The sequence below is a fragment of the Bufo gargarizans genome, chromosome 1 (assembly GCF_014858855.1).
Source record: "Bufo gargarizans isolate SCDJY-AF-19 chromosome 1, ASM1485885v1, whole genome shotgun sequence".
NCBI classification, from domain to species: Eukaryota; Metazoa; Chordata; class Amphibia; order Anura; family Bufonidae; genus Bufo; species Bufo gargarizans.
The window spans coordinates 730,170,135-730,994,242 of NC_058080.1; the positions used below are offsets into that span (position 1 = coordinate 730,170,135).

The 824,108-nt window shown below is 44.7% G+C and overlaps 3 protein-coding genes across 4 annotated transcripts; 2 read left to right on the top strand and 1 right to left on the bottom strand.

Moving 5' to 3' along the window:
• The first annotated feature begins 43,522 nt into the window (after positions 1 to 43,522).
• TARS1 (threonyl-tRNA synthetase 1) lies at positions 43,523 to 78,516 on the top strand. Its single transcript, XM_044276410.1, has 19 exons — positions 43,523 to 43,644; positions 50,999 to 51,079; positions 55,249 to 55,439; positions 55,666 to 55,789; positions 58,364 to 58,485; positions 61,342 to 61,459; positions 63,775 to 63,839; positions 64,434 to 64,512; positions 66,584 to 66,730; positions 67,597 to 67,695; positions 69,206 to 69,372; positions 70,166 to 70,328; positions 71,392 to 71,529; positions 71,675 to 71,752; positions 74,455 to 74,555; positions 74,644 to 74,748; positions 75,741 to 75,813; positions 76,484 to 76,598; positions 77,973 to 78,516. The coding sequence occupies exons 1-19, from the start codon at positions 43,597 to 43,599 to the stop codon at positions 78,119 to 78,121; spliced, it is 2,163 nt and encodes a 720-aa protein (XP_044132345.1). The 5' UTR covers positions 43,523 to 43,596; the 3' UTR covers positions 78,122 to 78,516.
• Positions 71,724 to 656,271, bottom strand: ADAMTS12 (ADAM metallopeptidase with thrombospondin type 1 motif 12). 2 transcript variants are annotated; one of them, XM_044276409.1, is made up of 24 exons: positions 655,880 to 656,271; positions 634,829 to 635,187; positions 469,127 to 469,298; positions 371,828 to 372,024; positions 356,857 to 356,940; positions 338,828 to 338,952; positions 329,347 to 329,496; positions 327,816 to 327,959; positions 326,444 to 326,588; positions 314,039 to 314,131; positions 301,562 to 301,707; positions 292,994 to 293,163; positions 284,152 to 284,285; positions 268,160 to 268,280; positions 266,633 to 266,877; positions 258,131 to 258,269; positions 232,345 to 232,471; positions 212,976 to 213,186; positions 210,641 to 211,717; positions 204,109 to 204,261; positions 200,567 to 200,740; positions 186,433 to 186,579; positions 177,246 to 177,399; positions 71,724 to 71,823 (listed from the first exon to the last, which is right to left on the bottom strand). In XM_044276409.1, exons 1-24 carry the CDS (start codon positions 656,010 to 656,012, stop codon positions 71,777 to 71,779), a joined length of 4,647 nt encoding a protein of 1,548 aa, XP_044132344.1. In that variant the 5' UTR covers positions 656,013 to 656,271; the 3' UTR covers positions 71,724 to 71,776. The 2 variants fall into 2 exon arrangements, with proteins under 2 accessions (XP_044132344.1, XP_044132343.1); XM_044276408.1 differs by lacking the exon at positions 71,724 to 71,823 and adding an exon at positions 150,883 to 155,190.
• A 71,157-nt stretch (positions 656,272 to 727,428) lies between these two features.
• On the top strand, positions 727,429 to 728,676 carry RXFP3 (relaxin family peptide receptor 3). Its single transcript, XM_044283485.1, has one exon. The coding sequence runs from the start codon at positions 727,429 to 727,431 to the stop codon at positions 728,674 to 728,676; it is 1,248 nt and encodes a 415-aa protein (XP_044139420.1).
• The last annotated feature ends 95,432 nt before the right edge of the window (positions 728,677 to 824,108 follow it).

The following is an 824,108-nucleotide window of genomic DNA, read 5'->3' on the forward strand; positions in this document are numbered from 1 at the left end:
TACAGCACCAGAACCAAGCTCATTACATAAATACAGCACCAGAACCAAGCTCATTACATAAATACAGCACCAGAACCAAGCACATACATAAATACAGCACCAGAACCAAGCTCATTACATAAATACAGCACCAGAACCAAGCTCATTACATAAATACAGCACCAGAACCAAGCTCATTACATAAATACAGCACCAGAACCAAGCTCATTACATAAATACAGCACCAGAACCAAGCTCATTACATAAATACAGCACCAGAACCAAGCTCATTACATAAATACAGCACCAGAACCAAGCTCATTACATAAATACAGCACCAGAACCAAGCTCATTACATAAATACAGCACCAGAACCAAGCTCATTACATAAATACAGCACCAGAACCAAGCTCATTACATAAATACAGCACCAGAACCAAGCTCATTACATAAATACAGCACCAGAACCAAGCTCATTACATAAATACAGCACCAGAACCAAGCTCATTACATAAATACAGCACCAGAACCAAGCTCATTACATAAATACAGCACCAGAACCAAGCTCATTACATAAATACAGCACCAGAACTAAGCGCATTACATAAATACAGCACCAGAACCAAGCTCATTACATAAATACAGCACCAGAACCAAGCTCATTACATAAATACAGCACCAGAACCAAGCTCATTACATAAATACAGCACCAGAACCAAGCTCATTACATAAATACAGCACCAGAACCAAGCTCATTACATAAATACAGCACCAGAACCAAGCACATTACATAAATACAGCACCAGAACCAAGCTCATTACATAAATACAGCACCAGAACCAAGCTCATTACATAAATACAGCACCAGAACCAAGCTCATTACATAAATACAGCACCAGAACCAAGCTCATTACATAAATACAGCACCAGAACCAAGCTCATTACATAAATACAGCACCAGAACCAAGCTCATTACATAAATACAGCACCAGAACCAAGCTCTACATAAATACAGCACCAGAACCAAGCTCATTACATAAATACAGCACCAGAACCAAGCTCAACATAAATACAGCACCAGAACCAAGCTCATTACATAAATACAGCACCAGAACCAAGCTCATTACATAAATACAGCACCTAGAACCAAGCTCATTACATACAATACTGCACCAGAACCAAGCTCATTACATAAATACAGCCCCAGAACCAAAGCTCATTACATAAATACAGGCACCAGAACCAAGTTCATTACATAAATACAGCACCAGAACCAAGCATAGTACATAAATACTGCACCATAACCAAGCTCATTACATAAATACAGCACAGAACCAAGCTCATTACATAAATACAGCACCAGAACCAAGTTCATTACATAAATACAGCACCAGAACCAAGCTCAGTACATAAATACTGCACCAGAACCAAGCTCAGTACATAAATACGCACCCAGAACCAAGCTCATTGCATAAAAAAGCACCACAACCAAGTCATACATAAATACAGCACCAGAACCAAGCTTATTACATAATACAGCACCAGAACCAAACTCATACATAAATACAGCACCAGAACCAAGCTCAATACCTAAATACAGCACCAGAACTCAAGGCTCAATACATTAAATTACCAGCTACCCCAGAACCAAGCTCAGTACATAAATACCGCACCAGAACCAAGCACAGTACATAAATACTGCACCAGAACCCAAGCTCATTACATAAATACAGCACCGAAACACAAGATCATTACATAAATACAGCACCAGAACCAAGCTCATTACATAAATACAGCACCAGAACCAAGCTCCTTACTAAATACAGCACCAGAACCAAGCTCATTACATAAATACAGCACCAGAACCAAGCTCAATACATGAATACAGCACCAGAACCAATGCATTACATAAATACAGCACCAGACCAAGCTAATTACATAAATACTGCACCAGAACCAAGCTCATTACATAAATACAGCACCAGAACCAAGCTCATTACATACATAATGCACCAGAACCAAGCTCATTACCTAAATACTGCAACCAAGCTCATTACATAAATACAGCACCAGAACCAAGCTCATTACATAAATACAGCACCAGAACCAAGCTCATTACATAAATACAGCACCAGAACCAAGCTCATTACATAAATACAGCACCAGAACCAAGCTCATTACATAAATACAGCACCAGAACCAAGCTCATTACATAAATACAGCACCAGAACCAAGCTCATTACATAAATACAGCACCAGAACCAAGCTCATTACATAAATACAGCACCAGAACCAAGCTCATTACATAAATACAGCACCAGAACCAAGCTCATTACATAAATACAGCACCAGAACCAAGCTCATTACATAAATACAGCACCAGAACCAAGCTCATTACATAAATACAGCACCAGAACCAAGCATTACATAAATACAGCACCAGAACCAAGCTCTACATAAATACAGCACCAGAACCAAGCTCATTACATAAATACAGCACCAGAACCAAGCTCATTACATAAATACAGCACCAGAACCAAGTGCATTACATAAATACAGCACCAGAACCAAGCTCATTACATAAAATACAGCACCAGAACCAAGCTCATTACATAAATACAGCACCAGGAACCAAGCTCATACATAAATACAGCACCAGAACCAAGGCCATTACATAAATACAGCACCAGAACCAAGCTCATTACATAAATACATGCACAGAACCAAGCTCATTACATAATACAGCACCAGAACCAAGCTACATTACATAATACAGCACCAGAACCAAGCTACATTACATAAATACAGCACCAGAACAAGCTTGCATTACTATAAATACAGCACCGAACCAAGCTCCTTACATAAATACAGAACCAGAACCAAGCTCATTACATAAATACCTGCACCAGAACCAAGCTCATTACATAAATACAGCACCAGAACCAAGCTCATTACATAAATACAGCACCAGAACCAAGCTCATTACATAAATACAGCACCAGAACCAAGCTCATTACATAAATACAGCACCAGAACCAAGATCATTACATAAATACAGCACCAGAACCAAGCTCATTACATAAATACAGCACCAGAACCAAGCTCATTACATAAATACAGCACCAGAACCAAGCTCATTACATAAATACTGCACCAGAACCAAGCTCATTACATAAATACTGCACCAGAACCAAGCTCATTACATAAATACAGCACCAGAACCAAGCCTTACATAAATACAGCACCAGAACCAAGCTCTATTAAATACAGCACCAGAACCAAGCTCATTACATAAATACAGCACCAGAACCAAGCTCATTACATAAATACAGCACCAGAACCAAGTCATTACATAAATACAGCACCAGAACCAAGCCTTACATAAATACAGCACCAGAACCAAGCTCATTACATAAATACAGCACCAGAACCAAGCTCATTACATAAATACAGCACCAGAACCAAGCTCATTACATAAATACAGCACCAGAACCAAGCTCATTACATAAATACAGCACCAGAACCAAGCTCATTACATAAAAACAGCACCAGAACCAAGCTCATTACATAAATACAGCACCAGAACCAAGCTCATTACATAAATACAGCACCAGAACCAAGCTCATTACATAAATACAGCACCAGAACCAACACGTTACATAAATACTGCACCAGAACCAAGCTCATTACATAAATACAGCACCAGAACCAAGCTCCCTACATAAATACAGCACCAGAACCAAGCTCCTTACATAAATACAGAACCAGAACCAAGCATTACATAAATACAGCACCAGAACCAAGCTCATTACATAAATACAGCACCAGAACCAAGCTCTACATAAATACAGCACCAGAACCAAGCTCATTACATAAATACAGCACCAGAACCAAGCTCATTACATAAATACAGCACCAGAACCAAGCTCATTACATAAATACAGCACCAGAACCAAGCGCACTACATAAATACAGCACCAGAACCAAGCTCATTACATAAATACAGCACCAGTGCCAAGCTCATTACATAAATACAGCACCAGAACCAAGCTCATTACATAAATACAGCACCAGAACCAAGTCATTACATAAATACAGCACCAGAACCAAGCATTACATAAATACAGCACCAGAACCAAGCTCATTACATAAATACAGCACCAGAACCAAGCTCATACATAAATACAGCACCAGAACCAAGCTTACATAAATACAGCACCAGAGAACCAAGCTCCATTACATAACTAACAGCACCAGAACCAAGCTCATTACATAAATACAGCACCAGAACCAAGCTCCTTACATAAATACGCATCAGCAGAACCAAGCTCATTACATAAATACAAGCACCAGAACCAAGCTCATTACATAAATACAGCACCAGAACCAAGCCATTACATAAATACAGCACCAGAACCAAGCTCATTACATAAATACAGCATCCAGAACCAAGCTCATTACATAAATACAGCACCAGAACCAAGCTTCATTACATAAATACAGCACCAGAAACCAAGCCATTACATAAATACAGCACCAGAACCAAGTCAATTACATAAATACAGCACCAGAACAAGCTCATACATAAATACAGCACCAGAACCAAGCTATTACATAAATACAGCACCAGAACCAAGCTCATTACTATAATACTGCACCAGAACCAAGCTCATTACATAAATACTGCACCAGAACCAAGTTCACTTACTAAATACAGCACCAGAACCAATCACGTTACATAAATACTGCACAGAACCAAGCTCATTAATAAATACAGCACCAGAACCAAGCTCATTCCATAAATACGCACCAGAACCAAGCTCATTACATAAAATACAGCACCAGAACCAGCACATTACATAAATACAGCACCAGAACCAAGCTCATTACATAAATACAGCACCCAGAACCAAGCTCCCTACATAATACAGCACCAGAACCAAGCTCCTTACATAAATACAGCACCAGAACCAAGCTCATTACATAAATACAGCACCAGAACCAAGCTCATTACATAAATACAGCACCAGAACCAAGTGCATTACATAAATACAGCACCAGAACCAAGCACATTACATAAATACAGCACCAGAACCAAGCTCATTACATAAATACAGCACCAGAACCAAGCTCATTACATAAATACAGCACCAGAACCAAGCTCTACATAAATACAGCACCAGAACCAAGCTCATTACAAATACAGCACCAGAACCAAGCTCATTACATAAATACAGCACCAGAACCAAGCTCATTACATAAATACAGCACCAGAACCAAGCTCATTACATAAATACAGCACCAGAACCAAGTGCATTACATAAATACAGCACCAGAACCAAGCTCATTACATAAATACAGCACCAGAACCAAGCTCATTACATAAATACAGCACCAGAACCAAGCCTACATAAATACAGCACCAGAACCAAGCTCATTACATAAATACAGCACCAGAACCAAGCTCTTACATAAATACAGCACCAGAACCAAGCATTACATAAATACAGCACCAGAACCAAGCTCTACATAAATACAGCACCAGAACCAAGCTTACATAAATACAGCACCAGAACCAAGCTCATTACATAAATACAGCACCAGAACCAAGCTCATTACATAAATACAGCACCAGAACCAAGCATTACATAAATACAGCACCAGAACCAAGCATTACATAAATACAGCACCAGAACCAAGCATTACATAAATACAGCACCAGAACCAAGCTCATTACATAAATACAGCCAGAACCAAGCATTCATAAATACAGCACCAGAACCAAGCTCATTACATAAATACAGCACCAGAACCAAGCTCATTACATAAATACAGCACCAGAACCAAGCTCATTACATAAATACAGCACCAGAACCAAGCTCATTACATAAATACAGCACCAGAACCAAGCTCATTACATAAATACAGCACCAGAACCAAGCTCATTACATAAATACAGCACCAGAACCAAGCTCACTACATAAATACAGCACCAGAACCAAGCTCATTACATAAATACAGCACCAGAACCAAGCTCATTACATAAATACAGCACCAGAACCAAGCTCATTACATAAATACAGCACCAGAACCAAGCTCATTACATAAATACAGCACCAGAACCAAGTCATTACATAATACAGCACCAGAACCAAGCATTACATAAATACAGCACCAGAACCAAGCATACATAAATACAGCACCAGAACCAAGCTCATTACATAAATACAGCACCAGAACCAAGCTCATTACATAAATACAGCACCAGAACCAAGCTCATTACATAAATACAGCACCAGAACCAAGCTCATTACATAAATACAGCACCAGAACCAAGCTCATTACATAAATACAGCACCAGAACCAAGCTCATTACATAAATACAGCACCAGAACCAAGCTCATTAATAATACAGCACCAGAACCAAGCTCATTACATAAATACAGCACCAGAACCAAGCTCATTACATAAATACAGCACCAGAACCGAGCTCATTACATAAATACATGCACCAGCACCGAAGCTCATTACTAAATACTGCACCAGAAACCAAGCTCATTACAGTAAATACTGCACAAGAAACCAAGCATCATTACATAAATACGCACCAGAAACCAAGCTCATTCACATGAATACAGCATCCAGAACCAGCTCATTACATAAATACAGCACCAGAACCAAGCTCATTACATAAATACTAGCACCAGAACCAAGCTCATTACATAAATACAGCACCAGAACCAAGCTCATTACATAAATACAGCACCAGAACCAAGCACATTAAATAAATACAGCACCAGAACCAAGCTCATTGCATAAATACCGCACCAGAACCAAGCCATTACATAAATACAGCACCAGAACCAAGCTATTACATAATACTGCACCAGAACCAAGCTCATTACATAAATACTGCACCAGAACCAAGCTCATTACATAAAATACCGCACCCGAACCAAGCACATTACATAAATACAAGCACCAGAACCAAGCACATTACATAAAATACTGCACCAGAACCCAGCTCATTTACATAAAATACAGCACCAGAACCAGCTCATTACATAATACAGCACCAGAACCAAGCACATTACATAAATACAGCACCAGAACCAAGCTCATTACATAATACAGCACCAGAACCAAGCTCATTACATAAATACAGCACCAGAACCAAGCACCATTACATAATTACAGCACCATACCAGCTCATTACATAAATACAGCACCAGAACCAAGCACATTACATAAATACAGCACCAGAACCAAGCTCATTACATAAATACTGCACCAGAACCAAGCTCGCTACGATTTGGACCGCACAGCCACAGTGGAAAAGGACAGGGGAGGGGAGTAAACGGGCGGGCAGAGGCGCACGGAGGGCGGGGTTATCAGCCGTTTAGGAGGTGCCTGCCTGGGGCTCCGAGGATTGAGAGACCGCCCTGGGCACTTGAGAGGGCTCAGAACATAATCTTATAACTTCATTTTTGGCAAAAAGAAAAGTCAGTTTTCTACCACAAAGGTACCGTTTTTATGTTCTGGCTGGATCACATAACCCTATTTTAACGGTCTAACATGCTAAAATGTGGTGACAGACTCCCTTTAATAGTATAATGTCTGCACTGTGGCCCTGAATAATATAATGTCTACCCTTTGCCCTATAATAACATAATGCCCACACTGACAAATTTATTGTTCATTTTAGATAAATTATATTATTTATTATTATCATTATTATACAAACCGGATTCCAAAAAAGTTGGGACACTAAACAAATTGTGAATAAAAACTGAATGCAATGATGTGGAGATGGCAAATGTCAATATTTTATTTGTAACAGAACGTAGATGACAGATCAAACGCTTAATCCGAGTAAATGTATCATTTTAAAGGAAAAATACGTTGATTCAAATTTTCACGGTGTCAACAAATCCCCAAAAAGTTGGGACAAGTAGCAATAAGAGGCTGGAAAAAGTAAATTTGAGCATAACGAAGAGCTGGAAGACCAATTAACACTAATTAGGTCAATTGGCAACATGATTGGGTATAAAAAGAGCTTCTCAGAGTGGCAGTGTCTCTCAGAAGCCAAGATGGGTAGAGGATCACCAATTCCCACAATGTTGTGCAGAAAGATAGTGGAGCAATATCAGAAAGGTGTTACCCAGCGAAAAAGTGCAAAGACTTTGCATCTATCATCATCAACTGTGCATAACATCATCCGAAGATTCAGAGACTCTGGAACAGGGGTCCTCAAACTTTTTAAACAGGGGGCCAGTTCACTGTCCCTCAGACCGTTGGAGGGCCGGACTATAGTTTAAAGGGGTATTCCCATCTTGGACAATGGGTGCATATAGTTAGGTGCGGGTCCCACCGCTGGGACCCGCACCTATATAGAGAACAGAGCCCCGAAAGTTAATGGGAGCGTACCGCGCATGCACTGCCCATGCTCCCATTCATTTCTATGAGGCCGACGGAAATAGCCAAGCCAGCGCTCGGCTATTTTTGGCAGCCCCATAGAAATGAATAGAGGGCAGCTGCGCATGCGTAGTGCGCCCTCCTTCACTTTCGGGGCTCTGTTCTCTATATAGGTGCGGGTCCCAGCGGTGGGACCCGCACCTATAGGACAATGGGGGCATATCCTAGCGATATGCCCCCATTGTCCAAGATGGGAAAACCCCTTTAACTATGAACAAATTCCTATGCACACTGCACATATCTTATTTTGAAGTGAAAAAACACATTTCCCTACCCCTGAACGTCTCCTTCTCCTTTCTTCTTCTCCGGACTTCCTGTGACGCAGCTGCACATGAGGTTCACAGGTCTGGAAGGAGGTGCGCCTGCGCGGCAAGACGAATAGAACCAGTGGCGGATCCAGAGCTCCCCAATACTATACTGCAGAAACAGATAATACCACTGATAATATTAGTGCCACACAGAGCCCCCCATATAAAATACCCCTTCTTTCTGGCCTCAGTAAATGCCCCCATAGTGCCCCCCAATAATGTGCCAGTAAGAGGTGCCCCCATAGATGCCTCCCAATCAAGTGCTAGTAAAAAAGTGCCTCTCCCCGCCACTCATGTACCAGTAATAAGTGCTACTCTCCTCTCCCCCCCCCCACTCATGTGCCAGTCTCCTCTATGCTGCCAGCCCCCCATGTGCCAGTAAAAAGTGCCAATTCTCCCCCCCCCCACCCATCATGTGCCAGTCTCATCTCTGCTGCCACCCCCCCATGTGCCAATAATAAGTGTCAATTCTCCCCCCCATCATGTGCCAGTCTCCTTGCCACCCCCCATGTGCCGGTAATAAATGCCAATCCCCCCCTCCATCATGTGCCAGTCTCCTCTCTGCTGCCACCCCCCATGTGCCAGTAATAAGTGCCCATTCTCCCCCCCATCATGTGCAAATCTCCGCTATGCTGCCACCCCCTCCCATGTGCCAGTAATACATGCCAATTCTCCCTCCATCATGTGCCAGTCTCCTCTCTGCTGCCAGCCCCCCCATGTGCCAGTAATAAGTGCCAATTGCTCCCCCCCCCCCATGTGCCAGTAATAAGTGTGGCAGAAAAATTGGCCGTTTTAATAAAATAAAAAAACCACTCATACTTACCATCTGCGATGCGGTGCGATGCAGGCCTCTTCTGGCCTGTGTCCCGCTCTGTACTGCTCAAGCGGCGCGATGACGTCATCGCGCCGCCTGCACTGGCCTCTGATAGGCTGCCGGCACAAGGCCCGCAGCCTATCAGAAGAACAGGGAACGGAGACACATCTCCCTCCCCTGCCACAGCACAGCAATCTGTATCGCTGTCCGGAGGACGGCGATGCAGATCACTATGGAGATGAGCGCAATGGAAGCGCAGCGCTCATCTCCTGCTGTGCCCTGGCAGAATTGGTGAAGCGGCCAAAACACCCGGCGGGCCGGATCAGTGTCCTCGGAGGGCCGCATGTGGCCCGCGGGCCGTAGTTTGAGGACCCCTGATCTGGAACAATCTCTGTGCGTAAGGGTCAAGGCCGTAAAACCATACTGGATGCCCGTGATCTCCGGGCCCTTAAACGACACTGCACCACAAACAGGAATGCTACTGTAAAGGAAATCACAGAATGGGCTCAGGAATACTTCCAGAAACCATTGTCAGTGAACACAATCCACCGTGCCATCCGCCGTTGCCAGCTGAAACTCTACAGTGCAAAGAAGAAGCCATTTCTAAGCAAGATCCACAAGCTCAGGCGTTTTCACTGGGCCAGGGATCATTTAAAATGGAGTGTGGCAAAATGGAAGACTGTTCTGTGGTCAGACGAGTCACGATTCGAAGTTCTTTTTGGAAATCTGGGACGCCATGTCATCCGGACCAAAGAGGACAAGGACAACCCAAGTTGTTATCAACGCTCAGTTCAGAAGCCTGCATCTCTGATGGTATGGGGTGGCATGAGTGCGTGTGGCATGGGCAGCTTGCATGTCTGGAAAGGCACCATCAATGCAGAAAAATATATTCATGTTCTAGAACAACATATGCTCCATCCAGACGTCATCTCTTTCAGGGAAGACCCTGCATTTTTCAACAAGATAATGCCAGACCACATTCTGCATCAATCACAACATCATGGCTGCGTAGGAGAAGGATCCGGGTACTGAAATGGCCAGTCTGCAGTCCAGATCTTTCACCTATAGAGAACATTTGGCGCATCATAAAGAGGAAGGTGTAACAAAGAAGGCCCAAGACGATGGAACAGTTAGAGGCCTGTATTAGACAAGAATGGGAGAGCATTCCTATTTCTAAACTTCAGAAACTGGTCTCCTCGGTCCCCAGACGTCTGTTGAGTGTTGTAAGAAGAAGGGGAGATGCCACACAGTGGTGAAAATGGCCTTGTCCCAACTTTTTGGGGATTTGTTGACACCATGAAATTCTGATTCAACATATTTTTCCCTTAAAATTGTACATTTTCTCAGTTTAAACTTTTGTTCTGTGATTTATGTTCTATTCTGAATAAAATATTAGAAGTTGGCACCTCCACATCATTGCATTCAGTTTTTATTCACGATTTGTATAGTGTCCCAACTTTTTTGGAATCCGGTTTGTAAGTGGATCTTCTTATTTTTATTGTTATTATTATTAATTAGAGCATAGATATCATTTTTATGTCTATTAGACAAAAATACATTTGGCGCATTGTGCTTGAGCAGAGTGTGGTATAAGCCCGGTGTAAGGAATGGTAATATTAAAGGGAACCTGTCACCAGTTTTATGCTGTTAGGTTCTAGCAGCTCCAGCGCATGCCAATGAGTCCCCATATTCATGAACTCATGCTGTCCCCGCCCACCTGTCTCTGATTGACAGTTTTGACAGCAGGTGGGCGGGGAGATCCAGGAGCTCATGAATATCAGGACTCACTGGCATGTGCTGGAGCTGTTTAGCATAAGAATTTAGCAAAACCTCTGGGTCAATTAAAGAACGTTAAAGAAAGACGATCTGTCAGCAGCTTATGTTGTCTTTAGGCTACTTTCACACTAGCGGTTTACTGGATCTGGCAGGGCTCAGCAAAAACGCTTCCGTTACTGATAATACAACCATCTGCATCCGTTATGAACGGATCCGGTTGTATTATCTTTAACATAGCCAAGACGGATCCGTCATGAACTCCATTAAAAGTCAATGGGGGACAGATCCGTTTTCTATTGTGTCAGAATGAAATGGATCTGTCCCCATTGACTTGCATTGTGGGGCATGACGGATCCGCTTCCTGCGGTTTGCTCTCCGGTATGAGAACGCAACTAAACGGAACAAATGCATTTGGAGCACTCCGTTCTTTCAGTTACGTTTTTTTCCCCATTGAAAATGAATGGAGACAAAATGGAAGCGTTTTTCTCCGGTATTGAGCCCCTATGACGGATCTCAAAACCGGAAAATAGAAACGCTAGTGTGAAAGTAAAGGTAACCTTAGTTCGGACACCATAAAACTGATTCCTCATCAATTTTCCCCATGACTTTATAGCTCACACCATATTATACAGGTTGTGCTGCATGGAAGGCGTCACATTAGGTGCCTGACAACCTGCTGCCATCTAGTGGACAAAAACAAAAGTGTTCTATCACACTCATCTAAGGCCCCTTTCACACGAGTTGAACGCATTGCACCCGCACTAAATCAGGACCCATTCACTTCTATGGGGCTGTTCACATAAGCAGTGATTTTCACGCATCACTTGTGCGTTGCGTGAAAATCGCAGCAAGCTCTATTTTGTGCGTTTTTCACGCAACGCAGGCCCCATAGAAGTGAATGGGGCTGCGAGAAAATCGCAATCATCCGCAAGCAAGTGCGGATGCGGTGCGATTTTCACATACGGTTGCTAGGTGACGATCGTGATGGGGACCCGATCTTTATTATTTTTCCTTATAACATGGTTATAAGGGAAAATAATAGCATTCTGAATACAGAATGCATAGTACAATAGCGCTGGAGGGGTTAAAAAATAAATAAAAATATTTAACTCACCTTAATCCACTTGCTCACGCAGCCGGCAGCTCTTCTGTCTTCTTCTTTGCTGTGTACAGGAAAAGGACCTGTGGTGACGTCACTCCGGTCATCACATGATCCATCACCATAGTAAAAGATCATGTGATGGACCATGTGATGACCGGAGTGACGTCTTCCTTACTCTATATTATTTGCACGGCAGCGGAACGGACCTACGGCCCTATTGAAATGAATAGGTCCGCCCTCGATGCGGACTCGTACATACGGTCGCCTGAATGAGCCCATAGAGTTAATTATTAAAATAGACTTGCCTGCAGCCACCACTAGGGGGAGCTCATTGCGTTTAGATTGCTTCCAGTGAGTTCTATGGAAGTTTTGCAAATGAATATGCAGTGCGCTCCCCCTAGTGGTCGTTGCAGTTAGGTCAAAACTACACTGTAGAATATATAGGTTTATATTATTATTTTTTTATGTCCATGATGCATCTGGCATTTTTAAAACCTCACCTTGGCCTTAGTTGTCACATGACCGTGTGCACCTGACACCTGTTTGGTGAAAGGCAGTTAAAGTAGCGCTCCAGGCAACGTTGATACATTGCATTATACAGAGTTCAGGGCCCTTGGGGGAGGAAGTCTACCTTTAGTATTCTTCGAATTCCTGTGCCATGCTCTGCCCCTCAGACACTGTCCTAGGGACATACCAGGGTATGAGTTGTACTATGAGTATTCCTCTGGTGCTTTTCCTAGTGAAAGGTAATATGTGTGATGAAAATACCCGCCGTAGGTTGCCACAATGGGGAAACCATACTGTGACATCGGGAGCCCAAAGTCTTTACATACAGGGTATTGGTTCATGCACATGAACGTGTGTGCCCCGTGCTGCGGACTGCAAATAGTGGTCGTTTGCGGATGCGAACCCATTCATTTGAATGGGTCTGCGATCCGCAAGATTTAATCCGCACCGCAAAAAATTTGGAGCATGTTCTATTTTTTTGCGGTGTGGAGGTACGGACTGAAATCTTCCTCTCCGAGCCTCCGCTCCCTATCTTGCGGATTGTGTACCCAGACAAGTGAATGGGTCTGCATCCGTAAAATAGGGAGCGCACACGGCCGGCGTCTGTATATTGTGGACCCACTGTTAGCGGGCCGCACAGTCAGTTTTTCTTTCAGGGTTCTCTCATTTGTGCAGATTTTCATTGGAGGCTTCATTTTGACTACATTTCTTACAATTTGTGTTTTACTGCTAAAAAGTGACTGCATTTAACTGGAGAAGCTTGTGAAGGTAAAGATCGCCCTCTAGTGGTGATCTGAGGGAACTGCAAGTGCACACATGTAAGACAGTGCAGCAGGGCACTCAAGGTTTTGGGCAAAAGAATCCAGACGGGTATGGGTCAGTCAAGGTGCAGAGAAGTGGAGTTCGGAGACGACACAGAATACATGCACCCTCAAGACAGCCAATGCCCGGTGCCTGCTGTATGCTTCTTCAGCCGCTCATACATGCTCAGCACAGCAAAGTGAGAGGGCAACGCCCAGTGGACAAAGCTCACATTGAAGGGGTGGGTATGTGCTTGGCGCAGGGGTCCTATTGGTCTGTGCAGAAGAATATACACATATACAGTTGCAAGAAAAATAGGTGAACCCTTTGGAATGATCTGGATTTCTGCACAAATTGGTCATAAAATGTGATCTGATCTTCATCTAAGTCACAACAATAGACAATCACAGTCTGCTTAACCTAATAACACACAAAGAATTAAATGGAACCAACACCTCCAATCTCATCTCATCGATTGGACTCCAGGTGGCTGACACCTCACTACTATTAGCTCTTGGAGATGTCATTAGTCTAGGGGTTCACATACTTTTTCCACCTGCTCTGTGAATGTTTACATGGTGGGTTCAATAACATGGTAACATGTAATTCTTTGTGTGTTATTAGTTTAAGCAGACTGTGATTGTCTATTGTTGTGACTTAGATGAAGATCCGATCACATTTTATGACCAATTTGTGCAGAAATCCATATCATTCCAAAGGGTTCACATACTTTTTCTTGCAACGGTATATTCTCGAATACACCTGCACATACAAACGTGTACACCCAAACATCTGTACACAATCACGGATACACACGTGCACAAAACTATACACATACTGTATGTACACACATTTATACGCATGCGTAAACCAGAAATGTACATCTCTTATATCTCTTATATATATAAAAACGAGTTTCTGTCTATCTGTCTGTCTGTCTAAACGTCTGTCTGAACGTTCTTTATGAGCGACCAAACAACTGTACCGATCTTTACCAAATTTGGCACACAGGTACATCAGGTGTTCGGGAAGGTTTTAGACCGGGTCTCAGCTCTCTAGGACGTACCGTTCCCTAGATATTCCCAAAAAATTACCCAGATTAGCCAATACAAGCCTAGAAGTCTTTCTCTTCAAACCCTAACTGCCATAATCACTGTTAAAGGGGCTTTCACTGTAAAAGTCACTGTTAAAGGGGCGGTTATTGTAAAAGTCGCTGTTAAAGGGGCAGTCACTGTGAAAGTCACTTTTAAAGGGGCGGGCACTGTGGAGGTCTCTGTGGAGGTCTCTGTTAAAGTGGCGGGCACTGTGAAAGTCACTGTTTAAGGGGTCGTCAATGCTAAAGGGGCAATCACTATTAAAGGGGCGGGCACTGTGGAGGTCAATGTTAAAGGGGCGGCCACTGTGGAGGTCAATGTTAAAGGGGCGGGCACTGTGGTGCTCATTGTTAAAGGGGCAGGTGCTGTAGAGGTCACTGTTATGGGGGAAACTGTCGATATCTTTTAACGACACATAGAAACTTTAAATGAAATATGAAGCTATATACCCGTGCAAAGCCGGGTCCTTCTGCTAGTCTCTTATATATATATACTCACCTAAAGAATTATTAGGAACACCTGTTCTATTTCTCATTAATGCGATTATCTAGTCAACCAATCACATGGCAGTTGCTTCAATGCATGTAGGGTTGTGGTCCTGGTCAAGACAATCTCCTGAACTCCAAAGTGAATGTCAGAATGGGAAAGAAAGGTGGGCTACAACAGCAGAAGACCCCACCGGGTACCACTCATCTCCACTACAAATAGGAAAAAGAGGCTACAATTTGCACGAGCTCACCAAAATTGGACTGTTGAAGACTGGAAAAATGTTGCCTGGTCTGACGAGTCTCGATTTCTGTTGAGACATTCAAATGGTAGAGTCTGAATTTGGCGTAAACAGAATGAGAACATGTATCCATCATGCCTTGTTACCACTGTGCAGGCTGGTGGTGGTGGTGTAATGGTGTGGGGGATGTTTTCTGGGCACACTTTAGGCCCCTTAGTGCCAATTGACCATCGTTTAAATGCCACGGGCTACCTGAGCATTGTTTCTGACCATGTCCATCCCTTCATGACCACCATGTACCCATCCTCTGATGGCTACTTCCAGCAGGATAATGCACCATGTCACAAAGCTCGAATCATTTCAAATTGGTTTCTTGAACATGACAATGAGTTCACTGCACTAAAATGGCCCCAACAGTCACCAGATCTCAACCCAATAGAGCATCTTTGGGATGTGGTGGAACGGGAGCTTCGTGCCCTGGATGTGCATCCCTCAAATCTCCATCAACTTCAAGATGCTATCCTATCAATATGGGCCAACATTTCTAAAGAATGCTATCAGCACCTTGTTTCAATGCCAAGTAGAATTAAGGCAGTTCTGAAGGCAAAAGGGGGTCCAACACCGTATTAGTATGGTGTTCCTAATAATTCTTTAGGTGAGTGTATATATATAAAAATGAGTTTCTGTCTGTCTGTCTAGAAGTCTGTCCGGACGTTACTTATGCGCGACCAAACGACTGGACCGATCTTCACCAAATTTGGCACACAGGTACATCAGGTGTCCGGGAAGGTTTCAGATCGGGTGTCAGCTCTCTAGGACGTACCGTTCCTGAGATATTCCCAAAAAATAACCTGCATTAGCCAATACAAGCCTGCAAGTCTTACACTCATATCCCAACTGCTCTAAACACGGTCACATGTCCCTTATCGGCCAATAGAAGCTCACAGGTCCTACTCCAGGTTGCCATAACAACTGATCACAGGTTTCAGCAGGTCATTAAATATTCAGTCATATGACGTATGACGGCACAACTACACTGCTACATGCATGGGGGGCAGGGGCTGCTATTAAACGAACGGGCTCTATGGAGTTCACTGTTAAAGGGACGGGTGCTGTGGAAGTCACTGTTAAAGGGGTGGTCAATGATAAAGGGGCAGGCACTGTGGAGGTCATTGTTAAAGGGGCGGGCACTGTGGAGGTCACTGTTAAAGGGACGGGTGCTGTGGAAGTCACTGTTAAAGGGGCGGGCACTGTGGAGGTCACTGTTAAAGGGGCTGGCACTGTGGAGGTCTCTGTTAATGGGGCGGGCGCTGTGGAAGTCACTGTTTAAAGGGCTGGCAGTGTGAAGGTTACTGTTAAAGGGACAGCAACTATGAAGGTCACTGTTAAAGGAGGGGGCATTGTGAAGGTCACTGTTAAAGGGGCGGGCGCTGTGGAAGTCACCGTTTAAAGGGCGGGCACTGTGAAGGGTACTGTTAAAGGGGTGGTCAATGTTAAAGGGGGGAGGCACTGTGGAGGTCACTGTTAAAGGGGCAGGCAGTGCATATGTCACTGTTAAAGGGGCGGGAACTGTGGAATTCACTGTTAAAGGGGCGGGAACTGTGAAGGTCACTGTTAAAGGGGCGGGCACTGTGCCCGTTACTGTTAAAGGGACAGCCACCATGAAGGTCACTGTTAAAGGGGTGGTCAATGTTAAAGGGGGAGGCACTGAGGAGGTCACTGTTAAAGGGGCAGGCAGTGCAGATGTCACTGTTAAAGGGGCGGGAACTTTGGAATTCACTGCTAAAGGGGCGGGCACTGCGGAGGTCACTGTTAAAGGGACAGGCACTGTGAAGGTCACTGTTAAAGGGGCGGGCACTGTGAAGGTCACTGTTAAAGGGGCTGCGAATATGAAAGTCACTGTTAAAGGGGGTGGTCAATGTTAAAAGGGCGGGCACTGTGGAGGTTACTGTTAAAGGGGCAGGCACTGTGCAGGTCACTGTTAAACATACGGTCATTGCTAAAGTGGCGGGCACTGTGAAGGTCAATGTTAAAAGAGCGGGCACTGTGGAGGTCAATGTTAAACAGGCGGCCACTGTGAAGGTCACTGTTAATGGCCAGGCACTGTGGAGATCACTGTTAAAGGGGCAGCCACTATGCAGGTCACTGTTAAAGGGGTGGTCAATGTTAAAGGGGCGGGCACTGTGGAGGTCAATGTTAAAGGGGGGGCCACTGTAAAGGTCACTGTTAAAGGGGCGGGCACTGTGGAGATCATTGTTAAAGGGGCGGGCACTGTGGAGATCATTGTTAAAGGGGCGGGCACTGTGGAGGTCATTGTTAAAGGGGCAGGTACTGTAGAGGTCACTGTTATTGGGGAAAACTGTTGATATCTTTTTACGACACACGGAAACATACAATGAAATCATTGAAATATACCTGTGCGACGCCGGGTCCTTCTGCTAGTCTCTTATTTATATAAAAATTAGTTTCTGTCTGTCTGTCTGGACGTTCTTTATGCACCACCAAACGACTGGACCGTTCTTCACCAAATTTGGCACACAGGTACATTAGGTGTCCGGGAAGGTTTTAGACCGGGTCTCAGTTTTCTAGGACTTACCGTTCCTGAGATATTCCCAAAATATGACCTGCATTAGACAATAGAAGCCAGCAAGCCTTTTTTTTAAAATCCGAACTGCCATTTACACGGTCACATGTCCTTTATTAGCCAATAGAAGCTCGCAAGGTCCTACTCTAGGTTGCCAAAACAACTGATCACAGGTTTTAGCAGTTCGCAGGTCATATGATGTATGACGGCACAACTACACTGCTACATGCATGGGGGGCAGGGGCTGCTATTAAACGGACAGGTGCTATGGAGTTCACTGTTAAAGGAGCAGGCACTGATGAGGTCATTGTTAAAGGGGCAGGCACTGTGAAAGTCGCTGTTAAAGGGGCGGGCACTGTGGAGGTCACTGTTAAAGGAGCAGGCACTGAGGAGGTCATTGTTAAAGGGGCAAGCACTGTGAAAGTCGCTGTTAAAGGGACGGGCACTGTGGAGGTCACTGTTAAAGGGGTGGTCAATGTTAAAAGGGCAGGCACTGTGGAGGTCACTTTTGAAGGGGTGTGCACTGTGGAAGTCACTGTTAAAGGGGTGATCAATGTTAAAGGGACGAGGACTGTGGAGTTCACTGTTAAAGGGGCGAGCACTGTGGAGGTCACTGTTAAAGGGGCATGCACTGTGGAAGTCACTTTTATAAGGTCGGGCACTGTGAAGGTCACTGTTAAAACGGCGGCCACTATGAAGGTCACTGTTAAAGGCGTGATCAATGTTAACCACTTCAGCCCCGCTAGGTGAAACCCCCTTCATGACCAGAGCACTTTTTACACTTCGGCACTACACTCCTTTCACCGTTTATCGCTCGGTCATGCAACTTACCACCGAAATGAATTTTACCTCCTTTTCTTCTCACTAATGGAGCTTTCATTTGGTGGTATTTTATTGCTGCTGACATTTTTACTTTTTTTGTTATTAATCAAAATGTAACGATTTTTTTGCAAAAAAATGACATTTTTCACTTTCAGCTGTAAAATTTTGCAAAAAAAACGACATCCATATATAAATTTTTCGCCAAATTTATTGTTCTACATGTCTTTGATAAAAAAAAAATGTTTGGGCAAAAAAAAATGGTTTGGGTAAAAGTTATAGCGTTTACAAACTATGGTACAAAAATGTGAATTTCCGCTTTTTGAAACAGCTCTGACTTTCTGAGCACCTGTCATGATTCCTGAGGTTCTACAATGCCCAACAGTAGAAAAACCCCACAAATGACCCCATTTCGGAAAGTAGACACCCTAAGGTATTCGCTGATGGGCATAGTGAGTTCATAGAACTTTTTATTTTTTGTCACAAGTTAGCGGAAAATGATGATGATTTTATTTTTTTTATTTTTTCTTACAAAGTCTCATATTCCACTAACTTGCGACAAAAAATAAAAAATTCTAGGAACTCACCATGCCCCTCACAGAATACCTTGGGGTGTCTTCTTTCCAAAATGGGGTCACTTGTGGGGTAGTTATACTGCCCTGGCAATTTAGGGGCCCAAATGTGTGAGAAGAACTTTGCAATCAAAATGTGTAAAAAATGACCGGTGAAATCCAAAAGGTGCACTTTGGAATATGTGCCCCTTTGCCCACCTTGGCAGCAAAAAAGTGTCACACATCTGGTATCGCCGTACTCAGGAGAAGTTGGGGAATGTGTTTTGGGGAGTCATTTTACATATACCCATGCTGGGTGAGAGAAATATCTTGGTCAAATGCCAACTTTGTATAAAAAAATGGGAAAAGTTGTCTTTTGCCAAGATATTTTTCTCACCCAGCATGGGTATATATAAAATGACACCCCAAAACACATTCCCCAACTTCTCCTGAGTACGGCGATACCAGATGTGTCACACTTTTTTGCTGCCAAGGTGGGCAAAGGGGCACATATTCCAAAGTGCACCTTTCAGATTTCGCAGGCCATTTTTTACACATTTTGATTGCAAGGTACTTCTCACACATTTGGGCCCCTAAATTGCCAGGGCAGTATAACTACGCCACAAGTGACCCCATTTTGGAAAGAAGACACCCCAAGGTATTCCGTGAGGGGCATGGCGAGTTCCTAGAATTTTTTATTTTTTGTCACAAGTTAGCGGAAAATTATGATTTATTTTTTTTTCTCTTTTTTCCTTACAAAGTCTCATATTCCACTAACTTGCGACAAAAAATAAAAAAATTCTAGGAACTCGCCATGCCCCTCACGGAATACCTTGGGGTGTCTTCTTTCCAAAATGGGGTCACTTGTGGCGTAGTTATACTGCCCTGGCAATTTAGGGGCCCAAATGTGTGAGAAGTACTTTGCAATCAAAATCTGTAAAAAAATGACCGGTGAAATCCGATAGGTGCACTTTGGAATATGTGCCCCTTTGCCCACCTTGGCATCAAAAAAGTGTCACACATCTGGTATCACCGTACTCAGGAGAAGTTGGGGAATGTGTTTTGGGGTGTCATTTTACATATACCCATGCTGGGTGAGAGAAATATCTTGGCAAAAGACAACTTTTCCCATTTTTTTATACAAAGTTGGCATTTGACCAAGATATTTTTCTCACCCAGCATGGGTATATGTAAAATGACACCCCAAAACACATTGCCCCAACTTCTCCTGAGTACGGCGATACCAGATGTGTCACACTTTTTTGCTGCCAAGGTGGGCAAAGGGGCACATATTCCAAACTGCACCTTTCGGATTTCACCGGTCATTTTTTACACATTTTGATTGCAAGGTTCTTCTCACACATTTGGGCCCCTAAATTGCCAGGGCAGTATAACTACGCCACAAGTGACCCCATTTTGGAAAGAAGACACCCTAAGGTATTCCGTGAGGGGCATGGCGAGTTCCTAGAATTTTTTATTTTTTGTCGCAAGTTAGTGGAATATGAGACTTTGTAAGGAAAAAAGAAAAAAAAAGAAAAATCATCATTTTCCGCTAACTTGTGACAAAAAATAAAAAATTCTAGGAACTCGCCGTGCCCCTCACGGAATACCTTGGGGTGTCTTCTTTCCAAAATGGGGTCACTTGTGGCGTAGTTATACTGCCCTGGCAATTTAGGGGCCCAAATGTGTGAGTAAGTACCTTGCAATCAAAATGTGTAAAAAATGGCCTGCGTAATCCGAAAGGTGCACTTTGGAATATGTGCCCCTTTGCCCACCTTGGCTGCAAAAAAGTGTCACACATGTGGTATCGCCGTACTCAGGAGAAGTTGGGCAATGTGTTTTGGGGGGTCATTTTACATATACCCATGCTGGGTGAGAGAAATATCTTGGCAAAAGACAACTTTTCCCATTTTTTTATACAAAGTTGGCATTTGACCAAGATATTTCTCTCACCCAGCATGGGTATATGTAAAATGACACCCCAAAACACATTCCCCAACTTCTCCTGAGTACGGCGATACCACATGTGTGACACTTTTTGCAGCCTAGATGCGCAAAGGTGCCCAAATTCCTTTTAGGAGGGCATTTTTAGACATTTGGATCCCAGACTTCTTCTCACACTTTCGGGCCCCTAAAAAGCCAGGGCAGTATAAATACCCCACATGTGACCCCACTTTGGAAAGAAGACACCCCAAGGTATTCAATGAGGGGCCTGGCGAGTTCCTAGAAATTATTTTTTTTTTGCATAAGTTAGCGGATATTGATTTTTTTTGTTTTTTTCTCACAAAGTCTCACTTTCCGCTAACTTAGGACAAAAATTTCAATCTTTCATGGACTCAATATGCCCCTCACGGAATACCTCGGGGTGTCTTCTTTCCGAAATGGGGTCACATGTGGGGTATTTATACTGCCCTGGCTTTTTAGGAGCCCTAAAGCGTGAGAAGAAGTCTGGAATATAAATGTCTAAAAATGTTTACGCATTTGGATTCCGTGAGGGGTATGGTGCGTCCATGTGAGATTTTATTTTTTGACACAAGTTAGTGGAATATGAGACTTAGTAAGAAAAAACAAAACAAAACAAACAAAAAATTTCCGCTAACTTGTGCCAAAAAAAATGTCTGAATGGAGCCTTACCAGGGGGGGAGTGATCAATGACAGGGGGTGATCAATGACAGGGGGGTGATCACCCATATAGACTCCCTGATCACCCCCCTGTCATTGATCACCCCCCCTGTAAGGCTCCATTCAGACATCCGCATGATTTTTTACGGATCCATGGATACATGGATCGGATCCACAAACGCATGCGGACGTCTGAATGGAGCCTTACAGGGGGGTTATCAATGACAGGGGGTGATCAGGGTAATCAGGGTGATCACCCCCCTGTCACTGATCACCCCCCCCTGTAAGGCTCCATTCAGACATCCGCATGATTTTTTACGGATCCATGGATACATGGATCGGATCCACAAAACGCATGTGGACGTCTGAATGGAGCCTTACAGGGGGGTTATCAATGACAGGGGGTGATCAGGGTAATCAGGGTGATCACCCCCCTGTCACTGATCACCCCCCCTGTAAGGCTCCATTCAGACATCCGCATGATTTTTTACGGATCCATGGATACATGGATCGGATCCACAAAACGCATGCGGACGTCTGAATGGAGCCTTACAGGGGGGTTATCAATGACAGGGGGTGATCAGGGTAATCAGGGTGATCACCCCCCTGTCACTGATCACCCCCCCTGTAAGGCTCCATTCAGACATCCGCATGATTTTTTACGGATCCATGGATACATGGATCGGATCCACAAAACGCATGCGGACGTCTGAATGGAGCCTTACAGGGGGGTTATCAATGACAGGGGGTGATCAGGGTAATCAGGGTGATCACCCCCCTGTCACTGATCACCCCCCCTGTAAGGCTCTATTCAGACATCCGCATGATTTTTTACGGATCCATGGATACATGGATCGGATCCACAAAACGCATGTGGACGTCTGAATGGAGCCTTACAGGGGGGTTATCAATGACAGGGGGTAATCAGGGTGATCACCCCCCTGTCACTGATCACCCCCCCCTGTAAGGCTCCATTCAGACATCCGCATGATTTTTTACGGATCCATGGATACATGGATCGGATCCACAAAACGCATGTGGACGTCTGAATGGAGCCTTACAGGGGGGTTATCAATGACAGGGGGTGATCAGGGTAATCAGGGTGATCACCCCCCTGTCACTGATCACCCCCCCTGTAAGGCTCCATTCAGACATCCGCATGATTTTTTACGGATCCATGGATCCATGGATCGGATCCACAAAACGCATGCGAACGTCTGAATGGAGCCTTACAGGGGGGTTATCAATGACAGGGGGGTGATCAGGGAGTGTATATGGGTGATCACCCGCCTGTCATTGATCACCCCCTGTAAGGCTCCATTCAGACGTCCGCATGTGTTTTGCGGATCCGATCCATGTATCCATGGATCCGTAAAAATCATGCGGACGTCTGAATGGAGCCTTACAGGGGAGTGATTAATGACAGGGGGGTGATCAATGACAGGGGGTGATCAGGGAGTGTATATGGGTGATCACCCGCCTGTCATTGATCACCCCCCTGTAAGGCTCCATTCAGACGTCCGTATGCTTTTTGCGGATCCGATCCATGTATCCGTGGATCCGTAAAAATCATACGGACGTCTGAACGGAGCCTGACAGGGGGGGTGATCAATGACAGGGCGGTGATCAATGACAGGGGGGTGATCAGGGAGTTTATATGGGGTGATCATGGGTGATCAGGGGTTTATAAGGGGTTAATAAGTGACGGGGGGGGGGTGTAGTGTAGTGTGGTGTTTGGTGCGACTGTACTGACCTACCTGAGTCCTCTGGTGGTCGATCCTAACAAAAGGGACCACCAGAGGACCAGGTAGGAGGTATATTAGACGCTGTTATGAAAACAGCGTCTAATATACCTGTTAGGGGTTAAAAAATTCGGATCTCCAGCCTGCCAGCGAACGATCGCCGCTGGCATGCTGGAGATCCACTCGCTTACCTTCCGTTCCTGTGAGCGCGCGCGCCTGTGTGCGCGCGTTCACAGGAAATCCCGGCCCTTGCGAGATGACGCGTATATGCGTGACTCTGCGCAGGGCTGCCACCTCCAGACCGCACATCTGCGTTAGGCGGTCCGGAGGTGGTTAAAGGGGTGGGCACTGTGGAGGTCACTGTTAAAGGGGTGGTCAATGTTAAAGGGGCAGGCACTGTGGAGGTCACTGTTAAAAGGGCAGGTACTGTGGAGGTCACTGTTAAAGGGGCGGGAACTGTGGAGATCACTGTTAAAGGGGCAGGCACTGTGGAGGTCACTGTTAAAGGGGCGGACACTATTAAAGGGACGAGCACTGTGGAGGTCACTGCTAAAGAGTGGCACTGTTTAGGTCACTGTTAAAGGGCGGTCACTGTTAAAGGGGTGATCAGTGTTAAAGAGGCGGGCACTGTGGAGTTCACTGTTAAGGGGGCGGGGTGCTTTAGTGGTCACTGTTATAGTGGATACTGTCGATATCTTTTAACGACACACACAAACATTAAATTAAATAGATGAAATATACCCTGTGCGAAGCCGAGTCCTTCTGCTAGTATATGGATATATTCGGATGCATACACACAAATACAGTCATACACATGCTTACAGATTCATACACTTAGGGCTCATTCTTCAGACAGCCATATGCTGTCAAGAAAAATGCGGATCTGTTTTTTTGCGGACAGTTCAGCATGTCCGCAAAAAGCGGATTGTATTCCGCATTTTTGCAGACCCATAGACTTCAATGGGGCCACGTCCTGATTTTCACTGACAAATATAAGACATGTTTTACTTGTTTTGCAGAGCTGTAGAACAGGAATAAAAGGGCCCCATAGAAGTGAATAGGTCCGCATCTAATCCGTAAAAAAACGGATCCGTCTGAATGAGCCCTTATGCCGATACTGTCACATATCTATACACAAGTACACGCAGATAATACCACAGACGTGCGCAGTACATGTGCGCACAGTTACGCGCACATCTCCTGTGTCTCGCGCACTAGTGATGCTGCTCTTAGCGGGGAGCTCATTAGAAGGCCCCCTACACACGACTGTAACTGTTTTGCGGTCTGCAAACCGCGGATCCTGGCCGTGTACGCCCTGCACTCTCCTGTTTTGCACGTCAAGCACTATTAAAGAAATGCCTATTCTTGTTCACAATACGGACAAAAAATAAGACATGTTCTACTTTTTTTTTTTGCGGGGTCCCGGAAACGGACATATGGATGCGGACAGTCCGCATGTTTTGCAGCCCCACTGAAATGAATGGGTCTGCAGAAAATATGGATTGGATGTAGACAAAAAATATGTTTGTGTGTATGAGGCCTTAGGATGCGACCACACGGCATGGTTGTTTGTGATGCGGCAGCGCTTGCGGTCGAGTACTGCGCGGCCGTACTGGCTGGTGCTGGCCCTAGCTCAGTCGGTCTGCATTGTAAATGGCCGCGCAGTATTGAAGGTGTTGTACGGCCATTAACAATACAGACCGGCTGAACAATTCCAGTCTTTATTAGTCAACAGTGCTGCTGCGTCACAACCGTCCGCGCCATTTGGTCGTACCCTTAGGCCTCTCCCACACGTGGCCGCGTGCTCGCCGTGGTTTCCACGTACCGCTCACATAATTGACTTTAATATCTGCATTAACACATCAGTGGATTGACACCACGGGACCACGCCTTATTTTTGTCCGTGATTACGGATCCTTCACGCACATTATAGTCTATGGATCCGTAAGAATCCACAGACACAATACAGATGGCATGCGTGTTCTGTCAATGGAGATGCTCTGGACATAACTTTTCAGCCTAGCAGTGGAATATGGATGACACAAAGAGGGCAAAAAGTGGACACGTGGACCAAACAAGTATCCTTCATGGATGAACCACTGACCATCTTGTCACTAATGTCCTCGCAGACACGGACATGTCAATGAGGCCTTACGATGGCGTGCAATAAGTAGAAGACAAACTTTACATCTAATACGTTTAGGACAAGAAGTGATTTGTGTGACGAGTCAAAGCTTCGGATATCTGCTCCACCGAGGACCGCGGGTGTGTAACAGGTCCCACCGTCCATCACTGCTCCCAGCATCATCTGCAATAAAAGGAGCCGGAGTGTATGGAACTGGTGAATAATAGCCACAGCCAGGAGGAAGATACAGGGTTAATATCTAAAATCTTCTGTGAACTTTCCAGTAGGTATGGGCACATGGGGCTTTCACACTGGGACTCCTCACCCATCTGTAGCCCACAAGGGGATGGAGAGGACATGCAATGTGAGCTGCCCTCTCTATAGAAGTATAGGGAGTCGCTGGCTCGGCTGTCTACACATCTCTCTTAGTGTTTCGTGTAGAGGGCCTTGAACACACTTGGTCACCTCTTCTGAACCTGCCTGGAATAGTTGATGGAGTTGTGTCTGGGCCTCACCAGCCTTTTAGTCTAGTTTCTTGAGGCACAGATGTGAATATGAAAAGCAGGGGTGTAGCTCTAGGGGTGCAGAGCTGTAGCAGTTGCACCCAGGCCCTGGTGCCTTAGGGAACCCATAATCTACTTAATCAGCCCAGGTTAGGTAGGGATTTTGTGTTGGGGCTCAGGAGCTTCTGGTGACGGCGCGGTGAGAAGCAGAGATGCCATCACAAGGACGTATTCCATCTTGGCATATCTTGTCCGCATGGAAGAGACCTGAAAGGTTAGAATAATTGAAAACTGTTATGGGACAGGAGGAAGCCGAGGAAAGTATTTACAAGCCTCCTACGGGAGCATTTGTCTTGCCTGACATTTTGGCAATTGCCGTTCTTAGAGGAAGGGGCGTTGGACCAGCCAGTTGTTGCCTTCTCTAGGAAACTGTGCAGCGTGAAGGAGAGATTTCTTCTGAGGAGCATTCCTCTGGAAAGGCGAAACCCACTGCGGTTAGTGAAAGATGTCTGGAAAGGGAGTAGGTGTTTTCTGGGATCACCCTTCCTTCTGGCAGGGAGTTCTAAAAAGTTTACGGGTTATTAAGGACACAACAAACTGCTAGAGAACTTCAAAGTAAAGAAAATCCACAGAAAGCGAACAGAAACCATTAACCGTTCAGTGAAGCCCACCGCAGTCAGTATTAACCCATTCATTTAGTAATAGGTTTCCCATCATAGTAAGTAGGACATATCACCATTATCATGGACGTGCTGTCACTTGGCGTCAGTTGTTCCCTGCACAGCAGGTGGCCGGGAGACATGCTGCTTTACATAGTAGACAGACAACAACGCAGATCGTGGACTTTTAGCCCCTCAGACGCCTTGTTCGATTGGGACCATGGAATCTAAGCAGCCAGATACCCAGAGCGCTGTGCTCCCGGGCCTAAATGGCTCCCTAGTGGAGAGATTGTGTGAGCCATTCAATTGTTATGGCAGCCTCTGGCCTTCTGAAGGCTCCTGAGGCCAGTCATAGAAAACTTCCTATCAAGCCCTGCCTGTGGCAGATAGGAATGTAGTCATTCTCCCATAGACTGCAGTGGTAGATCATTGCAGTGTATGGGAGAAGCAATGAGAGGACTGCATGTTAAATTCCCCTAGGAGGACTTAAAGTACATGCAAAAAGGTGAAAATAATTTAAAAAATATAGAAAAATCATTAAAAGATTTAAAAATTCAAATCACACCTTTTAAAAATAAATATAAACAATCAAAATGAAGATCAAAGGTATCGCTACATTCCAAAATGCCTGTACTGTTAAAATCTAAAAGTATTTATCCTGTAAGATGAACTGCGTAATGGGGGAAAAAAATCTAAATAGCCAATTTGCCATTTTTTGGTTGCTTCACCTTCATTCAATAAAAAAGTGATCAACTAGTCATACACACTGCAGTAAATCTCCAGTATATCAATGAAACTACAGATAGTCCTGCAAAAAATTAGCCATCAAATATAAAAAAAGTTCTGGCGGTGTAAAGAAAAAAAAATTATTATTATTTTCAAATTGTTACATTTTTTAAGTACTAAAGCACAAAAAAGGTTGTAATTGTACTGACCCAGAGAACGAAACTAACAGGTAAAAAAATGACAACCATAAAACTATGGCTTTTTCTTTCCTCCCCATTTAGAGATTTATAAGATAAGTGGGGGGTCCAAAATCCGCTACTTCCACAATCAGCTTTTTGGGCTGCTGTGTTCCAGAACAGGCACCAGGACAGCGCCATCTGCAGAGTAGTGGCCATGCATGGTATTGCAGCCCGGTTTCTATTTATGGAGGACCAGTCACGCCTTCATGGAGGTTCAACAGGCTCCATAGCTTTCCAGTTGAACTGTTACCCTCCATCCCTTATAGATACCCACCGTAATGAGGTGGAGGCGCAGATGAAGAAGGCAGTGCAGGTATAGGGCACACAGTTAGAGGTTCTGAGGTGTCTGAGCAGAGTCTGCCTTTGAAATTACCTCTCAACTTCAGACCCAGACGTTCTCCTAAAAATATGTGCTCCTCATTGCCAGAGTAAATGTGCACTTCGTCTTCATAGGTGGTCCGCTTTATATGACTGCGGTCTAGACAAGCTTATCATATATTTATTGTATTATACCAAAAATATGCAAATCAGCGTCAATTCCAGCCCTGGAATTGTTTCCGTCTATGTTGATATTACGCTAATAAAAGGCGCAGCTACCATCGGAAACCCGGTCAGACACAGCATTTCCCCATTGAGTTTGGTTAGTAAGGGGAAACCACTGCATAGAAATGGCATATAATGGGGCGTAACCGCCCCAAAAACCCACCGCGCCGATACAACCCAGTCACAGAGACTTCCGTTTAGCACCAATTATTCTTTAAAAAAATGTAGCTTAGACTCAAAAATCTCCTTGAAGGAACACTTACATACTGTGTTATGCCTAGTGGTCCTAGGGGGCGGAGCATGACACACAGATTCTCTCTTTGCTGTTCTTTGAATTCCTGTCATGCTCCGCCCCCTAGGGTCCTGCACAAGGCACAACATATGTCTTGTCTAGAGTGTTCCTTTAACCCATTCCTGCACTAGCCCTTCCTGCATCTCGACAGGCATCAGCTTCCCGAGCAATCTATCGCTGGTGGGTGGCTGTGATTGACAGCTGCCCTCCAGTACTAATGGCCGGGATCGGAGAAAACTCAGATCCTGGCCATTTAACCCTTTCTGCACCGTGACCAATGCAGATCATGGTGCTAACAAAAAAAATACAGCTCCCTTTGTCTTGTCCCGTTCAGCCACAGTAACACACATACCACGTCTGACTAGAACATTGCTGCAGTCCTCAGTCTAACACAGGCATCCAGTGCCCAAAAGTGAGTGTTTTCAGGGTGTTTCCGGGGACAGGAATTACATTTCCCAAATTTTGAATCTTTTAATGTTGGTAAGTATCCCAAGATATGACCTAAAATGTCCAAGTGCTCCTACCTCTAGAATGGGGCCCCATCTAGGGCCACAATGGATTGGTCACATGCAGATCCATGGTATGTACAACTTAAAATCTGCAGCTGAAATCCACCATGTGAACAAATCTGTAGCATAAAGGAGCAGTAAAGCTAGTGGAGCGCTACTGATGCTTCGTCAGAGAATTTCACTGCTGAGCTAGTGGAGCGCTGCTTCTTCTTTACAGATTTTCCCTTTAGAACTAGGGGAGTGCTGCTGCTGCTGCTCAGATATTTCCTGCAAGCTAGTGGAGCACTGCTACTTCGCCACAGATTTTCCTGCAGAGCTAGTGGAGTGCTGCTGATGCCTAACAGGTTTTTTCTGCAGAGCTACTGGAGTTCTGCTGCTTCTTCACAGAATGTCCCGCACAACTAGTGGGGCACTGCTGCTTTTTCACTGATTTTCCCTGAAGAGCTAGTGGAGTGCTGCTGATTCTTCACAGAATTTCCCTGCAGAGCTAGTGGAGCGCTGCTACTGCTGCTTCTTCACACATTTTCCCTGTGGAGCTAGTGGAGTGCTGCTGCCTCTGAGAGTTTGCCTGACAAGCTAGTGAAGCGCTGCTGTTTCTTCGCACATTTTCCCTGCAGAGCTAGTGGAGTGCTGCTGCCTCACAGGTTTCCCCTGCAAAGCAAGTAGAGTGCTGCTGATTCTTCACAGAATTTCCCTGCAGAGCTAGTGGATCGCTGCTGTTTCTTCGCACATTTTCCCTGCAGAGTTAGTGGAGTGCTGCTGCCTCACAGGTTTTCCCTACAGAGCTAGTGGAGTGCTGCTGATTCTTCACAGAATTTCCCTGCAGAGCTAGTGCAGTGCTGCTGCTTTTTTAGAGAATTTCCCTGAAGAGCTAGTGGATCGCTGCTGTTTCTTCGCACATTTTCCCTGCAGAGTTAGTGGAGTGCTGCTGCCTCACAGGTTTTCCCTACAGAGCTAGTGGAGTGCTGCTGATTCTTCACAGAATTTCCCTGCAGAGCTAGTGGAGTGCTGCTGCTTTTTTAGAGAATTTCCCTGCAGAGCTAGTGGAGTGCTGCTGATTCTTAACAGATTTTTTCTGCAGAGCTAGTGGAGTGCTGCTGCTTTTTCAGAGAATTTCCCTACAGAGCTAGTGGAGCGCTGCTGATTCTTCACAGAATTTCCCTGCAGAGCTAGTGGAGTGCTGCTGATTCTTCACAGATTTTCCAGGGAGAGCTAGTGGAGTGCTGCTGCTTTTTCAGCTGGTGGCTGGGAGCAGAGATATGAATGGAAAATATGTTTACTTAAACCGGGCTGTGTCAGGGTCTTTTTACACGGGGCAAGTGCAGCCCAAAATGAAGTGGCTTTTCCCACGACATGATGCAAAATGACTAGAGGATGAACAATCATTATTATGATCATTTGTCCCCTATCCACTTTGCATATTGTCGGCAGCACATATTCAGGGCGATGTGCTGGGTGATGGGCAGCCAAGTATACAAACAGTGGACCAGGTGGACCTTCATGATGGACCAGGATCCCTTCATCCTTGAGATTAGTAAGGGTTGTGCTCAGAAATCCAATGGAATTATTAGCAAATGATTTGCCTCGTTCCACTAAAAGTCATTTCGGAACGAACCTGATGGGTTAGATATAAACATTAGAGAGACGATGAAGGAATGTTCTCCCCGGGTGAGCGCGCAATCTGGTTTCAGCAGCTTTTATGCAGTTCTTCTTGGCTTTACCTCCTCGCTATGTTCTTTAGCAGAAACTCTTGGACTTTCTTCAAGGAATGTCATTAAAGTCTTTTCATGGAACTATCATCATCATATCAGAAACATTAGGGCTCCTCCCGGCGGAGTTCTTATGTATAAAAGAAAAACTGATTTATTTTACCATAAATATAGATAATATGGAGAAGAAAATGGAGTACAAATAACAGAGTAGATGATGACCAGACTTAGCGACTTCTAAGAGAATTTCTCAGGGAGATGTGACATATCTCAAAATGTATAGAGTGTATAAAATAGTTTCAGTAGAGTTCCTCCAAAAACAATGACAGCAGAGTGCCTCCTGATAGTCCACATGAACAATGGAGCCACCATACAGACAGCTCCAGGGCAAGCATGACCCTTGTCCTTAGCCCTAGGAATAAATATATATGTATACAGTGATTCCACCAGCAGAATAGTGAGTGCAGCTCTGGAGTATAATACAGGATGTAACTCAGGATCAGTACAGGATAAGTAATGTAATGTATGTACACAGTGACTTCACCAGTAGAATAGTGAGTGCAGCTCTGGGGTATAATACAGTATGTAACTCAGGATCAGTACAGGATAAGTAATGTATGTACACAGTGACTCCGCCAGCAGAATAGTGAGTAAAGCTCTGGAGTATAATACAGGATGTAACTCAGGATCAGTACAGGATAAGTAATGTAATGTATGTACACAATGACTGCACCAGCAGAATAGTGAGTGCAGCTCTGGAGTATAATACAGGATGTAACTCAGGATCAGTACAGGATAAGTAATGTATGTACACAGTGACTGCACCAGCAGAATAGTGAGTGCAGCTCTGGAGTATAATACAGGATGTAACTCAGGATCAGTACAGGATAAGTAATGTATGTACACAGTGACTCCACTAGCAGAATAGTGAGTGCAGCTCTGGAGTATAATACAGGATGTAACTCAGGATCAGTACAGGATAAGTAATGTATGTACACAGTGACTGCACCAGCAGAATAGTGAGTGCAGCTCTGGAGTATAATACAGGATGTAACTCAGGATCAGTACAGGATAAGTAATGTATGTACACAGTGACTCCACTAGCAGAATAGTGAGTGCAGCTCTGGAGTTTAATACAGGATGTAACTCAGGATCAGTACAGGATAAGTAATGTAATGTATGTACACAGTGACTCCACCAGCAGAATAGTGAGTGCAGCTCTGGAGTATAATACAGGACAGGGCTGGTGCAAGGATTTTTGCTGCCCTAGCAATAAAGCACCCTATTAAGAATGGTGGAGAATAACTACCATAACTGAAGCCATAGCTAAAGAAACAAGTCTGGGGCGAATAACAATAAGGCCCCCCCCCCATGACACTTGATGACTTTTACAGATGAAACTGTATATTATGTGGCACAGTGTAGGCTATATGTGTATAACATAAACATATTTCATATGAAAACTTACAATTACTTGGCTTGGCCCTTGGGGATCTCGGACGCCACTTCCACACTTTGGCCGGGGGCTCGGCGGAGCTGATGTTGTGTTTTATCCTAATGAGAAAGATTTCATAATAAGGATTTGGAGAAGGGGCAGAGGGGTAGCAGAGCAGGGAGAGGCTGGTGCTGCTACTAGGGGGTCATACCATGGGGGACTAATAAAGCCCACCATAATGCCCCCCCCCCCGTAGAAATAATTCTCCTTAGGCCTCATGCACACGACCGTTGTGTGCATCCGTGGCCGTTGTGCCGTTTTCCGTTTTTTTTCACGGACCCATTGACTTTCAATGGGTCCGTGGAAAAATCGGAAAATGCACCGTTTGGCAGCCGCATCCGTGATCCGTGTTTCCTGGCCGTGAAAAAATATGACCTGTCCTATTTTTTTCACGGCCAACGGTTCACGGACCCATTCAAGTCAATGGGTCCGTGAAAAATCACGGATGCACACAAGATTGTCATCCGCGTCCGTGATCCGTGTCCGTGATCCGTGTCCGTTTTTTCCCTTTCATTTCAATGGCAAACTTGACTTAGATTTTTTTTTTATTTTTCATGTCCGTGGATCCTCCAAAAATCAAGGAAGACCCACGGACAAAAAAACGGTCACGGATCACGGACCAACGGAACCCCGTTTTGCGGACCGTGAAAAAATACTGTCGTGTGCATGAGGCCTTATAATGTGACAGTGCAAAAAATACCCCCTTGTAATGCCCCCAGGTGAGCTAATGTCCCCATAATGTGCCAGTAAAAAATACCCCTATATAGTGCCCCCAGTAAATGCCCCCATAGTGCTCCTCTCCCCCCTCCCTCCTAGTGCCCCCCATAATGTACCAGTATAAAATGCCCCATATATAGTGCCCCAGTAGATGCCCTCAGTGTCCCCCATAATTTGTAAGTATATAATACCCCTTCTCAGTGCCCCCGTAGATGACCCCATAGTAGTCCTCTCCCCCCTTCCCCATAGTACCCACCATAATGTGTCCCAGTATAAAATGCCCCTATACAGAGCCCCCTAATAAAATAGCCGTTCTTTGTGGCCTCAGTAGATGCCCCTATAGTGCCCACCAATAATGTGCCAGTAATAAGTGCCCCCATTGATGTCCCCCAATAATGTGCCAGTAAAATGTGCCCTCATAGATGCCCCCCAATCATGTGTCAGTAACAAGAGCCCCCCCCCATATCATGTGCCAGTAGCCAGAGCCCCGCTATATCATGTGCCAGTAGCCTGAGCCCCCCCATCAACATGTGCCAGTAGCCATAGACCCCTCCATCATGTGCCAGTAGCGATAGGGCCTGCCCTATCATGTGCCAGTAGCCATAGGCCCCTCCATCATGTGCCAGTAGCGATAGGGCCTGCCCTATCATGTGCCAGTAGCCATAGGGCCCCCCCTATCATGTCCCAGTAGGCAGCCATAGGCCCCCCTATCCCTATCATTTCCCAGTAGCTGTAGGCCCCCCGATCATGTGCCCCCTCTAGTAAGCAGGAAGCGCTGGCCCTGCTTACTAGAGCCTCCCAACGCTTTTTTTTTTTAAACCGCATGGTACCGGCCCCCCTGCTAAATTGCACCCTAGGCAGCTGCCTAGGTCGCCTTACAGGTGGCGCTGGCCCTGATACAGGATGTAACTCAGTATCAGAACAGGATAAAGCCTTATTCAGACATCAGTGAATCACAGAGTGTGTTGTACATGTTCTCCATGGACAGCACATGTAACGATATTATTCACACATCCGTGATTTTCCAAGGTCCGTGGATCCACGGTTACTTCACGGAAGCATGCTCAATTTTTGTCCCTTACGCCCATGATAGACAATGGGTCCATGAAAACTACGGACACAATATGGATGCCATCGTGTTTCATGGACCTTTGCTAGGATACACTAGGGAATACCTGTCATGTTACACACGCATGGTTTGCCTTTTTATCCTGTGTGTCCCTTCTCTCTTCCCCTCCTGCTGTGCTCTCTGTAAAGTCTCCTCCCCTCTCTCCCTTGCATTCTGGCTTCACTCTTCAGCTCAGCCACATGTATCCTGTTAGCTGCTCACACCATGATTTTTTGACCTATCCATTTGTTGATCGGTGTACGATCTGCGCAGTTTGGAATAAACGTCTTCACGATCTACAAGGAGCCTTTTGGGTGGAGTCACTTCAATTCAACCAAGATTGATGGTTTCCGCTATCTCAGCACAACTGTAAGTTACAGAGATCACACTTTCAATGCTTAGATTGGAGAGGCAGAACAGGGGTGTTGTTTCTAAAATGGGGTGATTTATGGGTGGTTTCTAATATGTAAGCCCCACAAAGTGACTTCATAACTGAACTGGTCCTTAAAAAATTGGGTTTTTGAAATTTTCTTAAAAATTGTAAGATTTGCTTCTAAACTTCTAAGCCTTCTAACTCCCCCCCCCCCCCCCCCAAAAAAAAAAATTAATTTTTAAAATGATCCAAACATGAAGTAGACATATGGGAAATGTGAAGTAATAACTATTTTGGAGGTATTACTATCTATTATAAAAGTAGAGAAATTGAAATTTGGTAATTTGCAAATTCTTTCAAATTTTGGTAAATTTGGTATGTTTTTTTATAAATAAAAGTGAAATATTTTGACTCAAATTTACCACTGTCATGAAGTACAATATGTGACGAGAAAACAGCCTTAAGAATGGCCTGGATAAGTAAAAGCGTTTTAAAGTTATCACCACATAAAGTGACACTGGTCAGATTTGCTAAAAATGGCCGGGTCCTGAAGGTGTTAAACTAAAAATAAATAAACGTATATATTTAACACGCAAAAGATAGGCGGCACAGCCCATGTCCCGTTTCCGTACATCCGCATCAAGCAGTATTGCGGTGCTCCAGCCTCAAAAGTGATCAGTAGTTCATGTATACATAAGAAGTATAATAGGCGGCACTCACCACTGTGAGAAAAATGAAGTCTTTTATTCCTCCAAAGACACAAAAAAATACAAGGCCGGGGCAGGACAGCTTACACCAGGGGCGTTGCTAGGGTCTCAAAAGATCCAGGGCACAAGCCCCAATAAATATGTCCCCCCCCCCGCACTATGCTGTACTTGCTATACAGCGGCACTTACCTGTCACATCCAGGGCCTCCAGGTGACGTCTCCTTTCTGTCATCATCTTCTCCACTTGGTCTGGACAACTTCTCTCAGCCGCCTCGTCTCTGCAGAGTGTGACACACAGACATCTTAGCTTCCTCACATTCTATCATTATCCCCCACAGTGTTCTCCTGCTGCTTGCTGTGCCAAAACCTCAACCCCCCCCCAATACCCCCAAATACTATCCTAAAGAAACATTACTGCCCCCCATAGTAATAGTGCTCCTCATAGTCCCACCAATAGTAATTCCCTTCTAGAATGCCCTCGTTAGTAACACTGCCCCAACCGTGATAATGCTCCTCAACAATGCCCCCATTATTAGAAGAGCCCTCCCATATTAATAATAACCTCACAGAGTCCCCAGTAGAAATAAGGCCCCCTATTATTCCCCCAGTGGTAATAAAGCTCCCTACAGACCCCTCAGTAGTAATAAGACCCCCATAGTGCTCTTAGTAGAAATAAGGCGGATCTATAAGACCCTCCTATAGAGCCCCCAGTAGTATCAAGAACGCCTATAATGTCCCCTGGATCTGCAGTGCCCCCTGCAGTTATAATCCTCCCTCCACCATACAGTCCCATGTAAATAACATCACCTCCTCCCCAGCTGCCTCCAACGCACAATCCCATGTAAACATCACCCCCTAAGGCTACTTTCACACTTGCGTTCGTGCGGATCTGTCCTGTACTTGTACAGGACGGATCCGCACCGATATAATACAAACAAATGCATCCGTTCAGGACCGATCCGTTTGTATTAGATTTGAATTTCTAAGTCCCAATACGGATCCGTCCTGACTTACATTAAAAGTCAATGGGGGACGGATCCGTTTACAATTGCACCATTTTGTGTCAATGCAAAGGGATCCGTCCCCATTTACTTACATTGTAAGTCAGGACGGATCCGTTTGGCTCTGCAAGGCCATGCGGACACAAAAACGCTGCTTGCAGCATTTTGGGGTCCGCCTCCAAAATGGAACGGGGGGCCGTACGGAGCCGAACGAATGCAGTCGCATCCATTCAGAATGCATTGGGGTTAAACTGATGCATTTGTGGCTGCTTGTGAGAGACCTGAAACGGATCTCACAAGCGAATGTAATTGAATATGTGACGCACCGGAATGGTGAAGCTTTGGAGAAGGTGCTCTCAGTAGAGAGGATTCGCCCTTCCTCTAGACAAGAAAACAATCAAAATAAAGGTATACTGGGCACTCTAGTTCATGGACTACCATATGTTTATTATAATATTGATAAAATAGCTTAAATCACTAAAAGATAATTTAAGTCACTAAAAAATAATTGATATAATGCACATTTCTAAAGTCAGACGATCAAATACAATAGTAAAACAGCAGGTAATATCTTGACTAAAATCACTATATCCCATAAATACTAAAAAAGAATCTCTAAAATTTACATATGCTGTGGGAAGTGTAGAGATAGAAGTGCTAGGTGACTGTCCGCTCCTGTGAAGGTAATTCCTGAGTACAGGGACAGTTCAGATAATCCTTAGGTGAGCGTGATTGCGGCGTCCCGCTTTACTCACTTATAACAGCGCTGTTTTTTTCGGTCCTGGTGAGGTCAGCTTCTTTGTAGCTGGTTGCCGGTTCTGTGTGTTGGTGCTGCTGCACAATCAAATACAAGAGGACTCTGCCTTCCGGAGGGAAAGCTCTGGACACCGCTCCACTGAGTAATAGAGCCGGTATCCTACGAGCTCAGCGTACCCTCTTCCACGCTCTCACAGCTAGACGCTCGTCTAGTCTCAGCTGTGTTCCTGTTGAATAGTGCGGATCAGCGTGTCAGGTCGTATATCTCCGCCGTAGTTGTTAACAGAGTCCTTCTCAGTCAGTCAGCTGGCATATCCTTAGGGGGGTCTTGAGCCAAACCAGACGCGTTTCGGGGGATAATATCGCCCCTTCCTCAGTGGTACTCCAACCCCCATAAGTTCCCCCTTTATATAGCACTTCCAGGTCTAAGTTCGTGAGTCAGGTGTGGGCTGTATTTTTTCACAAAACCCGACATGGATTTCCTTGCTTCCCACTTTGTTAGCAGTGGCACTATTCACTGTTTGTAGTGGACATATGTATTTTGGTCTATTAGCTGGCATATCTTTCAATTCTTAACTTGGATTTATTCGTTTCATTCCGGACGGCAAAATACCGCATACCTCCATTCTGCGGTAGTCGTGCGTTTATTTCTAAAATGTCATTATTTCTTTGAAAACATGTATTATATTTTAAGTCCGTCCGAAATGAAACGAAATTAATTGACTTGGCATTCATTCAAATTAAAACAAGGTTTATCATAATTTATTCAAGTTAAAATGTAACTTATCATAAAATATAACTTATCATAAAATCATAAGCCTGCTATCCTCCATGATATCTTCCAATTCCAATTCTATCTAGTCATTATTCATACAATTTTTTTGTGATTATTCATGTTTTTTTACTAGTATATTTATATACCTCCTAAAGTCCATTCCTATTTCTTTATGTGTATTGAGATTTATCCTTGATTCTATCTGGTGGATATATAGTTGCAAAGGTTGGGAAAAACAAGGGGGGACGTGGATGAGCTGGTTTGGGGGAGGCCCTCCACAAAGGGCCGAACCCCGCCAGTACTGAATACTCTGGACGAGGTTTTGCCATCTGTGGGGGGCGCCCCCCTACTTATAGGAATCCGAAAAGTTCGAATTCCGCGTTCAATCCACCGGGAACCAATGTATTTAATTCGTAAATCCTCTGAGTCTCCAACCTTGACATTTTACCTATGTGGTTCCCCCCCCTCCATTCTTTATTTACTTTATCAATTGCCGCAAATACCATGCCAACAGGGTTTTTGTCATGTGCTATTTTAAAATGTTTGGAAAGAGCGTGCGTGTCTAAACCTTTTTTTATATTCGCCACATGTTCAGCTATGCGTTTTTTCAGGGTCCTCTTCGTTCTCCCTACATATTGTTTGCCGCATGGGCACTCTATTATGTATATCACATTTTCTGAGTTACATGATAAGAAATCCCTAATCTTATGTTTATGTTCGTTTGTTTTTGATATTATTTCTGCTGTCTTGCGTGGGAACTTTGTGATCTTGCAGTTCCCACATTGTCCACATCTGTGGAATCCCTCCATATTCATCCACTTCTGTAAAGAATGGATGTCTTTTTTCTTTCTTTTAATTGTTGGGGCCACTATGTTTCCCAAGTTCGGTGCTTTAGTGAACGTAATGCGGGGCATTGTTGGTATCATGGGCCCTATAATTTTGTCTTTTTTTAGAAGATGCCAATGGCTACGTATTATTTTTTGGATTTTTCTATATTCATTATTGAACGGCAATATGATTCTTATCTCATCTTTATCTTCTTCTCTGTCCTTTATTTGATCTATAAAAAATTCCTCCCTTTTCATTCTTCTCACTTTATTAAGTGATTCTTCTATTAATTCTCTAGGATAGTTTTTTTCTAAAAAGGCCTCCTTCATCTTACTGGCTTCTTCTTCAAATTGCCCCTCAATTGTACAATTACGTTTCAATCTTTGAAATTGGCCTTGCGGGATATTTATCAGCCAACTTGGTAAGTGGCAACTATTGTATAAAATGTAACTATTTCTCATGGTGGGTTTAATATAGGTTCGGCTCTTTATTGTGTGTTCTTCCACATAAATTTGTAAATCTAAAAATTCTACATGTTCTTTACTAATATTATGGGTAAAATTAAGGTTAAAATTGTTAAAATTAATTTCTCGTAAAAAGGTGTCCAAATTGTCCCTACCGGATTTCCAAATAAAAAACACATCATCTATATATCTCCTCCAGAGCACCAAACGCAAGTGTTAACGTAGCCTAAAAACATTAAGTCCCATGTACATAAACATCATTCCCCCCCACCATCCACTTTCAACATACAGTCCTATGTAAATAACATCACTCCCTCCCCCAGCCACCTCAAGCACACAGTTCCATGTCAATAACATCCCTCCCTTCAGCCCTAACATACATCCTAGTTAAATAACTACAACTCCCAGCATTGCTCTGCCTCTCCCTTCACTTACCTCTCCTGTACAGACATCAGCATTAGGCCTCATGCACACGACCGTTGTGTGCATCCGTGGCCGTTGTGCCGTTTTCCGTTTTTTTTCGCGGACCCATTGACTTTCAATGGGTACGTGGAAAAATCGGAAAATGCACCGTTTTGCAGCCGAGGCCGTGATCCGTGTATCCTGTCCGTCAAAAAAATTTGACCTGTCCTATTTTTTTGACGGACAACGGTTCACGGACCCATTCAAGTCAATGGGTCCGTGAAAGAACACGGATGCACACAAGATTGGCATCCGTGTCCGTGATCCGTGGCCGTAGGTTGCTTTCATACAGACGGATCCGAAGATCCGTCTGCATAAAAGCTTTTTCTGATCTAAGTTTTCACTTCGTGAAAACTCATTTCCGACAGTATATTCTAACACAGAAGCGTTCCCATGGTGATGGGGACGCTTCTAGTTAGAATACACTGCAAACTTTGTACAAGACTGCCCCCTGCTGCCTGGCAGCACCCGATCTCTTACAGGGGAATATGATAGCACAATTAACCCTTTCAGGTGCGGCACCTAAAGGGGTTAATTGTACTATCATATTCCCCTGTAAGAGATCAGGGCTGCCAGGCAGCAGGGGGCAGACCACCCCCCCCTCCCCAGTTTGAATATCGTTGGTGGCACAGTGTGCCAACCACCATCGGCCCCCCTCCCTCCCTCTATTGTATTAAATCGTTGGTGGCACAGTGTGCCAACCACCATCGGCCCCCCCTCCCTCCCTCTATTGTATTAAATCGTTGGTGGCACAGTGTGCCAACCACCATCGGCCCCCCTCCCTCCCTCTATTGTATTAAATCGTTGGTGGCACAGTGTGCCAACCACCATCGCCCCCCCCCCCCTCTATAGCAGTAACATTGGTGGCAGTGTGCGGTCTCAACAGTAGAAGATTCATACTTACCTGCTTGCTGCTGCGATGTCTGTGAACGGCCGGGAGCTCCTCCTACCGTTTCGCGCTCGTGCGCTTCCTCGGGCCACTATTGTCATCACGCACAAGGGTGGTGACGCATAAATGTGTGGAGTTTGAAACATATTTTAATGAAATCAAGGATATGAATTAGTGTTGATCGAGCACCAAAGTGCTCCTGTGCTCGGGCAGAACACTGCTATGCTCGGGTGCTCTACCGAACACCTGAGCACAATGGAAGTCAATGGGAGAACCCTGCTCTGAAGAGGGGAGGGTGTCGGGACTTAGGAGTCCCTGCTCTGACTCCATATATAGCAATGTCCATACATGGAGTCAGTGCTTGGGGACACCCTCTATTTCAGAAAAGTTTCTGCCGGGATTCAAACTCACAACCTTCTGTATTAGAGGCAAGGCACTTAACCACTCAGCTATAATTCACTTTGAATTATGGAGGTACTACTGTAGAATTTTTGGATGTGGCTGTTGTGGTTAGTGGCAACGACTTGGTCACGAAGGGATATCGAAAGCTCACGGCGACCAACTCTTTGCTGCACTACAACAGCTTTCATCCCCAGAGTGTAAAAAAATCGGTCCCCTAAGGTTAATTCATCAGACTAAGGCCTCTTTCAAGCGACCGTGTGTCCCCCGTGGCTGTATTGCGGGCCGCATACTGCGGGTCTGCAATACACGGGACACCGGCCGTGTGCATTCCGCATCACGGATGCGGACCCATTTACTTGAATCGGTCCGCAAATCCGGAGAAGCGGTGCGGAATGGAACGGAACAACGGAACGGAAGCACTTCGGAGTGCTTTCGTGGGGTTCCATTCCGTGCTTCCGTTCTGCAAAAAGATAGACAAAGTTCTATCTTTTTGCGGAATGGACGGATCGGGGACCTCCGCAATCTGCATGCGGCTGGCTCACGGTCGGTACCTGTGCGTTGCGGACCGCAGCACGGGCACGGCCATCACACATTTGTGTGAAAGAGGCCTAAAAAAGATGAATAAAAAAAAAGACACAGGCCCTGGAATTAAAGAAACGTCTCCTTGATAGGGATTTCCCTGAATAAATTCTTGAAGCAGCTGTATGGCTTTTTCAGTGTTTTGCGGTCCGTTTTTCACGTTTTGTTTTTTGTTTCCGTTGTGTTTCTGTTCCATTTTTCCGTTCGGCATATACAGTATACAGTAATTACATAGAAAAGGGGCTAGGCATAACATTTTCAATAGATGGTTAAAAAAAAAAAATGCAACGAATACGAAAGACACATGGATGCATTTTCGCGTGTGTTCCGCAGGTTGTGCATCCCTGCCTTAGGGGGTAGAAAAAATAAAAAGGCAGCAAGCAGCGTCTTTGGTGTCGGCCTCCAGAGCGGAACGGAGACTGATCGGAGGCAAACTGATGCATTCTGAGCGGATCCTTTTCCATTCAGAATGTATTAGGGCAAAACTGATCCGTTTTGGACCGCGTCTGAGAACCCTGAACAGATCTCACAAACGGAAAGCCAAAACGCAAGTGTGAAAGTAGCCTAATACATGAACTAAAAATAAATAAAAAGTAATCCTAGGCATTGCCACTTCTCAAAGTGCCAGGCTATAAAAATATAGAAAGATTTAACCCACACAGCGAATGGCGCAATGGAACAAAAATCTAATTGTCTGATACTCCTTTTTTCATTGATTCCCCCCCCCCCAAGATATTGAATAAAAAGGTGATTAAAAATTAACAATAGGAATATGGCAATAAAAAGAAAAAATTATTGTTTTCTAATTATTTTTATTTATTTTGCAGTGCTAAAAGACAAGAAAAACGTATACATGCGGTATCGCTGTAATTGTACTGACCCGGAGAATGAAGGGTCACAGGTCACTTTTACTGTACAGAACACGCTGTAAAATCAAAACCCATAAAACTGGCAAATTTTTTATTTTTTTTTCCAATTTCACCCCATTTGTCTCGTTTTTCCAGCTTCCTACTACATCGTATGCAATATCAAATAACGCCGTTAGAAAATACACAACTTGTGAACTCATGTGAACGGAAAAATAAAAAAAGTTACGGCTCCGAGAGAGCAGGAAGTAAAAAAACACAAAAAAAACGGAAACGCAAAAACAGAAAATCACAGGGCACTGAAAGGGTTAAAGAGATAGAAAGTTGGTCGGGAAGCGAGAGCGCTCACTCCATGTGTCCGCCGGGTGCCATAGTCAGGTCACGCCCCCGCCGTTACATATATGGTCGCAACCATAACCACCTTGATGGGAGTAACTGGGTAGAGGCAGTAAAATGTGGGCAATCCCCCCCCCCCCCCTATTACATTGACAAATTAGTGGCATACAAAAAAAAATCTCATTTCTAAAGAAAAAGCTGCTAGCTACTGGTACCTTCTGCTTAGTAAAGCAGCAATTAATAAAAAAAAAACAAAAAAAAACGATATTGATCATTTATTGCTACTTTGATTTATTTCAATAATAACGCGCCACCTAGTGTCCACCATGCAGATTGCCTGCCACTGTCTCAAAGCGCCCCCTAGGTCACATGACCGGTGACGTCACACGTCCCACGTCGTCAGCGGAATGCGTGTGAGAAGCCAGCAGGAGTTCTAGTGCTGACGCAACCAGACTTGCTAGTACTGTTTTTTTCCCCATTGGTTCTCCACGGACAAGCCCCCCTGTGTTTGTGGGCGTGGCTAGGCCTGTGGTTGCCTCCGATTGGTTCGTTGCCTGCGTGTCCGGTTAGGGTGTCTCCTCTGGGTTTTCGCCGGTTGCATCAGCTGCTGCAGTTGCCGGGAAGTGACAGGCATGGCGGAGAACGTGGCGGCCACAATGGAGAACCTGAACCTTAGTAAGGTAAAGCGGGGAGCGGGGGAGGTAGTCTATAGATGGGGGAGGGGCGGGGACGTATGGGAATTCCCTAGACAGACCTCTTTTTATTTTATATATTTTTTTAACCCAAATTCGTTTTTATTTTATGAGTTTTAGTGTTCAGATAGAATACGGGGTGTATTCTGAACCCAGAGGGCGACCACAGGGAGATGGAGGCGAGTTACTAGAGTTCCCCTTTAATTAAAGGCACCCATCGTATTGGAGGAGCGCGAGCGGATCTAATAAATTGCCCCTCCCCCGTCAGATAATGGGGGGTCCGCTCAGTGTGTGCCCCTCAGAGGGTATTTTCCATACAGGGGTTTCAGTCGCTCGTTCCCACAATGAACATACAGTACAGCGCTGCCAGACGTGACAGTCCGATGGTGGGATGAGCGGCTGCCATATTGAATTGTATAGGCTTTTTAAAGGGGTTTTTCCACCATGGACCGAGCCTCTGGAAACCGGACGGAGGGGGAATCACAATTGCAGATCGCGCCCCGCTATAGAGCGGCGTATGTATGTATATGGCGATGATTGCATCACATGTAGACGTCCGTGGACCAGTAACACAGGATTCCACCCGGTATAGCTTCACTTGTAGTTCTTCGTGGCGCACGCGTATATTTCCACCCCAGATGAAACGCGTCCCGTTGATTTTAATGGGTATTAGGCACGGTATACCGCCCATAATACGGAAATCTGCGGGGGAGGGGAAGAAAGCAACATTTCATCTTGGGATGCTTGTTCTGCACGGATAATTGGTCCCGGTGACTGGACGCGGAATCCGCAGAATGAGAACTGGAGAAATCCGGGGGTCAGCGTCTGATATACGTCCGCTGGGTTCAGCACATGCGCTTTCTAAGGTCTCCTGCGTCCGGTGCACTCTCCTGTATCATTCTGCACCGGAGTGAAAACAGAGTGCGCTGGACGCAGGAGGGAGATTAGACTGCGCATGCACAGAATGCTTCATCAGGAGTCTGTGTAGTCAGACATAAGCTGAGCATGGGGTAGACTGTGCAGTCAGAAATATATAGAAGCGGAGCAGGGGTAGACTGCGCATGCACAGGACGCATCATCAGGGACATGTGCAGTCAGAAATATATAGAAGCGGAGCAGGGGTAGACTGCGCATGCACAGGACGCATCATCAGGAGTCTGTGCAGTCAGAAATATATAGAAGCGGAGCAGGGGTAGACTGCGCATGCACAGGACGCATCATCAGGGGTAGTGTGACCACGTGTCCCGGTTTGCCCGGGATCGTCCCGTAATTTACGTTTTTGTCCCGTGTCCTGGGAGCCCTCAAACCGGGACAATAGAGAGTCCCAGAATCAACTGCCTGCCAGTCTGCAACATTCACTGCCGCTGCTGCCGCAGTGCTGTTGTAATTAATTCATCCTAAATCACTGGTTGCTACGGCTGCCCCGCTTGGCGTGTAGCAACCAGTGACGTCACCATGTCCCGCTCTCTCTGCGGCTCCGACTCCACCCCCACCTCCTCCTCCTCCAGCTGCCGCCGCGGTTCTTGCAGCAGAGAGAGCCAGCGCAGCAGCATCGATTCGTACAGGGCAGGCAGTGAGTCACTCACCGTCACCTACCAGTACCGCGGCAGTGGCACAGACCAAGACCTCCTCCTCCTCTGAGTCCTCCTGACCTCGGCTCCCGCTAGTAAGTCCGGGCTAAGACAACAGTAATGAAGGTGACACAGGGAACAGAGGGGACGCTAATAAAGGTGACACACATGGAACTGAGAGGACATTGATGAAGGAGACAGAGACACCTGAGGGGACACTAATAAAGGAGACACACAGAGAACTGAGGGGACACTAATAAAGGGGACACACAGAGAACTGAGGGGACACTAATAAAGGAGACACACAGAGAACTGAGGGGACACTAATAAAGGAGACACACAGAGAACTGAGGGGACACTAAACAGGGTGAATTTGTTTTAAATCAAATCAAATTTAAATTCAAATACCAAGCATGACAATGCAGGGCACAATCACAAATTACTGAACAATGCACAGGCAGTTATGTTTATAGCAATCTCAAGCATAACTTCGATGCAATGAACTTGCCAGCGTAAGTACAAAGTACGCCGCTGTCACTAAGTGACTTAATTTTTTTAAAAAAAGTATCAAAAATCATATTTTTTGGGGAGTGGACATGGGTGCGGGGGGGGCCGGGGCGGGTGTCCCTGAATGGCAGTTTGGAAATGTGGTCACCCTAATCAGGGGTCTGCGCAGTCAGAAATATATAGAAGCGGAGCAGGGGTAGACTGCGCATGCACAGGACGCATCATCAGGGACATGTGCAGTCAGAAATATATAGAAGCGGAGCAGGGGTAGACTGCGCATGCACAGGACGCATCATCAGGAGTCTGTGCAGTCAGAAATATATAGAAGCGGAGCAGGGGTAGACTGCGCATGCACAGGACGCATCATCAGGGACATGTGCAGTCAGAAATATATAGAAGCGGAGCAGGGGTAGACTGCGCATGCACAGGACGCATCATCAGGAGTCTGTGCAGTCAGAAATATATAGAAGCGGAGCAGGGGTAGACTGCGCATGCACAGGACGCATCATCAGGGGTCTGTGCAGTCAGAAATATATAGAAGCGGAGCAGGGGTAGACTGCGCATGCACAGGACGCATCATCAGGAGTCTGTGCAGTCAGAAATATATAGAAGCGGAGCAGGGGTAGACTGTGCATGCACAGGACGCTTCATTGGGAGCCTGTGCAGTCAGACATATGAAGAAGGGGAATATGGGGTAGAGTGTGCATACGCGGGACAATTCATGGGGAAGTCTGAGCAGTCTGTACATATCAAGTAGCGGAGCAGGGGTAGACTGTGTATGCGCAGGACGCATCAGCGGGAGTCTGCGCAGTCAGACATGCGGAGCAGGGTAAACAGCGCAGGACGCTTTATCGGGAGGCTCTGTAGTTAGTGAGACATATGAACAAGTGAAGCAGGGTAGACTTGACATGCGCAGGACGCCTCCGCCAGCGTCTGCGCAGTACAAGTGATGGCACAATGCGAGACAGGAGAGAGTGGAGCTGAATTGTGCACGTAGGATGTTTCCAGAGAGTCTTCGCTTTATAATGAAGGACGGGAGCGCGCAGGTGGGTGAAGCTGGGCGTCCGCTGTATGATGTCATATGAACGTGCACCTGCTTACAGCTGGGGAAGTCAGCAAAACAGGAATCAGGGAAAAAGGGAGTTACCATGGAAACCTTAGACTGTGTACAGTAAGGCCGACTCCTTTACATCGGCGGGACGCAGTTTTCCTGCCTGTGACTCATCGCCATCTTACTGGTCAGCTCTCCTGCTTGACTACAAGGCGAGCGATGACAAACGGAGTGAACAAAGGACAGGCGTAGCACAGCGGTTGTCGGTGACTGTGAACTCCCTATTAAAGGGGACATGTATCAGTCCGGAGGGTAAACTTCAGAGAATCCCTTGGTCTGGGTGTAACTGTGTTAGGGTTACTGGAATGTTCTCATTCTCTGACAGCAAGCAGAGATGGTGATGAACTGAAACATAAAGTCTGTGAGAAAGTTGTAGATCGTTTCATTTCTACCAAGGTTATCTACCTAAATCTGGAAGTGTGACCCCCCCCCCCCCATCTCACTGCTGCCGCCTCTCAGGTATCGTACGCCTTGTTCCGCGGTCAGAGGCTTCCTGCGTCTTGCCCGTACCTCCCTTGTGTCACTGTTTCTTGTCTCGATGTCACAATCGTTATTTGCTTTTCTTTTTTCCATTTGTTTAAGATAAGACGTAGGAGGTTCTCACCCTGTTGGTCGGTTTCATTAAGGCTCGGGCTACACGGCAACCTGAAGATCGCGCTGTCGCATTTTGGCGCTGTCACTAGGGTTCGCATACGACATGCGACCTACTATGACCTGAGCACTGTGGGATTTTTGGTTACAGGTTGCTTGTCATAATCACGACAGTAAAAAGCACAGCAATGTATATAAAGCCCCTCTTAGTGCCCCCGAGTATACAGGGAGTGCAGAATTATTAGGCAAGTTGTATTTTTGAGGATTAAACAATGTTCTCAATGAACCCAAAAACTCATTAATATCAAAGCTGAATATTTTTGGAAGTAGTTTTTAGTTTGTTTTTAGTTTTAGCTATTTTAGGGGGATATCTGTGTGTGCAGGTGACTATTACTGTGCATAATTATTAGGCAACTTAACAAAAAACAAATATATACCCATTTCAATTATTTATTTTTACCAGTGAAACCAATATAACATCTCAACATTCACAAATATACATTTCTGACATTCAAAAACAAAACAAAAACAAATCAGTGACCAATATAGCCACCTTTCTTTGCAAGGACACTCAAAAGCCTGCCATCCATGGATTCTGTCAGTGTTTTGATCTGTTCACCATCAACATTGCGTGCAGCAGCAACCACAGCCTCCCAGACACTGTTCAGAGAGGTGTACTGTTTTCCCTCCTTGTAAATCTCACATTTGATGATGGACCACAGGTTCTCAATGGGGTTCAGATCAGGTGAACAAGGAGGCCATGTCATTAGATTTTCTTCTTTTATACTCTTTCTTGCCAGCCACGCTGTGGAGTACTTGGACGCGTGTGATGGAGCATTGTCCTGCATGAAAATCATGTTTTTCTTGAAGGATGCAGACTTCTTCCTGTACCACTGCTTGAAGAAGGTGTCTTCCAGAAACTGGCAGTAGGACTGGGAGTTGAGCTTGACTCCATCCTCAACCCAAAAAGGCCCCACAAGCTCATCTTTGATGATACCAGCCCAAACCAGTACTCCACCTCCACCTTGCTGGCGTCTGAGTCGGACTGGAGCTCTCTGCCCTTTACCAATCCAGCCATCTGGCCCATCAAGACTCACTCTCATTTCATCAGTCCATAAAACCTTAGAAAAATCAGTCTTGAGATATTTCTTGGCCCATTCTTGACGTTTCAGCTTGTGTGTCTTGTTCAGTGGTGGTCGTCTTTCAGCCTTTCTTACCTTGGCCATGTCTCTGAGTATTGCACACCTTGTGCTTTTGGGCACTCCAGTGATGTTGCAGCTCTGAAATATGGCCAAACTGGTGGCAAGTGGCATCTTGGCAGCTGCACGCTTGACTTTTCTCAGTTCATGGGCAGTTATTTTGCGCCTTGGTTTTTCCACACGCTTCTTGCGACCCTGTTGACTATTTTGAATGAAACGCTTGATTGTTCGATGATCACGCTTCAGAAGCTTTGCAATTTTAAGAGTGCTGCATCCCTCTGCAAGATATCTCACTATTTTAGACTTTTCTGAGCCTGTCAAGTCCTTCTTTTGACCCATTTTGCCAAAGGAAAGGAAGTTGCCTAATAATTATGCACACCTGATATAGGGTGTTGATGTCATTAGACCACACCCCTTCTCATTACAGAGATGCACATCACCTAATATGCTTAATTGGTAGTAGGCTTTCGAGCCTATACAGCTTGGAGTCAGACAACTTGCATAAAGAGGATGATGTGGTCAAAATACTCATTTGCCTAATAATTCTGCACTCCCTGTATGTAAGGCCCCTCTTAGTGCCCCCCTGTATATATATATAAGGCCCCTCTTAGTGCCCCCCTGTATATATATATAAGGCCCCTCTTAGTGCCCCCCAGTATATATATATAAGGCCCCTCTTAGTGCCCCCCAGTATATGTAAGGCCCCTCTTAGTGCCCCCCTGTATATATATAAGGCCCCTCTTAGTGCCCCCCGGGTGTATATATATATATATATATATATAAGGCCCCTCTTAGTGCCCCCCGGTATATATATAAGGCCCCTCTTAGTGCCCCCCAGTATATAAGGCCCCTCTTAGTGCCCCCCAGTGTATATATAAGGCCCTTCTTAATGTGGCCCCCAGTATAGTGGCAACATAAAAAAAACACGACTGGCACTTGCAGGGACACTGGCCCCTCACTGGATGCTGCAGGACCTGCGCACCCAGTGTGATCCTGTGACGTCATCACGCTGAGAACGCAGTGGTTGCTGCTTCCAGTGAGGGACGAGTGCCCCCATGCGTTGAGGTGGATGGGGTCAGGACTTCTTTGATTTTAGCCGCTGAATGTCCTCCTTATAGCCGTTTTTGACGGCGATAGACGTGTGCGCTCCTGTCTACACGGCTGTTAAAACCGGGCTCATTGATTTCAGTGGGGTCAGTCTGGCTGTGAAAACGGCCAAAAATGGGACATTTGCTATTTTTTTGACGGCTGCTATTCACTGGCCATTAAAAAAGACGCCAGTGTGAATCGCCCCCATAGACTTTAACTAGTTCCGAACGCAGCCGTGTGAATGAGGCCTTATCTGCAATTTGCATGTGTTTTTACAGTCAAATCACAGCCCTAAAATAGTCACCCGCAGGCAGATCGCATGACTTTTCGGAGACTCTCTGTGGCGCTGTGTAGGCCCAGCCTCGTGCGTGGACCGGTCTTACTATCTGTGTGCTGGTTCGGTCCGGGCAGAGCGGGGATGATCCTGCTGCTGCCACTTGTACAGCCAGGCACGGGATAGTGAGGAGGAGGAGGGTGGACACGGCTCAGCTCCTGAGACATGAAATAACTCCTGACTGTCAAGGCGACCCATTAAGCCGCACATGAACAGTCAGTTCTTGATCTCTGATTTGTTGCAAGCGGGAAAAATGAGCAAGTCAAATAGCGGTGTCTTTTGGGGCGTTCCCGGTATGTAGGGGTTAATACCTACCAAATGTGGTCCAAGGAAGGACAACCGGTGACGGGGTCAAGGACCCCCAAGGCTGTCAGGACATACCGGACATTGCAGTTTTCTGTGTTTACTGTTCCTTTACAATTGTCTAGAATCAGTCAGTTCGTTGTTCACCTTCCATAAGTTCACAGGTGGGCGGATTTAGCCTTGTAGATCCCTGGTCTGACCTGTCCTGTCTTGTTCTCCTCCTGGCGTGGTCATCTCCACCCCGTCCCCCTCACCTCCCTGGGCGTTCCCTTCATATTTGCGCTTTGCTGTCCCTAATGCAACGTTCCCGTGCAGATTCCGCAGACGGATCCAGACACATTCAACTTGAATGGGTCCGTTGTCCGTCCACAAAAAAGTAGGGTATGCACTACTTTTTTGCGGTGCAGAGGCACAGATAAGATTGCAAGTGAATGAATGGGTCCCATCTGTGATGCGGGGTGCACACCGCCGGTGCCCGTATATTGCAGACCCGCTGTTTTACGGGCCGCAATACGGGCAACGGCCGTGTGCATGAGGCCTAAAAATGTAGGAACCAATGAGATTTGGTGTAATGGAAGGTGCGTAATTCTCTATTACATGTAATTATTATAACATTTTATCATTTTTTATTTTTCAGCCAAATTCAGAAGGCGGAAAACAGAAAGAGGGAGGTAAAAAGAAGACTAAAGAAGGATCCGGAGGTGGGGGACGACCTGAAGTAAGGATTTATGGCAATCGCCTTCTTAGTAGTGGTATCTTTTGTTTAAAGGGGTTGTCCAGAATTAGACAAACATTGCTTTTGCTGAAAAAAATAAAAGAAAGAAAACAGCGCCACACCTTGGAATTGAGCTGCAATACCAGATACAACCCATGGACGGGTGTGGCGCTGTTTCTGGCAGAAAGCAGCCATGTTTTACTAATTGTGCTGTAGGCATCTCTTCCTGACAACCAGGGGGGTCTGCAGCTCTGGGGGTCTCTAGCTTTTTGTGGGAGGTATTTCCTCATCATGGTGACTGCGTAATACAGAGTTTTGTCTGCAGCACCCCTGCTTTCGAAATAAGCTGCCTGCTGCTGCCCCCTGGGGGTTGTGGTAGGTGGATCTTTGACCCTCATTGTCACATATGTTCTCTCGCTGACGGCAGCCAGGATTGTAATCCCCTGGTAAACATTGGCGCTGACTGTACCCCCCGCGAAGCGGCTGCCAGGCTGGAGGTGGGCGTTATCCCTGTAATCTCTGAGTCACTGTGACAACATCCATCTTTGCCAGGTTTGCAGCTCCGTTACAGTTTAACCCTTCTGCTACCACAGGGGTACAGAATGGAGACTGTATACCAAACGGTCCTGCCCACTAAACTGTAGTGACCGGCGGAGAAGAGGTGGCTGGAACTCTGGCAGGCCTCTGTCAGTCTGTCCAGTTGGTCCCATTTGAATAAGGCCGCACTCACGACCGTGGGGCAGCTGTGCCTATGTTGCAGATCCCCCAACCTGGGGTCTGCAAAACATGGGCACCGGCCGTGTGCGCTCCTCATCGCAGTGCAGACCCATTGACTTCAATGGGTCCGCCATCCGCAAGATGCGGTGATAGGACTTTTGCCGCATCTTGCAGATCGCTGATCCATTGAAGTCAGTGGATTCGCACTGCGATGTGGAGAGCACACGGCCGCTGCCCGTATTTTGCAGACCAGCAGCTTGCTTTCTGCAACACTGGCACAAACATCCCACGGGCATGTGAATGCCCCCGGAATCTGAGGGATGCAGAGCGCCATTTGCCGCTTTTCGGAGTCTCGTTCAGCTTGGTGGAGAGGGACCACGGTCTAATGTGATCCGTTTGGTGTAAATCTAACCACATGTTGGTGGGAAGGCGCTGGGAGAGTGCAAAGGAACGAGTGTCCAGCAGCCAGGCATGTAACCGATCCCTTACAGGCATTCCCCTGGAGATAAGAGGCGTCAGATGGGCCTTGTAGCTGCTTGTCGTCTGCCCCAGTTAGGCCAGGGCTTCCTTCCAGGTGGTTTCCACTCAGAATAGGCCATAAATATCTCATCGGTGGGAGTCAGACACCTTACACCCCCACCGATCGGCCGTTTCAGGGTATCTCCGGCGCGAGAAGCCAGAGCTGTACTACGAAGCTCCATCCATGGATAGGAGCAGCGCCGCAGTTACAGGCTCCATTCACTGGATGGAGCTGCGTCGTTCCTTCATCAGAGGGTCCCTGGTTGGCAGCGGTGTGGGGTGTGAAAAGGAGTGGACAGCCCCTTTAAGGCCAGCGCTGCGCGATTGCAGTGCAACAGAGTGACACTTGACCTAGTGACTATTGTGTCAGATTGTTGTTTTTTTCGCAATAGTCTGGATTTTTCTGCACAATTCCATCTCTGTCCAAGTTTTTCCAGGGTGATGGCTGTTTTCTATATGGTCTGTGGTCATTTTTGATTCCCAGCATGCTCCACTTTTTCACAGTACCATATTTTTTGGTTCGCATCCGATCGGCATTCATTCATTTCAGTGGCAAAAACCGCGTGCTGTCCATATCCCCGTTCCACAGTCCCACAAAAAAGCTGTATAATGTCTCGGGGGGAGCTGAAAAAAGACATCTGTCCATCCAGTTCGGCCTGTCATCCTGCAAGTTGATCCAGAGGAAGGCAAAAAAACCCAATGAGGTAGAAGCCAATTTTCCTCACTTTAGGGGAATAAAAAATTCCTTCCCGACTCCAATCAGGCATCAGAATAACTCCCTGGATCAGCGACCCCTCTCTAGTAGCTATAGCCTGTAATATTATTACACTCCAGAAATACATCCAGGCCCCTCCTGAATTCCTTTATTGTACTCCCCATCACCACCTCCTCAGGCAGAGAGCTCCATAGTCTCACTGCTCTTACCGTAAAGAATCCTCTTCTATGTTTGTGTACAAACCTTCTTTCCTCCAGACGCAGAGGATGTCCCCTCGTCACAGTCCTGGGGATAAATAGATGATGGGATAGATCTCTGTACTGACCCCCCGATATATTTATACATAGTAATTAGTAGGGATCGACCGATATAGATTTTTTTTTAGAGCCAATACCGATAATCTGCTAACTTTCAGGCCGATGGCTGATAATTTATACCAATATTCTGTGCATTTTTTATTTTGAAAAAACAAAAAATTCCTACACAAATCTGCTGAACATGAACATGTTTATTGTTAACCTGTATTTTTTTTTTTTGGTAAATCTTTCTTTCTCATTTATACTTAATATTTTGGTGTTCATGTCGTTTTGTTTTTTTTATTTTTTTTTTTACAAACTTTTAGCCCCTTAGGGGCTAGAACCCTTGTCCTATTCAGCCTGATAGATCTCTATTAGGGTGACTGGGACTTCACACTCTCCCTGCTGCCCTGTGCATAGTACACACAGCAGCAGGGAGGTTACCATGGCAGCCTCAGTAGCTTTCTGCCATGGTAACCGATCAGAGTCCCGCGATTACACTGCTGGGGCTCTGATTAGAAGCTGCCACTACCACCAATGAGGAGGAGGGGATCCTGTGGCCACTACCACCAATGTTTTTAATACTGGGGTTTGAGGGGGCGCACTGTTCCACCAATGAAGATAACTCGCCATTAATTCATATTCAGGAGGCGGGAGCTGGCTGCAGAATCATATAGCCGCACCTGACCTCTATGACAAGTAGCTGCGATCCACGGCAGTTAACCCCTCCGGTGCGGCAGGGGTTAACTGCCGCGCATTGCAGCTACTTGTCAAAGAGGTCGCCGTCGGGTGCGGCTATATAATTTTGCAGCCAGCTCCCGCCTCCTGTTGAATTTGAATGAATGAGTGAGTTAATTTCATTGGTGGCACAGTGACTACAGCCCCTCCCCTCCTCTCTCCTCCCATTGGTGGCAGTGGCGGCACAGGGGGGAGGAAGACACTGCTTCCTTCTCCCCTGTGCTGCTGAGGGAACACTGATCGCGCTGACAACAGTGCGATCCTTGTTCCCAATTTGTTATCGGCAAAATAGATGCCGATACCAATAACTTTGAAAATCCTGAATATCGGCCGATAATATCGGTAAAACCGATAATCGGTCGATCCCTAGTAATTAGATCTCCCCTCAGTCGTCTTTTTTCTAAAGTGAATAACCCTAATGTTGATAATCTTCTGAGTCCTGTAGTCCCCCCATTCCAGTTATTACTTTAGTTGCCCTCCTCTGGACCCTCTCCAGCTCTGCTATGTCTGCCTTGTTCACAGGAGCCCAGAACTGTACACAGTCCTCCATGTGTGGTCTGACCAGTGATTTGTAAAGTGGTAGGACTATGTTCTCATCACCATGGGCATCTATGCCCCTTTTGATGCAACCCATTATCTTATTGGCCTTGGCAGCAGCTGCATGACACTGGTTTCTACAGCTTAGGGTCCATTCACACGTCCGTGGTGTATTGCGGATCCGCAATACACCCGGCTGGCACCCCCATAGAACTGCCTATTCTTGTCCGCAATTGCGGACAAGAATAGGACATGTTCTATTTTTTTTGCGGAGCTGAGGCCTGGAAGTCCGGGGCCCCATTCTGCCCCATTGAGAATGAATGGGTCCACACCCGTTCCCGATATTGTGGAACGGATGCGGACCCATTTGCGGACGAATGGAGCCTTAGTTTGCTGTTCACTAAAATTCCTAGGTCCTTTTCCATGTCTGTGTTACCCAGTGTTTTACCATTTAGTATGTACGGGTGACTTGCATTATTCCTTCCCATGTGCATAACCTTACATTTGTCAGTGTTAAACCTCATCTGCCATATTCTACATGGATGTTGTATATTATCCTGGGGTGCTGGATATTGTGCATATTATAGGAATATTGTATATTGTACCGGGGTGCTATATCATGTAAACTACCATTTATTTTCTGTCTGCAGCTCAGTCCGTTGCCCGAGTACATCAACCAGAGGCTGGAAGTATACAATAAGCTGAAAGCCGAGCACGATGCCCTCCTCGCTGAGAAAGCCACAAAGGAAAGCAAACCGATCAAGGTGACCCTGCCGGATGGGAAACAAGTGGACGCTGAGTCTTGGAAGACCACCCCATACCAGATAGCTGCTGGGATCAGGTGAGGAGGAGACACTGGACATGACGCTGGGACACGGTTCCTCTGACACTTTATGAATGGGTTGAAGTCTGACCCCCAAGAGGGCGGCTGGTGGTCACCCCAAAAGTACAGATGACAAAAGCGTAATCTATGAGGACATTAGGGTTAGTGTCCCTTTAATCCCATGAGGATGGGGGTCATTTCCGCTTCCTCCTCATCTTCATGCTGGTTCTTTTGTCTCCTGCAGTCAGGGGTTAGCGGATAATACAGTGATCGCGAAGGTGAATAATGTGGTGTGGGACCTTGACCGCCCCCTGGAGGCAGACTGCACACTGGCGCTGCTGAAATTAGATGATGAAGAAGCTCAAGCAGTAAGTGTTCGGATTGCTTAAAAATGTTATTCCTGTGTTGATTTACAGAAGCTTCCCGATCGGGGCTGAACACGGCACAAATGCAGATACTTAAAGGGGACCTGTCACCGAGAAGCTGATAGAACAGGCACAATGCCTTGTAGGCCTAGCTCAGCTCAATGTAAAAATCTGTTGCTTCATTCTGGAGAGAGGGGATTTTTTTTATCCCTATGCAAATGAGCATTTAAGTGCACTGAGGGCGGGCCCAAGCACTATGTGCACTCTTGTTTCTCCCGCTTCCTTCTTTTGCCAGCCCCTCCCTCTCCTTCTTGATTGGATGGGTCTTTTTCCAGCATAGTCATCTCGCCTTGTCCTGTCAATCAAGAAGGAGAGGAAGGGGAAGGAGCAAGGGTGCACAGAGTGGAGTGCCTGCCCTTGGTCCACCTAACCGCTCATACAGATTAAAAGTCCTTTTTCTCCCAACAGATCGCTGTCGTGAAATATATTGTTACATTTAGCTGAGCTAGCCCTACACAACATTGTGCCTGGGTTATCTGTCAATTTCCCAGTGACAGACTCCCTTTACGATGCCTCAGTTACAGGGGTCCTCCACTTTGCACAATCCCTCCAGCAATCACCTGGCAGTAGGTGTTCAGTTTCCCTGCAGCACCACCACAGGGGAAAATGAGCATTACGCAGCGTCCATTCACATCAATGTGCTGCCTATGTAATGCAGGACGAGACAGGTCCTCCAGAGAGAGGGAGACACTCTATGTAACCGCTCTCCTCTATGACCAAGTGATACAAGTATTAACTCAGAATACACCAATAGGGTGTACGGAAATGGGTTTGCCAAACTGGACACCCCTTGAAATTGAACTTATATGCACCCTTTACCCATTATAATTTTGGTTCGCGTCATGTACAGTACAGACCAAAAGTTTGGACACACCTTCTCATTCAAAGAGTTTTCTTTATTTTCATGACTATGAAAATTGTAGATTCACACTGAAGGCATCAAAACTATGAATTAACACATGTGGAATTATATACATAACAAAAAAGTGTGAATCAACTGAAAATATGTCATATTCTAGGTTCTTCAAAGTAGCCACCTTTTGCTTTGATTACTGCTTTGCACACTCTTGGCATTCTCTTGATGAGCTTCAAGAGGTAGTCACCTGAAATGGTTTTCACTTCACAGGTGTGACCTGTCAGGTTTAATAAGTGGGATTTCTTGCCTTATAAATGGGGTTGGGACCATCAGTTGCGTTGTGGAGAAGTCAGGTGGATACACAGCTGATAGTCCTACTGAATAGACTGTTAGAATTTGTATTATGGCAAGAAAAAAGCAGCTAAGTAAAAGTGCAGTCACAAAAACCATCAAGCGCTACAAAGAAACTGGCTCACATGCGGACCGCCCCAGGAAAGGAAGACCAAGAGTCACCTCTGCTGCGGAGGATAAGTTCATCCGAGTCACCAGCCTCAGAAATCGCAGGTTAACAGCAGCTCAGATTAGAGACCAGGTCAATGCCACACAGAGTTCTAGCAGCAGACACATCTCTAGAACAACTGTTAAGAGGAGACTGTGTGAATCAGGCCTTCATGGTAGAATATCTGCTAGGAAACCACTGCTAAGGACAGGCAACAAGCAGAAGAGACTTGTTTGGGCTAAAGAACACAAGGAATGGACATTAGACCAGTGGAAATCTGTGCTTTGGTCTGATGAGTCCAAATTTGAGATCTTTGGTTCCAACCACAGTGTCTTTGTGCGACGCAGAAAAGGTGAACGGATGGACTCTACATGCCTGGTTCCCACCGTGAAGCATGGAGGAGGAGGTGTGATGGTGTGGGGGTGCTTTGGTGGTGACACTGTTGGGAATTTATTCAAAATTGAAGGCATACTGAACCAGCATGGCTACCACAGCATCTTGCAGCGGCATGCTATTCCATCTGGTTTGCGTTTAGTTGGACCATCATTTATTTTTCAACAGGACAATGACCCCAAACACACCTCCAGGCTGTGTAAGGGCTATTTGACCATGAAGGAGAGTGATGGGGTGCTGCGCCAGATGACCTGGCCTCCACAGTCACTGGACCTGAACCCAATCGAGATGGTTTGGGGTGAGCTGGACTGCAGAGTGAAGGCAAAAGGGCCAACAAGTGCTAAGCATCTCTGGGAACTCCTTCAAGACTGTTGGAAGACCTTTCAGGTGACTACCTCTTGAAGCTCATCAAGAGAATGCCAAGAGTGTGCAAAGCAGTAATCAAAGAAAAAGGTGGCTACTTTGAAGAACCTAGAATATGACATATTTTCAGTTGTTTCACACTTTATGTATATAATTCCACATGTGTTAATTCATAGTTTTGATGCCTTCAGTGTGAATCTACAATTTTCATAGTCATGAAAATAAAGAAAACTCTTTGAATGAGAAGGTGTGTCCAAACTTTTGGTCTGTACTGTACATTCTTAGTAAATCTTCTCAGACTTTGTCCCTGATTTAGTTGCTTCTTCCAGATTTCATGCGGTGGGAGAAGGAATCGCTCTTGTACGTTACTGCGTTTAGTGACTTTCTTGCTTTGTTCCCGTGACAGGTGTACTGGCACTCGAGCGCACACATTATGGGTGAGGCCATGGAGCGAGTGTACGGTGGATGCCTGTGCTACGGCCCTCCTATCGAAAACGGCTTTTATTACGACATGTTTCTTGAAGACGGGTGAGCCTCTCCTAAGTGGTTGAGTGTTGTGATCGCAGCAGTGGCTAGAAGGCTGTTCTGTCTAAGGGTACTTTCACACTAGCGCTTTTCTTTTCCGCCGCTGAGTTCCGTCCTAGGGGCTCAATACCGGAAAATAACTGATCAGTTTTATCCCCATGCATTCTGAATAAAGCGCAATCAGTTCAGGATGCATCAGGATGTCTTCAGTTCAGTGTTTTTTACTGATCAGGCTTTTCAGAAAACCGTAGCATGTTGTATTTTTACCTCCGGCCGGATTCAAACAACGCTAGTGTGAAAGTACCCTTACACCGATCACCTTGTCGTCCTGCGTTTTCCACTGCTGGCCATACACATTAGATACACGCCGGCCGCATCTGCTGATTGTGACCATGTAATGTGTGTTGGGTTCTCCAGACTCCTTCCCCCCCAGTGGTAGATGTTGGGGAAGATCAGGATCGAGCAGCTGGTTTTCTTCTGCCCTGTCCTTTTGCTCTTGGTGAGATAATCCTCTGACGGAGGAGTTCGGCAGCTGCTTTCTCCCCTCTCTTGGTCCAGGGCACTTGCATGCTCGGACAAGCTCAGCATGGAGGTTTATCGAGGAGCACTTGGATGTGTAGGACCAGCCTGAGAGGCATTTCTCACTTGTATGATCTCTCCATTCATTAACATCTTGGTGAGCTTCAGCTAGTTTCTGAAAGGCAGAGATGGAGTAGGAGGGAGCAGCAGACTACCCGAGGACCCCTGTAGACACGGATCGCAGCCCTGTCCTAATAGGGCTGAGCTACAAAGCAGCCCAGGAGTCATGATAGGAGGAAAATAGCAGGTGATTATCACCGAGCTCAGGGGTAGGCAACCTCCAGCACTCCAGCTGTCGTGAAACTACAACTCCCATCATGCATACCCGCTCTGCTCTTCTAAGAATTGAGATAGAAATGCAGAAGCGGTAAAGGGAACTTCATATTTACCGTAAGAGGTGAGTGCAGTTCCATATCGGAGTGTATATCACTGCGGTTAGAGGTACAAGCTGCAACCAAAGAGGAAGTGCTCAAAAGGTGGTCTCCTTCAGCATAAGAGGCATGTTTTGGTATTTTTTATTTTTTGGTCACTACTGATCAGCTGTTCCACGGAGCGAGCTCGCTCACTGCGGACCACCACCACCAACTCGCCAAGCACAGCGCTGTCGATAGTCTAGTGGCTGTGCTTGGTATTGCAGCCCAGCCCCTATCCCTTCTAGGCCATGTGACCGATGTATGACGACATCACACGGCCTAGGAAGAGGCCACAGAGCGCCAGACCTCTTCTAACAGCTGATCGACTGGGGTCCGGACCGCCGCCGATCTTGTATTGATGACATATCCAGACGATGGGTCATGAATATTATTTCCAGGATAACCCCATTTAAGATATTTTCAGCAGCAACTTGTACCAGTAAATAACGTTTCCCTAGTTTCATCTGATTCTAGAAAAGCAGGGTGGCATGCAGAATAGCCGCAGGACTGATGTGGTCTGAAGGAAGCTGTCCCCTAAATTAATTTCTAATCTGGGTGTTTGCCCCCTGTCCTTGTGTCACTGATAAGAAGCTGGACGGGGTTGTAGTATCTAGAGCAGGCATGCTCAACCTGCGGCCGTCCAGCTGTTGTAAAACTACAACTCCCACCATGCCCTTCTGTAGGCTATCCGGGAATGATGGGACCTGTAGTTTTGCCACAGGTTGAGCATGCCTGATCTAGAGACTTCTCTCTCTTCATGGAAGAATCCTGCACACAATCCCCATAACAGCCTCCTGCACCATGGGAGCGTAGGGCAATGAGGTTAACCTCCTGAATTTTTGATGCTTGCGTCAGATCCATATTACAAGTTATACTGGTACCACGGGGTGTCACTAAGGGTGGCTTCACATCACGTTTTCCCCATCTATTAACGTATATATAAAAAAACGTATAAGGCTACTTTCACACTAGCGTTTTTGCTGGATCCAGCAGGGCTTCCGTTACTGATAATACAATCGTCTGCATCCGTTATGAACGGATCCGGTTGTATTATCTTTAACGTAGCCAAGACGGATCCGTCATGAACTCTATTGAAAGTCAATGGGGGGGCGGATCCGTTTTCTATTGTGTCTAAGAAAATGGTTCCGTCCCCATTGACTCTGGTATGGGAACGCAACCGAACGGAACGGAATGCATTCTGGTGCACTCAGTTCTGTTCAATTACGTTTTGTCCCCATTGACAATGAATGCGGACAAAACGGAAGTGCTTTTCTCCGGTATTGAGATCCCATGACGGATCTCAATACCGGAAAATAAAAAACGCTGGTGTGAAAGAAGCCTAATTAAAACGGATGCCTCAGACTAATGCCATACAATCACATTCGTTCACCATAGAGTCCCATTGTAAAAAAAAAAAAAAATTAGGATTTATATATATATATATATATATATATATATATATATATATATATATATATATATATATATAATATGTATACTTATTTTTTTACCAGACTGTGCAGGATACAAGAACGTGGTGTGCTGCATTTTTGTATCTTTTTATTCTTCTTTTTTTTTAAACGTATAAGTCAAACGGAGGCATAAAACGTGATGCGAACCCTCCCTAACAGGTATCCTCTCACTGTCCCGGAAGTTGCTTCGATAGGAACATGTCCTTGCAGTCTTTAAAAGTCGGACTGGGTAGATGAATGAATCTTAAAGGGGTTGTAAGGCAGGTGACCTAGCACGTGGTACCCCTCTGACTTTTGTGGCATGCATTTAGTAAATTGGTCACTAGGGGGCAGCATTCTGCTTGTGTATGATTTGCGGTTGTTGTGTTGGTAATGGTAGAAATCTTCTCTGCCAGGGGGGTGTCCAGCAACGACTTCACCAGCCTGGAAAACCTGTGCAAAAAGATTATGAAGGAGAAACAACCATTTGAAAGGCTTGAAGTGTCCAAAGAGACTCTGCTGGAAATGTTTAAGGTAACGCCCGACGCGTATATATCACCGAATGGAGCGAATTCTATACAGCCGCCGGTGCACGAGGTCCGGGCTTACACGGACTCTTATGGTGCGGTTTTCTAGTTTCAATCATTGAGCTGCAGTTTAGGGAACTACTTTGTTACTTCTGTGAACTGCAGCTAGAAAAATATGAAAAAAGTGCACGACCTCGATCAAGCCACACAGTAGGTTCACTGTTACATTATCCTGCATTCACACTGGGCAATTACCTGGAAAAAAAGCACAGCTGGAATGTAACATGGCCTGTTCCCAGGATAGGTCATCAGTATCAGATCGGTGGGGGTCCGACACCTGGCACGCCACAGATCAGCTTTTTCAGGCAGCTGTCAGAAACCACCGTGGAGGGAAGGCCCAGTCCACTGTGTAGTCTCCTGTGCTGATGTACTGCAGCTCCCCTCCATTCCACCCCAGCATGGCCACTGCACAGGGGATGGAGCCTTCTGCTTCCGACTCCATCCACCGTATGGTTTCTGGCGCCATTAAATGCCCGAAACATCCAGCACCCCACTGATGTGATACTGATGATCTATCCTGAGGGTAGGCTGTCAGTATCTAAGTCCTGTCCTAGGAGAGACATTGACGGGATGCCTCTAGGACAGGGGTCAGCAACTTTTGGTACGGCGCCCAGCATGCACACTCCGGTCTGGCGCCCAGCATGCACACTCCGGTCTGGCGCCCAGCATGCACACTCCGGTCTGGCGCCCAGCATGCACACTCCGGTCTGGCGCCCAGCATGCACACTCCGGTCTGGCGCCCAGCATGCACACTCCGGTCTGGCGCCCAGCATGCACACTCCGGTCTGGCGCCCAGCATGCACACTCCGGTCTGGCGCCCAGCATGCACACTCCGGTCTGGCGCCCAGCATGCACACTCCGGTCTGGCGCCCAGCATGCACACTCCGGTCTGGCGCCCAGCATGCACACTCCGGTCTGGCGCCCAGCATGCACACTTGCTCGGCTATTCTCACATAAAAGTGAATAGAGCATGCTGGAAGTTGTAGTTTCACAACAGCTGGAGCGCCAGAGGCTGCTCTAGGATGTAGCATCAGTTTCTGATTTGCGAGTTGATGGCTGTTACCCCCACTAATTGCTTGGAAAGTGCTGTGCCCGTCACGTACTGTCAGCTCCACTGGGGACAATAATCAGACATGTTGACATTTAGCATGCCTGATCCTTCCCCCAAACCAGCATTGAGCGAGAATGATAAGGTCCTAGAAACCACAGGGCACCTTTAGGCTTGCTCTACATGGCGATTCATGGTAAAATCACAGGAATACTTCATCCACAGTGTGGTGACTTAGCAATGGACATTAAAAAAAATATATATTGCATTCCTACCTAAGGCAGTGATTGTGGTTACACCAATATTACAGTTTTACCGCAACATGTCACCGAGTATATACAGTATATCTATAACAAACTACGCATTAAAAAATATAACGCACTAAGAAGAAGTTAGAATGAAACTTTGTGTGTGACTGTAAGGATGATATAAGTAAGTGATTAAAATATTAGAGGAAACTGAAAGCTTTTTGAGGAAAACTGTACAATTGAAAGGAGGCTCTAGGACCCTGCGACGCTCATCATCTGGGGAGAGGTCATAGAGGTGGGACCCGCACCCATCTGATATTGATGGCATATCCTAGCGATATGCCATTGATAGTTCAGATGGGATTACCCCTTTAAGGATAAATAAGGAAAAGAACAAACAGCAGGTGGCGCTATACAGATACACATTGGTTCAATACATTTTTAATTACATGCAATTACAAAAGTATTCAGATCCAGAAGCTGGTTTGAAAAATGTAGAATATGTTTCTTGACACATCTCCTTTAAGTAGTTCTTAGAAGCACGCATGTATAATCTACATGGAAAGCGGGAAGGAACAAAATGACTTTTATGTAATCCGATATTGAAAGCACCAGGGGGGCGGTGTGTTGACCTTGTGACGGGCAGTGACCTTTGACTTTGAGAACTGTAACGGCATACTAATACATTTGGCAATTACAGTCTATTTAGAAATTACAAATCCATAATGAAGCTACACTTTACATTATTTCCTTTATCCAATCAGATGATGACAGCAGCAGGGGAGCAGTGTGCTGATCTTGTGGGAGTCAGTGACCAGGCTGGGCAGGGTTTGGGGGTCCCCCATTCTGGATATGGATGTCAATCTTGGGACACATATCTGTCAGTCATGTATGGCGGAGCCTGTGGATATTTAATTCCTGATGATTTCTTCCACTAATTCATCCTGTTTTTTTTTTTTCCTTTAGTACAACAAGTTTAAGTGCAGAATCCTGAATGAAAAAGTGGATACTCCAACCACCACAGTGTACAGGTAAAATGACCATCCCATTCTTCTGGTTCCATAAGGGAACCAAGAGCCAGGCACCCGGCGGCCCTGCAGCACCTCCACAGGAGAAATGGAGTATTACACAGTTTTCATTGATATCAGTCGGTTGTCTGTATGATGCACAGATTTACCGGGTCCTGTAGGGCCATAGATGCTTTGCAGTTGCTCTCCTCCTTAAAATATATATTTTTTAGATATTATATCTGATGGCCTATCCTCTGATCAGTGGGAGTCCTACACCAGGGAACCCCCAACGATTAGCTCATTTAGAAGGCACCGTCGGCCCCCCACCAATCAGATACTGATGACCTATCCAGAGAACACGTCATCAGTTGAAATATCTCGGAAAAAACCCTTTAAAGGAATTGCAGAAACCTAAGAATTGCTCGTAACTAGACATTATAGACGTTCATGGGGAGACCTTGTAGTCAGTGGTATAATGTACTGACAGTGCAGGTTTACCTGACATGACCTTAAATGAATGACGCAGCAGAACAAGCAGTGGCCACAATATGGAGATTCTGCATTCGCTCTGTTTGCTCTTCATTAATGTATTCTTGGTGGTGTTTTAATTTGTAGATGCGGCCCCTTAATCGATCTTTGCAGAGGACCCCATGTCAGACATACTGGAAAGATTAAAGCACTCAAAATTCACAAGGTAATGTGTATGTATGTAGTAAAGGGTTATGCTATCTGAAATTCTGTAATATAGGAGAGCCGACAGATCCTCTATACTACACCACACAGCAGAGCTGACAGATTCTCTATACTACACAGGAGAGCCGACAGATCCTCTATACTACACCACACAGCAGAGCTGACAGATCCTCTGTACTACACCACACAGGAGAGCCGACAGATCCTCTATACTACACCACACAGGAGAGCCGACAGATCCTCTATACTACACCACACAGGAGAGCTGACAGATCCTCTATACTACACCGCACAGGAGAGCCGACAGATCCTCTATACTACACCACACAGGAGAGCTGACAGATCCTCTATACTACACCGCACAGGAGAGCCGACAGATCCTCTATACTACTCTGCACAGGAGAGCCGACAGATCCTCTATACTACACCACACAGGAGAGCCGACAGATCCTCTATACTACACCACACAGGAGAGCCGACAGATCCTCTATACTACACCGCACAGGAGAGCTGACAGATCCTCTATACTACACCACACAGGAGAGCCGACAGATCCTCTATACTACACCACACAGGAGAGCTGACAGATCCTCTATACTACACCACACAGGAGAGCTGACAGATCCTCTATACTACACCACACAGGAGAGCTGACAGATCCTCTATACTACACCACACAGGAGGGCTGACAGATCCTCTATACTACACCACACAGGAGAGCTGACAGATCCTCTATACTACACCACACAGGAGAGCTGACAGATCCTCTATACTACACCACACAGGAGAGCTGACAGATCCTCTATACTACACCACACAGGAGAGCTGACAGATCCTCTATACTACACCACACCGGAGAGCCGACAGATCCTCTATACTACACCACACAGGAGAGCCGACAGATCCTCTATACTACACCACACAGGAGAGCCGACAGATCCTCTATACTTCACCACACAGGAGACCTGACAGATCCTCTATACTACACCACACAGGAGAGCTGACAGATCCTCTATACTACACCACACAGGAGGGCTGACAGATCCTCTATACTACACCACACAGGAGAGCTGACAGATCCTCTATACTACACCACACAGGAGAGCTGACAGATCCTCTATACTACACCACACAGGAGAGCTGACAGATCCTCTATACTACACCACACAGGAGAGCTGACAGATCTTCTATACTACACCACACAGGAGAGCTGACAGATCCTCTATACTACACCACACAGGAGAGCTGACAGATCCTCTATACTACACCACACAGGAGAGCTGACAGATCCTCTATACTACACCACACAGGAGAGCCGACAGATCCTCTATACTACACCACACAGGAGAGCTGACAGATCCTCTATACTACACCGCACAGGAGAGCCGACAGATCCTCTATACTACACCACACAGGAGAGCCGACAGATCCTCTATACTACAATACACAGGAGAGCTGACAGATCCTCTGTACTACACCACACAGGAGAGCTGACAGATCCTCTATACTACACCACACAGGAGAGCTGACAGATCCTCTATACTACACCACACAGGAGAGCTGACAGATCCTCTATACTACACCACACAGGAGAGCCGACAGATCCTCTATACTACACCGCACAGGAGAGCTGACAGATCCTCTATACTACACCACACAGGGGAGCCGACAGATCCTCTATACTACACCACACAGGAGAGCTGACAGATCCTCTATACTACACCACACAGGAGAGCTGACAGATCCTCTATACTACACCACACAGGAGAGCCGACAGATCCTCTATACTACACCACACAGGGGAGCCGACAGATCCTCTATACTACACCACACAGGAGAGCCGACAGATCCTCTATACTACACCACACAGCAGAGCCGACAGATCCTCTATACTACACCACACAGGAGAGCTGACAGATCCTCTATACTACACCACACAGGAGAGCCGACAGATCCTCTATACTACACCACACAGGGGAGCCGACAGATCCTCTATACTACACCGCACAGCAGAGCTGACAGATCCAGAATACATTAGTAAAATGCTGATTTTGTTGCTTTGTGATTTACAGAACTCCTCCACTTACTGGGAAGGGAAAGCTGATATGGAAACCCTACAAAGAATATATGGAATATCTTTTCCTGATCCAAAAATGCTGAAAGAATGGGAGAAATTCCAAGAAGAAGCCAAGAATCGAGATCACAGAAAGATTGGAAGGGTGAGCTCCGTTGAATGAGATGTGACATTCCAACATTGGGGGAAGAATTAACCTATTTGCATCCACTACATTCATTTTTCTCCTGTTTGCAGTGCCTGCGGATAGGTCCTGTCCTCAGAATAGGTCATCAGTATGAGATCGTCAGGGGTCCCACTCCTTGGATGTCTGCCAGTCAGCTGTATGAAGAGGATGCGTCGCTCTGTGAGCACTTACACCTCTTCCTAGGCCAGCGATGTCACATTCATCGTTCACATGGCCTAGGCGCAGCTCAGTCCTATTCAAGTGAATGGGGCTGAGCTGTGATACCAACTACAGCCACTATCCAGTGGATGGCACTGTGCTTGTTAAGCAGCGAGGAGGCTGCAGCGCTCACTGGAATGTCTCGGTCTCCTCAAACAGCTGAACGGTGGGCGTCCCCAGACCCCCGCCAATGTTGTATTGATTACCTATCCTAAGGATAGGTCATCATTGTGATAATCCCAGAAAACCTCTTCAAGGCCGACATTAGGCTTGCCCTTAAAGCAGGCATGCTCAACCTGCGGCCCTCCAGCTGTTGTAAAACTACAACTCCCACAATGCCCTGCTGTAGGCTGGGTGTTGTAGTTTTGCAACAGCTGGAGGGCCGCAGGTTGAGCATGCCTGCCCTTAAAGGGTTGCCTCTGATCTTGGCCGCCAGTTACGACCAATACCTTTTGAGCTCCTGTATGACACTGTGTGGCCAATACTTCCCGCCTGTGCCCTTATGGGTTAAACTCGCATATACTGAAAACTATTGAATAAATTGTCCGCCAGAGCCCACAATAGCCGGGAGCGTGGAATTGTCGACCATTGTAGCACTAATTATCTTTGTGTCTGCTCTAACATAGGAGCAAGAACTCTTCTTCTTCCATGAACTGAGTCCCGGGAGCTGCTTTTTCCTGCCCAAAGGAGCGTTCATCTATAACCAGCTGATCGGCTTCATCAGGGTAAGGAGCAGAAGAGGGTGAACCACGTAGGTGCAATGTCTCCAGAGCTTACAGAAGTGCAGGGGACACAGTGTTGATTACACCTATGTACTTCAGTGTCTCCGTGTGTCTCCCTATTGAATAGCACTGCAATCAGCTGCTCCCTCCAGAAGTTGCCGCAGGGATAGAGGAGCTATCCCCATCTTAGAAAATGATTGCATAACTCTTTACTGAGCAATCCGAAGAATGAAGGCGCCGCAGCATGTTTTTAGAAATGCATCCCCTTTCAACGGTTTTCCGTGCAGTTCGGCATCGCAGATGCCCGCTGTGTGCATAACTGCAGCGCAGGGACATTCAGTTCCCTGCGGAGCCTGATGGGCAGGAGGGCGCCACTGTGCAGGGAACACCTATAAGGTGACACAATGCTAAAATCTCTGCAGGCATGGTGCGCTCTTTCACTGGGGCCTCCATTCTGGAGATAGGAGCCGGTCTTAAAGGTGGGACCCGCACCTGTCTGACATTGGAATACCCCTTTAAGTTGCTGTTACACAAGAACAAGGTTGTCTGAACCTGACATTTTGGAGAGGGAAGGCATCAGACAACCATCTCTTAGACATAGTGATTTCCCGACTCTCACTGGATGATGGGGGGAAAAGAAGGATCAAGGATGCAGAATTTTAACATGTCCAGTCCTCCCCTCCCGCATAGGACGAGTCTGGTAACAGGTTATTCCACTCTCCCCATTGAAGCCGAGCATGCATGTGTATGTGGAAATCAGGCCAAATTCTACTCAAGCTGTATAGTAGCAGAAAGATGTGGTCTGCAGAGCTGCCATTTCTCATCCATTCCCAGCTCTTCCTCCCTTTATCTCCTCCTTACCATTGATCCTGTTTGGTTTCATATTACAATAAAACTGAGAAATATAGAAATAAATGTTCTCTTCGTCCTCGGAGCTCAGCCATGTGCTGACGAGTGACTGCAGCAGGACCTGCGCCCTCTACCCTTTCTGCATTCTGACTCCTGGGGCTCCCGCCTATCACAAGAACGGGTCCTGTGCTCCCGTATGAATAGAGCGACATGCCCGCCTGTGTGCTGCCGCTGCTTTCTGCTCTATGGGGCCCTTCCATAGATTTGAATAAAGTGGTGGACATGCATGCCTGTCTGTTGCCCCGTTCAAACGCTTAGGACGGGCCCTTGCAATCTGTGGGGTCCCTGCGGTCACGCCCCAGCTGCTCAGACACTTATACCCCGTCCTTGTCCTAATAAGACAACCCCCTTTAGTTTCTCAAAAGTGAGAAAATCCTTTTAAGTTCCCACATATTCAAACATACCCAGCTCTGATCCGGACCACCGTTCTCTGTCCCCACTGCTCTTAATGCCCATAACGAGCTCACGTCACGTAACCCCCGGGGGTAATGCTGCATCCAGTGTTGGGTAGCCGTGGCAGAGGGGGTGCAGGTAACCTGGCGGTATCATTGTGCTCGCAACTATTAACATTCATTTTATTTCTTCTTTTTGATTCCTCTTTCAGCAAGAGTACAGGAAGCGTGGGTTCCAGGAGGTGGTCACCCCCAATGTCTACAACAGCAAATTGTGGCAGACGTCCGGTCACTGGCAGCACTACAGCGAGAACATGTTCTCTTTCGAAGTGGAGAAGGAGATTTTTGCCTTGAAACCGATGAACTGCCCTGGGCACTGGTACGAGACACCCGGTCACTTCTACATATGACAGATGGCAGAATGCAAAGGCTTTAACCTAAAGTATTCACATCACCACCTGTGCCGCCATACGATCTGGGCACCACAGATGGGATCTGTTACTGTGCGTCAGCTTTGCCAGGCTGGTTAAGTGGATACATCTGTATTACACAACTCTTAAGATGCCAAGACCACTTGATATCTGTCCTCATTTTGTGACCGTGCCATTTGCCTAGACATGTACCAGTGGCATGGTTAAAGGGGTTATCCAAGATCTATAATGGCCCCCCCCCTCCCAATATGCCCGGGCCCCTCACAGAGGTTGTACTTAACTCGCTCCCCAGCACCCGCATCACTTCTGCTGCTGGCACGGCTACCGCTGCATCTCCCTAGCGTCACCCACGATACTAGGGAGGCTCGTCCCCGTCACAGCCTGCTATTGGCATCCCCTAAGTCTACACCGCCATCCCCTCATTGATGCCGGATGTTTTCATCTGCGCGACAGGGAGATGCAGTGGCAGCCTTCCCGGCATCAGAAACAACGCGGGTGTCGGGAAGCGAGGTAAGTGCAACCTCTGTGAGGGGCCTGGGCATATGGGGGGGGCATTATAGATCTTGGATAACCCCTTAAAGATGTTTTCACTGGATATGCCACGTCTTGCTGACTCCACCAGTCGTCCTTTCTAGTCCCTTCGTTCTGTCTCTAGCCAGCTATACATACCTTCTGTACCTTATATTTGACTTCTGAAACTACTTTAAAGTCACAAGGTGTATCCCTAAATCTTTTGCGCAGTTTGATGTTTGACCACCGCCCGCGTTCCTGGAGGGAGCTGCCTCTGAGGATGGCCGATTTTGGAGTCCTACACCGCAACGAGCTGTCCGGTGCCCTCACGGGGCTGACAAGAGTCCGACGCTTCCAGCAGGACGATGCCCACATATTCTGTGCCATGGAGCAGGTACGTGCATGCACTTAGGTGATGGCCCTAGCGCTTTGGTTTTTCGTTCCTGCATGCCTGAATAGCGGAATGGGTTGTCTGAGATCAGAAAATTGGTGCCAATAAGGCTGGAGCAATATGGCCACAGCATACGTCATGCGGCCAAAGATTGCAATGAAATAGTGAATGGGGGTGCTACACGACGACAGGAAATCCCTGCGACTCCCGCTTACTCCCTATGGAGGAAAAGGTTGCAAGAGCTCTGTCCACGTGTAGCCACAACAGGGATGGTCAGTGGGTCTCCCAATAGCTGAGAAAGTAGCAACCAGTTTTCGACTATAATTTATGCAATGGGCCCCCTTAAAACCTCCTCCAGTATTTCCCTGTGCAGAAGCTTTGAGAACTCTCCACCATTGTCTTCAATTAGCCAGAAATGTCCGTTAAAGGGGTTGTTCCAAGATATAAATATTAATTTCTATGGAGCCGTTGAAAATAGCCGAGCACTGGCTTCAGCTATTTCCGTCGGCCCCATAGAAATAAATGGGAGCGGTGGCCGCGCATGCGCGGTGCGCTCCCATTCACTTCAATGGTAGAGGCGGGGAGCTGCGCCTGGTGGTGAACGGACCCCGGGAAACCCGGAGTCCTCCAGCCACAACTCTCCCCGGCTCCGTTCTCCTTGTAGGTGAGGGTCCCAGAGGTGGGACCTGCACCTATCAGACAATGGGGGCATATCCTAGCGATATGCCCCCATTGTCTAAGATGGGATAACCCCTTTAATGGAGCAGCAGTGCACGTGCCCCACCATCACTTCAAATATTCAGGGGGTCATTGGAGCCCCAGTTCTTGTGATCAGTGGGAGTCCCCACGGTCAGACCTCCATCAATCAGATACCTACCGGTATTTCCTATGCACAGGATAGGGTGTACTTTTATATTTTGGGGCCAAGCCTTTTAAGCTTTGCTGGAGGTTCCCTGGTAATGAGATAAAATATGCAGATTTCTGATGATATTTAATGAGATGGTATAAGCCACGGAGGAAGAGACAATTACCGGGCCGTGATCAGCGCTCTATTTTATAATTGCAGATTGAAGAAGAGATAAAGAGCTGCCTGGACTTCCTGCGTGCCGTCTACGACGTCTTTGGTTTTACCTTCAAGCTGAACCTCTCCACACGGCCAGAGAAGTTCCTGGGTGACATTGAAGTGTGGAATCAAGCTGAGAAGGTGAGAAGTGGTCTGCCCAGCCAAGGATTTACATACATGTCAATGGGAGTTGTATATAGCAGCGCCCCCTGTTGATAGGTTGTTGGAAGGTCCTTTTCTCTAGTACAGATTTTCCCATCTGACCTGTGTATCAATCTTCTTGCAGCAACTTGAAAACAGTCTCAATGAATTTGGAGAGAAGTGGGTGTTGAATCCAGGCGATGGCGCCTTCTATGGTCCAAAGGTTGGTGTATTTACATCCCCAAAATCAATCAGTGAGGGAACATGGACTGGTCTCTAGTACATTGCGAAATCCTAAACAGATGATAAATAAAGCTTTACCAATTGCGCATACATTTTTTGGGGTTATATAAAATTAAAATAATATATATAAAATAAAAAAATTAAAAATTAAAAGAATACAATCAGGATCATGTAGTTGCCAGAACCAAAAGCCTGTTAAAAAATAAAAAATAAAGGCTTTGCTTTTTTTTTTTTCCATGAAAATGCTTAATTATAACCCAAACTATAAGATTATTGTTATTTATTATGCTCTTTGGGAAAGTCATAAAAAATACTGAAAAACAATGCCAGAACTGCTGGTTTTTGTTCTTCCTGCCTTCCAAAAAAAACAATGAAAAGTATAATTTGTCTCAGAAAACAAGCCTTGCATGGAGAAAAAGTCCTGGCTTTTGGAATGTGGAGATTTAAAAAATAAAAAAACTGTTTCCTTAAAGGGGTTTTCCGGGAATTAAGAAAATGAAAATACTTAAATATTGCTTTATTATAAATATATTCCCAAATACTTTTTTATTAGTTAGAATGGCTCGTTTTGTCTGGGCAGCAATCATTAGGAGAAATAAAATGGCCGCCGTCCTATTAGTTCACACAAAACCTGTCCTAATCACACAGCAGGACTAGTTACTTCAATAAAATGAGCCATAGTGCTGCCTCATCCTTCTCTCTGCTTGTCAGGAATCATGATCCTGAATACAGGTGAATCTCTGTGGGAATGGAGGAGATGATGAGACATGAGAGGAGGGTGAGGTGAGGCTGATGAGCAGCAGCACTTGTCTCCATTACCACAGTCTGTCCTGTCCGTCCTCTCTGTACTTTATGTCTCCTCATGAACTAAATTCCCCAGAGATTCAGCTAAAGTTCTTATCTGTATTCAGGATCCTAATCCCTGACAAGCAGAGAGGAGGAGGAGGCAGCTCTTTACCTCAGTGTTGTAAAGTAACTTGTCCTCATGTGTGATCAGGACAGGTTTTGCGTGAACTAATGGGACAGCGGCCATTTTGTTTCATCTGATGATTTCTCCCCGGACAAATCGAGCCATTATAACTAATGAAAGGTATTTGAGAATATATTTATGATAAAGTAATATTTAAGTATTTTAATTTTCTTAATTCCCGGAGAACCCGTTTAGTCTTCAGCAGGATACGGTAGCGTCTGCTTTTCACGTTTTGTACTGTGAATTTACAGCAGATACCAAGGACTGATGTAGTTCCATAAAGTACCAGTAGGGGTCACACTTTGCCTGTAAAACCAGCAATCTGGGCAGCTCAGACAGAAACGGCACAAGCATCCTTGTAGCGCGCATACCGGCTCTAATATAGGAATCGGTAGAACGCAGAACCATATATACTGAGGGAGGATACATAAAGGAACCAGGGGGGTACCAACTGCCACCATTGACGCTTAACTGCCGTACCTATCTCCAGAACAGGACCCCCGAAGTGAGTAGTGATCAGCCGCCGCTGGGTGGCCGCCCTCTATTCATTTGTATGGGAGTTTTGAAAATAGCTGAGTGGCTCGGCTATCTCCGGCAGTCCATAGAAGTGAAAGGACTGGCTGCCACCCTTGCACAGTGCGCTCTCCATTGATTCCCGTGCATTCTCTGCTATTTTCGGAACTCCCATATAAATGAATGGAGAGCATGCAGCGCATGCATGATGCGCTGTCTTTCACTTTTCCTGAGCCTATTCTTAAGATAGGTGGGTGACCTGCACCTATCGGATATTGGTGGCATATCCTAGCGATATGCCACCAATGTCTCAGATGAGAACCCCTTTAAAGTGTCTGATTTGGTTGGTCAGGCAAGATGAGCTGCCACCAGATGTGCCTGGTACTCCCCATAGAGAACACATGCATGCCCGACTGACCGAAGCATGCATACGTGGGGTGTTGGGAGAGCTAACCGTCTGCCAAGTGAGTGTTTGGCCGGCTGCTATCTCGCATATATGGCCAGTTTTATATACATGGCAGACCTGGGGTTTTTGTTAGGTCCTCAGCTGCATATTGACCACCCCCCCCACACTATTGTGTCGGTGACAGCAGCTCTTTCCTAAAATGACATTTAGTCGGTGTTTGAGGAGTTAAATGACCATTGCAGCAGGATGTCTGCTGCAGGTGGCACAGCTCCCGTGCCCACACCATCCTGCGTTTGCCCTCACAAAAGTCCAGTTCTTGTACTTTTTCTTAATACATTGTTCCATCTAGACGAGCGCGACAGCAGAGCGAACATCCTCCTGGGAGGTGTCGCTGGCCGTCCCTCATCTACAGAGCTTGGAGAAGAGGGATTTTGGAGAAACGGTTTTACGACAACATAAGAGGCGCAGTGCGACTATTATCTACACGACATGTACATGTGTGCCCAGCCGCACGTTGCCCGGGGATGAGAAATCCAGATTTTTCCATTATCCTGTGTCTGACCTGCTGGTTCTATCTTTATTAAAAGTGGATGGAGGTGGTAATGGGGGTGGGGAGGCTGCTTGTGTTTCCCCCCCCCCCCCCCCTCCTATAACAGCCGGAGATGAGAAATCCTGCAGAGCGCAGAACCAGTAATATCCATACATTATATGTTCATGTGCCGTTCATTGTGTGACTACAACCCCCAGCGTGCCCTCTGATATCCATTAACCAGTATCTTCTGTTGTTTTCCAGATTGACATCCAGATTAAAGACGCCATTGGCCGTTACCACCAGTGCGCCACCATACAGCTAGACTTCCAGCTCCCTATTAGATTCAACCTCACCTACGTCAGGTCAGTAGGGGCTGTGTATGGGAGGGTTACGGATAAGCGTCCCACCTTCTCCCGTCCTCATGCGGCCTCCTGTGATTTATTCCCGCAGCCCGGACGGTGACGACAAGAAGAGGCCGGTTATCATTCACCGCGCCATACTGGGATCTGTAGAGCGGATGATCGCCATTTTGACCGAGAACTATGGAGGCAGATGGTAAATCTTTGTATCTGTATGCGTATGTCTAGGCTGCCATTTATCTCATAGAGGGGAAAATCGGTACTAAGGCCGATTGATGACCTGTCCTAAGGATAGGCAATCAGTGTATGACTGGCAAGGGCCAACCACAAGGCCTAAGATGCTCTTGCTCCTACAGGTTGTCTGAGAGCTATTTCTTAAATTTGCCCCCCAGCCAGCCGTACCTGTGGAGAAATCCATACTTGATTGTTCCAGAGGTTTGTGGCTCTTCCCATTCTTCACAATGAGGTCACATGCTCTGCTGCAGCCAATGACAGTGATGTATGCCCAAGCGGTACATCACTGCTGGGTCGTCACTTGCCACTTGGGAGTGTATCCCCACAGAGATCAGTCATTGGCTGCAGCGACACATGTGACCCTGTCCATGCAGAAGTCAACAGATAGGGACCTCGACAACCGGACAGGATTGACAGGGAGCAGGGAAGCATGGATTTCTTCACAGGCATTGCTGACGGGGGGAAGCAAAAAATATTCTGTAAACCCCTTTAAGCTTTAACAATGTAAACTTGCTGCAGGAACCCAGCGGGTGGACCCCACGATTGTGAGATTGGGGATTGTGTCTTCTCCAGTATAGGTGGAGCAGCAGCACACCCTATTCTTACAATGGTAATAGGGGGTAATTCTGTGTCTTCTTCAGTGTTGATTGAGCATTTACACTGCCCCTCCAGAGATGTCCAAGAGCTATACATACAAGGGTGGCTCGCCCAGTACTGCAGCTCAACCCCGTTCAGTTGGGGTACCCCTCTTACATTTGAAAGTCCTGGACCCCCTTACCTTTAAGGGCCGTCTACACAATTTTTCATAGCATCCACAAATGATCAGTAATATAAGTTCTTCAGACATTGAGAGTTGTGCGGCGTGTAGACGCCCATCATTCCATAGAATATATGGAGGCAAATACGCCCAGAAATCCATCCTCCCTGCCTGATGTTTGTGTATTCCTCCCACAGGCCTCTCTGGATTTCTCCTCAGCAAGTGATGGTGGTGCCCGTAGGACCAACATGTGACGACTATGCCCAAAAGGTCAGAACAGGCAATGAACAGATGACTGGGCTAGGGTTGGGAGGCCAGAAGTGGGTATCTACATAGAGGGGGTAAAGGGATCACATAACTGGAAGGTCGAGCCTGGAATCATTATATAAAGGGGCTATATCTGTAGCTCAGGTTGAACAAATGAGTAAGGCCGGGCACTGGAACATTACATGGAGGGATACGTGGGTTAGAAGAGATTTGGCACCAGATTAGGCAGTAGGGTTGCACCGGGTATCGAACTTTAAATACCAAATCGATACCTTTGCACCTGGATCGATACGATACCCGGATTTCCTGTTTTCCGATACTAGGCTGCACTACTACTAGTATATTTAAGAGAACATGGTGCGTGCTGCCCTCGGCGAGCACCATGTTCTCATCAGCTGGCACAGTGGAGAAGGAGGGAGTCCCTAAATACAAATGTGTGCTGCAGGTGTCGGCAAGTATCACCCAGCCTCAGTGACTGGGAATGGCGACCCGCCGAACCCCAATTAACCCCTCACGTTCCATAAAATGCGGAATGCACACAGCTTTTTTTGGTGTGTGTTTTTTTTTTTTTTTTTTTGGCGTGGTATCGGGTATCGCAATACTTGGGGTTTGTAAATGACCGGGAGCGGTGACGTCTGGGTCTTGGATCCATATTCTGTATTGTACATCGCAGGTGAGGGAGCAGTTCCACCACGCCGGGCTCATGGCCGATGTAGATCTCGATCACGGTTCTACCCTCAATAAGAAGATCAGGAACGCACAGCTTACCCAGTACAACTTCATCCTCGGTAAGATCCCTTCTTCTCTGGTTTATGTTTTGACTTCTTAAAGGGGCAGATTGTATGGCTTGTATGAAGCCTAGCATCAATGAAATCCCTCCTGTTACCCCAATATCGTGCAGTAGCTTAGACCCTTAGATCTGTAGCTGTGTATACAGTAGGTCCTGTTATATCACGGTCAGATTGCCCCCTGGTGGCTGTAACGGGTAGCCCTCTAAATCATTTATGCTGGATTTTTATTTATTTTTTTGTACAAAACCTGCGGTAACTCCTCCGAATATTGCAAGCAAGACTCGATAGTGTTTCTCAAAGCCGTCCTCGGGGGACACTAATCTTGAAGATTTCCTATAGAGGAAATAAATGTGCTTATTATTGATCTACAAAAGACAGTTTAATCAGTTGCAGAGTATTGAGGAAATCTTCAGTACATGACCTGGTGGGTTCCCGGAGGACTGGATTTGAGGAACCCTGACCTGTTTTAATAATTCATAAGCCCTGGTCTGTGATTTCGGGCATAGACTGGGGCACAATTATCAATAGGATCTGAAAGTGAAGATTCACTTTGACAACCATTTTTTTCTTTCTTCTATCGCTTTAATGCATCAGCAATGAAAAACGATGCAGCTTTGAAATAGCCAATCGGTTTGCCTACAGACCTGTGTGTCTCCATGGTAACAGACAACAAACAAAACCCAGTGTAGTCAGATCTTGCTGTCTCCTACTTCTTGCAAAGCTAATGAATGCATTTCACGAAGATGTAAGGGATTGACGGGAGTATGACTGCAAGATCCGACTACAGAGGGGTAGGTTCGTAGTCTGAAACCATGACCACAGATCGGCCTAGGATCGGTAGAAAAAAGTATTACATTCGGCACATCATTGTTATGTTCTTTGCTTGCATTTTTAAAAACCTTTTGTACATTCAAAATAAATGTTGTAAATGTGGCGTACATCTCTTCTGCCATTTTTCAAATTTCATAGTCTCATAAGCGTTATTCCCATTTTCCTTCCTCCAGCAGACCCCCTAGTTTGTAGCCTGTGGTAGAACTACAACTCTCAGTATGCCCTGACAGCTGCAAGCATGGAAGATTTTGCAACAGCTGGAGAGCCACAGGAAGGGACACCGCAGTAGTCCCTAGGGGGCACAACTTGTAGACTCATATCTGCACCCCTTTATACATTGAGTAATAGTAGACCACTGATTTGTGTCTGGTGCAACTGCAGCTGTTCCAACCCCCAGGTCATACTGGGAGTTGTAGTTCTGCAGCCATTGGAAAGTACTGTATTAGTGTATAATAATGATGGCTGTACTACCGCACACTGGCCCCTAGGGGGCACAGATTCTAGACACTCTTATTAAACTCTTCCTCCACCTTATTTCAGTGATCGGAGAAAAGGAAAAAGCCAGCAACACGGTAAACATCCGCACCAGGGACAACAAGGTGCACGGCGAGCGCACGGTGGAGGAGACCATCGCAAGGCTCCTCCAGCTCAAGGACTCCCGATGCAAGAATTCAGAAGAAGAGTTTTAAGGCCTGACTTTCTTAAAGGGCCAACACCACTAATGCCACGCGCAGTTGTTTTGCACTGCGCTGGAATGAAATGATCATCCAAGAGCCAAAAACAAAACAAAAAAAACTCTGAAGGTTCGTCCGCACTGGTTCTCTCTGGGAACGAGGGAATTTTGATTCTCAGGTCCCAGTTTCCGGGACGGTTTTATATTATTAGATTGTCCTTTTGTCTTCTCTATCTGTTAGGTATTTTTGCATATAGTTGCCACGAGCGTAGCCTCCCCGTAGATTCCGCTTTAATGAAAGTGAACAGAAAGCTGCACGAACAATGTTCTGGTCATGTTACGTAGGTTAGAACAAATCTTGACGAGGGTCCGAGTGATGCTACAGACGCAATAAATCGAAGAAGCTTTGTATCCTTGTGTTCTGATTTAATGATTACTTTCTCAGTGTCCTTGAGTCGTCCTTTGGTGGCATTTAGTCCTGGGTAACAACCAATATGGCCGTAAAATAGGTGGGTTTTATATATGGACAGAATGAGCACCTGACTGGCTGAGCTGTCATCTTCTGTATGTCCAGAGGGTCCAGGGAGTAAACACTGGCAGGAAGAATGAAAAGTGGGGGATCGGTGAAGTATGATTTAAATTTATATATTTTTTTAAGTGACCTTTTGGTCCAAGAAGAAACATTTGCAGTAACTGGGGAATGATTGGGACACTTAAACGGTGCCATCCTTTTTATCTGCAGATCCACCGATTGCCAGGCTCCTCTTCTGTCCTCCAAGTCGGTGGCACCACTTTGCAGATTACCTGGTGCCTACTGTGCATTTGTTAGGGCGACACTAACTGCTGCCCTTGGATTGGTCAGCACTGATCACGTGGACAGTGCTGGACAAGTAGGAAGTGTCTTGGACTACCGATGGACAGTATGCTCCAGGTAGTCTTGTAATCCAGTCAGCATCGCTTCTCGGAAGAGGAGCCCAGGAATTGGCGGGTATGCAACCATGTAATTGTTCTGTTCAATTTTAGACAATGTGAATTTAAGCCTATACTAAACAATTTTTATTTCTGGAAAACCCCTTTAATCTTGTTCACAGTACTAACAAATAGAGTAAGTTCTATTGGTCAAATTTTGAAGGCAGGACTGACCCATGCATTTTTTTTTTTTTTTTTTTGGAGCCAAGCACAGACGTGGATAAAAATAGAGGAGTCTCAGTGTCCAATTGTAGCTAAAAAAAAAATGGTTCAAAAACTGCAGGTTTGAAGCCAACTCGAGCCCACAGGGCTGTCTTGTAGTAGTGTCTGTTAGGGATTATTAGAGGCACCAGTGCTCTTATAACAGCCAACCAGCACCAGTGCTCTTATAACAGCCAACCAGCACCAGTGCTCTTATAACAGAGCAACCCTGCACCATTTCCCTAATTCCTGAGCCAACCCGCACCAGTGCTCTTATAACAGAGCAACCCTGCACCATTTCCCTAATTCCTGAGCCAACCCGCACCAGTGCTCTTATAACAGAGCAACCCTGCACCATTTCCCTAATTCCTTAGCCAACCCGCACCAGTGACCCAGTAACGGAGCCAGGTTGCACCCTTGTCCCAATAACACAGCCAGTCACCACCAGTGTACAACCTATGACAAAGCTACATCTCCCCACCAGAGTCTACACCACATCTTTTTCAAATGTTCGTAAAGGGGTTGTCCCAGAGTGACATAGTATCACACTTCACACAGGATACGTGTCTGATCAGTGAGAATTTATCCGTGAGAACTCGCCCCAGGATTTCTTGTCTCCCATTTGAAAGGGGGTACCACTACCCCTTCATTCACCTCTATGGGACTGACTGAGATATTGGAGCACAGCGCTCAGCTACAGTAATGTCGGTCGTCCCTTAGAATTGCATAGAGGTGCGGCGTGTATGCTCCACCTCGGCTCCATTCAAACTGGGGGACACGAGACACTCTCTTCTGGCTGTCAGAGCCTGCTGGGAGTTGTAGTTTCACAACCACTGGAGCCACCTGTTGAAGACCACTCGCCTACAGAATAATAGAAATGAAGGGTTGGGGGAGGGGACACATATAAAAACCCCCTTTAACAAGAGAGCGTACGATCGTGAGATCCCCATCTGTTGTGTTTGTACATTCATGGAATAGCGGTACAGAGGAACCGGTGATCATAGGGAGAAAATCCATAATGCAAAGAACGCTAAGCAGAAAATAATACACGTCTAAGGTTATTACAATTATAAGTAAATGGTCGCCGCCGCCACCTGCACTAAAAGCCCCATTATGATTTTCTTTGATGTGTTTTTTGTGAAAGCCTTCCGTAAGTGGTATAAAGTAGTCACCCACGTGTCAGCGGCTGCGGATACATCAGCCGAGGTGATTATGAAGAGGAAAATCTATAGAAACCAGTGTACGACATTGTCATTAGTCGCGTTCCTTCACACTCAGCGGGGAGGGTCCTCTCCGGTATTTGGAAGGTACAGTTGTGTTAAAAAAAAACTGCAGTCAGACATCACTAACCTGATCAATCACTGTTTTTAGTGGAAATGATATTTCTACATGGCAAATAATTTACTAGCCGGTGTTGTAGAGTAATAGAAATCCAAAAACTCAGAAGAATGCCATGCATGCTGCTGATTCTCTGCAACTCAATCACTTATTGAAAGGGGCATGTTCAAATTAATAGCAGTGTGGAGTTCAATGAGTGAGGTCATTCATTCTTTGAAAAACAGGTGGCAATTATTGCCCTTATTTAAGGAAGGAAGGCAGCAAATGTTGTACATGGTGGTTACAGTGCATTTCTCTCTGAAATTCTGAGGAAAATGGGTCGTTCCAGACATTGTTCAGAAGAACAGCGTACCTTGATTAAAAAGTGGATTGGAGAGGGGAAAACATATAAAGAAGTGCAGAAAATGATAGGCTGCTCAGCTACAATGATCGCAAATGCTTTAAAATGGCAACCAAAACCTGAAAGACGTGGAAGAAAGCGAAAAACTACCATTCGAATGGATAGAAGAATAGCCAAAATGGCAAGGACTCAGCCAACAATCAGCTCCAGGAAGATCAAAGAAGGTCTAGAGTTCCCTGTGAGGACTGTTACAATTAGAAGACGTCTCTGTGAAGCCAAGCTATCTGCAAGAAGCCCCCGCAAAGTCCCACTGCTGAAAAAAAGACGTGCTGAAGAGGTTACAATTTTCCAAAGAGCACATTGACGGCCTAAAGAGACATTCTGTGGACTGATGGAAGTAAGATTGTTCTTTTTGGGTCTAGTGGCCGGAGACAGTTTGTCAGACGACCCCCAAACACTGAATCCAAGCCACAGTGAAGACAGCGAAGCATGGTGGACAAGCATCATGATATGGGGATGTTTCTCATACTACGGTGTTGGGCCTATTTATCGCAGACCAGGGATCATGGATCAGTCTGAATACATCAGGATACCTGAAGAGGTCATGCTGCCTTATGCTGAAGAGGAAATGCCCTTGAAATGGGTGTTCCAACAAGACAACGACCCCAAACACACCAGTAAAGGTGCAACATCTTGGTTCCAGACCAACAAGATTGACGTTATGGAGCGGCCGGCCCAATCCCCGGATCTTAATCCAATAGAAAACTTGTGGGTGACATCAAAAATGCAGTTTCTGAGGGAAAACCAAGAAATAGAGAAGAACTGTGGAATGTAGTCCAATCATCCTGGGCTGGAGAACCTGGTCACAGGGGCCAGAAGGTGGTGACTCCGAGCAGCACAGACGTCCAGCAGTTCTCAGAAACAGCGGTTACACAACTAAATATTAGTGAAGATATTCAAAGGAAAGCAAAATCTTCAAACATTTTACAGTTTATATAGTGAATGTTTGAGTTTGTAAAGAAGAATACACTTTTTTTTGATGAGGAACGACACAAATTTGATATATTTTTCTTCATATTTTGATTTGGAATAGAATGTGTAGTGTTCCCAATGCATTTGTGTGTATGGAAATAAAAGCTATTAGAAGGATTTTAAACTTTATTCACTTTTTTAAACGCACTGCTATTATTTTGAACACAACTGTAGATAATATTAGTGCTGGCTCATTAGAGCACCTCCTTCTATAATAAATTTAAAGGGGTTGTGTCACCAACCACATTAATGGCATGTTGCTAGGATGGGACTCCCAAAGTAAACGAGCGCAACATGCATGCGCAACCGCCCTCCATTCATTTCTATGGGAAATTAAATTTTAAAAAAAGCCCAAAGTGCTGCGTCGGCCTAATGTATGGACAGGTGTAAAGAATGGACTGTTATAGAGAAGTGAAAAATCACAAAGCAAGAAAAAATACATCCCTCCACCAATGTCACAGCTGCCCCTGAACCTTGAGACCCTATTCAGGAGCCTAGGTTGGTTTGTCATTGCTGGTTTGTCCTGTAAAACTAATAGAAGATGATGGTTTATGGCGAGAAAATGTCTGTTCTTACGGAATCCTCTCCATCTGTCAGATAGTGATGGTCGTCATTACTATAGCACATAATGGGTATCTCTAGAGAAGCGCTTCTGCAGGTTTTATGCTACAGATCCAGTATAGAGAGGAGGAAAGCGTAACGTGGAGACTTTACTGATGTCTGTGTGTTTGGTGCAACTAATCTATGATTCTATGGCTAAGGGTGCAAAGAGGACACACCCAAAACGCGTCAGATAGATGAACACTGTTATGTCTGTGTCCATCTGGATGTGGCTAATTTTAAAGATGACTGAATAAATATTTGATGTTTTTACCATTACCGGAGGCTCAACCTTTTTACTTAATCTGATGCTGTGATCCAGACGCGGGTAAACACCTGGGTCATGACATCAATAAAACTGACTATTAAGGCGCAGAGTGGATTAGATGGGTGAGTGATCGTCTTCTCGCTGATTTATTGCAAAAAAAAATAGACCCTTGTTCCGTACCAGCTATGGTTTTCAACTAGAATTTATTGTATTCAATGTTATTTTGTTATCCACTCTACTTAGTGTACTTTACTGCCACCTAGGGGCCACTGTCATATATCGTTTTATGAAGTTATCTATAGTTGTATTTCATTATGTCATTTCTTTTGTTAAAACCACCCTAAATTAGGGCATTTAAGATACACTCTGGTGTTCCAAATCAATGTACCCCCCCCAGGGGTTAATATCCACGCGTGGCTGAGAGACTAGACACTGACACAGAAGTTGGTCAAAGCAATCTCTAACTTTAATTACATGGGGGTAAGCGTATATACATCTTCAGAAGAGGGCAGTCCTCATTGAGGCTAAAACATTGTTGCGTTGGTCAAAAAGGAAGAAGAGATAAGAGAGAGGAGATAGCACCCTGGCTTCTGCGCACTGGGTCCTACTTTGGAATGTGAACTAATGTAAACATTTGGTTACCATCGCCATTTTGTAATGGAGTTTATTCTAACAAGAATACTGTCTACGTCATATGTGACACTTCAAAGAGGTGCTTCTCTATAGGCAGTGAATAATATACACATATCATCAAGCCATATGATTGGCTTACGCATTCCACCACACTCTATGGGACACCTGTAGAAAGATGGGAAATCAGACACTTCTCACAGCACAGCTCTTTGCCCCCCTCTCTCTCCTCTCCAGTCTTGAAACAAAGAGGGGGGTGGGTGGGCACTTGGAAGTAGAAAAAGTTAACTCATTACAATCCTAGATATACAAAATATAGAATAAAATTCACACATCTTTAACACTTTTTTAACTCCTCCCCCTCTGCAACCTCACATCCTGTTTCCTGCAGTCTTTTCCTGGTTGTCCGACATGCATTACAGAGCTGGAGATAGTATTTTCCTTTGACCTCTATCAGCATTTCTCAAGGTACATTAAATAACTTGTCTAACGGCATCACCATTGCTTCTCCCTAACTGGAATTCTGCATGCAACTGGTGTTGTTTGGGGAATGATTATAGCGAGTTCACTATCTTCTATTGCATGTAAAAAGGATAAAAAGGCGGCAACATAAAATGGCGCCGCTTCCCGCCACTGAGGTAGAAGACGACACGAGGAGCATGGAGGCTGCTACAGGAGACCATGAGACGATCACTAAAGCTTTCCTGAAAAAGACCATATTACAAGCCCTAAATCCAGTGATCCAGGACCGTTTAGAGATTAAAAGTGAACTGAAAACAATAGGTCACCGGATCGACCACATAGAATCGGTAATGTCAGACTCGCTTATTACCTGTGATTTGGCGGGACACGTGATTAGAGCCCAAGAAACTCAACTGAATAAGGCTTTTACTTTAATTGAAGATATGGAAAACAGTAGATGCAAGAACATTAGAATCAAAGGACTCCCTGAGCTGTATGGCGCCAAAACCCTGAACGGAGTGGCGCAGCAGATATTTACTTTATTACTCAGGGCTGAGCTTCTAAAATAGTAGTGAAGCAAATCCACAGAGCATTGCACCCTCCCCTGCATAACGGAAACGGAAAGGATCCGTTTTGCAGCCCATAGACTTCTATTATGATGGAATGAATAACGGAATGTCTCTAAAGGCATTCCATTATGCATTCCGTCATAGAATTGCGTTATGGTCCGTGGTAATAGAATCCATAACGCAATTCTCCTTTTACCACTAAACAAAGTGTGAACGAATTTCATAAGTGGAAATTCACTCATCTCTAATAATGACCACGCTTGGAAATACCACTTTCATGTTCAAAAACACTGACTCCATATATACAGTCAGGTCCATAAATAAATGGTTTACATCTTGTGGTGAACCCTCTGTATTCACTCTGGTGAAGTCTTCTCTTGATTGTTGACTTTGACACACATACACCTACCTCCTGGAGAGTGTTCTTGATCTGGCCAACTGTTGAGAAGGGTGTTTTCTTCACCAGGGAAAGAATTCTTCGCTCATCCACCACAGCTGTATTCCGTGGTCTTCCGGGTCTCTTGGTGTTGCTGAGCTCACCGGTGCGTTCCTTCTTTTTAAGAATGTTCCAAACAGTTGTTTTGGCCACGCCTAATGGTTTTTGCTATCTCTCTGATGTTTTTTTTTTTTTTTTTAGCCTAATGATGGCTTGCTTCACTGATAGTGACAGCTCTTTGGATCTCATCTTGAGAGTTGACAGCAACAGATTCCAAATGCAAATAGCAGACTGGAAATGAACTCTGGACCTTTTATCTGCTCATTGTAATTGGGATAATGAGGGAATAACACACACCTGGCCATGGAACAGCTGAGAAGCCACTTGTCCTCTTACTTTTGGTCCCTCAACAAGTGGAAGGCACATATGCAAACTGTTGTAATTCCTACACCGTTCACCTGATTTGGATGTCAATGCCCTCAAATTAAAGCTGACAGTCTGCAGGTAAAGCATATCTTGTTTGTTTTATATACACATACAGTACAGACCAAAAGTTTGGACGCACCTTCTCATTCAAAGAGTTTTCTTTATTTTCATGACTATGAAAATTGTAGATTCACACCGAAGGCATCAAAACTATGAATTAACACATGTGGAATTATATACATAACAAAAAAGTGTGAAACAACTGAAAATATGTCATATTCTAGGTTCTTCAAAGTAGCCACCTTTTGCTTTGATTACTGCTTTGCACACTCTTGGCATTCTCTTGATGAGCTTCAAGAGGTAGTCACCTGAAATGGTCTTCCAACAGTCTTGAAGGAGTTCCCAGAGATGCTTAGCACTTGTTGGCCCTTTTGCCTTCACTCTGCGGTCCAGCTCACCCCAAACCATCTCGATTCGGTTCAGGTCCGGAGACTGTGGAGGCCAGGTCATCTGGCGCAGCACCCCATCACTCTCCTTCATGGTCAAATAGCCCTTACACAGCCTGGAGGTGTGTTTGGGGTCATTGTCCTGTTGAAAAATAAATGATGGTCCAACTAAACGCAAACCAGATGGAATAGCATGCTGCTGCAAGATGCTGTGGTAGCCATGCTGGTTCAGTATGCCTTCAATTTTGAATAAATCCCCAACAGTGTCACCAGCAAAGCATCCCCACACCATCACACCTCCTCCTCCATGCTTCACGGTGGGAACCAGGCATGTAGAGTCCATCCGTTCACCTTTTCTGCGTCACACAAAGACACGGTGGTTGGAACCAAAGATCTCAAATTTGGACTCATCAGACCAAAGCACAGATTTCCACTGGTCCAATGTCCATTCCTTGTGTTCTTTAGCCCAAACAAGTCTCTTCTGCTTGTTGCCTGTCCTTAGCAGTGGTTTCCTAGCAGATATTCTACCATGAAGGCCTGATTCACACAGTTTCCTCTTAACAGTTGTTCTAGAGATGTGTCTGCTGCTAGAAATCTTTGTGGCATTGACCATGTCTCTAATCTGAGCTGCTGTTAACCTGCGATTTTTGAGGCTGGTGACTCGGATGAACTTATCCTCCGCTCCGAGGTGACTCTTGGTCTTCCTTTCCTCGGGCGGTCCGCATGTGAGCCAGTTTTCTTTGTAGCACTTGATGGTTTTTATGACTGCACTTGGGGACACTTTCAAAGTTTTCCCAATTTTTCGGACTGACTGACCTTCATTTCTTAAAGTAATGATGGCCACTCGTTTTTATTTACTTAGCTGCTTTTTTCTTGCCATAATACAAAGTCCTACTAAATAGACTGTTAGAATATCAGCTGTGTATCCACCTGACTTCTCCACAACGCAACTGATGGTCCCAACCCCATTTATAAGGCAAGAAATCCCACTTATTAAACCTGACAGGGCACACCTGTGAAGTGAAAAGCATTTCAGGTGACTACCTCTTGAAGCTCATCAAGAGAATGCCAAGAGTGTGCAAAGCAGTAATTAAAGCAAAAGGTGGCTACTTTGAAGAACCTAGAATATGAAATTTTTTCAGTTGTTTCACACTTTTTTGTTATGTATATAATTCCACATGTGTTAATTCATAGTTTTGATGCCTTCAGTGTGAATGTACAATTTTCATAGTCATGAAAATAAAGAAAACTGTTTGAATAAGAAGGTGTGTCCAAACTTTTGGTCTGTACTGTATGTCAAAGCAGGGACTCCTAAGCTGGTAAATTCCCAACTCTGGAGTCTCTACTGTTCAACTTTCTGCAATCTGTGGACTAAAGCAGGGGGCCCCTTAGAAGATCGGGGGCCTGGGCATTTGCCCAGTTTGCCACCCCCCCGCCCTAAAGCGGGCCCTGCATATATGATAGCCTCCTCCCTGTGCTAACTTAGCCTATGCCCCTCCACTTTCTCAGATCATTTTCTAGTGTTTATACATCTGCGATTACAGGACCTGCCCAGAAAGGACCTGGCGACTCAATGAGACGCTCTTGGACAACCCAGATGATGTTCGGTCTCTCTCGCAGCAGCTTCAATACTTTTTTGATACCAACTTGACTCCAGGTATGTCGGAGGCTGTTGTGTTGGAGACACATAAGTCCTTTATGAGAGGACTTTTGATATCTCTAGGCGCCTGAACATAAAGAAAGAGGTAACGGGAAGTTCTAGCTATCCTGGCTCAGATCAGGTCCTTAGAAACCTAACATAAGCGGACTCGGAGTCAAACTGAACAAAACGAGCTACAATCTCTGCGCACTCACCTTAAAAAATATTCTGAACCAGAAGCTAAAACTATGATGTGATATAAACACAGAGTCTATGCACATGGTGATAAGGGAGGGAAATTAATGTCAGCATTGATAAAAAAAAGAGACAAGAGAAGTCCCTTGTTTCCCGTATAAATACCTCAGGGGGTTGGGTCGCTCACTCGCACCTTGGACATAGCAAGAGAATTCAGTACCTTCTACTCCTCACTGTATAATATAACAACCTCTGAATCCGATAGGAAATTAAACATATTGAGATTTCTTGAAGACCTAAAGCTGCCTTCTTTTGCTGTGGATGAGGCCACTGAACTGACCACACCTATTACCATTCAAGAAGCGAAGGATACATTGGTTTCTTTCCCTTCAGAGAAGACCCCAGGCCTGGACAGGTTTTCCTTAATGTCTTATAGGAAGTTTCAAGACCGGTTACATCCGAGACACACCCTTTTATGGCCTCTTGCATATGACCGTATGCCCTCCGTGAGTGGGCCATACGTCCCGGAGCGGCAAATTTGTTTCCCCTGCACCATTTAGTGAAGCAATTTTTACACTATACACCACACCTACTGCGAGAGTTAAAGTTAATGGAACCTTGTCGCCCCCTTGAGATTACATATGGGGACGCGACAGGGCTGCCTACTATCTCCCTCATTGTTTATACTAACTATAGAAAAGCTTCTGCAAAAACTTAGACAGGACGACTCAATAGAAGGTTTCATTCCCAACTCCAATTCCCATTTTCTAATAACCCAGATATACCACCTTTCCTAGTCTCATGGGAAAAGGAAACACATTTATCCTTATCGCCAGAGGAGAGGTCCTTTGTTTTAACCCACTCACATGGTTTTTCCCCCTACATTAAAATCCAGGAAAACCGCTACAGACTATTGTCGAGATGGTAAAAAACCTCAGATCTTATGTATCAACAAGAACTTGCATCTAACAGATTGTGTTGGAGATGTCACACTTGATGTCAAGATAGGCACACTTAGCCACATCTGGTGGAATTGCCCTGTGGTCGGCTCCTTTTGGACAAAAATAGAGAGACATATACATCCTAGGGGCAACTCCGACTTTTCTCTTACAGCTGGTTTAGTCCTCCTGGCATTACCAACCTCTAAATTTAAAAACACAAATGCAATGGCACTCTGCAACCAGCACTCTGCCCTGCCTCTATGCTGGATGTTGAATGAGGCATTGGTGTACATTTTGGCCAAAGCGTAATAAGCATGCTGAGCCCACTGTATACTTCTCCTGGAGCCAAATGGCTACTGGTAGATGCTATATAAGCAGACTCAGTTTTATACTGACTTTAAAACCAGCCTCCAGGGCAGACTAACTGGTCAGGTGTGCATGACTGCATGGAGATCGCCACGCCTCCAATATATACTACAAAGAAAAAAATGTGGGGGGTTCAGTCAGCACAACCCTGTATGCAGGTGCACATTTCTATGGCGAAATACAGATACAAACGCAAAAACACAAATGCAATCGCACTCTGCAACCAGCACTCTGCCCTGCCTCTATGCTGGATGTTGAATGAGGCATTGGTTTACATTTTGGCCAAAGAGTAATAAGCCACTCACCATGTCAAGGTCGCCTTAATGAGTGGTCCCTAACACTAGTTCCTACCTGTTATGGGCCATGACAGCCACACAAAGTCCAGGGAGCGCAGGTACAGCATGCACGCCAAGCACACTCTGCTTTTAACCCCGTCCGGTGCCATTACAGCTTTCATCGGATCCAGGGATGCAAGTACCAACATGCATGCTGAGCCCACTGACGTGGTGAGTGGCTTATTACGCTTTGGCCAAAATGTACACCAATGCCTCATTCAACATCCAGCATAGAGGCAGGGCAGAGTGCTGGTTGCAGAGTGCGATTGCATTTGTGTTTTTGCGTTTGTATCTGTATTTTGCCATAGCAATGTGCACCTGCATACAGGGTTGTGCGGGCTGAACCCCCCACATTTTTTTCTTTGTAGTATATCTTGGAGGCGTGGCGATCTCCATGCAGTCATGCACACCTGACCAGTTAGTCTGCCCTGGAGGCTGGTTTTAAAGTCAGTATAAAACTGAGTCTGCTTATATAGCACCTACCAGTAGCGATTTGGCTCCAGGAGAAGTATATAGTGGGCTCAGCATGCATGTTGGTACTCGCATCCCTGGATCCGATGAAAGCTGTAATGGCACCGGACGGGGTTAAAAGCAGAGTGTGCCTGGCGTGCATGCTGTACCTGCGCTCCCTGGACTTTGTGTCTGTGTCATGGCCTATAACAGGTAGGAACTAGTGTTAGGGACCACTCATGGAGACGACCTTGACGTGGTGAGTGGCTTATTACGCTTTGGCCAAAATGTACACCAATACCTCATTCAACATCCAGCATAGAGGCAGGGCCGAGTGCTGGTTGCAGTGTGCGATTGCATTTGTGTTTTTGCGTTTGTATCTGTATTTCGCCATAGCAATCTGCACCTGCTAGGGGTTGTGCAGGCTGAACCCCCCACATTTTTAACCTCTAAATTTAGACCACCTAAGAGCTCACAATTAATTAACGCACCTCATAGCTGCAGCTAAGTGTCTAATACCAGTAATGTGGTTGCAAATCCTTACCACCATCAGAACATCAATGGGTCGAGAAGGTAAACCAGATATGTAGGATGGAGGAGTTGACCAGCTGGCAAACTCACAGGCATGATCAGTTAATGAAAATATGGGAACCCTGGTTGCAATTTGCAATACTCAAAAAAATGGCGGCCATAATTAGAAATCCGATGTTTAGCTTGGACAGCACAGTCTCTCGATATACAGGTCCTTTTCAAAAAATTAGCATATTGTGATAAAGTTCATTATTTTCTGTAATGTACTGATAAACATTAGACTTTCATATATTTTAGATTCATTACACACCAACTGAAGTAGTTCAAGCCTTTTATTGTTTTAATATTGATGATTTTGGCATACAGCTCATGAAAACCCAAATTTCCTATCTCAAAAAATTAGCATATTTCATCCGACCAATAAAAGAAAAGTGTTTTTAATACAAAAAAAGTCAACCTTCAAATAATTATGTTCAGTTATGCACTCAATACTTGGTCGGGAATCCTTTTGCAGAAATGACTGCTTCAATGCGGCGTGGCATGGAGGCAATCAGCCTGTGGCACTGCTGAGGTGTTATGGAGGCCCAGGAGGCTTCACTGCGGCGTGGCATGGAGGCCATCCGCCTGTGGCACTGCTGAGGTGTTATGGAGGCCCAGGATGCTTCGATAGCGGCCTTAAGCTCATCCAGAGTGTTGGGTCTTGTGTCTCTCAACTTTCTCTTCCCAATATCCCACAGATTCTCTATGGGGTTCAGGTCAGGAGAGTTGGCAGGCCAATTGAGCACAGTAATACCATGGTCAGTAAACCATTTACCAGTGGTTTTGGCACTGTGAGCAGGTGCCAGGTCGTGCTGAAAAATGAAATCTTCATCTCCATAAAGCTTTTCAGCAGATGGAAGCATGAAGTGCTCCAAAATCTCCTGATAGCGGCTGCATTGACCCTGCCCTTGATAAAACACAGTGGACCAACACCAGCAGCTGACATGGCACCCCAGACCATCACTGACTGTGGGTACTTGACACTGGACTTCAGGCATTTTGGCATTTCCCTCTCCCCAGTCTTCCTCCAGACTCTGGCACCTTGATTTCCGAATGACATGCAACAGTCCAGTGCTGCTTCTCTGTAGCCCAGGTCAGGCGCTTCTGCCGCTGTTTCTGGTTCAAAAGTGGCTTGACCTGGGGAATGCGGCACCTGTAGCCCATTTCCTGCACACGCCTGTACACGGTGGCTCTGGATGTTTCTACTCCAGACTCAGTCCACTGCTTCCGCAGGTCCCCCAAGGTCTGGAATCGGTCCTTCTCCACAATCTTCCTCAGGGTCCGGTCACCTCTTCTCGTTGTGCAGCGTTTTCTGCCACACTTTTTCCTTCCCACAGACTTCCCACTGAGGTGCCTTGATACAGCACTCTGGGAACAGCCTATTCGCTCAGACATTTCTTTCTGTGTCTTACCCTCTTGCTTGAGGGTGTCAATGATGGCCTTCTGGACAGCAGTCAGGTCGGCAGTCTTACCCATGATTGCGGTTTTGAGTAATGAACCAGGCTGGGAGTTTTTAAAAGCCTCAGGAATCTTTTGCAGGTGTTTAGAGTTAATTAGTTGATTCAGATGATTAGGTTAATAGCTCGTTTAGAGAACCTTTTCATGATATGCTAATTTTTTGAGATAGGAATTTTGGGTTTTCATGAGCTGTATGCCAAAATCATCAATATTAAAACAATAAAAGGCTTGAACTACTTCAGTTGGTGTGTAATGAATCTAAAATATATGAAAGTCTAATGTTTATCAGTACATTACAGAAAATAATGAACTTTATCACAATATGCTAATTTTTTTAAAAGGACCTGTATATGTGTGATACATGTCTCTTCCCAATATCCAATATACTCCCCCACCTCCAAACCGCCTTATACTCTAGATAGAATAATGTCACAAGAGAAAAAGCGGCTGTACATCTTTTTTGTTACTATATGTTGATTATGTTATTTATATCAATTGTTCTTCCGTTTTACATACAGTGGGAGCTCCGCGTAGCCCCACAATGTTTTCTGCAACATGTAATATAATGCATACTTGAAGAAAAACTGATTTGACCTTGACAGAAGTGCATGTTTGGCTTCATTTCTTATCTGCATCAGGAGCCTCCATTGCAAATTCTGTCAAAAAAGGGGAAAAAATAAAGCAGCATTCAGACCCCAGATTCAAAAATAAATTCAGATCCAACAAACAGAATTCAGAGCCAAAAAGTAAATTCGGACCCAGATCAGTTGTAAAATACAGAAACCAGAGCCCCAGATCAAACCCAATATACAGAACAGAGATCCTAAAATAAATTCAGACCCTCAGATCAGTGCCAAAATACAGAACACAAACCCCAAAGTAAATTCAGACCCCTGATTGGCCCCAAAATACAGACCCCAGACCCCAAAGTAGATTCAGACCCAGATCAGCCACAAAATACAGAAACTGAGACTTCAAAGTAAATTCTAACCCTAGATCAGACCCTAAATACAAAGCTCAGATCCCAAAGTAAATTTAGACCCCAGATCAGATCCTAAATACAAAGCTCAGACCCCAAAGTAAATTTAGACCCCAGATCAGACACTAAATACAGAATTCAGTACACAAAGTAAATTCAGACACAAAATACAGAAACCAGACCCCAAAGTAAATTTACACCCCACATTGTGGTGGGTCCAATATGGGGCATCATCAGGGCCGGACTGGGACAAAAAATAGGCCCGGGCATTTTTGACTGAGCAGCCCTATCACATGACCCACAACAGGCCCCACCCCCTTGCAGTCTAGGGGCGGTGCAAAAACCGGAAGCACAATTGAGAGGCAGGGCCAGCCACCAGTAAGATAGGAAGGCTTCAGCCAACACACAAGGTTCTTTGGGGGTCCCCAGGTGACATTAGGGGTCTTAGTACGATCCGGCCACCTAATCCGGCAGAAAATGCAAGGAATCGACTGGACACAAAGCACAGCTTGCAGCGGTTTATGTCCCGCTGATTCTCTGCATTTTTCCCAGATTGTGGCCTGATCTCTGCCGTACCCCATTATAGTGACGTCTCCTCTGATGTAGATGTTCTCTTTCTTCATCTTCTCCATTCAGACCAGACCACCGTGATCATTTATTTCAGCCATCTCACGTCTCTGCAGAGTTTGACAGACATCTTAGTTTCTTACTTTTCCATCATCCTCCAATTAACATCCCATCATGCACCCCCAATAATGAGAAGCTGTGCTCCCCAAAACTATACTGCAAAACAGAACTGTGCTAAACTGATGCTGTGCCAGGGTGCCCCCAAAGTAATGGTGCTCCCAAAGTCAGTAATGTGTCCCACAAGTAATAATGCTCCCATAATCCCCCAGTTGTAATAAAGCCCACCATAATGCCCCGATAGTAATAATTATCTTTATAATGTGTGACAGTAGAACCCCCCCCCCCTTATAATGTGCACTAGTACAAAAAATGCTCAGTCGTGTGGCAGTAAAAAAAGAAACACCTCCTCTTAGTGCCCCCAGTAGAGCCAATGTCCCCAGAGTGCCCTCATGTGTTCCAATGACCTGCACTGTGTGCCACTACAAAAAACACTTAGTGCCCAGTTGAGCTTAGGTGCCCATAGTGACCTAATAATTTGTGCCTGTATAAAATACTCCTATATAGTCCCCCCAGAAGATGCCCCCATAGTGCTCCTTCCCCGTCTCCATAGTGCCCTCCATAATGTGGCACTATAAAATGCCCCCCATAGATACCCCCATAATGCTCCTTTCCTCCCTTCCCCATAGTGGCATCAAAATGGGTGCCAGTATTAAATGCCCCTATATAATGCCCTCATAGTGCTCTTGTCCCCCACATAATGCGTGCCAGTATATAGGGCCCCCAGTAGATGCCCCCATAGTGTAGTCATACACGCACTCTCCACATACATGGACGCAGTCATACACGCACTCTCCACATACATGGATGCACTCAGTCTCTCCACATACATGGACGCAGTCATACACGCACTCTCCACATACATGGACGCAGTCATACACACACTCTCCACACACATGGACGCAGTCATACACGCACTCTCCACACACATGGACGCACTCAGTCTCTCCACATACATGGACGCAGTCATACACGCACTCTCCACATACATGGACGCAGTCATACACACACTCTCCACACACATGGACGCAGTCATACGCGCACTCTCCACACACATGGACGCAGTCATACACACACTCTCCACACACATGGACGCAGTCATACACACACTCTCCACATACATGGACGCACACATACACGCACTCTCCACATACATGGACGCAGTCTCCACATACACGGACGCAGTCATACACGCACTCTCCACATACATGGACGCAGTCTCCACATACACGGACGCAGTCATACACGCACTCTCCACATACATGGACGCACTCTCCACATACACGGACGCAGTCATACACGCACTCTCCACATACATGGACGCACTCTCCACATACATGGACGCACTCATACACGCACTCTCCACATACATGGACGCAGTCATACACGCACGCTCCACATACATGGACGCAGTCATACACGCACTCTCCACATACATGGACGCAGTCATACACGCACTCTCCACATACATGGACGCAGTCATACACGCACTCTCCACATACATGGACGCAGTCATACACGCACTCTCCACATACATAGACGCAGTCATACACGCACTCTCCACATACATGGACGCAGTCATACACGCACTCTCCACATACATGGACGCAGTCATACACGCACTCTCCACATACATGGACGCAGTCATACACGCACTCTCCACATACATGGACGCACTCTCCACATACATGGACGCAGTCATACACGCACTCTCCACATACATGGACGCAGACATACACGCACGCTCCACATACATGGACGCAGTCATACACGCACTCTCCACATACATGGACGCAGTCATACACGCACTCTCCACATACATGGACGCAGTCATACACGCACTCTCCACATACATGGACGCAGTCATACACTCACTCTCCACATACATGGACGCAGTCATACACGCACTCTCCACATACATGGACGCAGTCATACACGCACTCTCCACATACATGGACGCAGTCATACACGCACTCTCCACATACATGGACGCAGTCATACACTCACTCTCCACATACATGGACGCAGTCATACACGCACTCTCCACATACATGGACGCAGTCTCCACATACAAGGACGCAGTCATACACACACTCTCCACATACATGGACGCACTCTCCACATACATGGACGCAGTCATACACACACTCTCCACATCCATGGACGCACACATACACACACTCTCCACATACATGGACGCAGTCATACACGCACTCTCCACATCCATGGACGCACACATGCACACACTCTCCACATACATGGACGCACACATATACCATACACATATATAGACACCCAGCTTTCCTGCTGTGCCTCTCCCCCATACTCTAATGCCTCTGCACTTGTGCCATGCAGGATAGCAGGGAAGCTGGATGACATTTCATGATATAATTCGCCCAGCTTTCCTACTGTACTGCAGGTCACATGTGCACAGTCTGGGAAAGCTGAATATAACCCCAGTTCCCCTGCCACTCACATCACTGGTGCAGTTAACTGGTGACAATCCAACTGATGTTCAGCTTGCTGCTGGGCAGGAAAGGTTCAGGCTGCAGGAATCGCTTCGGGGGTAGAAAAGGGGCGGGGCTATGATAGCTCCTCCCACATCGGCCGAACTGAGGAGTTGGAGAGGTGGAGCAATGTCACAGATGTCAGGTCAGTGATAGAGTGCAAGTGCAGGAGAAGTCAGCTGCTCTGACGGGCCCGGCGTGACGAAGTACAGCGACTGCTCTCGGGCCCCGAAGCAGCTGCTTCCCTGATAGGTACGCAGCCGCCACTGGGAAGCGCTCATCTCCACTCCTGCCCGGCTGCTGCCTGCCACATTAATAAAAAATAAAAAAAATGGCTGATTGTGTTCGGCCCGGCCCACCAGGCGGCCCGGCCCACCGGGCAAATGCCCGGTCTGCCCTATGGCCAGTCCGGCCCTGGGCATCATCCAACATAAGGCCGGACCTGGCTATGGATATGTAGAGAGAACTTAATAATGTCATAGCCAGACCCTTATTTCTGATATTTGCGGACTGTATACTGACAGGGAATGTCCCACAGGATTGGCGCATGGCAAATGTGGTGCCAATATTCAAAAAGGGTCCAAAAACAGAACCTGGAAACTATAGGCCGGTAAGTCGTGGGTAAACTGTTTGAAGGTTTTCTGAGAGATGCTATGTTAGAGCATCTCAACGGAAATAAGCAAATAACGCCATATCAGCATGGCTTCGTGAGGGATCGATCATGTCAAACAAATTTAATCAGTTTCTATGAGGAGGTAAGTTCTAGACTTGACAGCGGCGAATTAATGGATGTCGTATATCTGGACTTCTCCAAAGCATTTGACACTGTACCACATAAAAGGTTAGTATATAAAATGAGAATGCTCGGACTGGGAGAAAACGTCTGTAAGTGGGTAAGTAACTGGCTGAGGGATAGAAAACAGAGGGTGGTTATTAACGGTACACACTCAGATTGGGTCACTGTCACTAGTGGGGTACCTCAGGGGTCAGTATTAGAGGGGTCTCTATCATTAGTGGGGTACCAGTACATACTAGATAGTAACACACTGAGTAACACTGACATGGAAAAGGATCTAGGAATTTTAGTGAACAGCAAACTAAGCTGTATAAACCAGTGTCGGGCAGCTGCTGCCAAGGCCAATAAGATAATGGGTTGCATAGATGCGGGTGATGAGAACATAGTCCTACCACTTTACATATCATTAGTCAGACCACACATGGAGTACTGTGTACAGTTGTCACGGCCACGGTTATGGCCGTGACTCCTTGGGAGCCACATACAGTTGCCCGCGGTTTGGGTAGTTGTTTCAACCGCAGCTTGAGGCATGATGTTGATTGCCTCAAGTGCGGTTGCCGCGGACAACAATGATGTGTGCGGTTCCCTTGGAGTTGTGTGCGTGTGTGTATGCACCTTTGTGTATGTCTGGTGTGCACTTTGTGTTGTCGGGTGTGCACTTTGACACTGTCCCTTCACTGTGGCTGCCCGTGGCAACGTTTGGTCTGTTGTACATGTGGTGGCAGGGTCCCAGCCTTCGGGCTGTCTCCCAGGACGGCTGCCACCCACGTCGTTGCCTGCGGCAACAGCCACAGTGTGATCTTAGTTTGGTCACTTCCCCTTTATGTGTGTTTCCCTTCTGTGGTGCTGGAAGGGTTAACTCCCTCCCCAGTGTGTGTGTGATGTCACTGGGTGTGTCCGACTGTGGGGTGTGGCTTCTTGGCCTATATAGCCTTGGTGTTTGGCATGGCTCAATAGGTTGCTTCAGTCATGCTTGGCTGGAGCAGCCTCCTGTGCATATGACCTGCCAGTGAGAGCCACCCCTGTTTAGAAAAAGAAAAAGATAATGTCGTTATGTTTATGTCTTTATGTGTGTGATGTTGTATGTGATGCTCTGTTGGGACCTTCCTTGTTCCTTTGGTGCAGTTTACGGTTCTGGATTCCTGTTTGCTCAGGGATCCAGTCAGCAAGGCTGTGGCAGGTTGGTGGAACTATTAGTTCGCCTGCCATACCCGTAAAGCTGTTTGTGTTCCCCTTGTCCCAGCAGCTTGGCCATGGAGACTCCTGCTCCTCCGTACTTTGGAGGAGTAGGTCGTCTTACCCAGCTCCTAGCTCAGGGATCTGCGGAGGGTAAGTCAGGGCTCCGAGGTTCCTGCGCATGGGTCCTCCTACCTTAAAGGTTGGCCCATGCAGGTAGGAGTTAGGGTCAGGTTAGGGATGCTTGAGGAGGTGACCTGCTCCCTATCCTGTTCTCCTGGCCGAGCAGCCACAACATCATCTGGCATCACACGGCTGAGGGTTTCCCCCATCCTCAGCCGTGACAACAGTTCTGGGCTCCTGTGAACAAGGCAGACATAGCAGAGCTGGAGAGGGTTCAGAGGAGGGCAACTAAAGTAATAACTGGAATGGGGCAACTACAGGACCCTGAAAGATTATCAACATTAGGGTTATTCAGTTTAGAAAAAAGACGACTGAGGGGAGATCTAATTACTATGTATAAATAGGGGTCGGTACAGAGATCTATCACATCATCTATTTATCCCCAGGACTGTGACTGTGACAAGGGGACATCCTCTGCGTCTGGAGGAAAGAAGGTTCCTACACAAACATAGAAGAGGATTCTTTACGGTAAGAGCAGTGAGACTATGGAGCTCTCTGCCTGAGGAGGTGGTGATGGGGAGTACAATAAAGGAATTCAAGAGGGGCCTGGATGTATTTCTGGAGTGTAATAATATTACAGGCTATAGCTACTAGAGAGGGGTCGCTGATCCAGGGAGTTATTCTGATGCCTGATTGGAGTCGGGAAGGAATTTAATTTTCCCCTAAAATGAGGAAAAATGGCTTCTGCCTCATGAGGGTGGTTTTTCTTCCTTTGGGCCAAATTTGCAGGATAATAGGCTGAACTGGATGGACAGAGGGCTTTCTTCAGCCCCTATGTTACTATGTTACTATTTCACTGTTACTATGTTGCTATGCTACTATGTTACTCTGTCAGAACTAAAAGGCCGGCGCTAATGAAATACTGTATTTGTGTCAATGAATGTAATGGGATTTTGCTGCAGGTGGCTTTTCTGTGGTTATTAGGTATTCAGGAGATCCAATATAAATTTAAACGAAGCAATAATACAATTAACTGGGAAGATTAGTATGAAATATTTAGCGTGACGCCTTCCATGGCGATTAATTATTAACGGACGGTCCTCGGTAATGACAACTCTGATTTATAATGGAGGACATTGCAATGATTGATTCCTTAAGAACGTGCCCTCCGGTCACTGGAAATTTAGATGTTAAGCAGAGAAAGAGCAACAAAAATATATAAATAAGAAACGTTCTTTGAGGCAATTTGTCTTTTTTCTTTAATAATTAAAGGGGTATTCTACAGCCCCACCCCTACAAATCCATCAATTTCAAGCGGCTTTCCCTTTCAAACGGCAACAAGACAAACTCAAATACTTAGGAATATTCCTAACAAACAAACCCTCCAAACTATACACCACAAATTATTAGACTCTTCTAAAACACATTAAAGAACAACTACAATCCCTATCATTACCCTACGTCTCCTGGATGGGAAAGAAAAAATTGTTCCAAACCTACATAATGCCCAAATTATTGTACCTGCTCCAAATGGATTATGGGGCATTGGGGGAACTTCACCTCCTCCCATAAACAGCCTAACCAAAGGTGTCCACTATGTCATCAACTCCTTACAGGATAATAATAAACCTTTTTCTGACCCTCCGAGACACCTATCCTCATCTCTGCTTCCATACCAAAAACAACTGACTTTCTGGCATCTTTTCAGAAACATGAGCATCACTGAGCTCACACTAAAACACCATCAGACTTAGAACGATTATGCTCTCAACACATAAACAAACCCTACTTCCTAGATCAGATGGATTTCAGGAACTCATGCCAGACCCTACAAGCCAGGCATGGAGGGGCACAGGAAGCGACGTGGTTCGGGAAAATAGCATCCAGCCCCACCATCCCTAAACACACAATCTCATTACTGTACAGGAACCTGCAGTCCATGGTTGCTACAGGTACTCCCGCTTATATCAGGCAATGGGAAAAGGATCTGGAAAGAACCTTCTCAAAAGTAGAAATAGACCAAATACACTTAAGATCACATGGTTTCTCACGGTGTGTCAGACTTCAAGAACACTCTTATAAAACCATGACCAGGTGGTACAATGACCCTAGCGAACTATACAAAATAGAACTACGAGAGACAGATAGTTGCTGGAGATGTTCTGAGAAAAGAGGCACATTGGGACATATATTTTGGTCGTGCCCGTGAATAAAAAGATTTTGGGAACAAATAGAACACAAATTAAACCAAATGTGTGACACTTCTATCCGGCTCACACCTACGTCTGTCCTTCTGTGGATCCCATCAGAAACTTGGACTCCTAAAGCTTCTGACTTGCCTACATGGTTAATCCATCTATCATTTCTGCAATTTCAACACAATATCCCATCATTCCCCAGGCGGCGACCTCAGACCTCAGGTCTCTTGTTGCGACCTCAGATCTAATGTTGACATCAGATCTCTCTTTAGTTTATCTGCTCAATTGTTATCACTTGTTCTTAGACTTGTTCTTCTTATTACAACAAAAGATGTACTTGACTGTTACGGTAGCTGATTTTTTTCTGAGCCTCAAAAATAAGCTTGCATATGTAACATCCTGAAGTATGTCACTAAACTACTGTCACCCTGCTTCATAATGTTAAGTGTATATTTATTATTATCCTGTGTAATCTTGCTTTGCATTTTCTATTATATGTATTTGCCATGCCTGTTTTATATTGCTGCTGTAATTTTCCATGTACACCAGCAGGTGGCAGCAGCATGTAGCAGGTCATAGTTAGTTTCAGTATTAGCATACCTAGCCTGGAATAGTCCATTCCAGGTTAGCTCCCCCCTTTCTGAGGAGGAGTGGAATGTTCCCACTTCCTACCTCATGGGGAGGAAGGAAAGTTCTAGTAGTGTACCAGCCACCCCTGCTGGGGTAGGTTGTGTTAGTAGGAGCTCCCAGAATCAGGGATCCCAACCCTGGATTCTGCCTTGGCTGAGGCAGGGATCCATCTTCCCAGCCTTAGCTATCAGCCTCAGCTGGTCGACCAGAGAAGCAGTCATCCACAGAACTATAGATCTCCAGGAAGAGGACATCATACCCTGCGAGCAGTCCTGTGAGTACAGATCCCAAGACCAGGAGAAGCTAAATACCTCTTCAGCTAGTCAGGCCCAAACTAAGCAGACTAAAGACAGAGCAGAAGATAGATACCTGCCAGATTCTACTAGGCGTATGTACAAGAAGCAGAATAGATAAATTCCTGCCACATATTGCCAAAACCTGCTGGGACCCAAGACTTATGCTGTAACTTGTATGGATCAAAGCTGCCATTCAGTAAACTCAAGTTGGACTTTATTATCCGTCTGTATCTCAATTATTTCATCAAAACTCCTGCTAACCACACTCAATTTTATTGCAAGTGAGCCAAGATTTAGGACTCCAGCCGTACCAAGGTAGGAGACACCGTTGACACTACACAGAGACATTATTCCCCCTCTGGCATTCCTCACCTGGTGTATGAGCTATAACATCTTAAAGGGCCCTGCTATAGTACCTGTGCAAGCTGCAATTGGCGTCAACGAACTCTTACACATATATACTGACCCACTGCATAGCAACCCCACTGACCCAGTGTCCTGCTCATTGCATTAAAGTGGCGTCACGAACAGGATCGGATTGAATTGTGTGTCCATCCCTAACAACAGAACCTAATCTAATTGTGCGCAAAAAAAAACTGACTTAAATCGCATGTTTCATAGTATAATAATAAGGGCTGAAGATTGTGCCAAGAAAACTGTTGAAAATGGGCTTTCTTACTTTTATTGCTGGACCAGAAAAAGCTGCATTGTACACGTCGGCACTACAAGGGTTAATCGGCCATGTTTCCCTCATGGCACAGCAGCTCATACAGGCTTTCCAAGATGGCGAAGATGGCAAATACACGCCTCCTCAAGAGCACGAAAATAACGAATACGCCCCCCAGAAGCGGGAAAACACAGTAACACCCCCTCAAAGGCGCGAATATAGCGAATACGCCCCTTCAGGACCGGGAAAAATAGAGACTGCCCACTGTGAACCTCCTATTGTGGACCGAGGAGATAAAGACTTCGCCCTCTGGGTTACGCCCTTAGAACTTGCTGCCCGCTGGATTGAGGAGGTCGTGAGGATGGCGTCCCCTTAGCCTAAGTGGAACCAAATGACGATCGGAGGCGAACCTGTGTATGAGGATCGCGCTCCAGAGATTCAAGTATCCCAGATCATGAAGAAGACTGGACCCTCTGTTTTTGCGACTATGCGGAGGCAGTGGATTCCTCCCTAGGTAAGAAAGCTGCACCACCTACCTTGTCCAGTATACCGGAGGTGATAGAAAAGGCTGCTGATGAAGTCCCAGTTCCTGCTGTAAAGAGCCCGGACCTGATGATCGAGTTCCCGGAGGCTGTGGATCCCTCCGCCTCATTCGGTGCACCCGCGGAAAAAGACGTGCCTGCCGGAATGGAGCCAGTACCCGCGGAGGACGTCGCTGACGTCGCTACCTCAGCTAGCACCCAGTCTGCGGCGCAGATGAAGATGGCGCCCCCAGATCGTGACCAGGAGACTCCGGTACCGGCCGCCCGGCCGCAACAACAGGTAGGAGCTACCCTGCTCCCTGAGGCCCAGGCCCGGTCCGAGTCCATTCCTCCACGACGTCTAGAAACCCCAGCACCTGCCATCAGCCTTAGGCCTGCAACGCCACTACCACCTACTGGTGCGGTGGAGACGGCTGGTGATTCCACTCCGCCGCCAAGCTCCGCAGTCTGAACTCTGACGTGCCCCACGAAATTACAGCATTCGCCCAGACTGCATGGGAGTATAAGTCGGCCATGGAAGAGTGGGTCAAACAGGTTATTGACAACCCCCAGCCCGGAGACCCCAAACTGACCCGGCGTACTGGAACTGTATTGTGGTTCTCTGTGGAGAGGGGTGTAGGGTTCCTCCAGGACAATTATTCTGGGACCGAAGTCTTTGTGGGCCGCCGCTCAGTGAAACGGCACTATCTGCCCCAAGAAAGGCACAACCTTTATGTGGGAGACCAGGTGGAATACCCCCTCATGCGGTCTATGCAAGGACTGTTCGCGGCTGGAGTCACCTTGTTACATAAGCCACTCTCCCCTGCCGTCACCCCAGAGACCTGGCAGGAGGATCCAGGCTCTGCGGGCAGGACCAGATGCCTACAAGAAGCCTCGGATGGCCGTTTGCTATTTAAAGAAAAGGCGCAACCTGCACCTGCACCTTTGATTCCGGACCTGTCACCACCACCAACCCTGAGGGTAGGACAAATCAATAACAGCGTGCTGACCTTTAACCCCAAGGTCCAGCCATGTTTTCTGCCACCCTACGTGCTACCCTGGAAGCAGCCCCAGGTAGCTGCTCCAGCTCTCCCTGAGCCCCTGCAACCAGAAGTTCTGCCCCTTCCTGCACCGGCTGTGGATCCCGGGCTACAGAGAGTCACTGCTGCATTTTCCAGGCTGTCGGCACAGCCAATCTCTACTGCCATCGGTAGAGGGCAGTGGCGCGCCACTACCAATGCCACTCTAAGCTATCAGCAGAGGATAGAACACCCTCTGATGAGGTTCAGCAGCTCCAGTAGCGACGAGGAGCTAGACACCTACCTGTAAGGTGTCCCCCCATAAAGAAAAATAAATATTCTACAGTGACATTTGGGAGCCACTCCATGGACTGATTGCTTGACGGGTGAGGACCTGTTTGGCGTTTGTGTGCTATGTTAACGTTTTATCTTTCAGGTTGCCAGTGTTTGTCCTCATCCAGATGGTCATGCTCAGTTAGGACTCCCCCCATCAGCACTTAACCCCCTCATGTCCAAGTTAACCGTTTTATCCCCTTTCTCAGGTTACTTGATAGCCTTTGCTGCTTTTATGACATTTTAACCTTTTGGATTACAATTTACTTCTTTGCCCTGTGGATTGCAAGGAACTTTTATCAGTTTCCAGAGGACTCTACAACTTTAAGCACTTTCAGAAAACAGGACTCAAGTTATTGTTGAGCCCATTCTTGCATTATAAAAAATGTGCACTATTTTATAAAATGTTTTATGGCAACGTAAAAGCTTGCACCCAAAGAAAGGACTCAAACGTGATACCTGAGCTCTTTGTGATTTTATACTGTAATATTTTGCACTAGTAACCAGTTCACCAATGTTATGCAACGTTCAAGATAACATGCCCATTGTGTGTATTATCCTTTCAGGTGCCACAATGTGAATTTATGCACTGTTCATCATGATTGCACTTACCATTGCACTTAACAAAAATTGTAGCAACTTACTTAAAGTGTGCCTTTTTACAGCTCTTGTTCTCTCCCCCCTTATACGGACTGTCATCATAGGGACGTTGAAAACGAATGGCCTACACCCGGTGATATATACCCATAGGTACCCAGGGTAGGACCAAGTGGTAAGTCCATACAGATCCAATTTCACAGGTACCCCTGCTGCTTCGGGAATCGTTAGAAGCCCTAGGCTGCTCCTTCCCGCTTGTTTTATGTTCCGGATTGTTCCCATCCGATGGTGTCTTATTTCCAGGAGCGCACGGGATTAAAGACCCTCCTCCTGTGACTAGCCAGAAGACATGGAGACGATAAATACCTCCCCTTCTGAGCCTTTTGCCTAAGGTAAGGCGCCTCAAACCTTAGAGCCATACTTAGCTTTGTGATCGTGCTACAAGCCAAATTTCTTCAGGCTATGGTGCAGGGAAGGGAATACAGGATAAAGCCACCCTTCTATTTGCGGGCTTTGCATTACACAATGGTGGGATTACGGAGTAAAGACACCCCCATGCTTTCTTTGTTGTTTAAAGGATCCAGAACATACAAAGTCAGTCAGTAATGTTTGCTTAGTGCAGTATTCGGTTACCTGGTTATACCAAGAGAAGGAAACTGTGTGTTGGACACCTTACTCTAGCGGGCAGGAACCTCGAGGAAACCGTTATATGTTTTGTCTTTGTTTTTCATTTTATGTAGAGTCACGCAGCACTTTGTATTGTATTGGGTACCCAGAGCTGAATTCCTCCACCCTCTTAGCATACGCCGAGGATGGCTTCACTTAAAGTAAGCGGGTATGTAACATCCTGAAGTATGTCACTAAACTACTGTCACCCTGCTTCATAATGTTAAGTGTATATTTATTATTATCCTGTGTAATCTTGCTTTGCATTTTCTATTATATGTATTTGCCATGCCTGTTTTATATTACTGCTGTAATTTTCCATGTACACCAGCAGGTGGCAGCAGCATGTAGCAGGTCATAGTTAGTTTCAGTATTAGCATACCTAGCCTGGAATAGTCCATTCCAGGTTAGCTCCCCCCTTTCTGAGGAGGAGTGGAATGTTCCCACTTCCTACCTCATGGGGAGGAAGGAAAGTTCTAGTAATGTACCAGCCACCCCTGCTGGGGTAGGTTGTGTTAGTAGGAGCTCCCAGAATCAGGGATCCCAACCCTGGATTCTGCCTCGGCTGAGGCAGGGATCCATCTTCCCAGCCTGAGCTATCAGCCTCAGCTGGTCGACCAGAGAAGCAGTCATCCACAGAACTATAGATCTCCAGGAAGAGGACATCATACCCTGCGAGCAGTCCTGTGAGTACAGATCCCAAGACCAGGAGAAGCTAAATACCTCCTCAAACTAAGCAGACTAAAGACAGAGCAGAAGATAGATACCTGCCAGATTCTACTAGGCGTATGTACAAGAAGCAGAATAGATAAATTCCTGCCACATATTGCCAAAACCTGCTGGGACCCAAGACTTATGCTGTAACTTGTATGGATCAAAGCTGCCATTCAGTAAACTCAAGTTGGACTTTATTATCCGTCTGGATCTCAATTATTTCATCAAAACTCCTGCTAACCACACTCAATTTTATTGCAAGTGAGTCAGGATTCAGGAGTCCAGCTGTACCAAGGCAGGAGACACCGTTGACACTACACAGAGACATTATCCCCCTCTGGCATTCCTCACCTGGTGTATGAGCTATAACATCTTAAAGGGCCCTGCTACAGTACCTATGCAAGCTGCAACTGGCGTCACGAACTATTACACCTATATATTGACCCACTGCATAGCAACCCCACTGACCCAGTGTCCTGCTCATTGCACATAGTCCCTGTTTCTTTGCTAGAAGCTCAACTCATCGGGCCAATGTGCTACTTAATAATTACAATTTGCAATGTAATGTTACTATTGTGAGGAGTCTTGACGTCCTATTTCTAACTATGTATGTGTATGAAAAACCTTCAATAAAAAGATATTTGATAAAAGGCTCCTCTTGTTGTGTGGTGGCCGTGATGGGGTACTACAGCTGGGCCCCCATTGAAGTGAGTCTGCTTCAGACTCGGTCTATTATTTGGTTTCCAGGGTCAGTGGCTTATTGGCGGGGGTGCTCGGTGCCAGACCCCGCCACCCCAAACCCGTCCGTTATCTGATAACCTATCAATATCTAAAATCTGGAATAGCTCATTAATCTTCCTTGAAGCCACATGAAAGGCTGTCTCGTCCATCGTTTATGCTTGAGGGCATTAGGAGGCCATTACTTATGCTGGGGGCACTATGGGGGCCGTTATTTATACTGGGGTGGGAACTATGGGGGCCGTTATTTATACTGGGGTGGGAACTATGGGGGCCGTTATTTATACTGGGGTGGGAACTATGGGGGCCATTATTTATACTGGGGTGGGAACTATGGGGGCCATTATTTATACTGAGGGGGAACTAAGGGGGCTATTATTTAAACTGGGGTGGGAACTATGGGGGCCATTATTTATAGTGGGGGGAACTATGGGGGCTATTATTTATACTGGGGGAGGAACTATGGGGGCCGTTATTCATACTGAGGGGGAACTAAGGGGGCTATTATTTATACTGGGGTGGGAACTATGGGGGCCATTATTTATAGTGGGGGGAACTATGGGGGCTATTATTTATACCGGGGGAGGAACTATGGGGGCCATTATTTATACTGGGGGGGAACTATGGGGGTCATTATTTATACTGGAGTTGGGCACTATGGGGGCCATTGGATGTCCAGGGGGCACTATGGGGGCATTATATATACTGAGGGCACTGCAGGGGTTAAGATTTCAAAAAGCCTATGAAATTAATGTTTTTAATGGCCGTTTTTAACGGCCATTAAAAACAAATAAACAACCAGAAAATGGATTCACGCACTGATGCAAAATGGTTATCGAAAACTGACAGTTCATCCATTTTAATGGACCTTTTTTTTTTCACTGTCATGTGAATGTACCCTTACACCTACTTGCCTAGCGAAACAAGCTTAGTTTCCCTCCCACTTTCCAAAAGCCGCAAGATCGGCATAAAAATCACAAAAAGACTTAACGTTTAGCACAAAAATTGCATGCAATGAAGATTTTTCAGACCAAGAATATAACTCCTGCAGCGCCTCTACAGGGAAAATAAAGCATTACAAAGTGTCCATGGAAATCAATACACCATCTGGGTAATGCATGGACATGTTGGGTCCTCCAGACAGTGCATTACATGAAAGGAATTCTTGGAATCACTGCAGCGACCAAATACTCCAAACATGTTCATGTGAACGTACCCCAATTATTCTTATAACTGCAGGGTTTTGCCTAAATAAAATAGGCTCCACTTCCAAATCTTACCCATTGGAGGGATGCCCACATTTGCATAGCATTCTCTCCATTGAAGTCTAAGATGGCCAGAGCTCAGAAAGACCTCCATTCTAATAAGTGAGGGCCCCAAAGGAGGGACCTGCACCTGATGGGAAACCCCCTATGAAGAGTTCATACAGTATAATATATACCAGTGTTTCCCAACCAGTGTGCCTCCAGCTGTTGCAAAACTACAACTCCCAGCATGCCCGGACAGCCTTTGGCTGTGCGGGTATGCTGGGAGGTGTAGTTTTGCAACAGCTGGAGGCACACTGGTTGGGAAACACTGAATATACAAATCTGATACACTGAAACAGAAACTCTTTAATAATACTTTTCCAGTTATCAGCTCCTTTGAGTTTTTACTCATTTCAGAGATGTTGGACCTGATCTCATATTGATCTCGGTAGAAGTTTTGGAAGTCAGGAACGCTGCTTTACAAGCTCAGAAGAACTGGCCTCTTGAAATATTGCTGCACAAAGAAATCCTCATGATAAATGCTTATGAAAACATGATCTGACCCGGCCCCCGATCAATTGGTGTGAAATATAATACGAGCCTGAAATCGCTGCTTGGTGGAGAAATCCCACGGTAATGATGTTAGTAAGGCCGATAAATACACAACCAGGTGGATAAAAGTTCCTTTTTTTTTATGTAGGACTAATTGCGTATTTCTGCTCACTAACCTTTTCGCTTACAATGTATGTATATAATATTTCATGAACTACAATTAAAGTGTAAGGGTTAGACCTTGGATCAGGTGTCATGTTAAGCCCAGAATCTTAGCTTTCAAAGGACACCAGGATGATAAGTGAAATATTCAAGGTGTGACTCTCTTTGGAAGTTAGGAGCAGATGAAAATGTTTTCTTTCAAGTTCTTTGTGTTGGTGGAGGAGGGAGCTACAAGTGAGAGAACCTATTCTTCTGTATATACTGCGGTAACTCCAGGAAACATTCTTCATGTTATCACCCCTTTTACCAATCACAGCCTGTTAGGCCTATTCCAGACGGGCGTTGCGGGAAAATGTGCGGGTGCGCAATTTTTCCGCGCGAGTGCAAAACATTGTAATGTGTTTTGCACTCGCGTGAGAAAAATCGCGCATGTTTGGTAACCAAACCTGAACTTCTTCACAGAAGTTCGGGCTTGGGATCGGTGTTCTGTAGATTGTATTATTTTCCCTTATAACACGGGTATAAGGGAAAATAATAGCATTCTGAATACAGAATGCATAGTACAATAGCGCTGGAGGGGTTAGGGATGAGCGAACTCGAACTGTATAGTTCGGGTTCGTACCGAATTTTGGGGTGTCCGTGACACGGACCCGAACCCGGACATTTTCGTAAAAGTCCGGGTTCGGGTTCGGTGTTCGTCGCTTTCTTCGCGCTTTTGTGACGCTTTCTTGGCGCTTTTTGAAAGGCTGCAAAGCAGCCAATCAACAAGCGTCATACTACTTGCCCCAAGAGGCCATCACAGCCATGCCTACTATTGGCATGGCTGTGATTGGCCAGAGCACCATGTGACCCAGCCTCTATTTAAGCTGGAGTCACATAGCGCCGCCCGTCACTCTGCTCTGATTAGCGTAGGGAGAGGTTGCGGATGCGACAGTAGGGCGAGATTAGGCAGATTAACTCCTCCAAAGGACTTGATTAACTGATCGATCTGCAGCTGTGGATCATTGAGCTGCTGATCCTCAATTGCTCACTGTTTTTAGGCTGCACAGACCGTTTGTCAGTCACATTTTTCTGGGGTGATCGGCGGCCATTTTGTGTCTTGTGGTGCGCCAGCACAAGCTGCGACCAAGTGCATTTAACCCTCAATGGTGTGGTTGTTTTTTGGCTAAAGCCTACATCAGGGTGAAGCTGTCACACCAAGTGCATTTAACCAGCAATAGTCTGTTCATTTTTTGGCCATATACAAAATCAGGGGCAAGCTGCGCCTGTCACCAAGTGCATTTAACCCTCAATGGTGTGGTTGTTTTTTGGCTAAAGCCTACATCAGGGTGAAGCTGTCACACCAAGTGCATTTAACCAGCAATAGTCTGTTCATTTTTTGGCCATATACTAAATCAGGGGCAAGCTGCGCCTGTCACCAAGTGCATTTAACCCTCAATGGTGTGGTTGTTTTTTGGCTAAAGCCTACATCAGGGTGAAGCTGTCACACCAAGTGCATTTAACCAGCAATAGTCTGTTTATTTTTTGGCCATATCCCAGTCTAATTCTGTCACTAAATCCATACCGGTCACCCAGCGCCTAAATACTAGGCCTCAAATTTATATCCAGCTAAATCTGTCCCTAGTGCTGTAGCTGGGCGAGTTATTTAGTGTCCGTTCAAGCACATTTCTTGTTCTGGGTTGAAATACAATTCCCAATTTAGCAATTTCATAATTTAGTGGTTTCTGCTATATCAGAGCTATTTGAAATCTATCCCTAAAAGGGTATATAATATTCAAGGTGCACATTGGGTCATTCAGAATAACTTCACACACACCCGCTACTGTGCATTTCCAAGTCTAATTCTGTCACTAAACCCATACCTGTCACGCAGCGCCTAAATACTAGGCCTCAAATTTATATCCAGCTAAATCTGTCCCTAGTGCTGTAGCTGGGCGAGTTATTTAGTGTCCGTTCAAGCACATTTCTTGTTCTGGGTTGAAATACAATTCCCAATTTTGCAATTTCATAATTTAGTGGTTTCTGCTATATCAGAGCTATTTGAAATCTATCCCTAAAAGGGTATATAATATTCAAGGTGCACATTGGGTCATTCAGAATAACTTCACACACACCCGCTACTGTGTATTTCCAAGTCTAATTCTGGCACTAAACCCATACCTGTCACCCAGCGCCTAAATACTAGGCCTCAAATTTATATCCAGCTAAATCTGTCCTTAGTGCTGTAGCTGGGCGAGTTATTTAGTGTCCGTTCAAGCACATTTCTTGTTCTGGGTTGAAATACAATTCCCAATTTAGCAATTTCATAATTTAGTGGTTTCTGCTATATCAGAGCTATTTGAAATCTATCCCTAAAAGGGTATATAATATTCAAGGTGCACATTGGGTCATTCAGAATAACTTCACACACACCCGCTACTGTGTATTTCCAAGTCTAATTCTGGCACTAAACCCATACCTGTCACCCAGCGCCTAAATACTAGGCCTCAAATTTATATCCCGCTAAATCTGTCCCTAGTGCTGTAGCTGGGCGAGTTATTTAGTGTCCGTTCAAGCACATTTCTTGTTCTGGGTTGAAATACAATTCCCAATTTAGCAATTTCATAATTTAGTGGTTTCTGCTATATCAGAGCTATTTGAAATCTATCCCTAAAAGGGTATATAATATTCAAGGTGCACATAGGGTCATTCAGAATAACTTCACACACCCGCTACTGTGCATTTCCAAATCTAATTCTGTCACTAAACCCATACCTGTCACCCAGCGCCTAAATACTAGGCCTCAAATTTATATCCCGCTAAATCTCTCGTTACCGCTGTCCTGTTGTGGCTGGGAAAGTTATTTAGTGTCCGTCAAAGCACATTTTTTGTTCTGGGTTGAAATACAATTCCCAATTTAGCAATTTCATAATTTAGTCGTTTCTGCTATATCAGAGCTATTTGAAATCTATCCCTAAAAGGGTAGATCATATTGAAGGTGCACATAGGGTCATTCAGAATAACTTCACACACACGCTTCTGTGCATTTCCAAGTCTAATTCTGTCACTAAATCCATACCGGTCACCCAGCGCCTAAATACTAGGCCTCAAATTTATATCCCGCTGAATTTGAATACAATACATTGGGCCAAATAATATATTTGTTGTTGTGGTGAACCATAACAATGAGAAAAACATCTAGTAAGGGACGCGGACGTGGACATGGTCGTGGTGGTGTTAGTGGACCCTCTGGTGCTGGGAGAGGACGTGGCCGTTCTGCCACATCCACACGTCCTAGTGTACCAACTACCTCAGGTCCCAGTAGCCGCCAGAATTTACAGCGATATATGGTGGGGCCCAATGCCGTTCTAAGGATGGTAAGGCCTGAGCAGGTACAGGCATTAGTCAATTGGGTGGCCGACAGTGGATCCAGCACGTTCACATTATCTCCCACCCAGTCTTCTGCAGAAAGCGCACAGATGGCGCCTGAAAACCAACCCCATCAGTCTGTCACATCACCCCCATGCATACCAGGGAAACTGTCTCAGCCTCAAGTTATGCAGCAGTCTCTTATGCTGTTTGAAGACTCCGCTGGCAGGGTTTCCCAAGGGCATCCACCTAGCCCTTCCCCAGCGGTGAAAGACATAGAATGCACTGACGCACAACCACTTATGTTTCCTGATGATGAGGACATGGGAATACCACCTCAGCATGTCTCTGATGATGACGAAACACAGGTGCCAACTGCTGCGTCTTTCTGCAGTGTGCAGACTGAACAGGAGGTCAGGGATCAAGACTGGGTGGAAGACGATGCAGGGGACGATGAGGTCCTAGACCCCACATGGAATGAAGGTCGTGCCACTGACTTTCACAGTTCGGAGGAAGAGGCAGTGGTGAGACCGAGCCAACAGCGTAGCAAAAGAGGGAGCAGTGGGCAAAAGCAGAACACCCGCCGCCAAGAGACTCCGCCTGCTACTGACCGCCGCCATCTGGGACCGAGCACCCCAAAGGCAGCTTCAAGGAGTTCCCTGGCATGGCACTTCTTCAAACAATGTGCTGACGACAAGACCCGAGTGGTTTGCACGCTGTGCCATCAGAGCCTGAAGCGAGGCATTAACGTTCTGAACCTGAGCACAACCTGCATGACCAGGCACCTGCATGCAAAGCATGAACTGCAGTGGAGTAAACACCTTAAAACCAAGGAAGTCACTCAGGCTCCCCCTGCTACCTCTTCTGCTGCTGCCGCCTCGGCCTCTTCTGCTGCTGCCGCCTCGGCCTCTTCCTCCGCCTCTGGAGGAACGTTGGCACCTGCCGCCCAGCAAACAGGGGATGTACCACCAACACCACCACCACCACCTCCGTCACCAAGCGTCTCAACCATGTCACACGCCAGCGTTCAGCTCTCCATCTCACAAACATTTGATAGAAAGCGTAAATTCCCACCTAGCCACCCTCGATCCCTGGCCCTGAATGCCAGCATTTCTAAACTACTGGCCTATGAAATGCTGTCATTTAGGCTGGTGGACACAGACAGCTTCAAACAGCTCATGTCGCTTGCTGTCCCACAGTATGTTGTTCCCAGCCGGCACTACTTCTCCAAGAGAGCCGTGCCTTCCCTGCACAACCAAGTATCCGATAAAATCAAGTGTGCACTGCGCAACGCCATCTGTGGCAAGGTCCACCTAACCACAGATACGTGGACCAGTAAGCACGGCCAGGGACGCTATATCTCCCTAACTGCACACTGGGTAAATGTAGTGGCAGCTGGGCCCCAGGCGGAGAGCTGTTTGGCGCACGTCCTTCCGCCGCCAAGGATCGCAGGGCAACATTCTTTGCCTCCTGTTGCCACCTCCTCCTTCTCGGCTTCCTCCTCCTCTTCTTCCACCTGCTCATCCAGTCAGCCACACACCTTCACCACCAACTTCAGCACAGCCCGGGGTAAACGTCAGCAGGCCATTCTGAAACTCATATGTTTGGGGGACAGGCCCCACACCGCACAGGAGTTGTGGCGGGGTATAGAACAACAGACCGACGAGTGGTTGCTGCCGGTGAGCCTCAAGCCCGGCCTGGTGGTGTGTGATAATGGGCGAAATCTCGTTGCAGCTCTGGGACTAGCCAATTTGACGCACATCCCTTGCTTGGCGCATGTGCTGAATTTGGTGGTGCAGAAGTTCATTCACAACTACCCCGACATGTCAGAGCTGCTGCATAAAGTGCGGGCCGTCTGTTCGCGCTTCCGGCGTTCACATCCTGCTGCTGCTCGCCTGTCTGCGCTACAGCGTAACTTCGGCCTTCCCGCTCACCGCCTCATATGCGACGTGCCCACCAGGTGGAACTCCACCTTGCACATGCTGGACAGACTGTGCGAGCAGCAGCAGGCCATAGTGGAGTTTCAGCTGCAGCACGCACGGGTCAGTCGCACTACAGAACAGCACCACTTCACCACCAATGACTGGGCCTCCATGCGAGACCTGTGTGCCCTGTTGCGCTGTTTCGAGTACTCCACCAACATGGCCAGTGGCGATGACACCGTTATCAGCGTTACAATACCACTTCTATGTCTCCTTGAGAAAACACTTAGGGCGATGATGGAAGAGGAGGTGGCCCAGGAGGAGGAGGAGGAGGAGGAGGAAGAGGGGTCATTTTTAGCACTTTCAGGCCAGTCTCTTCGAAGTGACTCAGAGGGAGGTTTTTGGCAACAGCAGAGGCCAGGTACAAATGTGGCCAGCCAGGGCCCACTACTGGAGGACGAGGAGGACGAGGATGAGGAGGAGGTGGAGGAGGATGAGGATGAAGCATGGTCACAGCGGGGTGGCACCCAACGCAGCTCGGGTCCATCACTGGTGCGTGGCTGGGGGGAAAGGCAGGACGATGACGATACGCCTCCCACAGAGGACAGCTTGTCCTTACCCCTGGGCAGCCTGGCACACATGAGCGACTACATGCTGCAGTGCCTGCGCAACGACAGCAGAGTTGCCCACATTTTAACCTGTGCGGACTACTGGGTTGCCACCCTGCTGGATCCACGCTACAAAGACAATGTGCCCACCTTACTTCCTGCACTGGAGCGTGATAGGAAGATGCGCGAGTACAAGCGCACGTTGGTAGACGCGCTACTGAGAGCATTCCCAAATGTCACAGGGGAACAAGTGGAAGCCCAAGGCCAAGGCAGAGGAGGAGCAAGAGGTCGCCAAGGCAGCTGTGTCACGGCCAGCTCCTCTGAGGGCAGGGTTAGCATGGCAGAGATGTGGAAAACTTTTGTCAACACGCCACAGCTAACTGCACCACCACCTGATACGCAACGTGTTAGCAGGAGGCAACATTTCACTAACATGGTGGAACAGTACGTGTGCACACCCCTCCACGTACTGACTGATGGTTCGGCCCCATTCAACTTCTGGGTCTCTAAATTGTCCACGTGGCCAGAGCTAGCCTTTTATGCCTTGGAGGTGCTGGCCTGCCCGGCAGCCAGCGTTTTGTCTGAACGTGTATTCAGCACGGCAGGGGGCGTCATTACAGACAAACGCAGCCGCCTGTCTACAGCCAATGTGGACAAGCTGACGTTCATAAAAATGAACCAGGCATGGATCCCACAGGACCTGTCCGTCCCTTGTCCAGATTAGACATTAACTACCTCCCCATAACCATATATTATTGGACTCCAGGGCACTTCCTCATTCAATCCTATTTTTATTTTCATTTTACCATTATATTGCGAGGCTACCCAAAGTTGAATGAACCTCTCCTCTGCCTGTGTGCTAGGCCTAAATATATGCCAATGGACTGTTGCAGTGGTGGCTGACATGAAGCCTGATTCTCTGCTATGACATGCAGACTAATTCTCTGCTGACATGAAGCCAGATTGTCTGTTACGGGACCTCTCTCCTCTGCCTGGGTGCTGGGCCTAAATTTATGACAATGGACTGTTGCAGTGGTGGCTGACGTGAAGCCTCATTCTCTGCTATGACATGCAGACTGATTCTCTGCTGACATGAAGCCAGATCCTCTGTTACGGGACCTCTCTGCTCTGCCTGTGTGCTAGGCCTAAATATATGCCAATGGACTGTTGCAGTGGTGGCTGACGTGAAGCCTCATTCTCTGCTATGACATGCAGACTGATTCTCTGCTGTCATGAAGCCAGATTGTCTGTTACGGGACCTCTCTGCTCTGCCTGTGTGCTAGGCCTAAATATATGCCAATGGACTGTTGCAGTGGTGGGTGACGTGAAGCCTCATTCTCTGCTATGACATGCAGACTGATTCTCTGCTGACATGAAGCCAGATTGTCTGTTACGGGACCTCTCTCCTCTGCCTGTGTGCTAGGCCTAAATATATGCCAATGGACTGTTGCAGTGGTGGCTGACGTGAAGCCTGATTCTCTGCTATGACATGCAGACTGATTCTCTGCTGACATGAAGCCAGATTGTCTGTTACGGGACCTCTCTGCTCTGCCTGTGTGCTAGGCCTAAATATATGCCAATGGACTGTTGCAGTGGTGGGTGACGTGAAGCCTCATTCTCTGCTATGACATGCAGACTGATTCTCTGCTGACATGAAGCCAGATTGTCTGTTACGGGACCTCTCTCCTCTGCCTGTGTGCTAGGCCTAAATATATGCCAATGGACTGTTGCAGTGGTGGCTGACGTGAAGCCTGATTCTCTGCTATGACATGCAGACTGATTCTCTGCTGACATGAAGCCAGATTGTCTGTTACGGGACCTCTCTGCTCTGCCTGTGTGCTAGGCCTAAATATATGCCAATGGACTGTTGCAGTGGTGGGTGACGTGAAGCCTCATTCTCTGCTATGACATGCAGACTGATTCTCTGCTGTCATGAAGCCAGATTGTCTGTTACGGGACCTCTCTGCTCTGCCTGTGTGCTAGGCCTAAATATATGCCAATGGACTGTTGCAGTGGTGGGTGACGTGAAGCCTCATTCTCTGCTATGACATGCAGACTGATTCTCTGCTGACATGAAGCCAGATTGTCTGTTACGGGACCTCTCTCCTCTGCCTGTGTGCTAGGCCTAAATATATGCCAATGGACTGTTGCAGTGGTGGCTGACGTGAAGCCTCATTCTCTGCTATGACATGCAGACTAATTCTCTGCTGACATGAAGCCAGATTGTCTGTTACGGGACCTCTCTCCTCTGCCTGGGTGCTGGGCCTAAATTTATGACAATGGACTGTTGCAGTGGTGGCTGACGTGAAGCCTCATTCTCTGCTATGACATGCAGACTGATTCTCTGCTGACATGAAGCCAGATCCTCTGTTACGGGACCTCTCTCCTCTGCCTGGGTGCTGGGCCTAAATTTATGACAATGGACTGTTGCAGTGGTGGCTGACGTGAAGCCTCATTCTCTGCTATGACATGCAGACTGATTCTCTGCTGACATGAAGCCAGATCCTCTGTTACGGGACCTCTCTCCTCTGCCTGGGTGCTGGGCCTAAATTTATGACAATGGACTGTTGCAGTGGTGGCTGACGTGAAGCCTCATTCTCTGCTATGACATGCAGACTGATTCTCTGCTGACATGAAGCCAGATCCTCTTTTACGGGACCTCTCTCCTCTGCCTGGGTGCTGGGCCTAAATTTATGACAATGGACTGTTGCAGTGGTGGCTGACGTGAAGCCTCATTCTCTGCTATGACATGCAGACTGATTCTCTGCTGACATGAAGCCAGATCCTCTGTTACGGGACCTCTCTCCTCTGCCTGGGTGCTGGGCCTAAATTTATGACAATGGACTGTTGCAGTGGTGGCTGACGTGAAGCCTGATTCTCTGCTATGACATGCAGACTGATTCTCTGCTGTCATGAAGCCAGATTGTCTGTTACGGGACCTCTCTGCTCTGCCTGTGTGCTAGGCCTAAATATATGCCAATGGACTGTTGCAGTGGTGGGTGACGTGAAGCCTGATTCTCTGCTATGATATGAAGACTGATTCTCTGCTGACATGAAGCCAGATTGTCTGTTACGGGACCTTTCTCCTCTGCCTGGGTTCTGGGCCTAAATTTATGAAAATTGACTCTTACAGTGGTGGGTGACGTGAAGCCTGATTCTCTGCTATGATATGAAGACTGATTCTCTGCTGACATGAAGCCAGATTCTCTGTTACGGGACCTCTCTCCTCTGCCTGGGTGCTGGGCCTAAATTTATGACAATGGACTGTTGCAGTGGTGGCTGACGTGAAGCCTGATTCTCTGCTATGACATGCAGACTGATTCTCTGCTGACATGAAGCCAGATCCTCTGTTACGGGACCTCTCTCCTCTGCCTGTGTGTGTGCTGGGCCTAAATATATGCCAATGGACTGTTGCAGTGGTGGCTGACGTGAAGCCTCATTCTCTGCTATGACATGCAGACTGATTCTCTGCTGACATGAAGCCAGATCCTCTGTTACGGGACCTCTCTCCTCTGCCTGTGTGCTAGGCCTAAATATATGCCAATGGACTGTTGCAGTGGTGGCTGACGTGAAGCCTGATTCTCTGCTATGACATGCAGACTGATTCTCTGCTGACATGAAGCCAGATTGTCTGTTACGGGACCTCTCTGCTCTGCCTGTGTGCTAGGCCTAAATATATGCCAATGGACTGTTGCAGTGGTGGGTGACGTGAAGCCTCATTCTCTGCTATGACATGCAGACTGATTCTCTGCTGTCATGAAGCCAGATTGTCTGTTACGGGACCTCTCTGCTCTGCCTGTGTGCTAGGCCTAAATATATGCCAATGGACTGTTGCAGTGGTGGGTGACGTGAAGCCTCATTCTCTGCTATGACATGCAGACTGATTCTCTGCTGACATGAAGCCAGATTATCTGTTACGGGACCTCTCTCCTCTGCCTGGGTGCTGGGCCTAAATTTATGACAATGGACTGTTGCAGTGGTGGCTGACGTGAAGCCTCATTCTCTGCTATGACATGCAGACTGATTCTCTGCTGACATGAAGCCAGATCCTCTTTTACGGGACCTCTCTCCTCTGCCTGGGTGCTGGGCCTAAATTTATGACAATGGACTGTTGCAGTGGTGGCTGACGTGAAGCCTCATTCTCTGCTATGACATGCAGACTGATTCTCTGCTGACATGAAGCCAGATCCTCTGTTACGGGACCTCTCTCCTCTGCCTGGGTGCTGGGCCTAAATTTATGACAATGGACTGTTGCAGTGGTGGCTGACGTGAAGCCTGATTCTCTGCTATGACATGCAGACTGATTCTCTGCTGTCATGAAGCCAGATTGTCTGTTACGGGACCTCTCTGCTCTGCCTGTGTGCTAGGCCTAAATATATGCCAATGGACTGTTGCAGTGGTGGGTGACGTGAAGCCTGATTCTCTGCTATGATATGAAGACTGATTCTCTGCTGACATGAAGCCAGATTGTCTGTTACGGGACCTTTCTCCTCTGCCTGGGTTCTGGGCCTAAATTTATGAAAATTGACTCTTACAGTGGTGGGTGACGTGAAGCCTGATTCTCTGCTATGATATGAAGACTGATTCTCTGCTGACATGAAGCCAGATTCTCTGTTACGGGACCTCTCTCCTCTGCCTGGGTGCTGGGCCTAAATTTATGACAATGGACTGTTGCAGTGGTGGCTGACGTGAAGCCTGATTCTCTGCTATGACATGCAGACTGATTCTCTGCTGACATGAAGCCAGATCCTCTGTTACGGGACCTCTCTCCTCTGCCTGTGTGTGTGCTGGGCCTAAATATATGCCAATGGACTGTTGCAGTGGTGGCTGACGTGAAGCCTCATTCTCTGCTATGACATGCAGACTGATTCTCTGCTGACATGAAGCCAGATCCTCTGTTACGGGACCTCTCTGCTCTGCCTGTGTGCTAGGCCTAAATATATGCCAATGGACTGTTGCAGTGGTGGCTGACGTGAAGCCTCATTCTCTGCTATGACATGCAGACTGATTCTCTGCTGTCATGAAGCCAGATTGTCTGTTACGGGACCTCTCTGCTCTGCCTGTGTGCTAGGCCTAAATATATGCCAATGGACTGTTGCAGTGGTGGGTGACGTGAAGCCTCATTCTCTGCTATGACATGCAGACTGATTCTCTGCTGACATGAAGCCAGATTGTCTGTTACGGGACCTCTCTCCTCTGCCTGTGTGCTAGGCCTAAATATATGCCAATGGACTGTTGCAGTGGTGGCTGACGTGAAGCCTGATTCTCTGCTATGACATGCAGACTGATTCTCTGCTGACATGAAGCCAGATTGTCTGTTACGGGACCTCTCTGCTCTGCCTGTGTGCTAGGCCTAAATATATGCCAATGGACTGTTGCAGTGGTGGGTGACGTGAAGCCTCATTCTCTGCTATGACATGCAGACTGATTCTCTGCTGACATGAAGCCAGATTGTCTGTTACGGGACCTCTCTCCTCTGCCTGTGTGCTAGGCCTAAATATATGCCAATGGACTGTTGCAGTGGTGGCTGACGTGAAGCCTGATTCTCTGCTATGACATGCAGACTGATTCTCTGCTGACATGAAGCCAGATTGTCTGTTACGGGACCTCTCTGCTCTGCCTGTGTGCTAGGCCTAAATATATGCCAATGGACTGTTGCAGTGGTGGGTGACGTGAAGCCTCATTCTCTGCTATGACATGCAGACTGATTCTCTGCTGTCATGAAGCCAGATTGTCTGTTACGGGACCTCTCTGCTCTGCCTGTGTGCTAGGCCTAAATATATGCCAATGGACTGTTGCAGTGGTGGGTGACGTGAAGCCTCATTCTCTGCTATGACATGCAGACTGATTCTCTGCTGACATGAAGCCAGATTGTCTGTTACGGGACCTCTCTCCTCTGCCTGTGTGCTAGGCCTAAATATATGCCAATGGACTGTTGCAGTGGTGGCTGACGTGAAGCCTCATTCTCTGCTATGACATGCAGACTAATTCTCTGCTGACATGAAGCCAGATTGTCTGTTACGGGACCTCTCTCCTCTGCCTGGGTGCTGGGCCTAAATTTATGACAATGGACTGTTGCAGTGGTGGCTGACGTGAAGCCTCATTCTCTGCTATGACATGCAGACTGATTCTCTGCTGACATGAAGCCAGATCCTCTGTTACGGGACCTCTCTCCTCTGCCTGGGTGCTGGGCCTAAATTTATGACAATGGACTGTTGCAGTGGTGGCTGACGTGAAGCCTCATTCTCTGCTATGACATGCAGACTGATTCTCTGCTGACATGAAGCCAGATCCTCTGTTACGGGACCTCTCTCCTCTGCCTGGGTGCTGGGCCTAAATTTATGACAATGGACTGTTGCAGTGGTGGCTGACGTGAAGCCTCATTCTCTGCTATGACATGCAGACTGATTCTCTGCTGACATGAAGCCAGATCCTCTTTTACGGGACCTCTCTCCTCTGCCTGGGTGCTGGGCCTAAATTTATGACAATGGACTGTTGCAGTGGTGGCTGACGTGAAGCCTCATTCTCTGCTATGACATGCAGACTGATTCTCTGCTGACATGAAGCCAGATCCTCTGTTACGGGACCTCTCTCCTCTGCCTGGGTGCTGGGCCTAAATTTATGACAATGGACTGTTGCAGTGGTGGCTGACGTGAAGCCTGATTCTCTGCTATGACATGCAGACTGATTCTCTGCTGTCATGAAGCCAGATTGTCTGTTACGGGACCTCTCTGCTCTGCCTGTGTGCTAGGCCTAAATATATGCCAATGGACTGTTGCAGTGGTGGGTGACGTGAAGCCTGATTCTCTGCTATGATATGAAGACTGATTCTCTGCTGACATGAAGCCAGATTGTCTGTTACGGGACCTTTCTCCTCTGCCTGGGTTCTGGGCCTAAATTTATGAAAATTGACTCTTACAGTGGTGGGTGACGTGAAGCCTGATTCTCTGCTATGATATGAAGACTGATTCTCTGCTGACATGAAGCCAGATTCTCTGTTACGGGACCTCTCTCCTCTGCCTGGGTGCTGGGCCTAAATTTATGACAATGGACTGTTGCAGTGGTGGCTGACGTGAAGCCTGATTCTCTGCTATGACATGCAGACTGATTCTCTGCTGACATGAAGCCAGATCCTCTGTTACGGGACCTCTCTCCTCTGCCTGTGTGTGTGCTGGGCCTAAATATATGCCAATGGACTGTTGCAGTGGTGGCTGACGTGAAGCCTCATTCTCTGCTATGACATGCAGACTGATTCTCTGCTGACATGAAGCCAGATCCTCTGTTACGGGACCTCTCTCCTCTGCCTGTGTGTGTGCTGGGCCTAAATATATGCCAATGGACTGTTGCAGTGGTGGCTGACGTGAAGCCTCATTCTCTGCTATGACATGCAGACTGATTCTCTGCTGACATGAAGCCAGATTCTCTGTTACGGGACCTCTCTCCTCTGCCTGTGTGTGTGCTGGGCCTAAATATATGCCAATGGACTGTTGCAGTGGTGGCTGACGTGAAGCCTCATTCTCTGCTATGACATGCAGACTAATTCTCTGCTGACATGAAGACAGATTCTCTGTTACGGGACCTCCCTCCTCTGCCTGGGTGCTGGGCCTAAATATATGCCAATGGACTGTTGCAGTGGTGGCTGACGTGAAGCCTCATTCTCTGCTATGACATGCAGACTAATTCTCTGCTGACATGAAGACAGATTCTCTGTTACGGGACCTCCCTCCTCTGCCTGGGTGCTGGGCCTAAATATATGCCAATGGACTGTTGCAGTGGTGGCTGACGTGAAGCCTCATTCTCTGCTATGACATGCAGACTGATTCTCTGCTGACATGAAGACAGATTCTCTGTTACGGGACCTCCCTCCTCTGCCTGGGTGCTGGGCCTAAATATATGCCAATGGACTGTTGCAGTGGTGGCTGACGTGAAGCCTCATTCTCTGCTATGACATGCAGACTGATTCTCTGCTGACATGAAGCCAGATTCTCTGTTACGGGACCTCTCTCCTCTGCCTGTGTGTGTGCTGGGCCTAAATATATGCCAATGGACTGTTGCAGTGGTGGCTGACGTGAAGCCTCATTCTCTGCTATGACATGCAGACTAATTCTCTGCTGACATGAAGCCAGATTCTCTGTTACGGGACCTCTCTCCTCTGCCTGTGTGTGTGCTGGGCCTAAATATATGCCAATGGACTGTTGCAGTGGTGGCTGACGTGAAGCCTCATTCTCTGCTATGACATGCAGACTAATTCTCTGCTGACATGAAGACAGATTCTCTGTTACGGGACCTCCCTCCTCTGCCTGGGTGCTGGGCCTAAATATATGCCAATGGACTGTTGCAGTGGTGGCTGACGTGAAGCCTCATTCTCTGCTATGACATGCAGACTGATTCTCTGCTGACATGAAGCCAGATTGTCTGTTACGGGACCTCTCTCCTCTGCCTGGGTGCTGGGTAGTGTTGAGCGCGAATATTCGAAAAGCAAATTTTTTTCGCGAATATCGCAACTTCGCGATTTCGCGAATATTTCGAATATAGTGCTATATATTCGTAAAAACGAATATTCGTTTTTTGTTTTTTTCCCCCCCCCCCACAAAATTACAGTACACATATAATTGATTGTTTCCCAAAGGTCCAACAGCTCAGATCTTACTCACATTGCCTAGAAAGTGATTGAGGCGCGAATCTTCGTAAGGCGATTTTATTAGCGCACATGCGAATATCGGCACGTCCCAGAACAGAGGCAAAGGGCTTTGCATTCATACATTAGTGAATTGAGTTGCGAATCTTCGTAAGGCGATTTTATTAGCGCACATGCGAATATCTACACTTGTCCCAGAACAGAGGCAAAGGGCTTTGCATTCATACATTAGTGATTGAATTGAGCTGCGAATCTTCGTAAGGCGATTTTATTAACGCAAATGCAAATATCTACACTTGTCCCCAGAACAGAGAGGCAAAGGCCTGTGCATTCATATAGTATAGCACCATATTCGCGAATACGTAGAACTTCGTAAAATTCGATTAACGAAAATTCGTATTTTTTATTTTACTTTCCACCTTACAGATTACATTGATCTGTACTCTGTCAACTACTGTCATCACCCCCCACTGTATCTCGATTGATTCCCAAAAGTCTCACATTCCCTAGAAAGTGATTGAGGTGCGAATCTTCGTAAGGCGATTTTATTAGCGCACATGCGAATATCTACACTTGTCCCAGAACAGAGGCAAAGGGCATTGCATTCATACATTAGTGATTGAATTGAGTTGCGAATCTTCGTAAGGCGATTTCATTAGCGCACATGTGAATTTTGCATAGCATATGTATTATGCGATGCGAAAATTCGAATTATCGCATATGCGAAATAATAACGAATTTGAATAATCGCGAATATTTTACGAATATTCTTTCGAATATTCACAAAATTTCGCGAATTCGAATATGGGACATGCCGCTCAACACTAGTGCTGGGCCTAAATTTATGACAATGGACTGTTGCAGTGGTGGGTGACGTGAAGCCTGATTCTCTGCTATGACATGCAGACTGATTCTCTGCTGACATGAAGCCAGATTCTCTGTTACGGGACCTCTCTCCTCTGCCTGGGTGCTGGGCCTAAATATATGCCAATGGACTGTTGCAGTGGTGGCTGACGTGAAGCCTCATTCTCTGCTATGACATGCAGACTAATTCTCTGCTGACATGAAGACAGATTCTCTGTTACGGGACCTCTCTCCTCTGCCTGGGTGCCGGGGCCTAAATATCTGAGAATGGACTGTTCCAGTGGTGGGTGACGGGAAGCCAGATTCTCTGCTATGGAACCTCTCTCCAATTGATTTTGGTTAATTTTTATTTATTTAATTTTTATTTTAATTCATTTCCCTATCCACATTTGTTTGCAGGGGATTTACCTACATGTTGCTGCCTTTTGCAGCCCTCTAGCTCTTTCCTGGGCTGTTTTACAGCCTTTTTAGTGCCGAAAAGTTCGGGTCCCCATTGACTTCAATGGGGTTCGGGTTCGGGACGAAGTTCGGGTCGGGTTCGGATCCCGAACCCGAACATTTCCGGGATGTTCGGCCGAACTTCTCGAACCCGAACATCCAGGTGTTCGCTCAACTTTAGGAGGGGTTAAAAAATATATAAATTTAACTCACCTTAGTCCACTTGATCGCACGCAGCCGGCATCTCCTTCTGTCTCCTTTGCTGAACAGAACCTGTGGTGAGCATTCATTATAGGAACACCATGGTAAAAGATCATGTGATGGAACATGTGATGACCGAAGTGACGTCACCACAGGTCCTGTTCCTGTAATTAATGCTCACCACAGGTCCTGTTCAGCAAAGGAGACAGAAGGAGATGCCGGCTACGCGATGAAGTGTACTAAGGGGAGTTAAACTTTTTTTTTTAACCCCTCCAGCGCTATTGTGCTATGCATTCTATATTCAGAATGCTATTATTTTCCCTTATAACCATGTTATAAGGGAAAATAATAATTATCGGGTCTCCATCCCGATCGTCTCCTAGCAACCTGTGCGTGAAAATCGCACCGCATCCGCACTTGCTTGCGATTTTCACACAACCCCATTCACTTCTATGGGGCCTGCGTTGCGTTAAAAACGCACAAAGAGGAGCATGCTGCGATTTTTTACGCAACGCACAAGTGATGCGTGAAAATCACCGCTCATGTGAACAGCCCCATAGAAATGAATGGGTCGGTATTCAGTGCGGGTGCAATGCGTTCAACTCACGCATCGCATCCGCACGGAATACTCGCCCGTGGGAAAGGGGTCTTACTGTCATTTATCCTACTATGTCAGTCTCTTGAGATCATTGGAGGCTGTAAAGGAACTGGTCTTCATGTTATCACCCCGTTTACAAATCACAGCCTGTTGCAGCAAGCCCAGGAGGAGCCAGAGCAGAGGATGGGAGTGGTAGTGGCTCTGGCTGTTACATTCAATCACAGTGGCTACCCTCACAACTTTGCTCCTTAGACCCATTCAGTGATAGGAGGGTGCACCCTTTCTTCTCCCGGGCACACCCTGGTTCTGGGGCTCCTGTCTGATGGTAGTCGGGTGCCCGTGATGTTGGGTGTTTGTATGGGTGCGAGTCAGGGCGCGTAGAGTGAAATGGCCGGCATATGGTGCAGGAGTTAGTAATCAGGCCAGATTTAACTAAATAAACATCTCTTTACTTTAGGACAACATAGGAGTTGTAGTACTTCCAATGATAGCAAAACAGTGTTCCAACTACACACAGTGCAATTCCTCTTGCATAGAGATTTATGGATTTAGGCAAGATTATGTCCCTCTTCTCTCTCTGTCTGTCTCAGAATAGTACTCTTTCTATGGTGCTCGTAATGTCCACTGAGGGATACAGGGTTTTAGAGATACGACTGGCCAGGTCATGTCCAGGTGTGAAGGGTGCAGGGGCAGACTGACCATTCGGGCACTCGGGCATGGACCGAGGGCCTGCAGCCACTAGGGGGCCCTGTGAGCAGTGTTCCCTGTAAGCTGCGCGGCCACACAGCTTCCTTTATGCCTCCGCGTAGGCCCGCACTCCACCGCAGCACAGGGAACGCCACAAGCAGCGCAGCGATGCTGCCTGTGCCTGAACTAACCAATAGCCAAGCTCTATACAGTAAGGAGCTCTGCTATTGGTTAGTTTGGGCGCGCGCCGGAAGATACAGCGCTCTGCAGCAGGGGAAGCCGGCGGGAGCTGAAAGGTGGAGGGGCCAGCACCCAGATGTATCAGGAGAGCAGCCAGCATACATGGCATGGAGAATGGAGTGCTGGACCACTGCAGGGGAGCCCGGACATCCCGTCTGCACAACAAGGTAAAAGAGCAGCAATGTATCAATGTGTGTAATGTACAGTTGTGTGTTTAAAAAATGTCATTAAAGCTCAAAATCCTTCTAATAGCTTTTATTTCCATACACACAGATGCATTGGGAACACTACACATTCTATTCCAAATTAAAACATGAAGAAAAATATATCAAATTTGTGTTGTTCCTCTAAAAAAATTGAAAAAAAGTGAATATTAGACTGTTCAAAAAAATAGCAATGTTTGTGTTCTTCTTTACAAACTCATTCACTATATAAACTGAATTTTTTTTTGAAGATTTTGCTTTCTTTAACTAATATTTAGTTGTATAAACGCTGTTTCTGAGAACTGCTGGACATCTGTGCTGCTCGGAGTCACCACCTTCTGGCCCCTGTGACCAGGTTCTCCAGCCCAGGATGATTGGACTACATTCCACAGTTCTTCTCTATTTCTTGGGTTTGTCTCAGAAACTGCATTTTTGATGTCACCTCACAAGTTTTCTATTGGATTAAGATCCGGGGATTGGGCCGGCCGCTCCATAACGTCAATCTTGTTGGTCTGGATCCAAGATGTTGCACCTTTACTGGTGTGTTTGGGGTGGTTGTCTTGTTGGAACACCCATTTCAAGGGGATTTCCTCTTCAGCATAAGGCAGCATGACCTCTTCACGTATTCTGATGTATTCAGACTGATCCATGATCCCTGGTCTGCGATAAATAGGCCCAACACCGTAGTATGAGAAACATCCCCATATCATGATGCTTGTCCACCATGCTTCGCTGTCTTCACAGTGCACTGGGGCTGGAATTCAGTGTTTGGGGGTCGTCTGACAAACTGTCTCCGGCCACTAGACCCAAAAAGAACAATGTTACATCCAACAGTCCACAGAATGTCTCTTTAGGCCGTCAATGTGCTCTTCGGCAAATTGTAACCTCTTCAGCACATGTATTTTTTTCAGCAGTGGGACTTTGCGGGGGCTTCTTGCAGATATCTTGGCTTCACAGAGACGTCTTCTAATTGTAACAGGACTCACAGGGAACTTTAGACCTTCTTTGATCTTCCTGGAGCTGATTGTTGGCTGAGTCCTTGCCATTTTGGCTATTCTTCTATCCATCCGAATGGTAGTTTTTCGCTTTCTTCCACGTCTTTCAGGTTTTGGTTGCCATTTTAAAGCATTTGCAATCATTTTAGCTGAGCAGCCTATCATTTTCTGCACTTCTTTATATGTTTTCCCCTCTCCAATCAACTTTTTAATCAAGGTACGCTGCTCTTCTGAACAATGTCTGGAACGACCCATTTTCCTCCGAATTTCAGAGAGAAATGCACTGTAACCAGCATGTACAACATTTGCTGCCTTCCTTCCTTAAATAAGGGCAATAATTGCCACCTGTTATTCAAAGAATGAATGACCTCACTCATTGAAATCCACACTGCTATTATTTTGAACATGCCCCTTTCAATTAGTGATTCAATTACACAGAATCAGCAGCATGCATGTCATGACTGTTGGGTCTGTTGGATTTCTATTACTCTACAACACCTGCTAGTAAATTATTTGCCATGTAGAAATATCATTTCTACCAAAAACAGTGATTGATCAGGTTAGTGATGTCTGACTGCTATTATTTTGAACACAACTGTATGTAGTGCAGTGTGTGATCTACACACTGCACAACATACATCACACACTGCACACTGCCACCCACATAGTCCACAGCACTGTACAGAGAAGTCACTGCCTCGTGGCCACACATGTACCTTGTCCCTCAATCTGTTTCTTAGCATTTGTAACCTCAGATCCTGGAGGAAAGCCACATGAATGTGAGGAAAACATACAAAGTTCATGCAGATGTTAGTTTGCTGCAAGGTATTGAGCCACCGTGCAAACCCAGCAGTGAAGGGGTTAAGGGCACTTCTAGTATCCCGTGCTACTTCCCCCTCCAGCAGCATGTGCAAGAGAAAGAGAACCAAGGCCAGAAACGTACCTGCCTTCACCGGATGCCAAATTAGAGGATGACTTTCTCTTCCCACTCCCAAAAAGGATCGCACTGCTTCCCTTGTGAAGGATCTGCAGCTCCAAACACCCCGCAAGCTTCTTGTGCCCAAACTCCAGGCAGTCAGTGTGCACGGTGCTGTAGGGTGCGGGGCGTCGTTTGATCATGGTGAATTAAGGCTACTTTCACACTAGCTTTAAAGTTTTCCGGCGCTGAGTTCCGTCCTAGGGGCTCAATATCGGAAAAAAACTGATCAGTTCTATCCCCATGCATTCTGAATGGAGAGCAATCCGTTCAAGATGCATCAGGATGTCTTCAGTTCAGCCACTCTTACGGTATTTGGACGGAGAAAATATAATCACCATCACCATGCCCACAGTGTTCCTATGCCTTGACGCAGCTGCATCAGGACGTTCTGTGCGGGGCAAGAAGAAGATGGAAGACGAGGCAGCGCCGCCAGCATGGAGTCCGTGGGAGAGGCACAGGGAGGCACACTAAGGACGCAGGTAACACTACCACACGATCTACATTAGTGTTATCTGTGGTTTTACATAGGACTGCAGGTAACACTACTACATTTTCTGTACTCGGCCATCACTGTGTTATCTGTGTTACATAGGACTGCAGGGGATAGCTACTATATTATCTGCACTCAGAGAGTTATCACTGTATAGGGGGGCCCACTGAGACTTTATCGCCCAATGGCCCACTTGAGCCTGGAGCCAGCGCGGCGCGATATGTGGGTGGGGCTGTGTGTGGTTGTGGCTTGAGGGTGGGTGGGGACACAGGGGCCCCATAATCTCTTATTGCCCGGGGGCCCCATGAGTTGTCAGTCCACCCCTGGAATGGTGTCTTAACAGTGTCTCTCACTGCAGTAAACTCTCAACAGCTTTTGGAAGCAATTTACTTTACTGGCACCAATGCTCGGCCATGTAGGTTCTATGTTTTTTAGTTCTCTCCATTGCCTTCATCCTTCTGTAGGTCATGCAGAGATCGGTGAGTCTCTGAAGCTTTTTGGGCCTAAGAAGAGGGAGCACATGTCACAGCTTCCTCTTCCTTCCAAAATCTAGGCTAAACTGCCCTAAGATTACGAGTGGAGCCAGCCCACACCTAATCTCCTACAAGGACTGAGCCAGGATTTTAAACCCCCGGTTGTGCCATCCATACATAGCTATGCTGGGTGCAACACATAGCATGACAATACAAAACAAAAATATTATATTACAATTTGCAGATAGCCTCTCTTGGAGCTGGAGTATTTGGGACATGAGCACATAGTGACTGCTCCTTACCGCCTCACTCTCTACAGCTACACTGACAGGAATCTTCTGGAATCAGAGGGGGAGCTAGCCCACACCCTGAGCTCCAGAGAGGGCTGGGCCAGTATAGTTAACTCTGGCCTTCCCCGGCTTATGCTGGAATAACTGAGTGTGCAGCACATAGCATTACCAACCGTATATAACAAACAAAACATTGCAGATACCCCCAGGTGTGGGGTACTGCACATGGGGAACCAGGCAGGGAGAAGGTAGTGGGGACTCGGGAGCAGATGATTTTTCTCCCGTTTCCCGACTCATGATCAAACTATGTTTCCTCTAATACCAACAAGACATTGTACAGACTAATATGACTGGCTCATTTTCTGGCTACACATACTGCACATATCCCACGCTGTAGTCCAGATCTACACACAATTCCCAGGATGTAGAGCAAATTCCCCGAACACATCATCATATAGAAGCGGATGCGGCTAATCATAGAATTGTGTATAAACTCTGGTGGTATATATATATATATATTCACTAATGAGACAACACTTCACACAGCATGTGCCGTGGAAATCATGTCCTAAATAACACAAACTATTTATGGAGCAGAACGAATATGATAGATAGATAGGAGATAGATAATAGATAGATAGATAGATAGATAGATAGATAGATAGGAGATAGATAGATAGATAGATAGATAGATAGATAGATAGATAGAGAGGAGAATTCTACCTTGTTATATGGTAATTGATTCATGTTTGTTCTTCCCTTTTTTTACTTTGTTAACAAGCTGTAACAAAATTATATGAAACCATAATTACGACCAATTATACTATCATTATTATATTGTAACAAAACAGCAAGTAAATATTTATCAATGTTTGTAATAACATAAATCGAATTTTATGTTTTAAGTGTACTATACACTAAGAAAGTCTTAATAAAAACGATATTTGAAAGATAGATATGAGATAGATATGCTGCCATAGATACTGTCAAATAGAGTCCAAAAATACTGCCACATACAGCCCAAATACTACTGCCATATAAACCCAAATAATACTACCATATAATCCCAAATAGAGTCCAATTTATACTTCCAAAAAGAGTCCAAATAATAGTCAAACAAGCCAGTATTATATGGATGCTATATTGGGGTATCTTCAGCTACCCGCTACAGTACTTCATATTTGGCCCTGTTGAATCACAGCCATGCTTCACCGCTGGTACCACCTCTGTATCTCTCTGCCTTCCATTGACTTCTTCTGGACTAGGGTAATGGGGCGCTGTAAGAGAACGTGTGCCGCCTGGTCATTAGGCCGCCTTCACATGCGTCAGATTTTGCTGCAGAAAATTTCTAGTTCCATTCATCTGAGTGGGGCTTGGAGCGATCCATGTGCTTCCCGCCAAAACATCCCCATTCACATGAATAGAAGGGGTTTTCTGTCACAGAAATTTTTGACAAACCCCCCCCCCCCCCCCAAAAAAAAAAAACCCAACAAGATTGTCCCCATCTGCCAGATTTCTCCACCAGTTCTTGATGTTGACCTAGGGCTCCTGCACACGGCCATGTCGTGGCCCCATACATTCTCCAAGGTGTGTAACCGTAACGAGCACTCACTTTACCTCTAGAAATGTGGCGGGTTAGGCAGCAACTTCAGAGCAAATCTCTGACTGCTTTGTATGTGTGCAGAGCATTTCTTGTTCTGCTGCCTGCAGTGTGAGAATTACCGAGCTGGGAAAGGTAAAGCCAACCAGCAAAGTATTTCTGCAGACAAATACAGAGCTTCGGTGTGCAGAGTGGATTTGGCAAGATAAGTCATAGTCAGTGTTAAACACGCCCATCTACCTGGGACTTCTGAGCAGAGTATGTTTGTAGCTGGTTCCTCCACTGCCCTGAATATTGTAGGCTTAGGTAAGTCCAAAGAGGCAGTATCTTTAGTGTTAGTGACCCATCTGCGGAAGCCACCTCGACGCCTGGTAGATGGGCCCGACACACGTTTGATCAAATATGTGCGCTAAGAGCTTCCATTGACTCATTTATAGTAGGTATTATACCACTTTTATTTAGAATGATCCCCATTTCTTAGCTCTATTGTTTGTATGTGTAATGGTGTGCAGCCATTTTCTTTTTTATAATTATGTTTGCTTCATGGATATGCACCTGTGATTCTGAAGGTTCTAGTCTAAATTTTGTTGTAGAAACCCTTTAACTAATATTTAGTTGTGTAACCGCTGTTTCTGAGAACTGCTGGACGTCTGTGCTGCTCGGAGTCACCACCTTCTGGCCCCTGTGACCAGGTTCTCCAGCCCAGGATGATTGGACTACTTTCCACAGTTCTCTCTATTTCTTGGGTTTGTCTCAGAAACTGCATTTTTGATGTCACCCACAAGTTTTCTATTGGATTAAGATCCGGGGATTGGGCCGGCCGCTCCATAACGTCAATCTTGTTGGTCTGGAACCAAGATGTTGCACGTTTACTGGTGTGTTTGGGGTGGTTGTCTTGTTGGAACATCCATTTCAACTGCATTTCCTCTTCAGCATAAGGCAGCATGACCCCTTCAAGTATTCTGATGCATTCAGACTGATCCATGATCCCTGGTGTGCGATAAATAGGCCCAACACCGTAGTATGAGAAACATCCCCATATCATGATGCTTGTCCACCATGCTTCGCTGTCCTCACAGTGTACTGCGGCTGGAATTCAGTGTTTGGGGGTCGTCTGACAAACTGTCTCCGGCCACTAGACCCAAAAAGAACAATCTTACTTCCATCAGTCCACAGAATGTCTCTTTAGGCCGTCAATGTGCTCTTTGACAAATTGTAACCTCTTCAGCACGTGTCTTTTTTTAACAGGGACTTTGCGGGGGCTTCTTGCAGATAGCTTGGCTTCACATAGACGTCTTCTAATTGTAACAGGACTCACAGGGAACTCTAGACCTTCTTTGATCTTCCTGGAGCTGATTGTTGGCTGAGTCCTTGCCATTTTGGCTATTCTTCTATCCATTCGAAGGGTAGTTTTTCGCTTTCTTCCACGTCTTTCAGGTTTTGGTTGCCATTTTAAAGCATTTGCAATCATCTTAGCTGAGCAGCCTATCATTGTCTGCACTTCTTTATATGTTTTCCCCTCTCCAATCAACTTTTTAATTAAGGTACGCTGTTCTTCTGAACAATGTCTGGAACGACCCATTTTCCTCATGTACAACATTTGCTGCCTTCCTTCCTTAACCACCTCCCGTCCGCCCATAGACTATAAACGTCCGGGAGGTGGATCTCTATCTCCTAATGGACGTTTTAAAACGTCCTTTCAGAAATCGCAGCTGCACGCTAATCGTGCAGCTGCTGATCGGGTTGCCCGCTGTCAGTGACAGCAGGGCAACCCAGAGAGAAGGCAGGGACAGTTCCCAGGTGTCCCTGCCTTCTGATCGCTGCATACACAGCGCTCACCGAGCGCTGTGTATGCAGAGCAGGAAGCGCTATGCGCTTCCTGTTCCAGCCCGGCGGTCATGTGACCGCCGGGACCGGAGCGGGCAGGAGCTGTGTGAGGTCTTACAGAGACCTCTATCAGCCCTGCTCTGAGGCTGTACAGCGCAGTATTGCGCTGTACAGCCTCTCTGGGGGGTGTATTTCCACTGTAACTGGGGCTACTATGTCAGCCCCAGTTACAGGAGAAATCAACAGTGAAAAAAAAAAGAAAAAGTGAAGTAAATGTCCCCCAGAGGTCTTGTATGACCTTATGGGGGACGAAAAGTGTAAAATAAAAAAAATAAAAATAAAGGGTTGAAAAAATAAAATAAAAAAAAGTTTCACATGTAAAAAAAAAAAAAGTCCCCAAGTAAGGAATAAAAAAAATGTTAAAAATAGAAAAAGTAAAATAGACATATTTGGTATTGCCGCATCCGTAAAAACCAGCTCTATAAAAATATCACATGACCTAACCCCTCGGGTGAACACCGTAAAAAAAAAAAAAAAAATGTGTCAAAACAAGCAATTTTTGTCACCTTACATCACAAAAGGTGCAACACCAAGTGATCAAAAACGCGTATGTCCCACAAAATGGTACCAATAAAACCTTCACCTCATCCAGCACAAAATGAGCCCCTACATAAGAAAATAAAAAAACTATAGCTCTTAGAACATGGAGACACTAAAATATCATTTTTTTGGGTTTCAAAAATGCTATTATTGTGTAAAACTTTAATAAATCAGAAAAAGTATACATATTAGGTATCGCCACGTCCGTAACAATCTGCTCTATAAAAATGTCACTTGACTGAACCCCTCAGGTGAACGCTGCAAAAATAAATAAATAGAAACTGTGCTAAAACAACCAATTTTTTGGTCACCTTGCCCCATAAAGTGTTATAATGAATGATCAAAAAATCATATGTACCCAAAATTAGTACTAATAAAACTGGCACCTTATCCCCTAGTTTCCAAAATGGGGTCACTTCTTGGGAGTTTCTACTGTAAGGGTGCATCAGGGGGCTTCAAATGGGACATGGCATCTAAAAACCATGTGGAGTTCTTTTTCTTCTGCGCCCTGCCGTGTGCCCATACAGCAGTTTATGACCACATGTGGGGTGTTTCTGTAAACCGCAGAATCTGGGTAATAAATATTGAGTTTTGTTTGGCTGTTAACCATCGATGTGTTAAAGAAAAAATTGGATTAAAATGGAAAATCTGCCAAAAAAGTGAAATTTAAAGATTTGATCTCCATTTTCCTTTAATTCTTGTGGAACGCCTAAAGGGTTAACAAAGTTTGTAAAATCGGTTTTTAATACCTTGAGGGGTGTAGTTTCTACAATGGGGTCATTTATGGGGGTATCCACTATGTAGGCCCCACAAAGTGACTTCGGACCTGAACTGCTCCTTAAAAAGTGGGTTTTGGCAATTTTCTTAAAAATTTGAAGAATTGCTTCTAAACTTCTGAGCCTTCTAACGTCCTAAAAAATTAAAATGACATTTCCAAAATGATGCCAACATAAAGTAGACATATGGGGAATGTTAAGTAATAAATATTTTATGAGGTATCACTTTCTGTTTTAAAAGCAGAGAAATTGAAATTTAGAAAATTACGAATTTTTTAAATTTTTGGGTAAATTTGGGATTTTTTCATAAATAAATGTGAAATATTTTGACTAAAATTTATGACTATCATGAAGTACAATGTGTCACGAGAAAACAATCTCTGAATGACTTGGATAAATAAAGGCGTTCCAAAGTTATTACCACATAAAGTGAGATATGTCAGTTTTGCAAAATTAGGCCTGGTCAGGAAGGGGGCAAATGGCCCAGATGGCAAGTGGTTAAAAAGGGCAATAATTGCCACCTGTTTTTCAAAGAATGAATGACCTCACTCATTGAACTCCTCACTGCTATTATTTTGAACATTCACCTTTCAATTAGTGATTCAATTACACAGAATCAGCAGCATTCATGTCATGACTGTTGGATTTCTATTACTCTACTACACCTGCTAGTAAATTATTTGCCATATAGAAATATCATTTCTACCAAAAACAGTGATTGATCAGGTTAGTGATGTCTGACTGCTATTATTTTGAACACAACTGTATATAATACAGATAGTTGTTGGGAGATAGTCAGTGTAGGTTAGATCGTGATATAGTGTAGCTGATAGGTTCTGCTGTCCATACATACATGCTACAGACATAGTGCTGTGATGTCACAAGTTCACAACAATACTTAAAGGGAACCTGTCACCAGTTTTATGGTGTCCTAACTAAGGGCAACATAAATAAATGACTGATTCTCTTAGCGAAATGCTGGCTCACTTTCTTTAATTGACCCAATCAATCTGCCAACATCTTGTATTGAAAAGCTCCATCTCATAATGATGAGTCCTGAATATTCATGAGCTTCTGACTCTCCCCGCCCACCTGTTGCTGATTGACAGTTTATTTTCCATATGAATCAGCAGCAGGTGGGCAGGGGAGTGGCTATATCTCTAAATTAAATATACGCTGGACTCACTGACATCACGCTGGACTCAAATCAGCTCATTAGCATGCGGCATCTTTGTGTGTATATTATGAGGTAACCATCTGTCACACCAGTAAGTGAATACATCTAAGGCACTTTTTAGTAGTTAATGATTGTATATAATTAGTTAGATTATAATCAAATATCCACATGACAGGTTCCCTTTAATGCACCAATCAGTAATATATAGTCAGACCTGATAAAATGTAAAGTTGCATGTATTGCGCAAAAAATAATGACTGGAGATCACGAATTCTAGAATTTGCTAATTTATTGTGAATATCATGCGAAAAAATTTGCGAAATATTGCGAAAACGAGTATTGCCTATGCCGCTCATCACTAGTCATCTATCTATCTGTCTCATATCAGGACTTACAGTATAGTATCTGGTGATTTCTTCTTCTTACTAGATATCTGTCTTCTTCGATCACACATCCACTGTTATTCCAGTAAAGCCGCACACGTTCCCCGCACACAGTAACCATGTAACTTATGATAAACCGCTCCACTCCTGCGTCCCTCCTCTTCATTGACCTTTACTGGAATGTAAAATGTTGATTTATAGAGGACAAGGTTTTATTTTCTTCCTCATTTTCTGTATCCATGTGTCACCATGACACCCAGGAGAGCAGTGATCTGATTGGCTGCTCTGGACACTACTGATACTTTGTGTCAGCTATTGTATACAAGGCACTGTTATGTGAATACAGCGTGGGGATCCCACAGTACCCGTGACTGCTAGATGCCAAAACAGTCAGAAGGGTGCAACGGGCCAGCCCTTACTGTATGGGCCACCCCCAGATGCCATACATGTCAAGAACACAATGTACATGCATGAACCAACAAAATAAAGGTGCTATACTGAGGTTACACCCCATGACATAGCTACGGGGGTGCAGAGATGGCAATCTCACCCAGGTCAAGTCCCCAGAGATTTCTCTAATGCCCCTCTGTCCAATAAAACATCAACAGAATGATAAATGCCATCAGGTACTGTGGGTAGGGGCCCTGGTACATAATCTTTAAGTGGTCCACTTGGTGAGTTGAGCGGCCATCACCTACTTATCTTCACCGGCTTTGGACCATGAAGTACATGAATGTTCAGGGAGGGTTCTCCGCGCCTGGGCCGCACTGAGTCCTCTTGACCCTTGTTTGTAGCTCCACTCCTGCTATTTATGCTTTTCCTGCATCATGAATTTCCAAGAAGTGAATGTAACAGAAAACAAGAAAATCGCTTTGTCTTGTGAACCTCTGAATAAATGCAATATTGCAGAAACCCATTTATTAACCCTTAGGATACCAGAGGTTTTTTCGTTTTTCCGTTTTCATTTTTCTTCCCTATTTTTCTTGAGCCATAACTTTTTTTATATTTCTAGTCACATGGCTGGATGAGGGCTTATTTTTTGCGGGAGAAGTTGTACTTCCTAATTCCACCATTAACCACTTCCCGACCGCTGTACGCAGATATGCGTCCGGGAGGTGGTTGCTTTACTCCTCCTGGACGCATATACGCGTCATCTCGCGAGACGCGAGATTTCCTGTGAACGCGCGCACACAGGCGCGCGCGCTCACAGGAACGGAAGGTAAGCGAGTGGATCTCCAGCCTGCCAGCGGCGATTGCTCGCTGGCAGGCTGGAGATCCGAATTTTTTAACCCCTAACAGGTATATTAGACGCTGTTTTCATAACAGCGTCTAATATACCTCCTACCTGGTCCTCTGGTGGTCCCTTTTGTTAGGATCGACCACCAGAGGACTCAGGTAGGTCAGTACAGTCGCACCAAACACCACACTACACTACACCCCCCCCCCCCGTCACTTATAACTACGCCACAAGTGACCCCATTTTGGAAAGAAGACACCCCAAGGTATTCCGTGAGGGGCATGGCGAGTTCCTAGAATTTTTTTTTTTTTGTCGCAAGTTAGTGGAATATGAGACTTTGTAAGGAAAAAAGAGAAAAAAAAATCATCATTTTCCGCTAACTTGTGACAAAAAATAAAAAATTCTAGGAACTCGCCATGCTCCTCACGGAATACCTTGGGGTGTCTTCTTTCCAAAATGGTGTCACTTGTGGCGTAGTTATACTGCCCTGGCAATTTAGGGGCCCAAATATGTGAGAAGAAGTTTGCAATCAAAATGTGTAAAAAATGGCCTGCAAAATCCGAAAGGTGCACTTTGGAATATGTGCCCCTTTGCCCACCTTGGCAGCAAAAAAGTGTGACACATCTGGTATTGCCGTACTCAGGAGAAGTTGGGGAATGTGTTTTGGGGTGTCATTTTACATATACCCATGCTGGGTGAGAGAAATATCTTGGCAAAAGACAACTTTTCCCATTTTTTTATACAAAGTTGGCATTTGACCAAGATATTTTTCTCACCCAGCATGGGTATATGTAAAATGACACCCCAAAACACATTCCCCAACTTCTCCTGAGTACGGCGATACCAGATGTGTCACACTTTTTTGCTGCCAAGGTGGGCAAAGGGGCACATATTCCAAAGTGCACCTTTTGGATTTCACCGGTCATTTTTTACACATTTTGATTGCAAAGTTCTTCTCACACATATGGGCCCCTAAATTGCCAGGGCAGTATAACTACGCCACAAGTGACCCCATTTTGGAAAGAAGACACCCCAAGGTATTCTGTGAGGGGCATGGCGAGTTCCTAGAATTTTTTATTTTTTGTCGCAAGTTAGTGGAATATGAGACTTTGTAAGAAAAAAATAAAAATAAAAAATCATCATCATTTTCCGCTAACTTGTGACAAAAAATAAAAAGTTCTATGAACTCACTATGCCCATCAGCGAATACCTTAGGGTGTCTACTTTCCGAAATGGGGTCATTTGTGGGGGTTTTCTACTGTTTGGGCATTGTAGAACCTCAGGAATCATGACAGGTGCTCAGAAAGTCAGAGCTGTTTCAAAAAGCGGAAATTCACATTTTTGTACCATAGTTTGTAAATGCTATAACTTTTACCCAAACCATTTTTTTTTTGCCCAAACATTTTTTTTTATCAAAGACATGTAGAACAATAAATTTGGCGAAAAATGTATATATGGATGTGGTTTTTTTTTGCAAAATTTTACAGCTGAAAGTGAAAAATGACATTTTTTTGCAAAAAAATCGTTACATTTTGATTAATAACAAAAAAAGTAAAAATGCCAGCAGCAATGAAATACCACCAAATGAAAGCTCTATTAGTGAGAAGAAAAGGAGGTAAAATTCATTTGGGTGGTAAGTTGCATGACCGAGCGATAAACGGTGAAAGTAGTGTAGTGCCGAAGTGTAAAAAGTGCTCTGGTCATGAAGGGGGTTTCACCTAGCGGGGCTGAAGTGGTTAATTATGCCAAAAAATGTAGTGGGAAGCGTTAAAAAAATTACAAATGGGGTGGAAATAAAAAAAAAAAGGCAATTACTCCACCCATTCTCCGGGTCAGTACAATTACAACAATACCCCATATGTATAGGTTCTTTATGTCTAAATAGTGTAAAAATAAATTTTTACTTTGATAATTATATTTTTTTTATATCATCATATTCTGACCCCCATAACTTCTGTCTACTGGGCTGTTTAGGGGCTCATTTTTTGCGGAACAATCTGTAGTTTTTATTGATACCATTTTGGAGTGTGCTTGACTCTTTGATCCCATTTTATTAAAAAAATTTGAGTAAGAGAAGCAATGAAAAAATGGCAAATTGTCAATTTTGACCCGTTTTTCTGCTACGCCATTCGCCGTATTGGAATTATTTTTTCTATTTTAATAGTATGGACATTTTCGGTCGCAGTGATAACCATGATGTTTATATTTATTGTTATTTAGGTATTTCTTTTTTAATTATACAGAAAGGGGGGTGATTTTAACTTTTATATATTTTTTTATTTTTATATATTTTTTAACATTTTCTTTTACATTTTTTTGTGATGAATTTGTGGCTCATATATGAGCCTATAAATGATGATTTTTAATTTTTTATTTTGTTCTATCAGGGATTTTTAAAATGCCATTGAAACTCAATATTGCTTATTCCCTTACGTCCTACCAGCAGCACAGATGGGGTTAACTGCCCCTGTGGACTGGTAGGACCGGCGGAATTTTAATGAGCCCAAGAACCAATAAACGATCTTCAGCTCCCTGAAAGGGAGGAGATCACCCCCCAGCCCACCGTGTTTTTTTCTGTCCTTTGGACAGGTTGGACTGGCGTATCGCTCCCTTTCAGGGAGCTGAGAGTGTCAGGGGCTCCTTTCGTCTATATAGGATCGCCCCGTTTTTGTTTTTTGTTTTTTTAGCTCTCTTTCTTGCCTTTATTTTAGGCTGATTGCGGCGATTTTTTGTACCTGGGGACCGTCGGGGAGTGGGGTGTCCCCCTCCCCTCTCCTTTCAGTTTTTTTCTGAGGTGTCCGTTCCTTCCCATCGCCGCATGCATGCGGCGCTATGGGCGCCGCCATCTTCCGGAAGTGACGCTCACTTGGTGCGCTACGTCACTTCCGGTTTCTTCGCAGCGCGATCTGAGGTTTTATCCTCACCTCCCTGATTAAAGTTGCTCCCCTATATACATCCTGGGATCCAGGATGACCCAGGGGAGCTATCTACAGCAGGCTGAGCCAGTATTTGGCTCTCTTATATATCTGGGCTATTCCCGATCTGGGACCCGCCCATGGGGCGGGGCTTTCTCCTTTTAAGCGCCCAGAGCCTGTCATTCAGTGCTCTGGTTGCATCGCTTTGACAAGCTAGCTCCAGAGTTCCCTGCGCCTTGTGATATCCTTAGTAGTATTGCTTGACGTGGGTTTGTGTGTTCCTCTGCTGCAGCTCTATTTTTCTTCTAGTGCTGGTGGGCCCCCTTAAGGTCTTGTTTCTCCACCTCTAAATTTTTTAGGTGTTATGACCTGTCTTTTCTTTCCAATTACAGACTATGGCTTCCCCCAGGGATCCGGATCAGCGAAAGTCTGGGGCCAAGAGGAAGCATTTGGCGTGTTTTGATTGCAACACGCCCCTAGACGACGGCTGTCCCTATTCTAGGTGTGAGAGTTGTCGCACGACATCCACGGAACCCACGATGCAGGAGATGTTTCAGTGGACGAAGACATACGTGGATGATTCCATTAAGGGAGTGGTGCAGTTACTCAATGAGAGGTTACCAACACCCTCTCAGACTCCCATGGATGTGGTCGCTCCAGTCGCACCAGTCGAAAGACCTACCCCCTGGTCGGTGGGGTCTTCTTCTGAGGAAGAAGAAAATACTTCTTGCTTTTTCCCTCCAGAAAAGACGCAGAAGTTACTTAAGTCCATCAGGTCGGGGGACCAGGATGTTGACATTGGGGAGTCCTCCGATCCCGCCGTACAGACACAGCGTGTCTTCAGAGCGGATGAGACCCTTCTCTCTGTGATGCGCACAGAATGGCGCAAACCTGAGAAAGGCCCAGTTCTCACCAGAAAGTTTAAACTGATGTACCCGATGGCTAAACCCTTGGTGGAATCGTGGGGTTCCGTTCCCAAGGTGGACATGGCTATAGCCAAGTTGTCCCGGCGCACTCTAGTCCCTGCAGACGATGGGTCTAGTCTGCAGGACCCTCTTGATCGGAGGGCAGAGTGCACCCTTAGGAGGAGTTATGCGGCGGCCGCTGCCTCCGCGTCAACTTCAATCGCGGCCACTGAAGTGGCCACCTATTTACGCTCTAGGCTCAACCAGATCCAAACAGACGTGGACCAGAGCGTATCCAGGGATGATATCCTGGCAGCCTTCAAATCAGCCAACCTGGCTATGGACTTCCTAGTTGACTCCACCCAGATGCAGCTGAAGCTGGCCGCCAAAACTATGGCCTTAGTTTCGGCTGCCCGCAGACCACTTTGGCTGAAACCCTGGATCGCGGACAACGCGTCCAAATTCAACCTCTGTGGGCTCCCCTTTGAACCAAACAGGCTGTTTGGGTCCGAATTGGACAAGATAATGGAGGGGCTCTCCGACAAAAAGGGGAAGAGCCTCCCCCAGCAGCCCTTTCGGGGACGCCCCAGGCAGGGAAAGAGGCGCGAAGGACGCCCGGGGCAGCAATCTAGGCGCAGAGATTGGGGGGGACCGTCTCGTAAGTATTCGAGGCGCTCCCGTAAACCCGCCAAGGAGGCAAAACCCTCCTGACTATGGGCCTCCTCGAGGCTCTTGGATAAGCCCTGCTGCCCCTGCAGTGTCTCCTCTAGACTTTCCCATACCACTCCCCCAAATACCCGTGGGGGGCCGTCTCTCCTTTTTCAAAGACTCCTGGAGTCAGTTGATCGCAGACCCTTGGGTTCTGAACTTGGTCTCCGTCGGGTACCGGGTAGACTTTCTCTCTCTCCCACCAGAGAGATTCGTCGCTACACGAAACTTCGGGCCGGCCAAACAAGTGGTCCTGGAATCTTACATCCAGGACTATATCTCCAAGGGAGCCCTAGAGGAGGTGCCGGCAGGGGAGAGAGGCCTAGGCATTTATTCACCAGTGTTCCTGGTTCCCAAGAAGACGGGAGACCTCCGGATTATCATCGATTTGAGATTTCTCAATCGATTTATAAGGAAAACAAGGTTTCGTATGGAAACCATAAGGTCAGTCACCCATATCCTCAACCTCGGGGATGTCATGGCTACTCTGGACCTCAAAGATGCTTACCTTCACATCCCGATCCATTCCGCCTTCCGGAAATTTCTCAGGATCGCGGTCCAGATTTCAGGGGTTCGCAGGCACTTTCAGTTCACCGCGCTCCCCTTCGGAATCTCTTCTGCCCCCCTGATCTTCACCAAGGTGGTGGTATCGGTGGTGGCAGCATTGAGACTCCAAGGGCTGACTATCATTCCTTATCTGGACGATTGGCTTTTCATAGCCTCTTCAGTTCCGATCCTTACCCACCATCTTCAGATCGCAATCTCCTTTCTTCTCCGCCTAGGCTGGATCATCAACTGGCAGAAGTCGAATGTGAGCCCATCATCTTCAATCCAATATTTAGGATTCGTGGTCGACTCTGTGGAGATGTCCCTCCGGTTGACTCAAGAAAGGAAAGCGCGGATTCAGGACCTGGCAAAGGTCCTTCATGTCCCTCGTCGAGTCTCTATTCGGACTCTCATGAAGATGGTGGGGCTCATGTCAGCGGCTGCGGACGCAGTCCCTTGGGCGCTATGGCACCTCCGTCCTCTTCAGTCGGTGGTCTTACACTTATGGAACGGCAGCCCTGCGGGGCTAGATTCCCTGTGCTCCCTGTCCGGTCAAACCCGGAATTCCCTCAGATGGTGGTTTCGACTGCCAGCAGGGAAGTCTATGACCCAACCAGTTTGGGTCATATTGACTACAGACGCGTCCCTTGTAGGCTGGGGCGCTCACCTGGACGGATCCCAAGTGCAGGGATCTTGGTCCCCCCTGGAGCGGCATCTTTCTTCCAATCTTCGCGAGATGCGAGCTATCCGGCTAGCCCTCCTTCACTTCGCCCCTCAGATTCGGGGCAAAGCGGTGAAAGTCCAGTCAGACAATATGACTGCGGTTCTCTATATAAACAAGCAGGGAGGCACAAGGTCATTACCCCTTCTATCAGAGATCGGGGTGATTCTTCGGTGGGCAGAGCTGAACCTTTCCCATCTATCTGCCGTTCATATCCGAGGTTCCCTCAATATGATAGCAGACCGCTTAAGTCGAGGATTACCGACCATGGAGTGGTCTCTGCATCCAGAGGTCTTCAGGCAGCTAGTTCACAGTTGGGGTATGCCAGAGGTGGATCTCATGGCAACCAGGTTCAACGCCAAGGTGCTGAGGTTCTGTTCCCTGTACCGGGAAGACAACCCCCTGGCGATAGATGCTCTGTCGATACCGTGGAGGTTCAGGCTGGCTTACATCTTCCCTCCTTTTTCCATGATACCGAGGGTATTGATGAAAATCCGTCAGGATCAGGCCTCGGTAATAGCCATCATACCGTTTTGGCCCAAAAGATCCTGGTTTACCCAGCTCATTCAGATGAGTCGGGGACAATACTGGAGACTCCCCCCGGAGCAGACCCTGGTGTCGTGGGACACTCACCTCTGCCCAGATCTGCACAGGTTCAACCTGACAGCCTGGAGGTTGATCAGTCCCTTCCCAACATAGAAGGGCTTTCCGAGTCGGTCCTGAGAACTTTGTCGCATTCCCGAGCAGAGTCTACAAACAAGGCCTACTCCAGGATCATGAGAATCTTCGTGGCATGGTGTGATTCCAAACAGGTGGCGTCTGCAGATCCGCCCCTTCCTGCGATACTACATTTCCTTCAGGACGGATTAGATAGAGGCCTATCTCCAGCTACCTTGAAGGTACAAATGTGTGCCATCTCGGCCTGTCTCAACAGGCCATACTCTCGGGATCCACTCATCAAACGCTTCCTGAAAGGGGCGGAAAGACTAAAGCCTACTATACTGAAACCCATTCCCCAGTGGGATCTTTCAGTAGTGCTCAGGGGTCTAGCATCTTCCCCCTTCGAGCCTTTGGAGGAGGTTGATTTCAAATATTTGACTTTAAAGATGGTTTTTCTTCTGGCTATAGCCTCAGCCAAAAGAGTTTCTGAATTGCAGGCTTTCTCTGCAATTCATCCATATATTATTTTCCTACAGGACAGAGTACTCCTGAAGTTTCTACCATACTTCAGACCTAAGGTGCCTACTTTTCAGAATATCAACCAGGTAATCTCCTTACCAGTTTTGTTTACAGCCTCCTCCTCTGATACTCCAGCTAGAGATCCGCTGGATATTTCTAGATGCCTCCAGATCTATGTGGATAGATCCAGAGAGTTCAGGATAGATGAGAATCTCCTTATCCTGTTTGCCGGTAAGTCTAAAGGCCGTAAAGCGTCTAAAGCCACCATTAGTCGCTGGATCAAGGAGGCCATTAAGGAAGCTTTTGTCTCCCAAACCTTAGATCCTCCCGAGTTTGTGAGAGCCCATTCTACTAGGGCGGTCTCCACCTCGGTTGCGGAAAGAAGCCTTCTCCCCTTAGAGTTGATCTGTAAGGCGGCCTCCTGGAGCTCTGAGTCAACCTTCATCTCCCATTATAGGATAGATGCTAGGATGGCAGAGTTTTCGGCTTTCGGGCAGACAGTTCTTACTTCTGCCAGGCATGAGGACCCTCCCTAGGGGTTTTATCTTGCTATCTCCCCATCTGTGCTGCTGGTAGGACGTAAGGGAATCGTTAATTTCTAACGATAATTTGTTTTCCCTTAGTCCTAACAGCAGCACACAAATATCCCTCCCTAATTTACATCATACTTGTTAAAGACACGGTGGGCTGGGGGGTGATCTCCTCCCTTTCAGGGAGCTGAAGATCGTTTATTGGTTCTTGGGCTCATTAAAATTCCGCCGGTCCTACCAGTCCACAGGGGCAGTTAACCCCATCTGTGCTGCTGTTAGGACTAAGGGAAAACAAATTATCGTTAGAAATTAACGATTTCTTATCCTGGTCAGCCATCTGGTGGCCAAAATAAGAATTTCAGCATGAAAGTGTTCAGCGCAACTACCGATGCCCCATTTGGCCACATGCATTTGCGCATTTAGATGCTGTGATCACACTTGGTCACGGCATCTAAAGCATTTAATTACTGCATTCAGCATTATTGCTTGTCACGGTAATTAGCCACAGGTCTCTGCTATTTGAAGTAGCAGCGATTTGCCAGCCATGGCGCCCTCAGCACGTGCGAGCGGGCGCCATGTTTACACATCGCTGCAGCGCCATACATGTACGGCGCTGGTAGCGAAGGGGTTAATTCCTGACCTGCCATTTGCCTCTGCTTATGTACATGTCAAGTGCAGGATACTGGGTTGGTCCAACATTTGTGTGCTTGGATTTCTTAAGTGTAAAAATACTATAATATAGGAGTACTAGATTTCAATGAATTCAATGATTAGAGAATAAATAGGCTTAACAGGTTAAGTGACATAAATATTTACCAAGTATAATTAAATATAAGGTAAAATCATAGAAATATAGTGGTAAATATGGGGGAACTGCTCAAACCCCAAACACTGTAGCGTGTTTCTCATTGGGGGAGCAGTCCCACCGCAAGTGGACCGCAGCAAACAACCATCCCCAGCAACAAAATGCGTACACCGGAGGATGCCGTCGCGGTCCACATGCACCACAAAGGCATCCTACACAAAACGGAGCATTGTGCGGATGAAAATATAATTATATAAATCACAGAAAAAAATGCACCAAACGGATATGGCACTGACTATACTAGCTAGTCATACAAGCAGATATTAAAAGCTGAGACTTTTGCCAATATATTCCTGTCAGGAACACATCGGAGCCCATCATGTTTTATATGTATTGAATGTGCCTTTACCTGGCATTTAAACATTCTTTTGCACCTGGTAACCTCCATCACATGGTCTGATATGGCTGTGGCTTACAGTCTTGCTTTATTCACATTGCATTAGTTGTCCTGCTATGCGGTTGTGTGGAAGCTTGGCTGTGAGCTGGATTTCATCACCTCCATACTGTGTTCACACCATAGTTAGTGTAGTGGTAGGACCCTTGCCATGCTGAGAGACCGTGACATGGTGCATGATGGGCTCCGATGTGTTCCTGACAGGAATATATTGGCAAAAGTCTCAGCTTTTAATATCTGCTTGTATGACTAGCTAGTATAGTCAGTGGCATATCCGTTTGGTGCATTTTTCTGTGATTTAAATATAAGGTAAGACAGACAAATCACATACAGAATAACTAATAATAATCAATCACATGGCCTTCACAATACAATATGGGGGGTCTCTTGCTTTCATGCCGTAGCACATGGCTGACACCCTATGATGATGCAAGAGACAGACAGACAGACCTTACAACATCCTACCTGGTTGATGTTCTCTATGGAGTTCCAATTAACTGTCTTTGTGCATCAGGCTTATACCTTTCAGACCCTCCTCCAGCATGTCTAGTGTGCAGCACCCATGTCTTTCTCAGTACAATGGGGAGTTTGTTTATGGTATTGCATCTAACTGGGGTTTGCGTATGGTATCTGACTATCCCTAACTCAATCCAACCCCCTCCCCTTTCACCCCACACCTGCAGTGCTAATCTCAAATATGGATTTTGGATGGACATTACATACATTCAGCACTACCAAACATATAGGAGAATACGGCACTACATACCTATTACACTTAGTGACGTCTCCTCTTATTATACTAGTTCTATTTCCTCATATTCTCCATTTGGTCAAGACATACATAGCAACTTCTTTCAGTCAATCACATGGCCTTCACAATGGCCCGCAGTTTCTCTATGCGGGAGCGAATTTCCAGGAAATAAAAGCACACGGTTTCAGGTTAGTCAGAGAGGATGGGCCCTGAGATAGCGTAGCCCCAACACCTATCACAGAGGCGTCCACCTCTACTGAGGATCAGATCCTCAGATCCTGCTTCCTATGGCCTTAGGACCAGAAATCTGTGAGGAACCAGGAGGACAGAAGGTGGAAGGTCTGCAAAAGCCATCAAGCTACGAAATTTCAATCGACATGGTGACCAGCTACAATCAACTTTACAGACACTGCTGCCAGATGAGGGAGAATGAGTCAAGACACCCATCACCACAGATCGGGACAGGCAAACCTAAAAGCCTGCATTACACAGTGGACACCTACACCCACAGGTGCCAGCTTATAGCCATAGTCCAGGGGAATCAGGAGAAAGTGACTTTGTCTCCTGAGTGCCATTATCTGCCATGTAACCTGCCACCATACCTCATCTGGTGACAGAGACTGCACCTTGTACTTATTATTGCTGGATGTTTGGCAAATTAATGAAAGCAAGTTGTCTGATGTTCTCCTGATTCCTTCACACCACCTTTTCACTGCACAGAACTCCAGAGAGTGACAGCCTGAGGGAGTACACATGACAAAACACCTCATCAGGGCCACTACCACTCCCATCCTCTTCACCAGCTCCTCGGGGGATCACTTCCCTACCCCTAATACTATGCCCAATGTGCTCCCCAATGCCTACAAACACAATACTAAAGAATTAAGCATACTACACAGAGAGTCCCTTCATACTAATACTGCTCCCAAAAGCCCCACCAATCATTCTCTCCCAGAGTGCCTTCATTTCTAATAGTGCCACCAACAGTGATAATGCTCCTTGAGAAAGCCCCCATTAGTAGTAGTGTCTTCTATATTGTACTCCATAGTAATAATTCCCTATGTTGCTCACAGTAGTGATAAAGCTCCCCAAAGTGTATTAATAAGGCCTCTCTATGTCCTCAGTAGGCTTCATGCCATCTATAGTGACCCAGTACTTATAATGCCCCCTGTACTGCCCCCAGTACTTATAATGCCCCCTGTACTGCCCCAGTAGTCATAATGTGCCCCAGTAGTGCACTCAGTAGTTAAAATGTTGCCCCCCACCAACCCCGTAGTGTCCCTAGTAGTTATAATTTTCCCTGTATTGACCCATGACTTATGTCACCCTGTACTTATAATGCCCCCTATTGTAGTGTGGCCCGTTGTCCGTACTTGGGGACAGTACTTATAATGCCCCCTGTACTGCCCCCAGTAGTTATAATGCCCCCCAATAATTGTCCCATAAGTTATAATGTCCCCCTGTAGTGCCCTCAGTAGTTATAATGCCCCCCCCCCATAATGGCCCTAGTAGTTATAATGTCCCCCATAATGGCCCTAGTAGTTATAATGTCCCCCATAATGGCTCCAGTAGTGCACTCAGTAGTTAAAATATCACGCCCCACCCCCCCACCCCGTAGTGTCCCTAGTAGTTTTAATTTTCCCTCTATTGGCCCAGGACTTACATCGCCCTGTACTTGTAATGTTACAATGCCCCAAGTAGTTATAATGCCCCTATAATTGCCCCAGTAGTTATAATGTGCCCCAGTAGTGCCCTCAGTAGTTATAATGTGCCCCAGTAGTGCCCTCAGTAGTTATAATGTTCCCCCTCACCCCCAGCCCCGTAGTGTCCCTAGTAGTTTTTATTTTCCCTGTTATGGCCCAGGACTTACGTCGCCCTGTACTTATAATGCCCCCCCCCCCCCCCACTGTAGTGTGGCCCATTGTACTATTCAACTATATCACCATATTGAAAACTTCGATACAGTTGTATCTGGGGTGGCTACTACTTTCAGGGCTTGGACTAGGGACGCCCCTGCTAGCAACCCAAAGCAGCACGGTCCCATCAGCACGGTCCAGCCCTGTTTCTGGAGATGGGACGTTAATCCCAGGATATATTTGGAGTCTGGAGGAATTTTCCACCTAATATGGGGAAACTGGCAATGGCCTGAAAATTTTTTGTTTTTGCCTTCTTCTGGATCAACACTGTAGGGTTATAGGTTGAACTTGATGGACCTGCAGTCCTATGTAAAACCAAATATAACACTTCATAAAACTGCATCGGCTTTTCTACATCAGCATCATGTCTCAGCTCACAATAGACTAATAGTCCTAATGCTATTTTGGATGGTACTAATTGTCATGAGAATAAACCTTCTCGAAAAATGTAAGAATCTCACCAAATCTATGTCCCCATTATCTGCTCCGGCGGCGCACAATGCAGGTATTAGCGGACACGTGAAGCAGATGCTTTCCATTGTGATTCTCTGCATTGTACTGCGCGCTACAGACGCATTTCGGAATACATTTGAAATGGTGAGCAGCCGAGGTCCATTGTGTATACTCCTGTCCGGCAGAACATCTTGTAAGGATATTCGTTGCGGTCCCAGCATTAGAATGACAATAGATAATGAGCGATTGAATAGCAGGTGAGACGGAGAAGTCACCGCTCGGCGTGGTCCTGCATCTGGTTATCAGGCAGGAGGAAATGCGAAAATGGAGCCACAATGGCTGGTATACACAACAGAGGATGAGTATGATAGAGTATGATAGAGGGTGCTATTCTTGAACTACAGTTGCAAGAAAAAGTATGTGAACCCTTTGGAATGATATGGATTTCTGCACAAATTGGTCATAAAATGTGATCTGATCTTCATCTAAGTCACAACAATAGACAATCACAGTCTGCTTAAACTAATAACACACAAAGAATTACATGTTACCATGTTTTTATTGAACACACCATGTAAACATTCACAGTGCAGGTGGAAAAAGTATGTGAACCCCTAGACTAATGACATCTCCAAGAGCTAATTGGAGTGAGGTGTCAGCCAACTGGAGTCCAATCAATGAGATGAGATTGGAGGTGTTGGTTACAGCTGCCCTGCCCTATAAAAAACACACACCAGTTCTGGGTTTGCTTTTCACAGGAAGCATTGCCTTATGTGAATGATGCCTCGCACAAAAGAGCTCTCAGAAGACCTACGATTAAGAATCTGAGGAGTCTTAGGCAATGGCTGAAATACTTCAAGATGTTGCTCATCCCATGTGTTAACCACTTACAGTTTCTTATATAGCGCCAACATATTCCATAGCACTGTTCAGAGATTGTTGTCACCCTTCTCTTCAGTCCCCAATGTGATACATTCCCAATTGCCAGGGATTATAGGCATCTGGTCAATGTACCCTACCCTGAGCAAGTGCACCCTTCTCCACCTTCCAGGATTGCGAAGTACACAGCCCGAATGCTAATGAGTCCAAGCACCACCAGGTTACACAGGATCAATACTGAGACTTTAAAGTTAGAGAAAATCCTCTTGATGATAACAGTGGGCTCTGTTGGACTGTCCGTCTCACTTACAGAAGATCTTGGACTGAAGACCTAGCAGAGACAATCTGAAGGACACAATACCAATTAATCACTGTTAGAATGAAGAGGGTGCCCTCTTTATCATCATAGGAGTCAGGGCAGGGACCCCAGTAGACAGTCATACAGAGCTATTGCAGGAAGCTCCTGGGTCCCAGTGCAAAATTTGTTCTCCAAATATACTGCCTTCGGGGCCCCCTCGGTACTTGGGTGAAACGGCTTTCTTTGCATTCCCTATAGCAAGATGGCCAACCAAAGGCTCACCAGCTGTTGCAAAACTACAACTCCCAGCATGCCAAAACTACCTACATCAGCCTACAGCAGGGCATGGTGGGAGTTGTAGTTTTACAACAGCTAGAGAGCCACAGGTTGGCCATGCCTGACCTATAGCTGTGCCGCTGTAGCCACGGTTATGAGCCACAGGGCAAAACTATAGGGGGTGCAGAGGTAGCAGTTGCACCCAACCGCTGCCGTAGAAAGATGTTTGGCTATGTCCATCAGTCTCATAGAGATTAAAGAAGCACATGTTTGACTGCTGCTTCATTTATATGGGGAATTCAGGGCTGTCTCATAGATGATAAAAGGAAAGCATTGGCCTACCAATGGACAACTCAAGGCTCCTTTAGCTATCGAGGCATGGTGGGCTTCACAGACCATATGCAGGCTGCCCGGTGGAGGCAGTCCATGTTATGTGTGTGGTGCTGCAGTTTGTCTTCATTCACTTGAAAGGAAATGAACTGTAATACCAGAGATAGCCACTGGACAAGAGTGGCACTGTTTAAGGAGAAGAAAGCAAACCCCTCTTTTCTAATCCTTTTAATCAAGAAAAATGCAAAAACTTAATGAAACATAAAATGATCTTTATTTTATTTCACAGTTATGGTTTCATCAGTACATTTTACCTTGTTTTCTGAGATGCGGCGCCGAGTGTCAGCACGGTGACAATGTAATCATGGTTCCATGTAGACACAGCATGTATCCAAAAACAGCAATACTGGACCATTAGACAGAATGGACCTGGGTGTCATATTGTCCCAGCAGGGGATACTCTGAGGAGCTCAGGCTCCAGTATAATAATGGGCTCAAAGGTCCAGCAGAAGACAACCCTATCTGGAGGTGACCGGAGCAATCACTTACCACTAGGCTCTATTTTTTATGAGATATTCACAAATAACAACATCCAGGATTACAAGGCAGCTTTCTTGGAAAAATATCGCCTCACCTGGGCACAGTTTGTTCACGGTAATGCAGCACAGCTCCATTACCTTCAATGCAGCTGAGCTGCAATACCTGACACAACCTGAGGACTGGTGTAGAGCTGTTTTTGGAAGAAGGTGGCCATGTTTTTTCTAATCTAGAACATCCCCTTTGATAACTGTATAAAACTTGCATTATACATTCTCTTTGAACCTTCTTAACTTAAAAGGGTTGTCCAGCTTTTTTTTTAAAAACTTTTTTAAATGTCAACCCCAAGCCGTACTTGTAAATAAATCCCTACTCACCTGCTCCTCGTTCCTCTGTTTGGGTGCCCTTAGTTCTGGTCTTCCAGGCAATGTCCTATTAACTTCAAGATAGACAGAGTCACGTGGGCTGCAGCAGTGACCTATCTCCAAGCAGCATGTGACCCAATGGTGATTTGCAGTTTGGGGGTGCTCCATTCTGGCTCCCTGGCATTGGTCTTCTGGCCCCTGTCCTATCAACTTCAAGATGGATGGGGTCATGTGGGCTTCTGCACCCCATTACTGGTCCCAGTGGTGACTTGTCTCCAAGCAGAATGCGACCCAACAGTGATGTCACCACTTCAGTGGAGCACGTGACCTCCGTCCATCTGGAAGTTGACAGGAGAAGAACAGTCCAGTGGAAAGGACCTGGGAGCCGAGTGGAGCAGGGAGGTATGGATTTTTCAACAGGTACATCAGGCTTAGGTTGAAATAAAAAAAAAATGGACAACCCATTTAAGCAATCATGAGTCGCCACCTTGCGACTTCCTGTCTGCTTCATGTTGACCACAGGCATTGTGTCTGCTACATGTATGGACAACTTGGTCAAGGAAGAAGGAGGCGCCAGAAAATGGAGAAGGGAGGATGAGAGTGGAAAATGTGGAAAATAGTTTTGCGAGTAGAGCCAGCATGTAGGGCTGTGTCATCCAATCTTAAAGGGGTTGTCTCAATAAGCCCACCTCCTTCCATATGCCCTATTTCTATGAAGTACATGAAGCTTCCTAGATAGTCAAAGGCGTAGCTATAGGGGGTACAGAGGTAGCAGGTTGAGGTCGCCTGAGGGGGCCCCACTGCTAAATATAAAGACCCCAGTATTATAAATGGGCCCATGGTAGATGGGGAGGAGCCCAATTAAAGATTTTGGAACTTCAAAAAATGGCCACGGTGGTCAACAGGATGAGAAGACAAGTAGTTGCTAGGCAACGTGAAGCAACACAGTTCCAACCATAGACACGGAGCTGATACAGTTATGCAATGTGTATTCTGAGCTTTCTCATTCACATCAAGATTGTGAGATTTATCTCAGAAAATGGAGAAATTAGCACCATTTAATAATTAGCACAAAAACAATTAGATTAAGTAAATCTGTATGGAAACACGGAGCTAATGATGTGAAACTGTAGTAGTAGCACCTTCGGGCGTAGCACCATACGGTAATTAGCACCTACAGAAGAATATACTGGTGTATAATCTATTAGACAGAAATACATGTAAATGTTATATACGTATCCTGCTTGACTGAATTTACTTGGACGCAAGCAATATACGAGTGTAAACCAAGTCATGGCCACCATCTTTACCGTACCTTGGAGACATGCCCATAGTCATGAGGTTGTCTGGTCTTTCTTTATTGACCGTGGTGGTATTCAAAATCTTTCTCTCCCAGACCATTTCCTCTGCTGGCTGCAGCTGCAGGTGCACATTGCAGCCGCACCTCCACCTGTATATTGTACATGGCAGCTATGAGTGATGGAACTGAAGCTTTTGGATAAAGTGGGGATGTGACGAGGGCTATGTTCCATCGGTCAGGTAGGCGCCATGTCTGAGCTAAGGTGTAGCTATGATGTTTATACCGGGGAAAATAAAGAAAGAAGAATTTTTAAAGGTTTTTTTTTTTCCGGAGAATCTTTTTCGATTCCTCAGAGGCTGCCATTTCGACGCTGCTCTGGTCCACTTTCTGGTCCCAGCTCAATACACAGGAAATGACAGGAGCTGCGCCCTCAGCCGATGGCCGCAGAGGAGACCCACCTCAGCCACTAGAGCATTTCCAGCTATTTCCTGTGTGTTGAGCTGGGACCGGGATGTAGAGAGCAGCAGGACCAGCTCATCACAGGAACGGCAAAGACTGGGGATTGGTGAACAGAGTATGGCTTTTTGATCCTTAAAAAAAAATTAAAAATCCACCCCCTCCCTCCTGGAAAACCCTTTAATATTATGACACTGGGCGAGATAAGCGGCGTCAGAGCTCTCTGGTGAGATAAGCTTGGGGAATACAGTATAATAGAATATGAATGATAAAATCCAACCAGTTTGGAGTTTTGTAGCACCATTAAATGTTGGGAGAGCCTATGGCAACCCCATGGACATGATGGACCCTTTTTAAAGGGGTTTTCTGGAAGTACAATATAGATGACCTATCATCAATATCTGATTGGTGGGGGTCCAACATGCAGCAACCCCACCAGCTGTAGGCTTTGAAGATTTAAAGGGTTTGTCCAGGACTAGAGAAACATGGCTGCTTTCTTCTAAAACCGGTGCCTCACACATGGAGCAGAAGCAGAAGGCTCCGTACACGGTGTAGTTTTGGGTACTGGTGTACTGAAGCTCAGCTTCCATTCAAGTGCAGTACCCGGCATGGCCACTACACTGTCTATGGCGCTGTCTACCTCAGGCTCCATACAATGTATAGCCTCCAGCTCTGTGGCAGCCTAACGAGACTGATTGGTGGGTGCGCTGGTTGTTGAAAGCCCCCGTGATCTGATGCTGATGTTCTATCCAGATGATACGTTCTGAATATCTGCAGCCTTTAAAGCGCATGTCCACCTTAAAAAAAATATTGTCTCAATAAATTGAAAATTATTTTGGAATAGCTCTCAGTTAGAAATTTCCTAATGTTTTGTGTCTACAGCTCCTATGCAGACTATGCGTCTCTATGGCAACAGACTATGAGCAAACTCTGCATAGGGTGATCCTGCAGTTTAAAAATTTCCTCAATTTGTCCCCCTAACACTTTTGTGCTAACTTACATTTGGTATGTTAGCCAGAAGCTAGGGAGAGATAGAAGGGAACATGACTGCAGGATCAGACTACGCAAAGTCTGTTCGTAGTCTGTTACCATGGAGACGCAGTTCGTATAATAGCCGTGGAGACAAAATGGTAGGAGATTTTTAATTAAGACCTATTGCAAAGTTGCTTCATTTTTTCCCCCTGAGGTTTATTGGAAGGTGGGCATAGGTTTTACTCCTCAGAATGGAATGCTTTGCCTGGGTAACAATATAGTTTGATGGGCCAAATGGTTCTTATCTGCCGACACATTCTATGTTTCTATGTAATGTGAAGCTCATCAAAAGATCAGTTTTGATGCCTTTTTGGTTTGTTTTAGACATGTAAAAAATAGCTTAAATATCCTATTCCTGTGTCCCTATGACAACACTTCCTGTTCCCATGTCATCATTGAGCAGGCAGGGCAGTTATGGGGGCAGAAGTGGAGAAGTGGTTCTCGCAAGAGTACTGTAGCGTTAAATACTGTTAACTTGGCACCGAAATAAAATATTGGCATTTTTTTTTACAATTTTTTTAAAAACACACATAGATTGCAGCCATATTTCCCCTCTGTGCACCAACCATCGGGATGACATAAACAACAAGACCTCCTGGCAGTAAATGGAATTGTCCTCCAGTTAGAAGTAAATCCTTCTGTATCAGTTCCTGGGTGTCGTGTTGTGTTGCGGCACGTGAGGGTCACCATTAGATATCGCTGTACGCAGCATGTGAACGGGTTTGATCGAAACAATGACTTAGCCTCCTTGAAGAAAATCATCTTTTCTTGCACATGTGAAGCAGCACTGTGACTGAATGGCTTTCAAAGAACATTTCCCGACATTTTTCACAGTGTTGCAGAAATTAATTGACAGCTTGTCTTTTCTGCAGGATACATCTGTGTGAGGGAAGAAGAGAAGAAAAACATCACACAAGTCTTCTACAGAGGAGGACAACAGCAGAGACAATCAATGGACCACCAACTAGAGAACGCCCACGATATACAGTATACACACACACTGTATACACGGTATATTCTGAATTGCATCAACTTTACAAAGTGATCTGTTAGCGTTACATTCCATTTTTTTTATATTTAAACTACTATAAGAGGCTATAAGATAAAAAATTGCACCTGAATATAATGAAATAAAATTCATAATGTCATTTTTGGGGTTTTTAGCAGCATTTCATGGTGTGAGTAGTGCTTGGGTGCAGCTCTCTCTTCTCCTCTCCCAGTGGGAAGTCACAGCAAAAACCAAAGCAACTGAATTAACACAGCCAAACAGCTGCATGTAAAACAAGAAACTGCTTACATGAAACTCTCGCTTAGGCTACTTTCACACTAGCGGCAAGGAGCTCCGGCAGGCTGTTCCGGCGGGTGAACAGCCTGTTGGATCAGTGCTGCCGCTAGTACATGCATGCCCCCGGACTACCGCTCCGGCCCCGTTGACTATAATGGGGGCGGGCAGGAGTTCCGGCGGCAGCACGGCAGTGCATGCCGAGAGGCGGCCGAAATAAAACTACGACATACAAGCTCAGCTAAGGTTAGTGTATTTGACGATCACAATCCAAAAGTAGATTACAGCAATAAAGGGTATATATCAGCAGTGCTATATAGATATATGTACCATGATTACAAAAAAGATTAAAGTGGATTACTGAACAGGCAGGAGTCACACAGTTAGGGCCACTCTAAATCTATACTCTTAAAGGGATTTTCTAGGCCCTCAAGATCAAAGATTCTGGTTCAGGAAAGGCCCACCCAGCCAATCACTGGCTGAGACGGATCATCGTAAAACCCCCTTTAAGGAAAGCAGATTAACTGCCCGATCTGGAACCTATCTCTATCAATACTATCATATGCCACAAAAACAAATGCAGGATCACCATTGCCCCCGCATTACTATTTCATCAAGGACAATACAAAAATGGGCAAAAGCCATAAGAAGAAGGCAGACAGCCCCACCATGTCTGGTGCCGACCATTGGTGGCTGGACTGAGATCTATGCTATTAGTATGTGTCCGCTGCATGTTATTGAGGGTGGTGTTTAAACACATCCTCGCATGTTCCTTCATAGGCTACTGCATTGAATAACATTAGGACTTCACCATGCTATGCTCTCCGGTGGTTATGAGGAGTCCACTCTAGTCTTATAAAGTTTTGATTGGCCAAATAGCAGACTATTTCTGTGCTATTTAGGCTAATAGTTGAGCAGACCTGCTACCATACTATGCTGCCCTTAAAGGGTCCTCCGCCATGGACAATCCTGACTTGTTAGAAGAGTCCCTTGAGAATAATCTTATGAAAATGTGGCCCACAACTGAATCCCCAGAGATCACCAGTGATCTGTGGAGAAACCATGCAGTAAGTTTTCAGTTTCTCTGCAGCGCCACCACAGGGGAAATGAAGTATTACACAGTGTCCATTCACATCAGTGGGCTGTCTGTATAATACAGGACAGGATGAGTCCTCCAGAGACAGAGAGAGACACTCTTTTGACCAGTTCTGCACACCGACCAAGAGATGAGGCTCCTGAACAGAGGATCCCCTGAATGAGTGTATAAATTGAGGTTTTGAAACTAGACATCCCCTTTCCCTTTAAATTGATCACGCTATAATGCCAGCTCCGCTTTGTGTCACATTAACTTCAAAAGCTTCTTGGAACACAGATGAAGCCTCTTCTTATTTCCAGTGAAAAAAAAGTTCTTGTTCTTAAAGTTCTTGAAGAAGGAACTTTAAGAACATGAAAAGAAACATCAACGACTTAATAAAACTGGACATGATTTACAATATTGATCTGCGGCATCACAGGAATTCTGATTGATCAATGTCAAAGACGCTTGGCCCACAAGATAACATCAGGAAATTCAAAGCATGTTTCTTAAGTATGTAGAAAAAGCTCCAACCCCGTGGGAACTGAATAAAGAAACAAAACATGGTGGTAGAAGATTCTCTTCTAAGACAGACTGATAGGGACCTTAGATTGTGAGCCCCATTGGGGACAGTTGGATGATAATGTCTGTAAAGCGCTGCGGAATATAGTAGCGCTATATAAATACATTAAATTAAATAAATTAAAATACGTAAAAAATGAAGACTTGAGTGATACTTGTATTTTTGATGTACATTTATGATGTATTGTATTTTTTGTCTGAATATCCTCCTCCTCACACAGTGCTGGATACAGAATTACTGTTCAGCACATTTACTTGGACTCTGAATGGCAGTATGATATGATAACTGTAAGGCGGTATTATTCATATGCTACATGGCACTATTATTTGATTAGTATTATAGTGGTACACATTCTCTAAATTCATTGGAGCTATCCTCAAACGTGTTTTGGTTACGGGTCTTCACAGGCCTACAGCCGTTCCTCCCTTAAAGGGGTTTCCTAGGCTTAGAAAACATGGATTGCTTCTTCCACAAACTGCTCCACACCTGTCCAGAGGATATGTGTGGTATTGTAGCTCAGTTCCATTTACTTCAGGGGACCTCAGCTGCAATACTGGACACAACCTATGGATGGGTGTGCCACCATTACTGGAAGAAAGCAAGCATGTTTTTGTAATTTTGGACAATCCATTCAAAGGGATTATCCCAGAAAATGGCACAGGGTAGGTGATAAATATCTAATCACTTGGGGCCCCAACACTGGTTACCTCACTGGTGATCACAATGGCCACCGTCTTTCCATTTATTGCCTATAGGGCAGACAGAAACAGTGAAGCTATCTGCTCGGCTATTGCAGAAAATGTGCAGCTACTTTAAGGTTTGGGCTACACAAGATTGCAGATTAGCCCCAGCCTTATCCTGGAGGAGGTAGTTTCCCCATAGAAATTTGGGCCCCCCTATTTGGGTCTGCATATCAGACACTGGTCTTAGGCTAGGGCTACAAGGCGATCTTGGGCGTGACACTCGTTGCGTGACCAAGGATCACTGTACAAATAATGGGGTAGTAGTAGCGGCGGCTAAAATAAACGCCGACTGTCATTCTGCATGATATATTCAGTGAGGTAGCCTTATAATAAAACAAAATTTGCAACACCTTTTTTGGGGAAAAAATGCACAATTGGACACAGTTTGCAGCAAAAATATATGCTGACTGTGATGCTGCAAAATTGAAGAAAGTTGAAGAAACTTTGCATCAGCTTTTTTGAAAAACATGCAATTGGACAGTCTCCATTGTAACTATGATGCTTAAAAATGAGCAGTCAGTAAATATGAGTTTTTTTTAGATATACACTGGGCTGCTAGCTGGCTTCTGCACTTTAGAAAAAGGGAGTACTGTAGCTTTAAATAGCAACGCAAGCACATGATTATTTTCAATGGCTGGCACCAGCAGAGTAACACGGTATACTAAATGACCCTGTCTTTTCCTTAGCTAAAATTCACCGACCAGGGCCCGGTCTGAGCTCATGTGATCTTCACCTTCCCTGTTGTGCTCACTACTGTATTGTGATATGTGAAATGGTGTAGGTCATTTTCTGTGATGTGTGAGAATCGGATCTCAAAAAGTTTGACTTTGTTTGGAAACGCAATTTTTGGAAAAATTAATAACTAATTCATAACGGATTCATTTAGAATTTAATCCATAGGCAGACTGTGGCGGCATATATCTTGGGTAGGATGTAATGGGCATTGCAGAAATCACACCCTCTAACTGCCTATGTATTGTGCAGAAGGTACATGATGTATAATGTGCTGTATCATGGGAAAGGAAGCACTGAGGTTTGCCATCTACTGAGGGATTATATTATCACAGCCCGTGTTAGATAATACATGGGACAATGCAATAACTGACTTAGCAAAGATCATTTGCTGAAGTTATGTCTGGATTTGCTAATTCCTGGCAGATCCTTGATCTCACAACAGTAGCTGATGGCTGACATTCCATGTTCACACTGGGACACGTAAGAGTGAGCTGGTGGCTGCTGCTGGAGACAGATCCAATATATTCCTGTGGAAATAGTGGAAGTGGTTGCAACTGGAAACAAAAAAAAAGGTAAGGCAATTAAAGCTTCACACCACAAAGGTTTAGAGCTAGAGCCGAGGAGTAAAGAGAAGCCGCCAGATCCCTGCATCCTGAAAGCAGTAATGGCAGGGTGACAGAGACCAGCAGTCTGGAATATGGGTTCACTTCAAAATGTGAAAGTAGAGGGTTAATGTCCTGGCTCCTTAGAGACAGTCGCTGGGTGTGGGCTCGTGCTACACCTTTAACTAGGAGCTGTGGTCAGTGTGCAAGCAGAAATGTGTGGCTGGTGCCTGAGAGATAAGTACCTGACAGGAAAACAGCCAGAAAAGCTATTGTAAACCTGTGCCGGCTTCTGAGAGATAGAATCATTAAATTTTGCAGAAGGTTGAGGGCCATTACAAAAGGGACAGTGCATGGACAACACGTCAATGAAGGCAATGCATGTACTGTATGTAGGCTGTGGACTTCACTGTATTGGTTAAGGTTAAACTTCAGATACCCCATCATACTTTTGAGACCGACTGGCCAACAGTTAAAACATTACACCCCCCTGTTGGGCAATATAGTGCCATATTGAGAGTGAGCATTTATTGGTCAAATTGGGAAGTTTGTTTGGATTAACTTTAGAGAGACTCCGATAGTTACTTATTGTATGGCCTACTTCCCCATCTGCAGCCTTGGGAAAACTGTGCATGTAAGCTGGAAAGACTGAACTTATTTTTGTAGGTGCCTTAGGGTGCCTCAGCAAGTACAGTGGACTTGTTACCCCAAAACCTACCTGCACTGTCAAACCATTACCCCTTCCCTGCCCATTAAGAGAGCCATGCATGGCACATCCATACCCACTGACACCAAGGCCACCCCAACTGCCACCAGGAAGGAGAACCCTCTAAAAAGGGTATGCCCCGAGGTGAAAAATGGGTGCTCAGCTCCCATCACTGCACGGCCCAGGAAGAACCTGAGTGAGGACCGCCGCTGTGAGTACTATTACCACCATCATTGCCACTGCCGAAACTCCCTCTCTCTTGAGATAAGTGAGCATAATGCTTGTAAAGTGAGATACTTGCAATCGGGGACTATGTGTCTCGCGAGGCAGAGATAATGTAACGGATAAGAGTGGGTGCAGTGGTTGTGAAGTCAGACAGTGTAAAATGGTAGCATGTGAAGATCCATAAATCCATGTAAGGCCATCTACATTGCTGCCACTCTGAGGAGACCACAGCTGAATTGTTGATGCAGAGTAATTGCTTGCAACACAAGTCAGAGGGAGAGTGTTTTTGTAGTTTCCACCTAATTAAGTAGGGAGAACGGAAAAACCACCTAATTAAAAGTGGGGAGCCAGGAATGCCACCAATATTCGGTAATGGGACCTGACTACCACAATGACATATGGCACCCCCCCCCCCCCCTTCAAAGTTGACTGTTGCTCAGGCTCCAACTATATGCTCTCAGTGAGGGGAATAGATTTGCTTCCACCCAGTCAAAAAGCATCCTGTGATCTCTGAATGGCTTAGTAGATAAGTGCACTCTCTAAATTGCTTGTGCGTAGCTGAAAGAGTCAAGTCTTGTTCTAGACTGTGCGACTTATACCGCAGCCCCAGGCAGAGAATTCAATTTTCTATAAAATGTTACACATTCATCAACTCTCGCGGCGGGGGAAACGAACGGCTCCGTACGGAAAAGAAACTCGCAAACACTGTGAATAAAAGGCAGAAAAGACCTAAAATCTCAATATTCTGCTACTTTCCATGAGCTCCCACCGCCATTATTATTGTCAATTCAATTATTTTTGTAAAAAATCACTTTATGAATTTGTCTCGCCCGGGTTGTGACCTCCAGTGAACAGCAGGGCTTTTAGGGTCCATATGGGCTATGATGTGGATGCTACCACCTCAGAGTAGGCCTGCCTCCCCTTGTGTACATGCTGCTGAATTCTGGATTGGATGCGCTAAATTGACACCTTTCTATGGTTTTTTTTTTCCATATATATTACATTTTAAAAAAGTCCCTCACAACATATACATTTAGAAGTCTTATATAACCCTAACCAAAATTCACCCCCTTATTACCCCAAGAAGAGGGGAAAAAAGCAAAAGGGGGGAATATAGAAGAGAGACAGAAGACAAATACCGTATTATGACCACTCTGATGGCATGTAGCTACCTATCAAGGACTCCCTGTATGAGGTTTCCATCTATTTTAATAGATTGCTTTTTTGCGACTGCTGGTTCCCCAGTCTTGATTCATATTGGAGGTAGGTATTTACTCTGTTTGTCTGTACACTTCTCCAATTTTGGGCATGATATTCGTTTCCCAGTAGACAGCTCCCAGCGGAATACAGAATACGCATTGCTACCCATCTACCCTACCTTAGCAAGCTATCTATTCTCAAATTTTAAAGATCCGCCTTCTGCGAGGAAAGCGCCTCCCATCCCACAATTTTGGAGATCAGCCCAAATGTATCATCCCATAAACCCTAATCCTCACACAGGTCTGAAACATCTGGAACAAACCAGCGGACAATCGATAATCTTTTCAGCAGAGTGTGCAGTACCTCAGACCTGGGTATATCTGCTATTGTTTTATGTGTTATATTGTATCTGTTATGTTAAGTACACCAGCATGAAGAGTTATGGTTGGCAGGGACAGGGCTAACTACCTTGTTCCTCCCCTCTTTGTAGGAGTGGGCTGGTCCTGCTACCAGCAAGGAGAAAGAATTCTAGCTAGGACAGTGAGGAGTGTGGTAACACGTCAAATTGCTCCTACGCCAAGGGTCTAAGGGTCCAGCAAAAGATTCAACTCTCCCATGAGACCACTACTCCAGAGAGACTGCAAGAACACCAGAAAAACCTAAAAATCTACAGCATTAATAGTCAGTAGAGTGACCAGCAACTATAGCAATCCAGACCCTGCTGCAGGTGAGGGACTACGCTTCAGACAACCAAAACCTAGATAACAACCAGGTCACAACCAACTCAAAGCCTGCATTAGACAGTGGACACCTATATCCACAAGAGGGAGAGGAACTTCAGCAAGACAGCACCACAGAGATAACAATAAACTGCCACCTTTGTACCAACTACTGCTGCTGTATGTCCTACAATTTATCTATTGCACTGAGTAAAGAGAGACTTTTATTATTTTACTTTTGGCCTGAGTCCTTATCCCTTCATCACCCTTACACTGCACCGATCCCGAGGGAGCAATGGCCCGAGGGAGATCACTGTGACACATCATCTCATCAGGACCACTACCACTCCCATCTTTCTGCACCGGCTCTTAAGCAGTTCACTGCAAGTGATGTATACTGTGGGAAGATTTTACTCATCTTAAGGGTGACAAATATGTATTTTCTTAACTACTGCTATTTGATTTGAAGCCTTTGAACACCTTCGAGGGCAATTTTTTTATGATTGCCTTTTACTCATTTTGGTCTAAAAACATTTTTTTTTAATTGGTATTTATAAAAAAAAAAAAAAAAAAATTCAGCAGTTTTGGTCATAAAGGTTTAACTCTTTGCCTATCTGTGTTAGACACCAATAGTAAATGACTCACAAACGTGAGTGCACGTGCTAAGCCTACACGCCAAGTATAACACCAAAGGAGAGAGAGACTAGCACAAATAGCAATGAGTATAAACTTTATTATAATCTCCAAAAGGAGAAAGAAAATCCAATAAAAAACAATAAAAGACAATACAATGGTGAATAAAGAACAAACAGGATAAAAACAGAACACCACTAGGCAATGTATACACCAGTACTGACAAGGTCACAAAGATGCTATGTAGTAAGTAGATAACCCAAAATGGGCATATAATATATGGACCCGGTCAGAACCGTAAGCACAATACTAAAACCAAATACAATACATCCATATAAAGTGCAAAGTGCAAATTGGTCATAAAATGTCATCTGATCTTCATCTAAGTCACAACAATAGACATGCAATGAACGGTTACTGAAAAAACAATAACATGAATACCTAAGTGGTGAACCAGAGAGCCCCGACGCACGTGAGCTTCCTCAAGGGGTGTATATTGAGAAAACTTACGCGAAACGTGCGTCGGGGCTCTGGTTTACTACTTAGGTATTCATGTTATTGTTTTTTCAGTAACCGTTCATTGCATTATCCATGTACTTTGCACTTTGCACTTTATATGGATGTATTGTATTTGGTTTTAATTTGTTCTTTATTCACCATTGTATTGTCTTTTATTGTTTTTTATTGGATTTTCTGTCTCCTTTTGGGAGATTATAATAAGGTTTATACTCATTGCTATTTGTGCTAGTCTATCTTTGCCTAGCATCTTATTTTCACTTTCAGCCTTTATTTGCCGGCTATGTGTATCCCTTATCTTTGAACAGCTCAAAAAGACTTATTTAAGCCATATTCTTATCAGTAAGATAATAACTGAGCTTTAAGGGCTCTTTCACACCTGCATTCTTTTCTTCCGGCATAGAGTTCCGTCGTCGGGGCTCTATGCCGGAAGAATCCTGATCAGTTTTATCCTAATGCATTCTGAATGGAGAGAAATCCGTTCAGGATGCATCAGGATGTCTTCAGTTCCGGACCGAAACGTTTTTTGGCCGGAGAAAGAACCGCAGCATGCTGCGCTTTTTGCTCCGGCCAAAAATCCTGAAGACTTGCCGCAAGGCCGGATCCGGAATGAATGCCCATTGAAAGGCATTGATCCGGATCCGGCCTTAAGCTAAACGTCGTTTCGGCGCATTGCCGGATCCGACGTTTAGCTTTTTCTGAATGGTTACCATGGCTGCCGGGACGCTAAAGTCCTGGCAGCCATGGTAAAGTGTAGTGGGGAGCGGGGGAGCAGTAAACTTACCGTCCGTGCGGCTCCCGGGGCGCTCCAGAGTGACGTCAGGGCGCCCCCAAGTGCATGGATCACGTGATCACATGGCACGTCATCCATGCACATGGGTGCTCTGACGTCATTCTGGAGCGCCCCGGGAGCCGCACGGACGGTAAGTATACCGCTCCCCCGCTCCCCACTACTACTATGGCAACCAGGACTTTAATAGCGTCCTGGCTGCCATAGTAACACTGAACGCATTTTGAATACGGATCCGTCTTCAAATGCTTTCAGTTCACTTGCGTTTTTCCGGATCCGGCGTGTAATTCCGGCAAGTGGAGTACACGCCGGATCCGGACAACGCAAGTGTGAAAGAAGCCTAATGAATGTTTTTGAGGTCAGGAGATCAGACATAAGGAGCCGTCAGCTGAGATGCCTGATGGGAAACACAGAGTCGGTACTAGAGAATCTCAAGGCTGTACAGAGAAAGGGACTGCAAACTTTTAATAAAGACCAAATGAAAAAAAAAAAATTTTGCCAAACGTTTCCTGTAGTTGCAGATCAGACGTGCACAACGGTCAGGAGTAATTCTTGACCATTCTTCTTTACAGAACTGTTTCAGTTCAGCAATATTCTTGGGATGTCTGGTGTGAATCGCTTTCTTGAGGTCATGCCACATCATCTCAATCGGGTTGAGGTCAGGACACTGACTAGGCCACTCCAGAAGGCGTATTTTCTTCTGTTTAAGCCATTCTGTTGTTGATTTACTTCTATGCTTTGGGTCGTTGTCCTGTTGCAACACCCATCTTCTGTTGAGCTTCAGCTGGTGGACAGATGGCCTTAAGTTCTCCTGCAAAATGTCTTGATAAACTTGGAAATTCATTTTTCCTTCGATGATAGGAATCCGTCCAGGCCCTGACGCAGCAAAGCAGCCCCAAACCATGATGCCCCCACCACCATACTTCACAGTTGCAATGAGTTTTGATGTTGGTGTGCTGTGCCTCTTTTTCTCCACACATAGTGTTGTGTGTTTCTTCCAAACAACTCAACTTTGGTTTCATCTGTCCACAGAATATTTTGCCAGTACTGCTGTGGAACATCCAGGTGCTCTTGTGCAAACTGTAAACGGGCAGCAATGTTTTTTTTTTTGGACAGCAGTGGCTTCCTCTGTGGTATCCTCCCATGAAATCCATTCTTGTTTAGTGTTTTACGTATCGTAGATTCGCTAACGGGGATGTTAGCATATGCCAGAGACTTTTGTAAGTCTTTAGCTGACACTCTAGGATTCTTCTTCACCTCATTGAGCAGTCTGCGCTGTGCTCTTGCAGTCATCTTTACAGGACGGCCACTCCTAGGGAGAGTAGCAGCAGTGCTGAACTTTCTCCATTTATAGACAATTTGTCTTACCGTGGACTGATGAACAGCAAGGCTTTTGGAGATACTTTTATAACCCTTTCCAGCTTTATGTTGGCGCTATATAAGAAACTGTAAGTGCTTAACACATGGGATGAGCAACATCTTGAAGGATTTCAGCCATTGCCTGAGACTCCTCAGATTCTTAATCATAGGTCTTCTGAGAGTTCTTTTGTGCGAGGCATCATTCACATCAGGCAATGCTTCTTATGAAAAGCAAACCCAGAACTGGTGTGTGTTTTTTATATGGCAGGGCAGCTGTAACCAACACCTCCAATCTCATCTCACTGATTGGACTCCAGTTGGCTGACACCTCACTCCAATTAGCTCTTGGAGATGTCATTAGTCTAGGGGTTCACATACTTTTTCCACCTGCACTGTGAATGTTTACATGGTGTGTTCAATAAAAACATGGTAACATTTAATTATTTGTGTGTTATTAGTTTAAGCAGACTGTGATTGTCTATTGTTGTGACTTAGATGAAGATCAGATCACATTTTATGACAAATTTGTACAGAAATCCATATCATTCCAAAGGGTTCACTTACTTTTTCTTGCAACTGTATAGTAGATACTCTTCTCTTATCGTATAAAGAGCCTGACAAATAATTTGCAATTTTGGAGGGGGGATTATTGTACTTCTTTATCGTAGCAATTATATCATAATGTTCAGTTATTCTTTTCAACCTAAGTCAAAAAACCAAAGATCTCCTTCCAATATTTCTGCTGTATCATATTCAGTGAGAACCATGTATTCTGCTTATATACATCATCCAAAGAACCTTCTTTGACACCCGGTTGGTTATTTAACAACCACACATGAGCTAGAGCCTCAATAAACTGTAATTCAAAGGTGGTGAGCTATAAGGAGAACAACAGGATTTGTAATCTCTCCACCCACTGCAGCTTTCTCCAGTTTTTAATAGTTTACCTCTAACCACTTAGATGAATCTGTGGGACAGGCAAATCCACGACTGTAAATATCAATAACTGGCCCCTCGGTAATGCAACCCCCTCTATCTGGTACCATTTCCATGATCCACTAAGTCCTGAGCCTCATAATGTTTGCCATAATATAACCTTATATTAGGAAGGCCCATACCTCCCATCTGGAGTGGCAATTACTGCAAATATTTGGTTAGGGAATACCTAATAGATCATGGGAGTCTGATTAATGGGACCCTCACTGCTAAAAAGAACTAAGGTCCTGTTTCCTGCAATAAAGTGAGATTACTGCATACAGATATTCACACCCACCACTAGAGGGAGCTCAGCAGATTACTTCCTACAGATATATACAGCCACCACTAGAGGGAGCTCAGGAGATTACTACATACAGATATATACAGCCACCACTAGAGGAAGCTCAGTAGATTACTGCATACAGATATATACAGCCACCACTAGAGGGAGCTCAGGAGATTACTGCATACAGATATATACAGCCACCACTAGAGGGAGCTTAGGAGCTTAATCCATATAGATATACAGCTACCACTAGAGGGAGCTCTGGAGATTACTGCATACAGATATATACAGCAACCAGTAGAGGGAGTTCAGGAGATTACTGCATACAGATATATATACAGCCACCACTAGAGGGAGCTCAGGATCTTACTGCATACAGATATATGCAGCCACCAATAGAGGGATTTACTACATACTCAGGGGATTACTACATACAAATACATATAGCTACTATTAGGGAGCACTCAGGGGCTTACTGTGTACAGATATATACAGCCACCACTAGGGGCAGCACAGTGGATTACTACATTCACATATATACAGCCACCACTAGTGGGAACACAGTAGATTACTACATCTAGATATATATATAGCCATCCCTAGAGGGAGCTCAGGAGATTACTGCATACAGATATATACAGACACCCCTAGAGGGAGCTCAGGAGATTACTGCATACAGATATATACAGCTACCACTAGAGGGAGCTCAGGAGATTACTGCATACAGATATATAGAGTCACCTCTAGGGAGAGATTTAGGCCTCATGCACACGACCGTTGTGTGCATCCGTGGCCGTTGTGCCGTTTTCAGTTTTTTTTTCGCTGACCCATTGACTTTCAATGGGTCCGTGGAAAAATCGGAAAATGCACCGTTTTGCAGCCGAGACTGTGATCCGTGTATCCTGTCCGTCAAAAAAATAGGACCTGTCCTATTTTTTTGACGGACAACGGTTCACGGACCCATTCAAGTCAATGGGTCCGTGAAAGAACACGGATGCACACAAGATTGGCATCCGTGTCCGTGATCCGTGGCCGTAGGTTACTTTCATACAGACGGATCCGAAGATCCGTCTGCATAAAAGCTTTTTCAGAGCTGAGTTTTCACTTCGTGAAAACTCAGATCCGACAGTATATTCTAACACAGAGGCGTTCCCATAGTGATGGGGACGCTTCAGGTTAGAATATACTAAAAGAACTGTGTACATGACTGCCCTCTGCTGCAGAACCCCCCCCCTGTAGTTAACACATTGGTGGCCAGTGCGGCCGGCCCCCCCCCTCCCTCCCCTGTAGTTAACTCATTGGTAGCCAGCCCCCCTCCCTCCCCTGTAGTTAACTCGTTGGTAGCCAGTGGGCCCCCCCCTCCCTCCCCTGTAGTTAACTCGTTGGTGGCCAGCCCCCCCTCCCCTGTAGTTAACTCATTGGTGGCCAGTGGGCCCCCCCTCCCTCCGCTGTAGTTAACTCGTTGGTGGCCAGTGGGCCCTCTCCCCTCCCTCCCCCTCCTAATTAAAATCTCCCCCCCTATCATTGGTGGCAGTGGAGAGTACCGATCGGAGTCCCAGTTTAATCGCTGGGGCTCCGATCGGTAACCATGGCAACCGGGACGCTACTGCAGTCCCGATTGCCATGGTTACTTAGCAATTTGTAGAAGCATTATACTTACCTGCGAGCTGCGATGTCTGTGTCTGGCCGGGAGCTCCTCCTACTGGTAAGTGACAGGTCTGTGCGGTGCATTGCTTAATGATCTGTCACTTACCAGTAGGAGGAGCTCCCGGCCGGTCACAGACATCGCAGCTCGCAGGTAAGTATGATGCTTCTACAAATTGCTAAGTAACCATGCAGTAGCGTCCCGGTTGCCATGGTTACCGATTGGAGCACCAGCGATTAAACTGGGACTCTGATCGGGACTCTCCACTGCCACCAATGATAGTGGGGAGATTTTAATTAGGAGGGGGAGGGAGGGGAGAGGGCCCACTGGCCACCAACGAGTTAACTACAGGGGAGGGAGGGGGGGGCCCCACTGGCCACCAACGAGTTAATTACAGGGGAGTGTCGGGGGGGCCCACTGGCTACCAATGAGTTAACTACAAGGGAGGGAGGGGGGCCCACTGGCTACCAATGAGTTAACTACAGGGGAGGGAGGGGGGGCCCACTGGCTACCAATGAGTTAACTACAGGGGAGGGAGGGGGGGCCCACTGGCCACCAATGAGTTAACTACAGGGGAGGGGGGGGGCTGCCGCACTGGCCACCAATGAGTTAAAAACAGGGGGGGGGGGGGTTCTGCCCCCTGCTGCCTGGCAGCACCTGCCAGGCAGCAGGGGGTAGTCATGTACACAGTTTTTTAGTATATTCTAACCTGAAGCATCCCCATCACCATGGGAACGCCTCTGTGTTAGAATATACTGTCGGATCTGAGTTTCACGATCTAGCTCATATCCGACAGTATATTCTAACATAGAGGCGTTCCCATGGTGATGGGGACGCTTCAAGTTTAAATATACCATCGGATTGGAGAAAACTCTGATCTGATGGTATAAAAGGGACTCCTGACTTTACATTGAAAGTCAATGGGGACGGATCCGTTTGCAATTGCACCATATTGTGTCAACGTCAAATGGATCCGTCCCCATTGACTTGCATTTTAATTCAGGACGGATCCGTTTGGCTCCGCACGGCCAGGTGGACACCAAAACGACATTTTTTTCATGTCCGTGGATCCTCCAAAAATCAAGGAAGACCCACGGACGAAAAAACGGTCACGGATCACGGACCTACGGACCCCGTTTTTGCGGACCGTGAAAAAATACTGTCGTGTGCATGAGGCCTAAGAGATTAGTGCATTCAGATATATACAACCACTACTGGGGGGAGGCTCTGGAGATTACTAGATACTGCTATATACAGCCACCACTAGAGAGCGCTCAGGAGATTACACCGCGCAAGGCAATGCACTGCTACTTCTAGTTATTGTTTGCTTTTACATTTCAGAAATGGTAGTGTGCACCTGAACTTATTTTTCACATTTTTTGCAGGTGCTGGTCTAACTTTTTTTTTGCATACAGATATATATATAGCCACCACAAGAGGGAGTTTAGGAGATTACTACATACAGATATATACAGTCACCACTAGAGGGAGCTCAGGAGATTACTACATACAGATATATACAGCCACCACTAGAGGGAGCTCAGGAGATTACTGCATACAGATATATACAGCCATCACTAGAGGGAGCTTAGGAGATTACTGCATACAGATATATACAGCCATCACTAGAGGGAGCTCAGGAGATTACTGCATACAGATATATACAGCCACCACTAGAGGGAGCTTAGGAGATTACTGCATACAGATATATACAGCCACCACTAGAGGGAGTTTAGGAGATTACTACATACAGATATATACAGCCACCACTAGAGGGAGCTTAGGAGATTACTACATACAGATATAAACAGCCACCACTAGAGGGAGCTCAGGAGATTACTGCATACAGATATATACAGCCATCACTAGAGGGAGCTTATGAGATTACTACATACAGATATATACAGCCGCCACTAGAGGGAGCTCAGGGGATTACTGCATACAGATATATACAGCCATCACTAGAGGGAGCTTAGGAGATTACTACATACAGATATATACAGCCACCACTAGAGGGAGTTTAGGAGATTACTACATACAGATATATACAGCCACCACTAGAGGGAGTTTAGGAGATTACTACATACAGATATATACAGCCACCACTAGAGGGAGCTCAGGAGATTACTGCATACAGATATATACAGCCACCACTAGAGGGAGCTCAGGAGAATACTACATACAAATATATACAGCCACCACTAGAGGGCACTCAGGAGATTACTGCATACAGATATATACAGCCACCACTAGAGGGAGCTCAGGAGAATACTACATATAAATACATACAGCCACCACTAGAGGGAGCTCAGGAGATTACTGCATACAGATATATACAGCCACCACTAGAGGGAGCTCAGGAGAACACTACATACAGATATATACAGCCACCACTAGAGGGCACTCAGGAGATTACTGCATACAGATATATACAGCCACAACTAGAGGTAGCTGATAAGTTTACTGTATTATATAATTCAATGTATGCATTAAGCTCCTAAATTCCCCCTAATGGTGGGTGCAGTTAGACTAAATGTGAATCTTCAACTGCTAGATATATTATATATTACCTAATTAGGCTAGTTTCACACTTGCATTTATCGGATTCAGCAGCCTGCTCGAATTCTCCGGATCCGGCTTGGCTAGATACTGCCATTCACCATCAGACCCCATTGACTATATTAGCATCTGGTCAGTTTCTGGCATAAGTGCCGGGTTTTGGCCAGACAGAAACTGGTGCGTACAGCATTTTTTGTCTGCCAGAAACCCTGCACTCGATGCCAGAAACCGTCCAGCTCTCCGCAGGATCACATTATAGTCAAAGAGGTCCTGGGAATACGGCAGTATCCAGCCGGGCTGAATCCGGCGAACTCCGGCAGACTGTTCTCAGCCCGGAACAGCCTGCCAAATCCGATAAATGCAAGCGTGAAACTAGCCTTAATTAGCACAGCATCTACTAGATAAATACAACATAGTGCTCGATTATGCACATTGCCTTCAGAGACAAAATGAACACCCCCTCACAAATCTAACCTGTGACATTTCCGATAAATACATGGTCACTGCTTTGATTTCTGTGCAGATCACAGGAAGCGCGGTGATAGAAACGTCATCTTGCCGTACAGGACATCACCTACATAATGGTACGTCGCTCCATTTTCCTTCAGATTGAATGATGTGAGTGCATGCAGTCCACAGATATTTTGCAATTCCATAAGACAAGTGTGCCCCGATACTGTCCTTAGCATATCATCAATAACATTTTCAGAAAAATGACATTTCATTGACTGGTTGGTTACTTCAAAGGAATGTATCACCTGTAATTTTTTTCTAAGTTGTTTTTATTTTTCGATATAGATTTTTTAATTCTATTTTCTGTTCATAATTATATGGGTGTCAATCATTAACAGCACAAAAAATTGTTTTACAGCAGCCACAAGGATCATAGAAACCTGTAGCCTGGAGATAACTCTATGGGAGAGTGTTGTGGGCATGCTCTGTGACCTGTGCTAAGGTCATTGTGCAGGTGACCTCACCTGTTGTGAATGGTGGATCCTGTATTAGTGTTATTGTAATCCTGCCTGTGGTGATAATGAGATGACTGCTGAACAGTGATCTTTACAGAACAGGAAGTGTCAGCCTTAGGCCTCATGCACACGACCGTTTTTTTTTACGGTCCGCAAAAACGGGGTCTGTAGGTCCGTGAACAGTGACCGTTTTTCATCCGTGGGTCTTCCTTGATTTTTGGAGGATCCACGGACATGAAAAAAAAGTCATTTTGGTGTCCGCCTGGCCGTGCAGAGCCAAACGGATCCGTCCTGAATTACAATGCAAGTCAATGGGGACGGATCCGTTTGACGTTGACACAATATGGTGCCATTGCAAACGGATCCGTCCCCATTGACTTTCAATGTAAAGTCTGGAGTCTCTTTTATACCATCGGATCAGAGTTTTCTCCAATCCGATGGTATATTTTAACTTGAAGCGTCCCCATCACCATAGGAACGCCTCTATGTTAGAATATACTGTCGGATATGAGTTAGATCGTGAAACTCAAATCCGACAGTATATTCTAACACAGAGGCGTTCCCATGGTGATGGGGACGCTTCAGGTTAGAATATACCAAAAGAACTGTGTACATGACTGCCCCCTGCTGCCTGGCAGGTGCTGCCAGGCAGCAGACCCCCCCCCCTGTTTTTAACTCATTGGTGGCCAGTGTGGCCGGCCCCCCCCCTGTAGTTAACTCTTTGTTGTACAGTGCGGCTGGCCCCCCTCCCTCCCCTGTAGTTAACTCTTCGTTGTCCAGTGCGGCCGCCCCCCCCTCCCCCCTGTAGTTAACTCTTCGTTGTCCAGTGCGGCCGCCCCCCCTCCCCCCTGTAGTTAACTCTTCGTTGTCCAGTGCGGCCAGCCCCCCCTCCCCCCTGTAGTTAACTCTTCGTTGTCCAGTGCGGCCGGCCCCCCCTCCCTCCCCTGTAGTTAACTCTTCGTTGTCCAGTGCGGCCGGCCCCCCCTCCCTCCCCTGTAGTTAACTCTTCGTTGTCCAGTGCGGCCGGCCCCCCCTCCCTCCCCTGTAGTTAACTCTTCGTTGTCTAGTGCAGCCGGCCCCCCTCCCTCCCCTGTAGTTAACTCTTCGTTGTCCAGTGCGTACGGCCCCCCCTCCCTCCCCTGTAGTTAACTCTTCATTGTCCAGTGCGGCCGGCCACCCCTCCCTCCCCTGTAGTTAACTCGTTAGTGGCCAGTGGGCCCTCACCCCTCCCTCCCCTGTAGTTAACTCTTCGTTGTCCAGTGCGGCCGGCCCCCCCTCCCTCCCCTGTAGTTAACTCTTCGTTGTCCAGTGCGGCCGGCCCCTCCCTCCCCTGTAGTTAACTCTTCGTTGTCCAGTGCGGCCGGCCCCCCCTCCCTCCCCTGTAGTTAACTCTTCGTTGTCCAGTGCGGCCGGCCTCCCCTCCCTCCCCTGTAGTTAACTCTTCGTTGTCCAGTGCGGCCGGCCTCCCCTCCCTCCCCTGTAGTTAACTCTTCGTTGTCCAGTGCGGCCAGCCCCCCCTCCCTCCCCTGTAGTTAACTCGTTGGTGGCCAGTGGGCCCTCACCCCTCCCTCCCCCTCCTAATTAAAATCTCCCCTGCTATCATTGGTGGCAGCGGAGAGTACCGATCGGAGTCCCAGTTTAATCGCTGGGGCTCCGATCGGTAACCATGGCAACCAGGGCGCTACTGCAGTCCCGGTTGCCATGGTTACTTAGCAATTTGTAGAAGCATTATACTTACCTGCGAGCTGCGATGTCTGTGTCCGGCCGGGAGCTCCTCCTACTGGTAAGTGACAGGTCTGTGCGGCGCATTGCTTAATGATCTGTCACTTACCAGTAGGAGGAGCTCCCGGCCGGTCACAGACATCGCAGCTCGCAGGTAAGTATAATGCTTCTAAAAATTGCTAAGTAACCATGGTAACCGGGACTGCAGTAGCGTCCTGGTTGCCATGGTTACCGATCGGAGCCCCAGCGATTAAACTGGGACTCTGATCGGTACTCTCCACTGCCACCAATGATAGGGGGGAGATTTTAATCAGGAGGGGGAGGGAGGGGTGAGGGCCCACTGGCCACCAACGAGTTAACTACAGGGGAGGGAGGGGGGGCCGGCCGCACTGGACAACGAAGAGTTAACTACAGGGGAGGGAGGGAGGGGGCCCTCTGAACAACAAAGAGTTAACTACAGGGGAGGGGCCGGCCGCACTGGACAACAAAGAGTTAACTACAGGGGAGGGAGGGGGGGGGACCGGCCGCACTGGACAACAAAGAGTTAACTACAGGGGAGGGAGGGGGGCCCACTGAACAACAAAGAGTTAACTACAGGGGAGGGAGGGGGGGGGCCGGCCGCACTGGACAACAAAGAGTTAACTACAGGGGAGGGAGGGGGGGGCCGGCCGCACTGGACAACAAAGAGTTAACTACAGGGTGGGGGCCTGCCCCCTGCTGCCTGGCAGCACCTGCCAGGCAGCAGGGGGCAGTCATGTACACAGTTATTTTAGTATATTCTAACTAGAAGCGTCCCCATCACTATGGGAACGCCTCTGTGTTAGAATATACTGTCGGATCTGAGTTTTCACGAAGTGAAAACTCAGCTCTGAAAAAGCTTTTATGCAGACGGATCTTCGGATCCGTCTGTATGAAAGTAACCTACGGCCACGGATCACGGACACGGATGCCAATCTTGTGTGCATCCGTGTTCTTTCACGGACCCATTGACTTGAATGGGTCCGTGAACCGTTGTCCGTCAAAAAAATAGGACAGGTCATATTTTTTGACGGACAGGATACACGGATCACGGTCTCGGCTGCAAAACGGTGCATTTTCCGATTTTTCCACGGACCCATGGGACTCAGGGGAAAAAAGCATAAACAAAAAAACAATCAGAAAATATGTTTAGTTAAAAACCTTTAAATAACAGGCAATTCTAAAGGCCGATTCTTTACAATCTTCCTACAGTATGGACCCAGATGGACCCTCACACAACTCAAACTCCAAAAATATAAACCCCAAAAAACATGGCCCCCCTCTGACCACACAAACATTACAGTTGCAAAGGAACAGATAGCTTTTTTTTGTCCAGTGGTGGCATCATCTTTCTGAGTGGACCTGACGGTTGATGTATATGTTCTCCGTTCTGTTGGAAGGGGTGTAAGAAGCGGGCTCAGGAGCTGAGCCTGCTCCATGCACAGTGGATAGTGGCTGATACCTGACTGCAGTGGCTGAGATCAGGGACAACCCTGATCCTGGCTATGTAACCCCCTCAGATGCCATATTCAATAGTGACCATAGCATCTGAGGGGTTAGACAGATAGAACCTTTTGATTCACATGTAAGCAGATAGCAAGCAATGCCTACTGATATTTTTGAGGAATATTTGAATGATTATAATTAGTTTTAGCCTCCCCGCCCTTGAGGAGAGTCTTTAAATGTATATATTTCTGTCTACACTACAGTAACAATGGTGCTAAGGTGACATCCTTTCACTGGGGATTAGTGTTGAGCGCGAATATTCGAATTGCGAATTTTTTTCTCGAATATTGCAATTTCGAGATTTCGCGAATATTTAGAATATCATTGTATATATTCGCGAAATCGAATATTCTTATATTTTTTTTTTTAATTGTTATATTTTTTTCTTTCCCACTTCCCTAAAGTTGTTCTTACCTGTCCTTTGGATTCCTGGCTTCCTGGCTGCTCCTGTCAGTGCCCGTTGCTGCTTCTGCCGACTTCCGTGCTCATGGAGCGTCCCCATCCCCATGGGAACGTCTCCATATACTAGAATGTACTGTCGGATTTAAGAATTATGTTGAAATCGCAATTCGATTAATTCAAGTTCTAATAATCGAATTGCGATTTCAACTTAACACTGCTATATTCCATATTCGTTTTAACGAATATGGAATATAGCAGTAACCAGTAAGTTGAAATCGCAATTTGATTATTATAACTTGAAAAAATCGGATTGCGATTTCAACTTAACACTGCTATATTCCATATTAGCTAAATTACAATCTATATGGGTATTTTACGAAACTTCGTAATATTGCTCTAACTTCGTCTTTTAGAATATTCGTAATATTGCTCTAACTTCGTCTTTTAGAATATTCGTAATATTGCTCTAACTTCGTCTTTTAGAATATTCGTAATATTGCTCTAACTTCGTCTTTTAGAATATTACGAATATTCTAAAAGACGAAGTTAGAGCAATATTAAGAATATACGTAAAAAGTTGAAATCGCAATTCGATTATTATAACTTGAATTAATCGGATTGCGATTTCAACTTAAACACTTGCTATATTCCATATTCGTTAATTCTAGCCTAATATGGAATATAGCAGTGCTAAGTAGAAATCGCAATTCGATTAATTCAAGTTATAATAATCGAATTGCGATTTCAACTTAACACTGCTATATTCCATATTCGTTTTAACTAATATTCTAAAAGACGAAGTTAGAGCAATATTACGAATATTCTAAAAGACGAAGTTAGAGCAATATTACGAAATTTCGTAAAATACACATAGATTGTAATTTAGCTAATATACTGCTATAGTAATTTTTTTAATAGTGTACATATTTTACAAAACTTAAGTTCAGAAGAGGCAAAAAAATTAGAGAAAAAAAAAGGATTATAGCACTATATTAGCTAAATTACAATCTATATGTGTATTTTACGAAATTTCGTAATATTGCTCTAACTTCTTCTTTTAGAATATTCATAATATTCTAAAAGACGTAGTTAGAGCAATATTACGAAATTTCGTAAAATACACATATTAGCCTAGCCATAGTCAATTAGCATAGGAACGTTGCCTTATACTATCAAAAGAAAAAAATCGCAATACGCGATTAATTAAATCGCATATTATTCGCGATAATTGGAATAATTACGAATATTCGATTTCGACGAATATAACACGAATATTAATTCGAATATTCACGAAATATTGCGAAATCGAATATGGCACCTCCCGCTCATCACTACTGGGGATAAAGATTCAGTTTGACTCTGGTTCCCCTTCTTCCTCAACTAAAAGCTGGTACGGGCATATAAGCTCCTAGGGGGACTTGTTTTAGCTCACACTTCCTGTGGGCAGATCATAGTCCGTCCCCCTCGGAGCGCCTGTGTCTCTAAAGTAGTTGCACAGGAAGAAATATGTCCATCCATGTAATGGAGAGCTGGTTCTGTTTGTTACATTTACACTAGTGGCTCTGGACCTACAGGCCCCTAAGAGGTAGGTAAGACACATTCACCATTTGATGCTGTCAGAAAGTTGTAAGGAATGCATGCTGTTAATCTTTGCTTTGTATTTCTATATCAGTGTAACTTACCTGAGATTTTAGAGCATTCCTGGAGATGACACTCTTTAATTTCCTGAGGTTTTAGTTCTTTTTGGCAGAAACTGTGGTTCACATTCCGGTTATTATCAGTATCGAAACACTGCACGGTTCTTTGTTGGACGCCCTCCCCACATGATGCTGAACACTGAAACAAACATCATATGGGGTAAAATCTACTTTTCATATCTGATTAGGTTTCCTACAGTTAGTTTGAGATACAACATATATTCCACGTTATAATGCAATTCATTGTATATGAATTAAAGAGGTTTTCCAATGGGAAATAAATTGAAGGCAGCAGGCAGGCTCAGAGGGGGTTAAAAATAATCACCTTAAAGGGGTTGTCTCACCTCAATAATCAACATTAAACAGTTCCTTGTAGCCCTAGGATCCTTTCTTCCATGTAGTTTATTTTTCAATGATGCCTCTTTCACTTTGTCTTCTCCTTCAAACAGCTCCAAATTTCATGCTCGTTTCTAGGGGTTATGTCCACCACTGTAGTGTTCTCAGCAGTGGCTGCGCAGGCCGGCTGCTCTGGTGGTCGGGTTTCACAGGAGCAAGCCTCTCCAGGCTCTGACCACCTCGTCACTGCTGAAAGAGTGTACTACAAGCGCCTAGGGTCTTTCAGCTCCGCCCCCAGCAAGCAGGGAATCGAGGCCTTGAGAGCCGAAACAGAGCTTGGAAATAGTGAAGTGAGACAGCTCCTTTAAGGATCCCCTGTTGCTCCTGTTCTTGGGTCCCTGCTGCTTGGGTCCCTTCTGGTCTCTACTTTCTGGTCCTGTCTCGACACACAGGAAACGCCTGGACCGCCAATCACTGGCCACAGTGGTGACCCGCTTCAGCCAGTGATTGGTCAAGCAGGAATTTCCTGTGTGTCGCGACAGGACCAGGAAGTAGAGACAAGACCAGGAAGTAGAGATCAGAGGGGACCCAGACAGCATCGGAACTGGAGTGATGTGAATGTCCTTTATTTTTAGCCACCACGAGCTCCCAAAAAAACCTCAATTCTCATTAACACCCTGCATCGGAGGTCTTGGTCATGTTGAGTGAGGATATGTATTTTTGGCCATACATCTAGTAAAAGTAATACCTTAAAAATCCCCCACCGATCTATTCTGACATCGGTCTCAGAAATCTGACCACTTAGCCAACCTCTAGTTGTAGTTCTGACCTACCTTAGCCTTAGTAAACCTGAATAATTGGCTGAGTGGCCACATTTTCATTTCGAGAGGGAACTGGAAGTCGAGACAGTTTTGGGAGACCAGGAGGTGTTGGAACAGGAACAGGTATTACTTTTTGAAACTAAGTTATTACTTTTTTAAAAAGCTTTTGTAATTAATTCTTCTTTTTTTTTTTTATTACAAAAATTCTTGGCCAAGGAATTTGTTGGATTTTCAACACATCTGATTCTCTGCCAAAGCAACTGGGAATGTCTATGATGAGGGTTGTTCGTCAGCTGTCTATGGTCGGCTTGGCAAAGGTCAACACAAAACTCCAAGGTCACATATAAAATGACAGCTATAAAATATGTGTAAGTCAATAAAAAATTTGAAATCCACACAGGGCAGTAGAGCTTGAGAAGAGTATGAGGAGGATCTGAGCATGGCTCGAGGGAAAGGAGAAACGTTCCTCAACTTTAAGCCACACCCAGATCCCATAGATGGCGCAAAGGTCAATAAGTCAATAGGCTCTATCAGCATTATTCATAACTGTCATGGCTTCCTAAAATGGAATACCTCATGTATGCTATCTTAGTGTCTTTTATTAGATATAAGTCTCTGTATAAATGGTATCCTGGAGGTAGCCATATTGGAGGCACACCCTTCCTGAAAAGACAGTACAGACAGGTGCATGTGCTTTATGGCAGCTATAATGAATGAGAATCAATAGACAGAGAGATGTAACTGATCATTACAGTCTCAAGGAATTGATGGCATACAGGCCCTCCCCCAGAGACCAGGGAGTGACAGAGGAGTTTCAGGCAGAACCTTATCAGTGTCTATAGTGTTACTATCCTGCCTTATCTAGGCCCTTTTATAATAATGAGATGACTCTGCTCATTCTGTCCCAGTCTATACAGCAAATATGACAAGTGAGCTGCAGTAAAGATGAAACATCAGGCTATTACTACTGCCCTATTGGCCAGTGCAGTATTTCAAGAAGGTCCAAATTTAGTCTTAGGTTCTGCTCACCTCTGCCCTATGGCTTCCATTCATAATGTAAGCCACCATGCTAGGCCAGACCATATGATCGATCCAAAAATGACGGAACCTTCTCCACAGGCTCAGGGTGAACACAGCCGTATGCCCATACCCAGTCAGTGACATTTGACATGACATAATATTACTTGGAAGTCTTTTAAAGTGATCTGGTGCCATATATAGGCACATAGAAATTAGGGGTGATTGATCTTGGTCTAGTACACTGATTATATAAATCTTTGCCTTTAAAGATGTGTCATTTCAGGAAAGGCTAGATGAACATTTTACAATTTGCAAGTTGCAGAAATTATCATAACCCGATGTCCTGGTCACAGAGGAGTCAATTAAAGACCACTCCATAATAGACATGTTGGAAATACATGTTATCACACACATTAAGTCATATGCTGCGTGTCACTGATGAGTCCTATAAGTGGATATATATTACAGTAGACATCTTGTAAAAAAAAATATGGGATGATTTCAGTGCGGGTAATCACAGCTTGCAGTCCTGATAGATGATAATTACTCTGTCATAGAAGATCATCATATAAAAAATGGATAACCATCTAAAGAGGTCATCTGGTTTAGATCCATTTCTATGCACCCTGTTAGCGAATTCTAATAGTTAACAGAGAGGGTCTACTATTTAGGACTCTTATCTATTATGCAAAGTTGTTACAAAGAGCTTATCCCCCTCTGGAGGACTCTCTGTTATTTACACAGACAGACAATTCTAATGGTCACGGTGTAATATTTAGTTTCTCCTGTGGGGGAGCTGTTGGGGAAAATTGAGCATTTACTGTTCCACACAGATTACAGCACCAGAGGGCTGTTGTAAGAAAAAGTACAACACCTTTAACTGCTTAAATGGGTAATACCATCTTCTACAGGGATAGCATATCCTAGCGATACAACTGTATGAGATGAAACCTCTGGGATCATTATTATACTGAGAATGAAGAGGCTAAAGCAATAGTTTAGTGCTGTATCCTCTTCTAAGTTTTCCTTGCATATGGTATATTGGTAGCTAATGACAGTGATGCCTGCTTTACCCTGATCAAGTAATTTGTGTATCATATGAATGGCCATTCATCTGTTCGCCAAGTAATAGGATATTTCCTTTTCAGCTGTCTGCTGGGGGTCTCAAGAGCTTAAAGCGTACCTGAGTTTATTTTTTTATTGCATAATGGCTGTGCTTCTTTGTACAATCATAACTGTGAAGGAACAGTTATGTTTTGGTGTCCCAAATTTTTTTCAGCCATATTATTACTTGTTTCAGCTGCACAGTTAGATGCATTTCACTCAGAAGCAGGGGGATATCTACCTTCTGTATGCATTGACCTCACTTTTCTTACTACCCACTATGTTTGATTTCAGCTCTAGAGCTCACAGAACAGATACAGAGGGATAAATCACACTTCCAGAAAGCAGGAGGCTCCTGTAATGTTCAGTAGCAGTGTAGAAGCAGTTGTTTTATCAGGCTCAGGATCTCAGCTAGCTCTGACATGCCCCCTACCCTTCCTCTCAGCCATCTTCTGAGTCTCGGTCGGACAGATCTTGCCTGAGAACAGGCAATGGACTGCAAGTTAGATGGAAGTGACACCCTGAGTGGCCAGCTTTTTTCAGGTGGACGTAGGGTCCCTCCCCGGGAACCAATGACAGGCGAGGAAGGTGTGTACTGGGAACCTCCCCCAGCAAGGCTCACACCAGCCGGATAATGCAGGAACGCTATGCGCCCAGGAATGCGCGCGCAGCGTGCGTACTGCGCATGCGCACACGCCGCGCACCCGCACCTCGGGCACCAGGTGTTCTACCGAGCTGAAGGGGAACCCGTGCCCTGCACCGTGCCCGCGGTCCCCGAGTAGGGTTAACACCCCCTGCTTCCTGATAGAGCCCCCCACCAAGCAGCGGCCTCCGGACGCGACCCTGGGAAGGCCTTTCAGGGTGAGCCTGATGGAACGCCCGCACCTTGGTGGTCGCATGGACATTACCCAAGGGCTCCCAGGAACGCTCCTCGGGACCGTACCCCTTCCAGTGGATGAGATACTCCAGCGGCGGGAGTCTAGGATCTCCTTGACGTCGTACTCATCATCGTTATTCATCTGGATGGGAGGTGGTGGAGCAGGCGCCCGGTCCGGGAACGGGTTGGCACGGTGTGGTTTCAACAAGGACACGTGGAATACCGGGTGGATTCCCAGGGAAGTAGGCAACCAGAGCTTGGCTGCAACGTTATTGACCATACTCACAATCTCGAAGGGACCAAGGTAACGGGGTCCCAGTTTTCGGGAGGGACAGGACAGCTTGAGGCGCTGTGTGGAAAGCCACACCTTGTCCCCGTCTTTGTACCTGGGGAACTCTGTGCGTCTACGGTTTGCCTGTGTCTTGTGCCGCTGTTGAGCGGCCTAGGGTTGTTGTGTTAGGGTCCGCCTCAGTTCTTGTAGGAGCCAGAGCCGTTGAGCCACTTCAGGCACCGGGACATCGAGGGGGAGATCCGGGAGAGTTGAGGGATGATAGCCGTAGTTGGCATAGAATGGTGAGAGCCCGGTGGAGGAATGAAGCTGATTGTTGAAGGAAAATTCTGCGAAGGGGAGATGGCTCACCCAGTCGTCTTGTAGATGGGATGTGTAACAGCGAAGTAACTGCTCGAGGGTTTGGTTGGTCCTTTCGGTCTGCCCATTGGACTGGGGGTGATAGGCAGAAGACAGGGTGCGAGTGATATGAAAGCTACGGCAAAACTGGGTCCAAAAGCGGGAGGTGAATTGCGAACCCCGGTCTGAGACGATGGAATTAGGGAGCCTGTGCAACCGGAACATGTGTTGGAGGAACAACTTCGAGGCTTGTTGGGCCGTCGGGAGACCGGAGGACGGAATGAAGTGGGACATCTTGGTACATCTGTCCACCACCACCATGATAGTGGTACAGGCTTGTGAAGGCGGTAAGTCCACAATGAAATCCATGGCTATGTTGCGCCATGGAAGGGTTGGCACTGGCAGAGGCTGTAATAACCCAACGGGTTTTGAGGTGGGACGTTTGTAGAGTGCACATACGGAACAAGACTTGATGAAGGAGCATACGTCGGCTGCCAAAGAGGGCCACCAAAACCGACGTAGGATGCATTCCGTGGTGTTGCGCCTACCTCGGTGGCCTGCTGTGGGGTGGTCATGGTGATTCTGTAGTACAGATAGTCGCTGGGAGACTGGGACATAGATCCACTTTTGGTGGTAACGAAGCCCCTGCTTTATTGGCAGATTGGCTGCCTCCTCTGGAGCTGGCGTGCTGGCCCGTCGGATCCTCTCGATCAAGGAGTGTTGGGTGGCTAGAAAGTATGCGGCTGGCAGGATCGGTTCCGGAGGTGCAGGATTGGCCTCGGAGGAGCACATACGGGACAAGGCATCAGCCTTGCCGTTCTTGGATCCCGGTTGACAGGTAATCTGGAGGCGAAAACGGGAGAAAAAGAGAGCCCACCTGGCTTGTCGAGGACGCAGTCGCTTGGCACTGCGGAGATATTCGAGGTTGCGATGGTCGGTGTACACCACCACAGGGTTTTTGGCTCCCTCCAGCAAATGTCTCCATTCCTCCAGGGCATCCTTGATGGCGAGCAGCTCCCTCTCACCCACATCATAGTTGCGTTCGGCCCAGGTGAGTTTGCGGGAATAAAAGGCAACGGGATGGAGAAGCTGCTTCTCCTCTTGGACCTGGGAGAGAACAGCCCCGATAGCCCCCTCGGAGGCGTCGGTCTCCATAAAAAATGGGCAAGAGGCGTCTGGTTGTACCAGTATAGGTGCCTGTGTGAACAGCCTCTTGAGGTGCTGGAATGCCTGTTGGACCTTCGGGGTCCATTCAAACAGGGTGTTGCTCCTGGTCAGTGCAGTGATGGGAGCGCAGATCGCTGAAAAGTTCTGAATAAATCGGCGGTAAAAATTGGCAAAACCAATGAACTGCTGCACCATCCGCCGATTGCGAGGGACAGGCCAATACTGGACGGCCTGGATCTTCCTGGGGTACATCTCCACTCGGCCTGGGGATAGGATGTAGCCCAGGAACTCGATGGACGAGACTTCTAAGGTGCTTTTTTCAAGCTTGCCATAGAGACTGTGGGTCCGCAGACGCTGGAGCACCGATTTGACATGCTGTTCGTGTTGTGGCAGTGATCTGGAGAAGACAAGCATATCGTCCAGATATACCACAACATGGGTATCCAACAGGTCACAGAAGACGTCATTGATGAAGCACTGAAATGTGGCAGGGGCGTTACAGAGCCCGAAGGGCATGACAAGGTACTCGTAGTGCCCAAACCGTGAGCGGAATGCTGTCTTCCACTCATCCCCCTCCTTGACACGAATCAGATTGTAGGCCCTCCGGAGGTCGATCTTGGTGAAGAAACGGGCATCCTTGACTCTGTCCAGCAAGTCGGGAATGAGAGGGAGTGGGTACTTCTTGGTGATGTCGTTCAGGGCCCGGTAATCGACACAGGGCCGGAGACCCCCATCTTTTTTCCCCACGAAGAAGATGCCGTCCCCGACTGGAGAGGTCGAGGGACGGATGAACTCCTTCGCTAGGCTCTCCTCTATGTAGTCCTTCAGGGCCCTGGTCTCGGGTTCGGACAGATTGTACAAGCGCCCATACGGCAATGGGGCTCCAGGGAGCAGGTCAATGGGGCAATCATAGGGCCTGTGTGGCGGCAAGGCGTCTGCTCCTTTTTTTCAAAAACGTCTGCATAGTCCCGATATTTGTCGGGTAGTCTGTGTTCAACGGTGCCCAGAACCGAAGGAGGGCTCGGAACGGAGACGCATGAACAGTAGAACCAGAGGGGGGCGTGAAGGTGATGGAGCTAGAGGTCCAGTTGATCGTGGGGTTGTGTCTCCTAAGTCAGGGGATGCCTAGAATGACTGGAAATAAGGGGGAAGGCACGATGTCCCACAGGATCTTCTCGGAATGGTAATGGCCGATGCGGAGGAACAAGGGATGGGATTTTATGGCGATAGGTCCCCTCTTTAGGGTGCTGCCATCCACCAGATGCAGCTGGGATGGGTTCTTCTTAGGGCGCAACGGGATGCCTAGTTGGGAAGCCAGATCCTTGTCCATAAAACAGCTGCTTGCGCCCGAATCAATGATGGCAGAGAGATCAATATTGTTGTTGCCCAGCTGCAGGGAAACAGGGATGGTGAGATGAGATGAGTTGTTATACATAGGTAGGTTACTGCATACCGTGGGTGTCTCCAGCCTACCTGTGGGAGGTTTGATGGGACAGTCCTTTAGGAAATGGCCCGGTTTTGCGCAGTATAAACACAGATGCAGGGTTCTTCTCCTGGTTCTCTCCACCGTGGACAGGGGACCCCGAACAGCCCCGATCTGCATCGGCTCCTCCTGGTTACCGTCTGCCGCCACAGGAACAGGAACCGGAAGCCGGAAGGATTCTGACCGGCGCTCTGGTAGAGGCGGGGTCTGTTGTCGCTCCTGTCGTCTTTCCCGGAAGCGGCGATCCAGGTGGGTTACTGAGTCCATCAGGCCCCCCAAGGAGCCCGACACCCCAATGCGGGCGAGCTCATCCTTGAGCTGCTCAGACAAACCGATGCGGAACTGTTCAATCAAGGCCACCTCGTTCAAGCCTGTATCCGGGGCTACCTCACGGAGTTCCATGATGTAATCCTCCACTGGACGTCTGCCCTGGCAAAGGGTGTACAAGGTACCCCTGGCGGTTGAAGAACACAGGGGGTCATCATAAAATCTTTGCATAGCTGCAGCAAAGGACTTCCAAGATGCCTGGGTCATCGGCTAGTAGGAGTTTGTGCGCCCAGGTCTGGGAGGCCCTGAGAGCAAGGAAATTGCTGTGCGTACCTTGACGAAGTCCGTGGCATATGTACGAAGCTTCAGGGAAAACAACAGCTCGCAGGAGATGATGAATAAGCGGTACTTCCTCCGATCTCCTGCAAACTGCTCAGGGAGGCTGACTGACGCCTCGCTAGAGACCACTCCCAGGGTGCGCGCCGGCATAGGGGGAGGCGAGGGTGGTAGCGCGGTGCGCTCTGCGATGCGTTGCTCCTGTGTGGCAACCCTCTGCAGCAGGTGCTCATTACTGGCTTGCATCTCCTGGAAGGCTTGCGTCATGAGGTTAAATTGCTGGGTCATGGCCGTCATGGGATCCACTGCTTTTGCGGGTTCCATGGTGAAGTTATTCTGTCAACGTCCCAGGGAGCCAGTAGTGGGGTGAGGAACCCACTGGCAGTAAGCAGCTGACAGCCCAGAAACGCGGTACAAGCTTAGGGATAATCCAAGAGGGGTAGTCAATGTCCAATCCGGGTCGAGGCAGGCAGCGAAGGTTCAAGGCGGAAGACAGTCCAAGGGTCAGTAACCGGGAAGGATACAAAGAAACAACAGGCAAATAGGAGGATCCGCAGGGAGGCTAGGTGTTCACCATAAGGTGGAATAACTCAGCAATGAGCCAGAGCTCAGGCCAGGTCTTTATAGCCAGGGAAGGTAGGAACCACCCCCTGGTCCCCAAGGCGACCAGGAGGCTTCCCTCCCCGGGAACCAATGGCAGGCAAGGAAGGTGGAAGGTGTGTACTGGGAACCTCCCCCAGCAAGGCTCACACCTGACAGCCGGATAATGCAGGGACGCTATGCGCCCGGGAATGCGCGCGCAGCCTGCGTACTGCGCATGTGCACACACCACGCACCCACACCTCGGGCACCAGGTGTTCTACCGAGCTGAAGGGGAACCCGTGCCCTACGCCGTGCCCGCTGTCCCCGAGTAGGGGTAACACCCCCTGCTTCCTGACAAACATAAAGTACCTAAGGAAATACCACCATGCAGTGATCAAATAGTAGCTCTGTTAACCTAATAACAGTGCGATACAATGTCTGAATGGAACTGCTGAGTGCCAGTGTAACACCCCCGATCGAACACCTCGAAGGCACCCGTCGAAGTCATTTTTTCAATACTAAGCCACATACCAAATGTATAGCCATCGTACCTCTGTCCAATTGCTTGTTTCCCAGGAGACACATGGGTCCAGGCTACAGTTTAATGTAATGACTGGGCTCTTTTTCAGGTCGCATCGATTGTCCTTGGGGCAGAAGACTTCCCGTTGACGGATGCCGTTCCCACATGTCTTTGAACACTAAAACAAGCAAAAAATTGTTTCATTAAAGGGAAGCGGTCACTAGTCATATATAGTCCCTATCTGATGGCAGCATTTTTTTTTCTGCATAGGTCTGTTTTTTTTCTACTTTTTTACAGAAAGATTTGTTTTATTACTTTTTAAGTAAAATTGTACAAAAAATTTGAATGTACAGTTTTTTATTCTTTAAGTATATAAACTGACTATAACATAAATTATTAGGATAGGTTTCTTACTTTGCTTCAAGAGTGCCTGCCAGCAGGATTAACCCTACACTACCAAACACGCTTGTCTGATGGGGTTGACCCTGCTGATTACAATTACACTGGCTTTGTGAAAAGCGGTTGCAGTGTTCCTGAGAAATAAAGACTTTTATTCTTTATGCAAATTAGGGCTTCAGTGCTCCGGTGGGTGGTCCTGGGCACTCAGTGCTGGCCAAGTCCCTCAGTGCACAAAAGCTATTATTTGCATAAAGAATAAAAGTTTTTTGTTTGTTTTTTCTTGGTAACGCCGTAACCGATTTTCATCAGACAGATATACCCTAGGGTCAACCCTACCAGACAGTATACTTGGCTTAATAGGATTGTTCTGTTGACAAGTATTCTTCAAAGGGGTTTTCGGTGATAATTATTTTTTATTACGTGCCCGCAGCCTGCCCCCTGAAACCGAAGATTCGTACTTACCTGCTTATCTATCTATCAATCTCATATCTATCAATCTATGTATCTTCCTAAATATGATCCCCATGATTTCATAAAAGTCTGGACGACATTCACACAATCATTTTTTGTTTTTGTTTTCTGCAGTTTTCCGCATCCACCGGGGGTAATACTCCCCTCTAATTAGTCACTGGAGGGGTTGACCTGGATCTGCTAAAGGGTTAATCCTGTACTCCATCCTGCGGCATCATGGGAGTGAAACCTTCTTGCTTACAGTACATTGGAAGTAAATATCATTGAATCTAGTTGCTCTTTTTAGTTCACGGTTTAAAGACTGAATAAATGTATAAAAAAAAAATAGGTAAATTGCCCTTTTGATGGATGATGACATAAGTACACCGTAGCTGAAAGCTGCAATTACTCTTCCCTGACGGTAAAACATATCAAGCCAAACAGATGCGATACAGAGCGAATGCACCAGCCTAATCACAGATTTACAAAGTGAAAGTCGCCAGAATTCTTGCACAAATTGAGCAAAAAAAATATAAAAGTGTTGAACGTGGTGCATGGCCAATATATTATGGTGCCCAGCTAACAGATGCATCTGATACTGGTATAAAGAGCGCCAGCCCACATTTAGCCTTTGGCTGACCACACGTTGAGGGGTGTCCTGAGATTGTGTCTGAAATGACAGCATTCAAGTGAGGATAAGCTGCAATACCTGCCACAGCCACCAGAGAAAAAGGGGCGTCTCATATAACCGGGTGTGTAATCTGATCAGATGAATGAGACTACAGTATCTAGCCATTCATGTCCAATTTCAGAATATTCAGCAATTTTATTACATGTTGGTAAGGCTGATTAGTCAGCCTGCATTTGTGGGAGGGGCGGAGGCTCTTCATATACGAGCCACACCCTCACTCACAGGTGTGTGTTTTCAGGTGCCCCACTAACCTCCGACTCCCTACAACCACGTTGAATCGGATTTTGGACAAGGTCCAGCATTTTCTCACGGTAGAAGATTCAGATAGTAGGTCGGTCTTCACGTCTCAAGCGTAAAAACAATTCTCAGGGGCGCACAGTAGAACAACGCGCGGATAGCTGTTGTCTGGGTAACTATTCAAGGATTCTCTTCCTATCTACATGGTTCTTTTTGGCCCTCATTCCTGCATAGTCTAGGCAGTTAGGCTTTGGTCCCACGATCTCCTGACGCTAGGGCATTGCCAGTACTCGCACTAGAACCAAACTTTACAAGTTTCAGTTGGTTTTTATGATCCATTTCACAACGTATTCTCGGTCCTCCATTCCGATTTGGTGCAGTATCCGCAATATTGAGCATCATGTCTCTGGCCTTGTCATCCACAGGATGGGTTGTAGGTTTCCTACTGGTCTTGCCTCACACACCCCGAACTTTCGCTCTAGATCCTGGATGCCTTGCAGTTGGCTTGGGGATCAGTTGCCATTCAAATTCCTTTTCTACCCTACTTGGCTTGGTTTTTGCCCACTTATAGGCCTACCCACGATCATGGCTTAGGGCACACAACAAGCCATTTAGTCAGGTCAGCTAAGACACGCCTAGCTGAGTTAGGTTGTTCCCGTTGTTTTCTCCCTAGGGTTCTTCGGATACCTCTTGGCCGTAGCCATGACCACAAGTTGGTAAGGCTGATTAGTCAGCCTGCATTTGTGGGAGGGGCGGAGGCTCTTCATATACGAGCCACACCCTCACTCACAGGTGTGTGTTTTCAGGTGCCCCACCCTCCCTCCCTTATCTTCTCATTTCCACAGGGTATGCCCACTTATAGGCCTACCCACGATCATGGCTTAGGGCACACAACAAGCCATTTAGTCAGGTCAGCTAAGACACGCCTAGCTGAGTTAGGTTGTTCCCGTTGTTTTCTCCCTAGGGTTCTTTGGATACCTCTTGGCCGTAGCCATGACCACAAATGAATATAACAACCCTCACCAGTCACCTACTGTATATAAAGAGTAATGGTGTGAGAAGGATACGCGAGGAAAAATCAGAAGGGGAATAGATAGAGAGGAAGGAAGGAAGAGATGAAGAGGAGGGAGAGAGGTAAAAAAAAGGAGGAAGGAAGAGGGGGACACAGAGAAAGGATGAATGGTAGAAGAGCGAGAAAGAGAGAATGAAGAGGGAGGGTGAGAGGGAGAGAGACAGAGAGAGAGAGAGAAAAGGGAGAGAGAGAAATTAGAAGGGAAAAAGAAAGGAAAAGAGAAAGGAAGGAAGAGATGAAGAGGAGGGAGAGAGGTAAAAAAAGGAGGATTGAAGAGGGGGACACAGAGAGTGGATAAGTGGTAGAAAAGCGAGAAAAAGGGAGAGAGAAAGAAGAGGGAGGGTAAAAGGGAGAGAAAAGGGAGGAGAAATTAGAAGGGAAACAGAAAGGAAAAGAGGAAGGAAGGAAGAGAAGAGGAGCAGCAAGAAAGAGGGGAAAAAGTAGAGAGGAAGAGGGGGACATAGAGAGAGGATGAGAGGTAGAGGAGAGAAAAAGAGGGATTGTTCGAGGGATGAATAAGCAAGGAGAAATTAGAAGAGAAACAGATAGAGAGAGAGAGAGAGAGAGAGAGAAAGAGAGGTAAAAGAGCGAGAGAGAAGATGAGTGGTAGAAGAGCGAGTAAGAGGGAGAGGAAGGAAGATAATGGGGGAGAGAAAGCTGCACTCTTGAGGAGTCCGACTGCTATACATACCTTAGCCTAGATATAAACCAAACAGGAAGCTTCAAGCCAGCCATAGAGGCCCTGAGAGACAAGGCGTGTAGAACCTTCTATGCCATTAGGAGACAACTGTACAAAATAAAACCACCTGTGAGAGTCTGGCTTACAATCTTTGACAGCGTCATCATCACCCCAATCCTCCTCTATGGCAGCGAAGTATGGGGCCCCATCACCTATCCAGACCAAACCAAATGGGATTCCAGCCCAACAGAAACATTCCACCTGAAATTCTGCAAACACCTCCTCCAGGTTCATCTAAGCACTTCTAACAATGCTTGCCGGGCTGAGCTGGGCAGATTTCCTTTACTTCTTGCAGTACAGAAGAGGGCGCTATCATATTGGAACCACCTACAGAGCAGCAGCCCCAACTCATACCACCATAAAGCCCTACTGGCCAACAAGGACCACTACAAACCATATGGGCTGCAACAACTGATCTCCATCCTGTCCATCCAAAGCTCCCATACACACGGCCTAACAAAATACCAAATAAAGGATGTAATGGGGGCGTGGCCTGGACGTCTGAGGGAATGGCGGCGTAAGTCCCGAGCTCCGCTGCTTGCGCTTAATGTAGAGACCTACTTAGCCAGAGGAGACGCATCCCATGGGGAAAAAGTTGCCCCTCAAGAAGCCCAATACTCACCCGATCGCCAGAGTAAGTGCGACGCTGGATGCTTACCTCACTCGCGGCTCCCAGCTCGCTTCTTCTCAGTGCAGCCTACACCAGCCCTCTGCCTCTGAAGCTAGTACAGGTGCCGCAGTTCACGAGCCATCCCGAACGCAAGGTGAGGGTGAAGGGGTGATTTCTGCAGACTCCGCGTCCTCTCTGTCCCCATTAGCAGAGGGATCTGTGCCCTATAATTCAGAACCCACATCTGACCCAGGGGCGATTACATCTTTGGGCCTGTTCAACCTTGCATCTGCAGGCCCCATTATGCCACCTAAAGCGTCTCTCAAGCAGGCCAGAAATCAGGCGGCAACGCCATCTCAGCGCCGACGTGATTGGGGAGAAACCCATGATGATCCGCTGGACTCTTCTCAAACCCCTGAAGGTACTGAGGGGGGCACCGACAATTGGGAGCAGCTTTCTGTTCTAGGAGATGATGGGGATGACAGACCCATGCCAGCATCCCAAACTCCTGCGTCGCTCCAACAAACTCTGCTGCAATTACCCACTAAAGCCGATTTCAAGGCCATGGTCACCAAGGTGAGGAATGCCTGTAAAGTCAAGATCTCCTCCTTGCATCTGGACCTAAAACAAATGTCTTCCCGGGTGGATACCATTGAAACAGAACATGATGACACCCGTCCATATGTAGCCCAATTGAAATCCATTATCGCTTCCCATTCCCAAATCATTAAAGTTAACTGCAGGCACTTGGAAGATCTCGATAATAGGGGGTGACAAAATAATATCCGGGTTAGAGGAATACCTGAGTCGGACACCGAGGAAAATGTAGATGCTCTACTAGGAGAACTTTTCAACCTGATACTTGACTCTCAGACGCCTCAGATCATTAAGTTTGATCAGGGCTTTACGACCTAAAAATACTACTTCTCAACCCAGAGATGTGATATGTTGCCTTTACGACTTTCGATTGAAGGGAGACATTATGGCTAAAGCTCGCACACAACGATCTGTGGACTTTCGAGGATCTACAGTCTACCTTTACCAAAACCACTCCTGGCTGACGCTGCAAAAAACGGTGGTCGCTCCAACCTTTACTAGCTTGCCTGAAAGATCTGAAAATACCAAATCGATGGGGTTTCCCCTTTGCACTAATCGCCACAAAAAATGGCAAATCATCAGTTTTGCGTACCCACGCAGACCTACCAGCTTTTTGCTCTGCCTTGGGTATTGCCACTTCTCGCCTGGATGACTGGGAGGTTCCTGATCCCCCATTGTCTCCAGTCCCACTTTGGCACACAGTCCAGCGGAAGAGATACAGATCTCCTCAACAGAATGGACTACCTGGATCTCCCCAGCGGGACACACCTCTGTGAATGCTACCTAAGGGGTTGAACCCCATCATGGTCTTCGAGTTGATATATTATTGATGAGCAGCATCTCTATTGTTCATTTGAGACTGTCTCTCTATACTAGTTTAGCTTTATTCTTTCTAAGTATTGTTGCTGTTTTTCTCTCTACCGCTCTGCCTATGAAGGCATTCAGTCAAGTCCCTAACAACAGGGCTCTTTTCCTTGCCTTTTCTCTCTCCCTCGCTCTGGGTTCAGAGGGGGGACAGAAGCAGGCTTTTTTTTTACATCATAGCTAATATTGTACTGAGCTTCACCTGGGTGTTATCACTCATTGTTCAAAATACCTTGATGTATTGTCTTTTATGTTAGTTGTCTTTTGTGTTCCCTTTTCCCCCTATGTGTTCTCCCTTTTTGTTTTCTTGCTATAGGCTAATGGGACAACTACGGACGCCCGGGACGGTGGCTCTCCTGGAGGATTTCTTGGAGACACTAAGCAAGTATAGACCTTACACACTTCACAATGGTTAAATGTATCTCATTGACTGTAAAGGGCCTTAACTCCAATACTAAAAGGAGGCTGGCCCTCAATGAATGCCGATCTCAGAAGGTTGACATAGTTTTCCTGCAGGAGACCCATTTTGATCAGGAGGGTTCTTTTAAGTTTGCTGCCCGGACGTACCCGCGAGTTTCTTCTGCTAATGCAGGAAGGAAAGTAGAGGGAGTAGCCATCCTCTTATGCGCTAACTGCCCCGTGGAGGTGGAATCCTGTATATTTGATGTGCATGGTAGATATTTTATCCTCAAGGCATCCCTAAATGGCAACCCACTCATTTTATGTAAGGTATATGCCCCGAACTCAGCCCAAATCCCCTTTTTGAGGAAGGTATTCCTAAAGCTCAACGAATACCTACCTGAGGCTGTTATAGTAGGTGGAGATTTTAATGTTGGTTTTTCTGAGCATTGAGACAGACTCCCCCCTGGGGATTCTCCGCCCTCCAAATCACAACGTAGATTATCGTGTCTCTTTAGACGCCTTATCCAAAAGTTTGCACTATATGACTTATGGAGGGTCAATCATCCCTCATCCAGAACGTATACTTTTTATTCCCATCCCCATCGTACACACACCCGAATAGATTATTTTTTCGGAAATATTCCCCCATTTAGGCTACTTGGGGATGCTGACATAGGCAGTATTACGTGGTCAGACAACGCACCGGTTTCCATCACTCTTAAATCAAGAGACAGTCGAACAAAAGTGTGTCATTGGAGACTTTATGAAACCCTTTTATCTAAACTCCCGAGCAGGCAGGAATTACATGACACTCTCACAGATTATTTTTCCCTCAATCAATCCTCTGTCTCTTCTATTTCCACACTGTGGGAAGCCCACAAAGCGTTTTTTAGAGGTAACTGTATAGCCATAGGCACTCGATTAAAAAGAGACCGTAATTTGCAGCATGCTACCGTCCTGACTCTTGGAATCTCAGATGGGGTCACGCCGCTCCTGTCATTTGTTACGACGTATAGTGATATTGCGTGCCAGATTACGGGAGCTAGCATTTGAAAAACTGGCAAATTACTATTATATTCTAGACAACGCTTTTATATGTGGGGAAATAAGTTCCATACTATACTGGCCCGCCAATTGCAGGATTCTAATGTTACTGGTACCCCGGCAGCCTTGAGGATAAGTGACGGTAGCATGGTGTATGACCCTAAAGCTATCTCTGAGTTATTTCATGGATTTTATACTTCCCTTTACTCTCTACCTCAGCAGGTGACCTCTGACCCAGTGGAACGCCAGGACCTTTTTGCCTCCTTCTTGACCAGATGTAACCTTCCTAAGGTGTCAAGAGCGGCCATGTTTGCCCTTAATGCTCAGATTACGGCTGAGGAAATACAAGAGGTGATCTCTCAACTTCCTAATGGCAAGTCACCTGGGCCAGATACTCTACCTTACTCATATTACAAGACGTTTTTATCTGTTTTGGTACCGTGTATGTGTACTCTGTTCAACTCTTTTATGCTGGTTTCCCCGGTTCCTACGTCGTTTCTCTACTCCCACATTTCTCTTATCCCGAAACCGGACAAAGATCCCCTAGACCAGGGGTGGCCAACCTTACAGACACAAAGAGCCCCAAAAAACTAAACGCATTACTACCAGGAGCCACAAGCTATACATTTACACACAAGTCACCGTATTTTTCGCCCTACAAGATGCACCTAGCTTTTAACAAAAAAAATTAGATAAAAAAATATTTTTCTTCTGATCTGAGGTCTGCTAAAACTTTTTTTTCTTATTTTTCATAAGCACTCAGATCAGACTCCTAAATCAGATCCCCAATCCTCATCTGACCTACAATAAGATCCCCAAACCTCATCAGGCCTCCAAATCAGACCCTCAATGCTCGGATCTGACAACACAAATCAGACTCCCAGTGTCAGACCCTCAGTGCTCAGATCTCCCCTCTTCTCAGATCTGACCCCCCATGCTCAGACCTGACCAACCCATGCTCAAACAAGCCCCCCATGCTCAGATCTACCCCCATGCTCAAATCTGAACCCTCATGCTCAGATCTTCCCCTCATGCTCAGATCAGACCACCATTGCTCATATAATGATCCCCCCCATGCTCAGATCAGACCCCCATTGCCCAGATCAGGACCCCCCATGCTCAGATCATAACCTCCCATGCTAAGATCAGACCCCCATGCTCAGTTCTATCATTTAAAAAAATCTCTTCCCTCTCCTGATCAGGCACTGGGCTCCTGCTCGGGCACCTGCTACTCTGCAGGTCTGACACGCTCTCCACTGTGACCTGATGAGCACAACGTCAGGTCCTAGTCCGTGTCTCCACGTACTACGTTCTCACACTGTGTGCATCAGGACGTAGTGGAGAGTGAGCTGGAGCTGCAAAGTAGTAACACTTCCCGATCAGGAAAAGAGATCTGAGCCTGGGGTGGAGAGTGATCCGCCTGACTGCTTCCCGGCTCCACAGCTAGAGCCGCACTGGAAGAAGCAAAGAGCCGCATGTGGCTCAAGAGCCACGGGTTGGCCACCCCTGCCCTAGACTGTTCCAACTACCGCCCTATTGCTTTCCTTAATTCAGATTTGAAAATATCTACGAAATTGTTAGCTAACAGGCTCTCATATTGGCTCCCACAACTTGTACATACAGATCAGGTCGGCTTTGTAAAGGGCCGTCAAGGTGGAGATAATACAAGAAGAACCATTGATTTGATTGATATAGTTTATAAACAAAACCGACAGTCTCTACTGCTGAGTTTAGACGCCGTTCGATCGCTTAAGTTGGCCTTTCATGTTCTCCACCTTGCAATCATTTGGTTTTAACGGTCCTTTTATCACTGCCTTCCGATCGTTTTACAGTCACCCTACGGCCACTATTAAACTGCCATACGCTAACTCTGCCCCATTCCCTATCCGTAATGGCACCAGGCAGGGTTACCCGCTCTCCCCCCTCCTTTTTGTGTTATGCATTGAACCCTTAGCTGCAGCTATCCGATCCCATCCAGACGTACATGGGATTAAAGTAAATCAAATTGAATACAAGGTTTCCTTATTCGCAGACGATGTCCTTCTTACCTTGTCAGACCTGCTTATCACCTTGCCGAATCTTTTTGATTTGTTAGCACTGTATGGTAGACTTTCAGGGTATAAGATCAACGCTGCGAAGACGGAAGCCCTTCCCTTAAATCTCCCTGCTGATAGATTAGACTCGCTTAAGACTAATTTTCGTTTTAGAAGGGCAAATACGACCTTACGTTATTTAGGTGTGAATTTGACAGCATCATATCCTTCTCTAAATACGCACAACTTCCCAACTTTATTGCGTGACCTCAAGAGACAGATGGGCAAGTGGATGTCTCTTCCCATATCTTTATTTGGCCGTATAGCAGCTGTCAAAATGTCTATTCTACCAAAACTACTGTATCTGTTTGAAACTCTCCCTGTGTGGATTCCGAGAAGTGAACTCCGTGCTTTGCAATCGAGTATATTCAGATTTATATGGAATGGGAAGAGACATCGAATAGCTGGCAGTACCCTCACGGCTCTTAGAACTCAGGGAGGATTTGCGGTACCAGACATTGCTAGGTATTATTGGGCTACTCATCTTGGACGGCTCCCGGCATGGTCCAACCTGTATGCTTACTCTACGTGGATGGAGATAGAGAAGCTCTGGATAGCACCAATCCATCCTAACTCCTTACTGTAATCCCCTGTTCCACAGTCACAGATACCGGATTTATTAGGTCCCATGTCGCTTACGTATAAGGTATGGCAATACTGCTGCCGTAGATTCTCTTTAATCTCCGAGAGATCCTCCATGACATCCTTCTTATTTAATCCCTTATTTCAGATGGGGCTACAGACCACTTTTTTTAAGTCTTGGTTTTCCAAGAAGATTGTCAGGTTTGTAGATATGGTTGATTATAGGACTTTGCGATTGATCCCATTTGATACACTTAAAAACTCCATATCAACTAGATACCAGTATCTGCAAATTCAGCATCTGTTCAATACTCTATTTTATCCATTGCTACATCATTCGAAAAGGTATGCAAGCTTTCGGATTCGACTAGAGGCCTTATATCTGAAATCTATATAATCCTCTCGTCCCCACCCTCTTCCACATTCACTAGACACTCATATATGTCAAAATGGGAATCGCTCTTGCATCACACTATTCCATTGGAAGAGTGGAGGATGATTTGGAAAAGAGCTGCTATGACTTCTGCCTGTATCACCCACAGGGAGAACACATACAAAATGTTCTGGTATCACACCCCACAATTACTACATAAGCCTAATCCTAACATTTCTGATAGGTATTGGAGATGTGGAACAGGCGTGGGGTCCCATAGTCACATCTTTTGGGAATACCCTTTAATAAAGCCTTTTTGGATCATAACACAGGATATACTTTTTCACCTACTAGACGTTAGGTTCCCTTTGAAACCCATCACTTACTTATTAAACATTCCTCACATACCCTTGAAGAAGCATTTCTTACTTCTGATGCTCCATGTGCTGACGGCAGCTAGTTTTTGGAGGCGCACAAATTCCCCCTTACAAACTGATCTTATAGCCAGCATAATGGAAGTCAGGAGAATGGAATACCTTTCGGCTACCCTGCTTAACCAGATTGATAGATTTGACCATATTTGGAAAATCTGGTATTTGGTATTTGGTGCCCCAGCCTAAATTAGGCTTTGTTCTTCCTTATATACTTAAAGGGATTCTGTCACCTCCCCTCAGCCAAAAAACGATTTAAAAGCAGCCATGAAGCACAGCTTACCTGGATTAGGCAGTGCTCTTTTATCTTGAAATCCGTTCAGCAGTTACTTCAAAAAACGACTTTGATCAATAAGGAAATGCGTCCTGAAGGTGCCCAGAGGGGCGTTTTTTTCTTCCTAGTGAGCCCAGTACCGCCCCTCTTTCAGTGCCCAGCCCGCCTTCCTTGTATTTTCAAACCGCCGCCCCCAGCCTGCCACAGCCTCTCCTCCCTCTCCTCCCCCTCCCTCACGCCGAACGAACTCTCGCACAGGCGCAGTACCCACTGAGGGCTGCGCCTGTGCGATCATCAGGAGACTGAGGGCGGCAGCTTCATCTTCGTCACTGGGCATGCGCCGAGCCCAGTGACGTCCGATGCTCGCTCTTCCCTGCTGACTGAGGGAAGAGCGAGCATCGGACGTCACTGGGCTCGGCGCATGCCCAGTGACGAGGATGAAGCTGCCGCCCTCAGTCTCCTGATGATCGCACAGGCGCAGCCCTCAGTGGGTACTGCGCCTGTGCGAGACTTCGTTCGGCGTGAGGGAGGGGGAGGAGAGGCAGGAGAGGCTGTGGCAGGCTGGGGGCGGCGGTTAGAAAGTACAAGGAAGGCGGGCTGGGCACTGAAAGAGGGGCGGTACTGGGCTCACTAGGAAGAAAAAAACGCCCCTCTGGGCACCTTCAGGACGCATTTCCTTATTGATCAAAGTCGTTTTTTTAAGTAACTGCTGGACGGATTTCAAGATAAAAGAGCACAGCCTAATCCAGGTAAGCTGTGCTGCATGGCTGCTTTTAAATCGTTTTTTGGCTGAGGGGAGGTGACAGAATCCCTTTAATCTGGATGTATCCTGTCTTGTCTTGTCCCCTTGTCTTGTCCTTTCTGTTTTATACTGGCTGATACTATTGACGCCACCTTTCAGAAGTTACATATTTTTTTTTTTTAAGTTAACTTTTTCTTGTGCTCAACCTGAATATGTCTATTCAGCTTCCGCTCATCAGGGGCATGTACTCAGCTGATCTTACGATCATCGCTATCCTTATTTCTGTACCTTATCATTATGTTTTTGCAATGGATAAAAATACGGTCTAAACCACTGCTGTAATTCAATATGTGTCTGAAACTTTAATAAACAGACAATTGAAAAAAAAAATAATAATAAAGGATGTAATGAACAATTCTAAAGAAAACTATGTCAGAGAATGGAGAAATGACACAGCAAACTCCAAGAAACTCAGCGTCTTCCAATCACTGCAGAGAGAATACAAACTGGCCCCATACCTGGAGATACTAGAAGAGTCCAGAGACAGACAAGACCTGAGCCAGTACAGACTGAGCGCCCACAGCCTGGAAATGGAATCTGGGCGGCACAGACAGACCTACAAGCCCAAGGAGAGTAGACTGTGCCAGCAGTGTGACCAGGGGGCCCTGGAGGATGAGGGCCACTTCCTGCTACACTGCCCTAAGTGCTTAGCGCTGAGAGACTCTCCACTCTCGTCCCAGACTTCACCTCTATGGAAGAAAAGAGGAGACCACATTGTGCTGGGAGAAGAGGAGCCGATGGTAAGAAAAGCTGCACAATATGTCACAGGATGTCACCGACTGAGTGGAACATAAGAGACCCCGGACTGCTAAATCCCCAACATGGACTAACCCCCCCCCCCCTTCCCCGTTATATCATCCCTCAACCCTGAATCTGTCCCCAGGATTTACCCATCACCCCATATCACCCACCCGCCAATCCACCCCCAAAAATCCTTAAATGCTTTGGCAATGCTAAAATGTACTTGGTCCTGCCAATAAAGCTCATTTTGAATTTGAATTTGATAAATGAGATATAGAGAGAAAAGTAGAGAATTAGGAGAAAGAGGGAGAGAAAAAGAAAGGAAAAAGACAAGACAATAGAGGGGAAGGGGGAGAAAGGGGAGAGATACAGGAGGGAAAAAGATACAGAAAGATAGAGAAGAAAGTAAGGCGAGAGATAGATAAGAGAGAGAGGGAGAATAGATGATGAGGTAAAAGAGGTAGAAATAAAAAAGAAAATAAATAGAAGGGAGAGAGAGAGAGAGAGGAAGGGGAGAAAGGCAGAAAGAGGAAGGGGAGAAAGGCGGAAAGAGGAAGGAAACAAGAGAAATAAAGTACAGAGGGAAGGAGGGACAGAAAGGAAGAAGAGTGGCAAAAAGAAGAGACATGGATAGGAAGCAAAAAGAGAGAAAGATGGGGGGGGGGGTAAACTGACTCAGAAGAGGGAAAGAGTAGGGATAAAAGGAAGAGGAAAAAAAGAGGGAGAACCAGACAGAAGAAGGAGGGAGATAGGCAGAGGGTAAAGGGAGAGACAGAGGAGAGGAAGGGAAAAGAAGGACGAGGAAGGGAAAGAGAAGGACACCGGGAGTGTATAAAGTAAGAGCGACAAGTTAGAAAAAAAGAGAGAGAAGGAAGATCAGGGAGGTGATAGGAGGAAGATGGGAGGAAGATCGGGGAGGTGATAGGAGGAAGATCGGGGAGGTGATAGGAGGAAGATCAGGGAGGTGATAGGAGGAAGATCGGGGAGGAGAGAGGTGGAGGGCTGCACACACATTATTTTCCATGTGATCTTTATCGCTATGGCTATCATAGTAATGTTATGTGTTAACCTCCCAATTGTAAGGATCATTTGGTAGTACCAGTGCTCCTTCTTCTCTTTACCTGCTTTCTTTGGCCCTTAGAGGGAATATTTTCTGCGTTCATTACGGCTCCAATTACCAGTAGGAGATTGTTAAGCGGCTTTGCTGAGAAAATAAATATGGCAGTAATCTGGCTCCTGCTCTTTGTGAGTCCTGTCTCTTCATCTTCTTCTCAGCACGCTGCCATGTTACGGGAAATACTGATAATTACTCTGGACATGTGAGATGGAGATTACCTCACTCTAATCTCTGCAGAGGGCTCACGTGTGCCAGATAACTACTTGTGCGCGGCGTGGACAGCATCTCTGCATACACTGTGAATATTCACAGCAGACCAGGGATACCGTTCAAGTATGGCATAGATCTAAAGGTGAGACAATTCCCTTCGACCCATTGGAACACGAGAACATGGCTGTCAAGAAACAGCCGGATCTTTCTGATTCACAGCAGCTCTTTTTGTCTTCCCTGCATTAAAAGATGTGGCACAAAGAGGGAGCTCATAGGCATCTTCCAGCTCTTTTATTATACATTATTTTTTTTTATGTTTTTATTTAGATTTTAATTTTTTAACTATAATGTTCTGGCATAAATCTGATCTTCCAAAAACAGCACCATTCCTTGTGTCTGGCATGGCAGCTTGACTCAACATTTTTACGGAACATTACCTCACTCCATGGTTTGGCAAGCCACGACAAACACGACTCTGGATTACATGAAGTGTTCTGCAGCGGGCTGTGTCCGGGAGACTGGCAATGAAATGGTCGCAGAAGTCGATTTTCACGGACATCAATACACTGGATCTCCCTGGTCATGAATCCACCACCACAGTTAGTAGAGCACTGTGCGACAAATGGCATAAGATACTCAGGGCTTGTAGATATGTAGGTCCAGGCAATAAACACGTGCAATGGTTTTGAAGCTGGTCCTTGTCTATATGCAGTAATCTCTTGAGCTCCCTCTAGTGGTGGTTGTATATATCTGTATGCGGTATTCTCATGAGCTTCCTTTAGTGGTGACTGTATATATCTGTATGTAGTAATCTCCTGAGCCTCTTCTAGTGGTGTCTGTATATATCTGTATGCAGTAATCTCCTGAGCTCCCTCTAGTGGTGGCTTTATATATCTGTATGCAGTAATCTCCTGAGCTCATTCTAGTGGTGGCTTTATATATCTTTATGCAGTAATCTCCTGAGCTCCCTCTAGTGGTGGCTGTATATATCTGTATGCAGTAATCTCCTGAGCTCCCTCTAGTGATGGCTGTATATATCTGTATGCAGTAATCTCCTGAGCTCCCTCTAGTGGTGGCTGTATATATCTGTATGCAGTAATCTCCTGAGCTCCCTCTAGTGTTTGTTGTATATATCTGTATGCAGTAATCTCCTGAGTTCCTTCTAGTGGTGGCTGTATATACAGTACAGACCAAAAGTTTGGACACACCTTCTCATTCAAAGAGTTTTCTTTATTTTCATGACTATGAAAATTGTAGATTCACACTGAAGGCATCAAAACTATGAATTAACACATGTGGAATTATATACATAACAAAAAAGTATGAAACAACTGAAAATATGTCATATTCTAGGTTCTTCAAAGTAGCCACCTTTTGCTTTGATTACTGCTATGCACACTCTTGGCATTCTCTTGATGAGCTTCAAGAGGTAGTCACCTGAAATGGTCTTCCAACAGTCTTAAAGGAGTTCCCAGAGATGCTTAGCACTTGTTGGCCCTTTTGCCTTCACTCTGCGGTCCAGCTCACCCCAAACCATCTCGATTGGGTTCAGGTCCTGTGACTGTGGAGGCCAGGTCATCTGGCGCAGCACCCCATCATTCTCCTTCATGGTCAAATAGCCCTTACACAGCCTGGAGGTGTGTTTGGGGTCATTGTCCTGTTGAAAAATAAATGATGGTCCAACTAAACGCAAACCGGATGGAATAGCATGCCGCTGCAAGATGCTGTGGTAGCCATGCTGGTTCAGTATGCCTTCAATTTTAAATAAATCCCCAACAGTGTCACCAGCAAAGCACCCCCACACATCACACCTCCTCCTCCATGCTTCACGGTGGGAACCAGGCATGTAGAGTCCATCCGTTCACCTTTTCTGCGTCGCACAAAGACACGGTGGTTGGAACCAAAGATCTCAAATTTGGACTCGTCAGACCAAAGCACAGATTTCCACTGGTGTAATGTCCATTTCTTGTGTTCTTTAGCCCAAACAAGTCTCTTCTGCTTGTTGCCTGTCCTTAGCAGTGGTTTCCTAGCAGATATTCTACCATGAAGGCCTGATTCACACAGTCTCCTCTTAACAGTTGTTCTAGAGATGTGTCTGCTGCTAGAACTCTGTGTGGCATTGACCTGGTCTCTAATCTGAGCTGCTGTTAACCTGCGATTTCTGAGGCTGGTGACTCGGATGAACTTATCCTCCGCAGCAGAGGTGACTCTTGGTCTTCCTTTCCTGGGGCGGTCCGCATGTGAGCCAGTTTCTTTGTAGTGCTTGATGGTTTTTGTGACTGCACTTGGGGACACTTTCAAAGTTTTCCTAATTTTTCGGACTGACTGACCTTCATTTCTTAAAGTAATGATGGCCACTCGTTTTTCTTTACTTAGCTGCTTTTTTCTTGCCATAATACAAATTCTAACAGTCTATTCAGTAGGACTATCAGCTGTGTATCCACCTGACTACTCCACAACGCAACTGATGGTCCCAACCCCATTTATAAGGCAAGAAATCCCACTTATTAAACCTGACAGGGCACACCTGTGAAGTGAAAACCATTTCAGGTGACTACCTCTTGAAGCTCATCAAGAGAATGCCAAGAGTGTGCAAAGCAGTAATCAAAGCAAAAGGTGGCTACTTTGAAGAACCTAGAATATGACATATTTTCAGTTGTTTCACACTTTTTTGTTATGTATATAATTCCACATGTGTTAATTCATAGTTTTGATGCCTTCAGTGTGAATCTACAATTTTCATAGTCATGAAAATAAAGAAAACTCTTTGAATGAGAAGGTGTGTCCAAACTTTTGGTCTGTACTGTATATGTATGCAGTAATCTCCTGATCTCCCTCTAGTGATGGCTGTATATATCTGTATGCAGTAATCTCCTGAGCTCCCTCTAGTGGTGGCTGTATATATCTGTATGCAGTAATCTCCTGAGCTCCCTCTAGTGGTGGCTCTATATATCTGTATGCAGGAATCTCCTGAGCTCCCTCTAATGATTGCTGTATATATCTGTAAGCAACAATCTCCTTAGCTCCCTGTAGTAGTGCCTGAATATATCTGTATGCAGTAATCTCCTGAGCTCCCTCTAGTAGTAACTGTATATATTTGTATGCAGTAAGCTCCTGAGCTCGCTCTAGTGGTAGCTTTATATATCTGTATGCAGTAATCTTATGAGCTCCTTCTAGTGGTGGCTGTATATATTTGTATGCAGTAATCTCCTGAGCGCCCTCTAGTGGTTGTTTTATATATCTATATGCATTAATCTCCTGAGCTCCCTCTAGTATTGACTATATATATTTGTATGCAGTAATCTCCTGAGTTACCTCTAATGGTGACTGTATATATCTGTATGCAGTAATCTCCTGAGCGCCCTCTAGTGGTGGCTGTATATATCTGTATGTAGTAATCTCTAGAGTTCCCTCTAGTGGTGGCTGTGTATATCTGTATGCAGTAATCTCCTGAGCTCCCTCTAGTGGTGGTTGTATATATCTGTATGCAGTAATCTCCTGAGCTCCCTCAAGTGGTGGCTGCAGGTAGTTCAAATAACTTTTCCTATGCAGGGGATCAGGAGGTCTGTATCAGAAAAACTCAGCTCTGATTGCTGCAAAGATATAGTATGGAATTAATCAGTGCAACATTTTTTATATAAAAAACAGCGGTAGTAAACGGTGAAGATTTACTTTCAACAGGTCATCCCCACCTTAATCATTTATGGCATATCTATAAGATATGCTATATATGTGTAAAAGATGTTGGTCCCTGGCACCTATCGCTAAAATGGGGGTCGCTGATCCCCATTCAGCAACAGCATCCAAGCAGAAACTAAATGGAGATGCATTCAACTGTTTCCATGACTCTTATTGAAGTGAATGGAAAGAGTAGTGGACATGCGCAACCACCTCTGAATTCATTCTGCGCCTGGATGTGAAGAAGAAAACAGATAAAGTGTCAGATGTTGTGGGGCCACAGTGACGAGTGATTCATCACCTTGGACCAGTTCCCGGTTCTCCAGTGCGCACATGGACGGAGGTGACATCTTCTGGCAGGATCCGGTTTTTTAATGCGTCCACAGTCAGCTTCATTTCCTGTGCTACATTCCACATTTCTCCAGAACGCCCCGAGTCCGCATGTGGTGGAGCACTGTAAGAGAAGAGATCATGTCGGGGGAGGGGAGGGAATTAATAAAAAAATGGTGCAACAAAAAGAGGAGTAGCTACCCAGAGCAACCAGCCCGCCTGCTGCTTTTATTTCCCAAAATGTCTCCGAAAAATGAATCTGATAGGTTGCTATGGGCAACTGCCCTATTCTCCCTTCCACTGCATTCCATAACAGTCACATTAAAATTGTAAAAACCCTCCCACTTTTTTTTTTAATTATAGATTTTGAATATATGCCGGAAGTAAATCTAGTTGGCGCACAACTCGGGGGACACAAGTGCATTTTAACCCCTTAATGACATGACTAATTTTATCCTAAATTTTTTTTAATTTAATTTAGCTGTATAAGATCTTGAATTTTGCGGGACGAGTTGTAGTTTTTTGTAAGATTTAATAAAAATGCAATTTTCATGTTATTTTGTGGGATTTATTTTTACGGTGTTCATTGTGTGGTATAAGTAACAAGATAACTTTATTCTGTGGGTCAGTACGACTATGATGTTGCCAAATGTATCCATTTTTTTAAATATATTTTTCTCTTCTCCCTGCTGCCTGTCAGCTCTCTTACTGCTCCCCTCCTCCTCACAGCCTGCTGAAGGGAGGAGGCTTGCTTTAACTTCATATCTTGGGCTGGGTAGCGGCTAGAGATATAGCCTCATCTGTTTGAAACCTGACATTCTAAGTTTCAAAACAAGACCACAATCAAAGCATTATCTCCACTACATCAGGACATTTAGCTTTTACTATTTGGATCAGGAGTGAAAGCAGCTGAAACCTGCTTTCACTTTCAGCTACTGTCACTTCAGACCCAATTCCTAACAGCTATATTTCCCAATGTAGAAGAGATAATGTTCTAATTCTTGTCTTGTTTTAAACCCTAGACTGTCAGCTTTCAAACCAGACCAGTTGCTACTGATCCTGAGATATGAAGGGTTAAAGTAGCCCTCAGTTCTCTTCTCAAAGCCCAAGCATAGCTCAGGCAAAACTGTTAAGGGGTTCAGGACCTGGGTGCAATGTGCACCTGTTTGACAATGGTACCGCCCAGCGCGCAGCTGTGTCTCTCCATGTCTGACGACAGAATGGTGCAGGGAGTCCCACAGTTATATTTTACAGTTCTATGGGAAATATGCACATTTTTAAATTAGCATACTTTTTTTTTTTAAATGTTCCTATATCTAGCTATTGCTGTTCCATACTTGCTACCCTGCCACCTGTAGTTACACATACTTGCTGTAGTGCCCCCTTTCAGAATGTCCACCTAATGTGCCCAGGGTTCAGGGTCATACATGCTCAGTAGCTCACATCCATTGCTCAGATCCTCTTGTACATGGGTGGGAGAGTGATTACTGCCATTATACAGGCCAGGCATCTTCTCACCAGCAGTGGACACATTAACTGGATGTTCTGAACACCAGGAGGCATCATATCAAGTTTGTCAATGTAATATATGGACACAGAAGAGTGGTTTTTAAATTATTCCAACTGAAAGATTGCTATTTAGTGTCATCCAGCAGAGAACTCTATGTTTCCATAGGACAACCCCTTTAACACTACATTTCTTACTAGTAAATTATATTTACAAAAGGCATTGATGGCTCTCAAAGGAGATTAAACCGTGACGTACATGAGATCCTGGTTGTTAAATCTTGTTTTATTCCTCCAGTACATCTAAAAAAAATGGAAGCAACTTTGCAAGTAGTCCTGAAATGGATAAAAATCCATTACAAAATACAAGTGACAATCTAATGATTGTATGTTATAGCCACCTAGGGTGATGTAAACATACGTTGAAAAAAAAGTTTTTAAAATATAAAAAAAAAATATACACAAATTTTAAATCATTTTTCTTTACAGTAAGAATTTACCACATATTTCCCCTTTTCCCAGACAACATAACTTTCAAATAAAATTATTTTGTGAAATTCATGGAAGTTTTAACTGTCACCATTTTCTGTATCCAGACGAGGGAACATGCACCCCAGCCTGACAATATATTATACGACACCATTAACCGCCTCCATCATCAGTTGTGTAAAAGCCAGCGGCACCTTTGTATCCGGTCCAATGAACTTGCTCCTCACTTCTTCTCACCTCTCTCTTTCCTTGAGCATTTCTCTTGCAGCTTATAAAGCTTTCCTGACCTTGAAGACTCTTTTATATTTTATATTTTAAAATTGAGGAATTTTTCAGTGTCGTCTTCAAAGATTCACAGTAAATGTAATAGGATTATACTATGTGAACGGTGCAATTATGTATTAACCCTCATGTCCACCATGTAATAGTAGTTTTTCTTCTTAATCTTTGTAATCTTTTAATCTAATTCTTTATATATCTTTATAGCATCTTAAACTCAATTTCTCTGATACACAACTCTAAATCCCCTGTATAGACATAGACTTCAAAGATAACAATTGGGTTATCTGAACCTCCTGAGCTCCCTCCAGTGGTTGCTGTATATATCTGTGTGCAATGATCTCCGGATCTCCCTCTAGTGGTGGCTGTATATATCTGTATGCAGTAATCTCCTGAGCTCCCTCTAGTGGTGGCTGTATATATCTGTGTGCAATGATCTCTGGAGCTCCCTCTAGTGGTGGCTGTATATATCTGTATGCAGTAATCTCCTGAGCTCCCTCCAGTGGTGGCTGTATATATCTGTGTGCAATGATCTCTGGAGCTCCTTCTAGTGGTGGCTGTATATATCTGTATGCAGTAATCTCCTGAGCTCCCTCTAGTGGTGGCTGTATATATCTGTATGCAGTAATCTCCTGAGCTTCCTCTAGTGGTGGTTGTATATATATGTATGCAGTAATCTCTTGAGCTCCTTCTAGTGGTGGCTGTATATATCTGTGTGCAGTAATCTCCGGATCTCCCTCTAGTGGTGGCTGTATATATCTGTATATAGTAATCTCCTGAGCTCCCTTCTAGTGGTGGCTCTATACAGTATATCTGCATGCAAGAAGATCTTGAACTCCCTCTTTGAGTGACCGTATATATCTGTATGCAGTAATCTCCTGAGCTCCCTCTAGTGGAGACTGTATATATCTGTATGCAGTAATCTCCTGAGCTCCCTCTAGTGGTGGCTGTATATATCTGTATGCAGTAATCTCCTGAGCTCCCTCTAGTGGTGGCTGTATATATCTGTATGTGAGAAGCTCCGGAGCTCCCTCTAGTGGCAGCTGCAGGAATCCATCATGTCCTCTTTTAAAGGCTATGTCCATTTTTGCAACCACATTTTTAATTGTTCAAAACATTTCTAAATGAAACAACATAGCTACAGGGTTTTGATTAACAGGGTGTTCTTAGACTTAAGTATTAATGACCTTTTTTCAGGAATAGGTTATCAGTATCAGGATAGTGGGGGTCTGACTCATGACAACCCTAGCAATCACCTGTTAGAATGGCACACAATGCTCTGGCAAGTGCTGCGGCCTCTTCCCCAGCCTTGATGTCCCTTCTATTGGTCACTTGGCCTTTTTGCAGCTTATTCCTTTTTAAGAGATGGGATGGAGCTTCAATACCAAGTCACTATACAATATACAACCGTATGCTTGGTTTACTATGAAGAGACGAGTGTTGCAGCTTCTTCAAACAGCTGATTGATGGGTGTGCCGGGAATCAGACCCTTACTGATCTGATATTGATGATCAATATTGAATTCCTGGAAAAGCCCATTTTGTAATGTTTTGTTTCTACAGTGCCTTTGCAGGCCCATGTGTCTCCATGGTATGAAACAAGAAGCTGAGGACAGATGGAACTGAATGTAACTACCAAATCAGACTACATAGAGTTTGTTTGTTGTCTGTTACCATAGAGACACATGGGTCTGCAAAAATGCTGTAGACGCAAAAGGACATTTTGAATTTCCGTGGCCTTATTTTCAATTTTAGATGCATTAGGGGAATAATCGGAGAGTTTTTGTATTATGTTATTATATTATAAATCATTATATTAGATTTATTTATTTTTTGTCCTTTTGACAGGGTTAAAATTGAGTATAGCCAGCAGCAGAATTAGTTGTCGCCTCTGCCCATGGAATACGTTTCTATGTCCAGTGTGCAACACCAAAGTTTGTTCAGTTAAACAATTTGTTCTGGAAATGTAACATCTGTGAGCAGGAATGGAGGGATGATCATGAGAGTAGTAGATAAAAACCAGCAGCTGCACGGGGAATAAATTGAAAAATGATTTACAATCTCAGCGGGAAGTGGCCGGGAAAGAGCACAAATACTCAGCTTTTTAACTAGTTGACACATTTATATGGTTTATGAAACTGCACATTTAAAGGGGCACTCCGCACAAATCTAAAGATCCCCATGTGTGTCATTGCCATACTTGTTCTATCAGTAGATATCACATCCACTACACTGGGATCCCTGCATAACAATATAAATCAGGTGTTTCTTCATGAGTTAGTGGGGGTATAGACTTCTTGGACGGGGTCTTCTGCTTGGGACCTCTTTGTATGAAGCACTAGAGCAGCTCCTGCTCTTCCTGATAGCAACTAATGCTTGTATTCCCATTAAAATATCAATTCTGGAGTATATTTTTGCTACACTGTGCTGTTCCTTTTTTATTCTTCCAGAAAATGTGATTATTAGTGCCTCCTTAATCCGGACCAAGCCAACTATAACCTCTTCGGGACCTTGCAATGTTCCATTTTTAGTGTTTTACCACTTTTTTATTCTTCTGTTCACATAGCCGTATGACGGCTTGTTTTTATTTGAATGACAAGTTGTTCTTTTGATTGGCACCATTTACTGTTGCATACAATATAGTGTTGAAGCTGGAAAAAATTCCAAATGGGGTGGAGTTGGGAAAAAAACGCAATTCCGCCACAATTTTATGGGTTTTGTTTTTACAGCATTCCCTATGCGGTAAAATAGACCTGTTACCTTCATTCTCTGGCTCAGTACGATTACAACTATACCACATTTGTATAGTTTTTCTTGTGTTTTAATACTTAAAATAATAAAAACTTTGGGAAAAAAATATTTTTTTATTTTCATCGTCATATTCTGACCCCATAATTGTTTTTTATAGCTATGTCTTTGGAGCTGTGTGGGACTCGATTTTTGCATTACGATCGGCGGTTTTTATTGATACCATTTTAGATTGTGCGTGACTTTTTGATCACGTTTTATAAAAAAAAATTTGGGTGGTGAAGCGACAGTAAAATGTAAAATCAGTCATTTATATATTTTTTCCATTATGTTATTTGCCGTATGGTATAAATATCTTTTATATTTTAATAGTACGGGTGTTTTCAGACTTAGAGGTGATTTATTTTTTTATTGTTTATTTATTCTAGGAAAGGGGAATGATTTAAAATTTGTATATTTTTAAAAATATTTTAAAAACCTTTTTTTTAACGTATGTTTACATCACCCTAGGTGGCTATAACATACAATCATTAGATTGTCACTTGTATTTTGTAATGGATTTTTATCCATTTCAGAAAACAGGATTCAGTATATTCCCATGCCGCTAGCAATCGGCCTAGAAGCCTTGTACAGGCTAAGGCCTATTACTAGTATGGAACGACTTCCCCGATCTCAGCCAGGGGAAGGCATCCCGGGCCAGGAAGTGCACAGATTTTAGCGCTTTCAGATGTCATGGTCATATTTGACCATGACATATGAGGGGAAAAATGTCTGCGATCGGCATTATTGCCAATCGCAGACATTAACTCCCGACCTCTGCCAGTTAAAACATTAGAAACCTGGCATTTATGGTTTCTTGCTGCGCCAGCCAGCAGGTGCCATCTTTAAAGACTGCTCTGGGGCTAAGGGTTTAAACCACCGGAATCGCCAATTTATTTTCCAATTCTGGCAGCTAAATCTGGAGGGCAGCTGTCAGTCGCACCCATCCTCCAGAGGATGATCGCACAGGTATAGCTTCAGTGCCCTGTGTGATCGCCATCACATACATGATTGACATGACACAGTAAGTGGACACATCCTGCAATGTATGACTGGTGAATGGGTGTTACCTTTCCCCTTGTCACAGTCAGACCCTGCCCACTGCACATATTCTATTAACAAAGGGAATAGTACCACCCACTTGTCAATCTTTTTATTACAATTCCAGGAGAAATAACTGAGAATTAACCCCCTTTAAAGGAGTTGTTGAAGATTAGAGAAACATGGATACTTTCTTCCATTCATGATACCACTCTTCTCCATGGGCTGTGTCTATATTCACTTAAATGAGGCTAAGCTGCAATACCAGAAGCCACCCATGGACAAGAGTGGCACTGTTTCTGGAAAGCAAATGTCATCTCCATGCAACTGCTTTAAAATGGTGAATAATTTCAGCAAAAAGTATATTAGAAAGTTGTGGAAATTAAAAATAAATTGTCATACCTCGCTCCAGTCACCCACTATCCAGTACACGGGGCTCGTTTTATTCTCAGATGACTCTGTAATGTTTCCGCTGGTTGTAGAATTCAGTATACTCTGGTTATAGGACATATTTATGTCTGGAGATACCTCATGGGAGGTATTTAAGCTAGGTGTTGGCAGCTGATCATGGTTGGCCAAGTCTATCATTTCTGGATCCTGCTCATTAAAATCCTCATATGAAGAACTCTCAGGGAGACTTTCAGTTGTTGCCACCGGGCTGGGAGAGCTTGAAAATTCTGTTGAGACCATAACTAGAGTTGAAGATTGAGGTTGGTCTGTGGTGGTAGTGTGATTCTCCTGGTGAACCTTGACCTTACCCTTGTGTCTCTTACTTCTAGACTCGATGATATTATCATTTTCAGCATCATAGTAGATATCAGGCTCCTCTGTTGGTCCATCACTTTCCTCAAAGTGTGTCTGGGTTTCTGGTTCTTGAGTCAGAAAGTCGTATCTTGGTGTTACTTCTAGAGTAGGGTTGGGTGGAGAGCTGGTGGCATTGAATACCAAGTCAAGGCCTCTTTGTGTTACATTATCATTAGTTATTATGACACTCTCATTCAATTCTTTGGGGCTTGGTGGAATTTTTGTCACATTGGCGCCAACTTTCTTCCTATTACTGGACACAAGGACAAAGTTATATTTATAGACCACATTAAAATGGGTGGAGTTTGGAATGTCATAGATTTGAAAATCGTCTTCTAAAGAGTTTACAGGAGGGAGCTGTGAAGTTATAGCAGATGCTGGTGTGGTCTCCACACTTTTCGTAGGAGCTTTAGTAGAAGCAACAAATCTGGGATTTTTTTTGAGTAGAAAGAAGCGTTTCTTAGGTCCGTCTGAAATCTTGGGATAGATTTTGATGGTTGTTCTGAGATTCTTGTATTTCAGAGGAAGTTGGGCTGGCCTTTTCTGGATTGAGCATTGCTGAAGTCCACAGAGGGATTTCGAGTAGGGTTTCTTCGAAGGGTCACAGGATTCATTATTATATTTTGCACATGTCACATTACGGGTTCGTATACCACCTCCACATGTAGCAGAGCACTGAAATGTAAATGGAAATTATGAATTTTACAGTACAATCTAAGGGCAGTCACTCAAGACCTCAAGCAGAAGAGACATTGGATGATGCAACAAGTCAATGACCCAAAGCCCAAAAATAAATCAGCTAAAGAAAGTTTGTAAAAGATATATATTTTTGGAATGGCCAAGTCAGAGTGTTGACCTTAACGCTTTGTAGATGTTGTGGATGACCTGACGAGTACTGACTCCTGACCTTAACCTATGAGATGCTGCGAATGGTCTGAAGAGTCCTGGCTCCTTACTTTAACCCTATAAAATGCTGTGGATGACCTGAAAGTCCTGACTTCTGACATTAACCCTATACGATGCTGTGGATGATCTGAAAAGTCCTGACTCCTGTCCTTATCCCTATAAGATGCTGTGGCGTGTGGAAGACTCCTGACCTTAACCATATGAGATGCTGTGGATGACCTCAAGAGTCCAGACCTTATCCCTATGAGATGCTGTGGATGGCCTGAATGAATAGTCCTGACTCCTGACCTTATCCCATGAGCTGCAGTGGATGACCCAAAAAATTTGAAGTCCTTACTTTAACCCTATAAGATGCTGTGGAGTGTGGATGACTTCTGACCTTAACCATATGAGATGCTGTGGATGACCTGAAGAGACCTGACTCCTGACATTAACTCTATGGAATGCTGTGGATGACCTGAAGAGTCCTGACCTTATCCTTATGAGATGCTGTGAATGGCTTGAAGAGTCCTGATTCCTGACCCTAACCCTATGAGATGCTGTAGAAACCCACTGGATAGCAGCTGTGCTTGGAATTGCAGCCCAGGACCATTCACTTGAATGTGACTGAGCTGCGCCTTGGCCACAAAACCGATGGACGTGATGTCAATGGCCTAGAGTTTTCTGTAAGAAATATGGGCTCTCACTAGAGCGCCATGGCCACCTCAATAAGCAAACTTACATATAACCTTTATTAAAAATGTCCTACCCTTTTTGTGTATACAGCTCTTATGCAGACCTATGCATCTATGTGGTTACAGAATATAGACAAATTAAATATGTGGCTTGAACCTGCCATCATGTGCTACTCCCAATCATCCTGTAACCTAATCATATGAATGACTGCTGACCAGACTACACATGATGATTGTAGTCTTTAGCTATGAAGACATATGGGTCTGCATAGGAACTGTATACTCAAAACGAGTAGGAGATTTTTTAAATCCAGACTATTTGGAACTTTAGTAAAACTACTAAAAATGGTTACCTCTGTCCAGTTGCTCACGGACCAGTCAGATGGACATGCGATATCTCTGTTGCAGGATATATAGCTTTTGGGTCTGGTGAGATGGTGGCAGTCCTCAGATGGCAGAGCTTGCTCATCGGCTCCCACTGTCCTGATACATAGGACCGTTCTCTTCTTTTCACCGGTTGGGCCACAGGTAGCAGAGCATTCCTGCCATTCCCCTGTCCACCACCTAAAAACAAATGGCGTTACATTAATTAAGATGCCCCAAGACATAACCTCATGCTAGAATAAAGAAAACCGTATAGTAATAAACGATCTTCTGTGAAGTTCTCGTCAGCCATTTCTTAAAGAAGTAGTCCACTTTGGAAATACTTTTTTACAGAAGGGTCCTCAGATGGCAAGTTGACCACGGAGTATCTCCTAATATTTAGGGCTTTATTGTTAGTGGCTATGTAAATAACATTATCAGGACCTTATTAATTGGGTCGGTCGGCATTTGTTATAGTGGTTTTAATTAATATTAATCAAAGTGTTATTTTTAATAAGAACACGTAAAGGCTCTTTTTTTGGTGTCTGGATATCATCCCCTAGCTACACCTCTGTAGTGAATCTGATGTAATCTGGCTCACCTTTCATTGTGACGCCTGGACAAGGCTTCATGGGACATGTAGTTCACAGAACGACTGGTTACATTTTTCTAAAATCAACATGGTGGGCAGAAGTTTGAAGGGGTTGTCGAGAAGTAAAAAAACGTGGATATGTCCACTAGTGGTACAATCTATGCATTTTGAGCCATCATCCCTCCCTGCCGTTCCATTTCCCGTGCTCTCGATCTCCTTGATACTCCCTACCATGGTCTCTTACCCCTACGGAAATCTATAAGATGCTTTTGTTTTAAGAGGTTCGTCTGGTGGCAGATTCCTGCTTTTGCAGATGTTTTGGTCAATGATGTAAAAGATGGGACAATTTGTAAGAATAGAAAAAGAGGAGTGTAGCAGCTCTCACCTGCCCTTCCTTTGGTTGTGAGCACGGACAGCCCGTGTCAGGTGCGGGCGACAATGAAGAAAAGAAGTTGAGAAAATCCAGATCCACTTAAAAAGGAATAGGCGTTTATTCAGCTTGCGGTTAAAAACTCATCCGAGGATACAAAATAACAGTCTTGTCTTAAGCTTTTCGGGCTACTAGAAACAATTCCAGCCCTTCTTCATGACACAGAAAAACATTGAGAGTGAGACCTCTTATAGGGGAGGGTGCACCTGTGTTCACTAATGTTACCACAGGCCTGTAACCGCCCCCAGAAAGAGGTACCACACCTTCAAGTTAACTCTTCATATGAAAATCAATTTAAAGAAAAAAACGTAAATATATAACCATATGTATGCATAGAGAAAATATATATGGCTGATAGCTATGCACAAACTATGTCATACAAAGATGTACATATATAATGGATACATGAAATATAAACTGAATATGTAACAGTATTATGCCAGAATATGATGGAATATAATGGAGATCACATTATCAGAGAATTGAGTACCGTAATACTTCCAGAAAAAAGAGGAGTTCACATATCAGATCCCTGGTATGTGAGTTATTGCTGCATGATCAGATCTAGACGTTTATTGAGCCCCTCAGGTTGACGTGTGTTCAGCGAAAAAATCCTCGGATGAGTTTTTAACCGCAAGCTGAATAAACGCCTATTCCTTTTTAAGTGGAGCTGGATTTTCTCAACTTCTTTTCTTCAATTTGTAAGAATGTACTGTATTGTTCGCCATATTAATTACCGTAGTGGATTAACTGGCAAAATGTAAACCACGTCTACAATGCATTCGGAAAGTCTTCAGACCCTATCACTTTCTTTACTTTTTGTTATGTTACTCCTTGGGTTAAAATATAAAAAAAATTCCAGTTTTCTCCATTATTTTGCACACCGTAAAATGAGAACAGAATGTCAGAAATCTTTGCTAATTTATTGAAAAGGAAAAACTAAAATCCTGCACTGACATAAGTACTCAGACTCTTTACTCAGGACATAAGTATTCACACCCTTTACTCAGGACATAAGTATTCAGACCCTTTACTCAGGACATAAGTATTCACACCCTTTACTCAGGACATAAGTATTCACAGGCTTTACTCAGGACATAAGTATTCACACCCTTTACTCGGGACTTAGTTGAAGCCCCTTTGGCAGTGATTACCGCCTCTAGTCTTCTTGGAGATGATGCCACAAGGTTTTCACACCTGGTTTGGGGGATTTTACACCATTCTTCTCTGTAGATCTCCAGCTCTGTCAGGTTGGATGGGGACCGTCGGTGAAGAGACATTTTTAGATCTCTCAGAGATGTTCCACTGGGTTCAGGTCAGGGCTCTGACTGGGCCACTCAAGGACAGTCACAGAGTTATCTCTAAGCCGCTCCTGTGTTGTCTTGGCTGTGTCCTTAGGGTCATTGTCTTGTTGGAAGGTGAACCTTCCACCCAGTCTGAGGTCCAGAGCTCTGGATCAGGTTTTTATTCACTTTCTCATTATGGGGTATTGCGTGTGTTAGATGGGGAAACAGCTCTCCTTGTCTGAACACTGTTTGTGTGATTAAATTAAATGTTCTGGACTGATATTCTGCTGTTTGGCCACAAGATGCCACTGTTTCCTAACACAGCTACAGACTGCACATATATCTCCATATTCATGAGAGAGGCGGGCATTACACAAGGTCTTGAGAGGATGAGAAAGACAGAGGAGCCATCTTAGAGGGAGGTGAAGCTAAGCAGCTGTATTAGCAGAAAGTCTGACGGCATCCAGGTGTGAGAGCAACCCTCAGATACCAAGCTGCAGCTGAGTGAAGCTAATCCTGTCCTAGACCCTGATCCTGTCCAGAGGAAGGAAGATTGCAGCCAGAAACGCTGATGAGAGCAGAGGAACAAAGCAACATACACTGCGGTACCACATGCTTGTGTGAGCGGTGTTTGTTCTGTTCAGAGTCACCAGCGGATGCAAAGCAGACCCAGGTTGGTAAGATCGTGCACGCACCTCATCACAGTGTTGCCGCCTAGAGACTGAGACCAGACCTGTAGTTCGTTAGGGTTTTTGTTTGTGTCAGGCCACAAGTGTTACCCCTGTTCATTTCAAGGACGTCATAACTTTAAAGCTACATTTCACATTAAAGAGCTAATAAAATTCCCACAAACTCAAGCCAGACTGGCGTTTTGCTCAGAAGGAATACTCAGGCACGTACTACAACACCAATTATGGGAGGGGGAATTCTGTAGATCTGTGCAAGATTGTAGCTGTAGTGCTGCACCGCAGGCTAGCCCATACCACACACCCATACAGTGATTCTTGTTCTTTTATGGTAATAACAGGTAAGGTGTGGCAGTTTAGTTGTGCCCGCCAGTAGGTAAATTACCACGCTTTCCTCCTGCATCCATCGGAGGGCGCTGCACTGTGCAGCACAAGGGTCTTAGCCTTCGGGCTGGGTGTATGTAAATTTATTGTATGTTCCCAGCATTTATGGTTGTGTTTATTGCCACATTTAAGTAAAATTCTGTTTTGGAAAAAGCTGGTGTTCGGATTGCTTTCCTCTTTTGTGACTTCGGTACACGGCTTACAACTGCAGACTGGGGAAAACTTAAATTTTTTAGAACAAGGAGCAACATAACAAAATGAGAAAAAAGAGAAAGGGTCTGAAGACTTTTCAAATGCACTGTAGATAGATAGATAGATAATAGATAGATGATAAATATTAGGTAGATAGATAATAGATAGATAGATGATAGATATTAGGTAGATAGATAATAGATAGATAGATAGATAATAGATAGATAATAGATAGATAGATAGATAGATAATAGATAGATAGATAGATAGATAGATAATAGATAGATATGAGATAGATAGATAGATAGATAATAGATAGATATTACGTATATAGATAGATAGAGAGATGACATTGTGTGCCATCCAGTGTTGTTCTCCTCTGTCGTAGTGATGAGATCGGTGTATAAAATGTGTTCTCTTTTCCCTGTGACTTTTTACATGTGCAGAATGCAGATGATTCCTCGCCTCTACTCCACACACGTCCCAATAATCACACTTCTCTTATTCTCTTTCAAAGGCCAAAAAAGCAGAACGAGACATGGCGGGTAGATGCGATGTGCTGCGCGGCTGGAATTTGTATGCAGGAAAATCAGACACTACGGAGAACTTACATACATGAAAACCCACTATCAATGTCATACACATTTTATACACATGGGTGGCACCGTTCCAGCAGGCAACCACTAAACCCACAGACAGGAGGCTGCCGAACATCAAGCATACACTGGAAGTAAGGGACAGGTTCTCCATTAGGCACAGAAGGCTCATGCCTATGGACAGGCTGTGGGAAAGGGGCAACTGCTGCACAGACCAGACTACAGCGGTGAGCTCCCCCTAGTGGTGTCTTCAGGTAAAACTGCATAAGAAAGCAATAAAAGCAGATCAGTGTCTTGCCCCTCTTCCACCACAGGCCCCATAGCAGCCACATGCTCTGCATCCAGTACCTCTGCTTGCTGTTATTCAGGGGAAACCTTCATTGTTTACTCCCAGGGAAGTCCTGGTTATGTGATGGATACCCAGGTGCACGGCCACATGACCAGGCCAGATTTTTATAAAGGTTCCTACTAAATAACAGCAAGCAGAGTTCTTGAAATCGATACAGATATTGGAACTTTGCATTATACCAGGAATGACATGTATTTGCTGTGACTGCGATATCCCTTTAAGTGCTAATAAGCATTCTTTGACGGTAGGAGGCTGCTGTTTGTTCTACAGGTGACACCTGTGGCTGACGGGAAGCAGCCGCCTCCTGTGCATGTCAATGGGATTTTACGGCGCAGAGCTCGCAGCTGCTGAGAAGGTCTCTCATCGGAAAATCACTGTAATCAATCCAGACAAACCTCCACCGCTGCAGCGCTGAGCAGAGGACTGAGTGCCGCCAGATTGTGCTATCAGCACGCCAAACAGGTGGAAGGAGGTGGGAACCATTATCACAGCAGCCCGCGTCGCCAAATATTACGTAAAAAGTAATGAGCCCATCTTCTGTGCGTCTGTGCCTGTTACACATTCTTTCTGGTATTTGCTTTACTAAATCCATTTTCAGGCACAGAATTCGGAAATTCTGATTAAAGGGGTTTCCCGGGATGGCTTATCTTCAAGATGGTCAATCAGTATCAGATCGTCACTGTCGCTTCGTTCAAAACTTCGGAATAATACTGTATGGAGATTCTGTATAGTATTAGAATGTATGGGCTCCGATGAGCCGAAGTAAGTTTAGGCGCGAAGTCGCGCGTGACTTGGGTTGAATAACTTCGGTAGTTGTTTTTTAAAGTGGAAACCACTTTAAAACTTTAAACCGAACTGGGCTTCAGTTCCGACTAGTACGTCCTTTCCACTTTAAAAATCAACGACCAAAGTTATTCAACCAAGTCACGCGCGACTTCGTGAATAATTTACTTCGGCTCATCGGAGAGAGAGAAGAGACCGGGAGACGAGGTTGAAGTCCTCTTAATATACTGTACATACTGGTGACACATGCTGGTTTCCAGTCAACAGACATTACAATATCTGGAGGAAACAGAGAAGAAACAGACTCTGGTCAATTTTGGAGGCCTGAAGAACATTCGGAGCTGATTTTTGCATTTTTTAAATCTTTTTTCTATAAACATGAGCTGAGCACCATGAGAGGCATCTGCCGCAGAATAAACAGGAGCAGCCGCCAAATAATTCACAGACTCAGAGTTTTTCGGATTCCTAAATAACAGACGTCTCCTTCCTCGTGGAAGTAAAAACACTTTAACAGACTATATCTATATTGCAGACAATATCTAAGAACCTTGTTCCAAAATAGAGGGAAGTGCCACTTATCCGGGACTCATGGTGCCTCCCACCTAAAGCTTAAAGGAATCGTAGAGACTAGAAAAACACATTGGCTACTTTTTTCCAAAAACAGCGCCACTGTCTGTTCACAGGTTGTGCTTGGTATCACAGCTCAGCTCTATTCACTTCAATGTAGCTGAGCTGCAATACAAGACATTGGACAGGTTTGGCGCTGCTTCTGGAAGAAAGCAGCCATGTTTTTCTAAACGTCTCCTTTAATTGATGCATAAGAGAAAAGTGCTGTCAGTGAATGAGAACACTCTCGGTTCCATTCGAGGCAGGAAACCTGTCCATAACTAGTCCTCCTCTCAGCTAAGAAGTGGATACAATTGTATTCAGTCTAGAAACTACAACTCCTAGCATGTCCTAACAGCTGTAGGCTGTCCTGACATGCTGGGAGTTGTAGTATGGCAACAGCTGGTGTGCTACAGGTTGGGCATCCCTGGTCTAGACAATGCTCTGTGAGCTAAACAGCCTGGACTCCAGACTGATACATTGTAACAAACTAGCACAGTTGTATCCAGTCTAGACAATGCTCTGTGAGCTAAACCGCCCGGACTCCAGACTGATACATTGTAACAAACTAGTACAGTTGTATCCAGTCTAGACAATGCTCTGTGAGCTAAACAGCCTGGACCCCAGACTGATACATTGTAACAAACTAGCAGATTTGTATCCAGTCTAGACAATGCTCTGTGAGCTAAACAGCCTGGACTCCAGACTGATACATTGTAACAAACTAGCAGAGTTGTATCCAGTCTAGACAATGCTCTGTGAGCTAAACAGCCTGGACCCCAGACTGATACATTGTAACAAACTAGAAGATTTGTATCCAGTCTAGACAATGCTCTGTGAGCTAAACAGCCTGGACTCCAGACTGATACATTGTAGCAAACTAACAGAGATTTGTGCAGCTGCTGATGGGTTTAGCTCACAGAGCATTTTCCTTGCATAGGCCAGATGCCATATTTATGAAGCCCCACAAATGATCAACCTGGCCTTTTTGACTACAGCTGATTCGTCAGCAGGGAGTGCCCTGATGCACCGATGCCACGGGTTAGGGTAGAACATTTTTTTTGTGGATTAGATCAGCTAGTAGTATTCATACCAAGTACATAAAAGAGGGGTAAGAGACCATGGTAGGGAGATTCGAAGGGCAGTGAGAGAGTGGGAAATGGAAGGGTGGGGAGGGATGATGGCTCACAGGAGAAGCTGCGGACTGTGCACCTCACAGGCAGTGTGATAGATCCAGCTTACAGCAGGGCTGAGCAGAGACCAGAGGCGTAGCTAAGGGATGAACACGGGATGGGGCAAAAAACACATCCAACCCAGGTAATGTCACACCATGACCACTACTAAAGCCACTAAATAGTGACTGAATATTACCACTGTACTATTACTAAACAAAACACTGTACAAAGACCAGTATTACCACCACCAGTAGTAGATTCGTGTTACACGGCTGTACAAGTGATTACAGTGCAGTAAAATCCAGTGACTTAAATAGTTAACTTTTCCCATCTTTTCTTCTGTCCCAGACCAGCATGATGACTTCTTCCATCCATAACTTGTGTCTGCAGAGTTTGCAACAGAGATATCATTGGTTCCTCACTCCAGCATCCTCCCTACCATTTCCAAACCTATCCTGTTGATACGCCCAATTCTGTGCATGTTGCTGTCCCACCTGCATCTACTATGTGGCATGATGTCCCCAAATATTGTACTTTAGTTATGGTGTCATAACTATATAACCCCCCCCCCCCCTAAAATATCCCACTTAGACAGCACCTTTGAAAACGAGAGTGCCAGATACATAGTCACATCTCACCTGATAGTACCAAATACACAGCGCCCCATATTGTGCCCCAGCCAAATATAGTGCACAACATGGGTACAAAATGCCATCTTTTGTACCCCACAGTGTGTTACTGATCTTCTCAGTGTCCACAAAGTAATAATGCTCCTCATGTAGTATTCATGCCCTCTATGTACCTGTGAAACAGTAATAATGACCCTTTTTGTACCCCTTAGAAAGTAATTATGGCATCTGTGTGCCCCCTGGAAATTAATAGTGTCCCTTTTTTTCATCTTAGACAGTAATATGCCCCTTAAGGTAATGATCGCCCATCATTGCCCCCTAACAAGTAATAACGCCTTCTAAAGCCCATTACAAGTGAATAATGTCCACTAACAAAATGCCCGCTGTGACCCTTAAAAAAATTAATGCCCCATGTTCCCTCTTATTAAATAATAACTCCCCTTGCACCCTTAATGCCCGATACACAACTGCCACCAGAAAAAAAATATATATTATACTTACTCACCTGCCTACATCCCCGTAGAGAGTGACATGCCATCTTTGCACCGCTAGTGTCTGGGCTTAGGCGGTACGATGTGGTGATGTCATCATGAGCTGGGACACTGAAGTCCTATGCCCCACCATGCCACTGGGACCGAAGCCACTGCCCCCCCCCGACACCCCCAAAATATAGACGTCTTGCAGCACTTCCGTGAATTTTTGCTGTACAATATCTCTGAACAAAGGTAATGTCCGTTGGGTACCTTCAATGGAGGCAGCAACTGCTACGGTGCCTGGAGATGGGAGGAAAGGGAATGAACCCATCCTTCTTCTCCTGACAAGAAAACCCTGCATTTTCTCGCAGCCACCACTAGGGTGGTATGCAAAGAGTCTATTTCATCTTACAAGTTAGTAAATGGAAACTGTATACATTCCTTTGCACTGAGCTCCCCCTAGTGGTGGCTGCAGGCAGTCAGCTTTGTAATAGAAGAGAAGCAGATTTATCAATGTATTTTTGAGAAATAAAGTGGTCAGAATGAGCGCCATATCTATAGAGCAACTATTCCACTTTTTCCGGCATAGAAGTGAAGAGGTTGACTTTTTGTTACAATTTTTTAAAATTAAAATTTCTTAATAAAAAACAAACAAACAACAACACAAATTTATCATAAATGTGGAGCATTGCATAGTCTGGATTTCCTGGGAGTATGCACGTGTACAGAGAAACTTGCTGCAGCAGAGGGGCCCCCCCCTTTATGAGATCTGTGTACGCCCCTGGGTAACGTCTGGAATTGTCCAGAAAATTCTGTGTGTTCCTCATTGTAGAAGCAAAACAGAAGCAAAATTAAAGATAACTTTGTTTTGATGACACAAAACAGGTTTAGCATAAAAACCAGAACTAAGGCCAGTAATGGGTCCGCTGATCCCATGGGAGACGACATATTCAGTCTGAATTTTTCTAATTGACGCACAGACAAAAAGCAGACTCCGCGCTTAACCCAGATAATCCACATGTGTTTTTCTCGTCATGATTTGTAAATCCTAGTGTTTGTTCACAATGGAGATAACGTGACCATCAGAGAAGGGTTGGAGTGTTACCCCGGCCCTCATGATGTCTACGGCTCATGTTAGAAATCTGTATTAGAGCCTGATAAATATGGGATTGAATGGAGTCTGCCAGAGGACTACAGGGTACACAAATATACCCTTTTTACTTTGTCAGTGGTTCCGTGCCCCAGAAAAAGATGTTTGATCCGATATGCAAATGAAGCTCCAAGCGCCCAGTTGGACTGTCCATAACGTGGCAAGTGCCCAGACTCCCCTCCTCTAACCGACTTCTGATTGACCTCTCCTCCTGACGTCGTCACACATTCCGACTCTGTGCGAGGGCAGTGTACAGCCTGACCTTTTTCTGGGAGTCCTGTGCTGCACACACTTGTGACGCATGTGCCGCACATTCTATGCTGACGCTGTCCACAGTTTTACACCGCGCGTGTGAGATTTCAGAGAGAGGATGCACGATTTCGGGAGCAGGAGACGTCAATCGGGAGCTAGGCTTAGACCACCCAAATGGGCACTTGGCACTTAATTTCCATATTGGGCATAGAAGCACTGGCAAGGGGGAAAAAAGGGTATGCTTGGGTACTCTACGGTCCATGGGCAGTAGTTTTTTAGGTCAAAATGAGCTGATAGACTTACTTTTAAAGGGCTTTTCTGGGCGTTGTATACTAGGTCATCATCGGTATCTGATCGGTGGGGGTCCAACACCTAGGACCCCCTGCCGATCAGCTGTTTGAGAAGGCACTGGGGCTCAAAGTAGTGCTGCGGCTTTTGCTCAGTTCACCAAGCACAGCGCCGTACATTGTATACCGGCTATGGTATAGGGCATGTTCACACTGCCAAATTTGAAGCATATTGCAGTTTGTAGAACAGATTTTTAGCTGAGTAGAGCGGGCACAGGCAGGATTGTTACAGGGTACCCATGTGCTATGCCAGCTTTTAGTCAAGGTGAGGGGGCACAGGCAGGATTGTTACAGGGTACCCATGTGCTATGCCAGCTTTTAGTCAAGGTGAGGGGGCACAGGCAGGATTGTTACAGGGTACCCATGTGCTATGCCAGCATTTAGTCAAGGTGAGGGGGCACAGGCAGGATTGTTACAGGGTACCCATGTGCTATGCCAGCATTTAGTCAAGGTGAGGGGGCACAGGCAGGATTTTTACAGGGTACCCATGTGCTATGACAGCATTTAGTCAAGGTCAGGGGGCACAGGCAGGGGCAGCAATGTGTGCTCCTGCCCGTACACCGTTATCTGCGGACCCCATGGACACAGTGCAAGGAGTCCATACTCCGTAAACCGCTGAGAAGTCAGCGATGTGCGAGAAGAGTGAATTTAAAACGTGGTATAAAACAGGACTTTGGGTGTCAATTTCTTTATTAAAAAGGCAAAATCCATTAATAAAATATATTAGAAAAATTATTTTTTAGAAGCGTTTCCTGGAGAGATGTACAACACAAGTCTTTGGAGATAGCGGTTCCTGAGCGGGTTCTTCATGACGAGACTGAATACTGGTCTAGATCCCAATGGGAACCTGCCATCAGGACTCAGAGTTGCATTTGCCTCTGTAGCGCCCCATGTAACAGACACCCGGTTCCCAACCATAGGTGCCATAAAGCAAGGAACATTCCCAATGCTGAGGGATGGAGCAGGAGAGGTTCAGGAGATGACACAGATATGGATCAGTGGACTTGGACCATCACTAATTTCCAAACCAAAGGTGCAGTGATGGAGCCCGAACCCCCTTCTGGAGCTACTGGGAGGTTTCCTATGATGGAAATTTTTGAGAAGAGTGAAAGGGGTCGATAAATATCCAGAGAGTGCGGCAGGTGCAGCACAGATAGAGCAGATTCCGCTGTACGTATCTGCTTCCAGAGCATGCATGAAAGAGTATGAACCCCGGGCAGTGACCATGAGAGCAAATCATATGACTGTCATGGTTGCAGCGGGCGCCAGTGCCAACTTTTTGCAAACCGGATCTAGGGCAGCAGGGGACACTGAACCGGGACGCTCAGGGGGCTAGTACCCACAGGGTTAGGGCATTATAGAGATTATTTTTTCAAGTGGCCAGCCCCTTCAAAGATAATGCAGTAGATTTACAACTGAATGCAAATGACCAACCCAGCTCTGCTACATCTTTACACCTGCTTATTCTGGGTAACTCTGGCTCCCATGTTCGGTGACTAAACCACAGAGCTCGTGGCAATGGAGCTCAGTGCAAAGAGATTTTATGGCTTCCATTGAGTACAATGGCAACTGTATAAATCTGTATGAACTGATCTCCCCCTAGTGGTGGCTGCTGGCAGCCATGTTTCTAAAAAGGGCAAGCAGACGATGTAGAGGAGATTTATCAATGTATTTATGGCAGTTTTCTGGTGTAAATACATTGAGAAATATGGTGTTCAGAATGAGGTTGGGTAAAGTGGGTGAGAAAATTAAAAAAATTATTGTAAATTTGGCAGAAATTTTGCTGGGCAGGGGGCGTGTTGCTATGGGCCATATGATATTTGTGTATGCCCCTGATGCCCATATACACACAATACAGGAAGGGTGTGTCTCCAACATGGCTACCTCCAGGAAAGGATAAAAAATAATGTTAAAGTGGGTTTTCAGGACTCAAGATAGGTCATCAATATCAAATCAGCGGGGTCTGACACCTGACACCCCTACTGGTCAGTTGTTTTGGGCAGCCTCCAGTGGCAGACACTGTACAGTGGAATGAAATCTCCGTACACTGTGTGGTTTCCGGTGCCAGAGTACTGAAGCTTAGCTTTCATTCACTTGAAGGAGAACTAAACTGCAGTACCCGGCATGGCCACTACACAGTGTACGGCGCTGTCTGCTTCCGAATCCATCCACGGCATAGTTTCCAGCATCGGGGGACAAAACAGCTGATTAATGGGGGTGCTGGATGTCAGACCCCCAACGATCTGATACTGAGGAGAGGTCATTGATTATCTAAGGCCTCTTTCACACGGGCGTGAGTTTTTTTGCCCGGATAAGAGCCGGGTGCGTTGCGAGAAAAAGCGCGATTTTTTCTGCCCAAGTGCAAAACATTGTCATGCGTTGCACTCGCGTGAGAAAAATCGCGCATGTTTGGTACCCAAACCCGAACTTCTTCATAGAAGTTCGGGCTTGGGATTGATATTCTGAAGATTGTATTATTTTCCCTTATAACATGGTTATAAGGGAAAATAATAGCATTCTGAATACAGAACGCATAGTAAACCAGCGCTAGAGGGGTTAAAAAAAATAAAAAATAATTTAACTCACCTTAGTCCACTTGCTCGCGAAGCCCGGCATCTCCTTGTGTCTCCGCTGCTGATGAACAGGACCTGGGATGAGCTGCTCCATTAAATACAGGTTAAGGACCTTCGATGACGTCACTCCGGTCATCACATGGTACGTCACATGATCTTTTACCATGGTGATTCACCATGGTAAAAGATCATGTGATGACCGGAGTGACGTCATCGAAGGTCCTTAAGCTCTATTTAATGGAGTAGCTCACCCCAGGTCCTGTTCATCAGCAGAGGAGACACAAGGAGATGCCGGCTTCGCGAGCAAGTGGACTAAGGTGAGTTAAATTATTTTTTATTTTTTTTAACCCCTCTAGCGCTGGTTTACTGTGCATTCTGTATTCAGAATGCTATTATTTTCCCTTATAACCATGTTATAAGGGAAAATAATAATGATCGGGTCTCCATCCCGATGGTCTCCTAGCAACCATGCGTGCAAATCGCACGGCATCCGTACTTGCTTGCGGATGCCATCCGATTTTCACACACCCCATTCACTTCTATGGGGCCTGCGTCACGTCAAAATCGGAAAATATAGAGCATGCTGCGATTTCAACTGAACGCACAAGTGATGCGTTAAAAACATCGCTCATGTGCACAGCCCCATAGAAATGAATGGGTCAGGATTTAGTGCGGGTGCCATACGTTCGCCGCACGGATCGCACCCGCACGGAAAACTCGCCCGTGTGAAAGGGGCCTTAGTCCTGGAAGACCTACTTTCTATTAACTGCCAAGTTGTCACGATTTAATGAAACACCTTGAATATTACAGAATTTAAGCCATCACATTGTTTCTCGCTAGATAAGACGTTTGCTTAATTAGAAATATTCTGGAAAATCACACCCAGGAAACTTCTCTACGCAGCAGTAATTAATTCCTTTTGATTAATTTTATGGGTGTAAAGTATCTTTTGATGCTTTCGCTTCATTGATTCTGTCATTTATCAGGAATATTAATGCAGTCCAGAGAAAGCAGGGCCGAATTTATTGCTTAAAGGGAGTCTGTCACCAAAATATGACGTTATACGTGGTGTCTAGCACACCTATCCACGATTCAATCGCGCCGGCCTCCGGTCCTACTGTTTGCTTCTGGTCCGACCCTTAGTCACTGGTTTCATGCCGCTGCTGGCGCATGCGCACTACATGTAGCGATGCCGTGCCCACAATGGGCATCACAGTGCTGCGCATGCCCGCGCTGGCGGTGCACTGCGCGCGCGCGCCGGATATCGGCCGGTCCTGTGGATGACGCAAGGGACTTGCAGGGCGGGCCAAGGAAGAGGCTGGGGAGGAGTAATGTAAAAAGAAGGCAGAGCGGCCTGGGCTCCTACACACCGCACCCCGTCCCCGGGTACTTGCGAGCCCTCATTTGCATATTAATTAAACAGCGTTTCAAACTCCAAAGGTACAATTGAGCCATGTAAGTGGTGTATAACGTCATATTTTGGTGACAGACTCCCTTTAAAGGACACCTGTCGGCAAAATCGACCTTCTTAAAAAGACATACTTTGTGGTAGGGTTGATCCTGCTGATTAAATGATACCTGTCTTCTTGTGAAAATCCGTTGTTGCATTCCTGAGAAAAAAAGACTTTCATATTTTATAAAAATGAAGGCTTCAGTGCACCGTGGGGGCGGGGTCACAATGGCAGAAAGAATAAAAGTTTTTTTTCTCTCAGGAATGCCACAACCAATTTTCACAAGGTGTCATTTTAACAAGCAGGATCAACCTTAACCAGCAATATGCTTCATTTAATAGAGTTGATCCTGCTGACAGGTGCTCTTCAACTTGATGGACTCAATCACGGAGTGTAAACTATTATAATGCTGAGTTTTTATTTTATATCGGCATGCATATACAGTATTTTATCTGGAACAAGTTGCATTTTTTAATAACACCATTTAATTGTATTGAATAATGGCCAAAAAATTATTTGTGGGATAAAACAAAAAAAAAAAGCACAATTCAGCCATGTTTTTTGGGTCTTGTTTTTATGGCATTCGCAATATGAATATCACCTCATTCAGCTGGTCACAATGATTACGCCAATATTAAATTTTTAAAGCTTTTATTATGTTTAACTACTTTGAAAAAAAAATACAAAAATTTTCTTGCATCGTCATAAATGTTTTTTTATATTTCCGTTTACAAAGCACTGTGTGTTTTTTGTGGGGGCAAACTGTAGTTTCTATTAGTATCATTTTGGGGTACATGCAACTTTTTGATCACTTTTTTATTCAACTTTTTCACTTCACGAAGTGACAAAAAAACCCTGTTGATTTGGACAACTTTTAGTTATAGCCTTCAGTGTGCAGCATAAAAACTTTAATATTTAAATAGTCAGGCTTTTTGGGACATAGCGATACCAATGATGTTTTTTTTTTTATTGTTTAATCATTTTTAAAAAAATTGTCTCCCTAGCAGACTTGAACCTACAATCGTTCAGTCACTTCTACCATAGACTACAAAAGTATACTATTGTAGTCTATTGGGACTCTTGGCACTACCTATTAAGCCCTGCCACAGGCAAGGCTCAACAAGCAGGTCACTTAAGGTGAATTTAGATGGGAAGATTCTCCAGCGTTCCTTCCTGACAGTCGGCTGCTTGTTCAGTGAAGGAGACTGCTGCATGATCTCCTTCGCTGTATGGGGGGGGGGGGGGGGATCACTTTAGAGATTCCTCCGTCCTTATACAGAATCATGGTTTCTAGGCAGCAGATCACTGTTTAGGCCTCACGATCTGCTGCCCAGAAGCTATGATCGGTGGTGCCTGCATGAACGACAGGATGACCTGATGAAAGAGCATTTCACTCATTCACCTGGTCATCGGCGACACATCTACATTTTGTCGGGAGTCACAGTTCCCGATAATGTGCCCGATTCTCGAGCTGTCTAAATGGACCTTTAGGAGCTTTCACAATTTCCCAGGCTTCCATAAAAAGTGTTTGGCACCTTGCGATATCACTGTTGGAGGGGCTGATTGGAGGTCAGAGGGAGCCCCCTATCCACTCAGATGAAACGCGACCTCCGAGGAGTTAAATGACAGCGATTGGCATGATCTCCAATCGTGGTAATAGTGGTCAGGTATCATCTGTATCACATATGGAGCAGGCTCAACCAGTTAAAGGAGATTGTTACTGGGTACAAATTTCAGGCTTTCAGGGAGGGAACCACAGGTCGTACCTTCCAACTGGCATTGCGAGCAGACTGGAATTCCAAAGCACAATACCATGGAGACAGAAGCATGGTGGTGGTGAACTGAGGTCAGTGATGGCAGACTACGTGGCTAAATGTGTCATGAATAGCTACCAAGTAAGCGCCCAGTGTCCCGGTATACCGTACAGCTTCTGTACAGTTTATGTTAACTCGATAATCTGAGCTGCAGTCCTATGTAAAACCACAGATCATGGGCATAGCGAGGGGGCTGGTGAGCATGTGCCCTCGATGCTGGGGGTAAGGGGGCACTTCTATATGAGTAGTGCCAATGTAATGATATCAGGCCACTTCTGCACGACTCTTGCTCTACCTGGGCGCATAGAGAAAAAAAAGTCTTGCGGAGGAGGGGCAGCCAATTAAGTCCCACTAAAAAATAAAAAAGCCCAACTCAGCTTGCCAAGTGACAAATTCCTCACAACTACACGTACAGATACAGCTCGGTACAAGTTGGAAACATGATAATGTATCATTTACGAATGGTGAAGCGACAGGGAAATCGATGTAATGTGGCGCTCGACCTGGCTGGCTCGCCAACAGCTGCTTACATTGTTCAGCCCGTACTAAATGCAAAGTAATGGAAAGTTATTCAAGCTGTTGACTCCTGAAGAGATGATGAGCGCAGCCGCCGAGCAACGCAGCAGAAAGGTCATGCTGAAATCCAGCGCTCGTGAGATTAATCCCCATAACTGCAAGCTCCAACCTGACGGTAATGTGGCATTTCATCATACTCTGCGTCTAGAGGTTAGCCCGTCACCGCAGCAGTCGGAATGATTCCCTGGTGGAACAGAAGACTCGCGGGTTCAGCACGCTCCAACTACCGGGAACGAAATCCACAGCGAAATCTACGACAAATCCATTTGTAATAAATTCAGGATTTGCTGTGGACTTTTGTAGAGGTCCATGTCCGCTATAGAAGACACAACTTTTTCTGGTTTGTAAGTGTCCATATAATAAAACCAGTCACTCAGTGCCCACTTTAGTGTCAGCCACTACAGCCCCTATAATAATACCAGTCAGACAGTGCACTCTTTAGTATCAGCCCAGTGGCGTAACTACGTAGAAAAGCCTGGGCCCCATAGCAATTTTTGCAATGGGGCCCTCCTCCCATATAACCCTCACTCCTGCAGCTAATCAAGATCACTCTCTCAGATGAGGCCCGGCAGCCGCTCTGTCCGTATCCTACATGTATATACTGCATGTCATGTCACTGTATACAATGTCACTGTATAATACTGTTGAGGGGGCCCCCGACAGCAAAATCTTTCAGTCCTCCTTTCAGGCGGCCCCCTTTTGAATTTGGGCCCCATATCAGCTGCTTCCCCTGCTTCCACTATAGCTACACCTCTGTATCAGCCATGTAGAGTCACATAGTGCCCACTTTGGTGTCAGCCACATACAGTCCTATAATTATACCAGACAGTGCCCACTTTGGTGTCAACCACATACAGTCCTATAATTATACCAGTCAGACAGTGCCCACTTTGGTGTCAGCCACATACAGTCCTATAATACTGCCAGTCACATAGTGCCCACTTTGGTGTCAGCCACATACAGTCCTATAATTATACCAGACAGTGCCCACTTTGGTGTCAGCCACATACAGTCCTATAATTATACCAGACAGTGCCCACTTTGGTGTCAGCCACATACAGTCCTATAATTATACCAGACAGTGCCCACTTTGGTGTCAACCACATACAGTCCTATAATTATACCAGTCAGACAGTGCCCACTTTGGTGTCAGCCACATACAGTCCTATAATACTGCCAGTCACATAGTGCCCACTTTGGTGTCAGCCACATACAGTCCTATAATTATACCAGACAGTGCCCACTTTGGTGTCAGCCACATACAGTCCTATAATTATACCAGACAGTGCCCACTTTGGTGTCAGCCACATACAGTCCTATAATTATACCAGACAGTGCCCACTTTGGTGTCAGCCACATACAGTCCTATAATTATACCAGTCAGACAGTGCCAACTTTGGTGTCAGCCACATACAGTCCTATAATTATACCAGACAGTGCCCACTTTGGTGTCAGCCACATACAGTCCTATAATACTGCCAGTCACATAGTGCCCACTTTGGTGTCAGCCACATACAGTCCTATAATTATACCAGACAGTGCCCACTTTGGTGTCAGCCACATACAGTCCTATAATTATACCAGACAGTGCCCACTTTGGTGTCAGCCACATACAGTCCTATAATTATACCAGACAGTGCCCACTTTGGTGTCAGCCACATACAGTCCTATAATTATACCAGACAGTGCCCACTTTGGTGTCAGCCACATACAGTCCTATAATTATACCAGACAGTGCCCACTTTGGTGTCAGCCACATACAGTCCTATAATTAAACCACTCAGACAGTGCCCGCTTTGGTGTCAGCCACATACAGTCCTATAATACTGCCAGTCACATAGTGCCCACTTTGGTGTCAGCCACATACAGTCCTATAATTATACCAGTCAGACAGTGCCCACTTTGGTGTCAGCCACATACAGTCCTATAATACTGCCAGTCACATAGTGCCCACTTTGGTGTCAGCCGCATACAGTCCTATAATTATACCAGACAGTGCCCACTTTGGTGTCAGTCACATACAGTCCTATAATTATACCAGACAGTGCCCACTTTAGTGTCAGCCACATACAGTCCTATAATTATACCAGACAGTGCCCACTTTGGTGTCAGCCACATACAGTCCTATAATTAAACCACTCAGACAGTGCCCGCTTTGGTGTCAGCCACATACAGTCCTATAATACTGCCAGTCACATAGTGCCCACTTTGGTGTCAGCCACATACAGTCCTATAATTATACCAGTCAGACAGTGCCCACTTTGGTGTCAGCCACATACAGTCCTATAATACTGCCAGTCACATAGTGCCCACTTTGGTGTCAGCCACATACAGTCCTATAATTATACCAGACAGTGCCCACTTTGGTGTCAGTCACATACAGTCCTATAATTATACCAGACAGTGCCCACTTTAGTGTCAGCCACATACAGTCCTATAATTATACCAGACAGTGCCCACTTTGGTGTCAGCCACATACAGTCCTATAATTATACCAGACAGTGCCCACTTTGGTGTCAGCCACATACAGTCCTATAATTAAACCACTCAGACAGTCCCGCTTTGGTGTCAGCCACATACAGTCCTATAATACTGCCAGTCACATAGTGCCCACTTTGGTGTCAGCCACATACAGTCCTATAATTTTACCAGACAGTGCCCATTTTGGTGTCAGCCACATACAGTCCTATAATTATACCAGTCAGACAGTGCCCACTTTGGTGTCAGCCACATACAGTCCTATATTTATACCAGACAGTGCCCACTTTGGTGTCAGCCACATACAGCCCCTATAATAATGCCAGTCAGACAGTGCCCACTTTAGGGTCAGCCACATGCATCCCCTATAATAATGCCAGTCACACAGTGCCCCTATAATAATACCAGATGGGCAACGCACAATGCGAAAGTCAAAGCAATGAAGATGTTTTCTGAAGGAGAGCAAGCAGAGATCCTGAAAACTGGGAAGAATATAAAGTACATTGGAAAATGTCATAACTTTTCATCAGTACTTACCTTGCAGGGCAGTCCTGTAGGTTGCACTTCTTCTGCCTTGGCAATGGCTGCTCATTTGGGTCACAGAAGGTATTTTTCACCACTCCTTTTCCTTTGCTAATGCATCTGGCAACCTGGCGCTGAAGGCCTGCGAGGTAGAAGAAGACACCTGAACACCTGGGTAACACCTTTCTCTTCTAACATGATGCATTGGCTTCAGCAAGTACCTACTGTACAGTAAGTAACAGTTTACAGCCACCACTTCGGACAGAGTCGCTCAGGCTTGGTAGAAATGCGCAGTCCCTACCGTCGATATAACCTTGCACTTTATATCCCATTTCATGACTGCTGCAGTTTTAGATCACGTTTCAGTATGTTCACGCAATATTTACCCAAACCCGTATGAAAGAGATGTGGATTTGTTGAGGATTGCTGCAGATGTCTCTCTATGCTTTGCAAAGGCTGAAATCTGCGTCATGTTCTAGCTTAAAGGGGTTCTCCGGGGATAATCGTTTTTTAGGAAGTGCCCACAGCCTGCCTGAAGATTCAAACGTACTAACTCCCTGCCACTCCCGTCCTCTATGCTCCCTCCACTTTCCATGTTCTGGTCCCACCAGTGTTGACATCTGGCACAGCATGGACAAGGTCACATGCTCCTCTGTGGCCAATGACTGGCTTCAGCAGTGACGTGGCAACAAGCAGCACGTTACCTCTGAAGCCAGTCACTGGCTGCAGCAGAGCATGTGACCATGTCCATGGTCCTGTGGGGACCAGAACATGAACACAACGGAGGCAGCGAGGAGGACTGGAGTGGCAGGCAGCAGCTAAGTACGAACCTTCTGTTTATAGAGGCAGGCTGCGGGCACTTGCTAAAAACGTATTATTCCTGGAGAACCCCTTTAAGCAGTTTTCTTCCAAATAGACTTCAGATGTCATATACAAAAGGACATAAACATATAGAAGAAGGAAACCAGATCAGCTCACTGCTCTAAGAACAGAATGTAACTGTCCGAAATTCCTTTCATGAATGCTCCTGCTAAATGTATTCAAAGTTGGCTGCTCAGGGGCGAGTCCTTGTTCTGCAACCGTAACAGTAGATATGGCAGGTGGCAGTCAAAGGATGCAACTGAGCATGTGCGACCACCTCTGTAGGTGGACGGAGAAATTAAGAAAAAGAGCAAACAGCAGGTGGCGCTATACAGATACATCTTATTGAATAACTTTGTGGCTCTTACATGCAATTGCAAAAGTATTAAGATTCAGACACTGTTTTGAAATATGTCGAATATTTTTTCGTGGAGGGTTTTGACTCCTTCTGGATCAGTCAGGGTTAACCTGCTTGAACACGCCGGACCTGTGCTTTATTTCAGCCTCGCTCCCTTCGTAGCAGTGTTCCTCAGCAGAACATAATTATAGTCTAATGCACATAAAAATACCAATGCGTATCTGCCCGTCCGAGCCGCTGGTTTTGGATGAAGCTGTGATCGGCTGCCTTTCAACGTGACCCTTCCATTACCAATGACCACGAAAAATAGCAATAAAGTAAACATCAGAAAATCAAAGGGGAATCTAGGTAAAGGAAGAGATGTATATGTAGAGAGCACACAATCACAGCCGCATACCTCAGTAGATGCTGACCTTGGTGGAAAGTCAGACATTGTTTATTGGTCAATGTAACAGAACAGAAGTTTGAATTAATACAAATGTATGCATACAGGAATGTAATATCCTACAATAACTACAGTCAACATTCAAAGAAACCGGTAAGAGTCACCGCCACATCCAGACGTAAGGCCCCTTTCACACGGGCGAGATTTCCGCGTTGGTGCAATGCGTGAGGTGAACGCATTGCACCCGCACTGAATCCGGACCCATTCACTTCTATGGGGCTGTGCACATGAGCGGTGATTTTTCACGCATCACTTGTGCGTTGCGTGAAAATCGCACCATGTTCTATATTGTGCGTTTTTCACGTAACGCAGGCCCCATAGAAGTAAATGGGGCTGCGTGAAAATCGCAAGCAAGTGCGGATGCGGTGCGATTTTTACGCATGGTTGCTAGGAAATGATTGGGATGGGGACCCGATCATTATTATTTTCCCTTATAATATGGTTATAAGGGAAAATAATAGCATTCTTAATACAGAATGCATAGTACAATAGGGCTGGAGGGGTTAAAAAAAATATGCATAATTTAACTCACCTCATCCACTTGTTCGCGCTGCCCGGCTTCTCTTCTATCTTCTTCTTTGATGACCTGGAGTAAAAGGACCTTTGGTGACGTCACAGCGCTCATCACATGGTCCATCATATGATACATCATGTGTTGGACCATGTGATGAGCGCAGTGACGTCACCAAAGGTCCTTTTCCTCCCAGGTCATCAAAGAAGAAGACCAAAGACGAGTCGGGAAGCGCGAACAAGTGGATGAGGTGAGTTAAATTATTTTTGTATTTTTTTTTAACCCCTCCATCCCTATTGTACTATGCATTCTGTATTAAGAATGCTATTATTTTCCCTTATAACCATGTTATAAGGGAAAATAAAAAAATCTAATTCTGTGAAGAAGTCCAGGTTCGGGTCTAGGTACGAAACATGCCGATTTTTCTCATACGTGTGCAAAACGCATTAAAACGCTTTGCACTCAGGCGGCAAAATCGTGCGTTTTCCCGCGACACACCCGCATTCTATCCGGCCCTCACACGCGACGCCCATCTGAAAGAGGCCTAAGAAGAACATGCCTTCAGATCCTCCTGAACAGAAGATTAAAGTGGAGCTCTCAGGCTTCAATGCTAAATCCGTCACAAGCTCCCACCCACCAGGTACCATTTATAATAAAGGTGTCTTTTTATGTGATAGAGGGCCCTTACACCCCCTCAGCCACCAGGGCCTGGATACAGCTGCTACTTCTGCACCCCTTGCGGTTACACCTCTGCCCATGGGTCTCAGAGCTAATTTTGACCCCATTCCCCTGCAAACACATGATGCTTTGGATGCTGTAATGCAAATAAAATTGAAGTTCCTCATTCAGACCCCATAAATGATCTCAAATCCCAGATGGAAATCACTGGCATAGGTGCCCTCATAATTTGAGAAAATTTTAAAGGGTTTTCCAGGATTTTTTTTTACTGGTGACCTATCCCCAGGGTATCTGATCTGTGGAGGTCTGACACCTGAGATCCCCGCAGATCATCTGTTTGAGAAGGCATCGGAGTACCTGCGAGCGCCGCTGCCTTCTCTTTGCTCACGAGACACAGCGCCGTACATTGGATAGTGGCTGTGCTTGGTATTGCACTCAGTCACATTCACTTTAGTGATGGTTCCGTCTCGAATAGCTGATCGGCAGGGGTCCCGGGTGTCGGGCCTCCACCGATCAGATACTGATGTCCTATCCTGAGGATAGGTCATCAGTATAAAACTAAACCCCTTTAAAGGGGTTCTCCAGGCTACAGGTTTTGATGACCTATCCTTTTGACAGGACATCAGTATCAGATCAATGGTGGACAGTCAGTACCCCTGCCGACCAGCTGCTTGAAGGAGCCGAGCTCCCACACAACTTCTTTAAGTCCCATGTCCAGAACCGTTCCCAAATGCTGATGAAACTCTGACAAGCTGCCCACTTTAAAGTAAATTTGCAAAAAACCTACCCTCTTCCCACTCCGTGGGGTCATCCTGACACTTTCCCACCCAGAACCGTTGGTGATTATATTATAACTACTATGGTGGTGCTGGAACCACGTGATCCCACACACCTGTTCACCTTCTGCACATAATGATAATTGTCATGTAGACACAGAACACTGTAGAGTCCCTTCTCTGTCTGTAACATCACTGCGAAATAAGTAACAAAATAAATGTATATTTTAGGACATATTCCACTTTTTTTTTTTACTTCTGTGACAGATCAGATGAATGTAATTGTACAGATCAATATAAATTGTGTCCTACACCCTCTTGATGAATATTGTCATACAGTATTCAGATAATCTGTGTGTGCAGCACCCAGATAAACGGTGACACTAGGTGACCCTGTCATACTGTATACAAGGTCTAAAAAATAGTGAATTTAAAACCGAGAAAAACAGTGTCCAGATATGATTATACATCACCCAGATAAAAAGTGTCATACAGCACCCAGATAGTGTCATACAGTACCCAGATAAATAGTGTCATACAGCACCCAGATAGTTAGTGTCATACAGCACTCAGATAGTTAGTGTCATACAGCACTCAGATAGTTAGTGTCATACATCACACAGATAAATAGTGTCATACATCACCCAGATAGTGTCATACAGCACCCAGATAAATAGGTAGTGTCATACATCACCCAGATAAAAAGTGTCATACAGCACCCAGATAGTGTCATACAGCACCCAGATAAATAGGTAGTGTCATACATCACCCAGATAAAAAGTGTCATACAGCACCCAGATAGTGTCATACAGCACCCAGATAGTTAGTGTCATACATCACACAGATAAATAGTGTCATACATCACACAGATAAATAGGTAAATAGTGTCATACAGCACCCAGATAAATAGTGTCATACAGCACCCAGATAGTTAGTGTCATACATCACCCAGATAAATAGGTAAATAGTGTCATACATCACCCAGATAAATAGTCATACAGCACCCAGATAGTGTCATACATCACCCAGATAAATAGTGTCATACAGCACCCAGATAGTTAGTGTCATACATCACACAGATAAATAGGTAAATAGTGTCATACAGCACCCAGATAAATAGTGTCATACAGCACCCAGATAGTTAGTGTCATACGGGACCCAGATAGTTATTTTCATACGGCACCCAGATAGTGTCATACATCACCCAAATAAATAGTGTCTTACGGCACCCAGATAAATCGTGTAATACAGCATCCAGATAAATATTGCCATATGGCTCCCATGTAATGATGTCATGCTGGATACATGGTCTAAAAAAATAAAAATAGTGTCCAGTTGTATAAACAGATAATATCTAACAGGACCTAGATAACTAGTGTCCTATGGCACCCAGATAGTGTCATATGGCACCCAGATAAATAGTGTCATCCATATACAGTACACACACAGTATCTACCAGGACCCAGATAACTAGTGTCATACAGCACCCATCTTTAAGTGTCATATTGTCACACTTTGGTGTGGGAGGGAAACACCACACAAAGCATAAGAGGGAAGGGGGGGGGGGGCAGGGAATTAGGCCTGAGAACTAGGGAAGTAAGATGGACACCTCCTAGTAAAACCCTAACCCAAATCCTGAGAGACTACCAGTAAGAAGAGACCCCAGAGGTAGGTGAGTTCAAACGCAGGAATACCTAGAGTCCTATCTAGCCCTATAGGACCATGGTACTAATGACAGGGACGAGACTACCTGTTCCTCCAAAAGGAAGGACGAACAGGAGTATCCTTCAGGCCTAATACAAACAATAGGGAAATGCAACACACAGAACCCAAACAAAATACAAAAGGGAAAGGAAAGACTTAACTTCAAAGGGGTTATGGAAGCACCAGGAACTCCGCCGAGCTGTACACACAAGCAATCCACAACTGAAACTGAAGCTATTGACCACACAGCACTGTGGGAGAAGCAACAATAAATAAGGAAGGTAAAATGACCACATTAGCAACACCTGAGGCGAGAGGTGCGGCCATTACCAGAAACAACACAGAGGCCTATTGATCCATAAAGAAAACCTGTCAGATCAAACCACGTGTTGCCAGTCTCACCGATCTCCTGCCACCTGTCACGGGAACATCAGTGACACATATTGCATACAGATACTTACAAGAAAAAACTGTGGCCAGATAGGATGATACAGATAGAATCCAACAGGACCAGACACATAGTGTCATACAGCATTGTAATACATAGGGCATATGTAGTTCTTTCGCGATTTTTGCAAAAAAAAATAAAACTGGAATAGCAATACACATTTATTAATATTATATTATGTTATCACCTATCCACCGGATAGGGAATAACTATTGGTGGGAGTCCCACCACTGGGACCCACACTGATCACGAGAACCGCATTTCCAAACCTTGTGGAGCCAACCTGAAATGAACACAGCGGGTGGTCAGAAATGTGCTCGGCTGCTCTATTCATTTCGATGGGAGTTGGAGAAAAAGCCAAGTACTTCACTCAATTAGAACCCCCATAGAAATCAATGGAGCTGCTGTGCTCACCAACCCCCACTGATCTAATAGCTATCCCCTATCCTTTGTATAGGGGATAACTTGATATAAGTGGAGTACCCCTTTAAAACTTTTAGACACTTTTTGGGACTCATAGCTTAGCTAAAGGGCGTAGCTTCATGAGAAATAGGGTGAGGCGTAAAGTTGGTGTAAACTTAGATTAGACAGTGTGCCAGACAGGCTGCAATACACATCACAACCACTGGATGGCCACACATAGGATAGACATCTTGTGACAGAATATCACTAAATCATGCTTTCTTATTTCATAAAAAGCTGCCACGTATTTTGGAATATTTTGAACGGAGAGGAAAGGTAAGAAAGGAAATATCTGTATATTCATTCTGGTAAACATTTGTATCTGTGCCCAGTGCAACCAGTAAGCATTACTCAAGCTTTTAGATCAGGCCTAATTGTAACCCCACTGATGTACCTCGAAGGGACCTTTACCTTCATGCCATTCATCTCTACATAGAGTAACCATTTCTCCATTCTCATTCCTTGTTTCATTTAAACTAAGTGCCATAAGAAGTGGGGAATGAGCCGGCGTAATGAAGTGCAGCAAGGCTTGGATCTGGCCTCTACCGCAGGACCTTGTCATCATCTGGCATCTACCGCAGGACCTTGTCATGTGACAGGGGGGTTAATAACACTAAGTAGCAGCATTACTCAAGAATCCAACCGAAGATGGATGCTACATTGTACAGTTATCTACAGAGAGAATACATATGAGAACTTATAGCAAACCGTGGCAGGATGCATTAATCAGATATGGATGAGGGTCAAAGGCATTGGCCTTCTGTCATGTTGATCATTGGAAGGTAAGAAATATTTTTCTACTGATCAGACTACACAAGATTCATGACAGAAGCTTTCCCAGCCATTGAGTAAGTATCATGGTGGCAATTGATGCAGGTGCTGTGGGGCTCCTGGAGATCCTTTTTAAAAAAAATTTTTTTGTGTTCTTGACACAACATTAAGAAACAAAAACCATGTTGTGAAGGAGGTTGGGGATAAAGAAGGAACAGTTCCTCCACTTTAATGTGGTTACGTACGTGGTAGTGTCATCTACTACCAGATTGAGGCCCCAAATGAAAGAGGTTCTTCAGGACTACAATAGCTGTTTGAACCTGCTTGAGGCTTCCGGCTATTACCTTAAGGCAACAGGTCCCCGATCTCAGTCGGGGAACGCTGTTATGGGAGCAGGAGCGTGTGGCTCCCGCTTATGTACCACTCAGATGCCGTGGTCACATTTGTACCATGGCATCTGAGGGGTTAACTGTATGTACATCCGGCGTGGGTCTCTGCTTACTTCTGCCTTACATGTATGGCGGAGGTCGCAAAGGGGTTAAAAATCCCAAAATTAGAAAATCCTCTCTGCCTGAAGGCACCACTAGGAGGAGCTCATGAAATTATTGTATAAGTTTTATACACTATAAGGGGTTCTCCAGGCTTTTACTATTGATGACCTATCCTCGGGACAGGTCATCAATATCAGATCGGCGGGGGTCCGACACCCGGCACCCCCGCCGATCAGCTGTATGTGGAGAGGGTGCATGCAGTATGCATGTGCCGTCTCCCTTTTCTCTTCCTGTTCAGCGCTGCTGTGGTCATGGTCTTTGCAATAGACAGCAGCGGTGAACAGGAAGAGACAAGGCACGTGCGCACTGCGTGAGCCATTTTTTTCGTACAGCTGATACTCAGCTGTGCCGACTGTCGGACCCCCGCCGATCTGATATTGATGACTTATCCTTAGGACAACCCCTTGAACTCAATAATACAGTCTACGGGTAAGCTCCCCCTGTGGTGGCTGCAGGTAGCCAGAATTTTATCATTTTACTCTAGGCCTATTGCTGTTATTGACGGCCTGTGCCCGCTGGCGCTCCACTTTCTCGGGTGGGCACGGGCCACCACTTCACTCAACATCAAGGTTGTGACAGACCCGGCTGCTGGAGTCGTCTGTCTCGCCTCCCCTGACAGGCCACAGCCTACTCTTGCTGGCAAAGCCACCCCCTCAGCCCGTGATATGCATGCTCACACTCCCCCTCTGGCTTTTAAAGGGTCAGCAAGCAGACCCTTATTTGCGCCTGGCCAATTTTGGGGACCTAAGGCACCTTCCTTTATAGGATGGTCCCTGGTCAATAGGTTAGTTCTCTAAAAGGTTTGCTGTATTAGTTTATCTTCCCATGTACCAATTTCTGCTTGTTTTCCGGATTATGACCTTCCTCTGCCTGACCTGACCTGTTTCTGATCACTGTATTGACCCTTTGCTGCCTGCCCTGACATCGGACTGTTTATCGGATTGCTTGTACACTGCCTGCTCTGACCTCTCCCTGACAATGGTTTTGCCTGATCCCTCGGTGCTCCACACCGGCGTCTCTGACCCCTGTGGGTCAGCTGTCAGCCACACAGACTACTCCAGGAGGTAGCGGACTGGTGGTTCCCCTGCAGCGAAGTCCAGATCCCTGTACAAGGGACTACCAGAATAACACCCTCTGGATTAGCCTAAAGTTAATTCTGTTGGTTGATACAGCGTATCCACACCCACTGCCATAACTCATGTGCCGGGGATTCCAAGCTCTGTAACAAGGCACAAAATGAATTTTTACCACTATAAAGATACAGAATATATCAGTGCAGAATGTTGGACTTCTAATGGACACTGAGCATTCTCCTCAGGGACTATGAACGTATCAGAGAGTATGTGATTACTTTTTTACAATTATTAGGAACGCCCGAAGTCCAAAATCTGTGAAAAATCGAATCAAATGCGCTTTCTACATTGTATTTTCCAATCATTTTCAATATGTTCATATGCGGCAACAAAACTCCGTGGGCACGGTTTACTTTCCAAACATCTTAGCTTAGTTCTTGTATATTAGTTCTGACTTGATTTTTTTTTTTATATAATACATCCAAAAACCTTGTGATGTGCAAAAACAGGAAAATTATAGATGCAGAGCGCAGACTGTATACACAAAACTGCCTGCAGCAAGAACACTACATCAGGAACATAATCAAATCCCCTAAGTGTTATTATATTCTGATGTATGAAAGACAAAGAATACAAAATCAAGAAAAATATGAGTCTATCTATCTATCTCCTATCTATCTATCTCCTATCTATCTATCTCCTATCTATCTATCTATCTATTATCTACAGTGGGATGCGAAGGTTTGGGCAACCTTGTTAATCGTCATGATTTTCCTGTATAAATCGTTGGTTGTTACAATAGAAAATGTCAGTTAAATCTATCATATAGGAGACACACACAGTGATATCTGAGAAGTGAAATGAAGTTTATTGGATTTACAGAAAGTGTGCTATAATTGTTTAAACAACATTAGGCAGGTGCATACATGTGGTCGCTGTTGTTGTCATTTTATGGACTCCAAAACCTTTAGAACTAATTATTGGAACTCACATTGGCTTGGTAAGCTCAGTGACCCCTGACCTACATACACAGGTGAATCCAATTATGGGAAAGAGTATTTAACCACCTCCCGACCGCTGTACGCAGATATGCGTCCGGGAGGTGGTTGCTTTACTCCTCCTGGACGCATATATGCGTCATCTCGCGAGACGCGAGATTTCCTGTGAACGCGCGCACACAGGCGCGCGCGCTCACAGGAACGGAAGGTAAGCGAGTGGATCTCCAGCCTGCCAGCGGCGATCATTCGCTGGCATGCTGGAGATCCGAATTTTTTAACCCCTAACAGGTATATTAGACGCTGTTTTCATAACAGCGTCTAATATACCTCCTACCTGGTCCTCTGGTGGTCCCTTTTGTTAGGATCGACCACCAGAGGACACAGGTAGGTCAGTAAAGTCGCACCAAACACTACACTACACTACACCCCCCCCCGTCACTTATTAACCCTTTATGAACCCCTGATCACCCATAATCACCCCATATAAACTCCCTGATCACCCCCCTGTCATTGATCACCCCCCTGTCATTGATCACCCCCCTGTCAGGCTCCGTTCAGACGTCCGTATGATTTTTACGGATCCACGGATACATGGATCGGATCCGCAAAACGCATACGGACGTCTGAATCGAGCCTTACAGGGGGGTGATCAATGACAGGCGGGTGATCACCCATATACACTCCCTGATCACCCCCTGTCATTGATCACCCCCCGGTCATTGATCACCCCCCTGTAAGGCTCCATTCAGACGTCCGCATGTGTTTTGTGGATCCGATCCATGTATCCATGGATCCGTAAAAATCATGCGGACATCTGAATGGAGCCTTACAGGGGGGGTGATCAGTGATAGGGGGGTGATCACCCTGATCACCCCCTGTCATTGATCACCCCCCTGTAAGGCTCCATTCAGAAGTCCGCATGTGTTTTGTGGATCCGATCCATGTATCCATGGATCCGTAAAAATCATGCGGACATCTGAATGGAGCCTTACAGGGGGGGTGATCAGTGACAGGGGGGTGATCACCCTGATCACCCCCTGTCATTGATAACCCCCCTGTAAGGCTCCATTCAGACGTCCGCATGTGTTTTGTGGATCCGATCCATGTATCCATGGATCCGTAAAAATCATGCGGACATCTGAATGGAGCCTTACAGGGGGGGTGATCAGTGATAGGGGGGTGATCACCCTGATCACCCCCTGTCATTGATCACCCCCCTGTAAGGCTCCATTCAGACGTCCGCATGTGTTTTGTGGATCCGATCCATGTATCCATGGATCCGTAAAAATCATGCGGACGTCTGAATGGAGCCTTACAGGGGGGGTGATCAGTGATAGGGGGGTGATCACCCTGATCACCCCCTGTCATTGATAACCCCCCTGTAAGGCTCCATTCAGACGTCCGCATGTGTTTTGTGGATCCGATCCATGTATCCATGGATCCGTAAAAATCATGCGGACATCTGAATGGAGCCTTACAGGGGGGGTGATCAGTGACAGGGGGGTGATCACCCTGATCACCCCCTGTCATTGATCACCCCCCTGTAAGGCTCCATTCAGACGTCCGCATGTGTTTTGTGGATCCGATCCATGTATCCATGGATCCGTAAAAATCATGCGGACGTCTGAATGGAGCCTTACAGGGGGGGTGATCAGTGACAGGGGGGTGATCACCCTGATCACCCCCTGTCATTGATCACCCCCCTGTAAGGCTCCATTCAGACGTCCGCATGTGTTTTGTGGATCCGATCCATGTATCCATGGATCCGTAAAAATCATGCGGACGTCTGAATGGAGCCTTACAGGGGGGGTGATCAGTGACAGGGGGGTGATCAGGGAGTCTATATGGGTGATCACCCCCCTGTCATTGATCACCCCCCTGTCATTGATCACCCCCCTGTAAGGCTCCATTCAGACGTCCGCATGTGTTTTGCGGATCCGATCCATGGATCCGTAAAAATTATACGGACGTCTGAATGGAGCCTTACCAGGGGGGTGATCAATGACAGGGGGGTGATCAGGGAGTCTATATGGGTGATCACCCCCCTGTCATTGATCACCCCCCTGTCATTGATCACCCCCCCCTGTAAGGCTCCATTCAGACATTTTTTTGGCCCAAGTTAGCGAAAAATTTTTGTTTGTTTTTGTTTTTGTTTTTTCTTACAAAGTCTCATATTCCACTAACTTGTGTCAAAAAATAAAATCTCACATGAACTCACCATACCCCTCACGGAATCCAAATGCGTAAACATTTTTAGACATTTATATTCCAGACTTCTTCTCACGCTTTAGGGCCCCTAAAAAGCCAGGGCAGTATAAATACCCCACATGTGACCCCATTTCGGAAAGAAGATACCCCAAGGTATTCGCTGAGGGGCATATTGAGTCCATGAAAGATTGAAATTTTTGTCCTAAGTTAGCGGAAAGTGAGACTTTGTGAGAAAAAAACAAAAAAAATCAATATCCGCTAACTTATGCAAAAAAAAAAAAAATTCTAGGAACTCGCCAGGCCCCTCATTGAATACCTTGGGGTGTCTTCTTTCCAAAGTGGGGTCACATGTGGGGTATTTATACTGCCCTGGCTTTTTAGGGGCCCGAAAGTGTGAGAAGAAGTCTGGGATCCAAATGTCTAAAAATGCCCCCCTAAAAGGAATTTGGGCCCCTTTGCGCATCTAGGCTGCAAAAAAGTGTCACACATGTGGTATCGCCGTACTCAGGAGAAGTTGGGGAATGTGTTTTGGGGTGTCATTTTACATATACCCATGCTGGGTGAGAAAAATATCTTGGTCAAATGCCAACTTTGTATAAAAAAATTGGAAAAGTTGTCTTTTGCCAAGATATTTCTCTCACCCAGCATGGGTATATGTAAAATGACACCCCAAAACACATTCCCCAACTTCTCCTGAGTACGGCGATACCAGATGTGTGACACTTTTTTGCAGCCAAGGTGGGCAAAGGGGCACATATTCCAAAGTGCACCTTTCGGATTTCCCCGGCCATTTTTTACAGATTTTGATTGCAAGGTACTTCTCACACATATGGGCCCCTAAATTGCCAGGGCAGTATAACTACGCCACAAGTGACCCCATTTTGGAAAGAAGACACCCCAAGGTATTCCGTGAGGGGCACGGCGAGTTCCTAGAATTTTTCTATTTTTTGTCACAAGTTAGCGGAAAATTATGATTTTTCTTTTTTTTTCTTTTTTCCTTACAAAGTCTCATATTCCACTAACTTGCGACAAAAAATAAAAAAATCTAGGAACTCGCCGTACCCCTCACGGAATACCTTGGGGTGTCTTCTTTCCAAAATGGGGTCACTTGTGGGGTAGTTATACTGCCCTGGCAATTTAGGGGCCCAAATGTGTGAGAAGAACTTTGCAATCAAAATGTGTAAAAAATGGCCTGCGAAATCCGAAAGGTGCACTTTGGAATATGTGCCCCTTTGCCCACCTTGTCTGCAAAAAAGTGTCGCACATCTGGTATCGCCGTACTCAGGAGAAGTTGGGGAATGTGTTTTGGGGTGTCATTTTACATATACCCATGTTGGGTGAGAGAAATATCTTGGCAAAAGACAACTTTGTATAAAAAAATGGGAAAAGTTGTCTTTTGCCAAGATATTTTTCTCACCCAGCATGGGTATATGTAAAATGACACCCCAAAACACATTCCCCAACTTCTCCTGAGTACGGCGATACCAGATGTGTCACACTTTTTTGCAGCCTAGGTGGGCAAAGGGGCACATATTCCAAAGAGCACCTTTCGGATTTCGCAGGCCATTTTTCACACAAGTTCTTCTCACACATTTGGGCCCCTAAATTGCCAGGGCAGTATAACTACCCCACAAGTGACCCCATTTTGGAAAGAAGACACCCAAGGTATTCCGTGAGGGGCATGGCGAGTTCCTAGAATTTTTTTATTTTTTGTCGCAAGTTAGTGGAATATGAGACTTTGTAAGAAAGAAATAAAAATAAAAAATCATCATCATTTTCCGCTTACTTGTGACAAAAAATAAAAAGTTCTATGAACTCACTATGCCCATCAGCGAATACCTTAGGGTGTCTACTTTCCGAAATGGGGTCATTTGTGGGGTTTTTCTACTGTCTGGGCATTGTAGAACCTCAGGAATCATGACAGGTGCTCAGAAAGTCAGAGCTGCTTCAAAAAGCGGAAATTCACATTTTTGTACCATAGTTTGTAAACGCTATAACTTTTACCCAAACCATTTTTTTTTTTTGCCCAAACATTTTTTTTTTATCAAAGACATGTAGAACTATAAAGTTAGCCAAAAATTTATATATGGATGTCGTTTTTTTTGCAAAATTTTACAGCTGAAAGTGAAAAATGTCATTTTTTGGCAAAAAAATCGTTACATTTCGATTAATAACAAAAAAAGTAAAAATGTCAGCAGCAATAAAATACCACCCAATGAAAGCTCTATTAGTGAGAAGAAAAGGAGGTAAAATTCATTTGGGTGGTAAGTTGCATGACCGAGCGATAAACGGTGAAAGTTGTGTAGTGCCGAAGTGTAAAAAGTGCTCTGGTCATGAAGGGGGTTTCAGCTAGCGGGGTTGAAGTGGTTAGGGGGTCAATTGTAATTTTCCCTCCTCTTTTAATTTTCTCTGAAGAGTAGCAACATGGGGGTCTCAAAACAACTCTCAAATGACCTGAAGACAAAGATTGTTCACCATCATGGTTTAGGGGAAGGATACAGAAAGCTGTCTCAGAGATTTCCGCCGTCTGTTTCCACAGTTAGGAACATATTGAGGAAATGGAAGACCACAGGCTCAGTTCAAGTTAAGGCTCGAAGTGGCAGACCAAGAAAAATCTCGGATAGACAGAAGCGACGAATGGTGAGAACAGTCAGAGTCAACCCACAGACCAGCACCAAAGACCTACAACATCATCTTGCTGCAGATGGAGTCACTGTGCATCGTTCAGCCATTCGGCGCACTTTACACAAGGAGATGCTGTATGCGAGAGTGATGCAGAGGAAGCCTTTTCTACGCCCACAGCACAAAAAGTGCCGCTTGAGGTGGGCTAAAGCACATTTGGACAAGCCAGCTTCATTTTGGAATAAGATGCTGTGGACTGATGAAACTAAAATTGAGTTATTTGGCCATAACAAGGGGCGTTATGCATGGAGGAAAAAGAACACAGCATTCCAAGAAAAACACCTGCTACCTACAGTAAAATATGGTGGTGGTTCCATCATGCTGTGGGGCTGTGTGGCCAGTGCACGGACTGGGAATCTTGTCAAAGTTGAGGGACACATGGATTCCACTCAGTATCAGCAGATTCTGGAGACCAATGTCCAGGAATCAGTGACAAAGTGTCACGGCTGAGAATGGGGAAAATCCTCAGCCGTGCGATGCCCGGTGATGTTGTGGCTGCTCGGCCAGGAGAACAGGATAGGGAGCAGGTCACCTCCTCCAGCATCCCTAACCTGACCCTAACTCCTACCTGCATGGGCTGACCTTTAAGGTAGGAGGACCCATGCGCAGGAACCTCTGAGCCCTGACTTACCCTCCGCAGATCCCTGAGCTAGGAGCTGGGTAAGACGACCTACTCCTCCAAGGTACGGAGGAGCGGGAGTCTCAATGGCCAGGCTGTTGGGAAAAGGGGAACACAAACAGCTTTACGGGTATGGCAGGCGAACTAGAAGTTCCACCAACCTGCCACAGCCTTGCTGACTGGATCCCTGTGCAAACAGGAATCCAGAACCGTAAACTGCACAAAGTCACAAGGAAGGTCCCAACAGAACATCACATACAACATGACATACAAGAAGACATAAACATAACGACAATATCTTTATGACCACAGGGGTGGCTCTCACTAGCAGGTAATATGCACAGGAGGCTGCTCCAGCCCAGCATGACTGAAGCAACCTACTGAGCCATGCCAAACACCAAGGCTATATAGGCCAAGAAGCCACACCCCACAGTCGGACACACCCAGTGACATCACACACACACTGGGAAGGAAGTTAACCCTTCCAGCACCACAGAAGGGAAACACACATAAAGGGGAAGTGACCAAACTAAGATCACACTGTGGCTGTTGCCGCAGGCAATGACATGGGTGGCAGCCGTCCTGGGAGACAGCCTGAAGGCCGGGACACTGCCACCACATGTACAACATACCAAACGTTGCCACGGGCAGCCACAGTGAAAGGAAGAGTGTCAAAGTGCACACCAGACAACACAAAGTGCACACCAGACATACAAACGTGCATCCACACACGCACACAACTCCTAGGGAACCGCACACATAGCTGTTGTCCGCGGCAACCGCACTTGAGGCAAACAACATCATGCCTCAAGCTGCGGTTAATACAACTACCCAAACCGCGGGCAACTGTATGCGGCTCCCAAGGAGTCACGACCATAACCGTGGCCGTGACACAAAGCTGAAGCTGCTCTGGGGCTGGATCTTTCAACAAGACAACGACCCTAAACACTGCTCAAAATCCACTAAGGCATTTATGCAGAGGAGCAAGTACAACATTCTGGAATGGCCATCTCAGTCCCCAGACCTGAATATAATTGTAAATCTGTGGTGTGACTTAAAGAGAGCTGTCCATGCTCGGAAGCCATCAAACCGGAAAGAACTAAAGATGTTTTGTAAAGAGGAATGGTCCAAAATACCTTCAACCAGAATCCAGACTCTCATTGGAACCTACAGGAAGCGTTTAGAGGCTGTCATTTCTGCAAAAAGAGGATCTACTAAATATTGATTTCATTTCTTTTTGTGGTGCCCAAATTTATGCACCTGCCTAATTTTGTTTAAACAATGATAGCACTTTCTGTAAATCCAATAAACTTCATTTCACTTCTCAAATATCACTGTGTGTGGTAACTGACATTTTTTATCGTAACAACCAACAATTTATACAGGAAAATCATGACGATTAACAAGGTTGCCCAAACTTTCGCATCCCACTGTATCTATCTATCTATCTATCTATCTATCTATCTATCATATATCTATCTCCTATCTATTTATCTATCTATCTATATATCTATCTATCTACCTATCTCATATCTATCTACCTTCCTACCTCATATCTATCTATCTATCTATCTATCTATCTATCCATCCGAGCTACATTTCTTCATCATGATAACTGACTTTAAACAAGACGCTTACATGCTTAAAACAAATTGGGTTTGTTTACAAACTCATCTCTGCTACATCTGCATTTTCCAAAGCCCACCTACCAAAGATACAGCCCCTGCAGCGGCTATGCACCCCATAGAGGAGGGACCACTTTAGACTGGCCACATCCTTCTTCTAGATGTGTAACACCCCGGAGTGGTGTTACCATTCTTACGCCTTGTCTAGGCTAACATAAATGCCATACTGTGTATTTTTTTCCAGGTCCTTTACATTGAGCAGTCATATGATTGTTATGCAATTGTTATTACATTTCATATGCCTGGTTCACCAGCAGGTGGCAGTGTAAATGGCAGAGCTATATAGTTAGAGAGAATGAAACTCACCATTCCACCCCCCCCCCTTTCCTCAATCCTACCTTTGGGCAGAAGTGGGCAGCAGTTCTAGGGAGTTCTAGTCTGGACAGGAGAGGAATAAGGTGTGGCACGCTCACGGCCTGACCATGGAAGCAGATGTCTGGAAGCCATAGGGACCAGAAGAAATTGTTCTTCAGCTGGAAGTCAAGTTAAGTTATTTACTGAGTGTCAGGAGGGGGATAACAGCCAAAGACACCCCAATCCAAGGATACCGGAATCAAAATAAAGTTCAGTAACCAGACCTAAGCAGAGTTTAGTGCAGAACAGAGAAAGAAAGCAAAGTAATGCCTGTCAGACCAGCAAAGAAAGAAAGTAAAGCTATCAAGGTTGCCTGCCAGTTTGTGCCAAAGCCTGCTGGAACCAAGACAAAGCCTGAAAATTGTTTAGATGCAAGCTTACCCAAGTAAAACTGCTGTTAAACTTTATATCAAGGTCTGGACTCAAGTTATTCATTCTTCATCCCCTAACTCAACTACCCCCTTTTAATGCTTCAGAGCCTAAGCCTGGGGTCCAGCTGTATCTAGGTAGGAGAACCTTGACACATATAGGCCGCACCACACCACTCGGCATTCCGCTAGACCTGGGACGCGATAGAGCCTTGGGGTGCGGCACGTAGCAGATGGCAACAGGAACTTTGTTTAGGGTCCCCTATAACAGGCATCAATATAAATGTTAGCAAAAAGGGAAGAGAAACGACTTGAGAGTCACAATGTCCTATATCCACATATACCATCATCCCATGTACTCCGCCCGAACCATTTCGGGTAATGAGCCCCATGGAATATTGTTGATGGAATTATATCTAACAAGAAAATATATATGAGTTCCCTACGGAATACAATACCCGACAATCTTTTACAAATATTTTTTATATTTTTATATATTTATATTTTTATATTTTTATATTTTTATACCTTAGACCCTATACAGAAATTCCCTATTATTTAATACATTTTTAATATAAGATCATTAAAGATTTAGAAGTTGTATATTTATTTTATTTTATTTTTGTTTGATATGGAATGTTATTATTTACATTGGTCCTAACTGTAACTAGCTATTGTACAATTTGTTATGTATAATGATTCTGGTTGGTTTAGGAATACACAAAATAGAAAAGCGCATGTGCGCATAAAAACCGCAGATTTAACGCAGGATTATCGCACATAAAAAAATCGCATGTGAAAAAAAAAAAAAAAAAAAAAAAACAACGCAGGATTATCGCACATAAAAAATCGCATGTGCGCAAAAAAACCGCGAATTTTCACAGGATTATCGCAATATAAGGTAATTGGATCCGGATCTTTTAGGTCCATTTCAAGTTTACCAAAGAGCCCTTGGGAGGATAAATAGCCGGCAAGTTAGTCAGACCCAAATTAGCCACTGAGGAAGAAGGCAGGTAGCCTTTGAAACGCGTCTGGCAAGGAGCAATTGGATCTGACAACTCACCGGCAACAACTTTGTACGGGATTGGATTGAAAGCGCTTTCTAAAAGGACTATTATTATCGATCCAAAGAGGCAGAATATCCATCTACCTCAAGCAAAGACATTGGACGTGGATCTGCAGCCTGACACAGCCAGCATTTCTGCTCACAGCCGGGTGGATACAGCATCGTTAACAGCTAATTCAGCTGTGTTATCCAAAGGCAAGTCCTGTTTGCTTCTACACTACGTGGGACGCCACGGTGGGAATAGGACGATATGTGAGTAAGAGCCATACAGCTCCATAACACTGCTGGATATATGTATATTGCTGCCCAAACATCTTGATTTGCTGTTTGAATATTGCGCAACATTGCTGGACATATTTATAACATTGCCCAAGTATCCTGCTGCTTATATTGCGGTTGTTCAAACATACAGCCTATTCAGGCAGATATCTGCTCAGACTGAATATATTTGTGGACAATTGTACGGACCAAACCAGGATTTTAGGCCACATGTTCTACTACTAAAGAAACACTGCGGCATCAGTGGTATACAGCCACTTTATTGACTCTTCAGAAATATATTTATATATTTATCCATACACATTATCTCACTTATTGTTTTATAATTATATATTTTTGATCCAGTGGATTTTATGTAGCAGTTTATGCTGCATTTTACCCATTGGTCATTATTAGTCACTGTGCACTTATTATTCATCTATTTATTCACTCACTGATTTATTTATTTATTTTCTGGAGATATATTTGCTGTAAACCACTGTTGTAGATAATAGAAGACAAAAGTACTGTGTTACATCTACTAATGCCAGACTGGACCTATTAACACTGGATTGGACACTTGGATCTTTTATCAGCTATAACAGTGGACAGTTGTAATATTTATTTTATCAATTTTATAAGTTTTACCATTTTATGCTGATTTCGGGAAATAAGTTCTATTTAGGGTACATTATTATTGCTCATATAAATTTGTTCAACTTATCGCTATTAATAAACTAATATTTGAGTCACTTTGCCTACCTTGTGATCTAGATATATGAGTGCCCATTTTACTTCTTTTTAATACTATTGTTCTTGGTGATTGGGTACAACATCTATTTTGGTGCACCTTGCCATCCCAAACCAGAGGTGAGCCGTCCTTTATCCCTTTATTACTAATGTCCTATATTGGCCTGGGAAGGGTATGAGGTAGCAGGCGCAGTAAGTACGATGTAATTACTCATAATTAGAGATGAATGAATTTTTCAAAAATTCGATTCGGCCGGTTTGCAGAATTTTCTGAAAAAATGTGGTTCGATCTGAATATATTTGCGTCGAATCGTGTTAAAAAACTGTTATTTCCTGGCTGCAGAGAGCCTGTATAGTGGTGTAGAAAACTGTGCCTTGCAGTAACACGCATACGGAGTCTCCTGTGGTAGTGAAACAATACTGTGAGTCAGTATGACATGCAGATGACAGGCGTCGTTATTAGACTCACTGCACACGTCACTTATTTGGCAAGTCACGGGGCCAAAATAACCAAATAACTCAAGTATGAACTCAGCCTTACAGGTCGATGTTAGCGCCAAGAAGAAGCGCACTCCTCTCACACCGTCGTCAGCTTATTCCACATAGATGTCTACAGAACCTGTTCTATTAAACGCTTATACAAGTAGTTTGTGTTGACGTCACTGATTATTTTGCCCTTCCTCTGATCCGTCATAACAATAACCCCCCAAAAAACGGATCCTGTCTGTTGAGCATCCGCCTTAACTCCTGTGCATCCAAAACAGAGATGACACATGAATGGAATATTTGCATGTCTTCTGTGTTTTGTACCCACTCCCGCTTTTGGCTACCAAATCACAAGCCAATTCTGATGGGACCATAAAGACCTTACAGCTGCTACACAGACAGGATCCGTTTTGCGTCTCATTTTTCTTTCTGACAGATCAGAAGAGTCAAATAAATGATGAGGTCAACCAGGCCGAAAGGCAAAATAGTGGCCCAGTCATGAAGTGGAGAGGGTGGTAACAGCATGAGAAGTCCACAGAGTGGCCCTATGACATAGTGGTGAGGTGGAAGCAGCATGAGGAGGCTACAAAGTGGCACAATGACAGTGTGGAGGTGGCAGCAGCATCAGGAGGCCACAAAGGGGCAAGGTGACAGAGTATGGAGGTGGCAGCAGCATCAGGAGGCCACAGAGTGGCAAGGTGACATTAGTGTGGAAGTGGCAGCAGCATGAGGAAACGACAGAGTGGCAAGGTGACAGAGCGTGGAGGTGGCAGCAGTATCAGGAGGCCACAGAGTGGCAAGGTGACATAGTGTGGAGGTGGTAGAAGCATGAGGAGACCACAGAGTGGCAAGGTGACATAGTGTTGAGGTGGCAGCAGCATGAGAAGACTACAGAGTGGCAAGGTGACATAGTGAGGAGGTGGCAGCAACATGAGGAGACCACAGAGTGACCAGGTGACAGAGTGGGGAGGTGGGTGGCAATAACAGTACCCGCTGATGATGGTGGGTGTAAGAAGGAGCACATGGCATCAGATATGTGGCATCAGGTGGGTGGCAGCATCAGAATAGTAGCTGAGGCAGGTAGCCAGAAGAAACCGGTCTCTTTTGTCAAAGTGTTGGTGTGGCACCATGGATGATCTATTCTGATACATCAGGCATTGGTGGATGAAAATCCTGGCTGATCCATGCTTGATTGATCTTGACAAAGGTCAGTCTCTCCACATTTTGGGTGGACAGGCGGGTTCTTCTTGGGGTAACTAAGGCCCCCGCCACACTAAACACCCGCTCTGATGCCACACTACTGGCGGGCAGGAATGCTTTTCCAGGACAAACTCTGCAAGTTGCGGCCACAAATCCAGTTTGGCTGCCCAGGAGTCTAGCGGATCTTCAATGTGGGGTGGCAGGGTGCTGTCCAAGTATTCCACCACCTGCTGGTTCAGGTCCTGCTCTATGTCTAGCTGCTGTTGAGTAGTTTCTTCACTATGCGGGTAAAGAAAGCTGCTCATCAGCGACTCTAGACTCAGGCTGCTGCTGATGGAGCTGGTACTGCTCCTGCCACCCAACCCCTCCCCAGCAGCCATGGCAGTGGAACGTGAGCACAGAGGGCCCCCCTTCCCAGTCAGACTTGCGAGAGGATGGACAATGGCGCAGATAGGCAGTGGCCAACTGACTACATAGGATGTCTCTATAGTAGTTCAGTTTGCCCTCCCTCTCAGCGGGTATAAAAAAGACCCCCATTTTGGACCGGTAGCGAGGGTCCAACAAGGTGGAGAGCCAGAAGTCATCCCTCTGCCGAATGGTAACAATTTGGCTGTCACTACGGGCCATTTGTGCAAGTGACTCAGAGGGACTCCCTGCCTCCATCTCCACTGTATACTGCCACGGTGTGTCTGGGTCCTCTGCCTACTCTTCCTCATCGCCCTGGCTGCTCCAGCTCTTTCTCTCCTGTCACCTGTGTATAAAAACCACCAATTTCGCTACACATTGCTTGTGCTCCAAAGTCCTACTCCTCCTACAGTTCAGCCCCCACAGGGCTCATGTGGCCGTTAAATCTAGGCACCACATCTTCAGTCCCCTGACCAGCCACCATCTGTTCCAGGAAATGAAGCAGTGGAATTACATTGTTCATCCTGTAGTCCTGGTGACTGACAAATAACGTGGCCTTTTTAAAGGGCCTGAGCAAACGGCAGGTGTCATGCATGAGCTGCCACTGGCTGACATCAAAGTTACACAGGGGAGTGCTCCTGTCCGCTTGGATCATCTAGAAATCGTTTATGGCCTTTCTCTGTTCGTATAGTCGGTCCAACATATGGAGGGTGGAATTCCAACCGGTGGAAACGTTGTATATCAGCCTATGTTGGGGGATGCCGTTCTGCCGCTGCAGCTCAAGGAGGGTGTGCTTTGCGGTGTGAGAGTGGCTGAAGTGCATGCAAAGTTTCCTGGCCATTTTTAGGATGTCTTGCAGATGGGTGGAAGACTTAAGGAAACGCTTGACAACCAGATTGAACACGTGCGCCATGCAGGGCGCATGGCTCATCCCTCCTTGACACAGCGCCGACACCATGTTCTTCCCATTAATGGTCACCATGGTTCCGATTTTGAGTTGTCGCGGAGACTGCCAGGATTCGATTTCTTGATGAAGGACACGGAGCAGTTGCTCCCCTGTGTGACTCCGTTTGCCCAGGCAAACGAGGTGCAGAACAGCGTGACACCGCCGTGTCCTGCACATGTGGTATGCTGGAGGGGCCCTGTTAATTGTCCCTGCACTGGAGGATGAGGAGGCAGAGGCGGACATTGTCGCAGGACCAACGGCGTGAGAACGTGGAGGCGGAAGCGGCATCACCTGGCCAAGTTGCTGGTGTGGCTATGCAGGAACCACATTCACCCAGTGGGCCATAAGGGACATGTATTGTCCCTGACCGTAGTTACAGCTCCACACGTCGGCACTGCCGTGCAATTTGGCAGACACCGACAGGCTCACAGACTGGCCCACCTTCTGGTCTGGTCTTCTGACCCTGTGTGCAGGGATGGAACTGCCTTTTTGGCAAAGAAATTATGGCTTGGAACTCTCCACCTCGGCTAGGCACAAGCCATCAGTTGTCTGAAAGGTGCAGAGTCCACCACTTGGAAAGGAAGGGACTGCAGCACCAGCAACTTGTACTTGTAGCACAGAAGCATGTTCAGCTTCTGTGCCGTTGGATGAGTGCACGCATACTGCTTCGGTGATCGGTTGCTGACGGAATGACTGATGAGGAGTAGGAGGGCAAGGAGCATCAGGACCAGCAGATGATGGGAAGGACAGACTGCTCCCTTCGGCTGAGGTGGTGGAGCCTTGACTGCCTGAAATCGGCTGCATGCCACTGGGTGATGCAACGGTTGCTGCGGCAGGCTGGACCACCACATCGGAGCAACGGTTCTCCCAGGGCACTTTATGGTGACGCTGCATATGTTGATGCAGGGCCGTGGTGCCAACATTGACACCTTGGCCATGCTTCACCTTCTGCCCACAGATTCTACATATGGCCATGTTCATCTCCTCCAGTGGCTTAATAAAAAACCGAGTAGGTGATTTTACCCCCAACACTACACACTGACTGACCGCTACTGCTGCTGCCTCCGTGAACCGGTGCACAGCTACTTCCCGGGCAGGTAGGCTCCTGCGAAGCGGGTGGTCTACCCCGGGCACATTTGGCTCCCAACCTCCCACTGCTGCCACCCTGTTGACTCCCGGCCACACTAGTGACTTGCTGGCTCCTCTGATGCCTAACGGGCAAGCTGCCACCCTCTTCTCCCGATGATGAAGCCCTTTAGTCACCTGGCTCCCAAGTGCGATTAGCTACATCATCATCATTGAGTACTGTCCGCACGTCACTGATGTTCTCCTCAACCGTCTCTGGGTCAGGAGCCTGACCACTCGCAACACCAGCGCCCACGCCACTCTCCTCATCACTATTTGCCCACCTAGTGGACGAAGCAGCGGATGTCTCCTCCATATCTTGGCTGGCCAGTAGCTGCTGACTGTCTTCTATTAGCTCGTCCTCACTGTATAGTGGAGCTGAGCCCACTGCATACAATACTTCTCTGACTGAGGGAACAGAAAAGAGAGAGGCAGGTTGAGGACAGGTGAGGGCACAGGGCCTGCTCCCGGGCCATGCCAACTAAGGGTTGTGTCTGCCGAAACCACCGACTCTTGACTGGGGGTGTCTGATGTCACTTGCGACGAAGTCCAAGATCAACCATTCAAGAACCGCTGAGTTGCTGGTCAAGACACGACCTCTAGATGACACTGGGAGCTCAGACCTCTCGCTGTGACTCCTGCTGCCACGACCCCTTACTCTGCTGAGACTTCTGCCTGCGCCAGAAACATTTAGGCCTCTTCCCCTCCCCTGTGCAGGGCCTGGCGCTTCTCTGTCTGACATACTGTTAGATCAAATAAATATATAAAAAGGAAATTAAAACACCTTAAAAAAGTCTGTAATTTTCTCACTTCATCACACAACGGCTAATAATCCCTTTTTTCACACTAATACCCACAAAAAAGGGCTTTAGAACATATAACTGCACCGCTGAATGGCAACTATATTTTTATTTTGCCACTAATACACGACAAAAAGGGCTGTAATTTTATCACTTCACCACACAACGGCTAATAAGCCCTTTTTTTCCCACTAATTCAAGCCAGAAAATGCTTCAGAACATATAACACATATAATATTTCCTTGTAATAAACCCTGTTAATGGCTGTATCACACGGCATTTGCACCCCAATAACAAGAACGGTTTGCTGGAATTACAGAGCTGTATAATGGCAATTTAGTTCCCCAGTCAGTGCAGCAAGGTGTAATAGGATTGTTCCTATTACCCAGGCTGTAACCTCCCCTACTGAACCCTGTTCTACATAAATGCTGTGGAATGATTCCTCCCTATCCTTTCCTTACACCTTGAATAATCTTTCCCTGCACTTGTAAATAGTTTTTTGAGCACAATGAAGTCTTTCCTAGCACTGTCCCTAGCGCCTGCTGCGTCTCTCCCTGCACTAAGTGCACTGGAAAATGGCAGAATCCAGGATGGCTGAGGCTATTTATAGGGCTGTGACATCACAGGGCTGGCTGGCTGCTGATTGGCTGCATGCATGGCATTGTGGGTGATCCCGCCTTCCCAGAGTTCCTTGCTCCATGTCCTCATACGTGCAGTAGCCATTTTAGGAAACAATGCGATTTGTTACCCCGAAATGTGAGGAAATTCGGATTCGGTGCTAGTCGAATTTTTCCTGAAATTCGGATCGATTTCCACTTCATCAGCTTCGATTCGCTCATCTCTACTCATAATATACTGTACGTATATATACTGAATATATAATAGCTAATACCATACAAGCAAGAAGTGACTGTTTATGATGGTGCGAACAGCTTCAGTGAAAATCCATCAAAGGTTTCATGTACACGATTGTATTACAGGTGCCTAGTGTGGGGCCCATGCTGCACCCCTGTATGCTTCTAGTATCATACGGTGGATATTTACCAGGACTCACAGAATATACAGCAGGAGTAATAGCACATTTCAGCTTATGCCATATTACAGTGGTATTATATTGCACCATGGTGACAGCATATGGAGGCACACACAGTGAATGGAGGCATAGGGGCTCCACCATACAGAAGAATACACTGATAACACATCTAAGACTCACCAGCTCCACAAGTGGTGCTGCAATCTGACCAGCTTCCGTACCTCCAGGCATACACAACCTCAACCTCATTGTCCGAGGTGACATCTTTTTGGATGATGTATTCGTATTTAACCCCTGGGTTATTTTCCTGAAACAGAAGCTAAATGCACACAGATTGTCAAAGTTTGGTCTACAGGCTTATTTCCAGTATATAAAAGGTCCAGTTAATATCTAGGTTGAAAAAATCATAAAAAATCAAATTGGCATGAAACATTCTCTTCTGGCCATATACAGTTCACTGACACACTGAATCCATTTCACACAGAGCTATATGAACAAATTCTGTCTGCCTGCTGCCACCAATTGCGGGAGCTCATGAGCCTCGTGCATACTATGTTATTATTTTTGAGCTAAATGTATTCAGTAACCTCATGAGCTTCCCCTAGTGGTGGCTGCACATATCTGCATGCAATAATCTCCTGAGATCCCTCTAGTGTTAGCTGTATATATCTGTATGCACTAATCTATTGAGCTCCCTCTAGTGGTGGCTTTATATACAGTACAGACCAAAAGTTTGGACACACCTTCTCATTCAAAGAGTTTTCTTTATTTTCATGACTATGAAAATTGTAGATTCACACTGAAGGCATCAAAACTATGAATTAACACATGTGGAATTATATACACGTAACAAAAAAGTGTGAAACAACTGAAAATATGTCATATTCTAGGTTCTTCAAAGTAGCCACCTTTTGCTTTGATTACTGCTTTGCACACTCTTGGCATTCTCTTGATGAGCTTCAAGAGGTAGTCACCTGAAATGGTTTTCACTTCACAGGTGTGCCCTGTCAGGTTTAATAAGTGGGATTTCTTGCCTTATAAATGGGGTTGGGACCATCAGTTGCCTTGTGGAGAAGTCAGGTGGATACACAGCTGATAGTCCTACTGAATAGACTGTTAGAATTTGTATTATGTCAAGAAAAAAGCAGCTAAGTAAAGAAAAACGAGTGGCCATCAATACTTTAAGAAATGAAGGAGAGTGATGGGGTGCTGCGCCAGATGACCTGGCCTCCACAGTCACCGGACCTGAACCCAATCGAGATGGTTTGGGGTGAGCTGGACCGCGGAGTGAAGGCAAAAGGGCCAACAAGTGCTGAGCATCTCTGGGAACTCCTTCAAGACTGTTGGAAGACCATTTCAGGTGACTACCTCTTGAAGCTCAGCAAGAGAATGCCAAGAGTGTGCAAAGCAGTAATCAAAGCAAAAGGTGGGTACTTTGAAGAACCTAGAATATGACATATTTTCAGTTGTTTTTTTTGTCATGTATATAATTCCACATGTGTTAATTCATAGTTTTGATGCCTTCAGTGTGAATCTACAATTTTCATAGTCATGAAAATAAAGAAAACTCTTTGAATGAGAAGGTGTGTCCAAACTTTTGGTCTGTACTGTATCTGTATGCAGTAATCTCCTGATCTCCCTCTAGTGGTTGCTGTATATATCTGTATGCAGTAATCTCCTGAGCTCCCTCTAGTGGTGGCTGTATATATCTGTATGCAGTAATCTCCTGAGCTCCCTTTAGTGGTGGCTGTATATATCTGTATGCAGTAATCTCCTGAGCTCCCTCTAGTGGTGGCTGTATATATCTGTATGCAGTAATCTCCTGAGCTCCCTCTAGTGGTGGCTGTATATATCTGTATGCAGTATTCTCCTGGGCTCCCTCTAGTGGTGGCTGTATATATCTGTATGCAGTATTCTCCTGAGCGCCCTCTAGTGGTGTCTGTATATATCTGTATGTAGTAGTCTCCTGAGCTCTCTCTAGTAGTGACTATATACATCTGCATGCAATAATCTCATGAGATCCCTCTAGTGTTAACTTTATATATCTGTATGCACTAATCTTTTGAGCTCCCTCTAGCGGTAGCTGTATTTATCTGTATGCACTAATCTTTTGAGCTCCCTCTAGTGGTGGCTGCATATATCTGTATGCAGTAATCTCCTGAGCTCCCTCTAGTGGTGGCTGTATATACCTGTATGTAGTAATCTCCTGAGCTCCCTCTAGTGATGGCTGTATATATCTGTATGCAGTACTCTCCTGAGCTCCCTCTAGTGGTGGCTGAATATATCTGTATGCAGTAATCTCCTGAGCTCCCTCTGGGGGTGGCTGTATATATCTGTATGCAGTAATCTCCTGAGCTCCCTCTAGTGGTGGTTGTATATATCTGTATGCAGTATTCTCCTGAGCTCCCTCTGGGGGTGGCTGTATATATCTGTATGCAGTAATCTCCTGAGCTCCCTCTAGTGGTGGCTGTATATACACTGACAAGCAAAAGGGTAACAATGTTTTGAACTTTTGACTTTTAGGCTCCATATCTCACCATCCACTACAGCTTCAAACATGAGACTACCATAATTTTATAGATAACCATCTTGGCTATCTCATTCATAAATTGTACTTATTGACAACTATTTAGCATATGATTAGTTCTGCAGATTCTTGTCATGTAACTGTATTGTTACGGTTTTGCTCCTGGTGGTGGAACAATCTTTTTCTTCAGGTATACTAGATTTTACAACCTGTTGTTACAATCCCTAATCGCTCAGTGTTTTATTAGGTTGATTCCCAAGCGAAAAGTCACTGGTTCGAATCCAGGAACATCTTCCAGCTCATTGACAGCGATGTCTGGTTTTGGAATGGGAAGTCCATAGTTGTGATGGTCAGGGCCTAGGGACCATACACTCTATATTTAAGACAAGGCAGAGAGAGGGTACTTTGCGCTTGTCCTTCAGGGATCTATTGTCTTTAAATGTGGCCCCCGAGGACTGCAGTAAAAAAAAAATAAAAAAAAAATTTACTTGGTCTTTTGGACCTAGAGCGTGTGTCTGCAACCTCTCTGATAATGTAACTTAAACTTAGTCTTAAACTAAATCTTTATTAGAATCCTTAGATTACACAATTATATAATACTCTTAGGGACGAACATTTAAAACTATCAGGTATGGGTAGATTACAGGGTAAATGTAAATACTGCTAATGCATATTACACATGTGCATTCATGTATTCCCCAGGGGGAGGGGGACTGCACTCTGTTGCTTTAATACTCTAATATAAGCCTCTATCTACCCTTCCTGCCTAAAAACTATAGACCTGCTTCCCTACACGTTTCGCCGATTAATTTGGCTTCTTCAGGGGAAAACAGCACAGGTACTGAAAATTGGGGGCGGGGCTAGGGCATTTAAACCCTCGGATTGCTTTTTAGCCAGTCAGATCCCTTTCCACATTCTGTGTGTATACACGTCACCCGGAAGGACCTTCCTATTGGCTCAGGCTCTGCTCCCAAGGTGCATCTCGACCAAGGGCATCATCACGGTGCGTCGCGCATGCGTCATTCCGGCATATGCAGCCGTGCCCCATTGGTCACCGTACGCGCGCATGCGCCGTTTCTATACTACTGTGGGCGCTCCATCGGGCACTTCTGCGCATGCAAGGGACTCCGTCCTCTCCTGATCTCATTTACCTGCTATCGCGCATGCTCCGGATCGCTGCTCCTCAGTCACTGGGGTAAGCTGCGCCTGCGCCCGAGAATGGAATTTTGCATCGGGGGCCTAGGCTAATGTACAATATCAACATGTGTATAATTAAGTCATATTTTCGCCATGTTGCTGCATCCCAGCCTTGAATGTCCTAAAGGTACCCTCTATATTGATGAATCTCTGCATATATTGGTGTTATCTATACCTGTTAGTGGGTGCCCATCTCTAACTTGTATATACATACATGTGTGTGATAGATGCAGCTCACAACTCACAACATATATACATATATATGTGTGAATTTATACAGTTATCCTCAAAGATGTACTTTAATTTTTGGGCACTTCAAAAGTGATTTTAATTATTATTACTTGTGCATACTAATATGTCACTATCACTATTATTTTATTTAAATGGGATTTGCACCTCTCTACAGGTTTTAATGGTGATGACCTTCTACCCATGGATTCTATGGACCTACGGTTACGCCCCACACGCCGATGCCCTCAGCTATGGTCTGCGATATTCCCAGGTGAGTGAAACAAACCCATAAATGGCGGGACGACTGTCATTTTTCCATCTATGATTCACCCTCTTGTTAACATTTACTTTTGTCCCAATCCCTTATATTTTCAGATATAGCAGCTATACTCCTCCCATAGGTTATCTAGTAGATAATCAGTGTTCTTGATACTTTCCTTAATATTTTTTTTAAATTTTTTTTACACGTCGGTTCACTACAGTTGACAAAAGAATGGTTCACTACATTTTATAAGAAAGAGGTAAAAGTGAAGCCCTCATTCAGCCCATTAGGGGCCAGTGAATGGAGACGATATATCCACCTCGTCTCCTCTTGTTGCAGCTTACGGTCCACGCTGCCCTGCCTTGGAGAAATCTGCATCTTTTGTATCCCCCAGACCTTCAGGCCATTGGTCTTACCATCATGGCACTCCTGTAGATGTCTAGACAGTGGCGTCTCCTCTCTCGTATTGAGTATGCTAAAATGTTTCGACAGCCTTCTCCTCAATTCCTGAATAGTTTTCCCGATATACAGTTTGTCACACTCGCATTGTATACAATAGACTACCCCTGTGCTTTTGCAGTTTATGAATTCACGTATTTTAAATATTCGACCATCTAGTGGGTTCGCGAATTCCTTTTTGGGAATCATAAATTTGCAGGAGCTGCACGCCCCACATGGATAGGATCCCGTAGTTTTAAGCCATGTTCCTTTACTTCTCGATGTTCTCTGGAAGTGACTTCGGACCAGCAATTCTTTTAAGTTTGGGCCTCTTCTGTATGTGATACTGGGATTTTTCGGGAGTATCTGTCTGAGATCTTTATCCATCCTAAGGATATGCCAGTGTCTTTTAAGGACCTCGTACACCTTCCTATTTTGCACATCAAAAGTGCCAATGCATCTCACAACTTTCCCTTCTTCAGTTTTTTTCTTGTTCAGCAATTCATCTCTGTCAGCGTTACGAGCTCTATTATAGGCTCGGTGCAGGACCTTCTTAGGATAGCCTCTCATACGAAATCTGGAGTATAAGGTATTACTCTCATTTTGGAAAGCCTCGTCATCCGAGCAATTTCGTCGGGCTCTCAAATATTGGCCCACGGGGATGCCTCTTTTCAGCGGCAAAGGATGGTGGCTTTGCCAATGTAAGAGGCTGTTTGATGACGTGGGTTTCCTATATATTTCGGTTTTAGTACCTCCTTTCCCATCCAATGTTATTTTAAGATCTAGAAAGTTGATGCTTTCCATCTGGATCTCTGTTGTAAAAATGAGGCCTAGTTGATTATTATTCAAATTATCAGTAAATTCTTTAAACTCCTTGACCGTGCCATCCCAGAAAATTATAATGTCGTCTATGTAACGACCCCAAAAATAAATTAAATTTGTGAACTGTGTATTCTCGTCGGTGAAAACGTGTTGATCTTCCCACCACCCAAGGAACAGGTTAGCGAAAGTAGGTGCGCAAACCGTCCCCATTGCGGTGCCATGTGTCTGCAAATAATAAGTGCCGTCAAACATAAAATAATTGTGGGTGAGTAAAAAACAGAAAAAAGATTAATGACAAAATCATTGTGATTATAGAATTGTGTCCCTTTAGTATACAGATAGTGCTTAACCGCTCGTATCCCCTTTTCGTGTTCTATGCTTGTGTACAGGGCCTCGACATCAAGGCTGGCTATCAGGGTGTTGGGGCCTACTTCAATATCCTTTAGTTTTTTTACCAGATCCAGAGAATCTTTTATATAGGATGGGAGAGTTTCGACAAAGGGCCTTGTAATTAGGTCTACATACGTGCTGATTCCTTCGCACATACTCTCATTCCCAGACACGATCGGTCTGCCTGGTATAGGGTCCCGTTTTTTGTGCACCTTCGGTAACGCGTAGAAGGTAGGAGTTGTGGGATGTGCATTAAATAGGATCTTATATTCATCTTTAGAGATCAAGTTTGCATCTTTGGCTGTCTTTAAGAGAGTCTCAAGTTCTGATTTAAACTTGAATGTAGGATTAGACTCTAGTTTTTTATAGGTGTTTTGATCTTTTAACAGTCTCATGACCATATCTATATAGTCTTCTTGTTTCATTATAACAATGTTGCCCCCTTTGTCGGAGGGCTTTATCACTATTCCATCTTTTTTGGTCAGGTCTTCTAATACTCCCTTCTCTTCCAGAGTCAAATTATTGCCCACATCGCTTTTTTTTGTCTTAATTTTTTCAAGATCTCAAGTTACTGCATTAACGAAGGTCTCGACACTGGCATATCCCGAGAATGGAGGAGTGTATCTGGATTTCGGGCCCAGATCCGTTAGAGGGGCTGCCGGGGTACTGACTTCACCTCGGCCCTCTCTGGACAATTCTTCTAAGACAGACAGGGCTTTCCGTTCTTTCCTACCAGGGTCTTGTCTGTCCTTTTCTTTATATTCTTTGTGTAATGCCAGCTTCATGGCAAAAAGATTTACATCTTTAACCCAGGTAAAACAATTGAATCCTGGGGTCGGGGTAAAAGAGAGACCCTTACTTAACAGAGATTCATATTGGGGTCCTAGACTCACTCCGGATACATTAATGATTTGTAGCATATTTGTGTTCTCTATATTTTCTGCTGATTGTAGCCCCACTTGCCTCTGTCTCTTAATTGTATCCCCGGTGCTAAAAAAGGCGGTGGTATGGCAGTGACCCCTGGTGCCATCACTTGTGCCATGGCTCCATGTACCCCATAAAAAGAGGAAGACGAGGGCATAGAGGGTATCTGGGGGGCTGCCGGTTGTACATTTACATCCTGTGTATTGGCCGCCTGATTTACCTGCGGTAGGTTTTGCCATTTCTGATTAGGATTAAATCCCGTGGGTTGTCCTTGATTTTGTGGATATTTTTTATTTTGGTAGCCTCCTCTATAATATTTGTTCCTCTTTTTTTCTCCCGTTTTAGGGGGTCTCGTATTTCCCTCTGAGATCCGATTCGGAGATATCAGTATAATCTCTCGGGTCAGTCCTCCTGGGGTACAGAGGCCTATTGCTATTTGTGTTATTATAGATGTAGCCCGTCTCAAAATCTCTTCTATCTCTTAGATATTTTTTATGTTTCCTCTCTTTGATTTCGATTTGCAAATTCTCTATGTTTTTTTGGAGTCTATTCTCAAGTGTAGGGAATTCTGGCTGTGTCCGAAAAGTCTGTATATCTCCTATTTCCTTTTCAAGCTGTGAGGATAATTTTATTAACAGCTTTTTTTCATATTCACATATGTAGGACTGCATACGTAGCGAATTATCTGTAAGCAGATCCTCCTACCCTTTAACAAATTCTATATCCTCCTCATGTGCATTAGGGGTAATGCGTATACGCATACCCCTATACACAATTTTTTGTTGGAGGTATGTCTCCAAGCTGGTAATCTCCCATAAGGATCTAATATACCTTTTATATGTTTTATCAATCTCTTTAAAAGCTTGGGAGATATCTCGACAGTTGAGTGGGAGGTTGTCGCTAGAAAACACAATAGTCGCCTCAGATAAGAAAGTTTGACTGTTCAGTTGGTTAGAGAGAAACCCTGCCATATCAGTAGGGCTATATCTCAGACTGCACAAAGGTAAGTATATGTAGTGTCAGGATGTCATATGGAAATCTCCAAACTGCTCAGTGCAAACGCGTCAACCGGCATGTATAACGGATCCAATGTTAGATTGGGCGGATAAGCCCCTCTAAATAATATTTTTAACAAACAATAAGATCCTACAGGAGGTTACCACGCTATTTTTAGCAAACAAAAAAATTTAATTGGTCTCTTGGACCTAGAGCGTGTGTCTGCAACCTCTCTGATAATGTAACTTAATCTTAAACAAATCTTTATTAGAATCCTTAGATTACACAATTATATAATACTCTTAGGGACGAAAGAGTATTATATAATTGTGTAATCTAAGGATTCTAATAAAGATTTAGTTTAAGATTAAGTTTAAGTTACATTATCAGAGAGGTTGCAGACACACGCTCTAGGTCCAAGAGACCAATAAAAAATTTTTGTTTGCTAAAAATAGCGTGGTAACCTCCTGTAGGATCTTATTGTTTGTTAAAAATATTACGAGGACTGCAGTATGCACAAAGATCTCAGGATTCGTCAGTTTCCTTCTCTAATTTAGGCCTCACGTCCACATCTGATTGACGGCTTTTGTTTTTGAGGCCCGTCACGTACTGTGATATCATTCTATGCACGCCGTCTCGTGAATGGGGCAAAAAAACCTTGAACACATTTATGAAACCCTAAGCACATGGGAAAATTGTCTTCAACTACAGCGTCTTGCAGGAAGCCGTTCAAACACATTGTTTCTGTCTGGGGGAATATCAATGAGATCCGTCATGTAACGTGTTACCGGCCTGATAAAGGAGCAACCGAACATATGAATGCACGGAAAATCAATGTCATGCAACCCTGAGACTTCACCGGTCATTCATTATTCATGAGCTTTCTTCTAATTACCTGGATCCACACTGACTCGTTGGTGGGCCCCGGAGCTGTGAGGTTCTCCAGATCTCCGCTCCTCTCGTAATGAAACCTCGTCCCGGCCACCTTGTAGTCACCCATCCATTGTATGATGAATCCGCCGTTTAAGTAATATTTTTCAGGGTCTTCGCTTCTGAGCACCAGGAAATTTCCTGCAGCAGCAACCTCTTCTATTTTTATTGCCCTGGCGCCTTTGGGAATAATACCGATATCCACGTAACCTGGACAAGGCAAGGAGAAAAGAGGAACGGTGGAGCCATGTTATAAAACAACTAGGATGAGATATAACTCCGATGCTGGCCATTTAACCCTCTCAAGTTCCATGGCATCTGAGCGGTTAGACAAAGAGAGGGGCTCCCTCTGTTTCTTAACCGACCCCCGCCTTCAATCTACTTATTGGCAGTGTAGTCTGCTGGCAATTTATTCATACATTTCTAGTAGGAATAATAGAGGAATATCACAACATAGACCGTTGCATGCATCTGCCAAGTGTATGCATTTAGGACATACAGTACTACATTTCAGGGTGCTCCAACACTGCTGTCGTCCCTTCTAGCCTTTGTTTATTTTCCTGCAGCGATTGCATCACACATATCCATGTAACCGCTGAAGCCAATCACTGACCTCAGAGGTCTTGTCCCATTCATGCTAGCGCCTTGAAACACAGGCGGTTCATTGCCGTTTGCATCACCTCTCTCCAAGCAGCACGGCTGCCGATGTCAGTCCTCCCACCGATCTATACTTTAGGTCTCTTGCTGCCTTCCCTACCTCCTGATGCATGCTCTCATAGTGGGTGGGCACTCTTCTTTGCTATTAAAGGGCTAGCTTATGCACTGGCTAATCTGTCCTCAGCCAATGGCAGCGTTTCCTGGGGTGTAGATCCATCCGTTATGAGAAGTTGCCTGAGCAAAAGGTTCCTAGCTTATCTAGTCCTTCAAAGGTGTGCTATTGTATTTTCTGACATCCTGTGCCTGAGCTCTGCCTGTTTACCAGATTGACCCTCTGTCGCCTGTCCTGACCTACTGCAGGGTTACTGTATTACATGAACTCTGCCTGTCCTGACCTACTGCAGGGTTACTGTATTACATGAACTCGCCTGTCCTGACCTACTGCAGGGTTACTGTATTACATGAACTCTGCCTGTCCTGACCTACTGCAGGGTTACTGTATTACATGAACTCTGCCTGTCCTGACCTACTGCAGGGTTACTGTATTACATGAACTGCCTGTCCTGACCTTTGTTTATCCCCTGTACACCTTTCTGCCTGTCTATTTGGTGCCAAGCAACAGTGCCTCTTGACCTTCCGTGGGTCTATAGCCTCTGAACGAAGACTTCTCCTGGAGGTAGGTGTCTGATGGCCCCTGCAGCAGAGCAGCGTAGAGCACTGAAGCATTGGCGCTGAATTGGTGGTGATTTAACAGAAAAGTAATGGTTGTTTTCTAACATGACTTTCCTAAGCTCCCGGACTGTAAGTGCTACAAGCTTCAGCTTTAAACATTTACCAAATCCTTCACTTTGATTGAATGTTTTCCTGACTGTCTGGCAGCTAGATCCATCTCCCATGCATAGTCCACATCGGTCTTCAGTAGCATTGGAATTTATTTCATAGTCACAGCCCACGCTCTGCAAAAGTAGAAAAATTAAAAATGTTACCACCAGAGGCACATACTGTACATCCAAAACACAATTCTATAGATAATGGAAGACTCAGACAAGGCCATATGTTTCTGTCTGGCAGAACTTCCATTGAAAAGCCGGTATCAGGCCAATCCAGCAGGCTATGGGCTGTCCTCACCTACACCTATACGTCATGGTGCAGCAACTGAAAGCTGATGTATACATATTCATCATCATGGGTTGTAAAATGGATTCTCCAATGATTAATGTAAGATATGAAAATCAGATATCATATAGGACATGACAATCTCTAACACAGCTAGAACCAGCCCTGTACCTCACATGGATCTAGAGATTGACACATTCACTGCTCTGCTAGATTTATATCAAGCTGCAGCTCAGAGGGGCGTGTATTTTCTCAGGGTGTATGTCCTTTCTACTGCATCTCTCTCTTTCTTTCACAGCTCAGGGGTGGTGCACTTTCTACTGCAGCTCTCTCCCTAACACAGCTCAGGGGTGGTGCCCTTTCTGCTGCCTCTTTCTCTCTCTATCACAGCTCAGGGGTGGTGCCCTTTCTGCTGCCTCTTTCTCTCTCTATCACAGCTCAGGGGTGGTGCCCTTTCTGCTGCCTCTTTCTCTCTCTATCACAGCTCAGGGGTGGTGCCCTTTCTGCTGCCTCTTTCTCTCTCTATCACAGCTCAGGGGTGGTGCCCTTTCTGCTGCCTCTTTCTCTCTCTATCACAGCTCAGGGGTGGTGCCCTTTCTACTACAGCTCTCTCCCTATCACAGTTTAGGAGTGATGCCCTTTCTGCTGCAGTTCTCTCCCTAACACAACTCAGGGGTGGTGACCTTTCTGATGCATCTCTCTCTCTATCACAGCTCAGGGAGGTGTGCCCTTTCTACTACAGCTCTCTCCCTATTACAGCTCAGGGGTGGTGCCATTTCTGCTGCAGCTCTCTCCCTAACACAACTCAGGGGTGGTGCCCTTTCTGCTGCAGCTCTCTCTCTTTCACAGCTCAGGGAGGTGTGCCCTTTCTACTACAGCTCTCTCCCTATCACAGCTCAGGGGTGGTGCCCTTTCTGCTGTAGTTCTCTACCTATCAGAGTTTAGGGGTGGTGCCCTTTCTGCTGCAGCTCTCTCCCTAACACAACTCAAGGGTGGTTACCTTTCTGCTGCATCTCTCTCTATCACAGCTCAGGGAGGTGTGCCCTTTCTGCTGCAGCTCTCTTTCTAACACAACTCAGGGGTGGTGACCTTTCTGCTGCATCTCTCTCTCTATCACAGCTCAGGAAGGTGTGCCCTTTCTACTACAGCTTTCTCCCTAGCACAGCTCAGGGGTGGTGACCTTTCTACTACAGCTCTCTCCCTATCACAGCTCAGGGGTGGTGACCTTTCTGCTGCAGATCTCTCCCCATCACGGCTCAGGGGGGGGTGTCCTTTCTGCTGCAGCGCTCCCCATCACAGGTCATGGGATGTGTTATTTCTGCGGAAGCTCTCTCACCATTACAGCTCAGGGGGGGTGTCCTTTTTGCTGCAGCTCTCTACCTGTAACTGTCACAGCTTCTAACAGCAGATACAGTTGGTGGCAATTGAAGGATGGAACAGAGCGTGTCCATCCACCTCAATGATGTTGCTGAGGTGGACAGAGAAATGAGGATAAGAACAAACAGCAGGTGGCAATCTCCCTATTCCTTGCTTTAACTGGTCTGCTAGATTTATCTCAAGCTGACAGCTCAGGGGATGTATTTTTTTTGCAGTAGCTCTCTCCCTATGACAGCTCAGGGGGCGTGTCCTTTCTCAGAGGGCGTGTACTTTTTGCTGCAGCTCTTTCCCTGTAACTGTCACAGCTTCTAACAGTAGATATGGCTGATAGCAGGCAAAAGACTGAACTGAGCACGTGCTTCCACTACAGCAATGTTATTAAAGTGGACAGAGAAACAAGGAAACAAACAAACAGCAGGTGGAGCTATACAGACAGACACTTTTGTCCAATAACTAAGTGGCTATAATACATTTTTTATTACATATAATTATAAAAGTATTAGTACTATTATTAGTATTATTTTTTGTGGCTTGAAGGGCTCAAAAGTAAAAACAAACTTTGCAATATACTTACCTTGCTAATTTCACAATGCCCCCCTTGCCCACAGAACTATATGATCATGTACGGCATTAGGTCTGCCATCTGCGCATAGTTTACCGTGCCCGTCAGCGCCAGCTAATCAGCTTCTGTATCCTAACACGTTAAAAAAGTTGACACATGAAGCACGGAAAGTAGCAGCTGCTTTGTTGGAATGAGCTACTGAGTCTTCTCCCCCTGAACCTAATTTCATTGCCCCTAACCCAATTCCTGGACCTTCACGCCAAGCGCCTAAGTGAAGCGTTACAGACAGGAAGAACTGCCATCTTGTATTTGCTAAATCATTGTGAAATTTTCCCTGTTCTTTATGTGTTTTAAGTCAATTTCAATCATTCCCCCGTATTCTCATCCTCTGAGCTCTTCATTTTCCATATCTGCTGCACATTACCATAGGATGCGCCAAGCATCAGTAGGACAAGGGTTGTTATTGTGACACCATTCAGTTCATGTGTCACTGGGAAGCCGAGCAGCCTCGGGAAGAGGTGACAAACAACTCGTAATATAGTCACAGATTAACAGGCAAGGGTGAATTCGTTACATTCTCAAAAATAATACAGAAATGATAGAGCTGAGAACAAGCCGAAAACATCACCTTGAGGTCCTTGCCGATTCAGGGATCCAGTGGTGATCCAGCAGTAGTTATCGTGACATGCAGTGACCCATTGGTTCACTGCTAAAGGGTTAAAGCTATGGTTCACAGTTAACATTATTTTTCATTACCAAAGCTTTTCAAATACTTACTGTGATGCTAACTATGTACTATGTATTCCGAAAGGCTATGCATAGGAAGGAAATAGTTAACTGGCAGTCTTTCGTTTTAAACGTCAGGTAATGGGCTGGTCCCATTTACTCCTGGTTATTTGACAGTCTTCTGATGGACAAGCTGGAGTGAAGATCAGGTTGGTGTCTGCTGCTGTTAGACAGAGGCTTTCTCCATGAAAACACCATTCCTGAGAGTGGAACCTGCCAGAAAAGCAACTTTACTAAGGGAGAACTACAAACACCCTTGTTACCCACTGCCACCACTCCTACCGTCTCTGTCCTCCCTCACGTGTTCACCGCTCAAAAAATAAAGGGAACACTAAAATACCACATCCTAGATCTCAATGACTGAAATATTCCAGTTACAAATCTTTATTCATTACATAGTGGAATGCGTAGAGAACAATAAAACATAAAAATGATCAATGTAAATCAAAATGGAGGTCTGGATTTGGAATGATACTCAAAATCAAAGTGGAAATTCAGGCTGATCCAACTTCAGTGGAAATGCTTCAGGACAAATGAGGCTCAGTAGGGTGTGTGGCCTCCATGTACCTATATGACCTCCCTACAACACCTGGGCATGCTCCTGATGAGGTGGCGGATGTTCTCCTGATGGATCTCCTCCCAGGCCTGGATTAAAGCATCAGTCAACTCCTAGACAGTCTGTGGTGCAACATGGCGTTGGTGGACTAAAACATGATGCCCCAGATGTGCTCGATTGGATTCAGGCCTGGCAGGCCAGTCCATAGCATCAATGCCTTCATCATGCAGGAACTGCTGACACACTTCAGCCACATGAGTCCTAGCATTACCATGGATCAGAAGGGACCCAGGGCCCACTGCACCTGCATATGGTCTCAAAATGGGTCTGAGGATCTCATCCCTGTACCTAATGGCAGTCATGGTACCTCTGACTGGCACATGGAAGGCTGTGCGGCCCTCTATAGAATTGCCTTCCCACACCATTACTGACCCACTGCCAAACCGGTCATGCTGGAAGATGTTGCAGGCAGCAGAACGTTCTCCACGGCGTCTCCAAACTCTGTCACATGTGCTCGGTGCGAACCTGCTCTCATCCGAGAAGAGCACAGGGTGCCAATGTCGAATCTGCCAATCTTAGTGTTCTCTGGCAAATGCCAATCGCATTGCATGGTGTTGGGCTGTAAGCCAACACCGACTTGTGGACATCGGGCCCTCATACCACCCTCATGGGGTTTGTTTCTGACAGTTTGAGCAGACAGGGGGATATTAGTGGCCTGCTGAAGGTAATTTTGCAGGGCTCTGGCAGTGCTCCTCCTGTTCCTCCTTGCACAAAGGCAGAGGTAGTGGTCCTGCTGCTGGGTTGTTGCCCTCCTATGGCCTCCTCCGCGTCTCCTGGTGTACTGGCCTATCTCCTGGTATCTGCTCCATGCTCTGGACACTACGCTGACAGACACAGCTAACCTTCTTGCCACAGCTTGCATTGATGTGCCATCCTGGATGAGCTGCACTACCTGAGCAACTTCTGTGGGTTGTAGACACCGCCTCATGCTACCTCTAGGGGTGAGAGCAATGACAAAATGCAAAAGTGATCAAAACAGTCAAAAAGGATGAGAACAGAGAAATGGCCTGTGGTCACCACCTTCAGAACCACTCCTTTATCGGGGTTGTCTTGCTACATTTCTACCTGTTTAGTTTGCACAAAAGCAGGAGAAAGTGATTCACAATCAGTGTTGCTTCATAACTGGACAGGTTGATTTCACAGAAGTGTGATTGACTTGGAGTTACATTGTGTTGTTTAGGTGTTCCCTTTATTTTTTTTGAGCAGTGGTATTTTATTTACTTAGAGATTGTGAAGCTTTTCTGTCTTGTTCCAGCGGCCATTTTGCAAATGTGACAACAGGAAGTGCAGCCATATCGGTTATCACTTTTGAATTAGCTTCCAAGAAATTAACTGTCCCTTTTTCTTTTAGTTCTATCTAAAACTGACAATTACTGAGAAGATGCTTCAAGTCACCACCAATATGACTGAACTTCCTGTTTAAAAATGGCCGCCACAGCCTTAATAGAAAAATGGCAATATCTCTGAAAGTAAAAGAAATATAATAACCAAACTTTGCCTGCTGCTCTATCATTGTGATTTACTAATATATCAACAGTTTTACCCGTTGCATCAAAATGATTATTATATCTGCCCCTTTGTAGAACGGAGCTCCTTCTCCTCCTTCTCCCTCCACTTTCTTCTTCTTACTGGATGTCTCCATCTCTGTCTACACGACCGGTGCCTCGAAGGCATGAACTGCATTAAATTCTGATCTATCCTTTCCACGGTCACTTTCTCCATCTCAGACATTTGTCCTTACTGCACCCTGAGAAATCAATGATCCAGTTCTGTACGTCATTCCATTAAGTGAACTGGCCCTGCGTCATCCATCATGGCCACGTAAGACAGGTTGATCTTTCTAGTTATTGACCGTTCCCTAGACTTGCCTAAGATCAACAGTCTATAAAGCTTTCTCTACGTTGGACTCACATCTGCATATACCAAAGCACTCACGCTTATTTATTGGCTAATGACCTACAGATATCATTCTCCTTCACTGTAGCCTCCAGCTGGATAATTATTAGCGGTATGACCCAGATCAATCACAAAAACTGGGTCACTGTACCCCGTAGAGCCCCCTGAAATGAATGGACAGGCTGGCAGAGCATCATTCATTTCTCTGGAAGTCCCGGAGATGCACACCTCCTTGAAAGAAAGCAAAAAGGACAACTCTGGCAATTTTTCTTTTTACATTAAAGGGGTTGTCTCATCTGAGATATTGGTGGCATATCTCCAAACTCTAGGAACTGCACCTATCTTCAGAACAGGCCCCTGAAAGTAAAGGAGAGTGCACCATGCACGCGCATTGTGCTCTCCATTAGCTTCTACACTGAGCACTCAGTCCCATAGAAATGAATAAAGAGAGCACACCACACGAGCGTGGCCACCACTCATCCACTTTTATGAGATTGCCAGAAATGGCGGAGCCAGTGATCGGCTATTTTCGCCAGTCCCATAGAAATGATTGGAGGTTGGCCGTGCATGTGCAGCTGCTCTCCTTTCTGGAGACTGGTGCAAGTCCCAAAGGTCGGACCCCCACTTATCTGACATTAGTGCCAAATCCTAGCGATATGCCGCCAATGTCTCAGATGAGTCAACTCCTTTAACCACTTAAGGACCACAGGTTTATACCCCCCTAGTGACCAGGCCCTTTTTTACAAATCGGCACTCCACAACTTTAGCGGTTTATTGCTCGGTCATGCAACTTACCACCCAAATGAATTTTACCTCCTTTTCTTCTCACTAATAGAGCTTTCATTTGGTGGTATTTCATTGCCGCTGACATTTTTACTTTTTTTGTTATTAATCAAAATTTAACGATTTTTTTGCAAAAAAATGACATTTTTCACTTTCAGCTGTAAAATTTTGCAAAAAAAACGACATCCATATATACATTTTTCGCCAAATTTATTGTTCTACATGTCTTTGATAAAAAAAAAATGTTTGGGCAAAAAAAAAATGGTTTGGGTAAAAGTTATAGCATTTACAAACTATGGTACAAAAATGTGAATTTCCGCTTTTTGAAACAGCTCTGACTTTCTGAGCACCTGTCATGATTCCTGAGGTTCTACAATGCCCAAACAGTAGAAAACCCCCACAAATGACCCCATTTCGGAAAGTAGACACCCTAAGGTATTCGCTGATGGGCATAGTGAGTTCATAGAACTTTTTATTTTTTGTCACAAGTTAGCGGAAAATGATGATGATTTTATTTTTTTTCTTTTTTCTTACAAAGTCTCATATTCCACTAACTTGCGACAAAAAATAAAAAATTCTAAAAACTTGCCATGCCCCTCACGGAATACCTTGGGGTGTCTTCTTTTCAAAATGGGGTCACTTGTGGGGTAGTTATACTGCCCTGGCAATTTAGGGGCCCATATGTGTGAGAAGAACTTTGCAATCAAAATGTGTAAAAAATGACCGGTGAAATCCGAAAGGTGCACTTTGGAATATGTGCCCCTTTGCCCACCTTGGCAGCAAAAAAGTGTGACACATCTGGTATCGCCGTACTCAGGAGAAGTTGGGGAATGTGTTTTGGGGTGTCATTTTACATATACCCATGCTGGGTGAGAAAAATATCTTGGTCAAATGCCAACTTTGTATAAAAAAATGGGAAAAGTTGTCTTTTGCCAAGATATTTCTCTCACCCAGCATGGGTATATGTAAAATGACACCCCAAAACACATTCCCCAACTTCTCCTGAGTACGGCGATACCAGATGTGTCACACTTTTTTGCTGCCAAGGTGGGCAAAGGGGCACATATTCCAAAGTGCACCTTTCAGATTTTGCAGGCCATTTTTTACACATTTTGATTGCAAGGTACTTCTCACACATTTGGGCCCCTAAATTGCCAGGGCAGTATAACTACGCCACAAGTGACCCCATTTTGGAAAGAAGACACCCCAAGGTATTCCGTGAGGGGCACGGCGAGTTCCTAGAATGTTTTATTTTTTGTCACAAGTTAGCGGAAAATGATGATTTTTCTTTTTTTTTCTTTTTTCCTTACAAAGTCTCATATTCCACTAACTTGCGACAAAAAATAAAAAATTCTAGGAACTCGCCATGCCCCTCACGGAATACCTTGGGGTGTCTTCTTTCCAAAATGGGGTCACTTGTGGCGTAGTTATACTGCCCTGGCAATTTAGGGGCCCAAATGTGTGAGAAGTACTTTGCAATCAAAATCTGTAAAAAAAATGACCGGTGAAATCTGAAAGGTGCACTTTGGAATATGTGCCCCTTTGCCCACCTTGGCATCAAAAAAGTGTCACACATCTGGTATCGCCGTACTCAGGAGAAGTTGGGGAATGTGTTTTGGGGTGTCATTTTACATATACCCATGCTGGGTGAGAGAAATATCTTGGCAAAAGACAACTTTTCCCATTTTTTTATACAAAGTTGGCATTTGACCAAGATATTTTTCTCACCCAGCATGGGTATATGTAAAATGACACCCCAAAACACATTCCCCAACTTCTCCTGAGTACGGCGATACCACATGTGTCACACTTTTTTGCTGCCAAGGTGGGCAAAGGGGCACATATTCCAAAGTGCACCTTTCGGATTTTGCAGGGCATTTTTTACACATTTTGATTGCAAACTACTTCTCACACATTTGGGCCCCTAAATTGCCAGGACAGTATAACTACGCCACAAGTGACCCCATTTTGGAAAGAAGACACCCCAAGGTATTCCGTGAGGGGCATGGCGAGTTCCTAGAATTTTTTATTTTTTGTCGCAAGTTAGTGGAATATGAGACTTTGTAAGGAAAAAAGAAAAAAAAAGAAAAATCATCATTTTCCGCTAACTTGTGACAAAAAATAAAACATTCTAGGAACTCGCCGTGCCCCTCACGGAATACCTTGGGGTGTCTTCTTTCCAAAATGGGGTCACTTGTGGCGTAGTTATACTGCCCTGGCAATTTAGGGGCCCAAATGTGTAAGAAGTACCTTGCAATCAAAATGTGTAAAAAATGGCCGGGGAAATCCGAAAGGTGCACTTTGGAATATGTGCCCCTTTGCCCACCTTGGCTGCAAAAAAGTGTCACACATCTGGTATCGCCGTACTCAGGAGAAGTTGGGGAATGTGTTTTGGGGTGTCATTTTACATATTCCCATGCTGGGTGAGAGAAATATCTTGGCAAAAGACAACTTTTCCCATTTTTTTATACAAAGTTGGCATTTGACCAAGATATTTCTCTCACCCAGCATGGGTATATGTAAAATGACACCCCAAAACACATTCCCCAACTTCTCCTGAGTACGGCGATACCACATGTGTGACACTTTTTTGCAGCCTAGATGCGCAAAGGGGCCCAAATTCCTTTTAGGAGGGCATTTTTAGACATTTGGATCCCAGACTTCTTCTCACACTTTCGGGCCCCTAAAAAGCCAGGGCAGTATAAATACCCCACATGTGACCCCACTTTGGAAAGAAGACACCCCAAGGTATTCAATGAGGGGCCTGGCAAGTTCCTAGAATTTTTATTTTTTTTGCATAAGTTAGCGGATATTGATTTTTTTTTTTGTTTCTTTCTCACAAAGTCTCACTTTCCGCTAACTTAGGACAAAAATTTCAATCTTTCATGGACTCAATATGCCCCTCACGGAATACCTTGGGGTGTCTTCTTTCCGAAATGGGGTCACATGTGGGGTATTTATACTGCCCTGGCTTTTTAGGGGCCCTAAAGCGTGAGAAGAAGTCTGGAATATAAATGTCTAAAAATGTTTACGCATTTGGATTCCGTGAGGGGTATGGTGCGTCCATGTGAGATTTTATTTTTTGACACAAGTTAGTGGAATATGAGACTTTGTAAGAAAAAACAAAAACAAAAACAAACAAAAAATTTCCGCTAACTTGTGCCAAAAAAAATGTCTGAATGGAGCCTTACCAGGGGGGGGGGGGGGGGGGTGATCAATGACAGGGGGGTGATCACCCATATAGACTCCCTGATCACCCCCCCTGTAAGGCTCCATTCAGACATCCGCATGATTTTTTACGGATCCATGGATACATGGATCGGATCCACAGAACGCATGCGGACGTCTGAATGGAGCCTTACAGGGGGGTTATCAATGACAGGGGGTGATCAGGGTAATCAGGGTGATCACCCCCCTGTCACTGATCACCCCCCCTGTAAGGCTCCATTCAGACATCCGCATGATTTTTTACGGATCCATGGATACATGTATCGGATCCACAAAACGCATGCGGACGTCTGAATGGAGCCTTACAGGGGGGTTATCAATGACAGGGGGTGATCAGGGTAATCACCCCCCTGTCACTGATCACCCCCCCTGTAAGGCTCCATTCAGACATCCGCATGATTTTTTACGGATCCATGGATACATGTATCGGATCCACAAAACGCATGCGGACGTCTGAATGGAGCCTTACAGGGGGGTTATCAATGACAGGGGGTGATCAGGGTAATCACCCCCCTGTCACTGATCACCCCCCCTGTAAGGCTCCATTCAGACATCCGCATGATTTTTTACGGATCCATGGATACATGTATCGGATCCACAAAACGCATGCGGACGTCTGAATGGAGCCTTACAGGGGGGTTATCAATGACAGGGGGTGATCAGGGTAATCAGGGTGATCACCCCCCTGTCACTGATCACCCCCCCTGTAAGGCTCCATTCAGACATCCGCATGATTTTTTACGGATCCATGGATCGGATCCACAAAACGCATGCGGACGTCTGAATGGAGCCTTACAGGGGGGTTATCAATGACAGGGGGTGATCAGGGTAATCACCCCCCTGTCACTGATCACCCCCCCTGTAAGGCTCCATTCAGACATCCGCATGATTTTTTACGGATCCATGGATACATGGATCGGATCCACAAAACGCATGCGGACGTCTGAATGGAGCCTTACAGAGGGGTTATCAATGACAGGGGGTGATCAGGGTAATCACCCCCCTGTCACTGATCACCCCCCCTGTAAGGCTCCATTCAGACATCCGCATGATTTTTTACGGATCCATGGATACATGGATCGGATCCACAAAACGCATGCTGACGTCTGAATGGAGCCTTACAGGGGGGTTATCAATGACAGGGGGTGATCAGGGAGTGTATATGGGTGATCACCCGCCTGTCATTGATCACCCCCTGTAAGGCTCCATTCAGACGTCCGCATGTGTTTTGCGGATCCGATCCATGTATCCATGGATCCGTAAAAATCATGCGGACGTCTGAATGGAGCCTTACAGGGGAGTGATCAATGACAGGGGGGTGATCAATGACAGGGGGTGATCAGGGAGTGTATATGGGTGATCACCCGCCTGTCATTGATCACCCCCCTGTAAGGCTCCATTCAGACGTCCGTATGATTTTTTACGGATCCATGGATACATGGATCGGATCCACAAAACGCATGCGGACGTCTGAATGGAGCCTTACAGGGGGGTTATCAATGACAGGGGGTGATCAGGGTAATCAGGGTGATCACCCCCCTGTCACTGATCACCCCCCCTGTAAGGCTCCATTCAGACATCCGCATGATTTTTTACGGATCCATGGATACATGGATCGGATCCACAAAACGCATGCTGACGTCTGAATGGAGCCTTACAGGGGGGTTATCAATGACAGGGGGGTGATCAGGGAGTGTATATGGGTGATCACCCGCCTGTCATTGATCACCCCCCTGTAAGGCTCCATTCAGACGTCCGTATGCTTTTTGCGGATCCGATCCATGTATCCGTGGATCCGTAAAAATCATACGGACGTCTGAACGGAGCCTGACAGGGGGGTGATCAATGACAGGGCGGTGATCAATGACAGGGGGGTGATCAGGGAGTTTATATGGGGTGATCATGGGTGATCAGGGGTTTATAAGGGGTTAATAAGTGACGGGGGGTGTAGTGTAGTGTAGTGTGGTGTTTGGTGCGACTGTACTGACCTACCTGAGTCCTCTGGTGGTCGATCCTAACAAAAGGGACCACCAGAGGACCAGGTAGGAGGTATATTAGACGCTGTTATGAAAACAGCGTCTAATATACCTGTTAGGGGTTAAAAAATTCGGATCTCCAGCCTGCCAGCGAACGATCGCCGCTGGCATGCTGGAGATCCACTCGCTTACCTTCCGTTCCTGTGAGCGCGCGCGCCTGTGTGCGCGCGTTCACAGGAAATCTCGGCTCACGCGAGATGACGCCAATCGGCGTTAGCGTAGCCTGGGAGCGCCGCGGAGATGACGCCTTTCGGCGTTAGCTTAGCGGTAAGTGGTTAAGCCAAGGCTTTTAACCCCACCCAATTCATGTCCAAACATGTCCAATCCCAGTATTGATGAACCTTTAATGTATCCCCAGAGTAAAGATTACCCCTAAAACCCCATTCACAGTAGTGCCATAGTGCCAAGGTGATGTCCCCCTAGTGCCCTCAATCATTGTGATGCCCCCTTAGTGCCTTCTCGCACAGTATGATGTCCCTAAGTGCCTTCACGCAACATGATGCCTCCTTTGTGCCCCTACAAAGCATGATGCTCCCTAAGGGCAGATTTATTATGGCATAAAAAAGTCGTGTTTGAGAAAATTGTTGCAAGTGGAATTTCTACACCACCCTCTTCACTTTCTGAAAAGGGAGGAGTGACTGGGGCTGCAGACTTGGCACATTTATCTTCATTTACACCAGTGTTCTGGAGTAAATGACAGAAATCTATGGCAGCTATGAGGCCTGTGCTGTATGATGCCCCTAACAGTCCCCAGTAAATAAAAAGTCTCCTTTACTTAGACTGGTATAAGTCACGCCAGTCTTAGTAGATTCCAGGCCACACGACTGGATTCTGTTGCGACAGCGGCAATACAGGAAAAGATACAATCTTAGAAAGAGAGACATTGTTACGCCTTAGTATATATGAGACATAATTACGAGACAGCGGAACACCCCTTTAAGACAGAGCGGTCCATGTTTACTGACTGGTGTAGCTTACGTCAGTCTACATAACGGAGATGCTTTGGGCCAAATGTATTAAAGGGTGCACACCCCTTATAGACAACCTTCATGCTGCCCAAACTATGCAACGTTTTGGAGAATGCAAAGTTTAAATAAAAAATAAGGTGGGAATGTGGAGAAGAGTAAGACTGAGTTCACGCGGGCGAGTATTCCGCGCGGGTGCAATTCGGGAGGTGAACGCAATGCACCCGCACTGAATCTGGACCAATTAATTTCTATGGGGCTGTGCACATGAGCAGTGATTTTCACGCATCACTTATGCGTTGCGTGAAAATCGCAGCATGCTCTATATTGTGCGTTTATCACGCAACGCAGGCCCCATAGAAGTGAATGGGGCTGCGTGAAAATCGCAAGCATCCGCAAGCAAGTGCGGATGCGGTGCGATTTTCACACACGGTTGCTAGGAGACAATCGGGACGGAGACCAGATCATTATTATTTTCCCTTATAACATGGTTATAAGGGAAAATAATAGCATTCTGAATACAGAATGCATAGTACAATAGGGCTGAAGGGGTTAAAAAAATTAAATAAAAAATTTAACTCACCTTAATCCACTTGCTCGCGCAGCCGACATCTCTAATGTCTGTCTTCTGTGCTGTGTGCAGGAACAGGACCTGTGGTGACGTCACTCCGGTCATCACATGGTCCGTCACATGATCTTTTACCATGGTGATGGCCCATGTGATGACCGGAGTGACGTCATCACAGGTCCTTTTTCTGCACACAGCAAAAAAGAAGACAGAAGAGATGCCGGCTGCGCGAGCAAGTGGATTAAGGTGAGTTAAATTATTTTTTATTTATTTTTTAACCCCTCCAGCGCTATTGTACTATACATTCTGTATTCAGAATGCTATTATTTTCCCTTATAACCATGTTATTAGGGAAAATAATACAATCTACAGAACACCGATCCCAAGCCCGAACTTCTGTGAAGAAGTTCAGGTTTGGGTACCAAACATGCCGATTTTTCTCACGCGAGTGAAAAACGCATTACAATGTTTGGCACTCGCGCGGAAAAATCGCACATGTTCCCGCAACGCACCCGCACCTTTTCCCGCAACGCCCGTCTGAAAGAGGCCTAACTGGGGTGACTCCCGCTGAGCTCGCCTTCAAGCTTAGGTGAGGGCATTGTTAGAGATTTTGCATTGGGGGCCCCAGAGCTTCAATTTTTCCCCTTTAATGCTATGGTCAGGTATTTGTATCCGCTCGTGAAGAATCCATTTGTGAGTCTAATAAAGAGGTCACAGGCTGTATGGCTCATCATGACTCACGAGTCACGAATAATCGGAGAAGCCATACCTGGAGCGCGCGGCTCATACATATTCTGATACATCTCTTCTGATTATAAGTGAATTAATACGAAGCGTCTGACGCCAGGACGGGCGCCGTTAATATACACACAGAAGACAGATCCATTTAATCTGCCTGATGAGGTTCTCCTGTGACTTATTATCCCATCCCCAGACATTCACATGGGACGCCTGATACATAAGTCAATTACAAGGCCGGGCTAAACACGAGAAAAATGCTGCTGGAGAAATACCATTAACATAACATCTATGTAGGTAGGTGTCAGCCCTAATAAACTGCAGGGAGAATCTGCCAGAGGCGGCTGCGCTTCAAACGTAGCTGCAGACATTGAGAATTACCCCGACACCGATTTTACTTAATTTATTTTTGGAGAATTTTTATGCAAAACATTAATTCCAGATGTAAAATAATCCTGGCCCCTTTCCTGTGCCTAAGGATTGCAGCTACTGTCAATGCTGCGGATCTTCCACCAGCAATTCCAGTGCAGAAGATCCACCGCGTACCCACCACGTCTGGCCATACTCTTAAAGGGATAAGCAGGATTAGATAAATGCATCTACTCACATTGTCTCTCAGCATCGTGCACATGTATGTGGGGTTGAGCTGCAATTGAGAGGCATAAAGGGGGTGATACATTTCCCCCCCACCGTATATCTGCTAGGAAGCATAGATCTGCCCCAAAACTTGCACCGCTTTTACCTATTTTTGTCATTGGAGACCGAACCCCGACCGGTCTCCAAATTTGGTAAGCAGCAGGAAAAGTCCTAAATCTTTGCACATTTTGTCACACCACTGTCACCATTTGGGTCATTATGCACATGAATAGCTCCCATCACAAAAACTGCCTAACACACTTCCCTGTGATCTAGCTTGTATAAGGCAAATCGGCAAAATGAATCTATATGTATGTACCAGACATAAGAAATATCCTGCAGGTATGATATAAATGTCAATGTCAGTAAGTTCCCAGTGAGTCTCCTTCCCCCTCTGGCAGCCATAAATATAGTCTCCTGCAGAAAGTTAGAACAAATGTTGTACCATGGAGTCTGGAGCAGTGAAAATAAATAATAAGTCAATCCTCAAATGCAATGTTCTCAGTTTTTCTGTATACCGCCACACTACTGCACAAGCTCTGCTCCTTCCTGACAAGCAGCATAGCCTCCATGTGTATAGGCTGCTGTTCAGTAAACACAAGATCGCTACTCTTGGATTAAGACGGAGGATGGGGCTGTGCATGTGTCCTCCAGAACTTGGCTCATTAGGTGGACCACTTTGAACACCATACTATGCAAGTAAATGACAAAAAGGTGCGAATACATTGATAAATTTGGGTTAGTGAGTTTTTTCTGACTGAGCTGCAACCAGATTAGGCAAGATAGCCCGCCCCCCTCCCCCCCCAATCATGTATAGTAAAAATAGACTCAGAAAATGAAAACGTAAAAAAAAACAAAAAACTTTTTTAGTAAAGATTAGTAAATAAAATAGTAAAAATGTAAAAAACAACAACAATTCAAAAACATTTCCTTTAAGATGTTTGAATCTGGCCCATGAGGACTTGTGCCGAATTGATGCTCCTAGGAATCCTAGGAGATGACTATGTTTCTCATCATTTTTCACATTTGATGAGTGAGGAGGAAAATCAAACTGGTGTAAACACATTGATAAATGGGAAGGGGGGGTACTTTGGAGTAAAAGATGACAAACAATGCAACTACATTGATAAATTTGGGTTAGAGAGCTGCAACCAGATTAGGCAAGATAGCCTCCCCCTTAATCATGTACAGTAGATAAAAAAAATAATTGCAGAAAATAAAAACAGATGTAAAAAAAAAACTTTTTAGTAAAGATTAATAAATAAAATAGTAAAAATGTAAACAAATAAAAAAAATTACAAATCAAAAACATTTCCTTTAAGATTTTTGGATCTGGCCCACGAGCACTTGTGCCACAACGGATGCTCCTCATGTAATTGCAGATCCAAATTCTTATTTTTAACACTTCAGGGGAGAAAAATGTGACCCCGTGTAAAGCCTGTAATGTAGGGCTGTTCTACGTGATCACATCATCAGCATAAAATAGAATGACAACGAAGTAAGTGAAACATACCAAATACCTTACACATGCCATTAATGCAGACGTCGCGGCTGTCAGTCTCCTCGAAACACGGCGTTCCGTCAATGACTGAGTCAAGCAGCTTGTCAGCGAAATTGCCTTCTGCATTTCGGCAGTGAAGTTCACAGGGATTAGCTGTGAGGAGTGAGAGGATAATATGAGAGAGGGAACCCACCAACATGCTGCAGATCACTGCTCCTTAAAGGGCTGTCACATGAAAGATCTACATTTTTCAATCTGAATATTTTTGTAATTGCATGTAATTAAAAATTTTGCATAGCCAGTGAGTTATTCAATAAAATTTATCTGTATAGCGCCACCTGCTGTTTGTTTCTTTCTTTATTTCTCAGTCCTCCTCAGTGAGGTGGCCACACGTGCTCAGTTCAATCCTTCAACTGCCACCAGCTGTATCTACTGTTAGAAGCTATAACAGTTACAGGGAGAGAGCTGCTGTAGAAAGGACACGCCTCCAGAGCTTTTATGCGGAGAGAACTGAAGCAGAAAGGACACACCCCTGGGCTGTAAAAGGAAGAGGGCTTTATCATAAAAAAAAAAAACGCCTTCTGAGTTGTGATAGGGAGAGAGCTTTAGTAGCATTCTGTCTGGTTTGTGTTATTTTGCACGGAAAAAAAGTTCCGTTGCAGGAGCCAGAGGTTGGACACCACTTCTGTAAATCAATAATTATAATAGTGATGAATTCCACCTCAAGTGTTTTCCTGCCATAGATCTTAGATTGTAAGATACTGTACGTGCCCAGATTTTTTAATGTCAGTATTATTTTTTCCATTTATTTTTCTTGTGGCAGAACATTCTAAAGTTTCACTCCTCTTACTGTAAAGAATCCTTTCCTCTACTGATGACGGAGTCGCCTTCCCTTCACATTATGTCCCTATGTCGAATAAGTAATTCATTGATATGTTAGGGTATAAAATAAAGGTACAGTACACTGAGAGATAAATGGAAATGTTAAGCTAGGCACTCCTCCTCCTGATGTATGAAGACAAATCTTTAATAAATTAAAACTATATTGGCATATTATATATTAAAACATATAAAAACTATTAGTACATGATATCGATATCATAAAAGAAAAACAAAAGGGTGTATACAAATGGATAAATGGCATATAATGATGTTAGTTGATCTAAGTCCTCAATTAGTAGTTCTACACAATGTAAAAATAAAAATATATATATATCTTTCTCAAATATATGTAAAAATGAATTTCTCTCTGTCTGTCTGTATGTCTAGACCACTGTCTGTCTAGACCTCTGTCTGGACGTTCTTTATGGGCGACCAAATGACTGGACCAATCTTCACCAAATTTGGCACACATGTAGATCAGGTGTCCGGGGAGGTTTTAGACCGGGTCTCAGCTCTCTATGACTTACCGTTCCTGAGATATTCCCCAAAAAATGACCTGCATTAGACAATACAAGCCTAAAAGTCTTTCACTCATATCCCAACTACCATACACTTGATCACATGTCCCTTATCAGCCAATAGATGCTCGCAGGTCCTACTGCAGGTTGCCATAACAACTGATCACAGGTTTCAGCAGGTCGCAGGTCCTTAAATATTCAGTCATATGACGTGTGACCGTAAAACTACACTGCTACATGCATGGGGGACAGGGGCCACTATTAAACGGACGGGCGCTGTGGAGTTCACTGTTAAAGAGGTGGGCATTGTCACTGTTAAAGGGGCAGGCACTGCGGAGGTCACTTAAAGGGGCAGGCACTGTGGAAGTCACTGTTAAAGGGGCGGGTACTGTGGAGGTCACTGTTAAAGGGGCGGCCACTATGAAGGTCACTGTTAAAGGGGTGGTTAATTTTAAAGGGGCGGGCACTGTGGAAATCACTGTTAAAGGGGCGGGCACTGTGGAAGTCACTGTTAAAGGGGTGGCCACTATGAAGGTCAATGTTAAAGGGGTGGTCAATGTTAAAGGGGTGGGCACTGGGGAGGTCACGGTTAAAGGGGCAGAAACTGTGGAGGTCACTGTTAAAGGGGCAGGCACTGTGGAGTTCACTGTTAAATGGGCAGGCACTGTGAAGGTCACTGTTAAAGGGGCGGGCACTGTGGAGGTCGCTGTTAAAGGGGCGGCCAATATGAAGGTCACTGTTAAAGGGGTGGTCAATGTTAAAGGGGTGGGCACTGTGGAGGTCATTGCTAAAGGGGCAGACACTGTGGAGATCACTGTTAAAGGGGCGGGCACTGTGGAGGTCACTGTTAAAGGGGCAGGCACTGTGGAGGTCACTGTTAAAGGGGCGGGCACTGTGGAAGTCAATGTTAAAGGGGCGGGCACTGTGGAAGTCACTGTTAAAGGGGCAGGCACTGTGGAAGTCAATGTTAAAGGGGCGGGCACTGTGGAAGTCACTGTTAAAGGGGCAGGCACTGCAGAGGTCACTGTTAAAGTGGCGTGCACTGTGGAAGTCACTGTTAAAGGGGTGGCCACTAAGAAGGTCACTGTTAAAAGTGTGGGGGCATTCACTGTGGAGGTAACTGTTAAAGGGGCGGGCACTGTGGAAGTCACTGTTAAAGGGGCGGCCACTGTGAAGGTCACTGTTAAAGGGGCGGCCACTATGAAGGTCACTGTTAAAAGGGTGGTCAATGTTAAAGGGGTGGGCACTGTGAAGGTCAATGTTAAAGGGGTGGTCATTGTTAAAGGGGCAGACACTGTGGAGGTCACTGTTAAAGGGGCAGGTACTGTGGAGGTCACTGTTAAAGGGGCAGACACTGTAAAGGTCACTGTTTAAGGTGTGGTCACTATTAAATGGATGGGCAATGTGGAGGTCACTGGTAAAGGGGCGGGTACTGTGGAGGTCACTGTTAAAAGGGCAGGCACTGTGGAGGTCACTGTTAAAGGGGTGGGAACTGTGGAAATAACTGTTAAACGGACGGGTACTGTGGAGGTCAATGTTAAAGGGGTTGCCACTATGAAGGTCACTGTTAAAGGGGTGGTCAATGTTAAAAGGGCCGGCACTGTGGAGGTCACTGTTAAAGGGGCGGGCAATGTGAAGGTCACTGTTAAAGGGGCTGCCACTATGAAGGTCACTGTTAGAGGGGCAGGCCATTTTAAAGGGGCAGGCACTGTGGAGGTCACTGTTAAAGGGGTGGACACTGTGGAGGTCACTGTTAAAGGGCCAGGCACTGTGCAGGTCACTGCTAAAGATGCCGTCACTGTTAAAGGGGCGGGCACTGTGGAGATCACTGTTAAAGGGGTGGGCACTGTGGAGGTCATTGTTAAAGGGTCGGGTACTGTAGAGGTCACTGTTATGGGTTATGATACTGTTGATATCTTTTTACAACACACAGAAACATGAAATTAAATAGATTAAATATACCCGTGCGAAGCCGGGTCCTTCTGCTAGTAAATATACAAAAAATACACAAAAATATAAAAATCCAGATAATAATAATATTAATCCTATAATTACTATAATCAAAGTAGCTGATTCAAATAGCTTGCATCATTAATATTCCATATGTCATATTTCAAATAACTTGCATGATTAATATTTCACATTTGATGAGTATTCCAGTGTAACAATGTTTGTCAAAGATTTCTGTAATGAGTGGGCTTTTTGACCAAATAGCACTTGGCAACAACTGATGTCTTTTGTTGAAACAGAATAATGTCTGGTACACTAGTAATTAATATGGTGATCTCCAAATGATGTCACTGAGTATTAATAAATCAAAGTCCCATACTGTATCTGATAAGGTGCAATATGGTGCAATCCTATAACACAAAGTTCAAGATCTCATAGGATCCCTGATTGTGTCGAACACAATGAGGTGTAGCAAAAGGCCGTATTATATCCTTACTCACTATACAAAGTCGATATTGTGCCGACGCTCAGTGAATTGGATCAATGTTGTATAGATGCTTAGTAAAATGAATTGATTTATATATGGGGGAAAGTTTCTCTTATCTCCGTGACTTGAAGTGTATTTAAATCCTGGATCCTTGTCACTTACTCCTATGAGATGAACTGTTGCAATACAGTCTTTAATCGCTAGAATCTCTCTTGTTAGAGCAGGCGTTGTTGGCGTTCGGCGTTCTCCTTTTCTCCTCCTGCTGTTCACCAGGTGGGGAGAATGTTATAAGAGCTCTTCACCGCGATGTTGGGTCCAATCCCTTTGCTCACGATGGAGCGAAGTTGTGAGATAATGGAGAGTTGTTGGAACTTGATTGTTAGAGGGAACCTGTCATCAACTTTATGCTGCCCATACTAACAGCAGCATAAAGTACATACAGGCGAGTTGATTTCAGCGGTCTGTCATTTATAAGTTAAAAGTAACTGATTGCCGAGAACCAACATCACAATCACTGCAAACTGGTCCTGTTAAAGAGTCACGGCCACCTGAGAAGAGTCATGGTTATTCATGACTTCCTGCTCTCCTGCCCACCTGCTGATGGCTGACAGTCTTCTACCTAGTTTTCTCTCTTTCTCTCTAGGAGAGAACTGCCAATCATCAGCAGATGGGTGACAGTGCAGAAGATTATAAATAATCATGACTCTTCTCAGGTAGATTTGACTCTTTTCAAGGCCTGGGCTGCAATGATTATGATGCTGGTTCTCTGCAACCACTTACTTTTAGCCTATGAGTGACACAGCGCTGAAATCCGCATTTCTGTCACTATTTTATACTGCCCTCAGTGAGATCAGCATAAAGTTGATGACGGGTTCCCTTTAAATTAAAGTATGGTAAATCTGTACAATATATTCCAAGGCATGCCCAAAGTTATTTGGAGATCAATATATATAGTATGCCATTGTATTTTTAATTTATTAAAGATTTGTCTTCATACAACGGAAGGAGGAATGCCTTTCTTAATCCATTTATCTCTCTTTATATTGGGATTGGGTGACCCAAATGATAGTGAACCCTCCATTATCCATTTCTTCCTAGTGTGAGCCCCCAACTGTTCATATCTTTTACAGTACAGTACACAGTTTTCTACGTAAAGGGAACCAGAAAATAACTGTCAATCACTGAAAGGACCGCCCACTGGACTCATAAGCCTAAAATCTGCAGAAACTTAAATAAATAAGTTACAAGTGATACTGAATGTTTTCCCATAAAACAATATATTCATCTGCTCAGTTCCTCCTGCTCTATATCATGCAGCCTAAAGACTGGATAGAATTTTCAACATGGTGGGTTCCCTCTAAGTGAGCACTATTGACAATATCCTACTATCCCTTTAAGAATAGTTTCCAATAAAAAAAATCCAAAATCTACCAAAAATAAAATTGCCATAATCCATGCACGTCTCACTAAATGTATATATCTCTTATATATACTGTATATTTATATACTGACGAGAAAAAGGGTAACAATGTTTAGAACTTTTGACTTCCAGGCTCTATATCTGCATAACTAATCATATGCTAAATAGTTGCAAGTCCAACTTATGTATCAGCTAGCTAAGGTGATTGTCTATAAAACGATGGGAGTCTCACATTGGAAGAACATTTCTAGGTCACTTCATTTAAAATATCTGCCTGCATCCACCTGAGAAAAAAGCTGTAAAGTCATGGCCACTGGGGTCTCACTTCCACCTAGGTTGCTGTCCACCGCTTTTGTTAGGCAAGATCCGTCCCTAGTAACAGAGACTCAGAAGGCTGAGAGGAAGTGGGGGAGTGTCAGAGCTAGGTGGGATACTAAGATTTATAAAATAACTACTTATACACTGCTTTTGAACATCACAGGAGCCTCCTGCCTTTCTGTAAGTGTGATTTATCCCTCCTTATCTGTTCTTTGAGCTTTCGAGCTGAAAACAAACATAGTGCAAAGTAAGGCAAAGGATGTCATAGCAGTACAGTGCTGCCAGAAGGGAGACGCTCCTTGCTTCTGAGTGAAATGCATCTAGCTGTGCAGCTTTAACAGGTAATGATAAGAAAAGCAAGCTTCGGATGCTAAATCCGAAGTCGCTTCGTTCAAAACTTCCGATTAATACTGTACAGAGATCCGTCTCCGTAAGTATTAAAATGTATTGGCTCCAATGAGCCGAAGTTAGTTATTTGCAAAGTCGCGTGTGACTTAGTTAACCGCTACTCGACCGCCTAACGCAGGATTGCGTCCTGCGGGCGGCCGGGTTATTCCTCTTTGACGCGCCGGCACGTCATCTCGCGAGAGGCGAGATTTCCTGTGAAACCGTGCACACAGGAGCGCGCGTTCACAGGATCCGAAGGTAAACGAGTTCATCTACAGCCTGCCAGCAGCGATCATTCGCTGGCAGGCTGTAGATGCAATTTTTTTAACCCTTGAAAGGTATATCAGACGCTGTTTTGTTAACAGCGTCTGATATACCTGCTACCTGGTCCTCTGGTGGTTCCTTTTGCTTGGATTGACCACCAGAGGACACAGGCATCTCTGTAATAAGTAGCACCAAGCACCACACTACACTAGACTACACCCCCCCTGTCCTTTATTAACCCCTTATTACCCCCTGATCACCCCCCTGTCATTGATCACCCCGTGGATCCACGGATCCGCAAAACACGGACACCGCAGTTCTGCAAAACACGGACACCGGCAATGTGCTTTCCGCATTTTGCCGATCCACACATTGCCAGAACTACATAGAAAATGCCTTTGCGGACAAGAATAGGACATGTTCTATAGGCTCTACAAAAAACGCAGTATTCGCCTGATCTTGTGCGGACACTTGCTTTCAGTCCGCCCCGCCGCAGTGACAGAAATATTTTTTTCTCTGATCACTGCAAAAACACTGTAAAATCGCTGCGGCGCTATAAAGATCACTTTTGAGGGGCATGGCGAGTTCATAGAAGATATTTTTTTTTGCACAAGTTAGCGGATTTTTATTTTTATTTTTTTGTTTTTTTGTTTTTCCTTACTAAGTCTCATATTCCACTAACTTGTGACGAAATCCAAATGCGTAAACATTTTTAGACATTTATATTCCAGACTTCTTCTCACGCTTTAGGGTCCCTAAAATGCCAGGGCAGTATAAATACCCCATAAGTGACCCCATTTTGGAAAGAAGACACCCCAAGGTATTCCATGAGGGGCATGGCGAGTTCCTAGAATATATATATTTTTTGGCACAAGTTAGCGGAAAATGTGTTACAAATCATCTCTTACAAAATAATTTTCCGCTAACTTGTGCCAAAAAAAAAAATATTCTAGGAACTCGCCATGCCCCTCACGGAATACCTTGGGGTGTCTTCTTTCCAAAATGGGGTCACTTATGGGGTATTTATACTGCCCAGGCATTTTAAGGGCCCTAAAGCTTGAGAAGAAGTCTGGAATCCAAATGCCCAAAAATGCCTTTCAAAAAGGTACTCATTGGAATTTGGGCCCCTTTGCGCATCTTGGCTGCAAAAAAGTGTCACACATGTGGTATCTCCGTACTCAGGAGAAGTAGGGCAATGTGTTTTGGGGGTGTATTTTTACATATACCCATGCTGGGTGAGATAAATATCTCTGTAAAATGACAACTTTGTATAAAAAAATGGGAAAAGTTGTCTCCTAGAGAGATATTTATCTCACCCAGCATGGGTATATGTAAAAATACACCCCAAAACACATTGCCCTACTTCTCCTGAGTACGGCGATACCACATGTGTGACACTTTTTTGCAGCCTAGGTGGGCAAAGGGGCCCAAATTCTATAGAGCACCTTTAGGATTTCACAGGGCATTTTTTACGCATTTGGATTCCAAACTACTTCTCACGCATTAGGGCCCCTAAAATGCCAGGGCAGTATAAATACCCCACAAGTGACCCCATTTTGGAAAGAAGACACCCCAAGGTATTCCGTGAGGGGTATGGTGAGTTCATGTAAAATTTTATTTTTTGTCACAAGTTAGCGGAATATGAGACTTTGTAAGAAAAAAGAAAAATCATTTTACGCTAACTTGTGACAAAAAATAAAAACTTCTATGAACTCACTATGCCCATCAGCGAATAGCTTAGGGTGTCTACTTTCCGAAATGGGGTCATTTGTGGGGTGTTTCTACTGTCTGGGCATTGTAGAACCTCAGGAAACATGACAGGTGCTCAGAAAGTCAAAGTGCGTAAATTCACATTTTTGCACCATAGTTTGTAAACGCTATAACTTTTACCCAAACCAATAAATATACACTTATTGCATTTTTTTATCAAAGACATGTAGAACAATAAATTTAGAGAAAAATGTATATAGAAATGTAGTTTTTTGCAAATATTTCGGTCAATTTTGATTAATATCAAAAAAAGTTAAAATGTCAGCAGCAATGAAATACCACCAAATGAAAGCTCTATTAGTGAGAAGAAAAGGAGGTAAAATTAATTTGGGTGGTAAGTTGTATGACCGAGCGATAAACGGTGAAAGTAGTGTAGTGCAGAAGTGTAAAAAGTAGTCTGGTCATTAAGGGGGTTTAAGCTAGGGGGGGTGAGGTGGTTAAATAACTTCGGTAGTTGACGAATCTCCATACAGTATTATTCCGAAGTTTTGAGCGAAGCATCTGAACGCTTAACACTACTTCTGATCCATCAGAAAAACAGAAAAACGGATCCTGTTAAGAAAAACGATCTTGTGCATCAGTTATGCACATTTGGCATCCATACAGATTTGAGCCGTTTCCATAGGAGATTCTTTATTTTATTTTTTACAGGAAAATAAAGTATAATGCATGCAAAATCTTTTTTTCCATCTAAAAAACTGATCTCAGAAGGAAATGGCTCAACTGGATGCCAAATGTGCATAACTGATGCACAGGATCTGTTTTCGTTCTTTATTTTTCTGCTCTTCTGACAGATCAGAAGATTGGGAAAATAATGGTGATGTAAACTCCCCCCTAAGTTGGGTTTCCTCAAAGGAGTACATACCTGTGTTATATATGGGGTACCACGTATGCAGCTCATTTTTATACAGCAGAGAATCGAACTCTGCGCACTGCATCTGGCGGAAGGACGGCTGGTTCTTAGGACATGGGTTGGTTTTACACATTCTGTAGCGCTTCCTTTCTCCTGTACAATATTTCCCTCCAAACTTTGGCCTAAAACAGATTAGATACTGTAGATTAAAACAGAGGTTTGCTCCTACGTGCTGAACAGAGATTTACACTTAAAGGCTATGTCCACCTTCACAACTGCATTTTTTTATATTGTCTCAATGTATCTAAGATGAAAAATGAAGAAACTCTGGAATAGGTCTTAAAGGGGTTCTTGGTAATAATGACATTTTACTAAGTGCCAGTGACTAGAAGATGGAGACAATGGAGGCAGTGAGGAGGACCAGAGGGGCAAGGACTAGGTAAGTATTAGTGATGAGCGAGCATGCTCGGCCAAATACCTGTTCGGCTGGAGCATCGCTATGCTCGGCAAATCCGAGTGCTCAGCCGAATAATTCGGGTGCTCGATTACAATTTGATACAATGGAAGTCAATGGGAGTCTAATATTCTTCTCAGAAGACTATGAAACCAGTAGAGGGTGCTTTTCATAACTCAATAGCGCCCTCTATCGGTTTCATAGTCTTCTGACAAGAATATTAGACTGATTCTTATGACAAGCTTATTAGTGTAGCCTTTTGCATGAAAAATTTGCGATTAGAATATTTGCGATCTACACTAGGATGATATCTGACACTGGGAAAACTGGGTAATAACTCAGTGATTAAATCTGACACTGGGAAAGCTGGGTAATAACTGGGTATCTACACTGAGTTATTACCCAGCTTTTCGAGTGTCAGATATTATCACTGACTTACTACATAATTATTACATAATATTCGCTATAATGCTATATATTCTTTTTTTAGAATATTACGAATATTCTAAAAAACAGACATAAGACTGTAAAACCAATAGAGGGCGCTGTTCATAACTCCGTAGCACCATCTATTGGTTTTCATGGTCTTATGACAGCTGAAAAACAAGGCAGATTCTGCTCATTTGCATGTCTTTCCCATAAGCCCATGTTTATGCAAATTAGTTTTTACATGACAAAACTGTATAGAAAGGTTATTGAATATTCTGTTAGGACAATCGGAAAACTTTTTGTCGCCCTAATGATATTGATCTAGGTGTGCAGGTCCACCCAAGCCATCCAACAGTTGCAAAATAACTTTGAGGTTTACTGGTTCTCAGTCAGATGAGAGCTGGTTTGGAATATCTCATAGTGCACAAGGCTGCCATTGTAAGCTATGCTGACAGTTATCTGTCTCATGGATAGATTGGGCACATACCTGGCTTTTGACATATAGCCTTTGTGTAGTTGCCTATAATATGAGTCTTAGATCCCTTCAGCTATCCTTGTAATACTGTTTCCAAGCCATTTTGATGGGGTTTTCATCAATTTCTAACCTTTTTTTAAGAACCAGACACCCTCTTCTCTTCTGAGCAGGGGGTGCCTGGTTGTCTCCCATTGACTTCCATTATACTCTGGTGCTCGGCCGAGCACTCGAACATAGCAATGTGTTCGGGCCGAATACTTTGGTGCTCGCTCATCACTAGTAAGTATGAATCCTTAGCTTAGTGAGGCAGTCTGCTGGCACTTGGCAAAAATGACATTAATAGAGAACCCCTTTAATTAAAAATATCTAACAGCTTTTTTTCTGCAGCTCCTGCACAGACCTATGTGCCTAGTGCCCTGGAGCAGCGATACTTGAAGTCTGGACATTTGCCACTGATTTCCCTATGCAAAGTTATCAACTCCTTACTTTATTTCACTTTAAAGGATTAACTTGCATTGACTTATACTGTTTAATACTGTGTAAATGCATTTTATATGTTCATTTGCCCTGTGTTTGCATGACACTATGTAAAGGGTTAATGAATATTGAGAGACTTTTCTGACTTTCTAGCTCATAATGAGAAGCTGGTAATTTTCCACAGTTACCATAAGAGTTAAAGAAGAGCATGTTGTGGAGGGACTTGTTAACCACCAAAACCAGACAGACTGACCTTTTGAATGTCTGGTTTAGCTCTGTTGTTATGTCTGGAAATTTGTTTCTGTCTGGAAAAACTGCTGCGTCATTGCCATTGAGTATCATTGAAGCTCAAAAGCAAGTCTATGAGAGACCAGAATTGTAACATTGTATTTTATTGTGCTGAGTTTCTCCACTGTCTTTTTCAGCTAGAAATGGTATATAAGTACAGCAGCCAGAGCCCTTAGTGTTTTACAGTTAGGAATCAGAGCTTAGAAGAAGAGACTCCTTCCAGACTGCATAAGTGTCATGGTCTTACCTTCTTACTGTTCTCCTTCGTTTGACATGTGCTGGCGGCCATCTTGGTTTCTGGGTTTCTTGTAGCCTCCCACCCTGCGGCTTCTCCTTCCCACTGGGAGGAGCTGGATGCCTAGCTCATATATATAGGAGGTCTGTGGCTTCAGTTCCTTGCTTGGTCCTCCTGTGTTCACATGCTTCTAAGACTGCTGCTGCTTCTGGTTCCTGATCCTGGCCTCGTCTGACTACCCCGTTGGTTCCTGATCCTGGCTTCGTCTGACTACCCTGCTGGTTCCTGATCCAGGCTTCGTCTGACTACCCTTCTGGTTCCTGACCTCTGTCTACGCAAGACCCTGCTTCGGTTTAGCCATCCGTTTGGACTTTTGCTTACAGCTTAATTTTCAATAAAGCCTTCTTATTTCCACTTATCTCTTGTTGTACGTCTGGTTCATGGTTCCATGACATTAGGACCAAGCCATGAATTCTGACGGTACAGGGCCATCCTCGCTACCTACGCTGGTTGCCAGACTTGATCAGCAGGATCACCTGTTGGGTCGGTTCGCTGTGGCGTTGCAAACCCTGCTTGAACGCACGGCTCATTTAGCTTCCGTTGCCGATGGGTCGGTTGTCGCTCCTGGGCCCGCTCCTACTGCCGCTCCGGTTGTTGCGCCAGAGTCTACCCCGACACCTGTTGCTGCGCCTGCGGTGTCTCGGGGTATGACCGGTTCTGCCCCCCTTCCACAGCGCTTTGGGGGAGAGCCAACTCAGTGCCGAGGTTTCCTTAACCAGGTGGGCATTTATTTCGAGTTGCTGCCACATGCCTTTCCTACTGAGAGATCAAAGGTGGGCTTCTTGATCTCGCTGCTCTCGGACAAGGCCTTGGCCTGGGCCAGCCCTTTATGGGAGAACAACAATCCGGTGTTTGCCGAGTTTTCCGGTTTTGTTGCGTCTCTTCGGAAGGTATTCGATGTGCCGGCTCGTGCTGCCTCTGCTGCGAAGCTCCTTATGTCCATCAGACAGGGTTCACGATCCGTAGCTGAATACGCCATTGAGTTTCGTACCCTGGCAGCAGAGGTGGGCTGGAATAATGAGGCTCTGGTCGCTCCTTTCTCTCATGGTCTCTCGGATGCCTTGAAGGATGAGGTTGCAGCTAAGGACCTACCAGTGGAGCTCGAGTCTCTTATTTCTTTCCTGATTTTGATTGACACCAGACTCAGGGAGAGACCTTCCTTTAAGGAGAGCCTGCGGAGGTCTTCTAACAGATTGGCGCCTACGTTTGCTGTCCCACCCGTGCCTCCCTCTCCTCCCACGCCTCCTGGGGATGACTTGTCTGGGGGTGAACCCATGCAGCTGGGGTTTGCTCGCCTGTCCGAGGGGGAGAGGGTACTCCGGAGACGCGAGGGCCGATGCATGTACTGTGGTCTCGGTGGGCATTTTCGATTGGCATGTCCGAACCGTCCGGGAAACGCTCGCACCTGAGATCCTGTCGGGGGCAGATCTTGGGTGGAGTCTCCTCGTCCCTGGTTTCCCGTGTTGACAAACCACTGATCACTGTTGTCCTCTCCTGGGTCGGGGGCTCGGTGACGACCCAGGCGTTGGTGGACTCTGGTGCTGGTGGTTTGTTCATTGATAGTGTGTTCGCTGCCGCCAATTCCATTCCTCTGCAGCCTCGAGGTTCCCCACTGGCTCTTGAGGCGATAGACGGCAGACCCCTTCTGCCGCTACACGTGACTCATGAGACCCTTCCAGTGGGGATAGCCATTGGTGCCGTTCACAGAGAGTCGGTCTGTCTCCAGGTGATTTCGTCTCCACACTACTCGGTGGTCTTGGGGTACCCCTGGCTCCAGAAGCATAATCAGACTTTCGATTGGAGATCGGCCGAGATCCTCTCGTGGTCACCGCAGTGTGGGGCTAGTTGCATCCATGGGCCTGTCAAGTTGCTGTGTACTTCCTCGGACTCTCTGTTGCCTCCTGAATACGAAGAGTACTGGGATGTATTCGATAAGGTGCGCGCGGTTGCCCTACCTCCGCACCGCCCATACGATTGTGCCATAGAGTTACAATCTGGTGCCGTTCCTCCTCGTGGCAAAGTCTATCCACTGTCGGTAGCGGAGAATGAGGCCATGGAGGAGTACGTGAGGGAGGCGCTTTCACGCGGACACATTCGCAAATCCTCGTCCCCGGCAGGGGCTGGATTTTTCTTTGTGAAAAAGAAGGGCGGTGAGTTGAGGCCTTGCATCGATTACAGGGGTCTCAATCGCATCACGATCAAGAACGCTTACCCGATACCCTTGATTTCCGAGCTGTTCGATCGCCTCAAAGGGGCCACGGTCTTTACCAAACTCGACCTGAGGGCGGCATATAACCTGGTAAGGATCAAGGCGGGCAATGAGTGGAAGACCGCGTTTAACACCAGGACCGGTCATTATGAATCCTTGGTTATGCCCTTTGGGTTGTGCAATGCGCCCGCAGTCTTCCAGGAATTCATCAACGATGTTTTCCGTGACCTGTTGCAGCAGTGTGTGGTGGTCTATTTGGATGACATCTTGGTATATTCTGAATCCATGGAGGCCCACATTATGGATGTCAGACGAGTGTTGCAACGGTTACGAGAGAACAGGCTGTTCGGTAAGCTTGAGAAATGCGAATTTGACCGATCCCAGGTAACCTTCTTAGGTTACATCATTTCCGCTGAGGGGTTCTCCATGGATCCTGAGAAGGTTTCGGCTGTCTTACAGTGGCCCCAGCCCAGTGGTCTCCGTGCCCTGCAGCGCTTTTTGGGCTTCGCCAATTATTATCGGAAGTTCATCAGGGACTTTTCCATGCTAGCCAAGCCTCTCACGGATCTGACCAGGAAGGGGCCATCCGAGCTTTTGAGGCTCTAAAGTCCGCCTTTGTGTCGGCTCCGATTCTGTCGCATCCCAACCCTGGGTTGCCCTTTGTCCTCGAGGTGGACGCGTCTGAGACGGGAGTAGGCGCCCTTCTGTCTCAGCGTAGAACACCAGAGGGTCCTCTGCTTCCTTGTGGGTTTTACTCCCGGAAACTGTCTTCCGCGGAGTGCAACTATCAGATTGGTGACAGGGAGTTATTGGCCATCGTGCAGGCCCTTAAAGAATGGAGGCACTTGCTCGAGGGTTCGGTGGTTCCGGTTCTCATCCTGACGGACCACAAGAATCTGACCTACCTTTCTGAGGCCAAGAGATTGACACCACGTCAGGCCAGATGGGCTCTGTTCTTGTCACGTTTTAATTACGTGGTCTCCTACCTACCCGGTTCCAAGAACATCAGAGCGGATGCCTTATCATGGCAGTACTCCGAGCTGTCCGGGGAGGAGTCGATTCCGACTTCGGTCATACCTCCGAATCAGATCCTGGCCGCCATTCGCACCAGCCTGACCTCTCCCCTGGGTGAGCAGATTTTGGCGGCTCAATCTGGTGCTCCCTCTGGGAGACCCAACGGCAGGTGTTTTGTGCCTGAGGAGTTGCGCACTCGGTTGTTGCGAACCTACCATAACTCCAAGGCCGCGGGGCATCCTGGAAAGAATCAGCTGTCCTGGGCTGTTTCACGTCTGTTCTGGTGGCCTTCTCTATGTTCCGACATCGCCGCATATGTAGCGGCATGCTCCGTTTGTGCCCAGAGTAAGTCCCCTCGGCACCTTCCGTTGGGCCTTTTGCAACCCATAGCCACCGGGGAGCGCCCATGGTCACACCTGGGGATGGATTTCATTGTGGACCTCCCTGCATCCCGAGGCCATACGGTCATTCTCATGATTGTGGATCGGTTTTCCAAAATGTGCCACTGTGTTCCTCTCAAGAAGTTACCCTCTGCACAAGAGTTGGCCACGATTTTCGCCAGGGAGGTCTTCCGGTTGCACGGTTTGCCCAAGGAGATTGTGTCGGATCGGGGGAGTCAGTTTGTGTCCAGGTTCTGCTCCGCAGATGTCCATGCTCCCTCCGCAGATGTCCATGCTCCTGCTTTGCTCCGAGCCTTCCACGTACGCTTCCCTCAGAAACCGTTCCTTACTCCGCGGAGGAGGGGCCCTTGAGGGGGAGGTACTGTCATGGTCTTACCTTCTTACTGTTCTCCTTCGTTTGACATGTGCTGGCGGCCATCTTGGTTTCTGGGTTTCTTGTAGCCTCCCACCCTGCGGCTTCTCCTTCCCACTGGGAGGAGCTGGATGCCTAGCTCATATATATAGGAGGTCTGTGGCTTCAGTTCCTTGCTTGGTCCTCCTGTGTTCACATGCTTCTAAGACTGCTGCTGCTTCTGGTTCCTGATCCTGGCCTCGTCTGACTACCCCGTTGGTTCCTGATCCTGGCTTCGTCTGACTACCCTGCTGGTTCCTGATCCAGGCTTCGTCTGACTACCCTTCTGGTTCCTGACCTCTGTCTACGCAAGACCCTGCTTCGGTTTAGCCATCCGTTTGGACTTTTGCTTACAGCTTGATTTTCAATAAAGCCTTCTTATTTCCACTTATCTCTTGTTGTACGTCTGGTTCATGGTTCCATGACAATAAGTAACCAGAAGAAGACGCTGAGATGGGGATGCTGAGCCACAGACCATGGATCACCAGCCTTTAGACAGGGCACAAGCCTTTTGATAGAGAGAGGGACAGCTAGCTCAGGCCTTTCCTCAGCACAGGACTTTCTTCTGCCAGGGAGGAGACTGGAGAAGCCAGCTCAGTGCACTGCCTGTATTATTTTGCACTTCAGTTCCTCCAGTAAAGAAGCACCCTGGTTAACTGCAGACCCTGACACTCTGGACTTATTTCCCATTGTGGTGCACCAAGCCTTATCATACCTTCCGGAGAGCAGCAACGTGTAGTGACACCTCAACAGTGTCTGGGGGAACCAGCGTAGCGTTGGGGCCACCCCAAACTCGGGCGACTACATTTGTCTCCAGGGGAACAGGCAACAAACAATCTCTGTGTAGTCTGATTCTTCAGTCAGTCTTCCTTGGATGTGACTTTACTTTTTCTAACCTGTAGAATAAAAGGGAGCATGACTGCAGGATCAGACTACACAGATTATGTTTGCTGTCTGTTACCATGGAGACTTATAGTCTTTATAGGAGCTGTGAACACAAAAAATATTAATTAAGATGTCCAGAAAAGTTGCATTATTTCAAAGGCTCCGGGTACCAGAAAATCCGAAATAATAAACACACTCCTCCACCAACTGCCTACCGCCCCTGTTACCACACTTGATGGGTGCCTGCTGATCTCTGCTTCCTTATACTTCTCAATACAGAGGAAATGCCTGCTTTACCAGTGATTAGCTGACCGGGCATTTCCTATGTATTGAGAGGCACCAGGAAGCAGAGACTCTATGAGCATTGGAACCCGGGAGTAAGACGAAGTAAGTATGACTTATTGTTTTCTATACTGGAGAACCCAATTTTTCCGATTGAAGCTCCTGCTATAAATTCACACCCACGGCAAATGAATGGCCACCCAGAATAGCTTAGGACTATACCCTACTTGCTACCTACTATATGTTGAAAAGAAGTAAGAGGACAGACAGATGTGTGACTGCAGGACCAGACTACAAAAGGTTTGTTTGTAGTCTGTAACCATGGATACTGCTCTGCAGAGGAGCTGTATGCACAAAACAATAGGACTTTTTCAGTCTAGACAAAGTTGTTTCATTTGTAATAACAAAGGCGGTGGTGAAGGGGGTCATAGCCTTGCTCCACAGACTGTGTGCAGGGGTGGATTGGCCATAGACCCTACAGGGAAATTTCCCGGTGGGCCAATCCCTAGGAGTGCCACCCAAGCCCTCCTAGCTGCCGCCAGACAGGCACATAATGATCTGATTCTCTCCTATCCACCTGGCCAGCAGCCGCAGGTGTCCTCTTAAATTTAATTGTATCAGTTGAATACTGTTCAGCAGGTAGCAGTATTTGTGCTGCACTGTAGGGTATTTGGTTCAGCTTGGGGGGTATATTGCTCTGCACTATGGTATTGCTGGCCCTGCCTAATTATGTTACCCAGCTTTTTGTCAGTTTGGACCTACCTACAACATGTGCCCACTTTTACCATTTTTTTCCAGGGCCAAACGGCCCCTGACTGTGTGGTCTGTGAATGATGTGCGATACATTGTAGAAATCCCGTGTATTACAAGGATACATACTGTACATATTTTCTGCTGCCTGCTTTGAATGAAAAATGAAGCAGAGAAAGGCACTAAAACCTTGACATGTGAATAAACCTTGATAATCATGCGATACTTACTCAGGGTTGTTACATTTCCTTTCTGCACTCTGTACCCCGGCTCCACACGTTCTTGTACAGTGGGACCAAAATGTCCATGACGCCCAGCCTCCATTTACAGTGTCTGGTTGTTTCCCTACAGTAACACATGCGCCATTGATGCACCACTGGAAAATAACATTCATATTATTATCCACACACATATAAGAAATCATAACAGCAATGCTAATATAATAAGAGTGTACGGCAAAACATGATGAGTAGTAATTAGTAAACTTCACTTAAAGGGGTTATCCAAGACTATAAAATGTTCCCCCATATGCCAGGCCCCTCACAATAAATATACTTACCTGGCTCCCTGCGCCGCTCGTGGTCCCCGCACCGCCGCTGCTGCTTCTCGCTGTGCGCGGATGAAAACATCCAGTGTCGTGGGGAGCAGCCAATGGCATGCGGGGACGGGGACGAGCCTATTTACGACGTTCGATGTATACTTTTCATTGATACCATTCTGGGGTATGTATGGCTTTTTAATCACTTTAGGAACCTTCACGTAGAGCCGCCAGGCAGGATCCCCCAGTCTCCTCCAGAGTCCGTGGGAGAGCCCATGGTGGTCGGGGACGTGTAAGTATCAAATACATAGTTTTTTAAATTAGCATTTTTCTTTTGTACGTTCTATAATTTTTCTTCTCCTTTTTTCTTCCAGAGAGTCTCCACCGGGGAAGATATGTAGTTTGTTGTCCCTCGTATAGACAACAAACTCCTTATCCAACTGGTGGAGGTGCGTCCCGCTTTATGGGACCACACCGACCGCCAACATGCTGACTATCACCAAACCGGGCGGCTCTGGAGGCAGATCTGTGCCTCGTTGCTTACTGACTCGGTGGATCTAAATGCGGCGGCTCCGAAATAATGTGGTAAGTACAGCAATATGTATTTATTCCTCATGTATAATGTAAACCTAAGTCCATGTGAATATTATAATATACATTTTTTATTTTCACAAGGTTATGACTCGGTGGCGGTCAATCCGGGGCCACTTCAAGAGAGATTATAACAAGTTCAGGCCCCGAGTGGATCCAAAGCAACCATAAGGCCGCCATATATGTACAGTGCGGCCTTGGGGTTCTTACGACGGACGCTGGCACTTAGAAGGTAAATTTTTTTATTCTAAAAATAAATATAAAATTATTTGCTTTCCTCTCCCTCTGTCTGAAAGGGGCTGTCTGAGACAGAGGATCGTTTGACACCTCTTTTTCTGGCAGCCCACTACATTAAGAGGTAGGCATAGCATATAACCTGGAAACAGTAGGACAAGGCCTTATTTTTTTTCTCTCCACAAAACTGCCAGCAGAACTCGGGCGCCTGAACTAGCTCTTGAAGCGGATCCAGAAATGGGTGCCACCCCAGCCCTCCTGTCCCTTATACACCGGTTTGGGTCAATCCTGGTCCCCTACCAGGTCCCTCTTTTCAGCATACGCACTTACATTGGAGACAAAATGTGAGAGCTATGTTGAATAGCAGGAGATCCAGTAGGAGCCGTCGGGAGGGAACCTTGTAGAGATCGTTTCCGATGCTCTAGAAGATTTTGCAGATGAAATGAGGAGAGCGTTAGATGACTTTGCACGCCGAGTGGAGGGGATGGAGTCGGTGCGTCAACTCACCCCTCACCAACATTACCTGCAATCCTTAGTCCCCCGAATGGACCAAATGACTCCCGAGCAGATGCATGAGTTTAAAAATTTGATGGAGAACGGGTCGTGAGAAATTATGCACCTCCCCCCGTTCCACACCTACCCCCATCCACCACCTACCCCCCATCCCACCCTTTTCAACCAACCCCCTTCAGCCAATCTTCCCATTCCCGCCATCCATCCCGTTCCCCCCCCCCCCCCCCGAGCATATGTACAATCTCCCATCTTTTTCTTCTACACCTTCTCCTCCTCACTATACCACTCCAACTCCTTCTTCTACGCATGCTCGGGAAGATTCCAGTTCCGACCCTTCAACTCTCCAAACCCCTCAAATCCCTCCTGCATCTTTTCCTACGGCCCGTCGTTTTTATTCCTCAACAGAAGACAGGGGGGCTACTGCTGCCGGTTCTAGAACGTCAACCCCTCAAAGCTCCACCTCCCCTCGACGTTTTCATAATTTATAGTTTTTTTATTTTTTATTTATTGTTTATAATAAAAAAAATTAAGAAAGTTTATTGTTAAATAAATACGTTTACTTTACTGTGTGTTATTTTTTTATTTCATGATCCTTAACTGTAGCCACTCCAGCTGTGGGGAAAGTAAAACTCCCATTAAAAAAATAAATAGAGTTTATTAAATAAAAAATTGTTTTCTAGGAGTTTTATTTTCCCCACGCCTATAGTGCCAAAGTAGCAGAATATTTGATGTAGCACGATCAATAACGAGCTCCTTATTGATCATATTCTGAAGCTTTTTCATCTGGTTCAAATCCACATGAACCCTTGTGGGAGTCACGGTACACGGTACACATCAACATTTCAATTTACTAGAGAGCAAAAATTTTATATATTGCTCTTTAGCAAAGATGAAGCTTTCACAGAAAGTAGCGTCATTACCACAACGGACAGGAAAGGAACATAATGCTGTTTGCGTTTTGGTCCGGGTTCAGAGCCGAATACGGACCTGCACCCAGCCAAAGAACTCAGCAGTTCAAGCTAGAATGCTCTCCCTTGCCATGTGTAGGATCACGCATTAAAGGGCTGACAATAACACACTGCTGAGCGGAGGCTTCCGCCAAACAGTGTGTTGTTTATTTCACAGTCTGTAAAGGCCAGGCTTTAGCAATGCCATAGCAGTTTGACAGGCTATGGCAGGGCTACAGCTGGCCCACTAGTGCAGTTGATGCTACGGCACTCACAGATGGACGAAGGCCTACTCCTGGCACCACTATGGAGAACACAGTACGTATAGTTTCTCCATAAAATGCCAATACCCTGCAATATTCAGTGTTGAAAATAGGTTCAAAATATAGATATGTCCGTGTTCAGCAAGGCAGATTATGAGATGTCGTAAAATACTAAATATCACAACTTTAGCATAACCATTCTTGTTGGTTGATTATAAAAAGTTGAAGACAGGTGTAATAATAAACAAATTTTTATTTAGTATAAGATAAAAAATGTAAAACAATTACAAAACATTATCCTGCCAACTCACTCTACCCGCATCAGAAACAAAGTAATCGGCAAAACGGTCCCTCATTCTGGCAAGGGTTGACCGATATGACAAATGTTGCATCCTGGTGAGTGTGCAATCAACCTCTTGCGGGTCCAGGCGCAGTGGTTCCTCAGATAAAAGATAGTTATGTAGAGCTACACAAGCGTTGACTACATCGTCTATGGTTTTGAAAGCCATCGAGTAATTTGTCCGTCCATACGCTCCAATGTCAACTGCGACAAATCCATAATCAGCATCTGCAATGGCCATTAAGATAATGGAGAATTTTTTTTGTAATAAAAAAATTCAGATCCACTTCCAGAAGGTTTTACAATCCTTATATGTTTGCCGTCCACAGCTCCTACACAATTAAGGAATTGACTTGTTTCCATGAACTTGTCCGCTATTTGAAGCCACCGTTCTGTTGTTGGATGTGGGATGAAATCCTCATGCAATACCGCCCACAATGCACGACAAGTATCTCTGATTACTCCGGAGATCGTAGAAATTCCCATGCGATACTGGTAATGTAACGATGACAGACTTTCTCCAGTAACAAGAAACCTTTAAAAAAAAATATACAAATATATGAAAAAATATATATACATACAATATATACACAGCTATCCAAAAAAGACAAATCTTTTACCTTATTGTCACCATTAGCCGCTCTGCAGGAAAAATGGCCCTTCTGTAGCGGGAAACGTCTTTCTATGGCCTCATGCACACGACAGTATTTTTTTGCGGTCCGCAAAAAGGGGTTCCGTTGTTCCGTGATCCGTGTCCGTTTTTGTTTCCGTGTGTCTTCCTTTATTTTTGGAGGATCTCCAGACATGAAGGAAAGTAAAAAAAAAAAATCTAAGTCAAGTTTGCCATGCAAATGATAGGAAAAAAACTGATGCGGACACGCGGACGCGGATGACAATCTTGTGTGCATCTGTGTTTTTTCATGGACCCATTGACTTGAATGGGTCCGCGAACCGTTGTCCGTAAAAAAAATAGGACAGGTCCTATTTTTTTCACGGACTGGAAACATGGATCACGGACGCGGATGACAAATGGTGCATTAGCCGAGTTTTCCACGGACCCATTGAAAGTCAATGGGTCCGCAGAAAATCACGGAAAACAGAACAACGGACACGGGACACAACAACGGTCGTGTGCATGAGGCCTTTGCGTGATGAAATGCGCTGCAGCAGCTGGTCATAACTAGCAACTGTCATGCGCATATAATTGAAATATTTTTCAGGATTCGCATGAAGCTCCAAATACAGGACAAAAAAAAACGCCGCTGGTCATCCATTTGGAAGTTATAGGGTGTATCCAATACCGGCGTCTTCTTCTTTCCTGGTCTCGTCTTCTCCATCTCGCTTTCAGGACTAGAAACCTCAATCGCAGACGCAAGTGTGCAGGCAACATGGTTCCAAAGTACAATGAGCCTGAATGGAGGTTTACCTGCTTAAATACTCTGTCAAAGGGGGTGGACTCTTTGAGACACACCTTCTTCTTTAAAAACGGATTCGCTAAATGGAAGCCAAAACGGAAGCAAACTTAAAGAACGGATCCGTTAAAAAGTCCCCCATTTGCATCAGTTTAGCAATTTTTAAGACGGGGTGTGAAAGTAGCCTTAGCTGCCTTTTATAATTACTAAAATGTCTATATGGACCTCACAGCACACATGGGACGTTTACATTATCTGTAGTACAGGTGAAACTCGAAAAATTCGAATATCGTGCAAAAGTCCATTTATTTCAGTAATGCTAATGAAAAGGAATTGCATTAATGCAGCTTAAAATTAGAATTTTGTGAAAAGGTTCAATATTCTAGGCTCAAAGTGTCACACTGTAGTCAGCCAATTAATCCATACCCCCTGAGCAAGGGGTACCTCAAAATTGTGACTTTGGGGTTTCATAAGCTGTAAGCCATAATCATCTAAATTATAACAAATAAAGGCTTGAAATATCTCTCTTTACATGTAATGAGTCTCATATATTAGTTTCACCTTTTAAGTTGCATTACTGAAATAAATGAACTTTGCACGATATTCTAATTTTTCGAGTTTCACCTGTACATTTCATTTGGTCACTGGACCTTAAGCGTCTCTTTACATGTGTTGCTAATTAAAACTTTGCTTTTATTCTGTCCTCTTTAAATAACGCACTTATAACCACTATAACTAAAGAACTGTGAACCTTTTACATGTTCCAGTAGTTCTAGTGGATATTTCTATCAGTAGTATATCAGATGTTGCTATAACCGCTTGTCACCACCAGACATCTGGGAAGCTCTGACAGACGTCCTTCAGAACCTCCTCCTTGAGGTTCCTTTTGTTTTGCTTTCATTTTCTCATCTCGTTAGCCTCTCTCAGCTGTCATGTAGTTGCACTGATTGTATCCCTTTAAATCCCTTCCCATACTGCATCACTTTGCGGTTTATATTCCTTCCTGGAGTGTGTGCATGCTGATGCTACTACTGAGTCTTCTACAGATAAGTTTTGTTCATTCATTTGTGTTTTCCTGTTTGCTGGATCCCAGGTGACCCTGACTCCCTCCGTATCAAGTGTATGGAGCCGGTGGTCGTTTACCCTCACTATTATGGGGTGTTCAGGTGTTATACAGTCGAGGTACGAGGATATGCGATCATCTACCATTGAGATTTTCGCATAGGCTGAGCAGTTAGGGAGAGAGCCAGGTCTGTTGCAGGGCTCTCCCTTTTGTTCCTTAGTTTTGGATCCAGTCAGTTGGATCTTCATTTGGTGTCTTCTAGTTTTCTGTACACCTTCCGTGACAGCGCTCCTGCTGGCTACATTTTGTTTCTATATATGTTTGTTAGTATACATCTCTTCCTTTTTGCGGCTATCTGCGGCTACTGGTTCTAAAAATACATACAAACGCACGCCCTGCCTCCCGACATGTTTCACCGGCAAACCGGCGTCTTCAGGGGATCGTGTAGGTATACCTCACGATAGCCGCAAAAAGGAATAGACCATGTATACTAACAAACAGAATATAGAAACAAATTGTAGCCAGCAGCAGCGCGCACTGAGTGGTTATAGCAGTTATAACAGTGTTGCAATCAGCTAATGTGTTGCTGTGAAACATAAAAACAGCAACATCTGATATACTAGTGATAGAAATATCCACTAGAACTACCTGCCACAGAACTACTGGAACATTTTAAAAGGTTCACAGTTCTTTAGTTATAGTGGTTATAAGTACGTTATTTAAAGAGAACAGAATAAAAGTGAAGTTTTAAATAGCAGCGCATGTAAACAGACGCTTAAAGGGAACCTGTCATGTGGATATTTGATTATAATCTAACTAATTATATACAATCATTAACTACTAAAAAGTGCCTTGGATGTAGTTACTGGTGTGACAGATGGTTACCTCATAATATACACACAAAGATGCCGCATGCCACATGCTAATGAGCCTATTTGAGTCCAGCGTGATGTCAGTGAGTCCAGCGTTTATTTAATTAACAGTTATAGCCACTCCCCTGCCCACCTGCTGCTGATTCATATGGAAAATAACTGTCATTCAGCAGCAGGTGGGCGGGGAGAGTCAGGAGCACATGAATATTCATGACTCATCATTATCAGCTGGGGCTTTCAATACAAGATGTTGGCAGATTGACTGGGTCAATTAAAGAAAGTGACCCAGCATTTTGCTAAGAGAATCAGTCACTTATTTATGTTGCCCTTAGTTAGGACACCATAAAACTGGTGACAGGTTCCCTTTAAAGAGTTTCTGGCACCAGATTTAACCCTATTAAGCTAGCTGACAGTAGCGATGTGCTAATGTCTGCTAAACCTAACTAGCCTATTCCTACTTTTATCTATGCCCCTGTTACGCCAGAAATCTAACTTCTATAATATGCTAATTAGCCCCTAGGAGCAGCGGGAGCGTTGTTCCTTCTCCCACTTTTGTCGCCTCCCTCCAAGTCCTGATAGACAGGGCCAGGCAGCGCTCGCATCTGTCTGCCAGCCCTGTGCTCTGGTGAAATCTTGCGCCGTTCTGTATTCGGAGAAGGCGCGGTGAGGAAGCTGGCATTCGCGCCTGTGCCGAATGCTGAACAGCGCAAGATTTCACGAGAGCACAGGGCTGGCAGACAGATGCGAGCGCTGCCTGGCCCTGTCAATCAGGACTTGGAGGGAGGTGACAAAGGTGGGAGCTACCACTAGAGGGAGCTCCTGTTTAACTCAATAATAAAACAGTATACAGGAAAGAGCCCTCTAATGGTGGCTGCAGGCATGTACAATTTTAGCATGTACAGTAACTTGTTACAGCAGTGGCCAGTGGCTGCAACTACTCTGCTCAACTGTCTGTTTTCTTGTTGCCGGCCAGGGTAGCTCTGTCAGCAAGACCTCCCCTCTTCTGTCCGTAGGGCAAGTTTGCTTCCTCCACCTCTTAAAGGGCCATTGGGCCCACCCTAATTCACACTAGACAATGGCTGGCCACCGTCGGGTACTTAAGGAGGCATCTCCTTTGGGAGGCTACCTAAGCAATAGGCTGTCTAGCCTGCTTATTCCTTGTCAAAGTGCGCCATAGCTCTGTCTGCCTATACCGAGTTCTGCTTGTTTCCGATATGACCCTTTGCTACCTTTTCTGACCTGTGCCCGCCCTGACCTCTGCCTGATTTCCATACTGCCCGCCCTGACCTTGAACTGTTTACTGGATTTTCCCTGATCCCTCGGTGCATTGCACTGGTGTCCCTTGACCCCTGTGAGCCAGCTGTCAATCAAACAGAGGCTACTCCAGGAGGTAGCGGCCTGGTGGTTCCCCTGCAGCTAAGTCCAGATCCCTGGGCGCGGTACATCGACGACGTATTCATGATCTGGCAGGGAAGTATCGAAGAGTTAGAGGAATTTTTTGTGGGGTTAAATAATAATACCAAAAATATTAGACTAACGTACAAATACAGCAAGGAATCCATTGAATTTTTGGATGTGCAGTTAGAGAAAGGTATTAATGGATGTATAGTGACGAACGTTTTCAGGAAACCTACAGCAGTAAACTCATATTTACATGCTTCTTCGTCGCATCCCCCACAGATGATTAATTCAATCCCGATTGGGCAATATTTACGGGCTCGGAGGATTTGCTCGACGGATGATATCTTTGAGCAACAAGCAAAAGTGTTAAAGGAGAGATTCACAAGTCGTGGATACAGCCAACGTGTAATTAAAAGGGCCTACAGGAGAGCAAAGACATGCTCCAGGCAGGACTTGCTATTCTCTGGAGCCCAAAGGAGTAATGACAACAAGACACGATATATCACAGGATACCACGGAAGATGGATGGAGATGAAAGATGCTTTAAGAAGATCATGGCCTATTCTGCTGACTGATCCGATTTTGACAAAATTTATAGCACCATATCCTATGGTAACTGCCAGAAGATCTAAAAATTTAAAAGATCACCTTGTACGCAGCCTGTTTGTAAAACAGAATCAACCTTTGTTCCCAGGAATAGGAAAGCCCAAGTGGGGTTTTGTTCCTTGCGGGAAATGTATGGCGTGCCCAAACATGGAGAGGGTGACCTCTTTTGATGACACAACCAATACGAAAACTTTTAAAATAACACAGTGCCTCACATGCACGAGTACGGCAGTCGTGTATTATGCGAAATGTTCCTGTCCAAAAATTTATGTGGGTTTAACCACAAGAGAATTGAAGGTGAGGGTGCGAGAACATGTCAGAGACATAATGGCAGCAACAGATGAAGAAGATCTGTGCAATTTAAAACCAGTTGCAAGACATTTTAAGACATATCACGACTGCAATCCTGTGCATTTGAGGGTACGGGCGATTGATTGTGTCATGAAAAACATCAGGGGAGGTAATATAACTAAAAGATTGGGACAACTTGAGTGTAAGTGGATCTGGAAATTGAATACGCTGCATCCAGGTGGCTTAAATGAATCTACTGGTTTCTCCTCCTTTTTGTAGGTATGATGGATCACATGGGTCTCCACACCCAAAAGGGGTTAATTTGTGTAATTTTAATTTTATTTTAATCACTTTTTACCCTTGACTTTTTAGGGTCATCACTGGTCTGACTTTGGTTCCCCACCTTAGATTCCTCAGTCCGCATTGCGTATGCGCATTGGGGAATGTGATGTGGTGACATATAAGTAGACAATGGGAATGGAGTAATTGATAGTCCTAGTATGGCATATATATGGTATTTGTGGTGGTATCCTCTGACCAACCTTGTTGTGGCTAGAGGACTCTGCTTATGTAATTTTGAGTAATTTGGTGTTTTTCTTTTTCTTCTTTGCGTCCCTTCTTTTTCTTTCTTTTATTCATTTCCCTCCTTCTCTTTCCACTTTCCTCCCTTTCCCCTCCTTTTCCTCCCCCCCCCCTTTCTTCCCATTTCCCTTTCCCTCCCCTCTGTTCCTTGCCCTATTTTCTTTCTTCTTTTTCTTCTTTCCTTTTTTTCTTTTTCCTTTTTCTCTTTTCTTTTCTCTCTTCTTTCTGGTTTTTAATTCGGTTCTGTGATTCCCCCATTGATTAATTTTGCATGGGTATCATATTTTTATATACTAATGAATTTTTTATATATTTTCTAATAGATTACGACTTGTTCACAATGCACAATGCACTTTAATAACACTATAGGATCACTTTATATTATGACATTTATGATATATGTATATGAGTCTTATCTATATACTCACATTATGGAATAGATTATAGGATCGATATGTTGTTATTTATAATATAATTGAAAATTTGGATAATAGTGGTCACGGATTTATTTATAGGTGCTATCACTTTAAGGGAGGACACGGGACCTTATTATGTATTTATTTATTTATATTCATTAATATCTTAGTTGTATCTGCAATTCTGTGGATTATATCTGAATATAATGTTCATGTCTTTGGATTGGTATCAAGGTAGCGATCATGCATATACTCCGATAGATTCCTTTGTCTTATGTATTTCTGTGCCTCTCGACCAAGCGAGTATGCTAATATAATCGTCCCGATATGTGCTTGAATTATTTAGGAAGGGAGGATGACGCCACGGGACCGCGACTTAGTGTGCGCGTTCAAGTGATGTCATCCGGATCACGTGACCAGAGAGGATCATGTGATCCTGGGCGGTCACGCGCTCCCTCAGATGCCGGCATTGAGGATGAATGCTAGACAAGTTCTGGCCCAGTGTAATGACGGTCGAACCAACGTTTAATTGGCTGACACCTATATTTAAACCGGGTACTCCAGTGATGACGCTACCCCCAGACGAAGGTACACCGAAACGCGCGTTGGGGTTAGCGCCATCCTGGAGGAGATACAGTATGGGTAATTGTCCTATTTTCCTGTCTTTGATGAATTTCCATACATGCATTTCTGTGAATAATCATGTTGAAGGGATAGGGACTATGTCTACTGTATGTCTCCTCCAGTGATGTTGCTTTTTTATCTCCTGCACTGTTTCTCTTTTAATCATGTATGTTATTTAATTATAATGTTTTTTGTAATAAAGAATTAATGAATACCAGCGGTCTGGCATTTGTCTATGTAGGTTGTGTGGTTAAAGAGGTAAAAATCAGGGGACTGCCATGATAATGCCCCTCGGAGTAGCTCCGTGGTTCTAGACCCACTATGTAACATAACAATGTCTGTGCAATTTGAAGCTATAAAACATTTCCTTTTGCAGAAATGACTCCCCCACCCCCATTCACTGTGAGTAGCTTTCTATTCCTTATCTTTATTGCTTATTGACCTCGAGACTGTGTGGTTTTGATAACAAACATTTACAAGACAATTATGAAAATGTCAATATCACTCAGACTATATGTATTAATGCCAAAGATACTGTATGAGAAGGGAAAACACAGTGGAGCGGTATTATTTGCAGTCAATACCCTATCTCTTCAATTATGACTGTAATGCGCTGTTATCAAGGTTCTTCCTATAGAACTGTAGTTAGCACTGGACCATGTCTATGAGACAACTGCCATTTAAAGGGCTCGTCCAGATTAATGTAAAAATTCAGCAACTTTCTAATTTACCTTAGTTTTTTACGGTTTCATTAAAGAGAATCTGTCAGCAGTTATGACCATGCTAAACTGCTGACAGCACAAGGCAGGGGCTGGGGAGAGCATACCTTTTGTAGAGCTCTTATCACCAGGAGTAGTACGAATATGAAGTTTTAATCTGGTAACTTTGGCTCCTGCAAGTGTCCAGGAGGCAGAGCTTTACTGTAAAGTGTCCGCTGCATTAAGCTGCCTCACAGCCCCTCCCCTCTCCCGTGAGTGATAGCAGTGGCATCCAATCAGGAGATCATTACAGCTGTTACTAAGAGGGGAGGGGTTGTGATATGTATTCTGTATGTATTCTGCGCTTGCGCAGTGAATGTCTGACCGCTTTCTTGCTCAGACATCTCCACTGCGCCTGCGCGATGACGCCATAGTGCTCCGAGGAACAGGCGCAGTGGAGATGTCTGAGCAGGGAAGCTGTTACATTCACTGCGCATGCGCAGAATACATACGCTCACAAGGAGGATCGCATTCAGGAGGAGATGGGCGGGCTGGAGGGACGCGCTGGGCGGCGGCAGTTTCTGAAGGTAGACGGAGCCTCTAGGTGCTAATGACGCCCCCATAGCACCTAGAGGCTCATTAGCATATTAATAAAAGTTCTTTTTTTAGCAAAACGGCTGCCCCAAAAGCAATTATATTAGGATGGTTGGGCAGAGCAGACACTAGCGGATCGCTAGTGTCTGACAGCTAAATATGTGAAACCGAAGTGGTAGAAACCCTTTAATGGACCTTTAGGCCTCCATTATACTGACGGAGGCCAAAACAGTGTCCTTTTGGACTCCTTCATGTAGGTACCCATCCGCATTTAATTTATTATGCGACTTGCACCTGTTGTCTGGCGTAAAAAGTTTGCACATTTTGGTACCTTTTGTTTTGCACCAAAAATTGCAGTTTTTTTCCAATTTTATGTCGCTGTCGACGCTTTAAAAAACTGTGTGGGACTCCAAGAAGTAGGTGGGGCCTCCCACAGCCTGACAGATTTACTATATGCAACGCCAGTCTTATTATATTTCTTCCCATAGTATATTAGTAACACAAGGTCTACTAGAAATTCAGATGGAGAGCTGATGAAAGGAAGTGAGCTGCAATACCTGGATCAGCCTACAGAGAAGAATGGTGCTGTTTCTGTAATATAACAACCATGTTAAGCAATGCTCTTCCAATCGCATTCAACCCCTTTAAAGAGAAAAACACGGAAGAAGCCATAGAGGCTAGCCTTGTTTAGATGTGTGCCATAGGTGCATAATTATAAATACCTTTTTCTCACCACATCTGGTCCCATCTGCTGTAGCATCAAGTTTGGATCTGCACAAATCCTTTACTGAACACCATAAAGTCTGGCAGACGTTCTGCAATGAAGAGATATGGAGGCGAATCATAAGTATCTTGCCCCTTAACAGTTAACCCTTAGCGTAACATGCACCCTGTAACTAGCATATATTAATTCATCTATGTATATCTCATGAACTTATGTGTCCAACCAATGTACATATTGTATAGGACTTGGAAAAATGTTGGCAGCTTGCAGAGATGAGAAAATTTCTTGAAATTTGCTGAATTCTTTTGAAAAATTTGATTAGGGGCTGAATCAAGTCTTCCTGAATCAAATATGCTTAAATTGCCCTGAAAATTGGAATATAACACCCTAAGGTCTCCAACGACTCAGATTTTTTCTTAAAGGCCAGAGAAAATTAGAGGTCCTAAAACACCAGAAAGAGAGAGAAGAAAGAGAGAGCAGAGAGCAACCCACACACATAAAACTCCAGTGGAAATAAGAGATGCAAGACAGTGCTCCTTGTCCCAACAGGACAAGAGTACTCAATATCTGTAGAGAAAATTACCTTGGTTAGCTGAGTGGCCTTGGGGGTGCTCTTTCTTATTCGGGAGACCATCTACTATGCATAAGAAGTATTGTAGTCCAGCCAACGCTGCTCTGCATTTCTATGAAATATATATGCAAATAAACATTTTTTACATCTGCTATAATCAAATAGGCTTAGTGTTTTTCTTTCTGGAAGGAAAGCCGATTTGAATATAATTCCCAGAAACCCAGATGTATGCAGTTTAGCACTAATCCTATCTGATGCCAGCAGATTTAAGATATGAAATATGCATATAATTTGCATATATGTTTCCCAGAAATGCAGAGCAGTGCTAACTGTACTACAAAACTACTCTTGCATAGTAGGTGGTCTCCCTAATGAGGAAGAGCATCCCCAAAGCCATTCAGCTAACCAGGGCAATTTGTTGTGAGAAACTCGGTACTCTCACCCTTTTGAAAGAAGAAATGTCTCTCTCAATATATGTATACAGTACAGACCAGAAGTTTGGACACACCTTCTCATTCAAAGAGTTTTCTTTATTTTCATGACTATGAAAATTGTAGATTCACACTGAAGGCATCAAAACTATGAATTAACACATGTGGAATTATATACATAACAAAAAAGTGGGAAACAACTGAAAATATGTCATATTCTAGGTTCTTCAAAGTAGCCACCTTTTGCTTTGATTACTGCTTTGCACACTCTTGGCATTCTCTTGATGAGCTTCAAGAGGTAGTCTCCTGAAATGGTCTTCCAACAGTTTTGAAGGAGTTCCCAGAGATGCTTAGCACTTGTTGGCCCTTTTGCCTTCACTCTGCGGTCCAGCTCACCCCAAACCATCTCGATTGGGTTCAGGTCCGGTGACTGTGGAGGCCAGGTCATCTGGCGCAGCACCCCATCACTCTCCTTCATGGTCAAATAGCCCTTACACAGCCTGGAGGTGTTTGGGGTCATTGTCCTGTTGAAAAATAAATGATGGTCCAACTAAACGTAAACCGGATGGAATAGCATGCCGCTGCAAGATGCTGTGGTAGCCATGCTGGTTCAGTATGCCTTCAATTTTGAATAAATCCCCAACAGTGTCACTAGAAAAGCACCCCCACACCATCACTAGTGTTGAGCGCGAATATTCAAAATTTTTTTGCGAATATCGGCACTTCGCTAATTTGCGAATATTTCTAATATAGTGCTATAAATTCGATATTTCGAATATTCATTTATTTTATTTTTTTATTGTTATATTTTTTTCTTTCCCACTTCCCTAAAGTTGTTCTTACCTGTCCTTTGGATTCCTGGCTTCCTTGCTGCTCCAGTCAGTGCCCGTTGCCGCTTCTGCCAACTTCCGTGCTCATGGAGCGTCCCCATCACCATGGGAACGTCTCCATATACTAGAATGTACTGTCGGATTTGAGAATTACGTTGAAATCGCAATTCGATTATTTCAAGTTATAATAATCGAATTGCGATTTCAACTTAACACTGCTATATTCCATATTCGTTAATTCTAGCCTAATATGGAATATAGCAGTGCCAAGTTGAAATCGCCATGCGATTACTTCGAGTTATATTAATCGCATTGCGATTTCAACTTGGACCTGGTTTACTATGGTTGGCTTGGTAGAATTAGCGAATATGACGAATGTATTCGTCATATTCCACAAAACGAATATAACGAATGTATTCGTCATATTCCACAAAACGAAGATAACGAAGTATTCTGCATCTTCGTTTTAGCTACCTATTCATCAACTTCGCTAATTCAAGAAATCATATAGGAAAGTTTACTATAGAGACAGCTAAGTTTAATTCGCTATGCGATTATATTACTGCTTTTTTTTTATAAATAGAATAATTATAATAATTATCAGGTATTATAATTATTCTATTTATTAAAAAAAAAAGCTAAGTAATATAATCGCATAGCGAATTAAACTTAGCTGTCTCTATAGTAAACTTTCCTATATGATTTCTTGAATTAGCGAAGTTGATGAATAGGTAGCTAAAACGAAGATGCAGAATACTTCGTTATCTTCGTTTTGTGGAATATGACGAATACATTCGTTATATTCGTTTTGTGGAATATGACGAATACATTCGTCATATTCGCTAATTCTACCAAGCCAACCATAGTAAACCAGGTCCAAGTTGAAATCGCAATGCGATTAATATAACTCGAAGTAATCGCATGGCGATTTCAACTTGGCACTGCTATATTCCATATTAGGCTAGAATTAACGAATATGGAATATAGCAGTGTTAAGTTGAAATCGCAATTCGATTATTATAACTTGAATTAATCGCATTGCTATTTCAATAGGAGAGTAGCCTTTAAGTTAAAATCGCAATACGCGATTATGTAAATCGCATATTAATAGCGATAACTAGAATAATGACGAATATTCGATTTCAACGAATATAAAACAAATATTCTATTGAATATTCGCGAATTTAGTCGAAATCGAATATGGCACCTGCCGCTCATCACTAACCATCACACCTCCTCCTCCATGCTTCACGGTGGGAACCAGGCATGTAGAGTCCATCAGTTCACCTTTTCTGCGTCGCACAAAGACACGGTGGTTGGAACCAAAGATCTCAAATTTGGACTCATCAGACCAAAGCACAGATTTCCACTGGTCTAATGTCCATTCCTTGTGTTCTTTAGCCCAAACAAGTCTCTTCTGCTTGTTGCCTGTCCTTAGCAGTGGTTTCCTAGCAGATATTCTACCATGAAGGCCTGATTCACACAGTCTCCTCTTAACAGTTGTTCTAGAGATGTGTCTGCTGCTAGAACTCTGTGTGGCATTGACCTGGTCTCTAATCTGAGCTGCTGTTAACCTGCCATTTCTGAGGCTGGTGACTCGGATTAACTTATTCTCCGCAGCAGAGGTGACTCTTGGTCTTCCTTTCCTGGGGCGGTCTGCATGTGAGCCAGTTTCTTTGTAGCGCTTGATGGTTTTTGTGACTGCACTTGGGGACACTTTCAAAGTTTTCCCAATTTTTCGGACTGACTGACCTTCATTTGTTAAAGTAATGATGGCCACTAGTTTTTCTTTACTTAGCTGCTTTTTTCTTGCCATAATACAAATTCTAACAGTCTATTCAGTAGGACTATCAGCTGTGTATCCACCTGACTTCTCCACAATGCAACTGATGGTCCCAACCCCATTTATAAGGCAAGAAATCCCACTTATTAAACCTGACAGGGCACACCTGTGAAGTGAAAACCATTTCAGGTGACTACCTCTTGAAGCTCATCAAGAGAATGCCAAGAGTGTGCAAAGCAGTAATCAAAGCAAAAGGTGGCTACTTTGAAGAACCTAGAATATGACATATTTTCAGTTGTTTCACACTTTTTTGTTATGTATATAATTCCACATGTGTTAATTCATAGTTTTGATGCCTTCAGTGTGAATCTACAATTTTCATAGTCATGAAAATAAAGAAATTTAAGATTACACTTACCGGTAATCACTTTTCCATAAGCCCATGACAGCACCCTTGAGAGACCGCCTCCATCCAGGACAGGAAACAGGAACTTTCGTGGAGAGCTCATAAGGAGGAGCATGGCCCCGAGACCACCAGTTAATCGCAAGAACTTGTCCTAGACCACACTCTTCTCCTTTTTTTTTTTTTTTTTTTATATGAATATCAGGGTGGGAATAAACCCGGGTGCTGTCATGGGCTTATGGAAAAGTGATTACCGGTAAGTGTAATCTTAAATTTCCCTTTCGCCCATGACAGCACCCTTGAGAGACGATTAGAATAGAAATCCCTTTATTTCTTAGGGTGGGACTACCGCCTGGAGGACTTTCCTACCGAAGGCTAGCTGTTCTCTATTGCCTAGGTCCAATCTGTAGTGACGGAAGAAGGTGCTAGGCGACTGCCATGTGGCTGCTCTACAAATTTGTTCTAGGGTAGCGTCAGCCCTTTCTGCCCAAGTGGTGGAGACTGATCTTGTAGAATGAGCACCAAAGCCCCCCGGGGGCGCCTTTCCAGCTGAAGAATAGGCCAAATTAATGGCTCTTACGATCCATCTGGAAAGGGTTTTAGAAGAGGCTGGGAGGCCCTTATTTTTCCCACTAAACTGAATGAAGAGTTTTGAGGTTTTCCTCCACTGACTAGTAACCTCCAGATAATGAGATAGGCATCTTTTTACATCTAAACAGTGCAGTTTTTCCTCTTTTTCATTTCTCGGATCTTGGCACAGGGAAGGAAGGATAATGTCCTGCGTTCTATGAAACATAGAAACCACTTTCGGTAAGAAGGAAGGGTCTGGTTTAATGAGAACCCTATCATCTAAGATGTTAGTGTACGGAGGCGAGGTAGAGAAGGCCGAAATCTCACCAACCCTCCTTGCTGAGGTAATTGCGACAAGAAACGCTATTTTGAAAGACAAGATCTTTATAGGTAACTGTTTAAGTGGCTCAAAGGGAGGTTCTGTGAGGCTAGTAAGGACCAAGTTGAGGTCCCAGGGGGGAATTGAAGGTCCAGGTATAGGCCTAAGCCTGCTGATGGCTTTAAAGAATCTTCGGACCCACGGGTGGCTAGCGATGGAAGAATCAAAGAACGCACTCAAAGCGGATACCTGTACTTTCAGAGTACTTGGCCTCAAATTTTTTTCATGTCCAGCTTGCAAAAAATCTAAAATCCTACACATAGGTGGGGGATTCAAAGGATTCACTGGATCCTTGGCAAACTTCTGGAAGGTGTTCCAAATCCTGAGATAAATAGAGGAGGTGACATCCTTTCTGCAAGATAGTAAAGTGGAAACTACGCTCTTGGAGAGTCCTCTACTTTCTAGGATTTCCCCCTCAAGAGCCATGCTGTTAGGTGTAGCTGCTTCACACTCGGATGATTGACTGGTCCTTGGGATAGAAGATCTTGCCACTCCGGGAGAATCCAAGGGTCCGTCAAGGATAGCTTCCTCAACCAGGTGAACCAGGTTCTTCTGGGCCAGAAAGGAGCAATTAAGATCACTGTTGTTCTTTCCTGTCTCAGCTTCTGTAAACATCTTGGAAGAAGCCTTAACGGAGGAAAGGCGTAGAGGAGCTGGTTCGGCCAGGGAAGGGAGAAGGCATCTATCCCTGTTGGTGAATCTCTCGTGCTGAGGGAAAAGAAACGATGACACTTTCTGTTTTCTCTGGTGGCGAACAAGTCCAGATGAGGACGACCCCAAAGTCGAATTATTTGATCGAACACCCTTTGGTTCAGACACCATTCCCCCTGGTCTAGTGTATTTCGACTTAAGAAATCTGCCACTTTGTTTTCTGAACCTTTTAGATGTATTGCCATAAGGGACGGCACAGAAGGAATTATAAGGGAAAAGATATCCGTTGTTAACCGCATCAGATTTTCTGATCTGGTTCCTCCTTGTTTGTTCAGATAGGAGACCACTGTGGCATTGTCTGAAAAAACTTTTATAGACTTTCCCTGTAGTAAAGGAAGGAACTCTTTTAAGGCGAAAAAGACCGCCCTCAGTTCCCTCATGTTTTGGGAGTCTAGACTCTGCTCTCTTTCCCAAACACCTTGTCTTAAGTCCCCTTGGCAACAGGCCCCCCACCCGGAAGGACTTGCGTCGGTGGTAAGGGTAACAAAGTCTTGTTGGAACCAAGGGAGCCCCTGGGACAGGTTTACGGGGTTCAGCCACCAGTGAAGGGACTGGATCACTTGGGGGGTGAGTGTGAAAGGTGTATCTAATGGGCGGAGGGAACCCTGCCACTCCTTCAGAATTTGCCACTGTAGGGGTCTGGAGTGAAGATGGCTCCAACTGACCGCTGGTATAGTTGAGGTCATTCTGCCCAAGACCGCCATTGCTTGTCTGATAGTAGGGTTCTCTGCCGATATCAGGGACTGAACCTGTTGTATTAATCTCTGAATCTTGTCCTGGGGTAGAATACAGAGTAGTTTTTTTGAGTCCAGCATCATCCCTAAAAAAATGCAAACTTGGGAAGGAATTAAATGGGATTTTTCTCCGTTTATTTGCCAGCCGAGGTCTTCTAGGATCTGCACTACTTTTTTGAGGTGCGCTTCTAGAATGGATCTTGACTCTGCTACCACCAGGAGGTCGTCTAAGTAAGGTATTAATAAAATGTCTTTTTCCCTTACATGAGCCATGACTTCTGCCATGACTTTCGTGAAAAGTCTGGGAGCTTGAGAAATCCCAAAGGGAAGGGCTGTGTATTGTAAGTGCTGGATGTGACCTCCTATAGAAACCGCGACTCTGAGGAATTTTTGACAGTCTAGCCGAATGGGAATGTGGTAGTACGCATCTCTTACGTCTATCGTAGCCATGAAGCAGCCCCTGAACAGATGTTTTATGACTGATTGGATCGACTCCATTCTGAATTTTTTGTAAGAGAGGAATTGATTTAAATCCTTTAGATTTATAATAGTTCTGAATGTTCCATCCGGTTTGGGGACCAGAAAAAGGGAGGAGTAAAAACCCTCGCCCTTCTCTGCCTCCGGCACCGGGATTAGAACATTCTTCCGAAGTAGGGATACAATCTCTTGTTGTAAGGCTAGATTTTTCCTCGGGTTTCCTAGAAAATTTGTGATTTTGAATCTGTCCGGTGGGCGGGAGACAAACTCTAGACAAAACCCTTCCTTTATAACGCCTAAAATCCAGAGACTTGAGGAGATTTTCTCCCAGGCGTAGAGGAAGAGAGAAAGTCTGCCCCCCACAGGAGAGAAACCGTCATTGCTGTGATGGTTTAGAGGTTGAGGAGGATTGGGAACTGAAGAGAAACCCCTTGCTTTTCCTATTCTTGTTGTCAGCTCTGAAGTCTTTCCTCTGCCCCCTAAAAAAATCTTTCTTGTTTTTGCGAAAAAAACGTAGTTTTTTCGGGGGTCTGGAGACAGGGAATCCTTTTTTATTGTCCGAGGCTTTATCCAAAAGGTCGTCTAAGACGGATCCAAAAAGATAATCGCCCTGACAAGGAATTGCACACAGCTTATTTTTAGATCCCGTGTCTCCCGACCAACCTTTTAGCCAAATAGCTCGTCTGGCTGAATTTGAAAGAGCGGCTGATCTAGCATTTAATTTTAAAGCATCGGCTGATGCATCAGAAATAAAGTCTACTGCTTTAAGTAGAGTGGGGAAAACGGTTAACAATTGATCTCTCGGGGTCTTGTTCTGAATGTGAGATTCTAACTCCTCTAGCCATAATTTCAGAGACCTAGCAGTGGATGTGGTGGCAATATTTGGTTTGAATGCTTGAGCTGAGGTCTCCCAAACTTTTTTTAAGTAAACCTCTGCTCGCTTATCCATAGGGTCTTTAAGAGAACCTAAGTCCTCGAATGGAAGGGCCGATTTTTTTGAAATTTTTGCAACAGGTGCATCCAATTTAGGGGGTCTGTCCCAGTTTGCTGAGTCTGCCTCGTCAAAGGGATATTTTCTTTTTACATTTTTTGGCACAAAAAACTTTTTATCGGGTCTTTTCCATTCCCTCTGTATTAAAAACTTTATATTCTCGTTAACGGGAAATACCCTAGATTTTTTCTGCCCGAGATCACCAAACATGATATCCTGAACGGATTTTGGGTCTTTGGGTTCGTCTACTTTCATAGTCGCACGAACTGCTTTTAATAAAGCTTCCGTATCATCGGGGGAAAAGAGTGGCCTGCCCGTGGATTCTTCATCCTGGGACGAATCTGGGCTATCTAGGATTTCTCCCGTATCGCTTTCCTCTAAGGGATCTGAGTCAGATCTATTAGCCGTGCTTGGTCTGGTTCCCAGGGAGGTAGAGGCTACAGCGGGAAAGCTCTTTTTGAAATCCTTCAGGGAGTCCGAGACCTCCGTCTTTACCATCTCCCTAATACTGTGTAAAAGGGATGGGGACTCCTCCTCCACTAGTTTCTCAATACAACTTTGGCATAACTTTTTCAACCAAGAGGGGGCCAGTTTCTTTTTACAGATGGCACACTCCTTCCCTCTGGTCTTTGAAATTGCCTTTCTAGGGCCCTCTTTTGTAGTCTAAATGCAGGAAGAGACAAGAGGGAAAGGAGATTTAGCTTAAAAAAATGAAATAAATGGTGGGGAATGATCCCCCTTACCCCACCAGGAGTACCGGTCTGATCTCATGACCCTCCTGTTGATCGGCGCGTAAGGCACTCTCCTCCTCCATACTGCTGTGGGATAGAGAGTGACTCCCCGGATCCAAGGAAATGTGGCTTCCTGTAAGGCTGGCTGGCTGGGCTGCTGCTGACCGTGCGCCTGTGGGTCCGAAGTCCTCGGTCGGGTCCTGCTGGAAACTTTCTGCGGCCTAAGTAGGAGAAGGCTCTTCCTACTTCCGGAACGCACGCTGCGTGCGTTCCAAAAACCGGAAGTCTCTACCGAGACCCGGATCTCGCCGCATCGCGAGATTTTTAGTTCCCCCTGCGCGCGGCAAAGGAGAAGGCCCCGGCCCGCCTGAGCACTGTCGGGCAGGACCGGCGTGCCGAACGCACCTCTCGGTGAGCCCGGGACTGCAGAGTATCGCCAGCGGAGCGTAAGCCAGACCCCAGCAGCAGCACCAGACTCCGGCCGGCGGCTCCAAGAGGAGACTTATGCCGGAACAGGTAACCCCACTCTTAACACAATTCCTCCGGGGCCCTGCAGCCTAGCTTTTTCTTTTCTTCTCTCCACGAACCGTCCTCTGTCTAGGACAGGAAACAGGAACTGGTGGTCTCGGGGCCATGCTCCTCCTTATGAGCTCTCCACGAAAGTTCCTGTTTCCTGTCCTGGATGGAGGCGGTCTCTCAAGGGTGCTGTCATGGGCGAAAGGGAAAACTCTTTGAATGAGAAGGTGTGTCCAAACTTTTGGTCTGTACTGTGTATATATATATATATATATATATATATATCTATCTGTGATATGTCAGAAACAAATCACAAGAAATTTGGATTCGTTAGAGATTTGGGACAAATTCCGAATTGATAGAATTGATTTGCTCATCTCTACTAGTTTTATGTCATGAACTGCCCAATGTAAAGACCCCATGAACCCCCTAGATTGGCTGCTAAATTGTGTATACTCTATGTGGCCTGATTTAATTCTGAATCGTGCAATACGTCAATCACCCTGTGGGGGCACTGCAGGAGAATTGAACACTTACTACCAGGTTCATCCTCTAATTATAGCTGATTGCCAGTGTATGGTCGGGGGACCTTTGTAGCATGAAAAGGGTTGCCCATAGTAGATGCTCCCTATGACTTTGTTTAGTTTTTCTCTTTTAACCCTCTAATGCCTGAAGTATTTCAGTCCTAAATGACCAGATTATAATTTTTATGTCTTTGGCTACCAAAATATTTTTTCGGTGCTTTTTGGGGCTGCTTTTTAATACCCCTTTTTTTAAGTAGATTTTAGTTCTTTGTTTTTTTTATCACAGGTATATTATAGAAAAAATATTGTCCTTTTTTATTTTATAGCTTTCTTCTTTAATTTTGTAGATTTACATGAAAATAAAGCATTAGTATGGGTTACTATAAGTTCATGATCCCTAGTTGACAGCAGCAGAGGCTTAATCTGTTTCTGCCAGATTGCAGAAAATGGAGCTTTATATCAATGGCACAGGTTAAAAGGCCAGGGACACGCGCCATCACCTGTAAACCACAATCAGGTTTTCCTGGCAGCCAATCATGGTCAGAGAACCCTCCCCTGTTATATGCTGGGACGTGACTGATGAAATCTATACCTGCAATGAAATATGGAAGTCATGGCACGGCACTATTGACCAGACCATTAGACCCTTTAATTGATACATTTTATGGCAATATTGTATTGTCTGGTATATTTTTTATCACACATGCTGTATTACATTATTTTTATGTGTAGTAGATTAGATAATTTGTGTTTTGTTTGCTATACCTCCTCACCATTTACAAGAAATCTATATTAATAAAGTAAATAAAAAGGATACCAGATTGAATGGTACTGGGAACCACATCCATAACAGACAGCGGTAACACTTATTTCTTTAGTTAATCATTATCCCAATATAATGGGTACTTCATAAGTTTCCATTATTGGGATTAAATGCTAGGCGCCGTGTCGCTAATGGCTGTGCTAATAGTATGGAAAGCCGCTAATCTGATTAAGTAACGTGGTATGAGGACATTACTGGACCGTGATCAAATACAAACCTCCTAGCTTCAGCTATTATTAAAAATGAGAAGTAAATCTGTTTCTTAATATTTTCATTCTGCAAAGCCGTGTACACTAAACAGAGCAGGTTGGCCAATCAGAGTAGAAGAGGATCTTCTGGGACTCCAGGACCTGATGCAACACTCGGATGCTCTGGGGCGATCCAGGATCTGAGACAACACTGGGATGCTCTGGGGCTGTCCATGAACTGACTCAACACTCTGATTCTCTGGGGTGGTCCAGGATCTGATGCAACACTAGGACCCTCTGGGGCAGTCCATAATCTGACACTACACTGGGATGCTCTGGGGCAGTCCATGATCTGATGCAACACTAGGATCCTCTCGAGCAGTCCAGGATCTGAGACAACACTGGGATACTCTGAGGAGGTCCATTATCTGAAGCAATACTAGGATCCTTTGGGGGCGGTATAGGATCTGATGCAAGACTGGGATCTACTGGGGCAGTCCATGATCTGATGCAACATTACGATCCTCTAGGGCAGTCCAGGATCTAAGACAACACTGGGATGCTCTGAGGCAGTCCATAATCTGATTCAACACTAGGATCCTCTGGGGCGGTCCAGTATATTACGCAACACTGGGATCTTCTGGGGCAGTCCAGGATATTACGCAACATTAGGATCCTCTGGGGCAGTTTAGGATCTGATGCAACACTGGTAGGGGATAGGTCCAGTAGACGACACCCTTTGGGTACAGCAGAAGGCAATCCCATTTGAAGGTAAATTTGGAGCCATTACTTACCACTAGGGTCTATTTATCATGTGATGATTAGCAATAACCCATTGGATCATAACAATGATACATCCTGTGTATACAATTATAATGGTTTTCCACAGTGATTTTTAGTCTGGAGAAGTTTCTGCTCCTGCAAGTTCTACTGATCTCTTCCATTTTTAACCCCGAAGGAACATGGATTAGATTGTCTGACCTCTTGTCTAATGTACAAAGCATATGACTTGCCTCTTGCTTCAGCTAAATGCCTTACAGTCAGAAAAAAAGAGGTAAGTGAGAAGGTAGAAATTGCTGAACTCCTACATATATAACAATATCTCCCAATAATAATTGCACTATGATAGGACAAAAAAAAACCAAGATAACTGCCCTGGAGATAAGCAAATTGATTTGTTAGAATCAAAATTTGAGCCAAATTTTTTCTGATTAGTCAATGTAGAAAAGATAGATTCACCCAAATGAGGAGTCTTATAGGACAGACAATCCTACTCTAGATATGCAAATTAGCTTTCCTTCCAAAAAGAACAGAAAGCCAAGAATCTGATGCCACCAGATATTAGGTAACAATCCAATCAGGTAGTGCTTAACCTTTTAAACAGGCCTTGAATTATAATTTAGATTGGCCCTAAACAGTGCAGAGCAGAGAGAACTGGCTTAGCTAGTCCTTGGTCGGGGGTACTATTTCTCCTTATACAGAGGACTCGAGCACCAACGTTCCTCTGGGTTTCTGGGAAAAAGATATGCAAATTAGCCTTCCTTCCTAAAGGAGAAGAAAGCTAAGGCTGGATTTCTGTGCAAGAAGAATGATACCTTCAGCTTCAGAAAACCCCAAACACAGCGCAGGGACTGACAGTTTTCAGAAGAGAATGGCCTGGCTGCAACCAAAAAGCTTCCCCCATGTTACCCTACGGGGCTGAAAAAGTACCTGTAAAGTACAGAGGGGCTTTTAGACTTACATCCACTAATTCACAGTAGGTGGCGTTGGGTCCGTACTGTAGCTGGCACTGGTGATTGACATCATATAGCACTCCCGGGGCAATCAACGGAAGCTTAAAGTCTTTCTTCGCTGGTAAGTCATCAAGACAGGATCCCCATCCTCGACTGCAGAGCAAGAAGAAAGCCATTCAGCAGCCATGTCATCAAACATGGATTTCCACATGGACAAAAAGGCCCCTGTTGAAGCTCTGCCTTTGATTGACATTCATTACAAGAAAACTTAAGGTGTATCCTTTTTTTTTCTGCATGGAAAAAGTCAGCAAGGATGCTTACTGCTGTTGAGGGATTTTATTCTTATGTTTCTCTATTATGAGCAGTATTAAGCAAAGCACATTATTATATACTGTGCATAGCATGTTTAACAAATGCACCTTTACTCAGTCTGTGTAATGTGTTAATGAGATAGGTACTCAGGGGGGTATAAAGAGGTATATGATTCATGCTTGCTGACAGTTTCCAGGCAGCATATTCTACACCAAACATACTGAAGAATAAATTAGCACAGCAAAAATATATTTTCTACAGATGCTAGATTTTACAATATCTGTCTATATTCAGTGGGCCAATGGTAATCCGAGGTGGAGCATCATTTTACAGGGGGTTTCTTTAGGGGAAGCCAAAAATGTGTACTCATCATGAGACTGAAGGGCCATAGTGCTTCACTGCAGGACTGTCATAATGCCAACCTTGTCCAAGTGGCTGTATCTGGTACTGCAACCTAGTCCAATCATGTCACTGAGGCTGAACTGCATTAACATGCAAAAGATGCAAGGAGCAGACAAACCCTGTGTAGAGGACTTCAGTAAAGGGACCACTGTTAAGTTCCTGAGGACCCCCATCAGTCACCCTAAGGATAGAGCTTTTATGCCTCTGTAAAAATGAGTCTCCACTTTCTATCATCCTGTTGCATCTAGAGCAAACATTTTATGCTGTTTAATTTAGTAATATTTCTTTTTTTTTTCCTGTTACAGAGCTCCAAATCCCCTGCATAGATATAACTAAATAAATAAAACACTGTCCACCTGCAGCTTCCACTAGGGGGAGCTCAGGAGCTGAATGCATACTTAATTATTATTGAGTTAGTTCCTGAGCTCCCTCTAGTGGTGGCTTCGGGTATACAAAATGTTATATTTAAATCAATGTCTATGCAGGAGAGTTGGAGCTCTGTATCATAAAAAGTTCATATATTCAGAAACCAGATATTATATTAGAACACTATTTAGAATACAGAATATATATATCAGAATATTATTTAGAATACAAGAAAAGTGAGGCCAAGGACCTTCACTATACGGGTTGGTGACAGATGATAATAGTACACGGGTGACTCACTCTAAAAACCGGGTGATGTATTCCTTGCTGCAGGGAGACCATGTCAACGGCGAGGTGTCATATTGCAGTTGTCGGGACATTATGTATGGAGGTCCTCCTGTTGATTCACAGTCGTTCCCCTGTCCGTCATGCTGGATTCCAAAGCTGCATGAGAATCACAGTGGACATTATATTTACCAAGTCCTCAATGACCTGGCACATGGGGGGCGGGGATGTAAAATCTCTGTCTCTGTGGTGTATATGAAGATGAACTTCAAATGGAGCTACTAAGGTCATAGAGCAGGGATGGCCAACCTGTGGCTCTCCAGCTGTTGCAGAACTACAACTCCCAGTATGCCCAGTCTGCCTACAGCTATCAGCCTACAGCAGGGCATTGTGGGAGTTGTAGTTTTACAACAGCTGGAGAGCCGCAGGTTGGCCAGCCCTGTCATAGAGCATTCCAGGACCATCAGTTCTTTCTCTCTGGTTCCTCAAATACAAGTTTCCAGGCCTCTCTGTTCGCTGTAGCTCCTTATACTGAAAGAAGCTCATTGTCAACAACATTAGCAACTGCCGGGTCTTCTCCACTGGTTGACCGGACCAGGCAGTGAAACCTTCATCACATCTGGTCCTGTCAAAGTGCGGAGGGCTCGGCAGTTGCAGAGAGAGTAGAGCCTCTAGGTGTAACAGAGGATCCGAGAGGCTCATTTTCATATATTAGAACATCATGTTTCTCAGCAATGCGGGCACATAGGAACATGGAACCAACACAGATGCCTTCAGCTGCCATGTAACAGGTCGGCCGGTGTCACAGGTACATCTGACAGTCGCCCTTTAATGAAAATATTATAGAGGAAAATTCCAGATCTTGTGCTGGATCGGTGACCTTTCTGTATATTAATAAAATGTAATGCTGATTTAAATAGGAAATTATCGGCTATGGGTATTTTATTAGATTATCTTATTAATGTCCTGAAATATCCAACATATTTATAACTAAATGAACTGAAGCACATCAACCCAATTACCCATTTATTACACTGATTATAGAACCAATCAGAAACCCGGGAAAATCGGATCATTTGCTATGAATTATTTCTCCCTAAATTTGTTACAGAAATTATGGTGTGAAAATATAAGGAACATCTCAGTATTTCTATCTATCTATCTATCCATCTATCTATCCATCTCCCTATCTGTCCGTCCGTCCGTCCGTCCGTCCATCTATCTATTTCCTATCTATCTCATATCATATCAAGTCATGGCAACTGCAAAATTTTTGTGACATTTCATGATCTTCACCACGTTTCACCATGGTCTTTGTTTAAGTCCAGGATTACGGCTTATTATTATTATTATTATGGCATCAAAAGTCGCAACCTGCGCCAGGCAACCCTCTGTTGTACTTTTACATATACAGGTGTAAACCACACAGGTATATTATTAAGGTGCACCGGGTCATAAATTTGGAGCAGGCACACAAAGCAAAGCAAGACTTAAAACGGACACAAAAACAACCTTAAATGATAAATGACCTTCACAGTCTTCTTACCTGTGTCCAATCTCATGGGCGATGGTAAATGCCATGGGAAGCCCAGTGTCTTCATTGATGTTGCAGCTTCTGAATGGCTGACACATGCCTGACAGGTGGGACAAGCCCAGAGTTTCACAGGGACTGTTTCTACCCGCACAAATGTCCTTCCTGAAAGATACGCAGATGATCAGTTTTTGCTGCTTCTATATAGGTAGGACTTTAATAAGGGAGAAAAATTAGAATTCTTTTGTTTCCGCCACCGTTCTTACAAATCCTGTCAGTAAATGAAGTGTCTGCAGTTGATCAGTGGTTTACAAAACTGCCGGATCTCAATATCGGAAAACAACAACTTAAGTGTGAAAGTGGCCTTAGAGCAATAGTGTTCACTACATTCCACCCCATGGCCACCCTCAACCCAAATTAGTATATCTTCACTTCATCCTTTAGGTCACTGCATCCATACACAACCTCTCTTAAGCTAAAAATAAAATCCACAAGGATTGACAAGTTTCCATTTTGATCTATTATAGCTTCTATAGGAGAATGTGGTGAGCATGCTCTGCTCACTACTACTGTAAGTTAGAGTGCACTAAACATGCTCTAAAAGGAATGGACATTTACAGAAGGTTTAGAACCACTAAGGCTGTGCAGGACAAAGACAGTAAAGTACCGCACGTTTATGGCATTACGACTTTACTGCTTGTGGAGAGGGATATTTGCTTCAGGCACCTACCGCACTTTGAGACAGACTGGCAATCTGGATCTAAGATCTGCACGCCTGTGGTTATTTGGAAATACTGCAAAGGGTACCTGTATGTAGAGAGGCTAAGGGAGGATTACCACCATTATTATCATTGCCTAAACATAACTATTGGGAAAAAGCCTACTGTGTGAAACACCCCAAAAACTGTGCCTATAGCTCCAATACATACTGCAAGTATCTATTTTAATCAAATGGGCCTGGTCATTGACTCCACCATCCATTCGTTGGCCCCTGCTTTGCACCCATGTGCCTTACTTCAAGGACACCCCACTCAACACCAAGCAAAAGCTCCAGTCCAGGGTGCGCCCTGAGGAAAGAAAGGGTGCACCCGAGATTCATTGTGCAGCTCTAGGGAGAGTTGGATTGAGGACAGCCACTGTGAAACACCACTACTCCTATCAGTGCCACAACTACCACTCCCCTCCTCCTGACTCTCCCCTGCTGGTTGCTGAATACCGTATGTCCAAAGGTAATTTTTTAGCTATTTTATGGGTTAAAGGTCTGACATCTTGGAGGTTCTACCTTTGGAAGTTGCCTGTACTTTTTCATTGATTTTAATGGGAATTGTATAAATTCTGTCTGGTTAGCTCCCCCTTGTGGTGGTCTCAGGAAAGCAGAATTCTATGGTTATGAAAAATAGAAGTCAGGGATTTAGGCTCTTTATCACAAAAAAAGTATATTGAGTATATAATTAAATTAAGTTTTAGACCTATTTTTACACCATTTATACACTTATGAATGGACAGTACAGAGATATTTCTAATGATCTTTGAAAAATATAATATTGCATTGCATGGAACCTAGATTTCTGGAGCTGGAGCATTGATTCAGGGATTTTATTCTGATTGTCATATTAAGAGTTAGGGGATTTCCCCCCCACTAATATGTGGCAAACGACCTCAGCCTATCTTATTTTTTAAGAAACTCACTGAAACAACAAATAGCAATGGGTATGCACCCCAAGTAAGTAATCAAATAATATAAAGATGGTTGGGGATGTTATCAGCAAATGGGCGCCACCATAGTGCCAGGGCGCGGCCCCTGTTTGAGAGCGGTTGTGTGCCACTAGAACCTACATCAAATGTATTTGCTCTGTTATGCTGCTACAAACAACAGCTCCTGATGAGGCATCATTAGTGGATGCAGAAACGCGTTGAGCCTATAGGATAGTCAGCTTGGTAGTTATTTTAGGGCGTGTAGGGCTACAGCGGAAATTTTGCTCTCGGAATTATGCTCTCTTGGCAAGTTAGAGGCAATTGAGCAGTAAGTGTGTTTTTTGCAGTGTTCTCTAGTACATTTGCCATTCTAAGTCTTATTGAGTGTTTGATCAGCTGCGTGCATGACAGCTGCACACCCAATATTGGCACACGTCCAATCGCCTTCACCTACCTTAGGTACACTTGCTCTGGAAATCGCTCTTGGCGCCCATTTGCTATTTGCTAATAGACCTCTGGCGGGTAGTCGCCATTTAAGCAATTGGACCTGTTGCCATAATATAGTGGATTTTGTATCGCTTACTTCACTTTCTACTTTGATTAAAATAAGCCTCTTTTGTTTTGTGTCTTTAGCATCCCCAACCATCTTTATATTATTTGATATCTTATGTGTAAGTCCGATAATGTTTGTATCTGGATGAATTATTAGATATTCGTCAGGGCGAGCGGCGAGGCTCACTCATTTAGCAAATGGGAAAGTATTGTAAAAACACAGAAAATGCAATTCCCTTAATTAACTTTGCTTGTTAGTCAACAGACTTGTCTTGTTCTATCTGCATAAATTTACAGCATGATTGACCACGGAAAGTCCAGGATCGGTGAGATTGAACCAGTAGAATGACAGCAAGAGCGGATGATGTGAAACAGATCACCCTCATCGACTCTTCACCTTGACTGAGTCGGGTTACGTATGAAGAAATACAAATTAACTGTGATATTGTTATTATGCAATGCTTCATTATTTTTATTAATTTTATAAAAAATAACAGAAATAATAAATATACTGAATAGATAGATAGATATGAGATAGATATAAATCAGGGCACCTTCAAACAGCACCTGCCAAGCAGAACTGGGAACATTCCCACTACACCTTGCTGTCCAGAAGTGGCCACAATCATTTAGGGTCCATCTACATAGCAATAGTCCCAGCTCCTATCATCACAAAGCCTTGCTGCATCAAGAAGCCCCAGGAGAATGAAGGTGCCCGAGAGAACTCACCCAAACCCAGCCTGACAAAAGTTGAAATCTAGAAGACTATGCACAAGAGCAAAAAGAAATATATCAGCGGATGAGCCCCACTTACTGCTGCGGGACCCCAAATACTCAGCTGTAAGGGACACTCACTTCAGGAGACTGTCTGATCTCTGCCCAGACTTCATCTCCATGGAGGAGGAAGAGAGACTCTCCATACTGCTAGGGGAGGAGGAGAACACAGCGGCCACAGCAGCACAATATATTACTGCCTGACATAGACTGAGAGGAGCCTAATATGTCAGAGACTACTATACCCCCACCAAGGATGTGTCTTTATCCTGATTCCAACCAGTGGTGGATCCAGAGCCTGGTCTCGGGAGGGGCACTTCCAGATTATTTTCTGTCCGCCGCCACAAAACAATGGTGCTTATAGAACAGACTACACAGTGTAGAGGTATACTGTACATTGTGGGGCACAGTGTTGCGGTATACTGTATATTGTGTGGCACAGTGTAGCGGTATACTGTACATTGTGTGGCACAGTGTAGCGGTATACTGTACATTGTGTGGCACAGTGTAAAGGCATACTGTATATTGTGGGGCACAGTGTAGATGTATACTGTATATTGTGTGCACAGTGTAGAGGTATACTGTACATTGTGGGGCACAGTGTAGAGGTATACTGTACATTGTGGGGCACAGTGTAGCGGTATACTGTATATTGTGGGGCACAGTGTATGCTATATGTGTATAACATAAACATATTTCACATGAAAACTTACAGTTACTTGGCTTGGTCCTTGGGGATCTCGGACGCCACTTCCACACTTTGGCCGGGCCTCGGCGGAGCTGATGTTGTGTTTTATCCTAATGAGAAATATTTCATAATAAGGATTTGGAGAAGGGGCAGAGGGACAGCAGAGCAGGGAGAGGCTGGTGCTGCTCTAGGGGGTCATACAATGGGGGAGTAATAAAGCCCACCATAATGCCCCCCCCAGTAGAAATAATTCTCCTTATAATGTGACAGTGCAAAAAATGCCCCCTTGTAATGCCCCCAGGTGAGCTAATGTCCCCATAGTGCCCCCATAATGTGCCAGTATAAAATACCCCTATATAGTGCCCCCAGTAAATGCCCCAATAGTGCTCCTCTCCCTCTTCCTCCTAGTGCCCTCATAATGTACCAGTATAAAATGCCCCATATATAGTGCCCCAGTAGATGCCCTCAGTGTCCCCCATAATTTTCAAGTATAAAATACCCCTTCTTATTGCCCCCCGTAGATGACCCCATAGTACTCCTCTCCCCTGTTCCCCATAGTACCCACCATAATGTGTCCCAGTATAAAATGCTACTGTACAGAGCCTCCCCATATAAAATACCCCTTCTTTGTGGTCTCAGTAGATGCCCCTATAGTGCCCACCAATAATGTGCCAGTAAAAAGTGCCCCCAATAATGTGCCAGTAATAAGTGCCCCCAATCATGTGCCCGTTAAATGTGCCCCCATAGATGCCCCCCAATCATGTGCCAGTAATAAGAGCCCCCATCATGTGCCAGTAATAAAAGAACCCCCATCATGTTCCAGTAATAAGCACCCCCATCATGTGCCAGTAATAAGAGCCCCCATCATGTTCCAGTAATAAAAGCACCCCCCATCATGTGCCAGTAATAAGAGCCCCCATCATGTGCCAGTAATAAGAGCCCCCATCATGTGCCAGTAATAAGAGCCCCCATCATGTGCCAGTAATAAGTGCCCCCATCATGTGCCAGTAATAAGTGCCCCAATCATGTGCCAGTAAAATATGCCCCCAATCATGTGCCAGTAAAATGTCCCCCCATAGATGCCCCCCAATCATATGCCAGTAATAAGAGCCCCCCATCATGTGCCAGTAATAAGAGCCCCCATCATGTGCCAGTAATAAGAGCCGCCCCATCATGTGCCAGTAATAAGAGCCTCCCATCATGTGCCATTAATAAGCACCCCCATCATGTGCTAGTAATAAGAGTCCCCATCCTGTGCCAGTAATAAGCACCCCCCATCATGTGCCAGTAATAAGAGCCCCCATCATGTGCCAGTAATAAGAGCCCCCATCATGTGCCAGTAGTAAGAGCCCCCATCATGTGCCAGTAATAAGCCCCCCCCCATCGTGTGCCAGTAGTAAGAGCCCCCATCATGTGCCAGTAATAAGAGCCTCCCATCATGTGCCATTAATAAGCACCCCCATCATGTGCTAGTAATAAGAGTTCCCATCATGTGCCAGTAACAAGATATCCCCCCAATGTGCCAGTAACAAGAGACCCCCCAATGTGCCAGTAACAGGAGACCCCCAATGTGCTAGTAACAAGAGACCCCCCATGTGCTAGTAATAAGAGCCCCCCCAATGTGCCAGTAACAAGAGGCCCCCCAATGTGCTAGTAACAAGAGCCCCCCCAATGTGCCAGTAACAAGAGGCCCCCCCAATGTGCTAGTAACAAGAGCCCCCCTCAATGTGCCAGTAACAAGAGGCCCCCCAATGTGCCAGTAACAAGAGCCTTCCCCCCAATGTGCCAGTAAAACTATTGTACATATATAAAAAAAATAAACACTTATAATTACCTCCTTGTGTTCCTGGAGTCTGCTACCCATTTGATCCCTGCCTGGTTGCCTTGACTCTCCTGTTGCCGACCCAGATTTCCTGACCTGTACCTGTGCCACCTGCCCTGATTAATTGCCTGTCTGACTTCGCCTCTGCCTCATCCTTCGGTCCTGCACTGTTGCTCCTGGTAACGACTCAGCCTGCTGACAACGCTTGTACCTCTGGTACCTTTCTCAGGTACCTCCTGGTCCACCTGGACGAGCTGCCTCATGTGCTTATCCTCCTCAGGAGGTAGCAACCTGGTGTTCCCCTCGGGATCCCCACCATCAGGGGTACTGTGAAGATCGAGGGGTTAACTTAGACAACACCCTTAGAGGAGGTAGGACACGTGGCACAGTGGGTTCACATCCGCTGGTTTGTGACAGATAGCTAGATAGATAGATACGCAGTACCCCAGACCAGGGTACGTTTAATTCCCATCTGACTCTTGGAGGGGTGAGAGGAGAGTCAGAAAATGTGTATTTGTCTTTGCCTGGTAGTACCCGATTTCTCCTGACTGCTGAGGTGGAGCTAAACCAAAAACTGTTGGGATTGAGGTGTTTATCGACAGCGGCACAGGGGTGAAGCTGATTGATGCTCAGTTCGTCTGTATGCACTGGTTGTCACCGAGGGCATTAGGGAAAAATATTTCCATTTTTGCTATTGATTCTGCACCTCTAGCTCAGAAGTGTTTATCACAAGTGGTGCATGATATCAGATTAAGAATGGGTGACTTTTATCAGGAATTTCTCTCATGTTTTGTGTTGGAGGGTCTCCCTGCTCCGGTGGTTCTGGGTTTGCATTGGTTGAGCAAGCTGTTTCTGTTTTAACTACTAAGACATTACCTTCATTTATATCTGATTTTGCCGACGTGTTGTTTGACAGTGGATGCCAGGATTTACCTACACATCGAAAATATGATTGTCCTATCAACCTTATTCCTGGAGCTAAGCTGCCCAAACCTAGGTTGTATAACCTTTCTGGACATGAAAGACTGGCCATTAGAAAGTATGTTAACGAGAGTTTGGGTAAAGGACACATAAGACCTTCCAAATCTCCAGTGGCAGGTCTTCGGCCATGTCTGGATTTCCATGAACTCAATCGGATTACTGTCCGTGATCCTTACCCCCTTTCTTTGCTTCCTGGAACTCCCTCCCAGAACACATTAGAACAACATCAGATTACCTGGAATTCAGGAAGTTGGTTAAGACCTGGCTTTTTGTGTAGGATGACGAGGGGCCCACCAATATAGCCGTCAACAAGCGCTTCGATCGGATTGAGTTCCTCTAGAGCGCTATATAAGGACTTAGTAACATAACATAACATTTGTTGGTGCCAAGGTGTTCTCTAAGGCTACTTTCACACTCTCGTTTTGGGCAGTTCCGTCATGGATCTGCAAAAACTGATCCGTTACAATAATACAACCGCATGCATCCGTCATGAATGGATCTGTTTGTATTATCTGTAACCATATAAGATCACAGCCATTATTAATCCTGTAGCTTTCCTCTTGAACTTCCTCAGGTTCTGAAAATACATTATGTGTTTCATAAATCTTTGTTGAAGAGGTATGTTGAACCTTTGGAGTCGTTTTACTTGCCACCCACTCCTGTCATGGTGGACGGTAGCTTGGAATTACACATCGCCAAAATAATTGACTCTCGAGCTCTCCGTAGATCTCTTCAGTATCTTGTTCACTGGAAGGGTTATGTACCCAAGGAGAGGATGTGGGTACCGGCATCTGACATGAATGCCAGTCGATTGGTGAAAGCTTTTCATCGTTTCATCGGTCTCACCTGGATAAGGTTGGTCCTGGGTTCCCGGAGGTCACTTATAGAATGGGGGTACTGTCACATGGACATCCCCGCGACAGTGAGTGGCAGGAGATCTTTTAGACTGGCAACACGTGGTTTGGTTTGACATGTTTACCTTGTGGATCAATAGTCATCTGTGTTGTTTCTGGTACTCGCCACACCCTTAACTTCCAGGTGTTGCTATTGTGGTCATTTAACTTTCCCTATTTATAGTTGTTTCTCCCACAATGTTGAGCAGTTTATAGCTTCAGTTGGACCTGTGGATAGCTGGTGTTTGGATCTCAGCTGAGTTCCTGGTACTGCTATAGCTTCTTGGAAGTTAAGTGTTACCTTTCCCTTTGTATTTTGTCTTTTCTGTGTGTTGCATTTCTTTGTTGTTTTGTATTAGACCTTAGGGAGACTCCCGATCATGCTTCCTTTTGGAGGAACAGGATGTCTCGTTCCTGTCATTAGTAACAGGGTGCTTTAGGGTTTCATAGGACTTTAGGTATTCCTGTATATCCCGTGTATGAACTCACTTACCTCTGGGGTCTTTTCATACTGGTATTAAGTCAGGGCTTTCATTAGGGTTTTCACTAGGAGGTGTCCATCTTCATTCCCTAGTTTTCAGGCCTTATTTACTTTTCCCTTTCCATCTTATGTTCAGTGTGGGGTTTCCTGACCACACTAGAGCCTGACAATACTTGAGAGGAATCAGACAGCAGAATGACCAGCATATAGACACTGATGTGAGGTGAGGAACTACAGCTAAGGCACCATCACCCAGAATACTACCAGGCCAGTAGAATACAAGTGTTTAACCAACCTGCCTCCATCAGTCTTACTGCTGCCAGAAAATTGCACTTAAACTGCTGCTACTGAATGTTTTTAAAGTTCTATGTTGCACTTAGTAAAAAGACTGTGTTACTTTTAATACGGTCCTCATTCTTCAACACTACATTTCCCCCTGAGGGAGTACACCATGGAGAAACAATTCATCAGAGCCACTACCACTCCCATCCTCTGCCCTGGCTCCTCCGGGGCTCGCTGCATAGATAGATTGATAGAAAGCTATGAGATAGATAGATAGATATTAGATAGATAGTATGCACCAAGAAAAGTTAAAGAGCAGCACACAAACAAATTGGCGGTGCAATACCTTCAAAAGACCAAGGACTTAGGTCTAGCTACATATACAAAAAAAAAAAGCAAAGGTAGCACAATAAATTACCTATTTTTCTACATGGATACCAGTGTGCTGCCTTTGTTCTTTTTTTGGGATAGATAGATAGAGCTGTGTATACAGATCAGGAAGCACAGCTGCTTCCTGCTCTAGTTCTAGTGATGATTTGACTGAGGGCTGGATATCTGTAGGAGCTGCAGGGTCTTAGCAGACTGTTCAGTGAGGCTTTACAGCAGTGTAAATCTCTCTTGGGGATGCTTTTCGTTTGCTGGGGCTAATATGTCAGCCCAAGCTGCAGGAGAAATCAGCAATAAAACAAAGTAGGGTACTTTCACACTAGCGCTAATATTTTCTGGTATTGAGATCCATCGTAGGGTCTCAATACCAGAAAAAAAATCTTTAATTTTGGCCCCATTCATTGTCAATGCTGCAGTTTGCTTTCTGTCCTAGGATGCGGAGCGTACAAAACGGAACCGTCCCCCATTGACTTTTGGAGTTCATGTTAAGGATAATACAACCAGATCCGTTCATAACGGATGCAGACGGTTGTATTATCAGTAACGGAAGCGTTTTTGCTGAAACCTGCCGGATCCAGCAAAAATGCTAGTATGAAAGTAGCCTTAAATGTCCCCCAAAGGTCTTGTATGACCTAATGGGGGGTACACAAAGTGTAAAATAAAAAATAAAAATAAAAAATGTTATTACATGCTTAACGGCTGTTTCTAGCTCCACCCCTGGCAACAGTAAACGATGTTTCCCTCTATATCAAAATAACTGTTACATAATTGAGACAATTTTAAAGAGTAATTTAGGTACGCTTTTGTAGTATACATTTTCATGGGTATAAAATATGGAGAAAAAAAAAAGCTAAAATAAAAATAGCATAAACATAAGGACCCATATGTCACTGAAAAATTTACATAACCAAACAGAGCTGTTGTTAATAAGAGATAAATACCTCGTTAATAATACAGCCACGTCGTGATGTGCCGGGTGAGAATCACTTTTCGGGTTTATGCTTTTTTGCCATTTACAGAAACTGGTCAAAGTCTGATCAGCATGGTGGACAATCTTCAGGCCTTCCTGGACAAGAAATAAAGACGCATTCAAGACATTTTCTTAAAATATAAATTCTTTCACCTTTCAGAAATATTTTTGAAAATCACGTTGTTATATGCACATGTGTCTATATCTCCCCACTAGTGTTGATCGAGCACCGTAGTGCTCAGGGACTCGGGCCGAACACATTGTGATATTCGGGTGCTCGGTCGATGGAAGTCAATGGGAGAACCCGAGCATTAAACCAGGTACCCCCTGCTCTGAAGAGGGGAGTGTGCCGGGTTCATAAGAAAATGTCAGAAATTGTTGGTAACACCACCAAAATGGTTCTGTAACAGCATGGGGAGGATGTATGGATGCATTTTGGACTCACTGGTCGCTGCTCGGAACTACAGTATATTGTCCGAATAGTATCCCACTTTTACATAATGACAGTAATCCGCACAAAACCAAGGGAAACAAATCGATTTTAGAGGAAAAATTGATGGAAGACATTCTTTCCTCAATATTTACTTAAAATGCAAGTGCTGCCAAAAATTACAAGGAAGAGGCACTCCGATACACCCTTAGTTACACATAAAGGAGGGCATCATACACACTCTTTAAAAATTATGATTGATGGCCTACTGGTGACCCTCAAAAACATTAGGAGCAAGGGCCTGCTGATCTGACCATCTAAAACATTATGGGCGAGGGCCGGCTGCCACTTTGGTGACTCTAGTTAACCTGGGGCCGATGGCTTGTCCCCGTGATGGCGACGATCCATTCGGATGTCTGGCCTATCAACTTTCGATGTAATTGTCAGCTCAAAACCATTGTAAACTACGGATAACGGGGAATCAGTGTTTGATTCCGGAGAGGGAGCCTGAGAAACGGCTAGCACATCCAAGGAAGGCAAGCGGGTGGCGCGCAAATCACACACTCCTCGGGGAGGTAGTGACGATAAATAACAATACAGGACACTTAAGATACCCTGTTATTGGAATGAGTAATAAAAAATTACAGGCAATGTCACTGCAGTATTTTGGATGAGCAAACGTTATACAGGAGAGGCCCTGCTGCCGCTTTGTTGACTCTAGATAACTTCTGCCTGATCGCACGTCCCTGTGACGTCCACGATCCATTTTGATATCTTCCCTATCAACTTTCGATGTTCTTTTATGCGCCTAACATGGTGACCATCGGTAACGGGGAATCATTGTTCGATTTCGGAGAGGGGTCCTGATAAATGGCTATGGCTACTACTTCAAAGCAGGCAGCATGAGTTGCGGGCCTGCAGGTGAACTGACCCCGTAAAAGATTTGAGTTGCGGGCCTGCAGGTGAGCTTACCCTTTAAAAGATTTTAGGTGCGGTCCTGCATGTGAGCTGACCCAGTAAAAGATTTGAGTTACGGGACTGCATGTGAGCTGACCCAGTAAAAGATTTGAGTTGCGGGCCTGCATCTTTCTAAACAATCTGTGGCCTCAGTCTTTTATCCAGACTCCAGTCATTGTGCCACTATGTGGCCTCCTCATGCTGCCATCTTCACAGTATGTCACTTTGCCACTCATTTTTATCACCATGCTGCTGCTGCTGCTTAAAAGGCCTTAAACTGATCACCAGGCCCACAATCTAATTAAGGTTTTATGAACTAAACTAAAGTAAAAAATCGATTTTATAGGAAAAATTTATTGAAAACATTCTTTCCTGTATATTTACTTGTATATAAAGTGCAAGTGCTGTCAAAAATTACAAGGAAGAGGCACTCCGATACAACCTATATATCACATAAAGGAGGGCCTCATTCACATTGAGTTGCGGGCATGAAGGTGAGCTGACCCTGTAAAAGATTTGAGTTGCGGGCCTGCAGGTGAGCTGACCCTGTAAAATATTTTAGGTTTGGGCCTGCAGGTGAGGTGACCCTGTAAAAGATTTGAGTTGCGGGCCTGCAGGTGAGCGGACCCTGTAAAAAATTATATGTGAGGGCCTGCTGGTGAGAGGACCCTCTAAAAAATTATATGTGAGGGCCTGCTGGTGAGCGGAACCTCTAAAAACGTATATTCGACGGCCATATATGTGAGGGCATTATATGTTACAATGACGTATAAGCAATGCATGTTGATATGATTAAAGACGAGGAGGAGGATGAGAAAAGGAAGATTCAACCATATACCCTTGTATGTGGTAGAGGGGGTGCATGGGAATACAGTCTATTAAAAAAACAACACATGTAAAGTGCCTTTATGTTCATCAGCATTCCTCCGGTGGAGTCAAGATGTCATGGTCAATCCAGGCCTTGTTCATTTTTATATAAGTCAACCTATCAGTATTTTCAGTTGACAGGCGGATACGCTTATCTGTTATAATGTCACCAGCAGCACTAAATACACGCTCAGACAAAATGCTGTCGGCAGGGCAGGCCAGCACCTCCAAAGCGAAGAGCGCAAGTTCGTGCCACGTGTCCAGCTTGGACACACAGTAGTTGTAAGTCACTGAGGGATCATTGAGGACACTGACACGGTCTGCTATGTACTCCTTCACCATCTTCCAAAAAATTTCTCTCCTTGTGGCAGTAGGCCGCACATCAGGGTGAGGGTGCTGGCGGGGTTTTATGAAACTGTCCCAGGCTTTGGAGAGTGTTGCCCTGTCTCTGTTGGAACTGCTGTGTGTTCCCCTTGTCTCCCCTCCTCGGTTGCCCAAGGAAGTAAGGACTCTGCCGCCAGCGGAAAATTTTGGAGCAATTTTTCAATAAGGATCTTCTGGTATTGCACCATTTTGCTTGTCCTCTCCACCAGAGGAACGAGAGATGAGAAGTTCTCTTTGTAGCGGGGGTCGAGAAGGGTGAACAACCAGTAACCAGTAAAATGCATATAAAGCGTGGGTCGCGGGAAAGGCAGCCTAACATGAAGTCAGCCATGAGTGCCAGAGTACCAACAGGCAAGACTTCGCTGTTGTCATCAGGAGGATCACTCCCAATCTCCTCATCCTCTTCTGACCACTCACGCAGAGCAGATGGAATTCAACTTCCATGGGTACTATCCTCTGTAGCACATGCAACCGTCTCCTGCTCCTCCTCCTCCTCCTCTTCTTCAGCCTCCAATTCGTGCTGAGAAGACGAACTGAGGGTGGTCTGGCTATCATCAACCTGTGTAATTGTCTTCCCCCATTTCCACCTCTTCCACATGCAAAGCGTCATCCTTAATTGTGAGCAGCGACCGTTTGAGAAGACCCAGAAGTGGCATTGTGATGCTGATAATAATGTTATCGCCGCTCACCATCTGTGTTCATTGCTCAAAGTTGCGTAAAACCTCACAGAGGTCAGACATTCATGCCCACTCCTCGCTTGTGAATAGTGGAATCTGACTGGAAAGACGACCACCATGTTGCAGCGGATATTACACAACTGCTCTCTGCTGCTCACAAAGCCTGGCCAACATGTGGAACGCGTAGTTCCAGCGTGTGCTCACGTCACACAACAGCCGGTGAGCTGGCAATTTCAAGCGCTGCTGCAGCATTGACAGACCGGCTGAAGCGGTTGGTGACTTGCGGAAATGTGCACACACGCGACCTTCACCAGTAGTTCAGACAAATTGGGGTATGTTTTTAGAAACCGCTGAAACACAAGGTTGAATATGTGGGCAAGGCATGGGATGTGTCTAAGGTTGCTCAGCTCCAAAGCAGCCACCAAGTTACGGCCTTCATCAGACACAACCATGCCTGGTTCTAGGTTGAGTGGCGAGAGCCACAGCTCAGTCTGGTCTCTTATCCCCTGCAACAGCTCTGCGGCGGTGTGCTGTTTGTCACCTAGGCAGATCAGCTTCAGCACGGCCTCTTGCTGCTTCCCCTCTGCAGTGCTACACTGCTTCCAGCTACCGACTGATGACTGACTGGTGCTGCACACGGATAATTCGGAGGTGGAAGTTGAGGCCGAGGAGAAGTGGGGGTTGGAGCCACTAACATAGGTGGTGGCGGAAACCCTGATGGAATTGGGGCCCGCAATCCTTGGAGTTGGTAGCACCTGTGCCATCCCAGGGTACGAGTCGCTCCCGGCCTCCACAACATTGACCCAGTGTGCCGTCAGGGAAATGTAGTGTCCCTGGCTGAAAGCACTTGTCCAGGTGTTCGTGGTTAAGTGGAGCTTCCCAGTAACTGCGTTGGTCAGGGCACGTGTGATGTTAAGGGACACATGTTGGTGTAAGGCTGGCACGGCACACCTTGAAAAATAGTAGCGGCTGGGGACTGCGTAACAAGTGACGGCCGCCGACAGCAGGCTGCGGAAAGCCTCAGTGTCCACAAGCCTAAATGGCAACATTTCAAGGGCCAGTAATTTGGAAAGCTGCGCAGTTAGTGCTATGGCCTGTGGGTGGGTGGCTGGGTATTTGCGCTTGCATTCAAATGCCTGGGGTAATGACATTTGGATGCAGCGCTTGGACAGGGAAGTGGATGTGGTCGCTGATGGTGCTTGCGAAGGTCCAGGTGCAGGGCGGGAGGGATCGGGGCCTGCGTCTTGGACAGGGGATTGGCTAGCGCGTAACACAGGGGAAGATGAGGCAGTGGTGTGACTCGCAGACACAGATTGTGGACCCAGGCGTTCGGCCCACCTATTAGAGTGCTTTGTTGCCATGTGGCGGATCATGCTGGTGGTGGTGAGGTTGCTAGTGTTCATGCCCCGGCTCATTTTGGTGTGGCACAGGTTGCAAACTACTATTCTTTTGTCGTCCACACTTTCCTCAAAAAAGCGCCATACTGCCGAACACCTACCCCTTGGCAAGGGAGATTTACGCAAGGGGGTGCTCGGTGGAACAGTTGTGGGCCTGTTCGGTGGTGTCCGCCTTCTACCTTTTGCCCCCCCACTGGCTCTTCCAGCCTGTTGCAGTGCTGCAGATCTCTCCTCCTCTGTACTGCTCTCCTCGCTCGGCTTGTTGTCACCTTCCCAGGTTGGGTCAGTGACCTCGTCGTCCAGCACCTCCTCTTCCACTTCCTCACTGATCATCCTGATTTGTTGACCTAACCACAACCTCAGTGATTGACAACTGTGTGTCATCCTCTTTCTCAACATCTTGAGACAGTAATTGTGGTTGACTCATTGGCAACTGTGTCTCATCATCATCCACCTCATTAGACACTAATTGCCGTTCCCCAGCGTCATGTTCTTGTGACTCTGGATGCTCAAGAGGTTGGGAATCGGGGCACAAGATCTCAGGTCCCTCTTCAAGCGTGCTTGGCGAGAGGGCCAAATCAATTAATGGCGATGAAAAGAGGTCCTCGGAATATCCGAGTGTGGGATCACTTGTTTGGCCAGACTGTAAATGGTGTCCCTTAATGCTCGCCTTCTTCATATGAAATGTTATTTGCGCGCTTGACACACAAGCTGTGGCACGGATGTCACAGTTCACAGCAAGCACAGTATATGGAAAAAGTACGTAAAAGTATGGAAAAAAGGAAAATAGATTTCACTTATATTTTTACTATCTCTTGTCCTGACACACACACGCTATAGGAGCGTGCAGACACCGTTTATAGGCAAAGTGGGGATAAATTATGGAAAAAATATATTTGGCGCTAATATTTTTCCCAATATCTGGGCCTGACACACACACGCTATTGCAGCACAGATGTGACAATTCACTGCAGGGACCGTTTACAGGAAAATTATGGAAAAAATATATTTGTTGTCAGTAATATTTTTCCCAATATTTGGGCCTGACACACACACGTTATTGCAGCACAGATGTTCAATTCATTGCAGGGACAATTTATAGGAAAAATGTGGATAAATTATGGAAAATTGTTTTTGCTAATATTTTTACTATCTCTTGTCCTGACACACACGCTATTGCAGCACAGATGTGACAATTCACTGCAGGGGCTGTTTAAAGGAAAACTGTGGATAAATTATGGAAAAAATATAATTGTTTTCAATAATATTCTTCCCATCTCTGCCCCTGACACACAAGTATTGCTGAACAGATGTCACAAGTCACTGCAGACACCCTCTATAGAAAAAAAATCACAAAGTATGGAAAAAAAAAATCGAAGACTACTTTGCAAGATTAAATTGCTGCCACCACACACAACAGTCCTTAAATGGACTTTTGGGTCTTTGAAACATTTTAAAATTGAAAAAATTGCGATCACAAACTCCCTACACTATCTGTCCCTTCCTAAGTGCAGCTCTTCCTGACTCGCAATGAGCCGAACCCGCGTCATCGGGTGCTATATAGCACCCGATGACACGTCTCGGCCAGCCAATCACTGTAATGCCAGTAGCCAACATGGCTACTGGCATTACAGTGATGGCAGTACTTACCTGCACGTTTATTGGCTGCATAACAGCCGCGAAACATGCAGGGAGGAGACTCGAGCATGGCGCTCGAGCACATGCGATACTCGCCGAGTACCGCCATGTGCCGAGCATAGCGATGTTCGAGCTGAACAGGTATTCGGCCGAGCATGCTCGCTCAACACTACTCCCCACGAGCTATATGAGTATGCATCATGTCACACAGAAATGGACACGTATTACACAACTGAAAATGTGCCAGAATAAACAGACAGTTCAAAGAAAGAACACTGGGGGTCATTTATGATCAGAAGTACACCAATATTAGACGTATTTGTAGCGCAGATTGCAGCACAAAGGGTATTTGCGCCACAATCTGCAACTTTTCCCCACTCATGCCAGGTCTAAAAAAGGGGGTGGGTATTTTCTAAGGCCTCTTTCACACTTGCGTTGTTAGGATCCGGCGTGCACTTCCGTTGCCGGAAGTGCCCGCCGGATCCGTAACACCGCAAGTGAACTGAAAGCATTTGAAGACGGATCCGTCTTCAAAATGCGTTCAGTGTTACTATGGCAGCCAGGACGCTATTAAAGTCCTGGTTGCCATAGTAGGAGCAGGGAGCGGGGGAGCGGTATACTTACCGCCCGTGCGGCTCCCGGGGCGCTCCAGAATGACGTCAGAGCGCCCCATGCGCATGGATGACGTGATCCATGCAATCACGTCATCCATGCGCGTGGGGCGCCCTGACGTCACTCTAAAGCGCCCCCGGGAGCCGCACGGATGGTAAGTATACTGCTCCCCCGCTCCCCACTACACTTTACCATGGCAAACATGACTTTAGCGTCCTGGCAGCCATGGTAAACATTCAGAAAAAGCTAAACGTCGGATCCGGTAATGCGCCGAAACGACGTTTAGCTTAAGGTCGGACCTGGATTAATGCCTTTCAATGGGCATTAATTCCGGATCCGGCCCTGCGGCAAGTCTTCAGGATTTTTGGCCGGAGCAAAAAGCGCAGCATGCTGCGGTATTTTCTCCGGCCAAAAAACGTTCCGGTCCTGAACTGAAGACAGCCTGATGCATCCTGAACGGATTTCTCTCCATTCAGAATGCATTAGGATAAAACTGATCAGGATTCTTCCGGCATAGAGCCCCGACGACGGAACTCTATGCCGGAAGAAAAGAACGCAGATGTGAAAGAGCCTTAAGCCTTTTTTAGGCATAAAAAATTGTCTAAATGTAAGACAGCTAGGAGGCTGGCTTACATATAGACCAGCGCCTCTACATAACTTCGGCAGATCGACCACCAGCGCAGGAGCTTTTTAAGACCGGCGTCTAAAATGTGGGTCTTAATAAATGGCCCCCAATGTTTCCAGCACTGGGTCCATCTTGTGTTACCAGACCTTCTAGTTAACTTTGTATCTCTACACGACCCCCATTTGGTGAAGTTTCATAGTCTTAACCTGAGCCAACGAGGTAGAGACGCTCTTCAGAAGACCCTCCTGTTCATGGCCTCATTGATGTTCAATAGGCTGGAAACAGCATCAAAAGCCACCTATCGCCCATGCACAGTGAGTAAATAAAACTAAGACTAATACAACTAGCTGTAATGCTCATGTGCAGGCAGTGGTTTGTGATTACCTCCCTGGCCTTTGGAACTTTAGTAACAGGACTGGTGAGCGTGCTTTCTCCAATGAGTGGTTCCACTCTATACAGGCATGGTCCACTCTATACAGGCATGGGAAATATAGTATTTATAAGTAAGTAGTAGAGTATCATTGGAAACCACTTACCTCCCTAGATAGGTCGGTGGCAATCATGCTGAAAGTTTCCATTTTAAATCTTGCAGCTTTTCCATCTTAAAGCTATATGCCATAAATGTTGACATGGGACAGATCCCTTTTAAACTCCATGGCTATTTAACAACACCCCCCCCCCCCCCTCCTCAAGTACTCCTTGTCTGAGCAAAAGGTTAGTTCATTTCTGTAGTGCTTGGGTTGACTTAGATTGCCATTGAGTTTGAACTTCTACCACTTGCCTTTGACCTTGTCTGCCTGGATTATTGTATTGCAATTATGATAGCCCTGAACTTTTGCTTGATCGACTATGATTTCCAAAACCTGATTTTACTACTGGTTTTTCCACACCAGATGCTGATGTCCACAAATGGCAACCCAAAGGATCCACTATGCAGGTAAGGATTGTGTCAGGTAGAATTAGCCAACACCAGAAGGTACCCCATTTTAACATACCGCTCCTCTATATATGTGACTCTGGCAAGCAACAGGGATATCTACAGTACATACTACAGCTGAAATGTAGGGTTGAGAAAAGAAGCGTTTGGCTCCCTCTCCTAATTCTTAGTATATAGTATAATATATAGCTTGAGCTATTGTTTCTGTGCTACAAGAGGCATTGCTGTCACTGGCACAATATCTTACCCCTCTTTTTGGATAATGTTTGGTCTGCCCTGTGTCCATTAGAGATGGCCTTGCGGTTCGCCCCGGCGGTCGTTTCGCGGCGAACTGTGCTCGTTCGTGATTCGCCGAACATGCAAACATATGGCGATATTCGCACGTGCCATATTTTTTTGCATAGCGCTGAACTTTGACCCATGACACATCCATCAGGTGGGACAGGACAGCCAATTGAGACGTTTCAGCACATGGACACCCCCAACCCTATAACAGAACCTGATCTGGCAGTCATTTTACATTATGTGTTTTGCCAGTGTAGGGAGAGGTTGCATTTTGGAGCAGGGACAGTTAGGGACACCAAACTCTAGCTAATAGGGTCACAAAAGTCCTTTTAAGGACTAGTATAGGTGTGCTATCGATAGGTGTGATACACTGAGGGGTGTGATATACTTATAATATACTTTCTAACATAGAAATTATATTATAGTGTATTTGTATTGTGCAGCAGTTGTGTGCGGTTCTGCTGCGATACCGCAGGTATACAGAGGGACAAATGCTATTGGAGTAACTAATTGCAACGGGTGTGATATACCTGTTGCCCCCCAAAAAAACTGCTTGAGGGCTGCGATATACCTTGTTCCACAAAATCCTGATTGAGGGGTGCTATATACCATTCTCAGCCAAATATTGATTGAGGGGTGCTACATACCTGTTTCCGCAAAAATACTGATTGAGGGGTGCTATATACCTGTTTCCGCCTAATACTGATTGAGGGGTTCTATATACCTGTTTCTGCCAAAAACTGATTGAGGGGTGCCATATACCTTCTTCCACAAATTACTGATTGAGGGGTGCTATTGCTATATACCTTCTTCTACAAAATACTGATTGAGGGCTGCAATACACCTGCTTCCACAAAATACTGATTGAGGGGTGCGATATACCTTCTTCCACCAAATACTGATTGAGGGTTGCAATACGCCTGCTTCCACAAAATACTGATTGAGGGGTGCCATATACCTGTTTACGGCAAATACTGATTGAGGGGTGCTATATACCTATTTCCTCCAAATACTGATTGAGGGGTGCTATATACCTGTTTCCGCCAAATACTGATTGTGGGGTGCTCTATACCTGTTTCCGCAAAATACTGCTTGAGGGGTGCCATATACCTGTGTCCACCAAATACTGATTGAGGGGTGCTATATACCTATTTCCTCCAAATACTGATTGAGGTGTGCTATATACCTGTTTCCGCCAAATACTGATTGAGGGGTGCTCTATACCTGTTTCCGCCAAATACTGATTGAGGGGTGCCATATGCCTTCTTTTACAAAATACTTATTGAGGGGTGCTATTGCTATATACCTTCTTCCACAAAATACTGATTGAGGGGTGCCATTACCTGTTTCCGCCAAATACTGATTGAGGGGTGCTATATACCTGTTTCCACCAAATACTGATTGAGGGGTGCCATATACCTTCTTCCACAAAATACTGATTGAGGGGTGCTATTGCTATATACCTTTTTCCACCAAATACTGATTGAGGGCTGCGATATACCTTCTTCCACAAATACTGCTCTACGGACTTAAGCAGAGGGTTATTTAGAAAATGACAGGCAGAGGAAGAGGCAGACCGTTCCACAGGGATAGTAGGGGTCGGGCAGGTGCACCAGCCTGGAGCCTAAGTGGAAAGTTGGAGAAGACGCGTGCGATAACTTCAAAGGGCGCACCAGAGTTGGTTGAGTGGCTCACTCAGCCTTCCGCTTCTGCACCCTTCTCATCCTCTGTATCTGCACCCTCCTCACTCTCTGCTGTGTGCAGCCCCAAAGACACCACCACAACCATAGCCCCTCCACTCGAGTCAGAGGAATTATGTTCCCATCCATTACCAGACCTTACCGATGCGCAGCCATTCTTGGCATCGGATGAGGAAGAGGAGGTAGCAATGGCAGCCACCTAGCGGTCTGACGACAGTACCCAGATCAGCCCAAGCAGGGTGGTTCCCGCTGTTGCTGCCTACTCCGAGATCTCTAATGTCAGTGGTGGTGAAGGTGATGATGATGACGTGTCAATGGACATCACGTGGGTGCCCACAATAGAGGAAATGGAGGGGAGATCAGAGGGAGAGACGGAGCAGCAGATAGGGAGGAGAAGCAGGCAGAACTCGCAGTGCACAGGAGGCAAAAAGCAGACTGCAAATGTATCTGGAGTGAGCCATCCACTATGCACGGTCACATCTTGCGCTCCCAGGACGCCGGCACATGGCTACGCAGTGTGGGCTTTTTTTAACGGGTCCGCTGCTGACAACAGTGTTGCCATCTGCAGCCTGTGCTGTCAACGCATAAGTCGCAGTAAGCCCAACACTCACCTGGGGACGACCGCCTTAAGAAGGCACCTGGCCTCCCATTACCAAACCCAGTGGGAGCAACGCCGTCAGAACCCACAAAGCCACACTCCCGGAGCTCCATGTCCTGCTTCTTCTACTTCTCTCTCCTCCCATTTGTCCTCCACTCCACCTTCCGCCGTGCTATCGTCACGTTCATCTGGCACAAGGCAGGCTTCCGTGGCCCAAATGTTCGAGCAAAAAAAAATGATGACGCCGGATAATCCTCTTGCCCAACGGCTGGCCGCTGGCTTGTTGGAACTGCTGGCCCGCCAACTACCGCCATATAAATTGGTGGACTAGAAATCCTTTAAAAAATTTGTGGCCATTGGCACACCGCAATGGAAGGTCCCTGGAAGGAAATATTTCTCCCAGAAGGGCATCCCTGAACTATATGGCCACGTTCAGCGGCAAGTTAATATATCTTGGGAATCAACAAGGTAAAAGAGAAGAGAATATTTAAAAGAAGAAAAACTGCTACAAGAGGACATCGTTTTAAATTAGAGGGGCAAAGGTTTAAAAGTAATATCAGGAAGTATTACTTTACTGGGAGAGTAGTGGATGCATGGAATAGCCTTCCTGCAGAAGTGGTAGCTGCAAATACAGTGGAGGAGTTTAAGCATGCATGGGATAGGCATAAGGCCATCTTTCATATAAGATAGGGCCAGGGGCTATTCATAGTATTCAGTATATTGGGCAGACTAGATGGGCCAAATGGTTCTTATCTGCCGACACATTCTATGTTTCTATGTTTCTACCTCTGACACAGTGTCGGTGCCAAGATACATCTGACCACAAACACGTGGTCTAGCAAACATGGGCAGGGAAGGTACATAACTTTTACTGCCAACTGGGTGAACCTTCTGACGGCATTCAAGCATGTAACCCGTGGCACCCGTGTGGATTTGGTGTTACTGCCACGGATTGCATGCAGGCCTGCCTCTTTTTTTCCTCCTCCTACTTCATCATCCGTCTCCTCCTCGGCTGACTTCTCTTTTTCCACTGCTACCGCCTCTTCCGCTGCACCTCCCCAAGCTCCCCAGAACCTATTCGACGTGCCAGGTGAGAAGTTGCGTGGCTGTGCTGCGTCTGTTGTGTCTGATCCTGCACTGATTTCAGCTATTTGACAGTTGGGAAAGTGGTGTGCGACAACAGTGCCAATCTGCTGAGCGTGCTGAAACATGGCAAAATTACACACGTGCCATGCATGGCACACGTCATGAACTTTGTCGTGCAGCGATTCGTTGCCAAATACCCCAGGGTCCAGGACGTCTTGCGGCAGGCCAGGAAAATCTCTGGCCATATTAGAAGATCTTACACAGCCATAGCTCGCCTTGCTGACGTTCAGCAGCGACACCACCTGCCCATCAGACGTCTGATTTGTGACAGCCTGACGTGCTGGAACTCCACCTTGTATATGCTTGATAGGCTGCTCATGCGCGACGCATGCAGACTTCTACGGTCATTTGATGAGATCACCAAACTGGTCAGTCGCAGCCAGGGCGCCATCAGTGACATCGTACCTTACACCTTCTTTCTGGAGCGTGCGCCGTGTCATCGATCAAGCTGTCAAGGAGCAGGAGCAGGAAGATGAGGAAGTCGCAATGCTGAATGAATTCCCAGGGGTGGCTACTTCATCTGAAACAAGTCAGCAGGAGTCTGAAGAGGAGTCAGAGGAGGATGTTGGCTGGGGGGAGGAGGAGGAGGAGCAAGAAGAGCAGGCTTTAAACTTTTCGGGGATCCCTGGTGTTATCCGTGGCTGTGGGGAGGAGACCAAGGACGACATTCTCCTGGGCGATGAGCAGGAGCCAGGGTGCTCCACCACTTCCAATTTAGTGCAAATGGGGGCTTCATGCTCCAGTGTTTAAAGAGGGACCCCCGTATAGAAAGCATAAAGGTCAAGGACCTGTAATGGGTGGCAAAGTACTTAGACCCCTGGTACAAACACAAAATGGTGGACATGTTACCAGCATCACAGAGGGCTGTCAGAATGCAGCATTTCCAGGCCTTGCTGTGAGAGATGCTGCATTCTGCTCTTGCAGGCGCTGGCAGAGGAATTTACACCCACAGCAAAACAGGTGCGAGTACCAATCCTACCGCGCCTGCAAAAAGAGGGCAGTTTAAAGATATGTTGGTCACTTCAGATATGAGATCATTCTTGCAGCCAACCCATCGACAGCTGTCCTCTGGATCCAGCCTCAGGGAACTCCTAGACCAACAGGTGTCTGACTACATCGGGTTAACGGCCGATGTGGACGCTCTGAGAAGCGAGGAACCCCTTGACTACTGGGTGTGCAGGCTTGACGTGTGGCCAGAGCTGGCACAATTTGGCATGGAACTCTTGGCTTGCCCCTCGTCGAGTGTCCTGTCCGAAAAGACGCACACCAGGGGGGATCGTGACCGATAAGCTCACTCGCCTAAGTCATGAGAGTGTGGACTACCTCACATTTTTTTTAATGAATGAGGCATGGATCTAGGAGGAATTTAACACCTGTGATGACCACGTGTAATTAAATTTCCTTATGCCAGCCTACACATATCCGCCACCACTCAGAACAAATAATGGTCCTTGCCTTATGTATATAGAGCGGCATAAAAGGCCTTTTATGTCAGGTGAATGCCTAATTTTTGGGGCCTGTACTGGCCGACAGTTACATATTTATCCTGTGACCACCTAATGTACCTCCAGCTGCAGAATCCAAAGTTCTTTGCTGTCAGGTGAATGCCCATTGCCCTTTTATCCGGTCACAGTATGGCACTGTTATCCGGTCACTGTACAGAGGTGTTATCCGGTCAATGTATGGCGGTGGTATACAATAACTGGATGGCCATAACTGTATCCCTTTCCCTGCCCACGCCATCCTTTTTAAGACCTGGCATGAGCGGGAAAAATATGCAGATTGCGGTGCTAAGGACCTTTTGACCACCTAATTGTATTATTTTTCGGGGGTAGGGCTAATATTTTTATATTATATAGATTCTAGTGTATTATACTGTGCCCTGTATTTCCCAGTAGAAAATTATCCACCAGGACCAGGTAGCGCTCTGTCAGTAAATGGCGGACTCCCCTCTCCGCCACGCTGCTCCGCTGTGTACTGGTGCTTATTCTGACACTAGGGCTGGGTTCACATCCTATTTTTGCCATCCATTTAATGCATACCAAAAATGTATGCGTTAACAGATGCCTCAGACTGATGCCGTACAATGGCGTCCGTTCACCATACAGTTCCATGGTAGAAAAAAAAATTATGTTAACGTATGCATTTTTTTATGGACTCTGCAACCGATAGGAAATAACATTTTTCTAGGCTCCAGCAGGGCACATTTTTGAGAGTTTCCCTTTAAAATGCATAAAAATGGCCCCTGATTAAAATACATATTTTTTGTGGGAATTTTTGCCAATGATCCCCCTCTGGTATGCCACTGTCCATGTTGTGGGACTATTTGTGCACTTCTAGTAAGTGTTTGCTGGCTGCAAATATGACCTGAAGGTTTTTCAGGTTCGTCTGCCATTAAAGTGAATGGGGCCCGCCGCGAACATTTGATCGTCTATCACTAGTGTCCATGAAGCTATAAAATACAAAATCTGGCCGTGTAGAAAAAGCAGGGGAAATCTGGCAACCAGAGTATGAATATGAACTTTCTACTTTGATTTCCCTGAGGTCAAGTGTAAAATTATGGCATAAAATTCCAATTATATGACACCAATTATTTCACAGATCCCAGAAGTCTGTCATCTCGGAAAGCAAATGCGAATCCAAACAGCTTTTCAAAAATGTCATGGCAATTGGACAGATAAATGGAAAATAAATTGGTGCACAATATTACAGAGCTGAGTCCCCTTCATTCTAAGGGTCACTATAGTCTGTAGTCTGATCTTAAAGGGGTTGTCCGGGTTCAGAGCTGAACCCGGACATACCCTTATTTTCACCCCGGCAGCATCCCTGAGCCTAGCATCGGAGCATCTCATGCTCTGATGCGCTCCTGTGCCCTGCGCTAAATCGCGCAGGGCACGGGCTCTATTGTTTTCAATAACACACTGCCGGGCGGTAACTTCCGCCCGGCAGTGTGTTCGGTGACGTCACCGGCTCTGAGGGGCGGGCTTTAGCTCTGCCCTAGCCAGTAAACCTTCAGTGCCGGTGACGTCACCGGGGTTCCTGTCAGCCCCATGGAGAGCCCCGGTACGTCACCAGAACTCCTAAAAATGCCTTTGCCCTGCGCGATTTAGCGCAGGGCAAAGGAGAGCATCGGAGCATGAACTGCTCCGATGCTCATGTCAGGGGGGCTGCCGGGGTGAAAATGGAGGGATGTCCGGGTTCAGCTCTGAACCCGGACAACCCCTTTAAGGTGACAGCATATCCTAGTGATATGCCATCAGTTTACGAGACAAAAAAACCCTTTTCGGTATGTGACCAGAGCGGATCTCCTACTCAGGGTATCAAGCAGCAATGCCCTAATGCAGGGATGGCCAACCTGAGGCTCTCCAACTGTTGCAAAACTACAACTCCCAGCATGCCTAGACTGCCTACAGGTATCAGCCTACAGCAAAGCATGGTGGGAGTTGTAGTTTTACAACAGCTGGAGAGCCACAGGTTGGCCAGCCCTGCCCTAATGCATTCATTATTAGATCTGTGGGTCTCTGGGAAAAATACAGCTTCCATGTTGTGACAGACTGGATCCCACATGTAGCGCAATGAGCATACAGGGAATTTTAATTCCTCCATTAGTACATTTATTTTTATTTACTTATTTTTACGCACTTATATAGCGCTGACATAGTCCATAGCGCTTTACAGACATTAGCATTGCACTGTCCCCAATGGGGCTCACAATCTAAGTTCCCTATCAGGATGTCTTTGTAGTGTGGGAGGAAACCGGAGTACCCGGAGGAAACCCATTTAAACACGGATTCGAACCTATGACCCTAGAAATGATTGCTCCTGCAATTACCAGTTTGTGCACAAATACCTGTATACTGAAACAAATATAAATTGGGACCTCGATCTTTTGCCATTATCACTGGTTTCTCACAAATGTCTGACAAGGAAAAGATAACAACCACAAAACACACCAAGCCTGAAAACAGCAAAAGTATGTCAAATGCATTGAATACCCCCAAATGTCTAAGTTTGCTTAGAGCATAATTGGTAAGCATTTTTAAATTTTAAGCATTTCACACACACAGATTAAGGTTGGGTTCACACTTTGCAGCATGTTTCTCTCATCTCCAGAGCCCCTGAACTCAATGATAACAAAAAATCTTGTTCTGACAGATCCTGTAAAAGGTCATAATTGAAATAATAAAGTCTGATGCCCTTCAGCAGTTTTAGCTAAAACACGCGCCGTAAACCTAGTGTTAGAAAGCCAAATGCAGTTAAAGCGTACTTAACCTTTCAACAAACGCTGCATTAATCAGTAGTACAGTGTGTGTACATGAGGAACAACATTATTTCTGGCTATTATACAACTTGTATCTGGCAATTTTTGGCAGTTTTTCTTTGTGCATGCTGTAACTCTAGTTTGCAGTTCTCTCAGACATGACGGGTGGAGACTTGCTGCCATCCACTGCACACAGAAAGTAGAGAAGAATCTCCTTCCTAACTGTATCACTCAGAACAAGCCCTGGGATAATGGAGAACATTACAGAGAAGTGCTGACTTGCCTTTTTGGGAATGAAGCACTTGTACTGAGCTATTACCTTCCTATGTAGCTGTGCAGTCTCCTTTTATCTGTGCCCGTCTTCGCTAGCTCACTGTGCTCCTGCTCACTCCTCCCCTCTCCATAGACATGTGTCATATGTATCTGAACTGCAACATAATATGCCAGAGGGAGGTGCCAGCACCTTTCATTATGATAATGAATGTAGTGCAACTAAGCTGGTGCTGCTGCAGAACACATGGAGATGGTGCAAGGCTCTATGAATAAGGTAGAGCAGGGGAATATGCAAAAAGAGAGATGGGATAATTAGGGATGAGCGAATCGACTTCGGATGAAACATCCGAAGTCGATTTGTATAAAACTTTGAATACTGTACGGAGCGAGTGCTGAGCCAATATGTTCTAATACTGTACAAAGCGCTGACTTTGTTCAGTATTCAAATGAAGTTTTATGCAAATTGACTTTGAATGTTTCATCCGAAGTCAATTCGCTCACCCTAGGGATAATGGGAATAAGGGCTAGATCAGGGCACTCCAGCTGTTCTGAAGCTACAACTCCCAGAATCCTCCTTTCACTGCTATAGGAGTTGCAGGAACAGCTGAGCATAGTGTGGGAGTTGTAGTTTCACAGCAGCTGGAGGGCCGAGGGTTGCTGATGCCTGGGCTAGAGAGTAGATGGTGAAATCTTGGAGAAGTAGTGCACACGCCCTGGTGGTGTTTGCATCCCACTGCTGGAGATTGCAAGCTACAGAAATGCCTGCTGTAGTAAGTGTAAAGGTCTTGCTCCAGACATATGATAGAGTACCCCTTCATGAAAATAGCACTGGGGTGAGCAGGAGAGATGCTACAGACTATTCCCAGGGTGAGAAGGTCCACAGACCATGTTCAGATAAGCTGAACCCTGAGACCAGACCTTGATCAAACCCCTGGCTAGGAACATGGAGCAGCTGTCACTGCAGCTACAGTGATCTGCAGTGATGAGCACAGTGAGATGGGCCTGAGGATGGGACAACTGCACATGCAATAGCTGCAAGGATTCTCCAAGGTACCAGGTGAGAAGATCTGGGGACCTGAGAGAGAAGCAGCAACGGTCAATGCCACTGGGCTGAAGAGGTGCCAACACCCTGGTCCGTGCTTCAGCCCATGGATTAAAAAATGATAGACTGTAAATATAAAAAAAAACATTCTGATGCAATGTAGCGATTTACCTCTTCCTCTTCCAGCAGAATGACCCGCACCACTTTTATGTGAATTGCATTACCAATACTTGGATCGTGGAACAATCCGGATACCTGTTAGAAATAACGAGAGAGTAATTAATTAGTGATGAGCGGGAGGTGCCATATTCGATTTCGCGATATTTCGCGAATATTCGAGTGAATATTCGTGTTATATTCGTCGAAATCAAAAATTCGCAATTATTCCAATTATTGCGAATAATATGCGATTTAATTAATCACGTATTGCGATTATTTCTTTTGATAGTATAAGGCAACGTTCCTATGCTAATTGACTATGGCTAGGCTAATATGTGTATTTTACGAAATTTCGTAATATTGCTCTAACTTTGTCTTTTAGAATATTACGAAATTTCATAAAATACACATATAGATTGTAATTTAGCTAATATAGTGCTATAATCCTTTTTTTTTCTCTAATTTTTTTTGCCTCTTCTGAACTTAAGTTTTGTAAAATATGTACACTATTAAAGAAATTACTATAGCAGTATATTAGCTAAATTACAATCTATGTGTATTTTACGAAATTTCGTAATATTGCTCTAACTTCGTCTTTTAGAATATTCGTAATATTGCTCTAGCTTCGTCTTTTAGAATATTACGAATATTCTAAAAGACGAAGTTAGAGCAATATTAAGAATATACGTAAAAAGTTGAAATCGCGATGCGATTAATATAACTCGAAATAATCGCATGGCGGTTTCAACTTAGCACTGCTATATTCCATATTAGGCTAGAATTAACAAATATGGAATATAGTGTTAAGTTGAAATCGCAATTCGATTATTATAACTTGAATTAATCGAATTGCGATTTCAACGTAATTCTCAAATCCGACAGTACATTCTAGTATATGGAGACGTTCCCATGGTGATGGGGACGCTCTATGAGCACGGAAGTCGGCAGAAGCGGCAACGGGCACTGACTGGAGCAGCCAGGAAGCCAGGAATCCAAAGGACAGGTAAGAACAACTTTAGGGAAGTGGGAAAGAAAAAAATACAACAATAAAAAAATAAAAATGAATATTTGATTTCGCAAATATATAGAACGATATTCTAAATATTCGCGAAATCTCGAAATTGCGATATTCGAGAAAAAAATTGCAATTCGAATATTCGCGCTCAACACTATAATTAATCACCCGTTAACCCAGAGAAAGCAACATAGCAGCGCATGCGTTATCAATTACATTGTCAGAGACTCTATATGGTCTGTAAACGGAGAAGGAAACTGCAAAGACGGACGGTTTCTGTGAACTTGGTGAACCCTCCTTAGATATATGGTGGAGGGCCATCAAGCAATTAAAGGGAACCTGTTACCATGAAATGCAAATGAATCTGCAGGCGCCATGGTATAGAGCAGAAGGAGCTGAGTATGATTCTATATTTATATATACAGTACAGACCAAAAGTTTGGACACACCTTCTCATTCAAAGAGTTTTCTTTATTTACATGACTATGAAAATTGTAGATTCACACTGAAGGCATCAAAACTATGAATTAACACATGTGGAATTATATACATAACAAAAAAGTGTGAAACAACTGAAAAATTTTTATATTCTAGGTTCTTCAAAGCAGCCACCTTTTGCTTTGATTACTGCTTTGCACACTCTTGATGAGCTTAGTCACCTGAAATGGTAGTCACCTGAAATGGTCTTCCAACAGTCTTGAAGGAGTTCCCAGAGATGCTTAGCACTTGTTGGCCCTTTTGCCTTCACTCTGCGGTCCAGCTCACCCCAAACCATCTCGATTGGGTTCAGGTCCGGTGACTGTGGAGGCCAGGTCATCTGGTGCAGCACCCCATTACTCTCCTTCATGGTCAAATAGCCCTTACACAGCCTAGAGGTGTGTTTGGGGTAATTGTCCTGTTGAAAAATAAGTGATGGTCCAACTAAACGCAAACCGGATGGAATAGCATGCCGCTGCAAGATGCTGTGGTAGCCATGCTGGTTCAGTATGCCTTCAATTTTGAATAAATCCCCAACAGTGTCACCAGCAAAGCACCCCTACACCATCACACCTCCTCCTCCTTCATGCTTCACGGTGGGAACCAGGCATGTAGAGTCCATCCGTTCACCTTCCCTGCGTCGCACAAAGACACAGTGGTTGGAACCAAAGATCTCAAATTTGGACTCATCAGACCAAAGCACAGATTTCCACTGGTCTAATGTCCATTCCTTGTGTTCTTTAGCCCAAACAAGTCTCTTCTGCTTGTTGCCTGTCCTTTTTTTTTTTTTCCTCTATTTCCTTTTATTTTCAAAAAAGATATAAAAGTTTACAATATAACAATTTATTGTCAAAATTCAAAATGCAATACAACATAATCTCATCCTACATTATTTTTATACCCACCCACCCCTCCCTCCAACCCCCCTTATTTCTTCCGCAGAGCTGTCGTCACGCCTAATGTTTTTTATTTCCAGCTACCCCATATCCGCTGCCAGGCTACTTTCCTTCCCACCGTTTGGGCAAGATTGTATTCGTACAACTTTACCCTATTCATATATTCTCTCCATTCCTGAAAGTCGGGATATTTACTGGAGCCCCAATGTTTAACTATTATTATTTTAGCCAGAGCGATACCCCGTAACCAAAGTAGTTGCTCCAATTTATTCTTATTTATCTCTGGAAAAGTCCCCAGGATAGCATAATCAATACACACTTCGTATTTTATAGGGGAACTATTCTGCAATTTCTGAAATATTTTAATCCAATACTCTTTTATCCCTGGGCATTCCCACAGCAAGTGCTTGTATTCTCCTCAGTTTTTCTTGCATTTATAACAATTTTGTTCTCTGTCAATAGTGTGGAGTAATACTGGTGTGTAATAGAGGCGATGTATAATTTTCAACAGAATCCACATATGGGCGGGGGAGACTGTGGACCTTTTAATATTTTTATAAACGATATTCCATGGAATAGGCTCCACATTCTGCAGATCCCTTTCCCATTTGGCCTCGGCTCTAAATGTGATTGATTTCGTATATTCATGTTTTAACCTTACATAAATGTGAGATATAGATGAAGTATTTAAGGTCATATCCTGACAAAAATCTAAAAAAGTGTTATGTGCGATATCTAAGTAATTCTTATTCTCCGTGTGGTGAATGGCGTGTCGTAATTGTTCGTATAGAAATTTATCAATAAATCTTAAAGTGGTGTCTGGGAGAATTTTATTTAAAGGCTTAGGCTACTTTCACACTTGCGTTCGGGGCTCCGCTCGTGAGTTCCGTTTGAAGGCTCTCACAAGCGGCCCCGAACGGATCCGTACTGCCCTAATGCATTCTGAGTGGATGGGGATCCGCTCAGAATGCATCAGTCTGGCAGCGTTTGTCCTCCGCTCCGCTCAGCAGGCGGACACCTGAACGCTGCTTGCAGCGTTCGGGTGTCCGCCTGGCTGTGCGGAGGCAAACGGATCCGTCCAGACTTACAATGTAAGTCAATGGGGACGGATCCGTTTGAAGTTGACACAGTATGGCTCAATTTTCAAACGGATCCGTCCCCCATTGACTTTCAATGTAAAGTCAAAACGGATCCGTTTGCACTATCATGAACAAAAAAAAAAAAAAAATTTTTTTTTTTTTTTTTTTTTTTTTTTTTTGTTCATGGTAATGCAAACGGATCCGTTCTGAACGGAGCCACCGTCTGCATTAATATGAGCGGATCCGTTCAGAACGGATCCGATCGAACGCTAGTGTGAAAGTAGCCTTAATCTGCCCTTTGTCAAAGACTTGTGTAATTAAATGTATCCCCTGTTTTTCCCAATATTTAACATCACCCATTTGCGTCATTTGAGGTAAATGTGCATTCCCCCACAGGGGGGTGTACTGAACCGCTTGGAATACTCCAGCCACACATCTAACTTGTTGCCAAATGTGCTCAAGCATTCTACTAAAAGGGTTTGTTATAATTTTCTTCTCAATGGGGCCCTTTTCAAGAATGGGAAAGAGATCCTCCCAGGGTCCACAGTGCTCCCCAAAAATAAGCCGTATACATTTATTCCTTCGATTCCTCACACACCATCTCAGCTGTGCAGCCAGATAATATCCTTTTAAAAAGGGGACAGAGATGCCGCCCTCTTCTTTATACAGGTATTGTATTTTAATTCTTACTCGTTTGCGCCCCCATATTAATTCATTCAGAAGGGACTCCAATTTATTAAAGAACTTATCTTCTACCGCTATTGGACTTGCATTTAATACATATAGTATCATTGGTAATAATGTCATTTTTATAAGAGCAATACGGTTAATTTGTGACAGGGGTAGTCTTAGCCATGTTCTAATTTTTTCGGTGACCTTGGCTATTGTTGATAGTGTATTCAGTTTCTTATAGTCCTCCAATTTGGAACCAATGTGAATACCCAGATATATTAGCGATTCTGATGGGGTCAGCATACTGACCCGAGGATTGTAACCTGGCGGGACAGGGAGTTTTAACGGGAGAAACTTCGATTTTTCCCAATTTATCTCATATCCGGATAAACATCCAAATTCATCTATAGTTTCCATAACCCTGGGCAAATTCCTATACCCTCCCCCCATAAAGAGTAGTGTATCGTCCGCATAGAGACTTATTTTGTCAACTTCTCCCTCGCATCCAAAGCCCTGTATTTCCTCATCTGCTCTAATTTTACATGTCATTGGCTCCAGAAACAGTGCGAAGAGTAGAGGGGAGAGGGGGCATCCCTGACGTGTTCCCCGGGTCAATGGAAAGGGGGATGAATATTCCCCTTTAACCCGGACCCTGGATACTGGGTTTTGATACAGAATGTGAACCCATCTAGAGAAATATTCACCTATCTTCACCCGTGACATCACTCTCCAAAGGAAGGGCCACTCCACCCTGTCCAACGCCTTAGCAGCGTCGAGAGACAGGATGGAGCAGTCCTCCCCCCTCCCCATCTGAATATTCAGAAAGGCCCTCCTTATGTTGTCCTGTATATTCCTTTTAGGAATAAACCCAGTTTGATCTGCATGGACAACTTTATGGATGACAGCTTTTAATCTGTTGGCCAACAGTTTTGCGAGAATTTTATAATCTGTGTTCAACAGAGAGATGGGACGGTAAGATGTGACTGACAACAGGTCTTTCCCCTTTTTGGGGATCAGTGTGATGGTTGCTTCCATCCATGAGGGGGGCAAGGAACCCAGTATCCATGATTGATTTAGTACTTCCAACATTTGGGGAAGAATAATTCCCTCATGTTTTCGGTATACCTCGAATGGGAAACCGTCCAGCCCCGGGGACGTATTACCTTTGATAGTTTTTAACGTGTTCTGTAACTCACTCAGTTGAATCGGTCTATTCAACCATTCTATATCTTGTTGATCAAATTCCGGAATCTTTATGTTATCTAAATATTGATCTATTTTTCCTCCCTGATCCATAGGGCTGGCCTGATATAGCACGGAGAAATATCGCGTGAATTCCTCTAGAATGTCACCCGGGTCTCTTAAGATATCTCCTACCTTTGTCCTAATACCGTTAATATTGTTGCTTCCCCTTTGATTTTTTACTATTGTGGATAGTAATCTACTTGGTTTACCGGATTCGCTAAAGGACCTCAACCCCGAGAAAAACATTTTATTTTGTGCTTTTTTATATAGGTATTGTTTATATTCATCTTGTGCTTTTTTTAATTGACGTTGTTTTTCTGGAGTATTTATCTGCACAATCTCATTTGTTATCTGATTAAGAGTGCCTTCTATTTCTTTTTGAGTTTGTGCAAAGATTTTTTTTTGTTTCCTAATTTGGTATGAATATACCCCTCGAAGGTATGCCTTAAGCGAATCCCAAACCATGTGTATGTTTGTTGAGTTAATATTATCGCTCCAAAAGAGCTTTATTTCCTCATTAATCTTGTTCACCTCCTTTATTAGCGTTATCCAATGAGGGTTGAGTTTAAAATTCCTATTTTCCTTAGGTTTATTATAACTATCCACTATTACAGTAACCGGAGAGTGGTCGGAGATGCCGTGATTTTCATAGTTCATTTTTTTAACCCTATTGATGAGTCCGGGGCTGGCGAGGGCCAAATCAACTCGTGACATGGACCTATATGTATTGCTAAAGCATGAATATACCTGTTTATTACCATAAAGAGATCGCCATATATCAACCAGTCCCATTTCCTTACTCATTCTGAATAATAAAGAACTTGAACTGATATTTTGTTCGTAATTAGTTATGGTAGATATCCTATCTATTTTAATGTCCATGACCGAGTTGAAGTCGCCCACCACCAGCACCGGGCATTCCTCTCGTGCCGAAATATAATCCATCAATTTACATAATACCGTTGCTGTAAAGGGCGGTGGAATATATATAAAAGCAAGTATGCTCCTTTGACCCTGCCACTGACAGTGAAGAAAAATATACCGGCCCTCTTGATCAATTAGTTGTTCTATTGGAACATAGTCTACCTGTCTATGTATATAAACACTGATTCCGCGAGAATATGTGGAGTAACAGGAATGATATTCATAAGAGGCCCATCTCCTTCCGCCAAGCGCTGCCACTTTTTCATCCGATAGGTGTGTTTCTAACAGGGCGACTATGGCTGGTAGGTGTCTTGAGACTAAGTCAAACACTGCACACCTCTTAATTTTATCCGCGAAACCGCGAATGTTCCATGTCAATATTCTTGACATTGTTTTTTTTCTCTAGATTTAGGGCAGTGCTGGACGGCGAAGTAGAGGCACACCCTCCATAACTCGACGGCCCCCTGCGGAAGGAAAAAAAAAAAAAAAAAAAAAAAAAACACCCCCCCTACCCCCATACAGACCTGCGAGTCGCTGGATGCCACTCATAGGTCTCTATCAATGAGCTATCCCCCCCACCCCCCTGCCGTTGACCCCCCCAGCTCCCCCCTGTATTACTGCAAATAACTTATTTAATGCCCTTGGAGTCCATCCAATCAGCTTGCCTGTCCTTAGCAGTGGTTTCCTAGCAGGTATCCTACCATGAAGGCCTGATTCACACAGTCTCCTCTTAACAGTTGTTCTAGAGATGTGTCTGCTGTTAGAACTCTGTGTGGCATTAACCTGGTCTCTAATCTGAGCTGCTGTTAACCTGCCATTTCTGAGGCTGGTGACTCGGATGAACTTATCCTCCGTAGCAGAGGTGACTCTTGGTCTTCCTTTCCTGGGGCGGTCCGCATGTGAGCCAAATTCTTTGTAGCGCTTGATGGTTTTTGTGACTGCACTTGGGGACAAAGTTTTCCCAATTTTTCGGACTGATTGACCTTCATTTCTTAAAGTAATGATAGCCACTCGTTTTTCTTTACTTAGCTGATTTTTTCTTGCCATAATACAAATTCTAACAGTAGGACTATCAGCTGTGTATCCACCTGACTTCTCCACAATGCAACTAATGGTCCCAACCCCATTTATAAGGCAAGAAATCCCACTTATTAAACCTGGCAGGGCACACCTGTGAAGTGAAAACCATTTCAGGTGACTACCTCTTGAAGCTCCTCAAGAGAATGCCAAGAGTGTGCAAAGCAGTAATCAAAGCAAAAGGTGGCTACTTTGAAGAACCTAGAATATGACATATTTTCAGTTGTTTCACACTTTTTTGTTATGTATATAATTCCACATGTGTTAATTCATAGTTTTGATGCCTTCAGTGTGAATCTACAATTTTCATAGTTATGAAAATAAAGAAAACTATTTGAATGAGAAGGTGTGTCCAAACTTTTGGTCTGTACTGTATATATATAGTGGATATAAAAAGTCTACACATGTTAAAATGTCAGGTTTCTGTGCTGTAGAAAAATGAGACAAAGATAAATAATTTCAGAACTTTTTCCACCTTTAATGTGACCTATAAACTGTACCACTCAATTGAAAAACAAACTGAAATCTTTTAGGTGGAGGGAAGAAAACTAAAAAAACTAAAATAATGTGGTTGCATAAGTGTGCACACCCTCTTATAACTGGGGGTGTAGCTGTGTTCAGAATTAAGCAATCACATTCACAATCCTGTTAACCACTTCAGCTCCCCTAGCTTAAACACCCTTAATGACCAGACCACTTTTTACAATTCTGCACTACACTACTTTCACGGTTTATTGCTCGGTCATACAACTTACCAGCCAAATAAATTTTACCTCCTTTTCTTCTCACTAATAGAGCTTTCATTTGGTGGTATTTTATTTCTGCTGACATTTTTACTTTTTTGTTATTAATCGAAATTTACAGAAATTTTTGCAAAAAAAAGACATTTTCACTTTCAGTTGTAAAATTATTCAAAGAAAACTACATTTCTATATAAATTTTTCTCTAAATTTATTGTTCTACATGTCTTTGATAAAAAAAAATTTGTTTGGGTAAAATAAATAAATAAATGGTTTGGGGTAAAAGTTATAGCGTTTACAAACTGTGGTACAAAAATGTGAATTTCCGCATTTTGAAGCAGCTCTGACTTTCTGAGCACCTGTCATGTTTCCTGAGGTTCTACAATGCCCAGACAGTAGAAAAACCCCACAAATGACCCCATTTCGGAAAGTAGACACCCTAAGGTATTCGCTGATGGGCATAGTGAGTTCAAAGAACTTTTTATTTTTTGTCACAAGTTAGTGGAAAATGATGATTTAAAAAATAAAATGAACTTGTGACAAAAAATGAAAACTTCCATGAACTCACTATGCCCATCACGAAATACCTTGGGGTGTCTTCTTTCCAAAAAGGGGTCACTTGTGGGGTAGTTATACGGCCCTGGCATTTTAGGGGCCCTAATGCGTGAGAAGTAGTTTGAAATTCAAATGTGTAAAAAATGTCCTGTGAAATCCTAAAGGTGCTCTTTAGAATTTGGGCCCCTTTGCCCACCTAGGCAGAAAAAAAAGTGTCACACATGTGGTATCGCCGTACTCAGGAGAAGTAGGGCAATGTGTTTTGGGGTGTCTTTTTACATAAGCCCATGCTGGGTGAGAGAAATATCTCTCTAAAAGTCAACTTTTCCCATTTTTTTTATAAAAAGTTGTCATTTGACAGAGATATTTATCTCACCCAGCATGCGTATATGTAAAAAGACACCCCAAAACACATTGCCCTACTTCTCCTGAGTATGGCGATACCACATGTGTGACACTTTTTTGCAGCCTAGGTGGGTAAAGGGGCCCAAATTCTAAAGAGCACCTTTAGGATTTCACAGGGCATTTTTAACACATTTGGATTTCAAACTACTTCTCACGCATTAGGGCCCCTAAAATGCCAGGGCAGTATAACTACCCCACAAGTGACCCCATTTTGGAAAGAAGACACCCCAAGGTATTCCGTGAGGGGTATGGCGAGTTCCTCGAATTTTTTTTTTTTGGCACAAGTTAGCGGAAAATGATGATTTATTTATTTTTCTTACAAAGTCTCATATTCCACTAACTTGTGACAAAAAATAAAAACTTCAATGAACTCACTATGCCCCTCACGAAATACCTTTGGGTGTCTTCTTTTTAAAATGGGGTCACTTGTGGGGTAGTTATACTGCCCTGGCATTTTAGGGGCCCTAATGCGTGAGAAGTAGTTTGAAATCCAAATGTGTTAAAAATGCCCTGTGAAATCCTAAAGGTGCTCTTTAGAATTTGGGCCCCTTTGCCCACCTAGGCTGCAAAAAAGTGTCACATATGTGGTATCGCCGTACTCAGGAGAAGTTGGGCAATGTGTTTTGGGGTGTCTTTTTACATATACCCATGCTGGGTGAGGGAAATATCTCTCTAAAAGTCAACCTTTCCCATTTTGTTTATACAAAGTTGTCATTATAGAGAGATATTTCTCTCACCCAGCATGGGTATATGTAAAAAAAACACCCCAAAACACATTGCCCTACTTATCCTGAGTACGGAGATACCACATGTGTGACACTTTTTTGCAGCCTAGGTGCGCAAAGGGGCCCACATTCCTTTTAGGAGGGCATTTTTAGACATTTGGATTCCAGACTTCTTCTCACGCTTTAGGTCCCCTAAAATGCCAGGGCAGTATAAATACCCCACAAGTGACCCCATTTTGGAAAGAAGACACCCCAAGGTATTCCGTGAGGGGCATGGCGAGTTCATAGAAGTTTTTTTTTTTGGCACAAGTTAGCGGAAATTGATTTTTTTAGTTTTTTTCTCACAAAGTCTCCCTTTCCGCTAACTTGGGACAAAAATTTCAATCTTTCATGGACTCAATATGCCCCTCAGCGAATACCTTGGGGTGTCTTCTTTCCGAAATGGGGTCACATGTGGGGTATTTATACTGCCCTGGCATTTTAGGGGCCCTAAAGCGTGAGAAGAAGTCTGGAATATAAATGTCTAAAAATTTTTACGCATTTGGATTCCGTGAGGGGTATGGTGAGTTCATGTGAGATTTAATTTTTTGTCACAAGTTAGTGGAAAATAAGACTTTGTGAGAAAAAACAAAAAAAAATCTATTTCCGCTAACTTGTGTCCAAAAAAAATAAAAATCTTCTATGAACTCGCCATGCCCCTCAAAAGTGATCTTTTTATAGCGGCGTAGCGATTTTACGGTGTTTTTGCAGTGATCAGAAAAAAACATATTTCTGTCACTGCGGTGGGGCGGACTGAACGCAAGTGTGCACACAAGATCAGGCCTGATCGGGCGAACACTGCGTTTTTTGTAGAGCCTATAGAACATGTCCTATTCTTGTCCGCAATTGCGGACAAGAAAAGGCATTTTCTATATAGTTCTGGCAATGTGCGGATCCGCAAAATGCGGAAAGCACATTGCCGGTGTTTGTGTTTTGCGGATCCGCGGTGTACGTGTTTTGCGGATCCGCGGTGTCCGTGTTTTGTGGATCCACGGATCCGCAAAACACATATGGACGTCTGAATGGAGCCTTACAGGGGGGTGATCAATGACAGGGGGGTGATCAGGGAGTCTATATGGGGTGATCACCCCCCTGTCATTGATCACCCCCCTGTAAGGCTCCATTCAGATGTCCGTATGTGTTTTGCGGATCCGCGGATCCGCAAAACACGGACACCGCGGATCCGCAAAACACATACGGACATCTGAATGAAGCCTTCCAGGGGGGTAATCAATGACAGGGGGGTGATCAATGACAGGGGGGTGATCAGGGAGTCTATATGGGGTGATCAGGGGGTTAATAGGGGGTTAATAAGTGACAGGGGGGTCGTGTAGTGGTGTTTGGTGCTACTTTACAGAGCTGCCTGTGTTCTCTGGTGGTCTATCCAAGCAAAAGGGACCACCAGAGGACCAGGTAGCAGGTATATTAGACGCTGTTATCAAAACAGCGTCTAATATACCTTTTAGGGGTTAAAAAAATTGCATCTACAGACTGCCAGCTGGCAGGCTGTAGATCAGCTAGTTTACCTGCAGTTCCTGTGAACGCGCGCGCCTGTGTGCGCGCGTTCACAGGAAATCTCGTGTCTCGCGAGATGACGCCCCGGTGCGTCCAGGAGGAATAACAGGGCCGCCGCAAAGACGCAATACTGCGTGCGGCGGTCCTGTAGTGGTTAAATAGGAGTCAGCATACACCGGCCATCATTTAAAGGGCCTCTGATTAACCCCAAATAAAGTTCAGCTGCTCTAGTTGGTCTTTCCTGAAATTTTCTTAGTTGCATCCCACAGCAGAAGCCGTGGTCCACAGAGAGCTTCCAAAGCATCAGAGGGATCTCATTGTTAAAAGGTATCAGTCAGGAGAAGGGGACAAAAGAATTTCCAAGGCATTAGATATACCATTGAACACAGTGAAGACAGTCATCATCAAGTGGAGAAAATATGGCACAACAGTGACATTACCAAGAACTGGACGTCCCTCCAAAATTGATGAAAAGATGAGAAGAAAACTGGTCTGGGAGGCGACCAAGAGGCCTACAGCAACATTAAAGGAGCTGCAGGAATATCTGGCAAGTACTGGCTGTGTGGTACATGTGACAACAATCTCCCGTGTTCTTCATATGTCTGGGCTATGGGGTAGAGTGGCAAGACAAAAACCTTTTCTTACCAAGAAAAACATCCAAGCTACATTTTGCAAAAACACATCTGAAGTCTCCCAATAGCATGTGGGAAAAGGTGTTATGGTCTGATGAAACCAAGCTTGAACTTTTTGGCCATAATTCCACATGTTTGGCGCAAAAACAACACTGCACATCACCAAAAGAACACCATACCCACAGTGAAGCATGGTGGTGGCAGCATAATGCCAAAAGTCTGTTTTTCTTCAGCAGGAACTGTGGCCTTAGTTAAGCCAGAGGGAATTATGAACAGTTCCAAATATCAGTCAATATTGGCACAAAACCCTTAGGTTTCTGCTAGAAAGCTGAACATAAAGAGGAACTTCATCTTTCAGCATGACAACGACCCAAAGCATACATCCAAATCAACAAAGGAATGGCTTCACAGGAAGAAGATTAAAGTTTTGGAATGGCCCAGCCAGAGCCCAGACCTGAATCAAATGAAAATCTGTGGGGTGATCTGAAGAGGGCTGTGCCCAGGAGATGCCCTCGCAATCTGACAGATTTGGAGTGTTTTTGCAAAGAAGAGTGGGCAAATCTTGCCAAGTCAAAATGTGCCATGCTGATAGACTCATACCCAAAAAGACTGAGTGCTGTAATAAAATCAAAAGGTGCTTCAACAAAGTATTAGTTTAAGGGTGTGCACACTTATGCAACCATATTATTTTAATTTTTATATTTTTTCTTCCCTCTACATAAAATATTTCAGTTTGTTTTTCAATTGAGTTGTACAGTTTATAGGTCACATTAAAGGTGGAAAAAGTTCTGAAATGATTTATCTTTGTCTCATTTTTTTTACATCACAGAAACCTGAAATTTTAACAGGGGTGTGTAGACTTTTTATAGCCACTTGTATCTTATCTCTACATCTCATATTTATCTATCTGTCTATCTCATATCTATTATCTACAGTCAGGTCCATAAATATTGGAACATCGACACAATTCTAAGATTTTTGGCTCTATACATCTCCACAATGGATTTGAAATGAAACGAACAAGATGTGCTTTACCTGCAGACTGTCAGCTTTAATTTGAGGGTATTTACATCCAAATCAGGAGAACGGTGCAGGAATTACAACAGTTTGCACATGTGCCTCCCACTTGTTAAGGGACCAAAAGTAATGGGACAGAATAATCATAAATCAAACTTTCACTTTTTAATACTTGGTTGCAAATCTTTTGCAGTCAATTACAGCCTGAAGTCTGGAACACATAGACATCACCAGACGCTGGGTTTCATCCCTGGTGATGCTCTGCCAGGCCTCTACTGCAACTGTCTTCAGTTCCTGCTTGTTCTTGGGGCATTTTCCCTTCAGTTTTGTCTTCAGCAAGTGAAATGCAGCTCAATCAGATTCAGGTCCGGTGATTGACTTGGCCATTGCATAACATTCCACTTCTTTCCCTTAAAAAACTTTTTGGTTGCTTTTGCAGTATGCTTTGGGTCATTGTCCATCTGCACTGTGAAGCGCCGTCCAATGAGTTCAGAAGCATTCACATCATCAATAAATACAAGAGAACCAGTTCCATTGGCAGCCATACATGCCCACGCCATGATACTACCATCACCATGCTTCACTGATGAGGTGGTATGCTTAGGATCATGAGCAGTTCCTTTCCTTCTCCATACTCTTCTCTTCCCATCACTCTGGCACAAGTTGATCTTGGTCTCATCTGTCCATAGGATGTTGTTCCAGAACTGTGAAGGCTTTTTTAGATGTCGTTTGGCAAACTCTTCCTGTTTTTGAGGATCAGCAATGGTTTACATCTTGTGGTGAACCCTCTGTATTCACTCTGGTGAAGTCTTCTCTTGATTGTTGACTTTGACACACATACACTGGAGAGTGTTCTTGATCTGGCCAACTGTTGTGAAGGGTGTTTTCTTCACCAGGAAAATAATTCTTTAGTCATCCACCACAGTTGTTTTCCGTGGTCTTCCGGGTCTTTTGGTGTTGCTAAGCTCACCTGTGCGTTCCTTCTTTTTAAGAATGTTCCAAACAGTTGTTTTGGCCACGCCTAATGGTTTTTGCTATCTCTCTGATGTTTTTTTTTTTTTTTTAGCCTAATGATGGCTTGCTTCACTGATAGTGACAGCTCTTTGGATCTGATCTTGAGAGTTGACAGCAACAGATTCCAAATGCAAATAGCAGACTTGAAATGAACTCTGGACCTTTTATCTGCTCATTGTAATTGGGATAATGAGGGAATAACACACACCCGGCCACGGAACAGCTGAGAAGCCAATTGTCCCATTACTTTTGGACCCTTAACAAGTGGGAGGCACATATGCAAACTGTTGTAATTCCTACACCGTTCACCTGATTTGGATGTAAATACCCTCAAATTAAGGCTGACAGTCTGCAGGTAAAGCACATCTTGTTCGTTTCATTTCAAATCCATTGTGGTGGTGTATAGAGCCAAAAATTGTACAATTGTGTCGATGTCCCAATATTTATGGACCTGACTGTATCTATCTATTTATCTATCTCATATCTATTATCTATCTATCTATTTATCTATCAATCTATCTTTCTATCTATCTAGCAAAAACAAAAACTGGGCAGCACCGCAATTCCGCTTGTATGTATAGAATGCCAGCGGCTGTGAGGACGATCCACCCCCAAAAATATCCAAATAAATAAAAAAATCCACGGCACATCCAAAGCATAAAATCCAAGTAGGAGCTTTATTCACCAGACAGCGACGTTTCAGTCCATTTGCTGGGACCTTTCACTGCTTCAGAAAGGTCCCAGCAAGTGGACCAAAACGTCGCTGTCTGGTGAATAAAGCTTGGATTTTACGCTTTGGATGTGCCGTGGAATTTTTTATTTTTTAGCTATCTATCTAGCTATATAATCTATCTATCTATCCACCCCTCATATCCATTTCTAATTTTCTCTTATTCTAACACTGTGGGTGCTTATGATAACATTGGTGTAGAGATATTTCTATGAAGAGAACATACCATATTCATCACAGTAAAGATGTACGATTCTATGCTCTCACTGCCATGATACTCAATCATTTTGGTGTCCGCAACCACCAGTGTTTCCACCCATCGTTCTTTGCTGACTGACCGCGGTGAAATTCTTCTGTGCTTCAGATGCTTCCTCTCCCATTTCTCCCTTTGGCGTTCAAGCTGAGGAACAAAGCTGAAATCATCTAAAAAACATTTAAAAAAAGTTCAAATAATATGTAAGAATTGATGTTTAGACTAATTTGATACAACCTATTGATATGAGTGGACACGGTGTAATGCCTTATTTCCCCTGTGGTGGCACTGCAGGGAAACTAAACACTTCTTGCCTGAATTTCCCATAGATGATCGCTGGAGGTCCCTGCAGGAGGACACTTTGTGATCTGCTTATTATCAAGGGACCCTTCTAACAAGTAGGGATTGTTCAAAGAGGAGGAAATGTGTAATCAAAAAGTGACCTATTATTTAAATCATGTTTTTGTGTTTAACCCAATTTTAAGAATTTTTGGTGATTTTTGTAAAAAAAATTCCATGTCACTGTCTATATTTATAATAAAAACTAAAATCCTACAGTTTTCACACTGGCCACTAGGATTAAGATATGTTTTAAGACTTCTTGTCTTTGAGAGGAGCAACCATGGGCCATAGACACAATGGACAGGAGAGGACCCCGTTGACTTCTATGGGAGAGGCATGTCCTGTGCCCTGTGCAGAGTTCAGGAGGGAGTAGATAAGCCATGATATCACCTATTGTGAATGGTAGATTCTGTGTTACCTGCACAGAACAGGAAATCCTGACCTGTTATTTGACATACTGGCCAGTGTAAAAATTGCTGAATTATATACATTTTTAATATAGAAAATAAAAAAAAACTGTAAAATGTAAAAAAAAAAAAATGCTTAACACAAAAACTTTATTTAAACAATATGACACATTACCTTTAAGGAATATTCTGTTAAACTATCATAAATGTACAAGGTCTCAGTTCATATCACTATTTGGGGTTTCTCTTTTTGGAAAAAACTCCTAATGTGTGCCAAAAATAAACCACAAATTACAATTCTATACTGTACGGTTGCCTATGTCGTCCATATCAAAGGGAGTCTTTCAGCAGTTTTGATCAGGCAAAACAGCTGACAGCACTAGGTAGAGGCCAGGGAAAGTAAGACAATCATACCTTTTGCAGAACTTAATTATCAGGAGTATTGTGAATATGATGTTGCATTCTGCCAAGTTCTACTCCAGCAACACTAGGCAGGGGCCAAGGAGAGAAGGGCAAACATATATTTTTTTAAGAGATTAAAGATCAGGAGCAGTGAAAATATGAAGTTTTATCCTGCTAGGTTCTGCTACTGCAAGTGCCCAGGAGATGGAGCTTTACTGTGAGGTGCTCTTTGCATTGAGCTGCATTAAAGCCCCTCCCCTCTCCTCTGAGTGACAGCTGTAGTGGTCTCCTGATTGGATTCTACACCTGTCACTCAGAACAGAGGGAAGGGGCTGTGAAGTAGCTCAATGCAGAGAGCACCTCACAGTGAAGCTCCTTCTCTTGGGTACTTGCAGGAGCATAACCTGGCAGAAAAAACTTCATATTTTCACTGCTCCTGATCATTAATCTCTGCAAAAAATATGTTTTTTTTGTTCTCCCCAGCACTTATCTAGTACTGTCAGCAGTTTAGTAAGGACATAACTGCTGACAGATTCCCTTTAAGGAAACAATATCACTCAGTATATATCTCTGCTTTCCAGTGCGGCCCAAAAAAATCAGAGCAGCGCATACCATCTGAATGCATGCCATACATTTTCTAAGGCTTATTAGTGGCTCTCTGCACTTGCCCATGGGCTACAATAGGGGTGGTCCCGATAGGACACTGATTACGCTATATCTTAGGGGTCTTTAACTTCCAGTCTCATTAACCATGTCACATTTGGTGTTTTTTTATTCCTCCGTCTGATGTAAGACCATAGCACAGGTGACAGCATGCATTAGCAGCTGCCTGCATGCTCCCACCTGACTGCAGACATTTCACAATGACAGATAGCTGATATGCAATTTTCTTGATATGAGAACAGGTTGATGTTCTGCAGAAATAATTCCCAGAGATCAAGACTCAGAATCAGCTGGAATTTTCCAACTGTCTTCCTGTGAACTGAAGCCCTCATTTGCATATAGAATGAGAGTCAGTTTTCTTTCTGGAACGCCACACCTGATTTTCACAAGACAGGTATCCTTTTAGTCAGCGGGATTAACCCCATCAATCTATATGCCTAATTTTATGGGGTTAATCTTGCTGACAGGCGCTCTTGAATATAAAACATTCTGGTTACCTGCAGCCACCACTAGGGGGAGCTAAGTGTATACTGTGTTATAACGCCGTGGTGTGATGTACGCAGGGATTGTATGGAGCAGGCTCAGGAGCTGAGCCTACTCCATGTGTAATGCGTGCTGGCTGTATTATACCTCCAACATCTGTCTACAATGCCAAGATTGGACGTAATTCTGATCCCGGACAGTTAACCCTTTAGATGCCTCATTTAATGACAACGGGGTGTAATAGGATGACGGCACAGATTCCCAAGTGATTGCAGGTTTAAAGGGGTTATCCGATACTAACAAATGCCGGGCCCCTCACACTGATTCTACTTACCTGGCTCGCCATTCCCTGCTGGTCCCTGCACCGACGCTGCTTCTTCCCGTGCACAGATGAAAACATCCGGTGTCTTGCGGAGGCAGTGTCACTACCAGAGCTTTGAGAAGTTCTCACAGCTCTGTGTCTCCACCCCTGCGATGATGTCACTTAGAGCTTGGAGGTGTTCTCACTGTTCTGTTTCTCCGCCCCTGTGATGAGGTCTTTACTCTCAGCTGTTTCTCCTGCAGTTGATTTTCCTGCCTTTAAATCACCCCTCCTCCTGTTGCAGGGCGTGGATTATATTTCTCATTTCAGTTGTAGCTCTGGCTTGAGTAACTTCACTTGTAAGCTATCAGTTCACTGGACCTGGTTTCTGCTGCAGCAAGCAATCCGGATATTGCCAGCTGTCCTTGGATCCGTCTTCTCTGCGGCTGCATCTCCTTCAGCTAAGTGTGCAGATATTGTTGTTTACCTGGTTATTTTCTGACTGGATCTGAGGTGGCCACGGTTCCCTCCATATACTGAGTAGGGCACCGGTGGCCGTGCCCCTTCCACTATTGTAGGGGTTACAGTGGCCATCAGTCTGAGGTACGCGGGCATGCCTCCTTCCACCATTTGGATCCAGGCATGTGCTTTAGCAGCATAGGGAGAGCTTTGAGGGTCTGACAGGGGTCACCCCTTATCTTCCCTAGTTTGGGTCCGGTCAGTAGCTCTTTTCACTGTGTTTGCTCTTGTTACCCTCAAACAGCCGTGACATTATAATCCACCAAAACCGTCCTTTTTTGACATGGATCCGCTTTCTGGCCTGGTTGACCGCATGCAGGGTCTTTCTTTGGAAGTAGCGGATCTCCGTCAATCTATGACTCAGTTACAAGCATTAGGCTCTGCTCCGGCTCATGGAGTCTGTTGCGAGCCAAAGGTCTCACTTCCGGAGACGTTCTCCGGGGGCAGTGAGAATTTTGTTCGCTTCAGAGAGGCATGCAAACTCAATTTTTGCTTGTGTCCCCTTTCCTCTGGTAATGAGGAACAGAGGGTGAGGATTGTCATCTCCCTGCTCAGGGGCAATGCTCAGACTTGGGCTTTTTCGCTGCCATCAGGGGATCCCTCCCTTCGATCCGTGGAAAGATTTTTTGTGGCCCTGGGGCAAATATATGATGATCCGGATCGTGTTGCTCTGGCCGAATCGAACTTACGTGCTTTATGCCAGAACAAACTGTCTGCGGAGCTTTATTGTTCTGAATTTCGGAGATGGGCAGCTGATTCAGGTTGGAATGATGCTGCACTCCGGAGTCAGTTCTGTCATGGTCTCTCAGAGAGATTGAAAGATGCGTTTGCTTTCCATGAGAGACCAACGTCCTTAGAGTCTGCCATGTCATTGGCGGTACGCCTTGACAGACGTCTAAGAGAAAGAAACAAGACCTCTCTGTCCAGCCATTGTCAGTCTTGGGGCAATGGTGCGGACTCATTCAGTGTGCAGGGGCCTCATCCTGTCTCGCTCCCCTCTGAGGAGGAGCCCATGCAGCTAGGCCGACTTGCCCCTGATAAAAGAGGATTTAGTCCTCAGAATATGGTGTGTTTTTGTTGTGGGGGCATAGGTCATTTGGCAAATGTTTGTCCGTCTAGGAGATTCCTGAACTGTACTAAGAGTGATAAGAAGAGAAAAACCTCAAAAGGCGAATCATCAAGTTCTACTTCATCTGCTACTTTGGGCAAACTTGATGTAGGAATTGATGCTTTTCCTCTGACCTGCAGTTCCCGTTTTCTCCTGTCTGCCAGGGTGGCGCTAGAGAGCAAAGTCATTTCTTGTGAGATTTTTGTCGATAGTGGAGCGGCCGTCAATCTTATTGACACTCAATTTGTAGCCATGCATGGTTTTCAGGTTTGCACATTGGAAAAGGATATACCTGTTTTTGCCATTGACTCTGCTCCGCTCTCGCAGAGATCTCTGAAAGGCATTGTTCACAATATCCGGCTAGCTGTAGGTGACACTCATGTGGAGGAGATATCTTGTTTTGTCCTTAACGGATTGCCTTCTCCTCTAGTTTTGGGGTTACCCTGGCTCACGAGACATAACCCCACTATTGATTGGCAAGGAAGGCAAATAAATGAGTGGAGTGACTTTTGTAGAGAGAATTGTCTCACAGCGACTTTTGCAGAGGTGTCTACTAAAACTGTGCCATCATTTCTCTCTGATTTCTCGGACGTGTTTTCCGAGAGCGGTGTTCAGGAGCTACCTCCTCACCGGGAGTTTGACTGTCCCATTAACCTCATTCCCGGCGCCAAGCTGCCAAAAGCACGCCTCTACAATCTCTCACAACCGGAAAGAATCGCAATGCAAACCTATATCTCCGAGAGTCTCGATAAGGGGCATATTCGTCCCTCAAAGTCACCTGTTGCCGCGGGTTTTTTTTTTGTTAAAAAAAAAGATGGCTCTCTGAGACCTTGCTTAGATTTTAGGGAGCTGAACCGTATCACGATTCGCGATCCCTATCCCCTTCCTCTGATCCCGGACCTCTTCAACCAAATTGTTGGAGCCAAGGTGTTTTCCAAATTGGATTTGAGAGGCGCGTACAACCTGGTCAGGGTCAGAGAGGGGGATGAATGGAAAACGGCTTTTAATACCCCTAACGGGCATTTCGAGAATCTCGTTATGCCTTTCGGCCTGATGAATGCTCCGGCCGTCTTTCAGCATTTTGTTAATAGTATTTTCTACCACTTAATGGGGAAATTTGTTTTGGTGTATCTTGACGATATTTTGATTTTTTCCCCTGATGTTCAGACCCATCAGGATCATCTTTTTCAGGTTCTGCAGATACTGCGGGAGAATAAACTGTATGCCAAGCTGGAGAAATGTCTTTTTATGGTATCGGAGATTCAATTTCTGGGTTTTCTCCTCTCTGCTTCTGGTTTTCGCATGGATCCTGAGAAGGTCCGTGCTGTACTTGAGTGGGAGCTTCCTGAGAATCAGAAGGCATTGATGCGCTTTCTGGGTTTTGCTAACTACTACAGAAAGTTCATTTTGAATTATTCCTCTGTTGTCAAACCCCTTACTGACATGACAAAAAAGGGGGCGGATTTTTCCTCTTGGTCGGAGGAGGCGCTTGCAGCCTTTTCTAAGATTAAAGAGAGTTTTGCGTCTGCTCCCATCTTGGTGCATCCCGATGTTTCCTTACCTTTTATTGTTGAGGTGGATGCTTCCGAGGTGGGTGTGGGTGCAGTTTTGTCCCAGGGCCCTTCTCCTGCCAAATGGCGACCCTGTGCCTTTTTCTCTAAAAAACTCTCCCCGGCAGAGAGAAACTATGATGTGGGAGATAGGGAGTTGTTGGCCATCAAGTTGGCTTTCGAGGAATGGCGTCATTGGTTGGAGGGGGCCAGGCACCCTGTCACCGTTTTTACCGACCATAAGAATCTGGCATACTTGGAGTCGGCCAGGCGTATGAATCCGAGACAGGCCAGATGGTCTCTGTTCTTCTCCAGATTCAATTTTGTCGTTACATTCCGCCCTGGGATCAAAAATGTGAAGGCTGATGCTCTCTCTCGCTGTTTTCCGGGAGGAGGAAACTCCGAGGACCCGGGTCCCATTTTGGCGGAGGGGGTAGTTGTTTCTGCTCTTTATTCCGATTTGGAGGCCGAGGTCCAGGCTGCCCAGACTGAGGCACCTGCCCGTTGTCCTTCCGGGAAGTTGTTTGTGCCTCCTGAGCTACGTCACAAACTCTTTAAGGAGCATCATGATACGGTTCTTGCTGGTCACCCCGGGAGTAGAGCCACGGTTGATCTCATTGCTCGGAGATTTTGGTGGCCGGCTCTTCGTAAGTTGGTGGAGGGTTTTGTGGCTGCTTGTGAGACGTGCGCTCGCGCTAAGGTCCCTCGTTCACGACCTTCAGGTTCCCTTCTCCCGTTACCCATACCTTCCCGTCCTTGGACACACCTGTCCATGGACTTTATCACGGATCTTCCTCGTTCCTCGGGGAAGTCGGTGATCCTGGTGGTCGTGGACCGTTTTAGCAAGATGGCTCATTTCGTTCCTTTCCCTGGTTTACCCAATGCTAAAACGTTGGCGCAAGCTTTTATCGACCATATTGTTAAATTGCATGGCATTCCCTCTGATATTGTTTCCGATAGAGGCTCGCAGTTTGTGTCCAGGTTCTGGAAGGCTTTCTGTTCTCGCCTGGGGGTTCGGCTGTCCTTCTCTTCTGCTTTTCACCCGCAGTCGAATGGTCAGACTGAGCGCCTCAATCAGAATCTGGAGACATATTTGCGCTGTTTTGTGGCAGAGAACCAGGAGGATTGGTGTTCTTTTCTCCCTCTTGCTGAGTTTGCTTTGAACAACCGTCGTCAGGAATCTTCTGATAAGTCACCATTCTTTGGTGCATATGGGTTCCATCCGCAGTTTGGGACATTCTCGGGAGGGGCTCTTTCGGGTTTACCTGAGGAGGAGAGATTTTCCTCGTCTTTGTCTACCATTTGGCAAAAGATTCAGAGTAATCTTAGAAAGATGAGTGAGAAGTATAAGCGTGTGGCTGATAAGAGATGTGTGCCTGGTCCGGACCTGAATGTGGGTGATCTGGTGTGGTTGTCTACTAAAAATATTAAACTGAAGGTTCCCTCCTGGAAATTGGGTCCCAAGTTTATTGGGCCTTATAAAATTTTGTCAGTCATCAATCCGGTTGCCTTCCGTCTTGATCTTCCACGGGTTTGGAAGATACATAATGTATTTCACAGATCTCTCTTAAAACCATATGTCCAGCCCCCGGTACCCTCCTCTTTGCCTCCTCCTCCGATTTTGGTTGATGGCAATCTGGAGTTTGAGGTTTCCAGAATTGTGGACTCTCGCATTGTCCGCGGTTCTCTTCAGTACCTCGTTCATTGGAAGGGTTATGGTCCTGAGGAGAGGATGTGGGTTCCGGTGTCGGACATTAAAGCCACTCGCCTCATTAGGGCATTTCATAGGGCTCATCCTGGGAAGGTGAGTCCTGGGTGTCCGGAGTCCACCCGTAGAGGGGGGGGTACTGTCACTACCAGAGCTTTGAGAAGTTCTCACAGCTCTGTGTCTCCACCCCTGCGATGATGTCACTTAGAGCTTGGAGGTGTTCTCACTGTTCTGTTTCTCCGCCCCTGTGATGAGGTCTTTACTCTCAGCTGTTTCTCCTGCAGTTGATTTTCCTGCCTTTAAATCACCCCTCCTCCTGTTGCAGGGCGTGGATTATATTTCTCATTTCAGTTGTAGCTCTGGCTTGAGTAACTTCACTTGTAAGCTATCAGTTCACTGGACCTGGTTTCTGCTGCAGCAAGCAATCCGGATATTGCCAGCTGTCCTTGGATCCGTCTTCTCTGCGGCTGCATCTCCTTCAGCTAAGTGTGCAGATATTGTTGTTTACCTGGTTATTTTCTGACTGGATCTGAGGTGGCCACGGTTCCCTCCATATACTGAGTAGGGCACCGGTGGCCGTGCCCCTTCCACTATTGTAGGGGTTACAGTGGCCATCAGTCTGAGGTACGCGGGCATGCCTCCTTCCACCATTTGGATCCAGGCATGTGCTTTAGCAGCATAGGGAGAGCTTTGAGGGTCTGACAGGGGTCACCCCTTATCTTCCCTAGTTTGGGTCCGGTCAGTAGCTCTTTTCACTGTGTTTGCTCTTGTTACCCTCAAACAGCCGTGACAGGCAGCCAATGGCAGGCAACGACCGGGACGAGCCTCCCTAGCGCCACCCACGATACTAGGGAGACTCGTCCACGTCCCCGCCTGCCATTGGCTGCTTCCCCCTCCGACACCGGATGTTTTCATCCGTGCACGTGAAGAAGCAGCAGTGGCAGTGCAGGGACCAGGAGCGGTGCGGGGAGCAGGGAGCCAGGTAAGTAGAATCAGGGTGAGGGACCCGGCATATGGGGGGCATTTGTTAGTGTCGGATAAGTCGGATAACTCCTTTAAGTCTTGACTAAACAAAAAGTAAAAAAAAAAAGTTTGATAACATTTTTAAACATATAAAAAACACAAATATTAAAAATTTAAAAAGTTACATTTTTTTAAAGTGGTAAAACATAATAAAAAATATTTATAAATTCGTAATTGCACTGACCCGCAGATTATAGTTAATGTGTCACTTTGGACGCTGCGAAAAACGGAAACTTGATGGCAGAATTTTCTTTTCCAACGTTTCTCAGTACATGATATGGAATGTTTAACTGGTTTTCTGGGACAAGGCGGACCCCACAAACTGACCTTAACCATTTCTATCTCACCTGCAGAAAAAAGATCCTGATATACTCACCATCTCGAAGTTGCATGGATCGGCCTCTCGGAAATCCGGTCACTTGGAGCTTCTCTTTCGAAAATCCAGTTTCCGTCGACTTCACGTCATTTACCAGGTTTCGAGCCTGGGCTATGGAATGGACATGACACCCACTGTGGATAGGACCAGAACCATTCCTCTCCCTGGCGCATGCGCAAACTCCTAAATCCACCCCATCTGCGCATATGCCAGGACGAGGAATAGTTCTGGTCCCATCCACAGCCCAGGGCAGAAACTTGGTAATGGAGGAGACATTGGCAGAAGCAGGATTTGTGAAGAGCAGCTGATCCACACAACCACGGGATGGTAAGTGTATTAAAAGCTTTCCTTCACAAGCAAGACATGAGTAATTAAAGTGCGTTTGTGAGGCCTGGAAAACCCCTTTAAATGGTGCCATTAAAGGAGTTCTCTAGGATTTTCAGGATAGGTGAGAGCCCCTACCAATCACCTGTATGAAGAGCCCATGGAGCACTGTGACTGCTTAGGCCTTTAACTAGGTCATGTGACATCAAGTTCATCGGTCACAAGGCCTAAGCGCAGTGCTGCAGTACCGAGCGCAGCCACTATACAATGTACGGCGCTGTGATTGGTAAGGCTACTTTCACACTTGCGTTGTTAATTCCGATATTGAGATCCGGTATTGAAGGATAGGTCATTCATATGCAAATCTCGGAGATCCCCTTTAAAAAGTACTAATCATTCTGCAAAATACAAGCCCTCATAGGCTTTATCGACATCAAAGTAAAGAAATGTACTGCTTTAGGAAGGAGTAAAAAACAAACAAAAAACTGCAACATCTCCACCAAATTTGGCTTGGTTCTTAAAGGGGTGTTCCAGAAGCAATATACTGTTCACCTAACCATAGGACAGGTCATCAATATGAGATCAGTGGAGGTCCAACGCTATTAGTCAGGGGGCTGGAACACCGCAGCGCTGTACATATCTAGTGGCCGTTCTCAGGTACTGCAGATGATGGTGCTATTCAAATAAATGGAGGCTCATATGTCTATGGAGCCATATGGACACTCTGAATCACTGTACTGGGCACGTACGTAGCTAATCAGTATGAATGACTGGTGTCAGGGCCCTTTAAATTGCTTTTGTACAATATCCTACAGTAGATAAATTGTATTTGGTATCTAAACTACAGATTTTCTGCTTGTCGGATGCATCGTCTTGTTCCTCAGACTTCAATACCAGCGCAATATTTCTTTAATATATGGTATATCCTGGGATAGTGTCGCCTTGCCTGTAATTTAATAGCGCGGTCCTTCTCTATGCACGTATCTATTACCAGCCCCGGTGACAGGGCATACTGCTGCCTGTCATACCAGGAATTGTTTTATGTGATATTGAACCAAAACGCTTTCATATTTTATTTTCCCATGAATTTCATTTGTTCAGTAGCAGAGTTTATTGAGTTGCCTGCTTTAAGTCAGACCTGCCATTTGTCTAAGAAGTCGGAATTGTATAAAGAATAAGATGGGAGAACACTAGGATTTTTATTTTCCTCCAAAAAATATATATATATTTAGTAATAAATATCATATTGTAACAAAATCATTTTATTGGACACCAGCCTAAGGCAGAGAATACACATCTAACTGGAAATTCAATTACCTTGTTTGTGCTTGAAAAGGGTTGTCTAGTATACAGAACTCTCTTTTATTTCAGGGTCTTCACCTCTTCGCCAAAATAGACCGCAATTAAAAAGAGCGTCCCTCACTCTGGAGGACCCCTTCTGTCCTGCATGATGAAAGAGAACCCACTGATGTGAATGGACACTGTGGTGTCGCTGCAGGGAAACTGAACACTTACACTACTACTAAAGTTAGGGATATTTGACTTGTGGCCGAAATTTCAGGATGAACATAAAATGCCCTCTAACCAGTGTTGATCGAGCACCAAAGTGCTCGTGTGCTTGAGTAAAAACCTTTGCGATGCTCGGGTGTTCTACCGAGCACAATGGAAGCCAATGGGAGAACCTGAGCAGTAAACCAGGAAACCCCTGCTCTGAGGGGAGGGTGTCAGGACTCTAGTTCAGCCATATATAGCTATGTCCATACATGGAGTCAGTGCTTGGGGACACCCCAGTGTATTTAAATATAATTTAGCCGCTATTTCAGAAATGTTTCTGCCAGGATTCAAACTCACAACCTTCTGTATTAAAGGCGAGGCATTTAACCACTCAGCTATAATAGCTGTATAGCCAGTTACTTAAAAAAAAAAATATATAATAACCCGTCTCCAGAAGTTCCCTAATGATGCAACCTCGATGAACTAGCGCATTGTCATCCATGAAGATGAAATTAGGCCTGTGTTGATCATGCAGAGGCACAATGACTGGATTAATGATGTTCTTCTAGTAGTTTGGGCTTGTCACTGTACCAATCACAAAGTGTAAGGCAGTTCTGTATTGACTAGACACACCTGCCCACACTGTAACACCACCACCACCAAAGGCTCGTCTGGTGACAACAGCCACCCTGACGTCTCCAACATTGTTGGCAGCCATCATTTCTGCTCAGCATGAATCAACTTTCATCAGTGAACAGCAATGAGGCCCACTGGTACCTCGTCCAGTGTAGATGCTCCCTGGCCCATGCAAGATGATTACGCCTGTGGTCAGGTACCCTTGCAGGTTGTCTAGCTTGCAGACCACTCTGATGTAAACAGTTTGGAATGTTCTGACGTGACACTTAGGTGCCTCTCACCTCTATTAAATGTGCCTGGAGGTGTGTGGCATTCATCACCAGGTTCTGCTGGGCACTGTTCACAGTTATGCGGTCATCTGTGTGGGATGTGGCCAACGGACGTCCACTTCTATGCCCTTCTGTGACTCTTCCAGTCTCTCTGTATCCCTGTTGTAACCTGCCGATGACACTCTGTGACACTCTAAGCTCTGTGGCCACTTCCGTCTGAGAACATCCTGCTTGAAGCCTCGCAATGGCGAGGTACTGTTGATCAATTGTTAGGTGTCGTCTTGATCCCATGATGTTAAAATGTGAACACCATGAGACTGGGGTACCTCAAATGGAGAGGCCTGCACTTTCTCCAGACCTGAATCCCATTGAAAACCTATGGGATCAGCTGAGTCGCCGTGTAGAGGCTCGTAACACTGTACCCCAGAACCTCAATGACCTGAGGGCCGCCCTTCAAGAAGAGTGGGATGCCAAGGCTCAGCAGACAATAAGTCGACTTGTGAACAGCAGGAGACGTCGTTGTCAAGCTGTAATTGATGCCAAAGGCCACATGCCAAGTTTTGAAGGTACTGACATTTTTGTGCGGGTATACCCAGCACTGGTGTTGGCTTTTGTTTCAATAAATAGTTTTAGATGAGGAAATCACCATTGCTGCTTCTACTTAAATGCCCTACTTGCATGATATATCACTGGAGCGGGAACTTTTTATGTTTTCCATAAATTTCACCTGAAAGCCAAATATCCCTAACTTTTTGTGAGTAGTGTACTTCCAGGTTTTCCCACAGCCAGGGCCATATCTCCCATTAGGCACGTGCTTACGGCAGAGCCCAGCAAGGGGGGTGGCACCTTAGAGAGGGCTTTTATTTATTTATTTTTTAGGTCCCTTTATTTTAGGTCAGCCCACAGTGGAGGTCATCATGGTGTCTACAAATGTACAGCGCAGCAGTCGCGGCCAGCAACAAACAAAAATAACACGCTGACAGTCCAGAACGCCACCTGTACTCTCCACAGCCGCTCTTGTCTTCAGGCAGAGGAGGAGAGAGTGATTCTCCTCCTCTTCTGCACTCCGCCTCCACCAATCAGCTCAGGGGCCAGTGTATTAAATGTGACTACAACCCCCCTCATCCTTAGGAATGCACCCTTATACTGCAGAGTGCTGTGCAGTAAATGGGTGCATTCTTAAGATAGATAGGGGTTATAGTCACGTATAATGTAAACACTGTCCAGGCATAAAGTCTAATTGGCCTAAGTGTTTATATTAAGTGTGACTATAACCCCCCTCATCCTTGATAATGCATCCATGTACCGCAGCAGGGCCTGCAGTATGAGCGCATTCTTAAAGATGAGGGGAGTTATAGTCACACTTAATATAAACACTTAGGCCAATTACAATTTCTGCCTGGACAGTGTTTATATTAAATGTGACTATAACCCCCCTCATGCATAAGAATGAACTCATACTGCAGGGCCTGCTGCGGTACATGCGTGCATTCTCAAGGATGAGGGGGGTTATATTTCAAGATTTAATTTAATATAATCACTGTCTAGGCAAAAACTCTATTTGGCCTAAGTGTTTATATTAAAGGTGATTATAACCCCCCTCATCCTTAAGAATCTTTACTGTCCCTTTAATAGGACAAACAAGCTATGCTGGAGGAGAGCAGAATGCACGGTATCTTAAGGTTACGGTAGACTTTCTTGTAAATCAATTCGATATGACAACATATAATAGTTTGTCGGCGGCAGCCAGAACCGTTCATTAAATTAATGGTGGAGGACAAGAAGTCGGTTCTCGCTGTCACAAGAATTACTAATGTGACGCGCTCGGTGTCTTTTTGATTACAGCCGTGAAAATATGTTTTTCATGGTTGAAATGAAGAAATACTTCAAAGCACTTTCAAGAATAATCCAATCGTATTTACAGCACGTTCCGAGACATATCCAGCTATGGGCAATAATTATCTCATTCCCAGAGAAGCTCGCATTCGGACACAAACATAATTATTAGTGTTGAGCGAGCATGCTCGGCCGTATACCAGTTCGGCTTGAGCATCGCTATGCTAGGCACTTGGCGGTACTCGGCAGCAATGCTCGAGTCTTCTTCCCGCACGTGCAGGTAAGTACTGCCCTCACTGTATTGCCACTGGCATTTCAGTGATTGGCTGGCCGGAACGCGTCAGCACCCGATGACACGTGTTCGGCTCATTCGTAGTCACGGAGAGCTGTGCATAGGGAGGGACAGAGAGTGTAGGGAGTGTAATTGAATTACATTTTTCTACAAAAAGACCAAAAAGGACTATTGTGTGTGACAGCAGCAATACTGTATATATTTTTAGCGCATCCTGCACAAAATACAGTGTAGTAGGCCGCTGCGGACAGTTAAGTTATTTACACCACATCTCCTGTGTAAATTGTGCGCATCCCTAAAATATCAGTGACATCCAGTGCACTTTTTCCGTAGACACTGCAAACTGTGACATTACCTGTGGTACCTGTCCTGTATAACGTTTCCTCATCACAAATACCTTTTTTTGCATATACACTTCCATATCCTACGCTACTGAACGTGTGACAGACTTTCAAGCATATATCACATTTAAAATGAAGAAGGTGAGCAGTAAGGGACGGGGAAGTGGCCGTGATGCTGATGGTGCACACAGAGGCCGTGGCCCTGGGCGTGGTGAAACAGTGCTTGCTGCCAGAGACCAAGAAAAACAATCATGCAAGATACCTAGCTTCATGTCCCAGTTTGTAGGGTGGCACAGGACACCACTCTTGAAGTCAGACCAGTGCGACCAGGTGGAGAACAGCAGTACAGAGGGGGGGGGATCTGCAGCACCGCAACAGGCTGGAAGAGGCAGTAGGGTGGTGAAAGGGAGAAGGCGGGCCACACCACACCTGTTCCACGGAGCAACCCTTTGCGGAAATCTCCCTTGTCAAGGGGTAGATGTTCCGCAGTATGGCGCTTTTTTGAGGAAAGTGCGGACGACAAAAGACAAAATAGTAGTTTGCAACCTGTGCCATACGAAAATGAGCCGGGGTGTGAACACTAGCTACCCCACCACCACCAGCATGATCCGCCACATGGCATCCAAGCACCGTAATAAGTGGGACGAATGCCTGGGTCCACAATCTGTGTCTGCGGGTCACACCACTGTCTCCTTTTCCCCTGTGTTACGTGCTGGCCAATCTCCTGTTGAAGACGCAGGCCCGGATGTATCCTGCCCTGCACCTGGACCTTCGCAACCACCATCACCGACCACATCCACTTCTGTGTCCCAGCGCAGCGTACAAATGTCCTTACCCCAGGCCTTTGAACTGAAGCACAAATACCCAGCCACCCACCCACAAGCCATAGCACTAAATGCGCAACTTTCCAAATTACTGGCCCTGGAAATGTTGCCATTTAGGCTTGTGGACACTGAGGCCTTCCGCAGCCTAATGTCGGCGGCAAAACCTTGCTACGCAGTCCCCAGCCGCCACTATTTTTCACGGTGTGCCGTGCCTTACACCAACATGTGTCTCGTAACATCACACGTGCCCTGACCAACGCAGTTGCCGGGAAGGTCCACTTAACCATAGACACATGGACAAGTGCATTCGGCCAGGGACGCTACATTTCCCTGGCGGCACACTGGGTGAATGTTGTGGAGGCCGGGAGCTTGGCACAGGTGCTACCGACGCCAAGGATTGCAGGCCCTACGTCGATCAGGGTTTCCTCCAACACCTACATTAGTGGCTCCAACCCCCACTTCTCCTCCTCCGCCTCCTCCTCCACTTCTACCTCTGAATTATCCATGTGCAGCACCAGTCAGTCGTCAGTTGGTAGCTGGAAGAAGTGTAGCACTGCTGTGGGGAAGCGGCAACAGGCCGTGCTGAAGCTAATCTGCTTAGGGGACAAACAGCACCGCCGCAGAGCTGTGGCAGGGTATAAGGGACCAGACTGAGCTGTGACTCTCGCCACTCAACCTAGAACCATGCATGGTTGTGTCTGATAATGGCCGTAACTTGGTGGCGGCTTTGGAGCTCGGAAAGCTCACACACATCCCATGCCCAGCCCACGTGTTCAACCTTTAGGCTCACACCTAAAATCTTTTATAGGGTCAGCTCACCTGCAGGCCCTCACCTATTTATACTTAATAGGTAATTTGCGCGCATGCTGCCTTGCTTGGATGTGGTAGCTGTAGCTGTTTCTCAGGCTCCCTCTCTGGAATCCAACCATGATTCCCCAGTTACCCATGGTCTACATGATTTGGGCTGAAAATAACATTGAAAGTTGATAGGGCAGACATCCGAATGGATCGTCACCGTCACGGGGCCGTGCGATCGTCCCCAGGTTATCTAGAGTCACCAAAACGGCAGCAAGCCCTCAACCATAATGTTTTAGATGGTCAGATCTGCAGGCCTTTGCTCCAAATGATTTTGAGGGTCGCCTGCAGGCCATCAATCATAATTTTTCAAGGGTGTGTTTGATGCTCTCCTTTATGTGTAACAAAGGGTGTATTGGAGTGCCGGTTCCTTGTAATTTTTGGCAGCCCTTTCACTCAGTGCATAGGCTTTATGAGTGTAGGACCCACTACATGAACAATTGTACCACAATGTGAATGAGGCCCTCCTTTATGTGATATACAGGTTGTATCGGAGGCCTCTTTCTTGTAATTTTTGGCAGCACTTGCACTTTATATACAAGTAAATATACAGGAAAGAATGTTTCCTAACAATTTTTCCTCTAAAATCGATTTTTTTCTTCGGTTTTGTGCGTATTATTGTCAGTCTGTAAAAGTGGCTACCCCTCTGAGTTGTGCGCAGACCAAGGGTAGGCCTCAAGACAGGAATAACAGAAACCCAGTGTTTTGAGGAGTATAAGGAGAGACTAGTGGAGACGAGAGTGTTATCTCAGTCTATAGACTCCATTAGCACTCTGCAGTGAAATACAAGCTATATTTGGAGCCATATTCCTCTATGAACAGTGTGGAAATTGTGAGTAATCCAGGAAGGCAAGCGTGCCCGTAAGGAATCCGGTGCCTTCCTTCCAGTCACTGCACGCCGGCCCATGGGAGCTCTTCAGGAAATACCAACTACTACCTACATCAGGCCCCCCACACTCATACAAGCCCTTGCAAGTTTTAATATATATAAATGAGACTATATGAGCAACGGGGGCGTTGCCATTACACCTAGAGGCTCTGCTCTCTCAGCAACTGCTGCATCCTCTGCACTTTGACAGGACCAGGTGTGATGACGTTTACACTGCCTGACACTGTCAATCAAAGTGCAGAGGACGCAGCAGTTGCAGAGAGAGCAGAGCCTCTAGGTGTAAACGCAGCCCCAACAGAGCCTCTAGGTGTAAACGCAGCCACCATGCTTCACTGTTGCCTCCAGATACTCATTATTGTACCACTCTCCAGGCCTTCGATGAACAAACTGCCTTTTATTAACACTAAATATTTCACATTTTAACTCAGTCCAGAGCACCTGCTGCAATATTTCTGCACCCCAGTCTCTATGTTTTGTGCATAGTTGAGTTTCTTGGCCTTGTTTCCACATCAAAAGTATGGCTTTTTTACCACAATTCTTCCATGAAAACCACTTCTGGCCAGACTTATCCAAACCTAGGCCCCACTGGTTTCTGCCAGTTCTGAGTTGATTGCACTTATTTATTTTACGCACTTATACAGCGCTACTATATTCCGCAGCGCTTTACAGACATTAGCATCCAACTGTCCCCAATGTGGCTCACAATCTAAGCTCCCTATCAGGATGTCTTTGGAGTGTGGGAGGATACCAGAGTACCCGGAGGAAACCCGGCAAACATGGGGAAAACATACAAACTCCATGCAGATGTTGTCCTTGGTTGGATTTGAACCTAGGACCCCAGCGCTGCTAACTACTGAGCCACCGTGCTGCCCACACTTCTGGACATCCTCCAGTTTTGAAGGGAAATGATGTGTCTTTCATCTGCTGTACTTAGTTTTTTTAGTGATGATCACTGTGTCTACAGTCCTCAATGTTGCCTGTTTCTGTATCGTTCTTCAAAAGACCTTGAACAGCACATCTTGAAACCCCAGTTTGATTTGCCTGGAAGAGACCTTGCTAATACAGTATAACCTTGTGTCATGTTGCTCTGCTCAGTCTTGCCATAATGTATGACCTGTGACATGGAACTGTCTTCCACAACCTCACCATTGTAGCAGAGTTTGGCTGTTCTTCACCAAGTTTTAAGCTTCCTGCACAGCTGCCCCTGTTTCAGTTAAATATGTTTTAACCTACATGAAAAGGAAGATCACTATCACCTGTTTAGTATAACTGATTAATCATACACCTGACTATCACCCTACAAAATCCCAGACTTTGTGTAAGTGTACCTAGAAGAATTGATGTTGTTTTGAAGGCAAAGAGAGGACACACCGAATATGGATCTGATTTAGATTTCTCTTATGTTCATTCGCTTTGCATTTAGTAAATTGATAAAAATAAACCAGTAATACATATTTTTGAAAATATTCTTACTTTGCAGAGGTTTCTTTCTCAACATTTGCACAGTACTGAACATTGATTTTTTTTTTTTTTTTCTGTACCTAATCATGGAGACGGTCATCTTGCCTATACTGGTGCTCTCAGTTTTGAGTAGCAGCTCAGATATTTGCTTTATTTGCTAGATGGTCCCGTATTTTCAGGCACAATCCTGGCAAATGTGACTTCTTCTGGCTTGAAAATAGGTGGGATTTATGTAAACCCTGCCCAGAAGTTGATTTGCTTCGGCAGGATCAGGAGCGGGGTTTGCATGCCCTGAATTTGCCAACAAAAATGTTGACAATGCAGTTGGCACCCACAGAAAATGACTCATTAGGGGAAATTTATTAAATTCCCCTGTTAGATGAGACAAATTTATTAAGAAGTGAACGCCAATCAATAATTTTGTAAATCTTGGGAGGTCTGTATGCCAAAATCTGAAATCTAAGCCAGGCAGCAGCTAGCAGAGATTTCAGATAAAATTTACAACATTTTTCTTGCATAAAGACATTTTTCAAAATGGGGCTTTCACAAAAATTTGCAACTTTTGTACATGAGAAAAAATGGAATAGCTTTATCTCATTGACTTTCATTAGAGAGTGCTGTGGGCTGTGTCACTGTGCTACGAGAGGGAGAAGGGAGGAGTCCTGATACTTTGTAGCCTTACATGTAGGGATTCATGTACGGTACTCTGGGCATTTATTCTATGGTAAGTGCTCCACAGTTTCCACCTGAGCGTGCGACCCGCTCCTTGTGTCTGTACCAGGCTCTGTTTTATGAATTAGTTCTTCGTGATTGAATATTTCTGACTGATTTAATGGTGAAAGAAATCACAACCGGCACGTGATGCACTGGCTCAGGGCAGTGGGATCGCACTTAATAAACCTGTCATGGTCTGCAACATCAGTCAGATTCAATGTATGTAATCATTCATCCAGCAAAATGTAAGGAAATGACCCCGAGCCATATACCAAACATAATGGACTAAATATATTCTCAATCTGCCTACTGAGGCCTAGAGAAGTGAGTGGTTGTCCTCTGTCCGCTATCGATCTATCTACCTATCTATCCATGTAGACATAATACAACAAGGAAAACACAAGCAGCACAAAATCAGAAGAACAGATGGGTACAATACCTCCAGAGACCATGGTTCAAAAATCTCCACAAGAATGTATATAGGAAATGAGGCAATAATCCAAAAAACATGAATGGGACACTTTTTGGAAGTTTTGGAATATGAAAAAGCATTAGATATGTGCCGCTGCGGTGTCTTTTTAAACATGTGTTCCCCCATAGCTATGTATGTCATCCAGACATCATTTACTATTGCTGTCATTGCGTTCCAGAGTTGGGGGAGGAAAAAAAATGTCTTCCTAAAAATTATGGGACACATATTAGATGCCAGTCTTAATGAGCCCCTGCGCGGGCGGTGTTTATGCCGGAGTTATGAAGAGGCGCTGGCCTCTTCATAACTTTGGCGGATCCAGCGTCGCTTCTAAATGTAAGACAGCTTCCTTGCTGTCTTATATTTAGACCATTTTCTACGCCTAAAACAGGCGTAGAAAGCGGTAAATGAGACGGGCCTAATGGCCCTGCCCTCATCACGCTCACTTTTTTAGACCTGGCATGAGCGGGGAGAAGTTGCAGATTTTGCGCCACAATCTGCGCCAGAAATACGCCTAATAAATGACCCCCTACGAGTCCTAGGAGGCTAGAGGGGGTTGTATCGCAAATTTCTGGGCAATTGGAGAAACTTTGGTTCGGCCCGAACAAATTCAGGTCCGAACTGAACTTCTTCAAAAATTCAGCGAACCGGACCCGAAACTAATCTGGACTGGCTCACTCACTCTCTGGAGTCCACTGTGTCATAACACCTCAATAGGGCCACTACCGCCACTATCTCCTGCATTGGCCCCTCAGGGGCTTCCTGCACTTTTAGCCATCAACTATTCTAAGGGTGTATTCAAACTGTGCTGTTAAAACCGCTTCGGAAAAACCTGGGTGGTTTTGTCGCATATTTCTGCTGCCCACTTTACAGGTTAAACGTTAAATACATGTTTGTTCTGTGAAGACGTAAGATTTTATTCTACTTTCCTGGCTGGGACTACCTTGGTTTCCGACCTACAGGCAGGTTTAAGTAGACTGTACACAATACATATATACGGTATAAGCTCTTACTATCAGCGGTATATTGTTCACGTCGGCTGCTTCTGAGCGGGAATTCTAATAATGAAGCATAATATATGTGATGGAAAATAGCAGCCGTGTCCTTGAAGAAGAGTCATTAACAATGGACGCCCGTATTCAAGCCAAGAAAATTATGTTGAGAGAACATGCCCCCCCCCCCCACCCCCTTATAATAATCCGTATATGACATTGTACCCGGAGATATACTATAGAAAACCTAATAATACATCTAACCTGGTACATAATAAAGAACATGAAGACAATGAGAAGACATGATTGCTAGACTAGTGACGTATTATCATGTGACCCTGCCTCCTATACAAGTTGGATCACGTGTAGCACCGTCCATCAGCTCAGAGTAGTGCAGGGACAGGAAGCCGGCAGCTGAAGTGAGGGAAAGTGTTAGGAATCTATTTGTTTTGTGGGTGACCTATAGTGATTTTTTGTGGGTGCAATGCACCATTTTTGTACCCCTGACACAAAAATATAATAGTTTATCCGTCTGTTAGTTCGATGGGTGACATATACCCATTTTTGGTGGGAGGTACACCTACACTGCATACGTGACAGGGGAATTAATATAGTTAGATCTGACTGTTACTTTGGCCGGTGACATATACCCATTTTTGGTGTGAGGTACACCTACACTGCATACGTGACAGGGAAATTCATATAGCTAATCCGTCTGTTAGTTCTGTGAGTGACCTCAAAGAATGAGGAAAGTATCAAAAAGGGACGTGGCCCCGGTCGTGGTGCTTCTGGTGTTGGTGGAGCTCCTGTTGCAGGGAGAGGACGTGGTAGATCTGTGCCAGCTACACGCCTAAATGAAACACCTTCCTCAGGGGCACGTAGGCGACAGGACGTTCAGCGTTATTTTGTAGGCCCGAATACCGGTGAACGAATGCTGAGGCCAGAACAAGTAGAGGCGGTAGTAGATTGGGTGGCTGACAGTGCCACCAGTTCCTTCACATTGTCTCCCACCGAGTCTCAAGCTGAAACTGCAGAGTTGGCACCTGCAGCCCATGGGCATCTGTTTTTCACCTCGTCCCATTGCAAAGCAACCATGCAGCAGTCTCTTATGCTTTTGATGACTCTGCTGGCGGGGTTTCCATGGGCCATCCACCTAGCCCTGCCCCAGAAGTGTATGTATTACATATACTACGCAGCGATTTGAGCAGAAGGGCTCAGTGGCTAGGACGGTTGGCTCAGCGGTTAGGACTGTGCTGGGGTCCTAGGTTTGAATCTGACCAGGGACAACATTTGCATGGAGTTTATATGTTCTCCCTGGGTTTCCTCCCACCGATAGGGAACTTAGATAGTGAGCCCCATTGGAGGCAGCGTGATGATGATGTCTGTCCAGCGCTGCGGAATATGTTGGTGCAGCACAAGTAGGGTGATATCTTCTTCAGTAAGTGTACTCTTGGCTTTGGCATTGGTCCCTTAGACAGAAACTACCTCCACCGGGTGGTGTTTATCGCACATGGCCTAGATATCTCCTATTGGCAGACTACGGGATCTTTGCTAGGCTGCCATGGTAACCCATTGATAAGACACAATTTGTCCGTTTTGAGTCAATCCATGATAAACGTGTTCTGCAATCTCCGGGCGCGCTGAGGCTCCGGCACAGATCGATACCTGCATATAGATGGATTCAGAAACCGATGAACATGAATGTGAAATGCTGTGCTGGATAAATATGGAACAGAGCATTTGCTTTCCATGAAGAATTGTAAATATGTGTTTTTCATCTCAATGGATTAATCTTTATGGTTAAAAACACTCGAAAGATTTCACATTATCCCATAAATGTTACCTGGGATATCGAGCGGATGGGTGATTGCTGTAATGTAATATAAACCCTCAGCTCACAAAAGTCAATTGTATCATTAACATCCATTAACGCATCAGCGGGCTGTAGAGTTGTGTTGCTTAGAGTATGTAATTAAAAACTTAATTTGCATATGTGTTTTATTATAATTATTCATCATAAAGCGCCATTAATTCCTGGATAATGTGCATACGAAAAAAGGTATACATACATAAAATGACACACAAGTTTAACAAACATAAAGTGACTGAGTGAGAGACCGGTATAGAGGAGTTGACCCCACCCATGGGGGGTCACAATCAATATGGAAAGGGAGAAGGAGAGAGGAGGTGAAGGTAGAAGCTGCTGAGAAGATAATGTAGTGGCAGCATGGTTATTGTAGGTTGTAGTCTTTCCTGATGAGGGAAATTTTCAGGTTGGTTTTGAAGGTTTCATTTTTGGGGAAATGTTTGATGTGCTGGATCAATGAGTTACAGAGTATGGGGGATGCACAAGAGAGAAATTTTGGAGATGATTGTATGAGGAGAAGACAAAAGGAGAACAAAGAAGGAGATCTTGTTAGGATAGGAGATTACATGTTGGGATGTATCCGCAACGCAGCTCAGAGATTTATGGAGGGACAGGTTGTGGACTGGAAATTACATATGAGAAGGTATCAGGAGATTAGGTCAGAGATGTATGGAGGGCACAGGCTGTGGACTGGAGATCACATGTGAGGAGGTATCAGGAGATTAGGTCAGATATGTATGGAGGGGACAGGTTGTGGACTGGAGATTACATGTTTGGAGGTATCAGGAGATATGGTCAGACATGTATGGAGGGGACAGGCAGTGGACTGGAGGTTACATATGGGAAGGTATCAGGAGATTAGTCAGAGATGTATGGAGGGACAGGTTGTGGACTGGAGATTACATAAGAGAAGGTATCAGGATATTAGGTCAGAGATGTATGGAGAGGACAGGTTGTGGACCGGAGATTACATGTGAGAAGGTATCAGGAGATTAGGTCAGAGATGTATGGAGAGGACAGGTTGTGGACCGGAGATTACATGTTTGGAGGTATCAGGAGATTAGGTCAGAGATGTATGGAGAGGACAGGTTGTGGACTGGAGATTACATGTTTGGAGGTATCACGAGCAGGGGCGGATTAAGTGCATGATAGGCCCGGGGCTGTCTACCCAATTCAGGCCCCCCCCTCCATTTTAGTTTTAGTTTTTTTTTTCTATATGAAGAGGCTGCGGTGCTTCGTAAGCGCCAACGTCTCTTCCTAGGCAATATGACATCGTTCACGTGGCCTTGGTGCAGCTCTGTCTCATCTGAGTGATTGCGGCTGAGCTGTAATACCGAGCGCAGGGCTATCAAATGGACAGCGCTGTGCTTGGTAATGATCAAAGAGGCTGCGACGCTCACTGGGACATCGCGGTCTCCTCAAACAGCTGATTGGTGGGGGTGCCAGGAGTCAGACCCCCACCATCTCATAACTCTCTGTGTACAGATGTCATAGATGTTACCTGCAGTGCTATGTAACAACCCACATAACACAGTGAACTATTGTGTTATGTGGGGTGTTACATAGGACTGCATGGAACATCTACTACATTATCTGTACACAGAAAGTAATCACTGTTATCTAGGCTGTTACATAGGACTGCAGGTGACAAATACAAATTTTAGTTGCCAAATTTAAAACACATACGATTATGATAAAAAAAAGACTTGGAGGAGAAGATGAGACGCAGGTCACAGTGGTGAGCCAGCACTACATATAGGATAATACAGCACCACATACCTGTTACATCCAGTGACATCTCCTGTCATGTAGATCCTCTCTTTCCTCTTCTCCTCCGTTTGACCAAGACCGCCATGACAAATTCTTTCAGCCGCATCTCGTCTCTACAGAGTTTGTTACACAGACACGTTAGAGTTCTCATAATTGGGGTCATTTATCAAACTGGTGTAAATTACAACTGGCTTAGGTGCCCACAGCAACCAATCAGATTCCACCTTTAATTTTCCAAAGGAGCTGTGAAAAATGAAAGCTGGAATCTGATTGGCTGCTATGGGTAACTAACCCAGTTATACTTTACACCAGTTTGATAAATTACCCCAAAGGTCCCTATAGTGTCTACAGCAATTATAATGTCCCCTAGAGTGCCCCCAGTAATAATAACACCCTATATTGTGTTCCAGGTAATAATACCTGTATAGTGTCCCCAAAAATAATGTCCCCTAATAGAAAGGCCCCCACACTACCCCCATATAGTAATTTCCCCCACACCGCCCCCATAAAGTAATTTCCCCCACACCGCCCCCATAAAGTAATTTCCCCCACACCGCCCCCATAAAGTAATTTCCCCCACACCGCCCCCATAAAGTAATTTCCCCCACACCGCCCCCATATAGTAATTTCCCCCACACCGCCCCCAAATAGTAATTTCCCCCACACTGCTCCATACAGTAATTTCTTCCACACTGCCCCAAATAGTAATTTTCCCCACACTGCCCCATATAATAATTTCCCCCACACTGCCCCATATAGTCATTTCCCCCACACTGCCCCATATAGTCATTTCCCCCACACTGCCCCATATAGTCATTTCCCCCACACTGCCCCATATAGTCATTTCCCCCACACTGCCCCATATAGTCATTTCCCCCACACTGCCTCCAATGTAGTAATTTCACCCACAAAGTAATTTGCTGCCCACACTGCCCCCATCAAGTAATAACACCACACACTGCCCCCCATTAGATCATTTTACCTGACACTGCCATCCATTAAGTAATTTGCCCCCCACACTGCAATCCATTAAGTTATTTGCTCTCACACTGCCAGCCATTAAGTGATTTGCCCCGACACTGCCCCATCATTAAGTAATTTGCCCCCCACACTGCCCCATCAAGTAATAACCCCCACACTGCCCCCACAGTATTAATTTCTCCACACTGCCCTCACAGTATTAATTCCCCCCATGGTAGTAATTTGCCCCTACAGTATTAATTGTCTCCCACACTACCCCCACAGTATTAATTTCCCCCATACTAGTAATTTGCCCCCACGTAGTAGTTTGCCCCCCCCCCTGTTCCTTCAGTAATGTCCCCCAAAGTCGGCAGTTGGCACACAAAAAAATAAATAAATAAAAGGTAATACTTACCTGTGTCCCAGCCGGCGCTCACTCGTAGATGGTGCAGGCGTGCGCACACACGTCAGTGTGCTGCGTCCGGGCACAGGCACTGCGTGATGACGTCATCACGCCCGCCTGCACCGGGTTTTTACTACCGCATAGGCTTCAGGCCTGCTAGGCCTGAAGCCTATGGCGGTGATCGGCGGCGGGGCAGGGAACTATGCGCTCCCGTGCCCCGCCGTAGTTTGTGGGCGTTTGGGTCGTTGGGCCCCCCAGCGATGCCGGGCCCGGGGCTACCGACCCAAACGCCCCAATTATAATCCGCCACTGATCACGAGATATGGTCAGACATGTATGGAGGGGACAGGCAGTGGACTGGAGATTACATATGGGAAGGTATTAGGAGATTAGGTCAGAGATGTATGGAGAGGACAGGTTGTGGAATGGTGAGTACATGTGGGGAGCTATCAGAAGATTAGGTCAGAGATGTATGGAGGAGGCAGGTTGTGGACTGGAGATTACACGTGGGGAGGTGTCAGGAGCTTAGGTCAGAGATGTATCAAGGAGGCAGGTTGTAGACTGGAGATTACATGTGGGGAGTATCAAGAGATTGTCACAAATTTACCTGTCCGGACTCTAGCAGCGAGATGTTTAGCTCCAGCCCTACTGCGCCGGGAGAAACACACTGCTAAGACATGCCCCCTGGTGAAGAAACAGTGTCATTAGCAACAGGATGCAATGCTCTTTCTCTCCACAACGGGCGTGTGCTGGAGGGGACTAGTAGTAGGCTGATTGCTCAGCTGTTCTGTTCCTACGTGCTAGTGTTCTGATTATTGGAGCGGCGAGTCATGGGCCTATCAGGTTCTGATCATGGGACTCAGTGCTCTACTTAAATCTCTTCCTGGCCTTATAACAGTACCAAGCTGTGCTCCTGGTTCTAGTTTTGTATGTGTTTGGCTTGCTTCTATTATCCACCTCGTCTCATGATTTAGTACGGTGTTTCTCGTCTGGTTCTAACTTCAGCTTGGCTATTTGACTACCCCGTCTTGTTATTTGGTACTGTATTGTCTGCTCAGTTTCGACACATTTCCATATGACTCTGTCTCTGTGTTGTTCTGTCTCTGTGTGTGTATGTCTTGCACTTTAGCAGAGTAGGGAATGTCAACCAGTTGCGGACTTGCCGTCTAGGGGTTGCTCGGCAAGTAGGCAGCGAAACAGGGGGAGGAGTAGACTATAGATTACATGTGGGGAGTTACTATGTTACTATGTATGGAGGGGACATGTTGTGGACTGGAGATTATATGTGGAGAGGTATCAGGAGAGTAGGTCAGAGATATATGTTGTGGACTGGAGATTACATGTGGGGAGGTATCAGGAGATTAGGTCAGAGAGATGTATTAATGGGTCAGGTTATGGACTGGAGATTACATGTTAGGCAGTATCAAGAGATTAGGTCACAGATGTAGGAAGGGGTCAGAGTATGGAATGGAGACTATATGTGGAAAGTAGGTCAGAGATGTATGGAGAGGACAGGTTGGGGACTGGAGATTACATGTGAGGAAGTATTAGGAGAATAGGTCAGAGAAGTATGGAGGGGACAACTTTGGGACTGGAGATTACGTATGGAGAGATATCAGGAGATTAGATGAGAGATGTATTAAAAGGACAGGCTGTGGACTGGAGGTCACATGTGGAAAGGTATTTAGATATTAGATAATAAATGTATGGAGAGGACAGGTTGTGGACATGGGAGGAGGTACTGTATCAGGAGATTAGGTCAGAGACGTAGGAAGGGGACAGATTGTAGACTGGAGATTACCGTACTTGTGGGAATATATCAAGGTGAGGTCAGAGATGTAAGGAGAGGATGGGATGTGGATTATCTGGTATGTCATTGTTAGTTTTCTTTTAACTGAATTCTTTGGGCAGTGATGAGGACATGTACAGTATTAGCATTTTTGTTATCTTGAGGTTGAGGAAAAAATGGATTTGAGAAATGTTTTTACCATCTGACTGGTTAGACAGGGAGGTGGTTCCTGCTGTCATTCCATTGCCTAAATTGCATCAGGAAGCCAATGGGTTTTACTGATCATGAGAATGGGGGTCTTGTTTGCAAGCCAATGTGGGAGGTGGAGAGGATGGGAGAGGTAGTAGTGGCATTGATAGAAGTTGTCATGGTTTACGGTGGCTGACCTTACTTCAGCGCTCCCTGGCGCCATACAGTAAATGTAGGGCTCACCATTTCGTCCCTTGGGGCACTTCCTGGGGCTTCTAGGACTCCTGCCTGGTGTTAGGTGGGGTGCCCTTGGTGTTAGGTAGATGGGTGCTATTCTGGAGAGCATTTGGATGCAATATATAAAATATTAAATAGATAATGTTAGTAGTAATTTATCCAGCAACAAAGGCACAGTTCTGAGATATTTTACAGGCTGGTATTTTCCCACTGGTTGTGTATAGGCAGCAGCAAGGATGATAGTTGTAGTACTCCCGTCCCTCTCTAAGTACACTTTGCAGTCTCTCCAAAAAGCCACTGGCGTGTAATTCTGTTCTCATTAACTCGTTCTGCAGTTCGCGGGTTGAGGGGTGCAGATCTAAGATCCGGACGGCCTGTCCGTCTCAAGGTGTGGTGGGCGCCGAAAAAATATGTAATGACCCAGAGTGCCATTACCACTCTTTGCACCTTGCTATTGTCTCCAATGTGCTAATTTATGTCACCAGAATGTATTTTATGTCATCTCTGAATAACGTGCATATTTATTCCTGTGAAACTGTTCATGTAATTACCTAGTTTACCACAAGGTGGCGGCATTTCTGGAAGAGCTGCACTTTATAGAGTGGAACACTTCTTCCATTCTATTCTCCTCTCTAGAGAGGGAGGAGTTTTAGCTAGAGTAGGGAGTTCCAGCCTACCCCTCAGGGGTAGAGGTTGTGTGTCCAGCTTGTCTCCTGCTAGGGAAGAAAGCAGGCCTTGCCCTGTTTGGACAGACCTTGCCTGTGAGTTCTAAATATTGTATTTAGTAAAAAAATCATACTCACCTGCCCCTCACTACTCTGTTCCGCCACCTTGGCGCCATTCTTCCATCTTCCAGTCTCTGGCCTGTAAACTTGCGGACAGGATCTTGTGTACCACAGCAGCCAGGTACTGGTCTCAGCGTTGACGTGTCCTCATGCAGATGTTTGAGATGTGATTGTTTTCTAAGAATGGTTCAGATGTGGCTTTGTACTTTTCCCACACATGGCATAACATCCACTAAGTCATATTATGATAAAGATACCGACTGCATCCAATAGAAGCATCACACAGTGGCTCCATAGTAATCCTATGCAGCCGTATGATGGGTAGTTCTATAACTTTCTGATATACTTTGTATTTTAACTCTTCACTATCTCTTTTTGCTGTTAGTGGCTGAAAACATGCCCTGAGAATTCTGCACCAAGTCGGGCTGAGCGTTATTATCGGCCTGGATTGTCACGGACTCTGTGCACCTGGCATTCCTCCAATGGCGGGAGAGACAATCGCCGGAGCATGCTCAGGTCACTATTTTACATAACTCTTGGGGAACGCCATCACTGGATAATGTGAAGAGACTCCTTGAACCCTATACTGCACTGATTATAAGTCAAGACACAGCTACAGTATTTCTACACTCATTGACAAAAATATACCACACCCAGATAAAAATGTCAGATTGCTGCAAAACGTATTATCCAGTTATGTCTCAGAGATATTTAAATGATTACAGGTGTGGTCTGATTAGATACCACAAGACGACTTAAGTGCTTCCCTCTCTTCCCTATAAAAAGGCTCTCAGAGGCTACTTTTGGGTAGTGCACCTCTTGGTGAGAGATTGTTGACTGCTAGAAATGCCTCTTTAATGCACTTGAAAGCAGGATAATCATTTCAACAAATTGCGGCAATTTAAGCTGATCTGACCTAGCTGTTAGGAGGTGTTGGGAGCAGTGGTTACATGAGGGCATGCCCACATGACGAACAGGTTCTGGACGGCTCAGACAGACAGCAGTAGAAAGGATCGCGGGATCCACCAACAAGCAGAAGCAGCTTCCACTGTTTTATTGTCCACCATCCAAACACTGGTTTCACCTTCAGTAACTCTACCCTGAAGCTTCGTTTACATACTCCTGTTGTATTTTTGCAAAAAATGCAATCTAGCCACAATGTGTAAACACGGCCTGAGAGTTTTTGCTACCCAGCAGGTGTCCTGGATGCGTGAACATGTTTGTGATGTCACTAGGGATGGCACATCATTGTCACGGCTGGGGATGGGGGAAACCCTCAGCCGTGCGGTACCCGTAGATGTTTGGTCGCTGCTTGGCCAGGACTACAGGATCAGGGAGCATGTCACCTCCTAAAGCCTCCCTAATCTGACCCTAACTTCTAGCGGCATGAGCCGACCTTAAAGGTAGGAGGACTCATGCTCTGGAACCTCGTGTCCCTACTAAACCTCCGCAGGTCCCTAAGCTAGGAGCTGGGTAGACTACCTGTTCCTCCTGGACATGGAGGAACAGGAGCCTAGAATGGCCAAGCTGTAATTAAGGGGAAACCAATACAACTTATGGCAGTGGCAGGTAGGTGAGATTGTAGTTTCCACGTACCTGCCACTGCCATAAGTTGTATTGGTTTCCCCTTAATTACAGCTTGGCCATTCTAGGCTCCTGTTCCTCCATGTCCAGGAGGAACAGGTAGTCTACCCAGCTCCTAGCTTAGGGACCTGCGGAGGGTTAGTAGGGACCCGAGGTTCCAGAGGATGAGTCCTCCTACCTTTAAGGTCGGCTCATGCCGCTAGGAGTTAGGGTCAGATTAGGGAGGCTTTAGGAGGTGACCTGCTCCCTGATCCTGTGGTCCTGGCCAAGCAGCGACCAAACATCTGAGGGTTTCCCCCATCCCCAGCCATGACAGTATGACCAGAAGGGTGGCCCCACTGGCAGATGGTAAAGTAAGCAGGAGGATGTCTCCAGCAAGCATGGCTGAAGCACCCTCTCTGACTACTGCCTTCCACTGAGGGTATATAGGGCCAAGTAGCCACACCCACAGTCAGACACACCCAGTGCACACACACACTAGGAAGGAAGTTAACCCTTCACACACCAGGGAAGGGAAGACAGCAACTTAAAGGGGAATACACACAATAACCCCCGTGCACACAAACACGCGTTGCCAAGGGCAACCGCATGCATACCTGTTATCCGCGGCAACCGCACTTGAGGCAAACAACTAAGTGCCCCCAGCTGCGGTTGACACAACACCAAACCGCGGGCAACTTCATGCGGCTCCCAAGGAGTCACGACCATGACCAAGGGTCGTGACAATCATAGAGACGAGCCACGTCATGTGTTGTTGTTCTACAGTGCTGCAAAACAAGTTATAGCACATCAATAAAACTGCACAGGACCTTGATGAGCTGCCGCACGGTATGGCGGCACAAATTAAAAAGTGAGTGTATGATGATGTTAATAGTGCTACCATACTGGTTCACATGCACAGATTTTATGGCACGTTGGAAATATTGCTTCTAAGGAGAATATCATCTCTGTATACCTCAGTCTGATCGAACACACTGAGGTGCTGCTGCTCTGCCCTAGGGCCATGTGCATGGCGCCTGACCCACAACTACAGAGGCTCACATGTCATTGCAGGGACATTGTACCTTATTTTATATTCCGGTGCACATGTTGTGGGTTATACCTGCATGAGATCACGTATCATATTAATAACATAATCATTCTTCCCTCTGAAAATAATGAAATCGCTGACAACTAATTAAAATTGTATCTGATGCCATAGGGCAAAAAACAGAAGCATGAAAGCTTGAAACGCGTCTTCCGTAAATTACAATTGTATAAATTAATTTGGTTTTATGGTGATGACTGATAGATATTAATGAGATAGTTCCACTTCCTCCCAAAGACGTACACTGCAAGATCTGGATTGTCACGGACAAGGTGCCTGTCTCCAGCAAACTGGGGCAAAGATGGCGTGATCTCCCTGTGAATTCACTGCTCCCCTATGAAAAAAAGGTCCACTGCTTCCACAGCAAACCAAACACAGCACACAACACACTCACTGTGCCAACTAACCGGATCAGTGATTCTGAACCCACTGTGCCAACTAACCAGTTTGGCTAACCCTAAGAGTGTTATTCTGGTGCTCCACTGGTATTCACCCTTATACAGGGATGTGGACTTCGCTGCAGGGAAGCAACCAGACCACTTCCTCCTGGGAAGGTTTCTGTGGCAGCGAGCTTCCTCCCAACCATAGACAAGCCCATGGTAGATGAACGTCAAGCAAAGTTGCCAATTTTTGTGTTGGACCATCCAACCATCTCATGTGTATAATGAGGGTATTTTAACTCCTACTGACAGCAGGTCTCATGAGAAAGATTGGACAGTTGGATTTCAACATGTCTGATATTTTTGTTTACTGGAAGTGTCTGGCAGTGGTTTTACCCACTGAGAATGGATGTCACTTTGCCAAGTGTGCATGTAAATGGGGAGGTTGGAAGGAATAGCTGTCAGCCAGTTAAGCACTTGGCCAACTGCTATTTAAAACTCTTTGCTACCAGCGCCACACGTGTACAGTGCTGGAGCGAAGTGAAAACATGGCACCCGCTCGCTCATGCAGCGGGCGTCATGGCCGGCGTGTCTCTGCTGTTTCAAACAGCAGAGACCTGTGGCTAATGACCGCGACCAGCAATAATGCTTCTTACTGGCATCCTCTGCAGCCAATGAGGATGCCGGTAATTGATTTCAATGTTCTGGGTCTCTCTGAAGAGACCCAGGATATTAAAGCTTCAATTCTTATTTTGGCCAGCAGGTGTCAGGCCAACTGTCATGCCCTGCTCAGGTTATGTGCGGAGATCTGCCAGGTTAGCAGCACGTGTGTAGTTTTTTGTTTGTTTTGGGTTTGGAGTTGAGCTGTATCCGCCTCCAATCAGGTGCACTGGGTGGGGTTGTTTGTGTGAGTTTGAATTACGCCCCTTCCCAGTGTCCTGTGCGGGTTATAGCTTCTATCTTGCTCTGAGGAAAGGTGGATTTGCTGTTTCTGCTCTGATAAGTTGGTTTCCTTTTTGTGTTCTGTCTAGGCTGTTAGAGAGACACCTGCCTCCTCCAGGACCTGAGGAGGCAGGCTGCCTCTTTCCCCCTTTTCACCATCTTAGGGACTTTAGGGACTCTTCAGCCTTAGGCACGGGGGAACGTTGATTCCCACCTCTAGGGTCTGAACGTGGGCACAGAAGCCCAGAGAGAGCTGGTAGGGAATTGTCAGGAGGTGACCTTTATCCCCAGCTTCTGGCCTAGACGCTTGTGTTGAGGTTTTCTGTGTGTTTATTGTATCTTGTATCCTACCCACCATGACACCAACATAAGAAATTAGCAATTCTGTACAAATCATGGGTCTTAAAGACCCATGATTGTTCAGAATAAAAAAAAAATACCTTTTAGGCTCAAATATAAGCCTTAAAAGCATAAAAAAGTTTAAAAAAATACTAAATATATAAAAAAAATATAAAAAAGTTTCAAAAATAAATACATAAATGACAAAATATATAAACATCATGGGCATCACCGTGACCAAAATGCCCGTACTATTAAAATATTAAAATAATTTTCCAATACGGTGAATGGCGTAACGGAAAAAAAAGGTCCATATGGCCAATTTGCCATTTTTTCATTGCTTCCCTTACCCAAAAAATGTAGTAAAATGTGATCAATCAAAAAGTCTCACAAACTCCAATAAAAACTAAAGATTGTCTTGCAAAAAATGAACCCGCACACAGCTCAGTAGATATAAATATAAAAAAGTTATGGGGGTCAGAATATGGTGATGTAAAAAATATTTTTTTTTTTTAAAGTTTACATTTATTTTTACACTATTTAGACATAAAAACCTATAAATATGTGGTATTAGTTTTGCCGCAAACGGAACGCTGTGGGAACAAAACCCGTAAAACAGTGGAGGAATAAAGCCCTCATACAGCTATGTGAACAGAAAAATAAAAAAGTTATGGCTCAAGGAAGATAGGGAAGAAAAATGAAAAGGCAAAAACAAAAAACCTCAGTTATCTTAAGGTTTAAAGAGATGAAATATCCTCCAGATAGGTCATCAATATAAAATCAGTGGAAGTCTCGTCACCCAGCCGATCAGCTGTTTGAAGGGTCCATGGTGCTCGAGCTAGCTTCCTTGGCCAAAAAAGACCTTTGTGAAGCTGCACCAATCAAGCCAATGAGCTGAACTACCAAGCGCAGGCAGTCTACAATGTACGGCACTGTGTGTACATGATGTCAAACAGCTGGTTGTGGGGGTGACAGAAGTCGGACCTCCACTGATGAGATATTGATGACCTATCCTGAGGATACAGTAGATCACCAATATTTAAGATAACCCCTTTAAGGCCTATGTCCACCATAAGCATTGCCTCTATTTGCTAAATCTATTGTTCCCATCACAGGTTTAATGGAGGAGAATGAGACTCAATGACTGACAGCAGAGAAATACTGTACTGGAAAAAATACCTTTTATTTAATGGGGAGGATCATTGTTCTGCTCTACAAGGTTAGAGAATCATTACAGATCATGTCTGCCTCAGTCTTGGTATTTCTGAAGTGTTTAGTGTGGTTATAGCACCATCTGGCGGTGTTAAGTTGTATTACACTTTTTTCTTCCTGTTACAATACTACTGCATTGTGGGAGTGCAAAGCATTCTGGGAAAGATAAGTCTCCAGGACACTGTTCAGAGCTGTCCTATGCATGTCTCCTTCTCAAACTCCACCATCCTTGTAAAATCATATCTGGTGATAGATCTACCGTACCTTTGTTTCATGGACATGATGTTATGCAGAGCTGTTCAGCTAGTTGTAATTGTTACTTAGGGAGTTGTTATTACTGTTAGCTAGCCATGCCGTCTTAGGCTACTTTCACGCTCACGTTTTGGCTTTCCGTTTGTGAGATCCGTCATGGGCTCTCACAAGCGGTCCAAAACGGATCATTTTTGCCCTAATGCATTCTGAATGAAAAAGGATCCGCTCAGAATGCATCATTTTGCCTTCGATCAGTCTCCATTCCGCTCTGGAAGTGGACACCAAAACGCTGCCTGTCCGCTTTACGAAACTGAGCCAAACTGAGTCAATGGGGACGGATCCGTTTTCTCTGAAGCAATCGAAAACATCTTGGCTATGTTACAGATAATACAAATGAAACCGTTCATGGCGGATGCATGCGGTTGTATTATTGTAACGGATCTCTTTTTGCAGATCCATGACGGATCCGCCCAAAACGCGAGTGTGAAAGTAGCCTTATGTATAGGCAGCCATTTTACCATGTGCCTCCACTGATGACTGTTAATGTTATACTACATGCTCTCTTATACTTAATACTTATACATGCACTACAAAGAACAGTCCTCTTATTTGGAAGACAGGAATGGTTTATGGTGAATGTCAGACTGCACACTGTGTGAACGTGTATGAGGACAGAACAATCATGAAGTAAGCATATCCCGCATCAAGATCCTTCCCTCAGCTCCGGATATCATCGGCACAAGGCACTAAGCATCCGTGCTGCTGAAGTCAGCCGAATCCGATGTTGTGTGCATGTGTCGATCCTGTCAATCAATGTGAAAGGAGGCGTGGCAAAAGGGGCAGGATGTTGAAGGTTGGGTGCTCCAAGGGGTGTGGCCCACTCCTCGAGTAAGAACACTGTCATTTAGCTCAGCAGTATCATCCCTACCAGGCATTATGATTTAATAGGGTTTAATCCTTATCTATACCATGGAGCATCTGCCACACTGATCAACTTGTATTTGACTTCGGTCATAATATAATGTGAAGATTAAAAGCGATTGTACGAGATTTGAAAAACAGCGCCACTCATGGCCATAGGCTGTGTTTGGTATTGCAGGTCAGCTCCATCCAAATGAATACTGGTATATTCTATAAAACTGTACACAGACTGTACTTATTCACCTGTCCCTGTCCCCCAGAGAGGCTCAAAATAATTTACCTAATGCCTCATTCACACAGTCAGTGTTCGGTCAGTGATTTCCATCAGTGATTTTGAGCCAAAAGCAGGTGCGGCTCTAAACACAGAACAGGTGCAGATCTTTTCCTTATACCTTATGTCTGTGGAGGCTCCAATCCTGTTTTTTCTTACAATGAGGGTCCATTCACACGTCCGTTTTTTCTTTCCTGATCTGTTCCGTTTTTTGCGGAACAGACCAGGACCAGATCTGGACCCATTCATTTTCAATGGGTCCTGGAAAAAATCGGACAGCACAATGTGTGCTGTCCGTTTCCGTTGTTCCGTTCCGCATGTCCGATTAAATATAAAACATGTCCTATTCTTTTCCGCAAAATTCGGATCCTGGTACAATACAAAGTCAATGGATCCGCAAAAAACGGAAGACATTCGGATGTCATTACGTATGTCATCCGTTTTATGCGGATTCCGTTCCTGGAAATTAAATCCTGCAAACAGAAACTTTTTTTTTTTCAAAGAAATCCAAACAACTTTATTTGCTTTGTGAAATTTATACATGTTTCCGTTTTTGCGGATCCTCAAAAAACGGATGACATACGGAAACATTTTCAGGAACAACGGATCCGCAAAAAACGGACCGAAATTCGGGATATAGAAAAATACTGACGTGTGAATGTAGCCTAAGGGTCCATTCACACGTCCGTTATAACACTCAGTTTCCGTTCCGATTTAAATCGGAACGTTTTTTCGGATCCATTCATTTCAATTGCCTCTGCAAAAATGCGGACACCAATCATAGTGCTGTCCGAATCACGGAATCCGTTCCGTTTTCCTATTTTCGAGTATGCGGATCCTGAAAAAAAATTAAGCTTGTCCTACTTTCTGTCCGTTTTTCGTGTCTGTTGTCCATTCAAGTCAATAGATCCGCATAAATGCGGATGACATGCACAAAACCATCCGAATGTCATCCGATTTTGCGGATCCGTTGACAGGAAAATGGATTGAAAAAAAAATGGAATAACGGAAACACGGAATGGATTCGGAAGCACTTTAGTAAAAAAACAGAAGGTTGTACTGAAAAACGGATCCGCAAAAAAAAGGAACGTTTATCTGGAAAGGTAAAAATACTGACGTGTGAATGAGGCTTAGGCCTCTTTCACACGACCGTATGGCTTTTTCAGTGTTTTGCGGTCCGTTTTAAACGGATCCGTTGTTCCGTTGTGTTTCCGTTTCCGTTCCGTTTTTCCGTATGGCATATACAGTATACAGTAATTTCATAGAAAAAATTGGGCTGGGCATAACATTTTCAATAGATGGCTCTGCAAAAAACGGAGCGGATACGGAAGACATACGGATGCATTTCCGTATGTGTTCTGTTTTTTTTGCGGACCCATTTACTTGAATGGAGCCACGGAACGTGATTTGCGAGCAATAATAGGACATGTTCTATCTTTTAACGGAACGGAAAAACGGAAATACGGAAACGGAATGCATACGGAGTACATTCCGTTTTTTTGCCGAACCATTGAAATGCAAAAAACGGCCCGCAAAACGGAAAAAAAAAACGGTCGTGTGAAAGAGGCCTTTGGAGTCAAGGCCTTCGGAGAAAGAGGCCTTCGGAGCCCCAGGCAGGCACCTCCTAAACGGCTCATAAACCCGCCCTTCGTGCGCCTCTGCCCGCCCGTTTACTCCCCTCCCCTGTCCTTTTCCACTGCGGCTGTGCGGTCCAAATCGTAGCGGGCGCATGCGCAATGCGATGCCCGCTCCTGGCAGGGCATCGCAATACCTACTGCGCATGCGCCCGCTACGATTTGGACCGCACAGCCGCAGTGGAAAAGGACAGGGGAGGGGAGTAAACGGGCGGGCAGAGGCGCACGGAGGGCGGGTTTATGAGCTGTTTAGGAGGTGCTGCCTGGGGCTCCGAGGATTGAGAGACCGCCCTGGGCACTTGAGAGGGCTCAGAACATAATCTTATAACTTCATTTTCGGCAAAAAGAAAAGTCAGTTTTCTACCACAAAGGTACCGTTTTTATGTTCTGGCTGGATCACATAACCCTATTTTAACGGTCTAACATGCTAAAATGTGGTGACAGACTCCCTTTAATATTATGCAGAATCAAGCAGAAGAAATAGGAATCCAAGTAGGAAGTCCTTAGGCCTCATGGATACAACCATTTTGTGGTCCGCAAACCACAGATCCGCAAAATATTGGATACTGTCCTTGTGCATGCCGCAATTTTCTCCCTCCCTCCACTAGATCTGGCTGTTCTTGCAGTACCTAAGACCTGGGGGGTATCTGAAAATATTATATTTTGCTGTGGTATGACATGTATTGTAAGGTATATACACCAGCAGATGGGGTATGGTTGGCATTAGGAATGGGACTAACCATCCCAAGAAGAGAGTTTTTGGTAGGAATGGGCTGCTTCCTGCCAAGAGGGTAGGTTTTAGCTAGGACAGTGAAGAGGAAGCAAGTCCAATTGCTCCTACCCCTAGGGTCTTAGGGACCAGCTTGAGATCCAATTCTCCTGTGAGACCAGACCACCACTCTAGAGAGACTGCAAGAATAGTAAATACAGCTTTCCTGGATGCTAGAGTGCTGATAGTCAGCAGAATGACCAGCAAGTCACAGCATTACAGACCATGCTTCAGGTGAGGGACTATTGTTCAGACATCCATCACCTAGATTACTTCCAGCCCATACCAACTCAAAGCCTACATTACCCAGTGGACACCCATAGCCACAAATGCCAGCTTAGCGCTGTTAGCCAGAAGTTCAAGGCAGAGTATTTATGAGAGGTGCCATAAATGGCCACTTTGCCCTCCACCATACCTCATCATGTGGGAATGGACATTGTACTTTACTTCTGGGCTGAGTCTTTCCATCACCTTTTCATGGCCCCGATCCCAGGGATCAACGGCCTGAGAGAGTACGCCATGAATTAACATCTTATCAGGGTCACTACTACTCCCATCCTCTGCACTAGCTTCTCAGGAACTCGCTGTATTCTTATCCGCAAAGTGGACAAGAATGGGACATGTTCTATAATTTGCGTAATGGCCACACAAATACGGACAGCACAATAATGACATCCGTGTGCTGTCTGTATTTTTGAGGACCTATAGAAATGAGTGAGTCTGTGTGCAATCTGCCAAAAAATCTGGATCACATATAAGTGGACACAGAATATCGTCTTATGCAAGAAGGGTTTCATTTGTCAAAACTCATGGGGGAATTTTCTCAAGAATGGCATTTCCTATGCTGGTCTCTATATCTCCTGCGCCGCCAGAGGCAGGGGCTTAGTTATAAACTGAGCTCATCTTCCCACAGTCCTAGAACCTACAATAAAGTCTATGTCAGCTCATAGCTGGCTTCGATTTCAGTCGTCATTTATGCCCTGAAACTGTATAATTATAAATCTACCAGGGACTGTGGCGCCGCTCGCGCTACGCCCCACCACATCGCCTTTTCAGAAAGTGCTGAGGACAACATTGAAAATTTTTGTGCAAATGGCAGTGAAAAGTCACAAAGCTGGGGTTTGCAAGTTTTTTGGCTCATGAGGATGATAAATCTTACCCATTAAATATATATACCGTCATAGTAACGCACCTATACAGTAAACCTCTTAAGATCTATACACCTCAGTGTGGATATTCAAGTCTGTAGGCTAGATGAGATGGGAAGGTAGGTAGGTGATAGGTAAAATAACTTTAATGCCTATGCTGTATCTGTAGAGAGAAGTTGATAGTTTAAAAGTTTGGAGAATACATCAGCCTCAGCATTTCGGAGTGCACTACCATGGAATAGGGGAGGTTGGAGGAGTGACAGGTGTAATGTGAGGTAACAGGCTGCTAGAAGCAGTGGCCATGACCGGGATGCAGTTCCACTGTATCTGTACCATGGCAGGCAATAATGATATCATATTCCTGTTAGTGAATCTGGGCAGAAGGATAGCTCTGCAGCACAAGGTTGCACAAAGCTTCAGTGCCTGAAAATCTAAGCACTGGAAAGTTTTTCTTTTTCACAGGTGATATTTTTTTTAAATGTCCTAGGGGGCGAAATGTCAACCACAATATAATCTGTGTAGCTCATCTCCAGCAGTCTAGTATTATCATTTCAAAAATATCCCTCACAAAGTTTTTTTCAATAAATCCAAAGTGAGGAAAAAGAGGTATAAAAAAGATCATATGGACCATTGGTTTATTAATACATGATCATAAGGTCACCACATCTCCAGCAGTTATCCTCGTACACAGGCAGGCTACATGCCTCTGCACACATTCCAGCTCTGCTATGTCTTTCTGGTGCCCATGTGTGGTCTGGCTTGGGATTTACTCTAAAGGTAAAACTTGGCTTTTGTATAATGCAGTTTCTATTTTGAGGGTTTATTTTATGTTTTTTCCCCCCCATATTTTTGCAGTGGGATCACAAGTCATAGGAAACAGCTGCCTCCACTAATGAGAATGCGGAATAAATTCAAGAATAGCAGGCAAGCAATTAGACGGTTTGATTTAATTAGATGAAAGGCTTTGTAGGTCGGAACAAACAAAATTATAACTCTCTTCTCCAACTGCGGATGACTGGCAGCCGAGAAAACAAGCATCACTTGTATGACGGCCACATTAACCATTGGTGATGGTTACTATTCTAGGACACGTCAGGGAGCATGACCTATGTACGTCTGTACTCGTCATGTGGGTGACGACATCTCTGCGATGTTGGACATTGACATAACATGACGGTTCAGCCCATTAAAAGCACTGTCTGATTTAGGAAACCATATGTTTCATGACATTACTTGTGACAGGGCCAGCCTTAGGAGGAGAACGCTCGCTGGCCCTGTCAATCAAAAGGAGGAGGGGGCGTTTTTTTTAAAGGAGGATGCGGTGGCTACCAGCAAGTAACCGCCCTACTTGCTGGTAGAGAGGTAATTTACATATTATATAAGTGCAGTTTTTAAAGAAACTAGCCAACAGAAAAGGGTAAGAGCCCTATATATTGAAAAATCGCAGTATAAGGATTTTAATTAGCCAAAAAATCAAATATGACTTTTGGGGGGTGACAGAAGCCCTTTAAATCTAATTTCTGAAAAGTTTCTATCGGGATTTTAACTCCCAATGTACAATAGAGGCAAGGACCTTATCCACCTAATCCCGGCAGAAATATATATATATATATATACAGTCATGTGAAAAAATTAGGACACCCTTTGAAAGCATGTGGTTTTTTGTAACATTTTTAATAAAAGGTTATTTCATCTCCGTTTCAACAATACAGAGAGATTAAAGTAATCCGACTAAACAAAGAAAACTGAAGAAAAGTCTTTTCAAGATCTTCTGTAAATGTCATTCTACAAAAATGCCTATTCTAACTGAGGAAAAAGATAGGACACCCTTGCCCCTAATAGCGAGTGTTACCTCCTTTGGCTGAAATAACTGCAGTGAGACGGTTCTTGTAGCCATCTACCAGTCTTCGACATCGGTCTGAGGAAATTTTACCCCACTCCTCAATGCAGAACTTTTTCAGCTGTGAGATGTTTGAGGGGTTTCTTGCACGTACAGCCCTTTTCAAGTCACCCCACAGCATCTCAATGGGATTCAAATCTGGACTTTGACTTGGCCATTCCAGGACTCTCCATTTCTTCTTTTTCAGCCAATCTTTGGTTGATTTACTAGTATGTTTTGGGTCATTGTCATGTTGCATGGTCCAGTTCCGCTTCAGCTTTAATTTTCTAACTGATGGTCTCACATGTTCTTCAAGCACCTTCTGATACACAGTAGAATTCATCGTGGATTCTATGATGGTGAGCTGACCAGGTCCTGCTGCAGCAAAGCAGCCCCAAACCATGACACTTCCACCTCCATGCTTCACAGTTGGTATGAGGTTCTTTTCTTGGAATGCTGTGTTTGGTTTACGCCAAACATGTCCTCTGCTGTTGTGTCCAAATAATTAAATTTTGGACTCATCTGTCCAAAGAACATTATTCCAGAAGTCCTGGTCTTTGTCAACTTTATCTCTGGCAAATGTCAGTCTGGCCTCGATGTTTCTCTTGGAAAGCAAAGGTTTCCTCCTTGCACACCTCCCATGCAAGTTAAACTTGTACAGTCTCTTTCTGATTGTAGAGGCATGTACTTCTACATCAACAGTAGCCAGAGCCTGCTGTAGTTCTCGAGATGACACTTTAGGGTTTTTGGAGACCTCTTTTAGCATCTTGCGGTCTGCTCTTGGGGTGAACTTGCTGGGGCGACCAGTCCTGGGCATGTTGGCAGTTGTTTTGAAAGCCCTCCACTTGTAGACTATCTTCCGGACAGTGGAATGGCTGATTTCAAAATCTTTTGAGATCTTTTTAAATCCCTTCCCAGACTCATAGGCTGCTACAATCTTTTTTCTGAAGTCCTCTGACAGCTCTTTTGCTCTCACCATGGTGCTCACTCTCACTTCAACAGTCAGGAGCACACCAAACTAAATGTCTGAGGTTTAAATAGGGCAAGCCTCATTCAACATGCAGAGTAACGATCTACTAATTATGTGCACCTGGTGTGATATACCTGTGTGAGATCTGAGCCAATTTAAGAGGGAATACATGTGAGGGTGTCCTATCTTTTTCCTCAGTTAGAATAGGCATTTTTGTAGAATGACATTTACAGAAGATCTTGAAAAGACTTTTCTTCAGTTTTCTTTGTTTAGTTGGATTACTTTAATCTCTCTGTATTGTTGAAACGGAGATGAAATAACCTTTTATTAAAAATGTTACAAAAAACCACATGCTTTCAAAGGGTGTCCTAATTTTTTCACATGACTGTATATATATATATATATATATATATATATATATACAGTACAGACCAAAAGTTTGGACACACCTTCTCATTCAAAGAGTTTTCTTTATTTTCATGACTATGACAATTGTAGATTCACACTGAAGGCATCAAAACTATGAATTAACACATGTGGAATTATATACATAACAAAAAAGTGTGAAACAACTGAAAATATGTCATATTCTGGGTTCTTCAAAGTAGCCACCTTTTGCTTTGATTACTGCTTTGCACACTCTTGGCATTCTCTTGATGAGCTTCAAGAGGTAGTCACCTGAAATGGTCTTCCAACAGTCTTGAAGGAGTTCCCAGAGATGCTTAGCCCTTTTGGCCCTTTTGCCTTCACTCTGCGGTCCAGCTCACCCCAAACCATCTCGATTGGGTTCAGGTCCGGTGACTGTGGAGGCCAGGTCATCTGGCGCAGCACCCCATCACTCTCCTTCATGGTCAAATAGCCCTTACACAGCCTGGAGGTGTGTTTGGGGTCATTGTCCTGTTGAAAAATAAATGATGGTCCAACTAAACGCAAACCGGATGGATTAGCATGCCGCTGCAAGATGTTGTGGTAGCCATGCTGGTTCAGTATGCCTTCAATTTTGAATAAATCTCCAACAGTGTCACCAGCAAAGCGCCCCCACACCATCACACCTCCTCCTCCATGCTTCACGATGGGAACCAGGCATGTAGAGTCCATCCGTTCACCTTTTCTGCGTCGCACAAAGACGCGGTGGTTGGAACCAAAGACCTCAAATTTGGACTCATCAGACCAAAGCACAGATTTCCACTGGTCTAATGTCCATTCCTTGTGTTCTTTAGCCCAAACAAGTCTCTTCTGCTTGTTGCCTGTCCTTAGCAGTGGCTTCCTAGCAGATATTCTACCATGAAGGCCTGATTCACACAGTCTCCTCTTAACAGTTGTTCTAGAGATGTGTCTGCTGCTAGAACTCTGTGTGGCATTGACCTGGTCTCTAATCTGAGCTGCTGTTAACCTGCGATTTCTGAGGCTGGTGACTCGGATGAACTTATCCTCCGCAGCAGAGGTGACTCTTGGTCTTCCTTTCCTGGGGCGGTCCGCATGTGAGCCAGTTTCTTTGTAGCGCTTGATGGTTTGTGTGACTGCACTTGGGGACACTTTCAAAGTTTTCCCAATTTTTCGGACTGACTGACCTTCATTTCTTAAAGTAATGATGGCCACTCGTTTTTCTTTACTTAGCTGCTTTTTTCTTTCCATAATACAAATTCTAACAGTCTATTCAGTAGGACTATCAGCTGTGTATCCACCTGACTCCACAACGCAACTGATGGTCCCAACCCCATTTATAAGGCAAGAAATCCCACTTATTAAACCTGACAGGGCACACCTGTGAAGTGAAAACCATTTCAGCTGACTACCTCTTGAAGCTCATCAAGAGAATGCCAAGAGTGTGCAAAGCAGTAATCAAAGCAAAAGGTGGCTACTTTGAAGAACCTAGAATATGACATATTTTCAGTTGTTTCACACTTTTTTGTTATGTATATAATTCCACATGTGTTAATTCATAGTTTTGATGCCTTCAGTGTGAATCTACAATTTTCATAGTCATGAAAATAAAGAAAACTCTTTGAATGAGAAGGTGTGTCCAAACTTTTGGTCTGTACTGTATATATATAAATGCAAGTATTTAGCCATAATATATTAACATATATTATTATATATTTAGAATATATAATATATTATAATATATGTAAATATATTATGGCTAAAAACTTCAGTAGTAGTTTCCCACACATCATGCATTCATATATATATATATCAGAAGTATAATTTTATCTATCTATATGTATATATGTATATATATATATATATATATATATATATTATTATTATTTTTGTAATTACACATTTATTTTGTGCCATAAATTTTTACAATTGCAAAAAATATATATATATATACTATATAAATTTAATCTCTATTTCCAAAATGTTTCTGCAAGGACTCGAACTCCCAACCTTGTATATTAGAGGCAAGGACCTTAGCTATTCAGCTATAAAACCTCATAGTAGTTTCTGATGTAGTGAGTATTCCTATTCAGCAGAAGACTTATTTTATATTTCTGTGCAGGATAACATGTAGCTCTGTAGTGTAGTGGTTAACATCCTTGCCTCTAGTATAGAAGTTTTTGGGGGGTTTTCTCCCACTCTCCTTTCTGTTTCTTTCTCTCTGTTCTCGCCTGTTCTCTTTCTCTCTTCCTCTTTTCTTTTATTCTCTCCTCCCCTCTCCTATCCTCTTCTCTCCCTGATTTTACGTACCCCCCCCCCCCCTCCATTCTCCCTCTCTTTCCCTCGTCCCCTCCCTCTCCTCCACGCTCTCTTAACCTTCCCTGTCTCTCCTCCACTTTTTCCTCTCCTCTGTCTCTCATCTCTCCTCTTTCTCTCCCCTCCTCTCCTCTACCCTATCTCCCCTCTTCTCTTTCTCTCTCCCTTCCATTTTTATCTCTCCTCTTTTTCTTATCCTCTCCCTCTCTTTCTCCTCTTCTCTCTCTCTCTCTCTCTCACCTCATCTCTTTCCTCTCCTATAACCTCTCTCTTTTCTCTCCTCTTTCTCTCTCCCCTCTTCTTGTTGATATTTTGTCAGGGGACCCTTTGAACACAATGGGATTGTTCAAACGAGACAACAGAATTAACAAGTTGGCCAAGTGTCCTTGCTTTTCTGTAAGGGACTACAAGTGACACAATTGCCCCTTCACAGAATTGCACTATTTTAGTTTGCCCTGTAACGGTACGGCCACTTTTACGCTGCAGATTTTCTGCCATCAGCCATCTTGTTCAGCCATCATTAAGAGGTTGTCTAAGTTTTTTGCAACTATTCTGCTATGTAAAGGTAAATTTACAGGTTAGATAATCGGGCAAATTATTGGGAACAAACGTTTCTGCGAAGGCTCGTTACGGACCATCTGCCCGTGCAAAGGTGCAGCCAATCACCCCATGAACGAGCGAATTGCTCTTTAGTCCAGGCACGTAAATTATCATTCCTGGGCAGAGGATCATCCTGTCTAAACAGTGATCTGCTGCCCAGAAACAATTACACGTGGTGTACGTTATTATGCACGATATGTCAGAAACAGTAAGGAACGGGATCTCTGAGCATGTCGGTGATAGGTCAGAACCTTCCCTTGGGACTCCGTGTCCCAGCATTTCCAGGTGATCTCTCAGGTTCAAAAGTAAAAGGGTGTGAACAGGTGCCTAAACCACCTAGAGGGGGAGATTGGATCCACAAGGTATGGTCACAAGAGTTTCATTGGATTCTCAAGTTAGACACCTGCACACCCAAAGGGTTAAACCTACAATCTGATATCACATATTTTTGCTATATTTTTATCATAATTACTGTTTATAATAACACCGTTTTTTCTACTGCTTATACCCTGGTATCTGAGAGGTGGATTTTATTAGTGGTATTTGCCCTTCAGGCTTTCAAGGGGTTAACACGGGTGTTCGGTACAATCAGATCCCGGAGGCGTGTTTCGTTTCACAGTGTATGTAATTGGACCCTCCCAGGTTCTGGTTTTTAAATATCTGTTTGCACATTGTAAGGGTATGCTAGGATGAAGGACGGCGAGAGCTCGTCTGAAACGCGTAGCGTGCAAATTTGCACTTTATGGATCTTTTTAAGAAGTGACCAAAAAAGAATAAATTTTATCGAGACGCAGCGCTGGATTTCTCTTATCGGTATTGGACCGTTTCCGGAGCAGCTTCTCCGCGCTCTGTCACATTTTCCCCGGGATTTGGACCTTGCAAAGTGGTGTAGTGGTGAGGTGTATGACCTTCCCTCATCTATGATCAGAAGCAATGCAGCTGTATGAGGACGAAGCCATAGCGATCACTTGAATCGTCCTCATACTGTGGAGGCGATTGCTGCATGTAAATACAGAACTTCAGCTTCTCGTGCGCTGTGACATATGCCGTCACCACGCCGCCCAGCGTGATGACGTCATTATGCACCGCGTGGGATCTTCAATCAAGGCGGCCTCTTCGCTCTCAAATGGAAAAGGTGAGTATTTATTTATTTTAACCGATTAACCCCTGAAATCCCATCTCAGATGCTGCGATCAGCAATGAATATGTCAACTGAGGGGTTCAATAAAAAGGGGCGGCGCCTTCGTCCCCGTCATTGCACCCGCTACTTCCAAAGAAGTGCGCTTCGCGACAAAGCTAATTTCTTGGTGAATTCCGGCGAAGCGACTGAATCGAATTTTGGTAAACTTGGTTCATCTCTAGTAACCACTAAGAGTGTAGTGCCTCTAGGTGAGAAAATTCATATTTCCTGCTTGCACCGAAAAAAACGTGTCTATGACATTCCAGCAGGGCATGGCACCCTTTTCATTTCAATCTGAAGAGGTAGGTAGGGCTTCCATAGCTGTACCACGGCCCTCGACCTAATCGGCAGTGATATCCCACCTGACAAACCGCCCACCTGTAACCAGTGGGCGATATTCTCGGCTGGGTCCGTGGGGTTACTCCTGTGGATGGTAGGATATACATTGATATATTGTAATTGACTTTTATTCCAAGCAGCTACGGAATAAAAGCTCAAAAGTTGTCGTTTTCCAACATCTATAGAGTGTAGTAATAGCATCCTTACCAGCATAAAAATAACCGATCCAGGACATTTAAGCCCAGCCCCCGAGGAACCCCTGAAACCTCTTACTTTTGCATAAACTCAGTGATTGTCCTTCCAAAAATCGGATCTGTTTGCATGAATGCTCTAGTTATTGTAATATGGATGTGTGGGCTATGGATATGACGTGATCTGACCTTAGTAATAATGGACTGCCCCCTTCTGGTCTTTAATAGTACTGCAGTTTTACCTGTTTATAATTGCAGGATTTCTACAGTCTCAGCAGATGGACTCTTCACTAGGTGAAGTTACATTCTTACAATAATAGACGTATCCTCGGAATCTTCGTTTTATCCTGAATATCTAATTTGGATAATTATCAGCAATTTAATATCTTTATCTAGAAACGTTAATTTCAGCTTGAAGGGCACGGTGCGTCATGCAACCGATCAGCTCCGGGCGTCAGATTGTAAAGGGCTATTCCAGAATACCGAATCCCTGCCGGGCCATTGCTGCAATTAGCTGTCAAAGTAACATCGGTGTAAATGGCCGTGACAATTAAAGGGGACTGACAGGGAAAGGGCGACGATTGTTATCTGACCCCCCCCCCCCCCCCCATACTGAAAGCCACATACTTTGATGAAACAGTCATTATATTAACATACATTTTAATTGTCCCTGTGACATAATTGAGGTGGATGCCGGTCTCAATTAGCGGAAGAGAATACTCAGGGGAGTTTTTAGCAGGCGGCGCAAGAACAAAGAGATGGAAATATGCGTCGTAATGAAGGGGTTTAGAATAAACGAGGATGAAGGATCAGAAACTCGGACTGTGTTAAATGCGAAATAATTGCAATCATTAGTGAAAAGCAATATGGGAGTTTGCTAATCAACGGAAGAACGTTTACTTTTTTTTTTCCACTTTAGGATTCAGTCGCAGGCAGGCAAAAGCGTAGAGTGTGACACAATACCCATCGGAAGAGATGTAGAGGTATACACAGAGGAGACGGGGGCCCCTGTAGTGGACAAAATGCATTCCGTTCCGTTTGGTTGCGTTCACATACCGGAGGGCAAACCGCAGCAAGTTGCAGTTTTCTTTCTGTCCTGGGATGCGGAGCAAAACATATCCGGCATGACCCACAATGTAAGGCCTCATGCATGTTTCCATATCCGTTCCGTTTTTTTTTTTGCGGAGAGGATGCAGACCCATTCATTGGGTAATAAATAACCAGTTGGACCTGCATTGCAAACTGTTAGCAACTCATTCATAACTTCTAGGAGGAATAATAGAAGAACGGCACCACACAGAGTCATAAGAATAGATACTCCAGATTTGGTATTACATGGGGAATGCAAGTAGTTACTACAACAGAGCTGTCAGTAGAGGGGACAGGTGCTCTTCAAATGTGATGTAGCATTGCGATCTTACATTGCGTAGCCACAAGTCGCCATTTACCCTTCCTACTAATAGAGCGACAATTACACGTACAATAGACTCCCTGCCTCAGCTCATTGTTGCCTCGTGACCACTAATATGGAAAAATAAAGCAATGCCTTCGGCCACTGTTTCCTCGCTGCTGATTTCTGAACATTTGCCAAATGGTCCATTACATGTTACGTGTCTTCATTATTAGCTGCAATTACGAGCAGCGGAGCCACAGATGTGCGCCTCACTGAAGGACTTGCTCAATGAAGCGTCCTACAGGCCCAGAACATGGCGCCTGGCTTCATGTTGGCCGGCAGCGCAGATCTATGTAAACAGTCCGTTATCTGGTATGTAATTGCCCTTTAAGAGCCCTCTATAGATAAACCTATTGATCGCAATGTATTAAGCTTCTTACAGTGATAACGCGCGCCGCTTTGGGACGTCACGTATAGGCGGATTCGCAGGAGCTATCATGATGACAGTCACCTTACGTGCATGTGTAGCTGATACAATGTAGCAACCCGATACATTGTGTCTGTCATAACACCCAGGGGCGGCAGGGGATCAGCCGTGTCCTGAGTAACGGAGAAGGCGGCCGTCTCTTGGGATCCCTGTCCATTATATAGAACATTCCTGCGGTGATCTGGTCTTGTGATGCTACGTCCCAGGCGGAATGGTGGAAGGATCACCATTATTCATAGCTTTGAAACACCTGCCTCATGTTGGGTAGTTCCTCTTCGTGCAACTAAAACTGCTCTGACTTGTCAAGGCATGGCCCGGGTTTGAGGTGGCCCCAATGCTATGCTGGGTCCCCCAGAAACGTTGAGGTATCACCACATGTTGCTGCTCCCTGTAAGGGACGGTAAAGCATGGTGCACCTCAATGGGTAATAAGTCCAGGGAGTCAGCGTCTGCAGTAAACCAGTCTGCTTCTTTACTGGAGGAACTCAAGTGCAAAACAATACAGACAGTGCACTGAGCTGGCTTCTCCAGTCTCCTCCCGGGCAGAAAAAAGTCCTGTGCTGAGGGAAAGCCTAAGCAAGCTGTCCCTCTCTCTCTCTCAGAACGCTGGTGGCCCAGGGTCTGCAGTTCAGTCATTGGGAAGGATATCCCCGTCTCGGCGACTTCTTCTGGTCACTCGTGCAGTCTGGCAGAGTCTCTCCTACTAAACACTAGTCCCTATCTGCTGACATCTAAGAGCTCTGACTTCTCTACTTTTACACAGTTTCTAACGGACCCAAAACCTTCTAGTGGGAGGAGTGAGATTGGAGAAGTGTAACGCCCCCAAGTGGCATTACTACTCCTACACCCTGCTTCTGTCTGTATATGCAATAACCATGTCACCTTATGCCTTTAATCCAGGTCCTCCATGTAATGTGCATTTCTTTTTATGCGATTGTATTCTTCATGTAATAACCTGGTTCCCCAGCGGGTGGCAGCAGACTTGGCAGTGCTACTTTACAGAGGGTGGAACCTGGCTTTCCAGCTCTGATGTACTCTCCTCCAAGGAGCAAGTACGATCTTGGTAGAACCAGTTACTTCATGTACTCCATGCTATAGGGAGGAAAGCAGACGCTCGTCCCTGGTGGGACTAAGCTCTCCCTAAAAGCCAACCAGCACAAGAAGTTCTTAGGATCATAGTGGGAGACAGACTTAGAACAACAGCATCAAGCAGAAAGGAAAGCATTCCTATTTAATATTGCTGACATAGCAGAGCTGAGAAAGCTACAGCATAGGGGGGCGGAGCTAGCGCCGGATGAAGATGGTCGCATAGCTCCGTGCTCTGTGAAGAGATTCGTCCCTGACGCCAGCAAACATTAGCCTACAGAGACGGAGATGGTTAAGATCGGGTCACAAGCCAGCTCCGATCTCCCGGTCACAAGGAAATACCTAGACCGCGCTCTGAGTAGAATGATGGAGCCGATACTAGCGGAACTATCTGCCTGCAGGAGCGAAGTGAGACAAATAGGGGATCGTGTGGAGAGCCTGGAGAACCACCAGGCAGAAATGCTGAACCATCAGTCTGCTGTAACGGACTCCTTTCGTCGCTGCGCCCTTTACTTGAATGACCTCCACTGTTCCCTAGAGGACCAAGAAAACAGGGGGCGCCGGAACAACCTCAGATTCAGGGGTGTGCCAGAGTCGGTCACCTTAGGAGAGGTCTCGGCGTCCATTACCGAAATCAGCGGATCGCTGCTGGGGCCTGATTTTCCCCAAGAGATAATCATAGAGCGGGCTCACAGGGCCCTCAGACCCAAGCCCAAGCCGGATGAGCCGCCCAGAGACATTATTTGCAAGTACCTGAACTTTCAAGTTAAATCAGCCGTCCTGGAAGCCGCACGTGCCCACCCTGACCTGGCATTTGAAGGATCCAAAATAGAAGTTTTTCAGGACTTAGCTCCGTCAACATTAAAGAAGCGTAGAGCCCTTAAACCCTTAACGGATTGGTTACGCTCCAAAAAGGTGCTCTATCGCTGGTCTTTCCCTTTTGGTATATCCAGTGGCGTAGCGTGGGTTGCCAGCACCCGGGGCGAGCCATGTATTGCGCCCCCCCCTCAACCTGTGGACACGCCCCTTTTACAGCTAATGTAGCAGTCCTATGTAACACCACAGATAACATGGTGACAACGCTCTAAGTACAGATGATGTAGTAGATGGGTATAAGGCCCCAGAATTCAGAACACGCACAGTGTGACCTGAAGTCTGGGGCCAGGATGCAGCAGGGTGCGCCAAATTCTCAATCCACCCCCCCAACCCTACCGTATAACAAATATGTGTTTAGACATTGCATACATCACTACAAAATATACAGTATAATACAGCAGCACATACCTCATCCATCCAGTGACGTCTCCTGTGATGTAGACTTTCCTCAGCGTCTTCATTCAGAGATTAGACCGCCATGACACCTTCTTTCAGCCGCGTCACATCTCTGCAGAGTTTTATTAATATTAGTTATTATTATTATATATAATGCCCCACTCTGTATAATGACCCCTCTGTAATATTAGGATATATAATGGGCCATTATATATCCTAATAATACAAAGGGGGCCATTATATATAATAATTATCCAGAGGGTCCATTATATATCCTAATATTACAGAGGGGTCATTATATATAATAATTATACAGAGGGGCATTATATATATATATAATATTAATACAGAGGGGGCCATTATATATCCTAATATTACAGAGTGGTCACTATATATAATATACAGAGGGGCCATTATATATTATAATAATACAGAGGGGCCATTATATATTATACAGAGGGGCCATTATATATCCTAATATTACAGAGGGGTCATTATATATTATAATAATACAGAGGGGCCATTATATATTATAATAATACAGAGGGGCCATTATATATTATACAGAGGGGCCATTATATATCCTAATATTACAGAGGGGTCACTATATATAATATACAGAGAGGTCATTATATATTATAATAATACAGAGGGGCCATTATATATTATAATAATACAGAGGGGCCATTATATATTATACAGAGGGGCCATTATATATCCTAATATTACAGAGGGGTCATTATATATAATAATTATACAGAGGGGGCCATTATATATCCTCATATTACAGAGGTGTCACTATATATAATATACAGAGGGGCCATAATAAATAATAATTATACAAGGGGCCATTATATATTATAGTTATGCAGAGAGGCTATTAATAATGGGCCCTCTGTATAATTATTATATATTATGGCCCCCTTGTATAATTCTAATATATAATGGCCCCTCTGTATAACTATAATATATAATGGCCCCTTGTATAATATATAATGGCCCCCTTGTATAATTCTAATATATAATGGCCCCTCTGTATAACTATAATATATAATGGCCCCTTGTATAATATATAATGGCCCCCTTGTATAATTCTAATATATAATGGCCCCTCTGTATAACTATAATATATAATGGCCCCTTGTATAATTATAATATATAATGGCCCCCTTGTATAATTCGAATATATAATGGCCCCTCTGTATAATATATAATGGCCTCTTGTATAATTATAATATATAATGGCCTTCTGTATAATGTATCATGGCCCCTCTGTATAATATAAAACGGTACCCATTCTTTAAATATACTGGCCACCTCCATAGTGCCCCCAGTATGGCCCCCAGTACTTACATAAAAAAAAAAAAAGTACTCACCTCTCTTCATCACCTCTTGCAGTCTTTGCTTGGGCATCCCGGCGCAGGCGGTCAGGAACACATCACCGTGCCCTCCTGCGCCGCGTCATCACGTCATCGCGTCATCTCGCGAGACCCGGCGCAGGAGGTCACGGTCATATAATCGCGATCTCCTGGACTCCTGCGCCGCTCTACTGCATATTAAAGCTTCATGCCAGGCGGAACGGAGGGGATGGGAGCCATAGGCTTCCATCACCCTCATTTTACTGCCTTCTGCCTGGCGCCCCCTACAATTTGGCGCCCGGGGCAACGGCCCCCCTGGCCCCCCCCACGCTACGCCCCTGGGTATATCCTTCTCATACGCAGGAAAGAGAGTGAACATCTCGTCTTATACAGACTTCACACCTGCCTTTGAGATCCTGAACGTACCGCCTATGCGGATTGAGAATTGGGAACTTTTTCAAGACCTCGGCGCCTTACCTGAGATACCCAGAATGGCTCCATTTGAGATACTACGCACGCCAAAGTCATCCCGTTCTAAGAAGAGGGGTCACCATCTCACCCCGAGAAGTCTCTCACAAGACCACTAGAGGGACCTGTTCGTATACAGTATAGTTGCCATAAGTAATCCTGTCTCTTTAACTTGCCTACCTCATTGCTAGGTTTTCATGCTCTCATTGTTAGCGTGTTGTCTTTTAGCCTAAACCTTGGCGTTCAATGTCCCTTTAGTTCTTTATTGCATTATGGCCTGATTCCGTCCTATCGCCGCCTATCTTAGGGCGTTAAACGATCTCTTAAACGGTCTACAGACCAAGTAACCCCCACTAGATCTAGACATCAAGTATTATGTCTATGTTTGTATCCTATGTTTGTTTAATATGTTACGTTTTACTCCCTTTTTTTCCCCCCAACTCAAGGTACTCGACTAGCAGGTCAGACAGGATCGTCTCTGCTATACGTGCGACGCCAATGGTGCAAGAGATAATGGTCCACAATGGTTCCAATGCGTCTCCTGGGGGGAGGCCACAACGGCTCCAAGGTAAATTCGCACACACAGCAAATTATGGCTGACATCTCAGTGGCCTCTTACAATGTCAAGGGCTTCCACTCCCCATCTAAACGGAGCCAAGTCTTTGCCATTCTGAGAAAAGCCGGAGCGGGGGTGGTGTTTCTCCAGGAGACGCATCTACGTTTTAATCACTACCCAGACATGAGGTTCTCGCACTACTCAAACTGGTATCACTGTGGGAGTAACTCCTCAGCTTCCTGCGGAGTTAGTATAGGGTTCCAAAGGAGAATCCCTTTCAAATTTGCCAACCAGAGTTTAGATCCAGAGGGCAGATATATCCTTCTTAAGGGTTCTATAGGGCCACAGATATACACCTTTGTCAACCTGTACGCCCCCAACACCAGCCAATCCCGTTGGTTTTCTGACATCTTTACCATCATAGAGGCTTTTAAGGAGGGTATAGTAGTTGTTGGAGGTGACCTAAATGTCGCTCTCTGTCCTCAACTAGATATCTCCACACGTAAATCGTTTCACTCTAAAAGTTTCCTAAAAAGTGTTAGGAATACCCTTTGGGATCTGCACCTGGTTGATGCCTGGCGGTCCCTCAACCCGAATACTTTAGATTTCCCATTTTTCTCCCCGGCACACAAAACTTACCACAGACTAGACTACCTGTTTATTTCTAAAGAACACTTACATCTGTGTAGGGAAGCATCCATCGGTGCCATTCACATCTCAGACCACTCCAATCTATCTCTCAGTTAAGGCCCCCAGAGTGATACCCTCGTGCTTCAACTGGCGCTTAAATGAAACACTACTAGGGTTTCAGGATTCGGTTGACCGGATTTCCAAGCAAATTGCCGAATATTTCTCTCTCAACAAAAGTCCTGATGTATCGGCCAACACACTCTGGGATGCACACAAACACGTAGTTAGAGGGCTTTTTATTAGCATGGGTACGCATCTCAAGAGAGTGAGAGAAAGAGAAATAGATGACACTCTAAAAAATATTCAGATACATGAGTCAAGTCATAAAGCTCAATCCTCTGATGCTCTTTTCCAAAAACTATCTGAATATAGGGCAAAACTTAGATCCCTGCTAGCCATTAGAGCCGCTAAATATCACATGAGCTCGCAGCACAAATTTTTCGCCCATGGAGATAAGGCCACCAAATTTGTAATGAGCAGAATTAAGGGGAGGAGATCTACAAACTTTGTCCACCAACTCTCATCACAGGAAGGGACCCCCATCTTCTCAGTCGAACAGATTGCCGCTCAATTTTGTTCCTTTTATAATGACTTATATAACCTACCCTCATCAACAGCCCCTGAAACTCGCGCCTCTGTGATATCTTCCTTTTTGGAAACAGCTAAACTCCCTAGAATTGACCCGGACCAGGAATCATGCCTTACAGCCCCCTTCTCCCTAACTGAGTTAAAGGATGCAATGAATCAAATGCCGACAGGGAAAAGTCCAGGCCCGGACGGCCTACCGTTGGCCTATTACAAAACACTCCTCCCTCACCTTTTGGATGTGTGCAATCAGACTCTTAAGGGGATCCCACTATCGAGAGATATGACAGCGGCACACATTACTCTCATTCCCAAAGAAGGGAAAGACACTAGATTGTGTTCTAATTACAGGCCCATCTCCCTCCTAAACATAGACCTCAAGCTCCTGGCCAAGATGCTAGCTAACAGACTTGCTATCATTCTTCCTCACCTTGTCCACGGAGATCAGGTAGGCTTCATCCGTAACAGAGAAGGGAAGGATAACACTACAAGGGTTATTAATACCCTCTGTCATGCTAAACGACTCTCCTCCCCTCTGCTTTTACTCAGCACGGATGCTGAAAAAGCATTCGATAGAGTCAACTGGTTATACCTAAGACAAGCTTTAGCAGGATTTGGCCTACCTGACCCCTACATCAAGGCAGTCTTCTCGATGTATGAAAAAGCCACAGCCTCAGTCCTAGTTAATGGCACTACATCACCTTCTTTTGCCATTAGAAATGGGACTCGCCAGGGCTGCCCCCTAACGCCCCTCTTATTCATCTTGGCCTTGGAGCCTCTCTTAGCGAACATAAGATTGGACCAGGAGATAGGGGGTCTATGTTTGGGAGGCAGGGAACAGAAAATCGCCGCCTTTGCGGACGATGTTCTCGTAATGACAACTAACCCAAAAACATCCCTTCCTAGACTCCAGACCCACCTTAAGGCGTATAGCTTAATGTCTGACTTTAAAATCAATGCCAATAAATCCTTAGTCCTTTGCCTAGGTATTCCCCAATCAACCCGACAACTTCTAATGAAGGATTCCCCATTTAACTGGTCATCTCCTAACATTACGTATCTAGGGATCAAAATTAGCCCAGACATAACGGAGCTTTTCTCCCTTAACTATATTCCCTTGAGGAAGTCTATCTTCGATTTTATTGACAACCTGGCTCGAACTAATCCAACTCTCTCTTGGTTTGGTCGAAAGAACCTCCTTTCCTCCTTGATACTTCCCAGACTTACATACCTGCAACAAGCTCTCCCCATCTCTATCCCCAAACATTACTATGTCTCGATAATGAAAAAATTTAGTTCCTTCATCTGGAATGGGAGGAAGGCGAGACTCTCCTCCTCCCTTCTTATTAAGCCTAGACATGCTGGAGGGATAGGCTTACCAAGCCCTGAACTGTATGGGAAGGCTATTCTTCTCTCCCGCGCACTAGCTTGGCTGAGCCCTCCCCCATACTCTGTAGTGGCCCAGATAGAAATAGATATACTGAACAAACCAGCTAGGGCGCTTCTACTGGGTCAGGAGACCGCTCTTCCTGGCCATATGTCCGCATATCCAATTATCGGGGCCACATTGGAAGCCTGGAAGTGGCTATCACATACACACTGCTCCATCCCCTTCCCTTCGCCCACCTTGACAGTATCAGACGCACTGAACACGCCCCCCCCCCCACACTAAGGAATGCCACCTCACCAGGATTGCTGTCCTCTTCGATACCACTAATATCCCTAGCTCTCCCGACTGGAGAATGGATGGATTCTAGGGACACGAACGCTCTACTTAATCCTCACCCACGGGATTTCATCTCAGTAGCTTACCTTAGGGCTTACTTAAAGCAGCACATCAAAGTAGGGGCTCTTCTTCGTCCCTTGGTCTGGATTGAAGCCTTGTCTGCCTCACAAGCATTGCCCAGAAAGCTCACCTCACGGCTGTACAGCAAACTACGCCTACCCCCTATGCTAGCTAAGCTCTCCTTTGTCAGGCAATGGGAATTAGATCTAGGTATCACAATCCCCTTTGATTTTCTGCCTAGATTCCTTGACTCCCCCCACGGTGTCTCCCGCTGTGTCAGGATCCGGGAAAACAGCTATAAAATCCTCACAAGGTGGTACAACACTCCGGATAAGACATCAAGATATGCTGGGTCGGCTTCTGGCACGTGCTGGAGATGCCTTGGGGAGAGAGGAACCTTCCTCCATGTTTGGTGGACCTGTCCTCCCATACAGAAGTGGTGGAGCGACATCTTCGCTACCGCAAATAAGGTTTGTGGAACAAAGTTCCAGCCCTCCCCGCAAATTGCCCTCCTCTCACTCCCCCAAGGTAAAGGGAAGGCCAAGCCGCCATTTGTGTTTACACAGATGATCCTAGCGGCCCGCCTTCAACTTCCCAAACTCTGGCTTCAGACTACAGTCCCAACTTTAGATCAGTGGATGCAGAAAATTGATCAGATTCATAGATTTGAGGAACTTTCCTCATGGGAATCCCGTACACATATGGTCTTCCTCAAAAAAATGATCATTGTGGGCAATTTTCAGATCCCCCAAACCCTAGATTTCTCAATGGAATCCGTTGGAGGTTCTAACCCTATAGCTACTGAACATGGAGGTGCAAAATGTTCTAAACGTCACCCCGACTACAAGTACCCCGGGCAAAGGTTTTAAATTGCCTTATCATCAGGGTCTTATCATCTCTCTTGGTATTAATTTATTGGCTTTATAGCTGCCTCACTCATTGGGAATGCTGTTTTCCTCTGTCAATAGTGGTTGACGGACTTGTCTATTTGTCTACTATGCTTAAAGCTGATCCTTCCCTGTATTTGACATGTACTCACTCTTGCAAAGTCGAGGCCTGCGAGCCTACACCTTGATACTATGTCCCTCTTGTTATATTGTATAACCTACAATAAAATATTAAATAAAAAAAGAAAAAAGAAAAAAAAGAAAGCTACAGCATAGCAGAGCTGAGAAAGCTACAGCATAGCAGGGCTGAGATTGTTGCAGAAGAGTGTGCCTGCCAAAGTCCTGCTAAAACCTGTTAGGAACCAAGACAAGTTCTGTGGATTGTTTGGATTATAGTTTATGCAAAGTAAATATAGAAACATAGAATGTGTCGGCAGATAAGAACCATTTGGCCCATCTAGTCTGCCCAATATACTGAATACTATGAATAGCCCCTGGCCCTATCTTATATGAAGGATGGCCTTATGCCTATCCCATGCATGCTTAAACTCCTCCAAAGCAACTGTTGAACTTCCATATAACCAAGTCTGGACTCAACTTTATTTCTACACTATCCAGGTTAACTACACTATTGCACTGCTTCGGACCGCCACGTCTGGGATCCAACCGTATCTAGGTAAGGAGCACCGTGACACGCGCAACACAACATCTTCAGGGGTATTGTGGCCACTTCTACATCACCCTGGCAATTCGATACCTGGGTACCAACACTTCACTTAAAGGGAGCTTTGTGCTTCCGTTGCTTAACTGCAACTGGTGTCACGTTTACTTGCTCTATAAGAGGGACATATTCTGTAGAAACCTCCCAAGGGGCAAGGGATCCCCCAGACGCTGAACCCGGCCACTGCAGAAGCACAGCCTAAGGCCTCTTGCACACGACCGTATGGCTGTTTCAGTATTTTGAGGTCTGCAAAAAATATGGATGACGTCAGTGTGCATTCCATTTTTTGCGGAATGGAACACCTGGTCCCCGATAGAACAGTACTATCCTTGTCCGTTATGCAGACAATAACAGGACATGTTCTATCTTTGAACGGAAGGCATACGGAGTACCTTTGGGTATCCATTGAAATGAATGGTTCCGTATACAGAACGTAAACGGGGGGAAAAAACGTTTGTGTGCAAGACGCCTAAAGCTGAGTTTACACGTCAGTTATTTGGTCAGTTATTGTAAGCCAATACTAGGTGCGGGTCTAAAACACAGAACTGTTGAAGATCTTTCCATTATACCTTATCTCTCAGTAGGCTTCACTATGGTTTTGGCTCACTGATGGAAATAACTGATAAAATAACTCTAAAATGTGAACTCAGCCTAATGCCTCATTCACACATCAGTGTTCGGTCAGTGTTTACCATCGGTGATTTTGAGCCAAAACCAGGTGCGGCTCTAAACATAGAATAGGTCATGCACTGGAGGGTCAAATCAGGGAGTCAGGAAATACAGTACACCTTTGCAGGAAACTAGACAACTAGAACCTAATGCTCAGGCACCCTCCTACAGGGGAAGGTGCCTAAAATACCCCATAGGATGTGGAAGATTTAGGTACACGCACTGGCTTTTCAGAATCAGAATCAATTTATTTGGCCAAATAAGTTTGCACTTACAAGGAATTTGACTGGCAGTTGCTTGACAGACACAAACAAAACACTACAAGGACAGACAGTATGGATGGTGCAGGACAAGGACAGTATGTAAGTTTTAGTGGCAATAAACAGGGAGAAGTGTTCGTTTTCAGTTCTATGCTGTAATGCTTTCAAGTCATAGCAGCTTTAGCGTGGTTCTGCATTAAGCAAGGCAACCGCCTGAGGGAAAAAGCTGTTCCTGTTAGTGATGGACGAACATCGGCCGGGATGGTTCATTCACTTTAATGGCAGGCAAACCTGAAAAACCTTCAGGTCATATTTTCAGCCAGCAAACACTTACTAGAAATCACAAATAGTCCCACAACATGGACAGTGATATACTAGAGGGGGGTCATTGGCAAAAATTCACCCCAAAAATATGTATTTTAATCAGGGGCCATTTTTATGCGTCTTAAAAGGAAATTCTCAAAAATGTGCCCTGCTGGAGCCTAGAAATTTTTTATTTCCTACCGGTTTGATGTATACAAATGTGCAGCACTCCACGTTTTTGTATCCTGCAGAGTCCATTTAAAAAAATGCATATGTTAACGTAATTTTTTTTTCTACCATGGAATTGTATGGTGAACGGACACCACTGTGCGGCATCAGTCTGAGGCATCTGTTAACGCATACATTTTTTGTATGCATTAAATGGATGGCAAAAATGTGATGTGAACCCAGCCCTAGTGTCAGAATAAGCCCCAGTACACAGCGGAGCAGCGTGGCGGAGAGGGGAGGCCGCCATGCACTGACAGAGCGCTACCTGGTCCTGGAGGTCAGGGATGAGGACTGTGTTTCCCAAGGATCATTTTCTACTGGAAAATGAAGGCACAGTATAATACACTAGAGTCTATATACCATAAATATATTAGCCCTACCCCCGAATAATAATACAATTAGGGAGTCATTTATTTATATAGAAATACGTCTACGTTAGGCGTATTTCTGACACAGAATGTGGCGCAAAGGTCCTTAGCACCGCAATCTGCATATTTTTCCCGCTCATGCCAGGTCTAAAAAAAGGATGGCGTGGGCAGGGAAAGGAATACAGTTATGGCCATCCAGTTATTAGATACCACCGCCATACATTGAACAGATAACACCTCTGTACAGTGACCGGATAATACCGCCATACCGTGACCGGATAAAAGGGTATTACCCTAAGTTCACACTTGCGCGTTTTACAGCGCGTTCGAACGCGCTGAAAAACGCCCGACGCATAAACAAGTTCTTAAAGCTTCTTTGGGGCGTTTTGTCGCGCGTTCCCGTACATAGACTTTCGGGAACGCGCGACAATGGGCGTTCGCTTGTCTCTGTATGCGCGATTGTAAACGCCAGTACAATCGCGCATACAGAGCGCTCCTTTCAGAACGCTCAGGTGTGAACCCAGGGTAAGAGGGCACAGTACAGGGAATGACTAGGGGCACTGCACAGGGTGTGGTAAGAGGGTACAATGCAGGGTATAAGGGGGCACAGTACGGGGTGTGGGGCACAGTACAGGGTGTGGGGCACAGTATGGGGTGGAGGGCTCAGTCACATGACCCTGTGACATTAGAAGGTCCTTATGGTGAATGCGGTTCATACTCCACCATAATGAGAGGCAGAGGAGTGAGACAGGGGTGTGATTATGTGGCTAGAGATAAAAAATGTCGGCCAGTACAGGCCCCAAAAATTAGGCATTCAACGGACATAAAAGGCCTTTTATGTTCCTGGGGGGCATCTGGTAAATCACACCAGTAGAAATGATTTCTTCAAATAGTGCTTTTCACTCTGTGTAGATGCAGTAACGCAGCAAAACCGCAAACAAATGCTGCACTACCTAAATGCACGATATAGAAAGTATATTATTGGTATATAACACCCCGCTTCAATCAGTTTTTTGGGGGGGTAACTGGTAAATCACACCAGTAGAAATTATTTGTTCCAATAACGCTTATCCTTTTATATACCTGCAGTATCGCAGCAGAAGTAACTGCCGCACAATACAAATGCACCATAATATACTTTCTATATTAGAAAGTATATTATATGTATATCGCACCCCTCTGTGTATCACACCTATCGATAGCACACCTATACTAGTCCTTAAAATGACCTTTGTGGCCCTATTAGCTTGCGGTTGGTGTCCCTAACAGTCTGTCCCTGCTCCACACAGCAACCTCTCCCTACACTGGCAAAACACTGAATGTAAAGTGGCGGCCAGATCAGGTTTATTTATAAGGTAGGGGGTGTGTCCATGTGCTGAAACGTCTCAATTGGCTGTCCTGTACCACCTGATGGATGTGTCATGGGTCAAAGTTCTTCACAATGTAATAGAATATGGCGGGCGCTAATATCGCCATATGTTCGCCAGTTCGGCAAACAGGGAACGAGCAAAGTTCGCCGCGAACCGCAAGGCCATCTCTAGTTCCTGTGCCTGAACGGTATCTCACTCCTGAAGGCCTAGGCTGGAAGATGGAGTGAGCAGGGTGAGAGGGGTCTGAGGCAATCTTAGCCGCTCTCTTTCCACACCTGCTAGCGTGAAGATCCTGCAGCGAAGGTAAGCCACAGCCAATTATCCTTTCCGCTGTTCGGATGATGCGCTGCAGTCTCACCTTTTCTAATACTAAGCAGGAGCCGAACCTGTCAGAGAGAGAGTCAGAGAGAGAGAGTCAGAGAGAGAGAGTCAGAGAGAGAGCGTTCAGAGCCTAAAGGCAGAGAGAGTGAGGGGCAGGCAAGAAGTAGGCCTCAGCCTGTGTGGAGTGGACATAGTGGCACTAGTCTACGCAGCAGAGGGATGCTGGACTGCCAGGTGACCGAAGCAGCAGGAGAGGCGGCTGTACCCTCCGGGGAGAGGGTGTTAGGTATGGAGCAGCGATGGAACCATGAAATTTACTACAGATTACTTATCATTCCTGAATGATTCCAGAAGAGACACATTTTGTGCTGCACCCCTCCTCGCAGCTCTCAGCAGCAGCCTCTTGTCTCTCAGCTCCTTGCTCACATAGTCATTAGGACTGTCAGTAAGAATGGCATCTATGTGGAATTCAAATAATTATTATGTCATCAAATGTACTAAGTAGTAATATCACACACTAAAAGTTTTACTTTTGTAAAAGATTTTTTTCTTTCGACTGGGAAATTACATTGGGTAAAGCTAGTTTCACACTAGGAGCAAGGAACTCCGGTAGGCTATTCCGGCGGGTGAACAGCCTGTCGGATCCGTCCTGCCGCTGGTGCACGCGTGCCCCCGGACTACCGCTCCAGCCCCATTGACATTAATGGGGGTGGGGCGGAGTTCCGCCGGCAGCCCATGCCGATAGGCGGCCGGACTAGACATGTAGTACTTTTATTCCGGCCGCCTCTCGGCGTGTGCTGCCGCCGGATCTCCGCCCGCCCTGGTTATAGTCAATGGGGCCGGAGCAGTAGTCTGGGGGCACGCGTGCACTAGCGGCAGGATGGATTACGACAACCTGTTCACCCGCGGAGTTCCTTGCCGCTAGTGTGAAACTAGCCTAAGACTTCATCTCACATACTGAGAACAGCACGGCAATTACACCCCCATGTCCCATTATTCTGACCAGCAGCTAATATCCAGAGTAACCACCGTGTGCAGCACGGACAGCAGCTAGATGGGCTGGGGGTGACTCCATAAGGTCCTGGTAGGTTGTCACAGGTATCTGAAGCGATGCTGACTGCAGTGCATCCTAGAGCTGCTGGAGGGTGCATGGGGAGGATCCATAGAATGAGCACGAATATCTAGGTGGTCCCACTGATGGTCAATTGGGTTCAAGTCTAGGGAATTAGGGGGCCAGGGTTGGACTTGGAAGTCTTGGTCATGCTCTTCCCACCAGTGTTGGACATTTCTAGCCATGTGACATGTCGCATTATCCTGCTGAACGACCCCATCCGCACCAGGGAAGACAATCAGCATGTACTGTATGGGTGTACGTGATGTTCGAGGATGGATTCATACGCAAATCAGTTGAGAGTGCCTTCCACCTGGATGAGTGCCACAGAGAATGCCAGGAAAACATTCCCTGGGCCATAACGCTGCCAACACTAGCTTGTGTTCATCCAGCAATGGCTGCAGGGTGTTTGTTCTCTGATGTTTCTTGCCTGAGATGCCAACGTCCATCCATTCCATGAAGCATTAAATGTGACTCATTGGAGAAGGCAACCCTTTACCAATCAGCGGAGGTCCAATTCTGATACTGACACGAAAATGTAAGTCTTTTTTGCCGATGCAACTTTATTAGCAGAGGAGCAGTGACCATTCGTCTGCTTTGGAGCCCCATACGCAGTTGAGTTCCCTGAACTGTTATGTTAGACACACATTTGGTGTCCTCTGGTTCATTTTGGTGGTGAGCTGCTCCACTGTAGTGTGTTGGTCTGCCCCCCACACCTTTGTAACCGATGTTCACCTACCACGTCAATGGCACTTGGTGCTCTGCAATTTTTACATCAGTTATTCACAATGGTGCTCTCTTCTTTACACAATGCAAAATACAACATGTAGAACATCCAGCCGTAGTTTGTATAAAGTGCAATTTCTGTCCCCAGATGACGAGGTATGTGGCTGGCAAAGTGGCAGTTAATGACACCTCTGATGTGCTATCTATCTGATAGCTCTCTCTTGTACTTGTGGCTAACAGCTGTAAGCTGGCACTTGTGAATTTAGGGGTCCACTGTGTAATGCAAGGCTTTGAGTAGGTCTGGATGTTATGTAGGTGATAAGTGTCCGAACTGCATTCCCTCACCTGCAGCAGGGTCTATAAAGCTGTGACTTGCTGGTCACTCTGCTGTCCATATCATGCCATAATTTTGCTCTTGCAGTCTCTCTGGAGTAGTTGGCGCACAGGAAAATGGGTCATTTGCTGTTCCCTAAGACCCTAGGAGTTGGGGCAATTGGACGTGCTTCCACACTCCACATCATCTAGACTAGAAAGCAGTTCCAGCCTACTCCTACCAAGAGGGGAGGAATGGTTAACCCTGTCCTTGCCAACCATACATCTGCATTTTGGTGGACAGGGCATAATACAACAATAACATAACACATTAAACCATTCCATATACCCCCAGGCCTGGTACTGCATGTGCAGAGGTCATTTTACAAGCAAGGACTAGATAAGTTGTGAAATCATATATTGTGAATGGTGTATCCAGTGTTATCTGGTGTGGAGGAATGCATGAATCCAGCCAGCAAAGGAGGCAATATGGACAATCACAATACGTTAGTAAGTGCCTTGTATCAACTTTCTCTACATGATAAATGCTATTTGCTGAAGTGACAAAACCCTTAAAGGGGTTGTCCGGGTTCAGAGCTGAACCCGGACATAGCCTTATTTTCACCCAGGCGGCCCCCCCTGAGGCTAGCATCAGAGCATCTCATGCCCTGATGCGCTCCCTTGCCCTGCGCTAGATCGCGCAGGGCAAGGGCTCTTTTGTTTATCATAACACACTGCCGGGCAGAAGCTTTTGCCCGGCAGTGTGTTCAGTGACGTCACCAGCTCTGATGGGCGGGCTTTAGCGCTGCCCTAGCCGTTTTACTGGCTAGGGCAGCACTAAAGCCCGCCCATCAGTGCCGGTGACGTCACTGGGCTTCCTGGCAGCCCCATGGAGAGCCCCGAAACTCCTAAAAATGCCTTTTGCCCTGCGCGATTTAGCGCAGGGCAGAGTAGAGCATCGGAGCATGAACTGCTCCGATGCTCATGTCAGGTGGGCTGCCTGGGTGAAAATGGGGATATGTCCGGGTTCAGCTCTGAACCCGGACAACCACTTTAATGTTTAAATCAAGATTTTATTTTAAAAAGTTATAAATTATTCTTTATTTTCATGCAGAACTGAATCTTCTGGGTGACACTTTTCTGCCGAAACCTTCAGATGTAGATACAGCCATTAAGACTTTGCGAATTATAGATGAATATTTCCTCCTTTTCCATGCTTTTTATTTTTTTTACTGAAATCCCCACCCGGCTTCAGCGCTTATGATACTCAATCAAGTGGAGTGTAATAATTACCCAATTCTTATATCCTTTAGACATTAAAGCAAATGTGCTCTTCCTACCAGCAATCGTCTGATACCCAGAGGACTGGGACTGGTAATACCAATATCTTTTATATGATAAAAAAGTTATGTAGCAGTTATTTATTCATTCATGTACTAATACTGACAATATAAAAGTATTGATGAGACCTGGTTTACATCACCTCAGAGACTTCCAGGATTTATCTCCAGCAGAAGGCTCCGATATGTGCTCTTTTATAGCATACAGAGACATACATCACCTATAGGCTCCTTTTGAAAAAATATGGTTGCCACTGTAGTGCTCCGTGCCCTCCTTCTGGGATGACTATGGGTGTTGCATCACTCACCTATCTACTGCCCACCTGCCAGACTCCTGTAGCCCAGACTGAAGGCCACAGCCTGGCTGCAAGGTCTCTTCCTGTGGGTGTATTAGAGAAAACTTTCTATGCAGCCCTGCAGGGGTTAAGGGGTTAATGTTCTTTTTGATCCTGTGCTCAGCTACTCGACTAATGAACTCATCAGCCCTCCTACCGTATATAGCTGTTCTGTTGACCTCACTTCCTGGCCTGTGCAATTGGTCTCTACAGATCTTGCTAGATCTCTCCAGCTTGCTGTAATCCATTAGCCTATGTACCTGACCTGTGCCTGTTCTTCATAGCACCTGTCCTGATCTTTAGACTGTTCCACAGATTCGCACAAACTCTGCCTGCCTTGACCTTGACTTGTTTTTTTTATTCAGTTCTCCTGATCCCTTGGTGTAATGCACTGGTGCCTCTGATTCCCGTGGGTCAGCAGCCTACAACATCAGGACTATTCCAAGAGGTAGCAGCCTGGTGGATTCCCTGCAGTGAAGTCCAGATCCCTGTCTAAGTTTAAAGGGTGAAAACCAGGGGACCGCCAGAATCACAACCTCAGGATTAGTCTAAAGTCAAACCAGTTGGTTGGCACAGGGAATCCACATTCGCTGCCCGTACCAATGGTGATCTAGAGCAGTAAAAGGGTAAAGATCAGTAGCTGTGGTCGTAGCTGAGACAAGATTACTGCCATGATTCCTTGTGGTTTAACGGCAGAGAATGGGCAGGGAATGGGGTTATTATCAGCATCTCTGATGGACTAGGGCAGAGAAAAGGAAAGTGAATGGCTTAACATCAGCATCCCTGTCTAGAGCAGATAGAGGGTTAATGTAAGTATCGCTGGTGCTTTAGGACAGGTAAAATGTTATGGGTGGTCTAGGGCAGAGAAAGATTTGATGCTAGTGTCCCTGATGGTCTAGGGCAGGCATGCTCAACCTGCGGCCCTCCAGCTGTTGCAAAACTACAACTCCCATCATGCCCTGCTGTAGGCTGATAGCTGTAGGCTCTCCGGGCATGCTGAAAGTTGTAGTTTTGCAACAGCTAGAGGGCCGCTAAACACTCATCATACAGAGATCAAGGAAGAGAGGTGATAGAAAGGACGACGCAGCCACTATGAATGCTCTACCCGATCTCTAACAGAAATGGTCAGAAAAGTGAGGGTACAGTTTCAGGGAGCAGGGGGTGTTGTTATGTCTAGCAGTTTAACCCCTTTGCGACCTCTGCCGTACATGTCAGCACTTTAAAGATTATGCCCATTTACGCGTGCAGCGAGCACCATAGCTGCCGGGTTTCTGCTGTTTGAAACAGCAGAGACCCACGGTGGATGTATGCAATAAGCTATAAAATGATTGCATAATTTAACCCCTCAGATGCCATGGTCAAATGTGACTACCGCATCTGAACAGTCTGGAAGCGTGAGCTGTGCTATCGCGCTCCCATAACAGCATTCCCTGGCTGAAACCAGGGAACCTATTACCTTAGCGTAATAGCCAGAAGCCTCAAGCAGGCTCCGACAGCTATTACTAAAATATACCAATACAGGCCACCAGGTGGCAGCACTGTATTGGTATATTGTAAATGTAGTGTTCATTGATAGCTATATAGCCATCGCAGAACACAATGGGCAATCTAATAATTGCCAGTTATAGTCACTCAGGGTGACTTAAAAAATAGTAGAAAAGTAAAAATAAAATAAAAGTTTTTATAAAATAAAAAAAATATAAAAGTTCAAATCACCCCCCTTTCCCCAAAATCAAAATACATAACCAATAAACAAAAACACATCATGGGCATCGCCGCGTGTGAAAACGCCCATAATATAACTCACATATTAATCCCATATAGCAAATTTCATAACGGAAAACAAAATAAAAACGGCAGGGGCCCTAAAAAAAATTTAATAAAAAGTGATCAAAAAGTCACACACCCTTCAAGATAGTCTCACTGAAAAGAACAAATCGCCTCACAAAATATGAGCCCTCATACAGCTCCATACACATAGCTACAAAAAAGTTATAGGGGTCACAATATGGAGTCATTAGAAAGTACAACTTGTCCCACAAAAAATAATCCCTAATAAAAAAAAGTTATGACTCTGGGAAGGCGGGGAGTAAAAAATGAAAACACAAAAATGGAGAATTGCAAGGTTCTCTATAGGTTAACGGGGACAGTGGTTCAAGGATCAATTTTTTTTTTAATCTTTTGTTTATGATTAGCGGTTGTGCTTACATTGTCTTCCGTGAAGACGCAAACGGCTGTCTGTTAAATGTAGGGTGACACATGGGCGACTATTTCAGCACAATTTAACGTGTGTATAGTGAATATATAAAACAGAAGCTGATCAAAACATAAAAGGACATATAAATCGGGGGCCGTTTCTCCGGCGCAGCCTTTATTATTATAGACGTACAATGTTTTTCTTCATTTACAATAAAAGGACACATTTCTATATCCAGCAAAAGAATGATTCGTTCACTGCCATTTCTGTAGATAAGTACAGTATACCATTTGTTTGGATTACTTGAATAGTAACCAGTTCAAGGCCAGGCCTTCCACCCCAAGAAACATTTTCTTCTTTTTTTTTAATCATATGCGGCTTTGAAAACCATAACTTTTTTCATTCAGTTATTTGAACGGTCACTGTACTTTCAGACAACTTTGCATAATTCAATAGTGCAGATGAACATAAGAAACTTTGTAATATATCTTATCAGATAAAATTCCTCGTCATACCTCCCAACCACCCCAGATACAGCAGAACAGTCCTGGATTTTGCCATCAGATCCCTGCTCCACCGTACATCTGTCCGAAGCTCTGCCAGGCAGAAGACGCAATGTGGTGACCTCATTGCATTGGCAGGGCTAAATAACAGAGTGCACAGAAACATAGAAACATAGAATGTGTCGGCAGATAAGAACCATTTGGCCCATCTAGTCTGCCCAATATATCTGAATCCTATGAATAGTCCCTGGCCCTATCTTATATGAAGGATAGCCTTATGCCTATCCCATGCATTCTTAAACTCCTTCACTGTATTTGCAGCTACCACTTCTGCAGGAAGGCTATTCCATGCATCCACTACCCTCTCAGTAAAGTAATACTTCCTTATATTACTTTTAAACCTTTGCCCCTCTAATTTAAAACTGTGTCCTCTTGTGGTAGTTTTTCTTCTTTTAAATATGCTCTCCTCCTTTACCGAGTTGATTCCCTTTATGTATTTAAAAGTTTCTATCGTATCCCCTCGGTCTCTTCTTTCTTCCAAGCTATACATGTTAAGGTCTTTTAATCTTTCCTGGTAAGTTTTATCCTGCAATCCATGGACCAGTTTAGTAGCTCTTCTCTGAACTCTCTCTAGAGTATCTATATCCTTCTGGAGATATGGCCTCCAGTACTGCGCACAATACTCCAAGTGAGGTCTCACCAGTGTTCTGTACAGCGGCATAAGCACTTCACTCTTTCTACTGCTTATACCTCTCCCTATACATCCAAGCATTCTGCTGGCATTTCCTGCTGCTCTATTACATTGTCTTCCCACCTTTAAGTCTTCTGAAATAATTACTCCTAAATCCCTTTCCTCAGATACTGAGGTCAGGACTGTGTCAAATATTCTATATTCTGCCCTTGGGTTTTTACGCCCCAGGTGCATTATCTTGCACTTATCCACATTAAATTTCAGTTGCCAGAGTTCTGACCATTCTTCTAGTTTTCCTAAATCCTTTTCCATTTGGCGTTTCCCTCCAGGAACATCAACCCTGTTACATATCTTTGTGTCATCAGCAAAAAGACAAACCTTACCATCGAGGCCTTCTGCAATATCACTTATGAAGATATTAAACAAAATTGGTCCCAGTACAGATCCCTGTGGAATCCCACTGGTAACATGACCTTGTTTTGAATGTTCTCCATTGACTACAACCCTCTGTTGTCTGTCACTCAGCCACTGCCTAATCCCCTCAACAATATGGGAGTCCATGCTCAATGACTGCAGTTTATTGATAAGCCTTCTATGTGGGACAGTGTCAAAAGCCTTACTAAAATCTAGATATGCGATGTCTACTGCACCTCCACCGTCTATTATTTTAGTCACCCAGTCAAAAAAATCTATAAGATTTGTTTGACATGATCTCCCTGAAGTAAACCCATGCTGTTTTTCATCTTGCAATCCATGGGATTTTAGATGTTCCACAATCCTATCCTTTAATAGGGTTTCCATTAATTTGCCTACTATTGATGTCAGACTCACTGGTCTATAGTTGCTCGATTCCTCCCTACTACCTTTCTTGTGAATGGGCACGACATTTGCCAATTTCCAATCTTCCGGGACGACTCCTGTTACTAATGATTGGTTAAATAAATCTGTTAACGGTTTTGCCAGCTCACCACTAAGCTCTTTTAATAATTTTGGGTGTATCTCATCAGGCCCCTGTGACTTATTTGTCTTCACTTTAGACAGCAAACTTAGAACATCTTCCTCTGTAAAGACACATGCATCAAACGATTTAATAGTCATCCTTTCTAGTGGAGGTCCTTCTCCTTCTTTTTCTTTTGTAAAAACTGAACAGAAGTATTCATTAAGGCAGTCGGCTAGCCCTTTATTCTCTTCTACATACCTCCCGTCCTTTATTTTTAATTTAGTTATTCCTTGTTTTAATTTCCTTTTTTCATTTATATATCTGAAGAATGTCTTATCCCCTTTTTTCATAGACTGAGCTAGTTTTTCTTCTGCCTGAGCTTTAGAAGTTCTTATAACTTGCTTGGCCTCTTTCTGCCTAATCTTGTAGATTTCCTTATCTTCATTGCTCTGTTTTTTTTTATAATTACAAAATGCTAGCTTTTTATTTTTAATGATTTGGGCCACTTCTGCTGAGTACCACAGTGGTCTCTTCCTTTTTTTGCTTTTACTGACAAGTCTAATGCAATTTTCTGTTGCCTTCAATAATGCACCTTTTAAGTAGTCCCATTTCTCCTGGACTCCATGTAATCCGTTCCAGTCTGATAAGGACTCATTTATGACTAATTTCATTTTTGAAAAGTCTGTTTTTCTAAAATCTAAAACTTTTGTTTTTGTGTGATCATCTCCCAGGCCTGTGCTCTTGTGCTTAGCTCAGCAGGTGCAATGATGTCACTTCATCACGCCTGCTACTGGGGAGAGCAGAATAAGCTGCAATTCACCAGGGAAACAGGGCTTCGTAAGTGTTTTTTTTATTAAAAGTACAGGCTACACTATTGTGAGGGGGCATTCTACTGTGTGGGGGGCACAAAGGGGCATTCTACTGTGTGAGGGGGCACTATTGGAGCATAACTATGTTGTGTGGGCACTAAGGGGTGATAACTACTGTTTGGGGAACTAATGGGGCATAACTACTGTGTGGGGGGCACTAAGGGGCATAACTACTGTGTGGAGGCACAAAGGGGATTGGGCAGGATTAGATGTGTATAGATGGCTATTGGGCGAAGTTAGGAGCATGGCTTGGTATTAAAAAAAAAAATCCCTTTTTATAAGTTGGGAGACATGCCGTGTATTCCAGTTATTAGCTGCCCCCCATTCCTTTCAAAATGAACTATCTATGAAATGTATGAGATCAAGACAGGCTGCCTGCTCACTGAAGGATCAGATTACATCCTCCTATAGAAATCTATGGAGAGGATAGTAGGCGGGAGAAGGAAGTAAGTGCAGAGTCGATTCTGTAGATTCAGCAGCTATTAGTAAGTGCTATATCTCCCCTCATCTGCATTATTCACATCCTTACTGGTCTCTGTAAGGTTCTATAGGGTGTTTATGATTTATTGTGAGTAAGAGTTATTTCCTATTCACACGTCAGTGATTTTGAGCCAAAACCAGGTGCGGCTCTAAACACAGAACAGGTGCAGGTCTTTCCCTTATACCTTATGTCTGTGGAGGCTCCAATCCTGGTTTTGGCTCACAATCACTGATGGAAATCACTGAAGATGAGTCGGCCAGCACTCGCTGTGATGCACGCCGCACGGGATAGGACCGGTTCCACGTGTAGTTGAATGGAAAATCCCAGCAGATGTGACTTGGATGCTCATAGAATTTTATTGCCTTCGGCAGTCTAGCCGAAACGCATCCTAAAATATGGGACACATTGTTATATGACAATAAAAATTCTATGAGCATCCAAGTCACGTCTGCTGGGATTTTCCATTCAACTACTGATGGAAATCACTGACCAAAACATTGAAGTGTAAATGAGGCTTTAGGGAGCAGAGTCTGCTGTATCTGTGTAGTCATGGGGAAAGCTAGTCTTCATCCACCAGCTCAGAGACAACTGACAATTAGAGAGGTAGCCTTGAGAGGAGAAAACATGCCAGATACAATGCACATAAGACAGCTTAGTCTAAAAAGAGATCTGAAAGCTGATCTCTGGGACTGGAGCATGAAGTAGCATTGCCGCTGCCTAATTGTATAAGCAGTGCTCATTGCGTGCTATGTGTATGGTGATGGAGTGGCAGGGACAGGGAAAGACTATCTCTGCCTTCTCTATGGCGAGCCTGACTGTCACTGACAACAGACTCCATGCTACTGCAACTGCAAGATTACGTCCTATCAAGAATTAATCTGGACTGCCCAGATATTACATGTCTAGGGGCAATCCAGAACAGGTTAACAGGACCATTTTTGTAATATACTTTAATTACTGAAATTGTACATTTCTATTAGAAAAATAGCTCTAAAATGACCCATTTTGAGCCTCTCCATTAGTCAGTGGGACACTTGTGTACAGGCTCTCAGAAGAGAGAGAGTTGCTCTTTCGGTGATGTTCTGCAATAACTAGTAGGGGACGGTTCTGGTTGGTGAAATCATGGGGGAGAATGGAATTGCTGGGCATGTGCTTCAGATGCTGAGTGCCAGAGGGGCACCAACAAACCACTCTGCATTAGCCAGGGTTTGGAAAAGAACCTCTTTTTAGGATTAGGGATGAGCGAACCTGAACTGCAAAGTTCGGGTTCGTACCCGGACCGAACCACTAAATGGCCATATAGTTTTGCATTCTGTCTTAAGAATGCTATTATTTTCTAATATAACCATGTTACTGTATAACGGAAAATAATAAAGTGAAGTACAGGTCCCTATTGACTTCAATAGGGTTCGGGGTCAAGTTCAGGCCCCGAACTTGCACCTGAAGTTTGGCCGAACCCTTCCATGTGTTCTCTCATCCCTATTTAGGATCAGTTGATCTTCCCGGTACCTGCTTCTCTCACCCCCAGTGATCTGAAAGCTGGGGGACTCTGAGGAACTGTCTCTAAGATGGTGAGAGGACCAAGGCAATGACCCTTTTTGGCCATTTTATAATCTAGCCTTGGACATGGACAGGTGAAGCCAAGGCAGCCATGATTGTGTGAATTCCTTTTGCATAGACAATAAGGTTAAAAAAGACACAAAAACCAACTGTGTTGATCGAGAGAAAGGCAAAAACTACTATGAGGAGGATGTAAATTGCCCTATGGCAGGTGAAACAATTTCTTCCCGACTCCAATCTCTCCACCTGCAATATTTGTACATTCAAGAAAAGCACCCAGGTCCTTCTTGAACATGTACCATAAATCGGCCATTACAAGCTCCATAGTCACACAGCTCTTGAAGAGCTTAAAGAATCCCACCTATGATGATGATGATGAAGCCTAGAGGAAGCTCTGTTTTTCCCGATTACAGGTCTGGGTCTCTGTACTGTTCTATGAGCCGGCTGCTTCCGAATCCAAACCAAATGGTCCCAGGTTTGCTAACCTGCCTTGGTGCTTCAGATTGTATGCAGGTTGATGACTGGAGCACAATACTACTGCAGAGCAAGAGAAAATTAATGTTCTCTACCACATTTATATTAAGAAATGTTCTGAGGATTCTAGAATTTTCTTCTAATCGGTACTTTGTTTGGAATCTATTGTATCTGCTTTTCCTGATTCAAATCAAGTTGTTACATTGTTCTAAAACATAATGATTCCATTAATCAATCTGCAGCCCCTAGCAGTTCTCTATTATGTGTTACATGTTATTACTAATAGCACAATTCTCTACATTACATATTAGAGGCAGAGGTTTTATTTTTCCTCTCTTTTTATTTCATTGTATTATGGGGTTTTGCACTGGTAGATGGGGTAAGCGGGCGCAGTACTGAGGCAAAATACAAGTTCTTAACTCAAAACGTCAGTGTTTTTATTCACACTTGAGGCAATTGCACAAAACAGAACGTAACTTTGCAGTCTTGATGTTAATTCACACACAATGGAAAGTTCATATATAACACAAGTCACCTTGCTGGCAGTTCTGCCTCCAGTAGTCCACAGCAGGCTTTAGGGGGCCTGTTTCCCCAGCGTGCGGCTCTCAGCCCTCCAGCATGGCACCAAGCCTCAGATCCCAAAAACAGAGACATCTCTGCTGAGCCCAGCTGCCTATTTAAGGACAGCCAGGTGCTGCCAAAACCTGAACCAGCAATTAAACTCCGATCCGGTATTTGACCTCACCTGGCTGGAAACCAGCCCAGACGCACATGCTGGGAGGAAAATACCTGCCTTGCCAGACACAACCCCTCACTGTGTCACAGTATCCACAGCGAATGTCCAATGAAATTCCTGCCGCATTCTATGGTAGTTCTAGAACAGCAGGGACCATGAAATCCCTGAATGTGGACATTCTAATAGGAGATTGGCCCGGTGAGGTATTTATCATAAATGATTATATGTATCAAGGGTATTCACAAGAAGAAATTAAAAGGATCCTAATCAGCGTTGAGACGTCAGGAGAGATACATCTGAACACAGTTCATTAACAATGTCTCCCTGTGATTTATTTTTATAGTCCTCCATGAGCCATAACCAAGGCTGGCCACGCACTGTATAATACCCCTCATATAGTGCACGGCCATACAGTGTATAAATGGCTGTACCATACAGTGCTTACATATATGCCCCACACAGTATGGTGCCCAAATAAAAGAGGTTGGTTTTCCTTTGTTGCTCCAGACGCTCTGATAGATACTGTATATTTCAACCAGGCAGCTCAGGGGGCATGTCCTTTCCCTGCTTCTCCCTATTAAAACTCCGAGGATGTGTCCTTTCCCTGCAGTCTCCCTATCACAGCTCAGGGTGAAATGTCCTTTCTGCTGCAGTTCTCTCCCTATTACAGCTCAGGGGGCCATGTCCTTTCTGCTGCAGTTCTCTCCCTATCACAACTCTGGGATGTGTCAATTCTGCTGCAGTTTTGTCACTATCACAACTTATGGGGTGTTTCCTTTTTCAGGTGGAGTGTTCTTTCAGCTGCAGCTCTTTCCCTATTACTGCTTAGGGGGCATGTCTTTTCTGCTGCAGCTTTCTCCCTAGCCCAGCTCAGGGGGTATCTGTTCTTCTTGCTGCACCTCTCTTCTTGTATCTATTACAGCTTGTAATGGTAGATACAGTTGGTGTCAGTTGAATAATGAAACTGAGCATGTGCGACCACTTCAGCAATGCTACTGAAGTAGACAAAGAAATAAGGAAAATAACAAGCAGCAGGTGGCGCTATATAGATACATTTTATTGAATAACTCTGTGGCTATACTAAATATTTAATTACATGCAATGACAAAGTATTCAGAAAAAAGGAACTGGTTTGAAAAATGTAGAATATATTTCGTGGGACAACCCCTTTAAGGAATCTATCCTGCCATGCCACCCATCTGTCCTTATTAGAGATGAGCAAAACTGTGAAATTGTGATCTGCCAGCATTTAAATGACTGCCATATTTCCCATGTTGCAGCTATTCAACTCAAGGAACGTCACGATACTGTCCTTGCTGGACATCCTGGTGGTAAGTCCACCTGTGACATTGTGTTCCTGAGGTTCTGGTGGCCCGGGTTACGTAAGAGCATTGAGGATTACATGGCTGCTTGTGAAACCTGTGCATGGTCAAAGGTGGCTTATACTCGACCGGCTGGTTCACTTCTTCCTTTGTCTATTCCGTCTCGTCCTTGGACGCACTTGTCTATGGACTTTATTACGAATCTGCCGAGTTCCTCCGGGAAAACAGTAATTTTGGTGGTAGTTGACCGTTTTAGTAAAATGTCTCACTTTATATCATTAACTAGTCTGCCTAATGCCGAGACTCTTGCGCAGATTTTTGTTGATAATATTGTGAAATTGCATGGTATTCCTTCGGATGTGGTCTCTGATAGGGGCACGCAGTTTGTCTTCAGGTTTTGGAGGGCGTTCTGCTCTCGGCTTGGCATTCAACTTTCGTTCTCTTCGGCTTTTCATCCGCAGTCGAATGGACAGACAGAGCGTACTAATCAAAACCTGGAGACCTACTTGAAGTGCTTTGTGGCTGAGAATCAGCAGGACTGGTCCTCATTCTTGTCCCTAGCAGAGTTTGCTTTGAATAACTGTAGGCAGGAGTCCACGGGTAAGTCGCCATTTTTTAGCGCATACGGTTTTCATCCTCAGTTTGGTACCTTTTCTGGGACTAGTTCCTCTGGGATGCCAGAGGAGGAGAGATTTTCTTCTGCCTTGTCTTCTATCTGGCGGAGGATCCAAGTGAATTTGGAGAAGATGGGTGAGAGGTATAAGCGAATGGCTGACAAGAGACGTGTGACTGGTCTGGACCTGTGTGTGGGTGATCTCGTGTGGTTGTCCACTAAAAATATTAAACTGAGAGTGCCATCTTGGAAACTGGGTCCAAGATTTATTGGTCCGTACAAAATATCTGCAGTGATCAATCCAGTAGCGTTTCGGCTGGATCTTCCGCCGACTTGGAGGATCCATGATGTGTTCCGCAGGTCTTTGCTGAAAAAATATGTGAAACCGGTGGAACCATCGCCACTGCCCCCTCCTCCTGTTCTGGTCGATGGAAATTTAGAGTTCGAGATCTCCAGGGTTCTCGACTCTAGAGTTTTCGGGGTTCCCTTCAGTACCTGGTACACTGGAGGGAATACGGCCCTGAGGAGAGGATGTGGGTTCCGGGGCTGGATGTCAGTGCCAGCCGACTGGTGAGGGCTTTTCACAGATCCCACCCGGATAAGGTTGGTCCGGGGTGCCCGGAGGTCACTCGTAGAAGGGGGGGTACCATCATGCCCTGCTCTGACTATGTGCGGAGATCTGCCATATTAGCAGCACGTGTTTAGTTTTTTGTTTTGTTTTGGAGTCGTGCTAAATCCGCCTCCCTTCAGGTTCACTGGGTGGGGTCATTGGTTTAAATTACTCTCACTCCCAGCGTCCCGTGCGGGTTATAGCTTCTGTCTGGCTTTGGAAACAAGGAAGGAAGGATTTGCTGTTCCTGCTCAGATAAGATAAGTTGGTTTTTGATTTCTTGTTGTTTGCTGTCTTGGCTGTTTGAGTTACGTCTGTCCCCTCCAGGTTCTGAGGGAACAGGCTGCCCCTTTTCCCCTTTCACCATCTCAGGGATTCTAGGGTATTTTCAACCCAGGCACGAGGACACATTATTCCCACCTTAAGGGTCTGAATGTGGGCATAGCAGTATAGGGAGAGCTGTTAGGGATTTGCTAGGAGGTGACCTTATCCCCAGCTTCTCGCCTAGATACTTGTTGGTTTATTTATCTGTGTATCTGATATCCTGTCCGCCGTGACAGCGCCATTGGCTTCATTACTACAGGACCACCAGAAGTGGAATGACAGCCACCTCAGTGGTCCCTCAGTAAAGCCAGCAGCACTGGGCATGCACAGTACATAAGTAAGGCCAGTGCCCACCGTATGTACCATGGACTGCCTGAAACATTAGAAACACCCTACTGGGCACTTTGAGCCTTATTTGCATATCCGAAAAACTTCATTTTCTTGCAATCGGAAGTGCATAAAAAGATAACAAGGTACGGATTATCTGAAGTCTGAGTGCACATATTGGTGACAGAGTTCCTTTAAACCCATTTTTCAACAATAGATACTTAAATCATAAAACCATATAAAACAGATATGTATCAATATTGTAGTCTAGAGGAACATCTAACTCTTGTATCCTTGTATTTACCTATCCAATTCTTTATACACTATTATTCTAACCACCTGGAGAGAATGACTCCTCCGAAATCTTTCTGTTTTTGATCTCAAACGGATATCTCATCCTTGATCTCAGCAGTGAGAACTAATTATAGTCCTGACGAGTGAGATCTTTAATTATCCTTTTCACCGGAGATCTTAAACGATGTTCATAAATATAATTGTCCATCAGCCATTCTTTCTTCTATTCAGAGGAATGCAGCATTAAGCTACAGACAACGACATTGTACAAAAAGGATAATGGACATAAAAGAGGAATTCAGTCTGAAGCCATGTCAGTGTCAGGAATCATAGGAACCATAGGAGGGAGGAAGACACGGCATGGGCAGAACAAGGAACAGGGTAAAGGAGTTCAAGAGGTTTTCTTGTCTGTTAGGCCTCATGCACAAGGCCGTTGCCCGGCCGTGCCCGTATTTCGGCCCGAAAACAGCATACCTACTTGAATGGGTCTGCAATCCGAAAGGAGCGATTTGGAACGGAGGTACGGAACCCCACGGATGCACTACGGAGTTTTCCAAAACCCACTTTTTTAAGGACCAATTTAGTTACGGAGTCACTTTGTTGGTCTTACATAACAGAAACCACCCATAAATGACTCCATTTTAGAAACTACACCCCTAAAGTTATTTTAATATAACTTTACAAACTTTGTTAACCATTTAGGTGTTCCACAAGAATTAAAGGAAAATTGAGGAGAAATATCAAAATGTAACTTTTTTTGAAGATTTTCCATTTTAATCAATTTTTTACTGTAAGGCAGATAGGGCTAACAGCCAAATAAAACTCAATATTTATTACCCTGATTCTGCGGTTTACAGAAACACCATATATGGGGTTGTAAACTGCTGTATGGGCACACGGCAGGGCTCAGAACGGAAGGAGCACTTTATGGATTTTGGAGGGCAGGTTTCACCGGGATACGTTAAGTTGCCATGTCACATTTGAAGACCCCATAATGCACCCCTATAGTACAAACTCCCAAAAAGTGATCCTATTACATACAATACATTCTGTATTGTACTACATTGCCTGTGAGATCCAACCTGGGGGCTAGGCCTCACAGGCTTCCGTACTCAGGGCCGTAGATAATTTTTTTTCCTGGGGGGGTTCAGCTTTCTCAAATTATAAGACTTTATCTAGCAGACACACCAGGGTTTGAAAAAAAATATACCAGCCATATCATTCCTAAACCAATCCTTTACCTTGAGCAATACCGATTTAGTTGTTTGACACCATATGGAAAAAACATGTTTTAAAAAGACTCGTAATTGGTACCTACCCACTCCAGTCTGGAGTGACAGTCTATGGCACGCATGACACATCACATGCTAGCTTAGCTCTTGTAATTTCCATAAGAAATTGTGTTTCTTTATTGTTGAGGAGACTATAGTGTGAGAGACTAGAAAAAATACATCAAACCATGCAGCCTGCACAATAAGTGATGTGGACCAGCATGGTGGTGGCCAGTTCCCTCAATTCATAAGAGTCTTGGGGCTGGACTAAATATATGAATTGACATGGTCTGTAGCCTGGTGTGGGGGGTGGGGGTGGGCTTTGAATCTTCTTGATTTTCTTTTTTAACTATTACTTTTACTTACACTAGTGCTCCAGAGTCTTTGTCTGTCTCTCTCTCTCTCTCTCTCTCTCTCTCAAACTACTTATTTTTCTTTCTTCTCTCTCTCTTCTAATCTTCTGAGATCTCCAGGCTCTGTGCTCTGTCAGCCGCCGCCCAGGAGTATCAGGCACGCGCAGGCAGGAAGCTGGCCGGGGTCCAGACGTATCACAGGTGGAGGCGGAGCCTGAAGGCAGCGTGCATGCCATGTGATCATCAGCGTCATCCCTGCCTGGCTGCCCTGTGTGTGTCTGTGAGTTACTTGTGCCGCTGTACCTGCCCCCCTGCGCTGCCTGGCCCTGTCCTGCAGCCTCCATCACCTCTCTGTGTGCCGCACTGCCCGCGCCACTATTGCAGGCAGCGGCACGCCCGGGCCGTTCTCTGGCAGGTTAGGAGGACAGACACTCTGGGTGGGGGTTGAACCCCCCCTATCCCCCCCGCTTATCTATGCCCCTGTCCGTACTTGGCAGACTCTTAAGCCTTTGCATGTCCTGGGGTTGCCATGGCAGCCTTTGGCCACCTATCACTGCAGCGCGAGGGTCGATAGAGAGAGAGAGGGAACCCCCTCACTCTGTGATCCTCATATATGCCACGGTCATCGTTGATTGTGGCACATAAGGGGTTAATCCACTGGCATTGATGTTTATAGCAATGTTGGCAAATACAGCAGGGTCAGTCTAAGCTGGGCCCCTGCATTGATCCAGTGCCCGCATGATCATCTTGATGTACTAGTAATTTGTGGAAAATCACTTCCAGCTGTGATGTACTAGTACATCACATGTCGGCAAGGGGTTAATTACATTTAACAATCCCCCAAAAAATGTAAATTCCAACTGTGTGAAAACTGAAAATATGTAGATTGGACGACTGAGGTGTGATGCTCAATTTCAACTTAACACACCCAGGTAGATATGGGTATTGCTGCAGAAATCACGTATATATGCTGCTTAAATGTAATTAAATTGAAAAACCCTCCAAAATAAATAATTAAATTGCATGTGAAAAACTGAAAATACGCAAACGGACGACTGATGCTCAATTTATCATTAATCCACACAAGTAGGTTGCTGCTATACCATGTGTCTTGTAGTAATCACATACTGTATATATATTCTGGTTTAATTACATTTAACAAACCCCCATTTTTTTTTTATTCAAACCAAGTGAAAACTGAAAGTACAAACCGGATTCCAAAAAAGTGGGAAACACTAAACAAATTGTGAATAAAAACTGAATGCAATGATGTGGAGATGGCAAATGTCAATATTTTATTTGTAATAGAACGTAGATGACAGATCAAACGTTTAATCCGAGTAAATGTATAATTTTAAAGGAAAAATACGTTGATTCAAATTTTCACAGTGTCAACAAATCCCCAAAAAGTTGGGACAAATAGCAATAAGAAGCTGGAAAAGGTAAATTTGAGCATAACGAAGAGCTGGAAGACCAATTAAGGCTACTTTCACACTTGCGTTCGGGGCTCCGCTTGTGAGTTCCGTTTGAAGGCTCTCACAAGCGGCCCCGAACGGATCCGTCCAGCCCTAATGCATTCTGAGTGGATGCGGATCCGCTCAGAATGTATCAGTCTGGCAGCGTTCAGCCTCCGCTCCGCTCAGCAGGCGGACACCTGAACGCTGCTTGCAGCGTTCGGGTGTCCGTCTGGCCGTGCGGAGGCAAACGGATCCGTCCAGACTTACAATGTAAGTCAATGGGGACGGATCCGTTTGAAGTTGACACAGTATGGCTCAATTTTCAAACGGATCCGTCCCCCATTGACTTTCAATGTAAAGTCAAAACGGATCCGTTTGCACTATCATGAACAAAAAAAATAAAAAATTGGTAATGCAAACGGATTCGTTCTGAACGGATCTAAGCGTTTGCATTATAGGAGCGGATCCGTCTGTGCAGACACCAGACGGATCCGCTCCGAACGCAAGTGTGAAAGTAGCCTAACACTAATTAGGTCAATTGGCAACATGATTGGGTATAAAAAGAGCTTCTCAGAGTGGCAGTGTCTCTCAGAAGCCAAGATGGGTAGAGGATCACCAATTCCCACAATGTTGCGCAGAAAGATAGTGGAGCAATATCAGAAAGGTGTTACCCAGCGAAAAATTGCAAAGACTTTGCATCTATCATCATCAACTGTGCATAACATCATCCGAAGATTCAGAGAATCTGGAACAATCTCTGTGCGTAAGGGTCAAGGCCGTAAAACCATACTGGATGCCCGTGATCTCCGGGCCCTTAAACGACACTGCACCACAAACAGGAATGCTACTGTAAAAGAAATCACAGAATGGGCTCAGGAATACTTCCAGAAACCATTGTCAGTGAACACAATCCACCGTGCCATCCGCCGTTGCCAGCTGAAACTCTACAGTGCAAAGAAGAAGCCATTTCTAAGCAAGATCCACAAGCTCAGGCGTTTCACTGGGCCAGGGATCATTTAAAATGGAGTGTGGCAAAATGGAAGACTGTTCTGTGGTCAGACGAGTCACGATTCGAAGTTCTTTTTGGAAATCTGGGACACCATGTCATCCGGACCAAAGAGGACAAGGACAACCCAAGTTGTTATCAACGCTCAGTTCAGAAGCCTGCATCTCTGATGGTATGGGGTTGCATGAGTGCGTGTGGCATGGGCAGCTTGCATGTCTGGAAAGGCACCATCAATGCAGAAAAATATATTCAGGTTCTAGAACAACATATGCTCCCATCCAGACCACATTCTGCATCAATCACAACATCATGACTGCGTAGGAGAAGGATCCGGGTACTGAAACGGCCAGTCTGCAGTCCAGATCTTTCACCTATAGAGAACATTTGGTGCATCATAAGGAGGAAGGTGCAACAAAGAAGGCCCAAGACGATGGAACAGTTAGAGGCCTGTATTAGACAAGAATGGGAGAGCATTCCTATTTCTAAACTTGAGAAACTGGTCTCCTCGGTCCCCAGACGTCTGTTGAGTGTTGTAAGAAGAAGGGGAGATGCCACACAGTGGTGAAAATGGCCTTTTCCCAACTTTTTGGGGATTTGTTGACACCATGAAATTCTGATTCAACATATTTTTCCCTTAAAATTGTTCCGTGATTTATGTTCTATTCTGAATAAAATATTAGAAGTTGGCACCTCCACATCATAGCATTCAGTTTTTATTTACAATTTGTATAGTGTCCCAACTTTTTTGGAATCCGGTTTGTACATAAATGGACGACTGTGACTTGACGATCAATTTATACCTTGTGTCTTGTACTAATCACATATACAGTATATGTTGGTTTAATTACATTTAACAATCCCCAAAAAGGTAATTGCGACCGCGCAGAAACTGAGAATACATAAATGGACGATTGAGGCATGACATTTAATTTCACCTTAACACACACAAGTAGATTGCTGCCACACTGTGGGTATTATTGCAGTAATGACATATACATACTGCTTAATTAAATTGAAAGCACCCCCCCAAAAAAAAAAAAATACATATGCAATTGCGACTGTGTGGAAATTGAACATGCGTAAACAGTTGATTGAGGCTTGATTGTCAATTTCAAAGTGACACACACGGGTATTGCTGCCGTAATCACATATATATGCTGCTTAATTAAATTGAAAGAACCCCCCATCCCCACAAAAAATAAATTCAATTACAACCGGGTGGAAACTGAAAATACTGTATGTATACAGATGACCGACGCTTGATGCTCACTTTTAACTTAGTACACACAGGTAGATTGCTGCTACATTATGGGCATTGCTGCAGTAATCACGTATATGTCTATATGCTATATATATGGGGAAATGGGGAAACAACATGAAAGTATTTGCTTGCAGATAGCTGCTTTTGAGATGCACCTACACTTCTGATAGCAGGCACAGCCACAGGTCCGGTCTCCTGTCTTCCTGTATGTCAGCTGCCCTGCTTCTCTCTATTGTACACACTATTCTTCTTTGTAATCCTAGACTTTCCCTTCACTGTTCCTAGCAAAAAGCTTGATTGATTTTTTTACTGTCCCAGATTCCCTAAGATAGTTTTCCTGGCAGACACCATCACAGACAACCACCCGCATTTACAGCCCAGCATAAAATGGCGTTCTGCTAGGGTACCTCCCTGCCTGCTGCAGCACTGATTGGCTCCCAGGCTGACAGACAGCCAGGATGAGCCAATCTGGTCAAAGCCTCCCCCCACTTCCTCTCAGGATTATGTGAGAATCCTTCTTCTTCCTCCCTAGTGCTTTTTTCCTGCTAACATGTGCACTAAAATAGTGCTACACGGATTTCTCCAAAACGGACCTTGAATGATTTAGGTTTGTCTAAAAAAATATCTCATCCTTAGTGTACTCCCTCAGGCCATGGCTCCTTGGGGATCGGTGCAGTAAAAAGGCAGTATAAGGAATAAGGCCAGAAGTAAAATAATAAAAGTCTCCTTATACTCAGTGCAAAAGATAAATTGTAGTACATCCAGCAGTAGTTTGGACAAAGTGCAATTTCTACCCCAGATGATGAGGTATGGTGGCTGGAAAGGCGGCAGTTAATGGCATTTCTAATGTGCTATCTTGCTGATGACTCCCCCTTGAACTTCTGTCTAAGAGTTGTGTGCTGGCACTTGTGGCTATCGGTGTAGACTCTGTAATGCAGGCTTTGAGTTCGTCTGGCCTGCAGGTAATCTAGGTGATGGGTGTCTGAACTGTAGTCCCTCCCCTGCAGGGACCTTCAGGGTCTGTAAAGTTGTGTCTACACTGTCGTTTTCAGGTCTCTGGAGTATTGGTCTCACAGGAGAGTAGGAGCAAGAACTGGTCCCTAAGACTCTTGACATAGAAGCTCTACACTGTCCTAGCTAAGACTCCCCCTCTCCGGGCAGGATGTAGAACCAGCCCATTCCTACTAATAGGGGAGGAATGGGTTGATTTAGTCCCATTCCTAATGCCAACCACTGCCAGCCATACCCCATCTGCTGGTCTAGGGTGAAAACAGGAACATGGCTAACACATAACATACTAAACAACTGCAGATAACCTCAGGTCTGGGATGCGAAAGCTTTTTGGCCCATAATCCACACAGTATCACTACCTACATGAATAATTGTCAACCTCCATTCAGAATAAATGACAAAACATCTTTATTAAATACATAATTAATACATTTTAAAATGCATAGAACCAATTAGCAGCAAATAGAAAACCCCCCCAAATGAGGACTACGAGGTAGCCGCAGGGGCAGCGAGCCAATGCAAACGGAACACCTTGACACGAAAAGCAGTAATGCTAACAATGCCCCTTGTTCACCTGAATAACAGTGAGGTAAGAAAAAAAAAACAATAAATACAAAAATAAAGAAGGGGCAAAGTGAAATAGCAGAAAATGAAAGTGGTGTTACCCTGTGCAGCCGCCTCCTCCCAGCGTCGTTTCGCCTCACAGGCTTCTTTCGGGGACACAGATTGAGCATCGACTCCTCCTTTTATTGCCACAATTTAACCCATTAAAAAGAACAGACAAGGCTGTTACTGATTGCGATCGTATTACATGCCAGCGGGTGTTTCATAGGCGGATATAAAACTCAACCGGAAGGAGCGCAAGCGCATGCCGTCAAGTGACTCGCAACAAGCACGTCACATCCCGGAAGGAGACATGGCCGGAGCGCACAGCCGGCAAAGCCAAACTATAGTGCGCTTCAGCGATGGGGCGGGCGAGCCACGAACCCCTCCACAATGCAAGAATGGATCACTGGAACGGAGCACCTCATAAGTACCATTATTCCATACCCGGGTGTATATTTACAGGAAATTTTAACCCATGATTATATGAAATATGCTTCCCAAGCAACAAATGATTAGATAATAGGTAAAGTAGAAGAAAGTGTCACGTGCATAAATCAATTTACAACCTAATTGACCACCTGTTTATTTATGCTTTTAAAACAAGCTCATGTTTACCTTCACACACTTGTTCACACTGGTATTATTTATTTTTGTCTAATTATTTAGGACTACTAGTGTGTGTTTTATATGATATACATTTTCATATTCACTATTTCAATGCACCGGGCACTTATTCACTTGGGGGCACGGCTTGTTTGCACTTTATGGTTCGCTTTGTTTAGGTTGTCAATCATTATTTTATTTTATTTTCACAGTATTATTATAGAGAACAAATAGGCTATGTATACTGCAGATGCAGTCAAGTGTGTACTAATGTATGTTATACACTCACCTAAAGAATTATTAGGAACACCTGTTCTATTTCTCATTAATGCGATTGTCTAGTCAACCAATCACATGGCAGTTGCTTCAATGCATGTCGGGTTGTGGTCCTGGTCAAGACAATCTCCTAAACTCCAAACTGAATGTCAGAATGGGAAAGAAAGGTGATTTAAGCAATTTTGAGCGTGGCATGGTTGTTGCAGTATTTTACAATCTGCTCAGTTACTGGGATTTTCACGCACAACCATTTCTAGGGTTTACAAAGAATGGTGTGAAAAGGGAAAAACATCCAGTATGCGGCCGTCCTGTGGGCGAAAATGCCTTGTTGATGCTAGAGGTCAGAGGAGAATGGGCCGACTGATTCAAGCTGATAGAAGAGCAACGTTGACTGAAATAACCACTCGTTACAACCGAGGTATGCAGCAAAGCATTTGTGAAACCACAACAGCAGAAGACCCCACCGGGTACCACTCACCTCCACTACAAATAGGAAAAAGAGGCTACAATTTGCACGAGCTCACCAAAATTGGACTGTTAAAGACTGGAAAAATGTTGCCTGGTCTGATGAGTCTCGATTTCTGTTGAGACATTCAAATGGTAGAGTCCGAATTTGGCGTAAACAGAATGAGAACATGTATCCATCATGCCTTGTTACTAGGGATGAGCGAACTTGAACTGTATAGTTCGGGTTCGTACCGAATTTTGGGGTGTCCGTGACACGGACCCGAACCCGGACATTTTCGTAAAAGTCCGGGTTCGGGTTCGGTGTTCGTCGCTTTCTTCGCGCTTTTGTGACGCTTTCTTGGCGCTTTTTGAAAGGCTGCAAAGCAGCCAATCAACAAGCGTCATACTACTTGCCCCAAGAGGCCATCACAGCCATGCCTACTATTGGCATGGCTGTGATTGGCCAGAGCACCATGTGACCCAGCCTCTATTTAAGCTGGAGTCACATAGCGCCGCCCGTCACTCTGCTCTGATTAGCGTAGGGAGAGGTTGCGGCTGCGACAGTAGGGCGAGATTAGGCAGATTAACTCCTCCAAAGGACTTGATTAACTGATCGATCTGCAGCTGTGGATCATTGAGCTGCTGATCCTCAATTGCTCACTGTTTTTAGGCTGCCCAGACCGTTTGTCAGTCACATTTTTCTGGGGTGATCGGCGGCCATTTTGTGTCTTGTGGTGCGCCAGCACAAGCTGCGACCAAGTGCATTTAACCCTCAATGGTGTGGTTGTTTTTTGGCTAAAGCCTACATCAGGGTGAAGCTGTCACACCAAGTGCATTTAACCAGCAATAGTCTGTTTATTTTTTGGCCATATACTACATCAGGGGCAAGCTGCGCCTGTCACCAAGTGCATTTAACCCTCAATGGTGCGTTTGTTTTTTGGCTAAAGCCTACATCAGGGTGAAGCTATCACACCAAGTGCATTTAACCAGCAATAGTCTGTTCATTTTTTGGCCATATACTAAATCAGGGGCAAGCTGCGCCCGTCACCAAGTGCATTTAACCAGCAATAGTCTGTTCATTTTTTGGCCATATACTACATCAGGGGCAAGCTGCGCCCGTCACCAAGTGCATTTAACCCTCAGTAGTGTGGTTGGTCAAGCTATCACACCAAGTGCATTTAACCAGCAATAGTCTGTTCATTTTTTGGCCATATACTAAATCAGGGGCAAGCTGCGCCCGTCACCAAGTGCATTTAACCAGCAATAGTCTGTTCATTTTTTGGCCATATACTACATCAGGGGCAAGCTGCGCCCGTCACCAAGTGCATTTAACCCTCAGTAGTGTGGTTGGTCAAGCTGTGACACCAAGTGCATTTAACCAGCAATAGTCTGTTCATTTTTTGGCCATATACTACATCAGGGGCAAGCTGCGCCCGTCACCAAGTGCATTTAACCAGCAATAGTGTGGTTATTTTTTGGCCATATCCCAGTCTAATTCTGTCACTAAATCCATACCGGTCACCCAGCGCCTAAATACTAGGCCTCAAATTTATATCCCGCTAAATCTCTCGTTACCGCTGTCCTGTTGTGGCTGGGAAAGTTATTTAGTGTCCGTCAAAGCACATTTTTTGTTCTGGGTTGAAATACAATTCCCAATTTAGCAATTTAAAAATTTAGTGGTTTCTGCTGTATCAGAGCTATTTGAAATCTATCCCTAAAAGGGTATATAATATTCAAGGTGCACATTGGGTCATTCAGAATAACTTCACACACACCCGCTACTGTGTATTTCCAAGTCTAATTCTGTCACTAAATCCATACCGGTCACCCAGCGCCTAAATACTAGGCCTCAAATTTATATCCTGCTAAATCTCTCGTTAACGCTGTCCTGTTGTGGCTGGGAAAGTTATTTAGTGTCCGTCAAAGCACATTTTTTGTTCTGGGTTGAAATACAATTCCCAATTTAGCAATTTCATAATTTAGTGGTTTCTGCTATATCAGAGCTATTTGAAATCTATCCCTAAAAGGGTATATAATATTCAAGGTGCACATTGGGTCATTCAGAATAACTTCACACACACCCGCTACTGTGTATTTCCAAGTCTAATTCTGTCACTAAACCCATACCTGTCACCCAGCGCCTAAATACTAGGCCTCAAATTTATATCCCGCTGAATTTGAATACAATACATTGGGCCAAATAATATATTTGTTGTTGTGGTGAACCATAACAATGAGAAAAACATCTAGTAAGGGACGCGGACGTGGACATGGTCGTGGACATGGTCGGACATGGTGGGTGACGTGAAGCCTCATTCTCTGCTATGACATGCAGACTGATTCTCTGCTGTCATGAAGCCAGATTGTCTGTTACGGGACCTCTCTGCTCTGCCTGTGTGCTAGGCCTAAATATATGCCAATGGACTGTTGCAGTGGTGGGTGACGTGAAGCCTCATTCTCTGCTATGACATGCAGACTGATTCTCTGCTGACATGAAGCCAGATCGTCTGTTACGGGACCTCTCTGCTCTGCCTGTGTGCTAGGCCTAAATATATGCCAATGGACTGTTGCAGTGGTGGGTGACGTGAAGCCTCATTCTCTGCTATGACATGCAGACTGATTCTCTGCTATTCATGAAGCCAGATTGTCTGTTACGGGACCTCTCTGCTCTGCCTGTGTGCTAGGCCTAAATATATGCCAATGGACTGTTGCAGTGGTGGGTGACGTGAAGCCTCATTCTCTGCTATGACATGCAGACTGATTCTCTGCTGACATGAAGCCAGATTGTCTGTTACGGGACCTCTCTGCTCTGCCTGTGTGCTAGGCCTAAATATATGCCAATGGACTGTTGCAGTGGTGGGTGACGTGAAGCCTCATTCTCTGCTATGACATGCAGACTGATTCTCTGCTGTCATGAAGCCAGATTGTCTGTTACGGGACCTCTCTGCTCTGCCTGTGTGCTAGGCCTAAATATATGCCAATGGACTGTTGCAGTGGTGGGTGACGTGAAGCCTCATTCTCTGCTATGACATGCAGACTGATTCTCTGCTGACATGAAGCCAGATTGTCTGTTACGGGACCTCTCTGCTCTGCCTGTGTGCTAGGCCTAAATATATGCCAATGGACTGTTGCAGTGGTGGGTGACGTGAAGCCTCATTCTCTGCTATGACATGCAGACTGATTCTCTGCTGTCATGAAGCCAGATTGTCTGTTACGGGACCTCTCTGCTCTGCCTGTGTGCTAGGCCTAAATATATGCCAATGGACTGTTGCAGTGGTGGCTGACGTGAAGCCTCATTCTCTGCTATGACATGCAGACTAATTCTCTGCTGACATGAAGCCAGATTGTCTGTTACGGGACCTCTCTCCTCTGCCTGGGTGCTGGGCCTAAATTTATGACAATGGACTGTTGCAGTGGTGGCTGACGTGAAGCCTGATTCTCTGCTATGACATGCAGACTGATTCTCTGCTGACATGAAGCCAGATCCTCTGTTACGGGACCTCTCTCCTCTGCCTGGGTGCTGGGCCTAAATTTATGAAAATGGACTCTTACAGTGGTGGGTGACGTGAAGCCTGATTCTCTGCTATGACATGAAGACTGATTCTCTGCTGACATGAAGCCAGATTGTCTGTTACGGGACCTCTCTCCTCTGCCTGGGTGCCGGGGCCTAAATATCTGAGAATGGACTGTTCCAGTGGTGGGTGACGGGAAGCCAGATTCTCTGCTATGGAACCTCTCTCCAATTGATTTTGGTTAATTTTTATTTATTTAATTTTTATTTTAATTAATTTCCCTATCCACATTTGTTTGCAGGGGATTTACCTACATGTTGCTGCCTTTTGCAGCCCTCTAGCCCTTTCCTGGGCTGTTTTACAGCCGTTTTAGTGCCGAAAAGTTCGGGTCCCCATTGACTTCAATGGGGTTCGGGTTCGGGACGAAGTTCGGATCGGGTTCGGATCCCGAACCCGAACATTTCCGGGATGTTCGGCCGAACTTCTCGAACCCGAACATCCAGGTGTTCGCTCAACTCTACTTGTTACCACTGTGCAGGCTGGTGGTGGTGGTGTAATGGCGTGGGGGATGTTTTCTGGGCACACTTTAGGCCCCTTAGTGCCAATTGGCCATCGATTAAATGCAACGGGCTACCTCAGCATTGTTTCTGACCATGTCCATCCCTTTATGACCACCATGTACCCATCCTCTGATGGCTACTTCCAGCAGGATAATGCACCATGTCACAAAGCTCGAATCATTTCAAATTGGTTTCTTGAACATGACAATGAGTTCACTGTACTAAAATGGCCTCCACAGTCACCAGATCTCAACCCAATAGAGCATCTTTGGGATGTGGTGGAACGGGAGCTTCGTGCCCTGGATGTGCATCCCTCAAATCTCCATCAACTGCAAGATGCTATCCTATCAATATGGGCCAACATTTCTAAAGATGCTATCAGCACCTTGTTGAATCAATGCCACGTAGAATTAAGGCAGTTCTGAAGGCAAAAGGGGGTCCAACACCGTATTAGTATGGTGTTCCTAATAATTCTTTAGGTGAGTGTATATACACTTTAGTCATGTATGTGTTCACTTTAATAGTTATTTTTTGTATTAGTATTTTTATTCAATCATATTGTTGCCAAATATTGGTGGTCAATTAGGTTGTAAATTGATTTATGCACTTGACACTTTCTTCTACTTTACCTATTATCTAATCATTTGTCTGCATTTAGAGTGGCAGAGGTTGCTGATCCCAGGTGTAGGCCCTCATTGCGCTACCAAAGCAGGTCTGATCCATAGAGCCATGGACTCCTAAGACTTCTGAAGGTCTCCTGTGGTATCTGGCAAAAGACGTTAGCAGCAGATCCTGTAAGCTGCTCTGTGCAGCCAACATGGTTCGGACTTGCCTTTCCAGCACGTCGCACAGATGACGATCGGACTGAGATCTGGGAATCTGAAGGCAAATCAACACCATTCAACATGATTCAACAGCCGCATTCTTTCCTTGATCCATAATCCAGTTCTGATGCCCACATGCCCATTGTACATGATTTCAGCAGTCAACCGGGTCAGCATGGGTGCTCTTTTGAGTCTGTGACTACACAGACCACAAGGGCTAGCGTGGTGGCTCAGTGGTTACCAAAAATATGTTTTTACATGGCTGGGGTCCTAAGTTTAAATCCAACCATGGACAACATCTGCATGGAGTTTGTATGTTCTCCCTGTGTTTGCGTGGGTTTCCTCTGGATACTCCAGTTTCCTCCCACATTCCAAAGACATCCTGATAGGAACCTTAGATTGTGAGCCCCATTGGGGACAGCGTGATGATAATGTCTGTAAAGTGCTGCGGAATATGTCAGCGCTATATAAGTGCATAAAATTAATAAATACTTCCCCATCACTAGTTCACTAGTTGTCTTTCCTTGGAATACTTTCTTGGAGAAGAGTCCGGGCACAGGGAAAAGCGTCCGGGCACAGGGAGAAGAGTCCGGGCACAGGGAAAAGAGTCCGGGCACAGGGAAAAGAGTCCGGGCACAAGGAAAAGAGTCCTGGCACAGGGAGAAGAGTCCTGGCACAGGGAGAAGAGTCCTGGCACAGGGAGAAGTATCTTGGCAAAGAGAAGAGACTTAGCCCTGCTGTTTTTGATTGACAGGTCTCTCCCTATATGCTGTCAGTCAAGCTGAACAGGTTGGGAGAATTTGAACAGAGGACTCTTCTGCTGGACTCCTCTTCTTGTGCCCAGCTTGTTTTCTCTGAAGGCATTCCAGAGTAACACATACCACACTGTAATGAGGGAGCCTACAGGGATTTCAGAGCCAGGCAGCATGAAACGGATAACAGGTTCCTTTAAAGGCCAAAAGTGTCTCAGTCCATAAGGGGTTAATGCATTGGCTGATCGATGTACAGTATATTCTATTAAATCACATTTGCTGCAGTGCCGGCATTAATATAATGCATACGTCTTGCTATCTCATTACTGTATTTTGACTGTCTCACATGTAAAGCCTATACATTTTAAATAGCGGAATATTTTACTTAAAAAGCAATTAACATCTCATCCAGCATACGGCTTAATTAATGAGAACCTCTCTCGGAGGTTCAGGTAAGATCAGGGAATGAAGAAACAGCAGATGAATGTATTAGCCTGCAGAAAGAACTGACATGAATGATGCAGAGAAATATTTTTTTTTAAAAATGCGGTATGGGCGATCGGCTGGTTGCTGCTGGAACATCCTTGGACGGTCAGTGACATACTTTAAAGGGTTTCTGTCATCAGAAAAATGGGTATTAACCTGGCTGACCTTAGCGATGTGCTAATGTCAGCTGAACATAACTATATTAGTCCCATCTCATTTAGAAAATGAACTTTTATAATATGCAAATGAGCCGCTAGGAGCGAGGGGGGGGGGGGTGTTGCACCTGCTCCTAGAGGCTCAGTTCGCTTACCTCTTTCCACGCCCTTCTACACTTGATTGACAGGGCCAGGCCAGCGTTGGTCTCCTGTCTGCCGGGGAAATCTCGTGCCTGCGCCATCCCGTTCAGTATACGGTGCAGGCACAGTGGGGGAAGAACGTCCGCCAAATACATCACAGTGAGGAAGCCGGCAGCCAGCAAGAGCCCTTCCCTCACTGCGCCTGCGCCAAATACTGAGCGGGATGGCACAGGCGCGAGATTTCCCCGGCAGACAGGAGACCAACGCTGGCCTGGCCCTGTCAATCAAGTGTAGAAGGGCGTGGAAAGAGGTGGGCGAACTGAGCCTTTAGGAGCAGGTGCAACGCCCCCCCCCCCCCCTAGAGGCTCATTTGCATATTATACGGCGGCACATAGTGACATGGGACTAATATAGTTATGTTCAACTGACATTAGCACATCACTACTGTCAGCCAGGTTAATACCCATTTTTCTGCTGACGGAAACCCTTTAAAGGCGTGCGTCAGGCTTCCCATATCAAATCCTGGACTCCCACCAACAAGCTTTTCCCTGCAGTCTCCGGTACCAGCTTAACTACCATTAAAGTGAATGTAACCCAGCACAGCCAATGTACCTTAAGCAGAGCTGTGCTTCCGCCTCCAGTTCTTTCTGGTGCCAGAGGCTGCAGGGAACTGATTATCATTGGGGCTTTAGGGTGTTGGACCTATTCCTTAGGATATCAGATTGATAGGGGTTCTAACATCTCGCACCCCCATCAATCATCTGCTTGGGAGTAGCTCTGGCCCTGGAAGTAGCTCTCCGAACTCCACAGCTCCGCCCGCTGTGCAGTGGACGGAGCTGGTTACTGCAGTGCTGCCCCCACTGAAGTGAATGGTGGCAGCGCTGCAGTAGTTGAGGTTTGGTGTCATACGCTGCTGAGGCCGGTGACTAGCTGCAGTGGTATAAAGCACATATACAACAATAAATTGCTGGCTACAGCCTGGGGATAGAAGGAGCTCAGCAAGAGCTTAAAGGGGTTATCCAAGACTAATAAAGACCTCCCAGAATGACCACCACCGCAGGTCAGCCATACCTACCTATCCACTGGGCTTGGTCTCTTCCTTACTGAAATCCACATCTGTCAATAGGTGGACACGGAACCAGTTGTTGGGGAGCAGGTCGCCGCTGCCGCCTGTGATTGGCTGCAGTGGTCACGTGTCCACCCATTGACAGATGATGATTGCAGCACTCCGGGGAGAGGAAGTGCTGGCCCGAGAACGACAGAGGCCAAACCCTGCGGCGGGGACTAGGTAAGTCTGATCACGACAGAAGACCTCTCACTCTGGGAGGTCTGTATTAGTCTTGGATAACCCCTTTAGGTGTTTTATTATATTACTAGGTTCCCAGCAGTTTGATAAAATAATAAAAAAATAAAAAAAACTTGTGAAAACCCCTTAAAGATTATGAGCACCAATGGGGACAGGGAATGTGAATATAACCCCTTCACCACCCTAGACCACTAGGGTACCAACCACAAAGCCAATCTAAGACCACTAAACCACACAATGGGAAAATATAATGCACGTAGAAAGTTGGGTAGGTGAGCCTAATTTGGGGGAAGGGTTTGTTATTTTTTCCACCGTGGGCACAAATTTGCTTGGAAATCCTTTTTAAAATAACATTTTTATTCTTGGCTGCAAAATATTCATGTTAATGCATAGCTATCCAACAAGTTGATATATTACAGCGTTATTGTTGTCGTTGTGTCCATTTCTGAAGATAATTGTATCTCTGAATAGAATCAATTTTCTGACCGGAGAACGCAGAGCTTCTCATCCTCTTCGCACTTGAGATTCCTCCTTTCCGAGCTGTAACACCCTCATATTTTCCTGACTATATTATGTTGTCAAACCACAGATCCCGTTAACATTGCTCCTTCTACAAACTCAAGGGTCATTATATTTTTTTTTTCCTGTTACATTTTCCAGTGCCCCAATGTATGCCTCGTCATCAATCACGTGGCATATACGTGGCAGGGCAATCTTCCACAGGTACTGCAGTGGTAGCGTGCAGTGTGCCAGAGGTCTGAAGGCGATAAATTGAACGATCGCATCAGGGTGGCCAAAAGGACCCAAAATGCCCCCAAATAACAGATTGAAGCAAAAGACTGTGTTTTTTAGGCCCCATGTACACAACCGGTCTGCAAATCGTGGATCTGCAAAATATGGAAGCCTTCTGCATTTTATTAGTTTTCAATGGGTCCATGGTTCACATTCTACAGACATAGGGGCATTTGCTACTGAAATTGCACATTTTTTGGAGGCTTTGGCGTCTCGTTCGACTATTTTGATTTTTTAAGACCAATTCAGAAGTTTTCTTTGAGATATTTTCAAACTTATTTACAGTGGGATGCGAAAGTTTGGGCAACCTTGTTAATCATGATTTTCCTGTATAAATCGTTGGTTGTTACGATAAAAAATGTCAGATAAATATATCATATAGGAGACGCACACAGTGATATTTGAGAAGTTAAATGAGGTTTATGGGATTTACAGAAAGTGTGCTATAATTGTTTAAACAAAATTAGGCAGGTGCATACATTTGGGCACCACAAAAAAGAAATGAAATCAATATTTAGTAGATCCTCCTTTTGCAGAAATTACAGCCTCTAAACGATTCCTGTAGGTTCCAATGAGAGTCTGGATTCTGGTTGAAGGTATTTTGGACCATTCCTCTTAAGTTCATTCAGGTTTGATGGCTTCCGAGCATGGACAGCTCTCTCTTTAAGTCACACCACAGATTTTCAATTATATTCAGGTCTGGGGACTGAGATGGCCATTCCAGAACGTTGTACTTGTTCCTCTGCATAAATGCCTTAGTGGATTTTGAGCAGTGTTTAGGGTCGTTGTCTTGTTGAAAGATCCAGCCCCGGCGCAGCTTCAGCTTTGTCACTGATTCCTGGACATTGGTCTCCAGAATCTGCTGATACTGAATGGAATCCATGCGTCCCTCAACTTTGACAAGCTTCCCAGTCCCTGCACTGGCCACACAGCCCCACAGCATGATGGAACCACCACCATATTGTACTGTAGGTAGCAGGTGTTTTTCTTGGAATGCTGTGCTCTTCTTCCTCCATGCATAACGCCCCTTGTTATGGCCAAATAACTCAATTTTAGTTTCATCAGTCCACAGCACCTTATTCCAAAATGAAGCTGGCTTGTCCAAATGGGCTTTAGCCCACCTCAAGCGGCACTTTTTGTGCTGTGGGCGGAGAAAAGGCTTCCTCTGCATCACTCTCGCATACAGCATCTCCTTGTGTAAAGTGCGCCGAATGGTTGAACGATGCACAGTGACTCCATCTGCAGCAAGATGATGTTGTAGGTCTTTGGTGCTGGTCTGTGGGTTGACTCTGACTGTTCTCACCATTCGTCGCTTCTGTCTATCCGAGATTTTTCTTGGTCTGCCACTTCGAGCCTTAACTTGAACTGAGCCTGTGGTCTTCCATTTCCTCAATATGTTCCTAACTGTGGAAACAGCTGAAATCTCTGAGACAGCTTTCTGTATCCTTCCCCTAAACCATGATGGGGAACAATCTTTGTCTTCAGGTCATTTGAGAGTTGTTTTGAGACCCCCATGTTGCTACTCTTCAGAGAAAATTAAAAGAGGAGGGAAACTTACAATTGACCCCCTTAAATACTCTTTCTCATAATTGGATTCACCTGTGTATGTAGGTCAGGGGTCACTGAGCTTACCAAGCCAATTTGAGTTCCGATAATTAGTTCTAAAGGTTTTGGAATCAATAAAATGACAACAACAGCGACCACATGTAGCACCTGCCTAATTTTGTTTAAACAATTATAGCACACTTTCTGTAAATCCAATAAACTTCATTTCACTTCTCAAATATCACTGTGTGTGTCTCCTATATGATATACTTAACTGACATTTTTTATCGTAACAACCAACGATTTATACAGGAAAATCATGACGATTAACAAGGTTGCCCAAACTTTCGCATCCCACTGTATGTAGGTGTGCCTTTTTTTGGTTGTAGGTCTGGCGTACTTTTCTTCGTCTGTTTCCAGTGGTGAAGTGCAATATTTTTTGCACTAAAAGTCGTTCTTTCCTGTAGATATGCAACTTTTCTCCGCAAAGATGCAACTTTTTTTATGCACAAGTAAATTAGACCAGTCTAAGTGAATATGAACTTGTCCTACTGAAAAACCACCTCTAGAGGTCAGTAAGGACTCATGCACGCGACCGTTGGATATCTTGCGCTCTGCAAATTGCAGATCTGGAAAACACAGACACTGGCGTATTTCATTAATCTGTCTTTCTTCTGCCGAGTATTTATTAAAAGTCGTAGTTGATGAAGTCTTGAAGGCTAGTCTTATTGCTATAAGGGCTCGTGCACAGAAACTTATTTTTTTTCCATGTCCGTTCCATTTCTTTTAGGCGGATAGTATGTGGAACTATTCACTTCAATGGGACCACAAAAAACTCAAATGACTCCATGGCCGTTCTGCAAAAATATAGAACGTGTCCTATTATTGTCCGCATTATGGACAAGGATAGGACTGTTCTATTTGGGGCCGGCCGCATTCCATATATTGCGAAACCTAACGGCCGGCCCCAAATAGAACAGTCCTATCCTTGTCCATAATGCGGACAATAATAGGACACGTTCTATATTTTTGCAGAACGGCCATGGACACTGAGTGCATGTGGAGTCATTTGAGTTTTTTGTGGTCCCATTGAAGTGAATAGTTCCGCGTACTATCCTACTATCCGCCTAAAAAAAATGGAACGGACATGGAAAACACAATATGTTTCTGTGCACGAGCCCTTATAGCAATAAGACTAGCCTAATTCATCAACTACGACTTTTAATAAATACTCGGCAGAAGAAAGACAGATGAATGAAATACGCCTGTCAAATTCTATGGCCTAAAAAACAGACGAGCTTGATAAATGTGCCCCATAGTCTGTCATTTTGCAGAATGGACATATGGACGCAGGAAGCACACACACGATCCGTGTTCTTTCTGCATCCGCATGTCCTTTCCGCAAAAAGATAGAACATGTGTTATACTTGTCCACAAAATGTAAACCGCTGACCCATTGAGGTCTGAACACGGACAGTATCCGTATTTGGCGGGTACGGTCGTGTTATGAGGCCTTATAGAAGACGTGATGTCCGTGAGGATAAGCCCCGTTAGCACATCCTGTATATGAGGCCATGTTTTCAGGAATATCAGGGTGTAAAGTGCCCGAATCATTTCACCAGTTTAACTCAACGCATGTAGAAGAAAAGAACCTTCTTACCAATTAGTCCACACGACTGGTTCCCAGCAGAGTGAAGGTCTCTGTGCCGCCGCCGCCGCTGGTGAGCCGCTTCTCTCTTGTACATTATATGCTTATGCTGCCTCCCTGCAGCTTCTTTATTATGCAAAGGTTCAATGAAATAATCTCCGTGGGGGAGACGGAAAAATCCGGCCTAAAAAATAGAAACAAAATGTGAGATGGAAATTATGTACGGAAACTATTAATGCCGCACTAATATGGTATCTACAGGTGGTACTCCCAGGCTGCCTCATGTACATGCCTCCTATACAGAGTACGCTACGTGAGACTTCCCACGCCACCGTCTTGCTCTTTTTAATATGGGGGTAGTAAATATTTCTTAAAGGGACACTGACAGGGCCAATAAGCATATTGAGGTCTATATATGTCACTACAGGTCTTATAATGGGTATTGCAATCATATAAGTATCCCCCCTGTCCACATTATACATACAGTAAACTTTAAGTTTTATAACCTGCTCCAACGGTCTGCAATCTGCCCAAGGGGCGGCGTTTCACTTCTCTTGCGCCCAGCCAGCCTGCCCCAACTGCCGATTTGAAGCGCCGCCCAGCTCATGAATATTCAGTTTGCTGGGCGGCTTCTGCGGTCCCCGCTCTGAAGCGCTGCGCTGAACAGTGCCCTGCGCATGCGCCAGATCTTGTGAAGTCGGGGACAGTAAGCGCCGCCCAGCGAAGTGAATATTGATGAGCTGGGCGGCGCTTACTGTACCGGACTTTACAAGATCCGGCGCATGCGCCGGGCACTGTTAAGCGAAGCGCTTCAGAGCGGGGACCGCAGAAGCCGCCCAGCAAACTGAATATTCATGAGCTGGGCGGCGCTTCAAATCGGCAGTTGGGGAGGCTGGCTGGGCGCAAGAGAAGTGAAACGCCGCCCCTTGGGCAGATTGCAGACCGTTGGAGCAGGTTATAAAACTTAAAGTTTACTGTTTGTATAATGTGGACAGGGGGGATACTTATATGATTGCAATACCCATTATAAGACCTGTAGTGACATATATAGACCTCAATATGCTTATTGGCCCTGTCAGTGTCCCTTTAAGGACAGAATTTTTGGCAGTTTCTGCTAAAGATTTTGCCGTAGTTTCCTGCATTTTAATTGCTCTGTGCTCTTAATATTATAGGGGGGTTGTCCAGGATTAGGAAAACATGGTTGCTTTCTTGCAAAAAACAGCGCGACCCCCCACACACAGGTTGTGCCTGGTATTGCAGCTGGTAATGAATAAGTGTTGATGCACACGACCGCATGTATTTTGCGGTCCGCAAACACGGATCAGCAAAAAAACGGATGATGTCCGTGTTGCATCCATTTTTTTGCGGATCCATTGTAACAATGCCTGTCCTTGTCTATTTTTTAAATTTTTTTGCGGAATGGACATGCGGATGTATGGACACTGAATGCACACGGAGTCATTTTTTTCAAGCCCCCATTGAAGTGAATGGTTCTGCATATGGACGTTCGTGTGCATGAGCCCTAAGACTCAGCTGCAATATCAGACACAACGTGAGGACGGGTATAGTGCTGTTTGTTTTTGTTTTGATTTTTTGCATACTGCAAATTGCAACACAATTCAGCAAGTAGAACTATTCGTTAGACCTCAGATATACCTCTCAGAGAGATCATAAAGTGCTTAAATAACTTAAAGTGAGAGTACAGATACTGAAGAGAGAAATATATCCACCATTTTATGTTGAATGATTGAACAGTTGAACCACCATCTTATGCATACCGCCATTTTGTGATATCTTTTCAACATGTGTTATGTACATGGACAATCTGCTGTGGAGGTGGCAGTGTTATATATGAAGAAAAGTTGAAGTTAATAAAGAAGTTATTTCAAGCATTCGGTGTGCTCTTTAAACCTACTGTTTCCATAGAACGGCGCTAGAGGAATTGCAGAGTAATAAACAGTCTGGTTAGACTAAAAGTCAGAGATACCAAAATTCTTCCAATGCCACAGCGCAAAAGGCACTTCCTAGTGCTGCGCCTGCCACATATAGGATCTTACAAAAAGATACAGCAGTCCATTTCCATGTCCGGCACATGGTGGAGATCATTCCTACCTGGTGTCTAACGTTCCTAAGCCTTCTCTTCCTCTCCCTGCCCCGCTATGATCAATATCCATCGTCAGGGGGACACGTGACCGCTGCAGCCAATCACAGGCCATAGCGTTGACACAGCGGCAGGAGCCAGGTAAGTATGATCTCCAACGCTGGCCGCTCTGGGAGGTCTGTCTGACTCTTGGATAACCCCTTAAAGGACAGCGCATCAATATCTGATCAGGGAGGTCCAACATCTGGCACCCCAATGGGAGCAGCGCCGCAGTTACCATCTCCGTTCTCTACAGAAATGGACGGAGCTGTGCAGAACTGGTGCTGGAGCTACTGCAGGACAGCAGATCGGGTGAGGGTGTGTCGGACCCCCACAGATCAGGTACTGATGTGTATGAAACCCATGTGAACATAGCCTTTGTACTTCAAAGCATTACTGCCAGTGTTGAAGGCATGGCCGGCAAGGCTAACACTTGTGGCATATTTGGAGGCCTTAGTTAGCTCCTTGGGAGCCATGATGACCCATCAAAATGCCATGATGGGCTGACAGCGAGAGCTCCCTCCTTCGTTCAAACTCTGCAGCATTCGCTTTTGATCTCAGCCTCCAAAATCAGCCATGACTCTGATCCATGCCACTGCAGCGCGTACCTGCTGATGATAAAGCAGACGCAGCGCCATCTACTGGACGTACTGTGTACTGTTTTGTCCTATTGTGGTCAGACCTCAGCAAGGATGGAATATACTGTCTGCTCTTCAGGGAGATGGGAGGTGGCATCAATGTAGGAATCACGTAAATAGACAATTTGATCAATTCTTTCAGTATAGAAAAGCTATGAAGACAACGTGAGACATACAGATGACGTAGCAGTGCGTAGTGAGTTTTTCTTCATTTTTTTGATCATCGAGTTTCAAGAGCTAGAACTTTTTTTAATTTAAAAACAGCAATACCACCACTGAGTTGTAAATTTTGCGGCATTCATTTTTGGGCATAAGTAAAATGATACCAGTGATTTTTTTTTACATATTACTACTCTTGCACAATAAAATCCCTTTAAAAATAAAAATAAAAATGAACAAACAGAAAACGTTATTGCATCGCTGTATCTCAAGGTCTATAACTTTTTTTTATTATTCCTTCTACAGAGATGAGTGACGGCTTGATTTTTGCAGGACGACTTGTAGTTTTTATTTCTATCATTTTGGAGCACCTGGCACTGTTTGATTGCTTGTTATTTTGGTGGCAAATAAGCAAAAAGCAGCAATTCTGTTTTTTATTTTTATTTTTGCATGGGGTAAAAGACATGACGGCTGTATAGTGCACGTTGTTACGGATGCAGCTATGCTAAATATGTCATGGGGGCTTTATTTTTGATATTTTTTCCATTGAAAAGCTTTTTTTAATAGAAAAAGGTGTATTTTTTTTAACTGAGATTTTATTTGAAATAAAACTTTTACTTTTTTGTAACCATTCACTGGTCCCACAAGAGGACTTTAACAGGTGATCCCTTGACCACTTCTAAAAAACTCTGTACTGCTTATGTAGTACAGAGTATTATACTGTCAGTGCTATACTGACAGTCACCAGCAAGCTGCGCTATAGAGGCACAGCCTGATACAATTATTCTGCAGGCAGGCCTGCACGGTGTATGTAAATAGTTCTAAGGGTCCATTCACACGTCCCTGTGTGTTTTGCGGATCCGCAAAAACAAGGACACCGGCAATGTGCGTTAGGCATTTTGCGGACCGCACATTGCCGGCACTAATAGAATATGCCTATTCTTGTCCACAATTGTTCTATTTCGGGATCGGAATTGCGGACCCGGAAGTGCGGGTTCGCCTTTCCAGATCCGGTCCGCACATCGTGCGGCCCCATAGAAATGAATGGGTCCACAATTCCGCAAAATGCGGAACAGAATTGCAGATGTGTGAATGGGGCCTTATGGAGGAGGTCTCTTTTGTGCTACGTATCGGATGGCTACCCTATAAGTCAGTGTCTAGCCCTTTAAACAACCCTTGGAAGACAACTCGAATATAAGCTAAAGCTGGGTTTATTTCCAAGGATATGATATTGATTAATAGGGTAGCCATCCAATAGGTGGCGCTACAGATTCAGCTTTTGTCCTCTTGGGTGACCGCTTATTTACATTTTATTTTCCCCATCAAACTTTGTCAAGACTCCCTACATCAATCTAATGATCTACACAGGGAGATTCATAGGTACCCCAGATACTGTCACGGTCCCTCCCATGACAGAGATGAGAAGATCTGAGAGACTGGCGGCACGTGAGGTTATTTGACAGTCTCTCTGTTCTCACCTTGCAGTGTTGTTGTTTAGTAAAGACCACACCTCTTGTCAGGTGCAGCTTGTGGTCATTACTGAGGCTCTATTTAGTCCTGACTCACACTGCTTCTCATGCGGTTGATATTTCCTGCTTGGTGTTGGTTGAACTGGTGTGTTGTTTCTTTGGATCTCCTGCTCCTCCATTCTTCTTTAAGATAAGTGCATTTTGTTTTGCATTTTATTGTTCGCTTGTGGGTGTTGTTTTCTAGGCCTCAGGGAGACGTTGATTCCTTTATCTGGGAAGGAACCAGTAGTCTCATTCCCTGCCACCGTTCCCAGGGCTTTCCAGGGTCTCCAGGGCTAAGGTTCCGGTGTATGAGTATTTCCACCTTCAGGGTCTACTCATACTGGCAGGAGTCAGGGAGAGGTGTAGGGATTCCTAGGAGGTCACCATCCCTCTCCCTTAGCTTTGAGGCCTAGACTCTGGTCTATTTCCTTCTGTGTGTGTTCTGGTGTTATCCCCTCCCCATTACGTGTGACAGATACACAGTGTATTTAACACAATGAAACACAAAATTTCAGCCGTTTTACTACTGCAGGGTTAACTTTCCATCTATCTGCAGAGTATCTTGCTTTCAGCTTCACACTGAACCCATCATGTTGCGTTTCTGACATCTCTGAACTCCTGACAGCTCATAAAAACATGGGGTCATTTACTAAGTGATATATGCCAGTTTTCTGGCGTTTATCTGTCACAATCTGCGACTTTCCCGGCTCACACCAGGTCTAAAAAAGGGGCGTGGCGTGCGCCAGCAGGCCCATTTCATTTATCTTTTTTACATCACCTTTAGCTTTCTGTTCTTCTGATCCGTCAGAGGAAGAGAGAGAGAAAAAAAAAACAGGATCAAAAAACGGTTCCTGTTGCATCAGACTACTTTCACATTAGAGTTTTCAATTCCGCTATTGAATGGGGGACAAAACTGAACTGAACGAAATGGAATGCACCAAAATGCATTCCGTTCAGTTTGGTTGCGCTCCCATCACGGACAGAATAACGCTGCAAGCAGGGCTTTTCTGTCCGCGATGTGGTGCGGAGCAAGACGGATCTGTCCTGACACACAATGTAAGTCAATGGGACAGATCCGTTTTCTCTGACACGATAGAAAGCGGATCCGTCCCCCATTGACTTTCAATGGTGTTTAGTACAGATCCGTCATGGTTATATAAGAAATAATACAACCGGATCCGTTCATGATGGTTGCATGCATTTATATTATTGTAACGAAAGCGTTTTTGCAGATCCATGACGGATCCGCAAAAAACACTAGTGTGAAAGTAGCCTTAGTTGTCGTCCTTTTAAACCATTTCCATCTAAGATCCGTTTTTTTAGGTGAAAACAAAAGTACTGCATGCAGGACTTTCTTTCCCCCGTCTAAAAAACAGATCTCAGACGGAAACTGATGCAACAGTATCCGTTTTTTTTTTTACAGGATCCTGTTTTATTTTTCTCTCTCTTCTTGTGACGGATCAGAGACACGGAAATCTAAACGGTGATGTGAACTCAGCCATAGGCGTAAAATTTTTTCTAAATCTATGCCGACGCCTCTACAGAACCTGGCCGGAGCCACCGCCTGCGCAGGGGTTATTAAGGTGTCTAAAATGACAGTCTTAATAAATGACCCATATGGCTTGAGTGTTTATGAGCTGTCAGGAGTTCAGAGATTCAGCTGTCAGAGACCGGTTCAACATGAAACTGAAAGAAAGATACTCTGCAGACGGGCTGAAAGTTAACCCTTTAGGACAAAAGCTGCTAATAATATTATTTTTTTTTTTTTTGAAGACCAATTGAAAAAATATTTTTTTTGTCCAAAATGAATAAAAATGCCGTTACAGTAAAAAACAAATACCCAGAAGGTGTTCATAGTCTTTAAGTGTCCAGTTAACATTTCCAACATCTGTATGTTCAAGAAAGATGTTGAACCAGAGGAAATGGTCTGGAAAAGGAACATGAAACTACCGACCAGTCGGCTCGCAGGCAATGAAAGTCAGATGCGAGTCCCCTGGTGCCTATAATTTTTTTATTTCTTCTTATTATTTATTGATTTATTTTTTATTTTTTTAAAGTTCATTAACTGTGAGCCCTTCCCCCAATAGCTCGGTAATCTAGCCTGGGCTGTATTCTTGCATAAATTACCAAATGTATAAGTTAACCATAAACCTCTGGTTTCCCCAGAACTTGCCAGAAAATGTATTTAAAAAAATGGCCAAATATTTCCTTAGAATAACCATAAATTATTTGCAAAAAAAACATAAAATAACAATGTCTTATCCACAGAGCTTCTTTATGAAGGTTTTGTTGTTTTTTTATTAGACATGCCATTCGTAGAAAGCACAGCGATTAGTATGTGTCATGGCTACTCTAAAGTACGCTTTTCCAAGGATTCCCCCCGTGGCCTCATCAATATTGTTTGTCTTGTAATGATCTGCGGGAAACATTGTCAATGCAAAGCTGATTTTCACACTTGGATTCCTCTGTGTAGGCGATGAATAAATGAGACTGATGGATGCAGCTAGTGAAGGAATACAGGACGTTCGGTGGAGGGGATCATGTCGATGGAAGATAAAGGAAGAGTAAAAGATAAGAAAGTCAATGTCATCATCTAAATAAGAGAAACTAAGAGCTACAAAAGGGAAATCATTCTCCATGGCCTCACAATGATGTAGAATTCTATCAATTGTATCAAATAATTGTAGCATAAGAAGTTCTGTATAAACAACACCCATTCAGCTGCTGCCAGACTTAGGCCTCCTGCACACGACCGTATGGCTTTTTCAATGTTTTGCGTTCCGTTTTTCACAGATCCGTTGTTCCGTTTTTTGTTTCCGTTGTGTTTTCGTTTCTGTTCCGTTTTTCCGTATGGCATATACAGTATACAGTAATTACATAGATAAAATTGGGCTGGGCATAACATTTTCAATAGATGGTTCTGCAAAAAGCGGAACGGAAACGGAAGACATACGGATGCATTTCCGTATGTGTTCCGTTTTTTTTATGGACCCATTGACTTGATTGTAGCCACGGAACGTGATTTGCGGCCAATAATAGGACATGTTCTATCTTTAAACGGAACGGAAAAATGGAAATACGGAAATGGAATGCATACGGAGTGCATTCCGTTTTTTTTCGGGAACTATTGAAATGAATGGTTCCGTATGCGGAACGCAAAAAACGGCCAGTAGACGGGGAAAAACAACGGTCGTGTGCAGGAGGCCTTAGGCTACAAGCACACGACGTGTGACGGCCATGATTTAAGGGAAAGAAGTGGAATGTTCTGCAATGGCCAAGTCAATCACCTGACCTGAATCCGATTGAGCATGCATTTCACTTGCTGAAGACAAAACTGAAGGGAAAATGCCCCAAGAACAAGCGGGAACTGAAGACAGTTGCAGTAGAGGCCGGGCAGAACATCATCAGGGATGAAACCCAGCGTCTGGTGATGTCTATGCGTTCCAGACTTCAGGCTGTAATTGACTGCAAAGGATTAGCAACCAAGTATTAAAAAGTGAAAGTTTGATTTACGATTATTATTCTGTCCTATTACATTTGGTCCCTTAACAAGTGGGAGGCACATATGCAAACTGCTGTAATTCCTGCACCGTTCACCTGATTTGGATGTAAATACCCTCAAATTAAAGCTGACAGTCTGCAAGTAAAGCACATCGTGTTTTTTTCATTTTAAATCCATTGTGGTGGTGTATAGAGCCAAGAATGTTAGAATTGTGTCCATGTCCCAATATTTATGGTCCTGACTGTACGTCAGCCTTCATCTCCTGTGCGCTGGAGTGAGATGTGCCTAAATTATTAAGGGGCATTTTAATAAATGAGTCGCACCTTGGGCCCTCCACGCGCCAGAAACTCAAATCTATGCCAGCCGATGTACTGTAATTTGTGGTGGTTTCTGAGATAAACGACAGTTAATCCGGTGGTCTGTGGCGGTTTCGCCCATCCCGCTAATCCACACCCTTTTTACTAAACGTAAGAAGCTGAAAGTTATAAAGCAAAGATGGGATATGCTAGGGGTGGGCGATATAGGCGATATAGGCGATATGCGATATGAATTTGGGCCACGATATGGATTTTCGCCATATCGCCTATATCGCCGGACCGCGATATGATCGCGCGCACCATGTTCTGAGCCGGCCGGCACAGCGGAGGGAGGAGGAAGGAGGAGGGAGTCCCTCCCTCCCCACTGTGCGCGGCTGCCGCTGAACACCAATGAGGACCGAGGAAGAGAAGGGGAGGGACTGTGGCCACTGCACTACCAATGAATGTGCCGGCCATATCCCTCAGGGTCCCCCTCCTCCCCCCCATCATTGGTGGCAGTTTGCAGTTCCGATCGGAGCCCCAGCAGTGTAATGCTGGGGCTCCGATCGGTTACCATGGCAGCCAGGAGTCACGCTGCTGAAGTCCTGGCTGCCATGGTATGTTAGTGAGCAGAGAGCAGCGCATTATACTCACGTGCGCTGTGGCCGGCGGTCGCTCCTTTTTGTGTCTGTGCGGCGGATAGCTAATGCTTACAGCATTAGCAATGCGCCGCACAGACCTATGAGAAGAAGGAGCGACCGGCGGCCACAGCGCACGTGAGTATAATGCGCTGCTCTCTGCTCACTAACATACCATGGCAGCCAGGACTTCAGCAGCGTGACTCCTGGCTGCCATGGTAACCGATCGGAGCCCCAGCATTACACTGCTGGGGCTCCGATCGGAACTGCAAACTGCCACCAATGGGGGGGAGGGACCCTGTGGCCACTGCCACCAATGATTAATACTGGCGAGGGAGGGAGGGGGGGTTTGTGTTACCAGAGGGGGCAGATCAGAGGTTGGGGAAGGGAGGCAGATCAGAGGCTGGGGAAGGGGGGCAGATCAGAGGCTGGGGAAGGGGGGCAGATCAGAGGCTGGGGAGAAGATCAGAGGCTGGGGAAGGGGGGCAGATCAGAGGCTGGGGAGAAGATCAGAGGCTGGGGAAGGGGGGCAGATCAGAGGCTGGGGGGGCAGATCAGAGGCTGGGGGGGGGCAGATCAGAGGCTGGGGGGGGGCAGATCAGAGGCTGGGGGGGGGCAGATCAGAGGCTGGGGGGGGCAGATCAGAGGCTGGGGGGGGGCAGATCAGAGGCTGCGGGGGGCAGATCAGAGGCTGCCGCCATGGTCAGCTCCCTGCTGTTGTGTGCACTATGCACAGGGCAGCAGGGAGAGTGTAAAGTCCTATTCACCCTAATAGAGCTCTATTAGGGTGAATATGACAAGGGTTCTGGCCCTTAAGGAGGCCAATAGTTAATAAATAAAAAGTAAAAAATAAATAAAATTTAAACCCCCCCCCCCCCAATATAGAAAACAATATATCGCAATATATATCGCATATCGCACATGCTTAAAATTATATCGCAATATAGATTTTAGGCCATATCGCCCACCCCTAGGATATGCCATAATTTGCAACTTTTAAATGCCACTTTTGTGACATAAAAGCCTTGATAAATTTCCCAATTTTTTTTTTATTTTTTTGGGGTGAGGGGCATTTTTCTTTGATTTGTCAAAAAATTTAAGAAATTCGTGCATTTTTAAAAGTTTTTTAAGAGGCGTTTTGGAGAGAGCTGCACTCACTATTCTGCTGGTGCAGTCACTGTGTACATACATTACTTATCCTGTACTGATCCTGAGTTACATCCTGTATTATACTCCAGAGCTGCACTTACTATTCTGCTGGTGCAGTCACTTTGTACGTTACATTACTTATCCTGTACTGATCCTGAGTTACATCCTGTATTATACTCCAGAGCTGCACTCACTATTCTGCTGGTGCAGTCACTGTGTACATACATTACTTATCCTGTACTGATCCTGAGTTACATCCTGTATTATACTCCAGAGCTGTACTCACTATTCTGCTGGTGCAGTCACTGTGTACATACATTACTTATCCTGTACTGATCCTGAGTTACATCCTGTATTATACTCCAGAGCTGCACTCACTATTCTGCTGGTGGAGTCACTGTGTACATACATTACTTATCCTGTACTGATCCTGACTTACATCCTGTATTATACTCCAGAGCTGCACTCACTATTCTGCTGGTGAAGTCACTGTGTACATACATTACTTATCCTGAACTGATCCGGACTTACATCCTGTATTATACTGCAGAGCTGCACTCACTATTCTGCTGGTGGAGTCACTGTGTACATACATTACATTATTTATCCTGTACTGATCCTGAGTTACTTCCTGTATTATACCCCAGAGCTGCACTCACTATTCTGCTAATGAAGTCACTGTGTACATACATTACATTACTTATCCTGTACTGATCCTGAGTTACATCCTGTATTATACTCCAGAGCTGCACTCACTATTCTGCTGGTGCAGTCACTGTGTACATACATTACATTACTTATCCTGTACTGATCCTGAGTTACATCCTGTATTATACTGCAGAGCTGCACTCACTATTCTGCTGGTGGAGTCACTGTGTACATACATTACTTATCCTGTACTGACCCTGAGTTACATCCTGTATTATACTGCAGAGCTGCACTCACTATTCTGCTGGTGCAGTCACTGTGTACATACATTACATTATTTATCCTGACTGATCCTGAGTTACATCCTGTATTATACTCCAGAGCTGCACTCACTATTCTGCTGGTGAAGTCACTGTGTACATATATTACTTATCCTGTACTGATCCTGAGTTACATCCTGTATTATACTGCAGAGCTGCACTCACTATTCTGCTGGTGCAGTCACTGTGTACATACATTACTTATCCTGTACTGATCCTGAGTTATATCATGTGTTATACTCCAGAGCTGCACTCACTATTCTGCTGGTGCAGTCACTGTGTACATACATTACTTATCCTGTACTGATCCTGAGTTACATCCTGTATTATACTGCAGAGCTGCACTCACTATTCTACTGGTGGAGTCACTGTGTACATACATTACATTATTTATCCTGTACTGAGCCTGAGTTACATCCTGTATTATACTTCATAGCTGCACTCACTATTCTGCTGGTGAAGTCACTGTGTACATATATTACTTATCCTGTACTGATCCTAAGTTATATCCTGTATTATACTTTAGAGCTGCACTCACTATTCTGCTTAAGGAGTCACTATGTGCATACATTACTTATCCTGTACTGATCCTGAGTTACATCCTGCATTATACTTCAGAGCTGCACTCGCTATTCTGCTGGTGCAGTCACTATGTACATACATTACATTATTTATTCTGTACTGATCCTGAGTTACATCCTGTATTATACTGCAGAGCTGCACTCACTATTCTGCTGGTGCAGTCACTGTGTACATACATTACTTATCCTGTACTGATCCTGAGTTACATCCTGTATTATACTCAAGAGCTGCACTCACTATTCTGCTGGTGAAGTCACTGTGTACATACATTACATTACTTATCCTGTACTGTTCCTGAGTTACATCCTGTATTATACTCCAGAGCTGCACTCACTATTCTGCTGGTGCAGTCGCTGTGTACATACATTACTTATCCTGTACTGATCCTCAGTTACATGAGAGGCTGAATCTGTAATCAGCCCTTTGGGTTCCTTTATCATTGTCTTACCGGTTCATTTTAATAGGACATGACAGTCACAGTCGGGTTCAGACCATAATCCTGATTTCTGGATATTATTACTTTGTAACCTTTTTAGAAACTTTTAGTGAAAATAATATAAGACCTGGAGAAGTTCTCTGTGTAATTGGAAGTCTCCATAGACCTGGTCTGATCCTCATCCTTATTTTATAGATCCTTCATGTAGATAACATCTCCTAAACCTGCAGGTCACATTCTCATCATTTTACCTGCTACACATGTCACACTGAGGAAAATCTACAAAATCCAGTCCCAGAGTATAAAGACTGATGCACAGTGCCCTGGATTATACCGCCCGTGATTGTAAAGAGGAGGCTTCACTGCGGGATATTAGTCACATAGAATCATATAGAGAATTAATCAGGCACCCATATTATGGTTATGTGGTATTATCCTGGCATGGTATAGAGGTATTATCCAGTCATGGTGGATGGTGGGGTGGTATTATTCATTCATGGTATGGAGGTGCTACCTAATCGTGGTACGGTGGTATTATCCTGTCATGGTATGGAGGTATTATCTAGAGATGAGCAAATTATAGAAAAGTTCGATTCGGCTGATTAGCTGAATTTTACAAAAAAAAAACTAGAGGGTGCAATGACAAGGAGCTGCTCCCTATCATTGTACCCCTCAGATGCCGCGTTCATACATGATCGCAGCATCTGAGTGTAAAAACTGTAAAATGAACTTAAAAAAAATTAAATCAAACTTACCGCCTCCATTTGCTCGCGACGGGCCAGCCGCGCCATCTTGCTTGAAGATCTGGGGCGCGAAATCTTGCGCAAGATGATATCATCACGGCGGCCGGTGTGGTGACATCATACATGACCACACATGGGATTTCAGCCGAGATCTTCAATCAAGATGGCGGTTGGCGGCCCGCCGCTAGCAAATAGAGGCGGTAAGTTAAAATATTTATATTTTTTTACACTATTTTAGGTTAAATCAATTCGCTACCACAAAGCACGAAGAAATTCGGCTTCGAGGCGAATCGAATTTATCCTGAAAATTCGGATCGAATTCCACTTCGTGGGATTCGATTCGCTCATCTCTAGTATTATCCAGTAATGGTATGGAGGTATTACCTAATCATAGTATGGTGGTATTATCCAGTCCTGGTAGGGAGGTGTTACCAAGTCATGGTAGGGGGGTGTTACCTAGTCATGGTAGGGAGGTGTTACCTAGTCATGGTATGGAGGTGTTACCTAGTCATGATATGGAGGTGTTACCTAATCATAGTATGGTGGTATTATCCAGTCGTGGTAGGGAGGTGTTACCAAGTCATGGTAGGGAGGGGTTACCTAGTCATGGTAGGGAGGTGTTACCTAGTCATGGTATGGAAGTGTTACCTAGTCATGGTATGGAGGTGTTAATAAGTCATGGTATGGAGGTGTTACCTAATCATAGTATGGTGGTATTATCCAGTCCTGGTAGGTAGGTGTTACCTAGTCATGGTAGGGAGGTGTTACCTAGTCATGGTATGGAGATGTTACCTAGTCATGGTATGGAGGTGTTACCTAATCATAGTATGGTGGTATTATCCAGTCCTGGTAGGGAGGTGTTACCTAGTCATGGTAGGGAGGTGTTACCTAGTCATGGTAGGGAGGTGTTACCTAGTCATGGTATGGTGATACGGTGGTATCATCTAGTCATGATATAGAGGTGTTCTGTAGTCATGGTATTGAGATGTTATGTGGTCATAGTATGGTGGTATTATCAAGTGATTGTATGGTGGTATAATCCACCGTGATGTTGACATTCTAGAAACCATCTCCTGATGAGGTTAGTTTAAATTATCAGAGTGTCTTCTGGTCGACTGCCAATATCTTTGTCCTCGTACGGGGAAGATAATGCTACTATAATGTCAATCATCAGAGAAAATATCAATATGGAAGTATAATATTCGCAGAGCAGTGGTTTAAATGTTGGTCAAAATGGGAACACCTCATGGAATCCACATGTTCATTACAAGTTTGTAAGGTTCCTCTGAATATATTGACTTCCTCCCACAGAAGAGTCCGACCACACCACACTACATAAATGAATGGTGGACTGATCCCTTGCCAGAAGCCTATTAATTTACGAGCGGAGCTTAAAGGCAGTTTGCAAATGGTGCCATTGGGGGATCAGACTGTCACAGTGAAATACAGTAAAATGTAAAAATTAAACAAAGTTACATAAAATATGAAAAAATGCAAAAAGTTAAAAGTAAAATTACACCGGCCACTATATTTTGTCTGTTCTAACCCGACCATACTGATGAGTCCTCCCTTACATTTCTTTTGTGGCTGGACATGTCCTGATTTGTGTGCGAGAAGAACCAGGTATTCAAAACACTATGATTTCAAGAAATTATGTCACAAAATGTCTATCCTGTATGTGTGCGTGTGGCCACCCAGTGCTTGTGATGGGAGTTGGAGCTTGTTAAGGGTTTTGCTAGTATATCACAATATTGTATTAACCCCTTCCCCCTGAGTGCATTTTGGGCTTTACTGACCATGCACTTTTTTTTTTTCATCATCGCCTACCAAGAGCTATTATCAATGTAGTCATATGAGGGTTTGTTTTTTGGGAGACAAGTTGTCATTTTTAATGGCGCCATTTTGGGGTACAAATAACTTACTGAATAACTTTTATAAACTTTTTATGGAGGGATGGGAAAATCAGCATAAATAACATGATAACTTTACTCTCTGGGTCAGTACAATTACAGCGATATTGAATACAATTTTCTTTTCTGTTTTACCACTTTTGCACAATAAAAAAAGAAAATGTTTTTGCATCACCGCGTCCAAAGGTCTATAACTTTTTTCTTTTTCTTTCTGTGTCTCCTCTGGAAAAGTTATCAGTATCTGATCGGTGGGGGTCCAACAACCAGGACCTCCGCCGATCAGCTGTTTATGAAGGCACTGGCGCTCGGGAAAGCTTGAGTAGGTCGCTGTGCTTACCGGAGCGCCGGTGTCTCCTCAAACAGCTAATAGGCTGGGGCCTAGGTGTCAGACCCCTACCGATCAGATACCGATGACCTATCAATACAAGCGTTGCCTTCATGAGACAACCCTTTTTATAAGGCCTAATGCACACGACCGTTTTTTTATAAGGTCTGCAAAAACGGGGTCCGTAGGTCCGTGATCCGTGACCGTTTTTTCGTCCGTGGGTCTTCCTTGTTTTTTGGAGGATCCACGGACATGAAAAATGAAAAAAAAATCTAAGTCAAGTTTGCCATTGAAATGATAGGAAAAAAAACGGACACGGATCACGGACACGGATCACAAACGCGGATGACAATCTTGTGTGCATCCGTGATTTTTCACGGACCCATTGATTGAATGGGTCCGTGAACCGTTGGCCGTGAAAAAAATAGGACAGGTCATATTTTTTTCATGGCCAGGAAACACGGATCACGGATGCGGCTGCCAAACGGTGCATTTTCCGATTTTTCCACGGACCCATTGAAAGTCAATGGGTCCGCGAAAAAAAACGGAAAACGGCACAACGGCTACGGATGCACACAACGGTCGTGTGCATGAGGCTTAAGATAATGATATCCTAGAAATCGGTAAACCACATATTTCAATGCTACTAATGCTTTTATAAAAAGTCTGCAACCACAATGGAACTTATCATAACCGACACGTATGTGTGAACCCACCCTAATGCACATCTTACACTCATTGCCTCTCTTCCCCGAGTGTCTTCCACCTGCATGAAAAGTTCTCAGCCTTCATCTTCATCACTCCTTCATCTACACAAGGTCATTTGGGATAATATATTAAAAAGCCACCAGCTCCCTCTTGACAGTGAGCATGGCAGTGACATGGAAGATACACGAGCTCTGAATCACCTGCCAATCTCCTGATCCTTCATGTGAAAAAATAATCACCCAAACCATAGACCTTGTGCGGAAAGAACTGGGAGAGATGAAAGGTAAAGGTCACCAGAGCGGTGGGAATCCTGCTTTGTAATTTCTCTACCGCAGTCTGGTTACATCTGAAAACCTTGAGCTCTAAAAGAAGGTTGAAAAAATTGTGGAAGGAGAAATAACCTCAAAATGAAAGGGCTGATGGAATCTGCAGTTGAGTAAGCAACCTACCTGACACATGACGAGTAGTGGCCACTGAAAAAGATCCATCATCTACAGAACCCCAGTACAAAAGAGTTAATTTAACAAAATGCCATGAATTCATATATATTCAACTGCAAATTCTACATTCTGAAAACAAAAGATATGCTTAAAGGGTGCCTGTCAGCACATTAAACCCTACTAAACCAGACATGCTGTCTGGTAGATTTGATCCTGTAGATTAAAATGATACCTGTCTTGTGAGAATTGGTTGTTGCATTCCTGAGAAAAAATATTTTTATTCTTTATGGACATGAAAGCTTCAGTGAGCAAGGAGGCGGGGCTTAGACCCTCAGTGTGCCTAATCTCTGCTTTCCAGTGCTGGCCACGCCCCTCAGTGCATAAAGATTAAAAGTCATTTTTTCTCAGGAATGCTTCAACCAATTTTTACAAGACAGGTATCATTTTATTCAGCAAGATTAACCCTACTAGACAGTACACCTAGTTTAATAGGGCTGATCCTACTGACAGATACCCTTTAAGGAAAATACAATATCTCCATCTTGAATTGTATCAAGGACTTTGTTATTTCTTGCTGGAACTGGGACCTAAGATCAAAGAATGCCGGTGCTGTGACATTCCCTTGCTGATGTACCAAGCAGGATACAGTTGTGTGTCTCTCCATCCTATGTCAGATGGGGTGGAGAGACCCCTGTAAGGGTATATTCACATGCAGTAGATTTGTCATTGTGATGGATGTCGCCTCTTCCCACATAGTGCACATTATTGAATCTTATTCACTAGCAGCCATCTGGCTGTTGGATATTGAACTTGGATATTGAAACGCCATTTATAAGCTGGAATACTTTCAGCACATAAATGGTCCATTACATTGAGTTTCTTCTTTAACCACTTCATTACCAAAAGATTTTCCAATTTTTCGTTTTAGTTCTTTTCTCCCTGCCTTCCGAGAGCCATGACTTTTTTTCTTTTCCATTCACCTAGATGTTTGAGGGCTTGATTTTTTGTGGGAGAAGTTGTTCTTTTCTAATGGCTTCATTTAATATTGCATACAATGATGGGGGAAGAATACAATTTCAAACAGTTTTTATGGCTGCTTCGTCAATTAGAATAACTTGTACTAGAAACCTCTGGCATTAAAAACTGGTGACCAGTATTTATTGCCAGAGGTTTCTAGTACAAGTCATGCTAATTGACGAAGCAGCCATGTTTTTTTTTTTTTTTTTTTTTTTTGTTTTTTTTTTTTTTATCCTGGGGTATTTCCAACATCCCATTCCTGCCCTTTTGAACCAGTTATGAAAATGTATTATTCCTCTTATAAAGTTCCTTTTGGCAAAAATATGTGCCCAAAATATATTACCCCTCTCACAAAATAAAAATGGAGCATCCAGCTCCAACCTTGTATGATGCTCATGCAGCACCACACTTCAGTGCCTGCACCCCATGTGCCAGCGTACATAGTGCAGACATACCGTAAACTGTTAAAGGCATGGCGCCTGCACTGGTGAGCAAATATTGGTATAGTAACATACAGATGGCCTCCAGTTAACTCCAAGTGCCCAGATCAAGGATGCAGTTAGCTGATTAAGGCTACTTTCACACGCGTTTTGGGCGGATCCGTCATGGATCTGCAAAAATGCTTCGATTACCATAATACAACCGCATGCATCCGTCATGAATGGATCCAGTTGTATTATGTCTTCTATAGCCATGATGGATCCGTCTTGAACACCGTTGAAAGCCAATAGGGGACGGATCCGTTTTCTATTGTGTCAGAGAAAACTTGTGCATTGCGTGAAAAATCGCAGCATGCTCCTCTTTGTGCGTTTTTCACGTAACGCAGGCCCCATAGAAATGAATGGGGTTGCGTGAAAATCGCAAGCATTCGCAAGCAAGTGCGGATGCGGTGCGATTTTCACGCACGGTTGCTAGGAGATGATCGGGATGGAGACCCGATCATTATTATTTTCCCTTATAACATGGTTATAAGGGAAAATAATAGCATTCTGAATGCAGAATGCATAGTAAAATAGCGCTGGAGGGGTTAAAAAAATAATAAAAAATTTAACTCACCTTAGTCCACTTGCTCGCGTAGCCGGCATCTCCTTCTGTCTTCATCTTAGCTTTGTGTAGCAACAGGACCTGTGGTGACGTCACTCCAGTCATCACATGATCCATCACATGATCTTTTACATGTGATGACCGGAGTGACGTCACCACAGGTCCTGTTGCTACACAAAGCTAAGATGAAGACAGAAGGAGATGCCGGCTACGCGAGCAAGTGGACTAAGGTGAGTTAAATTTTTTATTATTTTTTTTTAACCCCTCCAGCACTATTGTACTATGCATTCTGTATTCAGAATGCTATTATTTTCCCTTATAACCATGTTATAAGGGAAAATAATACAATCTACAGAATACCGATCCCAAGCCCGAACTTCTGTGAAGAAGTTCGGGTTTGGGTACCAAACATGCGCGATTTTTCTCACGCGAGTGCAAAACGCATTTACAATGTTTTGCACTCGCACGGAAAAATCGCGTGTTCCCGCAACGCACCCGCACATTTTCCCGCAACGCCCGTCTGAAAGAGGCCTAAGTCTCCTGACAGTCCACCCCTTTCCAAATACTGTAAATAACCCCATTTAGCAAGTGCCCCTTTCCCCAGGGCAGCCTATAGGCAGGGGCCTACTGCGGGTTTAGGTAAATTTGACCCCATGTACACTAAAGGGCAAGTTATATAACACATTGGACACATTACATAGAAGATACTTGGTTTGTACAGAGCCCCGTACTGTGTGATATCTGGGGTCACAGCACTGGAAGATATCAACCAGAAGAACGGAGAAGAACTTAATGGACTATTACCGGCGGAGCTAGACGGGGTTAATCAATGCCATTTACCAGCAAGGAGCCATTAGGCACTTAGATTGGAGCCACTTCGGTAGTCAGACGAGGTCTGTTCTGTAGCTAGTTATTAACGAGGCGGCAGGTGAACCTATCACATCTATAAATGGCTTATACAACTTGTATCTTCTGGCCGGTGCAGTGTAGATGGGAGTCACTAACCTCTGTCCTGCTGCGCCGCTCATCTTATGGGGCTCATCTGGAGCGGAATTGAAATTTTCTGTACAAAGCAATACCTGACATTCTATGAAACGTGTTTAGCAGTTCAATTAACTAAAGCTGATCTCAGTTTGTCAGCGTCGCAGTCTGAGATTGGCTCATTTGGTACAACAATGACCATACAGCAAAGTCAGCCCTGCTATATCTGCCTATTGTAGCATGGTCTTTATATGATTAGGCTTCCCACTGTCCTCTTCTTAAATTACTATTACTGCTGGTTATTTATATTGCACGTGCTAAAGAGAATGCATTCGCTGACAATGGACCAATGAAGCTCTCCGATCCTAGTTTCTGTTGCTCTGGAGGACTCAACCTGTCTAGACAACCATTGATTAAAATGGGAACTGTGTAATACTTCATTTCCCCTGTGGGAGTGCTGCATCTGTGACATGGAGAGGCTGCTAGGGAGGGAGAGGAAGCTTCTCTCCCTGCAGGTGTTCCACTGAAGAGATGGCTGCAGATTGAGTAGCTGCATTGATAACTGATGAGCTGATGAGGAGAGGGAGTCTCCTTCCTTGTCAAAGTGTCAGGTTAAAAGCTGAGAGAAGGGATGGTAGGGTTAGTGCCACCAGGCCTGAAGAGGAGTCAGTACCCTGACCTATGCGTGAGCCCCAGGGAATACGGGAGAAGTGGGAGGATAGATGTCCTAGACAAGTGTGACAACCTTCAAGAGGAGAGAGACTCTGACCTAAGGCCTGAGGCTTGAACATCACACCTGGATCAGAGAGGTCCTTCTTGGGAGTCTGGATTGTAAATAGTTAAATGTACTGTGCTGCTAAATGAAAACAGATATGCTTACTGTGCCTTTAAAAGACTTCAACCGTTATGAGTGAAATGCCTTCATATATAGAAACTGCAACCAACAAGCTTCATGCAACAAACAGCCAAGCTCATGAATGTGTGAAGATGTACAGTATATATCTACAGCAAATTTTTTGGTATATGCCTCTGCCTGTCATTATTTCCACTCCATCCAAAGTTCCTGCTGGTGGGGCATGCCTCGTCCCTCCCCATTCTTTGAAAATGGAGAATTGTATTAAACATACAGGACCACCAGAGTTCACATATGGCTGCAACCCAAGCAGGGCCAGGATACATGTTTTGATCTAATGGGATCATCTCACCAAGGCACCCCTTTTATAAAATGAAGCTGCTTGGTGCTACGATTAGATGACCATCTCAGGTTCGTCTTCTTTAACCTCTGGTGATCAGTTGTTAACTTCACAGGTATCTGGTCACCATGAAGGGTGGATGTAGCATTGCATGAGAGGGATTGTGTGGCTCTTTGTTCTAGCTCATAGAGGAGTTTCCCGAGACAGACACCTCCATCTATGATGTTCATGCGCCCTAATTGTGATTTCATCATGCTTCACATGCACCAAAACCAAAAACAATGAAACCTCTTCAAAAGACCACCACTTTCAGAAAACCACCGCTGACCTACTGTGGACCAGAATTTTCTGTGACAGTTTTATATATATATATATATATATATATATGTATAGTCACACAGCTTGGGGTTTTGTCTGGAAAGGCAGGTATTTTCCTCCCAACATGTGTGGCTGGGCTGATTTCCAGCCAAGTGAGGTCAAATACCGGACCGGAGTTTAACTGCCGGTCCTGGTTTTGGCAGCACCTGGTTGTCCTTTAATGGGCAGCTGGGCTCAGTAGCTGGGTCTCTGTGTTTGGGATCTAAAGCTTTGTGCCGTGCTGGAGGGTTGAGAGCCCCACGCTGGGAAACAGGCCCCTTAAAGCCTGCTGTGGGCTACTGGAGATAAAACTGCCAACAAGGTGATTTCTTGTTCCGTGGACTTTCCACTGTGTGAACTAACACCAAGACTGCAAAATGTCATTTTGTTTTTGCCTTATGTGTGAATAAACACTGAAGTTTTGCTTTACAAACTTGTTTTTGCCTCTATACTGCGTCCGCTTACCCTGCCAACCAGAGCGAATCCCTACTATATATATATATTCTCATATGTCATATTTGAGATCACCACCATAGAAAAGACACTCTATAACTTTATTCTTTGATGGTCATCTCGAGGAGATTTCTTCATTGAATGCACAAAACACATAAATAACAAGTAACTGCTTATGATCTAATAGTAAAATCTGAACAAATATGACATCAATGCATTTCATAAAAGGTGTGACGTGAGGGACAATCAAGCAATAAGGAGATTATACCCAGAACATAGAAGAATAAAATGTGTCTGTGCTCAGGGGTCATTATTAGAGATTAGCGAATCGAAGTTGACGAAGTGGAATTTGATCCGAATTTCAGGAAAAATTCCTGTGATGTCACAGCCCTATAAATAGCCTCAGCCATCTTGGATTCAGCCATTTTCCAGTGTAGGGAGACACGTTAGCAGGCGCTAGGGACAGTGCTAGGAAAGACTTGAAACATTATATTTTGCTCAATACAAGTTCAGGGAAAGGATAGGGAAGAATCATCCCACAGTATTGAAGCAGAACAGGGTTCAGTAGGGGAGGTTACAGCCTGGGTAATAGGAACAATCCTATTACACCTTGCTGCACTGTCTGCGGATCCAAATTGCCATTATACAGCTCTGTAATTCCAGCAAACCGTTCTTGTTATTGGGGTGCAAGTGCTGTGTGATACAGCCATTAGTAGGCTTTATTACAAGGAAATATTTCTACACCTTATTTTCCCTTGTGCGGTGCAGTTATACAGTACCTTGCAAAAGTATTCACCCCCCTTGACTTTTTTCATATTTTGTTACATTACAGCCTTAAAGGGACACTGACAGGCCCAAAAAGCATATTTAGGGGTATATATGACAGTATAGGTCTTATAAAGGGTATTAGAAATCATCTAAGTATCCCCCCTGTCCGCCTCATAAATACAGTAAAAATAAGTTTTATAACCTGCTTTCCTGGCGTTCAATCTGCCCAAGGGGCGGAGCTTCATATCAATTTGCGCCCAGCCAGCCTCGCCACAACTGCCGTTTGAAGCGCCGCCCAGCTCATCAATATTCACTGAGCTGGGAGGGCTACTCTGAAGCGCTGTACTAGTGTCCCCGGCCATCTTCAGCGCATGCGCCCGGCACCCTCACTGGCCGGGATCGCATCGCGCGTCTGCTTTATGCGCATGCGCCGGGCACAAGATGGCCGGGGACACTAGTACAGCGCTTCAGAGTAGCCGCCCAGCTCAGTGAATATTGATGAGCTGGGCGGCGCTTCAAATGGCAGTTGTGGCGAGGCTGGCTGGGCGCAAATTGATATGAAGCACCGCCCCTTGGGCAGATTGAACGCCAGGAAAGCAGGTTATAAAACTTATTTTTACTGTATTTATGAGGCGGACAGGGGGGATACTTAGATGATTCTAATACCCTTTATAAGACCTATACTGTCATATATACCCCTAAATATGCTTTTTGGGCCTGTCAGTGTCCCTTTAAGTTCAATGTTTTGTTAATCTGAATTTTATGTGATGGATCAGAACACAATAGTCTAAGTTGGTGAAGTGAAATGATAAAAATATTGAAATAAAACTATTGTTTAGAAATAGAAAACAGAAAATTGGCCTGTGCGTATGTATTCATCCCCTTTGTTAGGAAGCCCATAAAAAGCTCTGGTGCAACCAATTACCTTCAGAAGTCACATAATTAGTGAAATGATGTCACCTGTGTGCAATCTAAGTGTCACATGAACTGTCATTACATATACACACCTTTTTTGAAAGGCCCCAGAGGCTGCAACACCTAAACAAGAGGCATCACTAACCAAACACTGCCATGAAGACCAAGGAACTCTCCAAACAAGTAAGGGACAATGTTGTTGAGAAGTACAAGTCAGGGTTAGGTTATAAAAAAAATATCCAAATCTTTGATGATTCCAGAAGCATCATAAAAATCTATCATAAGCAAATGGAAAGAACATGGCACAACAACAAACCTGCCAAGAGACGGCCGCCCACCATAACTCACAGACCAGGCAAGGAGGGCATTAATCCGAGAGGCAGCACAGAGGCCTAAGGTAACCCTGGAGGAGTTGCAGAGTTCCACAGCAGAGACTGGAGAATCTGTACTGTAATAAGCCGTACGCTCCATAGAGTTGGGCTTTATGGCAAAGTGGCCAGAAGAAAGCAATTTCTTTCAGCTAAAAACAATAAGGCACCTTGTGAGTTTGTGAAGAGACATGTGGGAGACTCCCAAAATGTATGGAGGAAGGTGCTCTGGTCTGATGAGACTAAAATTGAACTTTTCGTCCATCAAAGAAAACGCTATGTCTGGCGCAAACCCAACATATCACATCACCCAAAGAGCACCATCCCCACAGTGAAACATGGCGGTGGCAGCATCATACTGGGGGGATGGGACTGGGAAACTGGTCAGAGTGGAGGGAAAGATGGATGGTGCTAAATGCGGGATATTCTTGAGCAAAACCTGTCCCACTCTGTGTGTGATCTGAGGCTAGGACGGAGGTTCACCTTTCAACAGGACAATGACCCCAAACACACGACTAAAGCAACACTTGAGTGGTTTAAGAGGAAACATGTAATTGTGTTGGAACGGCCGAGTCACAGCCCAGATCTCAATCCAATAGAACATCTGTGGTCAGACGTAAAGATTGCTGTTCACAAGCGCAAACATCCAACTTGAAGGAGCTGGAGAAGTTTTGCAAGGAGGAATGGGCAAAAATCCCAGTGGTAAGATGTGGCAACTGCTCCTAGAGACTTATCCAAAGAGACTTGGAGCTGTGATTGCCACAAAAGGTGGCTCTACAAAGTATTGATTTTAGGGGGGTGAATAGTTATGCACATTGACTTTTTCTGTTATTTTGTCCTATTTGTTGGTTGCTTCACAATAAAAAAATAAAAAAAACATCTTCATAGTTGTGGACATGTTCTGTAAATTACATGATGCAAATCCTCAAACAATCCATGTTAATTCCAGGTTGTGAGGCACCAAAATCCGAAAAAAGTCAAGGGGGGTGAATACTTTTGCAAGGCACTGTATGTTCTAAAGCCCTTTTTGGCTTGTATTAGTGGAAAAACAATATATATGATTTGCCGTTCAGCGGTGCAGTTATGCTCTAAAGGCCTTTTTGGCTTGTATTAGTGGCAAAAAAATAATAATTATTTGCCGCTCAGCGGTGCAGTAAAATATTCTAAAGCCTTTTGTGGCATGTTGAATGGAAAAAAAATAAGGGCCCATTTGCCGTTCAGCAATGCAGTTATATGTTCTAAAGCCATTTTTGGCATGTATTAAGCGGAGAAAAAAAGGGCTTATTAGCCGTTGTGTGGTGAAGTGAGAAAATTACTGACTTTTTGGGGGTCTTTTAATTTCCTTTTTATTTATTTGATCTAACAGTATGTCAGACAAAGAAGTGCCAGGCATCTGTTGTGGGTAAACTGTTTGAAGGTTTTCTGAGAGATGCTATGTTAGAGCATCTTAACGGAAATAAACAAATAACGCCATATCAGCATGGCTTCGTGAGGGATCAATCATGTCAAACAAATTTAATCAGTTTCCATGAGGAGGTAAGTTCTAGACTTGACAGCGGCGAATCAATGGATGTCGTGTATCTGGACTTCTCGAAAGCATTTGACACTGTACCACATAAAAGGTTAGTATATAAAATGAGAATGCTCGGACTGGGAGAAAACGTCTGTAAGTGGGTAAGTAACCGGCTCAGTGATAGAAAACAGAGGGTGGTTATTAATGGTAAATACTCAGATTGGGTCACTGTCACTAGTGGAGTACCTCAGGGGTCAGTATTGGGCCCTATTCTCTTCAATATATTTATTAATGATCTTGTAGAAGGCTTGCATAGTAAAGTATCAATTTTCGCAGATGACACTAAACTGTGTAAAGTAATTAACACTGAAGAGGACAGTATACTGTATATATATACTACAGAGGACAGTATACTGTATATATATACACTACAGAGGACAGTATACTGTATATATATATACTACAGAGGACAATATACAGCTACAGAGCGATCTGGCTAGATTGGAGGTTGGGCAGATAAGTGGCAGATGAGGTTTAACACTGACAAATGTAAGGTTATGCACATAGGAAGGAATAATGCAAGTCACAAGTACTTATTAAATGGTAAAACACTGGGTAACACAGACATGGAAAAAGATCTAGGAATTTTAATAAAAAGCAAACTAAGCTGCAAAAACCAGTGTCAGGCAGCTGCTGCCAAGGCCAATAAGATAATGGGTTGCATCAAAAGGGGCATAGATGCCCGTGATGAGAACATAGTCCTGCCACTTTACAAATCACTGGTCAGACCACACATGGAGGACTGTGAACAGTTCTGGGCTCCAGTGAACAAAGCAGACATAGCAGAGCTGGAGAGGGTTCAGAGGAGGGCAACTAAAGTAATAACTGGAATGGGGCAACTACAGGACCCTGAAAGATTATCAAAACTAGGGTTATTCACTTTAGAAAAAAGACGACTGAGGGGAGATCTAATAACTACGTATAAATATATCAGGGGTCAGTACAGAGATCTATCCCATCATCTATTCATTCCCAGGACTGTGACGGTGACGAGGGGACATCCTCTGCGTCTGGAGGAAAGAAGGTTTGTACACAAACATAGAAGAGGATTCTTTACGGTAAGAGCAGTGAGACTATGGAACTCTCTGCCTGAGGAGGTGGTGATGGTGAGTACAATAAAGGAATTCAAGAGGGGCCTGGATGTATTTCTGGAGTGTAATAATATTACAGGCTATAGGTACTAGAGAGGGGTCGTTGATCCAGGGATTTATTCTGATTGCCTGATTGGAGTCGGGAAGGAATTTTTATTCCCCTAAAGTGAGGAAAATTGGCTTCTACCTCACAGGGTTTTTTTGCCTTCCTCTGGATCAACTTGCAGGATGACAGGCCGAACTGGATGGACAAATGTCTTTTTTCGGCCTTATGTACTATGTTACTATGTTACTATGCCCTGCACAGGGGAGTGGCAAAGGCCTAAATGTTTCTGGCACAGGTCGCAGTAGAGTAAGGGGGCGTGGCAGTAGGAGTCTCAGCAAGACGCCTGAGCTCCCGATGTCATCTAGCGGTCGTGCCTCGACCAGCAACCCAGCGGTTCTTCTTCATAAGTCATCAGACACCCCCAGTCAAGAGTCGATGGGTTCGTCAGACACAACCCTTAGTTGGCATGGCCCGGGAGCAGGCCCTATGCCCTCACCTGTCCTCAACCTGCCTCTGTCCATTTCTGTTCTCTTAGCCAGAAAAGTATTATAAGCTGTGGGCTCAGCTCCGCTATACAGCGAGGACGAGCTACTAGAGATCAGTCAGCAGCTACTGGCCAACCAAGATGTGGAGGAGACATCCGACGCTTCCTCCACTAGGCGGGCAAGTAGCAATGAGGAGAGTGGCGTGGGCGCTGGTGTTGCGAGCGTTGAGGCTCCTGACCCAGAGACGGTTGAGGAGGACATCAGTGACGTGCAGACAGTACTCGATGATGATGATGTAGCTGATCGCACTTGGGAGCCAGGTGATGAAGGGACTTCATCATCCGGAGAAGAGGGTGGCAGCTTGCCCATGAGACAGCAGTGGGGCCAGCAATTCGCTAGTGTGGCCGGGAGTCAGTAGGGTGGCAGCAGTGGAAGGTCGGGAGCCAAACGTGCCTGAGGTAGACCACCCGCTTCGCAGGAGCCTACCTGCCCGGAAAGTAGTGGTTCACGGAAGCAGCGTAAGTAGCAGTCAGTCAGTGCGTAGTGTTGGGGGTAAAATCAACTACTTTGCAGTGTGGCAGTTTATTGTTAATCCGCCAGGGGAGGGGAACATGGCCATATGTAGAATCTGTGGGCAGAAGGTAAAACGTGGCCAGGGTGCCAATGTTGGCACCACGGCCCTGCCTCAACACATGCAGTGTCACCATAAAGTGGCCTGGGACCAACACATCTAACCCGGTTTCAGGCAGTCAAGGCTCCACCACCTCAGCCGAAGGGAGCTGTCTGTCTTTCTCATCATCCGCTAGTCCTGATGCTCCTTCTCCTCCTCCTCCTCCTACTCCTCAGTCATTTCGTCAGCAATCAATCACCGAAGCAATTGCCAAGAGACAACAGTATGCGTGCACTCATCCAATGGCGCAGAAGCTGAATGTGCTCCTGTCCAAGTTTCTGGTGCTGCAGTCCCTCCCTTTCCAAGTGGTGGACTCTGCACCTTTCAGAGAACTGACGGCTTGTGCCGAGCCGAGGTGGAGGGTCCGAAGCCGTCATTTCTTTGGCAAAAAGGCAGTACTAGCCCTGCACACATATGTAGAACAGAAGGTGGGCCAGTCCTTGAGCCTATAGGTGTCTGCCAAAGTGCACAGCATGGCCGACGTGTGGAGCTGTAACAACGGTCACGGACAATACATGTCCTTTACGGCCAACTGGGTGAATGAGGTTCTTGCACAGCCACACCAGCAACTTGGCCAGGTGACGCCGCTTCTGCCTCTACGTTGTCACGCCGTTGGTCCTGTGACAATGTTTGCCAGGGCACGGCAGTGTCACGCTGTTCTGCACCTCGTTTGCCTGGGCGAACGGAGTCACACAGGGGAGGAACTGCTCCGTGTCCTTCATCAAGAAATCGAATCCTGACTTTCTCCATGACAACTCAAAATTGGAATCATGGTGACCGACAACGGAAAGAACATGGTGTCGTAGCTATGTCAAGGAGGGCTGAGCCATGCGCCCTGCATGGCACACGTGTTGAATCTGGTTGTCAAGCCGTTCCTGAAGTCTTCCACCAATCTGCAAGATATCCTAAAAATGGCCAGGAAACTTCAGCCACCCGTACACTGCAAAGCACACCCTCCTTGAGCTGCATCCCCCAACATAGGTTGATAAGCGATGTTTCCACTTGTTGGAATTCCACCCTCCATATGTTGGACCGACTATATGAACAGAGAACTATAAACGATTTCTTGATAATCCAAGCGGACAGGAGTACTCCCTTGTGTAACTTCGATGTCAGCCAGTGGCAGCTCATGCGTGACACCTGCTGTTTGCACAGGTCCTTTGAGGAGGCCACGTTATTTGTCAGTAGTATGGGATGAACAACATCATTCCACTGCTTTATGTCCTGGAACAGATGCTGGTAAATCTGGCAGGTCAGGAGACTGGAGACGTGGCACCTACATCTCACGGACACATGAGCCTTGTGGGGGCTGAACTGGAGGAGGAGGAGGAGGAGGACATTGGAGCACAACCAATGTGTAGCAAAATGGGTGGTTTTTCTACACAGGTGACAAGAGAGGAGGAGCAGGAGCAGCTAGAGGAGCTACAGGGTGATGAGGAAGATGAGGCAGAGGACCCAGACACACTGTGGCAGTATGCAGTGGAAATGGAGGCAGGGAGTCCCTTCGAGTCACTTGCACAAATGGCCCGATGCATGCTCACTTGCTTGTGTAGTGACCATTGTCACCATTCGGCAGAGGGATGACTTCTGGCTCTCCACCTTGTTGGACCCTCACTACCATTCCGAAATGGGGGCCTTTTTTACACTTGCTGAGAGGGAGGACAAACTGAACTACTATAGAGACATCCTATGTAGTCAGTTGGCTGCTGCCTATATGCGTCATCGTCAATCCTCCCACAGGTCTGACCGGGGGGGCCCTCTGCGCTCACGTTTCTCTGCCAGGGCTGCTGTGGCAGGGTGGGGGGGTTGGAGCAGTTCCAGCTCCATCAGCAGCAACTTAAGTCTAGAGTTGCTGATGAGCAGCTTTCTTCACCCGCCTAGTGAAGAAACTACTCACCAGCAGCAGCTAGACCTGGAGCAGGGCCTGAACCAGCAGGTGGTGGTATACTTGGACAGTACCCTGCCACCCCACATTTAAGATCCGCTGGACTACTGGGCAGCCAAACTGGATTTATGGCTGCAACTAGCAGAGTTTGTCCTGCCACTCCAGTAGTGTGGCATCAGAGCGGGTGTTTAGTGTAGGGGGGGCCATAGTTACCCCAAGAACTCGCCTGTCCACCCAAAATGTGGAAAGACTGACCTTTGTCAAGATGAATCAGGCGTGGATCAGCCAGGATTTCCACCCACCAATGCCTGATGCATCAGACTAGATCATCCATGGTGCCACACCAAAACTTTGACAAAAGAGACTGGTTTCTTCTGGCTACCTGCCTCAGCTACTACTCTGATGCTGCCACCCGCCTAATGCCACACACCTGCTGCTGCCACCTCCACACAATGTCACCTTGCCACTCTGTGGTCTCCTTATGCTGCTGCCACCTCCACAGTGTCATTGTGCCACTCTGTGGCTTCCTTCTGAAGCTGCTGCTGCCACCTCCACACTCTGTCATTGTGCCACTTTGTGGCCTCCTGATGATGCTGCTACCACCTCCACACTGTCATTGTGCCACTCTGTGGCCTCCTGATGCTGCTGACACCTCCACACTATGTCACTGTCACATATAAAGGGGAGGGACACCAGAATAACAACAGAAGTAGAAAGCCAAAGAACTAGGCCTCAAGGCCAGGGAGAGGGGAACTGTCACCTCCTAGGAAACCCCTAAACCTGTCCCTGACTCCTGTCAGTATGTAAAGACCCTGAAGGTGGGAAAATACTTACGCTGGAACCTAAACCCTAGGAGCCCTGAAATGCCATAAAGGTAGTGACAGGGAAAGAGACAACTGGTTCCTTCCCAGGTGAATAAACCAGCGTCTCCCTGAGACCTAGTAACAACAAGCACAAGGGAACAACCAAATACAAAGAGCAGTACAACTTATCTTATAGTAAATGGATGAGCAGGAACACAAGAAGGGTCCACATACCAACTCTTCCAAATCCAAGCAGAGAATATCAACCCCCAAGGTATGAAGTTTGAGACCAAACTAAATAGGGAATGCAGTAATGACCACAAGCTGCACCTGACAAGAGGTGTGGTCATTACCAAACAACAACACTGAGAATCGATAGACTGTCAGTGCAGCAAGTCTCTCAGATCTTCTAACCTCTGACACGGAAGGTACCGTGACAGTCACCTTGCCACTCTGTGGTTTACTCATGCTGCTGCCACCTCCACACTATGACACCTTGCCACCCTGTGGTCTCCTCTAGTGTTGAGCGCGAATATTCGAAAAGCGAATTTTTTTCGCGAATATCGCAACTTCGCGATTTCGTGAATATTTTGAATATAGTGCTATTTATTCGTAAAAACGAATATTCATTTTTTTATTTTTTTTTCACAAAATTACAGTACACATATAATTGATTGTTTCCCAAAGGTCCAAAAGCTCAGATCTCACATTGCCTAGAAAGTGATTGAGGCGCGAATCTTCGTAAGGCGATTTTATTAGCGCACATGCGAATATCGGCACTTGTCCCAGAACAGAGGCAAAGGGCTTTGCATTCATACATTAGTGAATTGAGTTGCGAATCTTCGTAAGGCGATTTTATTAGCGCACAGGCGAATATCGGCACTTGTCCCAGAACAGAGGCAAAGGGCTTTGCATTCATACATTAGGGATTGAATTGAGTTGCGAATCTTCGTAAGGCGATTTTATTAGCGCACATGCGAATATCTACACTTGTCCCCAGAACAGAGAAGGCAAAGGCCTGTGCATTCATATAGTATAGCACCATATTCGCAAATACTTAGAACTTCGTAAAATTCGATTTACGAATATTCATATTTTTTATTTTACTTTCCACCTTACAGATTACATTGATCTGTACTCTGTCAACTACTGTCATCACCCCCCACTGTATCTCGATTGATTCCCAAAAGTCCAAAAGCTCAGATCTTACTCACATTGCCTAGAAAGTGATTGAGGTGCGAATCTTCGTAAGGCGATTTTATTAGCGCACATGCGAATATCTACACTTGTCCCAGAACAGAGGCAAAGGGCTTTGCATTCATACATTAGTGATTGAATTGAGTTGCGAATCTTTGTAAGGCGATTTCATTAGCGCACATGCGAATTTTGCATAGCATAATATGTATTATGCGATGCGAAAATTCGAATTATCGCATATGCGAAATAATAACGAATTCGAATATTCGCGAATATTTTACGAATATTCTTTTGAATATTCGCGAAATTTCGCGAATTCGAATATGGGACATGCCGCTCAACACTAGTCTCCTCACGATGCTGCCATCTCCACACTATGTCACTTTGCCACTCTGTAGTCTCCTCATGCTGCTGCCACCTTCACACTATGTCACCTTGCCACTCTGTGGCCTCATGATGCTGCCGCCACCTCCACGCTCTGTCATTGTGCCGCTCTGTGGCCTCCTGATGCTGTTTTCACCTCCACACTCTCATTGTGCCACTCTGTGGCCTCCTCCTGATGCTTCTGCCACCTCCAGACTCTGTCATTGGGCCACTCTGTGTTCTCCTCATGCTGCTTCCACCTCACCACTATGTCATTGGCCAATCTGTGGACTTCTCATGCTGTTCCCACCCTCTCTACTTCATGACTCAATTTTGCCTTATCGGTCAGAAGGAAGGAAAAATGAGACTCACAACAGATCCTGTCTGTGTAGCAGTTGTAAGGCCTGTATGGTCCCATCAGAATTGGCTTGTGATTTGGTAGCCAAAAGCAGGAGTGGGAACAAAACACAGAAGGCATGCAAATATTACATTCACGTGCCTTCTCTGTTTTGGATCCACTCCTGTTTCTTTTGGCATTAGCAATACTGATGGATTACTGACCAAATGCTGACCGAGTGAAGGCGGATGCTCAACAGGACACAATCCGTTTTTTGGGGGTTATTGTTCTGACGGATCAGAGAAAGGGCAAAATAATCAGAGACGTCAACACAAACTTACTGCTGACACCCTCTCCACTCTGTCGGGGGGCTATACTTGTATAAGTGTTTAATAGAACAGGTTCTGTAGACATCTATGTGGAATCAGCTGACTACGGTGTGAGAGGAGTGCGCTTCTTCTTGGCACTAACATTGACCTGTAAGGCTGAGTTCATACTTGAGTTATTTGGTCAGTTTTGGCCCCGTGACTGCCCAAGTAAGTGAAGTGTGCAGTGATTCTAAGAGAGACGCCTGTTATCTACATGTCATACGGACTCACAGTATTGTTTCACTACTACAGCAGACTCCCTATGCGTGTTACTGCAAGGCACAGTGTTCTACACCGCTATAAAGGCTCTATGCAGCCAGGAAATAGCCATTTTTTAACACGATTCGCCACGAATGAATTCGGATCTAGTCATTATCTCCACGGCTCAGCTCCTTATCTCCTGCACTCATACGTGTCAAGAACAATTAATAAGAAGACACAGTCATGTATTACGTAGAAGTGGTATAATCCATGAAGTGCCTTCATTCTCAGCAGATTTATTCAATAAGACATGATGCTGAGTCATACTGGACACTTGAAGGATCTTAAGAGCGTTTCCTACAGCTCTAGACTGAGCGAATTCTTCATCAGCTGATTATATTTTGGCTTTCAGACAAATTATGGGACAGCAAATTGTCAGTTTTTATGTGTTATTCTTGAGTAATCCATGCAAACATCAGGCAATATATATACAGCATGTACCTATCTATCTATCTATCTATCTATCTACACTCCTCAACATTGAATCATGGAAATTACAACACAAGCCGTAAGGTTTTGTAAATTGATGAAGTAACATGTGTTGCTAATATCTACAGAAATTTTCAAGCACCTAGCTCCAATCTGTGGTATGTAGGAGGGGCATAAAAGACAGATTGAAAGTGGACTTTTTGTAGCCACATGAAACCTCAAATATTGGATCAAGTCATGTGATATGTTTGTGTGATGCCTCCTATACAATCTGCCAGTTATCACCACCTCTCAAACACTGTGAGGGACAGAAGCCATGAGCTCAGAAACTTTGGTTTATCACTCTGGTAGATCACTATGTGCAGAGGCCAAGATGTCAGCACCGATCAATGTTGAATGTCCTGGTAGCTGGGAGAAAAATGAGGAACTGGAATCATAGCAAAAGTTGCAGAAAGCAGAACCTCTGCACGGACGGATCGTATGATTAGAAGAATGGAGCATAGTGATGTATTCTGTACTGGAAGTGCAACTTTCACATCCCAAGCCTAGGGCGGCAAACAGTGTCTACTAAAACCATCAGAAGGCGTCTGCACGACATTGGGACCATGCTCCCTGCTAGCGCTTGTTACATCTGCAGAGGACTGTCTATTGCACATTGATTTATATAAAAGCGTTTAGAATTCCAATACTATATTGTGGTTTATTTTTCACGGGCTCAGAATTACTATTTCTCATGCATGAAAGGAAGTTCAAAAAGTTAAGTTGCTATTGCGTGAAAACTTCACCCCCTGCCTCAGGAGCAGCCAATAATATTTAATCAGCAGAAAAAGCAATCTATACATACTAACAGTGGCATATGGAATGACACTTCATGACACAAGCGAGAAGGGAGCAGAGATGGGATTTCATGTTCTCACAGATTTACTTGTAGAGGTCAAAACCATTCATCTTTGGTAAAACAAGATACAGATAGAAATATTTTATAAATACAATTTGAGATACTAAAACCTTAAAATGACATCATCACAACCGTAAAATCACCGTATATATTTAATGGATAATTCACAATATATTTATATATTATTCATATATAATGAAATATGTATGAGAACTATCCTGCTTCATGCAGAATGATTGGTATTTTTATTTATTTATTTCGTATCTACGGTGTGTATAAAGCAGCTTTCTCTTTCTCTCTCCCAGCAGGAAGTCCCAGCACAATCTCAAGCATAGATCATTTTCAGAAGGACAGAAAAAGTCCCTTGAAACTCTATTCCACAGGAGTACACAGGGGTTGTCTGATGTTAATGAGTTAATGTCTTGCAGTCATCATAGGATATGTTCACATATGCGACGTCCCAGGTCCGTCAGGCTGTTCTGGAGGAAAACATCCTGTGGGAGTTCTCCAGATCCAGTGCCTCGCACTGTTGGACCGCATAGACTAAAATGGGATCCAGTGGGGATCCGGTCACATTCTAGCATGAGTGCTGGGTTTTGGTTGGACAAAAACCGTTGCAGATATTTCTCCAGGACCCGCTGGATCCCATTATGGGGTCCTGTAGTGCGGAGTGCTATCCAGCTATGCTGGATCCGGAGACGCTCTTTTTGGGGGGGAACGGGTTTCTTGTAACAGATTTTGTATTGAGGCCCAAATGGCTACTTGTCACCAAATGACGGTCTGTGGTGGGATTTTAAACCTTACTTACTTTGCATAATTGAATGCTCTAAATGTCCCACTGGTATAGCTGTACAGCGTAGGGCCTGCAGTTGGACCAAGGAACCTTGGTGCCTGATGGAGCCTAGACACATAGTTACTGTACATATTTACAAAGTTAATTAATGAGGTCCATGTCGTCCAACTTATAATACTGCTATGTTGATCCAGAGGACAACAGAAAAACAATGCTAATTACCTCATATTAGAGGGGGGGGGGGAAATTCCTTTCCGATTTGAAATCTGAAGATCAGAATAAATCTCTGGGTGAACGTCCCATCTCCAGAAGTCTAGTACATAAAAACTTGTAATATTATGACCTTCACAACAAGGTCATCGGCTATCAGAACCTCCTCTGGTAGAGAGCTCCATAGTCTCACTGCTCTTACAGTAAAGAATCCAATTTTTGATGATGGTGAAACCTTCTTCCCTCTAGACGTAGAGAACGTCCTCTTCGCTTAGTTAGTCTAGGTATATTATAAATTAGAATATATCTTTGTCCTGTTCATTCATATAATCCCAAGTCTGATATCGTTTTTTTACTGCAATCCACTTATCCCCTTAATTAACTTGGTCGCCCTCCTCTGCAACCGTTTGAGTTCAGCCACGTCCTTCTTATACACAGACTTATACACTACTCCATATGTGGTTTTGACTAGTGATTTTTTTTCTTGTCATTATCATCTACACCTACCATGATGCCTTCCATTATTATATTTACCTTGGCAGCAGCTGCCTGGCATTGGTCACTAAAGTTCCGTTTACTGCCCACCAATACTTTAGACCAGCAGCTTTGAGTCAAGCTTCTGAAATGTTCCCCCTCCAAGTGTGCTGATTGAGTGTCTCAGTGACACAGTGCACCATACATAATATATGCTAATGAGATTCATATTAGCTCCTCCCCTAAGAGGGTCTTTTTATGTTTACTCCAAAATAGTACATGTCATATATCAAAACTAGAGATGAGCGAATCGAAGCTGACGAAGTGGAATTCGATCGGAATTTCAGGAATTATTCGATTCGCACCGAATACGAATTTCCTCACGCTTCGTGGTAACAAATCAAATATATATTTTTTTTTATAATGGCTGCTGCACATGTTAGGACATGGAGCAAGGAACTCTGGAAAGGCAGGATCACCCATAATCCCATGCATGCAGCCAATCAGCATCCAGCCAGCCCCGTGATGTCACAGCCCTATAAATAGCCTCAGCCATCTTGGATTCAGCTATTTTCCAGTGTACTTAGTGCAGGGAGAGACGTCAGCAGGCGCTAGGGACAGTGCTGGTAAAGACTTGAAAACTTATATTTTGCTCAATAGAAGTTCAGGGACAGGATAGGGAGGAATCAATCCACAGTATTGAAGCAGAACAGGGTTCAGTAGGGGAGTTTACAGCCTGGGTAATAGGAGCAATCCTATTACACCTTCCTGCACTGACTGATTGCCATTATACAGCTCGGTAATTCCAGCAAACCGTTCTTGTTATTGGGGTCTTATTAGCCCTTGTTCCGTGCAGTTATATATATGTTCTAAAGACTTTTTTTTGCCGTGTATTAGTGGCAAAAGAATATATATATTGGCCATTCACGGCCGCCGTTATATGTTCTAAAGCCTCTTTTTGGCGTGTATTAATGGGAAAAAATAAAAAGGGCTTATTAGCCGTTGTGTGGTGAAGTGAGAAAATTACAGCCCTTTTTGGCATGTACTGTATGTGCCAGGCCTTGCACAGGGGAGTGGCAGAGGCCTAAATGTTTCTGGCACAGGTCGCAGTAGAGTAAGGGGTCGTGACAGCAGGAGTCGCAGCGAGAGGCCTGAGCTCTCAGTGTCAGCTAGCGGTCGTCTCTTGACCAGCAACCCAGCGGTTCTTGAATGGTTGACTCGATCTTCGACTTCGTCACAAGTGTCGTAAGACACCCCCATCCAAGAGTCGGTGGGTTTGTCAGACACAATCCTTAGTTGGCATGGTCCGGGAGCAGGCCCTGTGCCTTCACCGGTCCTTAACCTGCCTCTGTTCTTTTCTGTTCCCTCAGCCAGGGAAGTATTATATGCTGTGGGCTCAGCTCACAGTCAGCTACTAGAGGACAGTCAGCAGCTACTGGCCAGCCAAGATGTGGAGGAGACATCTGCCCCTTCCTCTGGTAGGAAGGCAAGTAGTTATGAGGAGAGTGGGGTGGGAGCTAGTGTTGCGAGCGGTGAGGCTCCTGACCCAGAGACCATTGAGGAGGACATCAGTGACGTGCAGACAGTACTCAATGATGATGTAGCTGATCGCACTTGGGAGCCTGGTAAATTAGGGACTTCATCAATCGATCACCGAAGCAATTGCCAAGAGAAAACAGTATGCGTGCACTTATCCAACGGCGCAGAAGCTGAATGTGCTTCTGTCCAAGTTGCTGGTGCTGCAGTCCCTCCCTTTCCAAGTGGTGGACTCTACACCTTTCAGAGAACTGATGGTTTGTGCCGAACCATGGTGAAGTTTCCCAAGCTGTCATTTCTTTGCCAAAAAGGCAGTACCAGCCCTGCACACATATGTGGAACAGAAGGTGGGCCAGTCCTTGAGCCTGTCTGTGTCTGCCAAAGTGCCTAGCTGCCCTGTGGAGCTGTAACTACGGTAAAGGACAATATATGTCCTTTACGGCCCACTGGGTAAATGTGGTTCCTGCCCAGCCAAACCAGCAACTTGGCCAGGTGACGCCTTTTCCGCCTTCAGGTTGTCACATCGTTGGATCTGCGACAATGTCCGCCCTCTGCCTCCTCATCCTCCACCGTGTCCTCAGCCTCTACTGCAGGGACAATTCACAGTGCCCCTCCAGCATACCACATGTGCAGGGCACGGCGGTGTCACGCTGTTCTGCACCTCGTTTGCCTGGGTGAACTGAGTCACACAGAGGAGGAACTGCTCCGTGTCCTTCATCAAGAAATCAAATCCTGGCTTTCCCTGCGACAACTCAAAATCGGAACCATGGTGACCAACAACGAGAAAAACATAGTGTCGGCTCTGTGTCAAGGAGGGCTGAGCCATGCGCCCTGCATGGCGCACCTGTTCAATCTGGTTGTCAGGCGTTTCCTGAAGTCTTCCACCCATCTGCAAGACATCCTAAAAATGGACAGGAAACTTTGTATGCACTTCAGCCACTCGTACACCGCCAAGCACACCCTTCTTGAGCTACAGCGGCAGAATAGCGTCCCCCAACATAGGCTGATATGCGATGTTTCCACCCGTTGGAATTCCACCCTCCATATGTTGGACCGACTATACGAACAGAGAAAGGCCATAAACAGTTTCTTGATGATACAGGCGGACAGAGGTACTCCCATGTGTAACTTCGATGTTAGCCAGTGGCAGCTCATTCGTGACACTTGCCGTTTGCTCGTGCTCTTTGAGGAGGCCACTTTATTTTTCAGTCACAAGGACTACGGGATGAACAACATCATTCTACTGATTCATATCCTGGAAAAGATGCTGGTAAATCTGGCTGGTCAGAGGACTGGGGATGTGGAGCCTACATCTCACGGCCACATGAGCCCTGTGGGGGCTGAACTGGAGGAGGAGGACTTTTTTCTACACAGGTGACAGGAGAGGAGGAGCAGTAGCAGCTGGAAGAGCCAGAGGGAGATGAGGCAGAGGACCCACACACACCTTTGCAGTATGCAGATGGAGACAGGGAGTCCCTCCGAGTCACATGCGCAAATGGCCCGATGCATGCTCACTTGCTTGCGTAGTGACAGCCGAATTTTCACCATTCGGCAGAGGGATGACTACTCGCTCTCCACCATGTTAGACCCTCACTACCGGTCCAAAATGGGGGCCTTTTTTATATTTGCTGAGAGGGAGGCCCCTCTTCGCTCACGTTCTACTGCCATGGCTACTGCAGGGGGAGGGGGGGTGGCAGGAGCAGTACCAGCTCCAGAACAGAGCAGAACCTGAACCAGCAGATGGTGGCATACTTGGAGTGCACCCTGCCAGCTATCATTGAAGATCCGCTGGACAACTGGGCAGCCAAACTGGATTTGTTGCCGCAACTGGCCGAGTTTGCCCTGGAAAAGCTGTCCTGCCCGGCCAGTAGTGTGGCATCAGAGCAGGTGTTTAGTGCGGCGGGGACCATAGTTACCCCAAGGAGAACTCGCCTGTCCACCCAAAATGTGGAGAGACTGACCTTTGTCAAGATGAATAAGGCGTGGATCAGCCAGGATTTCCACCCACCAATGCCTGATGCATCAGATTAGATCATCCATGCTGCCTCACCCAAACCTTGACAAAGAGATCGGTTTCTTCTAGCTACCTGCCTCATCTACTATTCTGATGCTGCCACCCGCCTGATGCCACACATCTGATGCCAAGTGCTCCTTCTTACACCCACCATCATCAGCGGATACTGTTAGTGCCACCCACCCACCTCCCCACTCTGTCATCGCGTCACTCTGTGGTCTCCTGATGCTGCTGCCACCTCCACACTATGTCACCTTGCCACTCTGTGGCCTCCTCATGCTGTTGCTGATGCCACCTCCACACTACCGTATGTCACCTTGCCACTCTGTGGTTGTCACGAATGGTGTAACAGAAAACAAGAAGTTACAAATAAGGATCCGACTGGCTTGATCCGAAACTAAGGAAAAAAAGGGTGACCCCTATTTAAGCCCTGAAACTCTCCCCTTCTTCTCAGCCCATGCAAAGATCTCTATGATAGAAAATTGCATGCCCTCGTGCCTCGACTGTATGACACCTGAACACCCTATAATAGTGAGGGGACACGACCACCGGCTCCCTACACTCAATACGGAGGGAGTCAGGGTCACCTAGGATCAAGCAAACAGGAAAACACAAATCAATGAACAGACTTATCTGTAGAAGGATCAGTTGTAGCATCCAGCATGGACACACTCCAGGAAGTTGTATAAACCGCAAAGTGATGCAGTATGGGAAGGGATTTAAAGGGATGCAATCAGTGCAACTACATGACAGCTGAGAGAGGCTAACGAGATGACAAAACGAAAGCAAAACAAAAGAACCTCAAGCAGGAGGTTCTGAAGAACGTCTTTCACAGCTTCTCAGATGTCTGGTGGTGACAGTACCCCTCCTTCTAGGAGTGGACTCCGGACACTCAGAGCCCACCTTCTCAGGATGGGACCTATGGAAAGCCCTGATGAGACGAGTGGCCTTAATGTCCGTCACTGGGACCCACATCCTCTCCTCAGGACCATAACCCTCCCAATGAATGAGGTACTGGAGAGAACCGCAGACAACACGAGAATCCACAATCCTAGAGACCTGAAATTCAAGATTACCATCAACCACAATCGGAGGAGGAGGCAAAGATGAGGGTACAATGGGTTGGACATAAGGTTTTAATAAGGACTTATGAAAAACATTATGGATCTTCCAAGTCTGAGAAAGATCAAGACGGTAGGCAACAGGATTGATGACGGACAAGATTTTGTAAGGCCCAATAAACTTAGGACCCAACTTCCAGGAGGGAACCTTCAATTTTATATTCTTAGTAGACAACCACACCAGATCACCAACATTCAGGTCCGGACCAGGCACACGTCTCTTATCCGCCACACGCTTATATCTCTCACTCATGCTCTTTAGATTATCCTGAATCTTTTGCCAAATAGATGCCAAAGACGAGGAGAATCTGTCCTCATCAGGTAAACAAGAAGACCCCTCTCCAGAGAATGTCCCAAACTGTGGATGAAACCCATATGCACCAAAAAATGGTGACTTATCAGAGGACTCCTGACGACGGTTATTTAAAGCAAACTCAGCAAGGGACAAAAAAGAACACCAATCCTCCTGATTCTCCGCCAAAACCGTCTCAAACATGGATCCGGTTTCACTTTTGACTGAACACATGCAGGGTCTTTTATTGGAGGTAGCAGATCTCTGTAAAACTGTATCTCAGCTTCAAGTGACCGATTCAGCTTGCGTTCATGGACTTTGTTCTGAGCCTAAGATCTCGCTCCCAGATACGTTCTCCGGGGGTAGTGAGAATTTTGTTCGTTTTAGAGAGGCTTGCAAACTCAATTTTCGCCTACTTCCCTATTCCTCTGGTGATGAGGAGCAGAGGGTGGGGATCATCATCTCGCTGCTCAGGGATAACGCTCAGTCTTGGGCCTTTTCGCTGCCGGTGGGGGCACAGCCCCTCCGTTCAGTGGATGAATTTTTTTTAGCCCTGGGTCAGATATATGATGATCCGGATCGTATTGCTCTGGCTGAGTCTAGACTACGTCTTTTATGCCAGGGTAAACAGTCCGCAGAGATATACTGTTCAGAATTTCGGAGATGGGCAGCTGATACTGGTTGGAATGATGCAGCACTCCGAAGTCAATTTTGCCATGGTCTTTCAGAGGGATTGAAAGATGCATTTGCCTTTCATGAGAGACCTACCTCCTTGGACACTGCCATGTCTCGGGCCGTTCGTATTGACAGGCGTCTTAGAGAGAGAGGAGATATCACTCCTTCCTGTCATACTCAGTCCAAGGACAGTGCGGCGGTTTATAATGTCACGGATGGTGACAGAAAACAAGAAGTTACAAATATGGATCCGACTGGCTTGATCCGAAACTAAGGAACAAAAGGGTGACCCCTATTTAAGCCCTGAAACTCTCCCTGTCTTCTCAGCCCATGCAAAGATCTCTATGATAGAAAATTGCATGCCCTCGTGCCTCGACTGTATGACACCTGAACACCCTATAATAGTGAGGGGACACGACCACTGGCTCCCTACACTCAATACGGAGGGAGTCAGGGTCACCTAGGATCAAGCAAACAGGAAAACACAAATCAATGAACAGACTTATCTGTAGAAGGATCAGTTGTAGCATCCAGCATGGACACACTCCAGGAAGTTGTATAAACCGCAAAGTAATGCATTATGGGAAGGGATTTAAAGGGATGCAATCAGTGCAACTACATGACAGCTGAGAGAGGCTAACGAGATGATAAAACAAAAGCAAAACAAAAGAACCTCAAGCAGGAGGTTCTGAAGAACGTCTGTCAGAGCTTCTCAGATGTCTGGTGGTGGCAGTGGTCTCCTGATGCTGAAGCCACCTCCACACTATGTCATTGGGCCGCTCTGTTGACTTCTCATTCTGATCCCACCCTAACTACTCCATGACTGGGCTACTATTTTGCCTTTTTGGCCTGGTTGACGTCATCATTTATTTGACCCTTCTTCTGATCTGTCAGAAGGAAGGAAAAATGAGACGCACAACGGATCCTGTCTGTGTAGCATCTGTAAGGCCTGTATGGTCCCATCAGAATTGGCTTATGATTTGGTAGCCAAAAGCAGGAGTGGGTACAAAACACAGAAGACATGCAAATATTAACTTCACGTGTCAGCTCTGTTTTGGATCCACTCCAGTTTTTTTTTGGCATTAGTAATACTGATGGCATACTGACCAAATGCTGACCGAGTAAAGGCGGATGCTCCACAGACAGGATCAGTTTTTTGGGGGGTTATTGTTCTGACGGATCAGAGGAAGGGCAAAATAATCAGTGACGTCAACACAAACTTACTGCTGACACCTTCTCCACTCTGTTTGGGGGGCTCTACTTGTATAAGCGTTTATTAGAACAGGTTCTCTAGACATCTATGTGGAATCAGCTGACTACTCACGCTTGAGTTATTGAGTTCACACTTGAGTTATTTGGTCAGTTTTGGCCCCGTAACTGCCCAAAAAAGTGAACTGTGCAGTGATTCTAAGAGCGACGCCTGTCATCTGCATGTCATACTGACTCACAGTATTGTAGCACTACCACAGCAGACTCCCTATGCGTGTTACTGCAAGGCACAGTGTTCTACACCACTATACAGGCTCTCTGCAGCCAGGAAATAGCTGTTTTTAACGTGATTCGCCACTAATTAATTTGCATAGAATCGAATAGTTTCGGAAAATTTGGTGAACCGACTGAATCAAATTTTTGAGAAATTCGCTCATCTCTAATCAAAACGATCGTATCAGAAAGGGGAACTCATAATAAAGCATTATTATTCTTTGCTATTCAAAATTTATGCGAATAATTGTGTTAAAGAAGCACATAACACCCCCGCCCTTTCCCATGACATTGACTCTTGACATTGTGATGATACCTGAGGGGAAGAAGAACAAAAAAATTATAACCTATTGCTTCGTTATGCTAATTGTCCACCTCAGCCTGACAACCGTTCCTTATATATAGGAAATAATATATATTTTCTGAACTAGAAGTAGAAATCCAGGGCAATTCTGCTGAAATGTAAATGATGTATGTGATTAACTCCATAGCTTTGGCTCAGAGGGGCTCCCATGTAGATAATGATTATTAAAAGGAACTCATTTTCATATTCATTTAGCGTTATGGTAATAAAAAAAAAAACACTGGTTGTCATCCTTGGGGAAGGGGCCCTTCATTGCTGACAGCTGCGGAGAGACAGGATGATATGTATAAAGGACAAATGGGCGCACAAGCCTCCTATAGAGACAATATCGGGACCCAAGATTGCCGCTGAAATCACATGAGAGTCAACGAGGACGACTTACAAGCAGATCTGTCAGATGAATGTGTCCTCTATGTAAAGGCCGCCATACACCGGAGATAGCCACCATCCGGTTAGCTATTCAAACTATCGGTGCATGCACGGTTTGGCCGAGGATGCATGTGTTCTCCATGGGGAGAGGGGAATAAATGGATGCTAGGCATCTCTGTTGGCAGCTTCACTCACTCACTTGTTGGTTCTTTCCCCCAGTTAGGATGCCCCCATACACATTAGATACTGTAGATAACCGGTTCTGACTAAATCAGCAGGTTTGTCCAATGTTTATGCGCACCTTAAAGGGGTTGTTCAGATTTTTTTTTCAAATTGATGGTCTATCCTCAGAACAGACCATTAATATCTGATCGGTAGGGTTCTGACACCCCATAACCCTACCGATCATCTGTTCAGAAGCAGGCGCGTACATACAGGGGTCGCAGCGGTCGCAGTTGCGACCGGGCCCGGCACTCAAGGGGGCCCGGCCGCCTGTGGACCCCTGGCCCCTGTAGTAGTGCTGTACCCAAGGCCCCACCGCAAATGATTTTAAAGGTTTTAAGAGTATATGGCCGGTCGGGCCCCGGCCTCTGTGTCTGGCCGGCAGTGCAGCACTGCGCACTCGCAGTAACTACCTTACGCGGCGGCCCCTCCTCCACCCTTGCTCCAGACCCGTGACCCTCGTGCCAAGTCTCGCGGGATCACGACGGTTGACAGTATGACGCGGCCGACGCACGCCAGAAGAAGGGATTATGAACAAGACGGCGGGAGCAGAGCAGGTTCAGAGTAGGTAATTTTTTTATTTATTTTTTTGTTTTGTATGTGCCGGCTCACAGGGAACACAGGGAGCATCTGGCAGTGCGGCAAATCCTTCATAGGGGCCCGACCCGAAATACTTGGCAAAATAGTAATAAAATTTTATATATACAGAAGGGTCAAAAATGGAATACATACACAGGGGACAAATGGAATATATACAAAGGGGGCAACATGGATATATATACACACACACAGGGCCCCTGTATATATATCCATGTTGCCCCCTTTGTATATATTCCATTTGTCCCCTGTGTATGTATTCCATTTTTTGCCTCCGCTGTATATATATTCCATTTTGCCCGCTGTCCTAGGGGGACACATATCTGGGCATAACTACAGTGAGGGGGACACATCTGGGCATAACTACAGTGAGGGGGACACATCTGGCCATAACTACTGTAAGGGGGGCACATATCTGGACATAACTACTACTGTGAGGGGGACACATATCTGGACATAACTACTACTGTGAGGGGGACACATATCTGGGCATTACTACTGTGAGGGGGACACATCTGGGCATAACTACTGTAAGGGGGGCATATTTCTGGCCATAACTACTGTGAGGGGACACATATCTGGGCATTACTACTGTGAGGGGGATACACCTGGCCATAACTACTGTAAGGGGGGCATATATCTGGCCATAACTACTGTGAGGGGCCACAAGGAGGACATAACTATTTTAAAGGGACCACAAGGTGGGCATTAGTACTGTGTAGTAGCACTTAGGGGAAATGTATGCTATACATTGGCATGGCTCAGTGTCACAGGCCAGCACAGCGCCCCCTGCTGGTGATTTCACAGGGGCAGTCACCGTCCCTTCCTTATGTGATTATCCTTTTTTTTCTCTATCACCACAGGGACCTTGTTCTGGATCCAGTGGACATCACGCCGACGCCAGCGACACCCTGGATGAGGTAGGACCAGATTTTATTAGTTAGGACTGGGTGAGTGTAGCCATGCATTGGGCTCAGGGCTCTTTCACATGAGCGGATCCTGTGCGGGTAATCCGCTGCGTGAAAGAGAGCCAAGCCTCGTACTGGACAGCGTAGAAACAGAGCACTAACATGATTGATAATGCTCTTTGTCTCTCTGTGATCTATTTGCTACAAAATCACAGTGACAACTTTATCTCACTGTGATTTTGTAGTAAAGAGATCACAGAGAGGCACGGAGCCTTATTAATCCCAATCCAGGGGGCCCAAGTAAATTCTTGCGACGGGTTGGGGGGGAAGGGGGGGTGGGCGACAGGGAGGGGGCCCCATGGATCAGTTTCGCACCGGGGCCCCATGGATTTTGTGTACGCCACTGTTCAGAAGTCAGCACTGGAACTACACTACTCCGCCCGCTGGATGGAGCTGGTTACTGCAGCTCTGCTCCCATTGAAGTGAAGACTAACAACCTCTGTCTGCTATACAACAGACAGAGCTTTGCAGATCTGCCACTGATTTCTGGCTGATCGCATACATGTGCCGTGGGTCTCTGCTATTTAAAATAGCAGAAAAACAGTGGCTATGGCGCCCGCTGCACGTGCGAGCGGGCGCCATGTTTAGGGACCTGACTTCCGCCGTACATTTACAGCGGAGATCCTTAAGGAGTTAAAGACCGGACTTCCTGAAGGGGTTAAGGTAAAGTATAATAAAATCCACGGAACAAAAAAAAAAAATAACAAAAAAAGTGCTGTTTGTTACGTGCTTGGCTTTGAGCTAACATCTTGAGAATAAAAAATTTCTAAAAAACTGCAGGAAAAAACACTGTAGCTTTTCTTAAACGCAGCCTGTTACACTTCAGGTCCATACCTGTAAATACGGTGCTGTTTGGAGTGATTCATTATTATTATTATTTATTATTAAAGCGCCGTACATTCCATAGCGCTGTACATATGATAAGCGGCGCACATACATAATACAGACAATTGCACTAAGCATGAACAAGACGAGGAGAGAGAGAGGGGGCCCTGCCCGTGAGGGCTTACAATCTACATGGTATGGGAGAAGATTGTAGGAGAGGGTGAGGCTGGTCATGACGGTAGAGCGAATGAAGACTCGCTGTGAGTCTGAAACCAAGTGCTGAAAGTGAAGCTTCCCTTTAAATCTCAGTCCATTCGTGGACCTCAGGAATACAATAACGTCTTCTATCAAATCACTGCATATTAGAGAAGATTACATTCCTGTTGCCCGATGATGTCATCAGAGCTCACATAATTACAGCTAGTGATATATTGCTTCTGCCTCTGGCCCCTCATGCCGCGGACGTGCTGCAGGAATGCTTTAGTTTTCAATAAAAGAACTGATTAAAAATGTGAATGTTGGGAAAACAGTGTGGGACTAATGTGGATCAATACGATGACGTCACTGGGAACTGACTGAAATTAGACGGTCTATGTGCAGCGAGCCCAGGAGGAGAGTGGTTGTAGTGGTGACAATGATGGGGGTGGTAGCTCTCACGGTGGCAGAACTCACTACCTGGGTCATGTTGTGATTGAAGGGCTCACCCTTTCTTCCCTTGGGGCACACCCTGGCCTGGTGGTAGTTGAGGGGTCCTTAATGGTGGATGGTTGGCAGGGTGTGAGGCAGGAGGGTAGGCGTGGCGGGTGGTGGAGTCAATGACCAGGTCCATTTGGTTACAATAAATAAAGTCTCTCTTTACTGAACAGATGATAGGAGTTGCAGTACATATATCAGCAGTAGGGACAGTTCTGAGGTGCATTATAGAGTAAGCTCTTCCCAAAATGTTTGTATAGGCAGTAGCAATGATGGTAGTGATCCTCCCTGAATCTTTCCCTAGAAACACTTTGCAATCTTCCCAAATAACCACAGGGGTGCAATTCCATTCTCATTAACCCTTATTGCAATGCCCAGGCTGCGGGGTGCAGATCTTAGATCCTGATGGCCAGTCCATCTCCAAAGTGTGGTGGACGCCAAAGCATCAAACTCTATCCACAAGCAGTAAAGTCCTTTGCCATATACGAGCATTACCTTACTGTCTTCCTCTGGTACAGCCTTGGTTCTAAACCTTCTGTATGAATTTCAGGCTTTGCTTCTCTCGGGGGCAGTCTTTTCGTTTAGCTGCTTTTCTCTGGCAGCTTTTTAGTCTCAGGGACTATGGTTCCCTAGACTAGGCTTCTCCTTAGGCCAACATAACATCAGCTCTCAAAGCATGTCTTCACTCTAGCTCTGCTTGCTATGAACTCTCTAACCAGGGGGTGGGCCCAGCCCATCACCCAGACAACTGCCCTAAAAAGACTGCTATTTAACTATATGTTGGCCATACATAATTATTTGGAATTACAGTGTGCAAGTAAAAAGAAAATGGTTAGGCAGTAAATCACAACATTTAACTCTTTAAATACAATAATCTATAAAAATAAAAAAAAAGAGGTGGCTTTACTTTCTATTGAGAGGGATGTTGCTCTTATTGTGACAATGCTCCTAGTCACTCTATAGTATGGATTTTAAAAGCAGATAGGCACCTCAATCATCTGTGGTCATCATAAAAATAAACGTTTATTCACATATAGATCAGTAGTCTCAAGAAAAACTAACTCATACACAAAATAAAAACTATAAAATATAAAAAAATCTATTAAAATACACCCTCTACATGTACACTCTCAGGGGTAAAATAATTTGTATTGCTCAATAGAACCGCAAATTCTGATTGTGATACTGTGATTTAGACCGCAAAAATACCAGAAGTTGAGCATTCTAAATTATCTGGATGACATCGCAATCATATTGCAGGATATAACATTCCTCTTATTGGATATGGAAAATCCACACATAATAAATCCACAAATAATAACACATAACCTTCTATCTGTCTTTTATGCCCTAGGATTATTTCAGCCCGTTATATGTAAAAAACACAATCTCAGATAGTTCAAACGGGCGCATTAAATGGATTTTTGCGGTCTAAATCACTGTATCACAATCAGAATTTGCGGTTCTATTGAGCAATTCAAATTACTTTAGTCTGGGAATATGTGTATAGGAGGAGGCTTGAAACCACTTCTTCATAGTGACCCAGCGGATCACTGCTAAAGAGTTAAATTTTATAGATAGGCACCTCAATCATCTGTGGTCATCATAAAAAAATTAACGTTTATTCACATATAGATCAGTAGTCTCAAGAAAAAACAAACTCATATACAAAATAAAAACTAGTCTCAAGAAAAAACAAACTCATATACAAAATAAAAACTATAAAATATAAAAAAATCTATTAAAATGAACCCTCTACATGTACACTCCCATGAGAGTGTACATGTAGAGGGTTCATTTTAATAGATTTTTTTTATATTTTATAGTTTTTATTTTGTATATGAGTTTGCTTTTTCTTGAGACTACTGATCTATATGTGAATAAACGTAATTTTTTTTATGATGACCACAGATGATTGAGGTGCCTATCTATAAAATTTAACTCTTTAGCAGTGATCCGCTGGGTCACTATGAAGAAGTGGTTTCAAGCCTCCTCCTATACACATATTCCCAGACTGTATTCCCCATGCATGCTCTTATCCTGCAGTATACTGTTCTTTATTTTCATGCATAGCTATATGGGGTAGAAGTTGCACCCAGGCCCTAGTGCATGAGGAAGTCCTAAGGCCCCTTTGTCACATAAGAAGACACCATGGCAGGTAGGAACCCTGTTATAGATTTTACATTGCAGCCCAAACTACACCTCCTTCTCCTATTGCCCAATAAGGCAGTGCAGCGTACAGATGCAGTCTGTTGTATAGCAGATACAACTTCCTGTGACCACTTGCAAATATGGTGGTCAACAAGACAGGAAGTGATGTGCAACCCGTACCTATACCTCCTGTGAGAAGAAAAAAAAGTCAGTGGCTGGAGACTTCGGTGGGTAAGTGTACCCATTGGTCTTATCTCCAACCATTTTTGTATACATTCCATTTGCAGACCTATGTGTTGCCAGGGTTACAAATTACCGTCATTTACATTTTTCAGCCCCCTCTTCTTGCTTACTTAAGAACATTATAAAGGGGGATGGGGGGCGGGTGTAGGTTTAGTTGTTAAAAGGGCTTTTCAGATTCAGGATATTGATGGCCTCTCTTCAGGACAGATCATCTATATCAGATTGGTGGAGGTTTGACTATCGGCATCCCCGCCAATCATCAGTTTCAAGGTGTGCTCATGTAAGCACTGTGGCCTCTTAGATGATGCCATCTATCTGCACGCTCAGGACAGAGTAACTACCAGAGGCGACCTGTTCAATTACATCTATTAAGTGTAGGGTTCCCACTGGGGTTATTCTTTTGGGAGGATCTCAGAAAGGGGTCAGTAGGGTACGTGAATGTGGTAGAGCTCAGTTACTATTACACACAACAGATCAGTCGCCACTATGGTGGGATCTACTTCCCTCTAAGACTCCAAGTTATCGCCACCATCCAGCCTGGGACCACACACCAACTCCATCTGCTCTCTGCCTGGCAACTAACTGTCATGACCGGCGTGCCAATCACATACGTGACACAAAGAGAGGGAAAAGGGAAGGCCCTGTCCAAGGGAGAGGGAAAGGTGGTGACCCCTATCTCACCTTGAGGCTGGCACCTGACTGCCCTGACATCCCTAGACGGGTTCCTCATCCGTACGCCGATCACGTGCCTAAAACCCTGGCTTTCCCTGAGATGAGCCCTAGGTAGTGAATAGACAATACAGACAACATATAATCCCAGGTGGGCGACCACAGTGGACAACAAAAGCCCAACAGGGTTCCGAGGGTAACACTCTGGAACAACAACCAGGGAACACAGCTCCAGTGGGTCAGTATAGAAGTCCAGGCAGGAAGCTCTATATCTGGCAACCAGAGAAGTGAGAGAGGAGAATATAAGGAGGTTGGGAGTGACAGACCAGAAACAGCTGAGGAGAAGAAGCTACGGATCCCTGAGTGAGACAAAAAGGATTGCAAGGCAAACACAAAAAACTATCATTAAGAAACAGCGTGATCTTTAGACATAGAGCGCGCAGCCACCCGCTGCGACTTCCTGACCCCGGGTATAACGGAGTCAGGCGTGGCTCTTGACACCCTCGTGACACTAACATGGAGTCCTTCAGGACTTGCCCATTGAAGCCTGCCATTTTCTCCCTCTCGCTTCCCAAGAGTTGCCACTATATTGGCCTGGATTGGACCCCGTCTTCTCTTAGCTGCATAATGACTAACTTCCACAGGTCTCAGCCAGAGACCCTGTTGAATGGTTGTCCCGGCCATGCATCTCTCTGGGGGACCCAAACCCATTCATAGGTTTGTGCTGAACACTAGGCATACACCCAACTGAACTATGGATGATCCATGTCCTTTCTGCATTCATATGTCCGTTCCGCAGAAGGATAGAACATATACTTGGTCGCAAAATGTGGACCATGGACCCATTGAAGTCAATGGGTCTTCAAAAATAAGGAGGCAACACGGACAGTATCCGTATTTTGCAGGATCCACAATTTGAGGACCACAAAATACATACAGTCGTCTGCATGAGACTTAAAGTTGGGGGAAATAGAAAACTCAAAGGGGAGATCATGGCACTTCTGAACCCCACGACCCTGTTGAGTTTCAAGAGGGCTTTTACCTTCAGCAAGAAAATTTGTGATGGGTCATATCAAATTCTGCCTGTATCTCTGGGTTGGGGCGAATACCGGCAGAGGAGCATATGTAGGATCCATACAAGAACCTTCCTATCCAATTCAATCTCACAAGAAAGAGACAAGGAAAGACTTGCCATGCCAGAGAGGGGGTGTGGGTGCCATAACCCTCCCTACAGAACACATGACGGACCACGTTCCAAATCAGCAACGCTTGACGTGGAGTCGGATACCAATTTGGCTGTCTTCCCACATACAGCTTTTTATCTGCAGAAACTGTCATCATTTATGGAAAATTTTGCAAGAACGAGTCACGATTGTAAATCAGCTCAGCCGCCACTTATTTCCCATGTGAGCCCGCATATGGAACGGAATAGATTTTGCTCAATTATTGCGGACCCTTTATGAGAGCAGCGGGGACGGTTTCAGGTTCGCACCTGGAAACACTGTGCATGGCAGATACTGGCAGATACTGGAATATCTATGAGATATTAAAGGCACAGAGGACGGGAGAAGCAGGGGTGCACTTTATAACCGCCGTCCATCATCTGCAGCTTGTAAAATTAACACAGGAAGCCTACAGGATTATGTGTGGAGGTTTATAGTCACATTCATACAGATGTCTTCTTATTGCCAAGCTCCAATGCAGGTGCAGCTTTGGTGCTATACACTCGGCCAATTTCTCTGCTTCTAACTGCAGAGTCCAAGACAGGAGGTTTAGACCTGGAGCCATACTTTTTTTTTTTTTTTTTTTTTTTCAACATATAAAAATACAAGTGAACATAAACAGGATAATCAATAATGGAGCAAAAAAAATGCTCACGCATTTAGTACACAGTTCTCATTTCATATACAGAACATCTATAACCCCAACCTATCCCTCCCCCCCCACCCCTGGTTGTCTTGGTGGTTTCTATAGAGAATTTGATTTCGTGATCCCATATCGGGGATTTGGGTTTTCCAATTTTTAGACTCTTCCTGCCTTTCATACAGTTAGTTTTCCTATTTCATTTTCTTACAGGCATATTCATATCTCTGCACCCTCTCACATAACTTCTTCCACTCTTCAATATTTGGTGGTTTATCCGCCCCCCACTCTCTGGCCACAACAACCCGCGCCAACATTAGACCCTTTTCCCATTTACTTTCACTTTTTCTATCCAAACCAACTTCCTTAATGTAGCCCAGCACCGCCATCGAGATCTCCAATGGCACACTACACCCAGTTACCCCAGTAAGCTCCTGGAATATCTGGGCCCAATAAACCTGCATTCGAGGACAGTGCCAGATCACATGAATGAAATCTGCATTGTACATTCTACACTTCCAACATCTAGAGTCGTTTGTTTTATACATCCTGCTCACCACCCAGGGAGTTATATAGGTTCGATGGAGAATGAAAAACTGTATCAACCGGAAATTACTCGATATAGTACACCTCTTTATACTTTTATAAATAAGACCCCAGTCTAAAGTATCAGACTCCACTTCCTGTGCCCATTTACTCTCACTTTTAAATTTAATCACCCCACCTAACCCCCTCTTAATTTTTTTATATATCTGTGAAATTGATATTTTAGTCCCATTACGATAATAACAGAATTCTATAAATTCTGAATATTTTGTGCTTAAATATTTTTTATTTTTAGTTAACTCAAATGCATGTTTTAATCGATAATATCTAAATCGTGTAAGGGTGTCTACCTCTATACTAGGCCCAATTTCTTCTAGTGTCTTCATCTTTCCTTCCACTTCAATCTGTGAAATAAACTTTATACCGTTTCTTTCCCAAAATAAATAATCATCTAACCTCTGAAACTCAACTAAGTGTATATTTCCCCATATAGGGGTAATCCTTGATGAGTGATTTATACCCAGTAATTTCTTAACTTTAACCCATATTAAGTATATCATTTTACTAATTGGGCACCTCCTGCCCTTTATTTTTAACATCCCTGTTTCTAAAACACTAACCATGTTATAATGTGTACCTTCTCTCTTATCCAACAGAAAGCTACGCAATCTGTCGTCTTCTGTCATTAACCATTGCAGCTGGGAAGCATAGTAGTAGCCACGAAAGCATGGAACGGACAAACCACCATCTTCTTCATCTAACCACAAATATTTTTGTTTCAACCTTACCCTTTTTCTCCCCCATATGAGATCATTTATCAATCCCTCCAATGCATTAAAAAAACGATCGTCTATCCATACAGGGCAAGAGGAGAGCACATATAGAATCTGTGGTAACAAAACCATCTTAACAATAGCAATTCGATCAGCCTGACGAATCAATAACCTTTGCCAAGTGCTTATTTTATTTTTAACCTTTTTAATCAGTGGGGTGATATTAAATTCTATATACTCCTGGATCCTGGAACTGATCTTTATTCCGAGATAATCAAATGTTTCTGTGGGTTTCAGAATTTTGATGTTTAAATCCTTCTGCATTATTTCATATCCGATTGGGAGCAGGACAGACTTTGTCCAGTTGACCCTAAAGCCAGAAATCTGTCCAAACTGTTCTACTATCCCCATCAGATATGGGACTATCAACACATCTCCTTCCAAGAAAAACAAGATGTCGTCCGCATATAAGCATATTTTGTCTGATACACCCCTTCCCCCAAACCCCCTAATTCTGTCATCTGCTCTCATCTTACACGCCAATGGTTCAACAAATATGGCAAACAATAATGGGGAAAGTGGGCACCCCTGTCTAGTTCCCCTCTGTAGCATTATCGAATCAGATATCTGACCATTTATTTTCACCCTCACTTTCGAATGACGATAAAGCACCTGTACCCACCTAATAAATTTTTCCCCTAAGTTCAGTTCGTGCATTATCTTCCAGAGATAGGCCCACTCCACCCTGTCAAACGCTTTCTCCGCGTCCAGAGACAGGATGGAGTGGGCACCCTCCTCGCTCATCTGAATGTTCAGCAGGGTCCTGCGAATATTTGTTTGGGCCTGACGTTTTGGCACAAACCCCGATTGATCTGGGTGTATTATTTTTTCTATAACTCTTTTCAAACGGTTTGCCAACAATTTAGCACATATTTTAAAGTCAGTGTTGAGAAGAGAGATGGGGCGATACGACTCCACCTTACTCTCATCCTTCCCCTTCTTCCCTATCAGGGTTATTACAGCCTCCGATAGAGAGGCCGGGAGTTCACCCCCATCCATTGACTCATTGAGAACCTGCAAGAGGACTGGGAGGATAACCTTTCCATATCTTCTATATATCTCAAAGGGGAGGCCATCCAACCCGGGACTAGTATTCCCCTGTATAGATTTCAAAGTTTCCCATAGTTCCTCCAATTTAATAGGGCCATTCAACAATTCACTCTCCTCCCCGGAGAGTCTCGGGAGCGCTACTCCCTCCAGGAACAGTTCTATATCTCCGGGCCCCCCCACTCCCTCCGAGGAGTAGAGGTCCCTGTAATAATTAACAAATTCCTTCTCCATTTCTCCCAAGTTGGATGTCATCCCCCCATCTCTCCTCTCAACACTCTTGATTCTACAGCCCCCCTTTTGGTTCTGTATAAGCGAGGACAGCAATCTCCCGGGTTTTCCCGACTCCCTGAAATATCGTGCCCCCTCGAAAAACACTTTTTGTTGTGCCTTATCCACCAGGTAATCTTTTAGTAAGGTTTTAGCCTCTTCTAACTGGCCCACGGTTTCGGGGAGGTTTTTTACCAGGAGTGTCTCCTCTATATCCTTTATATTCTCTTCCAACTCTTTCTCCTTTTTAGCAAATTCCCTTTTTAACCCCTTGATTCTGCCGACAAGGATGCCCCGTAGGTATGCTTTAAATGCATCCCATACATACCCTATTTGTGTAGATCCTAAATTAATTTTCCAATACTCAGAGATGTCTTCCATAATACTTTCATCTTTGTCTAGCAGATTCAGCCAGTGCGGGTTTAACCGAAACTCTCGACTTTTTAACCCTGCATTCATTTTCAAAGCCAGGGTCATTGGCGAGTGGTCGGAGATGCTATTAGTCTCATACCTCATTCTTTCTATCTGCTCTACCATTTCCGGGCTGGCTAATGCCATGTCTATTCTTGACATTATTTTACTCCCGCGGCTGAAACATGAATACACTCGTTTGTCTTCGTAGAGATACTTCCACACATCTATTAATAACAATTCCTGGGATATTCGTTTAAGAAGTGTTGGTTGACTTGTATCATATTTATCATTTGAAAGCACAGAATATCTATCCAGCCTCCTATTCATAACATTATTAAAATCTCCCATAATAAGTATGGGGCATTTACTTCGAGAGTCGGCAAATTCCACCAAGCGGTGAATTACACATACGGAGAATGGCGGTGGTATATACACAAAAGCCAAAATGCAGACTATCCCATTCCACTGGCAATGTAAAAAAACATATTTACCCCTGTCATCTATCTTCTGATCAAGTGGGAGGAAGTCTACTTTATGATGGACATATACACTAACTCCACATGAGTAGGTAGAAAAACATGAATGATACTGGTACTTCGCCCATTTCTTCATAAATAGGTTTGTCTTATCCTTTGTATTGTGTGTCTCCAATAATCCCACGATTGCCGGGAGATGTCTAGTGACCGAGTCAAAAACCATAACCCTCTTAACCCTATCTCCCAGACCTCGTACATTCCATGTCAAAATCCTACTCATGTGTGCCTCCCACCTGCAATATCATATTTTCCTCTTCTCCCCCCTCTAGACCCACCAAGACAACCATCCCACGCATCACCCACCCACCACCCCCTCCCGTGTCCCCCCCCCCTCCTCCCCCAACTGATTGGCGAGATCGAAGATCCCCCCCACCTCTTACACTATACCCCTTCCCTCCCCCCTCACCTCCTCCCCTCGTGTGTTTCACTTTAATTCATAATCCTATTCCCTTGGCATCCAGCCATTCCACCGCCTCCTCTGGGGAGCCAAAAAAGCTAACTTGTTCACGATATATTACACGCAGCTTAGTAGGGTATATCAATGAATATTGTATCTGTGCAGCTGCTAACCTTTTTTTTACTTCTTTAAACTCACGCCTTTTTATCTGTGTTGCCCTGGAGTAATCTGGATATAGCTCTATATTTGTTCCATTATACTCTATAGTTTGCATCTTCCTTTTGGACCTCATTATTGCATCTCTATCCTTGGAACATGCTATTCTGGCTAAGATTGCCCTAGGCGGGCTCCCTTTTGGAGGCTGTTTCCCCGGTATCCTATGTGCTCTATCCACTAGAAACCATGGAGAGAGAATCTCTTTATCGAAATTATCTTGAAGCCACTGCTGAATGAATCCCGTCGCATCCTCTCCTTCCACACCCTCTGGGAATCCCACTAATCTAATGTTCGTCCTACGTGACATATCCTCCATTGCAGTTATTCTATCTACCAAGATTTTCTTTTCCCCATCTATACCTTCAACTCTTTTCTTTATTCCTTCCATATCCTTTTTCATTCCACCTGTGGAGATCTGCAGCTCTTTCACCTTTTCCCTAACTTTATTCATCTCTTCTTTGATAAGAGAGAGGTCCACCTGTGCTGATGCTATCTTTAGGGTCAATTCCTCTAGACTGTGATTGGACTGTTTTACTGCCCCCAATATTTCAACCAGTTTCCTGTCCACTGAGTTTATTCTTTCTTCCATCCCCTCTCCACTATCTGCCCCCCTATCCACCCCCGCGCCTTTGTCCGAGATCTGTGTGTCACCACCTTCTCTCTGACTTTCCTTGTTTCCCCGAAGTGTACCTCTACTCTTTGGGGGGGATTTGAGGAATTTTTCTAGACCTGTCATCGTGTTATTTCCCTTTCCTCCTCCCGGCGAGGATGTACCCACTGATTTTCTGTTATATACTTTGGGTGGCATAATTACGGCACAGTACCCCCAAGCTATACCAAAATCAGAAGTGACAAACAAAAGAGATAGAGACAACCAAATAAAAAATAAAAAAGACAATCAACAAGTACCATGGGTTCCCCAAATAAATAAAGAAAATAAAAAAATAAATGAATAAATAAATAATAAATAAATAATAATAAGAAATAAATAATAAGAGAACCCGCCCAGTTAGCCCTCTCTCCTTTTCTTCCGATCCAGATGGTGCTTCTCCGTTATCAGTCCAGCTCATCAACAAAACAAACCGAACCAACACAAACAAAAAATGTCCACTCCTAATTAACCTCCTTCCCAAAATCTGATAATACTAGGCAGTCTCTCACTCCCGCGGTGAAAGGGAAGGCCCTTTTTTTTTTTTGAACTTATAAACCAAGATGCTGGTACTGAGTCCTGAAGTGCAGTCCAAATCCTCCCAGTACAGAGTCCAACTCAATCTTCAAATGTACGTACCCCCACGGTTTTTACGTGGGATTAAGGGCAACTCCGCTTTGTGGCTATGAAGAGCCTCCCGGATTCACTTTGTGGGTACCCTGTACACCTGCAGTGCTGCGGTGCTGCTTATCCACTTAACCCCTTCTTTTCCAACTCGGATCCGCAGCAGTGATCCCAACATATGGCTCAGATTATTCCACCAGGGTTAGCCTCTATCACTGCAACTCAGACCCCCTTGCTGGAGCCCCATACCCCAGTGATTTCAACACCTATATGGCTAATTCTCCCCAAACACAGCCATAGATCGTCATACATATCACTTGATACAAGCCTGTAGAGGGGCACCTCCGTCCATCTCACGTCCAGATCCTAGCACCTCCGGCAGGGGGGGGGGGAAGGCAAGCACCGGTCTTCTCTTGTCATAGGAAGCGGGGGAGATCACTACATGTCGCCGCTCACGTCCTGTCCGATCGTTCAGACCACGGCTGTAACAGGCATCTCACAGCCAGGCACAGGTCCAGAGCGCCCTCTGAGGAGACGCCACGCAAAGATCCACTCCTGCTCCAGCTCGGACGCTCCGACGCTCAAACGCTCAGACGCTCGGACGCACACATGCCACTACCCATAACACACGAGGTGAGGAGGGAGGAGGGGAACGCGGCACGTCCTCACGTCATGCCGCTACGGGCTTCCTATTCGATCGACCTGGAGCCATACTTGAAGACTAACCCTGCTTTCACACCTGAGCGTTTCCCAAACGCCCGTCAAACGCGCGTTTTTGACGCGCCTTTCTGACGCGCGTTTTTTGTAATACGCCCAGGTGTGAACCCTTCCCATAGGGAATCATTGGTTCTTGCCTGTTGTGCGTTTTACAGCGCGTAGGAACGCGCTGTAAAACGCTCAGGTGTGAACCCAGCGTTAGGGAATATCATGATGTAGCAATATTGTAGCAGAAATTTCCGCAACAGTAAATATTTTCAGATGTATTCATCCGATATTTGAGAAGCATCTTATTCTCCAAGCATAAATAGAATGGAGCAAATATGACCTAAATCTAAAAGATCAAAGAAGACGGTGAGAACCCTGCAGGGGAATAGCTGCGAGTATTCATTCGGTGAGATGCTAATTGATGGGATTTTTAATTATTTCGGAATAAACACATTGGAAATGAGGTTTCAGCCGGCGGTACTTCTGGGGAATACAGAGTCTGAATGACAAATAAAGTACAAGAGAAAGGGACTGTGGGGGTCATTTATCAAAGACCACCTTTTTACGCTAGTCTTTGATATCCCCAGCGCTGCTGGAGGTCAATCTAATTTATGACGCGGTGTCCATGCGCCTGGAGTGAAAACAAAGCCAGCCCCTGACTGGAGTAGCTTTCACTCCTCTTTTATGCCCGTTTCCGGTAAATTAGTAAATTGACAGGGTCGGACAAACCCCAACTGGCAAGAAAGGAGTAACAAGAGGTCTCATGACTTTTTCCACGCCAAAAACTGGCATAGAGATGTTAGTAAATGACCCCCTGTATGTTGTAAGCATGTAAATCCTGCATCAAAAATCCCATTTGCTGTGGATATGACCCTTCTCCACTGAAAGGAGTAAAGTGCGCAGTGAAGATAGACAACAGCAATGGCCGCCGCAGTCCAAGAGAATCTCCGCAGATTGTGGATTAGAATTGTTGAAACCTCAAAAGACATGGCTGGGACCATATTCCACTGTGATATGCCACCTGAAGCTCTAGGCAGCAAATGTGCTACGTGGGGGGTACGTCCGCAGGAAAGGGAAATACTGTGGATTTGTTACACAGCACCAGCCTAGAGAATGAGATTGGAAGGAAAAAAAAATTATAAACTGTGCTAAAAAAAAATCATACACTGAGCCGCGGTGCTTATATCCGCAGCATGTCAATTGGATTTCTGCCGCCGTAAGCCAGCAGCATTTACACTAGGACTTCCACAATAAAATCAGCACCATTTAGTATGGACTTTGCTGCTGTGCAATTCTGCAGAATTTTGCGCAGTGGGCCTGTCCCGTGCGGACGTATCTTCTGCTTGAAACACACTTTCAGTTCTTGATTAAAGGGGTTCTCCAGTTTCATTAATACATTTTTTTTTTAAATCTACCTGGAGAACCCTAAACCCTATATTTTTCACATCAGTGCTTTCCTTCCCTGTTTCCTTCCTGTTCTAAGCATCACTGCATCCTGGCAGGATGTTTACTTGCAGAACTTCCTGTTTTCATCAGCTTCCTGCTGGGTTTTCTAAGCAGTCCCAGCATGCTTTGCTCTGTAATGTTACACAGGGCTTGCTCCACCTGCCCCACTGTTTCCTCTGCAGTAGTCACACTCCCTATTACTCCCCTTTCCATGTTAGTTAGATGGGGCAAGCAAAGCATGCTGAGATTGTGTTAGGAAGTGGATGTGGATCCGCTGGGTCACTGCACAGATTTTTTTTGGGGGCTACTCCTAAGGGAGTTATTCTGGTGGCTCCCTGGTTTTCACCCTTTAACACCTACACAGGGATCTGATGTTCACTGCAGGGGAGCCACAAAAACCGCTACCTCATGGAGTAGTCTCTGTTCAAGTAATGGCTGACCCACGAGGGTCAAGAGACACACCAAGGGATCAGGCAAAACCATAGTCATGGGACTGAGGATGTAGTGATGCTGAGAACGAGAACAGGAGAAGGAAAACACTGACATGAAAAACTGGTTAAATGGGGCAAAAATATTCAGTGTATTCAGTGGTACTATGGGCAGATACAAAAATGTAATTATGAAACTGGAGAAACTAGGTCTGATGTTTACCCAGCAGGAAGGCTGACTTCTCAGTGGTGTACGGAGAACACATTTTCTCAATGGGGCGCATATAGGCACACATGAAAATACTGGTACCACACAGATAGTGCGTCAGTACAAAAACACCCCTTTATATTGTGAGCTAGTACAAAAAAATCCCGCCTTCCTTTCAGATCAGACCCCCGTATAAAACCCTAAATGAGATACTCTCAGATCAGACCCCCATTAGACCTCCATGTAAGACCCCGCCCCAATATCAGACCTCAGATATGACCCTCATTAGACCTCCAGGCCCCATATCAGACCTCCAGGCCTCCATATCAGACCTCCAGACCACCATTAGACCTCCAGACTCCCACTAGACCTCCAGACCCCCAATCAGACCTCCATACCACCAATCAGACCCCCATTAGACCTCTAGACTCCCAGTCAGACCTCTCCATACCCCTAGTCAGACCTCTACAGACCCCCCAGTCAGACCTCCAGACCCCCCAGACAGACTTCCAGACCCCCAGTAGACCTCTCCAGACCCCCAGTGAGACCTCTCAATATCAGACCTCACATCAGACTGTAAAATAATAAAGTAACCTACCTCTCCTGCCGCCGCTCTCCTTGTCCTGGCTGTCTTCTCTTCTCAGTGCCCGTGCTGCAGTCACCTGACCTCCTGCAGTGTCAGGTCAGAGTGCGCTCTGTACGTCCTGACGCTGCAGGCAGCCAGGACACAGCAGCGCCGGCCCTGAGAAGAGCGAGCAGAGGAGGGGTAAGTACTGTACAGCGCTCACAGCGCTTCTCTCCCCTCCTTCTGCAGACTAGTGAGCGGCGCGCATCCATTATGGAAGCGCTTGCTAGTATTCACTTTAAAAGATGCACTGCATCTTTTAAAGGGAAAAGTACTGTACAGTACCACTGGCAAGGGGGCCGCTCTGGTTTAGGGGCCCGGTCGCAACTGTGACCGCTGCAAACAATATGGTTACACCAGTGCTCCCTGCGCTGCGGCCCCATTCAGAAACTGTCAACTCTGTACACCGCCGACTTTTTAGTACATTTTAAGCACAAAGGGAAAGGTGCGCTTTGGGGGGGGGGGTGGGTTAAAGTCTATTAAAAATACAAAATACATTACTAAAGTATATTACAAAAAGTGTTATGACATTAGGAAAATTTTAACAAAAATGTATTTGAAAGTTTAGTTACTCTTTAAGTAAACAAATACTCTCAATATGGAGGCACAGTAGTGACCCTCTGTACCTCTAGGGGCTCCGTCTATATAAATCTATCCCTAATACACCCATGCATAAGGAATACACGAGGAACAGCAGATTGCAAAGAGTATGCGAAGACTCGCTGTCCGCCTGCTGCTCAATGAATGAACCATTAGCCACGGTGAGGACACGGGATGCCCACAGCCATGGCTCCATTGGTACATTAATGTCATGTAACAGCCCCTTTGCAACTGCAAAAATTCTGCCACTTATTTCTAATGCTGAGCAATTTCCTAATATAACATTATTATAGGAGCAATCATTGCCCAATTACAGAGCAGGACAGCATTAGGAAAATGGTATTTCCTCCTCTTCATCTCCAACGACAGTATGCAGGCAACATTGACAGACCTGCTCCTTGTAGAGGGAACAACTACCATAAAAACGTAAAAGTAGGAAACTTTTGTAATAGACTTTTGGGGTGAAGCCTACACACATAGGGGAATATTTCTCAAACTGGTGTAAAGTAGAACTGGCTTAGTTGCTCATAGGAACCAATCAGATTCCACCTTTCATTTTTGACAGCTTCTTTGGAAACTGAAAGAAGGAATCTGATTAGTTCCTGTGAGCAACTAAGCCAGTTCTACTTTACACCAGTTTGAGAAATGTTTTTACTTTTTAGAATTAGTGATTTTTAAAAATACCTTTATTAGTGATTATCTGGGTATAGGTATGTATATACCAACAGAGTGTGCTACAATTTCACAAGAATTTGTCTATATATATCTTATGACCGGGGAGTAGTAGCCCCTACACATAACATTAACTAGTGATACAATACGTCAGTAGGTTTAGAAAGTTCGAGGATCCAGTCAAATTATTAATAAGGATAATAGATAGTAATGAGACAAGGTCTGAGAGAAGGGGCAGGGCAGACAAACTGCTTACCCTACAAGGCCCTCAAAAAACTGCTCAGCCCAGGGTGACCCCCTGATGGTGGAGGTTCCCTGTCCCCGAACCTAAAAACGAAACAAATCCCTAGGTTGACCCTAGCCAGGGAAAAAAAATTATTAAAATAACGATAAATCAGGAATGGAGGGTGGTTAAGTGTAGATGGGGTCACCACCTACCCCTTCCAGAGGAATAGAAAAATAGGGATGAGATTCACAATTGTATTATAGGGGTGAGAGAGAGTTTCAGATAATACGGAAATCACCATCCCACTCACAAGTACAATACGCACGTTTTTAAATTATGCACATCTTAATATATATATACCACGACGCGTTTCGCCTGTATACAATCAGGCTCATCAGGAGGTAGATAAAAAAAATGAACAGAGTCCAATTAAGATGTAGATGTGATTAATAATATAGATGGTGAAAAATGAAGCGATACTTAGCTACCGATGTTCAATAGGGAAGGCGTAGATAGAACATTACCAGAGGGCATGATAATTACAGCCATAAGGGATAAACCTAGAAGGATGTAAATAAAAGTATGAGGAGGACGCTTAGGTCAAAAAGTCACCACAACTCTAAGTAAAAGTCATTGTAAGAACACTAGGATAAACTTTGAGGACTTACATGATGATGGTGCTGGCAAAGTCTCCCCCAGTAGCCTGTTTTAGGCCCAGGTACTGTGTCATTGGAATCGCAGCCCATTTATAGGGACCGATTCCAATTTCCGGACGCCGGAGGCACACTTCCGGTTTCCTGGAACGCATGGTGGAACGCATTGGGCCTCCGCGTCTTACGTCACTTCCGGCGCCGTGGAACGCATCGTGAGCCGCATGTGGCTCGATGCCGGCGCCGGAGGGCGATTATGGCTGGCATTCAAAGCAGATTAACGTACCAGCTGATTGCAGGGATGGGAAGAGGCCAGTATAGATTTATTATATATAGAATTGGGAGCTAACGATAATAGAATCCTCAGGTGAGGAATGTATCACGGTACCTGGACGCATAAAAGACCCTCATTGTCAGCCCCCCTAAAGAAAAAATATCACAGAATGAACCAAAGATACTAATGAGAGATATAAATCATGATGTGAAGAACATATAACCCTGTCTCAATGAATATTTCATTAAAATTGAGAGGTCCTATTTAGTATTTGAAGATAAAGGGAATCGATAATATTTAACCCATTAGTCATATAGTGCTTTTCGCACTGATAGGCACAGAAGCCGTGGGAACAAGAGATCACCAGTAGCTCTCTAAGACTGATGTCACTTCTCCTTGACGAGGAAAAATTAATCTTTGATAATACCTCTTCTAAACTAAAGGGACTTATTGAGTCAGCGTTAAAACTCAAATTAGATCCCGATTTTGATAGAAGGGAATCCTCATTACAATCTGCTGTTGAAAGGTTCCAGAACCTCATCAAGGAGAGGAAACATCGTCAGTTTATCAAGGATTTGGGTGAATTCAGAGACAACAAAGCATACACCACTCTGAGCACCAAAATCCCAGTGACCGATTCAGAGATATCATCCTCTGATCAAGAATTTTCCGATCCAGAATCTACTGGTGTACCCTTTACACGAGGAAGCATTAGAGGCGGCCGTTATTCTAAAGGGCGAGGGTCAGGTCAAAGATGGAGAGGACAAAGGGGGCAGAGAGGAAATTATTGGGGAGGACGGGGCTCGGGAAACAAAGGACCCGGACCATCAGGACCACAATATCATACACAAATGGACAATTCGTCCCAATATATTCCCTATCAAGGCCCGCCTCAAAACAAGACTGTAACCTCTGTCGCTCCCATTGTGGATTCCAATCCTCCTTCACCTTCCTCTTCGTCCTCCTCTGCTTCTTTTTTAGCAAAGGGCCAGGCCGCGTACCAAACAAGGGCAAGGGACCGCAGTCGGAACAATTAATAGATCAGCTACAAGTGATTAATTTATCAGAGTATAGCTTGACCCCGACTGAGATCAACTTACTCCAAAAGGGTCTGTCCTTTGTGCCAACAACCAAACACGATACCTTTACCTGGGTAAAGGACTTGAATTTGTTTGCCAGAAAGTTGAAATGGCATAAATTCTTCAAAAATTATAATAAAAAAACTTGTTTGGACTTGGGAATCAGCCAAGATGACTTCCCAGACTTTCAAAATCTATTGGATCTCTGTGAAGAGGGAACGAGGGTCCCAGGAAGGGGTCCTTTTACAGAATTACGGCCACGAAGCACCAGACTGCCACCGCCTGTCAGTACCGAACATATTGATATCTTTTTACGCCTCGTTATTGCTGATATCGAGGGAATACATGACATGCCCCTCAATTCAAATCTTTCGGCACCTGAGTTTCGGGCTCTGAAAAATCTGGAAAAGAACAAGGAACTGATCATTAAACAATCAGATAAAGGTGGCAATCTGGTGCTTCTGGACCATCATAAATACCAGTTAATGTGTATGACATTACTGAATGACAAAAATAACTATAAAAAAATCCCTGTGGACCCAACTGAGGTATTCCTCACCGAACTTGCGGGAGTCCTCGGTCAGGGCCTTCAACAGGGCGTCATCAGTAAAACTGAATTTGATTTCCTCCTTCCAAAAACCCCTCAAACGGCCACTTTTTACTGCCTCCCTAAAATTCATAAGGGGATACACCCCCTAAAAGGACGTCCCATTGTATCGGGCATTGATTCATTGACACATCACGGTGGAATCTACCTTGACAAAGTACTCCGTGAGTTTGTCTCTAGTCTACCATCATTCACCCGTGATACGATGGACTTTCTCCGTAAAATCGAAACCCTCACGATAAACCCGAAAAGTATCCTGGCAAGCATTGATGTGGAATCGCTTTACACCTCGATTCCACACGATAAGGGAATCATTGCCGTAAATTACTTCCTCAATACGAGAGGAACTCAGTTTTCTATACATAATTGTTTTATTTTACAACTGCTGGAATATATCCTCACTCATAATTTTTTTATGTTTAACGGCTGTTTCTACCACCAGCTCAGGGGGACCGCAATGGGGAATTCCTGTGCCCCCACTTATGCGAATCTCCTCCTGGGCTGGTGGGAGGACACTGTCGTTTTCCCTGATCAGCCCCCCTGGTGGAGCGAAAACATCTCTTTTTGGACTCGTTATATAGACGATGTCTTTTTGATCTGGGAAGGTAGTATTCCAGCTTTTCACAGTTTTATTGACAACCTCAATCATAATGATATTGGCCTGAGTTTTACCTACGAAACCCAATTGGAACGGATCACCTTTTTGGACGTAGTGGTCACCAAGGTGGAGGGTACTTTGAATACCTCGGTTTTCCGTAAGCCTACGGCAACCAACAGTATCCTCCACTGGGAGAGCCACCATCCTACTGCGGTCAAAAAGGGGATCCCAAGGGGACAATACCTGCGAGTCCGCAGGAATTGTTCCTCGGGTTATAACTTCTATCAAGAGTCAGGAAAACTCAGGAAGAGGTTGAGAGAAAGAGGGTATCCACCCAAGATCCTCAAGGACTCCTTTCAGTTCGCAGAGTCAAAGAGGAGAGAAGAACTTTTAATACCTAAAACAAGAGACCTTGATGACAACTTGATACGTCTCATCTCCACTTTTGACTCTGGGAACAGGGAGGTAGTCTCGATACTGAGAAGACACTGGGCAATTCTAACCATGGATCCCGACCTTACACAGGCAATTGGGGATTATCCTCAGGTAACATACCGTAAAGGAAGAAGCCTACGAGACCGACTAGTCCACAGCCACTATGACGGCCCAAAAAGGGAGGGCACTTGGTTGGATCGCAGGCCACTTGGTGTTTTCAAGTGTGGTTCCTGCAAGGCCTGCAACTTTATTAATTCATCCAAAACAATAATTTGCTCAGTGACTCAGCGACAATTTGTGGTACGTGACTTCGCCAATTGCAAAACCAAAGGCGTAGTCTATATTTGCCAGTGTAGTTGCCCTCTGGACTACATTGGCAAAACTAAGAGGGAATTACGGAGAAGAATCTGTGAACACCTAAATGACATCAAAAAATTAAAAGATACTCCAGTGGCCAATCATTTTAATAGTTGCCATCAAGGCGATATAAGGTTGGCTCGTTTTTCAGTTCTGGAGGTGGTCCCTTTTCCTGAGAGGAGGGGTGACTGGGATAGAAGGATTCTCCAAAAAGAGTCCTCTTGGATTTATCGTTTCCAATCCCAGTCCCCCCTTGGACTCAATGAAAGACTAAACTTTGCTTGCTTTATTTAACTACCCTCCCTGCCTGGGGTAATTTTTACTTTCCTCAGCAAATTCTTTACTGAATTATTGGTATGTGACCCAGGGCTTCTGTGCCTATCAGTGCGAAAAGCACTATATGACTAATGGGTTAAATATTATCGATTCCCTTTATCTTCAAATACTAAATAGGACCTCTCAATTTTAATGAAATATTCATTGAGACAGGGTTATATGTTCTTCACATCATGATTTATATCTCTCATTAGTATCTTTGGTTCATTCTGTGATATTTTTTCTTTAGGGGGGCTGACAATGAGGGTCTTTTATGCGTCCAGGTACCGTGATACATTCCTCACCTGAGGATTCTATTATCGTTAGCTCCCAATTCTATATATAATAAATCTATACTGGCCTCTTCCCATCCCTGCAATCAGCTGGTACGTTAATCTGCTTTGAATGCCAGCCATAATCGCCCTCCGGCGCCGGCATCGAGCCACATGCGGCTCACGATGCGTTCCACGGCGCCGGAAGTGACGTAAGACGCGGAGGCCCAATGCGTTCCACCATGCGTTCCAGGAAACCGGAAGTGTGCCTCCGGCGTCCGGAAATTGGAATCGGTCCCTATAAATGGGCTGCGATTCCAATGACACGGTACCTGGGCCTAAAACAGGCTACTGGGGGAGACTTTGCCAGCACCATCATCATGTAAGTCCTCAAAGTTTATCCTAGTGTTCTTACAATGACTTTTACTTAGAGTTGTGGTGACTTTTTGACCTAAGCGTCCTCCTCATACTTTTATTTACATCCTTCTAGGTTTATCCCTTATGGCTGTAATTATCATGCCCTCTGGTAATGTTCTATCTACGCCTTCCCTATTGAACATCGGTAGCTAAGTATCGCTTCATTTTTCACCATCTATATTATTAATCACATCTACATCTTAATTGGACTCTGTTCATTTTTTTATCTACCTCCTGATGAGCCTGATTGTATACAGGCGAAACGCGTCGTGGTATATATATATTAAGATGTGCATAATTTAAAAACGTGCGTATTGTACTTGTGAGTGGGATGGTGATTTCCGTATTATCTGAAACTCTCTCTCACCCCTATAATACAATTGTGAATCTCATCCCTATTTTTCTATTCCTCTGGAAGGGGTAGGTGGTGACCCCATCTACACTTAACCACCCTCCATTCCTGATTTATCGTTATTTTAATAATTTTTTTTCCCTGGCTAGGGTCAACCTAGGGATTTGTTTAGTTTTTAGGTTCGGGGACAGGGAACCTCCACCATCAGGGGGTCACCCTGGGCTGAGCAGTTTTTTGAGGGCCTTGTAGGGTAAGCAGTTTGTCTGCCCTGCCCCTTCTCTCAGACCTTGTCTCATTACTATCTATTATCCTTATTAATAATTTGACTGGATCCTCGAACTTTCTAAACCTACTGACGTATTGTATCACTAGTTAATGTTATGTGTAGGGGCTACTACTCCCCGGTCATAAGAAATATATATAGACAAATTCTTGTGAAATTGTAGCACACTCTGTTGGTATATACATACCTATACCCAGATAATCACTAATAAAGGTATTTTTAAAAATCACTAATTCTAAAAAGTAAAAATATATAAACCCCATGTGATAATAAAATCTAATAAAAATCTAATTACAAGGCAACAGTTTGAGAAATGACCCCATTTCTGTTTCTTGACTATTTTCAAAATATGTGTTTGCTGTCAGTGGAACACTGTTGGCTCCATTCAGAGGCTGTAAACCTGTCCAAAGCTAGTTCTGCCCTCAGCTGAGAAGTGGATAAAATTGTATCCAGTCTAGACAATGCTCTGTGAGCTAAACAGCCCGGAATCCAGCCTGATACATTGTAACAAACTAGTACAGTTGTATCCAGACTAGACAATGCTCTGTGAGCTAAACAGCCTGGACTCCAGACTGATACATTGTAACAAACTAACACAGTTGTATCTAGTCTAGACAATGCTCTTTGAGCTAAACAGCCCGGACTCCAGACTTATACATTGTAGCGAAGAAAGAGCATTGTCTAGACTGGTTACAACTGTACTAGTTTGTTACAATGTATCAGTCTGGAGTCCAGGCTGTTTAGCTCACAGAGCATTGTCTAGACTGGATACAACTGTACTAGTTTGTTACAATGTATCAGTCTGGAGTCCGGGCTGTTTAGCTCACAGAGCATTGTCTAGACTGGATACATCTGAGCTAGTTTTTTACAATGTTTCATTCTGGAGTCCAGGCTGTTTAGCTCTCAGAGCATTGTCTAGACTGGATACAACTGTGCTAGTTTGTTACAATGTATCAGTCTGGAGTCCGGCTGTTTAGCTCACAGAGCATTGTCTAGACTGGATACAACTGTACTAGTTTGTTACAATGTATCAGTCTGGAGTCCGGGCTGTTTAGCTCACAGAGCATTGTCTAGACTGGATACAACTGTACTAGCTTGTTACAATGTATCAGTCTGGAGTCCGGGCTGTTTAGCTCACAGAGTATTGTCTAGACTGGATACAACTGTACTGGTTTGTTACAACTGTATCCACGTCTCAGCTTGGCGCGTGTGTAGTACTGTATATACAGTATTTATATATTCCTCTCTGCGTGTCACCTTTGCATTGTAATATACATCACAAGATTTGCATTCAGTTGAGAGCAGGAAAGTCATGTCGTTTGTGAGACTGCAGTCCATTTAATAATCTTGTATTTGCTGGCAGGCACACACGGTAAGCACACAATAGCTGGACTTTATCCCAGACAGCTTCTAAGAAACGCTCAGAGCAAACTAATGCTAAGACAACGTGTCAGGGACATGAAAGCGCAATGTGACGTTCGCTATGCCAGAGCCACGTGTAATGCTGGGATCAAAAACCTCTGACTAGCGGCAAGTGCCGGACTGTTATAAGGCTGAAGCCTGTATCATTATGGCAGTATGCTATGTTATGTTTGATTCACCTCTGCGCACGGAAAGTGTCGGCTTGTCTTGCAGAAAACGTATGATGGATATGTAATGTGAAGTGCAATGGGGTCTTATACTGCTGGGAAAAGCCAACAGACAGGGCCGGCGTAAGGAGGGGGGGGGGGGGGCAAACAGGGCAATTGCCTAGGGCCCCCCCTTTCTAAAAAGGGTCCCCTGCTGTTTGAAAGTTAAGTGGGCTGATGGTGGGAGCTTTCAGTTGCTTTATCTCCTCCACATGCTCCCTGTGACTGGCACTCTAACCTGCTGCTGTCCCCCCCTCGCGGTCTCCCCGTCTCACCAGACCTCCGTCACTGCACAGCATTAGGCCTCTTGCACACGACCATATGGCTTTTTCAGTATTTTGCAGTCCGCAAAAAAACAGATCCGCAAAAAAAAACGGATGACGTCCGTGTGCATTAAATTTTTTGCGGAACGGAACAGCTGGCCCCTTATAGAACAGTAATATTCTTGTCCGTTATGCGGACAATAAGGCCTCTTTCACCGTTTTCAGGCTGTTTTTTGCATCCGTATACGAAACCATTCATTTCAATGGTTCCACAAAAAAAAAACGGAATGTACTCCGTATGCATTCCATTTCCGTATTTCCATTCCGTTGAAAGATAGAACATGTCCTATTATTGCCCGCAAATCACGTTCCGTGACTCCATTCAAGTCAATGAGTCAGCCCAAAAAAAATGGAACACATACGGAATGTACTCCATATGTCTTCCGTATCCATTCCGTTTTTGCGGAACCATCTATTGAAAATTTTATGCCCATCCCAATTTGTTCTATGTAATTACTGTATACTGTATATGCCATACGGAAAATACGGAACGGAAAAACACAACCGGAAACTGAAAAACAACGGAAACAAAATAAATTGAAAAACGGATCCGTAAAAAACAGACTGCAAAACACTGAAAAAGCCATACGGTCGTGTGCAGAAGGCCTAATAGGACATGTTCTATCTTTGAACGAAACGGAAAGACGGAAATATGGAAACGGAAGGCATATGGAGTACCTTCCATTTTTTTTGCGGATCCATTGAAATGAATGGTTCCATATACGGTCCGTATACAGAACGCAAAAATCGGAACGGAAACAGAAAAAAAAAAAAGTCTGTGTGCAAGAGGCCTTAGGGCTCATGCACACGACCGTCTCGTTTTTGCGGTCCGCAAATTGCGGATCCGCAAAAAACGGATGCCGCCTGTGTGCCTTCCGCAATTTGTGGAACGGAACAGGAGGCCTATTATAGAAATGCCTATTCTTGTCCGCAAAACGGACAAGAATAGGACGTGCCTCATAATTTTTGCGGGGCCACGGAACGGAGCAACGGATGCGGACATCACACAGAGTGCTGTCCGCATCTTTTGCGGACCTATTGAAATGAATGGTTCCGTATATGGAATCAAAATACGGCCCGTATACAGAACGCAAAAAAAACGTTCATGTTCATGAGCCCTTAGAATCCTGCTGCAACAGACGTTGGACGTTCTGTGTGGGTGGGGCTAACATGGCCCCGCCCCCATCCTATGCCTGCACTTGCTCCAGGCTGCAAGGCCCAAACATCATACATTTATGACTGGGCCTTCTGCTGGCTCAGACCTCAGCTGCTGGACTGCAGGAGCTCCCAGTCCCAGGACCCTGTCTTATGGAAGCACCTGGTAAGTCCATCCAAGCGTGCAGCAGTGTGCAGGGCTGCTAGGGGCACACTCTCATTGTAGCAGCCCTGCACTGCCCTCAACTACTGTGCTGCTTTCAATTACCACATGGCTGTCTGGTCCATAGAGGGCTCTAGTTAAACTACTGAAGACGACATTGTTTAGGTGGAAACAGGAATAAAGTTGTAGGTGGCTCAACCTAACCCAGATCCACCCCAGATCCACGGTACGGGTGCTCGCTACCGTGACCTAACCAAGGTCAATAATAATAGTATATCAAATGAATGTAATGGACAGCACACACTTATCCGGCGTTGTATAGGAATATAGATACTATTAATGGAGGATGATCAAAAAAAACTATTTATTATTAAACATATATCCAAATACACAGTGATATGATATGTGGCGCCGAGATGAATACAATGTATAAAAAGAAAAAGTGTAATAAAACGTACAATAAAAGTTACTATTGAGAGGGTGAATAGGTCTGTATTAGTCCGATGAAATATGAGGCATCTAATATATAAAGCTGAGTGTATGTGTGTGTGTGTGTGTGTATGTCCGCAATAGGAATCCGCACTGTCGCATTTACAATCACGAAATTTGGCACACAGGTACCTCAGGTGTCCGGGAAGGTTTTAGACCAGGTCTCAGCTCTCTAGGATGTACCGTTCCTGAGATATTCACAAAAAATGCATTAGCCTATAGAAGCTTGGTCACATGACCCTTATCAGCCAATAGAAGCTCGCAGGCCTTTAGCCTCCACATACACAGTTTTACTCCAGGTTTCCATAACAACCCAGCCATTTATTTTCACTGCTGTAGGTCAGCTTTAAAGGAAATCTGTCACCAGGATAATTGCTGTTGAAGTAAAGCCATGGCCTGATAGCACTTAGTACCTTATTTCTAGATGTTTTTATCCTCTAAAAATCCTGTTTATTTGTTATGCAAATGAGCCAGTAAGGTGCCCAGAGGGGCATCACTCTTGCAGGAAGGAGCCCAGACACTCCCCCTGTCACAATGCGCCCACCCTCAAAAGACTTAAAACCCTGTTCCCCAGGTCCCACTAAGCCATGCCCTTGATCTGGTTAGGTCACGACCTCTCCCACTCCTGAGATGACGGGGATTGAAAAAATGAAGGTAAAAATCAACTTCTGTCAGCTGCAGGGGTGGGAGGGAGGGTGACTTTCTCCCTGCAGCTCACACTCACTTAGTCCTTATTCAGACGTCCGTAGTGCATTGCAGATCCGCAATACACCCAGCCGACACCTCCATATAAAATGCCTATTCTTGTCCGCAATTGCAAACAAGAATAGGACATGCTCTATTTTTTTCTACGCCCCCTTCCACTCCTCAGCCGACTGAGATTGAAAATCAACTTCTAGGTCTCACTAAGCCACGCCCATATCTGGTTAGGCCACGCCTCTCCACACCTTAGCCGACATGGATTTAAAAAATGAAGGTAAAAATCAACTTCTGTCAGCTGCAGAGGTGGGGGGAGGGTGACTTTCTCCCTGCAGATCACACTCAGACAGTACAGTGCTGCTGTCTTAGAGTGAGCTGTTCAAAAGGACACGCCCCCGATCCAGTAAAGGCCACTGTTAAGGGGGCGGGCCCCTGTGGAGGTCACTGTCAAGGGGTTGGTGTGTTGTGAAACTCACTGTTAAACGGGGAAGGCTGCTGTAATGGTCAAAGTTAAGGGGGTGGGCTGCTGTGGAGGTCCAATTTTAAGGGACGGGGCACTGTGGGGGGAGGGAGTCAGTGTTAAGGGGTGGGGGGCTGTGGAGGTCACTGTTTTGGGGGCGGGGTGCTGTAGAGGTCACTGTTATGGGGGATAGTGTTGATATCTTTTAACAACACACACAAACATTAAATGAAATAGATTATATATACCCGTGCGGAGCCGAGTCCTTCTGCTAGTATACTAATAATGATGATTTTGCTGTGTCCACCTTTGCCCTTATATTGCATCAGACGACTACCGGCCCATACATCGGACTGTATAAAAGGGGTAGATTCACTAAAACATATTAAAACCAGTTAGTGCGCTAAATAAATGATAAATTATAACATCATATTTAGATTATGCGTGGCCACGGCTTAATATGTCCAGAAAAATTCTTAGATGTCCTTAAAATATTCTTGAAACATCATTCATATTAATCTCATAATCCTCCTTAAAATATAGCAGACGGTTTAATGTTAATGGTATCCCCTTCGTATAGACAAAAAATAGAGTATACGGGTTGTAGTCAGCTGTTGCTGTGTCGTGTATATAATCCCGTTTTAATGCTGGTATAGGTAGGGCACTTGTAAAAAGTTTATAACTGATGCCGGTATCAGTGAAGTACTAATAAGAAGTTCATAACTGGTAATATAAGAGAGAGATGTTGGTTACTTTACCACTCTTGTATCCACAGGGGTATCTTTGTATCGTAGCGGAGTGGCAGCGGCCGTTTAATTCAGCTGACTAGTCAGTACAGCATCCCACTGGATCGGGAAAGCGTTGCTTTTGATCTAGCCCCATTATGTTGTAGTGTCCTGCGCGCTCGAGTCGCACAAGCGCACGCGCTACAAGGCTGATTGAGTTCGCTGGAGATTCTTTGTTGATGGATATGTTGACTAGTGATGAGCGGCAGGTGCCATATTCGATTTCGACGAAATTCGCGAATATTCGTCATTATTCTTGTTATCGCGATTAATATGCGATTTAAATCATCGAATTTCGATTTTAACTTAAAGGCTACTCTCCTATTGAAATAGCAATGCGATTAATTCAAGTTATAATAATCGAATTTCGATTTTAACTTAGCACTGCTATATTCCATATTCGTTAATTCTAGCCTAATATGGAATATAGCAGTGCTAAGTTAAAATCGAAATTCGATTATTATAACTTGAATTAATCGAATTGCGATTTCAACTTGGACCTGGTTTACTATGGTTGGCTTGGTAGAATTAGCGAATATGAAGAATGTATTCGTAATATTCCACAAAACGAATATAACGAATGTATTCGTCATATTCCACAAAACGAAGATAACGAATGTATTCGTCATATTCCACAAAACGAAGATAACAAAGTATTCTACATCTTCGTCTTAGCTACCTATTCATCAACTTCGCTAATTCTAGCAATCATATAGGAAAGTTTACTATAGAGACAGCCAAGTTTAATTCGCTATGCGATTATATTACTTTGCTTTTTTTAAATAAATAGAATAATTATAATAATTATCAGGTATTATAATTATTCTATTTATAAAAAAAAAGCTAAGTAATATAATCGCATAGCGAATTAAACTTAGCTTTCTCTATAGTAAACTTTCCTATATGATTGCTAGAATTAGCGAAGTTGATGAATAGGTAGCTAAGACGAAGATGCAGAATACTTCGTTATCTTCGTTTTGTGGAATATGACGAATACATTCGTTATATTCGTTTTGTGGAATATTACGAATACATTCGTCATATTCGCTAATTCTACCAAGCCAACCATAGTAAACCAGGTCCAAGTTGAAATCGCAATTCGATTAATTCAAGTTATAATAATCGAATTTCGATTTTAACTTAGCACTGCTATATTCCATATTAGGCTAGAATTAACGAATATGGAATATAGCAGTGCTAAGTTAAAATCGAAATTCGATTATTATAACTTGAATTAATCGCATTGCTATTTCAATAGGAGAGTAGCCTTTAAGTTAAAATCGAAATTCGATTATTATAACTTGAAAAAAATCGAATAGCGATTTTAACGTAATTCTCAAATCCGACAGTACATTCTAGTATATGGAGACGTTCCCATGGTGATGGGGACGCTCCATGAGCACGGAAGTCGGCAGAAGCGGCAACGGGCACTGACTGGAGCAGCCAGGAATCCAAAGGACAGGTAAGAACAACTTTAGGGAAGTGGGAAAGAAAAAAATATAACAATTAAAAAAAAATTAAAAATAAAAATATTCGAAATATCGAATTTATATCACTATATTAGAAATATTCGCGAATTAGCGAAGTGTCGATATTCACGAAAAAAATTCGATATTCGAATATTCGCGCTCAACACTAATGTTGACTGCAGTAAATTTTTTATACGCCCCTCTATTCATCACCAGACACTTTTCGGAGAGTCCCTCTCCTTCCTCAGTGGTGAATGTTAGAAATCTCTCCCCTATTTTATAGGATGCTTCCTTAATAGTGGGGGCGGTATTACTTTTATCAGATTTCCATCCCAAATTATGGAATGGATAATCCCTTTAAGGAATCGGCTGTAGACCTTCCTTATATATTCAATATTATACATCTCTGTGGATTCATCTCTCTCCCAATTCAAAAGCCTAGCAAGGTGGGAAGAGGTTGCTAATACAAAAATGAAAATAAGAATAAAAATGCAGTAAGGATATAAAATCCCATGTGCGATAATAAAGCGTTTTCGAAATATTTCTTGAGTTCCTGCTCCTCAAATAACTCCTTACTATAAATTCATATTTGGGACATATACAAGTCTGCTGGGCTGTATAAAATGCCAAATGAGTATCAATCAATGCAAAAAGTATAAAAAAAAATAATTAAAAATGAAAAAAGTGTGTGTGTATATAAATACAGAGTAAAGACCAAAAGTTTGGACACGCCTTCTCATTCAAAGAGTTTTCTTTATTTTCATGACTATGAAAATTGTAGATTCACACTGAAGGCATCAAAACTACGAATTAACACATGTGGAATTATATACATAACAAAAAAGTGTGAAACAACTGAAAATATGTCATATTCTAGGTTCTTCAAAGTAGCCACCTTTTGCTTTGATTACTGCTTTGCACACTCTTGGCATTCTCTTGATGAGCTTCAAGAGGTAGTCACCTGAAATGGTTTTCACTTCACAGGTGTGCCCTGTCAGGTTTAATAAGTGGGATTTCTTGCCTTATAAATGGGGTTGGGACCATCAGTTGCGTTGTGGAGAAGTCAGGTGGATACACAGCTGATAGTCCTACTGAATAGACTGTTAGAATTTGTATTATGGCAAGAAGAAAGCAGCTAAGTAAAGAAAAACTAGTGGCCATCATTACTTTAAGAAATGAAGGTCAGTCAGTCCGAAAAACTGGGAAAACGTTGAAAGTATCCCCAAGTGCAGTCGCAAAAACCATCAAGCGCTACAAAGAAACTGTCTCACATGCGGACCGCCCCAGGGAAGGAAGACCAAGAGTCACCTCTGCTGCGGAGGATAAGTTCATCCGAGTCACCAGCCTCAGAAATCGCAGGTTAACAGCAGCTCAGATTAGAGACCAGGTCAATGCCACACAGAGTTCTAGCAGCAGACACATCTCTAGAACAGCTGTTAAGAGGAGACTGTGTGAATCAGGCCTTCATGGTAGAATATCTGCTAGGAAACCACTGCTAAGGACAGGCAACAAGCAGAAGAGACTTGTTTGGGCTAAAGAACACAAGGAATGGACATTAGACCAGTGGAAATCTGTGCTTTGGTCTGATGAGTCCAAAATTGAGATCTTTGGTTCCAACCACCGTCTTTTTGTGCGACGCAGAAAAGGTGAACGGATGGACTCTACATGCCTGGTTCTCACCGTAAAGCATGGAGGAGGAGGTTTGATGCTGTGGGGGTGCTTTGCTGGTGACACTGTTGGGGATTTATTCAAAATTGAAGGCATACTGAACCAGCATGGCTACCACAGCATCTTGCAGCGGCATGCTATTCCATCCGGTTTGCGTTTAGTTGGACCATCATTTATTTTTCAACAGGACAATGACCCCAAACACACCTCCAGGCTGTGTAAGGGCTATTTGACCATGAAGGAGAGTGATGGGGTGCTGCGCCAGATGACCTGGCCTCCACAGTCACCGGACCTGAACCCAATTGAGATGGTTTGGGGTGAGCTGGACCGCAGAGTGAAGGCAAAAGGGCCAACAAGTGCTAAGCATCTCTGGGAACTCCTTCAAGACTGTTGGAAGACCATTTCAGATGACTACCTCTTGAAGCTCATCAAGAGAATGCCAAGAGTGTGCAAAGCAGTAATCAAAGCAAAAGGTGGCTACTTTGAAGAACCTAGAATATGACATTTTTTCAGTTGTTTCACACTTTTTTGTTATGTATATAATTCCACATGTGTTAATTCATAGTTTTGAAGCCTTCAGTGTGAATCTACAATTTTCATAGTCATGAAAATAAAGAAAACTCTTTGAATGAGAAGGTGTGTCCAAACTTTTGGTCTGTACTGTATATGTTGGTAAGGCTGATTAGTCAGCCTGCATTTGTGGGAGGGGCGGAGGCTCTTCATATACGAGCCACACCCTCACTCACAGGTGTGTGTTTTCAGGTGCCCCACCCTCCCTCCCTTATCTTCTCATTTCCACAGGGTATGCCCACTTATAGGCCTACCCACGATCATGGCTTAGGGCACACAACAAGCCATTTAGTCAGGTCAGCTAAGACACGCCTAGCTGGGTTAGGTTGTTCCCGTTGTTTTCTCCCTAGTGTTCTTCGGATACCTCTTGGCCGTAGCCATGACCACAAATATTATAAACGTGGTAGTCTCACTTCATTTTATAAAACTTCATTAATTGTTGCTGACTCCCGGCTCTCTTATTCTTAAATGGGGAATGGTATGTATGAATATGACTCTATATGCATGTTGCGGTTTTGATGCGTTTATTATATATTCCATTTAATCTGTTCCGATTGAGCTTTACTTGTCCTTCGTTATCAGTTGAAAATAATAAGAACATATTATATTTACTTTTGTACTTTTCAGATGTTAGCTTGTACAATACCTAACAGGTGAATTGATCAGACGTTATGGAGTGCCAAGAAAATGGGTCGATGTGTAGGAATGTAGATAGGGGGGGTGAGGGCCTGTCCGGGAGGGGAGATCGTGGTGCTGGAAAACAGCCCGACCTCAATGTCCCGTCCCCGATCAGGCACCCGCCCCATATCACAGAAACCCAAAAAGCTCCATATCGGCATTGAGACCACCCGGGATCAACATGTCAAATTCAAAAATCCTCCTTGACTTTGCTCTGGACATATTTCCTATATAGGCACCACCCCTCCAGTGTCTTTTTTATCTTCTCAAAAGCTGCATAGATGAGTAGTGTTGGGTCTCTGTTGTGGTGATCTCTAAAATGTTTGGATACTGAGTGTTGTTCGTACGCTTTTCTGATATTATTCATGTGCTCTGCCACTCTTCTCTTTAGTGGTCGCTTAGTCCTGCCTATATACTGTTTGTGACACGGACACTGTAATATATACAGTACGTCAGTGGAATCGCAGGTAAGGTGTTCCCTAATTTTCAGATGGTAGGAATTGTGGGTAGACCTTACCTCCACTGTCTTTCTTGGAAAGTTGGTTGCTCTACAATTGTTACGTCTCCCACACCTGAAAAAATCTCTTTAATGACATCCAATTGTGTGTTGTACCCGTATTTTTATATTTTATAGTGGGAGCTACTCTTAAACCCAAATTAGAGGCATTGGTATATGTAATACGGGGTGCATTAGATATCACAGAACCGATGGTTTTGTTCCTCAAGAGGTTGTGCCAATGTCTCCTGATTATGCGCTCAATACTCTTGTATTGTGCATGAAAAGGTAAAACTATGCGGAAATTTTCATCTTGTATTGTTTCTTTTTTGGTGGTCTCAAAAAATACTACCCTATCCATAGCTTTTACTTTTTCAAGGGATAAATCGATTATCTAATTTGGGTAATCTTTTTCTTTAAATTGTAATTTCAGTTTTGCCGCCTCTTTTTAAAATTGTTCGTCTTTCGTGCAGTTTAGTTTTAACCTTCTAAACTGACTGGTAGGTATATTCATAGGCCATCGTGGAAGGTGGCAGCTGGAATACAGAATATACCCATTCCTCGTCACTGGTTTATGATAGGTGCTGCATATTAGTTTCTGTTTTTCAGCTGTTATAGTTAAGTCTAAGAACTCAACGCAAGTTTTACTCGTATCGGTGAAAAAAAAATCAGGTTCCTATCATTATTATTTATCTCTTGGAGGAAAGTATTTAAGCCTTGTTCTGTCACTCGCCAAATAAAAAATATATTGTCTGTATATCGCCGCCAGAGTACCAGATCTGCCCCCAGCTTGGGTCGAATTGTGTCTTCCTCCCAATAGGCCATATAGAAGTTGGCATAACTGGGGGCAAATCTAGTACCCATTGGACTAATCTGGACCTATTCACCATCTTATTAGTAATTTTTATTGTATTTTTTTATTGCACTTTTTCATTTTATACATTGTATTCATATGCAATTAGATTTCAGTTATAAACTTTTTACAAGTGCCCTACTAATACCGGCATTAAAACGGGACTATATACACAACACAGCAACAGCTGACTACAACCCATATACCCTATTTTTTGTCTATACGAAGGGGATACCATTAACATTAAACCGTCTGCTATATTTTAAGGAGGATTATGAGATTCATATGAATGATGTTTCAAGAATATTTTAAGGACATCTAAGAATTTTTTCTGGACATTTTAAGCCGTGGCCACGCATAATCTAAATATGATGTTATAATTTATCATTTATTTAGCGCACTAACAGGTTTAAAGGTGTAAAACAAATATGTTTTAGTGAATCTACCCCTTCTATACAGTCCGATGTATGGGCCGGTAGTCGTCTGATGCAATATAAGGGCAAAGGTGGACACAGAAAAATCATCATTATTAGTATATGCCTCATATTTCATCGGACTAATACGGACCTATTCACCGTCTTATTAGTAATTTTTATTGTATTTTTTTATTGCACTTTTTCATTTTATACATTGTATTTATATGCAATTGGATTTCAGGCGCGGTTCTTTCTTTCTTCTTGTAAGTCACAAGGATCTGGGTGATTTGCTCGGCGCCACATATCATATTAATGTGTATTTGGATATATATGTTTAATAATAAATAGTTTATTTTGATCATCCTCCATTAATAGTATCTATATTCCTATACAACGCCGGATAAGTGAGTGTGTGCGGTCCATTACATTCATTTGACACTGTTTAAGTGGTCTGCATTGTTAATTCTGTGGGGGGGGGGGAGCAGAGGCATTGGAGTATAGATTAAGAATCTGAGGTCCAAATTAGCAGTGTCTTTTATTTTTCCAGTCATTGGGAGAAGCAGACCAGGGCTGCTATTAAAGGCATCTGTAAAGCTATGTCACACATTCTAACAGTGTCATCCACAGATCCTCTACAACAGTGTGTCATCCACAGATCCTCTAAAACAGTGTGTCATCCGCAGATCCCCCATAACAGTGTCATCTGCAGATCCCCCATAACAGTGTCATCCACAGATCCCCCATAACAGTGTCATCCACAGATCCCCCATAACAGTGTCATCCACAGATCCCCCATAACAGTGTCATCCACAGATCCCCCATAACAGTGTCATCCACAGATCCCCCATAACAGTGTCATCCACAGATCCCCCATAACAGTGTGCATGTGCAGCATTATTGTCACATTAGGTAGGTAAGCAGGGAAATAACCAAACACAGGAAAACAAACAGAACAAACGACTAGGCCCAAAAGCTAGGGAGAAAAGGGTCACCTCCTAGCAATCCCTAAAAGCTTTCCCTAGACTGCTGTGCCCATGTGCATACCCTCATGGTGGATATGCACATGCCTTCGTGCCTAAACCTAAACACCCTGGGCAAACCCTAAGCAGCAGGGAAAAAGGAAAGAGGCAACCTGCTTCTTCGAACCAGGAGGAAGCAAGCGTCTCCCTAGAGGTCTAGATAAAACACACAAACGGAAATAACAGAGAGGACTTATCTTGAGCAGAGCTGGAGCAGACAATCCACCACACATCAAGAGCTCCCAGGAAAGAACTATAACCCGCACAGGCCACTGAGGGAAGGAGGGATAAATAGCCTCACTAACAATGAAACCCAGTACACCTGAGGGAAGGTGGATCCAGCTCAAACCCAAATCAAAACAAATAGAGAAGTCAGACATGTTCAGCCAGTCTGACAGGCCTCCGTACATTCACAGGGCAAGGCGTGACAGTTATCTTCATTCACTGCTATGGAATTGCCAGTGATCAGCTATTATCAGAACACTCACAGTATAATTGAGGATGACCATACATGCACATTGTGCTCTCCCTTCACTTCAGGGGCCCGGATGGGACATCCCTTTTTTTTCTGCTTGTGGTTTTATAAACTGCACCATGGAAAAATAGAAGTGCCCTGGCCATTCATAATCCAGTGTCCATGTCCATAATTCTCTTTGAAAATGGGCATTAATGAAAATCCACAGCAAAACTACATCAAAAAGTGTTATAAAATGCATCAGAAAAAAAACACATCCCAAAAAACCTGATGCAGAGTCTGCATTAGCTTTTTTTAAGCACAGAAAATACTCTGTGTGAACATACCCAAAGAGGCTGCAGGATCAACAGCTTACAGTGGAAAGGCTAAAGAGAGATGATGTGGCATTCAGCTGTCCGTGTCTACAAAGTCCTGTCAGACTTCTAGTCCAACATTTCAGGATTTGGGGCCCCACTTTCAATTTTGCCCAAGGGCCACACTTTGTCTAAAACGGGCCCTGGGCACAGAATAAGGTATTGCACTAAGGGCTCTTTCACACCTGCGTTCTTTTCTTCCGGCATAGAGTTCCGTCGTCGGGGCTCTATGCCGGAAGAATCCTGATCAGTTTTATCCTAATGCATTCTGAATGGAGTGAAATCCGTTCAGGATGCATCAGGAGGTCTTCAGTTCCGGAACGGAACGTTTTTTGGCCGGAGAAAATACCGCAGCATGCTGCGCTTTTTGCTCCAGCCAAAAATCCTGAAGACTTGCCGCAAGGCCGGATCCGGAATGAATGCCCATTGAAAGGCATTAATCCGGATCCGGCCTTAAGCTAAACGTCGTTTCGGCGCATTGCCGGATCCGACGTTTAGCTTTTTCTGAATGGTTACCATGGCTGCCGGGACGCTAAAGTCCTGGCAGCCATGGTAAAGTGTAGTGGGGAGCAGCATACTTACCGTCCGTGCGGCTCCCGGGGTGCTCCCGCCCCAAGCGCATAGATCACGTGATCGCATGGCACGTCATCCATGCCCATGGGGCGCTCTGACGTCACTCTGGAGCGCCCCGGGAGCCGTGCGGACTGTAAGTATACTGCTCCCCCGCTCCCCACTCCTACTATGGCAACCAGGACTTTAATAGCGTCCTGGGTGCCATAGTAACACTGAAAGCATTTTGAAGACGGATCCGTCTTCAAATGCTTTCAGTACACTTGCGTTTTTCCGGATCCGGCGTGTAATTCCGGCAAGTGGAGTACACGCCGGATCCGGACAACGCAAGTGTGAAAGAGGCCTAAGGAGGGTAAAATCACCTGCATGACAGAGCTAATGGATGGAAATGTCAAAGGTAGCTTCTGATGGTTTATGGACACTGGGGAGAATCATATACCCTGGGCACGAGACAATGGACATTGGAGGTGAGCAGCACTGGGGGACAGTGAAAATAGCAGAGGGTATATTGTGCATATTGGACTGCACTGTGATATAAATGTATTGAACTGTAATGCAATGGGAGTCATGCTGCCACCTACTGGCCAATTGTATTATAGCTGCTGGAAAATATGTGGCTGCACAGGACCTTTTGATCATGTGACTGAATAAATCCAGGTCCTTAAAGAGGTTCTCTGGGAATTAAGAAAATGAAAATACTTAAATATTACTTTATTATAAATATATTCCCAAATACCTTTTATTAGTTATAATGGCTCGTTTTGTCTGGGGAGTAATCATTAGGAGAAATAAAATGGCCACCATCCTATTAGTGCAGACAAAACCTGTCCTAATGACACAGGAAGACAAGATATTTTACAACACTGAGCTAGAGAGCTGCCTCATCCTCCCCTCTGCTCTGCTTGTCAGGGATTATGATCCTGAATACATCTGATAAGATCTTCAACTGAATGTCTGTGGGAATGGAGTTCATGAGGAGACATGAAGTACATTGAGGACAGGTTTTGTGTGTACTAATAGGACAGCGGCCATTTTATTTCCCCTGATGATTGCTCCCCAGACAAAACAGCCATTATAACTAATGAAAGGTATTTGTGAATATATTTATAATAATGTAATATTTAAGTATTGTCATTTTCTTAATTCCCGGAGAACCCGTTTAAGCTGTAGTAAGAGCACATGGGATAAAAAGGAGGATTTTATCTATACTCCATGCACCGTAAGGACCTTGTGATGTCTCAAGTTTGCGTGACATGCTAAAGTCACATGGGTGTGACGTATCTGAGGGATGTACCAGCAGAGAAATATCTACATCCCATGTGCTTGGGTAATAAAGATGAGTGATTACTCATTTGCCAGCGTCCACATGTGCAGTCCATATATGGCCTAAGGAAAGGCTTCAAATAGCCCGAAATGTTGCTAGCTAAAACTGTACTGATGTGGCTGAATTAAAATCCAAGGTATAGAAGGGTTAGTGGCTGCACCTATAGGAAACAGTGGTGTGGTTCTCTTCTGTCACATCTGTGACAGGTCTCAGAAGGTCTGAAAGATTATCTACACATTAGTGATCTGACAGCCTCTTTTGGTTTCACTTTGTCTGTGTGTTGCTGGTATGTCCACACCTCCTGTTCAGGTGTGGATCATGTGACCTTCACCTCGCCCTATTTAGTCTGACTTTTCCCATCACTCCTTGCTTGGGATAGCTTCATTTGGTCTTGGAAGAGCTGGAGTGTGGTTCGTGTTGAAGTCCTGTTCATCCTTCATCCTCTGAAGTTAAGTGTTCCACTTGTCGTGTTTTGTATCCCCCCCCCCCCTGGTTGTTTACTAGGCCTCAGTGAGACGCTAGTTCTTTCACCAGGTAAGGAACAGGTTGTCTCTGCCCTGTCATTATCTTTAGGGCATCTGAGGGTCACCAGGGTTTTCTAGGTTCCCGTGTATGGGTATCTCTACCATCGAGAGGTGCCCATACGGATTGGAGTTAGGGCCAGGAGCAGGGTTTTATAGGTGGTGACCCTTTTCCTTTCCTAGCGGTGAGGCCTAGTGTCTTTCCCCTTCCTTCTTGATTGTCTTTTGGTGTTCTCCCCTACTACATCCGTGACATCTCCCCACGCGACTCACCCCTGTGTCGTAGAAAATGGATGAATAATACAGGATATAGATGTAGGATGATGGATACCGAGTGCCCCCCACATCTATATCCTGAACCTTGTGATGTTCTAAAAAGAATTGCGTGCAAACCTCCAAGACACAGGCGTGACACAGGAGTGCCTGAGACTGTGTGTGAGCTGGAAGATGCTGCAGATTCCTGGGTGTAGCTAGCTAGCAGTGGAGGTTAGTGATACTAGACACATAGGAAGGAAACTCTGCAACTGAGGAGAGTTTGTGGACAGTGAATATATAGTAAATTTGGAGAACCTATTGGAGATTGTGCAGTACTGTGCCGTGTGAAGATAGAGGCGTGGTGATAACTGCAGATACACCCATCTTTTTTGCTGCTGCTCTGAGGAGACCAGTGTTGAGGCCCAGGGAGCTGGGTGCTAAGTAAGCCAGAGGGGGAGTGAGTTGTTATCTCCTAAGGGTACACGGTCATATTTGTCTGCTGTTGCTTAAAGAGACAGTGTGCCTAACAAACCTGTTGCCTCTACTAAGCCTGTGCCCTCACTGAGAGACTGTAACCACTTAGCATATTGTCTGTCAAAGACTATTGTTATAACTGATTCCTTCGACCATCCGACAGTGGAGAGCCACTCAGACCACTCGGTGCAAAAAACATCCTGACAGTAAGGTCTGACCACCCCTCACATATTGAGTATATATTTACATACTGTACGGTACATTCATTCACCTGACTCATTACTTAAGGCACTGATTCCATGGTGCAAAATCTGTACCCGGGCAATTACCTACCCGTGCCATTTACAATAATAGTGTCTTCTTTGTAGCAGAGGTATCACCTAACACAGTAGGACTCAGGTAGGACTTTACTCCATATAACTAAACACCTGAATCCTTCAGTATAATCTAGTCCCAGTTACTTAGGGTAAAGAAGGACAGACATCCAATGGTATGCGTACCATATAAACAGACCAAGCAGCCTAGAGAAAGGGAATCCAGTTCTGCTGGGTCCAAACCATTTGTTATTGGGAAGTGAAAACCTGAGCAGGATGCCAGAGGAACTGCATTGTTAGTAAACTGGGTGGGGAACTGACATATGAACCATACAAAGGGCAAAAGGGGGAATATAGACCCCAACCCCTTTTGCACTGGGTGGCAAACCCACCACCATAGTGAGGGACCCAGTTTGACCTTTTCCCCGGAGGATCCTTTGCTACTCTGGTGGGCCAGTCTAACCCTGGCTGCTCACTCTCTTTCAGTCTATAGCGGCCGCAGTAATCGCTCTCACTTTTTATTTGTTTATTTATTTTATGCACTTATATAGCGCTACTATATTCCGCAGCGATTTACAGACATTAGCATCACACTGTCCCCAATGTAAGTTCCCTATCAATATGTTTTTGAAGTGTGGGAGGAAACCGGAGTACCTGGAGGAAACCCACGCAAACACGGGGAGAACATACAAACCTCATGCAGATGTTGTCCTTGGTCGGATTTGAACCCAGGACCCCAGCGCTGCCCACTGTATACCTTTGCTACTTTTCTTGTATCTGACTACTTCATTCAGATGTGATAACTGTTCTGAAGAGGTGCAGACATATTGGTAACACAGCTCCGGGCGAGTCTTGAGATTCAGTAATTTCCCTCCATATTTAGATTTAATACTTGATGACAGGTTCAGAGATCGGAGATGACAACTTTATTCTCACTTCATACATTACTCGCGGGGGTGGTGGTGGTAACGTACTTTGTATATTTATATATTAGTGATACATTGACAGTGCAGATTTTCAGCAGTGAAGGTACAGTACGGTACATAAATGGCTTTGTGCTACCATCTATGTGTAGCAGATGTGGAGTAAAGCTTTGTAGGTAATTAGCATGTAAGATTGCTGTCATTTCTTATCGGCTTTTGTCACCAAACCTCATGTTATGATGCAGCCTGCGTCATTTTTTGGAAAAGCACACAGATCTGTCCTGGACATGTGCTTTTCAAAATAACATGATTTTATGATACTGTGCCATGAGATGTCTATGCCATGTGTGTCTATGTATGCCCACCTAGTGGTTGTAATGTGAAATGCAGCCTGTCAAGGCCCCCAAACTTATGACTGCTGCTCGCAACAGTGTTTTATATATGACAGCTGCCCCCATCCTAGCAACACATTATGAGACTTATACAGCATTGGTGACAGTCTTCTGAGGCAGGCTCAGAAGTATGGAAGTACAGTGGCGATTTCTGCACTTGGATGAAAGCACTATACAGCCAAATGCTTTATACCTTATAGGGGTGGACGCCATAAAGTGTCCAGTCCAGAGTCCTGGACCTGACATAGGTCTGCAGGATGCCTCTTGTATATGCCAATGAAAGAAGCCTTGTACACTGGCACAATATATCATCCAGAAAAAATAGCATGTGAAGCTCAGATCTCTATATCTATAAAATCTATTAAAAAAATTAAATAATCTTTTACCTGCCACTTCTTATTACATATTTTTTACAGCATTCATTGTGTGGAATAAGGTTACTGGAACACCAATTATGTGTGGGGCATTTGTGTGCTGTCTGGTTTTCATGGAACCAATAGAGCTAAATGAGCATGTTTGGCCCACAAAACGGTCCAAAGTAGTGTATGCATACAAATATATAGAGTCATGACTAGTAGGAGCCAATGATCTTAATGCATAATGATAAATAAAGGCACCACTAGAGGGAGCTCAGGAGATTACTGCATACGGATATATACAGCCACCACTAAACAGAGCACAAGAGATTACTACGTACAGATATATACAGCCACCACTAGAGGGAGCTCAGGAGATTACTACATACAGATATATACAGCCACCACTAGAGGGAGCTCAGGAGATTACTGCATACAAATATATACAGCCACCACTAAACAGAGCACAAGAGATTACTACGTACAGATATATACAGCTACCACTAGAGGGAGCTCAGGAGATTACTGCATACATATATATATATATATATACATATACAGCCACCACTAGAGGGAGCTAAGGAGATTACTGCATACAGATATATACAGACACTACTAGAAGGTGCTCAGAATCTTACTGCATACAGATATATACAGCCACCACTAGAGGGAGCTAAGGAGATTACTGCATACAAATATATACAGCCACCACTAGAGGGAGCTCAGGAAATTACTACATACAGACATATACAGCCACCACTAGAGGGAGCTCAGGAGATTGCTGCATACAGATATATACAGACACTACTAGAAGGTGCTCAGAATCTTACTGCATACAGATATATACAGCCACCACTGGAAGGGGATCAGGAGATTACTGCATACGGATATATACAGCCACCACTAGAGGGAGCTCAGGAGATTACTGCATACAGATATATACAGCCACCACTAGAGGGAGCTCTAGAGATTACTGCTAGGGATGATAGAGTCCGAAGTCGATTCGCATAAAACTCTTGCGAAACTTCGCAAAGTAATAACTTCAGCTCATAGGAGCCAATACATTCTAATACTGTATGGAGCGCTCGCTCCGTACAGTATTCTAATGAATTTTTATGTGAATCAACTTCGGATGTTTCATCAGAAGTCTATTCGCTCATCCCTAATTACTGCATACAGATATATACCGTCGCCACTAGAGGGAGCTCAGGAAATTACTACATATAGATATATACAGTCACCACTAGAGGGAGCTCAGGAGATTACTACATACAGATATATACAGCCATCACTAGAGGGAGCTCAGGAGATTACTGCATACAGATATATACAGTCACCACTAGAGGGAGCTCAGGAGATTACTACATACAGATATATACAGCCATCACTAGAGGGAGCTCAGGAGATTACTACATACAGATATATACAGTCACCACTAGAGGGAGCTCAGGAGATTACTACATATAGATATATACAGACACCACTAGAGGGAGCTCAGGAGATTACTACATACAGATATATACAGCCACCACTAGAAGGAGCTGAGGAGATTACTGCATACAGATATATACAGCCACCACTAGAGGGAGCTCAGGAGATTACTGCATACATATATATATATATAGAGAAGAAAATCGATGGCGGCACTGGAAAAAAGGCAAAATGGGTGCTAGGTCCAGGGATGTAGCGGCTTACCCCGTCTTGATGCAGATGAAGAAACGGACAGCACTCCAAGTAAAAATCAGTAATCTTTTATTCACCCATGTGGGTAGCAGCAACGTTTCGGCTCATGCAAGAGCCTTTTTCAAGCAATGAACACACTCAAACTGGGGTATAAGTAGCCCAACCCCTGTGATGTCACAATATAGTCAATTATCAAACATTTTACAATAAAGTGCAAAAAGTGCTTATAGTCACAGTCAAGTTATAAATATAACAGTGTATCGTATACCAATAAATCAATAGTAGATAAGAATGCATTATAAAATAAATGCATTGTAGCATAAAAGTGCATATTGGCATAACGATATAGTAATCAATTAATAAATACCAGGTGCCTAAGTGATAAAAAAGACATGATGCTGTCAAGGGAAGGAGGAGCGAAGACCTACCAGGAGCTGTTGTCAATATCGCACATGTCAGATATCACCATGTCCGGCGTTCCGATGATCGTAACGCGCAGGCGCCGAGTCGCATCGCGCCTGCGCATACATAATGCGCCAAGTCGCATCGCGTACACAATGCGGCTCACTCAGATGACATCACCGGAACCTGCACACAAGTCACATCCGGCATTCGGCTCACTGCAGTGCGCAAGCGCCGAGTCGCATAATGTCCACGATGCGGCTCCGTCAAATGATGTCACCGGATCATGCATCCATGTCCAATGAAGCTCTTGCGGCCATCTTGGAAAAGGCACATAAGACTCCCCATAGATAGAGTAAATGGGGCAAATACTGCACCGCATCTTTTATCCCAATGTAATATAATGCCCCCACATATATAGAAAAGGGGCAATTATAAAGAACCATTAAAGGACCAAAGTAAATATACATACACATAAATAATGACAACTGTTGTGTGTGCGCTCAACCAAGTGATAGACCGGATGGCGCAACACGGAAAAATTGCCGTGTACCTATTAGTGTCACCATGAGGGAAAAGGGGAGAGAATGCAACCAAAGGCGCAATACATCTCACAAAGAGACCAATAGGGGCAATGACCAAAGTGGAACACTGTGGACATGCCACTAAAGGTCAACAATTCCCACAGGGGGGCGAGACATCTTCAATCTAGGACATCCAACAGTTGGCATAATGTATTGAGTATAAAGATCTTTATCAGGAAAGAACCATCATACATATTGAATAAGGGCATTAAACTAAATATAAAGTACAACAGATACGCTCCACTTCTCCAACCCGCAGCATCATTCTTATCTGTGAAAATAAAAATAAAAATGAAAAAATTAGAACTCGGCTTAATGGTGTTCATAGTCCTCCATATAACACCAAGGAAACAACATATATCGCACAAAAGACATTAAGGGGCAAACTGCTCATCTAAACAAATAACCCCGGATTATAATCCACATTGAGCCCATAGGGTCTCAAACTGTTAAGAGTGTGGATCCAAAAAAGCTCTCTTTTTCTCAAAATCATCACCCTGTTGCCCCCACGTCTTGGCATGGGTATGTGATTAATGGCCCAACACTTAAGGTCTTTTTCAGAGTGTTGAAGCTCCGTGAAATGTTTGGCAACAGGGAGGTCCTTCCTTTTCTTGCGTATGGACAATCTATGATTGTTCAACCGCGTTTTGAGGTCCGTAGACGTCTCACCCACATATATTAATTTGCACGGACAAATCAAAACATAAACCACATAGTTCGAATTGCATGTGAGGTGGAATCGAATTGGATATGAAACTCCAGTGGTAGGATGAGTAAAGTTACTACCCCTACCCATATACCTGCAATCCACACAACATAGACAAGGAAAACTACCTTTACCATGTGTAGTAAAGGAAGTTTGAACAGACTTGGATCTAGGTCCAATATCTGCTTTAACCAATTGGTCACGCAGATTTCTAGACCTACGAAAAGAAAAGAGGGGAGGAGCCCTGAACTCTACGATCTCACTGTGGCAGCCACCCAAAATCCCCCAATGGCGCTTAAAATTGTTGACCTTTAGTGGCATGTCCACAGTGTTCCACTTTGGTCATTGCCCCTATTGGTCTCTTTGTGAGATGTATTGCGCCTTTGGTTGCATTCTCTCCCCTTTTCCCTCATGGTGACACTAATAGGTACACGGCAATTTTTCCGTGTTGCGCCATCCGGTCTATCACTTGGTTGAGCGCACACACAACAGTTGTCATTATTTATGTTTATGTATATTTACTTTGGTCCTTTTAATGGTTCTTTATAATTGCCCCTTTTCTATATATGTGGGGGCATTATATTACATTGGGATAAAAGATGCGGTGCAGTATTTGCCCCATTTACTCTATCTATGGGGAGTCTTATGTGCCTTTTCCAAGATGGCCGCAAGAGCTTCATTGGACATGGATGCATGATCCGGTGACATCATTTGACGGAGCCGCATCGTGGACATTATGCGACTCGGCGCTTGCGCACTGCAGTGAGCCGAATGCCGGATGTGACTTGTGTGCAGGTTCCGGTGATGTCATCTGAGTGAGCCGCATTGTGTACGCGATGCGACTTGGCGCATTATGTATGCGCAGGCGCGATGCGACTCGGCGCCTGCGCGTTACGATCATCGGAACGCCGGACATGGTGATATCTGACATGTGCGATATTGACAACAGCTCCTGGTAGGTCTTCGCTCCTCCTTCCCTTGACAGCATCATGTCTTTTTTATCACTTAGGCACCTGGTATTTATTAATTGATTACTATATCGTTATGCCAATATGCACTTTTATGCTACAATGCATTTATTTTATAATGCATTCTTATCTACTATTGATTTATTGGTATACGATACACTGTTATATTTATAACTTGACTGTGACTATAAGCACTTTTTGCACTTTATTGTAAAATGTTTGATAATTGACTATATTGTGACATCACAGGGGTTGGGCTACTTATACCCCAGTTTGAGTGTGTTCATTGCTTGAAAAAGGCTCTTGCATGAGCCGAAACGTTGCTGCTACCCACATGGGTGAATAAAAGATTACTGATTTTTACTTGGAGTGCTGTCCGTTTCTTCATCTATATATATATATATATATATACAGCCACCACTAGAGGGAGCTCAGAAGATTACTGCATACAGATATATACAGCCATCACTAGAGGGAGCTCAGACTACATACAGATATATACAGCCACTACTAGAGGTAGCTCAGGAGATTTCTGCATACAGATATATACAGCCACCACTAGAGAGAGCTCAGGAGATTACTACATACAGATATATACAGCCACCACTAGAGGGAGCTCAGGAGATTTCTGCATACAGATATATACAGCCACCACTAGAGGGAGCTCTAGAGATTACTGCATACAGATATATACAGCCACCACTAGAGGGAGCTCAGGAGATTACTGCATACAGATATATACAGCCACCACTAGAGGGAGCTCTAGAGATTACTGCATACAGATATATACAGCCACCAGTAGAGGGAGCGCAGGAGATTTCTGCATACAGATATATACAGCCACCACTAGAGGGAGCTCTAGAGATTACTGCATACAGATATATACAGCCACCAGTAGAGGGAGCTCAGGAGATTTCTGCATATAGTGCCTCCTGGGCATTTACAGGAGCACAACTTGGAAAAATAAATGTTGATCTTCTCACTACTCCTGATGATAAAAGCTCAATAAAAGTTGTCCTACTGTCCCTAGCCACTATCGTGCTGTCAGCAGTGTAGCATGGTCAAAACTGCTGACAGACCCTTTTTAACGCAACCCATTAAAGTTTTCTCCAAATCTGTATTATTGACATGTGGCGTGCAGAAGCCGATGATAAGTTCATGCACAATGTTCACTGAACACTTCTTACCCGCTGGATAGGAATCTTGTAGGAATAATTTAATTAGACATGCATTACATGAGGTAAACATTCATCCACTGCTGATTTCACTTAGTCTCGGTTAATTACTTGATGGAAAACAAGTGCTTTATATCGGTTTATTTAATTAACTCAGGTTAATTAAGCCAAATTGTCAATGGAAAATGAAAAAAACAAAATAAAATCATCGATAATAAAAAACACCATACAAAATGAAAGGCAGAGTAAATTATGTAATAAAGAGATAAACCTTATATAGCAAGCACTGCCATCTGTTCAGTGGAGTAACGAGAAGTAACAAAATCAATTAAGTCAGGGTTACCTTTTCTGTCTATAGCCCAGTGTCCATGGGCTTTGCTAGGTTAAAACATTCAGGGCCTGGGCCCCTGATGTCCTGCCTGCCACAGTACCTAAATAATACCACACTACAGTGCCCCGGACCAGAAGCAGAACTTCAGTATTAAAGCAGTACACATACTCACACTACATATACAAAATCTCGCATGGCCCGTGATGGCGTGATCCCGTTGGCCGCTCCCAGGATTTCATTCAAGATCTTTTTTTTACCAACATTCAGGGAAAATTGATTCACTACCACGAAGCATAAGGAAATTCAGCTTTGCGGCGAATAGAATTTTCCCGTAAATTCGGATCAAAGCGGATGTCAGAGAGAGAGAGGAAAGAAAGCTTATCTTTAAATATTGATCACACCGCCAGACATCTGAGAAGCTCTGACAGACGTTCTTCAGAACCTCCTGCTTGAGGTTCTTTTGTTTTGCTTTCATTTTGTCATCTCGTTTCCCTCTCAGCTGTCATCTAGTTGCACTGATTGCATCCCTTTAAATCCCCTCCCATACTGCATCACTTTGCGGTTTATACAACTTCCTGGAGTGTGTACATGCTGGATGCTACAACTGATGCTTCTACAGATAAGTCTGTTCATTGATTTGTGTTTTCCTGTTTGCTTGATCCTAGGTGACCCTGACTCCCTCCGTATTAAGTGTAGGGAGCCGGTGGTCGTGTCCCCTCACTATTATAGGGTGTTCAGGTGTCATACAGTCGAGGAACGAGGGTATGCAATTATCTACCATAGAGATTTTGCATACCATTTAAAGCTAGACCGCTCAATTTTTTTTTTATGAATGTGCATCACCCTCATAATTCACAATGACAGATATTAATCTTTTACATTATTAATACTGGTGAGGAAAGTTTACTGTCTGTCATATTTTTCTGCATCACAGTCACCACATATTCTACTGGTCATTCAGAATAGTATGACCTGATGTTTTTTGTGCTTCACAGTTACCAAAATAGATGTCAGGATCCACGCAGGACAAGGCAGCTTGCTGTATATGGAGCCATGTAGTCACCGGTCAGAGCATCCATGCTGGTTCCCATTCCCTGCCGAGAGTGTCTACAGTGGCCCCATGACCGTTAAGAACTGGTCAATGGAGCAATGTTAAGATGGCGCCCTGGTCTGAAGAATCACATTATATCATGTGGACGGCCGGGTGCATGAATATATCATTCTGAAAATGCGCGGGAAGCCCTAAGGTTTCCATTCCAAATCTGCCCAGTATGAACAAGAACCAAGGGTCTGTTCACATGCCGTCGTGCAGGGGAGCACCCAGGAATTTTGTCTAGGGGGGGTCCGAAAGGCAAAAAAATGTGGCATGTGTAGTGCGCTGTGCTAATTCAATTTTTTAAAGCCCCCTTTATATTTAAAACTGCAGGGACGGGGGTGTAACGTGTTGCACTGATTCTTTTACTTAGCGATTCTGAAAGCACTGCAGGAAAACAACAATGTGGCGCGCAAAGCGCGCCGCAAATTTTTTGGGCCCCGCCTATTTTTAAAAGCCCCTCCTACATATAGGCCACTCCCAACAAACACTGTACAGCTGACATTCTATAGTTGCGGCCTGTCTCTACACATCATACGGAGAGAGGGGGAGGTCTGTCCTGGCTGCACTGCCTGCTTCACATCATACAATAGACAGCAGGCTGCAGCCAGGAAGCTCCTCCGCTCTCCTCCCTCCCCAGATCCTGCTCAAGGCCTGTGGTTCCCCCCACCATCTGCCTGCTGCCCCCTTTGGCTGTCCTCACCCAGCTCTGAATCCTCTTTCTGCAAATGGCAGGGGGGGAGCCGGAGCATCTCCTCTCCTACATAGCGCCCCATACCTCTTACATCCAGTGATGTCACCTTTGTTGTAGACGTTCTCTTTCCTCATCTTCTCCATTCAGCCCAGACCGCCATGATGATTTTTCAGCCATCTCCAATCTCTGCAGAGATTACCAAACAGACATTAGTTTCCCACATTTCCATCATCTTCACATCTTCTGAACACCCTTTCCTGCCACCCCCAATACTGTGCCCGCTGTACTGCAGAAACAGTCCCCCTGGAAATACTACTACCACACAGATAGTGCCCCAATACTGTGCCCACTGTGCCCCCAATACTATACTGCAGAAACAGTCCCCCTGGAAATACTGCTACCACACAGATAGTGCCCCAATACTGTGCCCGCTGTGCCCCCAATACTATACTGCAGAAACAGTCCCCCTGGAAATACTACTACCACACAGATAGTGCCCCAATACTGTGCCCGCTGTGCCCCCAATACTATACTGCAGAAACAGTCCCCCTGGAAATACTGCTACCACACAGATAGTGCCCCCTTCAACAATTATTGGCACACAGTGCTCTAAAAAAATAACTGCGCCCAGACACTAATAGTATAAAGATAATGTCCCCCAAAAATGATTGTACCCCCGCTTAGTACCTGCTGTTGAGCTAATGTCCCCATAATGTATGCCAGTATAAAATACCCCTATATAGTGCCCCAGTAAATGCCCTCATAGTGCTCCTCTCCCCTTCCCCATAGTGTCGCCCATAATATGCCAGTAAAAAATGCCCCTTCTAAGTGCCACCATATGCCCCAATAGTGCTCCTTTCCCCCATAGTGCCTACCATAATGTGCCAGTAAAAAAATGCCCCCTTAGTGCCACCAGATGCAATAATGCCCCCATAATGTGCCAATAAGAATAAAGGCCCCTTTAGAGCCCCCATTTCCCCTTAGTGCCCCCAAATAATGCCCCTATAGTGCCACCAGATGCCCCATAGTGCTCCTCTCCCCCATGGTGCCCCCCAAATAATGCCCCCATAGTGCGGTTCTCCCCTTTAGTGTCCCCCATAGTGGCGGTCTCCCCTTTACTGTCCCCCATAGTGGCGGTCTCCCCTTTACTGCCCCCCATAGTGGCGGTCTCCCCTTTACTGCCCCCCATAGTGGCGGTCTCCCCTTTACTGCCCCCCATAGTGGCGGTCTCCCCTTTACTGCCCCCCATAGTGGCGGTCTCCCCTTTACTGCCCCCCATAGTGGCGGTCTCCCCTTTACTGCCCCCCATAGTGGCGGTCTCCCCTTTACTGCCCCCCATAGTGGCGGTCTCCCCTTTACTGCCCCCCATAGTGCAGGTCTCCCCTTTACTGCCCCCCATAGTGCAGGTCTCCCCTTTAGTGCCCCCCATAGTGCAGGTCTCCCCTTTAGTGCCCCCCATAGTGCAGGTCTCCCCTTTAGTGCCCCCCATAGTGCAGGTCTCCCCTTTAGTGCCCCCCATAGTGCAGGTCTCCCCTTTAGTGCCCCCCATAGTGCAGGTCTCCCCTTTAGTGCCCCCCATAGTGCAGGTCTCCCCTTTAGTGCCCCCCATAGTGCAGGTCTCCCCTTTAGTGCCCCCCATAGTGCAGGTCTCCCCTTTAGTGCCCCCCATAGTGCAGGTCTCCCCTTTAGTGCCCCCCATAGTGCAGGTCTCCCCTTTAGTGCCCCCCATAGTGCAGGTCTCTCCTTTAGTGCCCCCCATAGTGCAGGTCTCCCCTTTAGTGCCCCCCATAGTGCAGGTCTCTCCTTTAGTGCCCCCCATAGTGCAGGTCTCTCCTTTAGTGCCCCCCATAGTGCAGGTCTCTCCTTTAGTGCCCCCCATAGTGCAGGTCTCTCCTTTTATTGTGCCCCCCATAGTGCAGGTCTCTCCTTTAGTGCCCCCCATAGTGCAGGTCTCTCCTTTTATTGTGCCCCCCATAGTGCCAGCTCCCCCCCTCAAAAAAAAAAAAAAAAAAAAAATACACCTATACTTACCAGCAGCGATGCGATGCAGCCTCTTCCGGCCCGTGTCCCTGCTGTGTGCTGCCCGGCTCAGGCAGCGCGATGATGACGTCATCGTGTCGCCAGAGCCGGCCTCTGATAGGCTGCAGGCATTAGTGCCTGCAGCCTATCAGAAGAACAGGGGAGGGACACACCTCTCCCTCCCCTGCCGCAGCACAGCTATGGAGATGAGAGCTTCCACAATGGAAGCGCTCATCTCCTACTGCCCCCACCGCCACCACCTGCCACTGCTACACTTACATCCAGGGCCGCGCCGCCTATGGTGATCGGCGGTGCGGCCCTGAAGGATTAAAAAAAATTAAATTTTGCCTGGTTGTTCTAGGGGGGGTCCAGACCCGCTGGACCCCCCCTGTAGGTGCGCCACTGCCGTCGTGAAATCATGATCTTTGGCCAAACACCATAATTTTGCCTCGATTTCATGAAACTCCTGTATATGGCATGTATGTGCATAAGGCCTTAAAGGGAGATAATCCGATATCACCTTAAAGGCGTTGTCCAGGATTAGAAAAACATGGCCGCTGTCCTTCAGGAAAAGCACACCTGTCTACGAGTTGTATCCCCTCCTTTGAAGTGAATGCATCTGAGCTGCCATGCCACACACAACCCATGGACAGGTGCGGCATTGTTCTGGAAGGAAAGCAGCCTGTTTTTTTTCCAATTCTGTACAATCCCTTTAAGTATATAGAAACATAGAATGTGTCGGCAGATAAGAACCATTTGGCCCATCTAGTCTGCCCAATATACTGAATACTATGAATAGCCCCTGGCCCTATCTTATATGAAGGATGGCCTTATGCCTATCCCATGCATGCTTAAACTCCTCCACTGTATCTGCAGCTGCCACTTCTGCAGGAAGGCTATTCCATGCATCCACTACCCTCTCTCAGTTAAGTAATACTTCCTGATATTACTTTTAAACCTTTGCCCCTCTAATTTAAAACTATGTCCTCTTGTAGCAGTTTTTCTTCTTTTAAATATTCTCTCCTCTTTTACCTTGTTGATTCCCTTTATGTATTTAAAAGTTTCTATCATATCCCCTCTGTCTCGTCTTTCTTCCAAGCTATACATGTTAAGGTCCTTTAATCTTTCCTGGTAAGTTTTATCCTGCAATCCATGTACCAGTTTAGTAGCTCTTCTCTGAACTCTCTCCAAAGTATCAACATGTTTTATCCATGTCTACCTCTGGCTGCATATTCAAGGACTAGACTGTGTGTATGGCCATGATATTCGTTTTATACTTTATTTCTTTAAAAATATTTGGCAACCATGAAAGTCACACCGCTGAATCAGACGGACATCTAACCTGTACACGGAGCTGGCTCTATTCAGCCTATAAATACACTGTCTGTCCAGAAAAAAAAAAGTCGCCACCAAAAAAAAATTAAAATTCTCAATGGGATTAAGGTGTGGACTCGGTGGTGGCCAATCCATGTGTGATGATGATGTCTCATGCTCCCTGAACCACTCTTTCACAATTTGAGCCCAATGAATCCTGGCATTGTCATCTTGGAATATGCCCGTGCAGGGGCGTAGCTAGAAATGACTGGGCCCCATAACAAAAAAAATGTATGGGCTTGGCCTAAGAGGTGCTGGCTCGCTTGGCCGGGCAGAAGGAGTGTGAGAGACTGCGAGGCCTTTTTTCTCCAAGCTGCGCCGGGAAAAAAAAATTCATTACACCTTAGGTCAGACCACCAATCAGACCCCCAATATTAATCAGACCTCAGCTAACAGCCCCAATAAGATCCCCAATGTTATTAAGACCCCAATAAGACCTCAGATCACACCTCAGCTCAGACCCCAATATGAATGACCCCTAATCAGACCTCAGATAAGAGCCCCATGCCTCATAGCAGCCCCCAGTGTCTCTCACCAGCTCCCAGTGCCTCTCCATCAGCCCCCAGTGCCTTTACATCAGCCCCCAGTGCCTCTCCATCAGCTCCCAGTGCCTCTCCATCAGCCCCCAGTGCCTCTCCATCAGCCCCCAGTGCCTCTCCATCAGCCCCCAGTGCCTCTCCATCAGCCCCCCAGTGCACCCCCCCTCGGTTTTAAAATCATTGATGGGCAGTGCACCTTCCCCCCGTCTGTATTAAAATCATTGATAGGCAGTGTGCCCCCCCCTCCTCTGTATTAAAATCATTGGTGCAGGCAGTACGGACCCCCCCCCCCCCCCCCACATCATTGGTGGCAGCGGCAGTTCCGATCGGAGTCCCAGCAGTGTAATGCTGGGGCTCCGATCAGTTACCATGGCAGCCAGGACGCTACTGAAGTCCTGTCTGCCATGGCCAGTTACTCTGCAGCATACTTACATGCACTGTGGCCGCCTGGCGCTCCTTCTTCTTGTAACTCGTCACAGGTCTGTGCAGCGCATTGCGGACCCGGTCGCAATTGCGACCGCTACAACCCCTATAGCTACGCCAGTGTGCCCATGCCATCAGGGAAGAAAAAATCCATTGATGGAATAACCTGGTCATTCAGTATGTTCAGGTCGTCGCTGACCTCTTTCTTGGAGCACATACTGTTGCTGAACCTAGACCTGACCAACTGCAGCAACCCCAGATCACAGCACTGCCCCCACAGGATTGTACAGTAGGCGCTAGGCATGATGGGGGCATCACTTCATCTGCCTCTCTTCTTACCCTGATGCGCCCATCACTCTGGAACAGGGTAAATCTGGACTCATCAGACCACATCACCTTCTTCCATTGCTCCAGAGTCCAATCTTTATGCTCCCGAGCAAATTGAAGCCTTTTTTTCTGGTTTGCCTCACTGATTAGTGGTTTTCTTGCGGCTACAGAGCTGTTCAGTCCCAATCCCTTGAGTTCCCTTTGCATTGTGCGTGTGGAAATGCTCTTACTTTCACTATTAAACATAGCCCTGAGTTCTACAGGTGTTCTCCTTCGATTTGATTTCATCAAACGTTTAAGTGATCACCGATCACGATCATTCATGATTTTTTTCCCGCCACATTTCTTCCTCGAATACGATAGGTCCCCACTATCCCTACAGTTTTTAATAATGCGTTGGACAGTTCTTAACCCAATTTTAGTAGTTTCTGCAATCTCCTTAGAGGTTTTCTCTGCTTGATGCAGGCCAATGATTTGACCCTTTTCAAACAGACTAACATCTTTTCCACGACCACGAGATGTGTCTTTCGACATGGTTGTTTAAGAAATGAGAAGCAACTCATTGCACCAGTTGGGGTTAAATAACTTGTTGCCACCTGAAAGATAATCGCCCCTGCAGGGCCGCGCCATCAGGGGGGTAAAGCCGATACCCCAGTAAGGGGCTCGGACCCCGGGGGGGCCCGGCCAGTTCCAATTTAATTTAATTATTTTTTTTTCATTTGTCAGCAGTGGGGAAATTGATTATTCCTTGCCCCGTTGCCTGACCCCCCCCCCCCCCCTTGCTCCGCTGATTCGGCCGTATTATTATACCAAGTAGCTGTGTTAGAACTTAGTACAAACAACCTAACCTGCGGACGGTATTCCGGCTGCATTCCCCTTTAAAACGTTCTGGAGCCACTGCGCAGAGGAACGTAGCTGCGCAGTGGCAGGTGACGTCAGACGCTGTCGCTGCTTGCTGCTGCCTCATGCCGGGACGCCGCCGGCAAACAGATTAGCGTGGCGGGAACTTCAGTTCTGGCCTCTGGTTGGGAGTGGGAGGGACGGACTGCCGTCACTGCCTGGCCCTGGAAATTAATAATCAAATCTGGAAAATTTCTGGAAAGAATAATTTGTGGAGGTAAGGTAACTAAGTTGTGGAAGCTGCCCTAGTGCCCTCGCCCCTCCTCCATCATACACATGATCTTGGATGGACCCCCCTAATGATTCATTAGGTCCATTAGGTTAGGTTATTACAATACTTTTACTTGACTTGCTTCCATAAGGCAAGGGGCGGTGTGGGCTGGCAAGGGAGGGGTTAATAACAATAAGTGAAGGATCATGGAGGATCATCATGGCCCTGGATAATGTTGCTCTGTCTTTGCTGGTCTTTGCTCAGGGGTAAAATGCAAAGCTGTTTTCTGGATTATCCCACAGGGCCATCATGATCCTCCATCACTTATTGTTATTAACCCCTCCCTTGCCATCCCCATTTAGCTGTGTGTTTGGCTGCAGAGCGCACAGCTAAATAGGGCTGGCAAGGGAGGGGTTAATAACAATAAGTGATGGAGGATCATGGCCCTGTGGGATAATCCAGAAAATAGCTTTGCATTTTACCCCCGAGCAAAGACTGAGCAACATTATCCAGGGCCATGATGATCCTCCATGATCCATCACTTATTGTTATTAACCCCTCCCTTGCCAGCCCACCCAGCCCCATTTAGCTGTGTGTTCTGCTTTGAAAAAAAAGTTTAGGCCATGAAGGGGTTAATTAAGTGTTGGAGGGGGTGGGGGGTGTTATTATTGTGCATATTGTGTTTGGGATCCATTTAACAAGTTTGACCAGTTGGGTTTGAGAGTGGTTGAGTGTCATCCACAGATCCCCTATAACAGTGTGTCATCCACAGATCCCCCCATAACAGTGCGTCACCCACAGATCCCCCCATAACAGTGTCATCCACAGATCCCCCCATAACAGTGTGTCATCCACAGATCCCCCCATAACAGTGCGTCACCCACAGATCCCCCCATAACAGTGCGTCCCCCACAGATCCCCCCATAACAGTGTGTCACCTACAGATCCCCCCATAACAGTGTGTCACCCACAGATCCCCCCATAACAGTGCGTCACCTACAGATCCCCCCATAACAGTGCGTCACCTACAGATCCCCCCATAACAGTGCGTCACCCACAGATCCCCCCATAACAGTGCGTCACCCACAGATCCCCCCATAACAGTGTGTCACCCACAGATCCCCCCATAACAGTGCGTCACCCACAGATCCCCCCATAACAGTGCGTCACCCACAGATCCACCCATAACAGTGTGTCACCCACAGATCCCCCATAACAGTGCGTCACCTACAGATCCCCCATAACAGTGCGTCACCCACAGATCCCCCATAACAGTGCGTCACCCACAGATCCCCCATAACAGTGCGTCACCCACAGATCCCCCCATAACAGTGCGTCACCCACAGATCCCCCCCATAACAGTGCGTCACCCACAGATCCCCCATAACAGTGCGTCATTCACAGATCCCCCATAACAGTGTGTCACCCACAGATCCCCCCATAACAGTGCGTCACCCACAGATCCCCCCATAACAGTGCGTCACCCACAGATTCCCCCATAACAGTGCGTCACCCACAGATTCCCCCATAACAGTGCGTCACCCACAGATTCCCCCATAACAGTGCGTCACCCACAGATTCCCCCATAACAGTGCGTCACCCACAGATCCCCCCATAACAGTGCGTCACCCACAGATCCCCCCATAACAGTGTGTCATCCACAGATCCCCTATAACAGTGTGTCATCCACAGATCCCCCCATAACAGTGCGTCACCCACAGATCCCCCCATAACAGTGTCATCCACAGATCCCCCCATAACGTGCGTCACCACGATCCCCATAACAGTGCGTCACCCACAGATCCCCCCATAACATGTGCGTCACCCACAGATCCCCCCATAACAGTGTGTCACCCTACAGATCCCCCCATAACAGTGTGTCACCACAGATCCCCCCATAACAGTGCGTCACCTACAGAATCCCCCCATAACAGTGCGTCACCTACAGATCCCCCCATAACAGTGCGTCACCCACAGATCCCCCCATAACAGTGCGTCACCCACAGATCCCCCCATAACAGTGCGTCACCCACAGATTCCCCCATAACAGTGCGTCACCCACAGATTCCCCCATAACAGTGCGTCACCACAGATCCCCCCATAACAGTGCGTCACCCACAGATCCCCCATAACAGTGCGTCACCCACAGATCCCCCCATAACAGTGCGTCACCCACAGATCCCCCCATAACAGTGCGTCACCCACAGATCCCCCCATAACAGTGCGTCACCCACAGATCCCCCCATAACAGTGCGTCACCCACAGATCCCCCCATAACAGTGCGTCACCCACAGATCCCCCATAACAGTGCGTCACCTACAGATCCCCCCATAACAGTGCGTCACCTACAGATCCCCCCATAACAGTGCGTCACCCACAGATCCCCCCATAACAGTGCGTCACCCACAGATCCCCCATAACAGTGCGTCACCCACAGATCCCCCCATAACAGTGCGTCACCCACAGATCCCCCCCCATAACAGTGCATCACCCACAGATCCCCCCATAACAGTGCGTCATTCACAGATCCCCCATAACAGTGTGTCACCCACAGAATCCCCCCATAACAGTGCGTCACCCACAGATCCCCCCATAACAGTGCGTCACCCACAGATCCCCCCATAACAGTGCGTCACCCACAGATCCCCCCCATAACAGTGCGTCACCCACAGATCCCCCCATAACAGTGTGTCACCCACAGATCCCCCCATAACAGTGCGTCACCCACAGATTCCCCCATAACAGTGCGTCACCCACAGATTCCCCCATAACAGTGTGTCACCCACAGATTCCCCCATAACAGTGCGTCATCCACAGATCCCCCCCCATAACAGTGCGTCACCCACAGATCCCCCATAACAGTGCGTCATTCACAGATCCCCCATAACAGTGCGTCATCCACAGATCCCCCCATAACAGTGCATCATCCACAGATCCCCCCATAACAGTGCGTCATCCACAGATCCCCCCCATAACAGTGCGTCACCCACAGATCCCCCCCATAACAGTGTGTCACCCACAGATCCCCCCATAACAGTGTGTCATACACAGATCCCCCATAGCAGTGTCATCCACAGATCCCCCATAGCAGTGTCACCCACAGATTCCCCCATAACAGTGTCATCCACAGATTCCCCATAACAGTGTCATCCACAGATCCCCCATAACAGTGCGTCATCCACAGATTCCCCCATAACAGTGCGTCATCCACAGATTCCCCCCATAACAGTGCGTCATCCACAGATCCCCCCATAACAGTGCGTCATCCACAGATCCCCCCATAACAGTGCGTCATCCACAGATGAGGAAGAGAGAGAAAGGAGGGGAAAGAATCCGCAAAAGCAAGCAGAGGACGCACCGCAGATGACTGAATAGCTTCTTTTGTAAGTAAATTGCTTTATTATAAATGCAGTTTAATGTCTGTTTTTGTCTTTTATTATATTCTGGCTTTTGCTTAAAGGGAAAGTAAAAAACTTTTTTTTAGTTATGTATGATGCTTTTTGATAATAAATAAATGTAAATGTAGTGGTGCTATAATGTGGCATCTCGGCATACTGCAATACTCTCGTATTTTGATATCTTATTTATATATACTTATTTAGTTTTTTTCAGTAGTATAATTAAGTGGTGAAAATTATTAGTGCCCCCCACCTTTTTGACTGTGGTATCTTATGTGCCCCCCCCCCTATATACTGTTCCTAGAGTCGCTACTGACCTGACTGACTGATTGCAATTTGTACTCAGTGCAGTCAATCGATCAGTCACACTCACACACACTGACATCATACACTTTAATGCAGCACCCGGTCATACCTCTGGGTCCGGCGGCCGCTGCCACTTTAAAACAGCAGTGGCCGCCGGGAGGTACGTCCACTGTGCTATGATGTCACTCGTTACCTGTAGTTGTAAAAAAATTATGAAATTGGGGGTGGGTCCTTGGGGGTGGAGGGGGGCCGGGAGGCGGAGTCAGGACAGATTCTTAAGGGGGGGGGGGGGACAGGCAGTGTATATAATCCCCGTTGCTGGATATAATGTCATGACTTACAAGAGGCGGCCTAGATGAAAGACATATGTTTTCTGCCTGGATACTGAATCAGTAAGTATCCGAACGAGGATTAAGATCCTTCATGACGGAGGTGACCAGATTCCACTTTCTGGAATTTTTATTTATTTTTAGCTATTTTTACAGAGTTTTTTTTGTTATATTTAGGATTTGGATGTTTGATGTTGCATGTAAGCATCATTCTTTAAGCCTGTTAGTGTAGAGATTATAGACATCAAGAGGAGCAATTGCTGTATGTGTCAAATGGTAAAAATAAATGAACACATAAATAAATACTAAATTATTGCTATGTATACAGTGATCCCTCAAGATACAGTGGCCTAAGGGTACAGTATTTTCAGCATACAGTGGTCTTTTCTGACCCATCGTAAGTTGAAACTAGATTCAACATGCAACGTCTCAGACTCCGATCCAACCAATCAAGGTAAAATGTCTGGATTAGTTACTAGTTAGAAGCCATTTCTCTTATCTTGGATGACATTTTAAGGTTTGGGAATCAATTACTCAAGTTACAATGGTTTCAACATACAATGGTCGACCTGGAACCCATTAATATTGTAACTTGAGGGACCACTGTATATATATATAATAGCAAAAAGGCAGCACTCCAAAATCAGTAAAAAAAAAATAAAAATGAAAAAATTAAATACTTTTATTCACCCATGTGGATATGCTACGTTTCGGCTCAATCCTAGAGCCTTTCTCTAGGGTTGAGCCAAAACGTTGCGTATCCACATGGGTGAACAAAAGTATTTTTTTTATTCTTACTGATTTTGGAGTGCTGCCTTTTTGCTATTCTGTATACTGGCCAATAGTCTAGTTCCCTGAGGCGTGCACCCTTCTTTTGTGTAAGCTTTGATTTAGTGCTGCCAGATTTTTGCTCTCTCTCTCTCTATATACAGTATATATATATATATATATATATATATATATAGTGGTCATGCAGGTGGAATACTGGTGGAAGGAAGGTATATTTCACCCAGATTTCTCACCTGGGTGAAGTACTGTAAGTGTAATCCAGGAAGTGCTGTGGCCTGAACAAATTTAGTTGTTTAGGCAGGATTTTTTCTGAAAATACCTGGGGCCTGGATTATGCGGAACGGTTGTTAAGGTTGGTAGTGGGATCCACCGTTCCCTCCCTTCCAGGCCAGCTTGTTGCTGTGCCCTGAAACACCTGAAGGCAGTTAACCTTGTTAGGTTTCTATATAAAGGACTGGGACCTGAAAATGGCCCTGGAAAAAATACTAAAAGTGGCCCCGTTGTGTAGTCGGGTTCAAATTGATGGAAGGCAGGGCCAGCAATACCATATTGTGGCACATTATACCACCCCAACAGAGCCAAATACCACAGTCCATCACAAAATACTGCCAGAAACTTCCACTGGCCAGCCGTGAAGAGTGACCAGGCGGCCCCTTGGGCATCGGCCCACTGGGGAATTTCCCTGTAAGGTCTATGGCCAATCCGCCCCTGTATAAAGGGTCCTGTAGCTCACTTAGGAGAGGCCTGCAAGGAGAGCACATGGTGCTAGGACTACTGAGGACCGGTGAGCAAACCACATGCCGTGGGAACGTCAGCCTAACAGCTGTAGCCTAGGTGAGACAAACTCTTTATGTTACTAGTTAGTCCCAGACGGGAAGGTGGTTTTGTTTTTGGGATTTGTTACTGAAATACTGGAAATCCTGATTTCCACTAAAGAAAGCATGTGTTGATTTAAACCTCATAAAACTGGATCCTAATAAAAGTGACGTGAATTTTATGCCACCCGTGCCTCCGTGAGTGTCTGTAACCGTTCGCTACCCCAACACCCCCCTGGCTTACAATATACAAAATAATATAAGTTTTATCCGAGGGAAAGGTAATCAATATCAGATCGGAGGGGGTTCGAGCCCCAGCACCACTGCTGATTAACCCCTTCGGGACCAGGCCATTTTAATTTTTTACTCCCAGCCTTCCCAGAGCCATAATTTTTTTATTTTTTCATTCACATATGCCACATTTGCAAATAAAGTTGTACTTTCTAATGGCACCATTGACTGTTTCATACAATATAGTGGGAAGCTGGAAAAAATAATAACCCGCACACACACACACAATTCTGCCATAGTTTAACGGTGTTTGATTTCAAGGTGTTTCCTATGTGTTAAAAACGGACCTGTTACCTTCATTCTCTGGCTCAGTACGATTACAACAATATCACATTTATATACTTTTTCTTGCGTATAAAAACTTATTTTTAAACTAATGTTTATCTTTGCTTTGCCATATTAAGACCCCCATAACTTTTTTATTTTTATGTGTACGGAGCTGTGTGGGGACTCATTTTTTGCAGGACAATTAGTGGTGTTCATTGATACTATTTTGCAGTGTTTATGACTTTTTGATCTCTTTTTATTCCATTTTTTGGGGGCAGTGAAGTGACGAAAAAAGGTGAATCTGTGATTTTGATGTTTTTTCCATTACACCATTCATCGTATGGGATAAGTATTTTTATATTTTAATAGTACAGGTGTTTTTTTTTTTTTTTATATTTTTCTTTCTTTTACGCTTTTTAATACTTCCCCTAGGGAACTTGAGCAAGTAATTCTCTCTTAGACTCCAATACATTAGCAATGGAGTCTATGAGCATTTTACTATGATCCTATGGAGCCCTGCCACAGGAAGGGTCTTCATAGGAACCTATTTTTGGCAGCCTCAGATCATTCAGGAGGACAGAGGCTGCAGCACACACTATCCAGCTCCCCCGATCCCCGGTAGGTGCTCACAAGCCGGCGCCATATTTAAGTACCTGACTTCCGCCGTTAATTTATGGCAGTCGGTTGGATAGGGGTTAAAGATGAAATGGCGCTCCGGTGGGCACTGTGACGTTCATCAGTCACACAGCCTAGAAGCAGCTCAGTCCTTTAAAGGGAGTCTGTCACCACATTTGAGCATATTAGACTGATCAAATAGCGTTATATGTGCCACCGAGAACTTAAAAACGGTACCTTTGTTGTATCTAATGGAGTTTCCTTTCAGCCAAAAATGAACTTTTAAGATTCTGTAAATGCGCCCTCTCAAGTGCCCAGGGCGGCGTCTCAATCGTCCGAGCCCCAGGCAGCACCTCCTCAACGGCTCATAACCCCGCCCTCCGTGTGCCTCTGCCCGCCCGTTTACTCTCCTCCTCTCTCCTTTTCCACTGCGGCTGCGCGGTCAAATTCGTAGCGGGCGCAGTGGAAAACGGGCGGGCAGAGGCACACGGAGGGCGGGGTTATGAGCCGTTGAGGAGGTGCTGCCTGGGGCTCGGACGATTGAGACGCCGCCCTGGGCACTTGAGAGGGCGCATTTACAGAATCTTAAAAGTTCATTTTTGGCTGAAAGGAAACTCCATTAGATACAACAAAGCTACCGTTTTTAAGTTCTAGGTGTCACATATAACGCTATTTGATCAGTCCAATATGCTCAAATGTGGTGACAGACTCCCTTTAAAGTGAATGGGACTGAGCTGTGATACCAATCACTGCCACTACACAATATATGGCGCTGTGCTTGGTTTGCTGTGAGGAGGTTGCAGCGCTCACTGAAGCACCGTTGCCTCTTCAAACAGCTAATTGGTGGGGGTGCCGGGAGTCGGACCCCCACCGATCTGAAATTGATGACCTCTCCTTTTTACTGTTTGATGAAATATTATGATTCTTAACACAAGCAGCAAGCAGAAGCCGCATCATGACAAGAATACTCATCATAGGATCAAAAGCGGGGCAAGGCAGCCATGAAAGTCACACGTGCCGCACCGCAAAATCAGACGGACGTCTATCCTGTACATGGAGCCGGCTCTATTCAGCCTATATATATATATATCCCCGGTTGCTGGATATAATGTGATGACTTACAAGAGGCGGCCTAGATGAAAGACATATGTTTTCTGACTGGATACTGAATCAGTAAGTATCAGAATGAGGATTAAAAGGGTTGAACCCGGACATAACCCCTTCTTCACCCATTCAGCCCCAATGAGTAGAGCATCGGAGCATTTCATGTCCTGATGCTCGCCCTTGCCCTGGACTGTATAGCGCAGGGCAAGGGCTTTTTCTTCAGATCCGGTGATGTACCAGGCTTCTGATGGGCATGCTAGGCACAGGTTTTAGCCTAGCAGTGAGCACTAATGGGTGCCTGTAAAATAGCCTAGGGCAGCATTAAAGACCGCCCACTAATGCCGGTGACGTCTCCGGGAACACGGCTAGGCGGAAACCTCTGCCTAGCATTGTGTCAATGTAAACAAAACAATGTAAACACTCATAGGGGCTGAATGGGTGAAGAAGGGGTTATGTCCTCCGGGTTCAGCTCTGAACCTGAACAACCCCTTTAAGATCCTTCATGACGGAGAAGAATATTTTTTCAATGTATTTACAGCTGTATAAATAGATTGATACATCTTCCCAATACAGATCTATACCCCCCTCTTCCCTTCAATACATGATATAACTGGCTGCCTACAGAAGCCACTAGGGGGAGCTCAGTAAACAGGAATTTATACAGTTACCACTGAATTCAATAGAAGCTGTAAAATCTCTACGCACTAAGTGTGTACAGATTTCGGTTGAGACATGTTTGAATCTGATCGAGAGCATGCCCAGAAGGATTGAGGCAGTGTCGAAAGCCAAAGGTGGATTTACACAATACTATCCAGTCTAAAAATAAAAATTTAGAGTTTTATGAGCAAAACATTAACAATGCAGTCACATGAGAAGAATCTGCAAAACTAATCATATGCTAAATAGTTACAATTTAGTCCAATTGAAGTATGAGATAGCCAAGATGATTGTCTATAAAATGATGGGAGTCTCACGTTCCAAGCTGTAGTGGATGGTGAGATATGGAGCCTGAAAGTCAAAAGTTCTAAACATTGTTATCTCTTTTGCTCATCAGTGTAATATAAAAGTACAATAAGCAAGAAACTATGAGCTGACTTGTACAGAGTGGGAGAGGACCCTGCCCACAAGAGCTTACAATCTGGAAGGGAATGGGTAAATGCTCCTCTTGTGGCTGTGTGGTGGCAGCATGCTCATTGCAGATGGTAGGCTTTCCTGAAAAAGTGGCTTTCAGGTTACTCTTGAAGGTTTGGATGTTGGGGGAGAGCCTGATGTGCTGGGGTAGACAGTTCCAGAGTAGGGGGGATGCACTGGAGAAATCTTGAAGACGATTCTGTGAAGAAGAGATGATAGGAGAACAAAGAAGAAGGTCCTGTGAGGATCGAAGATTACATGGGGGGGATGTATCGGAAAAGCAGGTCAAAGATGTAAGGAGAGGACTTAGTTTTTACTATTTTAAATTGAATGTGCTGGGCAATGGGGAGCCAGTGTAGGAATTGGCAGGGGTGGGGGGCAAGGAGTAACGGGCAGAGAGGTGGATTACCCGGGCACTGGAGATGAGAATAGATGGGGGGGGGGGGGTGCATAAGAATACCTCTGCAAATTGTAGCTAATGATCATGTGGAACAAACGCCGTAAACGCACAAACCTGGGAGTTAAAGGGGTTATACAATGGGGGCATATCGCACCTCTGGGACCTGCATCTACAACAAGAACTGAGCGGGGAAATGAATAGAGAGCACACTGCACATACGTGACGTATTCATTTTAATGGGGCCGCCCGAAAATAGCTGAGCGCTGACTGGTCTATTTCCGTCTGCCCCATACAAATGAATGGGAGCAGGGGCCGCGCGTGGAGCGCTCCCATTTACTTGTATGGGAGCAGTGGGGAGCAGCGCTTGGTGGTCCAGCCACAGCTCTCCCCGCTCTGTTCTCCTTGTAGGTGCTGGTCCCAGAGGTGGGACCCGCACCTATCAGACAATGGGGGCATATCCTAGTGATCTGCGATGGGCAGGCCCAGCGCTATAATAAGGCAGACCAAGCAGCTGCCTTAGGGCGCGGAGACCTTTCATGGGCCCAAACATTGTAAGATAACCATCTGTATATGTAGCGCGCCGCCCAGGGATCTCCCTGCACTTACTATTATCCCTGGGCGCTGCTCCGTTCGCCCGCTGTGGTCCCCTCCCGTTACTGTCTCCCGCGGCGTATGCTAATTACTACTAACTTCGCAACATGGAGGAGACATCAGCTTATCTCCCTGGGCGTCTCCTTCTCCCTGGCTGTAGCGCTGTCCAATCGCAGCGCAGAGCGTCACAGCCAGGGAATAAAAGAAAATCACCTTCTCCCTGGCTGCGACGCTCTGCGCTGCGACTGGACAGCACTACAGCCAAGGAGAAGGAGACGCCCAGGAGAGAAGCTGATGTCTCATCCCCAATGCTCCCATAGTAGTAATTATCATACATCGCCGGAGACTGTAACGGGGGCCGCAGCGGGCGAACGGAGCGGCGCTCAGGGATAATAGTAAGTGCAGGGAGATCCCTGGGCGGTGCGCTACATATACAGATAGTTATCTTACAATGTTTGGACCCATGAAAGGTCCTCGTTAAATAAATCACAATGGAAGGGGAGAAATGTGACATGGGGGGGATGATATGCCATGGGGGGGGCGAAATGTGACACAAAGACGGTGATGTAAAAAGGAGGGGATGATGTGACATGGAGGGGGGAGAAATGTGACATGGGGGGGATGATATGCCATGGGGAGAAAAGAAATGTGACACAAAGACGGTGATGTAAAAAGGAGGGGATGATGTGACATGGAGGGGGGAGAAATGTGACATGGGGGGGATGATATGCCATGGGGAGAAAAGAAATGTGACACAAAGACGGTGATGTAAAAAGGAGGGGATGATGTGACATGGAGGGGGGAGAAATGTGACATGGAATGGAGGGGGAGAAATTTGACATTGAGGGGGTGAAATGTGACATGGGGGGGTGATGTGACATGGAGGGGGAGAAATGTGACATGGGGGGGTGATGTGACATGGAGGGGGAGAAATGTGACATGGGGATGATGTGACATGGAGGGGTGAAATGTACATGGGGGGGTGATGTGACATGGAGGGGGAGAAATGTGACATGGGGGGGTGATGTGATTGGGGGGGGCGCCAAAATGTAGCTTTGTTTGTGTTGGCAAAAATCCTTTCACCTGCCCTGGTGATGGGAATGCCCCTTTAAATCCCAGCTGCTTATACTATATACTGGATGCACAGTAAGTAGCAATGACATGTCCCTCAGAGACCCATTAAGTCAAGGGCACATTAGTAAACACTGGCTCCTCAGGATTTTATTACTTCTGTCAAAGCCTGGTGTATTGTGCTTTCACTACGGGAATTCTGCAGGGTAGAATAGACTTCGTGTCACTTGTATTTGATTGGAAATATGCAAACCCACAAAGCGCTGGACATTGTCATTCCATCAGTGTGAGCGGTGGAGGTCCCAATCTCCGCACTCATATAATACGGTCTTCATAACGTTTACAGGAGAATTTTACAAAGGAACAATACGAGTCCCATCCAGGTTCTTCGCTGTGTGATGATTTAGTAAATTCCTGGTCCTGCCGCACTCGTACAAGGAATTAAAATAGGGACACGCGTGTCACCTCTCCGACCTCCTTCTCTTTCCTTGGTTTGGGTTTTGATGCTGCTTTGTTGGCTGCAAAATGTTAAAGAGAACCTGTTGCATTGTATATATAGGGTGTCATTTACTCAGACAGGCGTTTTAGACGCCGGTCTTAAAACCCCTATATCTGGTGGTGGATCCACCGGAGTTCTGAAGAAGTGTCGGCTTCCTTGCTGTTATACATTTAGACCATTTTGTTTGCCTAAAACATGCATTGAAAATGATAAATTAGACAGGCCTGCCGGCCCCTCCCCTTCCCCGCCCACTTTTTTAGACCTGCCGTGAGCGGGGAAAAGGTGTATTTCTGGATGATAAATGACCCCCATAGTGTTATCTATAAGCAGGAGGAGCTCAGTTTTGTGTCAAAAAGATCAGTATAAGGGCCCATATGTGATTTGCAGCCCTAAAATTGCGGATCCACAAAACACGAATATCGGCGGTGTGCATTCCACATTTTGCGGAACGGACGCGGCCAGCCCTATGATAGAAATTACTATTCTTGTCCGCAATTGCCTGGAGTCCGGGCTGTTTAGCTCACAGAGCATTGTCTAGACTGGATACAGCTCTGCTAGTTTGTTACAATGTATCAGTCTGGAGTCCGGGCTGTTTAGCTCACAGAGCATTGTCTAGACTGGATACAACTGTACTAGTTTGTTACAATGTATCAGTCTGGAGTCGTGGCTGTTTAGCTCACAGAGCATTGTCTAGACTGGATACAACTGTGCTAGATTGTTACAATGTATCAGTCTGGAGTCCGGGCTGTTTAGCTCACAGAGCATTGTTTAGACTGGATACAACTGTGCTAGTGTGTTACAATGTATGAGTCTGGAGTCGTGGCTGTTTAGCTCACAGAGCATTGTCTAGACTGGATACAACTGTGCTAGTTTGTTACAATGTATCAGTCTGGAGTCCGGGCTGTTTAGCTCACAGAGCATTGTCTAGACTGGATACAACTGTGCTAGTTTGTTACAATGTATCAGTCTGGAGTCGTGGCTGTTTAGCTCACAGAGCATTGTCTAGACTGGATACAACTGTGCTAGTTTGTTACAATGTATCAGTCTGGAGTCCGGGCTGTTTAGCTCACAGAGCATTGTCTAGACTGGATACAACTGTGCTAGTTTGTTACAATGTATCAGTCTGGAGTCGTGGCTGTTTAGCTCACAGAGCATTGTCTAGACTGGATACAACTGTGCTAGTTTGTTACAATGTATCAGTCTGGAGTCCGGGCTGTTTAGCTCACAGAGCATTGTCTAGACTGGATACAACTGTATCCACTTCTTAGATGAGAACAGGACAAGCTATAGACAGGTTACTGCCTCTAAATGGAAATAAGGGTGTTCTCATTCACCAACAGCAAACAGAGATTTTGAAAATGGTGAAGGACTGAGATACAAAGTATATTAGAAAGTTGTAGAATTTTTTTATATATACAATGGAAAATCCTATTAATCTAAAACTAGAAAACCCCTTTAAGCAAACATTAAAGAGGACCTTTCACTTGTATAAACTATGTGAACTGAGTATGCTGCCATATAAAGCGGCGCCCGGGGATCTCACTGCACTTACTATTATCACCGGGCGCCGCTCCGTTCTCCCGTTATAGGCTCCGGTACCTTTGCTCTGTAAGTTATAGTAGGCGGGTCTTCCCTTGTCCTGTGGGCGTCTCCTTCTCCTAGGCTGCAGCGCTGGCCAATCGCAGCGCACAGCTCACAGCCTGGGAGACAAAAACCTCCCAGGCTGTGAGCTGTGCGCTGCGATTGGCCAGCACTGCAGCCTAGGAGAAGGAGACGCCCACAGGACAAGGGAAGACCCGCCTACTATAACTTACAGAGCAAAGGTACCGGAGCCTATAACGGGAGAACGGAGCGGCGCCCGGTGATAATAGTAAGTGCAGTGAGATCCCCGGGCGCCGCTCTATATGGCAGCATACTCAGTTCACATAGTTTATACAAGTGAAAGGTCCTCTTTAACAACGGGGTTGAGGACGTAAATTACATCTATGAAGTTACTGCAGTGGAGGTCACATAAATGTTTATCTATATTTTATACATATATTATTATTATTATTATACACATCATTATGACCACTTTTTACTTTCTACATCAGCACCATGTAGCTCGTGAAGGAAGTCACGTGTGCTGAGCTGGCTCGGTGGGTATATAAGATGTGTGATAGGCTACCTGCACACATATCCATCGTTGCTGTTGTCTGTAAAATGGGCAATTTGTAAAAAGTGATGATTATAGGCTTTCGAGCCAAGGGTAGCGTTATTTGTGAACCTGCGCAGTGTGAACTGTTCCCATGCTGCTGTGGAGAAAATTGTATGGCGAGTGGACAAATGGCGGCATTGTGAATAAGCCACGTGGAAATGCTAATGTGTGCAGAATATGGCAGCGCTGTATAAGTGCATAAAATAAATAAATGGAAACTGCGTAGCACCACGTGTCACTGATGTGAGAAGTGAACATTGGCTACGAAGGTGCACAAGGGCGGACTGACAGGCTACAGTTGAGCAGCTCAATGTCAGAAAGAACCAGGGGGCACCACACGTGTGTCTGAAACAACAGATCGGTGAACCCTACTGTGTAGGGGGCTCTGGAGCAGACGGACTGTCACTGCACCCCTGATAACAAAGCTGCGGCTGCAGAAAATACTTCAATTTTCACAGCAGTATCAGAAGTGGACCTCCCCTGATTGGTAAAAGGGTTGTCTTCTTCGATGAGTCACATTTTCTGCTGCATGGAACGGATGGACGTTGGCCTGTCAGGAGAGAAACATCAGAGAACAACCACCCTGCAATCATTGCTGGAAGAACAGAAGCTGGTGGTTGGCAGCATTATGGTCTGGGGGAGGTTTTCATGGCATTCTCTGGACCCACTCCTCCATGTGGAAGGCTCTCAACCGATTTGGGTATGAATCCATCCTTGGAGATCACGTCCACCCATACATACTGATTGTCTTCCCTGGGACAGATGAGATCTTCCAGCAAGACAATACGACATGTCACACCGCTAGAAATGTCTGACATTGGTTAGATGAGCATGACCAAGACTTCCAAGTCCTACCCTGGTTCCCCTAATTTCCCAGACTTGACCACCTGTGGGACCACCTCAGTTGTCGTGTTCCTCTCCCAGGCCCCCTCTAGTAGCTGTGGGATGCACTGCAGTCAGCATGGCTCCGGTGAAAACCTACCAGGACCTTATGGAGTCACCCCCAGCCCTTTCTAGCTGCTGTCCGTGCTGTACACGGTGGTTACTCTGGATAGTATCTGCTGGTCAGAATAATAGGACTTGTCTCTGTACATTTATCAATAACTTATTACAAACTTGCAGACCAAAGTTAGAGCCATGTATGTCTGTACTGCCAGAAGCAGGAGATCTCTGGACTAAGCGGTCCTCTGTTATCCAGATGTATAATTCTTGTAGTTTGGTGCATATTTCCTAATACCATATGGATTATGACACATGTTATAATGAAAATGGTCCTAGCAATGCTTCGTGAAACCAATCCAGTATTTCATATGAAGTGGTTGTCAGGGATACACTGCTTAATAAGGGTGCTTGTTAAGAGGTAGTCAGGTGGAGTATCCCTTGCAACTAGTCTACCCAAGGTTATATTGGTCTTCAGTTTATGATCAGCCCATAAGACCAAAAGGGGAAGGAAAATGGTGGTTTGGACACTACAGAACCCATGCATACTGCCATATTAAGTAGAGTCATATACCATAGAGGCAGCCAATATGGGCACTGGGGTCTTCCTAGAAGGAGAACCCAGCCTAGGTTTGCTGCATCTCATATTTTAATGTGTAGTGAGTCCTATGTTCACATTTGCATTGAAGGCTTCGTTCTGATTCTCTGAATTGAATTCTTGACAATCATATCATATAGAAACATCATGGCGGAAACTAAGGGACACCCATTACATGTCAACGGGATCCATTGGTATCCAGCATAAAATGCATCTGCCATGCCATAATAGTGGAAACCACAATGCACATGTGACCTTTGCCTTAGTCCACGGGGTCTTTCTTCCTTTCCATGTATGTCCTTTATGAGAGATTTCTACAAATAAGGCCTCATGCACGCGGACTTTTTTTTTGCGGTCCGCAAAAACGGTTTCCGAGGATTATGGCCTATAGCTTATGAAACCCCAAAGTCACAATTTTGAGGTCCCCTTTGCTCAGGGGGTATGGATTAATTAGCTGACTAGAGTGTGAGACTTTGAGCCTAGAACATTGAACCGTTTCATAAAATTCTAATTTTAAGCTGCATTAAGGCAATTCCTTTTAATTTGCATTACTGAAATAAATGGACTTTTGCATGATATTCAAATTTTTCGAGTTTCACCTGTAAACTCCATTTCTACGACTTATAGTCAGCAGGTTCTGTGCGGCCCCAGATACAAGGGCCTAAAGTCAATTGTAACCTCAGAAGCACTCCACTATACTTTCCTAAAATAAGCCACATTCTTCAATGCCTCGCCTCCGAGGTCCCATGGACTAGATCTCATCCATTATTAGGAACTTCTACATTCTTGTTTTGTACAGTAATTATACTTTAACACAAGAAGGTCAATGGCTTACTGTAGCTAAGGGCTAGGAACCCTGGGGGCCCATAGGTCATCCTGCCTCTGGGGCCATATGCAGAGACAAGCTTATACAGAAATCCAATCGCACACAATCCATGGATCTATAACTTCCTTTAGGCTCCTCGCAGGGGGCATTCATTCAGAGCCAAGGATGGAATTTCATCTCATAGGGGGTACAATCTCCACTACCATGCATTATAAAGGACACATGGTAAGTAGGGGCCCTGTTACAGACTCTGCATCGGGGCCCAGGAGCTTTGTAGCCCCAGAGCCTTCTATTTTACAAGAGGAGATCTGCTCTTCTTGGAATGAAATATACACTACCTGCACATGTATGCATGACCCCTCATAGTGCATATAGACCCTGGACTATGGGATAGGTGGTCATACTTTAGGTGATGAGTAGTGTGGAGCGAATCGAAGTACCCAAAGTGGAATTCGATCCGAATTTCAGGAAAATTTGGATTTTGCCACGAAGCTGAATTTTTTTTTCCCCCACCTGAAAAAAATACATACTCACATCATCCATTTGCGCATGAAGAGGCCGCCGTGGCCATCTTGAATTAAGATATTGCCTGAAATCTTGCGTGACATATGACATCACAACGCCGGCCAGCATGGTGACGTCATCATCTCGCGCTGTGTCTTCAATCAAGATGGCTGTGGCAGCCTCTAAGCGATCAAATGGATAAGCTGAGTTTTTTTTTTACCAGATTAACCCCCCGAAAGCCCTCAATGTTAATCTCAGATGCCTCGATCAGCAATGAATGCGGCATCTGAGAGGTTCAACAACGGGGGGGCGGTGCAATCGCCGTTCCCCGTCTTTGCGTCCGTTACATACAAAGAAATCAACTTCATGATGAAATAATTTGTCACGAAGCGAATTTCTTTGTGAAATTTGGCAAAGCAGCCGAATTGAATTTTTCATAACTTCACTTATGTCTAGTGATGAACTGTTGTATACCTATTGCACAGGGGACTTCAACCTTGAATCTACACCTCTCGTAGTGGTGCTCACTAGTGATGACGAAGTTCTTAAAAATTTGGCTGCTTCGCCGAATTTTACAAAACAATTTGCTTCGCAACGAAGAGCATTTCTTTGTAAGTAGTGGGTGCAATAATGGGGAGCGGTGATTGCATCGCTCCCCATCATTGTACCCCTCAGATGAAAATCATACTTACCATCGCACGGACCGTGATGACGTCATCACGTCGACCAGTGTGGTGACATTATACGTCCCCGTGCATGGGATCTTCAATTAAGATGGCGGCAGCTGGCTCTTTACGCTCAAGTAGATGGGTAAGTATATATTTTTAGTTTTTTACCCCATTTCAGGTGAAATTGATTCAATACCACGAAGCACAAGGAAATTCGGCTTTGTGACAAATCACATTTTCCCTGAAATTTGGATCGAATTCCCCTTTGTGGAGTTTGATTTGCTCAGCCCTAGTGCTCACAGATATTTTTGACTATTTTTGATATTTGCTGAATTTTGGAATATACAGTATACCACTTTGAAGTAGTTGTCCAGTTTACAAAACCTATTTTCACACACTCCATTAGTAAATTTTTGGTTAATAGAGGGATGGTCCGATGTTCAGGATCCTCATCTTTTGGCCAGAGTGGAGGATACAAAGAGTGTCTCTCGCTCTGGAGGACTCGTCCTGTCCTGTATTACACAGGCAACCCACTGCCATGAATAGACACTGTGTAATACTTAATTGCTCCTGTGTAGGCGATGCAGGCAAACAGCACTTAATATCAGGTTTCCCCACAGATTCCAGCAGGAGGAGGTTTGCGATCAGCTTTTTATAATGGTTAACGGAGTTACACAATGCAGGCGACGCTCTATGAATACTGTATTCACCAGTGTTTGAATATAGATATGATGTATTTCATTCTTCTCTTTATGATGCGTTGCTCAAATTGACCTGTAATTATTGTAGAAGGCGAGAAGGCTCCATTATCTCAGGGCACAGGCCGGTCCTGTCAATACATGACTCCACATGAGCCGCACTTCATTATGTCTGTCCTTGGCTTCGTTAACGTCAGAAATGAATAACCATTTTGGAATTTGTAGCCTAGGAGCCATAATAGAAATGTGAGAATGTATTCAGCGTCTCACATCCGAGGCAGCGCGTTCATTTTATCTAGAAGCAGGCATGTACTGCACTTTGGAGTATGTTGGGGCTATTTAGCCAGTGCATGAACTCTGCCCATCTTGAGCTGCTGCTATGTGTCGCGATCTTTGCTTGGCTCAGACTTTTAGACACAAATATAAATTTGTATGTTTAAGGTTTTTTCCCCTTCACAAAATGTTAGATTTTTTTATGCAAAAGTGGCATGAAGGTGCTTGGTAACGTTTTCACAATATTCCAGGTGTCTACAATATATAGGTAAGGGCAGACCATGCGACTGCTATGGGGCCCAGGGCAAGAGGGGGCCCAGTCTTAGTTGGGATTAGTGTTGATCACAAATTTTTATTGCGAATATTGGCACTTCGAGAATTCGCAAATATCTAGAATATAGTGCTATATCTTCGTAATCGCGAATATTCAAAAAAAAAAATCATTAGTACCCATGATCCCTCACTGCTTCTTGCCTGTGGGCCAATAAGAAGGCTGCAATATCTTTGACTTTAGGAGTAGTGTTGATTTTTACCGTGAATTTTCCAATTGCTGATTTTTGCAATCAAAAAAAATAATGACTGGAGATCACGAATTTTCGAATTTGCGAATATATGACGAATATTCGCCCAAATATTCGCAAAATATCACAAATTCGAAATTTTGCCCCTGGCGCTCATCACTTGTTGGGAACATCTCCTCTTCCACTGGGGGTGAAAACTTGGTCAGGACTCTACCCTCTAAAGGAACAACTTTTAGCAAATTAGGCAGTGGAAAAATGGCCCAAGGGTCATTGAAAAAGGTTTAGGTGGAAACCCTTCTGTCCTGTGTGGCGGCCTGGTTTTATCCTTGCTATGGGGCCCTTCTATATGTACGCCACTGGGTAAGGGGGTATGAAACCATTTGTACCTATGCCACTGGGTGACCTGTTGCATGTGCACTTGGCAGCGGAAGACATCTGTGTTGGTTCCATGTTCATATGTGCCCACATTGCTGAGAAAAATTATGTTTTTTTTATATGCAAATGAGCCTCTGGGAGAAACGGGGGCGTTGTCATTACACCTAGAGGCTCTGCTCTCTCTGTAACTGCCGCGCCCTTTGCACTTTGAATGACAGGACCAGGCTGTGTACACGTGATCACACCTGGCCCTGACTTTTCCTAAAGTCTCGCGCTGCACCGTACGCTTCAGTATCCGGTGCAGGAGCAGTACAGGAAAGAGGCTCACAATACAGAAGAGAAATGCAGGCGAGCCTTTTCCTGTACCGTTCCTGTGCCGGACACTAAAGTGCATGGTGCTGTGCAAGACTTTAAGAAAAGTTAGGGCCAGGTGTGATCACAATTACACTGCCTGGTCCTGTCAAAGTGTAGAGGGCGCAGCAGTTGCAGAGAAAGCTGAGCCTCTAGGAGTAATGACAACGCCCCCGTTGCTCCTAGAGGCTCATTTGCATATAATAAAACAACATTTTTCTCAGCAATGCGGGAACATATGAACATGAGACCAACACAGCCAGTGTCTACTTTATTTGTGTAATTTATGGCGCTGTTTTTGGGGTGCCGAAGGCATATTTTTCTAATTATGGAAAACCCTTTTACCGCTGGCACAATTTGTACATTTTTACCATAAATAACACCTCAATTTTAGTTTAAAAAAAATTACACCATAACCATCTCACCCATATATTTTCTAAAAGAAAACACTTGTTACATTGTGAAAATACCACCCAGTGCTTTATACTTAAAGGGGTTGTCCGGGTTCAGAGCTGAACCCGGACATACCCTTATTTTCACCCCGGCAGCCCCCCTGAGCCTGGCATCGGAGCATCTCATGCTCCGATGCGCTCCAGTGCCCTGCGCTAGATCGCGCAGGGCACAGGCTCTTGTGTTTTCAATAACACACTGCCGGGTGGTAACTTCCGCCCAGCAGTGTGTTCGGTGACGTCACCGGCTCTGAGGGGCGGGCTTTAGCTCTGCCCTAGCCGTTTTACTGGCTAGGGCAGAGCCAAATCCCGCCCATCAGTGCCGGTGACATCACCGGGGTTCCTGTCAGCCCCATAGAGAGCCCCGGTACGTCACCGGAACTCAGAAAAATGCCTTTGCCCTGCGCGATTTAGCGCAGGGCAAAGGAGAGCATCGGAGCATGAACTGCTCCGATGCTCATGTCAGGGGGGCTGCCTGGGTGAAAATGGAGGTATGTCCAGGTTCAGCTCTGAACCTGGACAACCCCTTTAAGAGCATCTTCATGCAACATTTACATAAAAAAACACACAGAAAGAGCTAAAACTGGGGTGGAAGCCATAATTGCCAACTCTCTCGAAATATCCTGGAGGTATCTGGAAAAGGGAAGACCTCCTGGACTCTGGCCTTGGTGGGTTTGCGTTGCTTATCCCCTTCCCGAGCTCTAACTGTATGTGGCATCGGGGATGTTACATCAACAGACTCAGCACCAACACCCATAAGTGCTCTGAGGGGGAGGGATGTGTCATGGAGAGGGGTGTGTCCTTAATCACACCATAACCATCTTACCCATATATTTTATAACAGTAGACACCTGGTACATTGTGAAAATGCCAGCACTTTATACTCAAGAGCGCCTTCAGACAACTTTTACATCAACATAACAACCTAACCAGAAAGAACCAGCATTCGGGAAAAACCATACCTGCCAACTCTGCCGCAACGTCCTGAAAGTACCCGGAAAAGGGGAAGACATCCTAAACCCCAGCGTAGCACATTTTAGGTTGCTTTCACCCATCATGGACTCTAACTGTATGTGGAGCCGGGATGCTGCATCATCATTCCCAGCCCTATCACCCATAGGTGCTCTAAGAGGAAATGATGTGTCACAGACAGAAAGGGAAGAGGACTTAAAAAAAGGACGTGTCCACATCCCAAAAAGTCTTCTGCAAATTTCAATAGTTGGAAAGTATGTCATGAGTTGTAATACTAGACATAGCCTATAGGCAAGAGGGGCATTAGTCCTGGAAGAAAAAATGCAGACCTTTTTTTAACCCTTTGAATTACTTCCAGCCTGAGGAACGGGTCCTTCAATCCTAACATCCTGTCGATTCCCCCCCGGACTTGTATCAGTGTTTACTCACTAATTTTAGCTCATTAGGCTTTCCAAGTGCACAGATGTTCACCACTGGGACCTGTCGTTGCTTTCCTAGAGCCCATGTGATGCATATTCTGGTCTGTAATTATGGCACGTGTGAGTTTCATGGCCGCTGGGTCCTTGTTTGTGCAGAGATGTTGGAAGAAATAAAGTCAGGAGATGAGATCCGCAGATTCTCCGGAATAAGTCACATCATTATAAGATTCAGGGTGTGTGACCTTAAGTTTTCTAATAGTGTAGTACAGCCAAAAAAAACTCTAGCGTAATAAAAATATAGCTACATACATTCTTTTAGAAAACCCATTGCCTTACCCCCTTTTAGGGAATTCTTGGATATTAGAGGGGGTCCTCTGTTTAGGGTCCACATCTCTTGGTCAGAGCAGTTACATAGAGCATCTCTCTCTTTGGAGGACCTGTCCTTTCCTGCATGATGCAAACAACCCATTGATGTGAGTGGACACTGTGTAATACTTCATTTCTCCTGTGGTGGCGCTGCAGGGAAACTGAACACCTACTAAGAGGTTTCCTCAAAGCCAAGAAAAACTCTAGATGAAAATATAGAGTTATATTAAATCTAGCTACATACATTATTTCAGAAAACCCATTGCCGTTGCCCCTTTTAGGGAATTCTTGGATATTAGAGGGGGGTCCTCTGCTTAGGATCCTCATCTCTTGTTCAGAGAGGTTACATAGAGCTTCTCTCTCTCTGGAGGACCTGTCCTGTCCTGCATGATGCAAACAACCCATTGATGTGAGTGGACACTGTGTAATACTTCATTTCTCCTGTGGTGGCGCTGCAAGGAAACTGAATACTTACTAAGAGGTTCCTCATGCTGATCGCTGGGAGCGCAGTGGCTAGGGTCCATCCACCACCAAGCGCTAATCCCCGCCTCTCCCATAGAAGTGAATGGGAGTGTGCTGCTCATGTGCGGCCCATGCTCCCATTCATTTATATGGGGCAGACGGCAATAGCCGAGCCAGTGCTCGGCTATTTTCAGCAGCCCTATAGAAACGAATGAAGGGCGGCTGCGCATGCGCAGTGTGCCCTCCTTCACTTTTGGAGCTCCGTTCTCGATATAGGTGCGGGTCCCAGCGGTGGAACACGCACCTATAAGACAATGAGGGCATATCCTAGCGATATGCCCCCATTGTCTGAAATGAGAAAACCCTTTTAAGTGTCGGCATACTAATGTTTTTTAACTGTATTCTTCCCATACAGAGCAATGAGGTAATAAATGTCATTTTTTTACAACTGAAATCATTGGGTGACAAATGCTTCTGTGCTGCAAAGTGCAGAGGGCGCGGCATTTGCAGAGAGAGCTGAGCCTCTAGGTGTAACGGCAACGCCCCCGTTGCTCCTAGAGGCTCACTTCCATAAGTACAAATCTGCTGAGAGATGCTCTTTGTGAGACTTGCAAATGGTTAAAAAAAAGTTTTAAAAGTTTTCTTAAAATAAAAAAATACACCTAGAGGCTCATTTGCATATATTATAATATCATTTTTCTCAGCAATGCCGGCACATAGGAACACGGGACCAACACAGATGTCTTCAGCTGCCAAGTGCACAGGTCAGCCAGTGTCATAGGTACAAAGCTGCCCTTTAATGTATCTAAATAAAGAAATGAAACATTGTTGCAAACAGCCATAGTTTAAAATCTACCGCTTTGTTTCCACGGCTCTTTCCAGAGGTATATGTTTCCATGGTAACAGACTACAAACACTGTGTAGACGATTCTTGCGCTCACATTCTCATCCATCATTTTCCTTCATTTTGCTAACCTACCTGATGCATGGTAGTAAGAATGATGAGATAAATAGAAAAGAGTATGATTGCACGATCAGACTACACAGGATTTGTCTGTAGTCTGTTACCATGGAGACACAGAGGTTTGCATAGGAGCTGTGAAACAGAAAACAGTGACAGACTTTTAAGGAAAACTACTGGCAAAGTTGCTTTATTTTTCATTTTAGATGCAACGGTGACCTTAACTTTAAATGTATTGACATGAACTAATAAATGTCCTTGGCCAGGGAACGATTATGATCCTGTATTGTCTCCAGCTCTGAGAACACTGGAGACCATTAGAGCTGGTGTGGCCAGGAAAATGTCCTGTACCGATCCCGACGCGGGGGCCTCATTTCTATGGTGCTGTTTATCAGTCCTAAACAGCTGCCCGGAGCATTTACATGATTAAATCCCATTTATCTTCCACTAAACACCTGGGAATCCTGACAGCAGCGAGATACGGATCAACCACCGACTGACATGGCTGTCAAATGTTTACAAGCGCCCCAGCCAAATATCTTACCTTTGTTATGCACCTGAGCCCTGGCTCACACAAAAAGACAAAGGATGTATTGTGGTGGAGATTTAACCCCTTCAGGGGACCAAGTTTGGCCCTGAAGATGCGTCAATTTCCTTTCTTTTCTTTTTTTTTGATTAGTTGGATTTTTTTAAGACACCATCTTGGGGTATATATAACTTATTGAGGAATTTTAATATTGGGTGTCCCTACATCTGGTATTTTGCAGCCTAATAAGATCTTACGTTAATACTACGGGGCAGCACGATTATGGGGATACTGTAATAAAAAAAAATACTATAAATAAAATACACGGAATCTATGATATGCAGTATAGATTACAATCACAGTTTTGCAAATGACATATGGTGCACCCAAGAAATTCAAGGTAATTCAGAGCTCATTCAAGGGCCCTTAAAGGGACACTCCATTGAACATAAAATTAATACGTCCTTTATATTGTAACACACTATTTCCTATTAGATCTTCTGTCATTTTTTACAGTTGTTTTTGGCTATTCATTTAGTAATGTCTCCTTTCTGCTTTGTCCTTCTGCTTTCGATACTGGTCCCTTGTGGGTTGTCACCCAGCATTCTAAGGCCCCTTGCAGACAAACGTGTCCAGATAAGGTCCGGATGCATCCCGGTGCATTGCGGCAAACCCGCGCGAGTAGGAACGCAATTGCAGTCAGTTTTGACTGTAATTGCGTTCCGTTGTTCAGTTTTTATCGCGCGGGTGCAATGTGTTTTGCACGCGCGTGATAAAAAACTGACTGTGGTACCCAGACCCGAACTTCTGCACAGAAGTTCAGGTTTGGGTTAGTTGTAGTGTATATTGTATCATTTCCCCTTATAACATGGTTATAAGGGAAAATAAAAGCATTCTGAATACAGAATGCATAGTACAATAGGGCTGGAGGGGTTAAAAAAAAATTAAAACATTTTTTACTCACCTTAATCCACTTGTTCGCGCAGCCAGCATCTCTTCTGTTTTGTTCTGTGAGGAATAGGGCCTTTGATGACGTCACTACGCTCATCACATGGTCCGTCACATGATCCATCACTATGGTGATGGATCATGTAACGGACCATGTGATGAACGCAGTGACGTCATCAAAGGTCCTATTCCTCACAGAACAAAACAGAAGAGAAGTGGATTAAGGTGAGTTAAATTTTTTTTTTTTTTAACCCCTCCAGCCATGGTGATCAACACCTTTGATCACCATATACCCATAGTGATCAACACCTTTGGGTATATAATTATACCCAAAGGTGTTGATCCCATTATCCTAATTGGAGTCAGTAGGTGATAATGACCTCCCAGAAAAAGGTGTCAAGACAGCATTGTATGTGGCAGACAATAGATGTCTAACCCCCCCGCCTCTATTCAAGCTTGGCTTTTCATAGCAGCTTGGCCATCCAGGAGGCTGAGAAACAAGGGGACAATCAGTGGCAGATTATAATAGAGGCATTTGGGGTGGCAGCCCTGGGCCTAACATCTCTGTGGGGCTCAGCACAGTTGAATTCTGCAGTGCTGAGCCCTGCACTGTCCTCCTAAGCTTCTATTGAACGCCTTATCTCAGCTGCTGACAGTCCCCACATCCTCCCAGAGATGTTCCCTGCAGTCCTGTGTTATCTGTGGTGTTACATAGGACTGCAGGGAACATCTACTACATTATCTGCACCAGGAGAGTTATACCTGTGTTATCTGTGGTGCTACATAGGACTGCAGGGAACATCTACTACATTATTAGTACTCAGAGACTACGTAACACTACAAATAACTTAAGGTTCATAGGGATTTACATATCGATGGACTATCCTCAGGGTAAGTCATTAATATGAGATTGGTGGGGGTCCGACTCCCAGCACCCCTGCCGAGCAGCTGCTTGAGAAGACTGTGGTGCCACAGCCTCCTTGCTGCTTGCCAAGCACAGCGCTGTCCATTTGATAGCAGCTGTGCTTAGTATTACAGCTTGGCCATTTCACTTTGATGGGACTGAGTTGCGTCTAGGCCAAGTGGCTGCGGAATGTGATATTGCGTGGCCTAGGTAGAGGCTGCAGCACAAACAGAGCACCGCAGCCTCTTCATCCAAAAAAACTGTTCAGCGGCACACGGAAGGGGGGATGTCAGGGGAGGGAGGAGGCCCAAGTTAGGTAGACAGCCTTGGGCCTATGGGGGTACCAAGCATCTATATTCAGGATTGAACTGGCATTATGTAGAATAACGGAGGACACCCCAGTGGGCCCAGGGCCTAACACAATAGTGGTGCCCAACACATCAACAGAAGACAACCTCCTCCCCTCAGGGAGAGGGGCTGAAGATCTCCAATGGGACAAGAAATTCTGCTTCTGCACCTGGCTATGAACTACGTGATTGTCAGGTCTGCTTTGCTGGAGAGGGGAGGCTGTAACTGGTTTCAGACCAGATTCTAGCCTGAAGTGACTGCAGGTGGGAAACACCCAGTATAGAAGGGAAACCGGCGAGTGGCCTTGTGTAGCCTGATATCCTAAAAATGTCACCTGAACCAAAGTGTGACCAGCCTGTCTGCCTGCCTGAGAAACATCCCACATTTATGCATATACACTCCTGGGTGGGGCTTACATAAGCCCTGCCCATTTTGGGTCTGGGATAGCCCAAATTTGACAAGATTGTCTCTAAAAGTAAGGGACAGGCTCTGCAAATTCAGAACTGTTGGCAACTGTGACAATGCTGTGTGATAATGGTGTGGAGTGAGGTAAACCACACCGTGACTGGTGTGGTGTGCTGACCTGTGTCCACATGTGGACGCTAGGGTGGGCAAGGCTGGTGATAGAGCAAACCCTGCTAAGTGGACTATCGCCTGAGAGAAAGTTATAAAAGACTGTACTGTAAGACCTGTTACTGTAACTATCAAGCATAGTGCCTCTGCTTAGAGTTGCAACCAGAGTCATCATGTATTCCCCCATATAGTTTGCATCCGGTACTGTAAAAGTCTGGGGTGTAGCTATAGGGGTGCAGAGGTGGCCTTTGCATCCAAACCCTGGTGTCACAAGGGGCCCTATGTTCAGACACCAGTATAATAAATGGCACATATTAGATGGGGGTCTGTTTACAGATTTTACATTAGGGGAGCAAGAGGTTCAGATTATGCCTCTTGCTTCAGTAAGGGACCAACACATCTTGTGCTGTTTTAATTAATTTTATACAGGATCCTATTGGTATATTGTTGTGCTGGCATCCTGTGCATGCCGCTACTCCTTTCCTCCCTGCAGACACGGGTGCATCGCTACTCCCCTAGCAGGCTTCTCCTCCCTTGCAGCGGTCTGTGTCTCCTCTCTGGTCTTCCCTAGCCGGCGGCTGTCCTAGCCCCCAGCGTCTTCATAAAATGCTACAGGCCGCAGTCTGCATCCTGTTGTGAAGGAATCCCAGTCTGCTCCTTAGGACGAGTGCATGCTCACTCCTGGCCTCTAAAAGGGCCAGCACGTACATCCAATTCCTTCCCCCAGCCTATGGCTGGCAGTTCCTAGGCTTACAGCACCACACCGGGACTACTGTACCTCATGAGGTAGCAACCTGGAAGCTTCCCCGCAGCGAAGTCCAGATCCCTATATTGGGTTTAGAAAGTGATGACCAGGTAAGTTAGTCGTAAGCCAAACCGGTTGGTACATTGGGTTCACACGCTATTGTCTGTATCATTTATATTAAGACTCAGGCGGAGTCTTAATCCCATGGCCACACCGCTTCAACATTTATGGCGACCACAGACTGCTCCACGCGGAGACGTTCGCATGCAACCTGGAACATGCAAACGTCTCCACTTCTGCTTATTTCAGTGGAGGGCTCAGTCTGAGCAAACATGACAACTGTACCAGAAAGATCTGCTTACAGAAGCTTAGCACAGCAATTAGCAGCAACGTGGAGTCAGTTATGTGTGCACAGCGGGGTCGCTAAACCTAAATCCAGGAGCGATGATAAATAGCATTTTTAATTGTAATTTGACAGTTTAATCCTCGCTCTGTCTGTTGATTAAATGAATTTTTTTGAACTGTCAGATTAATTACCACCGACTGAGACTTCTGTAATCTATTGCTGACTGGAAGAAAGGTGAGAAAGATTTGTATCCTATACATGCCATATTTAATATACAACCTCCCCTGATTACTGGCTGCCACCTTATTATGGCTTGTACCCTCCTGCATGACAATTGGTCTCAGACTATCTCCGCTATGAACTGGCTAGTTCTGTGAATACCATTTTGGCCAGCGTGAAGAACAGCTACAAAGAGCATCTCTCTCTCTGGAGGACCTGTCCTGTCCTCCATTACATAGACAACCTACTGATAAGAATGGGCATGGTGCTATGCTTCATTTCTCCTGTGGCGGCACTGCAGGAAAATTGAACACTTACTACCAGGATGCCTAACGGATTGCAGCTGATCGCTGAGGATTCCAGCAGTGGAACAGTTTGCTTATTGATGTATATTTCTAGAGAAAGTGGAGAACCCTTTTAATAAACATAAAACTGAGCATGATATATCATTCCACTGCCACTGTCATGATCCGTGCCCTCAGGCCATACTATAAGCACAATATAACGGGGGGGTGAGGAGGATGGATCAAAACTAGTAAAAGAAAAAGTGAAACAGTTACGACCTTTTTTGTTTATTTTGGAAAAAATGAATGCAATGTTATTGGTCACCATGGATAAGTCATATACTATGACAATAATATTTCAGGAGGCCCCAAGAAAAAGTGGAGACCCCCCTCCCCCTCAGAAGAGATCTCAAGTCTCCCAAAAACCAAATGTTGGATGCACACACCTCATCTTATTCCTGCCACCAACAGGGGCTAAAGTCAGGACATGGAGGACTAGAGTTCAGGGGACTGGAGGAATGAGGAGCCGTGAGTAGCAGCAGAGCCTGTTCTAAGGTCTGTATTTATTTAATAAGTCTGTTCTGGGAACGAAATTAGTTTTTTGGGGTTTTCGTCTTGCATCGGTATTTTGGATCTGTTTTGGGGTCTAGATTTATTCAAGGGGTCTTCTCTATGGTCTATATTAGTTTAGGTGGTCTGATCTAAGGTCTGGTCTGGGGTCTGTCTGTGGAAAATATTTCTTTAGAGCATTTGGTCCAAGGTCTGTATTTGGCCAGAAGGTCTGGTCTGGGATCTGCATTAGTATAGTGGGACTTGTCTAAGATCTGTATTCATTTAGAAGGCCTGCGGTGTGACGTACTTACCTGTCCATGCTCCGGCAGAGAGTCCAGCCTCTCTCTTGCGATGCAGCCGGGGTTGTTCTGTTGCTGTGGCAACCGACCCTACTGACAGTCGGGCTGGTCGGCCTATCAGGGAGCAAGGACGCCGGGCCAATCAGACTTAGTGTCTGCATCACATGCTTCCTGCCAATGGGAGATGTAAACAGGAAGCTGCTGGCCACAGGTGCCTGTGATTGGTCTTCAATTCCACACTAGCATTTGTACATTTTGGAACCCCTGGATCTTGACTTCTGATTTGACTGTGACCTTGCCTCTGACTGACAATTATATCTCTGAAGTTACCTCCTGGTATTGACCCTGCCTGATATTTGACTCTGAGATTACATTCTGTTTTGTCACTGACATTTTACCTTCTGGTTCTGTCTTTGTCTGCAGGTATTTGTACCTCTTTTTGTTGAAGCCTCTGCACTTAATTAAGTTAGAGAACATCGACCAGTTGGGGGCCGTCATTTAGGACGGATTGTCCAATTAGGTAGAGATAGTAGTATGGATGGAAGTACAGGGCTGCACTGTTCCCTACCTAACATAATATAGGGTTTGCTTTTGTTTAAGGGATGTTATCAAGGGTCTGTATTTATTTAGGGGGTCTGGTCTAAGGTCTGTAATTTCTAATTCTGATTTGGGGTCTGTATTTGTTTGGGGGTCTGATTTATGGTTTGTATTTGTATAGTGGTCTGATCTAAGGTCTGTATTTGTAGCTGTCTGGTCTGGGGTCTGTATTCATTTTGGGTGTGACCAAGAGGGATCATATTTTCCATGTAGTCCTATATTTAATAACTTACACATACTGTGAATCTAATAGAGATTTTCTGCTATTATTCCACGGCATTATCTCATTTCCTCTCTGGATTTTCAATTACATTTTATTTTATTTTTTTCAGATTTCATACGTCTTTTCCTCTGCTAAATCCACACCGAACCAGCTGTATAGACTGTATCCGGCAAGAAGACCTTGGGTAAGCTTTGTTGGGGGATTTCACATGTATCTTTCTAAAAATGTCATCTCATTATGCCACTTATGACATTTTATTGTCAGTTGACTCCTATTAAGTAGCCATAAAGGACACACCCTGCTGCACTGTCTATACAGACAATACAGGAAGGAAGTGTGTCTCCAATATGGCTGTCCCCAGGGAAAACTAAAATGACTAAAACATTAATAAGAATAAAACATATTTTCTTTTTAACAGGCAGAAATATTATTAATGAGACTTAAAGGGGTTGTCCCACGAAAAATATTCAAAAATTTTCAAACCAGCACCTGGATCTGAATACTTTTGTAATTGCGTGTAAAATCTATCTGTCTAGCGCTACCTGATGATTTTTTCTTATTTCTTTGACCTGCTCACTGAGATGGCCGCACATGCTCAGTTTCATCGTTCAACTCCCTCCTGAGCTGTGATAGGCAGAGCATGGACACGCCCCCTGAGCTGCAGCAGAGAAGACACTCCCCTTGAGCTGTCAGCTTGATATAAATCTAGCAGAGCAATGAATGGGGAGATCTCTGTATCCATGTGAGGTACAGGGCTGGTTCTAGCTGTGTTAGAGGTTATCATGTACTATATGATGTCTGATTTTCATTTTTTACATTAGTCATGGGATAAACTCTTTAAATTGCTGTTAGCGCCATTGCTAACCTCTCCTCCGCTGGCAGGATGCCACTTGGTCCAGGTGGTTTATGCAGGTCTGATCCAAGTCTACAAATTTGGCTCTCCTGACTGCAATGCAGCTCAACTATGTTGTGTTCAGTTTTCCATTGTGCAGTCACATCCCACTGCAACAGCTGCAGTGTCTCACTGCTAGTGCAGTGCTCCACTGCTTAGAGTCACTGTACTTTCACTCAATTTCTTTTTATTTAATAGACATGGTATAACTAGCAAATTTCTAAATCACTTAATTTTAAATCTACCTGCATCCACCTGGAAAAAAAAAAGCTGTAAAGTCATGGCCACTAGGGGTCTCACTTCCACCTAAGTTGCAGTTCACTGCCTGTTATCAGGTAAGATCTGTCCCTAGTAACATAGACACAGAAGATGGCTGAGAAGAAACAGGGGCTTGTCAGAGCTAGCTGACATCCTGAGCTGGATAAAACAACTGCTTCTACACTGCTTCTGAATTCACATGAGCCTCCTGTCATTCTGTAAGTGTGATATCCCCCTCCTTATTCGTTCTGTGAGCTCCAGAGCTGAAAACAAACATAATGGGAAGTAAGGGAAAGGGTGTCACAGCAGTACAGAGCTAGCAGAGGGCATCCTGTCACAATTCAGACCTGCGGTTTGCGGCTTTTACCTGCGGTTGTGGCGGCGGTGCCATCGGGTCCCCATGCGGCTGTGGGGGGGGACCCGATGGCATGGAAGGCAGCGCGATGTCTAAGGAAGGAATCGCGCTGCCTTCTGGTGAACAGCCTGTGAGATCCAGCCCCCTGGATTTCACAGGCCGGAAGCTGTATGAGTAATACACACAGTATTACTCATACAGCCAATGCATTCCAATACAGAAGTATTAGAATGCATTGTAAAGGATTAGACCCCCAAAAGTTCAATTCCCAAAGTGGGACAAAAAAAAAGTGAAAAAAAAGTTTTCCCCCAAAAAAATTAAAAGTTTCAAGTAAAAATAAACAAAAACGTCATTTTTCCCCAAATAAAGTAAAAAAAAATTGGTAAAAAATAGGGGGGAAAAAGTATACATATTAGGTATCGCCGCGTCCGTATCGACTGGCTCTATAAACATATCACATGACCTAACCTCTCAGATGAACACCGTAAAAAATAAAAACTGTGCTAAATAAACCATTTTTTGTCACCTTACATCACAAAAAGTGTAATAGCAAGCGATCAAAAAGTCATTTGCACCCCAAAATAGTGCCAATCAAACCGTCATCTAATCCCGCAAAAAATGAGACCCTACCTAAGATAATCGCCCAAAAACTGAAAAAACTATGGCTCTCAGATTATGGAGACACTAAAACATGAATTTTTTTTTGTTTCAAAAATGATATTATTGTGTAAAACTTACATAAATAAAAAAAAGGATACATATTAGGTATCGCCGCATCCGTATGGACCGGCTCTATAAAAATATCACATAACCTAACCCCTCAGATGAACACCGTAAAAAATGTAAAATAAAAACTGTGCTAAATAAACCATTTTTTGTCACCTTACATCACAAAAAGTGTAATAGCAAGCGATCAAAAAGTCACACGCACCCCAAAATAGTGCCAATAAAACCGTCATCTCATCCCGCAAAAATCATACCCTACCCAAGGTAATCACCCAAAAACTGAAAAAATTGTGGCTCTCAGACTATGGAAACACTAAAACATGTTTTTTTTTGCTTCAAAAATGAAATCATTGTGTAAAACTTACATAAATAAAAAAAAAAGTATACATATTAGGTATCGCCGCATCCGTGACAACCTGGTCTATAAAAATATCACATGATCTAACCTGTCAGATGAATGTTGTAAATAACTAAAATATAAAAACGGTGCCAAAACAGCTATTTCTTGTTATCTTGCCTCACAAAAAGTGTAATATAGAGCAACCAAAAATCATATACACCCTAAACTAGTACCAACAATACTGCCACCCTATCCCGTAGTTTCTAAAATGGGGCCACTTTTTTGGAGTTTCTACTCTAGGGGTGCATCAGGGGGGCTTCAAATGGGACATGGTGTCAATTTTTTTTTTCAAGATTTGCTTCTAAATTCTAAGCCTTGTAACATCCCAAAAAATTAAAATATCATTCCCAAAATAATCCAAACATGAAGTAAACATATGGGGAATGTAAAGTAATAACTATTTTGGAGGTATTACTATGTATTATAGAAGTAGAGAAATTAAAACATGGAAATTTGCAATTTTTTACAAATTTTGGGTAAATTTTGTATTTTTTTATAAATAAATAAAAAAAATTTAACTTAATTTTACCAGTGTCATGAAGTACAATATGTGACGAAAAAACAATCTCAGAATGGCCTGGATAAGTCAAAGCGTTTTAAAGTTATCACCACTTAAAGTGACACTGGTCAGATTTGCAAAAAATGGCCAAGTCCTTAAGGTGAAATAGGGCTGAGTCCTTAAGGGGTTAAGGCATTAGTGTAATGTCACCATATTTATGCAGTGTATCTCAAAATCTCTGTATTGGGACGTATGGGGTTAATTAGCCAGCTCCCTGTTAGGCAATTGTTAGGTGTCGGCTGGTTCCACTCTTGTTCTTCCAGAAGCCTCTAGCAATCTGAGGAGAGTGAGCTGAGCAGCAGGCAGGGAACTCATGACCTATGGATTGTGAGCAGCTAGCAAAGTGAACCACCCTCTGAGAGAAAGAAAACTGAACTTAACAGAAGTTACAGTGGCCATTACAAGGGGACAGTGTGGGAAATACTTGGCAGAAAAGGAAATGCCTGCATTTCGGGCTATTGACTTTCCTGCATATTTATTTGGTCAACAAACCTCAGGGCCCTCACCATAATTAAGCGAAAGACTGGCCATCTGTCTGAAAGAAACAATGCTACACCCTGCATTTGGGAACTTGCAGCTCTGTACTTTGAAGGGAATATAGACTGAGAGAAAGTATGAGGGGGGCTGCATTGTTTATCTGTAGAGTGACTCAGAGAGGACATTTATACCAGCAAATTCCCCTAGACAAATTGGGAAACTGTATGTTGTATTGCACCACTTTCATGGCATCCACTACACTGCACTGCACCTCACAGCAACCACCAACACCAAGACCAACCCCACCTATCACCAGGCAGGAGAACCCCAACACCAGGTTGTGCCACAAAGGGAGTAAAAGCTGTATGCTTCCTTTCACTGCATAGGCCAGAAAATATAAATACTCCTGTCCTCCATATCACCCCTGCGGCTTGTTGCACAGCAAGTCAATAGTCTTACTCTAGGTGCTGTTTCTAGTATCTCCAGGTTCTGACCCCAGCCTGTTCGCCGACCCATTTCCTGGTTCTGAGTCCATGTCCTGCTCCTGTTTTTTGCTTTTTAGTTTCCTGGTTCTGTCTAAGGCCTACTTCTGGACTCATGCTCCTAGTGTCTCCTGGTGCCACCCTAGGTCCAAATATCTCTTGGACTCTGTGTTCCTAATTCCAGTTGCTGCCTGTGCTCCACATTTGGTCCTGCGGCTCCATAACTACAACCTCAACTTTGCTACTTCACAACATATGAACTCAGCTCTTCTTCTTCACAACCTGCCAACTCAGTACTGTGACTGCACAGCCTACGAACCCTGCTACTTCTCAACAAGAAACTCTACTACTTCACAGCTAGCAACTTGGCTCTGATGTGCCTTTACTGTGAGTTTCTAGACTCTCTGGTAAATTCACTGTCTCTCTTCCCAGTTTGGCCTCTGCTGTGTCCACCCAAGGATCCATATTCTTGACTTAAGGCATTACTTATGCTGAAACCTAAACTCTTGACTGATGATTGTACGTAGGCCCTGTCTCTGTAAAGGAAACAATTAACTACAGGAGACCATCCCTTTAAGACTTAATAGCTTCGACTATACACTACTGTGTATATAGGATTATTTGCTGGGGATTTACAGACCCCCAGCCCCGTACATTGATTATTCCAGATGAAGAAATTCTTAAGTTTTAATACATCATTTAAAAGTCAATTTAAGTTTTGGCCATAATTCTAAGAATAAGGGAATTAGCATTAGAGATGGTAATGCCGTGGTTTACGTTTTCTCGCCTCAATTTCCTCCTGTAATTGACACATTTGCCGTCCCATTATTCCGATAATTATGGTAATTATATGTAATCTATTGAAAGCAGATTTCCCTATGGATTTTGTAGAAAGGAAACAGAAAATCCTCTCTTTCTTTTGCTGCGTGAAAATGAAGAGGTTAAATAGGCTGGTGGTTACTGCGAGCAATGAAATGTATTACCCAACGTATACTGCAAATGCAGTGGGAATAAAGAGAAGTTAGCAAACTAGAACTTAGGAAATGGATACAAAGTATCACGGAGTCACCCACATTTGGACAATCCTTTTGTCTTTCAAAGTTTCCCTGACGATAAGTATGGCAGAGACCTCCAAGCAATCAGGTGTGATCTGTAGGTCAATCTGACAGTAAGCGTACAATTCTCCTGCAGCACCCCTACAGGACAAATGAAGCATTACATAGTTTCCAACGCAATCAATTTGCTGTCCTTGTAATACGGAGACATGGTCCTCCAGAGTTGGAGACACTCCATTGTTATAGCAAATAGATGGGGCTACTGAGCAAGGGACCCCATCTGATAAAGTACAGTATTTGCACTATTTATTCCCCATTTCTATCCTATAGTTCTACACATCAGTTCCTGTTCTCAAATGGGCTGACAGTTTCATACACACAGTCACATTTTCTATGAAGCCGAGTAAAGGGGTTCTGCATCAGCACAACCGGTGACCATATGCATTCAATAAGCCTGCAATCCCTTCAAATAGCCATAGAGTCAGTGGCGTGCCTAAGGTGTTTAGCACCTGGGGCGGGTCCTTTCTCTGGCATCCTCCCAATACTTTAAAATATTGTGCCCCCTCACAGTTGTTATGCCTTCTTTTCCCCCCTCACAACAGATATGCTCACATTGTGCCTCCTCACAGTAATTATACCCACACTATGCCCCCTCACAGTAATTATGCCCACACTATGCCCCTTCACAGTAATTATACCCACACTATGCCCCCTCACAGTAATTATACCCACACTATGCCCCCTTACAGTAGTTATGCCTTCATTTTCCCCCCTGACAGTAGGTATGCCCACATTGTGCACCCCTCACAGTAGTAATGCCCTTGTTGCGCCCCTTCACAGTAGTTATGCCCACATAGTGCCCCCTCACGGTAATTATACCCACACGTTGCCCGCTCACAGATGTTATGCCCACATTGTGCTCCCCTCACAGCAATCATACCCACACTATGGTGCACCCATTCACAGTAGTTATGCCCATGTTGTGCTTCCTCACAGTAGTTATATCCTTTGTTCCCTCATTGTGACCCCCAGTAGTTATGTCCTCATTGTGCCCCCCCTCTCTGTATCCCCCCTCACAGTAGTTATGCTCTCTCTGTGTCCCCTTGAGAGAAGTTATTCCCTCATTGTGCCCCCCTTACAGTAGATATGCCCTCTCTGTGCCCCCATAACAGTTATGACCCTTCACTGTAGTAATGCCCTCTGTGTGCCCCATTTACGGTAGTAATGCTCACATTGTGCCCCCTCAGTAACTACTCACCTGGTCCCGTTCCTGATAATCCAATCACCTCCAGCACTCCCCTGCAGCACTGAAGGGGCTGGGCTGAGTGAAGCAGCCGGCCTGGAGGAGGGAAGGAGCCCCCCTGGCAGCTGGCTCCCGGGGCGGACCTCTTTCCTTATCTCTCCACCCTGCTTGGCACTACATGATGGTGTCAGGGGAAATCATTATACTACTTCTCATAAAGGGTTCAGATGGGGGTTTCTGGGTCCCATCAGTCAGGACTTTTCCTAAAAAGTGGAAAACAGCAAAACAGCACTTAATCCATAGAGCAAACATTTAGAGTTGAAGTGTTGAACCTTTACTAGTGTCATCGTGGGCTTCCCTTGACAATGCCATAAAACCCCTCTTAACAATGCCACCAGAGAGCTCCCATTAAAAGTACCATCAGAGCCTCCATAACAATGCCACCAGACCCCCCCTTTAGCATTGGCATCTGAGAGTCCCCATCACAGTGCCATCAGAGCCCCCATAACAGTACCGTTAGACACTCAATAACAGTACAATTACAATTCCCCTTAACAGTGCCTTCAAAGAGCCCCCAAAGCAGTGCCATCAGAGACCCCCCATAATAGTACCATCTGAGACTCCATAATAGAACCATTAGAATGCCCCCTTAACTGTACTATCATACGGTCACCATTAACAGAACTATCACAGAGCTCCCATTAAGGGCTTGTTCACACAACCGTGTGCTGCCCGTACCCGTGCTGTGGACCGTAAATTGCAGTCCGCAATGCATACACGGACGCCGACCGTGGGGTCTGCGATAGTCCGTTCTGAAAAAAGATAGAACAAGTTCTATCTTTTTACGGTGCGGCGGCACGGAACGGAACTCACGAAAGCACTCCGTAGTGCTTCCATAGGGTTCCTTTCCGCAGCGCATCTCCGGATTTGCGGACCCATTCAAGTGAATGGGTCCGCATACGTGATGCGAAATGCACACGGCCGGTGCCCCATGTATTGCCGTCCTGCCGTATGAGGGCCGCAATACGGCAACAGAGGGGCAACGGCCGTGTGAATGAGCCCCAAGAGTACCATCTGAATGTCCTCTTAACAGTGCAGTCAAAATGCCCCCTTAAGGGCCCATTCACACATGTCTGAATTAACATGGCGTTTGGCACCAAAATCCGCATGAAACCTGATGAACACATCCCACACATGTCAATGTGCTTTTTACAACCACGCTTACACACTATAGAAAATCTCCATACATATGTTTGGCTGCGTCACAGAAGCATGGCTCTTATTATTTCACAAAGAACTGCCGAGAATTAACTCCGATGTCACTAAATCCCCGCCTGCTGCGGGGACAGCACCTCTGCAGTTAATTCGTTCCTCACCTCCTGCTGCAGCCAATCCCTGACCTGAGGGGCCTTGTGCCATAAACAGCAGAGACCAGTGATTGGCTGCAGTGGTCACGTGCCATATACCACTGTATCATCTCTGCAGCCGGTGAACACAACTTGGAGGTGAGGAGCGGAGCAGCGGTGCAGGAAATAGCTGGCGATTAAGCAGCACGTGGAATCCCTTCCGCTAAACTGAACAGACAGCAGCCGTGCAGGTTCCGCCACCCTCCGTTCACCGCTATGGGAAGCCTGAAAATAGCTGAGCGCTGGCTCGGGTATTTTTGACAGTCCCATAGTTCCCGCTATTTTTGGAAATCCAATGGAGATGAATAGAGCGTGGCCACGCATGCTCAGCTTCTTACCCTCACTTTAGGGGCCCCATTCTGGAGATAGGAGCAGGTCTTAGGTGCAGGTCCCACCTCTATCTGACATTGATGGCATATCCAACCCCTTTAATGGTGACGTAGTCGGAAGTATCGGGGAAGGCATAGTGTGCCTGTTGCTTTCGAGCCTCTCTAATATAATTAGGTTGCTGGTAGGCTGGGTCCTGGGTTCACATTTGTTGACACCCGTAGTTTTCAGGTATTTTATCAATATATATATACCGTATTTTTCGCTTTATAAGACGCACTTACCCCCCCCCCCCCCAAAAGTGGGGGGAAAATGGCCGTGCGTCTTATAAAGCGGAAACTTCGCTGGCTGCTATTCTGCACAGCGCGGCCAGCGAAGTATCAGTGTGGAGGGAGGAGGCGGGGACACTCATGGCGGGGCCCTGTGCAGTGACTGTACTCTAATACACCGGGCCCCGCAACTGTTAAGTACATTCAATCCGATCCATATCTTAATGCACTGTTCTGTACTTACTGTAGTACCGTATGTATAGCATTAAGAAGGCGCAGACCGGCAGCTCTCTCGGTCATGCGCCACCTGCCCCACCTGCATGTTCATTCATAAAGTGAGATAAGCAGGCAGGCGGCGCATGAAGAGGGAGCAGCGGCAGGCGGGGCAGGGGGCGCATGACCGAGAGAGCTGCCGGTCTGCGCAGTCTTAATGCTATACATACGGTACTACAGTAAGTACAGAACAGTGCATTAAGATATGGATCGGATTGAATGTACTTAACAGTTGCGGGGCCCGGTGTATTAGAGTAGAGTCACTGCATGGGGCCCCGCCATGAGTGTCTCCGCCTCCTCCGTCCACACTGATGCATCTGATGGGGGATCTGTAGATGACACTTATAGGGATCTGTGGATGACATAAGTGTCATCCACAGATTCCGCATCAGTGTCATTCACAGATCCCGCATCAGTGTCATCCACAGATCCCCATCAGTGTCATCCACAGATCCCCATCAATGTAATCCACAGATCCCCCCATAACAGTGCGTCATCCACAGATTCCCCCATAACAGTGCGTCATCCACAGATTCCCCCATAACAGTGCATCATCCACAGATCCCCCCATAACAGTGCGTCATCCACAGATCCCCCATAACAGTGCGTCATCCACAGATCCCCCATAACAGTGCGTCACCCACAGATCCCCCATAACAGTGCGTCATCCACAGATCCCCCATAACAGTGCGTCATCCACAGATCCCCCCATAACAGTGTCTGTCATCCACAGATCCCCCCATAACAGTGCGTCATCCACAGATCCCCCCCATAACAGTGCATCATCCACAGATCCCCCCATAACAGTGCGTCATCCACAGATCCCCCATAACAGTGCGTCACCCACAGATCCCCCATAACAGTGCGTCACCCACAGATCCCCCCATAACAGTGCGTCATCCACAGATCCCCCCATAACAGTGCATCATCCACAGATCCCCCATAACAGTGCGTCATCCACAGATCCCCCCCATAACAGTGCATCATCCACAGATCCCCCCCATAACAGTGCATCATCCACAGATCCCCCCATAACAGTGAGTCATCCACAGATCTCCCCATAACAGTGCGTCATCCACAGATCCCCCATAACAGTGCGTCATCCACAGATCCCCCCAAAACAGTGAGTCATCCACAGATCCCCCCATAACAGTGCGTCATCCACAGATCTCCCCATAACAGTGCGTCATCCACAGATCCCCCATAACAGTGCGTCATCCACAGATCCCCCATAACAGTGCGTCATCCACAGATCCCCCATAACAGTGCGTCATCCACAGATCCCCCCATAACAGTGCATCATCCACAGATCCCCCATAACAGTGCGTCATCCACAGATCCCCCCATAACAGTGAGTCATCCACAGATCCCCCCATAACAGTGAGTCATCCACAGATCCCCCCATAACAGTGTGTCATCCACAGATCCCCCCCCCATAACAGTGCGATGAGCTGTCGGCTAAAGGACCTGTGGTGACGTCAGATCACATGTTCCAATCACATGGTCCATCACCACGGTGATGGACCATGTGATTGGAGCATGTGCTCTGACGTCACCACAGGTCCTTTAGCCGACAGCTCATCATTAAAGAAGTAAAGAAGAGACCGGCAACTACGCGATCAAGAGGAGAAGGTGAGTTAATTATTATAATTTTTTTAACCCTCAATTGATCACCTACTATGCATTCTGTATTCAGAATGCTATTATTTTCCCTTATAACCATGTTATAAGGGAAAATAATACAGTGAATAGACTGTCACCTAGCAACCATGCGTGAAAATTGCACCGCATCCACACTTGCTTGCGCACGGCCCCATAGAAATGAATGGGTCCAGATTCAGTGCGGGTGCAATGCGTTCACCTCCCGCATTGCACCCGCGCGGAAATCTCGCCCGTGTGAACTCAGCCTAAGGCCTCTTGCACACGACCGTATGTATTTTTGCGGTCTGCAAAAAGTACGGATGACATCCGTGTGCATTCCGTATTTTGCGGAACAGAACAGCTGGTCCTTCATAGAACAGTACTATCCTTGTCCGTAATGCGGACAATAATTGGACATGTTCTATTTTTTAGCCAAACGGAAATATGGAAACGGAATGCACACGGAGTACCTTCCATTTTTTTTGCGGACCTATTGAAATTAATGGTTCTGTATACAGTTCGCAAGAAAAACTGAACGAAAATCTTTTTGTGTGCAAGAGACCTCCCTGCAGGAGGTCTCTCATCAGACTGTCCCTGGAGTATGCAGGGTCAAGCAAAAAACTAAGTTCACATCTCTGATTTGGAAATGCCTGATGCGGCGTAAATGCTGGCTGTCGGCAGGACAAAAAATCGTTTCATGCAATGGTTTTTGTCCGGCTGAAACCCTATATTTATGTATGCCGTAAATCTTCTGTATCAGACCTCATTGCTATCCATGGGAATCCAGCGGTGAAGTGGAGGATCCGGCAGGCTGCTCTGTGGCTGATCATCCTGACGGATCTCCTAAAGGAGATGTGAATGAGGCCTTACATGAAAGAGGATACGGGGATCGTGACTTTGAAGCCAAATGTTTAGAATCTTACAAATATTCTCTAGCGTTTTTGCCTTAGAGCCTATGCACATGGCTGTTCTGTTCACCGCAATTTGTGGTCCCCAATGCACGGGCAACATCTGTGCGGTCAGTGATCCGTTTGCACAGCAAAAAACTAGAAACCCTCCGTAGTGCTTCCATGGGGTACCGCGCCTCCATTCCGCATGGCACCTTCCAGATTGCGGACCCATTGGAATGGGTCCACATCCGTGATACGGTGTGCACATGGCCGAGGCCCGTAAAGTAAACAGAGAGTAATCAGCTATTTCCGGCAGTGCCAGCGTTTAATGGGTGACTGTGCTTGCGCGGTGTGCTCTCCATTCACACCTATGGGAGTTCTGAAAATTGCTAAGCGCCCTCGCTTAGCTATTTTTGGAACTAGCATAGCAGTGAATGGAGAGTACGCCACATGTGTGCGGTGTGCCCCCCTTCATGTCAGGGCCCCATTCTGGAAATACTTTAGGAGCAGAATCCGAAGGTGGGACCCGCACCCATCTGACACTGATGGCGAATCCAAATTAAATGCCATCAAAGTCTGCGATGGGAATACCCCGATAAAGAATTTTTCCATTTTTAAGTAAATTATGTTCAATCTCTGCATAAAAATGGTGTACAACTTTATAATAGAGTTTATGCTTCAGTTCTTTACCATATTCAAGATCTCTGCTTGCTGTCAGTGAATTGGAGTAGTCTTGTGTTCATTCAGAGGCAGTAAACGTGTCCATAGCTAGTCCTGCTCTCAGCTGAGAAGTGTAGACAATGCTCTGTGAGCTAAACAGCCCGGACTCCAGACTGATACATTGTAACAAACTAGCAGAGTTGTATCCAGTCTAGACAATGCTCTGTGAGCTAATCAGCCCGGACCCCAGACTGATACATTGTAACAAACTAGCAGAGTTGTATCCAGTCTAGACAATGCTCTGTGAGCTAAACAGCCCGGACTCCAGACTGATACATTGTAACAAACTAGCACAGTTGTATCCAGTCCAGACAATGCTCTGTGAGCTAAACAGCCCGGACTCCAGACTGATACATTGTAACAAACTAGCACAGTTGTATCCAGTCCAGACAATGCTCTGTGAGCTAAACAGCCCGGACTCTAGACTGATACATTGTAACAAATTAGCAGTCAGATCTGTGCAGCTTGCACACTTTCCATTGCCGCAAACTACAATGTCCTACAGGAAAATTCAGATATGTAGAAAATGTGCAGGTGTATGGTGAGCGGCTTTCTCTGACCCTAGGGCATTTTCTAAACCCATATCTTTCAAGTTTAGCTGATCACATGACATGAAATTTTCCTGATACCGTAAACTTCATCTTTACAAAAGCAAAAAAAAAAAAAAAAAAATGCAAATCTTCCCCAAAGAATTATTCTTTATACCAGAACTGCATATTTTACTGTAGTGACGGCTTTCATCAGGGGCTGTCACAACCAGACAGCTGAGAAGCTCTGACAGAAGCCTTTCAGAACCTCCTCCTTGAGTTTATTTGTTTTGGTTTTCAGTTCCTCATCTCGTTAGCCTCTCTCAGCTGTCATGTAGTTGGACTGATTGCATCCCTTTAAATTCCTCCCCATAATGCATTAGTGTGCGGCTTATACAACTTCCTGGAGTGTGTGTGCATGCTGATCCCATTTTCCAGTCTTCTACAATATAAGTGCTGTACATTTATTTGTGATTTTCTGTTTGCTGGATCCCAGGTGACCCTGACTCCCTCCGTGTCTAGTGTAGGGAGCCGGTGGTCGTGTCCCTTCACTATTGTAGGGTGTTCAGGTGGTATATAGTCGAGGTACGAGGATATGCGATCATCCACCATTGGGATTTTCGCATAGGCTGAGCAGTCAGGGAGAGTGCCAGGTCTTATGCAGGGGTCTCCCTTTCGTTCCTTAGGTTTGGATCCAGTGAGTCATATATTCATTTTGCATTGTCTTGTTTCCCTTACCCATTCCTTCCCGTCCTTGGGCACATCTGTCCATGGACTTCATAACGGACCTGCCTCGTTCCTCGGGGAAGACTGTGATTCTGGTGGTGGTGGACCGTTTTAGCAAAATGGTGCATTTCATCCCTTTTCCTGGTTTGCCCAATGCTAAGACGCTGGTGCAGGCATTTATTGATCACATTGTCAAATTGCATGGTATTCCTTCAGACATAGTCTCTGATAGGGGCACACAGTTTGTTTCCAGATTCTGGAAGGCTTTCTGTTCTCGCTTGGGGGTTCGGTTGTCATTCTCTTCTGCTTTCCACCCGCAGTCGAATGGCCAGACAGAGCGCGTCAATCAGAATCTGGAGACATATCTGCGCTGTTTTGTGGCGGAGAATCAAGAGGATTGGTGTTCTTTTTTGTCCCTTGCTGAGTTTGCTTTAAATAACCGTCGTCAGGAGTCCTCTGATAAGTCACCATTTTTTGGTGCATATGGGTTTCATCCGCAGTTTGGGACTTTCTCGGGAGAGGGGTCTTCTGGTTTACCTGATGAGGACAGATTCTCCTCGTCTTTGTCATCTATTTGGCAAAAGATTCAGGATAATCTAAAGAGCATGAGTGAGAGATATAAACGTGTGGCAGATAAGAGACGTGTGCCTGGTCCGGATATGAATGTTGGTGATCTGTGTGGTTGTCTACCAAGAATATCAAATTGAAGGTTCCCTCCTGGAAGTTGGGTCCTAGGTTTATTGGGCCTTACAAATAGTGATGAGCGGCAGGTGCCATATTCGATTTCGACGAAATTCGCGAATATTCGATAGAATATTCGTTTTATATTCGTCGAAATCGAATATTCGTCATTATTCTTGTTATCGCGATTAATATGCGATTTAAATAATCGAATTTCGATTTTAACTTAAAAGCTACTCTCCTATTGAAATCGCAATTCGATTTTTTCAAGTTATAATAATCGAATTTCGATTTTAACTTAGCACTGCTATATGCCATATTAGGCTAACTAATATGGCATATAGCAGTGCTAAGTTAAAATCGAAATTCGATTATTATAACTTGAAAAAATCGAATTGCGATTTCAACGTAATTCTCAAATCCGACAGTACATTCTAGTATATGGAGTCGTTCCCATGGTGATGGGGACGCTCCATAAGCATGGAATATGGCTTCAATGGCTTGGTAGAATTAGCGAATTGACGAATATATTCGTTATATTCCACAAAACGAATATAACGAATGTATTCGTCATATTCCACAAAACGAATATAACAAATGTATTCGTCATATTCCACAAAACGAAGATAACGAAGTATTCTGCATCTTCGTTTTAGCTACCTATTCATCAATTTCGCTAATTCTAGCAATGATATAGGAAAGTTGACTATAGAGACAGCTAAGTTTAATTCGCTATGCGATTATATTACTGCTTTTTTTTTAAATAAATAGAATAATTATAATACCTGATAATTATTATAATTATACTATTTATAAAAAAAAGCAGTCATATAATCGCATAGCGAATTATACTTAGCTGTCTCTATAGTCAACTTTCCTATATCATTGCTAGAATTAGCGAAATTGATGAATAGGTAGCTAAAACGAAGATGCAGAATACTTCGTTATCTTCATTTTGTGGAATATGACGAATACATTCGTTATCTTCGTTTTGTGGAATATGACGAATACATTCGTTATATTCGTTTTGTGGAATATAACGAATATATTCGTCAATTCGCTAATTCTACCAAGCCATTGAAGCCATATTCCATGCTTATGGAGCGTCCCCATCACCATGGGAACGACTCCATATACTAGAATGTACTGTCGGATTTGAGAATTACGTTGAAATCGCAATTCGATTTTTTCAAGTTATAATTATCGAATTTCGATTTTAACTTAGCACTGCTATATGCCATATTAGTTAGCCTAATATGGCATATAGCAGTGCTAAGTTAAAATCGAAATTCGATTATTATAACTTGAAATAATCGAATTGCGATTTCAACGTAATTCTCAAATCCGACAGTACATTCTAGTATATGGAGATGTTCCCATGGTGATGGGGACGCTCCATGAGCATGGAAGTCGGCAGAAGCGGCAACGGGCACTGACTGGAGCAGCCAGGAAGCCAGGAATCCAAAGGACAGGTAAGAACAACTTTAGGGAAGTGGGAAAGAAAAAAATATAACAATAAAAAAAAACAAAAAAAAAAACGAATATTCGAAATATCGAATTTATATATTCGAAATATTCGCGAATTAGCGAAGTGCCGATATTCGCGAAAAAAATTTGATATTCGAATATTCGCGCTCAACACTACTTACAAAATCCTGTCTGTCATCAATCCTGTTGCCTACCGTCTTGATCTTCCTCAGACTTGGAAGATCCATAATGTTTTTCATAAGTCCTTATTGAAACCTTATGTTCAACCCATTGTACCCTCGCCTTTGCCTCCTCCTCCGATTATGGTTGATGGGAATCTTGAATTTCAGGTCTCTAGGATTGTGGATTCTCGTCTTGTCCGCAGTTCTCTCCAGTACCTCGTTCATTGGGAGGGTTATGGTCCTGAGGAGAGGATGTGGGTCCCAGTGACGGACATTAAGGCCACTCGTCTCATCAGGGCTTTCCATAGGTCCCATCCTGAGAAGGTGGGCTCTGAGTGTCCGGAGTCCACTCGTAGAGGGAGGGGTACTGTCACAACCAGACAGCTGAGAAGCTCTGACAGAAGCCTTTCAGAACCTCCTCCTTGAGTTTATTTGTTTTGGTTTTCAGTTCCTCATCTCGTTAGCCTCTCTCAGCTGTCATGTAGTTGGACTGATTGCATCCCTTTAAATTCCTCCCCATAATGCATTAGTGTGCGGCTTATACAACTTCCTGGAGTGTGTGTGCATGCTGATCCCATTTTCCAGTCTTCTACAAGATAAGTGCTGTACATTTATTTGTGATTTTCTGTTTGCTGGATCCCAGGTGACCCTGACTCCCTCCGTGTCTAGTGTAGGGAGCCGGTGGTCGTGTCCCTTCACTATTGTAGGGTGTTCAGGTGGTATATAGTCGAGGTACGAGGATATGCGATCATCCACCATTGGGATTTTTGCATAGGCTGAGCAGTCAGGGAGAGTGCCAGGTCTTATGCAGGGGTCTCCCTTTTGTTCCTTAGGTTTGGATCCAGTGAGTTATATATTCATTTTGCATTGTCTTGTTTCCTGTACACCTTCCGTGACAGGGGCGTAGCTATAGGGGGTGCAGAGGTAGCAGTCGCTACCGGGCCCGGGAGCCTGAGGGGGCCCAAAATCCCTTGTGCCACATAAGACACTGGCATTATAGAAAGTGCATTCTGGTCAATTTACACCTCTGGCTGGAGGGAAGGGGTTAGGTCAAGAATTTAGATTGAGGGGGTGCCCTTTCAATGTTTGCTTCTGGCAGCAGGAAGGATATGTGCACCCCTGCCCCTTGCCAACAAGCACTGAGGGATGGGGGCCAAGCTAAACTCTTGCATCAGGGCCCATAAGCCTTTAGCTACGCCCCTGCTTCAGGGGATGTGGTGGATCTTATAAAAGTGGTCTCCACACTGTTTCTCTCCAGGTCTTGTGAAAGTACAACTCCCAGTATGCTCTGGCAGCCTACCACTGTCAGGACATACTGGGAGTTGTAGTTTCATAGCAAAGATCGAGCTTGGTCTTCTATTTTGGTTCCCGGTTTGGGCACCAAGGACAGTAGGGACCGGCATCTTCCTCTTATGTTTGCTAAAAAGGCAGTTCCTCTGGGGAGGGGAGTCCTGCACTGGTGGTACCCACTCAGAAGTGAAGGGAATGGAGAAAACCATGACTGGACCCCTCTCTCCAAACACCCCATAGCAACCACATGGCAGCCTTTAAGGGTGGGCCTTAGACTACTTTCACATTAGCGTTTTCAATTCCGTTATTGAGATCCGTCATAGGATCTCAATAGCGGAAGAAAACACTTCAGTTTTGTCCCTTCATTGCCAATGGGGACAAAACTGAACTGAGCCAAACGGAGTGCACCAGAATGCATTTTGTTCCGTTTGGTTGCGTCCCCATCACGGACAGAATAACGCTGCAAGCAGCGCTTTTCTGTCCGCGATGTGGTGCGGAGCAAGACGGATGTAAGTCAATGTAAGTCCATGGGGACGGATCAGTTTTCTCTGTCACAATAGAAAACGGATCCGTCATGACTATAGAAGACATAATACAACCGGATCTGTTCATGACGGATGCATACGGTTGTATTATTGTAACGGAAGCGTTTTTGGAGATCCATGACTGATCCGCAAAACACGCTAGTGTGAATGTAGCCTTATATTCAAGGCTATGTTCACCTTTGTAACCAATTTTACATCTAGAATTAAAAAAAATGCAGCAATTTTGCAACCCGTCTTGTGTACACAGCTCCTATGCAGACCTTTGTGTCTCCATGGATACAGCCAACAGGCAAATCTTGTGTAGGCTTCCATATGTCCTCCTGTAACTATTTGTCGGCTTACCTGTTGTGGTAGCCATTGCTTCAAGACAGTGTCTGTCTGCTTTGTGCCATTCCAGCGGGCCCATGGGGGTGATCCGAGCAGAGGGGAGTGGTAGTATTGGCACTTATAGGAGTAGTAGTGGTTCATGGTGGCTGACCTCACTCCAGCTGTCCCTGGGGCTGTGCTGTCCATGGAGGGCACACCCTTTCTTCCCTTCGGGCACACTTTGGACTTTCTGGGGCTCCTGCCTGGTGTTAGGTGGGGTGTTGGAGATGTTGGGTAGATAGATGCAAGGCAGGACTCCCTTGTGGTGCAGGCGATGCAATAGTGGCACCATCGCAGGTGTTGTGTTCAAGGCACCAAGGAGGTCAGTGCAAGGCCACAAGTGCAACAAGCTGTACTAAGGTAATCTTGGCAAATCACACTTGTGAGGATAGGTTGGGTTTCTCGAGGGTACACATATGATCTATCCAAGGCTGAATATGGGCTGGCATGCTGTAAAATGCCTGATTCTGAGTCTCTCCCTATTAAATCCAAACACTTTTGGCCAAAAAGGGGTGCACAAACTCCCAAAATATGTACCTCAGTTTCCACAGTGGGGTGCAGATCCTCAAACGGTTGACCAGTCTGTTATGGAAGTCTGGTGGACGCCGAAGAAATATCTTCAAAAGAATGAGCAGTAAGGGCTGTTGCCATAAACGAGTCACTTAAAGGGCCAGTGCACGTTTATCAGACCTGACGAGACAATGCCCAAGCGCCCAAACTTCTTAAGGATCCTTCCCCCTCTCTTGCCTGTGTCTTCTTGTCTGTTGCCCTAACCTCTGCCTATCTATCGCTTGCAACCAAATCTATTCTATTCAAATTTCTGACCTGGTTGATGATATGGATGACGTCCATGGGTTGTGTCTGGTATAGCAGGTCAGCTCCATTGAAGTGAATGGGGCTAAGCTGCAATTCCATACACAACCTATAGATAAGACTGGCACTGAAAGCAGCCATAGCTGTTTTTTTTGTGGTTCTATAGCTTTCTTAGGGAATACTCACACACAGCAGCAATTTCTACAGCTGCCTCATTCATCTGAATGGGACTTGCAAAACTCTATGCACTCATGAACTTGTGATCCCCCCATAAGTAGAGCGTGCAGCTGCTTTATTGCTTCAACTTGTTCCAAACATGAATTTTCTTTCTACTGCTGACAAGAAGAGGTTGTAAAATGCAAACACCATTTCCCTTTCAGCCCCCCCCCACCACCACCATAGAGATTTCTTGGCAGCAAGCAAAAATATGTGTAACACATGTTCTGTAAATGGGTCCAATATTTGAACTCAAATTATTATTTTTTAAATATAGGAAGTAATTAAACCAGTAGGATCAAACCAGCAGAAAGGAGCTTTCAAGTGTCATTTTTACTGCCAATATTTTGCTTATTAAATTAGGAAAATATTGGGTCTACATCAAAAAACAAACTCTGAACTAAGTCCCATTGAAACAAAACACCAGCCCAGACTTTGGAGTAAGCTTCAAATTAGTCCCGAAGAGTCCTTGTTACTTCCACTTTGATCATTTAGTAGACAAATTCTTTACAAAGCTTTAAAGGGGTTCTCCGAGACCGGGAACCCTTGGTCAAGTGGTCAGGGGGTTGGTCATGGTGCTAAAAAAAAAAAAAGACTCACCTGTCATAAGTGCTCTTAATCCAGGGATGGGCAACCACCTCCAACCATCCTGATCCCCACTGGACCAGAAGTGGGAAGTGCTATGTGAACGTCTCCACTACGGGCCAATCACTGACCTCAGCGGTGACCTGTGCTGCCCAACCGAAGCCATTGATTGGCACTTCTGGTCCAGTGAGGGCTCAGCACCAGCTTGTGACAACGTTTTTTTTGTGTCAGAGAACCCATTTAAATAAACCATGCAACCTGGACATTTGTAAATTTCATCCCTGGTATATTTTTAGACAACCCCATCCCTTCATTCTCTGGATCGGCATGGGTCACAGATGTTGGACCCCAACAAATCAGAATCTTATGTTTCTCACTGGAGAAGTGGCAGACACAATTGATTAAGTGCTGACTAGACTGGGGTGGAGAAATGACCTTAAAATCACAAGGAGGTATAGACTTTTGAGGTTGGATTGTTTGGTTATGACCAACAGTATAGTTACCACTTGGTGGTGGTAGCTCTGATGAAGCAGTAGTGAGGTCAGATACAGAGCTGAGGGTCTTCACCGGGAGAACGGTCTGGAAATGACAGGCCAGGGGTCCAGAGTTATGGGTCACTGGTAGACTAGAGACTAGGAACCTAAAGTTTAGGCACCTTCCCCTTGGAAAAAGTGCCTTAAATACCCAGGGACCACCAGCCATAGGCTCTGGAAGAATTAGAAAGTGCATCTGCTGGCCCATGAAGAGGCCGAGAGTAAGCTCACATATGCTCTATAGTACAGCCCAGGACCAACATAGAGAAAGCACAAGCCACAGCCTGCCGAAGATGCTCTAAGAAGACCAGCGGCCAGGACCGCTGCCTGCAGGAACGAGCGGGGCAGCGGTGGGCACGGGGCGCAAGAGCAACACTCATCTCCTGCAGCCCTTGCTCCCCCTTCAGCAATGGCCAGGCCTCATGACTGGAAGTTTACGGGATGGGGACTGGAAGATTGCTGAGGGGAGCTGGAAGAGAGCGGAGCCGGTTAGTATGGAATTTTTCACAGGCATAGTTGGCTAGGGTGGAAATTTTAAAGAGCAAAAAAAAAGCTGGACAACCCCTTTAAGGCTCCTGGTGCATGGTCTGGTGATAGGTTAGGCAGAAGCGAGGAACAAGATGGTTCTCGCTAAGCCCTGGTCAGCAGAGGCCATTGTTCACTGACCTTTGCAGGGGCTACTGCTCTGGAGGGTCAGGGGCCTTCTACTTGTTGCATCCTTGTTTTTGTAGCACTTGGTTAATAGTAAGCACAATCTCAGGAAATTTCAATATAAGTCATAAAGTTTCTGGAGTTTGTATCTGCATTTACCATGTGCGGCACAGGGGGCAGAATAAGATTGAGCCTAAGATTACAGGAGAAGTCTCCAGAAGATTCATCTAATGAAGTGCATGACTCCATCTGGTACCCAGTGGAGTGGTGGTGTGCAAATGTCTACAGCTATCAGAAATCAGAATGCATGGTGTCCTCAGAGACCCGGGACCCTTCACTTTGCTCTGAGCACAGAAGATGCAAAATGCAGCAGAGCATGAAAAATTTAGAGCGCTACTCCTGGCTCATCTCACCCCTGACCTGGAATACCAGACGTACCTCTTCTTATACCTGACTACACTTTCCATGTAATATTGTATATACACAGGTAGCATACCAATAATTAATGATGGGGGGGGGGGAATCACATTTACAGGGGTGGACTGGTAGTTATCTGGGCCCAATGGCAAAAAAATATATATATATTATTTTTTATTAGAATTAATAAAAAAAAAAAAAGGTTTTCTTGCAAAAACAGCACCTTTTTTTACTTTAATGGACTTGGTTGCAATACCGGACACAACCTGTGGACAGAGGTGGTGCTGTGTTTGGAAGAAAGCAGACACAGTTTTCTAATTTTGGATAACTTCCTTAAGGAGCGTTATAAATGAGAGAGGGCCCCCTGTGATGGTTCAGTTCACCCTGATACATATCTTTCATTTGTATGTGTATATGTCTGGCTTAAAGGGGATGCTTAACAATGATACTCCCCTGGCACCGAGAGGAATCCCACTCCCAGGACTTCACCATTCCAACTATTTTTTTAAAAGGAGTTATCTTCATAAGAAACAGCACCATACCTGTCCATGGGTTGTGTCTGGTATTGCAACCAAGTTCCATTTAAGTGATTGGGGCTGATCTGCAATACCTCATATAACCTGTGGGCATATGGGGCACTGTTTCTGGAAGACAACCATAAAGACAACTCCATAAAACCAGGCTGTGGGAACAGCACACGTGAGAAAGATCTATCTTCTTAGCGTTTGCTACTTATCTCATCTACATCTCAGTAATACACAATAGTGCTCGTATTGTGTGACTGCCCACTGTCCATAGCCCTGGCCACTCATGACAATCTAGCTCCAAAGTCCAGACCATAAGATGCAATAAGTGTTAAAAAAAAAAGCATTTAAAGTGTTCTGGTCAAGACCAGAATCATATCTGAAAAGCCTGTAGGTAGAAAATGCTTGAAGCCACAAGTCCCGCCCCTGAGGGGCAATTTAAAACTCCTATTCATCAATTTAAAATCTGTGACTGGGCCCTTATATGAGATATGCTGTTTATAATAAGCTGTCTTTTGTGGTAGAAGGGCCTCTGGGCCCCTAAGGTACCCCTAGGTGCAACATCTACTACTTGGTCCAACTGCTGGGAACCTCACCAACCCTGTCCTATTGTTATTGGAACAGTTGCCCTCAGGAGGAGTTGTAAGGAGCAGTAGTCAAGCATACAGGTTGCTGCTCCATACAACCGTATACATATGAAAATGGCTGAGCATGGACACCACAGAAACCTGTTCAGGACTTGCAGCGGCCTCTTCAGTCGGTGGGTAACTATGCTAGATCTTCTTGCTCTTACTTCAAAAATGACACGTTGACCATCACTTCCTCAAATTAGATATTGGAAAGTGAAGGAATGGACTGTCTAGCTTCAAAATTCCTTCTCTGTAGACTTGAGATAGTGCCACTTATGGTGTCCTCCACTTGTGGATGAGGAACTCACCACTGAAAGCAGAGGAGTAACTAGATTTTTCAGGGTCTCATGGCAAAATCTGTAGTAAGGCCTCCACCTGCTATGTGCCATTTATGGCAATGGTGTCCTTTAAGCTCCCTCAGACACCACTTTTGGTTGCACCTTCTACCTCTGCACACCATATTGTAATATCCATGATTGATGCTCTCCTGCCCCCCAGGAACATGAACATGATAACATAAGACAATATACAGAGCTTATGTCCTATTTCTACAAGTATGAGGCCAAGAACAGAAACTGGCAGAAGATAGAAAGACCATTTCTCAACAGTCTGCTCCTCAGACGTTTCCATATTGCCCATGTTCTTCATGGCAAGGGGTTGATTCATTTGTATCTCTCCTAAAATGATTTTGTGCTATTTTTTTTGTCTTTCTAATAACATACTTTAGTTGTATTGAAAATGAAAAGACTCTGAACGACCGCTGATCTACAGTAATGGAATAATAGGAAAGGTGATGTTCCTCCACCCCCACCCACCAGCATCCATTGTATGTAGTCATTTTGCAATTTAATGAGTTTTGTTCCCTTTCTATTTGCTTGTTGCCACTTTTTTAAATTATGATTATTTTTTCCTCTCTAGAGATTTGACAGTAAAATTACATAGTGACCGTGATTCACATGGAGACTACGTGTGAATGGAACATTTCCTCCAGACATTCTGTAACACCTCAGACTTCGCTTCCTTTTACCTTGCAAATCGTCACGAAAAGACTTGATAGTCCAGGCGGTTTCAACGCTTGGAGCGACAGGTTGACCTACTGCACAATCTAGCTGGCAGCCTGTTCATAGATGTCTTCTTGGTCTTGCTGTGTACATGTCAGATGCGGTTTACCCAGTTGCTCTACGTACTTTGAAGTATTCTACTTTCTATCAAATGCAAATTAATTCTAGCGGCACATACAAAGGCCACGAGTCTCTGTAGAGGTTTTTTTTCTATAATCTCACATCATGGACGTTGGAGCCTTGAGCCCAACAACATTTGGAGATATGGAAAGTGTGGACAACCACCTGATCAAAATAAAGGCGCGTCGACTCAATCTCTCGGTCAGTTTCTTTCAAATCAAAGATCTATTGAGAGAAATTAAAGGAACTGTCCAGTTTTAATTTAAAGGGTAGGTCTCTAATATTTGAGTCCCAGAAGAACCCCTTTAAGTAAAACCTAATCTTTAAGATAACGAGCCATGGGGAGAGAAGAAGCCAGGAGCCAGCATCGGGAAGCAGGTAAGTAGACTTCCCTTAACAGATCTGTCCTAGAGGAGGGGTTTGCAAAAAAAAAAAACGGAAAAAAAAACTCTAAAGGTGCACAAGCCCCTTAAGAAAGAAAACAATTCCTCTGCCACAGACAAAAAATGGAGATCTGTGTCCCAAGGCAGAATTTGAAATGCTAGTCTGGTATCTCTGGCAAATAAGAAGACACATACTGTAGTAGGTCAGGCCATTGTCAGACTGGCGGTTCCTAGGGGCCATCAGTAAAATTAATTTTGGGGACCTAATGCACAGCTACATGCAAACACTACCTGCTCAGACAGTGGCGGGCAGCAGCAAGATGCTCAAGGTGATTGATTATGGGGTCCCTACAGTGACTTCAAGTAGGCAGGTCCCTGGGCAAACAGGATACTGGCCAGTTTGCCTAGGTGCCTAAAAGTCATCTGTGCCACCTGACGTAACTTTAATAATAAATTGCGTAGTCTCTTAAATCTACCCAATTTTTATATGGACCCATAAGCTGGGTCATGTGCCACTTGTGCTAGAGGAGGTGGACTGGTGGCAACCCTAACTCAGGGACCCACTGGGAGATTCACCTGTTCCCCTGTGGGCAAGTCTGAGCCCGGGACAGGCCCTGTTACACATTTTGCATTGGGGCCCAGAAGCTTTGAGATATGCCCCCATTTGGAGTGTCCCTTTTAGCTGTCTGTAGACATTAGATTCAATACTGAAGTTGGTAAATTCGGGGCATGTAAGCCCCACCCCTGGAATGGCAGACTCACCTGTGAATGTCCCCTTGTGGGTGGGGTTTGCTAAAATTTGCCCAAGCAGATGCATCCGGGTACCTGAGGAGGCCTCAATTTCCCCCCCTGCCACATGAGAAGACATCAAAATATACAGGCACATGGTATGTGGAGGCCCTGTTAAAAAATATTCCTATTCCAAGCCTAGAGGAATTTAGGATACCGTGGTAACTTGTTGGCATCATACAGTACATACTAATGTAGCAGAGCCATCTTTGGCAGTGCAGTGGCTGAATTTGAGGTGGCCCCAATTCACATTATACTAAAAGCCCCCCATACACATTATAGTCATACTTGCAAACTTTTAGGGGCTAGAGGTTGTGGCGCGTGCAGCTAACCACCAGAATTTTTTCAAGGTGAAAACACACTATAGACCCCATCCCTGATGGTGATAATTTGAGGCGGAGAAGGGTCGAACACTTTGAATTTCAACTTCCGGCCCTCTTGTTCTCCCTGGTGAGGTGTCTAGCTATGGAATTTTCCTTCTCTCCTAGCTAAAAACACCACACGGTACAAGTAGCTTGAAAAACTAAAGGCAAATGGTCATCTTTAGGGTCCTATTTTATAAACTGTCCAAAAATGGCCTTTCTTCCTATAGCAGCTAGTGTTGGGCGCGAATATTCGAATCGCGAATTTTAATCGCGAATATCGCCACTTCGAGAATTTGCGAAGATTTAGAATATAGTGCAATATATTCGTATTCTCGAATATTCTAGATTTTTTTTTCATCAGTAACCTCCCTTCTTACTTGTGGGCCAATGAGAAGGCTGCAATGTCTTTGTCACAGCTTAGCAACATCCCTAGCAACCAATAGGAAAGTTGCCTACCCCTGCAGCCATTTTCTGTAGTTTTATGGAGTTCTGAGAGAGAGAGCAGTGTCATTGCTGTGCTCTGTGCTTCACTGTTTAATTAAATTAGATCGTTAGTTAGTTAGTTTGTTAGTGAGTTAGTTAGTAGTGTTGAGCGAACTTGTGTTTTAAGTTCGGCGTCTAAAGTTCGGGTACGGGTTATCGAAGAATGGCGTTATGGATTCCGCTACCACGGACCATAACTTGGTCCGGGGTAGCGGAATCCATAACGCGATTCTTCGATAACCTGATCCAGAACTTTAGACGCCGAACTTAAAACACAAGTTCGCTCAACACTATTAGTTAGTTGATAGTTAGTCGGAGATAGTCAGTGTAGGTTAGATCCTGATATAGTGTAGCTGATAGGTTCTGCTATCAAGAAAAAAATCGCGAATTCTCGAATTTGCGAATATTCGCCCAAATATTAGTGAAATATCGCAAATTTGAATATTGCACCTGCTGCTCATCACTAATAGCAACCAATCAGAGTTCAGCTTTAATTTTTCATGCAGATTTTTGCACATTTTCAATACTAAAATCCATGGAAAAACCACAGCCAATCCACTTCCCATGGAATTCGTAGTGACGTATGATCATGGCCCAAGAAACAGAGAGGCCTAGTTGGTTGCTGTGGGCCACAAAGCCTGGTTTTATGCTAGACAGTTTTGATATACGAGGTCTTAAAGGGGTTGTGCAACTTGAAACTTTTATTTAACATACCTCACAGAGTTGCCCGACCCACGGTGGTGATCATACTTACCTGGTTCCTGCCACTGAATTCCACCGCCATCACTCCACGGCCACCTCCGTAGGTCCCGAATGTCTCTAAATCATGTGACTGTGCAGCCAATCACTGGCTGCAGCGCTGACTTGTTCCCCTTGCTGTACTCTACTTAGTCACGTGCAGCATGGGTGAAAGACAGGTGGTCGCAGCGGTCCTGTGGCCTTTGTTAACAGGACATTGATTCAGGAAGACTCGGGACCTGTGGAGCTGGAATCTAGTGGTGGGGACCATGTAAGTCTGATCCCCACCGTTGGTCGGGCAACTCTGTGAAGTCTGTTGAAAAAAGTTTAAAGTTGCGCAACCCCTTTTACCATTTTCCCTGTTCTTTGAGAAGGTCTCCTTAAAGTCCATTATTTCCACATTTGCTCCTTGACATAATAAGCAGGTTTCAGTCTCACATTGATTCATTTTTCCTTTGCAAAACAATAACTGCATAATAACCTTCTGAGAGGAACAATCGATCCTTTCAAGATGTCCCGCACACTTCATCTAGCTGATTTACTCCTTTGATATTATTATTACAGGTTTCGCTTGTCACAGAGCACACTGATGGAAATATAAAAGGACGCACTTTCCATCATTTCTAAGAATTGCAGAGAATAAAAATGTAATAATATTTTACTGCTTTGTGTCGCGCAAGTCTGCTGGGATCTAGACGGAAGTAACCTGGCTGCCGTTACGGGGCTGAAAATCAGTCCTGGTCACAATAGCTGGACCCTGCCATGCGGTTTGTTAGTAGTCACCCAGCCCCCTGGACTATGCTTACATCAGGAAGTCTGGGTAGGCAGGTGCTTACTTCCTGTGAGGTCCTAGATGGAGGAGATAAGAGCAATCTGTATCCTAACGCTATGTATACTTTGTCTACATTGTGATACTTTAAACCCTATATATGTAGATTTTGGCATATGGAACTAATTGTAACATAAAGGTAAAAATGTAATGTAAAAGTAAAGGTAAAGTTATTTCTGGTAACACTGAAGCTAGAGGCATTGTAGCTAGGGTATAGATAGACACAGATTGGTCCTCAGGCTAGAAGTTTAAAGGGGAATACTGTCTGTTAATTATTGATGATTAGTATTATTATCTATTAATATTGCTCCTATTACATTGGCAAATAATTTAGGAGATATTAAAGCTAGAAATTACGGTAATATTGATTTTCAATATTTTAAGTAACATTCTTTTCTTTCCTATTAGCGAGCCAGCCAGGACATATTGATGTTGGATATTAATGTTGGTTATCAATATATTAAAGGGGTTTTCCGAGATTTTAATATTGATGACCTATCCTCTGGATAGCTCATCAATATCAGATCAGCGGCGGTCTGACACCCGGCACCCGCAGCCGATCAGCCTTCCCTTCATTGTTTACTCACTCGCCGTCGAGATCGCAGCGGTGAGCAGTGTAATTACAAGCCGTCCCATTCATTTCAATGAGACAACCCATTCCTATACATTTGAATAGGAATGAGCCGTCCCATTGAAGTGAATGGGATGGCTTCTTGTAATTACACTGCTCACCGATGCGATGTCGACGGCGAGTGAGTAAACAATGAAGGGAAGGCTGCGCTTGCACAGATCGCAGCCTTCTCTTCAACCAGCTGATCGGCGGGGGTGCCGGGTGTCAGACCACCGCTGATGTGATATTGATGAGCTATCCTGAGGATAGGCCATCAATATTAAAAAGCCTGAATATTGTCTGGATACAAGTTGATGCAAGTAAAGCTGTTGAACTTTATAAAGGTCTGGACTCGACTATTTCTCCACCTCCACAATCACTCTCCCCTTTATTGCTTCAGAGCCTAACCCTGGGGAGCAACGGTATCCAGGTAGGAGCACCGTGACACACACAGAAAACTATAGGGGCCGCACCACACCACTGGAACACGATCGGCCCTGGGGGGGGGGGGGGGGGGCGACATGTTGCACATGGTCATATACAGGGCTACAGATGGCGACCAAAACGGTCGCAAATGCGCCTCAAAATTTGCAGATGGCGACAAGACTTTTTAGTCTCATTTGCGACTGGACCGCCGCGCTGCTGCGAGGCCTAGTATTAGTTAAAGAACATGGCACGCACCATGTTCTCTTCACTAGCACAGTGGAGAAGGAGGGAGTCCCTCCCTCCCCACTGTGACGCGGCCGCCACTGCCACCAATGGGGAGATAGCAGGGAGGAGGAGGGGAGGAGCTGTGGCCACTGCGCCACCAATGAATGTAAAACTAATTAATACAAGTATAGGCAGCGGTATCACAGACCCAGCCTTAATAACAGGGCATGCGATCCGCAGCAATTAACCCCTCAGGTGCCACATCTGAGGGGTTAATTGCCGCGGATCGCATGCCCTGTTATTGAGGCCGGGTCTGTGATACCGCTGCCGACACTTGTATAAATGAGTTAAAGAGGACCTTTCATGGGGCCAAAAAATATGAACTTAGTAGCAGGCTCCATAGGGCGGCGCCCAGGGATTTAAGTGCACTTACTATTAGTCCTGGGCGCCGATCCATTCGCCCGCTGTGGCCCCGGTATTTTCAACATTCAGAGCAAGGAGGAGGAGACGCCAGTGTCTCTCCTTCTCCCTGACAGCAGCGCTGACCAATCACAGCTCAGAGCGAGGGAGGTTTTTTTCTCCCCGTCTCTGAGATCTGAGCTGTGATTGGTCAGCGCTGCTGTCAGGGAGAAGGAGAGACACTGGCGTCTCCTCCTCTTTGCTCTAAATGTTGAAAATACCGGGGGCCACAGCGGGCAAACGGAACGGTGCCCAGGAATAATAGTAAGTGCAGTGAGATCCCTGGGCGCCGCTCTATGTAGCCTGCTACTTAGTTCATATTCTTTGGACCCATGAAAGGTCCTCTTTAATTACATTCATTGGTGGTGCAGTGCGCCCCCCCATTATTAGTATCATTAGTGGCGCAGTGGCCCCAGGCCCCCCCCTCATTGTTATATGGTGGCCACAGGGTCCCCTCCACTCCATTGGTGGCAGTGGCAGATTACACTGCTGGGGCTCCGATCGGTTACCATGGCAGCCAGGACGCTACTGAAGCCCCGGCTGCCATGGTAATCTCCCTGCTGCTGTGTGTACTATGCTTAGGGCAGCAGGGAGAGTGTAAAGTCCTATTCACTCTAATAGAGCTCTATCGGGGTGAATAGGACAAGGGATGAAAAGATCCAGGTTATAGCCCCTAAGGGGGCAAATGGTTATTAAATAAAAAGTTTTAAAAAAAGTTAAAAAAACACCAAAATACTAAAAGTTTAAATCGCCCCCTTTCCCAATTTGACATATAAAATTTACAAACAATAAAAAATAACCATATTACATATCACCATATCCGAAAAAGTGTGAGCTATTAAAATATTAAAAAATATGTCCGCTCTGGTGAAGGCTGTAACAGAAAAAAAAAATCAAAACCGCGCAATTCGCCATTTTAAGTCACCTTGTTCCCCAAAAGATGTCACTGGATGTAAGAGGCATGTGGTCCTGTATTCTCCTACATGTAGTGCTGGCTCATTACTGTGACCTGCATCTCATCTTCTCCGTCAAGTCCTTTTTTTTTTATTATATGCATTTTAAATTTGGCGACTAAAAAATGTAATTTGGCTCCTAAATTTTTGTTCATATGCCACAGCGTTTTCTATGGCATTGCGTAAAAACAATTAACATGACGATTCTCGGCGCAGGAACCGCACCAGGTGGGGCTTATTCACAGGCTAATTCTGCAGCAGTGTACATTGAAGCAGAATTACAAGGGTCAGCCTTGGATTTCTGCCCAAGGTTCACAGCAAAAAGAATCCTATTTTCCTGACATGTATTTCTTCTGTGTGAACATGCGCTAACGGGATGTATATTGCTGTAGAAAAGCTACCACACATTTGGCTTCGGATCTGTGGCAAATCCATGATGAGTCATATTCAGACTTTGACTGTGAACTTCACTGTATAAACAATGCTGCACATTTTCCATCCACAGTTTATACCCCCAGCACATACCGTAAGGGACCATATGCCCATGGACAGTTTTATATAAAATGATTAAAACCCTCGAATCTCCCTTGTTCTTGAAATTTCACAAATTGTATATAATGTACACATATAGTACCTTTTTAATAAAAACCTAAAATATTGCCATACAATGCACGCACAATACAGCCATGCAGTATGCAGGTATCATCATACAATCACTAAATAATACTTTCATGCAGGACTGTACATAATACTGTGAATACAGCCCAAATAATGATACCATATTGTGCCATAATAATGCTGTCATATATAGACCCTGCACTACTGCTGTATGGTGCCCAAATAATATGTAGTATACAAATGATGCTTACTACAAGAGCTCACATAATACCGTCATATATATACCGCATAATACTACCGTACTGCTAAATATTACTAGGTGGTTTAAGGGTTGTGTAACAGACAGTGGGTGTGGACCCAATGTGCTAACTAACCAATTTGACTTTGAGCTAAACTTGAGGGCGTTATCCCGGCGATTCCCTGGAATTCACCCTTGAACCCCGGTGCAGTGAAGTCTGCATCACTGGCTGATCGACACTGCTGCAAAGCATTAAGGGAGCAGGCAAAAAAGGCATAGTCTGAATACAGTCCAAGGTCAGGGCAGGCTGAGTACGTGCATAATACAGATAGAATTTCCAAGTTCGGGACCGGCGGCAAAGAGCAGAATCGATAGTCATGCAAGGTATGGTACGTGGGTAGCCAGACAAGAGATCTGGTTACTAGACACTGGGAAAACCCCAAAGCTCAGACGAGTAGGTGGATTCACAGCCCAGATAAATAGGAAGGACGATCAGCACCTTAGTGAGCAGCTGGACAGAGAGCAAGAGAGAAGGATGAACCCTAGCAGTGCTGTAAGGAAGTTCACTGTGCACTAATCCCAATACACACAGGGTGAGTGGAGCCAAAGCTGGTAAGTGACGGACACCGGCCACCAGCCTAACAGGTTTATTTTCAGCATTCAGTCTAATTGAGATCTCAAACTTCCTACTGGAGCTGTCTTCTCTCTTGGAGGTCCAGTCCTGGGGGTGATGTAGTAAAACAGGGCCCTGAGAAATCTTTCACCAATTTGTCTGCTGGTATTCACAACTTACCCTATAAATGTCACGGCTGAGGATGGTGGAAACCCTCAGCCATGCAATGCCAGAAGATGTTAGTGGCTGCTCGGCCAGGACGACAGAATTAGGCTCCTTTCACACTAGCGTTCGCTGGTCCGCTCGTGAGCTCCGTTTGAAGGAGCTCACGAGCGGACCCGAACGCAGCCGTCCAGCCCTGATGCAGTCTGAATGGAGCGGATCCGCTCAGACTGCATCAGTCTGGCGGCGTTCAGCCTCCGCTCCGCTCGCCTCCGCACGGACAGGCGGACAGCTGAACGCTGCTTGCAGCGTTCGGGTGTCCGCCTGGCCGTGCGGAGGCGTGCGGATCCGTGCGGATCCGTCCAGACTTACAATGTAAGTCAATGGGGACGGATCCGTTTGAAGATGCCACAATGTGGCTCAATCTTCAAGCGGATCCGTCCCCCATTGACTTTACATTGAAAGTCTGGACGGATCCGTCCGAGGCTATTTTCACACTTAGCTTTTTTTTTGCCATTTTAATGCAGACGGATCCGTTCTGAACGCTAGTGTGAAAGTAGCCTTAGGGAGCAGGTCACCTCCTAGCGCATCCCTAATCTGACCCTGACTCCTAGCTGTATGAGCCGACCTTGATGGTAGAAGGGCTCATACTCAGGAACCTCGGATCCCTACTGACCCCCCGCAGATCCCTGAGCTAGGAGCTGGGTAGACAACCTGTTCCTCCTGGACGCGGAGAAACAGGAGTCTAAACTGGCCAAGCTGCAAGGGGATAGAAACATGAACAGCCTATGTATATGGCAGGAGGATGAAAAGCACTTCCACACCTACCTGCCACAGACACACTGACTGGATCCTGTGCTCAACAAACTGGTGTCCACACCCAAACACAGACAAACCCAGTGTTTACACAAAGAGAGAGTTAACCCTTCCTACACCAGGCAAAGGATGGAAGCCACTTAAAGGGGGAAAGTGCACACATAACCAAAACCCTGTGCACACCAGACATACAAAAGACACACCTAACAAAGACAGGTTGCCAGGTGCAGCCGCATGCACATTGCAGCAAGCTGCCTAGCACCAGCTCAGGCTGCTATACTGCGACATACAAAATAACAACTTGTTGCCCGCGGCAACCACAAGTGAGGCAACATACTAGCGGCCCTCACCTGTGGTTGAACAACCAAACCAAACCGCAGGCAACGACATGCGTGGCAACCATGTCCTGGGAGTCAGCCAGGAGGCCGAGACACTGCCACCACATGTACACAATACAAAACGTTGCCACGGGCAGCCACAAGTGAAGGGAATTGTCACAGTGCACACCAGACAAGGAAAGTGCACACAAACACACACACAGAGGCAACCCCACGCATACCTGTTGTCCGCGGCAACCGCACTTGAGGCAAACAACTAAGTGCCCCAAGCTGCAGTTGACACAACACCCAGACCGCGGGCAACTGCATGCGGCTCCCAAGGAGTCACGACCATACCCATGGGCGTGACAATAAATGTGCAGCTACAGTACCTCTGGGTTCGTGTCTTCAACTGATATACTCTTTTATGCCTGGTCTAGGGCCTGAGAGGGCGGGACATCCCTGAGTCATGCACCGCCCCTCAGGTCCCACCCTTAACGCAATGCATCAGCTTTGCCTGGAGTGTTACATTAATTAATGCTTCCCTTTTTGGGTATGTTAATGTTAGTGCGGCACATACACAGACAGAGTTTTTGCCACAGTTTTACAGTACCTACATTATGACAAAAAAATTGGGTTAGCAGCAGTGTTATAATAGTGTAACTCTTTGGCACACTATTACCGCTCCATGTGAATATAACCTTCACAATAAAGCAGGGCAACAGTGCTGATCCTTGGAGGCAGTCCTCACATGGGAAGCCCAGCCCATGAGCATCTAATATTTAGCCCAGTAGACTAATATGTATAGAAATGAGTGTAGTGAAGTGCCTATAGGCGGTATTATGGCTGCAGTTGGATCCCAGTCATTCTGCAGCTGAAATGGACACATAAACCAAACTTTCTCTGCTCGCCCCAGCACAATCGGCTGTTTGCCGAGAGGTTTGAGGAGCTGGACTGCATATTAAAGGGGTTGTTTGTGCAAAGACAGCCCCGTTAATATTTTTTCCCTGCCCCTCCCAAAAACAAAAATGTAACACTTTTTGCTTTTGCAACTTTTTTCAGACAATCACTCTGCAGACTGCTAGCGCTTCACAGGCAGAAGCCATAGAATTGCGCAATGGTTAGTATACCGTATGCCGGCAGTGAATGCACAGAACGTGATTGCAAAGAAAGCTATTCTGTTTAAATGAGAATATGTACAACTACTGAGAAAACAACAGGCATCGTTCAGCCCTCCGTCTGCATCGCTGCTCCTTTTCTTCCACAATGGATAGAGTTCTACAAAGTAATCCGAAAAATACCAAGCAAGCGGAGCCAGGTATTATTTAAAATCAATGTCCAAAACCGGCAGCTGGTAACGTGGCGGCATTCACTGTCAACAGACCATTTTGGCGGCTTTATATTAGGATATTAATATCTCTGCAGAGAAAAAAAGCGCCAGCTGTTCCTCTGCATTTTGTAAGTCAAACAGAAAATGTGAGCTGCTCTGCAAGTCTGACACAAACATAAGGAGGCATCGCAATCTGTCTATCAGGAGAAAAACTAGAAAAACCTTTTGCTACAATGTATCAGTCTGGAGTCCGGGCTGTTTAGCTCACAGAGCATTGTCTAGACTGGATACAACTGTGCTAGTTTGTTACAATGTATCAGTCTGGAGTCCGGGCTGTTTAGCCCACAGAGCATTGTCTAGACTGGATACAACTGTGCTAGTTTGTTACAATGTATCAGTCTGGAGTCCAGGCTGTTTAGCTCACAGAGCATTGTCTAGACTGGATACAACTGTGCTAGTTTGTTACAATGTATCAGTCTGGAGTCCAGGCTGTTTAGCTTACAGAGCATTGTCTAGACTCCATACAACTGTGCTAGTTTGTTACAATGTATCAGTCTGGAGTCCGGGCTGTTTAGCTCACAGAGCATTGTCTAGACTGGATACAATTGTACAAGTTTGTTACAATGTATCAGTCTGGAGTCCAGGCTGTTTAGCTCACAGAGCATTGTCTAGACTGGATACAACTGTACTAGTTTGTTACAATGTATCAGTCTGGAGTCCAGACTGTTTAGCTCACAGAGCATTGTCTAGACTGGATACAACTCTGCTAGTTTGTTACAATGTATCAGTCTGGAGTCCGGGCTGTTTAGCTCACAGAGCATTGTCTAGACTGGATACAACTGCGCTAGTTTGTTACAATGTATCAGTCTGGAGTCTGGGCTGTTTAGCTCACAGAGCATTGTCTAGACTGGATACAACTGTGCTAGTTTGTTACAATGTATCAGTCTGGAGTCTGGGCTGTTTAGCTCACACAGCATTGTCTAGACTGGATAGAGGGGATCTATGTATTTGGCTATTAGTAGCAAGATTCAGCCTCCTGAGATGGGGGTAACGCCTGTATCCACATGGTTCTACTGAACCAAACTTCTATCCCATTAGGATATTTTGTAGTGTAACCGGCATCTAGTAGAACAAGACGAGGACTGAAGCTGTACTATAAACCCGAAGCAAGAAAAGGAGGACGCTCTCACACCAAATCAACCCACTGCCATATAATGCAAATGTCTTATACTGTCATATAGTGATCATATACTTTGCAGTAATATACTTTTCAAAATCTTAACATAATGCTGCCATATTTTTCCCACATATTACTACCATGCAGTTTCCAAATAATACCGCCCGATAGTGCCAATGTTTTACTGCACCTCAGCCTACATCCAACTTTATTACCCTTAATAGATAACCATCCCGAACGCATGGACTCTGGTCCACTCGAAATGTATGTATGAAGCCCTAATTCCATTAAAAAATATAGCCCGACCACATAACATTTCATTCAAATCGGCGCATCGTACCCACGTTTAACCATTCATATGGCGGGTTTATCTCCCGGGTCCTTTAATAATCTATTGTACTATTGGACAATAGGGATTTGGTGCGATAAATATGGTGCGGAAGAATTGGGAGTGGTCCGGGTGTCACCCTTGAATATGGACTTTTAAAGATGGTACAATACACCCTGCACCATGAGTATCATGTCTAGCATAAATCTATCTTTGCTACATAAGCAGTATGATATAGCAGGAGGGTACATCCGCATCTGACGGAAAATCTGCTGCAAAATGTAACATGCAGAGTTTGCTATGGATTTGCCCCAGATTTACTGTGGGTTTCACCCCTCTGCATTTTAAGGGGTTGTCCCAAGATAACGCAACAGTTTTCATACTTTTGTAATTGCACGTACGTTAAATGTTTTGTATCCACAGAGTTATTCAATACAATATATTTGTATAGCGCCACCTGCTGTTTTCCATATTTTTCACTGGGGTGGACGCGCATGTTCAATTCCATCCTTCAGCTGCCATCAGATGTAGCTACTGTTAGAAACTGTGACAGTTACAGGAAAGAGGGCTGCAGTGTGAAGGACACACCCCCTGAGCTGTAATAGGTAGATAGCTGCAGCGGGAAGGACACACCCCCTAAGCTGTAATAGGAAGTTAGCTGCAGCAGGCAGTACACGCCCCTGAGCTGTTATAGGGAGAGAGTTGTGGCAGAAAGAACACACTCCCTAAGCTGTAATAGGAAGATAGTTGCAGCAGAAAGTGCAAGCCCCTGAGCTGTTATAGGGAGAGAGTTGTGGCAGAAAGGACAAGTCCTTCTTCACGGCTTCTTTGCCAACACAGTTTGGCTATTTCAACATCTGCCCTACCAGCCCTCTCTTATGTATCACATATCAAATGAGACGACCAATCCAATCGCATCCTTCTGAAGTAACATGGCAACCACAGTGACTCCGCTCTCTGTCAACTCTATCAAGTGTAAACAGAAATGCGTCAGCCCCCCAACCAATGATGAAGGATTGTCTACAAGAGCAGATTGATGTATCTCCGAACACTAAGGCGTTTTTCCCATCAAGGAGTCTGGGAAACCTGAGTGACAACTACTGTGGATTAAGCTATTATAGCAACCATATTGGTTGTCACCTGGATAACTAAGGAATTGTAACAATTGGAACATATTTTACTTTACATTATAGGTGGAAATGCACTTGAGATCTTCATCTATTATCAATGAATAGAAGAAAAGGTTCTTCTTACCAGTCCATTGCAAGTACTTATAGCCGCGTAACCGATCCCGATATCAGGTTCTTGGACCGTGCCGGTGAGATGACAGGACAGTCCCGATCGAGGGGTAATCCTTACTCCACTCTGGTTTCCAGTTCTTCTTTCAAGAATATAGTTATCAGATAGAAATCTTTCATTGACGGTCAAGTTCAAATACAAATCCTTAGTTCCCTGACGAATCCTGTAGTGCACCTTCTCGGACCGGATGTCCCGTTTTCTTCGTTTAAGTCTTTCATGATGGGTTAAGGTATAGGATAGGAAGTTGCCGTACTCGTCTACCTTGACGGGATCCACCAGTTCATACGATGGAGGTAAGTTCATGGTAAGATGGTCTGAAACAACAGGAACATGAGAGAATTTAGAACCTAACACTAGGATGATCACTAAAGAAGTCATCCTCCAAGGGGTGTCAAAACTGGTGCCAAGTGGAGTAGTTACCTATAGCATCCAATCAAATTCTAGCTAATTTTTCAGACGTTCTTTCGAAAATGAAAATGGTAACCCATAGTTGCCAACAAAATTCTGGATTTTAAACCAGCAAATGCTTAAAACACACTTAATTGGGGACAAATTTTCATAAACCGACCACTCCTGGCCCTTTGCATTCCACGTCCCATCACTCCATCCACTTCTTGGGATATCTGAGACTCCTGAGGAAAGAACCCAAAGTTTACGAAATGCATTGGAAGTTTGGTCATCACCAGCTTTCTTAAGGAAGTAAGTGACATCACCGTTGGACTTCAGAGGATTGGCTGAAGTAGCAAAGAGCACTCTACCGGCCAGAACAGCTTGGTGGACACTACCATAACTATAAGCTTCATTTTATTTATTTATTTTTTCATTTTTCTTCCTATTGGCACCAGAATCTATTAACGCTTATTATCTAGAAGATACCTACCCTGAGCAGGATCTGAACTGACCAGAGTAAGGGCTCATGCACATGACCATACCGTGTTTTGCGGATCTGCAAAATATGGATGCCGCCCGTGTATGTTCCGCAGTTTACGGAACAGGCCGCCTATTATAGAAATGCTTATTCTTGTCTGCAAAATGGACAAGAATAGGACATGTTCTATTTTTTTTTTTTTTTTTGCAGGGTCACGGAACGGATGCGGACAGCCCAAGGGGTGTTGTATTTTCTAGTGAGCTCTGGAGTGTTTTTTTTATGTATATTTCAAAAAGAGATGTATTAACTTTTATTTTTTTTAACATATGCCATTTAAAAAGAGCCTCAGCCTAAGGCCTCATGCTCAGCAATTCCGTGCAGCTGCCGCGACAGATCCAGACCCGTTCAACATGACATGTTCTATTTTTGTGGTGTGGAGGCATTGAGAAAAACCCCACGGAAGCACTGCCTCCATTCCACACTACACCTTCCAGATTGCAGACCCATTCAAGAGAATGCTTCTGCATCCATGATGCAGGGTGCACACGGCCGGTGGCCTCATATTGTGGACCGGGTGTTTGCGGGCCTCAATACGGGCATGGCCATGTGAATGAGGCCTAAGGCATTTGAAACACAAGTAGTGCGTAATAATCAGAAAAGAATTCCAATGAAAACAGACTCCTCAACAGATTGTCCAAACAAATACAGACCCCAGACAAGAGCCCTCTAGATAAATACAGACCCCAGACCAGACCTCCTAAACAAATATGGACGCAGACCAGATTCCCTAAAAACAATTCAGTCCCCAGACCAGATCCACTAAATAAAATACAAACTCCAGACCAGATCCCCTAAACAAATATTGACCCCTGATCAGATCCCCCTAAGCAAATTTCAGACCCCAGATCAGATCCTCTAAACAAAATACAGACCTCAGACCAGTTACCCAGAAAAATACAGACTCCAGACCAGATCCCCTAAACAAATTTCAGAGCCCAGACCAGATCTTCTAAGCAAAATACAGACCAGACTAGATCCCTTAGGTAAATACAAACTCAAGACCAGATCACCTAAATAAATATAGACCCCTGACCAGATCCCCATAAACAAATTTCAGACCCCAGAACCGATCCTCTAAAGAAACACAGACCCCCTGACGAAATCCCCTAAACAAACACGGACGCCAGACCAATCCCTCTAAACTAATACATAGAAACATAGAATGTGTCGGCAGATAAGAACCATTTGGCCCATCTAGTCTGCCCAATATACTGAATACTATGAATAGCCCCTGGCCCTATCTTATATGAAGGATGGCCTTATGCCTATCCCATGCATGCTTAAACTCCTCCACTGTATTTGCAGCTACCACTTCTGCAGGAAGGCTATTCCATGCATCCACTACTCTCTCAGTAAAGTAATACTTCCTGATATTACTTTTAAACCTTTGCCCCTCTAATTTAAAACTATGTCCTCTTGTAGCAGTTTTTCTTCTTTTAAATATTCTCTCCTCTTTTACCTTCTTGATTCCCTTTATGTATTTAAAAGTTTCTATCATATCCCCTCTGTCTCGTCTTTCTTCCAAGCTATACATGTTAAGGTCCTTTAATCTTTCCTGGTAAGTTTTATCCTGCAATCCATGTACCAGTTTAGTAGCTCTTCTCTGAACTCTCTCCAAAGTATCAATATCCTTCTGGAGATATGGCCTCCAGTACTGCGCACAATACTCCAAATGAGGTCTCACTAGTGCTCTGTAGAGCGGCATAAGCACCTCCCTCTTTCTACTGGTAATGCCTCTCCCTATACACCCAAGCATTCTGCTAGCATTTCCTGCTGCTCTATGACATTGTCTGCCTACCTTTAAGTCTTCTGAAATAATGACCCCTAAATCCCTATTCCTTTTCAGATATCAACATTACATTTTAGTTGCCAGATTTTTGACCATTCCTCTAGTTTTCCTAAGTCCTTGTCCATTTGGTGCATCCCTCCAGGAACATCAACCCTGTTACAAATCTTTGTGTCATCAGCAAAAAGACACACCTTACCATCGAGGCCTTCTGCAATTTCGCTGATAAAGATATTAAACAATATGGGTCCCAGAATAGATCCCTGAGGTACCCCACTGGTAACAAGACCTTGGTCTGAATATACTCCATTGACTACAACCCTCTGTTGTCTGTCCCTCAGCCACTGCCTAATCCATTCAACAATATGGGAGTCCAAGCCCAATGACTGCACTTTATTGATAAGCTTTCTATGTGGGACAGTATCAAAAGCATTACTAAAGTCTAGATAAGCGATGTCTACTGCACCTCCGCCATCTATTATTTTAGTCACCCAATCAAATAAATCAATAAGATTAGTTTGACATGATCTCCCTGAAGTAAACCCATGCTGGTTTTCATCTTTCAATCCATGGGATTTTAGATGGTCCACAATCCTCTCCTTAAAGGGACTCTGTCACCAGTTTCTAACCCCCCCCTTTTAAAACTATTGTTCTCTCCATGGTGCCCTTGTCATTACAAAGCTGTTGTTATAAGATAAATCCGCCCTGTAGTTTTGATAAAAATCGCTTTTATCTAACCTGTCAATCTTCTGGATAAGGTGCCCAGGGCGTTTCTGAAGGTCTGAATCTGCCGCTCTCCGCCGCCGCCGTTGGTGCCCAGCTCCTCCCATGATCCTTTCAGCGCCACCTGGATGTAATGAAATCCGCCTCCGGCTCTCCTCAGTGCCCCCTCCTCCTTTTCAAAGATCCCGCGCGTGCGCACAGGCCTGTGCCTGATGCGCCCGTGCGGACTTTTAGATTCTGCCTCGTTGAGCGTTCGCGCATTCGCGCATGTCCGCGCGCGTGCGCGCGCATGCGCACTTCGCTCAACGAGGCAGAATCTAAAAGTCTGCACGGGCGCATCAGGCACAGGCCTGTGCGCACGCGCGGGATCTTTGAAAAGGAGGAGGGGGCACTGAGGAGAGCCGGAGGCGGATTTCATTACATCCAGGTGGCGCTGAAAGGATCATGGGAGGAGCTGGGCACCAACGGCGGCGGCGGAGAGCGGCAGGTTCAGACCTTCAGAAACGCCCTGGGCACCTTATCCAGAAGATTGACAGGTTAGATAAAAGCGATTTTTATCAAAACTACAGGGCGGATTTATCTTATAACAACAGCTTTGTAATGACAAGGGCACCATGGAGAGAACAATAGTTTTAAAAGGGGGGTTAGAAACTGGTGACAGAGTTCCTTTAAGTATGGTTTCCATTAATTTCCCCACTATTGATGTCAGGTATACTGGCCTATAGCTGCCCGATTCCTCCCTACTACCTTTCTTGTGAATGGGCACAACATTTGCTAATTTCCAATCTTCTGGGACGACTCCTGTTACCAGTGATTGGTTAAATAAATCTGCTAATGGTTTTTCTAGTTCACCGCTGAGCTCTTTCAATAGCTTTGGGTGCATCCCATCAGGCCCCTGTGACTTATTTGTATTACTTTTAGACAGCTGACTTAGAACCTCTTCCTCTGTAAAGACACATGCATCAACAGATTCATTAGTCTTCTTTCCTAACTGAGGTCCTTTTCCTTAATTTTCCTTTGTAAAAACTGAACAGAAGTATTCATTGAGGCAGTCAGCTAGTTCTTTATTTTCTTCCATATACCTTTCTTCTTTTGTTTTTAATTTGGTAATTCCTTGTTTTAGTTTCCCTTTTTCATTTATGTATCTGAAGAATGCCTTATCGCCTTTTTTCACTGATTGAGCTAATTTCTCTTCTGCCTGTTCTTTAGAAGCTCTTATAACTTGTTTGGCCTCTTTCTGCCTAATCTTATAAATTTGCCTGTCATCCTCGTTTATTTATTTTACTAATTCTATACTAATGCTATCTTTTTGTTTTTAATGATTTTGGCCACTTCTGCTGAGTACCACAGTGGTCTCTTCCTTTTTTTGCTTTTACTGACAAGCCTAATGCAATTTTCTGTTGCCTTCAATAGTGCCACAATCTGATAGGGACTCGTATACCACTAATCTCATTTTAGAAAAGTCAGTTTTTCTAAAATCTAAAACTTTTGTTTTTGTGTGGTGTGACTCAGTCATTGTACTTATAGTAAACCACACTGACTGGTGATCACTAGATCCCAAGCTTTCCCCTACAGTAATATCAGATACCAAATTCCCATTTGTGAATACTAAATTTAAAATGGCCTCCTTCCGGGTTGGCTCCTCCACTACTTGCTGTAGAGATAATCCCAGTAGGGAATTTAGAATATCTGTACTCCTGGCAGGACTAGCTATTTTGGTTTTCCAGTTTACATCAGAAAGATTAACCACCTCCCGTCTCGCTAACGCCGATCGGCGTCAATGCTGCGGCTCTGCCAGGTCACACTAACGCCGATCGGCGTCATCTCGCGAGACGCGAGTTTTCCTTTGGGGAGAGTTCCTAGAATTTTTTATTTTTTGTCACAAGTTAGCGGAAAATTATGATTTTTTTTAATTTATTTTTTTCTTACAAAGTCTCATATTCCACTAACTTGTGACAGAAAATAAAAACTTCCATGAACTCACTATGCCCATCACGAAATACCTTGGGGCGTCTTCTTTCCAAAATGGGGTTACTCGTGGGGTAGTTATACTGCCCTGGCATTTTAGGGGCCCAAATGTGTGCAAAGTAGTTTGAAATAAAAATCTGTAAAAAATGGCCGGTGAAATCCGAATGGTGATCTTTGGAATGTGGGCCCCTTTGCCCACCTAGGCTGCAAAAAAGTGTCACACATGTGGTATCGCCGTACTCAGGAGAAGTTGGGGAATGTGTTTTGGGGTGTCATTTTACATATACCCATGCTGGGTGAGAGAAATATTTCGGCAAACGACAACTTTTCCCATTTTTTTATACAAAGTTGACATTTGACCAAGATATTTATCTCACCCAGCATGGGTATATGTAAAATGACACCCCAAAACACATTGCCCAACTTCTCCTGAGTACGGCGATACTACATGTGTGACACTTATTTGCAGCCTAGATGCGCAAAGGGGCACACATTCCAAAGAGCACCTTTCGGATTTCACCGGCCATTTTTTTACAGATTTTGATTTTAAACTACTTTGCACGCATTTGGGCCCCTAAAATGCCAGGGCAGTATAACTACCCCACAAGTGACCCCATTTTGGGAAGAAGACACCCCAAGGTATTTCATGATGGGCATAGTGAGTTCATGGAAGTTTTTATTTTTTGTCACAAGTTAATGGAATATGAGACTTTGTAAGGAAAAAAAAAAAAAAGAATTCATCATTTTCCGCTAATTTGTGACAAAAAATAAAAAGTTCTATCAACTCACTATGCCCATCAGCGAATACCTTAGGGTGTCTTCTTTCCAAAATTGGGTCATTTGTGGGGGTTTTCTACTGTCTGGGCATTGTAGAACCTCAGGAAACATGGCAGGTGCTCAGAAAGTCAGAGCTGCTTCAAAAAGCGGAAATTCACATTTTTGTACCATAGTTTGTAAACGCTATAACTTTTACCCAAACCATTTTTTTTTTTTTTACCCAAACATTTTTTTTTTATCAAAAACATGTGGAACAATAAATTTAGATAAAAATTTATATATAGATGTCGTTTTTTTTGAAAAATTTTACAACTGAAAGTGAAAAATGTCATTTTTTGGCAAATATTTAGTTAAATTTCGATTAATAACAAAAAAAGGTAAAATGTCAGCAGCAATGAAATACCACCAAATGAAAGCTCTATTAGTGAGAAGAAAAGGAGGTAAAATTCATTTTGGTGGTAAGTTGCATGACTGAGCAATAAACTGTTAAATTTGTGGAGTGCCGATTTGTAAAAAAGGGCCTGGTCACTAGGGGGGTATAAACCTGTGGTCCTTAAGTGGTTAAAGTCTCCCATAATGATAACTTCCCCCTTCAATGTCATTTTAGCTATTTCCTCAACTAGTAGATCATCTAATTCTTTGACTTGGCTAGGTGGTCTATATATCACACCTACACGAGTTACCTTCTGATTATCAAGCTGCAAGGTAACCCAAACTGACTCTAAATTGGTCTCGCTAACTTGCATTAAATTAGATGTTATGCTATCTTTCACATACAGGGCCACCGCTCCCCCCTTCTTGCCTTCTCTGTCTTTCCTATATAGAGAGAACCCTGGTATTGTTATATCCCAGTCATTGCTTCCATTGAATCACGTCTCAGTAACAGCCACTACATCTATATTCTCAGATGGCATTATAGCCTCAAGTTCATTGATCTTATTTCTTAAACTGTGAGCATTTGTAGACAAGAATCTGAGCTTGTCATTTCTTAACCTTTGTGCTACTGGCCTCTTCTGGCATTGTTCTGGGGGGGCAGTCGGACTGCTGGATTGTCACTCTTTTCCCCCCCTTTCCTAGTTTAAATGCTCCTTAGCAGGCTGTACTGACACTGGGAGATATTATTTTTCAGGGACAGGATAACAGGGACAGCCGTCGATAAGTGGGGTCGCTCCCTCAGGGGGTGATTCTCCCGCATATAGGCGGGAGACCTCTCCGCTTTTAGGCAGGGCCTCATCAGTCGGCTAGGGATTTTATCTTCCCAGTTACCCACCTGTCCTTTATAAGAAGAGCCGATAACTACAACACTTCTCTATCAGTTCCTGTGGACCTTCCCACTACAAACACGTATATCCTGCTGCGGTACGATATATCTCCGTAAACAGAATAATCATCAAACCGTGAGTGGGACTATTTAGTCCAATTTCGTGCTCTTTATTTGTTTACTTACCCTGTGCCTCATTGTGCATAAGTCCACTGTATCTTATATATGCAGCTATCTAAATACTTCTGTGGGACTTATTTTAAATGTTAATGACTAAAAGTTAAGTTTTAAGTAGGATAATTATTCAGTGATATACTCCTTAGCAAATACTTGGAACTGTTCACTGAGGACATTCGTTCCCTTGAGAGAAAGATGCAAACCATCTTTCTTGTACAGTTCTTTTCCATTCCAACGAGAGCTAACATGAGACACAAAGCCAAACCCTTGGTTCAGACACCATTCACCAAGCCATACATTGAATTCCTTAATGCGCATCTTCCTGTCATGCTGAAGGTTATGCAAAGGCAAAACTGCAGAGAATGAAACAGTTCATGTAACCTCCCGTATATCCTTTCCAAGTGTGTGAAAAGCTTCTTTCACCTTTGAAACCTTATTGCAAGCCAGATCAGTTGTCCCAAGATGGACAATGACACCCACCTCCCTTTCAAGCTTTGCTTGCCTAACAATATTAAGGATATGTTGTCTATCCCTGCTAGCGGTAGCACCAGGGAGACATCTCAAAACACCATTCTCCTTAAACTTCACACCTCTTATGATGGAATCGCCCACCAACAGCTGCTTACTATCAGTCCTCACCTTCTCCTTTTTGTCTTTGGCTGCAGTCTTACATACTTTAGGCATGGGAGATGATTGTTTCTCACCCACTGTGCTTGAGCCATCCTCCACGTTGCTCTTGCACTCTGAAAGTGCTGCAAATGAATTATGGAGAGCCACAGACTGTGGGACATGTCTTCTATCAACAACTCTCAGTCTACCAGAACCTGCTGTAACCCATCTTCCATTTCTATGGGGCCTCTGTGGCAGTGGCATTGCAACACATTCTACATGAGACCCTCTAAACAAATATTGACCCCTCAAACTAGTGTAGAGCCCAGATCAGGCTCAGAGCACATCTCTCCTCGTTCCTGCAGCTTGCCATCTCCTTCACTCCTAGGCGCTGCCTCAGACAATATTTCTATGCTGGTCCTGACATTGACTGGGAGTAAAGAGGAGGAGGAGAAGAAGAAGAAGAAGAGGTCAGCATTTAGTCAGAATGAGGCACTGGGAGAATTGCTTGCTCTTCCAGGAGTATCTCTTGCTTTTACACTTTCCACTCTGTTTTATAGAATATGTCCTTCAGCACTTGTCATATAAAGCCTGTTTAGAACAAATCTGCTTTGCGCAGCAGTCAGACATAGTGTCTAAGGGTCCGGTCACATGGTCCGGTCAAGCCAAAACCAGGAGTGAATTCAAAAAAATAGGAGTCGTTGTATCTGTCCTTTATAATGTCTCCCCTTTTATGATCCACTCATGATTTTGGCTTCCAAAACCGCATCAGGAAACCTGACCGCGTGACCGTACCCTTATATTGCAGACAGAACACGTTACGTACCCACGTTAACGTACATAGCTACGCAAATAGTGGGCACCCAGATAGGACCTTAAGTGGATCTTACACCACTGAAGCTCTGGTATGACACCCATAGACTTCTACATGGACCTACTGTGCCCAAACATGTGTCTCATTGGAAGTGCTGAGATGAACCACTGGTCAAACTGAGAAGGAATGTCACATGAGGCAGTTGGCTTCTATGGTACCTCATGGTGGTCATTGCCATCCTCTGACGGGTTTGGTCATTCTTTTATGATAGTTCTGTTACTATAGGCTTTGCATGTAATATAGGTTTCATCTACCGCTTCTTCTTTTGCTATATATTTTGGATTGTTTATAGTATTTTTATACTGGGGTCAGAATCCGCCACTGTGCAGGATGAAATAAACATCTGCACTTTTTTATGTCCAATCCCAGTTGTATCTCCGACCCTCGTTCAACGATACTTCTCTTCCAAACCACAAAGCCTGAGAACTGAGCTAATTTTATCTGACTTTTAACTTGCCAGTTCCTCTCGCAGCTGTGTGCGAAATGTGCGGTTACAAGAGGTGAACAATTTATGCTGTAAACTTCCAGTTTTGCAGCGAATGTCACCTAAATGGACTCAATCTGCCCCTCGTCAGGTCTATGACCTAATAAAATATCTCTTCATTTGTTTCCGTAAGGCAAGAAGATAGACAGGTAAAGGCGTTGTACAGCTCTAGAAATACGTGGCCCCATAAGTCCCTGGGTTGTTTCTGGCATTGTGGCCGAGCTCCATTGACGTGAATGGGGGTGACGTGTGCAGTACCCCAGACCTGGGTGTGTCTGCAAAGTTTAGTAGGTTATATAATGTTTACAATGTCAATGCTATGTACTGCACACTCCGTTGTTCCAGCATGAGGCAGGCAAGGCCAACGTTAACTACCCTGACCCAGTCCTCTCTGGGACCAAAGGTGTGGGCTGGATCCACCCCCTGGTTCCAGAACATTAGCTATGAAGAGGGAGAAGGTAAGGAGCATTGTCCAAGTGCTCCTCTACCATATTCCCTAGCTTCACCTACATGAGCTCCAGGAGAAGCAAGCAAGCAAGAACTTTAGAAGGATTTGCATGTCTACAGTAAGAGAAGGGCAGACAGTGAGATAACCCAGCTTAAGGCAATCCAGAATCCACTGATGCAGAGGGGAAACAAGTTAAGACACCCTATGCACCCGAGAATAGTGGACACTACCACCACGGCTACCAGAACACAGCTATTAGCCAGAGATCTTTATAGCAGATATTTTTGCCATCTGAGTAATCTGAGGGCCAATGCCATGGGTGCCCCTCCTTCACTGCATTGACCCCAGGGAGCAACGGCCTGAGAGAGTACACTGTCACACATCGTCATCAGGCCCACTAGCACTCCCATCCTCTGCTCCAGCTCCTCAGGGGTTTGCTGCACTTGCAATACTGCACAGAACCTGCGGGCTGTTTTTGGAAGAATGTGGCCCTGTATTTCTAGTACTGTGCAACTCCTATTAAAGGTGTTGTGTCATCTCACACTTTGAAGGTACAAGGATATGCTATCAAACTCAGATAGGTGCAGGTCAAACCCCTCAGACCCACACCTAAAAAAATAAAACATTATTCCTCCGTGATCAAATATCTGGGGATGATCTAGTAGACCCTATATATATTAGATTATAGGTAAATTCCACTGACATTTAAAGGAATTTTCCTGTGAGAGGTGCAATGTAAAGTTCATAGGTCCCAATGCACAAACTATGGCTCTGGCTGAAGTATCTGTGGGCCACCTTAGAAACCAGGGTCATGGTGCTGGTGCTACCACTGCTGCTCTAGAGACCCTAGACTCCCCATTTATTAGGGTTTATATGTCCTTGACTTTTTTTTGCTTTGCTATTGTTTAGTGTTGATCAAGCACCAAAGTGCTCGTGTGCTCTGGTGCTCGAGTAGAATACTTCCCGATGCTCGGCTGCTCTACAGAGCACCCGAGCATAATGGGTCAATGGGAAGAGGGGAGGGTGTTGGGACTGTAGTTCAGCTTAGGAGGCCCTGCTCTGACTCCATATATAGCTATGTCCATACATGGAGTCAGTGCTTGGGGACACCCAGTGTATTAAAATCTAATTTAGCCTCTATTTCTGAAAAGTTTCTGGTGGGAGTCGAACTCACAACCTTCTACATTACAGCCAAAAATATTATCCACTACACTATAGAGCTGCATGGCCAGTTACTAAAAAAATTAAATTAATATGGGACTTCTGCTGTATAGGAATACTTACTAGTAGTAAGCTCTATAGTGTAGTGGTTAACACTCTTGGCTGTAATGTAGAAGGTTGTGAGTTCGAACCCCACCAGAAATAGGGGCTAAATTAGATTTAAATACACTGACTGGTGTTCGGCCGAGCATGCTCGATCAACACTACCGTTGTTGCATTCCGAGGGCGACAACATTTTTCCATTGACTTTTTTCTTGCAGATCCCATATAGACCTATGGACCTTTATAAGCTCAGCATTATGGATCCATAAGATCATACGACCATGAGCTCTAAGGCCTAGTTTTGGCTTGGTGATCACATTGCAGCTAATGATCCTTGACCAGAGATATGGGATGCCATATGTTTCTTCTCAAGCATTTCCTCTGCACATGTTGTTACTGTCAGTCTGCGCCCTAACTGGAATGTAGACGATTTGGAGCAAATAATTGGTCGTTTTGTGGTCCCTGGTCTTAACAAAGCTGAATATTCTTCTCAGGATGTCATGGGGCTCCTTGAAGATTAACTTCCCCCAATCATTTTTCTCTAGAACCGTTCTCTCTAATCCTTCACTTAAAAAAATGACGTTCATTGAATTGATACATGAAAAATGATATTAAGGCCCGTGGAGATAAAATACATAGCGCCCCCTGCAAATCCGCTACTTTATCTGCATGCAGATCCTCCATGTGGAGCCGCTCATGATGAGCGAGTCCGACCATTACGGGCAGAACATGAAAAATAATTATACATTTGTAAGAATGCACGAGAGGCGTGAAAGACGACGCAAATGGAAGATATGTTTATATTATATTATACAGAATGGAAGAGGGGAGACAGAATGGGGGTCATTTATCAAAGACCGTTGTTTTTCGCTGGTCTTTGATAGCGAGTAATTTATCCATTAATCCTTGTGATTGGATTGAAATCCACTCCATTTTAGTGGTAATAAATTATGCTGGGCACATGGTCGGGGCCCGGCCCTCCTCGGCCCTGCGCCACTCCCAAGTGGCAAGGACGGCGTGAAAACAAAGCGTTCAGCAACATTTTTTAACACAGGGTTTAGAAAGTTGCAAAAGGGTGTGTGACTTTTTTATGCCAAAAACTGTGCTGTTAGTAAATGACCCCCCAATATCTTTATCGAAAACCAGTTCCCGGCTGCAGATGAGGTCAGGAGGGGCCTGGTAAAGCAGGTGTTTCACAGGTCACTTGTAATGTGTCTGCTACATCACAGACAAACCTACAATAAAACTGGTAAACCGCGTACAAGGCTTAGCAAGGCCGCAGGGCGAGTGCAGGTGTACAGTGTATTGCAGATGATAGTTATAATAAACCCCTTAAAGGGGTTGTCCGAGTGGTTAATACTGATGACGTATTCATGTGATTAGTGGGGGTGCAACACTCGGCACCGCCGCCGATCATGCACTCCTGTGAGCGACATGGCCTCTGTGCACCCTACCGAGCACAGCGCCGTCCATTGGATAGTGGCTGTGTTTGGTATTGCAGCCCAGCCCCATTCACTTAAATAGGACTGAGCTGCACCCTGGACATGTGAATGATAAACGTGATGTCAACGGCCTAGGAAGTGGGTGCTGATCAGTGGTGCCAGGCTCAGACCCCCACTGATCTGATACTGATGGCCTATCCTGAGGATACAGACAGACCACCCCTTCAAGGACAGGAAGCTTGGAGGAGTCTTCTGGTTTTATATGAATGAAGCTTAATCACGCGATGGAAAGTTCTACAAGTTTCTAATAGACTTTATGGGGGTCATTTATAAAGACTGGCTTTTTGCACCATTCTTTGTCCCCCCCCCCCCCCCCCGTCCCCCCCCTGCTGCCAGAGAATTTGTTAATTTATGATGAGGTGCAAATTCGCTAAGACTCAGCCTCGGGCCCTCTCCAGAAGACGGCAGAAAGGTTTAATAACAAATTCAGCTCTGCTACATCAGTACAGTGTGTGTCAATGCTATGTTATGAGTGTGTTTTTATTTATTTAGTGGCTGGAAAGCAGGACTCGTAAAGGAAACAGTTGTAAAAGTATCAGGAATATTCCCGGCTGAGAGAGAAGGCAGAAATGTGGTGATATAAACACAGCGGAGGGAGGAGGGCAACGAAAGACAGACTGTAAACCTAAAGGAGCGGTGGGGGGGGCACTGACATAGTAAAAGGAGAAAGATAGATACATACATACATAGATATGAGATAGATAGGAGATAGATAGATAGATATGCGATAGATAGATAGATAGATAGATAGATAGATAGATAGATAGATAGATATGAGATAGATAGATATGAGATAGATAGATAGATAGATAGATAGATAGATAGATAGATAGATAGATATGAGTATCAGTGCCATGCCTAGGGTGTTTGGCACCTGGGGCAGGTCCTTTCTCTGGCACCCCCCCCAATACATTAAAAAAAATTTACCCCCTCACAGTAGTTATGCCCTCTTTGTGCCCCATTCACAGTAATAATCCCTATTGTGTCCTCTTCATAGTAATAATCCCCATTGTGCCCCCCTTTATAGTAAGCATGCCCACTGTGCCCCCTTCACAGTAATAATGCCCATTGTTCCCCCTTAATAGTAGTAATGCCCACTGTGCTAGTAATGCCCTCTGTGGCCCGTCCATAGTAAAAATCCCCAATGTGCCTCCTTCACAGTAATAATACCCACTGTGCCCCCTTCATTGTAGTATGCCCTCTGGCTCTGAGCCCCCTCCATAGTAATAAAGTCCTCTGTGCCCCCTCCATAGTAATAAAAACCTCTGTGCCCCCTCCATAGAAATAAAGTCCTCTGTGCCCCCTCCATAGTAATAAAAACATCTGTGCCCCCTCCATAGAAATAAAGACCTCTGTGCCCCCTCCATAGTAATAAAGACCTCTGTGCCCCCTCCATAGAAATAAAGACCTCTGTGCCCCCTCCATAGAAATAAAGACCTCTGTGCCCCCTCCATAGTAATAAAGACCTCTGTGCCCCCTCCATAGTAAAAAAGACCTCTGTGCCCCCTCCATAGTAATAAAGACCTCTGTGCCCCCTCTGTATGAAAAAATAGTAACTCCTCCCCTTGTCCCGCTCCTGAAGCTCACTCACAGTCCTCTCTCTCCTGCAGGCACAGATCGCTCTGCAGCCCTGTGTGGGCGGAGCTTATGCAGATTTCTGGCCTGCAGGCTCCGCCCACACATGCCGGCAGCGCGATCCGTGCCTGCAGGCTGAATGGTGGAGTGGGGAGAAGTCTTCCTGCTTCACCATTCAGAGTGTGGCTGGCCTGAAGGAGGGGAGGACCTCAGGGAGCTGAGCGGTGAGTGACAGGACCGCTAATTGCTTCTGGCACCCCCCTGAGAGCCGACACCCGGCCCCCCCTTGGCACGCCACTGATGAGTATCTATGATGGTGACACTTGGTAATTGTTTCATCCAACCATTATCCACACAGTAATGTTACCTGATAAGCTCATAGTCCTTGTTGTCTACACACAGGACAGATATTGGGCCTCATTTAGACTTTATTTGTCGCTTATAGCAACCAATCAGAGCTCAGCTTTTATTTTTCCAGAGCAGTTTAAGAAATGAAAGCTGAGTTCTGATTGGTTGCCATGATTTACTATTAGACAGTTTGGATAAATGAGGCCCTTCCTCCCTATATGGTGCACGGTCATACAACGTATAAATGACCACACTAAAGTGCCGCACAGTATGGTGCCCGAATAACTACGACTTGTATTGGCCAAATAGCAGTTCCTTACAGTTGCCCAAGTAGCAGTGTCACATAGTGCCTCCACCTCCGTACATCACTACCATATACTGTACAGTAACAGTGCCACACAGTGTAAATACTGCCATGCGATGCCCACACAATATCACCATACAGTGACTATACAAAACCACCATATAGCAGTCAAAAATTAACCCCATAAAGTGACTAAATCATGCCATCATATAGTTCATAGCTCAATTATTACCACCATACAGTGTACAAATAATAGCACCATATATTGCTCAAAAAATACCATCATATAATGCGCAAATAATACTACTAAACACGGCTCAAATAATACCATCATAAAGTGCTCAAATAATACTGCCATACAATGCTCAAATAATACCATCATAAAGTGCTCAAATAATACTGCCATACAATGCTCAAATAATACCATCATAAAGTGCTCAAATAATACTGCCATACAATGCTCAAATAATACCATCATAAAGTGCTCAAATAATACCATCATACATAACTAATATACCAACATACACTGCTCAAATAATACCACCATACAGTGCTCAAATGGTACCACCATACAATAACCAGAAAAAACTGCTCTATACATAAAGTAATATAATAAATCTACTTACAATGTCTAAATAATACTAGAGATGTGTGACGGTCATAAGCCTTGGGCTGTATGTGACGTCCCCTTCAGCCAAGCAACCTGATGTACACAGAGAGGTGACACATCCTTAAGAAATACCCTTCATGATAGGAGTTGTACTTCTGCATCAGCTTGAGAGCCACAGGTTAGGGACCACAGTGCCACTTTAACATCTCCAGATATACACTATGGCGGATCTAAAAAGATTTCTTTCCTGAACGGTGGAGCACATGGAGTTGTACAGCATATGAAAAACATGTCCGCTTTCTAATGGAAACAGCGCCACATCTGTCTTCAGGTTGTGTGTGGTACTGCAGCTCAGCTCCAGTGAAAGGGGCTGTGCTGCAATACCGCTCTTAACCTGTGGAGAGGTGTGGCGCCATTTCTGTAAAATAAAGTAGCCATGTTTTATTAATCCCAGACAACGCTTTCACTCAGAGTATGCTGAGTTTTTTCAGCGACTGCAAGCACGGCAGTTAGATTTTGTTTCTGTAGAGGAGAAATCCTAGTGTATTTTTATATTTTTCTCTCCCTTACTATAATGAGATGACTCTGCTGACTTTGTCCCAGTTTATACAGCAAAGCTGACAAGCAAGCCACAGAATACAGGGAGTGTCAGCCTTCTGTCTGCCCTAGTGGCTGGTGTGAGAACTGCAGCATGATATATATATATTTTTTTAACCTATATTGTAAGATAAAATAAAATAAAAATAAAAAACATAAAAAACTATAAAATGTGTATATGACATGTAATGTTCTGAAGATACCTGGAGTGATAGTGATTAATATGGAAGTGCATGGGGTAGTACTACAGTATAAGGGGGCACTCCTCCTGTGCTGCCTGCAGTGTGACCTCTCCTGCCTGACAATGATTCACCCTTAATATTTGCTTCCCTTCACATCGATCATATCAAGTCCAGAGGCCTCCTATCAGTGTCATCTCTGCTATGTGCCAGGTCCGGGTAGCCGTGCCGCTCACTGCCGGGGCAAAGCCATCAAAAGCGGAAGAATCTGCAGAACGTAACTGGTGAAGATCAAGGTTAAAAATGAATGAATGTAAAAAAATAAATAAAAGATGTCAAATCAATATCTTTTCTGGAAATGTATTTCAGGGTAAATGTATAGAATTGGTCTAAAAGCTGTATAATTTTGAGAAGTGTGTTATGAGGTTCTGCAGCAGCTGAGTTTCATATTATGATGTTCTGCAGCAGCTGAGTTTCATATTATGATGTTCTGCAGCAGCTGAGGTGTGTATTGCAATGTTCTGCAGAAGCTGAGGTGTGTATTATGAGGTTCTGCAGCAGCTGAGGTGTGTATTGCAATGTTCTGCAGCAGCTCAGGTGTGTATTGTGATGTTCTGCAGCAGCTCAGGTGTGTATTGTGATGTTCTGCAGCAGCTGAGGTGTGTGTTATGAGGTTCTGCAGCAGCTGAGGTGTGTATTAAGATGTTCTGCAGCAGCTGAGGTGTGTGTTATAAGGTTCTGCAGCAGCTGAGGTGTGTATTGTGAGGTTCTGCAGCAGCTGAGGTGCTGTATTATGAGGTTCTGCAGCAGCTGAGGTGCTGTATTATGAGGTTCTGCAGCAGCTGAGGTGTGTATTATGAGGTTCTGCAGCAGCTGAGGTGCTGTATTATGAGGTTCTGCAGCAGCTGAGGTGCTGTATTATGAGGTTCTGCAGCAGCTGAGGTGCTGTATTATGAGGTTCTGCAGCAGCTGAGGTGTGTATTATCAAGTTCTGCAGCAGCTGAGGTGTGTATTATGAGGTTCTGCAGCAGCTGAGGTGTGTATTATGAGGTTCTGCAGCAGCTGAGCTGTGTATTATGGGGTTCTGCAGCAGCTGAGGTGTGTATTATGAGGTTCTGCAGCAGTTGAGGTGCTGTATTATGAGGTTCTGCAGCAGCTGAGGTGCTGTATTATGAGGTTCTGCAGCAGCTGAGGTGCTGTATTATGAGGTTCTGCAGCAGCTGAGGTGCTGTATTATGAGGTTCTGCAGCAGCTGAGGTGTGTATTATCAAGTTCTGCAGCAGCTGAGGTGTGTATTATGAGGTTCTACAGCAGCTGAGGTGCTGTATTATGAGGTTCTGCAGCAGCTGAGGTGCTGTATTATGAGGTTCTGCAGCAGCTGAGGTGTGTATTATCAAGTTCTGCAGCAGCTGAGGTGTGTATTATGAGGTTCTGCAGCAGCTGAGGTGCTGTATTATAAAGGTTCTGCAGCAGCTGAGGTGCTGTATTATGAGGTTCTGCAGCAGCTGAGGTGCTGTATTATAAGGTTCTGCAGCAGCGGAGGTGTGTATTATGAGGTTCTGCAGCAGCTGAGGTGCTGTATTATAAGGTTCTGCAGCAGCTGAGGTGCTGTATTATGAGGTTCTGCAGCAGCTGAGGTGCTGTATTATCAGGTTCTGCAGCAGCTGAGGTGCTGTATTATCAGGTTCTGCAGCAGCTGAGGTGCTGTATTAGGAGGTTCTGCAGCATCTGAGGTGTGTATTATGAGGTTCTGCAGCAGCTGAGGTGTGTATTATCAGGTTCTGCAGCAGCTGAGGTGTGTATTATCAGGTTCTGCAGCAGCTGAGGTGTGTATTATCAGGTTCTGCAGCAGCTGAGGTGTGTGAAATGAGGTTCTGCAGCAGCTGAGGTGTGTGTTATGAGGTTCTGCAGCAGCTGAGGTGTGTGTTATGAGGTTCTGCAGCAGCTGAGGTGTGTATTATGAGGTTCTGCAGCAGCTGAGGTGTGTATTATCAGGTTCTGCAGCAGCTGAGGTGTGTATTATCAGGTTCTGCAGCAGCTGAGGTGTATGAAATGAGGTTCTGCAGCAGCTGAGGTGTGTGTTATGAGGTTCTGCAGCAGCTCAGGTGTGTGTTATGAGGTTCTGCAGCAGCTGAGGTGTGTATTATGAGGTTCTGCAGCAGCTGAGGTGTGTGTTATGAGGTTCTGCAGCAGCTGAGATGTGTGTTATGAGGTTCTGCAGCAGCTGAGGTGTGTGTTATGAGGTTCTACAGCAGCTGAGGTGTGTGTTATGAGGTTCTGCAGCAGCTGAGGTGTGTGTTATGAGGTTCTGCAGCAGCTGAGATGTGTATTATGAGGTTCTGCAGCAGCTGAGGTGTGTGTGTTATGAGGTTCTGCAGCAGCTGAGGTGTGTGTTATGAGGTTCTGCAGCAGCTGAGGTGTGTATTATGAGGTTCTGCAGCAGCTGAGGTGTGTATTATGGGGTTCTGCAGCAGCTGAGCTGTGTATTATGGGGTTCTGCAGCAGCTGAGGTGTGTATTATGAGGTTCTGCAGCAGCTGAGGTGTGTATTATGAGGTTCTGCAGCAGCTGAGGTGCTGTATTATGAGGTTCTGCAGCAGCTGAGGTGTGTATTATGATGCTCTGCAGCAGCTGAGGTGTGTATTATGAGGTTCTGCAGCAGCTGAGGTGTGTGTTATGAGGTTCTGCAGCAGCTGAGGTGTGTATTATGAGGTTCTGCAGCAGCTGAGGTGCTGTATTATGAGGTTCTGCAGCAGCTGAGGTGTGTATTATGAGGTTCTGCAGCAGCTGAGGTGTGTATTATGAGGTTCTGCAGCAGCTGAGGTGTGTGTTATGAGGTTCTGCAGCAGCTGAGGTGTGTATTATGAGGTTCTGCAGCAGCTGAGGTGCTGTATTATGAGGTTCTGCAGCAGCTGAGGTGTGTATTATGAGGTTCTGCAGCAGCTGAGGTGTGTATTATGATGCTCTGCAGCAGCTGAGGTGTGTATTATGAGGTTCTGCAGCAGCTGAGGTGTGTGTTATGAGGTTCTGCAGCAGCTGAGGTGTGTATTATGAGGTTCTGCAGCAGCTGAGGTGATGTATTATGAGGTTCTGCAGCAGCTGAGGTGTGTATTATGAGGTTCTGCAGCAGCTGAGGTGTGTATTATGAGGTTCTGCAGCAGCTGAGGGTGTGTTATGAGGTTCTGCAGCAGCTGAGGTGTGTATTATGAGGTTCTGCAGCAGCTGAGGTGCTGTATTATGAGGTTCTGCAGCAGCTGAGGTGTGTATTATGAGGTTCTGCAGCAGCTGAGGTGTGTATTATGAGGTTCTGCAGCAGCTGAGGTGTGTATTATCAGGTTCTGCAGCAGCTGAGGTGTGTGTAATGAGGTTCTGCAGCAGCTGAGGTGTGTGTTATGAGGTTCTGCAGCAGCTCAGGTGTGTGTTATGAGGTTCTGCAGCAGCTGAGGTGTGTATTATGAGGTTCTGCAGCAGCTGAGGTGTGTGTTATGAGGTTCTGCAGCAGCTGAGATGTGTGTTATGAGGTTCTGCAGCAGCTGAGGTGTGTGTTATGAGGTTCTGCAGCAGCTGAGGTGTGGTGTATGAGTTCTGCAGCAGCTGAGGTGTGTGTTATGAGGTTCTGCAGCAGCTGAGATGTGTATTATGAGGTTCTGCAGCAGCTGAGGTGTGTGTGTTATGAGGTTCTGCAGCAGCTGAGGTGTGTGTTATGAGGTTCTGCAGCAGCTGAGGTGTGTATTATGAGGTTCTGCAGCAGCTGAGGTGTGTATTATGAGGTTCTGCAGCAGCTGAGCTGTGTATTATGGGGTTCTGCAGCAGCTGAGGTGTGTATTATGAGGTTCTGCAGCAGCTGAGGTGCTGTATTATGAGGTTCTGCAGCAGCTGAGGTGTGTGTTATGAGGTTCTGCAGCAGCTGAGGTGTGTATTATGATGCTCTGCAGCAGCTGAGGTGTGTATTATGAGGTTCTGCAGCAGCTGAGGTGTGTGTTATGAGGTTCTGCAGCAGCTGAGGTGTGTATTATGAGGTTCTGCAGCAGCTGAGGTGTGTGTTATGAGGTTCTGCAGCAGCTGAGGTGTGTATTATGAGGTTCTGCAGCAGCTGAGGTGTGTATTATGAGGTTCTGCAGCAGCTGAGATGTGTATTATGAGGTTCTGCAGCAGCTGAGATGTGTATTATGAGGTTCTGCAGCAGCTGAGGTGTGTATTATGATGCTCTGCAGCAGCTGAGGTGTGTATTATGAGGTTCTGCAGCAGCTGAGATGTGTATTATCAGGTTCTGCAGCAGCTGAGGTGTGTGTTATGATGCTCTGCAGCAGCTGAGGTGTGTATTATGATGTTCTGCAGCAGCTGAGGTGTGTATTATGAGGTTCTGCAGCAGCTGAGGTGTGTATTATGAGGTTCTGCAGCAGCTGAGATGTGTATTATGAGGTTCTGCAGCAACTGAGATGTGTATTATGAGGTTCTGCAGCAGCTGAGGTGCTGTATGTGTACCATTGTATCATTGTTACCTGCAGTGGAAACACATTGTATAATGAATATTTAAAGGGAAACCCCACAAACATGTCCACACCCTTGTTCCACCCGCGGAGCAGTCACTGACCTTTGCTGTTGTGCAGAATGTGGACATCTGCCTGCTGGACATGTTCACCAAGGCAAGAAGACACAATGCAAAGGATGGGCATCAAAAAGGGAAGACGCGTGCGCCGCCGGTCTCCGTTCACACATTGCAGCATGTCTGAGACGGCCGCGAAGCTAGCGCGCCAATCTTCATTAAGTGCAAGGGGAAGGAGCCCCGAAAGTGAGCAGCAAAGCGAGCGGAGTGCACAGGGAGCCCAGCGTCCTGATGGTTGGGGGAACGTGCATTCCTGTATTTGGGAGAGGGGAGTGATTCCAGGCCCAGTGTCTGGTTTCTGAAGAGGAGGGCTGCTTTTGGGAGTTCCCAGGGAGTCCTCTTCTTACATACTTGAGACCTCAGATTCCACTTCTAGTGTTTCATTCCCCCCCAGGAAAAAAAAAATCTTTACTTTCCAATCTTCACCTTAAACTTTTCATGACCCCAATTCACCGAGTCATAGCAGCCACGTATAAGAATCTCTGGGCAGATGCAGCAGAGCCGAGTTGGTTAGGGGTAACTAAGCTATGTGCAACATCTGCATGGAGTTTGTATGTCCTTCCCGGGTTCTCTGGATTCTTCCCACACTCCGATAACATCCTGATGGGCTCAAGGGAATTCAAAGAAATGAGCCCTGGTGTCTAAGAGTTTGTGAGGCAATGATGGGAGTGATGACAACCTCCGTACAACGCCACAGAATACATTTATTCTTTGGCACCGTTAGCTACATCCATGGAAAAGGATGTAGTAGAGGTGAGTTTGTCATTTGGCACTATGCATTATTTTATGGCAAAACCTCTAGATCAGGCATGCTCAACCTGCGGCCCTCCAGCTGTTGTGAAACTACAACGTCTCCCAGCATTCTCCATTCACTTCTTTGGAAGTTCCAAGAACAGCTGAGCAAGTGTGCATGCTGGGAGTTGTAGTTTCATAACACCTGGAGTGCTGGAGGTTGTAGGAAACAAGGATTGGGCATGTCGCATTTTTGCTGGATGGTATAATCTAGAACAGGCATGCTCAACCTGCGGCCCTCCAGCTGTTGCCAAACTACAACTCCCAGCATGCCCGATCAGCCTACAGCAGGGCATTGTGGGAGTTGTAGTTTTAAAACAGCCGGAGGGCCACAGGTTGAGCATGCCTGTTCTAGATTATACCCTCCAGCAAAAATGCGACATGCCCAATCCTTGTTTCCTACAACCTCCAGGTGTTATGAAACTACAACTCCCAGCATGCACACTTGCTCAGCTGTTCTTGGAACTTCCAAAGAAGTGAATGGAGAATGCTGGGAGTTGTAGTTTCACAACAGCTGGAGGGCCGCAGGTTGCAGATCCCTGTCCTACAACATCAGGGGAGAAGATAAGCCATCAATGTTTAATCAGTGGGGGTCTGACAACCAGGACCTCCTCGCTCATCAGCATCAGTCTCAGCAAGTGCCGCCACCTCTTCATCCTGGGTCCACAGGCAGCTATGGGTGGGACAGAGCTGCAGTACCAGACACAGCCACATTCACACGTATGGCGCTGTGCAAAACAAGGTAGGCTACCTTATCATTGGGCAACGTCCCAAGGGGGTCAGACGTCTACATATCACAGCGCAACGGCCAATGTGCTATATGACAAATTCAGCTCTGCTACATCTGTACAAGGACTTTGTGTCCCTTCCTTTTCTTCCGGGGTATGTGGCTGTGTGATAAGATATCAGCTTCTGACTCTGAGACTATACAGTGTGGGAGCAAAGAATTCCAAGAAATCCTGAAAACAGCCCAAATTCTTATATAATTATTCTTCTGGCAAAAAAAGAGAAGGAAATGCGTCCAACAAGAAGTCTCTAGTGTGGGTTGTATAAAGGGAAAATAGTCACAACTGGTCACCACTAAGGGTTAACGTCCCGCTATCCCAGATTTCTGGCAGGGCTTTATTACAACGGGGGGTCAAGAGGGCCCCCACTGTCTCCTACCACATGAACTACCTACAAGCTCCCGCCGCATCAGTATTAGGCCTCTTTCACACGACCGTATGGCTTTTTCAGTGTTTTGCGGTCCGTTTTTTTGTTTCCGTTGTGCTTCCATTTTTCCGTTCAGTTTTTCCGTATGCCATGTACATTATACAGTAATTACATAGAAAAAATTAGGCTGGGCATAACATTTTCAATAGATGGTTCCACCAAAACAGAACAGATACGGAAGACATACGGATGCATTTCCGTATGTGTTCCGTTTTTTTTTTTTGGCGGATTCATTGACTTGAATGGAGCCAAGCACCCTGATTTGCAGGCAATAATAGGACATGTTCTATCTTTTAACGGAACGGAAATACGGAAACGGAATGCATACGGAACACATTCCGTTTTTTTTGCCAAACCATTGAAATGAATGGTTCCGTATACGGTCCATATACGGAATGGAAAAAAAGGGCCCGTAAACGAAAAAGAAAAACGATTGTGTGAAAGAGGCCTTAAAGGGGTTCTGCGTTTTTTTTAAACTGATGATCTGTCTTCTGGATAGATCATCAGCATCTGATCAGTGGGGGTCCGACACCCGGGACCCCCGCCGATCAGCTGTTTGAGAAGGCAGCGGCGCTGGCATTAGCGCCGTGGCCTTCTCGCGGTTTACCGCCGGCCCAGTGACATCATGACTAGTATCACTGGCCTGGGCGCGGCTAAGCTCTGTTCACTTGAATGGAGCTTAGCCTCGCCCAGGCCATTGATACAAGTCGTAACATCACTGGGCCAGCGGTAAACAGCGAGAAGGCCGTGGCGCTAATGCTGATCAAACAGCTGATCGGCGGGGGTCCCGGGTGTCGGACCCCCGCTGATCAGATGCTGATGCCAGTGGATAGATCAACAGTTAAAAAAAACGCAGAACCCCTTTAAGGAAGTTAATAGGAGGCCTTATGGGGGCTGTGCATAGTTTTATAAGACCTTTATAGCGGTATTATTTGGATACCGCAAGCCACTGCTATATGAGTACAGTATGGCAGTATTATTTGCATAGTGCATGGCAATGTTATATTAGTGCCGTATGGCAGTATTATTTGGGCTGTGGATAGTTCTGTTATATGAGTACTGTATGGCAGTATTATTTAGATAGTACATGGCACTGCTATATGAGTACCATTTGCCAGTATTATTTGGGCTGTGTATAGTTCTGTTATATGAGTACTGCCTGGCTGTACTATTTGGAAAGTGCATGGTACTAATATGATTTCTGTATGGAGATATTATTTGGATATTGCATGGTACAGTTATATGGGTACTGTATAGTTGTATTATTTAGGCAGTGCAAAAACTATTAAATACTGTATAGTGCTTTTATATGTATAGTGCAAGGCACTGTTATATGAGTACAGTACGGTGGTATTATTTGGATAGTGCATGGCACTGTTATGAGTACTGTATGGTGGTATTATATGGATAATGCAAGGTACTGTTATATGAGTACAGTATGGTGGTATTATATGGATAATGCAGGGTGCTGGTATATGAGTACAGTATGGTGGTATTATATGGATAATGTAGGGTACTGGTATATGAGTACAGTATGGTGGTATATGGATAATGCAGGGTACTGTTACATGAGTACAGTATGGTGGTATTATATGGCTAATGCAGGGTACTGTTATGAGTACAGTATGGTGGTATTATATGGATAATGCAGGGTACTGTTACATGAGTACAGTATGGTGGTATTATATGGATAATGCATGGTACTGGTATATGAGTTCAGTATGGTAGTATTATATGGATAATGCAGGGTACTGTTATATGAGTACAGTATGGTGGTATTATATGGATAATGCATGGTACTGGTATATGAGTTCAGTATGGTGGTATTATATGGATAATGCAGGGTACTGTTATATGAGTACAGTATGGTGGTATTATATGGATAATGCATGGTACTGGTATATGAGTTCAGTATGGTGGTATTATATGGATAATGCAGGGTACTGTTATATGAGTACAGTATGGTGGTATTATATGGATAATGCAGGGTACTGGTATATGAGTACAGTATGGTGGTATTATATGGATAATGTAGGGTACTGGTATATGAGTACAGTATGGTGGTATTATATGGATAATGCAGGGTACTGTTACATGAGTTCAGTATGGTGGTATTATATGGATAATGCAGGGTACTGTTATATGAGTACAGTATGGTGGTATATGGATAATGTATGGTACTGGTATATGAGTACAGTATGGTGGTATTATATGGATAATGCAGGGTACTGGTATATGAGTACAGTATGGTGGTATTATATGGATAATGTAGGGTACTGGTATATGAGTACAGTATGGTGGTATTATATGGATAATACAGGGTACTGTCATATGAGTACAGTATGGTGGTATATGGATAATACAGGTTACTGTTATATGAGTACAGTATGGTAGTATTATATGGATAATGCAGGGTACTGTTACATGAGTACAGTATGGTGGTATTATATGGATAATGCAGGGTACTGTTACATGAGTACAGTATGGTGGTATTATATGGATAATGCAGGGTACTGTTATATGAGTACAGTATGGTGGTATATGGATAATGTATGGTACTGGTATATGAGTACAGTATGGTGGTATTATATGGATAATGCAGGGTACTGGTATATGAGTACAGTATGGTGGTATTATATGGATAATGTAGGGTACTGGTATATGAGTACAGTATGGTGGTATTATATGGATAATACAGGGTACTGTCATATGAGTACAGTATGGTGGTATATGGATAATACAGGTTACTGTTATATGAGTACAGTATGGTAGTATTATATGGATAATGCAGGGTACTGTTACATGAGTACAGTATGGTGGTATTATATGGATAATGCAGGGTACTGTTACATGAGTACAGTATGGTGGTATTATATGGATAATGCAGGGTACTGTTATATGAGTACAATATGGTGGAATATGGATAATGTATGGTACTGGTATATGAGTTCAGTATGGTGGTATTATATGGATAATGCAGGGTACTGTTATATGAGTACAGTATGGTGGTATTATATGGATAATGCAGGGTACTGGTATATGAGTACAGTATGGTTGTATTATATGGATAATGCAGGGTACTGTTATATGAGTACAATATGGTGGTATTATATGGATAATGCAGGGTACTGGTATATGAGTACAATATGGTGGTATTATATGGCTAATGCAGGGTACTGTTATGAGTACAGTATGGTGGTATTATATGGATAATGCAGGGTACTGTTACATGAGTACAGTATGGTGGTATTATATGGATAATGCATGGTACTGGTATATGAGTACAGTATGGTGGTATTATATGGATAATGCAGGGTACTGGTATATGAGTTCAGTATGGTGGTATTATATGGATAATGCAGGGTACTGTTATATGAGTACAGTATGGTGGTATTATATGGATAATGCAGGGTACTGTTATATGAGTACAGTATGGTGGTATATGGATAATGTATGGTACTGGTATATGAGTACAGTATGGTGGTATTATATGGATAATGCAGGGTACTGGTATATGAGTACAGTATGGTGGTATTATATGGATAATGTAGGGTACTGGTATATGAGTACAGTATGGTGGTATTATATGGATAATGCAGGGTACTGTTACATGAGTTCAGTATGGTGGTATTATATGGATAATACAGGGTACTGTTATATGAGTACAGTATGGTGGTATTATATGGATAATGCAGGGTACTGTTACATGAGTACAGTATGGTAGTATTATATGGATAATGCAGGGTACTGTTACATGAGTACAGTATGGTGGTATTATATGGATAATGCAGGGTACTGTTACATGAGTTCAGTATGGTGGTATTATATGGATAATACAGGGTACTGTTATATGAGTACAGTATGGTGGTATTATATGGATAATGCAGGGTACTGTTACATGAGTACAGTATGGTGGTATTATATGGATAATGCAGGGTACTGTTATATGAGTACAATATGGTGGTATTATATGGATAATGCAGGGTACTGGTATATGAGTACAGTATGGTGGTATTATATGGATAATGCAGGGTACTGTTACATGAGTACAGTATGGTAGTATTATATGGATAATGCAGGGTACTGTTACATGAGTACAGTATGGTGGTATTATATGGATAATGCAGGGTACTGTTATATGAGTACAATATGGTGGTATATGGATAATGTATGGTACTGGTATATGAGTTCAGTATGGTGGTATTATATGGATAATGCAGGGTACTGTTATATGAGTACAGTATGGTGGTATTATATGGATAATGCAGGGTACTGGTATATGAGTACAGTATGGTGGTATTATATGGATAATGCAGGGTACTGTTACATGAGTACAGTATGGTGGTATTATATGGATAATGCAGGGTACTGGTATATGAGTACAGTATGGTGGTATTATATGGATAATGCAGGGTACTGGTATATGAGTACAGTATGGTAGTATTATATGGATAATGCAGGGTACTGTTACATGAGTACAGTATGGTGGTATTATATGGATAATGCAGGGTACTGTTATATGAGTACAATATGGTGGTATTATATGGATAATGCAGGGTACTGGTATATGAGTACAGTATGGTGGTATTATATGGATAATGCAGGGTACTGTTACATGAGTACAGTATGGTGGTATTATATGGATAATGCAGGGTACTGTTATATGAGTACAATATGGTGGAATATGGATAATGCAGGGTACTGTTACATGAGTACAGTATGGTAGTATTATATGGATAATGCAGGGTACTGTTACATGAGTACAGTATGGTGGTATTATATGGATAATGCAGGGTACTGTTACATGAGTACAGTATGGTGGTATTATATGGATAATGCAGGGTACTGTTATATGAGTTCAGTATGGTGGTATTATATGGATAATGCAGGGTACTGTTATATGAGTACAGTATGGTGGTATTATATGGATAATGCAGGGTACTGGTATATGAGTACAGTATGGTGGTATTATATGGATAATGCAGGGTACTGTTATATGAGTACAATATGGTGGTATTATATGGATAATGCAGGGTACTGGTATATGAGTACAATATGGTGGTATTATATGGCTAATGCAGGGTACTGTTATGAGTACAGTATGGTGGTATTATATGGATAATGCAGGGTACTGTTACATGAGTACAGTATGGTGGTATTATATGGATAATGCATGGTACTGGTATATGAGTACAGTATGGTGGTATTATATGGATAATGCAGGGTACTGGTATATGAGTTCAGTATGGTGGTATTATATGGATAATGCAGGGTACTGTTATATGAGTACAGTATGGTGGTATTATATGGATAATGCAGGGTACTGTTATATGAGTACAGTATGGTGGTATATGGATAATGTATGGTACTGGTATATGAGTACAGTATGGTGGTATTATATGGATAATGCAGGGTACTGGTATATGAGTACAGTATGGTGGTATTATATGGATAATGTAGGGTACTGGTATATGAGTACAGTATGGTGGTATTATATGGATAATGCAGGGTACTGTTACATGAGTTCAGTATGGTGGTATTATATGGATAATACAGGGTACTGTTATATGAGTACAGTATGGTGGTATTATATGGATAATGCAGGGTACTGTTACATGAGTACAGTATGGTAGTATTATATGGATAATGCAGGGTACTGTTACATGAGTACAGTATGGTGGTATTATATGGATAATGCAGGGTACTGTTACATGAGTTCAGTATGGTGGTATTATATGGATAATACAGGGTACTGTTATATGAGTACAGTATGGTGGTATTATATGGATAATGCAGGGTACTGTTACATGAGTACAGTATGGTGGTATTATATGGATAATGCAGGGTACTGTTATATGAGTACAATATGGTGGTATTATATGGATAATGCAGGGTACTGGTATATGAGTACAGTATGGTGGTATTATATGGATAATGCAGGGTACTGTTACATGAGTACAGTATGGTAGTATTATATGGATAATGCAGGGTACTGTTATATGAGTACAGTATGGTAGTATTATATGGATAATGCAGGGTACTGTTACATGAGTACAGTATGGTGGTATTATATGGATAATGCAGGGTACTGTTATATGAGTACAATATGGTGGTATATGGATAATGTATGGTACTGGTATATGAGTTCAGTATGGTGGTATTATATGGATAATGCAGGGTACTGTTATATGAGTACAGTATGGTGGTATTATATGGATAATGCAGGGTACTGGTATATGAGTTCAGTATGGTGGTATTATATGGATAATGCAGGGTACTGTTATATGAGTACAGTATGGTGGTATTATATGGATAATGCAGGGTACTGGTATATGAGTACAGTATGGTGGTATTATATGGATAATGCAGGGTACTGTTACATGAGTACAGTATGGTGGTATTATATGGATAATGCAGGGTACTGGTATATGAGTACAGTATGGTGGTATTATATGGATAATGCAGGGTACTGGTATATGAGTACAGTATGGTAGTATTATATGGATAATGCAGGGTACTGTTACATGAGTACAGTATGGTGGTATTATATGGATAATGCAGGGTACTGTTATATGAGTACAATATGGTGGTATTATATGGATAATGCAGGGTACTGGTATATGAGTACAGTATGGTGGTATTATATGGATAATGCAGGGTACTGTTACATGAGTACAGTATGGTAGTATTATATGGATAATGCAGGGTACTGTTATATGAGTACAGTATGGTAGTATTATATGGATAATGCAGGGTACTGTTATATGAGTACAGTATGGTAGTATTATATGGATAATGTATGGTACTGGTATATGAGTACAGTATGGTGGTATTATATGGATTTTGCAGGGCAGGGTACTGTTAGGAGATATCATTTGGGCACTGTATGGAAAGTTTTCCAAATTGCTGATTGTAACCTTCCGTCAGGTTAGAGCTCTTCTTTATTAATCTGTCCCCGTCTTTTCTGCCTTTCCTTCATTTTAAAAGTGAATTGCCTCTATACTGTATTTTGCAACTTAAAGGGGTTGTCCAGGATTTAACATTGCTGATCTATCCCTAGTGTAGCCCCTCAATTGGAGGACAGGGGGATCCCACTCCCTCTGTGTAGTCTCTCAGATGTTGATATTTGCTACGGCATCTGAGGGGTTAAATGGTCTTGATCAGAGTTGCCACCGATCCTGTGGGGAGCAGGCAGATGTCAGCTGTGTATGGAGCGGGCTTGTCTCCTGAGAATGCTCCATAAATTCCTTTCATTCCTTAGCGACCAGTGACACACATCTACAGCGCATTCAGAAAGTCTTCAGACACCTTCACTTTTCTCACATTTTGTCATGTTGCTCCTTGTGCCCCTCATTCTGCACTCCATCCTCCATAAGGAGAAAGTGAGAACAGAATGTCCGAAATGGGGACGTCGGTGGACAGACATTTTCAGGTCTCTCCAGAGATGTTGCATTGGGTTCAGGTCAAGGCTCTGTTTGGGCAACTCAAGGACTTTCACAGAGTTGTCCCTAAGCCGCTCCTGTGTTGTCTTGGCTGTGTGCTTAGGGTCATTGTCTTGTTGGAAGGTGAACCTTCGGCCCAGTCTGAGGTTCAGAGCACTGGATCAGGTTTTCATTAAGAATATCTCTGTACTTTGCTCCATTCAGCTTTCCCTCCACCCTGACAAGGCTCGACCCTCACCCCCAGCATCTGTGGATGACACTGTAATGGGGGATCTGTGGATAAAACTGTAATGGGGGATCTGTGGAGGACACACTGTTATGGGGGATCTGTGGATGACACACTGTTATTGGGGATCTGTGGATGACTCACTGTTATGGGGGATCTGTGGATGACATACTGTTATGGGGGATCTGTGAATGACACACTGTTATGGGGGATCTGTGGATGACACACTGTTATGGGGGGATCTGTGGATGACACTGTTATGGGGGATCTGTGGATGACGCACTGTTATGGGGGATCTGTGGATGACACACTGTTATGGGGGATCTGTGGAGGACACACTGTTATGGGGGATCTGTGGAGGACACACTGTTATGGGGGATCTGTGGAGGACACACTGTTATGGGGATCTGTGAAGGACACACTGTTATGGGGGATCTGTGAAGGACACACTGTTATGGGGGATCTGTGGATGACACACTGTTATGGGGGATCTGTGGATGACACACTTTTATGGGGGATCTGTGGATGACGCACTGTTATGGGGGATCTGTGGATGACACACTGTTATGGGGGATCTGTGGATGACGCACTGTTATTGGGGATCTGTGAATGACACGGTTATGGGGGATCTGTGGATGACAGATTGATATGTGAGTACCCAGCTATAAAAACAAAAACCCACAAGAACACAAAGTTTTAAAAATGTAACAATTAGAGGAAAATGTAAAAAAGGAAAATGTAAAAAAAAAAGAGAACAGTCATATTAGCAGGCCAGTCTGACCAGTCTGGTGCTGCAGTCTTTCCTGCTGTTTGGAAGCCTCGTGAGGCAGTACTGTCCCTTTGGGTCGCTTTACTCTTCCCACAAGCGGTTCTCGCCCAGATGTGGTGCTTCCCTCAGTCACAGTAAATTCAGATGTTTGCAGCAAACAACGGCTGCACATTCCTGGAGAGAGGAGTAAACAACGCGGCCCGAGACGTCCGGCACACGACAGCTGCTTGTCCCATCGTGAGGAGTTTGGCAGTCCTTATTTATTTTCCATGGAATTTTTAATTGACTGCAGGTTCTAGTGGTCTGGGTCCCGGGCAATAAAGGTCGGGGGCTTCTGACAACCCTCCATGGTCAATGGTTTTCTTTTTGCAGGTTATACTTCATAGAGGACTTGTCCCCTCTACTGAGATGTCTGTTTGCAATAAGAATTCTGGAGCATCTTTTCTTTTACCTTTATGCTGTGCCATTCCTCTAATATTCCTACTAGAAAGTATAAAGGAATTGTTCGAAGTTTGCAATCAAGGTCCAGATGGGAGATACCATCTGGTGTCATGTCCATGCACAGTATGACACTATCCTAGTGCTACTAGTGTCAGACTGTGGAGGGGCACACACCCCAACTGGTAACCCCCATCTGGACCTTTACTGCAGATTGCTGACAATTCATTCATAAACGTCTAGTAGGAATGATAAAGGAATGGCACAAGATGTCAGGAGAGGCAAGAGGTCCCCCTTAATGAGTGCTGCAGTGACTATTTGGTTGCTTCTAGTCTGTTTCCTGGAAAGCTGGATGATTATCCGGGGTGACTGTGGGTGATATACTGTACAGTAGTTGTAGTGTTAAAACATCATAAACAGCTGAGCACCTAATTAACATAGCTAACCACGCCCACTTCTCGACCTACTGTTCAAAAGTGGCAACGGTGACGTAAAACGACAACAAAGTTACACATTTTGCGAAAAGATCAGCAACCTCCAGCACTTTCAGCTGTCCTTACACTACAACTCCCAGAATTCTCTTTTCACTTCTATGGGAGTATACATGTTGGGAGTTGTAGTTTCACAGCAGCTAGAGGTTGCTGAACCCTGACCTAGCACTTCTTTCTGCACCTTTTTGGTCATTCTTGCCCCGTAGTGGAAGTGATGTGAAATCACTAGGATATGGCATTACTTCCCAACAGCCAGGTGCCATAATGAAGGGACTGCAGGGGGAGTGCACCTAAGCATTGGGTGTGCACTATTTACCAGCATAGTGGCGCCCCCAGGGGTAGAGTATTGTAATGCAGTCCCATTTACTTGTTACTAATGTAGTCCCATGGACAGTGTGTGGACAGGAGCTCTATTTTGAAGAGAAAATGATGAGCGGTTGCTTTATTTCCGCTCCACACACTGCGCTTCATCACACCACTGACATATTCTCCTGCTCTGCTTTCTCTGTAGAGCAGGGCAGTGTCTCTGTTTGTGCAGCAGCACCATCTGGTGGCCAGATCTTGCCACTACAATCCATATACATTATAACAAACACGGCTGCACTTCCCTGGTGATGCAGTGCTGGAGCGAGCATGCTGCTGGTGAGCTTTCCCTCCACCTTACACATAGTCCACATTTACACTGTCTAAATCTCGGAGAGCATTAATAAATCTACCCCATAACCTATTTATTTTCCTATTAAATTAACCGGTCATCGGTGACACTGATACAGTTATCAATTGGTTTTAATTATCTCATCCATTAGCTTTCCGTGTACGATTAGTGACCAGTGATGATCCACGACCCAGACCTGGAGATACATTGCGCATTTAATTACAGTCATTAACCTCCCATCCAGATGAGTCTCATGTAACGTCCCTTCAGCTAAATCAATTTCATGCCATTTTTTATTTACTAAGTTGTACCTGTCAGGAGGTTTGACAGATCTAATATTAATACCACAGAAAATCGTATCTTACCAAACAATGATCCTTCCATCTCCTCTGTGGAGTGTACCGCTTATATTGTCCTATGGACAGATCCTTCCATCTCCTCTGCGGAGGTTACAGCTTATAGTGTCCTATGGACAGGTCCTTCCATCTCCTCTGTGGAGTGTACGGCTTATAGTGGTCCTATGGACAGGTCCTTCCATCTCCTCTGTGGAGTGTATGGCTTATAGTGGTCCTATGGACAGGTCCTTCCATTTCCTCTGTGGAGTGTATGTGTCACGGCTGAGGATGGGGAAAACCCTCAGCCATGCGGTATCATAAGATGGACGGTCAGAGCATGGCCAGGACAGGAATCAGGGAGCAGATCACCTCCTAACAATCCCTAATTCTGACCCTGTCTCCTAGCCTGTATGAGCCTACCCTGATGGTAGGAGGGCTCATACTCCGGAACCTGATATTCCTGCTAGCCCTCAGGGTGGCCCTGGACTAGGAGCAGGGAAGACGACCTGTTCCTCCTAGACACGGAGGAACAGGAGTCTCACTGGCCAAGCTACAAAGAAAGGGGAACATAAACAGACATATGGCAATGACAGGTAAGTGAGACTAGTACCACACCTACCTGCCACAGACACACAACCTGGAACCCATGTACAAGTGCTGCTGTCCACAACAACACAAAGGACACAGCACACACCAGACATCACACGGGAACCCAGGAAACCATATGCTGCAATAATAAGGAGACCAAACAATCTTCAAAACACCATAAGTGAACTTATGACCACAAGGGTGGCCCCCACTGGCAGATGGTATAACAGGAGGATGTCTCCAGCAACCATGGCTGAAGAACCCCTCCGCTAACTGAAACCAGCAGAGGCTTTATAGCCCAAAGTAGCCACACCCACACTCAGACACACCCAGTGCACACACACTAGGAAGGAATTAACTATTCTCACACCAGGGAAGGGAAGACAACCACTTAAAGGGGAAAGTGCACAGAAAACATATAACACCCCGTGCACACCGATAAAAGGCACACCTATAAAGAGAGGTTGCCAGGTGCAACCGCATGCACAATACAGCAAGCTGCCTAGCACACCTCAGGCTGCTTTGCTGCCACATAAACAATGTTGCCAGCGGCAACCACAGGTGAGGCAACATACTTTGGCCCTCACCTGTGATTGACAACAAAACCAAGATCGCAGGCAACTGCATGCGGTTCAGAAGTCACGACCATGACCATGGTCGTGACAGTATGGCTTATAGTGGTCCTATGGACAGGTCCTTCCATCTCCTCTGTGGAGTGTACCTTATAGTGGTCCTATAGAGAGATACTTCCATCTCCTCTGTGCAGTGTACGGCTTAGAGTGTCCTATGGATAGATCCTTCCATCTCCTCTGTGCTTATACAGGTGAAACTCGAAACATTATAATATCGTGCAAAAGTCTATTTATTTCAGTAATGCAAATTAAAAGGAATTGCATTACTGCAGCTTAAAATTAGAATTTTGTGAAAAGGTTTAATATTCTAGGCTCAAAGTGTCACTCTCTAGTCAGCTAATTAACCCATACCCCCTGAGCAAAGGGGACCTCAAAATTGTGACTTTGGGGTTTCATAAGCTATAAGCCATAATCCTCCAAATTATAACAAATAAAGGCTTGAAATCTCTCGCTTTGCATGTAATGAGTCTCATATGTTGGTTTTACCTTTTAAGTTGCATTACTGAAATAAATGAACTTTGCACAATATTCTAATTTTTAGAGTTTCACCTGTAGTGTCCTATGGACTGATCCTTCCATCTCCTCTGTGGAGGCATGAGCCTGTAGACACCCGGCCACCAGGCAGAAGCCTAGCAACAAAGTAGCAATCCAAATGGAGGGAAGCCGGGATGTAGAAGAACAATGGAGACTCACCAAGAACAGACCAGGAGAAGACCAACCAGGATGGCGCTACCCCAACGCGCGTTTCGGCGTTCCTTCCCCTGACAAGTGGGAGGCACATATGCAAACTGTTGTAATTCCTGCACCGTTCACCTGATTTGGATGTAAATGCCCTCAAATTAAAGCTGACAGTTTGTTTGTGTCATTTCAAATCCATTGTGGTGATGTATAGAGCCAAAAATCTTAGAATTGTGTTGATGTCCCAATATTTATAGACCTGACTGTACAAAGACTGTCCAGGATGACAAGGCCGTGTGTGGTAGCAAGGTATTTGCTATGTATGGTGAATAAAGTCTTTGCTGCTTATGGAAGGATTAACAGTTAACAGCACCTTCACAATTATATAATGGGTTGGACGACCGTTTGTAGGATTTTCACCTGGCCATGCAATACTTATTTTCGAGACTTTGTACCCCTGTGATCATTTTGGAAAGGTTGCAAAGTGTTAAGAAGGAACTCAGGGACTACTACTCATATTATCATCATTGTAGCCGTTTGCCTACATACAGTCATGTGAAAAAATTAGGACACCCTTTGAAAGCATGTGGTTTTTTGTAACATTTTTAATAAAAGGTTATTTCATCTCCGTTTCAACAATACAGAGAGATTAAAGTAATCCGACTAAACAAAGAAAACTGAAGAAAAGTCTTTTCAAGATCTTCTGTAAATGTCATTCTACAAAAATGCCTATTCTAACTGAGGAAAAAGATAGGACACCCTTGCCCCTAATAGCGAGTGTTACCTCCTTTGGCTGAAATAACTGCAGTGAGACGGTTCTTGTAGCCATCTACCAGTCTTCGACATCGGTCTGAGGAAATTTTACCCCACTCCTCAATGCAGAACTTTTTCAGCTGTGAGATGTTTGAGGGGTTTCTTGCACGTACAGCCCTTTTCAAGTCACCCCACAGCATCTCAATGGGATTCAAATCTGGACTTTGACTTGGCCATTCCAGGACTCTCCATTTCTTCTTTTTCAGCCAATCTTTGGTTGATTTACTAGTATGTTTTGGGTCATTGTCATGTTGCATGGTCCAGTTCCGCTTCAGCTTTAATTTTCTAACTGATGGTCTCACATGTTCTTCAAGCACCTTCTGATACACAGTAGAATTCATCGTGGATTCTATGATGGTGAGCTGACCAGGTCCTGCTGCAGCAAAGCAGCCCCAAACCATGACACTTCCACCTCCATGCTTCACAGTTGGTATGAGGTTCTTTTCTTGGAATGCTGTGTTTGGTTTACGCCAAACATGTCCTCTGCTGTTGTGTCCAAATAATTCAATTTTGGACTCATCTGTCCAAAGAACATTATTCCAGAAGTCCTGGTCTTTGTCAACTTTATCTCTGGCAAATGTCAGTCTGGCCTCGATGTTTCTCTTGGAAAGCAAAGGTTTCCTCCTTGCACACCTCCCATGCAAGTTAAACTTGTACAGTCTCTTTCTGATTGTAGAGGCATGTACTTCTACATCAACAGTAGCCAGAGCCTGCTGTAGTTCTCGAGATGACACTTTAGGGTTTTTGGAGACCTCTTTTAGCATCTTGCGGTCTGCTCTTGGGGTGAACTTGCTGGGGCGACCAGTCCTGGGCATGTTGGCAGTTGTTTTGAAAGCCCTCCACTTGTAGACTATCTTCCGGACAGTGGAAAGGCTGATTTCAAAATCTTTTGAGATCTTTTTAAATCCCTTCCCAGACTCATAGGCTGCTACAATCTTTTTTCTGAAGTCCTCTGACAGCTCTTTTGCTCTCACCATGGTGCTCACTCTCACTTCAACAGTCAGGAGCACACCAAACTAAATGTCTGAGGTTTAAATAGGGCAAGCCTCATTCAACATGCAGAGTAACGATCTACTAATTATGTGCACCTGGTGTGATATACCTGTGTGAGATCTGAGCCAATTTAAGAGGGAATACATGTGAGGGTGTCCTATCTTTTTCCTCAGTTAGAATAGGCATTTTTGTAGAATGACATTTACAGAAGATCTTGAAAAGACTTTTCTTCAGTTTTCTTTGTTTAGTTGGATTACTTTAATCTCTCTGTATTGTTGAAACGGAGATGAAATAACCTTTTATTAAAAATGTTACAAAAAACCACATGCTTTCAAAGGGTGTCCTAATTTTTTCACATGACTGTACATATATTGGGAAGAGGCTGTACTGTGCCTTGCTACTTTTGGATGCACTACTACTAGAGATGAGCAAATTTCTTAAAAGTTTGATTCGGCTGATTCGCCAAATTTCACAAAAAAAATTCGCTTTGTGACTAATTACTTCATTACGAAGCGCATTTTTTTGTAAGTAGCGGATGCAATGACAGGGAGCTGCGATAGCGCCGCCACCGTCATTGTATCCCTCAGATGCCACGTTCATACATGATCGCGGCATCTGAGTGTAAAATTAACAATAATTTTTTTTTTAATCAAACTTACCGCCTCCTTTTGCTCGCGACGGGCCAGCCGCCTCCATCTTGCTTGAAGATCTTGGCCAAAATCCTGTGCGGCGCGAGATTACGTCACCATGCCGGCTGGCGGCCCGTCGCGAGCAAATGGAGGAGGTAAGTTTGAATTTTTTAGTTTTTTATACTATTTCAGGTTAAATCGATTCGCTGACACGAAGCAGAAGGAAATTTGGCTTCTTGGTGAATCGAATTTATCCTGAAATTCGGATCGAATTCCACTTTGTGGTATTCGATTCGCTCATCTCTAACTACTACTCCCTCCTCAGTAAAGAGAGACTTTGTTTGTTGCAACCAACTGGCCAGCCAGCAGATGCCAGCCACAGCACCTAAACCTCCTACCTGTACCTTGCACTCTGAAAAAATACTTAACATGAAGGGCACCCCAATCACCACCAGGTAGGAGCCCCAACATCAGGGTGTACCCTGAGGGAAGGAAGGGTGTGCCCTTCTACCACTGCCCTGATCCTAGGGAGCATCGGTGTGAGGATTGCCATTGTGAATAATCATTTCAGCCAGAGCCACTACCACTCCTATCCTCTGCTGTGCTCCTCGCAAGTTTGCACACCAATCTATATTTCTCCTCAACATCTTCGTCTCAGACCTGTTTGGAGGTTCCGTGGTCTTCATGGTGCTTGCCCTCTGTTTTGTTTTTGTTTTTTGAAACAATGTTTGTTTTTTGTTTAATTCCATTTGTATAATTTTATTGGGTCTATTAAATAAACGCTAAATTACAATCCATTTTAATTCCAGGTTGTAATACAAAAAAACTGGAAAACCATCGAGGGGACTGAATACTTTCACAAGGCGCTGTATAACGTTTGGTTCCTAGTAGCTACAAATTATGCTTCTGGCAGCAGCTTGAGTGCAATGATCTTTTATATGTCCCCCTTGATTTTCTACTCCTTCCCTCTGACTCTATAGTTGAATGGGGTTCCAAAGCTCCTGTTGAGTGCCAAGCAAAATTCAAGGATTCTCACCCATAATGCAAAATCTCATAATGTTCTCGGCATGCCGATTAGTGTGTAATCAGCAGAACAGGTGGACAGTGAGGTGATGGATGCTGGGGAGGCTTCTCCATGCCTCAGGAACCGGCCTGCACAGAAGAGTCAGAGAGGGAGAGTCTCCCTCCTACATGTGTGCTACCAGCACAGTGGAACAATAGCTTTGGGATTCATGTGCATCCACTGTAGGAAAAGCACTAGAAGAGAAGGCCCAAGCAGACTAGGCCTGAACTGATGTCCCTGGCATGCAGAGCATGAGTTGAGAGATGGAGGTGGAGGAGAGGAGGTCTCCCTCACGCAGAAGAGAACTTGCAGAACAGACATCTGCATGGAGTTTGTATGTTCTCCCCGTGTTTCCGTGGGTTTCCTCCGGGTTCTCCGTTTTCCTCCCACACTCCAAAGACATACTGATAGGGACCTTAGATTGTGAGCCCCATTGGGGACAGTTGGTTGCTAATGTCTGTAAAGCGCCAAGGAATATAGTAGCGCTGTATAAGTTCAGCTGCAGTGCTAACCAGCCATCAATGAGCTGATGTGGAGCTGGGGAGGAGAAGGAGTCTCCCTTCTCACCAAAGTGCAAGGAGAAAAAAAAGATGGATCTGTAGGAAGAAAGTCCCAACAGGAAAACAGGGTTAGTGCTGCCGGGTCAATAAAGAGGACACTGTACATCCTGACCCGTTATATCAGCCGCTAGGAACCACTTTACTCATTGAATCCAGGAGGTCCCCCTTTGGCCTAATTGACTTTAAATAAAATCCGTCAGCAGTTTTTACCATGGTAAACTGCTGACAGCACCATGTAGGAGATGGGGAGAGCAGAAAAACACATACCTTTTTATGAAGGTTTTCTCCTCCGAAGTAGTGTAAATATGAAGTTTTATTCTACCCGGTTCTGCACCTGTAAGTGCCCTGGAGGCGGAGCCTGACTATGAGGTGCTCTATGCATTGAGCTTCTTCACAGCCCCTCCTCTCAGCTGAGCCGTATACATTTAGACAGCACTCCAAACGATTATGATGCTTAGTGAATTTTATTTTATTTCAGCCGGTCATAGAGGTACACTAGAAACAACGTTTCGGGCAGAATGAAATGCCTTTCATCAGGCTGATAAAAAAAAAGAAAATACAAAATACAGAAAGTTTTTTCAGTATGATAATAAATTTACATACAGACCGGCGCAGTAGTGTAGAATACTGCGCCATGTTAAATAGTAGTAGAGGGCGCATGATTGGCTAGTCTGGGCGGAAGGGCGTAGATATAACGCCATAGTCTATAGGCGGGTGAGATGCATCTCAAGTCAGGGGAGGTGGAACATCTGCCCCAGCTCCGGGCGGCTGGGAGGTTCCCCTGCGCATGAGTAGGAAATAAAGAGTGCGTCCTCGTCAATGCACATGCACCGGGAATGGAGTGTGCGTACTGATGCCATCCATGATAGTAACCAGGGCATAGGCGCAGTAAGGACGATGGATAGGAGTAGCCATCTTGGATGTGGGCATAAGTGCAGACGCAAAGGGGTAAATAGATACCGGTGGCCATCTTAGATGTGGGCACACCTCAAGAAGTAGTCAGATTTTAAAAAAGGGGCGGGGGAACGTGGTCTAATTGGGACCCAAACGTCCTGGGGATGGATGAGACACAGTCATCTTAATTTTGGGCTTAGCTGTAGCAGTACCTAATGGATAAGAGGTCAAAACATAGAGACAGAAAAAAATGACAGGAAACCATATACGAACAAATGGACCGTGGAACGTGCTTGATGGCTCCGGCCTTTGGAGATAAAAAGAGAAAAGGAAGAAATTATCTTCTAATTATACAACCTAGATCGCACATACATGTTAGTCCAAACAATAATCTCTATCCAGTCCGATAGATTGTAACGCCATTTTTCTCTCCCACAACAGCTGTTGGCGATCACCCCCTCTTCTTGGAGGAGGGATCCAGTCAATCACCTAAAAACATAACTGGCTAATGGCATGTTTGTGTGAAATGAAATGTTCAACAAGTGGGGCATCCAATTTTTTGGGTCCGGATATTGTGTTGGCAAATCCGTTCTTTGATTTTTTGACTGGTTTGGATAACATATCCACAAGGGCATTTAATAAGATAAATGGCATAATATTCTAAAAAAAGAATATAAAGCAATATAGTGAATATTATGTAATAATTATGTAGTAAGTCAGTGATAATATCTGACACTGGAAAAGCTGGGTAATAACTCAGTGTAGATAGCAACTATTCTAATCGCGAATTTTCCATGCAAAAGGCTAATAAGCTTGTCATAAGAATAGTCTAATATTCTTGTCATAAGACTATGAAACCAATAGAGGGCGCTATTGAGTTATGAACAGCGCCCTCTATTGGTTTCATAGTCTTCTGACAAGAATATTAGACTTGTCATAAGACTGTAAAACCAATAGAGGGCGCTATTCATAACTCCGTAGCGCCATCTATTGGTTTTCATAGTCTTTTGACTGCTGAAAAACAAGGCAGATTCTGCTCATTTGCATGTCTTTCCCATATGCCCATATTTATGCAAATTAATTTTTACATGACAAAACTGTATAGAAAGGTTATTGAATATTATGTTAGGACAATCGGAAAACTTTTTGTTGCCCTAATGATATTGATCTAGGTGTGCAGGTCTACCCAAGCCATCGAACAGATGCAACATAACTTTGAGGTTTACTGGTTCTCAGTCAGATGAGAACTGGTTTGGAATATCTCTTAATGCAGAAGGCTCCTATTGTAAGGTGTGCTGGCTGCTATCTGTCTCATGGATGGATTGGGCATATACCCGGCTTTTGGCATATAGCCTTTGTGTGGTTGTCTATTGTGTGTAATATGTAATAGGAGTCTAATATGCATCCAGTCATCCTCATAATGCTGTTTCCAAACCATTTTAATGGGGTTTCCATCAATTTCTAACCTTTTATTATGAACCAGACACCCTCTTTTCTTCCGAGCAGGGGGTGCCTGGTTGTCTATCATTGAATTCCAATATACTTGGGTGCTCGGCTGAGCACACGAATATAGTAATGTGTTTGGGCCGAACACCGAATACTTTGGTGCTGGCTCATCAGATACTTTTTAAGAGACTGTAACCCTCGTGAGTTATGTGCCTTCACACTGACAGATTGCAACCATCAGGCTTGTGAAATTACATTTTTATGAAACCACCTTGAGTATTTTACCGGAGACTGCAAATTTTAAATGTGCTCTCTGGCTGCCATTAACATGTGTCATCCAAACAACCAGCACTCCTTGCATCTCTACCTCCCAAGGACCTGCATGAACCTGGAGCGGGCCTTAGTCAGTTCTGCAGTGCGGGGTCTGCGGAGAACCAGTCCGCCCCCATTATGCTGATTTCCATGGGATAGGTTTTTAGAGTACAGTATAAGCCCAGAAGAACCCTTCAATCTTTTTGCTATCCATTTGGACCTATTAGAAATCAATGGTGTCCTTGACTTTGCCTCTTTGTTACAATGTACAATGATAAAATGAAATAATGATGAAATAAAGTAACAATTGACGCTGAAATCCAACAAACACAACCATGGAATATTCTCCTCTATGTCGCTCTATGTTCCCTGCAGCACATACATAAGTGATACCCGGAGATCATCTCTAGATCAGACACATGTGGTATGTGACACCTGGAGAACATCATTTCATACAGCAGACACATATGTGACATTTCCCAGGAGCACGCAGATAACTTGCATGTAATCATATGACTCATTACTCCTGATTATCCCAGGAACATAATCTTATCATGGTTAATGTATAAGGCTGCAGTCACGGAAAAGTCCTCCAAGGGTCAGTGCAAGCGATGGATTATTTAAGGTGGACTACAGTAACTATACACTGGGCAAATAGCACTTATGATATTATATAATGTACAGTGCCTAAGAAATATTGCTCTAATAATGCCGCTATATAGTGACCGAACGGTCACTCCATAAATATAGTAATGTAATAACCATACTAAATAAAGTCTGAATGAACTGCTATATTATTAAGATCCACGCTGGTCACAAACCTTGAGTGCTATGTCTTCGTTATGCCCCTTAAAACATGACGCACGTCCCACCTGCGGTTACGAGTATCAAGCAGATATCACCTCTAATGCCTGTAGCTCATCATAGTCCATTTAGGACATATATCCCCACAGGTCGCATCCATCGCAGATGTTGCCGTGGATCCACAGCAAAATCCCAAAAACTTGTTGCGGATATTGCTGGGGATTTCCTGCAGATTTCACCCTGTGCGTTGCAAATTGTGAATTCCATGAAGGAAATCTGTATATACACTCACCTAAAGAATTATTAGGAACACAATACTAATACGGTGTTGGACCCCCTTTTGCCTTCAGAACTGCCTTAATTCTACGTGGCATTGATTCAACAAGGTGCTAATAGCATTCTTTAGAAATGTTGGCCCATATTGATAGGATAGCATCTTGCAGTTGATGGAGATTTGAGGGATGCACATGCAGGGCACGAAGCTCCCGTTCCACAACATCTCAAAGATGCTCTATTGGGTTAAGATCTGGTGACTGTGGGGCCATTTTAGTACAGTGAACTCATTGTCATGTACAAGAAACAATTTTTCCAGTCTTCAACAGTCCAATTTTGGTGAGCTCATGCAAATTGTAGCCTCTTTTTCCTATTTATAGTGGAGATGAGTGGTACCCAGTGGGGTCTTCTGCTGTTGTAGCCCATCCGCCTCAAGGTTGTGCGTGTTGTGGCTTCACAAATGCTTTGCTGCATACCTCGGTTGTAACGAGTGGTTATTTCAGTCAACGTTGCTCTTCTATCAGCTTGAATCAGTCGGCCCATTCTCCTCTGACCTCTAGCATCAACAAGGCATTTTCGCCCACAGGACTGCCGCATACTGGATGTTTTTCCCTTTTCACACCATTCTTTGTAAACCCTAGAAATGGTTGTGCATGAAAATCCCAGTAACTGAGCAAATTGGGAAATACTCAGACCGGCCCGTCTGGCCCCAACAACCATGCCACGCTCAAAATTGCTTAAATCACCTATCTTTCCCATTCTGACATTCAGTTTGGAGTTCAGGAGATTGTCTTGACCAGGACCACAACCCTACATGCATTGAAGCAACTGCCATGTGATTGGTTGACTAGATAATCGCATTAATGAGAAATAGAACAGGTGTTCCTAATAATTCTTTAGGTGAGTGTATATCTATATATTATGGGGTTTTCCAACTTTCATGTCTTTTGTAAATGACATTCCCACCCAGCAGGACATGTGGAGGGAAGCACCACCCAGCAGGACATGTTGAGGGAAGCACTACCCAGTATGACATGTCGAGGGAAGCACCACCCAGCAGAACATGTTGAGGGAAGCACCACCTAGAGGACATGTAGAGGGAAGCACCAACCAGCAGGACATGTGGAGGGAAGCATCACCCAGCAGGACATGTGGAGGGAAGCACCACCCAGCAGGACATGTGGAGGGAAGCACCACCCAGCAGGACATGTGGAGGGAAGCATCACCCAGCAGGACATGTCGAGGGAAGCACCACCCAGCAGGACATGTGGAGGGAAGCACCACCCAGCAGGACATGTTGAGAGAAGCACCACCCAGCAGGACATGTTGAGAGAAGCATACTTACCTGCTCCCTGACACCTGGTTCTGGCTCCATGGATCTACTGCTCCTTTCACTGCGCTTCAGACCCCGCATGTAAACCTTCTGCCCTGCACCGCTTTTGTATTGTTATAGCAATAAGCCTAGATAAACATGTAAACAAAGGCACAGTGCATTGATTACTATGATATGAGAAGTATTGACCAGCCTGACCCTACTGGGATAGCACTGGAGAAGTGTGGTGCTTTAATTGATATTTTATCCCATTTGCTATAATCTCATTAGAGATGACAGATTAATATTTTAAAATGTTGCAGTGTAGCTCTCAGTTTTATCGACAATTGTATTAGGAATCTGCTGTCTGTTGTCTGCTGTCTCAGCAGTGACTAGATTCTTGGTTATAGACGCTGGTGTATTGCGTGCATACACCAGATCTAACTACTGTAACACAGAGGTTTGGTCTGGGAGAACAGGTATTTTCCTCCTAGCATATAATGTACAGTGCCTAAGAAATATTGCTCTAATAATGCCGCTATATAGTGACCGAACGGTCACTCCATAAATATAGTAATGTAATAACCATACTAAATAAAGTCTGAATGAACTGCTATATTATTAAGATCCACGCTGGTCACAAACCTTGAGTGCTATGTCTTCGTTATGCCCCTTAAAACATGACGCACGTCCCAACTGCGGTTACGAGTATCAAGCAGATATCACCTCTAATGCCTGTAGCTCATCATAGTCCATTTAGGACATATATCCCCACAGGTCGCATCCACCGCAGATGTTGCCGTTGATCCACAGCAAAATCCCCAAAACTTGTTGTGGATATTTCTGAGGATTTCCTGCAGATTTCACCCTGTGCGTTGCAAATTGTGAATTCCATGAAGGAAATCTGTATATATATATCTATATATTATGGGGTTTTCCAACTTTCATGTCTTTTTTAAATGACACTCCCACCCAGCAGGACATGTGGAGGGAAGCACCACCCAGCAGGACATGTCGAGGAAAGCACCACCCAGCATGACATGTCGAGGGAAGCACCACCCAGCAGAACATGTTGAGAAAAGCACCACCTAGAGGACATGTAGAGGGAAGCACCACCCAGCAGGACATGTGGAGGGAAGCACCACTCAGCAGGACATGTGGAGGGAAGAACCACTCAGCAGTACATATGGAGGGAAGCACCACCCAGCAGAACATGTTGAGGGAAGCACCACCTAGAGGACATGTAGAGGGAAGCACCACCCAGCAGGACATGTGGAGGGAAGAACCACCCAGCAGGACATGTGGAGGGAAGCACCACCCAGCAGGACATGTCGAGGGAAGCACCACTCAGCAGGACATGTAGAGGGAAGCACCACCCAGCAGGACATGTAGAGGGAAGCACCACCCAGCAGGACATGTTGAGGGAAGCACCACCTAGAGGACATGTCAAGGGAAGCACCACCCAGCAGGATATGTCGATGGAAGTACCACCTAGCCTGACATGTCGAGGGAAGCACCACCTAGCCTGACATGTCGAGGGAAGCACCACCCAGCAGGACATGTCGAGGGAAGCACCACCCAGCAGGACATGTGGAGGGAAGCACCACCCAGCAGGACATGTGGAGGGAAGCACCACCCAGCAGGACATGTGGAGGGAAGCACCACCCAGCAGGACATGTGGAGGGAAGCACCACCCAGCAGGACATGTGGAGGAAAGCACCACCCAGCAGGACATGTCGAGGGAAGCACCACCCAGCAGGACATGTCGAGGGAAGCACCACCCAGCAGGACATGTTGAGAGAAGCATATTTACCTGCTCCCTGACACCTGGTTCTGGCTTCATGGATCTACTGCTCCTTTCACTGCGCTTCAGCCCCCGCATGTAAACCTTCTGCCCTGCACCGCTTTTGTATTGTTATAGCAATAAGCCTAGATAAACATGTAAACCAAGGCACAGTGCATTGATTACTATGATATGAGAAGTATTGACCAGCCTGACCCTACTGGGATAGCACTGGAGAAGTGTGGTGCTTTAATTGATATTTTATCTCATTTGCTATAATCTCATTAGAGATGAGAGATTAATATTTTAAAATGTTGCAGTGTAGCTCTCAGTTTTATCGATAATTGTATTAGGAATCTGCTGTCTCAGCAGTGACTAGATTCTTGGTTATAGACGCTGGTGTATTGCGTGCATACACCAGATCTAACTACTGTAACACAGAGGTTTGGTCTGGGAGAACAGATATTTCCCTCCCAGCATGTGCTGCTGGGCTGATTTACAGCCAGGTGAGGTCAAATACCGGATCGGATTTTAAATGCCGTCCGGGTTTTGGCAGCACCTGGTTGTCCTTAAATAGGCAGCTGGGATCGGAAGCCATGTCTCTGAGTTGGGATCTGGGAGCCTTATGTCTGGATGAAGGCTTGCTATCTGTTTGGCGTGAAAACAGGTTGGTGCTGCTATCAGCAAGGACTCTTTGAGGCAGAATTGTTGCATGGTGTGAATTACCACCAACACCGCAAGGTGACTTTTTGTTTGTATATGACTGTTTGTTTTGTCACTTGCCTAAAGTGTGAATAAAAACACTGAACTGTTTGATCCAAAGAACTTGTTGTTGCCTCTATACTGCGTCCGCTAATCCTGTCTACCTGAGCGAGTCCCCACACTACCTAATTGTATACAATATGTTGATGCTACAGTACCTGCCTAACTGTGCTACTACTGCTGCCATCTAAAAACACCAACTAAACGCTGCCCCCCCGACATGTTTCGCCGGAAAACCGGGCAGTGTTTGATGCTGGGCCGGCGAAGACAGCCCTTTTTTTTTTCTCTGATGGTGACGTCACTATTTGATCACACCAGTGATAGCCTCCGTCTGTATCAACGGTCCGTATATAGCTTGCTACGTTGCCTTGTATAGGGCAGCGCCGTGGCAAGCCTCCTTACCTCTCCTCCCCCTGTATCCGCCCCTTAGCTACTCCCTTCTGCTGTAGCGCTGCTGAAGTCTCACTCTACATTGTTCCCCTAAAACTTAGACTCTTTACTGCGCATGACCGCCTGTTCAGACCTTATACCGGCGCCTGCGCTAGGACTTTGTATCATTCTTTACTTATATCTTCTTACTGCGCATGCCCATTTATCTCAAGTTCTATGAATGGAGATGGATTTGTTACATTTTATTGCCACTTGTTTCATAGTTGTCACTATGTATTACTCATTTGGTAACATATACTGTTAGCAGAGTTTCTACCCCTATATATTAGCTTTATGCAGCCTGAATACTTTACTATCTCTTATTTACATTATATGTGAGATCATTGATTTTCTCTGCTTTACTCCATTACTATTAGAGATAATGCCTTCTTATAAATAAGTGCACTAAGCGGGTGAGATAGGAGGGTTTTTGAGGAGGGGGGGGAGAGGTTGATATTCTCACTTGCAGTATTTTCAAAACTCAATTTTTTAGTTTTTTCATATTATAAAAATTACCTTAATCACTAGGACCATTTAATATCTCTTCTCCTATATTTTGATAGAGGCTATGCTTTTGGGACGATTCTCACCACTTCTCTATCTTTTTATATTACCTATGTATTTTTTATTGGGATTCACAATCTCAATAAATTCTTCCTCTTTATATATTCTTATTAATTATAATTTAGGATTTTTAAAAATCTCTATCTTCAATCTTACTTACTACCTTGATAGCTCAAAACAACAATATGATCATATCTTGGTTTACACAGGTGTCGTCGCCTCTTTTTTATATACAGATTTCCATCCTTTTATATCCATATTTAAAAATGATAATTTTGGAGCAGTGTCACAGGAAGGACGAGTACGTAAACCCTTCATTTGGTCCAAATGGTGACAGGCTATTGAGACGATATATCCATTTAGTCTCTTCTTGTTGCAGTTTTTTATCCACAAGGCAATGTGAGACACCAGCGTCTATAACCAAGAATCTAGTCACTGCTGAGACAGCAGATTCCTAATACAATTGCCGATAAAACTGAGAGCTACACTGCAATAGTTTAAAATATTACTCTCTCATCTCTAATGAGATTATAGCAAATGGGATAAAATAAAAGTTAAGTTTTATCTTAGTTAGTGGGTGAAAAACAGGGCGACTATTAGTCTATTAGGACTACATGTGAACGAGATATATGTGATAAAATACGCCCACCACCTATTAAGAGGGTCATTTGGGATTGGTGCTTTAATTGTCACCACCCGTCACTCCTTACTGGTCTGACTTCTGGTCAGATAGAGAATGATAAGTGAGCCTAGCCAGAAAGAAATTAAAGACTCTGGACAGGAACTAGTATACATGGCAGGGGCGGACTGACAACTCATGGGGCCCCCGGGCAATAGGAGATTATGGGGCCCCTGTGTCCTCGCCCACCCTCAAGGCACAATCACACACAGCCCCACCCATATATCGCTCAAGGCTCATGTGGGCCCTTGGGCGATAAAGTCTCAGTGGGCCCCCCTATACAGTGATGACTCTCTGAGTGCAGATAATATAGTAGATGTCCCCTGCAGTCCTATGTAACACAGATAACACAGTGATGGCTATCTGAGTACAGAAAATGTAGTAGTGTTACCTGCAGTCCTATGTAAAACCACAGATAACACTAATGTAGATCATGTCGTAGTGTTACCTACGTCCTTAGTGTGCCTCCCTGGTGTCTCTGCCTCCTCTGCCGTCTTCTTCTTCTTCTTGCCCCGCACAGAACGTCCTGATGCAGCTGCGTCAAGACATAGGAACACTGTGGGCATGGTGATGGTGACACACACAGGGAGAGACACAGAGACACACACACGGATAGACATATACACACAGGGAGATACACACACAGGGACAGACACACACACACACAGGGACAGACACACACACACAGAGGGAGAGAGACACAGACACAGAGGGATAGACGCACACACAGAGGGACAGACACACACACACACACACACACAGAGGGATAGACACACACACAGAGGGATAGACACACACACAGAGGGATAGACACACACACAGAGGGATAGACACACACACACACATAGAGAGACACACACACAGAGGGATAGACACACACACAGAGGGATAGACACACACACACACACACACAGAGGGATAGACACACACACACACAGAGGGATAGACACACACACAGAGGGATAGACACACACACAGAGGGATAGACACACACACACATAGAGAGACACACACACAGAGGGATAGACACACACACACACAGAGGGATAGACACACACAGAGGGATAGACACACACACACACACACACAGAGGGATAGACACACACACACACAGAGGGATAGACACACACACACACACACATAGGGATAAACACACACACACACACACACAGAGGGATAGACACACACACAGAGTGATACACACACACAGAGGGATACACACACACGGAGGGATAGACACACACAGAGGGATAGACACACACACACACAGAGGGATAGACACACACACACACAGAGGGATAGACACACACACACACAGAGGGATAGACACACACACAGAGGGATACACACACAGAGGGATAGACACACACACACACAGAGGGATAAACACACACACACACACACACAGAGGGATAGACACACACACAGAGGGATACACACACACACAGAGGGATACACACACACACACAGAGGGATAGACACACACAGAGGGATAGACACACACACACACACAGAGGGATAGACACACACACACACACACAGAGGGATAGACACACACACACACACACAGAGGGATAGACACACACACAGAGGGATACACACACACACAGAGGGATAGACACACACACAGAGGGATAGACACACACACACACACAGAGGGATAGACACACACATAGAGAGACACACACACAGAGGGATAGACACACACACACACACACAGAGAGATAGACACACACACACACACACAGAGGGATAGACACACACAGAGGGATAGACACACACACACACAGAGGGATAGACACACACAGAGGGATAGACACACACACACACAGAGGGATAGACACACACACACACACACAGAGGGATAAACACACACACACAGAGGGATAGACACACACACACAGATGGATAGACACACACACAGAGGGCGAGACATATACATATAGGGCTAGACACACACACCAGGGACAGACAGACACACACACAGAGGGATAGACACACACAGAGGGAGAGACACACACGCACAGGGATAGATACACACCAGGGACAGACACACACACACACACATACACAGGGACAGACACACACACAGAGGGAGAGACACACACACACATACACACACAGAGAGCGAGACATATACACACAGGGCTAGATACACACACCAGGGACAGACACACACACACACAGGGACAGACACACACACAGAGGGACACACACACACACACACACACACACAGAGGGAGAGACATATACACACAGGGCTAGACACACACACACAGTGACTAGTGGCGTCGCTAGAGGGGGGCGAGGGTGGGAAATCGCCCCCCCCCTATGTTGTTCTTTGCCCCCCCCCCCCCCCCCGCTGATTATTATGGAAGCGCTCATTAGTACCGAAGGATCAGGAAGTGGTAAACGCTCTGTACTTACCACTTCCTGGTCCTCGGCTGTCGGCTGTGCGCGTCAGTTCAGAGCACAGTCGACTGAGGAGAGAGAAAATTGCAGGTGGCGTCCAGGAGCAGGAGAGGTAAGTGGTGTTTTATATTATAAAAAATGTGGCTGCTGGGGGCATAATAGGGGCTAATCATGAGAGGGGGTGATAAGACCTCTGGGGCACTCTCGGTGTATAGGGACCAGGCCTGATGTTGGGTGTGGTGCCCTGGATGTTGCAGGTGTTTAATGTGCCTAGGGCAAGGTCCCTTTAAGATTCGTGAAGCCAGTGCCTGTAAAGGTGGCACACCGATTTATAGTTGTAATAAGTGAGGAACATGGTGTTGTGGTGAACCAAACTTTCTTTTACTGGAAACAGTTCAACTTTATACAGTCTTTTGCAAGTTCCAGGTAATGCAGCAGTAATAAGCAGGCTTTCACATCAATGGCAGGTACACTGTTCTTTGCAAGATACTCAGAGGGTAAAAACAACACTTACAGACCAGGCTGCACTCTTCCTTAGAAATCCTGTGCACTATTCCTCAGATCGACAAAACTATATTTTCCCTTAGTACTGGATGCGGTGTTTTTGACAAAAATGTATTACTAATGTCCTAAGGACTAACTTACACCTATTAATCCAGCACCTACTCATATACCTAATAATTTTATTGATGTGCTTCTAATAATGTTTATTGTAACCTAACCACACTTTGAAAATTCCAGTGTATCGCAGTCCTTACTTGTCTATTTTCACACTGCCACCTTCGTGGGGCAGGCTACAATCACTGCTGCTTAACTGGCTGCGCGCTGCCAGTATGGTGTGAGTTCAGTGTTGAATTCCCCTTATACTGATTGGGGCTGCAACATACACTGTGTTAAAATTGAAGCCTCACGCTGCCCGCCGACATGTTTCGCCGTAACCGGCGTCTTCAGGGGTTAGGGCAGAGTGTAAGCGTGTCACCTCCCGACTGGCTTATAAGACCTCTGTATATTCCTCAGATATCCTGGCTGTCTGTATCCCAAGGCCCGTATGCCCTAATGCTGGCTTTTATCCTTGGTAGCAATCTTCCTCAGGTATATATCCCTTGCTTTAGGTTAATAATCCTTCTGCCCTTCAGCTTACTTGTCTGGCTGGTATAATGTCTCTGCTCTGCTCTGGTTAGGGAACTTGGTTTCTCCCAGGAGGCAAACCCTTCTCCTGGGGTGAATCTTCTGAGCTAACTCTGGCTCAAGAACTTCAGGCAGGCTAGACTGCACTTACTAGCCTCCTGGACTACACTACTCCTTTCTGTCTGGGCCTAACTATATAAGGGGTTCCATAGCTCCCTCTAGTGTCTAGGATGATGAACTACACCCTAATAGGCCTGATATACAGATAAACAGGAAAATATGCATAAAACATCATATCAACACAAATGTCAGATTAACCCTTGTGTAGTGCCCACATTTACCTAGTGGGACACTACACACACACAGGGACAGACACACAGTTAGGCCTCACCACACTCCAGCCAGGCTCCTCTCTGTACAGGAACACACAGGGTCACTAGTGGGAGGGAGCAGGGTTACAAGTGAGGGAGAGCAGGGTTACTAGTGGGGTGACAGGAGGAGGGGGAGCAGGGTTACTAGTGGGGTGACAGGAGGAGGGGGGAGCAGGGTTACTAGTGAGGTGACAGGAGGAGGGGGAGCAGGGTTACTAGTGGGGTGACAGGAGGAGGGGGAGCAGGGTTACTAGTGGGGTGACAGGATGAGGGGGGGCAGGGTCACTAGTGGGGTGACAGGAGGAGGAGGGAGCAGGGTCACTAGTGGGGTGACGGGATGAGGGGGAGCAGGGTCACTAGTGGGGTGACAGGAGGAGGGGGAGCAGGGTCACTAGTGGGGTGACAGGAGGAGGGGGGAGAAGGGTCACTAGTGGGGTGACAGGAGGAGGGGGAGCAGGGTGACTAGTAGGGTGACAGGAGGAGGGGGGAGCAGGGTTACTAGTAGGGTGACAGGAGAAGGGGGAGAAGGGTGACTAGTGGGGTGACAGGAGGAGGGGGGAGCAGGGTCACTAGTGGGGGGGAGCAGAGTTACTAGTAGGGTGACAGGAGGAGGGGGAGCAGGGTGACTAGTGGGGGGGAGCAGGGTTACTAGTAGGGTGACAGGAGAAGGGGGAGCAGGGTGACTAGTGGGGTTACAGGAGGAGGGGGGAGCAGGGTCACTAGTGGGGTGACAGGAGGAGGGGGGAGCAGAGTTACTAGTGGGGTCACGGACTGCAGCTGCAGCCCTATTACCAGGATGTCCCGGGTAATCATTCTGTCTCACCTGTTGGGCCAAGACACTGATCTGAGGGCAGAGAAGGTGTGAAGAAGCTTGGCATTGGTCAAACCATGCTATTCTCCATCTTTTGCTGCCATTTTAATGAGATTTTTGTAAAGATAAATTACATTTCAGAATGAAAAAAATATTTCCCTGAGATGTGAAATTCCTCTCTGATGATGACTTGTGCATGGACTGTTTTCTTCTTGGAAAGGTCAATACAGAGTTAGACCTCGTGTACACTGAGATAATGGGGCATTAGACGAGGCTCGTAGTCATCAGTCTTGTTTACATGCTGATGACATTGTGCGCTGATTATGAACGGAAGGCAATACCGTACTCCGCAGTGGTGCACAGTATAACTTATAGTCACGTGAGCAGTGGCTGCTGGGAACTGATGAACTAAGCCGCGGTCATGAGGGCACAGAAAACACACACTCACTTACCCCAATACCCTGTCAAATAAAATTACTGTCAAATGCCCACAAAAAACAGCCATCCAAGTAAACCATACTATGCTGAAATAATACTCCCATACAGTGTTCACATAATACCACGAATGCAGCCCCCATACTACCATAACGTCCCAAATATTATGCAGTCTCCAAAGTATACTCACTAGAAGAGCCAACATAATATTGTATTTCAATTTGTAAATAATACCGCCATGCAATGCTAAATAATACTCCCACACTGTGTTCACATAATACCACTAATGCGGTCCCCATACTACCATAGCGTTCCAAATATTATGCAGTCTCCAAAGTATAAACACTAGAAGAGTCAACATAATACTGCATTTCAATACCTGAAGAATGCTGCCATGCGGTGCTTAATAATACTAAATTGTTTCATGGTTAATTTTGGTCAAATTGCACTGACTATTGGAACTGGCAGGGGAGTATTTTTCCACTCTCAGGTTGCTTCTAGACGGTCTTAAGAAATGGGCGTCCCAAGCATCTGCTCAATTTGTCACCCTCTAAATCCATCCTTGCCGTCCTGTAATTCACTCATTATTAAAACAGACAATTTTTGCAATGGTAACGCGGCAGAAATGGGGTATTCGCACATCAGTGGATTTTTTCCTCCGTGAATCCGCCATGGCGATGGCGAATGCACAGCGTAACATTTTAATATTGAAAATGGGGTAAATCTGCAGTGAAAATCCCCATCAGAAACTACCGGTAACATACTGTGCAAATCTGCATGTAAAATCCAGCTCAAGGGGACCTACCTTTGGTGTAATGAAGTAATCTAACAGAGGTGGTGTGAATAGTATTTCTAGCACTATGTACTTTGGAACATAGAGCCACAGAGTGCACAGATTGGTCCTGAAACTGGCCAGAGTGCACCGCACTTTGACAAGGTAAAGCCATACTTTTCTGACAGAAATTAAGATTTTCTATTACTGTCTTAACCCTTACAGGTCGCAGCGAATTTTGTCAGCGACATTTTCATTTTTCTTCCCCATCTTCCAAGAGACATAACTTTTTAATGTTTCCATCGACACAGCCATATAAGAGTGTCATGGTAAATGTATATGCTCTGTAAACAAGGAATCTAACCATGTTTTCTGCAATGCTCCAAATCTTAAAGGCTATGTACACCTTCGTAAGGCAAAAAAAAATAATGTATGATTGCATTTTACTCATTTTGGGCTGAAAATCATTTTTTAAATTGGTCTTTATTAAAAATTACAAGCCGATATGTCACAAAGGGTTAACTATTTGTCTAGCTGTTTTAATTGTACTTTTTACTTTCACTTTGCGCCTCTAATAACCTCTGGGATCTGCACCTAGGCCGAGAATGGAGCAGGGAGAGCTGTGGCTGGAGAATCCCAAGCGCTCTCCCCATACAAGTGAATGGGAGCGTACTACTCTCCCATTCATTTCTATGGGGCTGACGGAAATAGCTGAGCCAGCGCTATTTTTAGCGCCCCCATAGAAATAAATGGAGGGTGGCTGCGATGGGCGATATGCCCCCATTGTCTGTGATGAGAAAACCCCTTTAAAGGGGTATTCTCAACACACTATTTTATACTTACCTGCTCCTGGTGCGCTGTCCACTTCCTGTTTTCGGCACTCGGCAGGGGGTAGGCTCCATCTTGATTGAAGTCTTATCCCGGCCACGCCGCGCGCTGGACTGAACGCGCACGCCGAGGCCGCGCTTGCGCCCTGGTGATATCTTCCTGGCAAGTATACTATACTTGGAGTGCGCTTTCGGGACTTCGCGCTGCCGGCCGGGAGAAAAGAAGAAGTCGTCTGCCCAAACGCGGCCACCGCGATTCCGGAGAAGAGCGGTGGCCATAACCAGGGGAGACGGAAGACAACAGTCAGGTAAGTATATGTTTATTTTCTTCTAAGGGGTGGGAATTAGTTAATTAAATACATTTAGATAAATGATCACTGTTAAATCATTAACAGATTTAACAGTGATCATTAAGATGGGAATACCCCTTTAAGCCACATTCTTATTAGTAATATAAGAACTGAGCTATAATGAGTGTTTATAAGGTCAGAGATCAGGAGCCGTTAGCTTAGCTGGCTGACGGAGCAGAGAGACAATTCAGATACCTTTATTAGAGAATCTCAGCGCTATACAGAGTAAGGGCTCCATATTTGTAATAAAAAAAAACTATTTAAAAAAAGATTTTTAGCTTAAAATAAGTACAATGCAATAATTAGAAAAAATTGCCCCCAAAGGTGTACTTAGCCCTTAAAATTAGGGGTAAAAGAAAAAGAAGACAAAACTCCTTTTATTAAGCAAAAACCTGGGTGTTACCCTTACAGCCTAAAAATACAAATGAGTCAATAGGATCCTGCCACACAGATTGAGAAACTATAAAAAAAAAATAATATTGGTGAGAATAGGAAAAATTTCTCCATTGTTTTTTATACGACCTAATTGTGCAGTAAAAATAACATGATACTTGTGTTCTGTGGGTCAGTATGATTACGCCAATGCCCAATTTTTATCGTTTTTGTTATGTTTTAGCACATTTCTCACCTTATATTCACACCCATAACTTTTTATTTTTCTGTCCTTGGAGCTGCATGATGGCTTTTTTTTTTTTTGCAGGATGAGCTGTTTTTTTCATTAACGACACTCCGGGGTGCATGCAGTTTTTTTTTACTATTTCTCATTCCAATTTTTTGAGAGGTGAAGTGAACAAAAAAGGGCAGTTCTGACATGGGATTTATTTTTTTACGGCCCTAACCATATGAAATAAATAACAAGATATTTTAAAGCTTTTCGGATGTGGCAGTATGAATTATACAAATTAGTTTATTTGTTCATTTTTAATATACAAACCGGATTCCCAAAAAGTTGGGACACTAAACAAATTGTGAATAAAAACTGAATGCAATGATGTGGAGATGGCAAATGTCAATATTTTATTTGTAATAGAACGTAGATGACAGATCAAACGTTTAATCCGAGTAAATGTATCATTTTAAAGGAAAAATACGTTGATTCAAATTTTCACGGTGTCAACAAATCCCCAAAAAGTTGGGACAAGTAGCAATAAGAGGCTGGAAAAAGTAAATTTGAGCATAACGAAGAGCTGGAACACCAATTAACACTAATTAGGTCAATTGGCAACATGATTGGGTATAAAAAGAGCTTCTCAGAGTGGCAGTGTCTCTCAGAAGCCAAGATGGGTAGAGGATCACCAATTCCCACAATGTTGCGCAGAAAGATAGTGGAGCAATATCAGAAAGGTGTTACCCAGCGAAAAATTGCAAAGACTTTGCATCTATCATCATCAACTGTGTATAATATCATCCGAAGATTCAGAGAATCTGGAACAATCTCTGTGCGTATGGGTCAAGGTCGTAAAACCATACTGGATGCCCATGATCTCCGGGCCCTTAAACGACACTGCACCACAAACAGGAATGCTACTGTGAAGGAAATCACAGAATGGGCTCAGGAATACTTCCAGAAACCATGGTCAGTGAGCACAATCCACCGTGCCATCCGCCGTTGCCAGCTGAAACTCTACAGTGCAAAGAAGAAGCCATTTCTAAGCAAGATCCACAAGCTCAGGCGTTTTCACTGGGCCAGGGATCATTTAAAATGGAGTGTGGCAAAATGGAAGACTGTTCTGTGGTCAGACGAGTCACGATTCAAAGTTCTTTTTGGAAATCTGGGACGCCATGTCATCCGGACCAAAGAGGACAAGGACAACCCAAGTTGTTATCAACGCTCAGTTCAGAAGCCTGCATCTCTGATGGTATGGGGTTGCATGAGTGCGTGTGGCATGGGCAGCTTGCATGTCTGGAAAGGCACCATCAATGCAGAAAAATATATTCAGGTTCTAGAACAACATCTGCTCCCATCCAGACGTCATCTCTTTCAGGGAAGACCCTGCATTTTTCAACAAGATAATGCCAGACCACATTCTGCATCAATCACAACATCATGGCTGCGTAGGAGAAGGTTCCGGGTACTGAAATGGCCAGTCTGCAGTCCAGATCCTTCACCTATAGAGAACATTTGGCGCATCATAAAGAGGAAGGTGCAACAAAGAAGGCCCAAGACGATTGAACAGTTAGAGGCCTGTATTAGACAAGAATGGGAGAGCATTCCTATTTCTAAACTTGAGAAACTGGTCTCCTCGGTCCCCAGACGTCTGTTGAGTGTTGTAAGAAGAAGGGGAGATGCCGCACAGTGGTGAAAATGGCCTTGTCCCAACTTTTTGGGGATTTGTTGACACCATGAAATTCTGATTCAACATATTTTTCCCTTAAAATGGTACATTTTCTCAGTTTAAACTTTTGTTCCGTGATTTATGTTCTATTCTGAATAAAATATTAGAAGTTGGCACCTCCACATCATTGCATTCAGTTTTTATTCACGATTTGTATAGTGTCCCAACTTTTTTGGAATCCGGTTTGTATTTATTTATTTTTTTACATTATTAAAAACTTTATTAACTCCATGACAACCAAGCACCGTACATGTACAACCCTTGGTGCTGAGCTTTAATCCAGACCACCGTACACATATGGGAGCAGGATTAAAGCTCCTGCAATTTAGCAGTGTCAGTGTCCTCCCAGGTCTTTTAATGACATCTTGGGGGACATATTATGTGCCAGAAATAAATAAAAAATAATAAGTAAAAAAAAAATAATAAAATACAAATAAAATTTAAAAATTTAAAAAATGCACGCACCAACCCAAACCGTCGCCCCATTCACATGAAACTATACATATCATATCATATCATATCACAAAATTAAATAGGAAACCCATCTTTGTTCCAGTTTGCACGCTGCAATATGGCAACGGGCCGCACACGCCAGTGTGAAAGAGGCCAAACAAGCCTCCCACTACGCACAGTTGAGTTGCCTGTTTGGGTGGCCTTGGTTGAGATCTTCTGCACTCGTCATCAGGTTGGTCTTGTTGATACCAAAGAGTATGTTAGCGAGGTTGACCCAGCTCCGTCTTGAACCTCTGCCTTTGGTCTTTCCTGTAGGAAATGAGGGCAAATATCTGCATCATCAACACAATTAGTGTTGAGCAAAACGAAGTCCACGAAGTGGACTTTGATCAAACTTTCCCTGAATGGTGGTAAAAAAAAAATCATACTTAACTCCTCCATTCGAGTGCAAAGGGCTGGCCGCCATCATCTTGACTGAAAATCTTGCACAAAATCACATGCGCGGTGACATATGATGGGGAGCACGAGATTTCATGCTAGATCTTCAATCAAGATGGCGACGGCCAGCCCTTCTCGCTCATAGAGGTGGTAAGTATGATTTAATTCATTTGCTTTACACTGTATTATTACTCTTAGGTGCCGCGATCAGCTACGAACGCCATTACTTACAAAGAAATGCGCTTCGTGACAAAGTAATTCATCACAAAGCAATTTCTTTTTGTAAAATTCGGCCAAGCAGCCAAATCTAATTTTTCAGCACTTCGCTCATCTCTAGTCAGAATGGCATCATGTTTCGTAACTAGTGATCATACGGATTTTCAGGCGTTCTTCACGTATCAGCGGAGATCTTATTTCTCAGCTAGTTATAGGGCAGAGGTTTAGAGATTACGTGAAATATCACATCCACTGCTTCAGAGCAGATGGCTCACAGTTATAATTGCTATGCTCCAGTCTTCTTGAAAAAAAAAAAAAAAAAAGAACCAACAAAGAAAATGTATTTAAAACAACAAAAAAAGCAAAAAAAACAAAACAAAACAGAAATGATCAAACAATCTCCAATCCATCCCATCATCTCTCTTATTTTTTTCCTACAGAGTATTCCCACTAAGAGAAAAATACCCATTAAGACGTCTTCTGTTACATTGTAACAATTATATTTTGTTGACGGGCTTATAGGTCATTGTTAATTTTTTAAACTGAATTCTTTGGACAGTGGGGAGCAGCAGAGAAGAATGGTGTATGGATTGGAGAGGAGGAAGAATGCTAGATGAGAGGCCACAGAGAAGGATGTTGTAGCGTTTACTAGCATTTTAGTTGACTGAAAGGTGAGGAAGGAGCGGATACAATAAATGTTGGAGGTGGTAAGGGTTTGGACGTGTGGCTCGAAGGATGAAGCAGAATCAGTTGATATCCCCAGGCAGTGGACTTGTGAGAATGTAAGAAGCAGGGGTGGACTGGGAACTTAAAGTGACCCTGGAAAAAATACTGGTCCATTTGGTAGTCGGGTCCAAATTGATGGAAGGCAGGGCCAACACAAGTAGGCAGGACCTTCAATACCATATTGCAGCCCATTATACAACCTCCACAGAGCCAGATACCACAGTGCATCACAAAATTCTGCCCCCATCAACACATCCCCAAAAACTTGCCGTGAGGAGGGCTCAGGCGGCCACTTGGGCATCAGCCCACCGGGAAATTTCCCTGTAAGGTCTATGACCAATCCGCGCCTGGTAGGAATCAAGGAGCTGTTAACAAGATTGATAGATCTGGGGGGTGGGATAACTGAGATGGGGGAAAGAAAATTAATCCTGTTTTTTCTATGTTGAGTTTCAAAAAGCAGGAGTAGAAGAATGAAGATATAGTTGATAAACAAACTGGGATTCTGGATAGAAGGGAAGTGACATCTGGGCCAGAGAAGTAAATCTGATCAGCCTACAAGTGGTACTGAAAGGTGAGAGACTCTTTGAGTTGTCCTAGGCCAAGATATAAATGGAGAAGAGCAAGGGTCTAGGACAGAGTCTTGAGGAACATCGAGAGGGCATGATGAGGAGGTGGTGGGCAGTGATATAATTAGAACTGACTGGGACAGTATAATTTGTACGGGCTCCCCACCTAAGTAACCCCCTCCTCCCGTGCAACCCCCACTAATGCAGCTAGTCAAGCTAGCTTTCTCAGACCAGCCCCGGCAGCCCTTCTGTCCATTTCCTACACATATATACTGTATGTTATGTCACTGTATATAATGTCCTTGTATATAATACTGTTAAGTCAGCCCTGACAGTAAAATCTTTTAGTTCTCCTCCTGGGGGCGGGGGGCTCTTTCCAAGTTCAGGCCCCAAAACAGCTTCTTCCCCTCTAGCTATGCCCCTGGTGGTGGGTGAACGGGAGGCACTGAATGTTCAGTTGTTGAGGGATGAATTGATCCAGGAAAGGTCTGAGTCTCTAATTACAATCCATGAAAGAGTTTTTAATTGGAAGGAGTGGTCGACTACACTAAAAAATAAATGTCCATCTAATGCACAGACATCTCAGGCTCTCCAGAGAGAGATGTTCTTCTCTCTGGAGGTCCCATGAGAAAATGAGGATGGTTATGGCGGCAGCTAAGGCCTGTAGGCCACCACTCTCCTCACCTACTCCACCTTCCTGGTGTCCAGCAGCTCTCCTCCTTGCAGGCTGAGCCATGCTTTGGCTTTGACTGTAAGGAGTGCTCACACTTCCCTTGGCTCTTAAAGGTCCAGCACACAATCTTTCCCAGCCAATGGCTGGCCACCATGGAGTACTTGAGACAACTTCTCCTGTGGGGGGGGGGGAGAGGGGTGCCTGAACAATAGGTTCTTGTTCACTACTGTCCTGCAAAGGTGTGCTTTTCTGCCCATGTACTGACTTCTGCCTGTTTTATAGCTTTCACCCTTTGCTGACCGCTGCCTGATTTCCGTACTGACCCTGAGCTGTCCGACCTGATCTCAGACTGGTTATCGGATAGAACATACTCGGCCTGTCCTTAACTACAGTTTTGCCTTATCCCTCAGTGCTCTGAACCACTGTCTCTTGACCCCAGTGGGTCAGTAGTCACTTGAAAAGAGACTACTCCAAGAGATAGCAGCTTGGGACTTTCCTTGCAGCAGAGTTCATTGGATTAAGGGGAAAGACCTGGGAGGCCACAAAGATAACTTTAGGAGAAGCCTGAAGCATGCAGCTCTTTACCTTGGAGGACTACAATCTTCATAAATCAATGAATGCAGAGGCATATCACTGATTTGAAGAACTTTCCTCTCCTCTGTCATTTATCATGAAGGCATTTAAAATAAAGAAAAAGGGCATTTATTAGGCTTTGAAGGTCCTTGCGATCAGCAGATATGAAGATCCTCAATCTCAGATGGGTTTATCCACACAGTAAAGCATATTTAGCGAAAGTTATATAAAATGTAGACATTCTTTTTCATGTCACATTACCTATGGATTTTTCAGTCTAAAGTCTAATCTTATGTATCTTCAAATGTAGAGATTCTTTTTCATTATCTTCTCCACTCAGACCAGACCACCATGATGACTTCTTTCAGCCACCTCTCATCTCTGCAGTTTGTTACAAGGAAATTTTAGATTCCTCACTTTTTCATAATCCTCCCCATCTTCTCAACACAAACTCCACATCCTGGTATCCTCACTGTGCCATCCTGATGCTAGCCCAAACTCCTAATCTTGGTGTAAACACTGCGCCCTCTGTGCTCTCCAATGACCTCTAAAATACTGCAGAAAAAGAACTGCCTTTCAGAATATTATTGCCCTTGAGAGAATACAGTACTACTAGGCTGGATTCGTTTTGGGCACAGACATAAGTAAAAAGCGCATATGGATGCGGCATGTGGAATTAACCCTCTTTCTCCCACAGAAAATTCACTGAAACTGTTAATGAGTACAGTATCTACTACTAGATGTACATGTATTATCACATTTTCTGAAAGTTTCCAGTAAAGTACTGTCCACTTCACTAATGCCGGCCCGGATCCCTGCCTCACACCCCATAATCTTCCAACACCAAAGGCAACCTAACTACCATCAGGCAGGATACCCAAATTCAGGGTGTGCGCCGAACAAAACAAGTGGTGTGCTCCTCCCTTCATTGTGCACATGGCCCTAGGGGAATGCCAGCATCCAGACTACTACTCTCATGCTTCCCATGCTTGGCCTGATGTGGCACACACCTCCTTGTAAAGGGTTCAGCTAGTGGTCAGCTCCATGTGCATGAGAAGCTGGAGCAGTGAAAATCTCTTGGATATTGAAGATGGAGAGTGGAGGCAAATAAGGAGACAAGCGGTGGGTCCTAATATGAGAGGAGTGTGGTCCGTCCAGGAGGGGTGGTGTGGCTATAGTATAGGTGAGGCTTTTCCTGTTGGCCCCAATTGAGATAGAGTGACTGACACAGAAACCTCCCCCATGCTGCAGTGTGAGACCAGTTGGGTGAGGCCTAAGAGAATATGCCTATTGTGATGTCCACAGAGACTTGTGCAGTGTATAATCATAAACTTATCTGTAGTAGGTAGTAATTTAATTCAATATAAAATGCTAATAAAATGACATAAACTTAACATTTTTAAAAACATACATTAACATAAAAAAGCCTTTAATATAAAGATAATAGTAGTCTGGCCAGACTTAAAGGGATTCTGTCACCTCCCCTAAGGCAAAAAACGATTTAAAAGCAGCCATGCAGCACAGCTTACCTGGATTAGGCTGTGCTGTTCTATCTTGAAATCCGTCCAGCAGTTACTTCAAAAAACGAGTTTGATCAAAAAGGAAATGCGTCCTGAAAGTGCCCAGAGGGGCGTTTTTTTCTTCTGAGAGAGCCCAGTACCGCCCCTCTTTCAGTGCCCAGCCCGCCTTCCTTGTACTTTCTAACCGCCGCCCCCAGCCTGCCACAGCCTCCCCTCCCTCTCCTCCCCCTCCCGCACGCCGAACGAAGTCTCGCACAGGCGCAGTACCCACTGAGGGCTGCGCCTGTGCGATCATCAGGAGACTGAGGGCGGCAGCTTCATCTTCGTCACTGGGCATGCGCCGAGCCCAGTGACGTCCGATATTAGCTCTTTCCCTCAGTCAGTCTTGTAGGAAGCGCAGAGGATTGCCGATCGCTGCTGCACCCTGCGCTTTCTCCAGTCTGCCTGCCACAGTGAAGACGGCCAGCGATTTCTTTCCCCACCCTCCCTTCAGGAAAGAAATAAGTATTTGTTGGGGCGAATTAGGTCTTATTATATTAAGTAAAGGCAGGCAGACTGGAGAAAGCGCAGGGTGCATCAGCCGATCGGCAATCCTCTGCGCTTCCTACCAGGCTGACTGAGGGAAAGAGCTAACATCGGACGTCACTGGGCTCGGCGCATGCCCAGTGACGAAGATGAAGCTGCCGCCCTCAGTCTCCTGATGATCGCACAGGCGCAGCCCTCAGTGGTTACTGCGCCTGTGCGAGACTTCGTTCGGCGTGAGGGAGGGGGAGGAGAGGCAGGAGAGGCTGTGGCAGGCTGGGGGCGGCGGTTAGAAAGTACTAGGAAGGCGGGCTGGGCACTGAAAGAGGGGCGGTACTGGGCTCTCTCAGAAGAAAAAAACGCCCCTCTGGGCACCTTCAGGACGCATTTCCTTATTGATCAAACTCGTTTTTTGAAGTAACTGCTGGACGGATTTCAAGATAGAACAGCACAGCCTAATCCAGGTAAGCTGTGCTGCATGGCTGCTTTTAAATCGTTTTTTGCCTTAGGGGAGGTGACAGAATCCCTTTAAAAGGACTTTTGATCCACCCAAAAACAGAAAGGCATATGACAAATAGAACTGATCTAAAACCGAAAATACTTCATATAGTTCGTCCATCCGACTATTGTAAAATCGCAACCCTGAATATATACCACGTGGTGAGTCAGTTTATCTATTATGTTTCCACAATGCTTGCAACAGGGAATTGTCCATAGTTGAATACCTTGGAACTTTTTTTTTTTTTTTATATTAATATTTTTATTTTATCTTTTTCCACATATTAAAACACAAACAAGCATAAACAGGATAAACAATAATGGAGCAAAAATATGCTCACACATTTAGTACAAAGTTCTCATTTAATATACAAAACATATATAACCCCTCCCTACCCCTACCCCCCATCCCCCCCACCCATGGTTGTCTTGGTAGTATCTATAGAAAGATTGATTTCATGATCCCAAATCGGGGATTTGGGTCTTCCATTTTTAATCTCTTCCTACCTTTCCTACAGTTAGGTTTCCTATTTCATTTTCTTGCAGACATATTCATATCTCTGCACCCTCTCACATAACTTCTTCCACTCTTCAATATTTGGTGGTCTATCCGCCCCCCACTCTCTAGCCACCACAACCCGCGCCAACATTAAACCCTTTTCCCATTTACTTTTACTTTTTCTATCCAGGCCAATTTCTTTAATGTACCCCAGCACTGCTATCGAGATCTCCAGTGGCACATTACACCCAGTTACTCCAGTAAGCTCCTGGAATATCTGGGTCCAATAAACCTGCATACAAGGACAGTGCCAGATCATATGGATAAAATCTGCATTGTACATTCTACACTTCCAACATCTGGAATCATTTGTTTTATACATCCTGCTCGCCACCCAGGGAGTTATATAAGTTCGATGAAGAATGAAAAACTGTATCAACCGGAAATTACTCGATATAGTGCACCTCTTTATACTTTTATAAATGAATCCCCAATCTAAAGTATTAGACTCTACTTCCTGTGCCCATTTGCTCTCACTTTTAAATTTGATCACCCCCCCTAACCCCTTCTTAATTTTTTTATATATCTGTGAAATTGATATTTTAGTCCCATTACGATAATAACAGAATTCTACGAATTCTGAGTATTTTGTGATTAAATATTCTTTATTTTTAGTTGACTCAAATGCATGCTTTAATCGATAATATCTAAATCGTGTGAGGGTGTCTAACTCTATATTAAGCCCCATTTCTTCTAGTGTCTTCATCTTTCCTACCACCTCGATCTGTGAAATAAACTTTATACCATTTCTTTCCCAAAATACGTAATCATCTAGCCTCTGAAACTCACCTAAATGTATATTTCCCCATATAGGGGTGATCCTTGATGAGTGATTTATACCCAATAATTTCTTAACTTTAACCCATATTAAATGTATCATATTGCTAATTGGGCACCTCCTACCCTTTATTTTTATAATCCCTGTTTCTAAAACACTAATCATATTATAATGTGTACCTTCGCTCTCATCCAGCAAAAAACGACGTAATCTGTCGTCTTCCGTCATTAGCCATTGCAGCTGGGATGCATAGTAATAGCCACGAAAACAGGGAACGGACAAACCACCATCTTCTTCATCTAACCACAAATATTTTTGTTTCAACCTTACCCTTTTTCTCCCCCATATGAGATCATTTATCAATCCCTCCAAAGCATTAAAAAAATGATCATCTATCCATACAGGGCAAGAGGAGAGAACATATAGAATCTGCGGTAGCAGAACCATCTTCACAATAGCAATTCGATCAACCTGACGAATCAATAACCTTTGCCAGGTGCTTATTTTGTTTTTAATCTTTTTAATCATAGGGGTAATATTAAATTCTATATACTCCTGAATCCTGGAACTGATTTTTATTCCGAGATAATCAAATGTTTCTGTGGGTTTCAGAATTTTAACGTTTATATCCTTTTGCGTTATTTCGTGTCCGATTGGGAGCAACACGGACTTTGTCCAATTGACCCTAAAGCCTGAGATCTGTCCAAACTGTTCTACTATCCCCATCAGATATGGGACCATGGATACATCTCCTTCTAAAAAAAACAAGATGTCATCCGCGTATAAGCATATTTTGTCTGATGCACCCCTTCCCCCAAACCCCCTGATCTTATCATCTGCTCTCACCTTGCACGCCAATGGTTCAACAAATATGGCAAACAGCAGTGGGGAAAGTGGGCACCCCTGTCTAGTTCCCCTCTGTAATGTTACCGAATCGGATATCTGACCGTTGATTTTCACCCTCACTTTCGAGTGACGATACAGCACCTGTACCCATCTAATAAATTTTTCCCCTAGGTTCAGCTCGTGCATTATCTTCCAGAGATAGGCCCACTCCACCCTGTCAAACGCTTTTTCCGCGTCCAAGGACAGGATGGAGTGGGCACCCTCCCCGCTCATCTGAATATTCAACAGGGTCCGACGAATATTTGTTTGAGCCTGACGTTTTGGCACAAACCCTGATTGATCTGTGTGTATTATTTTTTCTATAACTCTCTTCAGCCGATTTGCCAATAATTTAGCACATATTTTAAAATCGGTGTTGAGAAGAGAGATGGGGCGGTACGACTCCACCTTACTCTCGTCCTTCCCCTTCTTCCCTATCAAGGTTATTACAGCCTCCGATAGAGAGGCCGGAAGTTCGCCCCTGTCCATTGACTCATTGAGAACCTGCAAAAAGACTGGGAAAATAACCTTTCCATATCTTCTATATATCTCAAATGGGAGGCCATCCAGCCCGGGACTAGAATTACCCTGTATAGATTTCAAAGTTTCCCATAGTTCCTCCAATTTAATAGGGCCGTTCAGCAGTTCACTTTCCTCCCCGGAGAGTTTAGGGAGCGATACACCCTCCAGAAACAGTTCTATATCTCCAGACCCCCCCACTCCCTCCGAGGAGTAGAGGTCCTTATAATAATTCACAAATTCCTTCTCCATTTCTCCCGGGTTGGATGTCATCCCCCCATCTCTCCTCTCAACACTCTTGACTCTGCAGCCCCCCTTTTGGTTCTGTATAAGTGAGGACAGCAGTCTCCCAGGTTTCCCCGACTCTCTAAAATATCGTGCCCCCTCAAAAAACACTTTCTGTTGCATCTTGTCCACCAGGTAGTCTTTTAATGAAGTTTTAGCCTCTTCTAACTTTGGAACTTTAACCACACAATAGTGGGCTCAGTGCCGAATAGGCAAGGACGTTTAAAAAATCTTTAGAAAAATCGTCAGTCACACCAACAAATCGCTAAAACATTCCTCTGAATGGTATGTTATACTTACAAACAGGCTTTTGCATGGGCGAGATTCGGTGCATGTTTCGCGGCATCCCACGTGGCGTACTGCGCCAGGCCCCCCGCTCCTGTTTACTCACGTGAGTGCCGATGTAATTTGTCAGAGGCGGAAGTTGAAAATGTTGGTTCGTAATGTGATATCTCAAACAAATATTTTCTGTTAGTCCATATAATCGTTTCCAGCATCTATCGTATGTGGATAGTTTTGTAATTGGCGCCAATACTTGTGCCTGTAGCTTCAAGACACAGATTATCACGGACTTTAAAGTTTTCTTTAGGAAAGTCTTATCGGTTGCGATTTTCTTTATTTATAAATGGAGGATCCTGACCAAACGCGTTTCGGGACATTAAGTGGTCCCTTCCTCAGTGGTTAACTGTCCCCAATATTTCCTCCCTTATATATAGATCACGGTATCATTTAAAATGTGGGGTGGATCGCAAATCTCCTATATATAGGATATATTTAATTAAAACATATTTGCAAACATGCTCCTGTTAAATTTTCCATCAGACATAAAACAGTTAGAAAGACATTCCAAAAAAAACGCAAAAAACCCTACCTTGCGGTATTGGTGCATTTTTGTTGCGATTTTTGAATAAATTCTATAAAATGGTTTCTAACTTGTAAAAGCATGTTTAGAATGTAAAAATTCAATAAAAAAAAACCTTATATAAATCTTGTAATCGTAACCAAGAGACAAAAAATGAGAGAAATCCTAAATATATATAACTTATTTCATTTATATATTAAAAACTTTTATGTAAGATGTTTTTATAACAAAAAATAATAAACAATATAAAAAGTTTCTTAATTCAAAACCTCCAAAAAACCTTTCTTAAACTTTTAAAAAACCTCCTAAAAATCTCTTAAATCTTTTTTTGATAATCATTTCTTCTTTTCAGCATTGGATAGCGGTTGAGGAGTGTGATAGAGAATGGGTGGACGCCAATTGCAGAGGATGGACCGGCCATCTGTACACATAGCACGGTCCAGCATCAGCGAATGGCAACCACCCAGCATCTACAGGAAGCCAAAGAGCTCAAATTCCGCATTCAACACCACAGGTAAGAGTGTGTTGAATTCGAAAAAAAATTGTGTTTCTGCTCTTGACATCTTACTCAAATGGTCTCCTCCCCTCCAATCTTTCTGTACTCTTTCTATAGCAGCAAATTTGAGTTTTGATGGGTCCTGATCGTGTATAAGTTTAAAATGATTAGATAAGGAATGATTTTGGAATCCTTTACTAATATTGGAAGTTTGTTCGGCAAGTTTTTTCAATGGCCTCTTAGTTCTGCCAATGTATTGCCGTTTACAGGGACATTCTATAATATAAATGACATCACTTGAATTGCAAGATAAAAAGTCTGTAATTATGTGTTTATGTCCATTAGAGGTTGATACAATTTCAACATTTTTTTTTAGGAAAGGACGTAGATTTGCAATTATTGCAATGACCACACCTAAAAAATCCTTTAATGTTCACCCACTTTTGTATACTTTGTGATTTTTCTTTAAAAGGTTTGATAGATGGGGCTACCTTTTATACATAAATTGGGTGCTCTCGTAAAAGTAATCAGCGGACTTTCCGACATAGTGGCACCAATTATTTTATCTTTTTGTACCAAATACCAATGTTTTTTCATAATATTTTGTACTTTTTTGTATTTCTCATTGTATTGTAATATTGTCCTTAAATTTTTGTCTGTACTATTCTTCTGCATTATGCTGGTTTCTTCAAAGAAAGACCTCCTATCGATATTCCGGACTTTATCTAATGCTTTAGCCAGGATATTTGGAGGGTACTCTTTTTCTAAAAATTGTCCTTTCATCTTCTCTGCTTCTAATTCGAATTGTTGGTCTATTGTACAGTTTCTTTTAATCCTTCGAAACTGCCCCTGAGGGATATTCAGGAGCCATTTAGGAAGATGACAACTGCTATATAAAATATAGCTGTTGCGTGCTGTTGGTTTAGTAAAGGTACTACATTTTAATCAACCTTCCTCAACCTCTATCTGTAAATCAAAAAATTCAAGTTTAGTATGACTAATTGTAGAAGTAAATTGTAAATTAAAATTGTTGTTATTAATCTCCTTTAAGAACTGATTAAGGTTCTTTTCTCCTGTTTGCCAAATAAAAAATACGTCATCTATATATCTCTGCCATAGCACCAGGTCCGACCCCAGCTTGGGAGAAATGGTGGACTCCTCCCAATCCGCCATAAAAAGATTGGCATAACTGGGGGCGAACCTGGTGCCCATGGCAGTGCCCTGTGTTTGTAAATAAAATTGACCATTAAAATCAAAATAATTATGAGTCAAAATAAAATCAATCCCTACAATAATATAATCAATTTGTTCAATTGGAAGAATGCTATCTTTTAATAGTTGTGAACTCACTGCTTCTTTTCCTTGTTCATGGTTGATTACCGTATACAAAGATTGCACATCCAAGGTGCCCATTATTCAGTTTGATTTAAACTCTAAATTTTCAACATTTTTTATAGTTTGCGTCGTGTCTTTAGTATACGATAATGTTTTCTTAACTCTAGGTTGAAGTAATACATCAATATACTGAGATAAATTTGTAGTGAGTGAACCAATGCCGGATACTATTGGACGTCCAGGTGAATTGTCCTTATACTTATAATCCTTAGGTATGCAATAAAACACAGGCATACCTATGTTGAATATTTAAAATAAAATTGTGCTCATCTTCTGTTAAAATCCCTTTATCTAGACCCTATTACATAATGTTGTTAATTTTTTTTTTTTATTGTTCAGTTGAATCCTTAGTTAAAAGTTTGTACGTTTTTCCATCTGATAATTGACGTAAACATTCTGCATCATATTTGTCTCTGTCTTGATCACTATGGAGCCGCCTTTATCAGCGGGACTGATAATCATTCTATTTTCTTCTTGTAACTCTTTTATCGCTCTAACATCAAAGTTTGTTAAATTATTTCTTTTAAACCTCGGTCTGTCTTAATTTTCTCAAATCGTTTTCAACACATTGTTTAAAAGCTGCCAATTCTGGACCCATCTCATTTCTAGGGTATTTTTTTTACCTCTTTTTTAAAGTGGTATGTGTGTATTTATCCTTCAATGGTGCTCCTATACTTACTGTATTTTTAATATGATATTTTTTGAGACATAATCGTCTAATACATTTCTCAACCCCTATAAATGTTTCAAATATCCCTAACTTGTTTGTGGGAGCAAACTTTAGACCTTTATTTAATAATTTCCTCTGTGTTTCTGTAAGATTAGTGGAACTTAAATTTATAATATCTATATTTATACTATTTATCTGTGATAATTTCTTCCCCTTTCTTCCCCCTCTTCATGTCTTCTTCTTCTTTCCCCATTCTTTCTTATAGGTGATCGATATCTCTGTGCATTGTGATTCTCCTGATATGTGTCTTTTTTTTTGTTTCTTTGTTGGTACTGTTCTCTGTGCTCCTGCTGTGAAAAGTGATGTTTGTTCCTTAAATTGTATTGATGATTCGGGGGTGAATTGGTGTCGTATGTGTGAATCCTCAATTGAGGAGTTTTCTCTTGTGTACGTGGTCTGTGATGTGGGGGGTTCTGTCTAAAAAATGCTCTCTTTCTTCGAATATCTTGAATCTATTTTGAACTGGGATTTGAAAAACAGAACTCTTCTGTGCAGATGTCTCGTTTTTATCCTCATTATTATACTGCATATTCCTATTTGTTTTTGACCAATCTATTTTGTTTGGTTGAATTTGTTGATTTTTATTATACCTTAATTTATTCATTTTTTTTATCCATTATACCGTGTTCTACTTTATCCAAATTTTTACATAGTCTTCCCTGCCATATATCATATTCCTCAGTCTATGGGCAGTTTTTCAACAGCTCCTTTTATCTCATTGATTTTAATAGATACTTCTTCCAATATTTGTGTTCTCCTTTTTATAATTAATTTAACTAGAGCTATAGATTGTTGATGTAAAAGCAGGTCCCATTTACTATTAAATGTTGGTTCCCATAGGTCCTGTGCTGGGGATTTCATCAAGGTGATTTTTGTCAAGTGCAATATATTGTTCTAACGTTTTGATTTCCCACCTTTTGTTTAAGTTGTTTAATTAATAGTATTTCTAATTCTTTAAACGTGTCTCTTGTAGATACTTCACCACTCAATTGGATTCCATTAACACTATTAAACATAAACAATTCTACTGTTAGCCGTTTGTTTTCCCCGTGACTCCAGATATCCATGGTTTCAGAATCGCAGTGTGCTGACCTTATGTGTGACAACTGGAAAATGTGTAAAAAGGGGTATAATGGTAGCACTACCGTGTCTGATTCTAAAGAAGAGTCCTCACAGCAAACAGATTTACCCAATCTATAGTATACGCAAGACATTTTTAAAAGAGGCTGGGCACTCACACTTATCTGGAGTAGGTGGTAATTTAATTCAATATAAAATGCAAATAAAATGACAAACTTTAAATTTTAAAAAACATACATTAACATAAAAAAGCCTTTAATATATAAATAATAGTAGTCTGGCCAGACTTAAAAGGACTTTTGATCCACCCAAAAACAGAAAGGCAATTGTATGACCAAACCAGTCCACCATATTACAAATAGAACTGATCTAAAACCGAAATACTTCTTATAGTCGTCCATCTGACTATTGCAAAATCGCAACCCTGAATACAGTCAGGTCCATAAAAATTAAGAAATCGACACAATTCTAACATTTTTGGCTCTGTACACCACCACAATGGATTTGAAATGAAACAAACAAGATGTGCTTTAACTGCAGACTGTCAGCTTTAATTTGAGGGTATTTACATCCAAATCAGGTGAACGGTGCAGGAATTACAACAGTTTGCATATGTGCCTCCCACTTGTTAAGGGACCAAAAGTAATGGGACAATTGTCTTCTCGGCTGTTCCATGGCCAGGTGTGTGTTATTCCCTCATTATCCTAATTACAATGAGGAGATAAAAGGTCCAGAGTTCATTTCAAGTGTGCTATTTGCATTTGGAATCTGTTGCTGTCAACTCTCAAGATGAGATCCAAAGAGCTGTCACTATCAGTGAAGCAAGCCATCATTAGGCTGAAAAAACACAACAAACCCATCAGAGAGATAGTAAAAACATTAGGCATGTGTGTCAAAGTCAACAATCAAGAGAAGACTTCACCAGAGTGAATACAGAGGGTTCACCAGAAGATGTAAACCATTGGTGAGCCTCAAAAACAGGAAGGCCAGATTAGAGTTTGCCAAACGATATCTAAAAAAGCCTTCACAGTTTTGGAACAAAATCCTATGGACAGATGAGACCAAGATCAACTTGTACCAGAGTGATGGGAAGAGAAGAGTATGGAGAAGGAAAGGAACTGCTCATGATCCTAAGCATACCACCTCATCAGTGAAGCATGGTGGTGGTAGTGTCATGGCGTGGGCATGTATGGCTGCCAATGGAACTGGTTCTCTTGTATTTATTGATGATGTGACTGCTGACAAAAGCAGCAGGATGAATTCTGAAGTGTTTTGGGCAATATTATCTGCTCATATTCAGCCAAATGCTTCAGAACTCATTGGGCAGTGCTTCACAGTGCAGATGGACAATGACCCAAAGCATACTGCAAAAGCAACCAAAGCGTTTTTTAAGAGAAAAAAGTGGAATGTTATGCAATGGCCAAGTCAATCACCTGACCTGAATCCGATTGAGCTGCATTTCACTTGCTGAAGTCAAAACTGAAGGAAAAATGCCCCAAGAACAAGCAGGAACTGAAGACAGTTGCAGTAGAGGCCTGGCAGAGCATCACCAGGGATGAAACCCAGCGTCTGGTGATGTCTATGCGTTCCAGACTTCAGGCAGTAATTGACTGAAAAGGATTTGCAACCAAGTATTAAAAAGTGAAAGTTTGATTTATGATTATTATTCTGTCCCATTACTTTTGGTCCCTTAACAAGTGGGAGGCACATATGCAAACTGCTGTAATTCCTACACCATTCACCTGATTTGGATGTAAATACCCTCAAATTAAAGCTGACAGTCTGCAGTTAAAGCACATTTTGTTTGTTTCATTTAAAATCCATTGTGGAGATGTATATAGCCAGGAATGTTAGAATTGTGTCAATGTCTCAATATTTATGGACCTGACTGTATATACCATGTGGTGAGTCAGTTTATCTATTATGTTTCCACAATGCTTGCAACAGGGAATTGTCCATAGTTGAATACCTTGGAACTTTAACCACACAATAGTGGGCTCAGTGCTGAATAGGCAAGGACGTTTGAAAAATCTTTTGAAAAATCGAGAGTTACACCAACAAATCGCTAAAACATTCCTCTGAATGGTATGTTATACTCACAAACAGGCTTTTGCATGGGCGGGATTCGGTGCGTGTTTCGCTGCGTCCCACGTGGTGTACTGCGCCAGTCCCCCCGCTCCTGTTTACTCACGTGAGTGCCGTTGTAATTTGTCAGAGGCGGAAGTCGAAAATGTTGGTTCGTAATGTGATATCTCAAACAAATATTTTCTGTTAGTCCATATAATCGTTTCCAGCATCTATCGTATGTGGATAGTTTTGTAATTGGCGCCAATACTTGTGCCCGTAGCTTCAAGACACAGATTATCACAGACTTTAACGTTTTCTTTAGGAAAGTCTTATCGGTTGCGATTTTCTTTATTTTTAAATGGAGGATCCTGACCAAACGCGTTTCGGGACATTAAGCGGTCCCTTCTTCAGTGGTTAACTGTCCCCAATATTTCCTCCCTTATATATAGATCACGGTATCATTTAAAATTTGGGGTGGATCGCAAATCCCCTATATATAGGATATATTTCATTAAAACATATTTGCAAACATGCTCCTGTTAAATTTTCCATCAGACAGTTAGAAAGTCATTCCACCAAAAAACGCAAAAAACCCTACCTTGCGGTATTGATGCGTTTTTGTTGCAATTTTTTTATAAATTCTTTAAAATGGTTTCTAACTTATAAAAGCATGTTTAGAATGTAAAAATTCAATAAAAAAACTTATATAAATTGTGTAATCGTAACCAAGAGACAAAAAATTAGAGAAATCCTAAATATAACTTATTTAATTTATATATTAAAAATGTTTATGTAAGATATTTTTATAACAAAAATAATAAATATAAAAAGTTTCTTAATTCAAAACCTCCCAAAAACCTTTAAAGAATCTTTTAAAAACCTCTTAAAAAATCTCTTTAAAAAATCTTTGTTTAATAATCATTTCTTCTTTTCAGCATTGGATAGCGGTTGAGAAGTGTGAGAGAATGGGTGGACGCTCCTCAACCGTTATCCAATGCTGAAAAGAAGTGATTATCAAAAAATATATATTTTTAAAGGATTTTTTTAGAGATTTTTTAAGAGTTTTTTTAAAAGATTCTTTAAAGGTTTTTTGGAGGTTTTGAATTATGAAACTTTTTATACTTATTATTTTTTGTTAAAAAAATATCTTACATAAACGTTTTTAATATATAAATTAAAAGTTATGTATATTTAGGATTTCTCACATTTTTTGTCTCTTGGTTACGATTACAAGATTTATATAAGTTTTTTTATAGAATTTTTACATTCTAAACATGCTTTTACAAGTTAGAAACCATTTCATAGAATTTATTCAAAAATCGCAACAAAAACGCATCAATATCTCAAGGTAGGGTTTTTTGGTGAAATGTCTTTCTAACTGTTTTATTAATAAGTCTAATGAAAAATTTAACAGGAGAATGTTTGCAAATATGTTTAATGAAATATATCATAAGAGATTTGCGATCTACCCCACATTTTAAATGATACCGTGATCTATATATAAGGGAGGAAATATTGGGGACAGTTAACCACTGAGGAAGGACTGGTTTGGTCTTACAATTGCCTTTCTGTTTTTGGGTGGATCGAAAGTCCTTTTAAGTCTGGCTATTATCTTTATATTAAGGGCTTTTTTATGTTAAAGGGATTCTGTCACCTGGATTTTAGTGACAGAGCTCTTAACATCCTCACATCAGTCTGCTCGTTTTGTATTAAAATATACTAGTATTACTACCCTACGTGTTGTCCTTTGTCTAGAAAATCCCTTTTATTAATATGGTAATTACCTGAGTAAGGTGCCCAATGGGCTGTCCCTCCGGCTGTTGGTGCCCAGCGCCTTCTCTCGGAGCCAAGCACTGCCCCACTGCTAATTTATTCACTCCTCATTGCCGGCTGGCGCATGTGCAGTGCGTCCTGTGAGGCCGATTCCAGGCACTGACATGTGTATCCACGGAATGCGTTCGCTGAGCCATACGCTCGCGCATGTGCCGTGGATATGCGCCAGCCGGCAATGAGGAGTGAATAAATTAGCAGTGGGGCAGTGCTGGGCTCCAGGAGAAGGGTCGCGGCTGGGCACCAACGGCCAGAGGGACAGCCCCTTGGGCACCTTACTCAGGTAATTACCATATTAATAAAAGCGATTTTCTAGACAAAGGACAACACTTAGGGTAGTAATACTAGTAGGGTAGTAATACTAGTATATTTTAATACAAAATGAGCAGACTGATGTGATGATGTTAAAAGCTCTGTCATTAAAATCCAGGTGACAGAATCCCTTTAATGTATGTTTTTTTAAATTTTAAATTTTTTCATTTTATTTGCATTTTATATTGAATTAAATTACCACCTACTCCAGATAAGTGTGAGTGCCCAGCCTCTTTTTAAATTTCTTGCGTATACTATAGATTGGGTGAATCTGTTTGCTGTGAGCACCCCTCCTTGGAATCAGATGCGGTAGTGCTACCATTATACCCCTTTTTACATATACTGAAACCAGCAAGTGTGTGTGCCTCCTTGTGAGTAAAACAAGTAGGTCTACTGTAACTACTAAGCTATGTACCCTCTTCGGAAAGTTTGAAACCATCAAGATTAGCACCTTCTTGGAGTAACAGTAATGTTACCATATGTTGAACCTTTATCTACTGTATTACAAAAAGCATCTTTATTGTCTCCTTTTTAAACATACATCACATAAATATCAAAGATAATAAAAAGGTCAACGCAGAGAGCTGCTGAGAGAGTGATATCCCCCAATCTCTAGGTCCCCATGTATATCTCATTCATAGGCATATCATCACTATAATGGGGCATTAAATCCCTAATACATAAACATGAATTAGGTCACCCACCATGATAAGTGCCCTGTGTATCAATCAATGTAGTTACAGTACATTCCCCAATATTCTATCATATCATCATCATCACCAGACCAAACTATCACCTCACTTTATCCAAAAAGGATTTGAGGTGCCTCCCTGGTAGGAGCCAAGAGGCATACAACAAATACAATAAACACTGGCACTGAAATCAGTAAGACATACAGACCGAGAGCTGGGGGGGGGGGGCAGAACAAACCTCGACGTACGTTTCGCCGCACTTCCTCTGGGGGCGTGTCAATCTGATTTAAACCCATGCTTATATACCCCATTCCATCCAATATATCCCTCCTACTTAATTATCTATCAGGTTTTTACCTGTATTATGGAGATAATAATTCCCGCATGATGCGGGTAGTGTCCTGTGGAAATGGCAGCAAAATCCCACGAAACTTCGTGGGATCGCCCAGACAAGTCTAGATCTCTGCCCAAGCCTCGTGGTATCCATCAAGATGGTTCGCTCCCATCCTTACAAACCCTGCGCATGCGCACTAAGTGGGGGGCAAGGGAACTGGACGCTGAATTACATTGAGCACATTGTAGTGGTGATTCCCGCCCCTCAGTCAAGACCAGGCGCCATCTTTAAACAGGGCAATATGTCCACATCAGACTCAATCAAAAGACTAATCCGATGCTAAAATAGGGGTGGACAAACAACCATATATTTATAAATTAAATCCCCCACAAGTCTAATGATGCCCAATATAATTCTTATGTGTCAAATATAAAATTTTAAATATTAGGCATGCGTATGAAAGGGGGAGAAGTTAGAGTAAAATAAAATAATATCCCACCCCCCTATAAATCAGATGACCGCCATCTTTGAATAGGAGTACTATGTCCATATCAAATACATAACATAATGAAAGGCATAGATTGTACTAAGATACATAATGTTGCTCTATATATGAAAATTCCTATTCCTACCCAATCACTTAACCCTCAAAACCATATGGTTCTGTAAAAATATAAAATCTACTGAAAAATATTGCACACATTATTCACAATAAATACAAAAATATCTCATCCAAAGATATAGGATATTTGCAAGGGGTGCATCATCCTAAACAATATGCCCATAATTGTAATGAAACGTGATAAGATATAAGGTGTCCATAACTATGGACACCGTCCAACACTCTATACAAGGAAAAACATAATATATTATGAAAGTGCAAAGTGTAAGTGCTCAAGTGCAAAACGTGACAGTGTATGTAACAACATGCAAAAAATAATAATAAATTAATGTGAATTAATCCATTGTTAATTAACCTTGTGAAGAACCATCATATATGCCTCAATTGTCAGTGACCATCATGCTAAATAAAGGGCTACACCCCTTGTCCCTAACTTCAACATTATTACAGATGTATTTCAAAATATCAATTGTATTTCAACCATAATCCAGTACAGAACATGAATAAAGTAAAAGTAATATTTTATAAGAATAGAGATAGGAATTGCCAATCTGTATATAATCATTAAGGGTCCATTCACACGTCCGTTGTTTCTTTCCTGATCTGTTCCGTTTTTTGCTGAACAGATCTGGACCAGATCTGGACCCATTCATTTTCAATGGGTCCTGAAAAAAAACGGACAGCACAATGTCAGATTTTTTTTCAGGACCCATTGAAAATGAATGGGTCCAGATCTGTTCAGCAAAAAACGGAACAGATCAGGAAAGAAACAACGGACGTGTGAATGGACCCTAAGTCTGTACATCTATACATCTGTGTCCTCCACCAGCATCCCTCATAATAGTCTCCATCCATGAGTACCTTTATTCATATTGACAACAACAATAAAAATACAATAGAAAAATACCAAATCTATTCCCACCGCTTGTCAACTATCACAATCGGATGCCTAAACACATAATAGGATCGGAATAACATTGTATAAATCCAAAAATAGTTGTTATCAAAGTCTTCGTGATGCTTTGGCTTATGTGTCTATAGATCAGTGTCTTCCGCCTTCATCCCACATAATAGTCTCCATTAAATTCAGAGGGACATTTGTTCTATAAGAATGATAAGATGGGTAAATCAGACAAGCATGAAAAGTATATTCAACTGTTAAAACCTAACAAACCCGATTAAGGGTACTTTCACACTTGCGTTAAAGTTTTACAGTATTGAGTTCCGTCCTAGGGTCTCAATACCGGAAAATAACTAATAAGTTTTATCCTAATGCATTCTGAATGGAGAGAAATCCGTTCACTATGCATCAGGATGTCTTCAGTTCAGTCACTCTTACGGTATTTGGCCGGAGAAAATACAGCGGCATGCTGCAGTATTTTCTCCGTCCAAAATTGTGGACCACATGCCGGAATGCCGAAATGCATTAATTCCGGATCCGGCACCAAGTGTTCCGGCAAAATGCATGCGCAGACCTTCAAAAAAGCAAAAATAAATAAATACCGGATCTGTTTTTCCGGATGACACCGGAGGGATGGATCCGATGTTTCAATGCATTTTTTAGACAGATCCGTATCCATTTGCACACGGATTTCCGGATCCAGCAGGCAGTTCCGGCGACGGATCTTCACAACGCAAGTGTGAAAGTACCCTAAAATAACAGTCAGTTAAAAAGAATAAAATAATACCAATCCCGGTCAGAGGAACAAACACAAGGAGTTATAAAAATGGGGCAAAGCTATTACCTTCATTAAGTGGTGTAATGGTATCCAACATAAATATCCATCGTGTTTCTTTTTGGCAGAGACGTTTTTTCCAATTTCCACTTCTAGGGGGAATAATCACATGATTAATACCCCTAAAGTGGAGAAGAGAACCATCAGAGTTAGGTTTCTCTTTGAAATGTCTTGGGATGGTTTGTAGACTCTCTGTGTCCTCCTAGTCTTTGGCAGCTTGTATTGCCAATACGTGTTCTGTTCTCTAATTCGAATTGACGCGATGTCATCCCCGCGTATATCATACCACATGGACATATGGCCCAATAGATAACTCCAATGGTTGTACAGGTTACTGAGTGTGTTATTTTATATTGTTTTCTACATGAGGAGTCCCAAAAGTATTCAGCCCTATCCATATTGGTGCATGCGACACATTTGCCGCATTCTTTATTTCCCCAAGGGGGACTCTTTGTACCGAAGATCCCAGGTTTTTTGATAACATAATGGCCTTTGACCAGATGGTCTCTCAAGTTTTTTGCTCTCCGGTATGGGTAGGTTGATATTATTTTACCCAATTCTGGGTCAGTCCTCAATATTTCCCAATATTTACCTAGTGCTTTAAGGACATCCCTCCATCGTGTATTATATCCAGTGATGAAACATATCTCTTCCCTCTCATTATTCTTCTCCTTTTTGTAAAATAGATCTGATCTTCTAGATCTACTGGCTCTCTGATATCCTGCTTCTATTGAACGTGTGCTGTAGCCCCTCTCATAGAATCTCTGGCAGAGCTCCTCAGCCTGAAATTCAAAGGCCCGCTCAGTTGAACAAATTCTCCTCACTTGCAAAAACTGACCAACCGGTATACTATTAATGAGATGACCTGGGTGGGCTGACTTTGCAAGTAATAAGGCATTCACTGAGATGCGTTTTTTTTATAGAGGTCCTTCATAATCCGACCCTCACCATCAATCTGAAAGCACACATCCAGGAAATCCAGACAGGTCCGGCTAGTCTTGAACGTAAGTTTGATATTCATATCATTTTTGTTGAGTTGTTGTATAAAAGACCCAAACTCCTCTTCTGTCCCCTGCCAAATGATCAAAAGGTCGTCAATGTAGCGTCCCCAGTATTGTACTCTATTAGCCATCGGCAGGGGATCCGTCTGGAGGATCTCCTTCTCCCACAACCCCAGGAACAAATTTGCATGTAAGGGCGCACATGACACCCCCATTGCAGTTCTCTGGAGCCGTCCCCAAACAGAAAGAAGTTATGGGTCAAAACAAATTCAAGTAAAGACATAATGAACTTACGTTTGTTGTTATCCATATTAGTAGTCTGTAAGAAGAAGCCATCTGCCGCCTTCAAGCCATCTTTATGTCTAATTTAGGTGTACAATGACTCTACATCACACGTCGCGATGATCATATCAGGTTCAAGTTGGATCTCCTCTACTTTCTTTAGAATGTCCATAGTGTCCTTTAAATATGATGGAAGACCCTCCACTAAAAGATGTAAGAAGAAATTGACATATTTACAAATCGGATCATTCAAGCCCAAATTTTATATTCTTACAGAACCATACGGGTTTGAGGTTAAGTGATGGGGTAGGGATTGAATTTTTCATATATAGAGGCATGTTATGTATCTTAGTACAATCTATACCTTTCATTATGTTATGTATTTGATATGGACATAGTACCCCTTTCAAAGATGGCGGTCATCTGATTTATAGGGGGTGGGATTTTATTTTATTTTACTCTAACTCTTCGCCCTTTCATACGCATGCCTAATATTAAAAATTTTATATTTGACACATAAGAATTATATTGGGCATCATTAGATTTGTGGGGGATTTAATTTATAAATATATGGTTGTTTGTCCACCCCTATTTCAGCATCGGATTAGTCTTTTGATTGAGTCTGATGTGGGCATATTGCCCTGTTTAAAGATGGCGCCTGGTCTTGACTGAGGGGCGCATGCGCAGGGTTTGTAAGGACGGGAGCGAACCATCTTGATCGATACCACGAGGCTTGGGCAGAGAGCTAGACTCCTCTGGGCGATCCCGCGGTGTTTCGCGGGATTTCACCGCCATTTCCACAGGACGCTACCCGCATCATGCTGGAATTATTATCTCCATAATACAGGTAAAAACCTGATAGATAATCAAGTAGGAGGGATATATTGGTTGGAATGGGGTGTAAAAGCATGGGTTTAAATCAGATTGACACGCCCGCAGAGGAAGTGCGGCGAAACGTACGTCAAGGTTTGTTCTGCCCCCCCAGCTCTCGGTCTGTATGTCTTACTGATTTCAGTGCCAGTGTTTATTGTATTTGTTGTATGCCTCTTAGCTCCTACCAGGGAGGCACCTCAAATCCTTTTTGGATAAAGTGAGGTGATAGTTTGGTCTGGTGATCCCCTACTATATTGACATGTATGATGGATGATAGAATATTGGGGAATGTACTGTAACTACATTGATTAATAGACAGGGCACCGATCATGGTGGGTGACCTAATTCATGTTTATGTATTAGGGATTTAATGCCCCATTATAGTGATGATATGCCTATGAGTGAGATATACATGGGGACCTAGAGATTGGGGGATATCACTCTCTCAGCAGCTCTCTGCGTTGACCTTTTTATTATCTTTGATATTTATGTGATGTATGTCTTTAAAGGAGACACAATAAAGATGCTTTTTGCATTACATGTGTGGTGTTTGTAATTCGGTTCTATAGATATGCTTCCACACATGATGTTCAGCTACATGATGTTTTTTTTTCCTTTATCTACTGTGTTGAGTGCATCCCTGAGGCGGTCACTTTCTAACATACTGGCCATATTGCTTGTGAAGGCGTCTTATTCTATTTCTACCACTGCCCCATTCATCAGATGCAGTTTTGCAAACACCCACGCTCCTTCTGCAGTTGCGATATCTGGGGATCAGTCATTTCAGGCATTATCAAAATTCTGCATGAGGTTTGTAATGCATTTTTCTCCATAGAATGTCAAAAATACCTGGAAAATGTCCGTATAAAATGTCAAAAAAGCTACAGAATCGCAGGTAATAAAAGTCATAAAAAAAACCCTGTAAAACTAAAGTCCTCCTGAATAACCAATTAAAAATTACTCAAGGACCTGACCTCAAAAAGTATTGAACCTCCTAAAAACTCAACACTCTGAATATTTATTTCAGTCCAAAATGCTCACAATTCAGCGGATTGCTTTACTAAAAGGGGTTGTCCCGCGAATATTATTCTACCATTTTCAAACCAGCCCCTGGATCTGAATACTTTTGTAATTGTATGTAATTAAAAATTTATTATAGCTACTTAGTTATTCAATGATATCGATCTGCATAGCGCCACCTGCTGTCTGCTCTTTTTCTAATTTCTTTGTCCAGCTCACTGAGGTGGTCGCACATGCTCAGTTCCATTCTTCAAATGAAACTAGGTGCAGTAGACAGGATACGCCCTCTGAGAAAGGACACGCCCCCTAAACTGCCAGAGTGAAATAAATCTAGCAGAACATTGGAGCGATGAAAGGGCAGGTCTCTGGATCCATGTGAGGTACAGGGCTGGTTCTAGCTTTCTTAGAAAGGGATTGTCATGTACCAGATTACGTATGTATCTTTTTCCATTTTTCCATTGATCATGGAATAATCCCTGTAAGATTAAAATAAAAAAAAGCCAATTGCAAAAGTGTTCAACCCGTTCATATGTGTACTTGAATTGAATTTTGCTTCACAATCTGCTTTAATAAGGCCAAAATAGAAATGCATCCCTTATTCACTAGTTCCAGGAGTGGGATGCCCACGAGAACTGGGGTACCGTGCTCCTGTATGAATGGAGAGACAAGTCACATGCTTAACCACTGTTTCACTGAAACGGGGGCATGGGACCCCGTGATCGGTGGGGGTCTTAACGGTTGGGCCCCCACTGATTCGATGCTTATCCACCATCCTTTGGGTAAAGCAAAAGTATTATATCTTGATTCTTGACACATCCCAGTGTTTGCTGTAGGACAAAATCCTTTGATATCCTAAGGGCGTTAATATTTTTGCAAAACATGTCAAATGCACAGATTTTTTTATTTTATTTCATTTGTTGAGGGAAATAGTGGCCGGAAATCACCTTTATACATATTTTTTTGTTTTTGTTTCCACCATTAGTGTCAAGTGAAATTACAGTTTGCACCACGGTTTATGGAGGTAGTGCTGTAAAACTGATCTTTAAGCGGTCCCCCTCCCCCTTAGTGACACCACGGCCTCCACTGAAGTGTAAAAAAAACAGCCCCCAATCATGGGAGAAAAGTGCATACGTGTACAAACCCCATGATTACACATGATTAATGTCAGTAATTAGCACTTGTGCGCTTTGCTTAGGAAGCTCTTAGACCTGCTCAAGGTCTTATCATGTTTGCTTTATGAAACCAAGGCTGCCGATCCCTTAAGCAGGGACAGCTGTCAGTATGGAGAGAGAATACTAATGAAATATAAAAAATATATATATATTAGGAGCTTGTCCACAATGTAAAACATGGATTTATTTATATATATATATTTTTTTCAAGTCTTCTCTGTAGGCCGTGTCTTCAATTGCAGCTCATAACTATCCACTCAAACTGCAATACCAAACATAGCCTGCACACAGAGGTGGTGCTATTTCCAAAAAACAGTCAAATGTAATTTATACGTTATTCTGGGCAACCCCTTTAAAGGGGGGAATTCAGCTATTTAACTTTATCACCAATGTGCAGGAGAGATTATCAAAGTTTTATCAGTAAGGGAGCAGGGAGACCCCAACTGATCACTACGATGGTCCGGAGTCCCTCCACACCAAGACACCTGTAAAATGAGTTTTCTGAAGTGGTGGCTCTATACAAGTCCATTCCAGATACTGAAACAGTCACACATGCTCCCTCACCTGTTGAGCAGTAAGTGGATTTCCACAATTGGACCTCATTTAGAATTTTTTTGAATCCAGACAGGTTCACAGTTCTGTGCTGATTACATTTTCAGTAAATATTTTAGTGGTTATGAGTTGTTTTTATAATACAGTTCTCCGAATCCCATGCATAGACATAGATTTAAAACATATCATGTTCTCTGCCTGCAGCCACCACTAGAGGGACCTCAGGAGCTTAATGCATACAGATATATATAACCACCACTAGAGGGAGCTCAGGAGATTTCTGCATACAAATATATACAGCCACCACTAGAGGAAGCTAAGGAGATTACGGCATACAAATATATACAGCCACCACTAGAGAGAGCTCAGAAGATTACTGCATACCAATATATACAGCCACCACTAGAGGGTGCTCAGAAGATTTCTACATACAGATATATACAGCCACCACTGGAGGGAGCTCAGGAGATTACTGCATACAGATATATACAGCCACCACTAGAGGGAGCTCAGGAGATTACTGCATACAGATATATACAGCCACCACTAGAGGGAGCTCAGGAGATTAATGCATACAGATATATACAGACACGACTAGAGGGAGCTCAGGAGATTACTACATACAGATATATACAGCCACCACTAGAGGGAGCTCAGGATATTACTGCATACAGATATAGACAGCCACCACTAGAGGGAGCTCAGGAGATTACTGCATACAGATATATACAACCACCACTAGGGGGAGCTCAGGAGATTACTATAAACAGATATATACAGCCACCACTAGGAGAGCTCAGGGGCTTACTGCATACAGATATATACAGCCACTACTAGAGGGAGCTCAGGAGAGTACTGCATACAGATATATACAGCCACCACTAGACGGAGCTCAGACTATTACTGCATACAGATATATACAGCCACTACTAGAGGGATCTCAGGCGATAACTGCATACAGACATATATAGCCACCACTAGACGGAGCTCAGGACCTTACTGCATACAAAAATATACAGCCACCACTAGAGAGAGCTCAGGAGATTACTGCATACAGATATATACAGCAATTACTAGAGGGAGCTCAGGAGATTACTGCATACAGATATATACAGCCACCACTAGAGGGAGCTCAGGAGATTACTGCATACAGATATATACAGACACCACAAGAAGGAGCTCAGGAGATTACTGCATACAGATATATACAACCACCACTAGATGAGGTTATGGATTTACTTATGCACGAAGCTCTTGAGCTCCTTCTAGTGATGGCTGTATATATCTGTGTGCAGCAATTTCCTGAGCTCCCTATAGCGCTGACAGTATATATCTGAAGTAATGGCCCAAGCTCCCTCTTATGGTGGCTGTATATAATTTTATGCAGTAATCTCTTGAGCGCCCTCTAGTGGTGGCTGTATATATCTGTATGCAGTAATCTCATGAGCGCCCTCTAGTGGTGGCTGTATTTATCTGTATGCAGTAATCTCATGAGCTCCCTCTAGTGGTGGCTGTATATATCTGTATGCAGTAATCTCCTGAGCTCCCTCTAGTGGTAGCTGTATATACCTGTATGTAGTAATCTCCTGAGCTCCTTCTAGTGGTTGCTCTATATATCTGTACATAAAAATGTCCTGAACTCCTTCCAGATGTGGCTGTATATGTATACAGTCAGGTCCATAAATATTGGGACAATTCGAACATTTTTGGCTCTATACATCACCACAATGGATTTGAAATGAAAAGAACAAGATGTGCTTTAACTGCAGCTTTAATTTGAGGGTATTTACATTCAAATCAGGTGAACGGTGTAGGAATTGCAACAGTTTGCATATGTGCCTCCCACTTGTTAAGGGACCAAAAGTAATGGGACAATTGGCTTCTCAGCAGTTTCATGGCCAGGTGTGTGTTATTCCCTCATTATCCCAATTACAATGAGCAGATAAAAGGTCCAGAGTTCATTTCCAGTGTGCTATTTGCATTGGGAAGCTGTCAACTCTCAAGATGAGAACCAAAGAGCTGTCACTATCAGTGAAGCCATCATTAGGCTGAAAAAACACAACAAACCCTTCAGAGAGATAGCAAAAACATTAGGCGTGGCCAAAACAACTGTTTGGAACATTCTTAAAAAGAAGGAACACACCGGTGAGCTCAGCAACACCAAAAGACACGGAAGACCACGGAAAACAACTGTGATGGATGACCGAAGAATTATTTTCCTGGTGAAGAAAACACCCTTCACAACAGTTGGCCAGATCAAGAACACTCTCCAGGAGGTAGGTGTATGTGTGTCAAAGTCAACAATCAAGAGAAGAAGACTTCACCAGAGTGAATACAGAGGGTTCACCACAAGATGTAAACCATTGGTGAGCCTCAAAAACAGGAAGGCCAGATTAGAGTTTGCCACACAACATCTAAAAAAGCCTTCACAGTTCTGGCACAACATCCTATGGACAGATGAGTGAAGCATGGTGGTGGTAGTGTCATGGCGTGGGCATGTATGGCTGCCAGTGGAACCTGTTCTCTTGTATTTATTGATGATGTGACTGCTGACAAAAGCAGCAGGATTAATTCTGAAGTGTTTCGGGCAATATTATCTGCTCATATTCAACCAAATGCTTCAGAACTCATTGGATGGCGCTTTACAGTGCAGATGGACAATGACCCAAAGCATACTGCAAAAGCAACCAAAGAGTTTTTAAGGGAAAGAAGTGGAATGTTCTGCAATGGCCAAGTCAATCACCTGACCTGAATCCGATTGAGCATGCATTTCACTTGCTGAAGACAAAACTGAAGGGAAAATGCCCCAAGAACAAGCGGGAACTGAAGACAGTTGCAGTAGGCCTGGCAGAGCATCACCAGGGATGAAACCCAGCGTCTGGTGATGTCTATGCGTTCCAGACTTCAGGCTGTAATTGACTGCAAAGGATTTGCAACCAAGTATTAAAAAGTCAAAGTTTGATTTATGATTATTATTCTGTCCCATTACTTTTGGTCCTTTAACAAGTGGGAGGCACATATGCAAACTGCTGTAATTCCTGCACCGTTCACCTGATTTGGATGTAAATACCCTCAAATTAAAGCTGACAGTCTGCAGGTAAAGCACATCTTGTTTGTTTCATTTCAAATCCATTGTGGTGGTGTATAGAGCCAAAAATGTTACAATTGTGTTGATGTCCCAATATTTATGGACCTGACTGTATGTATGTATATAAATATATATATATATATACACACACTCACCTAAAGAAATATTAGGAACACCTGTTCTATTTCTCATTAATGCGATTATCTAGTCAACCAATCACATGGCAGTTGCTTCAATGCATGTAGGGTTGTGGTCCTGGTCAAGACAATCTCCTGAACTCCAAACTGAATGTCAGAATGGGAAAGAAAGGTGGGCTACAACAGCAGAAGACCCCACCGGGTACCACTCATCTCCACTACAAATAGGAAAAAGAGGCTACAATTTGCACGAGCTCACCAAAATTGGACTGTTGAGGACTGAAAAAATGTTGCCTGGTCTGACGAGTCTCGATTTCTGTTGAGACATTCAAATGGTAGAGTCCGAATTTGGCCTAAACAGAATGAGAACATGTATCCATCATGCCTTGTTACCACTGTGCAGGCTGGTGGTGGTGGTGTAATGGTGTGGGGGATGTTTTCTGGGCACACTTTAGGCCCCTTAGTGCCAATTGGCCATCGTTTAAATGCCACAGGCTACCTGAGCATTGTTTCTGACCATGTCCATCCCTTCATGACCACCATGTACCCATCCTCTGATGGCTACTTCCAGCAGGATAATGCACCATGTCACAAAGCTCGAATCATTTCAAATTGGTTTCTTGAACATGACAATGAGTTCACTGTACTAAAATGGCCTCCACAGTCACCAGATCTCAACCCAATAGAGCATCTTTGGGATGTGGTGGAACGGGATCTTCGTGCCCTGGATGTGCATCCCTCAAATCTCCATCAACTGCAAGATGCTATCCTATCAATATGGGCCAACATTTCTAAAGAATGCTATCAGCACCTTGTTGAATCAATGCCACGTAGAATTAAGGTAGTTCTGAAGGCAAAAGGGGGTCCAACACCATATTAGTATGGTGTTCCTAATAATTCTTTAGGTGAGTGTATGTGTATATATATATATATATATATATATATAGTAATCTCCTGAGCTCCCTCTAGTGGTGGCTGTATATATATCTGTATGTAGTCATCTCTAGAGTTTCCTCTAGTGGTGGCTGTATATATCTGTATGCAGTAATCTCCTGAGCTTCCTCTAGTGGTGGCTGTATATATCTGTATGCAGTAATCTCCTGAGCTCCTTCTAGTAGTGTCTGTATATATCTGTATGTAGTAATCTCCTGAGCTCCCTCTAGTGGTGGCTGTATATACCTGTATGTAGTAATCTCCTGAGCTCCCTCTAGTGGTGGCTGTATATATTTGTATACAGTAATATCCTGAGCTGCTTCCTCCCGTGGTTGCTGTATATAGGCTGATTTACATATCTTCTTGTAGTAAGCTCCCCCTAGTGGTGGCTGCAGACATGTTATCTTTTAAATCTACATCTATGCAGGGAATTTGGATATCTGTACCGGAAATAAAGAGTTCTGACCACTACACCAATATTTTAAGGAATTATCCAGCAAAGAGTTGTGCACCTAAAAATGACATAATGATAGCAAGCGAAGATTTACTTTAAGACACTGTTCATCAGTTGACATATCATGATTTTTTTTTACCTTAAATTTTTCCAAAAAACTGACCTTTGAATACACTTTATATTTACAGCACGTCGGTTCAATTACAATCAGTGTAAACCCCAATAGGGTATAATTATTTTTTTTCCCTTAAAGTTATTTTCTGGCTGCCTGGGAGGAGGCAATGTAAAAAAATAAAATAAAATAAAAATTTGAAAAAAAAAATGAATTATAAAATGTAAACGAACAGATGCTGCAGCATCCAAGGGGTTAAGTGACCAGGATCAGATTTGTCTCCAATCCCAGCAATTGCCAACAGACAGGAGCTGTATTGCTCAGCCAGCATCTGCTGCATACAGAGTGGGGTCATCTCGGGAGCCTGCTCCATGCCCCCCCTTCAGCCTCCACAGACATACAGCTAAGTGCACAAGGGGATGAATCTGAATGACCATCCATATGACATACAGGCAGCCTGGGTATTCAGACGCTCTCCATCCTGGCCATCTTCGATATCCATAAACGCATAGATTGAGGATGCCTCCTGAGTTTAGATATGAGCATGAGGCACAACTGCATGAAATCCACATCCCCTTTCACATACGTAGGAATATTTGTGGATGGTTTTCCACCATAGACTACTCATTTTGGGCGGATTGAATGACGATGGGGGTAATCCTCCTGCAGTAGAAGCTGCAAACTGTTTTGCATCCTCAGCCTCTACAAGGAAAATTCATATTTTATTTTAACCCCTTAACAGCTCCTGAAGTGCCTTTTTACAGCGGTTATTAACCGTGTTTCCTTTTTATTTTTTTTATTTTTACTCCCTGCCTTCCCAGAGCCAAAATTTTCCATTCACATAGCTTTATGAGTTTTTTTTTTTTTTTGCGGGAGGAGTTGCACCATTTACTATTGCATACGATGTAGTGGAATTGGAAACAAAAACGCAATTCCTCCACAATTTTATGGGTTTTGTTTTTACGGAGATCCCTATGTGATAAAACTGGCCCATGCTCTTCATTTCTTGGGTCAGTACAGTTACAGTGATAGCAGATTTGTATGGTGTCCCATTTGTTGTAATACTTAAAACATAAATAAATAAAAATCTTGAAAAAAATTTTTTTCTTTTCATCGCCATTTTCTGACCGCCATAACTATTTTACTTTTACATTCATTGAGCTGTGTTAGGGCTCATTTTTTGCGGGGTGATCTGCACTTTTCATTGATACCATTTTGATCGCTTTTTATTTAATTTTTTGGTGGAGGTGAAGAAACCAAAAAATGGCAAATCGAATCATTTTGATTTTTCTTTCCGTTACGTCATTCATTGTATGGGATAGATATTTTTATATTTTAAAAGTACAGGGATTTTTGGCCGTGGCGATGCCTATGACATTTATTTTAGGAGTTTATTGCATAAAACTAGTATAACTTTATAAAAAAAATCTACTGTATATGCATTTGGTATTGCTGTAATCGGACTGACCAAGAGAATTAAGTTATCATGTTATTTATGTCAAAAATGAACTTTGCTAATTTACTACTTAAAGGGGTTGTCCGGGTTTAGAGCTGAACCCGGACATATCCTCATTTTCACCCAGGCAGCCCCCCTGACTTAAGCATCGGAGCAGTTTATGCTAAATCGCGCAGGGCAAAGGCATTTTTTGCAGTTCCGGTGACTAACCGGGCTCTCCTTAGGGCTGGCAGGTGGAAGCTTCCGCCCAGCAGTGAGCCCGGTGACATCACTGGCACTGATGGGCAGGCTTTAGTGCTGCCCTAGCTTGTAAAACGGCTAGGACAGCGTTAAAGCTCGCCCATGAGAGCCGGCGGTGACGTCACCGAACACATTGCTGGGCGGAAGCCTCCGCCCAGCAGTGTGTTATTGTAAATAAAAGAGCCCTGGATAGCGCAGGGCAAGGGAGAGAATCGGAACATGAAATGCTCCGATGCTAACATCAGGGGGGCTGTCTGGGTGAAAATGGGGATATGTCCGGGTTCAGCTCAGAACCCAGACACCCCCTTTAAATAAATGGCGGTATTGCTGCTGTTTTTTTTTTCCCCAGTCCATTATTACCGGTATATGTAGCCTAAAGTGGTGCAATTAAAACCTATAACTTGTCCCACAAAAAAAAACAAGCCATCATACGGCTGCATTGACATAAATATAAAGAAAAGTTATAGCTCTTGGAATGTGACAATCAATAATTAAAAAAAATTGCTTAGTTACTACGTGCACACGATCGTATTTTGTTTTCGTGTCTGTTCTATCTTTTTGCGGATAGGATGCAGACCCATTCATTTCAATAGGTCCACAAAATATGTGGACAGCGCACCGTGTGCTGTCTGCATCCGTATATACGTTCCATAGCCCTGCAGAAAAGATAGAACATGTCCTATTCTTGCCCGTTTTGCGGAGAAGGATAGGCATTGTCACAATGGATCCGTGTTTTGAGGACCGCAAAATACATGCGGTCGTGTGTATGGAAAAAAAGGCTTGACCCAACTCTGGTGGAATATGTTAACCCTACGGAACCATCAAAATATAACTCAAGAGCAGTAATAAGGCATTTTATCATCTCACCTTTGAACCTCCCATTACAGGTTTTCCAATATAACCACAAACCTGTAGAACATTACACGTCCCGGAATATTATAACAAGGATCATATATATATATTGGCTTGTAACAACATAAAAATAGATTTACCGTTCAAAAATTCCTAGATCCCCCTGCTTCCTCCTCCTAGGCAAACAGCAATTTCCAAGAACCTATAACATCATCTCCCCCTAGTGGACATTTGAGGATTATTCCTTCCTTTTTTTTTTTTTTTTATGTTTCAGTTTTTTGTAAATTCTAAATAAAATATTGATACAAATTTGCAAGTCTGTCATAAATATTTACACCTCTGCTTATTACATTGTATCCATCCCCACATTAGATGGATCCTACAAAGGGAAATACTGCAGACCCTGCTAATTACATGCACTGTCTTTCTGAATACATACATATATATATATATATATATATATATATATATATATATATATGTATAGGGGATGTTTATGGCACCACCTCCACTCTCCAGTCCCTCACCACCACCCACTTGCCTCCAGTTCATACATAAGCTGATAAAGCATGCACAGTGCAGATTATTACACAGGTGCTCCCTGGAGGCAGCAGCTCAGCACCTTGGAGAGCACCTGTCAGTCCTGCTCCCTGCAATCATCTCTTCAGCACCCTGGACAGCTACAGCAAGTACTGCGCATGCTCCAGCCCAGGGATAGACCTGAATGAGGAGGGTTCAGTGTGAAAATATAAGTTGGAGCCATGCAGAAGTCATGCAGACTTTTCCTTCACTGGTGGATAGACACGTATGGCTGTGCACCTTCTGTAGACACCTCTGCTGGGCTGACAACTCTTTGCTTCCTAATCCAACAGCATAGGAAGGATCCTGCATTTCATGGATGATATAGCATTGCTTTATTTGCAATCTGGACTGATTGCAGGTTGGACTTCCTGGGACCTAACTGAGAGCTTTGTATCATGGAATGGGCTTCAACTTCTCAGTAGCAGCAATCATGCAGGAGGCAGAGCAGAGGATCTTCCCACTGTTCTTTGAGGAGAGGCAACTTAACAGGAGCAATGAGTCTCTGCAGGACTTCTTCAGGGGCTTTAACTTTGAGAAATCTGACATCATAGTAGACAGCTCTGCCATAGTGAGGATCATGATCTCCATTGTGTACTCCGTGGTGTGCGCTCTTGGACTAGTAGGCAATGTTCTCGTGCTATACCTCATGAAGACCAAGCAAGGGTGGAAGAAATCTTCCATTAACCTCTTTGTGACCAGCCTGGCAGTTACAGATTTCCAGTTCGTATTGACTTTACCCTTCTGGGCGGTGGAGAACGCCTTGGACTTCAGCTGGTTATTTGGCAAAGCCATGTGCAAAATAGTGTCCTATGTGACGGCCATGAACATGTACGCCAGCGTGTTCTTCCTCACGGCCATGAGCGTGGCCAGGTATTACTCTGTGGCTTCAGCGCTGAAATCCAAGCGCAGACCGATAGGATGCTCCGCCAAGTGGGTGAGTGTCTTGATCTGGGTCTCGGCAATCGTTGCTTCTTTACCCAATGCTATTTTCTCCACCACTGCCACTGTATCCAGTGAGGTCCTCTGCTTGGTCAAGTTTCCAGTCAACAATGGGAATGCCCAGTTCTGGTTGGGGCTCTACCATGCACAGAAGGTTCTTTTGGGCTTCGTCATCCCCTTAGCCATCATCACCATTTGTTACCTACTCCTGGTTCGTTTTATCAGTGATCGAAATGTAAGTTCCTCCAGCACAAAGAGGAGATCTAAGGTGACCAAGTCAGTGACCATTGTAGTCCTTTCCTTCTTTTTGTGTTGGTTACCAAACCAAGCTTTGACTACCTGGGGGATCTTGATCAAGTTGAATGTTGTCCAGTTTGGCTATGAGTACTTCACCACCCAGGCTTACATTTTCCCCATTACGGTTTGCTTGGCACACTCCAATAGTTGCTTGAACCCAATTCTCTATTGCTTGATGCGCAGGGAATTTCGCAAAGCCTTGAAGAACCTCTTCTGGAGGATGACCTCCCCATCCCTTACCAACATGCGCCCCTTCACTGCCACCACCAAACCAGAGCAGGATGAGCAAGGGCATGGCATGGTTCCCCTCAACCCTGTGGAACCTGATGTTATATGTTACCCACCTGGAGCTGTGATATACAATGGCAGATATGACCTCCTACCCAGCAGCTCCACAGAACAGCGCTACTAACCCTTCATAGAAATTGAGGAAGGAGCTACTAACCTTCCATAGAGACTGCAGAATGAGCTACTTACCCTCCATAGAGACTGGAAACTGAGCCACTAACCCTCCATAGAAATTGAGGAAGGAGCTACTAACCTTCCATAGAGACTGGAGAATGAGCTACTAACCCTCCATAGAGACTGCAGAAGGAGCTACTAACCCTCCCATAAGAACTGGAGAGGAGCTGTCTAAGACTGAGTGGTTGAGACCTTCAACCAGTAGGATGTATATAAAACCATCAAGAGCTTATTATAGAATCTATAATTTATATGGGAACACACCTTTATATAAAATGCATATAGAATATGCTTAGGTTCTGCAGATTGTTTATACAGATGTAGCAGGGTTGAGTTTGTCAATGTAGTACAGCTGCCATCCATGCATAGGTTATCAGATGACAAAGTCAGCTCTGCTACATCTGCATCTGAGACTTTTTTATTTTATTTCAACAAAGGTTCTAGGAACCAGAGACAGGCAATCATTTAAGATACTTCTTGTATGAAGTGGTTTTTATCGTCCTCTTTTGCATACAATCCTAAATGGTATTGGATATAAACATGTGTTTGTCATCTGGTTTTTATACTGGGTTTCATTTTTTCTTAAGTCTCACTGAAAATGTCCAAATAGGGAGGGGGAATGTATAAAAAAAAAATTTCAGCGCATGAGCCCACTTATCGCTAGGGCTATAGGCTTCCATGCATTACCGATTTTGTTTTTAAAATGTTACATACTGTTTGAATTTAAAGATGTAGCAGAGCTCAAGGTGTCATTCCCCTGTTTTAACTGTGAATTGAGATATAATGTGATATGTTTGCCTGCAGTCTTATGTGAAACCACAGATATCACAGCGATTTGTGCCAGATAACACACTAAGCTCTGCTACATCTCTATATCATGCAGTACAATGATCATGTGGTGGAACATAAACATGGTATTATAAAGATGGCACACGTTTTTGCAGCACATTGGAAAATTGGATTGCGGTTACTGTGTTGACCTTGATGTAATGTATAGATGTATTAGAGCTGAGTTTGTCATTTGGCACACACAGTGATGTTATTATATCTCTATGATGGATAGGTGGTTTTACACAGGATTGCAGGAAACCCCACAGCATGAGAACAGAGGATGGAGCCTAATGACACAGTCCGCTCTGCTACATCTATATCTATGCATACTCTATACACCGTGTGCACACAGCGACAGAAAAAGGTTTTCTTAGCCCCTGGGATGAGCAGTGTAAATATTCATTTTATGTGCCATCTGCTCAGCACCACACTGACTTTTTATGACCCATTCAGCCATAAAACCACCACTTAAAGGCATTGCCTAAATCACTGTGTATCCTATTACCACACGTTTTTCCCTAAACTTCTGGGATTTTTTTTTTATTATTTTATTTTTGTTTAAATAAAGAAATGTTATTTTATTAATGAAATGCAACAAATTGTCATCTTTAACACTGGTGCATCGGGACTGAGTGTGTCGGTGTAGCAGAGCTGACTGTGTCAGGGTCACAGAGGCACTCACACAGTTGTAGTCTGTGGTTTCCTATAGGACTGAACGTACTGCAATGGAAGGTAACAAAGTAGTTAACATTTTCAGCTCTGCTACATCTCCATAGAATGGCATTTTTGAAAAAAAAATCATAACTGTTTTAATGGAGAATATTAAAAAAAATGTTTATTCTATTTTGTTTTTTCTCCTGACATTTGTACTGTGTTGTCAGGGTCATTTTAAAAAGGGATCGGCCCAACTGGTATATGCCGTTAATGTCAGATAGGTGCAAATCCCAGAGGTAGGACCCGCACCTATCTCCTGAACATGAAGTGAAGGAGAGCACACAGCGCATGCGCAGCATGTTCTCCATTCATCTCTCTCTCTGGGATCTGGAATGTCAGTGCATTACACAGACAAACCATTGATTTTCATTACTGTGTAATACTTCATTACCCCTGTAGGGGAGCTGCAGGGAAAATTAATCACTTAGGCTACTTTCACACTAGCGGAAGGACAGATCCGACAGGCTGTTCACCTTGTCGGATCCGTCCTGTCACTATTTCGCCGCGCCGCCAGACTGCCACTCCATCCCCATTGACTATAATAGGGACAGGGGCGGAGCTCCGACGCAGCACGGCAGTGTACGGCGAGAGGCCGCCGGACTAAAAAGTCGGACATGCAGTACATCGCCGTCACGCTCATAGAAAATGCCTTTTCTTGTCCGCAATTAAGAATAGGACATGTTCTATTTTTTTGTGGAACGGAAGTGCGGATCCGCAAATGCGGATGCGGACAGCACATTCCGGCCCCATTGAAAATGAATGGGTCCGCACCTGTTCCGCAAAATTGTGGAATGGATGCGGACCCATTTTGCGGCTGTGTGAATGGCCCCCTAGTGATATTTCATGGCAGTCCCATATAGGAGCTATTTCATAATTCAGGCATGCTCAACCTGAGGCCCTCCAGCTGTTGCAAAACGACAAATCCCATAATTCCCGTATAGCCTACAGCTATCAGCCTACAGAAGGGCATGGTGGGAGTTGTAGTTTGACAACAGCTGGAGGGCCGCAGGTTGATCAAGCCTGTCATAATTGATGCAAAAAAAAGAAAATCAGACATCATACAGTGCATGATAAGCTCTTTCTAACACATCTAGAACCAGCCCTGGACCTCACATGGATCCAAGGATCTCCCCAATTGTTCTCATAGATTATCTTCAGCCTGGCAGCTCAGGGGACGTGTCCTTTCTGCTGCAGCTCTCTCCCTGTAACTGCCACAGCTTCTAACAGAAGATATGGCTGGTTGCAGTTGAAGATTTAAACTGAGCGCGTGCGACCAGCTCAGTGAGATGGACAAAAAAATAAGGAATCAAACAGCAGGTGGCGCTATACAGATACGGTTTATTGAATAACTCAGTGGCTATAATACATTTTTAATTACATGCAATTGCAAAATTATTTAGATCCAGGCGCTGGTTTGAAAAAATGTAGACTATGCTTCATGGTGCAACCCCTTTAATTAAAGGGTGTGTAGACTTTTGCATCCAATCTTTGATTGTTCTTGGGCAACTAAAGCAAAAACTGTGATGATTAAAACCATCCTCCCGCTTCGTGTCTACTATGAGGACCTGCGTGTCTCCAGACTTCAAACCCTGTGTAGTCTGAAGTATCAGGAGGAGTGGAGTACAGACACTGCGCTTGTGCAGGATACGGAAGTGCACGGCGCAGCGCAAGACTTTGGGAAATGTCAGGTCCAGGTATAATAACATTTACACTGTCTGGCCCTGTTAATCAAAGAGGAGAGGGAGCGGCAGTTGCAGAGAGAGCAGAGCCTCTAGGTGTAACGGCAACGCCCCCATTGCTCCTAGAGGCTCATTTGCATATGTTAAAACATCATTGCCGCTCAATTAATTTCTATGGGAGTTCTAATGATAGACTGCTGTCTCTGGAACTTAAGCAGGGAGGAATCATGACTTCAGGTGGAAAAAAAGACAAATATTCAAAAAAACTAATATATTCGATATAGTGCTATATATTTGTTTTTTTAGAATATTCATAATATTCTAAAACAAGAATATATAGCAATATCAGTACAAATCAGTACACATGATCCCTCCCTGCTTCTAGCTTGTGGGCCAATGAGAAGGCTGCAATATCTTTGACTTTAGGAGTAGTGTTGATCGCGAATTTTCATAATGAGAATTTTCATAATGAGAATTTTCGTAATATAATAATTCGCTATATTGCTATATATTCTTGTTTTAGAATATTACGAATATTCCAAAAAACTAATATATACCAATATAGAGAATATTAGAAAAAAAACGAATATAGAGCAATTTAGCTAATATTGTGCTATAATCTTCTTTTCACGGTCTCCTTGATTCTCATTACAAAAATTAGCATTACGAAAATTCGCAATCAACACTACTCCTAAAGTCAAAGATATTGCAGCCTTCTCATTGGCCCACAAGCTAGAAGCAGTGAGGGATCATGGGTACTGATGAAAAAAAATCTCGAATATTCGAAATTACAAATATATATCACTATAGTCTAAATATTCGCGAATTTCTTGAAGTGCCGATATTCGCATTAAATAATTTGCAATTCGAATATTCGTGATCAACACTAGCGCCTGTGTGCATCGCATAACCAGGACTGATTATTAACCCCTGAAAGTAAAAGACAAAAGTGAGCTAGCAGATCTTGGGGTTGATGTGGTGGAAGCAGGAAACATGAGCAAGCGTAAGGATCTGAGGAACTGCTTTGACTGGGTCCTGTGGGGGGTTCCTGGTATGTTATGGTTAGTAGAGATGGCCTTGCGGTTCGCCCGGCGGTCATTTCGCGGTGAACTTTGCGTGTTCGCGATTCGCCGAACATGCGAACATATTGAGATATTTGCGCCCGCCATATTCTTTTACATTATGAAGCACTTTGACCCATGACACATCCATCAGGTGGTACAGGACAGCCAATTGAGACATTTCAGCACATGGACATACCCCCTACCTTATAAATAAACCTGATCTGGCCGCCATTTTACATTTAGTGTTTTGCCAGTGTAGGGAGAGGTTGCTGTGTGGAGCAGGGACAGGCTGTTAGGGACACCAACCGCAAGCTAATAGGGCCACAAAGGTCTTTTTAAGGACTGGTATAGGTGTGCTATCGATAGGTGTGATACACAGAGGAGTGCGATATACTTATAATATACTTTTATAATGAGTCAAAAACACATAGATCTATATAGTGATCACCTGGAAGTCAGGGGCCTAGGGGCTTACTAGGGCCATTTTTATACAGGGTAAGGTTCCGGACGGGGTCGCTCTTATCAGGGCAGGTGGTCTGTGGTTAGGCTATCAGGGCCAGAATAACACCCCCCTGTAGGGCAATATCAGGGACAGTTCTTTGCCCACCCTGTCCTTCAATACCACATCATCATCTAGCCCAGGGATGGATGTTTTTTGCTTTCCCTCCGGGATTCATGGATGTGCACTGGAACCCCCCGGATTGTGGTAGGACATATGGTTTCTGATTTGGTGCCGCCGAGCACTTGTTATTGCCGACCACATCTGTGCTTTTTGCTTAACTTTAATAATTTAATTTATTTTCATTTTGAGGGATATCTTTTCCATTCACACGTCCGCAAAATGGGTCCGCATCCGTTCCGCAATTTTGCGGAACGGGTGCAGACCCATTCATTTTAAATGGGGCCGAGATGTGCATTTGCGGATCCGCACCTCTGCATCTGTGCTTCCGTTTCTGCAAAAAAATAGAACATGTCCTATTCTTGTCCGCAATTGCAGACAAGATTAGGCATTTTCTATTATAGTGCCGGCGATGTGCGGTCCGCAAATTGCGGAATGCACATTGCCGGTGTCCGTGTTTTGTTGATCCGCAAAACACTTACAGACATGTGAATGGACCCTCATAGTAAAATTATTAAAGGTTACGTTTTACCTTCATGTATATTCTAATGGATTGCCTTCCTTGTACAATGTTATAATATACTTTCTATGTTAGACAGTATATTATAGTGCATTTGTATTGTGCGGCAGTTGTGTGCGGTTCTGCTGCGATACTGCAGGTATATAGAGGGACAAGCGTTATTGGAACAAATCATTTCTACTGGTGTGATATACCAGTCGTCCCCCAAAAAACTGATTGAAGTGGGGTGTAATATACCAATATACTTTCTTTATAGTGCATTTGGGTACTGTATAGTGCATTTGCACATGCGCGTACACGAAAATTATATTGCCGATATTTCGCATTGAAAAAAATAATGAATGGAGATTGCAAAATCGAATAACACATCTGGTATGTCACTGTCCATGTTGTGGGACTATTTGTGCACTTCTAGTAATTATTTCTTGGCTTCAAATATGAGCTGAAGGTTTTTCAGGTTCGCCTTTCATTAAAATGAATGGGACCCGCTGCGAACTTGCGGTTGGCAGATATTCGTTCATCACTAGTGGTTAGTACCTACCAAATGTGGTCCAAGGAAGGACAAATAACCACAGAGTCATGGATGCCCAAGGCGGATAAATGCAGATGGGGAATTAAGGCTAGCCCATCCGGTCCGATCTCACATGAGAGCTGCTGCAGAGCAAATTCCTGAAAAGTGGCGATTTCCACGTTCTCGCTGATGGGTGTTTTTTTATTTCTCTGTGACATGACATAATGATTCCATGAGATAGAACAGAAGCCTCTTCACGTTCGGATGCCGCGTGGTTCATCACTGCAGAGATCACAAGCACCGCACACACGACAATGTCTGCTTTATTCTCCATTTACCTTTAATATCCGCCCAAAGCAAACCTCTCCGAGCATCAGGAAATTGTCCGTTTAAGACCAGGCCGTTTACCTTCCTTCCTGACCAGACGCTTCTTCTGCTTTTTTTTAGCACGTGCATCTATAAAAAACACTTTTTTTTTCTGTTCGGTTATATAAATATTTTGGTGGCTTTTTTTGGTGATTCCTGGGGCTTTATTTTTATGTCATTTTTATTTTAGTATTTTTTACTTTTTCATTTTATCCAGGAAAATGTTTGAAAAAGGGGAAAATTGTCAATTTTTTAAATTTTTTTACTAGCACAAAGCAAAACTAAAATGATACAGTACATTATGTCCAGATTTAATAACGGCCAATTTAATATAGAGAGATATATAGGTTATGACTGCCAGGAGCAGAGCTAGCAGCTGTCGTGTGATGTGCGGTTCATTTTTTATTCATTCTTATTTTTAATTTATGTCTGTATGTATTTATTTATTTTGCACTTTATGCCCCATAAGGTCATACAAGTCCTTTCAGGGGCATTTAAAGGGGTTGGCTCTCCTCACATATTTGTGGCACCAATGTCAGGTAGGTGCGAAGCCCACCTATCCTTAGAAATGGGGCCCCCATGGTGAACGAGGGCGAACCACTAAAGCAAGGCCGCCTCTCCATTTCCCTCTATGGGAGTTCTGAAAATAGTCCAGGCGGCACTCGCCTATTTTCAGCACACCCATAAAAGTGACCACGTTAGCATTAACACATATTAACAATTCTCTTAGGCCTCTTTCACACGGACGTCACGTGTGAGGGCCGGATAGGATGCGGGTGCGTCGCAGGAAAATGTGGGATTTTTCCCCACGAGTGCAAAGCGTTTTAATGCGTTTTCCACGCGTGTGAGAAAAATCAGCTTGTTTGGTACCCAGACCCGAACCCGGACTTCTTCACAGAAGTTCGGGTTTGGATTAGGTGTTGTGTAGATTTGACTATTTGCCCTTATAACATGGTTATAAGGGAAAATAATAGCATTTTTATACAGAATGTAAAGTAAAATAGGGATTGAGGGGTTAAAAAATAAATAAATAAAAAATTTTTTACTCACCTCATCCACTTGTTCGCGAAGCCCTGCTTGTCTTCTTTCTTCTTCTTTGATGACCTGGGACGGAAAGGACCTTTGGTGGCGTCACTGCGCTCATCACATGAAAAAAAGAATAAAAGAAAACCGGCACTCCCAAAAATCTTTGCTGGTGATAAATTTATTAGTCACTCATATTAAGGTGACGCGCGGCGTTTCGGCACTCACAGGTGCCTTTTTCAAACAAGAAGTGAACAGCATTGCTGCTCACTTCTTGTTTGAAAAAGGCACCTGTGAGTGCCGAAACGCCGCGCGTCACCTTAATATGAGTGACCAATAAATATATCACCAGCAAAGATTTTTGGGAGTGCCGGTTTTCTTTCATTTTTCAGATTTTGGGATTATGTCCACACAAACCGAGCACCCCTTAACCAGTACGCTGTGCCGCCTGACTTCATCACACACTGCGCTCATCACATGGTCCATCATCAGGGTAATGGACCATGTGATGAGCACCATGGCGTCACCAAAGGTCCTTTTCCTTGCAGGTCATTAAAGGGGTTGTCCAGGTTCAGAGCTGAACCTGGACAGCCCTCCATTTTCACCCAGGCAGCCCCCCTCGCATGAGCATCGGAGCAGTTCATGCTCCGATGCTCTGCTTTGCCCTGCGCTAAATTGCACAGGGCAAAGGCATTTTTCTGAGTTCCGGTGACGTACCGGGCTCTCTATGGGGCTGACAGGAACCCCGGTGACGTCACCGGCACTGATGGGCAGGATTTGGCTCTGCCCTAGCCAGTAAAACGGCTAGGGCAGAGCTAAAGCCCGCCCCTCAGAGCCGGTGACGTCACCGAACACACTGCTGGGCGGAAGTTACCGCCCGGCAGTGTGTTATTGAAAACACAAGAGCCCGTGCCCTGCGCGATCTAGCGCAGGGCACTGGAGCGCATCGGAGCATGAGATGCTCCGATGCCAGGCTCAGGAGGGCTGCCGGGGTGAAAATAAGGGTATGTCCGGGTTCAGCTCTGAACCTGGACAACCCCTTTAAAGAAGAAAGAAGACGAGCCGGGCAGTGCGAACAAGTGGATGAGGTGAGTATAATATATATATATTTTTTTAACCCCTCAATCCCTAATTTACTTTGCATTCTGTATTAAGAATGCTATTATTTTCCCTTATAACCATTATATAAGGGAAAATAATAATGATCGGGTCTCCATCCTGATCGTCATCTAGAAACCATGCGTGAAAATTGCACCGCATTTGCACTTGCTTGCGGATGCTTGTGATTTTCACGCAGCCCCATTCACTTCTATGGGGCCTGCTTTGCGTGAAAAACGCACAATATAGAACATGCTGCGATTTTCAAACAACGCACAAGTGGTGTGTAAAAATCACCGCTCATGTGCACAGCCCCATAGAAATGCAGCAGGCATTTATTCAGGTGCTGAGAGCATGACAATTGGCTCACAGCCAGACTGTTATTTTATTTTGGGCTACATCCTCTGAGCTGGACCATATGTCTATAGCCATGAGGACTGACATTTCTGTTCACTGATCTGGTAGTGAAGCTCCTATAAAGTACCGTATATGCCAGCGTATAAGACGACCCCCAACTTTTACACTGAAAATATAGAGTTTGGGATATACTCGCCGTATAAGACTACCCCTTTTTCAACACACAGCAGTACATTACTGCATCCCACCACCATCCCTGGGTACCTCTGCCATCCCTGAATCCCACCACCATCCCTGGGTACCACTGCCATCCCTGCATCCCACCACCATCCCTAGATACCACTGCCATCCCTGCATCCCACCACTATCCCTAGATACCACTGCCATCCCTGCATCCCACCACCAACCCTAGGTACCACCGCCATCCCATGGTATCACCACCATCCCTGCATCCCACCACCTTCCTTGCCCTCCCTCCCTGCCTCCCAGACACTAAACATGTGCCACCTATACCCTGAACATGTTTTTGTTATGTTATTCTTCATATTCACATTCACATATGCACATCTGCGCCGCACTTAGATACACCGCACGGAGATCTCGCACATGCGCAGGAGCGAGATGCGAGCGGCCGTGAAGATCCCGTGTATCCACGCTCGCCGCATGAAATCTCGCACATGCGTAGGAGCGAGATGCGAGTGGCCGGGAGGATGGCGGTACAAGGAGCATACAAGGTACAGAGCAGGGGGGAGGCATACAAGGTACAGAGCAGGGGGGAGGCATACAAGGTACAGAGCAGGGGGGAGGCATACAAGGTACAGAGCAGGGGGCGGTATACAAGGTACAGCGCAGCAGGGGGGGCATATGCCGTGGGTTACATCGCAGCTCTCAGCTGCTGGGGATACAAGGCAATAGCCCGGGCTCTCTCTGTTGATAATTCGGGCGTCCCGGCACTGCAGCGCCCGCCATACCCGGCGTATAAGACGACCCCTGACTTTTGAGAAGATTTTCATGTGTTAAAAAGTAGTCTTATACGCAGGAATATAAAGTAATATGCAGAGCCGCCAATCCCGAGGAGCCAGGCTGAAAGGAGGGTGTTCATGTTGGAGCAAAAGTGAAGCTCATTACTTCAGTAGTGCAGCTCCACTTTCTTAAACCGGTACACTCACATAATCTTGGCGGTTGCACGTCTATAGTCCAGTCCGTAAGCACAATTGTACTAACAAACAGGCATAGTCCTTGAAACTTTAAGTAGTCCAAAGATACGTCCCTGATCAAGGGGTACTGTTCGGCCAATGCAGACAAATGTCGGTTCCTTGCTCCCAGAATACACATAGACCACTACATTCCTCTTGGGAGTGTTCCCACTAGCTCTGCCCCATGATACCCTTCCCTTTACAGCCTGACTGTGGGATCCTCTGGGCGGACTGGAGGTATCTTTTCCAACCTCACTGCTCCTCACAGTAGTTCCCCATTCCAGATGCACTACTGTGGGCCAAACTGCTCTAATAAATGTGGCCATTTTCTGGTCACCACCACTACTACTCATCCCTATTCCTGGACTAATTTTCAGCCCTCCACCCTCAAGTCTCTTGTAGTGTTGATCACGAATATTCGAATTTCGAATTTTTATCGTGAATATAGGTACTTCGAAAATTCATGAATATTTTGAATATAGTTATATATATTCGTATTTTCGAATATTCGAATTTATTTTCCCTTTTTTTTTTTTTTTTTTTTTTTTTTTTTTTTTAAATCAGTACACATGATCCCTCCCTGCTTCTAGCTTGTGGGCCAATAAGAAGGCTGCAATATACTTGACTTTAGGAGTAGTAGTGTTTGCGAATTTTGCTCTATATTCGTTTTTTTCGAATATTCGCTATATTGCTTTATATTCTTGTTTTAGAATATTACGAATATTCAAAAAAACTAAGTTATAGCAATATAGCGAATATTCGGGAAAAAAAAATCGAATATAGAGCAATTTAGGCCTCTTTCACACTTGCGTTGTCCGGATCCGTCGTGTATTTCATTTGCCGGAAGTGTCCGCCGGATCCGGAAAAACGCAAGTGAACTGAAAGCATTTGAAGACGGATCCGTCTTCAAAATGCGTTCAGTGTTACTATGGCAGCCAGGACGCTATTAAAGTCCTGGTTGCCATAGTAGTAGTGGGGAGCGGGGGAGCGGCATACTTACAGTCCGCGCGGCTCCCGGGGCGCTCCAGAATGACGTCAGAGCGCCCCATGCGCATGGATGACGTGCCATGCGATCACGTCATCCATGCGCGTGGGGCGCCCTGACGTCACACTGGAGCGCCCCGGGAGCCGCACGGACGGTAAGTATGCTGCTCCCCCGCTCCCCACTACACTTTACCATGGCTGCCAGGACTTTAGCGTCCCGGCAGCCATGGTAACCATTCAGAAAAAGCTAAACGTCGGATCCGGCAATGCACCGAAACGACGTTTAGCTTAAGGCCGGATCCGGATCAATGCCTTTCAATGGGCATTCATTCCGGATCCGGCCTTGCGGCAAGTCTTCAGGATTTTTGGCTGGAGCAAAAAGCGCAGCATGCTGCAGTATTTTCTCCGGCCAAAAAACATTCCGTTCCGGAACTGAAGACATCCTGATGCATCCTGAACGGATTTCTCTCCATTCAGAATGCATTAGGATAAAACTGATCAGGATTCTTCCGGCATAGAGCCCCGACGACGGAACTCTATGCCGGAAGAAAAGAACAACGCAAGTGTGAAAGAGCCCTTAGCTAATATAGTGCTATAATCTTCTTTGTCTAATAGTTGTAAGTTGAAAAATTCTCAATAAAAAATTTGAATCCGAAAATTCGAATTACGAAAATTCGCATATTACACAATCATTACCTTGCCGATTTTTTTAGTATAAAAAATCGTGGAATATAACGAATATTCGAATTTGCGAATATTCGACGAATATTCTACAAAATATTCGCGAAATATTGCAAATTCGAATATGACCCCTGCCGCTCATCACTAGTCTCTTGATGCTCCATTGACAACTTGGGCTTGTGCACAGCATATGGCACCACTGCTCCACTCTTCCTCACAGCACAGACATGCTGGTAGCCTGCATTCACTTGCTGCAGCGGCCACTGCAGCAGGCATTTATTGAGTGCTCACCGCCATCAGGTGCTGAGAGCATGACAAGTGGGTCACATCTTCACTAACTGTCTGGCGCCAGACTGTTATTTTATATAGGGGCCGGCCACATCTTCTGAGCTATGACATATGTCTGTAGCAATGGGGACCGACGGATTTCTCTTCACTACTCTCAGCCATAGAGCAGTGTACCAGCGGCTGGATCTGGTAGTAATATGCAGAGCTGTCAATCCCAAGGAGGCAGGTGGTGGCACAGCAGGGTGATAGGAGGGTGTTCATGTTGGAGCAAAAGTACAGCTCATTACTTCAGTAGTGCAGCTCCCCTGTCTTCCATCAGTACACGCACAAATGGATCTCAGGTAGGAATGGCAGGAGGCACAAGGATCTCTCTAGTGACATGAGTCTAGGGGGACATATAACGTGATCTCTTTATAAAGTGTCTGCAAAATAGAACACCATAAACATGTTCATACCAACTCCATGTACTTGATCATTACGAAGGACACCAGATGTGACATTGAAAAGAAATGCTCGCTTACTGTAAATTGCTTATATCGGTCCTTGAGTTTTACCTCATTATAAATGGCTTTTTCTGCACAGTATTTTCCTAAGATGGCTTTTGTCTGCAGAACATCACGCTTCTCCATGGACACCCTGGAGCGGATATGATACGGGGCAGAGAGCTACCATACAATGGCACTTAGTGACTTTTTAGTTTTAGTTCACCTCTTTTGCTCCTTGTTGCTGCCATGCAAAACTTGCAGAAATTTCCGCAACCAAAAATTTCTGTAAAAAATTAATAAAAATTCAGATGCATGGGACAGGTGCGGAAAGTCTGAACATTTCCTAAAGGCCCCCTAACACCTGGGGCTCAAGGATCTAGAGGATCCCCGAGCCCTAGTCAGGGGTTCCCCCAAACACAACCATACCTGTCAGTTTTACAGTAGGGAAGGTAAACTGATCTTAGCTGCTCAAAAATGCTGTGCAAAGCAAGTACCTGATGCAAAAACAGATGTGTCCTTCCTTACCTGTGCTCTTGGCCGGATAAGTCCTGATAGGTGTGATACGAGGCCAGCTTCTCCAAATAACAGGATTTTGAGATATTGTGTCATGAGATGTCTATCCTATGTGCGTCATTGTATTGCCACCCCATGGTTGTCTTGTGAATTGCAGCCTGCCAAGAGTTTTGCTAGTATGCTGCATTATTGTACTGTTTTATGAGAAATGGGGTCTTAACTAAATTCGAGCTACTGTAAAGTATGGATGGACGCATCTGTAAATCACTGGGAAAGAATTTGTAGTTTTATTTCACCCCATCCCCCCAACAAAATGACTAAAAGTAATACAATACATAAAAGGTACCCCAAAATGGTCTAAAAAAAAATAATTACTTTCATACAGCTATGATTGATGGCAAATATTTTTTAAAAAATCTGGCTTTTGCAATAGATGAAAAATGCTGCATCCTGAAAATCTAAAATAAGCCCCCTCCGTAAAGGGGTAAGGTCATAGAAAACCCCTTTAAGACTGAAAGGCACCTATTAGACCATGTCCCCCTCACAGTACCAATGCCCCCTAAGAGCCCCTCTCACAGTAGCTCTGCTTCCTTATTGCCCCATATAACAGCAATGATGCCCTCCCACACTAGTGATGCCCCCTTAGTAGCCCCTCACAGTAAGAATGCCCCTTAAGGGGTTGTCTCATCTCAGACAATGGGGGCATATTGCTAGTATATGCCCTCATTCTCTTATAGGTGCGGGTCCCACCGCTGGGACCCACACTTATATCGGGAATTGAGCCCCGCAAAGTGGTGGCTGGAGGACTGCGGTCCGGCCACCACCAAGCGCGCTCCCCATTCAAGTGAATGCTACCACGCAAGACCGGCCACCGATCCCATTCACTTCTATGGGCCTAAAGTCGGCACCATAGAAAATGAATGGAGAGCAGCTGCGCATGCACAGTCTGCCCTCCACCACTTTCGGGGCTCCATTCTCGATACAGGTCGGGTCCCAGCGGTGGGACCCGCACCTATCAGACAATGAGGCATATCCTAGCGATACACCCCGATTGTCTGAGATTAGAATAACTCTTTAAGAGCCCTCCTCACTGTAGCTCTGCTCCCTTATCGCCCCACATGATGATGCCCTCCCACACTAGTGATGCCTCATTAGTGGCCCCTCACAGTAAGAATGCCTGCTAAGAGCCCTCCTCACAGTCGTTCTGCTCCATTATTGCCCCATATAACATCAAGATGCCCTCCCACACTAGTGATGCTCCCTTTAGTACCCCCCTCAAAGTAAGAATGCCCCTCTAACAGTAGCAATACTCCCTTATAGCCCCACATAACAGTAGGGATGCCTGCCCACACTAGTGATTCCCCCTTAGTGCCCCCTCACACAAAGAATGCCCCTTTAGTTCCCTCCACACAGTGGTGAATCCCCTTTAGTGACCCCTGCACTATAGCAATGCCCTGTAAATCTATTAGGGCTCTTTCACACGGGCGGATGCCATGTGTAGAATCTGCTGCGGAGCCCCGCTCCGGACAGCAGAGACATCATGTTAATGCTCCGTGTCTCTGCTCTCTGGAGCGGCATTTGGCATTCTTTCACGCAGCGGATTACCCGCACAGCATCCGCCCGTGTGAAAGAGCCCTTAAAATAATAAAAGTAACACTAAGCCCCACAACGAGCAGAACACGAGCCCATCTGCAGAAGCCATCATCCCCTGGCTTGCGCTCCCATCCCGCTCAGCACAGCAGGTGGGATGATGTCACTGCATCGCGCCTGCCTATGGCAGAGGTCAATGGCAGAGCAGGGAGCTGATAGAACGCTCCCAGGGACAGCAGCTGAGATCCAAGACTGTCCCACTGGATTCAAGACCGTTGGGTGGTGATCTCTTTGGTGCCAAGGTCCTTTTTGTCCAAGACATTTGAGATGTTAATTGGCTGGGTTCGGAGCTACATTCGCACCACTTGCAGAGCTTTTCTTCTGTCAAAATGCCAGGCACCATGATGAACCCCTAAGGGCCCCTTTATAGGTCAGTGATGTCCGTTGGGTGCCTGTGTTATGTGATGGATGTAATCAAAGTCTTCGCACACGCACACACTGTACAGAAGGCAAAGCGTTACCCACCAAAGCACATCCGTGTAATATACTTAAGGGATCCATCTGGATAACGGCGATGAGACCCCCCTCTATTATATACGCCCTCACTGCTCATCCTGATAAGTCTGATCAGATGTTTTTGTAAAGATTGAGGATAAACCCAATGAATATAATAAAAGCCTTTTAAATTAATTAACGAGATGCAGAAATGCTCCAGGGAAAGTCATGGAAATTAATTAGAAGAGTAAACAGTAGAACGTGACCTCCTCTGAACATGAGCAGCGCACAGAGAGGACAGGACGAGCAAGAATGGCGGCATATATGCGATGATGTTACTGACAGAAATGTGGGGAAGGGGGAGCAACTTGCCAACAAAAGAAGCAGTTCACCCTGAAAGGGGGCCCCACCTGCACCATATTATAGCATGTGTGAGGCAGGAGACCCAGCGGTGGGGAGCTTAGTGTCTCGCCTGGTGCCAGCTATGGGCGGGTGATCCATATACCAGTAGAAGGGGCTGTAGCTACACTGGTGGGTGTTCTGAGCGACTCTGAGGCATGATGAGGTGCTATATGCTGGGGTTGAGGAGGGATCTAGTTGGGATCCAGGGGTGCACCTAGCCTTTCTACTGCCTGAGGCGAAAACTGAAACGGCGCCCCCAGCCCCTCCCCAATTTCTTAACCTAACCCCTTCCCTTCAGCCCATGGCCCTTTGGCTGCCCACCTGGTGCTGCCTGAGGCGATCGCCTCACCTGGCCTCATTGGTGGTGCACCCCTGTTGGGATCTAGTCGTGAACGTATGAGAATGTCCTCCTGCTCCAAATGTCCTTTTTGCTTCTGCGAAACTGCTGGCTCCTTGGTTAAAAGCATGGAGAATTTTCATGAAATATTCCCCTGAAGTGTGGTATGACTCAGACACAGGCTATTGCAGTGGCATACGGTACGTCAACCATTGACTATAATTGTAAAAACATACATCATGCGGTATACATTTGTTGTACCGTGCACCACTGGATAGGAAAGCATGGTAGACTCCCCTTTTCTGTACAGCATGGCAACATATAATGGCTGCATATGCCACAAGGACACTGTTTTGGCGTACACTGGGGGCATGAAAACCTATGGGCACATCGGAGTATAAGTCAAGGGGTAGTATACCGCCAAATTGTCTCATAAAAAGAGATGTAAAAGATGGTCCTTGGTGTCTGAAAAAGTCCAAAGGTCTACTGTAAGAAGACACTTATAAATGGCACACAGCAGGTTGGGCCCTGTGCATTGGAGCCTACAAGTGGGGGCCCAAAAAGCACATCCTTCATTCTACATATAGGTGGGGGCTGGGCAATTAGTAAAGTAGATTAATGTCGGCCAAACCTGCCAATTTTGGTGGGACCATCTAATGATTATGGGGGTGTCCTGACTTTCCTCTGATGGCAGATATTGGGAATTTGGACTCCCAACCGTCTTGATCTTGGGGGAGATAAGCAGCCACCAGAGGTGTCTGTCAGCAGTTTACTCCCCACTCAGAACGCATGCTCAAATGAGCTGAACATACAAACATACAAGTGTTTGGAGGTGCTGTCCATCTGACTGTTATCTAAATTGTATGGCCATTGGAAGTGATCACTTACTATAGTGCCATGATGGTCTCGGTGGCAGACGTTGCCTCTGTTTCCAATCATTCTTTTTGACCATTTTTAACATGTTTATTCTGATTATTTTCTCATCAGTTCCTTTTCAGTTCATCAGTTCCTGTTCAGGAGAAAATTCCACTTGTGTAGTCGAGGCTGGAATGACAAGAATCACTATAATATAATCTGCGTTGAGAAGAGGGAAACAATAATTACATGGCAGTCTTGTCATTGACATTGCAAGCAGACAACAGTAATCTGCACAATACCAGATGGCTTCTTGTGAAGGAGGGACAAAGCTGACATGGTCATGGATGTCACTTAAAAACCACTCATGAAGAGCACCTTGCCCATTTGCATCTACACAGGGGGAGAATATACATCTCGTCAATTGACACCAATTTTCAGGATGCATTTAGAGGAGCCTGGACCAGTGGTCTTCATCAGGGAGATGGATACTAGAGGACTGATTGATGGAATGAAGATGGCTCATGGACACATGTAATATTGGGTACTTTCTTCTGTCATTTTTGCTGGATTACATGCAGTTTTTTTATACTGTGGTAATGTGCACAGTATAACCGGGGAGGGTGTGTATACCCCACCCAGATACCTCAGCTGGGTGAGGTAAATGAAGTCCAGAAATGGTGTTGCTTCAGCAAACATAGTTGCTGGAGCAGTTTTTTTGTTAAAGTTGTATGGGCTGGATTTTATTTGGACTGAAAGGTAGGTCTGGAAGAGGGACCTTTCAGTCCACACACCCTTCCACTGCACATATTCCCTTTAATCTGAGGTGATTGCAGGTGAGGCGGTCAGTGATAATCAATGAGGGATAAAACAACCCTCTGTGTATTAGGCCTCATGCACACAACCGGTTTTTTTTTTTGCGGTCCGCAAAAACGGGTTCCGTAGTTCCGTGATCCGTGTCAGTTTTTTCTTCCGTGGGTCTTCCTTGATTTTTGGAGGATCCACGGACATGAAGGAAATAGTCGTTTTGGTGTCCGCCTGGCCGTGTGGAGCCAAACAGATCCGTCCTGACTAGTGATGAGCGGGAGGTACCATATTCGATTTTGCGATATTTCGCGAATATTCGAATGAATATTCGTGTTATATTCGTCAAAATCGAATATTCGTAATTATTCCAATTATCGCGAATAATATGCGATTTAATTAATCGCGTATTGCGATTTTTTTCTTTTGATAGTATAAGGCAACGTTCCTATGCTAATTGACTATGGCTAGGCTAATATGTGTATTTTACGAAATTTTGTAATATTGCTCTAACTTCGTCTTTTAGAATATTCGTAATATTCTAAAAGACGAAGTTAGAGCAATATTACAAAAATTTCATAAAATACACACATAGATTGTAATTATAATCATTTTTTTTTCTCTAATTTTTTTTGCCTCTTCTGAACTTAAAGGGACTCTGTCACCACTTTCTAACCCCCACTTTTAAAACTATAGTTCTGTCCATGGAGCCCCTGTGATTTCAATGGTGTTGTTATATGCGAAATCCGCAGGCTCGTTTTGATAAAAAAACCTTTTATCTAACCTGTCAGTCATGAGGATAAGGTGCCCAGGGCGTTTCTCCTGGTCTGAACATGCCGCCAGCCGCCGCCGCCGTTGGTGCCCAGCTCCTCCTCTGCCTTGAATTTGCGCCGCCTGAATGTCAAGAAATACGCCTCCGGCTCTCCCTCAGTCCCCCCTCCTTCTTTTCTAAGATCCCGCGCGTGCAGCAGTGTTCGCGTTAGCGGGAGGTTGAGCGAAGTGCGCATGCGCATGCGCACTTCGCTCAATGAGGCTGAATCGAAAAGTCCGCACGGGCGCATCAGGCACAGGCCTGTGCGCACGCGCGAAATTTTAGAAAAGGAGGGGGGACTGAGGGAGAGCCGGAGGCGTATTTCTTGACATTCAGGCGGCGCAAATTCAAGGCAGAGGAGGAGCTGGGCACCAACGGCGGCGGCGGCATGTTCAGACCGGGAGAAACGCCCTGGGCACCTTATCCTCATGACTGACAGGTTAGATAAAAGGTTTTTTTACCAAAACGAGCCTGCGGATTTCGCATATAACAACACCATTGTAATCACAGGGGCTCCATGGACAGAACTATAGTTTTAAAAGTGGGGGTTAGAAAGTGGTGACAGAGTCCCTTTAAGTTTAGTAAAATATGTACACTATAAAAAAAATTACTATAGCAGTATATTAGCTAAATTACAATCTATGTGTATTTTACGAAATTTCGTAATATTGCTCTAACTTCGTCTTTTAGAATATTCGTTATATTGCTCTAACTTCGTCTTTTAGAATATTACGAATATTCTAAAAGACGAAGTTAGAGCAATATTAAGAATATACGTAAAAAGTTGAAATCGCAATGCGATTAATAAAACTCGAAGTAATCGCATGCCGATTTCAACTTAGCACTGCTATACTCCATATTAGGCTAGAATTAACGAATATGGAATATAGCAGTGTTAAGTTGAAATCGCAATTCGATTATTATAACTTGAATTAATCGAATTGCGATTTCAACGCAATTCTCAAATCCGACAGTACATTCTAGTATATGGAGACGTTCCCATGGTGATGGGGACGCTCCATGAGCACGGAAGTTGGCAGAAGCGGCAACGGGCACTGACTGGAGCAGCTAAGAAGCCAGGAATCCAAAGGACAGGTAAGAACAACTTTAGGGAAGTGGGAAAGAAAAAAATATAACAATAAAAAAAACAAAAAGAATATTTGATTTTGCGAATATATAGAACTATATTCAAAATATTCTCGAAATCTCGAAATTGCGATATTCGAGAAAAAAATTTGCAATTCGAATATTCGCGCTCAACACTAGTCCTGACTTACAATGCAAGTCAATGGGGACGGATCCGTTTGACGTTGACACAATATGGTGCAATTGCAAACGGATCCGTCCCCCATTGACTTTCAATGTAAAGTCAGGAGTCCCTATTATACCATCAGAGTTTTCTCCAATCCGATGGTATATTTTAACTTGAAGCGTCCCCATCACCATGGGAACGCCTCTATGTTAAAATATGCCCTCGGATTTGAGTTACATCGTGAAAACTCAGATCCGACAGTATATTCTAACACAGAGGCATTCCCATAGTGATGGGGGTGCTTCAAGTTAGAATATACTAAGAACTGTGTACATGACTGCCCCCTGCTGCCTGGCAGCACCCGATCTCTTAAAGGGGGCTGTGATACGCACAATTAGGGGTTAATTGTGCGTATCATAATCCCCTGTAAGAGATCAGGTGCTGCCAGGCAGGAGGGGGCACACCCCCCCTCCCTCCCCTGCATTACATTCATTGGTGGCCAGTGCGGCACCCCTTCCTTCTCTCCCCTGTATTACATTCATTGGTGGCCCATGCGGGATCCCCCTCCCTCCCTCCCTCCACTGTATTACATTCATTGGTGGCCAGTGCGGCACCCTCCACCCTCCCTCCCCTGTATTACATTCATTGGTGGCCAGTGCGGCCCCCCTCCCTCCCCTGTATTACATTCATTGGTGGCCAGTGCGGCCCCCCTCCCCCCCCCTCCTAATTAAAATCCCCCCCATCATTGGTGGCAGCGGAGAGTTCCCATCGGAGTCCCAGTTTAATCGCTGGGGCTCCGATCGGTAACCATGGCAACCAGGACGCTACTGCAGTCCTGGCTGCCATGGTTACTTAGCAATTTTAGAAGCATTATACTTACCTTCGCTGTCTGTGGCTGGCCGGGCGCTCCTCCTACTGGTAAGTGAAAGGTCTGTGCGGCGCATTGTTTATAGCACAGACCTGTCACTTACCAGTAGGAGGAGCGCCCGGCCGGTCACAAACAGCGAAGGTAAGTATGATGTTTCTAAAATTGCTAAGTAACTATGTCAGCCAGGACTGCAGTAGCGTCCCGGTTGCCATGGTTACCGATCGAGTCCCAGCGATTAAACTGGGACTCCGATTGGAAATCTCCGCTGCCACCAATGATGGGGGGGATTTTAATTAGAAGGGGGGGGGAGAGGGGACGCCGCACTGGCCACCAATGAATGTAATACAGGGGAGGGATGGAGGGGGGGCCGCACTGGCCACCAATGAATGTAATACAGGGGAGGGAGGGAGGGGGGCCGCACTGGCCACCAATGAATGTAATACAGGGGAGGGAGGGAGGGGGGCCGCACTGGCCACAAATGAATGTAATACAGGGGAGGGAGGGGGGCCGCACTGGCCACCAATGAATGTAATACAGGGGAGGAAGGTCTGCCCCCTCCTGTCTGGGAGCACCTGATCTCTTACAGGGGGCTATGATACGCACAATTAACCCCTCAGGTGCGGCACCTGAGGGGTTAATTCTGCGGATCACTGCCCCCTTTAAGAGATTGGGTGCTGCCAGGCAGCAGGGGGCAGTCATGTACACAGTTCGTAGTATATTCTAACTTGAAGCGTCCCCATCACTATAGGAACGCCTCTGTGTTAGAATATACTGTCGGATCTGAGTTTTCACAAAGATCTGAAAATTCTTTTATGCAGACGGATCTGCGGTTCCGTCTGTGTGAAACAGCCTATCGACACGGATAACGGACACGGATGACAATCTTGTGTGCATCCGTGCTTTTTCACGGACCCATTGACTTGAATAGGTCCGTGAACCATTGTCCGTCCAAAAAAATAGGACAGGTCCTATTTTTTGGACGGACAGGAAACACGGATCACGGACGCGGATGAACAACGGTGCATTTTCCGAGTTTTCAACGGACCCATTGAAAGTCAACGGGTCCGCAGAAAATCATGGAAAACGGAACAACGGACACGGATGTACACAACGGTCGTGTGCATGAGGCCTTAGTCTGAGAGAGGAATTCAATAAGAAGCCTGGAGAGGCTCTGTGTGGTCCCAGCCAGGAGGGCTGGGGGGCTACAAGCCTGAGAAAGCCTGAATTTGAATGGGGCCCAGCGACGCCTGAGGGAAGAGGTGTCGCACGGTCCGAGTCGGGAGGATGGTGGCTCTGAGCTGTTACGAGCAACAGGGATCTCTGGCCCGTTTCTTACTAACTTTATTTGATGCAGTTGCCGTGCCTTACACCGGACTCTGCCTGGTGTTTGCTGGGAGAGCTTTTTGATTATTATGATTGTTCACCCCTTGGGACCTTTTCTACAGACCTTTCAGCATGGCCAGACCAACTGTGGTAATCCTAATTACCTGAACCTTCCCACTGGGGTCTAGCTCCATTGCTTCCCCACCGGATCTGCATAGACATCCTGTGTAGACATCCTGTTTGACACCGGTCACGTGATTGCTGCAGCCAGTGACTGGCCCCAGCAGTCACGTGACCCAGTGACAAGACAGATGGGTGACACATCACTACTGTCGCCAGTGATTGTCTGCAGCGGACATGTGACCTGTATCAAACAGGATGTTGACACGAGGATACCCGGGACGAGCAGAGCTGGTGGGACATCAGTGGAGTCGGAATCCAGTGGCAGAAATCAGGTAAGTATAATTACCACACTTCGAGGTCCCTAGGGACAAAAAAAACCTTTAAAATACCTTTATTTTCTGTGCCTCTTTGCCGGGTATAAGTAGCATAGCCTCAGTACAACTCGTCAAACTAAAAGTGACTTATTTTCTGGGTGTAGGCTAACGTCATCGGCGCACTGAGGAAGGAGCGGGTAAGCGAGCGTCCTTCTCTCAGAGCGCCTGCGCCGAATGAGGACCGGTACGGCGCAGGCGCGGGATTTTATGGGCAGAGAGGGCCAGCGAGAGGAGGAGAGCGCTCGCTGGCCCTGTCAATCAAGTAGAGGATGTGGCGGCTACCAGCAAGTAACCAACCAACTTGCTGGTAGTGAAGAAATTTACATATCACAAAAGTACTATTTTTAAAGAATTTAAAGCACAGCCAGAGGTAGGAGGGGTATATATGGACTCTGCGTACATTAGCAAGTATATTAAGTCCAATACTGAAAATTGCTGTTTGGGGGGTGACAGAAGCCCTTTAAGCGTGTATTAACCTATTACTAAGCATTTATAAATAGTAACGATAGCTAATTGCGGCACCCAGCTTTCCCGGGTGCCGATAACACGGCGAACCCATAGTCTTCCTTAGCGTCTTCATACAGATTAGTATTTTGTCCCGTCACAGACCCAGCAGCTGCGGCAGAAACAACAGTAGCTGCGTCAGCCGCGGCACCCAACTTTCCCGGACACCGATTCTGTCTTCCCATTTTGTTCTATTTCATAGCCACATCTATCACAGATATTCAAAATAGCTATCTAACACAGATATGTATCATTTATAAATATTAACAATAGCTAACTTGCGGCACCCAACTCTCCCGGGTGCCGATAACACGTATCTAGCTTCTAACACGACAGCTGTCGATCAATTTGCACAAACACGTACCAAATTTAGAAATCTGCAATGTTTATACATGTGCTACGAGTAGTGTTGAGCGAACTTGTGTTTTAAGTTCGGCGTCTAAAGTTCGAGTTCAGGTTATCAAAGTATCCCGTTATGGATTCTAAATTCCGTTATGGTCCGTGGTAGCGGAATCCATAACGGGATACAATCGATAACCCGAACCCGAACTTTAGACGCCGAACTTAAAACACAAGTTCGCTCAACACTAGTTATGAGACATATTCTGCCTAATGCACGAGCAGCTGCGACCATAGCAAACAGTTGTCAAACCATGTCCGGACGTTCTAATATCGTTAACAATAAAATGATATTAAGACTCTATCAATCTCTTTATCAGACTATTAATCTATTCTAATCTTATAAAAACCTAAGCTATCTGTCTATCTGTCTAACCGTCTTTCTACCCATTTAATTGATAAATATTTGATCTATTATCTATCAATCTATCAATTTACATATCTATCTATATATCTATCTACCCATTTATCTTTCTTTTATTTATCTAGTTACCTATCTATCTAGACCAAAGCTATCATTTAATAGATAAATATTTTATCACATATCTATCAATCTATTTAAGCTATCTATCTTTCCAGCATCTATCTTCTAATACATAACTATCTATACAGCAGCTATTAATCTATCTATCTATCTTCTAATATCTAACAATGTATCCATTTATCTTTCTATACACCTGCTATCTATCTAGTTACCTATCCAAATCTATCATTTAATAGATAAATAATGTATCTATTTTCTTTTAAGCTATTTAGCTATCACATATCTATCTATCACACAGCTATCTATCCAGCATCTATCTATTTATCTATCTTCTAATATCTAACAATGTTATCTATTTATCTTTCTATACACCTGTTATTTTATCTAGTTACCTATCTCCTATCTATCTATCTATCTATCTATCTATCTATCTCCTATCTATCTCTCTATCTATCTATCTATCTATCTCCTATCTATCTATCTCCTATCTATCTATCTATCTATCTATCTCCTATCTATCTATCTATCTATCTATCTATCTATCTATCTCCTATCTATCTATCTCCTATCTATCTATCTATCATCTATCTGTCTATCTATCTATCTGTCTATCTATCTCCTATCTATCTATCTCCTATCTATCTATCTATCATCTATCTGTCTATCTATCTATCTATCTATCTATCTCCTATGTATCTCTCTATCTATCTATCTATCTCCTATCTATCTCCTATCTATCTATCTATCTATCTATCTATCTCCTATCTATCTATCTCCTATCTATCTATCTATCTCCTATCTATCTATCTATCTCCTATCTATCTATCTATCTATCTATCTATCTCCTATCTATCTATCTATGTCCTATCTATCTATCTCCTATCTATCTATCTCCTATCTATCTATCTCCTATCTATCTATCTATCTATCTATCTATGTCCTATCTATCTATCTCCTATCTATCTATCTCCTATCTATCTATCTATCTATCTATCTATCTATCTATCTATCTCCTATGTATCTCTCTATCTATCTATCTATCTCCTATCTATCTCCTATCTATCTATCTATCTATCTATCTATCTATCTCCTATCTATCTATCTCCTATCTATCTATCTATCTCCTATCTATCTATCTATCTATCTCCTATCTATCTATCTATCTATCTATCTATCTATCTATCTATCTATCTCCTATCTATCTATCTATGTCCTATCTATCTATCTCCTATCTATCTATCTCCTATCTATCTATCTCCTATCTATCTATCTATCTATCTATCTATCTATCTCCTATCTATCTATCTATCTATCTATCTATCTATCTCCTATCTATCTATCTATCTATCTATCTCCTATCTATCTATCTCCTATCTATCTATCTATCTATCTATCTATCTATCTATCTATCTCCTATCTATCTATCTATCTATCTATCTCCTATCTATCTATCTCCTATCTATCTATCTATCTATCTATCTATCTATCTATCTCCTATCTATCTATCTCCTATCTATCTATCTATCTATCTATCTCCTATCTATCTATCGATCTATCTATATATCTATCTACCAATTTATCTTTCTATATACCGTTTATTTATCTAGTTACCTATCTATCTAGCCCAAATCTATCATTTAATACAGTGATGCCCAACCTACGGCCCGCGATACTGTTTCATGCGGCCCGTGCGACTCCCTGAAAAAAGTCTAAGGCGTAACAATACGCCTTAGACTTTTTCCCCACATTCATCAGCGCAGTGAGCGCTGTGAACGGGACAGGCAGCGCAGCGATGCTGCCTGTGCCTGAAATAACCAGTAACAAAGCTCCTTACAGCAAGAAGCTTTGTTATTGGTTGGTATGAGCGCGCCACAGCAATACAAGTCGGTTCAGACAGGGGAAGCCGGCGGGAGCTGGAAGGAGGAGGGGCCGGCTCCCGGGGGTGGCTGCAGTAAGGAGAGCGGGGCACGCTGCCGGAGGACCTTGGGCAACATGACAGGGCTGCTGGAGAGGTAAGGAGTGTGGACTCATGTGACTGGTCCCTGGTGACCCTCTTCCCCCCTCCTACTATCACCCCACTAGCGACCCTGCTCCCCCTCCTCCTGTCACCTCACTAGTGACCCTGCTCCCCCTCCTCCTGTCACCCCACTAGTGACCCTGCTCCCCTCTCCTCCTGTCACCCCACTAGTGACCCTCCTCCCCTCTCCTCCTGTCACCCCACTAGTGACCCTGCTCCCCCCTCCTCCTGTCACCCCACTAGTGACCCTGCTCCCCCCTCCTCCTGTCACCCCACTAGCGACCCCATTCCCTCCTCCTCCTGTCACCCCACTAACTACCCTGCTCCCCCTCTTCCTGTCACCTCACTAGTGACCCTGCTCCCCCTCTTCCTGTCACCCCACTAGTGACCCTGTTCCCCTCTCCTCCTGTCACCCCACTAGTGACCCTCCTCCCCTCTCCTCCTGTCACCGCACTAGTGACCCTGCTCCCCCCTCCTCCTGTCACCCCACTAGTGATCCTGCTCCCTCCTCCTCCTGTCACCCCACTAGTGACCCTGCTCCCCCCTCCTCCTGTCACCCCACTAGTGACCCTGCTCCCCCTCTTCCTGTCACCCCACTAGTGACCCTGCTCCCCCTCTTCCTGTCACCCCACAAGTGACCCTGTTCCCCTCTCCTCCTGTCACCCCACTAGTGACCCTGCTCCCTCCTCCTCCTGTCACCCCAATAGTGACCCTGCTCCCCCTTTTCCTGTCACCCCACTAGTGACCCTGCTCCCCCTCTTCCTGTCACCCCATTAGTGACCCTTCTCCCCTCTCCTCCTGTCACCCCACTAGTGGCCCTGCTCCCCCTCTTCCTGTCACCCCACTAGTGACCCTGCTCCCCCTCTTCCTGTCACCTCACTAGTGACCCTGCTCCCTCCTCCTCCTGTCACCCCACTAGTGACCCTGCTCCCCCTCTTCCTGTCACCCCACTAGTGACCCTGCTCCCCCTCTTCCTGTCACCTCACTAGTGACCCTGCTCCCTCCTCCTCCTGTCACCCCACTAGTGACCCTGCTCCCCCTCTTCCTGTCACCCCACTAGTGACCCTGCTCCCCCTCTTCCTGTCACCCCACTAGTGACCCTGTTCCCCTCTCCTCCTGTCACCCCACTAGTGACCCTGCTCCCCCCTCCTCCTGTCACCCTACTAGTGACCTTGCTCCCCTCTCCTCCTGTCACCCCACTAGTGACCCTGCCCCCCCTCCTTCTGTCACCCCACTAGTGACCCTGCTCCCCCCTCCTCCTGTCACCCCCACTAGCGACCCTGCTCCCCCCTCCTCCTGTCACCCCACTAGCGACCCTGCTCCCCCCTCCTCCTGTCACCCCACTAGTGACCCTGCTCCCCCTCCTCCTGTCACCCCACTAGTGACCCTGCTCCCCCTCCTCCTGTCACCCCACTAGGGACCCTGCTCCCCCTCTTCCTGCCACCCCACTAGGGACCCTGCTCCCCCTCCTCCTGTCACCCCACTAGTGACCCTGCTCCCTCCTCCTCCTCCTGTCACCCCACTAGTGACCCTGCTCCCCCCTCCTCCTGTCACCCCACTAGTGACCCTGCTCCCTCCTCCTCCTGTCACCCCACTAGTGACCCTGCTCCCTCCTCCTCCTGTCACCCCACTAGTGACCCTGCTCCCCCTCCTCCTGTCACCCCACTAGTGACCCTTCTCCCCTCTCCTCCTGTCACCCCACTAGTGACCCTGCTCCCCCCTCCTCCTGTCACCCCACTAGTGACCCTGCTCCCCCTCTTCCTGTCACCCCACTAGGGACCCTGCTCCCCCTCCTCCTGTCACCCCACTAGTGACCCTGCTCCCTCCTCCTCCTCCTGTCACCCCACTAGTGACCCTGCTCCCCCCTCCTCCTGTCACCCCACTAGTGACCCTGCTCCCTCCTCCTCCTCCTCCTGTCACCCCACTAGTGACCCTGCTCCCTCCTCCTCCTGTCACCCCACTAGTGACCCTGCTCCCCCTCCTCCTGTCACCCCACTAGTGACCCTTCTCCCCTCTCCTCCTGTCACCCCACTAGTGACCCTGCTCCCCCCCTCCTCCTGTCACCCCACTAGTGACCCTGCTCCCCCTCCTCCTGTCACCCCACTAGTGACCCTGCTCCCCCTCCTCCTGTCACCCCACTTGTGACCCTGCTCCCCCTCCTCCTGTCACCCCACTAGTGACCCTGCTCCCTCCTCCTCCTCCTGTCACCCCACTAGTGACCCTGCTCCCTCCTCCTTCTGTCACCCTACTAGTGACCCTGCTCCCCCTCCTCCTGTCACCCACTAGTGACCCTTCTCCCCTCTCCTCCTGTCACCCCACTAGTGACCCTGCTCCCCCCCTCCTCCTGTCACCCCACTAGTGACCCTGCTCCCCCTCCTCCTGTCACCCCACTAGGGACCCTGCTCCCCCTCTTCCTGTCACCCCACTAGGGACCCTGCTCCCCCTCCTCCTGTCACCCCACTAGTGACCCTGCTCCCTCCTCCTCCTCCTGTCACCCCACTAGTGACCCTGCTCCCCCCTCCTCCTGTCACCCCACTAGTGACCCTGCTCCCTCCTCCTCCTCCTGTCACCCCACTAGTGACCCTGCTCCCTCCTCCTCCTGTCACCCCACTAGTGACCCTGCTCCCCCTCCTCCTGTCACCCCACTAGTGACCCTTCTCCCCTCTCCTCCTGTCACCCCACTAGTGACCCTGCTCCCCCTCCTCCTGTCACCCCACTAGTGACCCTGCTCCCCCTCCTCCTGTCACCCCACTAGTGACCCTGCTCCCCCTCCTCCTGTCACCCCACTAGTGACCCTGCTCCCCCTCCTCCTGTCACCCCACTAGTGACCCTGCTCCCCCTCCTCCTGTCACCCCACTAGTGACCCTGCTCCCTCCTCCTCCTGTCACCCCACTAGTGACCCTGCTCCCCCCTCCTCCTGTCACCCCACTAGTGACCCTGCTCCCCCTCCTCCTGTCACCCCACTAGTGACCCTGCTCCCCCTCCTCCTGTCACCCCACTAGTGACCCTTCTCCCCTCTCCTCCTGTCACCCCACTAGTGACCCTGCTCCCCCCTCCTCCTGTCACCCCACTAGTGACCCTGCTCCCCCTCCTCCTGTCACCCCACTAGTGACCCTTCTCCCCTCTCCTCCTGTCACCCCACTAGTGACCCTGCTCCCCCCTCCTCCTGTCACCCCACTAGTGACCCTGCTCCCCCTCCTCCTGTCACCCCACTAGTGACCCTGCTCCTTCCTCCTCCTGTCACCCCACTAGTGACCCTGCTCCCCCCTCCTCCTGTTACCCCACTAGTGATCCTGCTTCACCCTCCTCCTTTCACCCCACTAGTGACCCTGCTCCCCCTCCTCCTGTCACCCCACTAGTGACCCTGCTCCCCCTCCTCCTGTCACCCCACTAGTGACCCTGCTCCCTCCTCCTCCTGTCACCCCACTAGTGACCCTGCTCCCCCCTCCTCCTGTCACCCCACTAGTGACCCTGCTCCCCCTCCTCCTGTCATCCCACTAGTGACCCTTCTCCCCTCTCCTCCTGTCACCCCACTAGTGACCCTGCTCCCCCCTCCTCCTGTCACCCCACTAGTGACCCTGCTCCCCCTCCTCCTGTCACCCCACTAGTGACCCTGCTCCTTCCTCCTCCTGTCACCCCACTAGTGACCCTGCTCCCCCCTCCTCCTGTCACCCCACTAGTGATCCTGCTTCACCCTCCTCCTGTCACCCCACTAGTGACCCTGCTCCCCCTCCTCCTGTCACCCCACTAGTGACCCTGCTCCCTCCTCCTCCTGTCACCCCACTAGTGATCCTGCTTCTGGCCCGCAAAATTTATACCATGTCTAGTGCGGCCCTCAGACAAAAAATGGTTCTGCACCACTGATTTAATAGATAAATATTGTATCTATTATCTATCAAGCTATTTAGCTATCACACATCTAGCGATCAATGTATCTATCACACAGCGGTCTATCCAGCATCTATCTTCTAATATCTAACAATTTATCTATTTTTCTATCTATCCAAGCATTTAATAGATAACTATTTTATCTATTATCAATGTATCTTTCTATATACCGGTTATTTATCTAGTTACCGTATTTTTCACCCCATAAGACACACTCCACCCCCCCCCCCCCCCCAAAATGGGGGAAAAATGCGTCTTATGGGGCAAATGCTGACATTTTCACATCACAGGATGCGATGTATGAGCGAGCGGGGAGGGGCTGGGAGGAGGAGCTGGGGGCCGGTGCAGTCACTGTAGTCTGCACTATACAGATATAAAATGTCTCTTTCAATTAAAAGTGATTAAACGAAGGGGCGTGGTTTGCCAGCCGAGAGAGATGGCCGCTTGAGCTGTGAGCTCCCGAGCCCTACTAAGCGACTGCACAGCTACATCGAGTTGACACTCGCTAACAACCGACCAAACTTCCCGCTGCAGTGCCCTTCTTTATACTCAAGATGGTTAGAGGCACCAGATCCGTTAAGAAGCAAGGGAAACTAGACTTTTTCGTGGGGAGGCTGAAAGAACAAGATGGCGCGGACTCGCCTGCTTCCACGCGCTCCTCCGGATCTGCGGAGCAGGACTCCCCAACGACTACTCCACCTCACCGGAGAAGCCCACAACTCTCTCAACCCTCCCCTATGCAATCCTCTCCTCTGACTAAGTCTCCCGTAATCCAGCCGGAGAAGCACTTACCAGACCAGCATGACTCCTCCGGTTATCAAGGCCGCTCGGACGACTCTCCATGCCAGAGCCCGCGGAAGCAGAAACCGCGGCTCCAACAGGACACACTGAGATCGGAGGGGGTGAGTGAACGGGGCGCGTCGTCCCTAGCCGAGTTCCCCGCCACGGATGATCCTGCCACCGGCAGCATGATAAAGGAGATGCTGGTTGTATTTAGCCGCTCAATGCACACTGAGATTGCGGCCTTACTGTCACCCCTGCAGGCCTCCATCACTGAGGCAGACAAACGGATTACGCATATAGAATCCAAAATGGGGGACTTTGCTGCTTCGCATAATCACCTTGTTGATGCTCATGAAGAGCTAACATCTGAAGTCGAGAGACTTAAAAATAAAGTGGTGGACTTAGAAGATAGGTCCCGCCGCAATAATATTAAACTTCGGGGCATACCAGAGGATATACCGCCAAAAGAGCTTGAAGCCTACATTCTCACCCTCATGAAGTCACTTCTGTCAAATATGAGCGACAAAGATCTTATCCTGGACAGAGCACACAGAGTGACTAGGCCTAAACATCTCCCTGACTCTGTTCCTAGAGACGTTTTAGCCAGAGTTCATTTCTTCCATGTGAAAGAATTGCTCATGTCTGCAGCCAGAAAGAAAGGCCCACTCCCGGCTCCACATGAAGGGGTTAAAATCTTCGCCGATCTATCCGCTCCAACCCTTCAGCAGAGAAGAGCCTTGGCCCCCTTCACCGCTGCTTTACGCGACCACAACATTCCTTACCGTTGGGGCTTCCCCACTAAGGTGCTGATCCAGCATCAAGGCATGATGCACGCAATTCACTCCCTGGACTCAGGAAGAAAGCTACTGGAAGAATGGAACATCTCCATCAAGGACCTTCCTGATCTACAATCAAAAGGCCCAGGACCTGTCGCGCTAGACTGGCAGACGGTCCCGTCCAGACGTAGGCCACACCGCTGACTGCTGAGTGTTTAACCTAATGATTTGTTGGTTTACTATCTTCAGGGCTCGGGCGGTCCGAATGGGCAGAAACCGCCTCACAAGCCCACTCATTAGTGCCTGATGGCTATCAGGTGTAGTTTTACGGTTCTAGTTTTATCCTCCCTTTTATGTTTTTTCCCCACGGTTAATTTTTGTTCTTGCTATGTTTTTCCTCCTCAACTACCAATAGTCCACCCATCAAGGGAATATGGAACGGGGACCATGTGTTTGATGATCTTGACATACTTGTATAATTTGTCATATACCATGTGTAATAGTCGTCTTGCAGACCCGCCATTCCCTTCTTCAGCATGGTTCTAAAAATTGCCGCTTTAAACGTAAAGGGCCTGAATAGCCCCTTTAAGAGGTCCATGCTGTGGAAGGAAATTCGCGAGCTGAAATGTGACATTTTCTGCGCTACTGAAACCCACCTGCTCCAAACAGACGGTCACAGAATTCATCATCCCAGGTTTCCCCATATTTACCAGTCACACTTCTGTAAAAAACAAAGAGGAGTCCTAGTGGCCATAAGCCATACAGTGGCTTTCTCTTTGAAGTCCTCCGTTATAGATAATAACGGTAGATATATTATTTTAGTGTGTTCTATTAACAATGTTGATTATACGTTGGTTTTCCTTTATGCTCCTAACAGACATCAATGTTCCTTCTTGCGCCGTCTGGCTGCAAAGGTACGCGGGGTGCGGTCTGGTCATGTGATCTGGAGTGGGGACTTCAATTCCGTATTAGACCCAGAAATGGACTCCACAACTCCCTCCAGAGAGGCTCCTGGAGCTATAAACTCTCTCTTCCTGCAGGAAGACCTGTATGACATCTGGAGAATTCAGCATGGATCTGAGAGAGATTACTCCTTTTTCTCACCGGCATGTCGATCCTATTCTAGAATTGACATGTTCCTAACCAGCAGGTCAGTGATTACTAACACGATCGCATCGTCTATCAATACTGATCACATGGTCAGACCACGCCCCGATCACACTTTCCTTAAAGGAATCTCACCTCACTAAACCTTACTCTCCCTGGAGAAACAATACATATGTGATAGAACATCCTGAACTATCCCTAGAGATTAAATCTGAACTAACGGAGTTTTTCCAAATAAATGAAGGATCAGTTGGTAACCCTTCTACCCTTTGGTGTGCCCATAAGGCGTTTATCAGAGGAGTCTTTATTAAGATAGGTAGCAGACTCCAGAGGGAACGTAGAAAAAAAGATAGACAAAATAATAAATGAGATAAAGAGGATTGAGTCTCTCAACAAATCCTCGGTTTCTTCCGCACATATGGCGGACCTGAAGTCACTTAGATCCCAACTTTCTGACTGTCTCCTTTATAAACACGAATGGCGCTTAAAAAGGACGCAGGCCACCTTTTACTCGCAGGATAACAAGGCTGGACGCTTGTTAGCGAATCGCTTGAAACAAAAAGCAGCCAAGGCCAAGATCCCTTATCTTCTAGACCATACATCAGGGAAAAAAGTAATGTCCCCGGTGGGAATAGCTGACGCGTTTGGAGAATTTTATGCCTCTCTTTATAACCTATCCCCCCAAAATCTTGTCTCACAACCCGACCCAGACATAATTGACGCCTTTTTAGACAGATTAGGTCTGACGCAGCTGACTGCCACCCAACTGCAATCTCTCAATGCCCCCTTGACGGTAGATGAACTCAAATCCATTATTAGGAAGCTTCCCCCACACAAGGCCCCAGGCCCGGATGGCCTCTCTAACTCCTATTATAAAACCTTTTTTGATCAGCTATCCAAATACATGTTACAATCTTTTCAATCAGCCAGGGAAGTAGGTTCGTTCCCCAAGGAGATGTTAGAAGCATTAATAGTGACCATACCAAAACCCAACAAATCAACTGACGACCCAAAAAACTTCCGCCCCATTTCTCTCCTCAACACAGACATAAAGATATTTGCCAGAATTTTGTCATCCAGACTGGCCCCCCTCATTCCTCTATTAGTACATTCGGACCAGGTCGGTTTTGTCAAGGGCCGTCAGATACAGGAGAACTCCAGAAGGGTTTTGAACCTCCTCTCCCACGTCCAGAATAAAAAAATCCCGACACTCTTTGTTACGCTTGACGCTGAGAAAGCGTTTGACCGCATTTGCTGGTCTTTCTCCTTTGCAGTTCTATTGAAAATGGGAATAATGGGCCCTGTTCTAACCTCTATCCAGGCATTATATAAGGACCCGTCTGCTAGAGTCTGGGTCAATGGGTCCCTATCCAAACCATTTCCCATTTCCAATGGAACCAGACAAGGGTGCCCCTTCTCCCCCCTAATGTTTATCTTATCTATTGAACCCCTTGCCCAGGCTCTAAGACTAGACGAGGAAGTGTCAGGTGTACGGATAGCTGATCGCACTCACAAACTGAGTTTATATGCGGATGATGTAATTCTCACGCTTACCAACCCTGCATCCTCCTTATCCTCAGCCCTGGATATTATTAAACTTTTCGGTCAATTATCCTATTATAAATTAAACTCATCCAAATCCCAAGCTTTACCCCTTAACTTACCCCTTCATACAGTGCAATTTCTCCATGACAAATTCTCTTTAGACTGGCAACCTGACCAAATCCAGTACCTGGGTGTGAACCTCACCTCCTCAACACTCCGTTTATATTTAGCCAACTACCCTCCCTTGTTATCGAGTATACAAAAAGATCTAGAACATTATGACAAGTTTGAAATATCCTGGATAGGCAGACTGGCCACTTTCCAAATGTTCGCAATCCCTAAACTGCTCTATTTGTTTAGGGTTCTACCCATTAGACTCCCCATGTCATACTTCTCGAAATGTAATAAGATACTTAATGCCTTTCTGTGGCATGGAAAGAAGCCCAGAATCGCTTCAAAAATTCTACACACCAGGAAACAAATGGGGGGCATCAGTCTACCAAATATTTATGACTATTATCTTGCGTCTCAAATAGGCCCTTTGGAGAGTTGGTGGAAGATGGATCTCTCTAAACAATGGACCCATATTGACTCTACAGAGATCATAGGGGGAAACCTTAGAGCCTTATTAGTAGCCTCATTGTCGAAAACTTTTATTAAACCAAAACTGTCTTTCCTAGCCTCTAATGCATTAGACTGCTGGATTAAATACCACACCCTAGTTGACAAAGACATTCCTGTAGGTAGGGCTCCATCCCCTCTAGCTTCTCTGGACTATCTCATTTCAGATTTAGGGGTGAGCTCGTGGAGTGAATATGGTCTCACAGAAATTCCCCAACTATACCAGTCAGGGAAGTTGACCTCCTTTGAGTATATTCATAATACCTTCCAGGTTCCTAATGTAGAATTTTATAAGTATCTCAGACTCAGACACTTCTTAGCAGAGAACCCAATCTTACCAACCATACACAGGCGCATATTGGAGACATGGTCACTATCTAACCGTAATGTCAAAACCCTTCGTCCCCTATACTCCCTACTTAATAGCAAAGACGAGTTTCATAAATCCGCACCGCTGCTCTCCTGGGAAAAAGATTTGAGGTCTGAATATTCTCTATCTCAGTGGCGATCGGCTTTTCAATACGTCTCGAAGAATATAACTTGTGTAACTCAATATGAATCATTTGTGAAGACCGCTTTAAGGTGGTACTTCACCCCTGAAAGGCTACATACCATTTATCCGTCGGTCTCTCCTATGTGCTGGAGGAACTGTGGTGAAAGAGGCACGCTGTTTCATATCTTATGGGACTGTCCAGTGGTTCAGCCTTTTTGGGCTGAAGTCTTCTCAATGATTTCCCAGCTTTCCGTTTCAGGATCTATATGGAGCTCCCCATCCCCCTCCCTAGCCTTATTGATGATTGATATCACGGATATTCCCAATTCACACAGGGGTATAGTGTGCCATATTCTCCTCTCAGCCAAGCTGGCTATCACTTCAAAGTGGAAGTCTCCCCATCCGCCCACCATTCTTGAAGTATCCCAAAGGGTTAATAAAACATGTCTGTATGAACGGATTATGGCCTCTGCTTCCAGTAATACACTGTGTAACGCAAAGAAATATGAAAAGACGTGGGGTCTGTGGAAGTCTTCCATATACATGTCCTCTTCCTGATCTTCCCCGATACAACAGGGTGAAAGCTTCTCTTATTCAACTCTTCTCTTCCCTATTGGTATACATTGAGGAAATGTTGTTGTTGTTATTTTTGTTTTTTTCTTTCCTTAAGAATTATATTATTTATATATTATTTGTGCACTTATTTGCTGGAAATGCCTCAGCTCCCTCTTATTTGGCTGTGCTCACCTGCGAGTGTATCACAGCTAACACTATTAGTGCTGTATGCTTTACTTTATTATTATGCTTAAACAATAAAATACTTTGACTACTAAAAGTGATTAAACATGCCCCCCCCCCCCCCACACTTTTAATATTACCGTACAGTGTACACCCAACAGCTTCTGTAGAATGCAGGCAGGCCGGGCGGCAGCGTAACTCCCTGATGTCACGTGCCTGCGCCGCCTACTTTATGAATGAAGCAGGCGGTGCAGGCAAGTGACGTCAGTGAGTGTGTGGATGGCACATATATAAACAGTGCCACCCACAGATCCCCCCCTGTAACAGTGCCATCCACAGATCCCCCCTGTAACAGTGCCATCCACAGATCCCCCCTGTAACAGTGCCACCCACAGATCCCCCCTGTAACAGTGCCATCCACAGATCCCCCCTGTAACAGTGCCATCCACAGATCCCCCCTGTAACAGTGCCATCCACAGATCCCCCCTGTAACAGTGCCATCCACAGATCCCGGCCGGGCACTTCTCCTACTGGTAAGTGACAGGTCTCTGCTATAGGCAATGCGCCTGGGGGGGGAGGGAGGGAGGTGGGCCGCACTGGCCACCAATGAGTTAAATACTGGGGAGGGAGGGGGGTCTGCCCCCTGCTGCCTGGCAGCCCCTGATCTCTTACAGGGGGCTATGATACGCGTATTTTTTCCAAGTTTTAATTTTTTTAAGTATTAAGACACAAGAAAAACTATACGTCAGGTATTGTTGTAATACTGACAGAGAATTAAAGTAACAGGTCAGTTTTACAGCATAGGAAACGCTGTAAAAACAAAACCCATAAAATGTCAGAATTGTGTATTTTTTTATAATTCCACCTCATTTAGAATTATTTTTCCTGCTTCCCACTACATTGTATGCAGCCGTAAATGGTGCCATTAGCTAGTACAACGTATCCCGCAAAAAAACAAGCTCTCAAATGGCCATGTGAAAAATAGAAAATGTCCCGGTCATTAAGGGGTTAACATGAAAATATATTAGTAAACAGAAAGTACCAGCATATTGGTTGTTAGCTGTCATTAGGCTCCAGCCAGGGGCATAGCTATAGGGGAAGCAGGGAAAGAGACTGTTTTAGGGCCCAAACTCAGAAGGGACCCAGCCGGGAGGACTCAAAGCTTTCATTTTCAGGGCCCCTCAACAGTCTTATACAATAACATTATATACAGTGACATGGCATACAGTATATAAGTGTAGGAAATGGACAGAGCGGCCGCCTGTCTTGGTCTGAAAGAGCTATCTTGACTAGCCACAGGGGGTTGCACGTGAGGAGGGGTTTGCAAAGAAGTTGCTGGGAAGGGGGAGCCTTCAAAAATTTGCTGTGGGGCCAGTCATTTTTAGTTAAGCCACTGGTTCCAGCCATAACACAGTGACAATTTACTGACAAATAAACTGTAAGAGACAACCAAAATGGCTGTACTTACCGCAAAAATGATCTAATAGATATTGTCTTGTCTGTATCTTTTAATCTTAGGCGCTACAAGACCAACATGGCATGGTCATAGATTGGGCACAGAGGATATACCCACAATGAGAAAAATGTTCCACTATTTAAATGAAAAGGGCAGGGTGGCTTCACCCATGAAGTGAATAGACAGGGAAGCTCCACCCATGAAGAGAACATGCCCCAACTATGAAGAGCACAGGGCAGAGGACCTCTCCATGAAGATAACAGGGCAGGCTTCACCCCTGAACAGAACAGTGCATAGGGTCTTTGCCCATACAGAGAATGAGGCAGGTGGGTTTTACCTATGAAGAAATCCAGGTGGGAGGCCTCCCAATAAACAGAACAGGAAATATAGGCTCCACCCATGAACAAAACAAAGAAGAGAGGCTCCACCCATGAATAGAATAGGAAAGAGAGGCTCCACCCATGAACAGAACGGGAAAGAGGCTCCACCCATTAACAGAACGGGAAAGAGGCTCCACCCATGAACAAAACCCATCAGTGATAAGCAGAGCGACATTCAATACAATGTTTCATTCTTGGATTAGATGTCTACAGATTCAGCATTTTTAGTTTTACTTTTGGCTCCATATTACAAGCTCCTACTATAAACCACTTATTACAGGACAATCCAAACATACCATTATACTCCACGGGGAGTCAATCACTTATCACAATGCTATCTCAAAGCGCACCAACATGTCTATTACTCAAAAACTACAACCCTAACTGGCAATAAAAGGACAACTAGATGGTACTTATCTCTCATTTTTAAGGCTTGTACTTAAGTATATTTATAGTAAAGTTAAGGACAATCATTTACCCTTGTAGCACATCAGAAATTCACATTTTGGACCAAACCATATATGTTAAGGATACGGTTTCCTATACTTCAAATTTACTTACAAAACTAAAAATGTAAGGTTTAAAGGTACCTGTACATCTAAAATAAATAAAGCAGCAATTTTGATTGATGGTCTCAGCTAGATTGATGGACTGCAGTGCTGAGAAACATGTAAAAATACCTTTAGAAAATCTGTTCATTTCAAGGAGTATTGCGACATGTATTAGTACTAGAAATATTCTAAAATCATGTACAGATGACCAGAGGAAGCTCTACCTTCCTCTCTCCCACTGGGAAGTCCCAGCACCAATCTAATACTAATCAGTAGGATGACATATGATTTATAGCAGGTGAAACTTTAACTATCCATAAAAAGATACTTAAAAAAAATAAGTCTTCACCATGATGTATTGAGAGGAGGTCCATGAAGGCTACCTCCAGCCAAAAATGTAGACTCCCTCTGTGTTCTCCTAATCAGGAACTGTGCCGCAATCTCTTTTGGCTGAACCCTTGGTTTTTCAGTCTCCTTCTCAACATACAAGTCTGAATGATTAAATCAACACATACCCTGGGCTGTACTTCTTCTATCACCTCTCTCTTTTCATATGCATTTGAATGAGCATGAGTGCTTTCCTATAATTATGTATCCTTTTGTAAGTACTGGACATGTGCAACATTTTCCCAGGATCTGCAGAATCTGAATTCATCCGTTATCTCCAGTTATGTCAATATCTAATCACTATAAATCAGGAAAAATCTGGGGGGGAAAAAGATCACTCATATGGATATAGACTTAAGCTAGCCCTAAATGTTGGCTAAACCTGCTGATGTCAACGGTACTGGTCAGCCTCCTAATGAGTATGAGCACCTCCCAAAGGCAGATAGTGATGGACGAACATCGGCCGGGACGATTCGCGAATGGGCGTTTGCGATCAAATATTCGCTAACCGCGAGTTCGCGGCAGACCCCAGTGACTTCAATGGCAGGCGAACCTGAAAAACCTTGCAGCCACCAAAAACTTACTAGAAGCGCACAAATAGTTCCACAACATGGGCAGTCACATACCAGAGGGGGATCAATGGCAAAAATTCCCACAAAAAATATGTATTTTAATCAGAGGCCATTTTTATGCATCTTAAAGGGAAACTCTAAAAAATTTGCCCTGCTGGAGTCTCGAAAATTTTTATTTTAGGCCACGGGAGTACAGGCCCCAAAAATTAGGCATTCACCTGACATAAAAGACATTTTATGCCGCTGTATATACTGTACATAAGACAAGGACTATTCTTTGTTCTCTGTGGTGGCAGATATGTGTGGGCTGGCATGAGGAAATTCAATTACACGTGGTCTTCACAGGTGTTAAATTCCTCCGAGATCCATGCCTCATTCATTTTTAGAAATGTGAGGTAGTCCACACGGTCGTGAGCTAGGCGAGTGCGCTTATCGGTCACGATCCCCCATGCTGCGCTGAACGTCATTTCGGACAGGACACTCGATGAGGGGCAAGCCAAGAGTTCCATGGCAAATTGTGCCAGCTCTGGCCACAGGTCAAGCCTGCACACCCAGTAGTCCAGGGGTTCCTCGCTTCTCAGAACGTCCACATCAGCTGTTAACCCGATGTACTCGGATACCTGTCTGTCTAGGCGTTCCCTGAGGCTGGATCCGGAGGGCGGCTGTCGATGGGTTGGCTGTAAGAATGATCTCATATCCGAAGTGACCAACACATCTTCAAACCCTATATTACTAATTCATTAGATCAATTGATATCCATAAAATGTCCTAAAAGTTCCTTTAAAATCAATAATAAAATAATAAATTAATTTCTATAATGTTAAAAAGTTTATTTTATTGGATAATATATTTGATTCGCTATTCGTTCATTCCTCGATTATATGCTTTCTCAGAAAGCATATAATCGAAAGCATATAATCGAGGAATGAACGAATAGCGAATCAAATATATTATCCAATAAAATAAACTTTTTAACATTATAGAAATTAATTTATTATTTTATTATTGATTTTATGTATGTTATTATAAACTATGGTAGAAAATATCCACAATCTTGTGAACATTGGATATTAATCGTGTTTGTGGTAGAGAATGTCTACAATCTTGCGATTGAGGATATCGAGCATGTAATGTTATAGCGAGATGAGAATATTAAGTGTAAAAAATCGTACGAAGATTTATACGAATATGTCCATATGCGAATAATAAAGCAAATAAACTCCAAATCTCATAAGTTTCGAACCAGATTTTATAAAGAACTTTAATCAAAATAAAGGGTGGAACCTACATGAGTATATAAGGAAGCAAGGAGGATCTCATAAACTAGCTACTGATGAAGGGGTACATAACCCCGAAACGCGTATAGCGATAGCGGATGAGATCCCCGCATTAAGAAGACACTGTACAGCATTATTGCGAAAAAAGTTCCATGGAATATCTGCGAGAGCATTTGTTCGTATAGAGGTTGGTACCGCCTCCGGAACAGAGCACAGATCACGTGGAACATCTCCAGGCTCCGATCACGTGAGATACCTTCAACACCTGGGACGCTGAACAGAAACCGGAAGAACTCCACCAAGTAATGCGGTAATCGTGATCAGGACAAGCCGCAGACTTGCCTACGTTACCGGGCAGAAGAAGAGGGGAGAGTGACCTGACTTGTAGTGGGACGCCATTACAGTCAGAAATAGAAAAAGACCGGACTACAAGCAGTAAGTACGATTAACATACTGCATCAAACTAACCCCTGATCCACCATTACCACCCTGATAATTTGTATCTGTGACTTTTTAACCTGTGAATAACATGGACACAGCACATTGAATATTGGCACCAGAAGAATTATATTATATTGTTCACATACTACCAACCAGTGTGAAGATATTTTAAAGGAACTTTTAGGACATTTTATGGATATCAATTGATCTAATGAATTAGTAATATAGGATATGAATTTTTATTAATTGTCATTCTCAGAACTGCAAATAATTCTTATGTGATTTTATTAAATTGTATTTGAATGTTATATTATATAATAAATGTGTTGTACCCTGTGTGTAGCTGCAGATATTGAGTGCCCACTATACAATATTTTCCTATATACTCCATTGTGGTTGGGGTGAACCACACCTTAGTGTGAGCACCTGTTCATGTTATCAGAAGGGGTGAGCTACTATACATATCTTTTCTCTACATCTTCAAACCGCCTTCTTCTTGATGGGGCGGTAAGATTGGTACCAGTACCTGTTTCGCTGTGGGTGGAAATTCCTCTGCCAGTGCCCGCAACAGCAGAATGCAGCATCTCTAGCAGCAAGGCCTGGAAATGCTGCATTCTGACAGCCCTCCGTGATGCTGGTAACATGTCTGCCATTGTGTGTTTGTACCGGACCACCCAGTACTGGTCCTTTCCCTTTATGCTTTTTATACGGAGGTCCCTCTTCAAACACTGGAGCATGAAGGCCCCCATTTGCAATAAATTGGAAGCGGTGCAGCGCCCTGGCTCCTGCTCATCGCCCAGGAGATTGTCGTCCTTGGTCTCCTCCCCCCAGCCACGGACAACTCCAGGGATCCCCGAAAAGTTTAAAGTCCCCCTCAAAGCCTGCTCTTCTTGCTCCTCTTCCTCCCCACAGCCACCATCCTCCTCTGACTCCTCTTAAGACTCCTGCTGACTTGTCTCAAATGGAGTAGCCTCCCTGGGAATTCATTCAGCATTGCGACTTCCTCATCTTCCAACTCCTTGACGGCTTGATCAATGACACAACGCAATGCACGCTCTAGAAAGAAGGCATAAGGTACGATGTCACTGATGGTGCCCTGGCTGCGACTGACCAGTTTGGTGATCTCATCAAATAGCCGCAGAAGTCTGCATGCGTCGCACATGAGCAACCACTGGCGTGGTGAAAAGAAAACAAGCTCCCCAGAACCTGTCCTGCTGCAGAGTTCGTACAGGTAGTCGTTAGCCGCACGTTACTGCTGGAGCAGCCTATCAAGCATATACAAGGTGGAGTTCCAGCGCGTCGGGCTGTCACAAATGAGACATCTGATGGGCAGGTGGTGTCGCCACTGAACGTCAGCAAGGCGAAGCATGGCTGTGTAAGATCTTCTTAAATGGCCAGAGATTTTCCTGGTCTGCCGCAAGACGTCCTGGACCCCGGTAAGAGGGTTATCCAGCATCACCAACTTTTTACACTCAAACATTTGGGCCACGGAAGCCTGCCTTCTGCTAGATGACGCACGGTCGAAGGTGGAGGACAAATAGGAGGAGAGAGGAGAAGGAGAAGAGGCAAGACATGAAGCGCGGGAATGGGACTTTGTGGGTTCTGACGGCCTTGCTCCTACTGGGCTCAGTGATAGGAGGCCAGGTGCCTTCTTAAGGCGGTCATCCCTAGGCGAGTGTTGGCCTTACCGCGACTTGTGGTGTCTTTGGGGATGCACACAGCAGAGAGTTTGGAGGGTGCAGATACAGAGGATGAGGAGGGTGCAGAAGCGGAAGGCTGAGTGAGCCACTCAACCAACTCTGGTGCGTCCTTTGAGGTAATTGCACTCACCTTCTCCAACTTCCCACTTAGGCTCCGGCCTGGAGCACCTGCCCAATCCCTACCACCCCTGCGGAACGGCCTGCCTCTTCCTCTGCCTGTCATTTTCAAAATGACCCCGTGCCAAAGTCCCTAGAGAAGAGCAGTATTTGTGGAAGCAGGTAAATCGCAGGCCTCAATCAGTATTTGTTGGCAGCCGGTATATCAAACCCCTAATCAGTATTTTGTGGAAGCAGGTGTATCGCGGGCTTCAAACAATATTTGGTGGAAGCAGGTATATAAATCCTCTTAAATCAGAATTTTGTGGAAGCAGATGTATCGCAGGCCTCAAACAATATTTTGTGGAAGCAGGTATATAGAACCCCTTAATCAATATTATGTAGAAGAAGGTATATCGCACCCCTCAATCTGTATTTTGTGGAACCAGGTATATCAAACCTTTTTATCAATATTTTGTGGAAGCAGGTATATTGCACCCCTCAATCAGTATTTTGTGGAAGCAGGTATATAAAAAACCCTTATTCAGTATTTTTGGGAAGCAGGTATATCGCACGCCTCAATCAGTATTTTGTGAAAGCAGGTATATAACCCCTTAATCAATATTTGGTGGAAGCAGGTATATCGCACCTCTCAATCACTATTTTGTGGAAGCAGGTAAATCGCACCCCTCAATCAGTATTTTGTGAAAGCAGGTATATTGCACCCCTTAATCAGTTTTTTGGGGCAACAGGAATATCACACCCGTTGCAAATAGTTGTTCCAATAGCGTTTGTCCCTCTATATAGCTGCGGTATCGCAGTAGAACCGCACACAACTGCTGCACAATACAAATGCACTATATACGAAAGTATATTATAAGTATATCGCACCAAACGTGAAAAATTAATTACAAGACCCAACTAGGTCTTTCTCTCTCAGAGCCATGTGAAGCAACATAAAGCTATATAAATCAAAATAGGGGCCTCCTGAAGGCAGATGTAGGGGGTGATAAGTATCCAAAGCTGGATTTTAACCTTCTGTTTTTTTGGAAGAAACTGGGAGATCAGCCTCTATTAGAGAAGTCTAGAAGTTAGTGATGATCGAGCATACTCGGCCGAACACCTGTTTGGCTCGATGCTCGGCACATGGCTGTACTCGGCCGAGTGCCGCATGTGCTTGAGGCGCCATGCTCGAGTCTCTTCCCCGCACGCCAATAAACATGCGGGTAGGTACTGCCCTTACAGTGATTGGCTGGCCAGAACGCGTCATTGGGTGCTATATAGCACCTGATGACGCATGTTCGGCTCATTTGTAGTCAGGGAGAGCTGAACATAGGAAGCGACAGAGAGTGTAGGGAGTGAAATTGAATATTTTCTGTTACCAAAACGTTTCAGAGACCTAAAAGTCCTTGTAAGGACTACTGTGTGTGACAGCAGCAATATATGTTTGTAGCGCAACCTGCGCTGAATTGCTCAGTGTTAGGAAGAGTGGTACATAGCAAGGGACAGACAGTGTAGGGAGTGTAATAGGAAGATTTTTATACAAAAACTTTTCAGAGACCCAAAAGTCCTTTTAAGGATTATTGTGTGTGACAGAAGCAATAGTTATTTTTAGGGCATCCTGCACTAAATACTGTGTAATAGGCCACTGCGGACAGTTAAATTATTCGTGCCACATCTCCTGTGTAAAGTGTGCGCATCCCTAAAATATCAGTGACATCCAGTGTACCTTTTTCTGTAGACACTGCGAACAGCGACATTACCTGTGGTACCTGTACTGCATAACGTTTCCTAATCACAAATACCTTTGTAAAAAAAATTTACCCATACATTTCCAAACCCTACGCTACTATACGTGTGACATACTTTCAAACATATCACATTTAAAATGAAGAAGGCGAGCAGTAAGGGACAGGGAAGTGGCTGTGATGCTGAAGGTGCAAGCAGAGGCTGTGGCCCTGGGAAACTGTGCCTGTTGCCAGAGCACAAGAAAAACAATTATCCAAGATACCTAGCTTCATGTCCCAGTTTGCAGGGCGGCGCAGGACACCACTCTTGAAGTCAGACCAGTGCGACCAGGTGGTCGGTTGGATTGCAGCAGATAATGCTTCCAGTCGGTTAAGCACTACCCTGTCTTCCAGCAAGTCCAGTCTCAGGAGTTTTGTCAACACAATCCTCACCCTGATCCCTCTTCCTCCCACTATGTACAGTCTGGCAAAACAAGTGATCCCACACTCTGATATTCCGATGATCTCTTTTCATCGCCATTACTTGATTTGGCCATCTCGCCGGGCATGCTTGAAGAGGGACATGAGATCTTGTGCCCCGATTCCCAACCTCTTGAGTATCCACAGTCACAAGAACATGACTGTGGGGAACGGCAATTAGTGTTTAATGAGGTGGATGATGATGAAGACACAGTTGCCAATTAATCACCCGCAATTACTGTCTCAAGAGGTTGATGAAGAGGATGAGACACAGTTGTCAATCACTGAGGTTGTGGTTAGGTCAACAAATCAGGAGGAGGATCAGAGTGAGGAAGTGGAAGAGGATGTGGTGGACAATGAGGTCACTGACCCAACCTGGGAAGGTGGAAAGCCGAGCGACGACAGCAGTACAGAGGGGGAGTGACCTGCAGCACCACAACAGGCTGGAAGAGGCTGTGGGGTGGCAAAAGGGAGAAGGCGGGCGACACCAAACAGGCCCGCAACTGTTCCATGGAGCACCCCCTTACGGAAACCCCCCGTGCCAAGGGGTAGATGTTCCGCAGTATGCCACTTTTTTATGGAAAGTGCAGACGACAAAAGAATAGTAGTTTGCAACCTGTGCCATACGAAAATTAGCTGGGGCGTGAACACTAGCAACCTCACCACCACCAACATGATCCGCCACATGGCAACCGAGCACCGTAATAAGAGGGGCGAGCACCTGGGTCCACTCTGTGTCTGCAGGTCACACCACTGCCTCCTCCTCCCCTATGTAACGTGCTGGCCAATCCCCTGTCGAAGGGCGCAGGCCCGGATGCCTCCCGCCCTGCACCTGGACCTTCTCAAGCACTATCAGTGACCACATCCACTTCCATGTCCCAGCGCAACATCCAAATGTCCTTACCCCAGGCCTTTGAACGCAAGTAAAAATACCCAGTCACCCACCCACAGCCCATAGCACTTAATGCGCAGCTTTCCAAATTACTGGCCCTGGAAATGTTGCCATTTAGGCTTGTGGACACTGAGGCCTTCCGCAGCCTGATGTCGGCGGGGATCCCGCGTTACGCAGTCCCCAGCCGCCACTATTTTTCAAGGTGTGCCATGCCCGCCTTACACCAACATGTGTCCTGTAACATCACACGTGCCCTGACCAACGCAGTTACTGGGAAGGTCCACTTAACCTCGGACACATGGACAAGTGCATTCGGCCAGGGACGCTACATTATCCTGACGGCACACTGGGTGAACATTCTGGAGACCGGGAGCAATTCATACCCTGGGATGGCACAGGTGCTACCGACGCCAAGGATTGCAGGCCCTACGTCAATCAGTGTTTCCGCCAGCACCTACGTTAGTGGCTCCAAACCCCACTTCTCCTCCACTTCCACCTCCAATTTATCCACGTGCAGCAACAGTCAGTCATCAGTCGGTATCTGGAAGCACTGTAGCACTGCAGTGGGGAAGCGGCAACAGGCCGTGCGAAAGCTGATATGCCTAGGGGACAAACAGCACACCGCCGCAGAGCTGTGGCAGGGGATAAGAGACCAGACTGAGCTGTGGCTCTGGCCACTCAACCTACAATCAGGCATGGTTGTGTCTGATAATGGCCGTAACTTGGTGGCGGCTTTGGAGCTCGGCAAGCTCAGACACATCCCATGCCTAGCCCACGTGTTTAACCTTGTGGTTCAGCAGTTTCTTAAAACCTACCCCAATTCGCCTGAGCTACTGGTGAAGGTGCGCCGCGTGTGTGCACATTTCCGCAAGTCATCGACAGCTTCAGCCGGTCTGTTAACGCTGCAGCAGCGCTTGAAATTGCCAGCTCACCGGCTGTTGTTCGACATGAGCATGCATTGGAACTCCACGTTCCACATGTTCGCCAGGCTTTGTGAGCAGCAGAGGGCAGTAGTGGAAGACCAGCTGCAACATGGTCGTCGCCTTTCCATTCAGCTTCCGCTATTCACAAGCGAGGAGTGGGCATGGATGTCTGACCTCTGTGAAGAGAGAGAGAATGCCAAGAGTGTGCAAAGCAGTAATCAAAGCAAAAGGTGGCTACTTTGAAGAACCTAGAATATGACATATTTTCAGTTGTTTCACACTTTTTTGTTATGTATATAATTCCACATGTGTTAATTCATAGTTTTGATGCCTTCAGTGTGAATCTACAATTTTCATAGTCATGAAAATAAAGAAAACTCTTTAAATGAGAAGGTGTGTCCAAACTTTTGGTCTGTACTGTATATAGGCTAACTACATCTATGGTCACCAACCAACAATTCTCTGGGATATTATCCAAGCCTCTAATCACTTGTAAAAAGTGAGATGTATCCAAAATAAATAATCCGTATTCTTAACCAGTGGCGTCAATGTTTTTTCTAAAACTATTGCCAAAGGTGACAATACCGAGTCGACTGAGGCCACAATAGGTCGACCCGGAGGGTTTAGTAAGGTTTTATGCACCTTAGGCAATATATAAAACACAGGTGTCACTGGTGAATGATTAACCAGAAATTCACTTAGCTTGTCATCAATAACTTCCCGAGTTTTATAACTAGTCACTAACCCAAAGATTACTTTTTTTATTCGAAAAACAGGATTATAATCCAATTTTTTATACGTGTTGGTGTCAGTTAGTTGGCGGTTAACTTCCTGTAAGTATTTTTCTTTATCTATAATAACAATGGAGCCGCCTTTGTCAGCAGGCTTCACAATTAGGGATTTATCCCCAAAAGATCACGTACTGCCTTCCTTTCTTCTGCAGTGATATTTTGCGTAACAGAGTTCACCCTTCCTTATTACATTCCAACTTTTGTTGTATTTCCTTTGTGACAAGATGGACAAATGTCTCGACGGGATGGTAAGTTTTGGGGGGAGTAAAGCGGCTTTTCGATCGCAAACCTAGGACTGTTAACTTCAAACATCCACCTCCCTCACCATCCCCACTTGCATCTTTCACAATAGTAGATTTATCTTTTTGGGCAAAATGTGTTTTTAGTCATCTTTTCCGGAAAAACTTTTGAAGATCCAGATCCATCTGAAAGGTATCCATAGAATTGGTTGGGGAAAAGGAGAGACCTTTTTTCCAACAACCCAACAGTCTTATGATCTATAAGTTTAGAAGACAGATTTATTACTATAGATCGTGTCACGAGGAAACGCCGGGCGGGCCGCAAGCACCGGAGGTCCCGAACGATCGACACAGCCAAATATGACGACGAGGTCCCAGACTCCCAGGTAGGACACGATCTATATGAATAAATCTGTCTTCTAAACTTATAGATCATAAGACTGTTGGGTTGAATCAAAGAAAAAATCTTGCGGTTGGTGACTAGACCGACAAAAATAGCATCTTACATTATCAGAGTACACATCCCCCCTCTCTTAAGAGGTCGATTCCAAAATCTAAATTCATGAGGGTTAGAAGGATTGTTTCAGATCCAGAGACACAACAGATGAGGGTGAATTAGATGACATCTCGATTTTTGGCAAGGGGTTACCCTCCGGAGATTTTGACAACAGCTTTAGGTGCAAGTGGGACACAAACTCCACCAAAATATAAAAGTGATTGCATAGCGCTCATTCATAAATATCATCCTTTGAATCATCATTTTTATAATGTGGTTGTAAACACTGGCACATCTTAGGGAAAGCATATCCCACAGTAGTGGAATTTAAGAACCCACCACTTATATGCAATAGACGCAATCCCAGCTTGAGGGACCATCTCGTACACTCTGATATTGGTACGGTGAAGAAAAAACTCTGGTACAGAGCACACTCACTCATCAGAAAGGAGGCACATTCCCTTGTCTCCACTGCATGCAATGTAGTAACATACTGAAGGGCCAATATTTTCAACATCCTCGAACTGGAAAATCCTACAGGATTAAAGGTTATTATACCTGTGATACTACCAACGTTATCTATTTAATAAAATGCCCGTGCGGCATGTTGTATGTAGGGGAGACAATGCAGAAGGTGAAGGATCGCATCAGTAAACACAAATCGACCATAAGGAAGAAAAATCTCCTATTTCCTATACCATTTCATTTTCAAAGTCTCAATTAGAGATGGCCCTGCGGTTCGCCCGGCGGTCGTTTCGCGGCAAACTTTTTGTGTTCGCGATTTGCCGAACATGCGAACATATGGAGAAATTCGCGCCCGCCATATTCTTTTACATTATGAAGCACTTTGACCCATGACACATCCATCAGGTGGTACAGGACAGCCAATTGAGACGTTTCAGCACATGGACGCACCCCCTACCTTATAAATAAACCTGATCTGGCCGCCATTTTACATTCAGTGTTTTGCCAGTGTAGGGAGAGGTTGCTGTGTGGAGCAGGGACAGGCTGTTAGGGACACCAAACGCTAGCTAATAGGGTAACAAAAGTCATTTTAAGCACTAGTATAGGTGTGCTATCTATAGGTGTGATACACAGAGGGGTGCGATATACTTATAATATACTTTTATAATGAGTCAAAAACACATAGATCTATATAGTGATCACCTGGAAGTCAGGGGCCTAGGGGCTAGGGGCTTACTAGGGCCATTTTTATATAGGGTAAGGTTCCAGACGGGGTCGCTCTTATCAGGGCGGGTGGTCTGTGGTTAGGCTATCAGGGCCAGAATAGCACCCCCCTGTAGGGCAATATCAGGGACAGTTCTTTGCCCACCCTGTCCTTCAATACCACATCATCATCTAGCCCAGGGATAGATGGTTTTTGCTTTCCCTCCGGGATTCATGGATGTACACTGGAACCCCCCGGATTGTGGTAGGACAATGGTTTGGTGCTGCCGAGCACTTGTTATTGCCGACCACATCTATGCTTTTTGCTTAAAGGGGTTCTGCACTTTGTTTTAACTGATGATCTATCCTCTGGACCCCCGCCGATCAGCTGTTTTAGAAGGCAGCGGAGCTCCAGCAGCGCCGCGGCCTTCTCGCTGTTTACCGCTGGCCCAGTGACGTCACGACTAGTATCAACTAGTGTGGGCAGGGCTAAGCTCTGTTCACTTGAATGGAGCTTAGCCCCGCCCACGCTAGTTAATACTAATCATGACGTGACTGGGCCGGCGGTAAACAGCGAGAAGGCCGCGCCGCTGCTGGAGCGCCGCTGCCTTCTCAAACAGCTGATCGGCGGGGGTCCTGGGTGTCGGACCCCCGCCGATCAGATGCTGATGATCTATCCACCTCTGCATCGCTGGACTTGGGAATAAAGATGGCAGATCGCATGTGTTCGTCGGCTAACACTGCGAACTGGCCATCACTGACAATTATGTAATTTCCTGTTTAAATTGATTGGTGATGTCATGTGACTAGACCTATAAAATGCTACATGTTGTCGGTTACTAATGTGCAGTTGAAGAAGGCTGGACGGGCCGAAACGCGCATCCTGTTATATATTTTGGAATAAAGCATACCTCTAAATAAATACGTCTGCTGGGATTTATCTGAACTTTGAGCTGGGGACGGCCCCTTCCCGTGCAAGCGTTTTCTAAAGAGTAGTGAGCTGTCTATTACTTGATGTGATATTTTTATACAGAAGGTTATTATGGACGCGGCGATACCTAATATGTATACTTTTTATTTATTTATTAAAGTTTTACACAATAACAGCATTTTTGAAACAAAAAAAATCATGTTTACTGTCTCCATATTCTGAGAGCCATAGCTTTTTTATTTTTTGGGCGATTGTCTTAGGTAGGCTCTCATTTTTTGCGGGATGGGATGATGGTTTGAAAGGTATGATTTTTGGGTGTGTATGACTTTTTGATCGCTTGGTATTACCATATTTTTTCTGAGCGATTGTTTTAGGTAGGGGCTTATTTTTTTGCGGGATGAGGTGACGGTTAGATTGGTACTATTTTGGGGGGCATACGCCTTTTTGATCTATGGTGTTGCACTTTTAGTGATGTAACTTTATTTTGGAAAAAAAACCTTTCTTTAATTCAAACGTATTTTTTTATTATTAAAAAAAAACCACTTTTTCCCTTTATTTTACTTTTTATATTTGTCCCACTGTGGGACTTTTTAGGGTTTGATCCCTGTTTCAATTCAGTAAAATACATTCTGTACTGTACTGAATTGAACTGTCAGCGTCTCACAAAGGGAGACGCTCACAGTTGCCTAGGAGGCCCAGCGCTCAGACTGGATCTCCTGGGCTTCCGTAGGCTGGCAGCTCCGATCCAGGCCCGATCCCATCACACTTGCACCCGCCCGATCCCATCACATACAAGCACGTGAAGATGCGGCAAGGAGTCACATTCGCTCACGTACATGTACGTGATAATGTGGGAAGGGGTTAAATGGAACCAAAACTTAATTAAAATTATAGGAAACTAAACAAATTTGCCAATATATTATCCCAAACTTTGATGGAAATTCCCGGACAATCAATTTGCCAAGTCTTTTGTGCCGGAGAACGTGTATTATTAAATCGTGCAGAGCCGAAGTGGCCTCATGCTACTGCCACCTCCACAATCTCTCAATCTCGTGCTACTCTGTGGCCTCCTTATGCTGTTGCCACCTCCACAATGTCTCGTTCTCGTGCTACTCTGTGGCCTCCGCATGCTGCTGCCACCTCCACAATTTCTCGTCGTCGTACTACTCTGTGGCCTCCTCATGCTGCTGACATCTCGACAATCTCTCGTCGTCATGCTACTCTGTGGCCTCCTCATGCTGCTGCCACTCCACAATCTCTCGTCGTCATGCTACTCTGTGGCCTCCTCATGCTGCTGCCACTCCACAATCTCTCGTCGTTGTGCTACTCTGGCTTCCTCATTCTGCTGACACCTCCACAATCTCTCGTTGTCGTGCCTCTCTGTGGCCTCCTGATGCTGTCGCCACCTTACCACTATGTCATAGTTCCACTCTGTGGACTTCTCATGCTGTTCCCACTCTCCCCACTTCACGACTGGTGCACTATTTTGGCTTTAGGCCTGGCTGACATCATTTATTTGATCTTTCTTCTGATCTGTCGGAAGGAAGGAAAAATGAGACGCACAACGGATCCTGTCTGTGTAGCACCTGTAAGGCCTGTATGGTCCCATCAAAATTGACTTATGATTTGGTAGCCAAAAGCAGGAGTGGGTACAAAACACAGAAGACATGCAAATACAGGTCCTTCTAAAAAAATTAGCATATTGTGATAAAGTTCATTATTTTCTGTAATGTACTGATAAACATTAGACTTTCATATATTTTAGATTCATTACACACCAACTGAAGTAGTTCAAGCCTTTCATTGTTTTAATATTGATGATTTTGGCATACAGCTCATGAAAACCCAAAATTCCTATCTCAAAAAATTAGAAATATCATGAAAAGGTTCTCTAAACGAGCTATTAACCTAATCATCTGAATCAACTAATTAACTCTAAACACCTGCAAAAGATTCCTGAGGCTTTTAAAAACTCCCAGCCTGGTTCATTACTCAAAACCGCAATCATGGGTAAGACTGCCGACCTGACTGCTGTCCAGAAGGCCATCATTGACACCCTCAAGCAAGAGGGTAAGACACAGAAAGAAATTTCTGAACGAATAGGCTGTTCCCAGAGTGCTGTATCAAGGCACCTCAGTGGGAAGTCTGTGGGAAGGAAAAAGTGTGGCAGAAAACGCTGCACAACGAGAAGAGGTGACCGGACCCTGAGGAAGATTGTGGAGAAGGACCGATTCCAGACCTTGGGGGACCTGCGGAAGCAGTGGACTGAGTCTGGAGTAGAAACATCCAGAGCCACCGTGTACAGGCGTGTGCAGGGAATGGGCTACAGGTGCCGCATTCCCCAGGTCAAACCACTTTTGAACCAGAAACGGCGGCAGAAGCGCCTAACCTGGGCTACAGAGAAGCAGCACTGGACTGTTGCATGTCATTCGGAAATCAAGGTGCCAGAGTCTGGAGGAAGACTGGGGAGAGGGAAATGACAAAATGCCTGAAGTCCAGTGTCAAGTACCCACAGTCAGTGATGGTCTGGGGTGCCATGTCAGCTGCTGGTGTTGGTCCACTGTGTTTTATCAAGGGCAGGGTCAATGCAGCTAGCTATCAGGAGATTTTGGAGCACTTCATGCTTCCATCTGCTGAAAAGCTTTATGGAGATGAAGATTTCATTTTTCAGCACGACCTGGCACCTGCTCACAGTGCCAAAACCACTGGTAAATGGTTTACTGACCATGGTATTACTGGGCTCAATTGGCCTGCCAACTCTCCCGACCTGAACCCCATAGAGAATCTGTGGGATATTGGGAAGAGAAAGTTGAGATACGCAAGACCCAACACTCTGGATGAGCTTAAGGCCGCTATCGAAGCATCCTGGGCCTCCATAACACCTCAGCAGTGCCACAGGCTGATTGCCTCCATGCCACGCCGCATTGAAGCATCCTGGGCCTCCATAACACCTCAGCAGTGCCACAGGCTGATTGCCTCCATGCCACGCCGCATTGAAGCAGTCATTTCTGCAAAAGGATTCCTGACCAAGTATTGAGTGCAGAACTGAACATAATTATTTGAAGGTTGACTTTTTTTGTATTAAAAACACTTTTCTTTTATTGGTCGGATGAAATATGCTAATTTTTTTAGATAGGAAATTTGGGTTTTCATGAGCTGTATGCCAAAATCATCAATATTATAACAATAAAAGGCTTGAACTACTTCAGTTGTGTGTAATGAATCTAAAATATATGAAAGTCTAATGTTTATCAGTACATTACAGAAAATAATGAACTTTATCACAATATGCTAATCTTTTGAGAAGGACCTGTATTCCATTCACGTGTCATCTCTGTTTTAGATCCCCTCCTGTTTTTTTGGCATTAGCAATACTGATGGATTACTGACCAAATGCTGACCGAGTGAAGGCGTATGCTTTACAGACAGGATCCGGTTTTTGTGAGTTAATGTTCTGATGGATCAGAGGAAGGGCAAAATAATCAGTGACGTCAACACAAACTTACTGCTGACCCCTTCTCCACTCTGTCGGGGGCTCTACTTGTATAAGCGTTTAATAGAACAGGTTCTGTAGACATCTATGTGGAATCAGCTGACTACGGTGTAAAAGGAGTGCGCTTCTTCTTGGCGCTAACATTGACCTGTAAGGCTGAGTTCACACGAGTTATTTGGTCAGTTTTGGCCCCGTGACTGCCCAAATAAGTGAAGTGTGCAGTGATTCTGCATGACATATTGACTGACTGTATTATTTTACTACCAAAGCAGACTCCCTATGCGTGTTACTGCAAGGCACAGTGTTCTACACCACTATAAAGGCTCTCTGCAGCCAGGAAATAGCCTTTTTTTAACGTAATTCGCCGCAAATATATTCAGATCGAACAAAATTTTTCCCCAAAAATTGGGCGAACTGGCGAGTCGAATTTTTGACAAATTTGCTCATCTCTATAACTCAACATGAAAAATTATTCACAAGACCCATCTAGGTCTGCCTCTCTCAGAGCCATGTGAAGCAACGTGAATCCATATAATGAAAGTGGGGGCCTCCTGAAGGCAGATGCTGGGGGGTGATAAGTGTCTAAAGCTGGATTTCAACTTTCAGTTTTCTTGAGGGACACTGGGACATCAGCTGCTGTTTGAGGAGTCTAGAAGTGGCTTTTTTTCATTCTTCAGACAGCGAGTGCTTGTCTGAGCTCAGTGAGCATTGGGGTGTTAAGGAGAAACAGCTTTTGGGCGAAATACAGTTCAGCTGCAAGTAGGTCTGAAACAATTCATCGATGTGCAGTGACCAGGAACGGGTTCGCTGACGCCACATTAATGCAGTGGCAGGTTCAGGTAGATAATATATCCTGTATTTGTCGTGACGCCAATTGCAGCGTGCGCAGGGTACTATCCCAGGGCCCTTCCAAGGTATTATAACACACGTCCCAGATTAGGAATGCCAGAGTGATGTAATGGCCTATAATGTCTCTATAGCTTTGTGGTAATTGTGACACTGTGTTTCCTACCTGGGTACGGCCGGACTCCTGGCTCACTTGCAATAAATTTGAGTGTAGTGATAGTAGGAGTAATCGAGGAACTTGGCAGAATAACTGATGTCCAGACCTTTAGATGAAGTTCAAACATTTCTTTACTTGAGGTAAATTTCATCCAAGCAGTATACAGCTTTGGTTTCTTGGTCCCAGCAGATTTTGGCAATCATTGGCAGGACTGAATACTTCTGCTTTAAATGTGGAGCTTTCAGGATAAAACGTCTGCTTGGTATCTCCGTATTTGTGGCAGGGTTAGCTTCTGCACTTATCTTCTGCTGTATGGGGACAGACTAGCTGAGGAGGAATACGTTTCTCCTAGGCACTGGACTTATCTCACAGATGGTTTCTCAGGGGATGCTTTCTTCCTGTAACTCTGGAGTTTATCTGTAGTTTCTGCTTTTCTCATCCAGCTGAGCTGAGGGTGCTCAAGCTGGGTATATGGCCAAGTCTCAGCCGAGAAAAGGTCCTTGCTTTCTTCCCTATGTACGGCGTCTCCTCACACCACACAGCCTTCCCCAACAGCTCAGATACACTAAACTGTAGCTTGCACCTGCCAATGTGTTACTGCCACCTACTGGTAACCAGGAAAATTACATTTAACATAGAATTAGATGCACATTTGTGGGAGGACATAATATAAATTACATCAGATGACAGTATAAAAGGCCCTTAGGAGATAGTACCGGGGTAGAGGAGTGTCGTAACACAACTCTGGGGTATTACTTTGAGTCAAGCCATCCTTGCCGTGTGTATACGATAAGAGAAATGAGCTCCGGGGTACCCAATTAAATACAAAGTGCTGCATGAAGTACATATAAAGACATACAAAGACAAACCTATAACAGCTACCCTAAGGTTCCTGCCCGCATGAGTAGGGTGTCTTATTAACGGTTGCCCTCTCAATATACCCAGTGAACCAAAGGTCTGCACTAAACAATCATTTCTGACTGACTTTTAAGTAGTTTGGATCCTAATACCAAAGAAAGCATGGTGGTGTCTTTATTCTGTAATCCCACCATTGTGTAATGAAATGCCCGCAAATGAAAGGGTGGTTTCATCCTGTATTCCCTTCTCTGCACCAAAGTCTGAAAAATAAGGCTTCTAGCACGATCACGATGACTATGGGTAGCTAGATGGCTCTAAGGCGGTGCACTAGGCCTTAGGCAAAGGTACAGAAGGGGGAGAAGTATACTTCTCCCAATCCTTCTGGCAATATCACAGGAGGAGGGTATAATAATCCCATAAAACTCCCGGAAGACATCACAGGATGGGTGTTTAGTAGTCCCATTACCAATCCTGGCACATATAAAAAACAGGAAGGAGGGTTATATTATTCCCCCAGCCATTCCCGAAGCAGCGGGGTTACCCTTGTAGTTGCTGGACCTGCCTGGGACTTACCGCCTGTCCTACCTGGGTACCCGGGTTATGACACGAGGAATAGGCCATTAGTATTAAGCGTCCACAAAGGCAGTGCATATAAAGAACAGAGCTGTAAAGCAAAGTGACACAAAAGAAAGGTGCTACTGATCTGGCTAAGTGCAAAAGTTAAGTGCAATTTCACAAAAAAGTACATAGATTCACATTGCGGCACCTGGAGAAGAATACACACAATGGGCATAAGAGCTTGAACGTTGCTCAACCTGTAAACATTGAAGTAAGATTTGTGTAAAAATATTATGCAAATATCAGTGCAATCAATATTATCATAATATGCTCAAATATGACTTGAGTCCTTTTTCTTGAAGTGCTTCAAAATTAGAATCCTCTGGAAACAAACAAAAGTCACTTGTAATCCATTAGGAGGTATATTTGTAAACCAAAGAACGAAAAATATTTTAAAAACACAAAATAGCAGCATGTTGAGAACCATAGTTCCATGATGCTCTCAAATAACCTAAAGAAGGTGATAAAACAATGCGCAAACTTTGGCGCAACCTGGGGTGCAAAGAGTTAAGATAGTTGGGGGGAGTCCTGACAAATGTGGCCATCCTTTTGAGGCTGTAACAAATGGCAAAAAAACTGGCCAGCAGTCCTGCATCTTTCAAGACCAGTCCACACTGTGGCTCCTAGGTAGTTCTTTAATTAAGGCATAAAACATTTAGTGTGGGGCCCTTTAAATGAGGACCTCCACCTCCTCTTAGCTGCTTGAGCTACTAAAGCTCATTAGAGGGTGCTCCTGCCTCTGGTATCTGAGCCTTGCGGCTGTGGTGGTGCGCCAGTGCCCTCTGGTGGTATCTTTTGGTAGTGGCTGAGCAGTCAGCCTGGTGAAAGATGCTGTGACCTGCTGCAAGCCGGAATCCCTTGCCAGTGCAGAGGTATGCAAAACCTCTGGCTGAAGTTTCCAGGGTAGGACATAGGGTTGCAACCTGGGATTAAAAGTCAGCACTGAGTTGTTATTCTGACCCACCCATAGTGTTGGGGGTGCAGCCAGGTCAGGGATAAGGGGCTCTGGTTCAGGTTGAGCCCGTTCTCTAAATCTCAATTGGCTATCCAGGCCTTCCTGCAGACACCGGACTCTCTCAGAAGAACCTAGTTCTTCCTGCCAGGCCTCTGGGATGAGAGCAAGGGATAGTGGCTTGGCCAGGAGGGTAATCCCTGCAGCAAAGGGGCCCTGCACGGAGTGCATCGGGTGTACTCCACTTGATCCCCAACATTTAGGTTGTGGTGGGCCTGGGGCAAGTAATTCCGTTTAACGGAGCGGCGGCCCGCAAATAGTTCTTCCCTGCTTTGATTGTCTTGGAGGAACCCAACATATCTCTCCACAGAGAACCACAGCACAGTTCAGGTGCGCCGACCGAGTTTGGGATCGCTGGGTTGACGGTCATCTAAGACCTGTTTGACCCATTCCTCCACTGCTGTCTTGTACTTCCATTGACTCTGGGCATGGCAGGTAATTTTGAGGGGGACCTTGGGGTTGAGGTAACTTGGCCTTAGGCTGTCTTTCCTGGGTGGCGGAGTGGAAACTCCAGCCACCTCCGCTGAGCCAGCGGGCGTGCGGAGCAGGGCTTCCTTGGGCCTAGCAGAGGTGTCAGGACCAACAGGCGTGGTGCAGGGGCAGCTATGGGCTGGACCGGGGCCTCGGGGAGCGGGATGGCTACTACCTGATGTCGCGGCCGTGTGGCTGACTCCGGTGCCTCCTGCTGGTGCGCTGCGGTGGTCGCGGCTGTCTCCGGAACTGCAGTCGACTCCTCAGAGGACGCGGCTCGTTCCTGGGCCAGGGCATCGGTCACTGGAGGCGACGATGCTGCACTTGGTGATGCAGGTACCTCCAGGGCCTGGACGACTTGACAGTTGGTGGCTTCCGCGGGAGCGGGCTTGGCTGTGGTGGCCATCTTGGGTAATGGCTGGGATGCTGGTTTAGTAGCCATGGAGGAACCCACAGCCTCCGGGATCTGGACTGCTGGGCCGACATCAGCTTACACTGGAGCAGGCTCGAGAACAGCAGCCATCTTTGAGTCAGGGGTGGCGGCCGTCTCGCCATCCAAAGAGGAATCCGCAGCCTCTGGAATCATGGCAAACACCGACGGGCCTTTCTTGCTCACAAGGTGGAAGACCCGGATCTCTGGAGGTATTGTAGTATAGTGGTTAACCTGTAATAGTCATCTGGTCCCACTTTGGGTTGGGGAGCGCCATCTTCCTTTGCTCTTCTGTCATGCTGGACGCAGGAAGTGAAGGTGGAGCCCGAGGGGAGGGGTTTTCACTCCCTTGGCTCACATTACAAAATTCTTGGTGGGCAGGATTTAGGTTTCCCGCTTCTAGGGGGGCATAGTCAGCATTTTCGCGCTCCTGAGAGGGCGTTCTTGTGTTTTCCTGCTACTGAAGGACAAGAAGCGGCGCCATTACAGAAATATGGCAAATTAACCCTTGAAGTGCTGGCGTGCACAGTTTAGCACCTTTTTGCACCACACTGTCGGATTCATGCTGCTGCTAGTGCACGTGTGCCCCCAGACTACCGCTCCGGCCCCATTGACTATAATGGGGGCGGGCCGGAGTTCCAGCAGCAGCACGGCAAACATCCAGAGTGTCGGCTGTAATAAAAGTATGACATGTTTGCCGTGCTGCCGCCGGAACTTCGGCCCACCCCCATTATAATCAATAGGGCCGAAGCGGTAGTCCGAGGGGACGTGTGCACTAGCCGCAGTACAGATTCGACAGGCTGTTCACCTGCCAAAACAGCCTGCCGGAGTTCCTTGCCGCTAGTGTGAAACTACCCTAAGAGTCATGTGAAGCATGCTTCTTCTACTTCCTATTGCATATAGTAATAAAAAGAAAAGACAAGCAGAGCTAACACTGCGCAGAATAGCCATTTCCACACACCATATGCTTTTCTGTTGTAGTGTTTAATAATTATGATTAAAAGGAAAGAATATAAAAAATAATAACAGTACAAAAAAATACTTACAACCTGAGGCTTAAGATGTGCCTGGGCTCCAGCTTCACACTTTAATAGATTTGCAAAATGAAAATGGTACTGATGTTGTGTTCCCAATCTATCAGCTCCGCTTAAACTCCTGTTTCAAGAAAGTCTAATCCTTCTAGAAATGCGGCAGGGAGAGTTTGATGTGTTTTTTGGGGAACTAGGTTTACGTTTTTAGAATTGCTCCTATTAAAACAGAGCATAATGTTAAAATATAAATGAGGATGAAAATAAATGATAGCTGCAAACGGTCTGAAAGTGTGATGTATAAGCCTCAGAGGAACGTTCCATATGGAGAATCAAAAAGAAAATCTTTGGGCAATGATCCAACATGGGAGAAATATGACACATCATAGAGGGCTATGTCAATGTTTCACAATACATCTTAGTGTGGAACTGACAGCATTCCTGGTTTACTTAGGTTCAGAAGTTTCTTTGGAGAGAAGTGTATGTTGTGCCATTCTGTTATTCCTCAAATAAATGTATAAATTCATAGTCTGAAACTAACTAATCCACTGGTGTATTATATCAACTTTCCTGTGTGGTGTAGTATAGAGGAGAGAGAGCTGACAGATCCTCTATACTACACCACACAGCAGAGCCGACAGATCCTCTATACTACACCACACAGCAGAGCCGACAGATCCTCTATACTACACCACACAGCAGAGCCGACAGATCCTCTATACTACACGGCACAGGAGAGCCGACAGATCCTCTATACTACACCACACAGCAGAGCCGACAGATCCTCTATACTACACCACACAGGAGAGCTGACAGATCCTCTATACTACACCACACAGCAGAGCCGACAGATCCTCTATACTACACCACACAGCAGAGCCGACAGATCCTCTATACTACACCACACAGCAGAGCCGACAGATCCTCTATACTACACCACACAGGAGAGCTGACAGATCCTCTATACTACACCACACAGGAGAGCTGACAGATCCTCTATACTACACCACACAGGAGAGCTGACAGATCCTCTATACTACACCGCACAGGAGAGCTGACAGATCCTCTATACTACACCACACAGGAGAGCCGACAGATCCTCTATACTACACCACACAGGAGAGCCGACAGATCCTCTATACTACACCACACAGGAGAGCTGACAGATCTTCTATACTACACCACACAGGAGAGCTGACAGATCCTCTATACTACACCACACAGGAGAGCTGACAGATCCTTTATACTACACCACACAGGAGAGCCGACAGATCCTCTATACTACACCACACAGGAGAGCCGACAGATCCTCTATACTACACCACACAGGAGAGCCGACAGATCCTCTATACTACACCACACAGGAGAGCTGACAGATCCTCTATACTACACCACACAGGAGTGCTGACAGATCCTCTATACTACACCGCACAGGAGAGCTGACAGATCCTCTATACTACACCACACAGGAGAGCTGACAGATCCTCTATACTACACCACACAGCAGAGCCGACAGATCCTCTATACTACACAGGAGAGCCGACAGATCCTCTATACTACACCACACAGGAGAGCTGACCGATCCTCTATACTACACCACACAGGAGAGCCGACAGATCCTCTATACTACACCACACAGGAGAGCCGACAGATCCTCTATACTACACCACACAGGAGAACCGACAGATCCTCTATACTACACCACACAGCAGAGCCGACAGATCCTCTATACTACACCACACAGGAGAGCTGACAGATCCTCTATACTACACCACACAGGAGAGCCGACAGATCCTCTATACTACACCACACAGCAGAGCCGACAGATCCTCTATACTACACCACACAGGAGAGCAGACAGATCCTCTATACTACACCACACAGGAGAGCTGACAGATCCTCTATACTACACCACACAGGAGAGCTGACAGATCCTCTATACTACACCACACAGGAGAGCTGACAGATCCTCTATACTACACCACACAGGAGAGCCGACAGATCCTCTATACTACACCGCACAGGAGAGCCGACAGATCCTCTATACTACACCACACAGGAGAGCCGACAGATCCTCTATACTACACCACACAGGAGAGCTGACAGATCCTCTATACTACACCACACAGGAGAGCCGACAGATCCTCTATACTACACCACACAGGAGAGCCGACAGATCCTCTATACTACACCACACAGGAGAGCTGACAGATCCTCTATACTACACCACACAGGAGAGCCGACAGATCCTCTATACTACACCACGCAGGAGAGCAGACAGATCCTCTATACTACACCACACAGGAGAGCTGACAGATCCTCTATACTACACCACACAGGAGAGCCGACAGATCCTCTATACTACACCACACAGGAGAGCCGACAGATCCTCTATACTACACCACACAGAAGAGCCGACAGATCATCTTTAGCGTTACTTGCTTTACTGTTTCATCTACTATGAAAGCCTAAAATGTGAATACCCCTTTAAGAAAAGTGAGTTTATACATTTGGTCCTATGAGTTACTACACCATGCTCACAGAAGGCAACATTTAATGAGTTTGATGCAGAATACATGACTTATTCCCAGCGCTCTTTATACGTTATCATCAAATTACACACTGGTGCTCCTGATTCTTAGTCATTTAATGCATATGCTACTTATCGAAGGAAATGTGCCATAATCTGATTTCAGTATTGACTATTGGGTCTGGCGATAACAGACTGCAGGCACTTTTCTTTCAGGATATATTTAAGTGAATTATTTCTTCTTATTTTGCTGCTAATACCTCCAGGATATTTAGTTTTCCAAGTAGGAATCTATATGATTCTATATTAAGTACAGTATATTTCAAAGGAGCATTTTGTTTTCTAAGGAAATAACCCAAAAGGTCAAGAATTAATAAACTGTAGGATAAACACATGAGGGAGGCAGATATAGAATAGGAAACGATTTTCCAGGCAATGTGCTATAAGATAAGCCACACAGAAACCAGGTAAGCCGAGGAAATCGATGCCAGCAGAAGACCAGGCGCATGTCAAATCTGGTCATTGACACTTAATTGACAGGGCATTTACTTGATAGGTACTTGGCAAAAACTCCCAATGTCCACCTCTGACACAGGGGAGTAGATATTAATAGTGCAGAGGTAGCAGGTGCTATATAAGTGTATATATATAAGTGTATATATATATATATATATATATAATCTAGCTAAAGTTTTGAGGCTCCATAGATTTAGGTAGCACCTCGGCTGCCACTTGTGCAACTGCATGTCTTAGCGTTGGATACCTCACTTATAGACCAGCAATACGTTTTTTTTAAGTCATGCCTGATTGTATAGGAACTGGAGTCTGCCATACCAGAGACCGTGCTGTTTCGAAGTTCTTGCCCCTCATCAGTTCAGGGGAATGACTCCCGGGACCCCCACCAATTACCTGTTTGAGAAGGCACCGATTCTTCCGTCAGTGCCGCTGCCTTCCCTCATCTCACCAAGGACAGCGCCATACATTGTATAGTGCCCATGCTTAGTATCACAGTTCAGCCCCATCCACTTCTGGGGCTGAGCTGCTCCTAGGCCACGCGACACATGAATGTGTCATCATTCGACCTAGGAAAAGCAGCGAGAAGTGCCTTTTCAAACAGCTGATCGGCCGGGGTTGACACACCTTTAAGATACGGATTACCTAGCCAGAGTGTTGAGCGAATTACTGTTTTCCAGCTCGGCGTACAAGGTTCAGGTTCGGGTTATCTAAGAATTCCGTTATGGATTCCGCTACCACGGACCATAACTTATAGAATCTATAACGAAATTCTTAGATAACCCAAACCATGTACGCCGAACTTGAAAACAGAAGTTCGCTCATCCCCAGTGGCGTAGCTTGTGGAGGGGCCGTTGCCCCGGGTGCCAAATTGTAGGGGGCGCCAGGCACCATAATAGGGGTGATGAAAGCATATGGTCCCCACCCCCTTCGTTCTGCCTCATAAGCTTCAGGCCAGGCCTGAAGCCTATAAAGCAGTAGAATGGCGCAGGAGATCGCGATTACATCACCGTGACCTCCTGCGCCGGGTCTCGTGAGATGACATGATGATGCGGCGCAGGAGGACACGGTGAGGTGTTTCTGACCGCCTGTGCTGGGACACCTGAGCAAAGGCAACGAGAAGAGGTGACCGGACCCTGAGGAAGATTGTGGAGAAGGACCGATTCCAGACCTTGGGGGACCTGCGGAAGCAGTGGACTGAGTCTGGAGTAGAAACATCCAGAGCCACCGTGTACAGGCGTGTGCAGGAAATGGGCTACAGGTGCCGCATTCCCCAGGTCAAGCCACTTTTGAACCAGAAACAGCGGCAGAAGCGCCTGACCTGGGCTACAGAGAAGCAGCACTGGACTGTTGCTCAGTGGTCCAAAGTACTTTTTTCGGATGAAAGCAAATTTTGCATGTCATTCGGAAATCAAGGTGCCAGAGTCTGGAGGAAGACTGGGGAGAGGGAAATGCCAAAATGCCTGAAGTCCAGTGTCAAGTACCCACAGTCAGTGATGGTCTGGGGTGCCATGTCAGCTGCTGGTGTTGGTCCACTGTGTTTTATCAAGGGCAGGGTCAATGCAGCTAGCTATCAGGAGATTTTGGAGCACTTCATGCTTCCATCTGCTGAAAAGCTTTATGGAGATGAAGATGTCATTTTGCAGCACGACCTGGCACCTGCTCACAGCGCCAAAACCACTGGTAAATGGTTTACTGACCATGGTATTGCTGTGCTCAATTGGCCTGCCAACTCTCCTGACCTGAACCCCATAGAGAATCTGTGGGATATTGGGAAGAGAAAGTTGAGAGACGCAAGACCCAACACTCTGGATGAGCTTAAGGCCGCTATCGAAGCATCCTGGGCCTCCATAACACCTCAGCAGTGCCACAGGCTGATGGCCTCCATGCCACGCCGCATTGAAGCAGTCATTTCTGCAAAAGGATTCCCCACCAAGTATTGAGTGCATAACTGAACATAATTATTTAAAGGTTGACTTTTTTTGTATTAAAAACACTTTTCTTTTATTGGTCGGATGAAATATGCTAATTTTTTTAGATAGGAATTTTGGGTTTTCATGAGCTGTATGCCAAAATCATCAAATATTAAAACAATAAAAGGCTTGAACTACTTCAGTTGTGTGTAATGAATCTAAAATATATGAAAGTCTAATGTTTATCAGTACATTACAGAAAATAATGAACTTTATCACAATATGCTATTTTTTTTAGAAGGACCTGTATAATGGCCCATTATAAATAATAATAATAATAATAATACTATAGAGGGGGCCATTATATATAATAATAATAATAATAATAATAATAGTAACTAATAATAATAAAACTCTGCAAAGATGAGACGCAGCTGAAAGAAGGTATCATGTCGGTCTTATCTCCGAATGAAGACGTTGAGAAAATTCTACATCACAGGAGATGATGTCACTGGATGGATGAGGTATGTAATGTGCGAACACATATTTGCTTAATGGTAAGGTTGAGGGGTGGATTTAGAATTTGGACCACCCTGCCACATCCTGGCCCCAGACTTCAGGTCACACTGTACGTGTTCTGAATTCTGGGGCCTCACACCCATCTACTACATTATCTGTACTCAGGGAATTATCACTGTATTATCTGTGGTGTTAGGAGTACTACATTATCTGTAAAAAGGGGCATGTCCACGGGTTGGGGGGGGGGCTTGCCCCGGGTGCTGGCAACCCACGCAACGCCACTGCTCATCCCTAGTTATTAGTAGTGATGAGCGGGAGGTGCCATATTCGATTTCGCGAATATTCGAATGAATATTTGTGTTATATTCGTCGAAATCGAATATTCGTAATTATTCCAATTATCGCGAATAATATGCGAATTATTTTCCGCGTATTGCAATTATTTATCTTGATAGTATAAGGCAACGTTCCTATGCTAATTGACTATGGCTAGGCTAATATGTGTATTTTACGAAATTTCGGAATATTGCTCTAACTTCGTCTCCTAGAATATTACAAATATTCTAAAAGAAGAAGTTAGAGCAATATTACGAAATTTCGTAAAATGCACATATAGATTGTAATTTAGCTAATATAGTGCTATAATCCCTTTGTTTTCCTCTAAATTTTTTTTGCCTCTTCTGAACTTAAGTTTTGTAAAATATGTACACTATTAAAAAATATTACTATTGCAGTATATTAGCTTAAATACAATCTGTGTATTTTACGAAATTTCGTAATATTGCTCTAACTTCGTCTTTTAGAATATTCGTAATATTGCTCCAACTTCGTCTTTCAGAATATTACGAATATTCTAAAAGACGAAGTTAGAGCAATATTAAGAACATACGCAAAAGTCGAAATTGCGATGCGAGTAATATAACACGAAATAATCGCATGAAGATTTCAACTTAGCACTGCTATATTCCATATTCTAGCCTAGTATGGAATATAGCAGTGCTAACTTAGCACAGCTATATTCCATATTAGGCTAGAATATGGAATATAGCAGTGCTAAGTTGAAATCTTCATGCGATTATTTCATGTTATATTACTCGCATCGCCATTTCGACTATTGCGAAATTTCGTAAAATACACATATAAATTAGATTGTAATTTAGCAAATATGGAATATAGCAGTAAGTTGAAAACGCCACTGACTGGAGCAGCCAGGAAGCCAGGAATCCAAAGGACAGGTAAGAACAACTTTAGGGAAGTGGGAAAGAAAAAAATATAATAAAAAAAAAAAAAAATATTCGATTTCGCGAATATATAGAACGATATTCAAAATATTCGCGAAATCTCAAAATTGCGATATTCGAGAAAAAAATTCGCAATTCGAATATTCGCGCTCAACACTAGTTATTAGTATGAAAATCTCAGAAAACCCTTTTAAGTTTGGAGGGAAAAACCTGGACACACTGACCTTTTGACTGTCTGGTTTAGCTCGGTTTACGTCTGAAGACTTTTTTATGTCAGGAAAAACTACTTAGTTATTCTCATAGACTGTCACGGACGTTCCTGTAACAGGTGCCAGGAGATCAGTGAGACTGGCAACACGTGGGTTGATCTGACAGATGTCTGTTGTTTCTGGTGATGGCCAAACCCCTTGCCTCAGGTGTGGCTTATGTGGTCATTTATTCTTCCCTATTTATTGTGGCTTCTCCCACCATGCTGTGTGATTTATAGCTTAAGTCTGGTTTTGGACTGCTGGTGTTTGGATCTTGGCGGAGTTCTTGTGCTTCCATTGCCTTTTGAAGTTAAGCGTCTTCTTTCCCTTTTGGTTTATTGTTTGGGTTCTCTTGTGTTGCTCTTTTTTCTGTCATTTGTGTTTAGGCCTGAGGGAGACTGCTGTTCGTCCTACCGGTTGGAGGAACCGGTTGTCTCTTGTCCTGACATTAGTACCAGGGTCCTAAAGGGTGAAATGGGACTTTAGATTCCTGTGTATGAATTTACCTACCTCTGGGGTCAAGTCATATTTGCAGTCAGTCAGGACTTTGATTAGAGTTTCTCTAGGAGGTGAACAGCTCCTTTCCCTAGTTTCCAGGCCTTTTCCCCTGACCCCTTTCCCTCCTACGTTCGGTGTGGGTTTCCCTCCCACACCAAAACGTGACATTATAAAGCGCCAAACCATTATTTTTTTTTTGCTTGTGTCAGTGCAGCCATGGATCCAATCGCTGCACTGGCCAGACAGCTGCATGGGCTGTCTTTGGATGTAGCTGACCTCTGCACGACCGTCTCACAGATCCCGAGACCACTGGCTGCTGGTCCTAGTGGTGGTTATCAGGCCTGTCCTGAACCAAAAGTGACCCTCCCGGACAGATTCTCTGGGGAAAGTTATAATTTAATTTTGTTCAGAGAGGCGTGCAAATTGCATTTTAATCTAAGCCCACACTCATCTGGGGATGAGAGTCAGAGAGTTGGTGTGGTTATTTCATTGCTTTCTCTGCCTACTGGATCGCAGTCTCTCCGGTCGGTGGATGAATTTTTCAGAGCTCTGGGTCTCATATATGATGACCCAGACCGGACCTCCCTGGCCGAGACCAAGTTACGTGGCCTTCGTCAGGGAAAGCGTTCTGCTGAGATCTATTGCTCCGAGTTTAGGAGCTGGGCTACGGATACTGACTGGAACGATCCAGCTCTCCATAGTCCGTTCTGTCAGGGATTATCTGAGAGGCTGAAGGACGCTTTGGCCTTTCATAAGAATCCCGAGTCTTTGGAAGCCGCTATGTGTCTTGCTGTATGCATTTATAGACGAGAGAGAGAGAGAGAGAGAGAGAGAGAGAGAGAGAGAGAGAGAGCAAACAGGACATTTTATCAATGTATGTCCATGCATTCAGCATCAAAAAGAAAAGGGGGCGTTTAATTCCCATCTGACTCTTGGAGGGTTAAGAGGGGAGTCAGAGAACGTGCATTTGTCTTTGACTGGTAGTACCCGATTTCTCCTGACTGATGAGGTGGCATAGAGTCCAGGACTGTGGGGATTGAGGTGTTTATCGACAGCAGGGCAGGGGGAAATCTGAATGATGGTCAGTTTACTTGTATGCACTGGTTGCATTAGAGAAAAACATTTCTGTTTTTGTCGTTGATCCTGCACCTCTAACTCAGAAGTGTTTGTCTCAGATGGTGCATGACATCCGATTAAGAGTGGGTGACTTTCATCAGGAGTTCATCTCGTGTTTTGATGGAAGGTCTCCCTGCTCTATTGGTTCTGGGTTTACCGTGTTTAAGCAAGCATAATCCAACCTAGATTCTGGATTGGGATGATTATTGCATTGATAATGGTCTGAATACGTCTTTTTCTGCTTTTACCACTAAAACAGGGATGCTCAACCTGCGGCCCTCCAGCTGTTGTAAAACTACAACTCCCACCATGCCCTGCTGTAGGCTGCACGCTGTCCGGGAATTCTGGGAGTTGTAGTTTTTCAACAGCTGGAGGGCCGCATTAAAACATTACCCTTCATATCTGATTTTTCCGATGTATTTTCTTAAAGTGGATGCCAGGACTTACTCCTGCATCGGGAATATGATTGTCCTATCAACCTTATTCCTGGAGCTAAGTTGCCCAAATATAGGTTGTATAACCTTTCTGGACCTGAAAGACTGGCCATGAGAGAGTATATTACCAAGAGTTTGGCTAAAGGGCACATAAGACCTTCCAAATCTCCTGTGGAAGCAGGGTTTTTTTTGTTAAAAAGAAGGACGGAACCCTTAGGACATGTCTGGATTTCCATGAGCTCAATTGGATTCCTTTGATTTCTGATTTGTTTAACCAGATGGTTGGTGACCAGGTGTTCTCAAAGTTGGACTTAAGGAGGGCATATAATCTGGTCAGGATCAAGGAAGGGGATGAATGGAAGACTGCTTTTAATACTCCAGAGGGTCACTTTGAGAATCTGGTCATGCCGTTTGGGTTGACCAATGCTCCTGTGGTTTTCCAGCATTTTGTGAATGACATTTTTCATCACCTGGTGGGAAAGTTTGTTGTCCTGTATTTAGATGACATACAAATTTATTCTCCAGATGTGGAGACTCATCAGGATCACGTTAGACAGGCGTTACAGTCTGACTCTGCCAGCAGCGCCAGGGAAGGCCCGCCGCCCACAGTCAGAAGGCAGCCAGCCCCCAGCCAAGTTCCAAACTTCCACTGACTGGTAGGTTCATAATTCATTGGTTATATTGTTTTGTTGTTAATTAAACTGGATCGGATCCATCATCCATCCATCCCTTGCCAGTGTTTCCCACTCACTGACTTACTTAGTCCGACACCATCTCACCCGTCCGGGTCGTCCCAGTGTACTACTAGCCCGCCCTGCTGCTCTGGTTCTGCTTGTGTTTGGAGTCAGTTGGACTGGAGAAATGTGCATTTAGGGGGCAGGGGGGGCAGTTACTGGTACTACCAGCAACTGCCCGGCCCCCCCCCCCCTAAATGCACATTTCTCCAGTCCAAATGTCCAAACAGAACCAGGGTGGGCTAGTATACTGGCACTGGGACGGGTGAGATGGTGCCTGGGATGGATCCAACCCAGTTTAATCAACTAACCTACAAGTAACTGGCCCCCTCACACCCCCCAAATGCACATTTCTCCAGTCCAACTGTCCAAACAGAACCAGGACGGGCTAGTATACTGGCACTGGGATGGGCGAGATCGTGCCTGGGATGGATCCGATCCAGTTTAAAATCAACCAACCTACCAGTAACTGGTTGGTTGATTAAACTGGATCGGGATCCATCCCAGTCTGGTAGGTTGGTTGATTAAACTGGAATCGGATACATCCCAGGCACCATCTCACCCATCCCAGTGCCAGTATACTAGCCTGCCCTGGTTCTGTTTGGACAGTTGGACTGGAGAAATGTGCATTGGGGGGGGGGCAGTTACTGGTATGTTGGTTGATTAAACTGGATCGGATCCATCCCAGGCACCATCTCACCCGTGCCAGTGTACTAGCCCGCCCTGGTTCTGTTTGGAGTCAGTTGGACTGGAGAAATGTTGCTTTGCCGCTTGCATTTGTTTACAATACGGGACGTTAAAGTCAGCAAGTGTAATGTGGGGGGGGCCTTATTGTTTTCCGCCCCAGGGCCCCATTTCACCTAGAACCGCCCCTGGCTTCTCCCACCATGCTGTGGGGTTTATAACTTCAGTCTGGTTTTGGATTGATGGGGTTTGGATCTCGGCGTTCCTGTGCTTCTTTCCCTTTTGGTTTATTGTTTGTGTTCTCTTGTGTCTTTTCCCTGTCATTTGGGTTTAGGCCCGAGGGAGACTCCTATTCATCCTACCGGTTGGAGGAACAGGTTGTCCCTTGTCCTGACATTAGTACCAGGGTTCTACTGAGTGAAATAGTACTTTAGGATCCTGTGTATGAACTCCCCTACCTCTGGGGTCAGGTCATATTAGCAGTCAGTCAGGACTTTGATTGGAGTTTCTCTAGGAGGTGACCAGCTCCTTTCCCTAGTTTCCAGGCCCTTTCCCCTCCTACGTTCGGCGTGGGTTTCCCTCCCACACCGAAACTTGATATAGACTTCGATTGAAATGCTATCCAAGTCTATGGCAGAATGAAACTGCAACAAAGTTTCCATACAGACTGTGCTTCTCCACTCCACCCCTCCCATTCAAAAGTTCTAGATCAGTTAGAAACTGTATATAAGGAGAGGGACTGATGTTTAGTAGGAGAGACTCTTAGACTGCACGAGTGACCAGAAGAAGCTAAAGATGGGGATACCTTGCCACAGGCCCCCAGTCACCAGCCTTTGATCAGGGTACCAGCCTTCTGGGAGAGAGGGGCAGCTAACACGAGCCTTTCCTCAGCACAGAACCTTCTTTTGTCATGGAGGAGACTGGAGAAGTCTACTCAGTGCATTGCCTGTATTATTTTGCACTTCAGTTCCGCCAGTAAAGAAGCACACTGGTATACTGCAAACCCTGGACATATTTCCCTTTGGGGTGCACCAGGACACACCATCTCTTCCAGGGAGCAACAACATGTTATATTGCCACCCAGTAGTGCTGGGGCCACCCCAAGCGCCGATAGTGCAAGGAAACATGGGACGCAACCTGGGGCATAACTATGTGGGGGTACACAGGTTACGGGTACTTCCAGGCTGTGTAGCCTTAGGAGGCCCCAAAGGTCCCTTTGCCAAATAAAGAGGAAACCAGTTGTAAACCAAGTGCAATAGCTGGTGGCTCAGGATCTGTAAGTTGCACCTCTGAGAACAACAAAATACAAAAACAAACACTTAATTTTTTGTCATTTTTTTATGAACTTTTTTTATTACAAGGATTGTGACTTACTAAACATATCTGACAAATATTGCAACAAAGCAGCAGCCAATCAATGACACCGTAGAGGCAAAAATGACAATAACCACCACACTCCCAGCGAGACTGACCAAAAAGCCAAGGCCACCACCAACAATAATCTGAGCCAGCTGAACCATGCAGGTAAGAGCCGCACAGTCTATTCCTTTTCCACGGTGCACTTTGCTCGTCTTCACATCCAGCTCTGCTTCAGCCTGAAAGATCAAGCAGAGAAAAATCAAGATAAATGTTTCTGTTCTTGCATCACTAAACCGCCATGGTCACGAAGGTAGATATAGGTTTTATTTTTCCCCGTCTATGGTGTGTAGGGATCTGCCTCAATGGTAGCCTTCAGGGCCACAGCAGCAGCCTTTTAGCGGTGAAAGCAAAGCAACATTTGTCTTTTATTCTTGACAAAACAATAAGGTAGTAAACGGCAGGGACCAGCTTGCTCCAGCCAGTCTTAAAGGAAACAAAGTCCCGTATCTATAGCACAACACAGATATGGTTGTGCATAGTACCGTAAGCCCACGGGGTGTATGTGGACCTCGCTTCGTCCTCAGTCTTACAGGCACTGTAACCCTGATCCAACACGGCACTCCACAGAGTTCCACTGTCAGAAAGAGGTAATCACCCCCACCTGACACTGCTGGCTGTTTTGTAGGCTAGTCAAGACCCGGCCTGGAATGTGGGGAGTAGCCACCCACCCAGCACTATGACTACTCCCAGTAAGAGCTGTCCCAGATCAGCTATACTAAATAAATGAAACGTCAACCAGCTACTGCCACTGACACCTGAAATACTGGCTCCTACTTCACCGAGGCCAGGAACCTCTGTGACGCGTATCTACCATCAACAATGGTCCCTTGTGCCTTCCCACAGGTGGTTTAGCAGGAATTAAGGGGTCACCAAAATAATCCTGCCTCACTCACCAAGGCCGGCCCTAGTAGCAGAAATACTACATTAAAAGGGAGCCTGTTGGCAGGATATTTCCTGGTAAACCAGGCACAAGGCCTTGTAGGGCTGGCTCGGGCTGGTTTTCACTTAGCGATCCATTGCTTTCTTCGGAGGGGTTGTCAAGTCATTAATATTGATCCTCTGACAGGGTGAGTCAGTCCAAGGCACCCACCCTACCCTCGGGTGAGCCTCTTTAAACAAAAATTAATTTGACAACATTAATATTGATGACCTATTGTCAGGATAGGTCATCAATATCTCATTGGCGGAGTTCTGACTCCCAGCACACCCACCGATCAGCTATTCGAGGAGGAGGCGGTTCTCCATGCGAGTGCATTGTACGTGTTGTATCTGGTGGAGCGGTAGCATAGTGTAATCAAGGCCGGGATGAAGAATTGGTGGAGATAGGTGCCCCTGTCCTAATCTCAGCAATGGAAATTAAATCTTCCAGAAGCACTGCTGGGGCGGAGATCGCATCAGGAAACTGTTCATCATTGTAAGGGGGCCGCTCCTTTACCAAGGAGAAAGCTAACCAATGAGCGCTTCCCTCATGAGACTGACAGAAATACTTATTGGTTGTTTCACTAAACAATTAGCATCAGGATAATAAAGGAAGCGCTGATTGGTTAGTGCGCTGCTGTGAAAAGGGAAAGGCTCTTTACACTGCTGAAGGGACGTCTGCAGGAGACCTCCCTCTTCCTCAGGTTAGTGATACCTCCCCCTGCACTCACTTTTGCTTCTCCCCTCGCCCCAACTGTCTAAATGCTGCCTCTACACCAACTGCCTCATTGACCCTCTTGCACCAAGTCCCTCACTGCCCTAAGTGCCTCATTGCCCCTTCTGCTCTTCCCTAGGTGCCCCGCTGTCCCTTCTGATCCTCCATCGCCCAAGGGCGTCACTGGCCCCTCTGCCCCAAGTGCCTCATTGCCCCTTCTGCTCTTCCTGCTCTATGGGCCTCACTGCTATTTCTACTCCCAAGTGCCTCACTTGCCATTTCTGCTCCCCTCTGCGCCAAGTTCCCCCCAGCCCCTGCTGCCCTTTCCTACCCCAGGTGCCCCACTGTCCCTTCTGCCATTTCCTATCCCAGGTGCCTCACTGCCATTTCTCCTCCCCATTGCACTAGGTCAGTGGTGGGAAAACTTTTTAGTCAACTGAGCCAAATATCAACAAAACCGCAATTTAAATTTCTTTTAAGAGCCAAATTTTTAAAACCTAAAATATATAGGAAGGTACATTGTTTTTAGTTTCAATAAGTGTCTTCTGATAATAATCTATATGAAGAAGATAACTAGCGTAGTATGCGCATACATCCATTAGGGTGACAAACTTCAGGTGAAAACATAGAAAGACTATTAGCCGCAAAAGACACACCATATTGAAATTGCCTCAAGCGGCACCCTATTTTTGTGGGGCTTATTAACTAAACTGCAATATCTCACCTTTCTACAGTTTGATCATTGCATTGTCCATTGGTGAATTATAGTACATCACTGCATTCCCTTTGGAGTCTGCACTTTTATGTCATGCCCAGAGTCCGATGTCAACTTAAAATGATTTCTATGTATGTCTCATGTTTTATATATTTTTATTGCGTCAACAGTACCAGTGAGGACTATTGGAGTGTGTTTTTACATATTTTTATATATACTTTGTTATTTTGATCTTAATTATTATTTCATTTAATCTTTATAATTTTTTACTTTTATTAAACTTGTATGCAAGGTGTGCACGCCTATTTTTTTTTTTAACTTTTTCTGTTTAAATAGTTTACATGCCACATTTTCTGTGGACCTTAGATACACCTTCACGCTATAATATGATAATTGTAAACTGTATAGTCACTCTTTGTACTTGTCTTTCTTTGGTGATGATTGATCCGAGTTGTATTTATTGTTATGTTTTTTTTTTTTATAAAACATACTGCTTTTGCCTCTTATTGCTGTATTGATACGTATTGTACTAATCTACTGAAATTTTTTCGAAGCACAAAATTTCAAATAAATGATTTTTGAAACTAAATAGTTTACATGCCATGTAAATGATGATGTCAAATTATTAATGAGAGTCACCTGTAGAAGGAGGTAGCACACTTGACTATGCCTACTATGACGTCATGTTCGTAGCACAGCAAGCGCCTGCGGTGGTGTTCTGTTATATTTCCCTACCCGGGAACTTTCACTACCCTCGTCACTTCCTGTTGTGACGCAGCACTTCCGACTTTTGGAAGGAGGTGTTTACACCAAAGTGAAGGCGATTACTCCAGCTTCCTGTGTGATGATGCACGTGCGCTAATAGTGGGAGGAAATATGGGCATGTGATACGAGATGTACACGCCCTCTCCAGCTTTGCGGAACGCAAATGCGTTCCACGGGCAAGAAGACTGTAGTGCGTTCTTCACAAATCAGCAGGAGGGGTTGGTCTTTCGGCTATGTGGGAGCCCGCACCTGTAAGAGCCGCTTGTGGCTTGCGAGCCGCGGTTTGCTGACCACTGCACTAGGTCATTCACTGTCCCTTCTCTGTACCATTGTTGCAGATGCCTCATTGTTCCTTCTCCGCCCCGAGTGCCTAGTGTCCCTTCCCCTCCCTGCCCCAGTTGCCTCACTGCTTCCCTCGCAGCAGATGCCTCGCTGTGTCATCCTCCTCACACAAACAGCCCCAGGCGCCTTACAGTTCTTGCTGCCAATGGCACATACACTAAGGCCTCTTGCACATGACCGTATGCCCTCCGAGACATACGGTCCGTGAGCAGGCCATATGTCCCGGAACGACTTCGATCGTGCACACGGGAGTACACAGCATCATAGATTACAATGATGCTGTGCACGTCGGGCAGCACGCGGGGCTATTGTCCCGCATTCATACGATCTTATGAGTGCGGGACAATAGCCCAGCGGGCGGCCCGACGTGCACACAATCATTGTATTCTATGATGCTGTGTACTCTCTTGCACATGATCAATGCCGCTCTGGGACATATGGCCCGCTCACGGACCGTATGTCTCGGAGGGCATACGGTCGTATGCAAGAGGCCTAATAAATATGGGCAGCTGGAAGTGTTCCTGGCAGTGGCTTTATAACCGAGCAGCAGCGCCTCAGTCCCCTCTGCACTTCTATGCCGGCTGCAGCTACAGAGCTCCACTGAGGCTGCATGCTCCACTAGTGGAGAGTTGTCCCTGTGTGTATATACAGTATATAAAATTGTGCCTGTGTGTGGATGTCTGTATTACAAAGTGAACGTGTGTAAAATCGTATTCAGATGTTTTTGATGGATCCTTGCATTATTTAGTTTTTTGCAATGGTCCAGGAGATATTTTTCTTCTGCGGTAGGCACATGTACAGTAGGCTTGGTGCTGTTACTGTATTAACCTAGTAGGCGGCAGATCATTTTAAAAAACTTTAAACTCTGAGCTGGTGAGCCACTGATTGGTCTCAATGGTGATGTGTCCCTTAGTGGCCGCTGAATCATGTGCTCCTTGGGGACACGTCACCACCGAGGCTAGTGATTGGCTGCAACAGTGTATGTGGCCCCATCAGTGCATGTAGCAAGGTACAGGGGTGGGGACATAAAAAAAAAATCCTAGACAACCCCTTTTATGGAGTTTTCCAAAACTTCTAAACAAAGAAAAAAGGTTTGTGCACCTGATAAAGATCCCTCTTTCCAGCGATGTAGATCTGGTCCCCGTGGGATTGGAAGTGATGACATCACGTCTGTCATTTATGTGACAGCTCAGCCAATCACTGGCCTCAGTGGTAGCGTGTGCTTCAATAGCATGTGAGGCCAGTGATTGGCTTAGTGCTCAGGAGAACAATGGCCGTCACATCATCACTTCTGGTCAGATTAGGACCGGAAGCCACGGGGCAGGATTTTACTCATTTTGGGCCTAAAATCTTTTTTTTTTAATTAGTCTTTTTTTAAATATTCAGCAACTTTGTCATAAACTGTGAAAAAGGTACTTTCACTTTATGCCAGTCATCTCATAAACCTTATGTCTAAATTACTCCAGCGGAGGAACAGACTGCCAGAGCTCACCCTATGCAGCATAGTCGGATACAACGGTGTACCGTCGAATCCTTGTTCACTGCAATGGGATCCAGCGGTAATCCGGCCACTTTCCGGCATATATGCAGACTAAGCCGGACAAAAATTCTTGCATGTAGCATTTTTTGAGCAGCTGAAAGCAAGCATGTACGCCGGATAGTGACCGGATTACAGTGCCAGAATTCACAATGCAGATGGGAACCAGACTTAAATTAAGTGATATTCTTACCAGTAAGATAAGAATTGAGCTATAATGAGTGTTTAGGAGGTCAGAGATAGGGAGCTGCCTGACAGAACCCAGTGAAAACACAGAGCCTGGTACTAGAGAATCTCAAGGCTGTACAGAGAAATTGGCTCAAAATTAGTAATAAAGGCCCATTGAAAAAATGATTTTTAGCCGAGTACAAAAGGAGTACGATTCAATAAAACAAAAAATGCTCTCCACAAGGAGGACCTGCCCGAGGAAGTAGGAGAAGCAAAGGTGCACAGCAGCTTGGGCCCATCCTTGGTATACTTAACTAGTGTTGAGCGCGAATATTCGAATAGCGAATTTTTTTCGCGAATATCGGCACTTCGCTAATTCGCGAATATTTCGAATATAGTGCTATAAATTCGCTATTTCGAATATTCGTTTTTTTTTTTTTTTTTTTTTTTTATTTTTTTTTTTAATTGTTATATTTTTTCCTTTCCCACTTCCCTAAAGTTGTTCTTACCTGTCCTTTGGATTCCTGGCTGCTCCAGTCAGTGCCCGTTGCCGCTTCTGCCGCCTTCCGTGCTCATGGAGCGTCCCCATCTCCATGGGAACGTCTCCATATACTAGAATGTACTGTCGGATTTGAGAATTACGTTGAAATCGCAATTGCGATTAATATAACACGAAATAATCGCATTTGCGATTTCAACGTAATTCTCAAATCCGACAGTACATTCTAGTATATGGAGACGTTCCCATGAGCATGGAATATAGCATTACTAAGTTAAAATCGCAAATGCGATTATTTCGTGTTATATTAATCGCATTTGCGATTTTCATTTTTTTTTTTTTTTTTTTTACTATGGTTGGCTTCAATGGTAGAATTAGCGAATATGACGAATATATTCGTTATATTCCACAAAACGAATATACGAATGTATTCGTCATATTCCACAAAACGAAGATAACGAAGTATTCTGCATCTCAGTTATATCTACCTATTCATCAACTTCGCTAATTCTAGCAATCATATAGGACAGTTTACTATAGAGACAGATAAGTATAATTCGCTATGCGATTATATGACTGCTTTTTTTTAATATAAATAGAATAATTATAATACCTGATAATTATTATAATCTATTTATATAAAAAGCAAAGTAATATAATCGCATAGCGAATTATACTTATCTGTCTCTATAGTAAACTTTCCTATATGATTGCTAGAATTAGCGAAGTTGATGAATAGGTAGATATAACTGAGATGCAGAATACTTCGTTATCTTCGTTTTGTGGAATATAACGAATATATTCGTATATTCGTTTTGTGGAATATAACGAATATATTCATCATATTCGCTAATTCTACCATTGAAGCCAACCATAGAAAAAAAAAAAAAAAAAAAAAAAAGAAAAAAGAAAATCGCAAATGCGATTAATATAACACGAAATAATCGCATTTGCGATTTTAACTTAGTAATGCTATATTCCATGCTCATGGGAACGTCTCCATATACTAGAATGTACTGTCGGATTTGAGAATTACGTTGAAATCGCAAATGCGATTATTTCGTGTTATATTAATCGCAATTGCGATTTCAACGTAATTCTCAAATCCGACAGTACATTCTAGTATATGGAGACGTTACCATGGTGATGGGGACGCTCCATGAGCATGGAATATAGCAGGGATCAGCAACCTTCGGCACTCCAGCTGTGGTGCAACTACAACTCCCAGCATGCACACCTCCATGGCTGTTCTCAGGACTCCCAAAGAAGTGAATGGAGCATGCTGGGAGTCGTAGTTTGACAACAGCTGGAGTGCCGGAGGTTGCTGATCCCTGGAATATAGCATTACTAAGTAAAAATCGCAAATGCGATTATTTCGTGTTATATTAATCGCATTTGCGATTTTTTTTTTTTTTTTTTTTTTTTTTTTACTATGGTTGGCTTCAATGGTAGAATTAGCGAATATGACGAATATATTCGTTGTAGTTGCACCACAGCTGGAGTGCCGAAGGTTGCTGATCCCTGCTATATTCCATGCTCATGGAGCGTCCCCATCACCATGGTAACGTCTCCATATACTAGAATGTACTGTCGGATTTGAGAATTACGTTGAAATCGCAAATGCGATTATTTCGTGTTATATTAATCGCATTTGCGATTTCAATAGGAGAGTAGCCTTTAAGTTTAAAAAAAAAAAAAAAAAAAATTTTAAAAATCGCATATGCGATTTTTTAAATCGCATATTATTCGCGATAACTAGCATAATGACGAATATTCGATTTCGACGAATATAAAACGAATATTCTATCGAATATTCGCGAATTTCGTCGAAATCGAATATGGCACCTGCCGCTCATCACTATACTTAACTGCTTCAAGTTCTCCAGAATAAAGCAATGGGGGATCACTTAGTGAAATATATCATTGCAATCAGCTAGGGGTTGTGTCTGGGGTAACAGTGAATCTCCTGGTGACAGGTTCCATTTCCTGTATAGTTTAGATATGTAGGATCTTACAAAAAGACACAGCAGTCCATTTCAATTCGTTGGCCCTTTTTAAAGCCTGCCATACTCCCCTAATTCCTCCTCATTCAACCTCATACAATTCCACATATTTTTCCTCTAACGTGGCATCATTTACTGTAGATACATTTTTGAATCATCCCATTGTTTTATTTGGCTTGGCAGCAGCCACCTAGCATTGGTTGCTACATTTCAGCTTACAATCCACTAATACTATGTGCAGTATTCCTTCCCCCCACTACATAATGCATCTTTAACAAAGTTAGTCTAAAACCTTAAGAACTTTTTCTTGTTTAATGGGTTGATTATGATTCCATTTTCTTCCCCAGGAAGCCATAATAAATCCTCCACAAAACAAAAATAAAATTTTTTTGTTTTTTTTTTGTCTTTTTTGCACTTAACATGTAAGATTACATTTAAAAGCAAAGGATTTAATTTCTGCCATTTCAATTCCAATTAAAGTAGAAAAAAACATAAAAATAACAGCACGTTTTCTGTAACAGAGGCTTTTTTAGAAAACCGATGTGTAGTAATGGAATAATGGAAAAAAATCATAAAATATTCCAGTTCAATGAGTATAATAATTCCGTTCTGCCACAAAGATTCATTTCTAAATCAATTTTAAATAGCTGGAATGCTCACGACATGAAAAGGCAACGTCGGCTCGTAGATGAAAATCTCCGCAGTTTTAATTAAAGCCTTATTTGCCAAAAATGTGCAAATTGACTGCAGTAATAACAGCTTCAATGCAGAGTGGCCGTACGTACATTGTCTTCTAACAGGCAGGTATACAATGACCTAATCCTGTATGTACCGTAGATCGGGATGCATAGGATTAAAATGACTTGAATAGTAATGCAATGTTACAGCAGAGGGAATCTGCCATGATCTATTAGGACATTGTATGAATAGTAATTCTGTAAGATTGCTATTGTAATATCCATTATCTGCTCTCAATGGGTTTCGTTTTGCCTTGTGGAGATCCGGTTATTGTCGGGAGTCTCACATGCAATGGTCTCTGGGAAATATATGCAAATTACTCCCCAGAAGGAAAAATAAAGGCTCGTAAGAAAGTGGATCAGCCTTGGACCTTTACAGTAATGGTTGCTACTGTTTGCTTCTATTGTGGCGACAATCCCACGTAATCGAACTGTGATGTGACTTATGTAAATGCATGCTATTATATCTCCCCACCCATGATTATGTGCCATGTTATCATATGCGTTTTAAAATGTACTGTACCTTTAAGCCCTTCCTGACCCTGTGATTTTGCATTTTTTTCACATTTTTTATTTTTATTTTTTTATGTCCCCCTAGGGGACTTTAACTTGGGATCATCTGATCGCTTCTCCCATAGACTGCAATGATTTATCATTGCAGCCTATAGGACATTTACTCTGTTCCTATGGAGCCCTGCCTATGAGGGCATTACTTTGACAGGCCTTGGAACTTTCCAAAGGCCCAAGGCTGCCATAAAAAACAAATGGCTTCTTCAATCTCAGGACGGAGATCCATTCAGGTCTTCAGAGCACTTTTTACCGCTCAGATGCCATGTTCACAATTGACTATGGCATCCGAGGTGTTAAAAGTCAATGATTGGCGTTATTGCATTGGAAAGATTGCACTGAAAGACAAGGAAAAACACCCGGTGTGACAGCTAGAGCATCTATCTAGAAGACTAACTGCAGAGGGAAGGGGATATAAGGCAGCTGAATGCACAAAGAGCACTTCTCAGTGAAGCTCCACCTCCTGGGCACTTGCAGGAGCAGAACCTGGCAGAATAAAACTTCATATTCATACTACTCCTGATGAGGAAAAATCTCCAAAAACTAATGTTTCTACTGCTCTCCCCAGCACCTACCTAGTCCTGTCAGCAGTTGAAAAGCATGATCACAAATTATGTCAGACCCTGTTAGAGTTATACATTATGAACTCCTAAATTTTTTTTTAAAAATACACGTTTGTCATTGCTGATAAGAAAAACTTTAAAACAAGTTGATGAATATTAGAAATCAGCTAAAAGAAATGCCCACACGTACTTCCATGGAGACGAATGAGATAGGATTATGATATGAACAAGCGCCATTATCTAAGAAATTTATAATGGTTTTAAGAAAATCTAAGAAACAGTCTAAAAACGCAAAATGTGAAAAAGCACAAAATATTAAACTCCAGAAAAAAAAAAAATCTGTCTACTGTAAGTGATGCCTCTGGGTGAAATTTAGAAAACTGAATGTTTCCATAAAAAAATAAATTATATGAACTTAAAGTCAAACAATACATTCAAAATCAATCAAAATTTCTGAAATACTGTGCAGAGCCGAACCAGGACCAGGTTTTCCATTCATAGTCCTACATCGTGAGAAAATTCCTCAACCCACTTGTCCTGACCAAGGCTTTGGTGCCCAAATGTCCAGATCAGGTTCCAACATTTTCAGAAAATGACTAAGGGTAAATATTTTTCACTCTATATACTTTTTTTTTTTTGCTATGTGCCACAAAAATAAAATTTTTCCCCAAACTTGGCAAAATAAATTTTCACTACAATAACTCTCTCAGTATCCAATGTGTAAAGATACTGATGTGTCCTTTAGGCCTCATGCACACGACCGTTTTTTTTTTACGGTCTGCAAAAACGGGGTCTGTAGGTCCGTGATCCGTGACAGTTTTTTCGTCCGTGGGTCTTCCTTGATTTTTGGAGGATCCACGGACATGAAAAAAAAGTCGTTTTGGTGTCCGCCTGGCCGTGCGGAGCCAAACGGATCCGTCCTGAATTACAATGGGGACGGATCCGTTTGACGTTGACACAATATGGTGCAATTGCAAACGGATCCGTCCCCATTGACTTTCAATGTAAAGTCTGGAGTCTCTTTTATACCATCGGATCGGAGTTTTCTCCAATCTGATGGTATATTCTAACTTGAAGCGTCCCCATCACCATGGGAACGCCTCTATGTTAGAATATACTGTCGGATATGAGTTACATCGTGCAAACTCATATCCGACAGTATATTCTAACACAGAGGCGTTCCCATGGTGATGGGGACGCTTCTAGTTAGAATATACTACAAACTGTGTACATGACTGCCCCCTGCTGCCTGGCAGCACCCGATCTCTTACAGGGGGCCGTGATCAGCACAATTAACCCCTCAGGTGCCGCACCTGAAGGGGTTAATTGTGCGTATCATAGCCCCCTGTAAGAGATCAGGGGCTGCCAGGCAGCAGGGGGCAGAACCCCCCCTCCCCAGTTTGAATATCATTGGTGGCCAGTGTGCGGCCTCCCCCGGCCCCCCTCCCTCCCTTTATTGCATTATTAACATTGGTGGCAGTGTGCGGCCTCCCCCGGCCCCCCCTCCCTCCCTCTATTGCATTATTAAACATCGGTCCGTGTGCGGCATCCCCTGGCCCCCCTCCCTTCCTCTATTGCATTATTAAACATTGGTGGCAGTGTGCCGCCTCCCCTCTCCCCCCCCCCCCGATCATTGGTGGCAGCGGAGTTCCGATCGGTAACCATGGCAACCAGGACGCCACTGCAGTCCTGGTTGCCATGGTTACTTAGCAATAGTAGAAGCATCATACTTACCTGCTGGCTGCTGCGATGTCTGTGTCCGGCCGGGAGCTCCTCCTACTGGTAAGTGACAGGTCTGTGCGGCGCATTGCTGTCACTTACCAGTAGGAGGAGCTCCCGGCCGGACACAGACATCGCAGCAGCCAGCAGGTAAGTATGATGCTTCTACTATTGCTAAGTAACCATGGCAACCAGGACTGCAGTGGCGTCCTGGTTGCCATGGTTACCAATCGGAGCCCCAGCGATTAAACTGGGACTCCGATCGGAACTCCGCTGCCACCAATGATCGGTGGGGGGGAGAGAGGGGAGGCGGCACACTGCCACCAATGTTATTGATGCAATAGAGGGAGGGAGGGGGGCCAGGGGATGCCGCACACTGCCACCAATGTTTAATAATGCAATAGAGGGAGGGAGGGGGGCCGGGGGACGCCGCACACTGGCCACCAATGATATTCAAACTGGGGAGGGGGGGGGGTCTGCCCCCTGCTGCCTGGTAGCCCCTGATCTCTTACAAGGGGCTATGATACACACAATTAACCCCTTCAGGTGCAGCACCTGAGGGGTAATTGTACGGATCACAGCCCCCTGTAAGAGATCGGGTGCTGCCAGGCAGCAGGGGGCAGTGATGTACAGTTTGTTGTATATTCTAACTAGAAGCGTCCCCATCACTAGGGGAACGCCTCTGTGTTAGAATATACTGTCGGATCTGAGTTTTCACAAAGTGAAAACTCAGCTCTGAAAAAGCTTTTATGCAGACGGATCTTTGGATCCGTCTGTATGAAAGTAACCTACGGCCACGGATCACGGACACGGATGCCAATCTTGTGTGCATCCGTGTTCTTTCACGGACCCATTGACTTAAATGGGTCCGTGAACCGTTGTCCGTCAAAAAAATAGGACAGGTCATATTTTTTGGACGGACAGGATACACGGATCACGGTCTCGGCTGCAAAACGGTGCATTTTCCGATTTTTCCACGGACCCATTGAGAGTCAATAGGTCCGCGAAAGAAAACTGAAAACGGCACAACGGCCACGGATGCACACAACGGTCGTGTGCATGGGGTCTTATTTAAAGGGCATCTGTCAGCAGGCGTCTGTGTTGCTCCCGTGTTCCTATGTGCCCGCATTGCTAAGAAAAATGATATTTTAATATATGCAAATGAGCCTTTAAGCGGTTACTAACACCAATAGATTGGATCCCTTACTCATATGCCCAATTATGCAAGAAAGAAATGTTTTGGATATTTCGCTTCAACACCTTGGCCCCCTTTGTGCTTAATGAGGCCCTTGAGTACTGTAATTATTGAACCCCTCATGTCTCCACTGCCTTGACATAAATAGGGACTTAATGAGTAAGAATTTGTACAAACACGTTTACAGCTGTTATTATCTATATTTATATATTTTCTTTACTTGTATTCTAAACCTTACTTCCGATCCTAGATTATATCAACTCAGGAGGTCCACATGAATAATACCATATTTTGTTGAATATATGCACTATAACTATCGGAAGCGTTAACAACACCTAGCCTCTTTTGATATTAATTATAGACTCTAATAAGTCCAGCTGAACTTCCTATGATCTTTTTGATCTTCTTACTATTCGGATCATTCTATCATTTATTATACATGATATTTTATTATTCCAATTTTTCTTATAATTAAATTTTTTTCAAATTTTCCTTATTATCCATTCTTCAGTGATTTTATTTTTAGTAAGAAAGATAATAATTTATTACTAATATGATGACTATCATATATGGGATGTATAATCACTAGAATATTTATGAATTATTAAGAGAACATACTTTACTCCTATAAAAACCTCCTACACATAAATCGATTTTATATTTTTTTCAATTTTCACTTAGTAATATCATAATGTTTTTTATAGATATATTGGGCATATTTAATGTTCTATAGTTATTTTATTAATTTATTTCTATTTTAGCCATTTTGGTTCCGGATGGGGAAGCCCCGATTCGTCCCAGTGTGGAACGCACATTCCAACTGCAACCACAACCACTCCCCCATACATCGCGATGCGTTTCCAGGCTGGAGCGCATCGCAAACCAGAAAAATATCCGGCCAAGTTAGCGGCCATAGTCACTCTCCCCCACAGGAAGCTTATACATCACGGTGAGTTCCAGGTTGGAATGCACTGCGGATCAGGAGACTACCCGGCCAGCCTAGCGGCGGGATTTTTTTCAGTTCATCAAGACTTGGCCCTAGTGTATACTCCTTATATTTTTCCATATACTCTCTTCATCGCTCTCTTCAATAACAAGATGACCAGTTTATTTATCCATTTAATACCCATTTTTTCATTAAATTATTAAAAAATATTTGAATACTTACCGCTTCCGGCCCTAATGGTCATGTGACCAGGAAACCACTGCCCACAATGAAACACCACATGGAATTCATCAAACAAAGGAGGTATACCTCCCTCTATATAACCGAGTTTTCATTTTGTCATGTTATGTTTGTCTATATGCTCCTGATGGACACTTTTATGTAATCCCCGAAACGAGTCGAGCTCTTATTTAATAATAATATTAAAAAGCATCCTGTTTTGTGGAAGTCCTCAAGGTCATCTGTTCAACAAGGATTGGGTGTGCATTCATCTTATAGGCGATCTCGGCGGGGGAGGTTAGGGGGACAGGTTTCTTGAGTTTATCCTATCCGATCTCCTCCCCTGTGAAGTAAGTCCCTGGACTCACCTGGTTTTATTTCATTTTATTAATGGATTTTATTATTTTATCATGTGATGTTTTAAATATATTTATATTCACTATTGTGTGGGAATATTGCTTAGTTTCACTGTATATTCCATATGGTATGCCCATTATTTAGGGTCTAATCCTTTTTACTTGATTCTTGGCCTATTCACCATCTTAGCCCCTAACACCAAAATCTGTTAGAGTTCCTTCAAAACAAAGCCATTCTAAGTAATGAAAGGTATTTGTGAATATATTTATTATAAAATAATATTTAAGTATTTTCATTTATTTAATTTTTTTCTGGAGAACCCCTTTAAATCAAATGTCTTCATATACTAGATTTGCTTACTGAGTGGTAATGTATGGATAGTTCAGGGTTAACAACCTTGACTCAGCCCTTTAGGATGCTAAGAGACCTAGGTCTGCCTGTGGAGGAAGTTCCTACTTGTGTCTAGACCGAAGCAGAGCTATTGAGATGTTCTACACGTGCTTGCTCCTCAGTACTAGGCCTGAGCTCAGAGAACCATCATCTCTAAGACATTTACAGGTAAAGAAGCAACTTTTTCTAAAGTGCTCCAGAAAGAGAAGGAAGATTAGAAGGTCCAGAATCTGCAAGGCCATACACTGGTGTCAGACAGCAAGGTACCGTGCTATGGCTGACAGAGGCTTTGCTGCTGCAAGAGGGAGTACTGCCAACACACCCCTTCCACACTTTGAGATGGTTTGTCCAGTCATATCTCACATCTGTACCCCTTAGCCCAGGAATTACAGAAGCGTTAATGAGAACCTTGATTGCCAGCCTTTGATTCTGCAGAGAGACTTTAGAAAGACAGAGGAAATGAATACTACAACCCCAACATGGTCGCTTTCCATGCACTGCTATTTGGAAAGCCTTGCAATGTGATTTGCTTGGAACTGTACCTTCATACTTTCTGATGTACTACTACTCCTATCCTGCACTTTAGTAGTGAGAGAGAGCGAGACTTAATTATTTTCTACCACTTGCCTGGGCATTGACTCCTTCCAGCGCTATTGCAAGGGCACCCAATTACCTTCACACAGGAGCCTCAACATCAGGGTGTGCCCCAAGGGAAGAAAAGGCGCATTTTATTATCACTGCCCTAGGAGGGTCTCAGTGTGAGGATTGCCACTGTGACCCAGGTGTAAACTTATTATTGCCAGAGCCACTACCATTCCCATCCTCCACTTGCTGCTTCTGGGCAGCCACTGCATATACAGCAATATCTTTTTGCATTATACTAGTGGACACATCTGGAAAGTCTTCAGACCCTTTTACATTATGTTATGTTGCTTCTTGTGCTAAAATAAAGTAAAAATCTAGTTGTCATTCTGCACTCAATACCCCCTCATGAGAAAGCAAAGTTAATTTTTTGTAAATGTATTAAAAAGTTAAAATTTTTACCTGGATATAAGTATTCAGAGTAGACCCTTTGCTGTGACACTTGACATTTAGCTCTGGGGCCTCCCATTCCCCTTGATAATCTCTGAGATGTTTCTACACCTTGATTGGAGTTGCCTGTGGTAAATTTAGTTGATTGGGCATGATTTGGATAGACACAGCCCTGTCTATATAAGGTCTCACAGCTGACAGTGCATATCAGAGCAAAAACCAAGCCATGGTGAGGAAACAACTACCTGTAGAGATCAGAGACAGGATTGTGTGGAGACACAGATCTGGAGAAGGGAACAAAAAAGGTCTGCTGCACTGAAAGTTCCCAAGAGCACAGTGGCCTCCATAATTCTTTAATAGAAGAGGTTTGGAACAACTCAGACTCTTCCTAGAGCTGGCCGCCCCACCAAACTAAGTAATCAGGAGAGAAGGGCCTTCATAAGAGAGCTGACCAAGAACCCAATGGTCACTCTGGCTCCAAAGAGTTCCAAAGATACTGTACAGATAGGAGAAACTTCCAGAAGGTCAACCATCATTGTAGCATTCCACCAATCTGGGCTTTATGACAGAGGGGACAGAAAGAATCCTCTTCTCAGCCGTCTGGAGTTTGCCACAACATAACAAAATGGGATTTTTTTTTTTAAAGGGTCTGAAGACTTTCTGAGTGCACTGTATATGTCTTAGCTGCATAGAAAATTAGGAATATATATATATATATATATATATATATATATATATATATATACACATACATACATACATACATACATACATACACACACATATATACATATACACACACACACACACACACACAGATGGTGGTCATGAAGGTAAATTATATATATGAATATGTTTAATATGTGATCACAGTGCAGTGAGAGGAGGACACCCTGGAAAGGGACAAGCAGAAGAGGGTACAAGAGGAGCAAAGTATGGATGGATGTGAAGGAGGGCATATTCAGGGAGGGAGAAGGAGAAAGCTGCACAGGATGCCCAGGGAGAGAAAAGGCAAAGACTGAAGAGGAGGGACAAGTAGAAGAATGTGAAGGAGGACACCCAGGGAAAAGCTCTTTTATGACTGAGGTTTTTATGGGAAGAATCTATGCACTAATTCCGAAGTATCAAGGAGGGACAAGGAGGAGGTTGCAGAGGACAACAAACCAGAAGGAACAACTGAAAGGTTCGGAGAAGAACCATTAATCTTAATATTGTATTTAGGCTGCACCTGCTCATGCAGAGAATTTCTGCATTCCAAAGTACCTTAGTATGGGACCAAACAGACACAGGCATACTATAGCTCTGTTCAAACTAGGCTTTCTATGAGGCCATTAGTTTAAGAAGTTCTGGCATGCTCAATCAGATGCCATATAATAGAAGTTGCCCTGCTTCTAAGGGAGCCATATGGCCACGGAGGACACCATATGGTAGCACATACAGTGCCTACGGTTTTGTAGCATTGGGACTCCTTCATGTGCCTCAGCACACCCATCATGCTCATGGCTATGAACATGATGCCCAATATCATACATGTGGTAGGACATACCAAGTTAAAGCAGAAATCATTTAGAGCAGGGGTCATCCACATGTGGCGCTCCACCTGTAGTGAAACTACAATTCTCAGCATGCTCAGTTCATTTCTATGGGAGTTCTGAGAAGAGCTGAGAGAGTATGCATGGTGGGACTTGCAGTTTTACAACAGCTGGAGTTCCTGGTGGTTTCTTATCCCGATGTAGAGTTTTAGATATAAAAGGATGTCCATTTAAAATTTTTCAGTCCTTCTACTGTTTGCTATACTCAGGTCTACATGCTCAGTGATTTCCCATGTGTCCTATCACTAGTGATGATCTTATTAGGGGAAGTGGTCTCCTCCTTGCCTCAGCCGTAGCCTTCGGTCTGCCTTTCCTATTACCCTGACTGCATTCTTGTCTCTTACGGAGTATAGTCAGTAGATTCAAGTTCCTTTTGGAGAATGAACTGGTTTGCATTCTCGTTGGTTAATCTCATACTCTTCCTCTCCTCTCCCACTTGGATGGTTTACCATCTTCATACGAATAAGAATTACACTCCATCTTCTATTTACTGTAATATTATCACCTATCCCTGATCACCATCCACAGTGGAACCAGAATTAATAAAAATGGGTTTAAAGCAGAAACATGAACTGCAGTGCCCATTCCCTGGGTCATATTTACCTATTTTCTCAAATGCGAGAAGACAGGATCAAGGAACATATGCATTCAGTGCAGGTTCACAGACCCAGGAGCGGCAATTGCCTCATGGCCTCCATCATCTTTTATCTACTAGCTAGCGTCTATTTTCTTGGGCACCACAAAGGAACACAATTTCATCGCAGGGACCCCATCCAACAATGGGATAAAGGGTAGGCGGAGCAGGAAAGAGCCTAGGGTGACACTGAGATGGAAGGTGCAGTGTGTGTGTGTGTGTGTGTGTGTGTGTGTGTGTGTGTGTGTGTGTGTGTGTGTATATATATATATATATATATATATATACACATATATACATATACATATACACATACATACATACATACATACTACCACCTTGAGCATCAACAGAGCTTGTCGAACCTAGAAAATGGCCCCATACCAACCTCCCCACAATCCAACCCTTGTGGCTAGTCCTGTGCTGGACAGGAGTCGTCAAGAGTGTACATACAGTATGCTACCCGGTCCCTCTTAGTGCCCCCACATAGTAGAATGCCCTTTTTGTGCCCCCAAATGCTCCCTTTGTTCCTCCACACAGTAGTTTTGCCCCCTTTGTTCCCCCTTACAGTACTGCTGCCCCTTAGTGCCCCACTTACAGTAAAGCCCCTCTGGCATTATAAAATTTTTAAAAAGTAATACTCACCTAGCCCCATTCCCTCGATGAACGGAGCACATCCAGCTTCTCCGAGCAGGTGTGATGCAGTGACATCATGGCGCCTGCTGAGCTGAGTAGCAGAGCACACATGCCAGGGACGGGCCAAAGAACCATCCTCTGCCTGTGTGCTCTTCTAATGAGCCCAGTAGGCGTGATTATGTCATTGCATCGCATCTGCTCGGGAGAGCACGGCTGGGAAATTAGGCTCAGGCCCTCATGGATGACAGATAAAGCAGCTGGAATTAGATCCTCTTTTACGGTTAGGGCCTCACCTACCGGTACACACACACACACAGTAATCATTATTGTCCAACAGTATTATTAGGGCATTGTAGGTTGGTATTACTTAAAGGCTATGTACACAATTTTTTTCCCTTGACCTTTATTAAAAATATTGAACTGTTCTGTCACAAAGGATTAACAGTTTTTCTAACAGTACGGCTGGTACTTTCACTTTGTGCCGGTCATCTAAATCAACCTCATCTCTAAACTACTGAGCAGTCATAAACACTTATTTAAGCCACATTATTTTCAGAGAGATAAGGACTGAGGTAGAATGTGTGTTTATAAGGTCAGAGAGCAGAGATAAGGATTCAGTTTGCTCCTGGTCAGACGGAAAAGACAGAAGAGCCAAAGGGTGCTACTAGAGTATTCCAGCTCTGTATAGAAAAAAAGGACAAATATATATATATATATATATATATATATATATATATATATATAATTTTTTTTTTAATTTTTTTTTAATAAGGACCAAGTAAAAAAATATTTTTTAGCTCACCATGAGTGCAATGCAATAATTGAAAATTGCCCCCAAAAGGTATGCATCAGGCTCAGACTGGCCCACAGGAGAACAGGTGGAACCACTGGTGCGCCCCTGAGCAAAATGGTCCCCTAGTCCCCTACCCCCTGCTCAAGTGGCACATGGCACAGGGGACAAACCTAGATAGGCTGGCTGAGATGCTATACAGTACATTGTCTATGTCCATATAAAAACTGGGTAGTATGGGCAGGTAGTATATGCATATAGCTTTACAGTGGGCCCACAGAATGAATTTTACTGGTGGGCTCTGGGTACCCCAGTCAGACACTGGTGTACATAGCCTTTAAGTTCTGTATGGTAGTATTATGAGGGTATGGGGTTATTAGGCATGTTCTAGTTTTTTCTTCTTCTTCAATAGACAGGGTGAGGGGCCTCACACAATGCTTTTCCCAATCCACACTACTTGACCCAGCCCTGAATAGAAAGCATTATTCCTATGCTCCGACATCTCAGTAGGTAAATTACAGCAATTTTAGGGCCGGTAGAGGCTTATCCTATTTGTAATAAACACTTGACTTTTTGTGAATTTGGAAGGCTTCTTGTTCTTGGTTGACACTGGGTCAAACAGTCAGGCACTTTTTCTGCTCCCTTTGTACTTTCTGTATTCTTAAAAAAGCATCTCAAAATCAAACTCATGATGAACTGGAAGATTCTAAGTTAGAATTTTATAGATGATTATAATGTAAGTAACGGCTACGGTTGCCTCCATAGTGTATCCAACATGGTGGACGCTAGGATAACAGAGCTTGAGTCATAATGGTAATGATGAGATCAAGCTGTGCCCAACATACTATGAAATTTATGAGAATGTCATCGGCGGGAGCTCATGAGCCAAGAGTCCACTGATCACTAGCTTGAACGTGTTAAATGCCCATCCTGCTCCTGTTGGCTTCATTCCATAGTTATTCTAAAGTTTTATGGCACTCTCATGGGCAACCAATGGGTCAGTAACGCGTTATGGACTTTCTGCATGGAAATCGCTTTGTGAAATGAACCAAAGCCAAATAGACATATGACACTCACTAGAGTACAACCGAGACTCAATCATATGTCAAGTCAAATAGAAGTTTTCACAAAGTGGAACAGGGCTTTATCGGAGATACTAAAACCACACCCCTTCCTGCTCTGCAGATATTGGCTGAATGCACACCACACACTTCCTGTTCTGCCCCTGAATGTACTCGGTATATAACACTGGTAATACTGAGGGTTGTCAGGTCAAAAACAAGAATAAAATGCTAATTCGGGACAATTTTTTTTTTTTTAGTGCATTGGCCGTTATTAAAAATATGGAGTATTTTTTTCTGTACAGAGCTGATATGCTCTACTAACAGGATCTGTATTTTCTGTCTGCTCTGTCAGGCAGCGAGCTAATGGGCTCCTTATCTCTACTCGCAGACCTGATAAACATTCATCAAAGCTTGATCCTCATTTTACTTATAAGAATGTGGTTTAAATAAGTGTTTATGACCTTTTTCTATTTTAGAGATAAAGGTTATTAGATAACCAGTACAAAGAGAAAGTAGGATTCACACAGGTAGAAAAACAGTTAACCCTTTGTGACAGAAAGGATCAATATTTTTAACCACTTAACATCCGGGCCTTTTCCCCCTTCCTGACAGAGCCATTTTTTGCAAATCTGACATATGTCACTTTATGTGGTAATAACTTTAAAACGCTTTTACTTAACCAAGCCATTCTGAGATTGTTTTCTAGTCACATATTGTACTTTATAGAGTAAAAAAAATGTCATTTTTAATTATAAAAAAATACCAAATATGTGGAAAAATTAGCAAATTTCCATTTCTCTACATTTATAATAGATAGTAATACCTCCAAAAATAGTTATTACTTTACATTCCCCATATGTCTACTTCATGTTTGGATCAATTTTGTGAATGTCATTTTATTTTTTGGGGACGTTAGAAGGCTTAAAAGTTTAGAAGCAAATCTTGAAATTTTTCAGAAAATTTCCAAAACCCACTTTGTAAGGACCCGTTCAGGTCTGAAGTCACTTTGTGAGGCTTACATAATGAAAACCACGCAAAAATGACCCCATTTTAGAAACTACACCCCTCAAGGTATTTAAAATTAATTTTACAAATGTTGTTAACCCTTTAGGTGTTCAAGAATTAATGGAAAATGGAGAAGAAATTTCAGAATTTTACTTTTTTGGCAGATTTTCCATTTTAATAAGTTTTTTCCGCTAACAAGGCAAGGGTTAACAGCCAAACAAAACTCAATATTTATTGCCCCGATTCTGTAGTTTACAGAAACACCCCATATGTGGTCGTAAACTGCTGTATGGCCACACGGCAGGGCGCAGAATGAAAGGAATGCCATATGGTTTTTGGAAGGCAGATTTTGCTGGACTGGTTTTTTAACACCATGTCCCATTTGAAGACCCCCTGATTCCCCCCTGGAGTAGAAACTCCAAAAAGTGACCCGATTTAAGAAACTACGGGATAAGGTGGCCGTTTTGTTGGTACTATTTTAGGGTACATATGATTTTTGGTTGCTCTATATTACACTTTTTGTGAGGCAAGGTAACAAAAAAATAGCTGTTTTGGCACCGTTTTTATTTTTTGTTATTTACAATGTTCATCTGACAGGTTAGGCTACTTTCACACTAGCGATGTTTAAATCCGGCGTTCAATTCCGAATCCGGAACTGACCGCCGGATCCGGAAAAACGTGTGAAAACTGATTACATTTGAATCCTGATCAGGATTTTGATCACAATGAAAAAATGCATTGGAAAAAACGGATCAGCCATTTATGGACTAACTTTTTTTTCACATTTTTCGGGTTTAACATGCAAAAGCCGGATCCGGTTTGACTGAACACACGGCGCCGGCGTTAATGCAAGTCAATGGGAAAAAGTCCGGATCCGGCGTTCAGTCAAAGTGCTCAGGATTTTTGGCCGGAGGTAAAAATACAACATGCTGCGGTTTTCTGAAAAGCTTGATCAGTCAAAAAGACTGAACTGAAGACATCTGATGTATCCTGAACGGATTACTCTCCATTCAGAATGCATTAGGATAAAACTGATCAGTTCTTTTCCGGATTTGAGCCCCTAGGACGGAACTCAGCGCCAGAAAAGAAAAACACTAGTGTGAAAGTGCCCTTAGATTATGTGCTATTTTCATAGAGCAGGTTGTTACGGACGCTACAATATAAAAAAAAAAAAAAAAAAAGTCTTGTTTGTTTCAGTTTTACATAATAAAGCATTTATTTATTTATTTTTTATTTTTGTGTCTCCACATTCTGAAAGCCATAGTTTTTTTTTGTTTGTTTTTTGGGCGATTATCTTAGGTAGGGTCTCATTTTTTTTGGGTATGAAATGATGGTTTGATTGGTACTATTTTAGGATGCATATGACTTTTTGATCGCTTGGTATTACACTTTTTGTGATGTAAGGTGACAAAAATAATGGCTTTTTTGACACTTTTCTTTTTACGGTGTTCACCTTTTTTTGTTTAAGTTTTACACAATAATATTTTTTAAACAAAAAAAAATATATTTTAATGTCTCCATAGTCTGGGCGATGGTCTTAGGTAGGGTATAATTTTTGCGGGATGAGATGACGGTTTGATTGGTACTATTTTGGGGTGCATGTGACTTTTTGATCGCTTGCTATTACACTTGCTATTACCTGAGAGGTTAGGTCATGTGATATTTTTATAGAGCAGGTTCTTACGGATGCAGAGATAGCTAATATGTATACTTTTCTATTTACTTAAGTTTTACACAATAATAGTATTTTTGAAACAAAAAAAAAAAATTATATTTTAGTGTCTCCATAATCTGAGAGCCATATTTTTTTTTATTTTTTTGGGGGGAGATTGTTTTAGGCAGGGTCTCATTTTTTGTGGGATGAGGTGACTGTTAGATTGGTACTACTTTGGGGGGCATATGCCTTTTTGATCACTTGGTGTTGCACTTTTAGTGATGTAAGGTGACAAAAAAAATGGCTTTTTTAGCAGTTTTTTTTTTTATTTTAATTTTTTTTATTTTTTATGGTGTTCACCTGAGGGGTTAGGTCATGTTATATTTACATAATCTCACTTTTGAAACAAAAATAAAAAAAATCATGTTTTAGTGTCTCCATAGTCTGAGAGTCATAGTTTATTTATTTTTTGGGTCAATTGTCTTAGGTAGGGGCTAATTTTTGTGGGATGAGATGACTGTTTGATTGGCACTATTTTGGGGTGCATATGACTTTTTGATCGCTTGATATTACACTTTTTGTGATGTAAGGTGACAAAACATGGCTTTTTTGTGGTACGGGTTTCATTTTTTTTTTACGGCATTCATCTGAGGGGTTGGGTCATTTGATATTTATATAGAGCTGGTTGTTACGGACGCGGCAATACCTAAATATGTCAACTTTTTTATTTATTTCACTTTAACACAAGAATAGCATTTTTTAAACAAAAATGATGTTTTACTGTCTCCATGTTCTGAGAGCTATAGTTTGTTATTTTTTGAGCAATTTTCTTATGTAGGGGCTCATTTTTTGCAGATGAGGTGACTGCTTTATTGGTACCACTTTGTGGGACATACACCTTTATGATCACTTGGTGTTGCACTTTTTGTGATGTAAGGTGACAAAAATAGCTTTTTGACAGTTTTTATTTTTTATGATGTTTATCGGACAGGGTGGATCAGGAGATATATTTATAGAGCAGGCTGTCATGGATGCGGTAATATCAAATATGTCTATTTTATTTTTTTCCCTATTTTTAATATTTTTTTTATTACTTAATTGGGGAATTTTTCTTTTTACATGTGAAACTTTTTTTTTTATAAAACGCTTTTTTATTTTACACTTTGTGTCCCCCATAAGGTCATACAAAACCTGTGGGGGACATTTGACTTCATTTTTATTTATTTTTTCTTCACTATTGATTTTTCCTGTAACTAGGGCTGATATAGTAGTCCCATTTACCCAGTTACAGGGGAAATACACACACCCCTACCCCCCCCCCCGAGGTCTGTGAAAGACCCAACCGCTCCTGCACTCCCTTGGCCCCAGCGGTCACATGACCACCAGGCCATGACATTGATCTGTATACACAGCGCTCGGTGAGCGCTGTGTATGCAGTGATCTAGAAGGCCTTGTGGAACTGGTCCTGCCTTCTCTCTGGGGTGCCCTGCTGTTACTGACAGCAGGCAACCCGCTCTACAGCTGCACGATTAGCGTGCAGCTGCGATCTCTGAATGGACGTTCCAGAACGTCGATTCAGAGTTAAACATCCACCCACGTTTATATCCTATGGGCGGATGTGAGGTGCTTAATAAAGACCAATTGAAAAAATTATTTTTAGTCCAAAAGGAGTAAAATGCAATCCTAAATACATAGCCTTTAAGGGTTTCCTCATGGACTTACCTGATGACCTACCCAGCACAATGAAGGGGCCAAGCTGTCTAGTATTGCAGTCTTCTCCCATCTGGGACATTTATGGCAGATGAATAGGATATGTGATTAAGGTGCAGGTCCC

Coding starts and splice junctions, on each gene's coding strand:
- ADAMTS12 (XM_044276408.1), bottom strand. CDS start 656,012: ATGCTGCAATGTGTGAACGGAGACCGGCGGCGCACGCGTCTTCCCTTT. Junction 284,286..292,993: donor GTACCCCATATATAACACAG/GTATGTACTCCT, acceptor CACTCCTCACAG/CTAATCCCTGTGAACTTCAC. Junction 200,741..204,108: donor GAACCGGGAACTGGTCCAAG/GTGATGAATCAC, acceptor TTTGTCGCACAG/TGCTCTACTAACTGTGGTGG.
- RXFP3 (XM_044283485.1), top strand. CDS start 727,429: ATGGGCTTCAACTTCTCAGTAGCAGCAATCATGCAGGAGGCAGAGCAG.
- TARS1 (XM_044276410.1), top strand. CDS start 43,597: ATGGCGGAGAACGTGGCGGCCACAATGGAGAACCTGAACCTTAGTAAG. Junction 64,513..66,583: donor AAGCACTCAAAATTCACAAG/GTAATGTGTATG, acceptor TGTGATTTACAG/AACTCCTCCACTTACTGGGA. Junction 71,530..71,674: donor TGTGGAATCAAGCTGAGAAG/GTGAGAAGTGGT, acceptor ATCTTCTTGCAG/CAACTTGAAAACAGTCTCAA.